The sequence below is a fragment of the Erithacus rubecula genome (genome assembly GCF_903797595.1).
Source record: "Erithacus rubecula genome assembly, chromosome: 18".
In the NCBI taxonomy this organism is placed as follows: domain Eukaryota; kingdom Metazoa; phylum Chordata; class Aves; order Passeriformes; family Muscicapidae; genus Erithacus; species Erithacus rubecula.
This window is the reverse complement of record NC_136670.1, coordinates 529,398-1,660,606: the sequence shown is the minus strand read 5'-3', so window position 1 is coordinate 1,660,606 and position 1,131,209 is coordinate 529,398. Positions and strand designations below refer to the sequence as shown.

At 49.5% G+C, this 1,131,209-nt stretch overlaps 25 protein-coding genes and 2 long non-coding RNA genes across 74 annotated transcripts; 16 read left to right on the top strand and 11 right to left on the bottom strand.

The window, feature by feature from the left end:
• Nucleotides 1–12,714: 12,714 nt before the first annotated feature.
• On the bottom strand, nt 12,715–17,235 carry LOC306810003 (serine/arginine-rich splicing factor 6-like). Its single transcript, XM_079322027.1, is given in 7 exon segments — nt 12,715–13,909; nt 13,911–14,217; nt 14,331–14,420; nt 14,865–15,073; nt 15,237–15,364; nt 16,621–16,769; nt 16,922–17,235. Coding segments are annotated over 7 exon segments (1,047 nt in total). The 5' UTR covers nt 17,029–17,235; the 3' UTR covers nt 12,715–13,852.
• Nucleotides 17,236–69,944: 52,709 nt separating this feature from the next.
• On the top strand, nt 69,945–128,425 carry EPB41L1 (erythrocyte membrane protein band 4.1 like 1). Of its 4 annotated transcripts, XM_079321974.1 has the most exons (25): nt 69,945–70,139; nt 78,029–78,078; nt 102,224–102,414; nt 103,164–103,328; nt 105,464–105,568; nt 105,645–105,687; nt 106,332–106,407; nt 106,569–106,787; nt 106,870–106,957; nt 107,208–107,360; nt 108,041–108,138; nt 108,278–108,453; nt 109,154–109,302; nt 111,509–111,700; nt 112,814–112,912; nt 117,101–119,656; nt 120,188–120,295; nt 121,412–121,810; nt 123,163–123,255; nt 123,616–123,696; nt 123,873–123,935; nt 124,805–124,900; nt 125,723–125,803; nt 126,669–126,785; nt 127,845–128,425. In XM_079321974.1, exons 3-25 carry the CDS (start codon nt 102,241–102,243, stop codon nt 127,851–127,853), a joined length of 5,340 nt encoding a protein of 1,779 aa, XP_079178100.1. In that variant the 5' UTR covers nt 69,945–70,139; nt 78,029–78,078; nt 102,224–102,240; the 3' UTR covers nt 127,854–128,425. The 4 variants fall into 4 exon arrangements, with proteins under 4 accessions (XP_079178100.1, XP_079178101.1, XP_079178102.1 ...); XM_079321975.1 differs by lacking the exons at nt 112,814–112,912; nt 117,101–119,656; nt 120,188–120,295 and having other exon boundaries at nt 69,965–70,139; XM_079321976.1 differs by lacking the exons at nt 112,814–112,912; nt 117,101–119,656; nt 120,188–120,295; nt 121,412–121,810 and having other exon boundaries at nt 69,966–70,139.
• Nucleotides 128,426–132,489: 4,064 nt separating this feature from the next.
• AAR2 (AAR2 splicing factor) lies at nt 132,490–138,549 on the top strand. Its single transcript, XM_079322024.1, has 3 exons — nt 132,490–133,295; nt 134,770–134,999; nt 137,450–138,549. Exons 1-3 carry the CDS (start codon nt 132,548–132,550, stop codon nt 137,615–137,617), a joined length of 1,146 nt encoding a protein of 381 aa, XP_079178150.1. The 5' UTR covers nt 132,490–132,547; the 3' UTR covers nt 137,618–138,549.
• A 40,992-nt stretch (nt 138,550–179,541) lies between these two features.
• Nucleotides 179,542–314,474, top strand: DLGAP4 (DLG associated protein 4). Of its 12 annotated transcripts, XM_079321985.1 has the most exons (16): nt 179,542–179,718; nt 179,794–179,872; nt 201,265–201,394; nt 248,982–249,075; nt 255,855–256,872; nt 257,375–257,428; nt 263,427–263,644; nt 266,448–266,562; nt 269,437–269,487; nt 270,528–270,774; nt 306,144–306,505; nt 307,772–307,863; nt 308,283–308,692; nt 310,429–310,520; nt 311,664–311,816; nt 312,853–314,474. In XM_079321985.1, exons 5-16 carry the CDS (start codon nt 255,922–255,924, stop codon nt 313,066–313,068), a joined length of 2,961 nt encoding a protein of 986 aa, XP_079178111.1. In that variant the 5' UTR covers nt 179,542–179,718; nt 179,794–179,872; nt 201,265–201,394; nt 248,982–249,075; nt 255,855–255,921; the 3' UTR covers nt 313,069–314,474. The 12 variants fall into 12 exon arrangements, with proteins under 12 accessions (XP_079178111.1, XP_079178116.1, XP_079178117.1 ...); XM_079321990.1 differs by lacking the exons at nt 179,542–179,718; nt 257,375–257,428 and having other exon boundaries at nt 179,815–179,872; XM_079321991.1 differs by lacking the exons at nt 179,542–179,718; nt 179,794–179,872; nt 201,265–201,394; nt 248,982–249,075 and adding exons at nt 253,030–253,107; nt 253,402–253,490.
• Nucleotides 314,475–318,509: 4,035 nt separating this feature from the next.
• Nucleotides 318,510–323,457, bottom strand: TGIF2 (TGFB induced factor homeobox 2). Its single transcript, XM_079322030.1, has 3 exons — nt 323,234–323,457; nt 322,214–322,449; nt 318,510–319,060 (listed from the first exon to the last, which is right to left on the bottom strand). The coding sequence occupies exons 1-3, from the start codon at nt 323,265–323,267 to the stop codon at nt 318,515–318,517; spliced, it is 816 nt and encodes a 271-aa protein (XP_079178156.1). The 5' UTR covers nt 323,268–323,457; the 3' UTR covers nt 318,510–318,514.
• A 4,430-nt stretch (nt 323,458–327,887) lies between these two features.
• Nucleotides 327,888–335,526, bottom strand: MYL9 (myosin light chain 9). 2 transcript variants are annotated; one of them, XM_079322036.1, is made up of 5 exons: nt 335,402–335,526; nt 334,412–334,486; nt 329,871–330,074; nt 328,718–328,879; nt 327,888–328,561 (listed from the first exon to the last, which is right to left on the bottom strand). In XM_079322036.1, the coding sequence occupies exons 3-5, from the start codon at nt 330,052–330,054 to the stop codon at nt 328,389–328,391; spliced, it is 519 nt and encodes a 172-aa protein (XP_079178162.1). In that variant the 5' UTR covers nt 330,055–330,074; nt 334,412–334,486; nt 335,402–335,526; the 3' UTR covers nt 327,888–328,388. The 2 variants fall into 2 exon arrangements, with proteins under 2 accessions (XP_079178162.1, XP_079178161.1); XM_079322035.1 differs by lacking the exon at nt 335,402–335,526 and having other exon boundaries at nt 334,412–334,558.
• A 3,564-nt stretch (nt 335,527–339,090) lies between these two features.
• Nucleotides 339,091–345,158, top strand: RAB5IF (RAB5 interacting factor). Its single transcript, XM_079322037.1, has 4 exons — nt 339,091–339,309; nt 340,801–340,904; nt 342,713–342,842; nt 343,422–345,158. Exons 1-4 carry the CDS (start codon nt 339,181–339,183, stop codon nt 343,461–343,463), a joined length of 405 nt encoding a protein of 134 aa, XP_079178163.1. The 5' UTR covers nt 339,091–339,180; the 3' UTR covers nt 343,464–345,158.
• A 3,565-nt stretch (nt 345,159–348,723) lies between these two features.
• On the top strand, nt 348,724–368,021 carry GGT7 (gamma-glutamyltransferase 7). Of its 2 annotated transcripts, XM_079322004.1 has the most exons (16): nt 348,724–348,795; nt 348,826–349,013; nt 351,744–351,970; nt 352,989–353,140; nt 354,188–354,302; nt 354,826–354,893; nt 355,521–355,594; nt 356,030–356,223; nt 358,256–358,343; nt 359,363–359,490; nt 362,029–362,117; nt 362,799–362,948; nt 363,396–363,513; nt 363,988–364,125; nt 365,028–365,127; nt 366,566–368,021. In XM_079322004.1, the coding sequence occupies exons 2-16, from the start codon at nt 348,827–348,829 to the stop codon at nt 366,727–366,729; spliced, it is 1,992 nt and encodes a 663-aa protein (XP_079178130.1). In that variant the 5' UTR covers nt 348,724–348,795; nt 348,826; the 3' UTR covers nt 366,730–368,021. The 2 variants fall into 2 exon arrangements, with proteins under 2 accessions (XP_079178130.1, XP_079178129.1); XM_079322003.1 differs by lacking the exon at nt 348,724–348,795 and having other exon boundaries at nt 348,803–349,013.
• A 6,031-nt stretch (nt 368,022–374,052) lies between these two features.
• On the top strand, nt 374,053–418,023 carry NCOA6 (nuclear receptor coactivator 6). Of its 6 annotated transcripts, XM_079321972.1 has the most exons (16): nt 374,053–374,164; nt 380,719–380,822; nt 385,948–386,099; nt 386,186–386,460; nt 389,227–389,382; nt 389,932–390,054; nt 392,109–392,237; nt 393,056–393,871; nt 396,462–396,608; nt 397,381–398,500; nt 404,137–404,258; nt 405,126–408,095; nt 409,595–409,663; nt 411,514–411,550; nt 414,381–414,529; nt 417,425–418,023. In XM_079321972.1, exons 4-16 carry the CDS (start codon nt 386,226–386,228, stop codon nt 417,469–417,471), a joined length of 6,120 nt encoding a protein of 2,039 aa, XP_079178098.1. In that variant the 5' UTR covers nt 374,053–374,164; nt 380,719–380,822; nt 385,948–386,099; nt 386,186–386,225; the 3' UTR covers nt 417,472–418,023. The 6 variants fall into 6 exon arrangements, 5 of the variants coding, with proteins under 5 accessions (XP_079178098.1, XP_079178095.1, XP_079178096.1 ...); XR_013776341.1 differs by lacking the exons at nt 374,053–374,164; nt 380,719–380,822 and having other exon boundaries at nt 414,381–415,387; XM_079321969.1 differs by lacking the exons at nt 374,053–374,164; nt 380,719–380,822; nt 417,425–418,023 and adding an exon at nt 415,202–416,378.
• Nucleotides 418,024–422,669: 4,646 nt separating this feature from the next.
• Nucleotides 422,670–423,660, top strand: LOC306810013. Its single transcript, XR_013776349.1, has 2 exons — nt 422,670–422,950; nt 422,985–423,660. It is a non-coding gene; the product is annotated as an uncharacterized lncRNA (long non-coding RNA).
• A 1,832-nt stretch (nt 423,661–425,492) lies between these two features.
• TP53INP2 (tumor protein p53 inducible nuclear protein 2) lies at nt 425,493–434,132 on the bottom strand. Of its 2 annotated transcripts, none has more exons than XM_079322031.1 (3): nt 433,808–434,132; nt 430,337–430,646; nt 425,493–428,314 (listed from the first exon to the last, which is right to left on the bottom strand). In XM_079322031.1, exons 1-3 carry the CDS (start codon nt 433,929–433,931, stop codon nt 428,062–428,064), a joined length of 687 nt encoding a protein of 228 aa, XP_079178157.1. In that variant the 5' UTR covers nt 433,932–434,132; the 3' UTR covers nt 425,493–428,061. The 2 variants fall into 2 exon arrangements, with proteins under 2 accessions (XP_079178157.1, XP_079178158.1); XM_079322032.1 differs by having other exon boundaries at nt 430,337–430,466.
• A 7,387-nt stretch (nt 434,133–441,519) lies between these two features.
• NDRG3 (NDRG family member 3) lies at nt 441,520–820,250 on the top strand. 5 transcript variants are annotated; one of them, XM_079322021.1, is made up of 17 exons: nt 760,301–760,439; nt 787,448–787,552; nt 792,724–792,759; nt 807,946–808,051; nt 808,712–808,832; nt 809,314–809,376; nt 809,697–809,757; nt 811,345–811,431; nt 811,980–812,036; nt 813,206–813,309; nt 813,683–813,748; nt 814,207–814,258; nt 815,581–815,628; nt 816,256–816,291; nt 816,382–816,433; nt 818,203–818,241; nt 818,728–820,250. In XM_079322021.1, the coding sequence occupies exons 2-17, from the start codon at nt 787,496–787,498 to the stop codon at nt 818,904–818,906; spliced, it is 1,164 nt and encodes a 387-aa protein (XP_079178147.1). In that variant the 5' UTR covers nt 760,301–760,439; nt 787,448–787,495; the 3' UTR covers nt 818,907–820,250. The 5 variants fall into 5 exon arrangements, with proteins under 5 accessions (XP_079178145.1, XP_079178147.1, XP_079178148.1 ...); XM_079322019.1 differs by lacking the exon at nt 760,301–760,439 and adding an exon at nt 441,520–441,531 and having other exon boundaries at nt 787,445–787,552; nt 816,256–816,433; XM_079322022.1 differs by lacking the exon at nt 818,203–818,241.
• PIGU (phosphatidylinositol glycan anchor biosynthesis class U) lies at nt 465,244–481,482 on the top strand. The gene is made up of 12 exons (XM_079322017.1): nt 465,244–465,405; nt 466,659–466,723; nt 467,651–467,710; nt 468,594–468,656; nt 469,885–469,994; nt 471,582–471,682; nt 473,581–473,678; nt 475,419–475,573; nt 476,095–476,238; nt 476,381–476,505; nt 478,270–478,409; nt 480,229–481,482. Exons 1-12 carry the CDS (start codon nt 465,276–465,278, stop codon nt 480,340–480,342), a joined length of 1,305 nt encoding a protein of 434 aa, XP_079178143.1. The 5' UTR covers nt 465,244–465,275; the 3' UTR covers nt 480,343–481,482.
• Nucleotides 483,951–486,849, top strand: TLDC2 (TBC/LysM-associated domain containing 2). The gene is made up of 6 exons (XM_079321680.1): nt 483,951–484,026; nt 484,758–484,913; nt 485,331–485,483; nt 485,593–485,688; nt 486,164–486,237; nt 486,658–486,849. The coding sequence occupies exons 1-6, from the start codon at nt 483,994–483,996 to the stop codon at nt 486,791–486,793; spliced, it is 648 nt and encodes a 215-aa protein (XP_079177806.1). The 5' UTR covers nt 483,951–483,993; the 3' UTR covers nt 486,794–486,849.
• Nucleotides 490,970–516,074, bottom strand: SAMHD1 (SAM and HD domain containing deoxynucleoside triphosphate triphosphohydrolase 1). Its single transcript, XM_079321489.1, has 16 exons — nt 515,881–516,074; nt 515,708–515,774; nt 510,572–510,644; nt 508,539–508,699; nt 506,760–506,875; nt 505,214–505,284; nt 504,290–504,445; nt 501,605–501,705; nt 501,400–501,508; nt 500,775–500,866; nt 499,308–499,423; nt 496,869–497,008; nt 494,347–494,436; nt 493,154–493,258; nt 492,700–492,837; nt 490,970–491,619 (listed from the first exon to the last, which is right to left on the bottom strand). Exons 1-16 carry the CDS (start codon nt 516,023–516,025, stop codon nt 491,554–491,556), a joined length of 1,746 nt encoding a protein of 581 aa, XP_079177615.1. The 5' UTR covers nt 516,026–516,074; the 3' UTR covers nt 490,970–491,553.
• RBL1 (RB transcriptional corepressor like 1) lies at nt 523,617–549,966 on the bottom strand. Of its 3 annotated transcripts, none has more exons than XM_079321535.1 (23): nt 549,782–549,966; nt 549,563–549,696; nt 548,282–548,464; nt 547,072–547,136; nt 546,852–546,980; nt 546,588–546,748; nt 545,861–545,910; nt 544,060–544,243; nt 543,003–543,169; nt 541,033–541,145; nt 540,409–540,512; nt 539,766–539,903; nt 538,134–538,298; nt 537,834–537,969; nt 535,610–535,876; nt 533,402–533,580; nt 531,417–531,593; nt 529,963–530,034; nt 529,698–529,782; nt 527,819–527,976; nt 527,249–527,413; nt 525,294–526,438; nt 523,617–524,575 (listed from the first exon to the last, which is right to left on the bottom strand). In XM_079321535.1, the coding sequence occupies exons 1-22, from the start codon at nt 549,911–549,913 to the stop codon at nt 526,268–526,270; spliced, it is 3,135 nt and encodes a 1,044-aa protein (XP_079177661.1). In that variant the 5' UTR covers nt 549,914–549,966; the 3' UTR covers nt 523,617–524,575; nt 525,294–526,267. The 3 variants fall into 3 exon arrangements, with proteins under 3 accessions (XP_079177661.1, XP_079177660.1, XP_079177662.1); XM_079321534.1 differs by having other exon boundaries at nt 548,282–548,482; nt 549,782–549,965; XM_079321536.1 differs by lacking the exons at nt 523,617–524,575; nt 527,249–527,413 and having other exon boundaries at nt 526,143–526,438; nt 548,282–548,482.
• LOC306809980 (chromodomain-helicase-DNA-binding protein 6-like) lies at nt 553,661–646,096 on the bottom strand. The gene is given in 40 exon segments (XM_079321968.1): nt 553,661–556,644; nt 558,606–558,710; nt 559,760–559,879; nt 561,656–561,844; nt 562,491–562,937; nt 563,504–563,710; nt 563,994–564,142; nt 564,746–566,299; nt 567,395–567,603; nt 569,568–569,787; nt 570,431–570,488; nt 571,142–571,202; nt 571,419–571,548; nt 572,098–572,201; nt 573,120–573,209; nt 573,745–573,904; nt 577,125–577,324; nt 577,706–577,908; nt 579,098–579,208; nt 579,906–580,085; nt 580,479–580,643; nt 581,125–581,320; nt 581,806–582,016; nt 582,457–582,712; nt 583,464–583,580; nt 583,582–583,608; nt 585,195–585,371; nt 585,793–586,036; nt 586,649–586,770; nt 587,039–587,188; nt 587,367–587,453; nt 588,578–588,695; nt 589,035–589,093; nt 589,541–589,606; nt 593,034–593,183; nt 593,712–593,850; nt 597,653–598,146; nt 609,053–609,108; nt 645,865–645,916; nt 645,920–646,096. Coding segments are annotated over 40 exon segments (8,334 nt in total). The 5' UTR covers nt 645,980–646,096; the 3' UTR covers nt 553,661–555,753.
• RALGAPB (Ral GTPase activating protein non-catalytic subunit beta) lies at nt 676,255–740,775 on the bottom strand. 4 transcript variants are annotated; one of them, XM_079321981.1, is made up of 31 exons: nt 740,505–740,775; nt 732,425–732,637; nt 731,553–731,755; nt 727,389–727,552; nt 726,566–726,752; nt 722,073–722,204; nt 720,728–720,906; nt 718,293–718,441; nt 717,966–718,182; nt 713,014–713,049; nt 711,091–711,292; nt 709,495–709,662; nt 708,626–708,740; nt 708,242–708,389; nt 705,456–705,520; nt 705,164–705,296; nt 703,260–703,393; nt 701,281–701,463; nt 699,231–699,382; nt 697,414–697,601; nt 695,156–695,262; nt 693,416–693,568; nt 692,591–692,800; nt 691,525–691,683; nt 689,464–689,629; nt 686,553–686,675; nt 685,701–685,837; nt 684,769–684,877; nt 682,355–682,433; nt 681,785–681,933; nt 676,255–680,194 (listed from the first exon to the last, which is right to left on the bottom strand). In XM_079321981.1, exons 2-31 carry the CDS (start codon nt 732,605–732,607, stop codon nt 680,001–680,003), a joined length of 4,524 nt encoding a protein of 1,507 aa, XP_079178107.1. In that variant the 5' UTR covers nt 732,608–732,637; nt 740,505–740,775; the 3' UTR covers nt 676,255–680,000. The 4 variants fall into 4 exon arrangements, with proteins under 4 accessions (XP_079178107.1, XP_079178108.1, XP_079178109.1 ...); XM_079321982.1 differs by having other exon boundaries at nt 703,260–703,381; XM_079321983.1 differs by lacking the exon at nt 713,014–713,049.
• Nucleotides 820,251–826,498: 6,248 nt separating the features above from the next.
• Nucleotides 826,499–902,160, bottom strand: PHF20 (PHD finger protein 20). Of its 2 annotated transcripts, XM_079321804.1 has the most exons (21): nt 902,039–902,160; nt 899,795–899,841; nt 893,321–893,369; nt 887,064–887,178; nt 881,109–881,280; nt 880,817–880,901; nt 880,033–880,112; nt 876,049–876,436; nt 875,555–875,662; nt 874,306–874,482; nt 873,336–873,506; nt 867,224–867,502; nt 851,678–851,851; nt 848,400–848,495; nt 846,497–846,658; nt 844,171–844,340; nt 839,298–839,397; nt 835,181–835,376; nt 832,503–832,902; nt 830,602–830,785; nt 826,499–829,158 (listed from the first exon to the last, which is right to left on the bottom strand). In XM_079321804.1, the coding sequence occupies exons 4-21, from the start codon at nt 887,144–887,146 to the stop codon at nt 829,016–829,018; spliced, it is 3,168 nt and encodes a 1,055-aa protein (XP_079177930.1). In that variant the 5' UTR covers nt 887,147–887,178; nt 893,321–893,369; nt 899,795–899,841; nt 902,039–902,160; the 3' UTR covers nt 826,499–829,015. The 2 variants fall into 2 exon arrangements, with proteins under 2 accessions (XP_079177930.1, XP_079177931.1); XM_079321805.1 differs by lacking the exons at nt 851,678–851,851; nt 867,224–867,502 and having other exon boundaries at nt 844,171–844,367; nt 873,330–873,506; nt 874,306–874,491.
• Nucleotides 902,161–906,221: 4,061 nt separating this feature from the next.
• LOC306809909 lies at nt 906,222–908,525 on the top strand. Its single transcript, XR_013776324.1, has 3 exons — nt 906,222–906,455; nt 906,800–906,888; nt 907,158–908,525. It is a non-coding gene; the product is annotated as an uncharacterized lncRNA (long non-coding RNA).
• A 4,067-nt stretch (nt 908,526–912,592) lies between these two features.
• On the bottom strand, nt 912,593–968,832 carry LOC306809613 (rho GTPase-activating protein 39-like). Of its 2 annotated transcripts, none has more exons than XM_079321282.1 (10): nt 968,675–968,832; nt 940,065–940,436; nt 929,284–930,583; nt 926,212–926,758; nt 925,094–925,183; nt 918,461–918,534; nt 916,851–917,050; nt 915,815–915,906; nt 915,147–915,316; nt 912,593–914,762 (listed from the first exon to the last, which is right to left on the bottom strand). In XM_079321282.1, exons 1-10 carry the CDS (start codon nt 968,683–968,685, stop codon nt 914,568–914,570), a joined length of 3,051 nt encoding a protein of 1,016 aa, XP_079177408.1. In that variant the 5' UTR covers nt 968,686–968,832; the 3' UTR covers nt 912,593–914,567. The 2 variants fall into 2 exon arrangements, with proteins under 2 accessions (XP_079177408.1, XP_079177409.1); XM_079321283.1 differs by having other exon boundaries at nt 926,212–926,743.
• Nucleotides 968,833–980,885: 12,053 nt separating this feature from the next.
• RBM39 (RNA binding motif protein 39) lies at nt 980,886–1,010,509 on the top strand. Of its 12 annotated transcripts, none has more exons than XR_013776274.1 (18): nt 980,886–981,287; nt 984,391–984,453; nt 986,309–986,358; nt 989,248–989,442; nt 993,801–993,866; nt 993,975–994,025; nt 995,356–995,473; nt 996,059–996,211; nt 996,711–996,848; nt 998,364–998,429; nt 999,439–999,643; nt 999,848–999,925; nt 1,001,534–1,001,657; nt 1,005,437–1,005,469; nt 1,006,370–1,006,445; nt 1,006,593–1,006,698; nt 1,009,344–1,009,422; nt 1,009,514–1,010,509. XR_013776274.1 is itself a non-coding variant. In XM_079321301.1 (18 exons), exons 8-18 carry the CDS (start codon nt 995,411–995,413, stop codon nt 1,009,612–1,009,614), a joined length of 1,098 nt encoding a protein of 365 aa, XP_079177427.1. In that variant the 5' UTR covers nt 980,898–981,287; nt 984,391–984,453; nt 984,677–984,749; nt 986,309–986,358; nt 989,248–989,442; nt 993,801–993,866; nt 993,975–994,025; nt 995,356–995,410; the 3' UTR covers nt 1,009,615–1,010,509. The 12 variants fall into 12 exon arrangements, 9 of the variants coding, with proteins under 9 accessions (XP_079177429.1, XP_079177426.1, XP_079177430.1 ...); XM_079321301.1 differs by lacking the exon at nt 1,001,534–1,001,657 and adding an exon at nt 984,677–984,749 and having other exon boundaries at nt 980,898–981,287; XM_079321302.1 differs by lacking the exon at nt 1,001,534–1,001,657 and adding an exon at nt 984,677–984,749 and having other exon boundaries at nt 980,898–981,287; nt 993,972–994,025.
• A 1,363-nt stretch (nt 1,010,510–1,011,872) lies between these two features.
• Nucleotides 1,011,873–1,014,448, bottom strand: ROMO1 (reactive oxygen species modulator 1; the record flags this gene model as incomplete). Its single annotated transcript, XM_079321322.1, is given in 4 exon segments — nt 1,011,873–1,012,064; nt 1,013,622–1,013,752; nt 1,014,327–1,014,373; nt 1,014,376–1,014,448. Coding segments are annotated over 4 exon segments (360 nt in total). The 3' UTR covers nt 1,011,873–1,011,955.
• NFS1 (NFS1 cysteine desulfurase) lies at nt 1,014,447–1,028,533 on the top strand (the record flags this gene model as incomplete). The annotated part of the gene is made up of 12 exons (XM_079321311.1): nt 1,014,447–1,014,701; nt 1,015,364–1,015,480; nt 1,016,812–1,016,895; nt 1,017,561–1,017,713; nt 1,018,619–1,018,712; nt 1,021,159–1,021,293; nt 1,022,615–1,022,772; nt 1,024,173–1,024,278; nt 1,024,447–1,024,528; nt 1,025,891–1,025,974; nt 1,026,102–1,026,191; nt 1,026,808–1,028,533. The coding sequence occupies 12 exons, from the start codon at nt 1,014,447–1,014,449 to the stop codon at nt 1,026,869–1,026,871; spliced, it is 1,422 nt and encodes a 473-aa protein (XP_079177437.1). The 3' UTR covers nt 1,026,872–1,028,533.
• Nucleotides 1,028,534–1,036,562: 8,029 nt separating this feature from the next.
• Nucleotides 1,036,563–1,084,221, top strand: CPNE1 (copine 1). Of its 4 annotated transcripts, none has more exons than XM_079321295.1 (17): nt 1,036,600–1,036,683; nt 1,039,431–1,039,481; nt 1,063,583–1,063,711; nt 1,064,152–1,064,331; nt 1,064,822–1,064,896; nt 1,065,115–1,065,186; nt 1,065,821–1,065,904; nt 1,066,353–1,066,442; nt 1,071,169–1,071,267; nt 1,072,242–1,072,328; nt 1,072,418–1,072,477; nt 1,072,922–1,073,055; nt 1,073,647–1,073,701; nt 1,073,781–1,073,832; nt 1,079,548–1,079,681; nt 1,082,139–1,082,375; nt 1,083,093–1,084,221. In XM_079321295.1, the coding sequence occupies exons 3-17, from the start codon at nt 1,063,583–1,063,585 to the stop codon at nt 1,083,234–1,083,236; spliced, it is 1,632 nt and encodes a 543-aa protein (XP_079177421.1). In that variant the 5' UTR covers nt 1,036,600–1,036,683; nt 1,039,431–1,039,481; the 3' UTR covers nt 1,083,237–1,084,221. The 4 variants fall into 4 exon arrangements, with proteins under 4 accessions (XP_079177420.1, XP_079177421.1, XP_079177419.1 ...); XM_079321293.1 differs by having other exon boundaries at nt 1,036,625–1,036,683; nt 1,039,399–1,039,481; XM_079321294.1 differs by lacking the exon at nt 1,039,431–1,039,481 and having other exon boundaries at nt 1,036,563–1,036,683.
• Nucleotides 1,043,932–1,048,446, top strand: RBM12 (RNA binding motif protein 12; the record flags this gene model as incomplete). The annotated part of the gene is made up of 1 exon (XM_079321290.1): nt 1,043,932–1,048,446. The coding sequence occupies one exon, from the start codon at nt 1,043,932–1,043,934 to the stop codon at nt 1,046,569–1,046,571; it is 2,640 nt and encodes an 879-aa protein (XP_079177416.1). The 3' UTR covers nt 1,046,572–1,048,446.
• Nucleotides 1,084,222–1,089,428: 5,207 nt separating the features above from the next.
• LOC306809612 (fer-1-like protein 4) lies at nt 1,089,429–1,127,386 on the top strand. Its single transcript, XM_079321281.1, has 45 exons — nt 1,089,429–1,089,575; nt 1,089,666–1,089,721; nt 1,090,700–1,090,788; nt 1,093,210–1,093,309; nt 1,095,425–1,095,516; nt 1,096,117–1,096,158; nt 1,096,265–1,096,429; nt 1,096,699–1,096,759; nt 1,097,893–1,098,024; nt 1,098,144–1,098,206; nt 1,099,184–1,099,268; nt 1,099,531–1,099,690; nt 1,099,909–1,100,092; nt 1,100,870–1,101,056; nt 1,101,266–1,101,630; nt 1,101,963–1,102,071; nt 1,102,827–1,103,025; nt 1,103,731–1,103,851; nt 1,104,472–1,104,572; nt 1,105,142–1,105,229; nt 1,106,480–1,106,596; nt 1,107,635–1,107,787; nt 1,108,029–1,108,206; nt 1,108,797–1,108,921; nt 1,109,308–1,109,442; nt 1,110,540–1,110,713; nt 1,110,961–1,111,077; nt 1,111,369–1,111,530; nt 1,111,856–1,112,015; nt 1,112,790–1,112,893; nt 1,113,358–1,113,489; nt 1,114,095–1,114,143; nt 1,115,324–1,115,430; nt 1,115,773–1,115,904; nt 1,116,594–1,116,704; nt 1,117,145–1,117,272; nt 1,117,735–1,117,905; nt 1,118,676–1,118,830; nt 1,120,668–1,120,843; nt 1,121,872–1,121,957; nt 1,122,901–1,122,999; nt 1,123,266–1,123,507; nt 1,125,389–1,125,666; nt 1,126,401–1,126,501; nt 1,127,039–1,127,386. The coding sequence occupies exons 1-45, from the start codon at nt 1,089,497–1,089,499 to the stop codon at nt 1,127,217–1,127,219; spliced, it is 6,051 nt and encodes a 2,016-aa protein (XP_079177407.1). The 5' UTR covers nt 1,089,429–1,089,496; the 3' UTR covers nt 1,127,220–1,127,386.
• Nucleotides 1,127,387–1,131,209: the final 3,823 nt, after the last annotated feature.

Sequence of the window (1,131,209 nt, the reverse complement as noted above, 5' to 3'; positions counted from 1 at the left end):
GGGCATGACTGGCCCTGCCTGGCTGTGACCAGCCCCCCACCCATGGGCCCAGGAGCTCCTCATTGCAGCAGCACCCTCTCCAAAGCACCTGCTGCCAGGATGGAGGCAGGGCTACAGAGAGGACCACACTCATGTCTGGGCCCCCTTTGATGCAATTTGAATTTGAAATGGAGCACATCCATGTGGAAAACAGGATACTCATTTCAGTGAAGCATAACTAGCTAAGAATTGGGCTACAAAGGACAAAGTCTGGAATTTTAAAACCTGAGACATTCAAATAAAGGTGTTACAATCAGAGTGGGATGGTGTGATCACGTTGAAGGGAAGATCTACTTCTCCCAGTTCTGTCAGGTTTGTGACCAGAAACACCTGATTCTCAGCTGGCAAACAGCACAGACCTTTCAGGCTCTCCAGGTGCAGAAGAGCACTGTAAAGTGTCAGGACAACTGAAGGAACTGAGAAACTAATCTGGACACCAGACTCCAAGTGAAAGCCAAAATGAATTAAGCAGCCAACCTGTTTCAGTGCCTCCTAATAGCCAGTAGGAATCTATCTGCTTTTTTTTGGCACTTCAATCCAGTCAATCCTTGATTCATCATTGGGTCAAATACTTCAAGGAGAACTCCTCATTTTGTGGGAACTTTTGCCTTTTTTAAAAATTCAAACAGAACTTGGGACTGGAAATGCCTAGAAGGGAGAACAAATAACTACATCCAGTGCTCAGGCTTGTGATGCTCCACCTGAGTTTTTCACAGTCTCTGATGTGAACACAAAAGCAAATATTTGCACAGGACATGCCAAGTCAACATTATGTTTTAATTTTGGGTGCCAAGAGCAGGGAGTTGGACTTGATGGCCCTTATTGTCCCTTCCAGCTTGAGATATTCTGTGATTGTGGTTCACTCTGCAAATCCTTGTGGGGCTAGGCTGAGGCTGTGGACACTGGTTCTCCTGTGAGTTCAAGGTGAACAGAATCCATCTGCTGGTCTTCCAATTGGAAAAGCTAAACAACTGAGATTTAGGCCTTAACCTCCAGATAACCCCTCCTCCAGCAGCCTCCTGGGAAAGGTTTTGCTGCAGCCAAGGGCAAGTCCCAGCACTGGGGCAGCCCAGCTCAGAGGCAGAGGAACCCATCCCATGGCCTGGCCCTACTGCTGGACTCAGTGATCTTACAGGTCCTCTACAACCCTAACAATGCCACCATTCTACCACAAACTGTGCCTCCTGGTCCCCTCACCTGTCCCTCAGCAGCAGTGTGAGTGCTTTCCCCAGCACCTCTGGCTGGAACAACTTCTGTCCTGCTGGTGGAAACCTTCCACTAACTCCTTGTCCCAGCTCCTGCCCTCTGAGCACACATGGAGCACAAACTCTATTCTGAGGCCATACACAAGCAGCAAGAACACTCTTGCTATGAACTTGTAAGCACACTCCAGCCACAGCTGAAACTCAGCAGCTCCCAGGGCTTTCGCATCTCTTGTCAGGGGTTGCATGGTGTCATACAACAATTTACCAGCAATGCTGCTCACATCAACCATAGCACACCCTGCATTCCTGGGATAACCCCCACAGATGTGGGCATGACACAATACCTGGGCTGCAGAGCTCCATCTCCACCTGGAGGACTGAGAATCAGGACTGGAGCTGTTTTTGCAGCTCACAGTTTTAAAAATCCCAGTATAAAACCCCCTGGAAGCCCAAGCTGCTGTGCAGTGTGTCAGGTCAGGAATGCTACATGAGTTCAGGGGGCTCAGCCACAGCTAGGACCTGCCCTAGCACCATTGTCACAGCAGGAGAAAGGCACTTGGGATGACCCTGCTCCCTGGGAGCAAAAAAATGTCATGGAAGGGATGCCCACAGCTCACACAACTCTGGTGGCCTCAGCCCTGGAGCCAGAGCCCAGGCAAATACCACTGCCCCAGAGAGCCCTTCAGGGGGTCTCCTGCAAGCCCTGGAGCAATGTATATTATCACAGGATAATTCAGGAACCTCGGGAGGTCTGTAATCCAACCTTGTGCTGCCAGCAGTTGGGATCACAGCAGGCTGCTCAGGGCTTTACCCAGCCTGGTCTTTACCCAGCATACCAGATGCAAATCTGCAAATTAGCACAACAATTAGCAAATCAATCTCACACTTTTCCTTGGATGTTAGGAAAAGGTTTTAAGCCCAGAGGGTGGTCAGGTGATGAAGAGGCTCCCCAGGACTGTGAGAGCTCCAGAAGCATTTGGACAATGCTCTTGGGCATGGGGTGGGGTGGGATTGCTGGGGTGTATGTGCAGGGCCAGGAGCTGGACCAGGATCCTTGTGCTCAGGATATTCTATGATTTGTTTTACTGATTTCCCTGGATATTGAATAAAGGCTTTTTTTTTTTTTTTTTTTTTTTTTTTTTTTTTTTTTTTTTTTTTGTTGTTGTTGTTGTTGTTGTTGTTGTTGTTGTTGTTGACCAGCTCTCTTAAAAAGCTTTTGGCCTGACCATGTTCCAGTGACATCTGATAAAGCTCTGCCCACCCAGACAAACCAGAATCAGGCTGCTCAGCAGCCTTCAAACCCCACCACCACCCCCAGCCAGCTTTTCAAAGAGCAACAGTGGAGCTGCACCTCTTTTGGCATTCTCCATTTTTCTTAGTATTGGGTGTAACTCCACATCTTACAGAGGGTGCAGGTGAGCCCCACTCCTCAGCCAGCTGCCCATCCATTCCACAAGGACTCCTCAAATCCATTCCTCACTTCTGCCTTCTGCTGAGGGACAGCCAAGCATCCCTGGCTGGGAAAGCCACCCCAAGAAACCCTGGCCACACACACATGCACATGGTCCCTCCTGACAGCATCACAATGTGCAGGCTGGAAAGTGGATTTTTCCAAGACAATTCTCATCTGGGAGAGCTCTGCTTCCTCCTGCTTTGCCCCTGGAATGCTGTGCTCTGTGGAAGGGCAGGGCTGGGCACATGGAGTCTGTCTGCAGCCAGACCCGACCAGCCTATCCCAGCCAGCTCTGACAGCAGAAGCAGTGTCTGTGAACTGTGCTCTCTGTCAGAGACAAAACTCCTGGCTCAGGAAACAAAGCACCACCACAGAGAAGGGGGCACAGAGCACAGCCTGAGCAGCCTGAGTGCCTGAGAGAGCTAGGGACACCAGCCTGTGCACACAGGCACATGGGCCAAGGACACTGGCCACAAAACACACACTTTGAGGCAACCAGCCTCCCTGGCTCTGCTGCTCACAGAGGTTTAGCTCATCCAACAGGGATCACTGAGTGTTGGCACAGCCATGTTCCAGACCAGTGACCTTGGGACTTGCAGAGCATCTCTAGGGCTGCCAGACACACGAGCCTCCAGCTCTGCCACAGCCTCACACTCACCCTCTCACCAAACCATGGCACAGCCAGGGAATGATCTGCTCCTTGGGAAGAGGAGGGATGTGCTGCATGCCACACAGGAGCATGGAGGAAGCAGCTCCTGGCACTGCACAGCCCCAACAGCACTTTATAATGCATGATCTATTCAGAAGATCTGAGATCTGCTTCTATTCATCAAAATGTTGGCTGAAAGTAGTCTAATTCAAACAATATAAACAGGTATTCACTTTGTGGCTACTCAGAATTTTAAATATTCCTGAAACCTGCACTGGTGCATGCTGGGGGCAGCCCAGCTGGGAGGAAAGGTCTTACTGGACACCAGGATGCCCATGGGCCAGAAATGTGCTCCTGCAGCAAAGCAGAACAGCATCCTGGGCTGCACTGGGAGCTCTGTCACAGCCGATGGAGGGAGGGGATCCTTCCCCTCTGCCCCACACCAGTGAGGCCAGCCCTGGACTGTGGGGCCCAGAGCTGGGCTGCCCAGTACAGGAGACAGGGACAGACTGGACAAAGTCCAGCACAGGACCAGGAAGGTGATGGAGGGACTGGAGCACCTCTGCCATGAGGAGAGCCTGAGAGAGCTGGGACTGCCCAGCCTGCAGCAGAGCAGGCTCAGGGCATCTCATCCCCAGGGATAAATACCCAGGGGGACGCGGCAGAGGGGACGGGGCCAGGGACAGCCCCAGGGGCACAAAGTGACACACAGGAGGGGCCCTCCGAGCTCAGGAGACACTTCTGCACTGGGAGGGTGGCCGAGCACTGGGGCAGGTGCCCAGGGAGGTGGTGGAGTCTCCATGGCTGGAGAGACTCAAAAGCCACGTGGGCACATCCTGGGCAGGGGACTGTGTGGCCCTGGGGGAGCAGGGGCTGGGCAAGGTGACTCCAGCCCCACCCAGCCTGAGATTCTGTTAACTATTTTTTTTCAGGAATTTCCTCAGCCATAATGGAGAACTTCCCCTTCCTTGCCATCAGCTGAGATACTGATTTTTAACTACCTCCAGTGGCAAAATTGAGTCTTTAAGGAAGATCACCAGCTGGGATGATGCTAAAACTGCAAGTGACACACCAGAGCACTACAGAGACCTCTGGAGCTGAGAGCTGCTCCCTTGGACCCTGCCTTGTCTTCTGACATGGTCCAGGGTAGGTGTTTAGAAGACTAATGGTACTGCAGAAAATGCTTGCTTTGTATACACACAAGAGCACTCAGCAACACCCCTGGCACAGGCAGGTGGCCCAGTGGAGAAAGACAATCACACACTTCTTCCCTTCCAAATCTGACTGCTGCTCCAAAGCCAGGAGCAAATGCCTCCTCTGGAACAAACAAGGGGCCACAAAGTCCTGCTCCTGGGTTCTTGGGCAGCATGGTGAGGTTTGGAGCAGGCTATGGTATTTATCAACACCTCAAAACCAGATGAAATGTCCTTCTGTGCAGTAAGGGCTGTCCATGTCACATATTTCAAAAGAGCAAATAGATTCTGTGAAAATGGAGGTCAGAGGGAGAAGGGCAATAAAGCAGCGTGCAGCAAGCTTTAGGTTCAGACACAGATGACAAAGCAGAGGCACTCAGGCTGGGTGTCCCCTGCTGTCCCCAGGGTTCCAGTGTCACCAGACCCGCAGGAGGGGAGGGTGAGCAGTTGCCTGCAATCCCATGTGCCACCCCAAGGGTCAAGGTGACACCATCCAAACTGAAGGCCAAGGGCAGCCTGAAGCCTGGGCACGTCTGAGGGGCACAAGAGGGACAGCCACACCCACCTCCCACCACCCCGACAGCACCAGTCCTGAACAGTTTGGATATTTTCCCACACTTATAAACAGATGGAAACATCTAAACAGGATGGATACCTGACCTCAAAAGATTTCTAACTGTCCAGTGTTTTATTTCTTTTCTAACTAGTGAAGAAATCAATCCAGGACCTGTCCTGGACCATGTGGAGCACCTTGGCTGTTTGTGCACTGCTGGGTTGGACCAAAGCCCAACAGGCTTTGTGCAGGGCTGCAGTGGTGGCACTGCAGGCTCTGGGACAGCACCTGCTCACCCCACCTTTGAGAAACAGCTGAAGAAATACGGCCAAGCATCCCCCGTGCGAGGTATTCCCAACCTCAGTGCATCCCGAGAGGCTCCCTGGAGGCAGCCAGGGCTGGGCTGGGCTGGGCTGGGCTGGGCTGGGCTGGGCTGGGCTGGGCTGGGCTGGGCAGGGCTGGGCAGGGCTGGGCTGGGCAGGGCTGGGCTGGGCTGGGCTAGGCTGGGCTGGTTAAGGCAGGGCTAAGCTGGGCTGGGCTGGTTAAGGCAGGGCTAGGCTGGGCTGGGCAGGGCAGGACCCGAGCCCGGCCCGGGCCGGGCCATCATCGCGCCGATGCTCGGGCCGGCCCGGGCGAAGGCAGAGCCGCTCCCGGTGTCCCGGCCCGGCCCCCGGGGCAGCCCCGGCCCCTCCCCGCGGCTCCAGCGCGGCTGCGGCCCCGCCCGGGCCCGGGGGATGCGGCGCTTCCCCCCGCGCCGGGCCCGGCGCCGCTCGCCCGGCCGGGGCCTCGCCCAGCGGGCGCGGGGCTGCGGCGGTGCCGGGCGGCGCTGCCCGGCCGCGCTCCTTACCTGCAGCCGGGCGGGCGCTGCTCCGAGCCCGGCGGCGCTGGCCGGCCCGGCCCGGCCCGGCCCGGGTGCGGGAGGGGCGCGGGGCCGGTCCGAGTGTGCGCGGGGAGCGCGGGGAGGGGGCGGCTCAGCCGCGCCGTCGCCGTGGAAACGCGCGGGGCCGCATCCGCAGGGCCGCGCTCAGCCCCGCCGCAGCTTTTCGGGGGGATGCGGGAAAGGGGGATCGCCATGGCAACGGCGGGAGCCCCCGGAGCGGGCAGGGCCGGGCGGGACGGGCAGCGCGGAGCCCCCGCTGCCGCCTCGCCGGGGCTCGGGGCCGTGCATGGCACGGAGCCCCTCTGCTCCGAGCCCGGCTGGCACGGCCGGGGCTGCTCGCCTGGAGAGGAGAAGGCTCCAGGCAGAGCTCAGAGCCCTCCAGGGCCTGAAGGGGCTCCGGGAGAGCTGGAGAGGGACTGGGGACAAGCAATGACTTTCTTCTGTCAGATGGGACATGGGAGGGAATTCTTCCTTGTGAGGGTGGTGAGGTCCTGGCACAGCTTGCCCAGGAGAGCTGTGGCTGCCCCTGGATTCCTAGATCCCGGTTGGATGGGGCTTGTAGCAACCAGAGATATTGGAAGATGTCCCTGCCCATGGCAAGGGGTGGAATGAGATGAGCCTTTAAGATCCTCCCAGTTCAAACCATTCTAAGATGGTGTGATTAACCAAACTCCCCTCTGAGAGGAGCCAGGCAACACCAATGGGGATGTGTCCTCAGCAGCCAAGGGGCCCTGGAGACCTTATCAGCTCCCTGGGCTTTGTCTGGCTTCGGTACCAGGGCAGAATCCCCTCCCTGGCACTCCAACCAGGGGATGTTAATGTGACATCCCCAAGATCCCTGAGCAGTGAAAGGATCCCTCTGGCTGGTCCTGTAGTGGAAAGGCAGGATGGACACTCGCAGTAGCAGGCTCTGCTCAAACCCAGGGCTGCTCACCTGCCCACCCTTCAGGACTCTATGGCCACACAAGGAGTGTGTTCAGGCACTTACACAAGCTCACCTGCAGAAAGTGGGAGTGGAAGGAACCAAGGCTGGAAGCACAAGGGTCAAACGTACAAAAAGCTTCTGAAAAAGGCCCTTGATGTGTTTTGGATGGGCTGGGTGGAGGTGACTACCTGCTCACCCTGACAGCCACCTCTGGCAGAGGTGTCCCTGCTCACTTTGGTGACTGTAGGAACAACCTCACAGTTTTAGTGTATCTGCAAGTTCCTTGCCACCTTGAGTTTTGTACTCAAAAATTTTTACCACATTAAAAGTATGAAGTTAGACCCTGATGAAGCAACAGATCCTGCAAATCAGGAGGGAAGTAACAATATATTTCCTTTGCCACTACTGCCTTTTCCTCCCTTTTCAAATAAAACTCCAGTGGCACAGTGTAGAAAAAGATTTTGTCATATCAATCATTTTATGCTAGAGAGGGAAGGTCAAGGAGATTTGAATCAGGAGCAGAGTGCAACTCAGTCACTTGAAAAGCAACTCATCAGTTCCCTGTTCCTGGCTGAGCTTGCTGTAAAACAACAATAAGAAATTCAGAATGATGAATTTCTAGAAAACAGCTAGATTAGGTAAAAAGGGGAAACAGCCCTGGCTTCCCAGTGAGCCTTCTGGCTGATGTAACATCAGACCATTTCCCTCTCTGTGCCTCAACTTCCATGTCTGTGACCTCTGTTGGAAAGGAGCTGAACTTACACCTCGGGGCTTGGGGCGCTATCCTGGGGAAGGGGCTCAGGGGCTTTGGGCTGAGGACAAGTGGAACAGCAGCCAGCAGTGCCCTGGCAGCCCCACAGACCAGCCCTGCCCCACAGGACATCAGGGGGGACAGTCCTGCTCTGGGGCAGCCTCACCTCCAGTCCTGGGGACAGTTTGGCTCCCTCAGCACACAAAGGACATCTGAGGGCTGCAGCTGTGGCCAGAGCAGGGAACCAGGATGGTGAAAGCTCCCAAGGGCAGGACTTGGGAGGAGCAGCTGAGGCCACTTGGCCCGTTCAGCTGGCAGGAGAAGGTGAGGGGTGACCCCATTGCTTCTGCACCTTCCTCCAGGGGGCAGGTGCTGATCTCCCCCTTCTGGGACCAGCCACGGGAGCCCAGGAGATGGAACAAAGCTGCCTCAGGGGGAGCTCAGCTGGGACATTAGGAAAAGGCTCCTCAGCCAGAGGCTGCTCAGTGCCTGCAGCAGGCTCCCCAGGGAAGGGCTCACAGCACCAACTTCAGGAGTGTCTGGACAACACTCAGTCCCTATGGTTTAACTGCCAGGAGCAGGGTTTTAGACTCAGTGATCCTTATGGATCCCCTCCAGCTTGAGCTGTTCTGGGATTCTATGAACTTTTGTTTACTTAAACTTAGCTCTTTGTAATGGTTTTATGATTTAATTTTTTCTGATTTTTTTGGATTTTTCAACTCTGCTGTGCCATCAGTCCCCTGAGACCCAGTGTGTGCAGGGCTGTGCTGCTCTGGGACTTGCTTGGCTGGGATTCATCCCCACAGCATTCTGCTATTCACAGGATGGCAGCATGCACACGTAGTAGTGCCTGTCACTCCTGTCCTCACCCACAGTCATGTTCCAAAAGCCTGACAGAGACCTCATAAAATGTGAAGCAAAGAAAGCCACTGCCATCCACAGCTTTTATTCCCACTGAGAAGGTCACTGTGTATCAGTTTCATGCTTTCTAGGAGGATGTTATGTGTGGAGAACTACAGAACAATTCTGGTCTGGGCTGCCACACAGCTGACACCTGTGATGGAAAGTGGTGGCTTACACTTCCAGTGTCACACAGTAACTGGTTTTAATTGTCAGCAAACAGACCCAGACAAGGTAATTGGAGAGGTTCTTTCAGAAATACATTTATTGTGTCTCCTGTTCCTGTCAGCACTTACTCCATGCTTGAAGCAGAGCTGAGCAGAACAGTAGCTGCTGTGGCATCTCCCAGGTGAATTGTATAGCATCCCTGTCACTACTGTGATCACAAGAGACTGTGCTGTGTTACTTTCCTCTCGTGCTGACGCTGAGCAGAACAAGGAGCACGAGAGCTGTGCAGGGGAAAGCATTTTGCACTTGACCCCATTCTGCTCCCAGCAGCTCACCTGGGTGCAGTTGTGCACTGTGGTCACACCAGGCCATGAGCTGTGATCCACTGAACAGTGGCTTAACAGCACTTTCTTATTTCCATTTCAAGGAGCTGCACATGCCTGTAATAATCTACAGCTCCCCCACTCCATCCACATGCCAGCACAGGGCTGTCACTTCCAACCCTGGTGTCACCTGCTGCTTTTCCTCCACTGCTTTTGGCATTTTTGACCAAAATCACTGTACTCAGTTCTTACCTGATGGAAAAACACTGGATCAAGACTTAAGTGTCCACTTCTAAAATGAATGAAAAGAGTATTTAAGATATTCTAAATTAGACAACCCTCCAAAAGCCACTTTCTGTGAATGAGTGGATATTGTCCTTGAGTCAGAGAATCACCAAAAATAATGCCCAAAACTTGAGGTCTGGTACAAGCTGGTGTGATTCACACCCTGAGCCATGCATTAGCTGCAGACATCGTCCTGTGCTCAGTGCTTTTTCTGTGGTGTGGATCATACCAACTGCTCTGCCATTCCCTCTCCCACAGGAACACAACTATATGCTTCCAGCCCAGCCTGGTAAAGACAGATGTTGCTAAAAGGGTGGCAGTTTATGAGCCACTTCAGAGCAGTTGTTTATTGCAAAGTTTTACTGGATTATGAAACAGCTGAAACTTCCCCTCTTGACACCTACACACACATTTAGCAAACTAATAATGTGTGAGGGAGCTGTGAACGTCAAGCTCATATTCTGCTATTTCATCCTTTTCACCTAAATGAGGAAAAAAAAAAAGGGTGGGAGGAAGGGCTGATCATGGTGTAAAAGCAAACATTATGAACCTAAGGACACATAGATACAATTCCTGAACTGCCACCACTACACTGAGCAATATTTGTGTTAGTTGTGCTTCTCACCTTTTAAAGTAATATGTTCCTGTTTGCATTAAACAGCCCTGACAAAGCTAGCAGACAGAAGAGAGTTGCTGAGGGTGTTGTAGGAACTTTATCACCAACCACATCCAAATGATGCATCCTTCCAATGATCCCAGGGTTTGCATCACCTCTCAAAGACATTCCCAGCCCCTCAGCTATTTGCTGGCATTTCCAGGCTCCTCAGCCAAGTTCTTGCTTTCACAGCTTTTGCTCTTTGATGTATGAAATTGCTCTATGGATGTTAGAGTGACAACCTAAACTAGACTTCAGCAGGAACTGGAAATAGTTCAAGTTATTTGATGTGTGAAGAAGGAATCCAAGAATTGTTTTAAATGCCCCTCCTCATTGTAACCACCTTTAGATGAGAAATCAGGACTGGGACAGACTCATTTGCCAGTTGTAAAGAGAGTCTGAAACCACAGAATTTAGAGGTAGAAATGTAAGAAAAAGGAGGGTCACTTACTTGGGCCCCTCAGCTCTGCTCCAAGCAATGATACTGCAAGGTGAGAGATTTAATTTAGTGTACATCAGACACAGAGTTGTGTCTTTCCTTACAGCAACACTACTATTCCTGACAGAATCAAATAAAAAGTGAATCAAATCAAGGTTGTGGTTGCTCCATCCCTGGAAGTGTCCAAGGCCAGGCTGGAGGAGGCTTGGAGCAACCTGGTCTGGTGGCAGATGTCCCTGCCCATGGCAGTGGGTGGGACTGGATGGGCTTTAAGGTCCCTCCAGCCCAAACTAGCCTGGGATTCTATGGTTAAAGGACAAAACTTGCATCTATGTCAAAAAAACAAAACACATGGTGGGATATTTTTTCAAAAATAGGAAAAGGCTAGAACCAGACTGCAAATACAGTCCCAGATTCTAAGTTTCACTTTTAAATGTAGTGTTGGTTTCTCCCACAGTTTCCTACAGGACCTTAGATTTTGTCAATCCTGCACCCTACATTGATGAAAAGGCAGGTTTCTCTTTTGTCTTTTAAATTATTTAATTATTTGATTATACCAAATAAAAAAAATCCCCAAAACCCACAAAAAATAATAAAAAGTCAGGTAGCCTAGTTCTGAAACATATCCCCAAAGGTTGTTTCCAGGGTCAGGTGAAAAATTGAGTTATGACAATGCCACATAGTTTCCCCATCAAACTATTGTTGCTACTGCAGGCAAAGCAAAGCACCTGCAGCCAGCATGCAGGTCCTGCAGCCTTTTACTCTTGTATGGAGATTTATCCCAACTCCTTTCATCACATCCAGAAGAGATCTCAGGAAAACTCACACTTGTGATGACCAAAACACACCAGTGTTCCACTGCCACAGAAAGTGCTGCTGACAGAGATGGAACACTGAGGGTGTTTGGGTTCTGCTGTTTCCTTACAGCAATAACACAAGCCACACACTTCACTGCCTGGCTCAGGATCTGGCACTACCAAAATCCTCCCAGCTTTCCAAAGGAAACCCCTCCAGAAGGACGAGTCATATCGAGGAATTTTGGCTTCATTTGCATGGTGAAGGGCGGCAGCCAAAAGAGACAGGCAATGTGGCTCCAGGAAAACAAACAAACAAAATCTCAGTATTTAAAGGAGTTTGAGGTAAATTGGTTAAATGTAATTTATGAACTCAAAACATAACCACTGTCCCAGCAATCTCAGCTCAGCCAGCTGGTTAGGAGCCATCACTGCACTGTTGGCCAAGACTGGGGTGCCCACAGCCTCAGAGTGGCCAGGGGACATGCCCAGGCCAGCAGTGGGATCAGTTTTACAAAGAAAGTATTTTATCTACAAAACAGTAATGATCAACATCTTGTTATCACAGACACAAGCTGGGAACATGCACAGGTATTTTTCAACTTGCTGAGCTCCAAGCTCAATCCTTCTTTTCAGGAGTGGGATGTATGTTGTTCCCTGCGAAGTTGTTTTATAAAGAGAGCAGTTCCCTCTGAAGTCTGACCTACTCCATGACCACAAGTGTAACAAAAGCAGCTTAACTCCTATATCCTCAAGTGTTATCTTAGGCTGAAAACCTGAACTTAAATGTTCTTGCCCAGTCTGAATTCTGTAGGAGGCCCCCAGTACTCCCCTCCCATCTCAGGCCCTGCAGTAATCAACACCGCAACACTACTTTTCTACTCATGCTGAAATACACCACCCTCAGAAAAAAAGCTCCAATTTAACCCAAACTCCTTATCACAAATTACCACCAGGGTCAGGTGCAGATAACACTGCAGCAGCCAGGCTGATAACCTGATCTTATGGCAACACGAGGCCTGGAACCACTCCAGTTCAGGCTCCAGGAGCAAGAGCTCAGAACTGATCACTCTCCCTAGGAGCCCCTCTGCCACCAGCATGGATACTCACCTGCAACAGGCAAGTGCAGCTTTGCAGAGGTGGTCAGGAAGTGATGAGACACCGAATTTCAGACTTGTTTGTAACATGAAGAAATTCCAGGAAAGACAAGCAGGCATCAAGTGACATTTCACATGTGCCCCATGCTGACCCAATTCCTCTGGTGAGTAACTAGGGAGCAGAGGAGCAGCTGTCACACCCAGCCACTCCTGCAGAAAGGACAAGGTGACACACTGGGACACAAAGAGCTTGTGCTGGTCTCAGGCACACCACCAAGAGCCTGTCAAGAGCTACCAACTTCTCTCACTAAACCAAAGAACTTTTTTCCATAAAACAGGGTGAGTTGTGATTTCCCCAGCACAAGGCAGAGCAAGAATCCCATTTCACTGCAATGAACACAAGAGTCTGAGTCACCAATTTAATTTTATACAAGTCAAACTACACGTTGTATAAAGAGTACAAGGCAGTTCTAATGTTTGCTACTGCATGTTACAAAAAATCAATTTAACTATAAAGGGGAATTTCTGGGACGAGTCCTATTCCACAATTTTAGTGAATTGGCAACTGTGGTTTAGCAAAGCCTTTGTTAAAACTAGAACTCTAGCTCCAAGAGATTACATTTCCAATAAAGTTCGGACCTACACACAAGATGATTATAATTCTCCTAGTCTGAAGCAAAACGTTAACATAAGTGAGTCAAAGGGGAGGGAAGACAGATTTCTTTACCTGGGCTTCATATCCAATGGGGATTCAGAGGCTGACAAACCATACAGCATACTAAGGACTTGGACCACAGCCAAGAGACACCTTCGTGTCTGACAACAGTGACACTTGAGATTCAAGCAAGAAACGTCAGAAAGCTTTTATTCTTTCAAGTCTGGAACAAGGTTTTCACCAATACTATAGGATACAGGTTCCAGAGTACCTTTGTTACCTTTAATACAGTCTCAGTACGGGGGGGAATGTTCTTTTGGCAAGTCAAGGTACAAGGTAATCCTCCAACTTGAGTTTATTGCTGGTCTAAAATCTTCCTAGTACTGTTCCTGGTTTATACAGTTTGCCACCTGCTTCCAAAATTAAGACAACTGTGTGAGCCTGCCCAGCAAGGCAATTCTGCCTTTGTCAGCAAGCTGAAACCTATGAAGTTAATGACACCCATAGTTGTAATGCCATGAAAATAATAGGAAAAAAAAGGATACTTTCAAAAAGCCCATATTTAAGCCTGTTTTATATTCAGTTTATTTTTAATATAAAAACCACTTTGCATTTAAGAGTAGTTAAGTTACTCTTGCAGAAATGCTATAAAATCAACTTTCAGCTCAATTTCTATAAAAGGGGGACCATTCCTGCTTTGTACCAGCATTCCACCTGGTATTGTCAAATCTGGGATACAAATTAAACCTTTACCGTCTTTAGCTCTTAGGCCATTCATTCCTGCAAGAGAAAAAAACCAACTTCTGAACCAGCTAACATAACACTAATGGCCTGACAGGTAGGAAAATGTTCCATAATAGTGTGCAAGGTGAGAGGAGAGTTTTAGTCCTAATCTCTTGAGCTGGATCTTGATCGCGAGCGGGACTTTGAGCGAGACCTGGAGCGGGGACCTGGATGCAGCTCTTTTGGGCGGCGACTCGGAGCGAGCCTGGCAGATGGCTGCTGCTGCGGAGAGTGGGAGCGAGACCTGCTCCCTGGACCTGGACTTAGACTTAGCATCCCCTTTACCATTCTCTTTTGGAGATCGGGACCTGGACCTGGATCTGGACCGGGACTTCTCAGACTTCTCCTTGGATCTGCTGTGCGAGCGTGAACCCCTGTCAGACTTGGGTTTGGATTTGCTCTTTGATCGGGACTTCCTGCTTTTGGATCGGGAACGGGAGCGGTCTTTGCTTCGTGACCTGGATTTAGATCTTTCAAAGAGAGAGAGAGTTTATTCTCAATGGCTTGCAGTGTGCTTCCACCAGCTGCAAACATCTGTCAGGGAGAGAGTTCTGCACTGGCAGGATTAACTCTGGGCACTTACCGGGAACGGCTTTTGGAGACACTACGGGATCTGCTGCGGCTGCTCCGACTTCTCCGACTTCTGCTTCTAGACCGTCTCCTGGATCGTGACCTGCAGACATTTAAAATGTCATTCCCTTTCACTTTGCCTGCTTGTGCCCTCCATCATCAAGTACAGGACAGAAAGAATCTTAAAAGATCATCTTGCTCCAAGTCCCATCCCGCCTAGCCTTGGACACTTCCAGGAATCAAGGGGCAGCCACAGCTGCTCTGGGAAACCCATCCTCACAGGGGAGAATCTTTCTGAATGCATCTAATATATTGTGCTATCCAGTAGCATAATCCAACAGAGAAAAGTTGCTTCAGAACTTCTCAAGAGCAAAGGTGGTCCCACCAGGGTGGGTTCAACACATCTGAGGTCTCACATGTGAAAAACTGCTCAAACGTGACTTTATGATGCAGAATTTCCTTCTACACTTAAGCTTCCTCCTATTCCTAAATCAGCAGCTGAAGGTAACTGCTGCAGGTAGGGTGTCCAGCATGTCCCCCGAGTTACCTGGACCTGCTCCCTGAGTAGGATCGCCTGTGGCTGGAGCGTGGCTTGTCCTCCACCAGCCTAATCTTCCTGCCGTTTATCTCTGTGCCATCCAGCTTGTCCAGGGCACGCTTCATGTCCGAGTAGGACCGGAACTCGATCACGCCTTCGTTTGTACGTTCTTTGTGGGCATCTGCATAGGTCACCTCCCCAGCTTGCCTCATGAAATCCTGCAGGGAGCACAGGCACTTACACAATGGGGGTGCTCTGCAAGCAGCACTCAATGCGCACAAACACTTATTATTCTACTGCAACAGTATCAACACTGCTATTAAAGGAAGCTATTACTTCTTGACATTCACAACAGACTCCACACAGAACATCAATACCTACTTTTAAATCCTGCCAACTACAGCGACTGGAAAGGTTCTCAACAATCAGCCTGAACTCTGTACGAACGGGTGGTCCGTATTTATCTCGTCCCGATTGTCTCCGACTGCTATATCCGCCACCACCCCCACCTTGATTGTACAAAGAAACAAAGTTAGGTCGTCTCCTAGCATGAAGAAAGCTCAATGTTCTGAAAAAGTTAGTTTAACAGTCATATTTACTGGAGTAGGACTTTATTTCGCTAAGCCTCCAATAAACTTTGCAATTTTGCCATGATCTATATTAATGGCAAATCAAACAGACTAACATCCTACAAGTCTGTGCTCCTAAGATCTGTTAGAGAGTGACTGCTCCTTATTAGATTCACCTTGCTAAGTTTTATTTTACAGAACATTGTAAAATATAAAACTTAACTGATTACATGCATTTCTACATTTTACAAAAACGTTTACTAGTTACACTAAGTACTTACATCACAGTATGAGGTTTTTGGTGGTGGTTTGGCCACAAAACACGCAAGGTAACAGTCACCTAGTTCAGTTTAACCAGTTTTGTCTAACCCTTGGAATCCTCACCATCACCCTGCGTCTAATGGCAAAAGGCTGCTGTCGTCATGGCTTCCGGTAAGGTCAGCCAAAGGGTCATAGGGCAAGGGTCACACAATGTATGGAAAAGCCATGGCCAGGAAAGGCAGTCATCTTAGCCTCAGTGGACACAGCCTCAGCCCCACTGGTCACTTTTAAATTGAAACATCAAGGACTTGTTAAAAAGTTTGAATTGAACATGCAACAATTTTAAAACAACATACATTTGATTTTTTTAAAAAGACAGAAACCCGCCCCCCCAACACCACTCTTCCAAACACCACCGAAAAAACAACCTTAGTACTTTTAATTACAGTACTAGGCCGTTCAAGCTCTACACGGCTCGGCTCAAGAAGCTACACGAGCGGAGCACAGAAAAATTTACAATACCCCCCTTCAGCACAACAGATTCCTGCTCCAAAACCTCCCCCCGTCCCCCCTCCCATATATTCAACTGAACCAATCACACAGCTGAGCGATTCTCCCCCAGTTACACAACGATACGCTAGTACTACTGATGTAACATCGCTGTCACATCTAAACGCTCCCAGGAATACTGGAGCGGTTATCAGCAGAGCAAGCCCTTTCTAGAAGGCCGCGATCTGGCAGCCAGAACTGCTCCGGGATACCCGAGGGCGCCGCTGGTGCCGGGATAACGCAGCAGCCCCAGCGGTGCCCCGGGTACCCCTCTGCTAACGACCCCCGCCCCAGCCCCGGGGCTCGCCGCCAGCCGAGCCCTGCCCGCCCCCAGCCCTGCCCGCCGCCGCCCCGAGCCCCGCGGGGAGGGACGGGCCCGGACTCACTGCGGCTGCTGTAGCTGTAGCCGTCCCTGTCGCGGCGGGGGCCGCGGGCGTGCTCCACAATAACCCGCTCCCCGCACAGGTCCTTCCCGTTCAGCTCGTATACGGCATCGTCGGCGTCGCGGGAGTCCTCGAACTCCACGAAGCCGTAGCTGGGCAGAGGAGAAAGGCCCGCTCAGGCCGCGGCCCCCCCGCTCCGCTCCCCCCGGCCGCCATCTTGCGCCGGCGCCACGCGGCAGCGGCCGCGACATGGACGGGCCCGGCCCGGGGCCCGCGGAGGGACGGACGGACCAGCGGCGCTCACCCGTTTTTGAGATCGACCTCGAGCAGGCGGCCGTAGCCGCTGAAGAAGCGCTGGATGTCCTTTTCCCGGACGTGGTAGCTCAGGCGACCGATGTAGACGCGCGGCATGTCCGCGGCGGAGGGGGGGAAAGGAAGGAGGGAGAGGAATCGAGAGGAGGAGGAAGAGAAAGGAAGAGAGACAGAAAGAGAAAGACAGAGAGAGAGAGAGAAAAGGAGCAAGAGCGCTGACGGCGTGAGGTGCGGAGGCGCTACTGGCCCGCTCCGCACGGCCGGGCCTGGTACACCACAATGGCGCCCGCCGCCAGCCGCCGGTTTTATAGCGGGAGGCGGAGCCCGCGCTGACGTAACCACGCCGCCGCGCGCGCTCAGGGAGCAGCGGCAGAGCGCTACGCGCGCACGCGGGGGCGCGGGTGGGGTCCGGCCTGGCGGGCGCGCGGGAGCTGCGCACGGTTCTGCGCACGCGCCGCCATGCGCGGGTGTCACGGGGTCAGTCCCAGAGCTCCGGGTTCAGTCCCGCAGAGCTCCGGGATCAGTCCCACAGAATTCCCGGGATCAGCCCCGCAGAGCTCCGGGGTCAGTCCCACAGCTCCGGGTTCAGTCCCGCAGAGCTCCGGGTCAGTCCCACAAGCGCCGGGATCAGTCCCGCAGAGCTCCGGGATCAGTCCCGCAGAGCTCCGGGATCAGTCCCGCAGAGTGCCCGACGTTAGCTCAACAGAGCTCCGGGATCAGTCCCGCAGAGCTCCGGGATCAGCCCCACAGAGCTCCGGGTTCAGTCCCGTAGAGCTCCGGGATCAGTCCCACAGAATTCCCAGGATCAGCCCCGCAGAGCTCCGGGATCAGTCCCACAGAATTCCCAGGATCAGCCCCGCAGAGCTCTTGTCACGACCTCCAGAGAGCCTGGGCTGCCCCAAAGGCTCCGACTGTGGAGTCCCTGCAGGAGAATCCCAAGCACCAGCCTGGAGTCACCAAGAGTGTGTCCTGACTTCCCTTTGATGTTCTGAATCAGGAAAATTCTCCCAGATTGTTGATAAAAATGCTCTCAATATGTGGATAAATGCACTGTTACAGTATGCTGGGCTTTACACTCGAAGTATTCATATTGTACACTATGATTTGTATGTTTGAGACAAACTTCTGTTTTTCTAATTATTATACTTGTATTACATTGAATATTTAGATTTTATATAACCATTTCTACTCTAATGCAGATAACATTTTTATGTTGCATACTACATAATCACAATAGTAAAAAGCCACATTTACTCCTACTCCAGGATTTTTCCCATCTGCTTTAAAAGCAGCTTGTGTTCACCTCATGCTTCCATGCTGAAAAATCTGTCTGTGACAGCCCAGGGCACCATCACTGCCTTTTCTTTGCAGGGTGCTGCCCTGAGTGAATCTGTAACAAAGCAACTGCTGAGCTTGAGTTACAGAACTGGGAGAATCTCTCAAGTCTCAGTTTTTTCTCATTTAATAAAAGCTTGATTCACGTAGTGCAACAGGCAGTGAGTTTATTACTGAAGTGTTATAAAGTCTCTGAGCCTCTAGTCTGGGCAGCAACACCATTGCACTGAGTGGGGCATGCACAAAACTAAATGATTAATTCTACCAAAGACTTAAAATGTAAAAACCCCATTATTTAAGTAATTTGTGTCTCATTTGGGATAACTGCAGGTTGTAGGGCCTAGTCCTAAACCTCTCCCCATCACAGCTGGATTCTGTTATTCTGTTAGCTGATTTTCTACTCCTGTTCTCCCCAGGAAATGACTCCCTGGCACAAATTTTAAAACCCTCAGTGTGCATTCAGCTGTTATTGTCTGTGCTGGCACCTATGAAGCTGCCTGTAAGACCCACTGGAAACAGCCCCATTAGACAGGGGCAGCTAAACCATCCTGTGCCTGGTGAAGGCAGTGTGAAAGCCTGGACTAAAGTTCAAGGATAAGAAGGAAAACTCAACCTGTTTTTAAGGGCTTCTCCACAGGTGGATGCTCTTCAAGATCAGAGCCCTGAGGAGCTGCCTTTCTCCAAATATCTGCCCTTCAGTGTTTTCACAGCCCGTAAAAGCTGCTCTCTCATGAGTGATGATGCTCATTTCAACATCTCTGCCTCTCAGTATAAGGAATTTCTTTCCCTATTCCAGCAGGAAAAAATAAATTCTTGATGGCAAAAATGCTATCCATGCAACATCTGAGCCCTTGGCACTTTTTCTGGGAAGAGCATCCCTGTGCCGTGCCCTGGAGGTGGGTGAAATGCCCTGTTCAGCTCAGGGCCATAAGAGTGGGAATGGTCACATGCCCTGTGCTTCCCGGCGGTTTTTGTGCACACAGGCTGCCAAACAAAAGTACATGAGGGAATTGGTTCTGCTGTAATGAGACAACCTGACAAACCCACTCCCAAAAGCAAATCAGGTTGTAAAAATCCCCAAACCAGTCGGCAGCAAAGCAAACTGGAGTGCGAGAGATCAGGAAAGGGACAAATGGCACTAGGAATGCATTTGCTGGGTCAGGGAGTGTCTAGGTGGGAAAAGGAGCCATGGTTCCCTGCTTCCTGCTGGTGTTTGAGCAGATCCAGTGGGATCTCAGCACAGTCACTTCCCTGGGGCTGGGCCAGCACAGCCCCCAGAGCAGCTCCACAGCCACAGCCCATTTCTACAAGCATCAGTGCCTGGGCCCCGGGTGCTTTTTGGAATACACAGAAGGTGTGGCACACAGGATGGGGAGTCCCGTGCCCCATGGGCTGCTGATGCACTAGCACTGGCTGTTGTGTCTTTTGGGCTCCAAGGGCCCTGATAATGTGCTGGCTGTCTCTGCTGGAATATCTCAAGGCCCTTGGCAGGTGGCAGCAGAGCGAGATTTGCTGAGGCCACAAGGAAAAGGAGGGAGGATTAATATTATTTCATCCTTTTGTTTTGTTTGTTTTTCCACTCCTGTCCTTGAAAATGAATCAAGAAACTTCAAGGTGCCTCCTCACCTGGTACCACATCTTCCTCCAATGCCCTCTCAAGCCATTTGCAAATCCTTCCTTCTCACATCCCCTGCCCTTTTTTCAGTGTTTGTCCCCCATATACAGTGATGTGGTTTTCACATTGTTTTTTTCCTCCAGCTTTCTCCCACCTTGGTCCTGGATTAGGACCAGCCTGGGGCCCAGAAGGTGAATGGCAAAACCTCCTCAGTATTCCAAAGTCATTTAGGGACCTCTCCAACCAGCCTTGGCAGTAATTAGGATGGCCTCATCCTTGTGCTGTCTTATTCCTTTTCTTTTGGTCTGTTGGAAATCCTGGAAGATGAGAACTGGCTGTAAAACAGTGACACAGTGAGCAGAGGTAAACCTCATCTGTCCCACAGTCCAGACAGGCTGGTAGAGGTTGCTCAAAGCAGATGCAGATAAGATCCAATTATCTTCTCCACCCTTCCAGATCAGTGCCTGACCTCTCTCTGTTGTGCTCTGTCATTTTTACACCCTTGATTGGCAGTCCTGTTCCTCACACCCATGGGCACACAGCAGGCTAAGCCCTGAATCCTCAGCTTTTCTCACACTCAAACCTGAGAGTTTTATGGTTTCATTCACCAAATCAGCTGGAGCTGCACAACTGGAACCTGCAACTCTGTAGTTCAAGCCTTTCTTCCTTTTCCCTGGGCCTTAAGGAAATGAAGACAGACAAGTAGTCTGGTCTTTCTTCCACAGTGGAAGGAGGGAAGAATATCAGAAGAAGAAATTACATCCATCTTTTTCCCTCCTAAGGGTGAAAGGTTCTGATCTCTCACTACAAAGGTTTGAATCTGTAATTAATCATAATCTGTGACATATGAAGCAGAACTCTGGGGTAACCTTCTGCAGGCCTTTTATCATTAATCCAATATAAATATCAATATAATTTGTCTATCATGTTGGGGGCTAATATTGGCTTGTGATTATTTCCTATAATCTGTTGTCAGAGGAGCCCTCAGTGTGAAATTCATGCTCTTTCTCCAGCTGTGCCAGCAGCACGTATGGCCATATATGTGGCTCATGAAAACAGTCTAAAGGGTGCATATTATGAATTTATTATGCACCATCTGTGTTGCAAGGATGTTGACCACATCCCATGTCTCAGGATGCCAGCTGTACCTGTTGCACTTCCCTCTCCCATCATCCCATTCTCATCACACTTCTCTGGCTGGTAACCCAGTTCTGAACCTGGGGCCTGCTGCAGAGGCAGAATGGGCAGGTTTCCTCCCATTTTCCCATAGCTCCTCTTGGGGACCCATAGGCACTGACACAAGAAGGATTCATGTGCAAAATGGCCCAACTCAATTCAGGAGTTCCTGGGAGATGGGTGTTTCACTGTTGGGGTCATGCCCAGCACCCCTGGTGTCTCACCTTCATCCTCCTTGTGTTTGTGGGGAATGGAGGGAAGGCAGAAGGCAGGAACTGTCCCTGTAGTGCCTGAAAGTGTGGCCCTGCCTACAAGAGTCCCTTCTTCTTCCATATGGCTTTTATTCTCCAAAATTCAGGATCAGGGACCATTGCAGGGGATAATGTTCTCTTCCATAGGATGGGGAGAAAAAAACAAAGGGACAAGAAGACAAGCCATGGCAAATCTGTGAGCTTCAAATGGGTGATTTCCTATGGATTTTTTAGTTCTCCAGCTGCAATTCCTAAGGATTTTAAATCCTCTGCCCTGTTAAAACATGAAAGCTCCAAAGCTATTGGCATCCAGTCATGGCACAAACTAAAAGTGTCTCTCAGTGGTGGGGCATGGGGAATGTTACCAACTCCATCCATCTGCTGTGCCTTAGCACCTCCTTGGGAGCCATCCTAGCCACTGGCTCCTGGGTTTGGATCACAATGGGACCCCCCAACACAGCTGCTGAGCTGACTGTGACTGTTTCTGTGCAGCACTGCTGGCATGGGACTTTTTCTCACTGTTTCCTTGCAAAATGTGAGGGAATGCCCTCATGTGCCTTGTGAGTCCTCTCTGGGCTTGGTGTTTGAATGGCCAGAGCGGAGAGCAGCCAAGTGTGGATGTACATGGGCTGTGCTGGCTCTCAGACTGCTGCTCTCTCTCTCTCTGCCAACAGATTCATTGCCCCATGGTCCCTCTGTGTGAGCAGGGGCTCCCAGCATGGCTCAGAGTGGGTGTTGGTACAGTTAGAACTCACACATGCTGAGGGAAATGGGCATCCTTGGGTTCTGAAAGTGTTTCTTCCTCTGCCCAGTGGCACCACTGATGTTCTGTGGGCTTATTGCATCTCCAGCATGCTCACAGACTCCAGCCAAAATTCCAGCCAAAACTCCAGGCAGAGGAGGCAGGAGGTCCTGCCTTTGCCTGAGTAGGCCACAGGAGGAATGCCATCAATTCTGTACCCACAAAAAGCACTAATTGCACTCTGAATCCAAATTTGTCATTTTATTCTGTTTGGGGACTGTATGAAAGGGCTGTTGACTCAGCCCTGCCATGGGTACTTTAGCAAGTCAGTTATCTTTCCTGTGTGTCTAGACCCAGCTGGCACACTGCTGGGTTGATAATATTGTGCTGCTTTGGGTGGGGGGGGGGGGAGTTAATTCTCCTCACAGTAGCTGGTATAGGCAGTGCTTGGGATCTGTGCTGGAAACAGTCCTGGTAACTCAGGGGTGTTTTATTTACTGAGCAGGACTGGCACAGCCAGGGCTGTGCTGCTCCTCACTCCCCCAGCAAGAGGAGTGCACAGGGAGTTGGGGTGGGGACACAGTGGGACAAATGAGCACAGCTGACCCCAGGGACATCCCAAACCATAGTGTAAAGCCAGAGAAGATGGAGGAAGTGGGCGATATTCGGAGTGGTGACAATTGTCTGTCCAGGTCCCTGTCACTATAATAGAGCCTGGCTGTCCTGGGCATGGCTGAGCACCTCCCCTGCCCATGGGAGGTGGGGAATTAATCCCTTGGATTGCTTTGCCTGTGTGTGCAGCAGCCCACAAGAGTCCTTTTGGTGACTGCTGTGGCTCCAAGTGTTCAAGATAGTGACAGGTTTGATTGGAATGTGCTGGGTGGAATCTATAGGTGTGAGTGCTGTTGAGCTGTTAATTGGCAGCTCCTGTGCTTGCTGGGGGCTCAGCTCACTGTCAGATTGCAGTCTTGTGCTCATTAGTGGCAGCTTTTGGCAGTCCCTGCTGGCTGTGGTGCCTGGGAACACCTGGATAAGAGCCAGGGAAGTGTAGCACTGCTGCTGTGTCCATGCTGGGCAGGCTGGGACTCCAGGTGCTCCTGTCAGAGGGACTGGGAGCTGGGATGAGCCTGTGCAGGAGCATGCTCTCTCCTAAAGGGACATGGACCTGGGGATGTGTCCACATGGGAGCAGGACACCCTGAAGTGGCTGATAACTCCATACCAAGGCAGGTACTTCTGGAAGTGTTTGGCTGTGGTCATATCCATCCTGCAAAAGCTACCTCCAAAGGGATTGTGACCCAAGGATAAATCCATGCTGGAGAAGGGACAGCTCAGAGCATCTGGTGCTGTGGGGAAAGTCCATGCTGCAGCAGGTACACCTTGAACATCCATGGCTGTGCATGAGGCCATGCTGGAGCACCTGGGACTGTGTGGCCATGGGTTCACACACAGAGGGATGAAGGCAGGGGTGGGGCCATGTTGGAGCAGAGCCATTCCCAAAGGGAATGTGGCTGTGGATAATGCTGTGCTGGAGCAGGTGTGTCTCTGAAGGTGTTGTGGCCTGCTGGAGGCAGAACTCAGTGGCAACTCAGAGCTCTGTGGCTCTGGATAAGTCTGGTGCCACAGCAGGTATATTCCTGTGGAGGCTGTGGCTCATGGATAAGCTCCCCTTGGAGCAGGGACATCCCTAGAGACTGCAGCCTGTGATTAAATACAAAGCTGAAGCAGGTGCAGAGAAGGAGGGAGGAGTTCACTGCATTGTTAAACCAAATAATCAGGTCCAAGATGTGGAGATTGTCATGAACATAAACTGTTGTAATCTAGAATTTGAGTTGCAGGTTATGGGAATTGCTACAGCCTCACCACCTGAGCCAGTGGAGGAACTCCACAAGAAGCAGTTGCAGGGCAGCAGTGAGCTGACCCGGGCTGCCTTTGGTGCCCAAGAACTCCCCACAAACAGCACTTCTCCAGCCCTGAGTGACCACCATGCCATGGAGCCCAAAGGCATGGACCAAATGAACTTCAAAAATGCTCCCTTTGTGGACATTTTTGGACATTTCATGGACATTTTACACAGCAGTCCAAAGAACAGAGACTTCCCATCAAAAGATGGGAAGTGGGCTGGTAGTTAATGAGGGGTGATGTGGATACTGTGGGACCTGAGCATGACATAAATGGTATGCAATAAGAGGTGGAATGTGTTATGTTGACGGGGATGGAGGGAATTTTCTTCCAGTAGCTGGTATGGGGCTGTGTTTTGGATCTGTGCTGAAAACAGCCCTGGTAACACAGGGATGTTTGAGTTGTTGCTGAGCAGGACTGGCACAGCCAGGGGCTGTTCTGCTCCTTACCCCTTCAGTGATGTTGCCACGATGGAGCCTGGCTGTCCTGGGGATGGCTGAGCCTGCCCTCAGGAAGTGGGAAGTGAATCCCTTGGCTTGTTCTACTTGTGTGTGTGGTTTTTACTTCCCTATTAACTGTCCTTATCTCAACTCATGAGGTTTTTTTCTCGCTTTTGATTCTCTCCCCTGTCCTGCTGGGGTGAGTGAGTGGCTGTGCAGGGCTGAGCTGCCAGTTGGGACTAAACTATGACAGAAAAGTCACAGAACATGTGAGAAACCTCTGCCTAAGCTTAGACTAAAAACTGATCCATCCAAGCCCAAATCCCCAGCCTCTCCTTCCTTACAAGAATATAACAGATGAGTGATATTTTTTTATATGACCCTAGGCAGATCGTCTAGATATCCAATATCTGTAACAGCCAGGCAAGGATTCCCAACTTTTTTTTTTTTTTTCAGGGATTCTCCAGGAGAAAATCTTGGATAAATCCTCTCATCAGACACAGCTGGACCAAGGGATGTTCACACAGACTTCAGTTTGTCTGGTCACACTGCTGGTAGTGATCTTCCACATTGAGAATTTTAAAGAAGTTGGTTTGGGTTGTTTTTTTTTTTTTTTTCCCTGGCATTTTTTGTTTTAAAAACATGTTGGAGTTTTATTCCTTTTCCTACTAGTCTTCTTCCTGTAGATCCTGCCACATTCCTCAGTGATTGTGCTAGCTGCCCAGCAGAGGGGTGTAGAAACCAGCACAGGCACCAAACCTGCTCCCATTGCTCCCAGGTCCTCATCCCCCTGCCCCAGATCCCATCCTCTCTCTGCCCATGCTGGAGGTGGGCAGGGAGGTGCTGGGGGGGTGAAGAGGGGCCAGCCAAGCTGCCCAGGAGCTGCTGGTGCCATGGCCCAGGGCACAGCCCTGGTCTAGGCACAGCAGGGCTGTGCCTTGGCCATTGCTCCGGGCACAGGCAGTGCACAGACACGATGCCAGCCTGGCATCGCCCTCACCAGGGATGGTGGCTGCAATCCTGAGGTGAGGGAGCCCCCAGGAGTGCTCTGGGTTCTTATGGGGGCACAGCCTCTCCTAGATTTATTTGCTTGGAGTGTGTGGCTGGCTGAGAAAGCTGCCACCTGGGTCTGCATCCAGTGGGAATGAAGGTGTGTGGTCTCCCTTGGGGATCTCTGGCTGTCCTTTGACCCCACAGGTGACAGGAGCAGGCTGTGTGTGTAGGTCCTCTCACATCTTGTCCTCCCCACCTTTGCAGGCTGCTCTGTCTGTGCCTGGATGTGTGTTTTCCTAACAAGGCACTTCAGGGCCTTTCAAATCAGCTCCAAATTCCCTTCTCTCCATCTGCTTCCCAGCCTCTGTCCATCTGCTCTGTCAGGCCTGGCTGACATTTGGCACCATGGGGTGGATTTTGGGCGGTGCAGCAGCCCCTGGGATGCCCCAAGCAGTGCTCCCTGCCCATCCCCCAGGTGTGCCAGACCGTGCCCAGGATGACCAGCAGTGCCCAGCCCTGTCCCTGTCCCTGTCCCTGGATGCTGCACCCCAGCCCTCAGTGCCAGGTGGGAGAGCTCGGGATGCAGAGAGCCTGGTGTAGGGACGGGACTCCAACACTTCAGTCTGGTCTGAGGATGGGAATTTGCTGAGTGCCTTTGCATGCCTTCCTGGGGGACCTCTATTCCCTTCTCCAGTTATTTGCCTTCTGTTGGGGTTCAGCACTTTTGACTCTGAATAAAAGCCAGAAATTCCCTGGACTCCAGGAGCTGGATGAGTGGAGGGACTTTGTGACATTGCGGCAGAAATGTTGAGTCATTAAACTGACGTCCCAGAAAATGGTCTTTGCATTAAGGAGATTAATCACAGATTTCTTTATTTAAAAAAAAAAAAAAACAAACCCTCCCTAAGTTCTGTGAATCCTTCCTGTGAGTCCTTCTCTGTGCTGCCCACGATACTTGGCCTCCTTGGCTCAAGCTGAAACTGATTTAGCATTAAAAATGCCATTCCCAACAGTATTAATAACACCTAAACCCTTATGGGTGGAAATCCAAAGAGCTGATCTCCTCTCTGGGAGATCAAAGAGCTGAGCTCCTCTCTGAAGCAGCCTGTCAGCATTCCTTCCCAGCTATGGGAAGGGGCAGAGTTTACAGCAGTGGGACTGGAATAAAAATCTTTCTGGGATGAAGTGGAGGGTTAGGCTTGGCAGCAGAAGTCCTGCCCTGCTGGTGCCCACCCAGTAACCCAGCACTGCAGGGCTGTGGGGCTGAGGGGATGTGAAGGCTGTGCCCAGACCATTGGCTATGATGAGCTCTGCCCCCCCGGTGGGTGGGAGGCTCTCCTTGGATTGCCAGCAAGGATCTCAGCTGGAGCACCACCATGGATCTGAGGAGGAAGGTGAACTCTGGTGCCCCAGGCTCTGGAGGAGAGATCTGGGGAGCAGAGCAGAGGTTGGGGAGAAGCTGTCAGGAGCTGTGCAGTGTGTGAGGTGATGTCCCTCTGGGGCAGTGCTGGGGGACACTTGGAGACATCTGGCACACAGCAGTGGGGCTGGGCTCAGCAATGGCTTGTAGGCAATGACCCAGGGAGGGGAAGAGTAATTCATTCACCCTGGCAGGACCTCAGAGCGTTCCTGTCCAGCCAGGAGAGCAGCTCAGGGCTCAGCTGCTTATCCTGAGCATGTAATGAGCGATACAAGACTTCCACACAAGGATAAACATTATCAAATAATTTATTCTTAGATCTTTATACATGAGCAGAGATAGAGATTTATTCTAACACAAACTGCTTTCCATGAAGGTTGTGTCTTCGGGCTTTGAATTAAGATGTCTTGAGTTTATTTTTCTCTGCCACAGCTTTATGTGACCAGACTTTAGAATTGACCTGGTAAATCCAGCAGAACATCTCTGCTCTGTGCCAGGAGTAAGAAGGAGAGATTTAACAGCACACACAACTGGCTGGAAGAAAGACCCCAGTGCAGGTAACTGCTGGTCCACCTGGGATGTCTTTTGGGCTGAGCTTACAGCAGCTGGGGTAGAAGGTACTGAAAGGAGAAGAGTTTTGCACCTTTTGACACAGAGGAGGAGATCAACCTGTTTGTGGATTTTTTCAAGAAAGAAAAAACACTGTACTGTAAGAATGGTTTGTTAATTTGCTTCTCCTCTGATTTTACTGAGTTGGTTTTTAGTTTCCATCTATTTTGAGGAATACAGATGCTCCTATTAAGAAGAGGTTTGCACTCATGGCTTAATTTTATCCTTTTCCAAGACTTGCTGACAAGCCTGTTGGTAAGAATGGTTTAGTTTTAACTTAGTACAAACACAGATGGAAGAATATTTGGATGTCTTAATAACAACATTGTCTGGATGTAATTTATTAAGCTATTTTTTTTTTAATACAGTAAAATCTGAAATACATCCATAGAAATATAAAACTCATGGCTGCATGTGCCATGTGGTGTGAAATGCAGGATCTGGCTGCATTCTTGGCACCTGGATGGGGGCACAGCAGTGCAGAGGGATGCCCAGGGACAGCAGGGTTTCCCAGGTGTGGGCTGTGGATCTGAGATTTTCCATGAGATGGGACAGAGGATTTTGAAAGGCCCCTGCTATCACTGTGGTGACCTCACCATCTGTTACACCTGTGGTGCTGTGGGTGATGTGCAGGGATTTCCCACTGCCTCCTTCATCCCATGCTGCTCCCAAGGCATCCCCCAGCCGTGTCAGCAGGGCAGTGCCATGGGGGTGACCCCGAGAGCCCCAGAGAAGGTCTGGCTGCCAGGGGCAGGCACCAGCTTACCAAGGAGCTCTATCTCTATCAGGGAATTGCCCCACCAGCCACTTCCAAAAGCTGCTCCAGTATCTTGTTTTCCACCTTGGGAATGAAGCATTGAGGTTTAAGAAGGACTTGGCCAGCTGAAAGCAAGCCTTCAAATCCTTACAGAAACTCCAACCTCCCAGGATGCAGCTAACATGCCCTAGGCCAGAACTTAATGCAGGCCTGGTTTACAGTGCCTGCAGGAAACCCACAGGTGAGTGCAGCCAGGGGATAAAGGGATCTAGGGAGAAAAGCAGAGTGTGCAGGGTGAGAAGTGGTGTGTTAAATATGAAAACATATCAAGCTGCTTGTGGGGGTGGTGGGGTAGAAGAGCTGGGTGTGTTTAGGCAGTGCTGGAGCAGGTCTCTGCATCTGCCTGCACTCCAGCACAGGGAGAGCTGTGGCAAGGTGAGTCAGAGCCTGGCCTGGCCCCTGTCCTCTGCCACATGTCCTCTACAGGGTAAGAGACCCCTGAGGTGAGCACAGGGGTCAAGTTCAGCCCAGAGGTGACACCTGACATGCAAAATGCCTCACTCAGCAACGTGGAGAAGCAATCAGCCTGTCTGCACGTGACCTTCCCTGCTCCTGCAGATCGATCTGGAGACATCAGCACCTTCTAATCAGGCTGCAGTGCCGGGGGGGGATGGAAAATAGATTGTTTGGCCTGCCCCTGTCTGAGTGCAGTGACTCAGGGAAGCTCTTTGCTCAGGATGAGCACCCACCTGACACCTCACAAGCTGCCTCCCCTGGGACCTGGCAGTGCCCAAGTGCAGTGCTGGGCTGCAGACAGCTCCTCACCATCCTATGGGCTCTCCACAGGCTGGGAAGATCCCAGGGTGGCAGCCCAGGGTCCTGCAGGTTCTGGGAGCAGTGGCTGCCCTTGCAGCCAAGTGGATGGACCAAGAGTGTGGGTGCTGGGGTGGGAGGTGCTCCCAGGGAAGGTGGCAGGGAGCACAGTGCTGCCCCAGCCCTCCGAAATGTCAGTGCCAGTCACTGCTGGGATGAGGCCAAATGGAGAGAGCAGCAAGTATTAATTGCTGGCCTTTATTTGAGTTGCAGTACATTTTCCTTGGGTAGAGGCAAAGAGAAATAAAGCACCAGCTCAGTCTGTCCCATCCCATTCACACATTCCATCCTCAGAGGTGCAGCTTGCAGAGCCTGGCTGATCATAGCCAGGCGATTTTCCTAGGCTTATTCCTGTGGATGGATCACTGGAGACACCAACTTACTTAGGAGTGGTTTGGGGCTGGGGTAGTTTTCCCAGTCATCTTTTTGCCTGTTCATTTCCACACCAAAGAGCTTTTGTGGTTGCTGATGTGAGCCTGGCCCTGTGCCATCAGCTCTTACCAGAGATCTGGCAGTGCTTACCTGCATCTCTCCTCCAGCAGCCCTTGAGGAGGCAGCCAGACTCTCTTCTGGGACATCCTGACCTGTGCCTCTTCCTCCAAAGGGAGGTGCAGGAGATGCCCTGCTCAGGCTCTGCATTGCCTCTCACCCCTGGATTCTTCTAGAGCTTAGTTAAAGTACAATTCTCCCTGAGTTTGCAGTGGCCAGGGCCAGCTCAGCCCTTCAGCCCCCTGTGAGGAGCAGCACCAGGGGTCAGGGCTGGTCCTGGCACAGAGGCCAGCCCAGCTGTGCCATCAGACACCCTGTGAGAGCCTGAGCTCTTTAATTCTCTCTCATTAATGTCAGGCCTTGGCTGGGCTTTGGGACAATGCAAACCCACAGAGCCAGCACTGTCCCTGCTGGGGCAGTCCCTGCTGGCCCTGGTGACCCGTGGGAGAAGCTCAGGGACCCTGCTACAGAGCTCCTTTTTATCACACTGAATTGTAAAGGTCAGAAAAGCCCACTCAGATCATCCAGCCCAACCCCTCCCCCAGCACTGCCAAGGCCACCACTAGCCTGTGTCCCCAAGTGCCACATCCACACAGCTTTTGATGTCACCAGGGATGGTGACTTCACCACTGCCCTGCGAAGCTGTGCCAGTGCCTGAGCACCCTTTCTGGGAGGAAATTTTCTGAAATATCCAATCTTCTTCTGCCACAAGTTAAGGCCTTTTCCTCTCCTCCTGTCCCTGTTTCTGGAGCAGAGCCTGATCTTCACCTGGCTGTCCCCTCCTGTCAGGGAGTTGTGCAGAGCCACAAGGTCCCTCCTGAGCCTCCTTTTCTCCAGGCTGAGCCCCTCAGACAGTCCTGGGGCTCCAGCCCCTTCCCCAGCCCTATTCCTTTCCCTGTACATGCTCCAGCCCCTCCAGGTCTCTCTTTTTGTGAGGATCCCAGGACTGGACACAGGATTTGAGGTGTGACCTCAGCAGTGCCCAGCACAGGAGGCAGGCACTGTCCTGGCCCTCCTGGCCACACCATGGCTGGTACAAGCCAGGTGCCACTGGCCTCTTGGCCACCTGGGGACACTGGGGGTGGATCTTGCACCCCACAGCTGTGGTGCAGTGATTTTTGTCAGCTCCATAGTGCAGGGACTCCACCAGGATTTCTGCTCTGCTCTGTGGTTCAGGCACTGATGTGTGAGTTACTGGCAGCTTCCTTCATCCAGCTGACATCTTCTGCTCCTCCTGCACGGAGGGGCTGGATGGTGGTTACTGCTCCAGCAGCTGCCTGTTGGGTTTCTCCAATTCATGCCAAGTTAGCACAAAATGATCAAAGCAGCCAGTCAGAACTCCTTCTTTTTCCCTGCAGATCATTGGTGGCAGAGATTTTGATCCCTTTGAAGGGAAGAGCTAATTAACAACTCACTGAATTAAGTAGAAGGTGCAGTGTATGCACTGACTTTTTGCTGTTTTCGGGGCTGTCACGAAGATTACTCATCCCCAGAAAATAATCGTTTCCATAGCGACTGATGTACTTGGTAGGGGAAGAATTGGAGACACAAATAACAAAGACAAAGGCCAAATCTATAATGCAAAGAGGCAGATGCAAACACAATAAACCCCAGGCTGCAGTGGGATGGTGTGAGGGGGATCCCAGGAGTAGGGGAGAGTGGGAAGGACTTTGACAGGGTGAGGGTGGCAGGGCTTGGTGCTGGCATCTCTTCCACAGAGTTCAGGTAGCTGCTACTGCAGAATTTCTTGTTCAGCAGCTGCCATGGGCCTCCTTAAAAGCACAGAGATTTTCAAGCTAGCCCAGGAAGTGCAGAAAGAGCAGTGTTTGGAAGATAAGCAGAAATTGAATCTCTTCACCTCTGCTGTAGGATCATACCTGGCTTCATCCAGGTGAGTTATCCACCAGGCTTTTGCCTTATCTTGGCTGCAAGTCCTGTTTTTATAGCCCTGAAATTCAGTGATCCCATTCACAAGAGCAAACTGCCTCCCCCTGCCAGCAGCAGCTGCCTGTTGACTCCTGAATTACAGGGACTGTATTTCAGAGGAATGTGCCTGGAGCAGCCTGGCCACAGCCCACAGGACCCAGCTGACAGCCCCTGGGCAGAGCTGCAGGCTCCAAGCATTTCACATTCCAGCCTTCTGGAGCCCATTAACCACAGGGGCTGGGGAACAGGTTGGGTGAGCAGCCATGAGGGCTGGCCTGGATAGATTTATCCTCTGTCAGTGTAGGAGGGGGATGTTTTGAACCCTGAGGTCAAACAACAGCCTATTTTACAGTCACTGCTCGAGTCACTTGCTTCTTCCACCTCATTTCACTGTTTTTGAGAGCAGAGTAAAGCTGGTGGGTGACAGGATTTACCAGTGAAATGGCCCAGCACAGGCCAGGTTCTCCAGCTCAGCAGGAGCACCATGTGGTACAAATGCAGAGCATCACAGGTCCTGTTTCCAAAGCCCCCAGCATCTTCATAGTAAGAGTCCTGGGCCAGCCCGATGCCAAAGTGTCCAGGATTCATGGAATCACAGAATCCCAGAATGATTTGGATTGGAGGGACCTTAAAGTTTATCTTATTCCACCCCCTGCCATGGGCAGGGACACCTCCCACTAGCCCAGGTTGCTCCAATCCCATCCAGCCTGGGATGGGGTTGATCTGGTTCCTGACAGTTTGTCTGGAATAAGGTCTGACAAGGGGCCTACACACATTAACTGAGGCTGACCCCAGGTGACATGAGTGCTGGAGTCCATCAGCATCCCATGACCCACGTAACCAGTCCCGTGGCCATGAAATTCTCTGCCACTACCACTCCCAGGTCTGAAGCCTTTGGAGCCCAGAGCTCCTTCCAGGCTTTCTGCATCAGGGTCAAATGAAACATGGCAAAGATTTTATATGAGTTGTTTGATAAACCAGACAGATCCAAGCTGCTCCCTGAGGTCCCCAGTCACAGCTGCAGGTGTGTGCATGGTAAGTACAAGTGCTACAGGGCTCTTGAGTCTAAAATAATTGGGACTGTTCAGCCTGAACAAGAGAAGGCTCTGTGCCTAAAGGAGCTCCACGAGAGCTGGAGAGGGACTTGGGACAAGGGATGGAGGGACAGGACACAGGGAATGGCTTCCTACTGCCAGAGAGCAGGGCTGGATGGGATATTGGGAGAGAATTGTTCTCTGTGAGGGAGATGACGCCCTGGCACAGGGTGCCCAGAGCAGCTGTGGCTGCCACTGGATCCCTGGCAGTGCCCCAGGCCAGGCTGGACACTGGGGTTGGAGCAACTTGGGCTAGTGAAAGGTGTTCATGCCCATGGCAGGGAGGTGGAATCCCCAGTAAAGTTGCTTCCAACCCAAACAATTCTGTGATTCTGTGATACTTCTATGAATCTTCTATGATTCTTCTTGGAAGGTGTCTCCAACCCAGCAGCCACGGTGCTGCATGGAACACGTGGGAAGTTTGGCAGCAGGGAGGGCTGAGGGAAGGGATGAGGAAGGAGACACTGTGCTGAATAAAAATACTTGAACAAGGAAGGTTGATACTGGCAATTCCCTTCTGGCTCTGGCTACTGAGCTCCACGAGCTGTATGCTCCTGCCAGGTGTCAGACAGACCCTGAGGTTTCGAGGTTGTGACAGCCTCTGTGCTCTTGCTGCCAGATTCTCCCCTGTCAGAGCATTCCTGTATAGCTACAAGCTGGCAAGGAGGATTCCATCCCTTGTTCCTTGCTCTTCTCTCTGAAGAAAAGGACCTGCAAGTGCCACGGCAGCAGCGGGACTGAAGCTCTGGCTCTGGCTTGGCAGGCACATCCCCAGCTCCCTGCAGAGTGTGCAGGCTTACAAAACACACCTCCTGCCTGCTCCAGTGCCTCTGCCTCCTGCAAATATCCCTGAGGGTGCTTACGTAAACCAGGGCTGGTTTGCTGAGGCAGAAGAACATTTCCAAGGAATATGAGAAATGGCATCACTGCTGCCCAAGGTAAACCTGAATCCCAGCAGGGATTTGGGGCAGCAGGAAGAAGGAGGGGCAGATAAGGATGAGCCTTCCCTCTGTAGAAAAACCTCTTCAAGAGAAAAACGTACATTTCTTCTCATGGGCACCTCTCCTACATTTCAGCATCTTTCCCTTGAGACAATCCCAGATGTGCCTCTCCTGTGTCCAGAGCCACATCAAGCCTGGGGGCAAGGGAGAGGTGACTGCCTGCATTGGTCATTTGTGCAGATCATCTGCCTTCTGCTGAGGGCTGAAGGCAAACAGAACACTTCATGGAATTTTGGGAGAGGTAGGTGGCTGAGACATGACTGCCCTCAAACCTTTATTTTTTTCTGGCCACCACAGAGGTATTCTGGCATAGCCAGGTAGGTCAGGATTTCCAAATGGGGATGGGATGCACTATCCTGTCCCAAGGAGACTTTTTGCACAGGCTGATTGTGATAGGAAGGAAGAGTTTTAAAGTAAAAAGAGAGATTCAGATGAGATGTTAGGAAGAAATTCCTCCCTGTGAGGGTGATGAGACCCTGGCACATGTTACCCAGAGAAGCTGTGGCTGCCCCTGGATCCCTGGAAGTGTCCAAGGCCAGGTTGGATGGGGCTTGGAGCAACCTGGGCTAGTGGAATGTGTCCCTGCCCATGGCAGGGGGTGGGACTGGATGGTAATGTCCTTCCAACCCAAACTATTCCATGATTCCTCTGCTGGGTGCAGAATGCCAGGCTGTGTCTGTCTCCAGGGCGGAGTCTCTCCCTGGTGGGTTGGTGGTGTCTTCAATGTGGGGTGAAAGCCCAGATTCCACTCTGCTGGTCAGCTGGAGCACAAAGCTGACAAATCCTGGTGACAAAAGGCTTTTGGCTCTCACATCTCCCAGGACCTCCAAGCCCTACAGTGATGTGGCAGAGCTGCTCCAGCCTGCAGCTGCTGCTGTGGGGTTGGGTCAGACAGCAGCTTGTGGCTGTGTCATTTCCATTTGCTTTGATTTCCTCCTGCTGCTGGTCCCTCCCTCCCAGTCCCTCTGGGAAGAAATGAACTATTGATCCACAAGCAGCAGCATTTCAGAGCAGAGCAGTCTCCTGGCCTCTGCTGCAGGTGGGAATAACAAGATTAAATGTTGTGGCTAATGCTGGATCTGGGTTTGGCTTGGACTGAGCAAGGGTTCAGGTTGCCCCTGAGCCCTTCCTGACCCAGCTTCTGCCTGACCCTGGGGGCTCTGCAGCTGCATCCAGAGGTGCAGTGCAAGAGGGGACTGAGCCAGGCTGGCCTGTGCCAGGGGCTGTCACACTCTGCTGCTCCCAAAAGCAAAACCTCCTGCCCAGTGTGTCCTTTGTGTCCTTGCTGTCCTGGGATCTGTCTGTCCCAGCAGAGACCAGGGCTTTGGGAGGACAGGGAGTCATCCTGGTGCTTATGCAAGGACCTCCCACCACCACAGTGAGCTCTGCATGTTAATTACCTCTAAGCAAACATTAATTTGACTGTTTCCAGCTTTTCTGAGCACTGTCTCCATTCAGGCCTCGGGAGAACAGAACTTGCTTTTCCAGTGTGGACCCTGAGATTTTCCATGTAACCTGATTTCCTCCTCCTGTTTCTGCTCCGCTAATTATTCTCAGAACAAAATTACTATTTCCTTGCCCCACCTCCTCTCTCAGAGAGAGGCCACTCAGCTCAGCCCAGCTGGCCACTGCACAGCGCTGGGCTGGGGAGGAGCTGAGTGCAGGGCTCAGGATCTTCATCCCTTTTCCCAGACAGGAACCTGCCAGAGTTCAAAGAGCATTTGGAAAATGCTCTCAGGCACATGGTGGGATTGTTTGGGTGTCCTGTGCAGGACCAGAAGCTGGATTTAATGTGGGTCCCTTCCATCTCATGCTATTCTGTGAACCTGACCTTTGCAGACCCCACAGAGAGCCTTTAGCATCCCACCACAGGGAAGCTCTGCTCTCAGACCTTGCATGGTCTCCTTCCCTGCAGAGCATCCAGCTGTGCTTCAGAGGAGGTGGGAGAAGTGTGTTTGTACCCGAGTGGGGACAGCACTCAAAGCTTGGTGGCCTCAGTGGGAGAGTGACTCCTGCGTTCCCCCACCTGCCAGAGACCATGATTTTGACCCACAGGACTCCTCTGGGATGCTGGGAAGCTTCAATCCAGCAGGATGCTCAAGGTGCTTGGAGTGCCTGAGCAGGAAGGTATTTGAGGAGCAGCCAATTAGCTCAATATAATGAGCCTTAAATACCTTCCTTGTCATCTCCCTCTTCTACTGCTGCCTTCTTTGTGCTCAGCCCTGCATCCAGGTTTCCATAGGCATTCACTCCTCTCTTTGCTTCTGTGATTACTTATAATTCCTGTTTAAATTCTTCTCATTTTCACAGTGTAATTAGGCAGATGAGCAGCTTTTGTTCTGCAGTCAAAAAGCAATTAGCTGTGCTTTTTGCTTGGTGGTTGTTTTTTAATTAGGACTTTGTTGATGGCTTTTGTCCTCAACACAAAATAAGGGTTGAGGGGTTTATGGGCTGCAGCTGCTGCCCAGGGTGAGAGGGGCTCCCTGCCTGCCTGGGGAGGTGGCCCAGAGCTGTTCTTGCCATTCACTCCCAGCCACAGCTGTGTCCCAGCCACTGATCTCCTGTCCCAAGGTGTCTGCAGGGAGGTGCTGGGGTGAGAATCACGGGCTATCAGCAATTCCAATTCCTGGCCCTGCACAGACACCTCAGCAGTCCCACCCTGTGCCTGAGTGGTGTCCAGTCATTGCTGCAGGTGCTCAGTGCCTTTGTGATGCCCCACAAAGATCTCCTCTTTGTTGTGCACTTCTTTTTCTCTCACAGAATCGTTTACCTTGGAAAAGCCCTGCAAGATCATCAAGACGAACCACTAACCCAGTGCTGCTAAACCCACTAAACCATCTCTCCAAGTGCCACACACAGATATTTTTTAAACATTTCCAGTCATGGTGACTCCACAGTCTGTTCCAATTCCTTATTACTCTATCAATGAAGACATTTTCCCTAATATCCCAGTCCAACAACCCCTCTGGCACTTGAGGCCATTTCCTCTCCTCCTGTCCCTGTTCCCTGGGTGCAGAGCCTGACTCCCACCTGGCTGCACCTTCCTGCCAGGGGGCTGTGCAGAGCCAGATTCCCCCCTGAACCTCCTTTTCTCAGGCTCAGTCCCTTTCCCAGCTCTCTCAGCTGCTCCCCATCACACCTGTGCTCCAGGAGATCACCCTGTCTGTGCCAGCCCCTCCAGATGCTCAAGGTTGAAGTAGCTCAGCAGCTTTCCTTAGAAAAAACAGGAGCACTCCCTGTCTCTGCTCCTGCAGAGAGGACAGTCCCTTCTCCTCAGTTCAGGAGCCGCTGAGTGGGTGTGAGACAAAGACAGTGCATCTCATCTCACCATGGCTTTTGGGATTGCATGCAAATCACAGCAAATATCCTTATGGGCAGAGCCCTCATCAGAAATAGATGTATTTTTAATACATAATACCCACCAGTTGATGAGGTTAACCCAAATTTCCTCATTGCACCCTTCACTTTCCCTTGAGCTCTGCTTTCCTACTGGCACTGGGACACAGCCCCGTGTCCCATCCATCACTACATGGCTGGGCAGCCCCATGACCCCAGTGCTCAGACACACCCTGGAGCCTTGTGACAGCTCAGTTCGTGCTGTGGATCCCTGATAATGGCCATGGGCTTGCACAGGATACTGGGGATGGGGCTCATGGCCACTGGCAGCCCTGTGCCATGGCAAGGGTGGCTGTGCCCCCTGGGTGGCTGTGATGGGCATCAGGAATTTCAGCTCATTCCACATCCCAGAGCCACATCCTGGGCTGCTCCCAGCACCTGGGAACTGCTCTGTGATAAAATTCCTGAACTGGAGAGCTGTGGGCTGTGCTGCCCTGTAGAGATGAGCAGGAGTGGGTGGTATCTAGAGGGAAGGGGGTCATGGGCTGTGCTGGCTGATGGCCAGTTCCCAGGCAGTGGGTGCCAGTGGGATCTCCCCAGCCTGGCACACACTCCCTGCTCACGGCTCCTCTCCCTTTACCAGCACAGCTGATGCTGAGAGCCAGCTCTGGTTTTTCCCAAGGCAGCTGGATGATGGGAGCTGTTCCACCTGCCAACATCAGCATGACCCTGCTGCTAAACCCACCCTCCCCAGGGGCTGCTGGCAACAGCTGAATGCTCCCCTTAGTCAGCACTGTTAAGGGGGACACAAAACCCAAGGTGTCACATCAACATTGACTTGTTTTCTTGGGTTGAATTCTAAGTAAGGTGATTTGGGGGCTGATTTCTGCAGGAAGAGGCAAGTTAGTGCCATGTTTAAATCTTGTTTGGGGGAGCCTGGCAGGTCAGGGTGGGCAGGACACCAAGCCACAGCACTCCTGATGCCACCTGATGAGGTTTGACAGTCGCTGTCAGCACTGGGCTCCGGGTCTCTGCCAGTGCAGGGACAGAGGTGACAGCCAGGGATGCTTCCACGCCAAACCATCCTGCTCTCTGGCTCTTCTATTTCTTGCTTTTTTTGCCGTGTTTCAGGTGTCTCAGATAATGGCCGTGTCCATCAGTGTTTGATTCAGTGCTATGAGCAGCAGGTACTGCCTGGTGGAGATTATTTGCATGGAATGACACAAAGCTCCATCTGCAGAGCGGCTCTCCTGGAGAATAATGACATCTTGGGCTGTGCAGGAGCCAGGACAAAGCCCACTCCTGGCTTGTAATCCCTTGGAAGGCTCTCAATAGCACTTGAGCAGGGTGTAAGGGGGCAGGGCTGTGTGCCAGCCCTTTCCCTGCAGCCCAGGCCTTATCCCAGATGCATTATTTAACAAAAGGTGCAAGTCCAGCTCTTTGCACTGGCTGAAAGCAAAATCACAGCCATTTGAAGCAGCTCCTTTGGAACCTAAAATTATCTTCACATCGTATTTCTTCTCCAGTGGTGCCAGCATTACATTTTCTCAAATTCTGAATCAGACATAAGGAGAAAGTGAAAATGTACTTGGCTCAAATATAGAATTATGGAATCATTCTGTTTGGAAAGACCTCTAAGACAATCAAGTCAAACCATTAACCCAGCACTGCTGTGTTTACCACTAAACCATGTCTCCAGATCCCCATCCACACACCTTTCACCACTTCCAGGGCTTGCTGAACAATTCCAGGGACTGTAAAACATTTTGTAATACCCAGGTATGTGATACAATTTGGAAAAGGATCATAGTGTCAGGCTGGTTTTCTCCTTTCTGCTGTCTCCAAGTCTTTAAGACTCTCTGGAGCTGATATTTGGGGTGTGTAGCTATAGGATTTTGCTGTTCCTTTATGTTTTTCCAGGTCAGTGCTCACATGCTGGGCTGCCCATGGTGATCCTGTGCCCAGTGGAGCCCTGGCTGTGACATCCACCTGGGGCTGTGTGCAGGAACCGCTCGTTCCCTGTTCCTCTTCTTGAAAGAGCCACGAGCCCTCAGCATTTTACTGGAGAATGAAGAGAAGCAAATCTGCCCGTTTCTTGGTGCTGGTATAAACAGGGTGGGCCTGTCCCATCCTGCAGGGTGTGCCTGCTGTCCCCTCCCTCCCCAGGGGGCAGGAGCAGTGGTGCCACCTGTGCTGGGGATGGGGACATGGCAGAGGTGCTCCTTCCCCCAGAGCCAGAGCCAGAGCCAGGGCAGCTGGCTCCTCGTACCAGCATTTTCTGCTGGAACCCTCTGCCCATGCACTCCCTCCCTGCCCTGCTGCCCTCCTACAGAGCCCCCAGTCCTCTGCCCCTCCTCCCCTAGCAGATCTGGCCAGGCTCATTTACAGCTCACTGAAGTCCAAATTTGCTTCTTTATTGGCATCAGGATATGAAAGAAATTACAGTGCCACTCTTCCAGACCTGCTTTGCTGACCATGAGCTGTGGCAGCTGATGTGACTGTCACTGCTGCCACCACTGCCACTGCTGCCACCACTGTCACTGCTGCAGTCACTGCTGTCACTGCTGCCACTGCTGCCACTGCTGTCACTGCTGCCACTGCTGCCACGGCTGTCACTGATGTCACTGTTGTCACTGCTGTCACTGCTGTCATTGCTGCTGCCAGGCAACCTCGAGCTCTGTTGTCCCTCTGTCTCAAGCCATCCTCCTGTGTGACCTGGGACAGACTGGAGGGAACAGCTGGAGCTGTCAGAGGGGTTTAGGGTGGGTATCAGGAAAGGTTCTCCCCAGAGGTGCTGGCAGTGCCCAGGCTGCCCAGGGATCGGGCACGGCCCCGAGGCTGCCAGAGCTGCAAGGGTGTATGGACAGCGCTGCCAGGGATGCTCAGGGTGGGATTATGGGGTGTCTGTGCAGGAACAGGAGCTGCCCTGGCTCATCCTGTGGGTCTCTTCCCATTCTGGATATTCCATTATCTGTGATCTCCTCTCACCACTTCTCCCATGAGCTGAAGCCCCTTTCTTCTGGTGTTTCTCGTTGCAACAAGACCAAAATCCTTCCTTTCAAGAGCATTTTTATTCCAAGAACATATTTTCAATTGTGAATTATATAATAGTGTAATACTTTTAAAGTATCAGAAGAAAATGTACCAACTTTTTTAGGATGCACTTGCAAAATTATTTTTTTGGATGAAAATATGAATGTGCCTTCTTTTCCCCCTTTTACCCATACACCTTGGGAAGAACTTTGAAATGTCAGAATTTTCTGGAAAATGGTGGTCCTGTTTCCCTCTCTCCTGGGGCTCTGGGTAGGAAACATCTGGGCTTTTCCATGTGTGGTTTCCAGGGGTGATTGTGACTGATCCCTGTGCACGGGAAGGGGAAGGGGAAGGGGAAGGGGAAGGGGAAGGGGAAGGGGAAGGGGAAGGGAGCAGCTCCTAGGAGAGAGGTCATCATCCACCTACCAATCTGAAGAGCCATTTGAAACTCTAGGAGCACCTCACCTAAGGCACCAAGACCTGAGTAACTCATAGGATCATTTTGGTTGGAAAAGTCCTCTAAGATCTGTGAGTCCAACCATTAACCCAGCCCCTCAATGTCTTTTGTGTCCTGCAGGACTGAAATGATGAGGAAGCTTCTTCCTGTGGCTTTCTTTTAAAATGACAATTCATTGATTTCTTTCCTGCCTGAGCTCTCTCCTCAGTCCTCAGCATTTAGTGTGGCCCTCAGAGGGGTTGGTCCCTGCAGGGATGGGCTCTGGATGATGGATCTGAGCATCTGCAGTCACTGCTTTGCTTTCACCAGGTACAATTCCAGCTAGGGTGTACCAGGTTTTCCTGGCACTGATGCAGAGGCAGAGTGGGGGACTGCAGCCAGGCTCAGTTTGGGTTCCCCTGCTGGGTTCTCACTGCTTAGGGCTGTGAGGAAAAGAGAGGGTGGATGCTGAAGGAAGGGAAAGGAGAAAGGAAAGGAGAAGGGAAAGGACAGGATTGACCTGTGTCACAGCACTCGTGAGGCTGCCCTTGCTCCTGGCAGCCTGCAGCACTGAGAGTGGGCAGGGACAGCCAAAAAGGGGCTCTGATCCCTTGGACTGGCACTCATTTCCCAGCAGGTGTCTGGGTAACTCCACAGCTGGGAGCAAGGATCTCTGGCCTTGCTCTGGTGCTGGCAGGATGCCCCAGCCTGGTTGTCATCCTGTTATCCTGAAGCTGGAGGGGCACAGCCATGGGCAGTGCAGGCATCCATCTCTGCACCCCTAGAGCCCCACCTCTGCCCTGCTCATGGTCCCTGGTGTCACCTCCCTGCCACCTGCCTTTGCACAGCCAGGCTGCCTCTCCCCATCCTGGTGCAGCTCCATTCACCAGGCAATGGTGGGGAAACAGGAAAGGAGCCTTTGGTGCTCTATCCTGACAAATTCAGCTGGCACAGAAAACCTCAGCAGCCCTGTGTGCTGTGTGAGAGGGGACATGGCACTGGAGGAGGAGGAGAAGGAGGAGAAGAGAAGGAGAAGGAGAAGGAGAAGGAGAAGGGGAAGGAGAAGGAGAAGGAGAAGGAGAAGGAGAAGGAGAAGGAGAAGGAGAAGGAGAAGGAGAAGGAGAAGGAGAAGGAGAAGGAGAAGGAGAAGGAGAAGGAGAAGGAGAAGGAGAAGGAGAAGGAGAAGGAGAAGGAGAAGGAGAAGGAGAAGGAGGAGAAACCCCATCTCCCACCTGCCCCTGGACACTCAGAGCAATTCCCACTTGGTGCCCTGGCTGCTCTCCCTGATCCCTGCAGCAATCCCTGCCCAGAGCTTGTCCCACCATGGGTGTCTGTAGTTCCAGGGGGGACAGGGCTGCCAGCCTGCACTGCTGCTCCATGGCACAGGAGGAATGGCTTTAAACTCAACACTGGACACTGGAGAGGAATTATTCCCTGGGAGGGTGGGGAGGCCCTGGCACAGGGTGCCCAGAGCAGCTGTGGCTGCCCCTGGATCCCTGGCAGTGTCCATGGTCAGGATGGACAGGGCTTGGAGCAGCCTGGGACAGTGGAAGGTGTCCCTGCCCATGGAGTGGGTGGAATGGGATGATCTGTAAGATCCCTTCACCCAAGCCATTCCAGGATTCTGGTCCTGGAGGCTGCTGGAGAGCTTGGCTTTCACCCAAAATATCCCCCCTGCACCTTGCTGTGGCAGAGGCAGGTTGGGAAGGTGCTGAGAGCCCTGGGAGACAGGACATCCCTGGGAAAAGAGCCCCTGTAGCAGCTGAGAACAAAACAGAGTTCAGGGAGCCCAGGGAGCTCGTTCCCAGATGCAGGTTGTGTTTCTGTGTCCTGCCCATCCTGCCCCGTGGCACGTGTCCCCCCCGGGGTGCTGGGGCAGGGCCTGCTCTGTGTGTGCCTGGCAGGCTGTGAGGAGCTGTGGGAATGCCATCCCCTGGCAGCACTCCTGGGTGACATGGGGACACGGCTGTGGGGGTCTGGCAGTGTCAGAGGACAGCTACTCTTTCTGCAACAAACACTTTGGCAGCAGCTCCTTCCTGCCCCTCTTTTTTCATTGTGGTTTTGGAGGGTGCTGCAGAGATGTGCTGGTCTGTCTGAAATCATCCTGGCTGGAAGTTAGCTCAAAGCTGGGCTGGTGAGAGAGAATGAAAACATAGCAAACCCCACATCTTCATAACCAGGATTTGCTTTTGTGTTTACTCCCTCACAGGGCTCCCAGGGACTCCTTTCCTCTCACCTGCCAGGAAGGAGAGCCCTGAGGCCAGGCTGTGTCCTGGTTGTCCTGGTTGGGGGGCTCTGCTGCAGTGTGCCTAATGCTGACTGTCAGGGGTTGTGTTTGGGGGGAGCTGTGCCAGAAAGCAACTCAAACCCCAGCAAACAATGGAATCATTAAAGCTGGAAAAGCCCTCTAAGATGATGGAGTCCAACCATTAACCCAGCACTGACAGGTCCACCACTAACCCATGGCCCCAAGAGCCACATCCACACATTATTTTGAGCACTAATATGAGGTTCAAGGCATCCCTTGGCCAAGTCACTTCACTCCTCAGCTTTCCCTCTGGATGAGCTCTCACCAGGCATTTTCCAGGGGCTCAGGGCTCCAACACAGCCAGCAGTGCTTCCCCCCAGAGAGCCAGGCTGGAGTGCTGGGTCTGAAGCACAGAGCAAACCCTGCATCCCTGCAGCCCCTCCTGGGCTGCTGGAGGTGCCTGGTTTGTGCAGAGGCAGTGTTCCCTGCACAGAGCCAGCACTGCTCAGGCATCTGCAAATTGCCACAGAAGAGCTCTGGAGAGCAGCCTGGGCAGAGGGTAGCTGAGTCTTGCTGTAATCTCTGCCACCTGCAGAGCCCCTTTGCAATGGGAATGCCAGCCCTGGGACATGGGGGGTGCTGGCACCCCTGGGGCAGGGGAGGGGAGCTCCAGCTGCTGCCCAGGCTCCTCTCCCCAGGGAGCAGTGGGTTCTGCTGGGACAGGAGCAGGAATGGAGCTGCCCAGAGCCCAGCACAGCTCTGCTCCCTGCTGTGGAGAGCCCAGGGACAGGCTGGCACTGGCCATCCCTGCTCCAAGGAAGCTGTGGGTGCTCCACATGAGCTGCTGGGGCAATCTGCATCCAGCCTGGAGCCATGAGCAGCACAGGAATCAGGCAGTGGGGACAAGCACAGACACAGCTACAGATGACAATCCTGCTGCCTGGGGGAGCAGAGGGAATAAAAGCAGCATTTGGCTCTTCAGAGCAGCTCATCCTCTCAAATCCTTTAATGCACAACACCTCCCTAACCTAACCCTCCCAATGAGCACCTCTGTCACTAGATTTTATGCACTGCCTTCAACATGGTAAAGTTTACCCCATTTCACTGCAAAATGAACATTCCAGTCTTCTACTATACCCAGCTTCTAATTTAGGAAATAATTCAACCCAGAAAAAGACAAACCAGGTGTGGTACTTTCTTCCTCTTCATCACCCTCTTCAAGCAGAGGGGATGTGTTTGCACTGCTCAGCTGCTCTGCAGAGCTGAAGTGGCCCCTGAGCATTGTCACCCTGTGCTCTGGGCATCTGTCCCTCTGTGTGGGACCACTGACCTCCCCTGCAGCATGGCCAGACCTTGGGGGCCACTTCCTCACCTGGGCTGGAGGAAAGCTTCCCTGCCACACGGATTATTCTCAGTGCACCCTGGGCTGCTCAGCCCTCATATAAGGGGGTCCCCTTCACAGTTTTTTCCTGAGCTTGAGAGCCTAAGGATGCAAAATTACTGAATTCCTGGCTGTTGACTGTTGATTTTGCCATTGGAGCTGTTTCTGTGCAAAACTTCCCTGGGACTGGGGAGGGATTCCCAGCCCTCCACACAAAGGGCAGCCCGTGGTCTCTTATTCAGATTGATGGGATGCTGCCAAAGGCAGTGATTCTTCCGAGCTGACCTGCTGGACTGCTTTGCTCAGCTCTTGGAATGCAGCTGAGCAGGGCCTGAGGTGGGGCTCAGCTCCTGTTGGGCTTGCACAGGAGAGGGGATTTGTCACCATGTCACCCCCCAAACCCAGGGCTGGGTCAGTTCTCAACACAGGTGAAATTTCAGGCTAGGAAGGGCAAGAGTCACGTCTCCATCTGATGATATCTGTGTTTTTCCACAGAAACAGAGAACTCAACTTCATCTTGAGGGCTTTCCCTCTGCAAAATACTCCAGTTCTTGAACTTCTGGGGTGATTGAAAATGGCACTCTCAGAAATGAGAAGAGGAATTAAAAAGGTCCTCAGCCTTCTCTGTTCAAAATAACTGGTGATTTTGAGAGCCTGGGCTCTGACTTGGGAGCTCTTGAGGGCTGGGAGCACCATGATTGCAGCCTGGGGCTGAGGCAGTGGGAAAGCAGCAGCTCAGAAAGCTCTGTGAGGCTGATAAAATCATGGATTTCAGACCTCTCCCAGGTTTTTAGGTATCAGGATGTTCTGGTCACAGCTGGATGATGGTTTTACTCCTGGAGAGTGAGATGTTCCCCATGCTGGGCTGGAAGAAGCTCCTTTATCTGCACAGGAGGGACCTTGGCAGGTGCAGAGCTCTGCAGGGATTTAGGACCATCCTAAATGTAACAGAGCTGCTTCTGCTGCCCCCTGAGTGCCCAGGCCTTGTGGACAGGAGGTGGAGAACAATGTTTGCACCAGCCCCTGGCTGTGCCTCAGTTTCCCCCATTGGTGGGGCACAAGGGTGTTAAAACATGGGGTTGTTTTAAACTCTGGTATGAGCAGAAATGACATCAAAAGAGGACAAAGTGCCCTGTTTTTCTTGTCAGTATTCCCGTTAATTACTGCAGTTAACCCCCTCTGCCCTCTTTTAAGATGGATCTGGCTTTTTCCATGTTCTTTTATGGGCCTTAATTACCTCTCCATTTCCTCTCCTCCCAGCCTGGAGCTCTGGCACATCTGGCCAGGCTTGGCTGTGGGTTTTTTTTCACTTCCATCCACGGTGTCTTTGCTGTGTCAGTGCAGCATTAGCCCATCTCCCTGCCCAGGGCTGGGTCACTCCCAAGCCTCAGAGCAGCTCCTCAGGACTAATCTCTCCAGCTGGAAGAGCACAGAGGCACCAGAATCCCTTTCTCTCCTTGCTGGCACTGTGCCCTGCTCCTCAGCTGTCCTGCCTTTCTGTGAACACCCCTGTCCCTTGCACACCTCTGACCGTGATTCAGGTCAGCACTTCCACTGCTTTAATCCAACACAAATTACTTGTATGGTAGATCTGAGCTGGGCTCCCTCCACACCACTTGAGCCTCACTGGGGTGTTCTGGGGGCATTTTCAATCCTAAAAATTTGCCTTGGAGCAGGCAGAGAAAGGGAAAATTCCTGAGTTACTCAGCTGACAGCAGCCTAAAACTGGCAAGAAGCTTTTAGATACTGCTGCCACTGCAGGTGTGACGGGGAGAAGGAGTGTCCTGGGGTGGATGGCACAGCCTGGGCTGGCAGGAGTGTCCTGGGGTGGATGGCACAGCCTGGGCTGGCAGCACAGCTGGGCTGGGTCTGTGCTGGCAGCAGGACACAGATCCATCTCTCCAGGGGAAGCTGGAGTTGGGATCTTGTACAGCACAGCCATGGATCAGCAGAGCTAATGGGATGGAACCTGCAGCTGGAACACTTCCATCACTGTGTCCTCTTCCACAGGGATCCAGAGCCCTTTCTTTATGTATCTGCTGATATTAAACAATCACTCAATTCAATAAAGATCCGTGGGACTGCTGAGGTTGGATGGCAATGCAGGAGTTCTTCAGTACAAAACTTTTCTTCACAGAAAGAGTGCCCAGGCACTGGCACAGCTGCCCAGAACAGTGGTGGAGTCCCCATTCCCAGAGGGATTTAACAACCCTGTGGATGTGGCACTGGGGGACACAGGGCAGGGTAACCTTGGCAGTGCTGTGGTACTGGTTAGGCTCAGTTAAAGGGCTTTTCCAGCCTCAGTGATTCCATGATTCAAACTCCTGCCCCAAGCACGGCCAAGGGGAGCAGTTGATCAGGGCCACCCCCAGCTGGGCTTTGAGCAGCTCCAGTGATGGGTGTTCTGCAGCCCCTCTGAGCAGCTCACTGTGTTCAGCCACCTCTCAATAAAAGGGCTTATGCTTATGTTTAGGAAGGATTTTCTGTATTTCAGTTTGTGTCTCTTGCCTTTTCTCCTCATGCTGGGCACTACTGGAAAGAGCCTGACTCTGTCCCCTTTGCACACAGCTACAGTTTTTATATCCATTAATAAGATTCCTCCAAGCCTGCTCTGCTCCAGGCTGAGCAGTCCCAGCTCCCTGAGTTGTCCCCACAGGAGAAGTGCTCCAATCCCCCCATGTCCTTCACAGCCACTGGTGTAGCTGTAGAAGCCTTTCTTGCTGCCTCTCTGTTCCCTGCCAGCCCCAGCCCCAGGAGAACTTTGGCTGTCCTGGCCCCATCCCAGCACACCTGGATTGGTATTCACACTGTGTCCTTGCACTCCTTGTCCAATTCCCTGCTGCCTTTGCTTGATTCCTGTTTGTCAGGGTGGAGTGGAGGAGTTGATCCTTGAAAATGAACTGTGTCTCATGAACACCTTTTCTCTCCAGGATGGCATCCTGTGGGACTCTTCCAAGCAGATCCCTCAAGAGGCTGAGTCTGCTCTCCTGAGCCCAGGTGTGTGATCCTCCAGCTGGTACCACAGGGGTTAAGGTTTCCTGGGAGGACCATGGCTGCAAGCAAGACCCTCCTTCCAGCTGCCTGAAGCTTTTGCTCCCTGATCCAGGGCTCTGTGGGGGACACACAGGACTCTGTCCCACACATCACTTTGTCTCCCAACCCAGATTCACTCCCCAGGTTCATTATCCATCCCAGGGTAGAGCTCCACACATTCCTGCTGTCCCCTCACACTAAGACCATGTCTTGGGCTGCAATATAAGATGTGGCCAAAAATGTATGTTCTATCACCATCTGTTAAGGCTGAGTGGGATAGTGACCCTTATCTTCATATGGCACATATTACCTGCCAAAGGGCCATCTTTAAACCAGCTGGGGCAATCATCTTTATCTTTTCCACAGCCCATCCTCCCTCCAAAAACATATCATCTGCTAATAAGCTATTAAGTTCCTCTGTATAACTGATAAAATTACATCATCCCATTAGAAAATGCTCCAGTCAAGGGGAAGAGCCAAGAATTTCCTGCCTAAATAAAAAAACTAAGATTTTAAACAGAAAAATACTATCTTTCCACTAAATTCCAAAGGAAAACCAGACTTTTCCACATCATCCCTGGACCTTCAGAGAAAAACTGCACCTTCTCCAGGAGCACTGCTCCAGCTGAACCACATCTGCCACTGCAGGAGGATGCAGCCACCATTGAATGGGACTGCTGCCAACACCCTGACTGACTGATGGGTGTCAGTTTGGATTCTGAATCTGGCAGTGTTTTGGGATTGTTCTTTGTAATACTGTATTTCTATTTTAATTTTCCTAGTAAAGAATCGGTATTCCTAATTCCCATACCTTTGCCTAAGAGCCCCTTAATTTCAAAACTATAACCATAATTTGGAAGAAAGGGGTTTACATTCTCCATTAAAAAAAAATAAAAAAAGCTTCTGCCTTTACTGGCAGACACCTGTCCTTCAAACCAGGACAGAACAGCTTCCTCTCCTCAGTATCTCACCAAGGGATTAATAGAAAAAAACTAGCAAGGGTCATTAGAAACAAGGGAACAGAGGGGGCTGGGCCTGGCTCCTCCTGGCTTCCACCTGGAGCTCCCCAGTCCCTGTCTGGCTGTCACTGCCCTTTCCCTGCACAGAGCCCCTCTGACAGCCACGTCTGGCACTCAGCCTCTCTCCCTTCTCCCTCTGGACTCTGGCCCCTGCCTCACATTTAACTCTTCCCTGTTTTCTGACAGCTTTGATAGCTGCTCAGACATGGCCATGCTCCAAGCAGCACGTGTGCTCCTGGAGGGACTGTGGTTTCCTGACAGTTTCCTTCTCTGAGGAGGCTGCAGCTTTCTGTGAGGATGCTGCACGTTCCCATATTCCAGCTGGGAATGTGACCCCTGCCCAGACACACTCAGCAACTGCTTTGGGACACAGCCCCGGGAAGAGGAACTCTCAGTGTTTCTCCTTTTAGAATGTGGGCTGTGAAAATGCAGGGTTTGCACAGCTTAGATAGGATTTAAAGGGAGGCAGAGTTGTGTCTCCTGCCCTGTTTTCCTGGTGGAGATCCCAAAGCACAGATGGGGAAGCGAGCTGGGGACTCAGCCTCAGTTTTACAATCAATAGATGCTGCAGCACAAATTCTCTTGGCTGGAACACAGCAACTTCCCACAGCCAGAGCCTTTGGAGGGGCTGGGGAGCTGAGAACCAATGTCAGAAATGTGTCCTGGGCACAGCTGAGAGCTGGGACCATCCCTGCCCTTCCTGCAAACCTGCCCTTGCCCTCTGCTCTGCTCTGCCTTGGTGGGTTATCAGACTCCAGGGTTCCCACAGGCTCTGTGGTTTTCCTCAGCCCCATGGAGGTGTCCTGCTGTCTCTGTCCTGTCTCAGCCTGGAAGGCACACCAAAGCACAGCAGAGCAGCTTTTCCTGCTCTTCCTTACAGCTCAGGGTTCCTCAAACAAGTTCTTGAGCACCACAGAGCAACCACACCCTGCAGAACCTGCCTGGCTCCTCAGATTGGGAGGAATTTGTCCCAGCTTCTGCTGGACTTCACCAAAGGCTCCTGCATGTCCTCATGCCATGACCTCAGTGACTTGGGAAAGCTTTGATTCCCTAAAAATTGGCTCCACCACTGATGCACCACTGGGATTCCAAAAGAGGTGGTGCAGGGACCAGGGTGTGGAGAGAAGGTGAGGAGGAGGAGGAGGAGGAGAAGGAGGGGGGCAGCTCTTGGAGATACTGCTGCAAGGAGGGAGGATCCAGATTTCTAAGGAAACTGCCCTTGTCTGTCCTCAGGGCATCAGGAAACCCTGCTTTGATTGAAGAACAAAGCTGATATTTACCTTCGCTTCTCTGTCCTCAGCTGTCAGCTCAAGCCAGACTTGTGACAGGAAAACCAGAGAACCAGGGAGGGAGGGGATGAATGGGAAGCTGGGTGGGAACAGAAGAGGTGGGATATGCTGGAAGATGGGAAGGAAAGAAAGCAGAAGAGGATCTGAGGCCTCCAGCCAAGGCACCCGGCGCTTCTCTCAGCCTGTCTTTCATGTCTCGTAGTGTTTGGGTTTCTCTAAACTTAGAAAATCCCACATACAGATTTTTTTATCTTATCACCAAGACTGCTAAGTGCAACCCAAAGTAGGAGACACCACATAGAACAAATGCTTAAACATTAAACCCACAGAATTCACAAGCAAATGGTGCGTTTGTTATTTCTGTGTTAACCCCAGGAGCTCTGGGGAGGATTGGAGGAGCAAGGAGAGGAAGCAGCAGGGATCAACGGGAGCCTGGTAAAGCTGGGAGAGGGACAGGAGGGAGAGCATTGTGTGGGTGCAGGAGTCTTGAGAAAAGCAGTTTCAGGTTCCTGGAAGCAGAGTCCTACATCCCCAGAGACATGTGGAGGTGCCAACACTCACACAACCTGAGTTCTGACTCTGCATCCCATTTACAGATTTCAGTAGGATCTGGGAATAGCTTTCTGCTTCCTCCAGGGTCAAAAGTTCATTTGCTGAGTGCTAAGTGGAACCACCCCAGTATTTACTGCTTCATTCTCCCAAGCACAGGGTGGGATTGTTAGGATGCCCTGAGCAGGACCAGGAGTTGGATTCAATGATATCTGTGGGTCTGTTCTGACTCAGGATACTCTTTGATTCTATGGTTTTAGCCTGAGCTTTTGAACTTTGCAGCAGACAAGCTTTTGGCCAGATTCTGCTTTACCCATGTTCATAACCCAGATCTTTACCCGTTTTCATAACCCAGCCCAGCAGCTGGCACAGCTCCTTGGCAAGGCTCTGCTGGGCACTTGCCCCCTTCCATGCTGAGGCAGATGTGATGTGCAGCAGGTGTTGTGTCCCCAGGCTGTCACAGGATCTCTCCATCCCTGTGGGGACCCAGCCTGTGCATCCCAGAGCTGTTGGCAGAGCAGGAGGTGTGGGATGAGGGATGCAGCACAGGATGAGCTGGGAGGGCTGACAAGCCTCCTTCATGCTGCCCATCCTCAGTGTCACCTCTCTCCAGATGCCTCAGCTGTGCTGACATCTGTCCCTGGATAGGTCTGGAGAGGAGCCTGTGGGAGGAATGACTCATCTGCCACCCCAGCATCCCATCCTGACTCGCTCACCTGGAAGCAGGAGCTCACCTGGAACTGCATCCCCAGCCTTGAGTGTCCCCAATGACTGTGCAGCCCAGTGAGCAGCTCTCTGGCATCACCTGGCTCCTTCCTGGAGCCTGCAGGAGCAGCCCCCTTCCCCTGCTCCACTCCCCAGGGGTCACCTTCCCCTGCCCCTCTGTGGGTGGCTCCATCAGCATCCATGGGACATGGCAAAGCTGAGCCCTGCAAGGATCAGCCAGGGATGGCACCTGCACTGTGCAGCCTGCAGGAGCCTGCCTGATGAGTGATGCACTGGGTTTGCTGCTGCCCCATATCCCCAAAGCATTTACTGGGGAGCAGAGAATGCATCCCACTCTGGGCAGTGTCCCATGCTGTGCCCAGGTGCCAGAGATTCTGGCCATGGCAGACCAGAGCTCATGCTGTGTCACTGGGCTGGTGCCATTTGCAGATTTTGCTCATAGCCCCTTTTCCCCAGGACCAAGGTGCATCAGGGTGCCTCAATGGAACAGGCAATGTCCTGGTATCCTGACAGGAATTTTAACAGCTCTGGGGAAACCTCTGTGCTGGGTTACTCCAGCACTAGCAGGCACAGGGGCTGAGCACACACCAGAGCCAGCTCAGCCTGTGGACAGGGCAGTGCTGACCAGCACCAGGACTAGGGCAGCAAGGAGAGACAAGAACCAGAGTGTTGGAGCAACAATATGGCCATTCCTCTGGGTCAGGGAGCTGTGGGAACCTCTCCTGTGCTGGGAGCAGGGAGCCCATGTGGCCCAGCAAGGGCAGGGCTGGCAGGCAGATGCAGCACTCCCAGGGATTCCTCCCAAGCATCGTGCCCAGATCCCTGCAGCCTAAATCCATCTGCAGTGAGGGGGTGGAGAGCCATCAGCACAAGCAGGAAGCACTGTCAAAAAAAGCCTCGTCAGTGTTGTTATGCCGGTGCAATCATGTCACAAACACAAAAAGGCATCACCACCTGCAAAAGAGCAGGGCTGGCTCTGTCAGCCCCGGGCTCCACCCACGGCTGAGCCCTGAGAGACGGGCACAGAGCTGCTGCCAGCACAGAGCACAGCCAGGCTGGGCCCTGAGAGATGGGCACAGAGCACAGCCAGCCCGTGGGGGAGCAGGGCTGCACTGTTCTGACCATGCCTGCTCTGGCTGTGTCCTGGTTTGAAGGACAGGTGTCTGCCAATAAAGGCAGAAGCTTCTCTTTGAAATGGAGAATGTAAACCCCCTCCTTCCAAATTATTATAATTTTGAAATTAAGGGACTCTTAGGCAAAGATATGGGAATAGGAATTACAGTTCTTTACTAGGAAAATTTAAAAAAATATACAGTATTATAAAGAACAATCCCAAACCCTGCCAGAGTCAGAATTCAATCTGATACCCATCAGTCAGGGTGGTGGCAGCAGTCCCATTCAATGGTGGCTGAATCCTCCTGCAGTGGCAGATGTGGTTCAGCTGGAGCAGTGCTCCTGGAGAAGGTGCAGTTTTCCTCAGAAGGTTTAGGGATGATGTGGAAAGGTCTGGCTTTCCTCTGGAATCCAGTGGAAAGAAGGTTGTCTTGATGTTCAAAATCTCAGTTTTTCTCTAGGTAGGAAAGGCTTGGCTCCTGCCCTGGCTGGAGCATCTCCCAGTGGGATGATGTAATTTTATCAGTCATGCACTGGGACTCAATGGCCCATTAACAGCAGGTGATATCTCCTGGAGGGAGGATGGGTTGTGGAAAAGATAAAGATGATTGCCCCATCTTGTCTTAAAGTTGGCCCATTAGCAGATAATATGTGCCACAGGTTGTGATAAAATACACATTTCTGGCCACATCAACCCAACTCAGGCTGAAGAGCATCAATCCCTGCTGGCTGTTGCCTTTCTCTGCTTGCTGCTGCCTCTGGAAATGAAGGACATCACTGAGCAGTCCCACCCCTGTGCTAAGGGGGTCCTACTGATGGCCAGGGAAGGCAAACTTCCTCCCTGGCACTGACCCTGCCTTTAGCCCAGTTGTGCCCACTGACCCAAGCAGGCTGTAGGCAGCACACTGGCATGTGGAGGCTCCAGGATGGATCAGATCCTGCACCATCATCAGTGCTCCTTCCTCATCCTCATGCAGGGGGATGCTCAGACACTCCCCAGTGACCCTCACTCAGGGTCCCTCCCAGGTGGGAGGGAGTTCCAGCAGCAGATGCCAGCAGCCAGAGGCTCCTGGGCACCCAGAGAGCACATGGGGACACTTCCCTTCCCCTGTGCCAGATAGATTTCAAACCTCCTGTACAGCATCACTCCAAACCTGGCCTGGCAGCCACAGGAGCAATATGTGCTCATGCACAAACCCAAAGGGATGACAATCCCTGAGGAGGAGCGACAGCTGGCATGGCCAGCAGGAGCAGTTCCTGCCAAACTGCTGCTCTCCCCAGACAGGGTTTGCCCCAGCATCCCTGACCTTGCTGTGCCTGTCAGGGGAGCTCCTGCAGAGCCTGGGTGCTCCTCTCTCTGCTCTGAGCTGCCACATTCCTGCTGGCCACAGCTCAGCCTGGCATCCCTGGCACATCCCTGGCACATCCCTGGCATATCCTTGGACCCAGGAGGTGCCTTTAGGAGTGAGCTGAGATTCCTGGGGAGGCAGCACAGCACCAGAGACACAACAGAGCCACTTTGAACTGACCCATATTAAATGCTTGGGACCTGCTTGTCAAGCTCCAGCAACTCTTCCCAGCCTGGCAACACCTGTGGATTGCACACCAAACCCCCAGCTGCTTTCCTTCTCCAGGAGTGACACTTCTGGCTTGTTCCTTGCAGTGTTGCACTCAATGAAAAGACCCAGCATTTCCCTGTTTGGAATCATGTGCTGGCAGTTCTGTGGGGGAAGGAGAATGTGCCTCTCTCAGCTCAACCCTTCACTGCTCCTGGACACCCCTGGCTGCCCACTCCACCCTGCCCCATGCACTCTGTGCTCCAAAATGTTTTGTGCCCCTGTGTGTGGCATTCCCTGAGCTCCAGGCACATCCCTGCTGGGGAAAATAAAAGGTTGAGAGAGCTGAGGGTGCTCACCTGCACAAGAAAAAGCTCCAGGCAGAGTTCAGAGCCCCTTCCAGGGCCTTAAGGGGCTCCAGGGGAGCAGGAGAGGGACTGGGGACAAGGGATGGAGGGACAGGGTGCAGGGAATGGCTTCCACTGCCAGAGGGCAGGGCTGGATGGGATATTGGGAGGGAATTCCTCCCTGTGAGGGTGGGCAGGCCCTGGCACAGGGTGCCCAGAGCAGCTGTGGCTGCCCCTGGATCCCTGGCAGTGTCCCAGGCCAGGCTGGATGGGACTTGGAGCACCTGGGACAGTGGAAGGTGTCCCTGCCATGGCAGGGGGTGGCACTGGTCCCTTCCAACCCAAGCCAGTCTGGGATTCTGTAAATTCATCCACATGTGGAAGAGATGCAGGAGGGAGGCTCGGGCTCTGTTCCTTTCCCAGCACAACTGGCAGAGCAGGATTGTTTGATGAAGAATGAAAGTGCATCCAAGGATCCTGCCTAGTGAGGAGAAGTTTATGTTCTATTTGGAAGGACTAATGACAAAAAACCAAGAGGGAGAAATAAGAAAGTTTAATAAAAGCCTTCAGGAAATGTGGGAGGGTGCATGGAGTCTGAACAGGGCTGAAGGAGGGAGCATGGTGAAGCCTCCTGACACCTGAACAGGGCACAGACAAATGCCAGCAGCAATGGGGACAACAGGGAAGAGCTGGGAACATCCCCTGGGAGCAGAACATCACAGGGGTTTGGTGAGACAGCACAGGCCAGGCATGTCAGGAAAAAAGGAGAGCCTGGAAAAAGGGAGTAGTGCAGAACTTCTGCACATCAAGGATGGATGTGTGAAGATAAACATAGAGCAAAGCACAAATACAGAGAGGAAAATCAAGCAGACCAAGGAAGAAATGAGTTCTGCCTAGATGGATAAGGCTATGAAAATAGAAATCTGTCTGTCCAGGAAAGACAGTAGGACAGCAAAGGGAATGCCAGGTGATACATGAGATGGCTGAACTGTTCAGCACCTTTGAGCTTTAAATATTTACAGAAGTGTTCACTCTAACCAGATTACAGTTAACAACAAGAGGCTCAGAGCGAGAACAGAATAATGGAGAGGAATACAGCGTGGGAATATTCAAATTGTCAAAATCTAATAAAGTTTACCTTGGCATACATGAGGAACCAGTCATAGTCATCTCTGACCTCAGAAAACACAGGCACAGGTGAGGTCCTCGTGGAGTGGAACAGGGGGAAACACAGCCTGTGGCATTAAAAGGGAGCAGGGAAATCCACTGGGCAGCCTGGCTTTGATGCCTGCAGAGACACAGAAGGAATTCTTACATGGCATGTGTTAAACCTCTCGAGGATAATGCACAACAGGGATTTGCCAACCACACAACATACAGAACCAGCCCAGTGTCCATCTCTGCTGGGGATTTAGCCCAGCTGGAAAGAGGAAGCAGCAGATATGGAACGTCCTGGCTTCCATGGGTGTTGGGAATGTCCCTTGGGAATGCTCCTCAGGAAGCACAGGTGATGGGGCACAACCCCACCTGGTCAAAGATGAGGGTGGGGCTGCTCAGGTGCTGCCAGCCTGGCAGCTGTGGTCAGTGAGGTCCTGCTAGCTCTGTCCTGGGGCAAGTCCTGGTCAATATTTTCATTAACCACAAGGTTAATGGAACAGTGATCATGCTTATAAAATGCTGAATTAAAAACAGATCACAAAGGGCTGTGACTGCTTCAAAGGACATGAGCAGAATGTAAAATAAAACTCAACTGCTGAGAAATGCCTCAGAATTGGTAACGTACAGTTCTGCAAAGACAAATGTAAAGCAGGCAGAGAGGCTGGCTGGGGAGCAGTGCCACTGCTGGGCACTCTGGGCTGGCTGGGCACCTTCTGCTGCCAGGGCAAGCTCAGCACAGGCTGAGCATGGCCAGAGAGGCCAGCCTGGTAAGGCAGGGCTGGAACAATGGGATGGGATAGGTTGGGAGGGGCCATAAAGCTCAACTTGTTCCATCCCCGTGGACAGGGACCATCCACTGTCCCAGGCTGCTCCAAGCCCTGTCCAGCCTGGCCTGGGACACTGCCAGGGATCCAGGGGCAGCCACAACAGAGGATAGCCCCAGTGCTGCTCTGCTTGGTCTGGGGGGAATTTCAGCTGGAGATTTCTGCTGGCCATCTCAAGGAGCGGGAAGCAAACAGGTCAAAGAGGAGATGCTGACAAGCTTAGTTAGAAGTTTGAAAAACATGAGCTGCAAGAAGGGGAAGAACAAAGCAAGTCTGGGTCTGGTAGAGTGAAGCTGGGCAGGGATATGAGAACTGCCTTCTAAAATGTAAAAAAAACACTAGAAAGAGATTAGTGATCATTTATTCTCAGGTCTACCATGGGTGCTTTTTCAGTAATTGGCTTAATTTGCATCTAGAGAGATTTAGAGAGGATTTTGATATTGCAAGGAGATTTTCCTTGTGCCACATAATGATGCATCAAAGGCTGTCTGGGATGTAGGTGTTGCGGTCCCAGCTGCTCTGGGGCTGCCAGGCCCCTGGAGGGACCCCACTGTGCTGGGGTTCCCGGGGAGACATCCCTGGGGAGGCAGGGCAGGGGCCAGCAGTGGGGGCTGCGTCCCCCTCCCCGGACCTGCGAGAGGGAGGTCTTTTCCCTGTGCCAGAGAGTGGAAGCTGTTCTGGTGAGCTGTGCCACTGAATGGGAAAATCATCTCCACGGGGTCCAGTTGTCCCCTTTGTGATACATTCCCTCTGTCGCTTCAGCCTCTCCTCTCCTGTCTCTCCGCTCCTGTTTTGCATCTCCTGCGTCATCCCTTTTCTGCTGCACTCCTCCTGCATCTTTCATCTTCCCCATCCCTCCAGCTGTGCTCCTCCTCCTTTCTAGTCTCTCCCTCTTTATTCCCATTCTGTCTCACACCAGCTCTTCAATTCAGCAGCACGGCATTTCCATTTGAATGGCTTTCCTGCCTCCGTGCAGGACAGGAGCGGAGCCAGAGGCTGCATCCTGTCCGAGCCCCGCGTTCCAGGTGTCAGGGGGTGGTGCTGGCTGTTCCCAGCCCATCCCCGTTCCCGTTCCCGTTCCCATCCCCATTCCCATTCCCATTCCCATTCCCATTCCCAGTCCCATTCCCATTCCCATTCCCATCCCATTCCCAGGCCATGGCAGTGTGTCCCCAGTCCCCAGTGCCCTGCTGGCCGTGCATCCCTCCGGAGAGGCAGTGCCAGGGGCTGGTGCTCCCATGGACGTGCCCTGGCTCTGAGCAGGTGCCCAGGGCATTGCAGGTCCAGGCACACCCTTCTGTGCCCTGTGCCCACCCGTGCTGGTGCCAGCCCGGGGTCCCCTGGCACAGGCACAGGCCGAGTGCTGGGGAGGGAGCTCTGCTGAGGGCAGGTGTCCCTAAGAGCTGCTGGCTGTGGAGCAAGCAAAGGGTTTGTGGGTTCTGGGGGCAAAGCTCTGCTCTCCCCAGGGCACTGCGAGCTCCTGAAGCTCTCCCAGGGCAGGGACCTGACCAGCTCTGCACAGACGCTCAGATCAGCCACTGGGGTCTAGCAAAGTCTGCTCCTTCCCAAGGACCTTCTCCACATATTCCTGCTCGTCTGGGTGCTGAGGCTGGTGGTTTGGGGCAAACTGGCTCCTTCCTGTAGTTTCACAAGGCCCTGTGAGCATGATGTCCTGGTCAGGATCCCTGCTGGCTTGTCCAGGCTGAAGCAGAGGTGCTGTGTGTTCCCCAAGGAGCACCCGACCATGTCCCCTGCTCTGCCCTCCAGGCACCATCACAGCCACTGTTTTGCTCCAGAGGCACCAGCTGGCCTTGGAGGAACCATCCCTGCTGGGGCACTGAGCCCTTGGCCACGACCTTTCAGGAAGTTTTACCCTGTTTCAACCTGAATATTTGAACTTTGCAGTGGCCATATTCTGCCATCTTCTCCCATTTTCATAACACACTGTGGAATCACATAGCTTGGGGCTGCTCTTCCTCTCCAGCATGCTCACTCCCACCAGGACCTGCCCTTACACTGTCCTGGCCCCAGCCCTCCCTGAGCCAGGCTGCTGTCCTGAGAGCTTGTGTGCACCCCAAATGCCCTCTCCCACATTCCTGAAATCCCTTCCTGTACAGCAGCACGTGTGAGCATTAATCAGAGACCAGCCAGGTCCCTGAGCTGTGACAGCTCCACTCCTGCCCTGGAGTTCCCCAGCTGCATCACCTGGAGAAAGGAGAGCCAGAAATCCCATCCTGTGATACTCATGGATATGGGAGGCCCTGCAGTGGAAGTCCCCAAGACCTGGTGCATGTTCCCCAGGTCCCTTGGAGGCAGGGCTGGGGCTGAGATCTGTGAGCATGTGGCTGCCCACCCTCCCCTCCTCCTGCCTTCCCAGCCTCACAAAATCTGCCTGTCTCCCTTCCAGTGCCACAGCCTGACCAGCTAAATGGGATTTACACACAGGCCAAGCTTTCAGCCTCCCAGGCTGCTCCTTTCCTCCTCTACCAGGAGGAAAGGGGCCAGTTAATGGTTAACCTCCAGGAGTTTTCCTCCTGGCAAACAGGGAGCCCTTCAACATTCTCCTTCACCTCCTGGTTAAAGAAAAACCAAGAGGGCCAGTTGGTATCTGGAGAGCTTGTCTCTGTGCCAGGTAGAACCAGTGCTCACTTTGCAGGAGCAGCTCCAGCCACCCTGTGGCACAGGGCAGAAGAGGGGCCAGGTTCACTTAGAGGACAGAATCATGGAATAACAGAATGATATTGGTTGGAAAGGACCTTAGAGACCATCTCATTCTACCCCTCCCATGGGCAAGGACACCTTTCTCCAGCCCAGGTTTCCCATCCCTTACACAGCATCTCAAACCCACAAATGAATTTTCAGTGACATCAATCAAACAGAATATCCATGACTCCCTGGTAATGTGTTTATTTTTTGGATCTATGGGAGTGCATTTCCAAAACACTGGACTTTAAATGAAGCCTCTCAAGCTCTGAGCAGCTGAAGTGGAGAAGCTTGTGTTGGTGAGTTCAGGTGTAGCTGAGGATGGGGAGTCCTGGAGGGACGTCCCTGTTTGTCCTCAGGAAAAGGACCCCATTGGGCTGGAAATCAAAATTCCAGCTGTCTCCTTCTCCAGGGGCAGAAGGAGTGGGAACAGGGATAGCACTCTGGTGCACTCAAGTAGCCTCAAACCCTTTTCCATGGATTCAAATTCCCTCAGTGAACAGGAGCTGTGGCACTGGGCTGGGGGCGCAGGTCTCCACTTGGTGTCTCCAGAAGCAGAACTGCTGCCCAGCAGTTCAGGTGCTTGAAAGAGGGTCAGGTTCTGCTGGGGCTGGTGCTGCCCTTGGGTGACAGCAGCAGAGCCAGAGCTGTGTCCCTTTGGGCTTGGCTGGGGTGCAAAAATAGCGCTTGATTCCCATCCTCTGTGCCATGGTGGAAAAAGCAAACAGGCAAAGGGGTTTTGTGCTTGGCTTGTTAAATTTTCATGGCAATTTAGCAAGGCTGGTTGAGAGTCATTTTCCAGCTGATTTCAGTTCCTTTGAGCTGCTCCTGGGCTGCAGGGCCTGGGCTGCAAATGTGACAGCAGGGAGCAGCTCCTGTACTGTTCAGAGCCTTGTCATGGAAAAAGGCTGGCCTGGGAAAGGGTGTTATCAGCATTTGATAAGAGATGATAACGCTAATTTTGGTCCTAAAATCTTTCCTTAATAGAAATGAAGTGCTCATCTTTATCCCAGCAATTACAGAAGAGCTCACAGGCAGGGAGCATCCACCTTCTGCAGTGAGACAGCAGAGGCTCACATGGATCATGGCTGCCAACTCTAACAGTGCTTTGAGGAGGAAATTCTGTCTTTGGAGGATAAATCAGCACCAAGATGTCAGAAATTTGGCCCTGTTCTCCTGTGGAATCACAGAGGCATGGAATGGTTTGGGTTGGAAGGGACCTTGAATCCCATCCAGTGCCACTCTTGCCATGGCAGGGACACCTTCTACTGTCCCCGGCTGCTCCAGCCCCATCCAGCCTGGATCCAGGGGCAGCCACAGCTGCTCTGAGCACCCTGTGCCAGGGCCTGCCCACCCCCACAGGGAACAATTCCTGCCCAATATTCCATCCATCCCTGCCCTCTGGCAGGGGAAGCCATTCCCCCTTGTCCCGTCACTCCCTTGTCCCAAGTCCCACACCAGCTTTCTTCAGGCACTGGGAGGGGCTCAGAGGAATCCCAGGACAGGCTGTTGCACATCTGCCTGAAGGGTGGGGGTCTTTCCAGCCCCTCTGACCCATATTCCTTCTGCAGGAGCAGGTGGCAGGCCCTGGCTCTGCTCCAGTGCCAGCTGGGGCTGGTGTTCAGGATCTGGCATTCCCAGTGGTATTTCTAAGGATGCCTGCAAAGAGCTTTGCCAGAAAATGTCCCTTTGGGGTGTCAGGTCTAGGTGTGCTCATGCATTGCTGACCCCTGGATCCTTGTGCAGCACAGCTGTGGCAGTGTGAGCTGCTGGGCTGTCACCACGGCTGTCCCAGGGTATCCTCTACTCACAGATACATTTTCCAGCCATAAGGAGCATTTTCCACCCTGCTCCATCCCCTGCAGACACCAAAGCACAGTCACCAAACCCATCCTGGGCTGCAGGGGCTGGGGGGAAATGCCAGCCCTGGCATGGGGCACTGGGGAGCAGATGGTGCTGCAGGAGGGCATCAGCCAGGGCTGTTCTCCTCTGGGTGACCCGTGAGGGTCAGTGCCCCTGTGACCAGCCAGGTCAGGACACTGTGCCCTGGCAGATGGGCAGGGCTGGACATGTGCCTTGTAGGCAAAGCAGAAAAGCTGAGGGGGCAGGATGAATTCCCCAGGGCTGCCACAAGCAGGCTGAGTGGTTTGTGCCAGGAGGAAACCCCTGTTCTGTGCTGGTGCTTCTGTCTGCTCCAGGACTCATGTGGACCTGTCCCCATGCCAGCCTGCAGTGCTACCCACTCCTGCTGCCCATCATCTCCCTGACCCCAGCCTGGATAAGGGCACAGCTTCCCTCCAGGCCAGCACATGTGCTGAGCATGCTGAGGCCCTGAGCCAGGACCTCTCTAGGCTGAGTACTCACAGGGCACATCCCAGGGGATGAGGTGGTGGTGGACATCCCTCAAACTCTGCTTTTGCTGGGGAGCTGTGCACAGGGTGGAGTGGCTCCCCTGGACCCACTGCCATTGGCACTGGGCATCTCCAGCCGTGTCACTGTGGAAGACAAGAGCAGGTCCAAAAGCACCCAGCTGGCTGGTGGTGCCTGTGCCCTTGGCTGCAGCAGAGCCTCAGGGCTCCTCTCCAGGCTCCAGCACCTCAGAACTGTGATCAGAGAGCCCCTGGCCCACATAGGTGCTGAGTATCCACACCCCTTCCCAGAGTGGCTGCCTGGAGTGTCACTGAGCCTGGGGTCTCTGTGGCCCCCAGCAGTGGCATCACAGCCCTCGCCCCTGGGCAGGGCCCAGGAGAGGTTCAGAGCCTTGCCAGGGCACCCTGTGCCAGGATCCCTGATTGCTGTGCCCAGCTGCCACCCCGTGGGGCTGGGGGAGCTCTGCTGAGCCCTGCCAGGGTCAGACAGCACCACGGGGACCTGGAGCTGTGGCCAGTGAGCAGAGCAAGCACACTGGTGAACTGTTCCACAGACCTCCTCTCTCCTCCTTACTTCTGGACCAGCATCAGCTGAAGCTGGCAGGGGGCTGGAGGTCTCAGCACCACAAGTAAACACCCTGAAAAGAAGCCCCCACCATCGGCCTGGTGCTGTGCTGCTGGGAGAGGCTCCAGCTGGGTGTTGGACATCCCTGGCAGGGGCTGGCTCTGCACAGATCTTTATTTTCCAAACATTATTCATGACCCTGTATGTGATGAGCACTAACAAGGCTGGCATCTCGCTGTGTGCCCCTGGCAGGGTGCCTGGGCCAGGGAAATTGGCTGTGGAGCACTGGAAGGGCTGTGGAGCGTGTGGGGGCTGAGCCCTGGCAGCCCCAGGGCCACGGGGTCGGGGCAGCTCATGCCAGAGGCTGCAGTGCATGTTGCTGGGAGCCCAGGGAGCAGGAATCTGGGACAGAGCAGGGCTTGTTTCCCAGCCCTGACTTCTCTCTCAGCTGAGCTGTGAGCTCGTGTTCAGCCCCAGTAGGGTGTCTGACCTGTGTGGATGCTCCTCGTGTCCCTGCACATTGGTGGGAGGGGGTCACAGGTCTTCTGTCCTCACTGGAACCTCGCTGAGGACATGACCTCCCCTTTCTTGTGCTGCTTGGGCCAAGGTTGCAGGAGAGGGGCTCAGCACAGCCCTGGGGGACCAGGAGCATCCTACCAGGGCTGGGGGCTTGGGGACAGGGGGAGCAGAGCTTCCCCAGGTTCACACTGAAGGCACCTGCAGGCTGGGCTCAGGGGGCTCCGGGATGGAAGGTGATGGCCCAGCACTGTGAGGTGGCTGTAATTTAGAATACTGGCTTTTCCTGTTAACTTTCCCCAGGCCAGATGCTGGTGGCCAGCAGCGAGGGACAGTCCTGGCACACCTTCCCAGGCACTGGAAGCAGGAAGGAGGGATGAGCTGCCTGGGCTCAGCTCTGAGGGGCTCCCACCCCATCAGGGTGTTCCATTTGGAACCATTTGTTCCATTTGTTCCTGTCTGCCCTGCCTGTGCCCTGTCTGCCCTGCCTGTGCCCTGCCTGTGCCCTGCCTGTGCCCTGCCCTGCCTTGCCTGTACCCTGTGTGCCTTGCCTGTGCCCTGCCTGTGCCCTGCCTGCACCCTGCCTGTGCCCTGCCTGTGCCCTGCCTGCACCCTGCCTGTGCCCTGCCTGCACCCTGCCTGTGCCCTGCCTGTGCCCTGCCTGTGCCCTGCCCATCCCACTGATGGGATGTGGGCTCTTGGGAAAATGCAGACCAGGCTTTTTTTGCATTCAGGGAAGGCTGGCCCACCCTATAGCTCCTCTTGGGACACTGAGATCTGCCCAATCTCTGGGTGAATTTCTGATGTTCTCTGGGATATTTGGTGACAGATGGGAACCATGTAAATCCTGCATCCCAACCCAGGAGTACTATGGCAACATCAGGACTTCAGAGCAGAGGTTTTTGTAAGTTATTCAGCCTCCAGCATTTGCTGATTCCAGACCAGAGTCTTTCTTGTACCTGGCAAATCCTTGCAGCACAGCCCTCACTCAGCCCTAGTTGCTGTATCCAGAATTTTCCTGGATTCTCTTCATTCAGCAGACACCCCAGGACAGGATTGGAACCACATTGTACTTCATTGAACCATACTGTAACCACAATGACCACTGATTGCTTGGAAGATACTAGAGGGAGCCTCTGCTTGTTGTGATCCACACCCCTACAACCTCTCTGCCTCTCTGCATCCTCAGAGAAGGGAGTTGTCCCCACCTCTTCCTCAGGTACAGAACCCAGGTAGGAAGCACAAACTGCTGGGGACCCTTGGGAAACAAGTATTGCTCTTCCTACAGCAATCTCAAATCCTCCCTGTATGAAACTGAGTTTCAAGTGTGTCTTAAATCCACAAACATTTACAGTCATCAGGTATGAAGCTGAAAGAGGTCCCTGAGAGCTGCCAGAACAACCTGGGGCAGAGGAGCCCTCCTGGCAGCAGCAGAGTGAGCTGCAGCTGCCTGGGTTTCCCCAGGAGATGTCCACAGAGGTGTGTGGGAGCCACAGGACCCAGCATGGGAAGAGACCCCTGCAAGCACTCTGTAACCTGACACGTGCAGCAAGACCCAGTAATTAGGCTGGTAATTAGAGCTAAATGATGGCTGGGATGCTGCTGGTGGAGTGGAGGTCATTAATGTGCTCAGGCTGTGGCCAGGTGACCATCACTCCTCAGCTGAGTGTCCCCCAGGGCCAGCTCAGCCACCAGCCCCATGGGACTCTGGGGGACAGTTCTCCACACTTGGCTGTGCAGGCTGCAGTAGTTCCACATGGCCTGGGGACTTTTCCACATAAGCAGCTCCTCAGATTCTTTACCCTCCCTTGATTTATCTTCTACTATTCCAGGTTTTAGCTTTCCAATTTTCCTGCCTTTTATTGAACCACAGAGTCACTGAGTTTGGAAAATGCTCCAAACTGACCAGCACCACTGTGCTCACCACTAAACCATGTCCCCCCCCCATTCCCATGCCTTTTGGACACTTCAGGGATGGCACCTCTGATGCTGTGTGCCCAGCAGTGTTAGAAGCCAAGATTTTCACATGGTCACCTGGCTCCATGTGCTGGGACACTGGGGGCAGTATCTGGTCATCATGAATATCTCAAATCCACAACAGATGGCTTCTTCCTTTTTTTTTTTTTTTTTTTTTTTTTTTAGGCATTCCCTTCATGCTTGTGACTCTTAATAGAAAAATCCATAGAGTCTCAAGATGTTTGCACTGAGAAAGAAGAGCTTGGGCAGCAGGAAACATGCAGCACAAAGTCATGTTCTTGGGCAGAAATGCCCCTTTCTGCTGGTACAGTCTTCCAGGTTGGTTGTGGGTCCTGGGGTTCCTGATGTAATTGGTACTGCAGCCTCCTCTGGGGCTCCCTGGAGCTGAGGGATGCAGGACAGGCAGTGTTAAGGAGCAGCAGGGCATGAGGGATGCAGAAGCTGTGTGACAGGATGAGATGTCACCCAGAGGGGTGACGTTGGCAGGGTGGGTTAAAGGAGCAAATGTCACCACATCTCTTCTCTTCTCTCTTCTCTTCTCTTCTCTTCTCTTCTCTTCTCTTCTCTTCTCTTCTCTTCTCTTCTCTTCTCTTCTCTTCTCTTCTCTTCTCTTCTCTTCTCTTCTCTTCTCTTCTCTTCTCTTCTCTTCATCTATCCCTGCCCTCTCTGAGGTTCAGCTGGGTAGGCTCAGCTGCTCTCAGGGGGGCAGGCTGGTGTCCCTCATCTTTTCTCAGCCCTGCCATCTCCAAGCTGGCAGTTAATTAAGCTGTTAGAGCCTTCCCTTGAAGGAGAGCATGGCAGAGCTGTGCCAGGGGCTCCCTCAGGAGAAATGCACTTTCCTGACAGCCCCGAGATGGGAAGACACAGGATATCCCATTGCTGTGCCTGGGGCAGAGGCTTGGCCTCCCCACACAGGCTGGCACTGCTGCCCTGCAGGGATGCCCAGGGCTCCATCCAGCTGCTCAGTGCAGCAAGCCTGGCTAAGGAGGGAGCAGATCCCGTGGCTCAGGACCTGCCCAGCCCTTCCTCCTGCCCCTCACACCCCATTCCACAGCAGGAACATTGTCCCTCTCTCCTGCCCCCAGCTGTGCTGCAGCTCCAATGCTCTCTTTGCACCTGGTTTCAGCTGTGCTGGCTGGCATCAGGGACCCCACACCCTGCTCTGGGTCTTGGCAGCAAATATTCTTTCCTGCCAGTGTCCAGTGGTGCTCCAAGGCTTCCCACTGCAGTCCTCACCCCCAAGGCAGCAGATGGGATGTGTCCTGTGACACAGGTAATTCATCTCTTTGATTAATTTATAAAAATGCATTTCCTGCCTTTTTAGTGCTATTTTTCCACCATGTGTGTAACTATCTACAGTATCCTGACTGAAGGCCAGGCAATGGCAGCATTTGGGAGAAGGCCCTTCAGAGCCCTTAGGAAGCAAAGGATGAAGGCAGTGGCATGTCTGCTCATCCCCCAAGACTTCGGGGCTCCAGACATGCAGGGATAATAAGGACTTGATTACCAGATCTGGTGACAGTCACTGATGACATCTGTCCCCGGGACTTCATTGAGCTTGGGATCTCATTCAAACAGCCCGGAGGAACACGGCATCAAGAGATGGAAATGTTTCCTTTGGGTGGAAACACTTGCCTGAGCTCCCCAGGGTTCCCACCACCCAAAGGTGTGAAGGGCAGGAGGTGCCCAGGAGCTGCAGCAGCTGTGCCCCCTCTTCTGTGGGGTGCCAATCACTGCCATGGGCATCCCCAAGCCTACTGCAGGGGTTTTGCTGAGGGGCTGGAGCCGAGGAGCACACAGGGAGCATCTCACTGATCCCAGCTGGCAGCCCGCTCCCCGAGCTGCACAAAGGGCCTTTTCACGCCCTGCATAAACAAGCAAGAGGAATGAAAGTTTGTTATCACAGAGCATCAGCACCAGCAGCAGCTCAGGCAGGGATTCCCAAAATAACCTCCCCCCCAAAGGCACAGACATGCACACCCCTTTTTCCATGCTGCTGGGGTTTAGGGAATAAAGGCTTTGGGTGACCCCAGCTTCTCTGCAGAGCCCCACAGCCCAAGCTCTGTCCCTGTGCCAGGCAGAGCCTCCTTCACCTCAACACAACCCTGCTGCATCCCTGTCAGTGCCATGGAGCATCCTCAGCAGATGAGCCTTCCCAACACTGGGCTTCTGACTAACAGCTTGCTCTGTGCTTGAAAGGTGGAGCCCAAGAGCTCCAAGGTGCTCTCCCTTGAAAGAGATTGCTTTCCACAGCTGCAGCCTCTTATCTATCTCCTTCAACAAAGAGCAGGTTTCAATGTAGAAATACATTCCAGAGGCACTGCTGGAGGATGTGCTGATCCTCTTTGCTTTCCTTCCCATAAAGCCAGGCCAGAGTCACTGCAGAGGTAAATTGAGAGGGGAAAACTTACTGGAATGAAAGAGCTTGGAGGCTCTCAAGGAGATAGAGCCATAGACCCAGACAGGTTTTGAAGACCATCCAATTCCACCCCTGCCATGGGCAGGGACACCTTCCACTAGCCCAGGTTGCTCCAAACCCTGTCAAACCTGGCCTTGGACACTCCCAGGGATCCAGGGGCAGCCACAGCCTCTCTGGGCACCCTGTGCCAGGGCCTCCCCACCCTCACAGGGAACATTTTCTTCCTAACAACCAATCGAAATATCTGCTCTTTTAAAACAATTTCCCCTTGGCATGTCACCATCTGCTTGTGTAAAAAGCTGTTCTCCCTCATTTTTATAAGTCTAAAACACTGGGAGGGGCTCTAAGGTCTCCCTGAAGCCTTCTCTTCTCCAGTTGATACCCCCAGCTCTCTCAGCCTGGTTCAGAGCACAGGGGCTCCAGCCCTTGGAGCATCTCTGGCCTCTCTTGACTCACTCCAGCAGCTCCACATCCTTCTGATGCTGGACCCAGGGCTGGAGGCAGCTCTGCAGGTGAGATCTCATCTGAATCCCCCCTTCTCCTGCTGCCCACTCCCCTTTTGATTCAGCCCAGGATGTCTCCCCGGGCTGCTAAAAATCTGGCAAAAGCCTAATGCCCAAATCTGTCCTAACACTGAACCATGAAACATCTGCCAGCCCTTTGCAACTTATGCCAGTCTTAATTTATTTGTGCTTTTTGTGTTGTTTCAGGTTTATTCTGCTGGACAATGGGAATCTAGTCAGGACATCCTCATTTGGGTTGCAAAAATTACCTCACTCTCAAAAGAGAGAGTTTTTCCCATGGAGCTCGCCAGGGCTCACAGGTCCCTCTGTTCACATTGATGTTGCAGGAAGCTCCAAGGTTTCCCTTGTGCCCCTGTGGAAAACCAGGGCAGGCACTGGACAATGGATAGGCAGAAGAGCAGCTCCAGCAGCTGAGTGGTGGCTGCATTGGGGGTTTAAACCAGCTGTGTTTTCTGGAAATGTATTCAATTCATCTGGAAAAAATAACCTGAATTAATGGCAGCTCCTTTAAATGTCTTTAAATTTCTTGAAATATCTTTTAATTTTCAGTTCACTTTTTGAAGACCTGGTAAAATTTACACTTTAGTGCTTTCTGGGGGAAAAGAGAAGTCTTGCTGTCCCCTCCCTGCCCACCCCATCAGCCATGTGTGGTATTTCCATTGCTCCCATCACTGCAGCAGGATTTGGACAGGAATGCAGGAAAGCTCATTTATTGGTTATTGAATAGCCAGGAGACTCCAGCACAGCTGGGCTCACCAAGAGCTCAAAGGGGATTATTTTGCCAGGAAAGCTCTTTCCCTCATCTCAGCAGGCATAGGTGCATTTTCCATGTCTTCAGGACTGTTGGAGAGTTTTAGGCTTCAACTTGCTGGTCAGGGGAAGACAGGCTGGGTTGTTTGCACCAGTGTGAGAAGAGGAGTGAAGGATTCACTGGGGGAATCTGTTCTATATGTTCTTCCAGCTCCCTGGCCCCCCAAAGGGGAGGTTGCATCCCAAGGGGGCAGTGACATTAAGGATATCTATGCTCAGAATGTTGCCAGTGCAGTCACCCACTGACTTATCTGACCCAAATTCACTGAAAAGGGTGAATTAACATTCACATTTCCCAGATTTTCCTCTGGAGTGTGGCAGAACCCCCTGAGCAGCCGTCACTGTTTCCCTTTGAAGGCCTGGAAGATGAATGCAGACAGTCACAGCAGCTTGCACACAACTGCAATTATTTTTTTCAACAACACAGTGGAGCTTTTCTCCTGTATAAATTCCCTACAAATTTACACCAGTGGTGTCCCTTGCAGCAAATGCTGTCCCTTGCAGGGCAGCCACCCCAGCACCAGGCAAAGCACCTCCTCAGCACTGTCCCTTAAGGATGTGCAGCAGTGGAAGGTTGGAAAGGAAGGCTGTGCCTGCACAGGGGATCTCAGCAGCCAGCTGGAATATTTATTTGTAAATGAATGCCCTGCCTCAAGTTGGCTGCCATGCAGTGGGGTGTTTCTTTTTTCCAAGAGGTTCCTGCTATTTACCCAACTTTCCAGCTGGGCTTCTCCACGGCACAAAGCAGCAGGACCTGCCTGAGTTTGTATAGTGAGTCAACAGCTCAGCAGGGGATTAGAGCCCACAATCCTGCTGGCATCGCTGCCTGGGCTCGAACCACTGGACCATGCAGCCTCATTTTGTTCCTGGTACTCTCTGCTGGTATGTGGCTTGTCAGGGGAAAAGCCTCAGCGTGGCTAATAAAGGAGGCACTTTCTAAAGCATTGAAACAAAGCCTGCCTCATTCCAGCGCTCCTGAGGGGCCGGGCTCCCTGTGGCACTGGGAACTGCAGCTTTTCCTGGGGCTGCTGGGGAGAAGCTGGGCAGCAGCACCCAGGGGAGGCTGGCACAGAGCCCTGGCACCCACTGCTGCCAGCCAGGTGACCGTGTGCTGACACACTGCCTGCCTGCCCAGAGGACAAGCAGAGGCAGCCAGGCTGGAGCTCCCTGCTGGGAAGGGTCCCCCGGCCTGCAGGCAGTCAGGGCACGAGGCACGGTGCACATGGGCAGAGGCACTGGGTGCTGAGCTGGGAGCACCACAGGCTCTGGGAATGGGGAACCAGACCTGCTGCGAGGCTGGCACCTGGCTCCAGCCTTCACTGCTCACTGTCTGCCACACAGCAGGGCAGAGAGGGCTGAGAGTGCAGCCTCCTGCTCCTGCCAGCCCACACTCAGGGGTTACACTGGCAGCAGGGGGGCCACTGCATCCCTGCTGTGCATCCAGAGAATCCCTCTGTACCCAGTGCATTCCTGCTGCACATCCAAGTGCATCCCTGTGCATCTAGTGCATCCCTGCTGTGCATTCACTGCATCCCTGTGTATCCAGTGCATCCCTGCTGTGCATTCAGTGAATCTCTCTGCATCTACTGCATCCCTGTGCATCCCTTCTGTGCATTCACTGCATCCCTGTGCATCCACTGCATTCCTGTGCATCCACTGCATCCCTTTAAATCCATTGCATCCCTGTGCCCTCAGTGCACCCCTGCTGTTCATCCAGGTGTGCCCATGCATCCCTCACCTCCGTGCTGTGAGTGCATGCATATTTTGAAGAGCAATAGTCTGTCCTTTCCATCTACATCTCCGGGGGAAAGGTGGGGGGGGGGGGGAACTGCTTGTCCTGACACCCCCAAAATGGACAAGTCTGCTCAGCTGCTGATGTGGAGATCTCCCGGGCCCGGCCCATGGCTGTGCCCCTCAAACGCCGCGGAGGGACAGCCCGGGATGCTCCAGGAAGGGCCGGGCACCCCTGGAAGCTGCAGGACCCGCAGGATGTCCTGCGTGAGGTGGGCAGGGGAGGCTCAGCAGGGATGGGGCCCTGGGAGAGAAGACTGAAAGTACCGGGTGCCTCCGCGGGACCTCGCCCGTGGCCGGGGGCGCGGGACAGAGGGAGCCCCGGCACAGCCCCGCAGAGCCCGCAAAGCCCACAGCCCGGCCCGGCGCGGGGGCGGCTCTGGCGGCGGGGGCGGTGCGGGCGGAGCGGGGCTGTGAGCGGCTGTGGCGGCGCTGCGGGCGGTGCGGAGCAGTGCGGAGCAGTGCGGGCGGTCCGGAGCTCGGCGGAGCGGAGCTCTGCGGGGCGGTGCGGACGGTGCGGGTGGAGCGGAGCTCGGCGGAGCGGTGCGGGGCGGAGCGGAGCTCTGCGGGGCGGTGCGGACGGTGCGGGGCGGTGCGGGGCGGTGCGGACGGAGCGGAGCTCTGCGGGGCGGTGCGGGGCGGTGCGAGCGGTGCGGGCGGAGCGGAGCTCTGCGGGGCGGTGCGGACGGTACAGTCCCGCCCCTCCGCAGCGCCGCACCGCGCCCGGCCCGCCCCGCGCTGCGCCGCGCCCGCCGCACGGCGGGGCAGGAGCGGGCACGGACGGGCAGCGGCGGCGGCCGCGCCCGGCACACGGCGGCGGAACGGAGCCCAGCCCAGCCGAGCCGAACCGAGCGGGCAGAGCCGAGGTGAGCGGCCGGAGGGGTGTGGGGCCGGGCAGCCCCAGGTGCTGCGCGGCGCCTGCGAGGGAGAGGCGGGCTGGACTGCAGCCCCGATCCCGGAGAGCTCCGAGACGTGCTGGGCTGCAACCCCGAGCCGGGAGAGCTGCTCCGAGCCGGGAGAGCTGCCCCGAGCCGGGAGAGCTGCCCCGAGCCGGGCCTGCCCTGGCCGGCAGCGGCGCATCCCGCTCCGCTCCCGCGGGGATGCTCAGGCCGGGTCCCCGCGGCTCCGGGCTCGGCACAGCGCGGGGATTCGGCAGCCGCGTCCTGCGGCCGGGATGAGGCGACCCCCGGCATCCGTAGCCCCGAGGACTCGTAGCCCCGGGCTGCGGCAACACATTGAACTGCCGGGCTGTGATTTGAGGGTGACGATTTACATTAGAGGGAGAACGTGGAGAGAGCCAGGAACAACTTGGAATGGGTCCTCGCATATTTCTGTGGTTATTTTTGGAGTACCGTCATATGGCAGGAGGTGGGCTCTGGAGGTATCCTTGAGCTCAGCATTTTCTCCACAGGCTGGTTACCCGGGAGATTGTACTAGAGGACCTGCGTGGCCCTTTCCCCATCGGTGGTTTTCCATCCCATCACTGTTTCTCCGGCTGTTTCCCGGGGCATTGTTCCCTTTCGGTGTGCCCGGCCCTCAGCCTGTCTCGGTGGGGACCCTCCTGTGGGCAGACAAAGGTCTGGGTGTGCTGGCTGGGCAGTCTCAGTGTGCTGCAGACGATGGCAAAGCTGTGCTTCATTCAGCTGTGGCTGCTGTGAGGTGACTCCTGATCAGCCCCTTCTCCATTGCTGTGGATGAGGTGTGGCTTCTCGAGCATCCCCAGGGAGACCAGCATCCCTCTCCTGCCTGCCCTTAGCTGGCACTTTCCCCCAGCTTTCTCCTGCTACTCTTGTCCAAAGGGATTTTTGCTCCAGAAGAGCTCGGGGTGTGGAAGCATGTTGTTACTCTGGTCTGTTCCTTGCGGGTCTCCCCACCCAGGGGAGGGCTCTGGCTGTGTCAGGGCCCTTGGCCCAGGGCAGGAGAGCTGCTCTGGTGGCCTCGAGCTGCGTGTCCTTGCTGCCATTGAGCAAGTTTGGAGCTGAGGGAAGGCTGCCTGGCTCTGGTGATGGTCCTTGCAAGAAGGGAATTAGTGACTCTTTAATGTAGTTTAGAGTGTGGCTTGGCAGGCGCGGAGCCCGTCCCGAGACTCCCTGGGTGCTGGGAGCTGTGCTGTCCATGAGGAGCTGTCTCTGCTGCCTGCAGGGATGCAGGGCATGTTCTGGAAGCTGTGGCAGGTCCCGAGCTCTCCTCCTTACCCAGGGATGGCTTCTGTGTGTGGAGTCAAGGAGCAGGGTGTAGCTGTCTCCTGTGGGCTCTGAGCCCCTCTGGGAGGGGAGGATTCCCATCTCCTCTCTTCTTCCCACCATCCCTGTGCCATGGGGTTTGTTTTCCTCAATGCAGCCATTCCCAGCAGAGCCCTGGGAAGGGCTGTGGGGTGCAGAGCCTGTGTTTGGCTACTTTTGGCAGGGGCAGGTTCTTCCCCTGCTGCTTTGGCTGCCTGTGAATGTTGTGTCTAGAACTGTGTAGAATTTTTATCAATTTTTGAGATGTCAGCATTCTCCAGAACTCTTAGGGGAGATGATTTGGTCAGGAGGAAGCATCTAGAAATAGTTTCTGAAGTCCAGTGTGGGATTTCTGAGCTCAAGTATGAGTGTTCCTGGTGTGCAGAAGGGGAAGGTTTTGGTGCCTTCCCTGTGCAGTGGAGACACAGATCCTGCTGGGCCCCCTTCCCTGGGCTGCTGCCGTGCTTGCCACCACGACAACCTTGCAGGGTCAGTGTCTGCTGGCACCTGATGTCTTTGTGGCCAGGAGGGGTGGCTGGCTTGGCTGAAGAAGTCCCTGCAGCACAGGCCGGGGAAAGTCTTTTCTTCTCCCAGGCAGCTGAGCTCCCAGTTAAGCTCTGGTGACCTTGGTCCTGGTGAGGAGCTGGATCCTCGCTGATGTGTGGAATTACAGAAGGCTTTCTGCTCGTCCCGCGGGGGGCTCCGGCGTCACTGGGCATCCTGCCTGCCCTGCTCCAGAACTGCTGGGCACTTCTGCTTTCTTTTGGCTCCAGACACACACACACCAGTCAGGTGCCTGACTAATTCTGTCCCTAACAGAAGAAATCTTTCCCATAACTAATTAGGGTTTCTAAATTCGGAAGCTGCTGAGAATGACCTGTCGGTTAAAGGGCAGGGGGTGGGCTTGGCTCTTCCCAGCTTCCTGCTCAGACTCACAGACATCACTAGAATGTCCTTTGCCTTAATTCTCCTTGGCTGTGCACTTGGGCTGTTTCCCTGCTGCCTGGGGCTCGGTGCTGGGGTGCCGAGCGACAGCTGGGCTGCGATGGGGAGCGCGTGTGGCGAGGAAATGGGCTCAGCAGGGCTGGGCTCTCGTGTGGTGCCTGTCACCTGGAGGTCTGAGCTGAGCCTGGAGCTCCCTCCACCAAAGGAGAGACACAGAGCAGTGGCAGTCTCTGCGTTCTGGGAGCTCCTGCTCAGGGAAACTTGTGCAGCCGCACCACAAGTACCTGACTCTCGCACGGCACCTAAAAATGTGCTGGCGCTGGGGCTGTGGCAGCCGCGGCTGCGGGGCTCATTGTTCTCATTAGAGCAGTCGCTGGCTCTGAGTCAGCAGCTTTGGGTTTGTCACAGCCTGTGCTGAGCACTGGGGCTGGCCCTGACCCTGCTGCAGGGGGATGTGGGTTTAGCCTGCACTCAGAGGCTCTGGGAGCCTGTGCTGTCCCTGGAGCCTGGAAGGAGTTGTGTCTGTGCAAGCTGGAGGACAGCCTCCCTCGGGAACCTCTTCCAGCCCCTACCCTGTGCCGTTCAGGGCTGTAAAGCTGAGTATCACTGCTGCTGGCCAGGCTTCCTAGTCTGTCCTTCATCATCCTCCTGTCTGGATTATGGGAGGTGGAAGGCGTGGTGACAGGAGGTTGGCTTTGATGGGGACATGTTGCAAGGCTGTGGCTGCAGATCCAGCCTTCCTGCCTTTCCAGCCCTTGAGGAGAAGCTTGTGGGTTGTCCAGGACCTAAGTGTGTCTGCAAGTGAAGAGGAGGAAATCTGGGCAGCCACATTTTCCAGTGTGGAAGCAGTGGCAAGATCCATTGTCTTGGATGACAGCTGCTACCTCTGCCCTGCCTTGCTTCAAGGGAATGAGCTGTCTGGGGACGTGTGGAACCATAGAATCATGGCTTTAGGTAGAAAACAACCTTAAAGTTCAGCTCATTCCAGCCCTCCTGCCATGGGCAGGGACACCTTCTGCTATCCCAGGTTGTTCCAAGCCCCGTCCAAGCTGGCCTTGGACAGTTCCAGCCCCAGCTTCTCCGGGCAGCCTGTGCCAGGGCCTCCCCCCTCATGGCAAAGGACTTTTCCCTAATATCCAACCCTAAGAAGAGCTGTCGGGCTGAAGTTTGGTACCACTGGGACAGGAGTCAAGATTTGCTCTCCTTGCACTGGGCAGGGAGTGATGGGACTGTGTGGAATGGGACAGACATCCCAGAGCCCTGGATGGGTGATTTGATACAAATTTTCATGTCTGCTTGTCCCAGTACACAGCTGAGGGGCTCTGGATGCAGCTCAGAGTCGTGAGTGCACACCCCTGAGCCCACCCATGTTCCCCAGGAGCAGAATCTGGGTGGGAAGTCTCTGGAAGAGGATTTTGTTTCTGCTCCTTTGCTGGTCGGTGCCTTGCCCTGCGTGGGGCTGGGCAGAGCCCCGGGCAGGCTGTGCTGAGGCAGGAGCCCAGCACCCCGGGCTGGCAGGATCACAGCCAGCACGCCGGGCTGACCCCATTGTGCTCGGAACACGAGACAAATGAGGCTGAAGCGGCGGATCGCGGCTGCCAGCAGGTCAGCAGTTTCACTCGGGCACTCGGCCTCTTTGTGGCAGTGCAGTGTGGCCGCAGGTCAGATCTGCTCATCCCCCTTGCGGTGCCCAGCCTGCTGCCCACCCGCTGACCCCTGGGACACCTGGCTGTGTGCCGCTGTCCCCAGCGCTCCTGGGGCGGCAGCGGGAGCAGGTGCTGCGCCCGTGTAAAGCGCATCCTGCGTCTGGGGCGATGCTGAATGGGGATTCACAGCCCAGCCCTGCTGCCAGGTTCCTCCCACAGGCTCCTTCCTCCCTCTGCTCCTACTAACCCACTGCCGGGGCCCCTCGCTGCCTGGCAGCAGCGATGTCTGCTGCTCTCCTTCCCCGAGCATCAGATGGAGAGGAAAACACAGGGTGGAGTCAGCTCTCGCACAAAGGAAATGTTGAGGTATCGTTCCTGCCGTCCGTGTGTTTTTTAGGTGGCTGGGGAGAGATTAAACAGGATCTTAACACGTTCACAGCCCCCTTCCCACCTCATTTTCCTGTGAATCTGTTGCTGTCATGGTATCTTTCGGATGATATTTTTAGCTTTGCCTTTTCCTTTCCCCCCCCTCCTCTCCTGTATCAGGCTTTTGAAGGGAAACACGTTTCTATGGGAGAACAGAATGAGCCATTTCACGAGACATTTTGTTATGGGCAGAAGGGCCAGGAAATCTGATTGTGTGTTTGAAATGACACATTCCCATTGTAATCAGCTCATCGGCCCGGCTGGGGGGGGGCTGGAGCAGCCCCATCCTCCCGTGCATCCCAAACCAGCCCCAGCTGGGCACTTGGGGGGCTGGGGGGTCCTGCGGGGGTTTTTTCTGTGATCCTGTGGGAAGCAGCTGGATGCTGTAATGAGATGTGCTCTGGGTCTGGCAGTGTCTGAGCCCTGCGGGGGGTGGTGGCACCCTACAGAGCTTTGGGGCTCTGCTGATGCTGGAGGGATGTGGCAAAGGGCTTGAGCTGGGAGGGGGGTGCTTGGACAGCCAGGGCTGCTGCTCGCTGTGGGAAGGTGCCATTTTTGACACGGATACAGACCAGTGTTACATGGTGATGGTGAACTTTGGCAGGGGAAAATTCCAGCCCGAATTGTCAGCAGTATTTCCCTTTAGGAGATTTACTCAAGTCCTGATAGGTGAAGGTCCTGGCCAGAACAAGAGAAGCCTCGGCAGGAACGAGGGCTGATCTGGCTTGGGTCTGCACATCCCTACGTGAGGCAGGGGCTGTAATCTCTGCAAATTCCATGGGGCTGTTCTTCAGAGAGCCAAGGAATGCTTCTTGCTCGTAGGACACTTCCTGCAAGTGTCCAAAGCCAGCCTAGGTGGGACTTTGAGCATCCTGGGCTAATGGAAGATGTCCCTGGCCATGGCAGGGAGTGGAACAAGATGGGCTTTGGGGTCTCTTCCAACCCAGCCCATGGGACTCCATGGCATGAGCCAATTCCTGCTTGTCACCTTGGTCTGGTGTAAGACCTGTCTGCAAGAAATGCAGCTGACTTGGGGTGACCACAGCAAGGGCCACAGGAAGCAGAGAAGGTGCAGTTGCCCATGCTGTGTTTTGGGGACAGGGTCACTCTCAGCCTTCCTGGCCACCTCCACACTGCTGCTGGAGCTGTGGAGCTCAGTCCCTCCCCAGGCAGGCATGGTGCTGGAGTGGTCCATGGCTGGTCCCTGGTGTGGTCCATGGACTCCTCTGTGCCTCCTGGGCTCTTCTCCAGCTGCACTCCCTGCCCTGTGTGTGTTCCTGCTCTGCTGGAGGGGACACTATGAGTCCTTGACCCTTGCTCAGACCCATCAGGAGATTTGCAAGGTTTAAATCTGAGTGAGCCAAGCAGTGCAGGGCTCCTTCCTGAGCCCAGCTAGCAGTGCCAGGGTGTCCCAGTGCCAGCGTGTCCCAGTGCCACTGTGTCCCAGTGCCTGTCCCCAGGCAGCCTCACACAGAGCTGCCTGCTGGTGTTGATGAGGTGTGACAGTGGGGTCACTGGGCTGTTTGTGAGCCCGGGGCAGTGTCTGTGCCTGAGATGGTGTCCACAACAGCCTGGCCCCAGGCTGCAGCCTGGATTCCTGCTCTGGGGAGCTGCTGTTTGTGGTAGAAGCCAGCAGGGTTGGGGGAGGCCTTGCTCCCACTGCTGGTATTCTCATAACACCTCATTAATGTGATCCTAATTGGTGCAGTGTCTCACACTCCAAAATGGCTCAGAGGCTGCACAGCAGCCCCTCACAGGGCAGGAGGGATGGTCTGAGGCTCGAGGGCAGTGCAGGGGCTTTGTTTGGCACTGCCCTGCCTAGGGTGGCTGCACCTCCACCCTCCCTCCCAGCAGGAGCAGGGTGCAGCTGGAGCCCTGGCTGCTGGGCCACTGTGCCATACTCCTCCTTCAGGGTCTGGCTGCTCTTGCACCTCCCTGCCCATCCCTTACAGGCATCTGTCAACCCGCCTTGAGCTGGGATGACAGAAACCCGAGCACACAAACCTGGAAGCAGCGTGGGGTCCCCACAGAAACCATTGGGCTCAAGAGAGAATGAGCAGGGCCACAGAAACTGTGCCCAAGCAGGGAGAGAATCCCACAGATCCCCTGTGTGACCCTGTGTGACTGCTGGAGCCCAGTCCATGGGTCAGCTCAGCCTGTTGGGGCACCCATATGTCCTGCTGGAGAGACAGAGCCCTTCTCACAGGTCTGCTCTGGCTCCTGAGCCTCTGAGCAGGGGCATCTCCATCAGCAGAGGAGGCAGCTGAAGGAGAAGGAGGCTTGTCTGGGCTCTGGGATGGTGTGGGCACGTAGGTACTGGCATGGGACAGCAGCCCCCACACACCAGTGGCATCCCTGAGTCTGGACAGTCACACTGGGTCACACATGCAGCTCCAGGACCTGTGACAGTGGCCCTGGTATGCCTGTGGTGGGGGGACCCAGGGCTGTGGGTGACCACACAGGGCTGCTCCCCACGCCCCAGGACAGATGAGCCAGTGAAACCACATGGCAGGGAAGCAATCTGTGCCCACTGGGCAGGGATGGACAGGAGTGCCCCAAACCAGCACAGGTGACATCCTGCTTCCCCGGGGCACAGACACAGCAAAGGGCCATGCAGGTGGCAGCTGAGACCCCTCCTCTTGGCCTTATCTCTCATGCACATCACCTGCTCAGAGGTGGGTTTGTTTCCCTGGAGGTGCTGAAGCTCACTGCCTTATAGCATCAGGTTTTCTGGCTGGGCCCAGAAGAGAAGCCCAGCAGCTTCTGTGGCTGTGGGGAAGCTGCTGTGGCTCAGGGCAGGCTGCTGGCTGCACACAGCTGATGTTTGCTTGTGCAGAGTGAAAGGATTTTGCTGAATCCGTGGCAGAGGAGGGAGATTTGCATAGGCTGCTTTGCTTCTGCCTAGGGGGAGGCTGGGCCTCGCCTGTCCAAGGATGTTTGAAAATTAACCCTTGGGAAAGTGGGAGGTGTCCCTGCTGTGCCAGACTGTGCTTCCTCCTCTGTGACACTGTGGTGCTGCTGGGCAGATCCTTCTCCCTCCTGAGTTGAATTGCCATGTGAAAGGAGGCTCTGTAATGCTGTCCCTGCTGCTGGTTTTGCCCCTGCAGCTGCAGCTGCCCTGGCTGGGGTGTGGGGCTGGCTCTGGGCTCCTGCTCCTGCCCAGCAGCCACGGGCATGGCTGACAAAGGGGTGCCACAGATGCTGAAGGAGCCCTTGGGCTGTGCCCAGAGGATCTGGTGGCACTCAGAGGTGTGTGGGCTCTGCAGCTCTGCTGTAGTAAATATTTGCTGCTCTCCAGGAAGGAGCAGGGCTGGCTGCACATCAGTAGGGCAATAGGAGGTCTAAAGCAATCCACAGCTTCCATTTCCAGCAGGGAGATTTGTGTGGAATCCCAACACAGCACTGAAGCCAGGCAGGCACCCTCTGGTGACAGCTGTAGCTGTCCTGAGCACTTGCCATCATCTCTGGGAAGGACTTTTCCCTTCTTTTTAACCAAATCTCATTTCTTCTTTGCAGGTTGTAAACCGTGCCCAAGCCGAGTGCTGAGAGCAGCCCCTGGAAGCAGCGTGAGTTTATCCTGAAAGCTTTTGTTCTCCTTTCCACATCCCACATGAGGTTGAGTGGGTTCTACAGCACAGAAAAGGTTGCTCAGCACAGAGAGGTGCTGCAGGGAGAGGTTTGTCTGCCAGGAACCCCTGGGAATCTGGCTTGCTCCCACCAAAACACTGAACTGCTGGGCTTGGGCTTGTTGTGGCTTTCTTTATTTTGGGAGTGCTTCCTGGTTTAGCTGGGACTTGGGCAGCAGCCCTTTTGCCAAGAGAAAGGTTCCTGCCGTGATGGTTTGGGTTTTAGCTTTTATATTTTTCAGTCTCTGATGCTTGGTGTGTACCTCTGAAACTTCATATTAGGTGTTAGTAAGTTCTCTTCACAGGGTAGACAAAACAATCCCTTCCCAGCTAGAGAACCAAGGACAACCAGTACCCAAAAATCATAAACAATAGCTGAGGGAAGGGGGCAAGCCAGGGGGCTGAGACCTCATAGCCTGGGGCTGTGCTTGGACAATTGACCCCAATATGCAGAGGAACCCAAACTTATAAAAGTGTAAAAACTCATGACCAGGATCCACCCTGGATTTGATTTGGGTGCATCCCTGGCTGGGCTCTTGCACTGCCCAAGGTGCATCCTTTCAATAAATACCTATTTTATTCCTTTGCTCTGTCTGGTCTCTGTTCCAGGTCAGCCCTTCCAGGCAGCAGTTCTGGCAGCTTTGCCAGGGCAGTGAGGTGTCTGGAAATGCAGCCTGAGTGTCTGACAGAGCAGGTTTGGGGGCTCAGCGCTGGCTTTCCCTGCTCTGGGCTCCTGTGCTCTCATGTGTGTGGAGGATCTGAGGAAGGCAGATGTTTGCAAAGCAGCTGTGCAGTTTTCTGGCTGTGGATCTCTGCCCAGAGCTCAGGGGCTGGGCACAGCTGGCCTGGGGGGTGTCCTGGGAGGGTTGGCACGGCCGGGCAGCTGGAGCAGAGCACAGGAGAGGTCTGAGCTGCAGAATTCAATTGCTGTGATGCTTAAAAGAGTTGAGGACTTGTGGTCTAGGCCTCTTCAGGGACCCCAGGGTGCCTCAACTGGTTGGACTGCTCCATTGCAGAGCCCCACTGCACAGCACAGGGACATGCATGTGAGACCAGGTGTGACTGTGGCTGGTGAGGGCTGTGGGGACAAGGTCCTGCTTCTGCTTTGGCTCTTTGAGCCTGGGCAGAGCTGCAGCACGACCCTCAGCCTGAGCTGAGGTGGGAGCACAATGTCCTTGTCTCAAAATTGGGGTGAGGAGCTCCATAGCTGCACCCCTGGCTCTTCTCCAGGTGGCAGAAGTGTGTGGCAGTGTGCATCACAGGGCTCAGACCCTGCTGCCCAGAGTTTGGCTCCTGCCCACACAATGGCTGCAGGTTCCTCATCCAGAGGGTGCTGGCACTGCCCAGGCTCCTCAGGGAGCTCAAGGCTCAAGGCTGCCAGAGCTCCAGGAGCATTTGGAAAACACTCCCAGGCACGGGGTGGGATTGCTGGGGTGTGTTTTGTAGGGCCAGGGGTTGGACTGGATGATGCCTGTGGTCCCTTCCTGCTGAGGATATTCCATGGATGGGGATGTGGGCAGGGGATCTGAGCCCTGCTGAGGGTTGTGGTGCTGCTCTGATGGATGGCTGCTCCCCAGGGCTGGAACTGGCTCTGGCTCACAGCAGGGCAGGTCTCCATGTTTTATGAGCAGTTTCTCACCAGCTCTCCTCCTCCAGGAGGCATCTTGCAAGATGCCAACTCCACCCATGCCCAGGGGTGCAGGTCTGTAGGGAGAGCCAGGAGAAGGGCAGGGAGTCTTCTCCTGCTTTCCTGTGCTCAGGAGGGGCAGTGGGGTGACCAGTCTGGAGCTGGTCAAGGCAGAGCTGCAGGCCCAATGTCAGTGGTGGATTTAATGTGGATTTCATGTGCTCCCTCACAGCTGGTGCTGAATCCCACCTCCTGGGCAGGGTTCATGGCTGGTTCTGGATGAGTTTGCTTACAGGTCACCCATCAGCTGGCCTGAGGGTCACTGTAGGTCCCTTTCCACTGAACTACCCCATCTTCCTCCAAGTGGTGTCACCTTGGGAAAAATGACACCTTGTCACCACTTTAGACCCTGACAGGGCCTTTGTGGGGCTGCAGAGCAGAGGATTGTGATACCAGGGAGAGTGCTTGGCCCTTCCTTTGCACAGAACAAGATGGGAGAAGGCAGGGCTGAGCATGCACCAGGACTGGCTCCTTTTGGTGGCTTCCCTTGCTCTGCAGTTCCCCTCCCCGAGCTCCTCTCCCAGCCCACTGCTTCCCAGGCTGTCTGGCCCTGTGTTCTTCTTGTCCAGGGAGCAGCTGATCTCCCCTGGCTGCCACATCCCAGCCCAAGGCAGCTGAACCCATGGTCTCTGCCTTCCTCTGGGGGCAGGAAGAAGGATGGGAGCAGCTCTCTGCCAGTCACTGCCAGGGGAAGAGCATTCCCTGGTGGGGGCTGCAGCACCCCTGCCTGCTCCTGGAGTGCAGCCCACATGGAGCTGGTGCTCCACAGTGGGCACTGCATCTGAGCTGGGTTTCCAGGCTGCTGCCATCACAGCCTTTGGCTCAGCTCCCTCCCCAGAGGAGGTTCTGTGCCCCAGAGCACTCCAGGGCTGTGCTCTGGGGCTGTCCCTGTGCTCTGGGAGGGATGGCTGCAGCCCTGCTGCTCCTGCACCCTGCCCAGGCTGGCTTGCCTGTGGCATTTTTGGGCAGTCACTCCCCATCCCGAAAAGCACGGGGGGTCAGCAGGGCAGGGCCAGCTCCAGGCAGAGCCCTGGGGCTGTCAGCATGTGTCACTGGTGGGGGTTCAGTCCCAAAGCTCTGCTCACAGGCAGTTTCTAATGCCTGCAAGGCTCAGGTGCTGAGGTTGGATTCCCTGGGCAGGATTCCCTGTGAAAGGAGTTAGCCCAGGGCACTGCATGGATCCCCTTGGGCCCAAGAAAAGCTTCTGGGCTGTTTTACAGAGTAGGTGGGGGCATGAGGCTGTTCTGTGCTCCTGCCTTACACCCCTCACTGCAGCAGGGCCCTGGCACAGCCCTGGCACAGCCAGTGAGAGCTGTCAGTGCTGCCTGTGGGTACCAGGGCACTGCCCTGCCTGGCCCTGCCCTGCCCTGGGGCTGCTGCTGCACTTTCCTCTTGATTTGGGGCCCATCCTGGCTGCAAGACATGCCTTGGTCAACGAGCCTTGCTCTGTGCCATCCCAGCTGCTTGGGCTGAGCAAACAGGTTTGTGGTATGTGGCAATGTGGGCCCTGAAGGCTGGGGGAGCTGCCAGCTCCCTCAAACTCTTGGGAAAGGCTGGCTGCTGGCCAGAGCCCTGCTTGCCTTGGCTGAGCCTTTAACCTCCTGTGCATCACAGCACTCAGGGCTGGGCTTCCCCCGTGCTGGGTCATGGCAGGGCAGCCTGGGGTGCCCAGCCATGCCTGTGCCTGGCTGCTGGAGCCTCCTTTGCCCAGAGCCATGCTGGATCCTGCCCCTCCTTTAGCATGCAGGGCTGTGTGCTTCCCAGGAGCTGGGGCTCTCCTGGGAAGATGCAGCTTTGCTGCTCCCATGGCCCCATGCTCAGCCAAGCCCTGGGCAGGTGATGGAGAGCTCTGCTCACCTTGTGTGTCACCCTCTGCACCCCTCCTGGCCAGGAAGGGCCAGGCTGGGCTCCTGCCTTGCTGCACTGGGATCCCTGTGGGGCTGGCTGCAGGGAAGAGCTGTCAGCAGTCTGTCAGAGACAGCTGTCTCAGCTCCCTGCAGAGGAGGATTTGCCACCCAGGACTGGTGTTTGAACAGCTTTCCTGGCACAGCAGGGCCCAGGGGATGTGGAGCTGGGGGCAGCATCTGAGCAGGGCTGGGGATGTGCAGGACTTGCTCCCAGGGGAGCAGCAGAGGCTGGAGTGTGTTCAGGAGAGCAGCTGCCCTTGTGCAGGTGTGCTCTGGGGAATCATCTCCCACCAGCACCTCTCTGGCTTCTCCCAGCCCATTTCCCACAGCCCTGGCTGTTCTTTCCTTTATCCTGGGACCCCCTGTGCAGGACACCTGGTGGAATGCTGGAGGAAGCTCTGCACTGAGGAGGAGCTTTAAAGCCTCAGCCCCCTGGGCTTGCTGGGTGCAGTGGGAGGCTGGGTCTCCTTGCCACTATGTCACCTGCCCAGCTCCCTCGTGCATGCTGTTGTCACTGCACCTGCTCCACAGGTCCCACCTTCCCCCCGGCCAAATCCCAGTGCTGGCCAGTACAGCCACTCCCATTCCTCACTGTGACCTTGTGCTTCAGGATGGATTCTGGAGGGAAACTGGGGCTGGATGAATTTGGGAGGATGAGGGGAGGAAAGGGCTGCCCTAATCCTACTCTGGATTCAGCTTTTTGCACAAGCCTGCTCAGCTGCCAGTGAGAAGGTACCCAGGTTGCTGGGGAGATAGAGCTGTGGGATGTGGCCACTGGGAGGATTGTGTCACCCTGCTGCTGCCACCAGGGCCAGTCCCTGACTAAACTGTGTCACCCTGCTGCTGCCACCAGGGCCAGTCCCTGACTGAACTGTGTCACCCTGCTGCTGCCACCAGGGCCAGTCCCTGACTGAACTGTGTCACCCTGCTGCTGCCGCCAGGGCCAGCCGCTGACTGAGCTGTGTCACCCTGCTGTCCCACGGGAGCTGTTGCAGGGGACAGTGCTGGGCCATGTGTGTGCACAGAGCCCTTGGTGGTGTGAGCTCCCTCCTGAGTGGTTCCTGGTGGCTGTGGGTGCTTCTGGCACAGAGCAGGGCCCACGCTGCAGAGGTGTCTCCAGGTGTGTCTCTTGTGCCAGCCCCAGCAGGGTGATGCTGTCTGGGGGGGCAGGTGGCCTTGCCACCATTCAGCTCATTCCCCTGGTGACCAAGATGGGCAGCCCCAGCTCTTGGAAAGTCCAGGCTGCTCTTCACTTCTTGAAAGGACTGGTGGCAGGTCCCCAAGGGCTGAGCAGGGAACTGGTGACAGAAGCACACAGCCAGGCTGGCTGGGACAGAGGGCTCAGTCTGGGCTGGACCTGACTGAGCTGGAGCCACCTCTGCCTTTGTGTTCCTGAAGCTTTCCCAGTTTAGCTGGGAGGGCAGGTGCTGTGCCAGCCTCTGCCCAGGGCTGGTGCATGGTGCAGGAGCCCCTGGACACCTCCTGGAACTGCTGTGACAGCGAGACCCCTGCTCCCAGTGCAGGACTCAGGTGCCTGGACTGGGACCCTCCTCTCAGAGCTGGAAGCTCTGGTTGTTCTCTCAGGCTCTGCCCCCCTCAGGCTCTGCCCTTGGGTGTGGTAGGGAAGCTGTGCTCAGGTTTGCTTTTTGTTTCCAGTTTATTTATTTATTTATTATCATGTTTTTAAGCTTTTCCTGCAGCCCTGCCTTCTCTTGTCATTTAATTGTCCAAGTTCCCTGAATACTTGTCACCTGCCTGGGGGTAGAATTTGAGACACATCAAAGGTAGCTGAGCTTCTGCAGGCGCTGAGCAAACATCCTCTGGGAGCTGGGGAGAGATTAAACAGCAAGGAAAAACAACTGCTGTGCTCAGGTTTGTCCAGGAGGTAAAATGGAAGGGCTGGGGAGAGCGAGGGAAAAGCAGCAATGTTTGCTTTCCAGAAAATGTCTGCCTGGCAGGGGCAGGGGGCTGCTGTGGGGTCCCTGTGCCTGGCAGGGGGCTGGCATGGGGGTCCCTCCATGCAGAGAGCTGGGTGGGGCCAGAGGCTGGAGCAGCTGTGCAGCAGGAGCTGTGCATGATGCCCTGCAATGGTTTGTGCAGCTGCAGGTGGGGCTGGGGCTGTGCTGCAGTGACTCAGCTCCTGCTGGAGTGCAGAGCAGGGCAGGGATCAATGCCAGGGCTCCCATGGAGTGGCAGAGCTGCTGGCACACCTGGCCTGCAGCCCCCTGGGTTTGGGGGCACAGCAGGGCTGGGGGTGGAGCAGAGCTCTGGGTGCTGCTGCTGCTGCACAGGGCTGAGTCAGACTGAGCTGGCAGCTCAACAGGGGCAAAACAGGAGTTCTAGCTTTGTCTTTGGGATTGCTACAGAGCAAATGGAATAAATCCCGAGGGCTGGCATTGTGGTGTCAGGCCTGGATGAGGACAGTGCCTGGAGAGGTGTCAGCTCCTGGCAGAGCTGGTGCCAGCTGCACCTCATAGGCCTTGGCAGAGCAACCCTAGGTGCTCCTACCCTAGTGGGGCCTGGGGCCAGCCCTAGAGCCCTGGTGAACCTGTGCTCAGGGAAGAATGGATTTTTGAGGATGTTTCTTATGGTTTAAAACCATTATAGCAACAGGCATTTTGTTGCAAAAAATATCTCCTTACTGTATCTTTTTAAAAAAACCCAAAATAACCCACCTAATATATTCTCCTCCACTTCCCTGAAAAGCCTTAGGGTTTGATGCTGCTGGTGGGTGAGCCAGTGTGGGATGCTGTGCCCCAGCACCTCCATATGCCAGCAGGGATGGGCAGCCTGGCTGGGGTGAGGGGAGCTGGGACTTTGGGGAGCAGCAGCCAGCTGCAGCTCTCTGGGGCTCCTTTAGTGCCCAGGGTGCAGAGCCAGGTGCAAGGGGGCAGTGCCAGGCTGGGAAGCTCATGGAAGCCTCCCTGTGCTGGTGGGTGGCACTGATTTCCTACTGCAGTGGTGATCAGTCCAATTTTGGGTGCCAAGTCAAAGGGAAAGCTTGGGTTTACTCTCTTCCTCTAACCTGTGAGAGGTCAGAGCTCTGCTAGAAACACCAGTGCTGGGGGTAGTTTAGGGAAGCCCCCAAAGGTCTGTTTTCCAGCTGTTAATTTGTCTTTTTTCCATGGCTAATGCAGCAGTTTCCCACTTCTTTTTCTAGCCAGAAATTGTGGTGTTTGGAGGGAATGTTGGCCTCTGGTGGCTGGGGGTGTTCAGCCTGGAGAAGCCTTCAGAGAGGCCTTAGAGCCCCTTCTACTGCCTAGAGGGGCTCCAAGAGGGCTGGAGAGGGACTGGGGACAAGGGCCTGGAGGGAGAGTTCAAGGGGAATGGCTTCCCACTAGCAGAGGGCAGGGATGGATGGGATGTTGGGAGGGAATTGTTCCCTGTGAGGAGGCACTGGCACAGCCAGAGAAGCTGTGGCTGCCCCTGGATCCCTGGAAGTGTCTCCAAGGCCAGGCTGGACAGGGCTTGGAGCACCCTGGGATAGTGGAAGGTGTCCCTGCCCGTGGCAGGAGTAGAACTGGATGAGCTTTTAAGATCCCTGCCAGCCCAAATCAGTCTGGGATGCCAGTCAGCTGGCCTGGCTCTTGAGATGGGCTCAGAGTGAGGAAGGTGTTTCCAGGTATCCTTTGATCAGTTTCTGGAGGCAGCAGTTGGACCTGGGCTGGGAGGGTCTCATCTGAAGGTGCTGCTCCCTTTCCTGGAGGCCTTTGAGCTGAGGTGGGGCTGAGCTGTGGCTGCAGGTCGGGGTGCACAGGAGCCCATCCCAGTGGAGCCATTGCAGCACTGACACCGGGAAGGGCAGGCTGGCCGCCAGGGCTGGTTCTGGCTCATTCCTGAATAGTTCTGGGCAGTTCCTGACTGGTTCTGGGCTTTCCCAGGCGGTTCCTGGGCTGTTCCCAGCTGCTTCCTGGCTGGTTCTTGGCTGGTTCCCGGCTGGTTCCTGGCTGGTTCCAGGCTGGTTCCTGAATGGTTCTTGGCTGGTTCCCGGGCAGTTCCAGGCTGTTCCCTGGGCGGTTCCAGGCTCCCCTGTGCAGCATGCTCTGCAGCAGGGCCCTGCCGGCGCAGTGGCTCCTGCGGGATGCTGGTCGCTAAGCAACTGGCAGAGGTGGAGCTTCCCGGGTGCTGCTCCCAGCACATCCCTGCCTGAGCCCTGCTGCCTGCTCCTGCATCCCCACATCCTCCCAGGCAGCTCCGTGGGAGCTCCTGCTGCCCACACCACCCTGCCCTGGGACAGGAGAGTGCCCCAGGGTGTCCCTGGGCATCTCTGAACCCTAATTTGGGCTTTCTCTGCCCAAGATCACCCAGACATTCTCTGGGGAAGGAAGATGTCTTGAAGCTCTGTTGACCCTTTTGCTTAGGATTCCCACCTCAGCACTGCTCCCCTGCCTGGCTCTGGGAAGCAGTGCCAAAAGAGGGGAGCCCCAAGGCTCCTGCACCCTGAGAATCCCTGCAGCCCCCTGGGTGTGGAGATGGGCTGGCTCTGGAATGCTGCAGGAGCAGCTTTCCCCTCTGGGATAGTTGTACCCAGGGAGCCTGGGTGCCTTGGGTCCTCCTTAGGCTGTGGCTGTTTTGTGACAGGGACACTCAGACTGGCACAGGAGGACTGGGTGTCCCTCAGGGTGACCCCAACCCTGCCTGGGGATGTTGGGGCCTTGGCTCCTGTTTCTTTGTGCCCTTCCCAAGGCTGGTAAGGCACTGAGAGGGTGTTTGGCTCAGGTGACATCCTGCAGGTGGGAAGAAGCCTTCCCTGTCTGCCTGGAGGATGGGGAGGACATTCTGGGGGTGGCTTTAGCCCTTCAGTGCCTCCCCAGGGCTGGTTTATTGTGTGCTGTGGCACTGGAGGATGCTGTGTGCTTGCTGAGTGTTGAGCACCTGCTTTCTCCCCAGCCTTCTCCTGTCCAGCCAGTGCTCCTTGCTGGACTTTGCTGCAAGAGCTGAAGGCCCCAGCTGTGCCATAGGATCATGAATTTCCCCTCTTTCCACTCCTGGTGCATTCCCAACTCTGCTGACTGTGCAAGCCATGCCTTTTGAAAGATTGGTATTTCCCTGGAAGAGGCACATTCCTGGTTTTATGGGAGTGATGGAGAGGACAAGCTGGGCAGCCTTTGGCTGTGCAGGAAGCCCAGGTGGACTTCCAGACCCCTGGGCTCTTCCCTGGAGTAGTGGCAGGGATCAGGCAGTGGGTGGGGTGGCTGTGCACCAGGGCTCAGTGGTGGCACAGGATGGCTGTGCTGCTGCTGCTGGTCCCATCTTGCTCTCTGGGAGAGAAACCAGCAGGGCCTGGGGGCTGAGTCTGCTGGCTCTTCCCTCTCCCTGCTCTGTGGTGTTTGGGCTGTGCTGGAGAGACACTGGGTCTGACCCACAGCTCTCCCCCTGCCATCTGGGACATCTTCATTTGAGCCTTAATGGGGCTGTGGAAGGTGTTTCTTGGCCTCTGAGGGCACAGCCACTCATTCCTGCACTTATTTACTCAGCTGGGAGGTGTCACTCAAAAGGGTAGGAGTGAAACCTTGTTTAAAGTGGCCCCAAATTTCCCATGTCTGGCAAAAGGGCCACGTCCTGCCGTGGGAGGGGGAGCAGGGAGACCCTGCCTTTGCATCCTGGCAGGCTCAGAGGAGGAGGAGGTGCCTCAGCCCCTCCCCTGGGATGCAGCAGAGGTCGTGCTCCTCTTCCCTGGTTATTTCTGGTGCCAGAAGGGTTGAGGCCAGGGCTGGAAGGAGGGTTTGGTCTCTCAGGATGGGCTCAGCACTGGCAGCTGTCACAGTGAGCTGCCATCTCTGTCTGACTCCAGCCTGACTCCTTGTCAATTTGATGCTTCTTTCCCCCTCCCCAGCTCTCTCATGATTCATTTTTGACCTGTGGCCTCAGGAGCCGCAGGGGTGCTGATATTGTCTTGCAGGGTGTAGCTGTGCAGAGTAAGCTCAGGCTGCTCTGTTAACTCCAGCTCAGGGGCTGGCAGTGTGGGCAGGAGGTCCCTGCCTGTGCCCTGCAGGCCATGGTGCCAGGGGAGGATGGAGCTGTGCAGGGGAGCCCTTTGCTGCAGGGTCAGATGTCTCCACGCTGCCTGGCTCAGGCATGATGAGCGAGCAGATGTCTGGGCTCCTGGCAGCTGCTGACATCATGTAAATCCATTATTGCCCAAACACACATTCAACACGTGTCAGTGGAGGCTGGGCTGGCTGCAGGGAGGTGGGAGAGCCCCACCAGGGGCTCCTTTTGCCTGCTGGATCCCAATGCTTGTGGAGGAGACACACAGCATCACTGCCCTCACCTGAGTGTGTTCCCATGAGATCATCTCACCCTTTCTACCTTTGCTCTCCTGTTTTCCCCACTTGACCCAATTCTTCACTTGGCAGCTGCAGCCTGGCTGTCACACTCTGTTGATGACGAGCCCCTGGCTGCTCTGGCTGCTTCAGTGGTGCCTCAGCCTGGGCTTGGCTCCTTTTCCCTGCCTCAGCATCCCTGGGGAACTCCAGGTCAGCCCAGCAGAGCTGAGCACACCAGCCCCACCCTGAGCTTGCCAGGCTGGCTGGGGCAGCACAGCACCCACCTGTCTGGACAAAGGTGTCTGAAGTTGCCAGAAAAGCCCCACAGGGCCTGTCCCCAGGAAGGGACTGGTCTAGCCAACCTGGAGGAGCCTTTCCTGCCTCCCTGGCCAGGCAGGCTCTGGGCTGGACCTGTCATCTGTGACAGAGGGACAGCAGTGGATGTGTCCCAGCAGTTCACTGGGAGCAGCCTCCCATGGTCAGCCCATGGTGATTTCCTCCACCAGCTGGTTCTCAGCTCTTGGCTCTTCCCTTCCTGAACTGCAGAATCATTCAGGTTGGAAAGGATCTCCACGATCACAGACTCCAACTGTGACTGATCACTACCTTGTTCCCCTTCCAGTCACTTGCAACCCTTTCAGTGAAGAAATCTTCTGAAATAATCAATCTAAAACTCTGCTGATGCAACTTGAGGCCATTTCCTCTCCTCCTGTCCCTGTTCCTGGAGCAGAGCCTGACCCCCACCTGGCTGTCCCCTCCTGTCAGGGAGTTGTGCAGAGCCACATGGTCCCTCCTGAGCCTCCTTTTCTCCAGGCTGAGCCTCTTTCACAGCTCCCTCAGCCTCTCCTGGTGCTCCAGACCCTTCCCCAGCTCCATTCCCATCCCTAAACACACTCCAGCCCCTCCATGAGCTGCAAGGCCAGCAGGGAACTGCTTTATTGTAAATGGGAAACACCAGGAGAGAGACTGTGATTGTCTGGGAAAAGGCTTGGAGGCTGAATACCATCTGTGTGACTAACCTGAGGAGGGAACACAGAGAGGGGGATTGAGAGAAATGTGCAGGCATGAGGGGTCAGAGAAAGTTTTGCACCAGAGGGCAAATCTCAGTGCTGTGATCACAAAGCTGTGCTGTGCCAGCTAACAGGGACCTGCAGGAGCCAGGCAGGGGGAAGGAATGAAGCCCAGGGTGCATCCAGCTGCAGGCAGCAGAGCCTGTTCCCTGGGGGAGTAGCCAAGACCCCACGGGCAGGAGGAAGAACCAAATGTGGGTCTGAGCCCTGTGAGCTGCAGGGCTGTGGCACTGAGCTGTCACTGCCCCTGGAGCTCTGCAGGGCTGCTCCAGGCAGGGCACAGAGCCTGGGGCAGGGGGAGCTGCAGAGCTGCAGTGAGTGGAAAGGCAGAGGGAGCTTTGCCCTGGCTGCTCAAGACAGGGGCAACAGTATCCCAGATGTGGAGGGAGGTTTGCTGAGATGGAGAGTAACTCTCTGAGCTGAGGAGGATAAAGCCCTGGCACAGATGGTGGTGCAGGAGAGGAGTTTTGGAATCCCAGACTGGTTTGGGTTGGAAGGAACCATAAAGCTCATCCTGTCCCACCCCCTGCCATGGGCAGGGACACCTTCCCCTGTCCTAGGCTGCTCCAAGCCCTGTCCAGCCTGGCCTGGGACACTGCCAGGGATCCAGGGGCAGCCACAGCTGCTCTGGGCACCCTGTGCCAGGGCCTGCCCACCCTCCCAGGGAAGAGTATCTTCCTGACATCTGATCTAAATCTCTCTTGCTTTAGTTTGGAATGGTTCCCTCTTGTCCTATCATTCTCTATCCATGTAAAAAACCTCTCTCTCTCTATTCTCAGTGCCCTTAGGCACTGGCAGGGGCTCTGAGCTCTCCTTGGAGCCTTCTTCTCTCCAGGTGAACACCCCCAGCTCAGCCAGCCTGACTCCAGAGCAGAGGGGCTCCAGCCTGCAGGGCTTCCCTGTGGCCCTGGAGAGGAGCCTCTTCCCCCTCTCCTCTCCAGCACAGGCTGCTGGAGGCTCTCAGGGATGGAGGGATGGATGGATGGATGGATGGATGGATGGATGGATGGATGGATGGATGGATGGATGGATGGGGGTGCTCCCTGTGTTGAGCTCAGTGGGTTAAGGCTCACTGGGAGGCACTGTGGGGCACAGAGGCTGGCTCAGCTCTGCAGCCAGCAGTGGTGCTGCTGATTGCCAGCAGGGTGTGAGACACCAGGGCTGCTGCAGCACAGGCATTCGTGGGCTGCAAGGAGGAGCCACACAAGATGTTTTCCCTCATCTTATCAGCATTTCCTGAGCCTGGCTGCCAGGTACAGCAGCTCTGAGCTGGGGAGATGTGCTCTGCCTGCCAAGGGAGCTTCAACACATCTGGCACAACTGTAAATCTGAGTACCAGAATGGTTTGGGTTAGAGGGACATTAAAGCCCATCTCATTCCACTCCTTGTCATGGCCAGGACACCTTTCACTAGCTCAGAGTGTCCAAATTCCATCCAGCCTGGCCTTGGGCACTTCCAGGGATCCAGGGGCAGCCACAGCTTCTCTGGGCACCTGTGCCAGGGCCTCCCCACCCTCACAGGGAGCAATTCCTTCCCAATATCCCATCTGACCCTGCCCTCTGGCAGGGGGAAGCCATTCCCCCTTGTCCTCTCACTCCAGACTCTTTGTCCCAAGTCCCTCTCCAGCTCTCCTGGAGTCCCTTCAGGCATTGGAAAGGGCTCTACCCCCTTCCCAGAACCTTCTTTTTCCAGGCTGAAATCCATTCAGCTGTTCTAAACCAACCCAAGCAGATGCTTTAAACATCTTAGTTGGGAATCTTTCCATGTCCTTTCTGGGCTCAGATACCCTCACCTGGAGCCATAAGAACTGCCCACAGGTACAATCCTCTCAGGGTTGGCCCATCCTCAGACTGTAGCTCAGAGGGGGATCAGAGGCTGTTCTGCATCCTTGGTGATAGCCAGGCTGGTGCTTCCCAGGCTCTGCTTTCCTTCTGAAGGATTTCTGCAGAGCAGGTGCCCTGTGCCATGCTGAATCCTGATAGTGGAGGGTTTTTGGTTGAATTTTGCAAGTCATTGAGGTGTTCTTGGTTTGGTGTTTGAGCACTTGGATGCTCAGGATTCTCCTCACTTTGTGGGGACACAAATGCTGTTGCTGTAAATTTGTACAGAAGAGAGACTGGAGGAATGTTTTCTTAGCAGAATAGAGTCAAAGCCAGGTAAGAAAGGTTGTTCCAGGCTGAGCCTCTTGTCATCTATCACTGCCAAGGCTGCTGTGGACCAGCTCAAGGGGGATGTCTGGCCATGGTCCTTCCCTAGATGCTATTCCTGGCTTCTATTCAATCTCCTTTGACACCCTTTTAGTCCTTTTATGTATCTGTGAGATGCTTCAGAGGATGGAAATTTCCAAGTTCCAGTTTCCCTGCAGCAGCTGGAGCCCAGCTAAGCCACACGTGTGCTGTAGGGCTCAGGACAGAGTTTCAGACACTCAGGTTCAGGGCAGGGCTGGGGACTCTGGTGCTTGGGGGTTTGTGCAGGAGGGCTCAGGTTGTGCTGGCTGTGTGGTGGTGAGGCTGCACTAATGTGGATAAAGCACTCATTATGAATACATGCTGAACTGCAAACAGGCAGGGAAAGCAGCCTGAGCAGGGCTGGTTGCTGCTCACAGACAAGCAGGAGCATCTCAAGGGTGTTAAGCAGGAGGGAATGGGAGCAAACCCTTCCCCAGGATGGGCTATGGGCAGTTCTCACATGCAGCAGCACTGGGGCTGAGGGGTCCCAGCTCCTGGGGAATGTGGGGAGCTGATGAGGGGCTGGGAGCATATGGGGCTCAAGGAGGTGGGCAGGGGACAGCTCCACTCCTGCTCCTCCGGGCTTGGTGGCATGGCCTGTCCCCTGCCTGTCTGCTCCATGGAAGGTGGGAAGGGCTGGTAGTCTCTCCTCTGTGCCCTTGAGGCTTACCCTACACAAGGAGCTGCTCTGGGGACGTGGGCTGCTCCCCCAGATAGGTCCCTGCTAGGGTCCTGCATCTGGCCAGCACAGCTACTGGGGAGCTTTGCTTTGGTGGTTGCATTTTGCAAGTCATTGAGAGGTTCTCAGTGTGGCCCCAGTTTGGGTGTTTGTCACATCTGGGCACTTGGATGCCAAAGGATTCTCCTCAGCTTTGTGAGGACACAAATGCTGTTGCTGTAAATTTGTACAGAAGTGAGACTGGATGAATGTTTTCTTAGTAGAGTCAAAGCCAGGTAAGAAAGGTTGTTCCAGGCTGAGCCTCTTGCCATCCATCACTGCCAGGGCTGTTGTGGTCCAGCTGAAGGGGGATGTCTGGCCATGGTCCTTCCCTGGATGCTGGTCCTGTTTCAGCTCCTGGGGAGTTTGCTTCAGCCCAGGGGGTCACAGGGACCCCAGGCACTGGAGCACTGTCCAGGACAAACTGGGAAACCAAGGATAGGTACCAGTGAGCCTGGCTGGTGTGGGAGGCTCTGGAGGCTTCCTGGAGCAGTGGGACACCCCTGTGCCACCCCTGTGGGACCTGGGGCATGGCACAGCATGTCCTTCCTCTGGGGCAGGGGGAGGTGACAGTACCCTGGTGTGGGCAGCACTGGGGCTGGGCTGGGGGTTCCTGCAGTGCAGTTTCAGTGCTGGGGCAGGACTGAGGTACCTTCTTCTCTGCACCCGAGTCCCCTCTGTGTCCCACTGTCCCAGGGTGTCCCCTAAAAGGAAGGTCAGAGCTGATAAAGGAGCCCATGTGCTGCTCCCCACCCTGCTGTAGCTCCGAGCTCACTCGCTCTCTCTTCTCCCCACTCAGATCCCTCTTGCATCCCATTTGTCTCTTATCTTTGATAATTGCCTGTGAGACCTGAGCACCCCCAGGGCCTCTGAGCTGCCCTTGCCTTGGCAAAAGCTGAAAATCCTCTTTACTTCCCATGCCTGGGCACCCACAGAGGGGCCTGTCCTTCCTTGCAGCATCCTGGGACCTGCTGTGCCATGGGTACCAGGGGGATGTTTCCATGACAGCAGAGGGTTCCTTATCCACCCTACAGATTCTCCTTGGAGCTGTGGGTCCTCCCCAAGGACAGGCTGCTCCCTGGTGTTCCTGTCCTGGTGGATCCCATGAGTCAGTGGCCCTGCTGCTGTTCCTTAGTGTGGTGTGGAATCCTGGCATGGACAGGATTCTTGTGTTATTTACTCTCATTTGGGGACACTCTGGGGTGTTTCTGGTTTCAGTCTGTCAGTGGTGGAAATGGGGCTCGTGGCTAAGCAGCCACAGGGTCCCCTCTCTGTGACAAACATGGCTGGGAGAGGGTCAGGTGGGGAGGAACCAGAGGGAAGCCTGCACTGGTGTCTGTGGAAAGTGTGAGCCAGGCATCCCAAAAATGGGGAACTGGGCACAAAACCCCACAAATATTCAAATAGCAGCCCCTCCAGTGAGTGCTCTGAGGTAGGTGCTGAGGACAGAGCTGAGCAGACATTGACAGGCACAAGTGGTCCAAGTGGAGTGTTTTGAGAAAAGACTGGTGTGGACATGGGTCTGCTGTGCCATGCCAGAGCTCCTGGCCTCCCAAATCCTCCCTTCTCCTGCTCACCCTGGGGAGGGCAGCAGGGACAGTGTGGGGACAGTGTCTCTCTGTGACTGGGGTGCCTGAGGGTCCCTCTGATGGCTGGAGGAAGAGCCCTCACCTGCATTTAAACCCTCAAGGATTGATGGGCTGGTTCCCTGCCAGGGGCCTGAGATGGCAGCTGGGTGTGGGATGAGGCTGGTCCCAAATGCCAACACCCCTCCCCTGGGTGAGAGGCAGAGAGGGTGCCTTGCTTGACTGAGCCCCATGCCTCAGTTTCCCCTGTCAGGATTGGGTGAGCTCAGGGAGAGGACAGGGGAGGACAGTCCTTGTCCCCAGCACGAGGCCAGTGCAGCAGCTCTTGGCCAGTCTGGCCCCACAGGGACCCCATCACACCCCTGTGCCTGAGAGCCAAGCAGGGCCCAGTCCCTGTTCCCACTGCTGCAGGCACCCCTTCCCCTGCTGCCTGTGCCAGCCCTTCCTCTGCTCCTGGTGCCAGCAGTGCCCCCAACACTTCCCTCCTTCCCTGTGGGCATGCCAGAGTGTCCAGGCAGGGATGTGCCTAGGGTTAGTTCAGGTGATGTTTTTCAATCAATTTTCCAGCCTTTCCAGCACTGCAGGGATTGGCTTTGCCAGCCCTCCCATCCCTCCACCCCAGCTTTATTGCTACCAAATTAGTGAGGAACATGTTGGTGATTGAAGTCAGAGTCTCTATTAGCAGCTCTCTGCCTTCCTTCAGGTTCCCAAATGTCTCCAAAAGGATGACTGGGAGCTTTGCCAGGGTGGTGGTGCAGGGATGAGACCAGTGCCTCTCTGCCCCCACATTATCCTCTGCTGGGATCTAAGGGCTTCCTGGGGCCCTGAACTGAAACCAAACCCAGCTCAGCCCTGACTTCTTCCAGGACTTGAGCTGTGTCCCACTCTGGTCCAAGGGAGCTGGCACTGCATCCCTGCCTGAGTCACCAAACCATGCTGCAGGTGACAGTGGGGGATGCAGGCAGTGACCTCCTGTGCCATGTGGGGTCACAGGGATGTGAGGAAACTATGCCATGGGGTCAGCAGTAGCTCGGCTCAGTTCTTGCTTGGGGGGCACTTTTGGGGCAGGGGGAGCACCTGTGAGGCCCCCAAACTGTTCCTTCCTCAGGAGGCATCTTGGTGTGGTTTCTTGGTGGGTGAGGAGGTGCAGGATCAGGCCCAGGCCCATCTCCATGGGATGACTCAGGAATTAGTTGGTCCTTGTTGAGCCTGTTGTCACCATGGCCAGTTTGGGGGTCTCTTCTGGGCAGTGGCACTGTGGCTAATGTCCTTCTGCTGGCCCCATCCCTGTGCTGAAACACAGATGAAGGTCTCCTGGGCTCTGTCTCCCCCACCAAAGTGCTGCCTGAGTTGGCTTGTGCCAGCCCAAGGGGTTCATTGCCTCCCCTTAGGGAGGAAAGGTGGGAGCTTGTCTCCATGGGGTGCCAAGAGGAGGGGGCCAGGCTCTGCTCAGCAGTGCCCAGGGACAGCCCCAAGGGCCACGGGCACAAAGTGACACACAGGAGGGGCCCTCTGAGCTCAGGAGACACTTCTGAACTGGGAGGGTGGCCAAGCACTGGGGCAGGTATCCAGGGAGGTGGTGGAGTCTCCATGGCTGGAGAGACTCAAAAGCCACATGGACACATCCTGAGCAGGGGACTGTGTGGCCCTGGGGGAGCAGGGGCTGGGCAAGGTGACTCCAGCCCCACCCAGCCTGTGATTCACTTCTGGAGCACAGTGCAGTGGCCTCTGGCCTGGCAGTGTGCAGGGGTTCAGCAGGGCACAGTGGGGTCCTCCCTGGGCACAGTGAAGGTGCTGATGCCACAAGGCCCAAGTGCCAACAGGACCTTCCTTGAAACCTGTAGCTCTTCAGGTCTCCCCAGTCCTTGTGCACCCTGGGGGTCTCACCACTTATGGAGCCATTGAGGTTGGAAAGTCCAGCCCTTAACCCTGCACTGCCAAGGCCACCACTCACCCATGTCCCCAGAGTGGCACATCTGTGTGTCCTTTAAATTCTCCCAGGGATGGTGTCTCCACCACTGCCCTGGGAAGCCTGTGCCAGTGCCAGACCACCCTTTCCAGGATTTTTGGAGCCAAGAATTTCCACAGGCCCCTCTGCAGTTAGTGGGTAGTGGATACAGTGGGTCCTTTCCAGCCTGACCAGAGCCTGAGCCCCTTTCTCTGGGTCCATCATTGCTTCCTGCCAGGGATGGAGGGAAGATCCTTCCTGCTCTTGCTTTCCCCAGGCAACCTGAGGAAGCCACCCAGGGACTCTGTTCAGTTGTGGGTGACACCAGCCCTGACCAGTGCTGAGCAGCCAAGAACTGGTAGCCCCCAGCCCCAAACCCCAGTGGCTGAACCCTCCTGGAGAGCTGGGAAAAGGAGAGGACCTGAAGTGCTGTTGGGGATGCTGAAGCTGCCTAGGCATGGTGGGTACTCCCATGGGGACTGCAGGGTCTGGGGGAGCTGCAAGCCCCCCTGGCCTGCCTGAATGGTGGGGATTGCACTGCTGAGGTGTTGGGTTAGGGTGCAGACCAGACAAGGATTTTGGAGGAGTATGAGTTTGCTGGGAAGTGTGGGATTACTGGTTCTCCCTGGCTGCAGGCTTCTGTGTTTCAGAATGGGACCCCCCTGGGCTGTCCCAGTCCAGTGGCTCAGGACCCTGTGAAGGTGCCCAGCCTTGGGGAGGGCTTGGAGGGAGCTCAGCTTTTGGGGCTGAGACCCCTTCCCTGCCTGTCTGGTTCTGGGCTGGGGGAGCAGTGTGTGAGTATCCCAGCCATGGGTACCACTTGAGGAGCTCATGCTGGTGAGCAGCTTGGCAGCCTGGGTTTCTCCTTCTGCATCCAGCGTGGTCGCCCACACAGTGAGTGCCTGTATCCCCACAGCCAGAGCCTGACGGGGGTCTCCCAGCAAGACTCCTGTGCTTTGGCCCCTGCCTGCCCCCGGCCCCTTGCCCGTGTCCCTGCCTGTGCTCTGGCTGTCCCAGCACCCGCTGGCAGCAGGAGCTGCCCCTCTGCCCGGCAGGGTCAGTGCTGGGCTGCAGGAACCCCCCTGCTACTTGTGGGGTGAGGGCAGAGGGTCCCCCCGTGTTTGCTCTTGGGACTGTCCCTCGAGAGAGGGGACGAACCTGGGGAGCAGGGGACGAGCAGGGACGTGCCCTGGAGGCAGGGATGTGCCGGGTGTCACGCTTGGCACTTCACCCTGGCCAGGGCCGATGAAAGAGTCTCTGTTCAGCCGCCGCTGCTGGGACAGCTCGGGCCAGCCTGGGGCGAGCGGGGTGCTGGGTTCTGATGGCAGCACAGCGTTTGCTGCCCGGGCACCCATGTCAGGGCCGGGCAGGACCTTGGCATAAAGATGTGCGAAGGGAAGGATCCCGGCAGGAGCGCCCGGCCCGGGATGAGTCAGGTGTTTGCAGGGACGGGGGGCGACGGGGCTGGCACCGACACCCCTGGGGGACGGCCGGGAGGGCAGCTCCCATTCCATCCCATCCCAGCCCATCCCATCCCATCCCAGCCCGGCTGCGGTTGCAGCGCACATCCATCCGCCCATCCGTCAGTGCGCGGGGCGTGGGAAGGGGCGGCTCTGCAGAAAGCGCTGCCTCGGCCGCAGCGCCAGCCCGGCGGGATGAGCCGCGCCGGAGCCATGGGAGCCGGCACCAGGTAGGGCCACCGCGGATGCTCGGCCCTGCCGCTGCTGCCGCTGCCGCCGCCCTGGGCTTTAGCCAGCAGCGGCTGCCAGGAGACGGCTGGGGGGGATGTGGCTCCTGTAGCCTGGGGGCGATGGGAGCGCTTGGACTTGATCTTAGAGGTCTTTTCCAAACTTGACAGTTCTGTGATTCTGTGACGGGGCACTTTTGCAGCTCGGGACACTGCGGATCTCTACCCCTGCCGGTCCCCCGTGAGGAGATCAGGGTTCGCTCTGCAGGAGCAGGGGATCCCCTGTGTTGCTGATCCCCCCTTCACCATAAACAGCTCGTACGATTCTCTGGCCCTGCTGCAGAGCAGCACAGAACTCTAAGGCTGCACTGCGGAGCGCTTTGGGGATTTGTGTGTCCCGTGCCAGGGGATGAGGTCCCAGAGGTGACACTGGGGCCCGAGGGTGGCTCTGGGGCTCAGGGTGCTGTGTGCTGCTGGGGCTTTGGGGCTGCTTTCCTTGCTTGCTGTTTCTGTGTTCCTGGAGGATTCCCAGGACTCCCCGCCGGGCTCCCCTCAGGTTTCCAGGATGGCTGCAAGGCACTGCCTGTGCTCCTGTCCCCTGCCAGCTCAGCCCTGCCCAGCTGGGGGGCTGAGTGCCACCACCCCTGGGAGCATCTCTGTTCTGTCTGGGGCTGGCAGGTACCTGCCCCTGCCCCGTGCCATGCAGCCACTGCCACCCCCACGGGGTGCCCCCCATGCCCCAGTGTCTCTGTCCCCCAGTGTGATGCCACAATGTGATGGGGGCTCTGCTGCCACCACCACCCCATGGGCCCTTGGCAGGGGTGAAGGAGGAGGGTGATGGGTTGTCCCCCATCTCCGCGCTCCCCACTGGAGCCCTGTTTGGGCCCTCAGCAGGGATGTGAGTGCTGTGACCAGGATGCTCTGGAGGTGAAGCCTCACGGATGGGCAGAGCTTCTGCAGGGAGCGAGTGTAAGGGGAGCCCAGGAGAAAAGGGGGATGCTCAGCCTTGGAAAGAAAGCCCAGCAGCCAGGAGTGACTGGGCAGGGGAGGGGGAGAACAGGCTGCAGGGAGGGGAAGGCTCTGGGAGAGGAGCACTGCAGAGGCTGGAGCTGGGATGTGCTGGGGTAAAGCAGCTGGGAAATCCACACTCCGGCTTGAAGGGGAAGGAGGAGGAAAACACCAAGGGGAGGAGGAGCAGGCAGGGAGATGATGGGAGGAGATTCCAGGCATGACAAGCAGGTCTGCCTCTGATCCTGCTAAGGCTTCCTTTGCAGTCACTATTCCCACGTGCCTGTTCTGGTAGCCTGGAGCTCCATCTGGCTCCAGCCCTCTCCCCTGAGGAGAGCATCCCCCAGCCCTGGGCTCCAGCTGCAGCAGGAATGAGCCAGCCCTTGCTGGAAAAAACTGGGCTTGTGCTGAAAACTTGCCCTTGCTGAAAACTAGGCATGGGGCACCAGGGCCTGTGGGTGCCAGGAGGAGCCCTTTGGCCACTGCCCTGCACAGGGCAGGGTCTGGGGGTCTGTGCCTGCCGCCTCCAACAGCCTCAGCACAGGATTTGCTCCAGTGGGACAGGCAAGGTGCTGGGAAGGCTGGTGCATAGTGGGATGGGGTCCTGCTCCCACTGGTACAAAGTATTTGGAAAGAAATAACTTTTAGAACTCTACCAAGTTCACTGCAGTTGTGGTGTAAACCTCTTTTATAGGTTTGTGCCAGCAGTTATTTCAGTAAGGTTGTCCCTTTGGCAGCACTCTGGGACCTGTGTCCTTTCTGAACTCGTGGCCTCCACTCCAGGGTCTCTGCTGGGCAGCAGGAGCTGAGTTTGCCCAGGGAAGGTGCTGTGGGATGGGCAGGGCTCCATGGCTGCTGCCCCCTCCCATCGGTGACAGCTCCTGCCCACAGCCAGAGCTGCTCCCAGGGCAACATATCCTTCTCCCACAGCCCCAGGTTCAGGTGAGTGCAGGTGACCAGGCTGCCATGGAGGCTGGCAGTGTCCCACTGCAGGAGCCACCGTCCCCAGGGGCTTGGTGCTGCCAGGCTGGGGCTGAGCCTTGGCTGCAGCAGCCCTGGGGTGAGTGGCAGTGCTGGAGGAGCCCCAGCCTCCCCAGTCAGCCCAGGGTGGGCTGGGAATGGCTCCTGAATGCAGCCCTTGTGGCTGTGCCCGGGAGCGTGGCAGTGCCAGCTGGTCTGTCAGGGCTGTGCAGCTGCAGGGCTCAGCTGCAGCGGGGCTGTGCCCAGGCCCTGCCCCTGCCAGCCCTGGCTCCCTCAAACAGCTCCTGGGCCCCAGCAATGACCCTGGGTAGGGACCAGAGCCTCCCCAGCACGGCTGCAAGGCCAGAGACTGAGGGATTCCCTGCCCTGGCAGCAGGGATATGGTCCCTGGGGATTTCCAGGCTCCCTTAGCAAAGCTCTGACACTTGGGATCAGGCTCCATCCACCATCAGAAGGTTTGAACAAGATGCAAAGGTCAGGTGGGATGAATTCCCAGCTTGCTACCCTTAAAAAAAACCCCTCGTTTCCTCAGGGATCACTGCAGGGAAAAAGTAGTTTGGAAGAAAGTTTAGAAATGTCAAGTGAAAAACTCAGCATGTTTTTGGCCCAAAGTGATGAGTTTGTCATTTTAGAGATTTCACGTTGATTAAAAATTCACACACTGAGATCCAAGCGGAAGATCTTGGGAATGATCCACGCAGGGACTGGGGCTGGGAGTGAGCAACTGCTTGAATTTGCAATGGAAAAACAGCAGCCCTGTTTCCTCTGTGGAAAAAACAAACCACTGGTGACCTCTGAAAGCTCCTGGTGGCCTTGGCCAAGCAGTGAGGTGTGTCAGGAGGAGCTGATGCTGCTCAGGGTGGGTTGTACGGCCTGTCATGGCCATGTCCCTTGCCCTGGGACAAGGGATGAATCCTGTGCCTTTGGGTATGAGCTGAGGCCTCTGTGGTGACCTCAGAGCCAGCACAGGCACGGGAGGGGAATGTGCCCAGGATCTCCTGGCTGGGAATCCAGCGGAAGGCGTAGGCTTGACTCCCTGTCTTCTCCGTCACCTCCTCTCCGTTCCCTCCACCCCCAGAGCCAGTTTTAGTCATTTTCCTGGGAAGGTTTCACATCTTCCCACTGCTGAGGACACCTGAAGGGCAGCAGTGGGACAGGAGCTGTGGTGTGGGATGGGTTTCTTTGTAACAGTGAGTCTGGGGGTGATGCTGAGCTGAGCCTGAGCAGTGCAGTGGATCCACCAGGGATGGAGCATTCAGAGGGTCCTGGGGCATCCAGGCTGGAGGAGGGGGCTCATGTGAACCTCATGAACCAGGCCAAATACAGGTCCTGCACCTGGTCCAGGACAGTTCCAGCACCAGCACAGGCTCAGGGCTGGGTGGGTTGAGAGCAGCCCTGGGAGAAGGAGTTGGGGGTACTGGGGTGACAAAATGGATGTGACCTGGCCTTGGGCACTGGCAGCCCAGAAACTGGGCTGGGCTGATCCCACAGTGTGGGTAGATGTGAGGGGAGACTCTGCCCCTCTGCTTACTCAGGTTAGACCCCACCTGCACAGCTGGCTCCAGCTCTGGGGACCCAACAGCAGAAGGATTTGGAGCTGCTGGAGTGAGTCCAGAGGAGGCCACAAGGTTGGAGCCCCTCACCTCTGAGACAGGCTGGGAGAGCTGGGGATGTTCACCTGGAGAAGAGGATCCAGGGAGACCTTAGAGCCCTTTCCAGTGCCTGAAGGGACTCCAGGAGAGCTGGAGAGGGATGGGGGACAAGGCCTGGAGTGCCAGGACAAGGGGCAATGGCTTCCTGCTGCCAAAGGACAGGGTTAGATACTAGGGAGAAGTTTTTCCCTGTGAGGGTGCTGAGGCCCTGGCACAGGTTGTCCAGAGAAGCTGTGGCTGTCCCTGGATCCCTGTGAGTGTCCAAGGCCAGGCTGGATGGGGCTTGGAGCAACCTGGGATAGTGGAAGGTGTCCCTACCTATGCCAGGGGTTGGAATTGGAACAGGATCTGCAGGCATTACTCAGGGCTGCTGGTGTGACTGCTCTGTGGGCAGGGTGGGTGATGTGACCACAGGGTCACAGATGCTCTAATTGAGCCACCTTGTGCAGCCACAGCCCTCAGACTCAGGTGGGGATGATGCCAGCAGATGCTGCACAGCTGGACATGGTCTGGTGGGGAGCTGGCAGGGCCTGAGCAGCCTGAGTGGAGTGTGGGTGATGGTCAAAGGGTGCTTCATGACCTGTGGGGTGCAGACCCTCCTGGGACACCTTGCTAACCCATGATCTGTTGGCATTAAAGGTTCCCAAAATACACTGCTGAGCATCTCGGCATGGAAAGTGCCTTCCCCTTCCTGGCCCTGGGTTTGTTTTTCAGGCAGCTGGGGCTGGAGGCAGGAATCCACAGGGTCCCAGACTGGCCGTGGGAACCCAGCGTGCTGCTGCTGCTGGGGTGGCCAGAGGGGAGCAAACCAGTCGGCCCGGATGCGAGCTGTGGAGCTGTCCCTGTTGGCCATTTCCTGTGTCACTGCAGCCTTTCCCCTGACTCACAGCCTGGCTTTTCCTCCCACTCCTAGAAAACACCAAGCGAAGGTTCCAGCCAGTGCAGGGGTGTGGGAGCAGCGGGGCAGAGCAGCCCCACTGCTGTGCAGGGATGGGGCACGAGCCCGTGGTCGGTCCCTGTCAGGGGTGTCCCTCCCCACTGCTGGCTCTTGTCCTCCAGCTCAGACTATGAAATCCTGCTGTCCTGTGCTGGGGATCTGGGCTCTGACAATGGATGTGTGAGTGCACAGGGATCTGGCAGTGGATATGTGAGTGCACAGTGAGCCGAGCGCTGACACTGGATCTGTGCACGGGCAGGTGGCTGGGGCCGGCAGTGGGTCCCTGTGAGGCACATCCCCAGCCTGTCCAGCCTCCCCCGAGCAGCCAGGGCATGGCAGCCGGGGCGGTGTGGGCAGCAGCCCCAGCCCCTGTGACAGTTCTGTCTCTCCCCCGGTGCGGTGAGCAGCGCGGTGACCGGCGGTCATGACAACGGAGACAGGCCCGGGCTCTGAGGTGAGGAACGCGCAGGAAGAGGCGCAGCAGCAGCCGCTGGAGGCGGCGGCCCAGGGCCCCACGGCCGCGCCCAGCCCCGCCGGCCGCGACACCGACCCCCATGAGAAGCTGGGGGCGCAGCCCGACACCCGAAACATGGAGCCGGTGAGTGGTGAGGGCCGGGGCCGCGTCAGGGCACGGGCAGGAGCAGCGCAGGACGGGACGTGCCGCTGGCCGTGGTAGCGAGCGCCGTGAGGCGGGCACGGCCCTCGGGCACATCCCCGGGAGGAGCCCCTCGGGCGGGGCTGGGGGCTCTGCCGCTGCCCGAGCTGCTCCTGGCAGGCAGGACGGGCTGTGGGAGCCGTGTGGGGCCAGCGGGGAATGGCCCTGCCGGCCGGGCACAGGGAGCGAGCGGGCGGTGCAGCCATGCCCCAGCTGAGCCGGCCGGGTCGGGCTAGGAGCACCGACTGCAGCCGGGCCTGGCCGGGGAGCTGTGGGAGCTGAGCTGCTGCACTGGGGCTGGGGCAGGGAGGGTTTGGGTGCTGGGGAGCTGAGCTGCTGCACTGGGGCTGGGGCAGGGAGGATTTGGATGCTGGGCAGCTGTGGGAGCTGAGCTGCTGCACTGGGGCTGGGGCAGGGAGGATTTGGATGCTGGGCAGCTGTGGGAGCTGCTGCTGCACTGGGGCTGGGGCAGGGAGGATTTGGGTGCTGGGGAGCTGCTGCTGCACTGGGGCTGGGGCAGGAGGATTTGGGTACTGAACTGACCCCAGCTGTCCGCTTTCCATGCTGGCAGTGTGGGCTGGTGGAACTGCCCCTGCCCAGCTGCCCTGCTCTGCTGTGCAGAGCCTTCCCCCTCTGCCCAGGTGTGCCTCTGGCAGTGGTGCCAGGTAACCCTCTGTGTGTCCCTGCTCCAGGGCACTGACATGGAGGACAAGGACTACAGTGAGACCGATGGACTCTCTGACAAAACAACTCCCAGCAAAACCCAGAAGTCACCGCAGAAAACCACCAAGAAAATGAAGAGTGCCCTGTGCAGGGTGACCCTGCTTGATGCATCTGAATATGAGTGTGAGGTGGAGGTGAGTCCCAGCTTTGGGAGCCTGTGCTGGCCCCAAGGAGGGGACCTTCCCAGTCCAGAGGGTCCTTAAGGACAGGATTCTTCCTAGGACAGCTTTGTAGTACCTCTGTCCTAGGGAAAACACCCACAGAAATAGCCATTTAAGCTGAAATTTCAAAATTAGTTAAAAATCTGAAAAAGAAAGACCCTTGCAGGGGATTTCAGCTAAGTGAAACCAAATTTGGCAGCTATTCTTAAGACAAAACAGAGTCTAAGTCAGAAGCTTAATGGCTGGGGATAGAGCTCTGCCTGGCTGTTCAGGCACCTGGCAGTGGCTGCAGGATGGGACAGAGGGGACACACATCTGCCAGTGGCCACCTGAGCACTGGGAGATACTGCAAAGCTGCTTTGGCCACCATCAGCACAGGCACCTCCCCTTTCTAGGACAGGTGGGGAACACCCAGCATCCACTCAGGATTTGGGGCTGGTGTTTGTGTAAGGTTCTGGTGGCCCTGCCAGGGGAACAAGGCAGCAGGGAGCAGAAGGACATCCCAGGAACCCCTGTTCCCATCTCCAGTACTCGCTGCTGGCTCCTGTGCCCGTACTGGGAAGGCAGCGCTGCTCCAACCCACACCATGAGCTGAGAGGGAGGGAGGGATGTTTTTAAGGACTGACAATTTTGCTTGTAAATGAAAAGCTCAGGTTGTTCAGGAGCCTGAACCTCGGGGATCTGAGGCCTTTGCCCTGGCTCTGGCCTGTGGCACATGGGTGTTTGCTGACAGCACAGAGCAGACCTGTTATGGGTGCTACCTGCCCCAGGGGTCGACTGCCTGGGACTGGTGAATGGAAGGAGGGTAGGAGCAGGGAGCACCCCAAGGCTGGCTGGGGGTCTGCCCCTGCCCATGGCATGGGAGCAGGGTCTTTGGTTCCTGTACTCCAGAAGCCCTGGCCATCACTTCAGCAATAAAATTGGTCGCAAAGCTGTGCAAAATGGCATGGAACCAGGATGAAAATCTTCCTGAAGAAGGAAAGGAGCAGAGCTTCCTAGGGGCTCACAAGCCCTGGCAAGTCATCCTTCCTCTGGCTTTCCCCAGAGCACTGGCCAACCAAACTGGGAAGGCAGGAGAATCTCAGGTCCCAGGTGCTAGCAGAGCAGAGCAATGCTCCTCACCCTGTCACCCAAGGATGCAGTCAGCTGTTCTTTAAAAAAGCCACCTGGAACATAGGGGAGAGGGTTTGGGGTAGGAATGTTGGTGCTGCATTTCTTCTCTCTTTCTGGCAGACCCTGTTGGAATAGTTGTGCCTTGTCCATGTGCTTTAATTAAACCTTAATTCAGTAAAAATCCAATAGGGGAATCAAACTGTTCACCCAGCATATGCCATGGGTGAGCGCTTGCCTTCAAACACAGGTGAGGAGAGAGAAGACCCAGGAAGGGTGATGGCAGCTGCTGGAAAAGCTTTGGAGGGCAGCAGGAGCCCAGGCTGTGCTGCTTGGTGCCCTGGGTTGCCATCCTGGGGGCACCCACTGGAGGTGCTCCAGTAAGTAGATGCCTTGGAGAGGGGAGATGGGAGCTGCGAGGCTGGACACAGGGGAGAGGCACACTTGGCTTTTCTTCCACGGCCATGAGTGAGCCTGGCCCTTGGTGCCACTGGTAATGAAGGGAAATTCAGGGGAATTCAATCCACGTCCCTGGAGTTCAAGTCCAGGCTGGATGGGGCTTGGAGCAGCCTGGTCTAGTGGAAGGTGTCCCTGCCCATGGCAGGGAGGTGGAACTGGACAATCTTTAAGGTCCCTTCCTGCCCAAACCATTTTGGGATTCATTGATACCAAGGGTGCTCTCCATCACTCCAGTGGTTCCTGGTGGCTCTTGTTATACTGTGCTTGGGGACCCAGCCACCACTGGCACCAGGAGCCCAGCCCTGCAGCCCTGGGACCTGGCTGTCCCCACAGTGTTGCCCCATCTCTGCAGCCCCAGGACACCTTTTGGCACCACTTTAGGGACACCCAGGTGATCCTGGGGCTGCAAGGCTGGGATGTGGTGAAGCCCATGCTGGGTGAGAGCATGTTTTGGTGTTTATTGGTGTTTGGGGTCACCTGGAGGCTGTCCAGGAGCCCAAGGGACCAGCTGGCCATCAGCCTGTCCGTGTCTCCCACAGAAACACGCCCGAGGCCAGGTGCTCTTTGACATGGTGTGTGAGCACCTCAACCTCCTGGAGAAGGACTACTTTGGCCTCACCTTCTGTGATTCAGACAGCCAGAAGGTGAGCACGGGGGGCCCCTCTGCAACCACCCCCTCCAAGGTGGGGGCCCCCCTGACCTGCTGTCTCCTCATTGCAGAATTGGCTGGACCCCTCCAAGGAGATCAAGAAGCAGATCCGCAGTGAGTGCCTGGGGAGGTTCCATCCTCCCCAGCCCTGGGGTGTCCCATGGGGCTCCTGGATGGTTCAGTGTGGCTGTCCTGTGGCAGGTCACCTCCCCACCTGCCCTTTGGCAGCTGGCCTGGGGACAGGGATGCTGTTGCTTCTCTTACTCTCTTACTTCTTCTCTTACTCGTGAGAGGTGGGGGACACAGACCGTGTCTGTGCCACTGGAGATCTCACTGAGACTTAGTGCCACTCTGGCCACTACCTGCCATGTGCAGGAGGAGCAAGGATTGTGGGGAGAGTGGGGATGCCTTGCTGGCACAGGTCCTGGGGTGCATTTGCCATGGTGTTGCCTTGCTGGTATGGCAGAAGGGCTGTGGCCCAAGGTGTCACCTTCTGGGACACAGGAGGCTTTGATGGGACACTGAGCTTGTGGCTCTTGCAGTTGTGATGCTTTGCAGTGCCCAGCTCTTTGGGGAGGATTCGGCAAGTTGTGCTGGAGTCCCAAGGGCTGTGCCCCTGGCAGCCTCTGAAGCCCCTTGTCCCTGCCCTGTGCAAGGCTTGGAGGCAGCAGCAGGATCCTCAGTGGTCACACGGATGCTCCTGTGACCTGTGTGCAGCCCCATGGGTGCTGTCCTGAGCTGCTCTCTCCCCTCCCCAGGCGGACCCTGGAACTTTGCCTTCACTGTGAAGTTCTACCCTCCAGACCCTGCCCAGCTCACAGAGGACATCACCAGGTGAGGACCACGGGCCTCCTTCCCAAGGAGCTCCAGACTGCTGAGGGGTGCACAAATCTTCTTCCTGAAGAGCCCCAGCCTGCCTTGGGGGGCACCAGATTCCTTCCTGGGGAATCCCAGCCTGCTCCCCCGGCCCTCTCTGACGTCTGCCCCTCCTGCAGATACTACCTGTGCCTGCAGCTCCGTGCCGACATCATCACGGGCCGCCTGCCCTGCTCCTTTGTCACCCACGCCCTGCTGGGCTCCTACGCCGTGCAGGCTGAGCTGGGTGACCACGACACCGAGGAGCACGTGGGCAACTACGTCAGCGAGCTGCGCTTCGCCCCCAACCAGACGCGGGAGCTGGAGGAGCGCATCATGGAGCTGCACAAGACCTACCGGTGAGCCCCGGGGACAGCACGGCACAGCTGCCCCATGGCCCTGCAGCACCCAGCCACCTGTCCTCTCTCTGTCTCCCTGCAGGGGAATGACCCCCGGGGAAGCAGAGATCCACTTCCTGGAGAATGCCAAGAAGCTCTCCATGTATGGGGTAGACCTGCACCACGCCAAGGTATGGGGCTGGGGGCTGCCAGAGTGCCAGCCTGCTCCTGCCCACCTTCCTCCCGCAGAAAGGGCTCCTGGCATGCTTTTGGGTAGCACCAGAGAGGCTCCAGAGATCAAACTACACTAGCCTGGGGTTCAGCGTTCCCTCTGCCAGCCAGGGCCCTGCATCACTCTGCAGGAAGGATGTGGCCCTGCTGGCCAGGCTGGCTCTTGCTGAGCTGCTGACCTGTCCCCTCCTGTTCCCGTGCCTCCTGCAGGACTCAGAGGGCATCGACATCATGCTGGGCGTCTGCGCCAACGGCCTCCTCATCTACCGGGACCGGCTGCGCATCAACCGCTTTGCCTGGCCCAAGATCCTCAAGATTTCCTACAAGAGGAGTAACTTCTACATCAAGATCCGCCCAGGGGAGGTGGGTGCCGGGTGCTGGTGCAGCTCCATGGTCCCTGTCCTGAGGGACTGAGGCTGATGGTGAGGTTTTCCTTGCCTGGCTCCAGCCTCTGCTCCAAGGATCTCACATTAATGACCATGCTGGCCAAAAGAGCACATGTCCTGTGACATGGATTTTCTTTCACATTCTCTCATGACTTCAGCAGCTGAGGGACCCCGGGATTCCATCCCTCACAGACACCGTGACCCTGCTGGTATAGGGAGCTTGCCTGGGAGTGGGGGTTGAGGGTCATTTTGGTCGCATCTTCACAAGGTTTTTTCATTCGTTTTCAGACTTTATTTTCACTCATTTATGGTGGGAGAATGCATTTCCACCCATGTGTTCCAGCAGGCTGGAGGGCAAGGACAGCATACCTGGGAGTGATGCCCTCAGACCAAAACAGCTGTAAAAGCTTTTTTTTTCTAGAGGGAACTTATCTTGCACTGAAAAGCCATGTAACTGAGGGAAGTGCTTAGGCCAGAGGTGTGGGCTGTATCCCATCACCCTGCTGGGCATGGACCATCCCAGCATGAATTTGAAGAAGATTTTTGAGGGTCTTTTGTGGGGTCACAGCTTCTGCCGGGGGAACCTGAGGACCTTAGCCACGTCCTGGCATGTCCCCCAGGGCATGCCCATTGCAACTTGTCTCTGTCTCCCCCAAGTATGAACAGTTTGAGAGCACCATTGGCTTCAAGCTGCCCAACCACCGCTCAGCCAAGAGGCTCTGGAAGGTCTGCATAGAGCACCACACCTTCTTCAGGTGAGAAACCTTCCCTGGACCTTCTCCAGGCCTCCTTTCCCAGGGGCAGACACGTTCCTTCTTCTGCTGAACGTTGGGTGGCAGTGCCAGGGGGCCTGACTGGGGCTCGCTGACACCCTCCCACCCCCGTGACCCCTAGGCTGGTGTCCCCAGAGCCGCCCCCCAAGGGCTTCCTGGTGATGGGCTCCAAGTTTCGGTACAGCGGGCGCACGCAGGCGCAGACCCGCCAGGCCAGCGCCCTCATCGACCGGCCCGCGCCCTTCTTCGAGCGCTCCTCCAGCAAGCGCTACACCATGTCCCGCAGCCTGGACGGAGGTACAGCCCTGCGCGGGGCCGCTGCTCCCCCTGCAGGAAGAGGGAGGATGTCCCTTGGCTGGGCGGGGTCACAGCAGCATCAAGCTCCTTCTGGAGGCTGTCCCCAGCAGCATCCTCGTGGCACAGGGGCTGTCCCCACGCCAAGGGGTAGCTCAGACTGTGCATGAACAGAGGAAAAGGCAGGGCTGGGGTCAGGGAGCTCAGGGGGACAGCGCTCCCTCCCCTGTGCCCTGGGAACACTAGGGGCAGGGGGGCTGGGGCAGGAGCAGGGGGGCTGGGAGAGGGACCCAGCTGTCAGAGCTGGCAGGGGCAGGATGGTAGGATTGGGATGATCTGGCTGGCAGGGCAGGAGCAGGGTGGCAGGGTTGGGGTGACCTGGCTAGCAGAGGCAGGGGCAGGGTGGCAGGGCTGGGGTGAGCAGGGTGGCAGGGCTGGGGTGACCCAGCTGTCAGGGACAGGAGCAGGGTGGCAGGGTTGGGGTGAGCAGGGTGGCAGGAGCAGGAGCATGGTGGCAGGGTTGGGGTGAGCAGGGTGGCAGGAGCAGGAGCATGGTGGCAGGGCTGGTGTGAGCAGGGTGGCAGGGACAGGAGCAGGGTGGCAGGGCTGGTGTGAGCAGGGTGGCAGGGGCAGGAGCAGGGTGGCAGGGCTGGGGTGAGCAGGGTGGTAGGGCTGGGGTGACCCGGCTGTCCCCCCTGGGCAGAGTTCTCCCGCCCAGCCTCCGTCAGTGAGAACCACGATGCTGGGCCTGAGGGTGAGAAGCAAGATGAGGACGGTGAGTTTGGCAGCAGGAGACGCTCTGAGACAGAGGATGAGGAGGTGACCACCCCGACAAAGATCAAGGAGCTGAAGGTACAGCCGAGGTGGGCAGAAGAGGGTGGGGGTGGAGGGGTAGGCAGGCAGGAAGGGTCACCTTGGGGCAGGGTCCCTGCAGCCCTGTCAGTGTCAGCTGTGCCCCAGGTTGGTGGGACCCTCAGGCTGTGGCTCTTGGCCGCACCGGTGGAAGTGGAGCTGTCACAGGGGTTCAGCTTTACTTGGATTCCCCAGAGCCCTCAAGATGGTCTCAAGACTCATCCCCAGGCAGGGCTGGACCTGGGAGCAGCCCAGTTCTGGGACAGGGGTGGGGATGGGGACAGGCTGAGTGCATCAGTGCCCAGCACTGCCTGGGCACAGCCCACCCCCTCCTGTCCTGGTCCCTGGGCTGTCCTAGCCCATTTCAGCCCCATGCTGGGAGGGGAGGGGGGTCCCTACCAGCCTATCATCTTAACTGTGGTGTTTGTGACAAGTGCCCTCAACTGACCCTGCTGGTTACTTTTAACCCTCTCTTTGCTGCCAGCCGGAGCACGAAACTACCCCCAGGCACAAGCAGGAGGTATTCTCTCTCTGGAGTATCGTAGTCCTCATTGGTGCATCATATTGTCCATCCTTCCCAAAACAAGTCCGTCTGTCACCCTATTTACTGGAATACAAGATGCACCGGGCCGGGGGTTGGGTGCTGGAGGAGCCCGAGGAACAGACAGCTGGGCACCAGCTGTGGCATCTTCTATCCCACTAAGTAGGGTGGTCCTGATCGTGCCTGTGAGCAGGGCAGGAAAGCCCCTGGCCCATTGGGATGACCTGGCTTCTGCTCATGTTCCTGACCCTGCCATGTCCTCACCTTGTGTCTCCTCTCCTGTGGAGCTGGTCCCATCCTCCTGCTGGCACCCAACCCACACTCTGCTCCTGCCTGACCCAAACTGCCTCATTCCCCCTGCCCAGAGGCCCCCTGAGAGCTGGGCTGGGGCTCTCCAAGCACTGTGGCTGCCATCCCACCCCACTGGGGCCAAGAGGCTCTGAACTGCCTGGAGGGACCAGCACTGACACCAGCCTGTGCCTGCCCACCCTGATAGGGGCTGAGCAGAGAGGGAGGCTGAGCCCTCCCTGCACAAACTGTGCCTGTGCTGGCCCCATCAGGAACAATTCATCCTGGCCCCAAATCCAGGGCTGCTTCCTCAGGGATCCCCTCTGTGAGCAGAGATCCCAGCTGGAGCTGCCAGTGGGAGCAAGCATGGCCAGGGAATGGGGTTGGCCACATGGGCAGCACCCAGGCTCCCGTGCAGCCCCCCGGGGGTGGCACCGGCCCCAGCCCCGCCCACCTCATCGCTTGCCCGCTGCATGTGCATGTGCCGCGCCCTGCCCAGAGGTGGGCACACTGAGCCCTCCTCAGCTCGGACATGCGGGGCCGGGCCGGGAGCTTTCCTGAGCCCTGCTGAGCCTTCAGCACCTGGCAAATTTGGTGGGGCTTTTCCTGGGACTCTCCCGGGTCTCTGCTCTGTTGGCGAGGAGGTGTCTGGGGCCTCCTTTTGGACCTCAGGAGAGCTTTGGGTTTGGGTTGGAGGCAGAAGCCGGGTTCCTCCTGGGAGCCGGTTTGCCCACCTCTGCGGCGGGACCAGGGGGCCACCCCGAGCCACTGACACCTGACCCCTCACCCCTGAGCACTCTGTGCTGTCTTCTCTCCACAGCACATCAGGCCCACCCCACCTGGGGCTGGTCCACAGGGATCCAGGCTTGGATCCGTGCTGGACATTGCTGCCCAGACCTCCACCCCTTGGTCAGAGCCTGCATTTCTGCTGGAAATGTCACTCGCCTGCCTTTCTGAGACAGAGCCTGGGCTCCCTTTGTGCCTGGCACCAGACAACAGCACAGGCTGCTGGTATTTCCAGCAGGGCCCCATTCCTTGCTGATCCCAAGAGAGAGCCCCTCTGCCCTCCAGGAAGCTTTAACTTGTCCCCAGTCAGGAGGACAGAGAGCCCTGGAGATGCCACCAGGCCATGCCATGCCCTTCACCTCCACACACATTCAGCCCTGTGCTGCCCTTCTGCTGCTGCCTGCAGAGAAAGAGCTGCTCCCTCTCCTCCAGTGATGCCTGCAGACCATGGTGCTCCATTACTCTCCTCATTTGGCTCCTGAGACCCAGAATTGCAGCCTAGTGTGACCCCAACCCTCCCGCTGCCCCTGCTCATGCCTTTGGACTGGGCTGCTGCTTTAACCATCGCTCTCTTCCTCTCTCCTTCCCAAGTTTTTAGACAAGCCAGAGGATGTTTTGCTGAAGCATCAGGCCAGCATCAATGAGCTGAAGCGGACCCTGAAGGAGCCCAACAGCAAACTGGTTCACAGGGACCGGGATAGGAGGCTGCCTTCCTCACCAGCCTCTTCCTCACCCAAGCATGAGGATGAAACACCAAAGGGAACCCCTGAAAAGGCCACTGAGGTTCGTTCTGCTGCTTCTCTCCAGAGAGGATCAGGATCTCTTGGGGAGGAGTCCTTCTGCTCCTGTGTGCCCTGAGAGAGCACAGTGGGAGTGACATGCTGGGAATAGGGGTGTTGTTTCTAAGTGTTTGAACCTTTTTCGCTGCTGGGGGGTCCTCCCTGGGCACTGCAGGAGATTGAACAGCCCTTGTCTGGAGGTGTTTTGGTGCTCTGGTGGCCCATGGAGTGGGGTTTTGTTCACTCTTCTTTTAGGAGCAGCCTGTGAGGCAGTGCCAGCACTGCTTCTGCCCAGGAGTGTCCCCAGCAGAGCAGGACCAGGCCCCTGTGCAGGGGTGTCCTGTGTGCTCTCAGCAGTGGAACCTGGGTGGTGGGAGGAGGTGGAAGGTGCTTGGTGCCACGCTGGCATTCCACAGCCACATCCTCCTTTCTGGGCACTCTGCACACTGACTTTGCACTGGGACCATGGGGGCGACAGGAGAGCGCTGTAACTGGGGTGCCAGGACAGAGCCCCTGGTGCTGGAGGGGTGTGGATATGGCACAGCTGGGCTCTGTGGCCTGGGGCCCTGCTGAGCTCTCTGCAGGCAGCATGTGACAAGAGTGTCCTCCTGCCAGCCTGGATGCCCTGTCCCTGCCTGCTGTCCCCTCCCCTGAGCTGTACCCGCAGCAGGGGATGTGGCTCCAGGAGGGTGGGGCTGCTCTGCCCTAGCTGCCCACTGCCATGAGGAGAGCATGGGCTCTGCAGGGAATTGAGGATGTGCCCATGTTCCCACTGGGTCCCCAGCACTGCCCTGATCAGGGCTGCAGGGGGATGTGGCCCCTCACAAAGCGTGGCTGGGAAGAGGAAGAGGGGCTTTCCCCCATATTGCTTTTACCATGGATGTGAATGGAGCATCTAGAGCTGGCACAGCTGTGACCTCTGTCCATCTATCTATCCATCCTTCCATCCATTCATTCATCCACTCACTCACCTGCCCACCTTTTGTTCCTTCATTCCTTCTCAAAATCTCCCTTTCTCTCTCTCTCTCTCTCTCTCTCTCTCTCTCTTTGTCTCTGTTTCTCTGTCTCTGTCTCCCTCTCTCTCCCTGTGGGTGCTGGGGTTTCCGTGCTGGCACAGACGATGGAAGAGGACACCTTAGACGATTTTGCATCTGAGCATGGAGCTTCCCTAAGCATGGAGTCTTTCACACAGAAAAGCCTTGTCTCCTCTCCTGAGGTTGTCACCATCCCCTTTCTTTCCCACCCCTACTCTCACCATAGGCTCCCCAGCCCATGCCCTCTGAGCAGAGCTGCCCCTGGGTGGGTCCCCTTTCTGGTGACAGGCAGGACCCCTCCCAGGACAGGCCTCTTGGTGAAACCTCTCCCCTGGCTGTTCCTGCTGGACTGTGAGATGTGTTCCTGGAGATAGCTCCCAGTGCTGGTATAGGGCTGTGCTGGAGCCCAGTACTGAGGATCCCAAGGCAGGGGTGACCCAATGGCCTGGACACCTGGGTGGCAGCTGGAGTTCCCTAGGCCCAGGCACCCTGACAAAGGGAATCCCTGGAGGCATCCTTGGAACCATGCCTGTGCACAGCCAGGTCACACTCCATCATTGTGAGGGGTGTGAGCTCTCAGCACCCCTAAACTGCAGCTTTAGCTCAGGGGAGGGGACAGCCTAGAGTGGTGCCTTCACTGAGCAGAAGGCTGGGGTTTGAGCCTTGGTTGTGGCATGGTTGGCCCCAGGGGCAGGGGTGCTGGGACACTTGCCCTGCCTGAGCAGCCCACAGAGGCTGGACACACTTGCTTCATACAGAAGTCACTAGCACAGATAGGAGCCTGAGCCTGGGCTGGCTGAAGCAATCCCCAGGAGGCAGGATGGGGGTCATGGAGGGCTTGGGCACAGCCTGCACTTCAGCAGGGATATGGCACCCTCAACGGAGCAGCAGCATCTCCTGGTCCATGTTGGCTCACTCCCATTCCAGTATTTCTGAGCTGGAGGACAGAAACAGCAGGTGTGAGGTGCACACACATCTCTGGAGTCAGTCTTGCCTTCGGGGTGCCTGGCCTGAGCTGGGCTGCAGGTGCTAAGGTGGCCTCACCAGTGGTTTCTCTCCAGCCCTCTGTGACTGAGACTCAGCTCTGACACGTCCCCACATATCCCCACAGGCCAGAGGCTGTGGTCTCCATGAGAGATTCATGGCCCCAAGGGGCTGATGGCACAAGGACAGCACATGTGCAGAGCCTGGAGCTCTCACCACTGCCACAAGGTCCCCTGGTGCCCATGAGGTTGGGTGGTCTGTCACTTCCAGCCCTCTGTCCACACTCCTGCTGGAGTCCAGGAATGCTGGGCTGGGCAGTGCCAGGAGCCTCTCCAGCTCCCTGCTTTGTCCCAACATCTGATTTCCTCATTATCCTTGCCTGAGGCTGTGCTTTCAGGTGAGCTCTGTCTCCCTCAGAGCAGAGATGAGCAGCAGGGCCCTAAGGATGCCCAGGGGAGGAGCCTCCCATGTGCCCAAGGGCTCTCTGAGGGTGAGGCCCCCGTGCAGGGGCAGAGGCTGTCTCTGCTCCCTGTTATCCTCTTTCTGTCTCTTGGCCACAGTGGGAATGGCCTCCCCAGCTGCTCCTGTCCAAAGAGCAGATGCATAGGGAGGGAAAGAGGGCAGGGAAGTGTGAAAGTCATTTATCCCTTGGGAGGTCAAGGCTAGTCTGTGGACACACCCTTCCCAGAATCATCCCCTTTGGAGGCAGCTTTGCCGTGGCTCCATCCTCCAGCCAGCTGACATCCAAAGCTCATGAGCTCCCTGCTTCCCTGGGGGATGTACCCCAGTATCCACAGTTTTGCTCCAAGCATCCCCCAGAGCCCTCAGGCTCTGGAGACACAAGGACTGCCCTGAGCTGTGGCTGGAGCTGGCACTGAGCCTTCCAGAGCAGAGTTCACACCAAGGAGGAGCTAAATGTCCCTTGAGCAGGACTGTGCTCATCTCAAGAGTCTAAGGATAAGGGAGAAACTGGTTTGGAAATAAATCTGAAACTCTGGGGTTTTCCTGACTGGTGAAGAGGTCCTGTCATGGATGAACACATTCCAGGGGTCAGACTTTTTAATCTACAACATTTATCTTGGGCCTTAACTCAGAGGAGGAGCCTGAAGAAACTCATCCCCTTTGCCCAGGGAAGGTCTCTGAAGGACTCTGGTTTGCAGCCAGAGAAGAGGGATGAGAGGGCTTTGCTGAGGAGACCTGTACATATGCCCACAGCCTGTCCATCCTTGTCCTGGCTGAAAATGGGTTCAGCAGTGGGACAGCAGGGGAGGAGCAGGAGAGAAGCTGCTGCACCCTCAGGAAAGTGAGCAGTGTTCTGGCTGAGTGTGGCTGCTGAGCAGAAGGAGCAGTGCTGAGGGAAGGAGTGCCAGACACCAGCCTGAGCTGAGCAGCAGCCAGTGAGCCTCCCAGCCTGGGGGGATGCAAACCCAGCTGGGAATGGCCCCGGGGCAGCCACTACTCCTGATGGGCTCTGTTCCCATTTCCATGGACTGGGAAGGAACAGAAGCTGTTGTGGAGGCAGGTCTGAAGGAAGGGAGCTGGAGAGCAGCTGGTGCAGGGTAAGGGGCTATGGGAGAGGCTCCTGCTGGAGGGGGCTGGGGGTCAGACCCTGGTGCTCAGTGGGGCTGCCTGGCCAGGGCAGAGTCCCTGCCATGGATCCCTCTGGCACCAGAGGAGGAGGTGCCCTTGCTGCCCATCCCCGTGGGTGTCCTGGCACTGCAAGGATCTAGTACATCACTGCCCTCCGGGCTGGGTTGTTGTCCTGGGGGCCAAGGGCTGTACCCCAGCACAGCCCCCGGGTGCTCCTGGGTATTTCTGGGGGCAAAGGGAATCTTGGCAGAGGCAGGCAGGGGGCTGCAGTACTGTGGTGAGTGAGCTCTGCTTCTTTTGGCACCTGGCAGAGAAAGCAGCAGCTGGGAATGGCATTTTTCTGCTGGGGGCTTTCACTGATTTCTCATTTCCTTGTGGGAGCTCTTCTACTAGTAACTAGTTTTCCTCCTTTCTTTCTCTCCTCTAATATTATCTTCCCTTCCCTCTCTCTGGCTCTGCCCCCCTCTGCCCCCGTTTCCCCTACTCCAGGATCAGACACTAGGTTTGCATTTTGGGTGCAACTGCTCCACACATGCCCCTGGCCCCCTGTGTAGAGCAAGGCTCACATTTCCATGGATCACTATTCCTGGCAGGAGGGGGAGCAGACAGGCAGCCCCTCCCTGGGCCTGGAGTGCATCCTGGTGCTCTCAAGGGCCCTCCTTGCCCCTGCTGCAGGCTGTGCCCAGGCAGGCTGTGCCATGGGCAGTGCCAGCCCCACAGGGACCCCAGCACTGCCCTCCTCGTGTGCTGCCAGGGGTGGCTGAGCTGCCTCATGGTGCAGATGTTCTCCTGGAACTCTCTTCCCGTGAGTTATTTCCTACCTGCTGTTCCAAAAGTGGCTGTATGTTAGCAGTGCTTTGTTCTTGGCACTCATGAGGCCTTTAGCTGACGTGCAGGATGAGCACATGGATGTACAAGGTGTCCCTGGCAGCAGTGACCTGGTGTCCTCTGCCAGCAGCACGGTGACATTCCCACTGTGGCCGTGCTGCAGGGTGTTCCGTGGCCTCTGCTTGGTCCTGCTGTTGAGCCCATGGTCTCTTACACTTCACAGGAAACCTTTCCCAGGTGACAGTTTCTGAACCCTTGGTTTCAGCATGGCTGGGTTCTGAGGAGATGTCCCTGATGAGCTGGAAAGGAGGGATGACCTTTGGGAGAATCTGAGCTGCAGCATCTGGTAGGAAGGGACAGGGCCTTGCTCATGGCTTCAGGTGGTTTCTTTCCCTGCTCATGCTCTTGGCAGTGTAACAAATTCTTAGGGCACATGTATGAAGCTGAGAGTGAAGCTACCCAAAACTCAGGGTCTTGCTTCCAATGGAATCTCACCCCTGGGAATTGCCAAAGCCAGCTGAAAACAAAGGGGCAGCCAGCTGTGTTCCCCTGCCTCCAGAGACACCCTGGTGGCTGTTAATGTGTCTGCTGGGAGCTGCATTCCCACTCTGTGCCACCAGCAAAGGCCCAGGTATTCCAGGTGTGGCAGGGAACCACCACGCAGAGCAAAGCACTGTCCCCAGAGAGGACACTGGCTCAGTCCCCAGTGGGGCATCAGCCCCTTATTTCCAATCCCTCTCTCCGTCAATGAGTTGCCAGGCTCTTTGTACAGAGCCTCAATTCTGGCCTTGATAACAACAGCAATAATAATAATAATAATAATAATAATAATAATAATGACAGTGGTGATGATGACAGTGATGTAGGCAGCCCTGTGCCAGGCAGACCAGCTGTGCCACTCGTGCCAGCAGCAGTCGGGGCCAGGGTGTCTGATGCGTTTAACTCTTCTTGCTCCAATTGCAATACAGGGCTCGGAGCACTGGGTATTTATAGAGAGAGAAGCCCCTAGGCTGGAAGCTGTAGCTCTGAGGAAAACTCTGAGAGCCAAGACAGAAGAAGCACGTGCAGGGACCTCGGAGGAGAGCACAAGTGGGAGCCTGATGAAAGTGGAGGTGACAGTAGGGAAAGCCAAGGACGTGGCAGGCCAGGAAGAGCCGGCAGCTGAAACCTTGGAAACAAGGAAGAGAGCCAAAATGATTGCTAGTCCCGAGGATTTTGAGTCTGTGTGGGAGGATGAGCTCTATGAGAAGGAAAGCAGGGGTGAGTCCAGCCCAGGGGCGGCACATCTGCCTGCCAAGAGCACTGAGGGGGAGCCCCAAGAGCTGGGCAAAGATGCAGCCACCAGGGAGCGTGGGCTGCCTATGCCCTGTCAGCAGCCTGAAGAGAAGCAAAGGACCAAGATTTTGGAGCCAGAGCCTTCCCAGGGGGAATGTGAGGTGCTCTCCAAGGAACGTGCTTCCACAGTGTTCAAGAAGCAGGAGGCCAAAGTGCCAGCCACGACCCCAGAGTTCCTGAAAATTAAAGTGAAGGCTGGCGACGACAGCTCAGAGACTTCTGCAACTCAGAGGATCATCTACTTAGGAGATCCAGAGGGGGAGGAGAAGGACAGTAAAACACACCTGGTCTTGGACACTGATGGGTGGCTTGGCTTGGAGGAGAGACCAGAAGCTCCAGTAAACACATCCAGGGAGGAATCCGGGCACATGGCACCCATGGCACAAGGGTTCCAGTCCCTCTCCTCAGCAACTCAGCAACACAGGACAGTGTCTGGAAAACCCACTGGAGAACCAGAGCCACCTGGGATGGGCTGCGATGGAACCAGCCTGGGGGGACATCCCCTCTCAGGGTGGGAAGAGCTGTCCCTGCAGCCAGAGAAAGCACCTGGTACTGGGGTGCCTGGAGGAGCATCTGTGGGAAGTGAAGCCCTGCTGTGTTCCCAGGAGGTGGGACCAGAGGAGACAGAGCTGCAGAGCTCAGTGGGATGCTTGAAGCCATGTGGCCTGGCAGGGGATGGCCCCTGGGCTGAGGAGCACAGAGGGAGCCCAGCACAGTCCCCAGACATCTGCCCAGCACTGGAGGGGCTCTCGGGAGGGGTTGGAGCAGACAGTGACAGGGAGGAAAGTGCCAGAGTGGTTCTTCAGATGGAAGAGATAGAGCCCAAATCTCCTTCATCATCAGCTGGGTCTTGGCAGGGCCACACTCACACCATGGGGCTGCAGGGGGACAAAGCCAGCGCTCCTGTCCCTCCACCTCTTCACCAGAAACCCAGCCCAGTCCCTGCAGAGCCATCTCTGGGTACAGAACCCCAGGGCACAGAGCTGTCCACGGGTACCAGTCCTGCCACAGGGGCTGCCATGCCCAAGGGTGTGAGCCCCTCAATGGAGGTGGCTCCCCTGGGCACTGATCCTGAAACTGAAGAACAATCCCAAAATGTGGGATTTGCCTCATGGAAACCCCATCAAGGGACAAGTCCTGTTACAGGAGAATCATCCCAAAACACAGACACTGCAGCAGAGTCGATCCAGGTTAGAGACCTGGCCACCAGGGAGGTGGCCCAGGACATGGACACAGCACAGAATAATGTCCCTGCCACTGAAGAGCCACAGCAGGAGGAGAAGGCCATGATCAAAGAGCTCTTTCAGGGCTCAGGGAAGCTGACCAGAGATGAAGGCTCTGGGATGGAAGAAGTATCCCATGACAAAAGCCTTGGCATGGCTGAGCTGTCCCCCAAAGGAGAAGAAGCAGAACACCAGACTGAGACAATCCTGAGAGACTTGCCCCTCCACACAGCAGATCCCAAAGCACAAGAGCCACTCCAGGACTCAGAGTTCAGTATGGGACAAGATCTGCAGGGTGGGAGCCAGACAGTCACAGGAAGCAGCAGGGACAGTGACCTGGCTCTGGGACAGCCACCTCAGGATGAGTCTCCTCCCAGAGAAGCTGCTGATGTCCCACACTTCCAGTCCCCTGCAGCAGGATTGTGCCAAGGAAGGGAGGCATCCCAGCTCTCTGCTCTGGCAAATGAAGGCGGGGCAGGGCATTCAGGTGGTGGGACTCATCCACAAGAGCCTGGGGTGCCAGTGTGCATGGCTGGGCTGGCAGGAGCTGTGTCCCAGGAGCATGGGGACAGGACTGTGGCCCCAGGAAACCAGCAGGACAGCAAGAGCTACAGGGAAACCTCAGTGGCCTCCAAGATCAAGATGTTTGAGCAAGGGGAAGTGGAGCGAAGGGCGGCCCAGGAGGGACAGGAGCGTGTGCCTGAAGCTGCGACATTGCTGACAGCCACGGGGAAGACAGATGTGGCACAGGATGTGCCTTGGAGCACCGGCCTCGCCTCACCCCCTGCAGCAGGAGCCGTGTCCAGTGTGGGCTCCTTGGCCCTTGGGCAAGGGGCTGGTTCAGGAGCCAGCTGCCAGCCTGAGTCCCTGCAGGAACGTGTCTCTGCTGAGCCCGAGCACGAAGAAGACAGTGCTGAGCTGGCCTCGCCCGACTCCGGCTGCGAGCTGACGCTGGCCGAGGCCGTGGTAACTCCAGTGCAGCGTCCGGACGGGACATTCGTGCGCATGTTCTGTGGCTCTGCCCGTGTCAGTGGCTCCTCACACATCCATTGACTGGCAGCAGGCGCTTTGCATCCCTGTCCTCTCTGTCTGTGTGTGTGGTCAGGCTTCACTGGCTGCATGCGCAGCCGCTGCCCAGTCGGTTCATCAGCTTTTGTTTTGCGCCTCCCCCAACATTTTGGCTCCCTGGAGAATGCCGCTCACTGAGCCCAGGAGGGGCACCCGAGCTCCGTGGCCGGGAGCTGCAGAGGGCGCCGGGGGTGGCTGGAGGAGCTGACTGGCACAGACATGCAGCCCCAGCAGCGGTGTGCCTACGCTTCCAGCTTCACCCCTGCATTTCCTACGTTGGTTGATGCCCCTTCTCGCTTAGCTCCCACTCTGCCCTGCCTTCAGCAAGCTGGTGGCTGGCTGATGGGGTAGCTTCCTTCGCTCTTGTGAGCGCTAGAGCAGCTCCTGCACAGTTCATTTCCTCCCGACTAACCCTTTTCTCTAATCCAGAGCAAATCTCAGGAACCAAGTGGGGAAGAAAAGGATTTATGTGACCCATCAGTAAAATCCAGCCTGAAAGAAGAGAATGTAAAGGCTGCTGTTCCAGTGGTCTCGCAGGTCTCGGTGCTGTTTTGCTAAGTGCTTCTCCCGGCAGTGTGAGCGCTCACCCCGCGGCCAGGGCTGCGCTGCCCCTCCGCTCCCCTTGCAGGGCTCTCTGTATGTATTGGTCAGGCACTCACCCCCACCCGTGTCTGCGGGCGTGTTCCTCGCGGCTGCTGGACACCCTGTGTTTTGCCCATACCTCTCAACCTCCCACAGTGCCGAGGGAGGGGTGTGCCGGCACAGCCCAGCCCTGGGGGGATGGCCCTGGCTGCAAACGCTCGGAGCAGAGGCCAGGAGGTGGGGTTTCCTCTGGCATCGGTGGGCTTAGAGCTGTTCTTGCGGGACAACTGGGTCTAGATTTTCCATGGCTTCATGGCAAAGTGTGGCAATGGGACATGTCCCCTCCGATGGCAGAGTTGAGAGGTATGTCCGTGTCTGGAGAAGAGTGGATGGAGGGAGGTCATCCCTTGGCTCTCGCCTTGCTGTCAATTACACTGACCAGGTCACCGTGAGACCCACCTGAGGCCTCTGAAGGGGCAGGTGGTGCCAGTGGGGCAGACTCACCCCGGGCCATCTGTTGGGCTGGACCTCCTCCCAGGGCGATGCTCCACAGGATGCTCAGTGGAATTGGCTCACTCCTCCTCAGTGGAATTGGCACCCTCCTTTGCTTCTCCCTCACTGTGCCTGGCTGATGGGCCTTTTCCTTTCAAACTCTTCTCTCTTTCTTTCCCTTGTTTGTTTTTGAGTCACTGACATTCGATAGCCCTGCGTCTGAGCTCTTTCTGAATGTCTCCTATCAGACCCATTGTTTTGCATCCATCTGCTTCCACCAGTGCACTGAAGTGCCTCCAAGCTGGCCGAGCTTTTTTTTTTTTTTTTTGTCTGACCGAACCTTTTTGAGATAATTCATTGCCAACAAACTTTTGGCACAATCCAATTGAGTCACCTTCTGTCCCCCAGCAAAGCCACTGCTGTCAGAAAGGTTTCGGTCTCCATGCTTGAGTTGTGTTTGACTCTACTCTGTGATGTTTGCTGCAGCCTTCCTTTTCCTTCTCCTCCTCCTCCTCCTTCTCCCGCCGTGTCCCCCCGGTGCTCACGGGCCCCGTCTCTCCACAATTGTGTCTCCTTCAGAGAGCGGGCGTGAGGGAGGGCCCCGAGGAGAGGGTGAAACCGCCCCGGCACAGGGCCCCCGAGAGTGACACCGGCGACGAGGAGCCCGACCAGGAGAAGGACTCGGTCTTCCTCAAGGACAACCACCTGGCCATCGAGCGCAAGTGCTCCAGCATCACGGTCAGCTCCACCTCCAGCCTGGAGGCAGAGGTGGACTTCACCGTCATCGGGGACTTCCACGGCACCGCCTTTGAGGACATCTCCCGGAGCCTGCCCGAGCTGGACAAGGACAAGAGCGAAACTGAAGATGAAGGCCTGGTTTCCCTCCAGCACACTGACAAAGTAGTTCCTGGACTGGAAGAGGATGTCAAAGGCAGGGATAAAGTCTCGCAGGCCAGCCCAGATGTCTCCCAGCCAGAGGTACACAGGGACACACTGGCCGGTTCCGGCCCGGTGCCATGGTGCCTCGGTGTCCTCGTGCCCGCCACTGCCTGGCGGCTGTGCGCTCCCGGCCGGTTTTGGGGAGCATGCTGGCTGCCACCCCGTTCCTGCCTGGTGCACGCTGTGTCTGTGGTGCATGGCTCTGTCTCATGCATCTGCTAACCGGGAGAAGTCACTGTCACCTCTCGGTGCCTGCGTGTGGCTGCCCCCCCTCAGCCCACGGCAGCATGTGCGCCACAGGGAGGGGACATAGCACTAACCATTGGAGCTGTCCTCCTGTCCTGCATGAGCTCAGTGACTGCTCTGTGTCGTGCAGAGCCGTGTGCTGCCCACTAACCTCTCTGGTCATGCCGGGGCTGGGAGGGATTGGACTCGTGGAGCCACCCTGGAGCTTGTGGAGGGTCACTGTGTGCTGGGAGAGATCATAGCAGGGCTAACAAAATTGCATGTGCATGTGTGTGGGGCTGAGTGCATGCACAGGGATGGAACAGCAGAACCAGCCCTGGCTCCATGTCTTGTTTCTGTGTTGGGCTAGGGCAATCTCCAGTCTAGCCCCCCAGGGCAGTCTCTAGCCCTGCAGGTAAGTCCCCAGTGCTGGTCAGAACTGCTGACCTAGTCCAGACCTAAATCCAGGAAAGAGCTGCAGAATTGGAGGGAGCTGTCTCTGAGCCACCTGGAAACCCTGGTGTTGAGTGTCCAGTGCTGTGGCCATGAGGAATCCACTCCAGGGCCAGTGTGGGCAGGGAGCTGTTGGCTCAGGAGTACTGAGCAGTGCTGAAGCATCTCCTGTGCAGGAGCCCTTGGCAGCTCCAGTTTCCTACAGCAGGGCAGTGCTGGCAGCCTGTGTGCTCTGACATCCCGGGTGTACCCAGAGCCACCAGGAGCTGCTTTGGGTCACAAAATGGTTGTGGCACATGCATGAAACGGGTTTAGTGGGTCTTACTTGGTTTTCAAAGAACAGTTTGTCCTTATCCGTGGTGTCTATAAATCTAACTGAAAAGTCCCAAGGACAAAGCAGCAGGCTGATTTGGGGTGTGTGGGTCACAGGGCACTGTGGATGGTGCCCATCTGCCCAGGGCAACAGCCCAGCCCTGCTGTTTTACCAGGGAGGACTCAGTGTGACAGTCACAGGACATCCTGTGTCAGAGGAGTGGGGCAGGGATGCTCTGCCAGGGGCTGGTACACAAGAAGCACAGAAGCAGAGTGGAGGGGTTGGAAGGGACCTTAAAGATCATCTCTTTCCAGCACTGTGCCATGGACAGAGCACTCAGGGCTGTTGGCATCGTGCCCCAGGGCCTGGCTCTGCTGACTCTCTGCTGTTCCTCTTGCAGCCTTCAGCCCCAAAAGCAGACACTGTGACTGTGAAGAAGCCTGAAGCAGAAGGCTCCACTTCCCATCGGGTCAGCACCACAGACATGGCCCAGGTGATGTGGTGGCTCCCCAAAGCCCCAAAGAGCTGAGCCCCGAGGCTCCCCAAAGCCTTAGTCCACCAAAGCCTGTCCCTGGGGCATTGTGGGGTCGTTGGGGGCCTCTGCTCACCCTTGGCTTGCTGAAGTCCCCAAAACACAAGCTAAAGCCCAGCCAGTCTGAGTGCCCCTGGCCCCACCTGCCATGCCATGTTCCACACAGGAACATCTGTAGTGGGTGACAGCCACCAGCTGTGAGTGGCTCATGGCCCTCCCTGGTTTCCTCTGGCCACCGGGATATGGCCACACTGTCCCTGCAAGTGTCACTCACTCCCTGGTGGCACCTCCAGGCTCACCTAGTTTCCTTTGCCCTGGCAGGTGGATGGAGGCACCCCAGGCAGCAGGGATAGCACCACCACTGCCCAGGCTGGTGCCACAGAGACAGCACTGGTGACCTCAGTAAGCAGGGCTGGCCCTCGAGGGTGGTCCCTGTGGTCCCCATGCTCCAGCAGGAGTGACCAGGGCCAGCTGTGCTGGGGGGACCCTGCATCACTGGGGGTGTCTTTGGAGGGTGACACCTGCCACATTTGCCCCATGCCAACATGAGCCAATGTGCCCATCTGCTCTTCTTGCAGGATCATGGCACCAAGGCTGGCAAAGGGGCTGCTCCCACCACAGACCTTCGCTCCCTGTCACCGGTGAGGGGGGATGTGGTGCCACCAGCCAGGCCAAACTGGGGAAGGCAGCACTGTGGGGCTGGGAGTGGGTGGGATTAGTCCCACTGGGCCCCCTGCTGTGTTCCCAGCACTTTTACCTGGCTCATGTGTTGGTACTGGGAAGAGCAGAAGGATGCTCAGAAGGCTGGGGAGCAAGGAGTCAGGAGACCCTGACCTGTGGGCTTTTTACTGTGCCAGATCCATACCTTGGTCATCTGCTTGATCCCAAAAATACCCCAGTCCCTGGTGGGCTGAAATGCACTTAGCTCCCAGCATCCTGTGGGGTCACCCAAAGCCACCCACAAAGTTTCCTGACTCCCAGTGGAGGTGATGGCTGCTAACCATCCTGCCCAGCACAGCCCTTCCTCTGGAAAGGGATCTCTTACTCCATCCCCTTGTTTTGAGGGAGTCCAGCCTGGCCAAACACCAGGTGCTGCCTCAAGGTGATCCCTTTGTGCTGCAGGGAGAGCAGAGCTGGCACTGGGGCTGGGGTACCAGTGCATCCTTCCCAGTCTTCCTTCCCAACCTTCCCAGCCCTTGGCACTCGCAATGGACAGAGACAGAGGCAGCCTGAGAGCTCTGTGCTAGAGTGGCCCTGGGGGCAGGTGGGGAAGAGTCAAAAGCAGCCATGAGACCCTGTGTCCCCTGCAGAGGCCCTTCCCAGCAGCTCAGGCCTGTGATACCTGTGGAAACCTCCCTATCCCCCCAAGCCTTTGGTGCAGCTGGAAGCACAACTTGGTGCCTTTTTCCCCTGCCATGCTGGGCTGCGTGGTGCATCCTAGTGGGAAGGTGGGAGCTGGGCTGGGGGCTGCCCTACACTGTCCCCTGAGTCCCCTGCTCGTGTCCTGCAGGTCTCCAGCAGCTCTGCTGGGAAGGAGGTGCTCACCAGCATATTCAGTGCCACTGCAGAAACACTCTCCACTTCCACCACCACCCACGTTACCAAGGTGAGAGCAGCCCCAGGGCTTCCTGAGGGCCACTGGAATTAGGGGGTGGGTGCATTTATATTGTGCTTGGTACAACAGAAAGGGCCCCTCTCCTTGCAACAAGCCAAGAGCTTTGTGCTGTCCCATGGGAATGGTGATCCCACAGAGTCCTCTGTGTCCCATCCAGCCAGGTGTGACCACAGCAGGCAAGCACAGCCAGGGGTGTGCATTCAGCCAGGGGCAGGCCAGGGGTGGAAAGTGAAGCAGAAAGGCTGCAGCAGAGGGTCTCACCCATGGCTGTTGCATCCCCAGATTAAATACATGCTCTTCTACCAGAGAGCAAGGGACAGGATGAGAGGAAATGGCCTCAAGTTGTACAAGGGGAGGTTTAAATTGGATATTAGGGAGAATTTCCTCACAGAAAGGGTGGTCAGGCATTGGCACAGGCTGCCCAGGACAGTGGTGGAGTCCCATCCCTGGAGTGGTTTCAAAGATGTGTAGCTGTGGCGCCTGGGGCATCGTGGCAGTGCTGGGGGAACGGTTTGGCTTGGTGATCTCAGAGAGCTTTGCCAGCCCCAGTGATGCTGTGGTTCTACAAAGACAGCAGCAGCTCTGAGAGCAGCAGGAGGGTGCTTGGTACCTGCCCCCAGCTCTTCTTCTCCACTGTGGGCTGCTGTGCAGTCACTCTTCTCCCTGGGTTAGGGCAGTGGGAGCTCTGCTGAATTCCAGGGAAGTTCTGAGGGGATGCTGGTGCTGTTCCTGCTCCTGTGGTTCCTGTGGCAGCTCCCCTGCCTGGAGCTGGCTGCTGGGACAGGGGTGAGAGCTCTCCTTCTCCTCCCACAGACTGTGAAAGGAGGGTTCTCCGAGACCCGGATAGAGAAGCGCATCATCATCACAGGAGATGAAGATGTGGACCAGGACCAGGTAGGAGCAGGATGCCCTGCCTTTGCCTTTTTCTGGTTGTCCCTGCATGCAGCACTGCATGTTTCTACTTCTGGCTGAACCTGTTTACTCCTTTTGTCCAAAATCTGACCTCCAAGGTTCCAGACCTGTCCAGCAGGGCGGGTTCCTGTGGGTGCAGTGACCCTTAGGCCATCTCCCACCATGAAGCCATGGCAAAGGTCACATCCCAGTGCAGAACAGAGTGATGGTGTCACTTTTTTACAGTCATAAACACATTTATAGGTGCCCTTTCTCTGCTGAAATACTCCAAAATGATCTGGGTCACCTCTCTCTTCCAGCACAATCACTACAGGCTGAGTCTCTGCAGGTGGTGGCATTTTGCCTCTTCTCAGTGTCAGAGGAGAAAAAGTGGCACACTTCTGTTATGAAATAACAAACACTGACAGGAGTTTTCAGGGCCAAAAGGTCATTTTCCTGTGGCCTCACTCTTTGGGATTTGTCACTTAAGGAAAAAAAAAAATTAGAGATAAAGTAATTAAAAGGCTCTAAAATTATATTTGGAATTATAGTAATGAACTTGATAATTCCTGTAGATTTTTCAAATGTTTTCCTTTGCCCAGGTTTCAGTAGCACATCTGTACAGAAAAAGAGCAGAGAAAGGCAGCACGTGAGGGCTCCCAGTCGTGGATGAATTCCCAATCGTGCTGGATTCCCATGCTGGGCTCCAGCCTCTTTGCCAGGCTGCTCTGGGTTCTGCTCTGAACCCCTGCCTTCCTATCCTCCTGGAATCCCACTCTGCTCCCAGGAATCCTACTCAACTGCAGTCAGGGTACCTGATTACAGGCCAGAGAAGATAAATGCTCTCTTTCACCCTTCTGCTTTCCAGGCACTGGCTTTAGCAATCAAAGAGGCAAAACTCCAGCACCCTGACATGCTGGTAACCAAAGCTGTGGTGTACAGAGAAACAGAGCCCTCTCCAGAGGAAAGGGACAAGAAACCTCAGGTAAGTGGAGAAGCTGTCAGGTGTGATTTACACCTGCTGGTAATGGGGTGGAACAGTCATGGTCTCTGGTCCTCAGCAGCCACAGGTGCTGGCTGTGGTGGCTCTGGGCACAGCTGCCTGATTGTGGTTAGGAAGACACTACCATGCCACCAATGCTGTGGATGTCACCCTGTTCTGCTCAGCACAGGGCTCTGAGGCATTTGATGTAAAAAGGAAAGGACCTGCTCATCTCCCTGGGGTGGGGAGGGAATGAAGGGACCTCAGGTTTGTGGTTTCAGAACCTACAGGTTCTGCAAAGCCAAAGTATCAGACCAATGTTGGCAAAAACAATAATTTATTTACAAAAACCATATAGTTTTTCAGTCCCACCCAGATCCACAGGTTGAGTTTTTTATATGCACACAGGTGCAGGCAGCAGCACACAAGGTTTGTACCTCCCTGCAGACACCCCAGAGCTCTCACAGTCCCAGACACTTCTCTGGGGCTTAGTGAGTCCTGCCCCACCCTTAAGCCCCTATTTGACCCCATTCCCCCCTGTCAGGCAGGAGCTGCAGCTCCTCTGGGTTGGCACAGCCATCAGACCCCTGTGTGGGAGCAGTGGGGACAGAGGTGGAGAGGAGAGGGAACAGTTTTGGGAGCTCTGGCAGCAGCCAGGCTGCAGGTGCATTTCGAGAGGCTCCTCAGAGCTGGGATTTTCTGTTTCTTTATCATATGAAGGTTTTCAGTGACAGCTTTTAAGCCTGGAAAAGCAAGAGGCTTATGGAGCTGGCTTGTCCTGTCCCACAGTACAGACAAGTCCAGACATTCCTGCATCCCACAGGATCCACCCAGTTTTAGTTGAATGGCTTAAAGTGAGGGAACAGCAACTCCCCCTCATGCCCTTCATGCACCAACACCAGCCCAGTGCCTCAATTCCTGCTAATTAACAGAGCTCTTGCTAATTAAATGGGAACTGTGGCCCCAAGTGTTTGCAAAGTTTCTATCCAGTGCTCTCATCCAAAGAGGAGCCTCCATGGATTACCACTCCATGACTTGGTCCTTTCCATCTGCCTTGCACAGGAATCTTGACCAACATGTTCCTGGAACATCTGTATTCCAACCTGGAGAACAGGGAAGAAGGAGCCTTCATGCTGTATTTGTCAGCAAGATATAGACATCCTGGCTGCAATGTTCATGGCAAGAGACAAAAATTTTTAAAAAAGGAATAGCAAATATATTATATATATATATACATACATACATATATATATATATATAAACAGGAAACAAAATGCATCCTTGCACTGCTGCTATATGCTGGAAACGAATAGCAAACAATACCACCAACAAACAAAGCCAACCCTCTGCAGATAAATTGAAGAATTTCCTGGATTGGTGATCAAATCAGATTTAAAAAGTCATAATAATTACAATAATCTTGGTAACAATACAATAAGCCACCATCTTGCATGTTACATGAAAGGACACACAATCATGAGTTCATTTGTTGCACACTGAATGGAAAGGAAAACTGCTTTGCAACAAAGCAAGTAAGCAAACTGAAGTAAAAAAAACACAAGCAGAAGCAAAACCATTCCCCACCTCTGGAAAGAAGAGAGAAAAACATTCAAGTTATGACCTTAGAGTTATTTTCCAATTCACAGGTGTCATTTCACCCTTCTCATTCCATGCTGGTTTTTTGCATTTTTTGGGGGTTCTGTTAACTCTTCCCCTTCCCTTCCTTATCTTCTCTGTGCACTTGTCCAACCTCTTGTTCTCTGAAGGTATTTAGGAATGGGTTTCATTTCAGACAAAGCAGATGATATGTACATGGTTTCTCATCTCTCACGAGCAGCCTGTGGGGTTTCATATGGATGTGCATTTCAGTTCTGTATATTATTCTATATAAGGGAGGGGGAGGGAGGGAACAATGCCAAAATAATTCAATAGTGCTAGTACAGATGATGCCAACATCTTTAAATTATTAACTCTTGGAGTGACTGTGGTTGGTGTACTAGGAGACTCTTAGATCACACGTGGGACTCTGAGTCCTGCAAGAAGGGAATGGGAAAGGTTTTGGCTGCTGCTGGTTGGGGGGAAGGGGAGAGGGACAGGAGTGTGCTGCTGGCTGATCTGCAGCATGTGCTGGTGTGGTTTGGAGGGGCAGCAGTCACCTGGAGGGCACAGAAGGCTCCAGCTCCAGCTAGCTGCCCATGGGCAGGATGGGCTCCCAGCCCCCCAGAGCCACAGGATCAGCTGGGAGCGAGGTGGGAGCCGCAGGGCTCAGGGCTCCCCTGCAGCCTGCAGAGCCCTGCCGTGGGTGGGGTGGGTTTGCTTTGTTTCTGCATCCCAGTAATGGAGGTACTTGAGTTCTGTAGTAGGGTGAAAGACAGAGGGGCTGTTTGTTCTGCCTCCCCCACTACCCAGAGTGTGATGGCCAAGGGCTGGGGCCGGCGCTGGCAGAGCCATGGCCGCGCTCCCTGGCCTGCCTGGGGATGGGCAGTGGAGGCACCGCGCTGTGTCCATCCCTGCAGAGTGTCTCCAGCATCCCAGGCTGCATGGGAGAGCCCAGCAGGCCTCAGTGGAGCTGCTCCCAGCTCAGCCTTCAGCCACAGGCTCCCTCCAGGGCTGCCTTTGGAAGGGGCTCGTGGGCCAAGCCCAGGGCCCCGTACACTGTGAACCAGGCAGTTCGGGTCAGCTCGGAAACCAAAACCAGAAAGGAAAGGGAAGAAATGGGTTTCCTTCTGGGAATTGTCTCTAGCTCCTGCAGAAACAGAAGGGCCCATGATTCTGCACCATTTTGCCTTCAGTCTCCCACCCCTGACAGACTGTGCCCAGGACCAGGAGCGTTCTGCCAGGCCCTGCCAGGAGCACCTGAGCCGTGAGGATGCCGTGAGCACACCCTGCTCCCACCTTCGCTGTCCCAGGAGGGAGCTGCTCCCTGGCAGTTGCTCTCCAGTTGCTCATCAGTGAATCTGTTCTCCTGGCAGAGAGGTTCCTCCTGCAGGCATGGAAGGCAAGAGCACAGGGCTGCTGCCAGTACCAATGCCCAGCTTCCAGCCACACACCTTCAGAGAGCACACCCCCAAGCTAACAACAGTTAAGGCAGTTGCAAGGAGGCTCTTTTTCTCTCATTTGCATTCCCAATCCACGCAAGCCAGCCATGCCCAGCAGTGGCACTGCCAGGGTGGTGGAGGGCCAGCTCCTGCCCCCTGTGCTGGCATTCACCAGTGCAAGACACAGTTCAGGGCTGGGGGAGGCCACCTGGATCAGGGACCTCCGCAGCTCACCCGAGGCCCCTGTGCCATTGAGCAGCTTTGGGCACTGTGCACAGCCTGGGCAGTGAAGGTTCCTGTGCCATTGAGCAGCTTTGGGCACTGTGCACAGCCTGGGCAGTGAAGGTTCCTGTGCCATTGAGCAGCTTTGGGCACTGTGCACAGCCTGGGCAGTGAAGGTTCCTGTGCCATTGAGCAGCTCACAGAGCTGGGCTCCCTGTGCTTGGGCTGCCGTGAGTTCCGTGTGCAGTGACAGCCCCTGGCTCCCGCAGCGTGCTCATGGGTGGCAGTGTTCAAAACGTTGTTTGTTTTGGATTTTTTTCTTAAATAAAAAAGAGAAAAGGAAAAAAAAAAAAGGAAAGAAAAACAGCTCACTGCTTGTTCTCCTGGTGAGGTGTGGCTTTCTGCTGCTCAGCCCCAGCCTGCCCATCACCACACACTGTTTTGGATAGCTGGCCACTGCTTGTTTTCTTCCAGGGGCCTTTTCTGTGGAAAGGGGTGGGAGACATGAGTGCCTGTTTTTACCCAATCCCACAAATTCATTCCGAACCTGGCCTGCGATAGCATGAGTAATAATAACAGTAACAGTAATAATAATAATAATAATAATGATAATAAAAGTATTTATTTTTATTTGAGAAGCACCTTACCAACCAACTGCAACGCTCTGTTGTTCCTTCACTAACTCTCCTTTTCTCTTCCCTTGTTCTCCCTCTCCCCCTTTGGTCATACTCCTTTTCAGTGCTCGGTGGTGTATGCGTGTGTGCTCACTGTTCTTGTATTCAATAAAAGTGAAATAAATGTGTTTGATGCTAAATCAGCCTGGGGCCTCAGTGGACTCTTTCCTACTGAGAGGATGGAGAAGTGAAGGGGGAACTTGCGACAGGGGGCACTGCACATGGAAATACCAGGCTTTGTCTAAAGAGAAAATCATAGAAATCATGGAATCCCAGAGTGGTTTGGGCTCCTGCCACAGACAGGGACAAATTTGACTAGACCAGGGTGCTCCAAGCCCCATCCAGCCTGGCCTTGGACACTCGCAGGGATCCAGGGGCAGCCACAGCTGCTCTGGGCACCCTGTGCCAGGACCTCAGCACCTTCACAGTAATTGTTTTTGCAATTCCCTCCCAATATCCCATCTGACCCTGCCCTCTGGCAGTGGGAAGCCATTCCTCTTCTCCTGGCATTCCAGGCCCTTACCCCCCTCCCTCTCCAGCTCTCCTGGAGCCCCTTTAGGCACTGACAGGGGCTCTGAGCTCTGCCTGGAGCCTTCTCTCCAGGTGAGCAGTCCCAGCTCTCCCAGCCTGGCTCAGAGCAGAGGGGCTCCAACCCTCTGCATCTCCACAGCCACCTGTGGTCTCATTCCAGCATCTCCACAGCGCTGCAGACCCCAGAGCTGGAGGTAGCTCTGCAGGTGGGATCTCACCGCACCGAGGGCTGATGAAGATGTTGCCAGGTCGGGAATTGGGGTTGGTGGAGCCGGGAGTGGCTTCCTGCGGCAGGGGCTGAGCCTCGGACACAGGGGAGGTGGTTGTGAGAAGGCTCAGGATGCAGGGAGGTGATGGGAACTGCCCCTCTCTGGAGACCCCGACTCTGCTGTCCTGGGAGGGAGGACGTGGTGCTGGGACAGTGTCTGCCCTGCCTAGTCTGTGTGCCACAGGGATCCCCGTGTGTCTGTCCGGGGGATTCTCGGTCCGTCAGTCCCAGGCACGGCTCTCGTCCGTCTGTCCCGCTGCGACGGGGGGAGCACGGAGGGCCCAGGGAATGGCAGCCAGCTGGGCGGACTGGCGACCGGCTTCGGGGACAGCCTGGCAGCGGGGAGCAGCCGCCAGCCATGGAGAGGCAAAGGGGAGCAGCGCCGGGCTGGGAGATGGGGATGGGCTGGGGAACAGGGACCGGACAGGGACCGAGCCGGGGATGGGCTGGGGGAACAAACACTGAACGAGCCGGGGACGGGCTGAGGAACAGGGACCGGACAGGGACCGAGCCGGGGATGGGCTGGGGAACAGGGAACGAGCCGGGGATGGGCTGGGGGAACATGGACTGGACAGGGACCGAGCCGGGGATGGGCTGGGGAAACAAACAGGGAACGAGCCGGGGATGGGCTGGGGAAACAAACAGGGAACGAGCCGGGGATGGGCTGGGGTAACAAACAGGGAACGAGCCGGGGACGGGCTGGGGAAACAAACAGGGACCGAGCCGGGCATGGGCTGGGGGAACGGGGAACGGGCCGGGGATGGGCTGGGGAAACAAACACGGAACGAGCCGGGGACGGGCTGGGGAAACAGGGACCGGACAGGGACGAGGATGAAGCGAGGACGATCGGGGATCAGTGCCCGCTGTGCCCGGGCACCACCCCAGCCCAGCCCAGCCCGGCCCGGCCCGGCCCGGTCCCTCCCGGCTCCCCCGCGGCCGGGCGGGGCCCGCACGCTCCTCCCGCCGCCGGCCGGAACCGCCGGGCGCGGATATCCGGGCAGGGCCGCTGCGAGCGGCTGCGGCAGCCCGGCCATGGCGGGGCCCCGGCCGGACCCCGAGCTGGCCCGGCAGCTTTTCTTCGAGGGCGCGGCGCTGGTGGTGCTGGACGTGCCCGAGGGCACCGAGTTCGGCATCGACTACAGCGCGTGGGCCGTGGGGCCGCGGTTCCGCGGCGTGAAGATGGTGCCGCCGGGGCTGCACTTCGTGCACTGCAGCGCGGCCGGCGCCGGCGGGCGGGACGCGGGCCCGCGCTGCGGCCGCTTCCTCAGCCTGCGGCGCCGCGAGGTGCGGCTGCTGCGCTGGGACCCCGCGGGCGAGGCCGTGCGGCCCGAGCCCCCCGAGCGGGGCGAGGCGCTGCGGGAGCGCCTGCAGGAGCTGGATCCCTTCCTGGGGCCCTACCCCTACGAGACGCTGAAGAAGTGGGTGTCGCTGAGCAGCTTCATCAGCGAGGAGGCGGCCGAGGAGCTGCAGCCCGAGAGCGGCCAGATCTGCGCCTTCGCCGAGGTGCTGCCCGAGGCGGCGGGGCAGCACACGCGGGACCGCGCCGGGCAGCGCCGGCCGCCGCTGGGCGCCGAGTGCCGCAGCTACGCCGAGGGCCTGGCGCGGCTGCCCCGCATGCGGCCGCGGGCCGGCACCCAGATCCGCTTCTCCGAGCTGCCCCGGCAGGCCTTCCCCGCCGGGGCCAGCCCCGCCGAGATCACCCGGCACAGCATGGACCTGAGCTACGCCCTGCAGCGCGTCATGGAGCAGCGCTACCCCGGCCGGCCGCTGGGCCTGCTCGGTGAGCGCCGCCCGCGGGACCGGCAGCGCGGGGAGAACGGCAATTCCGGGGGGAAACGGCAATTCTGGGCAAAGACACGGCTCGGGGGAAGCCGGGCCGCTTCCTGCAGTGACAGAAGTTTGTGGGGTTTTAGCGGCCGTAGGGGCTGTTCGCATTCCCCGGAGGAGGCTGCGGCTCCTCTCGAGGGGCGGCTGCGATCTGTGTTCGTGGGACCGGAGACACAGCCAGGGAACGGCTGGAGCTGACACGGGAAATTCAGGTTGGGGGTTAGGAAAAGGTTGTTCCCAGAGGTGCTGGCAGTGCCCAGGCTGCCCAGGGAACGGGCACGGCCCCGAGGCTGCCGGAGCTGCAGGAGTTTGGACAGCACTGCCAGGGATGGACAGAGTGGGCGTGTTGGGGTGTCTGTGCAGGGACAGGGGTTGGACTGGAGGATCCTTGTGGGTCCCTTCCAACTCAGGATATTCTGCAATTCTGTTCCATGACTCTCTGGTGTGGGAACATGGTGCTTCAGCTCAGATTGCCCCAGATGGAGTCAAAAGCAGCAGTGGCACCCTGGTGTGTGGTGCTTTATCTGCTCACTGAAGCTCTTGAGGACGCATCTTACAGAGCCCTGGGAGCATCAGGTGGGGCTGGGTACCCCCAGTCCCCCGTTGCTGTTTGGTTGGGCAGGGGTGTGGGCTCCAGCTGGTGGTTCCTGCTGCACTCCTGTCCCTCCCTGCCCAGCTCCCTGTGCTGCTGGTGACAGTGGCAGTGTCCTGCTGGGGGGACACCAAAGCTCCCAGAGCTCAGCTGCTCCCCAGCCTGGTTTGCAACTGATACCAGTAAATGCTGAGTCTCTGGAAGTCCTGGAGCAGGTTTTGTTGGATGGAGTGAGAAGCCCTCCCAGCTTCCCAGCTGGAACCCAGGCTTGGAATAAGCCTTTGTTTGTCTCTTCTTCCATATTTTGTATGCTAATGTTATACAATTTATTCTTTGTCAAAATTACCAAAGACAGCTGCAGGATGTAGAGAGAATAAATTACCTTAGGGAATGATGGCAAAGCAGTTGATTCCAAGCATCCAGTGTGCTGAACCCTGGCTGTTAATTCAGCAAGGCAGACCCATTCATTGATGTACTGCTGACCTCTCCCAGAATTTCAGGACAGTAGTGTTTGCAGTGCCATGTGCTGCTGGGCACTCAGCACAGCAGGGTGAACTCTCAAAATAACAGCAGAGTCTGGCTGGATGTTTGGGTTTGGTTTTTGGTGTTGGTTGCTGTCTTTCAAGTTCCTCTGCAGTGCTGGTAGTCACAGGTGACCTGCCCCATTTTGCTTTGCTCCAGCTCTCCAGGGTCAGTGTTTGAGGTACAAATGCACTTTGCAAAAGCCATACCAGGGTTTACAAATCATTTACAGAGCTTTGGGGAGGACACATTCCCAGGATATCTGTTTATTATGATGTGCTTTGTTTTGTTTCCCTTCTCTGAACCCACACAGCTGAGTTGCAGTTTGCCTTCATCTGCTTCTTGATTGGGCACGTGTATGATGCCTTTGAGCACTGGAAGAGGCTCCTGAACATCCTGTGCCACTCAGAGGAGGCCATGGGGAAGTACCAGGACCTTTACATCAACCTCATTTCTGTGCTCTATCACCAGCTCAACGAAATCCCAGCAGATTTCTTTGTGGACATTGTCTCCCAAGACAACTTTTTAACCAGCACCTTACAGGTGTGTTTGTGATTGTTCCCTGGGAAATGGGAGTGGGAGGGAGGGCATCCATCAAATTTGGGGAAAAGCTGCCCAAGGAATTAAGCTGCATGGGAGATGGGAGCCTGTCCAAGCACACAGAGATTTACTTTTACTTTTTCCCTCTGTTATTCAGCAAGAAATTCAGCTCAACAGCTACAGGAGAGGCTGGGCTAGTGCAACATGGCATCTGTTTGATATTTCCAAAATGCTGTTCATTCTTAAAAAGACAACACAAAAAGCTTTGGCATGAAGGACTGATGATGATTTTTAAATGGTTTGCTTAGTATGCAGGGAAGCTGCAGCAAAACCTGATTGAGCTAAGGGCAGTGATAGTGTTCAAGAAGCTTTTCCATTCCTTAGCACAGCTGAGGATTTCCTGTAGTCAGGCTCTTATCCAGAGGGAATTTATGGTTATTCCAAAATAGAAGAGATGCTTCTGCTGAGACAGGTGGGGTCACTGGGCTCAGCCCCAGTGAAGCCAGTTACTCCACTGATGGTGACCCTGCTGACAGTGCAGCAGACTGGCTTAGTTTACAGAAAAAAAGCCCAAATCAGACACACTGATAAAGCTGAGCAATGGGAGCCAGCCCTGCAGGAAGCTGTGGGTAGTTGTGCTACAGGTGCTCTCAGAGTTTGGTGCCCTCTCCTCTCCCAGGGAGCAGTTCCAGTCCTCTTGTTAACCCCAAGTTCTTGCTGTAGTTTTGGGGAGGGTGGAGGTGTTGGGGTTTAATTGCTGAGTAAAATGGGGAAGCATTGCTTTAATCAAGTGACTTTCAGATTTTTCAGTTGTGATTCTTACAAGTCTCATGAGGGTTTTAATTTATATTTTATTTCTGTTGGTAGATCTTATCCATTCCATTATCCTGGACAGCCCAGCTGTGTTTGCAGCATGCTCAGAGCAGTGCTGTCAGTTCCCAGCAGTGCCCAGAATATGGCAAACAACAATTCTCTCCCCCTGAGGGGAATTTGGGAGACCCTTATTGCTGGTTCTGGCTGCCTGAGTCTTGTCCACCCCTGGGCTCTGCCAGTCTGTGTTTTACTCCCTCAGCAGGAGCTGGGCTGGTCACCCCCAGGTCACTTAGGGATCACCCTTCAGCCCTGGCAGGAGTCACCACATTCCCAGTGGCAGAGGAAAGCCTTGCAAACTGAGCCCTTCCCCATTTCTCTGCTCCCAGGGGATTTCCCTGGGTGGTGCCAGGGAAGCTCTGAGCCTTACCCCTCACTTTACACCCAGCCATCAGCTTAGAGCTCTGGGGGAGGGCACTGTCTGTGCAGCTTCTGCTCAGCTCTGGAAACAGCAACTTCATTTTTGGAGTTTGATCCAAGGTGAGAAAAGCACAGCACAGCCACCAGTGACTGTGCAGCCCTACCAGTGCTTAAAGGAAAAAAAAAAACAAACCAAAAAAAAACCAAAACAACTTGGTGAAATAACTAATGTGCAGTTCATTGAGAAGAAGTGGGACGTATAATCTTCTAATGATTTTCTTCCCTACCAGCAACATTGTTGTGTAAGAGTTCTGTTAGAAAGAGACAGTTTTCCAGTAGAATGAGCAAGGAAAAGGCAAATGTTCATCCACAAAGCAGGAAATTTTGCTGCTCATTGTCAGTGTTTAACCCAGCTTTCAGTAGGTCTCCCCCAAAGAAGAGGCTGCATTTTCCCAGAGGAGATTTCTTTTTATGGCAGTTAGTTGTGGATCACAAGTTGAGGAGCAGCAGCTCCAGGCTGATGGGAGCTGGGCTCTGGGGCTGAGTGCCCTGTTAATGACACACAGGTGCTTTCCTCTGAGGTGCCAGCACAGGCTGGGGATTGTGACATGTTTAATGTGTTTGGGGATGGAAGGCAGGTGTTCCTCCAGACTTCAGCACCCTGTGCACCAGGGGGTGGCTGTGCTGGGCATAACCAGGCTTTTTCCAGAGAGCCCCCATTCCTCTCTGACATTCAAGGTATTTTCATTAAGTTTCCCCTGCATGCCAAAGTCTTGGTAATGCCATATTACAAAAATACTTGGGGAGATCTCTACCCAGGGAAACGAGGGGTGCAATTATCTACTGGCCTTTTGGACATTGCTGGAAATTTGCCTACTAGTATTTAAGTTTTTTTAGTTCCTTTTGTCAAGATGTTTTCCTTTGCTCACACTTTGGCATATTTCAGAATTCCACAGTACAAATTCAGTTACAAACACACTCCTGCTTCAGACAAAGTTCTTACCTGAGTGCAGATATTTCTGATGCTGACTGAGTGGTGTGAAGGCAGGATGGGTTTGGGCTGTGAGGTGAGAGCTGTGGGCTTTGGTTGGGTTCCCCCAGAGCTGGAGTAGTCCCAGGCTGGTGGATCCTAACCTGGCTCTCTCCTGGTGCTCCTGTGTCTCTGTAGGAGGAGATGTCCAGCTGGTGCCATGGCTGAACTCTCCCTGTGCTCTTTGTTTCAGGTGCTGTTCTCCTGCACCTGCAGCTCTGCTGTGGATGAGACTCTGAGGAAAAAGGCTGAGAAGTTCAAGGCTCACCTGACAAAGAAGTTCAAGTGGGACTTTGAGGCAGAGCCTGATGACTGTGCCCCTGTGGTGGTCCAGCTGCCTGAGGGTGTGCAGGTGGACTGAGCCAAAGGCCCCCTTAGGAGCAAACAGCTTCTGAAATGACCCTTTCCTTCTGTTCTTCAGCCTGGCCAGCTTCTTAAAGGCTGTTTCTGAAGCTGATCCCCTTCCTGTGGAGAAGCACATGTGGTAAACCCAGGGGGATGCTGAGCTTTGTGAGGAGAGCAGAGGTGTTGGAGGAGTTTGAGTGTTGCCATGTGGCTGCTTTGGACACCTTGGAGTTTTCCCAGCCCTTCTGCAGCATCTCCTTCTAAAACACAAACCACATACTAAGTCACAGAATCATTAAAGTTGCAAAAGTTTTGGTATCATGGAGTTCAGCCCTAAATCTAACACTGCCACAATCCTCCTGTCCTCTGCATCCCTGCTCCCCTCTCCTGCTGGGCTGGAGCTGATGCCCTGCTTGGAGAGCTGTGGTTCAGGGCTGTAAAGCCCATGGAGTGGTTCTGGCAGCCCAAACCAGGCTCTGAACTGAAGTTCATCTTTTCCTGGGCTCGTGTTGCAGTGTGTGACCATGACTGTTGCATTGCTCTGTTGGGTGCTCACTGTGATTTAAATGTTGGGGAGGTGGCTCAAAGCCACAGCAAAATTCCTCCAGTTTCATACACCCTGTACCTCAGTGTCTCATTCCTGTTCCTCCCTTTGTGTTAAACCCTTTTGTATTTACTGCTGGCACTGTTTTGCCTGGTGTAAAAGAAAGTGAACACTTTGGTGACAGGAAATAGTTATTGGACTGTAACCCAGGTATTAAAGACCAGAGCCAGCATGAGATAAGGGATCAAATTTCCACATGAACTGGATCCTTTGTTTTGTCATAATTGGAAATCCTATGTTTTTGCTCAAAAACAGTGACTGAAAATTAACAGTTTGTAATGGTCAGGTCCCAGTGATGAGCTGCACTTTAGCAGCTGAGAAAAGAGAATATAATTGTACTTCCATTGTGGTGGGTTTTTCCTTTTTGCAAGGTTGCAGTACGGACAGCTAATCATAGAATTGTTTGGACTGGAAGGGACCTTACAGACCATCCTGTGTCACTGCTGCCATGGGCAGGGACACCTTCCCCTGTCCCAAACTGCTCCAAGCCCCATCCATCATGGCCTGGGACACTTCCAGGGATCCAGGGGCAGCCACAGCTGCTCTGGGCACCCTGTGCCAGGGCCTCAGCACCCTCATAGAGAACAATTCCCTCCCAATATCCCAGCCAGCCCTGCCCTCTGGCAGTGGGAAGGCATTCCCCTTGTATTTGACCTTACAAAATGTCCCTGTCCCTCTTTATAAGCCCCTTTATATCTCCTATTACCTCTTACTAGAGATATACCCCACTGTCCTTCTGTGGGGTCAGAAACAAAAGCAGCAAAGCTTCAGCTAAATGTAGGTGGAGGTTCTCAGAATCCAACTGCTTTATGTGATCCCACTGCACATAGGAGGCAGCTTGTTGGATGTTTACAAGGTGGGGATATAAATTTGGGTGGGGGGGAAGAGTAGGAGTCAGCAGGAAGGAGGGTGTGTGTAAGTGGCAACATGAAATAGAGAAAACATTCTCTTGCCCTCCCAAATCCTTAGAGGATGGCAATGCTGCCCCTTCCTCCAGGTGAGGTGAATGTTGTTATTCCAAAGCAGAAGAGAGACTGATGAGTGCACACACTGTGCAAGCCCATGCAGTGGGATTTGGGGTGTGTTTGCAGCTCTGGTTCCGTGCTGGGTTGGGTCAGGAGCTGTGCAGGGGCTCTGAGGCCAGAGCTCCATCACCTCCTCCTGGGGAGTGTCCAGCTGCCAGGGCTGTGCCAGAGCTGTGCCAGGGCAGGCTGGCACCATTCCTGCCTCTGCAGGGCTTCCCTGCAGGCTGGGCTGGAGCAAAGCCCTGCTCAGCACAGGGGAGGCAGATCCTGTGGGAATCAGCAGGGCTGTGAGTGGGGACCCCCAGTGACCCTGCAGTCACTGTGCAAGCCCAGAGTGGGGGTACCCAACCCCAAACTGCTCCTCCATCCCCTCTCCCTGCCCCACAGGCTCACTGCTGTTGGACAAACCTGAGTTTCAGTCTCAGGGAGTTTCCTGGTATGGGCCTCAGGGCTGTCCTGCACCACACCACAGATTGTTTCTTGTTTCACCCACCTGCGAATCTGGACATGAGCAATGTGCTGCCTGAGGCTGTAGGAGCTGCCCTCCTGCCACAGAATGGCAGGAAAAAATCCCCTTTTTTTACTGGGGAGAGAAAGGACACATTCTGCTGTGATGGTCACTTCCCTGGTATTGCAGCACCCCCTGCCCCTGCCAAGGCAGCAGCCAGACCCTTCTCCTGGGGGATTGGTGCTGTGATCCCACCGTGGCACTGGGAATCACTCCTGCTGTGGTTCTGCAGCACAGGCTGGGTGTTTGCAGCCCTCAGCAGCACTGACTGCTGTCAGTTCTTGCTCTCTAAAAGCAAACTGAAGGTGGAGGGGGGAAGATGGGAAGGTGTGGAAAGCTTGGTAGGGCTGTGGTTTTCAAGCCAGCCCAGGGTTCATTTTTTTTCAGCTCTTCCTCGGGACTTTCTCTTGCCCTGCTGAATGGTAAGTTGAATTTCTGTTCTTTGCTCAGTGTTTTGCTGTGGCAACCCTGCCTGTCTCTCTCTACTGTGGTTCAGTTCCAGTCTTTTTCTGGTTTTAATATGTTTTTCTGGTGTTCGTTATTATTGTACCCTTCTTTTTCTCCTGAAATAACACAATTGAAATCCATTTGTGCCTCCAACAACTCCCAGGAGGAAAAGGTTTTCCAGGGTCTCTTAGACACACACCACCTTTGTTTGGAGCACTGTTTATATCTGCTCCTGCTTTGGCAGCTGGACATGAGGTGCTGCAGATGGACTGGCTGGCACCGAGCTCCTGGAATATGGAAAAAGATGCAATGCAGCCTTGATCCCTCTCTGAGAAAGGAAATCATTTTCTCCTGGTACTGCTGCTGATTGTCAAACAGAGTCACAGTGGCAGGGTGGGCAGCCCTGGTCCTGCCAAAGGAACGTGCTGTCTTTGGCATTCCTCCCTGCTGCGCTCAGCTATTCCACTCCTGCTCCCCTCTGGAGCTCCCGTCCCGTGCGGGCACGGCTGCCACCAGCCGGGCTGGGGACAGGAGATGCTCCGGAGAGCCTGCGACGCGCTGGCTGCCTCATTAGGGCCGCGCTAATGAGCTGCGAGGCACCTCGGTACAAATGAACCCCATAGGGACTCACGGATGGCAAACCCACCGCATCCCGCATCCCACATCCCACATCCCGCAGGGCTGGCACCGCCCCTGCCCCCGAGCCCCCAGCTCTCGGCTCCTTCTTCCTCCGGTTATCTGAAACAAGCAGCTAACAGTTAAAAAGGTTATTTATTACAGAGCACATCTTATTACAAAGCACAGCAGTCTCAACAGGCAACAGCAAAAAGCAATGGCAAGAAGCAGCTAGCAAAGCAATAAGTGAATGGCCAGAAGCCCTGGCAAAGGCCAATGGCTAAAAACCACAATGGCTAAAAACCACAATGGCTAAAAGCACCATCCATCCCCAATACAAACTCTGATATAGGACTTTTCCAACAAGCTAAGACACAAACTCAGACCACCACTCCTTAACCAATATTGTAATTCTAGTTTCTTAGCACTCCAGATTACTTACAGAACTATGCATACAATCTATCTTGCTCTATCGAAAAAATGTCAGCAATATTCATACTACAACTCTATTGTGGCTAAGTCCTGTCTAGAACTGTGGGCCTGGAGCTAAAAGCACTACAGCTCCTACTAAAACTTACTTGCTTCTACTTTATGTGTAAGTGGCTTAATATACTTCAATCCAAACAAAGGCTTTAATTCAATCCCTGCACTCTGATTTCTCTCTGAAGAATTCAGAGAGACCTCTGACTCACTGACTCCAACAGAGCCCAGCTGGGGCTCCAGCAGCCCTTGGAGCTCACCTGATAAAGGTTTCAGCATTTTTAGTATTTTTTCTTCCCCCAAAGGCAGGTTTAGCCACATTTGTTGAATTTTAATAGCAAAAGCTGCTTCTCCCCCCCAGCTGTGATGGCTGTGCCTGCACACCTTTGGGAGAGAGCAGCATAAAGGGATTTGCTGTGATTTTTATACATTACAGTAAATACAAAAGCAAGTTTCAAGCTTCCAAATGAATAAATATAATAAAAGCAAATCATTGTTGGTTTTTATTCAAAAATCCCTGATTTCTCCCTCAGCTGAGGAGCAGCTGGAAGTGCAAGGAAGAGCCTGGAGCATCCAGGAAAACTTAAACTAGCCATAGCTGTGGGCACACAGGGGGCTGAAGAGGTTCAGAAAGGAAGTGTGTCAAGGATATTATTCTTGAAAAGCTGGGTTTGGAAAAAACATCCTTTCCCAGCAGACATGGATTTGCAGATGATGCACAAAACAAGAGCTGTTTCTTTTGACTGGACAGAATTGGGGATTCTTTTTGCACTTAAGCAAGAAAAAAGGTGGCCATATCTGTTGGGAAAGGATCTCTGGAGGACAGGAATTTCCTTGAGAATCTGACCTGTTTCATCCTGTGAAGATTTTTTTTTCTTTCTTTTTTTTTTTTTTTTTTTTTAATGAAATCATCTTTGTTTAAATAAAGGCAGGTAATGGCAGGACAAGGGACAATGGCTTCCCACTGCCAGAGGGCAGGGCTTGAAGGAATATTGGGCAGGAATTCTTCCCTTTGGGGGTGCTCAGCCCTGGCACAGGGTGCCCAGAGCAGCTGTGGCTGCCCCTGGATCCCTGGCAGTGTCCCAGGCCAGGCTGGACAGGGTTTTAGCAGTGTGGGATAGTGGAAGGTGTCCCTGCCATGGCAGGGGGTGGGTTGATCTTTAAGGTCCCTTCCAACCCAAACCATTCAGGGATTCTAATCACTGGGAATTCCCACTGTTCGTTTTTTTCCAGGAGCCAGTGGGTGCCCCAGTCCAGCCAGGACAGGAATTCCCTGTTGTCTCTGCCCTCATTGTGCACTTTGCTCATCCCTTCCCTGGCCTGGCTAGAAGCTCCTGAGTTAAATGTTCCAGGAGTAGTCCTGTTAATGGAGGGAGTTCTTACTGCTTCCCAAAAAAATACCTTTCCCTGTGTGCTGGGAGTGTCAGGAAAATTAATCCACAAACACCAGAGGTTTCTGTCCAAAAAGGAGGCAGAGGAGTCCTTTTTGCTTTATTCAAATAAAGGGAGAGGCCATGGGGCATTCCCTCTCAACATTTTGGAGGATGCAGCCTCCTTTATATCCTATTTTCCCGGACTCATTTCCCTCTCTCTTTCCCCACTGGCTGAGGTATTTGAGAGGTACAGACTTCCAGAATGCCTGATAGCTACGATTATCTTCTAATATATAACCTTCCCTTTTAATTTTAAATTCTTACAGAATTCAAAGATTTTCACCTTTGCTTCTTTCAACTTTCAAAGTCAAATTTCATTTATCAGCAACCCTACAGTTTGTTTGTAAAGGCAAATCTGTTTTCCCATTCATCAATGAGTGGAATCCCTCCCATTGTTTCTTTTCTCTCCCAGTGCTAACCTTGCCTCCCAGCAGATCCACAGTTCATTTGCAAAGGCAGATCTGACATTGCTCTCAGGAGGGAGCAGCCCGTGCTGCCTTTTTGGGGAGGGGTCCCAGGAGCAGCATCCCCGGGGGTCCAAACCCGGCTGTGCTGTTGCAGTGCCCAGCAGGGCCAGTGCAGGAGGGGAAGCTGCTGCTGTGCCAGGGCAGCCCAGGCACCTCTGGGTGGCTCCATCCTCACAGCTTTGGATTTGCAATTTCTGCATCCCTGCTACAGGAACATCCCTGTGCTTCTGCTCCGTCCCTGTGTGCTCAGCACTCGGCTGCAGTTGTTAAAAATACAAAAATAAAATATACATAATAAAATAAATTATATAAATATAAATATATGAAATACCAACATTGATGCATTAGCTTTTACAAGTTATTATTTACAATTTGTAAACCCTTTAAACTGCTTTTTGGTGTAGTATAATCCATCAGGTTTTGTATGTATCATATAGCACATATAAATAGAAATGTGATAAATATATTATAGCTAAGCCTTTGAATAATATTAAAATAGAGACTACATAATATTAAATGCTTTCATTTTTGTAACTAACTGATAATAGTGAAATAGCTAATGTTGATTGCAAGTATTTGTGAAAATGAGTGTCTGTATGATGAGAAAACATTGAAAAGACCCAGACAAATAACACCAAAAGCGCAAGGAAGAATCCAGCACTGACCCTCAGCTATCAATACCTGTCAAACCACAGCCTTTGCTAATACAGAAATTATTATTATTATTATTATTATTATTATTATTATTATTATTATTATTATTATTATTATTATTATTATTACTATATTATATATTTTATATATATATATATGTATATAATAGTAGTTATTATTAACCACAAAGATATCTATATAGCTCCTTTTAACTACTTTTTGGTATAGTATAACCTGTCAGTTTATGTATGTTATAGCTTACATAAATAGTGGTATGATAAATATGTATATATATTGTATTTTAGGCATTAGTATAATATTAAAATAGAAACTAAGTAATGATAAAATGCTTTTATTTGTGCAACTAAATCAAGTGATAGTTAAATAGCTATGCTGTTTCTCACATTTGTGGACTATCTTATCTGAATGGTAACAGTGACAAAAACCAGGACACCAAGAGAAAAAATTACTGACTCTCCATTATCAAGTATAAAAACAACAGAAGGGAGCTTTGAGAATAAATAAAATATATTGATTTAATCCACAGGATGGCATGCAGAAAAGTCAAAGGTTAGAACCAAAGAAAAAACCTCTGGAGCATTTAAACCCACAGAAATGTTTGAATGTGTATAAACACTCATGAATAGACATTAACCATGTAATATAAAAGTACATAAGAATATTGTTTTAGGCTAAGGGTGTGTTTTTGTCAGATTGCCAACACCCCAGCACTGGATATTGCTCCTTTTTATCCTTTATTAAAGTTTTTGCAATTCCAAAGAGTGCATTTTGTTTTTCCCAGTGTGGCAGGGCTGGCTGCTCCCTCCAGGCAGGATCCCACTGCCAAAAGGGAATTCTCCTTTAGTTTGATGGAGGATTTTAGGGGCCACATTGACATGTGCTCGGTGCCGAGTGTTCCCTGCAGCGATGGGAGCTGCTCGCACTCCTGCGGATGGGATCCTGCTCCAGGGCAGGCAGTGACACAGGTGCTGTGACATCCACAATTGTCCCTGCGGTGAATCCCTGTCCCCAGGGAGGGGAGCAGGGATGGGCTGCAAACCCTGGCAGAGGAGAGCGGGCAGGATCGCTGCGCTCCATTTCTCCTTTGCTGTGAAGCACAGCCTCCTGTCTGGGGGAGGGTTTGGTTTTGTTTTTCAGACAGCCACTTCAGGATTTCAGAAGCATCACCTGCGAGTCTGCTGAGCCCCAGAGAGTTGTGTGCCTGTGCAGTGGGGAGCAGTGAAGCATCACCCAGCTGTGCTGCCAGCTCACCGGGGCCTCACCTGCCTTATTTCAGCACCAGCTCTGCTTGTTCAGCACTGCTGGAACTTCCCACTGCCCAAGTGGGCTCATTTAATGGATGAATTTCTTAACAAGACCAATAACCAGTGTATCTAATGTTCCTTCTGGGGCTCTCACTCGTTTCATTCCTCAGCAGAATCGGGTAGGTCAAGAGCTCTCTGCATTAGCAAAAGATGTTCCACCTTCCTTATTATCCACTGTTCCCTGCAAAGATTCTTTTAAACTCCCAAGGGAAAAGCTACCTTTGATTTACGGGTTGTTTTTTTTTTTTCTCTTCCTCTCCCTTTCCTTCTTCAGTGGCAAAACATTTATTGCTACTTCAAAAGACAAGACAACTTCTGTGCTTGTGGCAGGGGTCCCCATCCACCTCTGGTGAGACTCAGTCATCAGCCTGGAAGGAGATGGAAGCTTTTATTGTGTGCCAGCAGTAAACCAATTTTTTCCATGGTCACCACTCTACTGTCACCAAAACTGTGGGAAAACCAAAATTCTTCAACAACATTTTCAGTGTAAGAGAATCAAGGCTTTAATTTATTCTGGCCAGGATGTGAACAAATCCTTTCATCCACACATTGCCCAGGTGTGCAGAGAAAGTAATTCCATCACTCGTGAATTTTGCCTGATTTTTCAGACACTTACACAGTCAAAACCCATCGAAATGAACAGTTAAGTGTACACTGGTCCCACGTTGTTCTGTTCTCAGTATTTGGTTTCTATTGGTTACAATCTCTTAACTTTTGATGTTAATTAGGTTCTCATTCTTGGTTTTCTTATCTCTCTTTTCCCAGACCAGGTATCTCCGACCATTCCAGACTGATGTTTGGAGCTGATGGTTGTTAATAATTGTTAATGGTCATTATCTTTTGTGTATCTTCTGTTCTACTCCCAGTGTGTTCAGATGTTAAACTCATCAGACCTCACCTGGTCTTTCAGTCCCCTGAAAAGGAACTTCAATTCCCTTCCCCCCAGGCAAAGGTGAACAACCCCGACTAAACCTGTAAAATAAAATAATTTAAACTTGCCGGGGTGGGGGGGGAGGGGGGGGGGGGTTGGGCTCAGGTTCTCCCTGTGCCCCTCGGAGGGGAGAGGATGGGGAGAGGAATCCCTGGGAAAGGTTCCACCTGCATTGCACTGGGGACAGGGGGTGACACCACCTCAGCTTGCACAGAGTGCCACAGAGGCAGGAGGAGCCCTGAGGCTCCTTCCAGCATCCTGCCAGCTTCTCCTGGCCCTGTCCCAGCCATGCCAGAGCCAGGCTGTGTCTGACTGCTGCACCCCTGGGTGCCCCTCTCACACTGGGCTGGCAGGGGGCTGCAGGGTCCCGTGGCCAGGGCTGAAGCTGGTGCTGTTCCTGGCTCCCCAGGGTCACACTGGTGCCAGGAGGAGCTCCTGTCCCTGGCTGAGAGCAGAGCTGCCAGCCTGGCACGCTGGGAGGGGGTGAGTGTCCCCTGCCCACATGTGGCAGCCCTGGGTGAGGGGCAGTGGGGGAGTGACTGCTGTGTTCCATGAGAGAAATAAATAAAGAGGGTTTTGCAAGCAGAGTAATCTCCTGGGGAAGAAATTGCAGCTCTGCTCCACCCACACCATGCACGAGTGGCCTTGGAGCACTGACTCACTCATTCCTCCTCCCTGGGCAGTGGGCACAGCAGGGCAGAGTTGGGCTCTGCTCTGCCCCTGTCCCTGTCCCTGTCCCTGTCCCTGTCCCTGTCCCTGTCCCTGTGCTATGGGCACAGCAGTGCACAGCTGGGCTCTCTGCTCTGTCCCTGTCCCTGTCCCTGTCCCTGTCCCTGTTCTATGGGCACAGCAGGGCACAGCTGAGCTCTGCTCTGTCCCTGTCCCTGTCCCTGTCCCTGTCCCTGTCCCTGTCCCTGTTCTGTGAGCACAGCAGGGCACAGCTGGGCTCTCTGCTCTGCCCCTGTCCCTGTCCCTGTCCCTGTCCCTGTCCCTGTCCCTGTTCTATGGGCACAGCAGGGCACAGCTGAGCTCTGCTCTGTCCCTGTCCCTGTCCCTGTCCCTGTCCCTGTCCCTGTCCCTGTTCTGTGAGCACAGCAGGGCACAGCTGGGCTCTCTGCTCTGCCCCTGTCCCTGTCCCTGTCCCCGTCCCTGTGCTGGCTGCTGGCCCTGCCCTCCCTGGGGCCCGCAGGGTATTTCAGCTCTGCCTGACTGCAGAGCTCACACCTGGCCAGGTAACCCAGCTGGCCTGGGCAGTGCCTCAGTGCTGTCTGTCTGTCTGTCTCTCTCTCTCTCTCTCTCTCTCTCTGTGTTCCCCTGTGTAAGAGCTTAAAATTAGGGATGTGGAACTCCAGGTGTGTTCTTTAAAATGTTGTTCATTGTATTTGAAGCAGCAATTCACGGGTCGTGGTCACAAGAGCCCAGCCCACAGCTGCGGGTTCCTCTGAAAGCTTGTTCTAATTCTGGTTACAATGCATTATACACTTTTCATTACAGAGCATCTTAAAACATGACAACCAATCAATACCTTTACTATTACTTATAGCTCATCATAACTACTCACATTACAAAATTTATGTTATTCTTTTCAAGTCACAAAAAGTTAGTGTGTTGCAGTTTAAGCTACAAGAGGTTTTTCAGTTTTCTTGCAGTGAAAAATTCTGAGATTTTTTTTATTTACTTGCAACATTGCATTTTTGTTTGTGAAATTGTTTTTGTTTGGTAAAAACATATTTTGTTTGAAGTGGATTTATTCTTTGCTCTAAAAGTCCCTTGTAACTCACTTGCTCTTTGCCTTCTTAGTTCTCTAATAAAACTGTCTCAGCAATTCTTTTTTTCTATGTTAAAACTTGCTATCATTTTTATCCTTGTTTAGATTTTCCATTCAAAAATGTTTCTGTTATAAATATATATCTGTGAAGCCCTCCTGTCAAACCCTTATTCTTCCCATGTACAGTGATGCCAGTGTGTGTCAGTGTCCCTGCTGCTGCTCTGCAGGGTGATTTTGGGGATGGGGGGGTGCCTGTGTACAACAGGCAGTGCTGGACAGCCCCTCTGAGAAACCAGAGAGGTGAGAGCAGGACAGCACTCCCTGTGTAGTGTGTCCTGGTTCTGGCGGCCTCAAGTTACACCAGGGGAGGTTTAGATCAGATATCAAGGAAAATGTCTTCGTGGAAAAGGTGATCAGGCATGGGAACAGGCTTGCCCAGGGCAGTGGTGGGGTCACCATCTCTGCAAGTGTTGAAGAAAGGTGTGGATGTGGCACCTGGGGACATGATTTAGTGGTGGCATTGGGAGTGCTGGTGGAATGGTTGGATTCGATGATCTTGGAGGGTTTTTCCAGTCTGAACAATTCAGTGGTACCTCAAAGGTGCCTCTCAGGGACACAGTGATGGCAGGACATGGAAGGAACAGAATTCCCTTTGCTGGGCAGCACAGCCCTGGAGCACAGGACACAGAGCAGAGAAAATCTCTGTGTGTGGCTGGGCAGGGGCAGCCCCATCCCGTGGCCATGCACCCCAGGCTGTTCTCCTGTTTGCTCTCAGTTTTGTGCCTTTAGCAGAATAAAGCCATTGGACATGCAGCCCTGTCGCGCTGCTGTGCTGTGGTGCCTGGGGATGTTGGCTGTAGCAGCACTGGGGGATGTCACATGCATGTCACATGCAAAGGCACAGTGTGCATAATTTACCCAGCCATTAACATTCATGAACAACCAAGCCTAACCCCTGATAGAGACAAGGAGCACCAGGACTGCTGCTGGGACTGCTGCAGGGCTCCTTCCTTCCCCATCCCCTCCTTTCCTCCCTCCCCATCCCCTCCTTCCTTCCCCATCCCCTCCTTTCCTCCACATCCCCTCCTCCCCTCCCTCCCCATCCCCTCTTTCCCTCCCCATCCCCTCCTCCCCTCCTTTCCTCCCCAGCACCACTGGGGCATTGCTGGGGTCCCACCCCAGCTGAGGGGCTGCAGGTCACCTCTGGACAGCCCCTGGCTGCTGCCCAGGGCTGCAGGATCTCCTCCTGCTCCTCTACAGCTCAGCACAGCCTCTGCACTCCCTGCCCTGCCTTTCCTCCAGACACGGGGGGATTTTCACAGAAATGGCTTTGGGGCTGTATTTTCTTTTCCTCTGTTGGTTGCAGCTAATCCTGGTGCCTCTTTTCCTCCATGGTGCTGGGCACCTCTGGGAGTTCCTGCCCAGTCCCTGTCCAGGTTGGCTCATGGGCACTAACAGGAGCTTGGTGTCTCCTAAAGGAAGCTCCACTCCCAGGTTTGGCACCATTCATGGATTGCAGCCCTGAGCTTATCCCAAAGGAGCTGATCCCATGGACATGGAGCCCGAGTCTGACCCCAGAGCTGTGCCAGCACAGCACAAGTGAAGTGCCCTTCATTTTGGTTGGGAAAGCTTTTAAGATCCTCGAGTTCAGTGGTTGTCCCAGCACTGCCAAGGAGAGCACCAGCCCTGTCCCCAGTGCCACAGCCACATGGGTTTTGAACATCCCCAGGGATGGGGACTCCTCCATGCCCTGGGCAGCTGTGCCAGTGCCTGAACACCCTTTCTGTGAAGAAATTTTCCCTGATTTCCAGCTTAGATTTCCCCTGGTGCAACTTGAGGTTGTTTTTCCTGTCCTGTCACTCATTACCTGGGAGAACATGGAGTAAAACCTCCCTTTCTGACTTCAAATTGTGGCCACTGCTGGAGGCAAGAAACACCTGAGAACTTCTCAGAGAGCATCCCCAGGGAGCCTGGAGCTCTGAGCAGCCACAGCCTCAGGGGTGAGAGCAGCACCCAGGTGTTTGGGACACATTCCCTCAGCTCTGGCTCCCCCATCACCAGCGATGTGGGCTCCCAGCAGGGAGAGCTGTCCCAAAACAGAACAGAAAAGGCTCATTGCTCCAAGAAGGCAACACCTCTCTGAAAACATGCTTTCTGCAAAACACCACGGCTCCACCAGGTGTTTAATTATTGTTATAATTTCTTGTCCTTGAGAAAGCACAGCCTGAGAAAGGGCTGCTCTCCTGGCTCCCAGCAGTGTTCTAATGACAGCAGGTGATGCTGCAAACGCATTTGCAGGTTTTCCACACCTGCACATCTGGCAGGGAGGGCCCTGCACTGCCCCAGGCTGGGCTTTAGCAGGGTCCTGTGTGCACAGCAATGCTTTTTCTCTGAATTAAAGGTGCTGTTGTGTCCCCTTGGCTCCCCCGCTTTCACCCTCCCCATCCTTTCCTCTGTAGACACCTCGGCCTTTTTTCCTAGGAATTCTTGAATTGTTTTAACCAGAGCAAACCTCCCAATTTTGTGACTGGGAGGCAGGACCTGGTTTCCTCTCCAATGGCTGCACTTGAGCAACCCTTCCTTGTAGCAAACGGGAGACAATGGAGACCATCAGCCTCTATTGCAGCCTTCCTTTCTTGTGCTCATGCTTCCTAGGGAGGAGGGAAGCTCTGGCTCCTGCCAACCAAGACATGCACTTGTCATGAAAGCCTTGAAGCAGCAAAACGCTGAAGAATGTCTTTGAGGAGCTTTGCAGAGGCTGGAGCGAGATGCTCAGAGGAGCTGTCATGGGCAGCGCTGTGCCCGCAGCTGAGACAGCCGCGATCAGCTCCAGCCCGGATCAGCTCCAGCCCTTCCCCGGGGCCAGGGCTGCTCACAGGGATGGGACACCGCCCCGGAGGGCGCAGGGAGGTGGGAAGGGAGGTGTCTGTGTGTCACCCTCCGGTTTGCGCTGCCCTGCCAAAGCTGGCCACGCACCTGAGCTTCTCCATCGCTAGGCTGGGGTCCTGAGCCAGGCTGGGGGACACGCTGGGAGTGTGAGGGTGCAACGGGGCTCCTTGCAGGGAATTCTTGTTTTCGATGAGGAAATGAGGGTGATCACACGCAGGATATGCGTGGGATGTGCTGGGGCGCTGCCTCACATTCCTGGTGCGGTTTGGATCTCGCTGGGGGTCAGAGACCCAGCGCAGAGCTGGACCAGGGGCTGCGGCTGCTGTGCCAGGGCTGCTGCACCAATCCCCGGTGGAAGCGACTCAGGGACCCCGACCCGGGCCTGTGGGTGCCAGCCCCCCTGCTCTGCCCCCCCGCACCCCCTGCACCCCGAGCTCTGTTCTGTGCAGGACAGGAGCGGACACAGGGCTGGGGCAGCCCGGGCAGGGACGGAGGCTGCGGAGGCATCGCGCCGCACTGCATCGCTCTTCCTTCTCCTCCCTGCTGCTGCCCTCGTTTGGCTGCTTTTTGTAGATGAAAAGTGGCCTTTGGAATGTAGGACAAGGTCAGCCCCGCGTCCCGCGGCGGGCGGCGCGGAGCCGGAGCCGGAGCCGGCAGCGCTGCGGAGGCTGCCCGGGCGCGGGGCTGGGCCGGGACACAGCCCGAGCCAGCTCAGCCGGGCTGCCAGCGGCCAGGAGAGCATCCCGCTGCCCTCCGGACACGGACGGACACCTCCCGCTGGCCCAGGCTGCTCCCAGTGCCCAGCCTGCCTTGGACACTGCCGGGGGTGCAGGGGCAGCCACATCTGCTCTGGGCACCCCGTGCCAGCCCCTCAGCACCCTCACAGGGAGCAATTCCCTCCCAGTATCTTATCTAAACCTCCCTTTCCATCTGAAACCATTGCTCCTTTCCTGCCTCTGTCTGCCCTTGTAAATGGCTTTCTCTCTTTTCCACAGCCCCTCAGGCACGGGAGGGGCTCTGGGAGGTGCCTGCTGCTCCCAGGATGTCCCCAGAGCCAGGGCACTGAGGCTCTGCACCCCTGGCCCCGCTGGGCTGCTGCACAGAATGTTTGTTTTCACGTGAGCTGGAAATGTTCCTCCTGCTCCTCCTGGTGCTGCCAGGGTGCTGCCAGGTTTTCCTGCAGTGCTGTGAGCTGGTGAAGGTACTGACACCCCAGGAGCCCAAAGCAGTGCCAGGGGGACTCGGGGGTGCTTTCTGGAGGGGCTCACTGCATCAGAGCAGCCTGAGTCCATTTTTTGGTACCTTTCTGCTCCTTTCCCTGCCACAGCTGCTGTGGTCTGACCACCTGAACCCTCCCTTGTCTGACTGCCCAGCCAAGGCCAAGTGTGCAAATGAACTTCCTGGGGAAGATTCCCAGTCCTGTGCCCTCCTTCCAAGCAATAAAATATGGAATATAAAAGGCTTGTTATTTCAAGGGGACCCCGGGGTCTAAGGCAAAACCTCCCAGGAGCAAATGCTGAGTAGCAGCAGCCCTTCTTGATGAGAAATTTCCTCCTGACTGTCCCTGATGGCTTTCCAGGTGGATGCCAGCACTCCCGTAGTGCTTTCTGCTAATGGAGAAAGATAATCCTGATGTCCTGGCCAGCGCTGTATCTGTGCAGTGCCCAGGGCTGTCCAAGCTGCTGCTGACTGTTCTGTTCCTTTGGCTGCTGTGTCCTGCCAGATCTGCTCCCCGGCTGCAGCCCCTGGTGCCCCAGGAGAGCACAGGCTGCCACCCCAGGCCTGGGACCACCCTGTTCTCTGGGGCAGGTGGGGCTGAGCCAGAGGTGAGGGGATAGAGGCCAAGGGCAGCCCTGCAGCCCAGGGGCTGGCGAGGTGCCTCCTACCTGCAGCCCTTCCATGCCAACCTCTTGGCAAAGCCCTGCCAGAGCTGGGGAGAGGAGGCAGGTGCTCAACCCAAAATAACCAGATGGACCCAAGCCCCTGAATGTAGGACAGGGGCACCTGTGGCTCCCAGTGCTCTTGGGCAGTGTCTGAAGGGCTCAGAGATCTGAACAGAAGTGCAGGGCCTGGCTGGTGCTCCAGAGAGGAGCCCATGGCAGTGGGGCCATGCTGGGGACACTGGTGCTGCTCAGGACTGAGCTCACACAGGGCACCCAGGAGCTGTTGCTGTCACACAGCACATCAGGGGTGGCTTTGCTCTCTGGGCTGAGATTATTCCCACTCTCATTTCAGAGGGATGGAGCTGCATCCGTGCCCTCAGGCTCCAGAGCCCAGGGAGGAAGGGGAGGTGGGCAGCAGCAGGCTGGGAGTGCTGGTGGCACTGCAGAGCTGTGCCCTCCTGCAGGTGCCAGCCAGGTGTGCTGTGACAGCCAGGTGGTGTCCCTGCCATGGGCCTGCATCACCCAGGGGAAGCCCTGGGTGACCATTCCTCAGCAAGGACCTCCTGTCTCTGTCTCTGGCTGACACTGGGAGATACTTCCAGTCCATCTGGGAGGTGGTGGCACAATCCTGGCGTGGTTGCAATATCGACCTGATTCCTTGCCTTGTACCATTCTCAGGATGCCTTTTGGTCCTGCAGCCCCAAGACATTTGCCATTGACACCTCTGAAAGCCAAGAACTCTGAATTCCAGACCTGTAACTCCAGCAGGATATTCTGTTTGCACCCTTTCCTCTCAGGGGATAAAGCCCTGGGGAAATGGGTCCTTAAATATCTGCAGGTCTATTCTGCCCCCTGGCAGGTAAAGCAGTGGTCCTGCCCTGTCCCCCAGCTTGGGCTGTGATTCCAGCTGGAAAAGGGAATGATTGCCTTGCCCCTTCCCCACCCTCCTGCCATCAGGCTTGATCCATCTCCATTTGGAAATAACGAGCCTGGTGCTATCTGAGCCCTGGGTGGGGTTTGTTGTCCAAGTAGCTCCCAGTCTCCTGAACAGGTCTGAGACCCTATTTGGCTCCCACATCTTACTGGTGCCTCTCAGATCTCAAACATGGGGTGCTCAGGAAGGCTCTTCTTAGATCCCATCAAACTGGGAGGCTGCCATGCCTTAGCCAAAGCCCCAGCCCAGCCTGATGTGCTGGGACAGGTTCCAAACCTGCCCTGGGTGTGCTGGAAGCAGCCCTGGGGTGGCTGTGGAGCGTTTGCCCGTGGCTGGGCTGGAGCCTGACCCATGGCTGGTGTTAGGGGTTCTATAAATGGCTCCAGGCTGGGCTGGGGAGGTTTGCAGCTGAGCCTGGAGCCAGCTCTGGGCAGGGTCCTGTGCTGGGGGCTCTGCTCAGGCAGTGCCAGGTGCCACAGCTGGGCAGGATCATTCTGGGCTGGGACACAGGGACAGCTTTTGTCTGGCTGTCTAACCCAGACCAGCTTGGTTCAGAGCAAAACTCGACAGTGTACAACACCCAGAGCACAGCTTTTCACCGTGCTGACTCCTTTGCACAAAATACCCACAGCTACACGGGGTTTCTCTGCTGTCTCAGGAGCACTGCTGCCACATGGCTCACCAGGGCTTATTCCTTATGCTGACACATCAAGTAAAAGAGGCAGTGGGGACGAGAGCTGCCTCCACCAGGGAGTCTGCCAAGGAGCTCTGCTGTGAAGTTCAGGCACCATCAGCCTTTATTAAACAGCATTAAACTCGTCCCTGCAGACTGACAACATGAAAATTTCATGTGGCTTTTAAGTAAGACTGGGTGGAGCTCTTTAAACATCCACATCTCAGAAACAACTAGGAAGAAATCTGTGCTAGGCTGGGATCTTGGGAAGGAGAGCACTGGAATCCAGCAGGGTGGGGTCAGGTGGGAGCTGACCTGCAGTGCAGTGACTCAATCAAAATTACCTCACTTCAGCAACTGCCTAACTTTGGGGCAGGGATTATAGGCAGCAGCTGCTTGTTGCAGAAGATCTCTTTGCCTTGGAGAGAGTTCAGAAGAGGCCACAAAGATGCTCCCAGGACTGGAGCCCCTCTGCTCTGAGCCAGGCTGGGAGAGCTGGGGGTGCTCACCTGGAGAGGAGAAGGATCCAGGGAGAGCTCAGAGCCATTTCCAGTGCCTAAAGGGGCTACAGGAGATCTGGAGAAGGACTGGGGACAAGAGATGGAGAGACAGGACACAGGGAATGGCTTCCCACTGCCAGAGAGCAGGAATGGATGGGATATTGGGAGGGAATTCTTCCCTGTGAGGGTGCTGACGCCCAAAGCATCTGTGGCTGCCCCTGGATTCCTGGAAGTGTCCAAGGGATCCTGGGACTTGGAGCAGTTTGGGATAGTAGAAGGTGTCCCTGCCCATGGCAGGGCATGGAACTGGATGAGCTTTATATTCCTTCCAGCCAAAACCCAGTTGAAAGGACACTTCTTGTCCTGGTTCTGATGCTGCTCACAGGAACAGTTGTAAAAACAGTATCCAGTCCACTGCAGCGGGGATTCTGTCCCTGGGGCAGGTGAAAGGCACCTGGTCCCTCTCCCTCCTGTGTCACTGACTCAATTCCATGAAATGGGAAACACCAAAACTCTCAGCAGAACAAAGTTCCTGTCACTCAGGCCAGCACGAGCTATGTTCTGGCTTCTGTGAGAGCTCCAGAGCTGAAAGGGATTTGTCCAAACTCCTCCTCTGGTTTTACAGCTCCCACTGGCATTGCCAGCCCTGAGCCTTTATTGGAGAAAGAGCCAAAATCTGCCATCCCTCAAAGCTGTTACCCTCAGGTAAAGCACCTGAGCTCAGGGATGCTCTTAGAGCTCCTCGGGCAGGAGGGGCTCACAGCCAGGGCTGCAGGGATGAATGGCATCAGGGCCACCAGGAACTCATCCCAGTGGAGCCATGGGGTGCTGGGTGAGCTCAGCTCCAACCTGGGAGAAGAGTAGGGCAGCCCAGGGGGGAGCCTGGCACAGGCCATGTCCAGGATCCCGTTGGCTCTGGCAGCCCTGCAGCTGCTCCGTCCTAGTCCCACCTTGTGCACTCCAAAGCCTGCTTGGTTTGGGGGGATGTGCTGCTTTGTCAGGGTAATGGTTTGAAAGAAAAGCCAGTGAGAGACTCCAAGTCAGAAATACAATTTAATATCAAAAAAAAAAAAAAAAGGGAGAGAGAAAAAATAAAATACATGTAATGGCACAATAGAAAAGCACTGCCAGAATCAGAATACAACCTGACATCCTGCTAGTTAGGGTGGGGGTAGCAGAGCAGATGAAGTGGTTTTGTTGAAGTAGTGATCCTGTAGAAAGGTCTGGTAGCTCTTGTCCTCTGGAAACCAGTGGGTAAGGGCTACATTGGTGTTCCAAATCTCAGTTTTTATCTGGGTAGGAAATGTTTGGCTCCTCCCCTGGCTGGAGCATCTCCCAGTGGGATGATGGAATTTTAACAGTCATACAGTGAGACTTAATGGCCATTAACAGGAGATATCTCCCTGGAGGGAGGATGGGTTGTGGAAAAGATAAAGAACATTGCCCCAGCTGGTTTTAACAAATAGCCCATTAGCAGAGGATATCTCCCACAGAGATAAGGATCACTGCCCCATCTGGTTTCAGCAGAGGCTGTAGAATACTGACTTTTAGGCACATCTTGACATTGTAACCCAGGACAGTCATGCTGGCCCTGAGCCCCTCTGCAGGTCTGGGAACAATTCCCCCACACTGTGTGTTTCATTGGCCTCATTTCCTCCCCGAGCTGTGAGGTGCTGGGCTCTCCCTGCATTTGGCAGAGCCTTGGAAGTGGAGGAGGAAAAGAGAAGCTCTGGCTCCTGGTGGCCTGTGGCAGATGGCCCAAGTGTTGGGTCCGCTCGGACTAGACAGGTGCTCCAGAGCCCAGGGAGGAGAAGGAGGAGAAGGGAACTCCCCTGGGACAGTGCCCACCCCCCACATCCCCACGGAACCCCCAGGCTCTGGGCAGCTCCTGGAGTGGAGCTCCAGGGGAAGTTTAGCCGAGTGCCAGAGCTGCCACCTGTCCATAATTAATGCAGCACTGCCAGAGTGCCACTGGCTGCACCTGTCCTGTGCCCTGGGTCCTGTCCTGTCCTGTTCTGTCCTGCCCTGTCCTGTCCTGTCCTGTCCTGCCCTGCCCTGTCCTGTCCCCAGAGGCAGGGGCTGTCCCAGCTGCTGCCAGGGGAGCCAGGGACAGGTCACAGTGGGCTCAGAAAGGTTCTGTGCCCCCTGCAGGAGCTCCTCCCTCTTGCTCCCAGCCTGGCAGAGGGGGGAACCCACCCCAAAGGGATGCTCCTCACCCAGGAGTGGGGCTGCCACCTGTCCTGCCTGCCCAGCACACACAGGGGGACACGGGAGGTGAGGGAACGGGTCCCTTGGGGGTGACACCAGTGCCAATATCACCAAGGAGAGGTGATGAAAACCCTGCCTGTGCCTGGGAGGGGGTGCCCAGCTCCCTGGCAGCTTCTGGGCAGGTTGTTCTGCCAACTCCCTGCCTCAGTTTCCCCAGTTGTGCCATCCCTGGCTTTGTGGGATCCACAATAATCTGAATTTTCCAAATTTGGGAGCAGATGTGATGTGAGCCCCCATTCCTCTCCTCAGCTCTCCAGTTCTGTGCTCCCATGGCAAACCCAAAAGCTTCCTCCTCCTCCTCTTCACTCTTCTCCCAGCTGCCAGAAGAGCACAGTGCCCTGGTCCAGGACCTCAGCAAGCTGGAACTGAGCTGGGCATCATCTGTGCCAGTGCTGGGCTGGTGCTGGGCTGGTGCTGCAGCCCCCTGGGTGTGGGGGGCCCTGCTGGCCCTCCCTGAGGGGGCCCTATTTTCTCACCAGATATCCCTTGTGTTGAGCACCTCCCTCTATTTGTGGACCTTCTGAGCATCATTTGCTTCCCAGGCATTCTACCCCCACCCCCTTTATTTTTAAATTAAAAAGAAAAAAAGCCATGTTTCCATAGGAACTTGGAGAGAGGCTGATCCCGACCTCATTATTTGCTTGGTGAAAGGAACTTTATTTTTATCTGTTTGTGTACATTGTCAGATTTTGGCTAAACCTACTTTCCTGACTTTGTACAGTGAGTTCTTTTAATCTTCATTTCAGATGCATTCATCCCCAGGCTTAATTTATCCTGTATTGTGATCAAATTTAGCTGAAAGCGATCTGCTTTGCCAATCCTGAATATTCATCAGCTGCCTCATTCATTCACTGAGCAGGAGCTGCTGGACCTGCCCCGGGTGCTGCTGGAGCTGCTCCTGCTCTGGACAGTCACAGGGGGGATTCTCAAAGGATGCAGCAATTCTGCAGTTTCTGGGGAATTAAACACACCACAGGTATTGCTCATCCCCCCACAGGGCAATCAATCATTGGGAGAGCCCCTGGATCACTCAAGCACCACTGGAACAACAGAAAGGGGGAGTAGAGACACTGTCCACGATAGAGGCTTGCCAAAGCCATGGATGGATTTCATTTTTGGAATTATTCCTTCGTGGAACTGAATCCCCCAATTATTAGGCATTTTTCTAACACAACACAGGCCCAATTCAAAGAAAAACCTCCAGTCCTAATTAAAGATCCAGAAACCAGCCAGGTTTTTGGACCATTTCCACTCATTACCTGGGGGAGAGGTATGTTTGTGTCTCTACATGTAAAGGACCACAGTGGATACCAGCAAAAACCATAAAACTGCACCTACAGCAATTGCAAGGAGATTCCAGAAAGAATCTCCAAGAAGACACAGAGGCATCCAAAGAAGTATGTACAGATAATAATCCTTAACTGTCTTCCCATTGTTAAATTTCAGATTATTTTACAGATTTCACAGGCCACTCTCATAAACATGGCCTGCAAAGGACTCCTGTATTTGGCATGTTGGAGACCCAGCTGCTCACTAAAGCACTGCTGCTTCAGCAGCCAAAGCAGAGCCTGTGGGTACCCTTGGTCAACACGAGACAAGAAACCTTGTGCCTTCCAGCAGCCAGCCCAAACAAACCCTTCCCAGCAGGTTTAGCTGGGCTGCCAGCAATTGCCAAGTGGGAGAATGCAGAGGAGGAAGGCTGGGCCATAGAATCCCAGGGTGGTTGGGGTTGGAAGGGATCTTAAAGCTCCCCTCCTTCCAAGGGCACTCTGAGGTGTCCCTGGAGTTTTCCCCTCTCCAAATCCCAGCTCTCAAAGCCTGAGGAGCTCCCAGTGCCTGCAGGGGCTCCAAGAGCATTGAAGAGGGGCTGGAACAAGGGCCTGGAGTGGCTTCCCACTGTCAGAGGGCAGGGCTGGCTGGGACATTGGGAAGGAGTTATTCCCTGGGAGAGTGGGGAGGCCCTGGCCCAGGTTGCTGCCCCCGGATCCCTGGAGGTGTCCAAGGCCAGGGTGGAAGGGCTTGGAGCAGCCTGGCCCAAGGGACCCATCAGGGGCACTGGTGCATCCCCCTGGCTCTGCACAAGGGCTGGATGAGGTGTCTGGAGCCAGCAGAGCAGGAATGTGACCAATGCTGCTTCCAAGTCTCCCATGTAATCCACCCCTGTATTAATGTCTCTGGGCAGCTCCTGCGTCCCTGCAGGGATTACTGTGAGGGAAGCCCTGGGGCTGTGTCCTGGCCCCCAGCCCCGGGCCACCCCCCACTGCCTGAGCAGCTGCTCTAATCTGGTTTAGCCAATCCAGCCCAGCAAAGCCCCTAAGTGGATTGGCTTATCCCTCCTCACTAACCCAATCTGCCAATTGGATCTGCCTGGGTTTGCCTGGTCTACCAGTCTGTCCTGGAATTATCCAGATCTGTGCAGAGGCTCAGTGCCCTCCCTGAGCCCACTGGCTCCAGATGCCACCCTGCCTGGCCAAGGCAGCACTGTGGTGTGCCACTCCTGGGCTGCTGGGCACGGTGACACATGGGTGACACCCCCTGCCATCCCTGCAGAGCCACAGCACCTCCCAGCCACCTCCCCTGGCTGCACTCACTCCTTTCTCTGCGGCCTGTCCAGGATGACAAACCTTCAAAGCTGGGAATGCTGCAGGAGCAGCTGGGGCTCTGCTCTGGCACTCTCTGGGATGGGGAGGGAGGGACTGGGGGGCAGGGCTGCTGGAAGGTGATGGAGACACTGCTCTGAGTCTGTCCTGGCTCTGGGGGAAGGCTCCAGCCTCTCCCACCCTTTTAGGGACAGAGCTGGCAGTAGCACAGACGTGGATGCTCCCGGCACGGGGACAAACACCCAGTCCAGCCCTGCCCTCCCTTTGCTCTGCCACCCCAGGATTGCTGGGATGAAGGACAAGGGGCAAGGGCTCAGTTTGGCCCAGAGACCCCAGGCTGGGCCCCTGCAGAGGCACAGCTGAGCCACAGTGCTGTGTCCATGAGCCCTGCAGGGCCCTGGCAAGGACAGAGTGACACAGAGCCACCTGCCACCACTGCTCCAGGCACTGTCACAAAGCTGACACTGAAGCACAACACCCTGGACAGAAACACACCATTCATGTACATAAAATAGTTGCAACTCAAAGCATTCTCCCTCCCAAGGGAAATGGGGAAGGAGGGCTCCAAAGCCCCTAGGGTCCCATCTCACCCCATCCCTACTGTGTCAGGGAGCAAGGGATGCCTTGGCAGGAGAGAGCAGGGACGTTTTTCCCACTGTGTGCCCGTGGTGCTGGGACTCCTGCAGGCAGTGTTGTAGTTCCTGGCCTTTCTGACCCCTGGGTTCATTCCTTAGCAATTCCTGTCAGGGGCTGGTGCTGGCTTTTCAATTTCCCAGGCTGTTTGCTGGGCAGGAGCTCACTGGAATCAAGTGTGTTTGGCTTGTTTCTACTGGGACAGACCCTTTCTTGGGTGTCTTAAAATAAAAAGCTTGCAGAGACAGGACAAAGGTTGCTCAGCTCCTCAAGGCTCCAATTTACATCAAGATTCTCTTTCTCTTGCTGTGAAGGGAAAGGTCAGAAGGGGAATAGTCTCTGGCTATGTCGTGAGAGCATTTCTGCTCCCAGATGTGTCACAGGTGCTGTGTGGAGGCTGCAGGTGCTCTCAGCACGAGGGGCTGCAGCACAGGGGAGGCAGCCTGGACACCAGGGCACAGGGAGAGCAGCAGCTCCCAGGGCCCTGCACTGAGCTGGGCGCTCGAGGCTTGCACAGCCTCCCCGAGACCCCCGGAGTCCCCAGGCAGCACTGCTGCTCCTGCTGCCAGCACTGCTCCTGCCACCCTCCAGCAGAGAGACACCCTGAACACAGGCTGACACAGCTGGGGTGACAGAGCTGGGGTGACAGAGCTGGGGTGGCACAGCTGGGACTGACAGAGCTGGGGTGACACAGCTGGGGTGACACAGCTGGGGGTGACACAGCTGGGGTGACAGAGCTGGGGTGACAGAGCTGGGGTGACACAGCTGGGGTGACACAGCTGGGGGTGACACAGCTGGGGTGACACAGCTGGGGTGACAGAGCTGGGACCCACCAGCCTCCTCTCCAGCCAGCCAGGGCCAGGGAAACGCTCAGCTCTGACTCCCCAGGGAGCTCTGCTCTGTCTCCCCAGCCCCCCTGGGACCTCTGCAGCTTGCAGTGGGTGCTCAGCAGCCTTCATCCCACCCTCATTCCCCCACTGGAGGCACTGGGTCACGCTGGCAGCAGGTAATGGCTGCACTGATGTGATGCCTAATGGCAGAATGAGGCAATGCTGCTCCTGGCAGGACCTCACCTGCCTTCCTCAGCAGTGCTGGGAGGAGGAGGAGGCAGAGGAGCTACAGGAGGAGGCCTGCTGCAGGCTGAGCATCCCCCCTTGCTGCTCTGGGGGAAGCAAGAGTGGAGAGAGCTCATGGCACACTGTGGGGACGGGTGTTTGATGCATCGTGGGACAGCTAATCACAGCAATTCACAGTGTTTAGTGACTTGAGGGGTTGAGGTGACCTTGCAGAAGGAGGGCACAGGCAGGTTCCAGGGTTCAGCCTTGTCTGTGGGAGCCTGGAGCTGGTGCTCTGTCTCCTGGGGGAGCTGGGCAAGGTTGTGGGACTGTGATGGCTGAGCCCAGGGTGAGGGGCTGAGCCCAGGGTGAGGAGCTGATCCCAAAGTGAGGGGCTGAGCCCAAAATGGGGGCTGAGCCCAGAACGAGGGTCTGATCCCAAAGTGAGGGGCTGAGCCCAGGGTGAGGGGCTGAGCCCAAAATGGGGGCTGAGCCCAGGATGAGGGGCTGAGCCCAAAACGAGGGGCTGAGCCCAGGGTGAGGGGCTGATCCCAAAGTGAGGAGCTGAGCCCAAAATGGGGGCTGAGCCCAGGGTGAGGGTCTGAGCCCAAAACGAGGGGCTGAGCCCAGGGTGAGGGGCTGAGCCCAGGGTGAGGGGTTGATCCCAAAGTGAGGGGCTGAGCCCAAAATGGGGGCTGAGCCCAGAACGAGGGGCTGATCCCAAAGTGAGGGGCTGAGCCCAGGGTGAGGGGCTGAGCCCAAAACGAGGGGCTGAGCCCAGGGTGAGGGGCTGAGCCCAGGGTGAGGGGTTGATCCCAAAGTGAGGGGCTGAGCCCAAAATGGGGGCTGAGCCCAGAACGAGGGGCTGAGCCCAGGGTGAGGGGCTGAGCCCAGAGTGAGGAGCTGAGCCCAGAACAAGGGGCTGAGCCCAGAACAAGGGGCTGAGCCCCAGAACTGAAGCAAAGGGGGGATCCCCTCTCCTGCCCTGCTGGGCAGGGGAAGGCTTAGGCTCCTCCAGGGCCAGGCTGCAGTGCTATGCCCAGCCTGGTGCCAGGGGTGATCCCTGCTTCCCCAGGGTTGCAGAGGTGCCCAGGAAGCTGCCCCAGCCCTGCCAAGAGGAGCTGGCTTTGGGTGCTGCCCCAGGTCCCTGCAGGTGCAGAGGGAAGGCTGAGGGAGGCAGCTCCTTGCCTCCACAGGGAGCCCTGAGCACAGGATGTTTGTGACACCCTCCATCAGTCTAGGCAGAGGAAGGTGATGGTCATGGAGTTCTGTGCCCTTCATAAAATCCTGAGCTGAGCAGCATCTTTGCATGAATGCAGAAATCAGCACAGAGAATTTGTGGCTCTTGAGAATCTGTAGAAGCAACGTTACCAGGGCTGATGGATTCCTCAGAGGAGATGAGGCCTTTTAGCAATTCAGAGATAAAGAAAAAGCTCAGAAAGCTACCAGAAAGATGAAGAATGAACCCCAAACCAATCAGGCTTCACTCCCCAAGAGTAAACACAAAAACTGGCTCATGGAACATGAGTTGTCCTGATGCTCTTGACCTGGCAGAGGATCTGTTTGCTCCAGGAGAGGACACAAGGCAGGAGTTTGCAAAGAGCAGCATGTGGGTCTGCAGGGGCTGGAGACAGAGTGATGGATGGGAAATGACTGGGAAGGGGGAGAGGAGACCCCCCTCTGCAGGAGCTGCCCAGGGTGGGGAGCAAGGACTGGGGTCAGCCTTTGACTCTGGAGGGCTCTAGAGGGGGAACATGTACAGACAGGTGAGAAACTGCAGAGGAGTGGGATAAACCAGTGTCACTCCTTTGGTCACTGCTGGGGTCCAGGGAAGCTAAAGGAATACCACAGTTTTGTAAGAAAACATGTTCTGTTGCCTCCACACCCCCTGTGCCCCCGAATCAATTCATGCCCTGGCTGCACCTGCAGCATCTGGAATGTGTCCTCAGGGAAAGCAAGCACAGGGCTTGGAGCATTCCAAATCTCCCCCAAGCTGGGGCTCCTCTGAGGCTGTGGTGAGCCCAGAGGGTCTTCACCTGAAATGGTGCATTCAGGAGAGCAGGGCAGAGCCCAGGGGCTCCACTGGAGCCTTTCCATCCAAAGGAAACCATCAATCACACCAGCACCCCATGAACTTTTGGGGAGAGTCAGCTCTGTCAGAGAGGTGGGAACAGGGAATGTCAGTGCTCCAAAGGGGCACAGGCCAGGGGAAGGGTTTGGGGAGATTGGGGTGTCCTGGGCAGCGCAGGTTCCTACAGGAGTTTGTGCAATGCCCTCCTGTCCCAGCTGTACTGCTGCTGTTTGGGTTCAGTGCTGGAGGAGCCCCAGCCCTCCCCTCCCAGCATGGGGAGGGTCCTGCTCACCTCTGCAGCTCATCCCTGTGCATTCCTGTGCATCCTGACTCAGCCCTGCTCCTGCTCCAGCTCATCCCTGTGCAACCTGACCCAGCCCTGCTCCAGCTCATCCCTGTGCATCCTGACCCAGCCCTGCTGCTCCAGCTCATCCCTGTGCATCCTGACCCAGCCCTGCTGCTCCAGCTCATCCCTGTGCATCCTGACCCAGCCCTGCTCCTGCTCCAGCTCATCCCTGTGCATCCTGACCCAGCCCTGCTGCTCCAGCTCATCCCTGTGCATCCTGACCCAGCCCTGCTCCTGCTCCAGCTCATCCCTGTGCATCCTGACCCAGCCCTGCTCCCTCCAGCTCATCCCTGTGCATCCTGACCCAGCCCTGCTGCTCCTTCATCCCTGTGCATCCTGACCCAGCCCTGCTCCCTCCAGCTCATCCCTGTGCATCCTGACCCAGCCCTGCTGCTCCTGATGCCCTTGTGCAGGACTCTGCTGCCCCTGCTGTGCCTTCTCCACTACTTCAGTGCTCAGATGTCTCAGGGGAGGTTTGTGGTCACCAGCTCATTTCATTTGGGGTTTTTCATGCATTATACCCAAACTTCAGTATCCCAGGGGCACAAATACAACCAACACAGTTTGGTGTGAATTTCCTGGAAGGTCCCAAGGAAGACAAACGCACCGTTTTTGTGCCTTCTTGTGCTTTGAGGAGGACTGAGAGTCCTGTCCTGGAAGAGTGCCCGGGCTCACACCTGTATCTCAGAGGTGTGATAATCAGTCCATGGCAGCTGGGGGGAGTGTCAGCAGATTCCCCTACCCCAAGGGACAGTGCTGCATACACTCTGAGGACTCTGGTTCCTGTCCAAGCTCAGCCCAGTGCTGTGATTTGGGGATGAGCTGCACCTTGCACTGCAGCCAGCCTGTTCCAGCCATGTGGCTCCTGTTCCTGCTCCTCAGGAGCTGCTTTTACCCCCAGAACATCCCCTGGGCAACAACTGCTGGAAAACAAAACTACAATTAGCTGATAACCCCTGGGGCAGTGTTTATCTCCAGGAGAGTTAAACAAGCAGAGTCCCAGGCCAAGAGCCCAGAAGAGCCTGGGACAGGCAGGGTGGGCTGAGAAGGGGTCTGTACCCCCTCCCACCAGCGCCCTGGCATGTCCCCGATCCGTGCTGGGCACTGGGAGGCTCCTGTGAGCACCATGAGTGACATTTCTAGTCCCTCCACAGGGACAGCCAGGTGCACTGCTGTGTTTGTGTGCCTGTGCTGCACAGGGTGCATGAGCAGCTCACCCACAGGCTGTGTGACCCCAGAGCTGGTGGGCTTTGCCTGTGCTGCTGTCCCTGCCAGGCTGGGAGTCGTGTTCTGCCCCCAGCAGATGTTCCCAGAGCATCTCCCCACGGCAGCTCCTTGCTCAGGCTCTGGGCTGGTCCCTGGCCCCTGGTGCAGTCCCACAGCTCTGCAGGGGCTTGCTGAAGGCTGATCCCCCCTGGCAAATTCCCTGCCCTGCACCCAGGGCCTGTCTGGCTGCTGAGCTGCTCTCCTGCTGTGGATTTCCTGAGTGGCACTGGGCTGGCCCTCCTCCTCTGGGCCACCACCACTTGTCTGATCACAGGCATGGAATCATAAAGGACAGAAAAACCTCGGAGGCTGTTGAGTCCAGCCATGACCCCAGACCACCACGGTGGCCACCACTAGCCCATGTCCCCAGATGCCACCTCCGCACATTGTTTGAACACCTCCAGGGATGGTGACTCCATTGCATCCCTGACCACCGTTTTCCTGAAGAAATTTTCCCTAATATCCACTGCAAACCTCCCCTTGAGGCCATTTCCTCCTGCCCTGGCTCTGGGTGGGACCTGCTCCCCTGCCCATTTACTCTGGGACAGACCTTGGGGACAAGCCCTTGCCCTGGTGGCAGTGTCCCCCTGCCCTGGCTGTGCCCCAGCAGCAGTGCCACGCTGAAAGGACTCTTTTCCCTTGATCTGTGGTGCAGAATGAGCAGAGCAGTGAGGCAAAACCCTGTTTTATGTACCTCAGATGGATGACACATGGCTTTATGCACCTGGCTGAGAATTCCTGCTCTGCTTCTGCCTGGATCACAGTCTGGGGCAAGCGTGGCCATGACTTGCACCAATCTATCAAAGATGAGAGACAGAGAGGGGCACAGGGACACTCTGCACTAAATCCAGCACTGTCCCAGCCTTTGCTTGTATCTGTGAGGATGCTCAGGGGCAGGGGATGGCCCATGGCAGGTTAATGCCCTTCCACAGGAGGTGCCAGGGTCATACCCAGCCCTTCCCTGACCCTTTTCCAGCCCTGGATTATCCCACAGCTGAGTGGCTAAAACCCTTCCCAAGGGCCTGGAGGGAAGGTGAGTGTCCTGCTCTGGAGGACAAGTATCTGCCAATAAAGGCAGAAGCTTCTCTTTGAAATGGAGAATGTAAACCCCCTCCCTCCAAATTATTATAATTTTGAAATTAAGGGGCTCTCAAGCAAAGATATGGGAAGTAGGAATTACAGTTCTTTACTAGGAAAATTAAAATAGAAATACAGTATTACAAAGAACAATCCCAAAACACTGCCAGAGTCAGAATCCAAGCTGACACCCATCAGTCAGTCAGGGTGGTGGCAGCAGTCCCATTCAATGGTGGCTGCATCCTCCTGCAGTGGCAGATGTGGTTCAGCTGGACCAGTGCTCCTGGAGAAGGTGCAGTTTTCCTCTGAAGCTCCAGGGATGATGTGGAAAGGTCTGGCTTTCCTCTGGAATCCAGTGGAAAGAAGGTACCTTGGTGTCCCAAATCTCAGTTTTTATCTGGGTAGGAAAGGCTTGGCTCCTCCTCCTGACTGGAGCATCTCCCAGTGGGATGATGGAATTTTATCAGTCATGCACTGGGACTTAAGAGCCCATTAACAGGAGATATCTCCTGGAGGGAGGATGGGTTGTGGTGAAGATAAAGATGATTGCCCCACCTGTTCTTAAAGATGGCACATTAGCAGATAGTATGTGCCACGGGGATAAGGTCACTGCCCGACCCGGCTTCAGCAGCTGGTGATAGAATACACATTTCTGGTGACATCCTGTACTGCAACCCAAGACAGTGAGGCAGGACAGGGAATGGGATTGGGTTTTTCCAGGTTGAGCCTTTCTCTGAGAATCACAAAATGGGTGTTTCCAGGCTGAGGACAATTTAAATCACGCTTCAAATTCTTAATTTCTTTTCTATACTTTTCCCAGAGATTAGAGAAACTGGCAATTTTTAGTGAAAATATTTGTGGGATTTTGCACATATGTTGTGGAAACAGGATTGTTGCATTCCTAACAGGGGATGAGGAGCCTGGCAAAGAGCACCTCCCTGTTCCACTGCAGGTGTTGGGCACTCTGAGAGGAAGAAAAGGACTTTGACAGGTGTAAAGGCAAGCAGAGAAATGAACATATAGGAGAAAGGGACAGGTGAGGGACAGAAAAGAGGAAAAATAGGGTGGAATTTGGGCAAAGTGTAAAAAATTTTAACTGAGGAAACAACAATTACACTGAAAATTAAAATTAATTTCAAGCCTCTGGTTTTCACTGTTATTTTTTTGATACTGGGCCAGGTCACAGATCCCATCCAAAGCCTCATCCCAGTGTGTACAAGCAGTGCTGGTGTATCCTGAAGGAATTGTTCTGTAGTGAAATGTTTTGACACTTTGAACAAGGAGGGAAGACAAGCACACAGCAAGTTAATGAGAGGACCAGCAGCTCTCAATATATTCAATAATGATTTCCAGCAAACACAGAGCTATTGTGTCAAAGTATTTCATTAAAGCACAAAGCAGCACTTTGATCTGGAAAATAAGATGTTTCAATCAACACTGAGTAAAAGCTGTTCTGAATGTTGTAAAACAAATACAGCAATAGGAATAAATTAATGGAAGAGCAGGAATCCTGTGCCCCACCTTGAGCCTGATGCATGTTACACAGACTGCTGGGTGAGAGAAATGGAAAGAAATACAATTTGTATCCCTGGGAAAGTGATGGAGTCAGCATTTTATTCTAAAACTGTGCATTTTTATTTTAAAACACAATTTGTACTTTTGTTTTCCCAATTATACCCATTTTGGAAATGCTCTCTTTATTGGGCAGTGCTTGGGGACACTGGGGTTCTCCACAGGCCAGAGGTGCTGTGAAGGAAAACAGCATCCAGCGGAGTCATGTCTGGCCTGTGCCTTTACCTCTGGGCCCTCACTGCTCCTTGTTCCCTGTCAGGAAAATTAATCCACAAACACCAGAGGTTTGTGCCCAAAAAGGAGGCAGAGGAGCCCTTTTTGCTTTATTTGAATAAAGGGAGAGGCCATGGGGCATTCCCTTGGGATCTCTCAAATTTTTAAAGGATGCAGCCTCCCTTTTTATCCCAATTTCCCTCTCTCTTTCCCCATTGCCTGAGGTATTCAAGAGGCACAAACTGCCCAGAACACCTAATACTCAAGATACTCTTCTATTGTAGCACCCTTTTTAATTTTTAATTCTAACAGAATTGATAGTTTTCCCCATTGTTTCTTTCATCTAACGATACCCAATTTCATTTACCAGCAAACCTACAGTTTGTTTGTAAAGGCAAATCTCTTTTCCCACTCATCAATCAGTGGAATCCCTCCCATTGTTTATTTTATCTCTCAGTGCTGACCTTGCCTACCAGCAGATCCCAGCTTGTTTGTGAAGATGAAATCCATCATTCCTCACTCCCAGAGCCCAGCCCAGCTCCATCAGGAGCAGGAGGGAGCAGTGTGTCCCTCACTCCCACCTGCTGCCCCTGCACCCCTCTGGAGGGGCATTGACTCAGCCCTGGCTGCTCTGGGGCTCATGAAGATCCAGGGAATCTCCTGCCAGAGCATCTGTGGCTGAGCCATCCCTGGGAGTGTCCCAAGCCAGGTTGGATGGGGCTTGGAGAAACCTGTGGTAGTGGTGGTGTCCCTGCCCATGGCAAGGGGCTGGAGCAAGATGAGCTTTAAGGTCTCTTTCAATCCAAACCATTCTGTGATTTTGGGATCCCCAGGCTGCAGAACCACAGGTCCCTGTGCCCTTATTTTCCCCCAAGGCACAGCTCCATCACTGTCCCCAGTAGAACAACCCAGGAGGAGCCCACGCTCACTGGCTCAAGGCAGGGAGCTCTGCAGAGGCAGGTGAGGGCTCCCAGGTGACAGGGACACAGGACTTTTGGACAGTAATTTAATATGATTATGCAGAAGCTGATTTATTGTTTACGTTTTAGTTATGCATTTTAAAACTACTATTTATGCGATTACATATATTTTTGATTGGTGCTTTTATGTTATTTATGCATTTTGCATGAGTTTTATAGATACAATGATTGGTGGTTGCTTAGAACTTTACTGCTTGCTTTTATTTTGAGTTTTTAAATTTTGGTATTTTGGTTTTGGTTTTGTTTTTTTTTTTTTGTACAATATATGTTTTAGTGGTTTTGAAGGGTTTTAACAAGTTGCAGAAAAACACTCAAAAATGGCTTATTTTGTGCACTTGTTATAATTTTGGTTTAAACTAAGAAAAATAGTTAAGTGTGTGGAGAAACAGCAAAATATGCAGAAAAACCACTAGGCAGCAAAAAATGGAGAAAAACAGCTAAATATAGTTTGGCTGGTGGATATGATACAGAGCACAGCCTGGAATTGTTCAGACATGTCATTGTGGCCAAAACTTGATCAGTGTTACTACAGGACACCCTGAGCAGCCCCCTCAGAACGTGGCACTGGATGTGATGCAAAAATAACCTTTATACCTGAGAGTCCCAATGTGGGTTGCAGTACAGGATGTCACCAGAAATGTGTATTCTATCACCAGCTGCTGAAGCCGGGTCGGGCAGTGACCCTTATCCCCGTGGCACATACTATCTGCTAATGTGCCATCTTTAAGAACAGGTGGGGCAATCATCTTTATCTTCACCACAACCCATCCTCCCTCCAGGAGATATCTCCTGTTAATGGGCCCTTAAGTCCCAGTGCATGACTGATAAAATTCCATCATCCCACTGGAAGATGCTCCAGTCAGGAGGAGGAGCCAAGCCTTTCCTACCCAGATAAAAACTGAGATTTGGGACACCAAGGTACCTTCTTTCCTCTGGATTCCAGAGGAAAGCCAGACCTTTCCACATCATCCCTGGACCTTCAGAGGAAAACTGCACCTTCTACAGGAGCACTGTTCCAACTGAACCACATCTGCCACTGCAGGAGGATGCAGCCACCATTTAATAGGATTGCTACCACCACCCTGACTGACTGACGGGTGTCAGCTTGGATTCTGACTCTGGCAGTGTTTTTGGGATTGTTCTTTGTAATACTGTATTTCTATTTTAATTTTCCTAGTAAAGAACTGTAATTCCTACTTCCCATATCTTTGCTTGAGAGTCCCTTAATTTCAAAATTTTAACAATTTGGAGGGAGGGGGTTTACATTCTCCATTTCAAAGAGAAGCTTCTGCCTTTATTGGCAGACACCTGTCCTCCAGAGCAGGACACCCTGTCACTCTGCACAGGTGCTCCTGGAGGGCAGCAGCACCCCCTGTGCCCCTGGAAGGTGCAGGGTCATCCCTGGCTCTGTCTGCAGCAGGTGGACACAGAGGGGCTGTGGCAGGCAGGCTCCCAGCTGTAGGGGCTGCATCCCAGCTCCCTGCCCCAGGGAAGTGTCTGTGTGTCCTGCAGTGCCCTTGGAGGATGGAGGCACCTCAGGCTGTGCCCAAGCACACGGATGGTGCCAGCCTGGGTGCCCCAGTGCAATGTGCTTCTGGCCTGCTGCCCCAAGGTCACTCCTGCCTCGCTGCTCACCCCCAGAGTCACCTCTGTGAACTCCCAGGGCTTTGGGCCAGGCTCTGCTTCTCCCTGAGGAGCTCAGGAGGGGCTCTGGGAAGTGCTGAGCTGCTGCCATTAATGCACCCAGGGAGCAGCAGCCACCAGGCAGTGGATGGGAAAAAAAAGGGGAATAAATGGCTGGCAGGGAAGAAGTGTATCTGTCACTAAAATTGGCCAGGTAATTTAGGAAAATCTTCTTTGTGTCCTTTGGCTGTAGCATCTTGTTGATATCAATGCCATGGGCACAGAATGGGGATTTCACAGAACAATAAAATCATAGAAGTTTTGGGCTGGAAGACACCTTAAAGCTCATCCAGTTCCCTTCAGCTCACACATTTCACAACACAGACCTGGTCTCTGGATATTCAATAACATGCCTGTGGATTTAATTTATTTCCACTTATTTAGTCTCCATTCTTGTGTTGTGTTGTCACTAATTTCTCTTGTGAGCTGTTCTCCCTCTATTCCTGCTCACTCTTGGCACCTTCACCACCCTGTGCCAGGGGTGCCACAGCTCTGCCCCCTCTGCCCAGCTTGGGTTGAACCTGGTTGCTGCTGGGTCCAGGGTCTGGAATGGGAAGGGCAGCAGGACACTGGGGCCAGGAGTCAGCCCCAAGCTTTCCTTCCCCCTGCTTGGCCTTCCTATTCTATCCTATTCCATCTCCAAAACGTGCCTTGTATGCTTTCTGTGTCTGAAAAATAAAAAAAAAAAAATTTAAAAAAATCCCTCAAAAACACCCCCATGGCATCTCCACACTGCAGGGAGATAATTAGACTAATAATGATCCGTGTTGTAAGTGATTTTAAAAACAAAGCACAGCTATTTCTATTTCTATTAGGCTTTTATAAAGTCTTTATAGGCTTTTATGAAGCTTATAGTTGGATGTTTTGGGTAATTAACTCCAGGCCCATGGGATGCTGATGCTGCACCTCCGAACCAGCCCTATCCCCATCCCATCCTGCCAGGGACACCCCAGCACCCCACTAACAAAACCCTCAGCAACAACACCCCCAGATTTCCCCTGGGGGAAATTTGTGCAGACAATTGCTCTGGGACAGCCCAGTGACCCCACATGTTGTGTTTGCTGCTTCCCAGCCCCTGGAAATTCCACTTCTCTTGGGAGAACTCCAGCTTGACACCTGGAAGCTGCATTTTCCTCTCTCCAGCTAAAAGCTTGGTCTTTGCCCAGCTGTCTTCTCCCAAAGAACCCTGCAAAACAGGGAGCAAAGGCAGTTTGCTCTGTGCTTCAGCCAGGAATTGGATTTTGAGACAGAATTTGGAGATTTTAGAAAGGCCAGGTAATGCTGAAGAATGAGAGTGGAGCAAACCCAGGATTAACTAAACCAGACTAGGTGTTTCCTTTATGCACATGATGGAAAGAAGGTCCCACTGTGAACTATGCAACACTTTGGCCTCACTAAATAAGGCATTATTTTATGGAATAGGGGATGTAAGACCCTGGAGGAAAAAAAAAAAAAAAAAAAAAAAAGGTTATGCTTGGTGAATCTATCACAGAATTCCAGACTGGTTTGGGTTGGAAAGGAAAACAAATCCCTTGTCATTACACCCCTGCCATGGCCAGGGACACCTCCAGGAGCCCAGTGAAACATCTGCCACCCTCTCCATGTCAGAGCTCTGCTCTCCACCTGAGGGAAATCAGGCACCAGCTCCTTGTGATAAGAAAGTCTTTTCCAAGGAAACTGGGAAAACTTCAAAGTAAATGTGTTTGGCATGACCTGCCAATCAAATGTCTCCTGAGATCAGCTGAAAGGAGCTCAGGGAGGCAGGGGATGGCAGAGAGGAGCCTGGCACCACAGCTTGTCTGAGGGTAAACCCCAAAAAGTGCAGAGCCCCTCCCCAGGCTGTGCCACAAGGCTGCTCCAGAGCCCAGCCCCTCCAGGGACTCCAGTGGGCACTGGGCACCCTCCAACTGGGCAAACTGGGGGTTCCTCCAGCCTGAACTGGGCAAATCCCCCCCCCACCAAACCATCAAGCAGCTGGAGCTGCCTGCCTACCCCTGCCTGGCTCCACAGATGACAGCTTCATCATTTTTTTGAGCATTTTGGTTTGAATTCAGTCAGGTTGTAAAAATATTCATTTTATCCCTAGCTCAGATGTGGAAATTGAATGTCACTTGGAAGCAGAAACCCAGAATTATTCCGTGAGGAAATGCTAAAAAGAGGTTCTGCAAACTTCAAAAAATGAAATCCCTTCCCCAGTGAGGCTGTTTGCTCCTGTGAGCTGTGGCCTGGTTGGCAGGGGGGCTTTACTGGGGGGGTCCCAGTGCCTTTCCTCCCTCTCCTTGTCATACTCATGGAGCAAGAGCATAGAAATACAAATGCTAAAGATTCAGATGCCACAGAGCCAACCATTTTAATTTTTCATCTCCCCAAAACTGCAATCCAATGACATGGATTAAAAAAACACTCATTTCTTTCCTTGCACTTTTCAGTGGGGTTGATTCTTTCCATGCTTAGACTTCACCACAGAGTTCCCTTTTTGCTCCTGGAGCCACAGGGGCTGGATTTGCTGTGTTCCTGCCCAAAGCAGAACCAGGGACCAGGTGGCCTGGACATGTCACCTCACCCTGAGACCCAGCACTGCCCACACCCCTTTCCACAAGGAAAACCAACTGGGCAGGGTTGGACGGGATATTGGGAGGGAATTCTCCCCCTGGATGGGCTTTAAGGTGCCTCCCACCCAGAATATTGTGGGATTTGATGATTTCCAGATATCACTGCCCAGCACAGGGCACACAGGTGCCCAAGGGAGGGCTGGCACAGGAGGGGGCTGTGGGGTTCCATCCACTGCCCTGCTTTCTGTGCCTGGCACCCTGGCTTTGCTGCCCTGGGCTCCACTGGAGCCTCCTCCCTCCTATTTCTGGATCACATCTTCAATCTCCCTTCTCATCAGCTGGCACCTGCTTTATTTAGCTGTCTGCCTCCTGCTCAGCCCTGCTGTGCCTCACCTGGCTCCCCCCTGGCACACCTGGATATTGCCATGGCCCCCACAGCAGGGAGCAGGGTGCAAACTCCCAGGCTTTGGGGGGGTGCAGATTTTGGGTGCATGGTTTTAATTAGAAATTGACATTTCTAAGCCTGTGGCTGCCAAGCAACGAGCATCCAGCAGCTGATCTCTGCTGAGAGATGGAGGGAGCCAGTGTCCCTGCTGCCAGCCTGGGAAGGGCCAGCCTGGGGGACAGCAGCAGGGAGGCTGGGAGGGACCCAGGGCTCAGGGCCCAGGGCTCAGGGGTGGCACAGGGGTGGCACAGGGCTCAGGGGTGAGCACTGGGGTGGCACAGGGGTGACCCAGGGCACAGGGGTGGCACCCAGAGGTGGCACAGGGGTGGCACAGGGCTCAGGGATGGCACAGGGGTGGCTCAGGGGTGACCCAGGGCTCAGGGGTGGCACAGGGGTGGCTCAGGGATGGCACAGGGCACAGGGGTGGCTCAGGGATGGCACAGGGGTGGCACAGGGCACAGGGGTGACTCAGGGATGGCACAGGGTCGCACAGGGATGGCACAAGGCTCAGGGGTGGCAGAGGGGTGACCCAGGGCTCAGGGGTGGCACAGTGTGACCCAGGGCTCAGGGGTGGCTCAGGGGTGGCACAGGGTGACCCAGGGCTCCATCACCCCAGCGCTGCTGCAGCAGCAGTCACTCAGTGCTCAAAAGGGTGGGGATGAGGCTGCCTCTGGGAGGAATTAGGATGCTCTGAGCCTGCAGCCTGATCCAGCATGAAGGAGCCCTGTGGGCCAAGCCCAGGAGTCCCTCAGCAGAGGATCTGGCCCCTGGCTCAGGGGCAAACAGGAGCATGTGCTGCCCCAGCCTGGAGCCCGTGGAACACAGGCAGGAGTCAGAGCACTGGGGGGTTTCTGCCATCCTGCTCTGGCCTCACCCTTACATAACAAACACCTTCCTGCTCCTCTTCTCCTTCCAGAAGAGATTCCTGCCTCTCATCAGCCACACTGCACTCCTGGCACAGCCCTGCCTCCCCAGAGTGTGCTGGCCAGGCTGGCAGCACTGGGCAGCACTTTGAGCCAGGCTCCAGGGACAAAGCTCTGCTGCTCAAGGCCATCCTGCAGGCACTGATAGGCACAGCACATGCCCCTGCCCTGCCCTGGTGGTCCTGGTGGCCCTGCTCTGGCAAGAAAGGGGCTGGAGCTGCTGTGATGCTGCTCCCCAGCACACCTGGGGCTGTTCTCCAAGTGTGGCAGCACCAAGAGCTCCTGAGCTGTGGAGGGAAGATTGGAGCTGCCTTATTAATTTCCTTATTTTCTGGAACAGGCTCATTTCTCACAGGATATCACTCAGAGCTGTGCAGATGCCACATGCACTGGCAGCTCTTGAGGAGCTGTGTCCTCGTGCCCAGGCCATGGTTTCCTGCTGTGAAAGCCTCCAAACATCTCACTGGGGCAGCCTGGTGCCCTGCCTGCATGTGCAGCAGTGGCTCATGGCAAACAGTCCCAAGGAAATCCTTACACATGGAACTGAACATTTCACACATGAGAGCTGGAGTGACTTCAGTCTCTCACCCTTCTGGGTATTCAGCCCTTGCTGTGCCCTATTTTGCAGGTACTCCAAGCACAGGGCACAGGACATATTTTATTCCAAGATCTCATCAAATGGAGATGATGCATTTTGTCTGTATGGAAATGTCCCTCCTCACTTGGATTGGTGGCCTCCAGACAGAGCAAGAGCCCTTGATCTGCCCAGAGAATAAACTCCCATCTGTCCTCAGAGAGAATTTCAAACCTTCAGCAGAGCCACATGGCCTGGGACAAACCACAGCCTGGCCAGAAGGAATTCTGGGACAAGGGGTGGCAGAGGCTGCTGTAGCAGAGGGTCCTTGATGAGGCACAGGCTTTGCAGGGGCTCCACGTGGAGCAAGGCAGGGCAGAGGCACAGCTGGGTCTGGGCACCAGGCTGCAGTAACAGGCTGCTGCTCACCTGTGTTTGCCTCAGTGAGCAGCACAAAGGGGAAGGTGAGACTGCTGAGAGATTTATGGGCAGGAGAGCAAAGCAGAGCAGGGCTGTCCTCTGCCTGCTGGGGAGGGGGTGTCTGCACCCACCAGGCACACATCCCTCATCTCTCACAGCCCAGCACAGATTTTCTGCCCTCCCACTCCTCAGTGCTCTCCAGAGGTACCTGCAGCACCCTGAAGTTGTGGGTGTCCCTGGAGGGGCTCAGAGCTTGCTGGGTCTGGGGGAGCCAAGTGCTCAGTGCTGTCCCTGTCCCTGCCCCTCCATGTGGCTGAGAGCTCTGGGCCCTGCCCACCTCAGTGTCCTCACCTGGTTTCACTCCCTCCTCCCCCCTGTCCCCAGGCCCTGGGCCAGCCTTGGCTGGCTGTCCCACAGCCCCAGCAGCCCAGCACTGCCAGTGCATGCTCAGCACTGTGCCCATCCCTGGCACTGCCTCCTTGGTTGCCCCTTCTCCTCTCACATTTCCCCCCAGTCCCTCCCCAGCTCCCTGATGGAGCCAGACCCATAATTTCTGTGCTGGCATTGAAGATCCATCAGGGTTGAAGGCCCATTGTCACTGAACTGGCCATTGTCACCTCTGAGCCACTCTGTCACCCCTGGGGACAGCAGCAAGGCAGCAAATTGTTCCTGCCCAAGAGCAGTGACACCCACAGGCTGTCCTGTGGGTTGCAGAGCCACCACCAGCTCAACCCTGCCATGCTAAAACTGGAACTAGAAGGGCCTTGGTGCCAGCAGGGCGGTCACACACTGCAGTGCCCATGGAGCAAACCATAACACCAGACCCAACTCCTCAGCTCAAAACAGTTCCTCTGGGATTTGCTTCCATCTCCTCCTCCCTAAAAGAACCTGTTCCTCTCAGCTGGCTGCCCTCCCACACAGCATCCTCCACAAGATGCAAGAGCCCCTAGCTTGTCACCCTGTCCTGCTGTGCTCTTGCCATGGTGGCACTGGTCTGGATCCCTCTGCTTCTCCTGGCAGCACCATCAGCTCCCTGCCAGGGGACAGCCTGATCACACCCTCCCTCTGCTCTGCTCTGCTGTCCCCATAACCAGTGCCAGGGCCCCTCAGGTTTACAGCACTAACATCTCTAAGCCTGGAGAAATTCCCTTGGATTGCTGCCCCATCTCCCAGGCCTCCTCCTCCTCCACACTCACACTGTCCCTGCCTTCTGTCCCACCTGCCCAGCAGACTCCTGGCCCCAGGTTTCTCCCAAAGGTTTCAAAGCTCTCTGATTTTTCTCTTGCTCTCCACACATTCAGCCATGCTTAGAAAGGCTTAAAAAGCCTCTGTGATGCCCTTCCCTTGTTTTTCACGTGCCATTGTCATCTGTGCCAGCTCCTCAAGGACAGCACTCCCTGGGCTCATTGCCCTTGGCTTGGGGCTGCCCTCAGCTCTCTGGCCCTGCAGCTAACCAGGCTCACCACACCAGCTCCTGGAGAGATCATTTCCTCTTTGTCTTGAGTTGTGTCACCCTTGATTCTCCCTCTGGGATCACCAGGAATGAGAACCATTTGTCTTCACTTGGAGAAGCCTCTGTATCTGCCTGTGGCTTTCCTGCAGGTGTCCAAGCCCCCTCTTGACTCCAGTACAACTGAGGAATGAGGCTTTGGGCTCTTACACAGAAAAACTCTCCAGTTGCCCTTCATTCATAGAATCCCCGAATTCCAGAATGGTTTGGGCTGGAAGGGACCTCAAAGAGCATCTTGTTACAACCCCCCTGCCATGGGCAGGGACATCTTCCATTGTCCCAGGCTGCTCCAAACCCCATCCAGCCTGGCCTGGGACCCTTCCAGGGATCCAGGGGCAGCCACAGCTTCCCTGGGCACCCTGTGCCAGGGTCTCCCCATTTTCACAGGGAGGAATTTCTTCTCAAATATTATAAAATAATTTATCCCTAGATGTCTTCCTAGATTCCAAATATCCCTTCTTATCTTTTTCCTGCACACAGGCTTTGCTGTGCTGCTGACTGAAAGCCCAGCAGGGGCTCCTGCAGCCTGCCAGGGCTGCTCCATCCCCCTGGCACTGCACCTGGCCTGGCCTGCTCAGGACCAGGAGGAGCAGCCCAGCAGCAAACATTATCACTCATGCCTTCACCTCACATCCTTTCAGCCACTTGGAGCTGCCATGAGGCTCAGGAATAGGCAGAATGATGGGAAAAGCATTGCTTCTCACAGCCAAAAGATTCCTGGCTGTTTTCCCTCTGCCAGGGCTGGGATCCCCACCCTCTGTGGAATGCCCTTTCCCCTGGGGTGCCACTCACCCAGCTCCTGCTCTGCTGGTCCCAGTGCCTCTGAACCCAGGCTCCATCATGAACAAATACTCTGACAAATTGCAATTTTGCAATTGCAATTTTTTTCGGGGGGTGGGGGGGGGGAGGTTGGAAGCATGAGGAAAACCTTCACTGCCCTGCAAAGGAGTCAGGCAACCCTGAAATTTGGGAGAGGAAAATGCCAGGGTTGAAAAAGGATTTGGAGGGTGCAGAGAGCACTGTGGGGCTCGTTGTTCCTCTCTGCTGGGCCATTTCCCCTTAGGGATGAACTGAATGGTCAATTCTGTATTCAGGACTGGGAAGGCAGCTGCACTTTTGCTGAATCTGCTACAGGAAGGAAAAAAAAAATCTGTATATTTCCATTTTCCTTAGAGAATGAAGCCTCTTCCCCAGAAAGGCTCTCCATTTGCAAAAGCACCAGGGCAAAGGGATGGGAAAATCCCCATGGAACCCACCTCTCAGAGCAGGCTCTAGGGCAGGTGCAGAGACTGCCAAGGTGTTTCACAGAACTGAGCAGTCCTAGCTCCCATCACCTCACTCCCATGGGGCAGTCCTGGCCAGGCATCCCAAAACAGCAAAATCCACAGATTCACAACCACCTCTGAAACCTCCAATACCTGGATCAATACCTGGATCACCTGAGGTCAGGCTGGGAATCCCTGTCAGAGGGAATTCCAAGGCCCCTCAGCCCTGCCAGGACAGGACTCTGTGCAGGCTGGGCATGGCAATGCCATCATGGCATGGGAATGTCATCCCACCAGGAGAAAGCACCCTGAGAATACAGAGTGTGTCAGGAGCAGGCACTGCCCTGCACCCACAGCTGGCAAGGACATGCCAGCTATGGCAAGGACACCCCTGTCCATGGCAAGGACATGCCAGCCCATGGCAAGGACATCCCTGTCCATTGCAAGGATATTTTAACCCATGGCAAGGTCATCCCAGCCCATGGCAAGGACATTTTAGCCCATGGCAAGGACATCCCTGTCCATGACAAGGACATGCCAGCCCATGGCATGGACATCCCTGTCCATGACAAGGACATTTTAGCCCATGACAAGGTCACCTCAGTCCATAGCAAGGTCACCCCAGTCCATGGCAAGGTCACCCCAGCCCATGGGCAGGAAGACACACATGCACCAGAGTGAAAAGTCCTGAGCAGAAAGGAGCAGGAAGTGAACAGTTGAGCCCAATTTGTGCGAGGTTGTAAATGAATTTCACTGTGGCAGATGGTCAGTGGATTATTTTCCAGTGGGTTAAGCAAGACCCAGATTAGGAAAAGCTGAGAAATTTTGATGTGGCATGCAGGACATTATGCTGGGGCTGGGTACCCTGGTGAATTTGAGGGGGTCCTGACTGTGTGTGAGGGTGAAGGGGCTCAGGGGCATCTGAGCAAAGCCGGGGTCTGCAAAAAGGGCAGATGTGGGGCCCAGCGTGCAGCCCCTGCACACCAGCTTCCAACACCACCCGAAGGTGCCCCCCGAGCTTCCCATGTCCCTAGACCCGAGCTCCCGGGGGGTGGCTGGGGGTGGTGCCCCCGGCCGGGTCAGCCCTGCCTTAGGGGGACACCCTGTTCTCCGGGGGGCCGTGCCCGCCGCTGGCGGTGCCCAGCCCCGCTCGCACCGCCGGGAGCCGGGCTGGGGCTGCCGAGCCGGGCTGGGCGGGGGGTGCTGCGCCGGCCCCGCTCCGCTCCCTGCCCTGATTTCCTGCTGGAAATCCCAGAGTCTCCTCCAGATCCAGCTCTGGTTTTGGGGGCAGCCATCTCCCTCTCCCTCTTTCCTCTTCCCTCCTTCTGCTCTCCTTCCTCCTCCTCTCCCTCCCTCCTCTCCGCACTGTGCTCTCCGGGGGCTCTGGGTACCGCTGCAGCATCGCCAGCCCCCTCCATGCGGGCGGCTGGGGCGCGGGGCGGAAGGGGAGGGCTGCGGGGGCCAAGCTGAATGAATGGGCATCGCCTCGGTGCCGCTCCAGCCTCCGCATAGGGGCGAGGCGGCCGCAGCGCGCCGCGGGCAGGGGGGCAGCGGGGCCGGCCAGCGGCCGGGGCCGGGCCGGGCCGGGCCGGGCCGAGCCGAGCCGGGCCCCCCGCCCAGCCCGCCGGGGCGCTGCGAGCAGCGGGCGCTGCCCCGCCGCGGGACCCGCACGGCCGGGCCAGGTGAGGAGGGGCTGCGGGCAGCGGGAGCGGGCCGGGAGGGCGGTGCGGGGCCGAGGTACGGGCGGTGCGGGGAACGGCTTGGACGGTGCGGGACGGAGGGATGGACGGTGCGGGGTGAAGGTCTGAGCGGTGCGGGAAGGGGCCGGCTGGTGCGGGAGGAATGGCCGGACTGTGCGGGAGGGATGGCGGGACGGTGCGGGAAGGGTCTGGCTGGTGCGGGAACGGGCCGGACGGTGCGGGAAGGGTCTGCCTGGTGCAGGGCTGGGCTGGCTGGTGCGGGAACGGGCAACAAGGAGTTAAGCGGCTGCGGAGCAACCTGGCTCAGAGCGTGTATGTGTGTGTGTGTGCGTGAGAGAATCCCGCACCCCCGGGGGGGCGTGGCCCAGCCCACCCCACGCGTGTCCGTGCGGGACAGGGGCAGGGGCGGCCGGCTGCCGGTGCGGGCTGCGGCGTGGCGGCTGCGCAGGGCTGCGGGAGCCTCGGCAGAGCCTCGCTGCTCCTCGCATCACAAATACGCGCGTGTGCGGGAACCCCCGGCCCCGCGTGTGCGGGGCGCCGGCTGCGGGACCCACGGCAAGGGTGGCCCCGTTTCCCGGTGCGTGCCCGCCGCAGAGAGTGCGGCGGGAGCGGCCCCGGCCCGGGCGGGCGGGTGTGCTCGGCCCGCGCCTGCGTGTGCCCGCTCGGGGTGCGTGTGTCCCCCTTGGATATGCGTGTGTCCCCCTTGGATATATGTGTGCCCGCTCGGGGTGCGTGTTCTCCCCCTGAATGTTCGTGTGCTGCCCTTGGATATGCGTGTGGTCCCCTTGTTGTGCGTGAGTGTCTCTCTGTGGTGTGTGTGTCCCTCTGGGATGTGTGTGTGTGTCCCTCTGGGATGTGTGTGTGTGTCCCTCCGAGGGTGTGTGTCCCTCTGGGGTGTGTGTGGTGTGTGTGTCCCTCTGGGGTGTATGTGTGCCCCTCTGGGGTGTGTGTGTGCCCCTCTGGGGTGTGTGTGTCCCTCTGGGGTGTGTGTGTGTGTCCCTCTGGGGTGTGTGTGTCCCTCTGGGGTGTGTCACACACGTGTGTGCAGCGGTCACTGGTGATGTCCCTGCTGGTGTGCAGGGTGTGGGGGCTGGAGGTGTGTGCCAGGGACAGCACAGGGGTGATGGAGGCATGTGTGGGGAGCTGTGTGAGCATGCCCGTGCCTGGGCCCCAGCCTGGCTGCAGCCCCTGTGGTCTCTGGGCACCTGTCCCCGTGCATGGCCTCAGCCTGTTTGCTGTGCCTGGGATGTGCCCTGTCCTTGCAGTGTGTGGGCAGAGCTGCCTGACCCTCACCCTCTGCCGGACCCTCAGCCTTCCTCCAGCGGGTTGTGAAGGTGCTCCAACTTGCCCAGAGCCATGGGGCTGTGGGGAATGGGGCTGGAAGGAATGGATCTGGCTGGCAGTGCCTGGCAGGTCAGTGCCTGCTGTCCCTGTCCCCGTGTGCCAGCCCACTGCCCCTCCAGCTGCACCAAGGGCCTTCCTCAGTCCCAGGGTGGTGGTTGGGTCATTGCACTATCATCAGACTTTTGAAGGGGCAGACAAATGTCCCCTCCAGGAGAGAGGCCAGATAACAAACTCTCCTCGGGGCAGCTCGGGTCCAGGATGAGGCCCGGGCAGGAGCGGGATTTAGAGCCTTGTTGCCACCATTCCCATTGGAGTTTGGCACCAAGGTGCCTTGAGGAGCAGAGCCTTGGTGACCCTCCTGACCCGTGCCTGCTGTGGGGCCAGGAGCAGCCTGGAAGAGGCGTGGGGCTGGCGTTCCACAGCACCTGGGCACCTTGGAGCCTCTCCTGCAAAATGGACTCTTGGAGCCTGGTGAATCCACCTCCCACTGCTTCTCCGAGGAAGCAGAGCACAGAGCCGGCCCAGGGGCTTCTCGCAGGAAGCTGTCACCTGGCAGGAGCTGCCACTCCTGCTCTGGGACACGGGGCTGCCGCTGGTGCCGGCAGGAACATGGGGCTTTTCCGGCTGTGGGCTTGGCAGATGAGGCTCCGGTGTCTGCAGCAGCCCGGCTGCCTGCTCCTCTCCGTGTCCATGACGCACGGAATGGTTGGAAGCACGGCTGTGAGCGGAGCAGCTCCAAGGAAACATGCACTCTGCAGCAGGAGACTCCTGCACCTTCCCACACCCTCGTGCTGGGCCCAGTTTCACCCTCGGGCCATCAACATCTGGTGAGCCAGAAAAGAAATGTAAATCGAATAACCATCAGGAGTAATTGGAGACCCGTTTGGAAATTGGTTTGCTACCTGCATGCCTCCCAGGCAAGCTTTTCCCTGTTAACCATTGTGCATCTTTGCATGAAAAACGAGGCTTTATTTCCAGCCTGGGTAGCGGCAGCGCAGCAGGATCGGGATGAACACGCTGTGTCCCCTCTAATCTGCCCACAATCAGCACCGAGCCGCTGCTGCCACCGCCGCAGCGATGGAGAGCCCTGGATCCAGATGGCAGCTGCCTTCCTCTGCCCGCATCCTCCTCTGCCATCCGCAGAGGGGCAGGGAGCAGGGGAACGGAGCAGAGCAGGGAATGGAGCAGGGGAACAGGGAGCAGAGCAGGGAACGGAGCAGGGGAACAGAGCAGGGGAACGGAGCAGAGCAGGGAATGGAGCAGGGGAACAGAGCAGGGGAACAGGGAGCAGAGCAGGGAACGGAGCAGGGGACGGAGCAGGGGATGGAGCAGGGGATGGAGCAGGGAGCAGAGTAAGGGAGAGAAAAGGGGGACAGAGCAAGGGGGCAGAACATAGGGGCAGAGCAGGGGAACAGAGCAGGGGGGCAGAGCAGAGCAGCAGCCCACCAGAGCTGCCCCTGGGAGGGCCCTGTCCCCCACAGCCACCTGCGTCCCCCGTTTCGCTGCCCAGCTCCAGCCAGGGCTGTCAGCTCGTGCCGGGCTGCCAGGGGCTGGGCTGGCTCCCATTTGCTCTTGGATGGAGTTCAAGGAGCTGATTTGGAGCTCAGCAGGGTTTTTCTTGCCCTGCTTCCAGGGGGAGATCCTGCCCAGGATCCACAGCTGGCTGTGCTTGGACCAGCCCCGCTGGGGTGGGCAGCCCCTCATTGGGGGAGGGAGGGAGGGGGGTGGGCTGTGCTGGGCACCCAGGGCAGGCTCAGCATCACCCACCTCCCCCCAGGAGCTTGTTGGACGGGGACTCTGGTCACACTCACTGAGACAAAAGGGCTGCAGGAGAGCTCAGGCTGCTACTGGGGTGGTCAGGGTCACTCCTTTCGGGCAGTGAGGCTGCTTTGTTATTCTCATTTTGGGGGTGTGTTTAGCTCTGTGCAGTCTAAGCAGAGGTGAAGGTGAAGGTTCTGCTCAGGTCTGTGAGGGAAGCCCTTGGCTCAAGGTTTGAGGCACTGAAAGCTGGGTTCCTACAGCAGAGTTGACTGAAGCCACACTCCAGGGCTTGGCACCGAGCTCCTGCAGCCCGAGCTGGGCAGGTGCTGCTCTCCATGGCAGGGTTTGCAGGTGTCTGTTCCTCACCTCATCCTGCTCATAGCTCTGCTCTGGGAGGTTCCTTGGATCCCTCTGTGGGCAGAGACTGTGGCTTCACCAAGCTCCCAGTGGACACTGCAGTGGGCTCTGTGTGTGACCCCTTGGTTTGGGCGTGCAGAAGGTCCTGAGCCTCTTCTTGCTGCAGGGATGTTGTAGAGGGAGTGTTCCCACCATGCTGAGCCCTCCCATGCCAACTCTGGCTCTGCTCAGGAAGGCTCCCATGGATGTCAGCCTTTCCTGGGTTATCTGATGGCTCTGGACCATGGGCTGTCAGGAACATTGTCTTTCCTGAGAGCTTTGCCCAAATGAGGCCTGGCTGCAGCTTTTGGCAAAGAAAGCAAAGATACTGCAAGAAGGCACAGCACAACTTCCAGAGCTGTTATGGAGATCTTCTGGCAGAGGGTTGGAACCAGATGATATTTAAGATCCCTTCTGACCCAAACCAGTCTCTGATCCAGTGATTCCATGGTCTTGGTGGATTTTATCCTCCAAGCAAGGTTGGGGGCAAAGAGGCAGGCAGCCCCAAACCTACTCTGCTGGCTGTGGGATGGTTTAGATGTTCCTGGGTCTGCCTTCTGCAGTCCCTGGGATATGTGGACCTTTCTGCACGTCTCTTGATGAACTCTGGCAGGGAAGGGCCCCATTTCCTCAGGTCTCCTACAGCCTTGGGGTTTGGTGTCCCTTGTATCTCCTGTATCTCCACAGGGCTGTTGCTGAGGGCTTGCAGGAGCTGAGCTCTCTGCAGGAGCTTTGAGGTGACACTTGTGCTCAGGAGGAGTGGTAAGGCCTGTGATGAGCATCATGAGAGTCCCCTTACGTCAAGTATTTAATATCCCAATCCCTGAGCTGTTTGTCTCTGTGTGTCCCTGCAGGACAGGGACCACCCACACCATTTTCCCCGGCAGGTGACAGACGATGACAGCACCAGGCTCCAGCCATTCTGGGGGGGCTGGACAGGCTGGCAGGGGGCTGGGAGGCTTGGATCACCTCCCCACTGCTTCCCTCCCAGCTGGGCTGAAGTATTTCCTTCATCCACAGTGTCTCAGGGCCTTGGTAGAGGAGCAGGTGCTGGAGGTGTCACTGATTCCTCACATTGGGTGCTGATGGCCAGGAGTCCACAGGAGCAGCTTCCCTCCTGGCTGAGCTGGGAAGTACCTGCAGTGAGCCTCCCTGGGGTGTTGCAGGGCATCCCCTCGTGCCCTAGGAGCCTCTGTTGGTGCCTGTGGTGCCCATGGGGAGGGCAGAGATGAGCTGCTTGTGTGCCAGCCTGCCTTGGGTCAGACCGGAGTCCTGGGCTGCAGCCGCAGGGACTCTCCTGGTTTGTTTTGGTAGTGCCAGTGCTTTCCACCATTTCCTCAGCTCCCTGTCCCTTGGCTCAGCTCCCTGCTGAGCCTGCTGGGCTCCTGTGCCCACTGCTCAGTGCCCAGGGACCCAGTGCTGCCAGGCAGGAGACGCTCTGTCCTTCATCCTTGGGGTCTGGCTGAGCCTTCCCGGGGTGGGACGGGCACGTCCTGCTGCTCCAGCAGCACACAGCACCCCTGTGGTATTTATAGGCACCAAAATGTTATTTCCCTGCCAGAGCATTACGGAAATAGGCTCAGTGTGTGTCACAGGAGAGGGGATTTTAATGGCACAGTTTTCGCTGCGGGAGTCAGGGTGACGCTCCCGCGCTGTTTTCCTGGACCTTCAATCCTTCCCCTGGTGGGGATGGGGTAGCTGCTCTGGGCTTCAGCTGGGGCAGCACAGCCAGAGGACAGGGACCTTCTGCCTTGCCCCAGGGGCAGCCAGGGCTCAGGGTTGGGGTCAGGACTGTGCAGACCCAGTTGATGGACAGGGCCCTTTGTCCAGTGATTTTCTTGTTCTGAACAGTTTGATGTGATTTTCTGAATGATCAGAAAGGGCTGGTTTGGCATTTTCTAAATAGCCCACCCTCCTGTCTCAGCTGGGCACTGCTGCTGGTTTGGGAAGATCTCAAAGTCCAGTGACAGTGATGTGTTAGGAGGTGTTTCACCTGGCTGGAGAACGGAGCATTTCTCAGCTGTCAGTTCACAGCCACTGGTGCCACTCCCTGCCTGTTGTGCCTGCTGGGGAAAAAGCCTCTGGGATGGAAAACCAATTCATGGCAGGCCAAGGTTTGGATTGTGCTTTCCAAGCAGCATGCTGGATATGTGGAGGGAGATGGACTGAAAGACCTTCACATGGACAGTGACACTCCCTGAGGGACAATGCTCATGGAAGGGATGATGCTCCCACAAGCTGTGTGCCCACATGATGAGGCAGAAGGGGTGGACAGGAATGGGGCACCCAAGCTCCCCTTGAGCTCCTCAGTCCTTTCCTGGGACTGGCCAGGCTCAGGGGTCCTGTGCTCTGAGCTGGGGCTGGAAGCTGGGACAGCCAGGCTGAGGCTCCCTAGGTTTAGACTGGAATAGAGTGAGGCCTCAGAGCTGCAGCAAGCTGTGCCCATGTGGCCCTGTCACCTGCATGTCTCCTGTCCTGTGCTTGGAGCTGGATGGAAATCCTCCCCTGGCACTGCCCACCTGAGCTGAGGGCAGCCCCACTCCTGGGCTGTGCCCAGCCAGGCTGCTGCCCGGGGGTCAGTGCTCCCTGCAGCCCCCTGGCAGTGCTTCCCACAGGCACAACAGCCAGGTCCTGCAGAGACAGCTTGGGACCTGGGAGCTGCTGAGCTGGAGAAACATGCCCTTCCCACACAGCCCAGCCTGTCCTCCTCCCTGCCTGCCCAGCGCTGCCCTGGGAGCTGCAGCTCACGCCTGCTGCTGGATGGACACACCTGAGCTCCGGGGCAGGCACTGGGATGCCATGGGCATCCCCTGGCCCGGCCCTCCTGCCCACAAGCCCCCTTTGCCTCCTGCCTTTGGGTGCTGCAGTGGGACAGTGACAGTGCTGGGGGCTGAATTCCTGCATGGCTGCCACCCCCATGCTGCCCTGGCCTCTCCACCCCGGGGTTTTCCAAGCTGTTGTTCCCCTCTTGGGTGGCTGCTTATCCCGAGATCAGTGCTGAGCCTCTCCTCCTCCTCCTCCTCCTCCTCCTTGCTGCACTGTCCCTTAGGAGGGACCATTCAGTCTGCTCCTCCTCCTCCTTTTCCACTTCATTAATGAGTCTCTTTGCACTAAGAAGTCGTGATAGCTGCCGGGGGACCTGGGAGGGCTGTGCAGAGCAGTGGGGAGGCCCCCAGCCCAGCTCCTGGGATTTGGGGTGCTGGGCACTGGGGCTGGGATGCTGCAGGGCTGCCTTGGTGCTGGCTGAGCCCCTGGCATAGCACCAGGGGGTGGGGGAGAGGGAGGGGCCATTCAGGGGTCTTTTGCCCACGTGCAGTGACAGGAGGCAGAGAAAGCAGCTTGGGGCAGCTCCAGCTGCCCTGCCCTGTTTTTTCCCCCATTTTTGCCATCCATGTTCCTCACCCTGCTGCAGGGTTCCTCCTTCAGGGATGCCATGGGCAGGGGGTGGCCACTGATGTTCCCACAGAGGCCTGTGGATCTCACAGGAGATTTCCACTGGCCCTGGTGGCCTTCAGATCCCAGGGGCTGGGGTGGCAGAGGGTGGGGTGCTGGGCAGCCCCCAGCCCCTCCCCAGCACGTGCCCGCTGGCAGCACAGTGTGACACCCACACGTGGTGCCTCACTGAAGAGGATGGACTTTGCAAACACGTTCTGTGGGCATTGCTTTAATTTGCCAGTGTCTCAGCACTCTCCCAAACCTGAGAAGCTGAGATGGTTTCTGCTCTGCAGAGAGGGAGGCTCCTGTTGTCGCACTCTCACATACGCACGCATCACACACACACAGACTCTGATTCCTCTCCCTTCCCACTTTCCTCCTCCAAATGACTTCAAACACTTTATGAAAATGTTATTTTCTCCCAAACTGTTGCCTTTCTGCCTTGCTCTCCTGAGCAGCCTGTTGGCTTTCCCTGGGCTCCCAGTGTGCAGGAATAATGATGTCCCTGCAGAAGAGGGAAGGTGCTTGGGTGGTTGAGCTGTGCTGGGGGGGCTGAGCTGTGCTGGGGGGGCTGAGCTGTGCTGGGAGGGATGAGCTGTGCTGGGGGGGAACACCAAACCTGCCTGTACTTCTAGTGGGGCTCATCTGATCCTTCAAAGTTGCTCTGGATTGAATCACTGAATCCCAGGATGGGATTGAAAAGGTTGGAAGGACATCACAGACCATCCAGCCCCATCTGCCTACCATGGGCAGGGTCACCTTCCAGTGATCAGGTTGCTCCAAGCCCCATCCATCCTGGCCTTGGGCACTGCCAGGGATGGGGCAGCCACAGCTCCTCTGGGCATTCTGTGACAGGGCCTCAGCATCCTCACAGGGAAGATTTTTTTCTGAAAATCCAATGCAATAGAGCAAACCCCTGCTGCAAGGTAGAGCAGTGAGGACCCAGCTCAGAGGTGCTGTGCACCATGTCCTGGGGGTCCCGTTCTCCCAGAGCACATGGGAAGCTGCCCCCAGCCCCCTGGCAGCCTGAGCTGCCCTGGCAGGATGTGTTTCCCTGTCTGTGCTGCCAGAGCTGCTCCCAGGGCCAGGCCAGGCTGAGGAGGGCTGGAGTGAGCCCCTCTGCTGCTGTGGCAGGGGCTGACTCACGGCGCTCTCCAGTCACAAGCAGATGGATGATTTGATCACCTAGCAACCGAAATAAGTCACGGATTAAACCATCCTCCCCCCGGGTGGCAGGGGCCAGGCAGCCCCCAGCCACTCCCCAGCCCCTGGCTTCCCTGGGATGGGGCAGGGGGAGCAGGGCTGTGCCTGCCTCCACACCCCAGCAGCAGAGGCTCCAGGGCTGAGCTGGCTGCAAGGAGGGAGGACACCACCACCAGCTCCAGGAGCATCCAGAGGCCATCTCCAGCCATGCAGAGAGGGACCAGGTCTCTGGCACCCTTTGGACAGGCTGCTGGCAGTCTGGAGCATCCAGAGATCATCTGTCAGGAGGGAGAGGCTTGTGCCAGAACCTCCAGAGTGAAGTTTCTGGGAGATTGAACACAGAATTCTGGATGGGATGCACTGACCCCTTGTCACCCTCTCCACCACCAGCTCTGAGCGTCCTTGGCTCCAGCCCAGTCCCTTGCCTGGTACTGTCCAAGCCAGAGAATAATCCCAGCATAGTGTGTTCATTCCAGTTGCTCCATCAGGGGCAGGAGGATTTTGCTCCTGGCAGAGCCCTGGTGCTGCCTGAGGTGGCATTTACCTCCTGATAGTTCCAGCCACCCCCAGAGGATCTTGGCACAGGGCTGCTGGCCATGCCCCATCCCTGGCAGTGCCCAAGGACAGGTTGGATGGTGCTTGGAGCAGCCTGGGACAGTGGAAGGTGTCCCTGCCATGGCAGGGGATGGCACTGGATGGGCTTGAAGATCCCTTCCAACCCAAACCATTCTGGGTTTCTGTGATCCTACCACAGGCCTGAGGGGGGTGGGCCCTCCTGGGGCAGGGGCTGAGCTGAGCCAGCCTGGGGCCATCTCAGTGCCAGTGCCAGCCTGGGGCCATCCCAGTGCTAGTGCCAGCCTGGGGCCATCCCAATGCCAGCCTGGGCCATCCCAGTGCCAGCCTGGTGCCAGTGTGGCGCTGCCAGGCCCAGAGCAGGGCTCAGGAAATAGGGCAGCCCAGCTGGCAGCTGCTCTTTGTGGGACACTGCTGATATAATTAGCTGTCCCTGCCCCCAGGAGCCCCACAGCCCTACTTTGGTGGCACTGCTTGTCCCAGCAAAGGTGAGCCACTTCCAGCAGAGAGCCCTGCCTGCTGAGCTCCTGCCTGGCTGACCATGTCGTCTCCTCTGCTGGGGCTTTGCTGGCTTTGGGAGACCCTGCTGACCTGCAGGAGAGGGTCAGGCAGGTGATGGTGGCAGGAGCTGGGTCAGCCCCTCATCCCACGTGGGATTATCCCACTTCCCTGCCTGTGGGTGAAGTGACCAAATCCAGTGTCTGCCACAGCTGCAGGACTGGCCCTGGAGCCAAAGCCCCACAGTAAACCAGGGATCAGAGGGGTCACTCTGAGTCAGGCTTTAACCTCGTTAGAGAACACCTCAAAGTGCATCTGCTCTGCCTCTGGAGAGCCCTGTTCCCCTGAGCACCCAGAAATGCCCATTTCTGAGGCACCCAGCATGGCTGAGCATCTCTGCCCCAGAGCATTCCACACCCTCCAGCACTGCTCATCCCCCATGGAGATGAGTTGTATTTGGGAATTACCAGCTGCAACTCTGTCAGGGGGCTGGAGATCAGGAAAGGTTCTCCCCAGAGGTGCTGGCAGTGCCCAGGCTCCCCAGGGAACAGGCACGGCCCTGAGGCTGCCAGAGTTCCAGGAGGACAGGGATGCTCAGGGTGGGACTCTTGGGGTGTCTGTGCAGGAACAGGAGCTGCCCTGGCTCATCCTGGGGGTCCCTTCCAAATCAGGATATTCTCTGGTTCTGTAGAAACACTAGTTTTGTGATTCTGACCTCAAAACCATCAAATCCAGCCATTTTTGCCCCTGCCAAGAAGCCAGGGATGTGTTTGGCATCCCCATTCCAGCAGCCTCCTCCACAGGATTGGGCTCAGACCAAGCCAAGTCCATCAGGATCTCTCTGTCAGGCTCCCATCTTGCTCCAGGGTGGATCTGTGGGTGCTCCAGGAGCATGTCATGGCCTGTGGCAGGAGCAGCCAAGGCTCTGTGGACAGAGACAAATTTCAGAGGAATTTTAAGAGGAATTTTATTTCCACAAACATCTGAGCTACTGGCTTCCACTGGAGCTGGGAAGCTGCTGTACCCTTCCTGTCTCAGTGAAGGGATATTCCCTGTGCTTTGGGCTCAGGGCTGGGCTCCTGGAGCCATTCTGCTGGCAGTGAGAGGGGCAGGAGGGAGAAGAGCATCTCCCACCGTGGGCAGGGAGGGGTGCTTGGGGCTGAGGGACACCTGGGGACATTTTCCATGAGGAGAAACCCCCTCCAGGGGTCCCTATAGCAGCCTGTGGGGAGGGCCCAGTGTAGAAGTTTTTCCTGAAACCCACTGGGCTGTGACAGAGCTGTGGACACAGTGCTAGAGCAGGGGTGGCAGCAGGACATCCCCAGTATGGCTGGAGAGGACTCAGCTGTGCCCTGGATGCAGCTCAGACACCCTTCAAAGGGGGTCACAGTGGGGTCTTTATGGCCAGGAGAGCCCCAGCCCACCCCTCACCCAAACCATCCCTCACCCATCCCATCCCTCTCCAGGGACCTCCTGGCTTTGCTGGGGAAGGGCAGTTTCACAGGATTCCCAAGGAGGAGGGAGGGACAAATCCAGACCTGGGGGTTTGAGGAGGTCATGCCAGGTTGAAATCAAGCTCCAGCTCTCCAGTTTTACCCAGTGATGGGAAAGGTGAAACTGGAAAGGAGCCAGGGAATCAAATCCAGGGCACCTGCACCCTGTTCCAAGAGTAACAGGAGGCCTTGGAAAAATGATCCTCAGCTGGCAAAGCAGAGAGGGACCTGCTGGGGGCATCATCATGAGAACATAGGATCTTGCTTTTCCTGGAAGGCCTTGGATCTCCACCTGAAACTGGCACAGTGGAGGGGCTGCAGTTTGGTCAGGGGATCTTCCCCCAGCTGCTCTGCTGGGAAATAGGTGGCTGCAAAACCCATGCTCAAATGCTGTAAAAATGTGGCTGCAGGTCCTGTTCTCTCTCAGCTCATATGTTTGTGGGCATGAAGAGCTTTTCATTAAAATTGAAAGCACTCATTAATGGCACAGTGACTGCTCTGGTAATGGCTGGGCCAGGCTCTGTGGTGAAGCTGCTCCTCTGTGGGTGCCTGAGGCTCCCCACCCCTCCCTCTGCCTTCCAGTGGCTGTGCAATCCTGTGCCAGGGATGGCTCAGTGCCCGGGGACAGCAGTGGGGAGACCCCAGGGGGGTCCCCAAGGAGCTGGAGGGAAAGGGGATCCCTGCCCTGTGCCCTGGGCATGTGGCTTGTGCTTCTGGCTCTGTGCTCTCCCCCGTGAAAATCTTGGAGCACTTTGGGATGAGCCTCCTGGCTTTGTGCCCATCACTGGGGTGGGGTTTGGGAGGGCTGTGATGCTGGGGAATGGACATGCACTAGGATGAGTTTTGGGAAGGCCAAGACTGTCGAGCTGTTCCTGAGGTGTTGTGGGCCCACCTGGGCTCCTGCCTGACCCGGAGCAGGTTTCTCACCCAGGAGAGAGGAGCTGGTCCTGTTAGAAGCTACAGGGGATGCAGGGGCCCTACCTGGGACAGTGAGGTTTGGAGGGGCCTGAGGACCCTCCTGGGCTGGGGCAGTGTCCTGTGCCTGGACACTGCCTGAAGGGTCCAGAGGAGCCTCCTGCACTGGGCATCACCCAAACCCTACAGACTGGGCATCACCCAAACCCTATAGACTGAGCATCACCCAAACCCTACAGACTGGGCATCACCCAAACCCTACAGACTGAGCATCACCCAAACCCTACAGGCTCCTGCCCCCCGTGCCTGGCAGTGGGCACAGGGCTGGGGGCTCTTCTGGCAGGTGTGGCCATGACCCACAGCTCTCAGGGAGCCCCAGCCCAGCACAGAGCTTTGGTCTTGGAGTCTCTCCCCAGCCAGAGCCAGCCCCTGTCACACAGGGGGCAGGGAGCTGGGGTGCTTGTGCTGCTGCCAACCTCTGGTGGCACTTCCCATCATGGGAAGGAGGGTCCTGTCCCCCCAGCCCGGCGCCAGGCTGCTCTTCCTCAGCAGCAGATCCCATTTGTCTGCCCTGCCTTCGCTGGCCCCACTAAGCAGGTTTTAATTTTGTTAAATAAATACGAAGTAATGGCAGCAGGGCTGGGAGCCAAATGGCCTGGGGGCATCCTCGGGAGCTCTGCAGCGGGGCAGGGCCAGCTCTGGGAGCAGGAATGGGGTCGGGCAGCGCTGCTGGCAGCAGGGCTGGAGGGGTGGTCCTGGGGGTGGTCCCGGGCTCGCTGCTGGAGCAGATGTGGCCCCTCACCGTGCAGAGCTCGAGGCACCACACTGCCTTCAGAGCATTTCTAAATGGCTGCTAAACAGCACTGTCAGAAGCACACTCATCTTCCCGTCTTAATTAGTGGATCAGACAGTAATTTGTAATCCGTTTGAATAGGAAGATCTGAGTGTCTCGCCCTGGGCCGGAGCAGGACGTGGGGGTGGCAGTGTGGAGCAGAGCTCTGGGGCAGCACTGAGGGCTGTGTGCTGCAGGGTGCTCCTGGTGCCTGCAGGAATTGCTCTGCCCTCTCAGGTTCCGTGACCCTTCTGCTTTCCTCAGAGTTTTGGCATTTTCATTTCTCATTGTGGTACCCAGCACGGCCTCCCCAGCAGCAGGGTCACAAGTCACCTCCTGCTGTCCCCGCAGTGGTGGCAGTGGCAGGACACTGTCCCTGGTCACCAGGGCCCTTTGCAGCACTGGCAAAGCAGATGGCCATGGCCACACTGGAGCTGAGATGGGCTGGGGCCAGGGTAACCCCCCAGGGCAAGCCCATCCCAGCAGGGGTCTGGTCGTAGGTGTGCTGGTGTTTGTGCTTTCAGTGCTGGAGGTGAGACCTGGAGCAGAAGCATGGGGAAAAAAGCCCAAAAGCTGAAAAACAAGAAGTGAAAGAAGAGGGGGTGAGGAGAAACAAGGCAGAGAGCAGGAGCAGCCCTGGGTTGGATGGGCAGAGAGAGAGGTTGAGCTGGGACCATCCAGGAGCAGCAGTTTGGTGTGACAGCCACAGCTGAACCCAAGTGCTGAACCCAGCAGCTCTGTGTGCCCTCTCACAGAGACAGGAGCAGGGCAGGGTGGGGATGGAGGGGGGTCCTGGAGGTCCCAGCAGCCTCCCTGCACTGCAGGAGCAGGGACAGAACAGTGCCGTGGTGTGGAACTGGCTGAGCTGGGGGAAGGTGACAGGCAGTGGGGTGGCCCCGGGTGCTGGGCTCACAAACAGCTCTGGGCTCATGGGCAGCAGTGACAGGCAGGGCAGGATGTGGGGCAGGCAGGGCAGAATGTGGCACAGACAGGGTAGGCTGTGGCACAGGCAGGGCAGGCTGTCGCACAGACAGGGAAGGATGTGGCACAGACAGGGAAGGATGTGGCACAGGCAGGGCAGGCTGTGGCACAGACAGGGCAGGATGTGGCACAGGCAGGGCAGGCTGTGGCGCAGGCAAGGAAGGATGTGGCACAGGCAGGGCAGGCTGTGGCACAGACAGGGAAGGATGTGGCACAGGCAGGGCAGGCTGTGGCACAGGCAGGGCAGGATGTGGCACAGGCAGGGAAGGATGTGGCACAGGCAGGGCAGGCTGTGGCGCAGGCAGGGCAGGCTGTGGCACAGGCAGGGAAGGATGTGGCACAGGCAGGGCAGGCTGTGGCACAGACAGGGCAGGCTGTGGCACAGGCAGGGCAGCAGCACGGGGGACAGGGTCACGCTGCCCTCACCGGGGTGGCACCGAGCAGCTCACGGCGGTGTCTTTAGCATCAATTAGCTGCGGAAAAGCGCCAGTGTCCTGCATGCATTAACCTTTAGAAACGCCGAGCTGGAGAGAAGCGCAGGGGAGCGGGGCAGGCACGGTTCAGCAGCCAGCCCCGGTGAAGAGCCTGGCCCGGGGACGCGGCCCTGGGGACAGCCACCCGCGGGGCAGCGGGGACAGAGCCGGCCCGGGTGGCAGCGCAGAGGTGCCGGTGGAAGGCAGGAGAAGCGGCGCCTTCAAGGAGCAGCGCTGTGCTGCTGCATGCCCCTGCTTTAGCGAGCGCGGCTAATGGCAGCAGTGACTCACGGCGCTGTACTCGCCGCCAGTGGCGAGTGGCGTGCCGGGAGACTCCGGCTTAGATAAACCCAGGATTCCCGGTACCGGGCAGAGCAGTCTGGGGCACTCCGAGAGGGCAGGAACGGCACGGACAAGGAGAACATCGTCCTGCCCCCCACAGCTCCCCCGATGCTGAGATCTGTGCCGAAGCAGAGGGAAGAGGAGAAAGGCAGCGATTTCCAGGGGAGCCTGCAGTCACTGGAGGCTTTGGGAGCCACATGCTCCGGTTCTGGAGCTGTTCCTGTAACCCAGCCCACAGCTGCAGTTGGCCAGGGGTCCATGAGGGAGGGGATAGAGCTCCCAGCTCCCCCAGGAGCAGCAGGAGGTGTCTGAGGGATGGAGGGGCAGCAGGAGGTGTTGAGGGATGGAGGGGCAGCAGGAGGGATGGAGGGGCAGCAGGAGTGTCTGAGGGATGGAGGGGCGGTGTGGCTGGAGCAGTGAGGAGCCTCATGAGCTGTGCTCACTGCAGCCCCTGTTCTTACATAAAGTCCTGGGTCAGGAGGAGAGAGCTCCTCTGGGGATGAACTGGAAGCCGAGCCTCAAGCCAGGCCTGGCTGTGAGTGGCTTCCAGGGAACAAAGCACAGGAACAGGGTGACCGTATGGAGCAAGGGCAATATCCAGAGCAGGCTGATCACGGAGCAGGGTCTCTCTGTGAGGAGCAGGGTCACTGTGTGGGACAGGGTCACCCTGGATCCAGAGAGGAGCAATGTCCCTCTCTCTGGAAGAGCCTGTCCCAGCAGCGTGCCCAGCTCTCTGCCCCCAGCGGGACCCGCAGTCCGGTGCCTGCCGATGGCACAAGGTCCCAGCCTGACCCCGTGCTCGGGCGAGTGTCCCCCACAGCCCCGGCCCCTCCTGCGCTGCCGGGCTGTGTGTGAGTCACGGAGCCGGGATGAGCAAGAGCCCGAGGCAGTCACACGGAGCCCGAGCCGTCATCGCTGCCGTGGGCTCGCCTGCCAGCCTGCCACGCTTGTCACGCTCCCCAGGGACGAGTTGGTGGCCCCAGGCAGCGCTGGCTGCTTGAGGCAAACCAGGGGCCGGGCAGGGGCTGGTCCCCTGCAGCAGTGCCTGCAGTGCAGTGCTGACAGCAGCGTGAGCACTGGATGAGGTGGTCAGGGGCTCGGCGGGTCCCACCCCGATCCCTCCAGGTGCTGGCAGCACACTCGGGTGGAAACAGGCAGGAATATGCCGGGCGGGCTGGGAAGCCCCTGCAGGAGCAGGATGAGAGAATGGAAATGGGAACGGTGCTGGGCTGTGAGAGGTGGGGAGGGGCTCTGTGGGGAAGGGCAATGGGCTCTGCCTGCTTTCCCGGGCTGCTGCAGCCCCTCCAGCCCACCTTGGCCCAGCTGGAATGCTCTGTCCACCCTCCATGGTCACACCGTGCCCTGTCTGCGAGGTGTGTCCCTGCTGGCGCTGGGGACAAGAGCCGGGGGGACACCCGAGACTCGGAGAAGGAAGTTCTTTGTCTGCCTATCCGTCTTTAGATGCTGGATACATCCAACCACTCCTAGGATGGTTCTTGCCTGTGCTCATCCCTGTGGGGTTGGAGGGGTCAGGGCTTGCCCCCAGGGCTGGGGAGGTTTTCTGAGGCCGGGGTGGAGGCAGGAGGCTGGAGCCAGGGCTGCCCCTGTGCTGGCAGGGCAGGGCTGCCATCCTCCATCCTAACCAGGCATGTGTTGGCTCACCTGGATCAGAGAAACCCCTCCTCATCAGAGGGGCTGGACAGAGGGAACACGAGGTGTCTGGGGGCTCTACAGGTGCTGTGAGCCTGGAGCAGGGGCTGGAAGGGGGTGTGGGATGTGGGGAGTGCCAGGCTCGTCAGGCAGCCCTGGCACTGCCCTGCCAGTGGGTGAGGGCTTCCTGCAAATCCATCCTTACTGCCTTGGGCCAAGCATGGGGCTGGAGCTGCTTGGTTTGCTGTAAGGGGGTATTTGGAAAGTGCCCCACTCTGCCCAGGCTGCAAGGTGTCACCTCTGGGCATGGAGACCTGCCAGGGCTGTCCCCAGGGCTCTGTAGGGTGGGGATCAGTGGGACCCTGTACATCCCTGGCTCAGCCCCTTGGGGGGCCCAGCCTGCCCAGACCAGCTCTGTGTATGTCTGTGTTGGACAGTAAGAATTGATTTTAAGATGTCTTCTTCCCCCTTTTCTCCCTGAATTAGCAGATCTGGGACAGAGCTGGCTGCCGGTGTTTGTCACACACACTCTCTGGGCTGGGTTTATACATTATCCTGGCATCAAAGAGGTGTGTGATGTGTCCCTGGCAGTGCAGGCAGGACAGGACACTGGCTTTTGGGAGAGAGGAGGGTGTTACCAAAAGGTTACAGACAGCTCCTGGAATGAAGAATGAGGAATAAGGATCGAGAGCACAGAGCTGGAGCAACAGTGAGGTGCTACAGAAGCAAATTTTGTCCTGATGTTTTCATCTTCTCTTTATTACAGCAGGGCAGGAGTGAGCTCCTCACAGTGGGGGCTTGGTTATTTTTTTAAGGCAAAGGAATCTGCAAATGTGATAGGTGGAAGGAGATGAGGGGTGTTTGGGGAGGAGACTGAAGGAAGCCCCCCTCCACGAACACAGCTGGACCACGGTGGGGCTCAAGGTGAAGCCAGCAGCCAGGCACAAGGAACTGCTGAGCTCCTCAGTGTGGGGACACCCCTGTCACTGTGGGGACACTACAGTTGAGCAACTCCACACCCAGCAGCCCAGGCATTTGGAGGGGGCATTTCCCAAAGTGCCACAGGAGCCTTTGGCACCCAGGGCAGGACAGGAAGGTGTAGAACACCTGGCCAGGCACTGACCTGGCTCTGCCCCAGCTCCTGGGGGTAGGCAGCCCCCGGGACCCCCATTCCCTGGAGTCCCTGAGCGTGTCCAGTGCTCAGCCCTGCATGTCCTGCCTGCCCTCCCTCCCAGCAGGGCAGGGTGCAGGATGCCAGAGGTGTCCCCATGGGGGAGTGCCCTGGCATGGGGCTGGGGGCTGTTCTGGCAGATGTTCTGCCATCCCAGAGAGATTCTGTGTCTGCTTCCTCTGTGCTCCACCTCTCCCCACGCCAGGGAGGACAGGCTGTGACAGTGGCAGTGATACCACCCCCCAGGTTTCTCCCCAGAGAGCCCCCACATCCCCCCGAAGCTCAGCTGGCATGGGGATACAGCTGGCTCAGGGCTGGAGCGCTCCCCATCCTCCTGCTGCAGGATCCTTGTGTGCCTCAGGGGAAGCCTGGCAGGCAGAAGGGCTCCTGCTGTCCTCTGAGCAGCCAAGGTCACTGTGGTGCAGATGCCAGTGCCACGTGGGCCGTGCCCACAGGAGCAGGGGGTAATTAGCTGGAAAGAGGGCCAAGCAGCATGGGGAGGGCAAGGACAGCAGGGAATGGCAGAGCCTGCCTGCATCAGGGACCCCTCGCTCCAGGGGACCTGTTCCTGGCCAGCCCTTCACCCCTGGGGTGGCTGTGGCCACTGTGGGGTGGAGGAGAGCTGGCACTGTGCTGGCTGTGGGTCCCCTCAGCATCCCATGGTGTCCCCTCAGCATGTGACAGTGTCCCTCAGCAGTGGCAGTGTCCCATGGCCATGGCAGTGTCCCCCAGTGATGGCAGTGTCCCTCAGCAGTGGCAGTGTCCCTCAGCAGTGGCAGTGTCCCCCAGTGATGGTAGTGTCCCCTAGCAGTGGCAGTGTCCCCCAGTGATGGCAGTGTCCCCGAATGATGGCAGTGTCCCCCAGCAGTGGCAGTGTCCCTCAGTGATGGCAGTGCCCCTCAGCAGTGGCAGTGTCCCCCAGCAGTGGAAGTGTCCCTCAGCAGTGGCAGTGTCCTCCAGTGATGGCAGTGCCCCTCAGCAGTGGCAGTGTCCCCCAGCAATGGCAGTGTCCCCCAGCAGTGGCAGCAGTGCAGCTCCTTGGCATGGAGCCCCCTCCTATGTGTCTGTGCTGGTGATTCCCTGCCTTGCTGCTCCAGCTGTGGATCATCAGCCCCTGGTGTTGGAGCTGCCTGGCCCAGGCCAGCCATGGCAGCCAGGGCTGGTTGTTCCCTGAACCTTCTCCTGCTCCCATTCCATCAGGTTCCAGGGGGGTTCTGGGGCAGGGGCTGTCTGCCCTGGGGGGCCAGCTGGTGGCTCAGACAGCAGCACCAGTGTCCCCAAGCTGGGCACAGCTGGTGCTGCTGTGCTGGGTGGCTGCAGTGCTGCACCAATGCTCCAGCTGGGATTGTCAGCGCTCCGTGGGTGGTTTGGATATCCTGGACATGCTGATCCTGGCAGCTCTCCCCTATGGCTGGTGGGGGCTGGTGCTTCTCTGCTCTGTGCTGCCCAGGCTGTTCCAGCAGGGAATGGTGCTGCCAGCCTGAGCCCTGCCATTGCCATTGTCCCTGTCCCTGGGAGATGGAGGTTCCTGGGCTGCTCCATCTCCTTGTCCTCGTGTGTGGGATTAAGGGGCCATGAGTCAGGGCTTTGGGGGAGACAAGCACCATCCCTGCCTCTTCTCTTGGCTCTCTGGGATCTCTTTGGCAAAGCCTTGCCTCTCTATGTCCCATGATTTCCAGTTGCAGGCAGGTGTAGGGCTCACTGGAGAAGGTCTTTGTGCTGATGTGCAACACTGGGACCTGCCACTGTCCCCAGAGTGCCCACTAGGAGCCATCTGCTTATGCTCATCAGTCTGGGAAACCTCCTGGAGAATGTTTTGGGGTCTTGTGGGCACATGGGGCATCCAGAGCACTGGAGCAAACTGGTTTTTTAAGGAAACCTAGTGGGACAGTGACCTGCTGGGACCAGCTGAGCTCCAGAGCTGGCAGGGAGTGGTTTGGGAGGCAGCTGGAATGGAAGGTGTTTGAGAAGGGGGGAACAGGAGTTGGAGCCTGTTGCCTGGATCCTGAGAGAAAAGGCAGCAGAGTGTGGGGAGATGGTCCCTGGGCTGTGCTGGGAGGATGTGGAGGTGTCCTGGTGATGGCCTCACCCAGGCAGAGGGGGTGGCACAGCACTTTGTGCCTTGTGCTGGGCTCCAGTCCTGTCTGAGGCTGGCAGGGGGAGAGTCACAGAGGGGCTGCCAGGTGCTGGGATGTGATTGATGTCCTGCTCTGGGTGTGACAAGCCTGACCCTGCTCAGGTGGGCTCACCTTGGCTCTCCTCCCCTTGCCCAGGCTGCCTGGAGGAGCAGCCCCAGGGATAGGGCTGGGTCTAAGTTGGGAATTCTTCTGCCTTACAAACTCTGTTTGCTTTTTTCCAACCCAAATGTCTTTCCCACCTTGCCAAGGAAGCATCTGACCAGCAGCAATTAGCAAAGCAAGCTGCAGTAATGATTTGCATTAATGATTTGCCTTTCTGGCGTGTCTGGGCAGTTCCCTCAAGGAGCACTGGCCAGGTGTTTGAGGAGCTCTGCAGGGGAAGAGGCACCTCTGGGGCTGTGGGGGGTGGCAGCAGTGGCACCTGGGCACCTCTACACAGGCACAGCCTCTGAGCCAGGGGAGGGGATGGAGCCTGGGAAGCGTCCAGGAGCAGCTGGGGGGGCTCAGCCTGGGGAAAAGGAGGCTCAGGGGGGACCTTGTGGCTCTGCACAGCTCCCTGACAGGAGGGTGCAGCTCTGGGGATCAGACTCTGCTTCCAGGGAACAGGGACAGGATAAGAAGAAACATCCTCAAATTGTGCCAGGGGAGGCTTAGATTGGATATTAGGGACAATTTCTTCATGGAAAGGGTGCTCAGGCACTTGCACAGGCTGGAGTCCCATCCCTGGAAGTGTTAAAAAATTTGTGGCTGTGGCACATGGGGACATGGGTTGGTGGTGGGCTTGGCAGTGCTGGGTTAAGGGTTTGATTAGTGATCTCAGAGGGATTTTCTCACCTTTATTTATCTGTGATTCCAAGCCCCCACAGCTGCCCAGGTTCTTTCTGTGGTTTGATCTCAGCTCACCTTACCTTGCTGCTGCTCACCAGCACATCCAGGGAAAGCTGGACTCAGGCACTGCTTTCCCATCCATCATCACTGATTCTCTTTTCATTTGCTTTTTGGGCTTCACCTTTTTAATCCAGCTGTCTCCTGCCTTACAAATGTTCTTCTCTCAATTACTTACACCAGGCTGCAGGGCTGCTTCCATCCATCTCTGGCTGAGCTGGTGGAGCACAGGAGGGGCCAGCCCAGCCACTGTCCCTTGATCCCCAGCCCCCAGTGGTGCCCAGCTGGTCACCCTGGCAGGAGGGGTCTTCCCCTGAGCTCCCACCACTGACCCCACCCTTGGTGGCTCCTCCAGGGGTTGGGAGCAGCCTTCCCCAGGGATGCAGGTGGACACTTCTCCTTCCCTCTGTGCAGGTGCCAGGGCCTGGCACAGCCCTTTCCCTCTGCCAAATCCCAGACAGGAGCCAGCCTGGACCATCCCTGCACCGAGGCTCTTTCATCCCCTCTTAATGCTCTTATCTTGAAGGTTCCTCTCAGATTAAAGCCCCGACAGCCAGTTCCCTCCCTGGACTTACAGCAATGCAGTTTTCTTCCCCTAATCTGATCTGGGTGTAAGCTGCTCTTTGGGAAGTGCACAGGGAGGACAGATGTGCCTGTCCCTGCTGCAGCAGCCAGGCTGGCAGAGAGCAGTGGGGAGCTGCCCTGCCCTTCTTGGTGCATCTTTGGCTCTTCTCAAGCCTTGAAACTCATTTCTCCTCAGACTGCTGGGAGCAGCTCTGTGGAGCCCCAGGTCTGGCCACAACAAGAAAGGCCTTGAGGGGCTGGAGCATGTAGAGGGAAGGGAATGGGGCTGGGGAAGGGGCTGGAGCCCCAGGACTGTCTGAGGGGCTCAGCCTGGAGAAAAGGAGGCTCAGGAGGGACCTTGTGGCTCTGCACAACTCCCTGACAGGAGGGGACAGCCAGGTGGGGGTCAGGCTCTGCTCCCAGGGAGCAGGATGAAAGGAAATGACCTCAAGCTATGCCAGGGGAGGTTTAGGTTTGGGTATTAGGGAAAATTTCTTCATGAACAGGATGCTCAGGGGAGCGATGGAGTCACTGGAAGTGTTCAAAGGCGTGTGGCTGTGGCACCAGGGACAGGCTAGTGCTGGACGTGGTGGCACTGCTGGGGTGATTTGGTGATCCCAAAAGTCTTTTCCAACCTTAACAAGTCCTGCTCTGAGCCAGGGCAGACACTGGAGTGCATCCACAACTCCCTGGGCTCACGTGTGTGTTGTCCCTCCCCAGCCTCAGGCCCCCAGTGAGCACAGTCACCGAGCTGCCCCCGGCTCTGCCACCAGCCTCCCCCGGATGAGGAGCATCCTGCAGCAGCTGTGCCACCTGGGAGAGACAGCTGTGCCACCTGGCAGGGACAGCTGTGCCACCTGGGAAAGCTGTGCCATCTGGGAGAGCTGTGCCACCTGGCAGAGACAGCTGTGTCACCTGGGAGAGACAGCTGTGCCACCTGGGAGAGCTGTGCCACCTGGCAGAGACGGCAGTGCCACCTGGGAGAGCCACGGCCAGACTGTGAGTGCTTGGGGCAGGATCTTGGTGGGAACACAGTGTGGCTCCAAGGGTTCCTTGGGTGAGTGGCCTGAGGAGGCTGTGCATGCTGGGCATTGTGTCCTCTCCTGGGGTGCTGTTCTCTGCCCAGGGGGACAGGACTGAGCTGGTGTGAGGTGATGGCAATGCTCTGGCATGGGGCCAGAGGGTGGCTGCAGGACACTGCTGGGGACACTGCTGTGGACACTGCAGGACACTGTGACAGGTGTCTCTGGGGCAGGCAGGGCTGTGAGCAATGCCAAAGCCCAGGAGCAGTGGCAGCAGAGCCCATAGGGAGCACCAGCCAGGTGGGGAGCAGCCCCACATCCCCCAGGCGTGGGGGTCCCTGGCACCCCTGGGTTCCCCTTGCTTGGTTTGCTCTGTGCTCTGCACCCTCAGCTTGTGATGGTCCCTGAGCTCTGGGCTTGCTGTGGGCAGAGTGGGCACGAGGATGCAGAGGCTCCAAGCACTCAAAGAGTCCAGATTTGGCCTCCCAAAGGGAGCAGATAGAAAACCCAGTGAGCATCCAAAGCATGTTGGGGGTTTGTCCTTCACAGCCTGCCAGCCCAGTGGGATCCCGAGGGGTGGGAGTGGTGCAGGGGCTGCTGTGGGTGCCCTGTCCTGCTGTGCCAGCACCCAGAAATAAAACACAGCTTCTCCAAAGAGCTCAGAGTGTTGGCATCTCAGGAGCCTCACAGCACTCAGGGACTGCCTCACTGCAGCTGCTGCTGTGAGCTGTCAGGGGAAAAGCCATGGAGGCTTTTAGCCAAGCTGATCCTTTTACCCCATTTTGGGCCAAAAAGAGTCTTTGTGGCCTTCTGGGGCTGCTCTAGAAGGAGGCCCCTGGTTCTCTGCAGGATGGATTCTGGAGAGCTCTCTCAACATCAAGGCTCTGGCAATGGTGCAGGGATGTGAAGGAGATTTGGGGGTGAGGATGGAGGTCAGACATCCACCCGTGGGGCAGCTGTTACTCTGGGATGAGGATTCAGGTCCTGCCCAGCCCAGTCACAGCCCCTTTGTACTGCAGGGAAGCCCTTCCTCAGCCCTCCTCCTCCTCCCACAGCAAAGGCCACCAGTATCAGCTGAGACACAGCCACAGTCCAGGCAGGACAGGGACAGGGACAGGAGCTCAGGGGAATTTGCATGTTCCCTGGAAGTGACATCAGGAGGGAGGGTGAGACAAAACTTGCTTTTAGATTTGGGAAGGAAGACCTGGGAGCAAATAGTCCCTGTCCCCATGGGACACAAAGGTTCAGAGGGCCCAAACACCACGGGGGGAGTAGCAGCCCCAGTTCCCTGCCCCCCAGCAGTCATCAGCTGCCTCCTTTCCTTCCCTGCAGCTGCTGCACTTCTCTCTGGTTGTTTTTTTTAATGTATGTGACACATGTTTGGTTCGAAGCTCTTAATTGCCTCTTGGGATGCGTTTCATTTATTCATTAAGAGAGAAATTGGAGTTGTTGGGTTTGCTTTATTTCACTTTTTTTTTCCTTCTTTTTTTTTTTTATTTTTTTTTTTTCCCCTTCTCTATCTTGTAAGGAAAGGGTGAGGAAAAAAATCTCTAGATATGCCTCCAGCATGTGTGTGCCCCCCAGTGTCTCTCCCCTGTGCCCCAGCCTCTCTCCTCAATGCCTTCCAGCCTCTGCTGTTGCTCCTGACCAGGAGAGTGGTGATCCCTCTCCACCTGGGATGTGAGAGTACAAGAGCCCTGGAGATGCCTTTGCTTGTGTTTCTCAAGGGTCAGGCCAAGGCTGTGTGCATGGAATGTGCTCCTGTGCCATGGGATACCCTGGGAGGGAATGATGGCACTTCCCAGTCTGGAGACTAGAGGATGGATGTTAAGGGTTGGTGTCTGTTGCCCTGGGCCATGTTTTGTCCAAGCAAAGTGCTGCAGATGCATCTTCTGGCTGAACCCAAAGCAAGGGTCACACACATTCTGCCCTGGGGAGAAACCCCCTGGCACACTGGAGTGGATAAATGGAGATTCACTGGGATAAGCAGCAATCCAGACAGGCAATGGATTTGGGTTGTGTGGAGATAAAAGAGGAAACTGGACAGAGGCAGTTAGAGATGGATGATGGAGGATGGATGGATGGATGGATGGATGGATGGATGGATGGATGGATGGATGGATGGATGGATGGATGGATGAATGGGTGGATGGATTTGCTCTAAAGAGCTGCCTGAATCCAGAGAGCTGAGGTGGTAGATGCTGTGGTGGGAAGATGGAGCAGAGCCAGACCCACAAGGTCCACAGGGGGCAGGTGGATCCCAACCCCACACACCCCTCAGGGCTCCTTCCCAAGAAGCTTTGGTGCCAGGAATCCTCCCCCAGGACCCCACCCCAAACACAATTCTGATACCAGGGTTTGCTGTGCCTTGTTTTTAGGGTTTGATGTTTTATTCTTCCTCCTCCTCAGCTCTCATCAGCATGAACATTCCTACTAAGAACAGGTGGGCAGGAAGCCTACAGGAATTTTCTGTCCCTTGTGAGAGGCACTCTCCCTCCCTGCATCCTCTTTGCTCAGTGTCCCAGTGCCCAGAGCAGGAACAGCCGTGGATTTTAGGGGCAGATCTCCTCCTGAGGGGCTCCCTGCATTTACTAATTCTGTGCTGCTGCCCTGGGCTGAACCCCCTGAAGGCTTGTCCCCTGGGAAGGACCCTAGGACACTCCCCCTGCATTCCTCCATCCACCAGTCCCTGAGGTGCACAAATCCAGTCTCTGTCTTCCTGCAGAGCTGTGCCAAACATTCAGGTGGTTCCCAAAACCCTGGTTATGGGGGATCTCATGCAGCAGCAGATGTGGGGGTTGTTTTTCTGTAGATTCTGGGTAGTTCTCCCCAGCCCAGCAGTGCCATGTGTCTGGGAGGAGAATGAGCTGCCAGGGGCTGGCAGTGTGGGGCTGGGACTGGCAGGGAATGGCTTCCAGCATGGAATCCCAGCTCTGGGAAAGGGCAGCCCTGCTTCTGGGGGCTCAGCACAGAGCCTGCCCAGGAGCAGGTGAGCAGCTTGCCCAGCAGCAGATGCCAAAATGGAACAGATCCCCCCACCCCCAGTCTGGCTTCCCCCAGTCCTGGATCCACATCCCTGTGGCCCAGGCACCCTGCAGCACCTGGCCCACGCTCCCAGGGATGCTCCCCCCTTCCCAAAGCCCCTGTCCTGCTTCCAGACAGCTGCTGCAGCCCAGGGAACCTTCTTCCCTCCTCCTCCTCCTCCCACTCCCCACGTCTGGAGGGAGAGCTCAGCTGATCTGTCTGTGCCAGAGACAAGCACAGGGAAATGGGGATGGCTGGTGCTGCTCCCAGCCAGGCTGCCTGCCAGGGAGGCTTTGCCTTTATCTCCCGAGCCAGGCACCCTGGGAACGGGCCCAGGGCCTGCCTGGGGCAGGGGGAGGTGCTGCTGGACCCCTGGGCTGGCTCCAGAGGGGTTGTTTTCCTTCCACTGCCAACACTGCAGCACTCACACAAGAAGGGATTTGCAATGCAGAGAAAAACCTCCCACCCGCCACGCGGCAGCGTGTGGGCAGGGAGCAGAGCTGGGAGCAGCTGTGCTCCTCTCCTGGGCTCCTGCTCCTGCCCATCCTTGCCTCTGGCACCCTCCCTCTTCCAGCTGGGACCATGGGCACCCTCTGGGCACCCTGCCCTGGACAGAGGCCGTGCAGGTGATGCTCTGCTCCCCTCCTTCCAGCGCTGCATTCCCCCAGCCCTCTGAGCAGGGACAGGGTGGCTGGCACAGCTGGCATGGCTGACATCACTGAGTGCCTCTCCTGGAGTCCTAGGCATGGAGAGCACCATGGGGAGGCAGTGCAGGTGTAGGACAGGGAGAGTTTGGGGTCTGTGATCAGTGGTCCCCGAGGTGTCGCAGATATCCCACATCCAAAGGCAGGACATGGCTCTGGGCCCCCTCAGGTGCTGCTGGGACAGTGAGGGTGGCTGGTGGAGGTTGGTTTTGGAGGGACAGTGTATTTCTGGTTCTGACTGGACCAGGAATTCCACACAGGATGGGCAGGAATTCCCATGGCTGGGTGGGAGAGGGCACCATCCCCAGATTTGGAAACCAGTGTCTGTCATACCCTTTCCTGGGAAGGCCACCACAATCTGCTCCCTGCAGAACCTGCAGTGTCACCCATGGGGAGAAGAACCCCACTGCCAGGCCCAGAGCAGCTGTTTGTGCCCTCCTCAGCCCCTCTATGGGGCAGGAAAGGTTTGGGTGGTCCCAAGGTCCCCCCTTACCTGAGGCTGGGATGAGGGACATCACAGTGCTCAGGCTGCTGATCCTGGGAAAAGTGGCTGTGGTGGCTTCCACTGCTTCCCCCCGAGCTGAGGGTGGATCTGGGGTGATCTGTAGGGAACACCATGGAATTTCTGGGCTCTGGGTGTCCTGACCCCAGCAGGACATTCATCCCTTCTTCAGCACTGAGCAGGATCTCCCCATCTCCTCCTTCCCCCCACACCCCACTGAGCACGAGCTTGAGCCCCACCCTGGCAGTGGAGGATGCACTGCTCCTCCTGAGCTGTCACCTGTGCTGTCACCTGGCTGAGCCAGAGTGGGAGCTGTGAGGGACCTGTGTGGGAGCACTGGGGTCTCAGCTGCTGCAGGATGCCTTTCCATGGAACCCAGGGAGGTAAAGGGGCTTTGGCTGCTCTCCTGGTTTGCCAGCAGCTGCTGGGCTGCTTTTGTCCCTCTGTCTGGATGTACAAGGCAGGGACTGGAACTAGATAAGCTTTAAGTTCCCTCCCAACCAAAAATATTCTATGATTCTACACAGATAACTCTGCTCCCTCCTCAGGGGTAGGGTGACAGGAATTTCTCCAGCTTCCAAAAGGAGACAAAAGCACCCCCTGAGCCGTGGGGGGCTGGGACCCCCGGGGCTGCACGGCAGGGCTGTGTTTTCTTGCCCAGAGCACAACTGTCAATGGCAAAGTCTGGGCACAGGCTTCAGTGCTGAGAAACACTGTGGGCTGGGACATTTTGGAGAAGATTTTTAGCTGCAGCAAAGAAATTTGGCAGCTTGGAAGCAATCTAATCATCCTCCTCCCATATGCTTGGTGCTATTTAAAAGGGAGCATGTACCCGATTCCTTCCGACCAGCACGCTGACATTTCCACAGTGCGTTTGGAAATAAATTTGGCATCCGCTGTCAGAATCTCAGATTGAGCCCAGTGTGGCTAATTTGGGCTCTGAGTGCCTCTGCAGAGCACCTTTCCCTGCTCACAGATCCCCCAGGAGCCACGGCAGGGGCTGCTGCCCACGGGCACCTCCAGGCTTTGGGGACTGGAGCACACAAGAGACTGGGGGCCTGGCTGCTGGTTCAAGCAGCCCCTAAAGCTGAGGAGGCTTTAGGGTGGTGCCTGTGCCTGGCTCTCCTGCGCCACAGCCCAGCCTGGAGGCACAGGGAGCTGTGAATGCTTGGGCTCATCCCGAGCCAGGGCTCTGTCCAGCTCTGGGCTCTCCAGAGCTCTCTCTGAAACCTCTCCTGCCTCCTCCTGCCCAACACCGGGGTTGGCAGCTGTGCAGGGGCACTTGGGGGGCATTTAAGGTCCCCCCAGCTCCCCTCACACAGCTAGAGGGCCAGGGGAAGCCCGAGGGAGTGAGAGCAGTGCGGGGGTGGCAGCGCTGCCCCAGCTGTGTGGGTGCTCCGGGCTCAGCTCCAGCTGCCCACCCGGGAAAGGGGCACCAAAGGGGGGCTGCTCCTGCTTGCCCTTGGGGACAGGTGTGTCACAGCCCGCAGCTGTGACAGCCGGAGGTGGCTCCTGTCCCCATCCATAGGTGTGACATTCAGGGGTGGCTCCTGTCCCCACCCCGCAGGTGTGACATTCAGGGGTGGCTCCAGGTGTGCAGGATGTTTGGGGGGCTGTGTCTGGTGTCCTTGTCCGCCTGTCCCGTGGGTTGGCTCGGGGTAGATGGGCTGTCCCTGGAGGTGACAGCAGGTGCCACATGTCTGAGCAGGAGCTGTCCCCTCCCCTCATCCACAATCCCAGCTCTTCTCAGCCCCCTGGAGCCCGAGGGGACGCAGGGCTGTGAGCACACCCACCCAGGGGACAGCCTTCCTCCCTTCCTCTTCCTCCCGTGGGTGTCCCCCATGCTGGGTGGCAGAGGAGAGCAGGTTGGAGCCATATGTGGGATTAATGGGGAATCCTGTCTGGGAGCCTCCCTGTCCCTGCCCTGCCACTGTCCTCAGCGCCGCTGGAGCGGGGTCAGACCCAGTGAGCCGTGAGCTGAGCCAGAGCCACGCCCAGGGACTGGGCTGAATTCTGGAGATGGGAATCAGGCAGCCAGCCAGGCAGGGACAGTGTCTTCAGGGGCAGCAGGGCTGGAGCTTTGCCGTCCAGGAGCTTTCCTGGGATCTCATTAGCTGTTCAATTAACAGCCTCTCCTGGCCGGGGCACTGTGCCTGCCCTCACTGCTCACCTGCAGCCCTGCAGCAGCAGGGCCTGGCCTTGGGGACAGGGGACACGGGATAGCAGAGGGTCCTGGGCTGTGAGCACAGCCAAGGAAACACGTTAAGGTAGGAAAAGAACAGATCCCTCTGCACCCAGGCAGGGGGTGGGAGTTGATTCCTCCTGTGCCCAGGCTGAGCACTGGGGTGCAGAGACAGGCTGGGGACATGCTGGGGACAGGCTGGGGACATGCTGGGGACATGCTGCTCCCCTGTTCAGTGCCTGGCAGCCCCTGGGATGGGCGATGTGCAGGATGGGAGCAGCACTTCTGCCCTTGATAAGATCTGTGAGTGGGGCAGTCCTGTCCTTGAGGAAGCCCCCCTGGAATGGCTCCTCCTTGGATGGGATGTGCTGTGTCCAGCAGTGGCCTGACCCCATCCCACAGCCCAGGAGCACCTCAGCAGGGGCCAGCACCCCCCACCACCACACCTGTGCAAAGAATCCCAGCAGGTGCTGGAAAGGCTCCTCCAGGGCGGGGGCTGCAGGGACACCTTCCACTATCCCAAACTGCTCCAAGCCCCATCCAGCCTGGCCTTGGACACTTCCAGGGATCCAGGGTCTGCCACAGCTGCTCTGGGCAACCTGTGCCAGGGCCTGCCCACCCTCACAGGGAGGAATTCCCTCCCAATATCCCATGCATCCCTGCCCTCTGGCAGGGGGAAGCCATTCCCTTGTCCTGTCCTTGCAGCCCCTTTGTTCCCAGCCCCTCTCCAGCTCTCCTGGAGCCCACTCAGGCACTGGGAGGTCCTCTGAGCTCTCCCTGGATCCTTTTCTTCCCAGTCTGAACATCCTCAGCTCTCCAGCCTGGCTCCATAGTGAGGGACTCCGAGTAAGTTGGCTCTGGGAATGAGGTGGTGAAGCCCTTCATGTGCAGCCAAGAACAACATTGTGGGTCCAGCTGATCCCCGTGGATGGATCAGGCTCTGGTACCTCCTTTTCCCATGCCCCTACAGCCTTTGCAGTGGCCTTGGAAGAGCTCCCCAGGCAGGTCTGTGGCCTCACACCAGCTCTGCAGGGATGTGCTGAGCAGGGCTGGGTGCCCTGGGCAGGACAGGAGCTGTGCCCAGCTGGTGGAGCCCTGGCACAGGGTGCCCAGAGCAGCTGTGGCTGCCCCTGGATCCCTGGAAGCACTCATGGCCAGTTTGGACAGGGCTTGGAGCATCCTGGTCTGGTGGAAGGTGTCCCTGCTCAAGGCAGGGGGTGGAACAAGATGGTTTTAAAGATCCCTTCCCACCCAAACCATTGTGGGATCCTGTGGGGCTGTTCCCAGTGTGGGGCACAGCTCTGAGTCTGGGCTCACAGGGCCTGAGGAGAGCCCGGGCACACAGACAGACCTTCCACCACCCCAAGATCTGCCAGGGTTCAGTGAAGGGTGACACCTGCCCTTTTTGTTGTCAGTGTTGTTCTCTTGAGCTGTGAACTGTGTGCTGTGCCCAGGCACTGGGATGCTCCCATTTCCCTGGCTGCTCTTGGGGAGTACACTGGCATCAAAGCAGAGGGGAGGGCAGAATCCAGGGTGGGCACACACCCAGGGGGGAAGGCCTGGCTGACCTGGGTTATTTAATAGGCCTGGGAAGAAGTGAGTGGCAGATGTGGTTTCCATGACAACCAACAGCTGGCTGGGCAGGAGTTCCAGTGCCAGCAGCACCCATTTCCCTCCTCCCAGGAACTGGGTAATTATGGATGCACTGGGAAATGTGCACTGGGAAATGTGCATAGTGCTCGTGTTTGAAACCCTTTGGAGATAAGTGGATATGGGGATAATCATCCCAAAGGCTGATCTGCTGGAGCTCCTGCCTCTGGCAGTGTGTGGCCATGGCCCCCCTGTGCTGGGGAGATAGATGGGGATGGAGGAGGAAGAGAGGAGAAGGAGAAGGAGAAGGAGAAGGAGAAGGAGAAGGAGAAGGAGAAGGAGAAGGAGAAGGAGAAGGAGAAGGAGAAGGAGAAGGAGAAGGAGAAGGAGAAGGAGAAGGAGAAGGAGAAGGAGAAGGAGGAGGAAGAGGAGGAAGAGGAGGAAGAGGAGGAAGAGGAGAAGGAAGAGATGCCAGCACCAGCACACACAAATTCTGTGGTTTGTGCTGTGATGTTGCAAACTGAGGGATCAGGAGCATGCACCAGGCTCAGAGCCAGGTAAACAGCTGGGAATCCTAGGTAAATCCTAAAATGGCTTGGGTTGGAAAAGATCTTAAAGCTCATCCAGTCCCACCTCCCATGGCAGGGACACCTTCCACTGTCCCAGGTTGCTCCAAACCCCAATGTCCAGCCTGGCCTTGGACACTTCCAAGGATCCAGAGGCAGCCACAGCCTCTCTGGGCACCCTGTGCCTCACCACCTTCACAGGGAGCAATTCCCTCCCAAAATCCCATCTGACCCTGCCTTCTGGCCATGGGAAGCCATTCCTCCCTGTCCTGTCATTCCAAGCCCTTGTCCAAAATCCCTCTCCAGCTCTTCTGGAGCCCCTGTAGGCACTGGGAGGGGCTCTGAGCTCTCCTTGGATCCCTCCCTTCTTCAAGCTGAACGCCCCAAACCATCCTCAGGAGCACCATCTGCTGATGGAGCTGTGCTCCATGACTTCCTTGCCCTTGGAGCCCAGTCTGGGGGATTCCTTGCCCTGGGAATGCTCCCTGAGCTCTGCTGTGCTCTGGGGGCAGCTGGCACAGCCCCAGCCCCGCTGGCACTGGGGGAAGGGGCTCATCAGCGAGGGAGGAGCACTCAGGGACGGCCTCTGCACACCCTGCTATTGCTATAATAAGTCTCAGTCATGTGTCTGGAAGGGCTGAAGGGAAAATCTATTTTTCTGCTGCTTCCCAGCTCTGTGTGACAGGGGCTCAGCGGGCACGGGCCATGCAGAGCCAGTGCCGGCTTTTCCTGGTGTTTGTGTGGGTTTGCACATGGCAACGGCAGACAGAAAAACCTTTTTTTTTTTTTTTTTTTTTTTTAAGAAGAAAAGGCAAATGTGTTTGTGAAAAGCAGCTCGAATTTGCAGGGAAGAGCCAGGAGAGGGGCAGGAACACAGACAGGGATGGGAGCACACTCCGTTCTGGCACTGCTGTGGTTTCTGCTCGTTTCTGCCACACAGCCCAGCCTGGGGGGGTGTGCTCAAGGACACCCAAAAACAGCCTGGGCTGTTCCTCATGGCCAAGGAGAAGCAGGTCAGCCTCAGGCTGGAATTCTGCAGGGAATTTCTGTGCTAGAAAGCATTTGGGTTTTCAATGCCTCAGTCCTCAGGTTGTGCTAGGGAAGGTTTAGATTGGATATCAGGGAAAAAATTCTTCATGGAAAGGCATTGGCACAGGCTGCCCACAGCAGTGGTAGAGTCACCATCCTGGAAGTATTCATAAACACCTGGATGTGGCACCTGGGGACGAGGGGGAGTAGTGGCCTTGGCAGGGCTGCCTTAAGGGTTGAATTCAATGATCTCAGAGGGCTTCTGCAACCTCAGCAATTCCATCCTTTGGGAAGCTGTGGTGACAGAGAGAATGGACAGGTCAGGCTCTGCCAGGGCACCTGGAGCTCTGTGCTGAGCCAGCAGGGGCAGCACCTCAGATGTGTGGTCACTGCTGGTCACCACTGGTCACTGCTGGGGGCTGTGGGGACAGTGCCACAGTGTCAGGGCCACCAGGCTGCTCCTTGCTGCTGCCCTGGAGCCCCAGGCAGGCTCTGGCAGCCTCCCTGCTCCTGCCCACCAGGCTGCACCAGCCTGCTGCTCCCTGGGGAAGCTGTTCCCAGCTCGGGACCATCACGTCCCTCCCACGACTGCTGCATGCGTCACTTTTTTTCCCCTTCCTCACACAACTGCCCTTTAGATATTTATACAGTGTTATCCTGTTCCCCCTCCAGCACTGGCTTTCTAGGCCATACAAATTAAATTCTCCCAGCCTGTGCCCATAACTCATCCTCCCCAGCCCTGCCTCCCCCCAGTGCAGGTTCAGGCTTTTCCTTTCCGTGCCTCATGTCTCTCTCCCTGTAAGAGCCTCCCTGGGAATTGTAGAGCACGCTCCTACCATGGCATAAAAATAGGATTAGGAGCTGTTTTGTCCAGTGAAGGATTGTTCTGGGGTCCCACCTGCAAACCTTTCTGTGCCTGTCCCCACAGGGATGCTTCCAGCTCTCGGTGTTTGCTGCCATGCCCAGCTCAGTGCCCACCTCCTGCAGCAGCTCCTGGGGCACTGGGGGGGTCTGTGGGACACCCCACAGCTCTGTCCCTGTCACTAACCCTCAAGGGCTGAGCCCAGGCAGTGCTGCATGACCATCTGGACAGGGAGACATCACTGCCTGCTCCACATGTGGCTCCAGTGCCCCACACCATTCCTGGGGTGGCCCCTGCCCCATACCAGGCCCCACCTCAGAACAGCCCCCGAGCCTGGCTATGACTCTTGTGCCCTCCAAGTGCACCCTGATCCCTAGATATGAGTCACAAAACCCCTCTGCCCCACATCTGTGGGTGGTGGTGTCCCTTAAACCCTCATCTGTGGGCCCCTGCACCCCTCACTCCCACACCTATAGAGCCCAATGCCTCCCTGGCTCTTCTCTGTGTGTCGTTGTTCCCCCTTAACCTCACATCTATGGGTCTAAACACCCCCCAGATCCAGTCTGTGGCACCAACTGACTCCTATCTGTGATGTTCAAATCCCTGTCTAAGGATCCAAACACTCCTCAACTCCCCACTTATGGATCCCAATACTCCCTGACCCCATCTATGAACACAAACAACTCCCCAGACCCCATTTATGGGGCCCAACCACCCATTTATGTGTCTGAACACCCCCTGTATCCCCCCTTAGGGTCCCCAATCCATGCCATACTTATGAGTCAGGGTCACCCAGGCTGTGTGGTCCCACAGGTGACACCCTGCTACTGGATGGTGTTGGGGTGTCACAGCTTCTGTAGGGACTTCACCTCCTTGTTGACATCCTGTCACTTCTCTGAGGCAGAGCTGAGAGACACAGGGAGGGAAGATGTGGGGCTGGCTGTGGAGTCTGTCCTTTGTGGCTGGGGGGCCTTGGTGTGGACCCAGGGGAAATTTGGGGCATCCTGAAGCCACAGCTCTGGACAGTTTGCTTGGAAACACGTGGAGAAGAGAAGAGCTTGTAGGAGACAGGACTGCAAGAGGCCAGCTGTGCCCTTGTCCAGACCATGGTCCCTCCCTGGAATGGCAGGGATTCAATCCCTGCTCTCCCAGCTCCAGCCCCAGCCCACGCTGCCAGTTTGGGCTGTGGCAGGAGGGAAGGCACAGGAGCATCCCCCAGCTCTGTGGTGGCACAGAGGGCACAGAGCCCCAGTGAGTGCTCCCCAGGTGCCATTCACACAGCAGCCATGGTCCACCTGATTCCTATTTTCCAGGAAAAATAGAGTCCATCTCCAGTTGCTGCTGCTGTTTTCCACTGGCTGCAGAGCTGAGTGCCCTGTTCTCACAGGGTGCCCACAGCAGAGCTGGCAGAGTTCCCTGCCTGGCACAGATTCCAGTCCCACCACTGCTGTGGTGACCAGAGTGACCTCTTGGGAGAAATTTGGGTGTTCTCATCAGCCAAAAAGGTTTCTGTAATTGTTGCATCCATAATTCCTGGGGTTTGTCCCTGTGTTCTGCCAGGCTGTGAGTTCATCCAGATCTGCTCCTGGGGAGCAGGGAGCTGTCTGGGAGCTTGGGTGGTGCTATGGAGAAGGGGATGAGCTGGGGCTTTGCAGCCACTGTGTCCCTGCCCCTCCTTCTGAAGGATTCTGTTCTTCTCCCATGATGTCTCCTTGTTTTTTGCTGCCCCTTCCCTCTGGGTGTGAGCTCAGGTGTCTCTTGGCTGTTGCCTGCAGGCTGTCCAGGGTCTGCAGAGAGTTATGGGGGATCACTCCATCCTTTAGTACCCTTCATCCTTTCCTCACTGGGGTAGGAGTGAGGAGAATCACCCCATCCTTTGGGATCCCTTCGTGCTCCTTTCACCCCCACAGCTCACCAGGCCCCTCTGTGAGCAGGATCCCCAGCCCCTGGAAGTGTGGGGCTGGATTGGATCACACAGGCAGGACAGCCACAGGCAAGGGGAGGACCTGTGGTCCAGCCAGTGCTGTGGGGCCTGAGGAGTCCCAGTGCCAGGTTCTGGGGACTAGGGCTTGTTCCAGGGGTCCCCCCAGCTCCCAGCAGGCAGGGAGGGCTCAGCAACACTCAGCCCCATCACACCCCCAGTCCCAGGGCTTGGACAAGGCTCAGGGTGCCCATGTCCAGCACCCAGCACCTGCCCAGCCTGGCAGTGGCAGCCCTGGGCTCACCACCAGCCTGGAGGAAGGGCTTGGTGTCCCCAAACCAGCAGTGAGCACCCTGCAGTGCCCTGGGCTCCCACACATTCCCATTCCCCCATCCCACCTTGTCCTGGGCTCCCACACCATTCCCATTCCCCTATCCCACCTTATCATCCCTCCCCATCCCTTTCCCTGCCCATCAGGGGTCTCTAGTGTTCAGTACCCTGAAATATCCCCATGTCACTGTCTCTCATCCTTGGCATGTCCATGTGTTCCACCTGGGAAGGGTGAGGATAAAGAGCCTCCCCTGAGGATGAGGAGAGGATTGCAGAGGCTGGGTTAACCCTGCAGCTCCTCGTGCAGCCTCCCTTGGAGCCAGATTGGGCTGGGCTGAGCTGCCCAAACTGGTGGGGACACGAGGGACACACACAGAGCAGCTCGCAGAGCTTGGACAGTTTATCAAGGTGGTGGAGGCAATAAAGTGCTAACTATCTGAGATGCTCCAAAGTGTCCTTGTCACAACAGTCTCATGTCCCAGAGCCTGCCTGGCTTGCATTCCCTAAATTCACTCTCCAGGCAGCTGCTCCGTGGATCCACAGCCTCGTGCTGTGTGTTCAGCCATGGGCTGATGGATCCAATGGAACATGTGAATTTGGGGCTGTGTTTGGCAGTGGAGGGTTGGGCTGAGCTCAGTGGCAGTGCAGGAGAGCAGTGATAGGACCCCAGGGCAGGAGCTGGCAGGACACCAAGGCCAGCCTGCACCCATGGGTGCCTCAGCCTGATCCTCGGGTCCCCTCCCAAGCAGGATGTGGCTCTGGGTGGCTCTGGGGACAGGCTTTGTGCTGTGCTTTGTGGTCCAGCCCCACCTCACTCCTCTGCCTGTTGGGCTCCTTGCAGCTCTCGTGCTTCCAGCCTCATTTTCCTTGAAGGAGAAATCTCTGAAGGATTTGCCCTCTTTGAGTCTGACAGAGACTCTGCAGGGACTTGGAATATCTCTGTCTTCCTGTGGCTCTGGCAGGGCTTCGATGTCTCTGTTAATTCCCTCCATGGTGCCTGGGAGGTTCCTGGCTGCTGGAGACAGAAGGGTTACCCCCTTAGTGGCCATGTAAGCCTTTGGGAAGCCTTTGGAGTTGGGGACATTAATCCTAAAATGCAAAACCTGCATGGACAAGGCTGGCTGGAAAAGGAGAGCATTGAACTGCTGGGAAGGCAGTGGGGCTGGGGGAGCCCAAGGACAGCAAGGGGGTAGGATATGTTTTCAGACTCCCTGATTCTGATCCCAGTGTAGGATTTCACTTGGCAGTGAGGCTCCTGGGTGATCCCTGCCATGCCAGACCTGAGTCCCTCTGGATTTCCAGGTTGTGGTTCAGATTTCTTTCCCCGGCGCTTGTGCAGACTCTGGGGATAAGAGCACAATGAAATCTTGTTTCCCATGCTCTGGCAAAGCCATCAGTAACAACGGGGAAAGCACGGTGTGAGGGCAAGGAGCAGGAGCCTGCAGACCTGGATTCCCAGCTAAACAGTGCTCAGGCTGGCAGGGCACAGCAGGCTTGGGTTCTGTGGGGAAGCCTGGAAAAGCACAGGGTCGGAGCTTCTGTCTGTCCAGAATACCCCCAGTGGGACAGTGGCTCTCCATCCCTTTGGCAGCACAGTTTCACCATCCAGGGCTTTTTTTGGACATAAAGCATCACTCCCAGGAGTGAGGAGCTGGAGCACATCACTCCACACACACGGGAAGAGGGATTTTCTGCAGGGCTGGTGTGGGATAACAAGCAGTCCCTGGGCCTCCTCCCAGCAGGGACAGTGTCCATAGGTGCCTGTGCCTGTCCCCTCACTCTGGTGGCACCACAGCATCCCATCCCAGGCCATGGGGTTTTCCAGATGTCTGGAGAAGGCTCCTCTGCCCAGGAGGGACATCACCCTGCACACCCTGGGCAGGAAGGACACTGCCAGGGCAGGGCCAAGCTGGGCTCAGGGGACAGGATGGATTTCAGTAGGGAATGGGGACTAGGAGGGGGCCAAAGGCTGACTATGAAAAACCTCAGAGAAGTCACAGACATGTCCCAGGAGCAGACTCCTCCAGAGGTATGTGAGAGTCTGCCCCATCCACCAGATGATAGGAGAGGAGCTGGGGGTGACTGTGGAGCTGAGCTGGGCAGCTCCATCATCCCCCACACAGATCAACCTCTCTGTGCTCCCAGGACATGGGGAAGGGGCTGCCAGGCTGGGCTGGAGCTGGGGCACAGGCACAGCAGCCTGAGCTGACTCCTGGACATGCTGGGAGTGCTGGCAGGGACAGCTGGAGTGCTAGTCAGAGAAATCTTTTCGTTGTCAGAGACAGGAACTGCCCTGCACTAAGGCAAATTAAATTTTACAGGCATCTAAAAATTTAATTTGAATATAATCTCCTTCGCCAGAGCCACAAGTCCCTGATAAATATTTTATTTTCCTCCAAGTAAAGAGGCTTTGGGATAATTAAAGCAAACAATGAGTCCTCCTCTCTGTGAGCAGGGGCAAGGCCGTGGCTTGTTCCTGATGTTCCAAGGCAGGAGATGCTCCCTGCACTCTGTGTGCTGTACGGAGCTGTCTGGGAACAGCTCCCAGGGAAACAAGAGAGTTCTGCTGCTTGCAGCAGCATTAGGAGAAGAACAAGTGGAAGGCAGGTCAGGGAGTCACTGCCTTCCCTTTGAGGATCCATTTTACCATCAAGGGAAGAAGTCACTGCTTTCTCAGCCACGCTCTGCATCCTTCATTGGTGCTGTTTGCTGTTTGTCTGCCCAGTGGGACATTTAAAAAAGGTTCTTTTCCAAGCTCACTGCTGGTGGGAAATGCACCAGCAACTAGAGATGCCATAGGTGGCACTTCAGACAAGGAAAGCTCTTCCCACCTGGCTGAGGAAGGGAAGAGTTTTCTGTGCACTCACAGCCAGGGTTCCTTGCCAGGTAAATGAGCAGCAATAGCTGCAGGAAGATGGATGGGGGAGAAGCAAGTGTTCCAAAGGATCCGTGTTCCTGGCCTTGGCAGAACTGGGCTCAGTGCAATGGTGTTGTCAGAGAGTGGCTGCACTGAGCGGAAAAATGAGTCTGGCAGGAAACACCATCAGGAGCCAGGCTGGGAGAGCTGGGAGCATTCACCTGGAGGAGAGCAGCATCCAGGGAACCCCAGAGCCACTCCCAGTCCTAAATGGGCTCCAGAAGAGCTGGAGAGGGACGTGGGACTTGGGAACTGGGATGGAGGGACAGAATGCAGGGAATGGCTTCTCCTGCCAGAGAGCAGGGCTGGATGGGATATTGGGAGGGAGTTGTTCCCTGAGAGGGTGCTGAGGCCCTGGCACAGGGTACCCAGAGCAGCTGTGGCTGCCCCTGCATCCCTGGAAGTGTCCTAGGCCAGGCTGGATGGGGCTTGGAGCAGTTTGGAATAGGGGAAGGTGTCCCTGTCCACAGCATGGGGTGTGACTGGATGAGCTTTAAGGCCTCTTCCACAAATCATTCCACAATTCTGTGATTCTATGAAAGTCTTCCACTCATCCAGGTGTCTGGCTGTGCCAGAGGAGGTCAGAGCAGGATGGCAGGGATGGATGGATGGATGGATGGATGGATGGATGGATGGATGGATGGATGGATGGATGGCAGGGGTGGATGGATGGATGGATGGATGGATGGATGGATGGATGGATGGATGGATGGATGGATGGATGGCAGGGGTGGATGGATGGATGGATGGATGGATGGATGGATGGATGGATGGATGGATGGATGGATGGATGTGTGATGGTTGAATGGATAGATGATGGATGGAGGGGTGGATGGATGGCAGGGGTGAATGGATGGATGGATGGATGGATGGATGGATGGATGGATGGATGGATGGATGATGGATGGAGGGATGGATGGATGGATGGATGGATGGATGGATGGATGATGGATGGAGGGATGGATGGATGGATGATGGATGGATGGATGATGGATGGATGGACAGGTGAGTGTCAGGGATGGCCAGATGGCCTCCACTCCCATCTCCCCCTGCATCAACCAATCTCAGGACATGGAGTACAGGCCCAGCCCCCTGCAGACCCTGCAGGCAAACCAGGCAACAAGCCCCCAGCTTCCTCCAGACCTTCCTTTCTTCCCACCTGCCCTTCTGAGCACCCCTCCCATGACATCCCCAGAGTTGTCACAGCTCCCAGTCCCCATGGCGGGGCTGGTGATGGGGACAGAGTCCTGGGACTGTCCCCCAGGGCAGGGCTGAGGGTGGCACAGCCCAGTCTGTGGTATGCAAAGACAGCTCTGTGATGGGGCTTTCTCTTTCAACTTTTTTTTTAGCACTCTGGGATCCTGCTTGCAGAAACAGCCATAAAGAAGTTAAAACGCAATGTGCTGGCTCAGAGGAGCCGTTCAATATCCTTATTAAAGATCCGCAGTGCTGGAGCTGGAGCAGTTGCTGGTGCTCTGAGAACACCTTTCATCTCTGGCTTCCAGGCACTTCACACGCGCTAATGAATTAAACTCCAGAGCAGAGCCGCACACCGATTATTCATCTGGGCCACAATGCGGCCATTAAATCAAAATAATCAGCTGGTTAATTCTGTCTCTTCTCCGGCCTGGGGATTGTCTCCAAGCTGATTTCAATTCTTTCCCATTCATCCACTGCTAATGGTCCCCAGCTCTCCTGTGCAGGGGAGGGGAGCAGGAGCTGGCGGCAGGTTTGGCGCTTCGGGTCTGGGCAGGAGCATTGTCTGAGCTCTGCTCTGCTCCAGCCAAGCATCAAAGCTCAGCTCCTCACACTGGCTCAGCAGAGCTCTCAGCAGGTGAATCATTTCATGTGAGTCCTGGGAGTGTCCTGTGCAGAGCCAGGAGTTGGACTCAATGACCCTTGTGGGTCCCTTCCAGCTCAGAAGTTTCTGTGAGTTTGTGATTCTATGATTCTTCCCTCTTGCATTGGAGCAGATTCCTTGGGGTAGTGCTGAGAGGGACAGAGGGATTTGGTTTGGTTTGGTTTGGTTTGGTTTGGTTTGGTTTGGTTTGGTTTGGTTTGGTTTGGTTTGGTTTGGTTCGGTTTGATGGGCCAGACAGAAGGTCCTTGTCCCAACTCCAGAGCTCCAGGAGGGTGATAGTAGTTCTGGGAGGAAGGAGATGAAGGCTGAACACAGTGGGGACATGACTGGGCAGCTCTTACCAAAAAATCTCACAGAATCATGGAGTCATTAGGAATCATTAGGATTGTAAAAGCCCTCTAAGATCATTGAGTCTAACTATCACCCAGCACTGCCAAGCCCACCACTGACCCATATCCTGGGCGCCACATCCACACATCTGTTAAATCCCCCCAGGGATGGTGACTCCACTCCACCCTGGACAACCCATTCCACTGCCTGGCCCCTCTTTCCATGAGGAATCTCCCCAGCTCCCACAAAGAATCCATGTCTTGGTTAGTTGTCACTGCTGCAGCTGAGGGTGACAATAATAAGTGGAGAACTGTCCCAGCAATGCTGAGGTGTCCCCTGCCCCATGTCCATGTTCAGCCAGTGGGGAGAAACTGGGAGAGCCAGGGAGTGATGGCAGCGGGCACTGATGGCACCTGGTGCCAAGGCCACAGGGCATCAGTGCCAGCCCCAAGGGCTGTGCCACCCTGGGAAATGGGGAAGTGCAGATGGCTGGTGCCTGTCCAGGCCCCTGTTTCTGGCACACATCAGGATATGCTGGAAGCTGGGATGGATGAGCCACAGCTGGGAGGCTGCTGGCTGGAGGTCCTTCCTGGCTGGCATGTGTTGATGGGGAATGTGAATATCAGGGATAGATATCCCTGTGCAACCAGGGACTGGTGGATTTGCTCCAGGGAGAGCAGAGCAGCACGGGTCACGTGCCAAAGGCACCAGTGAAGGGATGAGAGCACAGCAGAGCTCTGACACCCTGGGCCAGACTCAGGCTGTGCCCTCAGGGGCAGTGCTGGACACCTGAGGGAAGATGTCCCTGCACCTGGCAGGGTGTTGGAATGAGATGAGCCTTAATGTCCCTTCCAACCCAAACCATTCTGGGATTCTGTGACACATGAATGTGCTCTGTGGTGGCCTCAAGGTGTCCATGGAGACATGAGAGGTGTCCCTGCTCCATCCCCTGTGGCAGCACCTCTGTGGGGTCAGGGTGTGACCCAAAAGCAGCAATGGCAGCTGTAGGACGCATTTTCCCTGTCCCAGGAGGATTACCAGCTCAGCCTGGCAGTGGGGTGGCAGGATCAGCCCTCTGCAGCCAGGGATGCCTTCTCACAGCCAGACAGACCCTGAGCTCCCACCCTCAGAGCCACTGGGGTGACTCCTGGGGACACTGGGGTCCTTCCCATCCCTTCCTGAGCAATCCTCCCTTTCTGCTGGTTTCCATGGCAAGTCTTTTGGGCAGTAATTACAAGGAGGAGGATGCTGAAGCCAGTGCTGTGTTCATTTGTACCAAGGATGCTGTCCTTGCACTGGCCCTAACTGTAGCAATGAGCAGCCAACAAAATAAATCTCCAGCTGGAGCCTGAGTCTGGGGACTTGGAAGGGAGAAAATTAGAAGCAGAAGATCCCAGGAGCTGTCTGGCTTGCAGGGATGTGGGATACAGAAGTGCTTTGCCTGGCTGTCCCTGTGACCTGGAGGATGATTCCCGAGAGCAGTGCCAGGAAGGAGGGGCACGGGTTCCCATTGCCAAGCCAGCCAGGAGGCACATCCCAGAGGGATGCTGAGCTCCACCCCAGAAGCAGGAGGCAGGAGCAGCAGCCATGAGACACCAAGAGCCAGCAGCTCCTTTGGGATGGAGCAGCTGGATGTCCCTGGGCTGCCAGGCACATGGAGGGGGGTGTGACATCGCTGTCACCGGGCAGTGCGGGCTGGGGCTGGACACCTCTGCTCTGCCCCGAAGGATTTAGGGAATGCTGGGGAGAAGAGACCCCAGATTATATCTTGATTTTGCTTGGTCATTTCCAAGTCACTGACCAGAAACCAAAATGATTTCTATGCCTGAGCATAAAAAAGTGTTTGGGAGCCAGGAGCAGAGTGGGAGCAGAGGGTGAGTGCTTGTGGAAATAGCGTGAGATTAATTACAGGAGCCACACTACTAGTGTTGATAAATCCCTCCCGTCAGGAGTGTGCCCGTGGTCCTGTAACTATCTGCCATTCTCAAGCTGGGATGAATGAAGCAGCTAATTGTTCGCTGTGCTGAGAGCAATCCTCAGGGAGCAGCACATGCCATGGAATGAGTCAGCTCCGTGCTGGCAGGGCTGTTATCAAATATTAGAATATTTAGCTGGGCGATCTCTACCCGTGCTCGGCGGCGACGGAGAAGGGTGTTGTTTTCGTCAGCGTATAAAGAAAGAAAGAAAGAAAGACATCAGATACTGTTTGTTTCCTGATGAGTGGAGATCTGGCAAAAAGCAGGATCGTTTCACTCGTTAGTGCACTTGTGAAATGAGTCATGTGTGCTTCAGCACTGCTTCCAGAAACTTAATTGAAAGTTCTGGTGTCTGTTGTTGTACGGGGAGAACCATATGCTAGTGAAAGACAGGGCTTGTTTTTTATAGTCCAGAACGATTAGAACTGCATCAAAATCCCAACTGTCGTGGCAAGGTGTGGGGAGAGCAGGGATAAATCTGAGAGGTTCTGCTGGAAAGATATCAAAAACCTGAACACAACAACACAAGAGAGACTGTTTGTGAGAGCCCAGCTTTGCTGGGCTGTGTGGTGGTGGCGATGATCAGTGCCAAATGCTCTCTTCAGGGTGGTGGGACACTGCCCAGAGCAGCTGTGGCTGCCCCTGGATCCCTGGCAGTGCCCCAGGCCAGGTTGGATGGGACTTGGAGCAGCCTGGGACAGTGGAAGCTGTTCCTGCCCATGGCACAGGGTGGGACTGGATGGTAATGTCCTTCCAACCCCAGGCATTCCATGGCTCAGTGATTCAGGCAGCCCCTCCAAGAGGATGGGATGTGGGACACAGCCCTGTTTGCCAGGTGCTTTTGCTGCCAGCAGCCCAGGTGCTGGCCCATCTTTCATCATCCTGGTTAATCATCCCATGCCATCCCATTCATCCTTTTTTATTACTACTTGCAAAGATCTTTTGGCTGGAGAATGGAGTCAGTGAATAACAGGCTGGGAAACAAACAGCCCTGGTGCCGCCCGGCTCCGGCAGCCCCGGCTCAGCAGCGCTGGGAGCACTGCTCCAGGAGCTGCTGGAGAAGCTTTCTGCAGAGCACCTGGGTCCCTCTGTGATTATCTCATCCCAGGCTGCCTGCAGTTGCCCCACAGAGTCTTGCAAGCAGCCCCTGCACCTTGGTTCTGTGGGAGCAGCAGGAAATCCTGGCACTGCCTGTGTGCTGGGACATTGCAGCCCTGCCGTCACTGCAAGGAGGGCAGGGGGAATTGGTGCAGCCCCATCCCAGAAAGATCCAGCCCTCTCCCATCTCTGGGATGGCCACAGACACACAGCCTGCCAAGCATAAGGGTCACAAGGAGCTCATTTATCTGGCTGGGAAGGAGGCTCCTAGAGGGTTACTGAGGTTTGATTCCTGGAGTTTTTCCCTGAAAATGCTCAAGGACATGGGGCTTGGGGCAACCTGGCATCCTGCCCATGGCAGAGGGTTTAGAACATTATGAACTTTAAGGTCTGTGGTTCAATGATTTATTTGGGATTTCAGCCTAGAGACTTCCAATAGCTCCACCACTGTGACCATGACCCCAGCATATCCCACATCTCTCCCATGTCTCCTCCACCCACTGTTCCATGTTTATTCCCTTCCTCCTTCAAGTCACCTTCAGCAAAGCTCTGACACAGGTGAAGGATCTCAGGTCTCTGCTGAAACCCCAAAACAGCAGAGCACACCCCACACACTCCCAGAGGGCTTCCCAGGTAGGATGTAGAGCAGGAGAGGCTGCAGGACCTATCTGCAGGATGTGGTAGGAGAAAGAGTCTTTGCAAGGCCCCACGGGATATCCAGAAGCAGGAACAGCCCTGGCAGCAGTGGTGACCTGCAGGAGCTCAGCCTTCCCCTAATTCTGCATTTCCCTATTTATCCATAAGCTCTATATTGCCTGTATCAGAGATTAATCCATGTGGCATTACAATTTATGACATATAACTTGAACACAGGCTCCCTATGGTGAGAGATTCCTTCTTTCTTCTTACTTCTTTCTCTTTCTTTTCCTCCTTTGCAATGTTCATCCAACCCAAAATCCTCACTTCCCACAAAGAGCCAAGGCACTTGCAGGGCTTTCATTGAAAAATTATCCAAGAACTTAATACAATGAGTGAGACTGGGGAAACCTGGCCAAAGGGTTTCAACTTCCACAGAGGGTGATAAAACAGAATCCACTGCTTCTTTCAGCAGGCACAGATGATGAGACATCCTCAGGATATGAACCCCATGGAAAGACAAATGGATGCTCAGCACTTCTTTTATTTTGGGAGGATGTTTCTGACCCTCAGAGACTGTTTTACCTGGTCCTGAGGTCATTTTAGGAACATAGACCCATCACCTTAACAAGTCCTTCTGAGATCTTATGGGAACTGAAAGGCTGCTGGTATTTCTGGAGCTGGAATGGGACACCCAGCTAGGAAGGAAAAACTTGGGGGATTCTATGAGTTTTTTTCCTCAGGCAGAGGAGTAAAATGTGAGCTCTGAAGGAGGGACTCTGGATCCCTGTGCTCTGTGAAGGTGGGGAGCCTCAGGACCTCCTGGGATGGGCTTGGCAGGTTGTGATGACCAGAGTAGAAGAGAGAGTAACAAAAGCCAGGGCTGGCCCCAAGGGACAGGGCTGTGACCCTGCAGGCTGCTCTCAAGGCAGGAGAGGTTCTGCTGGCTCTGAAAGCCCCAGGTACAGCCCCCAGGTACAGCTTTGGGAGCCATTGACTCCCTCACTCTGCTCCTTTCATCCCATCCCTGTCACCTGCAGTGGCCACCCCTGGCAGGGCGCTGGTTGCCATGCTGTCCCCAGGCTGTCAGAGCTCCTCACAAATCCATCATTCTCATAAATCAAGCTTTTCCTCTTCCCATGCTGGCATAGCAAAGCTGGGAGAACTTGTCTGCTGTCCCTGCCTCTGTGAGAGCAGTGGGGGCACCAGCAGGCCCTGAGCTGGGTGAGGAAAGCAGGGCTGTAATGACCTGATGGGTCTTTGATTCTAAATGTATATGTATAAATATTACATATCACTGCCATGATCCTGCTATCACATCCTGAGCCATGGCAGCACTCTGGGAGCTCAGAAGAGACTGCCTGACCACCTGCCAGTTTGGAGATCTTCCCCTGGGCCAGCTCTGAGCTGCTGCTGACCCAACAGATTGCAGGGGTTTAGGGAGCTTAGAGGGGCATGGGCTGGAGATCAGGAAATCTTCCCCCAGAGGTGCTGGCAGTGCCCAGGCTGCCCAGGGAATGGGCACGGCCCCGAGGCTGCCAGAGCTGCAGGAGTGTATGGACAGCACTGCCAGGGATGCTCAGGGTGGGGTTATGGGGTGTCTGTGCAGGAGCAGAGATTGGACTGGATGATCCTGTGGGTCCAGCTCAGGTTATTCTGTGATTGTATGATTCAGTTCTGAGTTCCTCTGGAAGCACAGAGAGGAGTGGGGCCTCTTCAGGAGAGGTGCCAGTGACATCTGGCAGCTCTGGAGGTTCCAAATGCTGCCAGGACTCCTTTGGAGGGAGTTCTGTCCAGTAGGAGCCATCAGTGCCCTCCTGAGGAGCACAGATCTGATCAGGAGAGGCTGAGGGAGCTGGGGGGCTCAGCCTGGGGAAAAGGAGGCTCAGTGGGCACCTTCTTGCTCTCCACAATTCCCTGTGACAGGAAGGTGCAGCCAGGTCTCTGCAGCCAGGTCTCTGCTCCCAGGGAACAAGGGGTGGGATGAGAGGAAACAGCCCCAAGCTGTGCTAGGGGAGGTTTAGGTTGGATATTATGGAAAATTTCTTCATGGAAAGGGTGGTCAGGCACTGGAAGGTGCTGCCCAGTGCACTGAGCAATCTTTTTGCCCATGGTCCAGGACTCTTTCCCTCACTACTTGGTTCATACTTATATCTTACAGTGGCTAGAAGGGGGAAATGAGCCCAAGTGCATCAGGAAACTGCTGAGGGGAGAGTGGGGAAGGCTGTAGATGATAATTTCCTTTGCTGGTTACCACTTGTGCATTTCCCCCAGAGCTTCAAGACAATGTTCTTGTCCTTCATGTCTTTGTGGTGAAACACTGTGAGAAATCACAAGCTCCAGCATCTACTTGCTCTCACTAAACCTTCCCTGTAGTAGCTGATGCACAGAGCCCAGGGCAAAGGTTTATTGGCCATTTGCTGCAGGATCTATGGCCACAGTGATCTCTGGGTCTTGCTGACATGATTGCTTGGTGGATTTGTGGAGGAGAGCTAAAAAGGAGAAGTCCCTGGGAGAAATCACCTGGAATGAAATTCCTGCCTATAGGCAGTAAGGCAAAACTGCATTTTTGGAGCAGGTGAAGCAGGGATTGATGAGGAATTGTGTAAGGTAACGTTACTCAGTGATCAGCAGTGATTGATCCCACTCACCCCATTGATCCCAGTGTTGTCCAGATTCAAAAACACCAAGTCCCTTCAGCAGGGTGTGTGTGTGCTGAGAACCCAGCCTGGGACCCCTGACAGGCTCTGTGCCTGCCTTCAGCCCCCAGAAGGCTGGGACAGAGCGTGGGACACGGTGCCATGGTGTGGGCTGGCTCTGGGGACACCTGGGCCCTGGCCAGCTGCAAGCACAAGCCAAAGGGCTCTTCTCACAGCAGGGGCTCTCTGTGGCTCATCACAGAGTTATGGAACTGCAGGGAGCCCAAGGAACTGCAGAGACCCCAGCACAGCTGCCATTAGCTGGGGCTCCTAAGAGAGGCCAAGCCAGAGCCCGAGCAACACTCCAGCACCTCCATGCTCCCTGCAGGGAGGGTGGCCATGGTGGGCAGGGACACTGAGAGCACTCACAGGCTGCTCTGGGGACACCTGGGTGACTTGCTGCCTGCTTCTATCAGCACTGCCAAGTCCTGAGCAGTAGCATCTTGTGGGATTGAGTTCTGGGAGTTCTCCCCACAAACAGGATGGTGTAGGGCTCTGCCAGAGCTGCCCAAGTTCCATCCCTGGGTGTTTCTTTGGTTTGCTGCTGGCTCCTGCAGTGGTTTGAACCCTCAGCAGGTCTGGCACCAGGTGAAGGTGTTGTGGTATGAGCTGGAGGACCAGAGTGGTTATTTTTAGCTCAGTGGAGTTGCTGCTGTCACACCCCTGTGCCCCTGGCTGGCAGGGGAAGGAAGGCTCCACTCCAGGCTGGGCAGGAGCTGAGCTGGAGCCCACTCCTGGCCCTCAGGCCCCTGTGTCACACAGCACAGCTGGCTCCCACTGCAGCAGTGCCTTCTGCTCACTTGGGAAGGGACAGGGGGGGAACAACCAGGGTACACCTGTGCCAGCAGGGTGAGTCCCTGGGAACAGCCAAGGAGCCACTCCCTGGCTGGTCAGCACTGGGAATGAGGAGTGACTGCAGCTAAATGTGGGTTTCCTCCCATTTGTGAGAATAAACAGAAGTCCCTGAGCTCCCTGCTGCAAACTGTGCAAATGCAGACCTGGTGCATCGGGGCCTGTGGCTGGGAATGTCAGCAGATGTCCCTGGGCTGGTGCAGGGTGAGAAGCTGGGGTCCCTGCCTGCCCAGCTCTCAGCAGGCTGGGGAAGGTGACATTGAGCACGCTGTGGGCTGTGCAGCTGGCACAGGCACTGTGACATCCAGGCACTCAGCAGGGTCCAGGTCTGCAGGGCCGGGAGCCTCAGGAAGGAGCCTGCAGCATCCAGGGAGCTGCTGCCAGCCCTGGGGCCTCTGGAGGCTCCCAGGGCAGCTCTCTCCTTGTGGAATGAGTCTCCAGCCATGCCCTCCCTTCTGGCTGCTCCTGGCATGTGGCACATTCTGCCCTGCGGAGTCCTGACACTGGCTGGAACAAGAATACAGCCCAGGCCAGTGGAGACTGCTGGGGACCAAGGATGAAGTAGCCAGAGGGGAGCAGGAAGAGCCATGAGAACGTGTGAAGGTGAAGGAGAACTGGGTGGTGCACATCTGGAAGGGAGCCCTTAGGCTAAGGGAGCTTCATAGGTTCTTTTGGACCTGGTACTCCTAGGAATGAGGAAAAGCAGGGATTATGAGGAGAGGCCAGTTCTCAGGACCAGCTGAGTGGGACTGGAGAGGAATCACCAGCTGTGGGAGAACTTGTGGCCAAAACCTCAGCAGGGCAGTGGGTCTGAGGGGGCTGGAGGAGTTGTTCCCATTCCTGTGATCCCTCTGTGCCATGCAGGTGGGAACGAAGGTGGTGGGCTCAGGAAGGAATTCCTGGCAGTATGTGGTGGCACAGAGCAGTGCCCATGGCACCAGTGCTGAGCCCATGGCACTGCGAGATGACAGAGGTCCCAGGGCAAGAGTTGGGCTGAATGCTGCTCCAAGGGAGAGCAGGGGTGCAGGACTGGGGCAGGGCTGCAGAATCAATTCTGGGATGCAGGAGCAGTGTAGGGCTGCAGGATCAGTGCAGAGATGCAGGATCAATGTCAGAGTGCAGGAGCAGTGTCAGGGTGCAGGATCAGTGTCAGGGATGCAGGAGTAGTGCTGGGGTGCAGGAGCAGTGTCAGGGTGCAGGATCAGTGTCAGGGATGCAGGAGCAGTGTCAGGGTGCAGGATCAGTGTCAGGGTGCAGGATCAGTGCTGGGGTGCAGGAGCAGTGTCAGGGTGCAGGATCAGTGTCAGGGATGCAGGAGCAGTGTCAGGGTGCAGGATCAGTGTCAGGGATGCAGGAGCAGTGTCAGGGTGCAGGAGCAGTGTCAGGGTGCAGGAGCAGTGCAGTGCTGAGGGCACAGAGAGGGTTCCCCCTGCACTCTCCCATGGCAGGTCCTGCAGGTCCAGGAGAGGTTGGCAGCTCTGGGACAAGGTCCAGCCCTGGCAGAGGGGGGAGGGCAGAGCAGGACCTCACAGGATGCAGAGAGTGCCAGAGAGCTTTGCACATCTGTGGCCTGAGGAATGGCTGCTGAGGGACTGAGGGAAGCCCCGGGAACTCTGCCCCTCTCCTCAGTGCCAGGCAGCAGAGGAGGCTCTGTGCTGACCCATCCCTGCTGAGTGCCCTTCCCCTGCATACCACCCAGCCACAGAGTGAATGATGGCAGAAAGTGATGCATCTGTGCCAGAGATCTGTCATCCCCAGCCCTGAGAGTGCTCTGGAATCCCGAGCTGGCATCCCAGTGTGGAGAGCTGCTGTGGCTTCCTGTGGGACACCACCCTCCCACCTGCACTGCTCCTCTCCAAGGGGTGGGCATCTTAACAGGGATCAGGGACATTTGGTGTGAGAAAAGTGTTTTCTACAAGAAAGGACTTGTAAAGCACTTCAAGAGTGAGGGTTATTGGGCACTGGCAATGCCATAAACCTGCTCTGTGCATTCTTGTATGAACAAGGCACAGAGAGCCCCAGGAGGCTCTGTGCTGTGGCTGGGGCTGCACACCCTCCCCAGCCCTGGTGCCACTTGGCCCATTCCCATCCCTCTCCTCCACCTGGATCACAGCAGGCACAGGCAGGGATCCCACAGAGGCAGAAGCAGACCCTGGAGCCATCTCTTCCTGTGCTCTTTAGGATGCTGCTCCCTTTCTTCTCAGCTGAGGCCAAGGGCTCCCCGCATCACTCACCTCCCTGCCAGCCAGGTGTGTTCTGGTGCTGGTGGCTGGAGCCTACCTGTGCCACAGCAGCCTTGGGACCCCAGGAGCAGGAGCAGCCTCAGCCTTTCCCCACACAGCTCAATTCTGCTCACTCAGCCTGCAGTGACAGGTTCAACCTGAGCTGGGCCAGGTCCCCAGGGAGGCAGGGAGGAGGGGTTGGGATGGGTGATGTGAGGCTGGCAGAGCTCAGCCACAGAGAGCTGGAGGTGCTGGACTTTGCAGGAGGAGAAAAAGGCCCTGCATGGGCCATGTGCTGGAGAGGCTGGAGGCAGAGCTGGGGCTGGTGGCAGGACAGGGCTGGTGGCAATGCTGGGGCTGGTGGCAGGGACAGGGCTGGTGGTAGTGCTGGGGCTGAAGGACAGGACAGGGCTGGTGGCAGTGCTGGGGCTGGTGGCAGAGCTGGGGCTGGTGGCAGGGACAGGGCTGGTGGCAGGGACTGGGGCTGGTGGCAGGGACAGGGCTGTGGCAGTGCTGGGGCTGAAGGAAAGGACAGGGCTGGTGGCAGTGCTGGTGGCAGTGACCCCAGTGACCTCTCTCCTGGGTCCACGTGCCTTCTGGGGCAGTAAGGGACCCCATAGGTGCCAGCAAAGGTGATGTCCCAGAGGGTCCCAGCACAGTGCTGTCCTAAGGAGGAGCCCAAGAGTTTATGTGCTGCTTGGATTGGGACAGATGAGCACCTCAGAGTCAGCTCCAGAACAGGACCTGCAGGGACCCTAATGACAAACCAGGCTCCTGCAGGTGCTGGGTGATGCAGTGAATTAAACCCAGGTTGGGCTGAGGTTCTTTAGGGGGATTATCTTCCAAAATCAGGGCTCTTGTTATTTGGAGAGAGGGAGGTGCTTGCTCTCCTCCCCCTCTTCTGATGCAGCCCAGGCACAGAGGCACAGTAAGCCTCAGTGTCCTGCCCTGAGGAGGCAGGGGTGGCTCTTCAGGGGGCCCCAACAGCATATTCAAACCCTGCTCCCAGTCCTGGCAACTGGGCAGCTGCAGGAGAGGCCTCAAATCACATCCTGAGGGATGCTAATCCCCCTCAGCTCCCCATGAAGGTAGAGGCTTGGTAGGCACTAGAGCTCTGAGCTGCTGCCCTGTTGCTGTGCCCTGCAGAGGCTGCCAAGCAGAGGAGAATTTCCTGTATGAGCTGGGATTCCAGAAGCTCCTGAGCCATGGTGACACCAAGCCCAGGGCCAGCTGTGTTCACCCAGGCCCCAGCTATGTCAGAAATGGCACCTGTGTGTCTCTGGGGTGGGGGACCCTGAGTGGGGGCTGTGTGGAGCTGGACTCAGAAGGAGGCAGTGCTGCCTCTCCAGGAATGATGCTCTCAGGCTTCCACTGAGTTCAGCCCTGTCACTTCTCTGCTTCCAGTTCCAGCATCAGCTTCAGAAAAAGCCCCTGGCTGATGTGGGTCACAGAGGCCCCTGGCCAGAGCCCTTGGAGCTGGGGACTGCATGCTGCTGCTGGGGAGACAGAAGGAGCTGAGGGGGGAGTGACTGCATGCCCTTGCTCCTTGCACTTTTCCACACTCCTCTGCTGTTTCCAAGTGCCTTTGGCCATGCCTGGCACTGACAGCTGTTCCTGGATAACCCCAGATGGCTGGGAAGCCAAGGCAGATGCCAGCACAGCCATCCCAGCTCTGCCCAGTGCTTCTGTCCCCTGGTCCTGCTCTCCATCCCACCCGAGCTGGAGGAGACTGGAAGCCCTGATGAGCCCCACTGCCCAAAATCTACCTCATACTTTTGGTGGAAAAATAATTCTTGCAAAGGTGCCTTCCAAAGAGTCAGGCAGTGTTTAGAGTGGGATGCAATGGTGGTGAGTGAGGGGGGACACAGCCTGTCCCTTGTCCTGGGGATGGAGCACACATGTCCCCTGTGGAGGGAGGGGGTGGCTCTGTCTTGCTCATCCTGCAGATGGTTTGTTCTGGGTTTTTTGCTGATCAATCACTCCTGACCGTGTGTTTCTGCAGAGAAGCTGCACTAACAAATGCCACAGCCTTTGCCTGTGTCCCCAGTGAGCTGTGAGAGTGTTCAGCAGGAGCACAGGCTGCAGCAGGTCTGCAAAGAGGCCCTTTGATATCTGTGGGTCACAAGAAGGAGCAGTAAAGGAAGAAAGGACAGCTGAGGAGCTGCTTTGGAGTGGGTGAGGGATGAAATGGCTGAAATGTCCCCTGCCCTGAGCATGACCTCCCTCTCACCTTTGCTGTGCTGCTCCATGCTTGGCACAGGTCCCTCTCCTGACCCTCTTAGGGGATGCTGGCTCCATACCTGGCACAGGTCCCTCTCCTGTCCCTCTGAGGGGGATGCTGGCTCCATGCTTGGCACAGGTCCCTCTCCTGGCCCTCTGAGGGGGATGCTGGCTCCATACCTGGCACACAGATCCCTGTGCTGTCCCTCTGAGGGGGATGCTGGCTCCATACCTGGCACAGGTCCCTCTCCCACCCTCTGGGGGGATGCTGACCCACCATGGCTCTCTGGGCCAGGCTCCTGTTCCCAGCTCTCCTGGCACAGGCTGTGGCAGCCGCCAGCCTCTCCCCCTCGTCTCGCCGTGCAGGTGACACTGTGGCTTCTGTGCCCACGCTCCAGGAGCTGCTCTGAGCTGGCTGCCAGTGCTGCTCTCTGGCAGGTGCAGGCACAGACACCCAGGACAGCCAGCAGCACATGGATCAGTGCAGAGAACTGCAGCTTCCACCCTCCCAGCAGGACACCTGCCCTGGGACAGCTCCAGGCTGCAGGAGGGGCTGGATCTGACTATGGGCACGTGAATTTGCCCTCCCAATCCACTGGGTGCTTCCTACAGGATCCTGAATGAGACACTGGCTGTTAACCCTGGGCAAAGCCAGGGTGGAGAATCCTGCCCCGTGGGAGAACTGGGCAAGGAAGATCCTCAGAGGTGTGGGATGAGATGCACATCAGCTCCCACAGGGACGTGGTGTCTCTGATTGCCACCATGTGTGCAGGGGGCAAGGAGGGCACGCTCAGAAGCCATTTCCAGCTGGTGCTCTGTGGCATCCTGATGTTGTCCTGGCTCTGGAAATGTTCTTGGCAATACCAGCTCACCCTGCCCAGCAGCCCCTGCTCTCCCAGCAAGAACACAGGCTGCCCTGGTGGAAAATAGTCCTAAAGACAGGACTAAGGAGAGCTCAGTAAATTCTCATCTTACATTCACTCATCACTTGGAGCAGCAGCTTCCCTGGCCTGCTCACAGGGCTGCTGTGCCAGGCCTGTGTCCCAGCACTGATGAGGTTCTCAGCCTCTCCTGTCCCAGGGCTCATTTCTGAGCATATCCTTGCCAGGACTGTTCCAAGTACTTCAGTGCTGTGGGCTGAAGGTCCCAGGGATGTGGTTGAGATAAGGAATCTCTTTCCAGCACTGTGGCCAGGTCCCTGCTGGGCTCACACCCACAGCCAGGGCAGGAGGCAGACAGAGGCAGCAGGAACAGACCCATCCTATTCCTGAGGCTCACAGCTCAGGGAAAAAGCCCTACCTGAGCCTCCTTGGAATCTGCTCCCTGACTCTCAGTCTCTCCAGGATCTGACTCCAGCATAGCCTGCTGCACTCACAGGCTACACTGAAGTCCATGACCAGCTCCAGATCACCACATGGGATGCACCAGATGGGAAAACAAGAAGGCAAGAGAAACTGGATACTTGCTCTTCCTTTTCTATCAGGATCTCTCCTTCCCTCCCTCCCTTTCCACACCTGTAACAAGTTTTGCACTATCCCCAGGTTTCCCCAGGAGGCACTTGGTGCATCAGCTCCATTACTCTGCTCACCTTTTCTGAGAGTTTCTGCTGCACTCACCCGGGGGAGGGGAGAGAGGAGCAAAGGGATAAATGCTCAGCTGCAATGATTTAGAGCTTTTAAGGTCTGAGGGTGGTGTTTAGGGGTTCCTGAGGGGCAGCTGAGGCCAGAACTACCTCACTTCCTCAGGCTGCTCTCTGGTTACTCACAACCTTACACAGCTATCCTTGAAGGACAGGCACAGGGACACTGCAGGGGGAGTGGAGAGGAGGGTGTTTTTAGGTGACCATCTCTCTCATTCTGAGGTGTTGTGCTTCTCCAATGTAAATATACATAAACACAGGAGCATTGCAGCCACCCTGCCTTGGAAGGGTGTTTTTCACCCATCCTGATCCCTTAGTGAAGAGTCTCATTATATGGGAATGGATCAAAATGACAAGGAGGCCTTGGAAGCTTATGTGGTGTCACCCCTGCTCCCCTCCCAGCTCCAAGAACAGCAGCACAGAGCATCAGGCTCTGCTTGCCAGACACAGCACAGTGAGCACATTAGTCCCTAATGAGCCTGGTCCCCACTGTGGCAGGCAGACAGAAATCCATATCCACAGGCTTTTCCGGTTCTGCAGGGCTTAGGAGCTCTCCCAGTAAGCCAGGCAGAGGAAATGGGATAAGCCTCGCTTTACCGGTGGGGAATTGAGGCACCAAAAGGTTTAAGTGACTTAAAAGGGATTTGGGGAAGAACATCTCCAGAGCCCAGGTGCAGAAGCATCCCTGGAAGAAGGCATGACCTTTCTTTCCGTGTCCACCTCATTAACAGCACTGGATGGCACAAACAGAAGGGGGCCTCGGAGGAGAATTGCTGCTGCCAGCCCTGCTCCCTGTGCCCCCAGCTCCTCTGTGTGCCCCCAGCTCCTCTGTGTGCCCCAAAATGCTCCAGCTGCCCTCAGCTCCTCCGTGCCATGAGGCTGATGGGGTGCAGGGAGCCCCTGGGACCATGGCCAGGCAGGCACCCGTGTCCCCTCCTGCTCTGCTCAGCTGTCCCTTGCCCTGTGCAGGGACACACGCAGGGCCTGGCCCCAGGGCAGCAGCAGTGCCAGTGCCAGGGTTGGGAAAGCCACTGTCCTGCTGCCAGCAGTGAGCTCAGGGGAGCAGCCCAGGCCATGCCAGGGAGCCTGTCTGCCAGGGGCTCTGTTGTCCTACATGTCCCCAGCCTGCTGCTGGCACCTGAGCTCTCCTGGGGACTTGCCAAGGGGTTTGTCTCCCTCTCCTTTGCTCCCCCTTCCCTTGGGCACTGTGGTGGCTCTGGCCCGTTGTCACAGCCAGGAACTGTGCCAGCACGTGCCCGGTGCATGTGCCAGGGTCAGCAGGGGTGTGCAGGCATCAGCACACGGGGACAGGTGACATTCCTGGAACCTGGGCACTAGGCATCATCCCTTCCTGCCCAGCACTGCTGCCAGGAGTGCCTGCAGGGCAGGGCTGGGGCTGCAGGGGGCTGGAGCAGGGTGCAGGGGTGAGTGCTGCCAGCCCAAGCAGGGAACGGGGCTGCTCCCCACAGACCCGTACCTGCAGACACCTGGGCAGGGCTGTGTCCCTGGGGCTGGCCCTGCAGGTGGCCCTGGCTCTGTCCTCCCTGGCACAGCCCAGCTGTGGGCCCAGCTGTCCTGTGCTCAGAAGTCAGGAGCTGCTCTGCAGAGAGGCACTGAGGTGGTTTTGGAAACACCAAAGCACAGGACAATCAGTGCTGAGGTGCCACATTTGGCTTTTTAGAGAGCTAGAGACTGAGGAATTTGTAAGCACCTCATGTCATAGTTTATTTGCTGCCTTCTGACTTTCCAAGCTGTTTGGCACCCCATGGGAATGCTGGGATCAGGAGGCCAGAGCTTTGCTGATAAATACAGGACAGCAGGCTGGGGTGACCCCAGGAGCTGGGCATGGGGATCTCACATTGAGTGTTCATACAGCAGAATGTGCTGTGGGGAGGAATAAACTGGGCTGAGCTGCAGAAAAGATTTGTAATTTCCTGTGAAAGTGCAAAGTGGCCCTGCAGCATGTGGAGTGTGGCTGGAGAGAGGCTTCTGGCTGGGCTCAGGGAGTGTGGGAGATGCTGTGCCCCTCCAGAGGGGTTTCAGGATGCACTCAGGGTAGGGGGGTTGCTCTGCCCCCCCAGGGGGGCTCTTGGCTGGACTCAGGGTGTGAGGGCATCACTGCTGTGCTCAGAGGAGCTCCTGCACCCTTGGGACTGAATTGCTGTGTGGCAGAACAGCCCCTCTGCTTCAGCCCCGCCCTGGCTGAGATTCTGGAGGGGTCTCAAGGCCCAGCAGCATCAGGTGTGGGCCAGGTACCCCCTCACCTCTGGAGCAGCAGCTGGCTCAGCTTTGCAAAACAGCATTTGCAAGCCAATTAAAGATACTTCTGCTGCTGTTTTTTTCCTTTCCTTTTTTTCTGAAGGCCAGGTGGAAGGTGCTGGAGCAACGATGGGGACAGGAGGAGTGGGGGAGTTGCTGACAGCAGGTGTAGCAGTGTAGGCTGGGTCTGTGAATCCTGGTTCTGAGACACTGTTGGAGGGATTTGAAGCACATCTGTTACAAATTTGGAGTGAAAGGACTTTGGCTGTTTATAACCTGCTTGTCCTGTGAGCAGTCTGTGTCTCAGGTGTGTCTCAGTCTGTGAGAGCTGTCCCTGCCCTTTTGGGGTGAGCACAATTCATTTTCTGATGTTTCTGACCATCCTGTCCTGTCCCTGGACCCAGTGGATGTGTGCCTGTGGTTCTCCTTTGGCACTCACTGGGTTTTTGGGCCTCACCCAACACCTGCCTGATGTCCTGGCTCGGGGAGAGCAGTGCCAGGTCTGCAGGCAGGTGCTTCAGGACCAGCTGTCCAGTGTCCAAGCAGGAGACTCCAGCAGTGCTCTGATCCCCAGACACCAGGGAGGATTTGTCTGAGTAGGGGAGGTTCCACGGGGAGCTCCTGAGGCCCTGGGAGCTGGGGATGGGTGCAGGGTGCTCACAGACTTCTGAGGCAGCAGCAGTGCCAGGGAGTTCTTCTGTCACCTCAGCTGCATGCCAGGACTCAGAGTCACTGTGCCAGGACTGTGCCAAGCACCCCGAGAGGAGAACCTCCACCCAGTTCCTGGGATGGGCTGGGGATGAGGGGTCACATGAATTCCCTGTGATTTGTGGAGCTGTGTGCATGCTGAGACAGCTGCATCCCACAGCCTGTGGTCCCACCTGCACCTCAGGCACGTCTGCCTCGCCCAGTGCTGCAGGAGAGTCCTTGTGTCTGTTCCCAGGCTGCTGGGTGCCCACCAGTGGCTGCCAGCAGCCTGCCCTGGCTGCCCAGGCTGCATTCCCCTGGCCCTGGCAGGGTCTGAGCCCAGGGGGCTGGGCTGGGGCTGGGCTGGGGCTGTGATGCTCATGCAGGCAGGCAGCAGTGGGGGCAGATGGCTGAGGCACAGAGCCCCCTGCTTTTGTGTTCCAGAACAAGGATATTACAGAATATCTCCTTACAGAAAGGGTGGCCAGGCAGTGGAACAGTCTGTCCTGTGGTGGAGTCACCATTCCTGGATGTCACATGGGAGTGGCACCTGGGGAGCAGTTGGACTTGGTGCTCTTAGAGGGCTTTTCCAATCCTAGTGGTTTTGTGATTCTGTGATTCCATCCTCTCCCCAGATGACTCTCCTGGAGTGGGTATCTCAGATTTTTTTCAGCTGCAGAACCCTGGGCTTTCCTCATCCTCCCACTTTTGGTCTCAGCTCTGCTCCACCATGAGCTGCAGTCACTCTGGGGGCTCCCCTCTTGGTGCACCCCACAGCTGCCATGTAAGAGACTGAAATGGAGATTTCTGTCACCCTGGGCTGGCAGGACAGGGCACTGAGGGAGCTGGGAAGCTGCACACCTGCAGCATTGCAGGCCTGTCTGAGTGTGCTACCATGCCTCAGTTTCCCCCTCTGTGGAGAGGGGACAGCTGATCCCAGCTGTTTGCAGGAGGCATTGCTCCCATGCAGGCACCTGGAGCATAGGCTTAGCTGAGCAGAGGAGATCACAGACTGGTTTGGGTGGGAAAGAATCTTAAAACTATCCAGTGCCACCCCTGCCATGGGCAGGGACACCTTCCACTGTCCCAGCTTGCTCCAAGCCCTGTCCAGCCTGGCCTTGGACACTTCCAGGGATCCAAGGTCTGCCACAGCTGCTCTGGGCAAGTTGTGCAAGGGTAAATGTGTGACTTTAGCACTCAAAGTCCTTGATAGAGGGCCCTGAACCACACTAGGAAATGCTTTTATTTTCCTGTATCCCCTCCCAAGTGGGACATGGCTGGTGTGGGAGCAGAGGGGAGCCCCAGCACTGCTCTGCTGCAGAGCCCCTGTCCCAGGCTGGGCTCTGCTCAGGTGACACAGAGGGGCTGCCCTGAGTCTGGCTGGTGCCTGGGGAGCATGGCTGCTGAAGGTGGGTGTGCTTCAGGTCAAGAAATAGCAAGAATGGATCAAGCTGCTAAAAAAAGTCCTGTCAGAGAGAAAGGAGAGCCCACACGTCTGGTACCTGCAGCCTGTGTGCTGGCAGCCAGGGGCAGGCATCCTTCCTGGCTGAGTTTTTCTTTGGAAACATCAGGATTTGGGGTTTCATGCCTCTGTTTGGTGAGGATTTTGCAGGTTCAGCATTACCACCCTGGTCAGAGGGCTGTCCTAGCACTCCTGCACATGTCACCTTCCCTTTGCCCTCTGGCACCTGCTGGGTTCTCCTGTGCTGCACCAGACCAGCAGCCTCATGGAAAAAACACCAGCAAACCAAACTGTTCTGTGGTTCTGGGCAGCAGCCAGGTGTCCCTGGACAGGTACAGCTGAACAGAAGCCTTCAAGGAGCTTTTCCACTGGGCAGGTTGGTGGAGGAATTCCAGGAGGAATTAACCCAGAACCTGCCTCTGTGTGCTGGGGAACCAGAACCAAACACATTCCCTTCTGCCAAGTGCATCTGTGTCTGCCTGAGGTGGATCCAGGCCCAGCCCAAAATCCAGCCAATGCCATGGCAGGTTTTTGCCAGGATTCTCCACCTCCAGAAAAACCCCACACAGGGACTGACACCCAAGGCTGTGTCTCTCCAGACCTGTGGGCAGTGTCTGGGAAGAGCCCCTGTCTCTGTTTTTGGCCTTCATGTGCTGCTATGTTTAAAAATTCAGCAACTCTGATTTCAGGCACAGCAGGCAAGTCTCTCCTTGAAACAACTGGACTGGACCAATTGAACTCAACTCCCAGGAAAACAGCAGGACCTTGGCTGGGCTTTGGAGACCTCACCCTGATGGGAATCCCTGAATAGGCAAGTGGGAGAAGCCCTGGAGGTCAGAGGGCTGTGGGCAGGTACCCACAGGGGTTCCCTGGATGGATCTGCATCCCTTGGCACAGGGATTTTCCTGCAGCCAGGGTCCTTCCCAAGAGCTGGCTGTGGGAGTGCTGGATGCAGGGCACTGTGGACCAGGGAGAGGGATCCTGACATGAAGGAAGCTCCAGGAGGGTTTAGGGATGGAGGCAAGGAAGCTTTAAATGCAGGATTCCAGAGAGGCCAGTCATGAGAAATCACAGCCAGGCTGAAAATCCTAGGGATGCCTGGCTTGTTTGAAAGGAAGGGGCTGCAGCAGCTGCCTATTGATGCATTCTTGGGTAAACACGAGGGTGGAGAAGAAAGAGCTCAGCTAAAGGACACAAAAACTGCTGCAGTGTTTAGGGATGTTCAGGCTGGAAACCCGTGGTTTGATTTTTTCAGATCTTCTGGGGAACTCACCTGCCAAACTGAGCAAGTCAAAATCCATTTTTTTCCTAGTCAAAGTGCATTCTCTCAGTACTTTTCTCTGGGATGCCACAGCAGCAGTGTCAGTGTTTCCATCAAAGCTGGAAATGGAAACAGAATGTCTGTCTGTCTGTGAGGACAACAGGGCTCATCTTCTTCCTCCCATTCTCATCTAGTTTTACCCTCTCTCATATTCCTGCTACAGTCCCTGCTCTGTCCTGTACCTCCATCCATGTGTGCAGCCTCCATCCTGGAGCACAGGATGATTCCTGGTACATCCCCTGCCTGCCCAGCCCTGCCACAAGCAGCAGGAGGAGCTGAGGAACTGCTGTGACCTGCAGGTTTTGCCTGTCTGGCATCTCCTCCAAGCACCTTTTGTGTTTATCAGGTGTCTAGAGCAGACCCTGTTGATGTCTCTTCCTCCCAGGAGGAGTGTTGGGAGGACTCATTATTTGGTGTTTGCATGGTGCTTAGAAGAGAAGTGCTGCGTGGGAGGGTGGTAGGAGCAGAACTGGATTCCTTCATCCCATCTCCTTGCTCCCTCAGTGACGATGGCAGCCCCTGTGCCCTTCCCTGCCAGGTCACCTGGGAAGGACAGGGCTGCTCCAGGTGCAGACCAGGGGAGGGAAGTCACTGATGGGGAAGAGAGCAAAAAGGAGAGAACCATGGAAAGTTTGGATTGAAAGGGACTTAAAGCTCATGCAGTTCTACCCCCAGCCATGGGCAGGGACACCTTCTACTATCCCAGGGTGCTCCAAGCCCCATCCAGCCTGGCCTTGGACACTGCCAGGGATCTAAGGGCAGCCACTCTGCCCTGCTCTGGGTAACCTGTGCCAGGGCTTCACCACCCTCATATGGAATAATTTCTTCCCAATATCCCATGTAACCCAGTCCTCTGCCAGTGGGAAACCATTTTCTACATCCTCTTCCTCCAGGCTCTTGTCCCAAGTTCCTCTCCAGCTTTCCTGGAGCTCTTTAGGCACTGGGAGGGGCTCTGGGGTCTCCCTGGATCCTTCTGCCCTCCAGGCTGAGCACCCTTAGCTCTCCCAACCTTTCCTCATGGGTAAGGTTCCATCTCTCTAATCTACTGCTTCACCCACAGGACCTTCTTTTCTGCTTTATTCCAATCTATGCAAAAGGAAAACAAAGTCCAGTTGTTTCACCAACTTTCTTTCAGTTGTCTATGTCAGCTGCCCCCAAAGCAGCCAGTTCTGGGGAGATTCAGCAGCTCTCCCCATCCTGGAGCAGAGCTTTCCTGTCTGAGCAGGGCAGGTCCAGCATGCTGGAATTTCCAGCTGGACAATTCTCACCAGCCATGCCCAGCCCTGGCTCCATCTCATTGTACATCAACAGGGGCTCTGCCTGGGCTGGGGAGTACATGTTGTAGCTGGTGATGTTAATTAAGAGGTAACAAGCCTGATGGAGATTTATTTTGAGGCTGTGTGCTTGGAACTGACTATGCACAACTGGGAAATGGAAAATTGACCTCTTGCTCATTTTCCTGTCTTCTCCCCAGCAACAGTTAATTATTGTGGTGGACAGCACTGCCCTGGACAAGCCTTGCAGGCTCTCCAGCCTAGTCCTGGTCCTGGAAGCTGGTCCTCACCTCTGGCCCTCCATCCCAGATCCTGATGCTGGCAATCTTCCCCTTTCTCATCTTTTTCCCACTCCCAGCTAGTGCAGCCTCAGGGGGAGGAAGGTTTATCATGGGTGTGGAGATGTTTAAGCCTGGAAAAGGAGGGCTGTGGTCAGCCTGGCAGGCAGGTTGGGCAGCTCTGGGCTCAGCTCTGGATGCTGGGTGTTGAGTGCTGCATCCCTGGGATCTCCTTCCCCAGCTGGAACCACGGGGGCAAGCACTGGCAGAGCTCAGCAGACTGGAGCTGTCTCCCTGTGTCCTGTCCTGTGCCTCGGTTCTCCCTCCATAAGGGGGATATTTTGAATGGGGGTGATAATTTGAGCAAGGGTCACGGGTTTTGCACTTGCCAGAGTTCATCCCTCTGCTGCAGCACTCTCCAGTGGTTCCAGTGGGTACAGGATGTTCTGATTCTCCACATCTGTGCAATGTGAACCAGTCCTTGTTGTGTTTTCTTCTGTCTGGCCTTGCACACAGCCTTGTTCCCCATCCCTGCCTTGTGCAGCAGCCTGGGGCCACTGGCTGCCTGCATGGAGCAAACAGGGCTGTGCTGGGAACTGCCCTGGGCTGGGACCCCTCTGCACCCCACACTGCTCTCTCAAGGAGACAGATGATGCCAGAGGGATCTGGGGGAAGCAGCAACTGCCTGGACATGCAGGGAAGGGCTCTCCAGCCTGGCCAGCAGGGCTCAGGGCTCCATCTGTGCCAGCCACAGCCAGCAGCAGACTGGAGGAAGAATAGGCAGCACTGGGGTCAGCTTTAACCCTTTAGTTCCAGATGACCTGTAAACATAGCCCACAGCCCCACGAAGCCCTCAGGTAGTGCCAAAGCCCAGCACAGCAGCAACCCATAATGCTTTTATAATCTGCTTTCTTGGCCGTGACTGTTCTCCCAAGAAAGGGAGGGGGAGGCATGATTAATTTTCATTAGCCTGGTAAATAATAAGCTTGTTTCCGCTAGTCTTGCCCTGTAATTAGGGCTCTGGTGCCAGGGCCCTGAGAAGGAAGCTGGGATTTAGTGACTCATGGCAAGCTGGGCCAGCCTGGACACCCTGCCCTGGCAGGAGAAGGGAACAGGCTGGGGCCCCTTGGAGAGACAGAGCTTCCCTCACTCCAGAGGGCAAAGGAGCAAGGGACAGGGTCCTCTGAGGGCAAAGGCCACCTTGGGAGAGGGAAATACCCACCCAGGGAGAGACAGAAATGCACTCAGGGAGAGAGAGAAGCACACGCAGGGAGAGGGAAAACCCATCCAAAAGTGGGCTATTATTCAAGGGAAAATGAAAGCAAAGCTTTTAGCCCAAGAGCTGGATGTGGACATGGATGTAGGATGAGTTCAGGAGGAGGTCAGTCATGTGAAGATGAGGAGGGGAAGGAGCACTAGGGTATTTGCTCTGAGTGTGGGGCTGGGTGACCCACAGCCAGCAGTGTCCAGGTGTCCAGAGCAGCAGGGAAACACCTGCACCATTAGCACACCTCTGCAGGTGAGGGCACCTCTGTGTCTGTCAGAGGGGCTGGAGCTGGGAAACAGAGCCTGCCCCACACAGCAAGTGGCTGCTTTGGGGACTCTGCTCCTTGCCAGGGGACAAAGCATCCCAAGGGAATCAAGGTGGGATCCTCTTCCACAGGCAAAATCCCCCTGTGGAAATTGCTGCCCTGAGATACCAGAGTCACAGAGCCAAGAACGTTTCAGAGGAGAAATTAGAAAGGCTGAAAGGGATGTGGATGAGGAAGATGTCCTTGCCTGCAAGAGGGCCACCAGCACCTCCAGGAATGCCTCCATCTCAGCAGCAAGGGGTTCCCAAGGACGAGCAGGACCTGTGCCATGCTCTGCACGTGAGCCCAGTCCCACAGGCTCCACAGGAGGAAGCTCCTGCCAAGGAATGAACGCACAGCCCCATCAGGGAGCAGTGTTTTCCCAAGCCAGCAGATGCAGCAAAAACCCTCATTGAAAGAGCTGTTTGCTAAGGAAAAAACAACTGGCACGCTAATTAAAAGTGACTGATTAAAGGACTGAAAGGGAATTACTCATCGTAATCGTTAAAGGCAGCACCTGCAGAGCTCTCCTTGCTCTCAGAGCACGAGCATCCTCCGCACTGCTGAGGGGACCCGGGGCAGCCCCGGTGGGCTGGGCACGCCCCTCCTCCGGCACAGCCCCGCAGGGACCAGCACTGCCCTGTGGCCATCACAGCCCCGCCGGGAGCAGCACTGCCCTGTGAGCGGCACAGCCCCGCCGGGAGCAGCACTGCCCTGTGGCCATCACAGCCCCGCAGGGACCAGCACTGCCCTGTGGCCATCACAGCCCCGCAGGGACCAGCACTGCCCTGTGGCCACCAGCCCAGTCTGTGGCCACGGTGCCGCGCTCCCGCTGCCACGGATGGACGCACGGCAGCGGTGACAGCGCTGTGAGAGCAGCCAGAGCAGCCCCAGAGCACAGCCCAGCCCCTCCCTGCCTCTGCCACAGGCAGAGAGACCTGGGTGATGCAGGTTGTCCCAGGTGTGCCACCAGTAGCTTCTTTGTCCCTTCCCTGCCAGAGCCAGAGAAGGAACAAGGTTAAGGGCTTCTCAGCAGAACTACATGAGTGATGTGGCTGACCTGGTTTAGGGATTTTTTGGTGAATTTGGTGGGGCCATGTCAGGCTGTGCCCAGCCTCATGAGAGATCTGCCCTTTGTCCCTTGTTAGCAGACTGGCAGTGTCAGGGGCTGGGAGCAAGGACAGATCCTTCAGGTGCTCCTGCCACAGGAGAGCAGGTCCCAGGCTTCCAGCATGGTCAGGACAGGGGCACTTCGCAGCCTGTCCCCCTCCCGACCCCAGGCAGGAGCAGGATTCAGGGTACCCTGGTGGGGACAGACTGTGCCAGGCTGCAGGCTGGGGACAGGCTGGGGACAGGCTGAGCCAGCAGCTCTGGCCTTCTCTTCACCCTGCAGCCACGTTCCAGCTCAGGCTGGCTGTCCCAGCCCTGTGTGCCCTGGCTTTGCTGACCAGCCCAGGGCTGCAGTAAGAGCCAGCAGAGCCAGGGACACTCCATGGCTGGGTGTACTTGCAGCTGTAGCACTGGAAATCAGCCTTTCTTTGGCTTTGGGACAATGTGCCTCTATTCTTTTCCTCAGTCACTGACACTCGGTATTAGGGGAAATTTCTTCACCACGAGAGTGCTCAGCCACTGGCACAGGCTGCCCAGGGAGCTGGTGAGGTTGCCATCCCTGCAAGTGTTCAAAAAATTTGTGGATGTGGTCCCTTGGGACATGGGTTAGTGGTGGACCTGGCAGTGCTGGGTTAAGGGTTGGACTTGATGATCTCAGAGGGCTTTTCCAATGTTAATGACTCCCTGATTCTGTGAACATCCTCTCCCAGACACCGAGCTGCCATAAACTGACTCTCTTTTCTAGAGAGGGTGCCACACACAGGCCCTGCTCTTCTGCCTTCCCTGGCTGAGGCATGTTCTCACTTCAGCCATGATTCTGTACAGATGTGCCCAGCTGCTGAGTCACCGTGGTCTGCACGTCCATCCTGGGCTCACACTGGGTTGCAGTGCTCTGCACAAGTCTCTCCCATAGCAAGGGAGCCTGTTTTCCCTGCGGATCACAGAGCAGCTGCCAGGCTGGGGAAGGCCCTGTGCATTCCTGCACCTTCTTCTGCCTTTGCTGGAACAGATCTGAGAGCTTTGCAGGTGGGCATGACTCAAACTGCTGACCTTGCCTGCCGTGACATCTGATGTCCCTTTGCGCCCTCATTCCTCCCTGAAGTTGTTGATTTTAACATTTGCTGGTTTTAACACTCCAATTATGTGACGCTCCCAGTCAGATTTCAGGAGCACAACTAGGTCAAATCCTTGTCCATATGTGAGTAGAGTGTGTTATCCAGGCTCCCTGGCATCAGTGGGAATGCACTTAGAGAATTTCTTCTCTCCAGTGCCCTTGTCTGGACCAATTTTATTCTCAAAATCACAATGTCACGCAGGTGAAGGCTCCCAGTCCCTCCTGTTTGTTCTTCTCCCTCACTGTTTCATGTCTTGTTGTGTCTGTGCCACACCCCCATGCCCTCAGAGGAAAGTGTTGCACCAGAGGGGCATCTCAGGGGTCTGTGCAGTCCCTGCCAGCTCTGCCTCAGCAAAGCCTCAGGTGTGCCCTGCCCTTTGGCTGGGAGCTCCTATCCAGTGCAGAGTCCCTCCTCATAATTCCAGCTGCCCAACTTTACAGGCACCCCATGATGGGCCCTGAGGAGGGGACATGCCACCCCACTGGGGTCCCTCAGCAGGAGCATCTGCCCTCCCTGCTGGGGGCACAGTTCTCTCACTGCCTGGAAGGTGAGGCTCTGCTCCATCCAGCTCCTTCCTCCATTCCTACACAGGGATCTCAGGGCTGTTCCCATGCCAAGAACAGGTAACCCCACCCACAGTGCCCTCCCCTGCCCTCCGGGGCTGCTGGCCTGCCCACACTCCCATCTCACAGAATCCTCAAGTTCGGAAGAGACCTGCAAGATCACCAAATCCAACCATCATCCTAGTCCCATCATAGTCACCCCTACACCACATCCCTACATGCCACATCAGGTGGCTCTTGAACACTTCCACACCACCTCCCTGGGCAACTCATTCCCATGCCAGACCACTTTCAGTGAAACAATTTTGTCTAATATCTAATTTAAATGAGTAGAGGCCGAGGTTATCTCTGTGTTTACTTAGTAAATTGGTGGCAGCAAATTTAATAAAAGATCGTAGCAGAAGGGAGAGTGATGTTTCTTTCACATGAAACAGACTTCAGGCAGGCAAAGTCACTCTCCAAAGTCCTGCTTTAAGAGATGCCTCCAAGGTCTAGCAGAGCCCTGTGTACAGAGTTAAAGGAGTGCCACTGTCAGGTCCCCACTCTGTCCCCAGGGTTCCTCTCAGTTGACAGTGATGTGGGGTTTGACCTCTGGGAGTCATGAGGGTGCATCTTTTGCCTCAACCTTTTGCTGACTTCAGCTTCCATCTTCAGCAGGATCATTGCATGTTGTCCTTGTGTTTAGGACACCCTCCTGTGGGGAGAGCAGGAGGGCAACAGCCCATCCCATGTGCTGTAACCTCATTTCCCTGCTGCCATGCCCCAACAGGACCCTGCTGATGAGGCATCTGCGTGGGAGCCTTCTGGGTTTGGGGAGGGGAGCACCTTCCTCACAGCTCTGCAGGACTCCCCACTCTTCCCACCTTTGCTCAATTCTTCCCTCTGATGTTTACGCACACATTTTTCCTCTCATACCTCCTCAGAAGGATTTTAATCATGTCTACAAATCTCCTCCCTTATTCTCAACCATATCTCACCTGTGCTCTCTCCTCTCTCCAGAGCAGCCTCTTGTCCTTCCCTGGAGGTGCTGCTCCCAGCTCAGCCTCCAAACCTCCTCCATGTAACAGGTGATTCTTTCTGGGATGCCCAAGTGAGCTCAATGCATTTGTTTTACCCAGAGAAATGGTGCAGAGGTTAGAGGTACAAGAGCACACATACATTTCCTGTCATTAGTTCTCTAGCTGGATTTGCTGACAGTGGTGTTATGGCCTGTTTCAAAAGGGTTGGCAATGTCTGTACCTGCTCTTACAGTCTGTAAATCCAAGTGTTAGAGGGGGTTCAGTCTGGGGACAAGAGCAGGAGGGGTGACAGCAGGAGGAAGCCCTGTGTTCAGAGCCCCTAGGCACCTGCCTGTGGGGCTGTGCTCTTTCCTCTCTGCCCTGTGCCAGACCTGCTCATCTCCCCATCCCTGCAGCATCCCTGCTGTGCTTGTGGGATCTCACAGCCTATTCACAGAGCTCTGGATCCAGCACTGGGCTGGCTGCCAGGTCACTGTGCTTGTTCCTTGGAATGAGAGCTTCATCTCCTCTCAGGTTTACCAAAAGCAGCCGTGGGTGGTTTGCTGAGGCTCTTCCAAATCTGGAGGAGAAGCAGGAAGGAGCAGAAGGTGACAGCCCAGCCTAGGAGGGACCTCTCTTCTCACAGAGACCAGTCCAAAATGTTGCTGTTTTAGTCTGTAACATTCCACAGGATTTTCCCTAGAATTAGATCCCAGCACTACCTGCACCTCCCCAGCTCTGCTGGCCTTGTTTTGCTCCAGCTGTGACCACACCAGTGTGGCCCTGGAGTGGCAGGAGGGGAAGGACCACCCTGCTGTCTTCATCTGCTCACTCAGGTGAAACCTCATTGCCTTCCTCAGAGGCCCCAGCAGACACTGATGCTTCATGTTTCACCACCTACTTGCAGCCACCTCTGAGCTGGCATCAGGAGCACCAGATTCATCCCTTCAAGACCTTCTCCAGCCACACAGCACCACCTCAGCAGGCTGCAGCAGAGCAGGCTGTGGCCTCCTCCCTTAGGCCAGGAGGACAATAATCACCAGCTGAGTCTCCAGCAAGGCTTGGCTGCAGAGCATTCTGAGACCCCACTCACCAAAACTGTCTTCAAGGGGCATAAGTTCATCAGTAAGACACCCCTGAGCAGAGAAGGGTCCTGGATGGACCCTTGGCCACTTCCTCTGGCATCCTGTGCCCTCATTGCCTGCAAAGTCAGGGCCCCAGCTTGTACCCTGCTCCCCCACCTCTCCACTGCTCTGCAGGCCCCTTCCCTGAGCTTACAGCACCTCTTCTGTCCTTCCATGCATCAGCTTCCATCCCACCCCTCAACTTCCATCCCACCCCCTCACACTGCAGCCCTGAGTACCCTGCTCCTGAGAATGGCAGGAAGAGAGGGACAGTGGTGTCTGGATGGAGAGAGGGAGAGAGGGACAGTGATGTCTGGATGGAGAGAGGGAGAGAGGGACACTGGAGGTGTCTGGCTGGAGGGAGGGAAGGACAATGGAGGTGTCTGGCTGGTCAGTAACATCAGGTGCTTGTGCTGGTGACACAGTTACTCATTTGCATTCCCTTGGGCGTTGATGCTGATATAAGTTAAAAGCAATTATTGTGCTATTTTCCCTGTGCAAGAACAGCATTTGAAGGGTAAAACAGTTCCACACCAAAATGCTTCTTTGTCCAGAGCTTCAATGACCTTGTTTAGTTGAAGGAACCTGCTGGGTGAGGGGAGGCCTGGTAGCCAGGCACTGCTTCTCCCACCCTTTGGATGTGCCAGGACTGGGCTGTTGCTGGGGGCTGAGGCACCCTGCGGTGCTGGTGACACACACAGATGTGACCAGTGGTGTCAGCACTGGACAGCTACTCCCATCCCCATGCTGCTGCAGGTGCTGGGTGCTAGTGGTGGTGCCTGTGCAGCCAGGAGGGTGCTGGGGGCATTCCTAGAAGGTGCTGGTGGCTTCCATGGTGGCCACTGGTGGCTCCAGTGGTGCTGCCCTCCATCCCAGCACTGGGGCATTGGAGCAGGACAGCGACAGTGGTGACACAGGCAGGTGGGTGCTGGCGCTGCAGGCAGCACTGGCTGTGCATCCTGGCTGTGCTGGTGCTCTGCTGTCTGGATCAGGGGTCACACCTCACACAGCTCACAGTGCTGGAATTCCCTTTCCCATGGAGAGAGCTGTGAGAGGGCTGGGCACAGCCAGTGCAGTGACTGTGCATAGCAGCCAGTGGCACCTGGCCCTGCCACAGCTCATCTTGGCACAGTCACACAGTGCAGTGACCTGCCTGCCACCTCAGGCACGTGGGACATGTGGAACCCCCAGTTAGGAAAAAAACCCCTCTGGCTGGGTGGTGGCAGGAGCACAGCAGGGTCTCAGGGGCACTGCAGTGTCCATCTCTCCATTCTGCGGACAAAGAGCTGCTGCCTCATCTCTGGGCACCAGTTTGGTGATCTTCTGCATCACCAGGGTGGGAGTCAAGCCCCACACCTGGACCTGGCTTTCCTAGAAAAATTGCTGAGGTTTGCATTCTTGTCCCAGCCTTCCGTCTGAGCCAGGAAACTGGGGTTTACCTATTTTCACCCCTCTTTTGGCTCTCATGGACTTTCTCAAACTCAGATGGCTTCCTCCATTCAACTAGGAATGAAAAAAACTGTCCTAGGAAGGCTGACTCCTCTTTTGGTTCCCCTGCCATTCCCATCCCTTGCTTCCCTGCAGCAGGAGTTGCTCAGGTTGCCCCAGCAGCTCCCAGTGCAGGACAGAGGCTGTGTGTGCACACAAACCACCCTGGGATGTCACCAATGCAAACACCATGGATTAGGTAACTCAGACTGTGCTGTCTGGAGGGTCAGTAGAGTTTTGGGATGCTAAGAAACAAAATGGTTTCCCCCCCATATTTATTGACCTGGCTTTTCACAAAGGGAGCATTTTCCCATGGTTTGCTGTATGGTTGGGTGGCAGGGAAGGAGGAACCACCAGGTTGAACTGCAGCACAGTAGCACCTAGTGACCAGCTGGGAGAGTCTTGGTGGGAGCTGCAGTGCTGAAGGTGAGAGTCAGGGCAGGTTCTGGCAGGTGCAGTGCTGGGACACAGCCAGGGGAGCACCCTGAGGTGTCATCTGCCACCCTGGGCTGGGGGTTGTCCCCAGGATTGTCCTTCCTGCCTCCCAGGCTGGGCTCAAAGGAGACAGCCCAGGATGAGGCACAGAGGGTGACAGGATCCCCCCTGCCCAGGTCAGTGGCTCCTGCATGGCCACAGACTGCAGGGGGTTTAGTCCATGATAAAGAAGCAAGGGAAGGAAAGAAAGAAGCACTTTCCCACAAAGGGGCTCTACCTGAACCCCAGCAAGGAGCACTGTGGGTGTTCTCCTCCCCACCTGGCTGATGTCCAGCTCATCCTCTCAGCCACATGACACCCCGAGGGATGCAGGACACACTCCCACATCCTTCCTGTCCTGTGGCACTGCCTCTGCCTCCCTCTCTGCCATTTGCCCTTTGCTGGACACAACCTGGCATCAGGCAGACCTGTCAAGTGTTTGCAGCATCACGGCTGTGGCCTGGGGCGTTGGTCAGGAAGAGCCTCCCTGGCCCCTGTGAGGACATGTCCCCTTTTCTCTCTGCCCCACAGGTCTTCATGAGGGCCAGCCCTGGAGCCCAGAGGGACACACGGTGCACAGGATGCTGAGTCTGGTCTAGTCCCTGAGCCCAGCTCGCTGTGACAGGTACAGGGTGGCCCGGGGGTGGCTCTGGGACTCCGGGGGTGACAGAGCCAGCCCTGTGCTGGGGACAAGGGGCAGCGGAGCTCCTGCAGGACAGCCTGGGGAGGGGAGGGTGATTCAATGACAGCCCTCCTTCCTGGCGAATCCTGCAACACGCCCCTCCCGAAACAAAGTTCTGAAATGTGCTGCCCATCGCTATAGTAACGTCACGCCCCCGCCTGACCCACTTGGAGACAAAGGGAGAGCTCCCGGCTCCCGGCGCGCGGCGCGAGGGCCCGGCCCGGCCTCCCGCAATGGCGCCGGGCTGCCCCCACTGCCTGCCCCCACTGCCTGCCCCTGCTGCCTGCCCCTGCTGCCGCCCTCGGGCAAAGCAGCTGCTTGGCTTGGGCACTGAGCACACCCAGCGCAGGAGCACCTCCAGCTGCATCCCGAGTGCAGGCCCTGCCCGACTTCAGGTGGCCATTTAGGCCAAGGGAGCATCTGCCCTGGAGCAAGGAAACCTCCGTGCTGAGCTGGTGGTGCAGCAGTGACAGCCAGGGCCGTTCAGAGCATCCTGTAACTGCTCTGCCACTAATATTAAGGGCAAGGAGACAGAGAATCATGGAATGTGCTGAGCTGGGAGGGACCCACGAGGATCATTGGTCCAGCTCTGGCCCTGCACAGACACCCCAACAGTCCCCCCATCCCTGGCAGTGCTGTCCATACACTCCTGCAGCTCCAGCAGCCTCGGGGCCGTGCCCGTACCCTGGGCACTGCCAGCACCTCTGGGGAGAACCTTTCCTGATCTCCAGCATAAATCCTGACACAGCTGCAGCTGTTCCCTGTCCTGTCATGGCACAGAGCAGACCTCAGCACTTTCCACTAGTGAAGGCTCCAGTGAAGTTTGACCTCAGTTTCCTCTCCAGACTGAAGTTCCTCCTCCTCAGCATGGTCTTTGTGCCCTGGGAGGGGCACTGGGGCTGTGGTCCTGGGGCTGCTGGTGGCTCTGGCAGCACAGAGAGGCTGTGAGAGGAGGACTCAGACAGGGTTGGGCAGGGGGACAGCAGGAGGCCAAGCAGAGTCCCTGCTGTTTTTTGGGTCACAAGCTCTCAGTGCAAGGGTGGACACCTCCATCCCTGGGAGGCAGGACAGAGGCAGGTCGGGGGCAGCTTTGCATCCCACACTTGCTCCATGGGGGCTGTGCAGACACTGCCTCACCCCCTCCAAACGCTTTGAACAGCACTGGCCAGGACAGGTCAGCTTTGGGCCAGAATGTTCTCATTAGCTGCTTTTCCAGCCAAGCTAGAACACATCCCATGTGGTTATCAGCCTGTGCCCCCAGTGCTCTGCAAGACAGCAGAGGCTGCAGGTAGGTTTCAAAAACAACAATCCAGCTCCCTGCCCTGGCCTTCCACTCCAGCCACCTCATCAACTGTCCTGCTCTCTCTTCCTGAAAATTCCCTCTCTTATCTGTCTCATTTGGCTCATTTGACCTACTTAATGCTTTGCATTTCCTGATTCAGAGCAAATCCTGTCTCATGGAGAACTTTGAGAAACTTCTATTTAGGGACAGACAAATAGGTTGCAGAATTTCTGGGGTTTTGCTCCCTGGAGAGCTGATTATATTACCAGTGACATCTGCATGGAAATAAGTTCTCTGTCTCTCTCAGGAGTTCATATGCTTCTCCAAATTAGACAACACCTGAAGTCAAAAATCTTTGTCATATCACAGTCTTTGACTTTCACAGCATTTGGTTTTGCTGGCAGATTAAAAAGAAAAAAAAAAATCCAAAACAAAGAAAAAAAACAAAACAAAACGAAAAACAAAACAAAACAAAAATAAAAGTAGTATTTAGAGCTCTTAAGGTAAGATAAATTATTCCTTGTCATTTTGGGATGGTGCCAGTCAGATCTGTCTCTCTCATCACCCCAGTGGGCAGAGACACCCCTTGGCCTGAAGAGCAAGCAAGACCACTGGTCTTCAGCTGTTATGGAGCCTCAGCAGCTGTGTGTAGATCCCACATTCTTAGGGCACCAGCCATATTCCTACATGAGAAGACATGGAGAAATCCTTCCCCAGGGATGCAGCTGAGGGATGAGACTGTGCTGAGCTCAGGCTGGCACTGGTTGTTTTTCACCTGGCAGTGGCTGCCTGGCACAGTGGTCAGGATGGGCTGGGTGTGCCCTGGGACACCCCCAGCAGTGATAGACTGGCCCTCTAGAGGATTCCCTGTGTCCTAAGGAGGGATCCCAAAGAGGTGGCACACTTGTCTTGCTGGAAGCCACTGTTCCCTGCAGTGCTGTGCAGTGAGTGCCTGGCTCTCCAGGTGACACTGTCACGGTGGGTGGCATTAGCTCCTCCCCAGGAGCCCTGCCTGGGCCCCAGGCTGGGCAGTGCTTTCTCCTGCTCATCCCTGGGGATGGGCTGTGCCCCACGAGGAGCCGAGGCAGCAGTGGGAGCTGCTGTGGCAGGAGGAGGGTTTGTTGTGTAATGAATTGTTCTGAGCAGCAGCCAGCTATTTTTATCGGCCACGATCAGCTTGTGCACTCTGAATCATCATTAATGCAGGGCTGTGGCAGCCAGCGGCCCCCAGCCACATCCAGAGCTCCTGCTAATTCAGGCAACGTTTGACTCCAGCGTGTGGGCAGGCCCACGTCACCTGCACCAAGCACAGCCATCCTTTCAGCTCCCTGCAGCAGGGAGAGGGGAGGCAGTTTCCCCCTGCAGGCTGCAAATCATCTCTCTGACTCCAGCCCGTTATTATGGTGCTGCTGGTTCCATCTATAACAGGCACCTCTGTTTGCAGCCAGCCTGGGTGGCTGGGCTGGGTTTGCGTGGGAGCCTGGGGGACATGGAGCCCTGCAAGAGCTGATGGGCAGAGGGCAGGACCAGCTGACCCAAAGGTGCCCTCAGCCACATCAGTCCAGGGCTGGCTTCTTGCTGCTCTGAGCACACCATTTCACAGGCTGCTGCTGCTCCTGATGTGCTGCCTGCCCCTCCTGGCATCAGCCAAGCAGCTCCTGGCCCTTTCTGAACAGCCCTGCCTCAGTAGTACATGGAATCAGGGTACCAAAGAATTCTGGAGTGGTTTGGGTTGGAAGGAACCCTAAAGCCCATCCAGTGCCACCCCCTGCCTTGGGCAGACACACCTCCCACTGTCCCAGGTTGCTCCAAGCCCCACCCAACCTGGACTTGGGCACTTGCAGGGATCCAGGGGCAGCCACAGCTTCTCTGAGCACCTGTGTCAGGGCCTGAGCACCACTTTGAGAGCTCTTCAAGTGCTCTTTTCTGGGTCAAGGCATTGCTCAGCTGTGGCTGCATCAGCAGAGCTGGGTGGCCAGGGAGGGGACAGGGAATCCTTACAGGGGACATGTGTGCCAAGGGCAGGGGGAAGGGCAGGAGGGAGGAAGCCCATGGAGGTCAAAATGAGCCCCCAGCCCAGCACTCCCTGGTTCTGCAGGAGCCCTGTAGGCACAGGGACACCCCCACAGCCCCTGCACCTCGTGGGCTGGGGGGCATCCACCACGTGTCACCCCCAGCACCTTGTCACACACACTCCCACAGCCCCCATGGGATCAGTGAGGTCGGAAAAGGCCTTCATGGAGTCCAACCACTGACCCAGCACTGCCACATTCACCACTGAACCGTGTCCCAAGTGCCACATCTGCATGCCTGTGGAGCATTTCCAGCTACAGTCCCAATGTGCACATACAAGGAGCAGAAATCTGGGTGAGGGTGAGGTGCTCTCAGAGCTCCCTGGGATCTGCCATGCTTGGTGAGAAGGACTGAGCCCATGTCTCAACAAAGTGCCAAGGGTTGCAGACAGTAATTGAAATGTAAGAAAACAGTTTAATCCATCTTAGAGGGAAACCAGCTGACAGAGGAGGCAGCAAGGACTGCGTGATGGGCACTAGCACCTGCCCAGCAGCAGGGATACACCTCACACCTCCCTTGCTGCCAAGGGAAGGGATCCTGGCACAGGCAGCATAGGCAGGAGGTTCAGGACCTGTGGCAGCCCCACAGGAGAGGGGAGCAGTGAACTCTGCCATACAGAAGTGAGTGCCCACCCTTGGCAGGGGGCAACCAGTCTGGGACAGAGGAAGCTCTCTGTCCTCCCCTGCTCCCACCTTCCCATCCTTTCTGCTTCTGCCCCTCCAAAACCTTCTCTCCTTTTCCACTCATCCCCCAGCCCCTCCGGGTTTCCTCTCTGCCCCTCTGCCTCTCCAGCACCCACAGCCAGCCTGACCCTGGCCCTTCTCCTCCTCCTGTGCACACTAGACCTTCACTGTGTGGCATAGATTTACATTTCTTCATTTCATTTCATTTCCCTACATCTTTCGATTCCTAAGGCAGTTTACCTGGAGCCCAGTGAGCACAAGGCAGTCACAGGCTGCCTTAGGAGGAGATTCCTGCTTCAAATATCAACTGCTCTCAGAAGGTAAAGATACCCAGATATCCAGAGACACCCCCTTTATAATCAAATCAGGGTGTGATATCTCCTTAGGGAGCCTGGTTCCTGTAATGGGAGAAGCACAGCGTCCACCAGGGCCAGGATTGTCCTGGGTACAAGGGAAGGTTTTTACTGGGATTCCAAATCTGGGGGAAGGAAGGAAGGAAGGGAGGGAGGGAGAGAGAGTGGCCATGGCAGGCAGAGCTAATCCTGGGCACTTCAGGGAGGATTTGAGCTTCTGCCTCCTGCAGGGCTTCCCTTCCAAGGTGTGCAGGTGGAGCTTGGCCATCCAAAGCCATCTGGAATTCAGATCAATAGCTCAGCCTGGAGCCTGTCCTACACCCCATCCTTCCTTTCTGCCCAGAGCTTTTTCTCTAGGAACATCACCTGGATCTCTCTCTCACAGCCCTGTGGGTCCCATGGGCAGGGCACTCCAAGGGGCTGATGCTGCTGGAGAATTAGGATCACACCCACAGAGACCAGAAGCAGCTGGGTCCCAGCCAAGGCTAAGGCTGTGTTTGGTGTTTGGGCAGAAGGCTCAGGTTTGGTATCAGTATTTCCCAGCTCAGGCAACTGGAGCAGCTCAGCAGCAGGACAGGAGCCAGCAGCAGGACAGGAGCCACTCCATAGGGCCATGCAGCCTCGTGGGGGCTCGGGACAGGCCTGGTGCAGGGCCCTGGGATGCCCAGGGAGCAGTGCTGGGCTGTTGCCATGGGTGCAAGGGCAGTGGGCAGTGCCTCAGGGCAGGGGGGCTGAGGTCAGCATGGCAGGATCCTCAGGAGCAGGGCTCAGGGGAGAGGGAGTAGGAGTGGGGTCTCCATTGGAGCTGGATGGGAAGGCCAGGCTGTGCTCACTGCAGCTTTAGAAATCCCAGCTTGGCTCTGCCAACCCACTGACAGCCACAGAGTTAAATGGAGACTGCAAAGCCCGTCAAGCCATGGAATAAATTCCACCTTTTTTTTTTTTTTTTTTTCTTAATGCTTTCAAAAATTATTTAAAGCTCTGGCTGCTTTTCATTATTAATGCATTTTTCCCTGAGTGAGGAAGACAAGCCTGTCAATCCCTGCCACCCTGCAGTGGTCATTGACTCCACTCCCACACCACTCTGCTGGCCACACTGCAGAAAAGGGACAAATTCCTCGAGAAGACTGGAGACCCATTCCCAGCTGAAAGGGAGAAGCCAGGAGCACAGAGTGCCAGCTCTGCTCCTCACAGGGACATACCATCTGCATGTCTTAGAAGCCTTTTCTTAAGCAATACTCAAACTAAACTAAAAAGGTACTAAGAAACTAAACTAAAAGGCAACAGGAAATAAGAGTTAATTTATACATTCCATGATATTAAGTAGGTTTTAATATGGAAAATCAACTTATTGATTGACAGCTCAACTCATATAAATGTTCATTTTTTCTTTTTCTTTTTTCTTTTAGGCAAATCTTAAAGGCTTGTCATTTTTCCCTGTATAACACAGTAAAGATGAGGATCCCTCTGAACAGAGCAGGACAGAGCAAGACCACTGGGGATGTTCAGTGAGGAGCCCTCAGGGGATCCCTCTGTCCTTTTCACCCCCCCACAGGGATCCCATACCCACTGAAAGGAAAGGACCAACCCCAGCCCCCCGCTGTGGCAGAGGGGACAGGCAGGCTGGCTGGGAGGGTGGCACAGGTGGCACCACTCCCCAGGAGTGGTGCAGGAATCATCATCTGAGCAGCCAACATCTTCTCAGGTCAGGCTCTGAGTGCTCAGAAACACTCAGCTCTTACAGAGCTACTGACGCCATGCTCCGGGCCAGAACCTGCCAGGAAGGCAGCACTGACTGCAGAGGAGGTGTTTGCCAGCTGGGCCAGCCCTGGCATCTGTCACCTCAGGAGCACCAGGCACCCTGCAGAGCTGGGCTGCTCAGCTCTGGACTGCTTGGGCTCAGTAGGACTTGCTGGGCTTTGACAGAAGGCTTTCCTCCAACCCTCTCCATTTGCCCCTCCAGCAAAGGAGGCAGAGCAAAAACCTGCTGGCAGTGCTTCTGTCATGCTGCTGGGGAGGGGACGCTGGTAATTACCCTCGTGCAGCACCAGAACAGGAGCAGCAGTGTTGTGAAGCAGCCCTGAGGCACACAAGCACTGCAACTGCAGTGGGAACATGAATCCTGCCCCTCCTGTGCTGGGCCCTGCTCTCTCCAGCCCCTGGTCTCCCTTCCTCCCCTCTCCTCCCCTCCCACCTCTCCCATCCTGCTTCTCTCCTTTGTCCTTCAACTGTGGTGGCATTTGCTTTGAGAGCGATGGGGATTTGCCCCTGGTGAGGAGTGGGCTGCAGGGGGGTTCCCAGTGGGCTCTCAGCATCTTCTTCTTCCTCCAGCTGCAGGGAGGTCTGCGAGGGCTCTGCCACACCATCCCTGAGCCATGGTCTAGGAAGCACTGGGACCATGAAGGGCTTAGGAGACAACAGAAGCCGCCATCTCTCTGAAAACCTGGACTCCCCTCAAGACTCTCTTTATGCCCCCCAGGACAGGAACCCTTATCTCCTCAGCCCTACCGACTCCTTCACCATGGATCCCCGATTCCCAGCCCAGAACACCGTCCACGGCGACTGTCTCCTTCCGCTCAACAACCAGATCTCCAACAGCAGCACTTTCCCCCGCATCCATTACAACTCCCACTTCGAGGTCCCGGATGACAACCCTTTTCCCAGCCATGCCCAAGCCACCAAGATCAACCGCCTGCCTGCCAACCTCCTGGACCAGTTTGAGAAGCAGCTGCCCATCCACAGGGATGGCTTCAGCACGCTGCAGTTCCAGCGCAGCGACGCCAAGCACCGCAGCGAGAGCCCGGGGCGCATCCGGCACCTGGTGCACTCCGTGCAGAAGCTCTTCGCCAAGTCCCAGTCTCTGGAGGGCCCCACCAAGGGCAACGTGAACGGGAAGAAGGGGACGGATGAGGCCAAGCAAAACCGAAGGAGCAAGAGCAAGGACCGGGCGAAGACCTCGGAGCCCAAGCGCAGGACCAGGTCCAACATCTCCGGCTGGTGGAGCTCCGATGACAACCTGGACAGCGACACCTGCAGCTACCGCAACCCCATGGGGCTGATGACGCTGGGCCGGCAGCCCGACCACAGCCAGCCAAAGTACTTCATGCACGCCTACAACACCATCAGCGAGCACATGCTGAAATCCTCCAAGAGCAATAACGACCTCAAGGTCACCCCTTGCACCAATATCCCCATCAACAACGACTCCAACTACATCAAGCGGGGCTCCTGGTCCACGCTGACGCTCAGCCATGCCCGGGAGGTGTGCCAGAAGGCCTCTGCCACCATCGACAAAGCCTTGCTCAAATCCAAGTCCTGCCACCAGGACTTGGCCTACCACTACCTGCAGGTGGGTGCCGTGGGGAATGTGGGGTGCTCCATGCAGGGAGAACACAGGAGCTCAGGGATGCACCCATGTGACCTTATCAAACATCTCCAGATGGTTCAACCACCACCTCAGGTCACGGAGCCAGGAGAGGGCTGGGGAGGGCCCTGGGAACAGACCCCTGCTCCTCCTGCAGGGACCTGGGGTGCTGATGGGGTCCATGTGCTGGACCATGGCAGTGTGGAGGTGACATGCCACCCCATCTCCTCTGCTGGGTGTGATCCCATTTCCTGCAGGCCTCCCACGTGCCCCCAGTGCCCGCCCAGGCCCTGCAGGTGCTGGGGGATGCTCCTGAGCAGGTGGGGATGTGTCTGCCCCATGTGGCTGTTTCCCATGAGTGCCCACACAGCCTGAACGCTGAGGGGCCATGTGTCACCAGGCCCCCCAGAGACCCCTGTGCCTCATGCACGGGCTGGAGGTCAGCAGCAGTAACTAACACTCAGCCCTTATCTCCACGCGTCGCAAGGATGTGCCGGCGTGCCCGGTCAGCCCCGCTCTGCCCAGCTTCCCTGGAGCACTGGTAGGACCAGCCGCGGGCAGGGCTGGGGCAGCTGCACTGCCAGCCCCGCTTGCATGGCCTGCATGGCAGATGCTGCTTCGAAACCCCGGCTCCTGCAGCCCCAGGGCTGTGGCAGCTTCCAAAAGCGGCGCTGGAGCAGCATGAACCTGGCTGTGCCCTAGAGAGAGGAATGAAGACAAATAAGCCAGGCCTGGATGGGGGGAGGAGGGGACCTCTGCATGTAAATCTCTAGCATCCTTTTAATGCAGAGGTGCCAGGAGCTTCCCTGGCTGTGCCCAGCGGGCTTGGAGGCTTTAAAAAGTGATGAATTATTGAAGCATACTCAGCTTCCGATACCTCGCTGGCCAGGGCTGTAAATCAAATTTCCAAGGGACCGAACTGACTGCATCAGGAACACCAGCAGGGAAAATTATCTTGGCCTGGTTTCTTTTTCTTTACCCCTGCTCCTTGCAGTTAAGCATTTGAGGTTTAAGAGCTGCAGCCAAGCTCTCCAAGGGCCCTGTTCCCCTCAGGCTGCAGCACAGAGCCCAGCAGGCACCCCAACAGCCCCTGGGCTCTGGGGTGCAAGGCTGCCCTGCCCCTTCCCCCCATGTAATGAGCCTCCATTTCTCGACAGCCTGACGCAGGGCTGAGGGCACAGCTGGGTGGCACGGGCCTGGCCAGCAGCTGGGCAGCCCCACCGCTCAGCTGGGAGGACACGGGGCACTGGGACCAGCTCCTCGGCCCCGGGCCGACCGACGCAGGCAGCGCCCAGGTAGGGAGCGTGCTCTGAGCAGGAGCTTTTGCCCAGCTCCCTCTCGCTCTGATCCTCCTGGCACCACTGGCCAGGGCCAGCAGCCTGCACCACTGGACTTGGAGTGGGTAGGGAGCAGCCAACAGCCACAACTGACATGGCTGGAGGGGCACTGGGGTCACCAGGCTGTGACAAACATCTCCAGTGCCTGGGGCTGCCTCTCTGCTTGGTTCACCAGCAGAACCAAGAGCACCAGCAGCCAGTCCCAAAAACATGGTGCCTGGTGCCCCTACGAGCCAACACAGGTGCTTGGGCTCACCTTGTCCCCAGGTGTGCAGTGTCACTCCCAAAGATCAGGGCACAGAGCTAGGAACCTCATAGGAGGATGTGGCTGTTGTATCCCAGGCCCTCCTTGGCACAGGAGCGGTGATGGAGAAGTCACCTCTGGAACCTGTGTGTGGGGAATGTCCTTTTGCTTGGTCACATGTCCCCTGTCACACCTAGGGACACTCCCTCCGTGTACCAGGGGGAGGAACAGCAAGGATCTGCTCTCCCAGTGCCTGGGGGACACAGGACCCTGCTCTGCTTACAGGCAGAAATACCCAGTGAGTGCCAGAGGTGCACAGACATGAGGGAGGGCAGGAGTGGGATGGGGACAAACAGGACACCCCAGCCTCAGGCTGGGTAAGACCCCAAGGCTGTTCACCTTTCCTGCTCCATCTGAAGGGTCTGGGGATTCTGGGGATTCATCAACAACTATTGGGGATCTGTGCAGTGTTTCCAGGCCCTGGAAACATCCATTCCCAGATGCTGGAGCTGCTGATCACCCAGCTCCAGGCCCAGCCCAATCCCATCAGGGTAGGCATCTCTTGAATCAGTCCCTAGGATGACACAGCTCCATCCTTAGAGCACAGTCCCCTGAGAGGGAAGCTGTGCTTCCCATCCCCTGTCTCCCTGTCCCCATGGGCCCCATATGCAGCTGAGAGTACAAGGAAAGAGGCTGAGAAGCTCCTTGGACTGGGAGATGCCCCAGGCAGGAGTGAGCAGGAGCTGTGAGTCCACAGGCAGCACCGAAGGGACAGGCAGTGTGGGGGCTCCGAGGGGACATCACCATGAACCTGATGCATCATCCAGATCAGCCTCCCCAGCCCCACCTCCACTCAGACCACACCAGAGCTTCCTTAACTCCAGGAGCCCTGAAAATAATTCCTAATCCAGAGTGGGTGGCATGTTCAGTGCCAGCCACTCCCCAATGCTGAGTGCCTCTTGCCAGCCCCACGAGCTGCCATGGAGCTGCCATGGCCTGGCTGCAATTGCTTTCTCGAGGACACAGCTGAGCCCGTGGGACAGCACAGGGGACACAGCCCCTGAGGGAGCAGGCTGTGCCCACAGCAGTGCAGCCTGTGCATGGCCTGTGCCCCTTGCAGTGCTCAGCAGGGCCTTCCTGTGCTGCATGTCCGTGTGTGCGGGGCTGGGCTGCATGGCAGAGCTGGCACTTGTGTGATGAAAACCCTGTTTGCTCCTCGAGTCTCTTCCCCCTGACCTGCCCTGGGTGGAGGGAATGCTGCAGCTCCTGCCAGAGCATGGGAGGGGAGCTTTGCCCTTCCCCTCCTCCCCTGCTCCAGGGACTGGACCATGTCCCAAGGGAAGCCTCTCCTGTGGCCCCTTCCCCTTTTCCCTTCATGTTCAGCCCATGGCAGGAGAGCAGCAGAGCCAGACAGCTGTTCCTTGGTGGCTGTGCAGCACTTGGTGACAGTACAGTGCTGTGGCAGCAGTGGAGCCCAGCTCCAGGGGTGGACACATGCCTGGATCCCACATCCCTGCACTGCAGGGCACAAGGAAGGACCCACGTTCCTGCAGCCCCCAAGTCCCCATAAAGTCTCTGGACCTGGTCATCTTCTTACTTCCACTCCTTCCACACCACTCAAAGCACATGGGGCAGAGCCAAGGCCACACCTGGGAGAGCAGCAGGAAGGGCAGCAGAGCCCCACCACTCATGAGGAGCTGCTCTGTGCCTGGCCTGGGTGCCCTCATGCCCACATGGGCATGACACAGTCTGTGCTCAGAGCCCCGGGTCACTGGCCCAGAACTCTGCTGCCTTTCAGGGACTGCACTGGCCACTGTCAGGCCTGTCCTTGATCACAGAAGCTCTCTAGGCTCGTCGCCCCCATCGCAGAGCTTCAGACTGTGGGACAGGCTCTTCACATCCTCCCATAGAGAAGCACCCCAGAGGACCCTGAACAGCACCCAAAGGACCTGTGCTGCTTTTGCCAGCCTCCAAGGGCACCTGCTTGTCTTTGCAGGTGTGACACTTACAAAACTCTTGTCCTGCTCTCTGTCCCACGGGTGCCAGAGCTGTGGGAGTCCCAGCAGACCTGTGGACAGGCAGAGGTGGGACATGCTCCAAAGTGGGGCTGTGGATTCAGAGGGTGCCCTCCCAAGAACCTTCCTTCCCCTTGACTGCTGAACCAGAATATAAAGCATCTCAAGAGCAGCCCTGTGTCCTGCTGCCTTGCCAAGGCACAAAGCAGAAGAGAGGCAGGGAGAGGATTAAGGCAGCTTGGTCAGGACCAGGGGCTGTCATGATGCCCCAGGAGGCTGTTCCTGGGTGAGGGACAAGTCCAGTGGGACAGGCAGTGCTGGGGCAGGCAGCAGAGAGACCCACTGGAGCTGTCCTTGTGCTGCCTGCCCAGAGAACCCAAGGCCAGGAGGCAAATGCAGCAGCCAAGGCAGAATGGGCACTCCTCAGCGTGTGCCCTCGAGCAGTGGCAGCAGAGCAGCTGCAGGATCCTGAGCTCTTAAACCCCACTGCCCCACACAGTGCTGGCCCTGCACAGGGACAGTCCCTGTCCCTGTCCTGCTGGCACACCTGGCTGCTGGCTGGCCCTGCCCTTGTCAGCCAGGGGCTGCAGACAGCCCTGCCATCCTTCCCCAGTCCTGCCACCCTTCCCCAACCCTGCCACCCTTCACCAGCCATCCTTCAGCAGCCCTGCCACCCTTCAGCAGCCCTGCCACCCTTCAGCAGCCCTGCCACCCTTCCCCAACCCTGCCACCCTTCACCAGCCCTGCCACCCTTCTCCAACCCTGCCACCCTTCACCAGCCCTGCCACCCTTCTCCAACCCTGCCACCCTTCACCAGCCATCCTTCAGCAGCCCTGCCACCCTTCTCCAGCCCTGTCCCTCTTCACCAGCTCTACCATCCTTCACCAGCCCTACCATCCTTCTGCAGCCCTACCATCCTTCTGCAGCCCTGCCTGCTCTCTCCAGCCCCATGCTGGCCCAGACCCCACAGGCAGGAGCTGCAGCTCAGCCCAAGGAGAAAGCAGCCAGTAAAATGCAATCTCCAGTTAGACCTGGCACCAAGATAATCAATATACAAGTGATTCTCAGGGTTCTTATCTCCTTCAGAAATGGTCAGAGCCAGGCATCCCAGTGACCTGTGGGATCCTTCCAGTGGCAGGAGCCACCTGGAGCCAGTGGGTCCCTCGTGGCCTCAAGGCCACCAGTACAGAGGCAGCACTCACACCCAGCAGGGAAAGGGCTCCCAGCTCTTGCATTTGTAAGGACCTGAGGGATGAAACCCACAGCCCCTGAGCTGGACAGTCATGTGAGTAGCCAGCCTGGGAGCTGTGGCCAAGCATAAAGATTGCAGGAGCAGAGTGGAAAGAGATGGGAGAATCCACACCAGCAACAAGTGGGTCCAGGAAGGCCTGGCCTGTGTGCATGCCTCACGTGGAAGACTCAGTCCCCTTTGGTCCCCACCTGGATCAGCCCTGGCTCTGTTCCACAACTCTCAGGAATGCGGGTGCTGGGTCACAGGTGCACTCCAGGCAGAGCCCTGTCACCAAAGCAGCCCCAGGGTGGCCTGGGGTGTGTTGCACAGAGTGGGCACAGGGAGCACGCTGGCAGGACACAGGCTGAGTCCCTGCTCCTTCGGGCAGGAGAAAGCCCTCAGCTGTGCTCTGTGGATTGAGCTTGCACTTGGACACAGCCTGCAGATCTGAGCCTCATCTGAAGGTGCTATAACCCAGCAGCATCAGACACAACCTCAGGCTGGCTCTGCTGGGAGCAGGGATGGGAACAGGTATCACAAGGCTCTGCTTTACCACAACTGCAACCCAGCCCTGCATGCCCAGAGCATAGTGTGAGCTGTTGCTGCTCAGCCCTGTGGCTCCCTGGGCAGCTGGGCAGGTCCAGCAGCTCCATCCAGCAGAGCCAAGGTGGGATCTCTTGTCAGCACAAGCTGTGCTCAGCACAAGACCTGTCACTGCTCCTCATGGCATCCTCAGCTGCTGCTGGAGCAGTCTGAGTGGTCCTGGGCTGCCCTGGCACTGGCATGGCATGAACATTGCTGCGTACTCCTGGGCCTGGCTGCTTCTTGGCCATGTCCTCGAGGGCAGGACAAAGGCCAGCAGCAATCCAAGTGAGAAACAAAGTCAAGGTTTGCTCCTGGAAACCTGGGCTTCCCATCTTTCTCCTGACTTGTTCCACATCACATGTGGCTCATCCTGGTCAATCCTGGGCACTTTGTCTGCCCCACAAACTCTTCACAGGATGGGCAGGGTGGGTGGTGGCTGCTGTGGCTGCTCAGTGCTTCAGGCCTCCCATGGGACCATCAGCTCGTTCCTCCCTACCGAGGGAACAAGAAACCATGTCTGCCTTAAATTTACTGTAGAGTTGGCATCTTGGTAGGGGTAGAGGTGCTTTTCATGCCCAAGGTACTGCTCATCTCTCTGCAGAGAGGCCAGCTAAAGGTCTGTGTGCCCAAGCTGCTCTAGAGGGACTTGTGAGAGCCTGATGTGGTTTCAGAAAGTAATTTCAGCCACTCAGAGTCACCTTCAACTCAAAAGCTTAAAGAGCCCATGGAGGTCTGGGCTCTGAGCCCCAGGCCCTGCTCCACAACAGCACTTTTATGTTCAGTGACATGGTCTGTGCCATGAACACCACGTCCAGCCCTGTCCCAGTGCCCCACACAGGCCCAGTGAGACCGTCCCCTCCTCCCCTGTTACACCTGGCATCGTGCAGCTAAGTCCTGGCTGTGGGAGCATGGCTGGGACAGAGCTGGGAATGGCTGTGATGTGCTTAAACAGAGGCCACCAAGCCAAGGGCTGCCTGGCATGAACTGGTAAGGGAGGGTTGTGAAGGAATCGCTGCTTATTCCCACCACAGCACAGTGGAAGGTCCAGCAATCTCCTCAGTTGCCCATGGTCCCAGCAGGATGGGATGTGCCATGCCATGTCTGCTGACGCTGCCTCCCTCCGGCAGGTGCCCCACGGGGAGTGGAACAGCACGCTGTCCCGGGACAAGGACAGCGAGATCCCCTGCCGGCGCATGCGCAGCGGGAGTTACATCAAAGCCATGGGGGATGACGACAGCGAGGACTCGGAAACCAGCCCCAAGCCATCCCCGAAAACTGCAGCTCGGAGGCAGAGTTACCTCAAGGCCACCCAACAGTCCCTGAGTGAGCAGAGCACCACACAAAGGTAACGCTGGAGCTCCTCTGGGAGCACTTCATGGGTCTGCAGGGCCAGGTCTGGAGCAGCCCTGGGGTTGCAGCACCCCACAGAGGCCTGTGTGGCATCAGAGCCCAGCAGGGGCTCTGTTAGGGCACCCCAGCCCTAAATGAGAGATGAGGAGACAAGCGAGACAGGGGAAGAAGTGGGTCCCCATCCTGCTGATTCCCAGTAGCCTGGTGTTAGGACCTGCTTCAGGTCCCTGTCCCCTCAGCCAGGGGGAGAGCACTCCTCTGATGGAGCTGTAGGGATTTCCTCTCCAAGCATCTTCTGCTCTGGGAGAATGGTGAGATCCCAACCCCAAGATGCCCCTTGGCCATGGAAGCTGCTCACCCAGAATGGCAGAGGACACTTGGCCTGCTGGGACTGTGTCTGGAGCTGGTCTGCTCCAGAGGTGTCCAGGGACCTTGTGACCAGCCAGAAGGTTTGCACACTGGGCTGGAGGATATCCTGAGGAGCTGAGAGGTTTGGCCAGGTGTTGAGGGAGGAAAATCCAGAATGGTTTGAGCCAGATAGACAAAGCCAGGGGAGCAGAGCAGAAGCTTTGCTGGGCCAGAGGCTGGTCCTGCAGGATGGGCTCTGCGTGACTGGGCAGTGATGCTGTGCAATGTCCTCAGCAGCTGCTTCACATCCCAGGAGAAGGGACCTGGGGGCTGTCAGTGCCGGGATGCTGCAGCTGGGGCAGCTGTGAGAGGTGCAGAGGGGCATGAGGAGCCACTGGGGATGAACTGCTGAGGCTCAGCATGCAGAGGGAAGTGGGGTGCAGGGAGGTGGGGACACCACAGAGCCTTCACATTGAGACCAGGTGCTGCTTTCTGCTGTCAGAAGATGACAAAATCAGCCATGGGGAGCCCTGGAAATGCCTGCTCTGGATCCATCCCTGTTCCAAGCCTTCACTTCCACCTCAGGGCAGCAGAGTGAAGTCCTGGAGTCTGTGGTGAAAAATACCCACATAGAGAGGCTGGGGTTCCTTCTGCCCTGGTCATCGTCCATCCAGACCATGTCCATCGGGATGTGGCCTGGCCTGAGGGCTGGGCTCAGCCAGAGCCGGGACTATGCTGGGACAGATCTGGGATGCGGCTCCGGGGCCTCCGGGCAGGGCTCTTCCCCACAGGAGCTCTGCGGGGGCAGAACCCCGCGGGACCCTGTCCGGGACCAGGCTGGAGCCGGAGCCGGGAATGGAGCCTGAGCTGGAGCTGGGGATAGAGCCGGGACTGGGGATACAGCCGGGACTGAAACCAGGGATAGAGCTGAGAATGGAGCCCGGATTGGGGCTGGAGCCAGGACGATAGTGGGGACGGAGCTGGAAATAAAACCGGGCATGAAGCCGGAGTCGGGGACGGAGCCGGGAATAAAGGCAGGGATGAAGCCGGAGTCGGGAATAGAAGCCGGGCTGCGGCCGGAGCCGGGAGCGGAGCGCGGTCGCCACCTGGTGCCCGGCACTCGCCGCCCGGCCGCAGCCCGAGCCCGGCAGCCGGGGCACCCCGGGCTGTGCCTGGAACGGGGGCACAGGGGCAGCCGGAGCCAGGGCAGGGCGCAGAGCCGGCCCTCTGCGAGGGTCTCTGCCCCGCCAAGGACTGTTGGCCGCTCTCTGACTCGGTTGTCCCGTGGGCAGGCGGCTGAAGGTCGGTGGGGTGGCACAGGGACATTGCCCACCCCAGGAGAGGTGGCTCATGGTGTCAGCTCACTGACAAAGCCCTCAGCATGAGGGAAACCCGACAGTCAGCAGAGAGCCCAGGGCTAGGGGTGTCACACAGCCCGTGGTCCCCATGTGGCCTGGCTGTCTCCTCCATCTCCCCTGGCAGAAGAGACAATTCCCCATTCCCGTCCCACCCTGGGATGGACACTTCAGAGTCCCTGTGGGTGCCCACGTGCTGCACAGGTCCTACCGTGCCCTGAGCTCCGCTGTCCCCAGGCAGGTGACAATCAGACCTCTGTACCCCGGCCCTGGCAGATTTAGGGGAAGCTCCTCTGTTGGGATCACAGGTCATTGCAGATGGAGAAGTCCCACAGCTGTCCTGGCCTCTGACTATGTCCCCCACTGTATGCACCTGGCCTGCCACCAGGACTCCTTCACACAGGGTGTGGTGGAACAGAGCCCCATGGGAGCCCCATCCTTCCCCAGCCCCCAATTGCCTGGGGTTCAGTGAGAGTCCTGTTCTGCTCCTGTGCACAGCCTGCTGCTGTGCCCCAGGATGTATGGCAGTTTCCCCCTGCAAAGCTGTACTGGAAATACTGATCCCTTGCTCATGCAGCACTGTCATTCCAGCTAGGTTCCCACTGGACTTCTTCCAGATAATCTTTTGGGTTCCTCCATACAAGTGTAAATATATGTATCTTGCAGTTGTTTCCAATTGCAAAATCCACAAAATGCAAAATTAAAAGTCGTTTCTCACTCCTTCCTTTTCCAGAAATCCAGGCAGTGCTGTGACTAGAGACTGGCACTGATCCCACATGCTCCCTGGGGCTCAGACTGATCTGGCATTTGCAGTGCATTCCTGGGGGCAGCAGGACCCAAAATCTTGCCCTTCTCCTTCCACTGCACCTCACAACCCTTTTCCTGTGTGCCAGGTGCAGGGTGAGGAGGCGCTGCCTTCTCCAGGAGCCAAGCAGTGCACAGGGTGCCCAGCATCCTCCTGGTGCTGCCACGTGTGCCTGTGACTGTGCCTGTGCCCAGCAGAGGGGCCCTGGGCAGGGGGTCTGGCTCTGCTCCAGCACTGCCCCAGCCCTGCCTCTGCCATGGGGACACCCTCACACCTCTCTCTGCTGCCAGGAGCCTGGACCGCCTGGACTCTGTTGAGATCCTCCTACCTCCGAAGTTCCCGACCTGGGAGGAAGAATACAACCAGATCTCTGACAGTGTCAATGAATCCAGCTGCATCAACCAGGTGAGGGGCTGAAGTGCTGACCCACTGTGCTGGCAAAGCCAGCGAGGGAGGAGGCCAGCTCAGGGGAGAGGGAGCATCTTCTTCCCTCTTCAAAAGGCACTGGCTGAGCTCCAGGGACTGCACAGGCTGTTCTCTGGCAGCTGTACCAATGGGTCATGGCCAGCTCTTTAATCAGGATTCCTATAAGACCTCCTTTCTGCAGCTTTGCCTCCTCTCACACTGCTGGAGCAGCCAAAATCCCTCTGCCACAGGTAAGGTAACCCAGAGGGTGCCCCACAGTGCTGGGGAAGCTCAGGGCTGCTCTGGGTGCAGGGTCTCACTGTGTCACCCCTCAGAACTATGTGCAAGGCTGTTCAGCCTTGCTGCAAGCCCCTCATGTCCACTGGGTGGGTCCAGAGCCGGGGCCAGCCTCAGCTGGTGGTGTCCAGCCTGGGACCCTGCAGGGTCACCAGGGACAGTCACCCTGCTCAGCTCATCCCTCATGCAGCAGACTGGACCCAGGAACAAGGTGCCTGTAGGGACAAGGGAGGCTGTCCTGCCAGCCAGCTGGGGATGTCTCTTTTGGATATTCCTGGGCCCCATGGCAAAGGATGCCTGTGAGACGCTGGCAGAGGGTAACAAACCCCTTGCCACAAGGTGGGCTCAAGCCCCAGCTGCAACATTTGGGATGCAGTTGATGCAGAATGGGTCTAACTTCCCACAATGTGGTTATGGGATTTCTCTGGAGCTCCTTGGGGCCGGGATTGCTCTGGAGCTGCCTCCCAGCTGGGAGATAACCAGTGCCAGGATGAGCCTTTGAGAGATCCCGTGTGCTCATCTCAGCCCATGGGCCTCTGTCCCATCTGTTCCTGCGTGTCTGCATGGGGACATGGACCCACACAGCTGCTCTGGGGGGGCAGAGCAGCAGGATGGGCATCAGGAGCCCTAGGGTGAGAGGAGAAAAGGGCACGTCCTGCCTGTGTTCCCATCCAGGTGTGGGGGGCTCTGAGCCTCTTGGCTGGAGTCTCCTGCTGTCCCAGAGCAGTCGGAGCCCTCAGAGGGGGGCTCAGGGGAGCAGGGGCATTGCTGGGCATTCCTGTGGTGAGTCCTGTCTCTTGTGCAGCAGCAGCAATGTGCTGGGTGTCTCAGTGCACAGTGGGGTCAGGACTGCCATGTCCTTGTCCTTTGCGTGTCAGTCCGTGCTGAAGTCTCTGCAGGTGACCATGGGGCTGTGCTCTATCCATGTCTAGAGCTGCTTCCAGTGGCAGAGTGCAGCACCCCCATGGGGACAGCAGGAGGGGCTTGGAGCTGAAGGGTCTGAGCAGCCCATGATGGGCCAGGAGCTGCACAAGCAGCCAGCCCAGAGCCAGACTGGTGGTACTGGGATTGCTGGGAGCACACTGACTGCCACAGCAGCCGCTCACACAGGAGGCTGCTGCCACAACGTGCCCTCTGCCACTGTCACCTGAAAACCAGAGAGGTCAGCTGCAGCTGGCTGGGATTGAGAGGTCTCCCACAAACTGCACGTGTGCTGATGCAGGATGGAGCTGGTTCATCTGCCAGTGCTTGCTGGTCTCATCCATCCCAGTGCCAGAGGCAGTTCCTGCCCTGCCCTCATTTTTGTGTGACCTCCAACATCTTCCTTGTGTGTCCAGCCAGACCCCAGTGTCTTCCCACGTGGAAACACCCCCAACTCTGACAGACAAGTCCCCTCTGCTTAGTTTTGTCCCCACCCAGCTGCAGTGTGCAGCCCTCTGGCAGTCCGGGGATCACCACGTGTGTGTGTCAGCACCCGTCACACCAACGGGGACAGAGCTGGTGACCCCAATACTGCCAAGCCCCACCGTGAGCTGTGCCCTGGGCAAGAGGGTCAGGCCCTTTCCCAGAGCCAAGCCTCTTCCCTCAGTTGCACTTTGAACATGAATTCTTCCCGAGAGGAGTCATCCTGGGCAGGTGGTGCCAGGCAGAGCCCCGAGGGTGGAGAGGAGGAGGAGGAGGCAGCGCAGGGTCTGGCAGGGTCTGTCCGTATGCTGAGTGTGTGCTGTGACTTTGCTCTGCTGGGGAGGCAGAACAGCTTCTGTGTGGCTTTTTCTGGCGTGGGGAGACAGCAGCGAGGTGGCCAGCCCAGCCCTGCAGGGACAGCCCAGCCCTGCAGGGACAGTTCCTGAGTGACAGCCCAGACCTGCAGGGACAGCTCCATGGGACAGCCCAGCCCTGCAGGGACAGTTCCTGAGGGACAGCCCAGCCCTGCAGGGACAGCTCCAAGGGACAGCCCAGCCCTGCAGGGACAGTTCCTGAGGGACAGCCCAGCCCTGCAGGAACAGCTTCAAGGGACAGCCCAGCCCTGCAGGGACAGTTCCTGAGTGACAGCCCAGACCTGCAGGGACAGCTCCATGGGACAGCCCAGCCCTGCAGGGACAGTTCCTGAGGGGCAGCCCAGCCCTGCAGGGACAGCTCCAAGGGACAGCTCCCCCCACATGGAGCTCTCTGCCCACGCCCCTGGCTCTGCAGCTGTGAGCGCTGGGGGCTACCCAGGGAACCACGGCCACCTTGTCCAGCTCCCCTGTGTGCTGAGGGGGGTCGCAGCACGGTGTGTCCCCAGTGTCCCCTGTGGCTGTAGATGGATATGGTGCCCAGAGCAGGCTGAATGCTCAGCAGCTTCTCCTGTGGTCGAAGTGTCCTGTGGAGCTTCGTCATGTCCGTGCCAATGTCTGAGGGGCCTGTGTGGCCTCGCTTGGCATCCTTGGAGCTCTGCAGTTTGTACTGAAGTGTCAGCAGCAGTGCCCGAGGGGACGGGCCTCCCGCTCCCCTTGTCCTCGGTCCCTGTGCAGTGACTGTCTGTGTGAGGGGCTCCCCTGTTATTGGCCTTTAACCTTCTCCAACTCTTTCTTCCAGATGTTTGGACCCCCCTCACTTATCCCTCAGATATTTACCCATGGAGAGCAGGTATTGTCCCGCTGGCGTTTCTCTCATCCTTCCTCACGGAGCTTTCTGGGGCCAGCCTGGACATCCACGGCAGGGTGTGAGGCAGGCTCTGGGGTCAGCCCATGGCAAGGCCAGCAGCAGGAGGGGAAGGAAAAGAGGAGAAGGAGACAGCACTCCTGACCCAGGCACTGCAAGGCAGCTGGAGAGCTTGAGTCCTGGGCCCAGCAGGGGCTTAGGGACCATCAGTTTTAGGGGGAAAGCAGATGAACTTCTCGAGCCAAACCTCGTGGAGCTCAGATGCCAATGCTGGGCAGAAGCAATGCTGTTGTGTGCCAGGAGAAAGAAAGGGCCAGGAGAGATGGATGTGGGGAACAGGGCCAGTCTGAGCATCTCTCACCTGTATTTCAGAGTCTGCTCTGAGCTGGGTCTGGTTGGACCTGGCTGAGCCTCTCCCAAGACCAAGTTTGCCCAGCAGCTGCCACGGGAGAGCAAGGCAGGGCTGTGGGCAGGAGGGAGGAAGGTGGGGGCAGTGGGAGAGCCACCCCTGCCCTGCTCACCCCTGGCCACAGCCAAGCCCTCTCCTGGCCCTCACCAGGGATGCGGCTGGGATGGGTTCCGAGACCCACCCTAGGCAAGTGTGGGGGCTGTCCCCCAGCCCACAGCTCTCCCCTGCTGTCTCCCCATGTTCCCCCTGAGGAGCAAGCCTGCCCTGGAGGGGTCTCACATTGAGGCTGGGGTGTCACAGCTGTGCTGGGACAGGGGCCCTGGCAGAGGCTGGGCTGGCGTTTTGGCCACACAGGCTCTCAGCAGCAGGACTGGGGGTGTTTCACAGGCACTGAGCTGGTAAGTGTCCCCTACTCCACCAGCAGGGACCCTCTCGCCTCCAAGGAGGGGTTGCTCTTGTCTCTCTCAGCAGAGAGCCCCTGCAGCACTGACCACTGACTACTGCCGTGAGTGGGACCAGGCAGGGGTGGCCGAGGGCGAGGTGCAGGAGGGGAGGGAAGGGAAGGGTCGAAGGTGGCCGCAGGCAGGGCTGACTGGGCTGCCCCTGTCCCGTGCAGGCACCCGAGCCGGAGCTGGGGGAGCAGTACGAGCCCGTCTGCGACTCCACCTACAGCGAGGCCGAGTCAGCGGCCGCGGAGGTGCTGGACCTGCCCCTGCCCAGCTATTTCCGATCCCGGAGCCACAGCTACCTCCGCGCCATCCAGGCAGGCTGCTCCCAGGAGGACGACACGGGCTCCGTCCGTTCCATCTCCCCGCCGCCCGCGGGCAGCCTCAGCGGCAGCAGGACCCTGCCCACCAACAGCAGTGAGTGCCGCGGCGCGGGGACAGGGGACACTGCTGGCGCGGCCAGGCGCTGGGCTCGGGGACCTGCCTCCCCAGCCCTGGTTGTCCGTCACTTTTGGGGGGCGTGGGGCTTGCTCTGTGCCCGAGGGGATGGGCAGCAGCTGGATGTGGGTGCTGGAATGGCAGATGGGCTCTGGGTGCTGTGGTGTGACTAGCAGGTCAAGGGAGGAAAATCCCCCTGCTCTACTCTGCTCTCCTGAGACTCCTTCTGCAGACATGCTCCAAGAGCTGGAGCCCCTCTGCTCTGGAGACAGGCTGAGAGAATAAGAAATGTTCAACCTGAAGAGGAGAAGGCTCCAGGAAGATCTTAGAGGTTAGTGAGGCTCTGGCACAATCTGCCCAGAGCAGCTGTGCCTGCCCCATCCCTGGAAGTGTCCAAGGCCAGGTTGGACAGGGCTTGGATCAACCTGGTCTAGTGGAAAGTGCTTCTGCTCAGGGCAGGGGTGGGACTGGATAAGCTTTATGGTTCTTTCAAACCAAACTATTCTGTGATTCTGTGATGACCCAATATCCCTGGCTGTGGGGTACAAACACGTCTTGCACTGAGCTTCAATGCACTTAGAAGCTTTCCCAAGCCCCAGAGCCCAGCATTCCTGTGCTGAGCCATGGCAATATTTCCACAATGCTCCAAGTCCCTTGATCTGCATCACTTTGCATCATTTTCTCCAAGGCAGCCTGTGCCCTCCCTGGCTCTGGCCAGCCCCAGGGCTCTGGATGGGGCTCAGGTGTAGCACAAGGTGTGAGGAGCTGAGAGGTCCCATCCTGGGAGCTGGTCAGCAAAGGTGATATCTTGGTGTTCCTGAACATGGTAGTACATGTACATGGTGCAAGGCACATGCCAGAGCAGGCAGGAAGAATCCAGAACCTCCCCAGGGTTGTCTGTGGAGGCACCATGCCCCATCCCCATGGGGATGCTGGGGACAGGACCAGCAGGACAGTTCCTCTCAGGACCAGCTCTGGCACCAAGGGGGATTTAGAGCAGCTCAGCTCATCTGCTCTGGGCAAAGCTGCCAGAGCACTGGGGTGGGCTGTCAGTGGGAGACAGGCACATCCAGCTCTGGGCAGAGTGGGGAGGAGGCACTGGCAGCCTTCCTGCCTGGCTCCAGGCCTTCCTCCTCAGAGATATGGGCATGGCTGAACATCTCCCTTCAGTGTCTGAGCTGCAGAGGCATCCCAGTCAAGGTCCACAGGATGAGGCAGGAACTGGAAGAGATCCCCTGGGACGGATGGGCTGCTTGCTCAGCCCTGTCCCTCCTTCCTGCCACTCTCTCCGTTCTGCTTCTCTCCCACACTCCTTCCACCTGGCTGCCCCTCTGCCACAGCCTTCTCCTTGCTGGCTCAGCCCTGCTGAGCTCAGTGCTGCCACAGTTCCAGGCTGACACTGGGCAGCAGCAGCAGGCAGGCTGGGAGCAGGGGGCTTCCAAAATGCCTGGGTGCCACCTCTCTCTGACACAAGCCAGCACAGTTCTGCTGGCTCCCAGAGCATCCCCCAGCCCTGCACGTTGGCTGCTGGGGCTTTGGGAGGGAAAGGGTTCTGGTGGAGGCTTGGGGAGCAGAGAGGAGCATCTGTGGTTGTGCATGCACAGGATGTGGGAGGCAGCAGACACATCTGGACAGCACTCACACCTCTAATCAGCCATCTGGACTCAGTTCCCCTGCAAATCATGGAATTACTTTGGTTGGAAAAGCCTTCTCGGATCATTGAATCCAACTGTCAACACAGCACTGCCAAGGCCACCACTAACCCATGTCCCCAAGTGCCACAGCCACAAGTTTTTGAACACTTCCCAGGGATGCTGACTCCACCACTGCCCTGGGCAGCCTGTGCAAGTGCCTGAGCACCCTTTCCATGAAGAGTTTTCCCTAATATCCAATCCAAACGCCCCCTTGCTGCAACTTGAGGCCATTTCCTCATCCTGTCACTTGTTACCTGGGAGAAGAGCCTGATCCCCACCTGGCTGTGTCCTCCTGTCAGGGAATTGTAGAGACTGAGGTCCCTCCTGAGCCTCTTTTTCTCCAGTTTGAGCACCTCAGCTCTCTCAGCCACTCCTGGTGCTCTAGTCCCTTCCCCACCTCTGTTTCCTTCCCTTGCTGTGCTCCAGCCCCTCAAGGTCTTTCTTGTCATGAGGGGCCATGAAATGGACACAACACTGGAGGAGCCTCAGCAGTGCCCAGCACAGGGCACAGTCACTGCCCTGGTCCTGCAGCCACACCATGGCTGGCACAGGCCAGGTGCCCTTGGCCTCTTGCCCACCTGGGCACATCTGGCTCTTGTTTAGCTGCTGTCAGCCAGCACCCCTGGGGCCTTTTCTGTGCATCCCTGAGGCTCTAAGTGGCTGGCGGTGTAGGAGAGGGGCCTCCCCAGCAGCAGGTGGCATCAGCCTGGACACACGGGGAGAGGTGACAGGGTGCACTGTCACCTGCAGGCGTAATGGTCGCTCATGGCCTCTGCTCCATGCAGGGCTCTGGGATGACACCATTAAGAGCCCTCACCCAGACACATCCCAGAGATGCCTTTCTTCATCCAGCATCCATGTACCAGCCCAGAGGAATGGGGACCACCATGCTTCTGTCTGTGTAGGGACACATCCTAAACAGGCACCAGCAGCAGCAGTGCTGGGGCCAACACAGGCTTCATGTTCCTTGAGAGCCATGTGGGGGCTGGATGCTAAAGCAGAGGGATTCAGGCACTGTCAGAGGGCAGGAGGGGGCAGGGAGCTCCATGCAGGGTGTATGGGGGAGCACGGGGGAGAGCCCTGACAGCTGTCACACCCCTGCCACGCCAGTTCCTCCCACTAATGCCTGTGTCACCGGCACATTACAAGGCAATTAGCTCCCATTTGACAGCCTGCGAGACAGATGATGAGCTGCCCTTGATCAGCCTTAAACAAAGCTTTGTGTCTTGCGCAGCCGGAGTCTCAAAAGCCCCAGTGGAACCCATTCCTCTAATTGCCAGGCGTGTGGTGACAGCCGCGCCACTCCCGAGCACCACAAAGGGCTCCCCAGCCCCGGCTCCTGCTTATTACAGGCAGCTCTGGGAATTGCTTGTTTAATAGACTGCTTGCAATGCAGAGAGGAGTATTTGATGTCCAGGGGAAAACAGGGAAACAGAGGTGAGCAAGCAAATACAGCAGGGAAAGCTCACACCAAGCCAGTTCTACTCGAGCTCTTCCCAGTGCTCCTTGTGCCATCTGTAACACCAGCCTTGCTCAGAGCATCCTGCCCTGGGATTCAGCAGCCTGCTCCCACAAAACTCAGGTGTCCAGCTCCTTAACCTGTGTCCAGATCTCTTGCAGGAAGGCCAGGGCTGCACCTTGTGCCCATCAATATACCAGAACTCTGCCAAGGCTGGGCAGGACAGCATTATCCAGGAGAGAGCAGCTGCCCTCTGTCTCCCACCTGCTTCCTGTCTTCTTTGTTGGCTTTTGTTGCCCTGTTTATGACTAAAATAGAGAACTGGCTTCTGGGCCCATGGCTGTACTGGGGACCCTGCTCTGCCCCAGGAGAGGCAGGTGCCAGCCCAGTCCCCTGGCAGTGATATGCTTGTAGGGGCAGCAGGGCTGTGCTCAGGAGCAAGGACAAAGTGCCTGCACCCCTCGTTGTACTGTCCCACTCCCCAAGGGCTGGCTCACTGTGGGATGAGTTTCCACGGCTTCTGAGAAAGTCGTGTGGCTTCAGGGAAAGTCGTGTATCTTCCTCCTCCTTCTCCTCCTCTGTGTGCCATGATCTTGGTCTCTGTGTAGGCAGGCAATTTCTGTTGCACTCCTCTTGGCTGTCATGGCCTTCTCTCCCGTGTGGGGAAGCAGCAGCGGTGGGAAGGCACAGGGAGCTCATAGCAGGCCAGGAGCTGTTGCTCAGCCAGCAGTGAAGCACCACTGCAGCCCCTCACTAATCCCATCGGCCTGAGCTGACCCCACACGGCCTTCGGGAGGGACTGTTATCATTCCCTTCAGATTTTCTCCTTCTTTTTGACCTAGATTTCATGTTCCAGAAATAGCTTCCTCTGACATACAGGCAGGAAAGGGATTAGAGGGAAAGCGTGTGTGTGTATGTGTGTGCCAGGGAAAGATTTCTGTTGCATGCTCCATCAGTGTTTGCAGAGGAAAAAAGGGCACGTACACACGCTCTGTGATGTATTCGTGTGTCTGTGGGACAAAAAGAAATTCATGACAGCTGTTTCTGTCCACATTTGCCAGTTCATTTTTCACCTCTGATCTTCCCCTTGTTATTATGGAAACTCCACCACCGCCCTGTGCCCAGTCAGGGCTGCCTTTTCCCCAGGAAGCCGTGCCATGGCCACAGCCCCGCTCTCGGCTCCACCCCCAAACCCAAACCATCTTTGTCTTTATGTGCCTGCTGCTCCTTGCTGCCAGATTTCAGTGCTCCCACGGGCAGCACCCGGGCTGTGGACTCGCTGCCTGCTGCAGGCACGTGGCTGGCACACAAAACCAGCAGCAGTGGGTTTGGGCCCACAGAAATGCCCAGGTCCCCGGGAAGGGGGGAGCTGCAGCCGCACTGCGTGATGCTCTGCTGGCACAAACAGACACAAACGGGGGAGGTGAGCCTGGCTCCAAGGTCCTGGCCAAGCCTGCCTTCTCCCAGCAGGGACCATCCACAAAGGAGTAGAAACAAAGGCAGCTGCCAGCATTTCCCTTTGCTGATATGGTCAGAAAGACATGTCCTTCTTGTTGCTTGCTTTTATCAGCTTTGATAGCAGGAAAGGGAGTTGGTGCTGTCGTCATGGGAGAGGAGAAGCCAAAGCATCAAGGGGTGCCTCAGCTCACTCAGAGCCTCTGGGAGGGCAGCACCAGGAGTCCGTGCTGGCTGGAGGGCAATGTGCCAGCTACACAGACACCTGAGGTCTCTCCTCAGGCCAAGGAGCCTAGTGGCATCCCCACATGCTGGCCATCCTTGTGAGCCAGGTGAGCACAGAGCTGCCCTGGCACCGGACAGTCGCAGGTGTGTCCCCTTGTGTCCCCTCTGTCGGTGATGCTCAGCCCTTCTGCGGCTCCCGGTGGCCGCAGGGCTCGTGCAATCGCTGGGGAAGTCCCACAGCAACCAAAGACAGCCTTAGCTGAGACAGACACACGTGTGCCGGAGAGCAGGGCTGGGTGGGGTTGAGTGAGGCTCTGCAAACAGCCTGGAGCTTTTCAGGATGTCAGACAGCGCAGGGAAATGAGGGTTTCTTGGTGTATTTCTTAGTTTGGGTTGCTTTTCTTCTCCTTCAGACTTTCCCATTATCTTTTCCATCGACTGAGCCATGACCTGGGTATTTCTGAGGGTTCAGGGAGAGATTGGCAGTTCAGAGCTACCTGGGAGACCCTGACCTGAGAACAAGAGTCCTTTTTTAATTGGTAGGCAGTGGAGTGGGGATGCCCTAGGCTGAGGGTCCCAAGGCTCAGGGCTGACTCTGTGACCAAATCCTCCTTCAGCCCCATTGTGCTGCTCCTTCCAATAGCAGAAGCAGCAAATCCGCAGCAATTCAGTCGCTAAATGCCGAGGGCGGCGGCTCGCTCCTGCCTGCGGAGCCGGCAGCGCTCGAGCTCAGCGCGCTGTTTCCCACGGCGCTTTGATCGCTCCTCGCTGCAGACCAGCCCTTCTCGGAGTGCTGCGTGCCCAGCGAGCCATCAATGAATCGCAGCATCGAGGATGGTAGCAGCGAGGGGCCTCACACGTTCTGCTGGCAGGAGCCACGCGGCATCGCCGCTGCTCGCACAGCCCGGGCCGGGCTGGGCTGGGGGCCCTCCCTGTTCGCCACACAGTGACTCCGGCCCGCCCCAGGGGAGCCTTGTGCTCAGCTCCGTGTGTCGGCGCAGGATCTGAAGGATAGACCTGGATAGAGCGTGCCTGTGCTCAGGGTGCAGACCCGGGTGGCTCTGCCCAGCAGGGTCTGCCCGCAGCCCCCACTCGGTGCCAGCCCTGCTCCCCTCCGCACCTCTATCCTTTATCAGCCCTCTCTGGCAGCCCCAGGGGAAGCACAAAGCACAGAGCCCGCACCCGCTGGGGCTCCGCTCCCTCTCCCCGGGCCCAGCGGGGCAGGACTCCACCAGCAAATCTGGCACCAGGGGAAAACAGCCACGAGGGAAACCTCCCTGCCCCACTTGTTCCTTTCCCATATATTTCCCTCTGCCGGAGGGTTCCTCTCGGCGATGCTGCAGGAGGTGCGTGCCCGGCCGCCCACGCGGGTCCCACCGCGCCCCGGGGTGGAGCGGGGGGAACGGGAGGGCTCTTTCAGCCAAATCCACGTTTGCGCGTGGGTGGCACCGCGGCCGCGCTGGGGAAGATGCCACCGCGGCTGCCGCGATAAGGAGACAAAGCTCCCGCGTGGGGCGGGAGCGGCGCCCGCTTTGTTCAGTAGCGCTCGGCTCCCCCCGCGGCGGCGGCGTGAGGGAGCGGCTGCGGCCGCCCGCGTCTCCCCTGGGCAGCGCCCGGGGTGCCGAGGGTCCGGCGGGGCCGCGGAACGCGGCGGGCGGGGCGGGGCGGGCTCGAGGCGGGGCCCGGCCGGGCTCGGGGCGGGGCGGCCGTTTAATGCGCGGCCCCGCCCGGGCGCGCGGCCGGAGCGGCGGGCGGGCGCGGTGAGTGCGGCGGCCGATCCGCGCGTCTCCTCCCTTCTCCAGCGGCGGCCGCACGAGCAGCCGGAGCGGCCCCGGACCGCGAGCGGCCCCGCCGGCGGCTCGTCCTCCTCTTCCTCCCCTCCGCGGGACCCAGGCCGGGCCGAGCGCCCTCGCCCCGCGCCCCCCCGTCTCTCCGGTCCCCTCCGCCCCTCTTTGTGTCTCCCATGGCTTTGTGTCTGGAGCTCCTCAGGCAATGTGAGTGACCGCGCGAGAGGGGGGCCGAGCCGGGCCCTGCATGGCTGCGGGCGGGGTGCCGCCCCCTCCCTCCTTCCCTCCCTCCCTCGCTGCTGCCGCTGCTCCGCCGCTTGCCGGGCCCGCCGCCCCTTCCGCTTCCCACGCGCGTCCCGGGCCTCCGTGGGAGCGCCGGGGCCGCCCCGCTCGGCTGCGGGCCGGGCTGGGCTCTGGGGGCCGCTCCATCCTCCTCGTCCTGCCCCGCATGCCGCCTGCGCCGCGGGGAGCCGGGCCCGGGCGGGCCGGGCGCTGCCCCGGTGCCGCCCCGCTGCTCCCGTGCCCCGGTGCCGCGCGGGTCGGGCCGTGCCCGGCCCGGTGCTTCAGGCCCTTGAGGAGTCCCCGGGTGCCGCAGGAAAGGAAGCGGCGCTTCACTAAATGCGTTGCCCGCCGGGGGACACGGGCCCTTTCTTTGGGAAGGCGTTCGGATTCCTCCTCCCCTGGCGAAGAAAAGAGAATTGTCTGGGCGAGGCGCGGAGCTGAAGGCTGACATTTCGCAGCGCAGCGAGCTGGCACCTCCCGGCCAGAGCTGGCTCTGAAAAGTCTCTTTTTTTAGCCCGGGAGAGCAGGTTCCGGCTGAAGGTACCTGCCGTGGCAGCCCAGCCTTGAGCCGCCCGCCCAGTGCAGGAGTTGAGGCTGAATCCCTCGGGATTTAACCGCAGGTGCAACCCGGCTTCGGTGTGCCTTGCAGGAGGGTGGGGATGTTACAGCTCATTGTGAGCAGTCAGTAAATGTAGCTGTTAATTTTCACTCCTTTCTTGATTGAGAGGCTCGAAAAGGAGGATGGCTTGCAGGATGCTGTTGGTAAGACTAATATTACTTATTCTGCAAAGACCTTGACCCCAGGGTGTGCAGGAAATATCTTTAAGATGGGAATGGAATTAGGACCTCTGAATCCTAGGCTGTAGCTTGTCACTTGGAGGAGGAAAAGAAGAAAAGGGAGGAAGAAAAACCCCCACAGCATGTGGCATTGAATCCTAAAATAAATTCCAATCATGTGGGATGATAACAAGCCAGATTGCCAAGTCGTGTAAGTTGGCAGACTTGACTCCAGAGAGTCCAAATTACTTTGCTGGTAATTGCTCTTCCAACAGGCATTTGGTGCTATGAAGTTACATGTTCTTGGAGGCATGGAGAAAAGTGTAACTATTGATCAAAGTCAGTCTGTTTGGCTTTCAGATAAGTATTGATGTATGTTTGTACCCAGATATTCGGAAGAGGGTTGTCTGCAGAATTTGTCTGTTGGCAGGGGTGGAAAACCTAAAAACTCGTGTTTAAGGTGCAAATGCCAAACTGCCACATGCTATTTTTGCATTTAGCTTGCTGCTGCTGTTGTCACACTGTAACTTTGGGGTGCAGCTGAGGCCCCCTGGATCTGTAGTGTGGCCCTGGAAGGGCTGGAGTGCAACTGCTGTGCACTGTGCCAGCTTGGAAAGGATGAGGAGACCCTGGGCAGCAAAGGTGATAATGGAAGAGTATGGTTTCTGTGAAATGTGAGTGTCTGTAGAGCCCCATGGGATTTGGCAAAGCACAGTGTGCTGGGAGCCCCACAGGTCCCTGTGTGGAAACATAGCCAGTGTCCCAGGGCACACTGTCAGCTTGTTTTGTTCATAGCTCTGTGTGTCAGTCGTTGGGTGCTTGATCTGTGTGTGCAGTTTAGATTTGTGGACACTTCTGACTGCTCAGCTCAGGGTTATTGTGCTGCTCAGCCTGATGCATGGGAGACCTGCTGCTCTGTGAGTATGTTCTAGCTCTGGGTGCTGCCAGAGCAAGAGAACTTTAAAAGCTTTTAATGGGTAATTAATGACAGCCAAGCATTTTACAAATAGCTGTGTGTCAGTTCTTGTCTCCTGTATGGATTTTCTTGTTGTTTGAGCCCAGCCTGGGATGGTCTGGAGTGAACTAGTCACTGGACTGTGTGAAAGTCACTGTGACACTTTAATTTTTCCTGTAACTCACTTGACACACACCTGCAGAGAGAAGCCTACAGAGCCACGGTGCAGCAAGGCTTGGTTGTGCCTCTTGAGCTGATACTCTTGCTCTGTGCAACCTGCACAACAGCCTCAAATATTTTTTAATGGATTGAGGAGGCATAATTGGATTCAGAGCAGTGCAAGTTACAGGGACATATGTGAGTTGGAAGGATTAAAGCTGTGCAGGCGGGTGGCCTTGTTCAAGAAAAATCCACTTTAATTTCTGCAGTGAAAAGTTGTCAGTGTGTTTTCTATCAGCAGATTTAAAAGGGAGGGGAGTGGTGCTAAGTATGATTGCTGTTTGCTGTGAAAGGCGATTAGAGTTCAGGCTGTCGGATAAAGTTCTGTGAGGGCTGCAGTTGCAATGGTGAATTTGGGTCTCTCTGGAACAGTTCATGGAAAAATGAGTTTCTTTCCCTTCTCTGCCAGTCTTCCACCTGGAGAGAAGAAGTGGGGTGCAGAATGACACCAGGGTTTGTCATAAGCTGCCTTTAAACAGGCAAAAGTTAAACTATTTGCAGATGGGCCAGTTTAGGAGAGAAGAAAACATTTAGAAATTCTGTCCACTTCAATTTGTCTTGCAGAATTAATTAATTGCTGGCCCTTTGGTGCAGATCGGTGCATTAAGTACCAACCTTCTGTCCCCTGGAGAAGCAAGAGGAAACAACAGCCCCACAGCTGAAGTCCTGAGCTGGGCCTCAGCCCTGAGCTTCACTTCTGCTCTGCCAGGGTCTGGCTGGTGAAAGCAAAAGGCACCATTGCAAAAGCATTTGTGATTTTCACTGAAAACATTGAGGTAAGTGCTCAGATCCATCTGCCCACATGAGTCTGGTCTCTAATTAAATGGGCAGCATTAGGTAGGGCAGTCCCATAGCTCAGTGTGGGCTGCTGGTCTGCTGTCACAGAAGGTGACAAGCATTGCTGGGGGAGTTAATGGTCCCTCAGGGCTGGAGACTGCTCAATTTCCATAAAGGATGGGGCTGTGGGTTTTGCACTGCCAGGCCTCTTCCCAAATTTCTGTACATCTAGGGCGACAGCTGAGTTCTGATTCTCTCCTCCTTTCCTCCTTGGTGCTGAGCTTAGCCTTGCAGTGTGAATTTCCAGTAAAGGCAGAGGGGCACTGCACCTGCTGGGACACAGGCAGGGTGCTGGATGCTCACACAGGTGCTGCAGCATCACCTGAGCAGACAGTGCATGCAGGAACTGGGTTATCCCCACTGCTCTGCAGGGCCTCGGGTGAAGTTTCTCTGGGAACACCAAAGACATGAAACCAGTCTCTAAGGGGACTCACCTGAGCCAGGCTGTAGCTTGGTGCAGCAGACAGCAGTGCTCAAAAAGGAAACAGTGAATGTGCATAAATTTTAAACTTTAGCACTAGTATTTAGATCAAGGATGTGTTGACAGTCAATCTTGTGTATCCCATTTAGTGCTCTTCATTAAGGCATCCAGGTTTCACTGCAGTGATCTTCTCTGAACCTAGTTCTAAGAGATCAAAGCTTAAGCTGCTGTTTTGTCTCTCTCCAGTTTGAAGTTTGACCAAGAAACTTGAGTGGTGAATGTTTCAAAGGTACATTCTTACCTGTGGTGCAGGTCTGTCAGAGCTGGAATCAAAGTGGAGATGAGAAGTTGCTTATGCCTTTCTGCTGATGTGCTGTCATATTGCAAGCTGATGTCTGATGAAAGCTGAAAGCTATTTAAGTGCTTATAAAAGGGAATTTTTATTCCAAGTTGTTTTCATAAGATTAGACAAACTTCTAAGTATTATTTTCTTGTTTTGTTTCTATTCTGGGGGTGGCTGAGATCTACCTGGGCCCAGACAGGCATTTGCTGTGTGCAGGAGGGATCTCCAAGCCTAAACTACCCAGTGTGGGCACATCTGCAGCTGCATTGAACTGGAAGTTAAAATTGGGAAATTTGTGTGGATGCTGCATCCCCCTTGAGCTTTACACATAAGCCTGATAGGTGTATCTGAAGCCAGAGCAAGTGTCTGGAAGGCACTGTGGGATTGTCCTCAGGGAGAGAGAGCCCTGCTGCAGGCCTGGTTAGGAGCTGTGTGCGTGCCTGGCTGCCAGCCTGGTGCCTGTGCTCTGGAGCACAGCGAGTGCAGGACAGCTTGTGGGCCAGCATGCTGTGGCAGGTCACTGGGGTGCCTGTTTTCTTGGGAGCCCTCCTTTCCCTCGTTTGAACCCTGAGGCTTTTCAGTCCCTCTGCGTGCCCCAATCATGGGGTCCCAAGTTACAGCATTTCTGGGCAGGAGCTCTTCCAGGCTTTGGTGAGCAGCTGCCAGTGCCACCAGTCCGAGCTGCTGCTCCAGCAGCAGGCCCAGATTGGGAACTGTGGCCTCTCAGGACTGCTGCTCTGAGCACAGCAAGCTCCCTGGCAGTGCAGGACTGCTGTAATACCCAGCCTTGTACAGCCTGGGCTGGAACTTTCCAGGGGAGAAGGTGGCACTTGTGGAATGGAGCTGGAGAACTCCTCCCAGTGCCTGAACCAGTGTTTGATCTGATCCCTTGGAAGTACAAGGGTGTGGGGCAGTCCTTGCACCTCCTGAGCTCCTGGTTCTGGACAAAGCAGGTACTTTATTTCCAAAGTACTGGCTTTCAGTGATGCTTAGGCTTGCAGCATGCCAGGCATCAGGCCTTGAGCAGGGAATCCTGGATGCTAGGAAGCAGCACTCTGCTCACCAGCAGCCTGTCGCCTTGGCCACAGTGCTGCTGCTGTTGTGGTTTGTGCTTGGCACAGGTTCAGGTCAGGGTTGCTGTCACCTTGCAGTCTCCTCGCTGTTGCACTACCAGCAGTGTGGTGCTGCAGGTTAACTTTTATCGCTGCTCCATTGAGGCCCTGCTGGGGATGAGTGCTGCAGAGTGCCCAGCTGCTGAGGGGCTGCCTGAGCAGCCCCCCATGCCCTGCTCCCTCCCCAGAGCTGTTCTCATGCGAGTCAGACGCTGAGCCAGGCTCAGTGAGGGAATCAAGGCTTTGGGAGGCAGACAAAAGGCCTGGATGGAGCTGTGGCTGCTGTCATGGTGCCCGGGTGGCTGTGCTGTGAATGCTGTCACCGCCGGGTGGGGGCTTGGTGAACACGCAGCTCTGACAGTCACACGTTCCCTCTGACCCGCCAGGGCCCAGTGTGGGCCCGGCCAGGGGGATCGCTGTGTTTTGGGTGTCCATCCGTGTGATGCTTTAATTGTGTTTGTAGTGCATCAGGACTGATGAAATGTGCAGTGGCAAAAGGGAGAATGCCTTCAGTGGCATCCTCAGGGCAGCAGGGCAGGGACCGAGGACCAGCAACTTGCAACAGGATGAGAGGACATTCTCCTTAATGTGTTCAGGTTGGACGTTAGGAGGAATTTCTTCACGGAAAGGGTGGTCAGACACTGGAAGGCCTGCCCAGGGAGATGGAGTCCCCTTCCCTGGAGGTGTCCAAGGAAGGACTGCAGGTGGCATTCCGTGCTGTGTGCCGGTGACAAGGCGAGGATAGGTCACCGATCAGACTCGGTGGTGTCAGCGGTGTTTGCCAGCCGAAGCGGTTCAGTGATTGTGTGACAGCGGGAGCCGTGGGCTACCGAGACGCGTGGATTTCGCACGGCTGCACAAACGGCACGGGCAGTGTAGTGTGCTGCTGCGGGAGCCGGGCCGGCGGTCCCGGTGCTGGGGCGCTGCCTGGCCGGCCCCGGGCGCTGCCTGGCCGGCCCCGGGCGCTGCCTGGCCGGCCCCGGGCGCGCTTTCCGGCCGCCGCGCTTTGCAGCAGGGCCGTAGGGCGAGGTGAGGCCGGGCCGGGCCGCTCCCGTGCGGGGCCGCCGGGGGTGCGCGGGGCCCGGAGAGCCGCCCGGGGCACGGGAGCTGCCGGGCCCGGCCGGTCTGTGCCGGGTGAGCTCCCATCCCGCTCCGAGAGCCCTGTGCTCTGTCAGTGTGCAGGGACACAGCCCCCGTCCAGGAAAGGGAACGGGGCACCTGCAGAGAAGGGGGCTCGGAGGGCACGTTCTGGCTCTCCACAACTCGGACAGGGCAGGAATCTGCTCCCGGGAAACAAGGGACAGGAGGAGAGGGCTCAGTCTTCAACTGCACCAGGGGAAGTTCAAGTTGGACATTAGGTGGAATTATTTCACAGGAAGGGTAGTCAAGCACTGAAATGGGCTGCCCAGGGCAGTGCTCAAGTCCCCGTCCCTGGAGGTGTTTAAGCAAAGACTGCACGTGGCCTCAGCCGTGGTTTGGTTGATAGGGTGGTGTTGGGTCACAGGTTGGATTCATTCTCAGAGGCTTTTCCAGCCTCATTGATTGTGTGGCAGCAGTGTGTGCTGTCCAGAGGGGATAGTCACACTGGCTGCCTTTCCCCGTGCGGGCTGTGCTCAGACAGCAGTGCCCGCTGGCAGCATCCTGCAGTGCCCAGCACTCGTGGCTGGGAGCCCTGAGCTCTCCGTGGCACAGCAGAGCCCAGGCTGCCCCAGGTGGAGCAGAAGCAGGCCAGCCATCGCTGCTGCTGGCAGCAGTAACTTTGAAGCACTGTCTGATTTCTCCTCGCAGTGCTATTTGAGCGCTTACCTTTGATTTATATTTTTTTTCAACGGCTCTGAATATCTTGGGTGTTGGGGGAGGCAGCTCTAAAAATATCTTTAGAGGCTGGTTATTTCCAAAGCCGTTATTTCTGCTTCTGCCTGTTTCTTTCCCTTCTGTAGCTAATGGCTCTTTCTACTGCTGCAAGGCCCGGTTCACACAGAAAATCATATTTTCTGCTCTGTGCTAGTTGTTGCTCTGTTAGCAAACATACTCTGGGTGTGGGTGATGGTGTGTGTACAGGCAGCAGGTGCATGTGATTGCAGATCTGGGTGAACGAGCTGGGAAAGCAGGAGCACAGAATCCAGAATGTACTAAAAAATGAACACAAATCTTTTGAAGGGTTGATCTCCACCATTTGGAAATTGGAGCCACTCAGGTGCAGCTCTGCAGAAGCCATGTGCCAAAAGGTGTTTCCCCTTTGAAGCAGCTGTGTTCAGAGGTGGCAGGGGCTTGGGGAAGTCCCTCACTGGAGGCATGTGCCACAGGATGGTTCATTTTTAATGTTGAAGCCCAGCAAGAGCCTCTGTCACTGTTAGTACCTTACCTCAAGTTGTGCTGCTGCATGTGAAATAACCTCACCTGGCTGATACAGGGGTTGTGTACAAAGACTCACTTGAATGGATTATGACTGGAAAATGCTTCTGCAGAGGTTTTTGAGGGCACCTGTTACATCTAATTTGCCCTAATTCTTATGGTATGATGCTTTTCAGCATCTTTTTTTTTTCCTAAGGTGACTCAGTTTTGGGCAGCTGTGCCTCTTATCACAGAGCAGCTGCCAAGCAGATTGCTGCCCTGCCTCCACATGCCATGAGTGTGCCAGTAGCAGGTACCTGTGTGCCCTGCCCTGCTCTGCCAGCACTGAAAGTCTCACTTTCCCATGGAATTGCAGGAGAGGAACACAACAGGGCTGCTCCCAGGAGCTGTGGGAAGCAGTGTTACCTGTGGATGTTTAACCTTCAGTGTGTGCAGCTACTCTGCTGCAGTGGCTGTGTTGGGTGCTGCTCTCCTTGCTCAAGGTGCCCTGATTTTGTGCTGTGCCTCACAACTTCAAGCTTCCTTTCTTGGGAAGTTTGTGCTCAGCTTGTGCCTGCCTGCTGCAGCTTTTAGGCTTGATTAAGAAAAGAAAAATAATGGTGAGCGTATGGCATGTCAGCAATGTATAATGGGGCTGAAGGTATGGAGGTGCCTCAGGCTGAGAGCCTGACTGTGGAGCACTCCAAGCAGCTGTTCTCCCTGGGAATTCCTAGAGCTGTGTGCTGCTTCTGGCCACTCTGGAGCAATAGAGCACCTGCCTCATCTCTGGGTCTGCAGCAATTGCTTCCTGATCAACCTGCACCATAGGGTGGGGAGTCAGATTTGGCACTGTCATAGTGTTACTGTCTGTGGCTGAGATTGCCCCTTTCATTTGGAGATTGGAAACAAAACAGTGTAGATATTTAGAGGGTCCAGATCTTGTTGATATCATCCATTCCAAACTGTGAGTGTGCTTCATCCCTGAAGGAGGAGCCTTAGCTGGTGTGAGTCGCTGTGGATTGGCAGCCTGAGGTTGGTTTCTTTTATATGTGTGTGCTAATTGTGGCAGGCTGAAAGGCACCTCAGCTTGGGGCTCTTCTTGAGCTCAAGGGCTGAGCAGCCTCCTGGGCATGTGAGCAGGCTCCAGTGGAGAGGAGAACTGGACATGAGGGAAGATGAAAAGTGATCCCGGCTCCAGGCTATGCTCAGTGCTCTGTGGTACTGGGAATGCAGCTAGTGAGATCATGGGTTTTCCAGTCTAGAAGGGATTTTAGATATATATATGTATGATTTGGGGTTCACCTAGCAAGCTGAAAGCAAGCTTTTTATTGTTACAACGTTGTCTTTTTTATAATGGCTTCTCTTATTTCTGCTAATTACTGTGGTCCCAGTGACAAAAGAGCTTTCTTGTTCTAATTGGCCTCCTCCTGTTTCAATTCAGTTGTGTTGCTGTGTCACCATGGAGACAGTCATGATGTCAGGAGATGTGGCATTGCTGAAAAGTGGCTGGAAGGCAGTTGCTCTTGTTCTCCCTCACTCCATCCACCCCAGTAATCAATAGCTGGAGCAGAAAGCAGAACAGCTCAATAGACTTTAGGGAAGATATGGAGCTTTGAAATGAGCCTGAATTGCAGCTGTGATGTTAAGGCTGGAGTGGTGGTGATAGACAAGATCTCATACACCCTCCTTCTCAAAACTGTCTCTATGTCCTTGTGTGTTGTTGAGTTCACTTAAAATAATGCCAGGAAGCCCCAGATGTGCAGCAGTTGCTGTGCTGCTGCACTTGGGCCCTGTTGGCAAATGCTTCTGGTGCTAAAAGCCCAGGCACCCACTGGATGATATCATGGGCTGGGGGATAGATACAGTGGGCTTTGTCAGCTCTGACATCAGTCAGAAAAGCTGGTGTTTCACCAGGGGTAACTTGGAAGAGCTGTTTTGGGGCCTCCTACCTTTCCAGCACTTCTGGGACAGCTGTTTCCTCTGTGGAAAGCACCCAGTGGGGTGAGCTGGGTGATGGGACCAGGAGAGCCAGCATGGTCTGTGTGAGCTCAGCAGAGGCAGGGATGTAGCAGAGAATTAGCTTTATTTCATGGCTTAATTCTACTCTGCCAAAACAATGGGAACTTCCTGTTTCCTGAAATACCATGGTTTGTCAGTAAAACACTGTGAGGATGTATTCTGCCCTGTGGAGTCTTTGCTGTGCATTTGTCTTCAGCTTTATTCTTGGTTCCATTTTTTTCTAAGGAGAGCATGACACTGTGTACTCGGTCCTCTGCCTTGAGCTGTAATAGCCTACTCAAATATTAACTAACTTCCTCCTGATTAATGGGAGACAGGGTAGTGTCAGTGCCTGGCCTGGCAAAGCAGGGAGCTCATGCTTTCCAGTTATTTCTTGGTTTTGATAAAGGGCTTTGTCATACCCATCACAGTTACCTGTAACTCTTCTATTTGTGATGTTTGATGTTGGGGGATGGATGTGCAGATTTCCCCTATTTGTGAGGTGTCCCTGGGTGAGATTGGGTTGCTCTCCTAGAGCTACATGTTGGTACCACTGCTCAGCAGGGACCTGTGGTGGCACCTGCACAGTTTGGCTGGAGCTATTCCAAGTTGGCTTATCTCAGGGCTGATGCTTCCTTGGCAAGTACATCAGCTCCCTTGGGCTTTGCTTGTTTTAGGCAACCTTGTATTCAGGCAAAAACAACAAAACTTGGTGTAATGTGGAGGCTCCAGCAGGTTGGCTTTTTCAGTGTGAGAGAAATTTTTGGCTGTTTTCCTGAAAAGATCAAAATTATTTTCCAGCAGTTCTGCTGACTGTTTGTTTTGGTTTTTTTTCCTAATTTTTCTTCTGGGCTGCTGGGTCTTCAGGATGGGAGGCTGCAACTGCTCTTAGCATGAAGAGCAAGGTTTTTTTCACCTTGTCTGCAAAATAATTGACACAAGTCCTGTTTACAGGAAAAATTAGTGAAAGGCCATTTGCATTTGAATCATGTTAATTTATAGTGCTGCTGTTATTAAAGTAGCTGCTGTCTGGCTAAAGATGCTAAAATCTGCTTTTTAATCAGCATTGCTTAAAGAGAGCAGAAGGTAGGACATGTTTTCATTCCCTCCTGGCACTGGTCACATCTGTCTTGGTGGCTGCAAGGCCATTCATACTTGACTCTGACTTCCAGCATCTGGTTACTGCAGGAAGGTCTGGGAGTGACACTGTTTGTGGCTGCAGTGGGCAGACAGAGGTTGTTCAGGAAAGGGGTTAAAAGCTCACTTAGAAACTGTGCATGGTTTGTAGATTTAGCTGTATTGTAGCATGTTTCCCATTTTCAGTGTGTATAGAGAACTACATCCATGGGAAGGGTGGGATGAGGTTTCCCCTTAATACAGCAAAAGAGTTAATTCCCAAGAATTTGGAGATTTCCATTAAAGGCTATGAATAGGTTGCTTCCTGGAAGGAAACTAGTCCTTCTGTCCTTACCTGGGGGTTTGTCTAAACAGTTAACCTCATCTAATTCCTTTATTACAGAGTTAGTCCCTGTGCAATGGTTTATTCTCTCACAGTAAGACTGTGTGGAGTTCTTTATTCCCCAGACTTGAGCCCTAGAGGATTAAATGTTACCTGCTTCCCCTTGCAGGGCTGCACAGACCCCCCTGGGCTGCAGTGCAAGTGTTTTACCCTTACAAATGCATTGGGTGATGTCCTTTCCCCTGGGCCAAACCCCTGCCCTCAGCACCTGCAGGTTCCTCAGACACCTCAGTTGGCCCCTGAAAAAGGAAAAGAAGGAAAAGCTGAGGTGCCAACCAAGGCAGGCTGAGTGCTTGAGGATGGGAGCAGAAGCATAAAATCTAATATTCTGCAAATTCATGTGGTGTTGTGCTGAGTTCTCTGAACTTCAGACTTGTATTCTAACAAGCCTTAAAAGATGTTTTTGTAGAAGATGGTCACCTACAGGGTGACAAGCAGTGTCCAGACTTAAAAGGGAAGAGTGAGTAGACACTAATTTTTATAGAATAACTGAAAAATATACAAGATACAGGGAAATGGTGTTCCTGACTGAAAGATAAATTAATGAGAATTGCTACGAGTTTCTCTGGGCAGCTTCCCAGCAGTGAAGTTTCCAGCATTCTTGCAGCAGGAGCTGGTTCAGGGTTGTGACACTGAATGCTTGTTCAGATTGCAGTCAACAGATTGCTTGTCTCCAGGTCCTGGCCTGCAGCAGGCATCAAATTGTTGTGTGTGATCACTGATAAAGGCTGTGAAACCAGAGCTGCCTGATCCTGTTACAGCCATGGCCTTGTGTGCTCATACACAGGTGATAGTTCCTGCAAGCATCTCCCAGAGATGGAGGTTGGGAACATGGATTTGTGCTCAAAGCAAACAGAAGGAGAGGCTGCAGAGCTGGCAGATGAGTAGAAAAGTGAAGTTCTTGAATGTGTGGAAGCCTCAGGTTCCCATCTGGCACACAAAGCAGGACTTTTCCCTTGGTGTCTCTTTACCTCTTAGTAACTGGTCAGTGAGTGGCAAAAGACAAGAGAGTCCTTCCTACTGCTTTGGAGGGAAGTGCATTTGCTCTTTGTATTGTCAGTGCTTTTCTAAGCCCTCAGCAGGAGGAAGATGCCTCAGTGATGCCTGTGCCTGGGCTCTTTATACCCACTGGGCTCTGTACTGATGTGGGGCAAGCACAGAGTAGGCGAGGGTGGCACTTGGTTGCTTTTAATCTTAAAGATCTTCTTGGCCAGCCAGTGACAAACTTCAGGGCTGTGAATCACTTGTGTGTCAGTAATATTTGCATATTTTAGGCAGATTTGCTGCACTGTGTGTTGTGCAATGCTGTGAGAAACTTTGCAGCTTGGAGGGAAGCACAGCTGGCAGTGCTGTCAGACACCTCTGCTCCTGGTGCTGAAAGCTGAGCTGACAATTTAACTCTCTTCAGGCTGGCTGGTGCTTAATCCTCTTGGCAGGATTGCCAGAAACCTGGGAATGGCTGGTAAACTGGAAAGCCTGCACACCTGGCCACAGAGGCAGGGCAGCCTGGGCTAGTGGAAGGTGTCACTGCCTGTGGCACAGGGTGGGACTGGATGATCTTTAAGGTCCCTTCCAGCCAAGATCTTTCTGAGATTCTCCAGAAGCCATAACCTGTGCTTAAGCCCATGCCTGGCTTTTCCAAGTCCTTGGAGGTCTTCCTGGAGAGGGAATGTATTCAGGAGGAGACTGGTTTGTGCTGGTTTGGGAATACCTGTGTACCTGTGCTGTGAGCACACCTGAGCTCACCTGTTCTGCATGTTCCCTCTGTGCACTTGGCTTCAGGTTACCAACAGATTTCTTTGTTTGAAGGGGCGGTGGCTGCTGTTTATTGGCCTCTTGTGCTGAGGTTCTCTGAGCCATCCATCTGTTCCACAGCTGATTCCTGCCAGACCTGGCCCTGCTCTTGGTGCTTATGACTGCCTGGATTTGGATTTTTGAGAAGGCTGCCAGTGGAGTTCTCTTGCTGGGAAGCACTGACTGCAGTTCTGAACTCGGTTGCTGTTTTCCTCCATCTCTAGGTCAGAATTGGGATTTTTCAAGTAGCTATAGTCAGAAATGTAGGAGGGAAATAGTCCAGAAGAGAGCTGCTGAAGGGGGAACTCTGCATATTCTGCAGTGGAACTTGTGCATATGGGAACTCTGGTTTCTGCACAGTTTCTGCATATTCCAGTAACTAAAAAACTGAAGGTAGAACTCCTTTTTCCTTTTGGAGGTGAGATTTATAAATAAAATAGCTGGCTTTATGGTGAACTCACTGATGAGACTAGCAGGTGAGTTTCCTTAGTGAGGAGTTTCTGATTGGGAGGTCTGATATTTCTAGTATTGATAAAACAGTGCTTAATACATCTGAACTGCTACTTGGTATCCTGTTAGGCACCAGGGCATGAAAATCTGAGCCTATGTTCTCAAACATAGGGGAAATGACTCTTAAGTGATTCCAACTCTGCACCTGCTCCTCAGAGTGCAGCTGGTTTGCAGTGTGTGCTGCTGTGGTGGTTGATTCTGGTCCTGAGGGGCTGCAGGGTTGTGTCTCACCTTGGTGAGAACAGAGATCCCCACAGTGCTCACTGGCAGGAAGGGAACAGGGATGGGTCATCTTAATGTAGGAAAATCTACACTTAGTAGCAGTTTGGGGATTTTTGAAGTGTGCTCTCTCTCCAGAGTTTCAGGTTGTGCCTTCTGGTTTGCTCAGTTTGTCTTGTTCTTCAGGGAGCCAGCAGGTGAACATCCCTCTGTCCAGGGGCTGCACACCCCAGATGCCAGTGGGACATGGCAAGACAAAGTCTGACTGAAACCTGCCACAGCCAGACTGAGAGCTTCACACTGCAGAAGCAATTGTTACTCCATGGCATTGCTCTTTGCACTTTATTGCTCTTACACCTAACACTGAGGATTATTCTGATCCTTACAGGGGATCCCCTTGCATGTGGGGAATCTAAATGTCAAATAACTTGAGGGTTTTGAAACTGTGCAAGAACCAAAGCCTAAAGCACAGTGGTTCATTCTGGCTGGGGCTGCTGAATTAAACCATGAAGTGCAGAGAGGAGGCACAGTTTTGTGTTGTGTTGTGCCAGCCTCATCCTGGGCTTCTCTTGCCACTCTTCCTTTGAGCTCAGCAGTTGTGCCTGCTGTCCTCTGTCCGTGGATCCCATCACAGGGGTGCTGTTACCTTGTGCAGAGCACCTGTGGTGCTGGAGCACTGCCAGGGCAGGCACATCCTCCTGCAGTCCCGAGGCTGTGCTGCCATCAGCTGTGTCCCAGGGCTGGCCTGCTGGCTCTGGGAGGTGACTCACTGCTGTTACACCCTTTCCCCATGGATAAGGATAAGGCATTCCTGCTATGGGAGAAGGAGGCCCAGCTTCCACCAGCCTCTAGAGCAGCTGAGTCAGATGTCGTGTCAATTAATGTAATTAGCAATTAGCTGAGAAAATACCTCCTGTAACTGTCTTTGTGGTGTGTCTGTGAGTGGCCAGAGTAGGAGGGGACAGTCCTGTGGTACCCAAGGGAGGTGGCACCTCACAGATTCTCCCAGGTATGTTGCAGCAAAGCTGCTGACATTGCAGTTCCATGGAAATTTCCTGATGGGGATGATGCAAACTGCTGTGAGCTTGCAGTGAAATAACCCTGCAAGTGCTCTGCTGCTCCCTCCAAGCCTACTCACATCCATGTTCCCACAATTAGATAACTGGCCACACATCTGTTTACAAAGCAGTATCCAAAATAATGTGTTGCTGTTCTGTTTCTTCAGCTGGGCTGTGTGTCATGATTACAGCTAAAGAATAGAATTGAATCTCTTGCTAAAAGGGGATTGTTGGTTTGGTTTTTTTAAGGCTGCTTTAATGCAAAGCTGTCTTCCCCGTCTCAAGCCTTGGGTTTGTAGGTATGAAGCTTGTCTGCTGTCATCTCACAGGCATCCTGTGTCTGCTGCATGTCTGGGACAGGAATAGAAACACCCTGAGCACAGGATTCGTTGTTGGTGTGACAGTGCTGCTGGAGGCACCAGCCATAGCATGTGGAGAATGGGCACTGTGGGAAGCTGCTCTCCCTCCCTGAGAGGCCACAGGAGGCTAATTCCAGAGCAGCTGGCACCTGCAGTGGGTTTGGGATGCTCCTGGAGCAGGTGGAGCCCCACCCTGCAGCAGTGTGGGGGCCCTGTGGGGCAGTGGCTGCTGGGCAGCAGCACTTTGGGCCCTGAGTGTTTCTGGGGTGCACCCAGCCCTCTCAGACTGGTCCAGCATCTGCCAGCTCTTCACCAGCTCTGTGCCATTGGAAACAAGAGAAATCTCATGTAAAAAGTTAAGGCTCTTATTTATTGTTGTCCAACCTCTTTGCCTCCTGCAGTGTACCATTAATTTATATTCAAAAGCATGTGTGGCTGCTTTTGGCCTTGGAAAGGATGTTGGAGGATAAAGGACATTTTTTTTTCTGCTATCATATAGGGACAGAACTGAGAGCAAACTTTTTTTTAGGTGTATTGAGTAGGACAATTATTCCTGCAGTATGATCTCCAGAGCTTCAGTAACCTGGGCTGCAGTGGGAGTTTAATCCCTCTGTGTTTCCAGCTCTGGACTGGTCTTCTCCACCTTGGATCAGTCTCTTGCTGACAGCAAGTTCACTGTGTTGATCCTGCCTGGCTGGCAGAGCCCTATGGAGGAGTTGTCTGATGGAGCCATCCTGTTCCACTGGCCTTCATCTTCAGACAGAATCCACTGTGCCTGTCTCAAGGCTTCTGACACAATCCAGATCCAAGCAACTTGACTGGGCAGCTCTTCCTGTGAAACTGGGCCTCTGCTGCCTAAATAACACCTGTGATTTCTTGAAAGTGCCTTCCAGGAAGGTACTTTGGATTTGGGTGGGTTTGTTTGTCAATGTGGTGTCACAGACATCAGAAGTGACCCCACATGCACAGTCCCTGTACAGGTGGCACTGGGACCACTCCATGTGCCTGGATGTGCTCTGTGCTTCACCCTGGAGTGACAAGGGCAGAGCAGTGTCCTTCTGTCCTTCCCTGTCATGTGCCCCACAGTGGCACCATGTTCTGGTGTGTTTTGCCATAGTCTGAGGGAGGATTCCTGCCAGCAAACAAACCCCTTGAGCAGGTAGCTGGAGACCTGCTCCTTGATGCCACCCTTGTATCCCACAAGCTCAGTGCTGCTCTGGGGCTGTTGGCACTCACTGTGGGGTTATTTTTGGCTGGTGGTTCTTGGTTTACGAGGCCACTTCAGGTGAAAGCACTGGCTGGACTCACCCCAAGTAGCTGACACAGTCAGTCTGTCCTGGGAGGCACAGGAGCTGTTCCCAGCAATGCCTTTGAGCTGAACACAGCACAGACTGAGCTGGTGACTGCCCTGTCTCCAAAGATCGGCATTCTGCTGTTCCAAGGAATTCCATCCTCCAGCTGGTCTGGGGGTTGGACAGCTGGCACGACAAGGAGTGGCTGCTTGAATGCAGTAATGCATTCCAAGACTAAAATTGTTCCCAGGCCAAGTGTGGGGAGATGGCCAAGTGGAGGAATAACTCCAGCCTTGGGCAATCTTTGCAGTTTGGCTGGGATTTTCAGAGAAGTGTAGAGATGGGATTTTTCCTGGAGAACTGATGGCACCATCTTTTCCCTGGTGTGTCAGCACTTGGTAGTCAGGTTCTAGAAATCTTGAGCTGGTTCTCTCTAAAACCTTCTTTCAGAGCTGCTCATGATCTGTTTAGGGCTCCTTGGGCTGTGGAATTGCTGGGCTGGTGTGTTTTCCAGCAGGCTCTGGGAGACCAAGTGAACACTTTTGTGGGAAGATCCCATTGCTGTACTTGAACAAGGAGTGGCTTCTTTCAAAGACACCTCTGGTAAACTGTCTCTTGCAGGAGCACCTTCAAAATAGTCTGCTTGGATTATTTTCATCACTTTTCTTAAGCCTCTCTAAATCTCTTTTTACCTGCTCCCTATCCTGCCTTTCACCCTCTACCATCCAGTGCCAAGCCACAGATCAGGAAAAGCCAAAATGCATCTGCTTCAGCTGCTGGTTGGTACTTGGTGTTTACAGGTGAAGTCTTGAGAGGAAGCCTTTTGGAATATCCTGCAGAATACCCTGAGATTTCTGAATTTGGTGTGGATGGTTTTCATTTTGTAGCTGGAGTTACACAGCTGCTAAGTTGAAAGGAGATTACTCATTTGGAAACAGGAATAAATATAAGCAAGGTGGGAAATGAAGCCAAGAAGGCTTTTGGCACGTTGCTTCCAAGGCAGTAGAATGGTCTGTTCCACAGCAAGCAGGTTCCTGAAAGCAGCAGAGAATGCTCTGGTGACGTTCAGGGCTGTTGCTGAGGCTGGAGTTTGCTGATAACCCTCCTTGGAAGGCCAGGGAGTCATTGTCCCAGTCTGCATTCCTGACAGCAGTTCAGAAGGGAGTAGGTCCCAGTGCCATGGGAACAGCATGAGTAAGGCAGTGCCTTCAGCCCTGTGGCCTAGAGCTGAGTCTGCTCACTAGATGTGCATAGAGCTGTGCTCTGCCTCTCCCTTCTGTCCCTTCCCAGCCAGGTCTCAGATCCTTGCAGTGCCTTCATGGCAGGTTCTGCAAGCTGGAGGGGCTGGGTGTGTGGGCAAACAGGTACTGCACCCCTGAATCCAGACCTGCTACCCATCCTTGTGGCTAAGTGGTGGTCTGGGCTCTGAACTTGAAAGCTTATGGGGACTCTTGGGGCCTGGGAACCAGAAATGTGGCATTTGGGAGCCTGCAGGGAAAGCAGACCGAGCTGTGAAGGTGAAGACGTGGTGGTGGCTGGAAGCTTTGTAGGTCACAGATGCTGGAGCCTCAGATGTGCTTGGAGAAGGCTCTGGGTGCATGCCTGGGCTCTGTTGTGCTTTGATTTCAGAGCTGGGGTTGCAGAGCTGCTCTTTTGTCAATGCCTGCTCCATTCCTGAAATGAAGTATTCCCAAAAGTGCTGGTTTGCTCCAGATACCCCATTCCTTGGGGCACCCATTGTTCAGGGAGTGCCTGTGATACTTGAAATTCTTAGGGAATCAGAGCTGGGGACTTCTGTCCTCTGGGAGAGCAGTGTGAGCAGGGGCACTGGGGACACATGGCTGTGCTCCTCTTTGTGCCTCTGTCACCAGAGAGGAAAGCTCTGTGCTCTGCAGGGTGAGTTCAGGTGGGAGCTCTCAGCGATCCAGGCAGTGAGCACAGCTTTCCAAAGCTTCCTTGCACCCTACCCAAAGGGAATAAAAGGTTGGAATATTTGCTTAATTGCCTGCTCTGAGTCTGAGGACTTCCCTTCCTTTCCAGATCAGACCAGACTGTGTTACAACAGCTGAACAACTGTCAAATTTAATGCTAATGGAGAGGGAGCAGCCTGCTACGGCCTTTTCTGTTTGTTCATGTGATTTTTTTTTTTTTAATCTTATGGATAATGCCATGTTAAACAATGAAATAGAATATGGAGTAGCTTTCTCCAACATGCAAAGCTTGTCCTGTGCCTCAGCCAACACAAGTTTCCCAGCAATTTTGACTTTGATTCTTCAGTATTAGCATAATGTTGCCACATCTTGGTTTGTACATACTTAAGGGAGGAAATAGCTTCAATTGAATCTGGCTATTAAAACCTCTTGATGATTGTAGCTTTGAAGATGTAAATCTTGGCTGCTGGCTGCCTGACAGGCACTGTCCAAGTGGAAAGAGTGTTGACTAAAGGCTGGAATTTTTCACTGTGAGATGAATGCAGCCTTCTGCCTTCCCATCTCCCAGGTGCAGAGACTGTTCACTGCTGTCTCCTCAGCTGCTGACACATGTGCTTTCCCTGGCCCTATGGCTACAGGGTGGGGTTTGTTTTCAGCTTACAAAGAATCCCTCGTCATCTGGGTGTGGGGAGGGTTTTTCATAATGTCCTGGGAAAACCACCTCTGCTGCTCCTGGTGGCATCACTAAATGCTTGCCCTAAAAGAGCAGAATATCTTCCTGTGAGCAAGGAGAGTAGCAGATTGCCTGCATCAGGTAAAATTTGGGGTACAGTAACTGAAAACTGTGATAAAAATTCTGATGGTGAACAAACAGATGGAGAAATGAATTCTTACCTTGAGGGTGATTTTGTTGGCAGTGGCAGTGACAGTTTCTGGAAATTTTAAGTAGGCTACAGAATTGTTGATTGGCTGTGTTCTCAGGGATGGAGCAATTCCCTGGGAGCCCCGTTTGTGCTGGGTACCTCTGTGATTGCTGCCACCAGCACAGGCCTGTTCCTGTTATCACACTGTGTGCTGACAAGCTGCTGGCTGCCATCAGGGTTTTCAGCACCCTCTTGGCCAGCTCTTCTGGGAACAGTGTTTAGTGACACACTTAAAATGATGTCCCCTCCACCCTGCTTGCAGGACTGTCCATGAGTGGGAATGTGCCAACAGTGCCTCAGCAACTGGGGAGTGTTTGCAAAACCTTCATGGACCAGGCTGTGGGCTTGGTTGTCCCGAGCTTTGGGTGTAATTCTGCAGCAGGGGAACAGCTCCTGCTCCTGGAGCTGTCAAAAAGTCCTGGACAAAGTGGTTCCTGGGGGCTTGAGAGGTGCCTGGGCTGAGAGGGAGTCCCACAGAGTCAGAGTGCTGTTCTGCCATGCTGGACTGACACACTCCCCTCTGTGAGATGGTAACACTTGGGTTACTGCACTGACTGTTGTGCTCAAGGTGCATCTCGCTGTGTGTGCGTGGAGAAATTGAGATGTGTCTCCTGTGACACGTGAGCAGATTCTTGGGAATGAGTGGATTTGGGTCTTCAGCAATCAGCATAACCTAAAATAGCCCATTGGAGCTGCTGAGCTCTGACATAGATAAGAAGAGATTTGGTTTGCCATGGTTTCCAGGCATTTCTGGCCATATGGATTTTGACTGGCTGTGACTTTGAGGAGGTGTGTTGAGATTCCCTGGACTTCTGCAGTGGCAGGGAAGAGAGTTAAAAGCATCCACATATGCCATCCTCCAAGTTATGTGGCAGTTTGTGAAGTGAAGTGATGGTGAAGGGAGAGGATATTTCATGCAGTGCATCGTTAGCTGGTGGAACTTATTTCTGCAGGAGATTCTAGAAGGTGCTAGCTTGGAGGAAAGCTAAAAACACCTCCCTAATGACACCAAACTTGGATGATCAATGCACTGAGGAGTGGCTGCAGTGGTGGGAGCATGGAGGATTTGCCATCTTTCCTTGGGTGTCTCCTCCCAAAGCATCCCTTCCTCCCTGCAGTTTGCTGCTTTGCAGAGCAGCTAGGCAACATCCCATGTGGAGGAGAGATAGGGGAGCAGCCTGTGACCTGCTGGCAATGCCCAGCTCCTGTCTGGTTCGTGTTTGTGCCCTAATTCCATGTCTGTGCTGGATAATTGAGCAATCCTTCAGAAAGGGCAGTGTTAAACAGGGAGAGGGACACGGGGACTGGTCACTGCTGTGGCACAGGAATTCTCTGGTGCCCAGCTCCCTTCCCCTCTCTGCCTGTTATCCATGCCCCATGCCTCTCTCCTGGAGACCCTTGGGGCTGCAGGGCCCAAAGCAGCCCAGACACAAAGCTGCAGAGCAGGACAGACCTGCAGTCCCAGAGCAGCAGAATGGGCATTTTGGGACTGCCACAGTGAGTGTTTAAAAGCAAGGAGAGATGGGGCCTGTCTGCAGTAAGTGCCATTCCTGAAAAATACTCTCTGGAATGCAGATCTCTGTGTATCTTCAGTTGTGTTTTCCCTCTCCTTTGTGCTAGCAGGTCCCTCTTGTCTCTGATGTGCTGGCTGATGATGTTAGAGCTGCCCTGACCACCTCTGTGTGGGGTTGAGTCTAGCACTTTCTGAGCTTTATTTACCACATCTGGGTGAGATGCTGCAGGCACAGTCCCCACATCAGGAAGATGAAGTGGATGGTATTTGAGTGCATCAGCAGAAAGGATTGCTGCTCTTGTTGTGGCAGCACCTTTTCAGCGCAGCTTGTCTCAATGTCTTAGGAGCTTTTGGCTGATTCATGGTACCTGAGCTGTGGTCCATGTAGTTCTGCAGTGGTCCTGGTGTCTCCTGGAGCCCTGGGAGTGGTGGCTGCTGGGCAGGCTCTGTGAGGTGCTGTGTGCTCCAGTCTGTCCAGTCCTGCATTCTCCTACTTGCTCCTGGCTGCAGGAAAGTCCATGTGACCTGTTCCAATGCCAGGGGCTGATGGAAGTGCCTGCTCTCTCTAGAAATCCTCTGTGGCATGGATGGCTTCCTGCTGTCCTCCGAAGAGCTTTCTACTCCTACAAAACCTTCCATGAGATTGAATTCCATGGCCCTTCTCCCATGGCCTCTGCTCAGCATCCTGTGCTGCAGGTGCCATGTCCAGGGGCCTGGCTGGGGAAGGGCTGTGTATGGCCACAGGGACCAAGCTCCAGGCCTGCCTGGGTGGGCTCTCAGCTCCTCTGGCAGCCCTGGCTGTGCTAGAGGAGCCAGGCAGAATCTGGCAGCAGGAGGAATCACGGGTGACTTCCTTGTGCCCACCTGGCAGGACAGTCCAGGTGCTGATGGGGACTCCTGGGCTGGGTGTCCACCAGGAGTGTGTCTGATCAGAGATCCCAGGGCTCTGTGAGCTTGGGCTCCCATTATCTCTGCTGCTTCACCTCTTCGGTGTGGAAAGCATCAGCTCCTCATTAGTGAGGGTTTTTGAGGGGATCAGCACATCTGAGAGCAGAGGAGCACTGAACTGCTGGCCATCCCTTCAGCCCAGCCCCTCTGGGGAAGTGTGTGTGCCAGCACTAAATGGGCAGTGAGCTGGCAAGGCACCCTGTCCCTGGGGATGTGGCACCCTGTCCCTGGGGATCTGGCCCCCCACCCATCAGAGATGCAGTTCTGCTCCTCTGGCTTATGGCTCCTCTCTTCCCAGTCAGTGACTTCTTGAGGCAGAATGGTTGGGCTTGGAGTCCTTGGTGGTTGTTAATGAATTAACCCCTGGGGCAGGGAGAGGCAGGGAGTGCTCCTTTTGGCTGCTGCCCTGTGCTAGCTGGGTTGGAGACCTCTCTGAAGCCCCAGGACAGAAGGACACTTGCTGGATGTCTGGCTGGAGCAGGGTGGAGCTGCTCACCATGGCTTCAACTTGCCTGAAAACCCCTGACAATCGCTGTGGGGAGGGTGGAGAGAAATCACAGTGTCTCCTCTAACACACAGCAGCCCCAGTGTCAGCTGCTGCTGCAGCTGGGTTTGGGAGTGCCTGTGGCTGTGTCCCCTGCAGCATCTGCTGTGTCCCTGCTGACTCTGCAGCAGGCTGTGCTGAAAGGAGGGATGGTCAGATCTGTCAGGAGCCAGCAGTGTGAGGTACCCTATTTTTACCCTCAGCATTCTTGGGAGGTGTCTTCTGTTGCTTCATGCCTCTCCTAAATTTGTGACCTTCTACAAATGGCTTGTTTTTTTTTTTTTAAATAAAGCAACCTGCCTTGCCCTCCTAGTGTAATAGTTCTCAGTATATCAGTGCTTATTATAATTTCTGTGCTCAGGAATTCCAAATTGGAGCATCTCCATGATGCTTAAACTTCTGGTACATTGAAAAAAATCCCAAGTCCCTCGTGTGAAGAGTTCAGAGCCCTCAGCCTTTCTTTCTCTGGTTAAGTGTTCCCTCCCAAAGTACAGGGACTGGGTCTCTGTGATTGGAACTGGCTGCTGGGGCTCATGCAGCCCTGGGTGCCCTGTGCCTGCCCCAGGCATGCCTGGACTCCCAGCATGGTGACTCTGGGGTGCCCAGGGCTGCATCTCAGTCACGGCTCATCAGAGAGCACAAATGGGTGTACAGAACATTTTGTGCTGCATTTCTGGATGAGAGCTCTACTGTTACTCTACAAACACAGCTGATGTTTGGGGGGAGCCTTTGCTGCTGCATTTGCTTCTGACTACAACATTTGAGAGACACTCCCTTGAGTTTGAGGTCCTTTTTCTGCAGATATGTCCAGTTCTTTCATTTCAGTGATATGCAGAAACATGCTGTACTTGGCAGGGGTCAGAAAAGTGCAGGGCAGTTCCTTTTTTCCTAACACCAAGTACTAGATGGATACATGGGTGATAAAATACCATCCTGCCAGCAGAGCCTTTGGGGTGTAGCAGAGTGTGGCTGTGGCCAGGGTGTGCTGGACTTGAGCAGCAGCAAGGGGTAACAAATCTCTCACAGCTGTGGCACCAGCACTTGGAGGTGTCTCCCAGCTGGGCAGCAAAGACCTATTGGCACAGGTCTGTTAATGCTGTGACAGCCTCTCTGGCTGCTCAGGGTGGCCTTTGAGGAGGGCTTAAAGCTAAGAACTGATCTCTTTGTGTAACAAAGTGCTGATGTGCAGTCTGTGCCAAGGGAGAGCTGCAGTGTGGGGCTGGATGGAGGCTGCTCCCAGAGGAGCCTCTGTGGGAGCAGGGCTACTCAGGAAGGGCATCTCCCCTCTCTATGCTTATCCAACAAGTGAATTGGTGCTGTTCAGGGGGAAATAGCCACTTGCCATGGGTCAGGAAAAATGATTGGGGTGTCATTCTGAGTGAGGGCTGCTCATCTCCTCTAGCTGCTGGTGGGAACAGCTGCAGTGGTTGGAGTGACCCTCCTGCCTTGGAGTGTCAGAGTGCTGCCCCTCACCTCTCCTTGGTCCCTGCTGCAGACTCTCCTGCCTTTTGCTGTGCTCCCTGACACTGCTTGGATGCTTCTGCCTGAAGTCCCTGTGGCTGGGAGTCCCCTGGCACAGAGCCCAGGGCCTGGCTCTGTCCTGTATGGTGGGAGAAGTGACAAGCCTTCCGTGGTCCCCTTGTCCCAGCTGCTATTCCAGCCGTGCCCAAACACTGCTGCTCTGCCTGAGCCATGCTGGAGCAGAAAGCTCAGGATGGGGAATGTTGAATTTCTCCTCTGACCTCCTTCAGAAGTACTCGTGGTGATTTGATTTGGGTGTCTGGGCTGGGTTTATGCTGGGCTGTCACAACAGGTGAGAGGACTCTTCCCTGGTGCTGCTGCCTGGGAGGAGCTCCTGGGGAATTCTCTGTCCTCTGACTCACAAGCACAGCCTGGCTTGTGTGGGGGCTCTGTGACAAGCAGGAGCAGCTGGTGGAATGCTCACTGTGTTCTTGGGGTCATCTGAGAGTTACAGGGCTCTGCTGGGCTGGGCACTGTGCAGGGCTCCTGGCACCACCATGGAGCTGGCACACGCTGTGCCTGGGGAGCTGCCTGAGCCAGGGTGCTGCTGCTGCTGGGGCCACCCTGCAGCTGGGACTGAGGGCTGACAGGTCAGCCCACAGCCTTTCCCTGGCTCCCACAGCCCCATCGTGGGACCCTTACCTCTGTCTAGTATCAAGGTGAGATTTTCAGTTTTTCAAAGATCACTGCTACTGAGATTTACAAAGGGAGAGCACTGAGGTAGGAGGTATTTATAGCATTTCCATCAACTGCCTCTCTGAACAAGTGCAGTCTCATTAAAACAGTTTCTGGGAGTTGTTTTGTTTAATCACTATAAACTTCTTTTAAATCTCCTCCAGCACTCTTAAGACAGTCATTCTGTCAGAGCAAGAGGTGGCATCTTCACAGGTATTTCCCATCATGTCTAGATGGCAAAACATGTCTATATGGGAACCATATTACTTTTTCACGTGCAAATAATGATAGGACAAGCAGAAATTGTTTTAAGGAGCTGAGATTTAGATTAGCTGTTAGGAAAAAAATCATCCCTGTGAGGCTGGGGAGGTTTCAGCACATGTTGCCCAGAGAAGCAGTGGCTGCCCCATCCCTGGAAGTGTCCAAGGGCAAGTTGGACAGGGCTTGGAGCAACCTAATCTGGTTGAAGGTGTTGTTGCTGCCCATGGCAGGGGTAGGAAAAAGATGAGCTTTAAGGTCCCTCCAACCCAAGCCTCTGTGACTTCTGACTTCTCTGATTTTCCTGTTGACTAGCAAAATTTGGGTTGGTTTCTCAGCAGTGCCTCTAACTGGTGCAAGTATCTTGACCTTCAGTGTGCAGAAGGAGAAAAATCAAGTCTGAAGTGATTATTGTAAACCATAAAATCAATATTTGTCCATACTGTTTTTGGTATGAATTGTCACTGGGGCTCATTTTCACTTGGACTCTCTACAAATAAAACATCCTGCATTTCATTACAGCTCCAACCTTGAAGTGTTCCTTGCACTGATGAAAATCAGAGGTCAGGTCACTTGGAATGCAGCTGTTGCAGTTCCCTTTGCTATTGGAAACTGCCTCCCAAAGCAGCTCCTTCCAACCCTGTGGCAAAGGCCAGCCCAAAGCCCTGCAGCTGGAATCTCCAAGGGGATAATGCCACTGATGCCATTTGCTGCAAGATTATTCTGTGGTTGTTTTATTTAAAAGGCAAATGAGCTTGCCTTGTAGGAGAGATTATTTCAGAACATTCTGCTTTATGTGTGAGGAAATGAGGTCGTTCCTCCAGTCCTCCCTGTGGGGAAAGGGGGATGCATGAAGCAGGACAGGGATAGCAGCCAGCCCTGATGTTTGAGGGCAGGGGACTTGCCTCCACAGCTGACTGTGGCTGAGGGCCTTTGAGGTAATTCAGCAAAAATCAGGATGGTTTGAGTAGGTCTTTGAGATTCCTGGAATGATTGGAAATGTCACCAGGCTGTATTGAATCAGCAATAGCAGTGGAACACTGACACTTGAGGGCAATTCTCAAGTCTGAGAATTGCCCTCAATTCTGACCCCAAATACCTTGGCTGTGATCCTCAGGTACTGAGCAAGTACCAGCCTGCTGGGGTGGGAACAAGGGCTGGATTTCATATTCTCTTGTGACTCTACTTTTAGTCTTGCAAGAAGCAAATGCCTTTGGAAGGAGAGGGAAAGGATCCCAGCATGCCCAGCTGGTTTTTGAGTGTCCAGAGTACTCTCTGGTATCAGGCTCTGCAAACAGCTCCTCTGCTCAGGGCTGCATCCTTGGGGATTGCCTGAGCCCCTGAGGGCAGGTGCAAGGTGCTAATTTGGAAACATGCTGCTTTCTAAAAATAATTACAGAAGAAAGACTATAAACAAACATCCTCCTCCCCAAAATCAATCATCCACAGCATGCTGTGAATTCCAACTGCTTGTGAAATCAGCTTTAGAAGATCCTGTGAGTAGGAAGAGGCTAGTGCTGCAAAACTGGAAGCTTAACCATGACTTCCATGTTCTCCTGTTGTTCCACTCCTTTTTGGAGCAGGGATGATGTTCCCATGCAAACTGAGCTGATGGTCCTGCAGAGTGAGGTCCTGCTCCAGTGCCCACAGGAATTGTAGTTCCCCATTGCAGCACAAGCTGAACTTAAAATATAAAAGACTTGCTCTCAACAAGTCCAGAGTAGATCCATGCCTGGCGAGCTGTAGCCCTTTGGAGGGGTAAGTCAGCAACTGAATGCTCCTGACTGGTGGGATTGGCCTCAGAGCCAGGAGCAAATGCTGCCTGCTTCTCCTATGGAAACAGTGGGATGTTCTTGTCTTCCTCAAGATCTGTCTCCTCCTACAGGTGCAGGAAGCACTGAACCTTAGTTCAGCTTTGTGCTGAGGGCCTAGGACAGACTGTTCTGGGTGGGCTTGCTCTGAATTCAACTTTCGAAGCCCATTCTAAGAAGGTGTGCTTTCTGAGTTTGCTGGGCAGTCACAAGTCCTGTTTTATGTTTGCAGAGGGCTTCAGTGGGATTACTTTGCAATTGCACTAACTAATACATCCCCAGTTCTTCAAAGCTCCTGATCCTTTTGTGTTTGTCATTTGCAATGTTTCTTAGAGACTTCTGTAGCTCAGGTACACCCTTTGAGCACAGATATATATGAAAAGGGATGGGTTGTGTTGGTCCTGGCTCTTTCCCTTCAGCCAAGCCAGGTGGCACCAAGGGATCCCAGGAACATGCCAGGGGGAGGTGTTCATGCTATCTCTTGGTAAGTGGATAATGTCTTTGGGTCTGGCTTACTGACCCTGGACACCACTGATCTTCCCCAGAAGCTCTGTGCTGCTGTGCCCTGCCTTGTTCTGCCTGACCAAGCTGTTGGATGTCAAGTAGCCATCAGTTTCCTTTCCTCAGTGCTGGCAGTTTCCACAGCAGCCGGGGAGCTGGACTGGGCTTGTGGTGACCATGCCAGCCAAGCCACCAGGGGCTGTGGCCACTCCAGCTCCAAGCAGGAGGTGTCACAGGGACTGGGTGGCAGGGCCACTGCTCTTCTCCAGGAACAGGGGCCATGTAACTGAAGGGACATATGACATGCTGTCACCTCTGCCAGTTGGGGTGGCTCTGGCTTGCCCTGGGCACTGTAGCCCTGGTGCAGTAACAGGAGTAACCTGTTGTTTGGGATGTAGGCACAGCTGGCCCAGGGGTGCCTCTGCCATGGCTCTGCTCAGGCTGTTCCTGCTCTGGGATGGGCTGGGTGAGTCAGGCCATGAGCCTGGGCCAAGGAATTGCTTTTGGAGATGATGCTCCACGTCAGGCAGCTCTGGCAGGGGCACTGTGTCACCCCTCACCCATGTGAGTCAGAGAGTGGTGGCTGGTGGGATGGCTCCTGCTCTCCTGCCATCAGGAGATGTGCTGGCCTTGGTGTGGTGGCCTGAGGGAACTGGGATGTGTTTGGTGCTTTCTGAGCTCCTGTGCAGATCCAGGCTAGAGGCAGCTGGGTTGACCGCCCTGCACAGGCCTCTCACTTCTCCTCTGCCAGCACAGAAATGCTGCTGGAAACACAGATCTCCTTCTCTGTAATTCCTCCCTTTTAGTTCCTCCTTTGAAGTGGAGCTTTGGCTCTTAATTTGGTGAATAGTGGGATGTGTAAATGCAGGCACGTCCACATGCTGGCAGTAAGGCTCATGGGGCAGCTCTGTGCTTGTCCCCCAGGGAATGTGACTCCCAGGGATGCTCTGAACTGGCAGATGTGGCGTGGGGAGTAACTGCAGGTCTCTGGGACTAAGGAGGCTGCTGGTGAGGGCTGGAGTGTGTTGTGGGGTGCAGGGGAAAAGCAGACTGGGGTTGAACAGGACTGAATGGGAGGAACCAAGGCTGGTGATGTGGGGAGGACCAAGAGTGCAAAGCTAAGGGGATAAAGGGGGTCAGTTGTTTGTAGGAAGGTGGCTGGTCAGTGTGTTTGTCCATGCCCTGCCCAGTGCAGTCTGTCCTGGTTGCACAGCAGCAAGAGTGGAACTGTGGCCTCAGAGTCCTGGGCAGACTGAGAGCCTAAACATGACTGCTGCAGCATCCATCTGGATTTTTCTGGTATTTTTACTTTTTCACTGGTGGACTTCCATCCTGTCCAGCCAGAGACAGGAGCAGGTTGGGGCTGTGGCTGCTGTACTGGTTCATGTGGCCAGCCATGTGTCTGTCCCTACAAGGGGGATATGTGTGTTCTGTGACTGCTGGGCACACATCTCCAGCCTTGCTGCTGCTTGGATCTGGGGCCATGGACTAGTAGCCAGTTTTGGGCTGTTGCATCCAGACAATGTATTTTCCTCTGGCATGCAGCAGCTGGGCTTGTCAGGGGCTTCAAATGCGTGTTCCTGCCATCAACATCTAACAAATTTTATGGCTTCTTTCCATTTTTATAGGAAAAACCATCACCCTGATCCAGACATTGAAACTTGTCAACTGATGGGACAAAGAGCTGAGACACTTGGCTGTACTAGGACACTAGAACATAGGGCTTAGCCAAAGAATATTTCCCCACTGTGGAGGCTTACACCTGCTTACCCTGTAGCATTCTTGGGAGGCTTTTCTATCCCTCTTTTCCATTTCCAGATTTCCACACATCATGGTATTCCTTTTGACTTCTTTTGCAAGCTAGCTCTGGCTCTGCCTTCGCTTCCCCTATGCTTTGGTGTGGGTCCCCAGCGTGAGCTGCTGCCTGCGGGCTGGTTCTGCACCTCTGCCTCCAGCTGCTGCTCGGGGGCTCCTCTTGGATGTCGTGACTGACCTGCTTTTTCTCTCTCTTCCACTGTATCTCTTTCCCTCCAACCTGTCTGGTGCGTTCTCCGTTCTCCCCTCACCCCTGCAGGTTCATCATGCCTAGTGGCATATAAAAAGACTCCACCTCCCGTCCCGCCTCGCACCACGTCCAAGCCCTTCATCTCTGTCACTGTGCAGAGCAGCACTGAGTCGGCGCAGGACACCTACCTGGACAGCCAGGACCACAAGAGTGAGGTCACCAGCCAGTCAGGGCTCAGCAATTCCTCAGACAGCTTGGACAGCACCAGGACACCCAGCGTGACCAGGGGCAGCGTCGTGACTCCGGCCAGAGACACTCCAGAGTTACCTCAGAAAAATGCAACTTTGAAAAGCGACAAAGGGACTCTAACTAACGAAGAGCCTAAAGTGGAAAATATCCCCAAAAGAAAGCTATCATCAATAGGAATACAAGTATGGAATAGTTTGTTCTCCTTTGTCCCAAAGAATGTCCTTGCCCCATCCATTTAATGTGTGCCTTTTCTGTGACCAGGTGTGCATGTGAGCTCCCTTAGAATAGCAAGAGATACTCACTGCCTTGTCAGAATAACTGCCTGTGTTCCCAGGGTGAGGGACAGCAGCACTTTCTCCTAACAGCTCTTTTAGTACAAATTTAAAATGTTTTCTAGAGCAGAGGGATCATATTACCTGGGTGAACCCTTCTGAAAAAGCCGTTTGCTGGTGGTCTGCCTGTGCCCTGTACTCTGTATTGCTTCCCATCAGTCTGCTCCTTGTCCATCATGATTCTAGGGACAATTCTCCCCTGAGAGGTGGGCTTGATGTCCGTGTGGGAAGGGCTGATGCAGTGCCAAATGGTGCCAGGCCTGCAGGCAGGAGGGAGCAATTCTTTACTGCCCAGCATTGGCAGCAGGTTGGTGCTTCCCTAGCTGGGAGCATCTAACTGGGGGAATTGATGGAATGAGCTGTTGATAACACGGTGAAATGAGAACCCAGTGAGTAGTGTAAATGTGTGCTTCAGTCAGCAAAATGCATCCTCTGGTGCCATGCCCTCCTCAGGCAGGTTTCAGTGGCCATGAGCTCTGGTTCTGTCCCAGGTGCTGGCTACCAGCAGAGGGGAACTTGGCCAGCTCCAAGTACAGAATCTGAGCTTTGAGCTGCTCTGTGTGTGCTGAGCAACTTCTCCATCAGCTTTATAGCAAGGCCAGCTCAGTACAGGTGACAGTGAAGGCCTCTCTGCAAGGCTGGTGGGACAGAACACCTGAAAGGGCAGCGAGGGGACAGAAACACACTGGAGAGGCTGCCTGCCACCTTCTGCTTTTCCTTTTCTGAGCTGGTTCCTAAGTCACCTGGATTTCTTTCCTAAAACCTTCTAACCCTCTTACCCAGAGCCAGTCCCTGGGAGAGAGGCTTTGCTGTCAGTCTCAGACACCTTGCAGTCCTCCCTTGAATGCCATGGTCCCTGACTGTGTAGGATGCCACAGGCACAGGGACACAGAGCCCAGGGCTCCTGGCACAGGTGGTGGCAGCAGCCTGGCAGGACACAGCCCTGCTCCTGAGGGGGAGCAGAGCTGAGCAGTAGCCTCGTGCCTGTCCTTAGCCAGCCCTCCCGTGTGGTGTTAACATGCTCTGTGTGCACACTCCTGTTCTACTAACGTGGATTCCAGCTGCAAGTTCTTGTGTCTGTTTTTGTCTGTATTTTTTTTTTTTCTGTTCAATAAGGTTGACTGCCTTCAGCCAGTGGCAAAAGAGGAGCCTCCTCCACCAGCCACCAAATTCCAGTCCATCGGGGTACAGGTAGAGGACGAGTGGCGGTAAGTGAGACACCACTTGTGCAGTTTCCTTTTATTTTAAATTGTGCCTCCCCCACTTGTGCTTAGACCTTCTTCCCTGCTTTGTGCCAGTGAGTGGTGTTGAATGGGGCCCATGGAGAGTTCTTCCTCCACAGCATACACCCTCTGCAAAAAGCACTTGTTCTCTAACAGCCAGATCAATGGGAGCTGGAAATTAAATTTAAAAAAAATTTTACAATTCCAAGCCATAATTACAGACGTGCGTCAGCCCTCTCGTCTGAACGGCCGATTGCAGTAAGCAGGCAACCTTATAATTCTGTCTGTCTGAGTGTGTGGTGTGTCTGTGTGAGGAGGGGCAGGGAGAGGCTCTGCTGTGGCCATGGAGTTTGCTGTTGACCAGGCCGAGCTCTGCTTTAAACGATGGCTTTTGATCCCTGCAGAAACAGCCACTCTCGCAGCATGTCCTCCAAACAGGACACAGATTCTGACACACAGGAGCCCAATAACTCCAGCTGTAAATCATCTGAGAGAAGCCTCGCTGAGTGCCCCCAGCACAACAACTCTGTTGGTGTTGATGCCTCCACCAGGCAACCAGCCAAGCCCTCACAGATTAAGAGAAACCTCTCCTATGGAGAAAACAACGACCCGGCCCTGGAGCCTTCCTCTCTGCCTCCTCCTGACCCCTGGCTGGAGAGCTCCTCCACGTCGCCGTCGGAGCCGGCGCAGCCGGGGCCCTGCCGCCGCGACGGCTTCTGGTTCCTGAAGCTGCTGCAGGCGGAGACCGAGCGCCTGGAGGGCTGGTGCCGCCAGATGGACCAGGAGACCAAAGAGAACAATCTCTCTGAGGAAGGTGGGTGTGGGCAGCCCAGCAGCTCCTCCCGCAAGAAGGAGCTGGGGCTCAGTACTGGATCAGGTGAATTGTGGCTGCCCCATCCCTGGGAGTGTCCAAGGCTGCCTTGGAGCAGCCTGGTCTAATGAAAGGTGTCCCTGCCCATGGAATGGGATGAGCTCTAAGGTCCCTTCACTCCCAAACCGTTCTGGAGTTCTTTGAAATTGCTGACAGCCCACAGAGCCAGAGCATGGAGATGAGGCTGGGATAAGGAATGCTTTTTCCTTGGAAAGGATAATGTAGCTTCCTGTAGCAAATGGAGTACAAAGTAATGCTGTGATGCAGCATAAAAGAGGTACAGGGGATGGTGTGGCTTCTGACCACTCAAAACTGCTAAAAGCTTAAATGGATTTAACCTTAAAAAAGGTTAAATGGAAAAAGCTTTCAGGGAGGCTGTGGGATCTCTCCCTGCCTCACCCATTACTCTCAAAAAGGCAAGGGAAAGCTTAGCTGGCAGTGGGGAAGAAGGAATACAACTTCAGAGCTTGTTTGCTCAGTTCAGTTGATGAACTTGTCTTTATAGCAAAGAGGAGGTTTCTTCACACGGGAAAGCCTCACTGAATTTGGACAGCAAAAGCATGGAACAGGGATCACAAGGCCTGTTGATTTTACAGGGTTCAGTCCCAGCTGGGCTTGTTCCTCTATTTTCAAATGCCTTAGCCAAAACCTGGACTTTTTGTGGGAATCATTCCTCTGTGCATACAGAGTGGCTGGAGTGGGTGGCAAGGCTGCAAAGGGCAGGATGTTTGTGTGGAGCCTGGTTTTGATGTTTTTAAAACCTGAGAAAGGTGAAACAAAGGTGAGGTTCAGTTTTAGCTCACTGTCACTGCTGGGGCTCCAGGAGCTAATCCCTAATCGGATTCCCTGAGGTGCTGCCCTGGCTGCCAGGGGGAGAGGCCATGCCAGGGATCTCCCTGCCTCAGGGCTGGCCTGCCTTGACCTGTGGCAAGGAAAGACAGCAAGACCTCCATGGCCTTGTTCTGTGAGTGCCAGGAGCAGGCTGCTTGATGGTGTAAGCACAGCCTTGGTGGGTGGGAGAGCCCAAGTGTGCTTGTCCAGCCAAGTTCTGTCTCCCAAGCAGGCTCAGGGGCAGCGGCAGAGCAGGGCTCAGGTGGTCTCTGTTGGTGATACAGCTGCAGGCACATGGGGCTCTGGAAGGGAAAAGCCCAGACTGTATTTCCTCTAATGAGCAGAGGAACATGTCCATGCCCAAAGGCTGCTTGGAAAACCCATTGAGAGCAGCATGAAGTCCTGGGTGTTAAAAGCCTTGGCCTGTGTGTTAATCTCTGCTGGAGCAGGGAGGCTGGAGACTGGTCCCTGTGTCACCTTGTCCCTGTGCAGGGCTGGGAGGGAGAGCAGGCTGGCATCCCAAAATGCTACCAGCAGACCTCGCTGAGATGGTGCTGGTGGCTCCTCTGAGGGGCCTTGGGCAGTTTGAGGAGCTCTCTGGCAGCTTGGATGTTGTAATATTCTCAGCCAGGTCTGTGTTTGGCCTGCCAGAAGAAGAAATGGCAGACAAATATACTTTCAAAACTTCTTGTTCCTGAGAGCAGTTGGTGCCTTGAGGATCTCTGCAATTGCTTTTTTGATGACTCCAGTGTTTCTTTGCTCCTGAAACACTGGAGCTCATTGCTACAATTAATAGTCTGTTCAACTCTGGTCTTTTTCTTCCCTTTTGTTTTTTTTTGCCCCCACAGTCTTAGGAAAAGTCCTGAGTGCAGTGGGCAGTGCACAGTTACTAATGTCACAGAAGTTCCAGCAATTCCACGGCCTCTGTGAACAAAACTTGGTGAGTCTGGATCTCTTTTTCGTGGTTTCTGAATGATGCCTCTCCTTCAGCAGCACTACAGCACTACAAGGACTTGGTCAGGTGTTAAGGTGCTGCTGTCCTGTGAAAACAAAGCCAGCACAGCCACAGCCTGCAGTGCCAGGCCAGGGGAGGGCTGGGTTAGCACAGAGGTGCCTCCTGCTTCTGAAGGGCTTTTTGAGGCAAACCCCTAAGGCTGGGCCATCTAGGAGGGACTGTTTGAAAAGTCTGCTCTTGCCCACACGTGCTCCCTTTGCGTGTTTGGCTGGTGACACTGTCCCCGGGTCACTGGGAATTGATCTCTGAAAGGGAATGTGGAGGAGTTTGCCCTTGCTCGGAGCTGAGCTGGGCTAATGGGGATTGATGGAATCTGTGGTTTCGTTTTCCCCTCAAGCTTTATGGTAATAGGGATTTTGCAAACTTCCTCAGAGGTGAATTCCCCTTTAGATGTAAAATAATCTTGGAGAGATTAGAGGAGCGAGCAGGAGGGGGGAAGGTGCTGATCCCAGCTGAGCAGCAGCACCAGCAGAGCTTTGTGTGAGTTGCTCAGATCTGATCGCATGCTTTCCAGGGTCTGTGGTGGTGATTCAGCTGTCTGGCAACTGGGAAAATGCTGTTCTTGGAAGAAAATTAAGCTACTTAAAAATTTTCAACCCACCCTGAGAAGTACTGATGCTTTCAGGTGTTTTGTGGAAATGTAGCACAATAATTTTGCTCCTGACAGCTCAGTGGCTCCTTGGAGTGCTGCACATCCAGGCATCAGAGCTGGGTATCCATTCCCATTATTTCCATCCCTGCAATCAGGGTCTCTGTGTAACAAACCAGTGTTGTTGCTCTGATTGCCACGCTGCACCTGCTGTTGGAGGTTCCTGCTGTGGGGTTAGTGCCACCATTGGGTGTCTGGTTCAGGATTACACTGCTGTACAGAGGAGTCCAGTCAGGCCCTGCTTCCTTTGGCAGAAATTAATTGGGGTGTAAATCATGGCTTTGTGTGTCCGTGCTTAGGGTGGCTCCTGTGGGCTCTCACTGGGTTTGGTTGCAGGCAGGATGTAAAAGGGGTGAAGGTGCTCTGCTCTGCTCGGTGTGTTCTTTCTGAAATGATGTTTTTAATGCTTCCCCTTCTAGAACCCTAATGCCAATCCCAGACCCACAGCCCAGGACTTGGCTGGATTTTGGGATCTCCTCCAGCTGTCCATTGAAGACATCAGCATGAAGTTTGACGAGCTGTACCACCTCAAAGCAAATAGCTGGCAATTGGCAGAGACACCGGAGAGAAAGGTGAGTGAGGGGCACTGGGGAGTGGCCAGAACACCTTGTACACACTTGGGGTACTGAGCTCTGGTTTTGTCTGCAAACAGATGCTCTCAAGGGCTTTTGCCATCCTGCACTTGTCATCTCACAGCCTTACAAGGCACCACGGCCATTCCTTGGAAGGCCTTGGAATGCCTTGGAATAGTGGGAAGAGTTTTGTACAAAGGGAAAAGGTGTTGGATGGAGAGAGCCTGGAGTAGTGAGCAGTCATACAGGGGCCTCAAGTGTTCCTAGCACTGTGTGGATGGATTTAACTATCCCTGGTGCCCAAGTAAAGTAAAAAACAACTTGAACCTTTGGAAAATGCAGGAGAGGTGGTGTCGTGGCTGTGCCAGTCAGGGTAGAGAGGACTGTGGCTCAGGGCACGGTGGCTTATTAAAATGTTGCAGTTTCACATCCAGTTGTGTCTTGTGTTCCCTGTCCTGTGCTCTGAGCTACAGCTGAACCAGACAATCGCTGAACTCCAGACCACTGCAGAAGAGCCGTGGTACTTTCTCTACCATGGAGGGGAGGGTTAGGCTGGATATCAGGAAAAGGTTCTTTCCCAGAGGGTGCTGGGCACTGCCCAGGCTCCCCAGGGAATGGGCACAGCCCCACAGGGCTGGCAGAGCTCCAGGAGCCTTTGGACACTGCTGCCAGGGACTGGGTGCTGTGCAGATGTCCATGCAGGGGTCGGACTCGATGATCCTGGTTGTGGATCATCAGCCTCTGGATTGTGGAGTCCCATCCCAGGAAACGTCCAAGGCCACATTTGTCAGGGCCTAGTGGAAGGCATCCCTGCCCTGGCAGGGGGGTGGAACTCCATCTTCCAAGCCAGACCATTGTGTGATTCCATGATTGTCGTGGGCCCCTTCCCATTCAGGACATGCTGTGACTCTATGAAATGCAAAGTGGCTTCTTGCAGAAACCAGGGCAGCACAATCCCAGTCCCTCTGTGCCGAGCTGGCACCCAGCTGTGCACGTTTATATCAGGTCTGGCTTCTCCCTTCCTGTCTCCCTAAAGGAAGAGAAGAAACCGCCCCCTCCGGTGCCAAAGAAGCCAGCCAAGTCCAAATCTCAGCTGGGCCGAGACAAAGGCTCCGACTCGGACAAGCAGCGGCAGGAGGCGCGGAAGCGGCTGATGGCAGCCAAGCGCGCGGCGTCCGTGCGGCAGAACTCGGCCACCGAGAGCGCCGACAGCATCGAGATCTACGTCCCCGAGGCCCAGACCCGCCTCTGAGCCCGGCCACGGCCAGCCCGCGGCTTTTATAAGTCATTAAATGGAAAAAAAAAAAGGTTCTCTGGAAACTAGTGTGATTTATTCAGTCTAGAGACAATGAGCCATCCTTGAAAAGGGCTCCTGAGTTGGCTTTTTTCTCTCTCAGCTTTAAGTAATGAAGATTTTAGCAAAAAAAAAAACAAAAAAAAAATTTTAAAAAAATCAAAAATTCCCCTTGTTTTCTCCCCAGCTGTGGTATTACTGAATGGACTGGACAGACTCCTGGGAACTCCAGCCCCTCGACTTGGAACTTCAGTCTTTTTACTTGTTCTATCTCATGAGAATTATTAGCTTGTTTACAAGAAGAGGACAAGAAAACACGAAGCCTTGAGCACTTGCCATGCTGTGTTCTTCCTCCTCCTCAGATCTGTTCTGCCCTTCTCATCCTTTATTTTTCCCTCCTCCTGCTCCCGTTCCTGATCCCCTTGCATGGTTTCAGTTCCCATGTCCGGACCCCACTGTGCCCGCAGAGGACACCCATGGTGTGTCATTCCTGCTGCCCTCTCCAGCCAGCAGCCTCCTGGCCTGTGTGTTCCTGGGATGGGGATGTCGGGGTGGGGCAGGAGGGCACAGGGGGCCGTATCCTCACTTTGTTGGAGGGAGAGGATGCCGGGGCTGTGGAATGTGGGGTTGAAATGCAGCCCGGAAGCAAAATGTGCAATAAATCTGGTGCAGGGGAGCCCAAGAGTCAGAGCCTGCTCCGGGCACAGGAGCAGAGCTGAAGGAGCACAGAGCATGAGGCACATCACTTTGATTCCCCTCCTGTTCCCATTCCCACACCATTTTCCTTGGCTGGTGGTGGAGACAGGAGCTGCTGCAGCGGGGCTGTGGGGTCGGTGTGCCCAGGAGGAGGGGGTGTACATATGCACATATACACTTAGTAGTACCTGTATAGTAATTCCTACACACGGATCCTGCCCACGCCGCCGCGGGGGTGGGCAGATGTATAGCATATATTTTTACATGTACTATATCTAGATGTGTGTCCAAGTGTGTGTAAAAATATATACCCTGTGTGTAAGCAGATGACTATTTTTTCCTTATCTCCCTGCTCTCTGGGTAGAGGAAGGATTGCTAAATATTTTTTAGCCCATTTTTTTTTTCCCCTTTGTAGGTCTCCTTTCCGGTCTGGCTCCTTGGAGCCAGAGCTGCCACCCCCTGATTCTTTGCCACCCTCTCACACTGAAGGTTTTTGTCCCATCCTGAGGGATCTTGCTGGGGATTTTTTTTTTTTTTTTCCTCTTCACATGTTTGAACAAGTTGGGAGATTGTGTGCTACTGTCATGGGGGTGGAGGGGGAATCCCAGTGGTTTCGGTGAGAGTTGGTGATCTTGAAGGCAAAAAATAAATAAAAGTGAAATCCTGAATGCTGCCTGCTGCCCATTGTGTGCTGTCTGGGACTGTCCATGTGTGCTGCTCTCAGAGGTCTCTGCCCCCAGTCATAGAATTCCCAGAGCTTGGCTGTGCTGGGATTCAGATTGGGTTGGAGGTGGGAGTCAGGCTCTGCTCCCAGGGGCCAAGGGGAAGCAGCCTCAGGTTACTCCAGGGGAGCTTTACATTGGATATTGGGGAAAGTCCCTGGAAAATGTGGGCATGGCTGCCCAGGGCAGGAGAGTCCCGAGCCCTAGAGGTGTCAGAACGGTCTGTGCTGGTGGCACCTGGGGGTTTGTGAGCATGTTGGGATTTGGCAGCAGCTGGGATTCATCTTGGAGACCTTTCCCTGACCTGAAGATTCCATGGGGGCAGAGACATGATTGGGCTGCAGTGTTGGGTTTTGGGGCTAATTGTAAAGATGCAGCTTTAGGGATTTCTGGCAGAGAAAGGGGGAGCACAAGGAAAAAGTGGGGATTAATTTATTTATTTTCATTAGTTGCTCTTCCCAGCTGCTGCTCATGGAGTGGTGAAACAATCCTTGCTGCCCTGGGCTGAGCTTGCTCGTAATCTTTATGTCGTGATACAATATGGATTTGTATATATATATGTGTGTATATATTTTAACACGTAAGTGAATTTATAAAGCAGTAAAAAACTAATTAATTTTAATATGTTTTTGTATCTTATAATTCATACAATATTTTAAATTAACCTACATATATTAAAACACATACCCTACATACAAATAGAGATAGAGATACATGCTTCTGTATCCATATACACATATAAATATGTGTAACACATGTACACAAATGCATTATACATATTTCAACATGCCTTTTATAAATCTGAGAACATTTGTCGCAGATATTTAACATCCCTTTTATAAATAATTTCATACCCACTCCTTGTATCCACCTGTTTATTCTGAACCCAAAGGATGTGGGTAGCCAATCACGGGGCTGCCTGAGATCACGTGGGGCTGGTGGTGTCACGAGATGGCCGCCTTCCAATCACAGGGCGGCGTGACGTTTAACAAAATGGCTGCGCCCTGCCCTAAGATGGCGGGTGAAACAAAATGGCCGCCCCCAGTGGATACGGGAGGGCGTGTGGCCGTGTGTCAAAATACTTCCGGGGTGTATCAACCAATCACGGCACAGTACGTGCTGCGTCGGCGAATGGCCGTGAGAGGGCGGGGCTTGAAAGGGTGGTGGGCGTGGTCTCCTCTCGCTCCGTGCCCAGCTGCGGCGGGCTGGGCTGGGGGGCGCCGTGCCCGCCTGTTTGTCCAGTGTGCTGTGTCCGTGTCCCTGTGCGGGGTCCCTGTCCCGTCTCGGCCGGGCGCTGCAGCCCCGCGCAGTGCCCGTTCCGGGACTCGAGGTTCGGCTCGCTGTGCCGGCCATGGCGCGGTCCCCGCACGGGCAGGGGCAGCGCCCATCCAGGACACATTCCCGGCACCATCGGGCGCTGCCTCGGGCCGCAGGCGGGTCTGGGAGCCGCGGGATGCGCAGCGCTCCCGGCTCCTTGCGCTGCTTTGGGCACGGAGCGAGAGGAGACCACGCCCACCACCAGCGGCTGGCACGGAGGGGTCCCGGAGCCTCACCCACGCGGGGGGAGTTTTGGGGCACGCTGGGCCGGGGAGTGATAACTATAAAAGGCTGGGAGAGCTGGAGTATTCAACCTGGAGGAGAACGCTCCGGGGAGACCTCAGAGCCCCTTCCTGCGCCTAACGGGGCTTCAGAGAGCTGGAGAGGGACTGGGGACAAGGGACGGGAACAGATTCGTATTAACAGAGATCAAGAATAGATGGAGGTGGGGGGTGCTCTGGCAGGGTGCCCAAAGCAGCTCTGGCTGCCCCACCCCTGGAAGAGTCAAGGGCCAGGTGGGACAGGTGTTGGAGCAACCTGGGGAAGTGGAAGGTGTCCCTGCCCATGGCAGGGGCTGTGCCTAAATGGTCTTTATCCACCCCGGCAAGTACAAGAGTGTCACATCACCGAGACTGTTCTGTGTGCCCAGGTCAGAGCCTGGGGCATGGGGGGTGCAGGGCTGGGGTGCCACTGGAGGATCCCTTCCAGAAGGACCAGCCCCAGCTGATGCCCTGAGAGGCGATGGAGGGAGATGTGGGGAGGCCAGAGCACTGTCCCCCCGGGTGACCGCTGTGCCCCCACGCTGTCCCTCAGCACCCAGTCAAGAGAGACTGCTGGAGAACCACAAATGACACAGTGCACTCTGACACGCAGCTCATATTTAAAAATAACAACCAAAACTAAAAAAAAACCTTTTATTTGACAATAGAAAAACAAAAAGATATTTACAGTAGTTTGTTATTTCACCATAAATTTAATTCCAATAACTTCTGCCCTCCCAACTCTCTGGTCCATCCCAGGGCAGCAGCACCAGCCCCTGGCACAGGCACAGCTCTGGGGGAAGAAAACCACTTCAGTTTGCCAGGGGCAAGACGAGCAGGAGGCCAAACAGCCCCTACCTCCCCAAGGGAAGGGACAGAGCTGCAGGTGAGTGACAAGGTGAAAGAGGGAGTCCCAAAAATGAGGACTTTCCCTGGAAATGAGACAAAGGGCAAAGGAAGGCTGGACATAGAAATGGAGGTGGGGGTGAGAGGCACAGGATGGGCACCCGCCCGCCCAGTGCCACCCCAGCACTGCACAGGGCACCTGCCAAGGTGATGCTCTTGGGAAGCCTTCCTGAGCACCCTCTCCCCTGGCACCTTCTCACTGCAGAAATGGAGGGTGGGAACACACCGTTTCCCCAAATCACTGCTTTCCCTTCCAGCCCGTCCCCTCCAGTGCTCACTCCCAGCCCCACAGAGCTCCCAGTCCTGCGGCTTTACCCCTCCAGTCATCAGCTCATCTGGCTAATTACCAGCGGGATTAGTGGCCCGTAGACAGGGCACAGTCAGTAACTCACACCCCACAGGGCACCTGACCCTGGCACAGCACCCAGGGACAGCAAGTGACACGCAGCAGGAGCTGCCCAGAGCCCAAACACTGGCCCAGAGCCCCGCTCCCCGGCAGCCCGGCCGTTCCCAGCACACACCAGTTTGTCACTAGAGGTCCCCAGCACCGCACAGCCACCCTGCCAGGGGAGGGGACAGCCAGGGACATCTGCATCCTCCACCTGCCCAGGAACCCGCGCTGCACTTGCAGGACGCACATGGCCCTGCGTCTCTTTCCAGAGGTTTTATGGGGAAAAAAAAAATAAAAAAGGAAATTAAGTTGGGTACAAAATTCACAGTCTCAACTCTGCCCAGGCTTGGCTACGTGCTCACGGCTCTCAGCACAGTGTGCACACATTCAGCATGAACACAAGGGGAATGTGGGGAAGGTGTGGAAAAGCTTATAGATTTAAAAAAAAAAAAAAAAAAAAAAAAAAAAAAAAAAAAAAAAAAAAAATCAATAATAATGTAATAAATCATAATTAAAGGGAAAATGTTTAAAAAAAATTTTGCTAAACAGCACCATAGAGATTTCTACTGGCAGCATCCAGAACAACCTAAAAAGGAAGAGGAGAGTCCTATTTTTTCCATGATAAAATGCCACAGACTCCATGTTTCCAGTTCATCTGTCCTGTGCCCTTCCCTGGGCAAGGCAGGGCCCCTGGCCAGCACCGGGAAACCGAAAGGCCCCCAGAAACAAAAGGGGGCCGGGGGAGAAAGATCAGCAATTTGGGAGACAAAGCTCTTCATCCACAGTCCTTAAAATAGACACTGGCATTACAAAAAATAGATTCTCTGTCTCCCTGAAGAAACGGAGCTGGCCGGGCCCTCGCCTGCAGGAGGAGGAGATCAGCAGGTTTTGGGGGAGCTGCAGGCAGCTCCGGGCAGGGCAGGGCAGGGCAGGGCAGGGCGGGCGCTGCGGGGCCGGGCAGCGCTCGGCAGCCAGGGCATCTCCCAGCGGGAGGATGGCGGCCGGGACAGCCTTCCTCCGCCGCCTGGCTGCCGAGACACCGGCGGGAGGCAGGAGCCGCCCCTGGGCTGGGCTGGGCGGCTGTGGCGAGGCCGGGAGGGTCCGGCCCGGCGCTATTTGGAGGCGCCGGGGGGCTCGGTGTGGGGAGCCAGCGGCAGCTGCCCCCCCTGCCGCTGCCGCTCTAGCTCGGCCGCCTTCTGCAGGGCCACCTCCACCAGCAGCTGGAAGCTGCTGAAGTCGTCCCCGAAGAGCTCGGGGGGCGTGGGGGGCGGCGTGTTGAAGAGTCCGGGTGTGGGGCTGCCCGCCTCGGCCCGCGCCAGCAGCGTCAGGGTGCTGCCGGACCGGGGCACGGCCTCGGGCCTGGGCACGGCCTCGGGCCCGCCCGACTTCTCCCACTCGGGGCTGCGGGCGCTCACCACGGCCAGCGCCCGCGCCGGGTGGCACAGTACCTGCGGGCACACCGACATGGACAGCACCTTGGAGGCGCCCGCGGGCGGCACCACCAGCAGCCCGGAGCCCGCGGCGGCGCCCCGCGGCACGGCCGCGTCGCCGGCCTTGCCCCCGCGGCGGGAGATGGTGAATTGGTTGGGGTCCTTGCCGTCCTTGCGCAGCATGTCGGGGAGCAGCCGCCGCCGCGCGTTGATGAACCAGTTGCAAATCTGCGAGGAGAGAGGGTCAGCGGGGGCTGCAGCCCCGGGCCACGCCGGCAGCAGCGCCCCAGAGCGGGCCCGCACCTCCCACACACCCGCAGCTCCCCCCTCACCCTCCTTCCCGCGGGGCTGCACGGAGGCACAACTGGCGCCGGCACCCACGGAAACCCAACACCGGCTGCTTCCTGCCCGGCCCGGGGCAGCCCCTTCCTCCCTGCGCCCTCCAGCCCCCTGCGGGACTGCGCCCGCGGCTCTGCTCTCCTGAACGGGCGCAGCCGCCCCGCAGCCGAGCAGCACTGCCCGGGCTGCCTCTGGGCAAAGCAGCCCCCCGGGATAGAGGAGCTCCGTGCCGCGCCCGCACTGCCGCCTCCCGGTCCCAGCTGCGGGCAGGTACAGCGCAGCTCCTGCCGTGCCCTGGCCAGAGCCAGCTCGGAGCCCATCCTGCGGGTCCCCAGCTGGGCACAATTTTTCCTTCTCCAGGTGACGAATCCCAGAGCTCATCCCTGTTTCCACACTGCTGCCGGTGCCAACATGCTGCCAGTCAGAATGGGAGCATCAAGGCTGCCACAGCAGATGGATGGCAGGAGAGCAGCACGGATGGAAAACCCTAGAAACCATCAGGTGATGGAGCTGCAGTCTCTCAACCCCTAACAGGGCCGAGAATGGGGCAGCAGACACCCTCCTGTGCCTCTGCCCACGAGCAGGGTCACAGTTCATGTTAAAGGCTCTCCCAAACATCTGCACAGCAGAGGCTGCACGTCTGGCAGCCCTTTGTCATTATTGAGCCTCAGCCATAGATTGTTTCAGCATCTTTATATAAAATGCTACATCCTTCTTCCTAGAAAACAATTAGAATAGAATAAATCAAGGGGGGGGGAAAAGTCTGATCTTTACTAAATCAACAGTTGTGGAAAATATTTCCCCCAAGGAGAGGAGAGAGAACTTGCCACAACTTCAATCACAGCAAGATCTCAGTTGTTTTTTTCTTTAAGACAATATTTGGCATTAAAACCCTCAAATACACCAGCCTTACTCCCTTTTCTGTTCCAAACCCACTCCCTTGCAAGCCTTAGCTGGGTCCCCTTGACATGATCCTGGTCATCCACCACTGTGATCCTCAACCAAAGAGATGGACTCCCAACACAAAGCCCAGCTCCTCAGTGCTCCCCAAAATCCTGCCTGTCCCCACCACCATGCTCCTTCTAGCATTCAATTCCCATTGGAGAACACAGCATGGAGATGGCCACACTCAGCCACTGTGACAGCAGCACTGTCACAGAACTGGGACATGCTCTGCCTCTGAAGCACTTTGTTGGTTTTTAATCGTGGCCACCCTTCCCTTCCCACCAGCACAGCCCGTTCTGGGCAGCATCTGTGCCCCCAGCACTGCGAGAGCAGCAGCTCCTCCACACAGAGGAAAAGCCCATCCAACCCCCAGCAGGGCACAGCCTTGTGAAGCTCTTGCCTCAGTGGGAGCAGGTGCCACTTTCCTAGCCCTGGAATTTCTGCAAGGGAGACTCAGGGCTTCCTGCTCTCCCTGATCCCTGGCTGCCAGTGCCCAGCTCCAGCTCTCCAGGCCACTGAAGCAGGCAGGGGGGCACACAAAAACAACTGGAGGGGGTTGGCCAGTGGCTGTGGCAGAGCCCTGTGTTCCAGAGGCTTTTGGGAAGGGTCAGATCAGTATCACAGACTGAACCCCACAGCCACACCATGGGGCATCCCACTCCTCCACCCCAACAGGCAGAGGGAGCATCCCCACAGATTCCTGCTGCATCCCCTCAGACTGGCAGAAACCTCACTGGGAAATACCATCGGGCTGGGACCCCCTGCCCAGCAGGTGCAGGGGGTACACACTGGCTGTGGGGGTCACCTGGGGCAAACAACACAGCAGGGCCACACCTCAGCATGAGCCCACCTGTGTGCCAACCCCCTCCTGGGTCCCACCAGGCTCAGGGCACTGACAGCCAGGCACCTGCCAGTGCCACCAGAGCCCTGAAACCCCCCGACATGCCAGGTACTGTCATGCCAACCTGGGTCAGGACAAGCCCAATTCCCACAGCCCCAGGCCGGTCGCTGCTCCCTCCACACTCAGCCTTAGCCTGTCCAGGAGCTCCAGCCTGTCCCCGGAGCAGCTGCTGGACACGATTCTGTGGCACAGCCAACACTTACAGAAATGCATTAAAATGAAAGAGCAGGTTTGCCTTGCTGGCCAGGGAGAGGGGAAGCAGACAGCCCCTGCCCACACTCTGTGTCTGGGCTGGGACAGCTGGCCAGGACTGTGCTGAGCCATAGGGAGAGGAACCAGAGGTACAGAGGAAGATCCAGGAGAGGAGCAAACCCACTGGCTGCCCTGCACCCCAGATCCAGAGAACAGAGTGAAGCCCACCCTGTCAGGCTGGGTGCCAGGGCACCAGACCTGTGCATGGAGCACAGAGACAGCAGGTGCAGGCAGGCCCTCCCAGACACCCTAAACACAGGCAGGGACAAGCACTGCTCACCCCCACTGCTGCCCAGGGCTCCTGCCTGGGCACCCACCGTGGTGCCACATGGAGAACATCAGTCCACAGCTAGCAGCAGGACAGGGAGACTCCTCCACAGGGCTCTGCTTAATGCAGCTGGTGTAACTGGGACCAGGTGGGCCAGCCAGCACTTAACAGCCCAGGGGGCTCAAAGGGCAGCCCAGCCTCTCCCTCCTGCTCAAAATCACCAAATCCTGAGCTGGAAGGGATCCACAAAGATGATCAAGTCCAACTCCTGGCAGCCCAGCCCCAGGGCTGTCCTCTGCCTAGCTCTGTGTGCAGGGGGTGATCATCCTGGCCTCTGCTGAGGGTGTCCAGGGGAAGAGGATAAAGTCGCATCTCCCAAAACCCTCCCACCTGTGCAGCTTTTACTGACAACACGGTATGCAGCCTGTTGCCATCCAGTCCCTCAACCTTCCTTCTGGCCAAAACGCTCTGCTCCAGCAGAGCTGGTCCTCAGGGCTCAGACGTCATCCCCAAAAGAGACCCTTCCCTTCACACAGGTGCCTCTCCATCCCTTCCCTCGCCTCCTCGCTGCCCTTCAGCGGCAAATCCCAGCCTGCCCAGTCCTCTGGGCTCCTCGGCGGGGTTCTCCTGTCCCACACCGCATGGCGGTGCCCCGGCGGGCGGGGCCGGCTCCTACCTGCAGCACGGAGAGGCTGGTCTGCCCCGAGAGGCTGAGCTTCTCCTGCTCCGAGGGGTAGGCGTTGAAGCGGTGCTCGTACAGCCAGTCCCGCAGGATCTTCACCGACTCCTTGGGGAGGTTGCCCCTTCTCTTCCTCTTGCACTGCGAGGGGTCAGGGGATGTGGTGCCGTCCTCGTCCCCCGGGTCACTGTCCGACATGGTGGAGCTGCCCGCGGGAACCCCCTGGCTGAAGCCTGGAGAGGGGGAACCAAAGGGAGTTTCAGACGGTGTCCGGTCGGGGGAGGGGAAGGGGCCTCCCACCCACCTTCCCCCGCCTCCAACGGGGGCTCTCACCCCTCTGGGCCCGCCTGGGGGGGAATCCCGAGGCAGAGACCCCCGGAGGGGGGGGACGGACGAGCGGCACCGGCGGGACAACAGAGGCATCAGAGCCCCGGGGTGCGGAGGGGCTCAGCGCGTGGCACGGGACTCGGGGCACTCGGGGTTCGGGGGGCACCGCAGCGGGGAAAAAAAAAAAAAAAAAAAAAAAAAATCAAGCATGGGGTGGGGTGGGAGGAAGGGAAGTTAAAAACAAAAACAATCTCAGCAGGAGAAAGAGGCCGGAGCTGGAGAGTGGGAGAGGAACCACGCGGGGTCATTGTGCGGCGGGGATGGAGGCGGGGGCGGCTGTCACGGGCCGGGACTGGGCTCGGCGGAGCGGGGCGGTGCGGGCCGGGCCCGCCGCTCCTCCGGCCGCAACAGGCGGTGAGAGACCGGGGCCGCCGACACAAAGCGGGGCAGCGGCGGCCGCGGGCCCCGGGAGAGCAGCCGGAGAGCGGCCCCGGCCCCGCACTCCCCGCCCGCCCCGAGCTGTCCCCGGCCGGGCAAACTCCGCCGAAACTCGGAGCTGCGGCGGGACCCCCGCCCGCGGCTCCCGCAAACTTCGGGAGGCGCCGGCGCGGCGCGGCCCGCTCCGTCCCGCACAAAGGCCGGGGCCGCCCCGCTCCCCCCGCGCCCCCCGGGATCCATCTTTGCGCTCACCCCCGGGCCGCCGCCGCCGCCTGGGCGCTCGCATGGGCCGCGCCGGGGTCTCGGGGCCGGGGCCGCTGCGGGGCCGTCCCGCGGCGGCGGGCGGGCAGCCGGGCGCGGCGGAAAGTTTTGGGTGGGCGGCGGTGACAGATGCCGAGACAGAGTTCCCTTTGTTCCCGAGGAGGCAGGAACTCGCCGGGCCCCCCGCCCCCGGCCCCGGCCCGCCCGCCCCCGGCTGTCACCGGGCACCGGCGCCCCCCCGCCCCGCCGAGCCCCGGCCGGTACCTGGCGCCGGCGCAGCCCTGGCTCGGCCCCCGGCGGGACGGGCAGCGACGGGGACAGAGGGAGCCCCGGAGCCCCCGCACCCGCCCGGCCCGGGCAGCTGCACCCCCACACGGCATCACTGCGGACACCCAGGCACGGTGTACCCCAACCCCGGGGACACTCGCTCAGGGACACCCAACCAGAGATGCTCACCTGGGGACACCCAGCTGGGGAAGCCCACCCAGAGACACCCCCTTTGGAGCTCCCACCCAGGGACATCCCACACGGGTGCCCCACAAGGCACTGCACAAGTTCCTCCCCCTGGCTGAATCCTGTAGCCGAGCCCCAGGGGTTACTGGTGCCTGTGGGCAGAGGACAGGGACAGGCTGTGGGACAGGCGCTGCAGGGGTAGGTGTGGGTGGGATCCCTGAGGACCTCAGAGCACCCTGAAGTTCCACCAGTGCTTCATTTGGTCCTTACCAGATGGGAAATGAGAAGCCCAGCACATCACTGCTCCCATGACAGAGGAAAGTGTTTCCAAGCAATGGTGGTAACTGAGAAGGAAGCAGGTGGAGCCCTTGCTGTGCCATCAAGCTGGCCAAGGTCTCTGGAAGCCCTGCTCTCCCTGTTCCTCTCCGTGACCACAGCAGATCCCAAGGTCACCTCTGGAATTCTGGAGACCAAATCGCTCTGTTTATGTCCTGCTGGTCAAGGATGTGCTGAGCATGGGATTTCCCTAGCACAGCTCTGTGCCCTTCTGTGGTGTGGGGCTGGATTGCACTGTCACCCTCTGCCAGGGGCTCAGTGGAGCCCAAGGGATGGGCTCAGTGTCCATCATGGGTCCCTGGAGTGGTCTCTCCATCGGTGGGAAGAGAGAGGAGCTGCTCTGAGCTGTGGTGCCACATCCTGGCATCTGTGATGGAGAAAGTGCCACCATGGGCAGCCAAGACAGCCCTGTCCTGCAGGAGCCCAGAGCCCTGCCCACCGAGAGACCCTGTCTTGGGGTGTCCTTTTTGGGATGTCCATCCCCCATCTTGGGCACATCCTTGCCATTCCAAGCACGTGTGTGCATCCCCCAGGAACCGGTGCTGGGGCACAGCACCCCAAAAGTCACCGGGTCCTGCTCCACCTCTCCCCACACAGACCTGCTCTGATGTCACCCTGCCTCGGTAGCTGCCCCCTCCCAGGCTCCACCATCTCTGCAGGCTGTGCTGAGCTCCCGTTCCTCCCCTTTTTGCTGCTTGCAGGGTAAAAGATGGGAATACCTTCATGTATTGAAAAAAGCTACAAAACCCCTTCTTTTATGGCCAATTTTTGGTCTGGGAAAAGCAGGATGTGTAGTGCAATAAAGGATTAAATAGCAAGAGAAAAAGGAGAACTCCTTAAAGCATTTATTTTTTTGCTCCTGAATCTTCCATGAGCTGAGCAGAACTGTGCCCCAACCTGCTATTGCTGCATGAACGCCAAGGCAGCAGGGACTGCTGCAGCACAGGTGGGGTGTGGGGGCCCTGGCAGCACCTCCCACCCTCTGCAGGCTCATCCTGCCCACTCTGCTCCCTCTGCAGCCTGAGGTGTGACACCTCAGGGCACCCCAGACACCCCTGGACGCTGCCCAGGCTCTGTGTCAGCTCTGTGCCCAAGCAGGGCTGTCCTCCTGAGCAGGCATTTGCTCCCACCTTTTGGAAAATGCTGGTTCAGTCTTTCACCAAATTGAGATAACTGGGCTCAGCCACCTGCCCATGGCTGGATCATCAGCTCCCCCCCCCGGATCTCTCCACCTCCCTTTGCTCCCTGGGCTGGTAGTGTAGAAGTAACTTTGGAAAAATCCCACTGGGTGCCTGAGCAGAGCATGGAAAGAGCCTAAATCCCTGGACAAGCCAACCTGGCATCCCAGAGAGCTCCCAGCTGATGGGGAGTAAGGAGCCTCTGGGATGAGGGGCCAGGGAAGGGGCTGTGCTGCATCTCTCTGCCCTTCCCACTAGGAGCTTGTCCAGGCTGAGCCCTGCCTGGGCCTATTGACATGATAATACTATTAAACTTCAGCAATTTGAACAACAATCGGCCAACAAGAGCCTGAGGGGGAATGCTGGAAACCCAGAGGGATTCTGGGAACCCCAGGGGGATGCTGGAAATCCAAGGGAAGCTGGAACTCCCGGGAAAGCTGGAATTCCCAGGGGGTGCTTGGAACCCCAGGGGGATGCTGGAATCCCCAGACAACCTCCCAGGGTATCAACACTTCCCAGACTGGACTCTCTTCATCCTTTGCCTGTCTTCTGATATTCAATCTGCATTTTTAGCAAGGAAAATTGGATTTGTTGTTGGCTGTTCTGGCCGTTTGCTGCTGCCCTGCTCTTGGGGCCACTGCTTCAGCAGCACGTTCTGCTCCCTGCTTAGGGCCACTGGACCTGCTGCAGGCTGACATTCCCCCAGTAGGACTGGTCCTGGGAGCTGGGTCCAGCACTTGAGCCCCTCTCTTGGGCACTGCAGCCCCTCCATCTCCTCCTGTCCCTTCCCATGGAAAGCTCTGCTCTGTTTCTTTCCTGGAGGCTGTAGGGCAAGACAGACCCTCTCTCAGCAGGCACTGCTGTGCCCTTTTCCTCTCTGATGCTCCTCTAACCTACATCTCTGGACATAGCAAGAGGAGCTGGAGACACCAGGATGGAGCTCACAGCACTGAAGAAAACACTCTGGAGTCAAGGAGTCCTGGGCTGCACTGGGAGCTGTGTCACAGACCAGGCCCAGAGCTGGGCTGCCCAGTACAGGAGACAGGGACAGACTGGACAGAGTCCAGCACAGGACCAGGAAGGTGATGGAGTGACTGGAGCACCTCTGCCATGAGGAGAGCCTGAGAGAGCTGGGACTGCCCAGCCTGCAGCAGAGCAGGCTCAGGGCAACTCATCCCTGGGGATAAATACCCAGGGGGACGCGGCAGAGGGGACGGGGCCAGGGACAGCCCCAAGGGCCATGGGCACAAAGCGACACACAGGAGGGGCCCTTCGAGCTCAGGAGACACTTCTGCACTGGGAGCAGCTCTTCCAGACCAACCAAAAGGTTCACCCAACTCGGTGTCCCTCTGCCCTAAGTGAACACTTCTGAAATTAATGTATTTATTTTGCTGCAATTTAATACCTTTGAAATGAGTCAGGTCAGGTCCACCTGCTGCCTCTGCTGTTTCTGATGCAGCCCAAGTACAGTTGATTTTTTGGGCTGCCAGTGCCCATGGCCAGGTCACATCCATTTATTCACCCAGCACCCCCAAGTCCTTCTCCCAGGGCTGCTCTCAACCCACCCAGCCCTGAGCCTGTGCTGGTGCTGGGGCTGTCCTGGGCCAGGTGCAGGACCTGTACTTGGCCTGGTTGAACTTCATGAGGTTCACATGAGCTCAGATAGTTTTGGGGCTTCATAGATTCATTAAATCCCAGAATGGTTTGCGTTGGAAGAGACCTAAAAGCTCGTGTCATTCCTCCTGCTGTCAGGGGCAGGGACACCTTCCACTATCCCAGGGTGCTCCAAGTCCTGTCTAACCTTAACACTGGCCTTGAACACCGCCAGGTGTGGGGAAGCCACAGCTGCTCTGGGAAACCTGTGCCAGGGGAATAAGTTTATTTACTCGTCCCATAAATACCCCAATGTCCAATAACAAATTTGTTCTGCTTTGCTGCCTCAGGGTTTAAAGTCCCACGGTGCCACCACAGGCACACACCAGTGCAGAGGCAGCTGAGACTGAGCAGTTTTGGCAGCTGCTTGAGGCAGCTCTGACAGCCTCATGCTGGAGCCTGTGGCAGCTCCCAGCTCATCCCACTGCTGGTGCTGTGAGTACTGGGCTGGGCACACACAAGCTTTCCCAACATGGGAGCATCTTCACCCTGCACTATGCCCTCACCAGGTTTTGTACGTTTGTCTCCCCATTTAAAATAAAGAATTGCTAGAAACTCAGGCCTCCCTCCAGGGCAGGTTTCAAGCAGCATTTTAAGATCACAGCTTTACAAGGTGGGAGTGCCCCATGCTCCCACACCTTGTCGGGTTGGTGACAAATAACCAAACCAAGGGGACAAACCCCCTTCCCATTTCTTATCTTCTCTGTCGCTTGCCCCCCCACCTGTCCAGGGTGACACAGAAGGGTGGCCAAAGCCCTCGGACCCTGGAGCAGCTGATGTGGGGAGCACCTTGCCAAGTGTCTCTCAGCCCATCCTGGCACAGGGGCCGAGCAGAACAACCTTCAGCTCACCAGACAAGGCAGAAAACTGTGCTCAAACTGATTTTACATCATTTGAGAGCAGTTTGGCTTCCAAAACAGGCTGCCCCACTGGAAGGGGCCCTAGCTGACAAGAGCAGCAAGGTGAGGGGGTGCAGTGCCCAAACCCACCTTCCCAAACCCCTGGGCACACACAGCACACGTGTGTCACATCCATCAGGCTTTATACACCCCTTCAGCTTCCCAAACCCCTCAGATCTCAGGCTCTAAAGCCATAAAACAGCCAGGGAGGAGGAACAAAGTGGGGGCTCTTTACTGAGGGGGGAATGTGGGAGGAGAGAGAGGCTTTTCCTCTGTGCAATGTCCCTGAATGGGGCTCACTCAGGCTGGAGTGGCCCAAATCCCTGCAGATCAGCAGGGGATGCTCACCCCAGCCCTGGGACCAGTAGCATGGTGGCTTTGAGGGGGTCAAGGGCTGCTCGGGAGGGGTCACAGCCATGCTGGGGCACCCAGTGGGTGGGAGAGGTGATGAGAGAGGATGGGCACACAGCGCAGTGATGGGAGTGTGTCCCCTCCAAGCGTGTCCTGATGCAGGGTGATGGTCCTGGGAGGTGTTTCCCGTGGGAGAAATCTGCAGTGGGGCAGCAAGAGGGGCCAAGGGGCAGGGAGTGCACAGGATGAGGCAGAAGGGGTGAGTAGCCCTGGGCTCTAATCGTCCTTGTCCTTGGCCCCGTGCTTCAGGATGCGGGTGAACTCCACGTAGTTGAAGTTGCCCTTTTTGTCGATGGGCGCCTCCCGGTACATCTCATCCACCTCCTCGTCGGTGAACCTGTCCCCCATGGTGGTCAGCAGCTCCCGCAGGTGGTCCTCGTGGATGAAGCCTGCAAGGAGGGCAGGGGGCAGCGCTAGCAGGGGCAGCAGGGGGCTGAGCACAGCAGATTCCCCTCCCTCCCAAGGACAGCCAGCCCCGGAGCCGCTCCGGGGTGCGGCCAGCCCTGCCCGGGGTGCGCAGAGGGGCGGAGAGGGCGGTGCCCTACCTGAGGCCTCCTCGTCGAAGCAGGCGAAGGCGTTGCGGATCACGTCCTCGGGGTCGGTGCCGTTCAGCTTCTCCCCGAACATGGTGAGGAACATGGTGAAGTTGATGGGCCCTGGTGCCTCGCTCATCATCCCCTCCAGGTACTCATCAGTGGGGTTCTTCCCTGCGGGACACAGGCAGGAGGTGGATGCAGGGCCCTGCTCCTGTTTGCATTCCAGCATGCAAACCGCTGGAATGGCTTTTACTCATTGCAAATGGATTTGCTGCTTTTTGTTCACCCACCCCACAAACATGGGAAGGGTGTTTCTGCAGTGCCCAGTGCTCTCCCCTCAGCATCTCTCCCGATGCTTTCATCCACACCTGGGAACAAGCTCTGCCTTGAGGGAGGTGCAGTAATTAATCTGAGGGTTACTGGAATGAGACCCGTGGCTTTTCCTATCCCCCTGACAGCTTGGAGGAGAGGGGCAGCAATGTCCTCACGCAAACCTCGTGCTGTTGATGTCCCCAGCACTGCTCCCACCATTGGGTGCACCAGGGATGGTTCAGCTGCTCTGCTGAGATCCGTGCCCCCAGCACCGGCCCCTCTCTGCTCCCAGAGCTCCGGCTCCCTGGCAGGAGGGAGATCCCTCCCCCAGGACCTCCAGAACAGGTTTGGCTGCCAGGTCAATCATTGACAGACCTCCCAAAGAGCAGTGGAGGTACCGCTGGGAGTGGGAGGAGGGAGCTGTGGTCTGCAGCAAAGGAGAATGGCTTGGGGCAGGGAGCGGGTACAGACCTGCAAGTCTCAACCAGTCCAGGTATCACACCAGCACGGGGACCAGCCTTTGTCACCCCCTCTGAGAGCAACGGGAGGGCTTTGTCCTCATGGGACAGCCCCAGTGGCGTTCTGGGGTGTGGCACTGCTGAAACACTCCGTGGCTGCTCCAGGGCAGAGCTGCTGCAGCCCCAGGGGTCTGTTCCCTTCTGGGAGCGAGCCTGTGAGTAGCACACAGAGCTGCTGCCCTCAGACACCTCACCAACAGCCCTGCTGTGCGCTGGTGGAGCAGGGAATCCCCAGGCTTTGGGCATGCCGTGCAGCCCGTGTCCAGCGTGGGGCGGTCAGGTCGCCCTGCACTGTCCCCACCCCAGCGCTGGGGCAGAGGGCGGTGCCTCACCGAGGGACGCCAGCATGTCGTGCAGATCCTCCTTGTCGATGAAGCCGTCGCGGTTCTGGTCGATCATGTTGAAGGCCTCCTTGAACTCCTGGATCTGCGACTGGTCGAACATGGCGAACACGTTGGAGGTGGCGCGCTGGGGGCGCTTCTTGGTGGTCTTGGCCTTGGCACGTTTGCTGGACATCTTGGTGGCTGGGGGAGTACCTGGAGACAGGAGCATCGGGAGGGCTGGGGACCAAGCCAGGGCCCAAGCAGGGACACACTACCTCCAGCACCTCTGGTCCCGTGCCTCAGTTTCCCCAGCTGCCACACACTTGGGCAACACAGGGAGGTGAGTGGGCCACGGGGTCAGGCGTGGAGAGGGGCAGGACTCGAGCTCTGATGAGTCCCATGGGCAGTCACAGAGCAGGCAGTACTCACTGGCACCCCTTCCCCAGGAGCATCCCCCAGGGCTGCAGGCAGCCCCCAAACCCACTTGCTGCCTGTCCTCTCTGCATCTCTGGGCAGGGAGAGGCCCAGCCCAGCACCCAGTGGGGTGCCAGTCCCAGGGCATGGGGATGGATGTCTCGGCACTTCAGGCACTGTGGCCATGCTCCTCCATCTCCCCTCACTCTGGCAGGCTCTCCAGGCCCAGCCCAGCTGCCAGGTGGGTGGGTCACCCTCACACCCTCTGTGGCACAACACCCCAGCACCCACCATGAAGGGGTTATCTGCTCTGGGCACATTCCTCACACACCACTGCTTCCCATGTCCCTCCATCCATCATCCATTATCCATCCATCCACCCATCCATCCCTCCATCCCTTCAGCCATTCCTCTATCCATCCCACAACCATCCATCAGCCCATCAACCCATCCATCATCCATCCATCCATCCATCCATCCATCCATCCATCCATCCATCCATCCATCCATCCATCCTCCATCCATTCCTCCCACCTCCTGGCAGTCAAAGCCCTCTGGCCACTGCCCTCCCTGTCCCAGTGCCCCCCACCCTGCGTGGGGAGCCCATGGGAAGAGGCAGAGGGGAGAGGGGACCATTGCCCTCGGAGGGCTGCAGGGGTGGGAGGAGCCCAGCAGGGCCGTGGGGCACGGAGGGTGGTGCTGTTGTTCCAGGTAATGAATGCCAGGAGAAGGGGCAGGGGGCAGCAGTGGGACAGAGCCACCTTTGGGACACAGCTGGGGCAGTGTGTGTCTGTGTGTGGGGCCTGGCAGGATGGCAGCAAAGCCCAGCTCTGGGACTGGGATAGTCCTGCAGGACAGCCTGGCCTGAGGTCAGCCCAGGAAAGGGACACTGCTCCAAGCCCTTGTGTTTGTGCCACAACCATTCCTCCCTCACACACACAGGAGGCCCTGGCCTCTTCCTCCTGGCTAGTGTCTGGCTGGGGCAATAGCAAATGGATGGATCATGGAGGGATTCCTTGGTGGAAGAGCAGAAAATCAGTCCTGTGCTCTGTGTGCCCCGTGCCTGGTGGGCAGCAGGATCTGGGCTTTTCATCAGTGCCCTGGGCTGGAGCAATTCAGGAACCACATCCTATCTCACACCCCAGTGAGCTGCAGAAGGACTGTCCCTGCTGGGCTGGACATCCTGAGTAGGCTGCTCTGGGATCTGCTCTGGGATCTGCTTCCCAGCTGGGTCCTTAGTGCTGACCTCAGGGGACCACAGGGACCTGGGGAACATCCCCTGGTGCTGGCATGGACCAGAGCAGGGCATCCAACTCCTAAGAGCCTCCCCCTGCCCTCCCCACAGCAGATCCACCCTCCAGGTCTCTTCTTCCCCTCCTGCTACCCTCTCAAGAGGTAGCAGAGCCAGGGGCTAGGGCAGGGGAAAGAAGGGAAGGAAAGAAGGGAAGGAAAGAAGGAAGAAAGGGAAGGAAGGGAAGGAAGGGAAGGAAGGGAAGGAAGGGAAGGAAGGGAAGGAAGGGAAGGAAGGGAAGGAAGGAAGGAAGGAAGGAAGGAAGGAAGGAAGGAAGGAAGGAAGGAAGGAAGGAAGGAAGGAAGGAAGGAAGGAAGGAAGGAAGGAAGGAAGGAAGGAAGGAAGGAAGGAAGGAAGGAAGGAAGGAAGGAAGGAAGGAAGGAAGGAAGGAAGGAAGGAAGGAAGGAAGGAAGGAAGGAAGGAAGGAAGGAAGGAAGGAAGGAAGGAAGGAAGGAAGGAAGGAAGGAAGGAAGGAAGGAAGGAAGGAAGGAGAGAAAGAAAGAGAGAGAGAAAGAAAGAAAGAGAGAGAGAAAGAAAGAAAGAGAAAAAAGAAAGGAAAAAAAAAAAGAAGGAAAGAGAAAGAAACAAGGACACCAGGCTGAATCAGAGCCAGAAACAAAAGCTCTGATGCTGACCCAGGGCACTGGGCTCAGCTTTCAAAACACATCAAATTATTAGCAGAATTATTAGCAGAAGACTATAGAAATAAGCAGGAGTTTTGCTCTCACCACATGAATTAATATTATCCAAATATTTACCCTGCCCTGACTATGACCAGCAGCAGTACAGCTTGGCACCCTCTCCACAGACACAGTGCTCTTTAGGAGGATTAAGTACAATTTTGATAGCACATGGATCTGCAGTTTGATCCAAAATGTGTCCTGGAAAGATGCTCAGTCCTAAGGTGCAGCTCAGTCATTCCATCTCTGCTGTTTGACAGCCACCTTGGGCTGGCTGGGACTTGGGAAGAGATTTTTGGATCAGTGTGGGGAAGGGTTCCTGTGCATGGATTCTGTGTAGGGATCTGTAGCACAGCCTGGTTCAGCTGGACCTGGTTCAGCTGGATTCAGACCCTGCTCTGCACAAGGGCTCAATGGCCATGCTCCCTGGTCCTCAAAGCCATGCTTTGTGGGATTCCCAAAAACCCAGTTCCAGGAGCATTGCAGGGAGTGAATGCCTGGCCATGCTGCCCTGCATGTCGGGGCAGACTCAGCTCAGACAAATGGTGCAGCCACCACACCTCCAGCTTCCTCCTCAGCAAGGGGGCAATGCATAGACACAGACCTGCCCCTGGCACCCCCTGCTGAAAGCCCCATCCCAGCACTGCTCCAGCCCAGGAGCTGGGGATCCTGAGCAGCAGAGCCAGGGAGATCAGCGCTGGGAGACACCATGACAGCCACACACTGATCTGGTCCCCCACTCACCCCATCACCAGCTGCCCTTGTTCCCTTGTCTGTCTGCCACTGCTCCTGCCAAAACAATCTCCCAGCCTCCTGCAGTGGAGGAAAAATTATCTCCTGCCAGGCTTATGCCTCCCCCACCTGATAGCCAGACCCAAGGGACCATGGGCTGAGCTAGAGTCCATAAATTAGTAAATAGTTCAGTTTGAAAAAGGAAAGGACCCTTATCAGAAATATAAGCTGCCATGTGTTTCCTCCTTGGTAAAAACCAAGCAAGCAACTCCATCCTGGTGCTGCTTCCTGGCTGTGCTGGGGAGGGTAGGACAGGCCAAAGGGACATGGTAGTGCTGCCAGGGCAGGCAGCCCTGTCCCAGCCCCATCCTTCCCCCTCCTGCCTGCTTCTACCCTCCCCTGCAGCTCCTCCTGTGCTGCTCCAGCTCACTATCCCTGCTGGGCTGAGGGGGCTGTGACAGCTGGGGTGGCAGGCAGGGGACAGGGCAGCTCCTCTGGCAGAGGCAGCAGCCTGTCCCCAGTCCCTGGGGTGTTCACATGTATCTAGAAGCTATGATCTCCCACGAAATGCTACTAAGGTTTTCCCAAGGGTGGCTCCTCAGAAGCTGCTCCAGTAGGAGGCACCTCTGGAACACTGAGGAGGCTGCAGTGGGACTGCCCTGCCATCCTTGTCACAGCTGGGTGAGGACATCTGCTCCAGCAGCTCCTCCACACGATCCTGGCAGGAGAGGCAGGATGTGTCTCTGCTGGATACTTTGGGTCAGGGAGGCAAAGAGCAATTCCTGGAGCCTGGGCTGTCCCACAGACACTCCCGCAGGGTCAAGCATTGGCTTCTCAGGGGGGCCTGTGGCCAAACCTCTGCCCAGTGCCACTTCCCAAAATGAGCTGTGAGTACCAGCAAGCCACAAGGGAGCCACATTCACTGGCGGGCAAGCACTGGCCCTCACCACATGCAGCCCCACACAGGCAGCAGGTCCCAGCCCTCCTCCAGGGTGGCACGAGGACCAGGGGCTGAGGTGGTCCCTTGCAGCATCCCCCTGGCACAGGAGGCTGCAGGGCTGTGCAGCACCTGCAAAGCTTTGCCTTCTGCAGGCACCTCTCCCAGCCCCAGGGCTGCTCACCAGGTGTCACACTGGAGGAGGGAGCAGCTCATCTTCCCTGCTCCATTTGCTGTTAAACTGTCCCTTTCCTCCTGAGCACAGCCCTGCTCAGGATGCCCGTGGAACGTGGCATTTCTCAGCTTCACCAGTTCACCCTTCACAAGTTCTGCAGCCTCCCAGGAGAAGCCCTGGCACAGACCCTCGGTGTGCAAAGCACCCAGCACCTTCCCATGCCCGGGGAGGCCGGGAAAAGGACCACAAGCACAAGGTCTCCATGGCCTCGGGCAAGCAGCCGCAGTCTGCCATTATTCCCAGGGGAATTAAGGGGCTCACCTCGCCGGGGGAATGTGGCCGCAGCGCCTCCGAGGGGGGAGGTGACCGCAAACTCCTCCTACAACCGCACAGAGCCTGCCAGGGAGAGAGGGGAAAAAAAATTCCAGCGACTGAAGGAACCCAACCATCTTTGGTCAGCAGCGGTGGTTGTTAACACTTGGGGATGTTCCACTCCAAAGAATTCAGCTGCGGCCGCCGCCTTCTCCTACGCATCCATGTTTTAGAGCTTGCCTGGCTTTTATCACAAGCGAAACATTTTGTACCAAAAGGGCATGCTGGGAGGGAAGCCAAGGGGACTTCAAGTTTTCATGGGAAAGACTAAACAAAACACAACATCCCTCTGTGCTTAAGGCTGAAGGAAATGAGCTAAACAAAGCTCTTCTGCCTTAAAGAAGTTTATTGCCTGAAGTTGCTCCCAGGTCACTGGGGAGATATCTGGAGCATCACGCATGCATCCGGATCTTGGCTCTGGTCATCGGCATAAAGACTTGGAGGAAAAGCAGATGTTCCAGACTGGAACAGCCTCAGAGCTCAGGAGGTGGGTGAAGCCACGGGCAGCAGGATCTGCTCCTGCAGCTCTGCCATCCCGGGGCAGCCGGATGTCCCAGCTCCAAGGATCTGCAGTTACCCACAGCTCGCCTCAGGACCAGTCCTCATCTGCCCTTGCCGGGACATTCCTGCTAGAGGCAAGAGGCTGCCCGGGTACAGGATGGGCAGGGCACACCGGGGATCCTCCTGCCACCTTCACCCGTCCCCAGGGCGGACGTTGGCACCAGCTTCAACCCACAGAGGTGGAGGGACGGCGGGACAGCCTCCCTCTGCTCCCCGAGGCAGCCGGGCCAGCTCCCCCTGCTCTCCCGGGACGGTCGGGGCTGCTCCCCCTGCTCCCCTCGGCTCCATCCCTCCCGCTCCATCCCTCCCGGGGCCGCCCCTCTCCCCGCCGCGGCCGCTCATTCCCATCCCGGGGCGCTGCCGGCGGCGCCGCCTCACCTGTCCCGGAGCGGGAGTTGGGACCTGCCGGAGCCGCGGGACGTGCCGGAGCTGCGGGCGCTGCGGGACGTGCGGGAGCTTCGGGCGGCCGGCGCGGCTCGGCGGGATGCGGCTCTGCGGGACGCGGCTCGGCGGGGCGGGCGCGCCCAGGGGCTCGGCCCGGCCCGGCCCGGCCCATACAAGGCAGAAGAATGCGGCGGGGCCGGGGCCGCGGGGCCGGCGCGCCGGGACGGCCTTTTATAGACGAAAGCAGCGGCCCACGCGTGCCCCCCGTCCCGCGGGGGATGCGCAGCGGCACCGCGCGTCCCCGCCAGGTGACACAGGGTGCCACAGCCCGCGGGTGACACTGCCAGCGCCCACGGGCCGAGGTTCACCCTGAGCTCAGCTCTGGCTGCGGCAGGACCCGTCCATGCTGGAGGACCAGAGACCACGGGGGTCCCGCGGAGAGGACACAGCGTCCACGGGCTGCACCATGGGCGGCTTCCCTCAATGCGGCCACGCAAAGGGAACTGTGGCCAGAAGCATCAAGCAGCCCCTCAAAGGGACTCTAAAAAGTGGCCTGGAGCAGAGAGCAGCAGGGGAACTGCCCCATTCCCAAGCAGGAATCCAAAGCCTGGAGAAACAGGGATGGGGAGCCCCTGCCCGAGGCAGGACTCCCGCTGATCCCGGGACACCTCCCCAGGGCAGCAGGTCTTGCTCACGTTTCCTTCCCATCAGGAACCCTGAGCCTCATCACAGTCCTGCAGGCACCAAGAGGAGCTTCTGGTCCTGTGGGATCCCCCTTGGGAGGGTGTTGCCCCTCCAGACATCCTCCCAGGGATTTATCTTTGTTTTGCGGGGTCCCACAACAGCGAGGGCAGAATTCAGCCTGCAGAGGAGCAGGAAGGTGGAAGAGGGAGACACCAGGAGTACTTCTGGGATGGAGTGTTCTTCTGGGCAGCCAGAGTAGGACTGTTCTGCTTAAGCATTCCCAGGAACTCCATCGCTGCCCATGGAGATGTGGGAACTTGAGGCTGAGGACCAGACCACGATTAGAGGCACTGAGGGGACAGCATGGAGCACACAGGCTGCACTTGGAGCAGCACAGGAAGAACAGAAATGAGTACTGACACAAAAATAATCTTCAGCTGCCGTTCTCCTGCAGGGCATCACTGCAAACAACAGCTAAAAAACCAAAGAATCCTCTTTCAACCCTGACATAAAAACAGTGGCCATGCCCTCTGGCAGCCTGGCCAGACCCTGCCCAAGGCATGGAGTTTGTTCCCACTGGCTCAGACCAGTGACCTGCTCTGCCAAGAGCTTGACTGACTTGGGGACATCCTCTCCATGTCCCTGTACTGCATGGATGAAATCTGCAGGGCCATTGCCTCCCCTGGGGAGCCACAGAGGTTCCTGACCCTTTGTTGGAAGCACGTGTCTTGCCTGCAGCCCCTCCAAAGGACAGCCTGTGGGCTCAGAAGCCAGAAAAATGCAGGAGTAGAGTTGAAAATGCTACTGAATGCTATGTCAGGGTGGAAACAAGCCATGGAAAGCACTTGTCATGCCCGTGAGCTGGATGGGGGGGGGGGTGCCCAGAAGGCTTGTCTTTTTAATAAAAAATATACGGAAAGAAAAAAATATCTTAAATTTTTTTTTTTTTTAAATTAGATTAAAAAAATCAGGAGTCAGCCAGCCTGAGCTGCCACCCTGTGGCTGGTCCCAGAGTTTTCTGTGCTGAGAAGCCCAGCCTCAGCAGGGTCCAGGTGTTCCCAGGAGCCCAGCAGGAGGAGGACCCACCTCCAGCCCCTCTGGGGTGGCTGCTATCCCTCACTGAGCCCTGGTTTCTCGCCACTAGTGAGTGTCCAGCCAGGCTGCTGAGAGGGGAGCTGGTGAAGACAGGTGTGGGCACATGGCAGCTCTTCATAGGCTTTGCAGCCCCTACAGCTGGGCCACCTCGTGCTATCCCTTGAGCCCCAGCCAGCCCTTCCTGCCCTCCCTGCCTGTGCCCAGGGCTGCCCATGTTATCCTTCTTCCCTGCCTACACGTGTCTGCCAACACACATCCCTTACCAGGGCCTGTTTGCACCCTCTGGCTCCTCTTCTGCCTCCCTCTGGCTCTTTCAAGCCCAAATTTAATTTGCTTCTCTCTCTCTCTTAGGATCAGGCAATGGGAATGGAGTAAAACAAGCCGTATTTTTAAGATTGTGAATTTTAGTCCAGTTCCCTGACCTGGGTGTCTTCATCATCATGCAAGCGTTTCCACCCCTGTGAAGTGGGGACGGTGACACTGTTTCCACTCTCCCCAAGCATCTGAGGAATCTGGGGAGCAAAGCTGCAGCCAGGACATGTCTGGCCTGGCCCTGCTGTGGGGGTCAGAGGCAAAGGATCTGCCAAATGATGATGACCCCGTGCTGTGTGTCCCCTTCCTGGTCACACTACGAGGCTCCCTTGGCTTGGACCAGCCTCTGGCCTCTGGCAAATGCCCAAGGGGCTGGAGGTGATCAGGGGCCTGATGTCCTTGCAGGAGCAGGGCAAAATACTTTTCAAGTCCATAAGTATCTTGCACAATCTGTATTTAAATTACACAGTCTTGGCTGTAAGTGATCAGAGCTCTGGGACAAGGGCTCCTGTGCCTGTTCTCTCTGTGCTAACCCTACACAGCCCATGCAGGGTCAGCCTGCACCCATGGGCTGCAGGTCCTGCTGGCAGCAAATCTGCAGCACTTGGAGCTGCAGCCAGGCTCAGGAGATGCTCAGCACATCGTGTGTCCAGGCATTTGAGACAAAAAGAAATGCAGGACCTCAGGCCCTGGGTTTGTTACTGGGAAAAAGGAAAGAAAAGCTCATGGTGTGCAGTGCAGTGGGATGTGCACAGCAGGCAGGGAGGAATGGCTCCCCACAGGGCTCCTGTGCAGGACTCAGCCCCACTGGCCCGCTGAGGATCCCCAGGGATCCAGGGCTTCCAGCACCACCAAGCTCAGCTGCCCAAGGGCACCTGGAATATTATCACTAGGGCCCCTCTCTACCCACATAATCACACTGAGGAGGGTAACAGAGAGTGAGACCCAACCACCCACCCTGCCCCACCATGCAGGAGTAATTCCCATACAATTTCCAGGAATGCAGCTGCTCTGAGTGCCCCTGCTCCTGGAAGGCAAGAACATAAAAACGAGTCCAGTCTTTAAGGCTGCACATGTCATAACTCTGTCACGTTCAGCTGCTCTAAGGTCAGGTGAATAACCAGGTAAGAACAGTGTGTATCCTAAGGACTCCCAGCCCTCCGGCGCCCCCACAGCCTGGCCGTGCCCCGGCATCTCCTGTGCAGCCGTGTTTGCAGGCTCGGACACTGCAGGGCTGCCAAGGGCTGTGCCGGCCCAGCCAGCACCACCGGCACTGCCGCCCGGCCCTTCCGCCGGGAAATGGCCCTGCCACCTCTCCTCTCCTCTCCTCTCCTCTCCTCTCCTCTCCTCTCCTCTCCTCTCCTCTCCTCTCCTCTCCTCTCCTCTCCTCTCCTCTCCTCTCCTCTCCTCTCCTCTCCTCTCCTCTCCTCTCCTCTCCTCTCTCCGCTCCTCTCCTCTCCTCTCCCCTCCTCTCCTCTCCTCTCCTCTCCTCCCCTCCCCTCCCCTCCCCTCCCCTCCCCCCCCCTTTCGGCTCCTCTCGGCTGCCGTACGGCGGCGGTCCCGCCCCTGTCACGTGCCGCCGGTGCGCTCGGCGATTGGCGGCGCGCGGCGGGGCCGGGCCGGTTCCGGGCCGGTTACGGGCCGGGCGGGCGGATCCCGGAGCAGGATCCCGGCCGAGCGGGATGAGCGGCGGGCGGCGCCGGGACGAGCCGCCGCACCCGCAGCACCACGCGGTGGCCAACGGCGGAGCGGCCGGGCGCGGCTCCGTGTGGGGCAAAGCGCTGCGCAGCGACTCTGCCTGGCACGATAAGGTGGGAGCGGAGGGGGCTCTGAGGGGCGCGGCCCGGGGGGCCCGGGACTCGCCCGGCGCGGCGGCTCCGTCCCGCGGGGCTGCCGGGGGGCCGCCGACTCTGAGCGCGGTTGGAGCGGGTCCCACCGGGCTGAGCCGTGCCGGGCTGTGGCGGGGCTCGGCAGCGCCCCGTGCCCGCAGCCCCGTGAGCGGCGGGGGTGCCTGTGGGGTAAATGCTCGTGTTCGAATGCGGCCGGAGCCGTGTTTCTCCATCCCCCGTGCCCGGCACATGGCCCGGCCGGGTCCCCGCAGGCACAGGCGCCGCAACACACCCAGCTCTTTGCTCTTTGGGCGTGGAGCCAAGGGAAACGCAATGTTAAGACACCTCAGTTACTTTTGGCTCGTGGTTAAAACTCTTCTCGGATTAAATAAAATTTCCTTTGTACAGTTCAAGGAACACCAGCAATAGAATCTGCTTTGCGAAGTTTTGCTGTGCACGCCTGCCGTGTGCTGCAGTCTCCTGCTCAGTGCTTCTCCCTGCTGCTGCCTCCCAGCAGAGCAGCCACGAGGCACTCGGAGCTGCCGCCGGACCCTGCACGGCTGGGCACAGTGTGTGTTCCAGGGTCTTTGCTCCCTGGTTCTGGCTTTGCTCCTGGTGCAGGAAAGGGCACGCTCTGTTTCCTCGGGGGACAGACAGGAATCTCTGTCACTTTTTTCTTCCCTGTCGCTCCCCGGACTGCTGGGGTTCGTGTATCCCTGCCCCCTCGCCTCTGGCAGATGGAGCTGGAATTTCGGAGTCACCAAGGGAGCAGGGACAGCTGTGCCAATGTTTTGATACAGTAGGATGTGAGCTGAAGCCTGGATTGCCTTGACAAGTGCACTAACCAGGAGAAATGTCTGTATTTAACATGGATTCACATCTTCCACATGGAACTGAACAGGCACATCCCACAGGCTTTGTGGGGATCACAAAGGCTTTGGTCTTTGGGGGGATGCTGGGGCAATCCCGGTCCTGTGGAGCTGGGAAAAGGTACGTGAGCTGAAGTGAATCTTATTCTAGTGTGAGCCAGCACTGCTAGGCTGCAGCAGCTGCAGGAGTGTGAGCCCTTGGACAAGGAGGAACGAGTACAGGAGCTCTGGTGGCACCAGTGAGGTACAGCTGTGCTTTGGAGCTGCCCTGGGCCCTTAAAGCTCTCAGGTGCAGCAGGGCCTGGGTCAGAGTGGGTAGAAGAGCATAAGCAGGTCTTTAAACCTTTATCCCAGGGGATTATTATTGCACCCTTAGTAAATAAGGGGACTAGAGACTTGTTTGCCTCTGCAGTTGGCCCATTGGAGGACAAAGCTGTGTGTTTAATGTGGAAACAGAGAAGTCCAAGCTGCTTTATCTGTTCTGAGTGCAATATTTTATGCTCAGTGTTGAATATGCTGAATTTTCACCTGTTAATTGCGTGGTGCTTTAAAAGAAAAGAAACTTAATAAATGCCAAAATTTTTCTTGTGCTTTATCTCCTCAGGACGAGTTTTTAGATGTGATCTACTGGTTCCGGCAGATCATTGCGGTTATTTTGGGAATCATCTGGGGAGTAGTTCCACTGAAGGGATTCGTGGGAATAGCAGTGTAAGGTTTATTTCCTTTTCTGTCTCGTGTACTTTCCCACATTTGGCCTGGCCTGGGAGTCTGTTTGGCTGTGCTGTGAGCAGTGGCCTGGCTAAAGGCGGGCTCTGCTCTCAGCCAGAGTTTCATTCCATTGTCGGTGGCCATGAAGTTCATCCAAATCGTAATGTGTCCATCAGGCTCTTTCTTCTCAGCCTGATTAATGCTTTTAAAAATTATTGTTTTGTTATTAAAGGGGGCAATGGCAGAAGAAGGGAACTAGCATTTCAATTGACTTGGGGTGTGTGTCCTGCATGTGTGAGGAGGGCTGGGAGTGTGGTGCTGGGTGTGATCCAGGGTGACCCAGGAAGGAATGTCCATGGGGGGAAGGTGTGCATGGCCTGGTCATTGAGCCCTGCTCAGACAGGAGGCTCTGTCAGCAGACAAGAGGGGCAGCTGCTCTGTGAAGAAGAAAATATTTGTCCAGAACAGGAGGGGCTGCAAGTCTCAAACAGGCACAGTGGCACCAGCAGAACTCAGCAGCAATCCTGGCCTCCTGACTTTCAGCCATGGGGTGGGGAAGGCAGTGCCTGAAGGGGGTGTGTGCTCTGAATCCCAAAACATGGCAGCCAGCTGACCTCCCCAAAGGTGTCTGAAGGCTGCAGCGAGTTATGAAGAGAAAATCTGATTTGCCCTGACACGTGCCTGGAAGTGTTCAAGGGATAGCAGAGGTGGGAACACAGCCCTGCTCTCTGCACATCAGCTCTGGAATAATGCTGGATCTGCTCTGGGAAGTCTCTGTTTGCAAATGTCTCTGCCTAGCTAAGGTCTCAATAGTCAGGCTCCAGCCTCACACGTTTTCTTAGGCAAAATTCAGTTGTCATCTTGTCCCTTGTCCTGAGTATTCTGGTTTTGGCAAGAAAGGGGAAGGGTGATGCTCCAGCAGCAACCCAGGTAGCTACAACAAACAGATAAATCTTAAATGCCCCAAGAATAGTTCATTGTTCTTACTTAGTCACCATTAGAGATAAAGCACTTAAGCCAATTCCTGTGCTAAATGTAAACAAGGGGGGTTTGGGGTACAGTGGCAAACCAAAAGGTGCTGGAAGTCTGTGTGTGTGGTTTCTCTGTGCTGTGCAGTGACACAGCTGCTCCAGCTGCTGCTGGTCACCCATTTTGTGTGTGTGTTGTCATCCCATCCTTCCCACACAGCCTTCCTTGCAGGACACAGACCTGTCCTGCCCAGGCTGCCCCAGCCCCAAGCTGGGGTGGTGCAAAGCCAAACCTGTCTTAGGTCAAACAGAAAGTTGTGTTTGTTCTCTCTGCTGCAGCACAGACTGGAGAGCACTGGGGTGTCTCAGGCTGGACCCCAGTGCTGGGGCCCAGGGGCACTGTTGAGTCTCCCTGGCTCTTCTCCCCTGTTTGGTCCTGGGATGCTCAGGGATCTAACCCTGGGCATGGAGGTGACAGTTTTCCTTCTCACACCTCAGAATCAAGAAGTACACACAGGTTCCCTGTGGGGGCATAACTGCTGTCAATCTGCAGGACAGGAGAACCTGCAGGTTTGCAGATCTGAGAATACTTACAGCTTTTGACTTCTGCCTCTTGAGGAGCAAGTGGACTTTGTCAGGTGGACTTCATCCCAACCTGGCAAGCTCACCTGGAGCGGCTCTTTCGAGGCAGTGACTGAGCTGCCTGGGAAGCATTGCAAGGGAGAGAATTCCTCTTTGCTTCCCTTCTGCTGTGAATGAAAGATATTTCACTGTATGAAATGTGGGATACCTGCAGCCTGGAATACCACTGGAATGATGGTTCCTAACCTCTCCCTGCAGATTCTGCCTGATCAATGCTGGTGTTCTGTACCTCTACTTCAGCAGCTTCCAGCAGATAGATGAGGAGGAATATGGTGGGACGTGGGAGCTAACGAAGGAGGGATTCATGACATCTTTTGCACTGTTTCTGGTAATGTGTCTTGCTGTCTTTAAGGTGATTTGTGAATTGTGTTGTTTCTGAAGACCTGGAAGGAGATCAGGGGAAGTGATGAGAAAAGACAGATGTGTTAACACCATTGAATAAGTGGCAGTGATGGGGAAAGAAAATCCCAAAATCTGGGATCTGCTGCCTGTGAAATGCAGTGTTGACACCTGGGATTTCTCTGTAGTAAAGAATGCATCAACCACTCCCATCCTCTGTCCCATATATCCTGGTGGGGTTCCATTCCATCTAGAACTAGTTACACCTAGACTGGTGTTTAGGGTATATTTGTTTTTCCCTTAGTCCCCTCCCCCAAGTATCTGATCACAGCACTTGATTAGCTTGTGCCTCTAAATCCCTGGAGGGGTTGTGGTGGGATTTTAATGTGAAGAGGCTGGGCACCCCAAATGTCACACAATTTGGGGTAAGTGGTGATCCTGAGATCTCTCCCAAGGTCACCAGTTGGAATTCAGTCCCCTATTGAGAGCAAGGCCCGAGGCTTGTTTGCTGTGCCTGAGACCTTTCCAGGGGCATCCAAATAACCTTCCCTTCATTTCCTCCCCACAGGTTGTTTGGATAATCTTCTATACTGCCATCCATTATGATTGACACAGTCTGCAGCATTTGCCTGTTAAATCAGTCGTCAATAAATAGAGAAGGTTTTAATAAATCCTAGTCTTTAATGGACTGGTGGCAAAGTGGGGAAGTCAAACCAGCTCTCCTCTGTACCAGTGGCCTGTGTAGCCTGGAGGAGCCCCAACTCTTCTGCTGGAGAAGCCTTGTCTCCCTTTTATATACCCATGAATTATTGGAACTATTAAAAAGCCATTGGAATTTCTGGAAGTGGTTCAAGACTGTTCAAATTTGGAACTTTCTCTGACTCTAGCCAGTAACTTTTATCAAACTCCTGTGTGCTGAAGGTTGATTCTGTTAATTTAATGTATGTATGCCCTTCTGTTTGAAATCTGTCATTAAACCTTGACTTGTCTTCCATGGTTGTCCTTTAGACAAACAGTGTTTCAAAAGCAGTTGTAGGTGCGTGGGCAGGAGGCACAGCAGCACCCAGGACATGAGCTGGTGGCTGTCATTAGCATGTTCTTGTAGTAACCAGTTCTGATTTGATTAAACAGACCGTGTTATTACCATTTCTAATTTTTTTTTGTTTTGTTTTTTTTTTGTTTTACTTGCAAATCAGTTGTCGATCAGAATTTTTAAATGCTTTTTTTGCCGAAGACAAATTTTTAAGTGATTTTGCTAGGAAGAACTGATTCATTTGGTGAACCAAGATGTATTTAGGAGGCTTAGAAGCTCCACTGCACTCTGCCAGCCTGACTACCAAGTTGCCATCACATACCTCAGAGCTTCGTAGTCTCGAAGGATTCATTCTGGAGATACCCTGTTAAATGTTAACGTTTCAATTTGGTTTTAAGCTCTTGAATTCAATTGCTCCTTGTTCATAAATGCAGGAGACTAAAACACAATCGAGGCAGCTATTATCTTAAATGCAGAAGTACCAACTTGCAAATTGGGCAGAGCACACAACCTCTGGTTAGGGAGGTGCTTGATCACTTGATAGCTCAGTCCCTCCCTAGTCATGCCCTTTTTGTGCATCAATGGGGAGTCTCTGCTTTAAGATCCTTTTTAAGAACGTCTTTCAGAAATCTTGGGAAACACGCACAGTCCTTGTTATTGTCACAGGACCTTGTAGTCTTGTTGCCATGTGGTCTTCGCTTCTCCAAACAGCTCAGGCACCCAAAAAGAGTCCTGACCTAATGCTGCCTTATAGTGAGGGGTTGGTAGTTTAGTGTGCTCTTGCTGCAAGCCTGCATTGCCTCCTCACTGGTAGAAGTGCCAGAGCCTGGCTCACACTGGGAGCACAAAGCCAGGGATCTCAATCTCCAAGTGCTGAGCCAGGGCGAGCCTCCATAGTTACCAGAGAAAATCTGTCTGTTCTTGGTGAAGAAACAGCCCTGGTTATTTTAGGTCCTTGGGATGCCAAGGGAAGAGTGCAATAGCAGACAGCTTCTGCTACTCATGAGTGGCAAATTTAAGTAAATTATCTCAATAAAAACTTCATTTTCTCCTCCCTATCCCCAAATTTGTCCAAACTTTTAATCTGCTACTTTCTCTTCCTCTCCTACCAGCTGAAATCATTAACTTCCCATGAGAATTGCATAGCCTGCTAGTTCTAAGTCATCCTTTCCTGCTGACATCTGTCTGCATCTTAGCTGCTTCCCGCCATCAGTAAAACCATTGTATACTTGAAATGCTCCAATAAATGTTGCCTGAATAATTCACCGTGCAGCTTCTGTGTCCTCTGGTCTTTGATGTTTTGTAACATGGTGGGAGCGTGGGATTCCTTTCAGAGTCAGATTTTTTGGTAAAGTTTTTGGGATTCTTGGGTCTCTTGTGCTGCACTTTGAGAAAGGCCAGAAGCATTTGCAGTGGTAGCTAATGCTTAGATCCATGCTTCAGCTAAGCAGGCTAAGCTGTGCTGACTGTTCAAGCTGTTCTGCTCCTTTAGTGGCAGTCCCTGCCCTGTGACACACTGAGCCACTGCTCATTCCAGAGTGCTCAGGTGTGGTCTGGAGCAGGACCTGAGCACTGCTGTACATGTGCAGAGAGCTGCTTCCCTGACCCATTGCTCTATTCCTTGCTTGTCTGTGTTCCCACCAGCTCAGTTCCTTGGACAGTTCAGTGCAGTTCCAGTGGCTGAATTTGAGCCAAGGGGCATCATGACCATGAACAGACATTGGCCTCTGGATCTCTTCAAGGCTCCTGGTAAAGAATTTACTGATTGCTGTTGCTCAGCTGCACGTTTTTATCTCTTCAGGCTCCTGTTTTAGGGGTGTCTCAGGGGCTAAGAGCCCATATCCCCTGTGCTGGTCAGCAGGATAACTAAATCTTTGGTGCCTGCTCACGAAGGAAGGAGTTAATTTTAAGAAGTTCAAGGGAATGTGGCAGCCAGCAGAAGGGAGCTGAGCACCTTGCAAATGGTGAGATCTGTAAAAACAGGGGGCACTTACAGAAATTGGAGAGATTGACGCAGGAATGGTCTAGCAGGGAGCACGGTTTGATGCTGGGAGGACAGAGGAGCAGTGGCTGACAGGAGCAGGGAATGCTGTGGGAGAGCAGGGCTTGCCCTCACAGTTCTACACTGGCACAACAAGCTTGCTCTGCACTCTCCACTCCTTGGTGGGAAAGAGCCAATGGCTGGTGGAGCGGTCAGTCCTGCCACAGAGCCTCAGCTCAGGGAGAAAAACATCCTTCCTGCACTGGAGAGCTGGGCTGTGGGAGTCCCAGCAGCTGGGATACAGTTCCAGCAGCAGCTGTATCCTTATGGAGCTGACACAGAGGCTGCACTGCCCACAGTGGAGCTGCCTGATAAGCTGCAGACCTGCATCACCTTGGCTTTCAGCAAAGAGCAGCCAGTCCCTGGCAGAAGGGAGAGATTACTTGGCCTAACCTTGCTGAGAGGTGAGTGGCAAGTTTTTTGTGTGCTGGAACTGGTTAAGGAGTTTCTGGTGGTCCTTGGGCTCCAGGCACATAATGTGCTGAAATTAATGCAAGTTTCTGTGGGTGTTAAAGTGAGAAAACTGGGCTGGGTCCCAAGGGGTGTTGGAGGGTGGCTGTGCCCCCGGGAATCTCAAGCCCTGCCAATCGCAGCTGTCAGAGCCCAGCTGGACCTGCAGTGTTGGGGTGGCAGCACCCCCAAGGAGCCTCTGTCCCCTTCATAGGTGTCACCATCTCGGCAGTTCCCCAGGTCGATTAACAAGCTTGCAAAGGCTATATGCTCACAGCTGTTGGTTTTCAGCTGTGTGTCACAAAGGTGTCACAAAGCTTGTAACATTGAGACAATATATTCAAATAAACTTATTCTATAAATCAATTAAACTAGATAAACCAATCAAATCTCAGCCAACATTTGAATACAGATTCATGCTGTGAAGTAGAATTAGAACTACCTGACTGTATGGATTCTCGAGATTTTAGAAGAGTACCCTGGAATGCACAATCCCTGTGCAGTGAGCTGAGGCTCTCAGCCTTGAGGAGTTTCCTGCTGACCCACAGCTCTGAGGAGCAACTCCACTGTCCCCCAGTGTGGCTCCTTCCAGAGCCTGTGGGATGTGATCTGTGGTAGGACAGAGTGACATTAACCTTCCCTGATCGGGGCTCTGACCTTGTGCCCCAGCACAACCACAGGGGCCAGTCAGGCTGGAGCCAGCTGTGATGTGACCGAGGGGGTGGCAGGTCACTGGCCAGAGGGGCTGAGGTGGCTGTTCCTGCCACAGCCAATTGGTTTGAGTTTGTCATAAACACCAGAGAGGCAGAGGCCGGGTTGGTGGGTTGATCCTCTGCCAGGCAGTGGGGAGAAGACAACGCAGTATGGACATAGCTCCTGGCCTTGGAGAAGATGCAGTGATGGGACAGAAAACCCCTTCAGCTGTTGGGGATGGGGAGACTTGAAAGATGCCAAAAAGTGGAGCAGGCTGAGGCCTGCTTGCAAAAGCCAAACTATCCTACTCCTGTCCTTATTCCTATTTATAAATTTATTAAATTTATTATTCCTATTTATTTATTATCATGGCAATGGCCATGACGCCCTCAGGCTGCTGGAGGCACCACCAAAACCTTGCCAGTGCCTCAACAAAAGAGGATTTACAAGTCCCTGCGTTGAGGTGCACCGAGCAAGCAGAGCTGCTCATGCAGGGGATTAGCTGGCTCATTGGAGGATGAGAAAGTAGGACATGTACCTGTCAGGTGACCTCCACAGAGCCAAACAGCCCAGCTCCACATGCTCTGCCTCCCAAAACAACAGATGTCCAGGATACACGGGGCAGTAGATGGATTTTTCAGATCTGGCAGCCAAAGAGCCGAGTGTGCATGCCAAGTCGAGAGAGGCCAGTGTTGTTGCAGGGATAAGGATTTTTCACAAACTTGGACCATGGAAAAAAACAACATCTTCCATCTTCCAATAATTTTTCTAGTGGTTTTTAGGTCAGTCTCTGAAAGAAGCGTAGAGGAAAATTTAAACATTTCAGCCAATTTGATCTCAGAAACATCCGTGTGATCCAGGCCCCTCAATGCATGTAAATCCACCACAACTCTCAGCCCCTCCGGACACCCACGCCGGTGCTGCTGGAGCCAGGAGCAGAGAGCCACCCGTGGCCAGCCGCGAACAACGCCAAGCAAACCCTGTGCTGCCGAGGGACCACGGCCTCCAGCTCTCCTCCCGCAGGGCCACAGCACGAGCAGCCAGTGATGGAAGGAGGGCTGTGGGACAGCAGGGCCGCGGCTGCTCTGGGGCAGCTTCAAAGCATCTCTTGCTCATGTCCCGCTGGGAGCCGGTGTCCCCTCGCCCCGTGACAAGGGGTGACATGGGAGCCCCCCGTACGGGCTGGCTGTGGCAGCGACACAATGTCCACGTACATCCCCTGGAAAACTCCTCCGGCCTTCTGCAGGCAGCACTGAGGAATCTCGGATCCAGCTCCCCGGAGGCTCCCCGGAACGCGAACCCGCCGGGTGCGGTGGGGCCGGGGCTGATGCCCCCCTGTGTGGGGCGAAGGACGAGGGGCTGGGACCGGGGAAACAGCCGCGGCTGGAGCCGGGCCCGTCCGCTCCCCTCCGCGCGGGTGCCCGCAGTCCCCAGCATAGCCCGGGCTCCCGGAGCGCCCCAGCCCCAGCCCGGGAGGAGCCGGCTCTGCCCGGTCCCAGCCCCAGCCCGGGAGGAGCCGGCTCTGCCCGGTCCCGGTCCCAGCCCCAGCCCGGGAGGAGCCGGCTCTGCCCGGTCCCAGCCCCAGCCCCAGCCCGGTGCCAGCCCGGGGGGAGCCTGCCCTACTCGGCCCCGCCCCTTCCGGCGGCCCCGCCCGGCCCCGCGCGGCGCGGCGCGGCTCAGTTGGACCGGGAGCGGTGGGCCCGGCCCGGCTCGGCGTGACCCGGCTCGGCGTGACCCGGTCCGGGGTGACCCGGCGATGGCGGTGCCGGCGGCGGCGGAGGCGGTGCCGGGCCGGCAGCGGGCCCTGGCCGCCGGCTCGCCCGTGGACTACATGAGCATCACCAGCTTCCCGCGGCTGCCCGAGGAGGAGCCGAGCGGCGCGGCCGAGAGCGGCCTCCGCGCCCGCAAGGAGGAGGACGCGTTCCTGGGCGAGCAGGACACGGGTGAGGGGCGGCGGCAGAGCCCGCCCGCGGCCCCCGGCACCCCCGGCCCTCGGCCCCAGCCCGGAGCGCGGCTCCCCGGGCTCCCGCCGTCCCCGGGCCTCGGCCCCGCGTTCACCCCCAGGGACGGAAAGCAGCCAGAGATCCAGGGGCTCGCGCAGAGCCTCCCAGGGCAGCCTGGAATGGGCTCTCCCACAGCCGGCTAGGCCTTCCAGCCTGGACCACTCGTGCATGGCCTCCTTGCATGCTCCTTGAGCATCCCCCCACCCTGGGGTGCTCCTTGCACATCCCTCCATGCGGGATGCTCCATCCCTTCCGTTCTCAGCTGGAATAAAGTCAGGTGATCATTTGATCTGTAAGAGAATCCATTGCCTGTTTTTAACTGATTGCTTCCTCCTCTGTAGTTGAGAGAGGAGTTGTGTCTCTCCCATGGCACGTTTCTTCAAGTGGTGTTTCCCTTCCCGGCTGGGGCTGGTTCCCAGTCCGGGTGCCTGTCAGCCCCAGGCCATGTTTGCACAGCCCCAGGCGCCCCTCGCCCTCTGCCCTGTCCCACCGTGCCCACGGGTGAAGCCCTTCCCACCCTGTGCTCCCCTGACCATCGAGGCAAAGCTGCTGCCTGCAGGGCTGTGGGAAAAGCTCTCCTGGAAGCATGAGGCCTCTGTCACACCCCCAGAATCTGGTGCAGTTTTGGCACTGCCAGTGTCTGCAGGTGGGGTGGCTGGAGAAGAGTGCTGCTGCTCTGCTGGCACTTGTTGCAGGAGCACCTGCAGAGCCCACCAGCAGCTCCAGTCTCTGCTGTCTCCCCCGCAGCAGCTCCAGACCTGAGGTGGCCCTGCTTCTCCAAAGCATTGGCTCCCCCATAAAGCCACAACTCCTTCACAGCCCCACAGAAGCCAAGTGGGATTTGGTGGCTTCTCTTTCAAAGCATGCACATTGGTAGTGGGGTGGGCAGCTCTGCATTGCCTGTGCAAGCTGCTTCTGGCTCCCACTTCTCCCAGGTGACCCCTTCCAGCTGCTCCCATCCCCACACCACAGCTCTGCTGTCCCTATGCCCCACCAGTGGTCACAGAGACTAAAACCAGGATGTCTGTGGCAGGGAATGGATGTCCTTCACAGTGAGAGGGCTGTGGTCTGCCCTCTTCCACAGTTGCTTCCTGGCTATTTATGTCCCCTCGTGCATGGCTGGCCTGTCACTAGAGTGGAGGGATGGTGTCCTGGAGGGACTGGCAGAGGAGCCCAGGTCACTCCTCGCTGCTTCCCTGCAAGTTGGGCTGAGGCCTCATTCAGGTGTGCCAGGGGACATCCCACCCCAATGGCAGCCCCTGCCAGGCCAGTTGTGGCCCCCACAGAGGCCACCAACCAGTCCTGCCACTCAGTCCAGCTCACTTAGACCAGACAAGCCCATGAGAGGCTCAGTGTGTTCTCAGAGGCCCAGGCTGGAAAAGCTGGGCCACTCATAAAGCACCACAGCACAAATGAGATTAAATTCATCCTGAGGGGATTCCCTGGCTATGAGAGTTTACTCCTGGTTGCAGTATCGCTGAAATTAAAACTCCTTCCCTCCCTGGCCTCAGGAGAGCTGCAGCCAGGTCCTGTTAATGCCATGACAAGGACTGGGCTCGCAGTGCCCAGGGCAATACACCTTCCAGAGCAGACAGGCAGTTGATAGGGAATGTGGGCTTTCCTGCTCACTCCCCTCTTCTTTTCCAAACCCAGGAAACATCTGTGTGGAGGGAAAAGCTTCTCATCTTATTTTTGCACTTGATGCCCCTCTTTTTCCACTGTGGATGCACAGAGCACTGCAGCCCCTGAAAAAATTGTTCCTGGAGCCCTGGATGATGCCCTGAGCTCCTGTGTCTCCTCCAGAGCCCATGAGGGATGGGCAAGACCTCACAGCTGCCCCAGCAGCTCTGTGTGCCTGGCAGCAACTGGGACAGGCAGGGCATCCTCAGCTGGTGTCCTTCCAGCACAAGGGCAGCTGTGACACTCACAGACATTCAAGGCATCTTTCAGAGCAAAAAAGAGACTTTTTCATCCTGCTGAAGCCCAGCAAACCCATGCCCCACTGCTTTGCCATCTTGGAGCTGGGTGTCCAGAGTGTGGCTTCATTTCAGAGTGGGTCTCATCTGCCAGAGGAAGCAAGGAATTAAAGCAGAGTCCTTCCTGCAGCGGAGCGAGTGGATGTTCCAAGGTCTCCAGGTTGCAGGTTTGCTCTTCTCTGCCCTTGCTTCCCTAGAGCTATTTTCTGTGCTCAGGCCAAATGTTTTGCTTCACCTCTGTTTTGCTCTACCTCTTTTGCTCGGGTACTTAAGCTCAATCACAGCTCCAAGTAAAGCTGCTGCATCTTTTTAAAACTTAGTTTCCTCTTCTTCAGTTCCGCTGCATTTCAGAGACCTGTTTGTTGTGTTAAGAACCCCTCCAAATGAGCACAGGAGTGGGCCTATCACTGAAGACTGATGAATGGACTAAAATGGAGTAAAATTCAAGGGTTTTTTGTCTCTTTTAATCTCCAGAGCAGTCAGTTTAGAATGATTAAGAGCTTAAGAAAAGGATCAGTAAAATGATTCAAAGCAGTATGTGAGGCAGAAAGGCTCCTGAGAGCTGGGATCAATAGGGAAGGTGATAGCTATACTGGAAGGGGCTCAGCGTAATGTTCCTGCTGTGTAAACACTGCAATAAGAGCCCCAAGTTGCTCAATAACTCACACTTGTTTTCTCCCTGCTGCCCACAAAGACCCAGAGTCCTTCCTGAAGTCTGCACGGCTCCAGCGCCTGCCCTCGTCCTCCTCAGAGATGGGAAGCCAGGACGTGTCCCCTCTGCAGGAGACCAGCAAGGACCCCTTCTCTGGGGACTGCAGCTGCCGGCAGGACGGGCTGACCGTCATCGTCACCGCCTGCCTGACCTTCGCCACTGGGGTCACTGTGGCCCTCATCATGCAGATCTACTTTGGGGACCCTCAGGTAAGGAAAAACAATGGCTTTATGGTTGGGCTTTGGCTCCAAAGATGGGAGAGCTCCCTGACTTTCCTCCTGGTCACTGGGGAGCCATGGCTGGTATCAGTGAGGCCCTGGCTGCTCAGTCTCCTCCTGGTTCCACCCCAAATTGGCTTGAAAGCCTTTTCCTGCCCCTGGAGGTTCTGCTTGGAGAGCCCAGCCAGACTTTCAGAGCTTGACTCATGGCTAGGGTGTGGGGGGCTGTGTCAGGCAGGCTTGGGGGTGCTGCTGGGAGGGAACAAACCCACTGCTGTGACTCCATCTGTAGTTTGAGCCAGATGGGAGTGCTTTCAGAAAATAATCCTTAGTTAAACATTAGGCATCTTGTCCACTTGCACAGAGTTTTATTGATTATGAGCAGACATGCCCAGATTCACCTCTGAAAGATTCATTCAGGACCAAACAGGGAAATAGCTGAAAACAGAGATGAACCTCCTGCTAATCTGTCCCACAGCCCAGTGCTAGATTGCAGAGCCAAGGCAGCATGGCCACAGGGTTGGATCCTCCTGCAGAACTTCTGCCAGGGTCACAGTCAGCCAGGAGTCACTGTCACCCTCCCGACATGCTGCCCTTCTGTCTTAGCCTGTCCCCAGGCCTGCCTGGCTCTTGTTGAGATGCTGCAATTTGTGCCACAGGGGTGAAACCAGCTCTTTAAAATATTGTGTAACTACATTAGCATACAAGGATGAAAACAAGCAGTGGTCCTGGGGGCGTGCTGCATTCTTTGAGCTGTATCCCCATTCCCAGTGACTGCAGCAGAGCAAGCAGCCTCTGGGCTTGTGAGGGGCAGAGGGAGACGTGGCCCCTGTCTGAACTGGTGGCCATGGCTACCTGCAGCTGCCCTGGGGTGTGCCAAGGGGCAGACGGTTCCCACTGGCATTTGTTGGATCAGCCTCGCCGCTGGCACCAGGCTTTGTGTCCCCCGTGGCGGGTGCAGAGCTGGCAGCAGCGCAGGTGTGTCCCAGCGCACGGCTCTGTGTCGCAGCTGTTCCCGCGCGGGGCCGTGGTGACGGACGCGGCGCGCTGCACGGCGCTGGGCACCCGCGTGCTGGCCCGGCACGGCTCCTCGGTGGACGCGGCCATCGCCTCCGCCCTCTGCGCCGGCATCGTCAGCCCCCACGCCTCGGGGCTGGGAGGGTAAGTGTGGGGCACTCCGCCCCTTCCACTATCCCGGGTTGCTCCAAGCCCCGTCCAGCCTGGCCTTGGACACTGCCAGGGATGGGGCTGCTGCACCAGTGCCTGGCGCCCCCACCGCCTCCCCCTCAGACAGAGGAATATTTCTTCCAAATGCCTGATGTAAACCTGCCCTCTGTCAGTGTAAAGCCATTCCCCCTTGTTCTGTCACTACCTGCCCTCGTAAAATGTCCCTTTGCAGCTGAGAAATGCCTCTGTGGCAGTGCCAGGCTTAGGGTGTGGTGCCAGGGCTCTGACATCAGGCAGTGAAAGTGTCCACGTCTGGCACAGTGACCCTTCCTGTCCTGTCAGCACAGGACAGAGACCCCCAGGCAGGGAAATTTGTTTCTGCTGCAGTGGTTGCAGGGAGCATGCAAGCCCCAGGCTCGAGAGGGCTGGTGAGCCCTGCTGTGGGTGTGCCAGGAGCTGCAAACACCCCAGGCTCAGTCCCAGTGCTTTCAGAGCCCGAGTGCTGCCTCACAGGATCCTGAGGCTGAGCTCCGAGCCCAGCTCCAGGCAGCTGCCAGGGAGGGGTGGCCTTCTCCCAGCCCTCATAGCCAGGGTGGCATCCACGTGAGCCTGCACTCCTGACTCTGCAGCAGGGCTCAGGAGCATTGCATAAACCAAAGCCACCTGATCACTGCTCCAGCTGCACCACCCGTTGATGCTGTAAGCAAACACCCTCTTTTGTGGCGAAACTGCTCAGATTAGAAAGAAAATCCCAGCTGGTCCCAGCCTGGCAGTGGAACAGAGCCAGTGGCTCCCTGGCCAGGCAGGCAGGGACTCCTCCAGCCTCACCAGGCTCAGCACAGGGCTGCCCGTGTCCCGCACCAACCCTGCCGTGGCTGTCCTGATGTACCCTGGGGAAGGACAGCAGCGCTCCCTGCTCCTCCGGCCAGCCCGGGGCCCTGCCCCAGCGCCCCTTGTCACGCTGGACCGGCCCTGGCCCCAGCGTGCCCGAGTTGTGCGGCACCGGGAGCCGCCGGTGCCACGCCCTGGCCTCTCTCGCAGGGGCGGGGTGATGTTGGTCCACGACATCCGCAAGAACAGGAGCTGGGTGATCGACTTCCGTGAGGTGGCTCCCCTGGGCATCCCGCTGGAGGGGGACCTGCAGCAGGACAGCAAGGTGAGAGCCAGTGTCCCACAGCCATTGCCTCCAGGGCTGCTGTTGTCTCCAGCTCTCCTCCCTCCAGCTGCCAGAGTGGCAGATCCCCAGCAAAGCAACGGGAGGTCTCTCTCATCATGGGAGATTCTGGGCTATACAGACATGGGGAATCTAGGGAAAACACTTCTTTATCAGCCCCAAAATGCCTGCAGAGCTTTGGGGAATATAGAAGCATGTCTCTGTGGCAGCAGGGTGCTGGGGGAACAGGAGCCCAAGGAAGGAGCATAATCCCAGGTCATTCTGCTGAATTCTCTCTCCTGACTAAAACTGGGTTGAGAACAAGATTGAATTTGCCTCTCTCCTTCCAAAACCTTTTATTCCATAGGGAAGTGTGTTGCTACAGGCCTCTTCTCCTCTCCTAACTATGCAAATAATTACAGAGTAAACATGACTTGCACCTCCTTGACTTGCAACTGGGGATGGTGTCCCATGTCCTCATGGAAAGGGGATTACTCTCTTCCTTTTTGTCCTTCCTGTTTTACAGCCAGGTCTGCTTGTGGGGGTGCCAGGCATGATCCAAGGAATGCACCAGGCACACCAGTTACATGGCAGGTAAGACACAAGGCTGGCACAAGCTGTGCCCTTGGTAGGACACAAGGCCTTGCCATCAGACCATGTTCTCAGCCACCAGTCAAAACCATTAGCTAAGAGGTACTTGGAGGCTTGTGTTGAAAGAGATGTTTATTTTTTGCTATCTCATGTACAAAATAAAAAATTCATCTTGGTCATGTTTTCTACAAAGTGAAATTTTGTCTAAGAAGATGTACAGTAAGTGTTCTGTTAGAGATGCAGCACATTGCCTTGCATGTTTGTGCATTTTCATTCTCTCTTTAGCTGGATCCTAAGAGGTGTGCCTACCTTTGGTGCTCTGTTGGGATACAGAGGGATCTGAAAGATTTGCTCAGGACCAGAGCCTGGCTTGAGATCTTGCTGCTGAGACACCCCTTCCCCATCCATGCATTGCCATTCCTTTCTGGGGCGCATCCTGGAGCAGTGAGATGATCCTGCTAAGGAGAAACACAAGCACTGCAAGCTCAGTGCTCCTTTTGGCCACTGCTGGCCCCACAGCCTCCCTTCCAGGAGCCCCTGACTGCAGAGCTGAGCCCTGTGCTTGCTCCCCAGCAGCCTGCCCCACTGCAGCTTCCCAGGCCCTGTCTCCTTGCCCTCTCTCCTTTGCAGACTGCCGTGGTCTGAGCTGCTGGGGCTCGCGGCCGCTGTCGCCCAGAGCGGCTTTAACGTCACACATGACCTGGGTGAGTACCTGCTGGGAGAGTACCCTGTGCCCCCACACAGGCAGCTGGGCATGCAGGGGGTTGGGCATGGCAAGTCAGGGCCTTGTGGACGTGGAGATGGATGGTGTTGGGAGCTGAGCAATGCATGAGCCACTGTCTGCTAGGGGACAGCATGGTGCCAGTCAAAAGGGAGCCCTTTGCCATGGCTGGGCAGAGCCAGGGCAGAGTAGCCACACTGTGCAGTGCCCAGGGCCAGGCAGGGAAGGGTGCTGGGGTTTCTTTGGTTTTTGTTCCCAATTCCAAAGGACCCATAATCCAGCTCCTGTCTAGTTTTGCAATAGTGCCAGAGGGAGCAGCAGGCCTTCAACATCCCCATCAGGTACACAGTGACTCCAGCTCCTTTGCACCTTCCTGACCCCTGCTTTTTCTGCATATCCTTCCCTTTCTCACCTGCAGCCAAAGCCCTGAGTGAACTGAAGGACCTGAACTTCTCTGAGCGGTTCCACGAGCTCTTCCTGCCGGGTGGGCAGCCCCTGCTGCCCGGAATGTTCGTGCGGCGCCCGGACCTGGCGGCCGTGCTGCAGCTGCTGGGGGCAGAGGGGGCCTCAGCCTTCTACAGAGGAAACTTGACCCAGGAGATCATCTCTGAGGTGAGCCACCACTGCCCTGTCACCTGCTGGCCTGGGGCTGCCACCTGCCTGAGGTGACAAGCTGGAGATAAGCCAAGTGCCAGCACAATGATGGGGACAGATGCATCCTTTTCCTTTCCTGTCCCTGCAGTGGTGTAAATGACACACAGGCCATTCCCACAGTCTACAGAAGGGAAACCTCCTTTCCTCTATAACCAAGACAGTCTGGAAGGAAAACAAAAATCAGTTTGGGCTCTGGGCTCTGTTCAATTAGGTGACAAAGCCTTTTTCCCCAGAGTTGAGAGGCTGTTAAGAAACAAGTTGTTGTGGTTAATGGGACTGTAGGATACAGGCTCTGGGAAGATGGTTTAAAAAATGACTGTGAGTCTTGTGAGCAGAGGATGAAAAAGGCTTGGTCCCACTTGGGGTTGCCCTACTTTAACTCCTGTTAGAGGTGCTCTGGAAAAACATATCAGAACAGACAAAGTAATTCTAGTGAAAAAAGTCCCCTACAAACCATAACTACTTTTATATCTGTGTGGCTGAGGTTGGAGTAGTTGGGGGAGTGTTTCATTGAGCCACCATGGTTCAAATGATGCTCCTTCAATAGCTCATCAAGAATCTGGAATCTGTTCATTCCACTCAAGCCTCAGACATCTGTGGGCTCTGTGTTTGGAAATCTACAATGCACCTGAGCTATAGCAGAGGTGAAGGATGAGGAGCAGGAAGAGTCCCAAGCTTGTGAGCATCTCCACAGCTAAACTCTTTTTTGTCATCATGTTCCCCTGACCTGGGGACAGGGAAGAACAAATTCCCTGTGGAGGAGCAAGGCCCAACGTTGCCACTTCACAGACTCTGACAAACTCTGGGAACCAGTGCACAATTCCAGCTTTGGTTGCAGAGCAAAGTGCTGCCTTCACGAAGTGTTTTTTTGTTCCAGCACAGGGAGGCCATCCATTTGGCAAAACCAAGAAGAGCTCCAAAACACCCACTCTTTGCTTCCAGGCACCGGTGCAAAAGAGTGCTCTCTGGGGAATTTGAGATGTCTGCAGTGTGTAGCTGACTGGGGCTTCTCCCCTTCTCTGCTCCTTGTGCCCCATTCCCCACTGGCTGGTCTGGGAGCCAGGTCCTGGCTCAGCACAGCCCTGGGGTTCAGCCAGCCTTTTCTCTGGGAAGGAAACAGGGATCCCAAGTAGGAGAGACATCCTGAGCAGCTTTGGGGTTGTTTGACATTCTGGCCCCACAGCACACCCTGCATTAGCTGTCCTGCTCCAGTGATTCGTTCAGTTTCCTACCAAGGAATCTGGCTGGGTTAGAGATCAGAGCATGCAGACACCCCAACAATCCCACCCTCTTACTGAGAGCATTGTCCAAATGCTCCTGGAGCTCTGGCAGCCTTGGGGCTGTGCCCATTCCCTGGGGAGCCTGAGCAGTGCCAGCACTTTCTGCTGGTCCTTCCTCATCTCCATTACAATTCAGCCACAGAAGACTGGCAGTGGAGGGAATGGCCCATCTTTCCTGTGTTCATGAAAATTACCAACCCTGGTACATTGTATCTCTGACAGGAATCTTACAGGAAGACCAAGGCTACAGCAGACTTACTATCAGCTGAAATAATTTCAAATAGACTGGGAACAGTAGGTTTTTTAGTTGAAATTTCTAGTGATGGCCACCTGCTCCACCCAGGCTCCTTGTCTCCTGGATCCATAATCCTGGCAGTACTCAATGCCCCTTAGCACACTCCTGTCTGCCAGCCAGGGCAGGGAAGGCTGCAGGGCAGGGTCAATCCCCATCTCCCTGGGCAGACAGAATGTCCTGGGAGCACCCCTGGGGTGGGTGAGCTTTTGGAGGTGAGTCCAGAGCCTCCTTGCAATGCTGAGCAGGGAGCCAGGTCACCAGGGCTGTGAAAGCACAGATTTCCAGCGTAGCCTTGCCCCAGGAACCTCAGTGGAGTGTGTTTGACAGCGAGGGGTGTGTTCCCCTGGGCCAGCATGAGGAGCACAGAGAGCCCTGGCCCAGCCTGCTCAGTGTGCACTGCTTTGCTCTCATGCAGGTCCACAGCTATGGAGGAGTGTTGGTGGAGGAGGATTTCAGCAATTACAGTGTCACTGTGGAGGAGCCTGTGCACACAATCTATCGAGGTACACCATCACCCATTGCCATGCAGCTCCAGAGGAAAGCTCTCTTCACCTTGCAAGGGGTGGCAACAGCACTGAACAAGAGCTGAAGTCAAAGCTGTGCTGAAATGTCTGCAGAAAGGCCTTCCAGGGAGTTTCCTGCTGTTCCCTGCTGACACTGATGTGTCATGGGTGGTTCAGGAGATTTTCAGCTCTTTGAAATGTTTCTTCCCTTGAAAGTCTAAAGGTGCAGCATGGTCATATCTTGATGCAATGTCTCAATAGAAGCTGGACCTACAGTTGAAGACAGTTCCCAAAGGAAAAAAAAGCTGACTTTATGCAAGAAGTTTCTAAAATGTTATTCTTTTCTAGCACTCCCTGTATTTACCCTCCTTATAGCTGTAATGTTGCAAACCCATTTTTAGGTGGCCTTCCAGTATGTAAAAGGGATCTATAAAAATGAGGAAAAGTGACTTTTAGCATGGGCAGACACTGAGAGGACAAGGGGAATTATTTCACACTAAAACAAGAGAGATTTAGATTAGATGTTAGGAAGCAATTCCTCCCTGTGAGGGAGGTGAGGGTCTGGCTCAGGCTGCCCAGAGCAGATGTGGCTGCCCCTGGATCCCTGGAAGTGCCCAAGGCCAGGCTGAATAAGGATTGGAGCAATGTGAGATAGTGGAAGAGGTCCCTGCCCATGGCAGGGGTTGGGACTGGATGGCTGCTGAGGTCCCTTCCAACCTAAACCAGTCTGGTTTTCTGTGATTCTATCTCCATTCTTCCATACTGCAGTCCAACAGCCAGCCAATAAGAACTGACTTTTGGAGGTAAAAAAGCATCCCTGTTTGAACTTCCTTCATCCTTCATGTAGAAACAGAAAGATACAACAGGGATGTTCTGGGAAACCCTTCTCAAATCGTGTTGCTTTCTATAATTTCCCCTCAAATCTGGAAGGGTTTCCCTCTCCTCAAGGCCACTGATTCATGGACACCTGCATGGTGTCTGACAAAAGCAGCTTCATTCCTCTTCTCTTCCCTCCACAGGGCACCTTGTTTTCACCCCCCCACCTCCACATGCAGGTCCTGCACTGATCACAGCACTGAACATCCTCGAGGGCTTTAACATCACAAAGCAAGGATCCAGAGGGAATATCTTACACTGGATAGCAGAGGTAAGAGGAGATTCAACATTTGGCTGGATTGCTTCTGCTGCTAGAGAATGTACAAAGATGTTTGTAGGTTATTCCCAGAGGAGAATGAGCAGATAGCCTGCTAAGAAGTAAAATTGAGCAGTTCTGCTGTCTCAGAGGCTGAGCAGGAGGATCTTTCCAACTTAGAAAGAACTTTTTCAGAACAAACTGTGGCTTTATTTATTTCTCATATATGATCATCTCTGCAGAATGACCCTACACCACCTGAGGGTGGTCCCATCAAGTTCCTCCACCTCTTAGCTGCAGTGGTCCTGGCCATTGCAGAGCACCCAAGGTTCTGCAAGGTGTGCTGCAAGAAAAGCCTCTACATGGTGATGACAAGGAAAACTGACCCAATACTTCACATTTTTTAAAAAGTTTACATTTTTCCCACCTCCTGATCTCTGAGCTCCAGAATTTTTCCAGTATTTAGGACTGTCCTGTCAAAACATTGCAGGTTTTCAGGCAACTGCTCTGTCTCCTGCTCTGTAAGCAAAGTTGTGCTCTTAGATGCTCCACAGATCCACAGATGGGGTCTATGTGTTGGTAAGTTACAGATTCACAGCTGGGCTTTATGAGCTGGGAATTTTAATTGAGGATTTAACAACATCCTTGTAGCAGACAGGACAATGGGTGCTTGGGAGTGTCTCAGCACAAATGCAGCAACTGGAGGTGTTACACACTGTGCAGAGGCACAGGACATTGACTCACTTGAGTAATTTTTGAGCTCTCTTTGGGAAGCTTCAGGTGAATCTATTTGCTCTGCCAAGAGTTTCACCTCTTGATTATCCTGGAACACCAACCTCCAAGGCAGTCACTTCAGGAGATGTGGAACCCTGATTGCCTGAGTCCCACAGCTGAACATGTGGCTGAGGTTCAGTGCTGAGCCAGCTTCAGGTATTCAGCCCTCAGACAACCAGGACCAAGATGTCCTTAACCTCTGGGGTGGACATGCTCTGTGTTGTTTCCATGGAGCTCTTCCCTGGCCTGCAAGCCCTTGTCCCCCTCTGACACTGTGTGGTGGTCAGGGACTGCTCCATGGAAATGCCACCTTCTCTAGAGGTTTGTCACATCCTACTCTCCACACAGTGATAGCCAAGGAGAAGCTGCTGCTGTGTGGCACATTCCAAAGCAGCAGTCACATCTGGCAGGCTGCCTGCAGGGGAGTGGACTGTTCTGGATCCTGAATGAGCATGGCACAGCCTACAGGCTGAACATTGAGTGTGTTTCTGCTCAGCACAGGCTGGCTTGCCTGGGGAGCAGCTCTCTTTCCTCATGGCTGTGCCCTGGCTGTGCTGTAGTGCCAGGGCTGGATAAATTGTGTCCTTTGAAATTGCATCTTTCTATTTTCAATGGACTACCTCAGGGAGGATGCTGCATGTTTGAGAAACCAGCTGCTTTCCTCCTTTTGCACCATCATTCCCTAGTGTGTGCTGGGACTGATGCTTTCTGTTCAAACCCTTTGGATGGTTTACAGCCAAGAGCTGAGCAGCAGCTGGGGAGCACAGCAGCTCATTTCTGCTGGGTCAGCAGAGAGGGATCCAGAGGTAGCAGCATGCCCAGCACCCTCTGTCCCATTGGGATTCAGTCTGGTCTCTGCTGTTGTGGTGACCACTCAGGAATGGAAAGAGAAAGTAAATGGCATCCTGGAGACCCTGTCTGCCAGCTGGCAATGAAGCTGAACCACTGAGCTGGACATCAGCTCTTGCCAGGGATGTTGCACATGTGACTTTTCACTGCCAGAGAGCAGGGCAGCTGGGATATAGGGAAGAATTCTTTCCTGTGAGAATGGTGAGCTGCTGGCAGAGATTGCCCAGAGAAGCTGTGGCTACCACATCCCTGGAAGCAGTCAAGACCAGGTTGGAGAAACATGGGAAGGTGTCCCTGCCCATGGCAGGGGGTAGAAGTGATGAGCTTTAAGGTGCTTTCCAACTCCAACCATTCTGTGATTTCTGTGGTTGCACAAATGCTGCTGGATCCCCTTGGCTCCCCCAGCACAGTTTTGCCATGCTGAACTGAGGCTCTTTGGTTCCCATACCCACATGTGGCAGCCCTTTGCACTGAGGTTCCCAGAACCCAGACTTCTGGTAATTAAGCTTTAACCAAGACACCAGGGACACCAGATACCGTTCTAGTTTGGTGTATCAGAAATTGTATTTCCAGGGCCATATTAATGTTTTTCCTTCTCCTCCTCTCCTCTCCTCCTCCTCTCCTCTCCTCTCCTCTCCTCTCCTCTCCTCTCCTCTCCTCTCCTCTCCTCTCCTCTCCTCTCCTCTCCTCTCCTCTCCTCTCCTCTCCTCTCCTCTCCTCTCCTCTCCTCTCCTCTCCTCTCCTCTCCTCTCCTCTCCTCTCCTCTCCTCTCCTCTCCTCTCCTCTCCTCTCCTCTCCTCTCCTCTCCTCTCCTCTCCTCTCCTCTCCTCTCCTCTCCTCTCCTCTCCTCTCCTCTCCTCTCCTCTCCTCTCCTCTCCTCCTCTTCCTCTTCCTCTTCTCTTTTCTCTTTTCTTTCCTTTCTTTCTTTAGACACTAAAAATAGCCCTGAGCCTGGCGAGCAACCTGGGAGACCCATCAGGTGACGTGTCTGTCACTCACACAGCAGAAGGCATGGTGAGGTATGTCTGAGTGGGACAGCCATGGTGACAGTTGCAGGATGTGTGGGTTGGATATCATTCCTGGGTTTGCTGTGCCCTGAGCTTTTTCATCTTCTGTTTTATGAAGGAAAGGTCAGACATTGAGTGTCCTCTCAGGGCTCATTCTTTCACAAGGATCACAGCTGATCCCGCAGGGCTCTGGGGATGGGTCACAGGATGTCCTCACTCACAGGTTTTCTGGAACCAGCTGGAGCTTGAGGATTCCTCCCACTTTGCCACACCTCTAGACATTCCCTTTGAATGGGTCAGACTCATGGGCATGGCCACACGTGCCATTTCTGCCTCTCCCTGCCCCACTGTGGGGCTCAGGGCATTGCAGAGCACCCAGATGTGCAGGAGAAGCCAAGTCTGGGGTTTCAGCCCAGCCTCTCACCTCAGAGCCAGGTTTAGCTGTGGCTGGTGACTGGGGTGGGTGTACTGGTGAGGGCACACAGCAGTAGACAGAGCCTTTGCAGGGTCATGGCAGACTGGGTGCCTCTGTGCAGACTGAGCCACCTTGTCCCCCTCGAGGAGAACAGAACAGCCCCCTGTCCCCACACAGCCCCTCGGGGACAGCTGGCTCTGGCTGTGCAGGGACACCAGGACATGTCCAGCTCCCCAGGCTCACAGTTGCTTTCCTGTCTCCCTCTCTGCTTGCTGCAGTCCATCAGAGGCCAGTTCCCTGCGGCAGCTGATCAATGACTCCCAGTCCTTCCCGTCCGAGCTGCGTGTGCCCCACTCGGCCCTGCAGAGCGGCGCCGCCAGCCAGGTCCTGGTCATGGGCCCTGACGACTTCATCGTCGCCGTGGTGAGGTAAAGGACTGGCCTTCCCCTCCACGAGGAGCTCAGGCTGCCAGCAGGGGGGAGGTAGAGCTTCAGCAGGACAGGGTGGGACCAGACCTGGGGCAGCTGGGCTGCTCTGTCCCAGTCAGTCCTGCAGCAGAGGAATGGAGAGATGGGGTTGGATGTGTGGGCTGGTGCAATCTCAGAGCCCTCTGACACTGGATCTGCTCCCTGGGAGAGACATGATGGCAAATGTAGGACTGATGGAGGCAGGTCCATCACAGCAAAGGGAATCCTCAAACACGGGGAGAGTGACAGAGCTGCTGTGGTATACGTGGCTCCTGCTCCTGAATGCATGGAAATTGTCTCTCCTCAATCTCACCAGCCCAAGAGAGCCACCAAAGAATCTCGAAGGCCTCAAGATGTACAAAAATCTCTGGGATGATTTTAATGAAATTCCTTTGTGGTTTTTTTCAGTTCTTTGAATCGTCCCTTTGGCAGTGGAATAGTAACACCCTCTGGAATCCTCCTGAACAGCCAGATGTTGGACTTCTCCTGGCAAAATAAGACAATGAACCACTCCATTCCCAGACTGGTAATAAATAACATGACAAATTCTTAATTTACCTTTTCCCCCCCCACCACCCCCCCCAATTTTATTCTCATGCTCACAACAGGGTAGCTACTTAATGCCTTATTAGTAACAAAGGCAACAGGTTGTAGAAAGCTGCTATTTTTCATTATATGAGCCACTGAAAGTGGGAAAACAGAGGGCTCCATGCCCATCAGTTATTATTGCAATGTAGAATTATCAAACCCCACTGTTACCTACTTTCCCTGCAGTCCAGATGCACTTTAAGTAGCAATGTGGACTTATATTAAGCACCCTCTTCAGGAATTGGTGCTCTGCAGGTTAAAAAGTAACAGGCAGCAGGAAAAATGTCTTCAGGTCTTGGATAGAAACAAATGTAGACCTTTGCTGGGGTGGTTCTTTGGAAGAATTCCAGGTTCCTGCTGTGGGAGAGTTGGCTTGTTGACATTTTTTGGTGCAACTTTTCTTCAACTGCAGCAAAACCTCCTTCAGCCTCGGAAGCGGCCGCGGTCCTTCCTGCTGCCCACCATTGTGAGACCCTCTGAGGGGATGTGTGGCACCTACCTGTGTCTGGGAGCCAACAACGGGGACAGAGCCCTGAGCAGCATCGTCCAGGTTGGTTCTGAGTCCTCCCAGAGCAGCTGGGTCCCCTCCTTTCCCTTCCTAATTGTCCCAGGCTGGGTCAGAACTGGTGGCCACAGGTTACTGGTTCAATCTTTGGTGTCACCAGTTCCACACTTTAGTTCTTTCAAATCTCTAAGGGTTGCCAGTTTACTTTTCTTGCACTTTTCCTGGTGGCACCACTCATAATTGTAGAGAAGTATAATTTTGGGAAAATCTATAATGGCTTTTGTCATTCTAATACCTGTTCAAAACTCATCTTAATGATGATTAAGAAAAAAAGGAGCATTTTATTATTCAGAGAATTGCAGGAATCTGGCAGCCCTTTAGCCCTTTTCCACATGAAAAGCTCCTTTTAGGGCATTCCCAACTGAATTCTTCCAGCTCAACACTGAATACAAATTGGGCAGTTCCTCTCAATTTATGATTTGTAACGAGGTGAAGTACTTGCCAGTAGTTTGATTCCATGTAATGGACTGCTGAAAAGAAAAGCCTGAGAAGGGCTCCCAGTTTCCTTACCTTTTGGAAAGCATTATTCAGAGCAAAACCAAAGCCAAGAGCTGCTTCCTAGTGCTTTGTTTGGAGAAGTCACATGCTGAGCATTTGGCTGTAACAAACACTTCTGTAGAGCTTACATCATGTTCCTGACACAGAAGCCCATGCTATCCTGAACATATCCTGCTTTACAAGCAATAACATACAGGCCCTATTCCAAGGACCTCTTAGTGTGTGCACACCCCTGCAGCAGTTCATGCAGTTCAGTAAATGGTTCAAATCTCCTTTGCCTGCTGCACGTGCAGATGTTGGAGCCACCAACATCTGGGGATGCTCAGGAAGTTGGCTTCTCCTATTCTCATCACTGTTTAAATTATTGAGGATCTTTTATTCTCTTGCAGGTTTTGGTAAATGTTTTATCCTTTCACAAGAATCTGAGTGAAAGTTTGTCACTCGGTCGACTTCACCCCCAGCTTCAGTCCAACACCTTGCAGGTTGACAGTGAGTATGGACATGGGGTGGGGTGCAGCCTACAAATCCAGCAAGTTTAGGAAAAAAGCAGGATTTTCCTAGCACACTGCAATGGAAGCACCACAGGTCACCATGTCCTAGGGTTCCCAGGGGTGCGGACGGCTTTGGGAAAGACAAAAATCAGAATTCTACTTCTTCAAAGCTTGGAGCCTTTGCTGAGCCATGTCCTTTTCCTCTTGTCCTGGAAAGGCTTCCTGACCCCTCCAGCACCACCTCTCCAAGCTGTTTCAGGTGCTTCTCCCCAACCCTCCCTTCCCACCTCATCCCCTGCCAGTGGCCTTGTCCTGTCCTTAAATCTTTCTGGAGATCAGATGCCATGGACAATATCCAAATCAACATGATTTCAGCCTCAGCTTCACCTAGACATTTGCCCAAAGCTTCCTGCACTTTATTCCCATGTATGTAAATTATACCCCTTCACTTTTTAGTCCATGTCCCTTAATGCCAGAAGCTGGGAAGAAGGCAAGGCTTATGGCAAGGCCTGGAGCTTTGCAGTGCTGACATCAGTGCTGGCACTCTGCAGTCTGCACTGTTAGCTCTTTTCCTTGTTACTGTAAGTCTTGGTCTGTTTGGTGGTTTTCACGCTGCCCCAAACTTCACCAGAGTGAAACATAAGTGAAATTTGGTTCTCATTCCACACCAAATAGCAAAAGTTTCTGGGCTTTCCCATTTCAGAGGAAAAATCTTAAAAGGGTCTGTGCTACAGTGCCCTGCAGACTTGGAAACTAAAATTGAATTAAATCTAAAACTTCACAAGGTCCTAATTTGTCAGTTTGGACATTTGGCATCAACAAGATGCATGTTAGGACACAGCATATAAAGCTTAAATACCAGTGGGGTTTCTGTGTCCCTGCTCCATTTGTCCAACTGTACCTCCAGCTCCAGGGCCTTGGGCTTGTCTTCTCATACAGAAATTACAAACCATCAAATGAACCAAATAAAAGCAGAAGAGCAACACCCCGAGGTACATGTCTGGAAGATTAAGAAATATATATGGGGAGGTTGGGAGGCTTAGCACAAAGTTTATCATTTGGCAACTTGTTTTACTGTTGTTTGTTTTGAGCTCTCTTGCATCTTATTTTGACTAACAATTTTTAATACTCTTACATGTAACTAAGAGTGGGCACTGCCTCATGTTCTCTAAGAATAACTACAATTCATATCAGCCACATATCTGCCCCTTCTTCCAAAGAGGACAATCTTCCACACCCTTTAATGGTGTTGTAGATCCTCCCATAGCCCACTGTACAAAGCAGAGGCTCCTGGCCCTTGGCTTGCCCAGCTGGAATCTTCTGAAGTGGTTGCAGGCAGGTTCTCCCCACTTCAGACCTCGGCACTGTTAGGCAGAGCTTTGCATCAAAGGCAGCACTGGTTTCAGTTACCAACTCCTCTTTTCAAATCCCTGCAGGTGAGTTTCCTGAAGAAGATATTGAATTTCTTGTGGCCAGGGGCCATCAGGTGGATAAAGTCCCAGTGGTATCCCTGGTTCACGGGGCCAGGAGAACCAACAGTTTGATCATTGGCCTGAAGGACCCCAGGAGTGCAGATGCTGCTGGGGCCACAACCTTGTAGCAGCTCCCGGGGCCCTGTTCTGTGACCAAGGCTGACACACAAGGCCAGTGATGTGCATGTTCTGAAGTGGCCCCTTCTCCAGCCCTGCACACTGCTGGGAAGAGGTTCTGCACTCACCACCCTGACAGTACCAGAGGACAGCACCAACATCCAACTCTCTTTTGATTTCTCAATTATTTGGATTGAAAGCAGCCCCGTCCTTGTTACTGGAGTGGCAGAAGCACTTTTGGCAGTCTTGCTAATAGTTCAGTCTCTCCAAAGCCCAGTTCTAGCCAGCATCTTACTTTTAGGGATCAGGAGCATGAGCAAAGGAAAAAACATTTGCTGCTGCTGATATTACTATTGATGATGATTATTCTCATCTCCCTGTCTTTCCCAAGTTCCTTCTTTGCCTCCAGTGTAATACAGCCTGATGTAGTGTTTGTAGGTGCCTGCACCTGGAGTATTGGGGAATCCTCTAATACTCCATCTGAGCCACCTGATTTTTACCAGCATGTAGCATCCCAGGAAAGTTCCTGTGCTCACATCACTACATACCTTGAATTTTGGCAGTAAATATTTTGAATCCAGTTGCTGCACAGACTCACTGGCAATCTGATTTTGTAACCAGAGCAATGGTTTTCAACAGCTCTACCAACTTCTTCCTCTAACAACTTGTGCATCCCACAGTAGTTTTCTTACAGAGGTTCAACCTTGTCACTGATTAATGGTGATGAGGTTTAACTTTCTTAGACATTTTTTGGAGATGTCTTAGCAGTACTCCACAGAGTTGTGAAAAACCACAGATCACAGACTGAAGACCACATGGGGAGCATTTGAGTGAGTTCAGAGCTTTCCCTCCACTGCCTTATCTCAGCCTCTTCCCAAAGCCAGGGTCATTCCTACAGAGAGGCTTGGGAATTTCTGCTGACTGAATTAATGGCTGTACCTTAGCTCTGTGTATTAGTCCTACTGAATCTATTGGAAAAGCTGAAGAGAGTGAGAGAGAAAGTACAAACCAAACCAAACACTACCAAGATAATTTTCTGTCCACAACATGTCGTGAAAATAAAAGAATGCTCTTGCATTTTGTGTCTGAAATTGAGAAGGGAAGAATACCCCAGCTGACATCTGAACCTGGTCATTCAGCCCACATTTGGACATTTCCTGCTTTTTTTGCTGGCAAGTTTGAGTCACTTGGCACTAAAAAAATCTGGAGTTTGATCATGTTCTGCAGTCTAAAATGTGATGTTTTCCTTCATGGTGCAAATGCACCCCTTGCCACTGTACATATTATATATGTATGTCTGCTTGTGGTTGTCTTGCTCTTTGATTTGATGATCACACACCACTCACCCCCACCTTCCTCCCCAGGCACCTTGTGGCACCTTGTTTGTGTCTTGGAGCAGACCTCTTGTTATGGGCTAACCAAACCTCTTGCTGCCAGTCCAAACATTAGCCCATAACATCTCTCCAGGCTCCACAGGAAGGGAAGGAGGCAGTTTTGTGTGTTGAACCTCTCTGGAGATGATCTGGGTGTTTCTGCTCTGTGCCAGCCCAGATCTGTCCCTCGGGCATGGAGGTTCTCTATGAACAGCTGCCAAATACATGGTAGAGTCCCTGTCAGTGCAGGGCTTTGCATGAAATATCACACAACACTTTAAAAGATTAAATTCCTCTTTATTAACTGAATTCACCAACTTCTTATGCTGGATAGTGTGTATATATGTTTGGGAGTAAAAGACTTTGGTCATGATTCAAAAGGGCACTCCTATGTCTCAAAGTACAATTTCACAGCAATTATCCAGAATCTTAAAATAAAGCATGTTCCATAGTGTTCTGCTGAATCACGGCCTGCACTGCAAAAAAAGAAAAAAATAAAAAAAAAAAATGGAAGATGAGACCTATGCTCCTAGGTTTTGACTAAGAGAAGTAAAGGTATTCCAAATTATTTCCTATTTTTTTTCTGTTTACGAGCAACATCAGTATAGTACAGATGTATCCAACATGGAGATCTTTAATTCTCTAACTGGCCCTATGTTTCTAGTATTTTAAGCCCATCAGCTATGATCTGATGAATTTAACATCTAATGAGTTTAAGATCTGATAAATTTAACATGAGGTACCAAGAAATACCTGATATTTCCCTTGGTACAGGTGAGATGTACATTGTGAAATAAGGGGCTGTATTGCAGAGTTGTGTGTGTGCAGAGTACCTGTGCTGATTTCAACCTGGCAAATGACAGCACTGAAGCAGAATTTATCCTGAAACTTTGTCACGGAAGTCCCATTGAGGAGCTCAGAACACAAAATACAAAGAGGCTGAGTAAAACAGTAATGATTTTAAAAGGAACAAAATGAACACAAAGAAAGTAAATACATTTTTTAAAAGATGCCTTTACTAAGTGTGACAAATTATAATCTGGAATGTGGCCAGCTTGTTTCTGCCCAGGTTTGCAGTGCTCCCTGTCAGTGTGTGCTGGTTTCAGATGAGATTAAGCTGGAGCCAGGCTCTGCCACCAAGCATCATCAGTTTATCCACGTTTCTCCCAAGGGCTGAACCTCTTGAGCACAGGTGACAAATGCCTGGTGGCTTTGGGCACTGCTGCTCACCTGGGCACAGTGAGCAGCTGGAGGGGGATGGGGCAGGAGGCAGCACTGCCCTCCTGCAGTGCAAGGATGAGGCTGCTTTGGGGTTTGGCTGTGCCGTTCTGTTCCCATCACTGTCCCATGGATGCCCAGACCTGGAGAGGGGCTGGAGCCTGCCTTGCTCCCAGCACTCTGGGAGAGGCAGTGGCTGCTGGGGTGGTCAGTCACTGCTGGAATGGCTTGGCACACGACAAGGGACCCCTGGGACCTGCTGAAGAGCAGCCCTGGGCACAGCAGTTGTTCCTGTGCTCCAGCAGCGTGTCCTTCCCTGGGGAAGCGGGTGCTGCTAGAGGCAGGGGAGGGCAGGGAGCAGCCAGAGCCAGGGCAGCAGCTTTGGCTCCCCCCTCTCCAGGGATGATGGCCAGCGTGCTGCAGCTCTGCCAGTGTCACCCTGAGGTGTCCCTCAGCTGGGGCAGCAAGTCTGAAAGAGGCACTGAGTGTCGGCCGGCCGGATCAGCCTCCGGGTACCCGCTGGAGACTGCCCAGATCATCTCAGAGCCTCCTTCCACTGCTGCCCAACTCCAGAGGGATGAGAGGGAGACAAAGGGGAGTCAGACCTCGTAAACACCCTGAGAGGAAACTTGCATCTCTTTCATGAAAATCAAATAGGGATTAGTGAAGTTTTGCAAAGAATCAGATGGAGCAGGAAGATCTCCTGTAGTACCCAGGTGCTTCCAGCAGTTCTGGAAAGCTCTTCCTCACCTGCTGGAAATTGGCACCTAGCCAGGGAAAAGAAAGCTCTGTCAGGCAGAGTTGGTTTCAGAGAGGCAGGGCACCATTAAAAATGAGACACACTTGTTTGGAGGGCAGGTGGAGTAGGAGCACCAAAGGACTGGCACACAGTGCCCTTGAAGGACTCTCCAGTGATCACAGCATTTTTAGGTGCAGATTGTCCTGGCAGAGCTGATCCTGGCTGCCTGTGGGGAGCATCCCATGTTAAAACAGCTCCTGGGCAGCCATAGACTTTCACCCACCAGAACTGTTCCTGGCACAGCCAAAACTCCCCACCCAGCAGGTTGCACCTTTCCATATCCTCAGAGTCAAAGAGGAGAGATTAGCTCCTGTGTAACCTGTAACCCTGCCTTGCCCACCACATCTGTGGCCAGTTGTCCACCTCTCTCACCACACAGTTTAACAAAACACCAGCTCTGAAGTGATAGTGACTGCAATGCAACAGATCTCCCTTCCTTCTCTCCAAGTGAGCATTATACCAGTGTTAGAGGAGAAATTATTTTGTTCAAGTGTGCCGGTTTGAAAGCAAACCAGTGGGAAATCCCAAGTCAGAAATGCAATTTAATAGGAAAATTAAAATAAAATGCAGTAGTACAAAAATACTGACAGAGACAGAATACAACCTGACACTCTGTTGGTCAAGGTGTTGGTAGCAGTCTGATTAAATGGTGGCTGCATTCTCCTCCAGTGACAGATGTGGTTCAGCTGAAGCACTGCTCCTGCAGAAGGGTGTAGTTTTCCTCTGAAGGTCCAGGGATGCTGTAGAAGGGTCTGGTTTTCCTCTGGGAATCCAGTGGGAAAAGGCTGCTTTGATGTTCCAAATCTCAGATTTTATCCAGGTAGGAAATGCTTTGCTCCCTGGGTGGGGCATCTCCCAATGGGATGATGTAATTTTATCAGTCATGCAGTGGGACTCAGTGGCCCATTAACAGGAGATATTCCCCTGGATGGAGGATGGTCATGAAAGAGATGAACACTGCCCCACCTGGTTTTAACAGATGCTGATAGAATACATACTTGTGGTTACATCTTGCATTGCAACCTAAGATACCAAGACATTTTTCTGTGTAATACCTGTCATTTGAAAATACTGCCATATGAAAATGTGTGTAAATAAACCCACGATTTTGATTGTCATGATATCAAATTCATTTGTGCTCTGTCATGGACAATGAAGCAAATGCCTGTCTTTGCTGCAGGTAGCCCTCCTTCCCTGCAGGTGCTGTTGTATCATTCTGCATTATTGTTTTGCAGCAAAGCTTCAGCATCCCAAACAAACTGAGGGTCTGCTCCTGGATGAGTTCCACAAACAGAATGACAAAAAAAAAAAAAAAAAAATCACAGAATGGTTTGGGTTGAAGGGGGCCTTAGAGATTATCCAGTTCCAGCCCCTGCCCTGGGCAAGGATACTTTCCACTATCCCAGGTTGCTCCAGGCCCTGCCCAACTTGGCCTTGGGCACAACCAGGGATGGGGCAGCCACAGCTTCTCCTGTGTTGTTTGTGCTGTACAGAGCCTGGGCAAGACCCAGGAATTCCCAGGCTGGGCAGTATGCTCTTCTCTGGAGATCAGCCTGCAGCACAATTTGCAGGGATGTGGTGTGGCAGATCTGGAGCTGCCCCATATTTCTTCCCTCTTGCTCCTCCACATCACATTATTCCCTTTTCCCCACTGCCAGTGGATGCCGAGGCCACCTGGGGGTCCTTCAACTCCAATCTCCAGCAGAGATGCCTCAAAAATGTATTTGGTTGTGTCCTGTCACCCTGGTGTCCCTTCAGCTTCTCTTTCCCTTTGCTTACCCTTGTGGCAAGGCTATTTTAAGACAATTGGGGTTAATTTTAATTATGTGGAGACTGCACCAGTTCTGGTCTTTCCCACCAGTGAGCAGAAGCATCAGAAGCCATGGGAAGCAGGGTACTCTGAAGAGTGAAGTGGATGTACAGGCCTCAGGTTGCTAAGGAAGGGAGAGCTTGTTTGCAAACTCCCTTTGAGATTAGGCACGGGGAAGTTCCTGTGTGGGATCTCTCAAGCTGAGATCAGAAAGTCACAGCACTTGGATGGCTTGAGCAGATCTAGGTGGGACACCTGAGTATTGTGCTTTCAGAAAAGTTGGGTTTCGGAAAATAGCATTTGGCTTGTTCTTGTTTGCTGAGGGATTTGAGACATGCCTGGTATTAATGTGCATAGTACAGATAAAAGCAAGTAAGCTGGGCATGCTGAGGGACAATCTGGCATGACAAGCACAGCAACTGGGGTGGGAAGCTTTCTGCAAGATTTTTGGAAGCAGTGCTGTTATGTCTCTATGCTGGGGGAAGATTTGGGGAAGATGAGGCTGAAGGAGGAAGTTCAGTGCAGCTGATTTAAGAAGAGTCTCACGAAACAAGAAAAACATTATGTCACCTGGGGAAGAAAGAGGCACCAAAGAAATTTTCTCTCAGCTTCCTTGTGTTTGCAGCCAGTCCCAAAATCCAGGAGCAGAGCTAGGCAAAGCCTGGGAATTATCCCCACAAAGGCAAATGGAAACTCCAAGAGGTGATCAGATGAATCCAACGCTCCTCATTCCCACTACTCTGACTGATCCCCATCTCTTCTGACCTGGCAGCCCGGAGGGTCTCAGGGTTTGGGGCTTTGCCCTTGTCTCAGCACACTGGAGAAGGGCTGGGGTTGCTCCCCAGAGAATGTGGAAGACACAAAAAGGCACGAGCAGGACAACCCTTGGGGGAAGGATTCCTCAGCCTGTGCCAGCAGGAGCCTGAGAGCCGAGGAAAGCAGCAGCCTGCAGCTCTGCACACACCAATCCGGTTTAATGCTCCAGATAAGTCCTCAGCTAACCATGACATTAATGCTTTTGTTTTGGTGGGTTTTGTGGGATGGAGTTATGTGTGGATTCATAGAAAGGGTTTTTTTCTCTATGTTGCAAGCTATAGAGATGTGGGTTGTATTTTAAAGGTTTTACAAAAATAAAAAGAAAAAAATCCCATTTTTTATGTCGTTTATCCAGCAGTATTCCACACGAATCCAAAGGTGGCTGGCTCCAGCTGCACACACTCTCCTGAAACCCCTCCTCAAGCCTCTGAACCTGCTCAAGCTATTGAATCACACGATTTTGTAGAAACAAAGTATTTTTTTTTCCCATAAAGGACCTTTGATTGTTTTCCTACCCTGAAATAGGAATTGCCACGTGTGTCATTCTTCCTCAGTGCCAGGCAAGAGCGTTCTGCCCACAGCAACTATGGGCAGGAAACCAGGCATTTCAGAGCTCTTGTATCAATAATTTCTCATGTTAATAAAGGATGTAGGAAGAGACAAACCGATGGGCTGTGTGCCCTGTGAGGGTCCCTTCAGCTGTGGAACCCCTGTGTGCTGAGGGGACATTTGAGGGACCATTGCCCACCGGGGGATTTTGGGCCCATGGGCCTGTTCATTCATCAAATTAATGGACTTTGAATTAAAATTCAGCATTGTGGCCTTTGTTGAGTCCATACCAGGTCACTCCCTGGCTTCTTCCCCATCTCCCCACTGGTAAAACGAAAGTATAATTCAGTGTTATTCAAAGAGTCTGAAACCTTTGGATGAAACGTTCTGAATTAAAACTCATCCGAATTAAAAACCTAATTTGCCGAAAATTTCTCATAAAGGCCCTAGTTATTATTTTTTCTTCAGCTTCATCCGGCAAATACTTTGTCCCCATTGCGAGAAGCAACCGCCACCGCGGGTCCCCTCACGGGAGGGGGAGCGCAGCGGGACTCGGTGTGGCGGGGCTGCCGTGTGGGGGCCGGGGCAGGGGTCGCCTGTTCCCGGGCTGTCCCGGGGCTGTCCCCGGGGCCGGGGTCGCCTGTCCCCCCGCTCTCCCCACGCTATTACCCCCCTCTCCCCGGGCTCTCCCCGGCGCCCGCCCGGGGGTCGCAGCCGCCCCCCCCCCGGCCCCCGCCCCCGCGCGCTCGGGCGCAGGCGCGCGCGGGTCACGTGCGCGGCGCAAGCGGCGGAGCGGCGCTGGAGTCCCGGGCCGCGCGCGACCCCCGCCCCGCGCGCCCCCGCGGCCCCGCGCGCGCCCCCGGCGGCGGCGGCGGGTCCAGGTGAGGGGAGGGCGGGGCGGGGGTCGGGACGCGGCGGCGACGGCGGCGCTGGGGCGGGAGCAGCGGGGCCGGGGCGGCCCGGGCGGGGCGCAGGCCGAGCCCGCGGCGCGGGGGAAGGGGCGGCGGGGCCCGGCGGGGCGCCGAGCGGTGCCGTGCCGTGCCGGGCCCGGGCCGCCGGCGGCGTTCCGGCGGTGTCGGCGGTGTCGGGGCTCCCGGCAGAAGCCTGTCAGCGTGCGGCGCCGGCAGAGCCCGCCCGCCCGCGGCCTGTGGCCCCGCAGCGCCCGGCGCGGAGCCGACCCTGCCCGGCCCGCAGCCGCCTCGGCCGCGCTCCCAGGCCGCGGCTCGGCTCGGCCCCGCCGGCCCGGGGGCAGCGAGCGCGGCCCGGCCGGCAGCGCTGTCAGCTCGGGAGCTGCCCGCGGTGCGGCCGCTGTGTGTGAGCCCGGTCCCTCAGCCCTGACCTCATGCGGGCGGTGACGGCTTTGTGCCGTGTCAGCCGCGGCGCGTTGACGTTTCGCTTTTGTTCGAGTCCTCGGTGACTCTTAAACCAGTCGGAAAAAGGCTCTTCACTCGTCCCCTCCGTGTGATTTCAGCGTTTGTCGAAATTGCAGCTGCTTTAAAACCATCTCAGAAAGCCGAGGGCTCTGATTCCTTCCCACTGCTTTGGGGAATGGAAGGACAGAGCTCTTCTGTGGGTCTGCACCCTGGCAGCAGGTTGGAGCTTCAAGAGCTTTGTCTCTCCATAACCCCTCAGCTTTCTCATAGACACATCTTTGCTCATTCCCCTCACCGGGAACTGTAGTAAAACCTCTCTTAGAAGAAAGACCGTGGCTCTTGTTGGTTTTACAATTATTGTGTGTTGTTCTGACTGGTTCTTTAGCTACGGCACCTTTCAGCATTTCCTATATGTGAAAACAACCACAAAGAACAAATCTGGCATTTTCCATAAAGGTTACTAAGTGAAATAACCACAATATTTTTGGCAGCTCTTTTCGAGTTATAGTGAATGGCCTCAGCTTTTCTCTATATCTTGAGAGAGAAACAAAGGTTTCAAGGCCGGTGTTCAGAATAGGCGGGTTTGGGGCCAGGGGCTGCTCACAGGGCTCTGCTCACAGGGAACCGAGGGGTTTGCTACAGATTCTAGGTATCCACTCTGCCTTCCTCTGAAAGTTACCCGGCTCCAGGAGGAAATATGTCACAGCAACACTGTGTCCGGACTCTCCTGTGTCAAGATCAGACCTAAGGGGCCACACGCAGGCCTGACCTTCAGCAGAGAAATTACGTCTCTTAGTATTTTAAACCCAAGGAAGGATTTTCTGTTGGGTGTTGGATTTGGGCTGGAAATCTCCCGGCAGTGCTCTCCAGCCATTCTCTCTGGAAGGCCTGTCTTTCTGTAGGATTTGGAGGAAGGAGTTGTTTACAACAGGCTTCCAGGTGATTGAATAATTTTACATTTTTCTAATAAAAGAGTAGGTGCTTCTCTAACATAAGAAATGACTGTGTATAGAGAAGCCAAAGAATTCCAGGTCCTTGTGCATCTGGAAGTGTTGCTGTTTCAAATTAAATATTTGAAAATATAGGTTGTGGAGGTAAATTCTGCTGAACAGCTCTAATGTCACTCTTTGTGCTGCTTGAGTACAACAAAGGTTCCTGCCTTTGTGAGAGATGTTAAATGTTTTAACATGGTAACTAAACCTTAAATTTGAAGTATATTTTGATTTTCTAGTAGAATAGTGGTTGCTTTCAGATGAAAGCTGGAGTTACAACTCAATTACACAGGCTCACTAAATTTAATAGATTTGCAGTGGCAAGGGGTTTGCTGGTGAAGGGATTCAAGAGTTAATGTGGCTGTAACGATTTGCATTGAGAATGGTGTCATTTTTTAGGTCTCTGGAGAACCTCTGAAAGGCAGAAGGCATGATGAGGGTGTCTTTCAAAATCCTGTGGTCTCTGTTGAGAAATGCAAAGCTGTGGTGCAGGGACGGTGTGAGGGAGCAGGAGGCCTGCTGGCACACAGGGCACTCAGCAGCTGGACTTCATTCTCAGTGCTGCAAAAACTGTGTTCAGGCTCTTTCCTTAGTGCACAGCTGGAGCAGAAGGAATGAGAAAGAATGTGTAGTGCTTGGAAAAAGTAAGGGCCAGCAGTGGAAGGAGAAATAATCCCAGATGATACCGAGCTGAGGCAGCAGGGAAGATGCTTCATCAGCTGAGCAGTTTTCCATCTCCAGGCGAGTCTCTCCATTTCCTCCAGCCAGACAAGCAAGTCACATTTCCTTTGCCAGAGTGGATATTTTGTGTTTTGTCTTGACGCTGTTGCAGACTCTGCTGTCCCCTCCGGAGCAGGTCACTGATGTTCTTCAGCAGGAGACCCTCATTAATTGCAGATAGCTGAGCATTTCAGCCACGGAGTCAGTGTGTTCGTGCAAGGAGAGCTGGAGGTGTAGCTCAAGACGATGAAGATAACTTAGATTGTCTTGTGTCCTGGTTAATTAGAGTGATGCTGCTGGTGTTTAAAGTTAATCTAAGCTTTGGATTATGCAGGATGGTAGTGGAAGTTTTCCAGAGGTCCAGGAGCTGGGGATTTTTCTCAGTCAATCAAGAAATAATTTTCCATCCAGTGGAACAGCATTCCACCTGCACACTGAATGGCACATCAAAAATTGCTGCTTGTATAATCAAAAATAGAAATAAGTACTGAATTGGTCATGTATATGTGAGAGCCCTGAAGCTGTAACTCAGTAAATAACCCTTCTTTATGCATTTGGGGAAGAAGAAAGGCAACCAGTGTGTGTCACTATTGGTTTAGGGCGAGGGATGGAGACACATGTGGGACTCCACAGCTCGTGAGGGCCATTGTCCTCTTGGAACTGAGACCAGTTTCCTGCTTCTCCAGCTGGCAGGAATGCCCTGAAGCATAGCTCTACACAGGGCTTTGGGTTGGATTTGTATGAAAAACACAGGAAAGGAATGATACCTTGTGTAAATTAATTTGTGCAAATTAATAATTTGGGACAGGAAGTTGCTTATGTTTGGTGCATATATGGCACCCCAAGCTTGAGGTCTGATGCATGAAAAGGCATCATCTAGTTATTCCACCAAAAGATGCATGCTATTGAATTCTCCAAGTCCTATGCAAATATTTCAAATTTTATATTTTTTTATAATTTTATAATTTTTATTATCAAACGATCTGCCAGGACCACACTGCTGGTGTAAGATTGTGTTTCTCATTGTGGTTTCTGTGTGCTGCTCGTGGAGACTGAGTTAAGCCTCTGGTCTGCATATACAGAATCCCAGAATGGTTTGTGCTGGGGGAGACCTTAGAGACAACCTCATTCCAACTCCTTGCCATGCATGGCAAAGTGTTTCTTTGAAGGGTTTTTTGGGAATGATCTTCCCATCCCTGAAAGAATGTATTGCTCTCCAGTTCTGTTGCATCCACATTTTATCAGAAGGTCCTAAGCTGCTTACGTGGTTCTTAATGGCAGCAGTGACAATAAATGACACTTGAAATCTGATTTTTTCAAAAACCCAGAGCAGCACAAAATAAACTGCAAGTTTTTATACAGTCAGGAAACTCTCAGAATAATCTTGATTTTAACCAAAGCTGTACCTACATTTGTTATATGAAGGTTGGTTTTTTGGTCAGGGAAAACAATCTCCTTGACACTGAGTGTCTCCTATCAAAGAATTACTTTTAAGCTGGTTGATTTATCTTTGATTTTTTTCTTCATCCTTTATATAATTTCAAAATTCAAAAAGGAGTAATATTGCAGAAGGTGCAATTTTCAGTTAAACCTTAGTTCAGTGCTGATGATCACATGAATTACATTGGTGTTTAGGAAGCCCTGTGAGAATTTGGTGACGATGGAGCACCTGTGGGGCGTGTCAGCCCAGAAAGGTCTGGTAGTGGTTAAATTCAGGTTTAAATTAAAAGCTTGGTGAAACACAGAGCAGAGATTGCTACTTGAAAAGGTATTTTTCATAACTTTTGGAGGCAAGATCAAATACAGTCAAGATGCTCATGATTTTAAATAGCATTTCATTTTGTTTGCTGATTGCTTTGGTGGATCTTTGTGGAAAGTTATGTACTGCAAAGCTCTGTCAGTATTCAGTGTGCTTCTTTCAAATGAAAATATCATTACCAAGGCAAATTAATAACTCAGCAAATGGGAATTGGTTGACCAAATACTGTGCTGGATAGACTGCAGTGTCCAAGAGAATTGCTGATTCCCATTTTCCTTGTGCCTGGCAGCTGCCTTGGTTTGTATTTTGGCTGCTGAAAGGGATAATTTCTGTGTGGTTAACTTAGCTGCTTATTCTGGGGTTATCATCCTGCTTTTCAGAGCAGTCCTGAGCATCTCAGCAGTCAGATTCTGTTGGAGTAGAGCCCGATGGCTCTGTTGAGGCATGTCCACTGCAGCTTGGCATGAGTCGTGGGCTTTCAGCAAACTTCATGAAACTTTAACAAACGGATGTTTCATTAAACCTGCTGTCAGACCACATCAGGATATCACTGCAAAGAGTCATGTGTGTTAGAACAAGCTGTAATTTTCTCCTTGTCAGAAACATTTGGGTTTCAGTGTTTTATGCTTGAGGGCTATGGGAATGCAGCAGACTAGTGTGAGGAGCAGTGGCCAGTTGTGTGTCAGCATGAGTGAACAAAGCTTGCCTTGCTGGAGACTAACTTGGTTTGTTTTCTTTGTGTTTGGGAAAGGAGAAACTCTAAAAAAAACCTCTTTCTGTAGCTGAAACACTTCACAAGGCTGTTTCTGTGATTTCATGGGGTCTGCTAAGGTGTGTGCTCACTGTCCAGGCCTGTCAGATAACTTACTGTAGTGAAAGTCAGAGTTAGTGAACCAATGTTGATTGCTTGTTTTTCTTAACCAAATTTGGTTTCACCCCATGTGCACAGTGGGAATGGAGACAACAGCAGTTATTTTTTCTTCTTCTTCTTCTTCCCATAGCCCAGGCTGACCATGCTCAGTTTCTCACTGGATCTTGCTAGGACAGCCTGTCTTTCCTAGTCCTTCTTTGGAGCAGTTGAATGTCGTGGTGGGGGACACTCTGAAGGGAGGTCTGCAGTAACAAAACCCCTTTGGTTCCTTGACCAAGGAGCTCAGAAGGTTTTTCTGCCCTCACTTCCCCATCCTTTAGCCAAAATCAGCCTCACCCTGCTGGGCTAAGGCACAGGTGCTCAGCATGGGCACTGACTGCTGCACCTTGGAACTTCCTCAGAAACAGCTTTTACACGGCCCAGCCTTTCCTGTGAAGCCTTGGCCTGGCTTTGGAGGTAACCAGCCAGTTTGTCATAGGACTTGGCTTTAGGCTGTGGACCATCCTTTTATGAAAAGGGTGAAAAAGTAGAACTAAGGCCCTATCTGCTGTAGAATGTGAAAACCTTTATTAGTTTTGGCTTATGCAACAATTTCCTGTTTCAGATTTTGGTTTTGCTCCTCAGGCTGGTGTCTGGTCATGGTATTTAGGCAGGTGCATATGGCTGGAAACAGGTCACTGCTTGTGATTGGTCATCAGGCCTTCAACTCAGTGCTATGCTTCTTGAGTTACAATTACTTAGAAATACAAGAAGATATGAGATGTTGAAAGGTGTTTGCAGCACTTTTAATGGTCATCTAAGCATATATGGTGTGATTTAATGTAAAAGCTCTTTCCTTCTCTGAGTTGCTGAGTTGGTGCAAAGTGCACAAGCTACAGCACAATAAGGCTTTTAATTTTGAATTTTAATTTTTATTTTAAATTTTAAAGCAAGTTTGCTTTGTTGTCTAGATAGAAGACAACAAATCTCTGCTTTTTCTTTCTGAGCCTTCTTCCATTTTCTGCTTCCCCTGTTTGTTTTTGGGCAGTCCCCTTTCCCACTGTTGAGCAGGCAAGCACGTCAGCAGAAAATCTCCTTGAGAGCCATCCCTGGGCTGTGCCTATAAATCCTGTTGATTTGAGGGACAGTGTTTTGTTTCCCAAATCCATTTAGCTTTTCTACTGTGTTTTTATGATGCCAGGAGCTGGAGTGCAGCTTGGTGAGCCCATGACCAGGAACAGGGGCTAGGAATGGATTTCCCTCTCTGTGTTGGCCACCTGCAGCAACAATGTCTGTAGCAACAATGTTCCTGTGGGTTTGGAGCATGCCTCTGGAATGAGCTTAATCTGAGCCCGTTTAGGTGCCTGGTCCTGATGAGCTGAGGGACCCCTGGCTGTGCCAGTTTCTCTCTTCTGAAGATTAGTTTAATCTAGATGAGTTTGTCCTAAGACATAAATAAATACATTATTCTAGATAAATCTTGCCCTGTTTAGAAGAATAGAATGTAATTTTCAGCTAAAGGAAATATTCCATTTTCTGCCATAATGAAAGGTTGATTCTTCAAGCTCCTCAGGTTTTACTGTTCAAATCTGAATATAGTAACATATGTTTTTTACATTGCTGAGGAGAGTGTTTGACTGGGTGCAAAAGTGCATATTAAAGATGGAGCTGTTCACCAGTATGTTCAGTATTTCTGTTATTTTGAATCATTATCTGATGAAATGTGATGGTTTTCTTTCAGGATTCCGTATTTGGGATTTGCTGTTTAACCATGCTTGCCAGTCTGGAATTATCTGAAAGTCCTTTCGCACACCCCAAAATACTGAAGTTTTCAAATTTGTTTTGGTAGGTAAAATAAGCACATGACACATGTGAATATCTCTTGTTTTTCTGCATTCTCCCCTTGCCTGTCCTCCCTGCTGTATGTGCTTGCAGGGCTGGGCTGGCTCCAGAGCTGACTTCCCACTCAGTCATACAGGGTTAGGGAGATTTGCCATCAGGTTTGTGGCTGCTTCTCCCAAGGAGAGCAGTTGGGATGCTTTAGTGGTCATTCATCTAATAGTCATTCATCTAATATAAACGTTGGAAGTTCAAAATTACTGGAACCATGGCTAATTTGCTTTAGAGGAAATTTTAGTGCATGTATAAGTTTGTTTTTACGTATCCTTTCATATTGTAGCAGTAATTCTTAGCCTTATTTAATCTCCCTGTGTTATATTGTTATACAACACTTGCCTAGAATTTTTTTAAAGGTTTTGTTGGGTTTTTGTTTTGTGAGTGTTTTGTTTTGTTGGTTTGGTTTTTTTTTTCCTTCCCCTCCCCCACCCCCAAAACCATAGCATTATTTTAATCTTCGTATGGTGGAATGGATGTGGTTGTCTAGCTTTATTCATTGCTCAGGTTTAACAAGCTCTAAGATCACTATGCTGGGCAACAAAAGGAACAGTTTTAAGAGGCTAATACACTGTTAACAAATATCCAGTAGATCTGTGTTATGATCAGTGTTTCTGGGGTTTATAGATGTTACACTTTAAATGCAGCTTGTATGACTGTGTGCAAAAGAAAGCCATCCTCTCAGCAGCATTCTGGCAATTCTGAAGCTCCTCTGCTCCCATCATGAAAATCTCTACATATTTTTCTCACTGGCATCCAAAACAAGAGAAGCAGAAAACATTAAAGTGTATTATCCAAGGCATCCTTTATTCCTGATATTTTTTCTATTAAGTTGCTTGAAAACCATTTTTCAGTCACAGCAAATGCAATTTAAATCCTTTAGAAATTACATTGCTACTGCTATCCAAGGCTTTTCCTCCTTACTCTCAATTCTGGTTTCCTAAGGGATTTGGCTGTAATCTCATGTCTTTCCCTTCCCTGTTGCAGCTTTAACTAATGGTCAGTGAGGATGAGGATCCTGCTTAGTGCCAGCTTGTGCCATCTGCTAGTGAAGGGCATTAATCCATCCTTCCTTCTGCTTTCATCCTTCCCAATCTTTTGTGTAATTTGGAGAGTACTTGTTGAGATGTAGAGCACGATTTTAGTACTTTTTATTTGTTTGGGGAGAGTGCAGGTTCTAATGAGACATCAGTTGTCTAAGTGTTTATTTTGAATACATTAAAAAGCTTGTAAACCAATAGACTGTGGCAGAAAACCTGGGACAGATGGCCAGTCAAAGCCTTGGTTTGGTTTGTGTGCTCTGTGTAGTGCAATGGATAGGGGAAAACAAGGCATGGGGTTTCAAGTTCTATTTAAGAGACAAATTGACATAAGTTTGGATCAGTTGAGTGAACCTTGCGGCAAAAATACCAAAATATCAGTTGGATTTTTTTTCTTTGTGTTGCTTTTTCTCTCCAGAGACCAGCACTTCTAGGTACTCCAGAGCCTGCCAGCTTTCCCATGTTCAGCTGCTCCCTAGTTAGTGAGAACTGGCTGTTTCAGATTTTGCTCTAATCCCATTTTTCCTGGGGTCTGGATGGGATTTTCCAAGCCTTGCCCAGACAGGTAGTGCTGGGTTTGTTGTGCAGGCTGTCTGCCAGGCTGCTGGTGGGGACAGCACAGGGCATGACAAATGCCTTGGGGCTCCTGGTGGTGTCTGTGTGACCCAGCTGTCCATCAGCCCATGCCTCAACTGTGGCATCCTCTATCCTGTGGGAATTCTTCCTCTGAAGAGTCTCTGTTTGGCACATTTCAGTGGGTCAGTTGTTTTATCCATAAGCTGAGTGTGCCTGGAGCTCCTGGCTCCAGCAGCCCTGGGTGTGCCCTGCATCCTTGGACTCTCTGGTCTTCATGGGCTGAGCTCTTCCACCCTCTGTCCCATACAACAGTGCAGGTGCATTTTGGCCATTTGTTGTTTGGCTGTTTATCCCCACTCTCTTATTCAGTTAGGTATTTTTAGTAATTAGACTGTACTGAATAAGACCAACTTGGTAATAAAGAGGCATAAAACTGGTTTTGGTGCTGTAGCCAGTTCCAGGCCAGGTTTGAGGGTAAATGGTTGCCATGTGGAAACACTTGCTCTGAGTTTCTAGAAACAATTGTATAATGAGAAATACTAATTTTGAAATACATAAGGTGCAGGAACAGAAAGGAGGCCACATGTGCTTTTTGAAGGATGATGGTCAGAGACCTTCTTGTGCTGCCAAGTGAGCATGGGAGCTTGAGTTCCCAAGGTGCTGTGGTTGTGCAGATCAGTTCAGGTGTGATTCTTATTCATCAGAGACCCTCTATAACCTGGGATTATGTGGATTATTGAATGAGCAGTGTTTTACCTGTGTGTGCTTATGCTGAAGGCTTTTTGTGTTTGTGTGGAAAGAGTGTTGAGGGGAGGTACTGCTAATTACAGGGTTCATGGAAGCCAGCCCCATAACCGTGAGATTACAGAAGTTGTCAGGATGCTGTGCAGCTGGGATTCATTTGCTCTGACATGGATGGTGTGCTGTGCACTGCCTGAAAAGGAAAATCTTGCAAATCATCACTTTCTTGTGTTGTACTTGAGATAAATGCTACCTGAGTACAGGAAAAGACTAAATTTCATGTGTTTGACAAGGAAAGAGTGCAGCTGAATCTAGCAGAGATCTTTGAGGACCACAATGTAAAGAAAAGATGCAAAGGGAGCTGTAGCTATATGTGCTCATCTGGGAGGTAAATTGTAAAGCTTGGTCTTGGTTTCCTTCCTTCACTCACAATATCCCTGTGGTCCTGTGATTCTCTGAGTCAAGTGAAGCAAGGCCTCTTGTCCTTTGGGATTTAGAAAATCCAGTTTTTATAGTGCTTACAAAATTTTTTATGGTGTTCAACAAATCCTGTCAGATTTTAGCACATTCAGATGAGGTTGATGAAATTTGGTCTAAGCTGCAGCATTTTTATGAATTGTTTAAAAACCATGATTTAAGCAATCTAGAGATCTTCTGTTTTTTCACAGGGAAGATGGAGGCTTCAGACACCTCCATTAAAAAAAAAAAAAAGGATTTGAATTGTTTTGTGTTCTTGTAGATAAATTCTTATTTCTTTGGTGTTAGAGATTGTCAGGTGTACTCATGTTTCTTGCTGCAGGTGCAACACCCTGTCACCTCCAAGTAGCTGTACCTTTGCAACATGTAGAAGTCTGTATTTTGAGGTGGAATTTCCCTCCCTAAAAAATTTACTCACCATTTTCTGACAAGTAATGTACTATGTCATGTTCCTCAAAATATACTGCTTATATTTCACAGGATGCTTGCCTTATTTCTTGCACAGAATGGCTGTGTTTGGTCATTAAAAGTCAGTGGATGTGGAATGAAAGATGTAGGAATGCAGAAGGAGAAGGACTGCCCTCCTTTTTAGTATAAGCCAGCTTGGGTAAGGAAGTTACCTATCCAAGAAATTATGTGAAAATCAGTTAAAACATCTTTTTCACATGCTCCCATTAATCCTTATTATCTGGGCACCTGACATGAAATTGAGGAGTTAGCCTTAATGGAGGTGCCAAACAGTCAGAGCAGTAATTTAGATACTAAACCAAGCAACATGGGGAGGGAAAAAAAGATTTAATTGTCTCTGTGTTCACCTAGTAGTGAATTTTTTAAATTTATTTCTCTCTTGCCCATCTTTAAAGTTTCCATAGGAAAATAAGTATATGAAAGCATTATGGAAACAGATCAGTACCTGTGAAACATTGAACTTATTTTTTGATGCAGGACTGCAGAAGAGCTTGTGAGACAAAATTTGCTTGGTTTTTAATCTGAGATTTGAGGATGAAGGCTGGTGCTGCAGGATGAGAGAGAAACTCCATGTAAATAGTGGATTCATCCTTAGTGCTGTTGGGTTGCCTGGTGGAGGGGAGGGTTGCAAGGGAGAAAAAAACCTCAGTATTTTGTAAATCTACTGAGTGTATGTGTAGAGAAGTGACCAAAGCTGAGGGGAGTTTGTGACTTCCAAGTCTCTGATTTTTTTCTTTGTAATATTGTCTCTTCAGCAGCCTTGTGTGAGTGTGCAAACAGTGCAGAATTGAATCTGTGCTTGTCTAACATTGTTAGATTTCTTTATTAGAAAAAGCTGTTTCCTGGCCAGTATCTGCAGCTCACCTTTAATCTCAAAGCTGTGCTTTTAAATTGTGTTGGGAACTTGAAGCTCTGCCAAAACCCCAATCTGTATCCTGTTCTAGGGTCTGTTCTCCTGAGCTAAGCCATCTGGGCAGGTTGTGCCAAATACCCACAGCTTTGGAATTAGGAGGTCTTGACAGTCCTGGCTGGTGAATGGATTTGATTTTTACAGTAGTGGTCATTTGGCTATTTCTGCAAATGGTTTGAACTTTTTAGCAGTATTTGCAAAGTGCTGAGTGTTAGAGCAGATGTCTCACCTGGAAAGGATAGTGCCATTACCCTTGAGATGGAGTGGGAAAACGTGTATCTAAACATTGTCCACTCTAAGTTTAGGGATAATTTTATCACAGATTGTACTTCTGTAACAGCTTAGATTAATGTCATAATGTCAAAATTTATTGCAAAGTTTAGACATTTCATTAAGAAAAATCCATCAGGTCTGGGACTTACTGAATTCATTATCTGAGCATGACGTGGATGCATGATGAGAGTTGTGGGCTATGGGAGGGAGAGCAGATTTCAGGTTGTTAAGTTCATAAGAAACTGAAAATACAGAAATCTTTACAGACTTTAGGAAAGCAGGCATAGTATGCCTGAGATTTCGCTGAGTGTGAGTAAAATATTTGTCAAATGCTACATTTCTCCTGGTAAAACTGTGCTGTGGCTTTCCTGCTGCTTTGGACCTATTGCATTTGCAGTCTCTTAAATGTGGTGGTTTTTCCTATCATTCTATAATTCAGCTGTTGCTGTGAGTTTTAGTCTCTTGACAGTAAGGCACTGCAGCATTGCCACCAGTTGCTTCCATGTCCCATCTAGGATACAGAAATTAATATAATTAATTTTCCTCTGATTTTTTTGTTCTTTGCCTTCTTTTCTACCTGTCTGTCTTTTAGAACAACTGGAATACTTCTCAAGTCACGTGCAGCACAATTCTGCCTGGAACCCCCTCTGTTTGTCCTTGTGGAGGAACAGCTTGGACACTGCCATGGCCACCACTGTCAGCCTCACACAGTTGGTCTCACAGAGCCCAACACTGGGTCACCAGGTAGGTTTGGCAATGAGCAAATGCAGCTGTTAATGCCCTTACACAATTATTTTGTATGTATTATAATTCTCTTTTTCCCTTCCAAGCATCACCTTGACGTCTGACAGGCTCCCATTGTTGGAAACAATGGTTTTGGATGATCTACCAAACTTAAAAGACACATATGCCTCCTTGTACTCCTCAGCTATGGAAGACTTAGAGGTGGATTTTGATTCAGGACTGGAGGAAGATGAACTGAAACAGGAGGCTGCTCCTGGGGATTCCACAATCTTTGTAGCTTTTAAAGGAAATATAAGTGACAGAGACTTTGAGCAGAAGCTGGATACCATACTGGAGAATGTGCCTAGCCTTTTACACATGGGTAATGTACCTTCTTGTCACTTTCCAGCTGTCCTTAAAATGCTTATTGAGGAAGTCAGGGTAGTTGCACAAAAAATAGATTATATTGGGTTTGAGGTACTTAGTTTGTAATGATATTTGTTGGGGTTATTCTTAGGGAATTTGCAAGTTATTCTTCTCAGAAATTCAATTGTCTCGTCTGCAGTTGTTTTGTTGTTTAAAACTGATTTATTTAGCAAGTTCATTCATTTCTCTTCTGTTTCCACATTTTACCTGGTATTATTCTTTTTCATGTTCCTCTTATTACACATGTCTGTGTTATATGGAAGAGAAACCAGGCTTGTTCACACAGGAGATGTGTTTTACTGCCCAAACTGTCCAATTTCAACTACTGCAGTTCATCTGAGAATGGGTTCACTTTCCAGTACCTGTGACATTACTGTCCTTTTCTGACCTACCCTACCTGATTGATTGATTTGTGTGGGGGATGGGTAGTGCTCTGACATACCAGCTCACCCAGCTCTGGGAACAGCTCCATGGCAAGTCAGTGAAAACAGGCTTGTTGAGACATCTTTTACCAACATGTTTAGATCTGGAAAAATACATTTGTCCCCTCTCTGAGCATGTTGCAAAAGGTCCTGTGTTGATTACTGGTGGCTGCTCAGTTAGGTGGACTTGATTGTTTTCTTCAACAGTGTCAAACACTTTTTCAGGAAAATAACACATTACTTCTCAATAACCAAACTGAATTTCTTTGTTGCTTTATTGCTTTCTTCCAGCTTAATCTATGTAGTCAGTTGACATCAGTCTGTTGGGTTCTTGCTATTGTTGCTTAGAGAGATAAAAAAGCTGGGGATAAGACAAAAATACTGTGAAGAAATACTAGTTTTGAGCTGTACCTTAGAAACAGTTGGAAGGAGATGTAAACTAGCAGACCATTACTGGTGTGAAGAGAAGTGTGTAATACCACAGATGAATTGTGTAGTTTCTGACATGGAATAAATTCATCTGCACGTAGTTGTCTTTGTTATATAGAGGGATGTGTATGCTGAGTCTGTTGTAAATATTAATGCCAGGATTAATAAACATGATTCAGACCTTAGCCAAGAAAGCAATTTTAAAAGTCAATGTCAAGTTAATTTGAAAATTACCCATGTGACAAGTTATTTAAACTTATTCAGAGCAAAATAGGATATCCTGAATGTGGAGTTAGTGAATAACATGGGGTCATCTTGGCAGATGCAGTGTTTGAATAATTAGAAACTTGGGTACAAACACATAGATGTACTGAAACTCATGATACAATTTTCCTATGTAAAATATTGGAACATTAATAACAGAAAATATGGGATTGTTCAAACCTCCACAAAGGGGGGTTTTAAAACTCCTCCTACCATGTTTCCAGCCAAAACTGGGTTTATAGGTAGAACAAGGATGAATTTAATAATTCCATTACTGAAGCAGCAAAAAGGGCTTGGTGAATTAGTGTTGAACAAGATCTTCCTAAACATGTTGTTCAGACTCCAAAAGTTAGCAAATTTTTAGTAGATCTAAGGTTGCAGTGGAGGGACTGGCTGATGAAAATTTGGGTCAATGCTTTCTGTTTTGAGAGGAACTTTCTGTGCAGAAAGATAGAAACTGGAAACTTACAAAGCTATATTGGGAGCATATTTTTAACTATTGTTAATTGCATTTTGTAGCAATCATTTAGGTAGGTATCACTTTGGATAATGTACCCAACATAACTGCCCAGCTGTTACTTTGAAAAACCACTGATCTATGTAGAAACACTCATTTGTAGAACAGGTTTTCAGAAAACCTGCAAGTAAATGTTTTGCATGACTTTGAGATGCTTTTTGGCAGTGGATTTGAAATACTTACCTAGAAAACGAAATTATAAAGTAGAAATCAATGAAATATTTCTAGGAGTCTGTTTGCACTGGTCTTGTGAAAAAAAAAAAAAAGTAAAAAATGATGGTTTCAACAAGCATTTGTAGAGCAAGTATTTCAACTTTTCATTTATGTAGTCATTTTTTTCCCCACATTCATCTGGTTCACAAACAAATGTACTGTATCACTGAGCTGGAGCCAGGCTGGGAGAGCTGGGGGTGCTCACCTGGAGAAGGGAAGGCTCCAGGGAGAGCTCAGAGCCCCTGCCAGCTGGGGAGGGACTGGGGACAAGGGATGGAGGGACAGGGTAAGGGGGAATGGCCTTAACATGATGGAGTCTAGAGTTTAGATGGGACATTGGGAATTGTTCCCTATGAGGGTGCTGAGGTCCTGGCACAGGGTGCCCAAAGCAGCTGTGGCTGCCCCTGGATCCCTGGAAGTGTCCAAGGCCAGGTTGGACAGGGCTTGGAGCACCCTGGGTTAAGGGAAGGTGTCCATGCCCATGGCAGGGGGTGGAATGAGATGAGCTTTAAGGTCCCTTCCAACCCAAATCTAATACCTATAATTGTATGAAATCTGTTTCATTAGATATTTTCTTATCTTTTCAAAGTGGTTTATCCATAGAATATTTCAATTTTTGAGTAATACTATCAAGTAATTGTGTTGTTTATTGCATTGGTTATCATTTGAGTAGATTTTTTGCTGCTGATTTTTTGGAAAATCTGTGATGTGATTTGGCAGCATTGGTCGCTATCCACCTGTGTGGAGAAAAATCTGTACCTGCAACTAAGCACTGGCAACTTTCAAAGCCAAATACAGTTTCGTTTTTTTCAACTTTTTAACCAAGCTGTTTCACCAGACCTGTTTAAAAACTGCCTCTGATTGTTTTTCTTCTAAGAATCCAACAAGTTGAAAGTGCAGAAGATTGAGCCTTGGAACAGTGTTCGTGTCACCTTCAACATCCCCCGGGAAGCTGCCGAGCGGCTGCGAATCCTGGCTCAGAGCAACAACCAGCAGCTCCGAGACCTGGGCATTCTCTCTGTTCAGATTGAAGGTATTGCACACCACATCTGCTGCCAAAGATCACATTTAAGTAGATTCAAAAAGCAGTTTAAGTGTTCTTGGTTAACATGGTAAAACTTGGCTATAGTGAAAAAGATAGCTCAAGACTTTTATTCTTTCAAGAGGAAAATTTACTAATAATGAAATGAAAGCTGAAAATGCTCCGGGCAGCAGGAACCCTCCTGAAAAATCTTTTCTGTATGTTGATCAGGAAAGAGTTGGCTGATTTTCTTTCCTTTTTGTTTCATATGAGACTTCCTTTAAGACAAGTTTTCAGTGGATTTCACAGTTATCATATCAGTTCTGGACAGTTGTCCAGAAGCACCCTAAGGATGAAATCAAGGTCAGGTAATGCTTGTCATGACATTTGTTCTTAAAACTGACCTCCAGAAGAGTGATGAGATGTGTAAGTGTCCTTCTGAAGGGCACAGTGGAGGTGATGCCTGCTCTTCCTTCCTGGGCATCTCTTAAATATCCTTTTGCAAATGTCTGTGTTCTGCTTCTCTGTCTCTTCTGTTCACCCAACCTGTCCTCACTTTAGGGGAAGGTGCTATCAACTTGGCTTTAGCCCAGAGCAGGAGCCAGGATGTGCGGATCAACGGGCCCCTGGGAGCCAGCACGGCCATGCGCATGGACACGGGATTCCCCCTGCAGGGGGGGCAAGGTAACTGTTCTCAGGGATTCCCCCTGCAGGGGGGGCAAGGTAACTGTTCTCAGGGATTCCCCCTGCAGGGGGGGCAAGGTAACTGTTCTCAGGGATTGCCCCTGCAGGGGGGGCAAGGTAACTGTTCTCAGGGATTGCCCCTGCAGGGGGGGCAAGGTAACTGTTCTCAGGGATTCCCCCTGCAGGGGGGGCAAGGTAACTGTTCTCAGGGATTCCCCCTGCAGGGGGGGGCAAGGTAACTGTTCTCAGGGATTCCCCCTGCAGGGGGGGCAAGGTAACTGTTCTCAGGGATTCCCCCTGCAGGGGGGATGAAGTAACTCCCCTCAGGGATTCCCCATGCAGGGGGGATGAAGTAACTCCCCTCAGGGATTCCCCATGCAGGGAGGTGTTGTAATCCAATACCAGAAGTACAAGGAAGGTCTTACCTGTTCCCTAATGCCCCTATTCTATTGGCAGAGAGCCAAACTATCCCCTCCCTGACCCTTTCCTAGAAAAAGCCAAGACCTGAGATCTTCTTCCTCTTTTGCCCTGGAGCCACTCTTTTGAACCTGGTGCTTATCTCCATGCTAACCCTAGCTCCTCCTTATGGATACATAGGAAGAAGTTACAGTTTGTAGCAGGGGGGGGACAAGGTAACTTCCCTCAGGGCTTCTTTGTGGCACTTCAGACACTCAAAAATTTTCTACTGGGCTAATGAAGCTCCACTGGTTACAGCAGCTATTGTTTGCAGAATTCTAATTGCCATGTAAATTAATGTCTGTTCTTGTTCCCTGCTGTCAAACCACGACCTGTGTTATGTAAATGGATTGTTGGGTGCATTGTGTCCCACAAACACTGGAGTGATTTTGGCAGGGCCAGTTGGTTTGTTTTTGGGTATTTTGAGGGTGTGGTGATTTGGGGTTTTGTTGATTTGTTGTTTAATTGGTTTGTTTGGCGTTTTTTACATACAGCCTATTGAAGCAGATGAATTGAGTGTAGTGAATTCACTTTCAAATATGCACAAATTTTCACAATGTTCTGCTTGGTTCCCTTTATGGAAATGTGCACAAGTGTACAATAAACTGACTCAGATTAAATACATTAGAATTATGGGAAGGACAGTAATTTAAGGACACTGTCATTTTTACTCTCTTCTTATTTTCTGATAAACTTTAGAGATCTGATTATAAAGAAGGAATTTTTGTGGAAAAGTGTGGTTTATCAACTTTATTTTAGAGCATTGCATATTCATAAGGAATTTTTAACTACAAAACCCAGATTTGACAAAGAGTTTTTACAAAGAAAGCTAGTATCTAATTTATTAGAATATTTGATTCATAAGGTAAAACAAATTACTAATATTTTAGTAAATAGGATTTAAAGCAATTAAACCAGAGCATTTGTGGTCAGTTTATCTAAGATACCTTTGTGGCTGTTGAGAAGAAGGAATGGAAAGAACATTTCAACTTTGTCAAAACCTAATTAAACAGTAAATTGAAACAGTGAAATCTTTGTCCTTAACAAAGACTAAAACATTCAGAGAAGGGCTCTACTCTCCACTGTGCCCACCAGCACCTTTATTTCCTGTCTGCAGGTCAGCAACAGCAATATAACCACCAGGGCAATTATAGCAATTATTTTAGAAAGTTACAGCCTGTGGAAGTGAAACATTGGATTTTTTTCTCTCTTGCAACAGCTCAGTTACTTTCTATTTTCAGACTTTGCAAAGGCCTGAATTACATGTACAGCTTTGATACAATCTTGTCACTTGGTGCTTTCAGTGATAGTTTAGGCTCGAATAATTAAAGAATCAGTAGTGCTTCCTTTCATACTCTTTTTTAAAAATTTGGTGTTAGAGAAAGACCTACAGCATGACTTGAAGTTGTTTGATACCAGGGAGTCTGAGCTTTCAGACAGAGTGGTGTGTCCTCAGGTTATTTTGGACAAACAATTCTTGAAGTCTAAAGAAATGTTTTACTGACAAATATACTTTTTTCTTGTTGAAAGAAAAATTCTAAAATTCTTCTCTGTATAATTGATAATTGACTTGATAATTTCTATTCTTATTTCTTAAGGTTTAATAAGAATGAGCAATGCTGCAGCTGTTATGATGTCCCAGGGTGGAAATGTGCCCTCCTCTATGGTGGCAGGTGGTGCTAGTGCTGAGCTGCAGCCACGAACACCTCGGCCTTCCTCACAGCCAGGTGGTAAAATTTAGTCATACTACTGATCTGAAAATGTTCTTAAACTTTGGTTCTTCAGCACACAGGCATGAGTGTGTACTCATGAAAGCACTCCAGAGTTGTTCTGGAGCATTTTCCCTGACTTTCTGGGAACCACTCTTTCTGTGAAAACCTCCCTTCTCCCTTAATCTGTTATTTTTTTTCTAATCATTTGGGTGCCTAATAAGTCACCACCTTGCTTGGTATTTGTTCAAATGTGTTGAGCAATGGCAAGGGTATTTTTGCACTTGAACTGTCATGACTGAGCTTTATGTTTAGCTGAAGGTAAGAAAGGATTAGTTCAATGAGGCAGGAATATTTCTGGTGCTCTTTTTCCCCTCTTTTCAGGAACAGTTGATAGACTGGTAGATTAAGGTTTGGGGGGTCAGGTGGGTGTGAATGTTTAGGGTTTATTCTTCACAGGTTCCCCAGGGAAGTGGTCATGGCACCAAGCCTGACAGAGTTCAGGGAATGTCTGAATGATGCTCTTAGTCCTGTGGTTTCATTTTAGATGATCCTGCCAGGAGCAGGAATTTGGACTCAATGGTCCTTCCAGCTGAGATACTCTGTGATTCTGCAGTTCTGGGTGTATAGAAGGCTCACATCAGTCTGTAGCATTGTGGGCTGTTGTGCTTTTTTTTAGAGGATTTAAATTGATAAGAACTGGCTTCTCTAGATTATGAATCTTTATGCAGAGTAAGAAAATGCAAGCAAGCAATTTAGCCTTTGTTATTTCAGGAAGGATTTTCTCTACAGTAGGGTTTTTCTTTTTTAATTATTTTTCTTTACTATTTTATTAGATGCAATGGACCCACTCTTATCTGGGCTAAATATACAGCAACAAAATCATCCATCTGGATCTTTAGCTCCCCAGCTGCATTCAATGCAGTCAGTTCCTGTAAACAGGCAGATGAACTCAGCCAACTTTCAGCAGCTACAGCAGCAGCAGCAGTTGCAGAATCGGCCTCCCCAGCCACATCAGCAGCCACAGCAGGGTATCCGACCTTCATTCACTTCACCAGCACAGGTTCCAGTTCCCCCAGGCTGGAACCAGCTTCCTTCTGGAGCACTTCAGCCTCCTCCAAGCCAGGGAGCACTGGGTACATTGACAGTAAACCAGGGCTGGAAAAAGGCCCCGTTGCCTGGACAAATGCAGCAGCAGCTTCAAGCAAGACCATCTCTAGCAACAGTACAAACTCCTACTCATCCTCCACCTCCATATCCTTTTGGAAGCCAACAAGCTTCCCAGGCTCACTCAAACTTTCCCCAGATGAGCAATCCTGGCCAGTTTACTGCTCCTCAAATGAAAAGCCTTCAGGGAGGGCCCTCACGGGTTCCTACACCACTACAACAGCCCCACCTGACCAACAAGTCTCCTGCTTCTTCTCCCTCCTCCTTCCAGCAGGGCTCTCCTGCCTCATCTCCAACCGTTAACCAGACGCAGCAGCAGCTGGGACCAAGGCCTCCCCAGAGTAGCACTCTTCCCCAGGGATTCCAGCAGCCTGTCAGTTCTCCTAGTCGTAACCCTATGGTGCAGCAGGGGAATTTACCCCCCAACTTCATGGTGATGCAGCAGCAAAACCAAAATCCACAAGGTTTACACCCTGGTTTGGGAGGTAAGAAGTACTGAGACTTTCTTTTATTTTAAAAGGAAAAGAAACATGAAGTGTTCAGAACTAATGTTGCTGTTAGTTCTGCAAAGATCCTTTATGAGACAGAATCAATGAATAGATGGAGTATGAGGTGGGTATTGGTGAATGAGCATCAGAATCACTCTGTCCTGCAGTGCCACAGAGATGCCCAAAGGGTCAAGGAGGAGTTGCTGTGTGCATTGCTCTTATTACTGCCAGTTGGCCTGTTGGCACCTCTTCTGTTGCCTTTAAGCAAGCTTAGGATGTTTAGAGGTTGTGTGGGGATTTTGTTTAGCTTTGGGGGTGTTCTTTCTGGGGGAGGATTTTTTTGCCAGAGTGTAATGGAAACACTTTTTTTCTCTCTTCAGTTTCTCCTGTCACCATTTACATTTTGTACATTGTTTTGCATCTTCCTTTCTAAGCTGTGGATGTTTCCTCTTCACCCTGTCTTTGTCATCAGCTTCTTCCCATATAAAGAGGAAAGAGCTATCATTGCCATGCTGTTGTACTCCCTGTCCTAAAATTAAGAGGTTAAGGGATGTTTTAATTTCTCTTTTGTCTGTGTTGTCTTTAGTTTTCTCTTTGGACCAATGCACTCCTTTTCCTTACTACTCCCAGAGCTCTTCTCTAACAATGAAGGCAATTTCTTTTGTCAGTTTCAGGATCTCTTTTGTGTCCTTGGTGGTTTTTTCCCTTTGAGTCCTTTGTATTTCCATGCAGATTTGTCATGCTTCTCTTTGCTCACTCATTTGTTCATCTTCTTCTCAGATGGCTATTCTCAGGTCCCATACACCAGTTCTTGCTTAAGCCTTTGAAATCTTTCTTTATGTACTTATAAAACATGGCCCATATTCTTTGTCCACCTGCAAACACATAAGTGCATTCTAGTGTCTTGCATTCTCATGTTGTACATCCAAAATCTGTCCAAACACTGTAAGGAATTCCTTTTTCTTGGTCTACTGATCTGGACAAGATTCTTGTTTTCACTCTTTGTACCATGGGTCTTGTTTGAATTCAGATGAATTTTCTGTTTCAGGGTTCTCTTGGGATCTGCCAGTGCCCTATACTTGGTGTATCTTATTTTGTCTCCATCTGGAAGCAGTTATTCATTATTTATTACAGTCACATTTCCCTACAGTTTTGCCTCACCAGCCATACATCCCCATCAGAACTCTTAGCCATGACCTTTAGCCAGTATAATCTCCAAGCTCTGCTTCCTAACTAAACCTCCTACAAACAAACCTCAATTTTGTTGAGTAGACCCTATTGCTAAAATCAACAATCCTGCTTGAGCTGTATCCTCAGGTGATTTTAAGACAGGATTCCTTGGTTTCAGCAATGCTATGTTGATCCCACCACTGAGATTTTTGCCTGACTTTTGTGCATGCTCATTCTTTGCTGCAATTTATATGTTAATTTGTCATTATATATCTTTCCATTTTAAAGCCACCTTACATTTAAAGGTTTGGTGTAAATGTATGCATTCAAACACTTTGCATTTCACACAGCTAATTCAGCAAATCAGAATTTATATCAGATTTGGAATAGGCCAAGCTAACACTTTCTTTTTTTCACAGTTCAGGCATTCCTATGTGTAAAACTTCTCTAAGAGTTTAGCAGAACTAAAGCTGGAGTCCAGTAATGTGGTCAATAAGTCTGTTTCTGTATTTGGTGTTTGGCCTATAGACTTGATTACCTTGAAATGTTAATTACAACCCAAGACCACATAATTAGCACAAGCAGTAAAATTAGGTGTGCAAGAAAGCTCTAACTGCAGGAGGAATTGAAGTCACATTCTTGCACTGGGTCAGGAAAATAAAAAGGGGTGGTGGGCAGGATTGCTTAAAAGTCTGAGGCATTGTGTGGACAGTGAGAAAAATAAGTGGGTTCTCTTAAATCCATCCATGCTGCTGCTCACATTGGCAGGTAGAGGGGAGGTTTTTTCTCTCTGTTCCAGGGCAGCAGTGATACTTGGATGTGCCAGAGTGTGGGTGTTGGGCCATTATGGCCTCAAAGAATTCATTGCTCTTGCAGCAGGAAGAGCAGAGTTACTTGAATGAGCAGCAGGTCTGGATGTGCTGAACTGTGGGGTTCCTCAGCCACTCTGGGATGAAAAGACCCTTTGAGTGTGCACACAGCAGCACTGATAAGGAGTATGCACCTGGTGTGTCAGAGTTGGTGACAGGAGCACATCACTGACAAAAATACCAGTTATTTGTTTGTGTACATGGAATGAGTTAAGGCTAGGCTAAGAGATGCAGTAGAGCAGAAAGCAGCAAACCATATTAATTTCTAGTTTCTAAAAGGTCTAACATGGACTTTTCATCTTCTCTAGGTATTAAGTTTTGTACTTAAATTGTAGTTTGAATTTAGTCATAGTATTTTATTAGACAGAATTATTGCACAGGTAAGAACTATAAATGCCTCTGGTGGATTTTGTGTATTGGCAAAGAACAGCTCCTGCCCAAGCCTGTCATATGACAGCACAGACTCAAAGGTACTCTCCAATTAGAGATTTTGTCTGTTTTTTCCTTCCCATTTCCATGCTAACTAACCAGAGAATTCTCCTGTTCAGGAATGGCCAAGCGGCTGCCCCCGGGGTTCCCTGCAGGCCAGGCTAACCAGAGCTTCCTGCAAGGCCAGGTGCCCTCCACAGCTCCAGGAGCAGCAGGCAACAGCGTGGCACCACAGCTGCCAGCCAGCCAGAGCGTGCAGCACACAGGTCTGACTGCCCTGAGCCTCAGCTTTGCCATTCTCCAGTTCTAGCACACCATGCCTTTGCCTGTGTCCCAAAGCGTTCAACTCCTGAATGCACTGAAATTTGGAGGCAAGGGGTAATAAAGATACAGCACAAAAGAAACTTCTTGTCCAGGAAAAAAAAAAAAAAAAGTGTTATTATCCTAGAAGCAGAATAGCAGAATAATCTTATTCTGCTTTGAAAAGATTATTTACTCTTTCCTTCAATTATTTTAGAAGTCTGCTTAAAGTGTGTAAATGAAATCTTTAATTCACAGATGTCTCCCTCCATTTAACCACTCGATTATTAGTCTTTTGGCTGGATTATGGATATCCTGATGATTTACTTTCATCAATACTCTGTGTGCATTTATTCTTTACCCCATTATAAAGTAATCTCAGGGTTTGAAGCTCATTTTGGTAAGGAATTACTCTGCTAATTTAGGTGACATTTTGCAAATTTTCAAACTTAGGTGCAGATAACAACTGAAATTAAGTTTCTGTTCTGTCTTCTACAGTGGGATACAGGGGAGTACCAGTCCAAATGTTTATTTTGAGATGTATAATGTTCTGTTTTGGCAACTAACGTGTGTCCATAGCATCAGATTTTTCATCCAAGGACTGCAAATGTATGAGATACACCAATTTATTTGAAAAGAGAGGAAAGCAATTTTGGAGTATTTAACATCTAAAGCTGTGAAAACTCCTGTGCCACTCCGATTACTTTCTTACTGGTATTTTCTTTTTATCTTCTTAAGGTGGCCAAGGATCTGGACCTCCTCAAACTCAGCTGCAAGCAGCACATGGCCCACCAAATATAATGCAGACCAATCTAATGGGACTTCATGGAAATATGAACAACCAGCAGGCTGGTGCTAGTGGGGTGCCACCGGTTAACATGGGCAACATGCAGGGACAGCCTCAGCAAGGACCACAGTCCCAGCTAATGGGGATGCATCAGCAAATCGTGTCCTCTCAAGGACAGATGGTGAACATTCAGGCTCAGGGATCACTGAACCCTCAAAACCAGATGATACTTTCTCGAACTCAGCTCATGCCACAAGGCCAAATGATGGTGACACCTCAGAACCAAAATCTTGGTCCCTCTCCCCAGAGGATGACCCCACCCAAACAGATGATTCCCCAGCAAGGACAGCAGATGATGTCCACTCACAATCAGATGATGGGACCTCAGGGCCAGGTCATGCTACAGCAAAACTCAATGATGGAACAGATGATGACCACTCAGATGCAAGGAAATAAACAGCCTTTTAATACTCAAAACCAGTCCAATGTTATGACGGGGCCAGCTCAACTGATGAGAGGACCAACCCCAAATATGCAAGGAAACATGGTGCAGTTCACTGGGCAGATGATGGCACAGCAAGGCCCTGTGAATGGGAATCCTTCTCAGGTGATGGGAATGCAAGGGCAAGTTTTAAGACCCACTGGACCTGGTCCTCACATCTCTCAGCAACTTGGGGATACTGCAGCCACAACAAACAACGATGGGAACTTGACCCAGATGTTACCTGAGGTTCCCGTGCAGCAGCCAAACATGGTGCCTTCTCATATGCAAGGAATGCAAGGAAATAACAGTGCTTCGGGGAGTCATTTCTCTGGCCATGGGCTGCCTTTCAATACAGGGTTTAGTGGAACTCCCAATGGGAATCAGGTTTCCTGTGGGCAGAACCCTGTGTTTCCTGTCAATAAAGACGTGACGCTCACGAGTCCGCTCTTGGTTAACCTACTGCAGAGTGATATCTCAGCAGGGCACTTCGGTGTGAACAACAAACAGAATAACCAGAATGCCAACAAGCCAAAGAAGAAGAAGCCTCCAAGGAAGAAGAAAAATAATCAACAGCTAGAACAAACAACGTAGGTTGAATATTACAGTGTTTTTTATAAGGGGCATGAAGAAACTCCACAGGCATCTTGTCAATATTTTATCAGCAAGTAATGGGTGAGAAAGGACTTGTATTTTATTCACGTTGTAGCAGTTTCTCTCAAGAGTCTGTCATTGGAATGTTTGTTCAAGATTAAAAATAACATCCAAATATCCAAACTCAGTTATAAACCAAATTGTACCAGCACTGTTCCTTACCTCTACTGGGTGAAGGAAGTCTAGCATGTGGCCCATGGTGCCACAGCCCTTGGAAGAGGAGGCTGCCTTATTTAAGCAGTCTGACAGCCACGATCAAAGGGTGGGAAGTATGTTCAGAAGAACTAGAAGCCTCTGTATAACATATGCAGGACAGATTTTGGGGGGTTGTTTCCTGAATCATGTGCATATCCTGACACATATCTGCCTGGAATTGAGCTGGGCTTCTGTCTTAGTGGGAGCTGCAGCTAGAATTTAGAGGGAAGACTTTCTCAGTATGAGATTAACAAATCCAAGCAGTGCTGGTCTTCCTGGTCTAGCAGAGATTAGGAAGGAAAAAGAAAAAAAAAACTCACAGCTCTTGAGAGAGAGGAGGCCAATGGAAAAGATTGAAAGATAATGAATGAATATGTCTTTTTAGTGAAAATACAAGATTGCAGGATCTCTTCCTTCTTTGGCCAGCATGTTCTTTCTTGGCCAGCTGTCCTGTAAGCATTTGCCATTGACAGTTCACTCTCATCCAGCACAGGGTGCTTCTGCTGTGCCATCATTCAGCTCAAATGGTGAAGGCAGATATGCTTTATTTTATTACCCTGATGCTGCAGATGAGCCCATGGGACATTAACAGGCATCCACCTGATAGTACTTTGGGGGATTGTTTTCAATCAGGGAAAAATGGGAAAAATGAAAAAATTTGCACAGACAATTATAACACAGAAATATCCAGATATCAAAATTAAATTCTTAAAACCAAACAAAAAAGGTGGCAATAGCACATGAAGCTCCTGGTGTGGCTCTGGTTCTACCAGTCTGGCCCCTTTGAATAATTATGTTTTTACCTGAAGTTTATGCTGCCTTTCCTAGGGACACATGTTCAGTTCAGTGCAAAGAGAAGATGGCATCAAGTACTGAGCAACTGTTCAATATTTAAACTCCTTTGGTTATTCAGTGTGTAGCCCCAGCCTGCATTTTCTGCAGTGTCAAGATTCCTTCGTGAAGATGGAATTAATAATCTCATGGACATTTTAATTGTGGACTGAAAAACATCATCTATAGCAAATGATATTTTAATGTGACAAACAATTAATGTGACAAATATAAATTGGCTTAACTAGTACAAAAATAAAATGCAGAAATGCTGTAAGGTAAAGCAAAGCATGCTAATTTAATAGGCCTTGGAAAAAACCTTTTCAAGCCTCTCCTGTATAGTTGTATACAGTCATGGTATGGCTTGTCAGATCCTCAGTGCTGCTGAGTGATCTCAGATTACAGCTGGAGGAGGACAGAGCCTGTGGCCAGATGTGGAAACCTGGGCAAAGTAACTTGGCCAGCACCAAGTGTGTGGCCAGTCTGCAGCTTTGGGGTGACTTAGAAACCTAACACAGACACCAGTTCCTCCATCCAAATAGATTCCAATAAAATGGTAACCACTGCTGTAGCAAGTGTCTTGCTGTGGAAGTGACAGAGCATTCAGAGGGAGCAGATGATTTGGCATCACCTTCTGAAAAAAAAATCCATTAATCATTAAAGAAAATTCTTCTTATGATTTTGTTTTTATTGGTCTTACTGATGAGCACCCAGCCTCAGTGTGGCCCAGGAATATCAATAAATGTGTCTATAAAGCTCTTCCTCTGAGCTTGCAAAGCCTCACAAGACTATTTGCTTATTAAATAGTTTTCACAGTAGAAGAAATCTCAATTACAGCTTTTCTAATGAGCTATGACAGCTCAATTCCAGCTCCTAAATAAGACAATCAGATTTTGGTGTAATTAAGGAACAAACCAGAATGTTGTTCTGACATGGATGAGCATTTTGGTTCTACGTGCACTGTATCAATGTTTGATACTTGCAGAAGCACAAAGAAGGGAGCTGTTCTTATAAAAGTTCCTGAGTTTGTTCTCCAGCAAAAAGAGGGAGACTGCAGTTAGAGCTGGCTGCAACACCTTCCTGCCTCCCTAACACTCAGCTTTCCTCATGCTGGGCAAGCTCAGCATTTTCCTGCTTTGGAACTGGCAGGAATGAAATCTGATTTGGATCACTTTCTCTTGCATCAGAAGCAAATAGGATGCTTTTCATCTCAGCTTCCTCTCTGTCATTCTTCCTCAGAAATTTTAAAATTCAGAGCGGCAAACCTTGTGTGGAAATGCAGCTAATTTGATAAGTACACTAAAAAGAAATAATTTCTGAGAAATAATAACATGGTAACGAAAGTACAATTAGTAATAAGGCTTGCAGTCATGTTGGAATGCAAATAGGATAAGTAGCTATTGAAAGAGTTTATTCAGCTGAGTCTAAAATAGTTTCAAGGGTTTGCTTAACTGAGCAACTTTGCATTGGAATGAAACCCAGGACATTTTGGTTGTTTAAAAGTGTTTGCATCTGTATACTGAATCTGAAGACTGTGGGTAATGGGATGTAAACTGAGGAACAAGATGCTAGATGGAATGGGATTGTGGATAAAACAGATTGGTTAATTCTATTAAATCCATGCACAAACAAGCAGTTGTTTCATGTTCCCCTGTGCACAGACCATGAACATCCTGTGCACTGGTAGAACAGAAATAATCCACTCAGGCTGCAGTGTCCAGTGCAGGTGGTGACAGCACTGCAGGACAAAGAAGCTTTTCCCAGCCAGACTGGAGGGTTTCACTGCAGGGTTGGGGTTGCCAGTCCCCTGCAGAGCTGGGAAATGCCCCCAGTCAGCAGCAGGGCAGGAGCCTCCCTGAACCCCCAGAGCTGCTGCCCTGGGCTGGGCTGCCTCTGCCAGACCTGTCATTTTAGCTTTGCTCTCCTTGTCACCAAGCTGCCACCTTCTTTGGTGTGCTTGGTTTGGGTTTTCCTGCAGTTCTGTCTCTGCCCTGATGAGAGACTTGTATCTGAAGGTTGTACCTCAGAGTGCAGCTGGTAGAGCAGAAGTACTACTGATGACAATCCATATTGTATCTGGTTTGCAGTTACTCATATAGTTTTTTACATCTAGTGCAATAGAAAAGAATAAATATTGAGCATTTTGTCCCTCACACAAACATCTTGCTAATTATATTCTGGTTATTTTTCACACGTGATTGTTGCTAAACATGACTGATGAATTTCAGCCACATTTGAGATTCAGTTGATGTTTAAATTTTCCAGCAGTGATAGAAGCAGACTTCCTTACCATAGCTGCTCTTTGCTGGTAAACCAGGTTTGGGTCTTTTCTCCCAGATTTGCACAGACCCATCTGGCAGGAGGTGTTTTCTAAGGATGCACTGTGCACCAGGTTTGAGCCTCTCTGTGCAGTGATGCTGTATGTCAGCTTTGAGCTGAACTTCAACTGTAGCATTTTTTAATTTCCCACCATTGTAAATAAACAGCAACATTGACAAATTGGAGATTTGCATTCACAGTTTTAGGCATTCTTCCTGTTCACATGGCTGGCACCTGCACCAGCTTTTTTTGGGAGATTTTGCTGCAAGAATAGTTGTCCATTTGTGGCTGTTAATATAATTCTCTGGGGCATATCTCTGCATTTTGCCAGTTTTCATCAAATTTCTTGGTAGAGGCATGTAAGCCTACACCATCTGCATCACAGAAATTGGTGGTATGCTGGATTAGACACAGCATTGCACTCCAGGTGCTTTCATTGGCACTTGCCATCAGCAGCAGTGGCTAGAACAGTTCTGGTTTTCCCCTGTTTTCAACTTTCTTCTTTCTTGTATATGTTCTCTCCAGTTTTGACCCACAGAAACTCAGGGATTTCCAGTCACATGCTGCCTTTTGAATGTTGATTCAGTAGCTGATAGAACATTGGGACAGACCAGGATGTCTCTGTGGGTGTTTACAGCTTTGGGTCAGCTGTACAGATGCCAGAAACTGTTATTCTCAAGTAAATTTAATAGGATAGATCTCAGTGTAATGTATTTCAAATTCTTATCTTGCGGAAAGTCTTACTTTTACCCATGGCATTTCTGCATGATTCTGCCTCTATTGGAAGTGTACTTTTTTGATGTCTTTAATTTTAGCTTTTCTTACATATAATTCCCCATAACCTTGTATTCATGAAGGTGGTAAGCAGTTTAGTTCTGTTCCTCATCCCTCTTTGTTTTACATCCTCTGACCATATATTCATACTGTTCTCTGTAGAAACTTGGGCTTTTTCTAAGTATGCAAAAGCTGTCTTGTTGAAGTATTGGGCATTGAGTCTGGACAATTTTAAATTGTCCTAGAGAGTCTCCTGGAGCATCAGATTCCTCAGGAGAAGGACTTGGAAGGTGCTGATGGATGAAAAACTAATATGACCCAGCAGTGTGCACTCACAGCCCAGACCCCCCCTGAGTGCTGGGCTGATCCCACAGTGTGGGCAGCAGGTCTGGGGGGATTCTGCCCCTCTGCCCTGCTCAGGTGAGACCCCACCTGCAGAGCTGCCTCCAGCCCTGAGGCTCAAGAAGGCCATTCCTTTGGAGAGAGTCCAGAGGAGGCCACAAAGATGGTCCCAGGGCTGGAGTCCCTCTGCTCTGGAGCCTTGCTGAGAGAGCTGGGGATGTTCAGCTGGAGAAGAGAATCCAGGGAGACCTTAGAGCCCCTTCCAGTGCCTAAAGAGGTTCCAAGAGATTTGGAAAGGGACTTTGGAAAAGAGACTGCAGTGACAGGACAAGGCAATGTCTTCCCACTGCCAGAGAGCAGTGATGGATGGGATATTGAGAGGGAATGATTTCCTGACACAGGGTGCCCAGAGAAGCTGTGGCTGCCCCTGGATTCCTGGCAGTGTCCAAGACCAGGTTGGATGGGGCTTGGAACAGCTTGGAATGTGGAAGGTGTCCCTGCCCATGGCAGGGGTAGAATTAAATGGGCTTTAAGGTCCCTTCCAACCCAGACTCACTCTGTAAGTATGATCACTTACAGAGCCCCAGTACCACACAGGGCTGTGCTCTGGAGAGTGACTGCAATGCCTGAAATGTCAGTGCACTTGTGCTGTGGTGTTATCAGAGTGAGTCACTTCTGGGTGCATTACTGAAAGAAAAGGTGCTACCATTAAAATAAATTCAAAATGCATCTAGCCATGGCACTTGCTTATCCATACAGATGTCATAGGAAAGCCCATTTAGTTTAGTTGAGGTATATGTAGCTCTATCATCTGAAATATCCATTGGCATTCTCTGAGTTACAAAGCTCAGATTCACAGTAGAAATAAATGTTTTAAGATCAACAGAGCACCAGGCAATTTGTTTCCTCTTCAGCAGTACTTAAGGCAGTGACTGTACACATACCTGAAGTGTGTATTCCAGTCTGGCAAGTTACATCAGAAGCATTTCTGTGGGTTATTCCAAGTCTTTGGAGAGTGCTAGGAGTTAATTACTTGAGTACTTAGTTATAGAAGCAAAAATCAAACACTGATGTAGGGGCTGGATCTTAACTGCAATTATTTTTCTTTCAGTTCTTCAGAATCACGTCCAGCTGGCCTGGAGGAGAGTGATCAGTCATCGATGTCTGGAGACCAAGGAATGAATTTAGATAAGTCAGGCTCTAAACTCTCAGACTTTGCAAGTAGGCCACCAGGTAGTAGGATTTTTCTGTGATTATCTGAATGAAATAACTATAGGAGAACTTTTAATGATCTTTGTGACAATTCTGTTTTATTTCTGCTATCACACATCCAAGTTCAAATCTTTTTTCCTCCTAGTAAGTAATTGGTACCATTGTTTAAGTGTTTTCTTTGGGTTAGCTCAAAATGAAGAGGTGGCCTCATTCTTATTTATCATCCTGCAGGTATCATACTGAGTACTGTAGCATTATTCATCAGTAACATAACTGATAAAAATGTATTTCTAGCTGTAGCACAGGCTACAGCTAGAACAACTACTATAGGTTGTAGTTGGAATGATCCTTTGCATGTAGAGATTAAATCTAAACTCTGCAATAGGATTTATGTTCTAAACCATGTTAGAGTGTTTTTGGCTGAGTAACACGTGGTAGATTCTACTTTGTACTCAAGAAGATGTCAGGCCTGTGGCAGATGTGCTGGCCTATGACTCATGGGGGCTGTCAAACTCTAAAGCTACTTTTAAGAGGAGTAATTAGTGAAAGTCCAACTCTGCATTCGTTAGTGAAAATAAGCCCATGGGCAGTTGCAAAGACTTTTCAGGTGGTGTGAACCTGGGTTAGTAGCTGATATAACCCACTAAGAGATCTCCAGTTAAACCTCATGCAAGTCATACATTAAGTAAAACTATTTTTATGAATTAAGTAAAATCTTTGGCTGTGTTTGTAAAACCTGTTTTGTTCATGTGACTCTCATCCAAGATAAACACGCTGCAGGCTCTACTTTGTATCCAATCCTGTTTGTTACAGAAATTACTATTACAGAAATTCTGGTTCCTCTGATCTTTGGTTGGTTGTAACGCTTGTGTCATCCTGTTGCCTCAGGTTATCCATCTCAGCCCGTGGAGCAAAGGCCACTCCAGCAGATGCCACCTCAGCTGATGCCACACGTGCAGCAGCCCCAGCCCCAGCCGCAGCAGCAGCCCCAGGCAGCCCCACAGCAGGGCCAGGCACCCTCCCAGACACCACAGCAGCAGCAGATGATGATGATGCTGATGATGCAGCAGGATCCCAAATCAGTCAGGCTGCCTGTGCCCCAGGGGGTTCACCCCCCCAGGGGGCCCCTGAACCCAGATGCGCAGCGGATGCCGATGCAGCAGAGCGGGAACATGCCGGTGATGGTGAACCTCCAGGGGCCTGGGCCCGTGCCTCCATCTCCTGACAAACAGAGGATGGCCCTGCCAGGCAATCCTCCTCTGGGAAATAATGCAAGGAAAATGGTTTATCCAGATAATGTACAGAATCCTTCCAGCTCGCCCCTCGGAGAGGTGTCATCAGTATCCTCTCTTCCAGAAGGGGGTGGAGCTGAGGGCCCTCCAGCCTCAGGAGCTCAGAATAATGTGACATCTCATTTAGTAGTTTCACAGAACCAGTTAATGATGACAGGACCTAAGCCTGGACCATCCCCACTTTCAGCTGCCCAAGGTGCAAGTCCCCAGCAGCAGTCTAGTTCTCTATCTAGTGCTCTTACACACCATTTTCCAAATGTTGCTGCCCCATCACAAACTTCAAGGCCTAAAACCCCAAACAGAGCTAGCCCAAGGCCATATTACCCTCAGACTCCTAATAACCGTCCACCCAGCACAGAACCCTCAGAAATCAGCCTGTCTCCAGAGAGGCTCAATGCTTCTATTGCTGGTCTGTTCCCTCCCCAGATCAATATTCCTTTACCTCCCAGGCCTAATCTCAATAGAGGATTTGATCAGCAGGGTCTGAATCCCACTACTTTAAAGGCCATTGGACAAGCCCCATCAAATCTCACAATTAACAATCAGTCCAGTTTTACTGCCTCACAGTCACACAAGTTGGAAGGTGTGGTCATTAATTCGGGCAAACAGACCAATGCTGGAGGAACAAAGAGAGCAAGCCCAAGCAATAGTCGAAGGTCCAGTCCTGGATCCAGTAGGAAAACTACACCAAGCCCTGGCAGACAGAATTCAAAAGCAGCTAAATTATCACTGACAACTCAGCAGAATCCATCTCTCTTGCAGAACATGGAGTTACAGAGAAATGTGATGGCTGGTCCCTCTTCTTTGCCGACACCCGTGACCACAAGTTTTCAAACTAGCTCCATGCTAAGTAACCAGAGTCCTGCAGTTTCTGTACCTGCTGTGACTGGCATTCCTGAAGACAATAAGGAGAGCCTTAGTGTGCCTCAAGATACAGAGAGTCAAAGTGCACAAGTTGTCCAAGGTAGCAAGGACCAGCCCAGTATGGAACTGAAAGGCATCACTACTTCAGAAATGAAAGTGCTGGTTCCTGAGGAACAGGCAAAAAAAGATGGGCAAGCATTAGATAGCAGTAAGCTCCCAGTCACAGAGGAAAGTAAAGCCATGGTATCTCCAGCTATGAGAGAGGCACCAACTTCTCTAAGTCAACTTCTTGACAATTCTGGAGCTCCTAATGTGACCATTAAGCCCCCTGGGTTGACTGGTCTTGAAGTGGCACCAGTAGTCCCCACTGGTGAGGAACTAAAGAAGATAGCTGTCATTCCTCCACTGCAGGATTCATCCTTGAGCAAGGAGGCATCTAATTCAATTAGCCTGCCTCAAAATAACGAGCCCTGTCCAAATCCAGGGCACCAGGAACTGGGAGAAGTAAATGCAAGTGTGGCACAGAGTGTTCCTCCAGTAATGCAGAGGCCTGTTAGCTCTTCTTCTATTTCAGCTCCTTTACCCCCTAACCAGATAACAGTTTTTGTGACTTCCAACCCTATTACATCTGCTGCTAATACATCAGCTCCATTGCCATCCCACTTGCAATCTGCATTAGTATCCACTGTTGTCACCATGCCCAACGTGGGGAGCAAAGTGATGGTTTCAGAGGGGCAGTCAGCAGCTCAGTCCAACGCCCGGCCGCAGTTCATCACACCTGTGTTTATAAACTCTTCCTCAATCATCCAAGTGATGAAGGGCTCTCAGTCCAGCACCATTCCAGCAGCCCCCATGACTTCTAACTCCAGCCTGATGCCTCAGTCGGTCGCAGTGGTTGGTCCCTTGCATATCCCACAGAATATCAAGTTTTCCTCCGGGCCCACTCCTCCCAGCACTTCATCCACCAGTCCCGTGTCCAGTATTCCCACCAGCAGATCACTCGTTCTGAATCCCTTGGCATCTCCTGTCCAACTGCCTTCTTCCACTGCTGCTCCTTCCAGTGTTCCTTCCCAGCTTCCTGCTCAGCAAGCCAAGGACTTCAGCCCCGAGGAGGCTGCCCAAGGCGCAGGGCCGGCTGAGCAGTGCCCTGTGCCAGCAGCCCAGTCGGGACCTGTCGTTTCCCCTCTGCTTACAAGCAGCCCAGGATCTGGCAACAGGCGCAGTCCTGTGTCATCCAGCAAGGGAAAGGGAAAGGTAGACAAGATTGGGCAGCTCCTGCTGACTAAAGCGTGCAAGAAGGTCACTGGCTCCCTGGAGAAAGGGGAAGAGCAGTACGCTTTGGATGGAGAAACAGAAGGTCAGGGACTAGAAACGCCGGTCCCAAATAGTTTGGGAGCAGAGCAACCACCAGCAGAACTCGACAACAAAAGCGGGACACCTCCAGCACCCAGTCTTACAAAACAGAGCACTTCTGTGCCCGGCAGCTCGAGCCTCAGCCCTGCGGCGGCCGCTCCCTCCTGCGCGTCCCCGGGCGCGGCCCCTGCGGCCGGAGCGGCCCCGGCAGCCCCGGAGCCCGCGGGCCCCGGCGGCACCGGCAGCGGTACCGGCACCGGCAGCGACCCCGGCGCGGGCCCGGAGCCGAGCGGCAGCGGCGGGCCCGAGGAGAAGCCCGCAGCACCCCCGGAGCTGCTGCAGGGCGCAGGTGAGTGCGGGGCTCGGGGGGCTCCGGCACATCCCGCGGCTGCTCTCCCGGCGCTGCAGCCCAGGCTGGCAGCGGCTCTTGCGTCTCCAGCAGCCGAGTGATACACTTGTGTTCGCCAGGATTCCAGTTCCAGAGGTTCTATTTCACTTTCCATTTACTGCTTCGGTGGGGTATTTGTCATGAACATATGATTCTGTAACTTCACTAACTGTTGGAAGCAAGGAGGAAAAGTGGATGTATCAGTAATGACAAATACTTAGGGTCCCTTTTATACTGGCAGATACACTGGTATTCTGCTTTGGTCTTGCCACTGTATTTTTATTTTGTAAATTATTTCGATTTATTGACTTAATTATGATACTTTGGATCAATCCTAATAATACTGTTTCCCTCTCTGAATAACCTTCATCCTCTAGGGAAATTGCTGAATAACTTCCAGAACAGAAGCAAAAAACAACTCGCATCAAACCCCCCCTTTGCCTAGAGAAAAACTTAAATGCTCATTTCAGAGAAATTAATGGAAAAGCTAACTGCATTCAGTTTGCAAATATCTGAGCTATTTTAATTTGAGCATCTGGCAGACTTTATATCTGACATTGATGCTATTTCTTGATGCCAGTTTTACTTTATTGAGTCTGGTGTGGTTATAACCCTATCACTCTTGAAGTGAGCTGAGTGAGTGTTGTGCTTTTCAACATGAATTAGGCACAGAAGATAAAATCATGGATGATAAAATCCACAGAAGTCAGGGGAACTGACTGAAAATTTTAGCCTCAGAGTGACTTTCCCCTGGCTGTTGGGTGTCCTAGCTGTATGCCACTGGAAAATGGAAGCTTCCTTTGAGCTTCACAGAAGGAATTCTCACCTTCTAGGAAGTGATAGTCTTTAAGCAGGAATGTTACATTTTTTGTCTTCTGTCTTCTGTGTTAAGTTCACTCTCACATAGAAAACCAGAAAGCATTAGCCCAATAAAAATTATTTTTCCATTTGATTTTTTTATTTTGCAACCTAAGAAAGGTTAAATCATCATCTTACTACCAAAGGCCTTCAAGGGCAGCTCTGAACCATATTGTGTGCTTCAATTGAAAGAATGAGGGCATTGATTCATTAAAAAATATACTATTCTCCCCCATAATCTCTGTTGAGATGAACATTAAAAAAAAAGCAGACTAAACTATTGAAATGTTAGGATTTCCTTTAATATTACACTCTGCTGAAAAACTGTTACTTTTAAAAATGTTGTTTATGGTACTTCATTTCATCACTCATTCTAGTTTGAGAAAACTTGCTGGGGACAGTTTTGCCAAATTTTGTTTTAAAAAGTGGGGAGGTGTCTGTGGTGGGAGGGAAGTGGAGGGTAGATTAAAAATATTGCATCTATAAAGGGCAAAGTGCACTCAGCTGGGAGAGAGAGCATTTTGTACCAGCCTGATCACACAACAGGAACTCCTTTACTCCTTTTGACAATAATGATTTTTTTTCCTCCACTTTTATTCTAGCATCCTCTCAACATTTAACACAGAAAAAAAGTTCAGTTGCAACATCAGAAAGTACTGTTCAAAGAACAGGTAAATCTTCCTTTGGAAAAGCAGAATAGAGGTGAACTAAGTCCTTTATGTTTGGAACTGAAAATGTATTTGTTGAATGCATATTCAGTGGTCACTAACACACAGGGTATTTTGGGGGTTGGGTAGGGCTTTTATTATTATTTGTGCTTTTGGGATTGTTTTTCTTTGCCAGTTACATTGTGCTTTGGTAGTCTCCAAGGCCTTGTGGGAGATTCAGGATGGGGTCAAGTAAAAAATGAAAAAATCCCCGAAGAAGATTTCAGATATTCAGTGATAAATTAGAGGGACTGGATTTGTGACAATACATTATGTTTGAATTTCAAAGTTCTGTGCAGAGCTAATGAGAGGGGTATTTCTTTCATTGTACCCCTCTGAATATAGAAATATGTTCATGCCATGCTGGGAGTGTGTTTTAGAGTTGTAGTTCTTTTTTTTGTGTTCAACTGTGAATGCCCCCCAGCAGTGTTTCAGGATGGAGCCCTGGCAGATGGCATTATGGTGCTGCCATCTATTACCATGGTGTTTCACCATCAGTTCTGGGGTGTTTTAAAAAAGTGATTCCCAGGCTGAGTAGGAAAAACAGATAGATGTGTGCTGCTTATGGGAAGTGCCATTCTCCATCCATTTGCCATCTCTATTCTGATTAGAAATAGGGTTTTCAGAAAGTAAAAATTGTATGAAATTGTTTTCTTTGAATTTCCACTAAGACAAAGGTGGTCATACACTCTTGTTTTTTCACACCCAACTCATTGCCCTGTGCTGCTGAGACTGTACTGGGGGTTCCTGCTCAGGGAAGCACTGATGCTATCCCTTTTTTTGCTGTTGGTTTAAATTTTGGGTGGGAAGAAAGGCAACTCCTTTCATTGCTTAGTCTGTTCTTCCTTTGTTGCCAAGACCAAACAGTGCTATATCCATTTACACCAAAGAGGCTGATGTTCCAACACTGCAGTTCCATCCTAAGAGGACAGACATTACCCATTCTCTTACTTTTTTAATGCCTCTATTATTCATCATGCACACTCTAGCACACCTTGGGGCCTAAATTGCTGTCAAAGGCAAAGCCCCAGTTTGTGTCCCACTGGCCCAAGTTTGATGGGGGAATAGAGCTGGACAATGGGACAAAGCACAGGCAGTTCATCTGTGACACTGCAATGGTAATCCCTAAATCTGTGGCAGCTCCTGATGAGAGGGCCTGTGTTAGGTATAGATCTGGCATCTCAACAAAGGATACCATGGGTACTGACAGAATTTAAAAACAGGCAGTAAAAAGACTGAACATTCTATGTGTTGAAAAGGAGACTGGTTACTGAGGTGAAGACTCCAAAGGAAACCTGACCTGTATGCACAAAATCACTAAGAGAGAAAACAGGTCAGACTTCTCTTTGCATCATTATCCCTGAGATATTTTCCAAATCTGTTCAAGTGCAATTGGGCTCCAGAAATTTGTCATTACAAGATACTGCTGTGAGAGGCACCTGAGTTAAATTTTTACATGCACAGTAGAGTCAGATGGGTACTTTTAAAGTTTAAAAATTAATAAAACCTGGAAGGTTTGGTAGAAATAAGCTGTCTAATATGGAAGTTTAAAAAGGGAGAAGAGTGTAGCCAGGGAGTTTCTCTACAGTTTTCTTCTGCAGGGCTTTAATTTTTCCCTGTCTTAGCTGACTGCAGTATCCTGAAGGTTGTAATCAGACCAAGCACTTGGCCAGTGTGGTATTTTGGCTTGCTTTGCTTTGAGAGAAGCTTATCCTTGAGATCTAATATGTGATAGAAAAATGTGAGCTAGTCATGCCTTGTCAGCAGGTATGTACCTCTACAGCAGACTTTAAAATTATCTTTTTCTTTTGTAGAACTTGAGACAAATGCTGCAGTAGTTGCTGGTCAAAGGTAAGGAGATAGTTTGTAGATTCAGAGTAGATGTAGTTTCGTGGGAGGAAGTCCCTTTCTCTGCTTAATTGCTCAACCTCTGTTACTAATTTTCATTTTCTTGGCCGTATCCTTTCTTTCCTGCTGAGAAGTCAGGCCAGTTGAATGTTCCAAAGCATTGCTGAAATGCAGTGAGTACAAGGTAACCTTTGCCTTAGTCTGTGCTCTGGGCAATGTTTCCTCTCATCCTTTCAGACCTGGATGTTTCATGTCCTGGAAGGGTCTTGATGGTTGCACAACAAAGTGATACTAACACCCAAAGCCTGCAGCTTAGCTGTGTGTGAATTTTTGTCTTCTGAAAGGAAGGCTTTCAAAAGTTTGTTCTTTTGCCTTGAGGATTGTTTTCAACTGTTTTCGACAGTTTTCCTCTTTGTTAACACTCTGCCAAAACTTGATAAGAAAGTCAGGTAGAAACTTCATGTTGTCCTGGTTAAGACATTTGGGAATTAAAAGATACTATTGCAAATGTTTGTGTCCTGTCAGCAGAAAATACAGTTTCCAAGATCTACTTGGAAGATTCTAAACACCCCAGGTTCTCACTCAGTTGTCACTGAGAGCCCCTGGGGTGGTTTTTTGGCCTCAAAAAAAAGGGTTTTAGGCACTGCCCTCATGGCAGGAGTGGCAGCCCCTTGTTGGGCTCCTCAGGAGATGAGGCAGTGCCTTCCTTTGTGAGGGAGGGAATGCATTTCCTCAGATCTGGAATGGCTCTGAATGGAACATTTACCATATTTATCTTCATTTGGATTGGCATCTTTCAACAACAAGCTGAAATTTCACAGTGAGTTTTCTTCAGGACAGAATTTTAATGAGAAGCTGAAGGTGGGACATTGGCAGCTGAGCAGATTCTCCAAATGAAGTGTCCTTGTGTGACCACCTCCAAATTCACACAGCACATCAGATTAATAAGGGCATTCTCAGGGTTTTCTGGTTGATGCTCTTCTGAGAAGGACTGGAAAAGAAGGAAAGTTTGCAGACAATCTGGTCTAGTGATGGCAGGTACAAAGTGGGCAGCTTTGGGCTCCTGGAATCAAACCATACAGGACAAACCTTGATAGAAACACAGATGGTTTGTGTGGAAAGGGACCTTAAAACTTACCTTTATCCCACCTCCTGTCATGGGCAGGGTCACATTCCAGTGTCCCAGGCTGCTCCAGTCCAGTCTGGCCTTGGACACTTTCAGGGCTGGGGCACCCTGTGCCAATTTCTCCCTAATATCAAATCTAAACCTCTTCTTATTTTAAGACATTAAAAAGCTTTAAAACCTTAGGGGAACCTTGCAACCCATAAACCATTAGAAATATTTTCATTTGGAGTAAGTTAAATTCCTCCTATAAAAGGAGGGAAGTGATGTGCTGGTTCCTATGAGACAGTCCCAGATCTGGATTCAGTCACTAGAATCTGTAAAAATGACTTGTACTAAGTGAACTTTGGGTGCTGACACCTGTTTGTTTCCCTCTGGGGTCCTCTGAGGTAGATGACTGCTGGTTCAGCTGCCCCAGTTCCAGAGGAGAAGACCAGTTTGGGACCTGTTTGGGGGATCCAATTTATAGATGGCCCATAATACTCCCTTCTGGGAAATAGATTTCAGTATTTATTTTGTATCTGAGGTAATCTACAATCTGTAGTCTCCTCTGCTGTATTTCCTTCCTTGAGAATGTTTGTCTCTCCTTCCACTGAGAAACTGTTTTATTTAAGGTTTCTGTTACTTAACCCTGAAGTTTGTGTGATTTGAGTCCTTCCCCTCCAAGCAGGACTTGTCTGAGGGTGACACTGCAGTGAGACCTCTGTCACACACAGGGCACCCTGTGCTGTCTTCACTCCAGTCTCTGATTCAGGCACCTGTCCTGAAATCCTGCAAGTTGTCACCTAAAGGGCCTGAAATGAGCTTTCTTCTTTTCCATTATCAGCAGGATAATTTATTTAGTTAATTACTTACCTTTGAATTCACACAAGAGAAGTTTAGTTTAAACTTCTGAAACTGCTTAGTCACCAGAAATTGTCTGGCAATAATGTATTAAGGAGAAAACACCCAAAGCTCAGGATGAGTTTACAGGGCTAAGAGAGATAAAATAAAAGAGGAATTTAATTAGAAAATATAGCATTCCCTTTATTGTCTCAGTGGAAAGAAACAGATTTCCACAGTACCTAAAATTATTATTTTATAGCAGAAAAAAGCTTTCTGTTAAAAAAAAAAAAAAAAACCAGACAAGAACCCCCCCCCCCAAAAAAAAAAAATATTTTGACTTCAAGGTTTAAAACTTGAAGAAAGTTTTTTAAAACCCTTTTTTTTTAATATATGAAGAAATCACTTGGATCAATGGAGTAAGTCTTTGTAGCAAATCCAAGAGCTGGCATACTCCCTGAAGAGTTCTTAATTCCTCCTGCAATTAAGTTCATCTGCAATTTCAACTCTGTACCCCCATGCTGCAGCAGTCTCTAATGTAACCTGTTTGCTTTTCCTAGACTTCAGTAATGGTGGCACCTGTGGAAAACAGAGCAGACAATTTATAATGCACCTAATTTATTGGTCTTCTAATGTTGAAAATATTCTCTTTGAGGACTTCTCAATTCTGTACCCTCTGATAATTTTTGATAGAAATGGACTATACTCTGGCTTACTCAGGTCATTCTTCATCTGATAGAACTTCTGATATCTCTAGAGTTTCATTCTTCAGTGCTAATAGTCCGGAACTGGTACCTGTGTCGGGCCATCCTCCAGCTTGTCTGACTTGCATAGAAAAACATAATTCTTCTCACACTTCATCAGAAATATTTTGTCCCACTTTATTAGTAATGAGACAAAAGAGAATTGTGAAAAGTCTAAAACTCCAAGTAGAAGAAATTCAAGAACAGAGGATTCTGCCGCTTCACAGGAAACTGTAGAGAACGGGCAGCGCAAGAGATCCTCGCGACCCGCCTCCACCTCCAGCACAGCTAAAGGTAACATGCACAGCCACCCTTCCTGGGGAGAGGGCAGCTCCTAACCTGCTTCCCTGGGTGTTTGCTCTGGCAGTAGCTGCCTCCTAATGCTGGTTTGCAGCTCGTGCACCTTGGGTGCTTTATCTCTAGTTTCAAGGATTTAGCCACAGGTTGGTGTTGAAGCGTTTCTCGACGTCTGCACTGGCAGTCAATCCTGTATGAATTCCTCTTTGGTACACCTGTGGAACTTGCTTTCTGCAGCACTCTGCACTGTAGTGCTCAGCACCTTGCCTAGTTGAGTTCTCTTGGCAGAAATGTGTTGCTGTTGGAAGGACCATACTCAGATCATAAAGTGACATTTTCCTTTTCCTGAAGCTCGAAAGACACGAGACTTAAGTCTTCCCAAGTGCACGGTCAGCTCTTGCCAAGTCAAATGCCATGGTTCAGGCACGCTCCAGAGGCTGCTGAGGTGGCAGCCAGGAGCATCAGGGTGTGCTGTGTGCTAGTACAGAGCCTCAGCTCTGCTTCTCAACAACATCTGAACTCCTGAAGTTATTAACCCATGGCTTTAGCAGGTGCTGAGGTACCTTACTCCTACCCAGGTTACAGTCTTTAACAGTTATGCAGCATTTGTGTGATATGCACGGCCCAGTGCCAGGCTGAAGCTAATTCTGTCAGCTTCTTGTGTTTAAGGGTCAGAAAAATGCTGATGGACCAAAGTTATGCAAGAGAGTAGAGAGAGATCGTCAAGAGGCAACACTCGACCACTATTTTAAAGATAATATACAGAACAAAGAGGTATTAATATCAAATGATTATAAAAGGAAGTCAAGTTGAATTCAGCCACCATTTCCATACTGGAGGTACTAAAGTGTGATGGTAAGAATATTGTGTTTTCAGAGTTTCAGAGAAGCATTCCAGCTTTATGTCATTGTGCAATGACTCCCAAAGATTACACAGGGGACCTATATGATCTGCACTTCTGTGACTGCTGAATTTAATTACATTTACTTCTTGTGGCAGGACTGTGCAGAAGAATGTGAGTCTGTATTGTGAAAATTAATTCTCTTTCATGATTGTGAAAAAGAGTTTGAAAAATGTGAAGCCAGTATAAAATCCCTGCCTGTGTTTGAGGGGATCTGGAGCATGTGACCTGCCCCACAGGCTGTACTGGGTAAACCTAAAGATGACAACCAGTGACACGTCCAATTCTGAAAATGTGGGAACAGGAAAGTGCATCAAATTTAAATAATACCAAAATTCTCACAGGGGTTTGTGCTGGCTGTGGAATTCGTTTACCTCTGTAAATAAAACCCTTGTTTTTAAATGATGCATCTGAAGCTGCCACAGTGTCCAAGGGCTTTGCTGGACACTTGGGTGCAGGGGTCACCTGGCTGTGCTGCCTTACTGTGAGCACACAGCTGCTCCTGAGCTGTGGAGAATGAGCCAAACCAGCTGCTCTGGGGTGAGGACAGGCTGCACCTTAGTCAGGTGGCTGCAGGACTGTCACCTGCTTTGCCACCTGTGCCTGCTCTGTTGTACATTTTTGTTAGTAAATCAGAGCTTAATTATTCTGGTTTACTTGCTTCTGTCCTCATGATGTTATCTGTGTCCTGAGAAACCCCCCAGTCCATGGTAAAAGGAATGTGGGGCTGGGAGGAGTTACTTCTTGAGATAGAGGCTGTTTAAAGTCATTATTAGGGAAAAAAAGTCAGGAGGGAGAAAGAAGCAGACTTTGACCAGCTGGAGTAGGAACTTCTTGCTAAGGCTTGGGAAAGAGAAGGCAGAAGGGTCACTGTGAGAGGAGAGAAAAGAGGAGAAGGACACACAGGGAGGGTCAGCCCTGCCCACGTGTGTCCAGACACTCTGGGTGCAGAGTTTTGGAGGTGCTGGTGATGCTCCCAGGGGCTGAGCACTGCTGGCCACTCCTCCTCCCAAGCACAGAGCTCCAGCAGCAGCAAGGGCAGCAACAGCTGGTGCTGGAGCCACTTCAGAGTCAGCCCTGCTGCTTGCAGGGCTCCAGGCTGGAGCTGAGCCTGTGGAGATGTTTCACTTCTGAAAATTGGTACTGTACTGGTGTTTTCCCTTTTTGGAGTATTTTTCCAGCAAGGGCTGCTTTTAGCATTTACTGTAGCTTTGAGTTTGTTAAATTTTAAAATGTTGATTGTTTTTTTCTAATTCTACATGTAACAGCTGTGGAGTTGTACTGCTGCTGTTCTAATTTTAGATGGGCTTGGAAATTTTTTTCCCTTTTGACTCTTAAAATGCACACAGCTGCAATAGTTTTTGGAAAACATTATGAAGAGCCAAAGAGACATTGCCAACGTTTAAAATCACATTTTTAAAAGATTTAAAGATGCAAATGGCCTTGGTCCTTACTCTTTTTTTTGTTTTGAAATGGAAACTTAGTGCCTTGGTAAGTGCACTGGACATGTCATCTGCTGTCACTGTGGCCCTGCAGGTGTCAACATTTGTGTCTTTTTGCATCAGCTGTGTCCCTGTGACTCAGTGTACACTGCAGAGACTTGTTTTCTAGTGACTTTCTAAGAGCTCAGCCAGCTGGGCTGTTACCTGGCATGGCAGGCTCCAGAACAGCTCTGCAGTGCTTGTGTGGCACCATCTCCATGGCTGTGCCACAGGGGGACAGCACAGAGGGGACACTTACAGATATTTGGCTCTTCTTTCAAAGGCTGTTCTGCTGGGTTTGCATGAATGAGGCTGATGGCCCTTGTTGTGTGGGGCTGCTGGCCCAGGGGTGTCACAGCTGCTCAGGAGTCAGCCCAGTGCTGGGCAATCCTGCACTCCAGAGCTTTCCACTCTGCTGTGAGTCTGGAAAAATGACAGGGCAATCTGTGCCCCTCTGGGGAATGGCTTACCAACTGAGCATCCATGCTTGTTCTCTTCTCTTGATTTCAGAAACGAGTGCCAGTGCAATGCAGTCAAAAAGAAGAAAATCCAAGTAAATTACTGCATGGAAACATGAGACTTGTAAATGAGTGTGAATTTACCAATAGCAATTTTGAGCTGTGATTTTTCTTTTTTTAATAAAATTCTGTACAGTAAGTCATTTTAATATTATACTGTTCCCAAGAAATGATTTTTTTCTAAAAAACAGATAAATAGATATAAAAACTGGGTTCTTCTAAAACCCCCTGGATTTGCAAAGTGAAGTCAGGGTTAGCACATTAGGGTAATATGTTTGTATGAAATGGAAGGGGAGGGGAAGACAATTGTAAATTTATTTGTTTCCACTTTTCATAAACAATTTAGAATACAGGGTTGTCATTTTTAGGTATTAAAATAATGTAATGTGCTGTTGTTTAAGTACTGTATGTGAATAGCAGTCAGAGGGTTTATAAACAAACCCCATGTTGTTTGGAAATGTAAATAATTTTATTATATAGTAGATCTGATGTATTTGTTGTAGAAATGGACCAGTGAAACAAAAAATAAATTTAAGGGTTTGTATAATGTGGAATCCTTCATGCTCTAAATAAATGTTATTGTCCTATAAATCGGGCTGAATTATTATTAGCAACAACAGCAGTATCATTCCAAACAGGAGGATTGGAGGGATTATTTAGAGCTCTGGGCCTGCAAGCTCCTTATATGTAGCTTCAGCAAGGAATTTGTTTAACCACAAACAAATTAACTGATGCAGCTGTTCCTGCAAAGCAAGGGAGAGCAGGAGGGGCACCCTGCTGTCCCTGGGGCTGTGCACAGCAGAGGAGCCCCAGCAGCCTGGCTCCCTCAGGGGGCTGCCCAGCATGGAGCAGGCAGGGAAAAGCTCAATTCCAGGGCTAAAGGCTCCTGCCATGGCTGGCATCCCTGGATCTGGGAGCTCTGCTGCCATCAGCCCTGGCTGGCATCCCTGGATCTGGGAGCTCTGCTGCCATCAGCCTGGCTGGCATCCCTGGGTCTGGGAGCTCTGCTGCCATCAGCCTGGCTGGCATCCCTGGGTCTGGGAGCTCTGCTGCCATCAGCCCTGGCTGGCATCCCTGGATCTGGGAGCTCTGCTGCCATCAGCCTGGCTGGCATCCCTGGGTCTGGGAGCTCTGCTGCCATCAGCCTGGCTGGGATGTGCTGCCATGGAAAGTGGCTCAGGCTCACTGCTCCTGGGAGCTCTCTGCACACACACTGCGACCTCTTCCATTTCTTACTGAATTTTAAAAATATGTATCTCAAAATGCTGATTAAATATGAATTGTTATTAAATAGAAGTTGTCAGCTTTTATAATCACAGAAGTTAGCTGTTTGTGCACAAGGTAACAAGCACTGAGCGAGGCCGATGTCACACAGTCACTGGGGTTGGAAAAGTCCTTTAACACCATCAAGCCCATCTGTTCCCCCAGCACTGCCAAGGCCACCTCTAACCTGTGTCCCCACGTGCTGCATCCACACTTATTTTAAATCCCTCTAGGGATGGGGACTCCACCATTGTCTTGGGAAGCTGTGCCAGGACTTGACAACCCCTTCCATGAAATAATTTTCCCCAATATCGAACCTGAGCTTCCCCTGGTGCAACTTGAGGCCACTTCCTGTCATCCTGTCCCTTGTTCCCTGGGAGCAGAGCCCGACCCCACCCAGCTCCACCCTCCTGTCAGGGAGTTATGGAGAGTGAATGTTCCCCCTGAGCCCTCCCAGCTCTCTCAGCTGCTCCTGGTGCTCCAGCCCCTTCCCCAGCCCCGTTCCCTTCTCTGGATGTGCTCCATCCCCTCAGTGTCTTTCTTGCCATGAGGTGCCCAGAACTGTCCCCAGGATTAGAGGAACCTCAGCAGTGCCCAGCACAGGGGACAGTCACTGCCCTGGTCCTGCAGCCACACCATGGCTGGTACAGGCCAGGTGCCCTTGGCCTCTTGCCCACCTGGCCACACCAGGCTCTAGTTTAGCTGCTGTCACCAGCACTCCCAAGACATCTTTCCACCAGCATCTTTCCAGGCACTGCAGTGTCTCCATCCTCCTGCCAGAGCGTGGCTGCTCCGTGTCCCTGCACAGGCTCAGCTGCTTTGGGCATGGGAGCCCCTGTACCTTGGCTGGGCTCTGCTGGGGCTCACCCTGCTCTGTGCTTGGCCTTGCTGCTCCTGTTGCTGCTCAGGTTGGGTGGGAAGCTTTGGAGAATGAGGACAAAGTCCATCAAACTGGAAAGTCTTCACAGAATAGGTCCACATGCCAATAAACCAGGGAAAAAGAGGGGATGTGCTTCAGTTTGTGGGAAATTCCACACTGTGGGGAGCAGACAAGCTTGAGGTCAGGGTCACCATTTACAGGGACGTGGACCTTGGAAAGACAAACTGCAAGATTCTACCTTGGGATCTGGGAAGGAGCCTTGGAAGGAGTGAGGGACCAGTGCTGGACTCTGGAGCAGGTCACAGTCAGAGCCCTGGAGGAGAGCTGAGCCAGGCTGTGGGCAGGGAGGGCAGCCCATGGGGCTGGGAAGTGATTGCTCCCCTTGGCATTTGGGGATCTGGAATGTTATCACCTGGTTTCAACCTCCCACCTGGGGCTGAAACACCTGGCCAAAGGGAGATCTGAAGGAGATGGGCTTCATCACCCTTTTGTGCTCTGGAGAAGATGGAACCAGGATTTTATAGAGATGCAAGCTGGGAGAAAGGGGCAGACACCATCAGGATAAATGGAAAGAGAGGAGGAGGTTCTGACTGAGCAGAAGAAACTATTCCCCTGGGGTGCAGTGGCAGGATCTCTCCATTTGGAGAATTTTGATCATTTGCTGCACAAAGCCTGTGGTCTGAATTCAGTATTTACCCTGCTGTGAGCAAGATGTTGCCAAATTTGGTTTTCCCATAAGAAGGTTTATCAAAGCTATGAAAGTTCACTCCCAACTATTTTTTTTTCATTCCCATTATCCAATCTAACATTTCTTTGAAATGCTTTTCCCAGCAGCTGGGGGTCAGGGGTGTCTCCTCAGCTTGACTCTGCCACTGGGCTGGGCAAGCCCCATCCCACCCCGCCCAAAGCTGCTCATGGCCATGTCTCCTCTGCTCTTGGGTGTCTCCAAGGATGAAGACTCCTCAACCTCTCAAGTTGCTTCTGTGGCCAACCACCCCTGCAGTGAAAAAAGCATTTTATTATGCTTAAGTGAAATTTATTTTTTTTTTTCCACTTCAATTTGTGCCTCTCACCCTGTCCCTGCACTGAGAATGTTCCAGTTCTGTTTTCTGCACTCCCCTCATCATTAATACCCATGCAGGGTGGGATCTCCCTGAACCTCCTCCAGGCTGGGCAGCCCCAGCTCTCAGCCTCTCCTCATCCCCAAGCCCTTAATCACCTTGGAGGCACCTCTGCCTGTCATGGGTGCTCAGAACATCTCACACTGTGCTAGGAGAAACAGCTGATGCTGCAGAGATTGGCTGAGCTGGGATTTTCTCAGGGCAATCGACATCTGCTGTAGCTGTGTCATTATCTGCTGAGTTGTAAGGTTTAATAATGGGAAGGGGGAAAAAATCCCCTCCAACCCCTCAGCCTATGCCATCCCCCTCCTGTGCTTCCTTGTCTTCAAAGGGGATGTTTTTCTGTTACTTGTCTCTCATACCATTGATTTTTAAAAGTGTATTTCAATAATCAAAGCATTTCACAGACAGGCTTACTTGCAGGCTATAGAGGAATGCACATAAAATAGATTTTAAATATATATTTTTTTAATTCCTTGTGATTTTTCTTTATATTAGATTTTTTTTTTTTCAGTCAAGAGACAGCATTACAACCTAACAACCAAAACCAGGTTACACACACACAGGCACACTACACAATGTGTCCCAGGCAGTCGACACATGGCAAATGTTTACACAATGTCCTACGAGGAGGAGACACCCCTTCCCTACGAACCCTGCTTACACCAACTGAACACAGAACACACAGAAAGGATGGACTTGGTTAGCTTCGAGTTCCAGATGAGCTTTCAGTCCTACAGCACAGGTGATGTAGAAAACGTGGGGCTGGTTTTTCGCTCTTCTCCAGGACCCCCGGTGGCGGCCGAGCCGCGTGTAAGGCGTGCAGCAGAGCCCGGGGCAGGAGCTGCTCTGCCGGCTGCACAGGGCAGGAGAGCACGGGAACATTCTCCAGGGTGTTTCAGGGAAGGCTTAAGGCAACCTTTTCCAGCCACGGGCACACCTGTGCTGGCACTCGTCCATCCTGCTGCTCCTGCTTCTCTCCAAACACGGCCCGGTGAGTGACTGGGCTTTGGAGCTTTTCAAAGCTGCTTAAGAGATTTAGTATACCCAAACTGCTAAATGCTTTTTAGGAAAAAAAAAAAAAAAAAAAAAGAAAAAAAAGCTTTTTGGGGCATTTATTCTGTTGGGCTTCTCTGAAAAACCCCACAGTGACTTTGAAACAACACAGAAACACAGAAATATTGAAAACTGACTCTCCGGTCACCTCTTGCATAGGACTTGTAACTGCAGTTCAGTGATTTATTCAAGTTCTGTAATTGTGTTAAAAAAAGATGCCAAACCATGAAAAAGGGTGAAGGCACATGTACAGTCAGTCCATGGGGAGGGTGATGTGTGGGCATGAGTTTGACAAGCAGACACCAGGAGTGGATACACACAGATAGAATATTGCAGTGCTTGGTGGCTCCCTGTACACTATGGTTCTGACACAAGAGGAATTTCACTAGTTTACTGCTACACTTTGTGCTGCTCCCTCATCCCAGACTTCCTGAAGCACAAAGCTGAGGATAAAATTTCAGTGAGACTCGGGCACAGCTGCTCATGGTTCCCCAGCAAGGGAACATGAGGTGAATGCAAAAGAGCAGAGGAGCTTTGGGCTCCCTGTGAAACCCATTTTTAGGCTACACTCAGAATTTACTGCACTGTTTTCTTCCTCCCTGCCTTGTAATGAAACAGGGTCAGAGTGGAGAGCAGAAGGATTTTCAGGTTTAGCTGCAACAGAGTCAAAGCTTTGCAGCTTTTTTTTTGTGCTCTGGAGAATGGAGCAGCATTCCTATATAAAATACGGGGTTGGAAAAGCAACCCCCTTGCCAGCCTGGGAGGTGTCAGCTCAGAATGCGTGACAGGGGACACACCTGGGTGCCACACTCTGCACAGAAGAACTGAAAGACAACCACACAGAGGAGCCACCTTTGCTATTGAGAAGCTGCTCATCCTCATCATCCTCCTTCTCTAAGAAGAAGGTTTAGTTAATGACTGTTTTCAAGAATCAAAAGGATCCTGCAGGTGGCATCTCCAAGAGGTCTGAGGGCACCTCTCAGCAAAGAAAAGATTCTTCAGGCAGGCAGAGCCTTTCCCACTGCTGCATCCAGATCCTACAGCCACATTCAAGCAACTTGTGATGGGAATGGGATGAGGATGGAGCCCATGAGGACAGCAAATGACTTTGTATGGAGCAGATCTGAGAGATGGAAAGCTGCACCTTGAAGACAAGCCTTGAGGGGATCAGCCCCTTTTAAGGCCCCTCCTGTCCCCAGTGGGTCTGCCTGTGGCAGTCCCCTGGCAGGGAGGGGCTGCCAGTGCCCTGGGTGTCCCTCCTCAGGCTCTGGTCCCTGCCAGCAGCTGTGCTGAGGAGGTCACCACAGTCCAGTGGTGGGGAAGGGCTTGGGGGAAGCTCTGAGATGCTGGGGGGATGCTGGGGTGCTGGTGCTTCCCTCCAGCCATCAGCAGCTGAGTGCATGCAGCAAACTGGAGGCTGGGAGTGGTGGCAGCTGACAGTCCCTGGTGGCTGCAGAGGCCCCGTGGCAGCAGCTGGACATGGATGGCTCTTGTTTCAAGCCAGAGACTCAGGGAAGACTTGAGCACTGCCACCAGCCATTCCCAGGGCACTTGCCTTCTGAGATGTGCTGAGAACCATTTCTCTTGACTTGAGGTCACGTATGTCTTCTTACTGTTTCCTAATTATTAGATGTTTGATCCTTGGAGACTCACTTTTTTCAATAAATTCACATGAAGTTTAATTTCTACTTTATGCAGGGCAATGGAACTGGTAATGATCCAGAGGGGCAACTGCAAAGCTGCAGGACTCAAGTCTAGAACCTCACTGGGATATTTTTTCATCTTTTTTTTTTTTTCCTTACTGGTGTGATAAGACATCTAAGCAGGTATTTTGCTCTCCAGTAGGGCTGAACAGAAAATGAAAAAGTACTAGTATGATGTAAATGTAAAATTATTGATTAGAAATACTAATTAAAAAACCTAAAGAGAGAAGATTCCCACAGCAGTGATCTTTGGGATGAGCCATGCATTTATGTTATCCACAATGGGAAATGTGGACTCCCAAGGAAAGAATAATTTTCCTTCCAGACCAAGCTTTTGCAGCAGAATTTCTTAGAAAGAGCATTTGTGAATGCCAGTTCAGAGCAACAGGTGAGGAGGAGGTTTGCCCCTAACTCCCTTGGCATCCCTCCAGCCTTGCAGTGCCAAGCAAGAGCCAGAATTTGGTGTGAGAACTTTGTTGTGGCTGCCAGTGAGGGGTCCTGAGTGTGCTGTGGACTCAGCCTGGCCTTGGCCAGGGCAGCAAGCCCAGCCCTGGGGGTTGGGGGCACTGGGGGCCCTGGTGCATCCCAAGCAGTGGCACTTGCCCAGCAGGGCTGTCCCTCCTGGTCCCATCACACTCTGGGGTTCGTCCCTCATGCTGGGATGGGGCAGCCAGAGCAGAACCAGGCAATCAGACACAAATCTGGCTTGGAGAAGATCCCTGCAGCACAGGGGCTTCAGTGGTGGGAAGATTCTTCCCCCCAAAGGGGTGTGAGGAACTCCAGCCATGGCTGAGAGCACTGCCCAGCCTGTGCCAGTGCCCTGCTGCCCCCGAGTCCAGCACAGGCTGGGGGAGCTGAGCTGGGGCTGCAGCCAGCTCAGGTGTCTGAGCCCAGCACTGGCACACTGCCCAGCAAAGCTGGCATCTGCTGAATAGGGATTTGCCCAAGCCTCTCCACTGGGAATTCTTCCCTCCTTTATGCTTTCATTGCAAGAAATACACAAAATTTCTCTCAGTTTCCTGTATCACCATTTCCCCAGGTGGTCATTTCAATGGTTTCCCCTATCCTGGTTGTCTCCTGATCCCAGTGATGTGGGATCAACACACAGCTCTGCTGCACTCCTCAAACCCTAGGAGGTTCAGTGCTGAAAATCCACACCTGGTTGCTCACAAGCCAGTCTAAAAAGGAACCAGCCACATTCAGCTGTAAAGGTGAATTTTCAGGGCATGAACAAATGCAGAGGGGCTGCAGCCCAGGAATGATCCCCCCACAAATGGCCACAATTTCTTTTCCACACAGGAGTGTCAGAGCACCCTACAGTTCCTGTCACCACAATGTGCTGCCACAGGCCACATCTCTGCAGCATCCCAGAACCCCACATTCTCACAGAGAATCCTGGAAAAAGGACATTTTTAAAGATCCCAGCAGATTTGTTTGTCCCTGAGTCCATGCTGTAGTGTCCCCCTACACAAGTGCAGAAAAGAAAGCAAAATTCAGCCCACCTGTCCCAAGAGCTCTCTGCAAACCAGAACCTTCCCATCGGAAGCACCACACAGCTCATCACAAATTTTGGGTGCAAAACCAAAAAACAACCAACATACCTCTAAAAAATTCAACTCCCAAAACAAGCTACTGAACACCCACTGTGAAATACCTACACATGCAAATGGGTGCACACACATGAAGTTCTCAGTTTTTAAGCACCTTTCATTTTTTTTAAGATTGGAGGAGACAAAAATGCCCCAGTGAAAAGGGGTTTTCTTGCTCTGGCAGCACTGGGCAGGGGGCCTGGGGCCATGCCAGACCTTGTGCTTGCTGCTGGGCAGGAGCAGAATGATGCAGGTCTGCAAAGCACAGGCTGACAAAGCACAGGGAGGGTGGGTCACACTGGGGTGACAGTCACCTTGCAGGATTGGCAGGTGAGTGTTGGTGTTAATACACAGCAAGAGTGCAAAGAACAGAGGGAGTTGCAGGAGCTCATTTGCTGTGGTTTGTGCACTCTGCTGAGTCTATTGAGGCTCTGGATTAAACTCTTCATGAAAACATTATTAATAATTTATTAATCCTTTATAAACATACTCTGGATATAAAGTGTGATAATAGATCTGCTTCATCTCCTGTGCTGGCTGGGCATGGAGTGATAAAAGACATCTCAGACTGGCACAGAAAGAGTTTGAATTTGCTTCTGAAAGCCAGGACGGAGGAAGATCACCTCTGAAATGGGCACGGGGGCTGGGTGCTGGTGGCAGTGCCAGGCTGAGACAAGTCCCCCAGGGACAGGGCCAAGGGCTTCTGGCTCACAGCAGATGAGAAGGGTGCACGGAGGGTTTCCATAAGGGATTTCTCCTGGGGTAGCATTTCCAGCAGCTGGGCAGGCATAGGAGAGCCCAGTGGGTGAGACGTGGCAGGATCTGCCTCGGGACCACTGCTGCCCCCAGCCTGTTCCTCTGGGAGCTGCTGAGGGGCCCTGGGGTCACAGCCAGCCTCTGATTCCTGGGCTGCTCCGGAGGGACTGGTGTGCAGAGGAGAATGCAAAGTGCAGACCAAGCTGGGGGCTGGATGGTGTTGGCTTCTCCACTTGTTGGTGTGTGTTGGGGCTGGACAGAAAATGCTTCCTGCAGTGCTGCTGCCCAGTGGCAGAGGGACGGGAAGAGCAGGGTGGGAAGGCAGCTCCTCCCAGACAGCCAGAGCTCCCTCAGGCTCAGCCCTGCCTGCAGTCACAGCACCCTGCCACTGCCTCTGCACACACCCTCCATCCCCAGCAGCACTGCAGGGGGACACAAAAGGCATTGAGGGTGAAGCCCAGCAAGTCAAAGGATGTAAACACCCCTGGGAGTCAGATGTCAGTCTCTTCAGCAAGAAGACACCAGGGATGGAACAGGGTGATGCCAGTGTGGTCTCAGGCTTGGCAAGGGACACAGGTTGTGATGAGGCCAAGGAGGGGGACGCAATGCCCAGGGCACAGAGTGCCCCAGCTCAGAGCTTTTGGGAACATGGGCCAGTGCAGTGAAGGGGAAATGCTGCAGGTGAGCAGCAGCCAGTCTTGGTCCAGAGCTAGGGGCTGATTTTGGCTTTAATCTCATTAAAAGAATTAACTATCAGCTGTCTCAGTTTGGGCTCACCACAATTCCTTTAGCTGAAGTCCCCAGCTGATACTAAGGGATGCAACATGAAGAGTGGAAGAACCTCCACTGAAATCAGAATTTTCTGGAGTGTTGTGGGGGTATTTCTTGTCTTAGAGGTTGGCAGTCTGGGCTGTGAGCTGGTCTTGAGTAGGATGCTTTTCCAGGGCACAGGGTACAAAACCAGTTCCTAAAAGGAGTGAACTGGGGGCAGATCAGCAAATTTTTGCTGGATTTGGAGCTGTCTCAGCTGGTGCTGGAGCCAGTGAAAAGGCTGGACCATGTTCTTCCAAAGGCAGAAGGAGTCTATCACAGGGAAAAGAGGGATTTGCATTAAAAATTAGTGTCACCTAGCAGTGGAACTTGGCCCTTCATGGGAAAGGATGCCATTTTTTAGTGGGGAAAGAAGATGCTTCTGCTAGAGCTCCTGTTACAGTAATTCTCTCACTCGGGCCTGCCCCATCCTGACCCATTGCAGTGGCTCCCAGATCTGTCTTTGTCCTTACTTCAGCCTCTTCCCTCTGGCCTCCTCTTCAGCATTTCTTCACCACCACCATGAACATGCTTTGGCCACCTCGGGGAAGCAGTGCAGATCCCTGGCTCCTCTCCCCTCCTGGGGACTGACACCAGGCAGACAATGTTCTGTGGCTTAACCGTGCCTCTTCTGAGTGTAAAGTACAGAGAGAAATATATACACACATCTACAGGGGTATCCACAGGGACACAGGTGTGGCTGGGGCAGGTGACTGGCTCCAGGAGGAAGGGGCTTGCTCAGATGGGACCACCAGCCACGGTGATGCCACCCCACGCTGGCCACCCCTCCTGGCATGGTAGCCAAGGGCTCTGGCGTGGCGCTGGGACGGTGCTTTGATTCCTGAGATTCCTTTTAAGGTTGATTTTTTTAAAAAAACACCGTGAGGCACCAGGAGCAGCCTGGCTGATCTGGCCACGGAGACTCCATCAGTGCTTTCAACCACAAGCCCCTCCGGGACTGGCAGTGGGGGGTTACCTTATGATAAAATGTAGCTAAGGAATCAAGGAGGGAGAGAAGTATTTGCTGGTTTTGCAGGGTGGAAGCATTATTTAGTGTCATCGATGAGATTTTCCTAAAAATCCCAGATCTTGTGGCTTCTTGTCACTCCCGCTCGGTGTCTCTGTGACGTGCCAGCCAGGCTGTACATGGAGTCATGATGTGAGGAAAGGCACTGATGTCACAGGCTTATCAGGACAAACAGGTTGCACCGGGAACAGGTGGCCTTCAGGAGCAGTGATTTCACTGGGAATACCGATGTCCCACGGCAGGCTGCAGGGATGGTGCTCCGGACGGCACCGAGGGTGCGGGGGCGGTGAGGGCGACAGGAGGAGGATGAGGAGTGCGGGCCGGCGTGCGGCGCGGGGTGTGGAGCGGAGCCGCCGCCGTGGCCCCGGTGTCCGTGGGGGCCGCACCGGCGGGGCCGGGGCAGCCCCTGGGCGGCGGAGCGAGGTCAGTAGTTGCAGTGGCGCTGGCAGGGCTGGTGCACGAAGGCCCCCGGGAGCTGCTTGGCGCGGCGGGATGGGCGCTGCCGGGCCCGGTTCTGCCGCTGCAGCGCCTTCTGGCCCAGGCGGTGCCGCTCCGCCAGCTGCTTGGCCCGCTGCGCCCGCTGCGCCTGGCCCAGCTTGTCCAGCGCCGCCGCCTTCACGGGCAGCGCCCGCCCGTGGTGCGGCACCGGCAGCTCCGGCCGCGGCTCCGGCAGCGCCCTGCGGAGACAGCGCGGTCAGCGCCCGGCATGGAACCCGGCCAGCGGGACAGAGCCAGCGGCCACTGTGGACAGGGCCACCGACTGGCAGGGACAGAGCCACCGACCGGCAGGGACAGAGCCAACGACCGGTGGGGACAGAGCCACCGACCGGCAGGACAGAGCCACCGGCCACCGGGGACAGAGCCACCGACCGGCAGGGACAGAGCCAACGACCGGCAGGGACAGAGCCACCGACCGGCGGGGACAGAGCCACCGACCGGCGGGGACAGAGCCACCGACCAGCAGGGACAGAGCCAACGACCGGTGGGGACAGAGCCACCGACCGGCAGGACAGAGCCACCGACTGGAGGGGACAGAGCCACCGACCGGCGGGGACAGAGCCACTGACCGGCAGGACAGAGCCACCGGCCACCGGGGACAGAGCCACCGACCGGCGGGGACAGAGCCACCAACCAGCAGGGACAGAGCCAACGACCGGTGGGGACAGAGCCACCGACCGGTGGGGACAGAGCCACCGGCCACCGGGGACAGAGCCACCAACCGGCAGGACAGAGCCACCGACTGGAGGGGACAGAGCCACCGACCGGCGGGGACAGAGCCACCGACCGGAGGGGACAGAGCCAGCGGGGTCAGAGCCACCGACCAGCAGCATGGCCCCTGCCCCGACTGCCTGCCCGGGCAGGCTCTGGGACACCCGAAAAACCCACCAGGAACTCCACTGTGTCTAAATCCCTTAAGCCTGGCCTGTCTCCATCCCACTGTGGTCCCTTTGGAGCCCTGGCTAGTCTTCAGGCTCCCTGCAGCCCTTCTCTGCCCCCTCCAGCACTGAGGTGCTCCTGAAGCTCTGGAAATTGAGCTCTGGCCCTCAGGGAGACTTTGGAGAGAAAGAAGTCCTGGAGGAATGGTGTCGCCTAGACAGGAATGGTATCCACTAGCCAGGACCAGTGTCACCTAACCAGGAATGGTGTTCTCTAGCCAGGAACAGCTCCCTGCAACTAGGAATGCTGTCCTCTAACTAGGAATGCTGTCCTCTAACCAGGAACAGTGTCTCTTGGCCTAGAGCAAAGCTCACCCCAGATTTTTACTTCTCCCCTGCCCCAGTAAGGGGCTCCAGGGGAGCTGTTGAAGGGCTGGGAGAGGGGGCAGCAGGAACCCCATGGCACAGTGGGAGCCAGGGCTTGTCTGGCAGCAGTTGGGCTGAGCTTGGGCATGCTCCAGGGTTTTCCTGGGGGCTTCTGGCCAGTGGAGAGCAGCCCTGGGGAGAGGGCAGATCTCCAGGATGCAGCCCCAGGGAATGGGTGTGGAGGGCTCCATCCCTCAGGGCTGAGGGGGCAAAGGGGCCATTTGGGGCATTTCTGTTTCATTTCCCCACTGCTAAGCTGGGGTTTGGGCCAAGGAGAAGCTGGAGTGTCCCACTCCCCACTCCTGTGGGATACACCCCTGCTGGGCCAGTCAGGGGCCAGGTGGGGGATTGAGGGGGGCTGCACCCCCCTCCTGCCTGGGCAACCTAGGGGTCTTCAGGGGGCCACTGTGCCCAAAGGCCACCATGTCCGACTGGGTTTGCTTTGCTTGGACCACACCTATGCAAACCCCCCTGGACAGCTGGCAGAGTGACAGGTGGCACTGGCACGGGTAGCATTGGCAGGAGTGGCCTCGACACTGGTGGCTGTGCCAGGAGACCCTGCTAAGGGTAGGGGAGATGAACACAGCCCTCTCTCACCACAGCCCAGTGCCAAGTTCATGTCCTGCAGCCATGGCCATCTCAATATACAACTGAGACCACTTAGCAGAAGATTTTAGGTCATAGGGGCTGTCAGCCATGCCTGGTGCCAGCTGGGGCCCCCTGCCAGATATGCAGGGTATTCCCTGAGGTGGGTTGTGGGGACATTAATGTCCCACACTGCCTCACTATGTCCATGGGTGTAGGTGGGGATTTGGGGTGGCAGGACTGACCATCTACCCCTGGTCCCTCAGTGGGTGCTGGTGCTGCTGGCCCCCCAAAGCCTCAAAGTGCACTCACTCTGCAGCATCGTCCTCGGGGCCCTCCCCATCCACTTCGAGGGTGCTGGTGACGTAGACGGACATGCTGGGGTGCTCGATGAGCAGGTCCTCCATGGGGCTGCTCCCCACGTCGTCGAGGCCGGGCTCCTCTGCAGTAAAACAGGGGGGAGGGGTGACAAACCAACTCTCGTCCATCAAGCAGGGACCGGCCGGAGCCGGGGAAGCGGCCGGTGGCGGTGGCGGACCGGGGGGCGTCGGGCGGGGTCGCGCCGAGCGCCCGGTACCGCCAGCAGCCGGGCGCCGGGCGGGGCCGGGGCGGGCACGGCTGCCTGGGACGGGGGTGCAGAGCCATGCGGGGCGCAGCGGGGACACACACATACCATGGACAGTGGGGAGGGAGGGAGGGAGGGAGAGAAAGGGGCATCGTTAGTGCAAGAGACACCCACCGCCACCGCAGCGCCGCTCGCGGGCCCGCGCCGCGCCCCTGCCAGAACCCCCCGCTCGGAACCGGCCCGGCCCGAACCCGGGCTGGCTGCTCGGACCAGCTGAGCCGGAGCCGGGACACCAGCAGGGCTGACTGCAGCCACCGGCTTGTTTCCTTCTCACAAGCAGAGAAGGTCAGGCAGTGAAAAACGCTGCTTTCCCCGTTCTGCTGGCACCCGAGCCGGGCCGGGCCGGGCCGGGGAGCGCCGGCACGCCTGTGCTCACAAACACCACGCAGCACTCCGCAGACATGGAAACCAAGCACACACAGCGCAGAAAAACAGTCCACACCTTTTCTCTGGAAGAAATCATGGGAATAAATTCTTCAGCAAAGGTTTTCACTGTGCCTTCAACTCCAGCCTGTTAGAGGCCAAATTTTGAGTGGCTGATCCAGAAGCTGACACCACTCCCCCCTCCCAGCCTCCCATGCCTTCCCTTCCTCATGTCTGGGGCCGGGGCGTTCCTAAGATGCCTGTGCTTGGAATTACTGGTGCTGTAATGGGAAGGGAGCATGCACCGAATGTGGGAATGCCCACACCCATTCCCAAACTCATCAGGGGGATTTGAGGGAACTGGTGAGGGCAAGGCAGTGCAATATCTATGTGGATCCTGCAGCTGGGTGAGGGAGCAGGAGGAGGAACAGACAAATCTATTCTTGCATGGAGGAACAGAGCATGGGACCAGGTATTCCTGGCTCAGTGCATCCCCAGCTCCTCTTGCAGCTGATGCCCCAGCCCAGAGCTCAGGACAGGCCACAGTTGGCCTTGCAAACACGAGAAAGTCTTTCTCCAGGTCAGAGGATATCAGTCTATTAATAGTTGTTGACATGCTGGGCTGGAGATTGTTTGTCAGCCTGGAGACAGCCACCGAGCCTGGCTGGAGCAGCACTCCCACAACAGGGGTCTGTGGGCACAGAGCAAGGGACTACCCTGTGCCCACCCTTTGCCAAGGTGGGTTTTAATGTACAAAGCAATACTGTGGGATCCTCAGGTACCTCAGTGATGCAGCCACATCTCACATCCTGGGAAATGCTCTTTGCTCTCTCACTGGGTGCTGAGCAGGGCCAGGCTAAACAAGGGGGCAAGAGTAGCATCAGAAACATTCTGGGAAGGGAATTACTGAGTAATTCAGGTGCATTTTGCAACACAGGGGACAATGACCAGGCTGACAGAGGCTGAATCCAGAGGCTCCCTAAACTGCCTCTCTGCTGCTGGGAGGGAGCCAGGCTGGGAGCTGCTGCAAGGGGAAGGATGGAGCTGGAGTCTCCAGGTTTGGTTATTGGAGTGTTTCGTATAACTCAGACCACAGAAATAGGGCTGAAAGAATCTGGTTCCCCCACTGCTCAGGGACTGCTGTGGGAACAGACTGCAGGTGAATTAGCAGTGGGGTGGCATTCACAGGCAGACACTGCTGGAAGCCAGTACTGCACCAAGAGCTGAGGCACTTCACTGGAAATACATGGGAGTGTTTTGTGCCAGAGTCAAGGCCTGGTCCCCTCTGAGCCAGTCTCAACCCAGGGACCAGGGCACAGTGTAGCATTTCTCTGGCTGGGGATGCTCCAGGCCCTCCTGGCATGCTTTAGGCTCCCTGCAGCTGCTGCCAGTTGGCCCTGACACGTGGCAGCTGCACCCCCACTTCTCCAGGGACCTCCCCACAACAACCCTCTGCCATGGCACTGCCGTGACCCTCCCAAGACAGTCACCTGAACGCCCAGAGGACAGGGAAGCCTCCACAGCTGTCCATGCCTACACCACCCATCACCTCCAGCAGCTCTCCACAGTGCTCCACCAGGCATGGGGCTGGCCCTGTCCCCCATCCCAGTCTTGTCCCTGCTCTGGTCCCCTCTCCAGGTCACTGCATATGGGAAGAAAAAGCCCTAACGAACAACTCGAACCACAAAAACAAGCATGGGGAACAGGCAGGGAACATTGCTCAGAGACCTGCTGCCTGCAAGAGGGAGGACAAAACCCTCCTCTTAAACCTGCAGGATACATCTGTGGTCCTCTAAGCTGGGGCATCACAACCAACCAAGGGCTACCAAAGCAGAGCACAGCTGTCATGAGCTCCTGCACAGGCAGGAGGATTTGTCTCTGACTGCTGCTGGAGTTGTAAGGAAAACACCATTGCAATTGGCTGAGTCATCAACCTACAACAGAAACTCCCAAGGTCTGAAAAGAGTTGGAGAAGATCTGCACAGGAGGAATTCAATCCACCTGGTTGATATCAAACAGGGCTCTGGATGGCTCTGGGAATGGAGAGCCCTGGGGGCTCTCTAGGTACAGGCACTGGTGCCAAACATCCCTTGTGCTTGGCATGGGCAGAGGGAATAATTTGGGAATATAACCCCCATGGAGCTGAGATTTACCCCTCTCAAATGACCCAAACATGGCCAGATCCCTGGTGGCACATGCCCAGCTGGGACAGGCAGACACCACTGTCACCTGCCCTCACATGGGGACAACCCCACCCCCTACCAGCACCTCATGGCTGGCTCTCAGTTTGCTTTCTGCAGGGGCAGGGAGCAGCTGAGCTTGGCTCCTCCTGGAAAAGTGCTGTCCAGGACACAGCTCAGCTGAGGCCATGGAAGTGGCAGAGCCTGCCAGGGCTGGGTCCCCTCACCCCACCAACCCCGTGAGCAGGATCACACCAAAACTCTGGGTGATCTCCCTGGCTGGTACCTGGCCAGGATCCCCTCCTGGCACCTGCAGGGCTTCTGTGCAGCAGCAGCCCCCAGCTGGAGATGCTGATGCTGCTGTCATTCTGTCAGAAAGTTGAGAACCATCACTGGTAGAGGAAAGGGAAAAAGAAGGAGCAGGTCAGGGGCAGCTGCAGTGACCACAGGGCTGGGCACCAGGGGCAGAGCATGGGAACAGGGAAGAAAAAATGAAAGGCAGAGCTGCTCCCATGTGGTGTAAGCTCACCTGCTGACATCTCAAGGGTTTGCCCAGCTCTGGAGAGACAAGGTGCAGCAGAGGCTGTAGGAAGCCAGTTCTGTTGCTTTTCTCACCTGCAAGATCAATTATGAGCCAGCCATCCTCCTCCTCCTCTTCCTCAACAAAGGGTTTGGGCTCCTCCAGGCCCTCTGGCGTGTTGCTGTCACTGAAGAAGAGGCTGGTGAGACGCTGAAACATGGTGGGGAGCAGTCCAGCAGGATGGATGGGCAGATGGAGCTACTGCTGGGCACCAGCTTCCAGGCACAGACACAGGAGAGATGGGCAGGGAGGGGAAAAAGAGCCCTCAAGGTCTCAGTGACAGAGATGTTTGGCTGCCAGACAAATCAGAGCTAGGCAGAGTGCAGAACAACTGTGAGATTCTTCACTTGGCTTCAGTGCAAAGGCTGCAAAAGGGAGAGAAAAAGGAATAGCACATTAAAACAGGCTGGCAGTGTGGCCCTCCTGCATCCCAGGGGCTCAGGTGAGCTCAAGGGGACAGCAAAAAGGTGGCTCTGGCACTGATCTGAGCCATGGGCTCAGCTGATGGTGTATCTGAAGGCAGCAGTGAAGAGCCTGTGCCCTGCAGCCCTCACCTGCATCAAGCCCCACGTTGTGTCCCCATCCTCATGGGTGGGTTGTCCCAGGAGACCCATCCCCAGGAGCTGGCAAGAACAGAGTAGACACTGTCCCTATGTCAGGCAAACATGCCAAGTTCCTCACAGCAGGCAGGGCAAGGAATCACAGAATCCCAGACTGGCTGGACTGGGAGGGACCTTAATTGCTCATAACATTCCACCCCTTGCCCTGGGCAGGGACACCCTCCACTATCCCAGGCTGCTCCAAGCCCTGCCCAGCCTGCCAGGGATCCAGGGGCAGCCACAGCTGCTCTGGGCACCCTGTGCCGGGGCCTGCCCACCCTCACAGGGAGGAATTCCTTCCCAATATCTCATCTAACCCTGCTCTCTGGCAGTGGGAAGCCATTCCCTTGCCCTGTCACTGCAGTCTCTTTTCCAAAGTCCCTTACCAGATCTATTGGAACATCTTTAGGCACTGGAAGGGGCTCTAAGGTCTCCCTGGATCCTCTTCACCAGGTGAACATCCCCAGCTCTCCCAGTCTGTCCCAGAGGTGAGGGGCTCCAGCCTTTGGAGCATCTTTGTGGCCTCCTCTGGACTCACTCCAGCAGCTCCAAATCCTTCTGATGTTGAGTCCCACAGGTGGGGTCTCACCTGAGTGGGCAGAGGGGCAGAGTCCCCCATCTGCTACCCACACTGTGGGGACAAGCCCAGGGTGCTGCTGACTCTCTGGGCTGCCAGTACACACTGTTGTTCACATCCAGCCTCTCATCCCAGCCCTTTGTCTGCTTCACCTCTGCTCAGCTCATCACTGATTCATCCCTGGGAAAGCAGATTCCCTCCAGTGTTGGAAGGTCAGCACCCATCAATTTCCTTAATGACTGCCAAGCTCCTGACGAGGCACAGGAATGGCAGCCAAAAGGTGCAGAGTGTTTGTTATCTGTGTGCCTCTTGGTCCAGAGACATTAAAAGGGCATTAAAAGGCCATAAAATGCCACCAGGAGCTCAGTGCAGTGAGAGGGGACAGCTGGGTGCTGCCATGCTTGGCACACTGATGTGAGTGCATTTAAAGGGTAAATCCCCATTTCATGGCAAAGCCCAGTCCAGGGCCCTGTTGACAAAGGGCCATGGAGCTTGAGTGATCCTCCACCCAGGGAAACTCCATCTGCTCTAGGCAGCATGGAATGGGAAGGGTGCGGGAGACACCATGTGTAAATACACATCTCAGTCCTCCAGCAGCTCTTGCCTGCTGCCCTGTGAAGTGGCTTCCCCAGCCCCAGCATCCTGGGAAGGTGGCTGGCCTGGGCACTGCACTTCTGGAGCTCAGGCACTCTTTTATTCATCCCTGTGGGATAGCAGTGCCTTTTGCAGTCTGAGAGTAGGAACAACATCTGCTCTACAATGCAGAAAATGAGAAATCAAAGGAGCCTTCCCCCTGGATGGCACCCCCTGGACCTCAGGGGCTCTGAACTCTGACACTCCCAGATGCAGAAGGGAGTGATGGAGCATGAAGCAGCCCTGTAACACCCAGCTCTCCCTCTCTGGCATGGCCAGGGCAGCAGTGTGGCACTACTTGTCCCCTGGAGCAGATCTCAAGCCCCTGGTGACTTCAGTTGTCCCAGAGGCACAAGGCAGTGCCCTGCTGTAGTCTGCAGTGCTCAGGGGTCCAGCCCAGCTTCCCACTCACTCTGGGATGGCTCAGCTGAGGCTTGTGGAGCCTCTCACCAGGAAGAATCAGAAGTCAGGGAGGACTCTCTGATCTGTGTCCTAAGAGGGCCCCAGGCTTTCCCTGGAGGCACTGAGCAGGGAGGGTTTGGGCACTGAGACATGACAGAATTGTTTCTCTGACCCCACAGCCATTCTGTTACCCTCCAGTGCTATCAGTTAAACCAGCCACACACCCCCTTTACCTGCATCATTAAAGCATAATAATATGAGTCAGGGAAACAACATGAAGAGGGGCTGGTGGCCAGCTGGGCTTTGAATGGACTCTGGTGTGCTCCAGCACAGTGGGAGTTCCCTTCCACAGGATGTCCACATGCATCCATCCCACAGGGCCAGCCTGGCAAAGGCCACCCTGGCCAGCCCTGAGTGCTGTGACACACAGCCATGGCTTCACCATGCCAGTTCAGCCTGGAAACCTGGCACCTGCCTGGGCACTCACCCAGCCAATAAATATCTTTTAATGTGACATGAATATTATTTTTAAAAGTTTATTAAATATCTAATTGTGGCAGAAACTCTACAGCTGCCAGGTCCCTGCTTCTCCCATGGTTTGCTCCTCCCCAGGTGCCCAGGCAGGAGGGACTGGGGCAGCTCATGGAAGGCACAGGGATCACAGGGGGCCAGTCCCCTGAGGCCACCATGGCCCTCACCCAGTGTGAGGCCAGGAGTGGGTTCATGTGCTCATTGAGATGGGGAACTGCCAGGCTGGCAGAAGTGCTGAGCCAAAGCTGACCCCAGTGTCACCAGGCGGTCCTCAGGACAACACAGAGGGGCTGGGGACAGCAGGGTCCCCAGTGCTGTGCCCCAGGCCCACCACACTAGGATGACACTGTCAATGCTCTTGACTCACCTCATGCAATTGTCACTCTTTCTCCCTGTCTATATATGGATGTCACCCAACAGCAGAGCTGGGGACAAGACCTGGCACACAGGGACAGGGGAAGACAGTGGCCCCAGTCTGACTGCCAGGGGAAGGTTACCCAGAAAAGCACCCAAGCAGCTAGCACAGGCCAGGGGCTGATCCAGGCAGGATTTTCCCTGCTGCCTAACCAAAGTCAGCCTGGAATGTCTCACTGCAGTGATTGCTTCTCATGCTCTGCAGGCTTGGCTTTGGGAGTCCCCTGCAAGGGGCTCAACCTCCAGCAGGCTCAAAATCAAATGGCCAATGACACGGTCAAAACCTTTCAGTTTTCCTTTGTCAAATCATGACAAAAGCTTTCACAGGACAGTAGGAAAGCTGTTCCCCCAGGAACAGCTCAGAGCACCTGCCTCTTTAGGGACCAGTCCCCAGAAAATCACAGGATGCAGGCAAGGGGAGTAAAGTGCCTGGACTCTCCAGGTGCCCACCCCAACTCAATTTGTCTTTTCTGAAGACACAACAGACATTATTATTTTTATTAATAAAAATGCCATCCCATGGCAGGGGTGTGGAATGAGATGCTCCATAAGGTCCCTTCCAACCCCAACCAGTCTGTGAGTCTGCAATCTCCCATCACATTAGAAGGGCGCAATTCCTGGACTTGAGCTGCTCCAGACCCTTCCTGGCAGCCACCAAGATCCTCCATCAGCTCATCATGGAGGGCTCAGGGTGACCTGCCCAGCCCTTCACAAGGCAAGAGGCTCCTTGGCTGCCAGACAGTGAGATGGCCACGTGCCACCTCTATCCCTGCAGGTTCCACTAAGCACTTCCCTGTTTGGGGCAGCCAGTAGCAGATCAAGCTCTGAAGTTTATCCTTGTATTTGGAAAGCCTCTGCTTTCCCTGCAGCAAACATTTGCCACATTTACATCAGGGCATGGAGGGCTGGCAGCCTCAATGGGAACTGCAGCACAGGAGGGACCTGACTGTGTCTCTGTCAGGGGACTGAAGTCAATCTGTGCCCTGTCACCAGGCAGAGGTGGTGCCCACAGAACCAGTTTGGACTAAGAGATGGCTCCTCTTCCTCTCAGCTCCCTTCCTCCAGCTTTCCTGTGTCTGCAGGTGCCCCACATCTGTGGGGGAGGTGTGTCCCAGGTTTCTCCCCTTGGGACACAAGGAGACTGCCTATGTACCACATCCTTGGGGCTGAGCTGCCCCACAGACCACACACTGACCCCCTGTCCCTGCCAGAGCTGGGGCCACAACCACAGGACAACTGCCATCCTTCCACAAATCTCCTTGCTCAGTATGTCAACCCCATGCCAGGCACTGCCAGCACAAGAGGACAGCCCACCAGAGACTCACTTGGGGACAGATGGGCTTCTAAATGAATTATGTTTATCAAAATCCTTCCAGAAAGTCCAACACCCTTTTACAACAAACCAGAAGGTATTAAAAACATTAAATTCAAAGTGGAAGTAAGGAAACCACAATGCATCAAGTTATTTTTTCCCCTTCAGAAACCTTGCCACAATAATTAGTTTTCTGAGTCACCGTGGCTGCAAATAACCCCAGGAGCTAAGAATAGGGAACAGGCTCGGCAGCCAAGGGATGCGCCAGGAGCTGCAGCGTTGCAGGACTGGCAGCTCTCAAAAGTCACAGCCTGCAACAACAACAGCAACTCCCCTTGGAAATGGCAACAGTCTCCCCGAAAGTTTCCACCAAGACTTGGTGACAGGAGGATGCTGCTGACAGGCAGCAGGAGCAGGCCTTCCTGGCCCAGCTAGGAATACCCTGTGCACTCATCCCAGCAGGAGCCAGAGATACAGATCAGGTGCCTTCCTCCAACCCACTTGGGAAATGGGATTTTCAACTAATTTTACCTAAATATGACAAGAGTTTCACAGGCTTGCTGTGCTGGATGTGCGAAAATCCTCAACCTGGCACAGAAACACAAAACACAGGAGGAGATCCCACAGCCCAGGGGAGTTCTGCTCATCACCCCAGAAATGACCCTGAATCATCCCTCTGCTGCCCTCTACCAACCCCATCAATGGAGGTGTCAGGGACCTGCCTGGGTCTGTTTGGCAGGGCTGAATTAACATGCTTGGTCCCACAACAACTGTGCCACAGGTCCAGCTGATCCCAGCTGCTGCTTTGCCAGCAGGGCCATTGGGATGGGATTCCCTTGGGGGAGCCCTGGGCACAGGGGCAGAGCTGTACCCCAAGGTGCTTCCAACACAGGCAGGCAGATTCAAGCAAAACAGAGGCTGAGTCACAGCCACAGCCTCTTCCAAGGCAGATCAGGGGAGTGGAGGGGGGGAAGGCAGAGAGCAGGTTGAAAAATCCCAAAAATCTCTTCATCATGAGACTTTTTATTAATGGCAGATCAAGACAGGACCTGGGAGGGCTTTCCTCAGCCAGTCCAGGGTCTCAGCAGGGACTGGAGTTCCCACATGCTCCTCCAGACCCCGCCTGAAGGAGGAAGAGCCTGCAGAATGAGGAGATGTTTTTTCTGGAGCTGGTCTCTGCATCCATGTTGGCTCTTGTGTCGCTGCTGCAGGAAGGTCCTCACCCCAAGGGTAAATGTGACCTTGTGCTGCTTGATATCATCACACACAGTCCTGGAAAATCTGCCAGTGGCTGGCAGGATCTAGGAAATTTTAGATTTGCCATTAGCTGTGCTATGAAATTTTAGAACTTTCCTCTCTGGGATGTGCTGGGTGAAGCATCCCAAGGAGTGAAGCATCATGAGGAGCTACACAGTGGGAGGGGAGCAGCTCACCCTTACAGCCTCCATAAATCCCAGAGACTCCACAGTACCTGGCACACTGGACTTTGACACTGCAAGAACCCCAAACTCCCCAGCAGCTCCCCCAAGCTCACTCAGGGCCCTCCTCAGCAGAGTAGGACTCACTGTGCAGTCAGCATTAAAAACCCCGTAGATACAAGTTTATGTCACAGGGCTTTCCAGTCTTACTACAAGCAGGTGTTACTATTTTATTATCTGGGGAAAAACTTTTCTATTTTTCCTTTTGTGTTCAGCCAGATAAGCAGCAGTTTGCTGCAATGGGTTCCCCAACAGTGACAGTAAGTTACAGTAGACAGCTTTTGTCTTTTTTTTTTCTTTTTTTTTTTTTTTTAGGTTTGTTGTTTGAAGGAGGAGAAGGGGAGGCATGTTTTGGGGGGAGGAAATATAAAAGGAGAGGAAAGATTTATTTTAGAACAAAACAACACAGTTCTTGGCACTGTGTAGATTAGGCCTGGTGGGAAAGGAGGTCCAGCACAGTCCTGTACTAGAGCCCAACACCTGTTTCTGGGAGGGTTTCTGGGATGGTTTCCTCCCCCAGCAAAACCTTGGCCAAACAAGCAACAGCACTTGGCATCTGCCCAGCTCAGCCCTCCTCAGTGCTGCTTCAGCACTGGCTATTGCTGAGCTCAAGGGAGACAGTTTAATCCACTATTTTGGGATGCCAGTCTCTTTGCTCAGGTGCTCTGAGCAGGGCTGTAGCTCCCCTACATAAATATGTATATGTATATGAATATGTATATGTACATAAGAATTACAAGAGTAAAAATGCCCCTTTAACCCATTTCTACACTCCACAAAGTCCAAGCCTGGCATTGTCAGCACCCTCCCCTGCCACACACAGTCCCTTCCCCAGCAACAAAACTAAACTCAACAAAAATATCAAAGCCTATGTCTGCATCCCATTAAAACTGGTGGGATTTACAAAGACAATCAAGGTCTAAAGACACAGGGACCTAAATCTAAAGCACCAAGGATTTGATGGAAATAAGTTAAATAGATACCACTTTTCTGTACTAGAGATTTACATCTATTTACATTCTTTACACAAATTTATTCGCTATAGTATACTATATATACTGAATGTTACACAGTATATAATATATAGCTTAGGAAGGTGTCCCTGCCAGGACATCCCCCTGCAGGGGGTTGGAACATTTTTAAGGTCACTCCCAACCCGACTCATTCTGTGATTCTATGACATATTTCATGTATTGACACATACTTATATTTATATATTCACATTCCTTTTCCAAAACGCCACGTTTTGCAGCCGAAAAGCGACTGAACATCACGAGGGGAAACACATCCAAATTCCAGCTGAGAAAAGCCGCAGCAGCGACCGGCGCGGAGGGACGCGGGGCCACCCACGCGTGACCACCGCGGGCGAGTCCCACGCGTGACCACCCGCGGGCGAGTCCCACGCGCCACGCTCGCCATCGCCATCGCCCCGGGCCGGCGGGGTCGCGGCGGGACAAGGGGGGAAGCGCTGTGACGTCTCAATGTCATATGCAAATGAGGCGACGTCACCACAGCGCAACCAATGGGAGCGGGGAACGACCGCGAATCTTAATCCGGTGATGAAGAAACAAACAACAGGCGCGGGGGGGCCGAGGCCGAGGGGTGCCGGGCCGCCCCCACCCCCCGAGCCCTCCCCTCACGGCCCAGCGAGCCCGCCAAGCCCCGGCCCCGCGGCCCCGACCCCGCGCGCGTCCCGCGGGCACTCACCGGCCCTGCGTGTCCCGCTGAGGTAGTGCCGGAGCGGTGCCGGAGCGGTGGCGCTGCCGGTGGCGCTGCCGATGTCGCTGTCGCTGTCGCTGTCGGTGCCGCTGTCGGTGCCAGTGCGGACCTCGCAGTTCTGCCGAGCGCGCGCCGCTCCCCCGCACAAATCGGCACCTTCCGACAGCTGATCGTGACGTCACAAAGCGGCCCCGCCCCTCGCCGCCACAGCCAATGGGAGCGCGCGCAAGGAGGGCGGGGCCCGCCCCGGGGCGGGGCCGGGTCCCGGTGGGGCGCGGGGTCCCGGGGGGACGCGGGCGGGGCGAGGCCGGGGCCGTTCGGGGTCCACTGGACAGAGCCCTGGGCGGGCAGCGGCGGGGGGATGGGGATTCCCGGGAACGCGGGAGAAAGGGGAGAGGCTGGAGGAGACCCCCCGGGGTGTTGGGGTAGAGGGGAAGGGCTGAGACCCCCGGGGGCGCGGGGCAAGAGGGGAGCTCCGGCACCGAGATACAGACATGGGCGGAAATGAAGAGCTGAGGCCACTGGGGGAAAAAAATAAAGCGATAGAGTTCAGTGGCGGCCGCAGCGCCCGAGGACGCGGGGGGGACAGGAAGGGTGCGGGGGGATGTGCTGGCGCCTGCCGAAGGGAAGGGACAGAGGCTTGAGGCTTCGCAAACACCCTCTCCCTTCTCACTGCTGCGCTGCAGACGCCTCACCAAAGAGAAACTTCGGTGGGACGCGAATGGGGGCGGGGGTTGCCGCCCCTGGATGTGCGGCCCAGCCGCTACCCACCTGCGAGACAGAGGGGGGCTTCGTGAAGAACGACACCAGGAACATCCCTGCAGTGTCACAGCCCCCTCAGGGTGCTTGGCATCACCAGGTTTGCCTTTGTCCTCAGCATGGGCTGACCGTGGGATCAAGGTTTGGTTTGACATCGTGCCAGGCTCGTCACACGGCAGGATATTGTCTGTATAAAGATAGAACATTTATTAAAACAGTCATTAATGGAGCAGTTTGGGTGTCTGAGTCATGCATGGAACAGTTAGGACTCATCTGGCATCACAGGTCAGAATTCCCCATTGTAAATTCACAAGAGGTAGAATTAAATTGTGTCTTATTCAACACGAGGTCACAAAATAATTAAATAACATTTAGTCTTCTGTAATTGAAGGATCTTGCAGAAAAGTGTAAACCATTTTAGGAGGAGAGCTGCCACCCTGCAGAGCTCCCACCCCATTTTGCCAGGAGAGGAGTAGAAGCCTGTGAAGCTTGAAACAGTCCAAAGTAGAAAATCCACTCCTTTGGGATGTCCATGGAGAGCATTTTTAACTGGCCATGGCAATTTCAGTTACTACCCAAGGAGCTGAAGTTGCTGGGCATAGCAGGGGACAATCTGCAGAAGACACCCAGAAGTTACAGCATAATCACACTTGACCCCCAGCCTGGTCCCTGGCAGGAGCCAAGAGCTCCTGCTGCCTATGGAGGTTCATTTTGCTGCTTCTACTCATCCTGGTTTCACATGGAGTGATTGATGACAAGATGGCTTCTGCTGGCTGCAGGGGGAGTGCAGAAATTAACCTTTAATCCTGCTGCCATAGAGGAGGGCATAAATAAATGCAGGAGAATGAATCTCACTAGTGTGAAACATGTTCCAGGGTAAACTGCCCCATTTGTGCTGGCATATGCCCTAAAGCACAGGATTAAATGGGATGATTCCTTCTCCATTCCCATGGGGATGGGAAATGCTTCATTCTCCTCTGCACCCTGCTCTGGTCTGCTACCAAAAGGGGGTGGCAGTCCCCTCCAGGGCAGTGTGTACCCCAGTGATTGACTGCAGGAATAGCTGCTGCACACAGTGAAGCAGAGGAAGGCTCACACGAGCCTGAGGCCATTGGCAGTGGCTGCCAGGCCCTGCTGTGCCTGGCCAGGGGCTGTGGAGTGGGTGACAGCCGTGCTGTGTGGCAGCACAGGAAAATGACTTTAATCTTGCTGGCACAGGGAGCAGTGGGCAGGAAGCCGTGGTGTCCCAGCCCTCATGTGCCTACAGTCCTGCAATGCTGAGCTGGGGTCCACGTCACTGTGCCTTCTGTCTGTGCACAGGGATAGCAAGGAGAGCCTGGAGAGACCCCCTCTGTCCCCAGGGACAGCAATGTCTGCTGACACTGAGTAAGGGAAAGGAAACCAGAGTGCCTTCCCTGTGGCATGCTGAGGTAGCAGGGGGACAGAGGGCATGACCTGGCTTTGGCCCCTGGCTCCCAGGGTGCTGAGAAAGTCACGCTGAGTTGAGCTGCAAGGCCTGAGGTGGCTGTGGCTGCAGAGGATGAGCAAGCGGCTGACTGCACCTCACCTGCCCACAGGGAATGGGGACTTAACTGGGGCCTTGTGTGTCACAGCACGAGTCCACTCCAGCAGGAGCCTCAGGCTCTGCTGCTCAGGCACATAACTGGAGGCACTCTGAATTTGGGTGACTGCTGAAAATAGGAAGGTGATCACACTGGCTTCTGCTTCATCCACATTTTATGAGCAGTACTGAAAGCCTCTGGCAAGGTGCAGGGCCAGTGTGTAATGCTCATGCTTCATTTCACCTAAAAATGGTATGCAAAGCAGGCAAAGTGCTCATTATAGAATGGTTTGAATTGCAAGAGTCCTTAAAGATCACCTAGCTCCAAGCCCCATTTACCTGTCCTTTGCTACAAAAAATATGCTTGGTCTAAGAATTCCAAAAAGAGAAGAGATCAGGAAACAATAGTTTGGATCTTTGCAAAGCCCTCCAATAACATGTCTCCAGCATTTGGCATTGACTGAGAAGGGGGTCCCAGAGCAGCCCCAGCTGCCCACTCTGGTTACCCTGCAGGTCCTTAGGGTGATCTTGCTGCATCCCAAGCAAATGCTGCTCCTGGCATCCCTGAGATGAGCTTTCCCCAAGCCCAGGGAGCTCTCCCCCAGCCATTCCTCCTGGTGATGCTGAAGTCACCAGGTAACTGCTGAGCACCTGAAGAATCATTTCCCAGCCATGTCCTGGGGCTATGGGTCAGCAGCTGCCTCAGTCCTTGCAGCTCTCAGCTGCCTGAGGGCCATGGTCTGAATGAGCCACTTGCTTGCTGCCACACCATGAGCTGGGTGCTTGTTACCTGGGGCTGGCAACAGCAGTTAATGAAGAAGTACCTGTACAGTGTACAGAGACAATCCTTCCACATAGGCTCTGTGCCAAACAGCAGGAAACTGGTAAATTAATCACAGAATATGCTGAGCTGAAAGGGACCCAAAAGGATAATTGAATCCAGCTTGGAAGTGAATGGTCCATGCAGGGTCAAGACCACACCTCGGTGTTATTGGCAACATGCTCTGACCAACTGAGCTAATCTCAGGGTCTTCATGAATGAGCAGAAGTTGCTCATTCTCCTTTCCCAAGCCACCCTATCCCAGCATCCCCCATCCTGCTGAGACCCTTTGGGGCACCTACTCCAGGGCGCCAGGGATATGCCCAGACACCCACCCAGCCCCAGTGAAGAGGATTGGGAGGTGCCACCAATCACCTCAGCACCTCAGGTGGCTGTTTCCATGCTGCTTGTCCCTTGGAATGGATTTGCCTGGAAGCTTCTGCCTGAAGTCGTTTGTCTGTATTATAGACCAAGAAAATGCAACATGCATTTTTCACTGTTTTACTGTTTCACATCAGTAAAAATCCTCATCTATCTCCTTGGGAGCCCCTCTGGTCCTTTGAGTGGTGGCACTGGGGACAAGAGGTATGCTCATTACTTAAACTGGGAAAGACTATCAGACCCTGAGGAACCTCAGAGTCTTGCTGGTGTTTGGTGGCCAGAGTAAGGTACATGAGGCACAGGCTCTGCATGGCTTCTCCCCCACTGCCTTGCATCTCCCAGCGATGCCTGAGACCTGGCTGGCTCAGGTGGTCTCCATCCCAGGTCCACAGGATTCTACTGCAGTGTCTCCTCCCTCTTCCCTTCTCCGCTCTGCTGCCATCAAAGGGATGCTGGCAGGGAGACACAGCCAGACACACACCCAGGTGAAGGGCTCGTTCAGCCCCTGCTGGAGGCAAGGTGTGTGGATGCAGTGTGGATTAGGTGAGTGGTAAATGGGGGTTGATACCAACTTTGGTCACTTGCTGCCTGGTGGCCGGGACCCCACTGCTCCCACACCCCATTGCTACCAGCACAGGGCAGTGCATCAGCTCCAGCCCCCAGTGGGCACAGAGGCCTCTGCCCATCCCCCTGGCCCACACTGCAGAAGAGCTGTGAGGCACTTGGGGAACCTGTGGTTATTTCAAGGCTGGGGACAGTTCCTTCCTGGAACATCTGTGGGACAGGGATGTGCTCTGCAGTGGGGAGGAGCTGCTCTGTGCTGCATGGCCTGGATGAGAGACAGGAACCTGAGCCAGGTGCAGAGCAGGTGGTTGGTGATCATACATATGGGGTAACCACCACCCTCCATTCCCATAAAACCTCCTTGTGCTACCTGTAAGATATCCACAGCCTGTGTAGCACCTGAGGGTGAGGGGAAGAGACAGGGCCTGACTGCTCAGCTGCTCTGCCATGGGAGAGGGCAGCAGGCCAGCCACATGATGCTCTTCCATCCCGGAGAAACTGCCCAGCACCTGAGATGGGGATGGTGCATGAAGAGCCTGGGACTTGCTTGAGGCTCTGAGTGTGGCTTTCTAGCAGTGAAGGAGCATGGAGGAGTTTACCTATAACAAATACTGTGAGTGCCCTCTGGGAATGACCACGGCCAAGAGGTGACTTCACTGGAAAGAAATCTGGGTGTTACATTTGCACTTCTCTGACAAAAAGACCTATTTCTCAAAGATGAACGTCGGGCTGAGGTTTTGCATTTGTCGCATTAAAAATGGACTTGCTTCTATATTTAGAATTTGGGTCACCAGCAGCTTTCTGCCAGGAGACACCAAAACAACTTTAAAAAACAGGGCTGCAAACCGGCTTTGGGCCAGGCAGCAGTGTCTGGTCGGGAAGGCTGCCCAGGGAGGCAGATCTGGAGGAGTGATCAGAGGAGAGTGGGCCCCTTTCGGGCAGCGCATCCCTCCTGCCCGGGGACGCTGCTGAGCCCCTCCACCAGCAGCCCCGTGATCCCAGCCCGGCGGCGCTCTGACTCACGGCACCCTGGCCTGACACCTCCTTGTTTTCCACAAGCTCCTCGCTTGGCTTGGGGACAGAAGGAAATAGCAGCTGGTGAGATGAGCCCAGTAATCTGACCCAAGGCGATTTTGGGGTGTGTGTCTCAGCGTGGAGTAACCTCGCCGGTCAGGGTGCAGCAGCCGGGGTCACTGCCTGTGAGGCGAGAGGATGGCATAGGACTGTGCATAGCAGCACCCTGTCCCCCCCTGCCACTGCTACTGCCACCCCCCAGCCCCGGGGCTCTGCCACAGTCAGCAGGCAAGGGTTTGCACCCTCCCTGCCTGCCCTGCAAAGAGGAGGGGGTGGGGAACGCAGTTGCTGCCCCTCCTGGTGGGTCTCCTCAAAAGTGACCGATACCCAGCTTCCACCTGCTACATCGTGCCAAGAGAAGGAGCCTGCCCACCCTGCTGCCGGTCCTTCTGCTCCCTGGGCCCGGCACTGCCCCGAGGCTCCTCATTCCTCTCCTCCCGGCATCCCAGCAGCAGCTGTTACTCCCAGGGTCTCCCAGCCTCACCCCAAAGGAGCTCATGCCATCAGCCGTAGTGAGGGGATGTGCTCCATACAGGAGGGATGTGCTCCATACGGGAGGGATGTGCTCCATACGGGAGGGGTGTGCTCCATACGGGAGGGGTGTGCTCCATACAGGAGGGGTGTGCTCCATACAGGAGGGATGTGCTCCATTCGGGAGGGGTGTGCTCCATACAGGAGGGATGTGCTCCATACGGAAGGGATGTGCTCCATACAGGAGGGATGTGCTCCGTACAGAAGGGATGTGCTCCATACGGGAGGGATGTGCTCCATACAGGAAGGATGTGCTCCATACGGGAGGGATGTGCTCCATACGGGAGGGATGTGCTCCATACGGGAGGGGTGTGCCGTCTCTGGGGTGGGTGTTCTCCATGGGGAGCTGTTCTTCACAGAGGGAAGTGTGAGTTCCATCCAGTGTGCATTAGCCCAGAGGGCACACAACGGCTCACACAATGGATCCCGGCTCAAGGTTTGCTCTTCCTGTAGCCCTTCTGACTCCAAGCAGGCTGGACAAGGACCCAGGAGCCCTTGGGAGCCTTAGCACTCAAGAGTTCCCCAAGACTCAGACACTCCTGAGGAGTTTCAGTGATGGCATGGTTCTGTAGTTTCTACAAATCAGGACAGTTGGATTTTCCAGGATTTGGATCACACGTCTCTGGCTGTTCTGCCTGCTCCTGAGTTGAAGTGATCCCCTCCAGACAGGTGCTATGAGGTACCAAGTGTTCTGTCCAGTCAGTGGTGATCTATTCAAGTGTATTCCCAAGCTGTCCTCAAGTCTGTGTGTCTCAAAAGTAAGATGATCATTTGAATCAGCATTCAGGGCCTCCTTAAGGTCAAGGTTAAATCCTGCCTAAAGCAACCCCAGGCCAGTAGAAGTGCAAGCCTGGCCATGCCTTGTCACCAAAGGTGCTGCAGACCACTGGGTCAGGGCAGGTCATGATGCTGCTGGAGCCCTGTGTGTGTCTGGGTTGGATGGACCCTGGAAGCTGCCACCTTTCACACCACAACATTTCTGGCTCTTTTGACTCCTGACACATATTTCCCTTATGCAAGATGAGGTTTTGGTGGTCAGACCAGTGCTGAGCCCTGGGATCCACCTAGGCTGGGGAGGCTCAACCCTCTGTGGTAGGAATGGAAGAAAAGGCTGGGCTAAAGCTGAATAAAAGAGCAATCACTGAGTCACCTGGCCAGGCCTCCCACAGTTCTGTGTGGATTTGTTTGAGCCCCAGGAGTGCACACCCTGAACTGTGAGCCTGTCTGGGCTGAGGGCACAAGGCAGTGCTGACTACAGAGGACTTAGTCCTCATCTTCATCTGTTCATAGTCTCATATATTTGTACCAATTTAATTTAAAATCCCTCCCTAGGACAGAGGTAGGAGCTTCCCACACTCAAATTCAAGGCAGGACAATCATAATCAAATAAAATGAAACCTGGGTTTTCCATTTCAAGGGATGGGAAAAGTACAGGGTAGAAAATCACTCTTCTGTAGCTGCCCAGCCTTGATTGTTCAGTGAAGGCTGAGAGATTGATCAAGGTGTTGTGTCCCAGGTGGACCAGTTTCCCTGCCCTTTGCTGGTGCCATCCAGACGTGCTCCTTCTCTTTGGTCCTTGCACTTTATGATACTTGGTCACACCACACCTTCCACAGGGGACACTACTGCTGGACACCACCATGCTGACAGGGTGACATGGTGACATAGCCCAGGTCTGGTGTGGAGACAAGGCTGCTCCATCAGGCTTTCCTCTGGATGCCTGTGCTCCCATCCAAACTGCACAGCCTCACCATTAGCATCCTCATCCAAGGAGGTTTGAGTAAAGCAGGGAAAAATGAACCCATCACCCCCTGCTGAGCAATTCTCTGTCCTGCAGTTTGGTTTTGTCCTGATGTGGAGGGGCAGGGCTCCCCAGACCATCCTGGGAACGGGCCAGGAACCTTGTGCTGGCAGGAGCAGCCTTGGGAGGGCTATGTTGTGCTCAGCTGCCCTGGCTGGGTCACCAGCACCACCAGCTCTGCTCTGCTTTCCCTTTCCCAATGGGTAATTTCAACAAGGGGAATTTTCAACAGTCCAAGTTATTTGTGCTGGAGTAGGATTCTTGGGACAAGGATGGGCTCCTCCACCACTCAGTGGTATCCTCAGCTTTGGGGGATCTGTTCCAGCTGGGCTGATGGTTGTCCTCATGCTGAGTCACCTAGATTTTTCTTTTGTCTTCAGACTATGACATGCCACCCAGGAGAGAGCTCCCACCATGGTGTGGTGTCTGAGCTTCCTGTTTTGAGGATAGAGGCAGCCAAGAGGAAACCTGCACTCTGCACCTGAGCAGGGACCCCACTGCTCCCACTGACCCCTCAGCCATGCCTGGTCTCCTTAGGGACAGGGACTACCTGCTTGCAGCTTTCTCTGTGTCCTTCCCTTGCCCATGATGCTGGGAGGATTCCTGTCCCACTGGGATCTCTCTGCCCATTTGATTCTTCGGCTCTCGCTGGAGAGACCCTTGCTCTCAGTACCCTATTGAGAATGTCTTTATATCCTTCATGGAACAAGATTGTAAAGCTAGGTGTGAAAAAAGAAGATGAGGGAACGAGGGAGCTGATGGAGAGCCTGGAGCAAGTTGACCACTTTCCATATGGCATCTCTCCAAAGGAAGGATCTTCCTTGATCTCCCATGGTTGTGGTAAGAATCAGGCAGCCTTTGAAGTCTCATGGCACAGAGAGCACAGCAGTGGTGTCTTGAACCTACCGTGCCTGATGCTCACAGAGAAATGGGATGGCTCTGAGGGGCATGAGGTGAGTGCTCCAGGTGCCTGGCACCACCACTGTGCCCCCACCTTGCTCAGTGCTGGCCCCAGCCTGCAGGGGTCCTGGGGCTGTGCAGGGCAGGAGGACTCTGCAACATCCTCTCAGCCGCCTTCAGCAACGCTGGAGTTTGCTCCCAGGTGTCACCCCAGAGTGAAACCCAAGAGAGCTCCTGATAAGGGAGGGCAGCTATAAATGTCCTGTCCTGTGTGGGTTTCGCTATATTGAGGGGAGGAAGGGAACACTAAAGTCTCCTCTTAATCCCCAGTCTGGTTTTGTGCTGAGAGGAAGGGAACAGATCCCCTGTGACCATGCCCAGGGTGCCTCCCTGAGTCCCAGTGTCTGTGAAGACACCGGTGTGTGCACATCCTTGCACGTGGCATGTCCCCAGGACACCCATCCAAGCCCTGCCCACCACCCACCCCAACGACCTGAAAAATACACCACCAACCAGATTAAAATTAGCTTGGGGATATTTCCAGTCAGGCCAGCAATTCTGCTTGGTGGCATGGCTGGATACATCATGGCCTTAGCCCTGGTTAGAGAAGGAGCACAGCTCCTACACCAGAACAGTGTAAGATGTGCGACCACTGCTACAGCCAGCCAGGCATGGGGTGGGGATCTGGAGAGGGATTTGAATTTGACTGCAAATGGCCAGGCTCCATATTCTAGTCACCTGGGGATGTTTGGGGTTTGTAGTTACTCCTTCAGGCCAAGCTACAGCCACAGGGACAGGCCTGGGGAGGCAGCCTAGCAGTGCACAGCCACATTAGGGCCATCGTGGAGAAACTTTCCAGCCCACCACTGCACATCTGGTGCCTGACAGGACACGAGCTGGTGGGCAGCAGCGCCTGCTGGTCTCAGATCAATCAGGCCAGCACAGTCCTGGTCTCATGCTGGCTCTGGTTCTCCTGCTGCTGCCCCTCTCCCACAGGCACAAAAGCAGACCACCCTGCAGCTGTGCTGCCTTGTGCATGAGCAGGAGCGAGCCCCCCTGTACAGAGCTGAGCCTCATGTGCAGCCAGCTCCTGCAAAGCCGAGCACAAGCCACCTCCACGTGCTGGCAGTCATGGATGGGCAGCCTTAATGGACATGTTTGCTCCGGCTGCTGCCAAGCACCTGCTTGTGCTGGCAGGGCACCCTCCAGCAGCCCAGCACGGGGCAGAGAGAGGCGTCCTGCCGTGGAGGGGGGCTGGGTGAGCCAGGCTCTGCCAGGCTCCTGCGGCCCGGGGCCAATGGCAGACGGGACACAGCAGCCCCAACCCACCGTGAGCCCGGGCCGGACCTCGGCTGGGTGTGTCCGCTCTCACCAGCGGCTGGGGCGGGGGAAAACACTGCAGAGCTGGGTGACAGCACTGAGAGCCCTCAAGGACTCTGTGGCATTTTAAACATCCTTCCCCAGACACTATGAGAGGCAGAGTCCCGCTGTGTATTCCTTGGCAGTGTGCTGAAGGACCATGTCACCCTCCCCTGGAGCCAGCAGAGAAATTAGAATCACAGTGACACTGGAGATGGGACTCCAAATTTGAGGAGAGGACAAGGGGAAAGTTTTTCCTTTGCTCTTTGGGCACCATCCCAAGACCTTTGATACACAGAGGAGTTTTAAAATACCCACAGTCTGTGGTAACCCCCTGCTTCTGGGTTACATCATCTGGGTCTGGGTGCAGGCCGGGTGTGAGAGTGGTGGCAGCCTGGATCCAGCTTGGTGGTGGCACTGGTCTGGTGTGACTTGCAGCAGCACTTCATTGGCTGTGCCCAGCTCCACTTCAGGGATGGTGGCTCTGCTGTTCAGGACCTCCCCAGGTGGGTCAAGAGCCCTGGCCCTTGTGTCACCACACTGCTCTGCCCCATCACAGCAGCGAGACCTGTCGCCCTGGCACAGGGATGCTGGGGACACGTGTGCCTGTCACTTTGCTCCTGGGATGGTGGCCTCCCCAAGCACAGCACTTGCCAAGGAGCTAACCTTAAAAAGAGCAAAACACAGGCTGCCTGAAGGTTCCCACTCTCAGGCATTTCCACCCTGGTCCTGCCAGCCAAGCTCTCCCACCAGGAGGGTGGCTGTCACCGAGCCCAGTCACCACTGCCTTATAAGGACCCTTCACTGAAATTGTCCTTGGATCCCTCTGCTCTCTCAGTGTTGCATATGGAGATGAAACCCTGAAGAACCACCAAACCACCCCAGGCAGAAGATGCCCCTCCACCTTTTCCCATTCTCTCCCACATGAAACCCAGGTTTCTGCTTCTCTGAAAGTCTCCTTCTCTCTGAAGGAGAGTTAGCAAAGTTTCCAGGTTTAGCTTCTCCACCAAAATGCCTTAAAAACAATTTTCTCACCTTTTTATGGATATTAAGGAAGAAGCAAAAAAAACTTATTTGCCTGACTTCTCCTTAACCCCCTTCCAAATATTTGTGTACCTGAGGATCCCAAAAATGGAGAGGCTTTGACCTGTGATACAGTTGAGCACAAGAGGAAAAAGGGGCCCTAAGTCAGCACATAGCCCAAAAATAGAACAAGGGTTATCTGAAAAATGCACTAAATATAGACAAAAGTGTTTCAGCCACAGCTGCAGCCGGGCCAGCCCAGCACAGGGCTCAGTGTCACTTGTAGACAGGATTTTAAAGGTCCACAGTCCCAGCCAACATGCTCAGAGCAGGTTCGTGTCATACCTCAGTTGGTTACAGCCCCACCTCATTCTGTCTTGGCTCCCAGGGCACCCCAAGTGAGTGCCAAGATTCCCATCCCCAGGGGTGCTCCCAGGGTGAGGAGGAGGCAGCATGCCCAGCTCTATACAACCCCAGGCACATGGAACTTCCATAGAAGGTCTGCACTGGCTTTTGGAGGGTACAGGCACAGAAGTGAGACCAACCAGAATCCCACAGCCACCAGACATCTCAAATCACTCAGAACCTCACAACTGACTTTGCTGTTGGTTTACCCCAAAGGGGAAGGTGCAGGCAAGGGCTTCTTTCTTCCGAGTCAGGTCATTCAGCTCCATTTACAGCACAGTGGGGAAAATTCCAGTTTTCTGGCACTTTACAGCCCTGTAAAAGCCTAGCCCTTCCTTCTGCCTTGCCCAGTGTGGCATGATGACCTGCTGCAGAAGCTTTGAGCCCACCAGCACCTGTCAGCCCATGCAACATTGCTGCCTCTGGCACCGTGCAGAGGGGATGTCCCCAGTGGGTCTCTCCTTGCTCAGGCTGGGCCACTAAAGCCAGGTCCAGGCGGAATTTTTCCACCTGCAGCCTGCCAGACCCCTTGACCTGATATGTCCACCTCTTCCTCACTCCTGCCCATCAAGGTGTGGGAGTGACTGCACATGTTCCAAGGAGGACAGGCATGCTCTGTGGGAGCAGAGGGGAGCACCAGTGGGCAGCAGGATGGAAGGAAGGGAATTTTGCCCATGCAGTCTTGGGGCACTGGAGGACTGTTCTCCCAGGAGATCTCCAGGGCTCTGGGTAGGCACCAAAATAGATCTATCAGCTCTGCATGTTTTTGGGATTTAGTGATTTTTGGTCACCAGCTCCTGGGATTTAAAAAATCCTCCTCTGAGCATAAGGACAAACAAAGGTGGAAAGAAGCTCATAAAATGTGTCCAATAGGGTCAAGTCTTGCTATCTTTTTAAAATGAGATAGAAAAGTTTTCTTGGAAAAGGTTCAAGATCCTTTGATGTTCTCATGGCTCATTGCCTGCAGCCTGAGTGAGCCCTGGCAGCCTGGTATCCTCCTCTGCCCATGCTGGCAGCAGATCCAAGGAACAGCCTCACCTGCAGCAGTGGGGTCTCTTTTGTGAACTAAGCCACACCTAGAGTACGAGGCTGCCTTCCTCCCCCAGTGCACAGAGACACACTTTATTTGTGGATTTTCAAGTAAATGCACACTTATCCAGGCAGATCTGATGCAGTCAGCATGGAGCGTGAGAATTGCTGCTGCTCCCCTCAGCGCTGCCCCCAGGAGCCAAAGTACTTCCCTGCCATTTCTGCTCTGAACTCACATCAGCCCTTCCTGACCTCCAGCTGCAGCCACCCAGTTTCAGCCACTGAGAGAGCTGGTTTTGCAACACCAGAAACACAAACAGCCTCCAGGCCCTGTGCCCAGATCTCCCCTGATGCCCCAGACTTTCTGAATAACTTCTTTCACAAAAACAGTGTCATGGCAGGGTGCAGATAAGCTCTGACACATTCCTGTCCTCACCTGTCCTTCATGGGACCATGACACCCCATAATTAGAGCTGAGACCAGGAAGGGGCTGGAAGGCGAGGCAGGCACTGGGAATTGCCCTATGGGTGTGCAGGGCAGGGTGCTGGCTGGTGGGTGAGGAGAACCCATAACATGGAGGAGGAACAGGGTGGGGAAATGCTGCTGTTTGTAGCCCCTGTGAGGCTTCTCCCTTCCCCACCTGGGAGCAGAGTCACCAGTGCGGGAGGGGCACTGGAGATGGAGGAGACACAGCACTCTGTGGGACTCAGAGCTGAGAATGCTCCAGCAGGCATGGGTCACCATGCCCACCTGCCCATGACCCAGGCAGGCAGAGGGATGGGGCAGAGCCTCCTTTGTGTGCCATCCACTTCTCAAAGTTACAGAGCTGAATTCTGCCTGGATAAGGGCACCATGACCCACATCCAGCAAAGCATGTGCATGGCTGGTGACCAGAGCCAGCTGGAATAAAGCCAGGCAGTACTGGTAATAACTCCCCTCACACCACTCCTCTCCTGCACCACTACCTGGGCAGCAGCTCCAGCACTAGTGTGGGATTGTGCCTGCGTGCCCAGGGTGGGGTTTAACCCTAGGGAAACTTCCCTGAGCAAGGACACCAGGGAGGTTGTTATGGCCTCACCCAAAATGAGGAGTTTCAAGGCATGGATCCAATGAGAGAAATCATGCCCATATACTTCACCTAACTCCTGTCTCTGCATTAGCAACCCCATGTCCCTGCAGCACCCTCTTAGGCAGCTCTGCTGCATGCATTCCCAGGCAGGCATTATTCCCAGGAAATAAAATTGCTGTGAATTTTATTCCAATAAATTCCTTTTTCCTGGTATCATCCAAATTAAAGTGATGAGAGCAGAGCAGCAGAAGAAATAGTATGTCCAGGAGCAGTGCAGCTTTTCTGGCTACAAAGCTCTGACCTGGGAACCCTCACACAGCTGGATGAAAGGCTCCTGCAGAACTGCTTCTCCTGTGAAGCCCATGTTGCCCTGGTCAGATAATTGGTGTGTTGTGTATAACCTGGGTCACTAAAATACCCCTTTTTACTTCCTGCTCTTCTACATTTGGAGGCTGCTGTCAAGGTGATGCAAGAGACAGCTGTGATTGCAGCTGGGTGGCACCAGCTCACCCCGTTCTCCTGCCCCAGTACACAGGGTGTTGTTCAAGGGGGGATTTAGTGAGCTGGTGTGAAGGTAAAGTTGGAGATAGAGGTTGGGAGTTGGGGGAGATGTAGAAAAACAACAGAGAGATTAGAAACGATTCTTTTGGTTATCAAAAAGTATTTCAGATGTGGCTAATTCAGCATCCCAAACACTGCAAATGGGATGGAACCAGAACAGTGGGGCTGACATCAGTGGAGTTGGTTCAAGGAGTGGCTATTACAGAGGAGCACTCACAGATGTGCTTCTCTTGAGGAAGATCCTTTCAAAGGGAATGGGACTCCCAGCTGCCACCCTAGAACCAGGCATCTAAAGGTGGTGTTTCCATCGGCCCCTCTTTCTGACAGAAATCTGAAGAAATACAAAAGTGAATCAACTCCACCATCCCACGGAGAGTAGTGCATCCCTTGCCCTGCCCTGCTGCCCTGCGATCAGGCAGCAGTGGAGGAGAGTGATCAGTGCCCGGGCCAGGGTCCCCTCCATGCCCACCCCCAGCAGGCCCGGTGGGTGGCACTGGCACTGCTGGGGCTGTGCTGGGTTCACGTGGAAGCGAGGAGCGCGTCCCGCAGACCTGCCCACTGCCGGGCAGGCACTGCCGAAACCACCCGGGATCACTCTGGGGACAAACACCGGGGCAGGCTGGCCCGAGCAGTCTGGCCGGGCGAGTAGAGTCAGGGGCGGCAGGAAGCAGGAGAGACAGGTTTGGGCGGACAGCACCTCCTCAGAGCTTCCTCCCCGCAGTGTGAGCGCAGCCTGGAGCGCTCCTTCCGCCGCCAGACCGCCGCGACCTGAGTCCCTGCCTGGCGAAAGCAGCAAGCCAGAGGTGCTGTGGGTGGGAGGCAGAGCAGGGCACCCCAGGGTCTGTCTGTCTGTCCTGCCCCTGCCACCCCGCCGGCACAGCCCTGGCCCGCTGGCAGAGGCGGGTGAGTCCTTGTGCAGGTGGGAGGACAGGTGCCAGGATGGAGGGGGCAGTGCCCAGCTGGCACCCCCGCTCCCGAGGGCCCTGCACTCCATCGTGGTTACCGTGGATGGTCTCCGGAGCACGACCCTGCGGCAGCGGAGGAGCTCGGGTGGCACCTACACAGTCCGAATTAGCTTCCACCTGAGGAGGGCTGCGAGGCTCCATTCCCCGCCCCGTGCCCCGGAGTACCTCCCTGTGAGAAGAGGATGGCCATCATGGGTAAAGGCAGGCAGTGGGTGTACCCTAATGGGATAGGGTCCATCCCAGAGAGCCGGGGCGCACCCCAACAGGGTGAACCCCACTGCTCTCATTCTTCCCGAGGCACCACACAGGGCAGAGGGAAGCCAGGGCAGGGCTGCAGCACAGGAGCCCTGGCTGCAGGGATGCTCTGTTGTGGCAGCAGCTGGGAGGACATGGTTTTCCAGATGTTTACCATAAACATCCCATTGCTTTCCCAGAGCTCAGACCCCCAGCACTCTGGCCATGGGATGGGGAGGGCATGGGGATGTGGTTGGCAGCTCAGGCAACGCGTGACAAGCACAAGGGAAGGGTCCCTGGGGCAGCTGACAGCCGAGTCATGCACCACGGGGCAGGCAGGGTAGGGACTTCAAAGAGCACAGTCCCACGGGACAAAACAGGTGGAAGTGACTCCTCTGGCAGAGCCCGTGTGAGTGCTGAGCACCCAGCAGCCATGCTGAGCATCCAGAGCAGGGACAGTCACAGCTGGCAGGTCATGCCTCATGGAGGCTTCTGGCGTGACTGCAAATGGCCCCAGGCTCAGGCACGGGGAAGAAACAGAGGCTCCGAGGCTGAGTCACTGGCAGGTCTGAGGTCTGAGTCCCCAGCTCCAGCCATGGCTCCCCTCCAGCCCCACTCCACAAAGCACCGCCCAGCACCTCCTGCCACACTGTTGCACCTTGGCTGAATTTCTGCCCTCTCCCTGAGAATGCCTCTCCCCCTTCTTTTTCTCCTGACACCCTACCTGTGCCAGGAAGCTCATCCCCACCAAACTGGTGCCAGACATCCAGGAGTACTCAGGGCTGGGGAGACCTGTACCCAGGCAGGGCTGCCCTCAGCTCTGGCAGGAGCCAGCCCTCAGAGCTTGCCTGGCATCAGGAGATGGAGCTGGGAGTCCTCTGCTGCAATGACATACCTCTGTCCCAGGCATAGACACAGTGGTGCCAGCAGCTCCTGCCCAGCTCAGCCAGCAGTCCAGGCTGGGCTGAGTTGGACACTCCCAGTTGGTTTGCTCATGGCCACTACCTCGCACAGGGGCTTGAGGAGGGCACAGATTTTTTTTTATAACCTTAAAAGCCTGGTAGCATCTGGATGAGGCCTCAGGGTGAGGCAGGAACATTCTGAGCTACATCTGATGCTGGGGAAGAAAACGTGGCTCTGTCCCTGCCCACAGGGTCCAGTGGAGTTTGTTCCATGAGATGGATGTTTGCTACCTTGGAGGCTGTGCTGTGGGCTGGGGAAGCACAGCTGGGGGAGCTTTGGCTTGTACACCCCAGAGCACAGGGAAGGGAGCTCCTTGCAGCCCAGGAGCTGCACAGACCACGGTGCCAAAGCCCCAGGATCACCCACCCAGCAGGGCTCTGACAGGTCAGGCTGCTGTGGGTAGAGGGAGGGACCATCCCAGCCAGACCCTGGGCTGCACACCTTTTAATTAAGAAATTCAATGTATTTTCAGCCTGGAAGCAGCTCATCCTCCAGGTGGGAAGAGACAGAGTGAGCAAGGGAGAAGTCTCCAGTGAAGGACCATTTATGTGGGAATGTGGTTTTGGGAAGCCTCCCTTGCTCCTCATCCCCAGGGGGACAGAAACAGGGCAGAGAGTGGGGCTGGTTCTGGGGTGGCCAGCAATGCTTTTGTGCAGGTTCACAGCAGGATGGCCATGCCTGGGGATTTTCAAAGATCAGCTCAGGGGTTTATGTGTCCATGTGGTGCTCCAGCCAATGACAGAGTAAAATGTCTAGGTTGGATATTGGGAAAATTTTCTTAATGGAAAGGATGGTCAGAAACTGGAACAGGCTTCCCAGGGCAGTGGTGGACTCACTATCCCTAGAAGTGTTAAGAAAACATCTGGATGTGGCACTTGGGGACACAGTTTAGTGGTGGACCTGGTTAACATTGAACTGAATAATCTTAAAATGTCTTTTCTAATCTTAATGATTCTATGACTCTGTGCTGGACACCCTGAACACCCTGGTGTATTTTTTGTGCAGGGTTGAAGATACCCTGGGCTCTGGACATGTTCTCCCTGACACACTGCGGGGCAAAGCTGTGCTGTGCAGAGAGGCCATGGCCAAAACCCTGGGGTTGAGGAGGGGATGGCACTGTATAGGGAGGACATTTGCTGTCCCTGCAGTCCATGCATTTTTCCTCTTTCTCCAGGCCAGACCATTGCAAGCTGTGGCTTCCTTCATGATGGGTGCACTGAGAGCTGTTGCCAGGCCTCAGGACTCTCATTTTCCAGTAACAGGCATGACTCAGTCACTCTGCCTGACTTGGTGGCCTTTCCTTTTCTATAACCATCATCAACTCATCTCTCCCAGAAAATGATCGTTGATTTTAATTACCAGGTCCCAAGCAGAGGGTACCATGGGATTAGAATTGGGGCTGGCCTCAGGATCTGAAGATTCATTCATATCTGACTTGGGGCAAGCATCTTCAACTCTCCCTACTTTTGTTTTCCTTTTGGAAAACAGACTCTTCCCATTGCCTGTTTCAACAGAGCCTTCCTCTTGTCTGTGTCAGTGCAATCTCCAGTAGTGCTAAAAATGACCATACTTGTCACAAATACTGTACAAAATGCTCCCTCAGACCCCATAGCACCAATAATTGCCATTAATAGGACATTTGGGATAACTTCAGTTGTATGATTTGACGAATTAGGACATCTCTCAGTGGCTCCTTCCAGAGAAAATCATGAACCCACAGCATGGTTTGCTCTGGACTTTAAATCCCATCACATTCCACTTCCTGCCATGAGCAGGGACATCTTCTACTATCCCAGGCTGCTCCAAGCCCCATCCAACCTGACCTTGGGCACTTCCAGGGATCCAGGGGCAGCCACAGCTTCTCTGGGCAGACTGTGCAAGAGCCTCACCACACTCAAGATAAAAAATCCTCTTTGCAGGAGGAGAAGGCCCTTCTTTGCAGGTATCTGTCTGCATGCAGGAGGTGTCCTCTCCCCTGCAGAGCTGCCAGAGGGGCCAGGGCAGGGGGACAGTACAGCCCTTGCTCCACACCTGCAGCACAGGTGAGGCACAGAGACACGTGGGCCTTTCATCCCTAGGTGGGATTGCTGTGTCTGTCCCAGCTCCATCTCACAAAGGACCAATCCCTGTCCCCTCTGTCACAGTCAGGTAACCCTCAACAGTTCAATCCAGTGAGAAAGTGAAAAGACAATTTCAGGGCAAGCCATGCCTCCATTTTCCTCTACTCTGGTTTTACACATCCTCTCTTTGCCCCTCAGACTGGACTTGATCCCAGCTATTGTAGCTGAAACCCCAGGTGGCAAAGGGAACCCTTCCAGCAACTGGTCCTTAAATGGACTTCCTACAGAGAATTCCCAGGAACTAATGGTGTCTCTGTAACACAAATCAGTGCCCACAGAATTGAAGGATTTTGTCACCCAGGGTTCACCAAGTCTGCACTTCCAGAGGCTGATGTTGGCTTTGCTGCATTGGTTTGGACTGGGATCAAGCTTTCCACAAGTTTGATTGATATTTTGGGGAGAAGCTTGCCACTCACCTGACTTTTATTTTATTATTTGGCTCATTCCCTCCCATCCTTTCAGAGGATTAATTGGAAAAATATAGATCAAGATACTGGTTTCAGCTTAGCAGTGGCTTTCCAAGGCAGGGTTGCTTCCCACTCTAAGGACAGCATGGGGAGGGGATTAATTGCTCAGAAATGCCCTTAGGGCTTCTCTGCATCTGGCTCTTGCCTGAAAACACACACTTGACTTGAAGACAAAGAAATCTAATAAAATGCTTAAGAAAACACCCTGCACTTTCAATCCCTGCAGCACACAAAGGCACAGTGCAGTTCAGCAGCTACCAGCCAAAACCCAGCTTTTTGTTCTTAAAAGACACTGACACTCCTGTGTAATCTCACAGGGAGAGGGAGCATCCATCATATGATCCTATGGCCTTAAACCACTGTCAGCAAAGGCTGAGGCAGAAGGAATGAGCCACATGTCAGAACAACAGAGTGCCAGGGGTGCCAGGACTGGGGCATGGGGGTCTCCAGGAGGGTGAATCCAGCAGCAGCTCCTGCTCCCAGAGGCACTGAGTGACCAGCAGTGCCTGGGAGCTGGAAGAAACCTGCCTAAGGAAACACTTTGCTTTGTCCTTCCCCACTTTCCCTGCCTGGCTGTCACCAGCACCTCCTGCTCGACTGGGACGGTGCAGAGCTTGGGAATCTAGGGCAGATCCAAGTGGAATTCACAGATCTGCTTCCTACTGGCTTCCCATAGAGGAAAACATGGCAAAGAAACAGTGTGACACACAGAGCTGCTGTTCATAACCCACTCTGCCTTTCCTGTCTCTCTTAGCTCCAGCTGTTACAGACCCTCCTGATTTTCTTTTCTTGAAATGAAGAAAATGGGGCTGCTGGCTGTGAATGCTCAGCCATGTCCTCAGGACACCAGATCTGGACAGCCCATTTCTTAGAGATGCTGCTGTCAAGGTGAGTAGTTTAGCGAGTGCCCAAAAGCTGAACAGTGCTGTTTATCAGACACCTTTGACTCCTCTTGCCTAACTTCAGGTGTCTGGAGTTTCAGTGTTCAGCTCACATCATCAGCTCATCCCTTCCCCACCCAGGAGAGATGTCTGAGGTGAGTTTGTAGCTCTCTGGACAAGCCCATCTCCCCCTCGTGTAGATGACAAGGTTCCACTAGATGACTAATTGTCTTAACTTAGCTGGCAGGAATTTCATCTTCAGGGTGTTTTTTTTTAACATTGCCATTTAAAGCTCACTCTGAAAAATACTCAAAGCAGAAATACAATGATTGTGGGGGCTGAGAAAAGTTGATGTGCTTTCTTACAAAGATATCTGTCTTTCATGCAAAGGAAGTTCTGGGACATGAAGCCAGTCACAGAAATCTGAAGTGCAGTTTATTTTCTCCTATCTCTGAACTCACACAAGAAAAACCACTCAGGTTCTGTTTTTGATCCAGACCACTATTAACCTCCATAAAAGACTACAAACCTCATGCTGTCTTCCATCAGTCAGTAGCAGAAAGACTGCAAGATACCTACAGCACTGCTATTTCAGACTGCTAGGAAAATCTGTTGTTTTCCAAACTAATAAATAAAAGGCAAGCACCTTTCTCCCAGCAATTTGTAAAAACACCAATACCCTAAAGGTGTTTAACAGCAGCTTTTACCCATGACCACCCCCCCCCCCCAAAAAAAGTAATGAGAAGTCATGTAGCCCACAGAAATTAAAGGCATATGAATTTATGAGTATTTTTTCATTGACAAACCCAAAAGTGGCAGGTGTTCTAGCCAATAAAGTCCAACAGAAGACAACTTGAAAAGAGGCAAAAGCAACTCAAATGTTTATCAGTAAAGGATCCCAGTATAGTGAGACAGAGTATGTAAATGTGAATTTCTAAGGAAAACCAAAGCCACTGAGGACCACTAATGACTACAATGCAACTACTGCTGTGCAAAAAGGTCTCTGGTGAGAAAGGCAGATGGAAATATAGTATAACACTGAAGTGGTTGACTATGAAAATACATGACAGCTAATCAAAATAAATGTGTGAAAATCACTACTCTGGAACATGGGATAGGGTGGGATAGATCCCACAGGAACAGGAAACATCCCTGAGATATGAAAGTCACTGCACAGGGCCCTGATGAAATCTCAGAATAACAACAAAGCTGTGGTCTCCCAAATGCAAAAGCCCTGCATTAGACTGGAAGAGTGGCCAGGGAGGACTGGAGGGTGCCTCAGGAATCAGAACACCTAATTTGTACAGTAAGTCGGGAAAAGGAGTGGCTTGTTTACCTCAAAAAATGTCACCATTGCATAATTCCAGCAGGGCACACAAGAAGTGCCCAAACCAGCATCTGTTTGCAGGAACAAAGATGAATCATCCCTGAAGTGGCTCAGTCTCAGAGACAGTGTTTTATGAAAGTTCTGTGATGCAACATCCCCAGGTTGAATTCATGCCCTGAGCAGTGTGTGGGTGCCTCCCGTGGGCAGTGCCATGGAGGCAGTGCAGATCCTGCAGCAGCTCTCAGCTGTGGCTCTGGCTCCATTACAGCTGCTGCTTTTTGTAAGGCAACAAAACCTGGAGGCTGTAGGGCTGGCAGTGTGAAGGTCCCCCTGAGAGCTGCATTTGCTGCTCCCTGTGTGGACCAACAACCACTTCACAGCCCCACTGTCACACTGCTGGTGGCACCACGGCAGGAGATCCCCAGACTTCAGCTCCTCAAACTGCTCCCAGGCCTTAGCACTCCCAGCCCTCTGTGCATGCTCCTACCAAATCACTTGAAGGCCAAGGAATTTCAGGAAGAAAGGATAGCCAGTAAATCCCCAGTGCTGCAAAAGCTACCATCAGTTTGGGGTAAACACCAGGACACAGAAGATCAGGTTTATGTCTCTGGAAAAAAACCAAAAAAACAAATTGCTGCACTAACCAAGCAAACCAGAGCTTTCTCAGTTTCTGGTTTGTGTCCTTTCAGGTCCTTGCTGGAAGTCTCCATTCAGCTCAGTATGAGCCTCTGACAGCCCCAAGATCTCTCCTCTGTCCTGCTGTCATCCCTCTGTGCCCCTTCACTGCAGCTGGGGCAGCAGCTGGCTCTGCTGACCAGGTCCCAAACTATTGCCTATGCAAAACCCACCCCAGCCTGGGTCTCCTGAAACTTCCCTTGATTTTCATAAAGCCTGTAGGATCTCCAAGGGTTTGAAAGGTCTGCTCCTCTGTCTCATTTGGCTGAGAGTGGCTTCAGAAGTTCCTGCCAGACAAAAGGCAGCACCACAGCATCCATGTTTACTGCAGCTCCTTAATGACAGCTCTAACCCCCCAAATTAGTGGCCACCAGACAGCAACTGATACTGTACCCTCTCATATTTTTCTGACATATTTCATGCTTTGAGAGGGCCGGATATGTCAATTAGTTTAAGAATTTCCCTGCATTTCTAGCCCTGGAATCTCCTCCTGGAGACATTCTGGAGCAAACTCATGCTCCAGAAAGAATTGCTGCATTTGTCATTAGTTATTCTTTGAGCTTTCTTTTTAGTTGTCTTTGCACATCAGTTAAACACAGAACTGTAGTGGCATGACTCCATACCTAATTCCTGCTGCCTTTGGAGATTATCTGAATTTTCCCAGGGCTGCATCAGAGAGTGCTGGGCAGCACATGGCACAGCTCAAACTGGCAAAATCAGCTCCTGGAGCAGTGCAGTTTTAACCATACTACTGTGTGCCAGTCACTCAGGAAAGCAGCAGTCACAGGAAGGCTGTCAAGTACTTTGCATCAGAACTGTCATCTGGAGAGAACCAGCACACAAAAAAGAACATTTCTGATCAGAAAACTCAAGAGAACAGCTGCAAAGAAGAATCAGCATTTCTGGCTTCCTACTTACAGATACTTACATGAATAAATTACTGTGAATGAATTCACCCTGATTTATCAGAGGATGTCCTGGAGCCATCAAGTCCCAGGGCCAGCCAGAGCCAGACTCACAGAGCAGCTTTACCAGCACAACCCACACCTTCATGCCTGAGAGCAGAGGAGCTGCCACAGAACAGGCTGAGCACTGAAGCTCTCCCTGTGGCCTCAGGACCAGATGTGTTGTCCTGGGGCAGTGGATGAGACCACACTTGAGGGGAAGCCCTGCAGAGGAGGCATCTGAACCCCAGGGTGGGAGTGGGCACAGCAGGAAACAGTCCAGGAACCATCTGAAGGTGGTTTTGTAGCATGAAGGAATTCGTGTTCCAGGCAGCCATGGTCCAGAAAGTTTATGTGACTGACCACCTAACCCCAGCAGTCTCTCCAGTCGGGGGGACAGTACATGCTGGGTCACCTGGGCCTTTGGGGACATGTCCCAGAGGAATTCAGCCTTTCTCCATTGCTGCAGGTGGGTGCAACTCTACAGCTCTGAGGCTGCATAAATACAACATAAATGTTGACTTGGACATTATCCAGCTCTTTTCAATAGCAACCCCAGGACACTCAGCAAATCCTAGTTTTAATTACATGAAAAATTGCTGTCTTACATACCACATGAAATGTGTTTTCACTGTCGCTCAGTTTTTTAGATTATCACATCTTCCTTCCACTTGCCTCTATTCAGACAAAGTGTGGTAAAGGCTATTTTTGTGTGAGATTGTGTGAACAGGCTGAGCACGTGCCCAGGGATGGGGATGGAGGTACAGTTGTTGGAGAAGAGCAGGAAAGTCCTTGCTGGAAAGGCAGGTGAGTGAAAGTCTCCCCATAGCTCCTAAGCTCTGGGGCTGTTGGAACCACAGACTGAGAACCTGAGTCTGCCAAAAGCCTTCTGGAACCAAACACGGCCACGAGCACTCAGTCCCTCACCAGAGCCACTGCAAACACGGGAGCAGATACCGCGGGCGTCTGTGAAATACCTGGAAAATAAAGAACTGTCTGAGGGGAATTCCAAACAGCTCAGAAGCCACCGGCGCTCCCCGTGCCCGGCTGGGCACAGCCGCCATCCAGAGCCACCTCGGATCCACAAGAGGGAGGGATGGCCGCGGGGAGCGCGATGCTGCTCGAGGACATAGCCATCCCTGTCCTCCGGCTGAGGAGGGGCTGTCCCGTGTGGCCGCCCTGGGCAAGGGCGACCCGAACAGGACAGCTCGGGGGACTGAGCGGGACCCTCACTTGGCCGCCCTAACCGCGCTCCTGCTAACTTAGTCTCTCCACGGCCACCGTAGTTCCGAGTTGTGCCGGGAGACGGCGGCGCGAGGGCCGCTGGGATATGTAGTCCGCCTGGGCGGGCGGGTTCATTGGCGGCGTGTTCCCCGGCACCGCCCGGGAACTACAGCCGGCGGTAGCGGCGGAGCGCGCGCCGGGATGGCGGCCCCCTTCGTACTGGTGGTGCTGGCGGCCGTGACGGTGCGCGCCGCGCTCTACCGCTCCAGCCTCGCCAACTTCATCGCCGAGCGGGTCGAGGTGGCGTCCCCGCTAAACGCCTGGAAGCGAGGTGAGGCCCGGCGAGCCCGAGCCGAGGCGCCGCTGGCCGGGCCGAGCCCCGCGGGGGCGGCGCGGAGGAGCCCGGGCATGGCCGGGCTGGAGCGGTGCCGGGCCCGAAGCAGAGCTGCACAAGGAGCAGCTGTGCCCGGGAGGAGCCGGTGGGAGCCGGGGCTCGGCGGCTGCGGGGGCGGGAGGGCCGCGGGGCTGAGGCACAGCTCGCGGTTCTCCGCGGGCCGGGACGCGGTGCTGTCCCACACGGACACAAAGGGCGCGTGTGGCTCCATCGCCTCGGCCGGGCCCGCCGTCCCTGCACTGGCTCCGTGAGAGTGGCATCGCCCCAGGTCACTGCCCTTGGTCAGCTCGTGTCCCACACCTTAGCAGCGATTCACATTCTCTTCTGAAGGTTGAGCGAGATACAGGGTAATCAGAGCTTTCCAGTGTATCATCTGAGCCTGTTAGGAACATTAATTTGTTTTTAAGACGTCCCTTTAGTATATGCACGTAAAGTCATTTGCAGCTTTGGGGTGGAAAAGAGGGGCCAGAAGTAATAAAAGTCGAAGGTACAAGGCATTTGCTGACCTGAGGCTTCTGCTCCACATGCTTCCTGTGATATTGAATTTGCCTAGATATCACCTTAGCACATCAAGGTGGATATCTAGATAGTAAAGGGAAAATGTGGGATCATCTTGAAAAGTCTGTGTTGTCACCATACAGGAAGCTGGTGGCAGCCAGAATCTATTTCTCCAGCATGTCACTGAACTGAGCACCTCATGTGTTTTCCTGCAGTGTCCTGCCCATTTCCCTCTGAACAAATGGGCTCATTTCCCTTAGCTCCTCTCACTGCACACTGCTCAGTCCCAGGGAACCTCTGTGCTCAGGAGGGTGGAGATTCTGTGGAAAAGCCCACACATGCTTTGCAGGGCAAGCTGTAACTCCATGAGCACAAAGGAGCTGAATTAAAGCTATAAAATGTCATGTAGTTTCAATGAGAGGTAAAGCTTTTAGCTGTGCCTGGCAATATGTGTTTGTTTATGTTCTTCCCTTGTGATTTTGGACATTTGAGGCCTCTCCACATCTAATAAGGCAAAACAGTTGAAATTCTGTATTATGTTGTGGTTGTCCTCTTGGAATTCAGTATTTCTCCACCATAGATGCCATATATCACTAAACAGGTGACTCAAAAGGAGGAGATAGCATGCATGTGATGAGATCTCTCCCTTCCCACATTAGAGGGTTCTAATGCAGGTGTTTTGTCTGTTTCAGTGGTCGAAGGATTGGCTCTGCTGGATTTAGGGGTCTCGCCATACTCTGGAGATATTTTTCATGAGGTTGGTTTGCATTCTTGGTTTTGAATGTGATATTCCAATGGCAGGGGTCTTAGTTTGGCTGCTGGGGGCCTATTTCATCCCAAAGACTGCAGAGAACCTGAAGCTGTGTGGTTTGTCTGAGCAGTGGTTATGAGTGACCAGCATGAGGAAATCCAGTAGTGCTGCCTGGGGTGAAGCAGGTACTTGGTATCCTCTGAAAACTGGGTTCTTTTCAATAAACTCTACTTCTTCAGACAGAATTTCTACCAGACTGTGAAATATTTCCACATGCTTATTTAGACCATCACATTATTTTTAAAGTTTTTAAAAAGAAATTTATTTTCTCACAGTGAAGATTGAATTTGCAGCATGTAAATATAGTACTTCCAGACTGAGTTTTTATGGGAATAATTCAGGAACATGCTTTTCCTCTTACCTGAGAAGGGAAAAACTCTAGGAGTAAGAGAATGGCAGGATTATAACCCTACTGCTTTATGTTTTTAACATGCTTTCTTCTTTTTGCATTACAAAAGACACATCTAAACAGCAGGGGAGCCAGCAATGTTGGAAATATTTCAAATGTGCTTGCAGACCTGAGAAATAGATTTTCTAGAAAAAAAATTACTTTCTAAGACTGGTGTTTGTATGCTTTCTATTGTAAGAATACCACTAATGTAGTAGAATTGAAAAGTTGGAGTAGAATGCAATTTTCAGAGTTGATGGTGTCTTTTTTATAAAGTGCATTGAGGACTTTGCAAGGAAAAAGACCAGTAAGTGTGCTTTGATAATCACTTTGCTCTGAAATACCTGGGTTATAGAATAGGCCAAAGAAAATTACCTTTGGCAGTGTCCTGTGGAACTGCTCAACTCTTGTAGTTTGTCTCATCAAATCACCAGGTTTTTGTCTGGACAGTATTTGATATGGATTTCCCTTTTGCTCTCTTTCAGACCCCACTGATAATCTATCTCTTTCACTTCCTGATTGAATATGCTGAACTGGTGTTCATGGTAAGCTTCTCCTTAAAGGTCCCATTCAGGGAAACACTGAGTGTGACTTTCTTTTGAGTCCTTCAGCCTCCCTGTAGCTCAAATTCTTGCTGAGCTCACAGTCAATTAGAAAAGCAGCTTTGCCTGCACAAACTCACATTCAGGCTTCTTCCTTCTTATAAATATTCCTTCTTTTTTAGGAGTTCTTGCTTAGGTACTCATTTAAGTATCCCACAGGGATAGGAAGGTGTCATTTTATTTCAAATTTGAAAAGTTATCTCTTCTAGTTAACAAGACACTTTGTCCCCCTGGGCTAATGCCTACACTGCTGTTTCTGTCTGCCAAACCCCAGACCTGCAAGGAGCATCAATGGGTTCATCCCCCAAATGTCTCTGGTAAATTGTTCCCAGAGTTCTTCTGCACAGTTCAGAAGGACAGAATGCTGTAGCTGGCTGCACGTAGCAGCCAGTGGAGCCTCTGTGCCCAGGTCCCTGCCAGGCAGGGCTTGTGCAGAGGCAGCAGCTGTGTGCCCTGTCCTGCTGCCCTAGTGCCAGTGGGTTTAACCAGCTGGGCACTACCTCAGGGTTGCTGTGCTCTCATTACACCAGTACTGTTACCCTTACAACAGTACTCTTACCCTCATGTGCTGCTCTCCATGAACAATTTCTTTCCTCTTAATTCCCCATTCTCTTGTTTTGTGAATATATAATTTTTGATGCAGCTCATGTCTTCAAGGCAATGTGTGATTCAAGTGGTGGTGTCTGAAAGCACTGTACAAATCAGCCTTTCAGGATTTTTAAAGATTGTGTTTTGCTCAAATGAGAGCTCCTGTCAAATGCTGACCAGTGTATTTTTCTCCATTTGTTTATTTTGCTTACAATCAATCTGTCCCTTGCTTTTTTAGATAACTGATGTGCTAACTGCAGTTGCCCTTTATTTGGCAATCCAGGACTTCAACAAAGTTGTGGTAAGCTGACTTCCCAGTGTTGCTGGTCTTTTTCTCCCTGCAAATATAATTATCTTGGGCCAAAGAAAAGATGTGCCAGAGGATGTGGTGTCAAGTCCTTGTGGCAGTAAATCTGGTCATACATTAATGATAAACAAACAGGACTGAATGTGGTATACAAGTGAAGCATTTTAAATTTGGCTGTGGCTACACACTGAGTGGTGATCACAGGAGTGTACAATCTTCTACAGCCTGGGTGTTTTACCTTGGAGAGGGTTTCTTTGCACACAGCATGAGATAATACACAGACTAGAAATCTGTAAAGGAGGGAGTAAAACCTTCCAGCAGTTCTGAAGTGACATAGATCACTCTTGTGAGTGGTGAAAGTCTGACATCAAATACTGCTTATTCCCTTCAAATTATAAGGAAATGTATTTGGCGGTGAGTGATTCCTCCCAGTTCTGAAAGAACATTTTGTGTAAGCAGTGCTGTGTTCTTTGTACTTCCAGAGGGGCAGGGATTAAGTATCAAAATCAGCAGGGAGGACTACATTTTCTACAGCATCTCTGTGGTCTCCCACTCAGCTATGTGCTTCTTCTTTGTCCTCTGACTTTGAGGTTAAGGAAAAAATCCAGGATAGAGCTGCAAGCACATAAGAATTCCACATGTGAGTTACTTTGGTTGTGGAGAATTTACTGCTGTCCTGTCTCACCATAACAGTCAGTTCATATTTCAGATTTCTCTTTTGTCTCCATAGACAGCCTTGTAAAACAAAAGAGATTAAAGAGAGATTTGTCATAGAAGTCTCCATCTTTATAACAATAAGGACTGCATATGTATAGGGTTAGTGTTTTCAGGGGCTTGTGTGTTGAACAGTGAATTTATAAAGTTAGCTTTTCATTAGAGATCTGGGGAGGTGTTAGGAGGATTGAGTATTGGACTCTAGTGATGAATTCACTGGTAGCTGTGTCAAGATGTAGTCACAGGTAATTAAGGAAGTTTAAACAAGTAGTAATTATCTGCTTCCTCCTGACTCTCACTTCAGTTGTTAAGTATTTGGGAAAAGATAGGGGTTTTTTATTCTCTACAACTCCTCACATAAGTTTTAGCTCACACCAGGGGCTTGAATATGCTCCATGGTAATAGAAATCCCAGGCAACTGGCTGAGTAATATGAAATAGAATTACACAATAGTACAGAATAATGACTTTCCTCTTCTGGCAGTCTTTGATCACTCTCTCTTGTTCAGTTTAAAAAGCAGAAACTCCTGATAGAACTGGACAAATATGCACCAGATGTGGCTGAACTCATCCAGACACCCATGGAGATGCACTACATCCCCCTCAAGGTAGCACTATTGTAAGTATTGCTCCTGTAGGCAGCAGTGGGCTGCTTTGGTCCCTCAGCTCCCTTTGGGGTTTATTTGTCTCATTTGGGCCTTCAAAAACTGTCAAAAGTTGGGTTTCTTTCCTGCAGAAATTCTGAATTCCCCATTGGCCCTAAATACTCAGTTTGAAAGTGAAATGCATTTATGTGTGCTTGTTGCCAACAAGTAAATTCCCTCAGGCCCTTTGAGATGGGCTCAGAAGCATAGGGCCATTATCTGGATAACAGGAATGTTGTGCCAGCACAACATTTATTTTGCCTATATGATAATGTTATCAAAATTGATCCTGTGCCTTGTAAATGGTGTAATTTTAGAAAAGTTAGAATTTTTCAGCAGCTGGACAAAATACCTGAATGTGTGCTGAATATTACAACTTTGAATATTCCAAATTATAATAGGTAAAGAATGTTTTCATGTCATCATTTTATTAATTTCACGTCTTGGTGTTCTTCTGTATACTAAACATTTTTTGAATTTCAAAATGCTTCAACTAACTAATATACAAGCAAGGTGCCTACAGTTACAAATTTTTTAATTGATATTCTGACACAAAGAATTTATCCAAATTGTTCTGTATTGAAGAGAGTTCTCCATTAGATAAATTGCCATTTTTTCTTATTTTCATATGAATTTTTTAAATGGCACATTCCCTGTGGTCAGAAGGGTAAAGTGGGTAAATTAAAGACTGTTTTGCACATTGCCACAGTGAAGTTGGCATTAAATTGTAACTGTCCTGCCACAGGCTGCCTTCTGGAAACACTGAAAAAGGCAGACTGGGGCTCAGAGAAATAGGAAAATATAGAGAGAATCATCAGCTCTATCTAGTAATTCTGATGACTAATTTAGTTATTGACAAGGCTGACCTGTACATTATAATACTTACTGTACTGGTAATCCACCAAACTTTTTCTTTGCTCTGAACCTATTTAAATGAGATTATTCTAATTCTTATTTCCAAAAGGAGCTGACATCCTTGCTAACTAAAGTGTAACTGAATTCTGGAATGTAAAGTCATTAAAGAGTTTTTCTGTAATTCCTATTAAAATGTGCCAGTCTTGCATAGCTGGCTGGATTTGTGATCAGATTGTGCTGTGGTGAGACTGGTTGGGTTGTGGGAAACTCTGCTTATATCTCAGATTTGTTTCCATCATGTTTTCTTCTTCTTCAGAAGTAGGAGGTGTGAATAGCAGAAAAAGGTTTGTTTGGGCCCAGTAATCCTAGACTGAGTTAATGTGCATTGCTCCTGCAAAGCAAGGAGCATTTTTGGTAGTCATCATCTAGGTCAGAACTTGCATTTTGGACATCTTCCCAAAGTCTCATTTCTGTAGTAGGCTCCCTGTGGCCCCTGTGTCCAAGTCAGCAATCCAGAGCTCTGGTTTTTGCTTCAGGTTGTAGAACTTGTTCAGCTGAATTAATTTGCTGATGAGAGGAGCCCATCAAATATAAATAAACAAAAAGAAAAGGCAAAATGTGGGTTTGTTTGATTTTTGTTTTTTTCTTTGAACATCTCTTTAATTAGATGCTCCTTTGAGTGTAACCTGAGCTTTGCTCTTTTTCAGCTACCTGTTAAACCCCTACACTGTGATGTCTTGTGTGGCAAAGTCCACCTGCGCCATCAACAACTCTGTCATTGCATTCTTCATTTTAGCTACAATAAAAGGTAACACAGTGAAGAAAAAAGGGTTCTTTATGACTTTTTAGAAAGATTAGAAATACAGCAACAAATAAATCCAGGAGGAACTTTACAGATATGTTTGCTACAAAGATCTCAGTGGAACATGGCACAAATAGGAGTGGAACAAGGTCAAAATTCTACCTGAATTTGTGAGATCAAGAGACTTTATAGTCAATTGAAAACTTACTTTCACCTCAGTGTACCTGAGATTTTACTCTGAAAACTGACTGCTTTTCCTGGTTGGCTTTAAATACTTTCCTGTCCAGGAAGAAATATGTCTGTGTGTTGCAGAATGTTGAGCTCTGATGCTCTTCTTTTGTATGTGAATATGCACTGAAGTGTTATACACAATTTCTTTTCAAAGCTTATCCTTGAACTTTCATTCAAAAGCAAGCATTTGCCTGGAGCTGTTATTTGACTTTCACTGACAGTTGTAAGCATTGTTTTAAATGAATTAATTGAACTCTGGGGAAGCAAAAGCGGTAACCAGAGACACAAACCAGCCCAGTGGTACGAATTTTGTCAGAATCACTGTTTAATTCATTTTGTGCAGAATGCCAGCTTTCTGTTTCTTTTATGACACCCCAGTGCTAAAATCTTTTAGCCTATATGATTTGTAATAGTCACCTAAGTTTTAAGTAGTTCTCTGCTGGATCAGATGAAAGGTGAGTCTGATCTTTTGTCTCTAGACCCAGGCACTGTAAAAACAAAAGCTGATATAAATAGTTTTTATCAGTGTTTCCAAAAGAAAGCTTTCCTATAATTTTTGGCTAATTGAGTCAGGAATTGTTTTAATTTAAAAGCATTTGCAATAGCAAGCAGGTGGAGTCTGTTTAGTTAAATTGACTTTTGACTGTTCACTGATGCCCTGAAACCAACAGTTTGGTTGTAGACAGAACTGTGGCTGTCTCGTGGTTTGCCACACTCAGGGAGTGTGGCAGTCTGGGGTTTAAGTGAGTAAAGAGGATATCAGGTTATGGCTGTGATTTCTGGGAATCACTTATTTAGATCTGTGCAGAACAGAATGCTGGATAAAATACAGGATAGGGAGGTTTCTGTCAGGAGAGTGTAGTTGAAGAGAGGAAGGGCTCATCACCAGTAAGCCTGTATTTTCCCTTTCAGAGGAGCAGAGAGGAGCTCTGAGTGCTTGCTGTCAGCAGGGTGACAGCTGGTTCAATGCACTCAGTCAGGGCTCTTGCTGCTGAGCTGTATTTTTACAGAGGACTTCCATCAAGGCTGTAACTGTAACCAGTCTGCTGCACTGAGTGCTTGTATTTTTATTGTTTAACCTGAGATCTTTTGGACATTATTTCTGTTACTGGTAGTTGAAAAGTGTCAGTGCTCAACACTGAGACACTTCAAATAAAGACATTCATATTTATAAGATAACTTGGGAAAGCTATGCCAGTCCTTTCTATGCCTCAGCTTTGGTATCAGTAAAGCAGAGCTAATGCCATTCCACTCCTTCAGCTGCAGACTTTGCTCTCTTGCACACAGCTTTGCTGAGGCTGCAGCACATTCTGGTGATGGGGTTATCCAGCAAGCCCAGTATGGCAGCTCTTACAGATATTACTTAAGTGAATGCATTCCCATGCATTAACAGCAGCCATGGGCTTTCTATAGACTGAATTATATGAATCTCTTTCCGTGTGTGAATGACAGGAGATATAAACCACCCAGTGGTTCTTTCTTCTGGAATGAGTCATTCTCCATTCAAAATGTCATTAACAAGAGGATGCAGGATACATTCTGCTAAAAGCTCCTTTAAGTGGTGTCCTGAAATTTGTGAATCCTCTGCAGAGGGTTATTAGTTTCTTCCCATTTGGACTTCCTGTCTAGCTGTTTATACTAAAAGTACTTTATCAACTCTTTTTGTTTTGCAGGTAGTGCCTTCCTCAGTGCTGTGTTCCTGGCCTTAGCAACATACCAGTCACTTTATCCTCTCACACTGTTTGCTCCAGCACTGCTTTACCTTCTACAGGTAGGTGATTTCTAACTCTTGCTACCTGTTGTCTTCCTGTAGCTGTGCAGGGACAGTGCTGGGGAGAGGAGTCAGACAAGTGCAGAGTTCCAGAAAGTTACTCTCCTCAAGCCATGGCAAGCTTGAACCCTGAATGGGAGTGCCTGTGTTTGGAGAGAGAAGGGAGCAGGAAGTCTGCAGAACTGGGTGGTGTTTAGCTTGCCCAAAATAAGTGCTGTTCTTTGTGTTGTGTGAGTAGCAGTGAGGGGCTCAGACCCAGAGAAGTTTGAAAGTGCTGAGTTGGGGCTGGATGGCAGAAGGCATGTTCTGAAAGAAGCTGATTGTTCTTTCTCCTCTCCATTAACAAGACCCTGAATCCCACCAGGACTGCTCTTGCTAATTTTATTCTTCTATAGCAGCAAGGTGAGGCTGTGATGCCAGCAGAGGCTCAACTCACTTCACAGATCACTTTGTGATAATGTGTTTTATTTGAAATTTTTGTAATTTTGAAATGCTGCTGCTGTGCCTTTCACCACTGCTTTTTTGTTGCTTCTGGTGGTGATTTTTGTAGCTCATTTTTACTTAACTAGCCTGTTCTCAAATCTCTGAGCTTCCAAACAGAATGGGAGTCAGTTCTCATTAATTTTCTTTCTCTGACTATCTGACATGAGTGTCTCTTACTTTGTTTTTGGAATTTTATTATTATTAGTCTTTGCAAGAGAAGAACTGCAGAGTCAGTGTTACTTTTTCAGTTTGATTATTTTAGGAGAATTTATATCTTTAATATTTTGGTCTCATTTGTTCTCTTCTGATTTCAGTCAAAGTAAATTTGGAGTGAAGTGCAAGCATTGTACTTTGAATTCACAAACAATAAGTGCTTTCATGTGTGATTGCCTAATTTGCAACATTTATAGGCAATCATGCCAGTGTGTGTCCTTTTATCTAAATTTGTAAATGAACTTTCCTTTATTCTTTGTACAGAATCACTTTTCTCCTGCTCTTTTCAGTCTGTCCTGCCAAAATTTTTGGTAGTGTTGCTTACATTGTCCCAGCAAGTGTCATTAAACCCACTCCAACTGAGAAAACCCAGAGCCCACAGCAGTCAGGGCAGGTTCTCTGCACATCTTCTGCCACTGCAAACCCCAGGGCTGAATGGAAAAGCCACATCACTGTCCTGGAGCTGCAGAATGCTGAGTGATTCCCAAAGGTGTTGGCCCCTGTCTGCAAATGTAGGGGGCCTGTCTGGAGTGAGATATCCCTGTCACATTCCATTGACTTGTGACAAGGACATGTGGCAGTGGCAGGACTTTGTCTGAGGAAGGAACTCATGGATGTTCTCTTTCCCTGATTTCAGCAGAGCAGGAGTGGCCACAAGTGGAGGTAGCACAGTGTGGGGTTGTGGGGCAGGGCTTTCACTCACCCTGTGCAGTGGGGTCAGTGCAAACCTCTGAGGTGCCAGTGCAGCTCAGGAGGGGTGTGTCAATCTTACCCTGCCTGTATACTCACACAAGGGGCTCACTGCAAGCAGAAATGACCAGCTTTGCTACCATCTTTTCAAACACAGTTCTGGGAGTATGTGCAGTGTGTGGGACTTAATTGGCCAGAGTGAAGAGCAGCAGGCAAATTGTGCTTGAAAGCTGCTCCTTCAAATGCCATAGTGCCAATGGTAGCTGTTTTCTTTCATCAATTTAGAATGATATTCTGGACACTCACACTTTATGTGGCTCTCCACCTGATCAGGTGCTTCTGTTTCTCTTTCAGCGTCAGTTCATACCTATCAAACTGAAAAGCAAAAGTTTCTGGCTCTACACCATGCAGTATGCATCCCTGTATCTGTGCAGCCTGGTGGTGATCATCTGCCTCTCCTTCTTCCTGCTCAACTCCTGGGATTTTATCCCCTCTGTTTATGGGTTTATGTAAGTATAAGGATTCTTACTGATGGTTTTCTGTCTGGCCCCACCCTCTCCACCCAGATTGTGGCTTGCCCATTACACACAGGTTTGTGTTTGACCCAGGAAGTGTGGGGTCTGTGATTTACTGGCAATGCAATAAAAAAAAAAAAAAAACTTTGTGGAGGAGAGCAACCATTAGCCAGCTCTAACTTCTGTTATGTAAATAATAGCAAAAATTAACTACAGGACCTGTTTTCCACTGAGTGATTGGAAATTGATTTAATTGTTGAGGTACCATGACTGAAATATTCCTCTCTAGAAAAATGTCTGCTTGAGAATGGTTTAAATCCTGCTGGGACATCAGGAAGGATTTCTCAGCAGAATTTAATCCTGCTCTCCACATTTTCATCCATTTGGTTTCTATTTCATGGATTTACAATTTAAGTCCTAGATCCAGGTACACACAATGATTAACTATGCAACAGATCAGGGCAGCAAATAACAACAATTTAAAAATTTACTGTGACTTTCTTTTCAAATTTCAGCCTTTCTGTTCCAGACCTGACACCCAATATTGGCCTTTTCTGGTACTTCTTTGCAGAGATGTTTGAACACTTCAGTCTTTTCTTCGTATGTGTGTTTCAAATCAATGTGTTCTTCTACACCATTCCCTTGGCAATAAAGTTAAAGTAAGTATAGAGGAACTTAACACGTAAGAATGTGTTTTTCTGCTACTTTTTTTTTTTTTTTTTTTTAGTCTTAAGTTATGCAGTGGAAGCTTCTAAGAGGCCCTGCCTCATCCCCTTAGCCTTTGTTTGTTTTCCCTTGCAGGGAACACCCCATGTTCTTCATGTTTGTGCAGCTCGCCATCATTTCTATCTTCAAGTCCTATCCCACTGTGGGAGACATTGCACTGTACATGGCCTTCCTTCCAGTCTGGAGCCACCTTTACAGATGTAAGTCCTTTGTGCTTGATTATTATTTATCCAGAATGGAAAATGGCCTGCCAAATAATTAAATGGTCACCACTAAACCAAACCAGACCCAAGTTCATAGGCTGTCCTGGTCTCCATAGGGTGTTTAGAATTTTGGAGGTTTTTTTTGGTCTGGTGATACAGTCCCCAAATGTCTTTAGGACTTGGGTTGAAATTCGTCAAGGAGGGAATTTTCATTTGTACCTTAACTTCCCCCTCTCTTCAACTTGTTCTGAGGATTGTCTTTTTTATAAGAACCTCTTGCAGTCCTGCACCTTCCAGATGCTTCAGTCCCATTTAAGGCTCTGTAATTTGAACAGTGCTCCTGCAATTTGTGAGTCCTCCAGCCTTAAAGTGCTGGGTCTTGCAGTTGTGCTTTGTTTTCCATCTGCTTGTTTGCTTAGAGTAAAAGTAACTGAATTACTCCAAGCAAGTGTCCAGTCTTTCTTAAGTGCTTCAAAAAGACCCTCTTAGCTCTTCAAATCACCAGAAAGCTTCCTTTGGATGCTCAGTCTATAGAACCTGCTTCCATTGAGAGATTTGAAAGTGTTGTGTTTTTCCTGATGTTTCTTGCTTAAACCAACTGCTTTGATCAACACTGTCAAGTTATCCAGGCCTTTCACTGTAGCCTTCTCCAAGCCAGTCCAAAAGTGTTCATGGACAGCTCACCTGCCTGTTGTAGGAGACATAATCAGGAGTCAGGAGATCTCTTGGAGATCTGGAGACCATCTGCCCTGTGGGTTTCAGACTCAGGAGAGCTGAGGCCAAAGCAGCTGTGATCAAACTGGGCAGGAATCCCCAGGCTGGCCCTGAGCACATCACAGCTGTAGCAGGTGATGAATTGTGAAAGTCCTTGCTCAGTATAGTTCAGTTGCACAGTCACGTGTCACATGGTCCCACCCTGCAGTGGATGAACAGACCTACTGAGCAAGGGGTTTAAAATAGATGGGAAGAGGTTTGGATGTGACAGTGCTCTCAAAACATCATCTGCCCTCAACTGCTGTCCTCAGCTGCAGAGTCATGGGCATGAGCTGAGCTGCAGCCAAGCACAGCAGCACATGTGTCAGGGTGGGTTGCAGCACTGCTGCCAAAGGACAGGCATAAGCACTTCACAGAAAACAAAACCTTTCCTGGCCTGGTAGTTCCCAGCTCTTCTAGACAAAGTTGTGCTTGGTTTTTGTCCACCTGACACATTCCTGCTGGATTCTTGCACCTCCCAATGTCTTGTGGCTGTTGGTGCATTTGGCCTGTATGAGTTTCTTCCTTTTATAGTGCTTTCATTTCCTTGCCACCTCCCAAGAAAGTCTCTTTTCCTATAACGTACAGATTCATTTTTTCCTTTGTCATTGGCTTGGTGAGACAAGGGATTAAAGTGCTCTGCTCTCCAAATTGGGATGCTGCTGGCAAGGCCCCTTTGCAGGCTTCTGGTTTACTGTGGTGTAGATACCAAAAAGCCAGAGTCATCCAAGGAGGAGTGTTTGGAAGCAGGACCTAGAAGGAAAGAGCTACACATGGGGATTTCACACTGCAACAAAGGCAGAAGGATTTATTTTGAAGGGAAATACAGTGGATTTCTTATAACCACTATCCAGGGAGCTACTAAAGCAGCCTGTGGAAGGTTATTGGAGGGAAGTATGTCTTGGCAAGTGCCTCTCACCCCCTGCACACACCCTAAATACCATTGCTGGTTGTGTGACCATGACTGCTCAGTAAAACATTATTTTAACAGCTGGTTTTCTTTTACAGTCCTCCGGAACATCATCCTGTCATGTGTGCTCATTTTCTGCTCCTTCCTGTTCCCTGTTCTGTGGCATCTATGGATTTATGCAGGAAGTGCCAACTCCAATTTTTATTATGCCATCACGTTGACTTTCAACATAGGGCAGGTCAGTAGAGTGAGGCAAATGAAGCTGCATTGTGGGCAGGCTGCTGGATGGGGTGGCCTGTCAGCAGCAGTGAATCCTCTCTGCCTGCTGTGTGGTCCTGCCTAGCAGCTTCCTGACTCTCCCCCTGGATTCTCCCTGTTCCTCAACCCCTGGCACACCAGTAGGAAAGAGTTCTTGTGATATTTGAGTTTAACAATCCAACCTGGCTGTCTGCAGGTTCTGTGCTCTGTTGCTGATGGCCAAGGAAAAGCATCTCAGTATGGCAGGACCAAGCACAAGTGAATGGAGAATGGAGCTAAGAGGGGAAATGGAAAAACTTCAGGGGCCAGAAAACAAACAAATGAGACCTGCCCATGCACAAGCACATGGCTGAGGTTGTCTGAGACATGGCAGCACATGCAGGGTCCCAGTGATACCAGGACTTGCCATCCCTGCCTCTCCTGGGGCCGTTCTGGATACGTGGCTTCCACTGGCCTTAGGGAAAGCAGAGCTTAGCACCCTTGAAAGGTGGAACTTAGTGTACACAGGTGTTACAACCTTTTGTAAGTCCTTCCTCTTCTCTGTGCTGCTTGTCATGTACCTGAGCCCTGGGGCAGTTTGATGTGTGGGTGTGCAGAACATTCATTTCATGTTAAAGTTGCCTTTATTTTGAATGTGCCTCAGCCATTTATGCTTGTCTGCTTCTTCTAAGCCAGGGGAGCACTTTGACCAGGGGCAGAAAATCACCTGTTCTTACCCTTGATTGATGGGGGAAACACTCATGTGGTGAAACCAAAGGAGACTGCACAGGGTATGAAGGAGAATAGGGATTCTGCAAGAGGGGCTGATAGGAAGCTGGAAATGGTTCATTATGTGTCCTGCTATGGAATGAAAGGAATAGTAAAACTTTATTTAGGATTATAATGATATTCTCAGAGGATTTTATTTCCTACCAGAGAAAGTCATAGCAGATCCTGCAAGGTCTTGTGCTCTGTGTAAATGCAGACAGCAAAAGCCTCTTGTCTGATTTCCTTGTGAGAAAGGACCTGGCCCTCATCCCCACCCACCTCAGCTCTCTCTTTTCCCATTTAGATACCTGCAGAGAAGCTTAGTTAAAGGTAAAATCACCTTCACTGACTGAACCTGTCAGCAGTTCAGCAAAGCAAGCAGATAGATCATGACTGTTTCTCTCTCCCTGGGTCTGTTCTCCTTCACACTTTCTCCCCAACCTCAGCAGTTTGCAGCCCTGTTTCTCTTTCCCCTGCTCTCCACCTGGTCTCCCAGGGAACAGGGACAGGATGAGAGGAAATGGCCTCAACCTGTGCCAGGGGAGGTTCAGGTTGGACATGAAGAGGAATTTCTCCACATGGTCGGGCATTGGAAGAGGCTGCCCAGGGAGGTGGTGGAGTGCCACCCTGGAGGTGTTGAGGGAATGCCTGGATGTGGCACTCAGTGCTCTGGGCTGGGTGACATGGTGGAGGATCACAGTCAAAGGTTGGACTCTGATCTCAGAGGTCTTTTCCAGCTAAAATGACCCTGTGATTCTGGGACAGCACTTGGACAGAAGGAGTCCTGTGGGTGCAACTGAGATGTCTGTGCAGCTGTGGCACAGCTGGACCTGCCACTGTGGGACATTTTGGCCAGTTTGGGGAGCTACTGTATGGAGTCTCCCTTGGCTTAACATGGCAAGGGGATGGACAAGGTGTTCCCAAGGTCACAGTGGCTCCTCCAGCACCATGAGCTGCTAAACCCCTGACAGGGTCTGGCACCAGCACTGTGTGTGCCTCTTCAGTCCCTGCTCTGAAGCACCACTGATGTGTGTGACCATGTCCCTCCACAGATCCTGCTGGTCTCGGATTACTTCTACGCCTTCCTGCGGCGGGAGTACTACCTCACCCACGGCCTGCACCTGACGAGGCAGGATGGCACAGAGGCCATGCTGGTTCTGAAATAAGGACTGTGCCACCATTTCCTGGGACTTGGGCCACTCTGAGGAACGTGCAAAGCTTGGGGTATGTGGGGTGGGTGGGGAAGGTTCCCTGAATGAGGCCTGACTTTGGGAATGATGCCTACTGAAAGAAAGGGCTGAGGTTCTGGGAATACCCCCCTGAGCTGCAGGCTCAGCACAGACTGTCAGAGCTGCAGTGCCTCCCCCCTCAGCTGTGCTTTTCACTGCGACCTCAGCCATCAGCTCTGGCCAGTCCAGCAGGAACAAGAGTGCCTGGGCTAAACCTGAAGCTGGAGCTCAGACCATGAACTGTTTTCCACCACTGCTTCTTGGAGATGTTTGCTTCTCTGGGGATCTTCCCCTTCACTGCTTTGACCAGTAACCCTCCTGCTTGGCACGAGGCAATCTCTTGGTACCTGGTGCCCCAACCCTGGCTGCAGGTTCCATTTCCTGGTGTTTCTGCTGTTGAAGAATCTGGAAGAATCTCGTGTGCTCAGTCACAATGAGTACTGTTAAAGGGTTGGGTGACCAAGGATGATGAACTTGACAGCTGGAGCTGCTGCTACACCTGGTAACCTCAGCACTCAAACACAGGAAGGAACCAAAACTGGGATGGAATCAGGAGCAGGGTGGGTACCAGTAATTGCTCTATCTCATTGGAGCAACACAGCCATGTTAGGAGCTGCACAGAGGCATTGCAGGTCTCGGAAGGAATTCTGCTGAGGAGATGGACTCCCACTGCTCCCATTTTTTGTTGGGTGAGAAAGCCTGGCAGTGCTGGGCTCACACCGTGCTGCTGTGATCACTTGGGGCAGCAGCAGGGACCAGGAGGTGTCACAATCTCCCTTCAAGGCCCTGGACCAAATCCAGGAGGAATCTCAGCCACTGCTGTTACGGAGTTTTTCCACAGCTGCTTCTCACTACTGGATGTGCACTTGTCTGTGTCACCCCTGTGCCAGTCAGTGCTGGGCTCATGGCTGTGCACAGGGGCTCCCTTCAATCAGCTCCCCTGGTCCCCCCAGCTCCTCTCTGTGCTCAGACCTGCTCACCTCGGAGCTGCTGATGCTGCCCCCCGAATGTGACACTTCGGGATGAAGCCACCAGCCCTGCTGGCTGTGGTGGCACTGAGATGGGGTGACCAGAGTGTGACAGCCACTTCCAGCATCACCTCTGCTCCCACGGCACATCCGAAAGGCTGGGAATGTGGCATGGAAGCCAAACTGCACCTGGTACCGAGCAGCTGAGAGATGGATGTGCCCAGGCAGGTGTGGAAACTGATGTTCTTTCTTTCCGGACAATTCAAACTTTTGCCTTACTGCACTGCTGTCGGCGCTTTGAGGGTGGAGCCGCCCCCGGGCCGGGCGGGGCCGGCGGGAGCCTCCGGAGGGCCGGCGGGGCATGGCAAGGAGCCAAATAAACCGAGTTTTGAACACCTCGTGTGCTCTGTGCCTGTGGTAGCGGGAGGGTGAGGAGGTGTGGGGGACACTGAGAGTCACATGCAGGGGGTGGGAGGGGGAAACAAGTGGCAAAAAAGGAATTTTTGTCTTTGGGGCGGCTCAAACACCCCTGGCACACGCCAGGCATGGACAGGTAAGTGCAGTGTAACAGAAAGTGAGAGGGTGACTGCAGGGTGGTGTACAGCCCTCCCCCTTTCCACAAAGCCAACAATAATTAACCCTGAGCAGAGAGATGGTGCCAGGAGGCAGCAGGACTGAGCTGAGGCTGCAGGCACTGCCCTGTCCTGTGAAGCAGCTGGGGCTGTGCCTGGGCCGTGCTCACTCCCAGCCCCATGGGCTGCATCCTGCAGGAGCTATCCCAAATTTGGACCCAAGCAGTCCTGAGGAAAGTTGTGTGCTCAGAACTGAGGCGGGGGGGACAGGAGCATGGTCAAAGATAGAGAAAAGGAAAGGGCAGGGGCAAGGACAGGCTGAATGAAGGGGTAAAGGGACAGGACAGGAAGAGGCACAGCATCAGGGACAGGGATATGGAAGGGTAGGGCCAGGGGCAGGGACAGAGACTGCCATGCTAAGGCAGCTCAGGGAGGGACTGGGGGCCCTGTCCTGGCTCCTGACCTGGGTCCCAGAGGAAGTTTTTGGGGCCAACCAAACCTGGTCCCCACCAAGTGTTGCCAGTGCCCAAATGCCAGGCACCAGGAGCTCCCAAACTCCCACTGATGTCAGAGGCTGGCGGGCACAACAGAGCCTTCCCCCACAGTGGCCTGCTGTGGAGATGAGCAGCCCAAACACGCCTGCAGTGGGCCCAGGGCCTGGCTAGGTGTCAAGGCCATGTGCTACCAATGCACATCCTGCAATTGGCATAAATGGAGCATTGCTGCACTTGGGCCCCCTGGCTCAGCCAGGCTGAGGGGTTTGGGGTGCCATCAGTGAGAAGGGGCCACACCAGGGCGCTGCACCTCTACCCTGGTCTGCAGGGGTCTCCAGGGGCACCTGAGGCTGGCAGGTCCTCAGCCAGCAGTTCCCTCGCTGCCAGTCCCAAGCTGGCTCCCTCAGAGAGAGGGCCACGTGCCACCAGGGCCTTCTGTACTGGGTTTGTGTGTCCAGGTTTTGGGTTTCCAGTGGGGTGGCTAGAGGAGTGGCTTCTGTGAGAAGCTGGCAGAAACTTCCCTGTGTCTGGCAGAGCCAACTCCAGATGGCTCCAGGATGGACCCACTGCTGGCCAAGGCCCAGCCCAGCACAGATGGTGGTGATGCCTCGAGGATCAGGGATTTAAGTAGAAGAAAAAAGTTACTGCGTGGATGTAATTGCACTCAGAGAAGAGCAGAATGAGAATACGTGAGAGGAGCAGTCCTGCACACACCCAGGGCAGGGCAGGAGGAGGGGCTGGAGCTGCTCCAGGAGCTGGAGCTGAGATTCCCCTGGGATTCTGTGGAGAAGCCCACGGGGAGGCAGCTATGCCCTGCAGAGATCCACCTGCAGCCCCTGGAGGAGCCCACAGCAGGAGCAGGGGAAGGACTCCAGCTCCTCTCATGAGCAGCAGCAGAAACAGGTGCTGAGCTGATCATAACCCCTGTTCCACATCTCCCTGCGCTGCTGGAAGGTCGGAGGCACAGCTGGGAAGGGGGGCGGTGTGGGGAAGCTGTTTTGAGGTCTTATTTTACTTCTCGTTATCCTGCTCGGATTTTGTTAGTAATGAGTTCAGTTAATATCCGTAATTCGAGTCTGTTTTACCCTGAAAGTATTTGATGAGGGATCTAACCCAGTCCTTAACTCGTGAACTTTTTGCTGTATTTTCTCTGCCCTGCCCAGCTGTGAGAGAGGCTTTGGCGGGTGCCTGGTGTCCAGCCAGGGTCACCCCAGCACGCAGGTGTTGGCAGTTGCTACAACCATTGCAATAGTTGTGTTGCAAAGAGCAACTCGGCACGACGTGCCCGGGTGATGCCAAAACAAAGCAGCCCCTGGCCTCGGGGCGCGACAGAGGCGTCAGCCACCGGCCACCAGGCGCCTGGCTGAAGGGGGCTGCCAGCACCATGCAGGGGGACACATTCCGAACCCCCACGAGCCGGGACAGGCTGCTGCCACCCACAGCCACCGTCACGCACCGATGGCCAGGGAGGGGCCGGCGCGGCTGAACATTAACCCCGGGGCGGTGTCCGGGGCTCCCTGGCGGCGCAGTCCCAGCACCCCAGAAACACCCGCCATGAGGGGGCTCCGAGTCCGCTACCAGCTCCTGGTAGGTCCATCGTGGCAGCGAGGAATGAGCTCTGGCAGGCAGCAGCCAGGCCGGACAGCGGGCTGCACGGACAGAGGGGAGAGTGAGGGGCTGGGGAGGTGCGGGGAGTGATGGGCACGAGTGGGATCTGCCCCTGCAGCCGCTGCCTCCCGAGGATCCGGGCACCCCGGGGCTGCACTCGCTCACCCCTCTGCCCCCTCAGGGAATTTGGGCACGGGCTGCACCCACAGCCATCCTGGGCTCGTGCTGGCTGAGACATTTGTCACCAGCGGCCACCGGGACCCCTTCCACGCTGTGGGGTCAGCCTGGCCTTGGGCAAAGAGGGGAAAGGCAAGGCTTCACCCCTTCTATAGGGTCTGCAGCTGTCGAAGCCCTCCCTGCCTTCTCTTTCTCCTCCTCCTCCACTCCTTCCTCCCCCTGGGGTGGCGATACACCCTTGAAGTTCCGTGTGCAGCGGTGGCACGGCCTGGCGGGGTGCCAGGGCTTGGCACGGCACGGCACGGCACGGCACGGCACGGCACGGCACGGCACGGCACGGCACGGCATGGCGCGGCTCCTGGGCTGTCGGGAGCAGCAGGGAGCTGGGCTGTAGGCTCAGCCTGGTGCCCACTGCCGTGGAGTTCGGGCCCCCTCTCCCAACCCCTGACAGATGATGATCCCACCTGGGGGGGGAGCTGCTGCTCCCTCAGGCCCGCAGGGATGAGGGGCCACTCACCTCCCGCTGCCCCCAGCCCGACCAGGACGAGGACCTGCCCATGGGATGCGAGGATCCAGCTGGAGAAGAGCAGGGGGACTGGGAGGGAGCCCCAGCAGCAGACGAGGAGGAGCCCTGCCGGCTGGTGCTGAGCACAGCCAGCAGCATCCTGCGGGACCGGGAGATCGGCGAGGTGAGGCGCCCTCCGCTCCTCTGCCCCCTGCCCACAGCCGCCACCGCCGCCCCACGGGAATGGCCCCCTGTGAGGCCCGATGGGTGACGGTCCCCTGTGCCTGGGGAATGTCCCTCAGACACCTCTTGGGGCGAAGCCATCTCAGAAGGTTTGCAGGGTGAGGGCGCTTGAGGGAAGTGTTCCAGGACGCTGCTGGGAGGGCCGAGGGCTTGAGGACATCCCTTTGGGACCGTGTTGAAGGGGAGGGTGCCTGGGACCACCTGTCGAAAGGATGCTCAGTGGGTGCCTTGGGAGGCTGCTTAGGGGGCTGATGTGTGCGGCCAGCTCTTGGGAGGTCTCTCGATGAGATCTCAGGTTTGTGCTGGGGCAGGGGGGATGCTCGGCCGGTCGGCACCGACTGAGGCCGCTGTGCCCCAGCTGGGCCCGCAGCTGCCCCCGCGGCTGACGGAGCAGCCCTGGCACCTGCTCTACTCCACCGCCCGGGACGGCTTCAGCCTGCGGACGCTGTACCGGAGCGGCGCCCGGCCGGACTCCCCGGCCCTGCTGCTCATCAGGGACACGGAGGCTCAGGTAGGGCCGTGCCCTCCCCGGCCCGGCTGCCCCGGCCACGGAGGCTTGGGCACCTTTCTCGCTCCTGAGCGCCGAGCCGTGAGTCAGTCTCCCCTTTCTGCCCCCTCAGGCCTTCGGTGCCTTCTCCGCCAGCGCCATTCGCAGCAGCAGCGGCTTCTACGGCACCGGGGAGACCTTCCTGTTCTCCTTCTGCCCCGAGCTGAAGGTGCGGCTGCCCGCCGTGGGGCAGGGGCTGGCCGTGACCCGAGAACCGGCCAGCCCGGGGGTCCCCGCCGTGCTTGGGGAGCTGGGGGGACCCGGCTGCTCTTGGCCGGGGTGGGGACAGCAGCCGGGGGCAGCAGCCCCCCAGGCTTGTCCGGGGCTGAGGAAGAAGGCGGATCCTAGGCAGCGTGCAGGGAGGGTTGCTCGGGGAAGGGAACCTTTCCCGGCTGGGTGTCACCGCGGTCCCTCCGCACGGCAGGGCGGTCCCAGCCCAGCTCCTGGCAGGGCCCACAGGGCTGTTGGCAGGGATGGGTCAGAGCCACAGGCTCGGCCAGGTTGGAGACGTGGGACACGGAGGTGCCCGAGTAGAGCCAGCCTGGCTCAGCAGCCCTCAACTGGTCCTCGCAGGACAGGGACAGGAATGGGGATGGGGACACTGCCCCAGCCCACGGTCCCCACTGCGTGCTGTCCCCACGCAGGTGTTCAGGTGGACGGGCAGGAACGACTTCTTCGTGAAAGGGGATGTGAATCTTCTGATGGTCGGTGGGGGCAGGTAGGAACTGTGCCGGCAACTTCAGGCGCTCAGAGGGCCACCTGCCCCGATGGCCATGAGTGCCATCACGGGAACCCAGGCTGGCCTGTGGAGCGGGGTCCAGGCACACGGTGATGGTTTGAACCCCAAAACACTGGCACTGGTTGTCCAGCAGCACTGGGCTTTCATTCTCTACCCCTACTGCCTGCTGGGAGGGCTGCCCGCTCCATGCCCGCTCCCTCCCATCCCGCTTCCATCCCGCCCCCAGTCCTCTCCCACAACCACTCCCTGCCTGCAGGCCCGGGCCCGCTGCTTGTCCCGTTCTCATGCCCGTTTTGGGACAGAGCGAGGGCGGGAGGTGGCTGGTGGCCCGGGAGGTGCCGTGGGAGGTCTCCATGAAGCAGGAGGTCGCCGCTGACCGCGCTCTCGGCGCCTCCGCAGCGGAAGGTTTGGGCTGTGGCTGGACGGGGACCTGCACCGCGGGGGCAGCCAGCCCTGCGACACTTTCGACAACGAGCCCCTCTCACACCGCGAGGAGTTCTGCGTCCAGGACCTGGAAGTGTGGGGTCTGGCCTGACCCGGACAAAGACACACAAGAAAAAAGGTGCTAAAGAGGGGATGATTGGACTGATGTCGAGCGCAGCTGTTCCCTGGCAGTACCTGAAGAGCCTGGGGATGCTACCAGCCATACTCCTCCTCTTTTCAGCTGTTCCAAATAATATCCCCATAATTTCATGGGGAAAGAACAGCCGGTGGGGGCAGTGTTGTTGGAAAAAACAGCAGTGAGGTCTCAGGCCTGCAGTGCTGCTGCCATGTGTCTGGGGAGCCCAGAGTGTATGCATGGGCCCACAGTGGCATAAAAGCTAAAACCCAAGGCATTATTTGCACAATTAACCCTAAACCTAACTCTAACCCTACTGCAATCCTAATCCCAAACCCAACCCACATAGCTGGGATGAGGCAGAGCTGCCCCAGGAAGAGGGCGGAGGCAGAGCTGGACATGGCAGGGCCCCACATGGAGAAGAATGCTTCAAGAGCTTGTAGGACTGAGCAGCCTCTGCCCCCGGGGCAGCTCTGGCAGTGCTGGGGACAGCACAGTCACCATTCCTCAATAAACTTCTCCTGGCCTCATCCTTGCCCTGGAAGCACTGAACAGCTCTGTGGAGGTGTGCAGGACCTGTGGTGGGGAGCTGTGAAAGCCATGTCCTGTCCCAGCCCGGGCTGTGTGTCACACAAGAGGGGGGAATGAGCCCAGGGCACTGCTTCAGGGACCCACCCCCCCTCTGGCACAGTCCACACCCTCTGTCAACCTGTGAGGGGATGACAAGAGCCCTTCCCACCCATGGCTCCACAATCTGTTGCCTCTTGCCTGGCTGATGGGGTTTAGCCTCTCATTCCTGGAGGCTGAGCCAGCTCTCCACCTCATTGTCCACCACCCCTGTCCAAGCAGCAGAACCAGGCCCACAGGGGGATTCCAGGCAGAGGTGGTTCATGGGGTTCCATAGGAGGCCAAGGGTCTGACTGGTTTGACCACATTCAATGTGTTTATTTTGGGAACACAGCTTCCACCAAAGTGTCACTCCATGACCTCAGGTTATGTCAGCTCCTGTCCCTAAATCTGCTATTTTGTGAGGCCTGGATCCCATGGTGCCCCAACCTGCAGTGCTTTACACCCATCCAACCCTCCCAGCCCTTGAGTACCTTGTGCTGAACCTCACCACTCATTTGTCTGCTGATTCCATCTCCCATGGCCAAGCTGTGGCATCTCTTCAGCAGCTGGCACTCCTTGCAGTACACATCCACACAGGCTTGGAGATTCACAGATAGGTGAGAATGGATTTAAGAGGACAGACAGGATGATGCAGGGCTCAGGCAGATGCTACACTGATCAGCCCTGTTTCCAACATAACCCTCACACCCTTTTCTCTCTATCCTTTCATATCTCCCTCCTCCTCCACCAGCAGAGTGCCACTGTCCAGACCCCCTGAGACACGTGCCTGGAGTCCCCTGCAGCCCTTCAGGGCCCCTGGCCTCTGTGCCCTGGTGCCACCCAATGCTCCCTGCTAAAAGTGGCTGCACAGCACCATCCCCCTGGGGACCTCACCCTCATGTCCATCAGGACCTTTTCCTATTCCCAGCATTTCCTCACCCCCACCAACACAGTGCCCCTGATTCAGGCCCATTTCACATTTCTGCCAGTAGCACTGGGGTAGGATCTGCAGCTGGGTGGGGCTGGAGTCACCTTGCCCAGCCCCTGCTCCCCCAGGGCCACACAGAGCCAGCTGCCCAGGATGTGTCCATGTGGCTTTTGAGTCTCTCCAGCCATGGAGACTCCACTACCTCCCTGGGCACCTGCCCCAGTGCTTGGCCACCCTCCCAGTGCAGAAGTGTCTCCTGAGCTCAGAGGGCCCCTCCTGTGTGTCACTTTGTGCCCCTGGGGCTGTCCCTGGCCCCGTCCCCTCTGCCGCGTCCCCCTGGGTATTTATCCCCAGTGATGAGTTGCCCTGAGCCTGCTCTGCTCCAGGCTGGGCAGTCCCAGCTCTCTCAGGCTCTCCTCATGGCAGAGGTGCTCCAGTCCCTCCATCACCTTCCTGGTCCTGTGCTGGACTCTGTCCAGTCTGTCCCTGTCTCCTGTACTGGGCAGCCCAGCTCTGGGCCCAGCACTCCAGGGCTGGCCTCACTGGTGTGGGGCAGAGGGAACAGTTCTTTACCTGCTGACAACACCCAGCCCAAGGCAGCCCAGGACACCACAGGAACACTCGGCTGGAAGAGGAGCTGTTTGCACATTTGTTGGCTCACAGTGAATTCCTGGATCCTTTCCCCTGCAGTGTCTCATGGGTGGGTGGCCTCAACACATCTTGGTGAAGGAAATGACCCTTCTGAGATGCAGGACATTGTACTTCCTCTTGCTGATCCTTCAGGAGGTTCCTGTCAGACCCTTTCTGCAGCCTGGTAAGATCCCTCAGGATGCAGCACATCCCTCTGGAGTAGCATCTGCAAATGTGCTGAGGGTGAACCCTGCCCATCAGTAATAGGCTTCAGGAACTGAACCCAGCACCACCCCCAGCACAACACTGATAAGCCACACTCTGAACCCAGTCCTCCAGCCAGGCTTTGCTCCAGCCCTGCCTGCTCACCCCAACCCTGCTGAGCAGCTCACTGAGGCTGGCACCACCACTGCTCTCCCCTCAGCCCCCAGCACAGAGGGTGACCAGGTTGGTCAGGCATGACTTCACTTCCCCTCCCTAATAGCTGGAGCAGCATCTGCTGGGGCTGGAGCACCCTGGAGGTGGCTGCTGTCCAGGTGTGGCAGGGCCAGGTGGCCCCACTGTGGTGGGACCCTGGCCCCACTGCCCACAAGGAGATGTGAACCAGAAACTCTTCATGAGGGAAGCTCTGCCACAGACAGCAGGTAGGAATACTTGGCACAGTAAGAACATTTTTAGTAAAGTCCACACACTGCAATTGTTTAAAAGAATAGTAAAATAATTGTTTATAAATTTATTCTTCAGAGAGGCTCAGATTAACATGTTGAGAAAAGAAATGCTCTCAGAATTTAACATTAAGTATAAACTTTTGGTTTAACGTAAGCAAAAGATCTTTCCCAAGTATAAAGTGCACAGTTAGTAACAAATTAAAAATAAATCCAATCAACAAGAACAAAATTATATCAAAACTATACTTGATCTTCTTAATCTTAAATGGCTTTGCTCTAAGATATCGTTTCTTGAGGAACAGTAGTTTTTTAAAAGCTTTTGAAGAGGTCACAAGCCCTTCTAACCAGTTACCTGGTTCACCTGAAATACTGTTAGACAGGAACACCAGAGGTTACACCTTCAGACACATGAGTACAACAGATACATAAGCAGCAGAAGTACATGGATACTCATTTTCCCTCCCTCTGTCCAGCAGCATCAGTTCCCAGGATAAAAAGAGCAAAGGAGACATGACAGAAGTTCAGGATTCTCTCACAGCACCTTCCCACTGGGTTATTTTTCAGGACTACCCTGGCCACCCACACCTGACTGCCTGAGCCAGGCCAACACCCCTCTCCCCATCCCAGATATCAGGCCACAGACTGCTCCAATTCCTGAGCATTACTGAACCTTTCACTTCATGTTTTTTGTTTTGTGTCCAGACTTTTTCAAGCTTTGAGGTTTTATTTAATGGCAGCAGCCTTCCTCTTAGACCTGAGTAAAAGATGGGAGGAAAATGGTCTTCCTCAGTCACTTGTTCAACAGCACAGACATTCAGAATACTCACACCAGTACTGCCAGCAGAGGAAAACTGTAACAACCCTCACAGATCTACAATAGACAGAAAAATGACATAGGGATGGCCATGAGATCCAGGAGAACAGGCAGGGCTACAAGAATGGAGGGATTCCTGATGAATTTATCTGCCCAGTGCAGTGTGAAGCAGAGCCAAGTGCACCTGGTGCAGGATGGGCAGAGCAGGGCAGAACCCTGCTGGCACTGCCCTCTCTGCACACCTGAGCCCTGGCAAGCACCTGGGCAGCTCAGTCTTCCTGCAACCACTCACACCACAAGCCTTTTGAGCAGTCTTTGCAGGACAGACAGTAAAAAAGATAACATTCCATGTATCAAAAATACATAAGGCAATAAAAAGCTGCATGGCACTGCAATGCATTGTAACTTCAATAAAAATTATGGTCACTTGTAGCAAGAGGCCTGCACCAGCTTTTTGAATAGCAGAAAAATAATCTTTGATTACCAAAAGATTCCCCTGTCCCTTTTTTTTTTTTTTTTTTTTTTTTTTAATGAAATTATTTTTTCTAATTTTGAAGATGCTACTCTTGGCAATTTCTTCTTTACCCCACTGCATTTTCAGAAGCATACTTACCCCTCTCTTTCTCAGACACTAAGAAAACCCCAATGCTCTCAAAATCCCCATCAAACCTGGTTAGGATTTTTTCTGCTAAGTCATGCAATAGCACAGCTAAGGAAAGGATCAGGACTGGATGGAGTAGTGAAATCTTGTAATAACAATGAATTGCAATTTTTAAAGTTACTCTTGCTACACAGTGCCAATACATTCAAAACTAAATGAGAACTGAGTTTACTCTGTTGTAATGTTGTTTTTTAGAAGTCCATCTAGAATATGCACTTTAAGTATCTACATTAAAACATTCTGTGTTGTAAAATGCATTCTGCATTTTTCTGTGAATTCCTCCAGTCTGTCCAACCAGCTTTTAGAAGAGTTGATGCTCAATTTGCTCATCTTCTGAGGAAGCAGACTGAATAGTGCCAAAAAGAAACCTGTTACCCATCAAAAGAAAGCCTTTGTTTGCAGCTGGGTTCTGATGCTCTCCTGTGTTCATGATGTCATGTTATTCCAGGCTTCCTCCATTGGAATTAGATGAGGAGCAACAACATCACCATCCTAGTATTAAAATTCAGGAAACATCATTTCACTTTTGCTTTCTATTCTGAAGCAGAGGAAAAGCAGCTCAGTAGCAGATTTAATAGGAAAAAAAATCAATCCAAGGTCCCAGAATCTCTGTAAATCAATAAATACTGGTGTCTGTGCATCCCAGGGGTGGAAACTGCTGCAGTGAGTGGTGGAGAGACAAAAGTGCCCTGCCTGAGATGGTATCACCATTTGCAGTCCAGTTCTTCCTATATTATTATCAGAAAATCTGGAAGGTCAACTGGCTGAATCCTGGCCACTGGTCTACAAACAGAATCATTAAGTGTTTCCTCTGACTTCACCACAGTACCTCATTGACACTGCTGCAATCAACCAACCCTTGGTGCTGGGATGTGCCTTCCACTGTCTGAAACAAGCAAGGTGGGTACAGCTGAGGCTGTAAGGCCATCCCAGTCAGACACAGACATTCATCTGTGCTCAGGCATTGCCAACACAGACAATCAGCTGCCTGAGCTCAGAAGCAGGGGAGATGCACACTGCTGTGCTATGCAGCGTGCCAGGGCTGCAGGGAGGATGTGCCTGAACCTCAGCAATGTGCTAACAGGACACAACCACACTCTACAACCAAGGAGAGCTGCTGCTTGATCCCTTTGTAAATGGCCCTTCTAAAATTAACTGCTCTAAAAGACAGATGCCAGGAAAATAACCTAAGAACAGGCCTTACACAGTTTTCCATGCCTGTATCCCCACCTAAGAACATTCATTTCCTGAGTGGCCTCTCTTCCCCCAGCCTGGTCTAGTGGAAGGTGTATCTGCCCATGGCAAGGTTTGCAACAAGGTGATCTTCAAGGTCCCCTTCCAACCCAAACCATTCCATGATTCTATGATCCTATGGTACTTTCAGGTGTCACCAGCACTACTTCAGTGAAACCACAGCCTGCCCAGATGGGAGCCAGGATAAAACCAGGGTGACTGAGTGAGAGCCTCTGCCACAAAGGCAAGGCCTGAATGTCAGACTTTTTAATGAAAAAGCAAGCTTATGAATGAAGATGATGAGCTGTAAACAAGAAATACAGTAAGTGAATTTGTTACCTGTGGTTTGGTGAAATCATTCTGCACACACCACTGAACAAAGTATTGTTTTGCAGCTGAAATAATAAGTGGATCCTGACTTTTGTAATAAACCCGGACAGCTTGCTCCATAAATGTTCTGGGTAAAAGCTTTGAAACCTTTGAAATAAAACAGAAAAAAGCTTTAGTATTTCTTGGAATACAAAAGGAAAGCAGTAAGAAGCTCCACTACAATCCACTAGTTTTATCCAAAGCAATTGTGGTATTTCAACTTGCAGTGTATTCCAATTAAACACTGTTCATATGCAAAGGCCATGAGGGCTCTAGATTGTCATACCACAACACACACTGAAGACCTGCAAGGCATGGATCCTCCCACCTCTCCACAAATCCTGCACAAACAACCACAGAGGACTGTGATCACCTCCATCACAGCTGGTGAAAATGCTTTGCAAGAAGGAAAGTAAAGATCTACCTGTTCTTGAGCGATTTTGACTGCCTTGGTAGGATCAGCCTTGCAATAGAAGTGAACATTATCAATTGGATTTTGTTCCTTCATTCCATAATCCATGCTGATAACCTTGCAAGTAAAACAAAGTACATGACATTTGTTAATACTTGTCTTTAGTTTTCTCACAATAATTACAAAAGGCCACAAACACTCCACTCCTGAAAATTACAGTAATCAAATGAAACAGTAACTAACAAATTTTTACTTAAAAAACCAATCTGATGTTTGTATTTTGCATAGTTTCTTCGACCCCCTCTTGCTCTCATGCTGCCAGGTGGATATTCATATTTACAGTGACCAGCTCCCAGCTGTGCTCTGAAACATTCCAGTCTCCAGCACTGGAAGTGAACCAGTCCCTTGCCAGTCTGGGCCTCCCCAAAACACACAACCCACACAAGCTGCAGCAGAGCTTACAATTATAAACATGAGGTTCAGACAACAGTATTTACATCAACCTGGCACACCATCATTTCTGTGGTCAGCAGGGATCCACTTCCCTACAGTTTCAGTTTGTGGGATGGGAAAAGCCTAGGCTAATTTTTTAAAGCTCAGTGAACTGCTACAGTCCTGCCCAGAGAAGTGAACCTTCAGTGCAAGGGTGCACTGCCCAGAATGAACTGAGAACAGGGATTAAGCTGTGTGGTACCTGCAGACTACCCCAGCCCCCTCCTCTGTCTCAGGCTCCCTCCCTGCCAACACTGCTGTCTGCTGTGGCAGCAGGTGCTTTGTGCAGCAGACAAACCCCAAAGCACCTACCAGGCACCAGGTATGCAACACCAGGAGCCTGGAGGTCACTGTGCCTCTTTTCTTCCCACTGGCCCCACAGGTTTCCTGCCCTCCTGACCCACCCAGTGGTCCCCAGGCCATTGACACCCATATACCAAACCCCAGGGGTTTCCCCACTGCTCCTTGCTGGAGTGAGGACAGTGGCAGGAGAGCCATTTATCATCAGGAGCAGTGTGCAGATGACAGCCCAGTGAGGTTCCCCACACCCTCCCACCACAGCAAACCTCCCACGGGAAGCTCGTTGCCCTCAGCCCTCAAAGTGCACCAGGCTCCAGCTACAGACACCCTGTGGCTTTGCTCCTTCTCCAGGGCACACAGGGCCCTCTGTGATCCAGCAGTTTTTACTTGAACCCGCTCTGAGAGGTGTTTACATCAACTATGAAATTCTCAGCCTTTAGCTCCACGTCTGGAGGGTCCTTCTTTGGCTTGGAATTTGCAATGCCTTCTGCCAGGATATTACTCTGAAAGAAACCAAACCAAAAGATTAACTCAGATTACTTTTATGTACTCTCAAGTCTAGGTCACAAGACACAGGATGTTTTTAAAGCTTTCAATTCCTCACAGCTTGACAAGACTCCTGCAGCAATCTGGTTGTCTGAATTACTGTACACCACAGCCATTGGTACAAAACCCAGTTTTTAGAAACAAACTAGGCTTAGGCAAAATCCAAACCCAAAATCTGCCAGTCTGTGCAGAAATTTTACACCTGATGATGGGGCAGGGGGAGAGCAGGAGTGTGCCATCCAGAATGCTGAAGCATGAAAACAGAAAGTAAGTACCCTCAACCAACTGTTTTATCAATACAAATGTGCAGCAATGAAGTTCCCCAAAGCTGAATACTGGACATTTTCACAGAACTTTTTAAATGAAGGGCTGCAGGATCTTATCCTCTAATAAAGCTTTTACATCTATACAGCAAAACATAAAATAACACAAGAGACAGACAATGACAGAAAACACCCCACAAAAAGTACTCTGTAGAAGTACTCCACAAAACCTGAAACCCACAAAGGGGGTTTGTTTGGTTTTGGCCCCAAGGGAATATTCCCTGCTGACACTTAGGCCAACACAAAGAGGAGAATGATTAGAGCAGTTGGATTGGTTTTGGGGTTTTTTTTTGCTGCTGATTTGTTCATTGCAGAGATGGGAAGACTTGACAAGCAGAAAATCACACACATTGCCAGGCTGAGGCATGTGTGTGGTTTGAGGTGGCTCAAGAAACCAAAGAAAGGTTTATTTAGACTGAGAGTAAGCTAGGAAGAAAACCTTGCCAGCAGGGAACTGGCTTGAAGCAGCCTGTTGGTAACTATTTGTATTCCACATCAGAATGTGTATGTTTTAACTTACTTCCAATCTTTGCTTGCATCATTTTGAAATTATCTTTCTGGTTTGCAATAACTGGAAACTCAGCCTGAATTTAAGAACTCTGAAGCTGTTTGGGATTTCCCCCTGGCTCTGGTCAGTTTGAGGATCACAGAATTGCATGGGGCTGGAGCAGCCTGGTCTAGTGGAAGCTGTCCCTGTCCCTGGCAGGAGGTTGGACTGGATGGCCTTTAAAGGTCCTTTCCTACCCAAACCATGCTGTGATTCTAAAGATAACCTGTTTAACATAACCAGTGTGTGAAGAAGCAGAGCAGAAATAGCTCTGTCTTGTGCAGCCACTGCTCCCCTGCAGGGCCAGGAGGAGGCTGAGCCTCTGGCATTCCTGCCAGAGGCACCACAGGAGGAAACATCCTCCCTCAACCCTCAGCTGTGCACCCCAGACTGCAAAGCACTGGCTGGATATAATCATAGCACCAGCAGTGATCCAGTCTCCCTTCAAAGCAACACCCTGGACAGCCCAGGATTCAATGCCTCTGGCCAGACTGTCAAAATGGGAGCTGTTCCTTTCATTAACTAAGCTTCTAAAAGGAACTGTTTAAAGGTGGAACTCATAACATTTGCTCTCATACCTGCCTCCTTATTTGTTGGGCCACCTATCTCAACCTTCTCCTCAGAAGGGCAGAAACTTGACAATCCATGTACAACCATTTCATGTTTGCTTTCACCTATTTCCTTCAGTTTTTGTAATACAGAATCTCTTAATACTACTTTTTCTTAGACAAAGAACACAAGCAAACCTTCTCTTCAAACAAAAATATGAACAGCTACATCTAGTAGTCTTTGTCTAACCTTATTCTTTTAAAGAGCTGAATTATTTTTATGAAGGTTTTCTAGAAACTGACATCCACTTCTGGAAATCAGGCATAGAAAATTTTCAGCATTATGGCTGAAGTTTGGGAATAAGTAACTCATGATTTGACAACACAGTATTTGAAATAAGATAACAGGAATTAAACTGCTATCTGCTTTGAAAAGCACTCATGAAAAAGACTGGAAAAAGTACATGCATGCTCATGCTTAGTATAGAATTTAACACCAAGAAATTCAGCACCTATTATTCAGTAAATATTACTCAAACCAAAACATACAAATTACAAAGTTCAAAGCAAATGTGCTCCTCATTATTTTGAAATTTTCATGATCATCAAATGATGTAATAACCTTCCAAATCACTGGACTGTAAAAGTCTTTTATAAAATTTTGTATTTCTCAGCAGACTTTTTCCTGAAAATATTTCTGTAATAATCAGCTTCTGAATGTCTACCTGTTGCCATTCTTCTGACTCTTTGTAGATAAAACTTTCCCCAATTTCTTATATGTTTCATGGCTCAGCTACTTAAAGATGGGAAGAAAACTTTTGACTCTATTTTTCAAATAGCAAATAACAAAAAAAACCCAAACCTTCAAACTAAACAAAGCCCACATTGAGGTGGATATAAATGGATGGTCAGCAACTTCTAGAATGTTTCTATGGGTACAGAATTCAGAACCTTCCACTAAAGGACTTTACCTTTACAATTTCTTTCTTTGATTTAGGTCGAGTCTCTCCTAAAAATCTGTATAATTCTCGTCGTTCCACTCTACGCAAAATTTCTCGTGCCTCCTCCAGATTTTCATCACTTGAGTGCAGAATTCCCAGGTAGATACAATCTGCCAAAGTTACATTGACTTCTGTTACATATGTCACAATCCAGTGTCACAGTAAAATGAACAAACAGGGCCAAAGGTTAAAGCAATCACAAAAACTGCTGGTTCAGGAAAAACACTTCCAGGGAAGGAAGGAACTAAGTCTGACAATGAGAAGTCACAGTATTATCCTAATCATCATTAGATTCACAATGGTTGTTGGCAGAAAAACAATCTCAATTCTCACCCTGGCAACATACTTTGTTATTTCACTAGAAGTTACTCTCTCCTCTTATTTAGCCAGTCTTGTTAAGCAGACTATCCTGAACTCCACCACTAACTAGCTCAGGACATGGATACTCTGCCCTGTAAAAAAACCATAAAAAATAGCCATTAAGCCTTCAGGTTTTCTCTGACTTTGAATGCCAGCATCAAAATCCTCCCTCCTGTCTCCACATGACAGTGACACGTGCAGTGAGATTCCCACCACTGGAGCAAGACAGAGGTTTCTGTGGATGTGGCTTCAGAGCAGAAACTCCTCCTAGAGACTGGAGAGTGCTGAGACTCCTGTCCTAGAGACTGCTGTTGCCAGGATGCTGCTGGCCTGATCTGCACCCCACGACTGCATTGCCTGGCCAGGGACACCTGAGCACCTTGGACACATGCTGCAAACACAGCCCTGTGAGAGCCCACTCAGAGCTGCAACCAGGCTGAGGAGCTCCCAACACGCCCCAGAACAACTTCTGAGCCATGTACCAGAACACCTTCAACTGGTTTCATGGACAAGGTCAACCTTTGGTCCCAAGGGCAAGAGAGTGAGACAGCAGCTGAGACCAGTCCCTCACCCAAAATCTCCCAGTACCTCTGTCCTTCCCAAGACAGAGCCCCCCCACCCCAGAGATGGTAGCAAACTGCACCCTTCCCCCTCTTCCTTGGCTACCTATTTTATCTCTTTTAAATGTAGTTCTTTCCCATCTCTTAGGCAACAAATGGGAGAAAATTCCCTGAGCAAAAAGGAAAAAAAAAAAAAAAGGAAAAGTCCTACCCTCCACAGCACTAGAGGCATGAAGGAGATTTAAGAGGAGAACATACTCACCCTTCATGCTTCACTGTACATCTGATGCTAGCACATTCCTCACATCACTGTCCCTGCTGTTCAGCCCTCCTTGCTGAACAGATGGACCCAGCAAGCAGCTCCTGGCTGTGGCAGACTGGGAGAGGTGGGCACAGCCCTGCTGTCCTTGCCCTGAGCTAAGCTCCTCAGCAGGTCCCACAGGTAAGCAGGAAGCTTCAGCAGGACCTGCCAGGCCAGCCAGCCCCCAGAACAGGCCCAGCCCAGGAACAACTTCACCTCAGTTATTTCTTTTCTTCCTAGCCTTCTATTGCTCAGCAATGCAATTCACCTTCCCCAACAACTGCTGCCCCTCAAAGCCAGCCCCTCTTGTCCTGCTCTGAGCAGAGGCACAAAATGACAGAGGGGACACACAGCTCCTCAGCTCAGCAGCAGGAGTGTGATCACTGCAGGTGACTGTGGCATATGAAGGACTGCCAGCAGAAGACCTTCAGCATGACAAAGGCTAAGGCACACAGGATTCTCTGCAACAGTGCCCTCAGGCCCTGTCATTTCACCCATGGGCCAAAGATAGAAGTTCTCTAGTCCCTCTGTTGGCCACCTAAGGCTTGGTGATGGAAACTCAGGAGAGCTGCCTTGGAAGTCCTGGTGAGCTCTAGCTGAAAGGTGCTGCCAGTAATCAGGAGCAGTCCTGAGCAGGACCTGCAGCACCCCTGCCCTACATGCACAGAGCCAACCACAGAGCCTTGGAGCACTAGGGCTGCCTGGCCCACAGTGCAGCTCTGAACACAACCAGGGGAACACTGGGCCCCACAGCACAGACCAGGAGAGGCAGGCAAGCTGGACAGCAATCCTGAGACCCTGTGAGAGCTGTTTGGAACTTGCTTTGGGAATAGCTTCACACCACAGCACACATCCAGTACTTCACCTGACAGAGCCACCTGCAGTATCAGTTAGAGCTCACTTACACCCCACTTGTGACAAGTGCAACAAACTCAGGGCACGGGCAGGACCTTCTAACACAGCTGAATCTGAACATATGTGGAACATAAAGTTGGTGCTGCTTTCTCTCTCTCTCTTAACATAAAAGTGATTTAAACTAGAAGGTCTTGCTTTCCCAGCAAGATTTGAGAGCATAAGCATTAGACAGCCAAGGCCTGCCTCACCTTCTGTGCACAAAAGCAGTAAAACCAGCATTTTAACAAGTACTCATGCTCTTTTACTTAAAAAAATATTTCTGAGACCTCTTACCAGTTAGTTTAGCATAGGCTTCCATGTCTTCCATTGCTGTAGAAATCCGATACACTTTTCCTCCAGAGCCTCTTATTTCAAAAAATCTGTCTGCTTTCTGAAAGGCTTCTGTTATCCTGGTTTGAGACAAAATTATGACTTTAGGATAGTATAATTTTGAAACACCTCACTGGTCAACAGGCAAAATGGAAGAAATTAGTATGTTATAAACAGAAGACAACAGATGAAACTGTATCCCCAGGACAGAGCAGACACTGATCACTGCAACATCTTGTCTTGTGCTGTCACTGCACATTCCAACAGAGATTTCCTGAAGACAGGTTCAGTACAAAATGTAACCTTTAGATGAATGAGCAAATTCACTTTGTTTTGCTTCAGACTGTGTTTAGAACTGTTGAGACAATTGCAGTACCCTGCAATATAGTAACATGGTCCCTGAGCTGCAGCAAGGTTTCTTCACAGATGACCATACCCTTTCACAGACTCCCTGCTTCCTGAATTAGCTGAGAGGGTACAAAGCATTGTAAAGGGAAAGCATCACAAACACGTAGGATTTTCAGATGGGAAAATATTATGTTCTAAAGATGAAGTTCTTCCAGATGTCCATGTATCTTGCTATCATTTCCAGCTTGGACACTCTTTTGGAAAGGCTGCTATACTTACAGGAAGTCAAGAACTGGGTTTTTCTAAACTAAAAAATATGTTTTACTCATCATATGTAGGTACTGTCAAACCCGAGCAGTTTTAATCTGAGTTTCAGAGGATCCCTAAATCAGGTGTTGAAGTTTATGAAATGAATGCAATCTAAATCACTCTTGTACTGTGTAATCCTTAACATTCTTTTTTTACAAAACTCAACAGACAGTTACCCAGACAAAACTCTAAGGAAAAAATATTTGGGTATACAAGTATTTCTGATCCTCAAGAAAAGTAAAGAGAATAATGTTATAGGGAAAATTCTATAGACATCAACAAGAGAGGCAAAACAGCAGGTAGCCAGCTGAATTGGTCCTGAACAAATCTTGCATTACATAAACACAAAGCCAGGCCTTAGCTGAGCTATATGAGCCCATTCATGACTTCACCCTGTTAGTAACCAAGCACTTTGAGCTAAGTGGTCTCTTAACTTGCAGATAAGGATTTTACTTCAGCTGTCAGCAATTCAAATGGTTTAAGCACACCCTGGTCCTGTGTTTCTTCAGGCCTTCAGTAATTTTCCTTTGAAAATTAAATTCTGTGAGAAATTTAATTTTATGTGGAAGGATGTTTTTGTCCTACTCTCTTCAGTTTTGTTTGCTTTGTTAATCACAGTCTCTATGACACTCTAAGCACTTAGTTTTTTCACAAGAATCAGAAGTTGTTTTGATTCTATGTCACACTCTATTGATTTTCTAAATATTCTAAACAGATGTTTGTTTCAAGAATCAAAAAAGAAACTGAAAAGGAAGGAAAGGAAAATATACTTGCATTATTTCAATGATGTTGCCAGTCTTATGCTGGTATGCCCTGCGGTGCAGGCAATTCCGGGTGTGGAACATCTCGTACAAATTTCCAACTTCCTGAAACAAAGAACCCCTATCAACATTTACTTTGGCCACTGTCTTACTAGGAAAATTAAAACAATCAATTAATTAATGAAATGAGTTGTCTCCTCCCATTTACAGCATAAAGCAGAATGATTATTATTCACAATTTCCAAATTTTGGAAGTGGCTCAGGCCACCGTAGGAGAGCAGAGTGCTAACAGTGACCCCAGGCAGCAAAGAGGATTCCTCACCCCTTTAGCAGCCCCTCCCCACAGCCACAGCCACTTCCTGCCCAGCAGACCTGGAGCAGGATCCTGACAGGAGCAGATCTGACAGGTCTATAGAGTCTCCCCTGACAGGACCTGCCACAAATCCTTTCAAACAGTGGTTTGCTCTGTCCCTCCCCCAAAGCGTAACTTCAGAGAAAAACTTTCAGAGCAGCAACTACTTCTCTTCCTTTTGGGCTAAAGGAGCATGGGGCAGGACCCCCAGGACCCAGGCATGGGGGGCAGCTCCCCTGTGTGCCCCCAGGTGCTCTGACCTCCCTGGGCTGCACACCCTGCTCACCTTGTCACGGGTACAGATGTGCTTCTGGTTTTCCACTTCACAGACCCGAGTGAAGACAAGCAATCGCTTATAGTCAAAATTATTTGGGATTCCCAGGTGATGGCAATCCCTACAAATATTCCACAGAGTTTAACAATATGATAATTTTTGTACATACAATAGCATTTTGTCAATAGGAATTAATCATAAAATGTAAGATTTGTACCTTGCAAAATAATCCCACTTGTCAACGTCAATGCCATTTTTTTTATTAGCTACAATCTCATAGAGGAAACTTTTCTCCTTTGGTCGACCACGGTAGGGCCACTGATGGGAACCAGGAAGAAAAACATCAGAAACAACAGGAAATTAAAGAGTACCAACAATGTCAAACAGCTTTTTAAAGTCAGAGGGAATACACTTGGACTTTGCTTGTGACAAACATCCAACACTGAGGTGGTGAAGAACAAAAAGACAAGGAAGGAACTTCCAGAAGCTATCAGGCATTAGAAATACAACAGGGCCTAAGCAGCTGACTTCTCAGAATCTCAAGAAGAATAAAACCCATGGAACACAAGTATTCATTGCCCCAATACTCTACTGAAAAAAAAAAAAAAAAGAAAAAAGAAAAGAAAAAAGAACGTATCAACAAAGGGGAGATTTTGGAATTATTTAATTCTCAGAGAATTAATTACACAAACATGTCACTGTCCTGCAATCTTCTGCAATCTACAACTTTATAGAACAGAGTTTAAAAACACTTACTTAGATATTTTAAGCAAAATTTGTTTGAATAGTCAGCTACTTAAACTCCTACCTCACAAGAGACAATTCAGCCATAAGGTAAATAGGAAATGAACAACAAAATAGTAAGATACAGGGTGCACATTTCCTTGAAAATTTGAAGATCCTTCACCTAAAAAAATGCCATTAAGTGGCCCTGAAATTCTGAAAGTGGAAAACATTGTATGCAAATACAGCTTCCATGTTACCTGCACTACAGAAATACTAAAACTGATGTGAATAGCAATGGAAACGTGTATGCAGCAGGAAGAAAGCATATAATGGATAAAAATACCATGATCACAAAGAGCTCTGCTACTGGGATATGCTCAGGACACTGTGTCTGGTGCCTGAACACCCACTGTCAATGCCATGACAGAGGCCTGCACCACAGTGCTCAGCCTGGCAGTGCAATCTGCTGCCTGACACCAGGAGGGTGCTGCCATGTATCGTGTGTGGCACTCCTCTTCTGGCATTCTGCTGGAAAACAGGCACAGAATCCAAATAAGGCAAACCAGACACAGGGAAAGAACCTGGCACAAGATCAATGCTAGTGGCAGGCACCAAGATGCATGTGCAAACGAGCCCAGCAGGATAAAAATCAGTTTGTGGGTTTTGCAAATGAATGTCCCCTTTCTATAGGATCTCAGACTCAATTTCACTATGCCAAGTCCCCTATATTTGCCATGGGATTGCTACCGACCCCTGCAGCAGAAAATAATGGGCAAGTATGAACATTTGTGGATTACTTGTTTGGGACTACATTTAAATTCTGGCTAGGACCAGATTGCCCTGACAAATCTCCTACTGACTTCAGCTGCTACCAGTTCTTTACTCCAGTGGCAACTGAATGATTGTCCTTGAAGAGATGACAAAAGCTGTAAACTGGAGAGAGGACTTGAGCCTTTCACAGAGTTGCAATGATTAAAACTGCCACCTCTTCTTGCTTGCCTCTTGAGGCAAGTAATTTCTTCAAGCCTTATCCCTGCCTCTATGTTTACTTCTGCAATAAATCCAAGCATTTAGCTGCTGTCATCAAAGCTGTTGTGGCTCTGGCACTTGGGCCAGGCTCAGATTGCTCACTGCCTCCCTGCTGCCAGTTTTGTTATCCAGACTGGAAGAGGCCTCCTTTAATCCAGGCCAAGCCTCCCCAGCTCCCTCAGCTGCTCCTCATCATACTTGAGCTCCAGACCCTTCCCCAGCTCTACTGCCCTTCTCCATTGCACCTCAGTGTCTTTCTTCAAGTGAGGGGCCCATAACTGAACCCAGAATTTGAGTTGTGGCCTCAGCAGTGCCCAGCACAGGGGCATTGTCACTGTCCTGGTCCTGTTGGCCATGCTATGGCTGGTACAGGTCACATGCCATTGGCCTCTTGCCCACCCGGGCATGTCTGGCTCATTTTCAGCCACTGTCAACCAAACAACACCTCCTTTCTGCCCAGCTGCTTTCCAGCTGCCCTGGCCCCAGCCTGTGGCAGGACCCAACACCTGGCATTGTGGAACCTCACATGATGGCCTAGGCACATTGATCCAACCTGTCCAGATCCCTCTGTAGAGCCTTCCTGTTCTTCAACTGAGCACAGCCTGCATTTCCTAAACCCAGGCTGGCTGGGCCTGATTGCCTAGTATGTGCTGGATGATGGCACTCAGGATGATCTGCTCCATGACCTTCCCTAGCACCAACCCAGGCTGACAGCACTCTAATTCCCTGGATCATCCTTCTGATCCCTGTACACAGAGTCACACTTGCTGATTTCCAGTCAACTGGGACCACCCAGGACTGCAGGTAAATGATGGAAAATACCTTGGTGAGCACTTTTTCCAACTCCTTCAGTACCCTTGAGGGGATCCCAGTCAGCAGTTAGGTTCCCTAAATATAAGTAACTTTCTAGAGCTTTCCTCTGATCTGGAAGTTTTTGGGTAAGCATTCTCAGGGAGCTGTAAGCACATTAACACATTTGCCAGCACTGTAAAAAATAAACACAATACTCCTCCAGCATCAATAGTGACATGATTCCCAGAACTCCATGAAGCTAGAAGTAACATATAGCAGAAGTCAAAACTATCTGCTCTTTCAGTGAAATAAAGATATTTCTTGGGATAACCACAGGGGCAGCACACTGACTCACCGATTTCACACAGGCAGTTTCATCTACAGGCCCTCCTATTTGTTCCTTGATGAACAACATATCTTCTTCCAGGACAAGACCATATGACCTCATGACTTCTTCTAGGTTATTGGAAGTGATCAAATGCTCAAACATTTGAACAGAAGCAGTTTCATGCTGTGAAAAGAACCCATCCAAATATCGTATTATGTAGTTTAAGCATCTTTCCTGCAGTGTCACAGCTTTACTCCAGGTCACCAGCACTGCCTGGCAGGGCACATGGGCAGGTTGGTGTGAAGTACAGCACCTAGGTACTTTGCTAGTCATTTTGCATTGAACAGAACAAGAAATCACTCAGTCTACAGTCCAGAAGGACACTTCACAGCAGAGCACTGTTAATTCTGCGTGCTCACAAACAGCAGCAAAGCAGCTACAATGCTAAAAGACAAAATAATCAATTTTGCTGTGTAAAAGATTAACCAGCTTACTCTGCTGATTTTGCTAAGACACTACAAGCAGAGAGAGGCCTGAAAGGACTATGTTGCACTTCATTCACAGCAAACAACCATTGAAAATCTGTTCAAAATTTTGGCAAGTTTGAATTCTAAACACTATTGAGTATCTTGGCCTTGAACTAAAACATTATACTAGAAAGGAAGTCTCCAGTTGGTGTTTTGCAAATGTAAAATATATTCTGCAGAGAGCTCTCAATATGCATTTTAGGGCACAATGCTGGCCAAAAATGATCAGTGCAGCCCTAATAAAGATATCATCATAAGATTAGGAAACAACACTCTGGTTTTCAATTAAGCCATCAAAATGATGCAACAAGGTAAGGCCAGATGGCCACTATAGCCTCACAAGCACTGGAATTCTTTAAAGATTAATTACTCTGCCTCTAAATATTTCAGGTTTATATTTTTATTTTAACAGTGAAAAGCCTACCTTCCACTTCAAATCTGGACGAGTAAGTGGAATAAATCTTCCATCAAACATATGTGAAAATGGCCCATGACCTTAAATATAAAGATTAACAGGTCTAGTTTGAGACATAGTTGTCAGCAAAAATTTCTTGAGAAAGCTTAGAATCTGAATTCTTCTGTATATGACTTTTCTTGACACGTCATAGACTTATCCTGGTTTGGGCTGGAACAGACATTGCAGATCATTTCATTCAGACCCCTGCCATGGACAGGAACACCTTCCACTGTCCCAGGCTGTCCAATCTGGTCGTGGATACTTCCAGAAGTGAGGCAGCCACAACTTCTTTGGGCAACCTCTGCCAGGGTCTCCCCACCCTCACAGCCCAGAATTCCTTCCCAATATCTCACCTAACCCTGCCCTCTGCCAGTGGGAAGCCATTTCTCCTTGTCCGGTCACTCCAAGCCCTTGTCCCAGGTCTCTCTGAGCTCTCCTGGAATCAGTTTTATGTGGTCTAAGGCCTCTCAGGAGCCTTCTCTTCTCCAGGTTGGACACCCCCAGCCCTCCCAGCCTGGCACCAGAGCAGAGGGGCTCCAGCCCTTGGTGCATCTCCAAGACTTCACTCCAGCAGTACCCCATCCTTACGTTGAGACCCAGGGCTGGAGGCAGCTCTGCAGGTGGGGGGGTCTCACCTGAGCAAGGCAGAGGGGCAGAATCTCCCCCTCACCTCTGCCCATGCTGGGGATCAGCCCAGCACATGTGGGGTTCTGGGCTGCCTCTGGTCCTGTCCAGCCTCATATCCACCAACACCCCCACGTTCTTCTCCTGTGGGCTGCTCTCAATCTCCACCTCTCCAGCTTGTCCAGGTCCCTCTAGATGCCCCATCCCTTCCCTCCATCATGTGACCCCACCACAAAGCTCAGGGCAAACTGCCCAAAGGTGCATTGATCCCACTGTCCCCATCACTGACAGAGATATCCAACAGCACTGGCCCCCACGTGGGTCATTCATCACTGGGCTCCACCTGGACATCAAGCTTGTAACCACAACTCTGAGTGCAACCATCCAGAAAATTCCTTACTCATCATCTATGAGGAAGGCTCAGGTATAACTAGCACACTTTCCTAAGATACTTCAATGTTACTGCACTTAAGAGCCAATTCCAGCACCCACAGGCAAGTGCTGCAGCAACACTGAGAATATTAATTACTCTGTGTCAGCACTAAAGAAAAGAAGTAATCATGAAATAAATGTTAAAATTTTTGAAACATTCTGAAATGTTTTAAGAGACCTGGAGAAAACACAGAAGGAAGTGGACATTTCAGCCACTGAGGGCAGAACTCTAAGCATCAGTTGGAAACAGGACAAAACACAAGCTAAGAGTGGCCACAGATTCAAGTGAACTGTCTCCAGAGATGTACTCCAGACCAAACAAAACTGATAAAACCTCTCTTGGAATATGGCCCGTGCACTGAGCAGCCCAAAACAGCTCACATGTTCTGACCTCACAGCCAGCTTTTCAACATGGTTATGTTTCCAAGAGCAACAAGCCATCCCAGGTGTTCCTTACCTAAATCGTGACAAAGCCCAGCAATTTCTACACAGAGGATGTCTCGCTGGGTTATACCCAGCTCTGGCTGTCTGTCCTTCAGTGTACGAACCAGACATCCTGCCAGGTAGCCAACCCTGTTACAGGGGAAAAGAAAGATATATTGCACTGGTTTAGGATGAACAGAAAAAGAGAAGTTCTCCTATTGTGTTTTGCTCCATTAAGTCACAGTCCTTGTCTGAGAAGCAGGATACAAGGAATATCCAAAGCCTGACCTGCCAGAGAATCACAAACTGCTTCCTGTAACTGAGTTTTAGTCCTCTGAAAGCAAAAAAGCAAGGGATACCATGCCCAAATGGGATACCATGCCCAAAACACAGAGACTCTACAGGATCCTGCAGTATTTCATAACACACAATTCCACAATAGCTATGTAAGGGAACAGTAGTGCACCACTGACAGTGAGAATCTCTAAGAACCTCAGTTTACACCAAATCCTTGAATTCCAGTCAGGGCAAACTGCAAAGGTCCACAACAGCCACCAAAGCATTTCATATTTCTCTCAAACTGCTGCTTTAATCACAGCTCATGACAATTATTTCTCTTCTTCTCATTCATTTTAGATTTGAGATTTGATTTAATTGAATGGGACCCTCTGTTCTCATGACACAAAACCAGCAGGAGCAAATACATGGCACATACTCTTGTAAACTGTTTATAACCTCTACACAAACCCACCTGCCTCAACAGTTCCCCTTTCAGAACAGCTTAAAGCAAGACAAGGCTTTCTATGATGAGGCAGTATTATTTCGTTAGTCCAAATTTCACTGAGGATGGCTTTTTACTAGACCAATAAGCACACAAAGCTCACTTCTTCTATTTGTAACACTGTAGAAATCTTTGAAATGATATACAAGTGGAGAACAACTGTCCTAAATTTAACTTGATAGATCAATGAACTGTTCAAAAGAAAAGTTGCTGGTACAACTGGCATTTTCAGACTTCTGTTGTGGAAACTTTGTTTATATTCAATTTCTGTCTTTTTGGTTAACCAGATGCAATCAATCCAGGCAATTCATTTGACCCTTTTGCAAACAGCCATTTTGAATCTTGTTATAAGTAAGCCAGATTTACTTCACAATATTTCAGCACCAACAAAAGCAACTTTAGTCTGGCCAGATCACCTGAATAAGAACCTTGAGAAATACCCTTAAAACAAGCTCAAATTTGTCATTCACCAGCTTCCCTAAGGAGTGTGGCAACATTCTATGAATCCTTATATCCATTATATTTCTGCTAAATGGAATTACAGCTATCAGCCTGGCAAGTGATACCACTGACTGCATGAAGCACATCTCCCTACAAAAGCAAACATTACAGATGAAATGGCTTTAGGCTGTGCTGGATGATATGTGGGGATTACAACTGTCTGGCAGATCATAGGAGTAGCCCTGGTACACTTCCTAAGTTTGTGCCTTAAAACTTGTATTTTGACTGGGGGACTATAAAGCACTTACAGTTTTTAGCTAACATTATTTTTAGAATAATAAAGGGTGGGGAAGGAAATCTAATATTGATCCATCTTGTAGGGTTTTTTATCTGTCTTTACTAAAAGAAGTTCAAAGGAACAACCCACAATCACACAGGATATCCAGGAGCATCTGAGACCAGAAACACCCCCCTGGCAGTTTTCACCAACACTCAGACAGCAATACCCCTTGACTGGCACCCCACAGCAGCAGAAGCAGACTCAGGAATATCCAGATGCCAGAGACGTGTGTGCCAGCACCACCACCTTACCCTAGGGAGTGTTCAAAGCGGTTGTGAGAGGCTCCTGGAAAAACAAAGTAGGTGCCACCCAGCTGCTTGATGTACCGGAGGCGCTGGAACTGGGGGGTGTCAATGATCCGAACCAGCAGGGGATGAAATTCAATGTGCCCATGGATAGGATCATTAAAAACCTACAGAAGGGAAAAAAAAAAAAAAAAAAAAAAAAAAAAAAAAGAAAGACTTTGAAAGGAAACAAGGTAAAGGATATTTAGTCAGGTATTTGGTGGGAGAGAATGCTCATCTTCTGTAAAACAGACATATTCTGCCAATCCTATATGAAGATATATCAGAATCATAGGATGGCTGGAGTTGGAAGGGAACTTATAGACCATCTTGTTCCAACATACTACCATGGGCAGGGACACCTTCCACTAGACCAGGTTGCTCCAAGCCCTGTCCAATCTGACCTTTCCCAGGCAGAGGGAGCCCTCAACCTCTCTATGCAACTAAATTTATCTTGAAGAACTACTAAAGCTTGACACCAAAAAGATAAAACTGCCTATTTCACATAGTAAGGGTAGGAAAGTCAAAATGCCTCAAAATATTACCTCTACCTGTGCAATTCCAAAACTTAACATGTGTGAAAACTGCTGTCTTTATTAATCTGCTATTCCAATTAAAGAAGGATACTAAAATGCACGTCTGAGCTATTCAACAGAAGTATTTCACCCGGTACTGTTCATGCTTGTAAACTCAAATGCTATTTTGCTTCATTATGACTATTATTTTTTCTCTTAAAACAAAATGCAAACCCTCAAGATGACTAAAATATGAAAGAAGTGCTTCCTGATATGCACACATTTTTGGAGACATCTCAGTAACTACAGGGACTCAGTAGAGAATGTATACACATTTAATCTTTAATCTTGCTGTCAAACTGCAGGCAAGACCACTCCATCAGACACATACCTTGATAAAATACTAAGGCAAATAAGGTTTTCCTGTGCTCTCTCCCCTTGGGGACTGAGCTGGGAGGGCTCTGGGCTGGGAGATATGCAGACTACTACAGAATGTGGACAGCCCTGGCCCCAGTTAAACCAACACACACCACCAGGAGAAACAGCTGGACACAGGAAACAGTGAAAGCGAGGAGGAATTTGTGAACCCCAACCTGGGGACAAACTAATAAAATAAATGCCTTAGCTTGCAATGCAATATGTGACCAAAATATGTATTCTATTACCATCTGTTAAAACCAGGTGGAGCAGTGTTCTTTATCTCTTCCGTAACTAATCCTCCCTCCAGTGGGATATCTTCTGTTAATGAGCCATTGAGTCCCACTGTATGACTGATAAAATTACATCATCCCACTGGGAGATGCTCCAGCCAGGGGGAGGAGCCAAGCCTTTCCTACCCAGATAAAAACTGAGATTTGGAACTCCCCAGGCAGCCTTTTTCCACTGGATTCCAGAGGAAAACTGCACCTTCTACAGGAGCACTGCTTCAACAGAACCACATCTGTCACTGCAGGAAGATGCAACTACCATTTAATGGGACTGCTACCAACACCCTGACTGACAGGGTGTCAACTTGGATTCTGACTTTGTCAGTGTTTAGTTGTTCTCTATTACTGTACTTTTATTTAAATTTTTCATAGTAAAGAACTGTTATTCCTATTCCTACATCTTTGCCTGAGAGCCTCTTAATTTCAAAATTATAATAATTTGGAGGGAAGGGGTTTATATTTTTTTAATTTTCAAGAGAAGCTCTTGCCTTCCTTAGCAGACACCTGTCTTTCAATCCAAGACACAGCTCTTCTGCTCATTTGATCCCTCACCACCTGCAGGTGCCCACTCAAAGCTTCCACATGATGATTCTAGTATTCTAGTTAATGTGGTTTTTCACAGACCACCACTACCAAGGGCCCAGAGCTTGCTGCTGTGCAAAGGAAAGGCACCAGCTGGCAGCACCTAGCCAAGAGGGGAGAGGCAGAGAGGGGAAGCAGAGTCCCGTGCAGGGCTTGGGTCAAGACCTGGCCATGGTGCCCCCATAGCATGGGTTACCTTCATCACCTCCATGTGCTGCTGTCGTGGCTGTCTCAGGCACGCCAGGACTTCCAGTCGCTCAGCTGGGCAGCTGGGAAGGAAAAAGAGACACTAAGAGGAAAGTTTGCAATGCACTTCATTTACAATTTGCAGTACGTATGGAACTACTTATGCGAGTTCACATTACTTTGATATTCCTTGACAGAAGAAGTTTGCACCTGCAGCTTTTTCAGAAAAATATTGAAAGTATTTATCCTTCTAAAATCAAGTATATTAGGAAGGAAACAAATAGGCACAGAACATGTCTGTAGAGCAATGTAAGTGCTTCTACCACTTACAGAACTAAGAAATAAAACTACCACAAAACTGATGAAAAAAATTGTGCAAGCCACACCTGGAACCCTTTAAATTTATGGGAAAGACAGCATGCAGCACCTGAACAACAGACATTTTTTAAGGATGCAAAAAGTCCTTAAACTAAAATGTCAGAGTCGCAACAAATTATTTTTATAAAAATCTCTTGCAGTTAGTCAACTCTGTATTAAAAGTTTAATTTTGTCAAATTAACTTGAATTTTACAAAAATTAATTTCAACTCCAACAGCAAAACTACTGCAATTTAAAACATGTTCTAATTTTCTTAAGAGAGATTCTTTTATTTCGCAAAGGTATTTTGCTGTCATTTTTCATAAATTATTAAAGGTTTCCTTCACAACACACAGCTAAACTTCCAGTGCAGATACTCTGCTGTAGCCACATCAGTCTAAGAGCACAGGCAGGACAAGTCTGGAGAGAGAGAGATAATATGGTCTATCACACCTACTTTTATTAACTCTGTCTGCAAGCCTTGCTCTGAAGCTAAATGGTTTTAGCCTCACTATGACAGCAAAGACTATCATGAGAAAACACCTTTTCTCTACCAGTTAACCACTGAGACTGGCTTATAAGCCTTTCAACATAAAATTTAACAGAAAACAAGACTATAAAGTATCAACTACTAGGAAAAAGTACTGCTTGAAGCACTACCTGTCCTCATCTAAATCTTTTAATAATTCACAGTCCCCAAAATATGAAAGGCATGTGATGTTTGAGCTATTGGTGAGCAGTGTTACTCTCAACCACTTGGTATTGCTTTCCCTAACAGGGAGCTCTTGGGCTGCAGCTGCTGCTCAGACTGTCACAAGGCAGTGCTGGAGCACCTCTCCTATGCAGACAGGCTGAGAGAGCTGGGGCTGCTCAGCCTGGAGAAGGGAAGTCTGCAGGGAGGCCTCACTGAAGCCTTCCAATACCTTAAGGGGACCAATAAAAAGGAGGGAGAGGGACTTTTTATAAGAGCAGATGATGGCAATCAACAGAGAAGGGATCCCTCTTTGATGCAAGCATGAAGCCGATTTATTGATTGCACACATCAATATATATCTTTTCAACTACAGCTAAAAATAGCACAACTACACGATTGGTGTTTCTAAGTAACATTACTTAATCAGAGCTCTACACAGACCAGCACAGGGACATAGGGTATTGCATGATTTATTTTAAACAAAGCACACTAAGCACACTTTTTTCCTTCTCCATTTAGGTTTCTGCTTTGGCTTGCCAGGGCTTGTTGCCTACCAAACTTAGTACATCCACTTCAGTCATGAGTTGAGCTCTGAGCCTTGCTCTCCAGCTGTATTTCTACAGGTGGATACTGTCAGGACAAGGGGCAATGTTTTTAAACTGACTGAGGGCAGGGTCAGATTGAGTATTAGGAAAAAATTGTTCCCTGTGAGGTTGGAGAGACCCTGGCACAGGTTGCCCAGAGAAGCTGTGGGCACCCCACCCCTGGAAGTGTCCAAGGCCAGACTGGACAGGGCTTGGAACAGCCTGGGATAGTGGAAGGTATCCCTGCCCATGGCAGGGATCTGAATGAGATGATCCTTTAAGGTCTGTTCTAACCAATACTATTCCACTGTTCTAAGAAGAAAAGCATCTTGGTGATGCCCAGACCACCATGTGTTTCATGATACAACTCTGAGAGCAAAGGAATCAACACTACAACCAGCAACTATTAAACTTATATAATGAATGCTTCTAAGAACTTATTTTTCATAAAGAACTGCAGAATTAACCAGGTTGGAAAAGACTTTTGAGATCATCAAGTCCAACCTATCACCTCACCAACTAAACCACGGCACTAAGTGACACACACTTCCCTCCTGGGCAGCCCCTGTCAGTGCCCAATCACTCCTGCTAAGGACTTTTTCCTAATGTCTAGCTTAAACTCACCCTTGTGCAGCTTGTGTCTCTTGTCCTGTCACTTGTTGCCTGGGAGAAGAGACCAGCCCCACTTGGCTGCACCCTCCTGTCAGGGAGCTGTAGAGTGAAAAGGTCACCTCTGAGCCTCCTTTTCTCCAGGCTAAACAACCCCAGCTCCCTCAGCCACTCCTCATAAGGCTTGAGTTCCAGACCCCTCACCAGCCTTGTTGCCCTTCTCTGGACATGCTCCAGCATCTCAACATCCTTCCTACATTGGGGGGCCCAGAACTGGACAGTACTCAAGGTGTGGCACAACCAGTGGCACAACCAGCACAGGGGAAGAATCATTTCCTAATATGTTCTGTTCAGATCTGTCATAATCACAACCCTTTGTGCCCCACGCTGGGCACCAAGGATGGGCAGGGAACTCGGTCCCACACAGCTGCTAGCTGCTCTGGTGGCATCAGGAAAAGGTTAGACGCTGCATGCTGGATCCTGGTGTGACCAAATGCCTAGATGTCCCACCCACCCTCCCTGCTCTTTGTCCTCCTTCAGATAGAAAACAGCTGCAGGGCATTTTTCATCTGAAGTCTACAATGTCAGACTCCCCTAAGCAAGACAAATCCTGTTAACATAGGAAACTGTAGTTTTCCAGGGTTCTGCAGACAGATTTCTTCCAACAGCCAAAGCAGCATTACTGCTAACTGCTTGGAAGTGGTGACAACTGGCACTTCCTTATCCACTTCCTTCCCTGCTTTGTCCACACCCTTCTTCATGCTATTGGTCACAAGGATGAGAAGATCCCTTTCCCGTGTCAGAAGGGGTCAGCCAGAGAGTCTCACTCATCATCTGTGTTCAGCACTGCACACCACATGAAACACCCACTGCCAGCAACATGAGAATGCCTGAGAAACCCACTGTGCTGCCCCCAGGCACCACAGCTCTCCCTCTAAACATCAGGAACCCAGGGAACATAAAAAGACATTCATCAGTGGCCTGTCACAGAGAAATGATCAAAGTTACTACAGAACAGTGTGCAGTGGACAACAAAATAATTGTTCTCGGTGCAAAGATGAGATGTTTACAAAAAACAGAATGCTTGAGCAATTTCTCATCCACCTCCCAACAGTTTCAGCTTAATAGAAACAAGATGTCAGATCTCACAGAAGGAAATTTATACAAAGTTAACAGTATCTTATACAAAGAAAACCCACAAGCCTGTAAACCCATCACTATCCACTCTCTATACCAGCTGAGAGCTCTCCACAGCCATGTGCCCCCATCACCTGTATCTCATGCTGAGGGACTCCTGCTGCCCTGTTCAGCACTGACAGACAGTCTCTGACTCCCCAGACTGGCTGCACATGTCCAATATGTCCTGGATGCTCCTTTCCTGTTAGAAGCAAGCAGTGTCCTGGCAAGCGCTAAATAAAACACCAGCTTGTCATTTCAGTCAGGAAATTACCTGGTACTTCAGTAATAAACAAAGCCTTCAGCTGCCTTCCATGACATCACAGCATTTCTATCTGCACACTTCAAACAGCTGCAGTTAAACTGCTTTTCCACAAAAAGAGAAATCAAAAATACATTAATTACTCCAGCACATCTTACCTTGCCCAAAATGCAGCACTTCTGCCTTGTCCCGCTGTGTCACACCAGCTCTTTATACTCATGCTCAGACACCCGCCCTTCCCCACTCCCATTTGCATGCTGATGTCTCAATAAAACAGGGAAAGAGCCCTTCACCCCCAGCATAGCACGAGCTCTGATGAGTTTTCAGCCAAGGAGCCAACACCAAAGTGCTCTAATCCCCAGCAGAAAGCACAGCTCTGCACTTGTGTGCACCTGCCAGATTACACACCCCAGCCTGCCTCAGGGCTACCAACTACAACATCAGCAAACAGCTGGAGCCAGCAGGTGGGTTGTGAGACAGATTTGAAGGAAACAGTATAAACAAGGTTAACAAAGGAGTAAAGAAAAGATATTACAAGATTAAAAACCACCAGGAAGTATGTGGTGAGCAAGCAGGCTCACATCCCAGTAGAGGGGAGCAAGAGAGGATCCCCAGTGGGGCAGAGAATGGGCAAAGGGGCGTTTCTAACACACAAAATAGCAGGACAGATTCATACTCTCTGCAATTCCAGAAAAGCAAGAAAACATATTCACCACTAGAAAGATTACAAGGGTTTTGGGACCAGTCATTCCCTCACTGCCGGGAACAATCCTTTACACACTTTAGAACAGCATCCAGTCTGTGTTTGTGGCAGGTGACTGCTACCAGCCTGCCTGCTCCAGACTGCTCAGGGCAGCAGAGGCTCACAGCAGCAAGGACTCGGCCACTCACCCACAGACCCTATTCTGCCAGGACACACAACACCGCTTCTTTTTCCACAGCAACCCACGCTCCTGTAGGCACAACAGAGAGCCAAGTCTCAGCAAGGCTGACCTGTCAATGCCCTGGATATCTCCCAGGGAGACGGGTGACACTCGGCCTCTCCTGAGCAGCACCTCCCGCTCTGTCAAACATTGGGGCCGCTGTCGTTCCTGGAGCTGGAGCAGCAGCAACTTCAGGCAGAAAAGTAAATTCCTGTCAGAACCCTTTGTGTTCCCAGCAACATTCCAAAGCTCACTGTGCTACTCAGGGGAATTTCATTAAACCTCTTCTAAAGGACCGAGTTCTTTTGTTTCTCATGGTTATCTGGGTAGCGTGCGTCCACGCCTTGGCTGTGTTGGGATTAGCAGGGAACAGGAACTGCTCCAAGGGTCCGAGACCGGCCCCACCGAGCCCGCTCCTCGCGTTCGGCCCCGCACAGCCCCGCAGGAGGCGCCGGGGCGGCCGCGGCCTAAAGCCGGGCCATGCGCGTGTGGAGCCGCAGCTCCTAGGCCTCGCCTCCCCTTCCCCGCGGGCGGCGCTCACCAGACGCGGATGAGCTCGGGGGCGCAGGCCGGCAGGTCCAGCAGCATCCTCCCGGTGACCCCGCTCTCTGCGGGAGCAAGAGAAGCGTCAGCGCCAGCGCCAGCGGCGGGGCCGCGGGGCCACATGGCCCCGGCTCCGGTCGCGGTCGCGGTCCCGGCCCCGGCCCGCCGTACCTCGGAAGCGGCGCAGCAGGCTGGGGTCGCCCACGCCGCAGCGGGAGAGGTGCTGGCAGAGCCGCTCCGTGTCCCACAGCCGCGGGTCGCCGCGGGGTCCCTCGCACCGCGCGCGCTTGGCGGGAGCGCCCGCCGGGCTCCCCATCCCACACCGCCACCGCGCAGGCGCCGCAGGCCGGGGGTCCGGCGCGCGGTGACGTCACCGCCCCTGGGCCCCTCAGCCCTCGGCATGGCGGCCCCAGGAGCCTCCGCCCGCCCTCAGCGCCCGCCTCAGCCCGCGGGGCGGCGGGGTCCGCTCCGGGCCCGCCGCTGCCTGCTCGCCGCGGCGACCCGCTGTGCTTGTTGCCCGATCCGAAGAAAACACAAACAACCGAAGTCGTTTATGCGGTGCCTTATTGAGGGCCCGGGAGCCTGTGGACTAGCGTCCAGAGACAGAGCCCCATTTGACAGAAAATTTACAGGGTTTTTATATGTTTCTTTACATGATTTCTTCATCTTAACAAATTCTTACTTCATTCTCGATGCCTGGTACCATAATCTCTCTGACATTTAAGATTCTGCCAAAAGGTACATTCCCTAGATAAATGGATACACTCCTTAAGATAAGTAATTATTTCTCAGCTATACTGCTTACATTACAAAATTTGCTATAAAGTTCATCTGCAGGTTACATGCGGCCTTCTAAGCCTTAGCATAACTACTACTAATGTCAACTAATGTCGATTACTTAGGCTTACTACTATTTTAATACAATTTATTGTATCAAAATGGCAACATGCTGGCGGCGGCCCTGCGCTAGGGCATTCACGTGGGCTGCCTAGAGCCCTGCACCGGCACTGCCCGGTGACCATCCCAGCCGTCGTCATGAGCGCCGGCTGCCACATGGTGCTCCCAAAAGAAGTGATGCCACAGCACTGCTGCCTTCAGGCAACACTGCTGAAGACACTCAAATCTGAACTCAATCTAGATCTCATTCCCAAGACATCATGGGCCGTGGAAACAGCCTCACCACAGCTGCCAGGTGCCCCGTTGCTCCCAGCCATGTAATGGACACCACAGCCATCCCCGGCGGAGACGCAGGGGCTGCGTTTTATGTACCTCGTTCACTTGTAGTGTCCCCATATCCATGAAAACAGCTCAGCTGCCCAAGGCCTTTGAGTACCATGCCGGCCCCAGAAGGGGCTTAAAACTTTGGCTCTCATTACAGACCCCACAGAGCAAGGCTGGCAAAATCCCTGCTGCCTTGATCCCCCGACAGCTTCTCAGAGCTGTGCCTGCCACACGTGCAGCTGCACATTCCCGATGGACGGGACACTCCCAGCAGCCCCATGGACGGACGGCGTGCCAGGCACTCCTCTTTGGGAAAAGCCTGTCGCTCCACTGCCATCACCAGCACTGGCAGCACATCCCAGAGATCCTGACCCCGAGACACCTTCAAGCTCCTTGTGCGACCCTGCAGTTCTGTGATGGCCAGCACATGCTGTGCTCACCGTGATGCTGCACAGGCTCCCACGGGGAAGGTTACACATTATCCCCCAACATCATGCATACATGTAGTATGTGTGTAGTAGTGGGTTTGCAAGGATAAATTTAGGGAACAAGGAGGGCAGTGCTGGCCTCTGCACATTGACACCAGAACCTGTTCCTGTTTTGGGCAGAGCTGGCTCAAGAGGCCTCCAAGACAAATCCAGTGTGGCACAGCTGCAGCTGGAAGGGAGGAGCCAGAAGATGTGAGAGCCACAGCCCTGCAGGCACCAAGGCCCGGGAAGAAGGAGGGGCAGGAGATGCTCAGGCACCAGAGCAGAGATTCCCCTGCAGCCCCTGCTGCAGGCCATGATGAGGCAGATCCACCCTGCAGCCCGTGGAGGACCCCACCCTGGAGCAATTGGACATGGTCTTGAGGAAGCTGCAGCCCATGGAGATCCCACACAGGAGCAGGCTCCCAGCAGGAGCTTCAGCTGTGAACAGGGGCAGAGCATGAGGTGGAAGGGGCAGCAGGGACAGAGCATTACAAACTGATCTCATCCTCCTTCCCCATCCCCCTCAACAGGGGAAAAGAGGTAGGATAGTCAAGTGTGAAGTTGAGCCTAGGCAAAAGGGCTGAGTGGAGAGAAAGTGGTTTTAATTTTGGTTCAGTGCCACATTATACTACTGTATTTTTAATTGGAAAGCAATTTCTCTTCCTCATTTCCTGTCTTTTGTCCATGGTGGTGGCTGGTGAGTGATCTCCCTGTCTCTATCTCAAAGCTGTTTTGTGGTATTTTCTTGCTACTCTGCTGAGGAGGGGAGGTGAGAGCATGGCTGTGGGACCTGGCAGCCAGCCACAAGCCAACACAATACATGTCTGGAGTTGCTGCATCCTCCTCTCCATCTCCTTCTCCCCTTCAGATGTGTAGAGGGAAGAAAAAAAAAATAACTGCAAAAACCTCCCATCACCTTAATAGTAAAAGTCCTTTATTTTTTTCTTGAGGTCTCTGTTTCTGAGGGGCAAAGCTCGCATGTTCTACTGTCATGCTACAGGAATTTCCTCTTGTAAGCAAGATCCTGCTTTCTCACTTCTTGGCTTTTGTTAGCAAAGTACATGTTAGGTTTGCTGTCTGATTTTCATTTGGCTGAGTCTCTCTCCATCCCCTCTGGGCATCTCAGTGCTGATCCATCAGCACTGAAACGAAACTGGCTGAGTCCCACCCTTTTAGAGGAAACTTTATTCCTGGAAGCAACATGAGGAGACAGGCCAGATCCACTAATGAATACAGTCATACAAAATCATGTCCAATTTTCTCCATTTCCTCTGTCCTACACAAGTGACACACAAATGTCACTGGTGTTTGGCCTTTTAAGGAATAATTGATCACCATCCATTCTTTACTTCTAAGCAGAGTCAAAAACTGCCCTATATATGTACCTCTACCTAAAGAAGCTTTTTGGGGATGGGATCCACAGGCCTAATACATCTGGAGAGTTTATTAAAAAAAATAAAATTAAGAGGGAACTCACTGCATTTGTGGCTTAAAAAACAGCAAGGGAGGATTATTCTGAAAGAACTGGACATATGTTTTGGATGCAATCAAAAAACTGCTGATTTCATAACATGAGTTGAACACATGCCACAGCAAGAGGACAGGGATTACTAGCTTAACTCTTGGGTAGCAGGAAGAAAAAGAAAAAAATACTGCACTAGGGTGTTGTTCTGAATCCCACAAATTACTTCATAATCAAACTTGACACATGAAAAAGGAGAAAGGAGGAAGAAGTTATTTTTAGACTTGTTTGTGTGCAACAGGGGTCACCTGAGTGCCTCCCCACCTGCTGCTGCACACACAAGAGACACAGTTATCTCTGTTCAAGCAATGTGCTGCACAATGCAAAATTATACCAACAAATTCCCCTGCAATGGCAAATAAAACTCAAGGCACATGGTGAAATTCAGGCTGCAGAGGAATTATCCCTGTGTAAAGGCTCTTTATTTTTTCACTTTACATGTTGTAGCACTTTCCTGGTGTTCATGGGTGGGATTGGAAGCGTCTTAAAACCTTATCTTGTTCCAACTGTCCCTGCCATGGGCAGGTGAGCTCTCCTCTAGACCAAGTTGCTCAAAGCCTCATCCAACCTGGTCTCAAACACTTCCAGGGCTGGGGCATCCACCACTGGACCCCATTGGTGACTCCATGAAGCAGTGCTACAAACTTGCTACCAAGGAACTGAAAAGTTCACAGCAAAGCCACTTGTGACTTGGCACCAGTTTGTTCTACAACCTCAGCTGCTTGAGCCCCATATTTACACATTAACTACCTGAAATTTGTGTGACTAAACCCTTGCAGAGCTGTTTTTCTGTGGCTGGGAACCATGAGGGATGACATGTAAGTGAAGACAGAGGAGGTGCTTGCAGTAAAGCTGCTGCAGCCCAAGTTCCTTGTGCCTCAGCTGAGAGGTAGCATTGCTGTGCAAGGGAAAGTGGGCTCCCTTAACCAAATGTTCCCCATTGCTCAGTTGTGCAAACCTTCAGGATGAGGCACCACATGAGCCCTGTGTCCCTTCAGCTCTGCCCAGCCTTGTGGCTCAGATGGAGCTAAGGCAGCATGATCCCAGGCTGCAGACAGGCTGGGAACCACTTATGTAACCTGCCTCTGATGTACCTGTCCTCCAGTGCACTTCTGGGTCACTCAAGGAAGTTAAAAAGTTTCAGGGTTTTGGCACTGTGTTTATCTGACACCAGTTTTTCAAGAACTGCTACTTGGGAGACAAGTTATGTGCTTATTGCAAACTTTGATTATTGTAATCAAAGCAATCAAACTGAGTAATCTCTGTTTACTCAGCTTCTTTCATCTGAGATCCCAGCACTGCTTACACACTTACAGCTTCTTAACGGGTTTGTACTGTGTCCCCAGTTTCAATTCTTACCACTCCTCAACAAAAAAATCAACAAAAACCCCCTAATGAGTCACAAAGCAGCAACACAAGAAGAGTAATTCCTAACAGGAAGCTAAGAGAAAATCAGTTTTGATTTCCTGAATTGCTTAATTGCAGTCTAACCACAATTTTTCCTTGAGGCCACATCTTAGTACAACATTTGGGATATACCAAACTATTATTAACATAGTGCTTATATGGAAAGAGCTGGCAGCTTTTTTGGTATTCTCTGCAGAGGTGTTTACAACCTTTGACTCTAAAAAGCTGAGCTGTAGTAAACATGGAAGTTCTGAATCCACTTCAAGGAACATCAAGGAGGTGATATTTTAATTTGAAGAACTGGTGAAATCCCTCACCTCCTAGCAGACAGGATGGTTCACCAGTCTGGAATACAAGAGCCTAATTTCTGAGTTCAGGCTGCCCGCAGTGCTGTCCCCTCACTGGCAGGCTTACATGCAGATGGAAGCTTACAAAGATAAAACCCAAAAGCCAGCCAGGTTTTCACAGCTATACAACCCTCATCATCCCCTTGCCTGGTAATTAATCCTTGGGTAAGATTAAGGGACAAACAAACAAACAAAGCTGGTAACAACCATAGGCTGCCCAGCTAGGACCATGACACTAAGGAACAGCTGTTAATCCATCACCTTGTCCTTGTCTGACTTCAACTTGCCAGATGTTAACTGGGAACACCACATAGCTAGTAAAACTGGTCCAGAAAATTCCAAAAACACTTGGATAACAACTTCATGGTACAGGTGCTAAGGGAGCTGACCAGGAAAGGTGCCCTGCATGATCTGTTGTCACCAGAGAGGGTCTCGTAAGGGAGGTGGTGGTTAGCAGCTGTCTTGGCCACAGTGACCACAAAGCAATCAAGTTTAAAATCTTTGATGACAGCAGGAAAAGTGTCAGCAAAATTTCCACCCTGGCCAGGAGGAGAGCAGAGTTCAGCCTGCTCAAGGAATTAAGTCAGTAAGGTTGTCAGGAGAAATGTTTTTGAAGGTGCTGGGGTCCCTCCATGTTGGTAATTTTTTAAGCATCACACCCTAAGGGCACAGGAACATGCAATTCCCAAGTATCAGAAGTCAAGAGGCAAGGCAGAGGGCCAGCTTAGACAAGCACAGATCTTCCTCTGGAGCTAGGGCAAAAAACAAAGTATAGTCAGTGTGCACAAGTTTGGTGCCATTGGAATGTTCTGCCAATTGGCTGGGGTGATTTAAAGGACAGGCACCAGTGGAAAGAATGGTTTTGTTTTACTATGAATGTTAAGGTAACACAAAAGTGAAATGATAAATTCAATACAACGACATGATCAGCTTCAGCAACAAGCAAAAAGAAGCAAGATAATGCAGCTAATGATTACTATATGAGAGAAAGGACAGTGATTGAGAAAGATCCATCACCAACTGCCTGGACACTCCACCATCAGCCAGAGCCTGCAGTCACTGGGGAGCCCCGTTTTACAGTGACAACCCTTCCCAGCAACTGGGAAAATCCCACATAGTGCATCCACCCATAGGTGAGGTCTACAAATTCACCCCAAAAACAGGTCCAGCTTTTATAGGCTCAAATCACCAAGTCAAAGTGATATTTTTAGCACAGAAACTCCTGGATCTGATGGCACACTTCCTACCAGCAGGGGCCAGAGCTTGGCCAGAGCCCAGGTCTTGGCTGGGACGGTCTTCCCCTAAAATACCCCTAAAACTAACCTATATTCATGTAAATTGGGAAAGCTTCTTAAAATGATACATTTCTTGCAGGGAACTACACAATGTTAATGTTTCTAAAGCAGCCAGTTTGGTCTTCAACAGCTGGCATAAACACCTCAGTCATCCATTTTTAGCTAAATCATACTGATGGTGTTAGTCCTATAGTGCCCAGAATTCATCTTGAAAGCCAACTCTGGCTGAGGCCTGCTGCTCACATCTGGGCACGTCAGGGAGGAACACAGAGATAGGCAATGACATGAAGTTTAACAAAGAATAGTGCCAGCTTCTGCACCGGGGACTGGACATGGATGTCCAGAGAAACTGGGGAACAAGAGGCTGGAGAGCAACACCACAGAAAGAGACCTGGGAGTTTGGGCTGAGGGCAAGTGGAACAGGAGCCAGCAGTGCCCTGGTAGCCCCAAGGGCCAGCCCTGTCCTGGGGACATCAGGCCCAGCATGGGCTGACTGTCCTGCTCTGCTCTGCACTGGGGGGGCCTCACCTCGAGTCCTGGGGGCAGTTTGAGGTGCCTCCAGGTGTGGGTATAAAGCTATTGAAGAGCACATACAGAGGGCTACAGATGGTGAATGGCACATGTGAGGTCCCTTGGTTTGTTCAGCATGGAGACTGAGGTCAGCCCTCATGGGGTCTGCAGCTTCCCCCCAGAGGCAGCTCAGATCTCTACTGCCTGTGACCAGGGACAGGACCTGAGGGAACGGAGCTGGCCAGGCTGGGTATCAGGGAAAGGTTCTTCCCCCAGAGGGTGCTGGCACTGCTAGGGAATGGGCACAGCCCTGAGGCTGCCAGAGCTCCAGGAGCACTTGGGCAACACTCCCAGGCTCAGGGTGAGGAATGAGATGCTCTTGAAGGTCCTCTCCAAACCAAGACATTCTCTGACTGTTGGGGTGTCTTGTGCAGGACAATGAGTTGGACTTCGATGGTCCTTGTGGGCCCCTTCCAACTTAGGATACTCCATGATTATGTGATTCTACAAACTACAGATTAGTCAACAAAAGCTCTGGCAACAAAGAAGTCATTACTGAATCTGCAGAATCTGCACAAATTGGCCTTTTTACCTTGTAAAGCAGATGAGCAAGAGTTATTTGAAAAGCTGAGTCTAAGCCAGCTTACCTGGAGTGACAAAATCAGCATGACACCAGCTGGAACAGTTCTGAACCTGTCCAGGGCTGGTTCTGAAACACATCTGGGAGGAAGGCAGCCAGGACTAGCACCTGAAGATCACACCTGGAGTGCTCAGAGATTAACTAGGAGCTCACAGCTCAGCTTTGCTGGAGTCACATCTGATTCTATGGGCACATCACCTGTCACTGCAGGGTTCTCTCCCTTTTGGTGCTTTTTGGTGAACTGCATGCAATGAATCACTCACTTCCTCCCAGAATCCACACCTGATTGAAGCACAAACAATAAAGAAACCTCTGGAGGAAACTTCAGACAAAACACATGAAATATCATAAATTCAAAGAGAAAAAAATCCCAAAGAAATCTGAGGGAACATAAGAATGATGAAGGTCTTTGATATTAAGAAAATGCAGATAGAAGGCATTGTTTAATGAACTAGCACAGCAAAACAATAAGAAATACAGCAATACAGGTTAAAATACTTTTTAGCTGTTTATTATAAAATACAGACTTATAAGTGAAGGCACTTTGAAACCGTTAGAAAATTTCCATGTAAGCTATTTCTTTAGCTGTTCAACGAGCCCAAAATAGTTTTCAGATCACCTGAAAAGGTGAAGAATTCTGAACTGCATCCAGTTGCAGTACATTCATTTTCCTAATGAAAAAACACTACACCTATCAACAGTTAATAAGGATTATGGCTCTGTTAGTTGCCTACTGTCAGAGAAGACAGTGACAGTATGGGGAGCAGAGCCAGATTTACACACAATATTGAATTAAAACCGTGTCACCTAAACTCTCATTGTACAATACTGTGGAAAGACTGATGTTGTCATGCCTAACCATACATTTCCTATCCAGAAAGGCTGCAATACTCCAGTTTTTATCTCAAAATCTGAAGACAAACATTAAAACTTGAATAAATTTAAAGGAAATTAAATATCTACATGAAATCTACTCCATGGCATGGCAATTTCCTCATAATGCAGCTCTCCAAGGGCAAGCACCTTTATTTGAAAGTAAAAAAGTTAAAAAAATCAAATATTCAAGTAGTTAATGACTCAAAACCAAGTTTGGAAACTTTTTACTCCTTGCTGAGTAGCACCCCTGCACACCTACACTTAGTAATCAATTTCTCCTTCATCACTGGCTAGATTCACTGACTGAAGCTGCTCAAAATCACATCAGTGCCTGTCCTATTCTATTGTTTTTTTGTTTTGTTTTGTTTGTTTTTAGTTCAGTTACACAGAAACTGAAAATTACAGTGCTGAGAAGTTTCTCTATGGCTCTAACCTTAAATACAATTATAAAACAAGATTAAACTACTGCTTTACAGTAATGAGTAAACCCTGACTTTTCTCCATTTTGGTAAAATAGACCCTACCAAATCCTCATGGTTAAAAACTCAGTAATGAGAATTGGATGCTGGAATTTATACCTGTTCGGGGTTGAGTGTTTTTCTGTTACTGTGTCAATTGTAAGAATTTTTCCCATTATCATGCCAATGGAGCTGGCCGGGCTACACCCAGGGTCCCTGAGGGGTCCAGACAAAGGGGGTGGGTGGGGACGGCCCCGGAGGGGCCTCTGAGGCTTCCGGGAGGGCACTCGCGTTTCCGGCGAGCTGGGAGGAGGATGCCTGGGATCTTCAGCCACGCGGCCGAGCACAGGAGAGCCAGACCCTCTGCGATCACCTGCCCTGCATCTGCCCCGTTCCAGCCTCCTGCCTCTGCAGACACAGCTGATCCCCCGGACACACACGGTGAGCGAGGAGCCGCCGCTCCTGCCCGTTCCTGCCCGGGACCGGCGTGGCCGCTGCTGCCCCTCCCCCCTCCCTCCTGCCTTCGTTCCCGTCTGCCCTCTGGCAAATCCGGGCTCTGGACTAAGCACAGAGACAGCGTGCTTGCATCTAAAGGGACTGACACCGAGTTATCTATTTCGTTCTGTTAGCAATTTTAACTGTTATTGTTTTCTGTTTGTATAGTTAGATATATTAGTAAAAGAGCTGTTATTCCCACCCCCCTTATCTCTGCCTCAGAGTCCTTGATTCAAACAATCATAATACTTGGGGGAGGGGAGTGGAACCAAAGTCTCTATTCCAAAAAGGGAAACTTCTGCCCTTACTGGCAGACACCTGTCCTTTCAAACCAGGACAATACCTTTCCAGTGAATCCAAGCCTTCAACAGCTACAAACCCTCACACATACATACCTGCTTATGTGATGGACTTACATTCAGTGTAGATACTACACAAGAGGCTAACAGTCTTCAGGAAAATATTAGAGAGATTAAATTTGTTAAATGAATCTGTGCATCTGAACAGCTTTGAGATATGCCAAGTCCCAGCTGCTGATTTCAGCTGTAACTGAAAATGTAAACTGAAAACTGTAACTATTTCCTCATGGGTGAGCTGCCATGTATGAGCAGCACCTAGGGCAGGTTGCTCTGTGGCTTCCAAGGTGGAGCACCACTGGCTCAAGAGAGAGGGAATTCAGGCTCACAGAACTGTATCTCAGTGCTCTACCAGAGTCCAACCTAAGTCACCACTATTTGTATTTTTAGATTATTGCCTTTGTTACTGCAAAAGCTGTCAGAGACATGTCACAGCCTACACTGCAACAGAAGTTCTGACAGTTCAAAACTGATCAGCTCTTCCTGAAGCTAAATAATTAATTTCTTCTCCCTCCAGTTACTCCACAGAAAAATAATGCATAAAATTCATTATTCTTTCCAAATAAGGCACTTTGCAAGTTTCTTCTCCAAATAGCAAAAGGAAACTTCACTGATTTCACTCATTTATCACTGTTGTTCCAACAATAAAACCGGCATTACAAGCTGAGTTACGCTCAGAACTCACGATGCTCCAAATGAGGCTTGAGAATATCCAGTATGGCTTTCACAGAAAACTCTTCAGCTAAGATAGCTCAGAGTAAGTTACAGCACAGTGTGCTCTTTGGGAATGAAGATCACTGGCATTTCCTACATAGTTCTTGCTTTTTGCATCCTGTGGAAGTCAGGCGAAAGTTCAGCGTTGAAGGAACTTGGAAGTTCTCTATGTACAAAACCAAGAAATAAAAAGCACAACAGCTGTATCCAGCTCTGTAATTTAGAGATCCCTCAGGAAACAAGTTTTTTAGTGATTTGCTCTTTCACTGACAACATCCTGCAGACGTTTTAGTAGAACATCATCATTTTCCTGGCAGAGTCGCTTGGTGGGGGATTCAGTGTCACTGTCAATTGTTATTGCTCGCTTCTTACTCCTATGTTCACCTTGTTTTATCATATTGTTGATGTCCTTCAAACTCTGTGATCAAGACAAAAATAATGAGTTACTCTGACTCCATTTCAAATTTGCTCTGTATCTGAAATATCAGAGGACAACAGGCTATTCTACCCCTCTGAGTGATGGAGTCTACATACACAATTCTACCTTTCAGTGTGAAGTGAGAGACTATTTATTACAACACATAAGAACTGTACTAGACCAGATCCTAATTAGAAGACTAATTAACTGTGGAGAGGCTTACAGCTGACCTGTGAGCCAGAGAGGGTTAATGAATAAGGGTTATTTCTGAAAGGAATCTTATCAAAGCCATTGGCCTGGAGACCAAGAAGAGAAGAAGAAGGGGATAAGCGGGAAAGAAAACCTGCAGCTAGGAAAAATATTTTTGGAAAAGTATTTTTAGAAAAGTCTTGAGAAAAACAGAGGTGGTGATAGTTTTTACACCAATGAATATTATTGATTTATTGTAACCAATGAACAAAGTGTAAACTTTGCAGAGGGCATAAAAGACAGCTGCTTGTTGTAACAAATGGGACATTAACCCTCTGAAATCTGGTCTGTTTGTATGTCACACCCGCCTCAGCAGTGACATCTGACCCTTTCACAAAGTGACCACTGCCAGCCCTGACATCTGACCCTTTCTCAGAGTGACCACTGCCAGCCTTGACATCTGACCCTTTCTCAGAGTGACCACTGCCAGCCCTGACATCTGACCCTTTCTCAAAGTGACCACTGCCAGCCTTGAAATCTGACCCTTTCTCAAAGTGACCACTGCCAGCCTTGACATCTGACCCTTTCTCAGAGTGGCCACTGGCAGCCCTGTTTGTGTACCTTGGAAGGGCTGCCGTTAAACCTGTAGAGCAGGGCGGAGCGGGGCGTGAGGCAGGCGCCGTTCTTGTGCGGCGACACGTACACCGCGTGCTGCTGCGAGATGCGTCGCGGGGACACCGGCTGCTGCCGCACGCTGGGGAACGGCGACAGCGGGGGCGCTTCCACCTGCCAGACAGGGACACATCTGCACAGCAGCTCACAGCTCTGCGAGCAGGCACTTCTCACCAGAGAAGGGTAATGCTCTTCCAGCTCTTCTTTAGAGTATTTTGTCTTGTGACAGTGAAACAACAGATCAAGTAACCATCAAGCTACACAATTAATCTTCCAGATGCTTACACAGACAGTCCATAGGCATTTAAACAATATTGCACCAATGTAAAGAAGCTGGAACTGGGTTTGCAAACTGGCCAGCATCTATGTTAGTCCTCTTGAAAGGCTATTAAAGTGCTCATACCATTACCTCCAACTGTCTGACTTGACCCATGCCAGGTGACTAGACAAAGTTATTTACATAAGTTTAACTGCCAGGAAAAGTGACTGTGACTATTAATTCCAAAATACTTTACTTACCACGTGATCCTGGTTTGTGATATCGTACTTCAGTGCAAATGACTTGACTCTTCCTACGTAGACTGTGTTGTAAAATTTAATAAGATCTCCTCTCTCCTCTGATTCACTCGAGTTCTCTGCTGATCGTCCTGAGGAGCTGCCAGCTTTCACAGATGAGTCTAGCAATAAGAGAGCTTCAGATTTCAAAACTACAGCATTGGCAAACCAGGCACTTCAGAGTTGAACTTATAATGTCCAGCTGGCAAGAACTTGTCCATAAATTGACCAGTCAATAAGAGGAATTCAAGAAATATGCTTGAGCTGGGAGCAGGATGTGCTGCAGGTGGTTATGAACATCAGGAGGAGCTACCAATTGATGTGAACAGGTTTGTGAGTTATGGCTAAAAAAGCCAGTATCAACCTTTATTCCAAACTTGGAAGCAGCTGTAGCAAGAAACTGTAGCACAACTGACCCCTTCTTCCATGCTTATTTTGGGGAGTGGTACAAAGCCATTACCTGCTCTTAAAACTAAGTTTTAAGCAGTCTGACCAGCTCCCAGCTTTTGGCTTCTCTGAAAGTCTCTTGTGATCAGCTAGTGAAGAAAAACCTGGTGCTCAACTCACATCTCCAGCAAGGAAGTCATTACACCATTTGTTCAGGCATAATTTGTTAAGTGGGAAAAGCTGAGCCACACAGCAGTATTTCTGTTAATGCTTGCTCTCCTCTAATTAAGCTGAAGTGCTACTGAATACAAACTTCTGTTTCTTCTCCATTCTGCTGTCTGCCAACTAAATCAGCAGCACACAACGAAGTCTCTTGCAATTGGTGCACTGAGACAAACATCCAAAGCTCCAGCTGACACCCCTAAGGGACTCCTTTGTCTGTCTGCCTTCCTTCTCTCACAAGAACAGCTCCTGTGAACTGGTGTCAAAAGAGCAGGAGTTAAATCTGTGCAAAGGAGACATGAGTCCTTAAACTGAAGAAAGTCTGGTAGAAAAAGCCACTGAAGAACTTTGTAACCAAGTATATTTGTCTGACAAAATACCAAAGCTCAGTGTGACTTCAGATACTCCAAGTCATCCAGTAACATCCAGTCGAGATGTCAGACAAGGTTTAGATGAGATCAGCACTTTTCAAGATCCTGGTAAAATCCTCAAAAGGCCTTTAAAAACAGCTCTAATACTCATTAAGGCAGATGAATCCCACCCAGAGGGAATTTGCCACAAAGAACAAACTAAATTCCATGTGTGTCCTGGCTACAGATCTGCTCATGGGTTCATATATGATCTGCTCCATTCATGGGTTCATACATGGGCTTGTGATCTCACTTTCCTGACATGTCACTCAAAACAGACATGACACAGTTCTCATGTTTTTCTCGCACACTATTCTTATTCCTTTTCCTCTCTAACCCAGAGCAAAGAAAGCATCACCTATTTAAAAGAAACCTGAATATAAGAAAATGGTGGTACTGGAGAATTAGCATTTTTATTTTCTGAAACAAGTTCTCCCTACATCTCCCAGTCTTCAGAATAGGTGATATTAAAAAAACCCCACCATAATATTCCAGATTATCTTCATTCTTCTTTGGTATCAGTGTTGCCATCCAAGAAGAGCTATAGTATCATTGACATACTATATAGAAAATACTTCCATCCTAAGCCACCAAATTCAAGTAAATGAAATTAAACATTCTTTCCAGCTAGGAAGTGTATGTTCCATATCTAATACACAAGAGAGCTACTTACAAGATGGTTTCTTTTTCAACAATACATTTCTTTTCCTTTCATATACTTAAAAAACTTGCAAAACTTGCTCCACTTCTTATTACTTGATAGTCCAGTTCTTTTAAACGCCAAGTATGTTATTGAAAAGAGCAGATTCCTTTGCTGTACTCACCTTCTGTCATCTCTGTATCTGGGTTTGCATTTTTGTCCAATGTGACATCATCTGAAGTATTTCTCAACAAGACACTCCTATAAACCTACAGAACACCAGGGAAAAACACTCTTGTCAAGGAAAGCAAGGAAGTCAGGAGACTAGATGAAATCCAACTGAACAGGAACAAGAATTACACTGCAGAGGATTTGACTTCTCTGAATACAAAGACTTCAAAAGCCAACTCTGAGCTTTACAGAAAGTAAAGGCAATGCTATTGACTTACATGGCTGTTTGCTTGTGGCTGATTTCTGTAACTTTTCATTATGTCCTGAAAAGTTCTTTCCTCTTTGGTTACCTGGAAAAGAAAAAGCTGTTGAAGATCAAGCACAAGTGAGAAGGCCAGGCTGCTCAGGCCCAGGTAGCTTTTTGAGGAGTATTACTATGAATACACAATTTTAAAATTTATCTCTGGTGATGAGAGCATGAAAAAGGAAAGATTTTTCTTGGAATTCTTTGTTTCTTAGCTACTAAAGCTTTTTGTTGCTTATGATGCTTAGGCATTTACTCCTTTCCAGACTTTTCTTGCAGTTACACTTAAAATTAAAGAAAGGAAATATTATAAAGTCAAAAATGAATTTTGACTTTCTTTCTGAAAAATTCAGAAACTGAATTATCACTCAACTTTTCTAAACAGAAAGTGGGGAAATTCTGAACAAGACATTAGGCAGGTATGTACACACATGCAATTTCTCTTTGCTTTTTTATTTCAAAATTGCTCACTTGTTAAAGAGCTTTGTTTTTCAGCCATACATTTGTAATTTTAAGAGCAGACAAACAACAGTTTTTGTAGTAGGAGCCAGGAGACAATGTATCAACATCTCTGGCTAAACTGTCAGGTCTCACACTGCACTGGAGACAGCATTCAAAAGCCTGTACTCTTAAAAACCCCCAAACAACTGACAAATTACATGATAAAATACAGAGCACTATTACATGACTATTAAATGGCTTTGCTCTCAGTGTTGACATCAGATGAGCCTAACCCATGCTGCAGTTAAGAGCACAGGTAGTCACAATTTAAACATCAGTTTCCCTTCACATATAGTGCTCATCTTCATCTGCCCCCAAAAAAGGCAATCCAGCCTCCGTAATTTTGTGTCTGAATTGACTTGATGGACACTGTAACCATCAGCTCAAACTTGAGTCACACCAATAGTCCAGCTTCATAATCCAATTTAACACCACCTTAAATTAAAGCTGGCAAATGGAATAAGAAATGAAGCCCAACAGGTAACCAACTAAATTCCTCAGCCTGAATCATCAAAAGCTAAAGGGATTTTTGGGAATAGAAACCATCTTTGCTCCTGCAAACTTCTGCACCTGCCTAATTCTGTAATTGTAATGCATTTTTAGTTCAGATTACACAGATCATCAAGACGACAAATGGGACAGAAAACAAATACAGGGCAATAAGACCACACAGTGCTTTGCCTGTGTTAACCAGTGCTCACTGTGAATGCACTCAAGAAGAGAAGAAAAACTCTGTCAACAAGGCAGTGAGCTAAGACATGCAAAACAAGGAAAAAACCATAGTAGGACTTCATCTCCACTTCTTGGAAGGACCTTCCTATTCCCTCCAGTAATCTGACATGAATGAATCCCACTCTAAATACTGAACACACCTGATGCTTTCAAGTGAACATAAAATTCCATTCATTTTGTAAAACCACACGTTACCTTTGCCATGATATAAAATGCACAGAGGAGGAGCTGGTCCAAATGCCTGTCTTTCATGAGGTCAGCACAATGAACCAGGGTGAACTCAAAGCACGTCCATATCTTCCTGCGCAGGTCATTGGAGACATCCAGCTTCAGGCACAGGTCGCGCAAGCGCACACTCGCCAGATGATACACCTGCAAGGGAAAGACACGGTAAGGAGAGCAGCTAGGCAAGCTCATCCTGGCCTGCAGAATAAAAATCTCAAAGCAGAGTCATTCTGTAAGGGCCACAAAGACGATTAGAGGTAAGGAACACTTCTCCCATGAGAGAGGTCTGGGAGGGTGGGGATTGTTCAGCCCGGAGAAGAAAAGGCTCCAGAAAGGCCTCAGAGCCCCTTCCAGTGCCTAAAGGGGCTCCAAGAGTGCTGGAGAGGGACTGGGGACAAGGGCCTGGAGTGCCAATGGCTTACCACTGCCAGAGGGCAGAGTTAGATGGGATATTGGGAGGCAACTCTTCCCTGTGAAGGTGGGGAGGAGCTGGCACAGGCTGCCCAGAGAAGCTGTGGCTGCCCCTGGGTCCCTGGAGTACTCAAAGCATGACTGGATGGGGCTTGGTCTAATGGAAAGTGCCCCTGGCCATGGCAGTGGGTGGAATGACTTGATCTTTTAGGTCCTTTCCAACCAAAACCATTCTGGATTTCAAAGACTAAGCTGTCCATTCTTCAGCTGTTGAATTTCTAATACTTACAGAAAAGCCACCTAAAAACATGATGTGTACAGCTTCTATACCCTATGCCTTGTTAACTAATTAGGCACTTTCTTCATGCTGGAAAGCAGGAAGGGATAGTGTCATTTTCACCTACTCTACTGAACAGGAACAAGAAAGGAAAGTAGGGGAAAACTATAACTGTAAGTACGATGATCACAGTAAATGGAAAGTTAAAGACAAATATAAGTCAATGTTTTAGTTCTTCTTCACAACTAAGAGAAACTATGTTGACTATGACATGGTTAGTCCAAGACATGGCTACACTTGAAATACTCCCCAGCTGGGAGCAAACCTTCCAAAATGAAATGTTTCCTACTGGCTGATCAATTCTTAATCCTTTCTCAGAGAAATCACCTGTCACTGGCAAAATTAAAGAACCAGTAGTTCAGACAAATGATGTGGCTTACAAGTGTTTCCAGAAATTATTTTTTGTATTAAGATTTACCTTAAAGATTGTTCATGGTAGAACTTCTAAAGTTCTATTCTATCTATACAGATACCCTCGAAGAGGAAAATCTCTGAAAATAACTTACCTAGTATGAAAACAGCAGAAAAAAAAAAACCTTTTAATATTTTTGAGAGAGACTAATTTAGGGATATATTCTTTGCAGTCAAGGCAAGTAACCCTGCTTCTTCTGAGGACCCCTCACAAAATTCACACTGAAAATGAAAGCAACTAGAAGTAAATCATCTGAAGTTTCTCTGAACCACACCCAGTTCTTAACTCAATCTTTAAATACTGCATTATTTCAAACTCATTCTTTCTAGAAACCTTTAGCTACTGTGTTATTCACTACTGCTTTCTGAGCCCCCAGCCCAGCAAAATCAGCACTGCTGGGTGGACTTAAGTGGCAAAGGGGCATGTCCACATGCTGGATCCACAGCAGTGCAGCTTTGAATGAGGAAGACACAGGAAAATCATCTCATGTCAGATCTCTCTAACCCTTGCAAATGTGAGGGCAATCAAAATAGCCAAGAGAAGTAAAATGTGAAGTAAAGTATGCCTTCGATATTTATTTATAGAAGCTCCTAATTAAAAAGAAAAAAAAACCTCATGGGTGGAAAGGGGAAATCTGGACTCCCTGCAACACTCAACATCTTTTCCCTTCTTCAAGGTATATCAGAACTGCACATGCTTAGGGCAATGCCATAGAAGACTGCAGGTAATGGGAGCTGCACAGGGAGGCAGGTCATGAGCACCAGTAGAGCAGCACTTGTGAGTAAGGACACTCACCTTCCTGTAGAACAGTGCCAAGGAACCCGTCCTCCTCGGTCTGCTGGCTGCTGGCAGCTGTACTTCTTGTGCCTGGCTCCCAGGAGGGTAGCAGGGAGCCTGTGTGTCCACTTGACATGGCTGGCCTAAGTTCATTGAGATGGGGATCAAGGTGATTCCACCCATGTCATTTGCAATACCTGGACAGGACACACATACCCAGAAATAAACTGGTTGCTCTTCTCATGTCGCAGAGTCAAAGGACAAAACAAACTCATGTATGTACATTTGACACTAAAGACATCTCATCCTCTGTACTACAGTCTGAAATGACTCTGTCCCTCAGAGTCTTCAGAAATGGTAAAAATTACATTTCTGGTAAAGGTTTAAAAGGACAATCTGAACGTGAATATTCTTTTCTAAAGCTTATCTGAAAGTACAAAGTTTACAAGCAATCACATTTTCTGTACTTGGTTTTCCACTCTTTTGGGGGAAGGTGGGCAATTTTTTTTTAATATTATTATTCTTATTCTGCAAAACTGGCAGCATATCCTATACAGCCCTCATTATACAGTCCTCATTAATCAAATTCTCTTGCTGAAAATCACCTTAAATGTGAGTAGTGCAGAATTTTTCTTTCCATCTTTAACTACAGAACCAATTTTTAAGTTATGAAATGGCTATAAACTCATAGCTCATTAATAATTTTCAGAAATAATCAAGTACCACTCAACTTCCACAAAACAGTATTTTGATAATGTTAACATGTAACCCTTATCCAGAAGTTCAGAGACTTTTGAGATTGTAACACATCCAATTAAGACAAATTGCAGTAAATCATTAGTGGAGCTGAGAACCAAAGTACTGCTTAATGTGTGAAGTATAACTGTAAGGAGCAAAACTCCATGATCTTTTCTTCAAGGGGAGAAATCCTCAGTGTGTTTGACAGTGATCAGATGGATGTCTCCAAGGAGATGATGTCAATATAAACTTAGGCTTTGTTTGTTGTTGTAACTTAGGATTGCTCATTTTGTTTCCTCTCTCTCAGGGAATTTTCTCTCATATGTTGCTGAGACAAAGACTAGTACTTAAGAGAGACAAAACAAGTTGCCATTCTGGATACTGTCTTTACCTGGGGGGGGTTTCTCTTTGGAAGGGAAAAGATACCCTGAGATTTTGGCCGGGTGGTGAGGGGCTGGGCTGGGCTCCTTGTCCCCTCTCGCTGTAGGCTCCAGAGGAGGATGGTCCAGCTGCTGTTTACTGGGCAGGAGCCCAGCCTGTCCTGCTTCTCCTGCCATGGGAGAAGCCACGAACTGGGACCTTACTGGCACCCTGCCTCCCTGGAGAGGAGCCCTGCCATCTTTCTGTGTGCCTCTGGAAAAAGGACCTGGACCCTGACCCCCTCTTGGAGGGCGCATTTCCGTGGCTGGGGGAGGCAGCTGCTGCAGAGGAGCAGGGCTAGCCCTGCCCTGCCCTTCTTTCACCACTGCTTTTTCTGCTTTTTGCTATCCTGTAGCCCTGCACTCTGGCCTGCCAGGACACTGGGGCTCCTGGCACTGCTCTGGAGTCTTTGCTACATTTTGTTTGCCACCCTGGCTGTGCTCCCCTCTGCCTCTGCTCCGAGGTTTCCTGCTGCAGCCCATTTCACCCTCCAGAGGTGCACAGGGACCAGCTGCTCGCCGTGAGTTCCCACAGGCAGCCCCTTGTCCATCCCCCCAGCCCACCCGCCATTCCCGTGTGGAGAGGGGCGGCCGAGCCCGCGCCACAGCGCCCCCTGCAGCCGCGGGGGAATCATCGCAGCCGCCCTGCCCGGCCGGGAGCCAGCAGCGCCCCTGCTGCCTGTGCCTGGAACTGCACCGCAGGGGAAGGTGCTCGCGGCAGGACACGGCTGGGCCTGGGGCTCTGCCTCTGCTCGGGCTGTGCTGGGGCTGCTGTTTGTTTGCCTTGCTGTACACACTCACACTGGGAACCAACTGCTGCTGCTTCTCCCATAGCTTTGCCTGAAAGCCCTGTCATTTCAAAGTTATCATAATTCAGAAGGAAGGGGGTCATATTTTCCATCCCAATGGAGGTTCCCACCTTCCTTGGCAGACCTGTCTTTCACATGAAGACAGTTGTTATTGACAAAGTAACTGGTTTTTTAGCAATAAAAAGCAGCATGCTTTCAAGATGCATAGCTGGTCTAAAGAAAACATCCTAGTAGTGAAGAAAAACAGCAGTAATTCCTACCATGCAGTGGGATAGTGACCTTCTGTCCTGCTTTTCCTGGTCCTGTAGTGGTTGTCATGGTCAGCACTGTCTGGCCTGGAGACGCTGACATGTTTTCAGCACCAATACTTGATGCTGGAGCAATTGTCAGCTTAGTTCCTTTTGTTAAGATTTTTTCTGTCTGCATTTCTTTGGGGCTGTCATCGCCAAAGAGCCTTCTCTTAGCACTTCCAGCTGTAGGAGAACTGTAACGCTCATGAACGGAGATTGGAGACAATGGCTGCATGTCTGGCATGTCAAGGAAGAAAAAATTAACCAAACAAAACCTTAACAACAGCAACTTAATTGAAATACTTCTGCAGAAAAGAGGAAAGGATGCCAACCACACCAGCAGAGATCACCTGTAGCTCAGGCCTGCTCTCAGAGTTCACTGTTCTGAAGTGATAAGAACAAGATCTATAGTCTGACTGACTCCTTTTGCAGTCACCCCAGACAGCACAGCTCTGCCACCAGGTATCACATGGAAGCTGAGCAGACCTCTGATCCACAGAGACTGAAACACAGGATCTTACTCCAGCCAGCCTAGCAATTAGTAATATTTGCAAGTGTTACTCCTGTGAACACAATTCCTTTACAGGAACCCTGACCATATTCCTTGGACATGATGTCTTCCCTATGTTCTGGCTTTCAAACTCTCTCAGTCAGGGACTCCACTCCCACACAGACCTAGTTCCTCTCAGGCTTTTCTGCTGCTTTCAAACATTTATTCCAGCAGTAAACCTGAAGTACAAATCACTGACATATAGGCTTCTGTTCACAGGCTTTTTGCATTTCTGCTGTAGTCTGTGACTAACAGTGACAACAGTTTCCTATTTCACATGAACCAGAAATTCATGGAATAACTGGCCAGGTGAGATTGATTGGAGACAGTGGAGATTGAGAGATATGGGCCATGCTATGCAAGCAAAGCCAGTTTATTACACTGGTCACCAATATTTATAGTTTCCTAAGTCCTGTACAAAGTGCTCCATCCAGACCCCTTGGCCCCTGTTCCCGTAGCAACACAATCTTTTCATTTATCAGGTCCCTGTTACATTTGTTTACACCAGAAATGTCCTTGTTACATCTTCTCTCCTCAGAGGGTCAGAGTGACCAGACTAAGTGATGTCTTCACTTTAGTTCTCATCTTGAGTTTCTCTCTCCTACTGCTTCCACCAGGACCAGGAGGTCAGAAGTGCTACCCAGCTCAGTTTCTGTGGCTGCCTGATCTCTCACAGGACACCTTACTTCTAACTCTTTCAAGATGGTTCTCTTGGTACCAAAGACAAATGAACATCTCCTATCCCTACCATCCTCCCAAGTGAATTTAGGAGAAGCCTCTAGTACCAGATTCTCATACACAAAGCTGTGTCTCACAAAGCCTTCCCCATATATAAGACACCATCTCCAATCTAGTTCCTCCTCCATCAGTGAACCCTAACACTTGCAGCAACTGCTTGCACATCTCCTTCCTAAGCAATATTAAAAAACCACCAGCCTTGTTTGTTGCCAGACAAACACCAAAGGAGACAACATTACACAACCCACCAGTCCATGCTGCACCTGCAAGAACATATGGAGCAGTGTCTGGGATACAACTAAAGCACCAATTCCTAACTAGAGAGGCATGCAAGAGAAACAGCAGTGCTGGCACTGCTTCTGCACCCTCACTTCAGGAGACAGTTCTGTGTGAAACCCAGGAATCTGCCAAGTGCAGTTCTTCAGAGGACAAAACACTGTAGGCAAAGCATTGTCCTCCCCCCTGCACAAAAACAGTTCTTTAGGAAGCAATAATAAGTGTAGTTCTGTCATTACATTAAAACAAAAAAAAAGTCACCTAAAATCCAGTCGAAATTACTGACCATAAACTAACAGAAAACAAACAAAAAAAACCCTGCAAAAATTTGAACATCATTATATAACAACTGATTAGATGACAACCCATCTCAGTGTAATGTCACCCAGGCATGAAACCTGCAGCAAAATCTGCTCCACCATAGAAGGGAAGCACAGTCACCCTGTCTGCTGCCAGTGAGTCACAGCATTGGTTTCACTTGGTGCATCTAGACCTTCCCATCATCAAATAAACTTCACAATTCCAAACACTCAATTCAGATTCAAGGTTGCTTTTTGCAATTACAACGAAGTTTTAAATCCCTCTCCCCATATTCACACATTCAAATAATGTCAGAAGCCTTGAACATACCTCGTTTTAAACTCCCCCCAAGATCTGTCCGAACCTCTTTCACTCGAGGATGAATTATGGGAGATAATGGCATCATAGGCAAGTGCCCAAACCCACTTCCTCCATTGCTGGCCTCAAAATTATTGGGAAATATGACCTGAGAAATAAGAAACATCAGTGTAAGATAACAACTTCCCTTCTCTGTGACAATCTGTTAACACAAGATTTTCTGCACTAATGGTCTCATTTGAACAGTTTTCTGTATAAAACAAGTGAGAAAAGGAACATGAATTTCCTTGTAACAGGAACAAGATCACATACTTCTTCACAGGTTGGGACTTTGTTTTCTGAGGCCTCGAGTGCATTCCAGAGTGCTGAGTTTCGAGTCCAGGCCAGACTCTCCAGAATCTGCTCCTCAATGCTATTGAGATGCTTCACCATGTCTCTGGAAAGTCCTTCCTCAGACCGAATCAGCACCTCAATAACCTGATGGCAATGACACACACACAGCAATGTCACACTGCTCATGTTCAACACCATCCAACTTTATTTATTTCAGGCTCCTGTTCAAAAGGTCGGAGTGCTCCAGCCTTCTCCTCGCATCTTCATCTTCCCCAACCCTCTTCTGATCCCTCTTTTTTAACCCCCTTTCCCAAAGCAACCTGGGAGCAGCACAATCCACTCCAGAGGTTTTTGGGGCCCTCTCACCACTGCTACCTGTGCACAAGTGGAAGCACTGGGCACACACAGCAGTGACCTGGGAGATGTGATCAGGTACAGCTGCTTAGCAGGGGATGTGACAGCCCCAGTGTTTCAGCTCTACTTCCACACAAATAAGCAGCCCATACATGAGGAGCTGAAAACCACTGCTCTGAAGTTTGATTCAAGAAGCACTCAGAACCCCTAACATGGACAAATGGGGGTTGAACAGAGCTGACCAATCCCCTGCAGTATCATACTCCAACACAAGATCCACCCTGAGTTATTCCTGTCAGAGGAGAATTCAGCTTCATTATCTAATGCTCCAAAGGTGGAAATGCCATCAAAGTCCCCTGGAAGACCTATTGACATGTTTAGTTAGTCCTGCTACACCCAGACAGCAAAGTTATAAATATCACAGCTCTCTCTTGTGTGAGACTTTTGCAATGGCAATTTTTATCCAAATAAGAGTGCTTCAAGAATATATGCTGAATAGCTGAGAAAACTCAAATCAAACATAAATTTGTTCCACAAGGTTGGATGGAGGCTACCAAGAGCCACAGCAATACTGACAGCTTAGTTAACATCTCCACTACTATCCTACATTTGAGGCCTAAAGGAAAAAGGACAGAATATGAACCAGCTTTCCCAAAGGCTGCAATTTTTTAGTTGCTGTCATCTAAACAGAGTTATTTGATTTATTCAGAACTAACCCCAGTAATCTGCTAGGCATCCAGAAAAACTGAAGGCATATGGATAGGTGATAAAAGGATTGAAGTAATCAAGTAACACTAAAAGTGGGGAAAATGTGGTTAAAAAAAGAGCAAAAGCAGAGAGTAGCCTAGAAAAGATACTCTGTGTTCTTTTACATAAAGGAAAAATCCCCAAACTTAGCAAAGCAAGCCTGTGATACGTAGCAGGTGCTAAAGGCCATATTTCAGATGTGTATCTGCTATTTCAGGATTACATTGCAGTCAATAAATATCAAGAAAATATATGTTTGAAGGCTTTAGTCTAGTAAAAACTGATCAGCAGTATGTTACAGATCAGCACCATTTACAAAATTGATTTTTTTCTTTATATCTCAGCTTCAGCTCTGGCTTCCAAGCAATACAATTCAAGAGAGGCAGAACCTAGAATAGGCCTAATGCACAGTCAACATCAATCCTTGTCTTATCTGGAAGGAAGAGCACCATGCCCTGCCTGAATGCAGGGCCATGGCATGTTTAATGCCTGCCCAGCAGGGCTGCTTACCTTGTAGAAGTAGAAGGGGCGGAGGTGCAGCGCGTCGATGATCCAGGGGAAGGTGCGCGGGGAGCTGTGCGCGAAGAGCACGATCTCCAGGCAGCACGCCAGCAGCGAGCGGTGGAACACGTCCTGCTCCAGCAGTGCCTGCACACACACACACACACACACAGCACAGCTGGCAAACAGTGCAACTGCCACTGAACACACCAATGCTGGCAAGAGGCTGCCTGCTTCTCCCACACGAGCTGCTTTGTGCACAGAAGTTGAGGACAGCAGAAGTGACACCACCTAAGCAATCACATTTTGTTATGGACAAAGGGATTGGCCTCCCTGCTGTGCATCACAAAGCAGAGCAGTCTAACATGAACTACTTAGACTTTTATTCTCTTCTTTATCCAATGAAAGTAATCTGTCTATAAAGCTGTGATTCTAGAAGGCAACACAATTTGAGGTGTTTGGTTATGACACTTATACTGGTTAAAATATTAGAAGAAAAATACATTTTTGGCAAGTTCCCCTGTATTTCCTATTTTTAATATTAACTATATACACAGAATGATTTACAGTGCTTTTTTCCTGGAACTGCCGAAGGTAAACTCCAAGAAACAGCTAAAAAAGTGTTCCAATCTTTCACTGGTTCTCTACTTACAGTCAGATCCTTCCCATGCAGTCTCCGTGTTTCTTGCACCACTATAGTCTCCAAGATTTTGTAGTACAAGATCTCTGCCAGTTTTAATCTGTTTACAGCAAAATCTGAAATTTAAAATCAACAGACATAAAGTCCAATTCCACTGGCACAAACAGGGTTAAGACTAAACTGACCAACACCTGCCCTCATTCAAAATAATAGTTCATGTGTATACATACAGACCTCGCAAACAAAAAAAGAAAAAATCAGAAATCCATTAGTCCCAAGTACAGCATGAAATTCCATAAATATTTTAAAGGATTATTTATTGTAATATTTCTTGTGATGTCATTTTGCAATAATAATTTTCCTATTTGCTTTCAGTTTCCTTTAAAATTTAAAGCTAACAAGACTGCAAGTTTACATTTGTTAAGAGTTGATTTTCCATGACTTCCTGGTTATCCCAGTTTGAACTGCAACCTTGGGTTTACTCTGCTATAAATTTCTTATTCTTTCTATTTGACAGCAGCAGTTTTCTGTTTGGGTGTATCCAGGGATAAAACCAGCTCCACTGCATTAAATACAGAAAGGAGTACAGGTATGCATTCTGTTTGCCCTGGTTTAGTATTTTGAAACACCCCATACCTATGTGAGATCCTGGCTGCTCATCTGTTGACTGGGTGTAGCTGCTACAGAAGGTCTCACCAATCTCCTTCACTCTGCTCACGATGCTTTCCAAGGGGCTGCGGGCACAAGACCTGAAGCCAAAGGCAAAGAAAGCCTTGTTTGTATAAATTAATATCCAGTTAAAAAAAATAAATATCAAGAAACAACAACCCTAACAACAAAATAAAAAGATAAGCCAATTATACTGAGTATTCCTCATCAGCAAGAACCTGTTTTACACCGACAGAGGAAAACAAAACATACACAAGTATCGTGTCCTCTGCTCCTAACAGGGCCAGGGAGGGAATGCAGATCTTGGAACAACCACAGGAGACAACAAGAACTGCAGCAGCACAGTGAGAAGATAAACCTGCCAGGAGTAAGGAGTAAGGATGCTACAACAGGCACCCATGACACCACAAAGGCCAGGCTCAGTTTGAGGGAGCCCAGAAAAGCTTAGAAGGAAGAGACAGCAGCATCTTCCCCATTTCCTACCAAGACTGGGAGAACTGAGGAGCTCCACACTGTCACTGTCATAAAAAAGGGCCATAATACCTCTGGCTGGAGATGCTCTTTCTTAATGCTTCTGAATTTTACAGCCACTCTGTTTTAGAGGACAGTGGCCCATGGCTGGTGTCAAATTAAGACACTAAACTACTCTGAAAAGCTAGAACTAAAATCAGCTAGGGTTTATCTTTGAATAAAGCCTTCTAATTAACTCCAAAGCTTTTTCAGTGGAATTTTAATTTGAAAAACACTGAAAAGCATAGAATATTACACAGTCCAAACTACAGTTCCTGCATTTCTTCCAGGGACACAGTATATATACCCCAGTGCTTGCTGAACTTGTATTGCAGATGAGTAAAGTACTCATCACAGCTCTTGCCAAAGGTTAACTCAATTCTTGCTCCCATTAAAAAATTTACCTCTCTCTTGACAGCCCGGTTTATTATTTGGAACAAACACATGTTTTATTAGAGATTAAAGACACATTAATGTCTTCATTTTATAGTATAAACAGTATCAATCCTTATAAAAACAATCAAAGAAACATTGAAAACAAATGCATCCCACAGAGCAAAGTTGTAAATTTTCAAGAACTAGTGCTAGCAAAACTTTCAAATACACATAGCTCCAAAGATGAGAATGATAAGTTATATTTTTCACCTGTTTATGATGGTTACTTTAAAAAAAAACATTGCTTCTGCACTTCAAATATTAAGTGCTAATACTAAATGTCCATTCTGCTTTGTAAAAATACACCTGGAGACCTTACACTGTAATACAGCAGGATCTTAACTTGGAAAGTTATTAGGCAAACACCCAGCATCCTCACAGGTATTTACTATTCAATTATTGCATTTTCTGAGCTGTGCTCAGGGAGGAAGGAGTAATCTGAAGTCTGCTCAGGGGACAGAACATCCTGAGTGGGAAATGCAGCTCTGTGATCCCAGTCAGCACTGACAGTGACCAGGGTCACTGCAAGGCTCATCCTTATGCCATGGGGTTACACCAACACACCTTGAAGTGGAAAATGGAAAAATGGGCAACCAGAGGCTGCTTTTAGTTTTATTTTCCCAGCTGAGGGTGAAGACTGCAGCTTGTTCATCTGAACGTTTCCACCCTCCTCCAAAACCTCTGCCAACATGGTCACCACATCTTTTAATTGACAAATACTTGTTTAAAATGTAAACAAACAAAAAAGGCATTTGGCTTTCAAGCCGACAGACAAATCAACATTAGCAAAATGCATTTAACATAATGGTGGTGACAAGTCAGATGGAGGGGGTGTGTTCAGCCACCCTTCTGCAGATGAGATCATCTGGAAAACAGAAGATCCTCCAACAAGATATAATAAAGACCCAAATATTCTGTCCTGAAGGAAAAAAAAAAACAGCCAAAAGATGCTTTTCTGTGTTGGTGAGAACAGCTGAAGGGGACACACTCACTCAAGAATAGCTGTGAGTTGTTCACTTGGTGCATTTTTCAGCCCAGCCACCATGCTCTGCAGTCGGCTGACGCTCTGCGTGGCCGAAGCCACGGGAGTGATGGCAGCCTCCTTCTCCCTCAGGTACCTTCTGCCAGTCAGAGGAGTGGAAGGTGCAAAGGACCTTTTCTGTCAGGCAGAGAAAAATAATAAATAGAAATCAGCCAACAAACTGGTTTAATTACCTTCCAAATGAGCATCTCCTGAAAAATTATTTCAAGGATTAAAATGATACAATCAGGTGAAGGCTTCGTCAAACCTGTGAGCTCAGAAGTGACTAAAAATGAGCCCCAGACTTCCCAGGACTCCATAAATATAAAATATAACACATCTTGGAGCAGCCAAAAATTAACTCCAAGGGATTTTACAACCAAAACAAGACCTAAAATCTTAAAACCTGTAAATGTTTGGATCATTTGAACATTGAAAATACAGGGTGAGGAAGAGAAAGCACAAACTTCCTTTCTCAGTGCCATTCTGCATCAGTTGGGTGACACAAGGACTGGGGAGCAGAGCTGCTCAGGAGAGGCTGACAGGAGAACATTCCCTGGGAAATGGTCCTGCCTTCACCCAAAGGATGAAGTGGCACTGATGGATCTGTATCCTGCTCTCTGGAAGTGACACAATAAAGTTTTTGTACTTAATTATCTGAACTGATAACATTCTGAAGATACAAGGCAAATAATGAGAAAAGGTTAAGCCTGCAGTCATTATGCATAAACAGTAATATTATTCTACTACAGAAACTGAAGCTCAGAATTAATGAAACCCATTCCAAACTCCTGTCTTCAACTTGCCTGAATATGAAATACATTAACATTTGAGAGAAAAAGCTAAGACATATGATTCATATGAACATATCACCTATTCTTCTTAGCAAGACAACACTGAAGCCTGTGTTCACCAGCTTCCTCTCAGGAAGAAGAAATTTCAAGTCACTTCAAAGATTCAAAGAGTGTGTAAGGATGAGAAAACTTGAAGGAGAACTTCAAGTAAGCTTGCCATGTTAAATAAATCACCTTTTCAAAATGCTGCTGCAGGTGACACTCCATGTGAGCTCTTGTTGCTGTTTTTTCTCCTGGCACATCTGCAGGGAATTTTCGAGTGCCAATTTCTTCTTCAGCATCAGCTCCCAGGAAAACTCTCTCATCAAAGTCACCCACAGTCAGAACATACTCCTCATACTCTCTATTCAGTGCTTTGCTGAAAGAGAAGCTCAGGTTTGATACCAAAGGTTTCACTGCTGAAGAAACAAAGATGCCCCAGGTACAACCCCAAACCAAGGCAGGGCCAGAGATTCGTGCTCTGGGCAGCAGTGCTGCTCCACCTCCCTGAGCAGCTGCCCCCAGTCATCCCTGCCTGCCTGGGACCCAAAACCTCCCCAGGATCTCTGCAGGAATCACTCTTCCACCAGCATGGGGATCTCAGGTAAAAGGGGGAAAAAACAACTTTGCTTTCATGCCAATTGTGAATAACCCAGCCTGGAAGTGGGCAGCTGTCAGAGGTTACATTTGTGCCCACAGAGCAACCAAGGAGAACTGCACCCAGCCCCTGGCTGGATTTCTGTGTTTGCTGCTCTGTAGCCCATAATTTTCCTAATGGTGCAGGGGAGGGAAAAGTGAGGAGCTACCTGCCTGGCTTTTATTTCTGAAACCACCACTGACATACCAAACAAATCCTTCATTTTCTTTATTGCAGCAAACCCAGCTGGAAAAAAGAAATGTTTAATCCCACCAAGGTTGCAAAACTTGAAACATACACTTGGGAAGTAGAATGGAACTTCTGGATGAAAATCAGAAATTGCTTGCACCAATGATCCTGCCTGCAGTTGGGTCAGGAATGCAGTTCCAGCATGTGTAATAATGGAATGTGACAATGTATTAATGACACAAGCAGCTCCTGATCCCACAGGAAACCTGACTGTATCATAGGTTCAGCTACCTCATGTCTTTTAGGAAAAAGGTCTGTGGAAATTTGGACCAGAAAACTCCCAGAGATGCTTACAAGAGTCTTTGAGATGCCAGACTACTTGCAAAAGAACAGGGACTACTGTATCATTCCATACAACAGTGCTACTGAAGGAATACTATTATTTTTAAAGTAGAAATACTAAGAGAAATTCATTGTTCAATGATCAAAGAAATGAGTTTATATCTAAATTGAGATGTTATCTCCATTGTTAAAACAATTGCGACTTTGCTCAAAATTCCCAAAGCAACCCAACAAGTTAAAAGCTTGCAAACAAAAGTCAAAAACAAATTAATAGGTGTTTTTGCAAAAGGCAAAAAAATCTGACAAGGATTTTTTATAATTTGCATTTAAAGTAGCTTTCAGAAGTGAATTCAAAGTTTCTGAAACAACTACACTTGCCTCCGACAGAAACTGTTCATCTCTTTTTTGTGGTTTTACAATTTTTGCTTCCTTTTCTTTTGAGTCCATCTGCTACACCCACAGATTTATACACTCAAATAGAGATAGAAAAATAAATTTAGAGATTTCCCTACTTGGGCAGAATACATCTGCAACCTTCAGAGCCAAGGTTTTGATTTGCATTACATTATTCAAAGGTTACAGTTGCCAGAAAATCAGGGCAAGCACCAGAAAACCTGACACCAAGAAAGAATCTCTGCTACTTGAACCCCTGACATTGGCCACACCTCAGATCCAGAAAGTTTCAGCCAGAGAGCAGCTCTGATGGTCAAATTAAAGCCATTAGACATGGCAAGACAAAGCAACAGTAAAACTGAGATTCAATGCACAAGGGCCTGTGCTTTAGACATGAACCAAGCCCCATGATTAAGAGCAAAAGCTGTAACTTACCTATTTTCTGTGAAGTTGCAAAGATCCAACAGACAATCTCCTTTTAAGATCTAAGAATAAAAAGCAGAAATATCTTAGATAATAAAACCAAAACTCTTTCAAGTGTGGGGGCATGATGGTTTTAGCCAAAAAGGAAATGAGGTTTAGATGCATATATGGACTCTTTCTTTTACCAAGACCAAAGGGCTACAAGTGTGCAAAGCCCAGCAAAGTTCCAGACCATCCACTGCTCAGGGCTAGCCCTGCAATGTGACATTGCTCACTGCTGGGATGGGGACTGGCTTGATGAGCAACTACAAAGAAGCTTCCACAGAGCTTGGAAAACATTTCCAGGAGCAGAACTAGACAGGACAATTTGTACATCTGCAACCTCAGCCTCTCCTTCCAAAGCATTATTCTCAACTTCAGGACAAGCAGCAGGATCCACACGCCCATGACAGACATCCCACACAATTATTTCACAAGGAGATCACTTCTTTTTTTGCCAGAAGAAGGCACCAGCCTTCATGTTTCAGTTTCACACTGCCAAGAAAGGAAAGCAAAGATTCTTCACTGACATAAAAAGCTGAAACAGAGGAGACTTTACAGCACACAGCATCAAAACTGTGAGGGAATTCTGCACTTGCTAAAACAAAACCTGAGTTCCTTTGCTCATTTCCTTTGCTCTCCCCTGTGGAAGCTGCAGGATGTGACACCACCAAGTGCTGATAAAACTCCTGAGATGTACCTTCCTATCAAAGAGCTTTGCAATGTATGGTTTGAAGTAGTGCTCCTTGATGCCTTTGGCTTCCAGGAGGAGCCCGTCGTGCAGCTCGCAGAGCGCAGCGATGATGCAGGGAGGCTCCTGGGAGCCCTGGATCTCCAGAGTGTGCAGCTCCACTGGCAAGCCTGCCAAGCAGAGGAGGAGGAAGACAACCAACCTTCAACTTCACTTCAAAGGAGCCAAGAGAACAAAGCACAGTTGATTGCAAATAATCTGTCCCCACTGTACCTTTAAACGACGGATTTAGCAAATCTCTTCTGTTTGGACACAGAAGGGCATTGGCAAAAATCAGGTCCAAGCAGCACAGAAGCAAATGATAGGAATTTACTAAATCATCTCCAATCATACGGAAATTACCTTTAAGAGACAGCACATCACGTCAAGCAAGACAACAGAAGTTCACAGCTGGGAATGGATACAAACCATGCAGGCAAAGCAAGCAGCCTACCCTTAGTGTACACAAAGAGAGTCCAGCAGAAGTTGAAGAGATCTTTGACACTGCATGGCACCCGCCTGTCAACAAGAAAAATGGGGGAGAAGTTACTCTTCACGTCCAGGAAGCCAAACCTTATTCTACAGTACAAATTTCAGTCCATTTCCCTGCTCAAAACAGCTGGAGCTGCTGTCTTCATTCCACACTAAGGCACAGCCCAAGCTACATGTCCTGAGTTCAGCTCTCACTGCCTGACAGACAGTGCCTGAGCTGGCTCCACAGAGAGTCCTGCACACATCCACAACTTCCCAGCCCTGTTCCCAAGCCAAAGGCTGCCTCTGGCCTCTGACCCTCCCACCTGACATTCTGGTGTCACACCTCCCACAGAACCCTCCTGCAGCCACAGCTGGGGAGGTGACAAAGGCTATATAAACTCCAGGGATGGATTTTCCGAAATATTTTACTAAAGCATCAGCCATCCCTTCAGAATAGGCAATTATAGGTTGTACTACAGCTCAGCTGCTGATTCTTGTTTGGAGAACTATCCAAGCTCATGGAGTTCAAGGAAGACATGAGTCAGCCCACAGAGCACTCAATAGAGCATCTCTCCCTGCACTCTGCCTGGAGATGTGGAACCACACTGGAGCATTGTACCAGAACAGTTATCCCCCCCTCACATCCAGAGGACTGACAAAAACACCTTGCAGATTCACAGCTTGGCTCCCTCATCCCCAAGGTTACATTCTCACTAAAAAGTTGCCACTCCTTTCAATAAGGCAAATGTTCTATGTGTGAGTGGAAGATGACACCACACACTCCCAAATTTGTCACAAAAATGAGCACATCAGCTGCAACTTCCTCCCAGCTGGTGCTACCACTCATCTGGCAGTGTGGAGGTTGGGGGATGTGACACCAACCCCCTGCTAGCTCTGTGCCAAGACAAACCACTCCTGTGCTGCTTCAGCTATTTCTGCTGAACCTTTGAAGTGCTGATCTCACTGAACTCAGAGATAACCCACCCCAGGGTGGCTCTCCCAGCACACCCTGCCATCCTCATGTGGGACAGTCCCAGCTGACCTGAGCTGCACCCAACAGGGTGCAGGAATTCCTCTGCATTGGCTGCATTTCAGAGTCAAAGATACCCCATCACTTTGGAAATTAATTTTCATAAAATTATATTGGGTATAATTCTTTCCCAGGAAGTCAGATCAAATCTACAAAATACCTCTGCTTCCGGCTTCGGTGAGGTTTGGCAGTTTCTTCATAAGGGTTTTGAAATATATCAAAAAATATTGGTTCAAACTTTTTGAAAATCACAGTTGACACTTCAAAATTTCTCTCCAGTCTCTCAACTCGCTCTCGGAATTCCTGGGGCAGATTTGACATGTCCATCCACTTCTTCATTTTGCTAAAAAACTGAATTAAACTTAAGAGAAAAAAAAAGAAAAGTCTGCTTTGAGCTTTAACTGACTTCTATTCTAAAATTTAAAAAAGCCAAAATGCGACATATTTACTCTTTTAATGACTGACATGATAACTACATAGATTTACAATTTAACTTCATAAGACTCTCAAACTGTATATGTTACAATTTTTTTGCCTTGTATCACTCTGGGGTTTCTCCTGATCCTCTTTAAGGCATGGGAACATTAATTTGGTGTGGAGGCTGCCAGCACTGCTGGAGCAGGGCAGTGTGGACAGCAAAGTGCAGGCATAGCTCTGTGTGTGCTGAGGTGGAGGCAGGACAGGCAACAAAACAAGCCAAGAGTCAATGCCTGTCACAGTTACCTGCACAAAAACCTGTCAGCTGCGATGTAAATAACACAGCTCAGTGGGACATGGGTCTTTAAATGGAACAAACAACATTCCGGGTTCCTGTTCCCAGGGCAGACACACCAAGCTGTTTGTGGTCAAATTAACTACAGAGAGAAACAACTGGCGTGTGCAGAACATCTGCTGGTCCGACAGAGGTGGTTTCCTAAAGGCTTGAAGTTAGAAATTACATATTTGCATCCAATTTCCATCTGTAATAACAGCAGATTTACTGCTTTTCCCCCGCCGCGGCTGGCAGCGCCGGGGGGCGAAGGCATGGCAAAGGATTCGTGGCTGTGACAGGGCAGGACAGGGCAGGGGAGGGGAGGGCTGGGCTGGGCACAGCAGGGGAGAGCAAGGCGGGGCAGGGGCAGGGGAGAGAAGGGCACAGGCAGGGCAGAGGAGAGCTGAAGAGAGCTGGGTAGGGCTGGGCTGAGCAGGGCAGGGCCGGGCAGGAGGGGCAGAGGAGGGGCAGGGCAGGGGCAGAGGAGAGCAGAGGAGAGAAGGGTAGGGCTGGGCTGGGCTGGGCAGGGAAGAGAGGGGCAGGGGAGAGCAAGACAGGGCCAGGCAGGAAGGGCAGAGCAGAGCAGGGCAGGGTAGGGTAGGGTAGAGCTGGGCTGGGCTGGGCTGGGCTGGGCTGATCAGGTCAGGTCAGGTCAGGTCAGGTCAGGATGGGGCCGGGTCGGGCGCTCACCTGAGGCGTGCGGAGCGCAGGATGCGGGTCAGGGAGACGCCGTTCCCCTCCATCGGGCTGCTCCCCACGGTGGGCACGCGGCTCCGGCGGCAGGCGACGTACAGCGCGCAGGCCAACCAGTGCAGCGCCTCGCCCTGCGGGCACGGGCGCCGCGGTCACCGGGGCAGCGCCGCGCCCGCCCGCCCCCGGCCCCGCCCAGGCCCGCCCGGCCCCGCTCACCTCCAGGCTGTAGGTGCCCCGCAGCGCCGTGAATTCGCGCAGCGCCTCGGCCGCGCTCGCCGCGTCCAGGTTGAGCTCCCGGCAGAGCCGCTCCACGGCGGCGCCGGGATCCGCGGCCCCCGCGCGGGACATGGTGGCGGAGCGCGCGCCAAAACCGCCGGAAGAGCGGGGCCGCTTCCGCCGCGGGGCGGGGCCGGGGCCGCGCGCGGGGGCGGCGGTCGCGGCCCGCCGGGGTCACTCGGGGTCAGCCGGTGTCAGCCAGGGTCCGCGGGGTTCACCCGGTGTCGCTCGGTGCTGGCGGCTGCTCGCGGCCCGTTCCCGCGCACGGCTCCGGAAGCCGCGGCAGGAGCGGCGTTTCCGCACGCCCGGGACACGCGGGGCGGCTGCAGCATCTTCCGGGGCCTCCGGGCCCCGCGCACCCCCCGAGCCGCTCCCCGCCGCCCGCGGCACGACCCCGCCTCCAACCCGGTGGGCTCAGAGCGATTCCCGCGGCCGGTTCCACTGAACCGGCGCCGATGGACCGAGCCCCCGTAGCAGCGCTGTGTCCGTCGGGAGCCGCGGGAGCCTGGGGACAACCGGGCGCCCCCGCGGGCAGGGGAGCGGCTCCGCACCTCGGGAAGAGGCTGGAGTCCCGCAGCGCTGGTTCGGGGACAGGGAACGGGGCTCTGAGCCCGCCCGCCACGGTCACGGGGGATCCCTTGTGCCGGGAGGGAGGGGGACGGAGATGGCCGATCCCCCGCCCGGTACCTGCGGCGATGCGAGGATGCTCAGAGCGCGCTCAGGACCCGCCCTTGGCGCTCGCTCGGCACCTCCAGTCCTGTCCTGTCCCGACCTCCGACCCCACTCACAGGTCCGGGGGCTGGTTTACTTGAAAACGCCCTCTGCAAAGCGCAGGGATCAGTTCCTGGGATCCGCAGGCTGGTGGGGTTCGTCCCTCACCGAGAACCAGATCAGCTCCGTGCTTTCCAAAATGTTACTTTCCATAAAAACCAGCCTTAATCCAACATCTGAATCTATTTGGAAAAAGATTTGCCATAAAGGCATGGACAACTGCCTATCATGAGCAGACAGGAAATGTGTTTCATTTGGGGTAATGAAGCTATGGGTCCCATAGGCTCATTTATTCCTTCTGGACCAGAGACATCTCTTCCTCTGGGTGAGCCGAGCTTTGTTTTTTATGCATCTCTTCCTCTACGAGAAATCTCCCTCTCTGGAAGGGAAAAAGTCACTGTGAGGTTTTCCTTTAAAATTTTATTTTTCCAGACAGTACGGGCAATCCCTGTACAATGTCTCCCTATGCTATAGCACAGCCAGCTGAAAAATTTGACAGCCCATGCTTGGGAGCAGCCCAGAGGTAGAGAGGCTGGAGGATCTGCCATGGCTCTCACTCCCCTCAACTGCTCCTGCAACAGGAGGACTCTGAAGGCTCATGCTGGGCTTGCCTGCACTGATGCATTCAGGCAGGCTGGGACTGAGTTCCAAGTTAAAGCAGTAATGTCACATCCCATCCAGATCACTGGCAAATGGAACCAGGTAGTGGTGCTGTATGGGGTTGCTCATGAATTAAAATCCCACTGGAGAGAACAAGGCTACATGGGGAGTGGGACTGATCTCCTGCTGGGCTGAAGATCTTGCATTGTTTTATACCTTCTGAGGTGAAATCTTTGATTCTTCAGGAATTTGTGCTATGGCACTGCACTGATGGTCTCCAGCCACCCCTGGGAGCACCATGAAACAATCCGCATCCCAAAAAGCCACATGGGAGGGTGAGGATGATGTTCCTGGGCCTGCTGGCCAAATGCACAGGGCCCACTGTGCAGATTGACAGGAAAGGGGTTATGAGAGCAGCTGGTTTCTCTTCCCTCCACTTCTGCAGAGCTGCTGCTCTGTGGGTGGCTGGGCTGCCTCCTTGCCTGGCAGCACTGCCTGTCTGTCCAGTGCCCACGGCTGAGCAGGGGTGCCACGGGCAGCTGTGCACTGACATATGGGGTGTGAGGCATTTGGGGACTTTACCTAAAGTGCAGTGCCCAGAAACTGCTTTGAGGTTGTAAAACGTAAGGAGATTCCTGATCTCGTGACTCAGCCCATGCTCCAGCCCTGGGGCCAAAGTAGCTCCTGAAGAGGTGAGAAGCAAAACTGCACTGAAAAGTTCAAGTTTTATTCAATGCAAACCAGATGTCATTAGAGAAATTGCCTTCAGCTCACTGCGGGCCAGGATTTCCTACCCCAAATGCTTTCTTGTAGCTGGAGAGCCCAGAGTGGGGACATCTACACTTAGGGTAGGTAAAGCTCCCCCAACCACAGCTCAGAGCTGAGGAAAATTCTTCCTCCAATTTTTGTGACCATAAAAGGAATTAGAGATCCTGTCTATATGTGACTTCTCTGTGTCCTGTCAGATAAAACCCAGGCAGGACAGCAGTGAGGATTTGCACCTGTATCCTGTAAAACACAACAGGGAGCAAGCTGTCCCCATGGTGCCCATCCTCCACTCCCTGCCACCAGCACGTAACACACCTTGCCTGAACAGAGAGACACTGCAGCCACCACTGATGTGGCAGCCCAAAGCCAGCACGTGCTCCTCCATGGCTCTCCTCCTGCAGACTGTGCCAGCAAATATCCTGCATTATGGATGCCAAGGTGCAAGGCTGCAGTGTGTGGAGCCAGAATTTAAAGGGAGGCTCTGGAACTGGAAATTCATAGTTCACACTGACATTTTGCCAGTCTTTTCTGCTGGGTGCTTTTCTCTTCTTCTTCCCCAAAGCAGCAACAAAATACCAGGACAAGGTGCTTACACAGGGCAGGTGGAGCAGTGAAAGCACTGGTTTTACTCTTTTTTCCTGGATCTTGGAAGAATGGAGCTGCTCATGCACACCATTCCAATAAAACAGTGAGGAAGGCCTGCTTTGCTAAAGCCTGAGATCCTTACACAGAGATCTAAGACAAGCAATTCACAAAACTTGGAGCTGCAGGGAGAGGAGCCCAGCACGCCCAGTACCCCTTCTGCTGGAGGGGCTGTGCCAGTGCCAAGGCGGGTAACTGCCTGGGGCTGGTGATGACTCTGGAGATCTCTGGGCTTCCACCCACCCTTGTGGAAAAAGCAGGTCAGCAGAGAGACCCTGTGCATCCTCTGTGCCTGAAGTGTCCCTGCAGCTCGGGCTGCTCCTGCATGGTGTCCCCTGGGACACGAGCTCCCCCAGGCGCCGCAAGCTGCGGGTCTGGCCCCTGCAGGGAGCAGGGCAGCGACTCAGACACACACAGGGAGCAAGCCTAGAGCAGCCACCAGGCCACTGCTTTCAACAGCTGCTCAAGGCATTCATGCTGAGAAAAAGGCAAGCCACGTTTATCACTGAGTCAGGTGAATTAAACATTCACATATATTTGCTGAAAAAAATTATATACATCTGTAGCAAGGCTCTCCCAAGTCTGAAAGATAAGCATCATCTAGTCACTAAATTAAAAAAATAAAAATCTGACTTTTAAATCTTTTGCTTTTTATCCATGTTCAAGAGCACAGACAGTTTATTTTGTTAGCACATTTGGTGAAGGATGTATGTGTGTGAATAGCCATGAAAACCGGTGAAAATTTGGCGTTTGTTTGGGATATGATGGAAAAGAAGAAGCAGCCACTTAACGCCTTACAGTCTAAATAATCCACAGAGTATATCGGGTTGCAAAAGGGTCACAAAGTAGCAAAGAGAAGCCTAAACACCCAGAGACGTAGCATACATGTCTGCTAAGAAAGAACAAGGTATAGAGCATGCTGGCTAATTAAATAAATTTCACTTTAAACCCTGTTCCTTATGCATGTAACCCTGGAAAAACCATCCCATAACAAGAAATAGACTCGGAAGAGATTTCTGTATCCATTCACAGTAAGGCTTTGAAGATATATGAAGTTTTATAGCATTTGTATTTTAAGGATTTAGGGCAAGTACATGTTCTTCCACTGAATAAAAACAAAGTTAGTACTTAAAAGGTTCAAAAATATATCAATCGTGACTTTTTTTTTTTTTTTTTACATAAATAAATTATATTGATTTTGGATTTAACAGCTGAAAAAACCCTTTCTGCTTCCACTGGAGGCAAAAACTGAACAAAATGTTAGTTAAATAGAGATAGCAGCATTTCTAAGAAATCTGTCGATAGTGATACAGTATCTATGCTACAAGAATGTTATTAAATAGAACACAATTATTGGGGGGAGGAGGATTGCATTATGATTGGCTACACACTTTAAAAAAAATAATCCAATCCAGTAAACTGAGAATAAATTCAGTGAAAATATAAACCAACTGTTTTTTTGACCACGGGTAACAGACTTCTTTGAGATGCTAATTTTAACATGTACATAATTTATAATCCCAAATGTATAAAAGACAATGACAAAAAGCATCATAAATAAATAATGCAAACTGAAATAGTTATGTCAAAACATTTGGACCATCTGATAAATTAGCAAAACTGCAACAGAAAAAAAAAAAGTAAAAAATACAGTAAATTGTGACAACCAAGTGTGAAACTGATGAGTAGCACACTCCAACTCCCTCCCAGCCTGCCCTTCGCTCACCACTGCACCACTGTGCCTTCACTCAATTCTCAGACCATGAGCTGCAAGTAAGAACAACCCCAAGTGAAAGACGAATTAAGGGAGTGAGGAGAAGGAGAAATCAGAAGAGTTGCCTGTGGAGGAGTCTCAGTACCCAGAGCTGGAGCGGGGAGCTGGCAGCATTAAAACCCATCCATTTGAAATGCAGATGCTGAAATCGTTTGGAGGACTGGAAATACTGTTCAACAGCAAACGGAATGGGAAGAAGCCAAAGTCATCTCTTTACAGTCCACCACTAGAAAGTAAGAAACTTGGGCTCTGAAAGTCTCAAGGGTCCTTCTCAGAGGACTCCCCAAGTAGGGAAGCTGGCTACAGCCTTCTCCGTGTTTGCTGAGAGAACGTCGCTTCTGGGGTAAGCAGAGGGAAATATGACAACTCAGAAAGCCTCAGTGTTCATATCAGAGCAATAAAATCGGTGTGGTCTGTTCACGGCTGGAAAAAAATACCTTTAGAGCACCTGTAATGCCATAGCTGAGAACTAACGCCAGAGAGGAGAACTGAAGACAAGCAGAATGATGAAGGAACTGGTTGCTACAGATACAGTAACCCCAGAAAAGTCATGCAAGTGTGCAAAATCTTTCCAGCTCAAGCTGGAAAGTTCTTGTAACTACCAAGGAAAGGGCAACTAAACTCCACGTAACATAAAACCAAACGTTGGTTTTAAATAATACAAAAGAATGTCTACATCATTTTTTCACTCTCTGCAGTTTGTCTCCAAACCTTTGAGGTGGGGGTGATCAAGAAATTATATCACTACCAGTTATGTGTTTCCTTTCAAAGAAATGAATATATGCATTTTCAATCATTAGTTATATACTTCTGTCTATACTACTTTTCTAGTAACCATGATAAAATAGGGAAATACTTTAAATCAAAAATACACATTAGCACTTACTATAGCTGTGCTTTTAGCCCCAACACAGGCTTTTTCGTTCAGTGTCGCTGTAGACAGAAATACCCTTGACTGTGTGTTAGACCAAGAGATAAACACTTTTCTCTCGCTCTTGTTTTTTTTTTTGCTGCTTTTTCTTCTCAAAGGAGTGAGCAATTTGCAGGGGGTGACCAAGTACTGCATTTGCTATTGTTGGCTGGGATGATGGACTGGAAAAACAGAATGAGAATTCGGTGCCTCCCATACTAGCTAGACAACACTGTTTATCTAATAAAGTGGCAAGACCCTGCAACTATTAACATGTAGTATGTCACCAGTTTTTTCTGACAGGGAATTAGGTAGATAATATTACTCATGGAAACACAGGTTTATGAAGGTGGAGCGGGGTGGGAGGGGAAGTAACAAAGAGTTTATGGGTTAAGAAACTCACAAGCCACAATCTTTTTGTGTTTTTCTTTCAATGAAACAAAAGTTCTAATCGGTGTCGTGAGCAGCTTGGCGCTCCTCCTCTGCTGGTCCATCCTGCTCCTTCTCTGCTGCTGCTGGCTGGCTCTGCTCCACACAGTTTTGACTGTTTGCAGCTTCTTTTTCCGGCAGTGAGACAGTTTCTGGCTCTGGGTTTGCCAGTTCCCCTTTTGCTTTCTTCCTCTTCCTCTTCTGGCTCTCCAGGGTGGCCGCCTCCGAGTGCCTGGTTTGCTGGATGCCAGGCAGCGCCATGCCGATGCCAGGGGAAAGGAACATGGAGGGATAGATCAGTCCAGGAGACATCCCTGGGATAAGAAACGGGTTAAAAGCTACAGGACTACTGGTAGTTATTGCGGATTCTGTCTGATTAGAAAATGAACTAGGACCAGGCTTATCTTCGGCCAGAGGCTCTTTTTTCCCATCCTGGCTGCCCTGCTTCTCCTCGCCGGCTTTCTCGGCGCCACCTGCGCCGCCTTTCGTTGTGCTTGTCAGCGAAGTGGGAGCGGTGGCGGTGCAAGTGGTGGCCATCGGGGAGTTGAGGAGCCCTCCCACCCCAAACATCTGGGGGACGGTGGCCATGCCCGGCAGCATCATGGGCAGCATGCTCAGGGTGCTCTTCACATCCTCACCGGCGGGCACAGCTGCAAAGCCAGCAGGAAACCCCACCAGCCCGGTCAGGGGGATCCCTTGCATATTTCTCATGTTCTGGAGTCCCACTAGATCCATCCCAGCAATTAGTCCGTTCATGAACAATGGTCCCATTCCAGAAGAAGAATCTGCTACAACACCAGGCCCTTTAAGGAGGTCGCTCCGGGGCCGCCTCCCTCTCCGGCGCGGCCCGGTGTCCCGGAGCACAGGCTCGGTGAGGACGCGATTGAATTTGTTTTCGGGTAAGTAGCCCTGAAAATGAGACATAACAGAGAACACCCGACAGTCACTACTGCAGCAAAGGGAATCTGGCTTGTCTGTGCCCACATCTGCATCCCACATGGTGTTGGCACAGAAATATTTGCCTACATGATATGGAATTTGAGAGGTACACACAACTTTTCCCCAAGGGATGCTGCCAAATGCAAAACACCCTTGCTCTGCCCAGGCAGGATCCTGCAATCTCAAAGGCTCAGGGAGGGGAGGAGGAAGCATGTTTTTACCTTGTTTTTCACCCCAGCCCTCAGCACCAGCTGCTCACAGCCCAAGAAGCACCAGGGCAGTGTGGTGTCAGCTGCTCACTCAGCTCCCTGCCCAGCTCTAATTGTGCCTTCAGCAACAGGTGAAAGAATCCTCTTTGAGATGGGAAGGGCCAAATTTTCAATGCTCTGCAGGACAGCAAAGCTCATGGGATGACACAGAGAGTGGACATGCTGTCTGAGGAGTTCCTGGTCAGAGTTTCATGGAGATGCCAGGGAGAATTCAGAAAGCTCTCCTTACAAAATAGACATGGGACCAAAACCTAGCAGCCAGAAGTGGGCGAGACCAGCTGGTTACACAGAGCAGTGCAGGGGAATCCACAGCACAGCTTAACACTCCCTTTTTCAGCATCCTTAACACAGACATTTAAACATTTCCCTTCGTGGTTCCCTTGCATTTCAATATCACCATTCTTTGAACCATTTCAAATAATAAATTTAGGTAGGAAAAGTATTTCCTTTTGACAGCTGTAGTGCAGAAACATGAATTAGATGCACCTGGCAGTCTGCTAAGCACAGCATCTGCCCAAGGAGGGAGAACCTACTGGGAGCATCTCCCACTAGCACGTGGAAGAAGCTACATGGGGCCATGGCTGCCCCTGGGCTCAGTGGGCAGAGCCAGCCCCAGCTCCTGCTGGCCTGAGTGCCCAGAGCAGCCAGCCATCCTTGGGCACCCCTGCCCTGCCAGGACAGGTATGCATTCACCAAAAGCTCAGTGTCCATGGGGTGGGAATGATCATGGGATGCAGCCACAGGAGCAGGTCACAGGAGAGGTGCTCAGGCAGAGCAAAGCACACAGTGGTTTCTGTGGCAAACAGACTGCTCCCTTAAACCAGGGGAAAGAAGAGCTGTCAGCTCACTTGGGGCTGGCTGCCCAGATGGGGCCCTGATGCCAGCCTGCACATGGAGCTGTTTCCAGGGAAGTGGGACAGACCATGCTAAATGTCCAGAGCTAAGGAAAAACCAATTTGAGAGCAGTACAAACCTCTAAGCCAATGGATTCACCCTCCAGCCCTCTTCAAGACTGTCACACAAACCACTGCAGCCCAAACACAGGCAGCAGGTGAGAGGGACTGCAGGGAGAAGTCTGGATCAGGCCAGCCAGTGGGGCAGGGCAGGGTGATCTGGCAGTGCCATGTGTGCCAGAGGGGAGAGCACTCCTTCTGCACAGCTCTGCCCTCTGGCACACATGGGGCAGGGACTGCTGGATGGACAGGGTGGATGAATGTGGCACAGGAGGTTCTGTCCTGCCCCTCTCCCTGTCTGTGCCTGACCCTTCAGGCCTTTGCTGGGCCTATGGCTGTGCAGGCAGAGTTCACAGGAGCTGAGTAAAAGCGTCAACTAGAGGTGCTTTTGAAAATTTGACCCATGAGAATGCTTTGTGCACACGCTGCTGTCCAGCTCCTAAGGCACTCCTGTTGCCCCTGCTACCCTAAGCATCCCAAGGCTCTCCAGCCAGGCATGCTGAGCCCCAGTCCCAGGTGCTGGCCCCTCTCTCTGTGGCCTGGCCACGGCCCCAGTCCCACTCTGCCCTGGGGCTGCAGCATCCCCTCCCACACACCCAGCCCAGGGCCTGCCTGCAGCTCCCAGATCCTCACTGGAGAAAGGTTGTGGGGATGGGGAGGGGAAAGAAAAGATGACATGATACAGATTTCTCCAAAAGCTCTAACTTACTGAAAGCTTAACAATGTCAGCCCAGTCAGCTGCAACAGCATACTCCAAGTTTGCATCAAGCCACCTTGGCAATTCCTTCAATGCTGGTGCCGTGGCTCCCCCTAACTATAAAACAGAAGGATGACCTCTATTGCAGAGAGAGTTATGTAAAAGAATACAAAAAATATGATTACACTTCCCCTAGCTTCTTGCTATGGGCTGCAAATTGGCTGGGGTGGAGACTCTTGCCTTGCTACTCTTGCCTTTCTGCAGGATTTGGTGTGTGCCTGCTGCCTCCAGACACACAGGCCAGGGAGAAAAGGCAGGTTCACCCTCTGTGGCCCAGCCCATTACCCTTCCAGGTACCAGATGGGGACAGAGCTTCTGTAAAAGCCACATTTAGAAAAAATATGTCAAAGTCCCCAACTCACCCAGGAAAGGTCAGCATGGGGGCAACAAAGGGGAACACAGATGTGTCTGAAACAATCTTACTGCCTCACTCTTTAATTTTGCTTTTAGATGTGATTAATGTCACAACACCTTCTGACCTTGTACAGTCCTGGGTGTGCTTAAGAACTAAATTTTGGTGCAAAGTACTCTCGAACACCCCTTCTTATTTCAGAGAAGGGAATATCAGTGCCCTGGAGATTAAACTGCAGACAAATAAATCCAACCTACTTGCTCAGAAAGCAAGAAAAAGCCCTTCCAACCCTTGACTTTCTACAATCCCAGCAGAGGGATGGGTACTGCTGTGCTCTGGCCTGTACCTCATAAGGAGGAACAAACCAACGGTATTGGTATATGGCAATGTTACAATTTGTGGCATACTGCAATGAACTCAGAGGGAACAATCAAACCCAGAATGGGAAGCATACAACAGGGCTGTGCTGAGAGTGGCTCTAAAGCCAAAGGCTACATCTCATTGCCACTGAGGGGTCTGTACCCCCTGGCAAGGGACAACACTCCCACATCCCTTTCTTCACACAGTCACTTATTTCACAGGTCTGCATGAACCTGGGCACACACGTGTCACAGGATAATGTAGATTAGAGACCTACTCCAGATGTTTGTCTCATCCATAGGCTTCTCTGGACTAAATCTCCCCCACAGGTGAGCTGAAGGGCTGCTAAGCATTGGGACACTGAGGGCAGAGCACAGAACAGGCCTTGGCTTACCCGCCGTCCGGTACCCTTATGTACCACCGGCACCCGCTCCTCTCCCGTCAGACAGCTAATGTCCAGTTTGTTGGGGTCCTTGCAGCGCTGCCTCCTCTGCTTGGGCTTGTCTGAAAAATTCTGGAGTGCAAACAAGACAATGTTAATGAGACTAGATGGCTAAATGAGCCTGGCTGGCTACAAGCCCTGCAGGAGAGCAGCATGGATGGGCTCCCAAGGGACAGGGAATCCCTGCAGGCTGGGGCAGGAGCAGCGCCAGCAGCACAAACTGGTCCCTGCCATAGGACCAGCTCTCAAATGAGTAAAACTGGTTTTGGTAGATATAAAGGGGTCTGCAGTATACTTCACTAAGAGTGCTCTTGCCCTTTCTAACTCCCCTTCACTCCTGATGCTGCAGGTTCCTGTACCTGCATCTGTAAACAGGACACTGCATACAGCCAGTAAAGAAAGAACAGGTCTGTGTGTGCCACTTGTGTCACTCTCATACGGCCACTTGCTTCTCACCAGCTCAGCTCTGCTGTGTTTCCTTCCTCTTTTAGCTGTTTTCATCACAGAGATGCTGCACCATGTTTCTTTGGGATCAGAGCCCTCTGAACTGCAACCTACCGAGTTAGAGCCGAGTCACTGCACACCCACTGCATGCACCAAGTCCCACTGTCGATGTGCCTGCAGGGATGGAGCATTATGATGAACAGCTTGGACAGCACGGGTTCCTGAGAGTCAGAAAAAGACCCTGAATGCAGTTCATCCTCTGAACTGAGCAACTGCAGTACCCCAGAGCCTCTCTCAATCCATCCTACCCTGAGAGAATAGATCCTGCAGGGCTGGCCTGGGACATTGGATTGCTGGGAGCAAGAGCTTCACCAGAGGCATGGTCAGACTGGGTAAGCTCCAGTACCTCCCTGGAAGGCAAGGGTGTTGGGAAGGAGTGGGAAGGCACCTCCACACCTGCTCCTGCGAGTCTGCCCTGGGCACACAGCTGGATGTGTCACTGGGCTTTGAAAAGTGAAGGCCAACCTGCTGAGCAAATGCTCCTCACCCTTCATCTCCAGTAACCCTCAAAATGCTAATGTCTTGCCTGTACTCCAAGCTCCAGGAAATCCCTGCCTCAGGCACATGATCCTCCAGGACCAAGATGCAGTCTTTTCTATTTTACCACCACATTTCTTTCTGCTCTGTTTCATGACCTGTGCTCTGCCTACCACACGGTCTAACAGGCTAAATAAGTTGAAACCTGTATCAAACTAACCTGTGAAACCAAGAGGTGGAGGTTTATGAGACAGCAGGAAGAATCAGACTGCGCACCTCACTCTGAGCTACTGCGTTTTGAGAGCATCCACAGCCATATGGTCACAGCCTGTCAGCCTCCAACACAGCCTCTTTGGTCTGACTCTTAAAAGAGAGCAGGTTTCCTTTTGCCTGGGAACTTTATTTAGTACAATAGCACTGCCTAAAATGACCCCAGGTGAAAAAGAACAACATTGACAGACCTTGAGCACCTTAAAACCATTTTCTCATTTCCCCATTCATCCCTGGCATTTCTGGAAAACATTGTGCATTGGGCAGATGGATGCACTGTAGCTGGAAAACCAACCTTGGGCAACAGGGCTCAGCTCCTGGAGAATGCCAGACAGGTACACACCAAGGGAGCCCTGAGGGTACTGACAGTCCCCTGTCTGGGCATGTTTATTCTGGGGGAAAGGTGTTCTCCAGCAGCAAGTGCTTTTTGTTGCTGTACAGGGGAACAGCGCTCACCTCTTCAACATGTCATGAAACCCTGAACAGCCCCAATGAACATCACAAACCATGTTACAAGAAAAAACCTACCACAAAGGGTAGCACACAAGGCAGACACAGACACACACACACACACGTGCCACTGCAGGCCACCCTTACTGTGCCAAAGCTGGGAACATCGAGGGTGTAGTCAGACTGCTGCCGGAGCCAGTCAAGGAGACTCTTATTCGGGACAGCCTTCTCTTGGCTGCCTGCAGCTGGGACTGGCTGTGGAGTTGAGGTAGCAGCAACTGGCCCATCAGGGAGGGGACTGTTCTGAGGGGGCTGTGGCTGGTCTTCCTGAACATCCTGCTGTGGAAGGAGGAGCAGGGAGAGCCCATCAGCAGCATGCAATGCTGCCTGTGCACCCTGAGAAGCACAGCTCCCAAGGCAGGTCATCTGCTCCCATCACACAGACTCATCCAAGTACTCCCAGTGCCTCTTCCCTAAATCACCACCCACCACCACATTACATTTCCACTCCATCCCCAGCTCTGGTGGTAGGGAGGGCAGAGAGAGCTGGGAGATACTTCTGAACTCACAAGGAAACACTCTGATCACCAGGAAAACCAACTTCCCCTCAGATCACTCCTAAAGTGCTCTAGGGGAACTGGCATTGCTTCATTCTTTGAGTGGACCCCAGGACAGAAGGAGAAAGCATACAGTAGGATCTTTTCTTCCTCATCTTCCCTAAACCTAAACATTCCCTGAGGTGGGATAGCTACTTTTGATAATGCTTACAAGGATTCAAACACTCCAGAGTGCTGTATATCAGAGGGATAATTTCCCTTCCTCCCTGCAGTATCTGCTCCTGACTGATCCTGCACAAACCAAGCTGTCCTGGAGGAAGCTGCACAGTGTCATGGGCAGCAGAGCTTGGAGGGAAGAGTTGGGTCATGAAACAAACTGTGCTGACTCCACCGGGTCCATGTGAAAGGGGGGAGCATCAACCCACCTGCAGCCTGTTTGGAAGAGGCCTCTCCTTCAAGAAGATGAGGTCCATCCCTTCAACATTTTTCCTCCTGCCCCGTCTCCTCCTCATGGCAGCATCATCTCTTCGGAGGCTGCCATTTACAATCTGTCCAGTGACAGGATGGATTAACCCTGCCTGTAGGATGCCAGACAAGTCCATGCCCAGGGAGCTCTGGAGGGCATTCACGGTCCCCAGTTTGGGCATGTTTGTGTTCAGGGGGAAAGGAGAGGAATTCCCTGGGTTCCCATCAGAGGCTCTGGACAAGTCCACCGCTGCCTCACGCCAGCCGTTCAGCACAATGGGGGGATGGACATGGGCTGCTGCCAGCTGCTCCAGGCTCCTCTGTTTGGCATCTCTGTCCATCTCGAATTCATAGGGTCTCCTGTGCTTCCGCTCGTCTTTGGCAAAGGCAGGGCTCAGGAAACCTTCCTGTGTGTACCAAAGCCACAGAGGGTTATGGCTGCTCCTGCCCTGCCCAGGGAACAGCTCCTCACACCAGCACTGAGCTAATGGTCATCTCTGCCCCTTCAAGGAGCCCTGAGGGATGTCCCTTCCCTGGGCATAGCACATCTTTTTCCCTGGGTGAGAATGGTGCAGGAGCACCCTCGCACACACTCAGATATCCCAAGGTGTTATAATCACGGCTGCCCCGCCAGCTGCTGGGGCCCTGGGCTACCAGCTCCTGTCCAATGTGACAGCTGGGGACTGGGGCACTGAGACTTGGGAGCTGGGGACTTGACAGGGCAGTGCTCCTTGCACCCCTTCCTTTGGAATACCAGTGGGATGCCTGGAGCTGCCAACAACAGCTGCATTCCAGCGAGGGCAGCAGGGCGCTGAGAGCACAGGGCACTCACCAGGAGGGGAGCAAGTGGCTTAAGCCGTGTGTTATACACCCCACCTGGCACCAAGGGGCCCCACCTGAGAAGCTCCTGAGTACTTGTGGGCTCTCTCACCCCAGATTCCAGAGCCTGTCACCTCCTGAGGGCCCCCCTCACCTTTTGTACTCGTGACATTAAGACCCCGTTGTTGAAGCTGGGATCGGGGGCTTCTGACTCGGTGAAGCTGCTCCTGCTGCCGGTGCTGCTGGCCATGGCTGGGGCTGCCAGCAGGCTCTGGGACTCAAACTGCTGGCTGGAGGAAGGCCACTTGCCCTTCAGGATGGCGTGGCAGATGTTGTCAATGCGGTTGATGATCACACGGTCCTGCAAACAGAATTGTGTGGTGGCAAGCTAAAATTGGAATGGCTGACCCATGTATGACAGGTCAGGACTGAAGTGAAGCCCAGCCCAGCTGATCTCAGCTCAGCAGTGAACTGCTTTGAGGGCAAGCATCTCCATGGCACAGGTGCTTAGGAAGAACACCTTGGCCAGAGCATCCACTGGGGTGTGCAGAGGAGCAGGAGGCAGAGCTGGAGCTGTATGAGCCACTGCTGGCCAGGGCTACCCAGGAACACTTTGATACAAACTGTGTTCATTTCAAACTCACCTTAGGCCACTCAGAGAAGGAGTAAAGTGTCTTCTCCTGCAGCAGCTGGGCAATGGTTGGTGCCCGGGCATCGTGAAGATCATCAATCTCCCCGGGCAGGACAGAAGCAGAATTCTTGTTCTCTTCTTCCAAGTACTTCTCTGGACCATCTAAAAAAGCATGAGAGAATAGAGCCCACCATCACCCTGCCTTTCTCCCTGTCTAGAGGTGGGGAGCATCTCCTCACACATTCCCACCCCAATGCCCAGCTGGCTCCATAAAGGTCTCAAACAATTCCCAAGAGAAGCAGCAGACCTGGATCAGGGCAGGCTGCCCAAACTGCTCAAGAAGGGCCATCACTCTCCTGAGCTGAGTTTGGGGGGTTTGAATTGCAGTAGCCCCCCATCCCTGACCATGTCTAGGTGGGTGAAAAGAAGGGCACATGCTTTTCCAAAGGGAGCTGCTCAACAGGCAGTTGTGCCAGAAAGGGGAAGGAATCCTGCATTCCATGGCATGCTCTTAGCAGAAGGGCTGCTGGGGCTCAGGATGGAGAGTTCTTAAAGAGAACCCTCTCAGAGAAAGAGTTCTGCAAATGCAACCCCCAACACCTTTTGCCCACAGTTGCAGCAGCTAAAGGGACCTCAACTCCTACAGATGGGAGGCCACTCCACAGGCTGGCCAGTCGCAAGGTCTGGCTCTGCAGGGAGGACAGCAGGTCCCTCCCACCATAGCTAGAGGTGACTGTCAACCTGAGGGAGCTCTCAGGACCGTACCTTGGCTCTGGTTGCTGCTGGCTTTCTCTCCGTCATCTCTGTTCTCACACTCCTCTTGCTTTATGCCCTGAGGCTCAGGGTGTGGGGCCTCTGTGCAGCCTGTCTGCCCCTCAGCATCTCGACCCAAGGGCTCTCCCCTGACACAGGGGGGCTCTGCCCCCCGAGGTTCCCCCTGGGGCAGAGGTGTGGGCAGGCTGAAGGGCTGGCTCTGAGCCTGGCCCAGTGAGAGCCGCTGGGTGCTCTCCTCATTCAAGCCACAGTCTTCCCTGCCCTCTGCCCTGGGCTCCCCCAGCCCCAGGGACTCCCTCTCGCCATTTACATCTTCTGGGCAAGTGTCCTCAGGTGTGGGGAGACCAGAGCTCTGCTCCTCACCCCCCAGTTCATGAGCCTCGGTGTCACCATCTGCCCTGGTCCTGGAACCATTCAAGTCTTCCATGGCATCTGCTGCAGCCTCAGAGTTATCATCATCCTCTTCTTCCTCCTCATCTTCCTCGCTATGGCTCTGACTTGGCCCCAACTTTGCCTCCAACCCTTTCTCCTGCAGTAGACTGATGAACCTCTGCTCAGGAGGAACCTTTAACTCATAGTTATGGAGACTGGGACTGTAGAGCCCCACACCTAGGACTCTTTCCATGGTTCCATGCTCAGGCAGCCCTGCCGCTGGGCTGGCAAGTGCTTCTTTCTGTTCCAAGCCTTTGCCGAGCTTGATTGGAGCACTCTGCGGAGGATTGCTCTTGGGAGTAGAAGGTGAAGGCTCAGCTTCCTCATTCTGATTGTCCATTCGGTCAGAGCCCACCTGCAAACCCTCCAGAAAGGGAGCCTCTCTCATGGCATCTGCATCACAGCTGGATGGATCCTCATCCCCCTCCAGCTTGCCCTCGGAGAGTTTGGCCATGCCGCCTCCGCCATCGGTGCAGCCGGGGCTGTCTCTGGCCAGGGAGCTCTGCTCGCTGGGACAGGCCTTCTCGTCGTACATCATGCACACCAGCGACTCCGGCAGCGAGCTCTCGTCGTAGTTGCTGGAAATGATGTCCCGCACCTCAGACATGAACGTTTCACAGTTGGCATCCAGGGGGCTGCCCCCAGCCTGGGACATGGCGCCGTCCACGGCTTCTAGCTTGATGTGACTCTCGGCTTCGCTCTCCAGGGTTTCACAGCTCTGGTCCATCTGGCTGTACACGGGGGAACTGTAGAGCTTGGAGTTAGACTGGTAAAGGCAGCACAGGGTTTCTGGGCCTGGGAACCCCGCTCTTTTATGCTGGGCATAGTTTCTGTAGGCATCTAAAAAAGACAGCTGGGGGTCATTCATGATGTAGTAGTCGGTGCGGTTGAGGCCGTGCTTGGCGGTGCCGATCAGCAGGTCCCGGTCGTGCTTGCCACACTCCCACCAGACAGGCAGGTAGAGGCTGGGCCGGCACAGCTTGAGGCGCTCCTGCAGCTGGGGGCACTTGAGCACCTGCTCGCGCACCTTGCGCAGCAGCTCGATGCGGTACAGGGTGCGGGCAGCACGCTCCTCCGTGATGGGCTCCACGTAGATGTCGGGGTCTGGAGCACCTGCAGGGGGGACAGCAAAGCCAAGGACACATTATCTGGGCTGGCAGGAACTCCTCAGAGGCAGTGGCGAGCAAGCTGAGTTTTAGCTCTTGCTCGTACTGAAGGTGAGGTGGCACCAGTACTTGGAGCCACTGTTGAGGCCTCTTTTTGCAGTCTCAGTACATTCCAGTCATATCCCACCAAATGGACACAGGGAATAAAACTCCCTGACATGAGCAGCTGGATCAAGAGCAGCACCAGCTGCAGAGGATTTCAGAGTCTTCTCTGAGCTCTGCTCCATCAGCAGCAGCAGTGCTGGAGCTGCCTGGACCTGTGCTCTGAGCTCTGGTAGCCCTTCAGCCCATTGTGTGGGAAGGGCACCTCGTGCAGCCCTTCTGATAAGGAACACTTACCTAAGGCATAACACACAAATACAAACAACTGTGCCTAAGACCACACTCCATGACAGCTCTGAGGCAAAATGTTTTCTGCTGCTGTTGGAAACAAATCGCTTTGTGCCTAAATAGCCTCCAAGGCTTCATCCACCATGATGCCAATGCACAGTCTCTGCAGAGAACTCAAATGAAATGGATGCCCTGTGTGCTGGCCAGGCTTCCTGAGCCTCCTGCAGTGGATCCAGGCTCCATTTACTGTGCAGCAGAGCTCCACAGTCAGCACAGGCATAGATGGAGTGGACTCTGTCCAACAGCACCAGAGGGATGCTTGGAGAACAGCAATACAGCTCACCCAAACAACCCCCAGCTCCATCACGGAGCAGTGCTTTATGTGAGCTCTACTTGCCTCTCACATACAGAGGTTGCCATCTTGGATAAAACTGGTTGTGATTTCCTGTGAGAACTCTGAGAATTTTGTGAGAGCAGAGGCAGGAGTCCATGGGGCTTCTCTACTTTCCCACTGTGCCAGGGAGGCACTACATGGTGGGGACATGGCAGTCAGAAATGCATGACTGCTGCTAGCCCACAGCCTGCCTGACATCTTACTGCTTCCAATTGTCTCTGAAGCTCCTCCGTTGCTCTCCTGCTCCATGAGAGCAGTGGGAGCCCTTCTACATAGACCTACCATTACCCCTTCATAGGCCATGCAATTTCCACTCACCATCCTCTTTCCACAAAGGGAGACCACAGACATTCTTGCACATGGCCACAAAGCTGTAGAAGTACTTTTCCAGGCTCTCATCAGTCTTCTTCTCCAGTCGAGAGATGGCTCGGAACTGGGCCCAGTCAAAGATTTTTTTCTCTTGGTCATAGATAACCCCAAAGGAGGAGACAGTACGGTAGAAATCTGCCTGTTCCCTCCTGGTCCACCTGTGGAGCAAGGAGGAGACAGGAACACCACTGAGACATGTACTGGGCCCAGAGCAGGCAAAGCACCAGGCACAGAGGCTCAGAGAGTACAGTCTAGTTCCTGACCAACAGTTCAGAGGGAGGTGTCCAGGAGGAGCACACTGGTGAGACCACCACAGCCCAAGATGCTCTGCCCCCTGGTGCACAGACCCTCTAGCTCTCAACTCATGGCTGAAAATACTCTCTTGGCTGTTTCAATAAACCCCTGAGTGCAGCTCTGGGCTGTACTGCCAACAGGGTGCAGGCTCCATAGCTTCTGTGCAAGCACAAACCTATCCCATCTACCCCGTTCCTGCCACATCAAGCTGTTTCACTTCCATGGCAAGGTCAGCTCTCTGTACCAGGAATTACAAAGGAAGGATGTGCAAACACAGTTTTCATCCAGACTCTTTCAGAGGGAAACTGAGGGCTTGCTGCTGTAAGAGTCCCAATAACAAACACAACTCACTCCTGATTCCTGTGGACTCCTGGGTGTCACCCTGCTCCCCACGTCTCTCAGGGGAGAGTGGCAGTGGTGATGAAGGAGTTCAGTTGCAGCACTCTTAGAACACAACTTTCAAGCTGGCTTGGACCTTGTGAGCTTTCACCTTGTGGGGACCACTCAAAGAACAGAAATGGTGAAGTGTCCTGGGCAAATACAGCACCAGGCAGAGAAACAGCACAGAGAACAGAGCTGGGTGCACACAACAGGCAAGGGCAGAAAAAGGGGAGCACTGAGGCCTTGAAGAAACCTTCCAGTCACATCTCAGCCTCTGAATTGCAGCTCTGAGCCAGCACCAGCAAGCAGCTGAGACATATCAAAGGACAGTATACAGGGTGACAACACCCACAGCACTCTCCAACTGCCCAAAATACACCTGGGCCAGCACTGCCACCCAGGGGCTGCAATCATGTTTCATTTGAAAAATGAGAACAAGAAGAAAGTTAATTAATATATTAATAATGCAAATCAAGGAGATCAATGAATGTGTCAGAAGGCCTCAAATTAAAGGCTAGTGGAAAACTGCTGTAAGGCAATTTTCCCTAGGAAAAGCCTAGAGAATTGAGGAGCAGGAGATACCAGGCTGTTGTGATATCCACAGCACAATCATTGATGGCCCTGACTCGAAGAAGGGATGGTATGACTGGAAGAAGTCCAGAAAAAGAGGAAAGGGAAGGTGGGCTGGAACAGCTTCTACACAAGGAGGCTAAGAACAGAGCACAAGGCAGTACACATACCATGTGGTTACATGGGTCCTGCTGCAGGGACAGGATCACAGGAGGCAAAACCACTCAGGGCTGGTGACCACAGAGAGTCCCAGACCCAGGGTGGCATGGGAGACTGGCAGACACGGCAGCAGCATCAGCCTGTGCAAACCCTCCCAATGGCTGCAAAGAGCCAACCATGGTGCTGGGACAGCCCCAACCCCCTCCCACATACTGGGACACAAATGAAATGGGAGCACAATGCAACCAGGATGTGTCACCACTGGCTCCAGAGGCCATGAGCAGGAGGCAAAGCCAGAGGTCAGAGCCACAATGGTTGGAAGGGCACTGTTCACAGGCTGTGACAGTGCTCATCAGTCATTCTCATCCACAGTGTGTCCCAAGGACACAACTCTCCTCTGCTGAGACTGACCCCTGGCCCAGCAGACACTGAATTTGACCCCAAAGAGCTGTCCCCTCAATTCCATTCAGTGTCACCACCTGCTACCCACGAACTCCAGTTTGCATTAGAGGCTGCTCCTCAGCTGGGCTGGCTGCTGGACCAGCAAGGCTCCCATTACTCAGAGCACATTCCCAGCCCAGCAAGGACCCATGTAACTCCATGCCCTGGGCAGCAGGCAGCTCAGACAGCTCTGGTGTCATCTACCTGGGTCAGCTCTGGTGGCCAAGGAATTCAAGTGGGCTAAACCAGCTTTGTAAAGGCTGCTCTGCTGCATTACCTTTTCTGCATCTCTTTGTTCAGCGAGTCCACCTCGGAGGCTCTCCGGAACATCTCATCCTGCAGCCAGTAGCCATGGTTACCAGGCACCAGCATCTCCCCGCGCGCGGGCAGCTCCTTGCGGTTGCAGCGCTGGTAGACGGTGACGAGCCGCCGCAGCCTGGCCGTGAGAGCAGAGGAGACAGGCCAGCAGGATCTGTCTGAGTCGGAGCCATCCTGGGCTTCAAACATCAGCAAGGACGTTAGTATTTAGCACACAGCAAAGCCACAGGCTCCCACATCCTCTGGAGAGCTCCAAGAGCTTCCTCCCACCTTCTGCCTCCCATAGGGAGCATCAGCAATCGCAGTCATGAGTAGGGGCCATGTGACCATCCCTGGGCCTTCAGGGTAACAGCCTCATCATGTCTTAGCTTCCTTCGGAAAGAGTCCAGAAGCTGAGATCAGGGTAGGAATGATGGCTCTAGGCCAGGCCATGCATGGGAGAAGATTGCAGCTCCCTGCTTAGCAGTGGGGCCAGCCAGCTCACAGCATGCGCCAACACTGCCCGCTGCAGAGACCTCACACACTCATCTCATGCAGGCAACTGCATGAACAAGAGCAGGCTAATGGCTTCAGTCATCCTGGGTAGCTTTGGCTGGAATCACTTGGAACCCTGGCTGCCCTGCCAGAGGCCCATCCATGGGTCACCTGTGAGTCTGTGCATGAGGGCCCCTGCCCAGGTTGAGCTGTCTTACCCACTAACACAGAGCAGCATGTCCCTCCAGCCCAGCAATGTGTTCCTCCCACCGAGCAGTGCCTGGGGTAGCACTCAGGCTCCCAAATCCTGGGAAGCCAGGGACCACAAAGCAGGAGACATGGCCTCACCTGTCGCTGGCTCGTCCCGCTTCTCACTGGCTTCACCTACCCCAGCAGCCACAATGTCCTGTAAAAGGAAACAATCAGAGAGGTTCAACCCCACACAGAATCCCCTGCACCCACATCCTTGGCAGGGTGTAGGCTGTGGGATGGGCAGGGTTGTGTGTCCAGTGCCCTTGGGCTGCAGATGCTGGCTGTGCTCAGCACACGGGATCAGAGGTGACAGCTCAGAGAGGCCATTTTGGGCCTGGAGGGAAGGATCACACAGTGACAGAGGCTGTAGTGCTGAGGACAGTAGCAGTGTGACTGCTTTCACTGTTTGAACAACTCCTGCACTCCCCTGTGCTGCCTCATTCCCTGATCTTCCTCTCCCCCCAAGGCCACTTTTTTTGAGACATCCCTGACTCCTCTGTCAGGGCCCCACATGGCTCCTGAAGTCAACCAAGAGTGAGAACCAGCATTCCTGGGAATCCCCAGCCCTCGATACCCCTCAGCTCCTCAGGAGGAAGATGCTGCCCAGGTCACAGGTAGCACAGAGCAGTACAGCAGAAGCTGTGCTCCAGGCAGCAGAGGCAATGCACACAAGATGGGGCACACACAAGGCAGACCAGCCATGCTAGCTCCCTACTGCCCTGCACCAGAGCTCATGGAGCTAAGCCTGTACTGCAGGGCAGGCTGGGCAGCATCAGATTTGTATCAACCACTGTGAATCCCACTCACCTCCTGTTTTGACAGCCCCTCCAGCTTTTCTCCACTGCTCTCTTCTTTTTCCACACTGCCCCTAGGTGAGAGAGTGAACAGTCCCTGGTAGTGGCAGCACAGCCCCTGTGGCTATGCTATTCTCAGCACCAAGAAGCAAAGAATTGGTGCTCATGCCATCCATCCACCTCAGAGTGGGGACCAGCTCCCTTCTGCCCTCCCCTCTGTGCTCAGAAGCACAGCCTGCTCCCTCCCTCCAACGCCAGGCTGGGAGAGCTCGGCTCTGTGCTCTGCCCACCTTTCAGCAGCGTCCTGTGGCCCGTCGCTGGTGCCCTGCTCGGCAGAGAGCAGCTTCTCGTCGGGCATGCCCACCTTCTCCAGGAAGCACAGCGCCGGGTCAGCCCGCATGGCGTTGTACCGCTCGTAACCTGCCGCGACAGACACACAGCCTGAGCCTGCTTCACAAAAACCTCCTGCTGCTGGCACACAGCTCCCCACCTGCTCCCACTCCCTCTGTGCTGCCATGAGAGCAATTCTCACCCCTAGAAATTCACAACACTTTCCCAAAAGCTGCTAATGGCTCTGCAGCCCCTGGGCAGCAGGTGAAGGGAAAGGTCAGTATTCCCATCCTGTGCAGCTGGGGCACACAGCCCTGTGTCTCCTGGAAACCCCACCCGGACTCCATGATGAGGCCAAGAAAAGATCTGTGCCCTTCTCCTTGCCCTCACACAGCAACTGCACACTGCTCCTGGCAAATCACAGTCTACCACGAGATCTGCCATGGCCACCCTGGGCACCATGGGGTGCCTGTTCCCCACCCAAATGTGCTGCTGGCACCTGGGGAGAGCTGTCCTGGTGCTACGTGGATGTGGAGCACGGCTATGGCTCTGTCCTTTGCACTGACATGACATCCCCTGCAGTACCAGAGGTACTTATTCCCTCACACACCTGCACCCACCAGACAGCTGGGTACACACCGTGCTTGAAGACACCGATGAGCAGGGATTTATCTGCTTCAGCATTCCACCAGTTCACTGGGATCTCCACATAGTCAATGTCTGGCAGCAGCACATCCAGCTCCCTGTGGCAGACATAGTATTAACACCCCTCTCCCAGCCTCACCATACACTGAGGGGCACTGGGCATGGCTCAGAAGGGACAGGGGGAGGCAGGAACCATCACTTGCTGGCTTGGGGACAGCTAATGAACACTGGCCTGGGGCCCTACCATGATATGGATACACATCTCCCTGCACTCAAAGAGCTGGAGCCTTGGTTCCATCACAACCTGCTGCCCTCCTGCTCCTCCTTCTCCAGGGCAATGGGTGCACTCAGCCTCTCTCCCCTCCCACCCAAGCAAAACCAGAGGACTGAGGATACTGTCTTACCTGAACAGCATCTCTAGGGGCAAAACATTTCACACCCTCCGACCCCAAAAGAATGGTGTCTTCCCACATACATTAGTGCTGATGGAGCTGTGCTGGGGAAGGCAGCAGCCCCTACTTGGGGAAATTAAGCTTTTAAGCTCAGCATATCATGCTTCTCTGAGAAGCCCTGAGAGCTGAGTCTTTGCAGAAAGGTCAGGAGCTGGCAGGCTGCAGGCTCAGTGCCATTACAGAGCTATGGGTCCCACTGTTCCCAGTTCTGGGAAGGATTGCAGGCCACAGTGATGGGGCATGCTCTGCTCTGAGGCCTGGCCCTGAGACTGGAGCAGCCTCTGTGAAGAGATTTGTATAAGGGCCCATTTGCGAAGCAGCACACAGAACCATTTTCCTGCAGGGTGTCCCTGTAGGTCCCCATCACCCCCAGGCTGGTGCTACAGTCTCAGCTGCCTCAGTGTCTGCACAGGCAGGGTGGCAGCCTGAGAGTGCAGCTTAGCCTGAGGAAGCCCTGGGGTCAGATCCATCTGCAGCTGCAGAGAGCCCAGATGTGGCTGGTCAGACGCCGGTGGCAGCGCTCAAGCCCGAGAAGCCTCGCAGGGGCTCACGTCAGGTCCCTACCTGGCAGGGGTCCCCTCAAAGGCTTTATCCGCAGCCTCCCCCAGCACTTCAGCCTTCAGGTAGTAGAGCATCCGCACCCGCAGCAGAACCCTGTCCCGGCAGCAGAGAGGTCAGCAAGGCCACTGAAACCTGCCTGACACCACGTGTTCCCACCTGCAAGGACCCACTTCCATAACACAGGCTGGGCAGTGACCATGAAGTGTCACACTGCCAGCCCTGTGACTGCTGCCTGAGGGGCACTTGGGACATGGCTGGAGGGGAATCAGGGTGGTCCTTTGTGGGCTGTGAGCCCTTCACAGCCCCCTCCCACCCTCTCAACACAAAAGGCCCTCAGCCCACTGTCTCCATGAGCCAATGTGGGCTCCTGCAAGGGGAAATGGTTTTAAACTAAAAGAGTAGAGATTTAGAATAGATGTTAGGAAGAAATTCTTCACTCTGAGGGTGGTGAGGCCCTGGCACAGGTTGCCAGAGAAGCTGTGGCTGCCCCATCCCTGGAAGCGCTCAAGGACAGGTTGGACAGTGTTTGGAGCAACCTGGGATAATGGAAGGTGTCCCTGCCCTTGGCCAGGGTAATGTTCCTTAGGGCTCCTTCCAACCCAAACCACTCCATGATTCTATGACTCACTTGTTGCAGTGTTGTTTGAGGTGCTTCTTGTAGCTGTCATCATGGAGCACCACCTCAGGGTTGCAGGTGGCCAGCCAGTCTGCATTCTTTATCTCAGGAAGCAGCATCTGGTTCTTTGTCTTCTTCCCCTTCCTGCCTCTGGGCACGGGTGCTGACAAGCCTGTAACAGGGAGTGGCAGCCAGTGAGCACCACGGGCACCGTGGGCATGGCCTGGCACTGCCAGCAGGCTCCTCCAGTGCTACAGGTGGTGGGGCAGCAGAGCCAGGAGCTGGAGGAGCCCAGGAGCTGCAGAGGTCCCAGCTGCAGCCTGGAGAGCCAAGGAGAGGAAGACCACAGGGCAAATGCAGAGCATGGGATTTTCACATCTCTGTGGAAAACTTGGGGATCACGACAGAAAGTGAGTTGCTGTGCGTTCTCAGTGCAATGCTGAGCACAAATAATAACATGGCTCTTGATGTGCAAAAATATCACACAGAAGGGATGAAGCATGGAAGGGACCTTGGGCCTGGGCACAGCCCTTGGAGACTGACTTACACACTACAGCCACCTCTGAAGGCCACCCTGTGGGGACAGTTACTTGGGATAAGAGCTCAAACAAGAAGCTGCCAAATGATCAGCAGACATGCTGATCTGATCTGTAAGGGCTGTTTCTCACACCCTGCATCAGGAGCCAGGCTGGGAAGAACTGGATTGCTGCAAGGGGGGTAAGGTACCAATGGGAAAGGGAATGCAGTCTCATCTGCCTGATAAAGATTAAATGAGATCCAGTGGCTGGAGATGAAAATTAAACACACTTCAACCTTGAAATAAGGTGCAAGTTCACAGCAGAATGTGGAAACAGCTCCTGGTGCTGTCACTGTTTTTGGAATCTCTAGAGAGGGATAAGCTGCTTCCCTGGGCAGCTGCTCTTGAGGTAGGAACAGCAGGCATGAAGGAGAAAGGATGTCTAAGCAGTCTCATCCCATCTGTCTGGTCTTGTGACACCAGTAAAGAAGACAAAGCATCACCATGTCATCAACTGCTGCATAAAGTCTGCAGCTCCATGACAGGACCAGAGCTGTGGCCCAGCTGAAGGCCTGCAGTAGGCACCAGGCCTCCTGTCCCCAGCACCAAACTGGCCTGATGAACTCATGCTGCTTCCTCAGCAGCTTGGCCTGTTCTAGGATGAAAGGCAGGATGGTGCTGGATCAGAGCAGAGCTCTGAGCTGGACTGTCTGGGTGCTGTGCTCACTCCCTGTTATCCCACAGATGTGGGATTGAGAAGAGCTCCGGCATGCCCCAGCAAGGGCTGAAGGTTGCTGTTCCTTTCTGCACATCAGGAATGGGGCATGACTTGCCCAGTCAACTCTCTCAGACACCAGTGGCACCTGAGGCTGCCTGGGGAGCCACAGCAGTTACAGCTCAAGGACTTCCTGACTGAGGAAGGAGCATTGCTCTGCCCTGAAGTGCTCTGCTGTTTCTGCTCTTCTCCAGATCCTGATGTCAGGCTGAGATGTTGTTGCTCCTCTGGCCCAGACAACACAGGTGGGAAAAGCCATTCTAAAGAGTTGGTGGAGAAGCTCCTGGTCGCTTTGCTGGTCAATATTCAATGTTCTTGCCCTAAAGCAATCCTGGCCCTCTGCTGAAACTGTGGCTTGCTCATTACTTGATATTATCTAAATCAAGACTACTCATACCAGTTATTTGTTTCTGAGTCTTGTTCTGCTCCCCACAGGACTCTCAAGCTCACTCCCAGCTGTGTGGCAAGAGCAGGAAGCAGCACTGCCAAAGTGACTGCCATTGCAGGAGGTGACTGGAATAACTTATGGCAGCCACCAAAAGGCACATCCTTGGACCTCAAGCTGCAAAAGCTATCTGGACACTTCCAAGCAGAAGGAAATGATGATGTTGGGGTTTAAGCACCAGTTATGATACACCTGGCACTCAGCAGCATCACGACTCCTGAACAGCCTTGCCTGTGCTCCATCATCTGGGAACAGAAGTCCCAGGTTTCAGCCCAACTCCCTGATGCCAAAAGCAGTCTGGAGAGTTTCAGCCCCCTCACTACTCACCTTGTGCCACAAATAACAAGTACAGAACAAGCAGCATGTGGCTGCTGGGCTCTAACTCGCTGAGGGACACTGTGGCCTCCCCCAGCCCCACTCACCTGTCCTGACAGCCACAGGATGCAGGCACTGGGCTGCCAGGTCAGCTACAGTCCTCTGGCAGACAGTGACCACATGTCCCAGGCCACAAGCCCAGATCCAGGGAGCCAGCACCCACTCTGGGCTCACAGATGAAGACAAAGGCCCCTCAATGGCTGCCTCATTCACAGGGTGGGCTTTAAGGCTGCCTCAGCCCCAGAGGAGCCTACAGAGAGCAGCCACTGTACTGCAGGTGGGGAGGCCAATTTGCAGTGTCCATCAGAGGCAGAGCTAGAGCCAGAGCAGTGCTGAGAAGCCTTTGGGTGACCTGTCTGAAGCTGAGGATATACTGGGAACTTCTACACAACAGAACACAGACACCTCTAGCCAACAGATGCAATTACAGATCTGACATGTGACACATGAACTTCAGACACACTGCCTCTGAGTAGAGAGAGCATAGCCAGGCCTAGGACAAGGGTCCTGCTACACACAGTGAGAGAAGGCAGCATCACCTGGGGAGCACTATGCATTGCATAAATCTCAGGACAAACCGACACTGCCCCTCCACCCATCAGGGCAGGTACTGCAGACCAGTAAGTCTGAGACTAGCACCATGACGAGGGGAAACAAAAGCTGGAAATCACAAAATCACAGAATATTCTTAATTCAACTCTTAAGTGAATGGTGCATATGGGCATCAAATCCACAACCTTGGTGTGAGATGGATGCCCAGCTGCACCTCCAGCTTTCCCTGGTGCAGCTGCCCGTGCTGCCCAGAGGCACAGGCAGTCCTGTACCATGTCCATGCTGTGCCCTGGGAGGACCTGAGCAGCAGCCTGAGGCATGTCCATGCCCTGAGTGAAATCAGCAGTCTCATCCCTATTACACCCAACATGTACATAAGGTGTTCACAAGCTCACTGCCCAGCATCTCCTTGCACAGGGGAACCTCCTGTTTATTCACAGGCCAGAGAAGACACAGCAGTACCTCTGTTCCTACCACAAGGCTCTCTCTGCACTGAAAGCTAGAAAACAGCCTCCCTCACTCAGCTAGCCTCTGCTGCTGGCTCTGAGGGTCAATGTGCAGGTCAGCTTCATGGAAGCCCCTTTCTCTGTGAAGAGAATTGCAGTGCTGAAGCACAAACACTTGCAGACTGCTTCCATCAGCTCTGTTGTGAATTCTGCAGCCTCAGTCCTGCAGGCTGGCACAGGGCAATTGGGTACAGCTACAATGGCAGAGAGAACACGCAATACCTGAGTGATTCTGCAGAGCCTGATTCTGGCCATCCTTTGTTGGTGTGATGAGGTCCCAGATAAAACTCTTGATCTTCTCATCCCCCTTGTAGTGTTTGACACAGTACACCAGCAAGGCCCGACAAATCATCTCCATGTCCTTCTCGTTCAGGTGCCACTTGAACCGCCCATGGGTCAGGATATCCTTCCAGCGTCCCCAGCTGAAACAGCAGGAACACAGAGTAAACACTCCTGTGCAATTAGAGACCTTGCTGTCACCTCTCTCCAGGAGCTCCTCTAGGGGCACAGCCCTGCCAGGTCCCCTAAGGCAGGGATGTTCTGCCCACACATTACAGGAGCAAAGAGGGAGAAAGGTTTGCAGGACTGAACAGAGCAGAGGCAGGAGCAGACTCTGGAAGTGCCAACTGCCAGCTTTGTCCTCCTAACTCTTCTCCCATCCCAAAGCACTGCTTAGAGGCCAGGCTCCACCAGGGAAGTCACCGCTGGAAGGAGGCAACATAGCAAACAGGACAGACAGGGAGTGGCCACGGGGGCACAGGGGCAGCTGAGGCTGAGGCTGTCTCTCACAGGGTGACACTCACCCGAATATGAGCAGGTTCTTCTCCACACGGAAGCACTCAGCCCGCAGGTAGCGCCGCGTCTTCTCGTTGAAGCGCCGCGAGCGGGTGGGTCGCTCGTCAGAGTCGCTGTCCAGCTCCGAGAACTCCATCAGCTCATCCTCCTCGAAGGAGTTGTAGTGCTTGGTTTGCTTCCGCACGCGGGGCCTGTCGATGACCAGGCTCTCCTGGGACAGACAGAGCAGAGAGTGCTCCCAGGTGAAGGCACAAACACCTACCTGTGCTCTTCTGGCCCTGCCACCCGGGCTCTGCTCAGCCTCTGGCTCCCGGCTTGCCAGCCCTGTGGCTGACCATCACCTTCCCACTAGACATCAGCTTCAAGTTACATGTGTGCAGCTCTGCCTGAACAAGGGACAACTCCTGACCAGCACAAAACAGCCTGACAGATAACAGGCTGAAAATCAGCCCCTCTGTGTCCAAACTGCTGACTGCCAGCAGCTGACTCAGCTCTGAGTCACTCCTGGCCCTCTATGCACTGCCTGTGCCAAGTGCTGTGCAGAGCTGAAGGCAGTGCAATCTCTGTGTCAGGGGGACAGGTGGACTGGAACAGGAAAGGCAGCTTCCAAGAAGGTGCAGGAGGGAGCAATATGAAATTAAATAGGATGCACCTGCCTTCTCTCCTTACCCCACCTCGTTGAATGAATTAATGCCATGTAAATCTGCCAGGATTTCAGGCACATAGAATACACACACACACACACACACACACATATACACACTCTCTCTCTCCCACTGCTCCAACTTAAGCAGTGAGCTCTGCAGAGCTGTAGGGCCTCCCTCCTGCTGCTGTCTACAGCCATCTTGTACAACACTGCTGCCTTAGCTGGAATTATGGCAGCCCTGGGGCTGCACTGGAGTCAGTGGCAGCACCCTGAGCCTTCTGCCTCCTGACAGGCAGAAGCACCAGTCTGCCCTCATGAGGGGCAGCTCCAACCTCTGCTCTCTGTGACCAGGGACAGGACCCATGAGAATGACTGCAGCTGCATCAGGAAAAGGTTCTTTCCCCAGAGGCCAGTCAGGCACTGAACAGGTTCCCCAGGGAATGGGCACAGCCCCAAGGCTGCCAGAGCTCCAGGAGCACTTGGACAATGCTCTCAAGCAGAGGGTGGGATTGTTGGGAGTAGCTGGGAATACAGACTGAGTACCCTGATAGATCAGAGAGACACAGATCAACATGTGGCTAAATAAATCAGGCTTTACCCAGTATTCATGGATCAGTCTTCCCTTGCAGTAATTCCTGATGCCCAACACAAACCTCTTCAGAAGCCCAGAGGAAGCATGCAGCTCTCACTTGAACCCCAGGCCACATGGTGTCAGATCAGCTGTAAGGCACATGGGTCACAAACTGCATCCTACCTTTTCATTCTTGGCATCTGTATCGAGTTCTGCTATCTTGGCCCACTTCTGCCAGAAGTTGGGGTCATCTAAGGAAATGTCAGTTCTGTTTCCTGATGCTACAAAGCTGGCCTAGGAAAGAAAGAAGAGGAGTGAATAGGGTGCAACCCACCATCCAGAGATGCCCCACATACCTGTCTGAGTGCATGGCCTTGCTGCTGTGGGATGTTACACCCTAAGCTGATACATGCCAGAGGGCTCTTTTTTTGTCTAAGGGAGCTGAACCCCTCTGTTCTACAGTCATGCCTGACTCACTGTAAACAGAGCCTGGGTTGTACAAGAGGAGGAAGGACAGATGGCCCTTAGTGGCCCCAGCAGGCACCAGCCAGAGCATAGCACAGAGCTGGCTCCTCAGGCTCTATCTGGGGGTTTTGTCAGCACAGCACTCAGCTTCCATAGCACAGCAGCACCTGGCTTTGAGCACCGTGCAGCCCAGCAGCTGGGTCCTGCCACCATGCTGGGGTCCTATGCAAAGCCAGACCTCACAGCTGAACCCTCCGAGGCAGCCTTCCATCACCCACCAGGCTGCTGGCTTTTCCTCAATCCTCTGCTGACCACCAGAGACAGGAGACCACACCAGCTGCAGCACCTCAGCACACTGACAGTGAGTCTGTCACTCCTGAGCACAGGGGGACAGCAGAGCTTGGCCTCCATGTGGACATGTCTCCACACACAGGCAGGAGGTTGGCCGATCGCTACTGCCCTGAATGTTCCCCCTCCCTGACCCCCAAAGGAAATCCCCCTTCCCCCCCAAGGGAGTACAGCACACCTTAGCAAAGGTGGAGCCCTTCCCTTCAGACTGGATGGTGATGGTCTGTGTCCTGCGCTGGAGGATCTGATCAATATCTTCCTCACAAAACTTGGAGCCCTCGTCCTCCTCATCCATGAGTGCGCCGTAGGCACCCTTCCGCAGCAGGTCCTCCACCTCCATCTTGGACAGCTGCTGAACCTGCCCAAAGCACAGGGGCATCACCAACCTGGCCAGCAGCCATAACCACTGCACAACAGGAGAAGGTTCCTCCCTCTGCTCCAGGAGAAAGGGCCCCAAGACAACCCACACTTGCTGCTGTTAAAGCAAAGATGTCATTTCAAAACTCTTCCTGAGGGACTGTCAGGGACTGTTCAGTCCATGCCACCCCGGACACAGCGTCACATGTCCCCTGTCCCCATGGCAGTGCAGGAACAGCCTGGCAGACCAAAGAGCAGCAGTGCAAGTGAGTGGGGCTGGGCTCTCCCTTTCCAAAGCCTGCCCAGTCCCTGCTCTGACCCGGCAGTGACTTGCAGGGAAAGAGAAGAGATCTCCTGCAGGCTCCCACCTGCCCCGCTCCAGCAGCCGACGTACCCCATTGGTGCTGCCCTTGCGGTTGATGTCCTGCAGCACAGCTTTATCCAAGCCCAGCTTCAGGCTGGCCTTGTCGAACATCTCCCGTTCGTAGGAGTTCCTGGTGATGAGGCGATAGACCTTCACCGCCTTGCTCTGCCCGATCCGGTGGCAGCGAGCTTGAGCCTGTCGGTGCATGGCACAGTGTCAGAGCAGGGTGCAAAGCTGGATGGGGACTGTGTGGCTTGTGGCACCCTGCATCAGCATCTACACTCACCCACCCGATCCACAGTCACCTCCCACAGCACCCTCACTCCCTGCTGTGGCTGACCTGCAGGGCTCTGGCACAGCCTGCACAGCTGTGGAGCAGGAATGGGAGATCCCAGCACCCCCAGGCAAAGACACAGGGCTCAGGCTGGAGCCTTGACTCTCTGCAGATGTGGTACACAACAGTGTTGCCCGCTGTGTGGCCCATCCCTGCTTTCAGAGCCACACTGTAATCTCCCTCATGTCCTGTTCCCTCTGCCCACATTCCTGCCAGCTGTCCTGGCACAGCACCTTGTGCTCAGTACAGCTGGTGCTACTGCCCAGCTCTCTCTCTCTGGCACAAGTGTTAGGAGCTGTGCCTCAGGACCTCCTGAAAGCCTGGCCCTGCCCAGCCCATCACCTGCAGGTCATTCTGGGGGTTCCAGTCGGAGTCGAAGATGATGCAGGTGTCGGCAGCAGTCAGGTTGATGCCCAGCCCGCCGGCCCGAGTGCACAGGAGGAACACGAAGCGGTCCGAGTCGGGCTTGCAGAAGCGGTCGATGGCAGCCTGGCGCAGGTTGCCGCGCACCCGCCCATCGATGCGCTCGTAGGTGTACCTGCCAACAGGGAGAGGTCAGAGCAGAGTCACAGCGGGGCCTGAACAGACTGTGGCTTTCAAATCCCCCAATTCCTGTGTGGGCACACCAGCCAGGACTTACTGGCAGGACCCATGCCCAGGTGAAGACCCAGGCCCCCAAAGGCCTGTGTGCACTGTGGTCATTCCCAAAAGTTGTGTCTCTTATGATGACAAAATCAACACAACCCATGCATGATGCATGGATGTGGGACTCATGGGAACCAGGACCAAGGGAAGATCTACTTCCACATGGCCACTCTGAGGACTAGCCCCAGACTACACAGAATGAAAGGCCTGAGGTGCTTAGCTCTGGGGTCTCCACACCCACCAGCAGCAGATAGTAACTCAGATCCATTGGTACGTGGGCATGGAATGGCCAAATCCCCACCCTGTGCTGCTGCCACTCTGTGCAGTGCATGGAGGTTCTGCGGAGGAGCCCTGGTGAATGCTGGACCCTGTACTAACCGTCTCTGGATGAGATAGTCTTCCAGGATGTCAAGGCAGCGCACCATCTGTGAGAAGATGAGCACCTTGTGCCCACCAGCGATCAGCTTGGGGAGCAGCTTATCAATGAGCACCAGCTTCCCAGCTGCCTGGATCATCGCCTGCAGCTGGAAGTCTGGTGCCTCTGGGCAGTGGGTTTTACGGAAGTCTTCCAGGATCTTCTCTTCTGCTCCTGCCAGGTGAAAAGGGATGTGAGCTCTTGGCAAGGCTAGCAGTGCAGCTGCCCAGAGTAGCAGCAAGGGACCACATGAGCAACAGAACCCATGCAGTCAGAGCTAGGGAGGCTGGCTAGAGACCTCCTGCACACCCTCCACTCCTGTGACTAAACTTCTGCAGGTCTCACATCAGCTCTCGGCAGAACAAGTCAGGTTGGGATGTTGGTCCTGTATCAGAACACCCCCAAATACAGTGAGCCTCAGGAGACCCTGAGGTGCCCATCAGCAAGCAGCCCTTGGAGGGAGCTGAGCTGCATGGGAAAGCAACAGGGCACACCATGAGCAGATGGCACAAGAACTGAGCTGGCTCGCCAGCTGGACAAGTCCCATTGGGAGTGAACAGTAAATGCTGCAGTGACAGCTACATGTCCCCCCACACAACTCACACAGCCCTCACCATTGATGAGGTACGGGTGATTGCAGCACTTGCGCAGCTCCATCATGGTATTGATGAGATTGGGCATGTTGTGCTGGTTGGCACCCTTGGAAAGGAAAGAGAAATTCTTCTCCAAGATGGCCCGGTAGTATTTCTTTTGGATGTTGGTCAGCTCCACCTCAATGATGGTCTCCTGCTTGGGTGCCAGATTCTTCTCCACATCGTCCTTCAGCCGTCGCAGCATCATGGGCTTCAGGATGGACTGCAGCTTCTTCACCTGCAGAGCAAGTGTAGACACTCACTGCCCTCCCTGCATGGCAAGCACACAGGCCCAGCACAGGGGTCTACAAGACTGGAGCCTCCCCACACTGCAAACCCACTACAGGGGACTCTGGAGCAGCTGCTCAGCAGCCAGCCAGGACAATTTCAGTGGCTGGGATCCTTGGGGCAGGCCTGACCAGTCTCAGGCTATGAACTCCACACACCTCTGCTGCCAGCAGCCTTAGGTGTCTGATGCAGGAGGAGAGCTGAGAGCTTGGGTGGTAGCTGAGATAGTAGTCACTTCATGTGCCTGTGCCTGCTCCCACAGAATGGCAACCTTTGTGCAATTTCCACATTCAAAAGGCAGTGTGACAGCCCAGACAATGAAGCAGCTTCTCATAACCCACACTCAAGGAGAACTTTGGAGGAAGGCTCTCCAGGGGAACCTGACAAGGGTGACTGACTCGTGGACTTACCAAGCTCCCCACTCTCCCTGCACTCTTGTTGGTCTCAGGGACAGACCAGGTGGGAGAGGCAGGTGAGCTGTTTTACCCAGGTATCCAAGAGCAGCAGGGAGTCAGTTGGGAAGAGACCACTGCTTTGACAGGGACAGGTCTCCTCTCCCCAGAACAGCACTGGGGGCTCAGTTACAACTTTCTCCTGGTATACTTCACTTTCATGAAGCCCATGTCTGAAAGCATGCCTGGTTTGGTCACCAGGTGTCCCAGTGGCCTGTGCTAAGTCACTAGTATCATTCTTCCAGATACCTGCTCCTCTGTCTTCAGGTCTCCAAACTCTTCCAGAAAGGCTGTCTCTGAAGGGAACTGCTGTGGTTCCAGAAAATTTAGGAGGCTGAAGAGCTCCTCTACTGAGTTCTGCAGGGGGGGTCCCCGTCAGCAGCACCTTGTGCTCCTGGGAACACACAGAAAACAGGTTGATGGCTCAACCCCATTAGTTGGGGTTAAAGGTGTCCCAAGAGCATAATGCTTCCTGTCTTCCAGCCTAAGATGCACTCTGGGTGGCCTGGGAGCACACACACACACCCTGAGAGGCTTCCCTGGCCATGGTGACAGCCCTGACCAAGCCACTGCCACACAACACTGTCCTGTGGCTCCCAGAAGACTCCCATGCACATGTTCCAGTCCAGCTCTGTACAACAACAGCCAAACCCAAGACCTCACACTTGCTCCCAGCCTTCAGCCCTGGCGTGGCACAAGACCCTTGGGAAGGGCTGTGCTGGTGCTGGACAGGGACAGTGACAGAGCCTGAGCTTCTGTGCAGGGACAGGATGTCTGTCTTCAGGGCTCTGACAGAGCAAGAAGGAACACAGCCCAGAGCCTGGGACACCGAGGGGCAGCAGTGACCTGCTGCTAGGGCCAGTCTCAGCAGGGGGCTCCAAAATCAGCAGGGTAGGTATGACTGCACTGGGAACAAGGGAGAGTTTTTCTTAGAGATTCACCATGGAGGTACATGTACAGTAAAAGGAGATGGGGTCCAAACAACCCCCATGTCCTGGGGGTGTGAGGACCAGATGATCCCTCATGGAGAATCCTCTCCCTCCCATGTCTGACAATATGAGCTTAGGCTTCAGGCACCACCAGGTGGTCCTGAGTGCACCAGCTCCTCTGTCCCAGCACTGCCAGAGACTTGGGCTCACTTGTCAGGTTAATCCTCCTGCCCAGTTCAGTGTTGGAAATGTCCTCAGGAGTGGCCAGCTAGGAAAGAAGGGTAACTGTAAGGTGGGAGACTCCCATAGGACTTGTATAAAGGAAGGTGATGGTTTAGAAGGGGGACCAGTAGCAACCCTGCTTTGACCCAAGCTCACAACCCAGCAGGGTGCTGCACAAGACACAAAGTCAGGGGAAACAGCAGGGTCTTTTGGAACTTGTGGGAGCCACAACACTAATTATTTTCAGAGGATTGGCCCAGCTACAGGTGAGTGTGAGAGAAGCTTGTACAGCTGCAAGATCCAAAAGGCCTGTTTGGACCTTGGTCCAGCTAACAGCAGCACTGCTTTTCCCAGGGCTGGACATCCAAATAATTTCTCAGAGCAGCTCACTGATCCCTTTGTTAACCCACCCCTGGCATGGACTGCTCCCATGTTTGTACAGTAGTAAGAAACCAGCTCAAACACCACAGCCCTGCCCACTGTAGGGCACATGGTACACCATGGCCAGGGGTGCTGTGCAGGGCTGGCCAAAAACTGTCCCCATGTGCTGCAGCAGCTTTACACTGTGCTGCAAGGCTGGGCAGAGTTCTGGCAGGGAGCACCCCCAGGTGGGAAGATTAACTCCCCAGGGGAGTTAATATTCCACTCTGGCAAAAAGAATTTTGTGAGGGCTGCAGGACACCAGTGCCCTGTCCATCAAGGGGCCCCATGGATAGTTTCCCTCCAGCCTGACCCAGGGCCTGAGCCACTGACAGTGGCATCTGGCTGTTCAGCATGGCCATCTCCAGCCCACCCTGCTCCCAGGTGAACCCAGGCAGGACATGCTCACCAGGGCCATGAGCTTCAGCCCCTCCAGGAGTTTGCAGTTCCTGTTCTTCAGGCGATGTGCCTCATCAATGACCACACAGCGCCACTGGATCTTCTTCAGCTCCGGGCAGTCAGCAAGGATCATCTCAAAGGTGGTGATAACCACCTGGAACTTGAAGATCCCAGGGAGAGGGTTACCCTAGGAAAACAGAAATCAGAGCTTGAGATGGCTTCAGGGTGGCAGCAGCTCCTGTCTGACAGTATTAGTGTGAGCATTTGATTCTGAGCTGGAACTCCTCCAAAATAATCTCTTAAGCACTGGGCAGGTTTCTGCAAGCCTCCTTGATGGCTGCAGGCTTTGTATCTCCAAATCAGACACTGCCCTAGAGGAGGCACATAGGCTGGACAAGATCCAGGGCAATGCTGCACCCTCCTCATCCTGAATGAGTTATGCCTGTTCACTCATACACAGCACAACCTGAGCCCATGCCAGCAAATGAGCCTGTAAAAATCACCTTTCCCTCTCCAAATGAACAAGCTCCACAGGCAGCTCAGTGCTTCCCAAGTACAGGAAGCCAGGGTGGGGGAGGCATCCTGGGAGGGCTGTGTGTGTCAGTCACCTGTGTGTCCCTGTAGACCATCTCGTACTGCTGGATCATCTGCCGGCTGATCTGGCTGCCGTGGTACACAATGGCGTTCATCTCCGTCCATGTGCGGAACTCCCTCTCCCAGTTGGTAATGGTGGAGAGAGGTGCAATGATGAGGAAGGGGCCATGGATGCCCATCAGGAATATCTCTGAGAGGAAAGTGATTGACTGGATTGTCTTCCCCAAGCCCATCTCGTCAGCCAGGATGCAGTTCTTCCTGCAGAGATGGACAAGGTCAGGTCAATGTGGCTCTTGGGGGCACAAACCACTCTGTCACCAACTCTCTGATGGGATGTCAGGCACACCACCTCTGCCCACACTTCTGACCCTGCAGCATGGAGCGTGGGGGGACTTCGGTATAGTGGCCCAAATCTGTCTAGGTAAGCCAACCAACTTGTAAGACCGTGGATTCAAAATCAGCATGAAGGATGCTGTTTTCCAGGTCCACATGAAACAGGGAAGGATGCATCTGATGGCCTGCTGCAGCTGAGAACATGCATATTCTCACCTGCCTGCCACACAATGGGTCACCAATAGCCTGGCCAATAACAAAAATGTGTATCTTAGAACCACAGCTAAGCCCTATTATCTCAAAGACTTATCAGCATTTACCAGAGAGAAACATTCCTAAAGACTCAGTTGCAAAGCTAAAGAAAATCCACTGTTTCTGGCAGCTGCCTGCCAGCTCCAGCACTTGAAGGACTCAGTGGCTGCTCTGTCAGGCTGCTGTTTTGTCTGCTCTGCTCCCCAGCTTCGCCGCTCCCACATCACACAGGTCTGCTGCCAGCAGGACTGCTCATGGCAGCACTGGGCTCCAGCCCCTCCTCACCTGTTATACCAGTTAAAGAGCAGCCAGTTCATTCCCTCCAGCTGATACTCCCGCAGCTGGTTGCTGTTCTTGTACTCCCGAGACTTCTCCAGCTTCTGCCAGGCCTCAGACGCTGGGCGCTCCTAGGAAGGACAGCAGGAGAAGCTGCATGGGAGATACTAATGGCCAGTGAGGCAGATCCTGATGCTGGGGCTACACAACAGGGACAACACTTCAAAGCAGTCACTGACAGCTGAGTCATAGCAAGGGCTTGGCCTCTGGAACCCACCCTCAGACCTCTGGAGGGGAGGATACAGGGCTTGCACTGCAGCACCAGGGACAAGTCAACACTGCTGGACTGTGGCAAGACACAGCCAGTCCCTGCACCCAGGGCAGCGAGCTCAACGTTACCTCAGGGTACGTTACCATGTGCTTGATTTCTGGAGGGATTTGGAGGGCTTCAAACTCTTTAATCTTCCCTGGGTCAACATCCTCCTCCAGCTCCCAGGTGCTCTCCTCATAGGGCAGTGAGCACCACTTCACCAAGTAATGAGTGACCTCCTGCAACACAGAGAGAGAGACAGGCTCAGAGACAGGGAGGGTCAGCAGCCCTGTGCCAGAGGTCCTCGGGGACAGCAAAAGCTGTGCAAAGGAAGGCTGGGAGGGCTCAGGGTGCCTGGCTTCCTGCAAAGTCTCCCTCCTTCCCTCCATGGGGCAAGCAAGAGAGGCAGCCTCTCACCTCTCCAGTGTCAGGGTCTTTTGTGTGAGCCACCTCCAGAATTCGGTCTACCTCCACATAGTCCGGGTTGAACAAATCCTCATCAGGCTGTGACAGCAAACAGTAAAGCAGGAGGTAAATTCAAGGTGATTTCAGGGTTAAACAGATGGGCACAAGTAAACAGCTGCAGGGTATCTGTCCCCAGGATGTGTGCAACACACCAAGTGCCCTGGACACAGGTACAGACATCTGTCTCTGGGCAGGGAGGACACAGGAGCCCAGCAGAAGGCAAAGCTCTTTCTTTAGAGCAGTCACATGCTCTGTGCTGCCCTTGCTGGGAGGCAGGAATGTCCTCTCCAGCCTATCTGGCCCCAAGGTACAAGTCCTAAGCTGTCTGCTCCAGCTGATGTGCAGCAGCCAGAGCTGTGATCCCCACAGTGCATGGCACCCAATGAACCCCATGGCTGCAAGGGTGACATCTTGGTCTCTGTCTCTGCCTCCCTCCTGCCCCACCTAGCATAGTCCTTGGAGAGACATGGCCTAGGGTTTGGGAAGCAGAAAAATCAGGCTTCTATGATCACAACTCCCCAAGCCCCAGTTAAGTTACAGGAAAAGAGCATATGCTCCTTGCTGAACTGTCAGTAGTACAGAATGTTCCAACACATTCTTTTTTTTGCATCCTGAGAAACACCCCAAATAGTCTCGTGACTGAGAAATTTGACACACACCCCCAGCTTTCCAGCTACAATGGAGAAATTTTCATAGCCTACTAGCCTGATTTACATTTGTAAGGGGCAGTTTGAGGAGATCCAACAACTATCTCTGGAGCAGCAAGATAAATTATAGAATGCCTTTCATACTAAGCAAGATTAATCTGCTTATAGAGCAGAGCAGGCAGGAGCTGCCCTAAACCCAGATATTTATAGCTCACTCTCTCCCACAGCATCTTTGTTCCACTACAGAAGCACCTACAGCCCTACATACTGCCCTCCCTCCCACCAAGCAACTCTTCCAGAGCTGACAGTGCCCAGCAAGGGACGCTTGTCATCCTGCTCATAATTCCACCAGTGACACTAGAGATGTCACTCAGCTCCAGCCTTGGTCCTTTGGCCCTGGAGATGGATTGGCCTCGACAGCAAGGTGTCAGGGGCAGCTCCTGGCCTGCTCAGCCATGGCACTGGGCACAGGATCAGTGGTGGGGGTCACCACTGCTCACTGTGCTCCACTCTCACCTCTGTAAAAATATGTTTCATCTGAGCCTGCTTGTTCCGGAAGCGCTTTATCTTCTGGGAGATCCTGGGGTCCTTCTCCAGCTCCTCCAGCGTTGCCCATTTACAGTGCAGGTAAGAGCTGCAGGGGGAATAAAAATCAACAACATGTGACCAAGAGGCCTTTGGTCCCAAAGCCATGCACCACACAGAGCAGCACATCCAGAGAACACTCAGCCCATGCCTATGCCTATGCCTATGCCACCCCAAACTGGGGAAAGCCATGCCCCAGGACCAGGCCAAGACCAAGCACTGAAGCTGCAGCAGCTTCCCTGCTTCCCACCACACAGCTGGCTCAGGACAGAAGCAAGAAAACAGGGATGCTGGGGCTGCTAGGGAATGAGATGGAGGTGGGGAGCACAGTCCTTGCTCCTGAATACACAGGGCCCACAGAAAAAAAGCACCACAACACTGCACGTACAAGTTCCTGTACTTGACGTAGAACTCCTCTGTCTCAAATGCCAGGCCTCCAGGATGAGCCTGAAACCAAGGGAAGGAGAGTCAGAGACAGACAGGCTGTGCAGAAGCTGGGGGAGGGCATGCTCAGCCATCCCCTGCCTGGCCACAGGCCCCAGGGACTGAGCCCCAGGGATGGAGAGGACAGCCAGGCTGTTGTGCTGCTGCTCCAGAAATGCAGTAGCCCTGGGGAACATGATCTGAGACTACCCTTGAGCATGGCGAACTCCAACACCTTCTGGACACCAGCCCAGGCCTGACTCCTCTCCAGAGGCTTTCTGGTGCCCAGGACAGGAGAGGCATCACACTGATCCACAGCTCAGAAAGGTGCCAGTCTGGCCACACCGCAGCACCCCACCACAGGAGCAAGTGCACCAACTGCAATCTCATGTCCTTGCTGCACAGGGCAGCCAGGTCCCATCCCTCCTCTGCTCAGGAACTTCTAGCCCCACTGACAGCTTTGCCACTCACCTCCTTCTGCACCATCCTGGAGGCAAGAATCTTCTCAATGATATTGGCATCATCCTCAGGAGGCTCCTGGGGACAGGAAAAGTGAGTTCTGTTTTCCTGGCTCATCACATGCTCCTGGCACTCTCCCAGCACAGAACAGCTGCTTGCTTCTCTCCCAATCCCCCAGCCAGGCAGACAGAGCTGGCACTGGGAACTGGGAGAGATGTGCTTGGGGAACCCCTGCTGGGTCCAAGGGTGTAGGTGCTGCCAACCCAGCTACACTCATAGCCTGTCCTCTTCAGCTCAGCCAGACCCTGTGGGGTTTGCTGTGTGGGTTCTTCCAGCTACACTGGAGCAGCCAGAGAGGATGGGAAGTCTCCCAGGAAAGAGGAGGGAGTTTGGGTACTTCTGCCCATGGACTCAAGGAAGGAAACATGCACATTCCTGTGCACATTCCTGCTCCAAGGCACTCTCCATACCACATTCTGGTCATGCCTTGGCAGCTATACAGCCCCATAGTGCTGTATTGCCCCAAGGGCTTCAGGAGAGCAGGCAGTATGTCTGTCAGGCCCTGCCACATGTCACCCACAGGCTGTCACCTGTTCATGACCACAGGACACGGGCAGCAGCACCTCACCCAACCACTCTTCATGCAGCTCTTCCTGGCAGGCTCCAAGGGCTGCCTCCTTCCCTCTGATCCCAGAGACTCACCCACAGTCAGCCTCTGCAGGCAGCCAGGGGCTCCCAGCACAGCCCCTCTTGCTGAGCACAGGCTCTGCTGCAGGTGGCCCTGATGCTGTCTTGCTGCCAGCTCTGGAGAGGTGAAGGCTCTCCCAGCTGCAGCTGCACCAGGACCTGCCCCACCAAATGCTACAGAGGAGGCACACACAGAAGATTCAGGAGAAATGACAGACATCAAAAACACAGAACCTGCTTGAGCACCAGAAATATTAGTTCTGCTTTGGCTGGAAGATAGTACAGCAGAAGGAGAAGCAAAGTGCATAGCAGAAAACAGAATGACTTTGTTCATCCCCTTCTGATGGAGGCAGAATATGGACCAAGTCAAAGCAGACCTGAGGTATCACTTTGCAGACTAGAAGTTCCTCAAATAAAGCACAGGGCAGGCTGGAGAAGGACAGACAGACAGCACATCCCAACCACTCATCTGAAAGGGTGTTGGGGATTGGTTTTCTTCTCTTCTTTGCCTGTGGAATTTTTCTCATGACATGCTAAGAAGCACTGATGACTAGGTCCTTGAGACGGGGCAGGGGGAACTCCTCTGGTTTTTGGGAGTTTTTCTCTCCACACCGAGAGATTCTCCTCCAGAGGAGGCTCACAGCTACCGCCGCCATCCCAACACCAGGAGCTGCCTCTGCTGCTGGATCCCGCACCCCGGCCCTGCCAGGACACGCTGCCATTTCAGTTTGCTGTTGGCGAGCGCCCTGCTGGAGCCGCGGGCCCGACCCTGCCCGGTTGCTGAGCAAAGCCTCTCTCCTCCATCCCTTCCCGCCCGGGCCCCGCCGCCATCGCCGCGCGCTGCCCGAGCCGCGCCACAGCGCCCCCTGCAGCCGCGCGGGGATCAGCGCCCCGCCCCGCCCCGCGGGAGCCGCCAGCGCTCCCTGCCGGCCGTGCCGGGAACTGCACCGAGGGCAAAGAGCCGCGGCCGGCAGCGCCGGCACCGGGCTCCTGCTCTGGCCGCTGGAAATGCCATCGCTGCTGCTGGTTTGTTTGCCTTGTGCACACACTAGTAAAGAGCTGCTATTCCCATCCTCATATCTCGGCCTGAGAACCCCTTAATTTCAAAATTACACTCACTCAGAGGGAAGGGGTTTACTTTTTCCATTTTAAGGGAGAGCCCTGATTTCCCTAGCAGACACCTGTCACTCAAACCAAGACAAAGTGTCTGAGAAAGCCAAGACCATGCCCAGGGCTACAGCAAACCCTTCCATCCCCAGCTTAGACATGCCTGCTGCCTTGGCACTGTCCTTGAGTGCAGGGCAGGATGTTGGACCCAGCACCATAACACAGTGAGGAGGGAACAGCAGGTCTGCCTGGCCCTCTTGGCTGCCACCTGAGGCCCAGAGCACGATTTCTGCCCTGTTTGGGGAACTCTGCCCTACACTGGGTTAAGACAGCAGAAGGGAGCACACAGAAGTGCTCCTGCCACGGTCACCGTGCAGTGCCTGTTCCCCCATGCCCAGGCATCCAGTGCTGGGCTCTGCTGTGAACACGGCCCCTCAGCAGCACAGTGCTGGGAGCTCCCATGCTCATCCACAGCCCTTCACAGCCTTCCACTGCTCTATGGCTTGTTGCTGGCTGCCTGAAGGCTGCAGGAGGAGCCCTGCACTGCCCAAAGAGCTGTTTAGGACTGTGTCCAGATGCAGGGGGAAAGCTGCAAGTCCAGGCCATGGAGAAAGAAGCACTGAGGTCACAGCACTCATCCTGCCCTGCCTGTCAGTCCTGACCCTGGGAGCAGACACAGGCAGGCTCAGCTGGGCAGGCTGGCCAGCCCCAGAGCAACCACCCAACCTGGCTGCTTTGGACATCAGCCTTTATGACCCATCTGGAACAGAGCAAACTGAGGTAGAAGTTCAAGACCAAGAGGAGAACAGGGTGGGATCATGGACACATGCCAAAGGCAGCTCATACCTGCTGCTTTGAAAATGTCACTTGGAGAGATGACTGCCAGGAGCCCAGCTGGGACACAGCCTCAGACAGGGCTGAAGCAGCACCAGCAGCATGTCCTGTGGGCGTGTGACAGCTCCAGGCCACACACGGATCATCAGGTCAGGGCTTATCAACAGAGCTAATACCCACCAAAACCATGGGAAGAGGGGACTAGAGAGGGTAACAGAATCACTGTGAAAACAACTAGTGACCACTATCAATACCTGGAAGCTTTGTTAGTGACCAGAGATATGGAATAAGTTGCAGGATGCAACACACAGTCACAGACAGGCAGAAGGAGCAGCCAGTACCCACCAGGAGCCAGCACTGACCCAGTGGGCAGAGGCAGAACAACAGCAAGAACCAAACCACAGTGGCACCGGGTGGTCCCGGCCACGCTGCCCAGATCTCTGTCATGCTGCCCAGATCAGCTCAGCTGGCAGGGGTCAGGCTGGCATCACTACACTCTGATGGAGAGCAGCAATGTGGGCAGGAAATGATGACCTGACCCCTACAAAGCCCTCAGCTACTAGGGACAAAATAAGAGAGTAATCATGGACAGCAGCTACAGAGACCAAAGCCAAAGGTGGGCATGGGCAGTGAGTAGGACATGTCCAGCTGTGTGACATGTTCCAGAGGCCTTAATCTCCAAGCAGGAGGGGGAAAGTTGGACCAGCACACCTCTTGTCCATCTCACAGTTCCTGAAAAGTCAGCCTGAACCCTCCCAGACAGACACTCTATCACCCCACCCCTAAGCTGGGACCCACCATTTCCTCAATCCTCAGCACTGACATTTTGGGATACCCTTCATGAGGCAGATCCCCCCAGTCCCACACCCAGCACTACCTCTGCCTGCCATGCCAGGGTAGAGGCGGAGAGTGCAGAGGTTCTCCCAGCTCCCAGCACAGCAATTGTCTCGCCATCATCATCCACAACCTTGAAATCCAGGTCCTCGTTGTACTTCCTCCTCTTCACCTGCCGTCCTGAGCGTCGTTTCTGTACAGATGAACAAAGGCAGCACGGGAGGCATGGGCAGACCAAGTACCCCCTCCTTGCCTGAGCAGCAGAGAGAAAGCCCCAGGGCTGCCAGAATTCCTTCCAGGCCCTCCCCTGCCCCAGTGGGATAGGGGTGGTGGGAAGAACAGGCACTCCTTGAGGTGTTGAGATCTCCATCCTGACCCACAGAACCCCCTCAGTCCCCAAGATGTGAGGCACAGGAGCTCTGTAGAGATGCAGGGCATGCAGCTCCCCAGGCTGGGGTCCAACGTGTCCCCCTATGCTGTGCCAGGAAAGAGAGCTGCCCAGAGCTGTGGTGGAGAGGAACACCCAAGGCTGAGACATGCAGGGCCCAGGGCAACAGTGTGCCCTCAACCCTGGGTCAACAGCAGACTTCAGGCTCATAGAAGCTGACCACACTGCTGAACATGGTCTCTGATTCCTGTGCCCAGAGGCCCTTGCTGTGGTCCCACTGAAAGGCAGCCAGGATTTGTCCCAGCAGCAGCCAGCTGAGGGCTTTGGACATACCTGGCTGTCAGCTGACTCTGCAGACTCCTCTGGGCTCTGTACAGATGGACTCAGGAGATCCTGATCCAAATCCAAGCTGTTCACTGGTATCTCATTTTTCCTCTTCCCTTTCTTCTTCTTCTCCACAGGGGTGTCTTTGCTGCCAAGCAAACTGACAGTTAGATCATGTCCTGGGGATCCCAGGGGAGAGGCAGCAGGCATCCACACAGAGCACTGCTCCCACTGGGTCATCCAGAGGCAGCTCAAGGCTTCTTCCCCAGCACTGGGAATCCCCAGTTGCTAACATTCATTAAGCACACCAAGTGTTTCTCCACCTAGTTCATAACACTGGGATGAAAGGGTCCACCTTCCCTGCCTGTTACAGAGGCTAGGTGCTCACACCAGCCAGGGGAACAACCCCAGAGGGGCTGCAGGAGCTGGGGTTCAGCTCACGGGGTCTAGCACAGGCACAAAGATCATCACTTCACTGCTAAATTCAGTACACTAGGGCAACAAGGTGCCTGCACTGATCACAGGACTCCCAAACATATCCTGTTCCTGACCAAATTGAGAAATAAAGTTCAGCAGTCCAGAGGGAACCCATGTCCTGGCAGCCTGGAAACAAACCTTCAAGCCCAGTCTGAGTAGCACTGGCCACACTGGTGCCACCTTCTGCCTGGACCAGAGCCCTGCCAGATGCCAGTAAACCTTTACACCAAGCACAAGCTGCTCCAGTTCATGGTTTGTGTTCCTGAATCACAGCACTGAGCCCCCTCCTGAGGCAGCTGAGCAGACTGGTGTGAGCCTCCAGCTGGAGGGAGTTAAGCCCAGTGACTGCAGTGGACACAGGGGAATGCAGCTCCAACTCCCACAGGCACAAAGGCCCTTCACAGCAGGCACTGCTGGCTCCACTGGGGAGCTCTGTCCTACCAGGCAACTGTCCTTTGTGCTCAGGTCACAGAGGAGATTTGGGCTCTGCTCCCATGAATCCCACCACCTTCCTGAAAAACATGGGAAGACAAGCCCAGTCTCAAGGCATGTTCTCAGGGTAAGGGCCACCTGCACCCCTGCCTGCACAAGGAAACAGGACCAGGAAGCACCACAGTAAAAACAGCTGCTCCCAGTATGCCAGTCCATCCTTACCCTCTGCAAGGAGCACTGTTAAGGGAAAGAGCTGGTGCTTGTCCCAGGGCTGAGAAATGCCTCCTTCCTCACTTCCAGCCCCACCATTCATCCCCTTCATATCCCAGATCCCAGGCATAGTGGCAGAGGAACCATTAGTTTCAAAGGTATGCCAAGGTTTTAGCTCTATTTAATGAGAAAATTCTCTGCTTGCTTGTGACTAGCAGAAAATAAAGGTTATTCAGGCCAAAAATGCCCTGGCCATGCACATGCCTAAATTAGAGGTCCTAAAATGCTCTATGAGCAGTGCTTCCACCAAGCAATAACTCCCAGGATATTGATTTGTAAGTCACAATTAACAACTGCTTCATTCATGAGTCAGTCATTGACTATGATTAGAAATAATTTAGAAGAAATTATGCCACCATTATCTGCCACTTAGAGGAGTCCCAGCAATCATTCCATCCTCACAGAGTACCAACTACCTAAAGCCTGCTGCTCTCCTCTCCCCTCCCTGTGCTGCCAGGGCCCCCAGGCACCTCCCCAGCTCCACCTGGCCAGGTGGCACAGGGGGATACAGAGCCCTGCTCCCTGCAGACACCCTGACACCCACAGCCACCCCTCACACAGGGGGTTTGCTGGTGGCTGACCCAGAGCCCAAAGCAAGTCTGTGAAAAGGCTCAGAGAGGGGCTACAGAGGCAAGGAAGTTGTAAGGAGGACCCATGGGCTGGACTCCCCAAGGAGCAGAGCTGGAACTAGGTCGCCCTGGAAGGTGCAGATGAGTGGGAGGAAGCACAACAGGCTCAGGCTAAACTGGGATAGAGCATCAGGAATGCACAGAGCTTTGTGGAACTCCCAGACCCACACACAGTTTCTTCTGGTTTCACGTTGTGTTACAGAGTTATATTACATAGTTTGCATGACGTGGCCTCTTCACCAGGGCTCTGCTGGCACCAAGCACAGCAAGCTGGATGCCTTTCAGCCCCTCATGGTATGCCCAGAACCTGCTGTACCCAGGTAGGAGAGCCAAGGTTTCCAAATCTGCAGCTGGGGTTATTACCCTGCCACGAGCCTCATCTCTGGCAGGGTGATCTGTCCACCAGCTACTCACAGCAGGCTGCAGTCATGGGCTGCCATGTATGTAATGCTCAGCATCCTGTGAAGGCACTTCTGGCATCCAAAGGACCTAAAAGAGCCATGAATGCCTACAGGAGCACAAGGCTCCATGGCCTGCACTTCCCCTGGGATCCCCTGCTTTGGTCTGGTCCCACAGCAACAGGGGCAGAGCAGAAGCATTATTAGGAAAATCTGATAGTTGTACCCTTCATCCCAGGACCTCCTTGAGGCCCAATGCTGCATTCACATGAGCTTCATCCTTCCCTTCCTTGCCTTCAGGCCCTCTCATTCCCTCTCCACCTCTATCCCTCTGCTGCAGCCTTCCTTAGGGCCTGGAGGAGCCCTTCACTCACTTCCCAACACATCCCCATCTGCTCTGGCTCACCAGCCCATGATGAACATCTGCAAGGCTCAAGGAAGAACACAAGTGACAGCACTGCATGGCTCAGAGATCCACTGGGGATGTGGCAGGCAGCTCTTGTCCTGCTGAGCAACCCAACCTCCTCTTGTCCACAACCACACCAATAGTGCCACACCAATGGCACTAAAGGCCACCCCAGTGGCAGCTCCACAGCCATGGCCTTCCCAGGATTCAGCTGCCAGTGAACTCTGAAGGACTAGAGAGCTGTGGAAGACCAAATGACATTTGTGGACACTGGTGAAGGCCTAGGCACATTTTAGCTAGGACTTTTTCTCAAGTTCTAAGGCCATGAAACTTTCTCAGTCTCAGCTAGGATTTTTCACAAGCTAGAGGCTCCTTCTTTAATGTAAACACAAGAGAAAGAATCATAACAGAGATAAACACCTGCAAGATCCCTGAGAAAGCCAGAGAGAAGAGGTGTCTCTTTCTCTGACCAATCATTTGTCTGCATTTTCTTTTGCATTATTTAAGGCAATGGCTTCCTTCAATAAATTGCTCTTTCTTGCTCATTTCTGCACCAAGCAAGAGAGTGTCTTGCTGCTGTTATTTACACATCTCCATAATTCCTTCACAGCAACAGATATTGATGCTCTTGAGACCTGCTCTGGTTCCTGCACACATTATCCATTAAAAAGAAACCAGAGCTTCTGGCCAGCCAGCCTATTAATTAAAAGGCTGAGGAATTACCAGAGGCGGCAGCGCTGGCCTGTGCAGTGCAAAGGAGTCCTCAGGCCTCCCCCCACTGCTGGCTTTGACTGCCAACACAGCTCCACAGCTGCCAGGAGGGACAAGTCTTCCAGGAGAGGGAGAGGGGATGGAATGCACTCCACCATCCTCCCAAACCCAAGCCAAGGGGAGGCACGCTGCTGGCCCTGGGTGTGCAGAGAGACCCTCATTTGCACACAGTCCAGGGCCAGGTTTTTCTCACTCACACACCCTCTGACCAGGCCCCAAATCATGTATGACTGGCCCTCTGCCACACAGCACCTCACTGTCCTGGTGGGACACCGCCCTGAAGTCCCTTTTGCCCTAGGACACTTGGCACAAAGGCCAGACCAAGGAGAGTCCAAGACTCTCTGGTCCTCTTATGGATCTGGAGTTTTGCAGGGTCTCATCCCCAGAAGAGCACCCGCCTGTCCCATCTCTGCATGGCCAGAGAGCTCATCATCATCCCCACCAGCACATCCAGCCTTCAGACCAAGTGTCCTGCACACCCAGTGCTGCTGTCTCCCAGCTGCAGCTCCTGCAAGCCCACAGCCCTGTCCACAGCAGGCACAAGGACAGGGCCACACCACCACCCACCTGCTCTTCTTGGGTCTTGATCTGGGGGCTGACTCAGTGCCACTCTTCTTCTCTTTAGGCTCCTTCGGGGCTTTGGGTTCCCGAGGTTTCCGGGGCTTCTTAGCCACCTCCCTCTGCTTGGGCTCCTTGGGCTTCTTAGACTCCTTCACCTTTTTAGGCTCTTTTGGTTCTTTAGGCTCTCTCCTCCTCTTTGGTTTCACCTCCACAGCTGCTTTATCTCCCCCTTCCTGCTCCCCCAGGTCCTTTTTCTTCCGTTTCTTCTTCACCCCCATGCCCCCACTGTCCTGCATCCCATTCTGGGTGCTCGTCCGCTTCTGGGGAGCCCCCTCGGCCTCCTCCTTCGGGCACTGGCACTGGCCACCTGTGGTTGTGGCTGTCACTGTCACCTGCTGGGGCACCTCGTCCTGCTCCTCACTGCTGGCAAAGGTGTCCTGTGCCTTGCACTCCCAGGCAGACGACATTGGGGAGAGTCTCAGTGCTTTTAAGCTTGGCGGCTGTGGAGAGAGCACAAGGTGACAGGTGAAGCAAATGCCACAGTTGTGCACAGCAGGTGCCTGGGGGAACTGCAGCCCCAGAGCTGCAACCACCCAGGGCAGCATGGCAGCATCCCTCAGCATTCAGGGACCAGGGCTAGCAGCCACCACGAGCAGACACAGCTCAACAGCAGGACCTTCCCTGCTCTGCCCAACAGAGGCTGACAGACAGAGGGCTTTTGGCTCCCCCCTAGCCCATGCAGGTCCCAAGCAGAGGTGGCTGGCCCCAGCCAACACTCCAGACTCTACTTGGCTAAGACAAGAGCAAACTGGCCATCCAGACCACTTCCTGCCTGCTGCCCAGAGCCAGAGACTGCCTGGTAGGGCGAGGAGAGGGAACTAGGGATGCCTTGCAGCCTACAGAAGCAAAAAGTGGGCTCCTAGGTCCATCTGGGGCAGAGCTTGAGGCAGAAGAGAAGGGTCAGACCAGCACTGCTCACAGGGGCTGCTGGGTGATGGGGGGTCCCTCTTGGCCAGGAGAGAACAAAAGCTGCTCTTCTTACTTCAGCACTTCTTTCATTTCCTGTGAACTTGCCAGCACTGAATACTGAAAGGAACTGAGTTACCTCCTGGGCATGCTTGGCCTCAGCAGGCATGATCAGGCAGCAGCACTCAAGGCTCTCCCCAAGCAGCAGTAGGAGTGCCTGTGGTGTGGGCCCAGGCTCAATGTGCAGCAACCTTGGCTCCAGGAGAGCAGCCCAGGCTGGCAGGGCTGGCAGGGGACAGCCCAAGAAGGGAGCTGTGGGTGCTAGTTCTCAATGGGAACCAGAAACATCCCTTGCAGCAGCTGCCAGAGCAAGAGAGAGCAAGGGATGCACAAAGGAGCAGGCAGAAGCACAGCTGTGTGCTGCAAGGATGGGGAGAGGAACGTGTCAGGTTCAGGTCCATCTCCTCCTAATGCATGGCTCAGCCACAGCCAGAGGGAAGCAATGGCCATTGCTGGGCTTGACCATCATAAGGGGGCTGGTAGGGCAGCACCTGAGCAAGCCCAGCAGTGTGACTGGGGCTGGAAAGCTGCTCCTGCAACTGGGGGCTGGTGGCTGTGCCATGAGAAAGACACAGGCCCTTCCCACCAGCCTGGTGGTATCAGCTCCTCGTAGGGAAGCTGTGGGGCAGCTGGTGAGTGGCTCAGGAAGTGCCAGGCACATCTCCTGTGCCTGTGGGGACAGGGGCAGTGTTTGCCCCACCACCTCACAGCCACGGCTGCCCCAGGCCAGGAGTGCTGCTCCCTTCACAAGCCCCTTCCCTGGGGCTGGTGGATGTGAAGTACCTGTGGCAGCAATGCCCTGGCTCTGCAGAACCCTGGCACCATCCAGTTCCTCAGGACACCTCCCAGCTGTGGGAGAGAATGCAAATCTTTACAGCTTACAGGCTGAGGCTGGGGCCCATCCAGGGCTGTCCAGGCACAGGGTGCTCTGTAACACTCAGAATTCTTGTTTGGATTAGATGGAAGCATTAAATGAAACAAACTGCAAGTGGAAAAGCCCCTGATGCCCCTGCAGCCCCCCATGAGTGGGGCTGCAGGCTTGGCTAGCATTGGTCAAGCAGCTGCACCAGCATCCCTGCCCACATCAGGCACCTCCAGCCCTGGCCCTTGCTGCACCAGCAACCTGGGAAGGGGGAGCAGCCATCCTGCCACATGGACCAGCCATCACAGGGCACCTAAGAAATTAAAGGGAACCTATTCTAGACCAGGAGAAAATCAGCACTATTGATGCTGCTTCTGAGACCACTGGCTGTGCAACAGGATCAGCCTTTGCATTCCTCAGCTCTTGCAATATGGAAATCAGCTGTAACAATTCAGAATCATGGAATGGCCTGGTTTGGAAGGGACTTCAGGGACTTCACAGGCTATCCACTTCCAACACCCTGCCATGTACAGGGACAACTTTCACTAGACTAGGTTGCTCAGAACCCCATCCAACCTTGACTTGAACACCCCCAGGGATGCGGTAGTCACAGCTTTTCTGGGCAAACCCTTCCAGTGCCTCACCACCCTCATAGCAAAGAATTTCCTCTAATATTCAGTATTTTATATGTATATGTATTTGGATTTTCTCCTAATATCTAATCTAAACCTACTCTCTTTCAGTTCGAATCGACTCCTCCTTGTCCTGTCATCAGATGCTCTTGTAAAAAGTCTCTCTCCATCTTTCTTGTGAGTCCTCTCTGGTTAGTACCCCTGATAAGGACAGTAGAACAGAACAGCATTTTACTCACTTGATAAAGATAGTAGAAAAGAACACTTACTCTTGTCAAGGACAGTAAAACACAACAGCACAGCCTTATAGAAACAGATAAAGGATGTAACTTAGGCAAACAGAAGTCATGCAAAACACAAGCAGGATGCCAGCTCAGGTCTGCAAGGCTGACAAAGCAGAAGTTACACAAAACAGTCATACTGCATTTACTCAAAAGGGGGGGGTTGAGGAACAGCCACCTAAAATGGACACCAGAAGTGAAGATGGACCCCAAAGAACCATGTCAGGACTTCTGATAAGGGGTGTGACTATGTAAAATAAAGCCAAGGAAGTGGGGATAGCTAATGAATATGTAATCAGTGTGTATGATAAAATGCCTGTTACCCAACACTCATCCCACTGAAACAGAGGAAGAATCCCCTGCAGTGACCAGCAGACTGCAACAAAGAATGTCTGCTTCTAATATTCAAAACTGTGTTATAAAGTCTCTATCCAGACAATTTCAGTATCACTCCTTTAGGTAAGCCCCCTATAGGAACTGAAAGGCTTCGATTTTGTTACCCCTAGGCCTCCTCTTTTCCAGGCTGAACAAACCCAATTCTCTCAGCCTTTCCTCCTGAGAAAGGTGCTCCATCCCTCTGGTCAACTTGGTGGCTTCCTCTGGACTGGCTCCAGCAGGTCCATGTCTGTCTGGTGCTGAGGACTCCAGAGCTGGATGCAGCACTGCAGGTGGGGCCTCACCTGAGGGGAGGAGAAGGGCAGAATCCCCTCCCTTGACCTGCTGCTCACTCTTCTTTAGATGCAGCCCAGGACATGGTTGGTTTCTGGGTGCCAGCACACACTGCCAGGCGTGTGCAGCCTCTCATCCACCAGCACCCCCAAATCCTTCTCATCAGGGCTGCTCTGTTCCTGTCCCAGTCTGGATTGATACAGGGATTGATACCCAAGCCACACTTTCTTAAAGATTTGCGAGCTCTATTCCACTCCCTTGTCCCAGAGGGCAGTGTCCTGGGAATCCCACTGACTATCTCCCTGAAGAGCTGGAAGTCTGTTTCCCAAACAGTGTCAGCACCTTGGCCTGGGATCCCTGTGGCCATCAGGTGTCACAGCCTGGCATGTCCCAGGAGCAGTGCTGGTCCCAGTCAGCAGTGACTGCCTTCACCTGGAGCAGCCAGAAGCTCTGGAGCAGCCCTGCCACGAAGGGGCCATTGAACACCCCAGTGGGACCCAGGCACAGCCAGGGGGGAGACCAGGCTGCTTCCCACCAAGTGCTGCCAGCCCACAAACCATACTCCCAGAGCTGCTTGGTCTATCTTGAGGGGAAAATTCTTCATGTTATGCTCCTGAAGCCCACAGCAAGCTCTGGCCATGCATGTGGACTGCACTGCCAAGCACACTGCTACGAGCCAGGGAATGGGTTTTTTTCTACTGCCCCTTGATGAGGTTCAGTTTATCCTGGCTGCTTGTCAACAGGAACAGCCTAAGAAAGCAGTGCCAGCTTGTGCTGCTGCACAGCTCCAAAGCACCCTCTGCTTTGCCTGTGGCAGCCCTGCTGGTTTCTCACAGCAGGCAGGAGCTCACTGCCCCCATCAGCTGTGCCACAAGGGAAATCACCTCTGCTTCCAAAGGGAGAGAGCCTGAAGGGCTGGTGTCACACTGACAGGGACACCTGGGGGTATTCACTACCACAAACTCATAAAGTATTAGGGAAAACCACTAAATTTGGTTAAATCCTACTGCCCTTCTGAGTGGCTTCTACTTCTCAAGGTGTGAGGGGGGTCTCCATGTCACACACTCTGTACCATTCAGTTTTGCCATCCTCCCCCTGCAGAGCTCTCTTGGCCCAGCTAAAGCACAGGTGACAAGTCACCCTCTCCTCAGAGGGGGCTGTGCCAGCTCTCAGGCCACCTGCCTTATCCTGCCCAGCACTTCTTCCAACCCCACTGGCTCTGGGGTGGCAGTAGGAAGCACGTAGCATCAGAAGTCCCACAGAGCAGTAGGAGGGTTTCTGCTCTGCTCCTTTTCCTCTTACAAACTATGGAATGCACCTGGGGACAACCTGTAGGCAGATGCCAAACTCTGCCAGTGCTTTACAGTCTCCTCCAGGAGCAGGGACAGCCCCCAGTGATGACACATGCATGGCTGGTTCTCCCATACTTTACTGGGTGCATCTTGAGATTTTTCTCAACTTTTCAGCATCCATCTCTTTTTCAGAATCCCAAATGACTGCAGAAATCAGCCAGCACCTTTCTTCCCTTTGTGCTATGAAAGCAGAAACATCTTCCCTGTATTTGGTTTCCTGGCCTTTACCCAGTCACTAATTTACAGGAAAGACCTTTCATCAGGACAATGATTCACATGTTAACAAGCATTCAGTGAGAAACTTCTACAGCTGCTGTTTGGTGCCCCTGAGCCTTGCACCAGCCCAGCCCAACTTCAGCCCTGTGACCCAGTTATCTTTAAAATCCCCAAGAGACTGCAAGGACTGACTCTGCTTTGCAAAACTCATGTTGACTATTTGCCAGTGTAGTATTTTCAGAAACAAAGTGTTTATTATATTTCCTATTTACTCAATAACTCACCTAAGCGAATCTATTTATCTTTAGTTTCACATTTACTCCCCTCTCCCCTTCCATGGCCCTAATGGGTATGGTCTAACATTATTTATTAGCAATTCCCAAATCTCACAGTGTTCTTTTACAATTCCAGAGTAAAGACCCTCAAAACAGGAGGCTTATTTACTTTGCTCAAAAATGTCTTTGCCATACCCTTCAAGGGCAACCTTCTGATGCCTCTGGCATCAGAGATGGCTCTGGGTAGAGTCTATTTGACTGAGCTGTTCTGCCAACATTCAGTTTCCACAAGCCCTCACTTGACTTCACCATATTTACCCTGTGATTCCTCTTAAAGGCTTTTTAAATCTTGAGAGTTGGAAAAATAATTGTTATCAGACTCCATGTCTTTAGTGGTTCCTAATGTGATGCCCAGCCCTGTTACAGGATCACTTTTAAATTCACAGAGTATGTGTCCTTTTTCTTACTATTATTTTTTTAAACTAAATAGAAACATAATTTCCCATTCAACTGCCCATTCTACATATCATTTTACATGTCCACCTAAGCAAGCAGCTTTGTTGCTTCTGGGTATTTCAGACTGGGAAAGAAGTCAAGATGATGACTTCCAGATTTTGGTAGATGATGCCCACCTCAGAACCTCTGTGGTGACACAATCCAAGCAGTCTCTGCTTACCCAGAACTCTTTTTATCCCTAGAACTATGACTTTGCACTTCTCTGAACTGGCTTTTTTGCTGATAATTGTAATGATTTCACATTTCCAGAATACACTTTTTATGTTATTTTTTTTTTTTATTCACAGAGGAATGTTCTATAAATTACATTTCATACATTCCTTCAACATCAGCTGGAACATGAAGTCTTGCTACATGTGTCTAACTACTGTCAAATAGAAGGTCAGGAGAAAAAAAATGTTTAAAACCTCCCCAGAGAGCTGAAGAGGCTAACACAGGGCACTTATAATTGCACAGCCTCACTCTAGGGCAATGCCAAGGTCAGGGTGGGCCTTCATGGTGTGGTGTGTTTCCTGAACTTGAAATTGTTTTGTTTCATTTATAGTCTCAATTTGAATGCTGAGTTTTTATTTAGGATTTGGGGGAAAACACCACCAGGAGGTGCAAGGCAAAGCAGCTCCTGCCCCTGTTACTTGAAGGGCTCCCTCCCCTCTTCCCAAACCACTGAGCCTGTGGGATGTACTGGCTGCTCCAGCCACAAGGCTCACACAGCACCCCAACCCTCTGCAAGCGCTGCAGCAAAGCCGGGCTCACAGGGATGTGAAGGGACAGTTTACAAACTGCCCTTGGCACATGCATGGGAGCTGAAGAGCAGAGAAATTCAGCAATGTTTCACCCCCACCTGCTCAGGGCAAGGCCAGTGGCACTGCCTGTGCTGAGCCAGGGACAAAGCCTGCAGCCTCTCCTGCCTGTGCCAGGCACCTGCAAAGGGAACAACAGCAGACAAGGGGAAACTGCAAAGAGAAGGTGAGGGGAAGAAGTAACATCTGCTGCCCCATGAAGACAGCACTGATTTACACAATTTATGTACTTGCAGCAGCAGCAGCAACACTACTACTACTAACAATAATAATAGTAATAGTAATAATATTTGTGAGGGGCAGAAGCAGAGAAGGTCCTCTGGACCCACATGGTAGAAGTCACATGCCAGCACTGCCAGGAGATGGGGTGGGGATGAAGATGCTGCATCCACACTGCTGGGTGTTGGAGCCTGATCCATGTCCAAACCCTGCACTACCCCATGAGTTTGGTGTGGGAAGGAGAAAAGACCAAAAGTTTCATGCCTACCCCATAATCCATCCTGCAGGCTTTCCCCTCCAAGAGCAGTGTTCCCAGCAGGGGAAAGCTCTGCCACAGCCTCAGGATCTGAATGGCAGCTCTGTCCAGTAAGAAGACCAGCAATGAGCCCTTCCAATGGTCATGATACCAAGAGCAAATCCACCTCCCCTGGCAACCAGGCTCAGACAACAACCACACAGCACAGCCTTGCCAGGCAGTGTGACTGCAGCCAGCAGCAGTGGCCATGCCACATGTCACCCTGTACCCAAGTGCAGGGACCATTTAAGCCCAGTTTGCTGCAGGCTTGGCCAAGCTTTCCCACAGCACACCAGGAGAAGCCTGCATTTGGGTCTAGGGCATGTAATCAAGCCCCACAGAGATCCAGCCTGTATGTGGAGTGTCCACATGGACCCTGACTGTGGGTCATCAAAAGTTTCCATGCTCTTAGAGCCTGATGCCTGGGGGCTGCCCAGCACCCTGGCTGCCCATTTCCCCTCTCAGCACCAACTGAAGCCACCAGCCAGCCACCACTCCAACAGCACCCAGGATGGGCACCACGACACAGCTCTGCCTCCCTGAGACAGCTCCCAGCTCAGCAGCCCAGTCTGCCCACACAGCTGGTTGCTCCAACAGGAGCAGAACAGGCAGCTTATTCCACACAGAAGGTTTTGGCAGGCTGGAGAGCCAAACACTCCAGCAGCCCCATCCCCACCAGTGATGTGCACAGCAGAGACTGTTGTACTCTGGTTGCCCCTTGTTTCCAGCTCTTAATCCAATGCAGAAAGAAGCTAAAAATATACAAGTGCCACCTTCCATCATGAGCAGGCTGTGCAGTCACCATGGGATGTGTGTGATGGAGGTGGGGCCTGGCTCTGTTCCCAGGATGCTCCAGCACAATGCAGCTCTCCACAGCTACAGCCACGAAGCTGTGACTGGGCCAGCCCTGGCAGTGGCACACGTGCTCCCACCACCCTAACAGAGGCAATGGTGGAGCACAGGGCAATGCTGCTCCCCTGGGCTGCCCAGGCTGTCCTCTCCACTCAGTTCTCTCTGGCAGGGAGAAACACCTGTGCAGCCCTTGGAGCCTGGTGGAGACCCAGCACTTGTGGCTGTGTGTGCAGGAGCTCACTGCTCCCCCCACCCTTCACCCTTACAGAGCAAGTGCTCAAAACTCCTCCACACACCCAGCACCAGGAGTCATCAGACCTGACATTCTCACCATAACACAAAAAAACCCCCACAGATACAGCCTGGGACAGAGCTGCAAATGCCCAGGGGATTGGGCAGCCCTGTCCCCTGTGTGGGATCCCACTGCTCAGGAGCCCACTCCAGTCTTGGGGAATTCTGGTAAAAACCCCCAACTGCATTTGCAGTAGGTGAGATAGCAAAGCTCACTTTCACATAAACAGACACATAAATTCAGGAAAATTCTTCATTTTATATAGTGAGTGCTTGAAGCAAAGGCAAGCAGAGCTCCCCTAGATTCTCCCAGGGGCCCTTCTCTTGCAAGGGCTGCCCAGCAGCCCTGGTGCCTGCAGCCTCCCACTGCTGTTCCCACACTGCAGGGGATCCAGCCATTCCTGCCACTTCCAAGGCCAGGCTGGAAAGTCAGAAGATCCCTCCAGGAGAAGGCTAAGGAGTCACAGGGCTTTCCATCTCTCTGTCTCCAATGCAATTTTGCTCTGCTCTCACAGTCCATGCAGGATGGGAGCATTTCCATGGCTGTAGAATAAGGAGATTTAGAGGCATTGTGGGATAAATGCATTTATTTTAGTTAATTATTTCTCTGGTTACTTAAGAAGTAAGAGTTTGGCAGAAATAAGGAGTAGAAGACCCTTCAGTGCCCAGGAACAAGCAGGACACAGACAGGAGAGGCAGCCCAGGGAATGATGGTGGTGGGCTCTCAAAGGAAACCCATCACTTGTCATTGCTCTCAGGGGTAACCAGGCACTCCTGTCCCACCTCCACCAGCAGACAAGGCACCCTGGCAGGAAAACTTGCAAGTCATGAGACAAGTGACAGGTTTCACGAGTTAGTCACAGTTTGGTGACAAATGTACCAGATTTTTGTGCATTACTAAGGAAGAAGAGTTGTGGAAACACAACTAGCCCCTTCCTCTGCTAACAACAGCCCCTCAGATAAGTAAACCAGTTGGCAGTGCCCTGAACCCCAACCCATCATAATTTGCACAGGAAGAGAGGCACTGCTGCAGAGGGCACCAAGGGAGACAGAGAGGAGCTCCTCCCCAGACAGGTCACCTCGAGACCCCATCTCTCCAGCCTGGGTTTCCTACTCCACTGGCAATGGGCACAGGCAGGACAAAGCATGGCCTAGGACACCCAAGGGCTAGGGAAAGGAGAGACTACATCCAATACTTTTTCCCAAAGGCAGTTGACAGCTCCCCTGCCATCTCTCACCAATATGAAGGGTACCAGCATCTCACCAGCCTTTTTGTCCCTGGGCCTGATTCTACACCCACAAGATGACCAACAGGGAGCTTCTGCAGGTGAGAGGCTGACAGGGAAACACATGACTTTGGAACCACAGACCTTGGAACCACGTAAGCCTCTCATCCTTTCCAGAGAGACTGTTCAGTGGAAGGCAACAGCCCCCCTAGGTGCCATGAGAAGTCTGTTTACAAGGTGTGAGTGCTCCTGGCATCAGGTGTCCAGAGTGATGTGGAATGCCACTCCTTGCCAGTTTTGTCCCTGTACTGCTCATCTAAGCATTACAGGGAGCCACTCACCCCTTCATCACCTCACCAGGAACCCAGAATGCCCACAGGAGCCCTGCTCGGTGAGGCTTTCTTCCAAACATTGAATTTGGAAATGCTGCATCCCACCCCATGATATGCTGCAAGGTTTGTCCTACTGCTGCTGGCTTAGAGAGCTCAGGAGATAAGCAGCTGGAACTCTACCCCTCCTTGCTCACATCACATGCCTCTATCTCCCTCCAGATTTTATCTGCAGCAACAGCTATAGAAAACAATTTGTCAGCTGAGCCCTCTAAAATTTTCAAATGGTGGGGAAGGATGGTTTTGCTGTGCTGAAACCCCATGTCATTTCAGCAATCCTATTTCCAGAGCATCCAAATGTGTTGTATTAGCCCAATGAGTGGCATGAATTTCTCATCTGGGTTTTGCTATCAGAGGAGGGAGATCACAGACCCCCACTGCAAGGCACCCTGCTCTCCTCCAGGCCTTTGCCCTGCCCCATCAGGAACAATCCAGCCATGCTGGTACACAAGACCCTCCATGACCCCTTCCTCCTCACCTTGAGGCTGGCTCTGCTTCTTCACAGCATCTACAGCACACACTGCTAAACTCATTACTTCCTACAGTACTGGTGCTCTGAGCACACCTTCCAATATGTGCAGCATTTGCCTTGCTGCAAGCCCAGAACAGCACACTGACCTCTTCAAAACACTTATCTCCCTTCCTCCTCCCATCAACCTGCCACAGCAGTGTGATCTGGGGTGCCCTGAACAGCACATGCTGCTTCAGAGCTGGTTAGAAATGGCACAGGCTTGTGCTCTCAAACAGATTTATCCCTTAGCCCAGTGCTCACTTTAATAGTTTCCCATTAAAAGCAGCATGGACACAAATTAGCTCCAGGCAGACCAGTTTGTTTTATACCTCCAGCCATATTTCAGCCCTGCAGGCAGAGTGACACTCTGTGCATGTAACAGGTCCTTTCCCCACAGCAGAGTGCCCATGGTCAGGCTCTTCCCTTGCACACACTTAATACAGAGACCACTGGCTCATAAATCTCCTCTGGGAGCAGCAGGTTGTTATGATCCAATGTAGCAATTCAGAAATGACAGCTTTGTGAGATGGGATTTTTTCTGAGTAAGGGAAGAAAATTCCCCCCTGTCCAAGCTCCCACAGCTCCCAGACATGATCTTCCTGAACCTCCCAGCTGGTATTAGTCCTGGTGTATCATGTTAGTAACAACAACCACAGCAAACACGTGGTTTTGTAATGACATTACAGCAAGAACCAATACTATGGGCTTTGAGACAAAAATAAAGGTTGTTCCTCCACTGGGGGCAGCACCAAGTCAAGGGCATTTCCACTACTGAAGACAGATCCCACCTTGTTCAATGGCCCCATCAGGCTCACCCAGTCTGGGGTGTGGTTCAGGTCAAATTTCAAGGAGCAGAGCTGCAGCCCTGTCTGGAAATTCAAGACAACACTCCCACAGACTCCTTCCCACCACACATCAGTTGCAACAATTTCCACATGGAACATGGTCCTCAGGCCTTGACAGCTGAACTGGGAGAAGGAGAGATGTCACAAACCTGCTTTTCTTTTTTCTGTATTTTCATTATCATCAAATCTGGGATGAATGTTATTTCTGCAAGACACAACACAAAAAAAAAATTCACAATGACGAGACTGCTGAATTTGAGGCACTCCATGCTTCCATTCATGCCTCTAGGAGGCTGAACCAACCCAACAAAGCTGCCAGAATGACACTCTCAGGGACAAGCTTGGGGACATCTGCTCTGCTGAGCCATGGCAAGAGCCCAACCACAGATATCACCACAGCTCAGTGCTGCCTGAAACCCACCAGCCAAGACCAACATGGCAGCGACAGGCTCAGCAAGAGCAGCATGTCTGGGGCTTGCACAGAACACACTCCAACTCCTCAGAGCCCCAGGGACAGCCCAGGCCCTGCTGAGACACTCATCACACACTGCCAGACCTGCAGCAGCAGAGGGAAGTAAACAAACCAGCCCCTGCCAAGCAGCAAGGACAGCAGAAATAGACTGGGGAGGATGCAGGAGCTGGAGAGGGGCTGCAAGCCCTATAACTGTGTCCATGGAAGAGCTGCTATGGGGCAAGCAAGGAGAAGAGCCATGTCTCCCCACAGGCAGCCCCAGGCTCAGAGCTGGGCCAGGCTGGCTGTGAACCCAGGCCTGTGCTCTTGCAGCAGGGAGGACCTGCAGGAGTGGCACCCACCCTGCAACCCAAGGGGAAGATGGGCTAAGGGAGGGGTCATTTCCAGCAGCTCCCCCACACCAGGCCTGATCACAGGGGCTGCAGTTGCAAGTCCAGCTCTTGGCAGCACTCAGTGCCAGAGGCAACCAGGTACCCCACACTGTCCTCCTCTATGGGCCAGTGAGGGAAGGGTCTGTGGCAATGCAGCACCATGACAGCTCTCTGGGGCACTGCTCCCTCAGGCTCCCTCAGCAGTGCCTATGGGCTGGCTCAGCCAGCAGAATTTTTTAGCTGGTGTCTGCAATGGCCACAGCTCCCAGACACTGCCAGAGCAGCTAAACCCAAACACAGAGGAACAGTGCCCAGCTCCCCCTCCGGGGCTTCATGCACCCTTGGGACCAGGCCAGATGGTGAGCTGACACACACCTGCCCGGCTTTATTCCTCTGGGTATAGGTTGGACACTGCCAGGTGCAGGAGAAAGCTGAACTCACTGCCTCCCTCCCACCAGTGCTGTGGTGGCAGGAAGGCCAGGAACAGCCCCACCACATGCAGGGTCAACATCAGAAATCACCCAGTCCTGGGTGGATGGGGCACTGCTGCAGCTCCCCAGGATAAACACACTGTGACAGTCAAGGGAACAGGGTGAGGTCTGTGCCATCCCCACTGCAGCTCCAGCCACAGCACACTCAACAGAGCTGACAGCAGTAGACGCTTTTTGGGCAGCCAATCCTCAGCAGTTGTCTGCTCCACAGTACCAGCAATAGGTGCCAAAGAGCTCAAAAGTATCTAACAAGTGTTTTAAGACAGAAATCCCACAAACTCCTTTCCCTCTGGAACATGCAAACCCTGCTCCATGAGGCATGAGCTGTCAGACCTGCTGGCACAAGGGCACACTTGCACTGCTGCCAGCCCACAGACCAGCCCAGTGACCTCCCTGTACTCCACCATCCCTCCCTCCCCAGCAGGAACACCAAACCCCAACAGGTCTCCTACAGGTGGGCCGTGCTCATGCACAAGGTGAGCAATTCTGCATGCTGACACTGGTCCATGGCTCATGCACCATACCAAAGAGGCAAAGGCTGCTAACTCTAATCCTGGCCACATGGCACAGGCCAGGCCATCCTGGCCCACATCTAAATCAAGCCAGGTGCAAGCAAGGAAAGGCACCCACACCATGACATGAGCAGGGAGGAGTTTCATGGCTTTTGGGAACAGTATGACACAGGACTTCTTCTCATGACCAAGTGTCTTGGGAATGGTTTATTATCCTACATAATTTTTAGGGGTTTTGATCTGTTTGTTTTGTTTTGTGCCCCTGTCCCTGCCCCTCTCCCACCTCCCTGGCTCCAGCACTATCACCATGAATGGAACCAGGTTGGGGTTTCCAGAGGGAGTTGGAGGCGAGGGGTAGTTCTTGCCCTTTCAGCACAGGCTATTGGACTGACCACACAGCTCGTGTCTCTGACCAAAAATCCTACTGTTTCTTTTGGGTTTTTCTTTTTGCTTTGGCAAAAAGCAAAAAGTGACTGGATGTCCCAGTCTGAGGTTTCTCCTTTGCCCCGAGATCACTCCAGAGGGACATGAAGGTGGTTCAAACCCTGGTTCTCTCTGAAGCAGCCGAAGAGAGACTGCCGGAGACCGTTTTCTCTTTTTCCAAGGATTGTTTATTATATCTTATTTCAGGGACTTTTTACTTGGCCAGCAGGGTCTGCTCAGCCTGGCGTCCATGGTGGAATCTCCCTGGTGAAGGCAGGGCTTATCTTATATAGTTTCTACTACGTATTACATGTTTACAAAATTTTCCCAATACAGTACAATTTTATTAAATGGTCCAGCCCTGACCCCATCCAATCTAAAATGCCAGTGTGTCACTTAACATGGATGACATGGAGAAGAAGGAGGAAAACGTGTCCACCCCACAAATTCTCCATCTTGGCCACGTGTCCCTTATCATAAACATTAAAAAAAACCTATTTATCTACATTCTAAAACTCTAATTTATACTTTACTAATTTTGGTGACCTGTTTCCATTCTCTTTGTGCTGACAACTTCCCCCAAGGGGTGGAATTCAGCGCCTGAGACACCAGGGTCTCACTCTGAGTTCTTTGAGACCCTCGCCAGAGGGGTTTTGAGACCCCAAGGAGGCCAGGGGTGCGCCCTGGGCTCCCACAATTGGACTTGCCAGCTTGCTCTTTCTGCTGCTCTGCTGTGGGAAGCCTGGAGCCAACACCTGTGGCACCAGGACGTGGGAACACCCTGGTTTTCCTGCTAAGGGCTGCTCCCCTGCACAGTCCAGACCTAGCGACCAGCCAGCCTTGGTGAGAAATCCCACCCAGCCTCTCCCTCGCCAGGTTCAGGAGCTGGGCTGCGGCTGCCCAGCACCCTCACCGTGCCCTTGATACTGTTCTGGGCTATTTTGCTACACTTTTTACCCCCGGCCTGCTGGGGGTCCAGCTACAGCTGCAGAGCTCTTGCAATCTCCTGCTTGCTACCTCTGGGTGAGCTCACCCTGCCATTCCAACTGCTGCTCTGAGGTTTCCTGCTGCATTTCACCCTCCAGAGGTGCACAGGGACCGGCTGCTCGCCGTGAGTTCCCACAGGCAGCCCCTTGTCCATCCCTCCCCCAGCCCACCCGCCATTCCCGTGTGGAGAGGGGCGGCCGAGCCCGCGCCACAGCGCCCCCTGCAGCCGCGGGGGAATCATCGCAGCCGCCCTGCCCGGCCGGGAGCCAGCAGCGCCCCTGCTGCCTGTGACTGGAACTGCACTGCAGGGGAAGGTGCTCGCGGCAGGACACGGCTGGGCCTGGGGTTTGAGGAGGATAGGGCTCCACAATTTCAATATCTAGCATTTATTCAACTCTTTTTCTTTCTTTTCCTGTGCCTTGCAGGCACCCTTATTTCCTTCTGTTAATAAATAGATTTTTTTCAGTTTCACCCCCCTGGTATCCATTTCTCGCACTGGCAGAGGGAAAGGGAGTTACTGAAGCCCTTTCTCTTCAGAGGAAATGCTCATTCCAGGGCATTTTCTCCTGAAATTTGTCTCAAAACTAAGCCTGTCCTGTACAGTCCCTCCTGTACTGCAGATGTGTCCTAAGACAGCCCAGAAAACACAGGGCTAAATCAACTTAGAAGACACTGCAGCTGCAGTAGAGGTGCTCTCCAGGAAGGACCACGCCGAGATTTCAGACGAAGTGGGTGCAGTAGCTCAGAATAATCCTGCTGGGATCCCACAGGGAGCAGTCCCATCCCAAGGGTGTGCCTGGAGCCAGATGTGTAGGACACCTGGGACTGGTTCATTTTTCACAGTGCTCTGTGCTGCAGGAGGGTCCAAGGTGCTCAACTTACCCATCCCTGCTAACAGCACATGAGTGCACTGGCCTTCCCCCAACTGCCTCAGCCTGGCCCCCAGCAGGGCCTGCAAGCACCCACCCAGCTGAGCTGCTCCTACCCCAGCTCTACTTCCCAGCCCTGCCCTCACAGGTTGTAGCAACACCAAATCATAGAATATGCTGAGTTGGATCGGAGCCATCAGGATCATCAAATCAAATTCCTGGCCCTACACACATCACACCTAGAATCCCATCATGTGCCTGAAAGCATTGTTCAAATACTTGAAATTGGACAGGCTTGGTGCTGTGACCACTTCAATTTTCTGCTGGAGTAACTCAGTAGATGGATCTGAGGCACTCCAGCTCTTGTGGGAACTAGCACTCTCATCTCTTCCTGCTCTCTGTTTCTTTGCACCATCAAAAGACTGTGAAGTCCCTCAGAACCCGGGCAAGGCACAGGATGCCTTCTGTGCTCAAGGAGGTCTCCCCAATCCCGCCTTGCCCTCAATAATCACTCCATGACACTTTAAGTATCTGGCACACCCCAAAGGTTTTTGCAGGCCAGCCAACCTGCTGCTGCCAGAGCAGAACTTACATCACCCAAACAACTTCCAAGCTGCAGGCTGAGCCCTGGCACCTAGCATTACAACTCCAAGGTGCCTGTGCATGTCTCCAGCGGACATAGCTGTGGGGACAGAATTCAGCAGCACAGGACTCTCCCACAGCAGAAAAGCAGGACACTGGTAGCATCCATTTGCACCCCTCTGGCAACCACTGCATCTCACCAGTGCAGCTCTGTCCATCTCCACAGCCTGGGGAAGGGCCACCACCAGCCCATAAGACTGGGGGGCAGCTGTAGCCCTCTGCTCCTATCCAGCAGTGCCAAGATCCCACATGGAGCACACAGGAGGTTCCACTGAGACACAAGAGATGCCAGGGAAGGAGAAAGGCTCAGACATTGTCTGCACAGCAGCAAAACCTGAGGTAAACTAAGGTCAAGATAAATACCCTGCTACAAGTTCCTTGTCATGGGTCAATCGCAGGCTGAAGTCTCTTGTTGTGTGGCTCACAAGAGGCCTCTCACTCAGCTCTAGGTCTTCAGGGCGCTTTAAAAAAAAATAAAATAAAGAAACATATATTGTGCATCACGTGCATGGAGTGGCCTAGGCCCCAGCATGCTTATTGCCTTTTGTACAGTGTTAGCTCAGGCAGCTGCAGCAGCTGAACTAGGGCTGGAGGATGCCCAGACATTTGGTGCTGCAAGTGAGCAGCTCAGCTCTGCTGCCTCCAGAGCCCAAAGGGTTGCAGGGCCCTGCTGCCACCTGCCCTGGGGCTGTCACACAGCCCTGGCCCCTGCTCCCAGGGGTTGCTGTTCCAGTACCACCCCACCTGTGCCTTCCCAGGCACTTGGCACTCAGGGAGGACGGAATCCCAAGAAGGCAGCACTGGGCTGGCAGGACAAAGGCTGGAGGCAGGGAAGGGCAGCCAGTGCCAGGAGCCAGCTGCCCAGAGAAGTGAGCTTTAGCCTTGCTTCATGAGTCTCAACAGCAGTGGCAGGAGACCAAGCACAGCTTCTTCACTAGGATAGGGAGCAGGCAGCTGGGCTCTGCCACACGTCCAGTGCTCCCAGGAGTGGCTGTGAGGGACAGGGATGTTCCTGGGCTCTCCAGCAGAAAGGAGAGCCAGGCTCCTGCTGCCAAAGTAGCCCTCTGCCTGTAGCCTGACATTCTTCTCCCCATGTGTATTGGTTTTGCACAGCCTGGTTTTGGGTAGAGGGGGGCAGAGGAGCTGCTGGAAGCTTCCACCATGTCTGGCAGAGCCAATCCCTGATGGCTCTGAGGATGGACATGCTGCTGGCCAAAGCTGGGCCAATGAGAGAGGTTGGTAACACCTCTGTGATAACAGATTTAAAAAGAAAGTCAAAACAAAGACACATAGTTTTTTCTTTTAGTCCAAGAAGAGGAGGAGGTGAGAATATGTGAGGGAAACAACATGGAGACACCAGGGTCAGTGGAGAAGAAGAGGGAGGAGATGCTTCAGGTGCCAGAGCTGAGATTGCTCTGCAGGCCATGGTGAGGACCATGGTGAAGCAGCTGTGCCCCTGCAGCCCATGGGGATCCATGGGGGATGCTGAGATCCATGGGGATGCAGAGATTCCCCCACAGCCCATGGGGATCCATGGGGGATGCAGAGATTCCCCCACAGCCTATGGGGATCCATGGGGGATGCAGAGATTCCCCCACAGCCCATGGGGATCCATGGGGGATGCAGAGATTACCCCAAGCCCACGGGGATCCATGGGGGATGCTGAGATCCATGGGGATGCAGAGATTCCCCCCACAGCCCATGGGGATCCATGGGAGATGCAGAGATTCCCCCACAGCCTATGGGGATCCATGGGGGATGCAGAGATTCCTCCACAGCCCATGAGGGAGGTGCCCATGCCAGAGGAGGTGGATGCCTGGAGGAGGCTGTGATCCAGTGGATCCAGAGCTGCTGGAGAGAGAGGGTCCCTGCTTTCAGCAGCCTGTCCTTGGAGGGCTGCAGCCCATGGACAAGTGACCCATGCTGCAGCAGTTTTGGGAGGACTGCTGCTCATGAGTGGACCCACGTTGGAGAGGGGAGAACTGTCAGAGAACTGTCTCACATGGGAGGGACCCCACTGTCTCACAGGGCAAGTGGAAGAAAATTTCCCTCAAGTGATGAACTGACCAAACACCCCTGGGCTGTCAGTGGAAAGGAGGGAGGAGGGTCAAGGGAAGAAAAGGTGTTTAAAAGGGCTCATTTTATTTCTCATTATCCTTCTCTGACTCAGCAACAAATTCACTTTGCAATTTTAAGTTGAGCCTGTTTTGTCCTTGAAGTACTTTTCCCGGTCCCTTAACTCATGAACCCTTTGTTAAATTTTTCTCTCTTCTGCCCAGCAGTGGCAGGAGAGAGTGAGCAAGTGGCTTTCATGGGTGCCTGGCACTGGGCCAATGTCAAACCACAACATCAAGGCACTTTAGGACCAGGTTGTGGGGCAGGATACCCTGCTGTCTTAGGCTGCAATACAGAATATGACCATAATATGTATTCTATCACCATCTGTTGAAGTCAGATGAGGCAGTAATCCTTATCTCTGTGGGAGATACTCTCTGCTAATGGGCCATCTGTTAAAACCAGATGGGTCAGTCATCTTTACCTCCTTCAGAACCCACCCCTCCTCCAGGAAGATATGGTCTGTTAATGGGCCATTGAGTCCCAGTGCATGACTGATAAAATTACATCATCCCACTGGGAGATGCTCCACCCAGGGGGAGGAACCAAGCCTTTCCTACCCAGATAAAAACTGAGATTTGGAACACCAAAGCAGCCTTTTCCACTGGATTCCAGAGGAAAACTGCACGTTCTACAGGAGCACTGCTTCAACAGAACCACATCTGTCACTCCAGGAGGACTGCTACCAAAACCCTGACTGTCTGGGTGTCAGGTTGCATTCTGACTCTGTCAGTGTTTTGGGTTTGTTCTTTGTATTACTGTATTTCTATTTTAATTTTCCTAGTAAAGAACTGTTATTCCTATTCTCATATCTTTGCCTGAGAGCCCCTTAATTTCAAAATTAAAATAATTTGGAGGGATGGGGTTTACATTCTCCATTTCATGCTCTTAGCAGACACCTGTCTTTCAAACCAGGACACCTGCCCATTCCAAATATCTCTTTTTTCCAGGGTGTACAACATGACTCACAATAACTTTTCCCAGGCTGCAGTCAGTATCAAGGAAGGCCTTCCACAGTTCCCTGAGTGTGGCAGGCTGCAGACCAACCCCAGCTTTGGGGGTTACAAGAGGCAGCACAGAAGCCCAGTGACTGGGTGAGTGCAGCAGGGCTGGCAGCACTGGCACACAGCAATGCAAGGGGAGCTCTTGGTCAGCAAACTGGCATGCTCTGAATGAGCATCCACACCAGAGGAGACAAGGGCACAGGTTAAAAACAAGACATTTCTCCCTGACCAAAGCAGAGCAGCCAGTTCTTGGTACAGACCTTTGTTTCTACTCAGACTCACACCCAGGGATAGCTGTGGGGGACACAGCCAAACCCAGAGGGGCCCCCTGCACAGCGTCCACTCTGATACCAGCTGAAGGCAGCTACCAGGCATGTGCCTTCTCCTCTCAGAAGCAAGCACCACCCAGAGCCACAAGCACAGCCACCTGCTCTTAGAAGGGAAGTGCCATGGAGTCCTCACCACTGGCCATAGCCCAGGACAGACTGTGCCCTGAAAATACTCAGCTCAGGCCATAGCCAGTTGGACAGTCAGGAACACAATGGGCAGAACCTCCTCTCTCTCAAAGAGCCAAGAGGAAACATCTATAGGTCTTCTTCTGTCTGTGCCCAGCATGAGCATACCAAGCTCTATACAGACATTACAGGCATTCATGTCTCATTTCTGCTTGACCCAGCTGCTTGGCACAGCAAGGAAAGCAAGTGCCAGACCAGCTCCAGAACAGGGTAGTTCCATATTCAGCAGTGGTCCCAAACCAGCAGACAGGTCCTCTGTATGCTCTGTCCTCTCATTCCAGCTAGCGACAGGCACAAAACAGTATCACACCTACCATACACTGAATTGGAGCCATCTGTCTCCAGATAAAATAAGGCTGGAATATCAGTTATATCCACTTAATCTGCTTGAGGGTAGGAAGGCTCTACAGAGACACCTGGACAGGTTCAATCAATGGGCTGAGGACAATTACTGAAGTTCAGTAAGGTGAAGTGTCAGGTCCTACACTTGGGTCGCAGCAACCCCCCTGCAGCTGCAGGCTGGGGGAGGAGTGGCTTGAGAACCATTTGGCAGAAAGGGACTTGGGGGTGCCAGCAGCGTACCCAGGTAGCCAAGAAGGCCAGCAGCAACAACAGTGTGGCCAGCACATTTAGGAAAGTGGCCAATGCCCTCTACTTGGCACTGGTGATGCACCTCGAGTTTTGGGCCCCTCACTTCAAAAGGGAACAACAGGATATTTTGGTCCTGGAGCATGTCCAACAAAGAGCAACATGGAAGGGTCTATAAAAAATGTTTTTTCAGGAATGGCTGAGGGAGCTGGGTTTGTTCAGTCTTGAGAAGAGAAGGCTCATAGGGAGAACTCATCATTCCCTCAACTCCCTGACAGGAGACTGTAGTGAGGTGCGGGCTGGTCTCTTTTGCTGTGCCTGCAGTGAGAGAACAAGAGTAAATGGCCTAAAATTGACATAGGGGAGATTTAGATTAGATACAAGAAGAAAATTCTTCACTGTTAGGGTGGTCAGGAACCAGAATAAGTTGCCAGGGAGGTGGAGTTGCCATTCCCAGAAGTATTTAAAAAGGGGCTTGATTGGGCCCTGGGTGACATCATTTAGGGGTTACAGTGGTAGTGCTGGGTGGGCCATTGGACTTGATGATCTTAAAGGTCTCTTACAACTTTGATGATTCAATGATTCTAACCAAGATACCCACTCCAACCATGTGCAAAGCCTTCCAAATACAAGAAGAGGCCCTACAAAGCCCCTATAGGTGTTAGGAGAGAGCCCTTGGTCTCCTGTCTGCAGGTAGAGCTGGCCACAGAGGGTACCCTGAGAGGATGGCAGTACCCCAGGTCCTCATGGGGACCTGCTCCAGCTCCCAGGATGACATGCCATTCTGGTGTGTGGAAGGCTCCTTTACACTGTGCTGGCAGGGGCCAGAGGCACTGTGGCCAGCTGTGACCCCAGACACCAGGGAACCTGCAGCATTTAACACACTGTACTATTCATAATGCTCAGTTGGTTGAATCATGGTCTTAATAATGCCAATATTGTGGGTCCAACTCCCATACAGGCTATTCATTTAAGACGTGGATTCAATGATCCTTGTGGGTTCCTTCCAACTCAGATTATTCTGGGATTCTGTGATAACCCTGCGGAGCAAGCATCTCCTCCCATCATCTCCTAGGGAAGAAGCTGGACAGGAGGAAAGGGACACAAACACACCTGCCTGGTGCTGTGGTCTGCTTTTGCCTGCTGCATCCAGAGCATCCTGCCTGGCCTCAGAGCCAGGAGCTTGTCCATCACCCTAAAGGAAAGCACACTGCCTGCTAAGGAGCACCACTGCACTGGTATGTGGATACAAATGCACAGAGAGCCCCACTTAACAAGCTATTTTCATACTGATTAAGAATCTCTAGATTAAAGAGAACTAGCCTCAAATGAGACAGCCCAATTTTTTAAATAAGCTTACAGTCTTTGTATGAAGATTGCACATGCAAGTGCTGCAGGTTTATCGCCACGGTCACAAGTGGGGAGTTTTCATTCTCCATGCTCAAGTTTTTATGCCATTTTACACCTTTTAACTGATGCGTGCCCCACCCTATGCTGCCAGCCTGCAACACCCCTGCACCAGGCAGGCATCATGCACTTTCAGCAGGAAAGGACAAGTCCTCCATGAGGTCATGGCACAACCTCCTCAGCAAGTCCTTTCTGCCAGGCACCACACACATGCAGTGAGCACACCAACATGGTACATGCTGGCAGGTTGAGCATGCACTAGGAATTGTGTGGAATTGCTGCACTTCAAGAGACAAGCAGAGCAGTGCTGAAAGCTGTGCTTTGTCCCTGTCCAAGAGCAGCCCAAGTTGCTGTGGCACAGCCTCTACACAGCCATCTGCTGCTAGCAATGGCATTTTCAGCCACACAATTTGAGGCACATCAGGTTGCTATCCTCCTCCCTTGGATTTGACACAAGCCATCCCTACATCAGACTGAGTCCACATCACACCATTATTTACTTTTGCTCTTGCCTGGGCTCCTCCAGGAGCTGCAGCATCTGTGCAGAAGCCAAGAATATTATCAGAAATTCCACAACTGTGCTAACACCAATCCAAGACTATGCACTGACTGTGTTCTCCCTCTTCTACCAGCCTTCCCACATGAGTGGCTGAAGTCTCCTCTGCAGCTGGAGGACTGAATTTTCCACTTCAAAGGCTGAGGCTCACTAACATGTACTCCCAGTATCCTGTGGCCATACCCAATACTGCAGGCATGCAGCCTCAACACCACTACCACAATCACTCTGTGAACACAATCACACCTCCCTGTGAGGAACAATCTTCTGTCTCATTTGTACACACAGCTCCATCCAGCACACGTCCTGCCAGTGAGTCACTTCTATTTTCCCTCAGAAATGGAAGAAGATTTACTCAATATGATCTTCAGAGAAAAAGGGGCACTGAAAATGAGCTGAGAGAAAAGGCACAGAGAAGCCACAGTGGCTCTGACTAGTGAGCCTGTAAAGGGACAAGATTTCCAAGGCTTGAGAAGGACTTTTAACAGGCATTGCAGAAACATGCTTGCCAAGTCTGGGAAAACATATGAATAAAAATGAATAAAGCTCTACAGTAGTAACAGGGATAACAGGGTAACAGGGTTATATACCTAAAGGCATGTGTGAACTACTCCTCTCAGCCTGGCTTGGCCACAGTGCTTGCAGGGCATCCAAGCTGGAGCCTTGGCAGTGCAGAGCCTCAGCCAGGGTGTGCTGCCCAGCACCCCTGCAGGACATTAACTCACACACATGAACAGAGATGAAGGAACACAACATTTGGAAACCACAGTGCTCAGGAGGTAGCACTGCCTTTTGGAACTGCCACACACAGCTGTGAGCAGCCCAAGGACTGTCCAGGACAAAGCCATCACAGATGGGCCACTGCTGAGGATGCTTTTCAAGATCATACCTGATGGAAAGACAGATTCCCATTGCCTACATCCTGCTGCATGCCAGAAGGAGAGGTGGATGCTGGCATGAAAGCCAAAGTGTCTTTCCAGACTTTCCACCATACAACATGTCTCTACACCAAAGTATGCAATTTATTGCTGGCTCAACACCTGCTGAAAATCTAGCTCTGAGCAAACAAAATGCACACTTGTGCACTTACCCTCAGGTGCCACACGACTGATGCATGTGCTGGGCAACACAAACACAGCACCAAGGACTCAGTTTGTACCTGCAGCTGCTACACCACGGTTAGACCAGGAAACTTGTGCTGCAACAGCCACCCAGCAGAACGAGAGCACTCAGATGAAGCCAAGCCAGGAGATGTTCTAAGCACCCTTCTGCACACAGTGGGAGCAGGAATCAAGTCTAAGAAGTAGCTGGATTCAGTTTGGAGCACAATAAACAGGCACTAATGCACACCCCAAGTGCAGGATCCTGGCAAGCAGCACTCATGGCCCCCAGGACTCTTGCTCCTACAGGGTCCTGCTCTGCCCTGATACCTGCAGCACCTTGCTATCACTGTCCTGGGTGTTCCACAGGTTCCTTCAGCAGCCCACAGCAGTGTACACTTTGCAAACACAGCCTCACACATGCCAGGTAAGGATTTTACAGGTGCACAGGCAAAACATCCTTCCTGGTTCCTATGAAGCTCTGAGGCATGGAAGTGAAGCAAAAGGGGCTCAGACAATACCTTGTCAGCATCACAGCTCCTCCAACAAGGCAGCTCACGTAGGCTGCAGTTCTCTTAGCACCTTCTTCCATTGTTCTAAACCACTATGTTCTCTTGAAATTCACTGCCCAGGTGACACCCCAGCCTCAGTTCATGATTCTTCTACTCAGACATCTTCCAACAGCCAAGCTATGGCACCATTCAACACCAAAGCTCCTACTGGGGCTGTCCATATGTCACACAGCATGGCCCTGATCCTCTGTGCTTCAGAGAGCCTCCTCTCCCAGCTCTGTCCCTAGCTCCCATGAGGGACAGTGCTGGAGCACAAAGCCTGGCTTTCTGCACCTACCTTGCTTCTGTCTTTATACTATTTTATTTTGTATTTTTATTTCTATCCTGTATAGGGGGCTAAAAAAACCAGACAGGCAGCCCCATAGTGCAAAAGGAGGAATGCTGCACATGATGGATCCCAGCTCTCCTGCTGCTCTGCATATCAGGAGCTGTGCTTTCAGGAAGGCCAGCCTGAGGTCAGAAAGGGCTGAAGGTGGAAAAAACACAGCACTCATCCTTTCTGCATTCAATCCTCAGGAAAATCCAAAACAAAACTGCTAGGAGTGATCAGTAACTCCACAGCACATCCAGTGCTTGCTAGGGCTGGCATGACTGAGCAAATGGGGCTAATTCAGGAGGCAGTGGAAGGCTCAGAGTAATTGGTGCCCTAAAGAAGAGCTCCTCACCAGAGCAGTTTGTCCAGCATGAGGGATGCTGGGGACACACTGCACCTCACTTCAGAGCACATTGCTGAGAAGAGGCACCCAGCCCTACCAACAACAGCTTCCAGCCTCTTTTCTCCAATTGTGCTCTTCCAATGAGGAAGTATCCCTACTTTTTAACAAGCCTCTGGAAGCACATCCCTGGTCACTCTGCCTGCCCAGAGCAATTTGGGCAATTCTCCTCTGCCCAGGAGAACATTTCAAAGCCCCTCTGTAAGTCTGACTACCCAGCAGAGTTTCCACAGTGTCAGGCTGACCCAGCACACTTTGCTCTCAGGCCCACATTCACTCAGGAGCTGAACATGTCAGAAATACCACTGTTACCACCTGATCTGAGAAGTCCTTGGCCACAGCAGGCTGGTTGAGAGGCATGTGTGGCAGCACCCTCCAAGCAGGTCCCAGTGTCCCCATGTGCACCCACTCCAGCATGTCCCACAGTCACTGCCAGGGCATGTAAGGTCCACAGAGAAACCCCCAGTGCTGCTGTGACCATGAGCCTGTGAGAAGCATTGTAAAGTCACAGCACTGGGAGCAGGAAATCTATGACAAACTGCCACAGGACACCAAGGAATTCCTAGTATGTGGTTTGCAAAAATAGTTACAATGCTAGCATGCCTGCAACTTGTCACAGCATGGAAGTAACAGCTCTTCAGGGTCCCCTTTGGCCCAAAAACAGATTTCAGAGAACCTCAGACACATCCCACAGCAGTCTCAAACCCAAAACTCAAAGAAATCCCCCGATTGAATGTGATACACATATTCTTGGCCAGGTTTTGAAACTTTAAAGACAACAGAATCTTCAACAATACTGTCTAACATTAATTAAATTTACATCAGCACAGCTAGCAGTCTGTAACCACAGCAAGTAGCATTCATTGTTTTGCTACCTCAGTCTGGCTGGGAAGATGCTGCCACACACACCTCCTTGCCTGCAGGCTGAAGGCAGCCAGAAGAAAATCCTGATAGATCAGCTCCAGCTGCACAAAGCTTCCAGACAAACCCTAAAGTGTCAGCCCAACAATTCTGCATCCAAAACCCTCAGTGTTTAAATTACTGCAGAAGAATAAATAAATTCTAATACTTATCACCTTGTGTGACAGAGGCAGTGAGCTCTGGGTGAAGGTTGCTGAGATCCAGATCATTTTGGGAATGGCACCACGAGCCAGCCTGCACAGGGGAGGGTGTGCACTGCAGGAGAGGACCCAGCACAGCCAGCCTGCACTGGGGGGTGCTAATGGAGCTCCTTCCACAACCCAGCCTGGTCCCCCAGCCCAGGACCCTGCCCAGGCCAGCTGTTAGCTCTGAGAATAGCTCAGATCAGCTGCAGAGGATCAAATAATTATCCTGGGGATAGGAAATACCAACTATTTTCAGTTTTCTGGGAGTGCTGTTGGGCCAGGAGAGGCAGGGTGCTGGTAACCCAGCCTGGGGGGAGGACAGCCTGACAGCTTGTTATATGCTCTCATTGTTGCTTATCCCAAGGAAATGAAAAGGTTTCCAAGAAGGTTTAAACCTCAGACTTGCTTTCTTGAAACCATTTTCCAGACTATAGTTTTTATAGGAAAATATAAACTATGAAAATTTTCCACCTGAGGCTCAATCCTGACGTGTCCCACCTGTCCTTGCAGGTGCAGCCCTGGTGCATTGGGCACGCAGCACTGCTGGCCAAGCTCGAGGGGCAACCTGGATCTGAGCTCATACCCTTCATCACAGGCACTCAGCAATGTGCTCTTGGCTCCCCTTCCATCACATCTTTGCAGGGTACCTTTAAAAGCCATATGAGATGCCTGAAACTGTTTTACAGGCTTAAAAACTATTTGTGTCCATAAAGAAGCTCTTTATGGCAGCTCCAGACAGTACTGCCTCCACACCAGGGCAGCAGCAGAAGCTCCTGCTGCCCATCTCTCTAAGCCTGATGTCTGGGGTGCCCATGGACTTTGCTGTGTTTCAACCACACCATCTCACATCTCAGGAGCATATATAAAGGACACTTGGAAACACTCAAAATGAAAATACCCCAGTGAACGTCTAAGCACTATTAACTGAACTTCTGTAGGCAGCTGCTCCACAGGAAAAGTCCTGCCCATCAATGCTGCATGCTAGTAGCAATGCCAGAATCCAAATCTGAAGCTTGGGTGCAAAACTGGGAAGGAGCAGCCAGTCAGTGCTAACATCCTTCAACAGCCCTGCTGACAAAAGGCATGGCTGCATCCCTGTGGAACAAACAAGAAGGGGGAAAGTGAGTTAAGGTCCCCAACTCCTGTCTGACTGACTTTGAAACAGCAGTTTCCTGACTTAAAAAAAAAAAAAAATCCAGAAGTATGCATATAAAATTTTAAGGAACCCCAGCTCAACCCTGTTCTGCATCACTGGCAAGCCTGGGGAACAGGCTTGTCCTCCATGGGCACAGGACAGTTGTGGGAGTGGGGCTGTAACAGCACTGCCAGAGCACAGAACACCTGGCCTGGGAGAAACCTCCCCTGGGAGCCTTTGGCTGGGCTTCAGATGTGAAATTAAGATTAGGGCTGAAGAAAAGCCAAAATTCATAGCTTGAGTGGGGTCAGAAAGGGCCCACTAGAAGAAAGCAGGCACTGCTAAAGGCCCAAGTTTGCAGACACCTTCCTGCCTTCTTGAAGAATGACCTTAGCAATAAGATTAGGACTGGGATAATGCTGAAACTAATAAAGTCTGGAGCTGGATGAGGCTGCAAAAGTACATGGCAGCTTTCAAGAATGCTCAGCTGGGAGAAAACATCAGTCCAGGGAATTGGTAGAAAACATCTCTACAGCTCCTCAGGAAAATCAGGGCTATGGCTATGAAAAAGAAAATCCAAGGTGCAGAGGTGGCAGAGCTCACATGAGCAAAGAAGGAATCAGCATCAGGGCCCAGAATCTAGCATGCATTTGGGGCTAGAAAGGGATGGCAAAAGGTAAAGAGGCTGGCCTGGGAAATGGTTTAGAAGGTTCCCTACAGTTCAGCTGGAAAACAGCTCAGGTCAGGCTCTGGACTGAATGGTTAAGGTTGCACTCACCTAGGGAAAGGGGCTGCCAAGAGACCCATGTGAGACACTTAGCCAGGAAATGGCTGCAGGCCCTTCCTTATATCCCTTCCCCACAGTCCACAGGCAAACACAGGGTCGGGCTCAGAAGCAAAATGCCTGGTGCTACTGCTGGAGCAAGGCTGGAAAGGGGCTGCCAAGGACAAGTGGGAGCAGCCCAGAGTGAAAGCTTTGGTGTGAGCCATGGGTTAGGGGTCTTCCCTGCAGTTCTTCACAAAAAAAAAAAAAAAAAAAAAAAAAAAAAAGAGGCTTGAGTGAAAGCCAGAGCTTACAGTTGAGCTGAGGCTTCAAAAGCCAAGCAGGAGCTGGCAGGACAGCTGGGCTGGGTCAGTTTTCATCCAGGCAATGGTTGTGGGGCCTTTTCAATTGCTCTGTGGAAATATGAGAGCCAGTGCCAGCATTAGGGTTAGGGCTGTGAGAGGGACAAAGCCTAAAGCTGCACTTGGACTGTGGCAGGAAAAGGGCTGCCAAAACCAAGTGGGTGCTGCCAAGATACATGGGTTGGAAGAACTTTATGTGGATTTGCAGCCCTGAGGCTCAGATGGAAAGCAAGAACTACAGCTAAGGCTGACAGAAAGTGAAAGCTTAGGGTTGCATTTGGAACAGGATTAGAAATGGTATGCCAAAGATTATTTTCATTTGTTAGGAGCCCTTGTCTGGGAACCACCTTTTGTACAGCAGTTCTTGTCAAAAAAGTTCAGCTAAAAATGAGGTTCAGAGTAACCCTGATGGACAGGGTTGACATACAACTGAAACAGGAATGAGAATGGGCTGCCAAAGCAAAGTGGCGGCCTGCAAATAGATTGGGGCTTAGAGAAACCTCTGGTCTGGAAAATGGCTCAGCAGCCTTCTCTAGAGCTTCCCCAGAAAGGGAGAGCAAGGGTTGAAAGAAAGAGTGGAGTTGCAGGCAGAGCCAGGAAGGAGCTACCAAAAGAAAATGGCAGGAGAATCATGCTAGAAAAAGTCTCAGGTCTGCCTACATGGCTTCAGGGCCATGTCCACCCATTCCCAAGAAAAGGAAACCAGAGACAATACTGAAGGATGAGAGCTGCCATTGGAGTAGGGCTGCAAGGTGGCTGCCAAACACTTAGGATGGAGAAATTCTTATCTGTGCAATGCCTGGGGGTCCATGTCCCAGGCTCAGGAGGAGAATGATGACAAGGTTGCAGAGAAAGGTATTTCTCCATTTAAGGCAACACAAAGCCTGTGATGGTGTGTCTTGGTGTGAAAGACAGGTGTCTGCAAGGAAGGTGGGAACTTTACCCACGGTAAGCAGAAAGCAGTGCAGGACAGAAGCCCATGGTGGCAGCAAATTCTCCCCACAGCAGCAGCCTGCCAATCTCACTTGTGATCCTGAGAGAGTGAGACAGGAGCTGAGCCCAGTCCCTCACCCAAAATCTCCAGGTATCTCTGCCCTTCCCAAGAGAAAACCCTACAGCCAGCAGCTCCCCTCCTCCCATCTCGGCCACCTCTGTGTATCTTAAGTACCCTTGCTATCATCTCTTGGGCAACAAATGGGAGAAAATTCCCTGAAAGAAAAAGAAAAATCCTAACCTCCAACAGGGTGTCAACAAAGAAAACTTTTTAAAATCAAATGTTTGTTTTCAGAGGCTGATGGTGTGCTGAGGCTAGCTGAATTTTTACAAGGACAGGTAAAAGATCAAAAATCTGTAACCTCTATCTCAAAAACAACACTCATTTTTGTTGAAACCTTAAAAAAAGCCAGCCTGAGGCACTGCACAGATTTGCACTGCAATAGACTGAGAGACAGACAAGGATTACACAGAGGAGCTTCATCACAAAGAGCACCAACACCACCCAAGAGTGAATCACATTAAAACATATATTGCAGAAAGGAACTGTAATTAGTCTGGCCCACAAATCCAATAGTCTCCACAGCCAGCAAGCTGAAAACATAGCATGTGTTAACAAGCAAAGAGGACTGTGCCCACAGGTTATGTATTCCAAGAGCAGAAAAGAGGATGCATCTGCACCATTCATAGTTTACATCCTAATTGCCTTTTAGGAGACTCTGCTGGTGGGCTCTCACATCTCAAATTCTGTCTGGTTTTTGTAGTGCATCCCCAAAAAAGGCTGCATCCCCAACATAATTCCATTGATCATGAAAATACCTGACAAAAAGGCATTCCTCTGTGCAATACAACACATACATGCAGGTGAGGGTCAGTCAAACAGGACCAGTTCTCAGGGTTCCAACAGGAACTTCTCCAACAGGAAGACCACTGTGTGGGAAATGGTGCAGGGGGATGGAGCTTGGATTCACTGGTTGGACCCCTTGTGACAAGAAAGGCCTTTAAGGAACATGTCCAGAAAAGGGCAACAGAGCTGGGGAAGGATCTGGAGCACAAGTCTGAAGTGGCTGAGGAAACTGGGGGAGACCAGCCTGGAGAAAGGGAGGCTCAGAGAAGACCTCCTCACTCTCTACAGCTCCCTGACAGGAGAGTGGAGCCGGGTTGTCTTAGGCTGCAATATAGAATGTGACCAAAGTATGTATTCTATCACCATGTGTTTAGACCAGGTAGGGCAGTGATCCTTATCTCCATGGGAGATATTCTCTGCTAATGAGCCATCTGTCAAAATCATGTGTGGCAGTCATCTTTATCTTTTCCACAACCCATCCTTCCTCCAGGAAGATATCATCTGTTAATGGGCCATTGAGTCCCACTGTATGACTGATAAAATTACATCATCCCACTGGGAGATGCTCCAGCCCGGGGAGGAGCCAAGCCTTTCCTACCCAGATAAAAACTGAGATTTGGAACACCAAAGCAGCCTTTTCCACTGGATTCCAGAAGAAAACTGTACGTTCTACAGGAGCAGTGCTTCAACTGAACCACATCTGCCACTGCAGGAGGATGCAGCCACCATTTAATGGAATTGCTACCAACACCCTGATTAACAGGGTGTCAGATTGGATTCTGACTCTGTCAGTGTTTTGGGTTTGTTCTTTGTAATACTGTATTTCTACTTAATTTTCCTCATAAAGAACTGTTATTTCTATTCTCATATCTTTGTCTGAGAGCCCCTTAATTTCAAAATTACAACAATTTGAAGGGAAGAGGTTTGCATTCTCCATTTCAAAGAGAAGCTTCTGCCTTTCTTAGCAGACACCTGTCTTTCAAACCAGGAAAAAGGTGGAGTCTTCTACCAAGTAGTAGGATATGAACAAATAGCCCCAAGTTGCACCAGGGGAATTTTAGGCTAGGTAGAAATTTAGGAAAATTTCACCAAAAGGGTTGTTAAACACTATCACAGGCTGCCCAGGGCAGTGCTAGAGTCATCATTCCTGGAGGGATTTATAAGAAATGTGGCTTTACTACCTGGGGACATGTTTGAGTGGTGGCTTGGCAGTGGTATGCTTACAGTCAGGCTCAATGACCTTAAGGGCCTTTTCCAAACTACTTTGATTCTATGGTTCACAGGAAACTGCCAAACAGCCCCCAAAATCAGTAAGGCACATGGCACAGTCAGGAGCTACCCCATCTTTTCCCTGGGAATACATCCAGACTTATCTCAGCCTTTCCCTCTCTCTAAAACCTGCATGTGCTCCCAGAAGGACACAACCACTGCCGGGACTGGGCCCACAGATTTCTTCAGACACATGAAGTTTAATCTCTGAGTGCAATCTCTGGCATTCCTCCATTGCAGACTTCCACCAATATCCCTTCAAGCATTCTTTGTCTCAAGATGTTCCAACAGCCCCTCAATCACGGACACATCAAGGCACTTCAGAAAGGAAGTTTTATTCATAGCTTTTATCCAAAGAGTAACTTTCATTTCCTGAAGGGAAATCTCATCCACTGCACGGTGAGGAAGGTGGGAGTCAGCAGCTCTGAATGCAGTCCTAATTTTGTTTTGCCTTTCCTTCCAGGGTCTGTAGTATCTTCAAGCCCTGTCCTCCCTTCTCTTCTCTGGCAGTTCAGGTGCCCCAGGTCCCCCAGCCCATACTCAGGTGTACTATACATGTCCACATGCCTTGGCTGCAGCTCAGAAGTTCCCGGAGGCCAGCTCAGCCCCAGAGCTGCACTGGGGCAACATGAGCACAGCCCTGAGCAGTCTGCCCCCCCAGGACATGTCCATAGGCTTGTCACCAACAGGCAAAAGGGCCATAAACTCAGACAAAGCAGAGGCCTCAGAATCTGCAGAACCTAATGGCATTTACCTGAGAACACACCTTATTTGGTACAACAGCATTTTTTTTTTTACTTTACTAGAGCACATTCCTGCAGCACAGTGCCATGTTCAATTGCCTGCAAGAGGTGACAGCCTTCTTTAAAGAGGAAAAAGCACTGATTTTATCTGTGGAAATAGACTGCAGCTAGGAAACAAGTGCAGTTGAAACAAAAATCAACACCCCAGGTCTTTAATGATCCCCTTCAGAAGGACAAATAAGAAGGGGCATGTGGCTTTCTCCAAGCACAACAGGACCTTGGATTCAAAAAGAAGCAAAGCTCACAAGCCACCTCTGGAAGTTCAAGGGGTACCCACAGGCCTGTGTGGGTATGTCCACCTCTGTGCCAAAAACACTGGTGATAACCCATTTGGAAAACCTGCAGCCTTTCTCTGCCCTGGCCAAATAGGAATTTTGCACTTGAGTTCCTCCAGAGCTGCTGCAGCAAAGAGCAGAACCAGGAAACAGCCTTTGACACTGCAAACTTGTAAGCAGACATACAAAACTTACACAAAATTCCAGAATGGTTGGAATTCAAAGGGATCTCTTGAGATCATCTTGTCCAAGTCCCCTGATAAAGCAGGCTTCTCCTTGAGCAAGTCTCACAGAATTGAGAGAAGTTTTGCTTATCTTCAGAGGAGACTCCACTCAATACACTTCAATTATTATTTTCAGCCCATACCTGTGGCAGATATCCAACAACACAACCAAGCCACTCAGCACCCTGCACACACACCCCCCACATCTCAATGAAGTGATAAAAAAAACAGCAAAGGGATCACATTTGTTTCACATCAGGTGTCTTGAATACTTCAGTCCCAGGCCAGAAGTGAGAGCCCCTGATCCCCTGAAGCAGAGTAAGCTGGGTCCAGTGGGCTGGCAGTGCACCTTGCACCACTGCTGAGGTGACAAGGCTCTCCAGCAGATACTCTTCCTGGAAAGCCAGGGCACGCTGCCAGCTGGGGCCACATAAAGACACTACAGACACACAACACTCTCCAAACACAGATTGGGGTCCATGCCTCAGCTCTCCACCCTGAGCTAAAGGTGCATTTAGTGGAAGGTGTCCCTGCCTATGGCAGAGTGGTTGGAACTAGACAGCCTAATATTCCTTCCAATCTATTCTATTCTATGATCCTTTGATTTAGACATCAGCAGCTTTTCCAGCTCCTTTTCCTACATGGCAGATGGAAGCACCCCTTAGTGGCTCATCAGTGACATTCAAGAGGAACAGGAGCCCCACACTTCAGGCTGGAGACCCTTCTTATTACAAAGCAGAGAAGTGCTCCAACACAGTACACCTAGCTCCACACATCCTCACTCATCTCCCAAACTACCTAGCACTAGCCCACTGGAGATGTACACTTTCCAGAATGACCTTGTGTTCCCTGCAGCCAGAGGGTTCCCCTTCCCAGGTGCAGGAGCAGCACCTGGCACACACAAAGCAGACTCAGGGAGGGGAGCTGCCAAGGACAAGGTCTCACTGCAAGCAGCTCCTTTGAGACAGATGTATCAAGAAGTGTCCAACCTCCATCTATCAACAGACTTCTGGTGACACTTCCTTCAAGGTGAGGTATGTAAGCCTCACTCACCTCCTCAACATCATGTAGCCCTTCTCTCTCCTCCCACCTCTAGTTCAGATAACAAGAAGGATCCCTTGAAAATACAGATCTCAAACACACACAGTATTTTGCATGCAGCCCTGAAGGACAAGCAGGAAGATAAAGAATTACAGCCATGCTATGAAATTACTGATTTTCAGACAAACAAGTCTGCTTTGCTGATGAGCCTCAAGAAGTGCTGCATCTCCCCGGTGCTTGGGCACAGCTTGAAGGAAAAGATATTAGTCAGGGGTGCCAGGTCCAAACCTGCAGCTCAGTAGGTTCATGGTTCATAGCTGGCAGCTAGCCTGGGAAGCTCAACACTGCCCTGTTGCTCTGGTACCAGAGGAAGTATTCACCCGCCCTAACAACACTGGCAGAGGTCACAGTACAGACTGATGAGAAGTCTTATTCCTAAGACTGCAGGCAGCTCCCAAAGACACAGCACAAGGGCCCTGCTCAGCCCTGCCAGACACAAAGCAGCAACAAAGGGCAACAGAAAACTCGAGAGCTTTCAGAAGCACGTCTTCCAAGAGTCCTGGTCTGTCTTTTGCTCCACACACATCCCTGTGCCAGTGTCAGCAGCTGTCCTTGTGTGTTCACACCATTCTGGAGTGGTGGGGACACCCCACTGCCTCACATAAGCTGCAGGGTAGCTCTCTCAGGGTCTTCTGGGTGCTACTCCAGCACTGGCTGCCCAAGAGTTGCTCTGCTCTCCACCACCTGCTGTCATTGTGGGAGCAGCCCTTAGCTCAAACACAGAGCAGTGTCTCATGCCTGATAACAAACCCTACAGTCTTGAGGAAAGGAAGTAGCCAGTAGCCATTCCCTATCATACAGGGATGACGTGAGCTGTGTCATTTCTCTACCACAGTCAGGCATCACATCAGGCCTTTGTAGAGCTGAGACATCAGTACTGCTACTCTAGCAGGAACTCTCAGAGTCCTGATTTGAGGTCAGAGACAGAGGAACAGCCACAGTATCTCATGGTATACCCCATGCCATGGGTGTCATCCCACAACCTGGAGAGCCTCACACCAGCTCACTGCACAAAGCATATCATGCCAAATGGGATCAAAGTGCTGGGTGTATGAGACCAGTCTCGACAAGCAAATGAGAATCATTCCCAAAGGAGCCAGGAAGGGTGCCTGCATCTGCCTGAAGTCAGCTGAGGGACATAAGGAATGGCCATGACTTGCCAAGAGGTTTGCTGTGTTCCCCTGCTACTCCTGGCCAACCACTAAGAGAACCATGGAATAGCAGATGACAGATCAGAACTGATCTGGCAGGCTTTCCCAGGCAAGAAGGAAGAGAAGGCCTCAGGCCCTGGCAGTACTCCCCCATCAGAGGAACCTCCTCAATAGCTTTGCAGCTGGTAAGGCAGACAGCAAGCCCACGGACAGCTAAGCAGGGCCCAGGCATCAGCCACTCTCCCACATTACAGGTGAGCAGCAGTAAAGGACTCACAGGTCTGGCTGGGGCAGACCAAGAGCAGAACCTTGAATCTGCACTGTTCTGCTTGGCTTGACCAACAGTGTTCTCTGAGACCAAACAGCAAAGAGACACAACTGCAGTCTTCTGGGGCTGTTTGAGCCTTGCTACCTTATCAATCCCCGTTCCTAAGCAGGGCTGCACAGGCACATCTCAGCCAGCAGAGCTGCCAGAGCTTGAAACTTGAGTGTCTGCTGCAATCCAGAGGGACTCGGGGAACTACATTCCTGAGGGCTGCATGGAAAAGAGGCTCTGCAGAAACATCTCCCTGCCAGGGGATTGAGAGAGGTGCTCCCATCACTCGGGGAGTTCCAGGCAGGGGAGACACTCACTGACAGCACCATTGCCTGCAAAACACTAGAGGCAGAGCTAGGGGAGTGGTGAAGGAGAACCACAGCGCAAGAGTGACACTGCTCTCCCTGGCTCCTCCCCAACAGCTCTCTGCAAGTAGAATTAGAAAGGGCTGCAGGTCCAGCGAAGCCTCCTTCAGTGGGCAAAACAGCAACCGGCTGGCTGCTCCTCCTCCGCCCACCCTCAGCACCCCAGAGCATCTCTGCAGGAGGCACCCAGTCCCTGTCAGCAGCTACCTGTATGCGGGCTGTCACGCAACAGCCCGGCAGGCAGAGCACAGCTCTCTCCCCACAGCCTGCTGCAGCAGGATTTGTTTATGTATCTGCAGCTGCTCGGTGCCTGCGCCATGGGAATCCAGGCTGAAGCTCCATCGCGCCGAGCGAGAAGCGGCCTCGCCGACAGAGCGGCGGGCACAGGGCTGCGAGGGGCAGCAGCCCCTGGAAACGGGCCCGCTGGAGCGGGAGCCGCATTTCCAGCCTCCGCAGCGCCTCCCCCACATCCTGCCTCCAGCCCTCCGCTGGGGGCACAGAATGCCAATCGCGGCTTGTAATTTTTCCAAGTTAAAAATAACTCAGCAGTTCAGCATGAGAGGAGCAGCGGCAGCGATGCAGGGGGCTGTGGAGTCTGCAAGCTCACTGCCAGGCAGCACGCCATACATTCTCCTTCCCAAACAGAGGCTGTGGAGCTTTCCCAGCTCTGCTTACACAGCTACAGAAAACAAGACTCCCTCAGCATCCCATCAGGAGACGCTTTGCCAAGCAGCCAAGTGCTCTGCATTTCAGAGCTGCAGTAACACCCCACGGCTCCATGGGGGAACAGGGCACCGGCCCCGCAATCCTGAGCTGGACACGCAGCAGGATGAAGGAATCAATGGGAAAAAGCAGAGTATACTGAGGTCCAAATAACCCAAAGTAAGGGAGCAAATATGCATCAGGCAGGTACACACGTCCAGGACAGACAGAGCATCACACAACAGCCAACCCCAAGGCACACATCCATACTGGAAGCAATTTTCTGCTCTCAAAATATTTTAATCTTTAACAAAAGAAGGTGGGGGAAACAAGTACTGCTCTCTGTAGGGCCAGGGGAGCCTGGAGATCTGCTGATAAGGACACCAAAAGCACATTACAAACCTGCAGTATCTTCCCAGGATATCCACCTCCACCACCCCACCAGCAAACAGACAAGACTTTGACAGGCAGGCAATAAATCACCACAACCTCCTCATCCGTTGGAAAAGGAATATGGTGATGCTGCACAGCATTCCCCTCCAAAAAGCCTGTTCAACACCAACACTCTGCTCCCAAGCTCAGCCCTACAGCAACAGCCATGTCAGAGACCCCAGGGAGACACTTGGGCTCGTGCCACTGCCTGCCCAGAGGATGCTCTGTTGGCACCCAACAGAGCAAGAGAGCACACGCAGGCTGGATACAGCCCCCGGTAATGCAGCTTCAGTCAGCTGCACTTCATGACTCTCATGACAAGCTCACGTGGCAGAACCAGCAATAGCTCCTTTTTGGAGGGTTTTCAAATGCAGCTCCTAACCCAAGACCAGAACCACAATGACCTTCAGCAGCTGCACAGTGCCAGAGGGCTGAGAACTGAGGGCTCACTCAGAGCCCAGCAAGCCAGCAGTGAGCAGGGACCAACAGCACAAGGGAAGAGAAAGCAACAGAAGGGCTAAAACTCCTTCTGTTTGCTCAGTGAAGGCTCATCATGAACACAGAGCCATTCCTCACCATACCACACTCACACAAAGCACTCCAGCTTGCTGCAAAAGAGAGGGAAAACACATCTGAGCTTATCATAAAATGCATTTTCCTCATCACCTTCATGAACAAACCAAAATGAGGGGACACGCTACTCCCAAGAAGCACAGGAGTTGCAAGGTGGCTGTCTGCAGAGTGGGGATGCACCCAATGTCAGCTGTACCTCCTTCCCCATCATGGGGATGCACCCAGGATCATCTGTGTGCCCTTTACCACACCATCATCCTGTACCCAGGTATGCAGGAGCTACCAGGAGCTAGACAAATTTCTCAAACCTCCTGTGTCTGTTGCCTTCTGATCTGCTGGCCAAGAGTCTGACTCCAAAGAGTTGATCATAAGCCTCAGGCAGTAGATTTTAGTCGTCAATATCAGCAAGGCAAAAAAAAAAAAAAACAGAGGAAAACCAAACCAAATCTCTACAGTGCATTACCTACACAGTCAAGAGAGAAAGGAGACAGGCCAAGCTTGCCCAGACCCGTAGCTGGCACCCAGCAGGCTGGGCTCCCACAGGGACAGGTGCTTGATCACACTCAGTGCCAAGAGGCATAGCTTCATGGGAATGGTGAACTGGTGTGCAGGAACAAGTGCAGCACTCCTGCACACACAAGGCTCCACAGTGGCTCCCTGCAGAGCTGTATCCCACCAGCACGATTCACGTGCCTTGTCAAGAGCATCCCCAGCCCAAGCTCCTGACACATCAGCAAAGCCCACTGCACGTCACTGATGCAGCACTTTCCAGTGACCTCTGCTACCCATTAAACAAAAACATGCTCCAGTGTGGCCTCCAATCCAGGCCACAACACAGCCCAAATCAGCTGCCCTGTCCACCAAATCTTAACAAGTCATTCCTCCATCACCAGAGCCAAATTCTCCTTCTACTTTATTCACCAGTCCCAGCATACTGACCAGAAAGCCAACAAGGACATGAATGGAGTGTCCAGGGAACAGATAGTGACAGTGGCCATAAAGCCTTTCCACTTCTTCCATCACACTCCCAGCACCTAATTTCCTACTTTAAAATAAGGAAAATGCAATCTCTGTATCCACATGCTACAGGAATGTCCTGAGCTCCAAAGACAATAAAGCCTATAGCCAAGTGTCATTTCCACAGCTCTGCCACCCCTCTGGCACCCTGCTGCAGGCTGGAGGCAGCCAGCTCACAGCCCCTCTCCTGCCCTGTGGGAGTCAGAAGCTCACAGCAGCTCAACACAGTGGCATGACCAGCTTGGTGGCAACCAAAAATATACCTGGTGGGCAACTCCCCTTAGCCTGGGACACTCCACCCTCCACAAGGCAGGGAGCCCCACATGCCAAGGCAGGTGTGCTTCAGCTGCCATGGAGGCTGTGGAAAGCCTCTGGTCAGAGTGACAACACAACCCTAGCTACAGTTAAATGGAAATGGGCAAAGAAGCTCTGAGGAGACACTCTCAGTGCTGAAAGCAGGCTCTCTTCCCTGAAGTGCCTGGCTGCTACCCCTGGGTAGAGAGAGAATTGTCGGCTTTGCTCCTGCTGGCTTCCTGGACCAGCAGTGATGAGGAGCCAGACTTCCCAGTAGTGTAAGAAAAAAGCTCTGATGAATTACTGGGCTCAAGGGAGCACAGAGCTTACTGTCAGCTGCTTCAGAGACTTCTTGCATCAGGGCAAAACATCCAGCTGCTCTCCAGCTACCAGGAGGGATATAGAGGTTTTCAGCAAAAACCAGCACCCTGTGCACTCTGCACATTTTCCTGCTGCCTTTTATGCCTCACACAAGTGCTCAAAGCTTCACTTAGCTGTCCAAGTCCATCTTCAAAGGTCCCTGTCCCTACAAAGAAGCCACTAGGCACATAATTTAACCTTTATTAGTAAGAAAGGTATACAAAAGCCAGCTCAATCAGTAGACCTTCACAGCTAGCCAATCCAAAGAACACTTTATAAGGTTTGAGAGCTTTACACCAAACTGACCAAACTCATACTATCCATCCCAAGGCAGGTGGCATTCCTGACAGTACAGATCTTTTTCTCTTGCTGTTGTTTACATCTTACACAGCAAACTCAAGGTGCCAGAAAACAGCTTTGCCACACTGCAAACAGCTCCTCAGAGGCAAACAGAGCCCTTTGTGCCTCTATTTTCTAATGCTAGAATAGAGACAGAAAAAAATCAACATTTACATCAGGGCTACTGAGAAGGTGAACAAGCACAATGCACCTCAAGACTTGGCTATAGACACATATGAAGGACACATCTGACTCCCTGAGTGCTGAGAAGGCACAGCAGCAATTGCCACAGCCCCATATAGTGATGGAGACCCCACTGCACAGTCATGCTGAAAATACTTTCTTCAGGAATTTCTGTCAGTCTGCTCCAATTGAAGCTCCCTGCCAGACCTCCACAGTGGATGACTCTTACCCCTGCCAGTCACACACCTGATGTCCCCACAACCCTGTTTGCTCCTGTTACCTGCTGACTACGGTACTCCCCATTGTTCTTCTGCTATAACCAGAGTAAAGAAAATGGGTGAAAGAAAAAGTTGGTGCCCTCCTGCTTCATGTAATGAGCAGCCCACAGGAATGTGCCTGAGGAAACACTCAAGGAGCTGAATGAAATGTGGCCAAGTGACCAGCAGCTGGGCCACAGGAACAGAATTGCATTTTAAACATTTCTAGGCCCTCACAACAGGATGGACACCACTGCTTTGCCAAATGCCTCATCTGTGCACAGGTGGCAGAGTGGCAAGGGGTGTACAGTGACTGAAGGGAGCTCAGGGCCAGCTTTGCTTTGCCTACCATGGCCACATCTCAGACCACAGCTTGTGAGCACAGGCATTGAAGGCTGATCCAAGGTACATCTTGGTGTGTGATAAGTGAGCAGCTCTTCTTTGGGCCAGGCAGCACTGCATCCTGGTCCTAGGGATCTTAAAAAAACAGGAGATAAAGGATGTTCAGTTTGGTCTGTGCTCTCACACACAGAGAAGGCTGGGGGGAGCAGACAAAGGTTCTCCAGGAGCAGAAGGACATGTTGCTACACTGCTCACTCTCCCAAGCACAGGGCAGCTCCAACACCAGCTTACAGAGGCCCCTTGATTGATGCTGCCCTGTTGGAGAAGAGCTCCTGCACTCACACAGGCTGTACCTCTCCTGCCTGCACTGCAAACCCAGGCCACCCACTCCAGGGCAGGGCAGAAAGGTTGGCTAGCAGACCCCTGCCTGGAACAGGGCCAGGTTTTGGGGAGCCAAGCTGTTCATCAGCACCCAGGGAGATGACATCCCAAAAAACCACAGTGTGAGAGTTTTTGTATGCCATAGGAAGGTCCCACAGCTCACAAAATCTAGCAAACCTTGTTCCAAAATAGTGACAGACAAAATCTGCTCTTGACCAGACTTGAAAAGGTACTTTGAGAGAACAGTCTCCAGTGTTCAGATGCCATCTGTAATGAGACATTCTTCTCAATTATCTCTATTCCTCGCATTTGTGTCTTAAACCATACGAAGAAAGACTTAAGTATGGGAGGCTGAGAGCAGTGCCAATGAGAAATTCTTCAATTCCTCTTGTGCAAATGCTTGGGGTTCAGTGATGCCAGATCCTCAGCTATAGGCAATGTTTTAATACACTTGGTTAGCCCTTTTAACTACTGAGCACACAAAGGCCTGCCCAGACACACTGCAAACAGAACATTACCAAAAGTGCATATGGAGAGGTAGCCCCTTCTTGTCTCAGCTCATAAAGCCCTTTAGTCAGAGATCAGCTCAGGGAACAGTGAAGAGAGCATCAACCTTGTCAGTCTGGAGAGCCACAGCTGCATGAACATGGGCACACATGGGCAGGAGGGGTTCCTGCCAAAGAATACCAAGCCACTGTCACTAACCCTTGCTGCAGAGTCCTCATACCCAAACAGAACTGGGACACCAGAGCACACCAAGCTTCTTCCAATAGCACACAGGCAGAGCTGCTGTGGATCTCTCCTGGACTCAAGCTGCATTCATCCAGGGCACAGACACAGAGGATGCCCTGGACACTCCTGGCCAATCAGCAGCACAGTTATGGGGTCAGCCAGCCAGCAAGAAAGCACACAGACAGCATTAGCTGTATCAAGCTGCCAAGAAACTCTTGTCCCTGTTTGCCTGGCAGGTCTGCAGACAGTCTCCTCAGACACGTAACAACATGGAAGCCAGGTAAGCAAACCCCAGACAGAGCAGGAGAACACAGCTCTCACTGACTCATGTCCTAGTCCACTCTTACTGCACATACCTGTCCAAAGACCAAACCAAAATGGTTTCCACATCCCCTCTCCCTCCGTATTTGGATAAGTCACTCATATTCTGAACCCTGCCTGCAGCAGGGATCTCTGGAGCAACAATCACGCAACAAGGTTACATCCAGAAATCCACTTCTGCTCTGCTTCAGTCTCTCTCTTCCAGCTAAGGGAGCAGAAAGAGCAGGAAGTAGGGCTAGATCCAGGAAAGGGTTTAAGGACACTGTCCTCAGCCCTAGTGCCATGCTCCACTCAGCAGAGCAGCCAATGGAGAGCCTGTCTGGAAACCGGAGAGCAGCATCTGCAGATAACCACATTTCCACACCTAGCATGCCCTGTCAGATGTGGGCACAGCTGCACCTATTCAAACATATAGGTCCTACAACCTGCAGAGTCACACCTGAATTCAGGCCCCTGAATTGAAATTACAAGTACCAAAGCCTCAAAGAACCTGTGCCCACAGTGACACACTCCTTCCTTTGCCTTCAGGATTCAGGACCTTGGTCCACACACTCAAAGCACAGTGTGGGACTGGCATAACTCCAAACCAGCAACTTTATTGTCTGACAAACTCTCACCCTTCAGAGCAAGGAGGTGGAGAAGTCATTGTGACTGGCCCACAAATCTGCAACCACAAACCTCAGCACCTCACAGAAAGCACAAGCTTTGCTTCAGCCAGCCTCCCCACGACATCACTGCGCAGCAAACACAGCACAGCCTCTGCTGTCTGCGTGGAGGAGAGAAACCTGCTTTTATGTATGCACCAAAGTGCATGCCGGGAAAGGCTCAGATACTCTGGTGAGGGGCACCCTGCAGGGACTCAGAAAGATCACTGAGAAACAGGGCTTTGCTTGCCCTAAAGCAACAAGCAGGGAAGCATACAAATAGGAGCAATGGGCTGTGCATTCGCACACCCCACCGCACTCCTTCCGAGGCTAAGCAAGCTCAGGGTACAGCGAGGATGCACCGAGCATTTAAAGAAGTCATCAAAAATGACTCTTTTCAGATCCTCAATTAACAGACATCCAACACTTCATTTTATCTAAAGTATATTCTAAGTTCAACCAAAACAGATGAAAGATTGGGGGTTAAAAGCGCTCTGTGCATAAGACCTAGAGAACTCAAGGCAGTGGCTCACACAAAAATAGCAGCTTTCACAGCACATCTATAGCAAAGCACTAATGTTTATTCTTGTATCTAGGACTAACTTTAATTCTGCCTCAATGCACATATATAACAAGGCATTAATGTTTCTTAAAGAACCAATATTTCCCCTACCTATATCAAAGAAGTGGAAGTCCCCTGTAACTTTGGAGCACCCTTGCTCCTGCACATAGCTAATGCTGGAATTCACTTTCCAAGGCAGCAATACAGTGTAAGTTGAAGTGCAAAATGAAACCATGTCCATAAAACAAATACATATGTCCAGCGCAAGAGAGAGGGAGCACAACTCCCAGCAGTGGTTGCTTAGGGGGAGCATCTGGTAGCTGAAGTCCCTCAATTAGCTAAAGTTCTGCTTCTGCCTTCAAAGAAATACAAATGAAGTGTCTCCTGGGGGAAGAGGTGGGGGAGGTCTTACATCCGAGGGGGTTTGAACACAACAGGCAATAGGTTTTATCTCCACACAGGTCTGCTGGCAGCCACAGGGACACAGCTCCACTTAGCTTTCTCCAGCAGGGCTCTGCACAGGCTTCTGGCTGCAGTACCCCACACATGCACGTGCCCTTCCCACCTATCTTCCTGTGCCAGAGCTCCCAGGCTGCAATTCAATCAAGTAATTTAGGACCACATCAGATAGTGAATGAAACAACCATGCCCACTACTATCTGTCTCTCCATTGCAACCACGGGCACATTAACAGGACATGCAGCGAGCTTGGGGGCCTAGAGTAACACCAGCCTGTCCCTTGATACAGCTACTCTAATGCAAAGCAGGGCTCCACAGATCCCACACCTCTATAGAAACATTTAGAAAATACTCTGAGAATTAACACTGACAAGCATAACTTTTCCCTGCTTTAAGCACAGTCACCCCAAAAGGAACCAATGAATTATCTGCATTTCAACCCAGACTTCCCATCACAACTGAGAAAAATGTCAGAAAACTTCACCAGAAGAGATCTAAACTTAATCTTAGTAGGAAAAACAAACAAAAAAAATCCCAACCACCAGAGTAAAACAAACCACCCCAAAACAACCTGTATGAAGTTTGGGAAAAGGCAAGCCTGCAGAAGGCATGCTGTACCTCAGAGGGCAGACGTTCATAATATCATGAAGCAGCATCTCTCAAGGGGAAACCAGAGCTGGAAAATATGATGGGCACCCCACGGCCAAGCCAACATCTCACCCGCAAAGTAACATCCACACTCCTTGAACCATACCCAACACGCCTCTGCAAGCACATTGCCAGCGCCCACACGAAAAGCTAAGAGGGACTGAGACTTGGTTCCCATGCTTCTCATTTTCTTTCCTGGACTGGAAAAGAATGTTTTGCTCCTGTTAGAGCAAGATTTATACTCCCTACAGGCTGAGAATGCCTCGGAGACAACAGGCTGCAGTATGGAAACAGCATGCACCCCTTCACCTCAAGGCAGTATTTCCTCCACACAGAGAAGATCCACACACAAAGGATGGGTCAAAAGCTCCCATGACCCCCACCTGGTGCTAACATAACCCAGCACCTCCCTAAGCAATGGGCCCAAGGGCAGCACAGAGCAGGAGCTCTACAGTCAGGCATAAACTCTCCCAGCTTTTAGCTGACTTCTGAAAGAGCTAATTATGCTCAGGCATTCCCTAGAGCACAGACATAACCTTTCCCCAGATATCTGCCAGGGACTGGCCTTAAGTATTAAAGCCCAGCCACAGTGTCTAAGGTATACCTTAATTCTTAGGCTGACTGGACACATCCAACGTAACAATGCTAAAAATTATTAGCCACATATTGTCAGATTGCTAGGCTGCATCCCAGATTTTCCCATATAAGGGAAAGTTGAAGGCATTGTCCTATCACATGGAAAACATATTGCACCAGCCTGAGATGTTAGGAGCAAAATCAGAGTCTCCTCATGTCACAGGCTGACACCTAGAGAAGCACACTTTTCCCTTTTTGCTGCTAGGTTGATCAGCTTTCCCCAGCTCTGTTATTCCACCAGGGGCTGGTGCCAGATGATCACTGGAAGGTGGGAGAGGCACTGCCCAGCATGGCACTCACAGCACAGTGCTGCACAGGGCCCAGCACTTCCTTAGAGGGTTTTGGTCCCACCATCACCACGCTTGGCAACACAGGCAGTGACAATGACACCTCACACAGTCAAGAGCAATTCTGTTTCCATGGGTTTTTAGGGTGCTGAGAACCCACCACACAAACCCTGCATGTCACTACCACTCTGCCACAGCAAACATTGCTGCCTCACTGCACACAGACCCTTCACCCTCCTGATCATCTTCTCTCCCCTTGACAGCACTTGCTGGCCTTCAACAACCTCTGCTTTCACAGATTAGGGTAGCACCACCAACACCAGAGGCTGACTCCTGTGGCCCAAGCAGGAACTGGGGATGAGCAAGGAGAAATGCAGCCACTGCTACTTGCAGGAGCAAGGAAACAAGCCCTCTCAAGTGGCCCAAGGCCCAGTGAGACATCCAACCACTGAGCTTGCCAATGTCTCTTTAAGAGAAGCTGAGAGCAGCCTCCCCACGCATGCCTGTTTTCCAGGCCCAGCACAGGAGCCTGTGCTCCCGCACCAGGCGCTCGCTCCCAGCACAGGGCTGAGCAGCCCTCCTCCCTCCCAGCACAGGGCTGAGCAGCCCTCCTCCCTCCCAGCACAGGGCTGAGCAGCCCTCCTCCCTCCCAGCACAGGGCTGAGCAGCCCTCCTCCCTCCCAGCACAGGGCTGAGCAGCCCTCCTCCCTCCCAGCACAGGGCTGAGCAGCCCTCCTCCCTCCCAGCACAGGGCTGAGCAGCTCTCCTCCCGCAGCCAGGGTAAGCTCCTGCGCACTGATGAGGAGATACCAGCTCTTATCTGCACAAAGCCCAGACGGGCCAGGACACCACAGCAAAACACAAAGGCCTGCTCTGGCAGCCTCTCAAAAAACAAGTCTCACAAAGTCACCCAGCTCACAAAAACAGTTCACGCGCTTCTACAAAGCCCTCTTGAAATAACACAAACCACTGTAGTGAAACTCTTTATATTACCCACCTGTAGAAGCTTATGTGTTTGGAGAAATTCCTGATAAAATATTAAGGATCACTCAAGGAAGACTAGATCTTACACTTTTGGGGTGGAGAGGGGGCATAGATTTACTTCCAGTTGAAGAAATTGCAGTAAAAAAGCTGTCAGGAAAACTAGACACTCCTCTGAGAGCCTCATCCACCAAGCCACTAGAAATCAACAGACCCCAAAAAGACCCACAACACTGACCTCTGGGTCTAACACTGGAACACCTGGGACCAGCTACTTAAAGACAAGCAGCATGGTCCCTAAGGCCACCATGAAGGATAACAGAGAAAGAGGTAAACTCAAGCCATTAAGAAGGTATATACTACTAAACTAGACAGCAACACTCAGAACACAGTAACAAAGCCCCTGGCACTACCCTCCATAAGAGATGTGCATTATTCATGGATAAACACTGCAAGAGCTGCCTTAGTGTCAGAATCACACAGGGTACCCACACTGGCCTGCAGCAAGGGGCTGCAACTGCCTCCTCAGGGACAGGGCAGCCTGTGTTCCTGCTGGGAAGAATGAGAGTAAGGGAACAGGCATAATAAACAGCCATGGCTGCAGGGTGGGCTTCAAACTTCATCAAAGGCAAACAGAGATCACTCAAAGTCCTCTCCTTGACTTCAGCTTTTGTCTGAAGAATAGAAACATGTACTTTCAGTTCTGCACAAGGCACACACACACACACACTCTGACAGGATCCAGCTCTCCCAGTTACTGTGTTTTTCAGCTTGAAGCACTTGAGGGGCAACATGCAATGAGCTTCAGCCCACTGCCCCCATCTCTGCAGTGAAGGCAGTGCAGCAGTATGTCCAGCACCCCTGAAGGACCTGCAAGAACAGGTAGCTGTACCAATTCAGAGACACAGGCTGAATTAGCATGCCCAAAGACAAATTTCTACTTTGTAGTGGAAGAGGAAGCAATTTCCAGGAAAGGAACCCAGGGGCAGCCCTAAACCAAAACCAACCCAGCTCAAGGCCAAAATACTTGGGAGAGAAACAACTTATTTACTCCAGGAAGAATTTAGTCCCAGAGCAAAATATGCTGTTATTGCTTCATACTTTAACAGTTTGACCAAAACTGTAATTTCTCTGCAATAGAGCACAGCAGAGTTCCTGCATAAACGAGGTAAACAAGGAGCAAGGAGAGGAAAGACAGCACCTCTTCCCATACCATCACCTGAAAAGGGCCCAAAATCAACAGCAACAGCAGAGAAAACACCTTCTGAGAGCTCAGTGTTTCCTCTCCTCTAGCAACACTCTAATCCGACTGACTCCACGGCACTTAAAAGGATACTCTGCAAGTGAAGGGGTCATGGATAAACATTTAACAAGACAACAGCATCTGTCTGCCCCCCAGGAGCCCCGTGCCAGTGTGGGGAGCTGGAGGCTGCTGCCCAGTCCCACCAGACACTGCACAAGCACATCCAACCACCTCCATCCATCTCCCATCATTCTCCAATCCCAACAACATTTGCTGCATTTCCTGAGCAAGTCGTAAACAAGTAAAATTACTGGGCTTTTGACTAGAAAAATCCCAACTCCCTGAAGAAAACAAAGCAAGCATTTTTCATAGCAAAATTACCAAAATACTCTACCATATCAAAGGCCAGAAGCAGACCAGGCAGAATCAACGCTGCCTGTACCGAGGCAGCCTGCCTGGACCCGCGGTCCCCGACTTCACTGGAGTTCAGTGGAGTTGTCAGCAGGCAAATCGATAACCAGAGGGAGACTCGCTCTCAGGCGGGTGCACCCCCGCAGCAGCAACCTGAGCTGACGATTTCGCTTCCTTTTCCCGTATTGTTTGCATGCGTGTCTCTCACAGCCCCCATCCCACAAACCCCATCGATCAAGCCCAAAATCCACCTCCACGGCCAGTGAACGCCACTGGCGAACACAGGAGAACCCCACGGCCCGGCCGCCGACACGCAGCGGGCGCGATGACTGCGGCGAGACGCGGCTCCGCCGTGCCTGCGATGCCTCTGTTGTGACATGGCTGCGGTGCCACAGCCGACCCGCGTCTGCTCCGCGCGCGGCGGGACGGAACCGCGGTGACAGGGAGAGCCCGCGGCCCGGCGCGGTCAGAGCGGCCCTTGCACCGCATCCCCGCGCCCGGCTCGGCGGGGCTCGGCGGCGGGAGGCCCGCGCCCCGGGGCCTGCAGCGCGCAAAGGGACCCGCTTCCCCCCGACCGCCAAGTTTAAAGACTTAATTATCGATATTCTTGAGCACCGCAGCCGAGACGCCAGGGGGGAGCTGCGCCCCGCGGGCGGGCTCCGGCACCCCGCACCCGGGGGGGCTCGCTTCCCCCTCCCCGGCCGGGAGGAGCCTCCGCGCGGTGCCGTGGGGAGCCCGCCCCGCCTCCGGCCCCGCACGCCCCGGGACCCGCCGCCGCTGCCGGGGGCGCCCGACCCCGCGCTACCGGCCGACAGCTGGCGAGGCCCGGTCGGGGGCGAACGGCAGGGCCGGCGACACGGGCCGCGGGCCCCCCCGCGCTGCCGCGGCCCGGGGGGCGGGGGAGGGCGGCGCGGACGGACTCGGGGCACCGCCGCCCCTCCCCGCGGCCGGAGCCATGACAGGGCCGGCGGCCACCCCGGCCCCCGCCCGCCCCGCGGCCCGCGCCGCCGCCGCCGCCGCCGCGTTCATTCATAGCGCCGCCCTGGCGCAGCCCCGCTACCGGCCGGGCCCCGCCGGGCGAGCGAACCCAAAGTTCGGGACAGAACTTACCCAAAATGGCTCCGCAGCCGCCCCAACACAAACAGCTTTTATTTGGTGAAGTTTAGCCCAGCACCCTGCAAGGACACCCTAACCTCGCCCGGGCCCGCCCCCGCAGCGCGCCCATTGGCTGTCCAGAGCCGCGCGCCACCGCCCATTGGCGGGCCGGCCCGTCAGCCGCGCGGCGCTCGCGCCAAGCTTGGCTGCAGCGCGCCCGCCGCTCGCTCCATTGTGCTCCTGTTTGCACCGATGAGAGCGCGGCGCTGATTGGCCGCGCCGCCGCCCCCGCGCGCCGCCGCCCCGCCCGTGTGCTCCACGTCCGCGCCCGCCGAGCGTTGCCCGGATGTGAACCGGGGCCGAGCCCCGCCCCGGGACCCGCCCGTGCCACACCGCGACCTGCCCGCACCGCCCCGGGACCGCCCCGACCTGTGCGCCCCGCGACTGCCCGCCCCGCACCGCCCGGCCCTGCTGTGGGGCTGCCTCTGCCCCGTCCCCGCAGGCGCTGCCGCTCGGGTCCGCCGAAGTCCTCGAGGTGCGAAGCGCCCGCGGGCGGCCCCGCATGGGGCGCGGGAGCGGCCTCGGAGGCCGAAGGCCCGGAAGGACGGAATGCTGCTGCTCAGAAGGGCGCTCCAGGAGATGGGCTGGGAGCAGGCGCAGGGCTCGGCTGGGTAGCCCACCGCCCCAGGGACACACCTGGCATGGAGCAACCAGCACAGTTTGGGCCCCGCAAGCTTCTGGTCCAGTACCAGTTAATAGTGAGCGGAGCCTGCCGAGGTGGGTTTTCCACTGGAATTCCTCACAAGCAAAGCTCTTTGGGGTGCCTGTTCCTGCTCACAGTGTCGAGGACTTTGCGCTGTAGCCACAGTCCCCAGCACCCTGCAGCGGGACCAGCAGCACCCTTTGGTGGCCCGCAGTGCCTTGCCTGCTGTTCTGCCTGGGAAGGGGGCAATGCTGGGGAAGAGGAGCAGGGCTGACTCCATCCTCCCTGCTGATGCCGAGATGCCATGGCACCAAAAGAGACTACTGAAGATAATTAGCTTTGCTGAGACTCAGAGTGATTAACTGAGTACAGGGGAGTCCTCATGCAGCCATACTGCTTTCCAGGCCCCTTGAGAAGCTGGCAGAGCCCTGTGCTGAAGTCCTGGCCTGTTCAGCAGCAGCTGGCACTGATGTCTTGTGCTGTCTGGCTGGCATGTTCCCTTTTTGCCTCCTGCTTTCCCCAGATGCTCTCCCCAGAGCTGTGCAGCTTTTCCACTGCTCATGGAGATCTGCTGAGCAGCACAGTGGGCAGTGCTGGTGTCCTCTGCATGCACCTGTCACTGCACACTTGTAGATTAAACCCAGACAAGGGACATGGCTCCGTCACAAAACTACACCCACCCCATTCCTGGGCTCCTCCAAGTTCCCCACGCAGTCCAATGTACTGTGGTCTTCCCAGTAAAACAGGTCTTCAGTCTCCACAACATTCCCTTTTATCCTTTCTTGCTTGCTCCAACCCACATCTCCACCCTCCATCCTTTCTCCCTCCCTCAGTCTGCCTCCTTTGCCCATGGATGGCACTGGTGGGCACTGCTGAGATCTCACATGTATGTTGTGTCTCTCCTGTCCCCGGGTTCAGATTCTGCTTATAAAGGGCCAGCACATGTGAAATATTCCTCTCCAGTACCTTCCCCTTTCCCTAGTCCTTCCTGCTCCTTCTCTAGCCACCAGCCTTACCTTTACCTGATAGTGTTCATCCTGCACCAGGCAACCTTTTGCAAATCAGCATCATCCTGTGCTACACCTGCTCTATCTCCAGAACAGCACTTCAGCCTCAGAGTGAAGAATGCCTGTTAACATGGAATTAATTGGTACTTTATGACCAGGGAACCAAAAGACCTCATTGGCAGATCAACTACTTTTTGCTCAGTTGGTCTCAAAAGGAGTGGCTCATTGCTGTACATGTAAAATGTGCCGGCCAGAGGTTAGGGACTAATAAAGCAAGGCACGAACAAATTCCCTTGCCAGATTCACACCGCAAGTATCCTTTGGAAGGACCTTGTAACACCTTTGTTACAGAATTGCAAGGGTTTTAAAGGAGAGGGACCATGGGAGATTGTGTCTGGGGTTTCCAGAAGCTGCTTCTCAGCAGGGCATGGATGATCAAGGCAAGATGAGATCAGCCATGACTCTGCCTACCTGAGCTGTAGCATCTTCCATGGCCAAACATTCCCCCACTCATCTGGTGTCCTCTGTCAAGGCTGCACCACCCCAATACTCACCTTAGCTTTTCAGGACTTTGTGGTTACTGCTGCTTAGTGCATCAACAGGCACTGCCAAGAAGGTTTTGAGAACATCATCCTTGAAATTGCTTTATCATTACTTGTAGATTGCTGTTAGGTCAGGTCCTGCTACCTCTTAACCAGGAAAAATCTGCCCAGCTCCTCCACCTGTATTCAAGGGCCCCCTGCCCCTACCTTGGTTGTCCAGCACTGATGTCTCTCTGGACTTCTCAGTTTTGTGGGTTCCATTACTGGACAAACAAACAAATAAAAACAAAAGGTATGATCTTATAACAGAAACTCATCTGCCAGTTCAGTCTTAATCCAGACCTGTTTATTATTTAGAGAGAGGGGTTGCTGTGTTTTGGACAAGGTTATTGAGAGAACTGTTGCAGAGTCAGTAATTTGTTGTGCTTGCAACCCCCACACAGGACTGAGGAGCATGTCCAAACTGTGGCCTTTCCCACCTGGTCCCCTCACAAGGCCAGCATAAGCTTTGTTTTTGAGTGACCTCAGCATCCTTTGATGCCAGTACTAGACCCTCCCTCAGCCTCTCTGGAAAACAAGATTAAATCCTGAGTTTGGCTGTTTCAAAATCCCTCTGGGCTCTGGTTGTAACCCCTGTGAGTGCAGCCGAGCAGAGCTGGGGTGAGGCATCACCTGGAACACAGCATTGCTGCCAGCACCCATTGTTGTAGACAGTCTTTGACATAACTCTCTTCTGATTTGAAGAAATAATAATGGTAGAGTTGTAGGAATAGTAGTAAAATAATCATAATCTGACATTTTAGCATTTACAAATAGGGATTATGGCAGTCTTCCCTGGGAAAACTCCTCTGGACTCAGGATACCTCCATACTTCACTGTCCAGATGGAACCTGCCTCCTTCCAGGGAGCTCAGCCAGCCCTGCACCAGCATGCATCCTTATTTGCATCTTTACCTGCATCCTTACCTGCACTGTGCTGTGTGGATGCTGCTGCCCATCACATGCACAAGCATCCACTGTAGCCCTGATTTACAGGTGTCCCTCACCCTGAAAGAGAAACTCATTTACTGTTATGTACATCCCTTGAAACCAACGTCCCCTGTAATCAGGAAAAGCAAAATGTGAACCAAGGTGGTTATTCACAGCATCAGGCATTCCTGGGTAGGTGGCTGTGACCTGTATCATGTTCCCTGTGTCACTGGTGCAGTGACTCTGCTCTGGCAGCCCCTGCATGCAGCTCTGTGAGGAGCAGCAAGAGCTGAGCTGTCACCAGGCGCAGGGGACCTCCAATGTCACATGCCACTCAGAAATGTCACTGATATTTTCAAGCCCAGATTTTGCAGCAGAAGGGGCAGCCTCCCCCCAGAAGCACTGGGTTGAGAGGCACCACAGCTCTGTGCTGTGCCTGCAGACAGTGCCAAAGGCACTTCATGTCCTGGCCAGGAGCCCCAGAGACTTCCAATCCCTGCTTAAGATGCACTGGCAGTGTGGATTGCCCGGGCAAACCTCGGGGCTGCAGCACTTTAGCCAGGCAGGTGTGTGTGCCCAGCTGGCACATGCAGGTCTGGGCAGCCCTCAGGCATCCACAGGCACAGTGCTGATTATGCTGCCACCTCAGGGACAGGCCCTGGCAGCTGCAGAGACAGCTTTGGCAGCAGAAAGGACAGAGTGTCTCAAGGCTGAAGAAATGCCAAATGTTTCCAGGCTAGTCTCCTTCCCTTACAGAGAGGGATGCTCCAGAGATGCCTGCAGGGCAGCCTGTGTTTCTGCAGAGGCAGGCAGAATGGGTGGTGTCCCTTTTAACTGATCTCCAACCCACTGACACAAACCCAGAGAGATAAAGGTTTCTTTGTGGTGGCAGCTCTCACTTGAGACCAGGACAGGTTTTGGAAGCTGGCTGAAGAGACCATTAAAGAAGCAGCTAACTGCTGTTAGCCATAGTCATCTTGTGGTAGAAGGCTGCAGGGTTTTTTCCAAATCAGTAAATGAATCTCAGCTGCTGATGTAGCAACCCCTGGCTTTTTGTGGCCTTCTGTATGTTTGCACATTTCAGAACATCCTTCACTTGCCCAGATCTGGGGAGGCTGGTGTGTCTCCAGTGGTTACTTGTGGTCCCCTTACAAGCTGGTAGCTTTGTTGGAGCTCTGGATTTTTACACAAAGAATAGTCTCTGCAGTCTGTGCCATTTGTTCCAGTACAGAGATCCCTCAGCTCCTTTCTACTGGGCATCTTTTCATGCCAATGAATGGCCACACAGCACCATGTCCAGGCTGGAGGGGAAGCTTAGCTCTCATTGCCACCAAGCTGCTCTGTCTAACATCCATCCTGGCCTTCCAAATGAAGGTCAGAAGGAACTAAGGACTGGGAGCTTCAGTTCTCCCATCCCTCTTTGATGGTCCATTTGTAAAGTGAGGCAGAAGGGTACATTTGTCCAGAGGCTGTCCTGCAGACTTTACAGTGGACACACAAGATAGTTTCTGAATGGACCATAAATGAGATATGTTAAGATATACACCAGCAGACAGTGCTGGTTTTACTACATGCTGCTTCTCTAGATGCAGAATTCAATAGAGATTACTTATGCTGATAAAAACCTGGGCATAACCACCGGAGTTGTGCTGGAGTCATCAGCATGAGCAGACCATGTCCTGGCTGTAGCATGGGTCACAGCCAGACCAGGCATGCTGCACCTGGCAGTCAGGTCAGCTCAAGTATCCTCGAGCATACTCTCCCTGTACACAGCACAGACACAATCAGAAAGTGCCAATCTGTCACTACAGACTGGAGTTCCTGTGTGACAGGGCTGTTGGGCTGCTCAGCCTCTGCTCATCTGCCACCTCCATATGGGCCAGCAGGTTTGTGGCCATACCCCAGCACAGGAATCCTGTGTCTGGGAACCATAGTGCAGAACCATTTTGGGGTCTGGAGATGAACATGGTCTCTGGACTGGTGTTCAAAGGGGAGATGAGGAGTAATTACCAGAGGTCACATAAAATCATGTCCTTTAGAGCAAAACTTAATGTATCTGGCTCTCTGCTCGAACAAACCCCCTTAAGGTGATTCAGGAATATCACAGAAGCCATTTGATTTGGGAAAGATTTGCTCTGCTTGAAGTGAAGATCAATTCCTTTGGAAATACTTTGGCTAAACCCATACCTGCCTTCATCAGCCATCTCCCACTCTTGAAAGGGACATTTTCTAAAGCTGGGCATCCATGGGCCCATGACCCAGTGCCAGATGCAGGAAGAGCTTCTTGTGACCCAGCACCCAGCAAGGCTTGGCCATGGCTCTGCAGACAGGCAGCACAGAGATTGACCAGCCCTTGTTGCTCATGCTGTTGTATCCCAAGAGCAGCTGCACTCCTACTCTTTGTGCTGTGCACAAGTCCCATGGCTGTTGTCTGGTTTTCTTTCAGCAGTGGAAGAGTCTGGGCCATTTCATTTCATAGACAAGAGCCAGGAAACGGAGACAGAGGCTGTGGTCACACCAGCATCAGTTACATTTGCAAAGGGTTTTTGGGAGGATTTGCCCTGGAGCACTTGATGGTGGGCCACAGGACTGTCTCCAGAACACAGTATCACAACCCTCCTTATCCTGCAGGCAAGTGTGGAGCAAAAATTACAGATAAAACTTCGAATCTATGGAGAACTTATACCTAATCTTTTACTGCTGCTCTTCTGCAGCTGCAGTCCTGGACTGAGGAAGAGGGCTGAGCAGGCAGCTGTGGTGTTCTGCATCCTCCTGCTCTGTGCTGTACCAGGCCTGTGGACCCCACATAGCACTACCAAGTCAGCTGTGGTGGCAAAAGCTATCCCTTTAATCTGGTCAGACCTAATCCCAGGGGTACCTTGTGCACAGCAGCTTTACCTGGGTGGAGAAAGATGCACCACCAGCAGTTTCCCAGTGACATCCCCTGGACTTAACATTTTATTCAAGTTTTGTGGCTCTTATTACTTTGGAGATGCCAGCTCAGAGGCGCTTCTGAGCACTCCCCCAGTTAGTGAGAGTGAAGGGTGCTTAACATGCTGTGTATCATTAGCCAGGTCCTTGAGCATACATCACCCATCTCTCCATGTGCTCTGCTCCTCCAGTGTATGCAACTAAATCAGAGCCATCAGCCATCACTGCCCCAGGACTGAGACAACAGAAATAATTTCCCGAATTCAAATTACACAGCCCTTGTCTTTCTGAACCTTGTTTCTCACCTGGCACATTTTCCTCTCACTGTGCCCAGATGATTTTGTTTCCAGACAGGTTTCTTCACCAGGCTCCTCCTTTCCCAGGCTTCCATTGAGCACACAGTATGACAGGGGGGGTCTGCTGCCCACATGAGCTTCATCTGCTTTGTTTTACCCCAGCATTTCATTCCTATAAATTCTCCATCTGTCAGTTCCTGGGGGAAACTGGTTTGATATCCCCAGCACCAACCTGTGCAGCTCTGTGTGAGGTGACAGTGGTGCTCCCATGGCCCACACAGACCCGTTTAACCCTTTAGGTCTCTTGTCTAGTTCTACCTTTGCCTCTTTGCAGGCCATAAAGACAACCAGGCCCCTGCTATAAGGGTTTCCCATATACTTATACCCAGAAATGGTTAAATCCTGAAAACAAGAGAGCCTTTGGGACCTGCTAATGCTAATACCGAGAAACACCATGCTGTTGTGGGCACAGCTCTCTCAGAAACCTCAACAATGGAGACTCCAGCCCTTTCTTATTATGACTGGGAAGATTATTCCCACTGCCTGTCTTGATTCTTCCTGTCATAATCTAAGCCTGATTTTATTGGTGTTATCTGGTATGAGCAGATTCCTTGCTGCAAGAATCATTCACATTCCAGCAGACTACTGCTGCAGCCCCCTTCACTCCCTCCTACCAATTAAGCAGTCCCACATTTGCTGTGTTTTCTTGCAGTCATGTTTTCTAGGTCTCTGACATCCTTATCTGGATCCTCTCCAAGCAGCCCAAAGGGCAATGTCCACACATAGCTGCCTTCTCACTGCTCCCAGCTACTGTGGAGAAGGGCAGAGCTGCCTCCAGCATCTCCACAGCCCTCTCAGTTACACATCCCAAAACTGTGTTTCTGCTGTTAGCCCCCTGCTCTGCTGTAATTAATTAGCAGGTTCCTCCCCCAAAAATTGCTTCTTACAAGTGAGTAATTTCTTTGTTTATATGATGTGTTGGCTGTGCTGGGATGCTGCTGATATGGGACTGTGCTCCATGATGTCCTGTTCCCCCTGCTCATCTAATTTCTCAGTGAGGTGTTGTATAGGGAGAGTTTGGGGTTAGGAATCTGCTGTCCAACATAATCTCCACACTTCTGTCTTCCTACTGTGCCTGCAGTTGCGTATCTCATGACTCACCTTCTGACAGCCACAGCCTGGAGCCTGAGCTGGGACCAGCACTTATTTCACACCAGGGCCAGGCTGGATATAAACTGCAGCTTGATGCTGAGATGTTTTTAAGGACCTGTGTCAAAGTCTTTTGAACATCAAGCATACACACTGTGTTTCCTGTTCTTCTGTCAAAGGAGAGAACCAGACCAGTTTTTGCCACAATTTGCCCTGAGAAGATGGAGTTGGCAACTTCTCCCCAGTGTGCTGCCTTGCAGTGTTCTGGGCTGCTTTGCTGCTTATCCTCCTGTTTCCCAGAAATCCAAAGAAGCACTGAGCACTCAGGTTTCTCCTCTTTTTAAAAAGCTGCACATCCTTCTGCTGTCCCAGCTCTCCAGTTTTGCCCTCCTGCTCCCATCTTTCCTGCTGCCTCGTCTGCCTGTATCCACATAGGGCTGCCAGCCTGCCTGTGCTGCTCTGTCTCTCCAGGCCTGTTCCTGGCAGGATTGTTGCCTCTCCCTGGTGCTGACTGCACTCTGGCTGCTTCAGGATGAAGCACTGAGGCTGTAAATGCTCTTGGCACCATAGTATCCATCATTCCCCCTTTCATCTCAGAGCATCAGCCCTGGCTTTGCCTGTCTCCTTCCTCTCCATGTGCCCTCACTGCCTTGCCTGCTGAATCCTTTCTCCACTCCTTTTGATCTTCTTGATTCTGCATTCTGAGTAGATGTGTTTATAATCAAACATCCCTGCCTGCTTCCCAGTTGCTCTGGAGTTTGGAGACAGCACAGGATGCTCCCCATCCTGACATGGCCTTTGGTGTGGCCATTGCTGTGACCTGCAGCTTCCCTCCAGCTGGACTGGGGAGCTGTGAACAGCAGGGATGGTCAGTATCAGGGGGGCTGGAGATGCCTGAGGTGCAGAAAGGAGAAGGGCAGCACCCAGCAGGATCAGGGAAATTGCTCTAAGGACAATTTTCCCATGAGGGTGGCCAGACCCTGGCCCTGGGCTCACAGATCTTTGGGTTGTCCATATGTGGAGCTATTTGAACCATACCTGAACAAAGCACCAAGCACCCTGCTCCCAGAGGTTCCTATTCCCAGCTCCAAGTTCTACCCCTTTCTGCTCTGCAAGACAAGGAGCTCTTTCATGTCTGGGTGGCATTCATCCCCCTGATTTCCCCACAAAATCCAGGTCCACCAGGTTTCACCCTAAGGCTGAAAGCAAAACCATAGCATTTCTCTTCTACTGGCCTCTTCTCAAGTAAAAAAAAAAAACAATTTTATAGCCTTGGGAGTGTTTTCTGGACAGTCTGTCCTTGTTGTCCTGGTGCCACACCAGCTGCTTGGGTAGGGATATTCTCCATCATACCCATGTCCCAGGTTTTGGGTGAACCTGGCAATTACTCATGGAAAGCTGCTCAGCTTGGCAGGATGGCACCCAGGTTCTCATTGATAGCAAGCCAAATATATCCAGCCTTTCTATACAAAACTGTACCTTTCCCTTTAATCCACTGCCTGTCTTTCCAGAACAAGCTTCATCCTTCTACATTAATATTCCAGTCATAAGCCTGAGCCCACCAAGCTTTTGTTATGCCAATTAAGTCATAATCTTGACTGCACATTTAGGCTTCCAGCTCCATTTGTTTATCCCTCTGGAGTGCCCCAACAGGGTGGCCATGCAGTTCTCCTGTTCTCCTCTGTGCCCAAGGGCTGTGCTGGCCATGCCACGTCCCTACCAGGTCTCCTGTGGCTTCTGCAGACTGCAGGTGTGTGGCTTCACACCTATTCATGTGCTGGGGCTGCCAGGCTAGCACCCCTTCCACCAGGGTGGCCAGGGAGGAAACAGGGTATGGGGGAGCAGTGAGTACCCGAGCTGGGCTCTGAGCAGCACCTGTCTCCATGCAGCAGCCACTGGGAATGGTCTGCACTGCAGGCATGGAGGGGAGGGCTGCTGGGAGGGATGAGACTCCCAGGCCCCTCTGTGCTGGCTGCAGAGTCCATGATGGTGCAAGAAAGGGGTCCGTGTGTCCATGTGCATGTGAGTTCTTTTCAGCCAGGCACAGAGCACCAGAGCCAGGAAAAGCCATGTTTGAGTTATTCCAGCTACAAGGCTGCACTTGGACATTGTCAGTATCTGCTGTGAATCCAAGTTCTGGGCATACTTCCCAGGGGTGTGAGCCCTCTCCTGGAGCTTTGTGCTTTGTCATCAACACTGGATGGAAAAATAAGCCCACTCAGCACTGCCTGGAGCAGCCTCAACCAGCAAGATGCTCCCTGCCCACACCACTCCAGGGCATCCCATGGATCTAAGGCACAGCCCCACTCAGAGGTGCCAAGTCCTTGTTTCCCAGAGGCAAACCAATTCACAGCAGAGCCCAGGGAAATCAATAGTGCTAAGGAAAATGAGCTCACTAAACAGCCATTAGCTCAATGTGAGGAGCCTCCTGCCTTCCTGCTGCATCCATACAGCTGCTGCCTGGATCTGGCCAGAGCCAAGCCCAGCTGCCAGGCCGGCAGCAGGAAGAGATGCACTTGCTGGGCTACCCAGTATTCCCCACTCCCCTGTGGGTGCTGCCCTTCCCTGGACTGGCAGGGGTGAGCTTTTGGGAGCAGCCCAGGGCAAGGGTCAAGGCCGGGCACCAGGCACAAGATTTGCCACTGGCCCTGCCAGACCCCCAGGCACGAGCAGCATCATCCCACCACAGGGACACCTGGCTGCCAATGTCCCCTCTTTGTGCACCCTGCAGAGAAGCACAATGCTGTTGGTACACACTGGCCTTCCAAGAGAGGAACACTTTTCCCTGAGCATCACCCCAGCCAAGCTGTTTCCACAGCTTTCCAGAGAGTTGTTTTCTTCCCAGGGGATATGAGCTGATAGGGGTGGGAGGAGGGAACTGGGACCAGTGAGTGGCTTGGCCACAGAGCACCAGACTGCAGGAGCAGAGGCAGAACAAGGTTCTGGGGATAAGGGGCAAGAGGCAGACACTGGGGCAAGCAACGCTCAGGCTGGGGCTGGCTGCTTCCATATTCCAAGAGTCATCCTGCCATTCTAAGATCTCCACTGAAGATGAACAGGGAAGGAAACGAGGATTTTTTTAAGGTCTGTGCTGGAGCTGAATGCTGTGGGTTAGGGAAGTTTCCATTCTGAAAGCAAAACTCAGTTTCATTTTCCTCCACGCAAAGAAATAATTTCTTACCCTTGGATGTATCACAACAATACTTAAGGAACTAAAATAATTTATTCCTTACCATTTTGTTACAAACCTTGCTGAACCAACATGATTATTTAGTGGAAATTAATGGTGCTGACTATTTCCAGTTCCCTGTGTGGGCAGAGGGGTGGGTACCACCACAGACAGTGCCCTGGAAGAGCAGCCCAAGGCTCCCTGGCACTGTGCAGCCCTGGTGTGTGATGTGGCCCTGGGGCACTATTGTTGGAGAAACAGTCAGGCAGCAGCCAGGTGTCACCAAATTTTGTATCCACCATGTCAAGGGCTGGTGCTGAAACACTGACAATAGAACAGCCCAAGCCTAAGAACCACCAGGGTATCAGTTCATTCCTGAGCCCAATGCTGGCATGGAGGAAAGGCCCCGATCATCCTGATTATCCTGATTTGTCCCATTTGGGCACTTCTTACCAGGAAGAGTGATGCTGTGCCAGGGAGAGGAAGAGATTTATTCAGGCCCAAAACAGATAACTTGTGGGGTAGGAATTAAGGCAGGACAGAAGTAAACAAGATAAACTTCAGGCACATATTTCTGGGGCAAAAATGCGGGTTTCCTGCAGAACTGGTCAGGCAGGTGCAGAGGAATAGGGGCATGAGCAGCAGCCATTTCCAGCAAGTTTCAGTAAGAACAAACTTCAGGGGAGTGAGAGGGAGGGTCTTGGAATGTGAGTGTATTTTGGGGAACCTCCAGTACCCTTTCAGGCTGGGAGACCCTGAAGGATGACCCCAACCTCAGCTCAGGGTTGCAGCGCATGCAGGGGCACACCATGCAAGACTGTGAGGCATTGTCCCCAGCTGTCACGCTGCCCCATACTTGCCAAAGGTGCCCCTTCTTCCCTGTCCCCTAATCTCAGGTGACCCTGGCTCCCTGTGCAGGAGGCAGTGGCATGTGGCACCCTCTGAATCAATATCAGCTTGTCAGCTGCGGCTCCCCTGCTCACAAACACTGGTGGCTTTTACAGCCACTGCCTGGCTCCTGTGGCCACAGGACTGGGTGTGCTGGGACACCTCAGCAAGCAAGGAGCAGCTCCTTGGGACATCCACAGTGCCATCCTCAGTGTCCCAGGGCAGCCAGGCACCAGCCACAGCCCCACTGACCCCTCTCCATCCCCACCACACTTTCTCTGTAGTAATTCCCTCTCATGGCACTTCTCAGCCAGAAATATTGCTTTGTCTCCCAATGGCCAACAACTGCTTATGGAGGGAATTACTACTTAATTACACAAAATAATAAAGAAATTTATTTTCAGAGTGATAGAGGGTCTGGTCTGATGTGAATTCCTCCTCACTGAGGTATTATTCTCCCTGGAAAAGGGAGCTGCTTCTGTGCTGGGTTTGTGCTGGCACCAGGACACAGCTCAGCAGAGTTTTGCTGCAGTAAGTTTCTGCAGAATGAAGGCAGGTCTGTGGGTTGCAAGCAGCCACTCTGGGTGGTCCCCATGTCCCCAGCAACCCAACCTTGCAAGAAATTTGCAGAAGATGGATGTGCATGATTGCTCAGGACCAAATAATTAATACCATCCCCGGGGTAATTCCAGCTTGGAATTATTCTGGAATTATCAGGAACATCAGCACCAGCCATACTTGTGGTGGATGTGAGATTTAAGGCAGAAGAACTCTGGTATTTTTAAGGGAAAATGGCTCCTGGCAGGTGTGCCAGAAAACAGCTGTGTTCTGGGCTGCATCCCCAACAGTGTAGGCAGCAGGTGAGGGGGGATTCTCCCTCTCTGTCCCTCTCAGGGAAGACCCCACCTGCAGAGCTGCCTTCAGCTTTGGAGTCCCCTAGAGAGGGAGGACATGGACCTGCTGGAAAGAATCCTGTTGGGAGCTAGGATTTCTTCTTTTTCTGAGGGAACCTGTTGCCTAAGAGATGATAACAACCGGTGCTTAAGAGAGACAAAAGAAATGGTCTAAGTGGGGTGAAGGGTGCAGCTGTCTGCTCCCTTAGCTGGGGGCTTTTTCTCTTGGGAAGAGCAGAGATAAAGCTCTTTTTGGGACACAGGTTTTGGCTGCGGGCTGGGCTCAGCTCCTCACTCACTCTCCTCCCCTCGGGGTCCCAAGGGAACGCTGGAGGCGCTGCCGGGGCGGGGAGAATTCACTGCCACGGCCAGTCCAGCCTGGCTGCTGCTTCCTCACAGGGGAGCCCTGCTGGGCTGGGCTCGGCCGGGCTGGGCCGGGCCGGGCCGGGCTGGGCTGTGCTGGGGCTGCTGTTTGTTTGCCTTGCTGTACACACACACTGGGAACCAACTGCTGCTGCTTCTCCCACAGCTTTGCCTGAAAGCCCTGTCATTTCAAAGTTAGAATAATTGGAGGGAATTCTCCATTCCAAGGGAGAAGGTGGGAATCTCCTTCCTTGGCAGACACCTGTCCTTCAAACCAGGGCAGTCCAGGTAGGAGCACAGAGATGGTCCAAGAGCAGGAGTCCCTCTGCACTGGAGCCAGGCTGGGAGATCGGGGGGTGCTCATCTGGAGAAGAGAAGACTCCAGGGAGATCTTAGAGCCTCTGCCAGGGCCTAAAAGGGCTCCAGGAGAGCTGGAGAGGGCTGGACAAGGGCCTGGCATGCCAGGACACAGGGAACGGCCTCCCAGTGCCAGAGGGCAGAGTTAGGTGTGATTCTGAGAAGAAATTCTTCCTTGTCAGGGTGGTAAGGCCCTGACACAGGTTGCCCAGAGCAGCTGTGGATGCCCCTGGATCCCTGGAAATGCTCAAAGCCAGGCTGGATGAGGCTTAGAGCAGTCTGGGATGGTGGAAGTTGTCCCTGCACAGGGCAGGGGGTTTGTACTAAATAGCCTTTAAATGTCCCTTCCCACCAAAACCAATCTGTGATTCTGTGTGTACATGGGTAGAGCTGAACACAGCTGTGCAGGACTGGGCTGTGTCCTCCCTGACCCTTGTGAAGCATGAGGGCAAGGGCTGAAACCCATCCTGTCCTGCCTGGACCTGCAGCTGTTTGTTCTTGAGAGCCACTTCCAAACTGTGATTAGAAAACTGCTCCACATCCTTGATTTTACCTTCCCAGCATGATACTTAACTTTCACCTGTGGTTTTTTTGGTTTGGTTTGGTTTGGTTTGGTTTGGTTTTTTTGTTTGTTTGTTTGTTTGTTTGTTTGTTTTGTTAAACCTCTGTCCTGGTTTGAAAGGACAGGTGTCTGCCAGTAAGGGCAGAAGTTTCCCTTTTTGGAATAGAGACTTTGGTTCCACTCCCCTCCCCCAAGTATTACGATTGTTTGAATCAAGGACTCTGAGGCAGAGATAAGGGGGGTGGGAATAACAGCTCTTTTAGTAATATATCTAACTATACAAACAGAAAACAATAACAGTTAAAATTGCTAACAGAACGAAATAGATAACTCGGTGTCAGTCCCTTTAGATGCAAGCACGCTGTCTCTGTGCTTAGTCCAGAGCCCGGATTTGCCAGAGGGCAGACGGGAACGAAGGCAGGAGGGAGGGGGGAGGGGCAGCAGCAGCCACGCCGGTCCCAGGCGGGAACGGGCTGCAGCGGCGGCTCCTCGCTCACCGTGTGTGTCTGGGTGATCAGCTGTGTCCGCAGAGGCAGGAGGCTGGAACGGGGCAGATGCAGGGCAGGTGATGGCAGAGGGTCTGGCTCTGCTGTGCTCGGCCGCGTGGCTGAACGATCCCAGGCGTCCTCCTCCCGGCTCGCCGGAAACGCGAGTGCCCTCCCGGAAGCCTCAGAGGCCCCTCCGGGGGCCGTCCCCACCCACACCTTTGTCTGGACTCATCAGAGACCCTGGGTGTAACCCGGCCAGCTCCATTGGCATGATAATGGGAAAAATTCTTTCAATTGACACAGTAACAGAAAAACACTCAACCCCGAACAACCTCCCTTGTAATTCTTCCAGCTTATTCCTTTTGCTCTTTGGCCCAGGGAGGTTCTCCTTGCAGGGGACCATGCAGAGTCCATCTCTATAAGAGCAATACAGTCATCAGGAATCATCCGTCACCCATTAAGCTGGAGAAGCATGTGAGGGGCAGAATTTCCAGTGAGGAAACTCTGAGTCTGGGGCAGCCCAGGAGCTTGTCATGACCCATCTCTAAGGCAGGGTACATTCCTGTCAATTAAACCCTTGGAGTGAATTGGAATGAAATAACACTGAATGACCAGTGTATATACGAGGCAGATCAATTTTTAAAAAATTTAATTGTAGCAGAAAGGCAGTAAAGGGCTGATTTTGGTTTTCCCATAAAAGTATAAAAATAACATGAAGAAAATACATGAGTGTCCTAGGTTACAATGTCAAGATGTGCCCAAAAGTCTGTATTCTATCACCATCTGCTAAAACCAGGTGGGACAGTGATCCTGATCTTTCTGGGAGATATCCTCTGCTAATGGGGCAGCTGTTGAAACCAGGTGGGGCAATGTTCTTTATCTTTCCCACTACTCATCCTTCCTCCAGGGAGGTATCTTCTTTTAATGGGTCATTGTGGCTCACTGTGTGACTGATAAAATTACATCACCCCACTGGGAGATGCTCCACCCAGGGGGAGGAGCCAAACATTTCCTGCCTAGATAAAAACTGAGATTTGGTACACCAATGTAGCTCTTACCCACTGCTTTTCAGAGGACAAGAGCTGCCAGACCTTTCTACAGGATCAGTACTTCAACAAAACCACTTCATTTGGACTGCTACCCCCACCCTAACTAGCAGGATGTCAGGTTGTATTCTGACTGTCAGTTGTTTTTCTTTTGTACTATTATGCAATTTTTTTCCTCTTTTTTCTTTTTTTCTACTCTTTTTTCCTACTAAATTGTATTTCTGACTTGAAGTCTCACTGGTTTTGCTTTCAAACCATTACAATGAGCAAAAGAAAGAAGAGGAAAAGACAAGAGTAGATGGTGGAGAGGACAAATATCACCACTTGTGGATCCAGTGAGATTTGGTCATTTTAGTTTCGATGTCTGTGGTCAGAGTACGGTTCACAGGTCCAGTGGGAGTGGGAGCTGTGAAACAAAAAGTCAGGTTATATACATCCAAGCTGCCATGGGAATGCCTATATCCTTCTCCAGGGAGGGGATTCTTTATGTCTGATGCAACAGCCTGGGGCACATACAGCTTTCTACTGGAGAGTTCCTGAAAAGAGTCCAGGGCTACCTGGGGATCACTGGTGGTACTGATCCTCCTCTATTCATCTTTCCTACTCCTTGACCCCACTCCTGCACTTGTGCAGTGTTGTGTGATCTCCATGGACCTAGACAGGAAAATTTGCTCCAAAAAGCTTCTTCCCTACCTCTGTAGGGCCCCCCTTTCCACAATGTCCTGTTCCAACTTGCTGGTCATCAGTGTTTGAGGTGTAACAATGCATGAACTCCAATGTCCAGGCTTCTACAGAGCTGGAGAGTGCCCAATGCTCATGCCAGCCACCATCCTGCTCCCTTCCCAGCTGCTGACACCAAAAAATGAGGAGCTTTCCTTGGTATGGAGCTATCAGGAGTATCTGAAACATGTCCATGGTGAACAGGGGCCTAAAGATATTATTTTTGCTGTCCCAGGCAGTGCCACAGGGCATGGGGAGCCAGTGCAGGTCTCTGCCAGCCGCAGGAGGCAGAGGGGGGAACTCATGGGAGCTGTGCTCAGAAAGAGATTGCCAAAGCCAATGAGAGGTTCCAACAGGACAGTTTTCAGGCTGTGCATGGAAACAAGGGTAGTGGTGGGTGAGAGCAGAGGCTGGAGCTGGGTGGGGGCAGCAGGGGCAGCCTTGTGCCCACTGGGCTTGGTGCTTGCTGGATGCACTATGAGGCTCCCCAGAAGGCAGCTGCTGCTGGGCCTGCCAACATCTCCCTCTTCCTTAGGCCCATCTGTCCCTAGAAAGTGACAGGGGGTTGAGTAGGTGACAGGGGCAATGTTATCACCACTGGATTCTCCTGCTGTCACGACAATCACAGACCAGCACTGTCTTTGAGAGCTGCTGGGCCTCCAGGGCAGGTGCCAGGCTTCAGGGGCATTCAGGGGGCCTCAAGTGTAGCAGTGAGCAGACAGAGGTAAGGTGCCACTACCCTCCCAAAACTAGCCTCCAATGGAAGGCTGATCAGGCAGGCACATGCACACTCACAGAGGCACACACAGCCTGCCCAATGATGGAAAGATGGGAGGGGCTCCCATGGGGTAAAACATCACCACACACTGGAGGGGTCCAGAGACAAAAACCACAGAACTGAAGGAGTTTGGGTTTAAATATGGGGAAAGAGGGACAGAGCATGGGATTAGGGTCCAATGGGAGTAGGGAAAGTGGTGCATGGGGGGCAAGGGATCAGGGGAGCCAATGGGGTAAGAGGGGCAGAACACTGCAGCAAACTGGGGCCAGTGGGGACCAGGGAAAGGGAGAACGTTCTAGGGAAAGGCCACATAGGGAGACAAGGGTAGTCTGGGCCCACAGGCCAATTGGGAGAGCACAACTGGGGTACATGAACATAAACCTGCAAAAGACTGTGGGGAGAAGCCTTTCATGTCCATGCCCTAAATGTCCCTCTGACAATTTAGGGTCCTTCCTTCCAGGGCATGGAGACTGCTGTCCCTTGGACAGGCTCCAAGGCCTCCACAACTCCCCTTTTCCTTTTGATTAAACAGGCTTCTTCCACAGACCTTTGTAAACAAAAGTAAGCAAGTAAACTATACAAGTTTTACATAAATAAAACAATAAGAATAATGAATAAAATTAATGAAATGCCTTTAATAAAAGAAAGTGCTCATCCCTTCAGTCTCCATCCTTTGAAAAGTCCTTCCAACCAATCTTTGCTTTTTTCTACTTTGATGACCTTTATTGGTCCTTTAAGAGTTGGATGCTCCTCTGGATGGATTCGCTGTGGGAGGTTGGACTGAGGCAGCACTGTCCCTCAAACTCCTGACCATGACCATGGCAAGGAGCAAGAAGCTGATTGTTGTTTGATTTTGGAGTGTGGCATGCCTGGTTGTTTCCTCATCTTCCAGCAAAGCACTGAGGGCTTCAGATGTTGCATTGGTCTGCTTACCAAGCCAACACCCCAAGTGAGAAAGGTCACCGAGAGCCTTTGTGGCAGCTACCCAAGGTAGAAATGGGGGTACCATAACCCTCTTTCCTTTGTGCCAATTTGTAATTTTGGAAACACAATTTTCATCAAATTCAATGGAAGATCTCTTTTGGCGAGCCAATTGGGTTTTCCTTCTCCAATCCTGATTTAGGGAAATTGTTGGGGTGAGGGTGGTAAGCTGGCCAAGGGTGCAGGGACCTCCCTGGAGACTGGAAGGTATCCCAGCCCATGTTCTATCCCCAAAGAAACACTTCCTGGGGGAGCACACGAGGATTAAATGTGGGCAATGATAGTGTGGCACTGGTGTAATTGCACCAATCAGTAGAATAGATCCTCTGACTTGGGCTCACTGTTTCTGAGAAGGGACCGAATATGGTCGGATTTTGGGAGAGGCTGATGGGGTGGCCTGTAGTAAAACTGAATGCAGAATGTGGCCCTGGGGGACCCCAACAGATCCAGTTCTTGAGGTGCCTCTGGTCTGTGTGGCAGAATCCTTGTCCACTTATCCCAGGTATCCACTGGGTTGGGTTCCTTCCCCATGAAGGGAAAGTCTCTTTCTGTCAATGGAATCCCCACCAGGCATGTAGACAGGGCATCGCCAAGCTTGCCCACAGCCAGGCACAAGTTGTCTTGTTGGAGGGTTTTTGGCAGGGACACCCAAATATTTTGTTTGGGTTGAGGGACAATCCATCTAATGGTTGGTAGGGCGAGGAGCATCCAGAGATGGATAATATGGACTTGGAGCAGCAGCAGCATCAGGGCCTTGGAGGTAGGAGATGTGGATGGATTTTTCTGTAGGGATTAAAAGGATACTTAAAATCAAAGGATAGGAAGAAGTGATTGCAAATGTAACTTAATGGTAGAGGAATGGAATATGAAACATTGTTATTAGAGGTGAAGGTAGCAGGGAGAATGTGTGACTGTGGGAAACAGGGCTGGGAAAGGCAAGTGGGGCATGAGGCGAAGGAAGCAGTTACAGCAACCACACAAAGGAGGGTGTGAACATCATATGGGAAAAACTTGTCTGTTCTTTTCTTAGCTTAAGTCAAGACATGAGCCAGCTAAGTATGTTCCTGTTCCTTTTCTGTTATGGTGAGTCAGTGCATTCAGTGGCATGTGGAGTTTCATCTCCTGCACCCCGTGTGAGTCTGGTCTTTCTGTCCTTCCTTTTCCTGTTATGGGTTTTCTCTGGGTACTGTGTTCAGTGGTTTGATGTTCTTACCTGGGATCCACCTTGGGCCTGATCCTGTGGACACACAGACACACTCTCTCCCCCAGGTGATGAGTGGGAAAGGGCCCATGATCCATTTGGATTCAGGGTCCTTGATCAGCACCGGTGGCTTCTCCTTGACTTAGCTTGGTTGTTATTTGAGAAGTGTCAGACAACAGGGGTGCTTGGCTCCATGAATGAATTATTTTAAAAACTGAAAACATAATTTGCCTTACAGAGCTTCTCACTGGGAGAGCTGATCTCTGTCCCCCCTCTTTGCTGGTCAAGGAGCCTCTTGATTGTTCCATGGGCCCTCTCCATGATGGATTGTCCCATGGAAGAGAAGGTTATATCTGTGTCATGCTTCACTCCCCATTGATTTAGAAATTGGTGGAATTTTTGGGAGGTGTAAGCAGGACCACTGTCTGTTTTGATGTTCTGTGGAATGCCCAAGGTGGAAAATGCAAGGAGGGAAGTACCTGATGACATCTTTTGCCTTCTCTCCTGCATGGGCTGAGGCGAACACAGCCCCAGAGAAAGTGTCAATTGAGAAGTGAATATATTTCAGCCTTCTGAGGGGGACATAATGGGTGGCATTGGTTTGCCATAACTGGCAGCTTTCAAATCCACGGGGATTTACCCCTGTTCCCATGGAGGGCATGGCATACTGCTGATAATTGGGGCATGAAGCCACCACTGATCTTGACTGTTCTTGAGTCAACTTGAACTTCTGTACCAGGGTGGGAACATTCTGATGAAAGAAGTGCTGGCTGAGCTTGGTTTGACTAAAGATATCTAGCAAGGTGATGTTCTGCACTGTCATGACAAGAGCATCAGTTCTCTGGTTGCCTTCTGCAATGGGGCCTGGCAGATGGGTGTGTGACCTCGTGTGCATTACATGAAACGGTTGCTCTCAGTGGGAGAGAAGATAGACAAGTCTTGAGAGCAATTTATGTAAATTTGGGTTTGCAACCTCTAATAAAGTGTGTTCAGCCCTATCAGCTACTCCTGCTGCATAGGCTGAATCTTTGACCAGATAAAATGGTTCTTTGAACCTTTCAAAACTCTAACGACAGCTGCCAGTTCTGTGATTTGTGGGGATCCCTGAACAATTTCAACATCAGACTCCCATTCCTGAGTGTTGGGGTTTTTCAAAGTCAAAACTAACTTGTGGGATCTTCCAGAGCCACAAGTGAAAACAGAGCCTTTAAAAATGTTTGACTTTCTGGAGATTTTGGGGCCAAATTGAAGACTCAGTTAAAGAGTTTGTATTTTGGCAGGTGAATAGAGATTTGTCCAGGGCTGTCTAGGGCAAACTGGAGGTGCTCATTTATCTGGAGCAAATGGTCCAGACACCCTACAGTCAATAGCAGGAAAATGCATGTAAAGTCACACCCCACAAGAGCCCAGAGGTGAGCCCTGGCCTTCATGACCAGCTGTGCCATCAGTTCTTGCAGTGTGGTAATAATTTTGCTTGGGCCATGATTGATCAGAAGTGAGTCTTTTAGAGTTGTGTCCCACAGAAATATCAGTCCATGAAACTGGGGGAACTTCCCCAAGATGGCAAAGGAGAAGGGTAAGTTTGGAGCAGTATGGTGTGCCTGCCATGTGGACATGGTGCTTGCAGCCTTTGGAATGGCTACCTTGGCCTCCAGAGTGATGGAACACTGCAAACTGAGGTCCTTGCTTCCATGGAGGAGATTGAAGAGGGATGAGAGGTCCCTGGTCATGATCCCCAGCAGTGGATGAACCCAGCTGATCAACCTGCAGAGTTGGTGAGGATCCCACTGGGTCCTTGGGTCATTGTGGATGGTGAGCTGCTGGGGTACAATGTTCCTTTCACCAATCTGGAGTCCAAGGTAGGTCCACGGGCAGGTGCATTAGATTTTCTCTTTTGAAATTTCAAAGCCAGCTCCTTCCACGGCTTCAGTGGTTTTGTTGAGGGCAGTTTGAGTTTCCACACAGACTAAAATGTCATCCATGTAGTGAAGGATGACAGTGCCTGGAAAAGCTCTTCTGATGGGTGTGAGAATCACTGGGATATGGGGCTACATACCACTGGTAGATGGTGGGTGAGTTTTTCATTCCTTGTGGGAGCACTTGCCAGTGGTAGCATTTGAGAGGGGCCTGCCTGATCAGTGATGAGACTGAGAATGTGAATTGTGAAGTGTCTCTGGGATGAAGGGGGATGTTGAAGAAGCAGTCCTTGATATCCATGACCTCAAGCTCCCTTCCACCAGGAGCATCAAGGGCTAGGGCAGACCAGGCTGCAAGGGGCCCATGTCCTCAATGGCCTCGTTGATTTTATGAAGATCATGGAGGAGCTGCCACCTGGCTTTGTCAGGGCTTTTAATCACAAAGACAGGGGTGTTCCAAGGGCTATTAGATGGGACAAATATGGCCCTTGGGAATCTGCTCCTCCACGAGGGACTGAAGAGCCTTTAACTTCTCAGCTGGAAGGGCCCTCTGATCCACCCACACCAGATTTCCAGGTGAGTGGTGGGATGGTGTGCTCTGCAGCGGCCCCAACTAGAAATCCCATGATGGTAAAGGGATTTCCAGTCTTGCCCCCATTGAAACAGGGCATCCCTGCCCCATAACAAGATGAGTGCCTGAATTATGTAAGGTCTGCACCCCCAGTCCCAGAGATTACCCTGCTAGCTGGTACCAGTTCCCAGTCCTGGGGCCACTCAGAGAGGGCAAGGATGGTGATGCCCACTCCAGTGTCCATCAGTTCCAGATTCTGAATTTCATTTCCATGGCAGGACAGGCCACACACTTCAATGGGTTTGTCTTTGCCCACAGTCTCAGCCCAAAATGCTGTGTGGCTCTCCAGTACTTCTGTTGTCCATTCAGGTAGGAGGTAGGCTTGTGTGACGACAGGTCCATTTTTGGCAAAAAGAATGGTGGATCCACACAAATCACCTGAATGGTGGTTTGTTCCCTTGGTCCAGCTCTTTGGACCTCAGAGATTATATGAAGACTGTCTGGTCTGGTAAATATGTCTCCTATTACCAAAACATCCTGCTCCCAGTCCAAGGCTCCAAGTTTACCTGTTGGAATGTGGTAAATGCCCTTGTCATCGAACTGGATTGAGAGCAGACTCAGCAGTGAGTGTCAGGTCCCACCTTGAATCCCCTCGGAGGCTTTGGTGAGGTTTGGGGAATGGACTCTCCGGGATGCTGAGGAGCACAGGGTGAAACTGGAGCTTGGTGTCATCACACAGAGCCACCCTGCTCTCAGATGGGTTTCCCTGATGCTGCTGATGAGTGGGATGTGAGGAGACTGCTGATGGTAAGAATAATTGTTAAAAGGGTCTTTGTCATCTTTGCAGTTTTCGGGAGTATGGGGGCCAATGAGCAGACAGAAAAATAGCTAACTGCTGTCCCCTGGAGAGAGGCTCTTAGACACCCCCTTTTGATAATAGAGAAGAATATTTCTTCCGTAATGCCTCCCTGCTGTGGGCAGATCCTTTGTATCCCATTGGCCCTTCCCCTTTGCTCTGCCCCTGCACCCTCAGTGAATTGGTCTGTTGCTCTACCTCTCCCCTAAGCTTTCCTACATGAACCCTACTCCCCCAGCCCTGTTCAGAGTTTCTTGTCCCTGGACCCCTTTGAGGAGAAGACCAGTAACTCTGCTCTTTGGAACCCCATACGAGGCTCCTGTCCCTTCTCTTCAGTGTTGCTGGCAGGATTCACAAAAGAGCTCAATCCCTTCTCCTGGGGCAAGGGTATAGCCTGTGCCACCAGGACATCTTTACAAAACTGTTCTCTGGGAGGTGGCAGCACTCCACCATCACCCCACCCCACACAGCTGCACATCTCCTCACGTGTGTCCAAGCCCACCACATTTAAAGCCCCTCAGTGCTTGTTTGGGGAAGGGGTGCATGTTGTTGATTGCCTTTGCCAACCCTTCACTGACTGCCAGGGCAATTGTGTGCTCAGTGTGGTAAACCTGGTGCAGGTTTCGGCTGTTTGTTCAGTCTGGCTCAGGGTCGAATGGTAGGGTCCTCAAGGCGTTTTTGCACTCTTTGTTTGCACTTGACCTTGCCAATTGACGAAGTAGCTCTTTTCAGGCCATCAGGTCTTCTAACTGTCTGTTGATGGCACTTTTGAGGTGGTCTACAAATTTGATAGAATTTTTGTCCATGCCCTGCTTAATGTGTGAAAGCGGGTGGGGCCACCAGGTGTTTGGAGCAAGGCTGTTTTAGCCTCCATTTTTATGTCTTCCAGGATCACTCTAGGGAGGTCCTGAGCCTGATCTTCTGGCTTTTCAAAGTCCCTTTCTCTGCACAACTGGTCTAGAGTTAATTTGGGCTGTTACTCCTCCTTTTTGTAGGTCTTTATTAGTTGTTTTTTGTTGTTGTTGTTGTTTCCACACTGTCTCCCACAGAAGAAGCTCAGTGGATGAGAGGAGGATGGATTTCACTTGCCTGATGTCATGAGGCACGAGGGTGTGTGAGGAGAAGGTGACCAGCAAGAAGTTCCTGAAGTACAGTGATTGACAGCCACAGTCCTTGGTGGCCTTGCACAGGTCCCTGAGCTCCCCAGATGGGATGGACTCCCATTTAGGGTTCCTTCACCTCTTATACTGGACACTGGACCCTGGCAAGGATGTTAAGTTTCCCGGCCAGTTCCCAGTTTCCCTCCCTGGCAGCCTGTTTCCATATCCTTGCCAGTGGCCATTTGACTTGGTGTCACTGTCCCTTGGCCAGCCACTGGCAGCACACATGGCTCCTCCCATCCCCACCATGGGCATGGGAACCAGAAGTGGCACAGCTGCCAGGGAGGGGTCACAAAGAGAAGAGGGGAGCCAAGGAGAGATGGAAGGGGGGAGGAAGGGAGGGTCTCAGTGGAAAGAGGAGGTGCTGAAGCTGGGGCAGCCATTGATGCAGAAGGGATGAGCAACATGTCACAGGGGAGAGCCCAGCAGAGGAAGAGGAGGAAGAGGAAGGTTGGAGGACTTGGTTTGGGAGCACAAGATGGCTGTTTCCTCAGTGGGGTCAGCACCATTTTCTGTGTCAACATCTGTGCTGGGAAATTTTCCTGGGCAAATCATGGTTCCCCCAGGAGCCCGTGCCATCTTGAACTTTAAACGTGGATGGGGAATGGGGTACGTGGGCACTGGGAGGAGAGGGAGGTTGGTACCCAGGATGGCTCAGGGTTTGCCCTGAGAAGGGACAGGAGAGGCTGGGAGATGGCAGGAAAACAGCAGCAATCCTGCACAGGTTGGTCTCCATCTCCCAGCTTCTCTGAGGAGGGGCAGAGCTGTAAGGAATGCAGGAGGAGAAATGAGACAACTGGGGACCCAAACTACCACCTTTCCCCAAACTCTCAACCTGCTCATGAATTAAATAGAACAAAGGGTAAAACTTGCCCACCCTAAAATCCCCTTTAATTCGTAAAAAATATCTATTTTTTGCCCACCATATTCAAAAAATCAACTGACAGCACAGCTTCACATGAAATAACAGAAAAAAACTTAAACAGAAAATGAATAAAAGCTTTTAACTCCCCCTTTTAAAACTTAATTGTTTCCTTCAAAAAAGATGTTCTGAACATGGAAATAAATCTCCCAGGGTGGAACAGTCATCTTCCCACCTATTCTGCCCTTTTCCTGCTCCCCAAGACTAAAATGCAAAATGAAGGTGTTAGGAAAGGGGATCTGCACTGCAGAAATAAAATACACAACTCACCCTCACCAGTGCTGGGTGAACAAAAAGATCTCGAGGTGGCTTGTTGGGCCACTGATCCTCAAACCCCACAGTGAGGGTTGCTGGCTGCCCTCCTTGGAAAATTCCCACATGAATTCAGGAACTTGGGGAAGTGGGTCACCCAAGCCTGACTTAAAATGGGCCAGGGTCACTGGAGACACTTCTGAGGGATCAGCTGCCCCATGCTGGACGCCACTCAGCAGTGAGCAGACAGAGGTAAGGTGCCACTACTCTCCCAAAACTAGCCTCCAATGGAAGGCTGATCAGGCAGGCACATGCACACTCACAGAGGCACACACAGCCTGCCCAATGATGGAAAGATGGGAGGGGCTCCCATGGGGTAAAACATCACCACACACTGGAGGGGTCCAGGGACAAAAACCACAGAACTGAAGGAGTTTGGGTTTAAATATGGGGAAAGAGGGACAGAGCACGGGATTAGGGTCCAATGGGAGTAGGGAAAGTGGTGCATGGGGGGCAAGGGATCAGGGGAGCCAATGGGGTAAGAGGGGCAGAACACTGCAGCAAACTGGGGCCAGTGGGGACCAGGGAAAGGGAGAACGTTCTAGGGAAAGGCCACATAGGGAGACAAGGGTAGTCTGGGCCCACAGGCCAATTGGGAGAGCACAACTGGGGTACATGAACATAAACCTGCAAAGGACTGTGGGGAGAAGCCTTTCATGTCCATGCCCTAAATGTCCCTCTGACAATTTAGGGTCCTTCCTTCCAGGGCATGGAGATTGCTGTCCCTTGGACAGGCTCCAGGGCCTCCACACTGAGGGACTCAGGATTATGGGATGATGGGTGATGAGATCCTTTAAGGCTCAGGAGATGCTCAGTTCCAGTTCTTGCCCAAAGCAAGGTCACTGGTGGGGTTGGAGTGGGCTGCACATCTCCCAGGATGGAGCCTGTGCCACTGCAGGAGTGTCCTCAAGGACACAAGTCTTGGGCCTAGAGATTTTGGAATATCTCTGCTGCAAGGACAGGGCTCAGTGAACTCTGTGGTTCCTGTGCTACAGGCAGGCAGCCATGCTGGGGCTGAGCTGCTCCCTGTGCCCCAGCACACAGCAGTGCTCCAGGAGGCTCCAGGCTGTGCCGACACTGTTGGGAGCTCCAGCTCAGAATGTGGCAGCTGTGCCAGGTGAGCAGTTCCTGTTGCATCCCAGCCCTGCTGCTGTCCCCCTGCCCCAGGGTCCTGCAGCAGCCAGTGCTGGCTGCATCTCTCTGTCTGTCCCTGCAGGCAGGGCAGTGCCAGGGCTGCTGTCAGCCAGGGAGGAGTGGGCTGTGACTGCCCATGACTCCCTTGGCACCTTGCAATGCCACCTCCACTCCACCTCCAGCTGCTCCTCCTCTGCAGCAGTGAGCCAGAAACGTGCCTGTGGTTGGTCCTCATCCCTCTTTGTGCCTCTGCAGTGGTATAGGGCTGTGAAAAGCCAGCTGCCTGGAGGCTGACCCCCCTTACACCCCAAATTCCCCACTGCAATAAATACAGCTGGTATTTATGAACAAGAGGCTGGAGGGAGCAAAATCCATCCCATGCCCATTGGGCCTGTGCCAGGGAGGAGACCCGCATGCCATAGCCAAGCTGAACACAAAACCCCCAACATCCACTGCCCAGGAGCCAGTGAGGAGCTGGGAAGAAGCTCCAGGAGCTCTTGGCAGGTATGTGAATGTGGCCTGGGCTCCCCAAATGCAGCAGCTCCTGCCTGTGGCCAGCACCAGATCAGCAGCTTGCAGCCCCCAGGAGCCATGGGGGGGTCTCAGCATCCCCCCATCTTCTGCCCACCCCCTGGCTCTCGGAGCAGCAAACCTCTGATGGAAGAAGTGAGAGGTTCCAGGGCTCCCTCTGCACCAGTCCTGCTGCCCCGGAGCCCCCGTGGTCGGACAGGAAGAGTCTCTGCACAGCACCATGAATGATGCCCCCCTAACTGCTCCCAGACTCCCACAGGGTGCCAGGAGCAGCTCCGGGTGCTGGGCATGGCTGGAACAGAGCTTGGGATCACAGAGCTCATCCTGAGCAAGGAGACCCTTGGGGGAGAGGAGTCTGGGGGGGGCAGCACCCCCACCTCACATCTCCCCCCACCTGAGCCCCACAACCTTCAGCAGGAGTCCTTGGTGCTCCTGGCTCTCCACCATCCCTGACCCCTCCCGCTCGCCTCCCATAACCACCATTAAAATAAATGGATAAAATAAACCTAATTTGGACTGTAACTCTATTTTCTCAACCTGAAAGGCAGAGTCTTGTAGTTGATCAGCAGCAAGTCCCTGCAGACTCCTGCTGCTGGGGAAGACAGAGCCGTCGCTGCACTAATGAGTGAATTAGCTAATGAAAACAGTATTTAAAATAATCACAATATTTCTTTATTTGCATGTAAAGATGACATAATAAAAGATAATTAGCAGCATGTGAAACAGTTCTACTACTCAATTTTCTCAGTTTAGCTAATTAATTATCTTAGTAAAATGCATCATTATGGCTAATTTTAGAAAATCCAGCAGCTGCAAGGTCAGAGTGGGAACAATTTCAATTTGTAATTGGAAGAAACATTAAAGTGAGTCAGATGATCTTTTATTAGATAATAATAATAATAATGAATCACACAGGCACATGTATTAAGTACTTTAAGAGGCAGAAAATGCACTGAATCATTTAATAATGTCATCAAATGTGCTTTGTTAGGGGTTGCTGTGAGAGCAGGAGGGCACTGGGCCCTCAGCCCTGCCTGGAGGAACCTGTAGCCCAGTGCTGGTTTGGGGATACTGTCAGATGGGGCTGGAGCACCATGGAGGGTCTGCCCTGGGCCCCCCTGGCTTTGCCTGCCCTCAGCCTGTGCCAGCAGGGCCTGGCCAGGAGGGTCCCAGCCAAGGGAGTCCCAGCAGCCCACCCTCCTCCTGGACTGGATGGGAGGGCTGGGCAGAGCCCCCCTGGCTCACCTGAGCCTGCAGGTGGCTGGGGGAGGCTGTGGGACCCTGGGCAGAAGGGATCCCCCAGGGATCTGGGCACATGGCAAGGGTGGCCTGTGCTGGGGAATTCAAAGCCCAGAGGGGGAACAGGGCTGACACACCATGGGAGGGAGCCCAGGACCACTGGGACACTGACCACCAGCCCCACATGCTGGCCCACAGCCTATCCCTCCTAGGACACCCCTGCTCTGCCTGGGCTCTGTCTGGTGACAGGAGCCTTTTCCACCCAAAAGCAGCCAGAGCTGGCAAATTTGGGGGTGCCCAATGGCTGTGGATCTTCCTGTCCTACTGGGACCAGCTCTGGGGACAGCCAGCAATGGAGTGGCCCATCTCTGCCCTTCCAGCAGCACCTTTGCAAGGATCCCTGGTGTGAGCCCAGAGCTGCAGTGTGTCACCCCTTCTTGCCACACTCTACTCAGGTGCCAGGCACAGTCGGGTCTTGTGTGTAGGGTGGCTGATTTTGGTACAGCAGAAATAGAATATATCTGTTGTTTATAATTTTAATTAGAATCTATAAAAATAAATATAACATTGCTCTTGCAGAAAGGAGAACAGAGGTTTAAACCTCACCTGCACCCAGGTGAGCCTCCACCCAATTCCCGTGGCTGCTGCTGTGCCCTGGCGCTGCCCACAGCTTCCAGAGAGCACCTGGGCACGAGGGATCCCCAAAGCAGCATGAAAAGCCAAAAGCCAAGGCTGAGGCCCCTAGGATGCTCCTGGTTGCCACAGCAACACACTGCCTCCTCTATGATGCTGTGATGTTGCCATGGAGATGACCTGACCCATGCCCTGGGATGCACAGTGGCTCCCAGAGCCCTGGGGTACACAGTCAATGTGGCCATTGGGCAGACCACTGTCACCAGGGACAGCCCAGTAGCACTGACACTGTCCAGGGACACAGGGGGCACTGAATAGCCCAGGGCACACCATCAGCACCTACCTGACACACCCTGCCAGCACTCACCACTGCAAGTGTGCTGGGGGATGCCAGCAGCCATGGTTCAGCCCAGTTCCACCTTCAGCCTCTTCCCCAGACCTGACAGGCATTTGTTCAATGCAGGCAGCTAAACATTTTCTCAGTTTAAAGCAATAACTAAATTACATTTCATCCTGGACAATTATCTGTACTGCAATTTGGCTTCATCAGTGGACAAAACCAGCCATGCTGCAGTGAGAACAGGGTGTTGGTGTGCCATGTTTCTGCTTCTGCTTCCTCAGGAGGTTTCTAGGAACAGCTGATGAAAATAGAGGGTGCTGGGGAGGAGTCATCTCCAAGCCTGCCACAGCTCCGCTGCTTGACATGGGGTGTTGCCAGCTGATGTGTGCCCCACAGAACAGCTCTCCTTTGTAAACAACAGATCAGAATTTAATTCTCATTTCTGGCTGTGGCAGAGGGCACAGAGAAGCCCTGACTGCTTCACACTGCAGCCACTCCTGCCTCACCCCATCATTTTTTATTCCTGTTCTTGCAGCAATCACCTGGTGGTGCCAACTCACTCCACTCCATGGAATGGAGCACCTGAGGCATGGGGAACCTTTCCCAGAGACCAAGGAGCTGTTCCCAGCTGGCTCCTCCTGCCCTGAGGAGGCCATGGAGCCACTGGAGCTGCCTTTGAGTTCCTGGGCTCACAGAGGAATGTTGTTCCCCACTGTGCACCCACACAGGCCCCATCTGCCAAACACCACCTGTTCCAAGACCTGGCTGATGGAGACCCACTTCCAATCCAAAGCCTTAGGTGAGATTTCCAGCCTCCCAAACTGCTGGGAGTATTGATCCCTCTGTAGTAGGAAAGAAGAAAGCATCAGGCTCCAAACCAGCACCAGAATGCCCTTCCTGCCCCTGGCCCTGCACTTTGGGGCTGCAGAGGAAAATATTCAACTGTTTATCACTCATGTTTGTGATTCTTCAGAAACCCCTGTGGGACCTGCCCCAACCTTCCCTGAAGAATGGTGGCAAGGAACTTGGGTGGATGGCACCAGCTGAAATTACTGAAGATGAAGCCAGCAGGAAAACAGCTTGAGGTTTCTGGACCAGTCACTCCAGTGCTTTTGTTCCAGTCCTCAGGTGGGCAGCTAGGGCAAAGCACCAGAGCTGCTGCAAAGGTGAGATCCCAGGGACAGCACAGGGCCCCTGCCAGAGGAACAGCCCCTGCACCACAGCAGCAAGCACAGGCACAAATCCTGCAGCCCTGACCCACCCTGAGAACCCATCCCCTCCTCAAGGAGCTCGGGGATGGTCTGTGGGGATCTGGCTGGATGGCCCTGGCAAAACCTCTCTCCTGCCCAGTCCAGTTCCCCAGGGCTCTCTGGGGGCCCCACTGCTCCCCTCCAAACCCAAAGGTGTGGAGTCTCGTCCTTCCTCCCCTCTCTGCCCAGCCAGCAGAGCCCTCACCCTTACACGACTCTGCATCTGAAGCATTTGGCTTCTCCCTGTCCTGGGGGGGTGCCTGGAATGGCTGCAGCACAGGAGACTCACCCCAGGAGCACCAAGCTCCTTCAAAAGCCAGTCTCTCATGTTTTCACTCCCCACACTATCAAGACACAACATGATTTCCTTACCCATGAGCCTCAATGGCAAAGAAGGTGTGCAATTCTGCTGCCTCTGTATGCTGCTGTCCAGGGAAACATCTCCACTGGAAATTTCTACTAAGGTTTTGGAAAATACTAAAAACTGACCACTGCAAAGTTACTAGATAAGAATCTTTAAAATTATTGGACTAATTGTGTTACATTCAATATTTGATGTGTTTCTCCTGGACAAAGAATTGGCATAAATACAAACAAGCCTTTCTGTGCCTTCCCTAAACAAATAAGAGATAAAGTACTAGAGACAACAGAACATACTTCACATCTTCATATTTACATTTTACCTTTACTTTACAACTTAGCGCCAGGAATATTTACAGAAAAATACAATAAGAACAGAAGTTCATGTCTTGGCAACATACAGGAATTCATACAAATTGTCTATGATTGAAGCACATGATATCTGGCATTCTCACTTCTAATTGCTCCTGCTAAATCCATGGGGAAAAGGGCTGTGTTTGCCTTCAAAGGTATCATTCAATTACACAATCACGAAAATGCATCAAATTTGTCTGTGAGGCTGAAATTTAGTTTTCTCCTCTTCCTGGGCACATAGAGCCTTGTGAAAAGAAACACTGTGACCTATGGAGAACCCAGCAGGTACAGGCCAGGGGCAGCAGGCTTTGCATACTTGCACCCATTTCCACAGGCACTGTCCTCCCCCTCTCCTGCTTGCTGTAAGGTTCTAATGCCTTTCTACAAGTACCTTTAAAAGAATGGCTTTTCTTCAGAAGTCTCTATTAAGGTACTAAAATGGAATTTCAACACTGTGTTTAACAATGTGACAGTGGTCACCTCCTGTTGTTAAAGCAGAATTATGAACCCAAAGTGAAAGGTCTGATGAAGAGTCCCAGTTTAATTACTGTGGACCAGCTGCAGGTTGGGGGGGTGTCAGTGCTCATCCCCTCTGGTGGACAGGGATGCTGACCCAAGCCACTCAAGCATCAAGTCAGAAATTTTATGCAGCAGTTCGTGATATTAAAAAAAAAAAAATCTCAATTCTTGGCTAACTCTTGTAATCACCATGGGAATAAACCTCATTTGCTCTGACCCTTCAGGGGAAAAGCTCTCAAGGTAGTACCCTGGACTAGCTAAAGCCATTAGTTTGGTCATACTTTGAGAGAAGATGGATACAATTCCCAGACTGGTGGGGTGCATTTTGTTATGAAGCCTGAGACCTCCACACATCCTAGGGAAGGAAGGACAGTGCCTGCAGGCACCCTGCACTGGCACAGTCTGCCCAGGGTGCCCAGTGCTGTGACCAGCACCCAAACCATGAGGGATGGCAGCACAGCTCTGCAATTGTGATTTTCCTGAAGGATCATCTTTCCAGAGAGCCAATCACCTACAGCCAGGTCACAGCACCTGTAACCTGTTCACCAGCTGGTTCTATAACTCAGCAGACACATGTTCTAAACATCTCCCCTGGCAGTGGGAGAAGCTACAAGGTGCCCAAGTTCCCTTCTTTCCAGACTCCTGCCAAGTCCCATGGCCCTCACAGCTGTGACTGCTCCCATGGGTGGCTTTAGGTGAACATGGAAGGAGACCCAAGACACCCTTTCAGCCAAGCACAGGTCTTGTTAAAGAAAGTAAATCTTTCAGGCAGTCCATTTGGCTATCCCTGCCAGAAACCACTCATGGTTTGCCCCAACACCCATCTCTGCATTCATGACTGCTCCCTCCTGCCTGACAGCAGCATCTGCCAGGACTGTGCAACACTCAGCCATGGTAGGAGGGGTTGCTGCTACAGCATCAGTGTGCAGACACAGGGAGTGCTCAGGATGTTTATTGGTTACACATGCATTGCTCATGCCTTTTAAACCAGTGGGCTCAAGTGGTTTTGGTCCAATAGGTACATACAGTGTGGGTAAATTTAGCATCCATGCATTCAATTGCTCCCTGGCAAGAGTTTGGCAGAGGAATGAGGCTGCCTAAGTTCCCTGCACAGCTTGGCCAATGCACCCAAATGCTGCTCTGGAGCTCCTCCTGCCCTGTGCCCTGGGCAGCACACAGGCATGGGCGAGCCAGCACACAATCTGCTACAGGAGTTTTCTTTGGATGGTTTAAATTTTTCACTTTTTATTCATCTGGATCAAATTCCACAGCTCCTGAATTGAGAAGTCAGTGCACTTGCTCCCTGCAACAAGCACACATTACCTCAGCTGATCACAAAGTCCTTTCACATGTATTTTTAGGGGTCTGTGTTTCCATTAACTTTTTGTGAAAAACCACAGGGAAAGGCAGGAGCGAGGTCTGTCCTTGGCAGATAAGTTGTCATGAAGCAATTAAGATTGCTTCAAGTCAGAACTGTTGCAAAAAGTAGCTGTGAAATATCAAAATTCAATGCCTGACAGGTATTATTGCAATGCACAGCACAGCTTATTAAAACCACTTTGGAAATAATGTGAAGAGGTCTCCAAATCCCTGTTCACTCATCCTCTTCCAGCAGCCAGTGCTGGAAGGATCAGGATCTCTGCTGCTGGCAGGCTGCACCTCCCCAGGAGTGTCAGCCACAATTCACTGCTGCAACAGCAGCTGGGGTGTGCCAGGAGCCAGAGGTGCTCCCAGGGCTGCCTGCACCCACCACACCTCTGGGATCCCAATACCACACTCTCAGCTGTAAACATCTTTTCCCAGCACACCCTTTGAGCCCTGAACACATCAAAGCCACAGGCTGAAGATGAAAACTCCTGACCCAGGTGCAAAGGAAGTGCTGCTGCTGAATGTGAGAACATACAGGAGATTCAAAACAATGTGAAGTTACAACTCTAAAGGGGCTTTCATGGCATTGAAATTAACGGGGAAAAAAAGAATTTGTGAATTTTCTTTTTGAGTTGTTTAGTCTGCTTAACAGGAGCTTCTGAAGAGTGTTGTAGAAGCTGCAAAAATTGCTCATGCTATAAATAACAGGGAGGAGGCAGCCCCAAAATTTCAGCCTTCAATCCAATGGAAGGAAGGCAAGTGATGTTTATGCTTTTTATGGAAATGGTGAGTAGGTGATACCGACACTTCAAAATAAATTAAATAGTTGCATTTAAAAAAACCTAAAAAATAAAAATCAAGCTACTGAAATTAAATGTGACATTTTGCAACAGATCTGAAAGTCATAACCTCACTTTTCTATAACCAAAAGCTCTTATCCAATAGTAACTCCTTTTGGAAAGGCAGATCCTTTCAGGTGGTGGTGGCTGTCTCATATGCAGATGGGCTGGCTGGGAGCCCTGCTGGGAGTGGCCACATACACATCTGGCTTTGGATTTCAGGGCCTGCTCTTTCCAATCAATCTTCCTCCTCTTGCTTCTGCTACACAGACGGGTTACACCCAGTGAAGGATCTTCTGTTGAGCACTGAAGGGGGACTGAAAATGTCTCTGAAGCTCTTACAGGGAAAGTAAATGCTCTGGAACAGGCTACTTCTCCAAGGAAGGATCCTGCTCCCTTGCCCTTGGACACGTGAATGCAGCAAGGTGTCTCATGGCAGGTTTGTTTGTGTTCTTATTTCCATCTTCATATGCAGAGATGGCTTTACTTTGATTGTTTTCCCCTCACAGCAAGACACCTACAGTTCCTAATTAGTCTGGAAAGGATGACTGGGTGAAGAGATTATTTTGCTAGCATCCAGGAAGACTGGAATTCAGTAATCTTCTGAGGGTAGGTGAATCAAGTCAGTATCCCAACTGCAATGTTCAGATTCATTGCTCATTCCTCCCACATGGTATCTGCTGACTTGTGCTAGAACATGATTTCCTGAATTCCGGAGGGCTGAGAAGATTTGTTGTTGTTATTTAACTGTTTTCATTAGTGTAGCCACCAAGCTCTGATCTAATTGTCCTCGAAGGATAATGACCTAGGGGTTGCAGTTCTTGAGCCCAACCTCCTGGAAAAGTGAGGTATAAAACTCAGGCTCCAGCTGCCTGTTCCGGTATTTATTGACAATATCTGCTATTTTCTGTTTTCGGCGCACGTGGGGGGGGTTGTATGAATCACTTTCCAGCCTCTTCCTCCGACAAATATTTATCACTGTCTGTCTCACTAAAAAACCTGAAAAAGAAACAACATTTGAATCAAGCTTAAATTCAGTCCTACATCCATTTGTTGGCTTCCCAGCCAAAAACAATTTTGGGTTCTGTCCCATCCAAACCCAGGGAGATGTTCAACACCACCAAGTCAGGAACTTTTCTCCATGAACAGTTGATAACAGACAGCCAGGTTCCCAGGCTTGTAAAGACCTCCACTGTACAGAAAGAAGAAAGGAACTCAGTGGTACCCTAAACTGGCTGGAGAAGGAGGAGGAGTATTCTCTGCTTTGCCAGAGCCAAGCAGCACCCTCAGGACAAGAGGGCAAACCCAGGGCAGCCAGTACAAGAGTCACATTAACACAGCCCCAGCTATGCCACACATCTGGACCTCAGGTGGGTCCTGGGGTCACACAAGTAATTCCAGGGGAGCCTTGAGAATGAAAAAAGTACCTGTCAGTACCTTTTTCCAGTAGGAATTGCAGAGCCTTCCTCTTGGAAAGGAGATCAGGAAAGACCTGATAGGTTGTGGCTGCAAACAAATTTCTCTTCCCCTCACTGCCCTGCCACTTTTGTCACCCCTCTGTAACTCACACTGCTGGATGCAGATGGAGGAGGAGGGGGGGAATGGAACTAGTAGCACTCAAAAGCTGGCAGCTAACTTTCTCTTATTTTATTCTGAAAGGAAATTTCTATGCCTCTGAGGAAGCAAGTATCCCTTACTCCTTTGCTGTTTCACAAGCTCTTCCATAAAGACAAACATTTAGAGGACCTCACTGCACACAAACTACACTTTCTGAACTTAGAGATTAAAAAATTCACTATATTAATAGTTATGATGCAGCAGAAAAAAAAGCCCGACTCTAGGAAAACATACCTGATAGTTTTTCAGTAAAAGCCACTGTCATCTGCTGAATAAATGTTATTTAAGGGCCCAGGTCTGGCTTCAATTTGCCAGTCACTGAATTAAGCATACAAACCCTAGAACCTGAAAGTCACCTCCAGCAGCTTTATGGTTATGTACATGTATCCTAATGTTCATCATTTCATTTTACTCTGTCCTGGGTACTGCTCTCTCTGGGTGGGATTTCCCAGTTACTGAAGCTAAATAGCACCAATACCAGGGCAGGTCCATGAATCCATCCAGGAACAGAGGAAAAGGCAGAGGGTACACACAGAACCTGTTAACACACCTGCATGGTATTTTCATTGAACAATTAAGAAAATCCTCAGTTGCTGTGGCTTTAATCCCTATCTAGCTTCTAAACCAGAAGGAACACACACCATGCCAGCAAAGTAACCAATTCCACAGCACCCTCTGGGGCACCTCACTTCTCTGTAATAAACACCAGGGTCACATCTTGGCTCTCTCCTATTTAAACAGGCCCTGCTCCTAGCTCCAATGCTTTCTCCTGCTATCCTGGCAGCCAAGTGCTGTCCACCTGCTCCCTCTGCTGTTCCTGCTCCCACTGTTGCTGCAAAGAGCATGGCTTGCATTTGTTCCGCATTGCCTGACACTTCTTCCAAAGAAAGATTCCAGACCATGTACTTTGCAGATATATTGTTATTAAAAAAAAAAAAAAATCATGAACACTCCTAAAACCTTTTAGCTTACCAAGAGCTCTCCTACTGACTATCATTCCATCCACCAACGGGATAACCATGTTGAATTTCCCAGTCGCTCCTTGTAGTTTTATCCTGAATAAGCCAGTGTTTAAAGGATGGATGAAGATCACAGGAACTTCCTTCTCAGGAATGGTAGATCTTAAGGGAAAAACACCACTGTTGAATCAGTTTAAAAGCACTGTTTCAATTAATCTACAGATGAAAAATGACCCTTTTAAGTGTTAAAATAAAGTTTTAAAATGCCTCATGCATTAGGCAGCAGGATCCTGGGGCATGCTCTGGATCCTCAGAAGGGCTCGGTCACTTGTGCTGTGCCTGTGATGTCTGTCCCCACACGACTGGAGAGCCCTGCAGCCAGGGTATAAGTGTGTACTGCAGCATTAACCACCTCACAAGGGAGTCAGTCAGGAGGGAGGCTCATCACAGACTCAGATAAAATTGTACATTTTCTGTTCTTTATATTTTATCTGCAGTGATATGAAAAGCCCTTTCACTTTTTCAACCAAAAAACAGTCCACTGAGAAACCAATAAAAATAATGAAAATAAGAGGAGTCTTACCTCAGGGAAGTGCTACTATTGGCTGTGGTTTCCACACCAGTGCTAGTCTCAGATACCAGATCAGGGAGGGGGAAGTTTTCTGTAAGAACAGGATGCACCAAATAAAATTTATCTAATATAGTTTTGGATTTGTTATTCTTGTGTACAAGGAAAGATTATTTATCATAAGTCAAAACCACACAGTCCTCAAGCATTTATAGCATTAGTGTTCTTGCACAGCTAGTATCTTTGTTTGGCTTCCAGTTTCAGCATTCACAGAGGGTACACACACCTCAGCCTTCTGCATTCAACAGATGAGGTCCCAAACATCATTCTCTCAACCCAAAGGTCAAAGTCTCTAGAGGAACCATGAAAGCAGGAAGGAGATGAACTACTTAACCACAAAAAGAGCTTTCAAATTATTATTCACTTCATCTTCACCTATCCACAAGTGATCAGCCTCCAGAATACTGCTAGGAGCATTGAACAATGCCAACCACTCACACCTACAAGCTCCCTAGAGCCCTGATCCCACAGACATGATATCCATGATTCCTCATATCCAGGCTCTGAGAACCTCCACCATAACCTACCACTCTGCTGCCATGCACTTGGTAACATAGACCAGATAATGAAGGCAAATGAAGAAAAAGTCAGAATTTGAATCCCTTAAGGGCATTTGGCACTCCCCAACACCTTATTCAGGGATTAAAAGATGTTGAGAGTTACTCACAGCAGTACAGTTCAGGCAGCAGGACAGTACCTCCAGCAGGAGTCTAAGGCCCAAACCCAGATGTTGCCATCAGGGCTGGGTTGCTAAGGGTACACAGCAGCTGGAGCAAGCAGAGGGAGAGCACAGCAAGCCATGGACACACTCAGATGGAGCAGGAGGGAGGGCAAGGCAGCTGGCACTGGGGGGGATAACCTTGACTACAAAGTGACAGCTTTTCACTGTCCAGACTCAAAGATGTACCAGAAGCATAAGGTAAAAGCCAAGAACATAAGGAGCATATGGCAGAGCCTCTGGGCTAGGAGTCACTTCCAAGAGCTGCCCTTCCCTCCATCCAACTGCCAGGCTTATTGAGGCTCACAGATGCATTTCTTCAGCTTCAGGCCCAAAACTCTGGGAGATTCCTACGGCTGCTGAAAGAAACAGCCAAGCAGAAGCATGCCTGTGTAGCACAGCTGTTGCTCCTGCAAGTAAAGGGGCTTTAGCTGCCATCCAAGAAGGAAGTGGGTCAGGAACACCAGCTTAGAACACACTCTGGGCCAATGTCTGGAGAAGGAAATGATGATGCAGAACTTGGTGCCTGCCTCCTGATCTCAGGCTCTGAGGAACATGCTGTGGACAAGGTGGTCTTCCTCAGAATTTATATCTACACCTAACAGAAAACTTCCTCTTGATTGCTGCTCCTATTCCCTTGGTTGCTTTACTCTAGAAGGAGCTAAAGCCTTAATTAAGGTCCACCCTTACTGCCAGGCTGGGAACCAGGATTAGAAAACAAAGACAGAATAAAGCAGCAGGTCCTGGCCAATCTTGCAGATATTTCTGGGTTAGACCAGTTAACAGACTCTTGCACAGCACTGAGACCAGGTCATTGCTTGGAACCAGCACACAAGAAGTTCCTGGGGACAAAGAATTCCTCAACACTGTTCACCATGGCCATACCATGGCTGTGACAGGATAAGCAAGGCTGGGTCTCTACCAGAGCAGCAGTAGCCTGAGGCAGAAAGGAAACACCAAACTAAGAAACACAGTTGCATGAGGAGCAGGAGCTTTCCTGCAACACAGCAGAAAGGGACCAGGCAACCCTAGTGCAGAACAAAGGAGCCCTCTCCTGAAGAGAGGACATGGAATCACAACAGTGCCATCACATCAAGGAGGATGATGATCCCTCCAGCACAGAAACAGCAGGTGTCAGAAGTCATTATTCTAAAGGAAGAAAACCAGATCCACTCCTAGGAGACAACAGTCGAGGGGAACTCAAAAGCAGAGGAACATATCTGCCTTTGGTGCTGAGCTGAAGAAGGTTCATGACCAGCCAGCACTAAAGGAAACTTCAGACTACTGATTCATTCACCCTATGGATCACAACTCAAATACTGAAGAACTGATTCAGAATCTTAGCATTGTTACAAATATTAATAAGGACTTATTTTGATTGTGAGGGTAGTGAGACCTCAACCCAGGCTGCCCAGAGAAGCTGTGCTGCCCCATCCCTGGAAGTGTTCAGGTTGGATGGGGCTTGGAGCAACCTGGTTTAGTGGAAGGTGTTCCTGCACATAGAAGGGGGTTGGGACTAGATGAGCTTTAAGGCCCCCTCCAATTTAGTCTGTAGTTCCATGATCTAAGATTTTATTTAAAAAGGATCAGAGCTTTTCCTCTGGTTCCTGCTCTGCTTTTACTTTATTGAACAGTTAGGACTTGTACATACCTATATCATCATAACGTTCCACCCAGACCACATAGACTTTGGTTTCAGGTCCCATTGGTGGAATGGTTCGGCCCTGAGGCATCCTCTTGGATCTAGAAGTAGGACTGAGCTGTTTTGAACATAAGGGAAGAGTAGCATTTGCAAACATCATGAGTCAAATAATGCAGCCAATAAGCATTTTCCAGCTGCTCCTCAGTTGTTCATATCACAGCCTGGTACAACCTCTGCCAACTATTGAGCAGGGGCAGCTGTGCTGCAACTACTCTCTGCAATCTGGGTTGCCAACCTACAGTATTTAATGCAAACTAGTGGATATATATTCAACCTTGAATCAATAAAAAGTTTTTCTTGAATGTTCCTGAAGTCAAAAGTTTTCTTTTAATGCTTCTGAAGATCTTAAATGAGTAACTAAATATACATTTGGAAGTGAACTCTAAACAAGTAAGCAGCAGTAGTAAGTCTTTCACTTACAGATACAACAGTTCATGGTTCTCTGCTTTGTTAGTGTACAAAATAAACTTCTGGTACTTTGGGCACAACTGATAGACTATTTTAAACTGGGTAAGTAGGAAAAGTGTTCATGTCTATCCATCCTCAATTTCCAGCCATGGATTTGAGGCTGAATTACTCTGTAAATACTACATATACTTTTTCCTGCACATACCTCAAGATTTCAGGATACACAGTACTACCACTTAGCAAGTCTAAGTTTTATATTTAAGTATATTTAAGTAATGGAATCTTCCTATCTCCTACTGTAGATGCATATTCTGGCAGGACCAAAGCAGATATCAGAGATAAATGGCAAGGAACAAGTAGCTCTACATGCCAGGAAAACAAATAATATACTATCAAAAATCCTAATTGCCAGCATGCTTCTTGAAAGAAAAAAAAAAAGCAAGCACCATTTTTCAATACAAGTTTTGCCTTACCCGCTGGGTGGGATTAAGATTGTCTGTGTGATTGGGGAAGAGTTCAAGTGTCAGAGGCTGCTGCTTCAATATTCCTGGCAGCAAATCCATGTTGGAGTCACTTTCTTGGTCAGACACACTGCTTTCCAGTGAATCAGCTGTAAGCCAGAAGAAAAAAAGGTGGGTTTTGTCTATTCTTCCACCAAAAGACTTAAACTATCATCATATATAAGGTTTTGATACTAAAAACATGTTGTAAGGCTTTTGAAACTAGACATGCATAGATGTATGGTCAAGTCAATACAGTCCTCATAAGCAGGAAGACAAGTTAGGAGACAACTGCCAGTTACTCCAGAAGCAGACTGGCAATAAAGCCCTCCCTATGGACCTACAGGCATCCCAGCAATTTCCTAGAGAATACAGTATCCTGCTCCCTATGGCTACATCATATTTTATTCCAGGCAACTTTTAGCATGCCAAAGATGCCATTGAAAGCTGTTGCTTCTCTACTTAGCAGTGGTACAAACACTCCTTCATGTGCTGCAGGAGCACATCACTGACACGAAAGGAAAAAAATAAACAGCCATCACTGGTTGATGGTGAACTCCATATCCAACCTAAAGCACCCTGGCAACAACAAAACTGCTTTTCATGCCTGGACATCTACTGAGGCTCACACTGAGAAAGGCACAGAACAGATGCCACATCAGGAAGGAGTCAAACGACTAGAATGCTGTAATTTAAAAGTCCACACCTTTCTGACAAGAATCTGGCTAAACACACCACTCAGTTTATTTAGGCTTTGCTTCTGAAGGAGCTCTCAAAAAAATGCTGGTTTCATTTTTGTATAGAGCATGTACAGAGAGATCTTACTCAGAGATTCCACTGGTGATGGGACAACAAAGGCAATTTCTGTCAGGGCATCTGCATAATACAGCACCTTCTTCTGCCCATTGAAGATACTTGCCCCAACATCTTCTGAGATAATTAGATCATCTGAAATGGATGGAAAAGGAACATTTAGCCAGAAGGAAGCTCCACTTCTTTACACACTCTTTAAAAACTCTTCTTTACACACTGTATCAGAATCACCTCCAAATACAAGGTGCAATCAATGAGAAGAAATCATGCAAATCTCATTTTAAAATGCAAGGAGTCAAATCTCATAGCTAACAACCCTTCTCAGACAAAAGTTTTTACTATCTTGAAGGAAAGATATTTTGGATTGGAAGTGGCTTCACTTGGAACACATTTCCAATGTACTGGATTCTTTGTTTCCAAGTACTCTAGTAAGCACATCTGTCACAAGAATATTTCTACTATCTATTCCTGAGTGTTCTGTCTAGCAACATCATTTAGTTAGTCATTCAATTTCTGAAGGATTCTAAAATTTATCACATCAGTCTGATACTATTCTAGAATTCAAGCCAGTTTCTACAAGCTCTCTTTGGTCTTTTCTCTGTCAAGCAGAGTTAGAAAAAGGTCTGCCTCCAGTCAATGCAGGAAAGCTCCTCATTCTCAGTCCCCACTGACTCCCTCACCTCAGCTGGCCAATACAGGCCTTCAGAGTAGAGAAGAGTTTCCCTCCCCAATTTTCCTTCCGCATGTCACCTCCAGAAACACTAGCAAGGACTTTAAAATGAATTATTTCTCTGATTCAGTTTACAGAAGGGTTCCTGGGAGAGCTGCCTCAGCAAAGCCACTGGAGCAGTGAAATTCAGCATACTGACAGAGAAGTGGCCAGAGGCATGTTGAGGACTCCAAGCCATTTCTTCAGCATCAGGAAAAGATTCCCAAACATGCAGTGCACAGGCTCCCAAGGAGCAGCACCACAACTTGAACCCAGCTCTTTAGTAATTTCTTTGATTTTGGGGGGTGCTGGTTTGGGAAACATTCCCATGAAATTATTTTAACCACAACTCACTGGAAGCTATTTTAGACTCACAGAATCATTTAGGTTAGAGATCAGCGAGTCCAGCTGTTAACTCAGCACTGCCAAACTCACACTAACCCATATTCCTAAGTTCCACATCTGCACAGCTTTTAAATCCCTCCAGGGACAGTGACTCCACCATTAACCTGGGCAGCCTGTGCTAGAGCCTGGTCCCTTCCATAAAGAAATCTTCCCTAATATCCAGCATAACCCTGCACTAGGTTGTTTCCTCTTGTCCTATCATTCATTACCTGGGATGTTACCTCGACTTGGTTACAATGCCTTTCAGGGAGTTGTAGAGTGAGAAGGTCTCTCTTGAGCTTCCTTTTCTCCAGGCTGAGCCCTCCCAGCTCCCTCAGCTGCTCCTCATCAGACTTGCACTCCTGCCCATTCACCAGGAGAGCCAGACTAGAAGCAACCTGCCCTTCCTCCCTTCTATTTCTGAATGCTTTTTCTATTTCCCTCTTCCTCGAGCTAGTTGAATTAATTCAGCTATTTAGTGGTCTGTGCTTTCATTCAAATGGCTGAAAGCTGAAAAGTCCACATCAAACCAGGTCCTTTGCTTATTCAGGAACCTGCCTTCTGCAGTCTTATGATACAGCCACTGCAAAGGGAGGTCAGAGGGCTCTGCCTCTGAGAAAGCACAGCCTCATCCTGTCCTTAAAGCAAAATTAAATCCAGACCTGTACATTTTGTAATCCAGCCTGACTTGCTCAGAGAAAACAATGTCTCTGTACTCTAACCTCTCCCCAACACTTCCAGCCTTCTGTGGTTTGTACTTTTATTCCATAACTTCAAGGAGAAGTCTCCAGCTGGCTGAGCATGGAGGTGAAGGGCACTCCTAAGACACAGTGAATGGACAGCAGAGCAAGTGCTGTTTAGGCATCTGCACCTGTGACAGTGTCACACCTGATGCCAGCATTAGGTCAAGGATGCTGAACAAGCTGCAGCAGCCTTACCACTGCCTTTGGGTGGCCCACCAGAGGCTGTGGCTGTGGCTGTGGCTCTGGATCACCCAGAACACATCTGGGCAATGGAGCAGTGACACTGAAACTAGCCCAGACACTGCCAATACTGACCAAGTTGTACAAGGGAGAAGCTAACCCAACCTCATCCTGGGATAGCAGATGACATTCCAGAGGACCATTTTGGGTGACAGAATGGGGAGAGGGTGGTGTATGACAAGTTCAAGAGAGGAATTCCTCTAGTGGAAAACAGCAGAATCAATGAAGCAAGACAGAGAGCTGTGTGTGGGTTCCAATACCTCTAACACCTAAAATAGCAGTTTGAGACAATATTTCATTTTAATCTACTTACAGAACACTAAAAAAACCCAAACAAAAAAAACCCCAACAACAACAAAAAACAAACAAACAAAAACAAAAACAAAAAAAAAAAAAAACCCCAAAAAAACCTACCAAAACAAAACACAAAAAAAAAAAAAAAAAACAAAACCCAAAAAAAAACCAAAAAACAAAAAAACCCCAAAAACACAACCAATATTTCAAGCCTATTTGCCAATACACAGAACAATCTGCAACTGATTTCACCTGAATATGGGTTTGGGATAATATATTAAAGACTCATCAAATCTTAAAAATATACCCCAGAGGTATTTTTTTTGCTGAGGCTACTTCCTCCCAACAACATAGAGACATTAGTTTTGCTCATTCTGACTTGAAGCTTAATTTAATATTTACACATTTCTTTCTAGCAAACATTTATAAAAAAGAAAAAAAAAAGAAAAAAAAAGATAGCAGTGTTCAGACAGGTACACAGGAACAAGAAAATTGTCTTCTAAAGGAGCCTAAACATTTTAATCTACTACAAAAGACATTTACTATGTTTTACCTTGTTCAGGTCCCTCTTCATCACTGCAGCTGTTGATTGACCAGCTTGTTGAGACATGACCCGTCCACCCAGGGTGCTTCCCAACGTCAACAGACCAGCCAAGAGACAGCAAGAACTCCAGGAAGTGGGGCTGAACAATTCTGGAAGACTCCATGTTCTTCAGGATCTGAAAACACCAGCAGCACCATGTTGGTACAGAGGCAGGAAACAAGTCTCCTCCTCCCCAACTTTTTAATTACATTTTTGTCACCAACATGGTTTTGCCCAAATGTAGGTACAGAACAAGCCTGGAACCCCAGACTTTCTACATGGACACTACTCCCTGCTCCTCAGCATCCTCCTGTCCTGCTTGGCCTTGTCCTAGTCTATCAACTTGACTTTCTGCCAGAATTTTCAAAGCCTGTAAAAACAGTTAATTCAATGGCTGGAAACAGCAATTTTGAGACTCAAGTACTCATCAGAAAAACCACTGAGCTCTCAGTGTAGAGCCTGTATTGGCACCAAAGCTAACAAAAGAGTTTTCTAGACAGTTTTTGCTACTAGACTGAGTTAAAGTTTGAGGAGACAGGTATTTTCCTCACTACTCACCTGTATGCAATACAGAGCAATTTAAAGGGCAGTCCTCACAGCACATTAAATTATGAAACAGATTTTCAAAAACAATTTTAAGCAGCATTGAGTGTGCACTTCAATCAAACATCACACTGTACTGTTCACGTTAAACTTTAATTCTACTTCTGAAGAGTTCTGGGATGTTTCCACATGTTAAGGCAATTTTTACCTCATTATGACCAAGACAGAGTTGAGCCCTTCTCCACACAGCACACAAGGACATGTCCATTTGTGTACCAGAACCACTGGGGTTGGTGGAAAAAACAATCCACTCAGCCTTTCTGGGCCATGCAGGAATTTGGTTTGTGGCAGAGGCATCAATTATTTTGGCTTGAGCGGCAGCAGAACATTGGGACACAGGCCCCAACAAAGCAGAAATTGCAGGGATGGGTGCTGGAAGGAAAGCTTCCAGGCTGGAGGCTTTGTGTAGCCACATAGTCCTGACACTCCATCCTTATGCTTCATACAGTGTTCAGCAGTGACTAGACACACTGCATTGAAATATCATTATTAATCCTCATTACTGAGCAAATTGAAACCACAGCTGTGCTTCAGAACAAGTCAGGATAAGCCTGGGTTGGAAGCCATGAGAGCTCCATAAGAGCACACAAACATTCTGCTAGCTCAGTAAGTGCATGTCTCAGCTCAAAGGCAAACCTAGCTTATCTTGTTTCATAGTTGACTTTGCAGTTGAAAAGACTGCACTGGCTACTCTGAATGACAATGTGAACACTCACAGACGGATCACCCTGGTTTCAATATCTGTGTCCCACACCAAAGCAGAAGCTGCTGCAATGTTCTGTGCATTCAGTGACACGAGGGGCACACAATGATTTATTACAGAAGCCACACTTCTACTCTTTACTACAGTTATGAATGAGCCCATTAACCCTCTTAGTAACTTTCTAGGTCACAAAGAATCACAACTTAGATTTGCACAAATCAACCTGATTTACCTAATTGCCTTTGAATCTAAATATTATAGCAAAAAGACTTAAAATGCAATAATACTTCCTTACTTGCAGAAAGTTTTTCACTCCTTTAACATGTGTTTAACATTAGAATGAAACCAAACTACCTTGACATTGCTCATTGCTGGAACAAACTGCAACCTTCCCTGCAAGCTGAGCCAACAAAGCTGAAATGCCTTTCTGATCTCAATCTTTCAACTCTACAAATAAGGACAATAAGGACAGAACAGATAATAAAAATGCTATTCATATTTTAATATATATCTTGTCTATATTTTAAAAATACATTAAATTTGTTACAATAATCCTGAGCATGAGCAATGTATTTCAACCTACAGATGAAGAGAGTATGCAGTGACTTGTAGCTCGTGCTGGTTATGACATTCCACTCTAATCACCAGCAGTGATGTTTTACTCACTTGGAAATTACCAGAAACAAGACAATATAGACTAGTTGGCACTCTACACTGTCACTTACCTCCTGGCTAGTTTTCTGACCTGCCTTCATGTAGAAAATGAAAACAGTATCAAAAGGACGACAAGGTAACAAATCCAAGTAGCCAAGGTCATCAAAAAACCCAGGAAGAGCAGAGTCAAGTGCAATCAGGTGAGGAGGTAGACGACTGTTAGCAGGTTCCTGTCCAATAGACAGAGTTCAACAGCTTAAAAACCAACTTTGTTATATGAAAGGTCTTCATGGCTTCAACGGCAAGCTGCTAAAATACTAAAAGACAATTTCCCTTCTCTAAGAGCAAAATTATACAGGGATTTCTGATGTGATATAATCTTGTCAGTGTAAATGAGTAACAGCAAGCATAACAGTTTGACAATTTGTTGCATTCCACTCTCATTAAATAAAAGTGGTACTTTGCCAGTGAGAGACAATGTTTTGCTCAAGAAGAGCATACAACAAAAACAGCAGATGCTTTCAGAATAACACAGCTATGCACACAGTTGCATGTGGAGTTCCAGATTCACTTAAATACCAGCAATATCTAATATTGAGCACTTTCAGACATCATGCTCTATAGTCTACTGTTCCTGAGAGCTTTCTGGAAGGAAAAGCAACAAACACAAGGGAGAATCCACAGGTAAGAGGCAGAATTTCAAATTAGGAATATGGATCACCTCTAAAAACAATTATTTTAATTTTAAAAAAGAAACCTCTACTACAAACCAGCACAACCATATCTGAAGCAAAACTTTTATGGCACTCATATTTCAGAGTCTTCAAGTACCACCCCAAAGCCCAACTCAAGCTGTGGAATGATTTTAAGCATGAACATTTGACTGTGATAGCTTATGCACCCACTGAAAACAAAGATACAGACACCAATTCAGAGCATGTTCAATTTGAGGCCCAGCCTTTCACAACCCTGCTCATAATCCTGGAATACTGCAATCTATCACTTTATTTGAATTAGACTGCAGCTTAACAGTAGTTGGAACTACACAGATGGTCTTCCACTAACAAAACTTATTTTTCCCCTTTTGTCAAGCCAGACCATATGGGAAGTGGACAGCACCAAGAGGTATCAGATCACCTTCAGAGCCTCCAAGGAGAGGAAGCCGAAGTGAGAGAGGAAGAGGCGCGCTGTCTGGAACTCCTGCGCCGGCGGAGGGGGCTTGCATTCTGTGATGGGGTCAGGAAAGCTCTTCTTGCGCCACTCCTCCTCACTCCTCTGATCTATGGAAGTCTCAAAGACAATCTGCTGAGCCATGCCATTCCTCAGCTTCTCATGGCGCTCCTCAAGCTGGAAAACATTGTGTGAACTGCTGAGATATCACCAAAATCACCAAGATCCACTATGAAAACAGTTCCATCACTTAGGAAAGATCCACAGCAGCAGCTGCAGTCCACCATCAGAATGGTTGCTAAAACACATTCAAAAAGACCTTGCAACATTGCAAAGTGAGCACTTTGACAACCTGCTGGCATAGGAGAGCTCTGAACATCCAGTATCAGCTATGGCTTCTCTTATTCAAGAGAACACAAACTAAAACAAATTAGATCCTGTGAAACTTTAAAATATTTGAGACATGCACTCTGTTCTTCCCCCAGAAAGGTCTCAAAAGAGACCCTTCCATTTCCCCAGAAGAAGCAACAAAGTGAAAGTAATTGCTTCCTACAATACCAGGATATTAGGATCAGTAATAAAACATGCTGAGCAATGTCTCCTAAATAACACATTGAAAGCATTGGCATATTCCTGGAGCAGTATATAGATTCAACTAATTTGCAGAGGTTATTATTCCATTAATATGAAATTGGACAAGTCAAAGAGTAAAACTATTTACAGTAAGAGATAAGTGCATGGCTCACAATCAGAAAAAAAACCCCAAGAACCAAGTCGGAGATGGTTACTTACTTCCTGATTCACGATTTCATGTAAATCAGGAATGCTCAAGTCAGCTTTCACAAATGGGATCTTGTCCACTTCTTCAGGAAAAGGACGGTGTTTCACACTGTGTTTCAGCCCAACATCATTTTTAGGAGCTGGTCGAGGTTCTGGTACAAATGTCTAACAAAGAAAAGGGTTGTTTTTACATTCAAGGTATTGCATCACTAGACAATATTGTAACAGATGAAAAACATTTTCTGGCCCCTCCCCACCAGAACTACACTAATCTACTAGTGAACAGCACCATTAAAACACACTAAATGCTTTAAACTAATAGACTTGATTAAAAATGTGACCATAAATTTTAACAAGACATAACTGAAATCTATGAACCCTGCTAAACAGTAAACCTGTAAACAGTTGCAAATCACCAAAAAAAGGCAAGCTTACATGGCATGTTTTATTTTCCATCCATTCTAACTATATTCAGAGAAAGCTGGCAAGTATTTGAGAAACTCCATTTCAACCCTCCTGACTGGGATGATCACAACATGCCAAGACCTCAAAGAGAGCAGCAATGCTGTGGGTCAGGAGATGCACTGTCAGAATAACCAAAAGACTTCCATCATGGACCATGATGCAATTTTAACATTGCTACTACATCATGTTTGATACTGTGATTATGTAACTCTAAACTTCAAGTTACTAACAAAACAACAAATCATATAGGTGCAGGTTTAGAGGCACATCAGCTCCAAGCAAGACCTTTCACTGCATCTTCAAGTGTTGTTTTCTAAGTTTACTACTGATTACATTTCAAAAGGACAAAACCATTAAAATTACATTATAGAATGCCTTCAACTTGGAAAAGTTCCCTTAAAACTGGTGAGAAGGTCAGCAGCCAGATCATGCCTTGCCCTTTGGTGTAGGAGGTAGCACACCCGGACTGAGATTATTTAGCCAAGGGTCTCAGCTCCAGAGACAGCACAGCTCCAAGACTTCCTGGATGGTCTTCCCAAAGGCTGCTCTGCAGACACCACGTTCATCTAAATATGAATTTTCAGCCAAGACTGACAAGCCTATAGGATTGTTTGTTTTTTTTTTTACTGATTATCATGAGAAGAGCTTAAAGACTTGGAGAAGTTCAGAGACAGAAATTTTCATGACAGGAGTACATGTTCCATTAGGTAACTGCAGTAAGAAATTTAATAATAAACAATAAAATAAGACTGAGGTATTTCTCCTCTACCATTCATCTCCAGAGCTGTTCCTGAGTTCATCTAGGTAATTTTTTTCACAGGAGGTTTACAGCCATCTTTGCAGGTTTTGTAGCTTGAAGACCTGCTCTCTCTACAGCACAGCATTCTACATCTCCAGACTTCACTCCTTCTGGTGGAAGGGCTTTGCCTGATATCTGAAAACTAGCACCAGCACTCCTGCCTACACACCAAATACACTGTGCCTTACAACATCACTTCAGGAGATGCTTTCAGAAAAGAAGAAAAAAAAAAAAAAAAAAAAAAGAGAATGGCACCACCCTTAAGCAAGTCTGCAAGTCAAGAAAGCAACAGCACTTTGACAGCCTGTAGTTAATGTTAATCACAAGTGGTAAAGAGTCACCAGAGATATGGCACATTACCTACAGCTAAAGGCCCCATGGCTTAGCTTTAATGTATAATCACCAGCTCTGGGGGGCTGTCTCACATTAGTGGAATTTCTGCTGAAAATCTCTAAGTTAAAGATTTCTTTATGGGCTTTGATAGAGACCTTTTGATTTGCTTTAGCTCCTCTTGGTAAAAGACAGAGTTGCTGGGCCCACGCAAATCTTCCAGATGTCCCACGGATCAAAACCGTGACAGAGGGGAAAGAGTCATCTGCAAAGCACATGGGTTAAGAGAATAAGACATCATCATATACTGCAAACAGGTCACTGTGTAATCATTCAGCAAGAAGAAAATGCAGGCATGACAGCAGAGTTTTGTTTTCATGGTTAACTCCTTCCTGACCCTGAAGAAAACTCCTGAGGAGAAGCAAGCAAATCTCTGCAGCAGCAAAGTGCTAGTTTACTTTACAAAGTGCTAGTCAGCTCAACACTTGCCACCTCAGTTTCATCATTAAAAGCAACTTTCATCCAAATTCATGCAGATCACCATTCCTCTCCAAAATACCTCCAAGAAAATCAAAGCTTGTCCAGTCACTGCCTGTTTAGGTGAGACAATACCCACATGGAGACACTGTTTCCATGATGCTTCTATGACCTCCTGCAAAAGTTCCTCACAAATAGCAGCAGTAAGAACAGTGCAAAGACGAAAGATAATGGTCAGACTCAGAAGATCCTGACTCCACATTATGGAAAATTTTTCCCCACAAGGACTAGGGTTACAGAGAAGTTGTCCTCTCAGGTTTGCAAGACCCACTTGAGCAACACCAGGTTGTGGTATCCTGGTCCAAATCAGTGCTGGCCTTGTCTACAGCAGGAGGTCAGACTACAGAGTCCTGAGGTGCCTTCTACTGGCACAATGATGGCTTTAACATTGCAGGGATTTCAGTCCTCCTTCAAGATTTAAAAGGCCACCAATATTAGTCACCTTACATGAGATCATTGTACTTCACCATAAGTTTTTCTTCTGAAAGGTATTTGCATTCATCTTTTGTGCACATAAACCACACACTGGCACCACCAGGTAACTAGCAGAATCCTATTCCTCCCCCAGTATTTCCTGGGAAGTTCAGGGTACAGCACACCCTGGACATAAGCATACACACAGAGAGAACCCAAACCAGCTCCTCAGTCACTCACTTCCATGATCTGCCTCAGAACTGGCCTGATGTACTTGTGCATTAGTATAATTAATCTTGTCAATCAAAGGGGATTTGTAAGCAAGTTGTACACAGCAAGAAAAGATAATCTATTTGTGATTCCAGCAGCTTTGCAGGATTCCACAGTAACACATTTAGCAGAGGCAGAGTGAGGATGAGGACTGCTTAACCATTCTAGCATGCTCTAAGTCACTCCAGTCAGGAACACACTTGCTCCAACACAAACTAGGGGTGGACATGTGGCAATGGCTCCCAGCATTGTCACTTCCTGCAAGATCTATTCAGCAATTCTCAACATGGCCAGAGCACTCCGGATCTCAACTCAACTTCTCGGCACCAGTTCATGCAGTCTGTGCAATCTCTGCTTTCAAGACTAGTTTTTAGGCTCCATCCTACCTACAGATGAGGAAAATGTATTAGGGACAGTACATCAGTTCTAACCTAAGTTAGTCCTTAACTGAGCTAGCATGTTAAAGAATTTTCACCTGTTCTATTAAATAAACCATGACATGTGAAGACTTATGGTAGACCAGTTATTCTGTTCAAAGCATTATTTAAGATCTTCGTTACAGAAGCTCCTGATGCAAGTCAAAGTCTATGAGGCTGAAATGAGTTGGACTCAGCTGTGAAAACCAACACCCTGTGGCAAATCTCCTTTACAGAGGTGTCATTGAGCAAACAGGATCAGACACGGGAAAATTATAACAACTCCTAAGCAACTAAAACCACCTGAGCTGAAAGCACCCACAGAAATATGCAGCAATAGGAGGCCTAAAGCAGGCAGCAGCAATGGTGCAAGCATAATGGAGACATACTAACCATATGTTAAGCACTAGCTCCTATCAAGTGTCCTATACTCTACACTCTTGTTCTTGTAGGAACAAGGATGTTTCAAAATGTAACACTATTGCTTTTATCTGTCACCCATTATTTCAATGGCAGTCAGCAGCAAGTATATGATCTAACTGGTTGAAAGACTTGGACAACTGCATGAACAATTTGGGTAGGCTTGTGCATGTTTGATTATCAGAGGCATTAAAGTTATTCCCACCACTTCATCCCAGGACAACACTCTGCTCTGTGTGCCCACCCACAGACAGGAAAGCCCCTGAAATGTGAGAAACACTTGATGAAGTGCATTTGTTTGCAGCTCCATACAGAAAGTTTTAGCCTGAGAAAGAAGGAAATGGGAAATCTGAACTTACTCTGTTCATTCCCCAGAGGCTGCTCCAGCATGGCCAGGATGACGCTGTTATCCAGAACAAAGTAACGGAAGCTGTGCTTGTTTATGGTAGGGAGACGGGAATATTTAATTAACGTGGTCTCATTCACCAAGCTGCAAGGAGAAGCAGGACCACTGGGAGAAGGGAATGCTCCAAGTAACTGCATAATACTGCAAGGGAGAATAAAGTTGAGAGTTATCACAGATTAAGTGAACTGTTCCACCCAAGCACAAACTTTCACTCATTCTTCATCTGTTTTGACCTAACAGTTACATTATCAGGGCACATCTGCCCTCACCCATCAGATCGTTTTAAGATAAGCAGCAACTTCAGAAAAACACACATGAAAATCCACAAAGAAGGGTGCTCTGCCTATAGAACGAGCTTTTTTATAAACTCGCCTATTAAGACATGCTTTAAAGGATGAAAATCTGTACTCTTTCATAGCCCCATGTTCATTTTTAAAACATTCTTAAAATATTTTTTCTCCAATCCATACTTTAGCCCTTTCATACCAACAAGCAGGACAGACACGGCAGTGCACTAGTTACAATTGCCTTTGCTTTCTCCAAGTACAGATTGCAGTAGCTTAAAACCCTAAAAGGCCTAGGATCACACAAGCCCAGCTTTCATAGACTGTAATCTTCCCTGGAGAAAGTCTCCAGATGGGGTCCAACAGTGCCCATCTACTTGGAGCCACAGCCTTAGGAGGTCCCCAGAAGCATTGTTTTAAATAATTTGAAGTTTTACAGGATCTCACTAACACTATTAGAAATTGAAAATTTCTATGTCAGGAACCAGAAATGAGAGTTGTCCAGCTGTCCAGTGTCACATGATCTAAGTCAAGACTTTATCCTTAATACCAATATCCAGAGCAAAAGCAAGTCTATTGACTGCCCTCCCCACACACTTTTCCACTTTACAGTGAAAATAGTTTCATCCCTCTAACTTATAATAAATACTTTCAGGCAACAATATGGATTTTTTCACAAGCTCCAATGAGTAGTCACTTTTTCTTGGAAATTACACAGTTGTTTTTATTAACAGTAACGTTTATAACAGTTGGATTCCAAAGCAGAGCAAAAAAGAAAGCAGCTATTACCTTTTGCAAAACATATTTATCCTTCCCATCCTCAATCTGTACCATCTGCCACTATGCTGATCAGCCCATAACACAGTACTTTCCAACTTCTCTGGAGCAAATTCTAATTTTCCTCTCTGTGCTTCCCTTTCCCAACCCACACATTATCTGTTACTGCATTTCCAGCAGAACCTCTCAAATATATTAACCAAGCCCAATGCTATGGGCAGGCAGCCATCCCATCCTGCTCCAGCACACATGTGCTACATGTGCCATTTCCTGCTGTCACACAATGTCTAGCAGTTTCCTAACCAGAGTAGGGAACAACATATGTTGTCAGGAGGAGGAGAAGAGGAAATGGGAAGATGGGATCACTGGGGTAAGTGAAAGAGAGGGAATTGCTATCTGCAGAGAGGCCTGGCCAGGAACAGAACACCAGGGCTGGCTGGAGGAGGGTCTGGGTTTTACTGAACAAGGAAGAGAGGAGGCAGAAAGGGGAAACAGTGACCAGAGGGATCTGTTTCTGCTATCAGCTGCAAGGGGAGAGGGAGAGATCTAAGGCACAGCACAGCCCTGCCCAAAGGGCAAAGAGAGGGAACTTCTGCCTAACTTCTTAAATACCCTTTTTACATCAGAGGCCACCTGCTGCAAAGTCCCTATTAAACACTCTCAGACAAGGCAATACTGAACATTAAAGGTGCTCTGACAAATTACATACCATGTTAGTGTAGCTTCAGCAGCATCCTTCACTCGCATCGATGCAGGGTTTGGCTCCTTATCTCCTTTGTACTTGACCTCCTGTTCACTGTTTTTGGATTTACTCCCTGAAATGCCCAGCTCCACAATCTCCAGTACCTCTTTTAAACAATCCTAAAACACAAAAACCAGCATGAAGTAGAAGCATTTGGATAAACACATCCAAAATCTCAGGGTTTTTGGATATATCATTAAGTTAAAAAAAATCACTGCTGGTAATATGAGTTTTTTATTTAAAGGCAGAAGATTACTTCAACACTATTAAAATAATATCACATTTGCTATAGATCTGATATTTTTCCTGTTTATAGGTGTGTACTTGTACTACCTACTTACATTCTAATGGTAAAAAGTGCTCTGAATTAATAAATACACACAATGTATTTCACTGCATACAGAGCAAACTGACAAGAGGACTATTATCAATGCAACTGAAAAATGTAAACATACTTAAAGAGATAATAAATGCATTTCTGGGACTCTTTGCAGAAGTTTTAAGTTCTAAGCACATTGAGAATGAACTCATCTGGAAAACTGCAATAAATCCTTTTCCAAATTTTTCAACTGGCAACACCTTTAGTTAGCAAAACGCATCATAGTATCTAATTCAACAGGAGAAAAATAAGAACATTCTGAAAGCACACTGTAAGTTTCAACAAATCTGTTACAGGAGAGGCCAACACCCAGTAGAACCACAGATAGGACACACCAGTGCTGTGCAGAACAAAATTGCTACAACAAAGGTTCAGATCCCATGGTTTGAGCTATACAGAACAATAAAGAAAGACTTCTCCTGAATAAATAGGTTATTAAAACTGAACATGATTGGTCAGGTTGTACCACCAGAAACCAACAGGGTTCTGTACCTTGGCCTTTGCCCTTCCTTATATTCATTGTTGATATAAAATAAAAGGTGAAGAGAAAAACAAAGTTTTCTAACAGAGCAAAATTAACCAGCATGGAGCTGAAAAGACTGGCCACAAAGAACTGCATCAGGATCTTACAGGGTAGCAATACAGCAGGCGGAATTTAAAACAAATGTAAGAGAAGGCACAGCTGCATTTTTAATACTTGCAGGGGAAGGTTCTCATCTAACTATTGTGACTCAGGAATGAGCTACTCAGTGGGCAGTACATAATGCACACAGTATGTAACACTATCTCCTTAGAGTGGTAATTGAAATAAAAAAGGCCATAATGAAATGTGCCACATCCAGGGAACCTATCCTATCACAGTCACTACTGCCATGCTAGTACTCCAAAGCACACACAGAAAGAATCTTTATTTAACATTCTGCTTGTGGGTTTTTAATCCTCTTCTTTTTAAAAAACATATATATTTTTATAGGTTACAGAGTAAACAAAATATAAAGATTTGTAATGTTCTATCTAAAAAGATTAAAAGATATTACATAATACATATCTATTGTCTATAAAAACACAAAGATCGCTAAATTTGCTCTGAAAGAGACTAACAATGAAAATGGGCACTCCAATTTTTTAATTTTTTCTGAAGCATCTGGGCAGAAGGCAATTGAAAACCTGTCTCTCATTCCCTGCTCTTCTCAAGCTTACCAAGTAAATTCCACCTTATATTAAGCTATGCTTTGCTCAGTTTCTAGAAAACTGGTGAAACAAACACTGATTATCAAAATATTAACATCAAAGGAATTCTGCTAAGACTAGAAAATGCTTTAGTTAGGTAAGAGCTGAGAAATGAGGAAAGTCATGGCTACCTGCAGCAGGTAACTATGGGTTACCCCATTCATTTCTCCATTTCTTTTGTTTTTTCCCCAAGTCTCCTTTCTTCTCTTTTTCCAGTTTCACAAAGTAAGAAGAAAGACTGAGACATTCCTATAACTACAAAGGTAATTTTAAAGCTAAAAACTGCACTGGTGAATAAAGATGAGGAATTAAAATTTTGCACAGAAACTGTTTTCAACATTTGTGGAAAGCTAAGCAAAGTGCAGAGAACAGAGGCTGGGCACCAAAGCATTTCAGAGAGACTCTGACCTTCTCATCCAGCATGTCGGGGTGCTCAGTGAGCCACACGCAGAGGCACTGGAAGGCTGCCACGATCATGGAGTGCAGGTCGCGCGAGTGCAGCGGCGCGGGGCGGCTGCACTGGTACACGATGTAGCCGCACACGGAGCTGATGGCGCGCCTGCGGTCCGAGGGATCCACCGCCACCTTCACCTGCGCCACAGGCCACAGCGTCACACCGCCCACCCTGCCCGGTACGCCGCTCTTGGAAACACTGCTCAGGGCGTTTAACCAACCCCAAGGAACAGCTCAGCTCTTTCTTGACTACAGCTCAAACTGAATTTGCAGTATTGAATTTTATTTCCCCACAAATGCTTTTTCTTCGGTTCTAGCAACCCCTTCTGTATCTCCAACAACCCACTCACTGTCAAGTTTCCCTTCCACATTCCACAGGGCTTATGCTGCTCAAGTAACTTTCCCCCAGACATACTCTCAGCACAGTAACTTTCACCACTGGTAGAAGGAACAAAAAAACATCTTTGGACAAGCAGACTGACAAAAAACCCATAACCTCTTCCCCAAAACTCACTGCAAACACTCTCTCTGCTTCCTTCCTGGTTCAGGGCTGCAGAGAGCAAGGTTCCAGACAAGAACATCAGGAAACAGCACAATGAGCTATGAGAACCTGCACTGTAAGGCTAAAGAACTGAATTTCTCTTCTCTCTTATTCACAGTTTGTGACTCAGCACAGGAACAGATGGACTTTTCTACTCTGTAGAATCTGACCATGCTTATCCAAGCAGGTGCTAGTGCCAGCACTGAAGCCTGGCAGCTGTACTCCACAAATGGGAGTGACAATTCAGAGCCCTAGGATTTAGCTAGAACATCCTTCAGAAGCTCAAGATCTACAGCAAACAGAATTCTAAATCCCACTAATAACCTGGTGCTGAACAGACATAAAACAGGGCAGCCCCTTCCTGAGAAAGGCTTTGGGGCATGTCATCTCCAAAGACACAAGCAGAACAAGTCTCCACATTAATTATGCAGGAAGAAGTGATCTCTTTTTCCCCACTGTGTTATAAAGGGGAAAGATATTCCAAGGCAAGAATTACTTCAGCTGCATGAGAATTCTACAAAGACTACAATATTTAACATTAACCTAAGCATACATTTAACGAGATAATGTATTTTCCCATTCCCATAATCCTGGGAAAAAAAAAAAAAACAAACAAAAAAAAAACCAAACCAAGAAGACCCTGGCTTAACCACACAAGCTACACAAAGCCCTGGTTCTATATGGTGCTCTATAAGATCCAATAATACACATTAATTCATTTCCAAACACTTTCAAATACATTCCTTCAGTTCATGCTATTACACTAATGAATAAACATCCAGTCCAATATGGCTCAGTGCTGACTTAATGCTCCAGAAACTGCCTGAGACACACATTAAAAGAGATCTGTTGAGTTCCTGAGGAATATGACAGGAAATGCAGAATTGTCACACCAGGTTATCATGGCTGCTTTAAGTACACTGGACTTTGCTTAGCAAAGGCCATGAAGTCTAGCCTGGGCACAAGAGCTCTCAGGCAGAAAGGGGTATTTTGCTCCTTAACAACTCTTCTCCCCCACCTAGTAGCTTTATTTATTATTCGTGTTGAATGAAGAACTGTGTGCAGATAAAGCTTTGAAGAAGGCAATACTTCACATTAGCAATACACTACATTTTGTCAAACTCTAAAAACTATTTCCAAGATGAGGAAGAAAAGGAAAAGTTGTACAAAAAGAAAAGTGGGATTCCAAGGCCATATGTTCTTGGAGCCACAGCACATTTACACTGGGAGAAAATTACCTTTAATAACAGTGCTATCTCTTTTCCATTTCCAAAAAGAACAGTTGTTGACAAACTAAGCCACAGAAATCTGTTTTGTGGCATGACTTCCACCCAGGCAGGACTACAACCACCCTGTGAGAAGGGGCCAGAGCACACCAAGCTGCATGTCTCACCTTTGCCAGTCCAGAGAGAAGCTCCAGGGCAGCCAGAGAGATACTCATGTCCTGCCTCCACTGGGAGTTGAGCCTTTGGGTGACCAGGTGAATGCTGCGGATCAGCAATCCAGCAGCTGTATCTGTATGAAGAGCTAGGATATAACCCCAAACCACACACCACAGGGAGGGAAAAGAACTAAGTGTTAGTGACAAAAAGCAAAGCACAGGCACAAGGCAGAGCAGCCACAATACAGACATGAAATAAACCCTAATCATCTCAAAATTGGGTTGATGCCTTTTGCACAGGCTACCTCTCTCATGTACTCTCCAGGCATTATATACAAACCCATTCAGACCAGCTAGCTCAATTTCATTTTTTTAAGACATTTTGAACAATTCCCACACTAATGTTTATCAAAAGCTGCACTAGTTCAACAGACATAGATAATGAAAGAACCAGTGCTAGAGAAACAATTATTTTTAACCTTCTGTTTCCTTGAATCTTTAACTCAAAATTAAAATGTTTTAACTATCAGTTGGTCTCACTTCAAATACTACAAAACATAAATACTTTCTGTATTTGTTAAAATTGAAGTATGCAAATTAATGTCAGAAATAAAAAACTTCTCAATGATTAGTTACAAAGGGACATGAGAATTATGACAGATAAGACATATTCTTCCCAAAATTTAAATTACCGTATTTAACACTCAAGAACTATGTCCAATGTCACACCAGGAGCAGATTCAAGAGTCTACAGTAACAAATATACCATCTTGTTTACCAGTAAACAGCAACAACAGACCATCTTGTTTTCAATTTTCTCTTATTTGAAACATCCAGTGGAAACACAAATTCTTTTCATAAGCTCCTTACAACCTTACCTTCTGTACACAGGAAATTTTAAAAATCCAATAAAATTAATATATTACAAAAATATATTTCAAGTTATATCATGGTATGAAGAATCTGTAATTCAAATACTTTGAAGATTTTTAAAAAATCTTACAAATGAGTATTTTTACAAGCACTTGTCAATGAAAACCCACATAAATTAAACACAGTTCAAATGCTGTGCAGAAAACCAGCACTTTGATAATTTCAAACAAGCAAATCCTGTGGGGAAAGCAGCAATGTGTTTATATGAAGACCTAGAATATATTGAAGCCTTTCCTGATAATCTCCCTCCTCTTGCTATTTACAGAACTAGGCAAAAAAAAAAAACAAAACACCACCAAATATTTTTGGTTGGTGATGACAGAATTGTCAGTCTAGGCTACAACGCAATAAAGGTGATTTGTTCTCACATTTAATTGGCCAACATCAGTTAAACTGAAGACCAAAGGAGCAAATGAAATTGCAGGACCTCGACAGTCACGCAGCTTATCACACACAGATTTAGAACAAGGATTTTACTACATAGAGTCAAAAATGGACAATACAAGACATAGCAAACTAAAGTTAATTACTGAATTCTGTTATAACATATGGCATATCACAAGCATTCTGCTTACTTGCTCTACAGAAGCCAGTCCCTGAAATGTTCTTTAAATGTGGTTTAAGAAAAGGTGCTGCAGAGGTCAAGTGAGCATTTGGAATGCTATCACAATGAATGAAGGGACTGATTTACACCCGCTGTACATATATCCCATTCTCATTGACAGAAACGAAGTGTCTTGAAAAACTAAGTTAAAGTTTACAAACACCTTTTTCATAAGCTTTTACATTCTGATTTTGAAAATGTTAAGAGACCTTCAGTGGAAGGGCACACGTGAGTGCAGACTTGCAGCACACAGCTGGGCTATATCCCCCTGGCTTCAAGCACCTGGGCACATTAATGCTTTAGCCAAAACTAGAACAGAAAAACCCAGGAAACATCAACCTGGCATTTCATGCCAGGGTTTTCCAAGAGCTGTCCTTACCATAGTCCCTCAGAAGGGCCTGTGCTGGCCGCTCACTGTCGGGTGTTGTGGGCTCTGTGCTGCCACCGCTTGCAGTGCTAATGCTGCTGTTAGTGCGACTGTGGCTTTTGAAGAGGTTGTTTTCACCACCATTCTGCAAAGTCAAAGCCAGTTTAGAGAGATAAGAAAATCTGAGTTCCCCATGCTTTCAGACACAAAAGACCAAATCTCAAGATGCTACCTGAGCCCCTTTTCAGGTAAAGTGAGGAATGCATTCTTTCTGAAGAAGTAATTTCAAACAAAAAATACTCACTGTTTCCATCTGACAGCCAATGGCTTCTAGCAATGCTGAATCCTGAACAATATTTAACATTGCACCTGCAAAATCAGATAGAAGAAGGTAACTATGGACTACAGTATAATTCCCTACGAAAAATTACCAAGCAGCACAGAAGGTCTAACATAGAGGTTTGCAGTCCTGTTTTATAAAATCTCTTATTAAAACACAGGACTTGCCTTGAGCTTAGCCATCTGAAGCACATGAAAGTTGAGACAGTTATGACAAAAATGCTTTGAACACAGTCTTGAAAGACTGAGAGGGGATCTCATCACTATGTCTCAATATCTCAGCAGTGGGTGTCTAGAGTATAGTGCCAGACTCTGAGTGGTACCCAGCAACAGGACATGGAGTAATGCACAAACTAAAATACAAGAAGTTCTGCCACAACACAAGAAAAAAACTTCCTTCCATGGAGGGTGGCAGAGCACTGGAACAGGCTTCCCAGGAAGGTCACAGCATCTCCCTCTCTGAGAACATTCAAAACTCACCCGGACAGGTTACTGTGCCACAGGTGACTCTGCCTTGGCAGGGAGTTAGACTGAATGAGAGATACCCAGAGGTCTCCTCCAGCCCCATCTGCTCTGTGATAGGTCTGTCAAACTCCTCTGTTTGGAAGCATTTTGGCTCTACAGAAGGGCTGGAGTGGTTGCTTGTCTCACACCAGATTGTGCTCATTTAAAAGCTCATGTTACATTTAAGGATATCTATAAGAAGGTGAGGAGGCATACACTGAAATTCCCTTTGCCTGGAAGTTTTCCTCAGCCTCTCACCTTACATGCTCTAATTCCCACCAGTGCCCAAAATACTGGATTTTAAATAAGCTAAAGCTCTTAACTGCAGGAGTCACCAACCTCATTGCACCTAAGCTAGCCAGAACAGAGTTCTCTCTTCAACCTCAGGGAAGTTTTAACTCAAATGGAAACTGCTGATGGGTCTTAACCAGGGCGAACAGCCTGTACCTGCTTGGCAGCATCACCCCTAGATGATGAGGGAAGAAGCAGTAAGGACATGGACCTGAAACTGGCTGACACTGGCACATTCGGTAGCTTCTATTTTAATTTTCTGCCTCCTTCCCCTGTCTCATCCACCAATGAACATTTAGGAAAACACAATTTACCCTATGAAGGGAAATGACAAGGGGGAACATTTTCACACTGCGAGAGGGCAAGGTGAGGTGGGATAGTGTGAAGAAATTCTTCCCAGTGAGGGTGGGAAGTTCCTGGCACAGGCTGCCCAGAGAAGCTGTGGATGCCCCATCCCTGGAAGGGCCCAAGGCCAGGCTGGACAAGACTTGGAGCAATCTGGTCTAATGGAAGGTGTCCCAATCCAGGGAATGGGGGTGGAACACATGATGGAATAGCAGAGTGGTATGACATGAGCTTTAAGATCTCTTCCAACCCAAACCACTCTGTGATTTCATGAAATGCACCACAAGCTGCCAAAAATTTACTGGCAGATGGAAACAAACCCTGCTTCTATTGAGAAGCTGGTGGCACACATGAGAAGTTCTGGTTAAACTGGAGATTAATGAATTCCCTCCAGCTAAAGCTAGCAGGAAATAACTTCACCTATGGAAACAGGAGTTTAAGAGGAGAAATACAGGACAGGTGAACTGGCAGGGACTAACAGGAGAATAATAATTCTCAGTAGAAAAGCCAATCAAGGTAGAACACCTCCCCAGCTGGCTGCAGAGCAACTTGGTGTGGAGGGGCATGGGACAGGAGTGGGATTTAAAGCACCACCCTGATGTATCAGACATAGTACTGGAGGTGGAACAACCTCACCTGCTCTGAGGGTCTCGCTTGGAAACCACAGATAACCTCACCCCTCCACCAGCACTGGGTGTAAAGTATTCTTTCAAATTATTCCCCTCTAGTCTTCTGTGAGAAAAGACACTGCTTAAAGTATTGCAAGGTAATCTTCTAAAAGTCTTTGCAGATCTGGATTTGTTTCCCTTCCCTTAACAATGGATCATTTTCTTGCCCTCCTCTGTTAATAAGGTAAACTGTCTGCCACCCAGAACAAGGTGGACACCTCTCTCACACCACAAGAGAGTTACCTTTTTAAACAGACAAAAGGAAACTGGTAGGGGCAAGAACACCATTATGATGAAAAAAGCACTTCTAAAGAGAGAAGAATAAGAGGGAATAAGTAAGAATAATAGGCTTGTACATTTCTACTTATCTGAAAACATATTTAACTTGACAGATTATACAATATCCAAGTTTTCATCTTTACTTTTTTTTCTGAGTATTCAGTATAATGTTAATCCAATTATTACCTCTGAGAACAGTTTGCCAAATAGTACATAGTGCAACTCCGCAACCTAATTCAAAACTTTTGGATTTTATCTGAGGATTTACACACTGCTAAACAAATGTCATCTGCATTTTGCCAATGCTGGATCACCAGTCACCAGTATGTCTATATGTTTCTTAGGTTTAACCATGCCAAAACCTAAGGCTTTCTCTGAAATCCATTAGTCAGGAATCCTTCCTAAAATTGTCATTCTTACCTACTTGCTTGCTAGAACGTGCTTTACTTTTGCCTCTAGTTTTCAAGTACTGCTCCACATAAAAAGATTAACGAAAATGTGAGGCTTTTTAAGATGTTTTCATAGTACGAGGGAGATAGCACACATGACAAGTTGCCAGGAATTTAAACCTCCTTCTTGCAAAGCAATACATCACTAATAATCCAGGACAGATTAAGACAGACACTTCTATAACACAGTTTTTAAATAAAAAAGCCAAAATAACCTAGTATCATTTGAGTGTTGTTGGGATCAGTTTCTGTTTGCAAAGCTCCTATAAGGATATTCACAAGCCTCAACTTCAAGGACAGGAATGTTACTGGCTTATCATATGTTGAGCTGTCATCATTGCTGAACTTCCCTTCCAGGACAACCTGAAGAAAAAACACACTTATTTCAGTATCAATTAAACATCATGTCACCAGGGTTTCAAAAGTCAACATTCACAGCACACACTGCTACTGACACCTTGTAATATGGTCTTAGTGTTTCATGTTCACTGAAAGATTTCCAGTGCTAAAGAAAACATCCAACACAACCCACAACCCATCCAAATCCCACTCCCAGGGAAAGAAAAATGGAATGCAAAACACAGTGATAAATGTACTACCTCAGACTTTATTGTTCCAAAATGATGAGGGAGAGGCAACAGAGATAGCAAGATGTTAATGGAAGCTCTTCTTAGCTCTGTGGGGTTTACATAGACTTTAAACTTCGAGAGCTCTCTGCAAATCAAAGCATCAGACAGTTAATCAATCAACTTTTCACAAGAATCTGGAGCCGAATGTAACTAAGTTAACATTAAATATACACCCACCCCACAGCCTTAAGTAAATTGCAGGATGCAATGTAGCTGTTTCCTGCTAAGACTTATCAAAAGAAGTAGCAGCTCAGATTTAAGCCCAGGAGATAAATAATGCTTTTTTTGTCTAAATGCCTAACATCAAAATGAAACAGTACCAAGACATAATTCATACACTGAAGAAGACATGCAGAGACTATCAAGTGCCTAACTTAGCAAAACATTCCAAAATCTATAAAGCTCCGATAAAGACCTACTCCAATCAGTCTAAATTATCAACTTTTTCATTTAATAATGCATAAGATTACTTCCTTATTGAATACATTGAAACAACATAAGATCTTGTGAAAGTTTACTTTAAAATCAATAGGCTTTCAATATATTTTTTACATAATTCAATATATTTTCCTGTTCTTAAAGACACTGCTTTGCATTAATAAATATGCAGCTAACTCACATATTTCATTTAATATAAGCACCGTTATTGCTTTAAAAAAAATTGCATTAAATCAAACTGAAAACTTGAGCTTACACAGTGCTGCTATTATCACCATCAAATATACACACACAGTAGGCCCCACACTGCAGAAATTCGTTTGGTGAAATTATGCAGGAATGACAAAAGACAAACACCTTCCAATACCTCTGATGATGCTTATATGGAAATGGTGATTTACCTGTCAGGTAAAATAGTTTCCAGAGCTGAAATGAAGTAGGGAACCACAACATCAATGCCTTTCAGGTCACAGCAGAACAGAGGAGGGGAGTTTAGAATAACACTGGCAAGGACCGGGTGGCAAACGAAATCTGCTATCTGCAAACCCTGAATTAAAAGCATGTAAAATCTGACAAAGAAAGATAAGATTTAATTATTTGCACATAAAATCATCAGAATCCCACATGATTCTGCAGCCACTATTTGATCTTGTCTACATAAAATAGAGCAAGTTTCAAAAACAGAGCTAGGAAACTATACTGATATAGTTAACTAAGTAAACTAGGACTGATATAAGTCTTCCCCTACATTACTTGAGTACAGGCAAGCACACCTGACCAGCTTAATACACCTTCACAAATGACACATTTCATATGAAAAGCCAGTGCAGCACAGTTGTACTGAAATCTTTGATTTGTTGCAACACTCATACTGGGAATTGAGCAAGCATGACCAGCTTGTTACCAACAGTGAATCACCTGCTCTCCACTACTCCCTTCCCATGTAAGGACAGGAGCAAGACCTTGAATTTAACTCCCCAATATGAGAAAAATACTGTGAAATCTTGGGGGAGGCAGTGGACAGGAGAATGGACAGGATGTCAGGACAAGACACACTGATCAGCAATTTGGAAAATGAGACCAATTATAACCATCATAGCTTCAAATGAAAAGGCAAGGGCAGAAACCCAGCTGCCCATCATCCTTGAGCAGTTAGCTTCTTTTGCAGTTTCTTGTTAGAGAACATGTATGCCCTCTTAATTGTGTCAAAAGTCTTGCAGACACAGATGGATCCCACTGACTGGCCAAGAGAAATATGAACTATCTATACAAGAACTACAACAACATTCAAGAAATAAAACTACCCAGTTTTTGGGAAGTTTTAATGCCATCTGGGACAAATGTACTTGAAAATTTTGAGATAATCATAATTTAAAACTGACTCTCTGCCTCTAGCATTTACTATTTTACATAACAAAAAAATTGTGGAAAAGGTATATCATGATAAGCAAAACTGCTTCATTTTCTCAGAAATAAAACTGAACACGAAGGTAGTTCAAATACGACAGTAATAATGGGATGTTACTGCATTTCAATACTCAGAGGATGAAAAAAAAAAAAAGCAACTACAAAAAAACAAACCCAAGGATGTGGTAATTTACAACAGAAGACCTCTGTGGTCTAATAAAGTGTAAAAAGTCTTATGCCTGCACACTTATGTTTTCCATCTGAACAATATTCAGTGACAAACTAAACAAAAATAAAAATACAGGAGGCAAGAAAGTGCCAAAGAAAATGTTCCCTCCAGTTGGAAGCACTTTAAGGTACTCTCTTTCAACTGAGACTTGAAGAAAACGCAGTGAAAAGCAGCATCATGAAAATGTGAGAGGACAACAGTGCTGGGCTTAGCCAGGATTCCCACCTCCAGCCTCTGAAGACCAACCTGGTGCTCTTAAACTGGCAACATAGAATTCAGAGAGCAAGTGAATGCTATTCACTGGGAATTAGTCTGCATCATAAAGTTACACCAATAAAGCAACTGGAAGATAGGTTAGTACCGAGATAAGTAAGCTGGTAATATTTCTTCCCCAGTCTTCTTGCTACAAAATATCCTACAGAGTGTCCCGCATGCCTCTGCCCTTCCTGCTTCATAGTTGTCTGGGAATTCACTTGCATCAAACATGGGGTTGGAAGCCATAGTGTCTGTGGACATCTGGGATCCTTTCCGGCGGAACTCCACACTAGCCTGCGTCGCTATAGCTGGGAAGAGAAAAAACAGCGTTTCACTGCGCGTGACAGGGAACAGAACAGGCTCATGGGATCCTGGACACAAAGATCAAGTCCAATTGAGTAGTTAACATGAAGCTATTAGTTCACTGTATTTAAGCCAGTGCCTCTGTTTAGGAAGTATTTGTGGGTGTACCTAACTTGTTTTTTTCATAAGGCTGATAACTGACCTTCATATCCTAGAGACTGTCCCAGCTTCTTGCTGGGAAGAGAGTGCTTATACCCAATACTGGCTTCCTACCCTCTCTGAAAGGGCAAGGATCTGCCTCACCTGGTTCTCATCCCCACAAAAATTAAATGCCACCTTCCCTTGCTCCCTTAAAAGACAAAAATTTTTTCAATAGTACCGTTACTATTGACTTCCAAGGAAGTGCTTAACTTCCAGCTGGCCAACTCATCTCATGCTGCCCTGAACACTAAGCGGCTTTGATCCAGCCTTGTTGTACTAACATACTTATAAAATAAACAATAAAATAATTTTAAGATCCTGTATGAGAAAGGGAAGGTTGTGGAATCCCATTCTCCCAAATTGGTCCCTCACTCCTGACACGATCACTAAAACTGCCAAATAAATAAGATAGCCTGCAGACAGCAGCTGCTGTGGGCTGGCTGTCTCCTGCTCCCCATCCTACAAGGAGCTCCACAACCCTCTCAGAGGGTCCTAACCTGGTTCTGCCCAGCTCTGCGCTCCTTCTCCCCAGTTCAGCCAGCCCATGTCCTTCTGAAGAGACTTCTGGTCTCCCTTTCACACATCAGCATTGTGTGGATACGAGACCATTTGCTCTGTTGGCTCCATCCTTTCTTCCAGGATAGCTACCAAAACAAAATATATACTGCACTCAATGTGATTACTTTTTCAATTTTTTTTTTCCTCTTCCTTGGATGGCTTTGGTCTAGGACTACTAACATTTTAAAGAGTGTGTTCTTGCTCTTAGCTAACACTAGATGGATTTCCAAAACTTTTATAAACTACAAAAGCAAACAGCAGACAATGCATGCTCCTGACATAATCACACCTATGTGTTTCTACCAACAAAACAGAACTTTGGTCTCAACTCTGGGACACTGGAGAACAGCAGGTTCAGACTCAGCCTTGCAAATAAAGGCATGTTAACACTTTAGCAGTTGGAGTACCTGAAAATTTACAGATAGGGTGCTTCTTTGTTTTGTTTTAAAGGAAATGTCTTAATGACAAATGCCTACTCCTTATTTTTTGTTCTCAAATTCATCATTTAACCTACATTTACCTCACAAATTTTCATTGACATTAAGTAGCAAATAAGTACAAATCTTTATGCATCTTCCCATGAGCCATTTTTTGTCCTAAAGAAGCTATCCAGCAATATACTGTAGTTGGAAAAAAAACACTACATGCACAATGCATACAAATCAAACACTAGGTCTGTAAAATAAGCTTTAAGTAAAAAAAACATGGTTAGTGCAAAGTCCTGAAATTCATGACATGATCACAGACTAAAGTACGGAAAAGATGGGACTGATTCAGGCAGATTAATTTGCTTTTGCCAACAATCCTCCCCATTCAAAAACACACACAAAAAAAATTACTTGTCTTTTTCAAGTAAAAGTGCAAAAGCTACAAGAGACAATGAGAATGAATTTACAAATAAAATATGGGATTATGGAAAAAGAAAAGCATGACCGCAATTAAGGAAAAGCTACTGGTTCCTACTTACAAGATTTATAAGAAAGAAGAATTTGGATAAAAGATGCTGCAAGATAATAGAAATAAAATGGAAACAAATCAAAGGACAGCAGTAGTTATAAAATACTTTTAAGATGGTGAAATCGTAATATAAGTTAAGAAGCTTTTAGCTTTTCAGGAAATAGATTAAAAGCTTTATGATACAGCAAGCTTGTTAAACACATAGGAAATTGGCATACAGTTCCAAAATTATGGTTTTGAAAGTACCATGCAAAACAATGAACAAAAAGTTACAAAATAGGACTAAAATTTAGAGCTGTTCATATCGATATACACCAGTTCTTTAACTGAAGGTATTAACCCTTCTCAGCTCACAGGCCCCTCCCCGTGTCCCAGTGCAAATGGAACACACCAAGCTATGCTAAGGCTCCTCTGAATTGGGGGTTGTCTTGCAGGGGCAAAGTTACTTACCTGCACTTTCCTCCCAGCAGTGCTCCTGCTTCTAAACCAGGAGTTCCCAGAGGTATTACAGCTCTCACTTCCCTAAGCCAAGTTGCTAACAGCCAGAATACCTGAGCATGCTTCCCCTGACCACCAGCTTCATTAATCTTCCAAAGCAGAAAGGAAAGGTAGAACACTCCCAGAAATATTAACATCTCAAACCATTCCAGAGAGAGAAGAGAGTAAGACCTACAGCATATGGGCAGAGTTACTTCTTTGAACAGGCAGGGTCAGACCTGTAACCAAGCCCCTCAGCAGCACTCACTATGACCCCAGACAGGGCTGCTTAGTATTTGCTTCTAGTGCCCCAGAAACATTCTGTGGGACATAAATGACAGTAGGGCCAGAAGAGGTAAAGATAATGATGTACCCCAAGACTGCCCCACTGCCAACAGCCCCTGGGCAATGGCAGCAAGCCCCTGAGGTATCTCCTCCATCTGCTCTAAACTGCAGAGCTGGCATCCTTTAGGTACAAGGACTGAGAACAAGCCCTTCAGATTGGAAGATTCAGTTGCTGAAATGCTGGTATAGGGTGCTGGTGAGCCTCTCCCCACTCTCAGAGGCTGAGGACAGTAAGTAGCAGTAGCATGCACCATACAGCCAAGCTTGTCTGAAACACATCCTGCCACTGAACCTGCCCTGGCACAGATACACACATGCCAAGCTGTCATTCCTGGTTAACCTCATACAGGCTCTGTAGACAATTTCTTATGAAGGTGCTACCTATCACAGGGATCTATTTAACCCACACTATCAGCTACTAAGTGCCACACACCCATCTAATTCTAAGGACTACACCAGCAGGATCAAGCTGTTTTCAAACCACCATCTTCCAACAGGCCATTTTTACTCTGTCACCACAACACAGTGGTGTTTATCAGCTGCCCATCATAAAGCTTCACCATTAAAGCCTGTGTGCAGAAACTAAAACCTGATAAGAACACTCAAAGCCCAAAAGCATCATGCCAATGATGGAAAGATCATTGTTCTGCTTCAGAATCCAATTACACAGGACTACCTTGAAGGACAGGGCTCAAAGAGCAAAAAGGACAACTGCTTTCCAGGTGATAACCTCCATTAGTAGCCAACTGTATACAGATGACTTCCAGCTAATCTTGAGGTAGAATAATTCTATCTTCCCAAAGACACACAAAACCAGAACAATCACAAATGTGGAATACCTACAGTTTTCCAAGAGTTGGTACAAGAAATTCACCCATGAGATGACAGAAAATTCAAAGTTCATGAGGAAGCAGTTAATCTGACAAAATCAGAAGAGCTGAGGCTGAAGGGGCCTCTCGAGATAGTAAGCCCTTCCCTGCAAAGCAGGGTCAAGTAAAGCAAGTTCAGTCACCCTTCTATCCATTTAGACAGTTTTCATCCCAAGACTTATAAAAAGCTTGACATTTTTGCCACCCATCATGTTTCATTACTTCTTTTCTGGAGGCTAAAGAGTTACAGTGATAAAACAAGAGATCCTGAGACAAGGCAAAAAGGAAAGGCAGAGGGGTACTCATTCACATCAGCCTTGATCAAGTGCTCTGTATTTCCTAGAGCTCATCAAAAAGGTGCACTGTAAGATGGGACAAGGACAATGTGTTTGACCGTGTGTGTCAGCAGGATTGGTTTGAAAGAGCCAAACTAAATCCTGAACTAGAGCTTGAGACCATGGTCTTCCACAGGGCCCCTGGCAAGCACTGCACTGAGCTCATGAATCTTTGGTAGTCACATCATAGGGATTCTCACTGAGCCTGCCACACGACAGAAGGGGAAAGAGAACCACACACTTGAAAACACAGCGCTCCAGAAGTGTCCCAGGGCACATGGGTCTCTACAGGACCAAGGAGCAAGTTGTAGTGCCTTTGTGAAGTGGTCCTCAATCCTCCAGTCAGCAGCGAAACAAAGAAGCTATTATCAGACAGGCAAAACAGAAGGAATTCTTAACTGCATGGCATTGAAACAAAGTAAATATTCGAAAGATTTAAAGTTGCTGAGATCTTACACAGCTGCAGTTCCAGACCTGAAGAAAAATAGTGGGGGGGGGGGGCAGTGGAACACAATACTACATGGTAAAGCTGATTCTAAGTGGAGACACTTCCCAATCAAAACTTTCAGAGCACTCATAAAAATAATATGCTTCTTCAAGCTAATGCTAAGACTATCAACAGCAGTGTTAGACACAGTAAGAATATTCCAGCTAGTGGCTGAAGTATCATGGCTGCAAAGGATAGCAGATGGACCAAGACATGCAGGAATAGTCAAACTGCAGCTGTAAAACATTAGATTTCTTTTGCAGGTCTTTCCTAAGGGTAGGGACTATGGCAGCTAACCATCCCTTCTCTGCTGGCCCTTCTCCTTCCAGCCATATCTACACTGGGCAGCAGGAGCAGCTGGATGGGCACGATATGCAGATCTGATTGTTACTCATGGGGCCCACTTCTGTGGTGGAGGGCCCTAATAAAGACTCCTCCTCCTCCTCCTGGCCCAGCTCATCAGCCAGCACAGCACCTCCTGCCTTATGCTCTTCAAGGAGGAAAAGATTCCACTTGGAGGCATCAAGCATCACTTGTTGTCAGATTCCCAGAATAAAAACTTTATTATTTGGATTTCAAACTCATTCAAAAGACACTGATGCTTCAAGTCAACAGAAACTCCAGGGGCCTGGCCCTTTACATATTGCTTGTTTTCCCATCTTAAGCAGAGGCTGAGCAAAAGGGTGAATGAGGCAATAAGAGTGGGGCCTCACTACAGCATTTCAGAAGTAGGGGTCATACTCAGCTCTCTCTCCTTCAGCCAGCCCACCTTGGCACTACTGTGACCACAGACCTTACACAGCAGAAACAACACCCTGCAAGGGCAGCAGACTCTTGACTTAATTCCCATAAGTTAATTCTGTCTTGCAAATTGCTAAAAAAGCAGGACATGACACAGCCAAGGGACCCTGGGAGTCCACCAACATCACTGTCTCAGAACCACTGCTGCTGGTATACAGCAGATCATACGATGTGCAAAGACTGGTCTCACTACAGACAGGTGAGAAGAACACAAGGGAGAAAGAGAATTAACTCAATTCCAAACAGCTGACTCTAGTTTTCAGAAAGCTGGTAAATATCCCTGTACGGTTAGTAACACAAAAATTTCCTGATTGCTTTTAGGTGCTTGAAGACATTGCATGTATGAACAGAAGGTCCTGGAACCCCTTCAAGGAAATTAAACCTTTTGATTTCAAATGACTGTGTACTTCTGCCAGCATAACAACACCTCTGTCTGCAGCTGATGCTTTTGCACAAGCACCATCTCAGCAGAAATCCTTCCTTTACAGGTTAAGCATTTTATTAACATCACTTAAGAAGCAGGTTATGTCAAAATTAAAATGATCTAATCAATCTGAAAAGCACTAAATGTAGTAATACATTAAATGTATATGCAATTGAAAACACCCTCAAAGGATGCCTTGCTCCTTCCTAAGCTCAGCTGTTTCTCTAGTCATGAGTCATAGGCCTTCCACAAAGAGATTTCAAATTCCTACCACAGAAACCCACAAAGAACACTTTCAAAAACAATGTGCTGCATACCTAAAAACACCTTTAGAAGATCTCAAATCCTAATCTTTCACAATAAAAAGGGAGATCACCAGTTAAACTGCTGCTGTCAAGTCCCACTATACATCCAAGTTGCCACAACAAATGTCTTTCCCCTGTTTTTCTTAGGCCAGTGAGTTACTGATAGATTAATTGATAGATCTCTTGGAAAAGTTAGCCGATATTCAAAATACATAAAGAACAGGAAAAATGCAAAGAGTGAGAAAGGTTATTATTTTCTGAATATAATCACCAAAAGTAAGAGGAGAGCTAAAAAGCCTCTCTGAGCAGAGCACTGATTCTGCCATGATATCTCAAAACATCTAACCTCTGCAGCTGAACAAAGCACAGGAGACAAAAATAAGTTTGGCAGTTAAGGGTTGAAGACAAGGAAGATATCAAGTCCTTAAGGGAAACATACAGCAACCATAACTGATAGGCAGCAACTTCACTAGCTATTTTAAGGACTCCTGTTTCCAAAACACTCTACAAAAACAAGAAGTACTACTTTGTGCACTATGTGGAAAGATGTAGGACAATTTTTCAAATATTAAAGAGTTGATATAAATAGTTGCTATTAATCATTGATACTCAAGCAGATTTCAAACTAAGAGGTGGACTCCTACCATATTATTTCCTTCACTTAATAGCATTTTCCCCAATAGCATAATATCTATTGTTAGAGCAAGGGAAGATTTAATAGTAAAAAGTGGGATTTTTAAACTTTGAAATCCCCAAACAGCAGCTCAGCTAATAGCAGATGCTGGCTCAGCTCAAGGGAATAACTACAACACAGCACTTCAGATTTTACTTTTTTTGGATTATGCACATGTTAATCTTGCAGGTAGGAAATGTCAATAAAACAAGTAAAAAAGTGTACATATATTTTTGTAATATTTACCAGTCATGCTGCTGTCTCTGTTTATTCCATTATGAAGTTTACAGTGAACAAATGCTGCATCAAATAACCATGATCCAAAGAGGTTCAAGATGCTGTTAACCTTTGGCCGGCGAGGAGCTGGAAGTGGCCGAGGCTCAGAGCTTGTCTGGTTTGGGCTAGAGAGTGGAGAAGTAGAGGAGGGTTGGTGCTGCACCTTTGAAGCATGTGCAGTAGTTCCCTGTTTGAACAGAAGAACAGATCAGCTCCTGGAATCAAGGAAGTTACTTCCTCTAACTGAGGAAACAGTCCAAAGGGTCAGCTCCTCAAATAGAGAGCATGAAATCTTACAGTGCTGGTTTTCATGGTGACTTTGTTGACAGTCACTGCCCGATGCCTGCGGTTGTGGGGTGGGGTGGTGTTGGTAGCAGTGCTCTGGGGCATGCTCAGCCTGTTCACTGGCGTGGGTGGCGCGCTGTCTGACCGGGGCCGGGAAATGCCTGTAAGGCCACGAATAAACAGGCTTTCAGCAAGGATTCCATGGGCTCACTCAGCAGGCTGCTAGTAAGCATAGAGGCCTTTGATCAATAGTCATGCCTCCCCCTGTTCCCCAAAACAGCAGTAGCAACAAAAACACCCCCCCCTATTTTCAATAAATGCATAAGCATATGAAAACAGCAATTACATCAGAGAAGCAATTGGTTAAAAAAATCAGAGGACCTCACACCTTAAGGGTCTGGGAAATAGCAGATGGGAGGAACCAGTCTAGAAGCAGGAAGAGAGAAAGGAGAAGGTTCACTTGCCAAAGACAATTTAACAGCACGCTTCTGCCAAAATTCAGATGCCGCTCACCTTTGTCTTTCTTGCCTGATCATAACTCCAACACCTTTCTCTGAGACATCTCTAAGATGTCTGGCCCTTAAAGACACCTTAGCTCACTAAATTAAGATGAAACCCATCCACCACACAGCTTTCTGCTTGGTTTGAGCTGAATCAGCTGCTGAACAGTCAAATACTAAGGCAGAACAAGAAAGCAGAGCAAGCTATAATTTTTCTGGCAGCAGCAGGACATTAGTCTAGCTTTTATCCAGTTTCAGAAAAATTCATAGTGTACAGAGCTCTTCCCTATCAGAATCAGAAGCAACTCAACATCTGAAAAACTTGAAGTGACAAACACCACTTCTGTCCATTTTAATGAATTCCAACACCCTTGTGCCCCATTTGAAAAATGAGGTGGGGAACTGCAGTGTGCTTGAGAATTTGACAGATTTTTTTGACTGTGTTAATTAAAGCACCCATGTACTTTTCATAACACATTAAAGAACAATTTGCTCCTGCTAAATCAGTGTTACATCCCAGGCAAAGTATGCACCAAGAAACCTATTGTTTCAGTATATCTGGCTGGAAAAGAGGATACAGTATTTTATCAAACACATAATGTAGGTATCAGGGAAAGCAAGATAAAACCCAGTATTTCAGCACTTGTGACAAAGGTAATGAGGTCTCCCATCAGCCTTCACTGAAAGGCTTTCTGCAGCTCTCAAGTCTGCCTGAGAACACTCTCACAATCCATACTTACAGCCTGAATTTAATTTCACTAAGAAATCTCCTATGCCCCAACGCATTGTAGTCTCTGTCTCTGCTCTCCAGGTGGGCTATTATCACTCTGGCTGCTTTATCTTGCAACAAGATCTTCAGAAGTTTTAAGTGTCTGATTCATAAAACCACAGAATAATTTGGGTTCAAAGGGACTTTAAAGATCCTCCATTCCATCCCCAGCCATAGGCAGGGATACCTTCCACCAGACCACATTCTTCCAAGTCCAGTCCAACCTGCCCCTGTACACTTCAAGGGGTACAAAGGCAGCCACAGCTCCTCTGGGCTAGGGCAACCTGTGCCAGGGCCTCACCAACCTTCACAGGGAAGAATTTCTTCCCAACATCCAGTCTAATCCTGCCCTCTGTGCCCCTAGAGCCTGCTCTTCTCCAGGCTGACTGTCTCATTCCACTGGCTGTTTTTTTTCTAATACTGTTTACATATACACTCTAGTCCCCTGCAATCACACCTCAGCTCACACTTATGGCACATGACATTTGTTTGCACACATTTAAGCAGAAAAGCAGCTGGAGACAGGCAGCTCTTCCACGTTTACAATAGCATGTATTCCCTGATGAACTTGCAGTAAGTCTGAAGCATACTGAGCATAATGCTTCAAATTTCAGGTACTCCATCCTGTTACTTAAAACTGACCAGCCAGAGTTACTCAGTTTCCAGCAGACACAAAGAAACACTACTTTCCTACTCAGCAGTAGTAGTTTCCCACTAACAGTAAGTAGGGGGAACTCTCACAAAGATCTGAGGATGACAGTCCAAATTCAACACCTTATTAAACAGGCACAACAGCAGTTGCCACAATGCAGTTGCTCAGTTGTGAGCACTCATAACATGCTAAAGCATAGCACTTGCCTTGGTGATTACATGGAAAGAGAAAAGAAGCCTTGTTTGGGAAAGAGATCCCTGGTTTTGTTTTATTTTATATTTCTGATTTATTTATTTATTTGCATTTGAAACTAAGGCCATCTACAACTTCATGCATTCAAATGTTACTGTTGTGTTTACAGATTTTTTTAGAAGTGATCTGAAGTCTCCTCCTCATCAATTCCAGGATATATTTGCAAATGATAAATTGCTATTGATGTATTTATGGAGAAAACAGATTTAAAGATAATAAAATAATGATTAAGTTAATATTCCTAGTTATCCATGGGTAAGACAGAAAGTATTACCTAGAAATGCATCCACTAAACAGCTGATTCCACGCATGGCACGAAAGAATATTTGAGGCAGATGTTTAAGGCAGGGGTACTGATTCAGTTCTTGAGTCATCCCACTCACATTCAGAAACTGCTCCTGAAATTTGGGGGTAGAGCTAATAATGGCTGGGTTACTCAAATCCACAGGATTACTGCACACAAAAAGAGCAAAATATATGTTAGTCAGTTTAAGAACAGCTGTTAAGATTTTAAAAACACTTGAAGATGCAATAGTTTAAGGCATTTGAATAATACCACAAACCAGCATCCAATATCAATGTATTTTAGCTATTACTCCATCACAGGAAGGCAATTTTCATTTCCTGGGTTGACAGCATGTAGTTACATGTAGTTACATGCCTTAATTTCAGACATTACCTAAACACACTGAACAATTTTAGTAAAATAAAACAAACCAGAGCACACACTTCTTAGACTAATTATTGCAGTAATATTAATTACCTATGAGGTCTTTTGAACTCAGTTAAAAATTGTTTATACTGTTAAAAGTTATTCTAGAAAAGCAAGCAACTAATTAAATATCAACAAACAGTGACAAGAAGGGGAGTAGATTGTAAGAGTTTGAGCAATTTTTCCTGACTGACTCAAATCCTGAAACAGTGCATTTGTAAACCCCAAATTTGAACAGTACAGTACTTGTGACATTAGTTCTACAAATTAGGAAACAGGGTTTTTTAGTTAAGAAGTAGATTTTAAACAGTCTAATGTTTATCTAGCTTTAACTATTAAATAGCATTTAGTATCAATTGCTTAATATTCTGGCCATTGAGACATTAATGTAATGTCATCTCCAAAAGTCTTTAAAACAAAACACAAAAATGCACATTTGGTGCATTTAAGAAAAATTAACATGTATGGTAAAATTACCTGTATAGATTTCTTCATAAAAACAAATATATAAACACCCATTTAAAAATAAATCATAGTCTAAATTTAACCTGGAGAATAAATGGAAGTCGTATGCATCTCTCAGAACTATTGTTCAGCTTTTCCTGTTTGTTATCTTGGACAAACAAAATTCTACTGAACTCTTGTTTTTCAGATCCCCAAAAATGCCAGACAGCTAAAATAGTTTTTAATTAACTGAACCAGTTTATATTTTTAAAGAGTCAGAGTTCAAAGTTGAACAACATCGCTCACAGCCTGCCCTGAGCTGCTGCATGGCACTGGTACAAGTCTCATTTTATCCTATTTAGGTGCTTCATCTTGGCAATCTCCAGAGAAATGCTCCATTTGTCATGCAAATGTATAGAGCTGATGCAAGAACAGGAACAATGGATGGATGCAATTACAATACCTCAGCATGTGTAAAAAGCGAAACCACGTTTGTGCAACGCACTCATTATCCATTTCAAGAGGAATCAGACCAGCATCTTCATCAGGAATTTTGAATGGAGGAAATGAAGGTCCATATGTAAAACGCAGCAACCTAGAAAGCAAGTCAGACATAGCTGTCCTTCAGCTCATACTCCAAAATTTAACAGTGCCTTTGAGCTCTAAAGGTATCAGCAGCCCCACAGGTGAGTCCGCAGGCAACAATGCAACATCCCAAGTTTTCCTGGAGATCCCCATTTTATACAATCACTCATCCCTCTTACAGCCTTGGATGGTTAATACCTGGAGCCTGCCTAAAGCTCCAGCCAAACCCAAGAATTATTAAGGCACAAGACCCCTCAGCAGCTCTCCCATCCCTTAGCCAGAGGGGTCACCATTTATCAGAGCCACATGCACATCTGACAGGATGTTACATGTAAAGGAAGAGGGAATTTTATTTTTTTTTTAAGAAGGAATTCAAGGCCTTATCCACATAGGTCTTTAGCTCAAGCTTTCAATGACACTAGCAAGCCATATTAGGTTACAGTTCTAAATTCCAGCTCATGACTGATGACCTACAACTGTACCCAGTACCCTGAGCAGCATTCACTGTTTACTTTGAAGCAGAACCACAGGACTTGTAACCCACAGTTCAGTGAGTTCTACAAAACAGATGCACCACATCTGCCAGAGGCTGGGATCTACAGACCAGCAAAGAGCAAATCAGTGATCCAATGCCATGAGGCCAATGCTTGGACAACTGGAGATGTTTCCCTAGAAGAGCTGTAACTACCGCAAGAGTCACCAGTGATCTTCACTGAGCTCTTGCTGTCTAATCTGACCCCGGATTCACATGCAGCTTCACACAATGACAGTTTCATTTCCCTGATCAACATAATCTTGATGTTTTCTAAAGGAATGAAAAAGAACTGCATTGGACCTTTTCAATATTCCAGCATTCCCAGAAATCAGTTTGTCTTTCCCTAAGCTAACTTCCTTGCAATGGTCAGGAAATGCCCCATTTGTCCTTACTTGCTTATAAAGGCATATAGTTTTACAGAGATAAAGCCATTACAACTAGGAGAAGAGGAGGAAAACAGTAGTCTGTGGTTGACTCCTAAACCAAGAGTCAAACAGGCTGAATTTCCATCTTGCACTTCTCCCAGCAGTGGGCACTACAATAAACTGCAGCCAATTAACACAAGTGTCTGAAATCACAGTCTATTTACAGCACCTAGCCTGGACAGAGAAGTAAAAGAGCTTTAGGACATGAGGCCTTCTCCAGATGCAAGGATGATGAGGAATCCATTCAGTGCTGGAGCTGGTGGTGCAGCTGCAGTGACAGCTGCAGATTGAGCTCAAACAGCTGACCCTGTGCATAACAGAGGGCACTGGACCTGTGGCCCAGCCAGGTGCTCAGACACTGCAAGAGCTGAGCACTCGGGAGGAAGAGCCAAGACTTGCATGAGCTTGGACTGTGAGGGATAAAAGCCCAGCAGTCTTTTCTTGGGGCTGCTCCTTGGAGGCTCCAGCTCAAGCTGTTTCTGTGTTTCTGTGCCAGGAATAAAGGGATTATGGAACAAGACATCTGAGACTCCTATGGGAAACCTGGGGTCGAACAGGTGATGAAAGCTGCTCTGCCTGTGAGAGTGGGGAGTGCAGGGAGTCAAGCAGGGCACTCCTTGGCTCACTGGAGCTGCTGCTGCACAGGGGCTTCAATCCCAGCAGTTAAAATCACTGGTGGTGGAAGAGTGACTGCCAGAGAGTCTTGGGATGGTCAGACTGGGAAGTTTCCTGAACACCAGAAATACACACATCTGTACTAGGTTGCAAATGCTGTCCAGCCCCGTGTCCACCTACATTTAGTGCCCAGAGGCATGACCCATGGAATGTTTTTGCTGAGGAATTACCTGGCTCTAAAAGACCCAAAAGAGCCTGGTCCAACCCCATGTATGGCCATGCCCCACACCACTGCTTGGCAACACAGTGCACTGGTCCAGTTCTCCCTATGACAGCAAGAAATCAGTTTTTCAAAGAGCATGGCCCAATCTTTAATGACATATGGGACATTTTCAAGAATGACTGAAGACAGACATAAGCTTTAAGCCACACATCCAAGACAGTTAAAATATACTTAAAGCATTTTAAATGGGGTAAAAGTAGTATCTATTGGTATGGTAACACAATCAAGACTCCAGTTTCATCTTGCTAAAAATCACAGCCAAGGACACAAATTAACACTGCATATGTGCACATATTTCCAGATACAGTTTTCCATATGGTTTAATTTCAAACATTTACTCTCAGCTTATTGCTAATAAGCCTATTCACAGAACTGTTTACTAAAACATTTTCATTGTCTGAATCTGGACCTTGACTGAAGTACTAAAAATAAGCTTAAAATATCACTGAACTTAAAGCAGCCAGACAGGAGCACAACTCTCCACATATCAGGCATAAAGCAACATTATTGAACCCAGACTAAAACATTCCAGAAACCCTGAAGATTCCTGAGCACCAACAGAACCAAGACTGTTAGTCAACACTGGGAGAGAAAGTGTAGCCAGTGTGTGGTACAGAACACCAACACATGTTTTGAGACAGAGCTGTTCTTTTCAGATCAGTGAATCATAAAGTATTTTCCGTTATGTAATGCTACATCTAACAAGCTAAAAATAGCTAAAGAAATGGTGTGGGAAATACACAGAACTTGTATTGCAGCTTTATTTCCAAGGGATTCAACAAATAGATGCATAACCTGGAAAAAACTATCCACACTTCCCATTTTGACAGGTAATTCAAAGCAAAAATTTTCAAAGTTATAATAAACCCTTGCAGAAAAATACACTATTGAATATGTCACAATGCAGCAATTTTAACACACCTTTGAACTTTCACAGAAGTAGGTAGACCCTCTTACAAGCAATTAATTCAGTTCTTTCCTCCAAGTGTGAGATTTGTCCCACGAACACTTATTACCAAAAAGACTTCAATATGAAGGGCACTGAGACACTCCTCACTGTTCAGAATCTTCTACTACTGCTGAAACTCTCCTGCAACCCCCACATGTGAGTGTTCCTTCTGTCAGTTTGCAGGTGACATTGAGGTGGGCAGGAGCTGACCTCCTGTCCTGGAAGGACAGGAAGGATCTCTAGAAGGATTTGGGCAGGCTGGATCAAGGGGCTGAGGCCATTCCATGAGGTTCAAGGAGGGAAAGTGATGGGTCCTGTCCTTGGGTCACAACAATCCCAGGGCTACAGACTGAGGGCAGAGTAGCTGGAAAGTGCCCAGTAGGAAAGGCCTTGGGGGTACTGATCAATAGCAGCTAAACTAGAGCCTGGTGTGGCCAGGTGAGCAAGAGGCCAAGGGCACCTGGCCTGTACCAGCCACGGTGTGGCTGCAGGACCAGGGCAGTGACTGTCCCCTGTGCTGGGCACTGCTGAGGTTCCTCTAATCCTGGGGACAGTTCTGGGCACCTCATGGCAAGAAAAACACTGAGGGGATGGAGCACATCCAGAGAAGGGAACGGGGCTGGGGAAGGGGCTGGAGCACCAGGAGCAGCTGAGAGAGCTGGGAGGGCTCAGCCTGGAGAAAAGGATTCTCAGAGGGGACCTTCTAATTCTCTACAACTACATGAAAGGAGGTTGGAGCCACCAGAGGGCTGGCCTCTTCTCCCAGGTAAAAAGGGACAAGACATGGGGAAACGGCCTAAAGTTGTGCCAGGGGACATTCAGATGGGATGGAAAAGGTTGTCAGGCTCTGGCACGGGTTACCCAGGGCAGTGGTGGAGTCACCAAAAGGTATTAAAAGACCTGTGGATGTGGCACTTGGGAACATGGGTTAGTGGTGGGCTTGGCAGTGCTGGGGCATGGTTGGATTTGATGACCTTAGAGGCCTTTTCCAACCTAAACAATTCTATCATATATGATCCTCACTGTTCCCATACCCAGCAAGATACAGTACAGCTCTTCTCCCCTACTCTCTAGGACAGAGAGTCTCTGGTCTGCCTCTGGCCTATCACATCCTGACTTCCACCCACAGCACAAGAGCCAGGCAGCTGTAACAGTTTCAGCTCCATAGGGTCCAAGCAGAGTCCAAGAGTCCTCTCAAACTCAGCAGCATGAGCACTAACAAGCACCTAATAATTTTGATGGTGACATACACACATTATGCTACACTAATATTCTTGAGTCATTCCTCAGGGTGTATGGAGAGTCATAATAATGGAGACTAATACACACACACGCTGCAAAGTGCTAAGTATCACAGAGGTGCTAAGCTTCCACAAGAACAGAGACAATCCAATTCAGATGTTCCCTTGCAGAACTAAGGAATACACACGCAGTCCAAGGGTTCTTACTTTGCATTGCTTATTCACCTTTGGATTACTGCACATTCCACAAATAAGCAACTCCAAAACATGTATAACCATGATGATCCCCATACATGCATTTATTTCCCTGGGATTTCTCCTACCTGGAAGTAAGGGCACAAATGACCTTGCTCCACTGCTCAACTACTGCAGGATGATGTCGCCAGTTAGCCACCATCTCTTTGGCAGTTTTCCAGTACGGAGGTGTTGGAAAGCACCGTGTACAGGCGAGTAACCACACCTCAAACAGCACGCCTATTAATTTCTCAGCCAGATTCTCAGCAATGCCACCTTAAAACAGAAACCAAGCACACCTTCAGTTAATGTTCCATCTAAATAACTTCAAATATCTCCCCAAAGAGGTTTTGGTTAAAGTGCAAAAAGTTTAAGGCCTTTTTTTTTTTTCATAGTTTTTAAGAGTGATCCTTGATTGCTTCCAACAGCCAATTAGCCTTTTTGCAAGACCAACTACAATAGATAAAACCCAGCCACATGTGTGCAATAAGGGACAGCAGGAATCCACCAATCTTAGGCAGTCTTCTATTGCACTGTGTCAATATTGACATAATTTTTTTTTAAACAGGTAAAACTGATATTAATATTTTGACTAGGCAGGCTGAACAGCAAAACAAAGGGGTTTCAGTGAAACAAACAGGGAACAACATTGCCTGAAACTGTTCATACCAAACTGTTCCTGTATAAAGTCATTGTCCTGCAAAAATACTATCAGGAAAACTCAGCTCCAAATCATTCAGTCTTTCCTGGCAACGCTTTATTTTGGAGTAATGGGGCAGAATTAGGAGTGAGCTATTGTGCTTTGGTAGCTCCTAAGAGCTTTTAATGGGTTCCCCATCCTGCTGGTAGCTAAATGTCAGGAAGAGCAGAAGTTTTTTCAGTAACTGAACCAAATGGAAGATGAACATGAACCTTGCACAGTTGGAGCTGCTAGAAGTGTGTCATTGATCTGAAGAAGAAATAATAACAAAACCTCCCAGGTTTCTCTTGCCATAATTGTCGACTCATGTGCCAACTTCTGGACAGCTTTCAAAACCTGCAAGCACAGTCTGATCTGACTGGATCCCGGATCTGGCCTGCAAAGAAGAAAACAATGCTCAAGAAACAGAACTATAAAGTGATGTATTCAGTAACACGAACTTTCAGCAGTTACAAAAGGAAACAAATATTATTGAGCAAGAAAATGAGCCAATATGCTTTTGTGCACCTCAACTCTGTCTCTAGGACTCCTAACTCTACCTTAACAAGCACAAGATGTACTGTAACTCTCTTCTCCATGTGAGGCTCAATACCTAGAGCAAGCACAGTTCATCATCTCAGATTTATCTTGGGCCAAACAATGACAATACAGTTGAGACATCGTGACATATTGAGACATACATAATTCAGAAGTGGCAAAACTAGGAGAACATATTGTTAACAAAGTAATTTAAATTCTTCCTTAAATTCTTCTTTAATTCTTAGTTCTCCTCTTGTTTCCAAGTCAACTCCTATCCCTTCTTCCTTTAGTCTCACATTCCTAAATAATGAACTCCGTCTAGATTTTCTGTAAGCAATTAGGAATAAGGAAGGAAGAAAGGAAAGTTTCATATTTTCTAGGTTTTTCCTGCAGTAATAATCAGATCCACACTGTCACTGCTGAGTCATTCAACACAAAGTTGTGCAGAAGCAGCAGAAAGCAGCATCACCTCTTCCCATCAGTTAGCCTGGACAAGGCAGAACAAGTACAAAACAATATTGTGACACATTCTGGACAGTATCTGAGGACAGTGGTAAAAACAATGAGGAAGCCTAAATTTTGAAGGGTGAAAGAGGAGATTACAAATTAGACTGTGCAGTATATATAAGGCATATTTCAACCTGTGCATCATTTCATCATCTTCCCACCACCACTGAAGGGATGACAAATAAAATCAAATTATTACCAGATTCCTACCAAACATTTTCAGTGTGGTATAACCCACAAGTCATGTTGTATAACAAGGACCTCACAAATATGCTGGTCCAGTAAATACTATCAGCTTTTATCTTGATAGCATAAATGTTGCGTTACAGTACTGGGAAAAAGATTACAAAGAGACAAGATAATATCTAATGCAAAACTGCACACAACTAGCCACAGTTCAGGACCTCAGTGGGTTGCTTGATGCTAGTGCTGGATCATAACTGAGAGTCTTTTGCAGAACAACAAACTATGGGACAAGTGAGCCCTGCCTTGCTTACAGCACTATTTTTCGCCTGAGCAACAACAGAGCAGATTGTTTCAACTGAAAGATATCCTTAATCTATATAAGCTTGAAGTTTCCAAAACTGCTTCAAGACTTGTTTCCCTAATCACTTAGGTAAACTGCAAAAAAACAGGGTTTAAATGCAAGCTAATGGAATACTTCTGCATAAATCTTGTAAAGGCAACTCAAAGGTTCCAGTCCACCTATGACTTCCTGTTGTCCACAAAGTGGACCCAGTGGCAAGCTCTGCTTGCACTATTTCTAGACTTCTAGATGTCTAGATTTCTACAGACCGTGGCCTTTTGGCCATATTCCTTCAGAAGTACTGCTCCCATGATTTCACACGAGAAGAATATGAAGTTATTACCAAAAAAAGTACTTTGGCAGTCACATGTTCTATGGTCTCTCAAGCAATTCCACACATTTCTGTTGCAGAGGACTCTGATATCTGTACCTCACTCTCCTGGAGAGACAATACAGGGAGAGAGAGTTCTCATATTTCCTTCCAAGAGTGTTTGTGACACTGAAACTTTATCTGACAGCAGTAACAACCACTACTGATTAAGTCATCTTCAAGACCTCTTGGATATTCTAGGGTTGCCAGAAATGGAAAGCCTGAGGGTTGCCTGGGGACTATTCAAATATGTGAACAAAGTATTTCTTCAGTGTGGACAGAAGGCCAGTGCAGGAGGGAAGAAGGCAAACATCCTCTCTCCCATCACTGCAGCAGATATAGGAAAGGTAACTTGACTCACTGAGCCTTCACAGTTTTATTTTTCAGCACCACACTATTTCAAGGACTGTGCACGTAAACATTTGATTCAGCTGAGCACTCAGACTAGAATAATCTATATGGACCTGCTCTGTCTGGGTGTACACAAACTCCTCAGATGCCATTTACACTGAAGTATTCACTTCAGGCTGCTGCATTTCACACTTCACTTATACATCACTACCTGAGCCTGAAGCCTTCACAGCTCTGGGCCACCACTTCAAAGGCAGTCAAACCAGCAGCTACATCGTTTCCAAAGAACCAGGATGAGGAAGGAAATTATTTTCATCATAACCTTCCACAGGACATAGGTCTTAGTATCTCCAACACAGGAACAGATTTTTCCAGGAGACAGTTCAATACAGGTTCCCATAACAGCTCCTGGGTAAGAATTCCACATGAGCCCATCAGCATCAGCCAGCTGCAGCAATTGGGTAAACCCAGAAATCATTCTCCTCTCCCCCACCACAGACACCTAAATCTGATTCTTTGTTTTAATTCAAGGCAGGTGCACACAACTCAGATCTGCATTTCATTGCAGTACAGAAATATCTCCTGTTGCTGGAGTGAATTCTGAACACAGCTCCCTGGAGGGCAAAACTTAAAAAGAGAATAGGGACTTCAACCTTAAGTGTTGACAGCAGCAGCCATGAAAAATCAGTGTTTAAGATACATCTCAGAGGCTCTTGAAGGAAAAACTACAGAACAGCTATACTACAGAGACAACATTTAAAATACTGATTTTTCAGCCCTCCCTGTCTCTATGTGTTAATTATTTCATTCCATTCATGTGTAGTCTACCAGCCTACATCAAGGTTCAACAATGATTTTGGGAGAGAAGGGTGAAGTGAAAGCTTGTGATAACAGCATGCAAGAAGCTGTACTACTGAACTGCCTGCTGCTAGGACCTCCCATGTGAGAGCAAGCAAGGGATCACAGAAACAAGTATTTAACGGACTACTGAATAATTCCTTCTCTGCTGTGCCAAAGGAATAAAGGATCCCAGACAGCAGACTGTATTCTGCACTTATTAAAGCTTAGAGACAATCTCCTGCTGCAATTTAACCCAGAAGCTTACTTTCCTCAAACTTGTGTCATTGCTTTACCCATCCTTTAATGGGAATTAAAATGCATCTTCACTATTAGATAATAGCAACAGCAGCTAAGAGTAGGTGGTAGACTTCAAAGCATTCAATAAACAGCAAAGAACTCCTCTGAATTTGCAGAAGTTATTATTCAAAATCCTTTATAAACAATGCCTTTATTAAAGTGACCCAAGTGCAACTGAGCACTTTGAAGGCCACCTGCAGTGATACATACTTAACACTGATAAAATCAGATTATTTGATACTTACAGACATATACTAAACATTGATCTGAAGTTAAGTACCTTTTCAGGGGGCACTGTTGTATAATCTTACTTATCCAGTACATATATCCAACAACAGCAGGTAAACTTGCTATAAACTACAAATAAAGTAATGATTTGTAATGATTTGTACACTCTGACAATGTAGCTATGTGCAGGACCTAGAAACATGTCTATCTCAACACCATAAAAGAAAGATGTCAGGCAGCAAGCACTCTGCCACGGGGCTCTTTCAAAACTACCAGTGAAGGACAGTCAGCATAACCATGCACATTTAACAGGCAGCAAGATGCAGGCACAGAGTAGCCACTTACTGCAAGATCCTTCAGTACATCACAAATGGTCAAATCTTGACTAATAAGGGCTAGGACTGCCATGATGGTCTTAGTTTATCTCAGTTTTACACAATGAAAAGCACATGGTCACACAGTGATGGTCTTCTGCTTTTCCCCTTACCCTCCAGTCATCCAATAGAGATGAAGCTCTTGGGACAGTAAACATTCAAGTATATGAACTGTGATTCTAATTACCTAACCATAGCAGCAACAACTTAATTTGCTACTGCAAAACTCCAGAAGACATTTGGAGAAACACCTTTCTCCTAAGCTTGCAGCAATAGCAGTCTCATTTTACTCAAGAGCCTCTGTGTCTCATGAGTCCTCTGACAGGTTACCTGCTGAGTATCAGTTGGAATCCCTAAAACTCACCTTGGTACAAAGAGGTTTTGGAGATGTTTGAGAATGCTTTGAACATAAAGGTTTGGTTCCTTAATGACAGGTAAAGGAATAGAGTCCTTAGGTAACACAAGAGCCATAATCCAATCTGTATACACATCCACACAGTATTTCACAGTATCGCCGTCCAAAGGGAGGGTCAGTCCATAACAAACCACCTCCATGGTCCATTTTACCTAACAAACACAAAGCAAAAGTTATTAAAAATAAATATTTGTAAGTAAGTACTGGTCAGAGGACCTTAGTTTTAACTCAAAAAAAACAACCCAAAAAAACAGTAGTTACATTGTATTGGCAATTCTGCTTAACGTATCCTGCAAGAAAACACCAAACCATTAACTCATATATCATGATATTATGAAGAATATAAATAAATGGCAAATCACTCTCTAAATCCTGAATCTTAAATCTAAACTGTGACAGAACTCTTCAGAACACACAAAAGCTGCTAGTGAAAGATTTTCAAATTCTAATAAATACTTGTACTATACAAAGATTTTTTTTGAAGTCGCGTACTGTTGCTTCAACACTGAAGGTAATTAGAAAGGTTTTGTGTTAGATGCTAAATTCCTTGGATTTGTTTTGAGTTTTTTTTGGTTGGTTTTCTTTAGCCTGAATTTCCTGGTACAGTAGCTCAGACAAACATTTACTATAAAGTCATAAAGTACACTGTCGCTATGATCTAGTTGCTAATAAAAACCCTATGTAGATTAATAAACTAAAAATGTAACACACCTCATGAAACTTGGGACAATAAAGAGAGAAAAAGAAAAGAGGCTACAGAAAACCATTAAACTGTCACTCTACCATGGAGGAAACTATCACCTCCAAGGAAAGGCACTTACTTCTTTGTCTGTTTTTAGTAAACTCTCACTTCCAACAGATGATGTAATTAAAGCTTGTCCAAGAGGACGCACCACTGCATTTGCCACTTCTCTCCCCACATTCTCAGGATAGCTGTGAAGTACACTGGTATTCCCCTGATCATTTTGAATGACAAGATGCAAGGATCTCCACTCTGAGTACATAGTGCCTCTATGCTACAATCCAAACAGCACCTGGGGGACAAGGAAGAAAAAGAGACAATTAATCAAAATATCTATGACATGAGTTAGCAAAACTGAAGCTGTGTATCAGAGTCCAGACTCTTGTAAATTCAAGATGTATATATATATATATATATATATATACTTTTGACAATCTAGAAGAGATTCCAATGGTTGTTTTTCATCCTTAGAATGTTATTTACACAGATAAGCTTTAACATGGCTTGATTACAGAGATTACAGCAAGTTTTGGTTCGGGACTATCAGCCCATTTTAGACACTTAAACTTGAGAAGTGACTTCACCTCACACTTCTGCTTGTACCATCTTTGCAGTACAGATGCTCCCATTTACACGATATCTTCACAGTTCTACAAGTATTCTGTTAATGAAGCAATGGCTGCAATTCATCCCTTGTTCCCCTTTTCACCTCAACAGCAGTTCAAAAGAGATAGCAGAAAAGTTCCAAGAAAACCTTAGTCATCTGAGAAGACAAAAAATTAGCCTCTTTAACATTCATGAGGTATTTCTACAGCAGGCACTACTCAAAACTGGTAGCTGAAAAATATGATTGAGCGATAATGAAGAGTGCCCTTTATCGGCAGTGAGTTCAGCACTTAGTGCATCACTAGCTTAAACCCAGCATCACTTTACAGTTTCATTATAGCACATACAGGTTTCAAATCTATGGCAGTGAGGCACATTTCAAATCCTTATAAAGTCAATACACACAGTGTCATTCCATAAAAATCTACATTTGTCCCAGACAGAAAAGCCACTAGGAAATATCCTAGGCAGTGCTCTCATAACTACACAGTTCTCCCTTCAATAACAATTCCAACACAAATGAAGTTGTGCATTTCTCCTCCCTGCCACTTGAGATCAGGAAGCCAAGTTGACCATGAACTAATCAGGTTTTTGCAGTGATGGGAGCTTGGGCTGGGTATTTTGACATTGCTGTGAAACCCCAACCAAGAGAGGCAATTAGAAGCAGCAGAAGTTAAGCTGTGCTCCTGCAGCCCCTCTCAGGCAGCAGTGGCTCGTGCTGCACCAGCAGCACACACAGCACCTGCTTTCTGTACAGGAGCAGGGCTGGGGGCCAGGACAGAACCCCCTGCCCTGGGAACGGGCAGGGCAAAGCAGCGCCAGTCATGGGGCTGCACTGGGCAGCTCTGAGACACCCACCAGCAACGACCAGCTCTGATCCACACCAAACACACCCAGAGATCTCATCTAACTCAGGTGAGAAACATCTGTGCCAACACAACAGAGCACTGAGGAGCCGGGGCAGAGGGGCTGCAGGAACATCCCTCTGACAGCAGAGTGCTTTGTACACGCTCACAACAACATTAAACTGCTGCTCGAGCAGGTGGTACCTGCAGCCTGAGCCACCAGAACTGGGACCATGCCATCTCCCTTTCCTCCTCTCCCACCAGAATCAGCAGTCTTTTATCCATTATCTGAGCCAGCTGACCACATGAACAAGGAAAACAGGGCTGGCACAGGAAAAAAGCAAGAAGTGTTCAAGAGACAGTTCAGAGCAGCTCAAGCTGTCACGGATGGCACTCCAAGATCCATTTGCCAACTACACTTACCTAGCACAATTTGAAAGCCAGTTAGTTATACAGGGAATATTTTGAACACTTCCCTTAAACATTCGCTGGCCCAAAACCAAACAAGAAGCCCGGCCTGGAAAAACACATTCCTAGGGAAAAGCCTATTTAAACAAGTCTGCCTATTTAGCTGACTCCCCAAATATTTATATTCAAAACCTATGCAAAAAGCCTGATGATTCCCTTGAAAGGGGACAGAAAAGCAAGGCAGCAAGATCTTCTCTTCCAAACTACATGCTTCCTGGTTTGAGGCAGCAATCACGTGTGTTCATCTGATAGTGAGTTAACCAGAGCAACAGTAGCCTGCAGGACATACAACCCCTACATCCTTCAGGGACCTTCCCTCCTCTGGGGGCTGAGGCAGGGGAAATGTTCATGTCACTGTGGTCAAAAACCTCAGGCTTAGAGAAAAATAGCAATTCCATGATGCGCTGGTTGCACGTGGAAGGGTGGGGGCAGAGCTGCCTGGGGGAACGGAGGGACTGTTCGCTCTCTGGGAGCTTCCCCTGTGGGATGGAGGGATCAATGGGAGGGCTGGTTTGGTGGCTGGCATCCCAGGTGGCCAATGAGAGAGTTGTTTCGTTTGCATATATCACATTGGTGGGGGCTGGGCCGCTCTTTTTCGGCTTCCAGCCTCCCTCGAAGTGCGGTGGCCTCTGGCCTGACATCCCCGCCCCGGCTCAGCTCAGCTCAGCCCGGCCCCAGCAGGACCCCGTGTGGCTCCCAGCTCTGCCTAGCTCAGCCCAGCCCCAGCAGGACCCATGTGGCCCCCGGCTCCGTGTGGCTCCGGGCTCAGCTCAGCTCAGCCCGGCCCCAGCAGGACCCATGTGGCCCCTTGGCTCAGTGTGGCTCCCGGCTCCGTGGGGCTCGGCTCCCCTCTCCACGTGGCATGGCCGAACGGCGGGATGGGGCAACCACCAAAGACTCTCCTTTCCCTCCCATTCCGAGGAGAGAGGCCCCAGATGATCCACGAGGCTCAGTTTTTTCAGCAATGACCTGGCATAGCTTCTTCACATCCTGGATGCAACTCTAACCCTTTTAATGCCTGGATACGATTCTCGACCTCCTGAGCTCCCCTGAATGAGAAGAAATAAAGCACAGGGTCTACAGAAGTCGACAGAATGAAAATAAAGTTCCTGATGGGAAGAGATTGAAAAGATGCAAATGATGAGTAGCTGAAAACCTTTTTTGTGGTGCTATAGGGGACTATGACTACACTAAAATTCCTTTAAACTGTGAAATATACTTGGGGAGGTTTAAGTGTTTGAAAAGAAGACCTTTTTGCTTTGAAGAAACCGAGGCTCTCTGTTTTGACACTGGAAATATGGACAGAGACATTTAATAGAAAAAGAGATGAAGAGAATTTTGTCTTTCAGCAGCTTGCCTTTAAAAGTGGTACCCCAAGTGTGCAACATAACCCATAGCACAGCTCTGGAAGGACTGTGAAAATGGGAGGAAATTCATAATTTGCAGTTATTTCCCAGGCAGGCGCAAATTGTGAAGGTGAAGACACCCCCTAAGCCCAAACCAAGAAAGGGACTTTTCTCTACACAGTGAACTGAAATGATCATTTAAGTAAATAACTGACTGAAGTGTTTCTGTATGTTGTTGTTAAGAAACGTGGAATGAAGGAAGGGGGAGGAGGGAATAATCTAGAAATCTTATTCTGAATTCTTTTTGTGTTATTAATAAATTTCTTCTTATACCCTTTCAAGTTTTAAGCCTGCCTTGTCTCTGCTCCTAAATCCTATCTCTAAAGGAAACCAAATATATTAAAATTGGCAAAACCCAAGTCACACCATGACACAGGAAAGTCACACCCATACAAATCCTCCAAAATCAAACCAAAATCCCAAACAAAAAAAATCAAACAAAGAAAAAAAAAATAACCCACACAAAAACAAAACACCAAACACAACCCACAAAATCCCAATCCTCAGTGATGGCTTCAATCACTGCTTAGCTTCACTATCTAGGTTTCCATAGTGGTATCTTTTCCTTTCATATCCTGTAGCCACAGAGACCCTTCATCTTCCCCTTTCTCTCCTGAACACCATCTTAGTCTCCAGTATGTGTCTGGACTCAAAGCAGAAGGGACAGAAGTGAGATGTAATCCACTTTCCAAGATTTCCTCCTCCTCTCAGCCCTCCAGCACTTTGCCTCTATCCCTGGAGCAAAGTCCCTACCCCCTATCCCACAAAGGGAAGGGGAGAAGCACTCTCCATTCCTCTCCTGTGACACAAGTTCATTAGAAGCATGTAGCCCTGGAACAGCATTTGAGGAACATTGGTTCAAATAAACTGATTTGAACTGATGAAACAGCACATCCTTTCCATACCACCCTCTGGCTGGCAGCAAACAGCTCATGGCAGGAGCTTATCAGTGTGTGATAAGCACAGCACACTCACCGTGCCTGCCCTCATCCCAGAGCAGGGTGCCCAGGTGTGTGGAAGCGCTGCACAACACAAGCAAATGGCAGGCAATGCCTAAGTGGGAGCTTTCTCATCTAGAAGAAAGAGCTCAAAGGATGCAAATTCCCAAATCCTGCTAAACTTTAGAAAATCTTAATTGCACTAAGGCAGGGGAACTGAGGACACAATCACTTGCCTTCATGCAGCTCCCTGCCACAATGAAGAAAAGACACAAAGCTCATCTGGGTGACCCTTCCACACTTCTGAGGAGTAGCACTTTTAACACATATAGGATATATACAACATGCCATGTTGAAGAGGTTTAGCAGCAGAACAACTAAAACATCTCATACCACTCAAGCCCAGCCTGCTGCCTGACACTTATACACAAATTTAATGATCAGCCTGTATCTTGTTAACATTTGAGGCTTCCTTGGGTCTGTAAAAGGAACCTTCTGTTAGTTTTAGCAATACACAAGGAATACTGAAAGAATTTGATTCAGATGCAAAACCCTTATGAGGGGAATTTATCAGAGCATTGAGAATGATCTCCCTCCCCATTTTTAGCAGTTAAAAGGTTTTATTTGGAAGGACTAGAAGTTACTTTTTATTTAAGACTCCAGTTCAATTGCCACTTGAATTGGAAATGGCTGCAATCTGTTAGGATTGGAGTACCACTAAATCTGTCTAGTATGCAGTTTCTTCTAACTGGACAGGAATTTTAAAAGACTGGAAAGTCTCCATAGTGATATTTGAGACAACGTTCCTGACAGATTCCACACACTGAGAGCTTCCCAACTTGCCTGGGACAAAGAGCACCTAATGCTGTGCAACAGCAGGACTCCCTCCCAAGATGCTGTATTCATCAGTAACTACTGAAACAGTGACAGCAAACTGATGACCAAAAAAGCAACTGGCACATCACACCTGATTTTGACTTCTGTTTTTGCAATGCTTCCATATTTCAGTTTCAATAGAGCATTCTCACTGACCCAACTAACATCTCCCAAGTTTCATGAAGCTGAATGTTCACACTTCATATACACATATTGGGGTTCAAATCACTCAGGACTCTCAGAAAGCTGATCAAGAAAAGGGGGGAGAAGAATAATAAATCAACCCCTGTTGTTCACCAAGCAGTTCTACACACTCTTGTTTGCTATATGTTCACTGTATGCTCCTGGAGGCTGCACTAAATAAAACATCCTCACACTCTCACAGACAGACCTGGAAAGAAACTGGCAGCATTAAAACTAGCAAAACAAAGGAGACACTCGTTTACTACAAAACTGAGCATTCAATATTCCCTAGTGTTGTCAATAATCTGGATTTCAATGTATTTCCTCCTAATCTGTTTCATTTTAGGACCTTCAGTAGTTATCACCAGATAAACCACTGAAACTGGATGTCTCAGCATTGAAGACCCAAGATCTTCAGTTTTCAAACACTGCAGAAACCAGTGAGCACGAAAGAATTAGTTCATAAAACCCACAAAATAAGTTTACTTCCAGTTTCCAAAGACTTAATATGAACAGCTGCAGCCAAAATATTTAAACTCCTGGATCACTTAATTTAGACAGTGAGAACTGAACAGTCCCATTCTGCTGTTACCATGTTAGTTACTGTGAAGGAATATGCAGAAGCTCTGAGCCTGAAGCTGAGGTGTTTGGAGCAGGTGCAGGGGAGAGGTCAGGGAATCAATATCCATCACAATACCCTCAAAAAAGTGCACTGAGGAGGGAAGTGCTAGGGTCAAATGTGAATATTTAGTATTTTATGTTCAGCAGCTTCAGATTGTAAAATGAAATCTTTTCCTATGATGCAAAGGGACTTCAAGCACAAAGATGAACTGTCCCAAAAGTGGATCCTTCTTGGCTTTTATTAGAACCGAAAAAGCAGAGCAGACACAATGGTTAGTAGTACAAGAGGTACACAGACCATCAGCAGAGATCTGCTCAAGGAAGGCTGAAGGCCTAATTGAGCCCAAACCAGAGAAGCAGCCACAAAAAAAAAAAAAAAAAAAAAGGTCTACATCAAAGTTCTGGGATATCTGATATGTTTTATAAGCATTCCCTGGAAAAAAATAAAGCCCTCTCATTTAATATCACCTCTGCTACCTAACAGTAGTAATATGTGCACTCTAGAGGAAACAATTCTCACCAGAAAGCCCTTATGCCACAACCCACCCTCCCCCAAAGCACAAACCAAACGTTTATGAGCAGTTTTTCTCAGGCCTGCAACATTCTGAGCCACTGCCCTCCAAGATCAAGTTCAGAGGAAGTGAGTTAGATCTAGCTAACTGTATCTCTGATATTAAGCCTACCAGGCCTGAGGAAGCACAGCCCTCCTGGTAGCTCACCTCTGGAGCCATCTAACAGGTCAGCACTGCCTAAGGCATGCACTGTGTGTAAAGGACAACAGCAAGAGCAGAGAGCAGGCAAAAAATAAAAATGGCCAGAACCCAATAGAAGACCACAGAGAAAGATTAGCAGAAAGTTGGTATTTTAAGTATTCTGTTAAAGAATCAAAGAAAATGCATATCAGGGTTACTACTAATTTTTTTAGAAGTCTATATTCAAGGCAAGAGATGAGGCACACAAAAAACCAGAATTCCTGTCATCCTTTCCCAAGCCATTCAGCCATAGCACTACTAAGGGACACAGAAGAAAATCACAGCTGCCCTTGCCCAGAGAAGACAAATTTGTCAGATTTTATTGCATTACTGCAGCAGAAGTTAATACATGAATGTGCCACAGGGAAGGTTGGGTCTCAAACATAAGGTGCCATTTAAGCTACAGGACTCTGGTTTTACTATCTCCAGCACTCCCAGTCCATGACCCCATCACCTCCTTAGCTCCCAGGGACACTGCTAGACACAGCCTGGCCAAAGCAGGAGGCAGGACACCTACTACAGAGAAGTTGCATATTGCTACAGCTACAGATGAGAAGAGCCATAGGAAAGCAAAAACATCAGTCAGTTTTGTATGATTTGGCTATTATTCTGCTTTCAAGCATTATTACTCAGACATCACTCTCATTCTCACTATCTCACTCACTATTCTCACTATCACTCTCATTTTTAACAGCAGGTTTGAGAAAATTATCTTCCAGGCAGGTCACCCGAGAATTTAGCAAGTTTTCAAACCCCTCATTTGCACCAACAACTATCCAATGAACTTGACCACGAAACAGTGCACTCGACTGAGAAAAATTTTTACTCAACAGTTTATTTTACATTGGCACTTATTTGCCAGTCCAGTTTCTCGTGAAGTCTCCAAACTGTACAAGCAGGAAGGACTCTCTTGCAGGCACAGCCCCCTTACTCCGGGGAGAAGCCTCGCTGCAGTGCACTGTTTGCCAAATAAACAGGATCTACTATCCACTGGGCAGGGAAAGCAAAATCCCGACAGAGCCCGGGAGGCCTGAGCCGGGCACGCTCGGCACCAGAGGCTCGTTGGTTGGACTCTGCGGGGAAACAGCCACACAAACTTTTCCCTCCCTCAGGCCCAGCTCTGCTCGCAGATCCACGCGGGTACCACCTCACGCTCCTCCCAGGGACCCGGAACGCGGTCCGACCCCGGGGCCGCAGCAGGGGCCGAGAGGGGCCCTGGGCCGCGGGGAGTCATCGAGACTCGCTCACGCCCGCCCTGCGGTGGCTCCGTGGCTCCAGCCAGGCGGAGGCGCGGGGGGAGCCCCGCAAACAGGCTCGCCCGCCGCCCGCCCGGCTCGGGCCCCGCCGCGGCAGCGCAGAGGTCAGCGCGGCGGAGGCTCCGGGCGGCGCCCGCGCCACAGGCCCCGCGGGCGGCGAAGCGGGCCGAGCGGGACAGTGCCGTGGCGGGAAGCCTGGCCGTCTTACCTGTGCCGAGAGCCCGGCAGACATGTCGGGACGCGCCGCTCCCTCAGGCCGCCGGCGCCACGGGGCCGCGGCCACACGGGACCGGGAGCGCCGCTCGCTGCAGTCGGCCCGCACCCGCTTCCGGCAGCGCCACAAAGCGCACGGCGGGACCGCGGCCTGCGCATGCGCGAACGCGCTACAGCGCAATTCCCCACCCCTGCACGCGACCCCTGAGCCGGCGGCACCGAATAAGTCGCAGGGACAGGTTGTGCGCATGCGTGGAGGGGCCGCCACCGTGCCTGGCGCCGCCGTGCTGCTGTTACTCTTAAAGGGGCCGCGCACACTGGCCCCACCGCACCTCGGGCTGCCCGCGAATTCCGGGGCTCCGCCATCTCACCGTTCCCGGGCGCTGCACCCGGGCCTGGGGAGCGCCCGGGCTCGAGTTCGGTGGGCAGCGATCGGGAGCCGCCGGCGTCGTTCCGCTAGCCCGGCTCCTGCTCCTCTTCCGCTGCCACCGCGGGGTGTGCAGGACGCTGCTGTCCAGCCCGGTCTTGCCCTGCCCTCAGGCCCCGCGCCTGTTGCGCCCCGGCATCTGCAGCCCAGCCCGGCTGCGGCTGGGAAGGGACAGCGGCAGCACCGGCTCTGTTTCCCCAGGCCGTGTCTCGCCCTTCACACGGTCTTTATTCTGATCTCGTATTCATTTGCTCCTCTTCTGGCCCATAGTGTTGACTAGTCTGCAGGTGCTGATAGTAGTTGGCTACAGCGACGTTTGTTACCGGCGTTCAAACAGTGCGGGCAGAGGTGAGGGGGTGATTCTACCCCTCTGCCCAGTCAGCTGAGACCCCACCTGCAGAGCTGCCTCCAGCCCTGAGGATCCAGCATAAGAAGGATGTGGAGCTGTTGGAGCAAGTCCAGAAGTCGCCATGCAGATGGTCTCAGGGCTGGAGTCCCTGTGCTGGGAGAGCTGGGGGTGCTCACCTGGAGAAGAGAAGGCTCCAGGGAGAGCTCAGAGCTCCTTCCAGGCCCTAAAGGGGCTCCAGGAGAGCTGGAGAGGGACTGGGGACAAGGTCTGGAGGGATGGAACAAGGTGGAATGGCTTCCCACTGCCGAAGGGCAGGCTTAGAATAGATTTCTTTAGTGTTTCTTTACTGTGAGGGTAGCAAATTTTCCCAGAGAAGCTGTGGCAGCCCACCCGTGTAAATGTTCAAGGACAAATTGGACAGGGCTAGGAGCAATCTTGTCTAGTGGAAGGTGTTCCTGCTTGTTGCAGGGGGCTTGGAATAGATGGCCTTTAAAAAGTCCTTTCCAACAGCTCTCTGATTCCTCAGCCAGTGGAAAAGGCAGCACAGGGCACTTTGCAGGGTGCAGAACCTTGCTCCAGGGCCCAGTACTGCTTGGGGATGGTGTGAGGGCCGTGTCTTGAGAGCCCCTGGCAATGGGCCACTTCACCTGACTGGAAGCTGCAGCTGGGCACTGGCACCATCCGCCTGCCTGCATCACCCCTGGGGACACACTGTGCTCACCTCTCCACAGGGCACTCTGCTTTCTGCAAGTGCTCCAGCAGGTGCATCACTGGGAAACCCAGCCCAGTCTCACAGATTCCTTATGGACTACTCCACAGGGACCAGGTTTCAAGGCCCTTTCTTCAGCACTTGCTTGCACTGTTTGTTGTTCAGTACAGCACTAAGATGTTAATGTAAATACACAGGAGCCTGCAAAGTGATTTCTAACCCCTTGTATTGCCATCCATTGAAAGAACACCTTATATCACAGTGCAAACTCTATTCCTGTTCCCCTTGCTGGCAGGAAGACTTCTGGTCTGCGAATCCTGTGCATGCAGGCTGCTGATAGCAAGGGATGTGAGTTTCATAATAAAGATCTGCTCAGTGTCAATCTCTTCCTCGTCTTTATTCTGCTCCCAAGGGGAGAACAGGGCCCTTGCAGGACACATCCCTTCACAGTACCATGAATCTCTAGTGCCTAACTATTAAAAAAAAAAAAAAAAAATCTGGAGGGGTTAGTGAGTCTGCTGGGTGTGATAGAATGCAGCACAGATGGAGAGGACTGAGTGGAAAGGGCATTTGTGTCTTGGTTTGAAGGACAGGTGTCTGCCAAGGAAAGTGGGAACCTTACTGGGATGGAAAATATGACCCCCTTCCTTCTGAATTATGATAACTTTGAAATGACAGGGCTTTCAGGCAAAGCTATGGGAGAAGTAGCAGCAGTTGGTTCCCAGTGTGAGTGTGTACAGCAAGGCAAACAAACAGCAGCCCCAGCACAGCCCGAGCAGAGGCAGAGCCCCAGGCCCAGCCTTGTCCCGTCATGGGCACCTTCCCCTGCAGTGCAGTTCCAGGCACAGGCAGCAGGGGCGCTGCTGGCTCCCGGCCGGGCAGGGCGGCTGCGATGATTCCCCCGCGGCTGCAGGGGGCGCTGTGGCGCGGGCTCGGCCGCCCCTCTCCACACGGGAATGGCGGGTGGGCTGGGGGGATGGACAAGGGGCTGCCTGTGGGAACTCACGGCGAGCAGCCGGTCCCTGTGCACCTCTGGAGGGTGAAATGCAGCAGGAAACCTCGGAGCAGCAACTTGTGCTGGTTTTGCATGAAAAGTCACCTGAGAGGAGGAGCACAGAGACACACACAGTGGCTGTTTCCTCTATGCAAACTTCCTCTGTGAGTTCCTGGGACCAATCGAAAAGCTGATTTAATAATTGACAGCCTGGGAAACCAATTAAAAGTTACTTCACTTCCATGAATCACATCGGTAAAGTGAACTATCCCTGTTTTGAATTCTGGCCTCCAAAGAGGTGAGATTAGCCCGGCCCAGCCCCTCCCCATGCACTCCGGCTGACCAGAGGGGCTCGGGAGCCACTGGGCCCCCCCCCACCCCCCCCTCCCGTTTCAACCGGGGGCCCTGATGGCCCAGGGGGAGAGGGAGAGACAGAGAAGCCTCTGCCTCCAGCTCAGAGCAGCCATGGGAGGCGAGCCCTCCTGGATCGGCCTGAAAATCCTTGGCACGATTCCAGGATGGCCTGGCCAGCTCCCTTCACCTTCTGTGTGCAATTTAAACCCTTCCACTGCTCGGATAAGACTGCAGGTCTCCTGACCTCCCTTGAATGAGAGGAATAGAGCAGAAAGTGTAGTAAAGGTAGAGAAGTGGGAGCCAAGTTTTCAGATGGGAAGAGATTGAGGAGATGCCGTGAAAAGGTTGGCTGAAAAGAAGTTTTTTGTGGGCTGTGGAGTGGACTGGACTGCACTGAAGATTCCTATAAATTGTGGAGAAAATACATGGGGGGTTGAAGTGTTTAAGAAAACGATCTTTTGCCCAAAGGGAATAGAGGTCTCTGTTCTGGAGGCTGGAAAGATGAGCAGAGACATTTGGTGAAAAAAAGAGATGAAAGAGAATTTTTGCTTTTTGAACAGCTTGCCCTTAAAAGTAATACCCCATGAGTTTTGACCATGACCCATAACATAGCTCTGGAAAGACTGCGAAGATGGGAGGAGTTTCCTGATTTGCAGATTTTCCCGGTCGGATGTGAAAGTGAAGACACACCCTATGGCTAAAACAAGAAGGAGCTTCTCTCTCTAGAGTGAACTGAAATTAATATTTAAGTGAATGACTGACTGAAGTGTCTCTGTATGTTGTTGTTAAGAAATATGGCAGGTGTGGGGGGCGAGGGAGTGATCTGGAAATCTTATTCCAAATTCCTTACTTTCTCTGTGTTATTAATAAATTTCTTCTTTATACCATTTTAAGTTTTAAGTCCGCCTTGTTTCTGCTCCTAAATCCTATCTCAAAGAGAAATTGAGTATATTAAAATTGGCAAACCTAAATCAAACCAAGACACAGCTGGAACAGCAGACAGGAGCAGATCCCGGAGTAATATCGAGATGTATCAGGAATTCCACAACTGCAGCAGCGGCCGCGGAGCGTCTTGGCGAGCGGTGGTGCGGCCGTAGAGTGTGACAAAACCCGGGAGCACGGGCACGGCCGAGCTGGGCAGGGCAGGGCTGCCCGGTTCCCGAGCACGGCGGGGAGAAGCTCCCTCGGAGGGGGAGCGGGTTCGGTCCCCGGGCTTCCCCAGAGGCACCGGAGCAGATGGCGAAGGTCCTTTTTTAGTGAGGTAGGGTGTTAGTAAGGTCCCGCAAGCAGAGCTTCACTCACGATAGGAGACGGGAGGACACGGAGCCTCAGGGTGGTGGCGAATTCTCCCCACAGCAACCCCAGCTCGGTGCCGAGAGAGCGAGAGGGAGCCGGGAGCTGCACCCAGCCCCTTCCCCAAGCCAATCCTCCCGGAATCTCCGCCTCCTCAAGAGAAACCCCCCAGCTAAGAGAGTAGCCAGCCCCACACCCTTCCCTGAGCCTTGGCAACTTGTTTTCTCTCTTAAGTACCAGTCGATTTTGTCGCCTAGCAACATATGGGGAAAAAAAAAACCCTGAGAGAAAGAAAACAAAAGGAGCAATCCTAACCTCCAAAATTTATTGTACAAGAGAGGCTCAGAGGCAGCAGCCACACGTGCAGAGGTGAAACTCTGCAAAGCTGGCTCATGGACCTGCTCCCCTAATCACAGTCTGCTTGCAGTGCCCATCTTCCCCTCAGCTCCTTACCTGCTAGATCAGAGGAGCCAACACTTCTTCCAACATTACACTCCTACATTACATTATATTCCTACATTACATTGCATTCCTATATTAAGCTTAACAGCGGCAGAGCAAGGGAAGTTGAAGCTCACCTGTGGCAGCCCATGGAGAGCCACCTTTCCCTGTACGCTCACCGTGTGACCTCAAAACCACTGAGAGTGGCCTCAGGGCTGCCAGCTGCTGCTGTGCTGCCTCCCAGCTCTTTGCAGTTCACCCTGTGTGGATTCTCCATGAAAGGAATGAGAAGGAGGTGTTTTTACAAACAAACTGTGGGCCTGATGGTAGATAAGGCTAGATATGGAGAGGTGAAAGAAGCAATGGGCGGGAACCATAAATTCCGCAGGAATTCCACTAATTGACACAGACTGTTACTCAAAAAACCGCTACATCTCTGGATTTAGAGAAAAAGAAGCAGAGACACAGGATTAAAGAAAAATAGGGAGGAGTATACCTTAGAAGAGGGTATTTAACGTTTTGGAAAGTCTGTACCTCTCAAGGATCTCAGCCAACGGGAAAAGAGACAGGGAAATGCTGCCGAGAAATTAGGATGAAAATGAGGCTGCATCCTCTAAAAATTTGGAGGGATTCCATAGGGAACGCCCCTTTATTTGAATAAAGTTACAGGACTCGTCTTTGGACATAAACCTCTGGTGTTAGTGGATTAATTTTCCTGATATCCATATAAAAGCTCATGCACCTTTCCATTGTCCTGTAACTTTATTTAATTTCTGTATTTAAAAGCTAAGATTAATGTCTCTTTCTTTCCTGTCCAGAGTTGTCTCTTCAAAGCAAGCTGCAGCACGAGTGCTTGTGGAGCACAGTGGAAGATCCCCATTCCCAGCAGCCACATGGATCCTGACATGACACTGCTGGGGCACCAAGGGGCTGGTGACCCACACAAGCACTGTCCCAAAGGATGCAGGCCTTGTGCCCTGAGGGCATTAGGGCTTATTCTGTATCCCCATGGTTCTGATCGGCAGGCCATTGAATCCACATGGTGCAGTAATTGCAGTCGTCCTTTCACCCTCCCAGCCAGAGTCAGGGACTCTGCTCCTGGTCAGTGTTTTCACTGCTGGATTCCTGTGGCTTCAAACCACAAGTTCCCTCACCAAGATCTGGAGGACAGGTGGTCTCACCCCTTCTACTGCATCTGTAATGATGAAGTTATCAGCATGATGCAGAGGTTCAGGAGCATTGACCTGTTCCAGTGCAGCCTGAATAAGTCCATGACAAATGATAAGGCTGTGCTTCCACCCCTAGGACTGGGATGTGTTGGATGCACCTTCACATAACAGCCAACTGTGGCTTGCACTCTGCTGCCACAAGGACTGAGATAAACACAGGGGCAATATCAATTCTGGCTTTCCTTTGGGCTGCTTAGGCTCTAGTTGATGCTTGTGAGAAATGACACTTGCTTTTAAAATTTCAAAGGTTTATTGAACTTTGACAAAACACAGCAAAGGACAGAGTAAGGAAACAGAAAATGGCACTGGGAACATATGACCCTCTGCCATGTGCTCACCCACAAAATGGCTGCATCGCCTTTTATACCCCTGGTGTTGTATCAGGCAACCCTAGCTCCTCTCAAAACGTGCCAGTCAACACTTCTTTGTAATCCATTGATGGAAACCTTCTTGGAACTTGATTGAAGGTCAGGTGTTGCCATATCCTGCCACCTAGTAACAAGCCTGCCCTCCTCCAAAGTGCCCCAGCTACCAAGGCCATCCAGTGACAACAATATGTGGGGGAGGGGAGAATATATCACAATAACATACATCTATAAAACTTCTCTTAACATACATATAATATGCATCCCTTAATTGCAAGAGCCAATCATGGCATTACTCATTTATAACAGAACTGGAGCTCCAGCACATGTGGGGCAGCAGCACATAGTAGTGCTGTGACTGTTGAGGTCATGATAGCCCACTTCTATGTCCCTGCTCCATCAAATTTTAACAGTGGCCATATCTGTCATTGGATACTGCTGGAAAAAAGCAGTCTTGAAGTCTTGAATTTCTCAGTTTTCTGTCAGCACAGCTCTGGCTAGAAACTCAGCTTGGACCATGGCCCCAGGTGTCGACAGCCTCAGTGAGCCTGCCCTGGTGTCAGCAGACTGTCAGCTCCCAGTTTATCCCGGTGCTGTCCCATCGGCGATCACTTAAGGTCATCTCAGTTTACTCAAGCAGTGATCTCAGTGGAACCTCCAAATATTGCATTTGAAGCTATAGGAGAGCAGTGAAAAGGATAATGCAGCAATATGCAGTGGTTAAAGGATGAACAGGTCCTGCTGTGGTCACTCCTTGTTTCTCCAGATGATGACTCTGGTCAGCTCATTGCTGGGAGCCAGGGAGGGTCAGAGAGTGGGTTATTGCTGCCATCAGCACCTGCTGTTCTTCAACCTCGAAGCAACCCCACAACAGAGGCATCCTCCAAGAGCCCAGGCAAGGGAGACAGTTGCTTAATTTTCTCTGTACCCACAGCAGCAGCACCAAAGATCCAGCAGTACCCTTTTGGGTCCTTGAATTACCACCCCTTGATGTAGTGTATGCCAAGGATGTATGGGTCTTTGGGATGCCTGTCATAGGTTGCTTTGACCACTTGTGTCCTGTCAAATTCACTTCAGCCTCCAATACAGACAACAGCTGGGCTTCACTGGCTTGTTTCCTTCAGCTTTTATTGCTGAGCTTGACACCATATGGTCTGAAATACCCCTTTGATCAGTCAGGGTCAGCAGTCCTGGCTGTGCCCCCTCCCAGCTGCCTGCTCACCTGCAGTCTTCCAGCTCCTGGTAGGGAAGATCTATCTCTGCAGAAATTGTGATATATTTCATCTTAGAAGGACAAGGAGACACCTCTCACGTTCCCCAGGGTTTGCAATGTGTGAAATAATTTCTGCCTCATACAGAACCTGTGTGGAGCCTTAGCCAGGTTTCACCACATCTTTTGTTTGCTGAGTATTAGGCCATGTGAAGTTCTGACCTCTGGTCACTCCAATGGTTCTCCATGGCTGCTGGACCACAGACAACTGTGTGGTGGGGTCTGCTCACCACTGAGCTGTGGGGCACAGAAAGAGGGGAGCCTGATGACTCACAGGACCATAAGCTCAGGCTGCACTGAGCAGGGAAAGGGGGGATTGGTGACAGTTCTGTGAATACCAAGAGCCTTTGCTGTAGTATAACTAATATACTCTTTCTACAAGAGTATATTAGGCACAGCTGATCCTCTGAACTGATAGCTATCCATTTCTTTTATATGGACCACATGTTTTATAACACAATCACCAAGTATGTTTAAATCTAGTCCATGTGAATTGTTTCCTTTACCAGGTGAAGGCAAAAATATACTAAGATTCCAGATGCACTGGAACAAGACAAAGGCTTCACAGAACTCAGTTTCTGTGTACCACTTGGCACTAGCCAAAGCAATGTGGTTATCATTGTTAAAAGATCAGGAACTGCTGTGGTAGAGTTATCCATTTATTCATTGCTCACAGATCTTGGACAAATCTATAAACTATTTTTCCATCCAAGCCTAGTCCAGGGTTTTTACATACAAGGTTGGAGTATTACAGGGATGCTAATGGGGAATTCTGGGTGGTCAGGGGCTACACAGATTATTACTTTGTTTCCTTAATCTGCTGGATAAATTTTCACCTGTTTAGGCAAGAATCTTCTGGTTTGCTTTTGTTTGTTTGTTTATTTGTTTGTTTCCCCCTTCCCCTGGCCTGGAGGCTTTCCCCTGGGCAAATCTTGGCAGCTTTTTTTCTGGTGTGGTTGGTTTTTGGGTTTGCTTTTGTTATTGTTTGGGTTTTTTTGTTTGTTTTTTGCTTTGTTTTGTTTTGTTGCTTGTTTTGTTCTGTTTTATTTTTGGTTTTGGTAGGAGGTTGTTTGTTATTTGGTTTGGTTGGTTTGGTTTGGTTTTGTTAATAAACAGTTTTACTTTTTTATTCACTTTCATCCCCAGGTATCCATCTCTCTCTCTTCGGCAGAAGACAATGAAGCTATTAAAGCTCTCACTCTTTACAGAAAACATTAATTTTAGTGTGTTTTTCTCCTAAAATTTGTCTCCAAACCAAGACACAAACACAAGCCTGACTGACAAGGTAGAAGAGAGCAGTGCTCAGCCAACTCTCTTTATCTGATATTGGAATGACAGTTTTCAAAAAAAAGAACATCAGAAGGAAGGCCATTGGCATTCTAAGAACCAAAGGAACCCTTTTTTTTTTTTTTTAATAAGGCCTTTTTGCAATCCAGAGATTGTAATCCATTCACTAATCACACTATTAATGCTGCTCTGTTAGTTACACTGTCTGACAAGTCCTGTTGTGGTTTACACTGCAGGCAGCAGCATCTGGGACAAAATATTACATAAACACAATGGAGAATTGAGAAGTAAAAAGGCAGTTTTCAACTCTCTCTGGAAAGCTTCTTTCAAAATTCATGGCTCATTTTCAAATCTTGTTTGAGATGCATTGGTCAGGAGTCACTGGTTTCTCCCTGGCCAGTGACTCAGCTGCAGGCAAGGAGACAACTCCATGCTCCCCACCTCAGCCCTGTCACACTTCTCCTGAGCAGCACACTGGGCACCCCAGGGTGCCACCACCCATGGTTTTGTGGGGTGGGCAGTGGGAACAGCAGCCTGGCCTGGTGGAGGGGACAGGGCTCTGTGCCAGGCACTCTGCTGTCTCCTGGCACCCAGATGGACCCTTGCTTATTGGGGACCTCCAGTCTCCCCAGTCTCCCTTCTTCGACATTGAAGCACTTTCCCCTCTATAAAATCATCATGACTCATCACTACTTCTACAAGACTTTTTTTCCATCTTACTATCAATCACATTTTCTGGAATAGCTTCCATATATGTGCCTGATAGAGACGGTAAAGTAAGTGGTTCCTCAAATCCATTTTGAAAAGTGGAATGGCGTTTGCCATGTCCCAGTCCCCTCCTATCAAGGGCATTTTATCCTGTGGTTGCATAAGCAGGTAGATGACTAATTGTTGTTTAGTCTACAACACAGGAGTATGATCTAGTGCAAGCAATTTCTTCTTATGAGCAATTTGTCTCAAGATTTCTTCTACTTACTTCAGTTTGAAACAGATTTTCTGGCTGACTCATTCCTCGTAAAGAAAAATCTCAGCCATGAATAGCCTGAAGCTGTTTTAGAGTAAACAGCACTGCAAAGGCTTCATCTGTCTTCTTGAAAACCTTACAGATTTTTTTCTAGGCATGAACCTCAGTGTTCTTGGACAGTAGGAGACAGAGATGGAGGTTATCTTGACTCTGGACCTCAGATTTTTCATCACACCCTAGTCCAGCTGCTTGTCCTAGGATTTGGCACCCAGCTGGGCAGGGGGCTGGGAGCTTCATTCCATTCTTCCTGCCCAGAAAGACACTGCTGCTCAAAACTACCTACTTCAGAGCCTGCTCTGAACCCTGTGAGAAACAGGATGGCTCCTGCCCTACGGGATCAGGAACAAGATTTGTTGCACAGGTCTCCTGTAGAGAAGCAAGTGTTGAAGTGTGACTGAGCTTCAGAAAATTGTATCTAAAGTAGACCTCTTTTTAGTAAGCATTTAATCAGTTTCTTATTACACTGCACCATGCATTTTCCTAGAGGATATCTTCTGTCATTTGTGTTTTAATTCAGTAATTGTTTTACAAGCATTGAGCATATTTCCAGCCCAAAGATCCATCCCAAACTACTCAGTCTCCAGGACTGTGTGCTGAGTTAAATCTATATCCATTTACATCAGTTTGATACATATTTTACATAGAACATGTATGTCATGTATTATTACCATATCATAGACATCATATGTATAATCTTAACCATTAATTTATATACATGTACATTTATAGGTACAGCTTTTATCTGGGTATTTTGGCTGCTTCCTCAGCCTGCATTTCTGAGCCTGAAAATACTACAGGTGTCTTGTGGAGATTTTTTTCCCCTTTACTGTAAGCCTGGTGGCATTGTCCCAGCTAGAGATTTAGAAAAAAAGATGAAAAAGTGAAAAAAATGCATTCCATCAGTCACATTCCCACATTTCCAATCACTGCCACTGCACATCTCTATCATGGAATGTACTTTCAGGGATACTTTAGTTTCCATTAATACTTCCAAGGAAGTGAACACAGAGAAAACAACTACTAAACAAGTAAACACTTACTGAATGGAGAGGCATGGATTTGTAATGGAAAAAGGAATCTGTCTATTTTCAAGGCTGAAAAACAGGGAGCTACTCCTATTTTCACACACAGAACTGGTGTTCCCACCTGCTGTCTGGAGCAGGATCTAGCTTGGGCAGAAACAGAGTTTTGCTGAAAAGGAGCAGAGGTACCTTTTGTGTTTGGCTGCTGGACAAGTGTATGGTTCCTTCAAAGATAGTCTGTGTCCCTCAACCAGAATCCAGCCAGCCTACACAAGGAATTCTCTGTCTTGAGGGCACTGACCCAGCCTCAGCCTGGCCCTCTTTGCACTGTGAGCTGCACTACCCCACAAGCATCCTGAGTAAATGTTAAACATGACAGATGTGCAGTGATGGTGTGGAAGGTGTTTTCAACATGCCAATGAAACAAGAAGAGTGCTCCTTTCAACTCTTCTGCTTCCATGAAGGCCCCAGAAAGACAAAACTGAACCATGGGCCGTGATACAAAGCAATGAGGTTTGTGGAGAGCAGCTTTGCCCCCTGCTTTCAGCATTACAGTCTGTCTACAGGGAGGAGTAGCTTTCTGCAATAGTTCTTTGAGAAACTGGTGTGAGCAAAGGAATGGCATGCAGGGAGCTTTCTGGATGGAGTAGCATGCTGCTCCATATCCTGGCTGTGACTGAAGGTAAGGAGTCATCATCACCTGTGTAGCCTGGAGAGATGCTGGACAAATGGAGCCAGCAGGAGAGAGCCATCCCAGCAACACAGAGCTGCAGGCAGCTCCTGCAGGAGTACAGGTGCCAGGCAGGAGCTGCTGGGGCAGCTTTGCTCTTTGCATGAAACTAGAAAGACATGGAAAATCAGCCTCACTGGCCCAGTAGATCTGAACAAACCTGTGAGGCTTGGGATGCAGGAATGGCATAGTTGCTTGAAGCCCACTGTTCCCATGAGTACTGCAACAGAAGGCAGAGGCATCTGCTCAGGACCAGCCCCAGGTTGTTCACTGCCTGTCACCTGATCCCTGCTGGACCTTCCTGGTGCTCAGTGGAAACAAGCCATCCATCAACTGGGACAGTCCTCAACGATCAATGAGTCTCTGTGGGAAAATCAATGGAATAGGCTTCCCTCACCACACACTAAAGCAGCATTTATGCTGCATGCTTCTTTCTGTGCTGTCACAACAACTGTCAGAGAGGAAAAGGTTAGATTTTAAACTCCTTGCAGAATCAGACCAATCCCAGCAGCCTTCTGGCTCTGTTAGATGCTTTGATGAGGACTCAGTTTTGTCAAAGCTGTATCTCTGGCAGATACTCTCTCCTCAGAGAGAGTTGAAGGCAAATATGCAGAGATGTTCCAACATATCTGAATGCACCAAAATCAACAGTGTTTTGGAAGATCTGACTTCAATTAGTTAGAAGAGAGGATGACAGAGACACACTGAATTCTAGCTGTTATTTTCTAAATCAAATTTTTCTCTGAATGCAAACACTCCATTTAGCTGCATTAAATGTGCACACTGTGCAAGTGATGGGTAAGGGTTATGTTGGTTTAAGACAGTTCTATCACTTTGTAGTGAACAATTCTTTTCTATAAATATCGAAAAATAATAAACTGAATTAAAATGCAATATTGTTTCAATACTATCAGTACTTTGAACTACAGACTTGAATGGAGGGAGTAGTTGCTTCGTTGCTACTGATCTCCTGGTACAACTCATGTTAACTGTAGATTTTTACAAGAAAGAATGTTCAGTCAAAACTTTGTGAAGGATTTAGACTGACATGAGAACTTTTACAACTATAACTTGCTTGTTCAGAAATGAACAGAAACCTGTTCTCTCCTGATGTTGATAGAACAGTACAGCATTTAGTCTTATCAAGGGCAGTGGAACACAACAGCTCAGCTTTGGAGAAACAAATAAAATATGTAAATCAGGCAAACAGAGGTCAAGCAGGCAACAAAACACAAGCAGGATGCCAGCTCAGGTCTGCAAGGCTGACAAAGCAGAAGTTACACAAAATAATGACATTGCATTTACTCAAAAGTGGGGGTTGAAGAACAGCCACCTAAAATGGACACCAGAAGTGAAGATGGACCCCAAAGAATCATGTCAGGACTTCTGATAAGGGGTGTGACTATGTAAAATAAAGGCAAGGAAATGGGAATAGCTAATGAATATGTAATCAGTGTGTATGATAAAACGCCGGTTACCCAACGCTGCTCCTTGAGCTTGAAGAAGGATCCCCCGGAGCGACCAGCTTGCTACAATAAAGAATGCTTGCTTTTAATACTCAAAACTGTGTTACAAAATTTCTATGCAGCCGATTTCGGTATCAGTATGGAGTCAGCCAGCCCATCCAGGGCCTCAGCAGCCCCATGCACCTGGAGTCTTGGCCCAGAGCCACTCTGAGAACACTTGGCTGGACTGAAGGAGTCCAAAAGCATTGAGGAGCCTCAGCCCTGCCTGCCTGCACAGCCAGAGAGCCATCTTCTTCCCAGCCCTCACCATGGCCACATGGTGGTTATTGCTACCTGGGATGCTCAACACCTCAGTGTATAGTTCTGCACCTCACTGCTAGCAGCACCACTTTTATTCAGTGTCTTCTTGGAGAAAAACAGAAACTAACACTTTCTGGAAGAACTGCAGAAAAAAAGGACACAGGTCAGTCAAAAATGCATGGGGAAGAGGTGGTGTTAGGGCAAATGCTGCTGCCTTTTGTAGGGTCCTGGACTGCTGTTCTGCAGCACAGGCACTGCTGAAACAATAATGGAATTATTATCACAGAATCACTAAGGTTGGAAAAGCCTTCTGATACCATCAAGTCCAGTCCTTAACTCAGCACTGCTGGGGCCACTGCTGAACCCTGTCCAGCCAAGGAATCCATTCAGTGCTGGAGCTGGTGGTGCAGCTGCAGTGACAGCTGCAGATTGAGCTCAAACAGCTGACCCTGTGCATAACAGAGGGCACTGGACCTGTGGCCCAGCCAGGTGCTCAGACACTGCAAGAGCTGAGCACTCGGGAGGAAGAGCCAAGACTTGCATGAGCTTGGACTGTGAGGGATAAAAGCCCAGCAGTCTTTTCTTGGGGCTGCTCCTTGGAGGCTCCAGCTCAAGCTGTTTCTGTGTTTCTGTGCCAGGAATAAAGGGATTATGGAACAAGACATCTGAGACTCCTATGGGAAACCTGGGGTCGAACAGGTGATGAAGGCTGCTCTGCCTGTGAGAGTGGGGAGTGCAGGGAGTCAAGCAGGGCACTCCTTGGCTCACTGGAGCTGCTGCTGCACAGGGGCTTCAATCCCAGCAGTTAAAATCACTGGTGGTGGAAGAGTGACTGCCAGAGAGTCTTGGGATGGTCAGACTGGGAAGTTTCCTTAACACCCAGGTGCCACATCCACACATTTTTTGAACACTTCCAGGAGTGGTGACTGTAGTGCTGTCCTGGGCAGCCTGTTCCAATGCCTGACTACCCTCTTAGAGAAGAAATTTTTTCTGATATCAAATCTAATCCTTCCTTGAGAGAAATATGAGGCCATTTCCTCTTATCCTGTCACTTGTTGCCAGAGAGAAAAGTCTGGCTCCGCTCTCCTGTCAGGGATTTGCAGAGTCTCATCTTTCCTCCAGGCTGACCCCTCCAGCTCCATCAGCCACTCCTCAGGATCTTGTGCTGCAAACCCTTTTCCAGCTGTGTTGCCCTCCTCTGGATGCACTCCAGCACCTAATCCATGTGGATAACAGCAAGGAGTGTGGTGACCAGCCACACCAGAGAGCGTAAAAGCAGCCTCCTGGGTGGGAGAGTCAGTGAAATGATTTACAGTTGTGTCGTTATTCGCGATACGACCGCGGAGAATAACGACAATGACTCCTCCAGCTAGCAGCAAAGAGAAGCAACTTTATTGTGAAGGCGAACCACTTTTATAGTGTGGATCGCTGAAGAAGAGAGGAACGGCCGTCCATTGGATAGTAGAAGAAAACAGAACGTTCTCACGGATCGTGAGAACTGTTTTTCCTTACTTTCTGAAAAACAGCAGGTGCTTAATCTTATTGTGAATTCCTTCCTGTTTTTCCCGAGGTTTATCACCTTGGGAAGATCCAGGGAGGAACAGGCAAACTGCAGCAGACCCGAGAGAAATTTTCCTTAGCATGAGAAAGGAGAAAAAGGCCTCAGGCCCTTGCAATTTTCAGCCTGTGGCTTCAATGAAGCCCACAAGTCCCCCTTTTAGTTTTAAAAGAAAAAAGGAGGTGTTTGCTGTCCTCCTTAGGATCCTTGTCGGAGGGGAGCAAACACACCCCTGGAGATCCGTGGACGCTTGAAGCATCCAGGGAAACCTTCGCACCTGATGCTTCCCAGCAACTTACTTCTAATACAATAGGAAAGAAACCCGCCACCATTCGCCAGACCCGTGATTTCCAATATAAAATTTATCTAACAATGTCCAAAGACTGAAAACAGTTCCAAAGAAACAAATGTTTCTATCTGAGCGCTGTACCCCCAAGCGCTCCCCTGCCCGTTTCCCTGGCCAGGAGAAGGGTTTTTTGGTCTGCATTGGTTTGCATAGTGTCCTGGCTTTTTGCACTTGGCACACAAAAAGGTAGGCATTTTAGCCTGTTGCTGTTTTTGCTTCTTGCCTTTAGGTTTTCCCTGTTTATAATATCCACCTCCTGACATCTTTTGATGCTGCCACATGGCAGCTGCCAGGGCAGAGATCTGATGATCTATAGTCCCCACTTTTGAACATGCCTGTATCATGTCATTTAGTGAGGGATCTCCTGGTAGAGACTGTATAATTTTTGCACAGTCAGCATTGGCATTATCTTTGGCTAGCTGTTTACACAACATCTGCCTGAGAGCATCATCTTCGACCTGTTTCTCTAGGGCTGCAGCCACCTTTTCTACAAATTGTAGGAATGGTTCGTTAGGACCCTGAGTAATCTTCACATATTTTGTTTTAGGAGCTGCAGCTTCTATTGTTTTTATAATTGCCGCGAACCCTATTTTTTGGCATTGCTCAAGAATGGGAGGGGGCCAAGATGCTTGGAGGTCAGGGTTAGAGAAACGAAACGTACCCATCAAAACCTCTCGGCCTATTGCATACCTAGGGTCATCCTGGGGCAGCCCCATATTGTCTGCAGCAGCCCTATCAGCCATTTGCGCCCAGGTGTCCTCAAACACTCTGAACTGCACTGGCTGAAATAGCACCTGTGCTATATGCCTTATATCATAAGGTGCTAACAGGTCTGTATTTAATACTCTAAGAATCTGCATGACCTGGGTGGAACCGAGTCCAAAGCGTGCTACCTTATCTTGTATATCTTGGACAACACGCCAAGCAATTGGGTCATGCCGGTCGAGTTGACCTTGCGCCCCTTTGAAGACGGGAAAAGCCTGAGCCCCTTCCGTCCCCCGGGTGTCCCCATCACTGCTTTGCGACAGGTCATCCCCGGGGGCCGGGTAGGGCCCCGCGGGGTCACCCTGGACGCTTCCCTCCATCTGGAAAACTCCTTTTGTTGGCATTCCCACCTTCTCTAAGAGGTCCCAATTCCCGTTTTGCAATGCCCGCAACCTGACAGCCTCCCAAATTACGCGGGGGTTTCTGCCGCGATTGCTGGCCGAAGGGACACCACGCCTCCGGCGGGGGTGTTGTGGTTCGTCGGCGTCTGTGGCGCTGGAGTGGGATGACGAAGGCGGCGACTCCTGCCCCACGGAGGATGTCGCGGCGGTCTCCGATCCCGTTGAGACAGGGCCGGCCGCGGAGGCAGGAGCGGCGACCTTGTTTGGGGCCCGCGCGGCAGGACACGCCCCTAGAGACGAGGAGGATCCCGGCGGCGTCCCGGGAGGGTTGGTGGGGGGACCCGAAGCTTCCGGGATCGTGGGCCGTGACGTCATGCGTCGCGCAGGGGGTAGCGATAGCCCCGCCCCTGCGGCCGGCTGCCCCTGCCGTCTTTGGTCTGGGGGGGGGCCCGCCGGCAGCCCGGGACCCATTCTCGCTGCCGGGCCATTCGCGATGCGCCGCGGTTCATCGGGGGTGGTGACATAGGGCAAAAACGCCTCCCAGATGGCCGTCGCGATCGCGAACGTGACTTGCTCCACTACCTCCAGTGTAATAGCTGGCTTTTGCACTGTCTCTGCCGTTACCGCCCTCCGGGGAAAGGACGCCGCGCTATCTTGGGGTGCGAGCGGGAGGGGCTGTCCTGACTTCGGGGGGTTCTCGGAGCAGTCATCGGACTCGCCCTCGCTCCGTTCAAATCTCGCCTCATCCTCCACAAAACTCTGATGAATAGTCCCCCAGGTAGTAAGCAGCGGGCACACTGAAACATCTCCTTTATGGAGATCTGCACACAACAGATTCCCCAGCTCTTTCCAAACTTCCATTGAAAAAACTTCTCCTTCCTCCTCTGAAAAACCGCGCTCCTTTGCCCAAGCTAGCAAGGCAATCAAATCTTTATCTGGGATTTGGGTGTCTAAGTCCTCTAGAACATCCCTCCATAATGAGATAATAATCTCCTCTTGTTTGGATAGATTGTTCCCCATTTTAGAATTTTTCGCCTAGCCGCTAGTTTGGAGGAGGGAGGTGGGGGGGGAAACACAGTACCTTCTCTCCGCGGAAAGAGGAACGGTCGCTAGGGCGCTCGCAGTCCGGGGTTGCCGGGGCTCCGATTCGGCGGCAGCGCTCGCGGTCCGGGGTAGCCGAGGCTGGCTCCGCGGCAGCGCTCGCGGTCCGGGGTAGCCGAGGCTGGCTCCGCGGCAGCGCTCGCGGTCCGGGGTAGCCGAGGCTGGCTCCGCGGCAGCGCTCGCGGCCCGGGGTAGCCGAGGCTGGCTCCGCGGCAGCGCTCGCGGTCCGGGGTAGCCGAGGCTGGCTCCGCGGCAGCGCTCGCGGTCCGGGGTGGCTCCGCTCCGCGGGGCTGCGGGGCTCCGCGGTCCCAGTTCGCGCTGTCCTGGCGAAAGACGGTCTCGGCTCCCGTGAAGGACGATCTCGGTAGAACCTCCAATTGTCGTTATTCGCGATACGGCCGCGGAGAATAACGACAATGACTCCTCCAGCTAGCAGCAAAGAGAAGCAACTTTATTGTGAAGGCGAACCACTTTTATAGTGTGGATCGCTGAAGAAGAGAGGAACGGCCGTCCATTGGATAGTAGAAGAAAACAGAACGTTCTCACGGATCGTGAGAACTGTTTTTCCTTACTTTCTGAAAAACAGCAGGTGCTTAATCTTATTGTGAATTCCTTCCTGTTTTTCCCGAGGTTTATCACCTTGGGAAGATCCAGGGAGGAACAGGCAAACTGCAGCAGACCCGAGAGAAATTTTCCTTAGCATGAGAAAGGAGAAAAAGGCCTCAGGCCCTTGCAATTTTCAGCCTGTGGCTTCAATGAAGCCCACACAGTTGTGTGGTGGGAAATTCCTCTTTTTCTACCTCTGTTCAACAGCTCATCTAGTTTATATAATCCCTAAAAATGTATGGATGATTCTGCTTATAGTGCCTGCACAAGTCCACATTTACTCCTCTTCCTTCCTCTCTAGCTCTTGGTAGCCCAGGCAAACTCAAGGGTAATACAAACAGCTAGAATTATGCTTGGTCTTGTGCAAGAAGGGGCAGACAGTACTTGGCAGGTCACTCTTTAATGGCTTTTATATGAAAAAGTATCTATATGAAACAAAAGTTAAAAAGATGTAATAAAAAAATAATATTCCAATTAGAATAAGGTTGATGGGGTGTAATACTCATTGTAGGGGTCTGCCCAAGGGACAAACTAGTGCAAAGCCAAGGTCCATCCAAAGCCAAGGTGAGAAGGCACAGCTGGAGACAGGCAGTTTGCATCCTGTAAGTGAGGCAGGGAGGAGGGCACTGGGCTGAGGGGAATGTGACTTTCCAAAGGTGGGGTGGGGCTGGTCAGGGCCAGTCAGGCCTCTCTGGGTACACTCAGGTCCATCTCAGCCAGCACGTCCAGGGGCTGGTGTGTACCCAGTGATCACTCTCTGCACACTTCCAAAGTGGAGCTCAGAGAAAATCTGGTCCTCACAGGGAGGCACAATCAATACAGCAAGTGTGGTCTGCTTGAGCTGCTGTCTGCTCCAAGACTTTGTTCAAGGGCACCAGGAGGGAGTGGTATAAGGGGAATCTGCCAATTCCAGGTGGGAGGACTTTTGGAAGGTACTTCTGAAGTCCATGGTGCAAGCAATAGACCTTAGTGGTCCCAACTAGCTGCACCTGAGGCTTTCACCCACCCGCATGAGGTATTCAGTGGTCTTTCTTTTCTAATTATAGAATAGAATCAGTGAGTTTGGAAAATCCCTCTCAGGCCGTCATTAACCCAGCACCACTGTGTTCATTAAACCATGTCCCTCTTTTAAACTCTTCCAATGGCAGTGATTCCACCACAGCCTTGGGCAGCAGCTTCCAATGTCCGATCACTCTTTCAATGAAGAAATTTTCCCCAGAATCCAATCTGGACTTCTCATGGCACAACTTGGAGTCATTTCTTCTCATCCTGTCATTTGTTCCCTGGGAGAAGAGTCCGACTCCCTTCTCGGTCTATTGGGAACACGCTCGGGAATGATTTACCCACAGGCCTCAGTTCCAGCTCGCCAACTCCATCACTATTCAGCCTTTAATTGTTGAAGATCCGAGGTAAAGGCATTTCACAGGACCACAGGGTGGCACCAGAAACCAGGGCACGGGTTAGGTTTGGGAAATACCTCAATCCTAAATGTTTAGGGTAAGGCGAGAGGCCCTGGGGATGCCACACGACTCTGGGAAACGAGTGATTCTACTTGAAGACGTTCCTAGGGAGGGGGGAGGCAGGAGGAGGCGGAGGAGCTCTGCCCGAAACGCCAGCCAGGCAGCGAGCTCGCTGTGGGACGGGCATGGCTGCGGCCCCCGAGCGGGCACGGAGGGACAGCCGCGCTCATGCAGGTCACCCCCCGCGCCACGCCAGCCCCGGAGCCGTCGGGCGGCGGCGCCGCACCGCCCGGGGGCCCTCAGGCCGGGCCGGGCCCGCAGGGAGGCGGCGCCATCTGCCGGCGGGCGGGGGAGGCTGCTGCAGGCACCGCCCAGGGCGGCGGGGGGCGGCGCCATGTTGTTTGTAGTCCCGATCCCGCGCAGAGGCGGCTCCCGCGCAGGCGCAGAGCGCTCCGTGCCGCGGCGGGCGGAGTGTGGAGGCACCGCGGTCCAGGTGAGTCCCGGGCCGGCCCCGCCGGGACCCCCCCGCCCTCCGCGGAACCGCCGCGGCTCCGGGACGCGCGGCTGCCCCTGGGCGGCAGGTGCCGGGCGGCAGCGGCCGGCGGGCCGGTGTCAATGGCAGCCGCGCCCGCGGGCGCCGTGCGTCCCGCCGCGCCCGGCCCCGGCCCGGCCCGGCCCCGGCGGGGGTGATTTCGCCGCGAGGGGGGTCGGTGCCGCCGCCGAGCCGCGCCGCTGAGGGGGCTCCGCACAGCTCGGGAGACCCGCTGCCCCCGGCACTGGGAAATCATCCTCGTCACACCGGGCTGCGCTAGGAGCGGGGGAAACGCCTCGGAAGTGCCCGAGGCTATTGCGGGGACGGTTTTTTCGTGAAAATAACGGACGCGAGTGTGTCGGGCGTTCTGCTTTCTTTCGTTTATAGCTTTTCTTTCTGGTATTCAGATCTCGGAATTCTCGTTTGTATTATCTACCTTGGACAACGCAAACTGGGTGTTTATCTTTAGTTCGGCCCAGCCTTGTCGGAATATGAATGGAAAGGGAATAGCTTCTAAAGATTTTCATTGACTTAAAATGAAAATGTCTCTATTTTCTGCTTAATAAATATTTTGTATTTAGCGTAAGTCACAAGGTGTAATTCAAAACCTTGTCGCGAAATTAGAGGCTTCTGCTATCATGAAGAGCATCATGATGGACGGCAGTACGGACGATGGGGTGTTACAAAACGAGCGAAGCTCTGAGCGCTGTCCCGGCCGCCCGGGGGGGTCTCGCCGCTGCCCCCCGGGGTGGGGGGTCTCGCCGCTGTCCCCCGGGTGGGGGGTCTCGCCGCTGCCCCCCGGGGTGGGGGGTCTCGCCGCTGTCCCCCGGGGTGGGGGGTCTCGCCGCTGCCCCCCGGGGTGGGGGGTCTCGCCGCTGCACCCCGGGGTGGGGGGTCTCGCCGCTGTCCCCCGGGGTGGGGGGTCTCGCCGCTGCCCCCCGGGGGGGTCTCGCCGCTGCCCCCGGTGTTGCATTGCTCAGGGACACCCTGCGGTCTGGCCGCTCGCGGTGGCTCCAAAGCCCAGGCAGGTTAGAGCCGTGTGCGATCGGGTCATGGTAAGGTGCGGTCACAACATTGCTGTGAGGCTGTGACTTGGTATTGCTCCAGGGAACAGGAGCTGTCTGGTAAGGAGTCTGGGAAATCCGAATGAGTTTTTGTGCTTGAACACTGAGGTGATGAGAAGATGGGGATCAGAAGTGGGGAAGAATGGAATACTGGTATGCAAGGCCGGGTTGGAGCAGCCTGGTCTAGTGGAAGGTGTTCCTGCCCATGGCAGGGGGTTGGAACTGAGGGAGCTTTAAGGTCCCTCCCAACCCAGGCCATTCCATGAAGAATTTGCTCCTGATGTGTGTGTCAGGCAAGCTTGTGAGTCCCCCATGCCCAGAGGACTTGGCTCATTGCTTTAGCTTCTGCTTTGCCTTGTCTGTAGAAACAAGAGTCTTCCAAATGATGGAGCCTGGCAAACCAGGTTTAACAACAGCCTGTCAGTCTGTGGGGAAAAGCAGAAAGGTGATGTAAAGTCAGGGAGCTCAATTTAAAATTAGCATGAAGGCTTTCTAGCACAATAATGTTCTTGGTCTAGGCAAGTAGAGCTTACCAGATGTCCCACTTAGTGAACTGGGATAGAGTCCTGAAGAAGCAAGATGATCAGTAGGATTCATCTGGATTTTTGATCACTGGACTGGGGATTGTTGAGGGGGCTTGACATGGGCAATGACTGTTTCAATTTCAATTAATTATTTGGGATTTTGAACCTTGTGTGGCACACCAATGCACTGTGTCTTTGGGCAACAGCTTCATGTGCCTTATATTTACCTTGTATCAAGATGTTTGCAAAGGTAGAAGCTGGAAATGTTACACAATGAAAATTAAATAACAATATACAATTGAAATGATACAACCTGCTGGAAGCAGCATTATTGAAACCTGTAACTATATTTTTAGCTACTCATTCTGTATCTGAGGTTAAAAATTAATTGAAATGAATAAACACATTTGACTTGGATTTTTCTAATCTTAGATCACCTTCAGAAACCCTCCAGTGCTCCCATTTGCAGCTCTTACTTCACATTGGTCCTACACAGTCCTCAGTGGTTTTCATTGGAAAGCATGGTGGTACCTTTAGATTTCAGAGGCTTTATTATGTACAACACGTATTCTGGTTCCTTAAAAATATACTAGAAAATCTTTCTAAAGATACTGCTGAGACTTCTTTTTTAAGCATTCCTTAGTTGAATGCTCAAGGTAAGCATTACATCAAAGTAGTAATATATAGATATTTCAGTAAGAAGCACAAAAATTATAATTGTAGTGTAGTTTAAGGACAAAAGTGGAAACAAAAAAGAAAATAAATCAGCTTTAATTGGTTGGGTTTTTTTTTTGGGGAGGGGGAGGGGTGTTTTTATGTGTAAAAAGAGACTAGGGGTTTTAATTTTTAATTGCTTCATTGTCATTCTCACAAACAGTAGCTTAATTTCTTCCTGAAAAATGGTGAAGCCAAACGCTCAGTTCTTTTTCCATAGGCAGTGCTGACACTGAAACCCTCCTTGAGCAGGGCTTAACTTGTGCTCATTGTGTCAGCTGTGTCTTGGATGCAAGTAAATATGTCTGTGCTGCATAAGGGCACTGTGCAGGGCTGGCTCAGGCTGTCTGAGTCTGTGAATTTGATGGCCTGGGTTAACCTGTGGTGCTGCCAGGAGCAGAGGAGCAGTTTGGTAGTTTCCCTGTGTATTGCTGAAGACAGTGTTCCTGATAGTTGTCTCAGTTCTCCTCAGTGGTTTCATGTTTATTTGAATGTGGTTTGGAGGAATAATAAGATCCTGTATTGCTTTTCCCTGGGGATTCTCAGTGTTCTGGCCAGTCAGGTCAGTTTTTAAGCAGAGCAGTTGTGATTTGGTTCTGCTGTGGAAAGGGTTGGGTGGCTGTGCCTGCTGCTGTGCAGAGCAGATTTGATGAGACACTTCAATAACCTCTCTTGTTTTTCAGTTTTGTTCTTGTAAATTCTGAATTATGAATGGAATTTGCTGGATTTTTAATGGTCTTACCGGTCACTTACCATTTTCTATCTGGTCATATCCTGTTGTATTCTGTGACTGGTATAGCACCATTTATTGCAGTAATCCAGTGGGTGCTGTGGGAAGCATGGAAGGCATAGCTCTGTTTTCATTTGTCTATTGTCCTTTCCAGACTTGGATGCATTTCTGTATTCACAATGGGCCTAGTTCCCCAAAGGGGTTTTCCTTATTTTATGTAATCTAAATCCAGGAGAGGTTATAAATGTAATGTTTAATTTTAAAGTAACTTTTACAATTCAGTGATGTATAAACCAGACTTTCTTTGTAGTTACCAGATGGACTAAAGATGTGAAACGTCACTCTTTTTTTTTACTTTTCACAAGAGCAGGAATTGTGGCTTTTACTGTGTGTTTGAACAGAGGAGACAGGTAATCAGCTGCTTCCTTTTCATCTCTCCTTTGCTGATGAAGCTGATGTTACACCTTAAACTGATCAAAAGACTGGCTGCCATGCAAAAGGGCTGGTCATATTCTTGCTCTCTCCTGTACCACCTTGAGCATTTGCTGGAGGTTTTCCTGGTCTCGTTCAGTTTGCTGAACAACCAGTGTACTAATCCAGCCCCTCTGTGTCCTCATCTCCCCAGATGATCAGATTTTGCCATGTCAGTAAGCTGCATGAGTTCAAAAAAGGCCTGAATAGAGTACCAGAGACGTAATAGATTTTTGTCGTGCGAGCACTGTTCTTTTCTGCAGTGACCCAAAAGAAAGGAGCATAAGGTCAGGATGTGTAATAGAAATCTTTGCCTGATGGCCCTTTGCTTGTCTCTCATCATTTGTGGGATGTCAAGAGGTAGATGCTGTTTGCTTTTATTTTGTTCATGATTTAATGCATTTTTGTTCTGTGAGCTAGCCCATGTCTCCCATGCACTTAAATGTAAGGGACTGCCACATCCCAGGGGAGATTTTCCAGAGCACAGAATCATCTTGTAAGTGCTGACTACCTCTGTTAGTTTTGTTTAGAACTTCACATCTGCTGGCTTCATTTCCTATTTCTTAGCTGTTGTATTGTTTGGACACAGTGAAGAACTGATCTCAATTTACCTTCTCCATTCAGTTGGTGATTTTACAGGTTTCTGTTACATGTCACTGCAGCAATCTCTCTTTCCAGGCAGAAGAACCCTAGCCTGATTGATTATTCCTCATTCGTATTTTCAAACCTTGTTTCCTTTTAAAAAATATTTTGCTTTCCATTATGTTTTCTTGAAAGGAAGGAGCAGGCACTGCATCTGGGACTTAAGATGCACCCATCCTATATTTTGATATGGTGGTTTTATTACTAATAATTTTCTAACATTATTTTTTCGTGCATGGAATGACTATGAACTCTGATGCTTTAATCAATCTGTTGTGACTCCAGCAAGATCTTCTGAATGTTAATGATCAGTTTGGAGCATACCACTCTATATATGAAATCAGGACCATTTGTCTTCAGACTGCAACTTGATTTACATTGAATTTAATCTGTTATTTTATTTCTCTGTTACTGCTCTCAGAGGATTTTTCTGCACATCTTCAGCCAGCCTTTCTCTTTACTCTCAGAATAGCTTGTGTCCTCCGGAGACTTCACTCTGCTCCTTGCCCCTTTTTTTGGACTTCATGGATAAGTGTATAGTACAGTGCTGCAAAAGACTCCTTGCAGTTTCTCTCTGGGAAAACTGGCCCCTTATGCCCACCCTCTGTGGTCTGCTTTCAGCTGCAGAACCCCCAGGCGGGTGTTCCCCCGAGGGTTTTCTGAAGCTCTCTGGGTGGTGACTGTGGCAGTTCCTGTGTGAGTTGTGCTCAGGAGAGGCTCTGCGGCTCCTGCTGCCCCAGCGAGCCCCGTCTGCAAACAGCTCCTGCTGGAACTGAGCCCAACAAATTCCAAATGAACTCTGCTTTAGTGTGCTGTACTGGCAGTGTACAAATGGGGGGGTTTCCTTAGCATCAGTTCAGTCAGGTCAGTGCAGGTGTCTGTGCTTGCTGCTGCTCATTGAAACTGTGACCTGTCTGGGCTGAGGCTGTGTGTTCCTTCCTATTTCAAATGGTCCCATTTGATGCTGTGGTTAGATTAGCATGGCTTGGTGTATGAATTACACCTAGGTACTAATTCAGTCCCTTTTGTGACTTCTTGGATGGTTTCCCTGTGCTGAGGCAGACAAACAGTCTGACCCTGGGATAGCATCTGAAATTCCTTAAACAAAGATAGTGATTAAGGAGAGGGTTTAGTGCATTTATGTAAATTAATAAGAATCCAGTAATACTTCTTATTCTATATATGGGCTTTATTCAAATTTATTTATAAGCATCAGGTATATTTTAAAAATATAATTGGAAACTCACAAATTTTGCTAGTGATACCCTTACAGTGTTTTGTAAATTCCAGAATTATTTGAGATCTGTGTACATTTAAGTTTTCTAAATACAAAGCGTGTAGATCTTTAATGAAATTTCTGTTCACTAAATTGATTTTTTTAGATCTGTTCTTGAAAATTTTCCTGGAGTCTCCAGTACTGTTGTCACACATAGTGGTTTTCAGCCGATTTTTCTGTAGTACTGAGGCTTTTTTTGGACTGTCTTTGTGTGGAAACTGAAGTTAGGTGTTTATGTTTTTAACAGTTTCTTTTGGCTGTGGTAGTTTTGAAATTTATTACTTAACCAATAAAATCTGGGGATTGGGGGATGGATTCAGGTTTTAAGGGGTGTTTCTACCTTTGCATAAGCAGAAAGAAAAACTTGATTTGTGTAAGTATATAGTTTATGACTTATATTGGAAAAGGAGGGCTTGTGTTCAGATGGCAGAAGATGTGACTTGGGGAGTGGTTTAAGTTTGCTTTTCTGTGCTGCCAGTTCATGTGCTGCATGGCTTGTCTCTGCCTTGGGGGAGAACTAATATAGCAATGCTGGGAGTCTTGGGCAAGGGCAGGCTGCTCGGTTGACAAACAAGTGTTCTTAATCTCTGTATAAGAACTCTACATTTGCTGTTTTGCCTGTGTAGTTCATTCTGATACGGTTTTCCAGATAGAAATCACCCTTGTTACAAATTAAACTTCTATTTGCCTTTAGCTCGGATGAAAAGGTTTTTAAATATATACTACATGGCCCTCAGGAAAGCCAGGGAAGATTTTTTTCCCCCATTTGACAATGCAATTGGGCTTTATCCATTGGCTTACCTAAAAAAAAGGCCAGGGCTTGGTGAAAATCTTCATGTGGATTAGCTCAGCCACAGAATAAAACTATTCCTTCCTAGCATTTTTTAAGTAGTTAATTGGAAACATTAATCATTGGGAAAAAAAAAAATCAGGGGTTTTTTTTGGGTTTTTTTGGGGGGGGGGTTTGGGGGGTTTTTTTTTTTGGAGGTTTTTTTGGGTTTTTTTGGGGGGCGTTTTTTGGGTTTTTTGGGGGGTTTTTTTGCGGTTTTTTTTTGTTACTTCTAGCAGTAGGTGGATGGAACACTGAGCAGGTATTCCTGCTGATTTCTGTTTATTGACTAGGCTGTGAGGTGACCTGTCAGTGATGGCCTTTGCTCCATCCCCACACAGGTGAGCATGGTCACAGTGCCTGTGGGGTGCAGGAGTACACTGGGGTGGAGAGCTGAGCTGTGGGATCACAGTGAGGACACTGCTTTAGGAGGAGGGATGCTATTCAGCATTTAAACTGTGCAATGTCTGTGTAATGCAACCACTGTAGCTGCTGCTCTGGTGTTCTAAGAAATAGAAGAAAGGAGTTGTTGCTTAGAAGATTGGCCATCAGCATATGAGCCCTTGGCTTTCCTGTGCTAGCCTGTAGTGCTGGGCTGCAGCCAGCCTTGTCTCCCTGACTGCAACATGACTTGGTGGTGCTGGGCACCACACTAATTCTGCTGTGCTAGAGAACTGAATTATTGAAACTGAAGAGTTGCCATAATCTAGGGCTCTCAATTGATATTTTTCAGTTAATGACCTGTCATGGTCAATATTTCAGCACAAATGTCTAGGTTGCAGAAGAGCTGGACTTTTCCAGCAGAGTGAGTAATACAGAAGCACGTGGGGGCTGTAGCTTGGTACAAAAGAGCTAATGAGGTAGTTCAGGTCATCTCTGCATACGTGTTATTTTGTTTTTTCCCGGTGCCACCTGAAGAAAAAGCAAGGGCTCCATTGCAGAGAGGAGCAGCAATATGGACTGTATGCAGTAGAAATCCAGGTGTACCCCAGCCTGGGAATGCTGCCATATGGGGGGTCTTGCATAAGACAGTAAAAGTTTAAAATATCTTTTTGACCATACTAAGCAGACCCCTTGCCCACATGTGCAATACCTTTTGGACACTTAATTTCTGTATTTGTAACTGTTTTAAATGGGCTTGGCACTCTTGGCTATCCTGCCTCTGGTCTCAGTTGTGGGATTGACCACGAGGCAGGAGCCAGAAACAAGTTGTCTGTGATTTCAAGGGATGACAAAGTTTTTCTAAGCTTTTACTAAAATGCCCCAAACAACTCAAAGTCTATCCTGCTGCCAGCCAGGCTTCAGGAAGCACCTCCACCTGTGTGTGAACTCTGTTGCTCTCCAAAAGCTTTTTCTCTGATCTCTTTGTAGCAGTTCAAATCTTAGAAAAATAAAAACCATGAGCACTTCTCCTGTTTCCAACATGCAAAAGAGTTCTTGAAGTGAAATTGCAAAGTGTGATGCCTGCAGTTGGAGAAGCTTTTTAAAAAACTTAAAGCCAGGTTGATTTTTGTTTTCCTGGTATTTGAATATGTGCTTGTCTGGATGTATTGCATGTGGCCAGAGGATCTGTGACCCGATTCTTCTGTGATAGTAATTGCTGACTGATTTCTCTGTGGCTGTGCTCCAAGGGAAGGAGCCATCTCAGGTTTGTGATGGCTACTCACAGGTGTTACTTGCCCTAAAAGTGGTTGACTGTACTGCAGCACTCCTTGTCACTCAACCAGTGTTCCAGTTCCCACCCCAGACCTGCAAGGAAGTTAAAAACCTTTGCTGATCTGATTTCCTTGGGGACTGTCCTGGTTCTTCTGAACATGTGGTGGCATGCTGGGGAGTATAGAGGTGGAGGTGCAGGGATAAGAAATGCTGTCATCTTTGCTGCTCCCCTCCCCCATCTTACTTTCTGATATATCTGTAATTTGGGTGGCAAATGGAAGATTTTTTTTCTGGTTTAGTATTTTAATGATTGGACTGAATGATCTTAGACTGAATGATCTTTTCCAATCCTGATGTCATGCCCCCTTTCTGGTCCCTCTCTGGCATGAGATGGTCATACCAAAACAATAAGACTTCTTGTGCCTTCCTTACCAAATGTTATTTTGCTGGTTTTGTTTTGTTTGTCTGGTTGGTTTCCTGTTGGTGTTGAGTATGTCTTCATCAATTCTTTGTAAATGTGTAGAAATGTTGGCAACAGTTTCCAAATTGTAGGTAGCCTGACAGTCCTGTGTCCAGGTGTTGAGCAGTTTTTGGGATCTGGGAAGTGACAGCATCATCACCAGGTCTGCCTGGTAACTTGTACTCCAAAATGTTCACAAGGATACTGAACCCATCAAGCCCCTTGGACAGTGATTCAGCTTCCACTGTGGAAAATGGCTTTTGTTGTGACATTTGATAGTCATTGCCCAAATAAAGTGTTTTCAAGGGGAATTCTAGGCCACTATAATTATATCTATGCAGTACTCACACCAGTATAAAAATGGCTTTAAAGTGGTTTGCAGACCTCACCAGTTGGTTTCTCGGGAGGGGGTCCTGTGCCTGTTCCACGTGAATGCATTCCATTTCTGGCAGTGGTTTTAGGTGTTAGAAAATTGTATTTCCTTACTGAACATTGTTTTCCTTGGCAGTGCAGTGACTTCTAAAAATGTCTAAGAAGTCTGTCATTCTGCCTTTTTTTTTTTTTTTTTTTTTTATTAACTGTGATATCCTGAAGGGAGCAGAATTCCTGTAGGAATTCCAGCGTCAGCAGTGAGGAGCAGATGGGAATGTGCAGTGCTGGGAGGCAGCACAGAAGCAGCTTTTGGGAAGGGACAGTGCAGTGAGCTGAGTGCTTGTATTACTGGGGGCTGAGCTTCAGGAAGTGTCCTCAAGAGCTGGTTTGATCTGGGAAAATGCTTTCATCTTTTTTCCGTGTTTAATTTTTTTTTTTTTTTTTTTTTTTTTTCTGGAGGCTTGTGAAACAAGCCCAAAGACAGTCTTTAACTGCCAGCTTTGGAAATTGTGTTGCATAGAATTTCTCAGACAGATGGAGGAGACATTCACTGAGCATTATATTATCTTTTTTTGTCAGTAGTAGGAGAGTAATGCAGGTTTTTCCTTGGGCCTTACAAAAGATAACTACTTTTTCCCCCTTGACTTTTTAACATTTTTCTTTAATAAAGACAGGAGTTTCTTAGTAATAAAAGCAGTAAAACAGCCAGAGAAGCCTGTGCTCTATGTAAAAAAAGGGAGAAATAATAAATAGGATAAAGTACATTGTATGGTATAGTAAGCTTTGAAGAAATTCATAGTAGAATAGACATATGAATTTATGAACTATGTATAAATGCAGGGGAAATACTGTCAGTACTTTTTCATAAAGTAAGAACTGTTTAGGCACATATTATTCAGCTGTTTAGGGAAGTTTCCAGAATATGAATCTTTGTTGTTTCTCATTGGTAGGTAGTAGTTGTTGGGGAAAGAAAATTGAAATGGCTTGAAACACATTGCACCAGAAAGCTTAATATGTTACCTGAGCAAATTGTCTGTACTGAGAAGTGTTGTAATGCAGGCATCTTGCTTTTCAATAGTTTTATTCCTTGATGTGATGTATTAGTGTTTTCTCAGATCTCTAGCCTTCAACTGTCCTGGGCTATGGATTGATTATAAGCATGGCACTTAGGTTGCTATTTTTATCCTGTCTCCATGTTAAAATGACTGCTTATGTAGAAGCTATCATCAGTCAACTAGTTGGCCTAAAAATGACTTAAACAAATACAGTCTTTGTATTGTCAAAGCTTCAGTAAGGAAATGCTCACAGAGTTTTAATCCTGATCTTTTCTTTTAGTGCAGTCTGAAGTATTTTTATCCTATCCAAATTCACTAGATTCATATTTTCTTTCATGCTTTTAAGAAAACCCAAGGTTTCTGAACAGCAGTGATTCCAGGGTCTGAGACCTCAGCTTTCAAGACTGGCACTCTGCTTTCCACCCATCAAGGAACTTGTTCCATGCCCTTGTTCTCTGCTTCCCTGCAGCAGGGCTCAATAATCTGAGTGCACCAGAGGTACAGGGAAGGTCAGGTTGTGGGGAGCAGAGGTGCCTTCCTCCTAGTGTCTTGTGCTGCTTCTGAGCTCCTGGGTGCAGCTGCAGTAGGAGGGGGATCTCTTTCTCTTGTCTGCCCAAACAGACAAGGCCTGCAGTGGTTTCTGAGCAGCTATTAGAAAGTTCCATCCTTATTTTACTGGCATGCCTGTATATTCCTCATTTTTATGGGATGAACAGTCCCAACGTTGACAGCTGCTACTTCTTCCTCTGAGCACCTGCATTAACACAATCACCATGACCTGCTAAGAAGCTTGGTTGAGTGGTGCCATGCTGTCTCTCTCATGCAGTGGCTAGATGAAGAGCAATAACTTTTATTACTGCTGATTGCAGAGTAGAAGGTAGAAAACAGCTTTCAGTCAGTGATGGTGAGGGTTCTATTTTCCTCCAAACGGGCTGCAAAGGCATTGCAGGAGAAGTAGCCTTGAAGTTTTTACTTCTTTCTTGGTTACAAGAAATAACATCTTGTTATTTTACAACCCGGATTGCACCTTCATTTGAAGGAAAATAAAAACATTTAATATCTAACTGAGGTGAATATTTAACAAGGGTGTATTAGATGCCAGTGTATTGGACTGCAGTGGGAAGCGTTGGTCCCTTCATTAAATGTGAAGTTATTCCCTGCTGACTCAAAAGATCCCAAGAGAAACAAGACTACTTAATACCAATGTATAGTTTGGTGAAAGAATTGTGGAGAAAAAATTGTGTTCCTTTGCTAAATAGGAAGTTCAGACAGATCAAAGAAGCTGATCTCTGACTTTACTGCATTGAATATCATTGACATAAGAAGCCTTATCTGAAGGGTCCAAGAAGACCAAGAGTACAGTCTAGAAAGAGATCATGATAAACTTACTCAACTAAACCAGATAAAGCCATTGTTTTGAAAAGAAATTAATGCCTGAGCCTGTGATGATTCCCTCTGCACCCTTTGTTTCGTAATAGCTCTTGAACAAGGAGAGGAGTGTAGGACTTCTGTGCAGTGGATGGACACTTTTTCTCTTTGTAGCTCCTAGTGTAGCTTATTCACAAATAAGCAAATGTACATAAAAGGGCTAATTAAAAAAAAAAAAAATCAAAGTGGAAGTCAACTTAAGGTCAAAAGAGAAGCATATGAGCATCATAGATTTAAAATTATATAATAAAATATTTTAAAATGAAATTTCCAGCTCTGGGAGTAGTGGAGGAAGCAGGCATTATGTCGAAGGTTGCATGCACATTTATGAAGGTTTGTGGCAGCATTAAGGCACACTTCTAAAGAGAAACTCTGATCTGTCTCCCTGAGGAAGTGTGAAAGCCTATAAAAAAGCAAAACCATATGAATAATCAACACTGGAGCTCATTATCAATATAATCTGGCAAACTCTTGAGTCTAAGAGAACTAGAAAAAAGAGAGAGCAAAGTCATGGAATTAGAAGAGAGAAGGAGACATTCAACGGTTTAGGACTTTGCACCTTGGGAAGAAGCCACAGAAGGACGAAGGGAAGTAATAAAGTTTTATGAAAGGGTGACTGATGCAGGAGGTGTGTGAAGAATAACTGGCATTTCCGAGACCATGAGGACTGTTGGGACATACAATAAAAATATAGCTACAAGTCAGACAGATGGAAGATTTATTTTATACAGTGTTTTCACAATATTAACCATTGCCAGAGAAAGATAGGGAAGCCAAAAGCACAGAGAAGTCAAAGTTAGAAAAAAAAGCCTGAAGACAGGCCTATTTGTATCAACAAATGTACATTATCATAGTTAGCTTTGAGGAAACAGTGTCTGTGGCTCTAAGTGATAAAGTAGCATTTTAAATTCAGCAGAGTGAAGTAATGCAGCTGCAGAACAGCTCCCACTGTATGTGTACAGTGATGAACTCTGAATTGCTTTTCCAGTCAGAGGCAGAACTGGGGATTATAATAGGCAGCTCTATCAAAATATTATCTCATTGTTTAGAAAACCAAATTGAAGATTAGATGCTTGTGGAAAAATAATAGTGATCAAATTAGAAAACAGTGGTGTGTAAGCTCCCAGTGCACCTGTGTTGTGAGTGCTGCATGAGTTCTAGTCTCAGTGCTATCAAAGACCCAGTGGAACTGGGAGAGATTCAGAAAAGGCTGATGTGAATGATCAAAGATGTGTAATGAGTTCCTTGTAAAGAATGATAAATAGATCAAAGCTCTTCAGTTTCAAAAAGATGTCTTTGAAGAGGGTATGATAGAAGCACAGTCTTAGCAGCATGGCGTGTATGTGAAGCTATTATTCACTGTCTCTTTTGATAAAAGGACTAAGACCACCCAATGGAAATAGTGGGTGGCAGGCTCAAAACGAAGTGAGGTATTTCTGAAGTGGGGGCACGACCTCCTCCTTTCTCTTTGGCATTGAGTTTTTAATCTGTTGGAACAATTCCCTGGATTTAAGCTGATTTATTCTGCAGTTAACACTTCATCAGAACGCTGTTCATGGGGCTTTGTAAGCTTAGCTCTAGAGCTCTGTTCACAAGAGAAATCCTTTCGAATGGTGGAGTAGGTACATGCAGCCTGGCAGGCTAAAATGGCCCCTCTGATCAATTTTGATTAGGAAAATCAGTGCAACTCCTCAGCAAATATTGTAGTAGAATTCAAATACATTCAAATAAATTCAAATACAGTTCCTGCAGTTCAGGACATACAGCCTTGCCTTGTGTCTGGTGTTTTCAGGCTGTGATTGGTGTATTAAAACATCTGTGGCAGCAAGTCCTAATATACTCTCTTTGTCTGACCATTAGCTGGATGGTGGCATTTTCTTATGCTGTGGTGGCAGTTCCAGCTGCATCTACTAGAGAAATAACCCGATATTAAAATACCAATCAGTTGCAATGGTGTTGTTTTGGGATTGCTCCACAGGAGTTAAAAAAACAGATGGTTTTGGATTCATGGAAACTGGATATGGTTTCAGTGTACAGGTGCTATTTATTTGTTTTGTTACCTGTGTTTTGTTATGTTTGCATATTTATTGACAGAATTTGTTGCCATTTTAGGCCAATTTAGCACCTTGCTAAACATTTCTTTACTGAATTGTAAAGACAAACTTAACTAACTTCAACTCATAAAGTACTGAAGTGTAAACTGTGCTTTTCAGTTGTGTGTAATATCTGCTCCTGATGTGCAGAAGGGCATCTGGTCACAGAAGCATGTCATTACAGTTCATTAAAAAAAAGCTCTGACCTTTACCTGCAAATCCTTGAGGTATTTGGAGTTTGAAAGAATATGGGAGTGGAGTGCTGGTATTGCTGAGCTAACCCTTCCTGGTCATTTGTGTGAGCACATGGTCTCAAGGACCTTGTGTCTCCCTGGGGACATCTTGCTCCTGAGCAGGGCAGGGCTGTGCCCCACACTGAATTGAGGTGCTGAGAAAGTGTTTGGTGGTGAGTTACTATCATTGTACTTTTAAAGTGTTACTGTGGTCCAGAGTAATTCTGTTACTGAGGTTTCACAGATTCCTGAACTAAATGTCCTGTGCTCTGTGGGTGTTCTCAGATCTCTCCACTAGTCAGCTATTGCTCAGTAGCTGAAATTGCTGTGGATGAGGCTAAAAAGAATATCCATGCTTTGGTTCCCTCCTGGTACTTAAACCATTGCGATGTTCTTTATAATGGGGTTTGGCACCTGATTGTACCACAACTCACCTGACTAATGATGTCTTCCTTACATTTTATGGTGCAACTGCTCTTCTTCAGAACATTTTAAACATTTTCTGAGGATTTTTTTAGATACCACAGCTATAACATTGCAATACTGGGCATGAGATATATAATACAGCTGCAGTTTTCCAAAAGGGTATGGCAACAAAGCTTGGAAAGGGAGGAAAAAAGAGTAATGTTGGAGTGAATAAAATCAATACAGAAGTAACTAGGGCTTTCATTTTATGTTTGGGATGCCTGCATCAGTTTAAATTTTGCTTAAGGTTAATATGGAAGAAATGTGCAGGTAACATTACAGAAAGAAATGAGTAAAAGTATTGGATAATTTCTCTCCAGGTGAGTGTTGGCTAGCCAGCTGTCTTTAGAGGAGGTATTGTCAGGCTTTTGTAGGGTTGAGGCTGGTGTTCTAATTCTTGCTGTTTGCCAAGGGCATTGGGAAGTTCCTTCTCTGGACAGCAAGGGGAGTTGTGACTGCTCAGAACTGTTCAAATGGGCTGTCAGAAAGAGTTAGTCTTTGATAAAATCTCCAGGGTGTGTTACTTTGTATTGCATATTTTGGGGAGGGTTTGTAATAGTGGGGTGAAAGTGTATTCTGCATCTAGTAGGTCAAGCTCTGGATAATTTTGGTGACTCAAGGAAGGAGAGAGGCACCAAGATTTAATGGTTGAGGCTGCCTTACTGTTTCCCTGCAGCACAAAGTGTGAGAATAAATACCTTCTGTGTTCCCAAGGAATAGCAGTGTTTCAGTGCACTGGGGAAGAAGCTTCTACAGGACTTCAGAGGCTGCCTGAAGTACACATGGATGTACAGGCAAGGGGGAATTACTGTCAGGTGCTTCTTCTGCCATATCTTGGACATTTGCTGTTGAACTGAATCAGACTGGATGATACACTACTTAGATCTTGTGCAGTTCTCCACGTGTTCTTTTAGTGGAAAATAATGAACATTTTTCAAAGTTGGCAGTCAATTTAATATTAAGCCTGGTGTTTTTTTATGTTAATACATCTTCCCTGAAAAATTTACCAGGAGATGAATTTCTGCTTCAACTCTGCCTTTAATGTGAAGTATCTGCGTCAAATTCTTATTTATTATAAAACAGTTTTAGAAAGGGAATTTTTAAATAGTTCTGATGTGTTCATTTTCATTTTTCTTTTTATTCTGGCCTGTGATATTTTCAGGTTAAAAATCTTATTGTTGATACCACTTGAAGCAAGGGAAATTCCCACTGGATGAAAGGAAACTACTTTTGCAATGAGAACGGTGTGTAATGCTAGAATCTACATCCTTAGAGATTTTAAAATCCAAACAACTAGATGCAGCTTTGAAATTACTCTTGCTTGGAGGGTAATCTCTCCTCCAGAAATCTCTTCCTGCCTACATGGTTCTGCAATTGCATCCAGGTCCCATAAACAGAAACCTTGCCATGTTCTTGCTGTGCTGTACCTACCTGAGAAAGGCTGTGAGCAGGCTTCTGAGAAAATTCCTCTTAATTCTTAATTGACTAATTAGTCTTTGGTGTAGTCAGCTTTTCCTTCATTGTTGCTTTGGTGTGATATATCCTTATCTCATGCTGATTTCTAGGGGATGAAATCAGGAACTGATATCCTGTAACCAAGTCTTTCTGAACACATAGGGGTTAAACTTGAAACTTGTGTGATGGTTCAGCTTTATTCAGGACTGGAGTATTAGAACTAAATAAATTGTATTGAGATCTGCGACAGCAGACAGATGGTCTGTGTGCCTCATGAGAGGAGGAGGGGTTGGGCTACAGAGAGCAGATGGTAGCCAGTCCCTGCTGAGAGAGGTAAGCAGGCAGCTAGTAGTCAGTGAGCTGGGTGGTGACCAGTCAGGTTCCAACACAGAGTCCTTTGAGAGCCTTTATGGAACTGTAGCCACCACCAGCCTCACTTGGCTGCACAAAATTCATGTCGTGTCTCTCATCTCCCACGATTGTGCCATGATCTTCAGTTAGTTTTGAAAGAAGTAAAATCTTTGTATTTTAATAACATCAGGGGTTTGTTTACAATACCTGCGTGTCCTAGTTGACAACTGCCCTTGGGATCTTGGATTTCCATTGTAAGATATGTGATGTGAAATTGTCTTAAGCTTGTGAATGTTAGCTGTATATCAAAAGTGCAAACTGTATTTCACTTATTAGGAACCATCTTAACTTGCACTGTTATTTCTTAATGAAAACTAAACTCTGAAGTTGTTGCTTTTACCCAATAGATATTGCAAGCAAAAGCTGTGCAGATTCAGCTTATCTTTCTGAAAATGGCTCTTTTTTTGGTGTAAGTTGTTTACCCAGTCCAGTTCACACAGTAGATAGCTTCAGTTTCTGATTTTGGTCACTCAGATTTTAACAGGAATCATTGTGGGGTTGAATGAGGAAAGGCAGGGAAAGAAGGATGGAAAAAAAAAGGGAAACTGAAGTTCTGTTGACATTTTAAGAAGGCAAGGGCTTGGATCTTACAAGTCTGGGAGAATGTGCCTGCTGGGCTTTTGCAGATCTCATGCAGTATGACCAGAGGTTTTGCAGGAAAAGCTAAACTCACAAGCAGCCAGAACCAAGAACATCCACTGGAATTCTGTAGAGAACAAATGGAGTTTGAGTGAACATGGTACCCTGGTAAGGTTTCCTCCTTAGGCCTATCTGACAAAATTTGGGAAGGCGTGTTTGGTACATCTACCTTTGCCTTCCAGCTGCTTGCAGAAAAACATTCCTAATTCTATGAAAAGCATCACTTGCCTTCTAATGGTATTTTAGGTATCTGCTTTATATGCAGTTTTATAATTGACTTGAAACACAAATTATTCTTATGCATGATTTTTGGCTTAAGTAGCTGGTGTTTTCTGTTCTATGTCTCTATTGTGCTCATGCAGGTATTTGCAAATTGCCCCTGTAATTTGTAAGGGAGGATGCTTAGAGTGGCTGAAAGAAAATGTGGTCCATTGCTGCATCACAGAATCACAGACTGGTTTGGGTTGGAAGGGACCTCAGATATGTCTGCCATGGGCAGGGACATCTTCCACTAGATCAGGTTGCTCAAAGCCCCATCCAACCTGGCCTTGGGCATTTCCAGGGATGTTTCTTCCCTCTTTGAAGTAAGACATTATTACCTGTTTTATCAAAATGCTTATATCCATTTCAGAAACCTATAGCATAAATGTCCATGCTAATGTATACTCAGGAATTCATTTATAGCCCTGGTTACTTGTATCCACAGAGTACCATGAAGACTAGTGAATTTGTAAGTATATTTCCTTTTTGTATGTGATCCTCAACTCAGACTGCAGGATCTGGAGGCAGTTTCAGAGGTCACTGTGTGTCTGGGCCTCATTACATGAGTTGGCTCTAATGTTTATGGCTGTCTGATAGGCTGCTTCAGCTCACTAAACCAGCAGAAAGCTAGCCTGGCAAAAAGTCTGCAGTCAAGCATGCCAGACATTCCCCAAGGCAGGGCTTGGGTCCTGGCTGCAAGGGGACAGAGCTTAAAGGTCTGGGTTTTATTTCAGGGGCTGTAAGGTGAAACTCTAGTGCCTCCTGAAATAATACCTACAGTAAAGCAACTCAACAAAATCAGAGTTCTGTGCTATGTTCTGTATACGCTCTGTCTAGGCGGGTTGCATTTATCATACTCTGAAACTAAGTGCAAGTCCCTTCATTTCATCTGGCAGTGTCCTGAGCATGTACATTATCTGCTCCATGATTCAGCTGAAGAGGTAACACTGCTCAGACACGATATTTTTTTAACAGTGCAACCTCAAATCAAGATACTTGAATGTTTTAGAAAAAAGATGGCGCACAAGGAGCCTTTTCATCAGTCAGTTCACTCATCCAAGTGAAAAATAGTCCTGGAAAAAACACTTGAGGGAGAGGGTAAGGAGATCTGATTTGCCAAGTTACTGCATAATCATCAGCCTGGGAAGAAGAGGAAGGAAGTTCTGTCTCGTGTAGGGAGGGAGGACAGGAATGTCACTTTTGGCAGAAGCTCACGATTGTATTAAATGAGTAATGTAATCACCTTCTGAATTGGTCCTGAATTTTCTGCCCTGTATCCATTACTGGTTTTAACTGTGCTAAGTGAAGTTGCTACTCCTGTCAGGAGGGACATGCTATTTAGCCTGACATACAAAAGGATGTTTTCTGCTTAGAAACAAATTCACAGACTGGAAATGATGGAAGGGACAGCTGTGTGGCAGTTGCAATGGGTCTGAAGTAATGGCACTGATACTTGAGAAGAGGTTGTCCTTCAATGACACAGGCCAAAATGGAAGAGCTTGTTCTGGGAAGCTCCAGGAGCAGTGCTACATGCATAAGAGGAATATTTCTTTAATGAAGAAGAGGGGGCAAAAAGCATATAATAAAAATCTTATTTTAGCAATTTGTTTTTCACATAATGTGTTCTTAAAATTTGTGTCAGTCCTGTGAATTCCCCTTTTGCAAGCAATCTGCAGCTAGAGCAGATAAAGATAGTGAAACTGCATCCTGAGACTTATATCTATCTTCTATGTACTTTGATATCCTTATTAATTACTATTTAATATTGAGCAATATGTATTTGTTGTTGTAATGGTTTTGAAAGCAAAACCGGTGAAAGACTCCAAGTCTCTCACTCCAAGAAATGCAATTTAATAGGAAAAAAGAGAAAAATAAAATACATGCAATAGTACAAGAGAAAAACCACTGTCAGAGTCAAAATACAACCTGACATCCTGCTAGTTAGTGTGGTGGTAGCAGTTCAGTTAAATGGTGGCTACAGCAGTAATCCTGGAGAAGGGTGCAGTTTTCCTCCAAAGGTCAAGTGATGATGTGGAAGGGTCCAGTTTTCCTCTGGAATCCAGTGGAAAAAGGCTGCTTTGGTGTTCCAAATCTCAGTTTTTATTTAGGTAGGAAAGGCTTGGCTCCTCCCCCTGGCTGGAGCATCTCCCAATGGGATGATGTAATTTTATCAGTCATACAGTGGGACTCAATGGCCCATTAACAGATGATATCTTCCTGGAGAAAGGCTGGGACATGGCAAAGATAAGGATCATTGCCCCATCTGGTTTTAACAGATGGCCCATTAGCAGAGGATATCTCCCACAGGGATAAGAATCACTGCCCCACCTGGCTTCAGCAGATGGTGATAGAATATAGACTTTTGGGCACATCTTTGCATTGTAACCTAGAACAGTTGTAATAAAACTTACAGACTCTCCCATGTTTGCCATGGTAGATAACTTGGAATTGGAGTTGTTGAAGTGTTTAATCAGTATTTGCCTGGAAGTATACTACTTTCTGATAGCCAAAATCCATTTTTTCAAGTTTGAGTGAAGAAAAGCATGAGGTTGCTCTGCAAAGACTCTAAAATTATTTAAATGCATATACATGTACGGCCCAGGCTGTTCTTTACCTAAATGAGCTGGACCAGAAGCATTTTTCTTCTTAGCTACTGAGGAGCATAACTATTTGTTCTTCCTGAACTTTGCAGGTGTCTGTGATGGTTTTAAAGTTTGGTTTACCCAAACTGCATATATATTTGTATGTGTATATATAAATATATATATATTGCACAGTACATCACCTTCACCAGTGAATATATTGCTGCATCAGATTTAAGTTGTGCAATTTATATATTTGAGTGAACACAAAGTTTAAATGCAAGTTACTCTACAAATTTTTTCTTATGCATTTGATTTCATTATTTTTCTTATGTCCCAGCAGCACCCCACACAAATTAACTAAAAATATCAATCAAAACTGCATTAGAAAATAGAAAAGCTGGGGTCTGGCTAGTTATTTGTTTAGCTATACAATAATTTAAATACTGCTTCCTCACAGACTGCAGGAAGGCTCAGTTTGGTGTAATGGTTATATTATGGAGTGGTTTGGGTCAGAAGGGCCCTTAAAGCTCCATCTTTTGCTAGACCTGATTGCTCCAAGCCACGTCTAAGTGGGTCTTGAATCACTGCAATTTAATGTTTAGTAACTGGTGAAAATGCAATTTTTTTTCAATAAGACAAATAAAATGCAAAATCAGCATTAAATTTCAGTAAATTTAAATGTGGTATTTGATGATAAATTTTATTGTGCAAATCTCATTTAAACAGATTTCCAATTCACCTTGCTCTGGAACACTTTATTTTGCTCAATGCAATATGTATTCACATTTGATTAATTTTTTTTCAGTTAAAATGTGAAAACAGTTGGTTAGTAGTAAACATGGCTGAAATGAAGCAGAAGCAAGCTCAAAAATAAAACTGCAGAAGAAACTGAAGGATCTGGTGGAAAGCAGTCAGATTTCATCATAAGCTGCTTAAGAGCATGTTCCTGCTGAAGACAGCATTTTCCCCACTTGCCTGGTGTTGCAGGGGAGGTGTGTGCTGGGGAGCAATTGAGGTCAGTCACACATAGTGAATGCTGAAGGGTGGGGACACAGGACAGGGAGGACATGGCAGGAGGAGAAGGTGCTGTGGATGCCCTGATGGTGACAGTGCTGATGGAGAGCTACACTGTTTTGGTTTGGACAAATGTCTAGCCAAAACCCTCGTCAGTGCCTAGGTTGGACCTCCTGAACTACAGGGCTAGTGGAAGTAGGGGAGTAGTGGTAGTAGATGTGAAAACATCTTGGACCAGGGCCAGTTGAACATGTCCTTCACCATGAAACTGGCAAGAAGGGCTCTGTGGTCCTGTCTGAGCCAAGTGAGCTCTGACACTGGGTAACACAGGTGTTGCTTTAAAGTGATGCCACTGGGCATGAAAGGACATAGAACATCATGTGAGAAACACAACTGGTGGTAACAATCACTGCTTATTTAGAGACTCTTTCAAAGCCAATAATTTGCACAATTTTCATCAGAGAAATTTCTCATTCCAGTTTATATCCTGGATGTTCCCACTCTAAAACCTCTTGCACTGTCCTGCATAGGGGAGCTCAGCATAAAACAGTGTTTTCATGGGCACTGGTCCAGGGAATGTAAAGTGCTTTAAAGACTTTTACATCATTCTTGCTTAATCAGCCCTATCATCAATGCCTGTTAATTCAGGCTCTCACTAGGGACTGTGTTCTGTTTCCTGAGCTCAGTTACACCCATGACAGTATGACACTGCTTTTAATTAAAATTGGATTAATCCAGAATTAATGGAAAGAGTTTGAAAGAGATATCATGATCAGGAGAGATGGCACAGACCTTTTTTTTACTAAATCATTGTTAAATGTAGGTCTTGCTTAAACACCTTAGAAATTATATGCACCAACTGACATTTCTGTCCTAGGTGTAGTTCAGATTTCAGGGATGCAAAACCATGGTGGGTTAGGAAGCTGCTATTGCTTTGCTTGAGTACAGTGATGCCTTAAAGAGCTAGGAATAAGGCAACACACTCCCAAGACAATATTAGGATAAGAGGTAATGTAAAGGCTGGTCTTTATTCAGGGCCTCTGTGGGCAGATATGGGAAAATGCCCACGCCTGCATTGGGTGAATACAGTTTTGCAGATTTAGCAAATTAGCATATTTGACAAGAATCCCCAATTAGAAGCACTAGTGATGAGGTAATTCTTTCCTGGTTCTACTCTTTTCTGAATTCTTCCCCCCACTCCTTAGGTAAGAACTAAACTTTGTTTATGAAAATGTGTCTCAAAGAGCTGGTTTTAACCTTGGCTCACAGACATCCTAACCTTGGGCCCCCAGGGCTTGGAGCCTCTGGAATGTGTTTTGTTTTTCTGCCTATCAGAGTAGGGAAATGTACTGGAGTTAACTAGGAGCTATAACTATGCAACAATAGTTTACAGAGCTACGAATATATATGAAGGAAATATAAAAACAAAAATCATTTTGGCAACAGCTGAAGCTGGGACTGCACTGGTGAAACAGAGCACAGTTTCTTTCTGTAAGCATACAGTTTGTCTTGGAGGTGGAGCATCATGTAACATGTTCCCAAAAATGCATGAGCTGGAATGCAAAGTGAGTAACCTTGGGAAATTTTTTGAAACTGAATTTGGGCCCTTTGCCTATTTCTCTGGAAGTTTACCATGTCACCAGCATTTATTATAGAAAACAGAGTAGCCTATGCAGGTTGTGGGAAGCACAGTGCTGTCCAGAGGCTTGCACAGGGCAGAGGAGCAACAGAACAGGAATGCCCTAGGGTCTGGAGGCGCATAAATGAAGGTTAGCTGAGATCTGTATGGCAAGACTCTGATCTGCCCTGCCAGGCAGCTGGGTTTCCCATCTGTGGAAGAGTGCCACAGGAAGCAGCAGTCCCCTTGTAAAGGAAGGGAGAAGGTGCAGTGGAGAGTTACACAGCACACATGGCTGAAGAAATAAATGCCTGAGCAGCAAACCTGCAGACCATGGGTGATGTTCTTTGGTTCTGGCATGGGTTGCAAATTGAGAGTTTGTTTCACTTCCTTTGCATACATGGGAGCAACACTTCTGCACTCCATCTTATAAGATGTAGCTGGCTTGTCAGGGAGTGGTTCTCAGGAACCTTACCCTTATTGTCATGGCCGTGAGTCCCTAGAGAGGAGCTTCTGCAGCTTGCCTGTTGTCTGACAAATGAGGGACCATATTTTTATGTGTATGTAATGCCATGTTTTGTAGCATAGCTTGACAACTGATGGGTGTAATTTTGCCTGTGTGGTTAACATATAAAGTGAAAGTGGCTATGGAGGGAACAAATTACAAGCTGTAGTGAAAATTGAGGTGAAAAACCAAGATTTTTTAGCCTCTGAATGCAAGGTTTTGTTGCCCTGAGTTCCTAAATAGTGTGGAAAGATTGTACCTCCGTAAGAAAACAGATTTGATTTCAAGATACAGCCCTTGCAGCTCCTAACCCTGCAGGAAGCAGTTTTGTCAGAGCTTCAATGACCAGAAAGTGAAGCCTCAGAACCTACAGATATTGCAGTTCACACTCAGTGGGTTAAGGCTGGTAGTACTCGTGCTCTTGACTTACTGAACTTTACTCCAATTTAATTTTTTTGTATGTTGAAATTATACAAATGGAGAGCAGCCTTGTTTTAGAGTAAACATGCAAGCACATATTTAAGATCTTATATATAAGGTAGATGGTTTCTTTCTGGGGCTTGCCTGTCGTTGTTTTTTTTGTAGCATTCTGTCTTCTACTCTGATTCTAGTGTGTGTGCTTAATGATTCACCACATCTTTCCTGGGTTCTCATCCTATTGGTTTTCAAAGAGCATAGAATCTGCTTCAGCCTATAGGAAATCTTTGGAAAGGGGCGGATAGTTTCAGCTGGGGGATTTGAGTGTATTTATAGTAATATATAAATAGGGACAAGAAGAATACTTGCAAAGCAGGTGGTACTGGGCCATTTATGGATTGTTAAAGGCAAACTTTTTCTTTGCCTGGGGCCTGTCTTCTACAAAAATCTTTTCAGTGTTATGAATATTTATGCTGCTTTGTTGTGGTATTTTAAACTTCCTTTCAGCTTATGAAATGACATGTTTATCTCTTTAAATAACAGAAGGAAAGGAGGGAAAAAATTGTTTCCTGGGCAGACAAGTCTGCAGAGCTTTTACAAGGAGTCTTTAGCATAGCTGGAATAGAGGATAGCCCAGCTCACCAACACCGCACACTTTCCTTTGCCTCTGCACTTGGAGATGTGCTCTATGTGCTCTAGATGTCTCTCTATTACAAAGCTTCCTCTTTTGAGAATTTTTTGTTGTCTTTTCTGCTCAAATGTGCCTGTTTGCCATGTTTCAAACCAAAACACATGCTGCTGTTAGCATAGCAGAGTGTTCAGATGAAGTTGTGGCAAATAGTCATGTAGAGCTAGGAGATTTTGTAGTGTAATGACATATTACCCAGATTTAATCTAGGGCAATCACATTGAGCTTGCTAAAACCTTGGGAAAAGTACGTGCATCTGCCAGTGGAATATCCTCTGACCAGATTAAAATGAAGTCCTGGGGCCATTTTCTGCAGAGCTCACTAGTGAGTGGATTGGGAAGAGCTGGTTTAGCATGCTAAAAAAGCTGCTTGCAGGCAGTGATGGGGACCCTCTGTGCCCTCAAAAAGCCTTCAAAAAACTTTCCAAGCTAGGTGAATAGATACAGAGTCAAAATGTTTAGAAAAAATCCACTGTCTGAGGCTGTGCAGGTTTAATCTTTCTGTGTGATTTTGCTTTCAGTGGAGCAGTTCTCAGTGACTTCCTGGCACACCTCAGTATTTGGTTCCTTCTAGAGGGATCTTTGTAGGTCTTATTTCTGGGTGAGAATTGCTGTGAGCTGAGTAGCTTCCCAGGCTGACTGTGCTGCAGACTCACTGCAGAACAAGTCTCTTACTCTTCTGTGAACTTCCCTACAGAGGTTTTCACAGCTGTTGGAACCCAACTGGTGTTAAGGAAGGTTGTCTTTTCTGTCTCAAGGAAGTTTCACAGAATTCTCAGCACCCAAATCAGCAGCCATTTTTTGTTAGTATCCAGTTTGCTTTAAGAAAGGGGCAGCACATAGTGCACTCTGTGGCTGACAGCAGCTTGCACTAGAGACCCCCCTTCCCTTGAGACAGCATTTGGAGCAATAGTGAACCAGGAAGATAAACATCAGATTAATTTCAGAGTAGTTTCAGTATTGTTTACTGTATGTGCTGTAGTTGCATCTAGAGACCAGGTATTAAATCACAGTTGATGAGATAAATGTATTTGATGATCCTTGCTTTGAACCCCTACTAGGTTTTTTTTTTTTCTTCTCATATAATAAATGATTAACAATGTAGTGCATGGGTACAAAATGTGTGCCTGCCCTTCTCTAGACTTTGCACACTTCATGGACGTGCTTGTACTGACAGCAAACAGTGTACCTGGGCAGGTTTGTGTGGGATGCATCTCTGGCCTCTCTGGGACTTCATATAGCTACAGGAAAAACAGAAGAAATATCTGCAAGGCTATAGCAAAGGGTTCTTTGAGCAATCTGATGCAGAGCAATTGGTGCTCTGAGGTGTTCTTTGGTCAGCCACAGATCAGTACAGAGGGGTTTTTATACTGGTGTCCTCTTTCTCTGTAGATTCTGGTTTAGGCAAAAAAGCAAGATCTTGAAGCCAAGACACAGGAAAACTCCCACATGTATAAAAACCCACAGAGAAAAGTGGCTGATGTGTGGACAATTTTCTTATTCCTTTGTGTAGAGTGGACAACTTCTTTGTCTCTTGAGTGACCCCAAGAATAAACATGACCTTCTTGAATGCCACCAGTGAGTGTATTTGCAGATGAGCATCAGAGAAAGGATATGCTTTCCAACTAATAAGGTGAAGGTGGTCATTCTATATTGTCACCTGGCTGCACCTTTTCTGCAGATAAGCTTTGTGATGCTTGTTTGAAACTCCTTTTGTGTCTGTAACCTCCTGTGATGCTGTTTTGGAGAGAACCTGGTAGATGTTGAGCTCTTGATCAGTCCCAGTATATATGGAAGTTGTGATTCCTTAGAAATATTTTTTTAGTCCATAGTATCTTAGCAGTATGACATTAATGAACTTTCCTCTGGGATTTACAGTGCATTGCATAATGGCTCTTACTCCTTTTCTGAATAAAAATTCATTGTGAAGTAAGGGGGTTGTTGCCTGTAGATTGACTGATTTCTTGAACTCTCACAACTGATATGTTTTACAGCAAAAAAAGTCTGAAAAAGAAAAATAATTGTGTTTCCCAACACAAAGGAGCTAAAAGAGATGGATGTTCCTATGGCTGATTTTCAGAGGGAAAGGCATTTTGGTTTGGTTTGATTTGATTTGGTTTGTTTTGTGACAGACTGGCTTCAGCCACACCACTGCTAGTCCTGGCACAAAAGGTGCAGCTTTGCACAGCATTTGGAGTGAATCCCTCCTCCCCAGCACATGCTTGAGTGGAATTAAGGAGGATTGGAACACTTGGGTTTTTTTCACTCTTTTTCTTCTGTGGTTAATAGCCTGTAATATCTTAGACAAATAATTTGATTTGTGATGTATTCAGAAGTATTTTCCTAGCATGCTCAGCTGATGCCCAGGAAGCCACCACATGCTTACTTCTCTTCCACTGAATGAAGTTGATGACTTCATTTGTTTCATCTGCAGTAATAGGTACAATCTTCCTAAACAAACAGGTAGTCTGCACCATCAGGTGTGATCATCTCTTGCCAAAGTCCTTTTAATGTTGCTGCAGATGCTTGCACTAGAAATTCTTCTGTCTAGAAACACAGCCAGAGTGTCTAGAGTAAAAATTAAATGCCTTGTAAACTCAGCCATATTGTTCCTCCATCTTCATTGCTGTATTTATACTCAAAGATTTCTCCTCTGGCTCTGTGACAGCAGCAATTTCCCATAGACATATGGCAGCTTCTTATACTGTTCATTACAGTTTTTTCCTACCTTTGCTGACTCTGCACCATCTGATGGAATGATGGTTTGGGCTGCCAAGCAAACAGTGTTGTCTGCACATGTTCCAGCATTACCTAGGGCCATTTTTATATCTCACCTCGTACAGCAAGGGCTGCCCTGAGTTCTGGACTCTCTTATGTTCTGCCAGTAAGGAACGTGGATCTCTACACTTCCATCTCCTGTGTGGATGTGTTTTTGGCTGTATGTTTGAGGGAAACAGCACAGCCTTGCCTTTGGTGGTAGGATGCTGTTTTGGTGGTAGGGTATGTTTGGCATGGCTGGGGAAGTCAGTATTACTGCACACTAAACAGTTTTTCACTCTTCTGATCAAGTAATTAATTTCCAGTTCATTTCCAGACTTGGGTGAAATATCAGCAATGCATGGAAGTAGATGAAGTTTCTCACTTGAAAGGGGCAGCTTTCAGTGGGCCGGGCAAGGAGTAACCAGATTGACACAGTGGGAGCAGCACTAGGTTTCCTTCTGCACTTACAGGTGCTTTGTGTTGTATCAAGAACCAGTTTCTTCTGGCTTAATTTGAAGCACAGACAAGTTTAACGAAAAATCTCTAAGCATTCTTTGATTAGCATATCCTGCAATCCTCTTTCTAACAATGTGCCTTTGTTTCAGAATCCCTGTTTGCTGATTTGAAGATTAATTGGCTCTACTTACAGCACAATGGATGAACTTCAGGATGTTCAGCTGACAGAGATCAAACCACTCCTGAATGACAAGGTAATGCTGGCTGCTGCTTTGTCCTCACAGGTGTACTTGAGTTGACTTTGTGTCTTACCAGGAGCCCTAGCTGCCAGAATCTGTCTACAGATTGAAGTACCTTAAATACTGAAACCCACTAAATTCTTCCCCACTCTGGTAATCTACCACCACCCACTCTTCTAAATTCTCAGGGACAGACAGACCACCACAATTCAGGTAATTTTGGAGTCCTGGCCAAACAGTGCATACCTGTACTGAGGATTTGCAAAGGCTGGGTGGCAATTGGAAAAGTCATCCCATTCCTGATTTGGTGTAGCTGTAGAACCTCTAATAAGTTTCTACTTGTTAGAGGAATGCTGGATTGTATCCTGTTTTTTGTTTGGTTGGTTTTGATTGCTGTTGTTTTGTTTTGTTGTTTAGTTTGGTGTGTGGTTGTTTTTTTTTTTAATATTCTGTCTTAAATGATCCATTATTGTTTTGACCCCCTATACCAGCCCTATCTCCCTGGATTTAGTAATGGAGAGTCATTTCCTTTCAATGTCTGCAGAGCCCAGTTATGCAGATTTTTGTAGTACTGAGACTTTGGAAAATCATTGCATTGCAGTCGCTGTTTAAGTCTTTCACTCTGTCTTCTGTGGGCTGGGGAAGAGCCATCTGGGCTCACTGGAGGAAGAGCCTCACTGGGTTCTACCACAAACTGTTGTTGAGAGTGCCTAACTTCTTTACAGGCATCCCAACAAGATCTAGCATCTTGCATCTGCAGCCTGTGATGATGAGCAGTGTGGTTTGGTCACTTTGCATAGCTCACAGCCAAGTCTGATGGTGTGGGAAGGAGTTCCTAAGGCTTTGCTGTTTGATGGCTGATGATCAAGAAGTGGCTTGTGCTGCCAAAGGGCTGTCTGTGGTGCATGTCCACTCACTGTATGCTTGCAGTTCCCCACAAAATTGGTGGAATCTCTGGAATTCTGCTATGTTTTAGTCTGTATGGAACAGTTTTTGGTCATTTCTTTAGTGTTCTAACTTGTCTATTTAGTATATGTGAAATCTGAAAACTCAGCTGAAATCTGCAGTCCAGCTTCCTTTCTGACAGACTGGTGCTGAGCACTGGGCTTCTACCATTAAAAAAAAAAAACTTTCTTGGAAGAGTGAGTCTTCAAAGTACAAGATCAGTGTAGATCAGCAAATAAAAATGCAGAATATGGCCTTTGAGGGCAGTTTGTAATTTCAAACCAAGAGAGAAACATTTGCAGAAGTCAAGCTTCCTAAATAGAGTGGCCCAAATCTTGCTCATGATTCTCCTGGTATTTTCTGTGTTTGAATTCAGCTGGGTAGATTGCCCTTGCTTCTGTCCCCTGACCTAAGTAGGAGGCATTGAAGCATGCCAAATCTAAGTGGTTTGCACTTTACAAGTTTCCAGTCTTTCTGTCAAATGTTGCCTGGTCAGCCCCATCTGGTCCTTGCTGTGGTGTCAGTTGTGGTTCAAGTGGGCAGTGCTCACCCAAACAGAACAACAAGTGCTGTTAACCAGGGTGCAGAAGGGCTCCCAGAGAGTGATTACTTCTTTGCTTGACTCAGTGTTGAAGTTACAGGAAATAGATGCTATCTCAGTAGGGAGAAATAGGCAGCTCCAGAACCATCCTCAGTACTCCATGGGAAGAGAAGTTTGCTGTGACTCTCCTTTTCACACTTTGTTTTAACAAAATGAGGGTCTCAGGGAGCAGCCACCTCCAAGGTCTGGCCCTTATTAAGGCTTTCAAGCTTGAAATAATACATGTGTACTTTTTAGACATAGTTTATAGAGTATGAGGGTGTGGTGCAATAACCTTCTGTTCTGTGCAGCGTATCAGAGTCCAAAATTTATTGAGCTGGCATTCACTAAGGTTTTTACTGACCAGCCCACTTTAGATATAGGAGTTTGAGCCAGCATGGATTAATAGCCAGAAATAGCACACTAACACTCTTAAGGTGCTAATGAGTGAGTGTTCATGAACTCCTTAGATACAAAGGCTGCTGTACACAGAGAAGGAGCTCTGGTGTCTCAAACTCTAAAACCAGTGCAATTACCAGAGGAAGTGGAAATGGGTTGCATCTTGTTCATTTATCTGAACTGTAGGTAATGCTAAGGTGGACCACTCTATCCAGACTTTGTTCTGCCTCAAAACAGCAAAAAGTTACAACCTTAACTTTTAAAGAATATAAACACTATTTTGTTTGTGTGTAACTTAAGGTTAATATTAACTATGTCCAACAGAACCAATCTCTGATGGCTCTGAAAATGGAAATGCTGCTGGCCCGATTAGAGAGGTTAGGCCTCTAAATGACCTGTTGTCCCAGTTTGAATGTCAGGTGTCTGCTAGGGAAAGCAAGGCTGTCCTTTGAAATGGAAAAAGTAAACCCCTTCCCTCTGAGTGTAATTTTGAAATTAAGGGGTTCTCAGGCCGAGATATGAGGATGGGAATAGCAGCTCTTTACTAGTGTGTGCACAAGGCAAACAAACCAGCAGCAGCGATGGCATTTCCAGCGGCCAGAGCAGGAGCCCGGTGCCGGCGCTGCCGGCCGCGGCTCTTTGCCCTCGGTGCAGTTCCCGGCACGGCCGGCAGGGAGCGCTGGCGGCTCCCGCGGGGCGGGGCGGGGCGCTGATCCCCGCGCGGCTGCAGGGGGCGCTGTGGCGCGGCTCGGGCAGCGCGCGGCGATGGCGGCGGGGCCCGGGCGGGAAGGGATGGAGGAGAGAGGCTTTGCTCAGCAACCGGGCAGGGTCGGGCCCGCGGCTCCAGCGGCGCTCGCCAACAGCAAACTGAAGTGGCAGCGTGTCCTGGCAGGGCCGGGGTGCGGGATCCAGCAGCAGAGGCAGCTCCTGGTGTTGGGATGGCGGCGGTAGCAGCGACAGCAGCGACCTTGCTCCTCCAAAGCCAAGAGCGAGCGAGAGCAGCTGTCCCCCTGCTCTTCTTTACCTGCTTCTAATCTCGCACTGTCCCCCTCCCTCCCAGAGAAACTCCCAAAAACCAGAGAGGTTCCTCCTCTCCCCCAATCTCAAGGACCTAGCCATCATTGCTTCTTAGCATGTCAATGGGAAAAATTCCACAGGCAAAGAGGAAAGGAAAAACCAATCCCCAACACATATTTAAGAAGAACAATCAAGACAGCCGCGCTCAGGTTTTTCCAGCATGCCAGGGCGCCCCCAGTAGCTCCATCCCGGCGAGCCCTGCCTGCCTGGCCGCCCCCAGCAGATCTATCCTGGCGAGCCCTGCCTGCCTGGCCGCCCCCAGCAGCTCCATCCTGGCGAGCCCTGCCTGCCTGGCCGCCCCCAGCAGATCTATCCTGGCGAGCCCTGCCTGCCTGGCCGCCCCCAGCAGCTGCGCTGGGGGAAGGGCAACGGCAGCAGCTTCTCCTTCCCAGCAGCCGCATGGAGAGAGGCTCCAACAGCGCCGGCTGTGCCTGGGGGGTGGCAGGGCCCCATGGCCGGCAGCAGAAATATGGTGAGGGACTGTCCAGTGCAGAACCTGAATGAGATCAGCCTCTCAGAGCTGCAGGATCCTGCAGGAATCTTTGAACTTGTCGTCTGAAGAACCTACGAGCAGCAGTTTTTCTTCTAGTCAGAGCAGAGGAGGAAGTGAGGACATGTGAGGGAAACAACATGGAGACACCAAGGTCATGGAGAAGGAGGGGGAGGAGGTGCTCCAAGCACCAAAGGCAAGGTTCCTCTGGAGGCCACGGTGAGGACCATGGTGGAGCAGCTGTGCCCCTGCAGCCCATGAGGTCATGGGGGATGCTGAGATCCATTCTCAGCCCATGGGGAAGTGCTCACGCTGGAGCAGGTGGTTGCCACAGAAAGCTGTGATCCAGTGGGAGACTCAAATGGAGAGAGAGCCCCAGCTTCCAGAGATGGAGAGAGGGCCTGTGCTTCCAAACTACAGCAGCCTTAAAAGACTGCACCCTGTGAACAAGTGACCCATGCTGCAGCAGTATTGGGAGGACTGTGTGCCCATGGGAGGGACTCACACTGCAGCAGTTTTGGCAGGACTGCTGCTCATGAGAGTGGACCCATGCTGGGGAAGCTCATTGAGAACTGTCTCCCATGGGAGGGGCCCCATGGCATAGCAAAGGAAAGACTCCTCTCCCTGAGCAAACAGATCTCGAGGGATGACCAAAACCCCCACACCCTGGCTCCTTGTGCTTGTGGCTGGGAAGGAGGAGGGGGCTAAGGGGAAAAAAAACAAACAAGGTGTTTTAAAGACTTATTTTCCTTCTTGTTTTCTTCCTCCGACTCTATTAATAATAAATTTACTTTGCACCTTTAAATTTGAACCTGTTTGCCCTTAGAGTGTTTTCTCTGAGTCCTTATCTCAACTCATGAGCCCTTTGTTAATTTTTTCCCTCTCCTGCCCAGCTGAGAGCAAGAGAGGGTGAATGAACACCCTGGCATTTGGCCAGTAAGCAAACCACACCGGGTGCTATGTCTGAAACACATAAGCTGGAATGCCATCTCAAGTGGTTTGCTCAGCCTTTTACTGACAGCTCTCAGTGATGTAATCTACTGTGTGGTTGGGACAGTGTTTTTCAAAGCACACAGGCAGCTGCAGGATGCCAAGTGGGTGCTGTACTGACTGTGTTTGCCTGCATGCATGGAGCCACCCTCTGGGAAGGGTCAGTGGTGAGCTACTGCACAGAGTTCCCATGCACTCGGGTTTCAGGAGCTTGCAGGTCCCTGTGTCTGTCGTGAAGCAGATCCCATACCTACAGCAGTGGCTGCACAGGAGCTGACTGCAGGCTTGTTTTCTTGCACTCAGTACATGAGATCCCAGGAGCAGTCCCTTCAGGAGTTTTGCATCCACATTGTTAATGGACACTAGGAGTAGACAAAACCCAGATCTGTATGAAGCCCAGCTGTTGCCAGTGTGTTTCCTATGTGCACATGTCCCTGCTTTAACACTCACTCTCAGCTGTGTACAAAGGTACTCATTTCCCTTAGCTGGTAGCCTCCTTACAGCCCTATAACTATTGTTGTATAGGAATGGGCAGATCTTGCATGGAATTTGCTTGTACAAGTTTTGCATTTCACTCCTTACCTGACTGCAGCCAGTGTCAACTGTGCTATAACCAAAGGTCTCTATGTGAAACTTTCATTATGTTGTCTGAGACATTGTGCTGATCTCCTTTTTTCTTTCTTTTTTTTTATTTTTTGTTAACAGAATGCAGCTCGCAACTTCCAGGACTTCGACTGTCAGGTAAGACCATGTACAGGACACAAGGATCAGTTGGTAACTCCTCATAGCTCAGCATTGATGTTGAGAGAGATTAAAAAAAAAACCCAAACAAAAACCTCTATATTTTAATTTTAGCTCCTGTTAAGGTTTAATCAATAAGAACTGGAATATATCCAGTGACAGAAATTAGCCTTCACCCTTGCATGCCAAGCTGCAGAGAGTTCTGAGGTGCAGACTGCTCTGCTGAGGCTACACAACATCTTGCTGGATGGCTGCTTTCCTGAATAATAGTTTCTTGGAGAATTCAGTATGCTAAAAAGCTGCAGCTCTTTTGTGTCCTGTCTGGTTCACTGGCTGGGAAAGGAGAAGCTTGCATGTTCTACCTGTTTGAAGCATCCTCCTTGAGAGGAGATGGAAGTGAGAGAGCTGCCCCAGATACAGCACACTGCTTTGCTGGGCCTGTTTTGACACAGCCATGGTTGTTATCAGGGGTTTATGGATGGTACAGAGGTGAACCCAATGGCTCTGGTTGCCATAGGAATAATCCTTTTGTAGAAGTGGTTGCTCCACCGCCATCCAAGAGAGAGAACATGCTCTGTGATAGGCAGAGCAGAGCACTGAGATTCTATGGGGCATTTTGTGGAGCACAGGCTCATTTCTCATACCAGATTATCCTGCTGCTTTCTCACTGAGCATGTGGGTATGCAGCTAGTGGCTGTTCTCTCTAGCAGTTGCAGGCTGCTGTGTCTGTAGTGCTCTGCTGAGCACAGGGCAGGTCCTACAGCTCTGCTATAGCACACCAGAGGCTGGTAACATCCTGTGATAAACAGAAGTCTGTTGATGTAGATCATTCCAGAAAACCATTTGCAAGCCTATGCATATCAGGAACATAGTAAAGGCAGTCCATATTTTTTCCTTCTCTTAATATCAAATACTGATAGTGTGCACGTACACATCAGTGTACTGCTTTAGCTCAATTAACTGCAAGTTTTGGTATCTTAAAGCCTACAAGTATAAAAAAAACACTATAATCACATTATAACTTTAGTGTCTGATCTGGAAATCAGCAATAGTGTTAAGCAATGTTTTTTCTTTTGACATAAAGTTAGACAATGGGTTTGAAACACTTTCCTGTACTGTCATGTCTCTATCTATACCTTCTCTGTTACCTTTAGAGGTAAAGCGTGCTCCCATGTCAGATGGGTAATGGGTAAAAATAGGTGCAGTGCCTTTGAGGAAGTGTAGACAGCAGAGACACTTCCTGCTGAGCTCTGTGTGCCAGGATTGGGAAGAATATGAATATGTTGTGTATTGGCCTCTGCTGGCAGTCCTCTACTGACCCACCAAATCTCTGGGTGTGCCCACACCTCGCCTGACTGTGAGTGGCATGGTGATGGGAGCTGGAGTGGAGTGGGAAGGTGGGAAAGGACCCTGTCATAGAGTTGTGTGTAGCTGCTGCCTCTTGGCTCCACACTTCCCTTCATCAACCAAAGCCTCTTTGCACTTTTCTTTGAGCAGAGCCCCAGATCTAAGGCTGGGTTTCCAGTTACAGCACAGTGAAGTTCTCAATCAGCTTCCAATAGCAGCAACATCTGCAAGGGACCTGGTGGATTTTAAGGCAAAATTTAAAGAATTTGTGAGATGGATTTTATTATCTTACACAGTGTAGTGTTTGCAATATGAGACTGTGGCATCAGTGATGTGAGACCTGTATTTCAGACTTTTTTTATTTTTCTAACAGTTAAAAAAAGTTGTTTTAAATTGAGTTAAAGCTGTAGCTTTGTCTGGGGCTGACCACATCCTGAACTGTGCTTGCAGGGCTGCAGGCAGTGCAGTGAGGGAACGGGATGGTGAGGGAAAGGTGAGCCTCTGTCAGCACTGTTGATAACCCTGTTGGCAGTGCAGGTCCAGTTTGAGCCCCCCAGTAAAAGACATTGTCATATTGGAACAAATCCTGTCTGTATTATTCTGTACTCTTGGCCATGAGATCATTTGCTGTAAGTCCATCCCAGAATTTCACAGGGTATGGTGAGTTGGAAAGAACAAGTCCAGCTCCTAGGTGAATGGCCTGTATTGAACCCACCATGTCTGGTGTTATTAGCACCATGCTAATAACCAATTTAGCTAACCTCAGGGTCCCAGCTCCTTCCAGGACTGACTGATGTCCCCACCCTAGCTTCTCCTTGGATACAGCTGGAGTAACAGCCACCCTCAGTGTCAGTTCTGTGGTGCCTTTAGACCTCTCTCTGGCTGAAATCTGGAATTTCAACATATTCCCTGCAGCTGGGCCATGCTTATGAAAGGGAGAAGTGTTTAGTTTATTCCCATTTCAGCAGCGTGTCATTAGCCCTGTCACTGACGGTTCCCCACACTGGTTTCTGTATATTTGGCATATGCTACTTTTCAATGCAACATGAAACATATGTAAAATAGATGTAACATGTTTAAGTTTGTAAGATTTTCCTTTGGTGAAAAGGGATAATGCCATTGTGAATTTCTATTTATTTCCCTGTATGTTTGGTTTAATTTTTGAGTAACTTGCCAGGATCAGATCTGGGCAAAGTCAACAGCAGAAGTTTCTGCTTCTTCCTGCTTCTGAAATTTGTTACTCTGGGATGAATGTGTGTGAGGAAGCTTTTAGCTTTTCTGGTACAGCTGACTTCCAGATACAGCTGTCCTGGTTTTCTTAAATTGTTCATATGCAAGCTACCAGTGCTAACCCTGCTACATAACAGATTGCCTGGGCATCAGTTAAACAACCCCACATAATCTGGTAACTGCAGTGGAGATGAAGTGGAGAGCTAGCATGGGGGCTTAGTGGTCTTTAGCAATATGAATTTAGGTTATTCTCAGAACTAAAAAGTATTAACCTAAATCTGAGACCTACATTTTACTTAAAAGTGGTATGAACCCTAATGAAGTCCAGGCTGGGCTTTTCCCAATGTCCATGGGCAGATGGTTGAATAAATGGTCTGGAATGCTTATGGACAGATGGTGCGGTGACCTGCACTGTTAATAGAGCTGTGCCTGTGCTTTTATTATTATCTGCAGACCCTCTGCAGCTTTCAGAAGTAGGTGTTCTGTCTCAGCCTACATCTCTCTTCCAGATGATTTGCTTTAAATAGAAATGAAGGAATATGCTGATATATTTGTAAAACTATCCAACTAAACTTGTTATGTTTGTCTGAAATAAGCTGGTATTTGATCTGATGAGTTGATTTGATCATTTGAGCTGACACTTCCCCTCTGCTGCCTCTCTCCAACGGGAAGACAGAGAAGTGTTTGGCTTTCAGCACACACCATGCAGAAGGGAGTGTGTGGAGGTGGTCTGGGGTTTGGCTGAGTATTTGCAGAAAGGAGGAGGAGGAGGGAATAAGTAAGTCCAGAACATGCAGGGTTCATCTGAAACAGTAAAGACAAGGCATGCATAATAAACCCTTGGAGGAAAGAAATTTCCTGGTATAAAAATGTGCTGTCTTGCTGGCATTAATGAAAAATGTGGAGTTACTCAGTTGCATGTGCCCAGAGTAAAAATAAGCACAATGTTTGCAGAGTTAATGTCAGACCTCGATAAAAAATTTTTTGCCACTTACTTTTACTGAAAGTATCTTTTCAATAAGTCTGTGTTTGTACTGATTCAGTTTTGGGGAAGGTTTTTTGCAAATATGTAAACTTAAAGTAGTTTGAAGCTTTTTTAATCTGCATTTTTAAAAGTTTGCTTATTCTTGCCTAGTGTCTTTGGTTTATTTTTACTTGCTCTGCTGTCAGAGGGAATGTGCTGCTGAGAGGTTATTGAGGTATTCTATTGTGTGGATTTCCTGATGTTGGAGACGTTGAATTGAAACTGTGCTCATTTTTTGAAACTGTTCATTTTTTATTTAAGACGGCTTGTGGGTACTACCCAGTGGCATTGAATACAAGATGTTTTAAGGCATCTTCTGTTTACTGTGCTGAAATAAGGTTGAGGAAGGGCTTGCTTTCTATGTGAATAATGGGAGCCGTTCTCACCCCTATTAAACATTTTGTCTGGAATATTGAGCACCATTGTTCCTCTGGTTTGTACAAAGAGTTCTTTTGTTTAAAGTCATAGAGTGAAATTAATTAGAACACACAAAATGTTTTAATCTAGAAAGCAAGTCTATTCAATACCTGCTAGGTTAATTCTGCTGCTAATCTTATTAAAACTAGCATCACCACTAAAGAACTGATTTTAACTTCTGACATTGCAGCAAAAAAGCACTGTAAAGACAACAATTATTAAAAAAGGATTTTATTTTGGCCTTTTTTTTTTGCATTCTTTATGTTTGTTGGGAAGCTTTTCCTGTAATTCTTCCCCTCTAGTTTTCTATCTAAAAGCTCACTTTTTTAGTAAAACTGCAGTGTTGAGTTCTGGAAAGTTTTAGCTGGACTTGGACTGAAACATGACTCTTATTTCTAAATGTATGTGCACAATCCTTCCCTGGGGTTTACTTAGACATTAGTTTTGCTTTCTGTATTCTGTGACAACAATGTGCCAAAGGGGTGATTATGCATTTTTAATACTTGCAGTTCCTGTACTTTATAGTTCTTATGAGTGAGTTTTTAGAGCAAGGCAAATATATGTGCTTTAGGTTGAGCTGTTTTCAGCCATTATGCAACATCCATTAATGGTATTTCACAGCAATTAATGAGTAACCAGGTTTAATTCAATGCAGTTCTAGTTCCCAGGAATGTGGAAAGTTTGGAGACACAGAAGACGGCCTTGCATTCTCTTCTTCAAGAGATTTTAAGATGTTCATTGTCTTCAACAGAGTACTGAAATGCAGTTTGGGACATCATATGAGTAGGAGGACTCTCCTTGGCTGGAAACATGGCCCTTGGCTTAGCTCCCAGGTTCCTTGAGGAGTTAAGGTGATCTGGAGTCTAGCAGGCACACAAACTATTTCAGGCTCAGCTGTGTTAGCACATTCAGATCTCCCTTGTGCGGGCCTCAGGTTTACAAAGGCTGTGTGAGTGCAGGTGGTGTCACCTTTAGCCCACTGCTCAGGGGTTGGGAGAGGCCAGAGGTTCTCTGTTTTGTTTGCAGCCCGTGGGGAAGGATGCAGTCTCACACTGCTGTCTCAAAACAGGAGTGCAGAGTGCCTCCCTGCCAGCCTTGGGCAGAGCAGAGCTCAGCTGCCATGGTTTAATTCACCCTGAACTATTACAGATCTAGGCAGGTCCAGTTTCCTGCCTCAGGTGGAGAAGAGGGGATTTACTCTTAGAGCAGGAGGAAGAAGCACCACATATTCCTCAGTCTGTGCTGGGTGCCTTGCTCATGACACAGGATGCTTGACAGGAGTGCAAGAAAGTTGTGGTTTTATCTGCTTCTTGTAACACATGGGCCGGGCAGGAAATGGAAAATGCATCTTTCTACATCTCAGATATGTTGTTGTGAATTGCTTACTGGTCTCAGCATTGTGTGTTGTAGGGGTTCATGATTTCAGCTTTGGGAGCACAAACCCGGCCTGTCAGCCATGCTCATGTTGTAGCTCACTTGACTGAGTTCCTTTGACTGCAGAGCCAGTGTCTGTTCCCTGGCACAGTCTGTGTTTGGAAGTGACTTGCCAGTTCTTGCTGGCTGACACTGAGCATTAGCAGGGGTCACAGGGATGCACTGGGTCCATATTTCACTGTCACCTGCCTTTGGAACAGGTGCTTGGAACTCCTGTTGCTTTTGAGTTTGTGTAAGCAGATTATATATCTCATTCTTCTGCTGCTCTTGATTCTCACCTAGATTTTCTCTTATTGAAGACTTAATCCAATTACACAGAGTACGAGAAACCAATTCTTGTCTGTATAGATCTGTCTTGGCTTGCAAAGCAGGATATAACCAAAAGTTTGTATTCTATTACCATCCATTAAAACCAGATGGGGCAGTTATCTTTATCTTTTCCACAACTCATTTTTCCTCCAGGGAGATATCTTCTGTTAATGGGCCATTAAGTCCCACTGTATGACTGATAAAATTACATCATCCCATTGGGAGATGCTCCAGGCAGGAGAAGGAGCCAAGCCTTTTCTACCTAGATAAAATCTTGGAACATCAGGGCAGCCTTTTTCCACTGGATTCCAAAGGAAAACCAGACCTTCCCACATCATCACTGGACCTTTGGAAGAAAACGACACCCTTCTGTAGGACAGCTACTTCAACAGAACCACATCTGCCAGTGCAGGAGGATGCAGCCACCATTTAATGGGACTGCTACCAACACCCTGACTGACTGATGGGGTGTCAGGTTGTATTCTAACTCTGTCAGTGTTTCAGTTCTTTTTTTTCCTCTTTTGTATCACTGTACTTTTATTTTAATTTTTCCTGGTAAAGAACTGTTATCCCTATTCCCATATCTCTGCCTGAGAGCTCCTTAATTTCAAAATTATAATAATTTGGAGGGAGGGGGTTTGCATTCTCCATTTCAAGAGAGGCTCCTCCTTTCTTAACCAACACCTGTCTTTCAAACAACACAACAAGATCATATTGTGTTTTGTATTAATAAATTTCTGCTCTGTATAGAAATGAATTATTTACTTCAAGGTGTTATTTTAAATCAAATTTTTATTTGCTTCCCATGCAGCCATATGGCTTCAACTCTACTATTTTCAAAATAGCTTTGCACTGAGAAGGAGATGGGAAGCACTCAGCTGCCAGCTGTCTTAAGGTTGGCAGTATTATAATGGGAAGAGTTACCAGATGGTGATGTTTTACAGTCTTACAATATGTTTTTCTTATCTTATAGTCATAGTTTATGGTATTGTTTTAGTAATGTGTAGAAATTTGAGGGCAGCTGTGTCCAAGAGCAGTGGAGTGTCTGCTTTAATCTCTCCATAGCTGGTAGCTGGGAGGCTGCCCCAGGAGCATGGTGTGATTCCTTTTCATCTTTGCCAAGACCAGCAAAGATTATGTTGAGTAAATAGCTGTAGCCACAGAGTTAGTGAAAAAGGGGATAGCCTGCCCTTAGTAATCTGCATCTCCCCCACCTTCCAGCAAAATGATAGAGGCAGTTTTCTTTGCCTTAGGTGAACCAGGAACTGAATGTCCTTAAGTTGAAAGGTTTTTTGGGGATATTTCTAGGCCTGTGCTAGTACGGACATTCAACAAGCTTGAGCAGAGTGCAAGCAACAGACACCTTGCTGCTCTGTGTTCTCCCTGGTTTTCATGTTAAAAGAATTTTTTGGAAGGGATTTTGCAGATGTGTTCTTTATCGTCAGTCTGCAAATTAAATAAATTCCCAGTTTTTCTAAGGAATTAATTTTGAACTTTGAGCCAGCTTCACATTGGGAGTAAAACTCGTCTGGTAATGCCAAAAAAGCAGCTTAATAAATTAGTCATGAAAAGCACTGGTAATATGAATTCTAGTCATTAATCATTCCCACTGTGAAACAAATGGTTGCTTCAGCCTTTAATAACTTTTAAAACTTAAGTACTGGATCACACTGTGACCTGGGTCTGTGGGAGCACGGCTGGAATTTGGACTGCTACTTCTGCTGCCTGTGAGTTTCTGGGGCTGCCACTGGATGCCTCATTCCTTCAGTCACAATGTTTTTTCTCAGTATTGGCAATTTTTGGTGGTGTTAAGGAAACTTCCCTGTCCAACCCTTCTGGAGCTACTCTGGCAGTCTCTCTTGCACCACTTGAACTGGGACCAAGTCCCTGGCAGCTCACATCCCACACTCAGGCACAGTAGGTTTCTTACTGGCTCTACCCCAGGTTTTCCGTAACAGAGTCACAGACATACAGATCCCTAAGATAATTTAATCATGGTGCAACAACTAAATAGCAAAGCAACAAAATAAGGGCTCGAGCTGGTGCCTCCAAAGAGGGACCCCAAACATAGTGCAGGGAAAGTCTGAGGGTCCTCAACTACTGCAGTGTCTCTGAGTCTGGGTCCCCTTCTGGGCCTCCTCTAGGTCTTAGGGCCCTTTTCTGCAAAGGGTCTTTAGTTCATGGTCTCTTGCTGCAGGCTTGGGCTCCTGCCCCCCCAGAGCTCAACCTGCAGTTCCACTGCAGCTGCACCTGAAGCTACTGGCCCTGAATGGATTCTTTAACAGGTGGCACTTTGTCAGTGGCACTGTCATTGTTCCCCTCTCTGGCCAAAGGCAGAGACTGGCGGTCAGAAATTGTTCCTATGTTTGAACCTTTGGCCAAGTCACTACTTCTTTCTGTAATCAGTCCCACAGTAGATTCAGGCTTTGGCAAACATAGTTGGGTTTTCCTCTTTAATTTGAGAAGCATTCAGAAATGTTAAGGGCAAATAGAATAATATCCCAGCCTTGTCTGACCTTCTGCAGATGCCCAGCAAGGAATGCCTTCCAGCTGTTCTTATTTGAGTTTGATCTCAGATATTTGAAAGCTTCTGTTGGGTTGTGTTGTATCACCTCCTAGTATCTGAGCCACTATGGTTCACACACACTTCTGAAGTGCAGGGCTCTTTGATGAATAGCAGAGATTCTCAGGAGCTGGCACCATAGAGATTATAGCAAAACTCACAGGACAGTGAACCCAGCCCTGAACTCCTGATTACAGATTTCCATAAGACTATCAGCTCGCTGGACATGGGGCAGGCAGAGGGACAGGAGAAGGGCTCTTTCTAGTGGCATTTCATCATCAAGTCAGCCAATCTAAGTTGCATCCATTACATGGTAACAACACTGCATTTTAGCCACACACTTCTGTGGAGCAGCAGGTTAAGGAGCCCCAGAGCATGAGAAGCCATTGATGTGATTCTGGGGGCAGAGAAATGTATTCCATGCCTTCCAAGAGCTGCTCTGTGATGGGAACCATAATGTATTCCAGAACATCCTTGGGGAAAAGAAAATAAACTAACCAGCAAACGATAGAAAACTTCACTAGTTTTACACTCAAAGTTCAGAACAAAGTCTGCACAGAAATAGAGAAGATTGTTGAACATAAACTGAGCAGAGAGCAAATGCCCATCATCCATTACAGCAGAGAAAAGGAATGGTGGCAGAAAGCCAGAATGATTAACAGAAGGGCAGAGAGACTATTATAAACAAAGCATTTTTTAAAAAGCTTGAGAAAATGAAAAAGGTTTTAAACTGTAGCAGATTAAATATATGAACAGAACAAAGCAGGCAGAGGGGATTTTGAGAGATGATTTGCAAAGGGGAAAAGCCCAACTGTCCTGTTTCAGATCTGTCAGAGTGGAACCTGGAAGGAAGGCTTAGGGCTTCTGATAGCAGAAAAATGAAATATATATTTTTTTGCATGCAGGCTTGGCACAGAGCAGCTCAGAGAGTCTGTGCTGGAATGTTCTTTGTGGGGAGTCAGTGTAGACCCTGCCTTAACCCACAGTGCCCAGAGGCTCTTCAAAAAGAATACTTATGCATTTGTAGCAGGTTGTCAGAACTGGAAGTATAAACCCAGGGGATTTAAATAAGTTTAAAGATTAAATAGTTGAAGTGTTAAGTGAGAGGTTATGCTCCTCTTTTGAAGCTGCCATGGTGCCCAATGATTCATCTGTCAGACATTTTATAAGACAGATCAGAATTCAGAGGAATTCTGGGAATTCAATGGCCAGATAAAATTAGCAGAGTCTAGTGGATCAATTGCTCTGATAAATATTAGGAAAGGGTAATGTAATTTTTTTAATGGAAGAAGTCCTGCTCTGCAAAGCTGTTGGAATTCTTCAAAAGAGTCAGTAGTGATATAAATAAAGGGAAGTCAGTCAATGCAACCTACTTGGATTTCCAAGAGACAGGAGCAAAAGGAGTCTTAAGGCATATCTCTTAAGGGACTTAAGAGACCATGCAGTCAGAGTCCACTGTGGATGGATGAAATACTGATTTAAAAAGCCTAACATTTGTTTTCACAGTTGAGATCACTTGAGGAGCACTCTGGAGATCTGTACTGGGACCTGTACTGCTTAAATATACTCTTCAATGGTATGGAAAAAGTGATGGAAGGTGCAGGGACAGAACTTATCTGCCTTTGGGTAAACAAAATGTGCTACACATTGAGCCAAACTTTCCTAGAATGAAAAATGAAAGCATAGGCTCAGGGCTGATGACAGCCCAGAGGCATAAGACCTTAACATTGCAAGGGATGAGTGACAATGTCAGCACAGGGCTTGTGGCTTTCAGCAAAGCAAGTTAATCCTTGTTCATCAGGAACAGAGAAGAAAGCAGCCCCATTGTGCTGCTTGGTGCATCCACAGCATGTGCCTGCGTGCGTTTGACATCCTGCCAGCCCCTTGGCTCAGCAAGGTCACAGCTGTCTGGGGCACAGCAGTGGGTCAGGGCCAGCTGCTGCACCAGGGCTGCCTGCACAGAAATGGGCATGTGAGGGTCATGAGCTGTTGGGGTGTCACTTCTGGGGACTATGGAAATGGGGTCAGTTGCTCCCCAGCTTCCAAACCAAAGGCCAGGAGATCTCATGCAAAATCAGCAGTTACAAGATGGAGAATTATGTAGTTCTTTACCCCACACATTAATAGGGTTCAGCTGCTCTGGTCACAGTGGGAGAGAGGTACCAAAGGCATGAGTGTTTGTGGGTAGCAGCCCCATCCTCAGAAGGTTGAAGACCACAACTCCAGTAAAATAAGTCTAATTTGACCTACAGGTTGTTGGAGGCTGAGAAACTGTTACAAGATGCAAATTTTTGAGAACTTGTATCTCAGTTTTTGCTGTTCCACAAGCACAGGCTCCTGAAGTCAGCAAGTTACAGCTGCAGCTGGTCTCCACGTCTTCTCTTCCTCCTCCATCATTGCTCTTCTCATTCCCGAGCTGCAGGCACTGCTGGTGTTTGCAGCTATTGTTCCCAGCTGTGCTGGGTGGGTCCATGGCCACTGCCTGCCCAGCCTCACACTGTGTTCCAGCAGTAAGTGTGGCATGGCTCTGGGAGCCGTGCTGCGTCTGCTACACACCTCCTTCCCATCTGCAGCAGGGAGGCTGCAGCTGCTGTTTATTTTTACCTACTGTATAAAAAAGGCAAAAGATAAAAATATCTTCAGAAAAACTTCTGATGAAGCTTTCAGTACCAAAGTAAAAACTGAATTTTATCCAGCTCTGCAAAACACAACCTGTGGATTGTGGGCTTCTTTTGTGTTCATCTCCCTTATTTTGTAGACTGCAGGTTTGTAAAAGTCTGGCTGTCTCCTAGCCTCATGTTTTCCACCTGCCTTCTTGTATCACTGCTTCCCTGCACTAGACCAGATAAGCGTTCAGACCTTAGCTGGAATTGGACACCTGCAAGGTAACAACCCTTGAATCTCTTTTCAAACTACACTGACATAGTGTGTCATAGCTGGCCTGAGCAAAGAGCAGAAAGAAACCAGAGTCTGGAAGCATCTGCTACTTTCCAACACAACACTTCTACACAAGCAAAGGGCAAATACCAGGAAAAAAAAACATGCTATAATTGTTGTTTTGGGACTGGGTAGCATTGATGCAGTGTGACACAGGCAGGACATCTCACTAGGCTCCTATGAAGGGTGTCTACAAGGACATGGACAAAGTGTGTTTGTCAAGGACAGGGTGCAGTTTGCAAAGTTCCTGTTCTCTCATTGAGTGCTCTGGTACCCACTGTGAGTGAGTTATTCTGCTATTGAAAGAGTAATAAGCCAGAAATAATGTAACTAAATAATAACATTTGGGGGGCAGTTCAAGGTAGCAGTTGTATCGTGTAAGTGTAGAGACTGTTGTCATCCAAAGCATAATACCTAAGCTCTGGTTTAAGCCTCTATCTCGTTGCTGTCCTCTGGCTTTGATGCATAGGAGAGCTGTTGTGGAGACAAACAGGTGAGGAGAGTCATGTGTGCTTTAATCATGTGGCATCTGAAAGTGATTTTGTCCTTTGCAATGAGAGATTTAGATAAAAGCCCTAAAACTCCAGAGAAAATTTCAAAGAAAATAAAGTCCACTGGAAAAACTAACACAATTACCACGAGAGAAGCTGGGGGTAAAAGTCAGTCTTATTTCTCCAGATAATCTTGAAAAAGAGATCATCATGATAGCTGATGTGCAGTTAAAAAAGTGAAGGTAGAAACCCTTATTTGGTTATAGTGGCTCCTGCTCTCTTTGTGGAAAGGAGGAAGTCTTGGAAAAAGACTTTAAAAATAATATACTTTATTTAGAGCATAGAAGAGTGGCTGCTTCCCAGGAGGAGGATTTACATCTTTCCAGGGAACTAACAGGAGAAATAAGAAGTTAAACGCTCCCAGTTTGAGGCATTGATGCTGTACAGGGCAGAGTGAGAAGTTTGCAGGTTTAGCTTCTTATATTTTTCAAGTACTGCTTGCTGAGATTTGTTAAAGATGGAATTCCTTATGTTGCTGCTATGTCCAGTGTTGTCCTGGTTTGACTGCCAAGGAAGGTGGGAACCTCCCTTGTGATGGAGAATGTGACCCCTTTCCCTCCAATTATTCTAACTTTGAAATGACAGGGCTTTCAGGCAAAGCTGTGGGAGAAGCAGCAGCAGTTGGTTCCCAGAGTGTGTGTACAGCAAGGCAAACAGCAGCCCCAGCCCGGCCCGGCCCGGCCCAGCCCGAGCAGAGCCCGGCCGAGCCCAGCCCGGCCCAGCCCAGCCCAGCCCAGCCCAGCCCAGCCCAGCCCAGCCCAGCCCAGCAGGGCTCCCCTGTGAGGAAGCAGCAGCCAGGCTGGACTGGCCGTGGCAGTGAATTCTCCCCGCCGCGGCAGCGCCTCCAGCGTTCCCTTGGGACCCCGAGGGGAGGAGAGTGAGTGAGGAGCTGAGCCCAGCCCGCAGCCAAAACCTGTGTCCCAAAAAGGGCTTTATCTCTCCACTTCTTGTGTCTCTCTTAAGCACCGGTTGTTATCATCTCTTAGCCAACGGGTGAGAGAAAATTCCCTGAGAGAAAGGAGGAAAAAGAAAAAGCTCCTAACCTCCAACAAGTGTACATTCCCTGCATTTTAGTCACTGATGTGACTGAAGAAGTAGCAGGGTAGGCTTTCCCCCAAATCACAGTTTATACAATCTGCAAAATCAAAGTAAGCAGGAAACCAAGAATTGATTATTAGTTCAAGGAAACTTTTCCTTCCCCAGTTGGGAGCTGAGATGCAAGCTCAGCTTTAGGAAACAAATGCAGGGTGCTGCAGTGTGAAACACAGTGAGATGCTTGGCTCTTGAAGGGAAGTGTGTGTTCCTATTTCTAGTACCTTGTCCTGGAGCTTATCTGGTGAAAGCATACTTTACTTTACTTAGCAGTAGGTTCCAATGTAATTGCAGGAAAGATTGTGTTGCAGACATATTTCAGTATCATCAGCTCTTTGGTTGTTTCTATGCTTTTCTCATTGTTCCCTCAGTTTAGTGTTTGTACTTCTGTTTGATAGTTGATCTTTTGCTGCTCCTCCCTCGTCCTCTGCAGGTGTCCCCCCTTCATGAGCCGAGTCAGTTTAATTGATCTTTTGCTCAGGGCAAGGTTATTGTAACCTTCTGCCACTCCATGCACTCCCCTTGGGCTCTGAGCCAGAACCAGCATTTGCCAGACCTCTCTGTGAGCTTCTTAACTCACTGACCTGGCAGAAGTCTAACAAAGCAAGATTAATTAAAAAAAAAAAAAGGCAACTGGATAGTTTCCTGGCAGCTCAATGAGTGCAAGCTGCTTATGGAAGAACCTAGCAAGTGCCAGAGCTGGCAGAATGACCTGATCATAGTGGCAGCCCCTAGTGCAGCCCTCAGGAGTGGGGTAGTACAGGTGAGGGTCGCAGGCTCTGGCCACTTTGGCACTTGCTGTTCTCTCCATTGAGTTTGCTGTGTTTCACCCTTCCACCTACCTGCACTGCCAGCTGCCTTCTCCAAAAGTGGCCAATTTATTTAAAAAACTCATTAACACCTGTAGGCTTGGAGAGCACTAAACTGGAGTCCAGTGCTGTGGCTGCACAGCACATCCTTGAGGACCAGTACTTTACCCAGCTCAGCAGAGCAGCCCTGAGAGCTGAGACATGAGCAAGGGGAGAGCTGGAGATTTGCTGGAGGCTGAGGAAGCAGAGACTGCACCCTGGGCTGCCTTGTGCAGCCTTGCAGTGAGGAGAGGAATTCCTGCCATGTGGACATATGCTCCCTTTGCACACACTGACAAGTCCTTTCCTATCCCCAGTCCCCTCCTAAAGGAAAGGGAGCCAGGTGAGCCTCAGGTAAGGTAATGTCACCTGCAGATGGGTGTCTGCTGCTTACTAGAGAAGAGCTGCAGCTTCTGTACATGCACAGCACAACAGCTGCATGCAGGCAAAACCCAGCCCCATTCTGAGGACAAGGACAGCCAGAGAGGTGTCTTGTCATCCTTCAAAGACAATCTTGAGAAGGTTTCAGACTACCTCATGTGTTTTGGCTGGGCCAGCATCCTCCTGTTGCCACATTCCTGGGGCAAGGGGAAAGAGAGACTTTGGAGTCCTTGAAAAGAAGCACAACTGGGGGAAGGAGGGTCTTGCACTGCAAGAACTAAATCAGTCTGCCCCTCAACCAGCCCTCAGAGTGTCCAGAAGGTGGGGTGAGGTGGATTTCTGGTGTGCTGCAAGCCAGGTACTCTCATCAGTCCTCTCTTTGATTAAATGACTTTCAGGTCATTTGAAATTACTGTTAAAAAAAAAATAAATTAATATACTTTATGTCAACTAGTAAAGCATATTTCTGAGGTTTTAATGTCCTATCTTCAAGCTGATCCATGAAGCTTTTTGCTAAGTAAATGCTTTCTTAATACCAAGAAAATAATTGGGAGTTTTTTCCAGTTTCTGTAAGAGCGTGTTTCTCTGTTGATTTCTGGAGATGAGAGAAGGGACCTACAGGTGATGTTGTGTAGCCAGCTTTCCTGACATCTCCACAGCTTTTCCAAAGTCCATAGTTATCCCAGAGATCTTGGTCATGGAAAGATGCAGCCCCAGACAACCATTTGCAGATCTGTACAAAAGCAAGCTACTTTGGGCAGTGGTTGGACACAGAGATTGGATACAGAGGTTTGACAGAGTTGTGAATTGGCCAGGTTGGATAGGTCTTGGAGCAACCTGATACAGTGGAAAGTATCCCTGCACGTGGCCAGGGGATGGAACGAGATGGTGTTTAAGGTCCCTTCCAGTCCAAACCATCCTGTCATTTCAAGAGCTGGACTGTGGGTAGGAGAGCAGTATTAAAGGGGAACGAGGCCCTTCTGCTGCCCTCAGTTAGGGTCCCCTGTGCAGGTAGCACATGTAACACTGGGGCTCCTTCTTCTCTCTCTGCAGGAACATGACATTGAGACAGCTTTCGGAGTGGTTCATGTCACCATGCGGGGCACACCCAAGGGGAACAGACCTGTCATCCTCACATACCATGACATTGGCCTCAACCGTAAGCCCTTGCATTGCCAGGACCCTGAAAAAGTGATTATTCGTGGTATTTGCTTTTGAGCCTGGGGAGTAGCAGGCCTGGCATGGAGCTGAGATGAGGTCATTCCAGGGTGGAAAGATAAAGGTTACAGGAGAGAGAGCACGTGGCATGCCCCTGTCCCTTCCAACAGCCCTTGAAAGGTAGGGCCAAGGTGGAAAGGTGGAAATAGGTCCCCAAAACACTGTAGTGCTCTAGCTGACTTGCTGCACTGTGACATGGCATCCATTCCTTGGGTGCTGGGCAGGTGAACAAGTCCCTTCTACATGGCTGCAGCAGTAGTGTAATGTTCTGGTGGGCTCGGTTGCTCTTTTGACATCTTCCCACCCAAAATGTACCGTTAGGCTCACACTGCTCCTTTGTGAGTGCTTTGGTATCCAGGTGCTGCAAGACCCTGCTTTCCAGGGCACTGCAGGCTCTCTGGTGTTTATCTGCCTGCCCTCCAGTCATGGCACTTCCATTGCTGAGACTCACTGCTGCATTGCAGTTTTGAGGCACAGCACATACACCAACCAGCACCCTCAGTGGGGACTTAAGCTCCTGCAGGTGTGTGCCATGCTGTTTGAAGGGTGGCTTGCAATAAAACTTAAAGAAGTGTCTAATTTATTTTTGTTGTTGTTGCAGACAAATCCTGTTTTAATGCATTCTTTAACTTTGAAGACATGCAAGAGATCACCCATCATTTTGCTGTGTGCCATGTGGATGCACCAGGCCAACAGGAAGGAGCCCCTCCATTCCCATCTGGGTAAGAGCTTTGCAGAGATCCATGTCATTCAGACTGGATTGAGCCAGGTAGGACTGCCAAGCTAAGTGTAGTGGTAACCAGGTGTCAGCAGCAGAGGAAATGGCAAGATGAGGAACCTTCCCAAGGGGCATTCAGGGAACTCTCCAATTACTAAGACATGGTAAAGCCTTCACTAGTGCTGGGTCTGGTACCAGCTTCCTGACTTGAACATGAACCCAGCACTGCAATTGAGTTGGCATTTCATCTGTCCATCTTGCCACAGAAGTCTGACTGCCCAAAAGATTGCCCAAAGTCAGATAGACAGCCTAAAGCTCTGTTAGTCTTTCTCTGAGGGATGGGATCTTGCTCTGAAACATACAGAATTGTGGCACATTAATAACCTGTGTACATGTCTGCCAGATGTCCCTCCTACCTTGAGTGGAACTGGAAGGTAATCTCTGTCAGGCTCCTCTATATTTGGAGGTGCTCTCTTGCTTTTCAGGTACCAGTATCCCAGTATGGATGAACTGGCTGAAATGTTACCTGCTGTTCTGACACACCTGAAGTAAGTCTCTGAAAGGAAATGGGGTGAGCCAGCTGGATACTGCTATTCCAGCACCTACCTCTGTCTCTGCTTGCCATGACTGATATGCTCACTGAGGTCTCCCAAGGGGCACAAGCATCTCCCAACCAGTGTGACCCTGTCTGGTTCTGTGCTGGGGACACTGCTACATGAGACAATTTATGGCTGGTGCATCATTTCTGCATTGTTATGAAAACAAACCATAAGTGCACAGCTGGATGCAGAGGGGAAAGACTTTGCCTCTAGGGATGCTTCAGCTGAGCTAAGTTAGTTGTGCTGACTGTGAAATGCCTGTATTTCAGCCTGAAAAGCTTCATTGGGATTGGCCTAGGAGCTGGTGCTTATATCCTCAGCAGGTGTGCAGTAAGTATCTCTTCATTGCTCCTGACTCATGTGGGCTGTGGGCATCCTTCATCAGACTGACTGTGTGGGGCAGGGGCAAAGTAACATTCAGTAATTACAGCAGGGCTGCAGGGAGCCATGGGAGAGCTGCCTCCATCCAGATGGTTATGTTGAAGCAGTCAGGGTTACTCTGAAGCTGTGCCAGGCATGGAAGGATTGTAATGTGATGCCTTTGAGTCAGCAGTGCCCACCCTGAGTGCTAGGAATAGCCAGTCTTGAGTCTTCACAGGACTGGCTGCTTTACTGTGTACTGTGTCCACTGTCTGTGGCACCAAAGAATGGATGTGGTGATGTCCTGCAAATCAGTGTTGATGAGGAATGTGCTTTGTCACTGGAAAGAATCATATTTTGCTCTATACTTATACAAGAGAGCTGCATCTATTGCAGTACCTGCTTATACATTTTTCTCTAGTGCAGTGTTCATATGAAATCAGTGGATATCATTTAGCAGCCCAGGAATTTGCCTGAGTCTTTCAGAGTTAGCATTTAAAAAACCCAGAAATCTGACATTTTCAGTAAAATTTGCTTCAGGTTATTGAGTGCAGAGAGTTGCCAGTTTTTTAGTTGCCACTATCATTTCTTCAAGCCACTGTGCTGGGTAGCTGCCCCTCCTTACACAAAGTTCTGTTTCCCATTCCCTGCAGTCAGGTTTGAGCCAGGCATTGAGAGGCACTGGTGTTTCACTGTTCCTTGCCTTCTGTATCTTGGGTAGTTTTCAGCCTTGCTAAAGAGGAGTTTGTGCAAATCAGCCTTAGTCCTCAGCAAAGTGTCACAAGGCCCTTGCCACACTCCCTGGGCTGTGGGCATTTTCCTGCTGAGGACAGAGGTGTTTCCCTCTCCTTCACATCAGTGCAGTAGAGCAGGAGAGCTGCCTTGGAGCAAGCCCAGAACTCGACAGGGGCTGGTTGCCTCTGATTTCTGAGTTGTGTTTGCAAGCAGTTCTCCTAAGTGCTTCATGCCCATGCTGCCCAGGGACAGCCCAAGGTACACTGGAGGGTTTTGGGTTGTGGATGGAGCAGGGGAAGGGGTGTCTGTAGGTAGGGGTAGCAGGGGTGCTGCCTGGGGAGAGGGTGCCCCTGCTGCTCAAGCTTTCCATGCTGCAGGGACTTAGGGGTCTCAGCACTAACTCCCCTGCCATTTGCCCTATCTCCACTGGGAAAACTGCCTCTTCCTTGAGGAGAAGGAGTTGCTCTCCATGCACAGGAGCTTGTTCAGGTTCCTCACAGAGGTGCTGGTTTGGAGCAGAGAAGGTTGCTGCTCCCAGCCCTGTAACACAGGGCCTGAGCAGGAGCTGCAGCTGTGCCAGGTGCACAGGAAACCAGAAGGCACTGCTGAGGCTGTAGGTGCTGTGGGGCACCTCAGTCCCACAACTGAGTCAAGTCTGGTCTTCCTGGGAGCCACTGGCTGCCTGGCACAGTGGAGCTCCCTACTTAGCATTTTACTTTGTCTTGCACCTTTTGCAAGAAGCTTTCCAGCTGCTGCACCAGCTGTTGACCACTGGGTGGGCTGAATCATCCTTCTGAGTGTGCCTCTGCTCTCTCCCCACAGCTCAGCCACCCTGACCTGGTGGAAGGACTTGTTCTTATTAATGTTGATCCATGTGCAAAGGGATGGATTGACTGGGCAGCATCCAAGGTGAGATTCTGCTTTCCCACACATGTACTCCCCACAGCACCTAATGAACAGTGTGTAGAGAGAAAAAAACCCCAACAGAATGCAGGAGTTTTCCCATTTCTGGTGGAAATTGTACAGCTCCATTTCTGCAGTGAAATTTCCCTGCAATGTTCTTAGTTTGGGTATAGTATGGCCTCTGCCATAGGAGCAGGGGTGGGTGTGATCATGTGAATGAGAAATGTAGATGGGCTGCTTGCATCACTCAGCTTTCCTCTGATTTAGTACTTCTGTTTGCAGGTTTCATTTGATTGATATTGAATGGATCTCTTAATTATTCTCTTATTCTGGTCCCTTGAAGTTATTTAAGTTTCAAGTGTTTTTGAGAGCTGTGTTGTGTATACACAGTTTCTTTGAAGCTTTGCATGTTCATCCCAAGTTTCAGGCATCTGCTTCTTACATAATTTGAATAGTTTCTTCATTGTTTTCTTTACTCTGAACACCTGTTTTACAATATGTGATGAAACTGCATTTTCCTGTTACTCTCCTCCTCATTCACAATCACTCTTCAGTTTTCAGGCTGGACAACCAACATAGTGGATATTGTCTTGGCACATCATTTTGGCCATGTAAGTACCCAGCAAGTGCTAATGTTGCCTGTGCAACTGTACATGGAGCTATGGCTTCTGTATGTGTCTGCTCCCAAATCTGGTCCATCAGATAAGGGTTGCCACAGGTAGTACCATTTTCTCTGTGTGTCAAGCTCACATCCAGGTTGGCATGCTGTGGATCACACACATCCTCACTCTTGTCCTGGCTGTCTCCAGGCCATGCACTGGTGGTAGAACTTCTTTGTGGTGCCCAGGACACTGGCTGCAGAAACAAGTGGTAGCCAGTTCTCTGTAGCCAGCATGGAAGTCTTTGGACTGTGGGTAGAGCACAGGTCAGCTGGGAGCTGGCAGTGGGATCTTGTGTCTGTCCAGATATTGAACTGCAGCTCTTCATCTTAGCCTTCAGTTTCAGCAGAGGCAAACCAGCCTCTCCTGAAAACTTTGGATGCAGCAGTGCCTTGTGTTTGGGATTAGCTGTCTCTCAATCAGCAAGCTTACTGGGCAATGACAGGGGTAGTGCACACTGTATATGCCACACAGCAGATCAGTCCCTGCCCTGGAGTCTTCTTGCAACACCACATCAGTGCTGAAAGGAATGCTTGGTTCTCAGCACTGCTTCCTCCTGTGCACATCCTGTTCTCCTCCCACTGTCAAGCCCCTTCATTGTTTGTAGTGCTTCCTTGCATTCCCTGCTCTCTCTGGCTCTCTCAGAATGTAGTTTCTTCTTAGAACTGGATGCTGAATATGAACTTCCCTTTGGTCACGGTCTTACAGTTAACATATTTGTTTTACTTTATTACCTTCATTAGTATTATTATGTACTTTGCTTCTTAAACATTAAGCATAAGTGGAAGACCTGCTGACTGCAGAGTGATTTGTACCTGTGTCAGCATTACTGAGTTTTGGGAGCTAACTTACCCAGTCTCAGGATACCTGTGCTCTTGCAGCAGCCTGTGCACTGCCAGTAAAAGTGAAGTCACATTCCCAAAGCATGGCATGTACAGCACATCACATGAACACCTCATGTCTCTGGGATCCTCTTGCAGTCTGGATTGCTGCCCTGTGTCACTGTTCACAGGGAATGATGTGGATGGACAGTCTTTAATGCTTTGGCATTTTTATGACCATTGCTTCTTTACTTGTGAAAAGTATGTTTCCTGTTTTTCAATTCTTCTGCTTCTGTACAGGAGGAACTGCAGGCAAATCTAGATTTGATCCAAACATACAGGCTTCATATTGCACAGGACATTAACCAAGATAACCTTCAACTGTTCCTCACCTCATACAACAGGTACAGGATACCTTTTTGCTTGATAGACAGCTCCCATAGCTTCTCTGTTCAGTAGATTTGGTGCCATGTTATTATCCTATTTGGGTATTGTATCAGGGGAACCTTTGTGCTAAGCCTAGTCTTCAGCTGTTACCCTGAGCAAAACCTTGCCCTTTTGTCTGCTCCAGACCCTCAGTTTTTCGTCTCTGGCACACAGCAATGCCATGAGATGGATCCTGTTTTCTGGGGATGACTGCTGGGGCTGCTGCTCAGGGCATGACACACAGAGTTCCCTGGGTGCTGGAGCCAGCACTCATGTTGGATTTTGTGTGCCCCCATGATGACCAGTTTCCTCTGCAGATTTAATGGAGAATTGTTCTGTTTTGTCTTTCAGTCGTAAAGACCTGGAAATTGAGAGACCAGTTGTTGGTGTCAATGAAACAATTGCAAAAACACTCAAGTAAGTTGTCTGAATCAGCCTGTCTCAGTTGCTGACTGTGCAGACTCTTTAGCAGAAAATATGTTGCTTCTCAGCAAGAGCTGCACCAAGCCCAAGCACTGCAAAGACTGTCCAAGACAGTTCCAGGTTGTGGTACAGGATTGTCAGCTGCAATAGGGCAGAGGTGTCTGGAAGTCCTCTCATTAATAATGCATTGAGATTCTCCAGAAGGCAGGGTCAGAGGCACATGTGTGCAACAGCAAGTGGCAGTTGGTATGCATGGAGGGGACAGTCTGGGTGCATCTGCAAGCCCTGGAAAATGTTTTGGTACAACAAAATGCCAAAGTGTTGGCAGGCAGGGATTTTGCTGAGCCTTTTTTTGTTAACCTTTCATGAGGGTGTTGGTTCACAGAGCTCAACCTTCTCAGAAACCCCTTTGATGAACTTGGAGTAACACCTCTGTTTTGGCTTTTGACCAGGTGCCCTGCCTTACTCGTTGTTGGTGACAACTCACCTGCTGTGGAAGCAGTGGTATGTATCCATGAACTCTTCCTTCTTGTGACATTAGCCCCACAAGTCACTTAGCACCCTGCACTGCTTTCACCTTGCTCAGAATTAGTTACAGACAGTGCTTCTTTGTCCCAAGCTCTTTTTCAGTCCTGCAGCTGCTCATGGGAGAACCAAGGCTCAGGGGCCCTGATTCAGGGCAACTCCAAGGTGAGGATGGCAGAATCTGAATGGGCACCCTGGCCAAGAGGTGATGTAGAGGACCCTGTTCAGGATTGTGCATTCTTCCCCAAATTCTGGCAGGCTGCTGCCTGCACTTGGGTTCAAGTCTCAAATTGCTATTGTTTTGCTGTTACACTGGGGCTACCTGGGATTAAAAATAACTGAATGTGATGTCAGTTCCTGTGGTTGAGAGTCATGTAGAGCTCTCTTAGAGCACTGTGCCATCAGGAAGGCAGCACTTAGGAGCTGTTGTGCTCTGCAGACACCCATAACCTACTTCCTTCCCAGCAAAGCCTTAAACAGGGCATGGCACAGGGTGGTATGGTTGTGGTGGATGTTGCTCCTCCCTTTCATCCAGGGATTGTAGTGAGACCAGGGGGTTGTGAACAAAAGCAGCTAAAACTGTGGCAGAGTATAGGAGACTCCTAAAGCAGTAACTTGAACCTAGGAGCCATGCATGGAGAGCATTTCTGGCCATTGCATGTTGCCTTGGTCTGTTTGATCTGGAAGTCTGAAATTAAGTCTGCAAGTTTTGACTTTACTAGGATACCATCCTTGGAGATTCCTGTTGCTTACTTGCCACAGAATAATACAGGATAGGGTGTTCTGCATCTTAGTGGCCTTTCTGGCTGCCCAGGTTCCCAGCCCAGGATAACCTCCCCTGCTGAGGTTGCTTTTCCTGTAGAGCCCCTGCCTATTCCCTTTTTGCAGCAGTCTTACAGAGAAGAGATGGTCATAGCCTCCTTGTCTGGACAGGGAACTGAGTGACCTCCCTCATGCTGCATTGCACATAAGTCTCCTTCCCTCCCAGTGTTGCTGTCAGAGCACAGAAGGTGCTCCAGGGTTTTATAGTACATCCCAAAACTAGGAGATGATTTCAGTTGAAGTCATGACTTGTCATCACAAAGTCCCTTAGATGGAACACCTGCCATTCCTTTTTCTTTTTTCTTTTATTCATTGTTCACTTCCTACATGGTCTTTGCTTTCTTGCTCAGTCCTTCTTGGCTCCAGAGAAGTTCCCATTGCTGAAGACAGACACTGCTTCTGGTGCAGCTGCTCCACATTTTACATCTGAGGCTTCAAGTTTTCTATGTGACACCATGTTCCTCTCTCCATTTTTCTAGGTTGAATGCAATTCACGTCTTGACCCAACAAAAACTACACTTCTGAAGGTGAGTGAGGTTCATTCCAGCATGAAAACACTGGTTTTACTCAGCCCCACTTAGGTTTTTGCTTTCCATACATTTGGCTTTGAGAAGTTTATGGACAGTCGTTCAGGGTTGTGCTCTCTCCTCCGTGGAGCCAGAGCTGAAGGGGAAGAGTTTGTCAGGGAGTCCCCAGTCCCTGCTTTATGGCCACCTTCAACTGTCAGGGAAGACCCCCCTGAGATTTACCAGAGATGCCCTGCCTGTACCCTGCTCTCTGCATCAACAACATCCTTTTTCCTGGCTGTGTGCTTGTCCTTCCCACCCTTACCCATGGCCCTGCAGTGTGCCAGACAGCAGCTGTGTGGAAGTGCAGAGTGACTGGTTTGGGCAGAATGGCTGGGGGAGAGGTGACTGGGAAGGTGCTGGGCTTCTGGAGTGGCCTGAGATCACTTGGTGACAATGGGAGCAAGGTCCCTCAGCAGCAGGTCCCTGAAGATGTATCACCTTGGCCTTGCTCTGGCTGTAGAGCTGAGGTGCTGGAAACTGCAGTGTGGTGCTCTCAGCCCTGGTGGGTGGGTACTGCTGGCTTGGTTTGGGGTTGTCTCTCTGGGAGGGAAGGAAGCTCAACCTGCCTTTTGTTTCCTGCTGCAGATGGCCGACTGCGGGGGCTTGCCCCAGGTGGTTCAGGTGAGACACACCTTGGCTCTCCCATGGCATTTGGGTGCTACAGAGCCCTTTGTTCTGCTTGCACTAAAGCCACCCTCTCTGTTTCCACAGCCTGGCAAGCTGACTGAAGCCTTCAAGTACTTTGTGCAGGGAATGGGCTACAGTAAGTGGCAAACACAACTTTGTGGTTTGGAGCAAGCTGTCGTGAAGGGAGCTCAAGCTTTCTGGTCCATCTGAGCCCACTGGCATCTGTGTCCCTACACCTGAGCTAGTGTGGTTGCCAGGAGATTGATCCATGCTAGAAAATCAATGAGTGTGCTGACATGCCTTAGCAAGCTAGTGTTGTTCCCTGACATGTGTTGGTGACTCCTTTCTGGTTGCTGGTGTTGGTAAAACCTTTTAAGTGTGTCTTTGTGCCAGTCCAGAAAAATGTGTTCCAAAGAACAACTGATCTGTGCATACCTTCTTCAAAGGTGAAGGAGCAGTGCAGCCTCATGACTAGTCCAGGTATGAGAACTCCTCCCTTTCTCCTCAGATGTTCCTGTTTCTCTCAGACTCATCAGCAGTACCCCAGGTCCACAAATATATATCCAAACATATCCAAATAATACCATAAGTATTCCTGAGGCACCCAGGGAGCCCAGAGAGAGCTGTGCTTTGCACTAGTGCATGTCCTGCCCTATGGCTTCCTCCCCATGCTTGGAGGCAGAAGACATTGTAATCTGAGTGTGTCAGACTAACAACTGCTCAGCTCCCTGCCCTTGGTGTTCCTGAGGAATTAGAGGAGAAGGGCTTCTTTACTTCTTTGTCTCCAAGAAGGGCTTTACTGTTCAGGAATATCAGTAGAAGGGCTTCTCAGTGCTCTACAGCAGCTCTTTCTTGCCTGCTGGGACCAGGAGTTCCCTTTTGTGGATGATGAGCCTTCAAAAGCTGGAGTTAGGGTTGGTTTGTGTGACTGGCTGACCACTCAGCATGGCCACTGAGAGCTGGGACACTTGCAGTGGTCTTCTACTAGCTTTGCCAGCTCATGGTCAGGGCATAGCAGAACCTGTGCTTTTCCTCAGGGCTCTGCAGGTAAAACAAACATGTAGGATTGTCATGTTCTGGCCAAAGGAACCTGATCCTGCAGAGGAAGGTGCTGTGTGAGGAGGGTCCCTCACCCTCACTAGAAGTGTTTCAATGTCCATGTCTCTTGTGTCCCTGGTGTTAGTACAGTCAGCAGGTGCTGTTGTCAGAGAAGGGCTTCGGCAGCACTTTGGGGGTCAGCTCTCTGTCAATAGGATGTGCAGCACTGGGAAGGACAGGCCAATTTTCTCCTTCCAGAATCAGCTGGTCCCAGAACAGTTTTCCCAGCTTTCATGAGCAAGACTGTAGGACACTGTGGAGCATGGTCAGTTCTCTTGGGGAGAATAAGGTAGAAGCAAAACATAGCTGGGCGCTGCTAGAAATACAGAAACCAGCTCTCCAGTAGCTGTTCTGTGCCTGCTGTCCATGGGCTGAAACAGCTGGATATACTTCTGCTGACACTGCAGGAAACAGCCTTGAAAGAGACTTGTAGCAGAAGTCTGGTGCTATCATCCCATGTCCGGAATTTGGAGTTACACAGTATATCCCAGGGAAACAGTAGCTTGTTAAGCAGGTGTGGGGTGTGCAGTGGGGAGTTAATGTCACCAGGTACTGTGTGATTTTCAGCTAAAGGCGTTGAAGAGATCTGGCTGGCCCTTACGGGTTTTTAGGTGAGCTTGGCATGCCCCAAGATGCTCATGAGCAGCTGTTCTAACAGATCATGGGAGCTTTCAGTGCAGTGTACTAGCTGGGAACGGAAGGAAAGGTACCTGGGGGTCCCAGGAGTAGTGCAGCCACTAGTCACACACTGCAACTAATTGGTTCTTTCCTGTATTCATCCCTTTCCTTGTCTCATGTTGTTTCCAGTCCCTTATGTGCAGCTCAGCCACCTAAGCACTGAGTCAGGTACCTCCAGCCATGCATCCACCTGGGCCCCGGTCTGTGTGCTGAGTGGAATTGTTCTCTGGGTGCTTTGCTCTGTCTCAGCATGTCCTGCTGTGGGTGGGCTGATCATTGTACCATGTGTGCTATGGGTTTCCACCTTTCATTTGTATATTGTTGATTGTTGCATGACTTCAGCTCTGTGGTTTTCTAGAGTGATGAGACTAACTTTCAAAAGGTCATCCATGCCACAGCTGCATTGGTTTGCACAGACACTGGCTGTGGCTGCACTTGCAGATGATCAGTTACACTGTTGGCATTTGCTCACCTTGGACCTTTTGAAACTGAGCCTTAAACATCTTGCTTTAGACATGCAGAGACTTAATTTTGGCAGCAAAGGGTGAGTTTTCTTCGGAAGGGTAGAGCTCTTTCTGTGCTTAGCCAGTGCCACAAGCCTGAGTGGCTGTGGCTGGCTCCTTGTCTGAGCCCCTGCTCTGTTCTCTCTTGCAGTGCCGGCAGCCAGCATGACGCGGCTGATGCGCTCCCGCAGCCACTCCTCCTCCAGCGTGGGCTCTGGCGAGAGCAGCCGCAGCCGCTCTCACGCCAGCACCCATGGGGAAGGGAGTGCTGGAACACCAGAAGGAATTGACCTCCAGGTTGCCCCTCAAACCATGGAAGTATCCTGTTAGGCAGGAGCCCCTCTTCTGGATTCAGACAGCTCCACTCTCCCCACTGAACCCACTCAGAATTTAGCATTTCATCTGACATGGCATTAACTGTTCTCTCTAACCTGTGCATGCCCATCCGAGCAGCCACCTCCTTGGTAGTCTGTACTTGACATTACTTTGATCTTTTCTGTATTCCCTTGGCATCAGAGTCTCTTTAAAACTCATTCACATTCCACAGTCTTAGTAAGCCCCATTACTGTACATGCTGATGCCATCTCCTGTCTGTGCTGTGTATCAATCCAGATGACAGCTGTTGTCTCCCCTCTTCATTTAAATATAATTTCTGTGGCTTTGTGAGGTTTAGAATTGCTTTCTAGTTGTGCTTCTGCTAAAGGGCCCTTGTGGTGCAGTTGGTATGTCATTGGTGGGATGTGGGAAAGACCACAAGGATGTGGCACTCCAGGCACTGGAGCAGGCAATGCAGTGTGGAGCTGGGATGCAGAACCCGCTGGAGGATCTGTGTGTCCCCAGGGCTGTTTCACATGCCATGCAGCCTGAGAAAGACAAAGGGTCAGGATTACTGTCTAGGTCTTACCTATGTATGTGTGTTGAGAAGGAGCAGAGTGATTTCTTATCTGAGCCTCCTGAAAGCTCAAAGCAATTAACCAGTAAACTACACTAACACGATGCACTATTAACCCAGTACAAGGGATTGAACTCCAGCAGCCCTGGCTCTAGACCACTTCTGCAACCCTCTGCTGACCCAGCACAAGGATGGGATGCAGTCACATGTGGTCGCTGTTCCACCCTGGCACAGATGAATCTTTAACATTCAGCAGGTTGTGAAATGGGAAGCAGTGCCTCTTGCCAGGGGGAGATCCCAGAATCTCCTGCACTGCCATCTCTGTGTCCCACTGCTGCTGCCCCAGGCAGGATCTGCACAGGGTGCAATTATCTGGGGGCAGGGAACACCAGTGAATGTGACAGCCAGCAGTCACACATTGCTGTGAGTCAGGCCAGCAGGGTGAGCAGTGAGCACCTCTGTGCAGGTAGTAGTTACAGTCTTTGTGGAATTCACAATTGTGCTGCCTTTTTACACCTGGCTGGGTCACCAGGGCAGACAGCAGATGCCTGCTGTCTATCCAGGGTCTGCTGTTCATGGGAGAAAAGGGATGAGTGGTTAGGCTGCAAATCTCAGTTGATAAGCAAAACACTTTCCTCACTGCTGAACAGCCCTGACCCAATGGGAGCCAGCTCCTCCTAGGGTCATGCTCCATTTCAGGTAGGGAATGGGACTGGGAGGCTCTGCCTGAGGGGGACTTTGTACCGGTTACTGAATAAAGCTATAACTGAGTTTCATTGTTACACTGTGTGCTTTTGGTGTTTCTCTTGGCAGGACCTGCACCCCTGGGGGTTTGGCAGTCCCAGTGTCTCCTGCTGCACGCAGTAAACTTGTCCCCAGGGCAGGGAGAGGACTGGGCACCTCTGCTCCAGAATAATGTGCTTGGCAGCCCCATGGCCCCTGGCAGAAGGCTGTCAAGGGCATGGCAGAGCTGGCCTCTGCCTGAATGCAACTAGAAATGTCCAGAATGGAAACAACAGGTTTGCAGCAGCACTGGCAAAAACCACCTCTGAACAGTCAGTGCTCAGAGCCAGCTGCTGTCCCTGGAGCAGTGCTCTGCACTGGTGTGTTGCACAGGCATGAAACAGAGCTAACCACTGTCACAGCAGCAGAGGAGCCAGGGCACTGTGGGCAGCAGGGGGATGTCTGTTGGCACAGCCACCCTGCACCTGGTTCTTCACCTGCTGCTTTCCAGACCCAGCTTCTACTCCCACTGTCAGGTGTCTCTGCCTATGGAGAGCCCCTGGGGCCTGGACTGTCTGGAAGAACAGCATCCATCAGACCCCAAAAGTTCAAGCATAGCTGTTTTAGGGGCATGGGTGTCTGCAGGCCTTGGATCAGCAGCCATGGACCCTCAGGGTGCTCTCACCCCCATAATTCACCACTCTGCTTGCTGAGACCAGCAGCCAGGGAGGAACCACCCCTGACTGTGCCCAAAGCAGCTGATTTTTAAACCTGTTTAACACATGGATTGTAAGTTCCATAAAACAGGATCCTGCTGGACATGCAGCAATAACTGTCTGTAGTGTCTCAATTAAAAGGCACTTTGTTCACAGCTGAGGCTTGGTGAACATACTGTGACTTGCCCATAGGGCTGATTCCACTGCTACAACCTGAGGGGATTTGCTCCTGCCATCAGCCTTGGCTCCAGCTGGAGTGAGCAGGCAGCCAGCCACAGACCAGTGCTGGTCCTCAGCCAACTCTGGGCAAGTTCATGAGCCCAATAGGTTTAAAAGTGTAATTTAACATGCACAACTGCTGTTCTAGGAACAAGGGGGAAAGAAATAGGTCTGTGCCAGGGATAGAGTATTCAGAGAAGCAGACTGCAAATACTCATGTACAGCCCCAACCCCAGCAGCACCACAGGGCTGAGGGGCCTGAACAGCACAGAAAGGCCTCAGAGCAGCCTCACTTCTGAGCCTCTGCTTTCAACAGGCCCTTAGCAGCAAAGATGGAGTTTCCACCTAGAGGTGGTGCAGAAGCAATTTTGCTGCTTGGCACCATCTCTCTCTTCCTTCCCTCTCTGCACTTTGAGGCCAATGCAGCAAGACTTCCCCCTAACTCAAAAGCTGCAGGTCTCCTGCTTGGACATGCTCCAATCCCTTCCTCATTTTCCTGTCTGATGAGCTCAAATCTTGCAACCTACCATCACCTTCTCATTTCCTTCTCCACCCAGAATTTCACAGACCTGCTCAGCCCCAGCCTCCAGCTCCAGTCCAGCATAGAACAGGCCGGGATTTGTCCTGGTGTTCCCATGCTTGGGGCCCCAAGGTAACTCAGAGTTGTTTTGCATCCTTTATTTTTGCTATTGACCCATGTTATGTGAACCAACGTGGCTCTTGAGTTCCTCCCTCCATCACCAACCTGCACCCAGGTTGTTGGATGCATTTACACAAAGGACTACAGTCAAGAGCCTGCTGCTCTGGCACCTATAACCTGGACCCAGGTAAAATGAGACAGATGGGGTTGTAAAGGCTGTTCAAATCCTTCCCCATCACCAGCAGCCTCTGAGCCCTCCAACTTCCCTGTCCTGAGAATCTCCTTTTCCCAGGATATGCCACTCATGCTGGCAAATTCCTTCCCAGGGCACTGCCTCTCACATCTGAATGCTGCAGCCTCTGAACACCACGGGCACAAAGCAGATTTTAACAAGTGGCTGGAGCACAGAGTGGGTCCAACAGCTCCCAAGAGTAGCAGAATCCATCAGCCACAGGAGAGCAGAGCAAGAGTGCTGCCCATGGGGTTACTCTCCCAGGCACTGCAGGACAGGGACACTGAAGGTTCCAAAGGGACACAACAAGCCTCATCAAGACCCACGTCAGGAAAATTAATTCCACAAACACCAGAGGTTTATGTCCAAAAAGGACACAGAGGAGTCCTTTTTTCTTTATTAAAATAAAGGGAGAGGCAATGGGGCATTTCCCTGGGATCTCTCAAATTTTTGGAGGACACTGTGGGGGTGGGTTGCTGGACAGTCGCTGGACAAACTCAAGAACTTATTATTTTCTGTTCTTCAGGTTTGCATTTTATTATAAGGTGTGGGTATAAGAAAGAGAGCTTAGAAAGAGGTTAGAAATCAAAGGTAAGAAGTAAGAGAGCCAAAAGAGAAGAGAGACAAGAAGCAAAAAGCAAAAAAGGGATTTTCCATTTGCAATACAATAAGTATTTTTCCATGATAGATATTCTAATCCCAATAACCAATCTAATACAATATACTAATTTCCTAATATTTACATGCAACCTATAGGAACAACTAAATTACCATGTTTTATGGCTTTAACCCTTTTCTTCAGACCTTTCCTGCCAGGCTTGGGACAGGATGTCTGTTGGTTCTTTGGTGTGTGTGGCATTTGGTATTATCTAAATAAAAGAAGAGGCCTCAAACCTTAACATAACTATTTTCAGCATCTATGTCAAATACTGCTAACATCTCTGTTTTATCTCTTGTTTCAGAACTACTTGCTAGGCATTCATAAGTCTTTGCTATTCCTTCACCAACAGGACACAGCCTCCCTTTTTATCCTATTTTCCCAACTGCATTTCCCTCTCTCTTTCCCCATTGGCTGAGGTACTTGAGAGGCACAGACTGCCCAGAATGCCTGACACCTGAGATTGCCTTCTAATGTAAAACCTTCCCTTTTAATTGCTAATTCTTATAGAATTCATAGTTTTGCCCCATTGCTTCTTTCATCTTTCAATACCCTATTTCATTTAGCAGCACACCTACAGTTTGTTTGTAAAGGCCAGTATCTTTTTCCATTCATCAATCAGTGGAATCCATCCCATTGTTACTTTCATCTCTCAGTGCAAGTCTCTTTGTACACACAAGCCCCACATTCCTCTCACCCACAAGTGCTGGGACAGGGAAGGACCCACCAGCTACCCCAGTGTGGGCCACTGTGAATACACAGCAGGTCTTCCCCACCCAGTGGTTTCTGAGTACACAGGACCCTCACAGGGAGAGGAACTTCCCAGCTGCTCCCCAGTGTTTGGAGCATCTTGTGATTGTGACTCGTGGCCACTTTGGGCAGATCAGGGCAGCACAGACATCCCCAAGAGCTGTGTCACCACTTCCTCTGGAGGGACAAGGGCTCTGTGTTACAAACACCCAGAGTGCTGCTTAGAGCCCTTGGGGTGGACTGGAGTGAAACAATACTGAAATGCTCCATGTGTATAAATACAGGTACACAGGGTTCATTTATGAACAAGTTGGTTGTAAAGGAAAGTGGGATGTAGCTGTTTTGATTATTATTATTTATAGTAATATAACAATATGAAAGCACTGCAAAATTGTCACCAAAGCTCTGCAGGACTAAAAGAAACTCTCCAATACTATCTGCCAAGTGCTAGAGAATCAGGCATTACTTTATTCCAGACAGGACATGCAGTAGAAATCATTCCAGATCACCTTGTTCTTTGCCAGACTTTTCACACATTTATACATTGAAAACCCAAAGAAATTCTCATTCATTGGTTCTACATTATACAGTTCTCAGTACTCCATCTCCTACTGGATTCACCTTCAATGCTAATTTGATCCTCATTCTTTGGTTCTCTTATCAATCTTTCTCCAGACCAGATTACTCCCACCTAACAAGGGCAGATTTGTTAATGTCCATTTTTCTTCTCTGCATCTTCTTGCTACTCCCACCCTGCAGATGTTGATTTTTGTTGACTGAAGCCCATCAGGCCTCACCTAGTGAAACTCAAACCCTCAGTGAACAGTCTTTTGAAGAGAAACCTCAATTTCCATCCCACCCCCCACCCCTCTTTCCCCTTTGCCAAATGCAAACAAACATGACTAAAGTTACTTGGAAAATTTTAAGTCGCATCATTTCCAACAACATGAAACCACAAAAATATCAGCCAAGGATAAGGGAAAAGAAAGAGGAAAAGGAGGGAGGGAAGGAAGAAGGAGGGTAAGAATCTCACCACCGTCAGCCTTTGCTGAGCCTTGGCTTGCAGCTCGGCTGTGCTCTGGTTGCAGTGATCTGTCGGGAGTGGGGGAAAGAAGCCCCTGGATTGAAGCACACTCAGGCCCAGCTACCTCCCCCATCCTGGGGAGTTTTCATTCTGGTGAAACGCCTCAGAAACGAGTGTGGGGGCACTTCGGGACACCTTGATTGTTTATGACACCCAAGGACACGACAGCTGCCAGGAACGCCCCATGAGACCTTCCCCTGACACGAGGCTCCATCCTGCCAAAAGCTTTGTCTCTTACCTCACTCACAGCCCATCGTTCAAAGCACCTCGGTGCCTCCACAGCCGAGGAATGCTCAAGTCCTCACCCCACGTCTGGATGTACAACCCAGCCAGGCCAGACTCTGCTCTGCCCCCTCAGACTTCTCAAACTAATGGGCAGCATTTGCTGGCATCAAAGGATTTTGAGGAGCTGCAAAGCAGAGAAAGTGTCTCCATCAGCTCAGAGCCTCTCCAAGGACACTGTGCCAGGAGCCAGACTCAGACTCATCCACCCAAGCCTCACCCCAAAAGATCCAAGGGCACAGACCATGGATTCAGCAGTCAGCCCTTCTCTGGTGCCCTTTGTCATGTGTGTGTTCCAGCTCCAGGACTTAGCAAGTCACCATTCTGGAAGCCCAGAAGATACAGACAGCTTCACTCCAGAGCCCATGAAGCCCCCCAAATCAGGCATGGAACATTTGCAAGGCTCTATGGCCCCTTCCAGCCTCTCCTTTCAAACACCCCAACAGCATACAAGCACCACCAAGAGGAAAACTCCAAGCAGGACAGCATGAATCCCAGTTTTGCTGGTTTGTTCTCAGTTTTTCTGTCTGCTTCTATGTTGTAAAAGGAAAAAAAAAAAAAGTGATATTTACTGTTAACCCTTCTGTTTCAACAGGACCTTGTTCTGGGTTACTTGCAGCAGTTATTACCCAGACAAGAGCTGTACACAATTTTTTTTTCTTCACAAGTGTTGCCCAGCCTTGTGCAACCTGAAGGATTAGCACAAAGCTGACAAATATTGCTGAACAATTGCAATGGTCTGCAGTGCACCAGAACCCCACTGGCAATCAGAGCAAGGCCAGCCACAAGCACTGCCACAGCTGGATGGAGCACAGGCAGCAGTGTGGATGCTGCACTGGCCATCAGAACTGCAGGGGCATCACCCACAGGCTGGACAAGGGGCAACAGCACATTCTGGAATTACAGATGGTGCTTTGGCCAAACAACAGTGAGAGTAGGGTGACTCTACCCACATAAAGGCTGACAGCTGACTGAGAGCTGCCTCCTTCTCTGAGTCTGCATCTACAGAAACCTTCAGATCAGGCAAATAAATAGAGGGCACATCAAAACATGATGAGCCACCACACACATCCCATTGAATTATGATGTCAAATTCAGACCACAACTTCAAAACCTGATTTTGACATTTAAATGATGACACTGAGCAGGAAAAAACTTGCTAGGACAAGGGAATAAATCTGCTTTCCTCCCACTGGGGAAACAGAGGGAAGAGATGGAACTGCAGGTACACCAATGTCAGCCCCTGCCTTCAGGCACCCTGGGCCAGGCACTCTGCTTCTCCAGCTCCCTCACCTTGCCATGCATTGTCCCTATATAGAGTGTTCAACTGCATCCAGAGCCCCCTGCTCCATTCACAGCAAACACAGCTAAAGCTGTGCCTTGAGCTGCTCTGGCTGACAGCCTGCTCATCCAAATAGAACAAAAATTAGAGTCAGATCACAGATACTAGCTACTAGTATATTATATATATATATATTAGGATTTGGGAACAAAATGTATGAGCTCCTCATTAAACAATATCCAACACACTATTAAGAATATATTACATAACATAGACCTGGAAAACAATAACTTCCAGACTTCAGCAACTGTTAATATATATATATATGTGTGTACATACACCTGACAAACTACAGTATTTGCATTTCAAAGTGATGTGAAGGGAAAAAATTCCAGAATTATTTTATTGAGTTATCATTAATTGAAACAAAGACTTTACTAAGACTTAACCAACAAAAACCTATTTTTTATTTATTCCAAACACCAAGATACAGTTTTCAAGTTTTGCAAATATTGCTCCAAAACAAAATTCTATGTACAGACCCTTGGTTCTAATAGTGCATCAACAAACACGTGTGTACCCACAGTGCAATGTTTGCTCAGTTCACCAAGGCTCCACTTTGCATTCACTTACCAGTGATTTAAAGAAACAAAATAGTGACCTGTCAGTCTGAATAGCTGGTCCAGACTAAAAATAACAATGAGGAATCTTGCAAAAAAAGGGACAGAAATTAATCCAGGCAGAGCACAATGAATAATCTTCCCTGAACATGAGAAGTACTACTACTCTATTTTAAATAAATATTTTTAGTCTTTATCTGCAAGCGCTTCCCCAGCACTACTGAAGGGATGCAAGTCTCCAGGATCTGCAACTTGACCTACCAATGGGAACTGCCTTTTCTTTCAGACCTCCAGTACTGCCCTGAGCAAAAATAAACTGACAAATGAAAACACACAATGAGCACACAAAAGCCATTGCTTGAGAAGAAATCCCCCTTTGGAGCAAGAATCCTGCTCAGGGACTGAGTGCTTGACTGCCCTCAAATGGGAGCACAACCAAGCTGTTCCACACAGCCATGTCCTGCTTTGCTGTAACCAGGGAACACCTTTTCTGGTCCATTGCACCTGAAAATCCCCAGTGGCCTGGGAGGCTCCTCTGATGCTCTTCTGACTGTCTGCTCATCACCACCTCCTCTAGAGCTACACAAGCTCAGGTACCTGACAGGAATAAGCAAAGGTGTAAGCATTGGTCTCATCTTCAGAGAGCCAAGTTATCCTTAAAATACCAGGTAAGCTTTCTTCTGTGTTACAGAAAAGTAAGTTTGTTTTTCTGCTGTATGTGCACTGTATTCACTGTATACCAACTCATGACTATAAACCTGTGAGACAAATTATTCCCTGAACTGAATCTTGGCATAAAAGTCTTAGTTACTACCTAGAGCAGCCTAATTATTTTGTTTTCTGAAGGAAATAAAATATTCACCATGTAGAGAGTGTAACTCCTACAATAATATTGGATATTTCAAGTTTTCATTATTCTTTGTAGAATAAACACATTATAGATATATATTCCAAATTAATAATTTGTACAGGTATGAGCTTTTCCATTAAAACTGTTTGAATGTTACCCTTCGGTAGTACCACTGCACACAATATAAGGGTAACAAATCCAGCTTTTTAAGGACACCCTCTCATTCATTGCAAAACCAGCTCACTATGTTCCATAGGAAACTGAACTCAGCAGCATCTGCAAAGGAAAACTAAAGCTGCAGGAGTGGTGATCTGCAGCTCAAAGACTCTGAACCTCTGAACTGCTCACAATGCTCCAAAGGTTCTGTATAATGTGACTGAACATCAGCAGCCTTGTCACCTTACAATGATGAAGTAAATACAGACCAAAAATTAAAACTAAAGGTATAAAAAGGGACTTTGTGAACACAGACCATTTAAGATAATAACCCACTCACTGTCTGCAAGGACAGCACCACATGCATAAATCTTGAGGCTTTATTTACATAAAAACTGATTCCCAAAACCACACATTCATAGCAAGTCTTTACAGTGAACACATCCAGAGTATTGCAAAAAAATCTACATTTCCAAATCTAACCGGAATGGCAATTATTAACAAATGGTAGAAAATACATCACATCCATGACAGACCATGCTGAGTCTGAACTCAGAGCGTGGCTCAGTCCTTCTCTGTACTCCTGCAACGAGGGATCCACCAGCAACTGCTGCAGCAGGCACAGGAGGCCGGATGGAAGAGCTCAAGAATGCACAAACACCACGCTGGGCTTCCTCAGTACCAAGTCATGTGACAGTGATAAATATGGAAAACAATCATTTATTCTGAAAATAAGTGCAATCCACCTGTGACCTCCTGCTACATTATGTACTGTAACAGAAGTGTGGGTCAGGCCACTGTTACTTGAAAACCTCCACATAACACTTTTGTAGTCAAGAGCTGGACATTCATACTTACGAAGTCTGAAACTGTTATAACATCTCCTAATGATTAAATACTGAGTGCTAGTATGCATAAACCAGAAGAAATAAAACATGACGTGAGTCACTTAAACTATGCAGTTATTTACAACCCCTGTCAACCAAACTTTTTTGGCTCTTAGAACTCTGTTCTTCAGTGGCACAATTTTTAGTAAATTTAATGAAGAAAAAGTCTACTGTTTTGATGAGCAACTTGTAAGGAGTGAAAATTTGAGTCTAACTTATCAACCAACAGACAACCTCTGGAGACAAGAGTATGACCTTTTCCACAGCATTATAAGCATCTAATAGACCTGAAATAACCTTTTTGCTCTTTGAACAACATTTCTTCACAAGTCCCTGAAGTCAATCTGCATTCCATGCAACCAGCATGCTAGTTTCTTTTCCAGATTCAGAGCTGCTCCCATCCAGACACTCCAGCTTTGCAGCACTCCCAGCCCACTGCTGCCCAGCCTCACGTGGAGCAGCACAGTGCAATCTGCTGCACTTTGCCCAAGTCTGTTATCAGCTGCTTGATGCAGTGCTTGAGCTGGGGGAGTCGAGCCAGTGGTTCTGGGGGTTGCAGCTCTCCTGTGTAATCCAGCCAACTCTCCAGAACTGTAAAGAAAACAAAAACTGTCACTACTGCAGTTTTCAGCAAACAGCTCATCTGAAGTCACAAAACAAGAATTCTCTAAATCTTTTGTAAATCTTGACAAAGCAGTGGGCAATATTTTTAACGTTGTTATATTTGAGAAATCATAAAACTGAACAACTCGCACCAATCTTGGCAAGTAAATTTTGATACATAACCAAATAATTCACATGCAGATGGGTGGATAAGCTGCTGCTCCGAGGAAAAAGAAGAAAAGGAAAACTCTAGACCAGACAGTGTGAAACCTCACACTGAACTTCCTCTGATCTGTGCCAATTCCAGGGCAAGGACCCTGTGGTACAGGCAGTTTATGCTATCAAGGATGAAACTATCATAATGAAAGAAATCTGTCATCAATACAGAACACAAGTGACTAAGACAGAACTGGGTGACACAAAATGGGGATGAAGATCAAAAGCACAAACCAGCAGAGTGCTGCACAAGGAAAATGATCTCTTGCTTTAAAAAGCTTCTCAGTGGGAAACAAGAAATCCCACTGAGTGGGACAAGTGACAGTGTAACACACCACAAGGAAGGAGGTCAGGTTGGACTATGATGAGTTCTGGGAATGTTGACAGTACTGCAGATGGAGACTGAAACCTTGAAGACAGAACAAATATCTCTACCATGAGCAGCCGCTGCCACCAACCAGACCAAAATGTGAATTTCACCCATGGGCAGCACCTGCTGCAGGAGCAGCAGCACCACTGGCTACTGACAATCTAACTTTTGGGAACCAGAGCTTTTTCAGGCAATACAGCCCTGACTGATCTCCACGACCTGAAACAGCCCTTTAGCCTTCCAGCTTGTCAGTACCTTACTTACAAAGACAGGGCTCTTACTGAGGCAGAACTTATTCCCCTGCAAGTAAAGCTGTTGTTGTAACCACTACACAACCAATGTCAGACATAACAATGCAAAGAACTATCCTGAATCATTTAATATAACACAAAGGGTTTGTAAGTTTTCCATTACTATGAAAATCTTAAAAGAAATTTAAGTGAAGAATTTGGAAGAAACAGGAAAGGGTAAGAGCCTTGTGCATGGAAGAGGCCACCCAGAATGGGCTGACACAGCCAGCAAGGCCCTGAAGAACAGAAATACAGACACACAGAAGAGTTTTGGAAAATGACAAAAACCTAAATCCAAAATGACACAAAGATGTTCCAGTATATCTGATGCAACTATTTAGAGGTGGCCTAACTAGAACTTGTTTTGTGAGATTTTGCTCTTTATTTTAAAATCTATTCCCACATCAACAGCATGTCTATTTTCTATTAGGAAACATGATAATGAAACATTCATGTCTTTGTAGGTCTGAAGAAGTAAAATTCTGGTTAACATGTTTTGAACAGGTACTTCAGATATAAAAAGGTTATTTTTTAAATGAGAATAACACTACTTACCATCTAGCTCCTTCTCAATGAAATCCATTCTATGTATGACTTCATCTTGCAGAGATTCCACATGAGCTAAAAGATTGAGCTGCCACTGCAGCTGCGAGTTCACAACTCCCTCTTTGTCTTTTTCCAGCAACTTCATTTCAATAGCTTCCTCTGGAGAGACTTTCTTAGAGACAGACTCTCTCACCTAGCAGAAATACACATATTAAATATTTGTTACAGTGAAACAGAACTGCCTGAGTCCTCCCAGTCTCCCCTAACTTTTCACCTCATCAATGTCCAGTGAGCGAGACACAAACCTCATACACCCACTAAACTGCTCTGGGCAAGAAGATCTAAATATAAACATATTTTTATAGATATTTTGCTAAAAATTATTTGTACTTCACAAGCATCTGGTTTTCTGAAGGTAACATACAGATCTATCTCCCTGCCACATTTCACCTGGAAGATCCCACACCGAATCTGTGCATCTCAGGGAATGCTGAAGCTGTTTTTCACCTGACAATAATCAACTAAAGAACAAACAATTCAGGAGTGAAAAGGGATTTTTCCTTAAGGAATAAGATCTAAATTCTACTAAAACTTTCACTACATTTACAAACCATCTACAAACATGCATTACCACTCCTTACAAAACTTGACTACAATGTCAGCAGTGTTCATTCTACTCCCCTACTTTTCTCATCCTTCTACTGAAATGAGCCCTTAGAAAAAGGCTCTTTTAGATTGAAGAACTACAGTATTCATCTTTCTAGGAAACATAACACAATCTCAATAGACTGACAGACTCAACAGACTTACATATGGATGAAATAAGAGCTATCTTAAGCTTTCATCTAAAAAAGCGAGCTCAGTATTCCATGGAATCATAAAATCATACATTTTGGGCTGGAAGAGGCCTTTAAAGGTCATCTAGTTCCAACACCTGCCTTGGGCACCTTCCACCACCCCAAGTTGTTCCTAGCCCCATCCAACCTGGCCTTGAACATGTCCAGGGATAGGGCAGCTTCTGTGGGCACCCTCTGCCAGGGCCTCATAGGGAACAATTCCCAATGTCCCATCTAAACTCTAGACTCCATCATGTTAAGGCCATTCCCCCTTACCCTGTCCCTCCATCCCTTGTCCCCAGTCCCTCCCCAGCTGGCAGGGGCTCTGAGCTCTCCCTGGAGCCTTCTCTTCTCCAGGTGAGCACCCCCAGCTCTCTCAGCCTGGGTCCAGAGCAGAGGGGCTTCAATTCATTTCCCAGAGAGTTTTCAACATTTCTCAGGCCACATTTCATAGGAATTGGTAGTAACAGAAGCAAAATTTTTGCACTCGGGAGTAGAAAGGCCTCTTGTAGGCTGACAGTGAGAACTAAGCACTGAAAAGCTAAACCTGAAGTGCTCCAGTAGGAAGAAGACATAGGACCATTCCGTGGTGATCATTAAAAAAAAAAAATCATTTCAGGCTGATTTTTTTTTTTTCCATCTTGAAATGCTGCCTGAAGAACCTAAAATTAATTTAGCTATTAGAAGGAGCATGGAAACAAGATGGAAATAGAAGCTGGTCCACCAGTGTTACATGCTTGGCCTGTTCTCTCTGTTTGCTAGTGTTTGTCTTACATTTAACACACAAAAACAAGCAGCAATGAACTATCAGTGGACCATAACCCATGGCCCACTCTTTTCAAAGAACTTGAGGTCCAGAAGTCAACCTAGAGCTTCAATTACAAAGTAAAATGAAGGAGTTGATCACATTTTTCATTTTAATTGTTACTGGCAACTTAAATTTAACAGTCTAACAAAAAAACAAAAAAAACACCCCACAAACAAACCAAAAAGTATGAAAAAAAAGGTTGAGGTCTGCAGGTTGTCAGGCAAACACATGTCTTTTGCCAGAGAGGGCTATTTTAATAAAAATACCTTGGAGTAATTGTGTTTGGATTCATTTTCCATCTTGCATATTTCTTGGTCCAGATTCCAGCCAAACCTCTCTGAGAGGGCATCATCCCCATTTTCCCTTATTCTGTTCACTGCATCATCCATGGCTGAACCTCTTGTTTCCACAACAAGCCTCTGCTCTATGGCAGGGTAGTAGGCTCGAGGCTTCTGGTAACAGTGTTCACTTGTAATGTAAGATTCCTCCACAGAAGGAATTGTTGAGGGTTTCTCAACTGTCCCATTCCAAGTTCTATAACTTGCTGTATCCTCTTTGCAACAGTTTTCCTCAAAGTGAATGATGTGTTTTGTATGGATTTTTTCATCCACTGTGATGTGCTTCCATGGATGACACCAAAGCTTTAAGTCAGGGTGCTCTTTATTTCTGTTCAAACATAAAAAACAAACCATCCAGTTTAAATGCCAAAGTGACTAAGCAATAATTAAGAAAAATTAAGCCAAAAAGTGCTAAATGTTTGGATTAAGAAAAAACTTGAACATTAAGTTGCAAAAAGACACATACAACTTCTCACTAATGTTGGTCCTTCATGGAACATTTTGCTTTAATATGTGCAATTTACTAACAGCAAAGTTAATTTTAATTGGGATATTTTTAGTAAGGTATGGTACACCAACACTGTAGTAAGTAGTGCTCCACAGAGACCACAGTTCCTTTCACCTCCTCTTAGAAATATTCTTCTTTAACTGTCTTCAAATTGACTAATAGATTATTTATTTCAGCAGAAGGAGCAATTGTAGATATCAGATTATTACAGATGTAACAAACAAAAGATTTAGATTGAGGGTTGTAACTTATGCTCTTCCTTGTGCCAGGCAACAAACAGCAGTAAAAGGAGAGCAAAGCAGAATACTCTGCTGTCTCTAAAAGGGCTGGCAGCCCATCTGCTACAGGCTGTAGGAACACAGCAGAGCAAATCCTGACTCTGAAGTACCTGCAAGGAAGGGGGGGCTGCCCTCAAGCACCCTGCTCTGCTTCCTTGCAAAGGTGGATGGACTTACTCCATTCAGCTGATCCAGCTGTTCACTGAACCACTCAACAAAACAGGACTTTAGCAGTAACTGCTTCCTAACCCATCCTGCAGCAGCTCAGAGGAAACTAGAGTGAGTACAGCTGCCAAGGATATCAGCCTGGTGAACCATCCTGAAGGTATGTCTGGGAAAATGAAAGCCAGGTGTTCATTTACCAAAGCTTTCTGCTCCACCTCCACTCATCTGCTACACCTAAAGAAACTGTATTTTGCTCAGAACAGAGCAAGGGATAATTTTACAAAAGACAGAATGGTTTTTTTAAAAATTATACACCAGTTACCTAAGAATGAAAATTGAAATGCTAATACTTGAATAACCTTTCAACTCCTGCCTGCTGAAGGTTCATCCTCCCATGGCACTGCCAGGGTCACCTTGGGTCTTTCGCCACCTCCTTGAAACACTGAGCAACACCCTCCTAAATCACTTCAGGCACCTGTGAAATCATCTTCCCCCTATCTATTGATCTGCATCAACAATATTCTAATTCAGCAATTTTTCAAATCCCTTCTGATTTATATCATGATAAAGCAAACAGCAGCTGAAGCTTTTAACCAGATGATCCAAACAGGACTGCACCTCATCTTTAATTAAGCCAGGCCATCACACTGACTTCAGCATGGGAGAGAAAGGGAGCAAATCCTGCAGCAACCATCACAGACATGGCCGGTGCTCCTACTTCAGTACTATGTAAATCTCAATTCACAACTGGAAAGCCTGAAACTCAAGTGTCACTCTTTAACAAGAGGCTCAAGGAGTGGCCTTAAAATATTTATGTTTCAGTTTCTGAGAATGAAAGAGATTACTTACAGATCTAAAGGATCCCATAATGAAAAAATAAAACCCTGTGTTAAAATGGCTACTCTTGCTCTAAGCATTATTCTATGTCAGTGGACCTGCAACACCACAGATTAGGGGAAAGGATCTAAAAAAATGCCAAAATCACTTTGTTTTCCAAATAGCTGCTGCTGTGCAATTAATCAACTAAAAATTACAATTATGAAATTCAATAAATTTAAAACTGATGGATTTGAGTTAAAAATATCTTTTTTCAGTCATCAGAACCCAAGGATGACTTCAATAAGGAAAATACTCAGAAAAGTTGACTTGATAGAAAAAACCCTTTTATATAAATGTTATTTTCAGGATATGTAGTTGAAATGACCTTTGTTCAGAAATGAAGTGCTGCAGGTTGCTGAGGGTGCAACCAGTCTCCCACTGCACCAGAACAATATACTGTACCAAACAAAAAGATCTGGCTCCTCTTGGACAAGCTATGACCAGATTTCCTGGAATGGAGAAAGCAAGTGCTGCAAAAATGGTGCCATGGGTTATAAGCCTATACTGTTCTTACTTAAAATCCATTTGGGTGATTAAGGAAAAGCTGTCATTATTAGTTTTATTAGTTTAACCCTTTCTAAACACATTGTCCATTTACACCCAACCCACTTAAACAGTTTTCAAGCAGCCAAGTCCTTTCCCAAGATCACATTAGCAATTCAAACTACATTATAAATCCACAGAGCACCAATGCAAGCCTGAACTTCTGGTTATTTTTCTACTTGCAGTCTAATTCCCGAGGAGAACATGCCAGCTGGATTTTAAATAGTGCTTACTGTAAAATGCTCATCTTCAGCTGCAGCCCGTGCAGGACTTCGATCACTCGCTGTACATCACCAAGCAGCTGGTGAGTGGCCACTATCTTCTTGGCATTCTGGTGGGAATAATTTTCTTCCAAAAATGCTAAGCCATGCATGTGACCGTTACTTAACCACTCCTTTTCATACCAGTACTTTAAGCTGGACCTCTGACCTGAAGTGACAGTAATGAGTGAGTTAAAATGAAATGTTGACATTGCTGGTAGTAATTCTGATTGTCTCCAGGTACTGTAACAACTTATTTGTTCTTATCAACAGAACCAATGAAGATCCTCTAACAGCAGACATAACCCTGAAGAAATGGGGAACTTTTAAAGCAAGAAGCCAAAAGCCTCTGCCCAACTGTAAAACAATTCAGTCCCCAACTTCCACCAAAGGACATCCACAACCGGCAGTTACCCATGAGGCTGAGAAGTGAGAAAAGTGTGTTTTTAGCAGGATATCACACTGTCTAGTCTAACCATGGTTATGACAGAAGTAACAGGCTGAATTCAGCTCTCTGCAGACAGAAAATATGCAGAAATAGGCAATCAGCTTCCCAGTGGTCCTGCTTTTAGCAACAGCACGTGTTAGTAGAGTTGTGCAAAAGTACATTTTGAAGGAATCACAGATGAGGTTCCGATAGAAAACTTTAAAAAGTCAAGCTACTAATAATGATAATTCCATCTTAAGAGATATCAATATAATCTCTTGATATTGAATATCAACAACAGCTGAAATGAAACGGTGTTGAATGGGATAAATGCATCAATAGAAGTAACCTAAACTGCCAAACAAACAGTATTACAAGGAAAGACGCTTGCTAAATTGCAAACACACACAAAAACCTTCATGCTAAATACTTAACAAAAGCTCCCCCACAACCTGTAAAATGTACAGTTACTGGAGATGTTCTCAGGGGACAGCTCAGTACCCAGAGAAACAACCCCAGCAGCCGCTGCCTGTGTACAGCCCAGGCAGCAAACTCACAAAACCAGAGCTAAAACTGGAGCACAGACTGAGAACCAGAAGTGTAAAAAAGGTATCCAATATAAGCAGGTTAATATTGCCTAGAGGAGAAGATAAAAAGAAAAAAGGGAGTTACTATGCAGCAGAGTAAGACTGAGGCTGGCACTACACAGCAATCCATGGGTATTAAGGTGGCATCAGAAATCATGACAGGGCAAAAAATAATTTTGAAATCTGCACCAGCTCAACCTTCCAGGCAGATACATTGTGTCAAGCAGGAAGGTGAGCAAAGTTGTTGGTATGGTCAGAACCACATTGGAGACACTCCTAGGCACCTGCATTAGCCCTCCCTTATTAATTTCTGCATTAAAGAACCTGACATGTGACACAAAGTAGAGCTCAGTCCACAAGAATAAAGTGGTGATTTTGAGAACTTCATGGTCACTTGAACAACTGAGATGATGCACACCCTGAGATAAAAAGTGCTCCTTTTTGAAGTACATAACCTTGAGAGGAGACACTAGACCATATCCACAAGCAATTGTGATACATAATTACCTTGATCATATTTAAGGGTAAATGTTACCAAATCTCTTAAAAATCCCACCTGACTCAAAAAGATAGGAGTAACATCGCAGTTAGTAGAGTTTTAGACAAAATTACATGAAATTTGCCTTTATATCTAATAGAAGGAGCAGTGCTGTTAGAAGCCCCAGCAGTTCAGACTGGGGAAGCTCCTAAGCAAGAGTTTGCTGAATAGCCATGCCCAGTTTTAAATGGCACTTCTCTGCAGATTCATACAGTCTATTAGCTCACTTCAAGCTGAAAACAGAGTCATGAAAAGCCATCTTTGCAGTCAAAAAGTTGGGCATGTTCTCCTTTTACAAGATAGAGGTGAAAATGAGGCCCTCTCCAATGTGAATTTCAGAATCTTTAAATGAACTTAACGATTTATTAATCAAACAAAGCTGTAAATAAGTTTCTGCACAAAAGCACTCATATTCAAGTGAGATGACACAATTTCTGTTTGCATGTTCATTTTAGTTGCATTTAAAACTACCTTCAGCTGACAAAGCAAAATATCTTTAACAGAATTAAAATCCTAGAAGCAAGGTAGTCTAAAAAACAAATATACTGCTGTCTCTGTAGTAAAAGTTGAAAGTTTAAGTGTAGCATGACTTCATTGCTGAGAGTACAAACAACAGCAGTAAACACACTACACAAACCTATAAGTACAAAAGAGGTGGTAGCTTTCAGCAGCCAAAGCCCTGAGATTACAATCTAAATACATATAAAAACTAAAAAGGTCTTTTCATCAGGTGAGCAGATCCATTTTCTTGCCATTTATAACCAGAGACTCAACCCCAAACCTCATCCATTTTCACTTTTAGCAAGGCTTTTTAGGTAGAAACACAGAAAATATTCCCCTAAGTGTAATTTTAACTGCTGTGTAAGATGGACTAAGACATTTAAAAATATCTGCTAAGGAGGAGAAAACATATTGCTGAAACAACTCTGACTGTGCTAGCCCAGTTTAATACCAATATATAGGTTACTCTGTGTATGTTGGTTTTGCACAGCCTGGTTTTGGGTAGAGGGGAGCAGAGGAGCTGCTGGAAGCTTTCACCATGTCTGGCAGAGCCAATCCCTGATGGCTCTGAGGATGGACATGCTGCTGGCCAAAGCTGGGCCAATGAGAGAGGTTGGTAACACCTCTGTGATAACAGATTTAAAAAGAAAGTCAAAACAAAGACACATAGTTTTTTCTTTTAGTCCAAGAAGAGGAGGACGTGAGAATATGTGAGGGAAACAACATGGAGACACCAGGGTCAGTGGAGAAGAAGAGGGAGGAGATGCTTCAGGTGCCAGAGCTGAGATTGCTCTGCAGGCCATGGTGAGGACCATGGTGAAGCAGCTGTGCCCCTGCAGCCCATGGGGATCCATGGGGGATGCTGAGATCCATGGGGATGCAGAGATTCCCCCACAGCCCATGGGGATCCATGGGGGATGCAGAGATTACCCCACAGCCTATGGGGATCCATGGGGGATGCAGAGATCTATGGGGATGCAGAGATTCCCCCACAGCCCATGAGGGAGGGGCCCATGCCAGAGGAGGTGGATGCCTGGAGGAGGCTGTGATCCAGTGGATCCAGAGCTGCTGGAGAGAGAGGGTCCCTGCTTTCAGCAGCCTGTCCTTGGAGGGCTGCAGCCCATGGACAAGTGACCCATGCTGCAGCAGTTTTGGGAGGACTGCTGCTCATGAGTGGACCCACGTTGGAGAGGGGAGAACTGTCAGAGAACTGTCTCACATGGGAGGGACCCCACTGTCTCACAGGGCAAGTGGAAGAAAATTTCCCTCAAGTGATGAACTGACCAAACACCCCTGGGCTGTCAGTGGAAAGGAGGGAGGGGGTTTGAAGGAAGAAAAGGTGTTTAAAAGGGCTCATTTTATTTCTCATTATCCTCCTCTGATTTTGTCAGTAATAATCTCACTTTGTATCCCTAAGTTGAGCGTGTTTTGCCCTAGAATTATTTCTCTCGGTCCTTAACTCATGAACCCTTTGTTAAATTTTTCTCTCTTCTGTCCAGCTGTGGGAAGAGAGGGTGAGTGGCTTTTGTGAGTGCCTGGCATCAGGCCAGTGCTAAACCACAACAGCAGGTAATGCAGTCAACAACAAGAGCCACTGCTGAAGAGAGCCAGGAGCCTTGTGGTGACTTTTAAAAAACACATAATCCTGATTTTCTGGGGGAGAGCTGCAGCCACATCCCCTAAAATGTGACCATGGAGAGTCTTTGATTGAGCTTGCTGAGTGTTTTCTACAATCATTTGCCATAGTCAGATAGTAGAATCCTTACTACAGCAAATATGTGACAGATAGTCATCACAGTGAAAACATTCTTTTCCATTCCTGTCCTTTTTTAACTCCATAATACTGACTCGTGGACATTCACATAAATTAAACATTCTGAAACTGAAACTTACCTACAGAGACAGACACAAGTAGGGGAAAAAATAGTGTAATTTTTCAGAGAGATAGATATAGATAAACTAGCACATTTACTACATATATTACATATTTACCACATATACTACATAACAAGGGTCTGTAACCTTAAATTTCTGTACCTGGAGGATCTTGGCAAATATAGCAGGTATATTTCTCAGGTATATTATCTTCCAATAAGCCCATACAGACTCCATGCTGCCAGCACAGACATTCTTCACACTGTTCAAAGTCAAGAAGTGTACATTAATAGAAATAAGGCTAGAGGAGCTCAATACCATTATGTCAAGTAAGAAACACAGGATCCACATATTTTAAGACAAAAAGGTCTATTAATATCCACACCCCACCTTCCACTTACAAGCAAATACATTACAGAATCAGACTATAATAAAATGTGAGCCCTCTCCCCACGTATTTTTCATGTATGTTTCTGGAGAATGACAATTAAAAAGTGGAAGCAGGGATCCTGAAAGGTAAAAAAAAAAAAAAAATAAAAAAATCACAAGATGCATGTGCACATAACCAGGATAGGCAATAGAGCAATTAAGCTTTTTTTTACCAAAACAAATGAATTTTTCTGAATTCAAAAGCTTCCCCCTCAAACAGTAAACATTTTATTCATTTCAAAGGTAGCCCTACTAACACAAACCTGCCATGCAGACGTAGTTGCAGTAGCTTTAAGAGCTTCCAATATCCTTTCAAGGCAGGACAATCATACTGGCATATAATTTGGATCTCTTCAGCACAGTAACACTATTTAAAATGCAATCACTGTTCTTAAAGACACACTGTTCTAGAGCACGAAAGAAAAACTATTCATGTTTTGTCATTTTCTCCCCCTATCAGTATTTTAATGAGACAAAATGTTGATTGTAAACTGCAGATCACTGAAACATGGAACAAAACCCACATATGAATATTAAGTCAATTCTGATAGGAAATTGATGTCAGTTAAAAATCACTATTCTACCAAGCAGTGAGACAACAGATCATCTAACCTTTATTTCTCAGAGCATAAACCAAAAGCAGAAATGTTGTCAATGCTGGTACAGGACTGCAATATGTGCTAAACCAAACCCAATCAGTAACTGCAAGGAATCTCACATGTTGCTCTTCACTGACCTACAAAGATGCCAACTTGCTCAATATTTTATCTGTGTCCAACACCACTTCAATTAATGCTCTTAGCTCCTGCCCTCCCTCAAGCTAGAAGGGACAGAAAAGGACAAGCAGACTTCACTGCATTAAATGAGTGGTCTAGGTGTGGAGGAAAGAGAAGCTCCTGGAATGCAGAATGTTAAAAACTACAAGATAATATTGGCTTTCACATTTATGTATCAGTTTTTGCATGCTGGTATTGACCACAAATATTTGGATCTAGTACAATGTGTAACCCTGTTTAGTTGATCATTAGTATAATACCATGTATTAGTTTAAGTATGTACTGTATAGTTTATAGAAATAGTGCTGCAATTAATGTGCTGTATCATAGGCCTAAGCAACACCATGAAATGTTAAAATACTTCTATGTAACTGAAAGAATGGTGGGAAGCAATTATGTTGGCTCCCACATCTGCTAACTGACCTCTCCCACAGAGAATATAATGGTGACAAAAACCAGAGCAGAGAACAGTAGAATAAATAAAACACATCAACCTGATTCACAGGATGTCATGCAGATAAGTTAGTATGAAGAAAACAAACAAGAGTTCCTGAAACATCAAAAGCTCACAAGAATGTCTGAATAATGTAGAAGCACATGAATATGAATGTAACAGTATATAGGCAATACTGTTCAAATTTACTGGTGTGCTTTTTGGTCAATTGACAAGGGCACCCCACTGCTGGTTAATTTTTGTTTTTGTCTGTTTTATCCCTTACTAAACTTTAAAAAATCCCAAATGGCAGATCTCATTTTTCACAAAGAATGTAAAAGGTTAGAGAGAAACAGATATCTGAAGGATGGGACCAACAATGTTTTGCTTTCCAAAATGGGTTAATAAGCAGTTAGGAGATATTTTCAAAAAAAGGTAGAGACAATCCTCCTTTCACAAATTAGAGGAAGAGAAAGGTTTTCTAAAACAAAGAAAAGAGATTAATAGAAATAAACTGTGTGCTAAACATAAGAAGGGAGAGCCTGGATCTAGTTACCCTGCATCCTATAAATCACACCATACTGCACAAGGCTGCACTCAGGGATTTTCCAGGCAATTTTGCCCAGAACTCCAGTGAAGCATCTGCCCTGGGTTACAAGTGGATTTGTAACCAAACTATGCATTCTACTCCATACATTACTCCTGATGAACTGTTAATGGTGGCTAGTTTGCAGGAGCTGCACACCCAACAGGGTTCCAGGCTGTAGTCTGAGTTGAAGCCAGTTTTGGATCGTTGCATTTACTGTAGTCTTTCTATTAAACTGTAACTCTGACCTGGAATATCTCTCAAGGTATTGTGTGGAGTTCATTTCTCCTTTCAAACCAGCACAAGCATCCCAACTTCTTACAATTTTACCCAACTGATATTTAAATACCTAGTCCTTCAGGGCACAAGCCTGTTCTTTAATATGCAGGTTTTACTGCACACTGTGGCTGCCAGGCTACAGGATACTGCTCTGGAACTTACCACTGGGAAGCTACTCCCTGCCCAGGTGATGGTAGGAAGGTTCAAAGCATGCCAAGCAGGAGATTTACAAGAGAAAAAAAAAAATACAGCATTGTGCAGAAAGTACTCAAATTGAAATTCAAGTCACAAAAGAAATAACCAAACTCAAAAGGCATGTATTTAAAACAGCTTTTCACCTTCCAGAACAAAAATATCTCATGTCTATTTACATCCATCATTTCTGAGGCCATCAAATCTAGCCCCAGAATTTTCTGCATCATACACCAATTCACCAATGTTTAGGTATAAAAACTAAAAAGAAGGGACAATGACAGTCTGTCTGGACTTCTTTGGGTCTCACCACAAAAACTGAGTGCTGTGCCCCCAGAGGGACACAGGGCAATGTTATACTGCTGCTTTACACCAGGTCCATAAGTGAAGTTTAGTAACCTTCCAACAGGGTTACAGGGACTTGGACAAAACAGCACTAACCAACAAGACACTATTTTTCTGTACTTTTTCCAGATTTAACTTCTACTAACGAAAGCAGATACTTCTATAAATGCAAACTCAGAGTTCTGCATCCTGGTGCAATGAATGATATCCTTAATACACTAATTGCCCAAGACAATTCAAGGCAAGTACAGGTCAAAGAAAATTTTTTATAAAAATCTTCTGAATGTGGATGCAAATAATTATTTTAGGTACCAAAGGAACAAACTACCATTAAACATTTAATTAAACCTTAATGGTATCCAATCTTTCATGGACAAAAAGGTGCTGATGTGTATAAAATTAACATTTTCCTGCATTATTTACAAATTTGGCACATCCATGGCAATGAAAACAGTTAAAAAAAACCAACAAAAACTTAGCATTCTCCCTCTTGTAAGAGAGGGGATATATGTATACTTTGAGGAATGAACCTCCAGTCAGATCCATGAAGAAACTGCCCTGGCTCCTCATTCCAGTATCAAGATCAGTACACAGCAAACCTAAGCAGGTACCCCAGTTGCCAGCATATTTCCTATTACCTAAATCCCTAAATGAAGAATGCAGGTGCTCCTAACACTGCTGATCTGCATCTCTTTTCCAGAGAGAATAACCTACTCCCCCAGTCAATTTCTTTCACAAAACAGTTCAAGTGTTTAAAAGTTTTCAATATGCTAAAAAACCCACCCAAACTAGTTCAATCTTAGAAGCAGCCCATGAGACTTCAAAGGAAAGGCATCTATGGGCTGTGTCCTGAGCCAGCTGACATCCTGTAATCCTAACCTAGTGTTGAACTTACTTTTGCCATTTATACTCCAGGCTATTTCTTTGTGGTTTTCTGTGAGCCATCCCCTCAGAGGCATTTATCCACCCTCTTTAGTCACCAGTCAGACTCCTTCTTTCTCCCATCCAGTCTAGAGCTATTTACTTAAACTTTACCACTGCCCATCACTCCACCCAGCCCTACTAATTCATAGGGTACCTTTTGCCCTGCATTGTCAGGATCCAACACTAGAACAAAGGAGTGGTGAGTTCACTTTGCACAAAGAGAAAAAGCATCATACCTTTCACAGCAAGGCTCCATAAAAGAGCATGAAAACTCAAAGAAAGTTAATTAGAGCAAAAAATTACGAAGAAATTGAATTGATCTTTTTGATGTCACCTCTTGAAATTAATAGGAACTGTGTAGGATGTTTCAAAGCAGCTATGTAGAGGAATAATTTCCTGATAATTTACAAACATCTCAAAAAGTAAACAGGCAGGTAACTTCCAAGGAGGTTTTTATCAACAGTTATAAGCAGGAGAGATAATACTAGTCTTTCCAAGATTTCTGTGGAGCTGATTTAAAAAGAGCAGATACATGTGGAATAGACACATGGCCTTAGTCAGATTAAGAACTTTGAATCTGCAGACTAGTGCAGAATGGACAAATGCAGTTCTGCTTTCAAGCAAAACACTCAAGTTTGTTGATTTTTTTTTTCCTCTCCAGTCTCGAGAATTTTATGTTTACACAAGGGCAGAGGAACAGGAGGTACACTAACATCTCATGGCAATGCTCTGAACAGCCTCTAAATTAGGGGGAATCTAAAAAGTCACTGATTTCAAATATGCATTCTCAGAATCAAGGAAGTCTTCTATTTCTAGAAAAATTCACAAATGACAAACCAACCATTTACAACTTGGAGTGAATTCTCCCTTTTTCCTTCAATTAAAAATCTGAAACCATGCTCCATTACCATGAAGCAAAAGTTAACTACCCTAGCAGCTACCTGACAGATGACCTCAAAAAATGTTATTATTTTGGAAAACAATACCTCATGTCATGTACAAAAGCGAAGTTTCTCTGCTGACACCTTGCACTGCATTTACTGAAATGTACATTTACCCTCCCCCTCATACCTGAATCATGAAGTCATTTTCTTCTTTTACTTCACAAACACACCGAACAATCTCAAAATCACTTTCTTCAACTTCTTCATCAGGGTTGGTGGTTACATCAACATCCTGACTGCAGTCATCATCACTCCAAGGCAAGCTATCCATAGATGACTCACTCAGGGTGTCATCCTCTGTACAAGAAGTATTTATATAAAATCCTGAGTAATTACAAAAAAAGGTCCCTCAAAACCTCATCCAAAGTATGCAGACATACATTCCTGAAAGTTCACATTTAAGGAATAACATTATTTTAACAGTATACTGAAGGCTGTTACATACTGGTTTTACAGTCTCAATAATGGGTCCTTCAAAATATTCCAACTTAACAGCTTCTGTCATTACAACTGTATTGTCAACATACAGTGTCTCAAACCAAAGCACAAAGTCCCTTCAGACAAAACTATAACCAACAAAACCAGGCTTGCACATTCAAATAGGATTCATGCTGGTTGCTGCAATTTGTATAGAACTGTGACTTGGCACTTCTAGTGCTCTCAAAATGAGGCAAGAGGGCTCTGTTTTGTGAGCCATTCAATCCCATGAAGTGATGTTTCCATGACAGAAATACTGAGTCCAACACAGAATTTGATCCTGCTTCAGAAATTACTATTTTCTTTTAGTCTTCTGCTCAGGATGCACTTATAAACTCAAAGGCAGTGCACTGCACAAGGTATTCTTTCAGAACACATCCACACTACTTAGTTAAAGCATTAGTACATCCTAGATTGAATAAAACTGCCAAGGAAATTTTTACTGAACAGTCTGCTAAATGTGGAATCTTACCTCAGTAATAGTAAAGCAATGTCTGCATCTTTCTTGGGGATAAAATGGGAGGGTCAGAAAAAGAAGATGAGGTATTTTAATTATCTGAATATAATTTAGTGAGTTAAAGGGGAATGAAATGTAAAAATTTCAGTCTTAAGTAAGACAGTGGGTCTCACTACAGAGGCTGTAACTACTTTCATAATTTAGCTCATAGAATGCAAAAATTGAACCACCAGTCTGAGGCATAAACTATATCTTTTGGAGAAACATCTGTTGTCAAATTAAAAGGGATAAGAAACCAACACAATAGCTTATTTTCATGTTTAGAAGTTCTATTCCACCTCTGAACTAGGATACTCTTTCCTAAAATACTGTGGGAGTGGCAGGTTAGGCACACTACACTTCTATGTTACACAGAAGTTTCACTTTTATTTACACCAGATCTTGATCATCTAGGTACAAGTTCTGCAGATGCAAAAAACAACGAACCAGTTCTGAAAAGGATTAAATAAAATAATTTCCTGTATTTTCCATCACTTTCAATATCTATGAACTGATGAAAAGAAGTCTGAGCAACTGATGGCCAAGTTACTAAACTGTACATCCTACGGCTGATATACTCCAGAAACACAACTGCTCACACTTGCAAAACATGTTTCAAGACATTACCACCATCTGCACTTCAGTAGCTTTTAATGTTTCCTGTCTGACCTCTGAAGGGGAATTTAACTGAAGTTAATAACAAAGTTATGCAAAAAAAAAAAAATATCAAATGGTTCTCAACACTGTATCTGTACAAAAACTAATTTAAGGTTCTTGTATATAATCAAGTTGTCATACACTTTCTATTTCCTTCAAATCTGAGTTTTAAGAACAAGAGAAAAACAAAATGTTTATCTTTTTTATTGGACCAGTCTGTACCAGTAAATAGTAACAAGGACCAAGATACTAAGAATTATGAAAGCTGGTACACAGCAGCAAGATTTTTATGGGTTCTGTATGAAGTCCTATGAAGACACCAATAAACAGCTACTCAAGAGCTTCTCATCATGAAGCTCAGAAAGTCATTATCATCATATATCATTCTGTATCTATACAACTACACATCACCACAGCTAATGGTCTCCCAAACATAACAAGCTTGCAAAGCACCCATTTTTAACTCTGAGTTGTTACTTTGAAGGAATCTTTGGAAATATGAAAAATTTAATTAAGTTGGAACATAGTTATTTAAAGAGTTAATAAGGCACTGAAAAAATCCTGCAAAATGAGGTCGATTTCTGAAATAAGGGCAACAGTCTTGAAGTGTATATGAAAGTAAAGTCAAAGTAAAAAGCAGCAACATCAAGCTCTGGCAAATGAGCTGGGTCCAATCTTGTCAAGAAGGAGGAAGAAAATACAGTCCTGAGTAAGAACAGCCAAATTTACACAATAAGAATCAGTTTTCAAGTATGTTAGTGCTGCTCATATATTTACTGGTAATGAAAGACAGAACAAGAAAGCCATAGAGGAGTCAGCTCACCATTTGCTTTTGATTTTCCTTTGTGCTGTCCAGAATCAGTGCAGTGCAGCAGAGTACTCGAGTGAGCAGATGATTTATTTGAAGAATTAGATTTTGTAACAATTGATTTTTCTGGTGGAAGCTCTTGTGAGGTATCTGTGTTCTCCCCAGTGCCTGAATACCCTGTAAAATTGTAGTAAATGTCATTAAAAATCTCTGGTCAAAAGAAGCTGGCAGAAGAGACAGCACCTGCCCACAGCAGGAATGTACAGTCACTGAGCCAGTTCCCAGTATGCTGGAGCTCTGGGACTGCATGATGCTGCTGCAACATGTGCAAGCTTTCCAGAGGCAAAGAAAGGACTGGCTGAACCAGACAATTTTATGCTGCTCAGTGACAGTTTACTGCTGACAGAAGTGAGAAAGGCCTAAGTGACCAGCCTTTCCAGGCCAACTACTGCATAGGCTGAGTAGGTGAACAAATGCTTTTGCTTTACAGGCACTTCCACACAAGCACCACTAGCTGGAGATCTCCCTCTCATCTCACTGTGCTACACACATTCCTGAATCCCACAGACTTCAAAGTGCACAGAAAGCACTTGATTTCCTAGTCTGTGTATGGAACAGAATTCACAGGTGGACAAACCCAGATTAAGAGCATGTGAAGAAAACACCTTGAATGGTTTTTCTGTGAGGTCTACACTGGCTATCAATCAGGGCTGACTGAAGCTACAAGCAGCACTCTCCAGTTACTTGGAAAAAATCTTCACAGTTCCTGGACTGAATTACCATAAGATCAACATCAAAAAAAGGCATTCAACATCATAAAACCCATGGACAGACTGACAAGCAGCTAGGGACTACTGGTGCATAAATCTAAAATTATATTTTACACTTTATCATTATACTTGTGGGCACAATACTATCAGAAACCCATTAAAATGATTTGTTTCAGTACAATTCTTAGTCACTTGGTCTATGGTTCTTCCTATCCATAGCTTGACAGATTGCCCTATTCATGGCAACAATCAGAAAAGATATTTTCTACCTCAGAAACTCCTCCTTAGGGGCATCTAGTTTCACAAATTATGCCTAGCAGATTGAAGTATGCTGCATCCACATCAACAGCAGAGAAAGTTGTCCCACTTGATCCTTAAATGTTTCACTGAAGACTTTTTCCAGAATTCACTTTCAGCAGTGAAGAATCCATTACCTCTAACATCTGGATCTCTACTTCAGGTTCAAAGCTTGAAGTGGCCCAAGGAAAGCATTCCCAGGCCTCCAAAGATGAAATCAACAGAGGAGACACGTTGCTACTACAGCTGCTCTAATGTAGTGCAACAGCATGTTATGAGACATGACAGAGGGACACAGACTGAGTATAGACTTGAAATGGGGTTTGCATTTAATCTCTCTCACAAAAAAAAAAAGGAAATTAAAGCTGTGACAGTTTTAAAGAGGCTCATTGTTACAGCTCCCTCCCCCTCAAGGGAAGGTGTAAGAAATAACAAGGTTACCAGCAGAAAAGAGGACTCAGTGTTTCCAAACTGCAGCATCCATAAAACAGCCCCAGAACCTACCTGAGAACAGCCTGCACACAGCCATCTACACCCTCTTAACTGGCAAAGGAAAAAAGGAAAAATGGAAAAAAGTAAAAGCCTGACTTTTTAGACTGACATTCCTTTAGGAGTGACATCTATTCTGTACCATTACAAGTACTACTATCCAACATTAATGAACCTTTACCAGAAAATAGATTATCTTGCCAATCACAATTTAAAATTGATAACTTAATAAAACAGAAGCCAAGTGAAAAAAGAAGTCTGAATTGTAATGCTTGCTCTTAAGTGATATGAAGCGAATTTTCTGAGGTAACAAAACAATATAATGAAGCCAGTTTCATCTACAGAAGAAAAATGAAGTTTACCAGGCTTAGACCTCTTTTTCTTTTTTTTCTTTTTCTTTGACTTGGATCTTCCATAGTCTTTGGATTTTTTTTCCTTCTTCTCATGTCCTTTAACAGCTGAAATTAGACAAAGTTCCAAATTAGTTTAAAAATATATATATATATACACCTTTACTCTGCTTCCTAATTTTCTTAAAAACCTCCACAGTTTCTTTGGACAATCAAGGCCAGTTTGCCAAAAAAACCAAACAAAAACAAAGAAGAAAAACCAAAACAACCCCCAAACCATGAAAAACAAGAAGAAAACTTTTTTGTAAAAAATCCCCTGCTCTCAATTGGAATGGTCCATTTTAAGTCCAAATCTGACTGTCCCATAACAAAAATATGAATATCATGTGGGAGAGAAATCAAATGTACAGCAGGGCCCATTTAGTATTTGCATGTTTCAGAGATCATAAAAAAGCTGAAGGATTTGTTACATCCACTTTCTAAATTATTATTGCTGGACATTCCACTAGCATTCTGTAAGAACACAACACCAACACCCCAAACTTCAGTTCAGTTCACTAATCAAGTATTTCATTAATATTGAAAATGGAGTAACTGGTTCAGCTGCCTTTAACTACTATTCTCTCAACATCTGTTCTCCATTCTATTTTATGGGATTAAAATCACACCATAATTTTGAATGACTGACAGCTGTCAATCAAGTCTATCCTCACACATGATTCCACAGTGTGCAGCACTCAGTATAACCCTGTTACAAGGTCATGTTCACAAATCTCTGCTTTCAGATCCCAGTGTCTGGTTACATCCTGTCTTTCAGATTTAGGTCTCAGCAGCAGAATTTTTAGATACTTACACAGTTCCTTAAGCAAATTATCCTGACTCAGTTAAATTTGTAATCAACACCTATTATGGAAGGACTCCTTGTATCTCAAAAAGTCTCTGCTCTCAGAGTGCTTGGCTGATTGAATCACTCACCATCCCACTCAGAAACATATTTCAATGCTGGATGATAGACATCTGAATAAGCACTTGAAGGCACTCTATACTCTAAGAAATCTTCACCTGCACAAACCATTTGAGAATCCTAGGTTGGCTGTAACCATTTCTGAATCAAACCAGCAATACCAGCATATTATGTCAACCTCTTTCACACATGTCAACAGTGAACTCCCCAATTCATCAGCTGCGTATTTATGGCACAAACAGTTCACTGAGAAACTGCAAACTGCAGTCATGTTTCATCAGCTCTGGTAAGCATGCAGGAGACATACTCAATAGATTGTCCTCAGGAGACTAGCTCTGCACCTCCCCAGGCCTCTTAAAGATTTCCTGCTACTTTGCCACTTCTGTGCCCCTCTTAGCATGAAGTTAACAAGCACCTCAGTGTGCTCACCCACATGGCCACACCAGTCACCTGGCCTTCAAAGGCAGCAGGAGTGGCAGCACAAAAGTCACCTTTTTCCACCTCTCCTTGGGTGATGAGGGGGGTTAAAAAACCCCTCCAATAAACAGGGAAAAAAAAAAAGGCTCATATTTAAGTGTCAAACACAGTGCTTCCAACTTCCTTCTTACTTTCCTCTGTGCTCATCTCCTGTTCTTGCAATGGTCAGGATATTCTTGGTACCATTCCCTTCTCTCTGCTCACAGGGATGCAAACATTTCTACCATTTTATTCTTCCAGAAGGGCAAAGAGGAAACTTTTGCTTCTATTCATTTGAAAACTGAAATTCACATGATCAGATTGCTGGATATGTTTGAAGATATCCAAGGGCGCAAGGAAAGCTTCCTCAACCACTATCAACATATCAAGCTAAGTATGAACGAAATCATTACTTTGTCAACTTTGTCCCCTTAATCTTCCCCACGTGTCTTAAAATCGGAAAAAAATCCAAGTATTCACAAATTTCTGTGTGCAGCTATCTTGTGAAATGCACTACACACAGTTAATGCAGGTTTCCCTGAAAAAAAAATCTTCAAAGAACAAGTATTCAATATTATACCAGTGTCTTCAAAAAAACCAGGTACTGAACAATCTTGTTGTCTAAAGCTGTTTCTTATAAGTGCTCTGAATAGTAATGAATTTTCATTCAAATAAGACCAGATAGAGACTTGTCTAGGTTAGAAACATCCTCACAGATTCACATGACCAAACAAAGATAGACTGAGAAACATAATCCTAAAATTTAAGCAGAGAACAACTACATTTTTAAACGGTTTGGGCTATTTTTGAAAAAAATGAAGGATTTCAACTTCCTTGAATGGCAGAGACTCAAAAGAACTGGCATGAGTGCTCACCATCACATCACCAGTGTGAAAGTTCATTATAATCTCTAGATGCCACACTTGCACATAGGACATGCCCACTGAGTGAGAACAGTGAGGATATATTGATGGATCTCATTCAGACCTTCCCACAAGGAAGGGCAGTGAGGGATGCCCAAGGACAAACAAGATGCTAAGCACTGTCTATCTGCTATGATCAACAGAACAACAGAGCCAGGCAGCTAAGGAGGTGATCTCCACGACACAGACCATCTGTCACAGATACAGTCTAACCTCAGATTTTGTGTTTTTCTCATCACTGTGACTCAAGTTCTTACCAACATCTGAAGGAAAGTGGTGATGCAGTAATCTAGAAGTATGCTGGAAATTATTTATATATTATTTATACACATACAGAATACTAAAATAGATGTACTGTTTCTATAAGCATGTGTGTTTGTGTATACATACATTCCCCCATCCCATTTGGCTGTTACCCACCCACACTACAGCAAATTTCAGTACCAACAGAGTTTACATGATACCACTGAACAGTCAAAGTTGTGAAGTTCTTCAGAGATGTCTAGTAGTAATTGCTGACTACCAGAGTGGGCAAATGCTATAAAATAAACTACCCTAGGTCACTGTGTCTCACATCCACCCCAATCCTCCTCTTTTAACTTTAGGCATCTCAGTGAGTACAACATGACTTAAAATATTGAATGATTTGGACAGACAGGAGTTTAACAGCATTAAGACCTACAACCTTTTCATGACCTTTAAAATTTTCGTGCTTTTTACATTTTATAAATACTACCAACTGACTGGGAAGAATAAATCCCAGCATAGATAGCATACAAACTTACAAAATGTCTGTGAAAAAACACTGCTTACATTTTATGCTGTGCATTTACACAAAATGACTCTCACTAAATGAAGTATACAGAACATTATCAGTTCCTTACAAGGTTTGAAACTTTCCCAAGACTTGTCCATGTTTAACTTGCCATGTTACACAAAAGCCATACCATGTTGAACTCTCTCCCGAGGCCTCCGCAGCGCTCTTGCTATGTGGTTCCTGGTTTGGTCTCTAATAGAATGTCGGTGACTATTTAACACACTTACAGGAGTTGAAGTTCTTCTCCTTTCTACTTTTTCATCTCTATATGGGGTACTCCTGAGGGCTATGTGTGGAGGAGCATCTACAAAGAGAACAAAGACCAAGTCCAAGCTTTAAATACTTTCCAAAGTCAGTCTATTTCAGCAGCAGCAGCAGCTCTGCCAGTCCATGCGGAATTTTTCTGATCAGACATCGCTCAAACTCCATTCTAGCTCTGACAAAAAGGCTAAAACCTCGAGTGCTCTTGTTGGATTTGTTATGGGGTTTTTCTTTAAAAAAAGACACAGGAGATGTCCATGCATTCCCCAAAGCTCAGTTCTTCCAGAAAAACCCATGACTTAGAGAGAAGAAGAAAAAGAGAAAAAGTTCTGTTCAGCAGAGATGAGGGTTGGGTAATTTTTATTAGTTTCTCCAAGAGAAAAGCTGCCAGGTTGGTTTAATTAGAGGAACCACAGCCAGTTCTCAAAAGTGTGCTTCGTACACACACAGAACAGTTCTTAAATACATACACTGCAACAATGGTGTTTCAACCAAGAGTGAGATGCAAGAATTTAGGATCACTACCTAAAATTCATAAAAATCGTAGGATGCAGATATAGCTTCACCTGAGATTCCATTTTTTATTTCACTTAAGTCAAAGTTTCATCCTCCTAACTGCAAGTAACAAGTCCTACTGAAAGACTCCTGGAAAGAAAGACAGAAGAAGAGCAGTGAAGGCGATAAAAGCTAAAGCTGCATGGCAGGTAGGGAAGCAGACTAAACAAGACCAGTGCATTGTTATTTTGAAGTATTACATCAAGTATCTTGGTCAATGAGACCCAGCAGTCAAGATGACAGATTGCTAACATTTATCAAAAATGTCCAGTTCTATTATCACACAAATCTCAAAAGTTCAGAGTATAAGAAAGGCAACTTCTTTTTCATCTGAAGATGAACATTCCACACTTAGACACCTTTAATAAAACAATTGTGAGCAGAACCTGAGAGTGACTGAAAAGTGAAGGGAAAGAGTCCCAGAGAGCACACCTAGGAGAAGAAACTGGATCAAGCACCCCACACTGATCAACATTTCAAGTCAAAGAAACAGCAAGGAACATTAAGACTTGCCATTGTAGAGCTTTCAGAATCATGTGGATCTCTTCAGACAAAATAAACATCAAGACACAGAAATCTGATGACAATTTCCCTGGTCCTGTCTCTCAAGGAACTTAGAAATTAAAGGAAAAAAAATAAATCCAAACTAAAAAGAAAAGCCACTTGCAACTATTTCCACAACCAAACTTATCTTCTAATCATCTGCCCTAGTGCTCTACAGCAGCCTCAAAAGACACAAATTAAATCAAAACCCAATTACCACACAAGACTCTTTAAAAGATGCCTTTTGTCCAGACAGGCAACTCACTGCTGCCTTTCACTAGGTGCATATTTCCCTCAAGTAGAAGTACTAACCCAGAAGATTCTCCTTGATAAATCACCACAGTAAATGTAGGACCTTCCATTTACAACTTGAGTTCTCCTGAAGGAATAAGTAGGAAAAGGTTTCATGGTAATTTTTTTGTTTGGTTGGATTCTCTGGTGCTGTCTTTACCTGTTTGTTTTTAAGTCAGGTCTATTTTGAGTCCTCTGAGGACTTCCATGACTAGGGGTCAAGATACCTTCAGTTCAGATGACAAAAAGGGAAGAAAACTTTTTCCCATGGTACACAGTAGCTGAGAAATAAGATTCAGGTACCACATAATCTCTTTGGGAACACCAGTACCCTAACAAACTCTACTAAATGCAAATGGTTTATTTCAGTACAGAGTGAAAAGTCACATAAACAACCTTTTCTGCAGTGCTCCTTTCTACCACTTTGCAATAACTTTCCAAAATATTTACACAATACCATATCAGTGAAACTCAAAATTACAATACAAAAATCCATACAAACCTGACAGCCTTCATACATTCATAACTTTAAAGTTAGGCCTCCTAACCTTCCCTTCTCCCAACAGCTCAACTCAATCTCATTAATTAACATTTAAGAGTACTGAAGCCACCCCAATCCCACCAGTTTGCAACAGCATAAGGCCTCTGAGCTTACTTCCTGTAAGCTGACATATTTGCACACAACCTCTTGGTGGAATAAAATTGTATTTTGTGTCCACTGGATTTCTGTAGCTTTGTGAGACAATTTATTGGAGATTTTTGCCAAGAATACAGCCTGTCTTTTATGATACACAGGTTAATACACTTCTCTAAGCTTTCTCAGCTAACCATAACATTGTCCCAGGGGCAGGTCAAGGTACTCTCTCATACACTGGAAGCATTTTTTTTTCAGTAACTGACACAAACGCACTAGGTTTTGAAACATCTCTGTTCCACTGACAGGAAAGTTTAAAGGGTCTCTAAAATCTCTGAACACCCTGAAATATATTTTAGAAGTTGTGTTTAAATTTGAGAAGATGGGATTAAAAACCTGAAAATTTATCCTCAACTTTTAGGACAGCAAATATTAAACTGATGCCATGGAGATGCAAACTTATAAGCCTTCCACACTAAAGTGCCCTTTTTCCCCTTCCTTTGGAAGTATAACCCAGTCAGGTCAGTTTATAAAATCACTGCCTAAGGAACAAAGAACAATTATTCATAACAACCACAACTAAGACTTTATATTTAGGCATGTGGTTTTAAAACTTGCACATTTCTCACATTTGTATTTTCTGCATTAGTGCCACTTGCTTCCATCCCCTGGTCTCCCCAAGCCAACCTTAAGTCTCAAAAGGTGTCCTACTCTTCTGCCTCCATGCAGGCACAGGATGGCTGGGTTGTGAGGCTGCATAGATTCCCATGAGGAGCACACAGGGGATCCCTGAGCGTTTCCTAAAGCTGCTTGTGCCAGCCCCATGGAGACACAAACCTGTGTCCCACCTCAGGGAAACCACAAAAGGCATGAAAAGCCTCCTGACAATCTGGGCAATGACATTTTCACTGTCCTTGAACAGCAGTGCTGTGATTAAACATCAGAGCAAATTAATTTCCAGCTCATATGATACTAAATACCATTAACAACAACAGGAGGTATCTTGTTCACAAGATACTGGAGATGAATAGGATTGCTGATTACTTGCCTCCAGCCTTCTTCCATGGAGTTCTTTCAGGTTTCTCTCTCCTAAGCCTGGAAGAAGTATTCACTGTCATATCAAGAGCAGACCCAGAAGCTGTGAAGGATCTGAGAAACTAACATATACAGACCCGAGATACAAAATTCCCTCAACAATGCAGAAACCACATGGATAGAACTTCAGAGAACTTACTACTAAGCACATCAAGGTTCAGTGCCAGACAAGGCAGCAGCTTTCTGTCCCCTAGAGCCCTGATGTAGGACCCCAGGTAAAAAGGTAACTCCACATTTGCAGGAAGCAGAGACTGCATTCCCAAGTATATAAGCCAAAGTTACCAGGCACAGCTATGAGATCACTTGTTGAGAACTTCCACTGGTATTTTCAAGAACTGAAAGACCATGTTTCTTCTTGACTTACAGCCACTCCCACAAAATCAAATGCAGTATTGTCATGATAACGCCAATATAATTGGCAATTCTGCAAACACAGAGGGTGTTTATGTAGATCTTCCCCTGTTGCAAGCACAAAACCCACATTTGTAGATCACTGTGCACGTCCCACTGCCTAGCAGAGGCATCAGTCAGCCAGAATAAAGAGGAAATAGGAAAATTTCCAAAGGATAACCTGACAACCACTACACAACAGGCCACAGGTTCACATGTGAACAGCTGTTAAGGACAATGCCTGAGATGTTTTAAGAGACAAAACAAGTTTGCCAACCCCACCCATACACAATTCAGCTCTTCTCAGTAACAAAAGTAAGGACCAAATACCCGTTTTGTTTACATGCATTCATGTAAAGAATTCATGCATGGAGCCATTTATACAGTAACAGGACACATAGTAATTGACTTTGGTAGCCAGAATTTTCTAAAAATGAGGTTATGTAAAATAATTTAAACCTACTGACAAAACGTTTTTTCCCCCCCTCTTTAAGAGCTTTATATGGACTCCACAGTAGGGACAGATTTTTTACAGTATCCAAATTACAAACTGTAGGCCTGTTCCCTTATTTTCTTCCTCATGGCAAGGAACACAGGAGAGCCAAGAGTGGCAGCAGCTTACCAGACCGAGACTACTGTTCTACATCCAGACTGCAAATCAAAGCCTAATACTAGTGAGAGGAATGTTACATTTGTCTTTACAAACAAACTGTAGATCTGTTGGTAGGTAAAGTTAGCACCTATAGATAAAAGAAACAATGAGAGGGATTACACTGATTGATGAATGGAAAAAGAGATTTGCCTTTACAAACAAACTGTAGGTTTGCTGGTAAATAAAATTGGGTAACAGAAGATGAAAGAAGCAACGGGGAGGGGGAAAACTGAATTCTACAAGAATTAAAAATTAAAAGGGAGGGTTATACATTAGAGGGGAATGTCAGGTGTCAGGCGTTCCGGGAAGTCTGTGCCTCTCGAGTACCTCAGCCAATGGGGAAAGAGAGAGGGAAAAGCGGCCGGGAAAATAGGATAAAAAGGGAGGCTGCGTCCTCCAAAATTCGAGAGATCCCAGGGGAATGCCCCATGGCCTCTCCCTTTATTCGAATAAAGCAAAAAGGACTCCTCTGTCTCCTTTTTGGACATAAACCTCTGGTGTTTGTGGGTTAATTTCCCTTACAAATTGGGGGCTCGTGTCCGGGATATTTCCACCGTCCGGGGCAGCAGGCAGCGGTGGAGCTGAAGGCGCCTCACCCAGTTTCGGTGATCAGCTCCCCTGGGTGCCGGCTGGCACCGGGCGATCGATTGGGTTCCCGAGACTGTCCAGGAGACAGACGAGTGGCGGACCAGGGGGGTCCGTGAAGAGTCCGCAGGGAAGGACCACTGAAAATCTCACCGGTGAGTAAAATGGGATCCTCGGGGAAGAGGTACACCTGGGAGGGCGCCCATGGAGGGCAGCACAGGTGAAACAGAGAAACCCATGGAGGGCAGCACAGGTGAAACAGGGAAACCCATGGAGGGTAGCACAGGTACACCTGGGAGGGCGCCCATGGAGGGCAGCACAGGTGAAACGGGGAAACCCATGGAGGGCAGCACAGGTGAAACAGGGAAACCCATGGAGGGTAGCACAGGTACACCTGGGAGGGCGCCCATGGAGGGCAGCACAGGTGAAACGGGGAACCCATGGAGGGTTGGAAGGGTGAAGCCGGGAAAGGGACGCTGCAAAAAGGATCCCATAATACCCTCGGAGAGTCCCTTGGGGAGAATGCTGAGGTCTTGGGACAGATTGTATATTCACCCGGAAGTAACTATGGGAATTATGATAAAATATTGTTATTTTGTGTGACCAGAGTATAAGTTGTCAAAGGGGCTTATAAGGCCATGTTATATAGATGCCCTGGGGGGGCAACAAGTGAGGTCGAGAAGGGGTCTCGATAATCCATGCCCTGGGGGGGCAATACGGGAAATTGAGAAGGGATCTCAATAGTCCATGCCCTGGGGGGCAAAAAGGGGAGTCGAGAGAGGGTCTCGACAGCGGCGGATGGATGGAGAGTGTTTGTGTGTTGGAAGAGAATTGAGGAGGAGTGTGTGATAGGTATGGGTGAGGCAATGAGCAGCAGGTCCGAGCACGGAGCTGCGGGACCAGGAACACGGGCTGGGGCTGTGGGGCTGCCGGGGCTCAGCGCGGGGCTGTGCCTGACCCCGCCAGCCCCGGGCAGGGCCAGCAGTGTCCACTGGCCCCCGTGAGGCTCGGGGTGCCCCGGCCCCGTAAGGTTTGGGGTGCCCAGCCGCCTGCGATGCTGCGGGCCGTGCTCGCTGGGAGCATCGGTGGGGGAGGAGCTGTGTTTGCACTGTGACAGGACGCAAACTGACTCTGTTATACCGTGTGTGATAAAGAAAGGGAGAACGAGAATAAAGGAATATATGGGAAATGCAGATTGTACGTGAAGAGATTAGGATTCTGTTTTAAGGATTTTGTGAGTTTTGCTGGAAAATACAAGTAATACAGGGAAAGGCATGGGAATTTGCTAAATGTGTGGGAGGGGTTTAAAAAGCATGAGTTTCTGATTGCTCCTCATTGTGACTGTAATTTACTGGGAAGAGATTTGATGACTAGAATGGGAAAGCAAATTAGTTTTGTGAAAAGTAACAAGAGTAAAAAAAAAAAAAAAAAAAAAAAAAAAAAAAATGTAACACAGAGTCTGTGTTACTGTCTGTAATATCTTTATGTTAAATGTCTGGTAAGATTTATGCTGAAATGCAGCTGCAGAGATATACGAAGTTTGTTTAGGCAAGCTGTGCAGAAAATATTAAGAGTTTACTCCACCCTCAGGAGTTAAGCTGTTGCAATATGTAGATGATTTGCTGTTATAGGGGGAGCAGAAAGAGGTGGTTGAGGAGAGAGTCAGATATTTGGGACACCTTCTGACTGAGGAGTTGCAGTGTGTTAGTCCAGAAGGAGTGCAGGGGATTTTTGCCCCAGACTGACAAGGAGTTGCGGAAATTTTTGGAGTTGGTGGGGGACGGCGGAGCTTGGATCGAGGATTTTTCTGTTGTGGCTAGACCTTTGTGTAACTTTTTAACCCAGAGCGGTCCTGGTGTTGTGATGTGGACACCAGAAGTGGAGCAGTGCTTTGGAAAATTGAGGGATGGATTAGTTGGTGCTCTGGTCTTGGCTCTTCTGGACGCAGAAAAGGAATTTCAACTACATGTGGGTGTTGAGCTGGGTCATGCTAAAGGAATTTTCGTGTAAGAGAATAAGGAACACAGAAGCCTGTCGCCTGTTTTTCTGAGTTGTTAACCCAGTGGCCAGAGGCTGGCTCCATTGTCTGCAGAAACTGTGACCACAGCTCTGATAGGGGCTGACAAGGGGAGGGTATGTGATTGTAAAAAGTTTAGCACCAGATTAAAGCTTTGTTAACTGAGAGAGTCTCTATGTGGATGACGAGTGCTCGATTATTACAATATGAATCTTGTTTAATGGAACAGGAGGATTTAGAATTTAAAAATGGGGAAAATTTTAATCCAGCCTCCTGTTTGAATGGCCCCGAAGAAAGGGGGAGACAGGAGGAAAGCCATGATTGTATCCAGGTTATAGATCTCCAGACTAGAGCTAGGGAAGATTTGAGAGATAATCCCTGGCCTGAGGGAGAGAATGTGTTCATCGATGGGTCGTCAAGAGTAATAAACGGGAAGGGTTTTACAGGATACTCTATCGCGAATGGCAAACAATTAAAGGAAGGGGGGAGGTTACCGCCCACCTGGTCAGCCCAGACAGCTGAGCTGTATGCGCTGATCAGAGCCTGTGAGTTATACTGGGATAAGACAGTGAATGTTTTTACCGATTCTAAATATGCTTATGAGGTGATACATGCATTTGGGAAACTGTGGGAAGAACGAGGTTTATTAAATTCTAGGGGAGAGACGTTCGCCCATGAAAACTTGGTCTCTCACCTATTGGAGGTGATGAGTTTGCCAAAGGGGGTGGCAGTGGTCCACATTGTGGGGCATCAGGCAGGGTGCTCGGGGCGGGGGGCAATGGGAGGCCGATTGGCTGATGGGGAGGCTCGGAGAGCTGCGTTGTTGCCAGAGGTCTCTGGGATCCTCCCCTTGCTCCCAGTGGCTGCACCGCTGCCAGAGAGTCTGTCTTTCCCACCAGAGGAACTCGAGATAATTAGGGGGAGTGGGGCAGAAGAAATAGGAAACAATTGGTTTACAAGGGATGGGAGGCAGTGGATCCCAAAAGCTCTGGCCTTACAATTGTTAAAACAACTTCATGAAGGGAGTCACTGGGGCTCTCGAGGGTTGGCAGAAGCCTTCCTAAAAATGTATGCTGCTGTGGGTCTTTTTAGCTTGGCAAAACGAACTATTGAGGGTTGTTTGACTTGTGCTAAAACCAATAACAAGGTTACAAAGAAACTTGCCAGGGGAGGGAGGCCTTGGGCTGTAGGTCCCTTCCAGAGATGTCAGGTGGATTTTACTGAAATGCCCCGAGTGGCAAGGTTTAAATATCTTCCGGTAATAGTATGTCAATTAACAGGCTGGCCAGAAGCATTCCCTACTGTTTCAGCAACTACAGGATTAGTTGTTAAAGTATTTCTGGAACAAATAATTCCAAAATATGGAATTGTGGAAGCAATAGACTCAGATAGGAGAACTCATATTACAGGAAAAATTCTTCAAGGAGTTATGGCTGCTTTAGGGATACAATGGAACCTGCACACCCCCTGGCACCCCCAAAGTTCGGGTCGGGTTGAAAGAATGAATGGAGAAATAAAGAAACACCTTCTGAAGCTGGTGATAGAAACCAAGATGCCGTGGGTATGGCTCCTGCCCCTGGCTTTGGAAGAATAAGGGCCAGATCCAGGGAAGATATTCAATTATCTCCCTTTGAGTTAATGTTTGGAATTCCTTATCCTTGCAACTCTCAGCCTAGTGGGGGGATAGAGATAAGTGATGTGTATTTGAAGCATTATGTGTCTCGGGTACTGTCTCTTGTGAAATCTCTTCGACAGGAGGCTCAGCTGGCACAGACCCTGCCTTTGGACTTTGCTGTTCACAACATCCAGCCAGGAGATTGGGTCCTAGTTAAGGAGTATAAAGAAGCACCACTGGTGGTGAAGTGGCGTGGACCTTTCCAGGTGTTGCTGACCACAGAAACAGCCGTCAAGACAGCTGAACATGGGTGGACCCATCACACTCGGGTCAAGGTCTCTAAGGCCCCAGAGATTTGGACATCTCAGCTGGAGGAGAAGGACGGGAAGCCGCAGGGGCGGACTGGAGCAGCAGCAAGTGCGTCGACATCGAGGGAAGCCTCGTGTGCCTACCCACAGACTGCCTGCTAAAATAAGTTTGTGTGGGCATCCCACCTCTCGGATCTCCAGTCACTGGGGGGCCAGCCCTTTGCTGTCACTGTTTTCCTTTATATTAAGCTGTTTCTGTGCCTTCACTCACCACAGGTGCAGAAGACAACGTGAAAGTAAAAATTAGGTTAGGGAATTACATAACCCAGTTAGAATGTTTCTCTTAATGATCTTACCTTTATACTGTCAGTTAGGATGGGGCCAGGAATGGGAAAATAAGTTTTTAACCTTAGAAGAAGAAGTAGCAAAAACCTTTAACCTTAGCAATTGCTGGGTCTGTGGGGGGGGCCAGGAGGATCTGAAAACTGGCCATGGGTGGCCAGCCCAGTCAAACCTAAATGGTGGGTTAGCACCCTGAGTGAAGTCCATAATGGAACAGGATTCTGGGATGAAGAAGGAAGTCCATGGCGGCTTCATTCTTCTGAAAGAGGCACTTATTGTCTAAATAGAACAGGAAGCATATACGTGGGGAAAAGTGTTTGTGACTGGACTTTATCTTTGGATTTAGATTGTTGGACCCCCAAATGCCTTCCTTATGATTGTTCCAGATATCAGGGCAGATGGAATCAAACTCATGTTAAGCTCTCAAATGGTAGCTGGGTAAAGTGTTCCTACCATTCTTACCAGAAAGATTTGGAAGGCTGTAAAGCAGTGGGGAGGGATAAGGTTTTTTTGACTCCTAATTTTAAAGCTGCCCCCGAGATAATTCCACAAGTAGGACACATGTTGTTCGTGACTATCAGTGGAAGTGGCAACACTGGAATGGAACTTGAACTCTTTTTAGCAGGTTCTGGTCCCAATCTAATAAAACAGATCTGGGATGTAACTGCAGCTGGAAACCTCATGTGGGAGCATGGAAGTGCAAATACTGTGATTCTTATGGTGGGGCAACTATTCTTGCGGGACCACTAGGCCCAGGAAGCAAGCTGTATTTTGACCCCCCAGTAGATCATGAAAATTGGGAAGGTCCCTTTGCCAACGGGATGTGGGCTTTAAAGGGGCATTACTGGATTTGTGGCCAACATGCCTATCGCAGGTTACCCCCAAACTGGTCAGGAATATGTTATGTGGGGTATATCAGACCTCTGTTCTTTCTGCTACCACAAGTTCAGGGAAACCAGTTAGGAATCAAGGTATATGATGATCTAATCAGGGAAAAGAGGTCAATTGGTGTATTCTTGGCTGGGGGGAGCAGCCAAAAGTGGGGTAATGATGAGTGGCCAGCTGAACAAATCATACAACACTATGGCCCAGCCACTTGGAATCCTAGTGAATTAATATCAGGTGCCAGAGAACCCATTTATAATTTAAATCGGATAATTAGGTTACAAGCTGTCTTTGAAATAGTAAGTAACCAGACAGCTACAGCTCTTGACCTTCTTGCTGACCAATCTACTCAGATGAGAAATGCAGTATTTCAACACCGGATGGTATTAGACTACTTATTAGCAAAAGAAAGGGGTGTGTGTGGCAAATTAAATGACTCAAACTGCTGTTTGCAAATAAATGACAATAGAAAAGTGGTGAAACAAATAGCAAAAGGAATAAGAAAGTTAGCTCATGTACCTGTCCAAACATAGAAAGGATGGGAATGGGACATGTTTTCATGGCTACCTGGTGGACTGTGGGTTAAACAACTGCTTTTTTTTCCTCTTATGTGCTGTAGCAACTCTAGTCTTTTTACCATGCATGATCCCTTGCTTAATACAACTTATTCAACATGTGATCAAGGGGATGCAAGTTATAGCCATGCCTACTGATCCAGAGATGGCTACAAAAGGACAGAAATTGATGTCATTGCAAATAATTGCAAAACCAAAAAGGACACAAGAACAAGAAATTAAGACAATGATAGCTAAAGTTTGTAAAGACAATTACTAAAAATAAAAGAGGAGGGATTGAGAGGAATGTTACATTTGTCTTTACAAACAAACTGTAGATCTGTTGGTAGGTAAAGTTAGCACCTATAGATAAAAGAAACAATGAGAGGGATTACACTGATTGATGAATGGAAAAAGAGATTTGCCTTTACAAACAAACTGTAGGTTTGCTGGTAAATAAAATTGGGTAACAGAAGATGAAAGAAGCAACGGGGAGGGGGAAAACTGAATTCTGCAAGAATTAAAAATTAAAAGGGAGGGTTATACATTAGAGGGGAATGTCAGGTGTCAGGCGTTCCGGGAAGTCTGTGCCTCTCGAGTACCTCAGCCAATGGGGAAAGAGAGAGGGAAAAGCGGCCGGGAAAATAGGATAAAAAGGGAGGCTGTGTCCTCCAAAAATTCGAGAGATCCCAGGGGAATGCCCCATGGCCTCTCCCTTTATTCGAATAAAGCAAAAAGGACTCCTCTGTCTCCTTTTTGGACATAAACCTCTGGTGTTTGTGGGTTAATTTCCCTTACACTAGTAACAATGTTTCTGAAGTCCCAAAACTGAGCTACACTATGTCCTAGGAGTCAATGGGAATCAACTCACGAGCTCGAGCTCGCTGTCAGTACAACTGTGCAAACAGCAGCACTAAGTAGTTATTAGGAGCATTAAGAGCACACCAATCACCTCAGATGGCACTTCTGTGCAACTCCTGGTTGCTCACCAGGTTTGTGTCTCCTGAGAGATCTTCAGCATCCAGCCAGTGCAGAGCTTTGCCAAGGGATAATGTGGGGGCACATCAGCTCTGCAAGCACTCAAGTTTTCACTTTCAGATTACAGCAAATACGTTCAGCAAAAAGGCACAAACTACTTGTTAGCAAATCTCCAAATAAACAGATTTCACTAAAAAGATGAAAGAGACACCAATCCAGAAAAACTCCAAGTCAAGATGTCAAAATTATGACTTGCAGGTACAAAGAAAGAAATGAAGCTATTCTATAGCCCCATGCCCTTGGAGTGGTCTAGGTCAGGAAAAAACAATTTTTATAGGTCAGGAAACAACAATCTTTATTAAGAATAACCTTTTGCAGGCACTTTATACAAAATGACTTGGACAGACAGATGTGTCTGAAAGAGAAAACTGGTACCTTCAGAGGAAATGGTTTATAGCCTCTGCAGGGCACAAGTCACAGTATGGGATGATGTACTTCAAAAATAAACTAAGGGGGTTTGCAGCAAAAGAGAAGGGACCACAAAGAAAAAAGCCTGTCTTAAGGTTAAGGGGTATGGGTACACAATCCAGTTGTATTTCATTATTATAGTAATCAGTAGGTAATTAAGAGACAAATTTTCACGGCTACTGTACCACATTTAATTTCCAAATTATAATTCTGATAGAGCATGGCTATTTGAACTAGCACAAAAATCTAAGGAACTCTGTCATCCAAGACCAACACTGAAGTCATCTGCAGAACAGACTCAAAAAGCCTCTTTTAGGCTCATGCATTCACATACACTTGTGCTGATCTCGATTCTCCTGACAGAGGCTGCAGGTGGCTCCGCAATGCAGCTGCTGAGGTGCAATGCAACCTGAGAGCAGGGAGCAGGAACACCTGCATCTCCTATAGCCCAGGGGACACATCAACTGCCTTCTTCTATGAAAGGACAATCCTGAGGACCAAAGGAACAGCAACTCAAGGAGGTAAGTATTGTAACATGCACTTAGGGGAAGATCTGCTTCATCATGATTTCATACTACTTCCTGATAAATTTAAGAAAGGCATTGCCTGAACACATCCAGTAGCTATGAAGTCCTAGTCATTCTGTTCAGGCATATTCTGTAAGGCATATGTAAGACATAAGCTGCCAGCAATGGCAGCTCCTTCCTCTCTGTTCAGAGCAACTACAGAATTCAGAGACCTATCTGTCAAGCGTGCCACTGCAAAGACAAGGTTCTTCTTTGGAAAAAGGGGGAGACTGTTTAAAAGTTCAAATCAGTCCCACATTAACCTTCCCAGCTCACTCAAGCCTTGATTTCGATGTCAAGTAGCACAATTTACGTATCAGAAACTGTAATTTCACTCTCCACTTCAGTGCAAAGCAACTATATTTAAATTGTTCTTTCCCAAATCCTACATTGTCACTGAAGACCACTTACATGCATTCTTCTTTTCTATATGTTAAAATTTTAATTTAAAGCACTGCAAAGAAAAGGTTTTCCTACTGCTCTAAATGTTGCATATTATCCTACAACTTTAGAAGCAGTAAGTACTTCCACTTTAAATTCAGCACCAGACAACCCCCACCATTTATTTTATGTGTAGCAGAAAGAGTGAGGAGTCCCACAAGACTAAAATAAAACTTGTGAGATAAGTGTGACAAAGCTTCTAAAGCAAGAGCATCTTCAAGTTTATGGAATAACAAAAATCATGATTGCTGAAAAATTTATCTGTTAGAAATTGCCACCATTTCTTAAGCACTAAAATCTACCCAATACAGTGAAGAACAAGAAAAGAACATCTGTGCCAAAAAGTAAAATTATTTAAATATATTCTTTCCAAACGGGAGAATTTTTGCTCACAAAAGGATTGTAAAGATGAAAAGAATACCCACCACACACCAGAATAAATTATTGATTCAAAAGCTTTCACTCTACGCAGTACCTCCTGAAAAGCCTTTGGAAAAGGTGCTGTAAATATTCAGCAGACAGTAAGTCTTGCCTAGAAGACTGGATTTCTCTACATGCCATTAAGACAGAAGAACAGAACTTCAAATACTACAGTAAGAGCTCACTAACCTCATTAACTCTGCTTTCAACTGTCTAGCACCACCAAACAAAAATCAGGGAAATTAAGAACACACTGAGTTAGAAAACAATAGCACTTAGTATCAGATATAACTAATACATAATGAGATTACTTTTCCTCATCAAGAAAAATGTACTGCAGCTCCACAGCAGCAGGCTTCAACTGTGAAGGTGACTTAAGAACTTTACAGCCCCCTCTTCCACCTTGATGCAATGTTCTGCAGCTGTGAGCACACCCCAGGTACTCTGCAGAGAGCCACTATGAAGCACCTCATGGAAATGATTCAGGTGCAAAGTATCCATCCACAAATGGGGAATTAGAGCAATGGGGGCTTAAAATAAGCAAACACAGTTACATCTTAGCTCAACAAGGAATTACCTACCAGTGATGGTGATGCATCTCACTGTATGAACTTGGAGGAAAGGATAAATGGAGGGGTCAAGATCTTGAGCCACTTGCATTCAAGACAATCACAATAAAACAACTTCTCAAATCAAAGGAATTACACAGTTTTAAAGAGGCAAATAGAAGTCTGGTTATTGAAAAGCCCATGACATGCACAAAGCCTGTTTTGATCACTTTGCAGCTGTCAGCAGCCAGTCTTCACACCATGCTCATCTCAGGTATGTTCCCCCAGGAAACACTTGGGTTCAATTAAGCTGCATGCAGAGTACAATGCATACAAAGCATTATAGCCTAATGCATTTAAAGAACTCTTTCCCTACCTAATCCAAGCTTATGACTCTGTATTATTTAAAGATACAGGAGTATCTGGGGTTCACAAGTAGTAACAGTTTGTAAAGTCACACTTATCTTGTTAAGAACAAGCAGTGCACCTCAAATGAAAAGCCATTTTCTGGACTCTAAGAAAAGCAGCTGTGAAGCAAAGTAAGGCAGGATCTATCCTGCTGTAGTGAGCTGAAGCTCTGTAAGCAACTTGCAAGACTTTGAAATTCTTAAAGTATTAATTAAAGATCAACTGCAAAGACAAAAAGCATTAGGGAATTCAGCAAGGAGAAAGATGGATTTTATAAAAAAGACCCAGTGAAAAGACAAGACATTACTAATTTTACAGACTTGCAGTACACAGAGACATCAGTCCACAAGAGCCAAGTCTGGACAGGTTATCAACAACCACTGCAGTTCACATTAGACCCGGATTGCCACTCTGGTGTCATGCCAGGCAGAGAGTGCTTCAGAGAATGAGGGTTAAACAGAAGTGAATGTGATTTTGTAGACTGCAAAGCAGTTAAAACTCACTTTTTTATGGCTAACCACTAAGTTTTTATTCCTTTCCACTGACCATCTGTTGTGTGAAAATCATCTTCAATCACAGTTGAAACAACTGCACTTGTTAAATACTAGGATTTTTCATCCCACAGAACAGTACATACTGCAGAAACTAGTACTGGATTTCCAGCCAGGTATGCACTTGAAGATAGTAAAGTACAGATAAGTCAAAACCTAAAGACAAGGAAGAAATGGGAGAGAACTGGAGGTACCCAAACTGTTCTCTAATACAGAAAAGGACAGAAGCCTCCAACCAATACTATTTGTAAGCCAGAGAAAAAAAATCAAGTCAAATTCAGAGAACTGTGTTTTTTAAAAGGGAACAAGTGAGCTGCTACAGAAAAATAAGAGAAGCTGCATAGTAGGATCTTTACCAGAACATGATCTTCAATTCCAGAAGAAGAAACATCCTCATACCTTTCTACAACATGATGTACATACATATTATGCTTCTTCTCCACAAAGAAGCATGCCAAGACAACCCTAAAAGGGAGTCCTTCAACCCAAAAGAAAATTGATTTCTGGTATTTTCTGCCTGTACTGTCTGCTGCTGTTTAAAAAAAGAAAGAGATCAGCACCATACTTACACAGTGAACCAGCTGTGGTCCGTCCTCTTTTTGACCTCTCTTGATTAGCTTTTTCAGAAGCCAAAGAAGCTCTGGTTTGAATATTTCTTTTTACAGGGCTCTGCTGTGATTCTGCAGCCTTCTCCACTCCATGAAAGTATTTCATGTGGTAATGCAATAACTTGGCTTTGCGGAAGGATTTTGAACAGTCCAAGAACTTGCATCTAAACTTGTGATCTTGGTCAACAGTTGCAGCTTTTTTTGATGCAAGAAAATCTGTTCTCCTACAAGGTTTTGTTACTGTAAGAACAAAACAGATAAATTGCCCCATGCATATGCTATATTTACCAAACGGTTTCCTAAACTTAAACAGCAAACTGAAATGAAGTAATCATGCATTCACACATATTAGCTATGAAATGCTAAAAATGAAATGTTAATGTCTTATCTGCCTTTAAGAACAGTAACTTTAAAGGGAGAACTCTACTCTACACTGCTCATAAAAACTGTTTTTATGAATAAGTTACAGTATTTTGCTTCCTTGAGTCCTTGCCCAACACCTGGTATCACTGTATAGTGCTTCTGAAGGGGAAAGACTGAATCACACAGAGATTACATCCCTAAATCCAAACTCTAAAGATTATTCATTCACAACGATTCACACCTTTGGTGCAACTAGAAAACAGTTTTGCTTCTCTGCTTACAGTTACTTTGCTACCTGCTTTCTGGGTGCACAGTCCCACCACCAAAGCCTGGTTACTTCCAAAGAAAGAGAAACAGTACTTCAGAACATTTCTGAAGTAAAATTTAAATTTATTTCAATTTTTAAGCAGCAATGCAAACCAAAACTGCTTGTATCTGTTACAAAGTGTTCCTTATGAGCTACACTTAGTTTCTCAAAAAAAGCAATGAAAGTCTAAAGATTCAAATGCAAGAACAATTTCAGGCATCTATTCCACAGAGCAGTGCTGTGCAACCCAGGGCAGTACCTATAATGAATTTTATAAACTTTTAGTTTATCTTCTTGCTAAGAAACATACAAAAGGAACATTTTGAATTAAATCAGACTGCTGTCACCAGTATCTGTATTCAGTACAACACATGACAAGTAAAAATGAGGAAACAGATCTAAAAAGATCTAGGCAATTACCCATCACTAATGCACATACAGCACTGAAAAATCCTTTTCCAGGTAGAAGACAATGGAAGGGGGGTATCAAAAAAAAAAAAACCACACAACAGCTTCCAAATACTGTTTTCCACTTTGCTTTACTGTACTGAAGTGTTATTTCCATATTTATAAGTTTTCAATTTTCAGGATTAAGAAACAAGTGTTTAGCTTTAAGACCCAAACCTAGCAACAGTGACTAAAACTGAAAATGAAGATACTATGAATGAAAATTAAGATACTATATTAGAAGAGCTGTAAACAATGGACAAAAGTACCCAGAAATATTATGAACAAGGACAAGATTTTTCTGTAAGTGCAGTAAGGCTTTGAACAGGAGGAGTGTTAAAGGCAGTGTCAACACAATCCTGGAGGAAAAACATGTACAGCTTGTTTCCCAGTTTTTAGTAGGCAGTAACAGAAATGGTGTTACTGAGCAGAAGACTTAAAGGTTGTCACAGTGCAGAGAAGCATCCCAGACAGCTGCATCTGAGCCCACCCAGCCTTTAAGTACCATGTACAAACAAATCTAACAGAGAAAACACAACTAATTGTACCCTGATGCATAGGGAAAAATTAAGTCATATTCAACACCAAGTTGGTTAAAAAGAAAGAATATGCAGTGAAACTGGAGAAGGAAATAATACAAAGAAAGACACTATTTTTGGATGTTTCACAGAGGTAATGATCAGGAGTAAGACACTGGCACAGCCACATTAAGAACATGCTGACAGGAACATCAGTAAGACTGCAGCAAGCCAGAGTCACACTTGCAGAATGACAGTTTGCCAATACCAAAATCAACATATACTGCAGACCATCAAATGCTGCATTCAGGAAATAAAATGTATTTCAGGAAGGCTCAGTGCAATGGCCTGTGGGTTTAGTGAAAGCAAACACAGTAAAGTTCTCTTGACTATAAAGGAAAAAAACCCCAGCATTTGGGACTACAGATTCTGAGAACTTACTACTATTCAATGACCAACATGAAGCTGGAAAACAACTGTAGCAAAGGGAGTAATGCCATCCAAAGACTTTGAAAAACATTACAAAGATGGCAAAGGAAACTATTTCACCATCACACAACTGTCAGGATGAGGCCCTGCATCCAAGCTCAGAGCACTTCCCCTCCACTGAGCTGGAGAGATACTGGAGAAGATACATGGAATGGCTTCTAACTGTTCAGCTACAAGCTAGAAAAGGAAAAGATTGAATCAGCTGGAGTTAGAAATAGGGATAACAAGGACACTGGACAAAGAGAAAGGAAGCAGACAAAAAACTTACTGCAATGTGCAAAAAGAATGTATTCAGAGTAATAAAAATACAGACATCCCACAAAATTTGAAATAAAACTTTGATTGTTCCCATCATTACATTTTCCTACTTTACAAGTAGCACAATAGAACTCCCTGTCACCCAGGCACAGTAGGAAACTGCCAACCAACTCTGCCACCCAGGGGAGCCTCTGGAGAGCCCTTGCTCCATGTGCTCTGAAAATGACATCCTACATCAACACCTACCATCCTTCCACACAGAAATTTTGTTTGCAACATGTGGCACTAAAATTGCTTTCTAGAGAAACACGTTTGGTGTACTGTCTACAGATTTTCAGGCACTTGCCTTTACAAAGGGGTTTGGTGGGTACAGATAAAGTGAATGGAAAATTGACACCTGCTATTTCTCCCATGATTACAATCAAAATTCAAACTCTTCATCTGCTTTTCAGTCAGCCACTACAACTCATGGTCAAACATCAGTGTGTCCTTTAAGTTTCACTACAGAGAAAACCATTCAGTGTTCAGTCAGCATCCCTTCCCATTTCTCACTGGGCTGAATTATCCAAGCTATGACCATGCTCAGCAGTTCACTGTAAAATGCACACTGTGAAGCTTCCAAGTCCATCAGAGGTATTTTTACCGCATTGCAAATTCTCTCATTGTCATGGCTCCTGCAGGAACAGGAATATTTGGCAGCAGCATGGTACCTTGACTGAAGGTCTGCCATCCTGTGGCATCTCCTGCAACACCCTGGTAAAAAATCCAAGAAGGCAGCAGTGCACAGAGCTCTTTCCATTTTCCCTCACTTAAAGCTGGCCTTACTGCAGTTTTGAGCTATCAGACCTCCATTGCTTGCTAAAATGAGACCTTCCCTCTCTATTTCCTGGTCTCCAAAGAAATATTACATATAGGTCAAATTATTTCTTCACTTGCTGTTAAACACATTGAAACCCTCTAAAACTCATTATCACTGGTACATTATCTTAGCTCACCAAGTGTCATAATTTCAGCTCTCAAACTACTTTTCTTCCTTTATTTTCAAAAACACTCTTCCTTTCAGTATCTCAATTGTGAAACAAAAAACATCTTGCTTAATTGCTCTTCTCCAGCTAATTCAGGCAGGGATAGCTTCCAAGAATTTCCAGTGTATCCAGATTCCACAGAAGGAGATGCCAGGTGTAAGAAACACATAAGGGCATCAATAATCACTGATCATTGCATATTTATAAACTTGTGGGGTTTTGAGCTGTAACATTACTTGGCACTACAAGACTACTCAAGACAGTATTTCCCATGGCCCTCCACTCAGCAGTTTCCCCCTGTGCTGGAAAAAAATAGGTACCAATAAAAGCAGCCTGCACTGGGCAGTAAAGCATGTGAGTCTTGCAATGCACCCCTCACACTGAGCATACCTTGGGAGGGGCCAGATGGGGGGGGGGGGATGTAAAGGCTTTATCTGCACTTTGACATGTAACTGAAACACTGTGACCAGATTAGTGCCTCACCCCAGGCAGCTTTAAGTGAACAAGGCAGGATGGATTTATTTAACTGTCATATATTGTTAGGCTCAAAAATACAACTTTTATGCTACCTTGAAGGGATTAGAGCATACTGAAGTGAGCTGCAGAAGAAATTGTAGCTCTCTCAAACAGATGAAAACATCTTTTAAGGTCCTTAACCAAAACCCAAAGCTAACAGAAAAGAATTAGAAAAGCAGGTGTAAGTACAAGGTAAACAGAATCTCTGATGCATGTCTATGCAAATAAGTAAGTAATTTCAAGAGTGCTAGCAAATACAACTACAAACATTATAGCAGATATGTGCAAAGCAAAGGCAGCTCATCCTAAAGAAAAAGGAATTTTGAAGAGTAAACTCACATGAACAGCTATGGAATGCTTCTAAGTCTCTTTTCAGATATTTGCAGAGCTTTAACTGGCTGCGAAAGTTTGCCAACAGACTGTCACGTATTTTTTGAAAAGACAGCTTGATTTAGCTAAATTCTGATCACCACTTCTGGTCCCTTGTCATCAGAGGTGCCCAAAGCCAGCATAACAGGATTTAAATCTTTCAGTACATGCAATTATTCAGAATTTTGTTGAGACTTTTAAAAAACTAATTTAAGTTCTGACAAGCCATGCCATATTGTCCTTTCAGAACATATTACATTTTAGAACAACACAGTCATAGGAAGACTCCAGACTCCAGTTTGCTGTTATAAATGTGTGCAACAACTATGAATTTTGAATCATCTATCAACCAGTGAATAGAAAAACACCCCTTAAAATGAGTGCTTGTGTCCTTAAAAATCCCTGATATTCAAATGCTATAAAAATCATGTTCTTCCTATACATCATGCAAGGTAAAAATCCATACTACCAGGACACGTTACTCAACAATGCCAAAGTGACACTACTGTATCATGAGGAAAATAGAGATTTTACAGCATTTTCCTACAGGAAGAGCTTTATTCCCACTAAGTGATGAGAATTACAGTCTAATAATGGTAATACTGGCTTAGAATATTGCCTTTGTTCTAAATATGAAAAGTTACCAAAGACTAACTTCCATGCTGTATTTGGTGGCAACCTCACAATGCAACAAACACACTCTTCTGTTCCACATACCACCTGCTCTCCAACAATGTACTTTGCCCTTTTCCAAATCCTGAATCTCTTTTAAACACATGTCAGACTGAGAACATAATGAAAACAACTGTCTGGCACAGTTATTCTATCTGGAGCATATCTGTTCCCTTGATAATCATCCATAAATGAGTTAATTCAGCTCCAACACCAGCTATTTTTAGGACAGCATGCCTGGGCTCTGTAACATATCTATCCTTCCACAAGAGCAAAAGCCACTGGTGATTTTCAGAGTAATTTGCAGATTCTACCTAGAGGCACCTGTCACTTGAACAGTTACACCAGAGTGAGTGAAAGATATGTGCAAACAAGAGGGAAATTTAAAATAACCAACAAACAACAACACACACATTACTCCAGCATTGCTGAGCAACTGCAAATCTCTCCAAATGCTCTGTTGCACTTCAAATTAAACTTGTTTGATGGAGCATTAACTAGGGAATATGTACTTCCAAGTTTCCCCAGTTAGCTGTAGATCCAAAGATTAAAGCTATGACAAATAATCACAGGACAGCACCATGTTTTGACAGCTGCATAGGAAATTTTAATTTGAACAGGTAAGATAAGAACACTCCCTAGCTAGGAGAAAAGAGTATATATATTAAGATGGAAACTGAAATGTTTCAACTACTTCATAAATTTGCACTAAAGCCTCCAAGTCTAAACATAAGGATGTAAAACTGCACAACTGGGATTCCCAAACAGCAGTAACAGTAATATCACAACATACTTGCAGCACATTAAGGAAAAAAGAACCTGATATTTTATGGTGTTAAGTTGAATTTAATCCAGAATTCCAAACACTGAAAACAAGCATTTGTAAACTTCATCACTCATACTGAAAGTATTAAACCTAGTCATTTAAAAATTATGATTTCCACTTCTAAGATTGCTGTCCAACTTGAAAACATAAGATTGAGTCCACAAGGAATAAAAATATGCATCTTTAACAAAGGTTAAAATTGCAAGAATGCACATTTTTAACACTTGTGCTGGTGTCAGTGGCCTTAAGAAATGCATCAACATTAAATATGAAAAACATGAACCTGTAGCAGAAGGTTCTTGAGTTCTGACAGGAACAGAGGAAGACTTAGTGTCCTCAGCTTTTTCTTCCTGCAAACTGGCTTCTGTACTGAGTGCTGTGCTATGTGATGTATTTCCAGGTGATCCTTGTTCACCAAAACTTTGGTCAGGTTCAACAGGAATTTCTAACTGGACTAGAATGAGAAAAAAACAAATCCAATGGAGTAAAATGTATACAAAAGCATACTGAAGAGCACTAGGGGGGGAAGGGAGAATTTTCACATTAGAATGGAGAAAACCACCCATCCATGCTCTTGACTGCTTGCCCTTGGTCACAAAATTTCTGCAATACAACTAACTTGTAGCACCCCTCTAAACTTACAGGTGTTTAGAAACACACAAGCTAACTAACTGTTTAAAGCCCAGAAAATCACAGATCTCCTCAAACCACTACAACAGCTTCCTTGAAAGGGAAAGGCAGTGAAGGACAGGGTAGAAAAGCAAGTGTTAACTCCACCCTGCTTAAACATAAAAGCATCCCATTTGATGCTTTTAGTGTTTGGTAGCAGGATTAAACTCTGAGTTTAGTACTTGGGCTGTTACTTCTACAATCTGAAAGTCTTAAAACTTTGACATTCTCATTTTCACAATCAGAATCTGCATTCCCTTCAAAAGAAAACCAACCAACCAACCCCAAACCAAACTATTTCCTGGGATATTTTTATAGCCTATGGAGCTCCCCTTTGCTGGAAAAGCTCCCACCACCCAAGGGAAATGTTAAGGTTACTGATAAAAAGAGAATCAAAAGCCAAAAGCAATCACAGGGCAGCAGAGAGAGAAACTTCCCATGGGTTTTTCCTGCACTGCTGATACAACCAGGTTTTAATGGCAGATACAGAAGCCTGCAGGCTAAGAAACTGCAAATACACAGCTTGCAACAACTACATGACCACCTCATCACAAAAACCCAGAGTACACTGTGAAGGCACTTACCTTTCTCTGATTCATTTTGGTTAGGTATTGCATCTTTCCAAGTTTGAATTTCCGTGGAAGTTGTGACAAGATCTGTATTTAAAATCTCATGGCTAATACTGGATGAGAGTCTTGAAGATCGCCTCCTGATCTGGTCTCTGTCAGCATTATCTGAAGAGTTCTTAGATTTTTCCTGAGCTGGAACAGCTGTATTTAACAGTACCATGCAGTTACAGGAGTACAAACAGATTACAAACAATAAAAAGTTCTTCACTCCCTGTGACCCCCCTGAAAGTGTTTTTTAAGGACTAAGGCTAACAGCAAAAGCTAAAAAGCCTGGATAATTAAGCCTCTGTAAAGGCTACAATGATGAGTTTCAACTAAGCATAAAAGTACAGCAAAAGCTCTCAAATTTTTTCTTCTATTAACACATCTGAAGTACAAATACAGATCAGTACGTTACTAGTTTCTCAGAAAAAAACATTCCACTGACTAAAACGGACACAGAAGCATACTACAGAGCAGAAGGGGTGTGTTTGTCACATTATAGAGGAGCTGATCTAAACAAGCTGTTCACAGACATAAGTAGTATCAGGAGTTAGTTGAGACAATTCAGACACACAAACAGCTGTGACTGAGCTGGATAACCTACACACACTGAAGTTTTAGACTGTGGTATTAAGGAAAGGAAAGTGCTTTCTTTGCATTTTCATCTCCTTGGTCATGACACTACTACAGAGAATATAATTTTCTTTCCTCATCAACACGCTCAAGTTCTTCAGCCTCCATACACAACACCCAAAGATGAAGTAGAAGCTATTTGACTTCAGTCAAATATCTGAATATGAATCCAATATTGAGTAATTCACACAAATACTGAATAATGAATATTTATGCAGTATTAAAGTGCCCTTGCTTTAATCCTCTATCTAGTAACTGAAGAGTTTCTAGAACTTCTAAGGCTTTTATAGCCTTCTGTAGATTGAAGGCAATGTAATCACTGCCACCCCTATATCTGTGAATTTTCACATCAAGGTTCATAATTATGCCTCCTTTATCCAAAACAAACTTCCAAGATTTAGGGGGGAATTCCAGCATGATGATGCCACATATGAATGGCAAATTTAAGAAAAACCAGGTGTTGTATTGTCAATGTATCATAGTTCAAGATTAATACCACAACCATTTTTTCCCTCCCCCAAGCCATTAAGCTTCAAGAACTTTCATATTTACACACACACAGTGTGAGAGCTGAATACCAAAAACTCACACAAGTTCTTTTCAATCCTGGGACGCTTCAAGGGAACATCACCCCCTTTAGGTATTTTCCGACATCTTAACTCCAAAGTTATGGGCTGCAGTGTCTGAGAACTTGGCTCTACAGATTTGGATAACAGAAGAAAAATGGACTCAATACAAAGCTGTGAAACACTTCAACAGAATTCCCAAAACTCACAATCTAAAATACTGGACTTGCATAAACAGAGTTTCATCCAATTTTCTAAACTCCATATAGTAGTATTCAACTCTACTACAGGTATCCATTATATTATATGATGGTTACTTGTCTAAATCTAATCTCTGACTAAACAACACAATTCCAAAATTCAGTATGTTCTTGGCTGTCTTGAGCAAAAATGAACTTGAAAATTTTTAAGAGTTTCTAGAGATTTATATTGTGAAAGAGCAAGATACTTCTTATTCCTTTAGGTAAGTTTAAAAGTGCTTTGGTACTTGCCTAAACATTTAAGCTTGGCTACATACCTGTGGGAGGTGTTACTGGCGGTCTGCCACGCTTGCGCTTAGTTTCTTTCCCGTTTTCCTGTGGACTCTTTACCTTGTCATTCTCAGGCTTCTTCTCAATTTGTGTATCTACTGAATATTCCATATCATTCTCTGATATATTCTCTTTATCTTCTTTTCCATTCTTAGATATATTCTTTTCTGAGATCTTGCCTTTTTCTGAGATGACTATAAATTTTCCCTCTTTATCAGGCTGTTTAACTCGTTTCTCAGTCTTTAATGTCTTTTCATCTTCGTCTTTCTTTGCACTACCTGTTGCTTTCCTCTGCTCTTTAAATTTCTCCTGGTTTTCAGGAGATGACGGAATTTCATTACCTCTTTCCTTAGGCTTAGCATCACCCACAATATTCTAGAATAAAGAAAATGACAGTAAAAACACTTCACTGTAGTCTGAAAGCCATCCCTCTCCCCTTTGCATTCAGCAGCCCTGCATTTTTGTCCAAGTTTTCAAGTGACAAAAGTACACACTCGATTGCAACGCACAGATTAAAACTTAGAGGCACCTGAACTGGTGAAGGACCTGTGCAATGTGAACAAGGCAAGAAAGCCATTCTTCACCACACAATGACAGAAGAGCTTGGTTGTTCCTTTGTTCCCAGATGTAGGCTGGGTCCCTACTAGCCTGTGCAGTACTACATAAAACCTACTTGGGACACTGCACAAAGAGTGGGAGTCAGGAGCACAGAAAACAGTCAACAGCTCAGTCACTCTAATGCAAACTCTCTTCCTTTCACAGAAGAGTCTCATTCAAAATAGACACACAGTTCGCTTGCACTAATCATTGCTGCTGAAATTGCTAGGCAGAGTCATGTAAAGCAACTGCAATCAGTAAAGTCATCAGGAACCACATGATGTTAGAAACTGAACATTTAAATTTAAAATTTAACTTAAAATTTATTTTGTAATTTGTGTTCAGCATGAGAGGACATGAAAATCCTTAACAATCCCTGCCCTGCACACTACTGAGCCAGCCCATTTCCCCATAGTTATTATTGGGTAACACCAGGCCAGGAAGAAGACCCAGTATTCAACAGCTCCTTGCAACTCCATGTCCTTCCCCTTTTGTGATCAGGCTTTATATTACACCACTGGGAAGGGGCAGGGAGCATGATATATGCTGATTATGTTTTTTTCCCCTTCCAGTGATCCTGCTACAGGCTGTCCCAGAAGAACAGAAACCTTGTAGCTTTGCACATGAATTAATAATTTATATTTGGTCATACGTCAACACCGCCTTTAGTTCAATAACGCCTCTCTTCCTGCTGCCTAACTGAAGCATTAGAAAGCAACCATGCTCCTTCCCAGACAGTTCTACAGGGCACAGGAATCTTCAACTTTGACCCAGGATCAGGAGGACAGGAAAGGCTAAATACCCCAACACTAAACACCTTCTTGAGAAAAGGAAGTGGAACATGTCATTTAAACTATATGGAATTCTGAGAATCCACTTAAAACTCAGTGTTTCTTTGTACTGCACTATGTCTTGTCTCTTCCCATCCCAATATTCCTGTCTATATGTTTACATGAAGTTATACCTTTCAATGCATTTTCAGACCAGTGCCTTAAGAAATAATATTGCTGCACTAAAATGGTGAATATGCAATCTGCTCCACCCTCTATGATATTACTTCAACCATCCTTGGTACAGACGTGACTTAAAAAAAGTCACTTTAAAAGGTGAAATCAAATTGCTGTGTATTTAATGAAAACAGGTGAATAGGAAGTCTTTCACATGTCTGAGCACCCCTTTTACCATCAAGTTTGTATTCTGCAAATTCCTTAAGGGAGAAGCTTCAGCAGCAACTGAAACATCAGGGAAAAAAACCCAACCAACCATATCCAAAACAAAACAAAACAAAAAATCCCACCCAAACAAACAAAAACCTACCATCTCAAAAAACAACCCTCAGGCAACCATGTTTCAGCACTTCTGATGCTCACAAAACCATCTGATTTGAATCAAGTATGTGCCTCTGGAACACTCATAAACCATGCTAGTCACAATGTTCTCAAGCAACTGAATCATGAACACAGTATGTCTGAATTACCTCTTGGTGTTACTGAACTCTTAGAAGTTGTGTGTCCTTGCAAAGCCACATTCCCACTGTTACAGGTCATTAGCATTTCACCATCATTGTTCAACATAGCCAGTTACACTCTCTACACAGAGTAATACTATAATTAAAGAAATTATGACCTGCTTATGTTGCTTCCTTCAGGAATTGTGTGGTTTGGAGCCCTTTTTTTTGTTTTCTTAACAAGTACTAAGATATGAGCCATGTGTGCCTTCAGGACTCCAATCTCTCCTCCTGAAGAAAAGGAACCTGAACCTCCCCTCCACTTCACACCTGCTGCTACACCTCTGCTATACCTGCTTTTCTCAATCTTGAGCACACCACTGGTTTGAGTTTGTTTATTTTTGTTTGGGTTTTTTTAACTTTATTTCTGGTTGTATAAATAGAGCTCACTAGGAAATTCTCAATTTATGCTTTTCTATGCTAAAGGACAGAACAAAAAATGTTCTACTATAACTTAGGAGATTCTCTTGGGGTAAGAAAAATCATCTTGGACAAAGAATAAAAGGAAAAAACTGAAAAGAACCAACCCAAAAACTCCTTTCATCTCCTTTCAGAATCTTTCCAAAGCTATGCAGAATAATGAAAATTCCTAAAGGAGAGACAAAATATTTTTGTTTTCTTATGCAGAATATATCTTCAGATTGTTCAACTCCACTTACTTAACACTAAATATCATAAAAGCATTTCTTATGGAAATAAAAGATTCTGCAGCAGTTCACCTGTGAGTATTAGTCAACTTTCCAACACACACAATAATAACCATTTAAAAGCTATTAAGGACACTTTATGGCAAATGTGAAATAGTGTTCTCTTCCAGCCTGGCAGATACAGAAAACTGGAGGACTGGCATACCTCTCCACAAAAGTGACAAATCCAAATTGTACCACTGACATTCATTACTGGAATCTGTGTTTAGGATTTGTGATGGGGGGACAGAGTAAGTTTCTTGGATCAAACCTAAAGTTTAAGAAAACTAATGGCAGGGAGCATGACAAAAAGAACCCCACAGGCTATAGTTACTACACAGGAATGTGTGGCAAGAGACCAAACTTAAAACCTTGTTTGCAATGAAAATTATTCTGAAGCAGCTATTTTAGAGGTTTTAACCAAGTTACTCAAGACAGAACTTGGTGAGCCTTTCCTATATGCCTGTACAGGAAAACTAAAGTACAGAGCAGCACTTCTCACCATCAGCAGGACCGTTGCTTTTGTTTGGGTTTTTTTAATGTAATGGCTCACTACTATTTTCTATCATGAACTGAAGGTTGAAACCACTGCACTGAGCAGGTGAAGTGTTTGTACAACAGCCAAACCACAGAAGGAAAACAAGGAATAGTTTAAAAAGCTGATTTTCTCAAAGCTGTGAGGTGAAAGATTAATAGTCATGTTCTCTAAAAGTCCCATGAATACTAAGCAGTTACTCTGGGAAAGAACTGTTTCTGTTCACTCCTCGGTTGTCACTCCTTTAGTTTTAAGACATATATATTTAAAATTATCTTGAACAGGTAAAATAACCACAGCATGATTCAAAAACCTTACTACTAGCTTCAGTATGTACATTCTGAGTTTTCCAACAACTTTTAGAAATGTTTTCCTTATATACCTATGACTTCTTTAGCTCATGAGGTGCATTTAAAGAACCTGAGAGCTTTGCAAATCATACCACAAAGATTCACATTTCATTTTAAGGGATTCCCCTTAATGAAGGGGAAATGAAGTCCCCTTTTGATTTTACGAGGCTTCACTTCAGTCATACTGCATTTTAGGAGTAAAGGTTTTTCATTAATTTCATGTTTTATAATTCATCAACTATCCTAACCACCTTAAGTGCTTAAGAATATGCTAGCTGCACAAACACCATACTTACCTGATCTTTGGAAAAAGCTTTGACATGAATATTTTTGACTGTCTGAACTACACCATCATAAAACTTCACAGTGTATGTACCTAAAATATGAAAACAAAGTGTAAGAGCTCAAAGATCAGAAGTTATTTAACACAGCATCAGCTAACAGCTCCAATACTCTCCAGCTGCACAATTAGCTCTAGATGAAAGCTGCTTCCCCTGTGTAATTAGATCCCCCAACACAGAGATCCTATCACAGGCAAGGGAGACACAGTAAAGTATCCAAAACAATTCTGGTCAAAATAAAGGTGTGTCCATGTCTAATCTTAGAGTTGCTCCTCAGATACACCTTACTCACAAAACCCCAAAATATTTTTGGTAAAATATTCCAATATATAATTACACAACCCTTTTCTCCATCTTACAACACAGACAATCTAAAGCAAGCCCAGCACTAGAACAAATCCTCCACAGTTCCCCTTCCTCTGCTGATTTTTAAGGGGGTTTTGCAGCACTGACAATAGGTTTTCTTGCAGTTTACAGGCAGTAACAAATTTAGGAATCAACTTCTCCCACATATATATACTTAAAGCTATTACTGACTGGGTATACCAGCAGAAAGTTTTTATCCCATAAATAAGGTAAGAGGTTAAAAAAGTTGATGACAGACTAAAACACAAAATTGAAAATGCATTTTTTCACAGCATTTTTCCATCTGCTATAGTATCTCTCCACCAAAACAATAAGGTTTCAGCACAATTAGAAATACATGACTAGTAGACATGACAAAAGCAGGAGCCCTTACCATCTTTGTTAACAGAAGTAACTTTGGCTGGATAGAAGCGACAGTCAGACCAGCATGCCAATACCTGATCATTGATACGAAATCCCTACAAAAAGTTAAAAAGTTTCTTCATGTGAGAATTATGAAACATACAACCTTATTAAAACATTTCAATTACTAGCTCTGCAATGTTTAGAAGAAAACATAAAATTTGTACAGCAGGCAACACAGCAAGAGTGAAGCTTTTTAAAGTCATCATTCATACAAACACACAAACTGTTGCACACACAAATGTCCTCTAATTTCTACTTACTGCACAAGCTTCCTCCTCGTGCAATCCTTCTTTTCTTAACTGTATTTTCTCTAGGGGACGCAAATAAGGACTGTCCCAACAAAACCATTCATCATATCTATGGTTCCAGCGCTTGAAATGGATAAGTACTTTCCCCTCTTCATAATCAATTTCTTCAATGTGGGCTGGATACCTGGTAAAGATAGATTAAAATATTTTAACTAAGAATAAGGTAAACTGTCTCAGACACTTTATACAAATAAAGCTTGGTTTAACTCCTCCAATCTTATTATTGTGACGCACCACTTGTATAAGCAATAAAGATGCTACAAAATGAGGGAGCAAAGTACATAAGGAAACCCCAAACTGAACAGCAAATGATACTATTAGCTGCAGCAAAAAGAGACAACTAAGGAGTTCTTGGTCTGGGGTGGAAAAAGAAATTTAACTACAGATTCAGAAGTCAGAAAAACCTTCCTTGCATCTAGAAATGTCATGTTTTACAAAACCAATAGCTTCAGTTCACTCTTATCAAGAGTAACGCCTGGGGGTCAATACACTCACTTCTCTGAGATACCCATCACCAACTATCATGAATCATCTACCCAATGTAACACCAAAAACCCAGCAGACACACTAAATGTAATTTAAGTTTCAGATTCTCAAAGTTAAATTTCATCTGCACAGTCCTGGGGTTTTAAAATACAAATTTCTCAGTATATTAGAAGTAGAGGAATCTGAGATGGGTCAAATTCAAACGTTTCTGATCAGGAAGACCTTGTAAACTCAGTTTCTTTAAATTGCATTGGTAATTTGTAACTTCAGTAAGTGAACAGCTGCGATTCTGTTGAAATACAATCTCAACTGAAGGTAACATTCCAAGCACAATGCTTTCTCTTCCACAATAGTAACATCAAGAGAAAATTTCCATTTGTCAGTGTTTCCAGTATTCTGGAAGAAGGGCAAGGCCTCCGTGAATTCTTGAACAAAGGGCTGAAGACAAAACTCAAATCCACAAGTATCCTTTATCTGGTAAACCACACTTGAAAGACAGAATAAATGGCAGAAAGAAGTGGTATCTCCAAAGGATCAAGCCTGATGCTAACAGTAAAGCATGACATGTAAGAAACTAACACTCAAATGCAAACCAGGCTACCATTCTATAATCCTACACAAAGGGAAAGCAAATTTACCTAAATGAAATCCTCCAGCAGATCTAAGACATGTCCAGTCATGACTTCACAAACAATTACAAACAGACTATGCTGGATACTTACATTGCAAATACATACTAAGGCCTTGCTTAATACTCACTTCCACACACATCAAGCTATGCCATTAGTTCATCCCACTGTATTACCAAAGTGCATGCAGCAAAGGCTGGGGAGGACAGGAACTCAAAAGGGAAATACTTATGGCAGCAACATCTGTAATTAGTTACCAACTTCTTGGAAAAAAAAGAAACTTCTTCCTGTGACAGTCAAGATATTTTACATTTAGGTAAGTCAAGTATTGTCCTCCATAAGTTCATGAGGGGGCAATAGTCCCAGTCAACAACCTAGTTCTACTAAACAGATTATTTCTGGATATCAGAAAATATCTGGAAATCCCAGATCCTCTCAACAAGAGAGCAGCCAGAAGGCTGCTCTTGCCATTGGGACTGCAGTACCCCTAGGACTTCTCTGGATTTCCAGTGATGAAGAGGGATGCTGATAAAAAGGACAGACTGCTGACTCAGTATTAAGCTAATAATCCTGTCCAAGCAGATAACCAACTCTGGGAAGCACAATCCACTACCTATCACTGAGATTAGACAACTCCAAGTTAGAGGAGTCAACTAACTCAGTGATGCAAGACTGCTCCCTGCTCCATGTCCAGAAAAAGGTGGAACTTTCTCCACCAGAACTGTCATCCCAGAATCATACATCAGTGCCATCTGCACCTATCCCAATTCATTAGTGGGACTCAAGATCATCAAGAAAAGCATATCTGACAATGAGACTAAATTTCAGTCTACTTAAGGAATTGTGGTTGAGCTAGAGCTCTCACTCTTGCAGAACATGCTGCAAAGCCTCAACATCTTCTCTTTCTGAAACAACAAATACCAGTAAGCACCCAGTGCTCTTCACTGGAGCAGTAAACCTATTAGAAGCTGTGCTGGACCTACCCATGAACTCTGACAACCACCTCTCCTTGAAATCACCTTCCTTTCAGATGAAAGCATTGGCAGCTACAAAACAAAGCAGAAAGGTTCACAGGTTCTCATCAGTCCTGAATACCACACACAGACAGGCCAAGCTTCCTTCCTCCCCTTTTGCAGAACTGAGCATGCACACCACATCAGGAGACACAAGTGCCCACAGATCTATACAGAAGAGTAATACAGCATTATCCACACGCCTCCAAACAGCCTGTGAACATACACAGGGGTAGAGGCAACTTAAAAGAAATTCAGACTTGTTTATTAAAAAAAAGAAGGTACTATGACAGGATACACAAAATGAAAGGCCAATAGCTGAAGCCTGGCCAAGGCCCCAGAGTACAACTGAGATATGTCCAGGGTGACCCACCACATCCTCCCCCAAACCATGAAGAAGTATTGAGCTGACTCAATGGGTATTCGAGACAGCTAACTAATCCTGAGTAAGAAAACTCCAAATGGTACTGATTTAAATATTTATCTTAACCACTGTGAAATCAGAGAAAACGTCTTGCAACACACATGGAGGGCAAAACAATTACTCTTCCAGCTCAAATTAAAAGGAATGATAAGCTCGTATGTTTCAAGGACTTATGAAAGGGCTAAACAGTAAGGGAAAATCTCTAAGATGCCCAAACTGCTGGCTTTAGTTTTCTAAGAACCTAAGTGACAATCAAAAGCTCAAAGAACTGAATAGGATATGGTTAGCAATGACTGGCAACTTCAGACTACAGCTGCCAAAACACAGGAAACAGTATGAGAAAGGGTTTATGGTAGTCAAATGTAAAACTATCCTCTTCTGGGAAGAGGTGAATTATCTGGAAATTCCCCAGATTCATTTGCTTCCCTTATCTTTTCCTACATACCAAAACAGAATTGCTATGAAATCCCACTCCCTTGGAAGTAGAAAGGGACAAGCTCAGTGCAGTCAAAGCAATGCAGAGGGGAAAGGAAGCATCCAGGAAAATCAGCACTGTGAAAGACAATAGCTATAGTGGTTCATCTTTTCAGTGCTTAGACCAATTCCTGACAGCATGAACAACTGAACTTGTGGGACTGACAATCTGAATCTCAACAGGGTAGCACCATTCTCTCAATATCACCCCAGAGCTCTAACCAGAATCAAAAGCCCCTTTCACGTCCATTTAATACCCAGACAATGAACAGAAAAACTTAGAGGTGTCATTAGAACAAGATAATAAAAACATCATTTGCCTATTGCAGGTATCCAGTACACTCATCCCCTTTTTAGTAAGAGAGGATGCAGCTAGCCACCACCCGATCAGTTTCAATGATCCACTGCAAAAGGTTTCAGAAAGTCAATTCAGCTGGAACAGTGTGACCACATCCATGGCTACAGCAACTGCTCTGGGATCCCTCCACCTAGGGCTGCCCTACTGCAGCAGTCCCTCTCCTTCACCCTCTGAGCTCCAGCACTCTATACCAAGAGACCTTTCAGCATCTACACAGGCTTTCTACCTATAGCAACCTGAGGCCACCACCCACATCATTCATGGCAGTCTTGATGCATCCAAGCATGGGACATGACAGACAACTGCACTAGCAACTGCAGTGCACTGCCAACATGCTATGAATCCAAATACAACAAAGCAACCTCTGGAACCTCCATAAAGCAACCTCAGTAAAGATGCAAAATTCACTTTGCACTTTGACAAGGAGCAGGCTCCACACTGACTACACTACTGGCATAAAATGCTTTTTCTTCACCAGAGTTGACAACACATTCAAACAGCCTGGAAGTCCTTCACTAGCAATTTGGGGCACAAGCCACTGACACGAAAGAGAAGTATATAGCACTCTGACATGAAACATTTTCCAAAGCACTACTGCCAATGGACTGGCAAGAGTGGCCCATGAATTGACCGATGTATTTGGTACTGAGAACAGAAATCAAAGCCAGTACTTTAACCAAACAGCAGACTTGTGACTATGTTTTAGTACCAATACAGCAAAAAGAAACACAAAAGAAAAGTGTGGACCTCCAAAGGTCTAGCACTAGGAAAAGCAAGTGTCAGCAAGCAGAAACTCCTGTGCCCCCACAGGACTGCACTGTAGCCACATCACAGAGTGGTTCTGGTCGCACAGGGGCAGTTGAAAGCAGAAAAGAAAAGGTCTTCTGTCCTCAACAAATTCACACCCAATGAGTAGTGTCAGCTTTGCTAAGCCCCCAGCTCTTAAAAATTTTCATTGAGAAACCCTAAAAATGCAAATGCACACGATCCAGGGTTCAAAGCTTAGCAACTAAACAAAAGATTTCAGAACTGGAGAGTTCGTAACCAAGTTATGAGACCAGAATTGCAAAGTTTTCTGTGTAGGGCAGGTCATTTAAGATCAAGTGCTTCCAAAACCAAAAAAACATGCAACAAATAGCATATCCAAAATTCAAATTTAAGCCAAGGGATATGCAGAAAGTAGAGCAGGTTGTTGAATTACCCCCCCAAAATTTTTCCCATGAAAGTGTTATGCACACTCATACTCGGACACTGAGCAAACATGGCAGAAGGATAACAGTGATGGACAAGTTATTAGCCTTACTCAAACACCACCTACACCAAACTGCATCTTTGAAAAGGCTACATTACAGATAAGCTAAGATCTTACTTTTGTAAGCCTGACTACTTTTTCTGCTGTAGTAACAAAACACAAGGATATCGAAAATGCAGTCAAGTTCAGATCAGTGCTTATGTACACAACTCTTGGTTACACAGGTTAGCCAAATGTGTGAATAGGATTTATTGTTCATACTTTACACTCTTTATGAAAAGAGCTACCTTTTCTCATTTTCACAATTCCAATGCACTTATACCTGCAGAGAGAACATGCTCTGCATGCAACCAAGATGTTATGAAATAAATCCCCTATGTCTAAGTGCACCATCCTCCTGAGATGTCCAAATGGTATTCAGTACGGACTTTTCACACTTCACTTGCTGGCAGGTTCCAGAGCTCTAAGTACAATCATATCTAACCCACACAGATTTCTCAATAAACATCAACTACATTTGATTTCTGGAAAGAGAAGTTATCAACAGGAGCTAACAATACCAAATTAAGTACTGTATTTAAGAAGACTTCAGAAATTTTTATTTTATCTCTCATTACCTGAGAATTATTAAATGCTAAGTTTTGAGCTGACTACCTGAAATGTACAGAGTTCAAAAGTTCAAAGTTAGCCTGAGTAATTTGTAGGCTCTTTTCCACCTTCCTAATGCAGTGGTTAGTGAAGAAGTGTTCCTCCTCACAGCTGAGAGCTGCAAGACAGGCACCAGACCAGACCAGTTAGCATGGAACATGTTCCCTCACACAGTTCTTTAATTCTAAATTTAATTTATCACCTTCACAGGAGCACAGGCCTAACAAATTCAATCAGATTCTAGAGCCCATGAACTCACAGCAGCACCAGGAAAGGAAACAGCAAGGATATTCTGTACTGCAAAGAATTTATTCCTCCCTAATATCTGTTCTGTAATATTAAGAATAGCACAGAACTTAAAGGGTGAATTCAGGATTATGACAGCCTGAAGTCCAACTGGATTTAGGAGCAGTCCTATTCCCAGACACACCAGTACACTTCTGGAGGACCAGCACAACATATCAGCATCTATCGCCCATCTCAATCACTGGTATATAAACTTTTATAAATTAACTACTTTCCTACAAACCAACGACTACAACTCTAAATACTGTACCAATACAAACTGTTTAAGATATTAAAGACTTAAAATTAATATAACATGAATGGTTTTAAAAATATACCAGTTTTTTAATCTGTCACGGGCTTCCAACTGGGCTCCCACCTCAAAGTTGATCCCTCTTCTATTCGGAGGATGTTTTGTCATTTTGTAATATCAACACTGCTGATTTTATTCCCCTGAAAAATGCAATTAAATATCAATCACTAATCAAGACATACACAAAATAAGCTTATGCACTATAATTCCCAGAAGCCAGATGTTAAGGGACTGCTGTAACTTCGGTTTGCAGAAAGTAAGGGGGCAATTATCTTTTAAACAAAGGCTCCCAAGTGACAGTGTGCAGAATGATTCCAAAAGCATTTTCAAAATGGCAGCTACTGGACCATGAAAGAGTGAAGCTGAGCCTCTGTCCATTGGTCCAAGTTCCAGGTCAATTAAGAACCATGCAACCCAATTTTATCCACAAATGAGATGTAAGTTTCATAATATTTTCTTCCCCCTCCCGGTTTTGATGAAAACAAGGAATCCAGTAAACAGGAAGTGGGCAAAACAAACACAATAATATTTCAACAGCTACCACATTAGCAAAACACTCCAGAACACTATGTCACCTCATCACTACAAGTGCAATAAAGTTCAAAGACATTAGAAATATGTATATTTTTAAACCAATTTTAGAAGACTCTCTATACTGCTTGCATATTCACATTGCTTTCATCCAACTTCTCCACTGTTTCAATCAGAAAATAAAAAAAAAAAAGTCTTCATTAATATTTGTTTCCAAGAGAATATAAAAGCTTAAGAAATCTTGCTTTAGTAGTTTCTCTCAAGGTACACATAGTGAAAAAGCCTGGTCAACAGGTATTTTTCCTGATTTTTTATGTCAGTTGATTCCCACAATTTTAAGATACAAATTATGATCCGTTCCTGTAGTCTTCAAGCTTAGAAGACCCAAAACCACAAGTAAGTTTTATTCAATACCACTGTCCTTGTAGTAAAGCTGTATCTTGAAGATTCAATTACAGATGGACAAAACTGATTCAAGTTAAAATATAAAAGCTTCTAGTCTTACACTACAAGAACAAGGAGACATGCACACAAATAAGCACCAGCGTTTTCATTCAGAAAGGCATAAATAGCAAAGGTATCAACTGAGCTGCATCTACAAAAGGATTAACATAATGAAGAACTACTCTAACTTCAAGTGTGGTTCACAAATCAAAAATCTCCAAGAGTATCACAAAGCTTCTAGGAACTATATGAACTTCTATGAACTTTTCTATAAGGAAAAGCTACTCCTTTACCTCACTTTTTAAGGCAGGCCATTTGCCCAAGGGCTGGCCACAGAGACATTCCCACCACTTCCAGTCAACCACACTGCAAAGAAACTTCTCTACTGAAAGCTCATCTGCTGCCTTTCTCTGAAGCAGTGCTTTTACACTCATCCTCATCTCTACTAAAGCAGCCTGCAAAGGTATGGGGGAAAAAAAAATACCATTGCCTGTAAGTTTGATTCACAGAAAAAGAAAAAATACTCTAGGAACTGAAAAAAAATAATTTCCTAGAGTAATATCTGATAACAGACTAAGTTCATACAGCATGGATCTGAATCAACCCAGTCTTCTAATGGCTGGGGTGGGAGTCTGTAACTTTTAACTGGGAAATGAAATTAAGAGAAACTTAAGATTGTGGGGATTTTACAATCTTAATCTTTACAAAGTTTATGTTGCATCAGAATGTAGAAATTGGGGGGAAAAAAGGCAGTAAAGTGCAAAGCCCTATTTTAATTTTAGGAGGTTTATCCACCTCAAATATCCACTATTTTCTCTGCAGATTTACATCATTAAAATACACCTTTCTCATCCTACAACGTAATATCATACCACCAAGCAAGAAGCAGACATACATTTTGCTTAACAGTTGTAGAAGAAACGACATCTGCAAGGTGATTCTTTCCCTGGTACACTGATTCTGCCCTTTCACTAAGGAGGGACATGCAAAGCCAACACACTCCCAGAGCACTCTCCCTACATTATCTCAGCTTCCTGCAGGTCCTCCACACCTAGAGCTGCCATCTGCATGCAAGGCATTCATCTCAGCTCACCTCCATGGGGCTGGAGAGGAACATACACATCTCCTGACACACAACAGGGCTTCTATAAACACATCCGTTTTGGTGAGGAAGGTCTTACTACGGTTCCAGTAAAATATTTTTAAAAATATGAGTTGTACAACTAACAGGAAATCTGAAGAAAACGGCCAAAGCCATTTAATAAGAGTTAGAGGCAGCAGATTCAATGAAAATCTGAACACAGCTAGTCAGCTAACACTCACATTAGTCAAAGCACACACATATTGCACTTCACTAAGTTGGCCAAGCTTGTTAGAAGGCAGTAGGTCACAAAGTTGAAAAGAGAGAAAAAATTCTATGAGCAAAAATCTCATATCATTGGCCCCTCCTCCCAAGTCTTCCTTTCTCCCCCTGCCCAAATTAAAGAACTTGTGTTCTCTCACATCTACCACTTGCACTGTGACCCAGCAGTCCAGCTCTCAGACCATGAAAGCAGGCTGGCTTTTCCATTTTCAGCCAATTTCAGCAAGAGCTTTCTCAAGCAGACGTATACTTGGCAGAAAATTACACGAGATAAATTACTCAGTAGAGGGTCTCAACCACTTTACCCTGAAACACACAGCCTTAGAGCAAGAGTGAAACCACGAGACAACTTTTACTGAGAACCATGACATAGCTCTGCACAAACTAGGCCAAGAGGCAGTGCTGAAATGCACTCCACCAGCACGACCATGACCATACTGATAACTTCATTTCTCAGAAAGCAAGCACTGAACACAGGGGCCTGCCTACCTCATGATTTTATATTTCAGCCTCTGTGCTCTCCAGTAAAGACTGCTTAAAAACCTTGAACTACATCAAAACAGTTGACAACTAACAACCCCAGACTGATCAGCTACAACTTGGAAATAAGAATGGTTTGCCAGAAGATCTCTCCTAAAATTTTCTTCACCACAACATTTTTACTAACTTAAATCAGGACACAAACAGGATTTCTGCTCTGGTAGCTCTGAGAATACATTTATCCATGTATTCAAGACCATGACTAAAACAAGGAGACTAGGCCTATCCCAAGAGCTGTACAGCTTTTCTCCAAAACTTCCTACCTCCCTATGAAGATCAGATCTGTTTCAGGCCCAAGTACTTCAGGATTTAGACAAATCACTACTTCCAAAAGAAAATGTCTCTAAATCTGTATTATTGAAAGAATGCATGTTATTTAAAAGGGAGGGTCTTTTATTCTCCATCAAAGTCATCATAAGGTAACTTAACTTTTAAAGAATATTCAACTACTCAGACACAGGTATCAGTGAGGAAAGTACACTTTTTTATCTCAGGGCAATGCAGAAGAAAATCTATTAATATTGATCCCTTCAGGGACCACAGCTTTGACTTCTAAAACAAGCTTTCTGCTCTGTTAACAGTGCAGGTGCTACACACCATCACCTGTAGCTTTTTTTACTCTCGCCAGTTGTAGGCTCTGTCAGTGCAGAACCCCAAATCTGGCATATCACTAAGTTCCCATAGAAGTGGGTTCCTCTGGAAACTGAAAACTTGTTTTGCATTATCAGATAGAGCAAGGTCAAGCAGTTATTGCAAACTTTCACTAATAACAGCCTCTACCACTTCCTCCGTGCAAATTGCAAAATCACTGCAGCCTTTTCCAAGCCACACCTATCCAGGCAAAAACTATTTCCCAAATCCCTGCTGAGTGATTAAGCCACTCTTTTACAAAGTGTCACACCAAATCCCTTCCTTGGAATCAGCCCCACTTTCAAACTTCATTCTGTCTGAGTGTTGCTTCATAAACAGCTCAGAAGAAATGCAATTCACTTTGACAATTCAGCCTATTTCCTTCATTCTTTTGTACATCCATGCCAAACCCAGGAATCTTCCTCCCACTGCCACAAGGATACAATAAAGAACAAAAGAGGAACACCATAGGAAAAAAAACCACCGTTCTCTGACCTGACAAAGGAGCACAGTCAACTTTGACAGTTTGCATAAATATAATCCTACTTTGCACTAAAAATTTATGTTTTATTCTGGATGGGAAGCTTGCTGTCCAAATTCCTAGGAGGCAGTCAGTACCTTAGTGGTGATTCCAAAGAACAGGATAGGAGAGGTAATAAAAAGCACTGGCTAAACCAGGAAGTAAAAGCAACTAACCAGAGATTGTCTCGTATTTCCTGGAGATGCAGCACAGATGATGCTGACCCAGGGTACTGCAGGCAGCTCCTGCACAAGCAACACGAGCTTGTTTTGTTCCCTTCTAGGACAAAACACATTTACAGTTGATTCCACAAAGCCTAAGGCTAAGACTGACTCTGCCATCCTCTCTAGCACCACTGTTCCAAATCTGCTGGCACATCTACATATGGAACTGCCAAGAACTAGAGTCCTTTCATACTTTGTACATCAGGTTTCTTTCACTCTGCAGTAGTTCTGACCTTTTATCATCTGCACCCATGATACAACCTCACATCTCCAACAGCAAAAACAATGAAAGCCTCACCCAGTTCACCCCCTACAATATGCACGCCCCCATCGGGAATGGCCAATCCAGAGAAGTTCATGGTCCCCACCGCAATCGGAACACCTTGCAAGTGGATGACCACAGCCATGCTGTGCTGAAACCACACACCTGCAGATGAGAAAAGGTATGATATCAGACTGCAAAACAGTATTTACAGGTACCATTTATACTACACAATCCTAATGGCATCTTACAAAGACTAAGTGGAAGTCTCACAAGCACCACTTAAAACCTGCATTGGCACTGACATGAGAAGCTGATTACAACAGACATCTATTGTCTGGAGACAGAACACCCTCTGCCTAGCAGGTTTTGACTACAGCAGCAGTGCTACCATGAAATATGCCTGTGTTTTACCCTACACATAAAAAGATATAAAACTCCTATACCTGCTAAACATGTTAACCCAAGAAGAGCTTCTGTTTATCCAAGCATGTCTGCTCCAGCCTCATGCTGGTTTTGTGTACCATTTCACAGGTGGGTGACTGTTTACACATGTGACCCTAAGTCTCAGATGATGTCCTTCACACCAGTATTTCAAACCACAATGCTTAGATTTTCAGGCAAGTTTCTGGTTTTGGGATTTTTTTTTTTTTTTTAAGCAACAGGAGTAGGAACATGAAAGACTTAAATGAACAGGAAGACCTGACACTGCAATAAATTTCAAGGGCATCACCCCACTTCTTCTATCCAAAAGACATTTCAGACAAGACACTGGTCTACACACAGATCTTATCTGCATGATGCAGCATCCTCAATTACATATCCACTAGCACTTACTTGCTTTAAAAGCTTCCCAGATTCAATTAACAACTAACAGATGAACTCTGAGCCACACAACACAGAAACTGGATCCTGACTGATACTTAACATCTCTGAAAAGAATGCTGAACAACTGATTCCTCACCACTGACATTCCCTCAAACTTGAGAACTTGATTTCAGTCTCCTACTTTTTCTCTAGTTTATACAAGTAGATTAAAAGAACTGACAACAGTAAAAACCTACATTTGCTCCTCTCCTCAGGCAGAATTAAGACCTCCCAAAGTACTCGGTGACAAAACTGAAAAGCTGTTACATGAGTGAATCTCTGAACAAGATCCTCATTCTCTCCCTGAGATTACAGGCTTGAAGATCACCATTTTCATCCCCTCAATACCAACTCATGAAGCTGTGCTGCCAGTTTCAACTGGCACCGACACTGGGACAGACCAACACAGAAGCAAAAATTACAAACATAAGCAATTTGATAGAATAATAAAAGGTATTTTTCTATGATGTGAAATTATTTGAATTACCAAGTGCAATTAAAGAAATAAATAGCCATTACTGAAAACAGTAATTTTCAGTCATTTGATCATGTCTCATTTAGCTGTCCTGGTTTCCCCTCTCTTTTTCTGTAACACACTAAAGATAAAAAACAAGCACCTAAGCACTGAACAAGCAAAAATAATTTGGAAAAAAATTAAGTCACATAAAAGAAATCAGGTTTTCCCTAAATAAAGCAGTGTTAATGAAAACCTACTTTAATGAGACTGTATATTTTCAGTTTAAGAAGAAAATGGCAGCCTTTAAGAATATAAGAGTTCAATGCAAATAAGTCTTGGAGAGGCATCATAAATAGAATTTAAGCAAAAACAAGAATTTTAAAGCAAAACATCAAAAGCTTAAAGAAAAGCCACAGTTAAAAAAGGATATATGCTTATACTCACCAATAAACTCGTTTACGTTGCTGCAAACATTCCAAACAGTGATGTATAACTACAGGAAAGGGAAATAAAAATCATGTGAATTCTGAGACTAAAAGTAGTTCAGAGTTAAAAAAAAAAAATATTAAAAAATCTCTCTACAGTCAACAGTATCCCCATAACAGAGTAACACCTCTGTAACAAAAATTCAATCTGAAAATATTTCAGTACATGTCAGCAGACTGCTGTGATTCAAATTAGGGACACTTAAGAGACCCTTGTACGTACAGACAGTCTGCATATCCACATCAGATTTCTCCATCATTTATCTGTTGTCAACTAAAAGTCATCAGTAACTTTATCATTACTCCTACTTTGATGTTACAGGTACTGCAGTATTAACTGACTACACATTAACTAAGCAGTCCTCCCCTGTCCATGAAGACATCTTCAGCTGGATAATCTACATTCACCACATGGCAGAAGGAGCTGTGTTTTGCTAGCACAAGAATGAACTACAAGAGCTTTCCCAGTATTGCTTCTCCATCCACAAATCCAATGCCTGTCAAAACATGCAGGTGTCCTCTCACTGCAGGATTGGCAAAGAGCCATTTGAATTGTTTCCAGAAGCCCAACCTGGGCTGCAGACTGGGCACTCTAATGACATTTCTCATGGTTTCTACCTCAACTGAAGCTGCACAGAACCTGTTGAGATTGAGGAATGGTACTCTTCCAACAAGTGCTCCCACTGAAAGGAGAGTTGGAGGCACAAAAGGTAAACATCATTGGCTGAGATAACAATTTACTGAAAACATCAATGAGATAAGAAAATGAACTATAATAGCAATGGTATTAAGACCAGAAGTGTACAAGAGAGGCAAGCACTTCACAATGAATGCTCACTGCAGGGCCTGACACAACCTGACCACATCCACACCATGCAAGCCTGGAAGGGACCACTTCCCAGAAAATTATGTTAATGGCACAGCACTTCAGTACAGGTCAGCAGGCTGCTGTAATCCAAACTAGGGAGATGCTTAGACCTTACAGACACACAAACACTCTCTCTACCCACATCAGATTCTAGCCACACTCTCTTCCAGCTACTACAAAAAAATTAACCCTATCGTGGCCAGAACCAGGACATTATCAATCCCTTATTCTATACCACATAAATCATGTCCAAATCCTACCCCTTTCTAACTATACACATACACACAGATAAAGATAACCACACAAGCACAGGTATAATGTTCAATGTCAATGGCTGTCCCTCCAACGTGTCTGTGGAGACTCTGGATTCCATCCACCCCAGAGTTCCTCTAAGGGGGCTGGTTACTAACTGCATTGGGAGTTTATGACTGCTCTGGATACAGCAATCTATACATCTTGTCCATGGCAGTTATGGCACACATCAGCACTGTCATTCAGCAACCAATATAATACAATTCAACATTACAGACTGTTCTCACTCCAAAATCAAATCCCTTTGAGGTACACGTTTCCTTGTCCCTCTGCATTACCCACCAAGAGCATCCAGGTCCTTGAGCAAAAGCAACTGCACAGATGGGCTTGCCTTAGGTAGGACTAACCTAAATTATCTTCCCTAATATATTCCTCATATTCTATCCCTCACAGGGATTTTATCCATTTCCACAGAATGTGGAGGTTTTGATTGTGAAGGGCCAGCTTGACTGGCAGAGCCTCAACTAGGTAGCTTTTGCTACATGTAGATCTCAATGTCTAATAGCTCCCACACCCATCGCTTTCAGTATGGTTAACAGTCCATTATGCTGCTCCATTTTTCCTTTACGCTGACGCTTGTTAAGGAATAGGATACATTCACTCAATCCCATGCTCTCTGACCCAGGTGTCTATGAGCCTGTTGTCCGACTCAATTCTTTCTGGAATGCCATGGTGTCACAGGACTTGTTTTTCAAGGCCCAGATGGTGTTCTGGGCAGTGCTGTGAGGTATGGGGTAGGTCTCCAACCATCCAGTGGTGCTTTCCAGCACTGCCAGCACGTAACACTTGCCTTGGCAGCTCTGCAGAAGTGTGATATAATCAATCTGCCAGGCCACCCCATATTTACATTTTGTCTGTTGCCCACCATACCACAGGGGCTTTACCCACTTGGCCCTGCTTGACTGCAGTACATTTCACATTCATGGATAATCTGGAGATGGTGTCCATGGTTAAATCCATCCCATAGTCACAAGCTCATCTGTAATGTTGCATCTCTTTCCAAATGACATGACATGTCAGAGCCAGAAATAATCCACAAGTCAGTGTAGAGGCAAAAGACTGGCCACTTCACTCGTTCAACAGTATTTGAAAACAGCTGGACAGCTTTCAGCTCTGCAACCTGGCCACCTTGTCTTTCAATAGCTTCTGCAACTTACTGTGTAAGATTCCATGTAGCAGCTTTCCAGCTTCAATTTGTCCCTATGATATGACAGCAAGCAGTAGTGAACAGAGAGCATTGCTTTTTATTTTCTGGTAGCTGATTACATGGTGGGGCCTCCTTAGCATGGTGGCACCTTTTCCTCCTCTTCTGACCGTATGGATATTTTTGCCTTTGTCCTATTCCGTGATGATTTCCAAGATCCCTGGGTGACTGGGGTTTTGTATTTGAGCTCACTATGTGGTCAGAGCAATCCACTTACTCCGTGTGACATCAGTGGCATAATGTGTAGAAGGGAATTGCCCTTGGATATCCAGCCCAGCACTGTCAGTCAGGGTGCCAGAAAGCACTGTGCTTCAATGTCAATCACTTCTGAGGTGGCTCCAACCCTTTCATAACCTGCCAGGATCTCTTCTTCAGCTGGAGTGTAACAGGCCTCAGATCCTCTTTATTACTGAATCCAGAACCCTGGTTCTGGTTTTCTTCAAGTCTCCATTGGTAATTTCTGTCAGAGAATACAGAAAGGACCATGCTTTCCAGCTGCAATTCTTCACATCTTATCCTGTTCTGACTGGCCCAAGGGCTGCTGCACGAACAATCTCCTGTTTAATTTGTCCAAAACTTACTGTTGTTGTTCATGATCACACCTAGAATTATTGCTTTCCCATGTCACATGACAAAGAGGGCTTACAATCTTGGCTATTTTATGGAATATGCACCCTGCAAAAACCTAGTGTCTAAGAAGGCCTGTTTCCTTTCTGCTGACTGGACACACTATTTTGATGACCACATCCACTGGACTCTCACAACACCCATCTTGCCATTTTACTCCTAGGAACTGAATTTTCTGGACAAGTCTGGGATTTTGGCAAAAACAGCCTTCAGGAGGATTTGGATTATTTTCTCCCCTCTCTCAAAAACCTCCTCTGCTGTGATGATACAAAGATATCATTGATGTATTGCAAGTGCTCTGGAGCCTCACCCTTGTACAGCAGAGCGTGCACCAGTCCGTGGCAAATGCTGGCACTGTGTTTCCACCTCTGGGGTAGTTGGCTCCAGTACTGGATGCTACTTCAAGTAAGCCCTAACAGTGGTCTGCACTCTGCTGCTGAAGGAATGGAGAAAAACACACTGGAAATCCCAATGGTGGCACCACTTTGCTGCCCTAGACTTCAGTTCATACCAAGTTCCAGCATGTCTGGCACAGCAGCACTCAGTAATGGTGCTTCTTCACTCAGGCCACAACAGTTCACTGTCAGTCTCTACTCTCCATTGTACTCCTGCACTGGCCACATAAGACTATGGAACATTGCCTCTCCAACCTGTTTGAGTCTTTCATGTCTGTCCAAAGTCTTGGACAGTCCACAGCCAAGCCACAGATCAGACAGGAGGAAAAAACATCTCAAATTGCCAAGGCAGGTAGTGACACTTCTTGTCCTACTTCTTTCATTGACATCAATGCCAACCTGCTGGTGTACAATGGCATTTCTGTACAAACTCCTGCCACATAGATTGTTGTGAAAAACTACAGAAATGATTATTGGCTCAAACCAACTGAAGGGGAAGGGGCAATGCTCCATTCCAAACTCCTGCCCCCAGGAATCTCTAGTCCAGCCCAGAATGACTGTCAGGCATTGGCACATGGCAAACAATGTCCCATGCCCCCTGTCTGCAGCTCAATCCAGCCCCAGAGTGGCTGGATAACTGAAAGTCCCACCTGGGAGGTGCAGCCACACAGGGCCAGAGCAGGTAAAGCCCACTGCTCTGAGATGCATGTGATTACTTGCTATCATCCTTGAAGTTTAGATAGCTGAGATTGCACTTGGATCCAAGATGGTAGCTTGGTTTTCTCTCTTTTTCACTCCTAACTTCCTCTTCTTGGAATACAGGTAGTAGAAGGTTGGATGGGTAGAGCTTGGTAAGTGAAATGCTTTATTCTGATTGACTGTTTTGTTTTAAATTTTGACAAACTCCTGCTCTGTTATAATTTACCTGTAAAGTTTGATGTTTTTTTAACCTCCCAAGAATGTTGTAGCATTTCTCTTGTAAGCCCACCTCACAAAAAAGTAGTACCTTTTTAAAAGAAACTTGACAAGACTTGTTGCTGGGGCTCAACGTTCACTTACACTGGACCTCAACTGGATTTACAGCAGATTGTTTGTTATTTGAATCCCTACAGCTTACCCCCAGCACATCTGATTCTCTCAGGTAGTGGATACTTTTTTCTCTAGAGTGGTCCACCTGCTTGGGCACACTATTAGATAATCCTTGAGAGAGTACCTTCACCTCACACTTGACAGGAGTTGCTTCCAGAGTCTACTCTCTTCCTGATCTCCCAGGACAGTAACAGGATTGCTACATCACAGGACAGGGATCCCAGTTACCTGGCCACATTACCAGCCAGCACTGCACCATCAGCTGCAATATCCCGGCTCTGAGGTTGCTCTGGGTGTTCCAGTAGCCACAGTATCCACTTACAGCAGGATGCTGAACCTAAGAATTTTTTTTGATCACCAAGCATCAACACGAATTTTAGCTAACAGATGAAAAATACTATGCGCAAAAACAGAAGGAGCAAAAATTATCTGGCTACAGTACCTGCAGCAGTAACTGGACTTGGGACTTTTGACTCCTAGAAGAAATCTACCTGTAAAAATAACCATTAAAAAAAAAAAACTCTGAGAAACATTTTTCACAGATAATTTGCAGCACCTGCAAATTGGCTACTGAAAATCCCACAGGTTCACTGTTTCCACCCAGTCAGTATACAGCATTCTGACTCCTGGACACAGCAGTCTGTTTCATTACTCCACTGCTTTCTGCCTTGACAGAGCCAAATCCACCAAATCTACTTGTTGATAGAAAGCCATCCAAAGACATCCAAGACATCCAAATAAAGGAAAATCTTCCAAGTTATACTGCTGTAAGTACTGAGGAAAAATTATGTCTTTATTTAAGATAATTCATTAAGCAGACATGTCATCTGTGCATATGTAACCCTGTAAGAAGGATGCAACTCGCCCATTTTATTTTTTTTTTAAAGAGAAGAAAGGCCTGCACTTCAAGGCTGCTTGCAGACTTGTCTCCAAGCTTAGAGATGAGGGGACATCAGGAAAAACACAAAAACCCATAAATGCCTATTTCTGTAAGCTTAGTAACAGCAATAGGAGACAGCTGCAGTGTAGGCAAATGACTGCTACAAATACACAGGAGCAAAAAAGCCATTAGCAAACTAAAGCATAACAAAGAAGCAATTCCAGCCTGGTGTACTCACAACCCCTGCTATGCCAACCTATGCTTTTAAGACTAACTAAAATTCTAACTCAAACCCTACCAATGGCACTGTCTTTGCATCACTGATGCACAGGTCTATGCTAAGCTCAGCTCTACATTTGGAGCACAAAGGTGTTGAAGATAGTTTCCTTACTCAATGACTCTGTGGAATAAGAGGATATTCTCAAATTCCTAGGGAAAGAAGTGCTAATTTCAAGCAGTAGAAAAGTAAGTCAGTTCTGAAACTAGTATTTTATCATCAGCAACAAGATCAGGAAAGCTCTCTGGTGCTAACTTCATATTAAAAAACAAAAAAAACCCTAAAAAACCAACACTCAAACCCATAAAACAAAACAAAAACAAAAAAACAACAAACCTGCACAATAAGCAATACTGCTTCCTCTCTTTCCATTAACACAGGCTACCAAGCTGAAGACACAGACTGAGACAATTTTCCTTTTAACTAATTTTAAGAACTCCATTACAGGTAGATTTACAAAAAAATAAGGCAGACCATAGCTGGTTACACTTAAGGCTGGCTGCAAGCTCTCAAACCAGTAAAAACACACACAGGCCTGTCAACAAACGAACATACCTCCGACAGGAATGTTTATATTCCAATATGCATTATTATCTGCAGCCAGTCACGACAGACACAGTATACAACCATCCATGCATGATCATTTAAGCCTGATGCTTGCAGTCACAAAAACACTGGAATGCCAGTAGTTCCAGAAGGTCTCTAGAAATCTACAGGCCATGTAGCTATTGGTATTTGGACAGCAAGGACAAATCAAGAGTTCCAAGCCATTATTTCTCACCTGAAGCAAGTATTTTCCCGTAGGAAGTACAAGCAGTCAAAACAAACCTGTAGGCAAGCAAGGAACAGAAGTATTAAGACAAGGAATTAACTGAAGCAAAAAAGAAAGGAACAGACTTACTCAGACATATAATGAACTCATAAGCACTTCACAAGACTTCTCAGTATGATGCACCAGTCCAAAGGATGTGCAATTACTCTTTTTTCTCCAGATTCAAAAAAAACACTGCATCCATGCAACTAGACAATCAACAGCACAGTTTAAATACTGGCAACAACCATTTGTAGGGCTGAGCAATAAATCCTTCCTCTGTCCCATGTACATTCTTTAGCTCAGTTCACAATGCAAGTGCTCACATTTGTACAGGACGGTGTCACACAGGGCAGGACAGCTAGCATCAGCCTGCAAATTATAGCTACAGACATTACCTATCTTTTGCAGATGCAATTACAAAGAAAATATGCAGTTACAGAGAATTTAACATCCTCTACTATTAAATTAGGGGTTGTGCTCTCCTTTCCCAGCCAAGAGGGAGAATTTAAGTCAGTATCATTGCCTAGGTCATGCAGTAACTACAGGACAAAAGGAGTGCTACAGAGGGCTTAACCAATTAAAGGTAAGAATTAATTACATGCTTCTCATGTTTGAGTCAAGGCAATACCGTTATGAGCAGTTACTACTCTAGCCTCATTCCCAACTTGACCTTAAAGTTACAAGCATACAGATTTTACTCTCAGCCTCCTCAAGTAAAATTTTACTTCCATTGAGGAGACATCCATGAAGTCAGCAAGAGTATTAACTACTGAACCCTTCCACAAGCTGACTTAGGTGAAATAAGATACATCATACATTCATCTAAGCCACCTTCATCTATTACTATGAAATTTCAGAAGTCACACAAAAATTAAAAGAGAGAATTATACCATGACTGATCTTGGCTTAAGCCTTCTCACTTGACTTTTTATCAGAAACTGGTTCTACAAAAGGACCATTACTCATTATAGAAAATTAAATGAACAGAGGTCAGAAGGACTGGTTACAGAGATGCTCCATTACAAACTGCTGTAGATACTTCCAAAAAGTTTAATTCAAGTCATTACCACTGCCTTAACATCTCGTTTAATTCCCTACTGCATACAAAACAACAAAATTCTGTAGTCTAGTGACATTTATTTTATTCAAGCTGGACTCATGAACTTTTAGATCTCTCTCCTGATTTATTTTTAAGCATTTAGGCTACAAGCAACAGCCTGGGATCATAGAAGCATCTCTGTTACCCAGATTTTCAGTCAGTAAAGGAGATAAAACTGCTTCCCGAAACTGTACCTGTTCAGATTAACCAAATCCTGGAATGACTACAGATTACCAACTAGTACAAAAATCCACTTGGCTTGCAATACGCAGTATTTGAACACCGACCTGCCGGGAAGAACACCACAGTGCCTCCCAACCGTACGCATCACACAGGTACGACACAAAGTAGCTTAGGGGTTAGTGAAAAGATCCACCGTATTTCTGTTCTTCTAAAAGAGTTGGAAGGGACAGAATGCAGCCCGATAAAAAAAAAGGCTCCAGATTTCATGGGATATTAAAACACAGAAACCTCCAGCCAGCCGTACCGTCTACGGAAGCCTCCCCCTGCCGTATTGGACATCTGGCAGGGCAAGTACCTGCTCCACGCGGGCCCCGCACTCCCGGGGCCGGACAAGGCGCAGCCGCCCCGCCGAGCACCCGCGGGACCCAGACCCGCCGGGCCTCGCGCCGACAACGGCAGCGCGCGGCTCCCCGCCGCACCCAGCCCGCCGGGCGCCGCTCCGGACCCGTCAAATCCCCGCCTCGGGCCCCGCCATGCGGCCCCTGCCGCGCCTCGGGCCCGCCGCCGCCGCAAGGTCACTCGGCCGCCCCCGCCGGACGGGCCCGCGCCGTGTGCGCTCGGCCCGCACACACTCACCTGCCCGCGCAGCTCCGCGGGCCGGCGGCCACGGGCGGGGGCCAAGGACGGGGGAACGCCCGGGGCCGGCCCGAGCCGCGGGCCTGAGCGCGCCGGGCCGCAGCGAGGCGGGAGCGGCCCCGCTCGGCGCTCCGGGGCCGCAGGCGGGAGGCGCCGCCCGGCCCGGCCCGGCCCTTTGTGCGCGGGGACGCGCCCGCCCGGCCTCCCTCCCCGCGTCTCCCCGCCGCGCCGCGAGCCCGCAGCGCGGGGCTGGGCAGGCGACCCGGCCTGCCCGGGCGCCGCCGCGCTCTTACCGAGGGATCTGTACGGGAAAAAGGGTTAGAACGGAGCCGCCCCGCCCGGGCCCGCGGCGCGCCGAGCCCCGCGCACCGACCGCAGCCGCACAAAATGGCCGCCGCGCTGCGGCGCCGCCGGGGGGCGGGGCCGGGCGGGAGCACTGCCCACTCCGGCCGGAGGGCGCGCGCAGGGGCGGGGCTGGCGCGGAGCCGTGAGGGGCGGCCCTGGCGAGGGACCCCGCGGGGAGCGGGCGGCGGGGCCGGGGAGGGCAGGTGGTGCTGCCGGGGCCGGGGCCGGGGCCGGGGCCGGGGCCGGGGCCGGGGCCAGGGCCGGGGCCGGGGCCGGGGCCGGGGCCGCTGGGGTAGGGGAGCTCCGCCCGCAGCGGGGCACTGCCGCTCTGCTGTGCAGGGAGCGTGAGCGGCGCAGGGGTGAAATACAGGAGGGGAGCTGGCGGCCTGATCCCCTGAGCCGCGCGTGCGGCGCATGTCGGGATGCGGGCGCTCCTGGGCTGTCGCCGGCTGGGCTCGGTCCCCGCCACTGCCGCCCCGTGTGCCGAGGAGCGGATGGGCCTGAGCAGAGCCCACCCCACGGGCTCGTCATTGCCCCTCAGCCCTGTTCACCCTCTGGTACGGCCAGAACACTGTGGGTTCTGCTGTGGATAACAGAGCTGTTAGGGGAAAATTACTAATTTTTTTCTTTTATGCTGGGTTAAAGCCCAAACGAGATTGAGACAGAAGAGTGAAAATTTATGTATGCTGGGATTCTTAATGTCGACTATTACAGTGTTTGACTGGGTGGACAAATTCTCCCTGGTTCAGGTAGGTTTCCTGGGCTAATCCTTGACATTCTGCTCAGAGGCCTCAGACCAGCCGAGGATTGCTGTCTAACAGGTTTCGTGACTGAAAGAGAAACTGCTGTGGCCAAGGTGTCCGTTTAGTGCCAGGGCTGCCGGCGCTCTCGGGCTTCAGAGGAAGACAAACTATGGCCCAAGTGCTTTTCCCTTCCTTCTCCTCCAGCTGTGGGAACTCCTGTTGATGCACAAATCTGGCTGATTCTTTGATATTAGTCTCAGCCCAATGCCACCAACATTTCAGGACCCAGAGAGCACAAAGGGTGGTTTAAAGCAGAGTGTCCCCATCCCTGTACAGCAGCAGGTGCTAGTGCTTTTCTTAAGAGCCTGTGAACTGTGTGCTGGGAATCTGTGGAAGCAGAGTGACTTGCTGAACGTACTCCAACAGGTTAAAAAAAAAAGGTTGAAAATACAGCTTTCAGTTTGGATTTATATTTTAAAATGACAAATGGTTTTCAAATTTCACAAATGAAAATCACACAAATAGTTTTAACATTGCAGGTTTCTAGGAAAAAAAAATTGCAGAAGTTATTAAAATAGAAGCAATTGGAAATAACCCTAAAGTTCTGAAAGAAATAGAGATTTATTTTATTTTACCTAGACATCAGCATAGCGTTTGTGTAGTGGGTTTCTTGACAGCACTGTCTTTCATTCTGGAGTTTCATGATTTAAAAAAGCCTACAGACTCTTAGCACACCTGCCCTGACAACTACTTCCTTCTCCGAAATGTGTCCTCCTAGATCCCACTGGACTCCTCTGCTTTGCTGTTCCCACTGAGAGCACATGACTTTCGGTAGTTCAGGGATGTGTCTGTGCCAATTTTGACATTTCTCCTTGTTCACTGTCCAGGCATCTCACTTCTCTACCTGATTAGTGTCCATGGTTAAAATTGACTGTGACTCCTCAGACATTCAGCATACTTTCCTGTTGTGGTTGGCCACAGAGCAGCAGTTCTTCCTAGGGAACAGTAAGCGCTGCTCTGCCACAGACACCTGGCTGGTCTCTCCTGTTCTGATGCAGGTCACTGACAGACCTTGCTTGAATCAGCTGGATCACTTTGGGTCCAGTGTTTTCCTACACATCAAGGAAAGTAGTAAATGTGGAAAAATTAAGCTTTGTGGCCTAGGAAGGAGCCCGAACTAGTGAGAACAGAGGCAGGCAGCACTGCTTTCCTCTGTTCCCTCTGCTCATCAGACCCTGCCAAGACTTTGGGCAGAGACCTCCTTGCACCTGCCCTTGCTGAGCTGCTGTAGTTCTGCACTGTGAACTTCAGTGGATTTCTCTGCAGGGATGTCACCATGCTGGGAACAGCACAGTCTGTGCCAGTTGAACACACTGTGGGGCTCACGGCCCTCGTGGCTGAATGGCACATGTGGCACAGGGGAGCTGGGCTGCAGCCAATGCTCCTGCTCCACTTGCCAAGCTGGAGAAAGCTGTGGCTGGAGCGTGTGCCAGAAACTGCTCTGGGAGCAGAGAGACACCGTCCCTGGGCTGTGCCCCTCGCTGTTTCCCAGGAGTCCCGTGCTAATCAATCACTGCACTCCAGCAGATTGCTCTGCCTGGTCTGGCCTTTGTGCACCGAGCGAGGCTGGCAGGGCTCTGCAGCCTAAAAGCTGCTCCAAGGAACCAGCGGGTGTGAGGAACGGGCACTGGAGGCTGCGCCAAATCCAGCCTAAAGGGGTAGGAAGTGAGAGCAGATGGTGACAGCAGAAACAAGGGCAGGGAAGACTGAGAAGGCAGCAGAGAGGTGTCTGGGCTGAATAGGAACCTGAGGACAGAGGAGGAGAGGGCTTTCCCTCAGCCTGTATTTCACTACTGTTTCTCAAGATGTGAAGTAGGAATTAGATCTTGCCAGGGATGGGTCAAATATTCCATTTACTGCAATTTCCCCAGTTGTGGCTGCTTGGCCATGACAGGGAACAAGGTCTAAAAGGGAAAGGGGCAAAAGCAGAATCCAAACTGCTCATCTTTGGAGTGGCAATTCCTCCTGTTCCTTCCTGTTGGTGAGGACACTTTGCCTCACAGAATGACGGGACAGGCAGGGGGAAGGGGCCTGTGGACAGGAGCTCTCACAGCAGTGGGTCCAATGGGTCACACGGAAGGGGTGGCCCACAGGGCTGTCCAAAGGGGTCTCCAGGTGAGCTCCCCTCCCCCCAGGTGTGGTGGGCAGTTTCCGTGTGACTCAATGGCAGTGTGGTGATGTGACAATGCAGTGATGTGATATCACCATGATGTAACAATGCCCCATGTCTGTATTTAGCCAGGAGACCAGTTGTTGTGTCTCTGGAGCAAGAGTCAGCGTGGGATCACAACACCATGAGAGGTCTTGGCAGGAGTGTGGAGCACCCACTGCTGGTGTCCTGCCACAAGGCAGAGGCACTGCTGAGTGCACTGGGAATTAGGGGGAGGGGACCACAGGGCTCTGCTGGGGAGCTTGGGACATGGGGTGATGCTCTAGAGCCTCAGGACTGCCATTCAGGAGGCTTATTGGGCAACATCTGAGTGTCTGTCTTCCCATCTCATCCAGAAGACCAGAGCTGAGAGAGATACCAAGAAAATAGACCCTGAACTGCTGAACCTCCCACTTGCAGTCAAGATCCCTGTGGCACCTGGAACCAAGCCTGTCTTCTCCAGGGGAAAGCTGAGTGAAAATGTAAAGGAAGCAGAAGGGGGGAGAAAATCTCTCATCTTCCATAGAGTCCCCCATTATGCAAAGATTTTCTTGCAGCCCTTCAGTTGGAGGAGAAGGACTGGACAAGGGAAGCTCCAGGCTCCTTGGAATACAGAGGAGAAAGCACTTGTCCCTCTTTGCACTGGTTTCTGGCACTGTGCATGTGTGTGACCAGGTCCCTACCTGCAGCAGGCAGCTGTGTGTGTCTGGGTGTCAGGGCAACGAGCCCCTCCAGCTCATCCCACAATGTCAAACCAGGCCCTGGGGCACGTGTGAGGGAGATTCCAACCTTCTCCTGCTTGCCTTCCTGGCACCTTTGAAGTACCTTGGGCTTCCCTGCTTGGGGAATGCACACACTGTTGTCCTCCAGCTTGTGCTGCACCTTCCCAAGGCAGAGACTTTCTGGAGGCAAAGGGAGAGGCAGTGACACAGCCCTTGGGCCTGCCTAACCCAAGGAAACTGGTTTTGTCCATTCTCCACTGGCTGCATTTGAACCTTTGAAGGTTCATTGTGGATGAGTCTGCTGTTTTTCCTGGTGGCCTAAGATCTATTTGATGGTGGGGTTGCTGTGGGTTGTCTCTCCCTAACCACCATAGCCCAGCCTGGCCCGGTTCAGCCCTGTAGTCTGTCTGTGCAGGTCTCGGTGCCTACAGAAGATGAAGACCTTTACCTTTTCACAAGTACCATGTGGTACCTCTTTGCTGCTCTCCTGCCTCCTTCATTCTCTGGGAAATGTCTCTTACAGCTTAACGGGCCATGTCCTTCTTTCAATCTGGACGATCCCTACATCCACCACCCTGCACCACCAGTGCAATACAACCGCCTGCATGACCCCCACCTTCGGGACTACCACAAGCGCAAGGACATCCTGCGGATGCTGAGGAGACAGGGAGTCATCACCAGTGACAACAAGGTAGGTTTGGGTGTTGGGCTGATCAAGAACAGCCCCCTTCAAGCGGGGCTCCCACAGCCCTTGCTGCAGCTGCCTGCTGCTGTCAGAGGGGCAGGGCTGTGTGCTGGTGTCCCTGGGAGCAGAAGCAGCACCAACATCCCCCTGGCAAGTGCCAGTCCTGCCTTCTCAGCCTGCCCCACGCTGCCTGTTCAGCACTGACTGGGGGGACATCAGAGGTCCCAACACCAGGATATGGGGGGAGGGCTTGGGGGCAGCTCCCCTCCTGCTGGGGTCGGGCTGTTTCGGGGAAAGCCGTCTGCGTGGCTTGACAGGGTTTGGGGGATTCTGCCCTCGTCCCTCCATAGGTGGTTTGCACTCTGAAGAGTTCAACGAGTACAGGCACTACCTGGCCAGGATCAAGCTGCAGTCAGAGAAGATCTTGAGGCAGCAAGAGGTAGGTAGAGGGCTGTGTTCGGGGGCACAGGACTGTGCAGGGCTGTGCTGCTGTGGTGGGGAAAGGACTCCACGGCTGGGAGCTGAGCCAGCGCAGGGCTGAGCTGGGCACGGGCAGCAGGGCCATGCGCAGGCACACGCAGTGCTGAGGGAAGCCCTTCTCTCCTGCCCTCCTGGCCGGGCTGAAGCAGAGTGCTGGCCTTGGCCCACGGGAATCCTCAGCACGCAGGGCCTGAGCAACATGACCCACAACCTGGTGTGACCTTTCAGGAAGGGCTTCTGCCACTTCAGGCCAAGTTAAAGGATGGTCCCAAACTACCAGGACCCACTGACACTTCCTGGCGGCGGAAGCGGCGGCTGCAGCCTCAGACACCTTCCAGCCTATCCCCACCCAAAAGCCAAAAATTAGGGGAATGCAGAATAGGGAGAGTAGCTTTGGACAAGGGCCAAACTTACTCCAGAGCTGCACTGGGCCAGAAGGATGCTGGCTCCTGGAGGAAGCCAGATAGCACTGCCAGTGGCCTGCTGAATGCTGTGTGTGAGCAACTAATTGCAGAAGAAGCCACGACGTTTGAAGAGCTGGTTGAGACTGTGGTGCACAGAGTGTTGGAGAGGCTGGAGGTTCCTGAGAAACAGCATGGCAGCTTTTTACAGAGGCCTGGCCGGGGAATCAGAGGAGGACTTTTAGGCAGCTGCATGAGAGTAGAACCTTCAGATACTTCTCTGGATCACCGTCAGAAAATGGAAGTGCTGGCGAAAGAGCTTGCAGCAACAGTGTTGGAGATCTTGGGGCATCATCTGGCATCCAGCACATCCAAAGCTGCTAAGACAGGGGTGGCAGCCAGGTGGGAGCAGCTGCCTCCTGCAGGAAGAACCACCCAAGCAGACAAATCCAAGGACACTGAAACAGCCCCTGCAGATAGAGCACTTGCACAGACTTCCCTTGACACACAAACCAGAGAAGTTGTTGAGAACGTTCACTGCACCTTGGAATCCTTTGTAACTTCTCAGTTTGAGCAAGACACTAGCTGTGATTACACTGAAATCCTGGAGCTTTCTGGGGGAAATGTCTCCAACAGACAACTGCAGCCACCCCAGACACCTCCAAGGCAGGGTATGGAAGCAGGACAAGGATTCCCCAGAGCATCTGAACAGCGGAGCCTGAAAGCAAGGTTGCCTGCCCCTGCAGAATGGGCTGGGTATGCCAAAATCATGGAGCCTGAGGACTATGCAATGGTGAAGGAGCACTTGGAAAGAAAAATGAACCTAGAATCAACTGCCTTAGCCACCACTTCGGATGTAAGTACCATGACAGATTGGATTGCTGACTCAGTATTAGAGCAGATCAATCAACCTGGGCCTGTACCAGCCCCAGAAGAGAATTTTCAAGGGGCTGTTGCAACCCCAGCCACATCCCAAGGCAGAATGGAGAACTGTGCTGCTGAGGATGCTCTCCCTTCTGTGGACCCATAGCCTGCCGAACAGACCATCCCTTTAGCCCAGGCCACAGCATGGCACAGAGCAGAGTGCCCAAAGCTCACCTGAGGCAAGTGAGGTGCCTGACTAGAGAGCTGAAGAGCCCTCGGACAGCACACTCAGACCACATCCTTGGGCTGGTGATAAAGAGTTTATTTCCAAGGCCTTGTTTGTGCTTTCTTTAAGCCAGACCATACTGTCTCTGGGCATTTTCCCTACTGCAACCTGTACAATCTTCACCCCCTCTGTCATGCTGAGATCCAATTTTATAGGGAATTTGAGGTAGGGAGGCAAGGAGTAGCCAGCATTTTTTTCTTGTTTAGCAAACTTTGCTGTTGAGCGAGTGGAAGGATTGGTTTGGACCTTCTCTGCTTTCTCTGGGAAGGAGTTCAGGTGTCACCTGTAAAGCCTTTATTTATGCCCAGCATGAGCAGAGTTGTGCACTCCACAAGACTCACTGTCAGGGAGCAGCAGGAGCTGTGACAGACCAGGTGAACAGGAACTATGCTGGCAGGGCACAGGACAGGCCAGTGGTAAATAGAAGCAAAACAGGGACAGTGACCAGATGAGCACTGGAAAATCCTACATTGATGAGGCAAGTCAGGGGAGGAAGTCAGTGCATGGACTTGAACCAAGATCCATCATCAGAAATGGCTGACCCAGCTCAGGCAGAGATCCAAGGGCAAAGATCTGCAGTTGGGCAACATTCCTGAGAAACGGGGAGGAAGTTCCCAGTGAGGCGTCCTTCAGCTACTTCCCTCAAGGCCAGGCTGTACTGGTGCTATTGGGGATTAGCAGCTCTGCTCCAACACTGCCCATGCAGACACTTTTGGCAGGGCAATGCACCCAAGGAGCAGCCCCAGCAAGCAGTCACCAAGGCCTCTGTGCCTGCCTGGAGCAATTCCCTGCCTGAGACCCTCCATCCTCCCTGCTTGGCCACTCTGGGGCCTGCACGGCAGTGGGAAGGAGGGTGGTGTGTGTCAACAGGGTCTTCTCCTGCCCTTAGAGCTCTGGCAGAGCCCTCAGCTGCCTCAACACATCCTCATGAGGGCCCTGCAGTCTGCACAGCTGCTGCAGCATCCTGCTCTGGGGCAGGAGGATTACAGATTCATCTGGACATGGTGCTTACCCTCCACACCAATGTGCAGCAGCCAGGGATGAGTTTTGTGTCCAGCTCTCCCCACTGTGCTTTACCCTGCTTGTACTTGCTTTTGTCAGAGTGCTGTTGGAGGTCCCACAGGTCTAGCTGACCTCCAGCCTGCTCCCAAGGTGCACACAAGGATGGGAGCTGAGTGACTCACCAGGTCTGTGTGCCATCATCAGTACGATTTCACATCTGGGTACTCTCTACTTTGGGAGAGTTTCTCACGCCTTCTTTGTTGACCAGAGTCCCCCAGACCAGAGGCTGGGAACTGCCTACAGATCTCCAGGGAAGGGTCCCCACTGTCAGCCTGTCCTTGGCCAGAGCAAGCACAGCCCCATCCAGGGAGTGGCTGGGAGGCACAAACAGACAAGCAGACATTTCTACATCACCACACCCAGACATTCCTGTGATTTAGCTGGGAGAAGGGACAAGGCTGTAGATTCTTCACCTCCTCATTCTTTATGGGGCTGTTCACTTGCAGATGAGGCTCTAGAGGCCTTTCTGTGGTCCCTGGCCTTATAGGGTCTGGCTGACATGCCCCGAGAGTGAGGAGGTAACACCCAGCAGGGGACACCCTAGCCCAGTATTTGGGGACTGTTTCTAGTTGCAGTGCCCTTATCTTCCCCAGCAGGCACCAAGGCCATGTTGTTTCAGGGAAGCCTGTTTCATGGCAGCTGAGGCAATCCAGCAGCTCACTGAAAAGGAAGGGCCCCACTCCCTCCTCCATTCTACATCACTCACCCAGTCTCCTGCCTCACTTGTGATCTGAACAAAAGACCAGACATGGCACACTCTGATGGGGTGGAGGAAATGTGTCTGTGAGTGGAGATGAGCTGACATAACCCACTAGTTCTCCTTTGGGAGAAGCTGCAGCTTTTGAGAGCAGCCCTGAGCTCCTGAACACCTTCATGCCTTTGGGCCTCAATTCCTGCCAGCATCCAGCCCTGCCAGCAGAGGTCACACAATCCTCCAGTTCTCAGACACAAGCTCCCTTTATGGTACCAGTAAACACTGAGCACTTCAGACAAAATGGATAGTTTACATGGTGAGACAGAGGAACGTCCAGGCAGAAGCTGAGGCAGGAGATGCAGGTTCAAATCTTTGTGGCCTGGACAGAGTACTCAGCTGGTGTCCCCTGCTTTGGAGGGAATAGTCGAGCTGATGAGTGACTCAAGGTGTCCCAAAAGCTTTCCTGCACAGCTACCTGTAAGCACTCATCTCTGGCAGGAGTCTGTGTGGTCACCTCACTCAGAACACCCATGCTCCCTGTTTCCTCGTCATGGGATAACGAATGGCTGACTGGTTTCCCCAGCTCACTGCACCCACACCCAGTTCTCTCCCCATTTACCATTGCTGACAAATGGTGTAGGACAACAGGACCTCTAAAGGCAGCAGCCTTAGAAGCTAATTCATCTTTTCCCATCTTATTTTTGGTGTGTGTCCTGCAGATAGTCCATGGGTGAGCCAGAGCCAGAGCTCTGCTTCACACAGCCCCAGCTGGCACAGTCTCCAGGGGTCAGTTCTGCTGAATCTGCCAGTGCTGTATTGCACCCATATCAAACCAACACTGTGGCAGCATCAGGACAGGGAGTCTTCCATCTCTGCCTCCTGCCCATGCTGCAGGGCTCCTGAAGAAGACCTGCCTGTTCCTCTGGCCTCTGTCTTCCCACAGGGCTGATTTAGTGAAAGCTCCATGTAAGGCAGCTGCCAAAGCTAAGCCCTTTCTCCATCACAAGCTGAACCTACAGACAGGTCCAAAATCTACCTGTGCTCCCCAACATCTGCCCAACTTTTCGGGAGCTGAGGTGGCTCTGGGCAGCAGACCTGAGGGCACAGTGTCCATCAGCTGCCATGAGCAGAATTGCTTTTACCATTTCTGTTTGCAGGCATAGCAAAAAGCTCTCATGAGGCTCTGTGAAAAAGAAACTCAAACCAGCCAGAAATCCAACAGCACCAGCAAGAGCACCCAGCCCTGCAGGAGTGCTGACCCCATTGGGACACACCATTCTCTCCAGCCAGCAGACCATGATAAGCTGCTGCTGCCTCCTCTCAAGGAGCTGGGTCCCAGCTGCCCTCGAGCACCAGGTCCAACTGCACTGCCCATGGAAGCCCAGAATAAATCAAAAGCTTGTTCCAAGCCCAGCTGTTGCCCTGGCCATCACTTTAAGTGATCCAGCTGTCAGGCCATAGTGACTGCAGGAGTGAGCCTCAGTCTTAGAGCCTGAGCTGAAGCATTTGGTTTGTAGCCTTTTCTGATTTGGCAAAAATCAGCTAATTTCACAGAAAAGTTTTGAATACTCAGAAATTGGGTTGCAGACATCCCCCTAGGAAGGGCTATGTAAGGTTGCAATGTTCCTGGTCTTCCTTGCACTCACTTGTCCTACAGCCCACCTACTGGCTGGTGTGATAGAACAGCCCCCACTGGCTTGGTCTGAAGTGCACCAGCTTTTCCTAGTCTGACAGGACTAATGACCACCCCCAGAGTACCAGCAGCACGAGCCAGATCCTGGGCAGTAACTCATTCCTGTGCGGCTGAAGTAGCATAGCTGGCACCTGCCCTGCAGCTCCACCACACTGTGGAACCAGCACCAGTCTCAAGCACCACCAGACTGCTCCAAAGAATGCTCCAGTCTGAACATAAAAATGTCCCCATCAGGTCAGCCTAACAGCACAAGTAATCACATCTCCATCAGCAGAGACCCCGCAGGGGACCATGCAGAGGACAGTTGTGTGGCCACCTCCTGCAGTCCATCTGCAGAATTCCCAGCTGCTGAAGGAGGGACACCTTTTACCCTCCAACTGCCCATAAACTTCTCTCATACCTTTATGACCCTGAAAGGCTCTAGAAGATATGTGTAAAGCAGTATTGTCTTTTACCTGTATCAACCCATTCTTTTCTAAGATTCTTGAGTGTCCTTTGGCAGCTCCTGAGAAGAACAGAATGAGCCCAGAGCATGGTTTCCAAGTGCTTACTTAATGCTGATTCTCAAATCTTACTCAAGAGAGTACCGACATTTAGGCTGCAATGTGCAGCCCCACACAGCTGTAATCATGCTGCAGAAATTGACAAAAAATTCACAGAAGAGACAGCCATGGAGATTGTATTTATTACTATTAGAACAGAGAAAAGGCTACTTTACTGATTGGTATTTACAAATCTGTTGGCAAAAATAATAATATCCAGTGTCCCTTATGAGCATGTTTTACAACCCTGGCCAGAAGCATTCACTTTCATTAGCAGCAAATGCCTATGGTTTGATTGATTGCCACAGCTGAGTGCAAGGAGTAACATGGATCAGGCCTGCAGTGGCTGCAGGCAAAGCCTGACACAGACACAGGCACTTGCAGCCTGAAGAGGAGGGCAAGTGCCACATGGCTGCTCCAGACCTTGGCAGGGAACAGGACAGCCCCAACCTGTTCAGTGATTCAAACCTCAGGACAGCATGTCAGAACAGGTAACCTCTGCCCCTCTCTACACTTCTGGGACAGTAGCTCCACATCTGAAGAACAAGTTGTTCACCACTGCAGAAGGACAGAGCAAGCTGAGCAGCATCAAAGCATGGAGATGAGTGTGTACGAACAGATGGGCATGTTTTGTGGGCATGTTTGACAGAGCTAATCTTGACAAGGGAGCAAGATTTCCTGGCCCACAGGACCACAGAATCATCTAGTATGAGATGGACACAAACTGAATTCCTGGTCTGGTGTTCATTCAAACTCATCTGAGCCGTCTCAGAGAGAGCCCCAAACAAGCCTGGCTTGGGGCACTCTGCACATGGCACCTCATGCCCACACTGGTACTGATTCAGCTCCAAACCTCATTGTCGACAGGGCTCAGCTCCTCACTGTAGTCTGGAGAGGATGATCCCAGGTCCCCACTGGAAAGGGAGGGGGATGCAGAAACACAAATGCAACCTTGCATGGTACTGACAGCCTTAGCACTGCATCAGTAATCCCAAAACATACCTTCTTGCAGCAGACCTGCCTCCAGCAAGGAAAATACCTCAAAGGAAGAGCATGTACCACAGTTGGCTACAGGCTGTACCAGCATTTCTCAAGCACACAGCACTGCTGCTGCTCTGCATGGAAGGGAGTATCTGGGCACAGGAGCACTTCTGTGCTCAGAACTGTTAGGGGCCTTCTTTAGACCTGGGCTGAGCCAGAAGAGTGGGTCAAACAGGTATTTAGTTCCTGATGGAGTGGTCTGGGAAGGATGTGGTACCAGGTTGTGAGGAGCTGGAGCTGTGAAGGCTGCTCTGAGCATGGACTCAGGTACTCCTCAGCAAAGCTGGTGTCAGTTCATGCTGTCTGTAGCAAAAAGGAGCTGCAAGGCCACTGGGGTCACTGCTACAGAAGATATGGCCCTCATTAAGAGGATGCCAAAATGGTTGTTTACCTGTTTGTTGTCAGGCTTTTGGCCTTTCTGTTGTGCCCAGAACCATGGTGTGGGTGAGTACTCAGGACAGGGCTGGTCTCACATGCTGCTGCACAGCTTTACAGTTCTTGAACCTCCTTCACAGCCCTCTACCAACAGCACTGTGGGATGTCACAACAACCCTAACACCTCCAGCCAACAGTCTGCAGTGGTGAACTAGGCTGTCCCCATAGTAGTAGGATTATTCTTGATGAGGCAGCATCTATCCTAGGACCAGCTCATGACACAGCACAGGGGTGATGTTCTCCTGCTTGAAGCCAACTCTGCCTCCAGAAGGGAAATGGAGAGTTTCACTGCCCCATGTAGCAGTTCCTCACGCATGTCACAGCCCTTTAACTGAGCAACCAATTTTGTGGCTCTCAGGAAGAGGATTTCCCCTCTCTGACACACTGAAAGGCCAGGAACTGCTAGACCTAACCTGGCATGCCCAAGGATTTCCTGGCGCTGACAGAACCAAGCCTTCCAGGAATGTCCAGTCCTTGTGGTCATATGTTGGGAGACGCTCAATGGCTAACCCAGGGCATGACAACAGCAAGGACAATGGAAGAAACCTACGTGGAGAGGAGAAAACTTAAGGTATCTAGCAAGTCCCCAGAGCAATGTTTTGTACCCTGGGGCCAGTGGATCAGACCAACCCTTTGATGAAGCTTGTGTCCAAGTGCACTATCAGCATGCGGAGAAAAGACATTTCTTTGCGCGTGTTCTCAAAGATAACGCGAGGGTCATCAGACTGGCAGCGAAGGCAGTTGGGGGCCATCACCATGGCCAGGTTATTCACATCCATCTTTGTTCTGCCCACATTTGATGGCTGAGCAAAGATCTGCAGACAGCAAGAACACATTCAGATGGAGCAGGGGAAAAGGGCAAGAAAGTCCAAAAACGTATCCCAAGGAAAGGTGCACGGAGAGCAGACACAAAGCCTATCCTGAGGACAGTGACCCAAGTGCCACACATCCACAGGGAAGAGCACTGTGCTCTGACACAACCAACAGAGCAGCAGCCTTGGCAGACAGGAAACCAACCTGATTGGGAACAGGATTTATTGCTCCCATAATAAATTAGGCCAGCAAACACCCCTCTATCAATCCCACCTTAAATACAAATAAGACATCTTAAAACCTTGCTGATAGTCCCACCATAGCTGTCCCACTAACCGTGCTTCACATGCTCCTGGCCCCAGTGCAAGGCTGTGGGGGCTGCCTACCTGCAGGAAGTGTATGAGGTAACACAACACCAGTCTGTTGAGCTCTGGCAAAAGCTGCACCACAGCCACAGCAGCATCAGGGTTCTCATAGTTGTTGATACACTCTTTGTAGAACTGCTGGGGGATGACAGGCTCTTCCAGCTCCCGATACCAGAGCTTGAGGAGAGAGGCTGAGCAGAAAGCAGGTGCATGAGAACAGCTCTGGTCACTTCCCCACCCTCTTCAGGGACATACTTGTCAGTGAGAGATGGCAGAGAAGGAATTTCTGTGCTTGTGCTGCTTCACCTTAACTCAGTCATGGCTCTGAAATGCTCAGGTGCCCAAACTGACCAGTTAGTGGGAAAAAGTGGCTGCTACCTACCTGCTTCTCCAGGAAGCAGCTCTGGGGCTGCCTAAAGAAGAGGACAATGAGACCTGAAGGACTCCCCCCACTCTGCCCAACTTGCACAGCCTTACTGCATGAGAGACAGAGGTTCCTCCCCACTCCTAGTGTTTCCTCTATGGGCATTGTTTGGAAAGGCAGTGAAAAGACATAGAACAAAATCCCAGTCAGCATAGACAGCCTGTGTACACATTCCCCAGCAGCAGCACATCCACTGAGCTGCTCTGGCCCCTCCACACTGCACCATGGCTGAGCCTGCAGCAACACACCTGCCACATTCCTGTACCTGGTATGTTGGGGTCACTGAGATTGTTTGGGATTTTCCACTGATCCACCTGCAGTTTCAATGCATTGACTTCATCTATGTCACCAGGTATCCTGCAGAGACACAGAAAAGGTCCTTGTGAGAGTGAGCCAGGCAATGTGCTTGGTGGGGCAGCTGACCAGCAAAGCATGGCTCTGAAGCTGCTTCTGGGGCCTCAGGGAGAAGGCCTCAGGCACCAGTGGCAGCTATAGCAGCAGTTCCTCAGAGAGAAGGGGGTGCTGATTTTTATAGTGTCTTGAAGTGGGGATTCCCACTAGCTCAGATACAAACTATCGCTGTCCTCAGGAGAGAGGATTTTGTATAACCAGGCTTCTCTGCAGCATGTTCAGACTGAAGATGAGCAGCATCTCTGGCTAAATATACTTATATATATAACACATATATACATAATAGATACATATATATATATACATACATATATACACACATCTATCCACAAAAAATTTACCCTTACAAGGCGAAGTTGAGCCTTTTAACAACTATTTTAAATCAGTTTAGCTATGGAAAAACTAATTCAAATCTTAAATGCAAAACAAAACCACACACACAAAGAAAACAGCAAAGAAAACCCAAACCCAAAGCAGAATCCCTCATGTTTGCCACACAGATTCTGTGTCTCCTTGACTCCTTGTGTCTTGTGCAGTACCAAGGCTGATGTGCTACATTAGATAAGGTGCTCTGCCAGGATGCTGTAGCTCCTCCCTCCCCTACACTGGCCAACCACTACTGCCAAATCTGATGAAAGCTCATTGCCCTACCTGGGGATGAGCTGTCCATGTAGTTAAGTCACACTTACACCACTCCCCTCTGTGTTGACACGTGCAAACTGTCTAATGCTACTTCAAGAGGTGATACCTGAAACCTGAGAAAAGTCAGATTTTGTCCAGTCCACAACTTCTTAGGGAAGAGGAAGTGTGTGGAGGTCAATCTTGACTCATTGACTTTGAGGATGGACATATGGGGGGCTCAATAGCAGCACAGCACTGCAGAAGCTCACCTGAAAATGCCCTCAGTCTGTTCCCCTCCCAGGGCCAGGACCTGCTGTGACAGCTGTGTCTGCACCCAGGGCAGCTTGTTCCCTGGGTACATGCTCTGCTGGCGCAGCATGATTTCCTGCAGGGAGCTGCCGAAGAGCGATGGAGTGAGGATGGCATTCCTGGCATGCGTTATCTCTTCCACTGTTGGTTTGCGGAGACCCTGAGGACAGAGAAAAGCTCAGTGCAGCCATGGCACAGCCAGGCCACAGAGCAAGAGTGACCCGGGGATGGGGACACTGAGTGACCAGGACAGAGAAGGCTGACCCTGCATGTAGTCACCTCATCACCCTCCTGGCTGCATGGTTCTCATTCTGCCACCTAAAGCCAGGGGTGGGTCTATTCATCAAGCCCAAGAGGAGCAGAGGAGACCACTTTGAAGAATTTGGGCTGGTTTTGCACAGGTTCTGTTGCTGGGTTTTGCACAGATTCTGATGCTGTGTTTTGCACAGCAAGGGACTGCTCCAGCTGCAGCTCCACCTGCGCAGGAGGCAGTATGGAGCAGAGCCCAGCCCAGCCCTGGCTGTGCTGAGGTCAGCAGAGGGCACCTGTACCCCAAGCCAGCATCAGGCAAGTGCTTAGCCACTGGATAGGTGAAAAACAGTCCTCTGGAGGTGAGAATTCAAGTTATTTCCAACTCTAGGGAAAGCTTTGCTCTCAGAGGGGCTAAAGTCTGAAAAGTGGGCACCTGTTGCTTCTGACAAATACCAACACTTGAAAGGGGTTTTGAATGTTCTGTGGCAACAGTTTGGAAAAGCACAGAGCTGTTGCAGGGGTGACAGGCTGCCCAGCACGGTGGCCTTCAGCCGTGATCCTGCAGCCAAGTGGGAACATGACAGGGGAAAGCTCCCACCAAGCCCCCTGAGGGTCAGTGGCCAGGGCTGCAGTTGTGTACAATGAGTGCTTGGAGGTTTACTGTCCTGCCCCTGCCAGCAGCCTTCACCCCTCTCAAGGCATTTCAGCTAATTAGTTTTATTTGAACTAGGCAAAGTTCAGATGGCAGAGAGGCCCCAGAGGAATATCCATTAAAAAACCCCTGATGACCAGATCTGGCTTGGGGACCTAGAACTAACAGGCTGAGGTCATCTATTAGCTTTCAAGGCCACACAGAGAACTGTGCAGAGGGAATAGAGTAAGATTTTTAGATAACACAGACTCCCCTCTGCACCACCATCTCTGCTGTATGACTGAACTGGGAATGAGCAACTCTGCAGTAAAGCAGCCACAAGACCCAGCCCACATAAGCTCTCGGTGCAAAGGGAGACTCTTCCCTCACCTGAAGCAACAAAATGATGGATATCCCTGCACAGACAGCTCTTTTATCCTGGAGACAGGTATGTGTTGGGATTGTCTTTGTCCCTGAGGCCAGGAAGCAGAGCCATGCAGCTGCCTGCAAAGCAGGTACTGCTGTCTCCCAGGAGGATGGTGGGACCTGGACAGCAGCCCTCTCCCACACATTCAAGGGAGATGTACTCTGAACAAGCCTCCCCCACTCACTCTATCTCCATTTCCCATCACTGAATCAGAGTCCCCCAGGCAGCCCCCAGGCCCTGCAGCCAAGGCATCTGCTCACCTTTTTGCCTCCAGTGACAGCTACTTTCTGGAGTTTCCGGTAGCAGTACTTGGCATAGGTGCTAATGGGCAGACCTGGTGGAAAAGAACAATTGAATGGTCAGCCCACAGCACCATGAACCCCACACTGAAGCCCCTCAGAGAGCTCCAGCACAACAGCTCATTCTGGCACACACAGCTCCCTCAATACACAGCCCCCATCCTGCCAGAACACAGCCACAGAGCCACAGTCACCCTTCCATCAGGGAAGGCTTCAGAGAGTTTTAAACACTGGTTATTACTTGAGAACTTCAGTTGCTTTGCTAGTGAGAGGGGAGCAGGAGACAAAGGTGTGTGGGGACAGACAGGCAGCATCAGCACCAATAGTGACCTTAGGACACAAGAAGAGGTGTGGGGAGGTGATGGGAACTTATCTTCCCAAAGACCTGCACAAGGCTTCCTCACGTTCCTGCCTGCATCCTTCTCCAACCCAAGCTGGTACCGTGCAGCTCAGGCATGCTCTATGAGACAAGGCAAAAGGGACACACCAAAGCTTGGGAACTGCACCTCCAAAGCTGCTGCCCTCCCCAAGAGCACCTGCTTTGATCTGTTTGGTTCAGTGAACTCTGAAGGCAAGTGCAGCCACAATTCACAGAGCTAATCCCCCCGTGACACCAAGAGAAATGTTCGCAATGACAGAGGAGCACTGATTGCTGGGAGAGTTTTTCCAAAACTGTTGGCCTTTTGTTTTTGTTCAAGTAAAACCCAAAACTGCTCACTGAAAGCAGTGAATAGATCTGACCTATTTGATTCCCTGCCAGGCCCAAAGCTTGTAGCACAGTTCAAATACTTGTGGCTGTGAAAGTCTATATTCTGGTCAGATGCTGTGCATTTCACATCAGTCTTTCACACACCCTTAGGTACACTGTCTGGGAGCTTGAAGGTCTTCAAATCCTCTCAATGCAGAGGGAGGACAAACCCTTCCCAAGCAGAACCATTCCCAGAGGTGAGAGATGTGTTGTCCTTTCAGCTAGCAAATAAACCACAGGCTTTGGTTCCTCTTGACAAAACAAGCACCTCCTGCTTCCATCAATCTGCTTTACAGCTGGAGCAGAGGCTCTCCACACCACTGGAGCCACACCAGCAGAGGTACAACAGCATTCCCATCTCCCACAGGCAATGGGAAGGAAAGCCAGTTTTAAGAATTTCTCTCTAGGGAATATCAAAAGCAAAATATACACTGTAAGAAAAAAAATCCTGCTAATCCTAGGCATGACTTACACTGGGAATATTTAAGGATTAAAAGGAAACAAACCAAATGAGCTTCCCTGTGATGCTTCACTATCCCAGGTTACAGTTTCTGCTGTCCAATGTGAGACACACCCCAAAGCGAGGACTCACCTTTCTTGGGGGGAAGGGAAAGAAGGGATTGCATCTCTGCATCCCAGCAATTTTGCAGGAGACAGCACATTCAAACTAATAAAATATTTTTTCACACTGCAATTAGACCATGAAACACATAATCAGCCTAAAAGCTTAACAATGTTTGCAAAAGGAGCTGATGTCTTGCAGATTCTGCATGGCTGATGCATGGGCTGCAGTCAGACACATTTTCTTGAAGCCTGTTTTGTACTTTCCCAGGAAGCACCCCAGTCCCAGGAAAAGTCTAAAACCTACATCCAGCACTTTCTGCAGCTAGGCCTCCTGCTCCCATGACAACCATGCTGCAGCCTGTGACCCGATGGGGCCTGTTGGGGTCACACATGAAGCTGATCGAATTTGAAGCAACTGAAAAATAAACTTGCTGCATGCACAAGAGGATGGAGGAGTTACTGCCCATAGACCTGAATGGCCAAAAAGAGGCAGGAGCTGTGAGGAATAGGGTGAGCAGCACTCAACCCAGAGGGCACAGAGCCATGGCTCCTATGCAGCCTCCCTGCTCCAGAATAGAAGCCATCTGCCCCAGCACATGTGCTCCTGGCTCTGGGGCACGTGCAGAGTGGGATGGGCAACATGGAGAGAGATGGAGAGGCTGGGAGGCTCATGCTGAGCTGCAGGAAGGAACATGAGGGAGAGGAGTAGAACTTAGCTTTAGCCTCAGCTTTTCCAAACCAGCAACCTGTCCCAACCATTTGCTGCTTTCAAAACACTCAGCTAGAGACTCACTCCCAGCCATGCATGCTGATGTCTCCAAACATGGGCCAGCTACTCCCTTCCCAACCCAGCTCCTGCCTCTTGCTGCAGGGCTTTGTCTGCACCACCTGGAAAGGGCTAATCCTCAAGGCAATTCCACTTCTGTGAGCACATCATGAATCTGAGAAACCCAAGATAATCTGTTATTCCCTATGGTATCACAGCAGCCTCAGGAGTTCAGGAACAGATGACTCCTAACAGCCCACACAGTGAAAAATAGTTTTCAAAGAAAAATTTCTCCATATGCCAGCCTAGAAACTGTGTGTACAGCTAGAAACATGTGTACAGTATCCTAAGGAACATCTCTTCTTAGAAAAAGTTAAAATCCAGACAAGACACATGCAGGAACATACCTTATGGAACAGACTTGAATGCTTTTCTACAAAACCAAGTCTTAAAAATGCAGCAGACAGTGTGGATTTAGGACCTGGCCATGGGATATGTATTTTAGTACTTGAGAAGCTGTTGTCTGGATATTCCTCCCCCTACCACAGCCTCTTGGATCTCAGCCTGGCACACGCCAAGCAGGCTCTCAGACCAGGATCCCATCCACTGCACTCTCTAGCACAGGGGTGGGTAGGTGCTCCTGAGCAGGTCAGCTGGGCTTGGCACCAGCTGTGCTGCTCTCCTGGCTTAGAGCTGCCCAGGCTCCCCCATTTCACAGCACTGCTTTAGTTCCTCTTTCTCACACTACCAGTGCTTCCTTCTACATCCCAACAATGCTTCTCAATCACCCTTCCCTATATGGGAAATGCCATGCTCATCAGCCAGACAAGCCAGCAGCCTGCACCTGTCACCAAGATAAGAAACAGATACAGGATGTCTTAAAAATTAGTATCCCACTTCAAAAAATTCATCAACAGACAGACTTCCCTTCTTTGAATTTGTACCATTTCTTTCTAAACCTCTTTACGCTCTGAACCTGCACACCACCCTGCTTTGCTGACCCTTTGGGATTCCACTCTGTGCTTCAGGACAGAGCATTCCTGAGCCTGCAGCCCAACATCAAAACCAGGCAGCTTTCAGTTCTGCTGCTATGGCACACTGTGAGAAATTTTCTTCTTGCTTTCCTTAGGTAATCTTAAGTTTCTTTCATCCCATTGACTGTCTCCCCTCTTCCCTCCTCCACGTCCAGCTCTCATGTCACCTTCCCTGCCACACTCATCAGCCTTAGAGGGATTCTGGGCACAGAGTGGGCACAGCACAACTACAGTCAAGTGCTGCTTTGTTCTCTGTCCCTTTCCTACAAGCTCCTCATCCCTCTTTTGGTTTCTGACCACCTCCCAGGAATGTGCATGTATTTCTGAAAATTCATATAAAAGCTGGAAAACATCTTTCCCTCCTCAAAATGGCTCAACTGGGGCCTCCCCCTGTCCTTGCAGTCAGGGACCTCTCCCCCATGTAAAAAACTTTGCTTTTGGTAACACAATATCCTCTGCTGCTTGATTACTCTTTTCATCACCCTACCCAGATCCCTCTGCACCTTTCATTTTCATAGCCCCGACTAATTTTATCAACACTGACCTGTCAGCTCATTTTGTCTCCTGTATAAACCCAAAGACCAGCTTACATTCCTGTGGGATCAGCAGACAATCCTCCTTCTGAAAATACAGCATTTATTCCTACCCATTATTATTCTGCCTGCCAACAGGTTATTCATGCATGAAAACCTTGCACCACATTAGTTATTTAATTTACTCACAGAGAATAAGCTAGAAGATGAAGACTGCAAAGGTTAAGTGTGGTAACTTCAGAATTCTTTCTTTTGGGTATATGTCAGACAGGAAATGTTTACTCACCAATGAGCTTCTGGACTGAAGGGACTATGTGCCCATGTGTGGGGAATCACTGCTTCAACTCATCTTTTCACTGAAAGATTTACATAGATGCCTACTTATCTTCTATTCAGCTCTGACTGAAGTCACTACATTTGATTTCCTTAAGGATTTCTCTGTTAAATTGCTGCTGCAGCATCCATAAACATCTTAATATTTCAGAGCCACTAAGGAACTTCTCACAACAGCCTTGCAGCTTCAGGTGCATCCTACCTACCCCTCAGACATCTGGAAAGCAAGGCTGGTCAAATAGAAGTAGGTGTTCCTGACCTTTCCAGCCAGCAACAGAGAGAACCTGGTATGTTCCTGCAAGATTTCCCCTTACTTCAGGTGCAATTCTGAGGTCAGTGTTCAGGAAAAGTCCTCAGCCTTATCAGTCACTGTAAAAAAGCCAACCCTGCTGCCTCCTCTGCAGAACAACACATAGCCTAATCCCTGCCAGAGCAGCCTCCTGGGCCAGGAAACAGGTAAGAGGAAACAGCCTCAAGCTGTGCCAGGGGACATTTAGACTGGATATAACTGTAACAATTATGGCAAGATGGACTGGACTGGCATCACCACCAGTCTTTTATTAGATAACATTTCATGCCTTCTTTCAGTGTACTTGTTTCTGACAACTCCTTTTCTTACAGGCAGCTCCACACAGCTCTGACTCCTTCTCTCCCCTCTGCATGACTGGCTAAATCCAACCTGTCCCTTTCCTGGCCACCTTACCCTGACTGTCCCTCACACAGCATCTCCTTACCGTATCTGTCCCTTGCACCACCACACATCCCTTCTTCCTCACAGCACAGCCAACTCCATCCCAAACTGCAGCAGAGCCTTAGTATCAAGCCCCAACCCAAACTGCAACTTACTTTTTTATAACAGCCAAACTCATTGGGCAGGCTGTTTCCAGATGTTACAGATGTTTGCACTCCTCAGTAATCGGTACAGCTGATACAATAATTAATCAGGAGAGATTGCCTTCTGTACTATCCTGCATTATCCTTTTAACCTATCTTTCCACATATAAGAGAAAATTTCTTCATTGCAAGGGTAATCAGGCATTGGAACACAGGCTGCCCAGGGCATGGTGGAACCTCCATGCTGGAAGTATTAAGAAAATGTATGAATGTGGCACTTGGGGACACAGTTTAGTGGTGGCCTTGGCAGTGCTGTGGGAACAGCTGGACTTGATTACTTTAGAAGACTTTTCCAACCTTAATGATTCTGTGAAAGGTAACAGTGTGTGTGACCTGTCACCAGAGCCCCTGCTGAGGCTACACAGGCACAGTTTTCAAGTGCTTCCTTCAGGAAACTTTATAAAGTTATCCTGGCATGCCTCTTTCATAATATTTCATATACATATATACAAAAATATCTATCAGAGGCCACATAGAAATTCTGAGTTGAAAGAGACCTACAAAGAGTCTAACTGCTGATGTTTGTGGGGATTTTTGGGTTACTTTTTTTGTAATTTTAAATTTAACACCTGTTTTTAGGTGAAAACTACATTTATTTTCCTAAGCACACCTCCAGCACACACAATTTAGACAAGTAATTGCAAAGAACAGCCTGCTCAGGCCACAGGCAGCAAGTCCTGCTGAACAGAACAATCTCCAAGGAGTTGTCTCATAAGGATGTCTTAGTCCCTCTGAGCACAAGCAAAATGAAGTTTCAAAGTCCTGAACTCTCCTGGGCCTGAACAGAAAAGAAAAATCCCACCAGAAATATAATCCTTCTGTGCAACAGCAGGTCTCTGCTCGAATCCCACCAGAGACAGAGAACAATGATACACAGTGCAGGAGCTTCAACCCAGGGCCTTGTCCTGACTTGCAGCTGCCTCATGACAGGGTGACACAGCAATGACACAGGGAAGCCACGCAGGGAGCTGTCTGCTGGTGTCAGGGAGGACTCAGGAATGCAGGGAGCTGCACTCCAGCTTTTACAGATTAAAAACACTGAAGCCACTTGATATAAACTGCTGCCTGAGAGGAATTCACAGGGCTAACTCAAATTTCCTGAAAGCAATATAAAAAATATGAATGGACTTTGTCTCGGAAGACTTTAGCCAGATAAACAATTAAACTGAGCCCAGAGGAATGCACGAGCTCTTGTCCATTCTGCAGAGATGCCAGGACAAGCCCTGGGCTGAGAGCTCAGAAAGTGTGGGCAAGGGAAGCCAGTTCTGGAGAGAAAAAGGCAGTGTCCTTCACCAGGTACCAGCAGCCTCCCAGAAGAGCCTCAGGTCAGGCAGTGATTTACAAAACCCATTAATACAACTGAGACAGATTCTTTTCAACACACTAGCTCATATAGCTTCTAGCACCAGAATATGCTCCAGGAAACTCTGTGGCATGCACAGATCAGTGGAATTACAGCCCCAGGTCTGCATCCAATTTAAAATCCCTCACATAACTAGCACAACTGTGACTGAAAGGGCCCCCAAACGCTGCCCAGCTGCCACCCACACTGTTGATCCATGCTCTGGTCTAACCTTGCACACCAGCCTCCCACCAGATAAATTTTCCCAAATCCAAGTCTCTGTACTTAAAGAAATGATCATATTTTCAGCAGAGCTCAGCATTGCCACCTGCCTGAAGCCAGTGCAGACGTCTCTCTTGGCTCTCTGTGCCTCTCCCTACCTTCATCCTCTGTGTTTTGTTTCCTCTTTTTCCTGGATTTTGTGATCTTCTTGTTTTTCAGATCCACAAGCTCCTTGATGTGCTGGGCAACTGAAAATTCAGAAGAGGGTCTGGATTAATAATGCAGTATTATACTAAAGTACCAAAGTACAGAATTGCCATTAGATGTGGCAGCCAGCCTGACCCAGCATAAGAAGCTCTGCAAAGGAACTATTTTCTCAATATTTCAGAGTACACTTCCTTGCTGCCTGCATTTTGGGCAAAGCACAGCTGTAAGAATGGTTTTGTACAGAAGTGACAAGGGCTGACAATCTTTATAAAAGCCAAACTACTGCTGCACACCTGGCAGTTCAGTGAAGAAATCCCACATTAAGGCTACAATCATAAAACCAGAAGGCAAATATTGCCAGTGTAGCACTTGTCCCTTGGTCCAACTCTGCCACCATGCTCACAAGCAGGGGCAGAGGGATGCTGAGGCAGAACTCCTGTAGCCACCCTGGAGACCTGGGAGGAGCTTCAAACACAGCCTGAAGTTCCCAGTTAATACTCTCCAGGCTGGGACTTAGCTTTTTTCATTTCCTTTATCCCCCCCCCCCCCCCCCCCCCCCCCCCCTCCACTGCCAGGATTCTACAGCAATTTAAAATTGGGATAATAGCAAAATATAAGCTGGGCTGCTCCCCAAACTTCTGACAGACAGATAAATTGCATTTCTTCACACTAAAAGCCTGAGTTCTTTGGGATCCCCAAACAGCCAAGACCTGTTCTCAGTGTTTGCAATGGCTCTCTTAAAAAGTTAGATAATAATTCCGGTTTTTGCCAGCCCAAGGAACTTGGAAGTAATCAGAGAACCCAGAAAAGCTCTGCCTTTGACAGAGCTCATTTCAGTGCTGATGGGCGAGGTGAGCACAGTCTGGGGCTTTCTTTGCCAGACACAAGCTGATGGCAGCTTCATCCCACCAACGAAAGGTGAACTCGGACAACACACTGTGCTCTCACTGACAGAGCCTATAGCACTAGCTGGGGACTACCTGTACTTTTAAAACCAAGTCAACCCTGACTGTGTGGCACAACCCACCAAGATGCTGCTGCATGCAGAGGAAGTGCACGAGGAACTTACTCTTTTCATCACTGTCAAGGTGGCGATAAATGTAACCTTCCAGGTAAGACTGAAATTTGGGTGATGGGGAGAAAAAGGCCAGACTGATTGCCATCAGCTCCCAGCCCCAGGCCAAGCTTCGGTAGCTGGTGTTGTCTGTTGTCTGTCGGATCAGCTGGATGTAGAGCTCATCCCGCAGCCCTTGCGTGCTCCAGCACTTGGTGACCGTCAGCAGCGCCACGTGGTTGCGGTCCATGCGAGTGTGACGATCTCCCATGTAGCTCTGCACCAGTTTGAACATCTCACAAGCCTCTTTTTTGATGGTGCGGTTGCTGGTGATGAGCATTGGCTTTTTGATGGAGCCACCGTTCCAGGACAGCATGTTGGAGATGGAGATCCTGCGTCGGAAGATGCCCTGCGTGTGCATGTTCAGGTTTTTGGAAGCCCAATCTGCCATGCTGCTCTGAGAGATGGGCTTCCGTAGGGTGCTGTAGGGGAAATGGCATCCCACACAGCCACCACTCTGGCTGCTGCCCTCCTTCTTGGGCTCCAGCTCCGTGGTTTCAGGCTGCAAAGAAGAACAAACATGTTTAAAGCAGATTAGGTAACTTCCTACCCAGCTAGAAAAATTATCCACAGTGAGACAGGAAGCTGCCAGCAACTGCACATTGATGTGTCTGTATCAACATGACCTGGTGTAGAATTGGTGAATGACCCTTGTAGTTCTGCAAGAGCCTAACTGGCACAGCCACCCACTAATGCTGTCCCTAAGGGGAGTGCTGGGACATGGAGCAACAGGGCTGAGTGTCAGAGTTTACAGGGACAGGCAGGAGGTGAGCTGATTCCCAGAGCAGCAGATCTGTGGCTTCAAGCACACACGGAGGAACCAAATATCTTCACTCCTCACCCCTCAGTTCCTATGGAGCTCCAGGAGCCCAGAAGGAGGGTAGGACACTGGTCTACAGTTAACCCCAAAATACACATTAGTTCTTAGAAGTTTAGAGCAAGTCAGTGTTTCTTAGTATAGAGGAATTCCTGAATTCGTGACAGAGGCCTCTGCAGTCCAACCCTTTCCTATCCACACTCCACATATCCCTACATGCTGATGATGGGATTAGCACACATCACATTCCACCCCTCACTGCCAGCCTGGCAATAACTTCTGGTTTTTTACTTTGTTCTTTTTATCCCTTGAGTTACTCCTCTACCTCCTCACCCTCTCTGAATTCATTCAACACACTGACTAAACATCTCTGCCTGCAGTTCTCGGCTATCTCCACATCCTCGGTCTCCTTCAAACCAATTTACCTGCCTGGAGCTGGTTTTTCTCCTATCACCCTACTTGCTTCTTCAGTATGTTCCTTCTGAGGAATCATCTCCTCATACTATCATGAGTCCTCTCCTCTGCTCTCTCTGAGGTTTCTCTCTCACATCTCATTCATTCAATCCCCAGCTGTTATATTCATATTGACAGTACACCTCTGCTTAGCCTTTTCCAGAACTTCTGCCCACCTTCCTCCCATGCTGAGTTTCCCAATTTTCCTCTCTATCATGCAAGCCAAGCACAGGACATCACTGCTCACTCAAGACACTTGATGCTATTTTCAGGTAAGGCAGTGATTTTGCTGCCATATCTTCTGCAATTTCTTCCCCACCTTACTTGGCAATATTGAGTATTTCTGTGAATATTTTTTTATATTTACTGACTCTTTTTACCTTTACCACAACTCCACCTCCTTTAATCTTCTGCTTCTCTTTATTACCACATATGAATGATTTTTCTTCACCTTTGAGGACATTCACAGCCTATCCCCAACTCACCATCTCTTGTGCACAATCAAGTTTCAGCTCTCCCTGTCAATGCAAGAGGGTGTAACACAGCCAGAAGACTGGAAAGCAGTTTCCTACCTTGTCTAAAGAGGCTGTAAAATGCAATTGCTGAACTATTAATAGTAACACATAAGTCATGTAAACTTTATGTGTTTTTGTGTCTGAAAAGTGGGAAATGTGGGAACATGAGATCAGTTTTCCGAAAGGTTTCAGATGAAAGCAAGGCACTTATTGATCCACAATGGCAATAAAGAGAACACATACAGATAAATCTGATAGAGAAGAGAGGTTATCAGCCTGGCTTTCAAAGAAAAGTTACACCTCACAGGTTTGCTGGAGCAATCTGGAATAGTCAAGGAGCTTTCCCTAGTTTCTTCATGAAAAACTGTGTACCAGCAAACAGGAGAAAACCAGAAAAAAAATAAGAAGCCTCTATTCAGCATGGAGGATGGTTATCAGCTCTGCCTCAACAAATTGATGCAGAAACTCTGGTTGTTCAAAACAGGAGCAAAATAAGCAGAAGAGTGAGAAAAAAGTAAAAGGGCAAAAGCTTCAGGGGATGTAAAACTATCTACAAAGAAACTAAATCTGAACTAAAGTCAGGAAGCAGGAGGTTCCTTCAAATCCAAATAGGAAAAAGATGGCAAACTAAATCCTGCAGAAGTGTTAGACATAAAAACCACTCTCCTTTCGCAGGCACACTAAAGGGCTTTAAAATAGCTGTTTCCAACATGCCAGAGCCACCAATTTTCCAAATGTTGCTATTCCACGTTCAGGAATTGTGAGGGAGAAGAGCCTGAGCAGCTATTAGAAAAAGGAGAGAGAGAAAAAGAGGAATTACTGTCATGTAGCTATGCAAACTCTGATGCCTGTGTCCCATACCCACCAACTCAGACCATTCCAGTGAAGAGAGTACCTATGAGGGAAAGGGTTACCCACAAAGACATGAGCGACAGTAACATGATCAGGCAAGCACATTTACCCAAAGAACAGAACAGAGCTACCCACAGTGCTGAGGGCTGGCTAGACATGAGCCCCATCCCACAATTCTCCTTCTTCTCAAACCACTGGCCCAAAATACCTGCTTCACTTGCAAAGCTGTGAAGCTTTATGACCTGTTTGCTATTCTACAGGAACAGACGTTTCTTGCCTGCAGCACACTCCTGGAACTAAACCCCCTCCAGGAACAGGCTCTGCATGATGAGTCTAACAAGTCTAGCAAAGATAAAAACCACATTTAACATGGCACAGATGGGGAGGTACCTGTGAGGAATGCCGTGTAGTGCCTGATGAAGCCAAGCTTGTCTGACTGGTCAAGTTCTTTTCTAAAGAATCTATTTTCTCAAAAGTTCTCTTCTGCCTCATTGTGTCCTGTGGAGCAGCCACATTGCTAGGAAAGGCTTCTCTAATCTCCAGGTCCTGTCTGTACAGAGACCTGTTGCTGGCTGAGACATCATCTCTGGAGCTTCGGCTGATGCATTTTTTCAAGTGGTCAGACTGAAACCTGACCTTGCTGCTCTCTGCTGGGACACTGCTCTCCAGGCTCTCAGCATCCAGGCTGGCTTTGCTTCCCCTGCAAGCTGCTGACCTGCCCACCACAGCACGCATCTCAGCAATCACTTTGTCGTTCAGAGCTGTGAGCTCACTGCTGCTGCCCACAGAGCCAGGTCTTGCTTGACCTGTTCCTTGCCTCCTTCCTTTCCTTTTTCTTAAGCTTGGAGAAGGGCCAGTTGAATAACCAGAATCCTGATGGCTTATACTGGTTGGGTACTCCTGAGTCTGCAGGCTGTTTTGCCGACTATGGTGGAGTTCCATGTTCTTGAGGACATTGGCTTCCAAGATCCTCCAAGACTGCTTGAAGCTGTCCTTTGAAGCAAGTTGACCAGGCAGTTTAGTGGAGGTATCAGCAGAAGAGTGAGAGAGCTTGGCAGTTTGGTCAACGTTGACCATATGTTTTATGTATTCTCTGCCAGCTGGGCTGTACTCAGTGGAAGAGGGATTTCTTGCATGCTTCTTTGCACCTTGTTGTTGTTGCATACTGGGATGCTGCAGTAATTTGGTTGGTTGCAGCTGCTTTTTTAAGCTATTGCTTGGTGACCTTGGTGGAGACATCCCACTCACACAAATGCTTTCAGTGTCCATATCTACTGGTGGCTCATCATAAATTGGCAGCTCTAAAGATGGCTCATCATATATTGGTGCAGGAGAGGCATATGTGGGGGATGCAGGCTGAGGGGTTCCTGCCCGGCTCCTTGGAGGAGTTGGAGAAGTAGGACCATTCATCAGCACCAGGCAAAACCCACCACTCTCTGTCTTTTTGATCTGCATAGTCTGCTTTGTTTCTCCAGCAGGCATTTGCTTTGTGGCTCCAGGGCTCTGGGACATGGATCGAGGCTGAGCATATATAGCTGCTTTGGGAAGAGATTTTGGGCTGCTGGACTTTGGAGCACCCTGCAGCTGAAGAGAACTGTTTGAAAAGCTCTGCATCTGCCTCAAACTGTTCACTTTGACCAACATGGCTGCTTTTGTGCCTGGCAGAGGCTCCCAGTGGGTAGGAGTCTCCCTAAAAGAAGAAAGATACAAATACACACAATTATTTAAGAATTGTATTTACTGAAGTACCTTCTACGTCTACCCAAATACCAAATTGTTAATCTCAAAGTGCCTGAATATTCCTCAACCAGTTATTTCACCAAGTTATTTTTTCCTGGAGATCTCCCTTGTTGAAACAGAAAAACACTGTTTTTATTCACATAATAAATTTCTAAATCATGAAGGGCAGAACAACGGGATGTAATGATACTATAGTCTGTCTGGTGTCAGCAGCACTGATATGGTACACAACCTACACTTCTGGAGTCTCAGCAGATAGCATGGCACGCAGAACAACCAGCTGAAGACCAGCAAGCTATTCTGGAACATAAAACTCAAGTATTAAAAAGGAAAATAATCCCAACTACCTATCTACAGATTATCCAATTATGATGACAGTCCTTCCAGACCACGCTATTTTTTAAATTTAAGTTTCCGGATGTGCATTTATTTTGTAGAAAAACCTATGAGTTGTATAGGAGGTATATGGGGGTGGCCATCCTCCACTCCCAGCTTACATTCCCACACAACCTGCCAAGCCTCCAGCCAGTCTCGTCCCGATGCACTCGGATCTGGTTTCCTTGGCCACACCAGCTGGCCCAGCCCAGCTCTCATGGCTGTGAGATTCTCCTCTGCTGGGAGTATCCTCTGATCCGTGGTGGTACTGGGGATCCACCACAACCCAACCTGCCCACTGCAACGCCCCAACTCCAGGGTACATTCTACAGTGGAACAACAAGAACCCTGTCAGGCTGCTGCCATGGCAGTCTGTTGTCTGTGAGCTCCGAGGAAAAGGGAATGGAAAGGATATTAAACCAGCTGAGCTTCCAGGTTGTCCAAGGCACCACAGTCCCCAGGAAGGTCCACTTGGATTTCACCCTATATCGTGCCCTACCTCCATGTATTTGCTACCAGCCATCACCAGGTGATACCTGAGGGCATACTGCACAGGTTCCATCTGACACCGAGATGTTCCCATAACTAAAAACCTTTATAGCTATTTTGTTCTGTTTACACCTTGACTTGCTCTCCACTCCACATGGCTGACCTGTCCTCTATGGCCTCTATATGTGCTGGCAGACAAACTCACCTCTGCTGTGTGTCCAGAGCTGCCTCCCACCAAAGTTAGGCTCTCTTGTGCCTTCCCTGCCAATCCCCAAGGTATCTGGACACCCCAGACCTCTTGCTCTCTGCTCCTGCTCTCCAGAGCCCTTTCACTTGGCCAGGTGCCAGCCTCCTCCTTCAGCATGGCCTTGCTAGGGTATTCTGCCTGTCCTTCCCCCATGCTTATCCTGCCAGTGCATCTGCACACCTCCTGCTCTCCCCACACTGTAACCCAACAGGACACACCTGCCCCACATCACTGTGCATGTCTTATTTTACCTGGTGCTCTCCAGCCACCTTCCCCACATCCTCTGTCCCACATCTGTCTCACACCTGTTCCCAGTCACTGCCCTCCAAAAGGGGTGGTGTGCTCCTTCCCCCTCCACTGTGTAGTGTATTTTTGGCAAAACGTGCTCTGTGTTGGCAATGCACGGCTGTGAATCCACCCTGACATGATGGCACGGGAGTGGCACAGACGAGGCTGGCACTGCCCTGCCATGGGTGCAGTGCCTGACCTCTGGCCAGGGTCCAAAGGCCTGAGCACACTGATCACACTTGTCACACCTCTGCCTTTGCAGGGCTAGCTCCTTTCTCGCCACAGAGTCCATGTAGCTCTCTTGTGCAACTACTCAGGTGTGACCAAGTAGGTTGAGAAAGGGCTGTCTTCCTCTGTTTTGTACCTTGGAGCCCTCACTTGCTCTGGAACCTTCCAAGTATCTCCCCCTGAAGCACCAAGGATTTTATGTCAAGGGAGCTCCTGACAATACTTCAGGATAGTGATGCAACTGCCATGAGGAAGACCTGTCTTCCAGCCTCCACCTTCCTTCTCTTCACAGCACTGCAGCTCAGTGCTGACCTAAGCCCTACGCCAAGAGAAGGTTGGGAAACACTGACAAATTTGGGATCAGCCTCTCTCCATCTGCCCAAGCCACCATCAAGCACAGTTGCTGATCTCCCACTCCTGTTTGGCCCTCAGTAGCTTGTCCTCCACATGTTTCTTGCTGGAGCATGATGCCTAATGCAGGGGTCAAGCACAAGGATGTCAGGTGAGGATGCACACAGGGAACCACCAGTGGCAGCAGCAGGATGAGGGTGGCACTCATGAGGACACCCAGCTCCACAATCCACCAGGTATCCCTCCCTGGGGGACACAGGGCCTGCTCCTTGCATCAGTGCATCTCTCCTGTTCGTGGCCAAGCTCCAGTCTCAATCCCAAACCCTGCTGAAGACCTGACTCTTCCTTGAAGAGTGCCTGGACTAACAGGAAGAACAAGAACAGCAACACTTGGTAGGCTTCTAAATGAGGATTTCTGACACCCCCATGGCTGTACCAGTGGCTTGTTTATGGCACAGAAGAGAGACTGGCAGAGAGCAAGGAGGAAGAACCATCCACAGGCTCCTGACTCAGCAGGCAGGCCAAGTGTGTGACTGGGACATATCTTAGCTCAACCCTACAGCAACCATCACTGCATCTAGATCAGCACTATCCAGTTGTTGGGTTGCAGGGTAGCAGAGCATAGCCCAGAGCTGCAGATGTGTCCCACTGCCTTACAACACCTCCAGTTATGGCAGGGCTGGAAAATAACCTTGTGCTCTATGGAAAGGTGCTGGATGCTCACATCCCAAAAGCCACCTCCTGACATGCAGCACTGCAGGCCCAGCCAGCTGAGCACAGCTGAACCATCCACTCAGCCAAGGCCTGGCAGACCCACCTCAGTCAGGCACAGCATGGCCACACTTGTGCTCCCTGTGCAGCCTCATCTCACATACTGGTTCTGTCCGGCATCAGAAAATCAAAACCCCTGGAGCTGGGCCTGGAGCTCTGCCACCTCCTTGCTCAGCTCTGAGCCACAGGGAGGAGCCCCTCCCTGTCCACACTGGCACCACCTCCTGCCCCATCTGTCCCAATCCACACCCACAGAGCAGCACTGGGAACATTCCTGCTGTCCCTGCTCAGGTGTGGGCCTGGACATCTGCAGAGCAGCACCAACCTGCCCACCAGAGATGGGTTCCTTTTCCAGCACAGCATTGGAACTTTTAGGGCCCTGTGGGACTTCAACTGGCTACAAACTCTGCCCCCTGCCTCTGTGAGAAAGGGTATAGCCCAGATTTTACTCCTCAGATGAGTGATGAGGGATTTGATTTGAAAAAGAAAAGAGCATACTGTGCTCATACCCTCCTGCAGAGGCTCTCCAAAGCACAACAGCTCCTCACTGCCCAGAGTCCCTTCACCAGGGTGAAGGAAGCCATCCCCACCTCAGGCCTGCAGCACAGACTTGGCCACATGGGTGGGATACAGTGGAGAGGGGCAGGAGCCCTGCACTGGCACAGGGCTCTCTCTGCACCTACCCTGAGCCCAGCTGGCAGGACAGCAAGACAAGTTGGACAGACAGCCACAGCAAGGCAATAAGAAGTGGTTCTGCCACAAGCAGCAAGCCTCCCTGCAGCAGGATTTTGGCCCTTGCAGTCCATGGCCCAACATATTTTCTCCTTCAGGCCTAGGTCAAAGCACCCATTGGGACCTAGCCTGCTCCAGGGCACTTGAACCCCTGGAGACAGCAGGGCCCAGAACCAAGGGCACCCACTGACACACTGCTTTTTGAGGAAAAGCACAAACACAGACATGGGATTGCCACAGTTAGGCTGCCATGGACATTGGTGAGAGGCAAAGCACCTACATGCCCTGCAAGGGCCAGAGGAAACCAGGAAGCTGTGCCACTCTCATGTCACTGAGGGCCACCATGTTCCCCCACCAAGGAATGTGGTGAAGGGAAACTTCTAAATGTGTGCTGTACCCCACCTTGCCCATCAGCCTCATCATGGACACATCATGCCATTTCCAGCCTCCCTGGCTGCCAGAGATGAAAGAAGCACCATCACAGAAAAGACAAGGCTCTCTTGAAAAGGCCATTTCCACAGCCATGAATAACTCTTGGGGCCCTGTCTGGATACAACTTCCTTCAACTCCATCCCCAGGCTGCTGGAAAGACCAGTCAGAGGAGAACAGGGACCTCCTGACTTCCAGCATGAAGATTCAGTCTTGTCCTTCTGAATGGTGACAGCCATGATAAAAAACAAAGCCAGTGGTGGAGGAGTGTCCCAATGCAGCCCCTCAGCCAAGCTCCTCAGTCACCAGCAGCAGAGACCCTGATGAACCCCCTAGGACTGTTCCTGTGAGGAATGCTTTCAACTAGCTCCAATATAAAGGCCTCAACTTGGCACTTGATTTTCCCAGCCTGCACCCAGCTGCAGCAGGCCCAGCAAATCTAGCAGCTCTTCTCAGGCTCCAAATCTTCACTGTTTGTTCTTCTCCCTCCCGGAAGCCTGGAAAAAAGGCCCTGCACCTCAGCTCTGCCCTTTCTAGTAGCTGTTTTCCTGGTGCTGTGACAAAGGTGAGTGAACAAGGATGTTTGTATTCCAGCAGCACTGCTGCTCTGCCCCAGTTGCCACACTGGAGGCAGGGATACAACCTGCTCAAACCAAAAACTCTGCAGACTTGTGCAAAGAACATTGTGTTTGCATATCCTACCCCAAGGCCAACCGCACAAGAAGGAAACAAACCTGTATTAGGGATTCTGGTGGTCTTTCTTGCTTGATTATGAAAACTTAACAGTGGCATTACTTATGCTGTGCCTTGAGAGATATGAGCACATGACAAGACAAACCAGACTTGGAAGAGGCAGAGGTATTCTTACAGCCACTGTCTCATCACACATTCCCTCTCACTCCTCTTCCAGCATATTCCTGGCACTGTAAGACCAAGCCCCTGCTCTTTCCCAGTCAAGGATGCTGTGCCATGGGAAAGGTGGGTGAGGAGAGGACAGGCAGCACAGCCTGCTGCCCATGCAGAAAGGACCCTCTCCTTCCTCTTCTTGGGGATACAATGTTCCTAGGGAATGTGGTTTTCTTGTGGACTGTAGGATATCCTGTTACTGCAAAGGGTGCCTCAAAAACAGCACTATGAAACTCCCAGTGCTGACCCTAGGAGAAATAGGGGAAGAAGACTAAAGGGGCTGGTCTGTATGGACAGCAGATCCTGCTCACAGTGCCGACCTGCAGTGTGCTAAAATGCTGCAGACCACCACAGAGGCTCCCAGAAAGTCTGCCTTCTTCAGGCCTTGGCCCTCCACCAAGCCTTTCTCACCCATTACCTTGGAGTTCCAGCAAACCTCAGCATGGCTGCCATGGTTCAGAGTACACTTCCAAAATGCTGCATTCAGCCCCAGGCTGGTCTCACAGTCCCCAAAGGAACATGTCCATCCTTTGCAGAGCTTTCCAGTGTGTGAAAGGATAATTTGGCCATCATTTCCCCTGAAGAGTCCATCTTGCTTCCTAATAGGATTGCAAGAGCTCAGGAAGAGTCTGGAGTTGTGAGGCAAGTGCTGTTTGCTGTCCTTGTCCAGCAAGTGAGAAGCAGAGTCAGCACTGGGCTGGGCAGCCCCAAGAAGCACAGCTGAAAAACAAGGGAGCAGGACCATGGGCAGAGCAGCTTGTTCAGGAGGCTCCAGAGATGGTCAGTGGCAGCAGTGTCTTACCCTGCTACAAGAAGCTGCCATTTCCCTAGAGGGTTGACCCTCCTGTGCTGCCTGGGGAGGCCAAAGGCCAGTGTCTGGAGAAGGCTGCTCCAAGTCACTGCAAGAGTCAGTGGCACAGCAGCTGTGGGGCAGTGAGGTGGGGGGGGCATAGGCATGGGGACAGAGGGAACAGGCAGCAAGGTTTGGGGAGCTTCTCTGTTCTTCTCAAGGCTGCTGAGGGTTTGGCAGCACTGAACGTGGCAGGGGGCACAACAAATTCAGCAGTGATGATAGAAGGCACAAGAGAAGAAAGGTGGTAAAACCCAGTTTACTTAAAGAAAAAAGCCTAGACCACAAAGTATAACTAAAAAAAGAATGAAATCCCTTCCCCCAGATCTTTGTGGCATGGGCTTGCAGGAGGCCCCTCTTGGGGACTGTGCTGGTCTCTGCTGGCCTCTCCATCTATCACAGGATGACAAACATGAAGGAAAGAAAAAACACTTTTTTGTGCTCGATTAAGAGACAAAAACGAAACTGTCTTGGGCACAAGCAGCTATAAAGATGTCAAATGCTACCAATAGCATTCAATGTGTTCACCCTCTGTTGACACAGCTGCATCTCTCCTGAGCAGAGGAGGACATGCTGGAGGTTGTCTTTGGAGAACAACATGGACAACAGAGCTGAAAATTCATTGTGCTCATGCTGTTAGTACAAACATCCCAGCAACGGCATTAGATCCCACCTGAGAGCATTTGCTTCTGGCTCAGCTCTTTGCTCCCCATTTTACAAGCTAGAAAAAGACAAGAAATCTCTCCTTGGGTGTCAGGCTCAACTAGGGAAATCAAACTCTGCATTATAACCAGTTACACGACCCTGACTCACACAGCAGAGAGGACATATGATAGATGTGCAAGGAAACAGTGCCCAGTCTCATTCTTCCAAGAAAGCATATTTCACAGACAAATAGTCATCTTACTGGTATGACCCTTGTAATCTGAAAGAGCCTTGCATACCCAAGCAGCCTGTTAGCTCCCAAGCAAGCTGCCACTCATGCTTTTCTCAACACTTGCCCTTCAATTCACTGCAGGCTCAAGGTGTCCCAAGATTGCTGCAGAAATCTGAGCTAGGGATGGAACAAAGGAGGACTCTGTCCTACTTCTCCTCCTTGCAGGAAAATCAGCAGTGATGGTGATGCTGCCCTGGCAGGCAAGGAAAGGTATAGCAAGCCCCTGCCCATATTGCATCATCCCCCTTCCTTCTACAGGAGGGGAGCTCTGTGGGGTATTTCCTACTGAGAGGGCTGAAAAACTAAGGGATGGGTCAAAACTGGCATTGCTTTTCCCTCAAGGCACAGCAACTCTTGGTACAAAGGCAAAGGAGGCCATGTTTCCTCCTGAGAGACTGAGTCAGTGTCTTGGCTGCAGACAGGGCCAGGGCTCAGTGCTGCTGTTATTCTGTACCACACACATCATGGCTGGGGCTATGGTTCCAGGAGGGAAAGCCAGGCACCCCACCTGAAGCACAGCATTTTGCCTCTCTCCAGTGCAGGGACTGTTGGCACCAACCCCTGCGGGACTTGGTCCCTTTGCTCCCCTGCCAGTTCCCCTCCTGTTTTCTCAGCCACAGCTACAGAACGTGCTATTGGAAAGGACAGCAGTGAAAACACAAATTGATCTCAGTGCTGAACCAACAGCACTGGTGAGGAGGCTGCTGAAAGGGCACAGTCCAGCAGTGGGAGTGACCCCAACCCCACTGAGCCCAGAAATCAAACCCTGCCAAACCCAGCTGAACTGAGCTGAAAGGAACATATTTGAAAAGGAGGAGAACCTGCAGGGTTGACCTCTAGTGCAGCAGAGCAACAGAAATGATGGCACAGGCACCTGTGTGATCCTGCTCAGATGATCCAACTCTCAGGGTGTTTGTCACTGGTTTTTGCAGTTTTCTGGCTGGCAGAAACATTAGTCATAGAAGTTCTCCCACCATCATGCCTCTGTTTCTAGTGGCCACAAGGGCAGCACGTGAACGCCACCCCATTGCCTTTGTCCACACTGCCTTTTGCAGATGTGACTTACAAGGAGCATCTGCTGCCATCTTGGTTTTGTTCCCAATGATGAACAACTTTTTGTGGACTTCTCTTTTTTGTATGCTGTTGCTATTAACATTGCTGTTGTTATTGTGCATGCCTTATTCCACTGCTTTAATTCAATCCATAATCTCTGCTTTTGTCTCTCCCTTACGGGAAACATGAGGGGAAAAGGGAGTGGCTTATTTGGAGTTTAATTCCAGCTGCTGTTAAAACCAGCACAATCAGGAATACTTTGGACTCTGTGAAGCTCAGGATATCATACACCCTATCAGAGCTATTACACTCATTTCTCTGGAAACACGTCATATAATTTGGATGGTGCCTATCCTGGCTGCCCTGGAGTGCCAGGCTATAGATGGACAAGCAAGGAAAGTCACCTGTCTCATGTCAAATCTCATGTGCCTGTGGCTCACCTGTGGTCACTGGGGGTGACCTTAGTGAACTGGGAACTATTCAGGTACAGCTCAAGACATTTACTGGATTTCTCCTGGCAGGGGAGGGATTATTCTCTGGATGGATATGAAGCTCAGAGGGGCTGCTTCAGGGGCAGGAGGCATAGGTAGCATCATGAGCACCAGTAAAGTGCTGGGCTCCTTCTGATGCACTTTTTGCACATCAACAGTGTCTTGCAGCCATGAAGATCTGCACTGAATACAGGAGCATCTTGCAGGGAGCAGCAGACACGTGATAAGCCTCATTTCAGGGTGCATATACTTTCCAGAACTGGCATCCTATGTGGTTTTCATTAACTCGGCATTTTTTTTTTCTATCCTTGCCTGCACCCAGCACACAGAGAGGCAGCCTCGATCCAAAAACCAAGGTGCCAGCACTTGCTGCACTGCTCAGAACCAGGACAAGGCATCCCAGCATAGATGGCAGGACAGTCAGGTTCATCCAAGCACTCCTCTAGCCCTCAGGTCAGTTCTCAGTATGACCCAACTTTGCTTGCTGCACAGCCTCCCCAGCTGACAGTACTATATCCATCAGAGAAGGATGATGCCCAGAGAGAGCAGGAGGGAGGCAGAACAGCACCAGACAGTATTCCAGGTAGAGGGGCCAACCTGACAGAGACTGGGAAAGGGATACTACTGAAGCTGAAATCGTGGTTTCAATACAATAAAAGATCTCTGATTGCCATCAGACTAGTTTGAGTGTAAAAAAAAGAACTCTCTTAGTCAAACAAAAGAGCATCTTGTTATTGGTCTTTTATTTCAGGCTTGATGTGACCAAATAACTGTGCCCAGGGGCTCTGTTCCTGCAGCCCCACCTCCTGCCCTGGCTGAAGTCGCAAGACATCAGCAGCTGAGCAAGTGGGAAAGGAAGAAGCCAGACCAGATGGTCTCACTCTTACCCCACAGCAGCCTGACCCCTTCCACAGGAGCTATGCCATCCTAACAAACCCTGCTGCAAGTTTTTGAGAGAGTTCTGATCACTGCATGACACTCCTGCCTGTCCCCTCTACTTCTGTTTTAGCACCCAGAGTGAAGATTATCTTTTGATGTGTATTTTTATGGTGTCTTGCACAAAGATGGCCAGGCCCAAGCTGGGGACATTCAGTTAGTGATGAAAGCAGAGAGCTGTACCCTAAGAAGAGGAGGGTACAGGGCAGTGAATGGGACCTGGCAATACTTCTCCCCAGTGCTGCACACTCCTGGGGAAGCATGGCTCCCAATGTGCCTGACAAGGCCTGCTGGCAGCTAAATTCACCCATTAGATATAAACAGAGAAGGCTGAAGCTGTCCCCGTACCTGGCAGGATCTTTCCTCTTCTCCATGTCCTGCAGGGCGGCCATTTGGACTGGGGTGCTTCTGCCGCTGCTGCCGCTGCTGCCTCGGTGCTCCCGGCCACAGCAGCCGGCCTGGGAGCTGCCCTTCATGGCCTGGAGCTGTGCCAAGGGCACGATGTCACAGCCCTGGGGCCGGTGCCACACCGTCTGCCGCGTGATGGCATTGTAGTAGTAGAAGCGATTGTTGTTCTGGTCAAAGAGCTCCCACCACTGCTTCTGGTCTGACTGGCGCACCTTCAGGTTGGGAGGGGGCTCCCAGCTGCACTCCCCCGTGCTCAGGTTCACGTACATCCGCTCCTGGGAGCGCGGCTCGATGATCTCCACCCAGTCCGAGCTGCAGGGACACGAGAGCCACATTAGTCTGGGCCAGAGGCCCAAAGCAAACAGGTCATCTGAAGAGTCCTAGAGAGCTGCCGCCACTGGGCCAGGCAGCATGCTTGCAGATCAAAGCATTGCTTGGGGCTATTCAGCAATCTAATGATCTCAGGAGAAGCCAGGGCAAGGGTTTGAGATGGGGCTGAGACAAAAGAGCAGTTCTTTGGCATAGGGAAGGGGAGATCATCCCCATCAGCCTGGCCCTCACCCCCTACTCACCAGCCCAGGACTGAGCCACAGGACTGGGGAGCACTGTCTGCTGATGCTGGGATGCCTCACATCAAGGGCTGGCCCAGTCACAGGAGTGCCAGTGTCTGGAAGATGTGCAGGGGCTTGACTTTCAGAGCAGGAAGTATCTGCAGAGCAGGATTTGCTCCTTTTGAGAGCTGCACGTTCCACCTGGGGAGATCAAACCTGGCTCCCCACAGTGCGGGCAGACTGCTCCATGTGAGTGCCTGCCTGCAGGCCCCACATGCTGTGGGGCTGGAAGAGACTTCTGGGTCCCATGGACCCTGTTCAGAGCCCACACTTATCTGTCCAAAAGATACATGTGGGGAATGACTGGTGGACGAGACCATCCCCACTGCAGGCTCTTCCCCCTCCCCCTTCGCTGACGGGACACAGCCTTCAGCAGGGTGTAAGATGACCCAATAGACAGGCCTTGCTGCTGATCTACAACCCTTCTGCAGCCCTAAAGAACCCCTTGAGCACCAGGGTCCCTTACCAGCACCCATGCTGGCCCAGTCAGTGAGAGCAAGGCAGGCAGTGCTGCAGAACTGGTTTTCAGTTCAGCAGGCAGATCAGCACAGTGGTTTTGATGCAAAGGTGTTGGGCTGCACAGTGTCATACATGGCACATCAACTTTATCACTGACACACCAACCCTAAAGAGTTGGCCTGAGGAGCTCAGCAAAGCCAATGCCTCCCCAGTGCAGTAGTCCAAACCATTTTGGATAGTCCAGGTAGATGGAGGAAGGGAGTGCAAACCCAGCAAGGTTTCCCTCCAGAAAGGAGAGATGCTGCCTAAAGCGATCCTGAACCCAGCTGTACGGTCAGCATGATGAAAAAACTGCACCCCTCAGCTCCTGCTCCTAACCCCCCAAAGCCTGGCCTCCATCCCCATGCTAGTGGAGGCTGCAGGAACTAGGCCCTAGTTAACCAAAGCTACTTCTGTTATTAATAAAAGCTGTATGAAGAGGACAGATCCAAGGTGCCCCTTGAAACCTGTTCTTGGCCAGGGGCTGACTCTGACACAACCTCCAACTACCCTCCAGTGAGGATATGACAGCAGAAGCCATTCCCACAGCAGAAGCAGGAGAAGGGAGATCTCACTCACACCCTCAGCTGCCAGCCTGCAGGTCCTCAGAAAGGTCAGGAGTGATGGTGGCAGCACTGCAGTGCCTGAAATGGTAGCCCAGTCTCCTGAGCCCAGCCCTGCTGGCATGGTCATGGGAGAGGAGGCAGTTCCTGGCAGGGCAGTCCAGTCTTTGACTCTGCCCTGGCTCTCTGAGGAAGGTCAGCATGTCTCCGATCACCAGGCAAGTCTAAATGAGGGTTTAGTCACCCATTGCACCTCCCTGCTAGGAAAACCATGGCTTTGATGGATGATCAATGCTGAGCAGTCTGGCATGCACCCATAAAAACCAGGCCACTCCTCAATTCTCTGAGGATCCAAAATTTATAGGTACAATGTCAATTCAACACAAAATAAACATGAACTGTCTCTGAAAAGGTGCAATTTCCCTGCCACAATACTGAGCACAGACACTATGCAATGCTGACCTCCATGCATTCCCATGGAGGGCTATGGTCAGGCTACCACGGGCTGATTAGGAAAGCTAATCTAGGTGAAGACCATTTCTTTTGTGTCATAGGTCAGTTCTGAGGCAGATGTGCTCACTCACTCCAGACTACCACCACACCTGGAGGCACTGACCAACAAGGAGCTGGGAACAGAGCACACCAGCTTTGCCCATGGCACCAGTTCCTGCTGGTCTCCCAGCATCACCAGGCAAGGTGCTGCCAAGAGTGTGCCAGCAAACAGATCCCACTTAGCAAACCCTGTGCTGGAAAAACATCTGGTTTGTGGTTTGCTGGTTTTGGGTCAAAACAACATCAGTGCCTCTATTTGATCTAAGGTGCAACAAAACAGCCATACCAGCACCCCATGCTATGGCTCATGTTGGGAACTGCAGAACCAGTCCTGTTCTTCCCCTGCAGTTGCAATGTCAAACTGCAAGCAAGCACAAAAAATGAAATCACCAAGATCATCAAGGGCATCAGCAACTGCAGAGGAACTATCCACAAACAGGGTATAAAAGGGAAAACCAAGAGCAGCAGCAGAGCCCAGCAGTTCTGGGAGCAGAGCACAATAAGCATGTCTATGGAAAGAGCTACTACAAAGTGCAGGTAGGACATGGAGCTGGCATGGAGGATCCAAGGGACAGCTCAGAAGGGGGTACAAGGGGAACAGTGCCTGAGAGTACACTAACTCTTCACAAGGACAGGCAGACAAGAGGAAAAGGGTTAGAGAGAACTGAGAAGGACACTTAGAGCCCAGTGGCTCACTGGCAGCTTTGGGGCTTGGGGAGAAGCTGCCATTGGTGCAGGAATGTGGGGGAGCTTCACCCAAAGATGGGGGGCACCTGACACTCTTGGGAGGGAACAAGAGGAGGAGAGAATGTGTTGGAAGGGCTGAAAGAGGAAAGCAGCGCAAAAACACACTAGAGATGAGCCCAGGAGAAAGACCAAAGACAGCTCTGGAGGATTTGCCTGGCAAGGAAGAAAAAAAACACAAAACACCTTGCAAGACCCTGAATGATCAAGAGTCACTTGAGCCATCAGCCTTAATGTTCAAGAGCACACTGTGTTTGATCTGTTTGGCTAGAAAATGGGTTAGCACAGCTTTGGAATACCAATGGCTGCACCCCCACTGCTGCTCCTCCACAGAGAGGAGAGGTCAGCTATTTTCTGTTAAGTGCAAGCTATTGAAAATAAAATTCTTTTCATAGCACTTGGCCATAACCCAGTGTATGTTGCTAAGTACAGTTTTCCGTTTTAACAAGCTTACATTTATCTTTGTGTGCAAAGACACTTAAGTGGATGACTTGGGTGGGTGACCTCTTTGGTCCCCTTAATTTTAAGGGGCCGAGGATGACTGAGGTGGAGTTTAACCAGGTATAAAAATCTTCACAAAACACACTGAAATACTAAAAAGTTTGGTACAATCATACTCACCTAAAGAAAGAAGAGGAAAAGCAAGGAGCACATTCCTGGAGCAGGGCCAGCCCCAGGCTGCCACACAAACCTCAAACATAACATCAGGAACTCTGGAAAGATGTGATAAACCCAGGATTGCAGAGATAAGGCCATAACTTGGAAACACACAAAAAATTAATTCATATTTCACTTTACAAGGTTAAAGAAGTTTCCTGGGAATGGTTTAAATTTTCCCTGTCCTTTCAACTCCAAGGGCTAAGGGATGCAGCAGCCACAGAGCGTGCACCTCAGCACCTGCCCCCACCAGCAGGATCACCCCCGTGGTTTTGGTTCATCTCAGTTCCTGGGACTCAGTGGCCCCAAACAAGGCTTGTGTGCAGGCCCCATTTGCAGTCCCAGCCCAAACCCCTCTGTGCACAGGACAGGCAGCCAGGCATTGCAATGGCTCCAGGAACTAACACATTCACCTGAGCCTGCAAGGAAGAGGCATTTCAACAAAACCCCCACTCACTTCCAAAAGCAACCCACACTCCCAATGTGCATCTTCCTGTACTGTCAGAATCTCCAGGAGCTTCCTGTGTGTCCTGAGTAATACCTTCCAGACCTCATAGCTGGGAAACAGCACACTGCTCTCACTGCTCACTCCAGCAAGCAAAGCCCCCTGAATGTGAAGGCTTGTGCCTCGAGCATGCTGATGTTTTGGAGGAGTGGCAAGGCCATGGCAGGGGCCAGGCCCCCCCAGCAGAAGGGTGCTATGAACAGGATAGTGCACCAGGCATGAAAAAAGCAGGAGGAAGCATAGGGCTCCTAGTGCATAATCACATCTCAAACCTGGGACCAGTTTTGGTCCCATCTGAAGGTTTTCCCTCACTGATGGACAGCTGTTTTTTTATGAAGTGTTGTAGTAGTGCAGGTAAGGGCCAAGCTGCTCTGTCCTGCAGCCTCAAGGACACAGGGGATGGACATGTACAAACTTTGCTCCTTTAAAACCAGCTTGAGTTCCTCCTGGCTGCCACTCCTGCTTGGCAAAGCCTTGGAATAAAAAACAATAGCAGTAATTTTTAAGAAATGGTGTTTCATCCTGAAAGGGCATCTGCAAGCATCTCCTGATTAGATCTTTCTCACAAAGACAGCAAATACTTAGTAGGAGGTCTAGGAAGGAATTTTTTTTTTTTTTTTTTTTTAACTACAGAGAATTGAGCAGGACCAGAACTGGAAATGACCAGGCACAGGAGAAGTCACTTGCAGGAGGAGCTGAGGAATCCCAAGAAATCAAACAGCCACTCCCTCACAGGAGAGCTGGTTTTCCTGCCACCATCACCCAAGTGACAACACAGCCCAGCCAGCCAAGCACAGTCCTGGGACACCACAAGTTCTTTTCAAGGCTGTAAACAGGTAAGAACAATAGAGATGTTTTCTCAGCCAGGGCTGTCAGCTCAAGATCAGCTTGATGTGATCTCCAGCCCCACCTGTGGAAGCTGCTCATCACCAGCTTGAGGAGGCAAACAGCTACCAAAGTGAAGAGAGCACCAAGGATAGCCATGGGAATCAACTGCCCCAGGGAGCTTCACACCAGGCTGTCAACAAACCCCTCTGAGTGGCTACAAGGAGGCCTCTTGTGATTTGGTCTCCTATTTCACTTCCATCCTCTGTAATTTTTGGATTTCTGTGCTTTAAGCCAAGATCCCATCTCCTTTCACTCACTTTTCTCCTGCAGAGAGTTGGGGCAGGCCTAAGTCCTCCTTGGCCAAGCATGGCTCCACAGCAAGTGGGATTTTCCAAGACTGATGCCCCCAATGGAGGCCTGAAGCATACTCAAAGCCAGCCCAAGACAAAGCTGCCAGTTGCTGCCATCATCAGAGATCATCTAGCTGAGGATGTGCCAATGTCAAAACTAAATGCCTTGTTAACAGGTCCTCCTTGAGCAGGAGGAATTGAGTTTGGCCATCAGACACAGAGTGAAGTACAATTCCCAGAGACTGGCTATGGAGAGACACCAGCCAAAGGCAGGGAAGTGTGTGCACGGCTGCTTGCTCTGGCAAGCAACTGGGATGATGGGGATGGGCATCTAAAATTATCTGCCCCACAGAGATGAGTTCAAATCCTCTTTCATTTGCTGTTAACAGAGCACAGGACAAAGAATCCATAAAAAGGAGCAGAAGCAGTTGTAGAGAGAAGATGCCATATTCACCACCCTGAGTCCTCTGAAAGGAGGCCCCCAAAGAGACCATGGCAAACCAGCTCAGGAATGGGGAGTGGGTACCATCCCAGAGGCTCCACTGCTGCTGACATTGCTCCTCCTCTGTGGCTCCAGGCTCCTAGCTGACTGAAGAACAGCCTGGGCTGTGGTCAAGAAATCAAACATCACCATCAATATATTTTTAAGACAATCATGCTTGCCCCCTTCATCTTCTGTTCAACAGGCAAAGCCACCTCAGAAAAATTCATAGCACAGATGCTGAGGAACAAAGTGCAAACTCCAGGTGGCTCTGATTCACTTGGGTTTGCACATCAAAGCCAGGGCAAGGCTGCAAAACTCATCTCTACCCTGGAGCTGCAGGGGGCCTCCAGCTCTCCAGCATCAGCTCCTTGTGGTAATCCTCCTTCAGCTAAATCTGACAATTCAGGCTTTATTCACTGCCTTCTCTCAGCTGAGTCCAGAAAAGCTGTAATTTATATCATAGGACAAAAAAAGAACCCAAAACAAACATCTCTCTCCTACACACATGTATATATATATATATATATACACACATATATATAATCAACATCTTTTGAATACACATGCCTCCTTCTAACAAAAATTAGAGAGGGACTAAAATACACATAATGTCAGCCTGTTTATAAAACTTTCCTGCTCCTTAAAATAAGCACTATGCAAACAAACCAACCTCTGCTTTGCCAGAGACAGACCACACTGTGAAAATCCAGAACAAATGCTGATTGCTCAAAGCCTGAACACATATGCTCAGCTCCAGTAAGAGCAGAACAGGGGCAGAGCCCAGTCTGGCAAGAAACTGCATAAGAAAAGAAAATAACACGATAGTTTGGGTGGGTTAGGGGTACAAGAGAGCCTGAAAAAGGCCTTATCACAAAAAGCATCTCATTACATTGGTGTTTTTAATTAAAAACAAAATAAAACAAACAAACAAAAAAAATCCAACTAAACAAACACAACCAAAGCCCCAAGCCTTCTGCTAGGTGGTCTTTTCAAAGACAAAGATGTCCTATGAGAAACTTGGTGGCTTTCTGGTTGCTTGGACTCTTTCAGCTCTTGTCTCCTTTCTGGCTTTCCCAAACTTTCCCCCAGCCCAGGTACCAGCATTGCTGGCTCCATCTTGCTGCTGTTAGTCTCTCAATTCACCCCAAATCCAGAGCAGAACAGACAGCAAAGAGGTAGCTCATTCCATGGGAGCAGCATGTAGAGCAACACCAAAACTACCAGCAAATTCCTGCAAGATCCTGTCTCAGAGAGCAAGAAGAAACAAGGACTTTTAGGACACAGGTGAGAAGTCCTGCGGTCTCTAAAAAAGGAGAGAGGAGGGGCATAAGGGAGGATAGACATCATGACAAGGCATGCCACAATGATAATCAGATTAAAGTAAAGTCCAGAACAGTCTCAAAGGCCTAAGGCCTGACAGTACCTGAGCCTTGGGTGGGATGGATGCACAGGCATCTCATCTCCTGTATGTCAGCAGGGAGAAGGGAGGGTGGCACAGACACTCCCACACCAACCTTCCTGTTTCTCCTTCATCCACTCTGAGCTAAGAATCGCCCAACCAGGTTTGGACTGATTTAGGTCCTGAAATCACTCCATGGAGACACACAGAGAGCATCCCAAGGGGAAGACAGAAGGGCTTGAACTGCTGCTCATCCCCACCCTATCCTTCACTGCCCCTTCACAGGATGGGGAACTCTGCAACAGAGGGAAGACCAAGGAACAGAAAACATCCCTGTTTTCAGGCTTTGAGACAAAACACAAAGCACTTGCTGAATGGGCATTCTGAGCAGGAGGTTACACACTGGAGACACAGGCACCAGGGAACTGCTCAAACCAACACTGAAGGAAATTGTACCAGAGGGCAGGAGGAGCAGAAAAATCCACTCCCTTTAAAAAAATCCTGGCAATGTAGACCAAGCACAGCTCTCCACCAGAGAGCTATGATAAGCACAGACTCCTGCTACAGCTCCTCAGTCAGAGACACACAGGGCTACCTGCCACTTCCTTGGAGACCAAGGGCCTCTCACTTCTCTCTGTCCCCATACTGTCATTGAGGGTGAGCACCTTGGCCTGTGTTATGGCAAGAGATCAGCTGTGGCCACTGCAGCCTCAGCAGAAGGCAAAAGACACGACAACAAGCATTCAGCATCAAGAAGTTTACAGGTGCTTCCCTCTACTCTTTGCAGTGATCCACAGGCTGGCTGGGGACACACCTGGCAGGCAGCCCCTCCTGCCCTATCCCAGCCAGCCCATGGGTTTTACACGCTGAGAAGCAAAATCATTTGTGGAGCTTGAGCCCCAGGCCACAGCTGAGAAGTGAGCCAGCTTTGGGGCTATGGGAGCTGCCTTGACACCCTGTCCAGCTCCCAAGCTGCTGTCATGGGATACCATGGGTCTCTCCTGCCACCATGGCTGGAGTTTTCATTTTGCAGATCAGAGCACAAGCCCGAAAGTCCAGTACTTAAACAGCCTCCCCAAAGCTCTGGTTTGCCCCAGACGCAGTGGCACCTTCTAAGCTCAACGAAAGCTTTAGCAGAGTTATTTTTCCTTTTAAGGGGCTGAGCACTTAAGAACAAGTTGCAGAAGGAAAAAAAAAAACCTGGCAGTTTTCATCTTCTGTCCTTCCAAAATGTGTTGCATGCATCCACAGCTGCATCCAAATCACAGCTGCTGGAAGGCAGGCAGCTGTCTGGGGAAGCTCAGTGCCAGCAGGATGGTCCCTGCCCAGGGTACATGAGGTGCCCTGGCAGGGAGCTGAGATATGGCACAGCTCAGTGCTGGCCTCCTATTGCACAGCCTTAGGCTGCATCAATGCCAGGACACCTGGTCAGGCCTGTCGCTGCTTTGGGACCAGGACTGGGACCAACACTGGCACCACTGCTCCTGACAGTGACTGCATCCCACCTCAACATGCTCATAACTAGACTTTGTCCCTAACAGATAAGATTTACATGGGAAAACTTCCATTTTATCAACATCCTAGATTGGAAATATTTCACAGTTGCTTAGGTGAAGGCATTGCAGGACAACCTGCCAGTTCAGCAACAAATGATGAGCATGGCTGGGATGCATCCTGCTCACCTTCCACCCCTGGTGCTCCCCCATGGCAGCATGCTGGGCCCAGCCCCAAGGAGGCAGCCTGATGCCCTCCCATTGCCCCCAGGGCAATGTCCCTAGTGTCAGGGAGGATTCATGCAGGCACACTGCAAGCATGGCTCAATGAGCATCACCATGGTCATCCCACCTGTACAGGGTCCCACCAAAGGGGGGCATCAGGACTCATGCAAGGTCATTGCCAGATGCACCAGCCACATCCTTCCAGGAGTGTAAATCTCTGCAGGCAGGTACCCAAGGTCATAGATCTCCTTTCTCCATGTCTTCTTGGGACACACCAAGCTAAGACAAATGATGCCAGTGGAAGCAGACCTGAGCTTCATCCTCTTCTGAGAGTGTGTGCAGGCACCAAGTGCAGGATCTGCCCACAATGGCACTCAAAGCAGCTAAGAGCCTCTCAGCATTAATGAAACTCTAAAATCAGGCCTGGGGTGTTTGTGGTTTTTTTAAGGGGGGGCTGCATACAAACAAAAGGAAAGGATAGAGATGGAACTCCTGAGTCTCCAGGCTTCTCAATGGGCCCCAGCACCTCTTAGCACTACCTGCTGATTGAAACCCTGGTCAGTGACTAAAAAGTTGAACATGGCTTCACAGACCTGTAAGACCCCCACACCTCTGGGCAGCTGCTGAATAGAAGTAAACTGTATCTAAGCAGGATGACATTTCTCAGTGTCGACAAAGCTGCACCCTGGGTGAAAAACACCATGCTCTTGAGATGCAGGAATGAGGCAAAGAAGTTGTACCTGCCAAAACAACATAGGGCAAGAGCCCAGAGCCCTGGAGAACCAGCATATGTGCGGCTCAAGTGCTTTCCCTCGGCCACAGTAAGTAATTTCACATCAATGATATCCCTGCTATTTCAAGGACACAGCAGCACTCGCTGCCCTGCCATCCTCTACTGACTGACAAAGGTTTTGATTTATCCAGCTTGCTGCTCAGCTGCTTCAGGACTGAGATTTACTCTTCATCACCTGCTATGTCACCACTACTGATTTCAGGGACTCCTCCCAGAATTGCCACTAAGCCCTTGCAGCCAGGGGTCCAGCACAGCATCTTGCTGCCTCAGACAGCTGATGCCAAGAAAAGCAGTCTAGAAATAGGAGGCTCCACAATCAGAAGCTGTTTTAGAAAAGCTGCATCACCACATAAACCCAGCAATTGCTCCAGTGCCTTGGGAGCAATCCACAACCTGCACACTGTACAAGGAGCAGGACTCAGCAGTGACTGACCTTCACCACTTCTGTACACGGATCAGCCTGGGCTCAGTGACACGATGCCAGGCACTGCACAGACAAAACCACTCTGCAGGGCAGGAAGGCAAAAGAACAACTTTGTGCCATCTTCAGTGAAGGGAAGAGAGTGCTCATAGCAGCCAGAACAGAACAAAGTAAATAGCCAACTCCCAAGGCTCATTTGTATCAAACACATTGACTTTCTTTGCTGCAGAAAGAAACACTGAGCAACGACAAGAAAACACTTACAATTTCTGAACAGGGTCAGAGAGGGAAGACAGGAACAGAAAAGAAACTTCCAGAACCAGTAAAGGGAAACTCATCCGCCATGTCTTCAGGATCGAATAGCCATAGTGAGAACATGCAGGGTTGGGGATTTAAGGACCTCTCCAGACACCCACCTCTGATCAAAAATAACTCCACCAGACCATTAAAAAAACATGACAACTTTAGCTTTTCTAAAGGCAGCACATGAGCTGGCAGTGGTCAGGAACAGTTGCAGACTGAGACTGTAATTACAGGGTGGAGAAGCTGCACCGCCAGGCCATGCACAAGTGGCAGTGTCACCTCAGGTGCCAGCAGAGGATGCCCCACAGCATCCAGATCACAGAGCATAATGCTTTCAAGCACCACTCAGCAAAGCTAGTATCTGAGGCAGCTACATTCCTAGAAGTGTGACATTAGCAAAATAATAATAATGGCCCTCTGTTCATTTAAAGGGCTGCCAGTCATTTGAGCTGAAAAACAGGGTCCATTGAAAACTTATGCACAACACAGCCACAGACTGCAAGGGACCAAGTCATTTCTCAGACAGCAGAGTCCACCAAACACTGAGGGCTAAAAGCACAAAACAAATATAACAGTGTTTCATCACAACTTTTTTGGGTTGATTCATTCTTCAGCAAATCTCACCAGCTGCAGCTGTCTCTGCCAACTCAGTAGAAAAAAACCTTGAAGGAACAAATGTAGGGAAGCTCTTGAAAGTATTAGCTGTCCAAGCTTGTTATGTGTGACTCAAGTTAACCACTACAACTCCAGGCTGGCAGAGGAATTTGATTGTAAGTCAAAGGCAAAGTATAGGAGCAAGTTGGCAGCAAGGCAAAGGAAAAACCATCTGAAAAACAAACAAATCTCTCTGGTACTGTGAGCTGCCATCAGGAAGCTCATCCCAACAGGACTCCGTGCAGAGGAGCCACTTCAGTGTTATCATTTTCTCCAGTCCAAAACACACCCATTTCTTCTGGCAAAGAAGGAGAGGTAGTAAGTAAATAGCTGAAAACCTCAGGCACAAAGTTCATAAACTCTTTATAAAATAATAAGCAAGAAAAATTAATATCTCATGGAAAAGAGGTCCTTCCATTTGTTTTGCCTACGGGAATTGCTGAAAGACAAGCACATCAGACACAACAGAGTCAGGATGTGGCAAAGCCAATGCATTGGACCCACAATATCAGTGCCTCCTGCACGCCTGCCCTCCAGGCAGCACATGGGCCCCTGCCCACAGCTCTAGCTTTGCAAAGCTCACCTATCCCTGAGTGAATTCTCAGTTTGGGAGGAAAAACACAAACCATGTTTGACTATTTTATATTGTTTTTTATTCTGATGTAATAAACTATGAAAAAAGCTTCTTCCATAAGGAAATGAATGGTTAAGTGTTGCCCCAAACTGTCATTCTTTTCCTGATTGTCCCTACAACACTACAGTCTGAGTAGGAGCCACATCCCATGAGCTGAATTTCAGCCTCATCTTTGTCTGCTACCCACTTGCACCAGCAAAACCATCAGTGACTACAGCAACACCTTGACGCCAGGTAAACCAAAGTTCTAGTTCTGTATAGTTCTAATGCTTTGTCATTAACAAGCTCTGGCTTGATTTAATAAGAAACAAAGACTGAGGTGCTTGACTTTGCCTTAAAAAGAACTCACAGCTTTTCTAAAACTGAACATCTTCAATCTTGCAGATATAAGACTTCACAAAACAAAAACTAATCAGTTAAAGCCCCAAATTTGCTTTTGCTCTCACCGTGTCATAGAAACAAAAGTGGGATTGCCCAGGGGAGATCTCACTGTGGTCTTCAACACACTCACAAGAGCAAGTGGATGGACGGGCACCAATCTCTTCTCTCTTGTGACCAGAGACAGGACTTGAGGAAACAGCATGAAGCTGAGTTGAAGAAGGTTTAGGTTGGATATCAGGAAAAAGTTTTTCAACCAGTGGGTGGTAACTGGAGTGTCCTATGCAGGGCCAGGAAATGGACTCAGTGATCCTGATGGATCCCATCCAAGTCAGCATATTCTATGATTCCCAAGAGTCCACAAGAAGGCACTTTGTGGGAAATAACTGTGTCAGTAACAGAAGGATCTCAAAAAGGGTCTCAGTTGTTTCTTGGAGATTCCCAGGGAAAACCAGCCAGGCTGCAAAGGGAGGTAGCCCTGCATGGCATACACTGCCTCCCTCAGAAGACTCAGACCTTGGCAGCACATCTGGAAGTACTACCTTGAATAGACTCTTCCAAGAAATGAGGAGAGCAGCAATAAAAGAAGGACGCAGTCACTCAACTGTGGGCATCACAATTACCCCCTGCTTTGAACAAATCTTTTGCAGTGCATATGCTCATTTCTTCAGCCTCTCCAAGGAGTTTGGTAGGATGAAGAATTCCCTGTTCTCACTGCATTTTTTTTTTTCTCAGTTCATGACAGTAGGCTGTCAATCCAGCAGCTCAGGGAGATCAGGGAAAGTGCAATATCAAAGACAGCGACATTCAAAGCTGCAAGTTTCAAGACTGCCAAAAAAATTTTCAAGTTGGTGAGGAAAGGGAGGGAGGGTTTTACTGTTGATAGCTACACTTCAGCAGAAGAAAAGTGAACTCGCTGAATGAGAGGAGATTGGTCTGGCAAAACAACTCCTTCCTTTGGGGAGATGAAACTGGAGAGCTGCAGCTGTGACTTGTGTACACCCAGAACCAGAGCTAGGGACAGGCTCATGACCCTGTTTTGCACACACTGCAGCCCTTCACAGATGCTCAGGCTCAAGTGGAACACCATCTTAAGCAAAAGCCCAGTTTCACCTTTCCACAGCTATTTAAAAGGTGCCAAAACACCACACTGGTGATGGTATTTTTGACACAGTTCCAGCTCAAAGCGGATTCATGCAGGCATGCTAGTTGTACTCTGGTGTTCTAAACACAGCTAAATTCAACTAGTGCCAAGAACAGTTGAGCTGCAATTTTAAATACTCAGGGTTTATCTTGTTTAAATAACCAGGAGATAAGTAAAGAAATCATGTAGACCAGAGCCCAGCCCAGATCATGTTTAATTTGCACCAGGTTCTCCCCTTAACCAAGTCAGTCTGAAATAAACACTTAACCTCTTTTGCATAGCTGAAGGAATAAATATGTGTCATCTGTTTGTCCTGGTTTAAAGTAAGGAGGAGAAAGGGGAGAGGAAAAAAAAAAAAAAAAGAAAAATAATTAAGAAGAAAATTGAGACTTGACTTTCTTATAAATGGTACAAAAGAGACAGCTCAGTGGGTGGCTGCAGAGCTGGCAGCACTAGACAGGATCTCCAGAACAAAAAAAATCCAGGAAATCCGCAGTGTCACTTCTCCCCACAATTGATTTAAAATGAGCTTATTCCTTGCACTTGGTGCATGAGGAAGAAGCAGCTTCCTGGCTACTATGGGGGGAAACACAGTTATTAATAGCATCACAATGAGCAAGTATCAGAAGCTATGTTGCAGCACTGGAGGATCTTGGCTGGTTCGTGAGAATATGTGTTGCCATGGCAGTAATTGCTATACATGGTAACAGTGAACGGTGGGGTGAGAACAATACACTTCTTGATTAGATGCCCAAAACAAGTTCCTTTTGTTTTCTCCCACCAAAACCCACACATTTATTAGATTGTGTTCAGTACAAAGCTGAGCTTTTCACTTTCAGCAGTGGCAAGGGAGATAGCAAAAAACAGAGAAATTCAGGAAGACAACAAAGCAGGCACCACTCTCTCTACTTCTGCAATGGCATGGCTGATGGATTGGGGCAGAAACCTGGACCACATTCAACTTCACTTTTTATTTGATATCCATCTAGACAGTCTTCATCTGCCAAATACCACCTACCCAATACATAGTATTTGCTAGTAAGAAAAAAATGAGCAAGATACTGCAAAGGCACTTAAAGCAAGGCTTCTTCCAAGATGGGATGACCTGATATTTAATATCCAACACAACAGCACAATGATGTTGTGCTATTCTGTCCTTTGCTTCCCTTTTTGCAGTTCCCAGCCTCCTCTTCCCTTCCTGCAGCACTGCCAAGCACTGAGCAAAACAGGGTGCTGATACTTTCCAGAACCACCTGTTACCCTCAACTCATTCCTGAATTTCAGTGCTCAGAATTTCCTCCCTCATTTGTTCTTCCTCATTTCATCCCCATTTCTAGATTAGGTACAAACACTGTGAGCAGTAGAGATTTCAGCCTGGCTCCCACAGGACTTCCCTCCTCTGTAAAGGACTTCTACTCCTCATCTTTGCAGCCAATCTTTTAATCATTTACCCACCCACTTGATACCCTGTGCTGAAACATTTCAGTGAGTTCTACTAGACCACTCCAGCTGATCACCCTTGCCCTATACTTGGAAACACCTTCCAAGTTCCAGTGTAGTCATGTAGCTCAGTTTTGGTCTACAAAAGCCATATTGGCTCTTTCCTAACATGTCACAGCCATTTATGCTCCCACTTAATATTGGTTTCTGGAAACTTTGAAGAGCATAAGACATGCACCTTTGGTAAAACCAAGTGCCCCTTCCATTCTGCTTACAGGTGAGACACTCAAAGAGATCTGTTAAGCAAAACACATAGGCCTGGTCATGCCCTTTCTCCATCTTCTCCCTCATTGCTCAAGAATTCACACATGTATTACAAATGCTAAAGGCACATGGCTGGCTGTTCTTCCTAGTAACTATTTCAGACTGGCTGTCTATAAGTTTATCCAAATACTTTTTCAACCTGTTGATGCCTTTTGCACCCATGATGCGCAAGAACACTGAAATCAGAAGTTCATCACAGATTGTGTAAAATAAATGGCTTTTCTCCTACCTGCTATAAATCAATTTCTTGTAGGTTTCATTAGTGCCCATAGTTCTACGGACACAAGACTTGGTAGGAAAGATTAAACTTATCCATAAAAAGGGGAAACACTGTCCCCATCTTTTAAAATGGTAGAACAGACGACCATGGGAACCACCAGCTACTCTCTGCTGGGTTAAGAACTGGTTGGGTGGCTGGACCCAGAGAGTGGTGAATGGTGCTGCATCCAGCTGGGGATCAGTCACCAATGGTGTCCCCCAGGGGTCTGTGCTGGGGCCTGTTCTGTTCAGTGTTTTTACTGATGACACGGATGAGGGCATTGAGTCCTTCATGAGTAAATTTGCAGACAACACTGAGTGTGTCCATCTGCTGGAAGGTAGGAGGGCTCTGCAAAGAGACCTGAAGGGGTTGGATGGATGGGCAGAGTCCATAAGATGAAGTTTAACGAGTCCAGGCGCCGAGTTCTGCATTTTGGCCACAATAACCCCTGCAGTGTTACAGGCTGGGGAAGGTGTGGCTGGACAGTGCCCAGGCAGGAAGGGACCTGGGGGCACTGATGGACAGCAGCTGGACATGAGCCAATGTGTGCCCTGATGGCCAAGAGGCCAGTGGCCCCTGGCCTGGATCAGGAATGGTGTGTCCAGCAGGAGCAGGGAGCTCATTCTGCCCCTGGACTCAGCACTGGTGAGGCCACACCTTGAGTGCTGTGTCCAGTTCTGTCCCTCAGTTTAGCAAGAATCTTGAGACACTTGAGTGCATCCAGAGGAGGCAACGAGGCTGGTGAGGGGCTTGGAACACAAACCCTGTGAGAAATGAATGGGGGAGCTGGGGGGTGTTCAGCCTGGAGAAAAGGAGACTCAGGGGTGACCTTATTACTCTCTGCAATTCCTGAAGGGTGGCTGTAGTCAGGTGGGGTCAGTCTCTTTCATCAGGCAGCACTGACAGAATGAGAGGACACAGTCACAGGCTGCACCAGGGAAGATACAGGTTATTAGGAAGAGGTGTTTTACAGAAAGAATAATAAAGTATTGGAATGCTTTGCCTAGGGAGGTGGTGGAGTCACCATCCCTGGGTGTATTTTAAAAATGATGCCATGATTTAGTTGAGGTGTTAGGGTGTGGGTTGGACTTGATGATCTTGGAAGGTCTCTTCTAACCTAGTTATACTGTGATACAAGAAAGATGGACAGGAGTGTGAAGTGACACAACAAAGAGAAACAGATTCAAACCAGATTAGGTTTACATTAGATATTAGGAGGAAATTCTTTGCTGTGAGGGTGGTGAGGCACTTGAATGGGTTTGCCCAGAATAATCATGGATGTTTCTTCCCTGAGCTGCTGAAGGCCAGGCTGAATAAAGCTCTGAGCAGCCCTGACCTAGTGAAAGATCTCCCTGTCCATGGCAGGAGATAGAAAATAGAGACAGAAAATCTGTAAAATCCCTTCCAACCCAAACCATTCCCCGATTCCATTACCTTCATGACTTTGCATACCTTGATCTTGCTATGCAAGACTTCTCCAAACCAAGGAGTCACAAATTTTATACTCTCTTCTCATAAGACAGCTGTTCTTTCCCTTAGCAACTTCAATAATCTTCACTGCAGTCTCTCTAACACCACTGTCCTTCTCACAATGCAGAAATTAGAACAGCATGCAGTCTCCAAGACATGAACAAAGTGTTACAGGGCAAAATTGATGCCCTCTGCTTTGGTATTAACTCCCTTCCTGATGGTGACCAAAACTGATTGTTTTCTCTGGCTAACATCACAGGCAGAACTGATGATTTCAGAGAACTGTCAAGGACTCCAAGCTCCTTCTCAGGCTATAACCACTAGTTCCAGGTTCAGTATTGAACAAGCCCAATACAGGAGATTTTTCACTGCTCACCACATCTTCCTACACTCAAGATCATCTGTCATGTATTAGACCACTTCCTCGGTTTTGTGAGGTTCTTATGGATTTCCTCCCTTTCAGTGAGCAATTGTCCTGGTTTGCAAAGCTGGATATAACCAAAAGTTTGTATTCTATCACCATCTGTTAAAACCAGGTGGGGCAATCATCTTTATCCTTTCCACAATCCATCCTTCCTCAGGGAGATATCTTCTGTTAATGGGCCACTAAGTCCCACTGCATGACTGATAAAATTACATCATCCCATTGGGAGATGCTCCAGCCAGGGGCAGGAGCCAAGTATTTCCTACCCAAATAAAAACTGAGATTTGGAACATCAAAGCAGCCTTTTTCCACTGAATTCCAAAGGAAAACCAGGCCTTTCCACACCATAACTGGACCTTCAGAGGAAAACTGCACCTTCTACGGGAGCACTGCTCCAGCTGAACCACATCTGTCACTGCAGGAGGATGCAGCCACCATTGAATGGGACTGCTACCAACACCCTGATTGACAGGGTCAGGTTGTATTCTGACTGTCAGTGTTTTAGTACTTTTTACTTTTGTATAACTGTACTTTTAATTTTTCCTAATAAAGAACTGTTATTCCTATTCCCATATCTTTGCCTGAGAGCTACTTAATTTCGAAATTATAATAATTTGGAAGGAGGGGGTTTACACTGTCCATTTCAAGAGAGGCTCCTGCTTTTCCTAACAAACACCTGTCTCTGTTCAACCCACTGAAAGAACTGAAGACCCTCTTCAAAGCTGGCAATGTCACTGCACCCCTCCATACCTGAGGTTACCCATAAGGTGCCAAACACCCAGCACTAGGTTTCTCGGGCCTTGCTGTTGACTCCCCCAGGCTGAAAATCGATCAGTAAGCCCTCCCTACCCCTGGCAGTCCATGCTTTCACCAGCTCTCAGTCCACAACATAACCCTTCCTCCATGCCCACGGCGACTCTCTCTGAAAAGCCTTTGGCAGACAAATACACCGTGGCTGTCTGAAAACATGGACACGTGAGCCTGGTGGCCCTGCTCATCCACCTCCAGGCTTTAACCCATTGCACTTACAACACCCCTGCTAACACTGCTCCAAGCAGCTGTGCTTGGCCATGCCTTCAGCAAACCTGTTCTTCATTGCAGAGTCTCGGGCACAGAGGTCAGACCTAACAGTCCATGGAACTATGAATACTCCTCATAATCCTTCCCTAACAGCACACCTGGACAAATACTGAGTCACTTCCCCAATTTCCTCAAGACTCTCAACTTTTAAAAATGCCATTGCATTTGCCACCACCAATTTATGCAATACAAAGTGCACTTTAGTAGCAGGATACACATTAAAGTATCTCAGCAATGTCAGATTTTCTCAGCAATGTCAGATTTAAGATCATTTGGCACTCTTGAGTAAATGCTATCTGTTCCTTAGTTTCTTATCAGTTCTTCTATTTGCTCTAAAGCTATTTCTACTGATGTTCAATGTGGGACAACTTCTCAGACAGTTCTCCTGTAGCAAGCTTGTAGTTGGCAAAGCTCCACAGCAGTCAAGCTGGCCAAAAATTGTTTAGATTTTTTTGTGATAGCCTTATCTTCTGTACTTCTCACAATTTGATCTCTTCTACTGCCAGTTTCCAAAAGGCATCTGATGCATTTGAAAGTTAATCATATTTGGCAAATTCACTCCCCAAAGGTCTTAATTTGGCCCATCTTATTTTGATTTCACATGTATTCTGCTGAAATATATAGGTTTTTTGGTCTTCTTGCTTGGATACAGCTTCCCCTCTTTGGCAAACCTCCTTCTCATTCTACTGTCCTTCTCTCCCCACCACATTTCCCTTCTTTCGTGTCTTTCTTTAAAAGGCCAAACAAAAAAGTCTGATCTATTCTTGGTTGAGGTATCCATTCATTCTGAGCTGGTAATGTCATCACTAAATAATTTCCATGCCACCTCTGTTTCTATCAACTCCTTTTTAACCAAGGAACAGATCCCTCCTACAAAACAGCAGCCAGCCCCTTTTTCCTCAGACTCCGAAGTAAACACCAGCTCTAGGGACAGGCAGACAAGTCTCATTTATTTTATTTTTATGCTGCCAGTCATAAAGACCCCACCATAACCCCAGGCCTTGCATTATTATGACTATTCAAAACCTATGTACTGAGTTTCCAGAGGTAGCTGCATATTCAGTTTCCAGATGCACAAAACTAGATGTTTTTCCAGCAACAAACGTGCTACACAAACAAAGCACCTCCTGAGGCATCCACCAGGTGAGAGGCAGAGGGGTCAAGGCTTCTCCTTCCCTGGAGGAATACAGGATGACTTCAAAGGGCAGCCAAGATTCCAGGAGAGCAGCTCCCCGCAACAGCGTTTGCCTTCCAAGGATCTGCCACAGCTTGGACCTTCTCCCTGGTTTATTTTCAGCACTACTGAGCACAGAGCTGTAGACAAGGCTGAGGCCAGCAGAACCTTGGCAGGAAATGTGCAAGAAACAAGAGGCTGGGCCCAATGCAAAGTTGCAATAAACTGCAAAACAAATTTAGTCAGCAACTGGCTTTAATCTAAAAAAAAAAAAAAAAATTAAGTATTATGGATCAATTCTTGCCTGAAGCACAGTAAGAATGAGGATTGCATCTCCCAGCTGTTCTCTTTTTCTCATCTTCTCTCACAGCTTAGCAGGTGTGAATTGAAAGATGAAGCCTGATACTGTCCTGTATCTTGAGCAGCACAGACAGCTCTGCTATATCAGAGCTGCACCCAAGAAGAGGTTGGCTGAATGCCCTCACTAGCAGCACCCAGTTTTCACAGCCAGCCACTCCAATACTGCTTTGTGTCCATGGCCTCACATACTGCCTAGCCTAATGACAGGCTGCACTTCCCAGAGGACCAGTGGAACAGTCCAAGCTCAGATACACAGATACCTCTCACTGCTGAAGCTCTTCACGCCACAGTTCACGTCTGCCTCTCCCAGGGCAGTCACAACATCCAGCAGGGTTTACAGCAATAGGACAGCAGTACGGGTTCCTACCATAAGAAACAGACCCAAAATAGTAATTTCTGGGGAATACTAATTCATGTAAAGTCCCTCAAATCTCTGCAGTCCGTAAAATCTCTGGGTTTAAACCAGGTCCAGCTGAAATTTGAAGGGCAAGAAAGTTGCACTGCTGGCAGTTCCATGACAAATTTGTCTGTTCTCTGACCACCTGCATTCTCTTGCTTGAAGAAATAGCTACTGTTGTGAACAGCAGAGGCTTGAGCAAGGCAACAGGAATTAACTGTGTGCCCTCCTCTGCCTGCACCAAGAGCCCAGCATCTGCAGTTCCTGGGGGCCCAACTCTGGAGCTGATGCCACATGCCCTGGCAAGACCAGGGTAACAGAGCTGGCTGGGCCAGCTGCAGTGACTATTTTATTTCTCATCCAGAGTACAAGATGTATGTTGTATCAGGAGACGCCCTAAAATAGAAAACTTAGCTCCTCCCCAGTGAGGCTCTACAGCAGCTTAAAATCAACACCTTTCGAGCTCAGCTCACCACCCGAGCCATCCAGGCCAGACAGGGATGGGCACAACTACTGGAAGATGTTCATTTTTTCATTTCAAGCTGAACTCCAGGAAGTTTCACTGAACTATCTGATGATCACTATGCTGTTCACTCTTTCCCATCTGAAGTCTTTGCTTCCTGCTCCAGGGAGAGCAGGATGGACAAAGGCGAAACTTCCCTGATCCCAAGGTGAAACATCCCTGTAGCCTTGCAGCAAGTACAACTTCAAACACTGGGTTACCAAAAATCTTTTCCCCACTCACAAACAGCTCTCACAGCTGCTCTGCAGCAGCTTTGCTTCTCTAAAGAGAAAATAGTGAGTGATTTCATCCCTCCAAGACAAAACAAAGTTTAAGCACAAGTGCTTAGCTGTTAGAGCAGTGGATGGCTGATGGGGAGGTGCCATTGGACACTGAAATGCCACCTTCCTGTTAGGGGAAGCCAGAGGGACTGAAATCACTGACATGCCCCTCACTGCCAAACTCATACAGCCTTCCCTGTTCCAAGAACAAGATCAACCCAAGAAGTGTCCTCACTAAAGGAAGCTCTGCCCACAATATCTTCTCTGCCAGCATCCCTCTTGTAGTAGGGTTTAGTACTCAAGGCCAAAGTCATTTTAACAGCATTACATTCAAAGCTGGCTCAACAGACCATGGGAGAGGGAACAGGATGATAACATTGAGGCACAATGGCACACTAAAATCAGAGTGGATGACTCAGTGACTTGCTCTCTATGACCCCCTCCCACTCTTTCCCCATCCCCAGCACTCATCACATGAGGACAGTAGAGCCCCTCAAATCCCTCACAGAGATAACTCAGGCTGCTAACTAACACTAACTAACAGCAGATGATTTTCTCTTGCATTAGTGAACTCAACCACGCTGGTGGCAGGACTCAGAACACAGCTTCACCTCCAGATCATCACTGTCTTTCTTATTTTTTATGTTTACTGCCATTTCAAAACAGACTTCTACTTTGGAAGTCTCCAGAATCTTAAACCTGTTTTAGATTAATTTCAAATTACTGCTTTAGTGAATTTAGGCTGGGCTGTCATACCATCACCAGGCATTTCCTCAGCAGCTTTTAATCCCTTAGTACAAAAAGGAGCATATTTGCTTTTCACTGTTATTTTCAGAGATTTTATAACTTTTAATAAATATTGGAGTAGATTACTTCAAGGACAAGCTCTCCAAGGAGTTTCTAAGCAAAACTGCAATTGTCTGACCATTTGCCCTCTAACTCAGCACTACAGATCAAAAGCCAAGGGCAGCACCAACCTAAGCACAAAGTCGTCCTCTAAGCCCCAATGCTCCTTGCTTCACACTGTTTTTACTAGGCTGATTAAATACAACTCAGCCATATCCCAGCCAACTATTCATTGTACCACAAGGGTATAAATTGCTAAGGTAATACAGCTCCACATTAGGACATGGTAAGCACCTGTCCTCAGGCCTGCAGTAAACACTCCTCATGCCAGCTGCACTGCAGGCTCTGCACCTCAGCTCACACCCTTTCACCATCTCTCTTTGCTTCACTTCATGCATCAGTGATGATCAAGAATTGATAAAACAATTGGAGCTTCTCCTCTCACTCTAGCTTAGAGCAATACTTGAAAGGCCTAATAAAAAAATCCCAAACATAACTACTGGATCTAGAGAGCCAAGAAGAGCTGAACAAGGTGGTTGATACAAAGCTGGAGAGCTGTAGATACCAAAGGACTATCAAAGAACTACAATGTACACAAGGAAGAAATGGGTGCGGGACCAAAGAGGACCAAATACAGCATTTATCACTTTACAAGCAAACTGACCCTGTTGAAACCAACAGCTGAGCTTCCGGTTACTATTTCAACTCCCATATGGAAGACTCAGTGCCTAGATTACAATGTGACCACCCCTGTTTACTCCATGTCAGGAGACAGCCCTGCACTTGTTATTTCCCACAAGGCAGGGACAGCATACAGGACACAAGCTCAGAGCAGACCATGTGGCAGGGTACAACTGTGCCAGCAGATGAGCAAAGGGGTGAGAAGCAGGTCAAGTGGCTGGGACCAATGGCAGGTTGGGGTTCCAACAATATGAGAGTCAGCCACTCCAGTCAGTGCAGAGGAACCTTTCCAGGCAAGATTACACAGCACAGCTCATCCACTGCATTCCCTGGGTCTGTATTTAATTATTCAGCTATAAAGTCTCCTGTGAGTTTTTTTTCTGACTTTCCTTTGTGAATGAAAATATTTTACACCAATTCTTCCTTTTAACCTGGGCCCTGGCTGGTTGTACACAACACATTGCACTGCCTCAGAGTCAGAAAAATCCAAGACAGCTGAACTCCATGTGGTTAAAGGGGATTTGCTGAGCTCAGTCTCAGCTCATCAGGCAGCATTGTGCAGGGATTTTCTTGGTATCACTAGTGATGGAGACAGTAAGCCTCTTTGTTTATTTTTTCCCAGATGAATGACACAAGCAAAAGCAAACAGAAAAAACAGACCTACAGAACAAAGAGGATATCTTGTTACAGTGCACCTGGCCCTGGGCCACAAGTTCATGATGACACAAAATCCCACTACACTGGGTCTTCTCTGCCTCTGTAACAGGTTTCCAGGCAAAAAGCAGCAACCTTGTTTGCCCAGGTAGGAAACAGCCCCATCTGTCACAGCAAAGCGCCTTATGGCACTGTCCCACAGCTGCCAAGTTACACACACAAGTGAACCCAGCACAGGTTTGTGTGGGGGACCCTTCCTGCTTGGCTTGTTTGGTTTTGGTAGATCATAAACCCTGCAGCTAAGAAAAAGGTTGATTTAGAGAGGCCCAGGACTGCTCTGCTTCAAGTTGAGACAGGAACACACAGCAAGTCTGGTGCTTCCTGTTCATCTTCACTTCATCCCATGTTGGAGCACTTGCCACTGAGGAAGGCAAAGTGCTGCAACAGCTTGGCTCAGGGAGCTGGGCACAAGCAGAATACAAGAGGGGTAAGAAAATATACTGTCGTTGTAGAACCAGATCTCTATTTGCCTCTGATGTTTGATGAACATGTCAGAAAGTAATTTTATTAATACCTCTTTGTTTCAGAAGTTCTAGCACTTTGCAGCATAGAGCCCTTGCTGGAATTTCATACAACACCTAAAGTACAAAGAGACAAAAGAGCCTGAAAAAAAAAAAAAAAAACTGAGCATCTCCAGCACTTTGGTCTTTCAGTGTGTTTTTTTCAGAAAGAATTTTCTAAAGCTGATATTGTCCAACTCAAGCCCCTTCTTTCTGCCTGAGGCACGTAACGTGGAGAGGCCACGTCTCCTTGCTATGCCAACACTTGCCTGGGAATCACAGTCCTTTCCCTCTCCCATGCTTCACTGCAAGCAAGCAACCTGGATCTCCAGCACCCTCATTTTAAGTTTTCCAAATATCTCTTGGCTGTGTGAGTTGCATAACCAAAATATGGCAGCTGACAACGCACAAAGAAAAAAGCTTGGGAGAGTAGCTGGAAGATAGTTGACACCGGCTACACTCAACTGGAAATAGAAAACACTTAATCCTTACAGCAGCAGCCTCAAACTCTTGGAACAGTAATTAGGATGAGAGAATGTATGCCAAATAAAGGTATTTCCATTATCCCATGAGACAAAGACCAAGTGCAGAAGAATTTTCTCTTGACCTACAGTGTCTCTTCCAGAAGCACGAGCCAGATGGACCTCACAGCTGCTTCTTTAGTTAATGCTTTTCTGACAGTCCAAGAACTGACTTTAAGAAACTGTCCAAAGTAGATTACCATTCCTCATGAAAAGCATAAAACCCACCAAACAAACAGCTTGCTTCAATGGAGACTCACAACTGAGCTACTAAAAAGCACAAGGAATTATCTGGCCATTAAAGTTGTCTTTCCTACACAGAAATTACCTTCCTTGGCAAAGGCAGATATTAACATCAAGTAGTTACAGTACAACTCAGAAACCTTCTAAGAATCCAGCTAAATCCAAATCCTAGTGCCTGTTACAGAATTTCTCTTTATTACAAATAAGAGACACTTCCTGAACTATTTGAATCTGCCTGGGGGACTTTTTATAGAAACACAAGTATATACATGTCACAACAAGGCACAAATAATTGCATTCCACTTGGGAAGGACTGATGGATCCTAAATGGAACATTTCAATTTCTGACCTATCTACTTGCTGAAAGCTTGCAAGCATCTCCTCCTAATTGCATCATGAAGTGAGAAAGGCATTTGGGGAGTACAGCAGGAATGGAAACACTGGAAAAGGAGACTACAGGAAGGAGGAAACTCTCCTTGTTTCCTCTGAACTTCTGATTACTTTCCATTAGAAGACTCTGATGTGTCTGAAGGTGTTTCTGAAAGACCAGGCTTCATCTCCATAGCCTGACAGCCCCTCAGCAGCTGGTGCTGGGCCATGCTGCACCTGCTGATGGAAGCAGCTTAAAAAGGTTTTGGCAGTGATGGTAGACAGGACAACCATCCTGGCCTCTACAGCCACTCTTCTGCCAGAAAAGCTACTGAAGGAAAACTCCTGGCTTCACTTAAAGCCAGTCACCCCTAAACCATTTCATTCTAATGAAACTGCCCTGGTAAGTATGTTTAAATGAGTGGTGACAACAGGAGCAGGTGGATGGCAGAGGTCAGGCTTGCTGATAAACTCTCCTACCTGCACTTATTTCCACTGATTTTACAGAGCTAACAGAGACCTTTGCTACCCCAGTTCACTTACTGCCAAATGAACGCCCACAATCCAGTCCAGCCAGGAAAAGGCTCATCCAGCAGACAAGAATGGGATGAGCTGCTGGGGGGGCATGGGCTTGTCCTGCAGTTAAAGTTAGCTCCAGAGAGGATGTTAATTCATAGCCTTATTTAAGCCAGCTAAGAAGAGGGTAAACCAGAACAGGACACATGGATCCAGTTCAGAGGACATGGAGGGCTCTGCACTACATAACTGAGAGGCTTGGATGTCCTGCCAAAACCAGAAGACTCCTCTGCTGCAAAGTCAAAGCTGAGTTCACACACACAGAGCCAATCAGCAGCTCCAGGGCAGGTTGATGAAGACTCAAAGTTTTCACTCATTCCTCAATTAAAGTTGCTTAAAAACTAAAAAACATGGAAACTGGTATTCATGCAAACATTAATTAAAGCCTGAATTAACCAAGACCAACAAACTATACTAAAATACTCAAGAACACTTTCAATAACAAAATTAAGTGTCCTCATTGTAGTCACAACAAAGCACACCAATCCCTTATATTTTGTATTAATCAAATTAAAATAGCCAGCCAGAACAGCAGGTTTCTTGCTGAACAAGCACACTCTACCATTTCCAGTCCTCCCACCCAGCTAACATGACTTCAACAACCTCAGTATTTCTGGGTAGGCTGGAAGATCTCCCTCTGCAACCATCCTGAGGCTCTTTAATTCAAACAGCCAAAAACACACTGCTAAAACAGCAGATCCAAACTGAAAAGCTTTTTATTCCATAAGTAAAATGGCAACCAAGCAGTGTCATTACTAAAGCATTTATACATCAGGAAATACAGATATGACATGTATGACTTCAAAAAAACAGTTAATGAAAATGAATATTTATTCAAGGGCACTGCCAGCAGAAAAAAACAACCCATCCTTATGGCCCAAAAAGTAAGAATCCTACAGTTGTTTATGCTTTGTAACCTTTAACTACAGAGGAATTCCATTAAAGCTGATTCTATATATCTTAAAGCTCTTCTTACAGTCCTTCAACAATGCTAATAATTATTCCTCCATGGCTCTAAGAGGGAAAAACCCTTGTTTCCTGGTTTACAAAACTTTACCTGGTTGCTATCAGGCAGTTACTTCAATCCTATGAAGAAAGCCCCAAAAGAATGGCAAAATGGATTTTAAAAATGCCTCAAAGCTCAGACACCAATACAATGAAATCCACAAGATTTACTTACCTCATAGGCAGCTTACTACAGGAATCCCAGGCTCCCCTTTCATCCTTCCACTACACATTACATTTCTATAGAAATCAAGTAAACCAGTTGAACAGGAGATATGTTTTTGTGTCCCTAAAGCAGGGCAGCACCCAGTGAGCCCTGTTCTGCATGGTATATTACACATGCACGTCCCTCATGAGGATTTCTGCTGCAAATCCAGTCAGGGTCAGGCTGAAAGTATACTTTTGCATCACAAGGATGACCACAAAATTCTCTGTTACAAAATGCGGACTGACATCTCACTGTAGCTTATGTTCTCCCAGCTAAGGCCAAGACATCTCTTTCAGCTAGGCAAACTTGCAGTGAATACAGAAGGCATGTGAACAATCTGACCAAAATCCTGGCTTCTAAATTTACATTTCTATAATCTGCTGTGATCACACCATCCTTCCAAATAGCCCCCATCCAACTGATAGGAAGAGTTGTCTCATCAACCCAGCAAAAACCAAACTCAAAAGGACTAGAGACAGTCAGTGAGGGATACACAGGTAAAACACAGCGAAATCCAGCACAAGAAGCTCTGTACTCCTCTGCACGAGCTAGTGGAACAATAGTCTCAAATCTACAAGATTTTGTCAGGTTTTAGAGTTTACCCCAAAATGAGGAACCTGCAACCTTGACCTCCAAGCACTTTTGGCTGTCACAAGCAGGGAAGCAGAGGCAGCTGCTGTGAGTTGCTGCTGCTGGCAAAATGAGAGAATGCTGCTGTGCTCATCATTTTCCTCTGGCTGAATTCTGGTATTCCAGGGCCACCCTTCAATGGGATTTACTATCCCTTCCCAAGGTGCTCATTACAGACTAACTCAAACCCTGGTCTGCTGCAGGAGACTGCAGAAGGAAAATGCAATGAAACAACTTCAAATGTAAGAGAAATAAAAAATTATTCCAAACACCTTGCATCATCAATGAGGCACTGAGCAAAATGCCACTGCAGCTCTTCCCCAGCCAACGAGAACATGAGAAGCCAGCTGAAATCTGGGATCCCTAGAGAGTTGCACTGCAGGAATTTTAAATCACTCAAGTTTTTAACCTAGGATAAAAAAACACACTTGCAAACGAGCGAGGAGGGTGCCTCTGCCAGGCTCTGCACTTTCCTCCTGGCAGAAACAAATTTAATTTAACCACTTCTGGCCGACGATCCCAAGCGCAGAGCGACTTTGTGGAGGAATTCTCCTTCAATAGGGTTATTCATTGGAGCCGTAAAATCCGCCTGCGTTTGTCGGAAGCCGGATGCAGCCTGGGAAACTGGCCTGGCTACCTGGCCCTCCATTTTCACTGCCAACAGGTGAACCTGGCTCCCTACCCACTTCCAGGAGAGGACAGAACCTTCTCCTGGGCACAGTGCAACAGCCACGCCCGGTAGTATTTTCACGGTCATTTTGTAAGAGCGCTTATTTTATAAGCGAAAAGAGAGGAGGTTACGGGGGCACCCAGCCCAGTGCAAGCGAGCCGGGACTGGAACGGGCACCAAATCATGGTGTGCTCTCGACGAGCCGCCGTCTTCGGAGGTGCCAGGGCACCCGACAGAAGGGGTCAGGCAGGGCCAGGGCCAGGCAGGAGGGAGGACTCCGAGTCAGGGCCGGGCCGGCTCCGCTCAGCCGAGCTCACGGCCGCCCGCCTCGCTCGGAGGCCGCAAACAGCACAGCCCCGGCCGCAGGCGGCAGCCCGGCGGGAGCCAGGACGGTGCGAGAGAGAGTTCCCCCCACAGACAGCCGGGTGCGGCGGCAGGCGGCCCGGGACCACGGCCCGGCACGAGTCTGGCCGCTGGGCACGGCCCGGCCCGGCTGCATTTCACCTGCCGCGTCGGCTTGCCCGGCTCCGAGTCCACCCAAGCCGGGGATGGCTCCCGGCCCTGGCCCCGCGGAGCGCCGACGCCTCTCGCCTCTCTCCCCTCTCCCGCCGCTCAACAGGTGCGCGGCGGCCGCACTCACCTCTCCGCCATGGCCGCTGTGCCCGCGAGCGGGGCAGGATGTGAAACCCGATCCCGGCCCCGCCCGGAGGCGGCGCGGCCCGACCCGGGACCCCCGGCCGCTCCCCGGGTCCCTCTGCCGGGGGCTGCTGCGCCGGGACGGGGCGGGGCGGGGCGGGGCGGGACGGGACGGGGCGGGGCGGAGCGGGTCTGGACAGGCGAGACCGGCGGCAGTGGCGGAATCGCGGGTCGAGGGCAGCCCCTGGCGGCGGCCGTGGCCGCGGCCGCTCCGGACCCCGACCGAGCCCGCCGAGCCCGGGCGTCGCGGAGCTCCGGCCTGAGGGGTGGAAACAAGGACAGTGGAAGAGGAGATAGGACGTCAGTTTTGGAGTAGCTGGAGCTTTATTTGAGCTACAGGTCAATGGCAAAAGTCAGCGGCCGTGATTAGTTTTGTGAGGAAAACCGTGGTCAGACGGTCACATCCTGGCCTCGCCTCGGGGACCCTTTGGCAGCGCTGTTGCTGCGGGCCCGGGTGCGGCCTGTGCTGGGTCACAGCTGCCCCGGTGAACCGTGTTCTCCCGCCGCTGCCTCCCGCTGCCCTGGGCACAGGGGGCTTTATCGGTTCTGCTCTGCCCTTTGGTACCCCCGACATCCTCCAAGAGCGCAGATGGAAAGCGACGGGGGGCTTGAACCAGCCAGGAGCATTGACAGAGGAAAGTTCCTTTGCCAATCTGGATTGCTGAGCTGTCCCTGCTTCTAGGTGGGAGGGAACAGACATTTGGGTCAGGCTGTGCTGTAAGGCTGCCGTGCTCTGGGTTTGCCCAAATGTGTTCTCTTTTTTGCCCCAGCAACTTTGTCTGGGCAGATTTTGTTGATTTTCTGTTTCTTTTCTATCCTGAGCACATAGTAGACTGGTCAAAGCTGTGCAGGAGTGTCAGGTGTGTCTCCAGCAGATGCACAGATCCACCAGCAGTGTACAAACAGCATAGGTTCAGAGATTTCAAGAACAAGTGCCTTGGCCAGCATGAGTAGTCTGAATAAACAAGCTGTGCACTAAAGGTCAGCCCTGCTAGATCAGCTTCTGCCAGACACTGTTTTGGAGTATGTCATTTGGCATGGTGGCACAGAAGAACTCCTGCTATCTCAGTAATTGCTGCAATGTGGCACTACTCCCAAGGAATCTTTCACAGGGTCCTGTTATTCCAGAATAGGAAAAATCCCTGTGAAGACAAATCCTGGAGGCTTATTCCTCTACTCTATAACTGAGGGCACAAGACTTGACAGATACTTAGTGGACTTTGCCACTAACAGGGTGGTTTGGGTCCCATGTCACATCAGGGAGCAAATATCTGCTACAGTAAGAAATGGGTCTGTTCAGCGTATTAATGACCCCATGCAAGCCTATGATCACGGTCACAACCAGAGCAACACTGTGCTCACTTGCAAACGGTATTTTGGCACTTTTGAGAACTTGAGGGTAACTTAATCTGATGACATACCCATGAAAGTCACACTGCATTTTTAAATAGCAAATAGAGAGACAATGAGATCATGGCCACTGCTCTTGAGGGCTGGTCACACAGCTGCACTGTGCTTGGGGAGTGGGGATGAGGAGGGGAGGAGGAGAAGAGTGTGTCCCTGCAGCCAGGGGCCAGTGGGGCCCCCACAGGGGCTGTGAAGCTGCAGGAGATGCCTGAGTGCTGTGGGAAAGCAGACAAGAGAAGCTGAGTTCTGTGGGACTGCAAAGCTCAGGAACTGAGGCACAGGCTAGCAGGGAAGGAAAGGGGGATTTGAACCAGCTGTGCATTGAAAACAAAAATTTGCTGGTGTAGCTCTACTATGATTAAATTGGCATCCCTCCTTGTGGATCTGCAGATATTGCTTACCTTTGCCAATGAAGGCTATACCTGTCCTCAGGAAACAGTAATACTGGAAAAATGCTTATAGCAACCTGATAGTCTCTATTCAAGGGCTCCTGTAGAGACAGACTTAAACAGTGTAAGAATTTTAACTGCTTGATCATCATTTCTGTGATAGCAAGGTCTTTTGGACATGTTGAAAATAGTTGTGGGAACATGGGAGGTTTCAAAGCCCCAACTTTGGGGCCCCCCAGAATGAATGACCTGATACAGTAAGTGGGAAGTTTGCTGCAGGAGGGACCAGACAATATATACATATATATATATATATACTTTTTTTTTTTTTTTACAACATTCTCATTTTATTTTGCATATTTCAGGGTTTGATGATAATGTGTAGACTGTTTTCCACCTACACCTCTAGCAGCCTTGCTAAATAACCTAAACATCATCGCTTGGCTGCCACAGCTCAAACTCTGGGCACGTTATTCTGCACTAAGAGACTCCAAATGGGCAAACTGGAGACCCTCAAGGACAAAAAGGACACACTGGCATGACATCTCAGGTCAGTCCAACTCATGAGCTGGCAGTTCTGTGCTGGCCTGCACAAACTCACTTAACAGGAGGGCATGAAGATGCAGAGCAAGGAAGCCACCTTGAAGGCAGAACCTTTGGATTAGAGGAGGCTTGTAGACTTGCTGACACTTTCTCACTCTTGGGAGCAGAGATCCCCACTGCTGGAGGAGGAAAGCTGAGTGACAGGGGGTTCAATTATCTGGCACAACAGACAGCTCTGAGGCTGTGCCTTGCACCAAGGTGCCAGTGATACACTAGCAACTCAGGGAAGGGGAGAGTAATCCCAGAGGGAAAATTGACGCAGCTAAAGGAAAAGCCTATTTTGTGGCAACTTTTTCAGAGACTTTCACAGCTCAGACAGTCACGGGCTGAGGAAAACTTCTGCTAGTGGTACCTGGTGCAATAACACAAGGCCATTCTCCTCCAGAGATACAGGTGGGTCACTGTGACACATACTTGGGAGATCAAGCCCACCAGTCACAAGGCTTTTTGTCAATACACATAGTGGCAGCAGGAGGTGAACATGAAGTGATTGAGAACATGGAAAAGAGATTGCAGCATCTCTGAGAACAGAGAGCCCTGGCTCTTTTGCTAATAAAAGAAGAAACAACCTTCATATATTGTAAGGCAGTGAACACCAGACCACTGTAAGATGAGGTAAGAGATGCATAATCAGTGTTTCCAGGCGAAATAATCTCGTTCCTTCCTGTTCTTGGCTGAAGGATAAACTGTGTAACTGTTACTGCAGAACTGCAAAATGAGGCAGCTCCCTGAGATCATGTTTGAATTGTTCCTCAGGTACTGTTCCCATATGGAAGTAACTGTATTTGGAGTTGTACACCCTTTCATAAAGCTGCTCATCTGGTGCTCATACTTGGGCACACACTTCATGTCAGGAAATGGCAGGTCCTGGCATGAGAGACCTTCCTCATGTGGGAGTGTGTTAGAATTGGTGATGCTAAAGCTATGGAAAGCTTAGTATTGCAGTACTGCTGTGCTGCTCATGTGTCCCAGACTGAGAGTTGTGGCAATCCCTGGGCAGATATGCTACAGGTGTGAGCACAGCCAGCACATTGCCCTTGAGGTTTGGGCCAGCAGGCACTGCCTGTGCTCTGCCTCTGTTGGCAAACTGGATTGCACAGCTTGGAACCACTCCAGTCCAACACCAGACCCACAGTAACTGTCTCCATGTACAGCAAGGAGGGGAGTAACAGCTCCAGTCAGGTCTGACAACCCTTTGTTGACAGATTGGTGGTACTGGGAGCAGATGCCTAAAATGCTTGACAAGGTTTGTATGGCTGTGCTTACAGCCAGCACTGCCGCAGTGCAGCTGCAGCCTTGGATACACCTTCCAGGGCACCAGCAGTGGTAGGAGGATGAGTTGGGAGACACGTCACTGGGGCCTCCCTGTGCTGCTCCTGAGCTGCATTTGAGCTCAGGTCTCACCTCAGCCTTGACCTCACCTCAGCTATACTTCACTGAAGCTTGTGCCAGGCCCACTCACTGGGTCAGCAGTCACTGGACCCTGGCTACTGACACCAAACTCTCTGCTCCTCTTGCATGGTGAGTGTGGCACTGTTGTGCTGTCACATTGTCTCCAGCTCACCTGTCATCCTCTCCTCCCTCCAGCACCCCAAGCCCCCAGGGCTGGAAGGGAGGGCAGGAGCAGCTTGATGTGCTCTTGTGATGAGGGAGCTAATAATACTAGAAAACATTCTGTGAAAGCCCTGTGTTAAATAAGTCAGACTACTGCCCAGATACTCCTAACAGTGTTTATATGTGGGCTCACCATGGGGAGCTCTTTGCTGCAACGAAGTGCTGGGCTGATTCAGGTGTACAGTTCACTCAGATGGGTGATGAGATCTCTGTCCTTGGAGATTTTCAAGGTTTGGCTATGCAAAGCTATGGTTTACCTGCTGTAACATTGGTGATGGTCTCATTTCAATCGAGAGTTTGGGCTAATGTTCACCAAAGGTCCCTCCCAGCCAACATGTCTGTAATTCCATATCAGGGAGCTAGAGGTTTGAGTTGGGCAGACATATGTGGTGAATGCTCCAGTATTTTAGCACAGACATCTTGTATGCAGTGTCTCAAAGACGTTATTGAATGGAGCCAAGCTGACCTGGATGCAGGCATTGCTGGCTGAAGTTCTTTGGATTGTGTGCTGTGAGAGTTCTCTCTTCCAAATGGCCTTAGCAAGTATGATGAGGAAAAGAAAAAACATCCCTGTTCTTCATTAATCCTGTCTGTTTTCTGAAGATGATGACATTAAATTGCCCAGGACAGTCCTTTGGGAAAAGATAGCTGAAGATATTTGACCATTTGTAAAAGCACGTTTTTAAGCACAAATCAGTAGAATGTTGTGGTTTTGTTTTAGTTTTGTTTTTTTTTAGAGCAGGCGTGATGTAAATTTAAATTATTAGCTGGATGTTCTGCAATGGGGCTTTTAAAAAATCATCCTGTCCTGATTTTTTCTGCCTTACCTTCTTTAGCTCCTTTTCAGAGTAAGCAGCAGTGCTGTTGTGTTCCTGCTTGGCAGTGCAGCAGCTGGCTGTAACCCAACCGTGCAGCATGGGACAGGGAAACAGATGCAGCAGCAAATGCTCTTTATTTCCTCTTCTGCTTTCTAAAACAGATTGTGAGCAAAAACATACAGGGGAGGTCTTTTGCCATCTTCCCTGCTACCGTGGCTCCCTGCCTGGCTGCTGACAAAGCCATGGCATTTTATAGCAGGGGTGACATCTCCCCTCAGAAAAGGAGAGCTGTGTCCTTTGAGAGGAGAGCTGCCAAGAGGGGAAGGGCATTAGATACAATGTCAACATATCCTTGGATGGGAAAGAAGGGTGCAGTGAGTGAAAGGGCTGAACTGAGCCAGGGGCCCCCTGTGCAGCAAGTCCTGCTTCTCCTGTTGCTCTGAATCCTGATTCTGGTGTTCATCTGAGCTTGAGTGAACCCCATCAGCTCATAAGCTGGCATGGAACAAAAGTGAGTGGTATTTTGACAGTTAGGCACCTGTATTGGCCTGATGTATGATCTGGCAAGCACTGGGATGAGAATGAGGAGAGTAGCCATACACCAGGATGGGCAGGGAGAAAAATAGGGGAGGAAGGTGGAGGTGGGATGTCCCTTGTGAGCCAGATCGACTCTGCTGTCCAGGGTAGTCCTTGTCCCAAAGCTAAACAAGACACAGGAAGGGAGGTCCATGCTCCCAAGTAACTTTCTACAAGCCAAGCTGTGCCGCTCTAAATTGTATGTCTGCTAAGGATTTACTGGTCAAGCTGGGCAATATTGTTCTCTGCCCCACAGGAGATGTTATACTCTAAAAATTATGAAACTGTTTCTCCACCAACTGGGGTACACCTGCCCAGAGCAGAGGATGATTGCTGAGAGGCTTGTGGCAAGGCTTATGACACAAGGTTCATACTGCCAGAGCACCCAAACAGCAGCATGAGCTGTAGAGAGGGAGCTGTGCCACCTCCCTGCACCTCCCTGCTTGCTCTCCCACTGGGATGCACAGGCTGCTTGCCCATCTGGCTTTGCTGGGGGTGATGTTTTTGCCACACAATACAATCTTGTAGGCACTTGGCAAGAACAGATTTTATTGTTTGGCCACAGGCAGAACCTGTAACTCCTCAAGTTAATCCTACATGTGATGTTTTTTTCTCACAAGCCTTGACAAACTAATTGAATCCACATTTCTGTGAGTAACCTTGAAGGAAAGTCCCACATTCAGGTCTCAAGACATAAAGAAAGATGGGAACTTGTGAGATAATTTTCACTATTTCTGACCAGTGCAGTGGCATTTCTTTTTGGCCTTGTTGTCTCTTGGGGTGACCATTCAGACATCTATCTGAAATCCCACCAGGGTGTTTTGCCTAAGTTTTCTGGCTTCATCCCATTATTCCTGTTCTTCTTAACTAACAAAAAAAAAAAAAAATTCAATTTTTTTTGTTTATAAGTGTCCTTGACTGAAATTTCTAAACATTATTATTTCTTACTGTATCCTTTCAATAAAATAAAACAGATTTCATTTTTTAAAATTCAATCCCTTTTGCTCTCAGGCCTTGTCTTGAGCTCTGCCTTGTCCTGGTTTGAAGGACAGGTATTTTGCCAAGAAAGACAGGAACTCCTCCCGATATGGAGAAGGTAAGACCTCTTCCTCCCAATTATTATAATTTTTGAAACAGGGACTCTCAGGCAGAAATATGGGGGTAGGAATAACAGCTCTTTACTAATATATCTAACCAGACAAACAGAAACAACAGCAGCTATTAAAATTAGCAACAAACAGGACAATAACTGGGCTCCAGTCCGTTTTGGGCCGCAGACACTCTCTGCCTGCGCTCGGTCCCGGTGGCGGCGATGGCGCAGGGCCGGCGGAGAGCAGGCGGCAGCGTCCCGCTGGGAGAAAGGTGGAGGAAGGCTCCCCGCTCACTGTGTCCTGGTGCTCAGCTGTGTGCTCGGAGGCAGCAGGCTGGAGCGGAGAAGATGGCAGGGCAATGCCCTACAGCAGAGAACCTGGCTGCTGGTGTTGGGCTGGCGCACGGGCTGGAAACCAGCAGCCCCCGGGCTACTCCTCAGACCCCGCTGGTGAACGAAAGGGCGAGACAGCCCCCGGCCGTCCCTTTGTCTTGAGCCATCAAACGCTAAGGTGCAGCCTGGCAGGCTTCCTTAGCATAATAATAGGAAAAATTCTCCAAAAAGGAAAAAAAAAGGTAAGGGAACAAGCCCCAACGCCCAACATGCCTGCGCACCACCTGCTTACTAAAACATACTGAAAACAGAAATCCTATAATGAGCACTAGAAATGGGTTATAATTCTTTATCTGTTATCCTTCCTCATACAGTCAAGGTTTGAGGACCAGCCATGTTCCTACTGAACTCAGTGGGGAACAGCAGCGAATTCTTTGCTCTACTACATAACTGCAGAGGGAAGTGAAGTTTCCAAACGTGTCATTGTCAGTATTGCAATGTTCAATGTCCCCCTGTACTGCACTGACTGTGCCAGGCAAGCTGGGCTCCTCTCAGCATGCAGGTATTCAGCTTTAGGCAAAGCTTTGAAAGCTGTTCTTTGCTAGTTTTTTTAAACATCTTGGGGATCTATTAAGCAGAACAACTCAATAAACAGGTTCCTGTATTTTAATTTGAGTGCTGTGCACTCAGGCTGTGTGCTGACAGTTTGATCTTGTCCATCTCTGTCCACACACCTCTGAGGCTGCTCATTGTGAACAGCTGTTGTTAGAGCAGAGAGAAAACTCGGGATTATACCAGAGCAGTGTCTCAGGGGACCACTCCATGCAACCTGCAGGTAGTCCCCCAGAATAGCACATCTGCAGGAGGCCATGGGCAGCCCCAGCATGGTGGGGCTGTCTCATCGGCACCCCAGACTATTGAGCAGCTCATAGGGATGAGGCAGGTCTGAGGCCAACCTGGAACGCCAGTCTGCAGCTTGGGATGAGCATGAGGCCAATGATGGGACCAGGGACAGACCCAGCACATGACAGGTGCGTAATAACAAGTCAGAGCTGAGATTAGGTCAGGCAGGCAGGCTGCAGGTCAGGGTCAGGGAGACTCAGGGCTGGGCACAGCCATGGGCACATTGGTGAGAGCACTGGAGACAAGCACACCTCAGCACAGCTCAGATGGGAACTGAGCATCTGGGGCTGACCTGGATGGAGCTCCTGAGCAGGGCTGGCGGGGGGGGGGGGGGGGGCAAGCCCTAAGTGAGGCTAGCCTAAGGGCTAGTTAGTGCTCTTGGGGCCCTGAGAACAGTTTCACAGGCAGGTGAGATAACAGCATGAGCATGGCCAATTGAAATGAAACCAAAGTTCAGCCTTGCCCGGGTCCCGATCTTCAGGTATAGTTGACAAAGGAAAACCCTTCCGACACTTGCAATTCCTAAGCAAACAGAAGTGGAGGGGTGTAGATGCTGGCACTGCTGCTCATATTGACATCCCACCAGGTCTTTTGGAAGGAGAAAGAAATTCATCCAGTACTAAAACTAGAATATAAGCTGAGGACAGGCAGGTTGATCCATGGAAGAAACTCAAATCTCTCCACCAGTGGTGTCAAGTCATTGGGGAGCAAACTGCCCCCTCATGTCAGAGAGGGACTAAGATCATTGCATGCCAGAAAAGCTGGGTCCTCTGCAGTCAGCCAGTCCTTGCCCATGCCTTTAGCAACCTCATGCAGGTCAGGGGGCTGCACTTGAGATCCATGCGAGGAAACAGACTTTGCTCAAGTGTATCTGTTTTAGTTACTGTCAGATTAATTTGATAGTTTATAACCTATTCAGCATGTTCTCTACTGGCATATGCTCATGGTCTACACCACCTTCACATTTGAAGGGTATTTTATCTTTAGTTTAATATTTCCATAGTCTTTTCTATGATGCTTTGTTGCCATAGATTTTTGTTTGTGATGATACAACTGTTCTGAGTAATTTTAGAATCTCCATGCTTCTTACAATCATGTTACTCTTTTGGCTTATTAAATTTTTAATAATCTCTTGAGGGAGAAGTTTTTTTGTTGATGTTGTTCTTTCAGTGTCATCAGATTGAATAAATTGTACTCACTGCTATGCATGACTGTTCTAACAACCCCTCCCACAACTCAGCACTAAATCCAGTTGCTTCTTTTGTGTTCTCCAGCTGCTCCAAAAATCAAGTCTTTGTGGTATGTAAATGTAGCAACCACATGATACTCTGATGTGACATTTACTCACTTGATGTGGGGGTAATTGGAGACTTTTCATAATGATGTTTTCTGCTTTGGTAGCCACTCTGACCTCCTAAATACATCACTGACAGTGCCACTGGTTTTACACTCTGCTACAGCAGTCCTAATTCTCTCCTTTGCCTATTTAGGTGTGAATTTTCCACATACAGGGATTCAGTGTTACATCTTGGAAGATTAAAATGGTCCAGGCACACTGATTCTGAAGTTTCTTCAACAACTTCAGCATTACCCCTCCTCATGCTCAATAGTCAGTTCTTCCCGCACTTCTGCAGCCGGCTGCATGTGCCACCTGTCACCTGCCTTGTACCAGTGTCTGATAAGGTTGTTCTCAATTAAAACTGGATAGGGCAGTGCTGCCTGCTTTTGTGATGGTGCAAATTTATTTTGGAGCATATCGGTGGCTGTTACCAAATTTCTGTGCCTTTTTGGCCGGACTTCATCTGTTCATCTTCCCATCACTCAATTTCTCCTTCTTCGGTTTTGTCAACCTCCAACGTCTTCTTTTAACTAAGTGAGGGAGCGGTGAGTGCCTCACCCCACTCTCTGATCCTGACTAACGGTGCGGGCGAAGGTCAGCGAGCAGTGAACGGGGGGCGGGGGGCAGCGGGCAGGGGGTAGCGGGCAGCAGGCAGTGGGGCAAGGAGCAGCGGACAGGGAGCAGCGGGTAGCGGAAGGTGGGCATGGAGCAGCGGGCATGGAGTAGAGGGCAGCAGGCAGTGGGGCAAGGAGCAGCGGGCAGCGGGCAGGGAGCAGCGGGCGATGAGGAGCGGGCGGTGGGCAGCGGACGGTGCAGAAAATACGAAGAATAGAAGGCAGTACAGGAACAAGGCAATGCAGGAACGAGTTGCCGCAAGGGGTGCCGTCCGACGTGCAATCCCACATGGTCTAGCGGTTAGGATTCCTGGTTTTCACCCAGGCGGCCCGGGTTCGACTCCCGGTGTGGGAAAGCCCAGTACTTTTACATCGCTAGCCTCCTTGCGTTTTGGTTCTTAGCTCTAAGCCATTCATCCCACTCCTCGCAGCGCAGGTGACACGAAACTCCCAACCCCGTTCGCTCTACGCGAACGAGCGTACAGAGCCAGATTCAGAGGAAGGAACACAATTCCGCATTATGCACCAGCACTGCAGCGCCAGTCTCTGCTCCGAATCAAGTAATCCCATAAAAAAGAAAACTTTTTTTAGGAAGTGCGTTACTGAGAGCTTCCCCTCAGCTCCAAAGCTGGATCCAACCAAGTGCGTAGTGACCCCACCAGCAGCTCTGCGGAGCTGAATGTCGACAGCCGACGGGCCAGGGCATTGCTGTGATACATCAGTGTGCCCAGGTCTGGCAACAGGGCTGCACACGCAGCTCGTTCAGGTGGGATGAAAACCCATCAAAATAAGGTACTTATGTTCCTTACACCAAATCAGTTACAGGTTTTACTGTCAAAGATCTACAAAGGTCTTCTACTGTATCACAGCCTCCCATCCCTCTCTGTTTCTGGTAAGCTCTGCAGCTCTAAAATGTATGTCTGCTAAGGATTTACTGGTCGAGCTGGACACACAGCTCGTTCAGGTATTTGTTACTCCAGACTCCTCACTAATCATCTTCACCCATTCTGTGAGTACTGTAAATGTTGGGGTGCATCCTTTCTCCTACACTGCTTGGGCACCAGCCAAGGGCAAGGGGTGTATTAGTGGAGTAGACAAAAACCCCATGTCTGTGTACTCCTTGCAGAGCCTAGCTCTACAGGCCAATGATCACAGAGCAAAGCACCGACGCGAGCCTGTGCACATACTTGAGTCACAATCACAAGGTGAGGGAACAAGGAACATTAAGGTGGCTAGACCAGCTCTGGTGGCTGACTGGAAGCCGAGGGGTAAGGGCCAGTCAGCCAGACCAGTGCATGGGAACAAATAAAATAAACCTTGTTTTGGCTTTGAGAAGACTAGTAATTTCATTTACAACCAAATTGTACAGAAATGACTGGGTTGAAACCCCCTATTTTAGTCATGCTTTGTTTTTAATTTTAAACAGATAATTTTTTTCCTAAATGTTCCAAACTCTACTAGTTGACCACTTCATCTTAGAAGGACTTGGACATTCTGGGCAAGGGCCCCAGGATAATTTTCTGCTATTAACATTTCAGGAACTTTGTTAGAAATGACATTAAATGAGACAGTAACCCGGGATTTTCAGAAAAAATATCATTTCAGGAGACAAAGTTTGTTTAGAATTAATTTTTACATTGTTTCAGATTTGTAGTACAACAACAAAAAAACCCCTAAAATTCCCCAGCAACAATTTATTTCATGGTGATTCCAGCAGAAAACTCACTTAATGTTATCTGTCCTACCTCGAACAATTCCCCTAAACTTACTACATATTATTAGATTTAAATACAAACGAGCCATTCTGTGAGCTCTGAGGGAAATAATGAGACAGGAGGGGCCTTCACACAGCATTATTTCCCTTCTGAGCTAGTGTTTCAGCTTCAAGGCTCCAGCAACCTGCAGCAGCTTGGGCCAAAAGCTGCACCAGAAGGGCTGGTCATTGACAAGATTTACTTGGGATTGAAGTGGCTAAAAATCCTGCAAAACACTGCTGGAGCATGAAGGGAGCGACAATTTCCAGCAGAAGGGTACGGCCAAAGACCTTCAGACATTGTTAATCTGACGGAACCACATCAAGCCCTCAGCCAAATGGACGCAGATCAAACCACAGACCCTATTACATTACCACGTCAGCACAATCCCTGGTAAAGGACACAATAATTTCACACTCCTGTCCACTCCATAACCTAATCCACTTTAATTTGCTGGAAAGCAAGAGCCTATGACAAATCCTCGGCATGGCGCTCAGAACATCCTGAAGGATCAGCTCTTCCAGAGCCAAGGAAGGACGGCATGCGCCGAACGCCCCACAAGCCCGCATACACTGGCGCCGCGGGGCAGGGGCAAGGGGGGCACCGCAGCGGCCTCAGCTTCGTCCCCCGCCCCTCCCGCCGGGCCCCAGGCGGGCGCGCCAGCCCTCGCGAGAGCTCAAAGGCGCGTGACAAGGCCACCTGTCTGCCTCACTCTCGCGAGCATTTGAGCCACTGCTTCCGGGCGCGATATCTCGCGAGAGGGAGCGAGTCCAGGCGTGCAGCAGCTAGTTTGACCGTGAATCTCGCGAGAGCCCCTGCGCGGTGCGCTGGTCGCCCCCGTGCCGTGCGCGGAGCCGCGAGCGGCCGGGCGCCATTTCGGGATCAGCCGCGGAGCCATAGACGGGGCCAGACTGGCACCGGGACCAACTCAGGGCCGCGCTGCCTCCCGCCTCCCGCTCCCCAGGGCTGCCTGAGCGCCGCCGTCCATTTAAGATTCAGACGCCTGTAGAAGGTGCTTGAGCCCTCGGGCCCACTCTCCACCGCCAGCGCAGTAACGCCGGAGCCGCCGCTGCCGGACCTCGGGGCCCTAGCGAGGATCGCGCTGCCCGCGGCGCAGGTAACTGCGGGTGGGCCACGGGCCCCTTCGCTCGGCGAGCGGCAGCCTGGTCCGCGGGGTGCTGCGGCCTGGATATCTGCGCCCCTCCCGCCGCCATGGCCGCCTCGGCCCTGCCCCTGGGGCCGCTCCGCGCCTCAGCGGGGCCGGAGCGCCCGGCGACCCCCGGCCCGCGGCGCGGCCCCGTGCGGTTCGGTTGTTCCCGTGGCCACGTCGCGGGAGCTGGCTCGGCTGCCCCCAGCATGGCGCTGCCCCGCCCCGGCTCCCCCCGCTACAGCCCCCCCCCGCCCTCTTCTCTCGGTGGCGCTGTGCGGAAGGACCGGGCGGGAGCGGCTGCGGGGCTGTTAGCGCTGGGAGACGGGGCGGACGGAGGTGGGGGAGCGCCGGCCGCCGCGGGCGGGCGGGCGGGGAGGGAAGGCCTTGGGAAGGAGCGGGGTGGGAGGGCAGCCACGGCGGGGCAGGCGCCGCTGGGCATCATTGTTTCTGGGAAACCAAATCCACTCCTCTCGATCAGGAGTGTGTGGAAATTCTGGCTGGGGACCTGCCCGCAGACGTATAGGTCCTGCTGAGAGGCGAGTTCCTCCTCTGAGGCATCGGAGTCCTCCCTAAAGTTTCCTGATGCTTTTCTAGGACACTACATGCAAAACATGTGGAATTTGTTGGATTTCTAAACCAAATAATTTTGAAAACGGGACTCTTTTAAAGTCCTTTTATGTGATACAGTACAGCACAATGAGACTGTTTTTTTAATCAAAATAGTGACTAGCTCAGTTGCAGTAAATTTCCTGTCCTCTTATGTTTTCTGTACATCCACGAAGGTTCAAGTGTAGTTAATTCCTTTTTTGTTTTGATGGTTTGGGATGAGGTTTTTTGTATGGTTTTTTTTCTTGGTTTTCTTTTTTTTTCCTTGTTAGGGTGGTTTTGTTATCTTGTTTTCCTGTACAAGCAAGTTAGTCACACGCAGCTTTCAGGAAAAATATTTGGAGTGTCAGCGTTTAGTGAAAGATACTTGAAAATCTGTCAGGAATTTCTAGTAATTTAAAGTTATTACAAGCTTTCATTTGTGGTTTTTAAAAAAATACTTTCAACTTTATATGTAACGTCATTATGTGCAATACATGTGTGCATTGCAAGGATGATAACAGAACTGTTTTACACATAGGGAGGAGGTATTCTCATACCATGATATTGTTGTCCCTGTGGAAATGTTTTGTGAAGAGTACAAAGGGTACAGATTGCTGGGGTGAGGCCAAAGGTCCATGCAACTCAGGAGATTGTCAGTGATGGTGGCCAGCAGTAAATGCCAAAAAAAGAATGAGCAGCACAGTCACACATTGACAGGTCTCTCTGTGTGCGCTTAGTTGTCAGTTGTGGTTCAGGGTCACATGGCATGCCTTTGTTTAATGAAAACCTTTTTCTGTAAACTTTTTGGGTTTTTTTAAACATTGCATGTGCTTCTTTTTCTTTGTTAGGATCCACATTGCCCTTCAATAGTGAATTCAATGCCTAAATGCTTTGTGAATAAGGACCATTGTTCTGAATCCACTGGATGATAGTTCATTCACTCATTATTTGGGTGAATGCAGTAATAAGCATTCCCTCTGCACTTTACCATGCCCTTGATGGTCCCTATCTTGGCCACTCCTCTTCAGGATCTTCAGGATGAAGAATTCCTCCCCAAGTGTAGCTGGATATGCTGGCTAGATTACACATCTGTAAATGTAATTTTGGGTGGGAATCATATTTTTTTGTAGAATTCTGGATTTGCCTTTTTCATGGCCTTTAATGTGATGTACTATTTATACTACGTACTGGTTGAACAGCTGTGAATTAAATTATGTGCATGTACGTAGTTGGCTTGAAAAGCTGAATATAAATACTGTAAATACTGCAGTAAAAATTAAAATTGAGCCATTGCACTTAAATTAAGGATGATCATACCTGTAAGTAATAGCACTATAGCCCAACAGGTAATAATCTGAAAATGAGGTTAGTGTGCTTCAGTTAAGTGTGAATGTCCGGTGTTGTGATCCTGCTTGAGGGTTCTAGAATGTATCCCTAGGCCAAGGTAAGGTGTACTGCAGCTCTGGTAGAGCATTCTCAGTTGCAACATTTTAAGTGACCAGTGTAGAGGATCTTGACATGTTGCAACGTTTTCATTATTATGCCCAAGTCTCGGGACAGCACAGTTCTGCAGCAGTGCCTTTAGACAAGGTGCAAGAACTAACCTGTTTGATTAAAGTCCATCTTATTATGCACATGCAAATTTTCAGTGTTGGGCTGTCATATTTGGATCTAGAGGACTAGCCATTATGAGCTTAAAAAAGAAAAATATGAGAAACTTCACCAAGAGAGTTGAGTATCTTAAGTTTAATGCCAAGAGTCCTGAGAGGTGCTTAATAGCATCCCTGCATAGGGAGAGGAAATCAAATGTCAAAGTAATTCAGAGTATAGCGAACATAAAATTATATGAAGCGATAGAAATTGGAAAATAAGAGCAGCAGCTAAACCCAAAATGTCTGTGGTGTCAAGTGTTACCTGGTGTGGTGCATCTTTTTGTTTTGAAACTGAAGTTACAGTCTGGATGGACTTTTTGTATGCTTTAGTAGCTCTTAGTGCTGGAATCATAATTATGTTTCTGTGACCCCTGTTATGCAGGAGGCTGCATTTCATAAAGCACCATGGTGTCCACATGCTGAGATTGGTAAATGATGGTGGCAAAGGCTATAGGAGCTGTGAGCAGGTTTGCCTGATTGTTCATTGTCCTTTGGTGAAGCTCTAGCACTACTCAAGATGGCCACCAGAGCTGCGTTTCTGTGTCATAAATATGCCGTGCTCTTTGTTTTGAAAGAAATTGGTGGAATACCTCTGGGGTTTCTTCTGGCTGATGGTGTTTAATCATGTTTTGTTGTTTGGAGCTGTAATTACATTGCACACATTCGTTATCATCTCACTGGGCAAAACTTCATTCCAGTTTTTGTTGGAAATACCTACCAAAGCATGATTTCGTGTATTTGAGCCAATGCAGTCATGACCTCTTAAACAAAATCTTTTGGGTATAAAGTGCAAAGGTTTTTCCAACTCAGGTGGAATTTTCTTCTTTCAGGTGTCCTGAAAAATGGCTGATGATATTGATATTGAAGCAATGCTTGAAGCTCCTTACAAGAAGGTGAGAAAAAATATGCTAGTGAGGTCCTCTTTACCTTAATTTAGCATTATTCATGAAACTACTGCTGAACTGTAAACTAACATCCCTGGAGCCCTCATGATTTATCTTATTGGACATACATTACATGTAACTTTCAAGTTAATATATACTGTTAATGTAATTATATTGTGCAGTAGTTTCACTTCAGCGTGATGAATAAATGCCCATCTATCTCTCTTTGTAGACTTGCCTAACGATATCTCACCTCTACTCCCATGAATTCACCTTTGATTCCAGTGTGAACTGTCAATCATAAGGTAGTAATTGAGTGACGTATCGCTGTACCGTGGTCCCCTAGGTTAAAAAAAACAAACCACCAAACACAATCAAAACAAAAGAAATCCACCCAAAAACAAACTAAACGAAACCAAAACAAAAAACAAAACAAACCCCAGAAACAAAAATCCTAAAACCTTTCCTCTAAAATTGTGAAGTCTAGTTTGGTATAGCAACAAGGTGAATGCAGTGATTTGGGAAAACAGCAGGGTTCCAAGAATAACCTTTTCACTAGTCCCATGGCAAGTAAATATTTGAACTATCTGTTCAGTGCAAGAAGAGTGGGACTTGCTTTTAATGCAGAAGGCTGCTGGCGGTTAATCTTTCAACAGGGCAGATGAAAATCAATTGCTGAGTGAACGAATTTACAGAAATTCTTGGATCCCTGAATAGAATGTTCTTAGCAAGTAAAAGACAGTATCACAGTCTGCGGTGTCATTCTAAAATAAGCTCTTGTATTCTTCTGTCCTAGTTGTTTAATTAGGAAATGTCAATTTTTCTGTGAAATTTTTATCAATTAGTTTAGTGATGTCTTTCACTTAAACCAGCAGCAAATGAATACTGTCTTTTTTTGTTTTCCACCAGATGGTGGTGAAGTGTTAACAGACTGCATGCTTTAGTACTGATTTGAAAGAAATGTATATAAGTTTAAGTCGCCTAGGAATTGTACTTTTGATGTAACCAATGTGATTAAAGTGTAAAGCCAGTATATAAGTTATATAGCAGCTATTGTTAGTCTCTTCCACAGTGTTTACTACAACCATGTCATGAATTTTGGATGAGCATTTGTAAGTTTTAAGTGGTATGTTTAGTCTGTGTAATATCTAGCAGTTATGTTTACATCTTGAAGAGAAATTTGTGAACTGTTGTTTTAAAATTCTTGTGTCCTGGCTTAACATGGATATTTTCCATGTAAACAGGTATGGAAATAGGGAATGTTTAGGCTGGACTGGTGGATTATTGATGGCTTTCTTGGGAGTCGACGTTACTAAAGCAGTGTGAATCCCTGTTTGCTTCAGGGCGAGATGTGTGACAGAGGTGACATCAAGCTCTTACAACCCTTCAACGAAAATGAGTGAAGATCTCGGGAATGGCATCGGTCACAGGAAATCCATAGTGGCTGGCTGCTAGTGTAGCCACGGGGCTTAGGCAGAGATATAGCCTTGGTACTAATCAGAGGGGCTCGCAAACACCTCAGACTTCCTCTTAAATTTTATAGAAATAACATTTAGCCACTTGAGTGCTGAATTCTACAGGATAACTTGCTCTCTAAACCATGTAAGGAAGTATCTACAATTTAATACACACTTTAAAATGATGTAAGTCTTGTATTTTGTAATTGTATGACTTAAATTTAAGCAGCAAAGTGGTTAAACATGCCTACCTAAATTTTCTAAAGTTTTCCACATAAAACTGTAAGCAAGTAATTTAGTATTAAAATTTTTGTTTTTTATTTTCTTATTCCTATTCCCATTACCCTTTGACCACTTGAAATATTTCCACTTCGTCCTCACGATGTTCTTCTATCAACCCTGCTTAGGATGAGAACAAATTGAGCAGTGCCAATGGCCATGAAGAACGCAGCAAGAAGTAAGTGTTTTCTCATTTCTCTACATTTGGGTAGAGGCTGCTGACTTTCATGGACTTGTGAATCCATGTTAGTAGTATTTAAGGAAATAATTTGTAAAAAGCTTGGTATTTGCAGTTGCAGCAACTTGGAAATTTTCTATTGTTTACAAATGTAGTTAATACCCTCTGCAACTGATGTAAATGAAATTGCGGAAACATTCACCTAGCGCCAGATAAAAATACAGATTTGGTATGATCAGCATATTTAAAATTTTTGTTACTTTAACTGTGGAATGGATTTTGGATTTTAATTTTTTTTTTTGTAGAATTATAATTTGGAGCAGTTGAAAGCAGTTGAAGACACCAGTGCTTTCTTTAAAAGGTTTAGGATGTTGAATCACCTTGCTCTGTTCTCTGCATCCTTGCCCTTTGAAAACTTAAAAATTTATAATATCAGTTCTTAAAAAAACAAGAGTACAAGCTCACCTTGTTCAGCAAGCATAATTCCAGGGTGGGAACACATGCTGATATCCAAAAGGTTTTTAAATCTGTAGAATAAACTCCTTACCATATAAGCACCATTTGGTGAAGAGGTAGTTGATGTAAAAAGAACAATTGTGAAGTTGATAGTTTGACTAATACACAAGTTAGTTGTGTATTACCTAAATGCACTGAAGTCAGCATGTGTGCTGTTGTCACCTTCTGAAGGCATACAGATATGCTGAAGGACTCCAAAGGAAGTTTCTTTTCGGGTCTATAAATATTTGGGAAATTACTAATCCCTTTCCAAGGTCAGACTTAGGTTGGAGTCAAATTATCTGAAATTGTTTATATCTTGTGTTCTAAATCATATTGTGAATAATTTTTATGCTAAATACTAGACCGCTAAAACCCCATCAAAAACAGCCACTATCAATATTTTTACACCTTAGGAATTCATTTTGATACAGTTCTTGTTCCGTTATAATCTTAAAAAAGCTGTTTTGTTTGTGATGTGTGACAGTGTGCTCTGTTGCTGAAGACAAAGGTGTGTGTGGGGTTTGCAAGACTTCCTGCTTTGCTTTAAAACAATTGAATTGTTCAAATAGTTTTTTTTATCTTCAGTTGGGCAAATACTGAAATAAGATTCAAACTGTCAGGAAAATCCACAGCAAACATCAGCAACTTAAAAAAAAAAAACAATGGGCAGCTTTCAGTAATTGTCAAATCATACTTAAATGTCTATTTTATTAATTGGAGAACTAAGGATCTGCATTTTTATAGAAGTCTGTACTGTAGGTCCAGCTCAATCTTGATTTGAAGGCAGAGCATGGGTCTGGACTGCTGGAAGTCCTTCCCTGCAAAGCAGGTTCCCTCTGTTAGATAGGGAATAGCTGCTGTCATTGGTGAAGAGTGGCTGTACTTACTAGTTACTGGTACTGGCCAGTATAGTGAGCTCCAGGGAGTGTTTTTCAGAGCTATTTCAGTGGTGAGTGTTTTAGGGTTTTATTAGGGAAATGTTGGTAAATGATGCATCCTAGGGGAGATTGACAATGTGTGCCTAACCATCACAAACTGTGTTAAAGCAGGAAGTATGGTTAAGTGATGCTGATGGCACCACCCGGAAAAAGAGAACTATCAGAAATTATGAAGCTTCTGAATATCAGGTTTTGATGCAGCAGCTTCTCTGTCCATACAAAAATATTAAAGAAAGTAATGGACTGTGGCAGATAAGAAAAAAATGAAATATTCTGGTGTTTAAAATGTAATTGCAAAATGTTTTTCTTCAGAGATAAATACTAAGGTAGTTTGAGTGGAACTTCCTAGGTGGTGATTGGAGAGCAAAAGCTGTTGGTAATTAGGCTCAGATGTGGCAGGTGAGAGGTTTTTTTCTTTTACTTCAGAAATTGAAACTAACTAGAAGTGTTAGTTTATACATGTCCATAGAAACTCCACAGGGATGAACTTTTGTAATTAATGTGCCCTTTTAAAAGAGTTTTTAAGAGTATGAGTGACCAGGTTGAGAAAAGATGATATATGCAATCAGAAGATGCAGAAGGAGGAAGAGGAAAAAAAATCAGTGACAAAGGATGTTTTGATCTTCAAAAGTTTAGCGGCCAAGTTGATTATTTTTCTGTCTTAAGTAATAGCTTGAGCATCTGTTTAACGTCTGTCTTATGTATACATACAGATATATTTTAGAAGCTAGGAGACTGTAAGCTTTGGTGCTCCAAGGCTGAGGTGGAAGAAGAAAGTTGTGAACAATCAAAATGAAATAATGAACAGTTGCTCACTATTTTTCAAATATGAGGTATAATTGACATGCAGGTTTTAGAAGATTCAATTTTCTAAGTAAATTGGTGAAGTTACGAAAACCTGCAGTTTGTCCCAAATGTGTAACAGCCATAGACTTTAAAAAGCAAGTGGTTTATGAATGAGAGTAGCAAATAAGAAGCAAAACTCTTAAGCAGCATGGTAAAGACTACTGGCAGGGAGTAGTAAGAGGAAACAACCTTCCTTTGCCTCAGACTTGCCTCTTCCCTTCTGTTTTTGTTGTTTTGTTTTACTTTGCTGTATCATTTATTCTTAGAGTCATGAAGCCATGTTTAAAGTATGCTTGAGTGCCACATGAAGTACTGCAACTGCTATGTAATAAGTCTAACACAGGAAATGGGTTTTTAGTCCTTTTACTCTTCTGAAAGCATTCTCTAGCAATTAAAAAAATTTAAATAAATGTGTGCAGTTGCAGACTTCGTTTGGCTCATGATAGATGATGGCTGACACGCTTAGCCCCCCATTTAACAAAAAAAGTGTAAAGACCAACAGGTTGAAACTTTTCCTCTCAGTGTCTGTGACATCAGAGGAATTTGGAATATGGTGTAAATAACACTGAACTATGTGTGTAACTGAAGTCGTGCTTTTCTTTGTCAGGAGAAAAAAGAGCAAGAGCCGAAGTCGAAGCCGTGACAGAAAGAGGAGCAGAAGTAAGGAACGCAAACGGAGCCGAGACCGGGAACGGAAAAAGAGCAGAAGCCGGGAAAGGAAACGGAGCAGAAGCAAAGAACGCAGACGCAGCCGGTCTAGGAGTAGAGATCGCAGATTCAGAGGCCGCTATAGAAGTCCCTAGTAGGTTATTTGTTCAGACTTGCATGTGTGCTGCTTCAGTGTTACAATGTGGAAGGTTACATTTTCACTCTCTGCTTTCTAAATTGGTCAATAATTATCATAGAAAAGAAGATAGCATTTTCGTGATGAAAGCCTACTACAATTTCCAAGTCCTCTAAGGTGCAGTGGCATGCTGTGCAGCATCAGTCCTGTGTATGTGGGGATCATAATATATCAGCCCTGCTTTTCCTTTGTCTTGAGTATCACAGCCTCCGTACACTGCTTCTCTAGGCTTCAGTTGTAAAGATTTCAGCAGTGCAGAGTTGTTTTCCTACAACTCTTTGGCACCTGTAAGATTACTGTAGCTAGTTGGGTTATGCTGCTGCCACTGTTGTGGCTCAAGGTACAGAGGACCTCGATCAAAAACTTCAGCCTTCTGTATATGGAGCCTGCTGGTCTCCTTCCCTCCAGTGGAGTGTTAATGTGGAGAGAATGTCCTTTGTCTCGTCTTGTACTTGGGAGTTGCTGCATTCTTACTGATTCTTACTATTGGAGGGTCTTATTCTATTTCTTGTTTTCACTGGGTAAGAAGATTTTTCACCTGGAGAAATGTGGGAGTTCCAGTGTTCTGGTCTTCCAAAATAATTTCTGCAAGTAGAGGTTGAAAGTATTGATAGTACTACAATTACCCATGCCTGTTCTACTGCACTATGTTATGCCAGAAAGGTTAAGTAGTTGCCGGGGGTCTTTTTTGTTATCCTGACACTCTCCCATAGCAGTTTTGGGTGATTCTTCTGGTGTTGAGAGACAGTGAGCAGGAAGCAGGGATAATATAGTATGCTTTGAGGATACATAGTTGTGCTTATTCATTTCATAGTTTTTTTGCTGCTTCAGTTGCCAAATCATTGCTTTCATTTAACCAAGTAGAATTGTAGTGTGTTTAGATGGTTTTGTTATATAGGGCAGGCATGTGTGTCTCAGAAGCTGTGGTGTTGACTGTTGGCAGTCAGCAAGCTGTAGTTCAGTTGTAGATGATGAATGGTCTTGTTAAAATGATAAACATGCTAACGTGATTCTGAAATTCTAGTTTTAGCTCTAAATGTGTGAAAGAGTAGGACCTCAGAACATGCATTCAAGCCTTGAAATGCAGAAACCACATTTAAATCTGTACAACAGATGCTGAATTTCAGAGGGACAAAAACTTTGGAGATAAGGCCTCCCGCATCACCAGCCACCTTTGGATCTACCAATACTGAGCTTTCATTCAAAGAAGTTGTCTCTGTATCAGTGCCATAAGCTCAGTGTTTCAAAAGTGGCTGCCAGTGTATTCTTTCTGGCTGGAGAATTTATTTCTGGAATCTCTCCTTAGGCTATTCCAGTGGTTCTGGGTTGGAGTTACTGTTGACAGATTGTAGCTGACTGCAGCATCCAGATCATATTGCTTCATGGCTCCTATTTTATCTTATTTTTAACTCTTCCTCCTCATTGTGATCTTTCTCATGAGCTTTATAAAGGCTCATTTTCCAGCTGATACCTGTAAACCAAGATGGTTTTGCTGCTGGGAGCAATTATGAGGCATCTCAGTAGTAGTGAGAAAAAAGTTTACTATAGGTAGTTCTGAAGGAGAAGGAGAAACAGGTGTTACTGAGAACCCAAAAACTTGAAATTTCTCACTTTAGGCTTGTAATTGTGTTTAAATACTTAAATTTTTAAAAGTAAGGTTAAAATGAGGTGACTGGCTTCCATTGCTTAGCGTTAACAGGGATTTTTTTCTCATGTTATTTTCACGTATGTTTTCCCTTAAGTGTTACCTAATGTATCATTAAGACCCTTGGGAGAAAGAGGTTGAGTAGTCTTGCTTAGACATCTATCAGGCAAATCCCAACTGCTGCTAACATGCAGTAGAAGTCACTTAGACCATCCTGTTTCTCTTCTGAAACCAAGAATTTCGACAAAGCTGTTAGGAAAACATTCTTATTACAGTGATGACTGAAAGTTCCTTGTGATTCTCCTGGACTTGGTTTGTCTTGTCTGGCATTGTTTTGTCAGAGTCATGACTATGAATGAGCAGGTAAAAGCTGATAATTTGCTGGCTGTCTTCTGACCTGACCATTGTTGGGCCATGTGGCATCATGCAGATTTTGTGAAAGTGTGTGATGTGGCTGCACACAGGATTTTGGCTTACAAAGGTGACTCCTAGACATACAGATTAATGGCTTGTGACATGGTGCTTCCATACAAATTAGCAGGAACTGGGCAGCAGTTACAGAGACAGTAGAAGCAAAGAAGAAACTTCACTGGAGATCTAGAAGCAAATCTTTACAAGCAAATATCTCCAAAAATAACACAGGGAGAATTATGTTAAAAAGAGATTTTGACAAGGTAACTTGGGCTCTCACCTTGCCCTAGGTAGCTTTCTGCTTGATCTATTCCAGTGGTTTGGGGTTTCTTAATGTTGTTTTCATGGAGTTCTGTAGTAGTAGATAGTATTAGTCAGGAGTGAAAGTGGAAATTTTGAGTTATGGTGGGTTGTGGGTTTTCCTTGCCGTTTTTTCCTCTTGAACCCCCCCCCCTTTGTGCATTTGAAAACTGTTACTTCTCAGTTGTGTTTGTGTTTTGGATTTTGTTATTCATTAGGTTTAGACAAATACTTGAAATATTTCTTTCACCATTTCTTTGAAAACTTAGGGTTGTAATTATTTATTATTGTTTAGTTGTTCTGCATGTTAGTATTCTGGAATCACTGTACTTGGTTTTTCTGGATGCATTTGAATTGAAATGTAGAGCACCAAGTTTCAGAGGCGAAGGTGCAAGGTAATCCCATGTCTGATAAGAAGGTAGCCTCTGAAATTAGTATCAGTATTTCCAGATGGAGATTTTGGCAGTTATCCCATAGATATTGAAGACCGTGAATGGCCACTCCCAGCAATAATTTGTCTGGACTTGAGCAGGAAATGGAGTAATTTATCCTAGGCAAAAAAAAAGTCTGGTTTTGATCAATACTGATCTCATCTCCACATGTACCTGTGTTCTATGTCTTATTTTCTCTTAATAAGTAGTTATCTTCTATTAATAAGTAGTTTCTAAATGGTCTTTTTTCTTTATTTTTTTTTCCAGTGTTGTACAGGGCCATATTTCCCTTGCTTTAACCTGGCCAGCATGGTTTTGGATCTTGGCCCACTACTTCCACCTGTCATGCCATGTTTACAAAATGGGCATCCTCCTTGTGGTGGATGCTGAGTTTAACTATAAGCATTACTGCTCCGCTGAGGAGCAAGAAGACGTTTTTCAGACAAATTGCGTGGCCAAATGGATTTAGTGAAAGACTACTTATTGTCTTCAGCTCGCCGTGTCTTTCAGGGTGTTTCACATCAATTTGTAGCCACAGCAGAAAGAATCAATTGTGTACAGATGGAAAGCCAAAGCCCAGTGCACAGCATTCAGTTTGTACAGCAGTGCCTCTGCGCTTGGTGGAGATACAGGAAGAATGTTAACAGGTGTTGTTCTTTGCCTTTTGAACAACTCTCTACCAGGACATCTAAGTCAGGGGAGAGCACATAGGATGAATCTTACTGCTCATATCAGAGTCTGTTCCTGGATTCCCCATTAACTAGCAAGAGGACTGTCCTTAACTTGGAAACAAAGGACAGATTAGTTTGTTTGAACAGACTCTGTGATACCTGGAAAATTAAATTAGATTCATTTTATTGCTACATGTCTGTATACAGCTGACAGCTGGGTTCACTGCTTCTGTGGTTTGATGGCCATTAGGAATTTTAAGGAAGCTTTATTTACATATTTGCAGCACTTCGGTGATGAGAGCTGAAACAACATTAGTGAATGTGTCCCTTGCAGGTGTCTGCATGGAGCTACTTTGGTTTGCTCTTGCACCTTGAGTTTCATGGAACTTTGGATTTTAAAATCTTACACTCAAGCAAGTAATCCTGCCAGTGCCACTTGGCATACAGCTCTGAGGCTGAGTTCCAGGCCATGAATGTTATGCTTTGCAGTCATCAGTATGTAGAACTTGCATGTGGACAAAAAAATACAGGTGAAAGTGGTTATAATAGTAGCTGTAGCTCGGAGTAGTTTGCACATACAAATGTGCTGTGGCTGAGTGGCTCAAGAAAGATCCTGGATATTCTGGGCTTTTGTGATGTAGGAGAAAGTGAGAGGGGATCATATTCTTTGCCTTATGGTCTGAAGTGCTGCATGTATTGATAACCGATTGATAATCTTGTGCATGCTGTGGGTGCTGCTAATGGAAATGCTGACAAGTTCAGAGGCAAGGGTGGGTGAGCACTTGCAGTGTAATGTGAGTACAGACAGGATATCTTGAATCCAAGTACTCAGGTGTCTTGTCTTTTCTTCTGCCATAGTTCTGGTCCAAAATTCAACATTGCCATCAGAGGGAAGATTGGTCTGCCTCACAGCATCAAATTAAGGTTTTTGACTTTTCTGTTTTTCATTGCATCATTAATAGGTTTTGTTTAGAACCAGGGCTAGTGTATTGGAAGGTTTTCTTGTAATCTTGTTGTCTTTCTTTTTAGCAGACGTCGCTCCAGAAGCAAAAGTCCTTTCAGAAAAGACAAAAGCCCTGTTAGGTATGACTCTTTATGTGTGTTTGAGTTTGTTCAGTTTTGTTCTGTTGGAGTTGGAAAAGTGATGGTGAAATAATATGACTACTTGCTCTCCAGCTTATACTCCTAAGAGATGCTGGAATTCATTCAGAAAGCCAGGGAGAGAAAAGCATTGATAATACATTGCTTTCTTCCCATGTCAGTTTGCAAAATAAGTCTTGATATGTTTGTGTGTCTGTGTTCTCAATCTTTTCCCCATTCATTGTGATTTAAATTTGCTTTTCTGCTAAATTCTGCTTAATAATCTAGAGTATGGAATGGGAAAATATGAATGCTTCTTTCTTCTGTCCAGTATTTATTTGTTTTATTTGTTGATAGGCTGTAGGCTTCTGCAGTCTAGAAGCTGCTTATCCATTCTTAGACTTCTCATTTAAGGGAATAGGATTTAGATACCTGCTAATGAGATTATTCTCTTACATTAATGCAGTTAAATTTAACTAATCTCTTTTTATTTTTCAATGACTGGCAAACTCTTACTGAGATAATTCAATTTAAATTTTTACTGGGTTTCCTCAGTGATTAATATCTGAGATTATTGTAACAAAAATACTTTGTACATGGCTGGAAATTCAGTCCATCCACCATGCTACTTCTTGTTTCACTTCTAATTGAGTACGAGTCAGATCTGCTTTAATACATTAAAAGTGGTTCATCTAATTTCAGCTAATAGTTCAGTATTGAAATAGAATTATTCTAGTTCTAGATCAAAGTAATTCACTACTCATATTCTTTATGGGTTGACAAGCTGAAACTATGAAATGAAGACCGGGAGTTCTATTTGCATTGATGTCAGTCATGTTTTATGTGGTGGCTGTAGTGACTCCAAAGTGACTGGGTAAATGCAAGATGTGAGTTGGCAAAGCCTAGCTCACACTACTTGTCTGAGAATTTGCACACCCAGTCTGTGCTAGTTCACCCTGTTTGCCTTTGTGTTCTTGTCCTTCCATCCTTTTGATGAAAAGGACATGCAAGCTTCATAGTGGTACCTGGTACCAGTTGTGGACAGTAGCAAAGTGGTACCTCCATTTAGTTCATGCTTCTGCACATAAAATACAATTTTCCAGTAATGTTTAACGTTCACAGTTGAAATAGGGTACTCAGTCATGTTATAACTTATTATATTAATATTTGGTACTCCCTACAGTTCTTAACTCTGCCTTTTTTAATACACCAGGCATATTTTTTCCCATGAGACTGTGAAGTACTGATTATTTAGTGTTTCATGTGTGGTCCAGAGATGAGTTATCTTAATTCAGTCGATTTTTTTTTTTTAACTGAGCTTTATTCTTTCCAGAGAACCTATTGATAATCTTACCCCTGAGGAGAGGGATGCTCGAACAGTGTTCTGCATGCAATTGGCTGCAAGAATTCGACCAAGAGACCTAGAAGAATTTTTCTCTACAGTAGGGAAGGTAATTGATAAGGAAATTAAAATCATTCTGAATTCTGCCTCAAGCTGTTCTAGTACAGCTTAAGTACAGGTTTGATAATTTTTCAGAATTGCAGGCATGTGGCTTTCTGGAGCTTCCTATACCTGTGCAAAGGTGGATTAGCAATGAACTAATTATTAAAAGCTTTGAACACGAAAATGCAGTTTTTAATTGTTAATGTGATGTGAGGCAAAACATGTTGATGGAATTGTGACTTGAACAACTTCATTTTTCATATTTTTTGAGTTACGTCTGTCGGTTATAGTGTAATTTTAAAATTCATGTAACTTTTAAGTTGGAAAAACTTCACTTGTTCTATCAGCTGTAAGTTTCTGGTGTAAGGCATTAGAGTGCTGCAAGTTCTGTCACATACAAAAACAGAACAGCAGTTTTAATGCTAGCTTGCCTCTGGGATGTGTTTGTTAAAAAGCGGCGTATGCTACTGTAGAATTAAAGCTGTTGCCTTGACAAATAATTCCCCATATTAATATATATGTGAGAAATAAGCTGCATTAGGTTTTTTCCTTTTCCTTTAAAAGTATTTCTGTCTGTGTTCTTGCCTTTCAGGTTCGTGATGTGCGAATGATTTCAGATAGAAATTCCAGACGTTCCAAGGGAATTGCTTATGTTGAGTTTGTTGATGTTAGTTCAGTACCCTTGGCAATAGGACTGACTGGACAGAGAGTCCTGGGTGTACCTATTATCGTACAGGCTTCACAGGTAAGGAATTGTAAACCATGTTTTTTCCATGCAGAGTTATGCCTCTTGTATCTTGATGAGAAACGTAATGTCTGAAAATTTGGTTACCACTGAATGTTTGAAAAACCTTAACAAGGATGATTATTTAAGCTAGTGATAATGTACTTTTGTTTCCCATAGATAAGAGGCAAATTAAAGTTATTCAGAGCAGCAATGTTGCAAAAGTGAAGGCTATATTGTGTATGCTTTCCAAATAATTTACTAGGTAGAAGCCACAATTCTGCATGAAGTTGTTCAATTGGAAGGCTTTCTGGAAGAGACAGGAATCTGTCTCTCTACTTGGTCATGGTCATGACCTTTGTAGCTCTTCAGGTCAAGTCTGATGAATAGACTGCAGATCCTGCAACAGCTTCTGTATGTTTGGTGAATCTTCTAGTTTAGTTCTGATAGATACTTACTTCTTACGTTGGAGTTTTTTTCATAATTTCTTATCAAAGGTGAATTCTTGTTTTCTCTTCAGGCAGAGAAAAACAGAGCAGCAGCAATGGCAAATAATCTGCAGAAGGGCAGTGCTGGTCCTATGAGGCTCTATGTGGGATCATTACACTTCAACATAACTGAAGATATGCTTCGAGGAATTTTCGAGCCATTTGGCAGGGTAAACTTTATTTTGGCATGTTGTATTAGTTTATTTGAAAAATCTACCTTAGTTGTAGAGCACTATCATCTTCTGATATAGAAGCTGAAATAATTCAGCTTCATACTCACAAAAACACTTGTCTTTCTTGCACTGCTGTGCTCATGCATCCACAGGCCTTAGTTATGTGGGTAACGTTGGAGAGCAGATGAGCACTTGGATTTGTGGTGGTGTCCAGTGAATTTGAATGGCAGATCTTGAAAAGTTCAGAATTCAATGAATACCTGAAATTAGGGAACAGGGGGAAAGTACTCTGAAACCAGACAAATTATCTTTTTTGTATCCTGCTCTGGCAACTTGTATATCTTTCCTTTTCAGAATTGTGAAGGGGAGCCCCATTTCATGGTTTAAAGTGCAAAACACAGAACTGGGGCTGAGGTCTCTGAGAATAGTAGTGTCTATCATCCATTTCTGATGACTTTTTGCTGCAGCTTTAGCTGATGTTAAGACCATGAATTAACAGTACATGTATACATCTCTGATGTATACTCATCAGAGGACACATTCTCACTCCTGAGCGTTGGGCAGCAGGATGCAGCACGGTAATAAGTTTATGTAGAGAGAATTATGGAAGTGAGCAGATAAAACCTAAAGTTTCCTATGGAGTTAAAATGTGTTAGCCCTACTGTTCTACAGTACTGGGGTATAAATCATTTAGGTAAGAGAAAAATTAGATGCTCAACATGCTTGAGGTTTTTGCCTACTGTCTTTGGATATGAACTCTCCTCAGATACATAGAGTATATGCTTTTCACACGCTTTATTCAGACTCAGTATGCACGTCCCTTCAAGTCTCTTGTGCAAGACCCTGGAAAATTGCTACAATTGATTACATTTTAATGTGTAAATGGCTGCTCTTCTGGTGATTTGGGGTTGTTCTTTTCCATCGTAGGGTTAAGGTGGTTTAGGAGGCTTATATGGAGACTTGTGAAGATCTTTCCTTCTTATTCACTATACTCCAGTCCTTCCCAGTGCTACTTTCTGGCTAAGGGCTAACACAGCAATGTGTTTTAAATTCAACAACTGTAAACTTCTAGGAGTTCTCATGTACCAGTAGTTATTAAAATATACAGCTTTTTCTTAAAGACCCTCGTCAGTCATACAAACTGGATTCTTTAGCTAGTAAAACTGAGTTTTTCAGCACATGAGGTGCCATGATCAGTGTGTTTCAGTTACAATCTAATCATATCTGTGTGCTCACTCTGCTAGAATTCTGCATCAGGACCAAGCCTCTACCTGTAGATGAGCTCAAAACCCTTATGTTTACCTGCTTCTGTCTTATTATCCAAGTACCTATTTAGCTCTCTGTATACCAATTTTGAAATGAGGAAGGAATGAGAAACTAATTTAAAAAATAAAAGTAACAGTTTCACATTCATGTGTGTGTATTTGACATGGCTGTTTACATGTTGTCTTCTGGTATGTTGGGGTTTGTTCTAAAATGTCTGAAAATGAGTAGCTTTATTCTTATCTTTAGATTGAAAGTATTCAGCTCATGATGGACAGTGAAACTGGACGCTCAAAAGGATATGGATTCATTACGGTATGACTGGAATTGTCGGTCTACTTAGACAATTTCTGAATGTAACCTTCCCATTTTGGAGAGTATCTCTCTATATGAACCTTCCAGTGTATATCTCTGTGGTTATATAGTGGCAGTTTAAACATAATGAACTGTAGATAATCTAAATTTGTTACATATGCACAGGAGCTACTGAGTTGCTACTTGTTAACTCTGTGTATCTTAATTTAGAAGTGTCATGTTGCAGGATGTAGCACTGATGTTATTCTTTGTTTCTGATAGTTGTCTGGGCATGAGCAATAAATGTGTTTAGATGGAAATAGTTTCCTTTGTAGTCAGTGCCTGCAAAGGCAAATGCTGTCCTCTGCAGGCAAATGTACTAGTAAAGACATAGTTTTTTTATAGCGGAAAATAATTGAATTTGAGATTTTTAGGGGGAATAAAATTTTAGAGGCTGAAACTTTCAGTTGAAAACATCTTTCCTCTTTACCCTCAGGTACACAATTTTGTGAACTTGAGTTTCTTGGCTGACCTGGCATTTTGTCATGGGGAAAAAAGTCTCGGCTGGGACCTCTGGCGCGTGGACACAAATGAAACCAAACTTACTATATAGTTCATACTTGATGGTTTTAACACTGATAAAATGCTTGTATGTTAATTTTGATGTTTCGCAGCATAAAGCAGAACATCTGTTATGAATAACCAGTAAATACCATGGCAGTTGTAAGGTTGCAAAGGAATTGAGTGTCACTCTTGAAGGAGTACCACAGCCATGACTTCTGTTGATTGGAGTATCTAGATGCTAAACTTCAACAATATATTTAAATATATAGTACCTAACTATGAGAAAGTAAATACCAAAATATGAGTGTGTTTGGTTTACATGAAAAATACTGTACACATTTACAGCTTGTTGCTGTTATCTTACAGGGTTTCTCCTATTTCTGTAATTGTGGATATTACATACAGTAGAAGTATTGCTGAGTCCTGTAGGCAAGTATTACTGAATTTGTGATTTTGCAATCTACAGTTCTCAGACTCTGAGTGTGCCAAAAAGGCCCTGGAACAACTCAATGGATTTGAGCTGGCTGGGAGGCCAATGAAGGTCGGACATGTAACTGAGCGTACTGATGCTTCCAGTGCTAGCTCATTTTTGGACAGTGATGAATTGGAACGGACTGGAATTGACTTGGGAACAACTGGTCGCCTTCAGCTGATGGCAAGACTCGCAGAAGGTATACTGCTGGATAATAAATGTGTGAAGAAGTTTGCAGAATTTTAATTAAAACACTCTGCAGAATGTTAGGATCAATGTATGAAACTTAAAATGCGTGGTATTTTTTATTTTTTGACAGTGGGAAGATTTCTGATACTTCTGTTACTGCATCCCTAACTGAGTGAAAGGGCTTGCTCCAAGGTCTCTCTGTGTTCTCTTGTAGGTACTGGTTTGCAGATTCCTCCAGCTGCACAGCAGGCTCTGCAGATGAGCGGGTCTTTGGCCTTTGGAGCTGTGACAGGTAATAAATTACGGCCTATATGTATTTTTTTAAATTTGAGGCAGGAGGTACTGAACTATGTTTTTTTTGTCTTTTAAAATGAGAACACAGGTACTGCAGCATGTTTTACAAATGGTAAAACACTGAAAATTCATAAGCAAATAACTAGTGGCAGTATATCACAATTTGGATGGGTGTGATTCACTTTGTGTATTTTTCTAAATCTGCTGTTTTTCATCCCAAACCTTTATCTATTCACTATTCTCTGTGCTAGCGGGGATTTGTTTGTTCTACTGCAGTGTAAGTGTTGACTGTTAGAAATGGCAGGCTCAGAATTGGAAGGGGATTGACCTCTTTCTTAAAGAAACAGAGCTGTAAGAGGGGCAGGAAGTTTATTAGGACTTTATGAGGGACACATCACAAAGATGGCAGCAGTGTTTTTACAGCATATGTCTTTGTAAGGAAAGGCATTTTATGTCAGGGAATATGTGTGTTGCTTGGATTTGGCTGTAGTTGTATGTGTATTCTACAGATGAGTATGCTGGAATGAGACTGAGGGATGTGATTGTTGCTGCTTAGTTCACGGCTGATCTGAAAAACAAACTATTCATGGGGTCTTCAGAACTAAAGCAGGGAGTAACCTCCCTGAAGGTTACTTATTTTTTGCTACTTTTGATTAATACTATGAATAAAGGATGTAAAACTGTCATAGTGGTTGAAGAGTCCAGAATGTCACAAATAACCAGATGCCAGTATGTGTGAGCAATGTCAGGAAAGTAGAAAAGAAAAGGTGCCATTGTTGTTTGCCTTCCAGCAGAGCTTGTGATAGAAGTGATTCAGACTTAATAAGATGGCACCTGATCTTCAGTAACATGACTCAGGCCTATCTTAAGAATAGCATACATATGAAGCTGTAGATAGTTGCTTAAAGAATATAATAAAAGAGTTGTTCTAGAGATGTCCCCTTGGAAGGAAAAGGAACTGGCCAGTGACAGAAAAATGTTGCTTGTCTGAGAAGGATGAAAAACGTACAGTGGTGAGCAAAAAGTGTATCTAGTCCAGAAAGAGATGGAAAGGTAACCACCACTACCACTCAAGTTAGATCAACATTAATGGTTATAAAGTGGTGTGGTAGTCTTGTGTAGAAATACATGTTGGCAATTAGAAATGGGAAGTGTTTAAAAAAAAACACCATTCCTTTTTCTCCCCTGCATTTAAAACAAGCAAGGTCAAAAAAATCCAAATTCACTAAATCAAGAACATGGCCAAAAATGTCTGATGCTGCTGAACAGTTCAGGTAGGATGAAATCAGCATGGGAAAACATGACTGAGAGAAATAAATGATAAGGCTGAATACAGGTGTTAGAAGAATATGCATGTTTAGCAACTGTAGAAACAAAAGTCGTAGGGGTAGTATTGTTCATTCCGCTTGTATTGTATAAAAGGAATAATGGAGACCTGCACAACTTAAGTAACTTTGGAAAAAGATAAAGCTTTTTGCTGCCGTAGAGTCATGAGCTATCCCCAAAGTGAGATTTGGTTATGGATTAAAGATCTCTTTACTCTTGTTAGAGAAAATTACTACCAGGAATTATGTCATTGTGGGAGACTTTAACTTCCCCGATACAGATTGGAGAAGAATTGCTAGTAATAATGGTGGGGCCCAGATATTCCTGGATGTGATATCCGACAAATTTCTTCATCAAACACTCACTGACTCATGAAGAGGGGATGCTATTTTAAACTCAATTTGGTAAGTAATGAAGATACTATGGATGAGAATAGAAATGACCATTGACTTGAGGGATCATGAGTTGCTCACATTTAAATAGAAGGATACACAAACAGGTCTAACTGATGGTTGAAGAAACAAGGCAAATCATCTGGTCTGAGCAACTTACGTGTTTGACCAGGCAGGATGTGAAAAGTGTCTTCTGTTTCACGTTGTTAATCCTCTATTGGATCTGTATCCTACAGAGAGAAAAAGTCCTGTCCCCTTTAGTGTGGGCTTCATCCTAAACGTGGGTGATCAGCTACCTCAAAAGAAATAAGGAATAACCACACAGCCTATGAAGAACAGGAAAAAGGACTGATAATAAAACTGTACTTTTAGTTTGGGAAACAGATAAAAAGATAATTGATAATTGTCTGTCAAACAGATTGAGTTAGATGTTGTAAAAGTCATGAAAGCAATAGATGAAGGTTTATCAGCTCTTGAAGGAAAAAAAAGGAAGTGGGACACAGGTGAATGAAAAACTACTCCTAAGATGTTTCTGTGTATTTTGTAGCCTCAATTTGTAGTGGGGATGTTTGTAATAAAGTTTGGAATTTGAGGAAGGTAAGCTAGCAATATGTGGTTCAGAAACAAAGAAAATTACTCCCAAGGTAGAAACAAATCTAAAAGTAAGAGGCTAATGTAAACAATTCAGAGGAGTAAAACTCCTGTGGAATGAGTGAGGGAATACCTATGTGAAACAGGAGGTCTCATCTCTGGTATTGTCAATAAACGCTTTAAGTCTGTGATATGGTATATAGCTGAAACATGTGACTCTAAATTACATACACTTGAAGAAGAATGTGGTCTAGCCAGATTCTGGTCCTGTTACTGACTAGACTTTGCTCCTTCAGAAATCATACTGAAGAAGGGTCAGCTGGAGAATGTTATGAAAGTATAGCATACTGCCAGAAACTGCATTTAAAGACCAACAGTCTTTGATAAAACTGCCTTTGCTCGGCAGAGGAGGAGCATCTTCTTGCTGATCTTTATACTCCTGTCATTTGGTAGTTACTAAACTGGAGAAGTGGCTAATGTAGGAAATACAAGGTGTGTCAAGAAGCTGGCTCAGAGAAAGAAGCATTTTTTTATATGTGAAAGCTGGGAAAGTTGGAGGCTGTTGTTAAAGCTGAAGTTTAGATGTTGGGCTGGTATTCTGTAATATTTACATGAATGAAAATGGTCAGCAGTAGGAATGAGGTGAATAAGTGCCTAGATACTATTGACAAGAAATTCTTGGGGTTTTGTTTATTGTTCACCTCTTCAGGATGAAATCAAATTCCAGTCATAAAGTCTGGGAGCTTAGCAGTGAAAAAATGGCCAAGGAGGGGAAAAATACCTGAACACTTAGTTTATCAGTGCCAGAATACGACCTGGGAGCATGATGCATTGTTAAAATATCAGCTGTGTTCCTAGAGGCGAGTACACCTGAGCATTTGAGGTGTGATGTATACATCCACAAGCACTTCTGATAATCTGTCTTTGAGAGGGAGTCAAATCAAACTAAAGCATGGAAGGTAAAGAATTAGTTTTAGGGGACACCTGAGAATTTGGCTGTTTTTCCTATGGAGAAAATTCCAGCAGGAAAAAGAATTTGAAGCTGAACAGGTATAGCTGTGTACTCTGTTCTTTCTGAACACAGGAAATTTAAAATAAGCAGCCTATAGAACATTCTTCTAATGCTTTGTGGGACAAAGCATTCCTTACTTGTGGAAGGAGCTATCTGTTTATGGAAAAGATTGAGATGGTGTGCTGCAGGAGGAATAGGTATTATCATCCTGGACATCCATTTGGCCTCTGTTCAAAGTAAATGACTCGGTACACTGGTCAATATTTGGCAGGCTTTGGCCTATTTAAAGCCATCTGAATTTCAAAATGAACTTTTTATTTTAAGACACAAAGTACTTTGATATATATGTCTGTATTTCTGCTTTCTCTGTACGCTAAGCATGTACTCCCATCATGCTAAACTTGCTGCTCTTATAGCTGATACACAAGAACGTAAAACTGAAAAAGTTATTTGGATCTGAATTTGGCAGATCTATTAATTTTAGCTTCCACATACTATTTAAAATTCTATGTAGGGAAACATGAGTTGTCAATAAAGAGAGACACTGAATTTCTTAATTCCGGGTGATTTTAGAAGTGAGAGGAAAGAACCATTTTTTAGTTGTGAGCGATAAGAGAATGTGGTTAGTTGATAAAAGATATGGTGGGCAGCAGGTTATGTTTCAAAGGTGGTAGATAATTAACTTATTAAACTGTTGCACAAGGTAGTGATAGCTGACTTTGCTGTGCTTAGAACAGATCTTAGTTGGCCCTGGACAGAATTTTCATTGATGGTATGTGCAGGTTTACCATGTTAGGTGCAGGAGTTCTGGAGTGTTTGGCTGTAGGGCCACATAGACAAGTTCAGCTGGACATGACGGATTAGAATTACAGCAGAAAAAGTGTCTGTCCTCATCTAAATTGAGACAGCTTAGGCATTTGCAAATTTCTTTAGAACGCCTTTGTTTTCCAAAGAGTCGAAGTATTGATTAGCTAGGTAATTAGTTACAGATTTGGCCAACACCATGCAGTTTCTGCAGATAGTACAGGCTAAGGCAGCCTTTGCTCTTGTGATATTTCTTATCCTGTGGAGGTTCGGACTTGCTGTGTCCAGATCTGTGCCAAACATAGCCAACTCTTTTTGCAACTAAGCCTTCAGAGCTTGCTCCTTCCAGCTCTTGCTTTTCAGTGTGGTTCCCAGTATGTGTTCTTCTTTGCAAGGCAGTTGGAAAGGCACAGGAAGAAAATCTAGAGTGAAAGCATTTATTCCTATTGGTTCTTCAGTTTTGTGGAGGAGGCTTGATTAGAAAGGGGAAAAGTATGTTGATATTTGGGGCCTTCAGGTATTTCCAGGCAAGCTTGGAAGCTTACTTGGTGCTCATCACTGTGCTACTCTGTAAATAAGCGAATTAAAGTGATGTTTGCTTCAGTCTTTTCACACTTAGTGTCTGATAAATGGAACCATGATTGAAGGTTACAGTTGATTGATGCTTACAGTTCTTGAATTCTTATGTTTTCTGTTAGTTCAAAGATGTCAAGTATTAAAGTAATATACTTGGAATTGACTAGAAAGTCTGCATTTGTTTGCTCTTTTCACTTTGAATTGGGACAAGTGTATGTTGTTAAACAAGTAAATAATGTTTTCTAGGCAAATTACATATTCTGAACATTTGAAAGCGTTCTGAATTTGAAAAATACTGAAGTTACTTGTACCATTATGCTGTCTATATGAAAGGATAGCTGATGAAATATTGTCTTATTGTACTTGAAATTAAATTGCTAACTGCTTTAAGAATGTCAGGTTTGGATAGCTATGTGCTTAACTGGTTTCTGATAGTAAAGATGTCAGACCTCTAATGTGTGTCAGAATTGCTGCAATTAATTTGTCATGGAGTAAAACATGTCATGTGAAGAGCTGAAAATCACAGCAAAAGCAAGTTGGGAGTGATACATGAGTGATCAGTTGAATTAAAGGGCATGGTCATGTCTGTCCTTTTAAGGTATTGTTTCTCTTTTAAATGCTTTGTGGTCATGGAATCATGTCAAGTACACAAGGGAAGCTGAAATTAGTGAAACTATTCACAACTAGAGAGGAACAGTGAGACTGGAATAAGCTCTTAACTACAGAAATACAAGCTGAACAACCTGGCTGGCAGGTGATGATACAGTGATGCTAGCATACTAATTAACTTCTCTGTATTTTTCTTTAGATTTACAAACGAGACTGTCTCAGCAGAATGAAGGTAAACTAACATTTGATATGACTTGTAATTTTATGACTTGTCATTTTTAATAGGTTTTATTTCTGGAGTCTGTAGGGAAATGCTTCTGGTATAGGGTTTGCCCATACCTGAGAAATCATCCTGGTAGTTGTCTGTGGCCAATCATGCGTGGGCTGGTATTTGTGGTTGGGTAGGAGTGTTCTCCCTGCCTTAGAGGAGTCACTTGAGAATCAGGAGTTCGGATTTACTGTCTCCAAGTTACTCATTGTCTGACTGCACAGCCCTTAATGTCTGAAGTATATGGGGGAGGGGCTGTATTGTGGCTCCACTGATGGCAGCCTATGGGACAGGGTTTAATGCAATGTACTGAGATGGTAAGCAGCAATATATGACAAGTAAGATTTTCACAGTAATCGGGAAAGGGCAATTTCAGTTGTTCAGATGTTTCCTACAGTCTGCATTTTCAAGGGAGGAATACTTTTGAAACATAATTCAACATGCTTAGAACGGGTTTTAAGAATTCCCCAAAGTATCTGTCTTTTGCTGTGCAGTTAATTGGAGTAAGACTGTCCTGAGCTGTGGCTGGGTTTCCATGAGGATCAAAACATTAAAGGTGCTGCTGACATGAAACTCAGACAGACATTTTAGATGCATGCCTTTTAATGTTTAAATGGAAGATCTGCCAAAATCAATGTATACCATTTTATTTTTACTTTTCAGCTTCAACTGTGATTCATAATGTGCTGGTTTTTCTATTGATCAGTTTTAGTGTATCTATCATCTGTAGTGTCTGGTTTTGCGTTTTGCTTTCCTGCCTTCAGTTTCTGTTTAGTCAGAGTTGTTTCTGCTATGCTGAATAAATTAGAGCCATGCATAGCAGGTTCTTAGATATGCTAATGGATTTTTTTTCCATTACCACAGTTCTGGCTGCAGCTGCTTCTGTACAGCCACTTGCAACACAGTGCTTCCAGCTTTCCAACATGTTTAATCCTCAAACGTAAGTGATTTACCATCTGTTTGGTGTTTGTCAACGGCTTTAACATGTCAGAAAGAAATCAGAATGTTGCAGGAATGTGTTTAATGGGTTTTGGGGGTGTATTTTATCTGAATGTTATCTCTGTCCTGTTTTCTTTCCCCTCTACAGTGAAGAAGAAGCTGGCTGGGACACAGAAATTAAGGATGATGTGATTGAGGAATGTAACAAACATGGAGGAGTTATCCACATCTACGTTGACAAAAACTCAGCTCAGGTATGCCTGCTTCTGGGGGTTTGCTCTTTTTTGTCTAGGGGGAGCATTACAATTATGGGGCTCTTCCTAAACTGTACCAAAGTTTCTTTGTTTATGTAGAATGTGGGTGATTCTCTCCTGTTGTGAATCATTGTGTGTAACTTGGATGTGTGTATGAGCAGCTTTTTGGTGCTGCTGTTGGAGGTTTACCAGCTGAAGTTCCAGTTCAGCCATTTGGCATTTCTCTTAACCTGTGCCTTTCCCACAAGTCAGGGACTTCTGTTTCCTCTTTTTAGAGCACAGGCTTTAGTAGAAAGAGCATTTGCTCCAACAGAATTACAGTGTACAGGTAAATGTGTGCCTCATCCCATGCTTAGAAACAGTTGTGGTCACTCATGACATTAAAGCTTTGCAGTGGGCAGTCTGAGGGCCTGGAGTTAGAATAAAAGACTGCTGCTGCTGACTGAATTTCAGATCATGCCTCATCTTAAACTGGTGAATATATTTTTCTTCTGACTTCACTTTGTTTATATAATCCCCAGAATGATTACCTCTTCTCTGTATTTCAGCTCTTCAGCTCTTAAAATGTATCAAGTCTGGAAGGTCTGTAAATAGATTAACTATCTTGAACCCTTCTTAAAAAAAAAAATCACAGCCCAAACAGAAGTTCAGTTTTCAGGTGGTTTTGGTTTCACAGTTGGGTTATCCATCAGACCCTGAAAGTGTCCTCTTGTGTTTCATGCTAAGTTATAAGGCTGAGACCCATATTCCTAATGGTGTGCTTAGGTGGAGATTGTTCTGCCATGGTGATCCACTTGGTACTCACCAACCAGCACTGTCTTGTACAGCTGCTGCAGTGTCACCTGAAACCATTTTGTGTGGGTTACTGAGAGGTTAGATAGGAGCTGCAGTCTAGCACATAAAACAGTATGGTGCCTTACCTGGCATCTTGTAATCTTCAAGATCAGAGCTGTGATCTTGGACCTTTGGACTGATGAGAGGCAGAAACATTGCCCACAATGTGTTTGTTATTTAGAGAAAATGAAGTGTTCTTTGACAGGAAAAAACCCAAACAACCAACAACCCTGAATGCTTCCCACCTTCAAAAAGTCTCCTAACAATCAAACAAAAAATAATCAATGCACAACCCCCCAAAAAACACCATTTGCAAAACTACAGCAGCTCTCAAGATACCTCACTTGGGTTCTCAGCACGTGGAGCTGCAAAATTCTGTTCCACCTCAGCGGGTGGATTTGAAAGAAGAAACTATAAGCGACTATGTAATGAGTTAACATTTCATAAAAAATGAAACTTTGTCATAGAGTAGCACAGCAGTGACCCAGACATAAAATACCCACTGATAAAGTTTCAATTGTACTGTTCTGTTTTTCAGGCTTAGATTCAGGGAACCTTCAGGGCTGTGTCCCAGACGAACTTCCATGTTGAGGGCTGTCAGGCATATGAGGATGTGATTTGTTGTGGATGAAACAGTTGCAGTCCCATTTGAGTGCATGGCTCAGCACCTATCTGTGCTGCTGTGTGTTAAGGAAAACCACAGCTTTGTATTCTGCACCTCATTTGGGCATTTAAGCAGCTTGGGTGCCTTTGTGGAGGAGGCGGAGAGCAGAGCTGTATGTGTTAATTGATTGCTTAGTGCCTTAATCACCAGTCCCTAAGCTCAGGTTCACCCCATGAGAAAGGAATGAGTTAGATTGCAGTGGAAAGTGTTAATACAGTCTGACTAAAGCTGCTAAGGAGAGGCTGGGTTTTTTTGGGGTTTTTTTTTTTTTTTTTATATGCTGTTTTCCTGAAAAATCTGTTTCAGCTAGAATTGATCTTGGGTATTACTGATGGTCTGGTTTCAAGCCGGCAGCCAGAAAAAATGCCACATATTTCTGTTGGCATACATGTGTCTTGGAGTTGTTGGATGACTGTTGCAGTTCTCTTGATTAGGGAGACACAGTGCTTCATCTGCAGATGGGAAACTCCAGGTGTCTCTGGTGAAGTTCAAAGATCAGTCTGTCATTGACCTTGGGAACCATCTCAGGCTCTTTCTTGCCCTGCTGGGATGGGATTTTCCCTTTGCCTCAGTTCTTTTTCAAGTAAAGACAGACATGCTGATATTTATGTAGGAGAATATTTGTGGTATTAATCTCCCTTGAAGTGATGCTTCTCCTTCCCATGTGGGGCAGTGGGGAGTGCTTGTTTCCTGTGAAATCCAGGCTGTGAGCTTGCATGTTAAGTGAAGCATATATGGTTGAGGTTAGTGGCTTATAGACCTTAGCAGCTGAGCTGCCTTGGGGGCAGCCAGACCCCTTTTGCTCTTTCACATGGTGTTAATGATTAGGAGCCTTTAAATCCTCTTTCTAAAAGGCTCTCAGGAGCAGATCAGCCATCCATGGCTCAGTGATTGGTCAAATGCATGTTTGGGTGTCTTGTGAAATCCTATTTAGAAAAATTGAATGCTGCAGTAACTGCCACAGTGGAGTAGTGCCTGCCAGTACCATTGTCCCCTTCTCTTGTGCTCATCCTGTGTTATTGAGGAATGCCAGTGGGTGCCCAGTGGAGCATGTGTGCCTCTGTCACAGCCAGGTCTGGAGTGGCTGAGGAGCAGTTTTGGGCAAGTTTCTCTGACTCCTCATGGGCTGCACTTTTCTGTCTTGCAGGGCAATGTGTATGTCAAATGTCCCTCCATCGCTGCTGCCATTGCAGCTGTCAATGCTTTGCATGGGAGGTGGTTTGCAGGTGAGTGTTCCATGTACATGCCTACATTTAGCCATCTGTTACAGAAATGACCAAACACTGATTTTTTAACTTCTTTTCCTCTTGTGATTAGGTAAAATGATTACAGCAGCGTATGTACCTCTTCCAACATACCACAGCCTTTTCCCAGACTCTATGACTGCAACCCAACTACTGGTTCCTGTTCGACGATGAAGATTACTTTAGTCAGTTTTGTATATAGGTATTTTTTGGAGGAAGATTGAGTTATCTTTTATTTAGATAAAACTAAAGGAAAGGATTTAATGTCATTTTGTGTACACTTCCTGCTATCTTTAAAAATAAAATGAAGTAAGCAGAAATGCAGTGTGTTCATTCTCCCTAACTAGCATTTCCACTGTATACAAAGCTGTTGACTTCTTGTTCTGCCTTGTAATTCTTGTACATTGACAGAGGTGATCCGTAGGAACTGAGAAGTAGCTCATAGATAACAAGTACTCTGTAAAAGGCAGATGGGACATAATGACATTTTTAATGTTTCACAAGCCTTTCTTTTAATGCAGCAAAGACATTTTACATTTCACTAAATATGGGTGATCTGCTTAAGTGTAGTATCAGAGAGAGACTGGATGAAGGGACATATTTAGTGTTTTTGTAGAAATGGAAAATCTAAAAAGCTACTGAAGGCTGACTGCAGACAGCTACTCGGCTTGCTTTGTGCTGAATAATTGATAAGAATAGGAGGACTGAAGGGTTTTATTTCTTGATGGTAACTTTTGATTATTGTATCTGTAAAAGTTTCTTTGTAAATACTGTGAGGTGTGTCTAAGTTTCCAAACAAAACATCTCTGCATTTCCAGATGAGTTTCCATGTGTGCAGTGGGGCAGAGCTGAAGGATTTCAGCCAAGTCTGAAAGTGTGTAGGAAATACAGAAATGTGTTTTGTTCTGGTTGCATATAATCTTTGCTCTTTTTAAGCTCTGTGAGCTCTGAAATATATTTTTGGGTTACTTCAGTGTGTTTGACAAGACAGCTTGATATTTCTATCAAAGACTTTCATATTGCAACAATCTTTGTAAGAACCACTCAAATAAAATTCTCTTAAAAAGGCTTTCATGGAGCTTTATTTCTCTGCTCTCCTAATGTCACTTAAGCAGTGTGTGCTTAGGCCTGGAGGTGAGTGATGATGTGCAATGCCCAATGTTTGGAATACCACTGCACAGTATTCAGGTATATGATGGGATATCATGTGCTCAGAGTACATGCAGGAGCTGTTCCCAGCACTCTGTGTGGTGTGGTCATGGTTGCTGAGGATCTGGGCACAGCCTCAGGCATGCTTAAAAGTGCAGTCCAGAGATGACCCCCTCCTGCCCACCTCAACTCCCATCCTTCACAAATAGTTGGGAGTCCTGGGACTGCAGGAGTCAGTTATATTGGCTTTCAATATGGTTCCTAGAGGGAGCTTGCCCCTGTGCTTTGCCCTTTCTACCCCTGTCCCATCTCCCTGGCCTTTTTAACCACTAAGAAAAGACCATGCTGGAGAGAGTAGGCAGAACAGAATATTCCTCAGGAACAGGTGCAGGTGAGGCAGGCACCAGTGCTACTGGTGTTCCTGTGGTATTGTGCTCTGCAGCCCCTGGGGCTGTAGCTGTGCTAGACTGCAGGATCCTGGGAATAGTAACACAGCTGAAAAAGTAGAGCTGTTCTCTAGGTGTGCTTCATCTGAGAACAGGCTTTGAGTGGTAAATTTGTGTTTCTGCTGTAAAAACTGGGGAAAAGGCACTTGTACCAGGTCCAGGCTATACAGGTGCCAGTTGAAGGAGTGCTGCTACTCACGTGTCTTCCTTACACAGAACTAAAGGAGGAGCAGATAGAAGCCTTGTTTCAAAAGGCAAGTAATGGAAGACTACAACAGCTCTTTCCTAGGTCAGCTGTAGGCGGCACTTCTGGGGCTGGGGAGAAGCAGGAGGAATCCCCCTGCTCTCCTAAGGAAGTGCTGACCACCTTGTAGGCCTGCTAAACTAGAATGTAAGAAAAGGCTGTTTCTGGGAGCACAGCTCTTAAAAGACCTGCCTGAATCCTAGGCTCCCTTATTCTGTTGAGGGTATCTGCCTCATGACACTTGGAACTCAGAAATGGAACCAGCTTCAACCCACCTATTTTTGTAATGGGACAGAAATTTGATCATTAATCTGAAGTACCCACCATTTAACTTTCCTAGACTCAGTAATGCATGAAGGAACACAACAGCTCCACACACATAGGCAATGTAAGGTGCCAAAAGGAGAAACTTTTGTGATGTACTTATACCTGTAAAACAGGAACTTTACTGTAGTAAAAATGATTATTGGTTCTCATTGTTTTGGGAGTAAGAGAAAGTAGAAAGAAGAAAGTAGAAATTTTGTTAAAAGCACCCTTAAAATCAGCAGAGCACAGAGGGGGTAGGACTGTGCTGTTTCATTAAGAGCTCTCACTTCCAGGTATCTAAACACTTTATTATTGTACAGCAGAGGAATGGCTGGGTGGGGGCACTCTGGGACAAATCCAAAGCTCCAGATCAGCAGCGTATTCCCATACCAATGGCCATGAATGTCCCAAATGTCCCACCGCTTTGCATCATCGTTTTGCCAACTCCACCCATCAGTTCTCGTCCTCTCATGCCAATCCTGAGATAAAGAAAACCACAGGCATTATATAAAAACTGAAACCTGATAGGTCACAGACATGCAGCAGAAAACATCTGAGTCAATCAGCTCATAGTTGCAAACTGAACACTTCTTCACTCTAAATCTGTGTAATTGTGCAGCTGCTGCCCCGCTGGAGACCGGCTGCAGTGGCCTGTGCTACTGCAGGGGCTCTTGGGTGGCACTCACCAATGGCCCATATGTATTTTTTTCCTGCAGTGGAACCTTCCTGCCACACCTTTAGCAGGAACAGATTTGCATCTTAGTCTCCCAAATACCCTTAATACAGGAAAAAAATGCCATCCAAGTATTTCACTTGCCAAAGTGCAAAAAGAATTGCTTGAGCTGTTGTACTGCCATCCGCTCTAGCTGCAGTGGGAGTCTTTTTAATATCACCAATTTAAAATTTACTTCCTATTTACTGCTGACTATGTGCTTTTATTATGGGACACCTAAAAGGCCTAGAAACTTCAAAAGGTGTTTCTGTTCTCCAGTTTCCACTTACCTGAGGTCAGACTAAAACAAAAAGAATTGTTCTGTCTCAAGAAGTTCTTGTAGTATTTTGCTTTTAAGCACTGCAGTGACTTAGGGTATAAGGAATTTCATGCACTTATTCTTAAAACATGAGATTTTCCCTCAAAAATGGAACAGCAGAAGTAACGTAGCTGTGTCATCCAAATACAACAGATCCACTCTCACTGGTTCTTCTAAATACTCTAAACTTGTATCTTCCAGCAGCATCATGCTGCTTCTCCTCTGGGAACTTCAGAGATTAGAAAACTTCAAACTCCCCTTGGATTAGGATTTGTGCCTTTTCCTCCTCATCTCACTACCAAATCATCACCCATGTTTAATCATGGGTAAAAACTATTGAACAGAAAGAGTTCTGCAAAGTATGAAAGAGCTGACTTCAATGATTCTTTGTCATAGATGATGTGCAAAGCCAGTCAGCAGTGCCAGAACAAACACAAAGCAGCAAGCACAGCTTGTTTTCATGACAGCCTGCTGGCGAGCCCCAGGAGAAGGTGGAATATTGCCCCTTTCCATTGCACAGTGGGACTGTGCCAGTGGCAGCCATGCTCTACCCACCCTCCTGCCATTCAGACTCAGGGTCAGTTTAGTAACTGCCTCTGTGCAGGGCATGGGACACGCAAAGGGACCACGATGAGCTCACAGAGCACCTCAGGAAGCTTTAGGGCCAGGACAGGGCTACAAATGTGTCTGCACAGACAATTCATCCAGTTCCTCCTGGAGCTGATCCTCCACAGCCTCAGCTTCCCAATGAAACTCCCTTACAAGAGGCAAGAAATGGTCTGTGAAACTGTGACCTCCTGGCATATGGGGCAGCCAGAGGTGATGCCCTGCCAGCACCAAACTCACCTGCTGGAGGCCAGGGCTTACAGCAGTAGCTGGAGTCAAAGTTCCACTCATGGGACTGGCACAGCAGACCCAACCCCTTCCCAACCCCCACAGCAGAACCATTTCTCTCAGGCTGTCGCCCTGCCACCCCCTGCTGTGGAAGCCGTTTCTTTGGCGTACCTGAGGCAGGAAAATGTGCCAAACAGCGCTCCCGCAGCCATGCCCACGGCAAAGCCCATCATGAAACCCATCTTTATTCTGTCAAAGCAGCTGGGCTGCGACTGCCCATACGGGCCCACCGTCACAGGCATCTAAAAAAGAAAAGACAATATCCACATCGATTTACTGCTTTGTCTAACAGACTTCTATAACCAAACCGGGCTGGCAGGCCGGCCCGTGCAGCTCAGAGCTTCTGGCGCGTGCAGCGCTGGAGGTTGTGCTGGCGCCCAGGCTTGTTTCCTTGCCTGTCGCGTAGGAAGGACAAGGAGGGAACGACGGCCTCGTTTCCCCTTAACAAGCTGCTACGAGCACCGCTGTGGTTGCCGAGGCTGTTTCGGGGCCTCACCCTGTGTGCTCTCAGTCCCTGGTGAGCAGCGCACACGGCACCTGACCGAGCCTCCGCTGCCGGTCCGTCCTTCCCGGCGGCCGCCGGTCTCGGAAGCAGAGGAGTGGGCAATGAACCCACTTACGGAGACCGAGGCCATGACGGGGACTCAGCACAGAGGCTCAGGCTGCGGACGCCCCGAGAAAGGCGGCCATCGCATGCCGTCCGGCGCAAGAGCTCTCGGGGGCGAATCGGGGTCCTCGGCGACCGCTTCACCTCTTCAGCGCCCCGGGCCCCCCGTTCCCAGGCCCGGGCCCCCGCCCCGCCCCGCCCTGCCCTGCCCTGCCCTGCCCGTACCTCGCTAGGCCACAACGCGCCTCCGCCTGCTGGGCCCCGCTTCCGGCGCGAGCCGTGACGTACGGGAAGAGGCGGGGCCGGCCGCGCTCTGCCCGGCGCGCGCCATGCTGTTGTGGCGGCGTTTGGCGGCCGTGGGAGCCCAGCGAGCCCCTCGGCGGCTCCGGGCGGGGGCACCGGGACCAGAACCAGAACCAGGTAAGGCAAGGTCGGGCAGAGCCCCTCTCCGGGTAGGGACAGCTCCCCCGCTCCTGCCGGCCCCTGACGGCACTTTTCCCCCTCTTCTCCCCTCAGAACGAACCAGCGATGGCAGCGGTGCTCCTCGGCCGCTTTATATGGATGTCCAGGCCACCACCCCGCTGGTAAAGGCCGCACCGAGCACGGGACGCAGAGCGGGATCCCTCCACTCCCGGTTCTCTCGCCCGAGCGGTCGGGCGTGTCCCGCGCTGCCGTGGGGGACAGGCGGCACAGGCTGTCCCCGTCCCTACAGGGCAGTGCGAGCAGCTCCCCGAAGGGCTAGAGCTGCGCCGGGCAGGCCCAGCGCAGCAGGGCCGGAGCTCACCGACCCCGGCGGGAGGGGGGACAGCTGCGAAAAGCAGGAAGGGAATTCAGCCAAAATACTGATAGGACGTTTTTATTAATATTTTAAGACCCCGTGTTTTTTTGAAGAAAAGCCAGAGTGGATAGGGCTTGAAGTGACCTGATCTAGTGGAGGGTCTGTCCCTGTCCGTAGCAGGGGCATGGAACAAGTTAAAGACTTCTCCAATGCAAACCGGCCATCATTTTCTCAAATGATGCTGTTTTTCTTTGACCTTCGATGCAGATCAGGGTTACATTCACAGAACATAATTGTCGAGTACTTGCGTTACACGTAACATGTAATAGCCTCAAGCTTTCAAGGTCAGGCCTAAGTAAGACACTACAACAGAATTGCTGCCGATCCTGTGGCAAGAGGGCATGTCCAGAGGGAACAGAAATGGTTTCCCTTTTCCTTTTCTAAGAGTGGGTGGTGTGTGTTCCACAGGATCCCCGAGTCCTGGACAGCATGCTGCCATACCTGACAGCTTACTATGGCAACCCCCACTCCAGGACCCACGCCTACGGCTGGGAGAGTGAGGCTGCCATGGAGAATGCAAGGCGGGTGAGTCTGGCTCTCCATGGTCGTGTTGGTTTTCCTGCTGCCGAGGAAATTCAGGGTCAAAAGAACCTAAAAAGAAAAGAAGAAAAAAAGCCCCTGTTCTCTGTGGGCTGGGTTTAGCAGCTTCCTCTCTGCTTAGCTGTGGTTTTAGTAGATTTATTGCAGGTAAAGATAGAATATTTCAAGTTGGAAGGAACCCACAAGGATCATCAAGTCCAACTCTGGCCCTGCACAGAATACTCCAACAATCCCACCATGTACCTGAGAGCATTGTCCAAACACTCCTTGAACTATGGAAGGCTTAAGACTGTAAACACTTCCTTGGGAAGTCTGTTCCAATGCCTGACCACCCTCTGGGTAAAAAACTTTTTTCCCAATACCCAGCCTACACTTCCCTGACACAACTCTGTCTGCTCCCTCAGGCCCTATCACTGGACATGGTGCAGAGAGCAGCCTCTCTGTTGCCCCTCATGAGGGAGCTGCAGCCCCCAGTGAGATCTGACCTCAGCTTTCTTCTTCAGACTGGAAGAACAAAAAGGCCTCAGCTGTTTGTTTTACAGACTGTCCTCTAGGCCCTTGATGATTTCATAGCCCTCCTCTGGATGTTCTCTAATAACTTAATATCCTTGTAGATTTGCCCTAAACTGCCCCCAGGACTCGAGGTGAGGCCCCCCCCAGTGCAGAGCAGAGCAGGACCCCATGCTGGGTCTGATGTCCCCCAGGACAGGGCTGGCCCTTGGGGCTGCCAGGGCACTGCTGGCTCCTGTTCCACTTGCCCTCAGCCCAAACTCCCAGGTCTCTTTCTGTGGTGTTGCTCTCCAGCCTCTTGTAACCCAGTCTCTCTGGACACCCAGGGTTTTCCAGTCCCAGGTGCAGAAGCTAGCACTTGCTCCAACAGTGAGAGTAGAGTAACAGAAATGGCAGAAACCAATATTTTCAGTTAAAATTGCCTTGGTATTTTTGGGTTCCTGGAGTCACAATCATGTTGCTACAGTCATTGGACTAACTCCATACTTTTTCATTCTTCTAATCTTAGGTGAGGGTGTTTGTAATTTTTTTTTTTTTTTTAAGTAATGTGTAATGGGGTTTTGTCTACTTAAGCTTTTATCTCTTTTATAACAGATTAATGCTTAATACCACTCCTAATAACTATGGATTCCTTGTGTATTTTATTATGCAGATATTTAGACTATTTGTAGCATAACTGTTAGGTACCAGCTATAATCCTTTTGAAGCTCAAGGGAGCATTCTTGAAAACATTTCACATGTATTTTGCTGCAGTGAATTCATTGCATGTTTTCTTAAGAAGTCAAATTTCTATTCTTTTTAAACAGCAAGTTGCAAACTTAATAGGAGCTGATTCACGGGAAATTATATTTACCAGTGGTGCAACAGAATCTAATAATATGGCAATTAAGGTAAAAGGTTTATACTGATTCTTATTTATTATCTTAAAATTATGTATTTAAGAACTGTGCATCTCTCAACAATTTAAATTGTTAAGATGTTAGAGTATAACATATTTGCATTTCTGGATTTACTTTTTTATGTTACTCTCTTACATATGTGGAGGAAATATATAGATAAATGTTTTAGTGCCCAGGACATGATTTTGAGGACAGTGAAATATTTTATATTTATCTTGCATACACCAAATACAATCCTTCTGCTTACATGATTAAAATCTTGATTGTGAAATACAGTGGATATGCAGATTAGAAACTTTTTTCTGATGAAAACTAGGTTGTGTATGTAGTATGTGGCTGTTCAGACTTCTCAGTGTTTATGACTCCACTGCAAAAGTTTTCAAAAAAACGCCTTGGTTAATGGCTTCTACAGCTTAACAGTAATAAACATTTTCACAGAGATTTTGAGAAATGAGATACTTTGAAAAGCAGGTGCTGATGGAGATATGTATTGTGGATTATGTGGATTATTACCTTTTAAAAGATTAATTACTTGGGTCAAACAGGAAAGTTCCAAATGAATTATATATAAGTAGCAATTAATTATTTTCAATCATACTGTGTAGTGCTTGTTTTCTTCAGCGGCTAATTTCTTTTTCATGGACTGTGCCTGACAGGGTGTTGCAAGGTTCTATAAATCCAGGAAAAAACATATCATTACTACACAAACAGAGCACAAGTGTGTGCTGGATTCTTGTCGTTCCCTGGAATCAGAAGGTTTTCGCGTCACGTATCTACCTGTTAAAAAAAATGGGCTCGTAGATCTGAAGGTAAGTTTTTTCTGATAGAAATTAAAAATAAAAAAGGTTTTTGCTTCAAATTGATGCTCAAAACCTTGTGTTCTCTAGATGAAAAAGAGGAAAGGATGATAAATATCACAAAGTAGAATGAGAATCATAGTCAAATCTGTCAGATCTGGAGAAGGATTTTCTATTCTGTGAAATGCCCTACACTTTTTCTCAACCAAAACATCCACCTCCTATCCCACTGCTGAGCTTCTGCATATCCTGTAAGGAACCCAGTAGTTGGGGCATTGTTTCAGTGATTACATTAGTTCCTATGGCTGTCCATGAGCCCCCCCTTCTGTATGTACTGGCTGCAGCCTTGAGATGTAGAAGTTGTATGTTTTTAGTTCATCATTGGCATCCTGTAGCACAGGTCAGCAACAATTTTATTCCCAGTCCCTCACCTGCTCTGGAGAGGGGTGATGTGTGTGATGGGAGCCAGGGATCAGCCTGTGGGCACAAGGAGTTGTGTTTTCTGAGCGTGTTGCTGCAGGTGTGATGTGACTTTATATAAAAAGCAGTTCCTTTACAGCCATCCTCACCTTGGCTAGAAGAGGCTTAAGCTGTTCTGTGGATGGTTAACTCATTAAAGAAAATAGTTCAGAGAAATTTATGGGATACAGCAAAGCCTCTTGAGGTTTGATTTAATCAAGTGGGGTGGCAGGTTAGGACTGGGTTAGGACTTGCAGAAACACAATTGATTCACTCCTCTTCTTACAGGCATTTAATGTTCACATGGGTTAGTGTTCTCCCCAGGGCTGTTTTACAGAACCCCAGGTGTTTGTTGTGAATGAGGGACTGATGGTTGAGTTGCTGGTAAACTGAAGATGTGCACAGGAATCCTGCTTTTCTGTTAGTCACAGTTTTTGTCACTCTTAATCTTTCACCAGGAACTGGAGGCTGCATTCCAGCCGGATACAAGTTTGGTTTCTGTAATGACTGTAAATAATGAAATAGGAGTAAAGCAGCCAGTTCGTGACATTGGTAAGTACACTGTGGCTTCTAGATACCAGCTAAAGTTGTTTCTGCTTCATTTTGGTTAATGTTTTCATCCCCAAATGGTACTGATGCAAAAGATTAGATGTAATATAGCTAAGGAAAAAAAAAATAACATAAATATTTTAAAATAAAAAATGTAATAGAAATAAATAATATTACTGTCCCTAATAAAAACTGATTTCAAAAGGGAAATGAGAATGAAATTCAGTACCTTTCTGGTGAGCATTGAAGCAATGATTGCTCAGATGGATCAGCTGCAATTCATTGGATTGTATGATGGATGAAAAAATTGTACAGAATAACTGGCCAAAATTGAACTTATGTACTAAAATGATTTAGTGAGCACATGTAGAGTTTAAGAGGAGAAATGTGCAGGATTTGGAGTGGGAGAGGACGGTGACGACCACACTTGGACAGTCCTTCCCCCAGTGTTGTATATAGTCATGAGCAATTCTTTTGTAGGCCAAAAGGCCACTGAAGAGCTACACTTCTGGAACAGGAGACAGGGAGAGAGTGAAGCAGGCTCTGAGCCAGCAGGTAGAGTGACAGGGACCTCAGAGAAGAATGAAGTGAGACCTTGGAGAGCAATGGTTGTTGGAACAAGCAGGGTGAGCAGGTGGCTCCCTGATGATCCTCCAGGTCCCTGGATCCCAGATGATTTGTTGATTAGGTTTCCTGAGATATGTAGCAAAACATATACTCATAGTCTTTCTGTCCTAGTTTCACCCCAGCTGGCAACCAAGCACCTTGCAGCTGCTCACTCACTCCCCCACCAGCAGGACTGGGGAGATAATGAGAATGGTAAAAGCGAGGAAACTCATGGGTTGAGATAAAGTTTAATATGAAAGCAAAAATCATGCACACAAGCAAAGAAAAACAAAGAATTATATACTGCTTCTCATGGGCAGGCAAGAGTTTGTCCACCTCCAGAAGAGCAGGGCCCCATCCCACTGAATGGTGATTTGGGACCACAAACCATCACTCCAAACATCTCCCCCTTCCACCTTCTTCCCCCCAGCTTTCTATACAGAAAGTGTATAACATATGTCATATGGTCTGGAAAATCCCTTTGGTAAGTTTGGGTCACCTGTCCTGCCTGTGTCTCCTCCCAACCTCCCAGGTACCCTTGCCAACATGACTGTATGAGGGGCTAAGGAGGCCTTGGCTCTGTGCAAGCCCTGGTCAGCAATATCCGAAGCATCTCTCTGAGCATCCCTGTGTTCAGCACAAATCCAAAACACAGCCTTTTATTAGCCACTGTGGAGGAAGTTAGCCCTACCGCAGCCAAACCCAGCACACTTTCATATTTAAGATATCTTTCATAAGATGTTTGAGGTTTTAAACAATGTTTGGGCTTTGGCTCTGCTCTGAAGTACATACTCCATAGGGTATTGTTTTCTTAGGCTGTGGCAGGCATCTTGTTGTGCACCTGGTTTTCTTCTTGATTAGCTGCTGCATTTTTTTTTTCTTAATTAAGCTCAAGGCAGCATTTTTGCCAAGGTTTTCCTATTTCTTCATTGAGAAGTGTTTGACCTCAGTGAGTTGCTTATAGACCCAAGGATTCTTATTTTCCTCCTGTGCATATATTGTCAAGTTCCTTGCTATGGTCCCATGTTTAAATGCCAGAGACAGCTGGTGCCAGCTCTAGTTCCCCCAGTATGTTTTCAAAACACCTTGATAACAGGTCCAGCAGGCCAGGCCTGAGGCCCTGTTGCCATGTGGCCTGGCATTGCCTGTGGCTTGATCTTGCTGGATAAGGAGGGTTATTTATCCTGTGAAGTATCATACTGAAACTTGCACAGAGCACAGGTCTCATTATAGATATTTTAGTCAGGCTCAAGTGACTTCAGGTGGTAGTAGTGTGTGTGTATGACAATTCTGAGAATGTTTTTGCAGCTTTTGGAAAACTTGGAAAATAGAGGAAATTACATAAAAATACATGGCAAAGTACTTGAAAGGAAGGCTGGCTTGTACTGGATATGGAGAAGGAAGAGAACCAGGAAAAAACTATTTTGTCCAACGGTGGAGTCATTCCTGTGTGGAGACTTTGATGTTTCATGCAACCATTTATTCTTGTTTAGCACTTGTGTCCTGGTTTAGTGTCACCCCAGGACAACTTGTTGGGTGTGGACTTGGAAACAATCTCAATTCTTAACAGAAGACTTTTTAACTTCTCAACTGAAGAAATTTACTGCAGTCTTATCTGCCTAAACTTGTGCCAAGGCATCAGCTACAGTAGCCCCTGCACATCTTTAGCCACTTCACTATAAAAGAAACATCACAGCCCCCCATTTCTGCCTTTGTCACCTCAGATACCTTAATAACTTGCTGTTGTTTTAGATTCACTGATGCTTTAGATCCATTGCTGAAATCCTTGGGATTGTAGCATTGGTTAAGACAATCTGGTTTTGGTTTGGTGTTTTTGTTACAGGTGAGATCTGCCGTACACGTAATGTTTTCTTCCACACGGATGCTGCACAAGCGATTGGTAAAATTCCTATGGACGTCAACAGCATGAAAATTGACCTAATGAGCATCAGTGGCCATAAAATTTATGGGCCCAAAGGTACTCACTGAAGTGCTTTATAGGAAATTGTTTCCATACCTGCCTTAAGGTATGAACAGGGTAGGTTCACACACACAAGGTGTGAAGTCAAACCCATTTGTCATGGTGTCAGTTACTTAAGCTGTAGAAAACTGTTCTGAGTGGTGTCTGATTTCAGAGTAGCTCAGGCGCTGCTGCCAGAGTAGAGCTGCAGTAAGTGGATCTTCAGTGCTAGATGGGTTAAAGTGACTTCAAAGAAACAGTGTTGTATAGTGATGGAAACATTACAGCAGGGGGTTTTCAAGTCATCTGCTTGGTTGAAGCAGAACCAGTGCTGAAATGATTGAAATGGAATCACTTGGTTATAAAGCAGAGTTTAGACGAGAGTGTGACTTGCAACAAGGAGACCAAAAAGGTAAGTGGTGATTTTTGGTTGTTTTCTACTTCCAATGGCTTCATTCCCCCAACTCCATTTGTGCATTTTTTTGTAGAATGAGGTTTAATATCCAGTTACGGATTCTCTGGTTGACTCACAAATACTAAAAGTCCAAAAGTCAAGGTCCATTTAGTTTGTGACAGTGGGTGGTAGAGAGCCAGAAATCAGGTTTGCTGTATGTTATGTACTATTTGGAAACGAAAGACAACATCCGTAATTTTCAACATGTTTTTTTTCTGTATGAGTTGTGCTGAGAGGTGAAGACATTATCTGTGGACAAGAACTAGGTAATTTTGTACAGATAACAGATATCAATTTCACCATTTGTTATGCCTGGAAGTTACAGCTGTCCTTCCTGCAGTGATAGTCAATCCTTAAATGTACCAGGGCTCTTGAAGGCATGAAAATTTGGTTTCTAGATGAGGAGAGTAGAGCATTAAATTGACTGACTAGCAAAACTGGCTCATTTAATCCACGTGCTGAAAAGTGTTGCCACTAATGAGTCTTCCTAATGAGAAGGGAGAAGACTCCCAGGACTGGTGCTGGCCTAGTAATCCAGGGAAAGAACTTGGAAGTCATTAAGAGAACTTCAGTGCAGGGGGATGAACTTCAGCTGCGTTCAGGAGTTATGGGAAGGAAGGGAAGTGCTGAGTCTTTGGGTGACTAAAGCAGAGTGAAAGAAGCTGAGCTCCCATGGCTGAAGCTCTCTGAGCCTGAACATGATTGCTGGGGACCAACATCCATTTCCTAGAAAACAATGCTGAACTTGTTTGCTTTATTTGTCTCCAGTTAAGTGCCCACATGGGTGTTTGCTGCAGAAATAAGGAACATTGCCAAAGCTTGGAGTCCCTGTTCACAATTTCAGAGCTCTGGGCATATGGTAAAACAGCTTTCCTTGCTTCCAAGGGGTTGGTGCTCTCTATGTTCGCCGCCGACCACGTGTCAGGCTGGAGCCCCTGCAGAGTGGGGGAGGCCAGGAGAGAGGACTGCGGTCTGGGACTGTGCCCACACCTCTAGCAGTAGGACTAGGGGCAGCCTGTGAAGTGGCACAGCAGGAGATGGAGGTATGTGCAATGAGATACTTGTCCTGGTTTGAGAAAATAGTATAACAGCACCATTTAGGTCTTGGATTTCTTGTATCTTTTTGCATCCATGTGACTGAATTAAATTTGATTCTCATGTTTTAGCATTAAGTGAATGTTTTGAGAATTTAAGGGATGTTTTTTGGTAATTGTAAGTTCTTTCTAAAGTTTATTTTCTCTTGAAGTGATCTGAGTCATCATTTTCTACAAGGCTACAATTGACAGTCAGTTTTAGTGAAATATGGCTTTTATGTGCTTGTATTTACTTCTCCATTATGAACATGTGTCTTAGCAGTATCTTTGAAATGACTGTTATGTTTATGTAATGTATATAGAAAAAATAAAAGTTCCCAGTCCATTATTATATGTATTGTACCTATTAAATGTAAGTTCAAGTTTACTGCAGCTTTGCAACTAAGAATTTATTTTCTTTTTTCCTAGCTTAGATCATAAAGTTTACTTGCTAGGTCTGGTGTTTGAGCCTCTATATGCTGCTGCATTGGTTTGTGGGCACCAATGGCTTTCTTACAACTGGAGTGTAAAAATACTTACAGTGACAATGGGATGCATAGGCCAGATATCTGCATCCAAAGGATCAAGCTTCTCCAGAAGACAGGCAGAATTCCACCGTCTGAGCTGCGTGGTTATGGAAGTTGAGGCTAGGGAGCCTGTAGAGTGTGAGCTCTGCACAGGGCTCAGATTTGGATTCTCCTTGCCTGGCAGAGTTAATGCATTTTAAAACCAATTGGTGTTGGAGCCAGCCTGATTTTCTTTTTCAGGTGAAAACAAGCATGAATTGCATGTGTGCATTTGGCCAGTTCTGTGTGTCAAAGCTGATCCCAGACCTTACTGCTTTCTTGGTATAAATGATCTCATTTTTCAGTCCGGAACAAGATATTGCACATGGGCAGTTCTCACCGTGCAGGTTACTTATTGTAAAAACTGAGTTCATAGTAATTTGGAGGTCTGTCTTTCTGTGGGATAGTTAGAGAGCTCCTAGGAAATAAGAGGCGCTAGCTGTAGTAGGTGCTCTTTCTTGTTGCAAAATGCATTATCTTCTGCATTGCCTAACTTGTCTTTAGGCCTGAAGAACTTAGTGCTTTAGTAAAAGTCAGTTTGGCAGCATGTGTACGTGGAACTTTCAAAGGGTTTGAAACATTTGTGTTTCAAAGACTGAGCTAGCTAGGAGCCAAGGGGTTATTATCTTTTAAAACAGTCTAGAGCAGGCAAAGTTTGACAGTTTAAGTTTCAGCTGTGTTCTTTCACTTTTCTGGCCAAACCCAGTTACTGAATTCTGCTTGCAGCTGGTGACATGAAGCAGTTTGAGTGTGGTCAGACTGTACACTGTTTATTATTTGTATCTTTTCTGGTTTCTCTGCTAGTATGACCATAAGCGAATCTCCCAACTGGCAGAACGACTGGTTACAAAAATAATGAGTGAAGTTCCTGATGTGGTGATGAATGGAGATCGAGAGCATCGCTATCCAGGTAACTCAAGCAAAATTTGGAGCCCTTAGTACTGTCTGGCTCCTTGGTTGTAGTGGCTGTGGCTGAATAATGCACTTGAGCACATGATGCAAGTCCTGCCTTACAGGGAACAATTTCCTGAGATTTTAGTTGATGGGTTCTTTTTTCTGTTTCATATTTTGTATGTAGGATGCATCAATTTATCTTTTGCATATGTGGAAGGAGAGAGTCTTCTGATGGCTCTGAAAGATGTGGCTCTGTCTTCAGGAAGGTATGTGGAATAAATGGGAAAGACAGCAGTCTATTTTTGAGAGAAAATGGCAATTGCTAATGAAGGTAAAAGCTAAGTAGTAGTCTCCTCTGTGCCCCGTATTTCGGTTCTTGAGTCAGTTGAATTGTATATTCAGTTAATGTGTCAGCCTGACATTGATTGCATTCTACAGTGGTGTTTAAGTGACACATTTCAACTGAAGGTGAAATTTACATATCCTGGAAGAAAAAAACAACAAACAAAACCAAACAAAAAAACCAACCAAAAATATCCTAACAAAAAGGTATCTACAAAACCACAAAAACTAACCCAGAAATTCCTACCTACTAGCCTTGCAAACTGGTTATTTGAGTAGCCTTGACTTGTACTGGTGATTCTAAAGGCCACCAAGATTTGAACAGCTTCTGTCCTTTGGCAGATTTTAACTGCAATTAGTGAGGCTGGGCACTTATCTGAACTAAATCAGCTCATAGTTCCTGTGCTAAATGCAAAAGCAAGAAAGAAAATTTGATGTGCTTTTATGGAGCTCTCCTGACTAGAGGAGTGATGAGTAATTCAGTTACCAAGACAAACCTGATGTTCATGATGAAATGAGTGGAGTGTAAGGATGCCCCTCCTCTCCTCTCTCATTTGAGAACAAAGTGGTCAGGATATCCTAATTAGAAATTGATTGGCACTATGAGCAGGAAGGACAAGTCTCCACATGACCATCTCTGAAGACAAACACTTCTGTAATGTGAAGATCTCTTTTGAGTCTCTACTTTGTGCACTGGGGAGCTGTTTACAGCTCTCCAATTGGCAGTGTGTGTTGCCACCAGTGAAAACTGAGTCACAGCATGTAACTCAGTCCTGTGGTTCAGTACTGCTACAAGGTGGAAGCTCTCTCTATTGCCAGCTGCAGTCATCTTGCTCTAGATCCCTCTGTGCACTGTTTTTCATTTATTTGTTCTGCTGCCAAACAGCAGCTTATGAAGTCTTTTTTTTTTCTGTTTTATGTTCCTAGTGTGTTATCTTCTCTGGATGGTTTCTGTCTTCATCTTTTTTTCACAGCCTCTACTTCAACTACCTCTTAATCTGCATTCCTGCTGCCTGTATGTGGCATTTTGTTTATTCTGTGTGTCTTCTGTATTCTGTCTCCTTTCCTTATGCTCCTGATCTGCTACTCTCATTTATCGATAGTGCCTGCCCCTTGTATTCTTTTTTCTTCAGTAGCAAAAATACCACTTTACTTGCCTGTATTCACTTGTGGTTTCTAGGAGGCTGGGGAAGCTGATAGAGGCTGTTGTAAAGGGGTAAGTGATCTGTTCCTTGTTGGATGAGATTAAGTAAAAGTCTGGTATTTTCTTGCCTTCCTTTTCCCAGTGCTTGCACATCAGCCTCTCTGGAGCCTTCCTATGTTTTGCGGGCAATCGGAACAGATGAAGACTTGGCTCACTCATCTATAAGGTGTGTGATGTGGTCTGTCCTAATGCTTCCAAGTATTTTTCTTTCCTGATAAAAGTAAATGGTGTATTTATTCCACCCCCTCCATATACTTGTTAGTCTGATCCTTAATGATTTTCTTTTGGTTTAGGTTTGGCATTGGTCGTTTCACTACAGAAGAAGAAGTGGATTATACAGTGCAGAAATGCATACAACATGTAAAGAGGCTGAGGGAAATGAGGTGAGACATTGTCTCATTGAACACAAAAGACTTAGATGTGATAATCATGGGAAGAATTGGATTTATTTAATTGAAAGTAATTGCTTCAAAAATCTGATGGTGTTTTTCTATATCAGCAACAGTGTCCCCCAGGTGGATATGAGCCTAATTTTAACATTAGTTACAAACTTCTAAGGAAACAAACCTGATACCAAACCTTTTCCCAGATCCTGATCCGTCAGAGAAAGAATATGAGTAGGGCAGGCACATAGAGCGGTACCTAGGAGGTTTTAAGCCAGAGGTGGTATTAATGAGTTAATGTATTGATAAATTGTTTTATTCTGGTGAAACTGGAAGACTGGTGACTCATCTGGACAGGGTTCAGTCTCAGAGACACCAGTGCTTTATGCTGAAAGTGGGAGCAGGAAATGAGGTGGAGCAGCTGCCCTCTCATCTCTTGTATTTTTGGTTGAGAGCACAGTTGAGGGCTGATCAGCTTAAGCTCACTGACCTCTAGGAGGGCAAGACAGGCAGGTATCTCCTAATTCCTTGTGTCATTGATAAAAATCTGTTTAATTATTGTTGATGATGTCCTGTGCTTTTTAGCCAGCCCTCAGTTTTCTCCTTTTCTTTATAGCCCTCTCTGGGAAATGGTGCAGGATGGAATTGACCTCAAAAGCATTAAATGGACTCAGCACTGAGAAAGCATTGCTATCCATGGACTACATATGGATTAAAACGCATTTTTGTGTACAGTCTTAAGTAAATTATGCAGCACTTCTGTTTTCTGACACTTGCAATTTGACTGGAGAATTGCCCTTTGAGACCACAAAATCTAAGAAGCCGAAGATAAAGGTAGTTTTTATCATGGAGAAAGGCAGGCTGATCCAACACCCACTGTGCTTCTATTGACACACAGAAATTTATGCTAAAACATAATTTATTCAGAAATGTACTTTGTAATCTGAAAATTAAATCAGTGTGTTACTCCCAGGCCAGTGAATTCTGGCAAGAGGTTGCTTCTCGATGTAGGTCATCCCAAGTCACTGTTGTGTTTGCACCACAGACCTGCTGCCAGTTTGTTCTGTCTGAAGTGGGTATCCTGCAACATCAGCTTAGTTTTGCCTCTCAAATGCCTTGTACTGCAAGAAATTCTCAGACAGGAGGACACTTGGATCTCTCGAGGAAGGGGATCCCTCAGTGTGGCTATGTGCCTTCACAGATAAGTTGTATGTGCAGTTAAGAACATTTTTTTCTGAAATTGAGTATTTTTGGCTCATTTTCCTTGTTTTTTGTGTGTGTGTGTGCATTAATCCAAAAGATTCTTCTGTGTTCCTGAGTTTGTGATACAATCATGATGCACTTTGCTGTCCCCTCCATTGGGTTTTTTCCATGCAATTTTTTCCCAGTGAGGAAAGAAAACTTGAATGACTGGGGGAGGGGATAGGCAGAATATGTCAGCTTTGGTGGCAGCACCAATTTGGTAGGAGTATGAGTGGTAGAGGTGGTGGGGAGAGCAGATATAGTGGAATGTCTTAAGGCAATGTGGGGTTTAGGGTTTTTTTTTTTAGTTTTGGTTTTTTTCTCCCCTTGTCGTGAGACCTTTGCTGTTACTTTGCATATGGGCCCTTGGTTTCTGTCGCTGCAAGGAGTGTGCCCAGCTCGGCCTGTACATATTGTCTGGAGATAAGAACACCTGGCACTGAAGGTTTCTTTGTCCCACAGACTGTACTGTCTGACTGGAGATTTAAAAAGGGTTTGAGATTATTTCATATTAGTGCTTCTCCTGTCTTATTTTTGGTGATTTTTCTAGTAAGGAACTGTACCCTGTATGGCAAAGTGCCTTTTATTCAGTGCATAAACAAAGAGCTCTCAAATTAGTTGTGTTGATTTATGGATGCTGTGTTAGCTGTTGAATTTGGTACAGCCCATAGACAATATGCTCACCTTCACTTTGGGATGGAACCTACCTCGAGGATCAACTGTGTTGTGTAAAAACTGAAGCTGAAGCTCACAAGATGGATTGTGTTACAGAAGTTTGTGCTTTTTTTTGTTGCTAAGGACAGATTTAATTGTTTGTAATGCAAAGCTAATCCTTGGTTGTTCTATTTGAAATTACTAGCTTTAGCAGTTTTAATATTGTAGTGCTGGCACCTTATATTTCATCACAATATTTTTTAAACTACCATATGCATAAATGTGTTTTAGCTGTGTTGTATGTACTCTTTTTCATCCTTGGGCCGTGTATATTTTCTGGATTAAGCAAGTGATAACATGCTCTCCTAGCATGTTTTAGAAATACATGTTTATGAATTGTTCTTTATGTTTTGAGAATGATTAAAAAATTACAGATAAGAATTAAACTTGGCTACTGTCAGTCTTTTCAGATCTACTTTTTTGGGTGAACCATGAAGACAATCAGTAAGTTGCTGAATTGCAGCTTTCATTAGGCAGCAGAAAAGAGTAAACTTTTCTGCAAACACTGGTAAAAGCTCACTGTCATTGAGTCGACAATGGACTTTTTGAAGAGTCATTTTTCTCAAACTCGATGCCTGATCTGAGCTAATTTTTTTAAAACAAATAGCTTAAATTTTGGTTATTTTGAAAAAAGAGAGCCTCAAATCTTGAAGATTCTGACCACCTCTTATTTGATCAGATTTAAAATAAAAATTCTGCATGTAAAGCTTAGGGAAACTCATTCATACTAGTAATCAGTGTTTATTTGAAATTTTTATAGAACAAGATGAGGAAAAATGTATAGTGGAGATACTTCCCCCATGACAGAAAGAAGTAATGCCAAGGATGAAACATCTAGCTGTACCTCACTGAATGCAGTTAAAGCCTTTGGGAGCTGGGAACCTCCGTCTATTCCTCTCTTACCGATTGGATGCCAGTGTTTGTGGTGCATCATCCCATCCCAGGCTGCACCACCATCTGAAAAAGGTTCACTAGGCCTTGGCCTTGATGGACAGCTCTTGGGTTCAGCTCTTGAGCTGTCAGCAACACTGCTCCAAGGAACTGGTGCTGTCCAATGAGCTCCTGCTTTTTTGTTTTTTTTTTTTTTTTTATGAACGGCCTTGGAAACATTTTCCCCCGGAATGGCATAATATTCTTGTTCTCCCACTTTCGTAGAAAGTTTCTGACCCGAAGTGGGGCCAGGATGAAACATTGTGACTGAAGCCCGTCTCTTGTGGCCCTGCAAACAGTGGCCCTGAGTGACACCCTTGGGGCTCTCCTGGTTTGCAGTGATCCCCTGTGCTGGGGCCTCTCTGAGCTGGGAGCTCTCCCATTTGCTGCACTGGGTCCTGGGCCAATCCCTCCACTCCTCAAGGCTCTGCACTTCACCCAGTGAAAAACACAAAGGCTTCTGCAGTGAGTATTTCAGATAGAACCATGCGTGTGCCTACAGGGCTGTGATCTTATTAGCAACAGGGAGACCTGTTGGGATGACTCTTGTGACTGGAGGGCTGAAGTGGGAAGATACAGGCAGGGGAGAAGAAAGGCAATGTTGCTCTCTATGCAAATAACCATCAGGAGTGCATGGAGCTCCACCTAGGGATGAAGGAGGAACTGACTGAATTGAGGAGTCAGGATTAGATGGAGGGCAGGGACAGGTGACATCACAGAGGGGATCTGCTACAGGCCAGGAAGATGAGCCAGTGAGGGTCATCACAGGCAAACAGGAATGGCCTCACGTTTACAAGCTCTAGTTTTCATGGGGGAATTAAACCACCCTGATATCTGCTGGGGGGAGAAGCCACCGGGGCACAGACAATCCAAGAGATTCCTGGAATACACTGATGTCAACTTCCTTCTCCAAGTGGTAGAGGAGACAATGAGGAGAGGTGCTATGCCACATTACTCTCACCAACAAGGACAGGCCAGTGGGGAATGTGAAGCTCAAGGGCAGTCTGGGCTGCACTGACCATGAAATGGAGTTTGAGATCCTTGGGGCAATGACAAGGGTGAGAAGCAAGCCCACTGTGTTGGACTTCAGGAGAGCAGACTTTGGACTCCCAAGGGATCTGCTTGATAGAGTCCTATGGCATAATAACCTAGAGGGAAGAGGAGCCCAAGAAAGCTGGTTGATATTAAAGAATCAGCTCTTCTGAACTTGACAGCAATGCATCCCAACAAAGACAAAATCAGGCAGCAACATCAGGAAGCCTGTATCGAGCTGACAGAGGAAGTGGCTAAGCACAATTTATCAATTTGAGAAGCTGCGGCAGTCCGATGAAGTTTTCACTGACTGGGAAATATCCCCCATTTTTAAAAAGGGAAATCTGGAAGTCTTGGGGAATTACACCTGCCTGCCTGACTGGCAGTTCTCTCTCTGCTGTGACATCAGTCATGGGCTAACTGTTTCCAGTCAAATTGTTTCTGCTAATATGTATGCTCTGTGCTTTGAAATGGTAGTTTCCCAATGCTGAGTATCAAAAAACTGGCCTAAGTCCTCTACTATTGTCAGCTTTGATGAAATTTCAGGCTGGAGAATCAGGTCCTGCACTGGAAGGAAGGAAGACAATGCCAGTTTTTAAAATGGACAATATGAGTGGCTGGGAGAAATCATCCCTCTGACAGCTGATGTCTATTGAAATCAGAGTAATAAAAAAAGGCAGGTAAAAGATGCTCTTCTAAGAAGCAAAGCTCATACTAATAAACAGAGTGGGCTTGTGCTGGGTAGGCATATTAAAACCAACACAGTGATTCTAAGAGTAACTACACCGGATCATTAAGCTACATCATATCTGTCTGACAGGTTTTAAGTAGAGATAGGGATGAGGACTGAAGAGAGTGTTTCTGGGAGGCTCTGTGAGGATTATTTCTGTTGAACAGTTTTCTAAATAATCTGGAAATTATTTAGAAATTCTGGAAATTGAGATTTTTGGTGTGCATGTAGTTAATGGAAAGGAAAATACAAAGTAGTGTGAATAATTTAGCAAACTGAGTTCATTAATCCAAACTATAGATGAAGGAATAGGATGAGAGGTTGTATTTATGGAATGGTACTTTTAGGGTCTGGAGCAGCAAAGAACCATGGATTTGGGGTAATGCTTCTGGACTAATGGTGTAGCAAAACTAATATTACAAAGAGGAAAATATATTTATTTCATATATTTATTTCATTGCCACAGTGGGTGCTGGTTTTCTCAAGCTTTACTTTAAAATGTCTTGTTTAAATTTTCTTCCCTTAGTTGCATACCTAACACCTTTCTTCAGTTTTGGTTTAGGTAAAGGAGACCCATAAATTAGTGCACTCCCAATAGTTTCTAATAAAGGTGTGTGCTTCCAGTAGTATCTGATAAAGGCAAATCCCATTATTTTCTAAGACATTTTTTCTCTGTCTCCCCCCTCATGCATATTACAGGGAAAGCACTGGATGTGGTTACATGATCCCTTGTCCTTTAACCTTCTGTCTTTTTGTGTTTTGCTTTCCATAGATACTTTCCTCCTGCTGTTGGTAATTAGCTGCATCATGCTGCTGACTTGTCTTTGGTACCCTTGGTCCCTTGGCATGCTCCTAATGGTCCACACAGTAAACCTCACAAGTGTCTTCATCATACTTTATTTGAACAACAAAAAGTAACGTGGTGATTCATCACATTGCATAAAGGTCTTATTTTTCCTCTGACTTAGGGTATTCCATCACTGTCCTTTTGTTATCTTGCATTGTCTCTCACCTGCAGGTGCAGCTTGGGAAGGCCTGTGGTGTTGCAGAGTGAAGCCCTGAGCTGCAGATGCTCCTGCTACACCTTGTCTTAGGGTAACTGTGAGGTTCTCGATCCCAGGGCTCTAAGGCACCAACTCTGGAGCTCTTGGGCTCCTACTTTGTTGGGTTATCTTAAATAAGCAAAGCAGCTAATAGTTAAAAAGGTTATTTATTACAAAGCACATCTTATTACAAAGCACAGCAGTCTCAAAAGGCATGCAGAAAAACAATGGCAAAGCAGAGGCAACACAATGGCAAATGCAGAGGCAATAAGCAAATGGCTGAAAGCCAATGGCTAAGAGCAGGTGGCTAAAAGCACCAACTCTCCCCAGTACATACTCTTATATAGCATTTTCCCAACAAGCTGAGATGCAAGCTCGGACCACCACTCCTCAATTCTAGTTTCTTAGCACCCTGGGTTACATATACAACTACTCATACAACCTGTCTTGTTCTATGTGAACAATGTCAGCAGTATTCTTACTATAGCTCTATTATGTCTAAGTCCTGTCTACAGCTGTGGGCCTGGAGCCTCCTGCTGAAGGTATTAGTATGTTTCAACCTTCACTAGAACTCTCACTGCTTACTAAAAAGATTAGAGCTCACCCTAAAACTTGCTAACTTACTTCTACTTAAATGTCTACTTTATGTGTGAGAGGCTTAGTACGCCTCAATCCATCCAAAGGCTTTAATTCAATCCCTGCACTTTGATTTCTCTCTGAAGAATTCAGAGAGACCTCTGACTCAGTGACTCCAACATCTCCCCCTCTTCTTAGAACCATAAAGATTCCCTTAACAGACTTATTAATAATTTGTGAAATGCGTGGAGAAAACAAGGCACCATGATTAGAACCAAAAAACTTTTTCATCCATGATGCTAAATTCCAATCCACTAAACAAACCATCCAAACTGTACCATTCTGAGACTCATATCACTTGCAGGCTGCTTGGCCTATTTTCTCCTCCTGCATGGCCCTCTGGTGGCAAAGATCATCCTTTCCATCAGGGTCTGGCATGGCGTGTGCCCCCACCGCTCAACGCCTGCTGGACGGCAGCAGCACAGCTAAAAACCTTCTTGGTGGCAAACACAGCGGCCAACCCAGTCTTGCCCTGACTATTTCAGGAGAGTCTTGGCCAGCCCTGCTACTTTTACCTGGTTATCAAAGCAAAACTTTACCTGCTTCATTCAGGAACAAATGGCTATCATGGCAAAGCACACACAAATTTACATTAACAATATAACTACAAGGATAACTAAACAGTGAAAAGGCATTTTTCTGGGATTATGTTGAACAGACATATGGTATTTAAACTTAATACATTAACTAAAGTTACTTGAACACTTACTTTAAGTTGGCTAATTGACAAATCTGTACTACTAAAAGCAAGCAAAGTAAAAGCATAAGCATAACGTATAATTGAACTTCCTATTTTCCTTTAACTATTATCTAACAAAAATTCTACAATACTGCTGTTTCCCCCACTTTTTTTTTTAAACAAACTCAAAGTTCACAATCTTCTGCAAGTAAAACACAACACAAAAATCAACAATACTTTAAATAATAGACATACATTTATAAGATTAGATAATCATCAATCTTTAAAAAACTGTCATCACTTCAGAGTCTGCAAACAGCTGACAAACCTTGATTCAATAGGGAGTTAGATGTTCATCTCTAGAAAATGAGCATCAAATTCAACCCAAAATTAGCTTCAGCTGTCATATTGATAAGGTCAAATATCCAAGTCAAAATGACTGGAGTATTATTTTGATGCAGAAAACACCTGGGTTCACACAATTTCTCTTCCAGGCAGAATTAAGGCCTGGCCACTGCCTAAATTCTAATTAGAAGAGAACTCCCTGACATCTTTTTATTAAAAAACAAGACTCTTAAGAACAAAAACTACAATTAAACATTTCAGAGTGAGAAAGAAATCAAATTCCTTCAGCAGCTTGTCCTCTCTGAAGTTTTTCCTCAGGATGAGATACTTTAAACATGGCAGGCTGCTGGAGTGCTTCTATAATAATAGCTGGGGAAAACCACAAGACTAGAAATTCAGAAGAGACTTTCAACAAAGCTCAGATAATTTTCTGAAAAAGCTCAGATAATTTTTCTGAAAAAATACTTAATATCATGAGACAGCACAGGGTCAGGTCATAGGAGACCTGCTAAAATAAGAAAGAGAATTCATAAAAAAGAAAACAAAGGAACATGAAATTCATAAGTTAATTGATTATCTTCATACACTTGATTCAGGGGCATGTCTAGAGGCTTTCCAAAATTTGCTTGGAATGTTGAAAAAATTCAAGTTAAACAATTACACAGAAATCAAAATCATTCTGTGATACAGAGTTCATACACTTAATACAATGGTTTTGAGATTCAATACAAAACTAAATTTGAGGCTTAAAAATTGATCTTAGAGAGAAATACTGTTTTTGCCTATATATATAAAGGAAATTTTGGCTCGAATTAAATTTTACAATTCAGATGATGGTCCTAGAAATGACCCTGATTTGTGTTCATGAATAATTTCATTGATAATTTGAAAAATGTAAACTAGAAATCTATTGCAATTTGGATTGAAGGGAAAGCTAAACTGCTGATACTAAATCTGCGAGGCATAAATTTACAAGCTTCTTCTTTATAGAAATTCAAAACTTATTAATTCATTTTGAGGGCGTTGCAAATACTTAGAAGCTGTTGTGGTTTTTTTTAATAATTAGCTACAGAAAAATCAAAACTCTACGTTGACATTTGGACAAATGTCCACTCATATCTGAGCAATAACAAATTACTAAATATAGATGATATCTATTCAAATAAGATATAAATGTCCTGTACCCTCACCATTCCAAGAATTTCAGCATAAACTGAATCTTTGGGACAACAATGAAGAAAACAAACACCTTTAGCTTTACATACAAAAAATTGTGAGAATAGACCTGAATCAAATATCATGTTCACATCCCTCTGCTCCATCTGCCTCCAACAATGTGGTTAAAAGCAGGTTAGTATACAACTACTTATACAAGCTATCTTCTATGTGAACAATGTCAGCAATATTCTTACTATAGCTCTGTTGTGTCTAAGTGCTGTCTACAGCTGTGGGCCTGGAGCCTCTACTGAAGATATTAGTGTGTTTCAACCTGCACTAGAACTCTCATTGCTACTGTGGCATTTGAAACCTTTCACTTACTAAAAACATTAGAGCTCACCCTAAAACTTGCTAACTTACTTCTACTTAAATGTCTACTTTATGTGTGAGAGGCTTAGTACACTTGAACCCATCCAAAGGCTTTAATTCAATCCCTGCACTTTGATTTCTCTCTGAAGAATTCAGAGATCCCTGACTCAGTGACTCCAACAGGTCACCAGCTCTCCAGGAGAGCTGGCAAGCCTGGCTGGTGATTCCAGCCACCTGCTTTTCTGGGCTGTGTCAGGGTGCAATAGTGACAGCCAGCCCTAGCTATTGTCACTAGTGTCATAGAAAGGTCAATTACAGGATGCTGCCTACACTTGCCAAGACAAGGATATCTCACCTTGGCAGAACTGGTACTTTCAGACCATCTATTGTCACTATATCAGAGAGCAGTGAATAAGAACGACAAATGACTTCCTAGGCAGGAGAAGCAAAAGAATATTTTATTGAAAAACCGAACCATATTTATAGAGAGATTTGCAAACCTCAAACAGGACAGTAGCTCATTGGACAATAGAGGACAACATCTCCTGTCCCTCAGTCAACACCAGGTGCTAATCTCTGTTTATTAATTCTTTTCTATTTACAAGAAAGCTATCATCCTGGGAAAGGCTCAGAAACTGTCTCAGCCTGGGAAAAAACCTCCCAGCCTGAGAAAAAGAACTCAGAACTTGAGAAAAGGCCTGGCCAAAATCTGCCTAGGCCTTCAGCAGTGTCCACAATCTATTATCATAAATACAAAAAAGAATTAAAAATCTGAAAAACTGTGGTTAATAGGGAGAAGATTAGTGTGTGCTGTTGCCTTGGAACAGCACATTGGAAGGGGATGATTAATAAAGTAGAATTTGGGAGTAGAAAGAGGGGATAAACAGGAAAACAAATGATGGAGTAGAGATTACTGTGCTGCTGAGCAGCCCCACGCTGGATCCCTCTGCCTCAGGAGTGCACAACCAGGACAATTTGTTGGTTTTGCCCCTTAACAGAAACCAAGGCCGAAATTAACCGTATTGCTGAACTCCGACGTTTACTGCAAAAGCATTTGCACAGGGAGGCAATGATTTGTTTTTATCTGTTTCTTGCAAAAGGCTAAACAATTTTGGTTTTTTTCTTCCTTTGGAAATGGCTGGGGCTGATGTGCTCGTGACTGCTGGAGCGCAGTGACAGAGAACTCAAAAGAGCCCGGGGGTCCCGGAGCTGCCTCGTTATTGGTGCTGTATTCGGCCAAGCCAAGGCCAAACACAGCACGGGGCATCGGCCCCCAGGAATCTTTCATTTTAATTCTGCAACTTGGTCGTACGTCAACAGGTTGGAAACAGCCGCTCTGAGGGTTCTTTTCCTCGTTACGGTCCAGCGCCCTCCCACAGCCCGCGCTCCCTCAGCCCCGGCCCCGCCCCACCCGGCGCGCGCCGTCTCCCCGCGCGCGGCCCCGCCTCCCTCGCGCCGCCTCGCCCGGCCCCGCGCCGCCCGGCCCCGCCCCCCGGCGGCCGCCGCAGCGCGGCGGCCATTTTGTGCGGCTGCGGTCGGTGCGCGGGGCTCGGCGCGCCGCGGGCCCGGGCGGGGCGGCTCCGTTCTAACCCTTTTTCCCGTACAGATCCCTCGGTAAGAGCGCGGCGGCGCCCGGGCAGGCCGGGTCGCCTGCCCAGCCCCGCGCTGCGGGCTCGCGGCGCGGCGGGGAGACGCGGGGAGGGAGGCCGGGCGGGCGCGTCCCCGCGCACAAAGGGCCGGGCCGGGCCGGGCCGGGCGGCGCCTCCCGCCTGCGGCCCCGGAGCGCCGAGCGGGGCCGCTCCCGCCTCGCTGCGGCCCGGCGCGCTCAGGCCCGCGGCTCGGGCCGGCCCCGGGCGTTCCCCCGTCCTTGGCCCCCGCCCGTGGCCGCCGGCCCGCGGAGCTGCGCGGGCAGGTGAGTGTGTGCGGGCCGAGCGCACACGGCGCGGGCCCGTCCGGCGGGGGCGGCCGAGTGACCTTGCGGCGGCGGCGGGCCCGAGGCGCGGCAGGGGCCGCATGGCGGGGCCCGAGGCGGGGATTTGACGGGTCCGGAGCGGCGCCCGGCGGGCTGGGTGCGGCGGGGAGCCGCGCGCTGCCGTTGTCGGCGCGAGGCCCGGCGGGTCTGGGTCCCGCGGGTGCTCGGCGGGGCGGCTGCGCCTTGTCCGGCCCCGGGGAACCGAGCGAGGCAAACACTTCGCACTTTGCGGGGAGGAAGGTCCCCGGTGTCTGCAGCGCTGCCGCCGCTTGTGGGGCGTACCCTATAAACACCGGCGAAATTGCTGTTCTGTAACGCTCTCTTCTGCTAGTAAAAATCAGCTGAGCTAAAAAATAGAAACCAACAACAAAAAGAAACAGCAACAACCAACCAACCAAAATACCATGCCCCTCTCCCGAAATCTGTAAACTAAAGAAAACAACTTAAAGCCACCCCTGCCAGAAAAAAAAAAAAAAAGACGAATTACTGTTCAAATGGGTCCCGAAAATACACAGTGTGAGTTTTATTTCGAAAAAAACTAATGGCTCTGGTTTTACTCACTCTTAAACTTACTCGTTATTCTTAGTGGTTTGCTTCCCCACCTTGATCTACTGGGGTTAGGCAGGAAAATCGGCTGGTTGTTTCCTTGGTGGATTCCTTTGGTTTAATCGTTTGTTGTGTGTCCAGCGGATGCTGAGCCTTTGTGTACAGCTGACAGGGTGTTGAGGAGTTTCTCCGGAGAACTCTCAGAGGTGTGGTGCCAGCGTTATGTGGGAACACCTGAGCTCTAGCCGGTGCTTGTCTAGTTAATGTGCTCTTGCGTATTCCGTTGATGGGAAAGGTTATTTTTGCCTATAGAAGGCATTGATGGTTTTCATTAAAGTTGAGATATTTGAGACTTGAAATAAAGTAGGTGCTATTTGGTGGAGAAGTTAAACATAGTGGAGTGGAGTTTTGCTGAATTCTGTTCTGAATGCTGCCTGGTTTTGTTCATGTTGCCTTAGTCCACTGCAAATCGTCAGCTTGTTTTCAGTGTTGTGAAGAGGAACGAATGCAACGCCGTGGTTGCTATACTGGAAATCCATCTAATGATTTGCGTTTTTCTTCTAAATGGGAAATTCCTTGTGCATGAAAGATTTATCTGCTGTTTGAAGCAGGTGTGGTTTTGCATGAAATGATTTTTCAGGTGATTACATTTCTTTATTTCTTTGTAAACTGCTGCTTGACACTGCTATACATGAAAGTATATAGTTGAGTCCTTCTAATATAGGATTGCATGTTTCTCTTAAAGGTCTAATAAAGAAAAGTCTTACTTTTCTAAATGCATTTGCCATTTTAATGTAAGTCTATAGTGTAGTTGTATCTTTCTCACTTGTAAGTTTGCCATTAATGTCCTGGAAGATGTGCAAATAGCTATGTTTGTTTTAATCCCCTCTGTTAGGGAGTTTATGAAGGGTTTATTAGTACTTCTTACTCTAAGTTCACTTTGATAATGATGCTTGTAACTGAAACCAGCTTGTTGGGGTTGTGTGAGGAGGAGGAGGCAGTTATCTGTTCTTACTGAGATTCATTCCTCAGTAACTTTCCAAAGAATTTTAGTGTGAGGTGGTCGGCCAAGTAATGAAAGAGCAAAGGTTCCCCATGCCATCTTTAAATACACAATACATGTGTTGCCGCTTAAAATGCTTGGCTTTTTTGTTGAGTTGTAAACCTGGGAAGGCAATTTTTATACAGAGATGAAAGATGTGGGCATTTGATCAGGATTTGGGAAATGAAAGTAGAGTATCTTACAGTAGTTCTTGCTGTGTGCTCTGTGGAGTTGACTGTGTAGACATGGCTATGAAGTGTCACTTAGTTTCACCAGCTGGTGTGACTCTCGAAGAATTCTTCAGCTGCAGCTCTAGGGTGGTTTTCTTAGGCATGGCTTACTCTATGTTACTTTGTTCTAGTAAGTAGATGCACAGTTGGAGGAAGGAGTATCATTGGTGGAGCAAGGACTTGTTAAAATTCAGGGCTTTTAAGTATTTAATTCTTGTTCTTTGCCTTTGAAAGAGATTTGTTCACCTAACTATTGGTGATGGGAAAATTTGAAAGACTCTTTAAATACTTTCTGGCTCTTTCTGTATTCTTTGTGGAAGGCATATTTTGTGTCTTAAAACCATACAAAAGCTCTACAATGCAATTGCCAGTAAGTCGTATAGAGATAACTATAGAAAATGCACCCTTATGATTCTTGTATGTTGCAGTGCCTTGTGGTGGTTGCAGGTTTGAAATTCTGTGTATACAGTTCTTTGTGGGCTGTTACTGCTGTTGTGTTGCCTGCATTGATTTTTGCCTCCATTTATTCTTTATTGCAGTCTAAAAGTTGGTTTTAATTGGTTGCCCACAGGATTGGCTTGGCTTCTGCTACTTGTTAAGAAAAAAACATCTGTCTTTGCAGGTAAGAGCTTTTGAATTGAAGACTTCTTTCTATAAATATTGAATATATCCTAAGAAACACATGAAGCTTTTGGAATCTGTCAATTTGTGTCAAAAGACTTGGCTCAAATGATCTGTAGCTTGTCTATTCACCACTGGTGATGGTGGTTTTGGCAATGTTTTTCTTATAAACAGAATTTTTTGCCAAACTAATGTTTTGTTGTTTCATCAGCATGTGGTAGTCTGGAGCACTCTCCCATTTATTTTTCACTGTTGGAAAATGCAGTTACTTTGCTGCAAGCCGCAGGTCTCTGTGTTTGTAACTGTTGGAGTGTAGAAGTGCATACCAATTGGTTCTAATTAGGCTTTGCAGCACTTAAAGGGATCAGATAGTTTCAAATTGGCTCAAAAATGACTGTAACAGGTTGATTGTAGCCTTAAAAAAGTAAAAGACAAAATTGGAGTTTCCAGTTTTAACTTCTGCAAGACAGTCTCGTACTTAAAATTCCTCCTCCAGTATCAGTGTTTCTGCAGTTCTTTGTCTTCACCCAAGAAATGCCAAATATATATATGTGTGTGTGTGTGTGATATTGTACTTTAATACTCCCCAGGGGCTAGGATGAATCTTCTGAGCTTTTCTGTTGTAAAATCCATACAACTTTAAACACCAGCCTGGTGTATTTATGAATTTATATGTATGACCCAAATTATCCTAATTTTACTAACTAGCACATTGATGAGATAAATAGTATTGTCATCTTCTGCACCTTTTTTTTTTTCCAGTGTAACACCAACATCTTAAAAGATATTACTGTCAAGACATGTTAAAAATTCATCAAATGAGCTGAATCAGGTTGATTGTCAGCAGCCTGTAAATCTCCAGCTTTGATCGTGACTTGCTAATGGGGATGGATTGTCCATAGTACACCTCTAGGATGTTGTCTTTCCACAAATACAGGAAACACACAAAATGGCAAGAAAACCCACTTTTACCTTGAAGTACCTTTTTGTACCAGGAGAAAAGCAGGTAGCCTGAGAACAAGTCTGACAGCCCAACAGAAAGCCTTCAGTGCCTGCTGAACTGGTGTGCGGCCTGTTTTGTGTCTGAAGTTAATGTTGCCTCTGCATGTGCTGGTCTTTGCAAGTGAACAGTGAAATATTTGAGCAAGCTTTGCATTTTCATTACTTGGAAAATTTGAGCAAGTGGGTTATAGTCTCCTAAGTGCATTTTACAAAAAATGTTTGTGAGTGTGTAGAAATTTAAAATTTGGCGCTTTTGGTGATTGAGATTTTGCCATAAATCACAGAATTGACACTACTCTTTTGTCAAAGCATCGAAATTCTGAAAAATTGAAGCAGCTGTTTTACATGTTCCTTTGTCAAAAGTATTTGTTTAGTCAAGTCCTTAAAATTCTTCTTATTCAGACCATATTACTGTCAGCTCTTCTTTAATATTAAGCAAGTATTTGCTGAATACTATGTGTGGAATTAACTATACTGAAGTCGTTGCAAATAGTTTTTCTAGTAACAATATGCCTAAGCAGATCTTTGGATTTTTTTGTCAATAGTAATTTAGTGGATCTGAGTAGAGGCACTTAGTAATAAGACTTCAAGTACATCCTTAGCATTTATTATGAAATTTTGAATTTAATGCAAAACTGAATGATTTACATTGTCCCAGAAGTTATGTAAATGTTCAAATGCTTGAACTCTTCTGTGGCTTTATGTATTGATTTGTCTGCTGGGCTGGATTCATGAAATCATTTATAAATGCAGTTGTCTAGCAGGTGTCAGTTCTGCTAAAAAATGTTAGGTGTTCCAACCTAGCAGACCTTAGTACACACACCTTTCCAAGTTGCCTTTAACCAATGGCTATATCAGATTGCCATTCCTTTTGCATTAAGGAAATAGCTAAAAGTACTCTCCCATTTAACACGAGAAACTTCAAATGTCTTAACTTCTGATACATAAAAATTTCTGTAACTAATTTCTACGTATAGTAGGTAGTAGGAGAAATCTAAACCTGCTGGCAAGATTTGTTGGAGTAGTATTCTAGTTTTGAAAACATAGATGCTAAGCCAGGGATATTTTTGTACTGCTTGCTTGCCTCAGGATCATCTCCTTCAAAAGCAATTCTGTAGCACAGTATAAACCTTATGTTTACAATGCTCTTTAATATAGCCTCTTTAAAGGAAACAGAAATTTCATTTTAACTTTAATTTCAGAGATTGTCATCAATATTAGGCAAATTTAAAATAAAACAACAGAATCATTATAAAACACTGCTTTTTAAAACAGTGCAAAAAGTCCTAGATATGTTTTTAGATGTTTTGGATAGTAGAGGTAGTCCTTTCACTTATGGCTTTTTTTCCTCATAGATAAGTTATTTTGTTGTTGGAAAATGAGTGGGCAATGAATTGTATTTTCAGATTAAATGTAATTCCACTGTAAGAGCTAAAGGCAAGAATGTTGCTTCTGTTACCTCACCATGGAGATGAGAAAGTTACTTTCAAAAAAAATTGTCCTCAAAGCATAGTATATGTCATAAGCCTTTCTGTTGCTGTCTTTCCTTTGTGGAATAGGGGTTTTCTTAGCGGTGTTTTTTCTTTTATTAAAATCTTCTTATGTTAAGAACTGCAAGTTCTAGTCTCTCTTTTAGGATGGTGCAGTAAGGAATCTGGTGTACATTCACAGTGACTGGAACAGCAGAGCTGATTTGGTGAACATGGGCTTGTTTGCTGTTTCCTTCAGGGAGGAAGGTCCTCCACACTACTCTGGTGTCTGGTGTTAGTTGTAGGGCAATGCCCTGTAATACCCCAGAATGTTGCTTAGGCTCATTAGTGTGTTGAAGGGTTTAGCTCTGGTATGTTGGTCAACAGAAACAAAATACTGAAGGACTCATTTTAGTAATTCTAGGTTCCATCATGCAAACAGAAGAACTGTTGCTTTTTCACTGTTACTTTTGTTTTCATTAAGTACTGAATTCAGCCTTACCTGGTTAAATTGTGGCTTTATGTAGTCATTCAAGACTTGTCTTTTCTAACATACTTGGATGACCTGGACAAGCAAATGGGGCCAACTTAGATATTTGATTGTGTGCAGGGATACAGCTGAATTGTTGGGAAATGGTTATTGATTGTAGTTGGTCAGAGTTTTGGTAATGGTCAGGAGTGTTTGATGCATAGCTTTGTGGTGTTGCATTGGGGCATCTGATTGGACTTGATCTTTAAGGTCCTTTCTAGCCTAAACAGTTCTGTGACTGTGATCTGGTTCATCCTTGATTTCGAATGCTGAGTTAACACGACGGGTATGTGACTTATGGGTGCCTTGGAGATCTTCCATACAGATACTGAACTGGCTTGTACTTTGGAAGTCAAAAAGTTTCAGAGATGAAGTGGCTCAGGTGAAGCATGGTGCTATTGCTGATGGTTTAGGATGAGATACTGGCTTCTGAACTGTTGAATTGTGCTAATATTATTTAATATGATGCTTTCAGCCTTTGCTGGAGGTTTGCGTAGGTGACAAGTATCTAGTTTCCTCTTTAACTACTGATACGACCCTCAGACTTCTGAGGTCGCTGTTCAGAATTACCTTAAGTATCTACTAATGCCAGCTGTGGAGATCAAGTTAATTTACTTATGTCTGAGACATAAAGGGTCATGCTAGACAGAATATCTGCAACTATGTAAAAATATATTGTTTTTGAAAATTGTAAAGGCCATATATCTAGCTAGATAAGCATAGATGTTAATTTAATTTAGGTGAGGTCTCTCTTGTCACAGAATGTCTGGCACTAGTTTATAATATCAAGCTTTAGGTCACCTGGACCTCTTGCCTTTGCTAGGAGAAAACCATGAGGTCAATATAATATAGATGGTTCCTGTCAAGATGTCTTGTGAGTCTCACAGTTGCGAAGTGTCCGAATGGGGTTTTGTTTTAACCAACCCACTATTACTTTTCTAGTTGTTTTCACCTGGCAGGAGGTAAAATCCTTCCCCAGATTAAAGGGAACTGTTTGTTTCCCATAGCTGTTCAGAATTTTTCAGTCACATTATCAGGTACAGTGGATACCATATCGGTGTACAGTAAATTAATTTTGTTTTGTGTGGCTAAAATACTTTGCTTGCATACATTAAATATTGAACTAGTGCTGTAATAGTTCTGATTTTTGATGTTCCTTTTTTGTTTTTTTTTTTTAACTGACACTTGTGGGTCTTAGTATCACAGCTATTTTGGAATTTCTAGTGAAAAATGCTTGCTGATGGTGTTGGTAAATGTTTAATGCTTCAGTCTGTGTGAAGTAAACAAACCTGAATAAGGAACTTGGAGTATAAACACGTTTATTCTTTGCAAGATGTTATTAGGTGTATATGAACAACTATAGTAGATGGTGTCTGCATGGTGTCACAAACAGTAGTCTGACATAGCCGTTGCCTTTTCTCATCTGCAGGTGTGTGTTGTTTCAGCGCAGCATGGCTGTGGTCATCCGCTTGCAAGGTCTCCCGATTGTGGCGGGGACCATGGACATTCGCCACTTCTTCTCTGGATTGACCATTCCCGATGGGGGCGTGCATATTGTAGGGGGTGAACTGGGTGAGGCTTTCATCGTTTTTGCCACTGATGAAGATGCAAGGCTTGGTATGATGCGCACAGGTGGTACAATTAAAGGGTCAAAAGTAACATTGTTGCTGAGCAGTAAAACTGAAATGCAGAACATGATAGAGCTCAGTCGTAGGCGTTTCGAAACTGCCAATCTAGATATGCCACCAGCAAATGCTAGCAGGTCAGGACCACCACCTAGTTCTGGAATGAGTGGAAGGGTTAACTTACCTACTACTGTACCTAACTTTAATAATCCTTCTCCTAGTGTAGTAACTGCTTCTACTACGGTGCATGAAAGCAATAAAAACATATCCACATTTTCTACTTCCAGTATTGGGACTGCACCTCCAAATCTTGGGAGTACCTTTGGTAGTCCAACATTTAGCTCAACTATACCTAGCACAGCATCCCCAATGAACACAGTACCTCCTCCACCAATCCCTCCTATCCCAGCTATGCCATCTTTGCCACCAATGCCTTCTATTCCCCCTATACCTGTTCCACCTCCTGTACCCACACTGCCTCCTGTTCCTCCAGTTCCTCCAATACCCCCTGTGCCCCCTGTACCTCCAATGACGCCTCTGCCTCCCATATCAGGAATGCCTCCTATGAATCCTCCACCTGTAGCACCCTTACCCACTGGAATGAATGGGTCTGGAGCAGCAGTGAATATGAACAGCGGCTTGAATCCATTGTTTATTGGTCCCATGAATCCTGTAAATCCTATCCAGATGAATTCTCAAGGTAGTGTCAAGCCAATTCCAATCAATCCTGATGACTTGTATGTCAGCGTTCATGGAATGCCCTTTACTGCAACAGAATCTGATGTGAAAGACTTTTTCCTTGGGCTCCGTGTGGATGCAATCCATATGCTGAAGGATCATGTAGGTCGAAATAATGGAAATGGACTAGTTAAGTTTTTTTCTCCTCAAGATACGTTTGAAGCACTGAAGCGAAACAGAATGCTGATGATTCAGCGCTATGTTGAAGTTAGTCCTGCAACAGAGAGACAGTGGGTAGCTGCTGGAGGCCACATAACTTTCAAGCAAACCATGGGTCCCTCTGGGCAGGCACATCCTCCTCCCCAGCCTCATCCTAGGTCCAAATCTCCCACTGGACAGAAAAGGTCACGGTCGAGATCTCCCCATGAGCACGGTTTCTGTGTTTATTTGAAAGGTCTTCCCTTTGAATCGGAGAACAAACATGTGATAGATTTTTTTAAAAAGCTGGATATAGTTGAGGACAGCATTTATATAGCTTATGGACCTAATGGGAAGGCAATTGGAGAGGGGTTTGTTGAGTTTAGGAATGAAGCTGATTATAAAGCAGCTTTGTGTCATCATAAGCAGTACATAGGGAATCGCTTCATTCAGGTACATCCAATTACTAAAAAGGCAATGTTAGAAAAAATAGATATGATTCGTAAAAGATTGCAGAACTTCAGCTATGACCAGAGAGAAATCTTGATGAATGCTGAGGGAGAATCAGGCTTGCCAAAACTGTGTGCACATATATCTAATATTCCATACAATATAACAAAAATTGAAATACTTCAATTTCTAGAGGGACTGGCAGTAGAAGAAAACTCTGTACAAATTCTCGTTGACAATAACGGGCAAGGTTTAGGACAAGCACTGGTTCAGTTTAAAGCTGAAGATGATGCTCGTAAGGCAGAGCGCTTGCACCGTAAAAAACTGAATGGAAGAGATGTTAATTTGCGTTTGATAACTGTAGAAGAAATGAGAGATATTGAGAGAAACCCACCATCTCAAGGGAAGAAAATCCTGAAAATACCGATCCAGGGAAATGCAGCTGTTCCAGGAGCACAGGGCCCTGGTGGGGATGAGCATGCCTTCTTGGGGGGAAATGCTAAAGAAGCAAATAATGGTCCTCCGTTCAATTTCCCTGGTAACTTCAGCAGCTCTGGCACATTTGGTCCCCCCTTACCACCACCTGGAATAGGTGGATTTCCTGATGCTAGACCAGGAATACCCACAGTTGCAGCTAGTGGTTTACCTGGTGCAAGTATTGAGGTACCAGGTTTTGCAGGTGGTCCTGCTAATTTGAGCGGACCAGCAGGTTTTGCAGGGGGTCCTCAGACGTTTGGTAATGGTCCTGGCAATTTAGGTGGGCCCCCTGCCTTTGGTGCTGGTCCTCCAGCAATTGCTAGCGGTCTTGGACATTTAAGTGGACCTCCAGGGTTTGGACCTGGACCAGGAAACATACATATTGGTGGACCCCCAGGTTTTGGAACAGGGTCTGGGAAGCCAGGGCCAACTGTCATTAAGGTGCAGAATATGCCCTTTACTGTTTCGGTGGATGAAATTTTGGATTTCTTTTATGGTTACCAAGTGATCCCTGGTTCAGTGTGCTTAAAATACAATGAAAAAGGTATGCCCACTGGAGAAGCAATGGTTGCATTTGAGTCTCGTGATGAAGCTATGGCAGCTGTTGTTGATTTAAATGACAGGCCTATAGGTTCCAGAAAAGTAAAACTTGTATTAGGGTAGCTGTTCATCAAGTAGTTGTAGAATAGATATTCATAGTGCTGTGACAAATGCATCTGGATTGGTTTTTATAGTATCTCCAGGATAGAACCTGTGGATTGTTTAAATTGTAAAACAGATTGGTTTTGCTAAGACAGAGCACTGGGTTAGCCATTACATAAGAAACGCTGCAAGGAGAGAGGTGCGGTGGATTTTCCTCGTACAAATATGTGGAGAAGCTGGACAGATTCTTATTCGTCATAAAAGTTTGGTAAACTCTTCTGGACACAGTGCTTATTGAGAAACTGAGATTGGTTTGACATAGTTCTGGATAAGGGAAATAGATGAAGTCAGTGAAGCTCCTCAGTGGTGTTCTTGTAAGCCATTGTAAAATAGATAGCTATTTTTAGATTTGGTTAAAAGCTGGCTGATTTTGCTTTGTTCACAGGTCAAAGCTTTGTTTAAAGTCCTGATTTTATTCTGCAACTGAATGCTCAGTGTACACAGATCGATTGTTTTGTGTATGTATCTTTATTTTTTCAAAAAATCTCACTGTATGAACAGTTGAATTATGCCCTTTGCTGATGTGTCTACCAAACTAATTCCTATGAGTATGAGCAGAATCGTTCTGTAAAATTCAAGCTGTTCTTTGTGGTATAACCTTTAGTTATTTATATATTGCAATTATAACTGTTCAGAATAAGACTTTTGCCACAAGTATAGCTAACCTCAAACATAAATCATATGAGTTTTATAGTGCATTTAAAATGTTTTCAGTTGAAAATAATGATTATTGTTTAAGTAGCTTGATTTGTTAGGATTACTCAAATCAGTTGGGAAAGGCTCTTTGACATTAGTAGGATATTGGTGTTTCTCACATGTCTCTTGAACTCCTCACATAGAGTCTCTGCTAAGAGAACCAAAGTGGTGATTATTAGTAGAATATTGGAGTCCAGATAAAGTTTTAAATTAGGTTATAATGAAAGAAACTTGTATCTTCAGCAACTCTGTTGTGAATTACTGCTATGGATAAATTCAGAGATAAAATTTATTTTTCTCCAAAACTTGAAAATACTGAGTTTACTATATATTTTTGCAATAAAGTTGTGCTGTTGTATTCAAAGTCTGTAAAGAGTTGCCATTTTCTTTGTTGTGCAGTGAAACCTTCCATGGAAAAACAGAAATGGAAAGGAAGTAATTACGCAAGTGAAAAGTAGAATTTTTTTGGTTCATCCTTGCTTGGCTTATGATAAATTTTAACACTTGGACATTGCCTGAAAAAAATCCTGCTATTCCCTGCAAATCATTGTACTTAAACATAGTAAACTTCAAACTGTTTTTGGGTTTTTTTGACTAAGAAGAACAGTGCCTTTTGGTGTTGCACTGAAGTGTATGGGCAGGCAAAATTGAGAGGTGCAAGTGGCAACAGTTTTATTCATGTGGTGTGTAGGAGAGATTTGCAAACCTGTGCAGCGCTGCATCCTGAGAGGATTTCACAGTACAGGAATCCGTGGAAGGATTGTATAAAGGTGTACTTCAATAAAGAGGTGGTTGCATTACACAGATGCTTCTGTAATTCATTAGCATAATTTTGTTTTGACAGATTACTAGGTGGTCCCAACTTTGGAAAAGTCATGTGATTTGTATATACTGTTTAAAATTAAGCCTCCTGTTAATAAAACTGTCTGTCTCTGAAGCTTCATGTTATGCATTTCAACAGTCTTTGGGAATAATGTTTCAACAGCAGATCTTTGTTTCTTTCTTTATTTTTCCCCGACAGTCTGAAAGTACTCTTCCTGATGTCAGAAAGATGTGTGATTAGGAGTCAAGTCAGTTTATTTTAAAATTTTGCTCTTTGTTTTTTAAGCAACTTTTATTAAAGTTTCATACTATATTGGAGTTTTTTGGGTGCTTGTTTCTTCATGTTTCACATTAGAATAAAATTACTGAAAAGGAAAACTTGGCTTCGTTGTTCACGGAATTGTTTTAAGATATTAGTGTGTGTTGACTCACCAAAACTGGTGATAACTGCTTTTTCAAGTTCTAATGCATCACAACAATGCTTGCTTTGTTGTGAAATGTAATTAAACTACAGGTGTCTGAAATTAGATACACAGTTCTGTGTTTCTGTCTTTTGATTTCACATCGTGGTCCTCTTGGTAATGTATCCAAGGCTTCTAGTGTTTGGGTTAGACACAGCATATGCTGTGAAACATGCTTGTGTGCCTGTTCCTTTGGACTTGCTAAAAGTGAAGGTTTGTTTTGGAAAGCTTTTTTCTGATTCTTGATCTTTCTGTATGGTCTAAAGATGTTTCATTGCTTATCTGAAAAAAAAAGCACAAACCAGAAAGCCATGGGTGTTGGGAATGTTGTCTTGGATGCAGTGTTTAAATGGAGATTTGGGGTGGGGCAGGGGCTCTTCTTTTGCCAAGCAGTTGATTCTCATCTTTTAGCATAAATTAGTAAATATCCCCTCTTCTTATGAGAAGGCTCTTGAAAAAAATAGAAAGTCATGTCATGCTTAGGTTTTCTGTATGTATGAGAAACAGTGCATCAACTGAAATAGTTAGTTGATCCTTTAAAACATGTACAGAACAAAATTCCTTATGGAGGGTCAATGCAAACTGTTTACTGTAAGAATGAGGGTTCATGTTAGAAGTAGCCTTAGGCTTCATGTTACCCTAAATTATGAGTGATATCCTTAGACTACATGTCTAGAGTTCATAAAGTTGTTTACTTAGCACTTCTCTATATTCATGGACAGCCTTAAAAATAAGGGGTAGGACTCTGAGGTCCCGTCTCCAGTGTGGAAGGTACAATACTGCTGTTGGATGTAATACCCCAAGCTGATCACTGGCAAGAGGTGGCAATAGACAGAATGAGCTCATGGCTGCTGCTCAAATCCCGTTGTTTTGACCTTGATGCCTTGAGAGTCAGGAAGTTACATCCTTCTTAGCCTCATTGGAAAAATACAGTCAGTGACACTGATGTCCCGAATTCTCCAAGTAATGGCAAGAAGGTACTTGAGTTTATATAACTGGCTAAGTTGGTGTTTTTAGCAGTTCCTTATGTGTGTATGTACTCCTGCTTAAAAAAAAAAAAAAAAAAAAAAAAAAAAAAAGTGGTGAAATGTTACATTCACAGCATGATTTGTTTAATGTATGGATTTTTTCCCATTCTAAATAGAAATAAATGCAATTAGTCAATGATAAAATTGTGACTTACATGAAAGAACTTCAGTAGTTGGATGAAAGTGTGACTTAGTATTAGCAAATTTCAAGCAGTTGCTCATAAACATCACAGTTGGATTTTGTTGGTGTTCTGTAATCCCACCATTAAAACCAATTCTTTACCGATGAATTGTTGCTATGGTCTAAAGGTAGATTTATGAGAGGTTTGAGGCTTTGTAGATTTAAAGACACCTGAAAGATGCTTTATTTTAAGTAGCATTCCTTTCATAGCATTTAGTATTTTCCTTGAGTGTCTATGCTCTGCATTTTGGTCGAATGGAAAGAAAGATTGCTGCAAAAATGAAGACTGTAGTTGTGTATGAGATGACATTGAAGGTCTGCCTTTTAAAAAATATATGTGCTGCTCAGTTCCACATTGCTCATGCTGTCTAAGGTCATTGCTTATACTTGGTGAAATCAGCAGTTTGTTTTGCTGAGAGTATTTTGGAGTGCTGAAGATTGTAGACTCTACAAAAGAGGATATTTCCAGGTTCTAGGCACACCAGTGGTGCGTTAAATGTAAATAATGACTGTGATTACTTTATTTTGTTTGTCCTCAGTCTTCTGCTGTGGTGGTTGCTGCTTCCTGTGGCAAATGCTGTTGGCCCTCAGCAGGTTGTTCAGCAGCACTGACCTGTGTTGGCCTTCTGACCTGCGAAACTGAAACTGCTATGTATTGTGGACCACTTAAAACCTCTGGTTGGCCAATGGACCACTGTTTGAGAGAAGCTGGTTTAGGTTGATTATTCAGATACATGGATTAGACCCTGAAACGCAGGATTGCAATTTCTGTTCAATGTGGACTGTAGTGCAAGAAAACAACTAGTTGCTAATTGGTTGGAAAGCAAATTTTAAACTGGACATATTAGGAAACATTTAGTTGGAGTTTAGGGAAACATGCAAACTAGTTTTATGTCAGTTTGCTGCTTTAGATGTGCATGTCTTTGAAAATGAGATGCTTTATTCTGTTGCTGTAAGGTTTTTCATAAATTCTGCTTTGGCCTGATGGCAGAGTTGCCAAATACATTTGGTTGTCTTTGCTCTTTTCCAGGTTTGCTGATGCTCCTTGCTGCTCTGTGGCTGTATTTTTTTTCATGGCTTTGGGACCACTGAGCTAGAGTTTGTGTACAGAGGGAGAGGAAGGGAATCTGTTTAATGCTTCTGCAGGAAGAATAACCTCAGAGGGTTCTCTTCCTATCTGGTTTTGGCAGTGAGAATGTGATTGCAGTTCAAAGATTTTTTTCCACAGTCTGGATATTCCATGGAATGAAAACCTGTTGGTTGGTAGTATGCACATTGATTTGTGGCTGTGTGCTGAAATCTACCTCTCTTTCCCTATCTCATGATCAGGTAGGTCTAACTGTGGCTAGTTTTCTATATAGATGACAACATTATTACTAATTTTCTTGGAGGTTTGTCACTATGTGCAGTGTTTCGGTGTTGTTTGTGCAGGGGGTGTTTCCCACTTGCCTGACCTGGATGCCTTTCACTCCTGGATGTTAACACCAAATGGAAATAAAGCAGCCCTAAAAGGGTTCCTTTTTGGTAGTTCCAGCCTGAACATGGCTGTCAGATGATTTGGCTGTGACTCCTTTCACTTGCTGGTATTCACTTGTGTGCAGACTCCTTTGTAACCATTCTGGGTTTGCTTGTGTATTCGCAGCATGGTAGCTTCAGAGAGAATTAGTCAGATGAGTTCTACCTGAGTTCCTTTGCTGCTTCTGCAGAGGCAAAGCTTACTCCTTTGTGGCTATCTCTCATGTGTTCTCATGTCTACAGCCTGAAATTCAAATAGTCTTACTAGTTGCTCCCCAAATACATTTAGGTAAGCTTTCAGAAACAGGGAATGTGGTTTTTTTAACATGAGTCTGAATTCCACAAAATCAGTTTGTAACTCTGTATTTGCTATTCTCACACCAGCTTCACTGTTTTCTTCAACTTTTGAGTTCTTTTGCTGTGAATCGCTGGTGATTTAGACCTGGTTAATCAGAGATCATAGCCAGGAAGGAGTTTGGGGCCCTGGGTGGGCATTGCCCATACAGTGCACAGTACACAGGAGTGTTAATTTAATTTCCCTGTCAAGTTTAAAACCAAAAAGTAAGGACTTATAAGGCTTGCACAGGGAAAATGGAGATTAATCCTGCCTAATACTGCTCTGGCATAGCCTAGCCTTTTGGGCTGGTCACTACTTTTTGTGTTGCAGTTACAGTATTGTTAAACAAGGAATTTTTTTGATTGTATGACTCTGATTTCTGACCATCTGAGGGAGGGTGGAACTTCTAGCTAGCAGTTTCAGAGTTTGGAACAAATAGTTTAATGTCGACTGTTTCCTATTGAATGTGGATATGTGGATGTACCACTGCTCTGTGTGACAGTAGAAAGCTTAGAAATGCTTTCGAGTCACTTAGGCAGATTTGGGGAGGAAAACAGCACTATAATCAGAACCTTAACTATTACTGGAGTTTTGGTTGAGTGCCTTTTATGATGAAATTCATAGCATCTCTGACAGTAAAATGTGAAACCTCTTTGTAGCACCCAAGGTTTAGTGACCTTGCTGTGCTGGCATTTGCCAGGATGTTCTTCTCAATGAGCTTTTTACGAAACCTCTTTGTTTTCAGCAGTATAACAAAGCATTGCTACTTGTTTTGACAGGAGGATGGATATGGATTGTGGAAAGCCTTTGCTTGTTTGAACAGGAAGCTCAACTCTGAAGTGAAAATGATGGTTGCCAATACTTTTTCATTGTTGGGCAAATGTACCTAATACAAGGGCAGAATTTATAAACCATGTACATTTGAGCAACTCTAGTGCAACCAGCTATAAAAGTGAAGAGGCTAGTTAATGTTAGATACTGGCAGTTTGCTGACTGAATGTACAGGAAACCCTGTTCCTTAAGGAGGGGAGGCATAGTTATTAAGTATCACAAATTAATCAGCCTAAGGTACCCCCACTACATTCCAACATTGCTGCAAAGCCAGTTTTCTGTTTTGCAGGTCTAGTCTTACATTAATACATAAGAGTGTTTTTAATAGCATTTAGAGCTCTTTTCAAATATGGACTTGAGTCCATATGTATGTGTGCGGAGTGGTGGTGGTGGTATAGCTAAGAAAGTTTTCTTCCTCACTTTAGGGGAATTTCAACTTTATCATCAGAGATGGGGCATTAAGGGGGAAATTGAAAGGTTGAGGCCAAACTGTCATGCTTTAGCTATAGTGAAAACAAACAAGTGCTACCCTAATCTAATGAAGAATGTATGTGGGTTCAGAAACTTCAGCACTGAGTTTGTGTGAAAAGGATCACAATAAACCAGTGAGTAAATGCTTACATTCTTATACTGATCTGAAATGTAAATTCAGCTGTTACAATAGAATGTATGAGATAGGTAAATTGATCTAAATGAGTTGTTGTTAAACAGTAGTAAAACTTGAGCTCTGCAGTGTCTTATGTTTTCTTAGATTGGAAATCAGAATAGTTTTTGATGGTAAGTCTTTTTAAAGTTATTTTAAATACAACTGTAGTTGTTATCACTTAAGTCAGTGTGTATATTTTAACTGGATGCATCTTTTTAAAAAGACTTTCAAACATATGTGAAAAATTGCATGCACAACACCATGACCTACTGCACAAATGTCCTGAATTTTTTTAAGGCCTTTTTTTGTCATCTGGACACTTAGTCCTCCCTTGGGTAACTGACACTGTAGTTTTGTTAAGACAATAAATGGCATTTCTTCCTTGCACTGTATCATGCCACTTATTTGAATGAGTAGGCAGTATTTGACTACTTCAATGTCTCCAGGAACAGACTTGTAGTCTTTTCCTTCTGCATGATAGCTTGTGTTACTTTTTGTATTAAATTTTGTCATTAGTTCGGTGTGTAAAAACAGCTTCAAGCAGAAACAACAGTAAGTTTTCTGAAACCTAAGATACTTAGTTTTAAACTAAATAATAAGTGAATGTATTATGAATCCTAATTAATCTGCAGGTAATGTATCTCTATGAAATTCCTGCTATTTCAGTGCAATGACAAAAATGAATAAAACCTTAATATCACAAAATTTTGTTATTTTGAAAGGTGAGAGGAATCCCTGTAACTTGTTTTGTGCCAGCCATGGTGTGGTGATGTAGTATAACCTTCTGTCTTGTTTAGGTTTGAAGAAGTAGTTTAGGTAGAAAGTACTTGTTTTTTGAAAATTTTTAGGGCAGTTCACAGATACTGTTTTAATCTTTTTGTGCTTTCCGAATCCCCCTGCTACTGCATTAGGTTCACATAAAGACTTTGAATCTGTGATGGGCAAATGACTGTGGTGCCCTGTCAATCTGATGTTTGTCCTGACTGCTGCCTGCTTGAGACACGTGGTGCTCTGCTGTTTGTAACCCAAGTTTGCAGGTTCCACCTAATGGTGGGAACTTTGAGTCTCTCTGCTTAGAGTGAGTGCAATTTATTTCATTCTTTTGTAGCTGTTAAATTCACTCTAGATTTTTCATCAAAGAGGTTTCTGCTTGGAGAATTCTGTCTGCCTCAGTTCAGTCATATTTCTTAAAAGTTGATTGAAACTATTCATTTCACTTTGAGAAAAGAAAGAGGGTCCCTGGTGGGAGTTGTAGGGGTTTTCAGGTGGTTGTCTTGCAGAGATGTGTTTTCTCAAGTGTGTGGAACACCTTTGTAGCAAATTCAAACCTAATAACTCATATACTTCTTCAGGATATAGATTGGAAACTATTACAGTGTGCAGACTGTGGATAGCAGACATGGAAGAACATTTGAGGAAATAGTTGTCTGCCTGCATTTGTGTGATCTCCCTTAATGTAGGAATATTAGGTGTGATCATTTTGAGCCACTTGTCTCTGACACAAACAGTAGCTTGAACCCACTGTTTTAATGTGTTTGTGCTTTTGTGAAGGGGCACTGGCAAGAGAAGTTGAATCTGAAACAGAACTGAAAGGGAACATGAGGTCTGTTTGGTGTTTGTGGCCTTTAAATTGTTCTGTTGTTAGTCTGAATGGGTGAAAGAAAAAACAACTTTTAAAATCCCCTACCATATCCTTCCCTTTATTCTGCTTCCTTAATGCCAGGCTTTTCTGGTGGTGGGATTTTTTAGTTTGTTTGTTTGTTTGTTTTGAAGTGTCATTTTTTTGCAACAGATTAGGAGGGAAAAGCTAAGATGTTTATACCATAGGTGGTAATAATTAGTGACAGAAAAAGTAGTATCAATGTGAATCTCTCTCTTAAAAGGAAGCATACACTCAAAAGCAGAAAAAAACTGAGAGTGTTGCCAGTTAGGCTGAACTTGCAATGAGTAAGTCAAAGAAATCAATTTCCTGGGAGTACTGCAGAACTAATATTAAGGTTTGGGTTTTTTTCTGGATCATATTTCGTGAGCTAGGTTCAATATTAAAGTCCATAAAGAAGAAAGCCTGATTTATAGTGTGAAGGGGTAATGTGGCTCTTAAAGTGTGAGGAATTGGAAAGTCACTTCTGCTTTATGTCCTCACTAATTTTTTAGGCAAGAGTTGCCATTGTGCCATAATAACTGCAGGGTGACTGAGAATAGTGTAAAGAATTCCTCTGTAGTATTTCAGTCTTTCCTGGTGATTCAGCAATAAGAAGAAGGTATGAAAAACTTTCCATTGATTAAATGGCTGTTGGCATAACTTAGCCACCAAAGTTCTTGGCATATTTGTATTTAAAGTCTTCCTTTGAACTCCTGCTGTTCACACAGTATGGAGTAGTCTAGATAGATGGCCTTACTGAATTTCTGCCTTGGCGTCACTATGGCTAATTTTGGAGGAATGGATAAAATTCTATCGATGTAGTGTAACTACAGGATTGTAGTACTGTATTTTAAATTTCCAGAGTTTGGGAAGGGTGGAGGTTGTGAAGAGGCAAACAGAATGAATGCTGAGGAATCACTTCAAAAATCATGGGTGCATGTAAGTAAGAAGTGATGTATGGAGGTACTTGCTGGTAAAACTGCAGTGTAGTTGAAGAACCAAAGAAGAGGGAATATGGTGTAGTCTTTGATCTCAGCTTAAGGAGTTTGGATGGAAAAATGGAAGATTGAGTGATAGACAGCTGGATTTACCATGGGACAGAATGTTTCAGCCTGATGTAGAAATAGCTGGAGTTTAAGGGAAAGAACAAGACGTTAGAGGAGAAAGGCAAAGATGATTTCCAGTGTAAAATACATATTTGGGGTTGTTAACAAAGGTTTGTGTGGTTGAGATGTTAAGTCTGTTTTTCAATTAAGTTGTTCTTCAGGTTTCAGTAATAAATAGTTGAGAATCATGGTGAGGGGAAAGAAAAAGCAGCTGCATTAATATGAAAGGAATGGGAAAAAAAAAATCTTAGTTTGTGGGAGGAGTCAGTGATTAGTCAGTGATTTAGGATTGCTACTATTGTAGCTTAAGTTTAGTAACTGACTCCAAAGCCCTAGCCTGTGGTAAGTTAGGTTTTCAAGGAATTGAAAATGAAAGTATTGATATTCTGCTATTAAATACTATGAAGAACTTTGAAATAGTTTTCTTTGCTTGAAGAGTTTGGTTTAATAAAAAGTTTTGCTGAAGTCCAGGTGTTAATTTGAAACTTTTTGTAATTTAATATGTTCCAAACTAATATTTGAAATAGTTTTAGTTTTGACTTACCAGTTTCTTATTTCTCAGAAAAGTGGAGGATATATCTATTGTGAAGGCATGCAGGAGCATTTATTTGAGTTTGTCATGATTAAGAGGTATAATGGTGGTGTACAAGTTAACAGGGAACATTGTACAGGTGGAAAGGTGAATTTGTAAAAGGTGCTTTTTCTGCAGAGTTGGGATTTGGCTCTTGGGTGGGGAGAAGCTGCTGTAAAGAAGATGAACTGATTGAAGTTCTTGTTTCCATTTTTTGCTGGAAATTATCAAAGTTACCATCCCACTTGTGATTGTTGCGGTTTGTTTCAGCTTTTGTGTGTGTGTGTTTGTTTGCTTGCTTGTTTATTTTGGGTTTTTGTTTTTGTGGTTTGGTTTTGTTTTGTTGGGGGGGGGGTTGGTTTTTTTGGGGGTTTTTTTGGGTTTTTTTGTTAGAAGTGGGAGCTTTGTTGTCTCAGTTTCCAGGAGCTTCTTGGAGGTTGGGTTGTGAAAGCTGGTACCCAAGGACTGACTTTGGACATCCACCCCCTGCCTCCCCGTTTTTCTGGTGGTACTAGAGCTTCAGGGTTCATGTGGAGACCACTGTGAACAGAGCCAGGTCGTACCTGTAAAGTGTTTGAGTCCTGCAGTCCAGTTCTCAGCTCAGGGGCTGGGCTGGGTCTTACCCCTGGTTGTGGCTCAGAGTTTCAGCATCAGCACAGGCTCCTCTTCGCCCTGGAGGAAACGTGTCCTCCCTGGCAGCTCTCATCCCTGGAACTGAGGCTGCCTGATGAGCCATGGGCACTCTGTACCAGGACTGAAGCAAGCTGACTGAAGCAAGTGGTTTGTTTAGAAAGTTGTTCTTTATAGTGTTCACTATTCTCTTTATTTTGTAGCAGTTAGGAGATGCCTTTTGTTTCAGGTTATATGTCAAATTTGTAATAGCTGTTAATTAACCCCTTGTATATATGGTGACAGCTTGGAACACTGTGTGGAGAATAGTGATTCATTCCCTGCCTGTAGCAATAATGATCTTAAAGCACTTGCATCCCCACTTCAAACCACCAGAAATCATGAAATGGTAGAAAAAATTGCAGCCATTTATATTTGCTTCAGAACATCTAGGGCTGTGGGATGAGGCTCTGTGGCCCCCAGAAGAGCTGGAGTGCTGGAAAAGGCCTTTATTGATCAAATTTATGGACTGTGGTCCTTCTCATTAGACTGTCTCAATCTCAGTTTAAAATAAAGATGTATTTTGGTGCATCTGGTGTTACAAACTTAGCTATATGATTTCTTTTAGAGCATTATGGTATTCAGGAAAGAAGGAACAAATTAAAGCTTTCACAATTATAACATTCAGAAAGTGATCCTGACCCCTCAGCACTAGGATCGGCTTTGTAATATCAAAAGTCAAAATGTAACAGGCCATCCCCTCAAAACTGAACTAAGAAGAAAAGGCACTCCTTCTTCCACTCTGTGTATTTTGGGATCACAGCAGAAAAAGAGAGGAGGAGCTTTGAAGAAAAGTTGGGTGATAACTGGAATATGTGGGATTAAACTGAGCAAGAGACAAGGAGGGGGCAGGTTTTTGATAATTGCAAGATTGATTAATGGGGATGCTCTGTTACATATGTTGAATTAATTTCTTGAGTTGTTGGATAGCAAAATGCCAAGATGATAAAAATTGTAGTAGGGACATCCTGCTGGCATGGTTGCTGACATTTGTGCTGAGTTTGTAAGCAGAATGTAAGGCAGGAGTTATGGGCCAGTCTAAAACAGAGTAAATTCATTGGAAAGCAGCTGTCCTGGAGTGTAGATATTAAAACCTTAAGTTAAATTAATGTGTAAAATTTGGTGTGAACTGAAAGAGAGCTGGTTGGTTATTTTGTACGGTGTTTAATGAGAATTTATTAGCAATTAAATACAAAAAAACCTGCAGGTTTTCTTGGGCTGAATCCTTGCTTATATTTCATTTTTTGTGGAGCAGTGAAACCAGTCTGACCCACAAGGCTGTATTCAGTGATAGTGCTCCTGTCTCTCTCAAGAAGATACCACTGCTAAAAGTGCTGCTGATGGTGTTTGATGCCATGAAGTTATTAGATTATTCATGTCCTGTGGGTGACTGTGGGTTTGTGAGCCACTATGCTGGGGTGATGACAATGCCCCTCTTGCCCACTGTCTTCACCCCATCCTCCCAGCCTGAAGAGGAACCTCTGGCCTTCAGGCTTACTGAGGGATGGAAGTGTATAAAGCAAAGTATACAATTCAATAATCCTCACCTTAGAGTGTCCAGCACTTGATCCTTAATTGACTAAATGATGGCACTCATACAGGAGGGATAAGTAAAGAGGAGTTTGTTTATGCTTCAGGCACCCATATGTGGCATTTTAGGGAAATGCAAGACCCTCCAAAGCTCTGAACTGAGACAGTTAAAGCCTTCAATCACTCTTGGTTTGGAGTTTTCTTCAACCATAAGTGTACGGTGCTTTCTTCTCTTAAAATTGACTTGCTTTAAGCTTTGGATAAGCTCAATCACTAGAGGAATAATAAATTCAATATTATAGACTTGTCAATGTGTTGATTTCCTTTATGTTGGAAAGTGTTCTTTTCTGTGTGGAAGGAAGTTGCTTTTTCTGCAGAAATGTGAAAAAGGTTGGAAGTTCTGAGATGCTTATATGAAATTCCAGAAAGTAGCAGGTACTTATTCTTCTGAGTATGTAGCATAAAAGTCCTCTGTGATTTTCCTAGAAAGTAGCTTTTTATTTTTCATCTTGGTTTGATTATTAAGGACCAACTTCTTTTACTGCTTAATTTCAGTGTAGAAGAGCTCTATTGAAAGGTTGCGATTTATCTTTTCATATGTATTGTACAACTATTGGTGTTTATGATCATCTTTACAGGAAAAAGTTGGTACACATAGTAAAAATTATTTTGACTTTTTAAAATGGACCACAGTTTGGTTGTCTGAGCATCTACTATGGAGCCATTCTGTGTTTTACTTGAACAAGTGGGAATGACACCTGGTTGTGTAGTGAAAGACTTCTCTGAAGTATGTGCTTGGAATCTTGCAGATTTCTATGGATAGTGTTTTGCTCTAGTGTTGGTAGGGATACCATGGGTGTTATAATTTTTTTTTCTTCAAAATGTGGTGTTATATCATGTGCAATTCTAAATGAGGGGAAAAAAAATAGAGGTACCTGGAGAATCTGAAGCTGTATGTTGGAAACTCTTGAGGGAATGTACAGAATTTGGCTTAAGATGAAGCTTCATATGTGATGCCTCTCACCAGTAAGATTCCAGGTTGTGGGAGCAGTGGTTCAGGTGTTTGTGGCTATTGACCATATAATCATTGATCATGGGGATGTAGCACAACCTCAGCTATATTTTCCAAGCTATTTCAAGCAACAGCACTTGCCTGCTGCCTTGTTTACATTGCCTTTTCATTTGAAACCACTATAATGAGATGTACCCAGTAGTTCTGTTTTCTGTATTTTAAAGATAGTTTGAATTTACTACTGCTTGGAGTTCATTTTCATTTGGTAATCTGGATTTCTGTGGCTAGATTAGTTTTGAAACTTCCAGACTGTGCTGTACTTTAATGTACTTGCGGCAGTTGGAGGTTGTTAAACTGTCATTATTGCAAACTGATCAGGATCAAGTATAATGAAGTGTTTATAAATGAAATGTGATAACTTTGTGGAAAGTAGTTTGCTTTAGCTGCTGGTTTTGCTTTGAAAATATCTATTGTCTTCTGTAAACCAGAAGCTTCAAGTAGTAGACGTTAATATTAATTATCAAGGGTGGTTGTGAGAGGGAAAATAGGAAAACAGTGCATTTTAGAATTTCCTAAACTGTTGGAAAAATTTGTTGCAACAAATGTAAATAATATTCTGCCATTATAAATACTGTCGCAAGTCTAAAAACTAAGTTTATTTTGTATGTATGAATGGATACAAATAAGTATACTCTGTGAAAACTCAGTGAAACAACATGAAATGTGGTTTTTGAAATGTTGGTTCCAGTCTACAACCTGAATACAGTTGGTGCTCTTGAATGCATGCTGAGGAAAAAAAAGGAAGGCTGTTAATAAAAATAAAAACCCAAGTTCTTTCAGTGTAATTGCAGCAAACTGTATGTTTAGCTTGAGATCAGAGCCTTCATGCACTCTTTGAGCTTAGCAACTACGAGAAGATTGTTGTGTGATCCTGTGTGTTTTGCACAGCAGTGGTAAGTGGTGAAGTTGCTGCTCCAGCAGGGTCAGCCTGGGTGGTGCTGCAGTGCCTGTCCCTTGAGTGAGCTGGCAGTGCCAACTTGGAGTAGTGAAATGCCAAGATGATGTTGCAGCCTTGTGTGGAATTGCGAAAGGCTCCTGCTTAAAGAGTATCAGAGTGGGGGGTTGTGTTATGGATGGCGTGCTTCTAAGTCCAAGCACTAATTGCTGGCATTTTGAAAACTTCTGGAATTATCATTTCTCTCAGAGGAAGGGAACTGGGACTCTATGGAGAGAAATTGTCAGCTGATACATTTCACATAAATTATTCACTTCTTTTTAGAAAGAGAGATGCCATCACTACAGTTTACTGTGAGATTTGAAAGTAGATTCCAGGAATCTTACTTTATGGAGGAAAATAAAAACTTTGAACCAATATTATCATAATGAGATCCTGTTAAAAATCAAGCTGGAGGTAGTTTTTCTAATTGGTGAGGAACTTCACTATTTTTTCTTCCCATTCAGATTTTTTTAAAAATATATTTGTTTGGGGATGAAAATATGTTCAACTTTTGATCTTCCTAAGCTTTTCAAATGCAGGCAGATTTCCAGAGATTTGTGCTGCTCAGTTAACTGCATGAGCAGGGTAACTGGGCAGAGTTGCTTACCTGGGGGCTGAGCAGGCCTTCAGGCTTGGCTGAAATGGATGCTGTGTCTTAGCAGACCAACTACTTGTTGTTCTCGCTGCTGGGATGTCAGTGACCAGGATTTTCTTCTGCTGCTGTTCAAGGCATGGTCTGATACTGGAGAACATCATACAGTGTGTTTCGGTAGCCATGAAGTGAAAAGAAGGTTGTGTGGACTCTTTGAAGACATCCATAGACAGTAATCTATAAATAATTGCTGGCTGAGGTTCAAACCAGTGTTTTCAGGTTTGGTTTTTTTTTTTTTTAAATCTGAATCTGTTAAGGATCTCTCCCTCTTCTTTTCATAAGGATTCAGGCTGTAGTTGTTAAACCTGCTTTCTTGCTATCCCCTGGGTTGGTGAGGAAGGGCATACAAGCAGGTTAGGACAGTTCCTGCTCAGCCACTCCAAACAGCTTGTGCTCTGTGGTGTCTTGGTGGTTATGTGCCTCAGTAAGTGCCCTGTGATCTCCTGATGGAGCAAGGATACAGTGGGAAAGGATCCCTTGTAGTTTGTAATGTCTCCAATGGTTCAGCAGAACGTCTGGGCTGTAGCTGTATTTCAAGGGAAATCCTATGCCATTAGTAAATTTAGAACAATCAGATGAGACAGCCTTCTGGGTATTAAGCTACTGGAAGTCAAATCCTTGAAACAGTGGAGTATTTTTATAATTTCATTGCTGCTGATCTGGAGAAGAGATTCAGGTAGCAGGTAAGAGGTGATTGAGTTTGACTTGAGGTCCTTCACCTCCTGGCATCAATGTGTTGTTTAACAGCTGCTATCTCAAACTCTTCCTTTTTTGTGTCTTTGTAACATGGAATAAGTATGTGTGGGCTTCTTCAGCATGCAGCTTAAGATCTGCAGCAGTGGTTTTTGTCCCAGAAAGTAACCACTCCGCTGGGGATGCTAAAGCTTATGGAGAGCTGTTTCTTTGAGGTTAACTTTACTCCTGATACTTTGAGCTCTAGTGGGGAGGAAAGGTGCCTTCTGTTAGTTCAGAACTTTTTTTGCAGTAGAAAAAACAGAGGCAAAATGTTGACAAAGGAGCCCAGACTGGACATCCTAAGCTTGTTGTCAAATATTGGGTGTCAAATTTTTGCTGTTGTCTGCACAGATGTGAGTCTGTGTGAGATGAAGGCTGGTCTGGTGGAATGATACGTGTAGTAAAGAAAAAACCTGATACCTGGTTCTTGCGATTTTTAGGAGAAATGTATTTATTAAAGTCAGTGGTTTCTTTGTGAATCTTACTTGGGGTTGAAAGTGACTGAGTGGAAAATGGATGACTTCTGCCAGTAGTTTGAACAGCTGATCACCAGACTACTTCAAACAAGTTTTTTAAAATATGCTGTTGTTAAACAAGGTGATGATGATGACCTTAGCTGAAAGCTGCATTATGATTGTCTTTGCCTAAAGCTTTGCTAATTTTGACTGACTGCTGATTTTGTCCTGCCACCATGACTGGAGCACCTGAGTTCCTTGCAGTGGCGTATTGAGCGACTTCAAAATTTTTCCAGGGTAGATTGCCGACTGGGATGTCCAAGTGATTAAATGTTGCACAATAAAAAGCTCGTCTTTTTGAGTTAAATGTATTCACCCTGCAAATATGAGGAAGCCATAGGGTACTTGGGTACTAAAAAGCCAAAGCAAGTGTTTCTTTATTTCCAGATTCAGAAGAAGCTTCTTTGTAAAATATTCCCATTTAAAGCTCTAGTCCTCAAACTGTCCAGTCTTTGTAATATTTGATGCTCGAAGCCTTATCTTCTAATTCAGCTTTGAGAATTATAGCTGTTCCTCAAACAGAAGCGTCTGCGGTTTAATGTGTAATAAAAGTTGGTTATCCCCTGTTTGCGGGATGATGTTGCGGTGTTTTGGCAGGCAGCACGGCAAAGCACGGGGGTGAGCAGGGGGCTTTGGCAGTGCTTTGTCACCGCGTGGGGCGACTCGGACGCGGCGGGACCGAGGTCCCTGTGCCTGTCGCTGGCTGCGAGCGGCGGTGCCGGGGAGGGGACGGCAGGCTCGGCCCTTTGTAGAAACCGGAGGCAGCGGCGCGCACGGAGGCAGAGGGAAGGGCTCCTGCGGGGCGAGCAGGGAGAGCCCGGTAGAAATAGGTGAATCCAAGAGCCGAGGGGCGAGGCGGGCCGCAGTCGGTGCCCGCGCTCCCCCGCAGCCGCCCGGCCCGGGGCGGGAGGGGCCGCGGAGCTCCGGTGGCCGCGGCCCCGCCCCGCCCGCGCCTGCCTCCGCTCCGCCGCCCCGGGGCCGCGCGGGGTCCGGGCCGGGCCGTCTGACGCTGTGCTCTGCCCGCAGATGGCCGCCTGCGTGTCCCGGGTGGAGCTGTCCGTGTCCTGCCGGAGCCTCCTCGACAGGGACCTGGGCTCCAGGTCGGACCCCCTGTGCGTCCTGCTGCAGGACGCGGGCGGTGGCCGCTGGGCTGAGGTAAGAGCGGCCGCTGGCCGCGCTGCCGGTGGGTGGAAACACGCTGAGTCTCCCCCTGCCCGTACACTAGGTTTCCCTGGCAGGTGCATGACATACTTAATCCAAATTTACGATTGGTGAGCAGTGCCGTTGCCCACATTCAAACCTTCAGTAGTTTCTTTAATTGCTGACTTGTTTTCTCGGAGTTGCATCAGGAGGCTCGTTTGACTGTAATGGTATAACTGGCCCTAGAGCACGCACTCCAGAATACATTGCTTCAGCAGTCATTCCCTCCTAGTTTTCAGATTTCCCGTACAATAGTGTGTTTCAATGCTATGGCTCAGCCCGGTTTGTCACTGAGCATGAGGCATGGTCCAGGCTATGTAGCCTTGCTGGTGCCTGTGTAGGGTAATACAGACTTCTTACTCATTGTCAGCAGTTTTACTCCTGTGTTTGTGCAGCTAGATCGCACAGAAAAGATCAAGAACTGCCAAGACCCTGAATTCTGCAAGAAACTGGTTGTGGACTACTACTTTGAGAAAGTGCAGAAGCTGAAATTTGGCATTTACGATATTGATAACAAGTCCTTTGATTTAAATGATGATGACTACCTGGGAGGGATTGAATGCACGCTGGGACAGGTATATATAGACGTGTTAAGTGAGGTACAAAATAGTGGAGAGAGTTTGCTTTATCATGAAAAATGAAGCGAAAATCTGCTTTGCCAAAGGCTTCAACATATTTAAATTTGTAAACACTGCTAAACACATTCATTTGTGTTACCATTGAACATTGTTAGAAAAATCATTATGTCGATCACAAAGCAAAGGAAGAGTCAATAAATTAAATAGTATTTTAAGTTTTAGTAGCTTTTTGGCTATTTGTATAAGAGGTAGCAAAAATAGGAAGCCAAAGTTAAGTTTGGAGATGTGCTTATGAACACTGTTTCCTGGATAGTGAGAGAAGATGATTTTCAGACTGTTCAGGAGCACAAGTTGATGGCTGTCACTGTTGGAAACACATTTCAGTCTTGTTAGAACTTCTATGAGAGTTTGAAAACTTTGCACCTGAAGAGTAATTCTTTCCTCTTTGTCTAACCTGATATTTTTATTATCTGTCTTCTAACCTTAGGTTGTGTCCAGCTCAGTGTTCACCAAACCACTGGAATTGAAGCAAGGAAAGCCAGCAGGAAAGGGCACTATTACGGTAGATAAGGTTTTTGTTTGAAAAAACTCTCTCAATGTGTTGTCTGGGATAAAGTGGCTTTTCTGGTTTCCTGTCAGTATATCTTCAAATGCTACATATATACAGGAGACAAATATTTAAAAGAAAGTACAGTTTCTTTTATGGACAAAATGTATGCAAAACTCTGTGATTTCTTGTTTAACATTTCTCCTCCCCGCCCCTAAATTTCCATGGCCCAGATTTCAGCAGAGGAGATTAAGGATACCAGAGTTGTGCACTTGGAAATTGAAGCCCAAAACTTGGACAAAAAGGTATTGTTTTTAAAAAAGTTATATTGCATGCCTCTCTGGCAGTTACATTTTGTGCTTTTTGGCCAGGAATCTTTGTGTTTGCATTCAGCTAAGCCAGTAATCCATGTGTGAGCAAAGGCTTGCTGTGTTTTGTGTTATTTACAGTGGAGGAAATTGGAGATACAATTACATGTTGAAGTCCACAATGTCAAACTAAAAATTCAACTGCCAGGTTTAGGTTTTGAGGTATTGTTTTGGCTTTGGAGCATTCTGTATATGAATACTAATTAGTTAAATAATTGTCTCCAGTGAACTGATATTTCTGTATTTTTGTTAAAGAAGAAAAGGTGGAAATTTAGGTGTTCTGCTCAATGTTATTTTAAGCCAAAGACCAATACAGGAATTTATTGAGTGACCTAACTCTCAGTTAGCAAAATGATGTGATTTATAGGGACAAAAGTGGTCTGAGGAGGAGGTCTTGGAATTGGAGCTGAAAAATGCTGATGACTTAGAGTGCAGCAGCTTTAAAAAGGAAAAGAAAATGAGGAAAAGTGAATGTATTGTTTGTTTGAAGTATTGTCTACTAATTAGTTATTCTTTACTAATTTTGGTAAAATACAGAGGAGGCTGATTACTTCTGGGGTTTTGTGTGCAGGATATATTTGGTAAATCAGATCCATTTCTGGAGTTTTACAAGCAGACCGATGCTGGAACATGGCAGCTCGTGTACCGATCAGAGGTAAAATTTCCACACAATGTTTTCCTTGAGTTGATCAGACAGCTTTCTCTTATTAAAAGTGAGAGTCCCACTCCTGGTCACGCTTTGCACCAGTTTTGCAGAGAAAGTATACTGTTAAAAGGTATTCTGCTCACTATGGCTGCAGCAAATTGTTTGTTTGCTGCCTGGTGACTGGATAGAGCTACCTGAGTGAGGAGTCTGACCATGGACAGCAAGTGAGAAGAGGGTCTCTTCCTTTTTGATGGTGTTGAGCTTGGCTGTAAAATTTAACTTTACTGAAAGCATCAAGCTTTTATTTCTTACAGAGCTGTTGCTTGGCTATTGATATGTGCCATGGTTGTACTAGTTGAGGCTGCTCTTAACTTGCTGTGAAGAGCCATCATGTCATAATTCCTAGTGAGTTGCACACTATATTCCTCATGTGACATTATGCTATCGTTTTTTTAAGGTCATCAAGAACAACTTAAATCCATGCTGGAGGAAGTTCAGTGTTCCCTTGCAAACTTTCTGTGGTGGAGATTTTAATAAACCTATCAAGGTACAGTCTTTAGAAATTCTCTTTGTTGTTCCAAGTCATCCATTCTCTGTTGATGCTAACTGTGAGTTATCGGGTTGTCTAGTCCTATTGAAGTTACTAGATTGCTTTTCTAGAATTGTAGTGTGTCAGATAAGTGATTATATGTCTGTTTTAAAACATTATGAGTTGTCAAATTGAGAAATCAGGAAATGCAGAAGTGACACAATTTCCAATGTTTAGTCATAAAAAGAATTGTAACTGTTTTTTTCCACTATTCTGGCCCGGGTTTCAAGTTGAGCTTTGGCAGTAGTGTCTTGTTTGTTTTGGTGGTTGGTTGTTTTGGGGTGTTTTTTCATTGTGGCTTTCTAGCACTGTATCTAAGTTAACTGAGAAACTTGCAGATGTTGGACAAACTTGAGTGCCTTTGAATACTGACCTAGACAGGACTTCGAGGTGTCTGTCAGATTTATCCATTCGTGAGACTGGAAGATTTTCCCAGCTCTTTTTCCATCTATTTCAAGTTGAATTTTAGTTTTGAGTCAGAATTGCATTTCCCTGTGGTCACTAATTCTCTGGGGCCCTGGCTTGTGTAGGTGTAACAGAACAACTACATCTTACAATATATTTCTACAAAAGAAAATCTGATAGCAACTTAATATATTTTTTTTCTTCTAAGCAATGCATAGATAATTAAAGACATTTAAATCCATAGTGAGTATAATTTCTCTCTACTTTTCTAACACCTAAGTGATTAACAAATGCAAATGCAGAATTTTACTGCTTCATTCTCTCTCTGAAGAAATCTCATGCTGAAGGCTTGATATGGGAAGATTTAGCAAAAAGCATGCATGCTAATATTGTTTTTTGTGCATTATGGCAGTTCCTAAGAATTACAGAGATTATTAACCTCAATATAGCTGTTCAGGTGTTGTCTTGGTTTGAAAGACAGGTGTCTACCAAGGAAGGTGGGAACCTTACTGGGATGGAAAATATGACCATTCTGTCCCTTCCCTCTGAATTATGATAACTTTGAAATGACAGGGCTTTCAGGCAAAGCTATGGGAGAAGCAGCAGCAGTTGGTTCCCAGTGTGAGTGTGTACAGCAAGGCAAACTAAACAGCAGCCCCAGCACAGCCCGAGCAGAGGCAGAGCCCCAGGCCCAGCCTTGTCCCGTCATGGGCACCTTCCCCTGCAGTGCAGTTCCAGGCACAGGCAGCAGGGGCGCTGCTGGCTCCCGGCCAGGCAGGGCGGCTGCGATGATTCCCCTGCGGCTGCAGGGGGCGCTGTGGCGCGGGCTCGGCCGCCCCTCTCCACACGGGAATGGCGGGTGGGCTGGGGGGATGGACAAGGGGCTGCCTGTGGGAACTCACGGCGAGCAGCCGGTCCCTGTGCACCTCTGGAGGGTGAAATGGGCTGCAGCAGGAAACCTCGGAGCAGCAGCTGGAACAGCAGAGGGGAGCACAGCCAGGGTGGCAAACAAAGTGTAGCAAAATACCCGAAGCTGTGGCAGGAGCAATGGGGGTCCTGCAGGCAGCAGGGAGGTGCTCCCTCCAGAGAGGGACAGGGGTCCTGGGCTTCCCCTGAGGCATCCAAGCAGTTGATGAGGGTCTCTTGCACTGAGGTTGGATGTTGAAAAGGTCCCAGTTCAATGGCTGCTCTTATGAGCAGAGGCTCACCCACTGTGAGGAGAAGCAGTGAAGGACAAAATTCTGCAGTGGTGAATCCTGTCGGCAACAGTGGTCCAAAACCACAGCCTCTGATCTCTGATAGCAAGAGTGCAAGAGAGGGCTGAGCCCAGGCCCTGACCTCAGCTAAGTCTGTATCTCTGCCCTTTGCAAGAGAAAATCCCCCGCAGCTACCAAGCTCACCCCCCAGCTAAGAGACTGCAGCCAGCTACACCCCTTGCCCCCTCCTCCCCATCTTGGCCACATCTTTTGTCTCAAGTGTATCGTTTTCATCTTTTAGGCCACAAAAGGGAGAAAAATTCCCTGAGAGAAAGAAAAAAAGCTAAAATCCTAACCTCCCACATCTGTGCTGGGTTTGTTGATAGGTGACAGTGTTCTAAGTGGTGTTTGTGAGCTCTTGTTGGTGGAGAGTCAGCAGTCTTAGGTCAGAAAGAAGTAATCTTGGTTCAAAAGTGTGCAGCAAGCATGTAGAGAAGGTGGTTAAGAGGTGCATATTGTCATTTGTTAGAACTCCCATAACATGGTTTACACATGCTGTTTTGTGGGGATATATTTGCTGTAGTCCAAAAGTATTTGTGCTATTTTGTTTTGTTTGTTTGTTTTCTAGAAGCTTTCTGTGCTTTGGAATCCACTCTAGAGTGACCTGCTTCTTACAAAGGATAATTTTTTGCTGTTAGTTAATTTAAGCCAAAATTCTTGATGCTTGGGTAAATAATCTGTGAAGTTTCCAAAGCAGCTGTGAAAAAGGATTAAACTGTTCTTGTCCTTAACAGGCTGGGGAAGTTAGTCAGGGGAGTCTAGACTGGCAGGCAGGAATTTCAGTAACAACACTGATGTATATAATATTGCACTACTGTTTCGTCTTTCTTTTGGAATTTGTTCCTAGAAACCTCTTTTTTGAGACTTCCAAAAATTTACCCAGGAGCAGTTATGCATTAAATACTCAGTGAAGGGAGAACTTGAACTTCAGTGCAGTGGAGACACGTTTTTGTCTATCCCCTAAACAACAACTTTGCCAACTCTGTATGAGGATTACATGCTGAATATGTGTGTGAACATAAATCTTTTGATCAAATGCTACGTAGTATTATGGTAATTATTTTTTTCATTGTGATGCAGAGTGATGTTCTCCTTGTTCTGTGTTAAGAACAGCTAATATTTGTGACACAGCATAATCTTTGTGACAGTTTTGTGAAAAATAAGTGAAAGCAGTGGCTCACCCCCACAGTTATGTGAATGGAAATAGCAAATGTAGTAAATACAAATAGCAAAAAAAATATCTGTGGGCGTTGGCATTCACAGGTTTCATGGCATATACACAAATACAAAATAGTTTTCTGTGGATTTGGGAAGTTCCTCCTGTAGATGATAGGGGCCTTTTCCTTGCTGACTGTATTCCATGGCTTGTCGTAAGTATTGGACAGTTAATTTGCAAGGAAATAATAAATAAATAACTCTATGCAGTATCCTGCAGTATTGGAGGGTTTTGTCTGCAGCAACACCACTCTTTGGGCTGCCTGCAGTGAGTCTTGGCCAATCTTAAAACAAATCTCTTTTTACAAGGGTTTTTTCTAAGCCATACCATGTTATGGACTAGTAACAAAACTGGTCCTTGGCATGACTATGAGAGAGTGGGAGTAGGAAGGAGGGGAGAGGAGGTGTGTGGAGATGGCAGCTGCTGGATTCCCTGCAGCTCTCCAGGTGTACTGGCATAATGAAGACCCTTCACTGGGAGTCTGCACCCTGGTTTCTGCACAAAAGAAGGCCTGCCTGGCATGATCCAGTTGCTTTTGGATGATGTGCAAACATCAGAATTGCTGGGAGAAGCCGAGTAAAGTTCAGGCAGGAGGGGAGGAAGTTGTTTCATTGGTAGAGTGTCTGGAAGAGAAGAGCAGAAGTGGGGTGGGAAGGATGGAGGAGGAGAAAGGGGAGCAGTTTCTGTGGTATCTTTTGCCATTAAGACACTGAAGGATGTTTTGGTGCTTCCCATTTAGGTGACTGCATTAGGCCATAATTCACCTGGCTGTTAATATGGGGTTTCCATTTCCATCTTTCCACCAGTGGATGACCCCCAGTGGATCTGAATAGCCCTTTAAAGAACCCTGTGTCAAATTCAAATATCTAGCAATTGAATTTGACCTCCTTATCAGGGTGTTAGCCATGGGTTCATCTTGTCCCTTTGTGCTTAGGAGAAAGTCTCACCATGGTTTATACTGGAGTAACATCAATTTCTTGATTATTAAAGGCAGATCTCAGAGAGTTCCTGAATCTGCGTGGCACGTCAGCTTCCAAGGAGGAGGAGGAGGCAGCTGCTTACAGCTGTCCCTTAGTTGACTGCTTCTGGAATTACTTTTGTTCTGCATTGTATGCACTGAACAAGTTAGAAATGCTCTTCACTGGTGATTTTGTGGAGAGCTATGACACCATGTTGCTGTAAGCTATAGTTACTGGTATATTTTTATTTGTAAATGCATTGTTCTTTTGCATTATCTTGTTCTTCATGCTGACATAAAAATGACTGCTTATTAAAAAGGTATTTATAATTTGGTTGCCATAAGGTGCAGAAAAAGACAGACTTACTGTTCCATTGAAATTAGAGTTTCTTTGTAAATTGGTACTATCGTTGGACAGAAAAAAAGCACATTGCTTAGATAACAAAGTTGTAATTGCTTGTTTCCATTACCTAAGTTGTTTATCTTGTCCTGAATGATGTCACATTGACACATCTGGGATGTGAAATATTGGGGGGTTTTAATGCTTCTTTTAAAAATTTATTTATTTAATGTCTTACATTTCAACCAGGGAGAGATTTTTTTTTTTTTTTTTAATTTTCACTGCGCATACTTGAAGAGGTGAGGAAATGAACATGTTCTCTGTTGAGGTTCATTCTGGTTGTGTGTCTTTGCTCCTGGGTTTCAGTTAGTGCTGTGGTCAACCTCCCCAGTCCTGATGGCATGGGGGGCTCACCAACATGGGTGCAGAGCTGTGAGGCAGCAGATGGGGCAGTGAGCTGTGGCCAGCCTCCCCAGAGCCTGCCCATGGCTGCTCCCTCCTCCTTCCAGGTGCAGTGTGCAGACCATGACAGCGACGGCTCGCACGACTTGATCGGCGCTTTGGAGACGACCCTGGCACAGATGCAGACAGCTGGTGCCAGCTCTCTGGTGAGCCTCCTCAGCCCCTGCTGACTCAGGCCAGAATTCAGCCTTGCAAACCCCTTTCTAATACTGACCTCAGACATGCACTTTCAGTTGTTGCCTCCAAACATGTGTATTTTTGTCTGTGTTTTTGTGTTACTAAACCACCATTTGGAAAGAATAAAAATTTCTTTTCTTTGGGTTCTGTTACCATTCCTCTTTCTAAAAATATCCTTGAGCCTGTTATCTGTTGGCTCTATTGCCCACTGAGCTACTTTTCCCAGCAGTTCAGCTTGCTTTGGCCTCTGCTGAGTCAAGTGAAAGTAGAAGTGCTTGTTGGTGCTGGAACAGATGAGTCTGGAGGCACAGCTTGTCTGGCATGATGTTTGTCCTGGAGCTGGTCACCCTCCTGAGCACTCTGGTCACCTTGCCAGCTAACAGAGCAGCAGTCCTTCCAAGGGGCACTTGTCTTGTTCATCCAGTCTAGAGTAAGTTGAGTCACATGATGGTGGTGCTGGTTTTGGTTTGCTGTCTGCAGTGAAAACCTGAAGTATCATTCTCCTGGAGATGTCCCACCTGAATTGAGGCAGATGTATTTGTACACATAGGCCAGGACTACTCTAGTTGCCAGCCAGCTTGATTGGTAATAATTCCAAAAGTGGGTGGAAGGTTCTTGCCTTTTTTATAGCCCTTGTGAATTCAGAACCAATGCAAGTGAATCCAAGAAAGGAAACGCTGCCACTGGGAGCCTGCAGCCTAGGCTTTTCTGGAGGCACCCTGAGACTGCCTTTTCTGCCCAGTGCTGGTGGCAAAAGCACCCCATTTAGCTTCTCAGACAGCGGCCAAAGTAGTTGCAGATCTTTAAAAATTAAATTTCTTAATTCTGTTGGGTATTTTGGTAACTCGGAAATTGTGAAATGTGTGACACTGTCTGTTTCAATAATTTACTCTCCTGTAAAGGCACATTTTTTGAAACTTGCTTCTGTGCTTGCTTTCTGTAGGTGGAATATGAATGCATTCATCCTGAGAAAAAACAAAAGAAAAAGAACTACAAAAATTCTGGCATTATTAGGATAAAATCCTGCAAGGTAGGAAGATTTTTGTTGGGTTTTTTTCCTTTTTATTTTGTGATTGTAGTGAGATGAGTAGATGTAATAATATCTGTCTGTTCCTCTAGATTGAGACTGAATATTCATTTCTGGACTATGTGATGGGAGGATGCCAGATTAACTTTACGGTGAGTTGTTCCCCACTGTTTGGATTGGTAGATGACAAGACAGAAGCAGTGAGGTTGTGTTTGGTAGTTTGATTGGTAGCATGAGTGACTGCAAATGCAGTGTGAATTTGCAATGATGAAGTCTGCAAAACACTGAGGATACTGTATTTTTGCCTTTTTTGTGATCAAGTAGCTCTTAAAGGGAGCTTAGGGCTTCTTAAACTTCTTTTGAGAAATTGGTTCAGTCTGTCAGTAGAAAGGATTGCTATGGCTTAGAAGTACCTGTACTCAGATGGGAAAAGGGGTGCAGCTTGTGTGCTTGTCCTTGTGTAGGGCTGCTGTGTGCCTGGGAGAAAAGGAACTGTATGGGACTGAGCTAACACTCAGTTTCTGGATATAGTTAGTTCTTCTCATTTGTTTGTGCTGATGCATCAGTGATTTGCTGCCATCATGTTGCCTAATCAGGTGGGTGTAGACTTCACTGCCTCCAATGGAGATCCCAAGTCACCAGATTCTCTTCACTACATCAGCCCCGATGGGATAAATGAGTACCTGATTGCCATCTGGAGTGTGGGAAGTGTAGTCCAGGATTATGACACGTATGTAATGATCTTGCCTGATCTAGTCACCATGTCAAAAATGTGTCACAGCTTGTTCTAGCCCAGCACTGTTTTAGTGATTGAGGAGCTGCCTTTCCTTGGGAGATCCCTTCAGGAGCCTGCTACTGTTTCCTCTTGCTTCTGTCAGTGCTAGGGAGGGCAATGGCATCCTTTCATAATTTGGAATATTTGCTTGGCTTATCCCTACTGAGTCCCATGGTGCTTCAGCTGGGCACTGATGCCTTGTAGCAGATGATGCATTGCAAACATGAATGTCCTATTTAGATCAGTGGGTATGGGAACATGTTTGCCTGCTTTGTCCTGTAACCAGGTTGGTCTGGCTTTTCTCCTACTTTGAAATTTCCTGAGAGTCCTGTGGGGTGCTGCACTGAAAGAAATTATCTAACTCTCAAGTCCAAGCCTGAAGTCATTGGATGCTTGGTGCCAGGCAATGGACAGCTAGATGATATACTAATTCCTTATGGCAGGAATTCTGCCTTGGTCTCTAGCTACTTTTGGTGAATAAAAGCAAAGAGTGAGTTATTATAGAATTGATCTTTCTCATTTTTTGTTGTTGCCCTTTCTTTCTAGGGACAAGCTGTTTCCTGCATTTGGTTTTGGAGCTCAGGTTCCTCCTAACTGGCAGGTAGGGCTTTCACAATGCTGAGCCCTTGCTCTGTCCGTGTCTGCATTCCCTAACTGTTTGTAATGTCTCATTTCTCAAGGTATCTCATGAATTTGCTTTGAACTTCAATCCCAGCAACCCTTATTGCCAAGGTGAGGATACCGCTTTATTAATAATGTCACTCTGTGGGGGAGGTGTTTGAAGTGCTGTGTTTATTTCACAACTGGTGAAAATCAAAGGTAGCACAAAGACATGGCGCAAATAGAGCTTTACTCTCACCTTGATGCTGACAAAAGCAGATGTGTGTGGATGCAGATTTCTATGCAAGCTCCATAAGCTTCAGTGAAGGGGTCTAGATTTAACTGATTGTGTCTGTACTAAAATTTTTGTTACTTCAGCTTGGTTACTTCTGCTGGGTTACAGGTGGCAATGGATTCAGCTCAGCTCTGTGCCTGAGCTTGTTAAGACTCCACAGCCACCATCTGCTGAGGCTGTTAGAAACCAGGGTTACTCCACCAGCAGTGTGGATATATATGGATGTGTCTGACCACTCTCTTTTGAAGTTTGTCTTAAAAGCTTGCTTTTTTCATAGCCATCTTCTTCAGTGGAGGTGTTTTCTGTCACAGTTGCAGCTGGCCTGTAGCTACCAGATAAATTTGGCCATATCAAACACCCAAACACGACCAGCCTAGAAGTAAAACAAGTCCCTGGATAAGGCTGGGATAGGTTTGGTACAAACCCCAAGCAAGGACCTCAGCCAACCCCATTCACATTACTGGTCAGAGGTCTGGGTGGGGCAGAGATCTCAATCAATTGGCTATCCAAGCCTGGAAAATTCAAACCCCCTAAAAAGGGGGTGGCCATAATAAACTCAGTGCTGTTTATTCATGACCCTTGGCGAGTCCTTTGTTGTTTCTGTCTCCAGCCAACAACCACATCCTAATAGTTTCAGGTTATATTGGGTTTGTATGGCAAAGTTTTGATAGTGGGGACTACAGGGGTGGTTTCCCTGACAAGCTGCCAGAGGCTTCACCTGTGTCTAATGGAGCTGATGCCAGCCAGCTCCAAGACTTGTCACTGGCAAAGGCCAAGCCCTTCAGTGATGGTGGGATAACAAATTTAAGAAGGGAGAAAAAACCCCTGTGTGGCAGCAGTCAGAAGGAAGAAGTGAGAATATGTGAGAGGATCAATATAACTAGACACCAAGGCTGTAAAGAAGGAGCAAGATGTGTTCCAAGCACTCAAGCAGAGATTCCCTTGCAGGCTATGGTGAGACAGCTGTGCCTCTGCAGCCCATGGAGTCCATGGGGGAGCAAATACCCACCATTACCCCATGGACACCCTACCCTGGAGCTGCCTGTTCCTAAAGGAGTGCCTCTTGTGGGAGGGACCTAAATGGGCAGTTCATGAAGATCTTCAGCTTGTGGGAAGGACTCACATGGCAGAAGTTCATTGAGGATTGTTTCCTGTGGAAGTCACCCTATGCTAGGACAGGGAAGGAGTGAAACATGCCTCTGGGTGAGGAAAGAGCAACAGATGTGAACTGCCTGCAGCCTCCATTCACTGTGCCACTGAGGGGGGAAGAGAGAGAGAATTCAGGGGTGAATTTGAGCCTCAGAAGAGGGGAGGTGAGGGGAAGATGTTTTTAAGATTTAGTTTTTACTTTTCTTTATCTTATTCTGATTTGATTGGCAACAAATTTCCCTGCGTCAAATCTGGTTTGCCCATGACAGTGAGTGCTGAGCAATCTCCCTGTCCTTGTCTTGACCCATGAGCCTTATTGTATTTTCTCTCCCCTGTCCAGCTGAAGAGTTGGGTGATAAATGGCTTTGATGGGCATCTTATATCCATCCACGGTCACCCCAGCACACAACTGTGTTTAAGGGCTGCTCCCAATGATAGATCATGATCTTTTATGGCTGAGATCTCTCTCAGCATGCTGTCACACAGAATTGTTTTTGAACAAGCATTTTTCACTTAGTTTTTCTCTCTGGTCTTAGGCCTACAAAAAGTGGAATTGGACATTCAATGCTAAAATCCAAACATTTCTTCTCAGTTCAGCCTTTGCCTCCCTGGGATCTGGGTCTGTGATCATTTAGGGTCCTTGTCCAGCAGTTTTGAGTGGTACAATGCTAAAACATGATGGTGGACAATGTAAGCAGCAGTGGCAAATGAAGCTGCATTGATACAAACCAGGAATAAGCCAATTTAGATGGATCCACAGAAGAGTATATACCATTAAAAATAGGACTTTTTTTTTTTTGTTTAATTAACCTGAGAAAAGCTTTTTTATTAAACCCCTTAGAGATTGCTATTTCTGTTGCAGAAATGGTTGACTCTTCAATCAGGGATTGCTTTCTAACTTCTGCACAAAAAAATGAAAAGTTAGTATTCCCAAGAGCTTCTGACCTTGTCTAATTGGAACATAACCAATTAAACAAAGTAAATTAACAAGGTAGAAAGGACAAATTAAACACAGTCTTCAGCATATCTTTGCTAGGTTATTTTTCCCGCAACTTCATAGAATCATAGAATAGTTTGAATTGGAAAGGACATTAAAGATCATCTAGTTTCAAATTGGAAAGGACATTAAAGATCATCTAGTTTCAAACCCCTGCCATGGGCAGGGAGACCTTTTGCTAGACCAGGACTGCTCCGAGTTCTATCCAGCCTGGTCTTTAACACTTCCAGCAAGGGGCAGCCACAACTATTCTGGGCAAATATTGAGTGTCTCACCACCCTCACAGCAAAGAATTTACTCCGAATATTTAATCTAAACCTACTCTCAGTTTGAATCCATTCCTCTTTGTCCTGTCGCTACATGCTCTCGTAAAAATTCCCTGTCCATCTTTCTTGTAAGCCCCCTTTAGGACCTGGAAGGCTTCAATTTTGTCACCCCTAGGCCTCCTCTTTTCCAGGCTGAACAAACCCAATTCTCTCAGCCTTTCCTCCTGAGAAAGGTGCTCCATCCCTCTGGTCAACTTGGTGGCTTCCTCTGGACTGGCTCCAGCAGGTCCATGTCTGTCTGGTGCTGAGGACTCCAGAGCTGGATGCAGCACTGCAGGTGGGGCCTCACCTGAGGGGAGGAGAAGGGCAGAATCCCCTCCCTTGACCTGCTGCTCACTCTTCTTTAGATGCAGCCCAGGACATGGTTGGTTTCTGGGTGCCAGCACACACTGCCAGGCGTGTGCAGCTTCTCATCCACCAGCACCCCCAAATCCTTCTCATCAGGGCTGCTCTGTTCCTGTCCCAGTCTGGACTGATACAGGGATTGATACCCAAGCCAGGTGCAGCACCAGCATCTGGCCTTGTTAAACCTCCTGAGATTCCTGTGTGTCTCTAGCTTGTCCAGGTTCCTCTGGATGGCTCTGTCCTTCAGGTGTGTCATCTGCAAACCTGCTGAGGGTTTGAGGAACACTTGTTCCCCTTACTTACTAATGAGATATTAAATAACACTGGTCCCAATATGGACTCCTGATGGACCCCACTTTTCACTGATGTCCATTGGGACTCTGAACTGTTGAGCACTACTCTCTGTATGTGACTGCCCAATCACTTTTTTGTCCATCTAACAGTCCACTCATCAAATCCATCTCTCTTCAATTTAGAGAAAAGGATGTTGTCGGGATGTGTGTCAGATAAAGTCCGGATAAATGTCATCTGTGTCCTCTCCCTTGTCTACTGAGATACTCCATCATACAAAGCCACTGGGTTGGTCAGGGAGGACTTGCCCTTGGTGAAGCTGTGCTGGCTGTCCTGAATCACTTTCATGTCCTTAACAGAGCTTCCAGGAGGATCTGTTCCATGATCTTCCCAGTCACAGGGGTGAGGCTGACAGGCTGGTAGTTCCCGTGGTCCTTCTTTTTACCCTTTTGAAAGATGGAGACAGTGTTTCCCTTTTTCCAGTTACCTGGGACTTCACCTGACTGCCATGAGTTTTCCAATATCATGGAGAGTGACTTGACAACTCCATCAGCCAATTCACTGAGGGCTCTGGGATGCATCTGTGGGTCCCATAGACTTAAGTACATTTAGATACCTTAGGTGATCATACACCTGTTCTTTACTTACAGTGGGAGGGACTTTGCTCCTCTAGTCTTCATCCTGCTGTCCATCCACTCAAGAGGTATGGAAAGAGAGTCTGCCATTGAAGACTGAGGAAAAAAGCTATTGGGTACCTCAGCCTCCTCATCTGTTCCCAGTTTTCCAGCATTGTTGATCAGGGCTAACACCTTTGACTTCTCTTTTCTGGTTAATGGGCCTGTAGAAGCCCTTCCTTTGCTCTCTGCCTACCTTGCCAGGTTCAGTTCCAGCTCCACCTTGGCCATTCCTATACAACCAAACTTTCTCTCTGTACTCCTCCTGAGCAACCTGCCTTAGCTTTAACTGTCTATGCATTTGTTTCTTTCCCTTTAGTTTGACTAGTTCCCTACTCAGCTATACTGGTCTCTTGCCTTCCTTGCCTGATTTCTTGCTCCTGGGATTGCTAGCTCTTCTGTTCTATGGAAGGCTTCCTTAAAAATCTGCCAAACTGTTCTTCTCCCTTGTCCCAGAGGGCAGTATTCTAGGGCATCCCACTATCGCCCTGAAGAGCTGGAAATCTGCTTTCCGAACCTTCAGTGGCCTACCTTTACTCTTACCTGACCCATATTCTTCAGGACTGCCAGTTCCAACAATGCATGATCACTGCAATGCAGGCTGCCTCTGATCTTGATGTTCCTGATTACCTGCCTTGTGTTGGTGACCAACAGATCTAGTAATGCATCCTCTCTGGCAGGGCTGTTGATTACCTGGGTCAAGAAGTTATCCTGCATGCATTCCAGGAGTCTCCTGGATTGCCTACAGCTCACCATGCTGCTTTCCCAGCAGATATCAGGACAGTTGAAGTCCCCCAGCAGGACAAGAGCCTGTGAGCTCAATGCCTCCTGTAACTGGAGCAGAAAGCCTTCACCAACAGACTCCCCTTGATCAGGTAGCCTGTAGTAGACCACAACCATGACATTCTCTTGTTGCATTGGTCACTGACTTTTACCTACAGGATTTCTATGTGATTTTCTCTCACATGGCTGTTCTTCAGAGACACCTCTTCACGTTCAATCCACCTCTTGGTGTAGAGGGCAACCCCTCCACTTCTCTTTACTCTCCTGTTTCTATAGCCTGTAGCCATCAATAGCTGTACTCTAGTGACAGGATTCCCATGGATGTCCCACCAAATTTCAGTAACTGCACAAAGTTGTAGCTTTCTAGCAGCACCAATGGCTTCCAGGTCCTTCTGTTGGTTGCCTGTGCTCTGTGCATTGGTGTAAAGCACTCAGCTGAGCTGTTGATTGTATTGCCTTCTTGAAGGAACACTCATAATTCCTTTGAGATAGTTTTCTGCTGTTTCCCTTTTGGCTTTGATTGGCATAGGAGTCCCTCACTTGTCTCCATAAGTGTGTACTGGTGATACACACTTAAAAGTCAGCAGGATATAGATGTACTTCAGCTGGGCTTTTGATTTCACCCTTGATGCTGGCATGCCAGCCCTAGGCTCATGTCGGCTAAGCCTGATCTTACTGTCTTCCCCCTTCAAACCTGGTTTAAAGCCTTCTCAATCAGCCCTGCCAGCTCAAAAGCTAGAATCCTGAGCTTTTTGATGTTTAAGGCACAAAGGCTCATGTGAAGAATAGTAGACTGGGGAAGAAATGTGCAAATGCAATCAATCTCTGCAGCCGTCCACTGTTTTCACCTCTGTGCTTCTTGTATTTCCCATTATGCTGCTGCTTATTTGCCCTTCAGTTTATGGCTGTGCTGCTTAGCAGTGCTTATAAAATAATAATTGGAGGAATTGTGGGCTCTTGTGACAGCTTTCCTTCCTTGTGTTGCAGGGATTCAAGGAATAGTGGATGCCTACCGCCAGACTCTGCCTCAAATCCGACTCTATGGGCCAACCAACTTCTCTCCTATTATAAACCATGTGGCAAAATTTGCAGCACACTCGCTGCAACAAGGAACTGCTGCAGTGAGTTGGAGCCTTTCTTGTGGATCTGCTTTGGGTTGATGTTTCTGTTTTCCATGTTTATGACTGAATAGAATGGAAGAATAAATTGATGTTATCTTCCTTCCTTAGAATCCCAGGTTTGGTCTTCTGTTGTCAGCCTACAGAGAGCATGTCGATGCTCTCCTGGTACACACTGATATAAACCTATACTGGGTAGATACATCAGTTTAATTGCTCAAGTGATATTTATTTCTCTCCCAGTTTGCTGGCACTGTACTTACTGTTACATTGTACAGTGGTGCTGTGCTGGCTGTTAGACAGTTGGACTAAGGCAGTAGTTGCCTCCTCTTACTAAGCTCTGTTACCTGTATGGCATGCATACCAACTAGAGTTTTGTGCCAAACAGCTTTAATCTCAAGAATTTGGAGAGAAAGCCTCTAAGAAACTACCAGAGGGCTTGACTATCTGTCCCACCATAATGGCATGGAGTCTGAGAGCTGTTGAATCAGTGTGCTGATTTGCAGAGCATCTGTGATTCTCTGTGGTGATGGGCTTGTTTGGATGCCACTGTGGCCATGGTTGCTGTTAAAATTTTACTCCATTTGTTTAAACTTCATTAGTCTTGCATAAGGATGGAGGGCTTGGATGTCCTGATAGATTTTAGCTTATTTCATTTTGACAGAGCAATCAGAAAGAATTTTGACATGTAATGTGCTATTGTTTTATCACCTAGCTGTGTCAGTATTTTGGTGCTACTTGTGCTTGTGTGTATATCAAATACATTTCCCACGCTGTGAGGCACTTGGGCTAAGGAGATCCATTTCTTGTATTTCTGTGTATTTTTTAACCTTCCCAGCACTTTGGGGGAATCTTCCCAATTCTTGCAATATCTTGTTAAATATCTCTAGTTTTGTTTTTCTTTCAGATTTTTAAATAAAGAATCTGTCAGTAATTTTTGTTAACTGTGCTTGGGAATCAGAAATTCTATTTTCTCTTATTTTTGTTGTGTTTGCCTCCTTCTAAGTCTGTAAATAGTTGCTATAGCACAGCAGTTGCTCATTTCAGAATCAGGTACTAAGCTTCAGCTTCTGGAAAATGAAAGAAGTTTTAAACACTTTACTAATCCTAAGGCATTGGTTTGAGGTACTTCATTCTTTCTGAAAAAGCTCCTTTATTTTTCCCTTCATGTTATCTCTAGAATGTCTTATGTTGTTTATCACTGCTGTGTTTTGAGATTTCTAATACTTATAATGCTTCTAATTTAAATTATTGGTAACAAAAGAACCAAGTGTCTTGGTTTGAAAAGACAGGTGTCTGCTAGGGAAAGCAAGGCTGTCCTTTGAAATGGAAAAAGTAAACCCCTTCCCTCTGAGTGAGTGTAATTTTGAAATTAAGGCCGAGATATGAGGATGGGAATAGCAGCTCTTTACTAGTGTGTGCACAAGGCAAACAAACCAGCAGCAGCGATGGCATTTCCAGCGGCCAGAGCAGGAGCCCGGTGCCGGCGCTGCCGGCCGCGGCTCTTTGCCCTCGGTGCAGTTCCCGGCACGGCCGGCAGGGAGCGCTGGCGGCTCCCGCGGGGCGGGGCGGGGCGCTGATCCCCGCGCGGCTGCAGGGGGCGCTGTGGCGCGGCTCGGGCAGCGCGCGGCGATGGCGGCGGGGCCCGGGCGGGAAGGGATGGAGGAGAGAGGCTTTGCTCAGCAACCGGGCAGGGTCGGGCCCGCGGCTCCAGCAGGGCGCTCGCCAACAGCAAACTGAAATGGCAGCGTGTCCTGGCAGGGCCGGGGTGCGGGATCCAGCAGCAGAGGCAGCTCCTGGTGTTGGGATGGCGGCGGTAGCAGCGACAGCAGCGACCTTGCTCCTCCAAAGCCAAGAGCGAGCGAGAGCAGCTGTCCCCCTGCTCTTCTTTACCTGCTTGTAATCTCGCACTGTCCCCCTCCCTCCGAGAGAAACTCCCAAAATCCAGAGGGGTTCCCCCTCTCCCGTCTCTAGTACCCAGTCATCAGTGCTTCTTAGCATGTCAATAGGGAAAATTTCACATGCAATGAGTAAGAGAAAAACCAACCCCCAACACCAAGGTTTTTTGAGTTATACCGCAGGGATATTAAATATCTCTAGCCTTTCTGGACACCAGTCAGTAAAATAGCACCCAGCAGTGAATTTTGTATGAAGTTGTGTTAATAATTTAGTAGTACCTTTTGTCTCTTGTACTTTTTGCCAATTGATGTAACTGTTCTTTATACATTGAATGTAATCCTTTCTCTTTTTTTAAATACAGAGAATATTAGAAGTGCACAATTAAAATCATTAGGCATAGGAAAAATGTGAATGAACATGAATTTCTTTAATGTTCTGGTTTAGTTTCAGGCACAGAAACATCTGATTTATTTCTTAGCATAAGGGAGTGCTCTATCTGCCTTCAGTTGTGTGAGCCCTGGTGTTGAAATACCTAACTGGATGCTTTCTCATGTTTTTCAGCAATACTTTATTTTGCTGATCATCACAGATGGAGAGATCACTGATCTAGACCAAACTAGGCAAGCAATTGTCAATGCCTCTAAGCTGCCCATGTCCATCATCATTGTTGGTGTTGGTGAAGCTGATTTTAAAGCAATGGAATTCCTCGATGGAGACAGTGGTGTTCTGAAATCTGTGACAGGAGAGCCAGCTGCACGAGACATCGTCCAGTTTGTGCCTTTCCGACAGTTCAAAAATGTATGTTGTTTTTACATTCAGAAGTGTCCTGGTGCCAGGATGTATGCATCCAAAAAACAACCATGGTCTTGACAAGGCAGCAAGCTGCATGCTCAGAGGGCATGCTTGTTCCCAGTGAGAGCTGAGATGTTGGTTTCTGTGTTCAAAGCTGTGTCTTGCTGTCTTGCCATTCTTGAGAGCCCTCCTTGTATAATTGATTTTGCATACAATCACTTGGCTGTTGCTGGTTTAAAGAGTATGTTCTCTGTCCTGGGATGTGAACATTTAGGCAAAGAACTGAGATCATATCATCAGTCTCTGATGTTGAGGCCCATGAGTGATTGAAGTTGAGATCACTCTTCCCTGCTGTGCAAAGTCCAGTCACACACCAGCTCCCTGACTTCCACTGCTGGCATTGGCGTTCACACGTGCATGGTCAGTTGGGTTGAGTGATTCAAATGAAAACCCAAAATATGAGAAATTGCTAGTAGTTGGGGCAGTTTTTCATGCAGACTGGGGCCATATAAAGGCTATGTGAGTCTGAAGTTGAGGTGAGAACAAGTGGTTTTCATCAGCAATGCTCACTGAGACTGACTGGAAGTGCTCCCAGAGGTGTAGCAAGCAGTTCTTAAAAAAAAATGAGCGGGGCAGGTGTTCTGAATTCTCTGAGAGTGTTTCACTAGGCTACCAAATCTGTTCTTTGTGGAATTTGATTTATTCTCTCCGTTCTCTTTTCAGGCTCCCCAGGAAGCACTTTCCCAGATGGTTCTGGCAGAAGTGCCCAAGCAGCTGGTGTCATTCTATAAATGGCAGGGTTGGCCCCCCCTGAAACTACCAGAAATCAAAGCCCTGCAGATTCAGGCTAGTCCTGGCTACCTGTAGCACTGGGGTGGAAGAGAGCTGCCTGCAGCCACACTCTCCCTTGCACACTGTGGGTGCTCAGTGCCTTGAGATTGTACCAGTACACACTCTCTTACACCTGCTTGTGCTGAGTCTTTGATCTTTCCTATTTCTGGAAGAAATGTAAATACAGAAAAACCTCTGGGTGCTGGAAGTTTTTGTGACAGAAAGATGGACCTTGTTGATTTTCTACCTTGCAACTGTGACCCATTGTGACACATCACACCATGCATAGTTGTTTGACACAGCTCATCTGCTGCTGCCTCTCATGGTGGGCCTCTGAACGGAGCTGCTCTAGTGCTGACCCTGGTGAGAGAAGCGTTGCACCCGTGTTTGCTGTAATTACACTTGTCATGTGTTCCTTGATAGGTGTCTTCTATCAAGCTGCCTTTGAAATGGGGACCCTTCTTTTCTGGATGTGACCAAAGACTGTTGGATGCCTGAGGCAGTTCCTGTTGTGCCTTCATAAAGTGCCAGTCTATTTTTTTTTTATCTTTCTGTGGTTTTTTAACTGCATTTTTCTATTAGCAAAATTTATTTCTGTGATGAACTGCCTGAAGCCATTGTTATATTCAAGAATACTGCACTTTGCTTTGTTGGGGGGGTTAAATGAGGATGAATCATTAATTAATGGGACTGTGGTGATATTAATGGGTCACATTAATGTGACTTAAATCCCATGATTGAAAACACTGAAATGAAGATGCTTTGCATGAATTCTTTATATCACGTGAGTTACAAAATGAAGAACTAACTTATCTGTGGAACTCCAAGGAGGTGCTTCTTTATCCTCAGTAGTGTGAAGTGTGCATTACATGATCTGGGGACTGTAGAATAGCCATATGATAGCAAAGCACAAATGTTTTAAGGAAGATGGTTCATTTCCAAGTAGAATGAAGAAACTTGTGTTTGCCATTGCACTATAAGCATCATCATTTTCAGTTACATAAATAAATATTCTACTTTGACTTACATAACAGGTCTGGACTCTTATTTCCTTCCTGGACTTTTCCCCTTGTTTTCCAGCAATGTGGATGGTGGTGTTTCAGTATCTGAGTGAGCCTAGGTTCAGAGATTGAAAAAAAAAGAAAGCAGAGCCAGTTGTCCTTCATGTTAATTTTGTTCCCCTTTAATCACTAAGACTGCTGTATCCCACAGCCCTTTCCTGCAGCAAGATGAGATGTTCCTCTACAGTGAAGTTAGAAGAATTTGTGTGTTCTACCTTATAAAACAGAAAATGGTGAGGATATATTGGCAGACTCCATCTGCGATCCAGGCCCTGAAACTGGTTAAGTTACAAGCTTGAATGAAGGCAGAATTTGAGATTGAATTCACATCCTCAACTAGACATTGTTCTGGGTGGTCTCTGCCACCAAGCTACCATTATGTAGCTTGTGCTTGAAGGGCTGTGGGATCAGGACACTGCTGAGCCAAGATGAATCTATTCTTGTTTTTTATTCAAACCTATTTTGACCATGCTACGTTCTCTCAGGTTACCTAAACAGCAGCCAGCTTCCTCTAGAGAAAGCTGGACTGTCTTTCTTGACACCTAGCCTGCAGCACCCCATTTTCTTGTACTTCTTGCACCAAGTCTTGCAATTCAAGACAGTCTTGAATGAAACCAAACAACCTCTCTTCTTGAGTGGCTGTCTAAACTAAAATATTTTACAGGTGTGTGGAAGAGAGGGAGGGAAAATTGCCAAATTGTCTCTGAGAAACTGCTCTTGTGGTTGAAGACATTGTTGACTTGTGCTTTCAGCTGCTTACAGCCTGTAGACAGGGCTCTCCTTCTCTGTTATACATACAAGAAACCTAAGGCTGTTTTTTGGTGTGTGTGCATTTTTTGAAGCCCTTTTTGCCTCTACTTTTTAACCTCTGCCAGCTCCCATGCAAAGGGGAGTGAGTCCTCTGTGTTTGCCCTGTAAGGAGTGGAGTCATTGTTCTGCAGCAAGCTGAGATATTTCCAGGTCTAGGACTCATTTGTGGTAGAAGAGACCTTTCCTGTTTTGGGGAAGAAGAGGCCAAGAAGTTGTAGAGGCAGGTCTGAGGAAATTCTTCCCCCTGAGGGAGCAGGCCAGAATTTGAAGGAGATGCTCCTTACTCACAGGTGAATGGCTGAAATGTGAGCAAGGGACATGAGTCCTGTAGTTGTCACTTAGGAACAAAAGTTGCATGGGTGCAGGCCCATGTAAAAAGCCAAGGGAAAATAAATTTGGGAGCTACTGACCTGGCAGTATTGCAGAATTGCCTGTTTTCTGTCATTCCTCAGGGCTCCAGGTTTTAGAGGAAATGCAAACAGCTGCTGGGCACTGTGGTGGAAGGCTGGCAGGTCTGTTTCCTGCCACATGCTGCCCTGGGTGTAGCTGGAATGCAGATTGAATGCATGTCTGTTGAGTTAGAGGAGAGGTCACATTGTTTTCATCAGGACAAGGTGTTGTGCATGCTCTCTATGTCCCCCAATCACTGGCTTGATTTATCTTCCCAGTGAGCACAGGGAACACCCCAGAAGTCTTTACCCTTGCCAAGAGTAAACAAGCACCTTTATACTTGTGATCCCCAAAGGTATTTCAGCCTCAGGGCTTTGAAAAAATCAAAAGCTGTTGCACATGGGAGCACAGTGGTGAGGGTTTCTTCTGTTTCCTGGACATGTGGCAATAAATATTGATGACATTTCATGGCAGGCTATGCCACAATACCCAGGAGATAGAGGGAGATTATGCCTTTTTTGCATGGATAACTGGTTGGGTTAGTGTCCGTCCTTGAGGTGTAAAATACACAGAGGACTGTTTTTCTAAAAATGAGGCTCTGTCTTCAGGTGGCTACAGTGATGAGACTGCTCCAGGTGTTTGAGGAAGCCACAGAAACTCCATAGGGAGGTGCTGTCTTCTGACCAGCTTTGAGCAAGTACTGGACCCACTCAGCAGCAGCATACTTTGCTTGTCTGGCTGTCTCATTAAACTGCCTAAGTTGCACTTCTTGCTCCACTCTAACCATGACTGGATGTGGGGTTAGCACACTGAGCTTTCTGTCTGTTCTAAACTGATGGGCTCACTTACTTGGGTTCACAAAAGTGGTGCCAAATGCTGCCACGTCTGCTGTGTTTTCTTGTTGCATAGTTGTGCTGGTTTGAAAGTAAACTGGTGTTATAAATGGGTAATGTGATGATTGGCTCTCACAATTAAGAGATTGTGCGTATGTTAAAAGAAGTTTTGTTGATGTATGGTTATGTTATTGTAGTTTGTTGCTTGCACACCCCCTGTTCTCCCCATGGTCCCCTTTCCCCCTGTATTGTTGCCACCAGCCAGCCTTGGTTGTCAGGGACTGTTGAGGGAGGGTGTGTACCTGTGCCCCCTGCATGGGGTACCTGGCAATGGGGAAGGCTTGTTGCTGGGCAGGTGTGACAACACCTCACCTCCAGTCAAGCTCCAATGTTTCCATCAATGGACGGCGAAGAAGAGTTGACTGACAGACTTTGAGAGGGGCTAGGGTTGCCTGATATAACACTGGGGGTATAAAAGGTGGTGTAGCCGTTTTGTGGATGAGCCTTTGGCAGTCAGCTACGGTCCCAGCACTGTTATTTTTTACTTATTCAGTCCTTTGTTGTGTTTTTTTAGGTTTAATAAACCTTTAAAATTTTAAAGTGAGTGGTTGTTTCTCAGAACTGGTGTGAGAAATGAACCCCACTCAACAACCTTAAGAGAGATTACAGGTCAGAGTTGCAATGCATTAAAGAGAATATGATAAATACAATAATACAGAGACAACTGGTTTTAACCCACAAAGACTGAATACAACCTGGCACTCTGTTGGTCAGGGTGATGGTACAGTCCTGTCGAAGTTCTAGTCCTTCAAATCTATCAAGTGGTGGTGCCAGAAGTCCCCAGGCCCAAAGATTTTATATATTCAGGTTTTATAGGAAAATTAATCCACAAGGCCAGAGGTTTACATCCAAAAAGGAAATATAGGAGTCCTGTTGATTTTTCATGAATGAAGGGAGAGACCATGGGGTATTTTTCATAGGGTCTCTCAAAATGCAGCCTCTTTTTTATCCTGATTTCCCAGCCACATTTCCCTCTCTCTTTTCCTGTTGGCTGAGGTACTTGAGAAGTACAGACTGCCCAAATCCCCTAATACAGGTGAATACCCCTTCTAATCTGCACCACAGACCCTCTAGGGTTCCACTCTGGTTTCCTTTGGATCTCTGTTCTGTTTCTCTGTAAGTCCAAGAATTTAGCACAGCCTTGGATGTGCAACGGTGTCAATTAGTGGAATTCCTCTGGAGTTTATGGTTCTTCCCATTATTTTTTTCACCCATCAGTATCTAGCCTTACCTACAAACAGGCCCACAGTTTGTAAAGACACATCCCTCTCATTCCTTTCAGGTTCAGGTGGGAATGTTCAGTATCTTTCTCAGGGCAGGGAGTTTCACAAGTCATGAGGTAACACTGTGAGTCATGGGATATTTTGAGAGTCCTTGGTAGTTTAAGTCATTGTAGCTACCTATTCTGTGGTCCCATTGAGTCCTTTATGGCCCATTAGCAGAGTTGACCCCTTAGGCTGGGTGTGACTGTGCTGGAGTTAATCACAGCTGAGTCATTGGTGAGAAGAAAAAGAAATTCTGGAAGGCTTTACCTCTCCTTATCTCATTTAACACTTAGCCCATATTCATAGCCTGAGGGCTCAGGTTAGCACTGGGCAGCTCCTACCAAGGATCAGTTCATCAGAAATGATGTAGAAGGAAGTAGAATACTCCTGGAGCTAGGACAGTGGTGAAACTGCATCCTTCCACCACCCCCAGTACTGCCCTTCAGGTGCTCCAGGAAGTGCTTTTGTGAAAGGGGAATAAAGGGAATATCCACAAGGCTTGCTTTAAGCCACTGGCAATCCTTAGGTATGATTCACTCCTTGGTGTTTGTGGAGCTGAATAAGCCACCCTGGTCTGCTGCAAGGCACTCTGTACAGCATTGTGTGTGTGCAGGTGTAAGGAAAATCATGCTATGAAAAGCCAATGTCCACAGAGGAGACAGAAGAGTCCATCAGGGAACACACCCGTGGGGTTTTCTCTCTCAAGGTTTCGTAAGCCACACACTCCTTTTATCCCAAACTCCTGGCCACACGCTGCCCCCTTGCTTTCCCCATTGGCTGAGTTCCAGGAAGGTACAGCCTTCCTGAACATCCTGCCCCATATCCCTCCTGGCATTTTACCCCAAAGTGCAGAAGGTCAGGCTTATGCAGGAGCGAAACTGTCGGGTCTGCAACAAACCTTCTGCCCATAGTAGAGACATTAAGACCCACTTCAAAGACACTAACATCCATACCTTCACCCATCAAATTCTTTATAAAGACATTACTACACATCTTTCCTATCACAAGTGTTTGGTGCTGGATGCTGAGAGAGAGAATCAGTCCCCCAGAAGAAAGAAATACTCTCCAAAATCTGTTCAGCTCATGATTGTTCGATTGCATTAATGTGGCCTGAATTTGTGCTTTGGAAGAACTCTGGCTCCTCTGTCAGCAATCCTGTAGATGGGATGAGCTGGATCAGGCCCGGGGGCTGCAGCAGGGAGAGCAGGTGGCCTCTGGCACCGTATGCCCCCGTCTGTCTCCCTCCTACCCCTCCTTGTGAGGCTGCCAACACCCTGTGGAGCAGCTGAAGTTCCTGTCCCACTGCCTGTGCATCTTGATACTTGTCTCTATCCTGCAGAGCTCTGGCACTGGGAGGCAGCCGCTGTCCCGAAATGCTCTGGCACCCTTCCTCCACCGAGGAGCCCCTAGGCCCCTGCTCAGGAGGCTGCTGAGCATGTGCTGGTGTGTCAGAAGAGCTGCCCTCTGTTTGTTTGGAGGATTTTAGACACAAGACCTGTGATTTTGTGCTGCGGGAGGCGCAGGGCTGGGGCTGAAAGCAGAGCCAGACTCTGTAGCTGCAGCGAGTGTCTCTCAGTTCTGAATTCAGCAGCCTGTGTCCCTCCATGCACCAGCTGAGCGTGGCCATGGGACGGGTTCACTTCTCCCGCTGTTTGCTGCAGCGCTCCCCGGGGGTCCCTCAGCCGGTGCCCCAGGGTAGAGTGAGGGGGACTGTGCAGGCTGGGCTCCACCCAGCTCCTCGTGTCCCTCAGCGGCGGCTGCCGGCCCACAGGGCACTGCGCTGGGGAGTGTCTGGCCGGACCGGCTGAGCGAGCCGGGCTGGAGTCACTGTGGGCGGTGCAGGGCCGAGCGCGGGGCAGCGGGCCCGCAGCGGCTCCATGGCGCTCCGCGTCGCTGTCCGGCGCCTCTCCCAGCTGCCGGGCCATGGCGAGCGGCAGGTCCAGCTCAGCTTCCGAGGTGACTCCGGGTGGCCAGGAGGGTGGGGTTCGGGGGGTTTGGGGCTGCCTTCCCCTGCTAGCACCTTACACCTCCTCTCTGCTCCTCAAGGCTTTACCCAGAAGACGAGGAAGGTCTGCTGTGGCCCAGAGGCTGTCTTCAACGAGGTAAGGAAACTGGGATCATGTGGGACAGGGACAGGAAGGTCAATGTCTTGGTCATAAAACCACAGATTGGTTTGTGTTGGAAGGGACCTTGAAGATCATCTAGTTCCAATCCCCACACCACGGGCAGGGACACCTTCCACTAGACTGTTTTCTGGAAATTTCTCCGCTGTCTCCTTTTGCTCTGTTCAGAGGGGCAGATGGATCCCTCACATTGTGCATGTGATCTACACGTAAAGCTGCAGGAGCTGAAATTCAGCTGGGTGACGCTGCCTGTGCACATGAAAGCTGAAGGGAAGGCTCCTGTGCCCTCAGAAAGCCAGATTGTCACTGCAGTGGATGCCCTGTGGGACAGGAGGGAGAGTGGTCTGTTCGAGTGCGTGTGTGTGTGTGTGTGTGTGTGTGTGTGTGTGTGCAGGGATGGGGCTGGCCCGGGGGGCATATCCACCTCTCCAGTACCATCCCCACTCTAACCTGTGACAGCCCACCTGTGGTGTGCCACTGGTGGTTCCCACCTGTCCCTTGCTCAGGTCCCAATGCCAATGTGCTGCCTATGAAAAGCACTGAAGGTGGCAATGGAGCAGGAGGCACTGCCACTGTTTGGGGTGTGTCGTGAGTTGAAGCCTCAGAGTAAAACTTTTCTATGAGCCACATGACTCCCTGGACAGTGACCTCTTCTCCTCTTCTCTGTTCCCACATTCTGCCTAACTCCACAACCTGCTAGCTCAGGGACCCCAGCAGGCACAAGCATCATTCTTTTTCCAGGGTGGTGCTGCTCTGACTTCTTTAGCAGCTAACCTGTGGCTCTGTGCTGCTGGAGGGCTTCTATGCCTGGCCAACAGGAAAGTAGCTTCCCATTACAGCTGCTTTTCATCATTTCCATGGACTTGGTTGCCTCACAGGTGAACCAGCCAGCCATGAGACATGAGAAAGTCTGGCTGAGAATGACTTGTCATCCCTTCCTACTCCATTTGTTTGCAGCTCTTTCGTTGGCCTCACTATGGGAAGTTTGTCGTGGGCGAAATGCTGTGCATTAAGGTTTACAACTGCAGCAAGGTTTTCAGTAACAGGTGGGTCTTTTGATTATCGGGGTGACAAGGGGAGGTGGGGGAGGAGACTTACTGGTCTTTAATTGTCTACTGGCAATAGACAATGTTTATTGAAAATTTGATGGAAGGAAGGTGAGCAGAATGCCAGTTATAGAGGAAGGATGGGGCTGGTTGTTCAGGTGGGGCAGAAATGCTGTGTATATTAAGTTAAATAAGAGGAATGACGTAGTTGTGCCTGCCGTAACAGGGACAACATAAGGATCCAGATCAGACCTTCATCTGGGACAAAGGTTAAATGAGGTCCTAAAAAACAGCTACAAAGGCAGGTCTTGTGGCAGGTTGAGGACATGCTGTCACTGTGAACATCCTTGTGGTGACTGTGACCATGCTGCACCCAAATTCAACATATCTGTTGGTGTAGAAAAGCCCTGAATGCATCATGTTATGGTTTAACCTTTAATAAGGCAGCACTTTCAATTTAAAAGGTCAGACAGAATTTAAAATGCTTCTAGGTGGCACAGGCATGACACTATGAACTCAATGGCTATTCTAACAGTTGTAAAATGCTGCAGGGAAACCTAAGAATAGAGATGAAAGATTGAGTAGTGGAGCAAGATAGGCAGCAGAGGCATGTCCTTCAGGATGTGTGAAACATGAAGATGCAGAGAAAGGTGCCAACTCTGGTAAGTAAATTTTAAGAACTGAAGGAAAATGCACCAGCTAATAATGCAAATCTAATAAGTTTGCATCCAGCTTATAATGCAAACCTTTTCAAAGATGCCAGAGAGGGCATGGAGAAAACAAATGAGCACAACACATGTGAGACACAGATGAAGACAGAGGAGAAAGTGTGACAGAATGTTGTGTCACTGTTTTCTGGATGCTTTTTTTATGGGAGCTGGGTCAGAGGAATTGTCTCTGACTGAAATGTCAGTAGAAACTGCTACAGGACAAAGAGATAACACAAACAGAAAACAGTAGGACCTGGCAGCCTGGAGCAAAGGAGTCCAATGGAAAATTAATGGATTGGCACTATATCCACTGCTGGGTGCATATGTGACAGCATAATGGTAAGTGACAGACAGTACAGTTCAAAAGCAGTTGGTCTGTGCACTGGGATGGTCAAAATTAAATAGAGAGTGTGGAAGTACATAGGGGAAAAATGTGTTACATTGCTGTATCTGTGGTCTCTGGACCACAAACAGATGTACAGTGTGTGCATCCTTTCTGTGGCAGTAGCATCAAACTGGCAAAGCTGGAAAGGGTGGGGATGAGCAGAGAGATTCCTTCCTTGGGGGTAGGAAGTTGGACAGTCTCTGTGTCTCATGGAAAAGTGAGGTGAGAAGGAATACTAGAGATCAACAGCTCACAGCTGAAATTGTGATAGGCAGTGACCTCTTCCTGGCGGTTGCCAGCTGGCATTGGGAAGCTCTGCTTCATGCAGGGCTTAGCTTGGCTGCCAGCAGAGATGCCACGAGGAGATGGAGGCCCGTGTACACATGGGTGCAGACAGTGACACACCAGCCAGAATTAGGAGTGGCAGATGCTGTCCTGCATGCCTTACTGCCACTTGCAGGGAGCCAGATGACCCTTCTCCAGGGAGAAGCTGCTTTGGAGTAGGTAAGTTTTGGCCTGACTTGCTGCAGACATTCTCGTGGTCATAGCTTTATGTCCTATTTCTGTATTTTCTTGTATAAAGCTGTATTTCCCAGTTTTATCTGGGAAGAATCACCCCAGCTCTGCTGGGTGCACAGACAGACTGGCTCCTATGAAGTCCAACTCTGCTGAAGGGGAAGTTTCCTTTGCCCTCCATGAGTCTGAATCTGTGCAAGCCTTCAATCATCAATGGCAGTTCAGTTGCAAGTAGCTGCCTGGCATGACTGGGTGAAGGCAGGACTGCTTCAGGGTCAGGTTAAAGTATTATGGTGCCAGACTTTCTATGGAAAGCACTTCAGGGCAGCTTGGAGGGGCTGTGAGCACGAGAGTGGAGGTCCCAGTATTCCCCAGGATGTAGGCACTGATGCTATGTATAGTGTTGTTGCAGTCTCTCTTTTTATTTCAGTGTTAGAAAAATTAATCCACTAACACTAGAGGTTTAAAGGGGAGAGAGGAGTCCTGCAACTTTATTTGAATAAAGGGAGAAGTCGTGGGCATTTTCCACAGGATGTCTCAAATTTTTGGAGGATGCAGCCTCCTTTTTATCCCAATTTCCTATCTGCATTTCCCTCTCTTTCCCCATTGGCTGAGGTACCTGAGAGGTACAGACTTCTCAAAATGCCTAATACCTAAAACTCCCTTCTGTTGTATGCCCACCCCTTTTCCTTGTGTCAGTGGAATTTCTATGGAATGGTTGTTCCATTTGTTTCTTTCATCTCTCTATAGCTAGCATTATTTATAAGCAGACAGTCTTTGTAAAGACAAATCCCTCATTCCTTTCACCAGGCTGCTCGGCACACTTGTCCTCAGCCTTCAGCACCTGATGACCTCGGGAAGGCTAATCCTGCGGGAATCCCTTGTGGACAGGAACAACAGAGTCACTGGTGTAAGTCCTCCGTGGACAGCCTGGCTGTAAGGCCTTGTGGGAAACCTCATGTGGCACTCCCCATGTGGACTGGGGGCTGAGGGGGAATCTAAAGGGCTGTTTGAGCTGGAAGTACTGTGGCATTTGTGCCAACTCTGCACAGGGATGCAGACAGTTTACATCCACCCAGAAATTTCTAGGAGAATCTACAAATGCCTGAATGAGCAGAGGGAGGCTTTGTAAAACCTCCTCAAATCTGGGCAATGGATGTAGGAAGTGGCATCTCATCTGTGTCATGCACTGTGAAGTGCATGTGTACGGGCTTCTACAGTGATGGAGTGAGGTGGGAGGTGGTAGGGTGCCTTGGTACCCCCAGCAAGTTTTAGGTTAAACACTAGCACTGACTTGATGGCTTAACAAGTGTCTGGGACAGCATGAATGTCTCTGACACCTGACTGCTCCTCTGCTCTGCTCTGCTCTGCTCTGCTCTGCTCTGCTCTGCTCTGCAGGTCCTGCTCTCCTCCTGCCCTGGGGCTCAGTCAGTCCTTTGCGCTTGTGGAAGATGAACACTACCCTAAAATGAGCTGTTTCCTACCAGCTGTGTGCAGACACAGCTCAGTAGATTCTGGGCTGCCAGACCTGTGTGCCAGGGCTGCTGGCAGGGCAGGAAGAGCAGAGGTGGAGCCAGCAGTCCTACAAGGTGCTGCATCTCTTCTTGCACTTCACACAGGCAGTATGACTAAACCCCACGGTGGCACATGGTATGCAGCTCTGTGGCCACCAGACCACTGGCCTGAGAGGCACAGGCACAGGTTGCTGGTGTTGCTGGACTTCTGGATCACAGAGCAGGTCCAGGTAGAAACTGAGCATTTCCAGGATGATTTTTAGCCTGTGCAGCTCAGTGGATAAATGTTTATGCCAGCAAAGAGACAGCACCTTGGTGCTGGTGTTGGTTTGAAGGGATTCCACTGTACCCTGTGGCCCAGCCCCTTTGCCCCTGGGTGCCTCTTCCCTTGTGCTAAGAGCAACACATGCTAATACACTGCTCTAACCACAACACAACCACATTCAGTTTTGCCTGGTTGGTTTTGGATTGTGCAGCCCTGGCTGCACAACAGCTGCAGGGGACAGAAATAGGACAGGCAAGAGCAGCCTGGGACCCTCTCACCTCAGCTTGGAAAAGACATGACCCCGAGAGAGGTTGCTCCTTTAGCAAAGTGGGAATAAAGCCATTAGACTTCCTGCTAGTCCAAGTCCTGTTCTCCTCTAGGACTTGAGTTACTTGCACCCGTTTTTCTCCTGGTGGTTTGAAGAAGTGTTTTTAGAGCCTTGGCTTTTTATCCAGCTTCATCTCAGCCTTCTTCACCTTCCAGCCTTTGCTGCTGCCTTTCCTGATCACTGTACTGCTGCTTTCTTGGGCTGCATTTCTTTTCCCAGAAATGTATGTTTTCTAGGGATTGAGCTAAACCCAGAGTACATCCCCTTCAGCCTGCTAAGGAGTGATCTCTATGCTAATGTTTTCTGGCTTCTGCTGGGACATAATTTTTGTTTGTGTTGGGTTGAGATATGGCTGCCTACCTGCAGACCAAGGGTGTTCAGACCTGTGCTGGCTGTGCTGATACCCAGCAGGCTCTGTATTTCTCTGGCTGTCCTTTCTTGTCTCTTGTGATGCAGTTTCTTGGTGTGCTGATGGCTTCTCCAGCATTTTAATCCAAGCTGTCATGCTTAGGGATGCTCTGCCAGCTGTCTTGTGCCTCCTCAAGAGAGACTACTCCAAATCCTGCATGTTTTTGTGCTGGAGTCTCCCCAGTTCCCTTGTTAAAAATGCCTCGAGGTGACTTTCCTGGCCTCTTTATGGTAGATTTGTAAACTTGAGCCAGCTTTTATTCAGTGAAACATGGAGTTTGAGAAGCTGTGGAGGAGGTGTTTTGTTATGTCTAGCTTGTTGATGGATGCAGACAACAAAGCCTAATATAAATATGCTTCTTGTGGGGATGTGACCATCTTTCTTCTGCTTGTTTCCACCAGCTTCTCAATTCTTTTTTTCTTCCATGCTCCCCTTTCTCTCTTTTGTGACATTTCTGCTATTGTTTTGTGGCTGCTGAGCTCTCAGGCCATTTCACTTTCTGCTTGTAGATCTACATTGAGTTGGATTTGCGCTACCAGCCTCCAAATGACTCAGCAGGGACCTGGGTTGAAGAGGATTTTATTTATCTTATGAAAGACAGGTATGGAAATCCTAGGAAGAGCAAATTTTCAGGCAGTTTATACAGCTGTTTTTGTCAGTGGCAGCCTTTGGGATGCAATCCAGCCTCGTTTACTGTCCACTTCTGGTCAGGCTGATGCATCTCAACTCTACAGCAGTAATAAGGGAGCAGGATTCTTGGATAAAAATAGCTTGTCATCACAACGAGCCTTTGACTTGATCTGCTGTAGGTGCTGGGAGTCCTGGGACTCCCTGGGAGAGTATTTCTCCCTTGAGAGCATTTCTACAGCCATTCTGGCTTGAGGTTGCAAAGTTCGGAGTGCATGGCTTTGGCCTCCAGCAGCTCCATGCAGCCTGCACACTAGCAGTGCCCAAAGCAGGGGAGTTGTGGGTTTCTAGGCAGACAGGATGACAGGCAGCAGCAAGGCCTGCAGAGTGTCACTTGTGGAACTACAGGGAAAACAGCAGACAGTGGATGGACAGTGGATAAGTTTAGGAGAAAGTTGCTGATGTCCCTGCCAAGAAATAAACATGACAATGGCTGGGGCACTGTTACTTACATGCATCAGGAAACAGCCATGGCACACTGGTCTTTGCAGGAAAACATCTTTTATTTTTACAGTTCGGACTTAATCATCCACAATCCTGGATTTGAGCAGCTGGAGTAAGTAGCCCTTGAATGTCTTGGCTCACCCTCCTGGGTGGAGGGCAGTGCACAGCCCATGTGGCAGGGCTGATGTATGGCTCATGGCATGGGGTGGGACTTGCAGGACTGCCGAGTGCCCGAGAGGGAAGGAACTGGACAAGAAGGCTGCTGCACTAGGCAGGAAGCTGGCAAAAGGTCTGGGGAGTGATGAAGAAGAGGAAGAGGAGGAGGATTTCTATGATACATCTGAGATTGAGGCCTCGGGCATCATCTTCAGCCCTGTGAAGAGGTATCCATGGCATGCTCTTCTTTCTGGTCCTTGCTTGGGTTCTGGGGTAGAAAGTTCCAAATCCTGGGAAATTCCTGCAGCTCATGGCAGTCTGCTTCGGCACAGTGTTAGAAAATTTCTGTTTCTAATGGCCCTAGACAGGGTATGTTGGGGATTTGCTCATTCCCAAGGCAGTGGGCCAGGTTTTCTGTTGCTTCCCTTGGTGGGGACTTATTCAGGTCCATCTTGACATGGACACCTGCTCACCTGGGCTTTTTTCTTTTGTGCAGCCGCTCCAGACTCTGCTCTGCACGGGACCTCTTTGCAATCCCAACACCGCAGAGTTTCCAGGTACTGCAGCATTGAGTGCATATCCCCATAGCTGCCTCTGGCCCTGCAGCCAGTCCTCACTGCCTTGCTGCAGGCCTGGGCTTCTCCAGTTGCCACATACTCGGTTGTGGTCTCTAACATGAAGACCATCATGCTTTATGTGACTTCCCCAGGCAAGATGTGAGATTCCCTGAATGCATCCCTGACTGCTGGCCTCAGTCTCAGTAAACCTATGTAGTTAGCTATGGATAAAATGAAGGGAATCAGCTACACATGCCATTGCAAAATACTCACTGAGCAGAGCTTCAGAGAGCACCCAGGCATGGCTGGTGCCTGCCAGCTTTCCCAGGGCATTGTCTGTCCTTCTTAGGGACAGCTGTGGGACATGACCAGGGCCAGAGGGCTATGTGGGAGCCTGCTTGGACATACCAGGAAGCTGTTAGGAAGCTGTGGCTCTGGGTGATTATCTGACATCAGGCTAAATTGACTTCAAGGCAAATCTCCCAGCCTGGCTATGGATTTAAATCCTTCCCTGGTTCTAAGTAAACATAGACTCACATTTAGTCCTGTCAGCCAAGCAGGAAGTTTTTGTGAGGGTTGAATTTCTCACCATCATTCTCTTGAGACAATTACTCTGTACCTTAACAATTGCCTAATTATTTGTATTGAGAGCAAATGTGAGTACATTTCTTGCATCTCTTAGACTCATAAGCAGTTGCTGTAAATGAGACAGCCGTGTTCCAGTCTTTCCAGTGGTCTCCATTCAAAGAGGAGTATTAACAGAAGATAAAAAGGGCATATTCTCCAAGATGCTCTGTGGACCCTGCCATGTGGGAGCAGTGGGTTTGCAACCCCTTGGGATCAAGTGCTGCTGGGGAAAGTCTGCTCTTGTCATAAGTACTGGGGCTCTTACACTCGATTTCCTCACTTGTCTGAAAGAAACAAGTATCTCAAATACTGCTTTGGTCTGTCCTGGCTGCAGCAGATTTCAGCAGCCATGCTTTTGTCTGCCCTAGTCATCCACCTCTGCACTGAGAGTGCCCTGTACATATGCTTACTGGTATTGTATGCACAATACCTCAGGATGGAGATGTAAACAAGGAGAGTGCTGATTCAAACAAGCAGAGTGCTGATTTTCTCCCATATTTTCTCAGGTTGGGATTAATGTAATTGAAGCACAGAAGCTGGTGGGGGTGAACATCAACCCCTTTGTCACAGTCAAGGTGGGAGAGGAAAAGAGGCACACAGCAACACAGAAGTCAACAAATTGCCCCTTCTACAATGAAGTATGTGACATGGACAGAGACTCTGTCCTTGCCCCACTGGTGTCCTGAGTGACTTGGGACCATCCTTGCAAGGGCTGCCTGGAAGCCTGGGGCTCAGCTATCTTGCTCTTCTTTTTCAGTATTTTTTGTTTGACTTCTATGAGCCAAGGGACATTTTATTCCACAGACTCATAGAGATCTCGGTATGTATGTGTTCCTCTTCATCTTTCATGTTAGCCTGATGCTTCTGTGTGTAGACAGTGGGAGCAATGGGCAAAGCAAGGGTACCAATACCATGGTTCCATCCAGAATCACCTGCCCATTGAGAACCACAGGGTCTTCCTGTGGCTGCGCTGGGCAGAGACCTAACCCTGCTCTGAGCCAGTGCTGGGCAGTGCTGCTTTCCCACCTCCTCCAGGTAAGGGTTTTTCTTCACGCTGTGGCTGAAGTGGTGCCTCTGGGGCACTTTCTTGCCTTGTTGTCTTGTTGTTTTGGCAGCAATTCCCTACAGCCCCTTAGCCTGGAGCCTGCAGGTCATGAAGGTAACTGACTGATGTGGGGGGAGCTCAGAAATTATTTATGCTGTAGCAAAACAGGCAGAGAGGTTGAAAATCCCTTGGCCCAAAGCACAAAAGTTTCTCCAAGACACAGGGATGTTCTGAAGATACAGCTAAACCTGGCCAGAATGTCCTTTGCCAAGTGGTCTCCAGCACTTTCCCTGTGAAAGACTGCGTGTCTCCTGTTGATGAGAGTTTAGCAAGTGCTGAGCAACACTTGGGTTTTGGCAGAGACACTGGCCTTGTGGGGTCATGGCTCTGCCCTACCCAGCAGTATATGGACTCAGTGACTTCCTGTGGGAAAACAGATCTGTCCTAGCTCCATTGTTTGGGTGTGGCTTACCTGGGTCTGCAGAAGCTGAATTGGTTGCACATGACTGCCTTGGTCTGGGTTTGACTGAGGGCTATGGGCTGGTGGGCTTTGTGGGACTGGTTGGTTAGGAATGGGTTAGTCCTAGAGCTAACACTGATGGGTTAATCTGCATGAGGAGATTGCAACCAATGCCTCAGCTATGCTTTGGAATAAGCACCTCTTGGCAGCCCTGTGTTCTTGAGAGATAATTGGATGTGTCACCTGGCTGCCCACACCTCATGGTGCTCAAGGGGACTTGTGCTGTCTGCAGGTTTTTCACTCAAAGAAGATACCATTTCTGGGAACTTGCATAGGAACGTTCAAGATGGATGTTGAGACAGTGTACAGCCAGCCAGGTATGAGGGACTGCATTGCATACCTGTGCCTGACCCTGGCTCTGTCTGAAATTGGTGTTTCTTTCATGCTCTAATGGGTCTGGTCAGGGCCTTGGCTTTAAAACACTTAGTTTGCATGAAGACCTGAATTTGCTTCTCCACCCAGTTGTCTGAAGGCTGGTCTGAGGCAGGGTCAGAGCCAAGGCAGTCTTTGTGTGGATGGAGTTGGATGTGAAATGGTAGCCTGGCTGCTCCCTAGGGAACTCCTTCTCTTCCCTCTCAGATCACAGATTTTTCCAGAAGTGGGCAGTTATCAGTGACCCCACGGACACCCACGCAGGTGTGAAAGGCTTTGTGAAGTGCAACATCTCTGTCTCTGCACGTGGAGATACTGTGGGCTTCCTTCCCACCTATTCCAGGAACCAGGATGAGGACATTGAAAGGTAGGTGCAGTGGGATCTTGCATGCTCCTGGGGAACACTGCCATGTCTCTCTTCACACTACCTTTTTTGCCCTATTTTCCTATTTTTCTGATGGGCAAAGAGCCAGTGAAAAAGACCTATGGTAAGGCAGGATCCAGTCTTCCTGCCAGTCAGTGAATTTCCCATCATTGTGTTCCATGGACTCCAGGAGAGAGGCATAACATGAATTTGTCTTACAGGAACCTGTTGCTGCCTAAGAGAGTCCCTGCAGAGAGACCCTGGGCCAGAGTCTGCATCAAATTGTATCGTGCTGAGGGCCTGCCCAGCATGGGAGCAGGCATCATGGGTGGTATCTCCAAGATCATAGGGGAGAGAAAAATCTTTATTGACCCATACGTGCAAGTCTCATTCTGTGGGCAACAGGTGAGTCTGAGGGGAATCTGTGTTGGGACAGGCTGATTCTTCCTTGGCTGTGTGGCAGCATGTGGTGGGCTCATGGTGCCAGGAGTCTCCATGGGGTACAGTAATCCCACTGAAAATGGGCTGGGAGAACCCAGGTGTTAGTGTCTTTAGCAGTGCCCTGAGCTGTGTGGCCATGGTTGTGCAGTGTCTGGATGAGAAGGCTGTTCTCTGCTTGTGTCTCTACAGAGAGCTGCTCATGGGGCAGCCCCAGCCCTGGGCACAGCTACTGGCTGAGCTACTGGCTTTGCAGGCAGAGATTCATATCCTTGAACATAGGGACAGGGTCAAATAAATCCTGGAGTAGAAGTCCTTTTTCTGTGTCAAGCTGGACTCAGCCTGAGACCCTTGAGAGACTTTACTGAGATAATGGCCTAGTTTTTGCACACAGGGTCAGGGTTTCTGGTTCTGTAATATCCATTAATATGAGAATCAATCCCTGGGCAGTCTTGTGGGCCTGGAGTGCTTCAGGCAAGCCTTTCATACCTCTGAGTCTGCTGCCCCCTTGCATTCTCTTGATTGTGCAGGTCATGCCAGGGCCTTGGGACAGCCTCCCACTAACGAAACAGAGAGGAATTGCAGGAACAGGGATAGGAGCAGAGACACTGCTGCCCCCAGAGCCTGCCCAGCATTGTCTGCAGGTGGTACAAGAGTACATGCCATTCCCAGACAAGCTCTGAGGTTTTCCTTTCTCTGGGCACCTGTTGGGACTGTGCGATTTTCACACCTTCTCCTTCCCAGGGGGAAACATCAGTGGAGACCAGCACCACTGAGCCTGAGTGGAACGAACAGATCAGTTTCATTGAGATGTTCCCTCCTCTGTCCAGGAAGATAAAAGTCCAGGTGCTGGATGATGCCAATGTTGGTGATGTGGCCATTGCCACACACTACATAGACCTGCAGGAGATCTCGGACCCTGACAGGAATGGTGAGGCTTGGCATGGCTGCCTCGGGGCAGGATGTCCTGGGCAGCCCCGTGCCATGCACGTTCTGCTTGGCATGCTGGTCTCCTGGGGAGCAGAAGTGGCTGAAGCATGCTAACTTTTTCTGGTCTGGTGTCCTGGGCATTCCTCTTGGTGGAGGTCTCTCTGCAGCAGCACCCTGGAGCATAATGAAATGCTGTCCTTGTCTCTGCAGGCTTTAACCCCACGTTTGGCCCAGCCTGGGTGAACCTGTATGGCTCGCCCCAGAACTCAGCTCTGCGGGATGTCCACAAAGAGCTCAATGAAGGCAAGGGTGAGGGCATCTTCTACCGTGGGCGCATCCTCATGGCCATCACAGTGGAGATCTTCAGCAGCGCCCGCGCCGCAGAGAGGAAGCTTGGGGACAGGACGAGAGGTGCCCTGAAAAAACTGAAGCTGAAGAAGAAAAGTAAAAAATCCAAGGAGAAAACTAAAGAACTGAGCCAGCTGCAGGGAGAGGAGGAGGCTGGGGACTCTCAGGAGGCCGAGCAGCCCAGGGAGGTCACTGTGGAGGTGGAAGAGCTTCATCCACTCCCCGAGGTGAGTTCTCCTGTGCTGACAAAGGTGCCAGTCTTTGGCATGCACAGTTGGGAAGGAAGGAAGGTGGGAGGTAGCTGTGGTGGTGCAATAGGCACCCCTTAGCCTGCAACCTGCTCAGTGGTTTCACACAAGCATCAGCCAATCCATGGCTCTGCATTAGCACCTTAGGGTTTCAAAAAAATCTTACTTTGCTTCTGGCAGCCCAGTGGTGATCTCAACAGCATCCTGCTGAGGTCCTGTGGGAGGGTTGGCAGGCATTTGTTGTGCCCTGGTGCTCAGGCAGTGTTTTGGCACACAAGGCTCTCAGGCTGATTTTCTGTCTCCTTGCTCAGAATGTGTTGGGGAGAAAGGATGAATTCCTTCTCTTTGCTGCTTTCTTTGAAGCCACTATGATGGACTCCTCTCTCATCTCAAAACCTGTCAGCTTTGAAGTCTCTATAGGTGGGTATTCCCCAGGGCCCCATGTCCAGAAACTGTGGGAACAGTGTGAATCTCCCTCTGACAGCCAAGTCAGTTCTTGACACTGCACTGTCAAGTCAGCTTGGGAACTTGGGAAGGGTTGAGGAATGAGTCAGGGAGTGTGCACAGTGCTTTACTTACCTGAAAAGCCTGAAATCTCTTTTATGGGATTGGAGATTTGCACCATTTGTGTGAATTGTTTTGGAAAAGTTTTGGGAAACTCTTCTAGCAAGTGGGGGTACAGAGAAGTAGTAGGATTTGGTAGCAAGAAAGGGAAACAAAGGAGGGAAAGCTGGGATACTGGAGCTGGCCATGTGACTGTGAGGGGATGTGACAACAAGTGATGGGTAAACAGTGGCCTGAGAGTGGGTCAGTCCTGCTAAACTGCATGGATGGATGTGCTTGATGCTGAGATACTACTTGAGGAGCTGATGCTGGCCCCAGTGTAGGGATGTAGATGGTAGTGAGCAGGCACTTGGTGGAGCTTCAGCAGAACTGAAGAAGGCATACACAAGGACCTCCTTGCAACTGTTCAGCTCCCTCTAAGACCTCCTGGTTGTCCATGTGATATGCTGATGGTTGGACACAGTTGCTAGTTCCCAAAGCAGTAAATACCCCTGTGCTTCTCTTGGCAGGAAGACTGTCAAGAGTCTGGTTTTGCCAGCTAGAAAACTTCTTTTCTAAAAAAATCTGAGTGATCACACTTACCTGTTTATAATTTAATGCTCATCTTCAAGGGAACTATGGCAAATCTGAAGAGGTTGTGACCAAAGGATGGCAAAAAGTGGAAAAAGGAGAAGTGAAAGAAGAAAGGCAGCCTTTACTGGATGCTGTTTCAGGTGGTGAGCAGGATGCTGAAATCCTAACTCCAGCTTTAGGAGCACTGAACAAATCAGTGACAAAGAGCCAGAGACCAGAGCCCATGGAGTATGACAAGTAAGTCTTCTATATCTTTCTGTCCCACCTTTCCTGGAGCTGTCACAGCTTCCCAGGTTGGTTGTTCCAGATGTTATTAGAGGTCTTCTCAGCAATGCATCATAAGTTTCTCCTCTCTGCAACCCTGCAGCTTGCCATGGTCCAGCTGGCTGAGATTTCCCACTAGCTCTATGAGCCCTATGGTGTCTGCTTGATGTGTGCATATGGCCAAGGACAGGGTCCCAAGGAAACTGAGACCTGTCAATAACAGCCATCCCTTTTCTGCTTCACAAGCAGCATCCTAAGGGCTTGTTTGGAGTGAGGAAGTAGGAGAGGCATAGCTCTTCTAAGGATGTGTTTGCTCTGTGAATGCTGCCTAGTTTGTCCCACAGGCCTGGCAACGTTGTGGTCTCTGTATTGTGAGGCATGTTTCTGCTACTTCTTAGTCACATAGCAGCAAGAAATCTTGACAGCATCCTATGCTCCTGTCAGCCTCATTCATCTCAGGATGTGTTGCTGTCTCTACTAGAAACCCTGTGTGTTAGTTTGGGATGGCAGAGGGCAGCTCCAGTAGCTTGCACCCATGTCCATGGTGCAGAGCTCAAAGCATCCAATTAATTCCCTATGAGGGAGAGAGTGTTCAGCCTCTGCTCCCTTGTTGGGTGTGTTACGATATGGCATATGCTTTCTGTAGCAGTAGCCCTACTCTCTGCCTGCTGCCCTTAGGTCATACAGCTGCCTGCCCATGAGACATGAAAAGCCCTGCGTGTACGTGTGGAGCTACTGGGAGGATCACGCCTGGAGACTCTGCATTTCCAACCGGATTGTCAAGCTGGCAGAGCGCCTGGTAGCCTGCTCAGGGTGTTTGTCTGTGGCATGCTCCTTCCTGGTGTGCTTTGCTCATTGCATCCGTGCAAGATGTTTGCTGCCTTCACCACCCATGCAAGTCCATGTCTCTCACAGGGCTCAGTCCCACCTGTCTTTTGGACAGGTTGAGTGGGCCACATGGATTCGTGCTGTGCAACTTCCTGGTGGTGGTTCCTGGAGGAGTGAGTGATGTGATATGATCTCTGTGAGACCAAGTTCCTCTGCTGCCAGTCCTGAGCTATGTGGCCCTGAGTAGATGATTTGGCAAGCAGATGATCAGTCTTAGGTTGTCATGAAGGGGATGCAGTCTCTCCTCAGGACTTTGTCTTCCCTTTTGGGCTTGAAAATATGAAAGCAGAGCTTTCACAGTGTATGTTAGTGGCTGCTGAAGGACTGAGACACAAGGTGTTGTAACAACAAATGTTAAGGTTATCCTCAGGCTCTGTAGAGTCCCTGGCAGCATGGTGCTCATCTGCAGCACTCATGAATCCCAATTCTGCAGAAAGGCATAAGCCATTTGCAGCAAATGCATCCTTGCAAGGTTTTACTCTGAGCCCTCAGCCAGGTGCAAGCTTTGTGAATATTATGATTTCGCTACAGGAGCAGGGCTTGGATGATGTGGAGAAGCTCTTGAGAAGACCAAAGGCTAAAGCAGAAGAGCAGCTCAGAGAGGTGCTGGAGGAATTTGTGGCTGGATGCAGGTTAGCATGTCCCTGATTTCCTGAAGTTTGTTTTTTTCAAGTTATGAGGTCATATCATGTTCTGCCTGGGCTGTGTGCAGCCTTCTCTCTTGTCCTTTTGAGGTGGATGTGCAGAAGAAAATGAGGATGACTTGGGAAAAGGACCCTCCCTGTAGCTCTTCAAGCTTGGAGAGGCGACCCCAGTCCTGTTCTAAGAATCAGAGGGGTCATAGATGTCAGCCTCAGTGTTCCTGGGCCCCCACATGTTTCCTAAATGTGAAGGACATTTCCTTTCTCTTTTGAATCATGCAGTCAAAAGACCAATGTTTCAATCCCCATGACTGCCCTGTGGGCATTGATATGCACTTCAGTCCACAGTTCAACCATAGAAAGGGAGCCTCAGGTGCTGGAGACTCCCCAATGTACCTTCTGAACAAACAAGCTTGCAGAAGAGAGGGCTTTGCAGAAAGAGAGCCTCCCGATGCATCTGGTTTGCTACTGGGGATTTGGAGCTTGTGTCCCTGCTGCAAACTGGGCTCAACATGCTAAGTGCAGAGGATACAGAGCCTGTGCAGCTTTTCTCGTTGTAGGCAATATTCACTCAGCGCAGAGAGAAAAACAATGGCTCATCCAAATAACCTGGACAGATGTCGGACAAAATACCTGATGCGCAACATTGTAAGTCATGGGGCTTGGTGGTGTAATTGTAAGGGTTTGGTGGTGGTTGGTGGGAGCCTGAGCAATCTCTTCTCCTGGAAAGCTTCTGGAGGATCAGCAGGAATTGATGCTAAGAAGGAAACCTGGAGCTAAGACTCATTATATCAGTCATAGGCTTTTACTACAGCATCTCCCAGCTTCTGCTCAGAGCAATACAATTTCCAGCACAAGGAACAGAGACAGGATGTGGCCATGGCTGCCCCCAGTTTTGTGCAGATGCTGTGCCCTGGTGCTTTCCTTCAGCTCCACTGGGGCATTATATGGTTGAGTGCATGCATATTGCTGCCTGGTAGGTTGCTGGAGGCCTTTTGTTCCTGAAGGCAGTTTTGTAGTGGCTCACTGAGATCCCGCTACTGCCAAAAAATGTACCTTGGCTGAGTACATATTCAGCAGGTCTTAAAGGCAACACTTGGGCACTTACTACCCTGCACACAAGACCAGCTAGCTGAATGAGAGCACAATTACATATCCTCCATCACAGCACAGCAGAGCACAGCTGTAGAAACTAGTCTGTCAGACTACAAAACTTTGAAAGGCTGACCAAAATGCAGTGGCAGCAGCAGGAAATAAAATTCAGGCATATCTGGGTCCCAGTTCCCTTTCCTTTGCTTCATTGCATGTCATCACCTGAGCTATGGTGAAGATATTCTGCTAAGCCTGAGACACTCTGGAAGAGAGGACCCACCCAAGTTTTGCCGGTCCACAGTGGGTGTACACTCTGAATTTCTTCTGGATTTCATTATTAGTTTTGATTAATCCCAAAGTCTCTTTTCAAATGTGTACACTATCTTCGATATGTACTAACAGTGGTGGAAGCCAAGCCCTGTGTTGCAGTTTCCTATATCTTCATAATCCCACATTGCTGTGGGAAAGTCTCCCACAGGCACTGTCTGAAGCTTTAGATCACCAGCTTCTGAAATGTTTATTCTGTAGACATGTTTCTGTCCCAAATTTTAAAGCTCATGGACTTCTGTTACTGGGCTGATGAGTTCCTGGAGTCTCCAGCTCTTGGCACCCTTTGCTAAATGGCTTGTGACAGGTTCATGGAGGTTTGCTCTCGGCAGCTGGGCACTGAGCCATGGTGGAGGTCAGGGTGCAATGGGACAGGATGGATGTGGTCAGCACACAGTAGGCTCCCTAAAGACCCTGATGGGTGGCAGTGGGGCATGGCTGTGTGACTGGGTTGTGTGACAGCTGTGCTTTCTGTTCAGATCCTGTATGCAAAGCAGGGGCTCCATGTGAGACGGCGCCTGACTCGAGACAATGTCAAGGAGAAGGTTCAGGAGGCAAGGAAGATCCTGGCAAAGATTCGCTTCATGGCTAAAGAGGTACAGCAGCTCTTAGGGACCCTCTGCTCTGAGCTGGAGAGGGTAGGCAAGGAGAGGATACTGAGCTGGCTTCTGAGGGTCTCACAAGTCTGAGCTGAAGCTGTTCCTCTGCTGTCTTTCCTCACTATGTAAAATTCCAAGTTCCAGCTACTGGCACTTACCATGTTTCCATAGCTGTAATGAGGGATGAGGCCAAGCAGCTTTGCAGGGCTGTTGGTGGCAGAGCAGGGATCCAAGGAACTCTGCAGTAGGGAGGAGGCAGAGCCTCTCTGCCCCACCAGCTCAAGGCCTTGTCTGCAGCAAACAATTTTGTGTGGGAAAACAGCCTTGCCAGTGCTGCCTGCGCTTCCACTAGGCACTGACCCTAGACGAGATTCAAACTTGCATTGGAATAAGGTTCTTATCCATAGCAGAGACACTCCACATTCAGAGTTTCACTGTTTGTATTTTAAGTAACCGAAAAAAATTGATGTGTTGTTGTAGTGTCAAACAGAATGCTATGTTAGCTGACATAAGGGGGACAGATGCTGTTGGAAGTTTCACCAAGTGAAGTAAATAATTTTTGCATCTTTAGCTATGTGAGAATGATACACAATTGTAGTGATGGTGTTTGTCTTCCCAAGTCACCATTTCTGTAATGGAGCCCTACTGTTCTGGGGATGGTTGAACACCTGCCTGTCCACTGGAAGAGAGGAATAATTTTTTTTGTTTGCTTTGCTTGTGTGGTGGGGCAGCTTTTCTTTCCCTATTAAACTGTTTTTATCTCAATCCATGACTTCTTTCACTTCTACTTTCCGGATCCTCTTTGCCATGACACCAAGAGACAGTGAGTAAGGGGCTGCATGGGGCTGAGTTGCCAGCTGAGGTTAAAGCACAATACCTCCAGAGCCATATTGCAGGGCTGTCTTTCAGAAGCATGTGGCCAGTGTTAAGTCCTTTATTTCTGGATCTCTAAACCCCCATTGCTCAGCAGTCCCTCCTGTGAGAGGATGAAGCTTGGCAGTGGAAGGAGCATGCTGTTCCCTTTCCTCCCTCCAGCCCCAGTGCACTCTCCCTGATGTACTCATCTGGATGCTCAGTAACAACAAGCGTGTAGCATATGCCAGAATTCCTGCACAAAACATCCTCTACTCAGTGGTTGAAGAGGAGAAAGGCAAAGACTGTGCAAAGATCCAGACTGTCTTTATGAAGGTAGGGTTTATACCAAAACAGAGTGCTCTTGCTTGCTTCATGCTGTTTTCCCCTCCTTGCTTTCAGTCTTCCTTCCTGAAATCCTGGAGTTCACAATGAAACAATGAAACACAGCTCTCACTCCACAACTGCCTTTTGCCTCTGATGATGTGCTCTGACCTGTGCTCTTTGGTCAGTCCTAGACTGATAGTGATCAGCTTGGTCTGAGATATGAAACCTTCCAAACTTTCTGTGCTTTCAGGTCCCTGGCTTACACACTGGTGAGATCTTTGCCAAACTGGAAATCTACATGTGGCTTGGGGTAACCAAATATGCAAAAAACTGTTTGGCAGAGCTGCCTGAGGAGTTCCTTTCCAAGAGTGAGCAGGAGATAGCCCAGCTCTCAGCATACAGCCCTCCCAGCTGGCTCAGCAGGGATGGTGAGTGCAGATGCTAGTTCTTCACATAAACAGGAGAGCAGGGGCCTGAGAGGTCCCATCAATGGATTAATGTCTGTGGTGGTGCATTGTCCCCCCACAGCCCTTCACCTCCAGTCACACTGTGATCTGAGAATTATTTCTGGGAGTTAGGACCTGATCTAATGTAATCTCGAAGGCATGACTGGGACAGGCACGTCCAGTTTGATCTCACGAGGATGTATTTGCACATTCACAGCTAAAGCAGCAGACAGGATGGGTGCTTTGTAGGCATTGAACGTGCTGCCAGATTGACAATGGACATGAGTTCTGCCCCTCTGATGAGGCTTGATCCCCCATAGTAGATGCTCATAGCAGAACACTGCACATATCACATTTCATGTACTTCCAAAGATGTCTGGGGAGCCCATTAAGCTTGTCTGGCTTGCTAAACCTTTTGAGATGTACTGGCCTGAGAATCACAGTCCCTAGAAGTGGTAACTATTCCTCTCAGGTCGTGCCCACTCCTATATGGCTGGCCTTCTCCTTCAGGCATTTTTTTTTTGCCTCATACAGGACTTGGCTGGGGACTTCCTCTCTTCTTTTCTTACCAGATTTCAGCTATTTCCAGCTCCGAGCCCATCTGTATCAAGCTCGAGGTATCCTCCCTGCAGATGATAATGGCCTTTCAGATCCATTTGCAAGAGTGGTGTTTTCAACTCATTGCCAGACCACCAGGGTGAGACCACTTAAACTCTTGCCTCTGTCATCTTGGGATCTTGGGGAGAGAAAAATGTCTGTGCCCTCTCTGACATGTTAAAGGCCAGTGCTATGGCAGTCCTCCCAGGACTTTTGTATCCCCAGGCACTCAGGTATCTATGCTCTGAGCAGTGTGGTTATGTTCAGGGAATATTTGACAGTCACTGGGCATGGTCTCAGAGGTTGATTGGCATGTGCTAGTTTACCTTGAGTGGTGATCAACACTTTTATGATATCCCCTCCTGCCAGCCACCAGCTGCATGTAGCTGTGTGAGAGAGGCAATCAGCCAAGAGTTCCTCACTTTCCTGCATGTAGTTTATTTCCACTAATTGTGGAACACTGAGATTTTCTGTCTCCATTTGCAGATGCTGGAGGAGACACTGAGCCCTATGTGGAATGAGCTGCTTTTGTTTGACCAGCTCATTATTGATGGGAAGAAGGAAGAGTTGAAAACAGAGACCCCCATCATTATAATCAACCTTTTCAGCCACAATAAATTTGTAAGTATGGCCATGCTGCCTTCCTCCTGTTGTTTCCAGAAAAGGGAAGTTAGAGGAGCTCTTGAGTACTGGCACTTCTCTGTTTGGTTTCCATAGCTCAGCTTGGTCCTGATTCACTGGTGACAGTAAGTCATGGGGACTGTGGCTGAGGTTGAGACTCTTACTCAGAGATAATCTAAACTCGTTAGGGGCTGATGAGTGCTTATTGGATTCAGAATCTCTTATTTTTGAAGAAATACTATGCCTGCTTCCTTGGCAGGCTCATATTGCAGAGGGCTCATAGTCTGGGGAACTGATACTACTTTTAGTGCAGTTCCTTCCCCTGTGTCCCCAGATGGTGTCCTCAGGTGTCATGGATCATCCCTCCTCAGTCCTCCCTTTTCTCTGTTTATTAGTGCTTTAAAGTCACACTGTCCCCTAGAGCCTCTTTGTTATCCTAAGACTAATGATGTAACTTGTACTAGGTTCTGTGTAATTCAGCAGCTTTCCTGGGGTTCCAGTACAAGATAAACCCTGTCATATTGGGGTGAGTCCAGATAAGGCCACTAAGATGGAGAGACAGAGGAGGAGAGCTGAGTATATTCAGCCTACAGAGATCGAGAGAAAGCCACTGTCTTTTTGCTGTCTGCAACTACCTGGTGGAAAAGGATAGAAAAGCTCACTTCAGACTTGTCATGGAAGGTACCAAGGTGCCAAATGGCAAGCAGTAGGCACAAACTGGCAAAGAAGAAAATCCATCTTAATATAAGGAACAATTTTTACACAGAGGCAGATCATGCTGGGCCAGTAGCTCAGAGAGCTTGTAATGTATCTATCCTTGGAGATACTCAAACCCTGTCTGGAAGAGACTGAAAAACCTGATCTAGCTTTGATGTCCTCTGGTGCATGGTGCCAGTTTGTTTGCTGAGTTAAGTGAAACTGGTGCAGACATGCCTTTATGTGTTCTAGCTCTGGATGGAGCAGAGAAAATCAAAGCAGAGGATGACATGGGTGGAAGTGTAGTCTTGTAGTGTCCCAGATTGGCTGGAATTAGTGGTGTTCTTTGAGGTGGTGAGATACCACAGTGATGATTTGATTCATTCTGCTCTTTCCTGCAGGGCTCCCCTGAGTTCCTTGGGCAGGCCTTTGCTGTCCCACAGGTGAAGCTGGTTGATGAGCCATACAGGAAACCTGCCTTGCAGTTTTTTGATTTCTACAGAGGCACCAAAGCAGCGGGAGAGCTCATTGCCACTTTTGAGCTGATTGAGCTTGATTACAGTGGTTATTTGGAGGTAACAGGCTTGTAGGAAGCTGCACATGGTTGCCAGCTCTCTGAGGAGAGCTGTGTGGGTGAGGAGCTGTTTGCATGGGGCCCACCAGAGGATTCCAAGTTAGAGGCCATATCTGGCTTTCCAGTGAGAGGAGGCTGTGGGGACAGCCTGTGAGCAAGAACTAGAATGAGGGAGAGAAGGGGGCATGGCTTGGCATGGAATAGAAGTGACTTTCATCACCTGCTGTATCCTGGTTCCACCTGTTCAGCCATCAGTGCCTGAGGATGTGGAGCCCAAGGAGCCTGGCTACCTGGAAGACCCCCGTGCTGGACGGTTCATCATCCCTGAGGGCATCCGCCCAGTGCTGAAGGAGTTTCGTATAGAGGTGTGCTGCCTTCTGCTGCTCTGGCTTTCCCCTCAAGCTGCCCCTGGGCAGGGGGCAGGGCTTGGTGAGGGAGTCCAGTTTGGAGCTCAAATGTCCCTGTGAGGCCTGAGCAAATGGCAGGAATGGAGATGCTTGACGTGAGGGGGAAACCATTGGAGTGGTTCAATAGGAAGAGCTGCTGGGCAGAGCAGGCCTGTGCCTCTTCTGGGGACTGTGTCCTGTGGGTGGGGGGTGGCAGCATGAGTAGTAGCATGCCTGCCATGTCTCAGACAGCATCATGTTGTGCTTCAGATCCTGTTCTGGGGCCTGAGGGACCTGAAGAGAGTGAACTTGTTTGAGGTGGATGAACCCCAGGTGATCATTGAATGTGCTGGCAAGAAGGTGGAGTCAGAGGTGATTGTGTCCTACAAGGAGAACCCCAACTTCATTGAGCTGGTCAAATACATGGATGTGGTGAGTGGGAAGGTGGATTCTGCCATGCCAGGGTACACCATGGTGCACTGCCTCACTGCATGGGGCAGGATAGAAGGAGGGGAGCTGCTTCCAGGATTTTTCTCTCCCATGACCACATGGTTCAGCTGCAGAGCAAAATCTTTGTGAAATTGCCCACCAAGAGCCATCTTAGCCATGGCCTGTCACTTCAAGGCTTTGATTTTTTGGGCATAGCTGGAAGGTGCCGGCAGGCTTCTTCTTATGTCATTGTCCTGCTGTAGTCTGATAGCTCAACACAAGTTGGTCACCCTTACCCCTGTGAACCCCATGCATAATTCTTTTGCAGGAGCTCCCAGAGCAGGTGTACCTACACCCTCCCCTCAGCATCTTTGTGGTGGAAAAGCGTGCATTTGGGCGCACTGTGCTGGTGGGTAGCCATGTGGTGTCTGATGTGATGAAATTCTCTCCCAGAGAGCTGGAAGAGGAACCAGAGGATGTGCCCAAAGGTGAGCTGCTCTGAGAGGTTCTCATGGAGACAACAGGCAGGTTTTGCCAATGGCAAAGATCCCTGGCTCTTCCACTCCCTCTTAGCCAGATAGCAAAATCTTCTCCTTGGAATCACAAGGTCATAGAATCACAGAATGGTTTGGGTTGGAAGGGAGCTTAAAGATCATCTTGTTCCACTTTCTGCTGTGAGTAGGGACACCTTCCACTAGACCAGGTCGATCTAACCCCTATCCAGCCTGACCTTGAACATTTCCAGGGATGGGGCAGTCACAGCTTCTCTGGGCTACCTGTGCCAGGGCCTCCCTACCCTCATGGGGAAGAATTTGCTCAATGAGACCTTCATCTTTAGGGAGCTGGTTCACTAGGACCAAGGATTGAAAAGTTTTCAGTTCTCTCACATTGTCAGGTCACAGCCTGTTTATTGGGTAATGGTTTAGCTAAAGAGCTCTATGATAGCAACAGCCAGCACTCCTGATCTGGAAGCATGAAGAAGAAGACAAAGATTGATCCATCTGTAGTTATTTCTGGGTAGGGAAGGTATATATCTCATAATTCTGAACTCCTGGGAGTCAACAACAAGCTGTTGATGATGGTGGTCCATCTCAGTACTGTAGCTGAATTTCCAGCAGATTTTTTGCAGAGTCTACTATGAAAAACTTTAAAATCAATCAGACTACAGTGTTTAACAGGGAAGATTTTCCTGTGGCCAAAGGTAAGAAGTAGTGAATTGAAATAAATGCATGGAAACATGAAGCTTTTTATTTTCATCTCAGCTTGCAATGTTTCATCTCACCGTCTTCCATCTCAGACTGTGGTAAACATTGGACTGGCAGCTAGTGACCCAGTTTCCAGCACTCACTCCCTTAGTTTTGTGAAGGTAAGTGGTGTGTTGGGCCCAACAATTTTTTTTTGTTTGTAAAGCCAAACTGTAGATTAAAAAAATCCAAAAAGTCAAGAAGTTCATTGTTAGGTTTCATCCACCAGGTTTTTCTCTGGACTGAAACAGTCCTCTCTCCTGCCTGCACATGGGCTGTGCCATGTGCTGGGGCTCTGGCACAGGGGCACTGAGGAGACTGAAACAGTCCTCTCTCCTGCCTGCACATGGGCTGTGCCATGTGCTGGGGCTCTGGCACAGGGGCACTGAGGAGACCTGCCTTGTGCCTTGAGAATGGCTTCTTTCATAACAGAGAAGAAACCTGGGGCCACAGGCAACTTCACATCTCCTGTGCTCTGCCTGAATGCTGAGCCTTTGCCAGAGGCTCCTGGGACACTGGAGGAGGGTGCATGGGTGTCCTGGGTGGTCATTTCTTCCCTCTGAACCCTTTTCTCTGTTCTCTTAAGGCTCCTTTGAAGAAAAATCCTATCAGTAAGCTTGTAAAGAAGGAAGAAGCATATGAAGAGGAAAAACCAGAACTGGAAGAACTGGATTGGTGGTCCAAGTACTATGCATCCCTGAAAGAGCTATATAACCAGGTAATATTTTGTGACAACTGCCAGCAGAAGGGAAAATAGGCTGCACTGGTCTGAGGAAGATGTGTTTAACTATACTGAGTGTCACAGGAGCTCTCCTGTGGCATGGATCTGCAGGAAGATGTAGACTTTAGTGCATCAAGCATACTTATGATAGACAGGTATCAAGCATCTACCAGTTGGGCTGATTTCAGCAGGAGGTGGGTATTGAAACATCCCTGAGGCTTGGTGCTCAAGGGGTGCAAGAATGAGGCAGCCTCTGTTGAGGAACTCCTAAAAATGTGATATTGCTGGTTTGAACAGGGACTTTGATACTGCTTACTCTATCCTGCTTATGTCCTAGTATGTGTTATGGGAGCAGATCTGCTCCAAATATCCTTCCTTCCACTGTCAACTTAAATTCCAAACAAAAGAAGCTAGCAGGAGGATATGGGGAGAAGAAAAAGTCATTAAGACACTCATTGGATACTATCCTGCAATGATGTTATTGCTGAATGATTCCATGCTATGTATTACTCTGCTGGCAGGAAAATGTAAGTGTTCTGTATACCTGGAAGGAAAAGCCTTTTCTGTCAGGGATCCGAGGTGAATATTTATCTGTGTTTCAGGCATGCAGTGATGAGGAAGATGCTGAAAATGATGACCTGAATGATGCAGGTGAGTTCTCTACCAATATCCCACTCCTTAGTGGGGAGAACCAAGATTTTATACCATCCCCAAGGGTACTGGGCTTGTGGGAATGGCATCTGTGCAGACAACAACCTTGCAACATTCAGCAACAACATAAAAGTGAGCGGAGAGGGGCTATTTCAAATTGAAAACTAACAGGCTATTTCAAGTTGAAAACACCAAACTTTCCTGAAAAAGAATTTGGAGAATAGTCAGAGAAGTCCTGGAAAATTGTGGAGTCTTATGAAAAAAAGTGTTAAAGCAAGTGCTTTCCTGTGTGGACAGAATGCAGAAAAAAAATCATCTGCAGGGATCATGGGATTGTCTGGGTGAGACTGGGAAGAAGTGGTAGGATGGAGAGAGGATGGTGGACAGGAAAAACTGTCCAGGAGCTAGGCATCAATCTGTGCTCATGGGATACTCACCTGGGTTACAAATGAATTGGGTAACTGAGGGGAACAGAGGCAACAGACAGTAATAACAATCTTTTTATGATCTGAGAACCTTACAGCTCTAGGTTCAGATTTGCAGAGGTGTAAGCAGTGACTCATATAGCTCTGACCTGGGGAAGTGCCAAGTGTAATAATGATGTAAATACAATTTAAGGAGAAGCTGTGAGAGTATCAGCATGCCATTAGCGCCCGTGTAATCTGGAACTTTGGCACATGGGACAAGGACACACCCACTCTGTCCTTGGTTTTGGTGGTGCCCCTGGGAAAGGTCTACACATGGTCTCTCCAGGCTCAGCTGGCTGTCCCAAAAGCAGCAGTGATGCTTTACCCACTCAAACCAGCACGCCAGCAAATAAGCACTCATCCAAAGAGGAGGGTGGTCTCTCCTCTGTGCCTTCCCTGACAGCACCTATGAGCTGGCCCAACCACTGTCCTTCATTTGGTTTCTGCCCAGTTCCTGTCTTGAATAGCAGCCATGCAGGCAAACAGGCAGGTAGGTCTGTGCCATTTTTTCGTCCTCCCACCCATTCAGTCATACCATGCTGGGAAACCTCAGATGCCAGAAGGACACCTGTCACAAACAGCAATAGCCATGACACAGGCTAAAGCCCTGGGTGAAAGCACAAGTTGAGGCTGGGGTAATTTCACATAGAGGCACTTGAAAAATCTGATGGGCAAAATCAGAGTGTTTCCTAATCTCTTACTGTCATTTCTAGATGGAGGGAATTTAAATGCATCTTGTATTGACATGGAAGGAGAAGATGAGGCAGTGATTGAAGCTGAACCTGCTAAACCCAAGAGGAAGCTCATTGCCACCCTTCAGGTGATAATTGGGGTGACCTCTTTCAGCCCTGGCCCTTTGTCCATGTCTTCCTCACTGTCCTACAGTTATGCTGGGAGGAGAACCTGCAGTGTGTGCTGTGCCCCCATCATTGCTGTACTTTGATGCAGCTAGTAAGACCTTAGAGCCAAGCTGAGATGTGCATTCACATCCAAGGCTGGCCCCAGGGACATGCAGGAAAGCAATTAACACCCTGCACTGAATAATACAAGAGTAAGGTAGGACTAGGTAAAATGGTTAAAACAGAGAAAGGATGGTCATTCTGATTCTCCTTGCCTTTAAGATGGCAGGAAAAGGTCCAAAATTACTTTCTACTTATTTCAGATCTACAACTCTGAGCTGGAAAATGAGTTTGGTAATTTTGAAGACTGGTTGTGTATTTTCCCCCTTCATCGTGGCAAAGCAAATGATGATGAAGATGGAAATGAGGATGAACATTATGTGGGGAAGTACAAGGTACTGCTTCATTTGGATGATGTTTGTGCTGCTTGTGGAAGAAGATCCTTATGACCTGTATTTAGAGTCAACACTAGTAAAACCTTGCAGAGTGCATGAGTGTGCAGATTGGGCTGCAACATGGCCATGGTACTGTTACTGCCTGTTGAAGCAATTGTACTGTGGTTCTACTATTGTTAGCTTATAAACCCATCCAATTCAGATTTTTTAGCTGCTACAATGAGAAAGCATGAAGCATAAAGGACTCATTCTGGTTGTGGCCTCTGGGTATAGTCGGTACGCATATAAATATTATATAAGTAAGCTCACTGGTTTTAAAATTAGCAGAACTTATTTAAAAGAAGCATCATCCTCCCATCCAGGAGCTCTTGAAGACTCTGTAATACCACCTACAGAAACTGTAGTTGTCCCTAGACCACCTTTGATGTCCTCTGTCTTTGGCAGTCTAAAGTGCCTAGATCTGACATTGGCAGTGGTATGACAGTCTGCAGCCCAAATTGCAAGCAGGGATTGACAGGGCCATGTGGGCATGATTGGACCTTTGGGAAGGACTGTCCCCATGGGCACAGAGTGTCTGTGGTCTGCATGGGGAAATTACTCTGATTTTGGCAAGTGAAGCTGGAGACTCCAGTCCTTTCTGAGATATTCCCATTTATATCCAGCTGTTCCTTAAAAAGTGTTTTCTGCAGGGCTCCTTCTATGTCTACCCTGCTGAAGAAGCTGCTACAGAACCCAAGGTTTCCCGGGGCATTCCAAGGAACAGACCCATCAAAGTTCTTGTAAGAGTTTACATTGTTAAGGTAAGTCTCTGGTGGAGGTGGCAGTAATGTTTGGCAGTTGCTCCCCTCCCTGTGGACCTTCTGCCATTCTCTGCTCATTAAAAGTGGCTCATTAAAGAGCAGTGGCACTTGTGAAAAATCTGATGCTGGCTTGAAGCCTCTGCCAGTGAGCAACATCTACATTCTTTCCATGGAGAGTCTTCCATGCTTTGTAGCTTGAGGATGGGCATTTCTTGACTCCTCACATCTGCTTTGAGATCATGAACAAGTGGGTCCACAGCTGAAGGCATGACTGCCGTGTAGAGTGAGGATTTCTGTTGGGAACAAGTGGCTGTTTCACTGCTGGGGTAGTTGCTGGAGGGACCTGACCAAGCAGGCTTGGGTGGTGTCAGGCCTGTGCAGTGTTCTTGAGCAGGTTGCTCTCCACAGCCATGTATAGTAGTACCTTTTGTATATTCTAGGCTACAAATCTGTCTCCAGCAGACCCCAATGGCAAAGCAGACCCCTATGTGGTGGTGACTGTGGGGCAGCAGCAGAAGGACACAAAGGAACGATACATCCCAAAGCAGCTCAATCCTGTGTTTGGAGAGTATGCAAGAAGCTTTCATCTAGCAGGTTTAATAAGAACAGTGCAAATCTGGGGCTTGCAATGTGGCTCACCATGTAAGGTCTTTCTTGCTTTCTGATGGAGAACTTTGTGCTTTAACACAAGGCTCCTGGACATGTCTCTTGCCTCCAGCTAACTCAGGAGTTATCATGCTTTGGGTTAGGAGGCAAGCACACCCAAGCACTTAATTTAAAATTGGAATCCAAGCATTGGAGAGCTTTTTCCCTAACTCCAGGCCCTCTATCTGAGCCATACAAAATAATTCCTTTGTTTGAACATGCATACTGAAAATTGCACGTACTGAATTTAGAGAGAACCAAAGTTTATCAGATGTCTTTAATCTGTCAAATACAGTTCTTGAATGTGTATGATTATCAAAGCAGAGCATGTGTTTCATTTCCATTTTCTTTGCTAATTGTACTTTCCCTGTTTGATTCTGTCCAGAGTTGTGGAGCTGACAGTCTCCTTTCCTATGGAATCAGAACTCACTGTGGCAGTATTTGACCATGATTTAGTTGGATCTGATGATCTGATTGGGGAGACCAAGATTGACTTGGAGAATCGATTCTACAGCAAGCACAGGGCCAACTGTGGAGTGGCTGCACAGTATGACTTGTAGGTACCAGGGTGACACATTAAGGCCATAGACATTCTTCTCACCTGCCACGTGTGGGTAACAGAGCTCCTCCTGTTCTGCAAGACAGAATGTACATTTGCAGGTGCTCCACAGATTCACTACAAGTCACATGGATAACTGTCTCTTTAGACACCTACCAGCTTCCTGTGATAATGGAAATAAAATACTGCAAACCAATATACCTTGCATGATATAGCAAAAAAAAATTCTTTATTGCTTACACATTGGTGTTGTGTGAGAAAAGTGCTTCCTTGACTCTGACCTCTTTCAGAAAGTACAGCAGTTTCTCTGGCAGCATTTTGTAAGCAGCAGCACTCAGGACATCTGATTTCCTTTGGCCTTCTTCCATATGGATTCTCCAGTGTCTTTGGCCACTTTTCTGCAAGTTTCTCATACTCTATTCTTGGAAAATTAGATATTGGAATGGAGTTGAGTAGCCAGCACAGTTAAAGCCTCTTTCTCACTTAGAAATTGCATCTAGAATTGCTCCTGCTGCTAGCATTATTTCTACTCTCAGAAAGTAATAGTTCTGTGGGGTGAAAATCCAGCTTGTTCTCTGTCAAGTCAGAGTTTGTTCAGCTTTTCATTCATTAAGATTTTTTGTAATCTTTTTAAGCCCAGTGTTTTCCCAGTGAAAATTTAAGCAGGCTTCTAGTGACATAGCCTGTGCTTTGGGAAGGAAGGTTGTTCAACAACCTCGAAAAGAAAATTAAACTGAAAAAGTTCTTGATATTTTCTTTTCATGCAGAAATGGCTACAACATGTGGCGAGATGCTTTTAAACCCACACAGATCTTGGACAGTTTATGCAAGAAAAACTCAATCCCTGCTGCAGAGTACAGATGGGAGGAGATCAAAGTGGACAATAAAATATTCAAGGTCCCTCCAGAGGCTTTTCCTGAAGGTACAGAGGGCTTGTTGAACTGGTCCCTTGAACAGCTGCCTGTGCTCAGCAATGCACGTGCTGGTCTGGGAGCTCACAAGCCTCTCTTCCCCGAGGTGTCCAGGCTGCCTTCCCCACTCTGTGCCCTGCCTGGCCTGGATTTTTGGGTCACTGACAGGTGCATCCTTGGTTCAGTGCCCTCATTTCAGTGGACACTGTTGCACTGGGAGAAGATGGGATCCAGCCCTTTAGATACCAAGTTGCTTCCCAGGCAATGGGTGGAACAAAGTAAACCCCCACAATGCATGGCAGTGTTGGTCATGGAGGTTTGTTGTATGCTGGCATATTTTGGTGGCTGGTACTGTCAAAAAGCTGTACCTTCTGCTTATGATCACTGTCAGCAAGATAATTAAGTCCTGTTCGAGGTTATGGGTATTTTGAAGTTTTTGCCTTTTTTTTTTCCCTTTGGTATGTTGTGGGGTTTTTTTGTGGTGATGGGTTTTTGGTTTTCTTTAATATTTTTGGGTTTTTTTTGTTTGTGGGTGTTGTTTTGTTTTGTTTGGGGTTTATTTTGGGGGGAGGGGGAAGGGGAAGGGAGTGTTCTTTCAGTCTTCTTTCCTTTTTTTAGCTGACTTTGTCCAGGAATGCTCTGTGCTTCCAGTGGCTTCAGGTGCCTTGGATGATTCCACACTGCTCCTGTCTACTGTTGATCTCCACCTTGTGGGCAGCTTCTACTTCTCATTTGCTGTTTTCTTTCCTTCTAACTGGCATTACAAACCCTGAGCCAGGGCCACAGATGTCCAAGAATACACCAACCTTTCACAGCTTCCACCAGCAGTGATGGAGAACTTCCCTCACCAAAGGCCAGGCTCTGCTGCAGCCAACACCTTTGCAATTGAATTCAACCTCAAGGAAAGTCAGAGCAGATGTGGTCCACTTGCAGATGGCTGAGTACTGCAAGACAATGCTATGTAGCCTGTAGGAAGGATAATCCCTGGCCTTACCTGCTGAGAGTGAGGATACACATATGGCAGACTTTACTTTCTCCTTGTTTCAGTGCAGCTGTTCTTAAGTTTTCTGGTGGTTTCTATGACTTATGCAAAGAAGAGAAAAGAAATGCTACTCAGGAGAGGGCAAGGAGCCTCCAAAAGCCCTTTCCCCCTTTTGTTCAGGTCACTGGTTAGCTGGGAAGGGAGAAACAAGGTGCTCTCATGGTGTTTCCCAGACAGCTGCAGCTGGTGCCCTGTGAACCTCTGCTGTGCTTGAGCACTGCTTGGAATGGTTTAGGTCTCAGACTGATATCCAAGGGGCAGATGCACTCCATAAACCCAGGAGTGGGTGGGTCATTATGCCCTCACCTGTTGACTCTGTCTTTTCTGCCACCAGCAAGATTTGGTTTTGAACTGCCATTTGGCTTCACTGTGCCAAAGGAGCCAATTACTAATTGTGTTCATTAACAGAGAGCACAGCTGCATGTCTTTAGGGTGGCAGGTAATGCTTCCCAGTAGTACTTCTCTGGTGAAAAGTAATTCACAGATGTAGGGACTTAACGTGCCCCAGAGGGTCATGTCCTCCTCAGTGTCTCTTGGATCTTTTTTCCCAGGACCAGAATAAATTATTTTTGCCCCTTCCATTGCATTTCTCTTGGCTTGTTTCCTTCCTGCCTCTTTCATCACTGCAACGTATTGAACTCACTCCCTTCATCTTTGCCCTCCTGCTTCTCCCCATTCATTTTTCTGGAGAGGTGCTTGTTTGCCAAGTCCATCCTCTCCTGTTACTTGTGCTAATGACTGATGTCCTGACATGACTCTTGCTGGCCAGAAGCCTTCATCTTCTCCCTGGCTGTGTTCTGCTGCAGAGGCCTCTGTGAGGAACAGGAGAGAAGTGGCAGATGAGAACCTGGTGGATGATGAACATAAGGCTCTGTATGTCCTGCAGCACTGGGAAGAGATGCCAGGATATGGGTACAAGCTGGTCCCAGAGCATGTGGAAACACGCTCTTTGTACAACCCAGAGAGCCCCGGGCTAGTGCAGGTGAGATGTGTTTCTGTGCCAAACCTCTTGTTTCAGGGAAGGACCTTCTGGACAGCTGATTTCCAGCATCCCCGCCTCTGGTCTCCTGTGAATCTTATGTATTGTCCCCTCTCTGGGTGGGTGACTGGAGTTGTGTCTGTGGATGGCTGGCCCATCTGTGAAGTGAGGCCATGGTTGTCCTTTGCTCACATCTATCCTCTGACCTCTCATGATGCTTCTTTCCTCAAGGAACTTCTGCTCATTGATGCTGTGTTCATAGTGTTGGTGATCCAGAATCCTTCCTGTCTCTGCAGACCATTTAGCCCTGCTCTGATGAGGATGTGTGGCACTAGACCTGCTCTGCTTTTGAGCCCTGCCACCATGCACCCCTGTGGGTGATGATATTCTGGCCTACACCTGCCTCCTCTGCATTGTCCCTCATCACTGCTGTTTTGCAAGAACCTTGTTCTGCATCCTTGTCTTCGCCCTGGCTAGAGAAGAAACCTTAGAGAATCCAGAAACCTGGCTAGAGGATCCATCCTTAGTTTTGTGCAATGCAGTCACCTCAACTCACCATTTTAATGTCCTGCACTAAAATCTGTTCCCTTGGGTGCTGGAGGTTTGAACAAAGCAGAGTTCTGCAGTCATCATGGCTTTGTTTGGCATGTTTGGGGGGAGAGCAGAGTGAGACCCATCACTTCTTAGTTTTGTTGGTTTTGCTTAAGCATTGCATCACCGTATGCTCCTCATTATGACAGAGGGATATGTTTGCCTCTGTTTGAAATTGATTCACTGTATGTGAAATGGATATGTTTGCCTCTGTTTGAAATGGATTCAGTGTAGGTGAAATGGTTTTTCTTGGCAGCAGAAATAAGCAGTCTTTCACAGTCCTATTTTTTTTCCCTGTGTAAAATCCAATCTCTCAAGTGCTGGGAATGGAGAGAGCCAAGCAGGGGCTTTCTGATGAGAATTTTCCTTGCAGGAACAAGCCCTTGCTCCTTGGAGAGTGGTCTGTTGTTTGAAGTGTCTTTGCTGTCTTCTCTCATCAGGGCTCCTTGCACATGTGGATTGACATGTTTCCAAATGATGTCCCTGCACCACCACCCATCAACATCAAGCCACGACTGCCTGTCAGGTAGAACCTGTGGGGCGCCAGGCCTGGGGCTCCTGGGGTGCAGGGGAGGATCAGTGTCCCTTGCTGTGCCTGGTGGGATGTGCTAAGGGTCAGTGCTGGTGTGGCATGTAGCCCTCTTTGCTCCAGCTCTGACCACATGATGTTCTCTTGAGTGTATTATCCTGGGCCATCAGAGCTTCAGCTGCACAAAGGTTTGGGAAAGGGCAGGTTAATTGTCTCTAGAGCTGGACATAAAGGTAATAGAAACCCTGGCCTGAGCTACTTATCAAACTCTATTCTGGCTAGTAGACAGATGTCTTTGGGAGTCCAGAGAAGTGCAGGTGAAGGATGAAATCTGCTGTTTTCAAGAATCTACTGGTACTTTTGAGATGGAGGGTCCAGATTACTCTTAGATGTGCACCTGAAAGGACAAGAGATAATGAACACAAATTGCAGCAAGGGAAACTCCAACTGAATATAGGGAAAACATTTTCCCAGTGAGAGTGAAGCTACCCTGATTCCAGGGACAGATTGACTCAGATGTGTAGGGACATCCATCCTTGGTGATATTAAAAACTGATGCTGACAAGGCCCTGATCAATTGGCCTACTATGAAGCTAGAGCAAGAATTTGGACTAGATACTGCAGAGATCCCTTCCTGCCTAAGGTTTTCTGTGCTCCTATGGCTTAGTACAGCTGGGAGGATTTCCCATGCACCAGGGATTTGATTCGCAAAAGCTACCTGTATTGACTGTGGGTGTTTGTCTTGCAGGGTTGTAGTGTCTAGAAAGGGTTTGTGGCTGGGATTGAGACTGCTGGGCTGTGCTTGGTGGGAGGAGCAGGGGGAGCCACACTGCTGGGAAGGTTCAAGTCCTGCTGCTCTGGCATTGTGCTGTGGGTTTGATCTGCCCTCCCAGGCATCAGGAACAAGGACATGTGTCTCACCTCTGTGTCCTTCCCACAGCTATGAGCTCCGTGTGATTATCTGGAACACAGACGATGTGATCCTTGATGATGTCAACCCAGTAACAGGAGAGCCTTCCAGTGACATCTATGTGAAAAGGTCTGGTGGGAAGACCAGAGCCTGGCTGCCCTGCTCCCTGCCCTGCCCCACACACTCCCTTGCCTCCTCTGAACCTCTGCTCCTCCTTGCCTTGGTGTGAGATGCCCACTTCCTCTCCGTGGGCTGCTGTAATCCCAGAGATATTGTCCAGGTGTTGCTCTGGTTTGACCCTTTCTTGCTACCTCATGCAGTTCAGTGCTTCCATCCTTTTGCTCTGCCTTTTAGGCTGCTGACAAGGGTAGAGGGTAACTGAGTTTCTTCTGCAGCTGGATAAAAGGTCTTGACCATGACAAGCAGGAGACAGATGTACATTTTAACTCTTTGACTGGGGAAGGCAATTTCAACTGGAGGTTCATCTTCCGCTTCAATTATCTACCGACTGAGAAGGAGATCACCTACAAGAAGAAGGACTCAGTCTTTTCCATGGAGGAATCAGAATTTCGGGAACCGGCTGTTCTGGTCCTCCAGGTCTGGGATTATGACAGGATTTCAGCAAATGACTTTCTAGGTATGGTGTTACCTGCTGGAAGTGAGGTGACCTGTCCCTTACCTTACTAGAGTGCTACAACATTTCCCTGGGGTTCAGCTCTCTGAGAAGGGACACTGGGGCCATCAGATCTCTTCATTCAGCAGTCACCTGGGCTGGTTTTTCACACCTGAGCTATAGACAGAGCGTGGAGATAGGCACCTCCCCTACACAGACATGCAGTGCTTGCATGCTTGTCCCAGGGCCTTGGTGTATTTTTTCAGGGCCTGTCACACCACAGGACTTCCAGGTTCTGCTTCCTCACAACCTTTCCAATAAACTTGCTTGTTTTCTATGCTCTTAGATATGCAGATCTCAAAGTCTGGGCCTAAGAGCATTTTCCCCAGGACCTTATGTTTTGGACACAGGTACAACCTGTGAGACTATTGACAGCCTTTGTGAGACTATTGGCACTTGAGTTGCAGTGTCCCATTTCTGGGGGCTCAGAGCTCCCTGGATGCTCTGGTACTTCTTTGTAATCAGACCTGCTGAGCTGGGCATACAGCAAGGCCTGGTGCCAAAACAAAGCTGGTGGTGATTCCCTACACATTATGCTAGCACAAGTACTGCTGATTCTCTCCCACTTCTGCTATCATCCCCAAGCTTATAGCACTCTGTTCAATTATTTCTCCCTTCTTCAAATGTTAACCTCACTATTAAAAAGCAGTCCCTTTCCCCTACTATCTCCTGGGCATGTTTAAATTCCTTTTATACTAAACTTTTCATAGTGTATTTCAGCAGCTTTAGTGCATGAGGTACTTCCAGCGGTTCAGCCACAAAGAACTGAGGCACTGAAGAAAGCATTAGCAATTCCAATGATTAAACTCAGGAACTTCTAGATAGTAAGGAGCTTCTGCAGGGTTTATTGCAATCTCCTCCCCCAAGCAGGGCTGGATGCACTGTAGGTCAGGTTGCTCAAGAGATTTTCTGTGTGGATTTTGATTATCTCCAAGGATGGATTCCCAGCAGCCTTCTCTATGACCCTTTCCTGGCTGCACCTTTCTCACAATTCTCAGGTTTTTTTACTTGCAGCATTTTGTATCTGTTGCCTTATGTGCTTTCATTATCCATTTCTGAGAAGAATCTAGCTCCATCTGCTCTGTCAGTTCGTTTAGGCTGTGAGGGATGCAGTAAGATCTCCCTCTTGACCTCTCTTTTCTGGGCTGAACATAAATTCGTTTCTCATCCCTCTTTCTCTGGCACCCACTACAGGCTTGACTATCTCAGCCACTAAACACTGTTGAGTTGACACCTTTCTTGTATTGGAGGTCCAAAACTGGGCACTGTATCCAGATGCAGTCTTAATAGGAACTGAGCAGAGAACACTCATATCCCTTGTCTGCTTTTGCCAGTACAGACCAGGATGTGGTAAGATTGTTTTGTTGCAAAATGGGACAGGAGCTCATTCCAAGCAGAACAGAGGCACAAGGCCAAACAGAGAGATGAACTGATGCTGTTGCAGGTCTAAGACAAACCTGAAACCTTTGAAGAATTTATAATTTTAAAGAATTATGATTTTATAATTTTAATTGACATTTCCAGGAATTAGAGAGAGGAAGATGAGCTTGAACATGTGAGGAGAGCAGGGTGGGACATGATGAAGGGGTGAAAATAACTGACCATATGAACTCAGTAAACAGCCCATATCAAAAACAAGATGAGACCTGGGACTTCTGCCTCTTGGTCTCTAACTTCTGAGGTCGTCCTTTCTTATGCAGAATTTCAGGTTCTCCTGAAAGGTTCTGCTAGATCATTACAGCAGCTGGCACCTGCTCATGACGATTGGGAGTGTGGAAGAAACAACCAAATGTCATGTGGGGCTGACCTCAGGGTTTTATCATGTGGTCTCCTCTGTGCCTGCAGGCTCCATCGAGCTGAAGCTCCATGACATGGTGCGGGCAGCCAAGAGCTCTGAGCATTGCACCATCAAAATGGCCAAGGAGAACGCAGCACCTCGATTCTCCCTCTTCCGAAACAAGCGCATGAGGGGCTGGTGGCCCTTCATCAAACTCAGAGATCAAGAAGATGACAAGAGAGAGGAAAGAGAGTACAAGAAGAAAAAGAAAAAGAAGTGGAGCAGCTCAGTCAAACCAGAGGACATGGAACTCACAGACCCCAGTGGGAACAAGTACCTCCTGACGGTAAGGTTGGGGTCTGGCACTGGTGAGCACAGTGTTTTGCCTCTGTAGGATGTGTGCCTGTAAAACAGGCTGCCATATCAAGGCAAAGGCAGTGACCCAGCTTTTGCAGGATCCTGAGGGCTTTTTCCAACAAATGCCAATCCCACACTTTGTCTACCCTGTAGAACCAACTGCCATGGCATGCAGGGGTGTCTGACTTCATGTGTTCCTCTGAGCTTCCCATAGAGCAGTGTTCCATGAGGGGAGCTGTCTTTAGGAATTTAGTGTTCCACTGAAACACCCCAGACCATGTTCCCCTTGCTCACTCCTACTCCAAAGCAAGAGGCATGTATCTCCCCATCAGCCAGTCAGGACAGCAGCAGAAGCCTGGGTCTCTGCTTGCCCAAGACAAGCAGGTGACAACTGACCAGGGACAGACTTGCTCCTCATACCCCTACTACTTGATCACTGTGTGTCCCCAAGAGTGAATTTTGCTCAGTGCCACTGTGGGAGGGTGCAGACAAATCAGGTAGTTGGGCAGTTCATTACAATACAATTCCTTGTCTGCAAAACAGTTTCTTTCCAGGTCACAGTTTCCACTGACTGTGAAGTAAGACTGTAGTCAATGGAGAAAAAAGCTCTGAGCCATCTGTAAGTGGAACTGGGAGAAAAATACTCTATGGCAGGACGTGTGGTCACAGGTTGGTCTGTGAAGCAACATATTCAACTGTGGCTCAGACATATTGTCCCTCCAGGGTAAGGTGGAAGCAGAGTTCCAGCTGCTGACTGTGGAGGAGGCCGACAAAAGTCCTGTTGGCTTGGGCCGAAAAGGGCCTGAACCCCTGGAAAAGCCCAAGTGAGTATCTGTATTATCCCCTTCAGGATGCACAGACAGTGCTGCATTCTCAGCAGCTGTTTGTATGGAAACCAGGAGTATTGGCATGTTAAGAAGCCAAGAGCAAACACTGAGGCCCTGTGCAGTGAGGTCTGCAGAACCAGGATTGCCAGGGCTTCCCAGAGCTCAAGTGGGTCCACAGGACCTGAGGCTGCAGCAGCTGGCCCAGGGTTGATGTCAGGAAGCTGGTCAAGGTAGCTGTGCCATAACATTGCTTGTACAATGGTCAGGTCTGTCTGTGTGAAGGGATCCCTTGTGTATGAGGGTGAAGGACAGCTTTACTCTGGGGACACTGGGGAACTGTTCCAACAGTCCCGTCCTGTTGTTTCTGGCATTTCCACAGGCAGTGAGTTAATTGTAGCTCCTAGACTGATCCTGCCTGGAAGCGGCAGAAAGAGCTGGTGATTCATGAGGATAGCAGCACATCAAAGCAGAAGGGCCAACGTGGTGCTCTGTGGATAGAGCCTGTGCTTATCTTTTCTTCTCTTCCTGTTCTAGTCGGCCCAAAACATCTTTCAACTGGTTTGTGAATCCCATTAAGACCTTTGTGTTTTTTATATGGAAGCGGTACAAGAGATACATAATTATGCTGATTATTGTCACTGCTCTGACAATCTTCCTGGTTCTTTTGGTCTACACCATGCCTGGATACATCAGCGAGAAGATCATCAATGGATAAATGCTCTCCAGCAGCAGACTACTCAAAGACAGGGGTGATTGTGGAGATAGGATCAGAAAGTTTAATGAAACCCTGCGGGTGCAGAGACAGCCTAGAGAGACAGACACCTGCAGAAGTGAGCTGTGTTTACCTCATGAATAAAAGCTCCTTGGCTACTCTCTCTGATACCTGTGGTTTTTATCTGCTTTCTGGAGCTGGAAGACAACCTGTTTCTTTGTGTGGTACAGGCTGATCCTTGTTCAGCAGTCCTCACTGCTGCCCCTTTGCCCTTCCTCCTGAGCAGTACAGCAACAAGGACGACACTGGGACAACATGGGGTCATGAGTGTCCATCTGTATTTGGTGTTGGGCTGATGTGAACTTAATAAGACTTCTTGTCAGCATGGTTTCTGGTGCACCAGGGTTCTTGTCATCTGCACAGGCACCCTCTGCCACGATCTGATGCCAGTGGAGGTGTTTCAACCAGGCCTTTGAGAGGATCGATTCCTTCTGAGAGGTGCAGATGATGCTCAGTGGGGCAGCAGCTTTTGCAAAGAATTTAACTGACTGCAGTTTTATAGCAAGGGTGCCTGCCTCATGGCCTTTTGAGTGGAACATGAATAGAGTATCTTTTGGGGAAAAAACTGTCTGGGCAGAGCCAGGCAGGTAGAGGTGAAGCAGTGAGGACTCTGGCTGGACATGAAGTCAGAAGTCACTGTGGGGCAGACATGATGTTCCCCCAGTGAGTCTAGGTTTCAGCCATGGGGCGGGGACCTCAGGATGGCAAAGAGGGAGGCCTCTCTTCCTCTAGGAGACCTTCGGGCTGCAAGATGGGGGTGAAAAGGCTGCAAAAAGGGCTCAGGTGCCTTCTTGGGGCTACAGGAAAGCCCTGGACTGTGACAGTGCTGCATCGCTCACAGTTTTTCTACAGGGCCTATTGGGTGGGATGTTGCCTTCATAAATACTGCCTGGTCATCCCCAGCAGTGCCCAGTACACCCCAGCAGCCACTGGTCCATTCAAACAAGCTCAGTGCACTCCAGCATAGCCAGTGCACACCTCCAGAGAGCCCTCTTGGCTCTTCAGGCCGTGCCCAACCACATTTCACACCACACCACCTGTTGAAACTCTGGCATTGGTCTTCTCAAAGCAGATGAAGCCGGTGAGTTTTGGTGTCCTTCCTCTTGTTGCTTCAGCTTTTCCCGAGGCCTGGGGCCAACAGAGTGGTTTCCATGGTTCCCACAGGTCCTGGCTGGTGGTCTCCTGCGGATTGTCTGGTCTCAGACCAAAATGATGCCAAACAGTTCAGGAAAAAACACCCAAAAGCTGCCAAAGGATTCCTGCTGCAGTCTCTCCAGGACAGGCAAAGAGGGGAAAAGAAACATTGTTTAAGCTAACAAAAAACCCAAGCTAGTTAAGTAACAAGTCCCTCCGGCTCTGCCTAGTACACCAGAGGCCTCTGACAACCCCCTCTGCTTGTGCCCTGGTGAGCAGCACCAAGGTGGGTTGCAGATACCAAGGGACCATTGCTCAGCATGTCATGTCTGTTTTGCCAGTGAGACCCTGGGCATGTTCCATCAGCTGGACAGTTCTCTGGGTTGTGGCAAGGTCAAGCCAACCTGGGATAGGGGATGATCCAGTAGCTTAGGTAAATCTTTAGTCTATATCAACCTGACAGTAAAAATAGCTGTCATGTTGTAATTCAAAATGTTACTGTATTACATTTCTTTCTGTACTCAAAAATTCTTACTGTCTCTTTAGGACCTTGCAGATAGAACACTTGGGGACTGGGGTTCTATTGCTGGCAGTCTTAAAATTGATGCTCTCAGGAAGCTTCTTCCCTTGTGGTATTTGTTTCAGTGGCCATTTGGTCTTTGCTTAAGCAGGGTGTTGGGGGTTGGGTTTTCTTTCACTTGTTGCATGTGAAATTTTCCCTATTGACATGCTAAGAAGCACTGATGACTGGGTACTAGAGACGGGAGAGGGGGAACCCCTCTGGATTTTGGGAGTTTCTCTCGGAGGGAGGGGGACAGTGCGAGATTACAAGCAGGTAAAGAAGAGCAGGGGGACAGCTGCTCTCGCTCGCTCTTGGCTTTGGAGGAGCAAGGTCGCTGCTGTCGCTGCTACCGCCGCCATCCCAACACCAGGAGCTGCCTCTGCTGCTGGATCCCGCACCCCGGCCCTGCCAGGACACGCTGCCATTTCAGTTTGCTGTTGGCGAGCGCCCTGCTGGAGCCGCGGGCCCGACCCTGCCCGGTTGCTGAGCAAAGCCTCTCTCCTCCATCCCTTCCCGCCCGGGCCCCGCCGCCATCGCCGCGCGCTGCCCGAGCCGCGCCACAGCGCCCCCTGCAGCCGCGCGGGGATCAGCGCCCCGCCCCGCCCCGCGGGAGCCGCCAGCGCTCCCTGCCGGCCGTGCCGGGAACTGCACCGAGGGCAAAGAGCCGCGGCCGGCAGCGCCGGCACCGGGCTCCTGCTCTGGCCGCTGGAAATGCCATCGCTGCTGCTGGTTTGTTTGCCTTGTGCACACACTAGTAAAGAGCTGTTATTCCCATCCCCATATCTCTGCCTGAGAACCCCTTGATTTCAAAATTACACTGATTCGGAAGAAGGAAGTTTACAGTCTGCATTTCAAAAGAAGACCCTGTTTTCCCTAGCAGTCTTTTCAAACCAAGACACAGAGGTTTCCTCTTTTATTTTCTGTTTTCTTGGAGTTTTTTTTCTTCCCTTGTCGTGCAGACACTGCAGTTAGCGGTTTCCTTTCCACAGCCTGCCTGTGACGCGCTGTGAGCAGCCCCATTCCAGGACACAGAACTAGAGGAGTAATCTCTCTGTTCCGTGGCAACTGGGGTTTGCAACTGTAGCCGCTTGTAAAGACTGCATTTCACAACTAGAAACTGTTTTGAAGCGAACTTGGGGAATTCTGCCAGCAGCAGAAACAATGAGCGAGTTCCCGGGGTCGGGGCACCCCATGCCAGTGCTGTTTAGGGCCTTTGCTCCCCTCGGCCGCAGAGCAGAGCGCAGTAGCAGCAGAGCAGTGAACAGCAGGGGGAAGCAGCACATCGCCGCAGGAGCTGGCGAGTTTGATCCGCCTCTAAAGCTCTCCGTAGCTCTTGCCTTCCCAGGAGGGGCTGCTGCCATACTATCTCTTTGCTACTAGGGACATGCAGTCGGATGGAAGTTGCCATTTGATAAGGGAAGGGTGTGACGCCATCTTCCCTTTGTGTTTCGGCCGTATGGCCGCCTCTGGTGGACACCATTTTGGAAATGCAAATTTCCAGCATTTCAAATCTCTGTTCCTGTGAGGTTCATGAGTTTTAACAGTTTGGCATCTAGCAGTTATTTACTGCCTTTTTTTTTTTTTTTAATTTTTAATTTTTTTTTTTTCCCCTTACCTGTTGCCTTTCTTTTTGTTAGTCAATTGTTCTTGCTGCAGAACTCCAGGACCACTAGGGTGGGAGCTGCATGGCGCCTACATGGGCTCAGCCAGGGCAGAGAGGCTGTGGGGCCTTCTCTTCATACATGGGGAGGAGAGTTCACTGCTAGCATTGTGCACTTTGGTAGGTGAATGTGCACACCACTCTGGATGAGGAAGCTGGTGTTTGACCCATGGCCAGGTGATGATGCTTTGCTGCTTGCTCACAGGTCAGTTTGCAGACCCTAAAAATGTTGCAGGCAGGGAGCAGTTTCTTGTACAGCACATGCTGCCAGCCAGCCCTGTCTGGCCTGAAGTAACTGGTGACAGTGGCAACAGCAGAACACAGAAATAATGTCATAGAACAGTTAGAAAAGGAAATAAATACTGGGCAATTTCATTTCCTTCACAGTGGGTGAGCATTTAAGGGGTGTCCCAGGAAGCTGGGCAGAGAGGGTAGGTGAGAAGGCATCCTGTGCCTGCCACTGTTCTTTGTGTTGTATCACTACAGGTGGCACATGGAATGCTGTTCCAGAGGTAACCAAGTACATGGGTGCTGGCCCCATGCCTGCTGCTGGTCCTGTGGCAATGTTTCTGAGACC

What these genes read in the sequence shown, in the direction of transcription:
- EPB41L1 (XM_079321974.1), top strand. Translation starts at nt 102,241, where the DNA reads ATGACAACGGAGACAGGCCCGGGCTCTGAGGTGAGGAACGCGCAGGAA. An exon ending in AGACAGCACTGGTGACCTCA is followed by an intron (nt 123,697 to 123,872) that starts GTAAGCAGGGCT and finishes CTCTTCTTGCAG; the next exon opens with GATCATGGCACCAAGGCTGG. An exon ending in AAGATGTGGACCAGGACCAG is followed by an intron (nt 125,804 to 126,668) that starts GTAGGAGCAGGA and finishes TCTGCTTTCCAG; the next exon opens with GCACTGGCTTTAGCAATCAA.
- AAR2 (XM_079322024.1), top strand. Translation starts at nt 132,548, where the DNA reads ATGGCGGGGCCCCGGCCGGACCCCGAGCTGGCCCGGCAGCTTTTCTTC. An exon ending in CCGGCCGCTGGGCCTGCTCG is followed by an intron (nt 133,296 to 134,769) that starts GTGAGCGCCGCC and finishes GAACCCACACAG; the next exon opens with CTGAGTTGCAGTTTGCCTTC. An exon ending in TTTTAACCAGCACCTTACAG is followed by an intron (nt 135,000 to 137,449) that starts GTGTGTTTGTGA and finishes TCTTTGTTTCAG; the next exon opens with GTGCTGTTCTCCTGCACCTG.
- DLGAP4 (XM_079321985.1), top strand. Translation starts at nt 255,922, where the DNA reads ATGAAGGGCTTAGGAGACAACAGAAGCCGCCATCTCTCTGAAAACCTG. An exon ending in GACCCTGCCCACCAACAGCA is followed by an intron (nt 270,775 to 306,143) that starts GTGAGTGCCGCG and finishes TCACCCCTGCAG; the next exon opens with GTTCATCATGCCTAGTGGCA. An exon ending in CAGAGACACCGGAGAGAAAG is followed by an intron (nt 311,817 to 312,852) that starts GTGAGTGAGGGG and finishes GTCTCCCTAAAG; the next exon opens with GAAGAGAAGAAACCGCCCCC.
- TGIF2 (XM_079322030.1), bottom strand. Translation starts at nt 323,267, where the DNA reads ATGCGAGCGCCCAGGCGGCGGCGGCGGCCCGGGG. An exon ending in GCGGCGGCGGCGGCCCGGGG is followed by an intron (nt 322,450 to 323,233) that starts GTGAGCGCAAAG and finishes CCCCCTCTCCAG; the next exon opens with GCTTCAGCCAGGGGGTTCCC. An exon ending in CCAGCCTCTCCGTGCTGCAG is followed by an intron (nt 319,061 to 322,213) that starts GTAGGAGCCGGC and finishes CTCTCCTCGCAG; the next exon opens with ATTTGCAACTGGTTCATCAA.
- MYL9 (XM_079322036.1), bottom strand. Translation starts at nt 330,054, where the DNA reads ATGTCCAGCAAACGTGCCAAGGCCAAGACCACCAAGAAGCGCCCCCAG. An exon ending in CGACATGCTGGCGTCCCTCG is followed by an intron (nt 328,880 to 329,870) that starts GTGAGGCACCGC and finishes TGTGTCCCGCAG; the next exon opens with GGAAGAACCCCACTGATGAG. An exon ending in CTTCGACGAGGAGGCCTCAG is followed by an intron (nt 328,562 to 328,717) that starts GTAGGGCACCGC and finishes CCCTCCTTGCAG; the next exon opens with GCTTCATCCACGAGGACCAC.
- RAB5IF (XM_079322037.1), top strand. Translation starts at nt 339,181, where the DNA reads ATGAGCGGCGGGCGGCGCCGGGACGAGCCGCCGCACCCGCAGCACCAC. An exon ending in ACTCTGCCTGGCACGATAAG is followed by an intron (nt 339,310 to 340,800) that starts GTGGGAGCGGAG and finishes TTATCTCCTCAG; the next exon opens with GACGAGTTTTTAGATGTGAT. An exon ending in CATCTTTTGCACTGTTTCTG is followed by an intron (nt 342,843 to 343,421) that starts GTAATGTGTCTT and finishes TCCTCCCCACAG; the next exon opens with GTTGTTTGGATAATCTTCTA.
- GGT7 (XM_079322004.1), top strand. Translation starts at nt 348,827, where the DNA reads ATGGCGGTGCCGGCGGCGGCGGAGGCGGTGCCGGGCCGGCAGCGGGCC. An exon ending in ACCTGCAGCAGGACAGCAAG is followed by an intron (nt 354,303 to 354,825) that starts GTGAGAGCCAGT and finishes CCTGTTTTACAG; the next exon opens with CCAGGTCTGCTTGTGGGGGT. An exon ending in ACCACTCCATTCCCAGACTG is followed by an intron (nt 363,514 to 363,987) that starts GTAATAAATAAC and finishes CTTCAACTGCAG; the next exon opens with CAAAACCTCCTTCAGCCTCG.
- NCOA6 (XM_079321972.1), top strand. Translation starts at nt 386,226, where the DNA reads ATGGTTTTGGATGATCTACCAAACTTAAAAGACACATATGCCTCCTTG. An exon ending in TTTACACCCTGGTTTGGGAG is followed by an intron (nt 393,872 to 396,461) that starts GTAAGAAGTACT and finishes TCTCCTGTTCAG; the next exon opens with GAATGGCCAAGCGGCTGCCC. An exon ending in CCAGAGCGTGCAGCACACAG is followed by an intron (nt 396,609 to 397,380) that starts GTCTGACTGCCC and finishes TATCTTCTTAAG; the next exon opens with GTGGCCAAGGATCTGGACCT.
- TP53INP2 (XM_079322031.1), bottom strand. Translation starts at nt 433,931, where the DNA reads ATGTTTCAGCGTCTCACCAGCCTCTTCTTCAGTGACAGCAACACGCCA. An exon ending in GCTCATAATTGATCTTGCAG is followed by an intron (nt 430,647 to 433,807) that starts GTGAGAAAAGCA and finishes CCCCCGTCCCAG; the next exon opens with GCAGCCGTGCCCGCCCCGGC. An exon ending in CCCGAGGACGATGCTGCAGA is followed by an intron (nt 428,315 to 430,336) that starts GTGAGTGCACTT and finishes CTGTCTCCGCAG; the next exon opens with GGCGCTGCCGGAGCCGCGGC.
- PIGU (XM_079322017.1), top strand. Translation starts at nt 465,276, where the DNA reads ATGGCGGCCCCCTTCGTACTGGTGGTGCTGGCGGCCGTGACGGTGCGC. An exon ending in GCTAAACGCCTGGAAGCGAG is followed by an intron (nt 465,406 to 466,658) that starts GTGAGGCCCGGC and finishes TGTCTGTTTCAG; the next exon opens with TGGTCGAAGGATTGGCTCTG. An exon ending in ATGCTGAACTGGTGTTCATG is followed by an intron (nt 467,711 to 468,593) that starts GTAAGCTTCTCC and finishes TTGCTTTTTTAG; the next exon opens with ATAACTGATGTGCTAACTGC.
- TLDC2 (XM_079321680.1), top strand. Translation starts at nt 483,994, where the DNA reads ATGAGGGGGCTCCGAGTCCGCTACCAGCTCCTG. An exon ending in GAGTCCGCTACCAGCTCCTG is followed by an intron (nt 484,027 to 484,757) that starts GTAGGTCCATCG and finishes CGCTGCCCCCAG; the next exon opens with CCCGACCAGGACGAGGACCT. An exon ending in CTGATGGTCGGTGGGGGCAG is followed by an intron (nt 486,238 to 486,657) that starts GTAGGAACTGTG and finishes GCGCCTCCGCAG; the next exon opens with CGGAAGGTTTGGGCTGTGGC.
- SAMHD1 (XM_079321489.1), bottom strand. Translation starts at nt 516,025, where the DNA reads ATGGGGAGCCCGGCGGGCGCTCCCGCCAAGCGCGCGCGGTGCGAGGGA. An exon ending in AAGTGGGATTATTTTGCAAG is followed by an intron (nt 501,509 to 501,604) that starts GTACAAATCTTA and finishes GAATATTTGTAG; the next exon opens with GGATTGCCATCACCTGGGAA. An exon ending in CTGAGAATTTCATAGTTGAT is followed by an intron (nt 493,259 to 494,346) that starts GTAAACACCTCT and finishes TTTACTTGCAAG; the next exon opens with GTTATCAGCATGGATTATGG.
- RBL1 (XM_079321534.1), bottom strand. Translation starts at nt 549,913, where the DNA reads ATGTCCCGCGCGGGGGCCGCGGATCCCGGCGCCGCCGTGGAGCGGCTC. An exon ending in TGCAGCAGCATTTTGAAAAG is followed by an intron (nt 543,170 to 544,059) that starts GTGATTTATTTA and finishes TCTGCCTGACAG; the next exon opens with AAAAGGTCCTTTGCACCTTC. An exon ending in CATTTTATATCATGGCAAAG is followed by an intron (nt 530,035 to 531,416) that starts GTAACGTGTGGT and finishes TTTCTTTTCCAG; the next exon opens with GTAACCAAAGAGGAAAGAAC.
- RALGAPB (XM_079321981.1), bottom strand. Translation starts at nt 732,607, where the DNA reads ATGTACTCAGAGTGGAGATCCTTGCATCTTGTCATTCAAAATGATCAG. An exon ending in TCACCATGAAAACCAGCACT is followed by an intron (nt 718,183 to 718,292) that starts GTAAGATTTCAT and finishes CTGTTCAAACAG; the next exon opens with GGAACTACTGCACATGCTTC. An exon ending in GAGCTAAAGCAAATCAAAAG is followed by an intron (nt 693,569 to 695,155) that starts GTCTCTATCAAA and finishes TTTCTTTGTTAG; the next exon opens with ACATTTGTACCAGAACCTCG.
- NDRG3 (XM_079322019.1), top strand. Translation starts at nt 787,496, where the DNA reads ATGGATGAACTTCAGGATGTTCAGCTGACAGAGATCAAACCACTCCTG. An exon ending in AACCACTCCTGAATGACAAG is followed by an intron (nt 787,553 to 792,723) that starts GTAATGCTGGCT and finishes TTTTGTTAACAG; the next exon opens with AATGCAGCTCGCAACTTCCA. An exon ending in TCCAGGACTTCGACTGTCAG is followed by an intron (nt 792,760 to 807,945) that starts GTAAGACCATGT and finishes CTCTCTCTGCAG; the next exon opens with GAACATGACATTGAGACAGC.
- PHF20 (XM_079321804.1), bottom strand. Translation starts at nt 887,146, where the DNA reads ATGACAAAACATCCTCCGAATAGAAGAGGGATCAACTTTGAGGTGGGA. An exon ending in CCAAAATGAATCAGAGAAAG is followed by an intron (nt 873,507 to 874,305) that starts GTAAGTGCCTTC and finishes TTCTCATTCTAG; the next exon opens with TCCAGTTAGAAATTCCTGTT. An exon ending in CATTGAGAAGGAGCTAGATG is followed by an intron (nt 829,159 to 830,601) that starts GTAAGTAGTGTT and finishes TTTTCTTTACAG; the next exon opens with TTCTGGAGAGTTGGCTGGAT.
- LOC306809613 (XM_079321282.1), bottom strand. An exon ending in CCTTGACAGTGATGAAAAGA is followed by an intron (nt 925,184 to 926,211) that starts GTAAGTTCCTCG and finishes CTGAATTTTCAG; the next exon opens with TTGCCCAGCACATCAAGGAG. An exon ending in CAGTGACCCCAACATACCAG is followed by an intron (nt 915,317 to 915,814) that starts GTACAGGAATGT and finishes CTTTCTGCTCAG; the next exon opens with CCTCTCTCCTCAAGCTCTGG.
- RBM39 (XM_079321300.1), top strand. Translation starts at nt 984,403, where the DNA reads ATGGCTGATGATATTGATATTGAAGCAATGCTTGAAGCTCCTTACAAG. An exon ending in GGCCGCTATAGAAGTCCCTA is followed by an intron (nt 989,443 to 993,800) that starts GTAGGTTATTTG and finishes CTTCTGCCATAG; the next exon opens with TTCTGGTCCAAAATTCAACA. An exon ending in TTTTCGAGCCATTTGGCAGG is followed by an intron (nt 996,849 to 998,363) that starts GTAAACTTTATT and finishes TCTTATCTTTAG; the next exon opens with ATTGAAAGTATTCAGCTCAT.
- CPNE1 (XM_079321294.1), top strand. Translation starts at nt 1,063,583, where the DNA reads ATGGCCGCCTGCGTGTCCCGGGTGGAGCTGTCCGTGTCCTGCCGGAGC. An exon ending in CAGGAAAGGGCACTATTACG is followed by an intron (nt 1,064,897 to 1,065,114) that starts GTAGATAAGGTT and finishes TCCATGGCCCAG; the next exon opens with ATTTCAGCAGAGGAGATTAA. An exon ending in CCCAAAACTTGGACAAAAAG is followed by an intron (nt 1,065,187 to 1,065,820) that starts GTATTGTTTTTA and finishes TTTTGTGTGCAG; the next exon opens with GATATATTTGGTAAATCAGA.
- LOC306809612 (XM_079321281.1), top strand. Translation starts at nt 1,089,497, where the DNA reads ATGGCGCTCCGCGTCGCTGTCCGGCGCCTCTCCCAGCTGCCGGGCCAT. An exon ending in ACAGACTCATAGAGATCTCG is followed by an intron (nt 1,098,207 to 1,099,183) that starts GTATGTATGTGT and finishes TGCTGTCTGCAG; the next exon opens with GTTTTTCACTCAAAGAAGAT. An exon ending in ATTACAGTGGTTATTTGGAG is followed by an intron (nt 1,110,714 to 1,110,960) that starts GTAACAGGCTTG and finishes CCACCTGTTCAG; the next exon opens with CCATCAGTGCCTGAGGATGT.